Source organism: Ornithorhynchus anatinus, chromosome X1 (genome assembly GCF_004115215.2).
Source record: "Ornithorhynchus anatinus isolate Pmale09 chromosome X1, mOrnAna1.pri.v4, whole genome shotgun sequence".
Lineage (NCBI taxonomy): Eukaryota > Metazoa > Chordata > Mammalia > Monotremata > Ornithorhynchidae > Ornithorhynchus > Ornithorhynchus anatinus.
In genome coordinates this window covers 103,257,091-104,410,523 of record NC_041749.1, presented here as the reverse complement: position 1 = coordinate 104,410,523, position 1,153,433 = coordinate 103,257,091, and the positions used below count along the sequence as shown (strand labels likewise).

Here is a 1,153,433-nt window from a genome sequence, read left to right as displayed (position 1 = left end):
GCTCTCAAAAGCAAACACGGATGGGTGGAGGATTTGCCAATCGACCTAATTGCGGAAAGGAGAATTTACCATGCAATCGTGTTTGCTCTTGAGAACAACCAGCGATTAAAGGCTCAGTGCCAGGGGAAGCCTAAACATACTTGGGTTTGGAGAGAGATCAGCCGCATCACAAATAAGACAAGTCAAAGCGAATGTCTAGCTGGATTCTCTTAGGGTTTCAGAGATAAGCTCTGCAGGATTGCTCTGCCCCTCCCCGTCAAACCAACATGGCATGGTGGATAGGGCACGGGCCTGGGAGGCAGAAGGTCATGGCTTCTAATCCCGGCTCTGCCTCTTGTCTGCTCTGTGACCTTGGGCAAGTCGCTTCACTTCTCTGGACCTCAGTTTCCTCATCTGAAAAATGAGCATTGAGACCATGAGCCCCACGTAGGACAGGGAACTGTGTCCAACCCAATTTGCTTGTATCCACCCCAGCGCTTAGTACAGTGCCTAACACATAGTAAGTGCTTAATAATAATGTTGGTATTTCTTAAGCCCTTACTATGTGCAGAGCACTGTTCTAAGCGCTGGGGTAGATACGGGGTAATCAGGTTGTCCCACGTGAGGCTCACAGTATTAATCCCCATTTTACAGATGAGGTAGCTGAGGCACAGAGAAGTTAAGTGACTTGCCCACAGTCACACAGCTGACAGGTGGCAGAGCCGGGATTCGAACCCATGACCTCTGATTCTCAAGCCCGTGCTCTTTCCACTGAGCCACGCTGCTTAACAAATACCAGCATATGCATGGGCTCATGCCTACTTCACTGGGCAGAGATTGTCTCTATCTGTTGCCAAAATGTACATTCCAAGCGCTTAGTACAGTGCTCTGCACATAGTAAGCGCTCAATAAATACTACTGAATGAATGAATACTTCAAGAGCAGGGTCGATGCTCTGATTCTTGCTGCCCTTCCTATAAGGACAGTCTCCCAGCTTGCAATTCATTCTTTCATTCATTCAGTTGTATTTATTGAGCACTTAGCGTGTGCAGAGCACTGTACTAAGCACTTGGGAAAATATAGTACAACAATAAACAGTGAGATTCCCTGCCCGCAACGAGCTCACGCCCAGCCCCTGGCAGGCCCAGAAGACTCTTGAATATCCTGGCCATCCCCCCCGGGTCCTCTAAACCATAAACTCTCTGAGGGCAGGGAATGTGTCTGTTATATTGTTAAATTGTACTCTCCCAAGTGCTTAGTATAGTGCTCTGCACACTGTAAGCACTCAATAAATTTGACTGATTGATTGATTGCTGGGTGCTCAGGGTGACCTGAGAGGGGGGTTTTCTCTGAGGTGCCTCCAGGGAGCTCAGTGGAAGATTAATAGAGCAAAGTTATTCTCCTGTTTTGGGTGTGTGTGTGTGAGTCATATTTATTGAGCGCTTACTGTGTGCCGAGCACTGTAATGAGCACTTGGGAGAGTACACTATAGGATGATTGCTTAAGGGCATGTAGCTGGCATTACTTAAAGGATTGGTTCATTCATCCAATCGTATTTATTGAGCACTTACTGAGTGCAGAGCACTGTACTAAGCGCTCGAAAGAGTATGCTATAACAATAAATGATAAACAGATACATTCCCTGCCCACAAGGAGCTTACCGTCTGGGGGCGGGGGGAGACAGACATTAATTTAAAGAAATAAATTACAGATATTTATCGAAGAGGTTGGAAAAATGTGTTGGGAGCGAGGGAAGCAGTTGTATGGGTTGGGAGGGGAGGGACTAGAAGTAATAATAATTATTAACTGTAGTATTCATGAAGCGCTTCCTAGGTACCAAGCACTGTAGTGAGCACTGGGATAGATAGCTAATCAGGTCCCACATGGGGCTCACAGGCTAAGAATGAGGGATAACAGGTATTGAATCCCCATTTTGTAGAGAAGTTAAATGTCTTGCCCTAGGCCTCCCAGCAGGTAAGTGGCAGAGCTGGGTTTGGAACCCAGGGCCCCTGACTCCCAGGCCTGAGCTCTTTCCACTTGGCCACGCTGCTTCTCACTGGGCGAAGTTGGGTAGGGTTGAAGGAAAGCTGACAAAGTGGAGTTTCCTCCGGGGGGGAAAAAAGGCTCATCTCCAACCTTTTGGACCCATATAAGTCTCAGGAACCTGGGGGGCCTTGCCCTGACTTCTGTTTCTGTGATTCTTTCACAAACCCTGAACCTGTGACTCTGTGGTTTTGAATATTTTGTCTATCCCCCTACCTTTCACCTTGGAATCTCAGGAGCATTGAAGTAGGCTTATGACTCACATTCCTGTGTGGAACAAAATCTTGTTTGGCAATTCCCAAATGTATTCAACGTGTTAAGACTCATCCTTAGGACAAGAATGATTAATCAGTCTCTGAGTCACTCATCCTATCCCACCTAGAATACCGCATCGTCCTCCTTGCTGACTTCCCAGCCTCCCGTCTCTCCCCACTCCAGTTCATACTTCACTCTGCTACCCGGATCATCTTTCATATAAAAACGTTCAGGACATGTCACCCCCCCTTCTCAGAAATCTCCCGTGGTTGCCCATCCACCTCTCTATCAAACAAAAATTCCATCGCCTTGCCCCTGCCTATCTCACCTCGCTTCTCTTCTTCTACAACCCAGCCCACATACTTCGCTCCTCTGGTGCTAACCTTCTCGCTGGGCCCAGATCTTGCCCGTCTCATCGCTGACCCCTGGCCCACATCCTGCCTCTGGCCTGGAACGCCTGCCCTCCTCAAATCCTTCAGACAGACAATTACTCTCCACCCCCATCAAAGCTTTATTGAAGGCACATCTCCTTCAAGAGGCCTTTCCCAGACTAAGCCCCACTTTTCCTCATCTCCCTTCTGCCTCACCCTGACTTGCTCCCTTTGCTCTTCCCCCCCCTTTCCCAGCCACACAGCCCTTATGTATTTATTTGTAATTTTATTTATCCATATTGATGTCTCTCTTCCCCCGCCAGATCGTGGGCTTGTTGTGGGCATGAAATGTGACTGTTTATTGTTGTGTTGTACTCTCCCAAGCGCTCTACACACAGTAATCGCTTAATAAATACGAAGGAATGAATGACGATAGAGTCCCCGGTCAGGAAGGACGAAGGGGCCACGGTTCTGTTATTTCCGGACCCAGAACCCTCACGGAGGAATTGGTTATAGTGCTAGTGGTTTGTACAGCTGGATTAGATTTCTGAATTTTGTCATTATCAGCATCATTAAATATGATTTATTAAGTGCCTTTAGGTGAATGACACTGCCTTGGGTGTGGGGCCAAGCAAGGCTTGACCCTGCATTCTAGAAGCTTAGAAATTTAGGTGTTTTGTGAGCTTGTTGCAGGCAGGGAGTGTATCTACCAACTCTGTTGTATTGTACTCTCTCAAATGCTTAGTACAGTGCTCCGCACACAGTAAGTGCTCAATAAATATGATTGATTGATTGATTTCAGCATGTATAGGAGTTAAGAACAATGTAAATTCACTATGGGCAGTGAACATGTCCACTGGTTCTGTTGTATTCTACTCTCCCAAGTGCTTAGTACAGTGTCCTGCACAAGAAGCTGCGTGGTGAAGTTGACAGAGCTGGGCCTGGGAGTCAGAAGGTCATGGTTTCTAATCCTGCCTCCGCCATTTGTCTGCTGCGTGACCTTGGGCAAGTCACTTAACTTCTCTGTGTCTCCGTTACCTCATCTGTAAAATGGGGATTGAGACTGTGAGCCCCACATGGGACAGGGACTGTGTCCAACCGGACTGGCTTGTATCCACCCCAGCGCTTAGTACAGTGCCTGGCACATAGTAAGTGGTTAACAAATACCATTATCATTATTATTATTATTATAGTAAGAGCTCAGTAAATACCACTGATTGATTAATGGATCGATTGATTAGAGCAGGGGTCTGCAATCTTTTTTGTGCAGAAGACCCCAAGAGACCATTTTTGAACAGTTGGTGGGCAAAGAGCCAATCATAAAAAGCAAGCATACATTAAATTAAATTAACTTTTATTAATTTACCATGTCTATTAATGCCACTGTACTCTCCCATGCACTTACAATAGTAGCAATAATAATAGTAATAACAGTGATAATAATAGTAGATTGGGAAATTTGTTAAGAGCTTACTATCTACCAATCACTGGGTTAGATACAAGATAATCATGGTCCAACACAATCCCTGTCCCATATGGGGCTCAGACTAGTGGGAGGGAGAACAAGTATTTCATTGCCGCTTTACAGATGAGGAAACCGAGGCACAGAGAAGTTAAGAGACTGACCAAGGTGAGGCGGCAGGATCCGAATTAGAACCTAGGTCCCCTGACTCCCAGGCCTGCGCTTTCCACTAGGCCACTGTGTTCTCTCCTACACGGCACAGAGCTCAATAGTTACTATGGATTAAGGAGTTTACTTTGCTGGGAAGGTGAATTATGAAATAACAAACAGAGGGAGAGAAAAACAAGCTATTCTTGTTCTCACTCCCTCTCTTTGCATTTGGGAAGGCACCAGGGTGGGTGGATGGGTGGGGGGGTGGGTGTGGGCACTATCGCAAAGCACCGGGCTTACACATTAAAAAGGTTCGACCTAGTGGATAGAGCACGGGCCTGGGAGTCAGAAGGGCTCCGCCACCTGTCTGCTGTGTGACCTCGAGCAAGTCACTTAACTTCTCTGTGCCTCATTTACCTCACCTGTAAAATGGGGATCGAGACCGTCAGCCCTATGTGGGACAGAGACTGTGTCTGACTCGATTACCTTGTATCTACCCCAGCGCTTAGGACCGTGCCTAGCACAGAGTAAGCCCTTAATACAGTTGTTATTATTATTATTACTCTTACTTGCTGAAAGGTGTTAGGTCTTAATTCGAATTGGAGAGAGAAGAGGTGGTGGCTTGGTGGGAGGAGGGCGGAGAAGGAAGACAAGGAGGGACACAGGCAAAACTACGAAGCCGGTTTCAGGGAATAATTCAATCAATCGACCGGTGGTATTTATTGAGCACCAACTGTGTACTAAGCGCTTGGGGGAGAGTCCGATACGACTGAGTTGGTAGACACGTTTCCTGGCCACTGGGGGCTTACAGTCTAGAGGGTAAACAGGCGTTAGAATAAATACACCCGTAGATTTAAAATAAAAACAGGTTTGCCTGTCAGTAGAGGGGGGAAGGGAGGCACCTGCTTGGAATTAACTGGTTCCTCTTTCTCGCTGTGGAAGAGAAAGGGACTGAACAGTCCCTGCCACTGCTGGAGGCCCCCCTCCCTGGCTAGGTGGCCCCGTGAGGGGACGCTGGCTGGAATGACTGTTACGCCATGGTCACCTAGCGTGGCTCAGTGGGAAGAGCACGGGTTTGGGAGTCAGAGCTCATGGGTTCGAATCCTGGCTCTGCCACTTGTCAGCTGTGTGACTGTGGGCAAGTCACTTAACTTCTCTGGGCCTCAGTTCCCTCATCTGTAAAAGATTAAGACTATGGGCCTCACGAGGGACAACCTGATTACCCTGTATCTACCCCAGCACTTAGAACCGTGCTCTGCACATAGTAAACGCTTAACAAATACCAACATTATTATTATTATTATATGGGCTCCTCCACTGCTCCTCACCCTGACCATTCAACCCAACTACTGCACGTAGGTGCGGTGAAGGTGAGTCTTCCTCTTCTTCGGGCCCCCCGGGGCCCAAGACTGGGGCCTGTGGTGCCCGTGGCCACACAGCAGCTCTTGCCCCCTGCCCCGCTGCCCGCCAGGAGTTGAACATGCCCCTTGCTCCAGGCCGTAAACTCGTGGTGGGCAGGGAAAGTGTCTACCAACTTTATTGCACTCTACTCTCCCGAGCTCACAGTACAGTGCTCCACACCCAGTAAGCGCTCAGTAAATACCATCAATTGATGGATTTGGGGACCGTCTGGGCTGGGCTGACCTATTTTGGTGCCACCGCTTCTGGCCGATGGCAGTAGCAGGCAGGCAGGCAACTCGCCGGGGAGGGGTGGGGCTGGGGACGAGAGCTGGGCTGGGCAGGGCCACTTCCTGTCAATGGTGGGTAATGGGTGACCTTGGGCAAGTCACTTCACTTCTCGGTGCCTCAGTTACCTCATCTGTAAAAATGGGGATTTAAAAATGTGAGCCCCACATGGGACAAACTGATTACCCTGTCTCTACCCCAGTGCTTAGAACAGTGCTCTGCACATAGTAAGCGCTTAATAAATACCATCATTATTATTAATGGGTGCAACTGCCATCTTGGCTCCCTCAACTTCTTTCCAGCTTGAAGATGGGGTGCGGAAGGGGCAGTCACTTCCTGCCCAAAAGGTTTTAAAGGTGAAGCCCATGGCATTGTTCTCACGGTGCTGTACTCTCCCAAATGCTTAGTACAGTGCTCTGCACTCAGTAGGCGCTTAATAAATACGGCTGTATGAATGAATGAATGACACCCAGATTTGCACTGTAGTGAATTCTTGAAGTGGGGTGGAATGAGGCAAGTGGTTCTGAAACAATTTTCCTACCGTAGAGAGGTAGGAGAAGCAGCCTATGAGAAGCAGTGTGGTCTAGTGGATAGAGCGCAGGCCTGGGATGCAGAGGGACCTGGGTACTAATCCCGGCTCCACCGCGTGTCTGCTGTGTGACCTTGGTCTAGTCGCTTCACTTCTCCGTGCCTCCGTTACCTCATCTGTAAATTGGGGATTCAAACTGGGGACCCCATGTGGGACAGGGACTGTGTCCAACCTGATTGTCTTGTGTCTACCACAGGACTTAGTACAGTGCCTGGTACACAGTAAGTGCTTAACAAATACAATAATAATAATAATAATTATAATAATAGTAATAGGTATCTCTGGCCCCCTTACTGTGGAGGTGACAACATTGACCTCACCCCCACTGTGGTTTTCTGGCAGGAAGGGAAGCGCTTAACAAATACCGTCATTATTATTTTTATTATTCTAACTAGCCTGACCACCCCTGGATTGGGAAAGAAAAAAGCACCACCTCTTGGTCCCTGTGAGCTAGAGTTGGAATCTTTGAGTCAGGGGCCTGGGATCTCCACGGCATGAACAGGGGCTGGACGTGGGCTGGGCTTCTCTCGGCATGAGCAGGAACTAGGTGCACACTGGGGTCTGGTGGCATGTGCCGGGCACAAGCAGCAGTTAGAGGTTTGGCACCACGGCGGGGGCGAGGTAAGCAGGCAGGGGCAGAGAGAGCTGCTTACCTTGGCCCCTGGTGCCGACAGAGACCCAGAGGTGAGAGGGCGGAGGAGGAGACATTTCTCCTTTTGGCACCTTTTGCATCCTCTTCCTTTTCTTCTTCCCTTTTCCATTTTCTCCCTGGGAAAAAGGGATGGATTCGGGTCTCCTATTGTGAACTGGGAGGGATCAGGGGTTGGAAGTCTGGAGCTTCGGCTACCACGACAACAGAATTTATAGTGTTCTGTGGGGCCAACAGTCTGGCAGAGGTGAGGCAAATGTGCAGAAGCAAAATGCTGATTCTGTCCAGCCCTGTTGCCCGATGAGGGTCCGAGGTGAGATGGGGGAGAAAGAGATGGTCCTCCTTTGGCATCTCTTTGTCTTCCTTCCCCTCTTTCTCTCTCCTTTCCTTCTCTTGCTCTTCCTTTTTTTCTCTCTTAATAATAGTAATAGTATACTAGTAGATGTAATAGTAGTTTAGACAGCTCCCACTTATCAATCGATCGATCCAGTTACTCTGTGCAGACCACTCTACTAAGCGTTTGGGAAAGTGCAGTACAACTGAGTTGGTAGACACCATCCTGCACACAAGGAGCTTACAGTCGACGTGGAGAGGGAGACCCGCATTAAAATGGATTCAGGCCTATCCGCTGCTTGCCCTCCTCAGCCGCCACTGTGTTGGTGGGGATGAGGGAGCCCAGGTTTGTTGAGCTCTGACATGCCACCCTGTATGCTCTGAGGACTCCCACGTAGAGGCAGTCAAGCCTTCCCCGAGTGCAGAGCTGATGCCCTCTCCACGGGCTGCCCTGCAGTTTTCCCAGGATGCAGCGTCCCTGGCCTAAGCCCCATGCGGTATCCCCACAGACAGCTAAATGTCCCTTCAACCCTACCTTCTCTCAGCCCCCGGGCCCAAATGGCTAATCTGCTGACCTGTCCACCCCAGACAGGAAAGCGGAATCTGGATGTCATCCTGCCCTCCTGCCCCCAACTGTCCCAGGCTAGCCTGCCAGACCTAGCCCCAGGCAAAGAAAAGGAACAGTGCTTGGCACATAGTAAACGCTTAACAAATACTATAATCAATAATTATTATTAAAAGCTCTGTGCCTCTTGAAGTAAGCAGCTCCCTGTTGCCTTTCCGGCTGAGGAAGTAGAAGAGCTGGGGCATGAAGGCAGCGTGTCCTAGTGGATAGAGCATGGGCCTGGGAGTCAGGGGGACCTGGGTTCCAATCCCGGCTCCACCACTTGTCTGCTGTGTGCCCTCGGGAAAGTCACTTTGCTTTTTCGTGCCTCAGTTACCTCTTCTGGAAAATGGGGCTTAAGACTGTGAGCCCCATGCAGGAGACTGTGCCCAACCTGATTAGCCTGGATCCATCCCAGCATTTACTACAGTGACTGGCACATAGTAAGCGCTTAACAAATACCGCTTCCCCCTCCCCCCCACAAAAAAAGGAAGGAAAAGGCTCCTCAGTGCTTCAAGTCAACCTTCTACAAGACTTCTCTATTTCTGAGGGTAGGGAAGCAGAGAATCAGTGCTAAACCTAAACTAAAGATGACTTCCACACATGCACAGAAGGAGAGGGCATGCACAGAAGGAGAGGGATGACAATGCCACCATTTTGAATGTCCCAAGCAGCAGTCATCTTGGGAAGGTTGAACACATTTTGCAGCCCTTGCCCTGTGCCAACTTGAATCCACCACTTATGTCGTTTATCTCCTGCCTGGACAGAGACAGTGGGATGCAATGGGATGCAGCTGCAGAAATGAAGCCTTCTGCTTCAATTGGTGGCATTTATTGAGCGTTTACTGTGTGCAGAGTACTCTACTAAAGTGCTTGGGAGAGTGTAGCACAACAGAGTAGGTAGAGACAATCCCTGCCCACAAAGACTGTTGCCCAATTGTACATTCCAAGTTCTTAGTGCAGTGCTCTGCACACAGTAAGCGCTCAATAGATACGATTGAATGAATGAAAAGATGTCATAGACAGCAGGGGAGACAGGCATCAAAATAAATTAGAGCTGAATATGTGCTCACTTAAACCGTGAGCCCCTTGCAGGACAGGAACTGTGTTCAACCTAATTAAGTTGTATCTACCCTGGCTCTCAGAACAGTGTTTGACACTTAGTAAGCGCTTAGCAATATCCTAAAAAGCCCACCATTGATTGACTGATTGGTTGATCAGTTGAGTATGATCTCACATAGTAAGCCCTTAAGAAGTACAATAATAATAATAATAATAATAATAATCTCCCTGATCATTTCCACAGCTCCCACTGGGGTGTGGTCATTTTTCTGCTCACCCAGGTATGAAACACTTCTGATGGTCATGCCATCAGGGGGAGGCCGTGGACCCTTGATCACAGGTTAGGCAGAAAGCGGAGCGGCCGTCGGTGATGGGGGGCGGCCATCCGCTCTACGTGACCTTTGGGTCGCTCAACCCCGGATCCCCAGAGGGCAGCTTCCATGCTTAGGGAAGCATTGTAGCTCAATGGAAAGAGCCCGGGCTCAGGAGTCAGAGGTCATGGGTTCTCAGCCCGGCTCCGCCACTCTTCAGCTGCGTGACTTTGGGCAAGTCACTTCACTTCTCGCTGCCTCAGTTTCCTCATCTGGAAAATGGGAATTAAGACTGTGAGCCCCACGTGGGACAAACTGATTACCTCGTATCCCCCCCACCCCCAAGAGCTTAGAACAGTGCTTGGCGCATAGTAAGCGCTTAACAAATACCATTATTATTATTATTATTATTGTTATGCCAAGAAGACAGGAGGAGCCATTAGCTCAGTATCACGCCCTAGCAGCCCAGAGCCTTGAGAGCACAAGAATAATAGTGAGGAGGAGGACAGAGTCCAATCCTTAAAAGCTGTGACTGTCCTAAGGCCAGAGGAATTTGGCCTGTGCAAAGGAGGAGGTGGGAGAGCCCGGCAGGTTCTGTCATTTTGTTTTGTTTATAGTATCTGTTAAGTGCTTAATGTGTGCCGGACACTCTTCTAAGCACTGGGGTAGATACAACTTAATCAGGTTGGTTGCAGTGCCTGTCCCTCACGGGCCTCACAGCCTTAATCCCCATTTTACAGAAAAGGTAACGGAGGCACAGAGAAGCAAAGTGACTTGCCCAAGGTCACACAGAAGACGTGGCGGAACTGGCATTAGAACCCTGGTCCTTCTGACTCCCAAGCCCATGCTTTACGGGATGCTTCTTGGAGATCCAATTTTTACCATATTTGCCGGTGCAGAAGACACGCCACTGCGTCAGTCATGGAAGATCATCTTGAGATTGATTGTTACTCTGGCTACTACCATCTATATCTGTTTCCAACTCCTATTTGTCAATAATTTTGTGCTTACCTGTCTTTCCATTAGATTATACAAATCTCTGAGGGCTGGAATTAAGACAGTGTTCTGCACACAGTGGGCATTTGATACGTATCATCGCTGTGTTCTCTCCCATATTTCCTAGGCCTCAGCCCTCCCCACATTAAAGGCCCTCCCAAAAAGCAGCAAGGTTTCCCCAACTAATTATCCCCCTCCATTCTTATCAATGCTTCAGCCATCACACTATCTGCGGCACTTCAACGGTATTTATTGAGGTCTTTTTATGGTACTTGTTAACCTCTTACTATGTGCCCGCTGGGTACTAAGCTCTGGAGTAGGAGTAGGGAAGCAGCATGACTCAGTGGAAAGAACCCTGGCTCGGGAATCAGAGGTCGTGGGTTCTGATCCCGACTCCGCCACTTGTCAGCTGTGTGACTTTGGGCAAGTCACTTCACTTCTCGGTGCCTCAGTTACCTCATCTGTAAAAGGGGGATTAAGACTGTGAGCCCCACGTGGGACAACCTGATTACTCTGTATCTACCCCAGCGCTTAGAACAGTGCTCGGCACATAGTAAGAGCTTACCAAATACCATCATCATCATTATTATCACAAGCTAATAGGATTGGACACCGTCGCCGTCCCAGGTGGGTCTCCCGGCCTTAATCTATTTTACAGATGGGGTTACTGAGACACAGAGAACTCAGGTGACTTGTTCAAGGTCACACAGCAGACAGACGACAGAGACTGGATTAAAATACAGGTCCTTGAGTGGTGGTCTGGAGGATATGAAGGGGGGGGAGGAGGTGTCCAAACAGAAGGGAGGATGCGAGCACGGTGTCGACAGCAAAATGGCCGCGTCTGAGTCGTGGGTAAGAGATCGGCGATGGGGGAAGGGACGGTCAAGGAGTTTTTCTTTGATGCCTCGGCTACGACGTCTTCCCCTTGGACTCCGAAATCTTTCTGAAGTTTGCCGTCTAAGACAGCACCGTGGTGAGGCGGTGGAGCTCAGAAAGGGCTGTCTGAAGCCCTCGCACCTGGGCTGTTGCCATTGCGTCCTCCGACCTGTCAGTGCCCTGTGGGCAGGGAAGGCATCTACCAACTCTCTTATATCGTACTCTCCCCAGCGGCTTATTACGGTGCTCCGCGCCTGGGAGGTGCTCAATAAATAAGGGGTCGATCGAGCGATTGAGAATAATAACAATAATAATAATGTTGCTATTTGTTAAGTGCTTACTATGTGCAGAGCACTGCTCTAAGCGCTGGGGTAGATACAGGGTAGTCAGGTTGTCCCACGTGAGGCGCACAGTCTTCATCCCCATTTTTCAGATGAGGGAACTGAGGCACAGAGAAGTGACTTGCCCACAGTCACACAGCTGACAAGTGGCAGAGTGGCATTCGAACCCATGACCTCGGACTCCCAAGCCCGGGCTCTTGCCACTGAGCTACGCTGCTTCTCTAAATATCGGGGTATTTATGACTCCCGACCCCTCATGTCACGGGGGAGAAATCGAGGCACAGAGAGTCATTCCGGCCACACGCTAAAGAGCCCACCAACGCTTCGAAGGCCGAAGAAGGTGCCCCTTCGCGCGCGAGGCTCCCTGACGTCACCCTCGTCGGCCAATCGGAGCTCCCCATCCCCCCGAGGGGGCGGGGCTTCTGGCCCGAGGTGACCCAGAGCGCCCGCCGGCAGATTTCGCATCCGGGCACCGAGTGAATGGGGCGGAGACGGGAATGGGGGGGGGGGGGGGGGGGAGAAGCGAGAAGAAGTAACATTTCACATAGGGCAGTCTGCCGGAAATGAGTGGGCCGTGCCAGAGTCTAATATGGTTGTCCTCGCTCTTTAGTTGCTTAAAGCGATAGAACGGAAGTTGCCCGGGTCGGCAATGGCTACCGATGGGGGGCGGGATTTCCGGTTGCAGATCGCTGTCGGATCAGGCTGCGAGGAGCCCATCGGGCCGGGTTGATCTGGGAGCGCCTGCACAATAGACGGCGGCCGCCGAGGAGGAAGCGGCGGCGGCAACGGCAATCTTACACACAGGGGCTTGGCCTGCCCTTGGGGTCCCGTGGCGGTGGGACGAACCCGGCAGCGCCGGGTTATGGACGAAAGGAAGATGGACGAGAATGAATGGAGATACCACGGAGAGGGGAATAAGAGCCTCGTCGTGTCCCACACCGAGGTGAGACGGCATTCCCTCCGTGCGTCCCCGCACCGTGCGGTGGGCATGCGCCGCTCCGGCCGGCGCCTGCGCGTTGTGCCGTCTCTGGGCGGGAGACCCCCTCCCTCCCCCCTGTCCTGGACCCCGAGCCGAGGCCCAGTCAGTCACGGGGTGGGGGGCCCTTGTCTGTCGGTCTGTCTGTCTGCCGCACCCCCGGTTACCTTCGATCCGTCCTTCCCCGAGAGCGGACCCCCTTCTCCCCTAGTTGCCCCTGTCCGGGACTGCCCCCATCCCCTATATATGTATGCATACATTCATTCAATCGTATTGTGCGCTTACTGTGTGCAGAGCACTGGACTAAGCGCTTGGAATGCACAATTCGGCGACAGATAGAGACCATCCCTGCCCCTTGACGGGCTCACAGTCTAATATATATATATATATATGCATATATATATATATATTTCTCTTTTCCCCCTCCGAATGTGCTCCATCCGGAGGCCAGCACCCCGCCCCCTCGGTATTTGCTCCGGTTGCACCCTGTGATATGTTGCATCAGAGCGGGGACTGTGTGGTTCGGGTCGAAAGAAGGCTTTTGAGCCGAACCTAAACTCCCGCACCATTCCATCCCCGCCCCGGTCCTCCCATCTGTCGATCGGTGGCCGAACTACGTCTGTCCATCGCACCGACCTGACAGTATGTGCTAGTTAACTTTCATTCATTCATTCAATAGTATGTATTGAGCGCTTACTATGTGCAGAGCACTGTACCAAGCGCTGGGAACGTACAATTCGGCACTAGAGTTTCATGCACTGGCTCCTCCTTTGTAGGATCTGTATGGCCAGAGTCCTGTTTTGTGGTCTTCCCTGGGGGTAAAGTGACGACCGAAACCGAATTTAGGATAAAATCGGTCGTGGCTTTTTTTCGTTTCCCCTTATGCCCTCACTACCCCTTCCAACGTTTTCCCTTTCGGTTAACCTTACTTTCAACTCCCCCTCCCCGCCCCCCTCCGTTTTATTTTCCTTATTTATCCTTTTTTTTGGGTTTGTCCCGCGCCCCCCCCCCCCCCCCCCCGGCCCCGGTCATTCTTTGTCTTCCTCTAATCCTCTAGCCTGGATGTCTGTAAAAGTAGTATTTTTTTAGGGGTCAACACTAAGAGAAAACAGTAGCATGAAGCAGTTACTGGTGGCAGCTGGAGATGATGCAGACGCTATTATCTATAGGCAATACCCAAAAAGTAGGGAGAAGCTTTCAGGAAGAGGTGAGCGTGTATGTTGCTGCTGTTATAAAGGTTGCAAGTATTTAAATGTTACTGCTCGATTTTAGTGATGTATGATCGTTTGCTATAGATAAACTAGTCTTATACTCATTTTTACCGAATATATATTTTATAGAGAATATTAATCATGTTTATTTTCCCTCTTGATACCATTTGAAAGGTCAAGGTGCCCCTCATTTTCACATTAAAGAAACCAAACTACGGAGGCGTTAAGTGACTTGTCCAAGACTGTACAGTAAAGTCGTTGTGGAGAAATGGTTGGATGCTGGCAGGACTCGACTTAAGACGTTCCTGAGCCTAGCGAATAACCCCGAACGGTTTTAAAGCTCTACTGTTTCAGCTTTAAAAATGCATCGGCTTAGAGCTCCTCATTCTGTCGTACTCTCCCAAGTGCTTAGTCTAGTGTTGTGCTCAAATACTGTTGATGGATTTTTTTGGAAAATGGTATTTAAGCTCTTACTCTGTGCTAGGCACTGAACCAAAAACAGGGGTAGAGACGAGAAAATCAAGGTAGTCACAGTCCCTGTCCCACATAAGGCTCACAGCCTTAATCCCCATTTTACAGATGAGGTCAGCTGGGCACAGTGAAGTGACTCGCCCAAGGTCACACAGGAGATGATGATGATGATGATAATCATGGTGCTTGTTAAGCTTACCACGTTCCCTGGCGCTGTTCTAAGCACTGGGGTGGATATGAGCAGATCGGGTTGGTCGCAGTCCCTGTCCCATGTGGGGTTCACGCTCTCGATCCCCGTTTTACAAGATGAGGTAACCGAGGCACGTAGAAGTGAAGTGACTTGCCCGAGGTCACACAGCAGGCAGGTGGCGGAGCTGGGATTAGAACCCATGACCTTCTGACTCGCGGGCCCGTGCTCTTTCCGCTAGGCCACGCTGCTTCTTGATGGATTGTTTGACTTTATAATACCAGCCTGCTTTTAAGGTGCTGGTTCCCGAGAGTGTGGGCAGTGAGGGGAATGGGAGGGAGGAAAAGTGAAAATTTAGGGAGGATGAGAAGAGCAGGCAGTGGAGCAAGGTGGGTTTACCTGGTCGCCCGGGAGGGGTCCGTTTTATGTTGGTATTTGTTAAGCGCTTACTACGTGCCGAGCACTGTTCTAAGCGCTGGGGTAGACACGGGGGAATCAGGTTGTCCCACGTGGGGCTCACAGTCTTAATCCCCATTTTACAGATGAGATAACTGAGGCACAGAGAAGTTAAGTGACTTGCCCAAAGTCACACAGCTGACATTGATCCGTTTTACTTCCAACTCAATTTCAGTCCATCACGTAACAATATTTATTGCTCATCTGTAATTGAACGAGCACGCAAACCTGGGTAGCTTTGGTAAGAGCGGACCTTGGTTTGACAGAAATCAAGCCCCCGCTTATAACGTGGTTCCCATGAGAAAATTGATTCTGACGTGTGGTGTTTTGACTTGATGCAGTTTTCGGGAACCATTGTGTGGCTTAAATCCGAGGGCTGTTCTGAACTCTACTGTGTTTTCAATCCATTAAGCCCCATTACTTTGTATTGCATTTTAAAGGGCTCCCAAGTATTTGCGTAGTGGCGATTTCTAGCTGCTGAATTTTTCTTTGTAGTGGTGCAGTTGGCTCAACAGCTTCGGGGGCAGAATTGTGTCTCCTTCACGCATTTGTTGCAGTCGTTCCCAGACTCTTTGTTTTAGGGCCCCCTTTCAAGTGTGTCCTTAGATTTTCCCCTCTTTTTGCCCACCTGCCTGTGTATCTTTATCTCCAGTATGTATCCCGAAGTCCCTGCTCTTTCTCCCTCAAATACGTACCTCTTCTTGTTTCTTTACCGTTAAAACCTTCCTCTTTCTGATTATTTTTCCTTCTGTCTGTTGGCATTCTTCAAATCCCGAGGTGCCTGCTTGAAGTACCGCTGGACTGTATTCCGGGATTCCTCATGATGTAAATCAGTTCAGATGACATAACTCCATGAATCCTTAAATGAGACTTTGAACAAGTCGCTTAAAGGTTTAGTGACAGATGGGGGAATAGCATCCTGGAAACCTGACTCTCTTCCAACATTCAGTTTCGCACCGATAGGTGATGAGTATTGAGTGCCCTTAGGATGCCAAGTACCGAACAGGAACAGTGCAGTCTGAAGGGGGTGGGGGTGGGGTGGGGTGGGGAGAGACCAGATAATCATATAACTTACACTAAAAAATAGCGGCAGATCCGTAAACAAAACCAACTCTAGCAGTTCTTACAAGGAAGTGTATGCAGTCTAATGTTTAACCCTAGACAAAGAGTCAGGAGTATTGTGTGGTCAGCTTTGCCAGGGATTTGGGTGACCTTGCATAGTTAGTCTTTAAAAAAGGGTTAGCTTATGTATCAGCAGCCGTTTAAGATTTTTAAGAATAAAGATGCAGTGGGACATAAGTCCACTTGATGGGCCTGAAAGGAATCGGCAGACAAGTGAACGTCTCTAGCAGGGTCCTGAAATGGCTGTTCTTTTTGAAGGTTCCCTCTCCTTATGAACTGAACTCATCGTCATTCCGGCCCCCTGGTCTCCATGAGCTGGGTTTGCTAGATTTCAAGAGTAGGTGGCATATCTGCAGGGATTTATTTTCAGCCCCTAGCAACAGTCCTTTCGCGGAGGTATCAGTAGCCAGTGGTGTGAACGTGGGCCTAGAGGCACTATTTTCTTTTCAAAGGAAGTCAGAATGGGTGCTGGGTGCCCTGAAGGCCAGGGTCCCCTTGCTCTTTTGGCCCACTGGGCATGGCACAGTGGATAGAGCACAGGCCTGGGAGTCGGAAGGTCGTGGGTTCTAATCCAGGCTTTGCCACCTGTCTGCTGCGTGACCTTGGGCAAGTCACTTAACATCTCTCTGCCTGACTTACCTCATCTGTAAAATGGGAATTGAGCCTCTGAGCCCCACGTGGGACAAGGGACTCTGTCTAACCCGATTTGTTTGTAACCATCCCAGCGGTTAGTACAGTGCCTGGCACGTAATAAGCGCTTAATAAATACCATAATTATTATTATTATTATTATTTTCCTTTACCCAGGTAGCCTTTCAGTTCTTTCTTAGCCAGAGGCACACTTATCTCCTCCCCGGAGACACCTTCCCATCCAACCTCGATCCTGCTTTCTCTCGGAAATATTTATTCCCCTTTACTTACTTTCCTCCCTCGGAGACTTCCTGGCTCCTCAAGTCCTGTTCCAGTTGAGGAGAAATGGTGGCCCTGCCCTTGACCCACATGGATTAGCATCTGCTGCCTCCCTGACTCTTTTTCTTTTTTCTTAATCAATCAATCGATGGTATTTATTGAGTGCTTACTAGGGTTTAGATCATCAGTTATTAACAAAATTGCTCACAGCTTGTTACTGTATTTTGTATTAAAGATTTTAGACGTTGGCGGGTGGGGGGAGGCGAATATTGCCAAGATAGTATGACCAAACGAAAGCATGCCAAGTATGAAATGTATAAAAACCAAGATTGTAAGTGGAATCTTTTTTTTTTTTTAAACCACCTTTACATCGGTGGCGGGGAGGTCTCTTCACTTTAAGAAAATCACTAGCAAGTACATTTTATTGTTGTTGACTTTTTTTAACGAGTTTATTTTTATTTGAGTGAGTCTGGAAGCCCCATAATATCATACCATGCATGCTTTCTTTTTTTTTTTAAGCTCCTTTTGGCCAGATTTCTCTGTGCAAAACTGTAAGCCAGGGAGTGAGGGATTCTAAGTGTGGGGCATGGCGAGGAACTTGAGATGGTGCCAGAGATGCCAAAATACAGGAACCCTGAAAGGTGTGTAGATTCTCAATGCTTTTTGCCCCAAACGGTAATTCCATCTGAAGAAACGCTACAATGCAGGAACCTCATTCTGTAAACACAGCTCGGAGAACCCCACGTGATAAAACTTGTATCTGTCTCAGTGCCTAGAACAGTGCGTGACACATAGTAAGCGCTCGATAAATACCAAGAAAAAAAAAAATGACAGGGCCCAATCTGAGCTGACCCCACCAATGTAGAGTCTATCCTGGCCTGACACCCTCAGAGACAAAAGCGTTGCCGTGGGTCAAAGGTACTGAACTTCTCTACCGTCTCTTGGGGTACGCTTTCAGTACCCTCACCGAGAAGTGTGTTTGCTCATGTATCACACAGCTGAACCTCACTTGGGCAGGAGAAGAGGGTCCGTGTATTTGAGATGTCTTGAATGCTTGGTTAGGCTTGTGGGCAGCTAGGACTCATAGCTCCAGGAAGCGCAAGTGAACTGTGGGCAGCACATGATGACAATGTCATAGCCACCAAACAACAACAACAACGATATTGTGGTATTCGTTAAGCGTTTGCTTTGTGCCAAGCACCGTACTAAGCACTGGGGTAGGGACGATGCGGGTTCGGGCCCCAGGGTAGCCGGCGTCTTTCTGAGGGCCTTGAAACCACATCAGTTTTACAATGAAATCTTTTCATGAATTACCTGGGGTTTTTTTTTTTAATGGTATTTAAATGCTTACTAGGTGTCAAGCGCTGTTCTAAGTGTTGGGGTAGATTTGGTTGGACACGTTCCCTGTCCCAGTTCCCTGTCCCATTCGGGGCTCGCAGTCCAAGATGAGGTAACTGAGGAACAGAGAAGTGAAGTGATTTGCCCAGGGTCACCCTGCAGGCACGTGGCGGAGCCGGGATCAGAACCCAGGTCTCCCCGACTCCCAGGCCTGTTCTCTATCTGCTAAGCCACGCTGCTTCTCTAAGTGAAACAGGGCCACAATTTCATATATAATAATAATGTTGGTATTTGTTAAGCGCTTACTATGTGCAGAGCACTGTTCTAAGCGCTGGGGGAGATACAGGGTCATCAGGTTGTCCCACGTGAGGCTCACAGTTAATCCCCATTTTACAGATGAGGGAACTGAGGCACAGAGAAGTGAAGTGACTTGCCCACAGTCACACAGCTGACAAGTGGCAGAGCCGGGAGTCGAACTCATGACCTCTGACTCCGAAGCCCAAGCTCTTTCCACTGCGCCACGCTGCTTCCCCGTGGCTTATATGACAGTGGCAAACTTAAATCTTGCACACTTTTCTTCAAATCTTATGTTGGCAATGTGTATTGTTATTGTTCCTCAGTTTGACATGTGGATTTGTTTAGATAAGCACCGTCTTCTCGGATATGGAGAAGTTTCTTAGCTTTGAAGCCAACTCTCGTACCAAAGAAACCTTGGTTTTCTAACCCACGTACCCTTGTAGCGACAGTAACGCCAGCAGTAGCGTTATTGATGTTTCTTTGTTGGGCGTAAATGGTTTAGACCATTCTCACCATTTCCTGAATTCTGTGTCCTAAATTCCCCACCCCTCAGGAACCTCCAGCAGTTGCCCACCCATCTCCGCATCCAACAGAAACTCCTTACCATGGGCTTTAAATCAATCAATCACTTTGCCTCCCTCCTTCCTCACCTCGCTGCTCTCCTATTACAACCCAGACCGCACACTTCACTCCTCTAATGCCAACCTACTCACTGTACCTTGATCTCGTCTATCTCGCCACCGACCTCTTTGCCCACGTCCTGCCTCTGGCCTGGAACGCCCTTCCTCATCAGATCTGAGAGTTAACTCTCCCCACCTTCAAAGCCTTATTGAAGGCACATCTCCTCCAAGAGGCCTTCCCTGACTAAGCCCTCCTTTCCTCTTTTCTCACTCCTTTCTGCTTTACCCTGATTTGCTCCCTCTATTCACCCCTCCCTCAGCCCCACAGCACTTTTGTGTACCTCTCTATAATTTATTTATATTAATGTCTGTCTCCTCCTCTAGACTGTGAGCTCATTGTGGGCAGGGAATGTGTCTGCCAACTCTATTGTACTGTACTCTCCCCATACATTTAGTTCAGTACTTTGAGGTGTGCCCTTCCCCCCCCCCGCCCCATACTACCTTTGCCATCTCTGTTTTTTCTTTTGTTTTATCTTAATGTGCCCCCGTTTCCCTTGCTAAATGCCCATTGATCAGCCTCGATTTGTCACTGAGTAGGCCAAGTTATTTTTTGCCTGGACCGAAATTAGAAGAATCGGACATTTTTGGGGATTAGAACTTCCAGGTGGCCTTCCGAATTGTTTATTTGAAGGAATTAAAAAAAAAAGAAATATAAATCCAAAGAAAACATGTGAGGAAGCCAGGCTCTAATGGATTAAAACAACCTGAAAGACTAGTTCACTTAAAGTCTTTCTGTAGTACTTTGAATGTCATGAATTGGTCACGGAGCTCAGCGTGGCATTTATTTTTCACTGCTGCTTGACTGACGCTGTCTAGCATTTGACTCAATTTTACTGAAAATCCAGTTTGTCAAAAGCTCAAGGAGCTATTAGTTGGCCTCTAAGGCCATCTTACTATTTGGTACACAACATCCATTAAACAAGGCAAGGTGGTGAATTATAAAATGTCTGTTGAAGGTGCTCGGTAGAGTAATTGGAAGACAGATGTTGCAAAACTCGGATTTAATAGCTCTGTTAAGTGTTGAAATTTGAGCACACTGACCTCAAACTCTCCCATTAAGCAGAATTTAGTCATATGAGCCAGCTGAGTATTCCAGTTGACTTTTAATATTATATATATCTAATGGGGTGAGAGAGACTTTTTTTTTGCTTTGGAAAAGGGATATTTTACTGTGAATCCCTTTGAGAGTGAAATTGGAGCTAGTGGCTGCTTCTTGAGTATATTTTGATTTTTTTTTTTTACAGTAATAAATATTTGCCTAATGGGCCTTTGAAAGGTGTGAATGAGAACAATTGAGGATTCAGCCAGTGAGCTTGTTGAGATCCCCCAGAATGTCCATATGTTAGCCCTTAAAAATGAAGTCTTAGCTGCCAGTCTTCAGCTACACTGAAGAAAATATAAATTCTTTAGTATAGTGTTCAGAGAAGTAAATGTTTTCTTGATGAGTGATCTCAAGAAAATTGTATGCCCAGCAAAACTTTTCAGTTGCTCTGCAGGGAAGAATTGGAGGGTTATCATTTTTCCACAAGTTGAAAATCTAATAGCCCCTACCTAGCCTAAGCAATGTTCAAACTTAGGTTCAATCAGTCCATCAATCAAATTTATGGAGCACCTACTGTGTGCAGAACACTGTACTAAGTGCTTGGGAGAGTATAATATAACTGAGCTGATAGACATGTTCCCTTGCCCACAACGAGCTTACATTGCTAGAGGGGAAGCAGCGTGGCTTGGTGGAAAGAGCCCGGGCTTGGGAGTCAGAGGTCGTGGGTTCTAACCCTGGCTCCGCCACTTGTCTGCTGTGTGACCTTGGGCAATCCGCTTCCCTTCTCTGTGCCTCAATTACCTCATCTGTAAAATGGGAATTATGACTGTGAGCCCCACCTGGGACAACCTGATTACCTTGTATCTACCCCAGCACTTAGAACAGTGCTTGGCACATTGTAAGTGCTTAACAAATGCCATTACTATTAAGACAGACATTAATATAATCTATGCTGAGGGAGGGGTGAATAAAGGCTGCAAATCCAAGTTCAAGGGAGATGCAGAAGGGAATGGGAGAAGAAGAAATGAGAGCCTAGGTGGGAAGGTCTCTTGGAGATGTGCCTTCAGTAATAATAATAATAATGGTATTTGTTAAGCACTTACTACGTGTCAAGCACTGTTCTAAGCGCCGGGGGAGATACAAGATAATCAGGTTGGACACAGTCTCTCCCCCATTTTGTCCCCATTTTACATATGAGGTGACTGAGGCACAGACAAGCGAAGTGACGTGCCCCAGGTCACACAGCAGTCAAGTGGCAGAGCCGTGATAAGACTTAGGAGGTGGGGAGGGTGATCGTCTTTCGGATACGAAGGGCTAGGACGTTCCAGGCCCGTTTCAGAACGTTCCATGTGGATGAGAGGTCGGCAAGATAGACGAGATCGAGGTACAGGGAGTAGGTTGGCATTAGAGGAGCCAACTGTTTGGACTGGGTCGTAGTAGGAGAGTAGCGAGGTAAGGTAGGAGGGGGCAAAGTGATTGAGTGCTTTAAAGCCAAAGAGGGCAACTACTGGAGGCTCTTTAGGAGTGGGGAGTCATGGACTGAACGTTTTCCTAGAAAAACGGGCAGCAGAGTGAAGTATGGACTGGAGGAGGGAGAGATTTGAGGCAGGGAGGTCAGCAAGGAGGTTGATGTCGTAATCAAGGTGGGATAGGATAAGTGATTGGATTAACGTGGTGACAGTGTGGATGGGAGAATTTTAGCCATGTCGTGAAGGTTGAACCGACAGGATTTTGGTGACAGATTGAATATGTGGGTTGAAGGAGAGAGAGGAGTCAAGGGTACTGCCAAGGTTACGGGCCTGTGAGACAGGAAGGATGGTGGTGCCGTCTGCAGTGACGGGAAAGTCATGGAGGGGACAGGGTTTGGATAGGGAGATAGGGAGTTCTGTTTTAGACGTGTTAAGTCTGAGGTGTTGCCGGGACGTCAAGTAGAGATGTACCGAAGGCAGGAGGAAATAGGAGACCGCAGAGAAGGAAAGAGATCGGGGCTGGAGATGGAGATTTGGGAATCATCCGCTTAGAGATGTAGTTGGAATCCTGGGAACACGGACTTCTCCAAGGGAAGCAGCCTGGCCTAGTGGATAAAGCACGGACCTGGGGTCTAATCCCATCTCCAGCCCTTGTCTGCTCTGTGACCTTGGGCAAGTCACTTCTCTGTGCCTGTAACCTCATCTGTAAAATGGGGATTAAGACTGTGAACCCCACGTGGGACACGGACTGTGTCCAACCAGATTAGTTTGTATCTGCCTCAGTGCTTAGTGTAGCGCTTGGCATGGAAAAAGTGCTCAACAAATACCATAAGAAGAGGGAAGGGTACACAGGTGGAAAATAGAAGGGGATTCAGAACTGAACCTTAAAGGGACTTCCACAGTTAGGGGATGGGAGGAAGAGGAGGAGCCTGTGAAAGAGACCGAGAACAGCCAGAGAGATAGGAGGAGAACCAGAAAAGGACAGTGTCAGTGAAGTCAAGGTTGGGTAATGTTTCCAGGAGCTGGGGGTGGTCCACCGTGTCGAAGGCAGCTGAGAGGTTGAGGATTAGGGTGGAGTAAAGCAAGGAGGAGATCACTTGTGACCTTTGAGAAGGTGGTTTCTGTGGAGTGAAGGGAGTGGATGCTAGACTGGAGGGGGTCAAGAAGAGAATTAGAAAAGAGGAATTGGAGGCAGCGAGTATAATAATAATAATAATAATTATGGTATTTGTTAAAACGCTTACTACGTGCTAAGTACACAGTACTAAGTACTGGGGTAGATACAGGGTAATCAGATTGTCCCACGTGGGGCTCACAGTCTTAATCCCCATTTTTACAGGTGAGGTAACTGAGGCACAGAGAAGGCAAGTGGCTTGCCCGAGATCACACAGCAGACAAGTGGCGGAGCTGGGATTAGAACCCATGACCTCTGATTCCCAAGCCCGTGCTCTTGCCACTAGGCTATGCTGCTTCTCTTGTCCAAGGAGTTTGGAGAGGAATGGTAGGAGGGAGGAGGGGTGATAACTGGGAAGCTGTGGGGTCAAGGGAGGATTTTTTTAGATAGGGGAGGCATGAGCATATTTGAAAGCAGTGGGGGGAAAAGCCACTGAAGAACAAACAGTTGAAGGTGGCGGTTAGAGAGGGAAGAAGGAAGGGGGCAGATGTTTTGATGAGGTGCAAAGGGATGGGGTCGGACGTACAGGTGGAGGGGGTGGATTATGAAAGAAGCCAGGTGATCTCTTGAGGTACTGCTAGGATAGAAGGGAGAGTTAAAGAGACAGGAGGAGGGAGGGATTGGAGAGGAGCAGGGGATATTTTAGGGAGAACACACCTGATGGTTTCAATTTTCTCAATAAATATGTGGCCAGATCATTCGGGGCAAGAGGCGGGGGACCAGGGAGTTAAATATGTCTGGAACAACTGGTAAGGGCAGTGGGCATGGCCGTCAACAAGGATGCCATAAATGGCATGAGGTTGCCATAAGTGGCTTGTGGGCTAGACTTATGAATGGGACATTTTCCTACAGGGGCAGTCATGCACATTCATGAGCCAAAGTAATGGGAAATATGCCCTCAAAGGAGAAAACTCTGCCAGAAAAGTTGTTTAAAACTGGGCCTGAGATCGAGGCAATGAATTAAGCCGGTATTTTTCCAAATCAGTCACTTGTGTGTAATGAGTGCTTAATGTGTGCAAAGCACAGTTCCAAGCGCTTGGGAGAATACAAGACAACACATTCGGTAGACAAATTCCCAGCCCACGAGGAGCCACAATTCCTCTCCCACCTCTCACTTTCCTTTCCACAGGGCTCTTTCTCTGCTCCTGAACCTACCTGCATAAGTTGATTAACAAAGTTGATGGAGCATCCGCTGCATACTGTTAGCCTCCCACGTTTTCTCCCTATTTTTTTTTTTCCCCATTTCCAGTCTTTTCCTCTTTCTGGTTAAGCAGGCACAAAATATTATTCTAGCTTTCTCCTTCGAAGATCGGAAGTCCTGCTCCTAAATTTTTTCTGACCCAAGAGAGTGCTGGTTGCCGGGTGAAAAATTGTAAGTGCTATTGAACAAGGTTGTCTGAAGGATTCGTTTCCTCCTCCCCACCCCCCTCTTTGTAGTAGAGAGGGTGGGCTATTTAGAGGACGATGACTAGAGAACACCAGAAGCCCTACATGGGTTTAGGTTCAGTCCGGGGAGCCTAAGTCTGCGAGTCACCTCACTCCCCTCGAAACCTGGGCAGGCTGGGTGGGGTGAAGGCAGCTGACCCCAAGCCTGGTGTGATTTTTTTTTTTTTTTTTTTTTTTGAGGAGAGTGGTGTCCATTCCTCCTCTCTGCAGGTCTGGAAGAACTGTGAAAAAGTGGTTGGAGAGCTCCAGCTCTTGTACTGGGCGAATACATGTGTGAACTGGTTTTCATAGAGAAGCAACGTGGCTTAGTGGAAAGAGCCCGGGCTTGGGAGTCAGAGGTTGTGGGTTCTAATCCTGACTCCGCCACTGACCAGCTGTATGATTTTGGGCAAGTCACTTGACTTCTCTGTGTCTCAGTTACTTCACCTGTAAAATGGGGATTAAGACTGTGAGCCCCAAGTGGGACAACCTGATTACCTCATGTCTACCCCAAGCGCTTAGAACAGTGCTAGGCACATAGTAAGCACTTAACAAATGCCATCATTATTATTATTATAAGCTGCCAGGACCAAAAATTTTCAGCAGACTAGAGGTGAATCACAGTGCATGTGTGGAAGTAAATCCCCAGGACTCCTTCTGGTCTCCACTGACCTTGACATGGGCTTGGTCCCAAAATCCTGGGGCTTGGCTCAGGCCAGCTGGAATTTGGGCTGCGTTAAGAAAATATGGCCCATGTAAGGTGTTAGGTCTTAATAAGAACATTTCTAACCTGAGAAAGTGAGGAACGTACAGCATGTTCCGCGCTACTCTCTTTTTAGTCTGCGTGCGTCTTTTGCTGTCTCCCCAGTGATGTGTGCCACTGCTCTGTTTGGGGTCTCGTATTGCGCAGATTCACTTTGAACTTCCGTGGCCCCAATCCATTTAAAACATTAACCCGAATGTTGTTTGGCCATTTCTTTGACTAGTAATATTTTGTGTCCAAGTTAACCATTCGTTTTTTGCTTCTATCGACCCAAGTAATGAGGCAGAATTGAATCAGAAGTTCTTCTCCTTTCCTTATCTCAGAAGGAGAAATTACAAAATGTATCTGGAAATAAACACAGTGAACTCTCCCCAGCACTTAGTACCGTGCTCTGCATACAGGAAATGCTCAATAGATGCAATTGATTGCTTAATTGATGAAAAATCATTTTCCTAGGAAACAATCACCCCACACCAGGCTGTACTTCTTTCACTGGGTGCCCGATTCTGGTTCCAGGGACTCTCCGCCAGCTTTTCTGGCCCCAATTCTCTTTTATTATGTGTCCAGGCAATGCTGGAAGAATCTGGTTGCTAGCTTATTGTTGTTAATGTTTGGATCTGTTTGATGGGATTGTGAAACTCTAGTCAGCGAGCTGGAGAGTCTGTCCGCTTTCACTCCCGAGCGACGCTGAGGGCACGCTACCGAAGAGGATCTGGAGAGGACAGAATTAGGGATGCCCTTGGGTTTACGTGGGTGTACCTGCACCTAATCCTGCTTCCCGGATGCAGTGGTCACACTAAGATGGTGAAGGGGAGAGAGGCCTCGAAGGGCTGGGTATATGAGGGGCAGAAGTTGAAGAGGCTGATGGCAGCGGATCGAGGGGTTGGGGGAGATTGAGGAAAAATAAGTCCAGACGTAGAGCTTTTGATGAAGTGGAGGACAGGCACAAAAGTGATCTCAATTAAAATCTGACCATGTTGAGGATAAGGGGCGGGGGTGGGGGGGTGGGGCTGTCCACAGATTGGCAGGCTGTGATTTTTTCCTTTGGGGAAAATTGTAGAAAACTGCAGTCAGCCAAATTCATGGTCTTGGATCCCTGTGATGCCTGCAGCTCCCTTGTTGGGTGAGATGTGGACTTCAGACTGCTGTTTTCTAGTTGTGGGACACCCCCAGGGGCTGGGGTAGTTGTGGAAGACCTCCCTAGCCCCCCAATACATACACACAAACTCTAACTCTCTCTCTCTCTCTCTCTCTTTCCCTCCCACCCTTTCTTTCCCCCCTCCTTCCCTTCCCCAATAGGCTGGGTGAAAGTTTTGGGGAGATGGAAAGGGAGAGAATGGAAACCCTTAAAATACCTCTAGCTCCTCCGAACCCATAGGAACTTCTGGGAGGGCCCAGAATCACTTATGAGAGCACTTATGAGAGGGAACAGCTGGCCTCAAGTATGTGCCTTTGAGGTTGCTGCCTCCTGGAGTGGATCTCTTAGGACCTCTCGAGCTACCCTGAGGGCGGGGATGCAGTTGCCACTGGACTACTCTACAGGTGTCACTTCACCGGAATGGCCCTGAACAGTTCTGACGAGCCCATCAAAGAGCCACTGTGATGCCGCGCCAAGGCTGTTGAAGTTGTTGGATTTCGAGGTGTGAAAGGAGGTCCTCCTCTTGCCCTGACTGCATCATCCCAACAGCCACCCTAGCACAAAAAACACCGTTAAATGCATAAAGAAAAACACATCTCACCTTTCTCCAGCTCACCTCCCCAAGCTGGATATTGTCCAGGGGTGCCAGAAAATGGGCCCCATTCCTTAGAGGATAAATGGTCAGGGATTCGATCAGAGAGAAATACTCTGGAAACTTAAGGAATACTCATAATAAACCAGACAAATCCTCGAGAGCGCTTTAGATGAAGATATTTGCCAGTGCCTCCTTGAGGAAAGGGATCCCTCAGCTAGTCCAACAGACTGCTCCTTGCCACTTGCTTTCTTTTCGGGCCACACCTTTTCTTTCACCCAAATCCACCTACAACCGGTCTTGCCTTGCTGCTGACTCCCCTGCATCGGATGGATTGATCACCCCCAGCGGAACATCTTCCTCACTCCCCTACACCAAACCACAACTCTCGCTTCAAAGCCCTCCTGGCCAGATGTATTCTTGCCCATTTTGCAGCACATGGTCTGCATCAAAATTTCATTGTCATAGCCGCCATAGAGGTGTCTAACCCACAGGTGTCTGTATGTGCTGGATATGTTTATGATAGAGTGCATTTTTTTCTTTTTAGAAGCACTAACTTTTCTTTTTTCCCTTTACTTTTATTTATTTATTTACTTTTATAAACAGAGTTGTGTGGTGCTGCGTTTTTTGAAGTTTCCACCAAATAGGAATAAGGTAAGATCTATATGTACTTGATAAGCACATTCTTTTTGGCCTGTTTCTTATAATGCTAAAGTTTGGAATTCATCTCTGGGATCTGGAATTTCTTCTGCATCGTCAGCCATATTATTCCTCCTTTGTAATGATGCTCAGTGTTCCTTAAGTGTCTTAAGACAAGGGGCAGCAGCATCTCCCCCTTTCCACCCAATGCTGCCACCATGGGAGGTCCTGAGTATAACAACTGCCCAGAAGAGGAATGTGGAGAGGTATAGTACGAGACAGAGTCCCTGCAACTCCAGAAAAAAGTTGGGGCCAGCAGGCAGGGTTTCCCCAGGTCCTCCACTTATTTTAGGGGATGCTTATGGACCCCATTACCTAGGCCCTAACTCCTTCAACTTGCCTCTTTTTCCTTGAGAAGCAGCAAGGCCTAGCAGAAAGAGCCTGGGCCTGAGAGTCAGAAGACCTGGATTCTAATCCCAGCTCTGCTCCTTGTCTGCTGTGTGACCGTGGGCAAGTCACTTAACTTGTCCAGGCCTCAGTTTCCTCAATCTGTAAAACTGGAACCCAATACCTGCTCTTCCTTCTACAATCTAAGTGGGACCTGATTAATTCTAGGCTGTAAGCTTGTTTTGGGCAGGGAACATGTCTGCTAATCTTGTTGTATTGCACGCCCCTGAGTGCTTAGTACAGTGTTCAATAAATACCACTGATTGATTAACTTGTATCTACCCCAGTGCATAGGTCAGTGCTTGGCCCATAGTAAGTCCTTAACAAATACCGTGATTATTATTAGTTGCAGTGAGGAGCATATCTAAGATTAAAATATATCTTACCCTGTTGTAATAACTTCCCTGAGATAGCACCAACTAGCAACTACTACTAGCTAGAGAAGCAGTGTGGCCTAATGGAAAGAGCCTGGGAGTCAGAGAACCTGGTCCTGTTCCCGGCTCTGCCACTTGGCTGTTTGGCTGGGGTGAATATCAAGTACTTAAGGGGAATACCGTTAAGTAACGAATGCAAGGAGATTAAATGAGGGCTTAGTCAGTGAAGGTCTCTTGGAGAAGATGTGATTTAACTTGATTTTAAATGTTGTGCAGTCTTCCATGACTGCAACTGAATGCTGAGATTCATTTGCACTAAGCCTTGAAATGCAGAAATAAAAGGCTCCTTCTTTAATCTTAAATGCATCTAAATGCTAAATGGCCGTAAACTTTACCCATGGAATACCTCTAGCCTTTTTTCAGTTAGAGGTTGGTGCCTAGGAGGTCAAAATAAGATGTTAAATGACCATTCATTCATTCAGTCGTACTTATTGAGCGCTTACTGTGTGCAGAGCACTGTCCTGACCACATTACCTCCCTTTCCCATTCCTCTTTGTACTCTCCAACGGTTTCTCAGGTCAGCCCTAGAACTCCTAATTGGCATATTGAGAAGATGTCCTTCACTAAGGAATGGAAGTAAGAGTATTTCCAGGAGGTTTTGATGACTTTCAGCAGACTCCATAAAATCCGAAGAAAATACTGTATGTGGGCTCTTGGATTCTTGAATTGGTGTGATTTTTTTAAAAACGGTATTTATTAAGTGCTTACTATATGTCGGGCACTGTTTAGATAATAAGGTTGGATACAGTATGTGCCGTGGGGTGGGGTGGGGGGGTCACAGTCTTAATCCCCGTTTTACAGATGAGATAACTGAGGCACAGAGAAGTGAAGTAACTTGCCTGAGGTCACACAGCAGACAAGTGGTGGAGCTGGGATTAGAACTCAGGTCCTCTGACTTCCGGGTCCATTCTCTAATCACTAGGTCACGCTGCTTCTCAGCGTGTGATCGCTGGGGAGCCCGGCCCTGTCCCTTCTCTTCCGTCTCTCATGATTCCTCAGGATTTTGGTGGTCCCTTGCTCTCTGGGGTTGCAGTAGAATTGGGGGAGACAGGCCTTGTGTCTTAGGTCTTCCTCTGTGGAGCTTGGCGAGTGACAAGAAGCCCTTGGTTCCTAGGTGAACGGCTGAAGTGATCAAACCTATTTCCTCACTAGTTGACAGCTGTAGGAAATGTTTATTATGATTGGTTAGAGTGGATATTCAGAATATGGAAATGTGAGACGATAGCGTGGGTGATTCATAAAGATTACTTATTTGGAAAGCCACTTAGAGGAAAAGATTAATAAAAACCTGTTAAGGAGTTCACCTTAAAAGAGGCCACAGAAAACGAATCTCTTTTGATATTTGACCTTGCAGCGCAAGTTCTCCATAATATAATCTAGACCGTAAGCTCCTTGTGCACAGGGAACGTGTCTACCAAATCATTCGCTCATGTTAATGAGTGTTTACTGTGTTCAGAGCCCTGTACTAAGTGCTTGGGAGACACATGTGGTAGACACGTTCTCTGTCCACAAGGAGCTTAGAGTCTAGAAGGGGAGACGGTAAAATAAACTGTGGTTATGGACATTAAATGCTGTGGGGTTGAGGGTAGGGTGGTTAAAGGGTGCAAATCCAAATGCGAGTTGGACGCAAAAGGGAGAGGGAGAAGGGGAAATGAAGGCTTAGTCGGGGAAGGCCTCTTGGAAGATATGGGATTTTAATAAGGCTTTGAAATTGAGGAGAGTGATCATCTTTCAAATATGAAGGGGGAGGCTGCTTTCTTCCAGATTTCATCATATGCTTAAATCTCTAGTGAAATAAAAATGTGGAGAAATTCATTTTAGTTTTGATGAAGAGTATTTGTTAGTACAAAAAATATTTTGGGGGTGGATTCTTCTCACTTCAGTCTCACTCCAGTGGTGCTACCACTTCCGGACCGATCTCTGGAAGAACTATTATTTGGGTAGAAATTCTCCACCACCAGGGTAACTTCTCCGATGAAGAAGCACCTCTTACAAATTGCACCATTAGCTGTGTCATTAACTGAAACAACACTCTTTTCTTTTACAGACATCAGAAGAAATTTATCGCCATCTACAAAACATAGTAGACTTTGGCAAGAATGTCATGAAAGAGTTTTTTGGGGAGAATTATGTTCATTATGGGGTAAGGAAAGTCTCGTTCGTGTGGTTGAAATGTACGCTAGGTAAAAGAGTCTCATTTAAAAGAGTCGCACATGCGATTCTAACACTATTTTGGACCCTCTTTATGCAGACTTCTCAGGCAAGACAGCCACTCCCACGTGGTTCGGTCAGGCTGCTGGACTCTGGGCAAGGCCAGTTAGAACTGGATTGACAAAGGGGAGGTTTGGGTGAAGGAAACAGATAATTTGGATCCTGACTGATCTCTCCCAGGTTGAAAGGGAGAACAGGTCCTGATTCCATAATTCACATCTAGGGGAAAAAAATGAGAAATGCATGAAAGATTTGTTTATAGAAGGGATCTATTCCTAATATGGTACTTTTGGGTAGTGAATGCTTGTCTTTATTTCCTTTTGGCTTGCCTCCTTTTCAGTGAAACCTGGTGTTGGGAGCCAACTTGCTCTTAGTTTTAGGCTTGCCAAATTGTCTTCTGTCCATTAAAGGAAAAACTTCAATAGAACCTAACAAGTATGGTCTCTAATTGTAGTGGGGGAGAAATAAAGGCACTTTTGTAATATAGAGCCATGTGATTATCTTTGGTTGTAAAAGAGACTTCATAAATTGTTTTTGAATTTTATAAACCTTGTTCTATTGAGGCTTTCTGTGTATTGTGATTATTTCAAGGGGTTCATGGGCAAAATAGTTTGTATACCATTCTCTAGTGGGTGAGGGCAAAACATTTTCCTGCCCAGCTAAATTCATACTGTGCAAAGTTAGTAGGGAATCAGGCTGTAGTGGGAGTGTCTGCCTTAATGTGAAGCCATTTGTTCTTAAAGGCAGAGTAGGAATGCTTGGGTAACTTTCTCCCACCTCCAGCTTTGAACTTGCAAGGACTCATATACTTAATGCTTTGAAAACTTCAGGTCAGAATCTGATGATTTTTTTTTAAAGATATTGCTTTCAGGTTGCTGTTCACGGTGAATAGATCAGTCTCCATCAGTATTACTTCTCTAGACTAAAACTTCTGCCAAAATGAAATGAAGCTATGCATTTTCTTCTGTCATGAGCGTTCTGGCACTTTGGTCCTCACATAATTAAAATGTTGAGTACAGAGTAGATTTTCAGATAAACTAGGCTGCTCCAACAAGTTGAGCCTTCTGAAACCTAGCTTCCATGGCAATTTTAATTAGGGAGACATTGCAAAGATTTCCCACTAAGGGACACTTTCCGATTAAAAAAAAATTGAAATAAAGCATATGTGAGGCTGCTTTTCTCTACCTCTTGGAGAAAATAGAAATGTTAAGGAGATCAAGGTGGTAGGACCATAACCATTTTTTTCCTGAGGGAGTTAACCGAAAACACTGAGAAAGAGGCACAAATGAGTCAGAAGAAGACAAAAGCAAAGCTTCAATGGAGCCCCACATGTTCGGTATGTTCTGGAACGCTTTGTCTTTGTAACTCCACAAAACAAGCTCTCATGGTGGAAAATCAAGACAAAGATCAATTGACAAAACAACATCTCGTATTTGAAATTGACAGCGCTCCTACTTGTATGCCGGATTTGCTTCTGTGCTTCTTTGATAACTTCAGGAGAAAATGGACGTATTAGAACTGGGTTTAATTTTACTAGGCAGCTGTGCTGTTTGTAAAATGAATCCTGTATCCAAGGCAGGTGATTATTTTGACACCTACTCAACTTGACAAGCCCCATTTAAGGCCATGCTCACACCCCTCCACACTATCTTGGTGAAGAGCATAGGGGAAGAGGCTTTAATAGACAAGGGTTACTGCATTGCTGCCCATGACGACGTCTGGTGAGCTCTGAGGCTGCTGTATGTTCACTCCTTAATCCCAATTCTGGGAACAGCGGCACGCGGGGGTTGTTGACTGCACCCATGGCAGGCTTGGAGCCGAGTCACTCGGTGGGTTGGATTTGTTCTGCAAGCTGGAGTGAATCAGTTAGTGGGCTGGATTTGGCCAACCTTTTGCCCACTCCTGCTCTGTATTAATAATTATAATAATGCTAGCATGGATTAAGCATTTAGTGGGTAGAAAAGGTTATCAGATGGGATACAGTCCCTGTACCTCACGGGGCTTGCGGTTTATCTCATTTCTATTTTCCTAATGAGGAAACAGGCCCAGACAAGTTAGGTGACTTGTCTGAGGTCACACAGCAGGCCAGTGGGCTCCCAGTCCTGTGATCCTTCCATTTCAGTCACGCTTGTGTACACGCTAAATACATGATGGAGATTTACTTTTGAAACCGTCATGTGTCTAAAAAGGCTTTATAGCTCTGAGAAACCAAATGGCCTTTATAGACAAAAAATTGGTTGCATATGACACATTTTGGTTTCAGTTAGCTGAAGCCTAGCTCTTAATTTGATTCAGGAGTGGAACATAAACAATTGGGCTATTCTTTGAGAAAAACAACTGCTTTATTTTAACGTCTTGTCTTTTGGCTTTTAGGAGGTTGTTCACCTACCTTTGGACTTCGTAAAGCAGCTTTGTTTAAAGATACAGTCAGAGAGACCAGGTAAGGATATCAAGGCAAAAATAGAAACGTCATTTTAAGAACTTGTATGAAAGCCGTTGGCAAGTGAGATTCCTTATGTTCTTAAGTGCTAATCCAAATTGAGCTATCTTCTCGGTGCAAGGAGTACAGTCGTGTGTGTTGGTGGGGTTGGGGTGCATCATTAGGATTGTGGCTTAGGAAGGGCAGGGCTTCTTTTCCCCACTGAATATTCTCTCCACCCCTTTTAGACCTCTCCTTTTGGGCCTCTCTCAGAGGACACCCTGGCCCCGCCTTCTTCAAGACAAGACCACCCTTTCATATCCCTCCTTCACACTTTTTCTTATCCTCTCACCCCTCTAACTCTTCTCCTTTCTCATCTCTTTGAAGGAAGACTGGAAGGGAGGAGGTGTATCTATGTAGCTGCAGTAATAGTAATCAGGGCCTCTTTTGACGCCCCTGGAGAGAAAGGCACTGGGTTTGGGTTCTGTGGTTGGGGGGAGAGGAAAGGGGGAGAGGAGGGAGAGAGAGAGAGAGACGGAGACCGTCACAATGGGCAGAGGCTGGAGCTAGGGTGACCAGCAAGGAGGTTGTTGCACACGTCCAGGAGTGAGGTAATTAGGGCTTGTTCTAGGGTTGTGGTTGGAGAATTGACGAAGGGTCAGATCCTAGAGAGATTACTAAGGGAGAATTTGATGGTCTCGGCGATAGATGGAATGTAGGGGGGAATGGAAGAGATGAGTCACAGATGATTCAAAGTGTAAGAGGGTGGGGAATAGGGTGGATAAGAAATGTGGGAGTTGAGCATTTGGGAGGGAAGGTGAGACTTTCTGGCATCTGGACCCCATCCAACTTTCTCAACTCATCATGCCCCACTCTGTCCCCAAACTACCCACCCTTGATGACTAAATAGACGTTCTCAACACCACCCTCTCTACCGAACTCAACTCACTTGCTCCCCTATCTCTTACTCGATCTCGTACCCCTTAACCCACTGCCCTGGATCACCTGCACAGTCCACCTCCTTCGCTCTCGTGCCTGAGCCGCAGAGTTGCTGCCGGCAGAAATCTAAATATCAGGCCGACTTTGCTTCAAGTTTATCCCTGTATGCTTTAACTCTGCCCTCTCCTCTGCCCAGCAAAACTATTTCTCTACCCTTATGGACAACCATGCCCATCGCCCTCGCCAGTTGTTCCAGGCTTTTAACTCCCTCCTCAGGCTCCCTGTCCCCCCGCCTCTCCCATTCCTTGACCCCAGTGACCTGCGCACCTACTTTATTAAGAATATTGACACCATCAGATCTGAACTCCCTCAAATTGCCCCTCCTCAGTCCTTCCCCCTTCCGGCCCCCTCTTCAACTCTCCCGTCCTTCCCAGCAGTATATCTAGGGGAGATCTCCTGCCTCCTCTCAAAAGCCACCCCCTCCATATGCGCATCGGACCCCATTCCTTTGCATCCTGTCAAAACTCTCTCCCCTTCCCTTCTTCCCTCTCTGACAGCCATCTTCAACCTTTCGCTTTCCAGTGGCTTCTTCCCCACTGCCTTCAAACATGCCCGTGTCTCCCCATCCTAAAAAGAACCCTCCCTTGACCCCACGGCTCCCTCCAGTCACCGCCCCATCTCCCTCCTACCAGTCCCTCTCCAAACTCCTTGAGCCAGTTGCCTACACCTGCCGTCTCAAATTCCTCTCCTCCAATTATCTCCTTGACCCCCTCCAGTCTGGCTTCTGTCCCCTTCACTCCACAGAAACTGCCCTCTCAAAGGTCACCAGTGATCTCCTTCTTGCCAAATCCAACAGCCTCTTGTCTTATGCTGTCGAGTGTACTTCGTCCTAATCCTCCTCAACCTCTCAGCTGCCTTTGACAATGTGGACCATCCCCTTCTCCTGGAAATGTTATCCAACCTTGGCTTCACTGACTCTGTCCTTTCCTGGTTCTCCTCTTATCTTTCTGGCCACTCATTCTCAGTCTCCTCTTTGGGCTCCTCCTCTGCCTTCCACCCCCTACCTGTGGGGGTTCCTCGAGGTTCAGTTCTGGGTCACCTTCTGTTCTCCATCTATGCCCACTTCCTTGGAGAACTCCTGCACTTCCATGGCTTCAACTGCCACCTCTGAGCAGATGATACCCAAATTTACATCTCCAGTCCTCATCTCTCTCCAGTCTTGCATCTCCTCTTGCCTTGAAGACATCTCTACTAGGATGTCCTCTCAGTACCTCAAACTTAACATGTCCAAAAAGGGCTCCTTAGCTTCCCACCCAAATCCTGTCCTCCCGCTAACTCCCATCACTGTAGATGGCACCATCATCCTTCCTGTCTCACAAGCCCATAACCTTGGCTTTGTCCTTGACTCTTGTCTGTCGTTCAACCCACATCCTATCTTTTATCCCGCCTGGATTACTGCATTAGCCTCCTTGCTGACCTCCCAACCTCCTGTCTTTCCCCAGTCCAGCCCATACTTCACATGTCATCCTCCTCCTCAGAAATCTTCAGTGGTTGCCCATCCACCTCCGCATCAAACAGAAACTCCTCTCCATTGGCTTTGTGGCACTTCACCACCTTGCCCCCTCTTACCTCACTTCGCTTCTCTCCTTCTACAATCCAGCCGGCACACTTCGCTCCCCCAGTGCTAACTTTCTCACTGTGCCTCGATCTCACCTGTCTCGCTGCCGACCCCTAGCCCGTGTCTTGCCTCTGGCTTGTATCGCCCTCCCTCCTGAAAATCTGACAGTTACTCTCCCCTCCTTCAAAGCCTTACTGAAGACACATCTCCTCCAAGAGGCCTTCCCAGACTAAGCCCCACTTTTCCTCATCTCCCACTCTCTTCTGCGTCACCCTGACTTGCTCCCTTTGCTCTTCCCTGCCTCCCAGCCCCACAGCACGTATGTACATATCTGTAATTTTATTTATTTGTATTGATGTTTGTCATCCGTCAGTGTCTCTCCCCGCCCCCCCCCCCCCCCCGCAAGGCTGTAAGCTCTTTGTGGGCAGGGAATGTCACTGTTTATTGTTGTATTGTACTTTCTCAAGCGTTTAGTACAGTGTTCTGCACACAGTAAACACTCAGTACATACAATCGAATGAATGAATCTGGGAGTATTGCTTTGGTGTCTGATACCTTTAGACTAGGCATATATTCCTGAATTTACTACTTGTACTCTCAGTCATTTATTGAGCACTTACTGTGTGCAGAGTACAATTCAACAGGGTTGGTAGACGTGTTCCGTGGCCACCATGAGCTTACGTTCTAGAGGGAGAGGCAGACATTAATACAAATTAAATAAATTGCAGATATGTACTTAAGTGCTCTGGGGTTGAGGGAGGGGTGATTAAAGGGTGCAAATCCAAGTTCAAGGGAGATGCAGAAGGCTCTGGGAGAAGAGAAAATGAGGGCTTGATTGTGGGAACCCTTTTGGAGGAGATGTGCTTTTAATAAAGCTTTGAAAGTGCAGAGAGTGATCATCTCTTGGGTGTGAGGAGGGATGGCATTCCAGGTCAGAGGCAGGATCTGAGCGAGAGGTCGGCGGCAAGATAGATGAAACTGAGGAACAGCGGGTAGGTTGACATTAGAGGAGCCAAGTGTGTGGGTTGGGTTTTAGTGGGAAATCAGGGAGGTAAGATAGGAGGGGGATTAAAGAAGCACTCAGTTACATTTCTAGGTAGATCTTATAGCGCAAGTAGCAAATACTGGAGGCAGTGACTCTTTTTTCTATGTAGTTCTAATATGTATCTGTTAGTTTACTTGAGTTTGAGAACTTTTGTTTGGCACTATGTCTATGATGGACTAGAAACTTAGAAAGGGGAGTTTAGAGTTATTTTTAAAGGAATCTTTTACTTCCTCTTCTTCGGGAGAAAGTTTCTCTTGGTGCTTAGTCTAATCACTTCTTGAAAATGGTGGTATTTGCCATCAGACTAAATTTATTGAGAAATGAATGGAAGGGTGATTTTATGATGGGCTCAATCCTAAATTTCCTTATTTGTGACTGCTCTCCTCCTGACCAGTATGCCTAATTAGGGCAAAAATGCAGATGCTCCTGAATCCAAAAGGGCTAGATCAGCTGTGCAAGTCATGACAGCAGTTTCTGTCAGCCTCACTTCTGTCTGATTCATAAGGTGTTGCTAGGTGGTGGTGCAGTAATTGTTTAGCCGCAAATAGACTTTTTAGTATGAGTCATTTGCATCAAACCAGTCTCGGTGACTTCATCTGCCCATGCCTTAATGGCTGCCCGGTAGCCAGTGCCAGGGAGAAGTACTCATTGGCTGTTTCTCTCGGGTATTGTATTGTGGTTGGAGTTTCCTGTTCCAACAAGGCTGCTGCTGGACTGTTGCTGCAGAGCTCCTTTTGGATGCCTTCGTTCTCCAGGAGCAGTAGAACGGCTTCACTTGATTAACCACGGATTTATGAGCTTTCACATTGATTTGAATGAAATATGTGAAAATCACTATCAGATCATTTTGCTTACAGATTGCTAGTTGAAAAATACAAATTGGGTTTTTTGTTTTTATTAAAAACAACCCATTGTAAATCATTTTAGGCCATCTCTTGAGGTGGTACCGACTAGAACGCAGGATGCTTTCCCTTCTGTTGCCATACCATCTTCATGTATTGTTCTTCTCTCTTTCGTGGTTTGATCCAATGCCCACTTCTTCATACCCTCCTCTTAAAAACAAAAAAAAGAATTAACCTACATTTTGTAGCTCATATTTTACTTGAATGGATCCCTCTGTGTCTTCCTGTTTTTCAGAGTTTCGCTGCAATAAAGATTTGGACACTCTCAGTGGCTATGCCATGTGCCTTCCTAATCTTACGAGGCTACAGACTTACCATTTTGTAGAACATCGGCCTATTTTGTGTGTAGAGATTAAGGTAACAGTGGGAGCACTGGTTTATTCCAGGTTTTTGTTGAATCTTCTGTAGTAATTATTGCCCTTTATTCTCAGATTCTGTGTATACCTGGAAGGTAAATTGAGTGTTAGTGGAAATTTGGAACCCTAACAACTCTAGGAGCGCTGAAAAGCCACGTGCCACAATTCGAGAAAATAGTAATTCTGAGCCTCTTGCAGTGGGCACTGTTTATTTCTTTCACATCTTCCTACAAAGATGCAGTCCAGGCGCGTCATTTAATTTTAATGTTGGGGTTATAGTTCTCTCCCTTGGTGTGATAATGCTGCAAAGTTTACTTTGGTTTAAACGCCTCCCTTCCTTTCCCCCTCAGCCTTTGAAGGATTTTGACTGACATAAATGGCATGATGAATGCCCAGTTCTATTTAGCGTAGATAGTGACACGCTCTAATTTGGTAGCAAGGTGTCTGTTTGTTGCATAGGCTAAAGATAATACTTTGATGTGCTTACATATGTACACTCAGTTCTGCTGTAACGTGTGTTTTCACTACGTGTTTTGGCTAGAATGCTGTTAGGGAATTAGGGAATGTTCACCTGACATGTGAGCCTGTTTGGCTAGAGCACGGTGCCTTGTTGGAAGAAAGTTTGCATGCATGCGCATACGCGCATGCACTCAGCCCCGGACAGGGTGAGTATCACCATGCAAGTTTTCCTTAACGCGCGGTTTTGCAAGAACACGACCCCTACATTATAGGAGAACTGAGTGTACACATGGCAAAAAAACAAAACCCAAATTCAAAGTTGTGTTTTATCGGTACCTTTTTACATTGCTATTTGGTCATGTAACTATATTTATTGTCTTACACTAAGAAAATAACCATCGCGTCATGGAATGTCAGGACGCTACGTGACGATGAAAATAGTCATCGGCCTATAAGAAGAACAGCTCTAATAGTGCATGAACCGGCCAGGTACGTAGTCGATATCGCAGCACTATGCTAAACTAGACTACCGGATGAAGGACAGCTCACAGAGATAGGTGCTGGATAACACCTTCTGTTGGAGAGGCCTTACCTCTTCAGAACGATGGCTATCAGGGGTTGGATTTGCACTCAGACAATCACTGATATCAGGCCATCTCAATCTGGCCAGGGGTATCAGTGACCGTCTGATCACGCTATGCCTACCCCTGAGACTAAAGCCCTTTGTCGCCATCAAAAACGCACATGCCCCCACAGTGAGGAGCCGCACTGAAGAGAAAGAACTTGCCTACAAAGATGTAGACAAATTCTTCCCGGGGATGACGTCGGATAAGCTAGTTGTCACGGGCGACTATAATGCTAGGACTTGGTAGTGATGTTCACTTGTGGAAGAAAATCAGTGGGCTGCGTGAAATGGGCAGAGGCGACAGCTGTGGCCTACTTTTGCTGAGCGATCACACCAAACACCGTTGTGTTTGCCAAGAGGAGAAAAACATCCTGGCTGCACCCACGATCGGAATGGTGGCATCTCATCGGCTCAGTCAATGTGGCAGAGGATGTCATGGGCTCACGCGCACAAGCTTTTCCTCAGTGTATAGGACCCTTGAGAAGATGCCCCCGTCATTGCCCTCTTCAAGGAGGAGAGGTCAGAGATCAGATTGAGGCAATTATTAAGGCATCTCATTGCACTCCACTGCTGGTAAGATCCTAACCGGGGATTTCCTGCATTGACCATAAGAATTTTTCGAACGGACAACCTCGAAGTCACGACAGCACAGTGGATGTGGTCATTGCAGCACGGCAAATACAGGAAAAGTACAGGGAGCGGCACCTGAGACCTCTACTTGGTTTTGTTATGTCTCGTGAAGGCATTCAGCATCATCGGTAGATCTGAACTCTGAAAATTATCTAGGAAATTTGGTTGACCTGAAAAGTTCAGGGAGATCGAGACTACTTCATGATTGCAAAATTGGCTATATCACAGCTGTGTGTGTGCGTGTGTGTGAGGGGCAGGAAGGGGGGCTGTCTGACTCATTTCCCATCGCCAGAGGGTAAGGCTAGGATGTATACTAGGCCTGGTCCTGTTCAGTCTCTTCTACACAGACATGGTAGGGGATGGAACAAGAGACCTGCATGTAAATGTTGAAATATGCTAAGTCTCCTCTGGGAAACTCATCCAGTTTAACAGACCTCAAGCATCATCTGGGGTCATAGAGACAGTCATTTGAGAATGGCTGTATGCAGGTGACTGCACTTCAAGGCCCAAACTCAAGAAGTAAATACCATGGATTGATGGATGGGTTCATTGGACTGGCTATAAACCACTTCAGCGGATCAGCCAGGCACCACGGGATGACACTAAGCCGAGGTAACGTACCGGCTTACACCAGGTAAACTGTATGCGCGACCAAAGCTCTGTTGGTTACACGGTTAATTCCGTTACTTAGCACACTGACCTACACTTAAAACAAGAGAGGAGTAGAAAATGGAATCGGGAAGGCCCGCACGTCCTAGGAAGAGACTGTCTGACAGGAGCATGGTGGTAGCCTGATGTCAGGCTCCAGCCCAAACTCAAAGTCTCCAGAGCCATAGCGCGGGAGATGTGGACTCTCTGGGAGCGCCACATCCAAGTCCTATAGCAGTCCGATCGGTGTCACTTACAGTCTCTACTCAGTAGCAGATGCCAGGACAGGAACCCAGGATGAAGTCCTCCTTCTAGCATTCGAAAGTTCGCTCACCGAGGAAGCAGTGCGGCCTAGTGGAAATCAATCAGTCAATGATATTGGGCGCTCATTTTGTGCAGAGCACTGTACTGGGCGCTTGGGAGAGTACAGTACAGCTGGTAGACACAATCCTTGCCCTCAGGGAGCTCACAGTCTACTGGAAAGAGCATGGGCCTGGCAGGCAGAGGACCTGGATTCTAATATCAGCTCTGCAGCTTGTCTGCTATGGGACCTTAGGCCCTTCTCAGTGCCTCAATTTCCTCATCTGTAAAATGGGGGTTCCCTTCTACTTAAATTTTAAGACCCATGTGGGACAAGGACTGTGCCCAAACTGATTAACTTGTATCTACCCCAGCACTTAGTACAGTGCTTGGTACATAGTAAGCGCTTAACAAATGCCACATCATCATTATTATTATTGTCATTAATAATGCACCTGTTCAGAGTAGGCCATGAGTAAAACACATGACAGCATGCCCAAACGGCTGCCGAACGGTGAGTTGGAACTGGGAAACTGGAAGCAAGGAATTGTTTTAAGGCTACAATAAAACAAAACCTCAGACTCTGCCACGTCTCAGCAGAAAAACGGGAGTCGTTTGTGGCAGCCAGATCTGCGTGCTCTATTGCAGTCAAGAAAGAAACAACTCTTTGCGAGCAGAAGCTTTGCAAGAATCAAGACAAAAAGGCCATAATGAAAACGGTGCCAGCCACTACAAACACCACACGTCAGTGAAACAAGAGGCAGTCTTTGTGGGTGCCTTTCCGCATTGGCCTTTTAACCGCCTATGCGTCACCAGTGTCATCTCTTTCGAACATGAAGTGCTAACACACACATATATATGTGTGTGTGTATGTGTGTGTGTATATGCATATATATACACACACACACACACACACACTTCCACCCAGTTCTTGTAACGCGGGGGTTGCTTTCTTGCAAAACCCCAAATTAAGGAAAACTCTCATTGATACTGACTGTCAGCGGCACACGCGCATAAACCATTTCTCCTGACACCGCGTCTCACTGAGTTCAAACAGGCTCACATTGTTGGACGAATGTTTCCTAATCCCCTAACAACACTGTAGCCAAAACGCCTCATGAAAACCCGCTCCGGCAGAACTGAGTGTGTATATATATTATGTTTTTTCAATCTTTTTTTAATATTTTTTTTATGGTATTTGTTACGTGCTTACTGTGTGCCAGGCACTGTAGTAAGCGCTGGAGTAGAGAGAAGATAATCAGGTCGGACGCAGTCCGTGTCCCAAATGGAGCTCACAGTATTAATCCCCATTTAACTGATGAGGTACCTGAGTCACAGAGAAGTTAAGTGACTTGGGCAGTCTTTTGGATTTAGGGGACTGCATTGAAGCACTCTACCTTATTTCCTATGGGAAGCTATGCTTTGTTTGCACTCTTTGGCTCGGCACTATTTTCATGGAACCAATTAAGACCTCCAGTGTGGGTATAGTGGAACTTGGCAACTTCCAGGTTGCGTTTTTTTTTTTTAATGAAAATACAGAACTACTTTGTATTTTGGTCTTTTCTGGCAGTTGCTTACTATGTTCTTATTTGTTGAGGCTTAGCTACATGCTCTTTAGAAGGAAAGAATTGCTTGTGTGGCATTGTTCAGATGTTTTGCTTAGAAAATGCCAATTCCAAAAAGAGTAGAAAATGGAAACTTTCTTCCTTTAATGGCCTTTATGGCTACAGCACAGTCGAAAAGTGCACATTCTGAGCACTTGAATGTGGTGACCTAGCAAAAATACCTACATTTTAGTAGGTCAGCGCTTAGGTGTGAGTCCTTTCAAAGTACTGTGAGTTTAGAAATAAATTTGTCTTTTCATAAGAATTTTCTGCCTCTGTTCTCTCTCTTTGCAGCCAAAATGTGGGTTTATTCCTTTTTCCAGTAATGTTACCCAGGAGTTGAAGCACAAGGTGTGTCGTTACTGCATGCATCAGCATCTCAAGGTAAATCATTTGGGTGCTGACGTATTTCTGTAGGTTAAGGCATAAGATTTTGAAACCTAATTTCTGGCCATAAATGTATGACTAAAGCTCAATTTTCCTGTTGTAGCATGTATGTTTATGCTAATTCACAAGGCGCTTGCTACTGAATTGTCAGGTCGGAGTTGCAACATTTGTTAAATTCAATATTTGAAGTGGAAATCATGGGATTTTCAAAAACATTGTAGAAGAAGCTTACCCAAATGGCCGTATGACCTGGAAAGGCCAAACCATCTTCTGTAGACAATCACAGGATGGTGGTTTTGATACCACTGTGTGTTTAAATCATCGGGTGCTTTTGCAAACAGTAAATTCACATCTCATTTTCAAAAGTAGTTATCTGGGTAAACTTAGTTCAGCTTTGAAAAACGTTCCATTTGTTAAAGCCACGCCTAAAATGGGAATGGCAAACGGGGCCACGCTAAGGATTGGGTTTTTTTGCTGACGGAGGACTTGCCCCATGTCCAACAAGACCATGGCCTGAGGCAGTGAAGCTTGGCGCCGCCATGGCTCTGATTGCAGTATTCTGGAGATTCCATCTCCCGGTAGATTTGGCTCCCCATTTCATTTTTGCAAATTTATCTTCCTCTCCTTCCCCTCTCACCTCCGCCCCCTCGCTTGCTGATATGGGACTTTAAAGACTCCCAGGGGATTTGTCATTTTGGAAGGTCGATAACTTTTGTGTCATTAGATTTTTCTGAGTGGAAAAGACATTCCTCTTAGAAGAGGAAGAGCAGACCCTGGAGTCCTTTTTCCCCTGATGATTTGATAATTACCGAACCGAATCGATGAGGAGAGACAGATGCATTAATCCAGAAATTGTAGAAGAGCAGGCCTTCCCCTGGGCTGAAAAAGGTGTTCCATTCAAGCAGGCAGTTGTCCAAACTTTCCCAGTTCACCTTCCTGCTATTGGAAGTGAGGGAAGGTAGGGGTGGCAGTCTGGGAATGGGCAAAGAGTGACTTCGTGCACTGCGTCCTTTCTGCCCTCTCCCCACTCCAGGAATGCCCGTGGAAAACCGGAGACACATGAGAGAGGGAGGGAGGAACTAATCTGCTTTTCCCTGGCAAGCAGACACTCGCTAAATGACTGTGCTGTGCTATTTTTGAGGATTACGGTGGTGACATTTCATTTTCATGTATTTTTAATAGGTGGCAAGTGGAAAATGGAAGCAGATAAGTAAATACTGTCCTCTAGATCTCTTCTCAGGGTAAGAAACAGTGCTAGGTATAATTACCTGTTCCATACATTATGTGCTCTGACCTGCCCGAGCGTGTAGCTGCTGTGGTTTAGAAAAAATTCTCCCAGCTGAATTGGCCCGTATTTTGAAGGGTTTGTAATATCAGCTCTCAAGGTCGACAAGAGGCACAAGTGATGAAATTTCTCTTAAACTTCTCACCTTCTCCCATGTTGAACTCCTCGGTTAGTATTAGAAGCATTGCCGTCCTCTCTGCCCTACAGCTCAGTCATTTTTTAACTTTTTTCCTTCGCCTCTCCTCAAATCTAAATCGGGTTCAAAATTTGCAGTGTTCTCTAAAATAAGTCCCATCATTTAATTTGAGGGCAGCATACCCCTTGTCATTTGACATTTAGGCTGTGATAGCTAGCTGGCTCTTTCTTCCTTGACTTTAGCTTCCCTTTCTTCTAGCCCGAGTTTTTTTGTTAGCCACTGCTTGTGCCGACATGCCCCGTTATGGAGCTCTTCACATGGCTCTCTGTTGCCTCCCGCCTCAAAAGCAAACCAAGCATTGATCGTTCCAAGCCCTTCCCCAGGCTAACCCTGCCATCGGCTCCATCCCAAGCTATCTTTTTCGGTCCATTTTGTTCACTCTGCATACTCTTCCATATCCCTTTTGCGTAGAACATCACTCACTCTATATATCCCTCTCTGTGGAGCTCTCTACTGGACGAAATTATTTGGCCTAGCCCATCCTGGTCTGAGCTGAACCACGGGACCATAGCTTCATGTAAGAGGCCACTTGGCTTGCTCTGGGGGAAAGTGGGTGTAGGAGGAAGTAAGGGTGGTCGCCATGCATGTGTAATGGTTGCATCTGTTTTAGCGTCCCTTTAGGGTCATACTTGGTTATTAAAAGGGAGAGTTTTGTGGATGTTAGATGTTGATGTGGATGATAATCTTGGTGCTTAAATGGTTACTGCCAAGTACTGGGGGGTTGATGCAAGATCATCAGGTTCCACATGGGGCTCACAGTCTCAGTCAGAGGAAGAACAGGATAGGCCATCCCTTACCTCAGGGAGGGCAACCATCACGTGGTTCCTCCCAGTGGCATGGTGGGAGACAGAATCCCAGGCTTGGATGGACCATTGGTCCGGCTCAGGATGGGATGATTAAGCGAGGGAGAGGTCAGGCTGTGTGACTCCATTTCATCACCAAATGAAGGTTCATTTCTAACAAGGTAGCCTTGGTTTGCTTGGGCTTTTAACACGTGAGCTAGTTGAGAGCAGGGGGTTGGTGTTCAGAATATTCCTTTCAGAGCCGTAACCCATGGAGTGTAGTGAGTAAGTGTGAGGAAAGATCACGATTCCCATTTTACCGATGAGCTTACTGAAACAAGGGCGTCCAACTGGACTGGGGCTGAGTTGAATGCAGAATGGACTGAAGAGTAGGGAACCCTCACTATCCTGTCTCCTGTCCTGTAAAAGAGTGATTGGAGAAGCCACCAATGTGCCTCGAACCCCAGTATTTAACGGTGGTGAGAGGAGAAGAGAGTTGGAGGAGAGCCAAGGACTACCCTAGAACTGAACTTTTGTCCACATTTTGAGGTGTATCTTGCAAAAATACAGGAGGATATAAGAGTAAAGAGTTGAACGCGGTCGTGACATAAAAACAGAGCAACAGCAATGAAAGATACTAAATGAGTTTATTAGTCATTTAATAAACTTTAAACAAAATCCAAATGCGAGTCCTGCCAGGTCCTGCTCTGAAACACATTGCCTGGCCAAAGAGCAGTTTGGGTTTTTTTGGCCAACTGATTTTAAAATCTGTTACTTTTTTTCTTGTAGAAATAAGCAGAGGATGCACTTTGCCTTGACAAGTTTGTTACAGGAAGCACAGAACAACTTAAAGATATTTAAGGTAACATTTGCTTTGAATTTGAGAAGAGTTTCCTGGGGTGGGGGACCATTCCTGTGCCTTAGCTAGAGCCCAAGGATCAACTTGGAAAACTTCCTTTATTCCTGGGGCTAATTTTTGGGGTCTACTATGATTTTGTTCTCAGCTACCCAAGAGAGTAATTTTAGAAAGGAGCTGGTCCGATGGAGGGTTGTTCATTTATGTATGAATTGTTATTGTTGATAATTGGGCTTAAACTTCTTGCGGTTAAAAGCTGTTTGGTCCATTACCTTATCACTTGATTAAAAAAATCTGGTTATTTGCTCTGAGAGAATCCTTAGCTACTATTTCATTTTACATAGGGATTGAGTTCTCTGTTGGGACAGGCTACATATGACATGACCGGATTTGGGCAGTGGCACGATAACTTTTGTCACTGGATGCATTTTAGGTGAGACAAATATTTCCGTCAAAAGAATAATTGAGATAAGAAGAATATTACCACAATCACCACTTCCACCTGTTGCTTCCCCTACCTCTAACGTATTTTCCTGTCTGTCTCTCCTTTTAAACTAGGAGCTCCTTGAGTGCAGAGATCGTCACTAGCCACTCTGTTGTATTGTACTTTCCCAAGCGCTTAGTACGGCGCTCCGCTTACAGTGAGCGCTCAATGCTTGCCGCTGATGGATTTTGATAGAACCTGCTAGAAATGTGCATTGGTTTCTCTGGCATGTTTTCTTCCTCTGCACATTTGGGGCAGGCTTTTTGCTCCTTGGCATATTTTGGTCCCTCTTATCCCCTCCGCTCTCATTCACTGCTTCAAAATTGCTCTAAAAATGGCTACTTGCATCCTCTGCCACTTGGATACATAGGTCCATTTTTAGGTGGGGAGGGGTAATTTTTTTATTAAATTTTTTTATTAAAGAGAGGTAGTCAAGCATATTTATTTCCGCATGTCATTTCTGTACATGATTAAACATGTTGAAGCGAGAATATCAAAGAGCTATTTAGAATATTTTGAGCCATGTTAAACTATGGACTATTGGTTTTACAAACCTGTTTTATGAGGGGGGCTGAGGGGAGAGTCTATATATGTCCCCCTTATTAGTTCTTTATAAATAACTGTTATTGAGAACCCAGCTGAGAAAGGCTGAGAGAAAGTTTCACACCCTTCGGTATCTACTGCAACTATATCAACAAAACGGGGTGTTTTTGATTGGTCATCAGAAACTACTCTCCATGTTCCAGGAATATCTGACCAATCGGCACCTGCCCTGAGAGTCCTTCCGAAGAGGGGACCGAGAGGCCCGGAAATCTTTGGGAAGGAATGGATGGTGGGGGCTGAGAAGAGGGTCAGCCGAGCTTCGTTCCTCACCGTCGGATCACTCGCTGGACTAGGGCCAGCTGTCTCTGGGGGCCTCTCCTACTCTATCTACTGCCGCTTGCAATAATTACCACCTCAGCTCCTCCCCCTCTGTCATTTGGTGGGGCCTTTGGACAGTGTTTGTATAAAAGACCTACAGGGAAAGCAGCCTTTCCTCCGTCTTTCTCCATCTGCCAGTCAGTAGTATGAATTGAGAACCCGTTGTATGCAGAGCATTGTGCTAAGCGCTTGCTTGAGACAGTACAATAGAAGACATTATCCCTGCCCTCAAAGATGTTAAAAGTCTAGTGAGTGATTCCCAACCCAAAATTGTTCACCGGAGGAAGAAGGGAAAGGAAAAATGGATATGTAGTGATGATAATTATGGTATTTAAGCTCATACTGCGTGCCAAGCACTGTGCTAAGCGTTGGGGTTGATTTCAGTCTGATCAGGCACAGTCTTTGTCCTACTTGGAGCTCACAGTCTGAGGGGGAGGGAGAGCAGGTATTGAATCCCCATTTTGCAACTGAGGAAATTGAGGATCGGAAGTTAAGTGACTTGCCCAAGGTACACAGCAGGCAGATAGATGGCAGAGCCAGCACGGGAACCTTGGTCTCCTGACTTTTTCCTCCTAGGTTACTCTGGGAATAGACGAGCATGTGCTTAAATAGTAAGATATGCATACCGACATAGATATGCCATGGGTGCATAAGTGTGTTGTTGGTGCTGGAGTATTGAGGTGATAGAAGGGGAATGTGACCTAGGGAGAAGAGAAAAAAATGAATTGGGAAAGGTCTTTAGCTCCTTTTCGAGCCATTTATTTCAAATAGTTTTTGAGTGAGCACCTTCAATTCTTGGGAGTCAACAGTTTTGAGGCCTTCAGGTGATCTTTTATTCATCAGAAAGCTGTCGAGAGTTTAAATCTTCAGATATTATTTTAACTCTAGACTTGTACATCTAGAGTATTCTACTGGGGGCAGCTTAGAAGTCGATTTAAAATTATGTCCAACTGCTCAACATTAGTGTCTTTCCTCTTTCCTCATGTAGCAGCACTCATATTTTGGTTAACATTTGGTCTGTTATTAAGTTTCTTCCCCAGTACTTTTCCAGGGAGAGCCTGGCTCTGAGTTTTAGCACCTGACTGGGGCTGAAGAAACATACGTGGTTGTTAAAGATGTTTAACTGTTATATTTGCTCAAAAACTGTGACAGTATCTGGTTACTCTAATCCATGTTTTGGAAATGATGTTCCTTCTGTTTCCTTCTTCCTGAACTGAAGAATGGAGAATTAATTTATGGCTGCAAAGATGATCAGGACTCGGTTGCTGATTGGACTGAACTTGCCCATCATTTGAAGCCTTTCTTCTTTCCTTCAAATGGCTTAGTTAGTGGACCCCACTGTACAAGGACAATTATTAAAGAACTCATTCATGTAATAACAATGATTTTACTAAGTAGTACAGACACCTGCAGGGCAGGTGACATGAAGACAGTCCCAGTTTCCCAAGGAAGGAGCTACTGTGAAGCAAGTCCTTTCAGCAAGGAACTTGTAAGAAATGGTAAGAATTTCTCAATTAATTTGGTTTTTCCAAGATTTGTTATGGGTGGTCGGCAGGAGTGGGGAGCGATTTCCAGCTTGATCAGACAGCCCAGTTAATCTAGTAGTAGAAATGGTGTTTATTGAGCATCCACTAAGTGCTTGCTCGGACTATGCAATACAAGCAGAAAAGGAGAGGACTCTCTAACCGAGGAGACAGACCTAGAGCTATTGAGTATGCAGCTAATAATGATAATAGAAATAATTGTGGTATTTAAATGCTTACTATGCGCCAGGCACCGTACTAAGCACTGGGGTGGATTCCAGCAAATTGGGTTGGACACAGTCCCTGTCCCACGAGGGGCTCACGGTCTCTATCCCCATTATATAGATGAGGTAACTGAAGCACAGAGAAGTGAAGTTGTGACTTGCCCAAGGTCCCACAGCAGACAAGTGGCAGAGCTGGAATTAGAACCCATGACTTCTGACTCCCAGGCCCGTGCTCTATCCACTACGCCATGCTGCTTCTCTGCTAGGAAGTAGACTTGGGAGGAGCGAAGAGTCCAAGCAGGGGGTGAGGTGAGCCAGATGTCAGTGAGGAATTGGGAATGGTATGCTAGGGTTGTGGGCTTAGGGCCCAGAGAGGATGATGGTGGTGGTGACTGGAATAGGTGATATGGGAGGAGGAGGAGGAGAGGGTTTAAGAAGGAAGTTGAGAAGTTCAGTTTGGGATATGTTGAGCTCATAAGGCAGGCGTTCTAGAGAAGCAGATAGGTTTAGTGGAAAGAGCCCAGGCTTGGGAGTCAGAGGTTGTGGGTTCTAAACCCAGCTCCGCCACTTGTCAGCTGTGTGGCTTTGGGCAAGTCATGTAACTTCTCTGTGCCTGTGAAATGTAAAAATGTAAATCTGTAAAATGGGGATTAAGACTGTGACCCCCATGTGTGACAACCTGATTACCTTGTATCTACCCCAGCACTTAGAACAGTGCTTGGCACATAGTAAGCACTTAAGAAATATCATCATTGTTATCCACAGGGAGATAGATGGCCCAAAAGCAAGAGAATTGAATCCGAGAACTGGGAAGAGGGTAGGGCTAGAGAGCTAGGTTTGCCCATCATGAGTAGGGAGCCTTTCTGCTAATTCTGTTGTGTGTGCTCTCCCATGTGCATAGTACAGTGCTCTGCACAGTGCGCTCCGTAAATGCCATGGATTGATCCAGTCGTTCACAAAGCGTGGTAGCCGAAGGTACGCGAGAGGATGAGTTCCCAAAAGAGGGAGCGCAGGGGGACCCAACAGAACCTTGAAAGTCAGGCGCCCAGGATTAGGGGATGAGAGGTGGAACCAGAAATATCAGAAAAGGAGAGGTCGGGGGAGAACTAGGAGAGTGTATCGAGCTGTCAAAACCAAGATTGGATAGTACTTTAAGGAGAAAGGGGTGGTCCACGGGGTCAAAGGCGACTGAAGTTGAGGAGGATTAGGACAGGGTAGAGCCCATTGGACTTTGGTGTCAAGGTAATCATGGGTGACTTGAGAGAGCACAGCCTTGATGCAGAGGACGGGGCCAAGACCCGATCGTAAGTAGTGTCAGAAGAGAGTTGGTGGAGAGGAAGGGAATCGGCTAGTGCCGAAGAGTGCTCTGCGTGTGGTAGGCATTCAGTAAATGCTATGAATTGATTTATACAATCCTTTCAGGGAGTGTGGACAAGATAGAAAGGAGGGAGATGGGGCAGTAGCTGGGGGGTGGGGGAGTGTGGGGATCCAGGGTTTGGTTTTTTTTAAAATCATTTTTATTAAGAGTATGGGAGATGTGACTGTGTTTGAAGGCAGAGAGGAAGGAACCATGAGAGAGAGGCGGGGCAGGGGGGAGTTTTTTTAAGAGATGACGATATAGGGTCACGGGCACAGGCAGAGAGGGTAGAATTGAAAAACAGGTGGGAAATTTCTTGAGAAACAGCTAGGAAGGAGTAGAAAGGAGGAGGGAGTAGTAGAATATTTACCTCAGTACTTAGTACAGTGCCTGGCACAGAGTAAGCGCTCAAGAGATACCATCGTTAAATACTGTCAGTGGTGAGAGGGAGGAACTGTGGGAAGTTCACTCGTGATGGTTCCTATTTGACAAAATAGGTCACTGGGGGCTAGGGAGGGGGGATGTTAGGGGCATTTGGTGATTTGATGGTTTGGAATATTAGGTGAGGGTTGTGGGAGTTGATGAGGGAGGAATTGCCAAGGAGAATAATAATAATAATGTTGGTATTTGTTAAGCGCTTACTATGTGCAGAGCACTGTTCAAAGCGCTGGGGTAGACACAGGGGAATCAGGTTGTCCCACGAGGGGCTCACAGTCTTAAACCCCATTTTACAGATGAGGGAACTGAGGCACAGAGAAGTTAAGTGACCTGCCTACAGTCACACAGCTGACAAGTGGCAGAACTGGTATTCGAACCCATGACCTCTGACTCCCAAGCCTGAACTCTTTCCACTGAGCCACGCTGCTTCTTGGAATGTTTCAAATCAGAGAAGAAAGCTGATTTCAGAACAGGAGAGAATGAATTTGAAGAGGCTGAAGTTTTAGCCTGCTGTCTGTCAATCAGCTATATGTATTATAATAATAATGATGATGATGGTATTCATTAAATGCTTACTATATGCCGAGCCCTGTTCTAAGGGCTGGGGGCGATACAAGGTTATCAGGTTGTCCTACATGGGGCTCATGGTCCTCATTTTACAGATGAGGTAACTGAGGTCCAGAGAAGTGAAGTGGCTTGCCCAAGGTCACACAGCAGACAAATGGCGGAACTGGGATTAGAACCCACGTCCTCGGACTCCCAAGCCTGTGCTCTTGCCACTAAGCCACGCTGCTTCTCGGAGTGCTTACTGTATGTAGAGCACTGTTCCAAGCGCTTGGGACGGTACAATACAACAGAGTTGGCAGACATGTTACCTCACCACAAGGTTTTAACAGCTGTGCTTCACTCTGCTAGTGCAGGAGTGGAAGAAACAGACCATGGGGGAGAACCAAGGCTGGGGATTGGAGGGGTGGGGCTTAGGTTTCAGCATTACAGAAGGGGAGGGTTGGGAATAATAAAAGGTGTAGTAATGTGGGCAGGGAATGTCACTTTGCTGTTGTATTGTACTTTCCCAAGGGCTTCGTACAGTGCTCTGCATACAGTAAGCACTCAATAGATATGAATGAATGGGTCCAGAGGTCTCAGTGGGAGGTGAGGACAGCATTTGAAGGTTGGGGGGTAGGAGTGAGATGCCATCTTAGAAGGGGGTCGTCAGACAGTGGTACTTCGAAATCGGTGAGGTTCGCGATTAGATTAGAACACTGTAAATACAGAGTCTAGTGTTTTGAGCTGTCGTGGAGCAAGTGGTCAGCACCGTTGAGTAGGCTGTGTGACTAGCATGCCTAGTGGTCAGAGGGATCATCATCAACCTTGAGGTTGAAATCCCTGAGGATCAGAGCAGAAGAGGGAAGAAGACACAGCAAGTGCTCAGTTAATACCACTGGGTGATGAGGAGAGAACAGCAGAGCAGAGGAGGGAACAGAAAGGGGTAGATGAGTGCGACGGGAAGCTGCAGAGAACGGTAGAGACAGATGATGGAGTGGAAGCAACCTTGTGGGGCAAGGAGCAGGCTAACTCCTTCCCCTTCCCCCATGATTCAGGGGGAATGGGAGAAGATGAGGACAACTCAGGAGGGAGTGGTGGGGGAGACCATATCTTCAGGCAGTCTCTCGTCTCGTTGATGGCTGCTGTAGGTGCCCACTCTGGGGACGGATGAGAGAAGTGATCACCTCTTCCCCCTCCGCCCCACATTTTGAGCTGGACTCCTAGATTTTGCTTGACCCGGGTGGTCTGACCAGACCCAAGAATTGCTGGTCAGAGCTGAAAAGAGCTGAAAATGGCCGCTTTCTCACCTATTAACTCTTGGAAGCCTGTCCCTTCCCAGCCTTCAGCAACCCCTAAAAGTCCTGCCCTCTTTTCATCCCATGCTCAAGATGGAAAAGTTGGGACCTCTGCTGGTGGCGAGGAGGGAAGAGTGAGCTACTGCTAATTTGGGGAGAAAGTTAGATTGCCAGGAGTCGGTGCTTTTATCCAAACAGAATGTAGTAATTGCAGGGACATTGCCTGATTATCCTAATGGAAAAACGAATGACCGGGATTAATTGAATATACAGTCCCGCGGTTGGCTTGGAAAAGAGGCGGAGTCTCTGTTAATGCTGCCACAGAGCTCTCTGAGGTTGGACACTCCCTTAAAAATTCTTATAATTGGATTGGAATGAGTCTGCTGTCCCCTCTGTTCCCCAGGTTCCCGCTCTTCCTAGAATTGGGCAATTCTTTTGGTTACGTAACATTTCCCTCCTCGCCTCACATACCTGGCCATCTTGCTCTTTAGAGTCCATCTGGGGAGGAAGAAGTATTGAGCGAATCCCTGACTGGCAGCCCTCATTCCACCTTGACCCTTTCCCGGTCTGATTTCCTCCCAACAGTTCACCATGGCCTTTTAGCCTGGAACGTCACACCTTCACGTACCTCCTTGCTCTCATTTATCTTCAGGCTTCATCTGAGGTGACTGGGCTCTGGCAGCCAGCATTGGCCTTACAGTTCCCTCGGCCATTCCCGGCCCAACTCTCTGGCTCTCAGCCCCCACCGGGCCTGTCCCTAATCTCCCCTTTGCTTGGCTCTATTGTTGGCAGTCACAGACCCGTCGATTGTCTCCGTAGCAGAGGCGGCTCCTCCTGGCACTCCCCTCTACGCTCCCTGACAAGTCTCACTGTTAGGCAGTTCCCCGACCCCTAACCCTCGGCACAGCTCAACAATACAGAGGGACTTCTCTCCAGCAACTGTGGCCACAAGCAACTGGGACACATCTGCGTACGTGTCCCTCCTGAAAATCCCATCTCTACCAAACTTTCTCCGGTTGACTTCCCAGCTCCCTGCCCCCAGATCATCCCTTCAGCTGACTTCTAGCACTCAGGAACTTGTACTACCCACCTCAGCACTCATGGTCATATGTCTGCTGACTTGATATGTTTTCACAGCATTGTAAACAGTTTATGTCTGTCTCCCTTGTTAGAATGGAAGCTCCCTGTGGCTCATTGTGTAGAGGGGGAGACGCATTAATTAAAAAACATAAATTATGTATATGTACATTAGGGCTGTGGGACTGAGAGGAGGGGTGAATAAAGGGTGCAGATCCAAGTACATAGGTAACACAGAAGGGAGTGGGAGAAGAGGCAATGAGGGCCTAGTCGGGGGAGGCCTCTTGGAGGAGATGTGTTTTCAATAAAACTTTGAAGGTGGGAAGGGTGATGGTCTGTCGGATATGAAGGGGGAGGGCGTGGCAGGATGTGGGTGAGAGGTTGTCAGCGAGATAGATGAGATCAAGGTACAGTGGGTAGGTTGGCATTAGAGGAGCAAAGCATGCAGGCTGGGTTGTACTAGGAAATCAGGGAGGTGAGGTAGGAGAGTGCAAGGTGATTAAGTGCTTTAAAGCTGATGGTAAGGAATTTCTGTTGGATGTGGAGGTGGATCAGCAGCCACTGGAGGTTCTTGAAGGAGTGGGGAAACGTGGACTGCACGTTTCTTTAGAAAAATGATCCGGGCAGCGGAGGAAGGTATGGACTGGAGAGGGGAGAGACAGAAGGTGGGGAGGTCAGCAAGGAGGCCTATGCAGTAATAAAGGTAGGATAAGATAAGCACTTCGATTATCGTGGTAGTTTGGTTGGAGAGGAAGGAGCAGATTTTACAGATGTTATAAAGGTTGAACAGACAGGGTTTGGGGACATATTGAATATGCGGATTGAGTGAGAGAGATGAGTTGAGGATAAGGCCAAGGTTACGGGCCTGTGAGACGGGAGGATGGTGGCGCCGTCTACGGTGATGGGAAAAATCGGGGAGGACAGGGTTTGGGTGGGTGGATAAGGAATTCTGTTTTTGACTAGTTTGAGGTGTTGGCGGGACATCTAAGTAGAGATATCCTGAAGGCAACAGGAAATGCGAGACTGCAGAGGAGGAGACACATCAGGGCTGGAGGTGTAGATTTGGGAATCATCCACATAGAGATGGTAGTGGAAGCCAGGAGAGCAAATGAATTATCTAAGGGAGTGGGTGTAGAATAGAATAAAAGGGGACCCAGAACTGAACCTCGAGGGACTCCCACAGTTAGGGGGTGGGAGGCAGAGGAGGAGCCTGTAAAGGAGACTGAGAAGGAGCTGCCAGAGAGAGAGGAGCAGAACCAGGAGAGGACAGTGTCAGTGAAGCCAGTGTTGGATAATATTTCCAGGAAAAGGAGCTGGTTGACATTGTCGAAGGCAACTGAGAGGTCAAAGAGGATTAGGATGGAATAGAGGCCTTTGGATTTAGCAGGAAGGAGCTCATTTGTGACCTTTGAGAGGCCAGTTTTCATGGAGTAAAGGGGACGAAAGCCCGATAGGAGACTCTGGTTCAGGGAGAGAACTGGAGAAGAGGAAAGGAATAAAAATGAATCGGTTGAGTTCATCTGCTAGTTAGTGAATGAGCTCTCTTGGATAGGTGGGTAAGAGCCGGAATTGGTGGAAGAAAGATGTGGGGAAGTTTTTGTGAGAGTGTCTAGAGTAGGTGGGAGAATGAGGGTGGAGTTGGATGGCGAGGAAAGAGCAGATTTTAGAGATGTTGTAAAGGTTGAACCGATAAAATGAGTCTGGGGCTCGGCAGGGTTTGGTTCACCTACTCCAAGCTTGAGGCTGAGGAGGGTAGAGGATCAATCAGTCATTTACTGAGTGCTTATACTGTGCAGAGCACTATACTAAGGGTTCGGAAGAGTACAGTACAACAGAGTTGGTAGACATGATTCCTGTCCTCAGGTTGGGGAAGCAATTGAATTTAAAGATATGTACATAGTGTTATGGGTGAGCGGGAAAGAATATGTAAATACTTAGGGGGTAAGGACTCAAGTGCCTGGGTGGGGAGATGAGAGATTAGTCAGGGAAGGCTTCCTGGAGGAGAAGTGATTTTCGTAGGGCTTGGAAAATGGGGAGAGCAGTCGGCTGCCAGATGTGAAGGGGGAGAGAGATCCAGGCACAGGGTGGTCGACAGCGAGAGAGATGAGCGAGGCACAGCGAGGAGGTTGGCTTGAGAGGAGTGATGAACAGGCTGGGCTGTAGGGAGAGAAGAGCTTATTGAGTGCTGTAAAGCCAATGGTCAGGAGTTTCTGCTTAAGGTGGAGAGGGCTGGGCAACTATTGGAGGTTTTGGAGGACTGTGGGAGGCATCTGCAGAACGATACTTTAGAAAGGTGATCCGGGGCAGCAGAGTCACATCTGTCCTGGAGAAGGGAGAGTTTGGCTTTTAAGTGAAGATACCTCTTACAGTCCTTCCTGGACTGTGTGCTCTTTGTGGGCTGGGAACGTGCCTACCACGTCTACTGTATTGTATCTTCCCAAACGCCTAGTTCAGTGCTCAACAACCAGAAAGCACTCAATACCAGGGATCGATTTGATTTCATACAAGACTTTCCCGAGAAGACTCGTGAAATATTTTCCATCAGTCAGTGGCATTGTTTGGCACCTACTATGTGCAGAGCACTGTACTGAGTGCTTGGGGAAAATCCAATCCAGTAAAGTGCGTAGATGTGACCATGCTCCCCCCCCCCCCTCAGGAGCCTGCAATCTACAGTCCCTCACTTAATGACTGTTCCACGTTGTTAAGGAGAGCAAGAGATCTAAACCAGGTTCATACTGGGCCTTTGTACGGAGTATCTCACCAGACATTTTAGTCTATCGGTACGTCAGTCATGTTTATTGAGTGATTAGTGTGTGCAGTCAATCATATATATTGAGCGCTTGGGAGAGGACAATATAACAGTATAACAGGCACATTCCCCACCCACAATGAGCTTACAGTGTAGAGGGGGGAGACAGACATTGGTATAAATAAGCAAATTACAGATACGTACATAAGTGCTGTGGGGCTGGGAGGAGGGCTAAATAAAGGGAGCAAGTCAGGGTGATGCAGCAGGGAGTGGAAGGAAGGGAAAAGAGGGCTTAGTCAGGGCCCTTCACCAGAGACGGGGTCCCTGCCCACCGAGAATTTCCACAAGAATTAAATACGGAGAACAGAGATTAGGAGAATGGGAAAGAGCAAGAGAGGATGGAAGGGGCGGTATTTGAGCCGAACTGGACGGTCCGGAAGGACATTCTTAGGAGCTACGAGATGCCTCCTTGGCCGGGGTGCCACCTGCTGCAGTAGTGCTGGTGAAAATGAAGACTTCAGTCTTCACAGGCAACTTTGTATGGCTTTCACTTTTGGATTTTTCCCTTCCAGAACAACATCCAGATTTCCCTTTGTTTTTTTGGTTCTTGGGTTTGTTCCGCTCTGACAGTTGGTTACTCCACAGTTTCAGCCAGATGTCCTACAGCTGGTATAGAGGGAAGATATTCAGGGGGAGAGGAGGAGAGAACCAAGTACACACTTAGTTGGTCCGTAGGTCGAAGTTGACGCTGTTGAGCTGTAAGTCCTAGATCAGAAACTTTAAAATCCACAATGCATAAAGAGGAAAGGGGTTGATCGCTTTTTCCCAGTGGATAAATGGAAGAGGCAAGCATTTCAGCATTTCCCAGTATTTTCCTAGGCTAATTTGAAAGCGCGACTTAATTGTTTGAAAATGAGCATGTTGTCTTGATTGTGTATTTTGTAGGTAAAAACAAACTGGAAAGCTCAGGGTTACCAAAGGGTTGTCTCTTGTACAAAACCCTTCAGGCCCAGATGCTGGATATGCTGGACATTGAGGGACTTTACCCGTTGTACAACAGAGTTGAGCAGTACTTAGAGGAGTTTCCTGAAGAGAGGTAACACTTATACTATTTCCTCTATCGGCATAGTCTTTTGGAGCAGGTGTAATAAGATGGAGCCGTGTGAAGTCTGTGGGTGAAAGATAGGGTTTCTTGAGTTCTTTCGGGACCTACAAAACCTAAATTTTGTAGGTTTTCTATAGGAGTAATCAGAGAGGAAAACAGCAGATAAAACCACGTTCCGTGTAATGTTCCGGCTTCCTCTGCGTGGGCAGTTACATTTCTTGAAGAGGAAAAAGAACAGGTGAACAATCTTGCAAGTTGAAATGCTGAGCAGAAGGGCACAATGGAAGGGATTTTGCTTTTCCTTTTGCCTATTTTTGTGAACCTGTCCAATTTGGCGATTGGATGACCTCCAACCAAGCCTCTCTGACGCCCACATTCATACATACATACATACATGAGAGCGCATGCACACACGCGTGGGCTCAGGCTCTCTCTCTCCTTCCTCCCTCCTCCCAAACCCTCCCCCAAGTAGATTATACCATCCTAGACGGTGAATTACTGGGCCCAACCCATTCACCACCTTAAAATCGAGGGTGAGGCATTCAAACCAGATCCGGTATGGAATTAGTTGTGGATAAAAGTGAGGGAAAACAGACCAAAAAATGTTCCCAAAGTAGGGACACCTTCTCTGTCCTTTGAAGGTTTCTGTCGCTCCATTGTACGTGTTTCCTTGGAGTGTGTGGTGTATGTATTTTTCCTTATATTTTGTCTATTTCTGCGTGCGTGTGTGTGTGTCAGAGGTCTTGGCAATGTCTTAAGTCTAGAAATGAGGAGGGTTGGTGGTGACAGGAGGCTCGGGGGTTCCCGAACACTGACCATCTCCTAGCAACTTGCCCTCGCTCTTCTTGGCCCAACCTCGGGGTCTTGGTTGGAAGCCTTGGAAGTGGCCGAGGAATTCTAAAAGAGTGGTGGTTTATGGTGAGCGATAACCACAGCCGTTTACCGGAACCGGGACTCCTTGGGTACTTACTTCTATGGAGGCTGTTAGAGCTAAAGGGGCCGTGGTTGAATTATTTGATAACAGTAGATGAGCCACGAGAGGGCACTACAGCTCCAGATATTGCACTTCAGCGATTTCCGTTGGGTTGAACTTATTCGGTGAACTCTATGTCTCCTTGCTGGTGAACGTTGAAAGTTAATCCTTAGAGCAAATTGTTTAATAAATCAGGACTAGGAGTCCAATGGGCCTTTCAACAAATCGTTGCTATTAAGTGCCCAGTGGGTGCAGAGCACTGTACTAAGCACTGGGAGGGAATAACGGGGGTGAATCGGACCCGGTCCCTGCCCTTGGGTGCGTGTGTGTGTGTGTGTGCGGGGGGAGGCTCACCCTAGAGTAATTGGGAACCTGTTGAGGCTAGACTTGTACTGCCCTGTATGAACATTTCGCAGTCGTCTTTGTGCCTTACCCTTTTCCTTTCTCTTCCCTTTTCTCCCGCGTCTGGCAGAAGCACATTACAAATAGATGGACCATATAACGAAGCGTTTTATAAAAGACTTCTTGATCTTTCAACCGAAGATGACGGAACTCTAGCATACGCTTTGACAAAGGTAACAGCCTTGTTGAAGAGGGGGGATGATCTTCACTCAGTTTGCTCTCTTAGTGTTTAGGAAACTGACTGGGTTTTTTTTTTTTTTAGTGTAAATTCAGGTCAGTTTTCTTTCCTGCCACATTTCTTTAGGGGTGCATCCTGGGGGTGATTTGGGATCAACTAGAAGTTGTAAACTAGCCATAAGTAATAATGCCCTTTTCTTGGCAGGGGGCTGTCACCCGTTGCCGGGGACAGGTTCTTTTGGAATCGGCACGGCGAGAGAGAGAGAGAGAGAGAGAGGGGCCAGGGATGGAAAACCTGAGTTTTGTATAGAACTGATTCCACGGGGCAAATTGAATTATTTAGACGCGACAATCGGCCTTCCCTTTTGGGAGAAATATGGTGTTAAAGCTTCCCCTTTGGGAGGAATATGGTGTTAGAGCTTCCCTAACGGGAGGAATACACTGATATATTACTCATGTGTGGGCGGACACCCGAGCCCACTTATGATTTACTCACAACGTGGTGAGGCGGCTGGCTCCCGCCATGTGCTCGCCCCACCCAGGAGGAATACACCTTTGCGCTAAATACACTTAGCGTTAAACACTAATGAGTTACATACACATATGAGTTACATACACTTATGCGTTAAACCCAGTTATGCATTACCCACTTATGGTTACTTGCACTCAGTGAGGTGGCTAGCTCCCACCCTGTTCACATCCCACTCGGGAGGTACCCACTTAGACATCAGATCCACTTATGTGCTACTCGCACTCAGTGAGGCGGCTAGCTCCCACCTGTTCACGTCCCCCTGGGGAAGCACCCAATTAGACATTAAATCCATTTAAACGTCACATACCCATGGTGAAGGGTCTGGCTTCCAACCCCACGAGCGCTCGGCAGGACGGGACACTCACCCATCCCACGGCTCCTCACTCGGTGCAGGCAGAGCGGCCTTCTCACGCTCTGGACAGAGGCGACCTGCAGCCGGCTGCTGCAAGTCCAGTTCCTCCGCCCAGAAGGTTAGAGGCGGCAGGTATATATCACCTGTGCCCTGAGGCCATTCCAGCTTCCAGCCTCAGTTTATCCAATCTCTGCCCTCCCCCCTCCTCCATTTCTAATTCGATTGGCACGGGGGCGAGGGGCACTTTCTGTATTCCCAGCTTGGGCTGTCAATCTGGCAGTCTGGGTCGTGGGGGCGGTGTCCCACCCTCACTTCCGAGTTCGGCCTGCTGGCTCAGGAGGTCACGAGATAGCATTTGTCCTTGAGATGGTCGGTACCCCAGGGTCACCTTAGGACAGGGGTGAGGGAAAGATATATTTGGCTTGCTACATGAGAAGTCAACCCGATGCTAACTGCCCTTTGGATCACAGGAGGTGCTCATTCCCTACTGACACCATGGTGATAAAAGCCACCGTGGTGATAGGCTTGGCCCAGACGGCCAAGACTCGAAAGATACCAAGGGGGATTGAATGGCATCCAGGACACGTGGTGGGGGGACCAGGTGATGGTTAGATTTGGACTCTATAACTCCCCCACATCGCCAACTTGAAGAAGAATTGTGGTATTTGAGTGCTTACTATGTGTCAAGCACTATTCTAAGCGCTGGGGTAGATACAAGGTAATCAGGTCCCACTTGGGGCTTGCAGTCTAGGGAGAGCAGGTTTTGAGTCCCTGTTTTGCAGACGAGGGAACCGAGGCACAGAGAAATGAAGCGACTTGGCCAAGGTCACACGGCAGACGAGTGATGGAGCCGGGTTGAGAAGTCAGGGCTTCTGCCTCCCAGGTCCGAGCTCTTTCCACTAGGCCAAGCTGCTTCCCTCGGGTGACCCATTATGTGGCTCCGTGTCCATGAAATGTATCCAAACTTGTAGCCTGTTGATAATGCCTTCTTTTGAATAGGTCCAGCAGTATAGAGTGGCTATGACTGCTAAAGACTGCTCCATTATGATTGCTCTTTCACCGTGTCAGCAGGATGAATGGTAAGGGGTGATCTGTAAATATTACCTCCACTTCTTTCCCCCCGTGATGTAAGTGCATCGTGTAACTTCTGCCGAGCCTGCTAGACTGTAAGCTCATTGTGAGCAGGGAAAGTGTCTACCGACTCTGTTAGATTGTACTCTCCCAAGTGGTTAGTACGGTGCTCTGCACAGAGTAAGCACTCAATAGATACCATGGGTTGATTGAGCCACCTTGCGCTAAAATCAGGAGAGTGTGACCTTAAAACTCGCCACGTGTAAATGGAAGAAGCGAGACTCTTGAACCGGTGCTTCTGGTTCTAGAAACTGGAAGTGGAGGCCCTCTCCCCCTTCAGTCAATCAGAGGTGTTTATTGAGCGCTTACCCAGTGCAGGACACTGGGCTAAGCGCAGGGGCGAGAAGAGTACCACAGAGTTGGTAGACACATTCCCTGCCCACACGAGCGTTCAGTCTAGAGCTGGAGCCCTGGGAATATCTCAAGCTGCCCGGCATTCACACCTTCTCAGCTGCAGTGTCTAAGAATGAGCATTGGTGGGGTGGGGGGCGGGGGGTGGGGGGAGAGATGGCTGAGGTTTGTAGAGTGAGGAACCAAGAGGAGGAGACAGAGATTGGGGAAAGGAGCTTGGTAGGAGCTTCCCCGTTCGGTGGGTAACCAGGACCAGGAAACCTGGGTCTCAAACGCACATTCCGGTGCAGAGGGTAAGCTTCCTCCTGGTATGCCGAGGGTGACCGCTGCCTTTGCCGAGGAATCCGATCTATGGATTCCACTTCTGGGGCTCTTGAGTGACTGTGAAGGGGGGAGGGGGAGGAAAAACAAGGAAAAGGGAGATTCTTGGGTTTCACAGGGCCGTTGTGGAGAAGTGTTCCTGGCCTTGTGGTTAGAAGATCTTTCTCTCTCGGCCCTCCCGGAGGAATGTGGAACAGTGGAGCTGCTGCTGCTCCTGCTGCTGCTGGAAAAGGACTCTGGGCCTTGATACATGCCTGGTGTTAGGGCTTTGGATGTCAACCCTGAGGGAGATGAGAGGAGAGATTGTGGGAAGCCCTGAACCATGAAGAAATGAGCAGGGAGGATTGGGATCATTTGAATGGAAAGGGGCTAAAAGAGAACAGCAGCTGGGGAGTGGAATTTGGGGCTTCATTTTGCCTTGGTTGCAAAATGAAAAGGAAGGAAAAAGAGGACAAGGATAAGGAAAGAAGATGAGTGAAAGGGTCAGAAGAGCAGGAAAATTGAGGGAGAGGGGAAGGGCAGGCACCTGGATGGGGGGAGAGTGGAGGAGACCTTCTAAGTTTTGAATCCATCGTTAATTTTTGGTGTATCTGAGAACAACCCTGGATTTTGAAGCCTTACTCTCTCCTCCACCCCTGGGGCTTGGCCAGTGAGAGTTCCTGAACCTTTTCCCAAGCAGAAAAACCCTGGCTTGGATCTGAAGTTATGTGACTTAGTAGATGTAAGAAAATAAGGATGAATTCCCTGAACCCCACATGTGAGCACACTCGGCTCTTATTTATGTTTGAAAAAGGTGAACAAAATGTTCCAGCCTTCTCCTTAGTCACCCAGTTCATGAGAACACATTTAGTAAGATATAATGGGAATGGCTTTCTAGCTGCTGCTCAGTGAATGTTTTTATCAGAACATTTTCCACTTTAATATGATTTGTTTGCCAGTAGGTTAGTATTGAAGACATTCTTTGCTCTCAGACAAGGGAAGGTAGATATGTGTTTTTTTGCGGGGAAGGGAGGCGGTTGAGAGAAACCAAGGCAATAGAAGACATCATCTCTGCCAAACTGAGTTTGTTCACTTAATGACTGTTTCCTGGAGAAGACATTTGTCTGAGGCTAGTCTAAGATAATGGGAAATAGAAGATGAAACCCAGATTTTACCTCTTTTTAATTTTTCTTTCCCAATTCCCATTCACTCCCTTTCACTGGGCAAGAGCCACAACAGAGCAGCTGAAAGTCTGGCCCAACTGGCATGTTATTGTGTCGGTTAGCCTTTATCTGGAAAGGTGAGGAGCTCTGAAGCCGAGCTCTGGATGCCATGTCCCGAGTTGAGGTGGTCGGCTAATTGCAGTGAATGTTTAAGTATCCTGACGGGAGCATTTTTGTCCTTTTTTCAGCTCCGAACAAAGACCTGTAGTTCCAGCATCCAAATCCAGATTCACCTTCTCAGTCTCAGTCCTGGATCTAGATCTCAAACCCTATGAGAGCATTCCCCATCAATACAAACTCGATGGCAAGATCGTCAACTATTTTTTGAAGAACGTCCAGGCCAAAGACGACCCTCTGATGTCAAATCGGTTCAAGGAGAATGAAGATTGCACATTAGTCCTCCATAAGGTGTAATAGTTTTTCCCGCAATGTCTTTTGAACCTGAGCAGCTTAGAATGCGAAGGTTAATGAAATAGTCATGAATTTTCCATTATTCAGTGCATTTTTCAGCTGTGAATGTTTTTGCTTTTAACCACTTTTGAAGTGGTTTTACCTTTCAAGGCCGTGAAATTGAAGAGCACTAAATCCATCTTCCAGTATTTGACTTGAAGGAATGCATTGATTAAAAAAAAAAATTTTTTTAAACAATGGCATGTGCCATTCCGCTCAACAGAGTGATTGGAAGGTGCATGTTTGAAAATTTATATGCTATGATGAATTATGGAGGAAATGTTCTCGATTACTAGTTTGAAGACGCAGAACTCGGATACAATCTTCAAATGAAAAAGCCTTATTGCTTACATCAAGCTTCTGATCTCAAAAATGAGTATACCCATCATAACCGTCATATGCATTTTGAACTTAAAAATTTTTACTAAAACCCAGATGCTAGCTGGGATTTTCCCCCCGCCCCCCAACTAAATTGCTTGATTTTTAATCAACCCTCCCCCCAATACCTGAGGTTATTGTGTAACATCCCCTCGGGCAGTGATACGTATCAGACTGACACAGATTCAGTTTGCTCTGCATTTGTGTTTGGTAATTCCAGGCTCAGGGTCCAAGGGATTATGTATATCTTGAAAGCTTTATGTATCAATTTGTACAAATGTAAGTAGGACTTTTACAACTCATGAATTCTACTAGGGACTTTACCAGCTCCACCTTGTTTTAATTTTGGGATGGTAATCATAAAGCTTTGACTTGATGCTTCTTTTTGGACAAAATTTTTTACCCAGTATGTGCTGCTATGGATGGTAACATTGTGGTAATCTGTTAAATCACTGTCTTTGACTTGGCTTTTTAATCACTAGTGGGGTGGAAGGTTGTTTTATTTTTTTTAATACGAGAGGAATCAACGCTTCTCAGTTTGGACTCAATGATGAAGACTGGTCTAAACCAGATGATTGTGCTTCGATGCCACTGACCGGTTTCCCAGTCGTGGCCTGAATCTTCTTCCTGTTGGTCCGGTGGGTCTCTACATTGGACTATTTCTTCCATCCTTTTGAAGAACTGATGATAAACGAACTATTTTTGACCACGTTTATGACTGTATTGCCATGTGGGAAGCATGTGAAGAAAATATTTCACTGGCATGAAAGCTTTGTCAGATACTGGAGTTCGGGAGAAAATGTAGGCATCACGTTGTCTAATGTCAGCACTTCTGAAGCTTTGAGCTATTGAACGATGCTTCCAGACATGCCTGGAGGGGCCAGGATTACTGAATTGCTGATTGTGTAGGCCATTTGCCTCCTGTACCGCAAAAAAAAACCCTTCTGTTTTAAGGTAATCTAATTTATTTTGTGTGGAAAAATGCTACAAGTAACTACTAATCATAGTTTAACATCCCCTGCTTCCTCCCACCCCCATCACTGTGCATGTTTAAGCTGGAGAAGGTCTTCCCCCTTTCAGCCCCCAGAGGGAAGTCCCGGACTGGAGCTTGAGGGGTAGTTGGTCTGGTGTCATGTGTGGGCTGGTGTGGAGAGGGTGGGGGCGGGGGGGGGGGGGTGGAGGAGTTGGTTGGGGGGGGGGGGGGGGAGCTGGTCTCCAGGCTTTGGAGAGATAACACATCTTTGTAATTCCAAACCCTTTGCTCTACAGTTTTTTATCCTTGAGGGAGGAGAGGCTAACCCATTTCAGACCGGTTTACCATCTGTAAGCATATTGGTCGGTTTCTGGCCCTGGTGGATTCCGCCTGCCCCGTTGAAGCCTTCCCTCTGCTGGGTAAATGAAATTCTCCAGAAACACAGTGTCAGGTCTGGTTCCCAGCTGACTCTGCTTGGCTGCTGCCATCTGTTTTACTGTTTGTACTTACTGGGTCTTGGTTGCAAGTGCCTAAGAGAGATTTTCGGTGTATAAAATGTGTTTTGTTATCCAGTCTTTTAAAATGAGGCACTCAGACCTGAATTAGGAATCAGCAGCAGAGGGGGAGAGTGGAGGGGCCCCAGTCATGTTCCAGCATTGCTTGACCCTGGACAGTGGAAGTGTTTAATACAACCAGTCTGACTGTATTTTTTAGAGGGGGTGGGGGGTGGGGAGGTGTGTAATACTTGTCCGATCTGATGCCACATGCATGTGCATATCCATTTCTTCTGACACCTCAGTAGGTGTGTGTGTCTTCAGAAGAAAGTTTCTGACAACATCGTGGCAAAACCGAGTGTATTTTTCCTATGCTTGTCACACCCCCGCCCTCCCCCCCATCGCGTCTGCCTGTGAAAGACTTGGGGAAAAATTCAAGGGGTTCCTTACAGGGAAAACCTCCAACCAGCCTTGCTTTAGGAGTAGCGATTTGCAAGTGCCAAGAAGTCCCCAGGGCTTTGCCTTGGCCCCTGATTCCCAGCGCAGCCAGTAGCTGGAGCATGTTGCTTTTAGTCAGAGGGAAGCCAAAGTAATTTCTTCCCTGCATGTTTGATCTTTTTTTGTTGTTGTTAATTTCAAAGCAACAAGAAGAACATTTATTCGTGCTGATTTCGGCCCCTGCACTCCGGCAAGTCTCAGCATTTTGAAGAGTGTCTTTACCTCTGGCTAGGTTTGTTTGTGAAAACAGCCCTTTTAAAGAGCAGGGGTAAATGTGAATGTAGCAAAATACATTTTTTTGGAAAAAAGACTATTTATTCTGCTGAGGGTAGTACTGTAAATTCCACGGGGGTGGAAAAATCCGGTGCTTGGTACTGGAAGTGGAGAACACGCTATAAGACACGCTTTGATTATAGCTTTTCAAAGTTATCACTGCCCTAGTCAGGGCAAGATCAAGAAAATGAATGTCTAGGAAGCAGCTGCACTATCCCCACCCCTTCTCTGATAACTGTATGCTATCAGGAAAGGACTCTGGGGTGGGACTCAAGAGCTGGAGGGGGCTCCCCACTGGAGGGGGGGGGGGGGGAGTCATCCTTGGCCCAGTGCTCTGGCTCTCCTGTGCCCAGTAGGGCCGTAATCTGGCCACCGTAGTCACGGCCACTGAAACGGGTGGGAGGGGCTTGGGGAAAGGGCACTGGTTGGGAGACCAAGGGTGACACGAACAGGGAACTGGCCTGGGTTTTCCAAATTTGGGGGGGGGGGGGTGCTTTCAAAACAAGAGTCCACTGTGACACACACAGCTAGCTGGTGACTGCTCCTCTTCCGTTCAGTCAGCCCAAGTCCACTGGACTCCCACCGAAACTCCAGGTTGCCGATGGCTGGACTTCTGCGATAGGACTGTGAAATGAATTTGCCACTTTTGATGGACTGAGTTTGACCGCATATGACTTACAAAAACACTTTCCCAGGTGTTTAGGAAATGTTAAGGGCATAAAAACCACTCTGGCACATTTAGTGATGCAAGCGTTAAAACTTATTAAGAAATGAGACTTACTCTATACCTGTAACTGTTATTTGGCATTTTGTATTTAAATGGCTGTATTTATTTTTCATGTATGACAATTTATATATAACGTGCCATAATTGTACAGATAGCATGGTTTATGGGTATGGTTTCTAAATGGAAAATAACTAATGTTTATATTCAATAAAATTACAGACTGCAAAACCAGCAGAATCTCACACTAGCAGCTGGAAAGGAATTTTAATGATCTGAATGACTGAGTCTTCATTTTTACAGGCAAAATGATTTTATCAACTTTTCAAAGGCGCCCTCAATCCCAAACACCCACAGCAGCGTTCGGAAGGAGTGAGGAGCATTTTCTACAACCTTCAGTTTGTCCAGGGCGAGGGCTGCAAGACAAAAGACACCCCCCCCCAAAAGAAAAATATTGGGGCAATTAACTTTCCAAATTACCGTGGAGTGCACCTATTTCATTGACTGTGGAGACTGTAAAAGATAACTGATTTACATACAGTTGGCAGGAAGTAAAATTCTGGCCTCTTGACTGCTTTCTCCAACCCTTCCCTCCTCCCAAAAAACCCCCAACACAGACTCTTTGCCTCTCCCGTCCTTTTCAACTTCCATAGTCACTGTTGCGGTCAGGGCTCCCCGATCCTTTTACTCCTCTCCTTTTCTTGCCGCTTCCCCCCAGTTTAAGTATTACAATCCTTTTTTCATCGGCCCTGTCGACATTCAATAAGGCAGTTCAAACTGCTTCCAACCGAATGCCCCTGCCCCACTCTCCCGCCATGGGTTTATGGTTCCCCACGGTTTCCACAGAGCTTTTGCTCAATCACCACCTTCCACGGTACCTGCCTCCCTACACACGCCCCCCCCCCCCCCCCCACCGTAGTCAAAAATGCATTCTAGCCCTTTTGCTCTTTTTTGCCCCTTTCCCTTCCGTGTCTATGTGCTCATCTCCCCTTGTTCATGAGCCACTACCGTGGCTCGCTCTAGGTGAAGAATCTGCCATCCCCCACACCCATTGATTACAATGAAAATAAAGCTGTAATACAAGACAGCTTGATAACCTAAGTTTGCTGTGGGCTTTCCCCAAGTGATCTCATTTTGTCCCCATTTTACAGATGAGGAAACTCAGGCACAGCACCCCAGGTAACCTGAGAATACACAGCAGGCCCAGGACAGAGCGAGGGGTAGAATAAAGAGCCCGGCTCTTTCCCTGTTCCAGGGGGCTCGGTACAGACGTAACTCTCCTTAAAAGAATAACATGCTTGTAAGAAAACACTCACCAACTGGGGCAGAAACAGTGAAAGGGCAGGGAGGGGAAGGAGACAGAGCTAGGGAGTGGGAAGAACATTCTCTCACCCCTGAGATGAACAGGGGTTTGGTTCGTGTTCCGCCCTAGCGGTACATCCAGATTGCTTTACTTAAGCACCGCAGTGCTCGGTACACTGTTTGGCCCATCGTCAGTGCTTAATGACTACCACAGTTATTCCAAATGCATTATCATCAACAAGTCTTCAGCGTCCTATCCATTAGCCTGTGGAGAGGGAGTAGGGAGAGAAATCACAGAAGTTGGGGCAAAGCCGGACATTAAACGTAAAAGGGTCTCCCCATCAAGTTGGATCCGTAAGAGAGGAGACATTTGGTAGTGTGGAATGGCCTGCAGAAGAGGGGATAGCAGGAGAAGGAAGCTTGCGGGGCCAGATGTGACACTATATCTTGGGGGGGGGCAACTATCAGTAAGGCTTAGTGGAGAGAGTCAAAAGGCAGATGGACTTGTAGTCCTGTACGGAAGCGTTAGAAACATCTGAGGCCTTCGTCGTATTTAGTCTGCCTTGCTGGTGAGGCACCTGAGGAGGACAATAAAGAGCACACACTCCAGCTAGAAGTAAAATCTGAGAATTATGTGCATGCGGGTAGAAACCGAATCCATAGCCTGGTTTTCTGCAGGGGCCGGGCAGAACGCTCAAATGTGGAGCTGTAATTAAATGGGATTTCTTTTTTTTTAAAATGGTGTTTGTTAAATGCTTACTATGTGCCAGGTACCGTACTAAGGGCTAGGGATGATACAAGCCCATCATGTCCCACATGGAGCTCACAGTCTTAATCCCCATTTTACAGATGTGGTAACTGAGGCACAGAGAAGTGAAGTGACTTGCCCAAGGTCACACAATAGACTGGCAGAGCCGGGATCAGAACCCAGGTCCTCTGACTCCCGGGCCTGTGCTCTATCGACTAGGTCGTGCTGCAACTCCTCGGGTCCATCCTCTAGCTATAATTTGAGGAAGTAGATAATGATAATGTTGGTATTTGTTAAGCGCTTACTATGTGCAGAGCACTGTTCTAAGCGCTGAGGTAGATACAGGGTCATCAGGTTGTCCTACGTGAGGCTCCCAATCTTAATGCCCATTTTACAGATGAGGTAACAGGCACAGAGAAGTTAAGTGACTTGCCCACGGTCACACAGCTGACAAGTGACAGAGCCGGGATAGACTGTCAGTTCTTTATGTGACGAGATAAGAAATGAAAAGCATACCTTGTTCTGAGATTTTGACCAGTAGATCCAATTTGGGCCAGACTACTCCGTCGTCAGTCATCTGTATCACCCAAACGATGACAAGTTCAAATCTAGAATGGGCAGGAATGACACCCAAATTAAGTTACTTCCTATAAACCTCAACATTAGTTTCCTTAAGGTGATCCCTAAAGAAGCAGTTTCTCTTCTGGCCTTGCTCCCTGCCTTCTAGACAATTATCCCAGCCTGTTTCCCTCACAGCCTTCACTGGGACCATCAGTCGGTGGCATTTATTGAGCACTTGCCGTGTGCAGAACACTGTACTAAGTGCTCGGGAGAGTACAACACAACAGAGTCGGGAGACACGTTCCTTGCCCGCAGTGAGCTTACAGTCTAGGGGAGGACAAGAGACTTTCCAAGTTCTGGGTTCAAGTTCTAATCCCAGGAGAAGAGAACTGGGGGTTCTTTGCTTCTTCGCCCCCAGGCTCCCTCCTCCAGCTTGATGATCTCAGGTAGTCTGCTCTGGGCTGTGATTTGTAATTTCCCCTTAAAAAGAGAAGTTTCTCTCCTGTAGCTGAAATATATTGATAGTTTGCCTCTCGGAGTGGAGGCAGGATCCCTGAAAGCTTTACTGAGGGAAACATTGGTCTAAATCATTTAACGGGAGAGGGGGGCAAATGAAAAGAGCGAAGCAATTATTCCCCCTCTGGGGGAATCATGAGAGGGGCCCAACGCATTCATCTTGCAACCTTGAAGCCGTAAATTCCTAAGGAAAAGAGAAGTCACATCCTGCTTTAGGGTTCCCAGCAGCAGCATGTCTCCCTCTCTCCACGCCAGTCAAATGGAGCCTCTCGGTCCATCCTGGCCCTGAGCCCCACTAACTAGAGCAAGCGGGAGGTGACCGAAAGACACTCTCCATGAACGGCGGAGCCAGCTAGATGCTCTTTAGCGTGGGAGAGACTGTCAAAACAATGCAGAGGAAAGGAAGTTTCTCAAAGCAGCAAAGATAGAATGGCACAAACAAAAATAATCTCTAAAGAAGTGTGTTGTAGGAAAGATAAGGGCAAAGGCCAGATGTTTGCAGTTTTAGGAGAACCATCTAAATTATTTTACGGGGTGAAATGTGAAATGAAGTAAGAATGAAGATTTGGTCTTGGTTTTATCGTGAAGGGTGAATCAGAAAATGTGTAAAGAGTAAGGTATGATTTGGATTTGAATGATTAAGTGAAGGAAGCAGAGTGGGGATGAATTGCTTTGAAAACTGAACTCTACCCAGTCTGCCAGGGGGAAAGGAAAAAAAAAAACACAACCCAACCCCAAACCAATAACAAGCGTAATAAGATTAGTGAAATTGCAAGTAAAAGCCCGAAAAGCGCAGCTATGCTGCATTTAAATGAGCCTTAAGGGAGCGGTTGAGGGAGCAGCTCATTTTCCCTCGTCATATTTGTTATCGAAACAAATTCTACCCAAGCCGCCCAACCAGAGTTTATTCACTGTGTGAAGAAAAAGGTTTTTTTGATTCCAAAATCACCCATGACCAATCCTAGTAATGAACAACTCCCAACAGTCATGATGCCAGGTTTCCTTTAATGGAAACTCTGCCCCCCTCTCCCCCAACTTCAAATTGGGGAAAAACCTCCTTCGCATGGGAAAATTCCACAGCAAGTATTATTGCAAAGGTGTTTCCTTTAAATCATTTCTCAGAGATGAAATCGTCTCCCACGGGGAACTGCCTGCCAGTTTTAAGAGACTACGGAGACTGAGAGGGGCCCCTGATCTCTTTTTCATCGATTCTGGACTTCCTTTCCTTCCCCTTCCCAGCCCGTCCTCCCCTGGGTCTTACTTGTCTCCTTTCCTGGATAGGATGTCCCTCTCACTTTTCCTCCACCTTTCCTTTCCAAAGGCAGAGCTGGGCCAAGGGTCGGTTTAGAAGGCTGCAGCAGCCATTAATCGAGCTGTGGAATTTATCGAGCGCTTATATACAATATGCAGTAGAAATGTATAAGCTCATTGTGGGCAGGGAACGTGTGTTTTTTTACCGTTGTATTGTACTCTCCTGAGCGGTTAGTGTGGTGCTCTGGCTGAGATCCTTGTAGACTGTGAGCCCATTGGGTAGGGATTGTCTCTATTTGTTGCCGAGTTGCACTTTCCAAGCACTTAGCACACAGTAAGCGCTCAATAAACACGACTGAGTGAAGGAATGACTGCTTTGCCCACAGTAAATGGGACCGAACGAATGACATGATCCCTGCCTGCCCTCAAGGAGCTTAGAATCATACCGGGGGAGACGGACATTAAAAGAAACGACAGAGCGGGGAAGCGGCAGCAGAGTATCAGGATTGGTACATAAGTGCCGTGGGGCTGGGGGTGGGCTGAGGATCAAAGCGCTTAACGGCTACGCACCCAAAGTGCACTGGCGACACGGGGTGGGGGTGGGGTGGGGGGTGGAGAATAGGATGGGGAGATGAGAGGCGAGTCAGGGAAGGTTCTTGGAGGAGACGTGATCTCAGTAGGGCTTTGGAGATGGTGAGAGTGGCGGTCTGATGGATATGAAGGGGGAGGAAGGTCCAGTCAGGAGGGAGGGCCTGATCAAGGGCGGGGGCTACGGTGAGAGAGATGAGATTGAGGCACAGTGGGGAGGGGCAGGGAGGGCATGGGAGGGAAAAACAAACACCAGAGCCTGGAGACTGTGGCCCCACAAAACGCCAAAAAGAGACACTATGCCTCAGCCCAAGGGGCGCCGGTTGTGGGACCCCTATCATCACTTCCTGCAGCCAAGCCCGGAGCAGCGGCAGCCACCTCTGCCCGGTGAGCTGCCCCGCCGGCGAGTGGAATAAGGTCGGCGTGACTGCCAGCCCCAGCTCAGGGGCCCCCAAGCAAACACGTTCCCATCCTAGTTCAGACCGGAGAAATGGCTTCCGTTTTGCTCCTTACTCCATCGCGATTCTGACTTACCCAGGGAGGCGGGGGTTCGTTATAGTCATGTAACGTGCTGATGCTCCTTCAGGCAGGCTGACAATGTCAGGATATTTTTCCTACGCGGCCAAAGAGAGGTTAAACGCCATTAGTCCAAATTCGCTATTTATCAGAACTTTGAGAACTGCCGCTCTCACTCTCCTGCCCCTTCATCCAAGGCCCCGTCAGGTAGGGCCGGCTCTCGCGACGCCACTCGTCGCGAAATGCTAACCGGGGGGCCTGTGGATGGAGCGCTCTCCCTTTTTGTTGCCGGGACTTTTCCCCCAACCTCCTCTCCCCACCCAGGAGAATCCACAGCCACCGTGCTGCCTCGATGTCAGTTCTTGGGGAGAATTCAAGCCAAAGCACCCTTGAGGTGTTTCAAACATCAAATGAAATCAGGTCTTTAAACCTCACTCTAACCTCAACACCAACTTTCACTGCCAGGCTGGGCTCAAGCTGCCCCTTGGCGTGGAACAGACTCCCTACTCAAGTCCATTTTTCTCTTCCACTCCCTCTCTTTCCCCACCCCCCACCCTTTCAAACTAGAGCACAAGAGACCCTTTCTAAAAGTATTCCCATCCCACCTGCCCACTTCACACCCCACACCTCTTCAATTTATAATTACATCACCTCCATTCATTCATCTGTGCTGACTTGTCTTTGTCTTGTCTCCTGTATTCAACTGTGAACTCCTTGAGAGCCGAAACCATGCCTGATCTTTAACACGAACCTCCCCCACCAACACTCCGTGGGTGCTCAATAAATGCTGGTTGATCTAGGGATTGACTCTGCGTGTCTTTATGCACAGAACCGCGCAGCCCGTCAGCAGTGAGTGCCCCCTGGGGAGGGGGCCAAACAAGCTGAAAACAGTAGTTAAAGGCGCTTGCAATACAGTGGGGTCCAGAGAAGGCTAAGGAAACAAATGTAAAGATCCCTAAACGCAAATGACGGAAACACGAAGAGGCCGACCACGCTACAAGCCGGTCTTTTATAGAGACAGACATCCAAGAGCCGGGAGATGGCCTCAGGACCTGGGTTGGCCAAAGGAAGGTGGCTTGAATGAGGGGAAGGCTTCAAGGAGGAGCGATTCCTTGGATGGCCTCAGGACCTGGGTTGGCCAAAGGAAGGTGGCTTGAATGAGGGGAAGGCTTCAAGGAGGAGCGATTCCTTGTCGGTAGAATTTGGAAGGGCGAAAGGGATAAGGTTTGGCCTAAGAGGGAGGTTAAAGTCCTGTTTTCAGACCAAGTACAGCCCCAAGCCATGCCTGCAAACATTCCCGATATAGCGATCCTGCTTGCCTACTTTTTAAGTCCTATGAGGGGCTTTCAGGATCACCATATTTGCCAGTGAGGCTGGAAAGGGCATCTTAAAATCCCTTGCTTTCCTCGTCAGAAAAACAGTAGCCCAAGTTTTCCCATCCTCTGTGGCGGCAAATGTCGACTTTTGGGATGTCTCATTTGTCTCTCCAAACAATGAACCCAAGAGTGCAACTAGTGACATATAAGGCTTTGATCCTACTTCAAACTATTCTTATGATGGTCTGACATGTTTCAACAACATAGACTGCCAAAGTAAATACACCCGAACGTTCAAGACGACAGAGAAACGTGTCAGCCATTCATCAGTGACTAATTAGAACGCAAGTCCCAAGTTGACGCAACACGCTACCAATCAATCAGGTTCTTTTCAGCCCTTTCTTCATTATGCCGAAAAACGTGGAAGGCACAAAATAGGAACCTGGGCCGCTCGGGAGGGTCCCTAATCAGACTAGATGATCAGCTTGAGTTAAACCTGATTAGTTCCCTCCCAGGTTGCAGTCTATCCCCACGGGACCGGGCGAAGCACTTCGTGATCCAGACACTGCGGCGACGACGACTGAAACCCCCTTAGTGGGCTTCGCCCCAGTTGGTTAGCAGCTTTGCCTTTGGAAACTGCATTCAGTCTTTTGGGGGGCCTGGGCATGGAAATGACCCCCAGGGTAGCATTCCTGGCTGGACCCTTCCTCCTCTATGTGTCTGGGGGAGTGGGCAAAAGAGCGTGCGGCACCCCTTTCCACCCCCCTACCCCCGCCCCCAAAATGAAAACACTACATAACTCCCAAGCAGAAAATCAAGTGGGTTCAGAGCTGTTCCAGTTACATTCTTCATGGGAGGGAGGCCATGGGCCACCCACTCAAGGTGTTTCTCCCTCACACAGCTCACGGGGCCCAGTTGCACCCTGAGGTGGCCGCATTTGGTAGCCTGACCCTAACAGGAACTGGTGCTTTGGGGGCTGGGGGAGCAGTTGGAGACTTCAAAATGTTGGTCCCGAAGCTCTGTGAAGAGCTGTTGGGCGGCGGGGGTGGGTGTGGGGCAAGGTGAAGAACCTCCTTCCTTCGTTTCTAATAATAATTCTGGCATTTATTCAGCCCTTCCTGTGTGCTCAGCACTGGGTCGGGTACCGGATCATTAGGTCAGACACCCGGGGCTTTTCTTAGTCAAGGGGTTTGCTCTCCTCTGCCTGGCGAGCTCTCCTCAGCATCCACTGTTCATATCTGCAAGGGGCAACACTGAAAATGCTAATAGATGTGCTACTGTTATTTCTTGACGCATTTCAGCTACGTGTGTCAAGACAACAGCCGTTGCTAGAGCTACTGCCATCTGAAAGAACATTTATCTCTAAGGAATTCGGCACATAATGGACTCTCATTAGCAGAAAACCAGAGCTGGGATGGAATTAGAGGGCTCCTGTCATGAAAGGTCCTGCAGGAGTCACAGGTCTGAAACATTTTTAAACTTGGCCTCCAGATCAACTAGCCCGCAAACTTTCTGTCAATGTTTCCACTGTAACGAGTGTTCTGAAGGTTACTCTGAAGTAGTAGCAGAGAAATATTTGAATCCAAGCACCTAAAAACAAACTGAATGTTGCGGCACAGTACTCGTCTTTCAAAGTTAAAGCTCACGGGCAAATGGAACTACTAAATCAGCAAAACAAAGTACATGAGAAAACCTAGACCAAAGTTTGCAAATGGAAAGCGTTGGTTAAGTTTTAAACCACAAGGCCTTTTACATTAATACCATCTGCTTGAAGAATATAAAGGAAAAAAAAAAGTGAACGTGGTAGTTTAAATGAAACAGTCAGCAATTTTCTACTCAGCACATTTAAGGATTTGTTTAGCATGCACCATATGGAACTTATTAAACATAGTCGAGGGGCATTTAAGAAGCCTTTAGGTCTTGACTAACCGAAAAAGGAAATTCACTCTATGCCACAGTGAAGAAACAAAGGTAGAAATGAATGGCAAGGATCCCTAAACACTAGCTTGCCGTCCACCCCATATATGCTCCTTTGTGCTCTCTTCGGAGGAAGTCACGTCTGCCTTCTCCGTTCAAAGCAGTATTTACCGACTAGAGAAATTACGCTAAGTCATGAAGCTGGAAGGGCCCGGGGAAAGATTGTCTGGTCCAATCCCCTGCCTCCAGATAGAGAGTGTCTATTCTTCCCTACAAGATCTCTGGGGATGGAGACTCTAAAACCTCTCAGAAATCCTGGCTCCAAGCCAGGAACGGCCCCTTTGGAGCCTGGTGTCCAACTGCAAGGGGGCGGGACCGTGACTGGGTAGAGAGGTAGGGGAAAGAAGGGGAAAAGAGCAGAAAGGTAAAAGAAATTGGGGTTATTTGGTCTAGAGAAGAGAGAAGGCTGACTAATAATAATGATGGTATTTGTTAAGGGCTTACTGTGTGCTAGGCGCCGTACTAAGCGCTGGGGTGGATAAGAGCAGATCGAGTCGGACACAGTCCCTGTCCCATGTGGGGCTCACAGTCTCAATCCCCGTTTTCCAGATGAGGTAAATGAGGCCCAGAGAAGTGAAGTGACTTCCCCAAGGTCACACAGCAGACAATTAGCGGAGGCGGGTTTAAAACACACGACCTTGTGACTCCCAGGTCCGTGCTCTAGCCACTACGCCACGCTTCCTCTCGTGCTCTCCGGCCACTGAGAACTGAACAGTTCCTGCTAGTAAAGACATTGGTCTTCGTGTCCCACTGAAGTTTCTCTAACTTCACGCCCCTCCCTCTCTTAATTGTAAACTCCTTGTAGGCAGGGGCTGTGTCCATCAACTCTGTTGATTGGTACTCTTCCAAGTACTTAGAACAGTGCTCTGCACACGGTAAGTGCTCCATAAATACCAGTGATTGACTGATTGATTGCAAGCCCACTTCCTTTTGTTCAAGAGAGAGGACGATAGAACTGAGTTGGCATACACGTTCCCTGTTGCAGAGTTTTACTGAAGCTCTGGGAGATCACACAGACATGTCGATACATTTTAAAATGTATTCTCAAAGAGAAATTCACTCACCGGAAGACCGTCCGTTATATTGTTATATTGTCCTCTCCCAAGTCATTATTAGTCCAGTGTCCTGCACACAGTAAGCGCTCGATAATTACGACTGATACTTTCACTTAAAAAAAAAAATTTTTTTTTAAACTGGTGACATTTATATGCAGCGCCATTTATTCAAAGATGCTAGGACACGCAAATAAATATACAATGTTCTCCCAGAAGCTTGTAATAACAGCCCTCTAGTAACATACCACACTCGGCTAGGCTACCGCAAGAGATTGTGCAGACTCCCTCCCTGGAAGCCTGCTCAATGGTAGTTTCAAATGGAATGGAAACAGGCCGATGCTAATATGGGCGATATTAGCAGTGGTTCTCCCTGGAGCCCGGTGGCCGTCTAAATGATCAATCAATCATTGGGATTTATTGAGTGCTTACTATGCGCAGAACACTGGACTCGGCGCTTGGGACAATACAGTACCACAGAATTAGTAATAATGATGACATTTGTCAAGTGTTTACTATGTGCTAGGTACTGTACTAAGCGCTGGGGTAGATATAAGGTAATCAGGTTGTCCCACGTGGGGCTCGCTGTCTCAATCCTCATTTTACAGATGAGGCGACTGAGGCCCAGAGAAGTGAAGAGACTTGCCCAAGGTCACACGGCAGATGAGTGGCAGAGCCGGGACCTCTGACTCCCTGACCTTCTGACTCTGACTCACGACCTTCTTACTCCCGGGCCCGTGCTCTGACTCCACTACGCCACGCTGCTTCCCATCTTCCCTGCCCATAACGAGCTTACGGTCTAGAGATCTCACAAGGGCCCTTCTAGCATTCTGACTTGATGGCTGCACAAGAAACCACGGAAGAGAATGAACCACCGCATTAGACTGTATCGACTTGAAATGAATGGCCTTTTTAAGTAGACCAAACAAGTTATCCAACTGGAATTGGGCCAGGACATAAAGGCTAGCAGTCCCAGACTTGAGATTATAAAAACAGTATGTTATTTTTATTTCAAAAACAGCCCTGGGATACTGATTTACTTCAGTCTCAGATGAAAAAGTGGCACCTATTGAATCACTGACATCTCCTGGCATTTCATTTTTCCTTGCTGAACTTGAGACGGAGAGATCCCGGCTCCGAGTGTTTCGGTTTAAGGATCCAGGTAGATATTTTCAATATTTAGGCAGTACCCCTCCAACACTGAGGCTCTAAAAGCATGTGGATAAGCAAAATCAATCCATCTCCCAAGTACTAAGCACTTGGGAGAGCACAATATAACAGAGTTGGTAGTAATAATAATGAATGCATTTGTTAAGCGCTTACTCTGTGCCAAGCACTGTTCTAAGCGATGGGGTAGATACAAGGCAATCGGGTTGTCCCTGGTGGGGCTCACAGTCTTCATCCCTATTTTGCAGGCGAGGTAACTGAGGCACAGAGAAGTTTAGTGACTTGCCCAAAGTCGCGCAGCTGATAAGTGGCAGAGCCGGGATTAGAATCCACGACCTCTGACTCCCAAGCCCGTGCTCTTTCCGCTAAGCCACGCTACTTCTCAGGGAGCTTACAGTCTACCTGGGCAAAAGGTGCATAACGATTAGCGGGAAAGTTAAGGAAGTAGTGAGCAAAGTTAGAATCTTAAGAAGGATTTAATAGAAATGTATACAATAGGCACCCCCAAATTACGAGGAAAAAGTGAGGGAGGGATGTTTGTTTGCTGGTCCATGAAGATGAGCCTCCACATGGTTCTCCCAAGCATCCTGGTTTCCCTGTCAGAGACAGAGTCCTGGACGGATGAAACAATTTGTCCAAAACAGTATGGCATGTCTTACTTTCTTGTTCTATTAGCAAGCCTTCGTGCTTTCCCACGTGTCGTCTCCAAACACAACCGGCAAGAGAAAAGGCTCGGCAAGAGAAAAGGCTCCTGAATTGCTGCTAAATATCAGCATCGATGATTACTTTGCATCGAAGTTCCTTTCGGCTACAAGACCTGAGATTCCCTTGCTCAGCTGTATTAACCTTTCGGGTTGCTTCAGGGGATGTCCTCTGAAGTGCGTCAGTCGCTGTCGAATTTAATCACCACCTCACTAAAATAAGACTGACTCGATCTTATTTTTTGTATTAGTTAGCAAAAAGACATCAGGGGAGAGCGGCGTTTGACCGCCATGATGGAAACTTTCTACTTCAGTGAATAATTTGGAAGAGTCGGACTAGCGGACTACCTTAACCAAACGTCTCCAGAATTCTGTACTGACAGCGAGTCCACTTACTTCAGTTGAAGCTGGTTTTTCAATTCTCCTTTTTCCCACCCTCCCACTTCCAAATTGAGTAGTGATAATAGAAATCGTACTGATTAAGTGCCTACTGTGTGAGAAGTACTATACTGAATGGAAAAATACCCAGGTGAAAATTAGAATTTACTTCTTTATATTATGTAGAAAAGGGATGCTGTGTGATCGGAGAAGCAGCGTGGCTCAGTGGAAAGTGCCTGGGCTTCGGAGTCAGAGGTCATGAGTTCGACTCCCGGCTCTGCCACTTGTCAGCTGTGTGACTGTGGGCAAGTCACTTAACTTCTCTGTGCCTCAGTTCCCTCATCTGTAAAATGGGGATTAAAAGTGTATGAGCCCCACGTGGGACAACCTGATTACCCTGTATCTCCCCCAGCGCTCAGAACAGTGCTCGGCACCTAGTAAGTGCTTAACAAATACCAACATTATCATTATGAAGCAGGAGCAGATCTGACACTGGGACAACTGCCCCTCTGTACTCTCCCAAGTGCTTAGCACACACTAAGCACTCGATAAATACAATCAATCAGCCCCTGAAGGGTCGGGGACATTTTTTGGCCGTCGGGATCTTTTGGGAGGGATACGGAACGGCCTCCAGTTGTGAAGAACGGGGTCTGGTGAGGCTCCAATTCAAGGCCAGGACTCAGAAGCAGGCAGATAGGGCTTGGTCTCGGGGACCATGAGTGCCGGGAATACTGTAGCGTGACCCCGCCCCCCGCCTTCCACCCCCATATGTGCCTCTCTCCCCCCCCCCAACCCCAACCTCCCTCCCCTTTCATGCAACAGTGTTGCTGAATGTGAGAACTGAGAGTTGGGGAAAAGGGGGGAGATGATCTACGTGGAAGTTCATCCCAGGGCCCACATGGGAGCTGAGTTCTGCCCTGATGTGCAGTGACTCAACTGTGTATCTGGATTCTATCACAAGTGAGCCTTAAACACAAAGCACTTCGGTTGTCATTCTAATTACAGGCTTTAGAACAATCGCAGCCCATGAGACAGGATGAGATTTCTTTCCTAAGTCTCACAAAAATATTCCATTCATTTGCAATTCAAAAATCTAGAAAAGATTGCACAATCGCAAAGATAATTTTATATTTATGCAGGGTGCTAATATTTCACATCTGCAGAATGGAATGGCAAAATTTTTCATTTTCCCCGGCCATCTCTTCGATTTTTTAAAGCTACTGCCACGAACATGAAGCAGTTGAATAACAATATTTCAAATGTCATTTCAAACTCTAGGGAATTACTTAAACTAGCTTGTCTCGTCAAGAGCTCTCCTGAAGTCCAGCGAATGGCACATTTCAAAGCAGAATAGGATCTCCTTAAGTCAGTTGGAAAACTGCTCTTAGACGCTAGAGGTCATAGCACATGCATCCCTGGGTAGCTGGAGTGTTACTAGGTTTGTTTTAAATAGCTCAGACGGAAAAACAAACCTACAGTCAAAGAGATGGTCTGAATTCATTTATGCCCACGATTTATCAGATTCTTCTGTTCTGTCTCATGGAGTTCATATCGTTCCTTCTTCCATCTCTCCCGTTGCTGGTCTTCGGCTCTCAGTCTGGCTATTTCTACTTTCTCAACTAGCAGCCAGGGTATTCAAAGTACATAGTGGATTTTCTGTTGGCCTACGGTCTTTTTAAAATCTTGCTTCTGCTTTCAGGAATGCGGGCGTGGGTTAGTCTGTGATCGTCTCCTGCTATTAAGGAAACTTTTCTAACACCAAGATGGATTTTGACCATCGCCCTCAATTTCTCCCGGTGACAGCAGTCACGATGTATTTCGCGTGAGGCAACGAGGCTGAAAACATGCACGTGGGAGCCCCTTCCGTACTCGGTGATTGGGACCTCGGCTCGGAGCTGGCTAGGTTGAGCTTCGGTTGCCAGCTGCAATCACGGCTTGCGGCGTGGATCACTGTTCTGGCCCTGAATCATCATAACCCCCTCTCTGGTCGCCCTTTGCCAATAACCTGCCCTGCCCTCCGCCTTCATTTTGCAAATCCTACCTTAACTTCTCAAGAGCGGTTCTCGGCCAGAGGCAATTTGGGAACATGACTTTATTGGACTCATTCTAACAGTGCTACTAGGCGTCATATTCGGTTCCAAGGAATGAATCAATGATTTTGTGAATTATTTCTCTTTGCCTGCCTTCTGCCTTATTGGGCTTGCTATACGACAGCTGCTTTACATCCTAATGTTTTCATTTTCATCACATGGATCCAGTTGCCATGAGCTTGACCTTCCTATTGCTTCTTTTATCATGGGTGTGTCTCCACAGATAAGCGGAGCCAAGGCCCAAAGGCCATGCACACCGTTCCCCTCGCAGCCCTGTAATCAAGAAAATTCCTCTAATCATTCAGTCAATCAAGGGTGTTTACTGGGTGCTCCCTGTGTGCGGAGCACTGTACTATGTGCCTGGGAGAGGTAGACGCGTTCTCTCTCCACCAGGCCCTTAGGGTCTAGAGGGGAGGACGGATATTAAAATAGATACAGATTTGGACTTAAGTGTGAGGCTGAGGGTGGGGTGAATATTATGACGACGATGATGATGATGGTACTTGTTAAGCGCCTACTATGTGCCATGCACTGTTCTCAAATATTTAAGACGGTACAGATCCAAGGGCATAAGTGGTGCAGAAGGGGAAATGAGGGCTTAGCTGGGAAAGGAAGGCCTCTTGGAGGAGATGTGATTTTCATAAGGCTTTGAAGGTGGGGAGAGTAGTGGTCTGTCACACGAAGGGGGAGGGAGTTCCGGGCCAGAGGGGGGACGCGGGCGGGGGCTCAGCGGCGCGATAGATGAGATGGTTGGGGTTGGGGGCACGGTGAGTAGGCTGGGGTTAGAGGAGCAAAGTGCGAGGGGTGGATTGAAGTAGGAAACCAGGGAGGTAAGGTAGGAGGGGTGGAGCTGACTGTGAGCTTGAAAGCCACTTTGTAACGGCATCTGTTAAGCTCTCATTATGTGCCAAGCACTGTACTGAGCGCAGGGGCGGATACGGGCAAATTGCCTCGGATGCTGTCCCTGTCCCACATGGGGCTCACGGTCCTGATCCCCATTTTTTTTTTAACAGGTGAGGTAACTAAGGCAGAGGAGTTAAGTGACATAAGTCACTCCTCCTTAAGTCACACAGCAGACAAGAGGCAGAGCCGGGTTTAGAACCCAGGCCCTTCTGATTCCCAGGCCCTTGCTCTATCCACAAGACCATGCTGCTTCTCTGCTGCTTTCAATGGTAAGGAGTTTCCATTTGAGGTTGAGGTGGATGGGCAGCCCCGGGGAAGTAAAGATAAGGGGGAGTTCGGCTCCACTTACTTTTCCTTCCATTCGGACACAAACTGACCCCTTCCAGTTGTTCCGTGGTGACATGCCATTGCTGTTGCTTCATTCGTGGAAGGGTTTTTCCAAGGTAAACATTTTCCAGGCTCCTAGTAACGCAATTCCTTATTGTGATTTACTTCAGTAGAGCACCATGTACCCTTCACTTTCTCCTTCCTACACTGAATAAATATGACCAAATATAAAGATACAGTATTAATCATAATAAAGTTCTGGCTGTTTCCTTAAAAAACAAATCCAAAATTGGGGAGTAGTTTTTTGGTAAGTGTCCCGACAAACAAAAAGCCATTTTAACCTAACATTTTTTGCTAGGGTCATTTCCTTTGAAAAATAGTACGATTTAGATATATTACCAACAGTTACCGATTTGGATGATGATGATGATGAAGGAGTCTTCCCACAGCTAAGCAAAATTTCCATTTAAAAATACTCATACCCACCCATACCATATTAAGGTCTGGCAAATTTTAAATGGCAAAACAGATCCATCTTGCGTTCTTTAAATTGAAGCCAAAAACCATTTTAAACTAAATGCTATATTTTTGTCCCTGTCAATTTAAATTGCTCTTGAATTTATTTCTAGGTTTAGAGCTTGACTATAAAGTTTCAGTCTGTCAACAAGCTCCATTATTGCCTTGCAACCCTCATTTTAGGCATACTCCATTGTTTTTCTACGATGATATGACCCGGAAAGGATCCTAAGAGAAACAATTTGGCCTAGTGGATAGAGAGTGGGCCTGGGAGGCAGAAGGACCTGGGTTCTAATCCCAGCTCCCCCACCTGTCTACTGTGTGACCTTGGCCAAGTCACTTCACTTCTCTGGGCTTCAGTTCCCTCACCTGTAAAATGGGAATTAAGGCCGTGAGCCCCATTTGGGGCACGGACTGTGTCCGACCTGATTAGCTTGTATCTACCCCAGGGCTTAGTACAGTGCCTGCAACGTAGTAAGCAAATACCATAAAAATACCATTAAAAAAAAGAGCTGGCTTAATCCATCCCTCTGCTCTCAGGCAGGAGAGCGGCTGTCCGATGATGGCCGAGTGTATAGAGCACACGGGCCTGGGGGACAGAAGGACCTCCTTTCTAATCCTGACTCCACTGCTTGTCTGCTCTGTGACCTCGGGCAAGTCACTTCACTAGAACAGTGCTTGGCACATAGTAAGCGCTGAACAAATACCGTTATTATTATTATCCACTTCTTTGGGCCTCGGTTACCTCATCTGTAAAATGGGGATTAAGACTGTGAGCCCCATGTGGGACAGGGACCGTGTCCAACGTGATTAGCTTGTAACTACCCCAGTGCTTGGCACAGTGTCTGGCACATAGTGAGCGCTTAACACATACCATTTAAACAAAAAAAGAAAAAAAGAAAAAAGGATGATGATTATGTGCACTCAGGGGTAGCTTTAGACTTTGTGCCGGCCCAAGAAATGAGACTTACAGTTCAACCACCCCCACCCTGCTCACACGACCATTTGCTGGGGATGGCAAGCACAGTGATGCCAGGATGTGGGAAGCAGCATGCACGGGCTTGGGAGTCAGAGATCATGGGTTCGAATCCCGGCTCTGCCACTTGTCAGCTGGGTGACTGTGGGCAAGTCACTTAACTTCTCTGTGCCTCAGTGACCTCATCTGTAAAATGGGGATTAAGACTGTGAGCCTCACGTGGGACAACCTGATTACCTTGTATCTACCCCAGCGCTTAGAACAGTGCTCTGCACGTAGTAAGCGCTTAACAAATACCAACATTATTATTATTATGCTATACTTTTCCCAGGCCACTCTTCACTACCATCTCCACAGCTGAAGCAGTGTCATCTAGTTGAAAGCGCACGAGCCCGGCTCTGCCACTTGCCCGCTGTGTGACCGTGGGCGAGTCAAGTGACTTCTCTGTGCCTCAGTCACCTCATCTGAAAAATGGGGATTCGATACCTTTTCTCCCTTCAACCTAGACTGTGAACCCCACGTGGGGCTGTGTCTGACCTGATTTTAACTTGTACCTACCCCAGCGCTCAGTAGAGTGCGCGTCACATTGTAAACACTTAACGAGAACCATAATTATTAATGATTATTAATGGTGAATTATTGATTATTGGTAATTACTCATTCAAGCAGCTGCTCCAAGAAGCTGTTTGGGCTGCCTGTGAGCTACACTACTCTCCAGGAAGGAGAAACTGTCATCTGAGCGAGAAAAGCTTTTCCACATCCTCCAAAAGGCTGGGTCGCACTGATTCTATAATGAAAGGGGAATAAGTGCCCGGGAGAGTCCAACTGAGTCACGGACACGACCCTGCCCTCAAGGAGCTTAGATGCAAACAGGGCGGGGGAGCAGACACAAGACATTAACAAAGGTTATGGTTATCGACAGCCAAAGTACGGAAGGGCAAATGGACATGGGGTCCGCCTCCCATATCGTCCTCATTCCTTCCACCACGTCTTTGCTTTTCTCCCCTGTGGCTCTCCCCCAAAGCTCCCATGCCTAACACTGTCAGACACCTCACCCTGTCCTACGCAACACCTCCTGACCACCCTCCACCCTCTCCTCCCGTGACCCCGCTTCACTGCGGCATACGGAATCCCCATCCACCGTGGGCAAATTTCCTTTCTTCGCTGCTCTGGCCTGCTTACTCCCCCTTGCCATCACCACAACCCGGCTCTCGCCTGACGGTACTGCCTCCCTTACCACTCTCTCCCACAGCGGCCTCATCTTCACCCCTCCTCCTTCACCAACCCAGGTCTCTTCTGGTTTTCCTTTGGCCGTCTCTTTCGCCACCTTCTCTTCCGCTGTAGGTGGTGGTAAAGAGCATTTCTTAAGCGCTACTGCGTGCAGCGCACCGTACTAAGCGCTAGGAAAGAATACGCAGGTGGAAATTGGACACAGTCCCTGTCCTTCGGAGGGGGCTCACAATCTAGTGTCTCGCAAGAATCTCCTACTTTTCTCACTTTGTAGTCACTTCCTGGGAGGGGAAGCACTCATTCGCTCCCACGGCTTGAACCACCACCTCCACGTGGGTGACTCAATCGATAAATCAGTTGCATTTATCAAGCGCTTGCTAGGTGCAGAACACTGTACTAAGCGCTTGGGAGAGTACAATACAACAGAATTAGCAGACCCTTTCCCTGCCCACAACGAGCTTACAGTCTAGAAGGGGAGATAGACATTAATATGAATAATTTCTAATAGATTATTTAAAGATATGTACATAAATGCTGTGGGGATGGGACGAATATCAAATGTCCAAAGGTCACGGATCGAAGCGCGTAGATGATGCAGAAGGGAGACCGAGCTGGGGAAAAGAGGGCTTAATTGGGGAAGGCCTCTTGGAGAAGATGTGACCTTAACGGTGACTCCCAAATCTAGACTGCTAGCTCCATCCTCCCTCCCTATCTGCAATCTTGTACTACTCCTAGCCAGCAGGACTTCTCCGTACAGATGCCTCACCGGCACCTTTACTTCAATACGTCTCAAGTTGAACTCCTTCCCTTCCCTTCCAAATCCTTTCCTTCACCTAACTTTCCCAATGCAGTTGACACCACCACCGTCCTCCCCATTTCTGAAGTCCCCCACTTTGGCATTATCCATGATTCCTCCCTCTCTTTCAACTCTCACATTCGGTCTATTGCTAAATCTTTCCAGTTTCACTTTGCCGCTCAAATCATCTTCCTGAAGTAGCATTCTGCACCCCTCTCCCCACTCTTCAAAAACCTCCAAGGGCTACCCGTTTGTCTCCGCATCAAACGGAGACACCGGCGTGGTCTAGTGGGTAGAGCAGGGGCCTGGGAGTCAGAGGACCTGGGTTCTGATCCTGGCTCTGCCAACTGCTTGCTGTGTGACCTTGGGAAAGTCACTCAACTTCTCTGTGCTTCAGTTCTCTCCCCCCTACTTGGACTGTGTGTCCCATGAGGGTCAGGGGTTGTGTCCAACCTAATTAACTTGTAATAATAATAATAATAATAATGTTGGTATTTGTTAAGCGCTTACTATGTGCCGAGCACTGTTCTAAGCGCTGGGGTAGACATAGGGGAATCAGGTTGTCCCACGTGGGGCTCACAGTCTTAATCCCCATTTTACAGATGAGGGAACTGAGGCACGGAGAAGTTAAGTGACTTGCCCACAGTCACACAGCCGACAAGTGGCAGAGCTGGGATTCGAACTCATGAGCCCTGACTCCAAAGCCCGGGCTCTACCCCAGCACTTAGAACAGTGTTCAACACATAGAAAGCGTTTTAATAATCAACTGTATTTATCGAGCGCTTACTGTGGGCAGAGCACTGTACTAAGCACTTGGGAGAGTACAACACAGCGATATAACAGACACACATTCCCAGCCCACAGCAAGCTTGCAGTCTAGAGGGGGACTAATTATATTAATATAAATTATGGATATGTACATATGTGCTGTGGGGCTGGGTCGGGGGGGGGGTGAATACGGGGAGCAAGTCAAGGTAGAAGGGAGGGAAAAGGGGAAATGAGAGCGTAATCAGGGAGGGCCTTTTGGAGATTCTATTTAGTTGTCATTGTTTTTACGAGATGTTCTTCCCCTCGACTCTATTCATTGCCATTGTTCTCGTCTGTCCGTCTCTCCCGATTAGACTGTAAGCCTTCATTGAGGGTTTGAAGGAGGGGAGAGTGAAGGAGGGGAGAGCTGACAAGTGGCAGCGCCGGGATTCGAACCCATGACCTATGACTCCCAAGCCCAGGCTCTGTCCACTGAACCACGCTGCTTCTCTAACCTCCTTGCCCACCTGCCGTCAGCTGCTATGGCTGCCAGAACTGTCCATGGCCCCTAATATGCCGTCTTGCTAGATGGAAAGTCGATTGGTGCCTAAAGGGTGAGGGCAATCAGGTGCCCATGTCATCTGTGACTCCTCACTATCTTGTAACCCTCACACTCCGTCTGTTAATAGATCCTGCCGATTCCTTCTCCAAAGTACTTCTTGGATCTGCTGGATTATTAATATAATAGTAATAATATTGTAATAATAATAGAGAAGCAGCGTGGCTCAGTGGAATGAGCCCGGGCTTGGGAGTCAGAGGTCATGGGTTCTAATCCCAGCTCCGCTGGTTGCCAGCTGTGTGACTTTGGGCAAGTCACTTCACTTCTCTGTGCCTCAGTTCCCTCATCTGCAAAATGGGCATTAAAACTGTGAGCCCCACGTGGGACAACCTGATCACCTTGTATCCTCCCCAGTGCTTAGAACAGTGCTTTGCACATAGTAAGCGCTTAACAAATGCCACCATTATTATTATTATTATAATGATGTTGCTCAAGCGCTGCTGGAAGCAGCGTGGCTCAGTGGAAAGAGCCCGGGCTTGGGAGTCAGAGGACATGGGTTCTAATCCCGGCTCCATCACTTGTCTGCTGTGTGACCTTGGGCAAGTCACTTAACTTCTCTGTGTCTCAGTTACCTCATCTGTAAAATGGGGATTAAAAGTGTGAGCCCCACGTGGGATAACCTGATTACCCTGTATCTACCCCAGTGCTTAGAACAGTACTTGGCGCATAGTAAGCGCTTAACAAATGCCATAATTATTATTATTATTACTACGTGCCAAGCACTGTTCTAAGTGCTGGTGGAGATACAAGATATTCAGGTTGGACACAGTCCTTGTCCCACATGGGGTTCACACTCTTAATCCCCATTTTACAGATAACTGAGGCCCAGAGAAGTTAAGTGACTTGCCCAAGGTCACACAGCAGACATGTGGCAGAACCGGGATTAGAACTCAGGGATTGTCTTTTACCTCTATTGTATTCATTCATTCATTCAATAGTATTTATTGAGCGCTTACAATTTGCAGAGCACTGTACTAAGCGCTTGGAATGAACAAGTCGGCAACAGATAGAGACAGTCCCTGCCGTTTGACGGGCTTACAGTCTAATCGGGGGAGACGGACAGACGAGAACAATGGCAATGAATAGAGTCGAGGGGAAGAACATCTCGTAAAAACAATGACAACTAAATAGAATCAAGGCGATGTACATTTCATTAACAAAATAAATAGGCTAATGTAAATACATACAGTTGAGCAGACGAGTACAGTGCTGAGGGGATGGGAAGGGAGAGGGGGAGGAGCAGAGGGAAAGGGGGGGAAAAGAGGGTTAAGCTGTGGAGAGGTGAAGGGGGTGGCGGTAGAGGGAGTAGAGGGAGAAGGGGAGCTCAATCTGGGAAGGCCTCTTGGAGGAGGTGAGTTTTAAGTAGGGTTTTGAAGAGGGGAAGAGAATCAGTTTGGCGGAGGTGAGGAGGGAGGGCGTTCCAGGACCGCGGGAGGACGTGGCCCAGGGGTCGACGGCGGGATAGGCGAGACCGAGGGACGGTGAGGAGGTGGGCGGCAGAGGAGCGGAGCGTGCAGGGTGGGTGGTAGAAAGAGAGAAGGGAGGAGAGGTATTCATTCATTCATTCATTCAATAGTATTTATTGAATACTATTGAATTGAATGGTAGGAAGGGGCAAGGTGATGGAGAGCCTTGAAGCCTAGAGTGAGGAGTTTTTGTTTATTGTACTCTCCCAATTGCTCAGTCCACTCAGTCGGCATCTGATAAATACAACTGATTGATCGAATGAATGTCTCAGGAGACATTCATACAAGAAGCAGCATGGCCTAGTGGATAAAGCACAGGCCTGGGAGTCAGAAGGTCATGGGTTCTAATCACAGCTCTGTCACCTGCCTGCTGTGTGACCTTGGGCAAGTCACTTCACTTCTCTGGGCCTCGGTTACGTCATCTGTAAAAATGGGGATCGAGACTGGGAGCCCCACGTGGGACAGGGACTGTGTCCAACCCAAGTTGCTTGTATCTCCACCCCAGCGCTTAGTACAGTGCCTAGCACCTAGTAAGTGCTTAACAAATACCATAATTATTATTATTACCATTAGTTGTAGAGAAGCAGCATGGTGTAGTGGAGAGTGCACAGGCCTTGGAGTCAGGCCTTTGGGCAAGTCACTTAACTTCTCGGTGCCTCAGTTACCTCATCTGTAAAATGGGGATTAAGACTGTGAGCCCCACGTGGGACAACTTGATTCCCCTGTGTCTACCCCAGCGCTTAGAACAGTGCTCGGCACATAGTAAGCGCTTAACAAATACCAATGTTATTATTATTAGAAGGTCAGGGGTTCTAATCCCTGCTCCGCCACTTGTCTGCTGTGAGACCCTGGGCAAATCCCTTCACTTCTCTGTGCCTCAGTTACCTCATCTGTAAAATGGGGATTGAGACTGTGAGCCCCATGTGAGACAGGGACTGTGTCCAACCCAACTTCCTTGTATCCACCCCAGAGCTTAGTACAGTGCCCGGCACAGTCAGCGCTTAACAAATACCACAATTATTATAGAGCCATGACCACCGGATAGACAGGTGAGTGGAATTCACAGAACGGATGGCCTGAGGATCTCATCACGGATCCTTCCCCTCCCCTCGCTGTTGGTGGCTTTCCCGGACGCTTGGTTCATGAGGTCACCTAGGCAGGCAGCCATGCAGGGAGGGTCCCTGTCTGAGCTACTCACTCAATGGACTTCAGAGATCCTGGCACGGGTTCGGCGGTACGTAGCTCGAAAAACATTAATCCTGCCTCCTCTCATTAGATCGACACCGGACGTTAAATTTACCCAGTGTGGGTTTAGGTCTGAAATGGAATGTTCTACCAGATAATTCTCTTCAAAAATTACACTGAACAAAAATATATGGACTTAGCTCACAGCCCGTGGGATTTGGCTTTTAAGCAAAGAACTCCAGTTACCTCCCAGCAGTCATCGGTAGTAGATGATAAGCTGGATTCAGGCTCGGACGGGATGGAAGAGTTCACATCAATCAGTCGTATTTCTTGAGCGCTTACTGTGTGTAGAGCACTGTACTAAGTGCTTGGAAGAGGACAGTGTAATAATACAATAGAGTTGGTAGGCGCATTCTTTGCCCACAGCAAGCTTAAAATCTTGGAATAGTCTACGCTTCCAGCCTGACAGTCTGAGCATCTTTGGGATTCTGCAGAATCTCCAGCATATGGACTGCAAATGTGGGGCTGGCGGTGGCTATTAAAATTAAGAATTGTGATTCAGTCTAAGAGCAGAGTAAATGTAGGCATGACAGCTTTTTTCATTTTCTTCCATGCCTGTATTTCATTGGGATTTCCTCAGCCCATCTTTCCTATTTTCTCTCCTCAATGAAGATTCTTTTCATGTCTTCACTGCATCCCATCCATTCTATCTGCTCTTTAAATATCCAAGTTGGTCTTCTTACAGACCTTTCATTTCCTGGATTGGCTTCGTGTCCTTGCTTTATTTTTCTTTCTGGGCCCATTCTATTGACACAGTTCTGTAACTATGCCCGTGACGGAACTTTGCTAGGCCTATGAACTGAGCCAACGTCGTCAGCTCAAAATCTATCTTTTGAGTTAGAAGACAGTGTACCGATGGTGAAAGTTTATCTGTATGTGACGGCAACGAAGTCCAAGCGCTTGTCGTATCTCCACTCAACTACCGTATCAGCCTCCTCACTGGCCTCCCTGCCTCTAGTCTCCTCTCTCTCTGGTCCATACTTCACTCTGCTGCCTGGATCATTTTTCTAAAACATCTCCCCACTCTTCAAAAAACTCCAGTGGTTGCCCATTCTTCTCAGCATCAAGTAGAAACTCCTGACCATCAGTTTTGAGGCGTTAAATCAGCTCTCATCCCCCTTCTTATCCTTGCTCATCTACCGCTACACCTCAGCTTGCACAATTACATCCTCCCACATCAACCTACTCATCCTTCCGTTGTTGATCTTTCACTCACCCCTCTCCTCCCGCCTGGAGCTCCTTCCCCCTTCACATCTGGCAGACCACTGCTCTCCAAGGTCATCTTCAAGGACCTTCTGAAATCACGTCTCCCCCAGGAGCCCTTCCCAGAAGCAGCGTGGCTTAGTGGATAGAGCACAGGCCTGGGAGTCAGAAGGACCTGGGTTCTAATCCTAGTTCCGTCACATATCTGCTCTGTGACCTTGGGCAAGCCACTTCACTTCTCTGGGCCTCAGTTACCTCATCTGTACAAATGGGGATTAAGAGTGTGAGGCCAACGTGGGGCGTTGACTGTGTCCGACCTGATTAACCTGTATTTATCACAGCGCTTAGAACAGTGCTTGGCACCTAGTAAGCGCTTAACAAGTACCGTAATTATTCACCATCCTGTTTCCCTCAAAACTGCCACTTTAGCACTTCCACATCACCTAAGCACTTGGGTAATGACACACACCTGTCACATGTATATGCACAACTTTACGACCTGTTGCTTCCCTCTGCTTGTAATTTATTTTAGTGCCTGTCTCTTCCAAGGGCCTGAGAGGAGATTGAGAATAGAAAGGGACCTAGCAACTGAAGCTTGACAGGCACCTACGGTTAGGGAGAGGGAGGCAGAGTCGGCCAAAGAGACTGTGAAGGGGTGGCCAGAGGGGTATGAGGAGAACCAGGAAAGGAAGGTCTCAAGAAACCTAAGTTAGATAATCTTTCCAGGAGAAGGGGCTAATTCATTTTTTTATATTAACGTTTGTCTCCCCCCTCTAGACTGTAAGTTCGCTGTGGTCTGTTTATTGTTGTACTGTACTCTCCCAAGCGCTTAGTACAGTGCTCTGCACAGAGTAAGCGCTCAATAAATATGATTGAATGAATGAACCGAAGGGGATGGTACTCAGCTATGTCTTCCTCCTACGTGATTACTACTTTCCACTATATCCTTGTTCTTCTGCTTGCTTCCATTATTTGTAAATTTTGGTCTGTCTGCTTCCCCCCTACATTACAGTGTAAGATCCTTGAGGGCAGGCAACATTGGTCTTCATTCAATTGTATTTATTGAGCGTTTACTGTGTGCAGAGCACTGTATTGAGCCCTTGGGAGAGTACGATACAACAACGAAACAACAATAAACAGACACATTCCCTGCCCTCAGCTTCTGTTGTATTCTCTCCAGGGGTTAATAAGGTACTTAGCACTCGGTTGATGATCAATAAATGTCACTGATTGATTGACTGCTTAGTTCAGTTCTCTGCAGACAGTAGGAGCTCAATCAATACTATTTTTGATGATGCTGATGTTGATGAGAGGCTTAATTTTGGGCCATCTCTTCCTAGCTCAGAAAGCCTTAGCTCTTTTAGGCCCTGCTTGGATGATCTCAGGTCTTCTGGGAGACTTGGGATGAATAAGGAGGAGCAGCGTGGCTCAGTGGAAAGACCCTGGGCTTTGGAGTCAGAGGTCATGAGTTCGAATCCCGGCTCTGTCACTTGTCAGCTGTGTGACTGTGGGCAAGTCACTTAACTTCTCTGGGCCTCAGTTACCTCATCTGTAAAATGGGGATGAAGACTGTGAGCCCCACGTGGGACAACCTGATTTCCCTGTGTCTACCCCAGCGCTTAGAACAGTGCTCTGCACATAGTAAGCACTTAACAAATACCAACATTATTATTATTATTATTATTATTATTATTATCATAAGACCGGCGAAGAGGCAAAAACCCGACTTCACTCCAGCAGCTGGAGACTTGTCGGGGCAATTGGGCCCCATCACTCCCTGGGAGTCGGTGCCCATTCCATCAAAGACCGGATACTGCCAAGATGCCCCGAAATAAGGGGCTGGCCTGTTGAAATGTCGGTGCTTTGGTCTAGATGGGGGGTGGGTGGGGGGAGAATTTGCCCAACAGGACTCAGGGCTGAAAATAGCCAGGAATGGAAAAAGGGGCAAGGTAGAAGACAGGGGCACTGGGGAAACAGCCTTGCTCTGGAGCCCCTGGTCGTCTGAGGTTCAATTCCTGAGGTCCTCTCTCTGAATCCACACCCCCTCTTGCAGCCTCAACTTCCCTCCCGGATCCCGGAAAGTTCTTATGATTTGGAAACTACTGACCTTAAACTGGCTGTTGCAGGAGAATTCCTCCTAAGGAACCTAGCACGAACCATTCAATCATTAGGACAGATACATCTGTGCAAACCATGTGCAGAAAGCCTAACCAGTGCTTGCTTTCTTTCATTTCATTCCATTCCAATCCGGGCGATGTAGACAATTAGAATGGAGTGTGGAAAGCATGTCTCAGGATAAAGAATGCAGACCACTTGGACACGCGCGCCTGATACTGACCTGGCCGAAAACAGAGCCAGCCCAACAGCTTTAATTTCCTATACCGTAAGGCTCCTGGGCTCTAGCCGGCTTAATTCATGCATTTTCGGTTAAAATGATAAAGTATGCTTAGGCATCTGGAGGTTCACTTTCCTCATCAATTAAAAATGTCTAAAGAGATTTTTCTTTGAAATTTGCTCAACACATTTCACGAAGCATAAGTTTTTGGATGGAAAATTTGAGCCAAAGGAGTTGTTACTGCCAGGCTATTATAAGTCTCGAAGATATGAAATGTGTCATGGAAACGCTGACATAACATTAGCCACATAAACAACACCACTATTATTTTCTTCCTTCCAATAATCCATACTCAAATATGAATGCTAGAAAGGACTGAGCCAAGGATTTTTTTTTTTTCTGAGTCCAGCCCACTTAAGAGAGAACTGAAATGTTAGTTTTGAAAACCAAAAAGAGCTACCGCGTATTTAGCCGAAGACATAACTAGACACCTTCAGTCATGCGCACCATTGAGCCGCATAGGGCTGTGAAGCCCTCCACTCCAGTTCTGCCACCGACAGGAACACGGATAGGGGCATAAGCCTGCCTCGCTGGCACAACTGCCAGGCAGGTAGGAGCCCTCTATCCTCCAACGAGTGCAGCCAGAGCGCCTAGTATTTCAATCATATTTATCGAGCTCTCCTGTGTGCAGAGCACTGTACGAAGCGCTCTGGCAATGCACCAGAATCGCAAATCCCATGACAGCCTGGGGAACTAACGATACCTCGGACCAGGTGCAGAAGCTGACGTGGCTGTTCTTCTGGATGGGGTAACTCCATGGAGGGAAGAAGGTACTTCAAAGAGGGATGTTTGAAGGGTATGTTGGGCCAAATACTCCCCATGCCCAGCAGACTCCTGTACTACTGGTGGGAACGCTCCCTCCTGAGATCTTTATATTCGGAAGGAGCAGACACAGCCTACAACTACCCGGCCGGTAATTCCCTGATTCACTGATTGATTTTTTTTCTTTTAATGGTATTCATTAAGTGCTTATTACGTGCCAGGCACTGTACTAAACACCAGGGAAGATAAAGTTAATCTGGTTGGACACATTCCCCATCCCGTGTGGGGCTCCCAGTCTCAACCCCCATTTTCCAGATGAGGTAAATGAGGCACAGAGAAGTGAAATGATTTGACCGAGGTCACACAGCAGACAAGCGTGAAACTGGAATTAGGACCCAGCTTGTTTCGCCTTCAAGGCCCATGTTCTAATCACCGGGCCTTGCTGCTTTGGAGGGGAGTGGAGGGAATGGAGAGAGTTTGCTCAAATCAGGGTTTCCTTTGGGTGTGATAAAGTGCTCTAGGGAGCTGTATCTCGGAGATCAAGGAGATTGGGGCTCAATAATCATACAGTGTCCCTTAATTTAGTGGGTAGGCCCTGAGGCCACAGGCTACAGCCAATGGAACAAAGCTGAGGGGGCTCAGAGTGGCTAGGGGAGGGGACTCAGGGCAACTAAAAATGCATAGGCCAGGGGTTCATCCCGGTTGAGAAACAGGAGGGATATGGCACTCAAAGTCCCAAGAAACAGGCAGGAGAGGGGCATAGAGCAGGAAAGGTGAAGGCTTTTCATTGAAAAAACAAACCAAACAAAAAAAACAAGCCCAGGCAAAAGGAGGGATGAGCGAAAATGGACGTTTAAAGAGAAGAGAAAGCTGCGATCTTAGATTCCACAGAAAATCTTGCCAAGTTTCAAGTACTTCAAAATAGCAATCACCCAGCAAGGTGTACAAAACCCATTATTTCTCTCACATGCTAACGTTCAATAATATGGTCGACTGGGACAGTGACTCTTTAAGTGAAGACATTACAGGACTCATAATCTTGACATACTAAATTCCAGAATACTGTGGTAAATCTGCTGAACTTTAATTTGAAAATCCTGGCTAATATTTTGAATCGAGCAGCTCCCATATGGAGATTACTTCACTTTCGTTGGCACGGATATTATACAAAAAGAGGTGTTAAAGTTCACATACATAACACAGATGTGGTTATGATGAACTTTTTTTGGCTACTCAACAGCTAGTTGGCCAGCAGTGAAGATACTGTAAAACCGAAGAGAGAGACAGACGCTCCTACTTTGTGCTTACGATAGTTGAGGGTTTTTAGCAAACTGATTTCTGTGCGATTTCAGTTCAACTTTACTACTCCAAAATCAGAATAACTGCCTCGCTGTGTCCATGATTTAAAGTAGCCTTCCTGCCATTACTTCCTATTGGATCAGGTGAACCCCAATTAAAAATCTGCAGCTCACAATGAAATACCAAGAGGAAACCAAAGAATTGTCAAATGGACTGTACTGTAGAGAGCATTTTCCTGGAATAACCTCACCCAAATTAGGACCATCTGATCTAAACTGGTTGAACTTCCCTTTCTTTTTATTTTCATTTTCTTTTAGAGTACATTTCTGTGGAGTCTCTTGAGCCAGCTCTTACACTTTGTGGGCTTTCCCTGGCCCTCCAGGGAATTACCCTTCCCTAGATCTCTTTAGGGGGAAATCTTTATGCCCTCCCTGATCTGAAGTTTCTTCAGTCCCTGCAGGCTCCAGGCCCGATGTGCTTTTGAAGGCTTCCTTATTCCTCATCCCGGGAGCACTCCGTGGGCTATCCCTGTCCCCGTGCACCCTGAGGAGTTTCTCTGTCTCCTGTCAGCACTGCTGAGAAGCAGTGTGGCTTAGTGGAGAGAGCACGGGTTTGGGGGCCTGAGGTCATGGGTTCTAATCCCAGCTCTGCCACTTATCAACTGTGTGACTTTGGGCAAGTCACAACTTCTCTGTGCCTCAGTGACCTCATTTGTAAAATGGGGATTAAGACTGTGAGCCCCACGTGGGACAACCTCATAGCCTTGTATTTACCTCAGTGCTTAGAACAGGGCTTGGCACATAGTAAGCGCTTAACAAATACCATAATAATTATTATTATTACTGGGGGCTTGCCTCCTCAGAGCATGCCTGGGTTCTGTGCCCGAGATCCATGTGGTCTCTCCAGGGTTTGCCCCCTCTCTGGTTGGGGGGGAGGGCATGGAGGGGCAAGGCACGGGGGTTCTCCTCTTATCTGAGTGCTTCCCCTTTCCCAAACAATAATAATAATAATAACGAGGATGGTATTGGTTAAGCGCTTACTATGTGCCAAACACTGTTCTAAGCGCTGGGGTAGATACAAGGTAATCAGGTTGTCCCACGTGGGGCTCACACTCTTCATCCCCATTTTCCAGATGAGGGAACTGAGGCCCAGATAAGTGAAGCGACTGACCCAAAGTCACACAGCTGATAAGTGGCAGAGATGGGATTAGAACCCACGACCTCTGACCTCCAAGCCCGGGCTCTTTCCACTAAGCCACGCTGCTTCTCAAACCCCACGTGGACTCTGGGATTCCTCTTTCCTGAGCCCTGCAGGAGTTTCAAAGTTTTGCTCTGCTACCTACCGTGGTTATTGCTGCCTCTTGGTGGATGCGGAGGTATGCGTGAATGATTACTGGCACAACTGCAAGTAAAACACATCTCTCCTGACCAACAGCCAGGGCATCCTCTTTCGACATAACCAACGCACGACATAATAACAGTGAAAATAATAACCATAATGGAATTTTTTTAAGCACCCTTAATGGTGCCAAGCACCATACTAAGCTCATTTGGGGACATTTTGTGACCTCGCATTAGAGCCGGTGTTTACGGAACTGAAGCAGGGTCCCAAATGAACCAACTACTCCTTTGAAATCGAATGCCATCTCTTTGAGTATGAAAGAGGTAACCACAAGCTGGAGAGGCATAATAATATTAATTATGGTATTCGTTAAGTGATTACTATGTGTCAAGTATGGTAATAATACTGATGGTACTTGTTAAGCCTTTACTACGTGCCAAGAGCCGTTCTAAGCTCTGCGGTAGATACAAAGTTATCAGGTTGTCCCACATGGGGCTCACAGCCTTAATCCCCATTTTACAGATGAGGGAAATGAGGTGCCGGGAAGTTGAGTGACTTGCCCAAAGTCACACAGCCGACAACTGGCAGAGCCAGGATTAGAACTCACGGCCTCTGGACTCCCGAGCCTGTGCTCTTCTCACTAAGCCAATGGTACTACCTTAATACTTGCGGTTAATACGATATAAGCAAATCAGACACAGTCCCTGTACCTCAGGAGGCTCACAGTCTAAGAGGGAGAGAGAACAAGTATTTAACTCCACGATAAAAGTATTTTAGGGATGAGGTAACTGAGGCACAGAGATATTAAGTGATTCACCCAAGGTCACAGAGCAGACACGGGGCAGATCGGGGATTAGAACCCAAGTCCGCTGACTCGCCGGCCTGTGCTCTTTCCATTAGGTCACGCTGCTTCTCGGCTGAGCTGAGTAGGAAAGGGAGGAAGAGGAACTTCTTTCTCCTTTCCATCTCCTCTCCCTGGACAACTCTCTGTGGAAAATTTAGTAACGCTATCCAAAAGCCGATAGAACACAGGTAAAACTTGGAAGGGAGGGACGGGAGATGTTTTAGCACAGCAACCATTCTCCCCTTAATGCATATTCTGCAGTGACCCAGCCAGGCCAATAACCCTCCCCAAGGGCATAAGGAAGACTGGTGGGTGGAGGAAGGAGAAAGTAAGTAAATCACTTCCTGCACCTTCCTAAGACTCTTGCACCTCTGACTCCCCTCTGCTTGCCCCTTGAACCCTGCTCCTTTACTCTCTGTCCCCTTCCATCCCATCTCCCTGTTGAGATTTGTTCCCCTACCTCTTGTCCCTTTTCTCCCTTCCCACTTGCCCCCACGGTGGACCTCAGGCCTGAACTTGGAATTTGATTGCGAACAGCCAGGAGTGGAGAGAATGTCAGTCTCGATTGACTGGCTCTTTGGAATTTCAGACATCAGGCACTTTTTCAGCTCTGTGAGAGTATAATGAGGCTTCCTTCCCTCTTTCCCTACAACTACGGAATCTAACCCCAATAATGTTGAGCTGAATGGACCTTTGGCGTGACCTAGCAAGGCACTTCCACCATCTTATGTCCTCATTTAATAAAACGATCAGCTCAAACTACATGTAATTATGCAAACCTCCATCTCAAATCCAAAATACAGAATTTAATTAACCAGTAGTATTTTACTGGGCACTTACTTTTTACAGAGCACTGGACAGAGGTTGGGACAGTAAAATAATAATAACAATTAATAACTGTGGTATCTGTTAAGTGTTACTATGTGCCAAACACTGTTCTAAGCACTGGGGTAAATACAAGTTAATCAGGTCAGACACAGTCCCTGTCCCAAATGGGGCTCAAACCCTTATCCCCATTTTACAGATGAGGTAACTGAGGCACAGAAAAGTTAAGTGATCTGTCCAAGGTCACACAGCAGACACATGATGGAGCCGGGATTAGCATCGGATTTAGCCCACGTCACACCAGGCCCGCGGAGTGACGTGATGACGGCATACGGAATATTTTGCAGAAGTCCATTCAAACCTATGTCAAGAATACTGTAATGGTAAAAACAAATAAGTGCAATCTACCACCAACCTTGGTTTCGCAATTAGCAGATCTCAAAATTGCTGAGTTTCTGAAATTCAGATTAGAACCTCTTCGCCCATCTAAGAGACTGTCCGGTTGTCTACTGCCCTCCTCCGTTGATGTGCCCAGAGGCGACTGCCTCTCGTTGACTGTCTGAAGCAAGTACGTTTTTCCCGCTTCTTTAGTCCCTATCTGCGCCAGAGGCCTCTGCCACTTCCCGCCTTCATTCCCCGATGCCCTCCTGCTTTCCTACTCTGTATTTCCTCTCCTCGTGCTTTTGCCACCTGTCCTTTGCTGAAGCGGAGAGAAGGAAATAGAGTCGAACAACACTCCGGCTCCATCTGGTTCTCGTGTGAGCCTGCAACTACAAGCCCTACTTTCTGCCTTGCTCCAACCACTGGCAAGCCAAGAAAGAACTAGGCTCCAAATTTAGCTTTATTAACTGCATTACTGATGTAGCAAATTAATTTTGGAGTGTAGGAAGAGTGGTGTATTATTTATTACCCTTTGAATACTTTATAATATAATGTTTGCTAAAGTGGTTTACTGCAGTTTTTTCACTGAACCCCTTCTGAAATCACATCTCCTCACTTTATAGCCCTTCCAATGATCCCATCAGCACTTAATAGTAATAACGATAACTGTGGTATTTGTTAAGCGCTTACTATATGCCAAGCACTGCACTAAGCGCTGGGGTGGATACAAGCAAATCGGGTTGGACACAGTCTCTATCCCTCTTGAGGCTCACAGTCTTAATCCCCATTTTAAAGAAGGGGTAACAGAGGCCCAGAGAAGTGGAGTGACTTGGCCAAGGCCACACAGCAGACAAGTGATGGAGCCAGGATTAGAACTCATGACCTTCTGACGCCTGGGCCCATGTTCTATCCACTACACCATATATTTTAGACTCTGTCCCTCTCCCTTTCTTTCTCTCTTTTCTCCCCACACCCCAACCCCCCTAATTATACTGTAAGCACCTTGAGGGCAAGGATCATGTCTTCTAGTTCTATTTTATTATTGAGAAGCAACGTGGTTTAGTGGATAGAGCACAGGCCTAGGAGTCAAAAGGACCTACAAGTACATCGTAATTGAAGATCAGTTGTCTTGCTGACTCTACAAGAGTTACAAGATAATACAAGATAATCACGTCAGACGCAGACTCAGTCTCACATGGCTCTCACAGTTTAAGTAGGAGGGAAAACAGAGAAGTTATTATTATTATTGTACTACTACTAATAATTACAGTATTTGTTTAGTACTTACTATGTGCCAGGCAATGTTTTAAGAGCTGGGATAGATACAAGACAATCGGGTCAGATAGAGTCCCTGTCCCACATGGGGCTCACAGTCTCAATCAATCCCCATTTTCCAGATGAGGTAACTGAGGCATGGAGAAATGAAGTCACTTGCCCAAGGTCACAAGGAAGATAAATGGCAGAGCCAGGAATAGAACCCAGATCCTCTGACTCCCAGGATGGTGCTCTTTCCACTAGGACATGCTGCTTCTTGAGTTAAGTGACATGTCCAAGGTCACACAGCAGGCTTGTGCCTTGTGGGCAGGGAAGGGGTCTACCAACTCTGTTCTATTGTACCTTCCCCAGCAATTAGTACGGTGCTCTGACTGATTGATTAGTGGCAGAGCCAGGATTATAACCCAGATCCTCTGACTCCAAGGTCTATGCTTGGCCATGTTACTTCCCAATAGTAGACCTTTTCTCAGGAGGGAGAACAAGCAGAAATGCATAAAAGTGGACTTGTTAGGATGATTTAGTTAGGCTTCCCTTTATAGACTTTCTGCTGACTTTTTGTCATGGGTTTGGGGGAAAAAAATAAACTAATGAAAAAATAAAAAAGAACACCCGGATCTGTTATGACCTGCTATTGGTTTATATATTTCCAAAAGCAATTCTATTTTTCAAGTAGATAGATGAAAATTTTAATATTAGAATTTTCTACATATTTTAATAGCTTTATAAGAATGTATCTGATTTTCCAATAATTAGAAGTTTATACCTACACTAGGATAAACAGCACTATAGGGTTCTAAATGGACTCTCTTGCTTTTGTCAGTTAAAATCCGTGGCTCGGTGGAAAGAGCATGGGCTTTGGAGTCAGAGGTCATGGGCTCGAATCCCAGCTCGGCCACTTGTCAGCTGTGTGACCTTGGGCAAGTCACTTAACTTCTCTGTGCCTCAGTTACCTCATCTGTAAAATGGGGATTAAGACTGTGAGCCCCACGTGGGACAACCTGATTCCCTTGTGTCTACCCCAGCGCTTAGAACAGTGCTCTGCACATAGTAAGCGCTTAACAAATACCAACATTATTATTATACTGTCCTTTGGAGATGTAATATCAAGTAGAAACTTGCACTAAAAAAGGGGCTTATTACTCATACTCATAGATTTAGAGAACCCAAGACCAATAAACAATTGAACATTTCACCATGTGGCTGGATGAAATATTGGAATTTCTGGAGCAACCAGTACTTTCAAATGGAAAATGTGTCATCTATGCATTTGGCATTCACCCCAACCTCAACCCCACAGCACTTATATCCATATCCATAATTTATTCGTATTCATGCCTGTCTCCCTCTCTAGACTGTAAGCTCCTTGTAGGCAGGGAACACATCTATCGACTCTGTTGTATTGTAATAATAATTATAATGATGGTATTTGTTAAGCGCTTAACTGCGTGCCAGGCACTGCACTAAGCACTGGGGTTGATACAAGCAAATCGGGTTGGACACAGTCCCTGTCCCGGGTGGGGCTCACAGTCTCAATCCCCATTTTACCGATGAGGTAACTGAGGCCCAGAGAAGTGAAGTGACTTGCCCAAGGTCACACAGCTGACAAGTGGCCTAGCCGGGATCAGAACCCATGACCTTCCGACTCCCAGGCCCGTGCTCTATCCACTACACCGTGCTACTCTCCCAAGCGCTTAGTAGTGCTCTGCACACAGTAAGCGCTCGATCAATACCACTGATCGAGAAGCAGCGTGGCTCAGTGGAAAGAGCACGGACTTTGGAGTCAGGGCTCATGAGTTCGAATCCCAGCTCTGCCACTTGTCGGTTGTGTGACTGTGGGCAAGTCACTTAACTTCTCTGTGCCTCAGTTCCCTCATCTGTAAAATGGGGATTAAGACTGTGAGCCCCACGTGGGACAACCTGATTCCCCTATGTCTACCCCAGTGCTTAGAACAGTGCTCGGCACATAGTAAGCGCTTAACAAATACCAACATTATTAATACCACTGATAGACTGAAAAATTTCAGGAGAGAAAACTTGGTGTCAAAAGAGTTTGAAAGGGTGTCACCCATCGCCCGGGGATGGGTTCGTTCGGGAATCGGCACGGCGAGGGAGAGAGAGAGAGAGAGACCGAGGACGGAAAGCCTGAGTTTTAGACACAGCTTATTCTGCGAGGAGAATTGAATTATTTGATTAGATGCAGCGAATTGAACTTCCTTTTCGGGAGGAATATGATTATTTGGTGATACTAGAGGTTTCCTAATGGAGGAATATACTTGTTTGTTACTCGTGCGTGGCATAACACGTAAGTCCCACCCAGGCGGAATTCACTTATGTTCCCACACTCGTGCACTTCCCACTTGGGAGGAATCCATTTATGTGTTCCACACCCATGGCGAAGCGGCTGGCTTCTGGTCCCACGAGGGTTGTGCGGGACGGGACACTGCACCCACCCTACGGCTCCTCCCTTGGTGCAGGCCGAGCGGGCTTCTCCCGCTCTGGCCAGAGGCGACCTGCAGCCGGCTGCTGTGAATCCCGATCCTCTGCACGGAAGGTTAGAGGCTGCAGGGATTTATCACCTGTGCTCCTAGGCCATTCCAGCTTCCAGCCTCAGCTTATCCGATCTCTGCCCTCCCCCCTCCTCATGCCTAATTTGCTTGGCACGGGGGCGAGGGACACCTGTATTCCTGGCTTGGGCTGTCAATCTAGCAGTTTTGGTTGTGGGGGGCGTTATCCACCCCACTTTTGAGTTCAGCCTGCTGGCTCAGGAGGTCACAAGGTAGCATTTGCCCTTGAGATGGTCAGTATCCCAGGGTCACCTTGGGACAAATGGGCAGGGAGTTACCTGTCTACTGTTGAGTGGCATGGCTTAACAAATCTTCAGGCAGAATGGGGTGTGAATGGGTTGTATACGATTAAAGCAAAGCCCTTTATGCCAGTAAAGGGATTTCAAGTAGCTGCTAGTGCTGGGCTTCATCGACAGGGGCAAACTTTTCCTCAGAGAGTTTAATCAGTCAGGCTTACTATAATGCACAGCACTGTACAAAACGCTTGGGAGAGGACAATATAACAATAAACATACACATTCCCTGCCCACAACGAGCTTACAGTCTAGAGGGGGACACATGCATTAGCATAAATAAATAAATTACGGATATGTATGTAAGTGTTGTGGGGCTGGGGACGAATAAAGGGAGCAAGTCAGGGAGAGGCAGAGGGGAGTGGGAGAAGAGGAAAGGATGGCTTAGTCAGGGAAGGCCTCTTGGAGGAGATGCGCCTTCAATAAGGCTTTGAAAAGGGGAAGGGTAGAGTCATTGCCTGTCGGATGAGAAGTAGCGTGGCTTAGTGGAAAGAGGATGGGCTTGGGAGTCGGAGGTCATGGGTTCTAATTCCGACTCCACCACTTGTCTGCTGTGTGACCTTGGGCAAGTCACTTAGCTTCTCTGTGCCCCAGTTCCCTCATCTGTAAAATGGAGATTAAGAACGTGAGCCCCACGTGGGACAACCAGATTACCTTGCATCTACCCTGGCGCTTAGAACAGTGCTTGGCACATCGTAAGCGCTTAACAAATACCATCATTATTATATGAGGAAGGAGGGTGTTCCAGGCCAGGCAGGATGTGGGCGAGAGGTCGGCGGTGGGATAGATGAGATCGAGGTAAAGTGAGAAGGTTGTCATCAGAGGAGCGAAGGTGGTGGGCTGGGTGAGTAGTGAGGTGAGGTAGGAGGGGGTGAGGTGATTGAGTGCTTTAAAGCCAATGGTGAGGAGCTTTTGTTTGATATGGAGATGGATGGGCAACCATTGGAGTTCCTTGAGGAGTTGGGAGACATGGCCTGAACGTTTAAGTGAAATAGTTTCTTACTAGAGCAGCATTTGCGCACTAAAGGAAATTTAATACTTATTAAAGATTTCCTGAACTTGTCGAGGATAAATTTTCCCTAATAAAAAGGCTCAACTGATTGATTCTAGTAATGAACAATGAACGTCACCTACTGTTGCTTTTCCCCTTCAGGCGCCTTCAAGGAAACCGCTTCTTTTGTATCACGCTTTACATTTTCAAGAAACTTCATGTACTCTTGTTGATATATTTAATTGAATAGATCCTCAACACACGCTTGTTACTTTAATGAGTTCAAATGAATCATGCTCCTTTTATTGGTAACACTACAGACAGTCCTTGGACTTAGGGCACAACTGAATCTGCATCCTCAACACTACGTTTTAGTCGGAATCAATTTTCTCTGAGGAACAATGTTATAAAAGCAGAGATTGGCTCCTGACCCAAGGTTGCGTATCAGGTTTTTACCCAAATTACCCAGAATTGTGTTCTCGATTCATTATAGATGAGAAATACAGCTACGTTAACATGTTTATCGTGAGTTAGAAGTATTCCATGATAGAATAGCTGATTTTAATTTCATGGGGAAGTAAAATGGGCCTCTCAATGCTCTCTAGTGCCTTCCCCTGGGTGATCAGGTAACCCTCCCTCCTTCCCACACAAGACTTCTCCTGTTCCACCCGCCCCCACCTCCATCTTCTTGAAATTTTCTTCCTCCTCCTCTCTGTAGCAGCCCCCTGAGGCTTCTCCCCACTGCTGCACCTCAGAGCTAGTGCCCTATGGTTGAAATCAAAGTGATGTGAAGCTGAAACAGGTCTCAAGTTTAGAAATGCTCTGAGAGCCATTCATCTTAACTCGGAACATCTCATGCCAAGGACTGTCTTGCTTGCTTACACTTCCTCTAATTCACCCTTTTAAATCTCTTCAAAAACATGCGTCCTGGGTAGTTATATTGGTTGTTCTTTTTCCTTCATTAAAAACTGTAAGACTGCTAAGTGACCATAAACAAAACTGGGAAATTTGAAAAAGCAAAATACAGACTTGATATCAAAGTCATTTTTCTGTAGCTTTGCAATAAACAATTCAAATGGAATCCAAACTCAAGATGACATCACCCTGTGGTAATGGGAAAAAAATGAAGCAATGGGAAAAACAAGTATGTTCTGAGGTTCTAATTAAACCTCAAGTGAGTTTTATTTTTTCCCCATAAGTAACTTGGTTAAGCAAGATGCCAAAACTCGTTTTCATGAAATACTTTTGTAAATATTTTGGTTATTGGTTTACAGACCTTTCTTCAGACAGTATATCAGTGGAAAAGAATCCCCATTACTGAATTCCTAGCTAATGTTAAAACCGATCCATGTACAAACCACTCACACAGCACACTCTGTTTGCAGTAGGATAGGCTCTGCAAGAGGCAGTTTAGATGAAAAGGAACTCGGGGGGATTGCAGCTGCAGCCGCCTACTTCCGTGAAGAACGACGGCTCCCTTCCGAACCTCCCAGGCGATCTGGGCCTGCTGCCAACTGCCACAACATTCCACTTCTTGGTCTGGGGAAAGGGCGCGGGTAAAATGCAGTGGCACTCCATCGCCATTCCAATACTGTCCAGACCCACTTTCTAATGTTCTCCGGAGGGCAACGTTAACTTCAGGTGGTCCTCGATGCCATTTCTTGGTCAAACTAATGGTTCCGTTCAGTCCAGGATTCAGTCTCTTAGAGGACGTTCAGTAATAATGAATAAGACTTACGGTATTTGTTGAGCGCTTACTATGTGCCCAGCACTGTTCTAAGAGCTGGGGTAGTTACAAGGTAATCAGGTTGTCCCTCGTGGGGCTTGCAGTCTTAATCCCCATTTTACAGATGAGGGAACTGTGGCCCAGAGAAGTTAAGTGGCTTGCCCAAGGTAACACAGTTTACAGGAACAGTGTGCTGGAAGCCCACTCGGAGGACTGGGATGTGCTGTCGGGGGAAATCTCGGCACCAGTCCAACCTCGTCCACCTCAAACTCATCCTCGCTCGCTATATATGTGGTCTTTCTTCTGCCCGGCAACAATACTTCTCCCATACCGCCTCCTATACCCATTGCCTTTATCAACTACTTCCTACTTTTAACTTCCTCCTTAAACCCCGTGCCTCCACCTCCCCTATCTTTTGCCCCAGTGACCTTTCCATCTACTTCACTGACAAAATTGACACTATCAGGCACAAACTCCCCCACATCTTCCCCTTACCTTTCTGTCCACTCTCATTCCTCCCAGATGTCTCTCGAGGAGCTCTCCTCTGCCTCCTTTCAAAAATCTACCCCTTCCACCTGCACCTCTGACCCCCTCCCTTCACACTTTATTAAAACATTTGTACCTCTTCCCTCCCTGACTGCTATCTTTAACCGCTCACGGTCAAATGGCTCCTTCCCCACAGCTTTCAAACACCGCCACATATCCCCATCCTAAAAAAAACCAACCCTCCCTTGACCCCACTGCCCCCTCCTATCAACCCATCTCCCTTCTATCATTCCTGTACAAACTCTTTGATTGAGTTGTTTATTGTGCTGCCTCCATTTCCTCCCATTCCAACTCCCCCTGACCTCTTACAGTCATGAATTTTCCCTCTATATTCATAAATTTCCCTCTAGCAATGCATAATGGGTCACTTCCTGTGCATTTATCCAAATCCCTCTAGAACCTAACACTTTTTGCCTGTATGACATTCTGGGAGAATCAATTCCATACACTTGTCACCTGCCCCAGACCCATAATAATGATGGTATTTGTTAAGCGCTTATTATGTGCCGGGCACTGTTCTAGATACAAGATAATCGGGTTGGACAAAGTCCCTGTCCCACGTAGGGCTCACGGTCTCAATCCCCATTTTACAGATGAGGGAACCAAGGCCCAGAGAATTTAAATGACCTGCCCAAAGTCACACAGCAGACCTGTGGCAGAGCTGGGATTAGAACCCATGGCCTTCTGACTCCCAGGCCCGGGCTCTATCCACCAGGCCATGCTGCTTCCCTTTAGGCTTCAATGATTTTGCTGTATCTTGTGTGATCTTGGGCAAGTGACTTAATTTTTCTGTATCACAGTTTCCGCATCTGTAAAACGGGCATTCATTACCTATTCTGTCTCTTACGTAGACTGCAAGCCCCATGTGGAACTGGGACTGTAACCAACATGATCAACTTGTTTCTGCCCCAGAGCTTAGAACAGTGCTCGACACATAGTAAGTGTTTAACAGCTACCATAATTAGCATTATCTGAAACTCACCTAAATTATGTATACCTACCTATCTCCCTCTACCCAGTACTACATATAGAATGATCTATTAAATAGCTCTCTGCTTGAGCATCTAGTACCATTTAACACTCATCCTGGTAAATGTTTTTATGGTATTTGTTAAGTGCTTACTATGTGCCAGGCACTCTACTAAGCGCTGGGGTAGATACAAGCACATCGATTTGGACCCAGTCCACATCCCTCTAGATCATAAGCTCGTTTTGGGCAGGGAATGTGTTTGTTTATTGTTACAGTGTAGGCTCCCAAGCACTTAGTACAGTGCTCTGCACCCAGGAAGCGTCCAATAAATACGATTGAATGAATAACTGAACATGGGGCTCACAGTCTTAATCCCCATTTTACAGATGAGGTAGCTGAGGTGCAGAGAAGTGAAGTGACTTGCCCAAGATCACACATGAGTGGCAGAGCCGGGATTAGAAGCCAGGTCCTTCTCTAAGACTTATGCTCTCTCCACGAGGCCATGCTGCTTCCCATTTTAATCCATCAATCAATAGTATTTATTGAGCGCCTACTAAGTGCAGAACGTTGTACCAAGTGCTGGGGAGAGTACAGCACGGATAGTAGATATGATCCCAGTCCTCAAAGAGACAGGCCATAAAATATGTTTTCTTGTCAAAGATTTTCCTCAAGTTTCTTGTCCATTTCCCAGTTCATGACATTCTTGAAAGCACTGTATCTCCCTCGTCTCCCAAGAACACAAAATCAATCTCATCCTTGACTCTTCCCTCTCCTATTCTCACTTCCAAATGGTTGCTAAACAATAATAATAATAATGTTGGTATTTGTTAAGCGCTTACTATGTGCAGGGCACCGTTCTAAGCGCTGGGGTAGATACAGGGTCATCAGGTTGTCCCATGTGAGGCTCACAGTTAATCTCCATTTTACAGATGAGGTAACTGAGACACAGAGAAGTTAAGTGATTTGCCACAGTCACACAGCTGCCAAGTGGCAGAGCCAGGTTTCGAACCCATGACCTCTGACTCCCAAGCCCGGGCTCTTTCCACTGAGCCACGCAGCCTTCTTTCCCACAGTCTATTTAAAATCTACCATTTTTCTCCCTATTGCAAAACTCTATGAAATGTTTTGGTTTTACCGCATCTTGATAATTGCAACCTTCTAATCACTAAACTCCCTTCCTCCAGGCAGCCTGAAGCACTGCAGGGTAAACAGTCCTTATATCACTCTCTACTAGAACCATGCCAGTTCTTCGGTTTAATGGCTCTGCCTTGTCTCGTGCATCAGATTAAAACTATTCGGTTTCAGATTTAAAACTCTCCACCAGCCTACCCCTGCCTTTATCTTTTTCTTCATCTGCTTTAACCCCAGTCTTTCTACTCTGTTCAACCAAGAAAAACTTTTCCCTTCTCCCGGCTTTATCTTCAGGTCTTCGCTCCATTCCGGTCGGAATAACCTCCCTCTTCAAAACCTCTAAGCTATCTCCTTTCCTTAATCAAGACCGGCTCAAGACTTTTTCAAGGAAATGGGTTAGGTGAGGGACTGGGCAGGGTAAAGTCCCTTCAACCAAAATAAAAATAGGCAAATCTCTCCCTCTCTTCACCCAAGAATGAAATTTCTAAACAAAGATAGTTCTGCCAGGATGCACGTTTTTACCATGAGGCCTTTCCTCTCCATTTGAACTACCACGCTGATCCAAGGACTTATCCTACCCTGCTACCACGTTAATACAATCACTCATTTTATCCCGACCGGATTACTCCATCAGCATCCTTTCAGACCTCCCAATCTCCTGCCTCTCCCCACTTCAATCTATACTTCACTCTGCCAGATTATAGTTCTACAGAAATGTTCTGGGCATGTCACCCCCCTCCTCAAAAATCTCCAGTGGCTGCCTATCAATCTCCGTATCGAGCAAAAACTCCTCACTATAGGCTTCAAAGCTCTCCATCATCTTTCCCCCTCGTACCTCACACCTCCCTTCTCTTCTTCTACATTCCAGCCCGCACACTCCGCTCCTCTGGGGCTAACCTTCTCACTGTCACTCGTTCTCACCTGTCTCGCCATCGACCCCTGCCCCACGTCCTACCTCTGGCCTGGAATGCCCTCCCTCTTCAAATCTGCCAAGCTAGCACACTTCACCCCTTCAAAGTCCTACTGAAGGCTCACCTCCTCCAAGATGGTTTCCCAGACTAAGTCCCCCTTTTCCTCAGCTCCCCCACCCCTCACCATTGCCCCGACTCGTTCCCTTTGTTCTACTCCCCGCCCCACAGCACTTGTGTATATATGTACATATCTATAATTCTATTTATTTACATTAGTGCCTGTTTACTTGTTTTGATGTGTATCTGTCTAGAATCCTATGTATTTATATTGATGCTACTGATGCCTGTTTGTTTTATTGTCTGTCTCCTCCCTTCTAGACTGTAAGCCTGTCGTGGGCAGGGTTTGTTTCTCTTTATTGCTGAATTGTACTTTCCAAGTGCTTAGTACAGTGCTCTGCACACAGTAAGCACTCAATAAATACGATTGAATAAATATCCCGCTTTAACTACTGTATCAGCTTACTCATTGACCTCCCTGCCTCCTGTCCCTCCCCGTGACTCCAGCCCATATATCACTCTGCTGCCCAGATCATTTCTCTACAAAAACGTGCAGTCCATCTTTCTCCACTCCTAAAGATCCTCCAGTGGTTGCCCATCCACCTCCCCATCAAAGAGAAACTCCTTACCAACAGCTTTAAAGGGCTCAATCACTTTGCCCCCTCCCATCTCACCTCCCTGATTTCCTACTACGACCCAACCTGCCTGCTTCACTCTCTTAATGCCACTACTCGCTGTACCGCGGTCTCATCTATCTCGCCGCTAACCTCTTGTCCACGTCCTCTTGCCCACATCCCGTCTGTGGGGCTGAGGGTGGGGTGAATAAAGGGTACAAATCCAAGTGCCAGGGCAGTGGGGAAGAGACTGGGAGAAGAGGAAATGAGGATTTAGTCGGGGAAGGCCTCTTGGAGGAGATGTGCTTTTAAAAGGTTTTGATGGTGGGGATAGTTAAGTTATCTGTCGGATCTGGTGAGGGAAGGCGTTCCAGGCCAGAGGATGCCTGTTTACTTATTTTGATGTGCATACGGATGTCTGTTTACTTGTTTTAATGTCTTTCTTCCCCCTTCTAGACTGTAAGCCCGGTGTGGGCAGGGATTGTCTCTTTATTGCTGAATTGTATTTTCCAAGTGCTCAGTACGGTGCTCTGCAACACAGTAAACGCTCAATAAATACGTTTGAATGAATGACGGAATGAAGGACACGGACGAGGAGTCGGCAGCGAGACAGACGAGATCGAGGTACAGCGAGTAGCGGCATTAAAGGAGCGAAGTGTGTGGGCTGGGTTGTAGCTGAAAATCAGGGAGGTAAGGTAGGAGGGGCAAGTTCACTTCAATAGTATTTATTGAGCGCTTACTATTCATTCATTCAATAGTATTTATTGAGCGCTTACTATGTGCAGAGCACTGTACTAAGCGCTTGGGATGAACAAGTCGGCAACAGATAGAGACAGTCCCTGCCGTTTGACGGGCTTACAGTCTAATCGGGGGAGATGGACAGACAAGAACGATGGCAATAAATAGAGTCGAGGGGAAGAACATCTTGTAAAAACAATGGCAACTAAATAGAATCAAGGCGATGTACAATTCATTAACAAAATAAATAGGGTAATGAAAATATATACAGTTGAGCGGACGAGTACAGTGCTGTGGGGATGGGAAGGGAGAGGTGGAGGAGCAGAGGGAAAAGGGGAAAAAGAGGGTTTAGCTGCGGAGAGGTAAAAGGGGGGGTGGCAGAGGGAGTAGAGGGAGAAGAGGAGCTCAGTCTGGGAAGGCCTCTTGGAGGAGGTGAGTTTTAAGTAGGGTTTTGAAGAGGGAAAGAGAATCAGTTTGGCGGAGGTGAGGAGGGACGGCGTTCCAGGACCGCGGGAGGACGTGACCCAGGGGTCGACGGCGGGATAGGCAAGACCGAGGGACGGTGAGAAGGTGAGCGGCAGAGGAGCGGAGCGTGCGGGGTGGGTGGTAGAAAGAGAGAAGGGAGGAGAGGTAGGAAGGGGCAAGGTGATGGAGAGCCTTGAAGCTTACTATGTGCAGAACACTGTACTAAGCGCTTGGAATGAACAAGTCGGCAACAGAGACCGTCCCTGCCGTTTGACGGGCTTACAGTCTAATCGGGGGAGACAGGTAGACAAGAACAATGGCAATAAATAGAGTCAAGGGGAAGAATATCTCGTAAATACAATGGCAACTAAATAGAATCAAGGTGATGTACATTTCATTAACAAAATAAATAGGCGATTGACTGCTCTAAAGCCGACGGTAAGGAGTTTCTGTTTGCCGCGGAGGTGGATGGGCAACCACTGGAGATGCTTGAGGAGTCGGGAAACATGGACTGAAAATATCTGTAGAAAATTGAACGGGGCAATAGAGTGAAGTATGGAGTGGGGGTGGGGAGAGATAGGAGGCAGGGAAGTCAGCAAATAGCTTGATGCAGTAATCAAGGGGATTGGTAGATGGATCAGTTTGGTGAATAGCAATTATGAGAGGTTGGTCTCAAGCAAAAGCTTGGCAAAGATCGAGATGCCGAGAACCAACCTTGAAAAGAGAGACAGCCCTTTTAATGTGGCAAACCCATTGGCACAAGAATTTATTTTTAAGTACAAATATGGAAGGATGTCTTGGTCATGCACAGGTCTTTTCGGCCATCCTTGCATGCAAAGATAGAACGTTGCTTTGGGTATTGTGATCTTGGAAAATGAAGACAGTCCCCACAGGGACCCCCCGATCTTTTGACCCCAACCAATTTTCTCAAGTCATCAGCCCCCATTTAGCCTCCGTACCCAAACTACCTTTCCTTGATGACCAAATCGACACCCTCAACACCACCCTCTCTATTGAACTCAACTCTCTCACTCCCCTTTGCCTTCGTCAATCTCGTACCACTAATCACAGCCCTGGATCACCTCCAGTCTGCTTCCTTCACTCCAGTGCATGAGCCACAGAGCACTGCTGGAAGAAACCCAGATATCAAACTGAGCTCGGCCACCTCGAGTTCACCCTTGCATACTTTAACTCTACCCTGTCTTCTGCCTGACAAAATTAATTCTCCGTCCTTATTGACACCCATGCTCATTGCTCTCGCCAGTTGTTCAAGACATTTAAGTCCCCCCTCCAAACCCCGTGTCCCACTGCCTCCCCCATCTCATTGCCCCGAATGACCTGGTTACCTACTTTATTGAGAGAATTGAAACTATCAGGCGGGATCTCCCTAAAATCTCTCTGCTCCTCTCCAGTCCATCCATCCCTTCTCCTGCCCCTTCTTCAACTTGCCCATTGTTCCCAGCAGTATCTCAAGAGATCTCCTGCCTTCTCTCAAAATCCACCCCCTCCACCTGAGCATCCGACCCCATCCCTTTGCATGTTATCTAAACACTTGCCCCCTCCCTTGTTCTCCCTGACTGCCATCTTCAATCGTTTGTTCGCCAATGGCTTCTTCCCCACTGCTTTCAAACATGCTCATAATAATAACAATAATAATAATAATGGTGGTATTTGTTAAGCGCTTACTATGTGCCAAGCACTAAGTGCTGGGGTAGATACAAGGCAATGAGGTTGTCCCACGTGGGGCTCACAGTATTAATCCCCATTTTACAGATGAGGTAACTGAGGCACAGAGAAGTTAAGTGACTTGCCCAAAGTCACACAGCTGACAAGCCAGGATTAGAACCCATGACCTCTGACTCCTAAGCCCGTGTTCTTTCCACTGAGCCATGCTGCTTCTCTGCTTTGCTGCTCAGGTCTCCCCTATCCTAAAAAAAGTCCTCCCTTGACCCCACGGCTCCCTCCAGGTATCACCCCATCTCCCTCCTACCATTCCTCCCCAAACTCCTGTAGCGAGTTGTGTACATCAGCTGCCTCAAGTTCCGCTCCTCCGAGTCTCTCCTAGACCCCCTCCGATCTGGCTTCCGTCCCCTTCACTTCACAGAAACTGCCCTCTCAAAGGTCAACGGTGACCTCTTTCTTGTCAGATCCAACGGCCTCTACTCCATCTTAATCCTCCTCGACCTCTCGGCTACCATCGACACTGTGGACCAACCCCTTCTCCTGGAAACAGGATCCAACATTGGCTTCTCCTCCTATCTCCCAGACTACTCATTCTCAGCCTCTTTCCCCTCTGCCTCCCACCCTCCCTAATTGTGGGAGTCGACTACCATCTCTCGGCGGATGATTCCCAAATCTACATCTCCAGCCCTGATCTCTCTCCCTCTCTGATTTTCTCCTGCCTTCAAGATATCTCTATTTGGACGTCCTGCCGTCACCTCAAACTTAACATGTCCAAATCAGAACTCCTTATCTTCCCACCCAAACCCCGTCCTCCCCATCACTGTAGACACCACCACCAATCCTTCCTGTCTCATAAACCCGTAACCTTGACTCATCTCTGTCATTCAACCCACATATTCAATCTATCACTAAATCCCGTCGGTTCAACCTTCACAAAGATCGCTAAAATCCACCCTTTCCTCTCCACCAAACTGCTACCATGTTAATCCAAGCACTTATCCTATCCCGCCTTGATTACTGTAACAGCCTCCTTGCTGACCTCCCCACCTCTCCTGTCTCTCCCCACTCCAGTCCATACTTCATTCTGCTGCCCAGATCATTTTTCTACAAAAACATTCTCCATATTTCCCCAATCCTCAAGAACCTCCAGTGGTTGCCCTTACCACCTTCGCATCAAACAGAAACCCCTTTCCATCGGCTTTAAAGCACTCCATCACCTCGCCCCCTCCTACCTCACACCTTGCTGCTCTCCTACTAAAACCCAGCACACACATTTTGCTCCTTTAAAGCCAAGCTACTCACCTATCTATCTCATCTATCTCACCACCGACCTCTCGCCCATATCCTGCCTCTGGCCTGGAACACTCTCCCTCTTCTTAGCCAACAGAACTTTCCCCACTTCAAAGCCTTACTGAAGGCACATCTCCTCTAAGAGGCCTTCCCTGACTATGCCCTCATTTTCCTTTCTCCCACTCCCTTCTGCGTCACTCTAATTTGTTCCCTTTATTCAACCCCCAGCCCCAACCCTAGCCCCACCACACTTATGAACATATAGGTAATTTATTTATATTGTCTGTCTCTCCCTCTAGACTGTAAGATTGATGTGGGCAGGGAATGTGTCTGTTATATTGCAATAATAATGATGGCATTTGTTAAGCACTTTACTATGTGCAAAGCACAGTTCTAAGCACTGGGGAGGATACAAGGTGATCAGGTTGTCCCACGTGGGGCTCACAGTCTTAATGACCATTTTCCAGATGAGGTAACTGAGGCACAGAGAAGTTAAGTGACTTGCCCAAAGTCACAAAGCTGACAAGCGGCGGAACTGGGATTAGAACCTATGACCTCTGACTCCCAAGCCCTTGCTCTTTTCACTAAGCAATGCTGCTTCTTGTCCTCTTCCAAGCGCTTAGAACAGTGCTCTGCACAAAGTAAGTGCTCAATAAATACGATTGACTGATGCATGGGAAAATTACAAAATGATTGCAAGACATTTTGATTCTCTAATACAAATCCTCAAGAAAGGAATTTTTGGTAAGCAATTCCCAAACTGTTGGTAGACATGTTCCCTGCCCACAGTGAGCTTACAGTCTGGAGGGAAAAATGAAAAAAAAATGGAATTTTTCCAGATGAGGAACGGCTGTAAATTTAAGTGTGGGACCTTGGGCAAGTCACTTAACTTCTCTGGGCCTCAGTTACTTCATCAGTAAAATGGGGATTAAGAGTATAAGCCCCCTGTGGGGCAGGGATTGGGTGCAAACTGATTAACCTGTAATTACTGTAGCACGTAGAACAGTGCTTGGCACATAGCAAGAGTTTAACAAGTACCGTAATTATTATTAATTATTATTAAGTTTAGTCTAAGGTACATTCTAGGAATAGCATAACGTAATAAGGATAATAATAACTGTGGTCTTTGTTAGTCAATTATATTTATTGAGTGCTTACTGTATGCAGAGCACTGTACTAAGCACTTGGGAGATACGATATAACACTATAACAGCCCCATTTCCTGCCCGCAACAAGCTTACAGTCTAGAGGGGCGTGCTTACTGTGTGTCAAGCACTGTACTATGTGCTGAGGTAGCTACAAGACCATCAGGTCCCACATGGGGACCACTTTCTAAGTAGAGGGGAGAACAGGTAACAAATCCCCATTTTGCAGATGAAGAAACTGAGGCACAGAGATATTAAGCGACTTGCCCAAGGGCACAGAGCAGCCAAGTGGTGTTTATTTTGTTTAATGAGATGTACATCACCCTGATTCTATTTAGTTGCCATTGTTTTTATGAGATGTTCTTCCCCTTGACTCTATTTATTGCCATTGTTCTTGTCTGACTGCCTCCCCCGATTAGACTGTAAGCCCGTCAAAGGGCAGGGACTGTCTCTATCTGTTGCCGACTTGTACATTCCAAGCACTTAGTACAGTGCTCTGCACATAGTAAGTGCTCAATAAATACTATTGAATGAATGAATTAATTAGGACCCAGGTCCTCTGACTCCCAGGCCCGCGCTTCTTCCACTAGGCCATGCTGCTTCACATCAAAGGGAATATCAATTATAAATATAACGTGTTTTACTTTAGAGAAGCAGCATGGTTCAGCAGAAAGAGCAAGGGCTTGGGAGTCAGAGGACGTGGGTTCTAACGCTGCCTCCGCCACTTGTCTGCTGTGTGACCTTGGGCAAGTCACTTAACTTCTCTGTACCTCAGTTACTGCATCTGTAAAATGGGGATTAAAAGTGTGAGCCCCCCCCTTGGGACAACTTGATAATCCTGTATCTACTCCAGTGCTTAGAACAGTGCTTGGCACACAGTAAGTGCTTAACAAATACCATAATTATTATTACTATTATTACTTTTGGGAGTGTCGAATTGAAAAAAAGACTAAAGTTTTAAGACTAATATAGGCATTTGTGCATCCCATTTTAAATAAGATTACTGATGCTCACTTCAATTCTCTCCTTCGCCTGTGGGTGATGAGGGTATCAGAAGCTGGGGTGAGGCAATGTTGGTGGATTTAGTGGAGCAGAGAGAACGCACCACCTCTTAGCACATGGTTGTTGTGTAATGTAAGCGAGCAAGATGTACCCACTGTGTACCCAATGGCGTTGGCGTGTGTCTGGCGGCTGCGGGGAGGATTCAAAGGCTAATCATCCGAGAACACAAAGGCTGGGGCATCTCTGGGTCTCAGAGAAGCAGCGTGGCCCAGTGGAAGGAGCCCAGGACCGGGAGTCGGAGGGCCTGGGTTCTAAACCTGGCTCCGCCATTTGTCTGCCGTGTGACCTTGGGCAAGTCACTTCAACTGTCTGGGCCTCAGTTCCCTCGTCTGCAAAATGGGGATTCGATACCTATTCTCCCTCCTACTTAGACCGTGAGCCCCATGTGGGACCTGATGATCTTGAACTTACCCCAGTGCTTACTACAGCACTTGGCACACAGTAAGCACTTAACAAATACATAATTATTATCTGCTGTAAATTGGTCAAGAGTATGCGATCTCATGGTTAACCTTCCCTCTCTCCCCCAAAACAACCAAACAAACCATCAAAAAGAATAGTATGTACCAGTTAAAGCTAACAATTTTGAGTCCTATTATGTGGGATTGTGACTAAAATACTAGTATCAAATTCTATTAATGTTTGCTGACAGGGGATTTTTTTTTAAGGCTCCAAGCCGACTTGGCCAGAAAATCAGTTGTAAAATTGGGGCTAGCGTTCAGGTATGTTAATGTCAATGCTCTTCCCAGTGGAGCCCATAAATTCCAAATGGCCAGAAAACCAAAATTCTCACTTATCCATGGTATTTCTGGGCCCCCTAGAACATCATCGTCAATGTAGTTACTGAGTGCTTACTATATGTAAGGCCCTGTACTAAGCGCTTGGAAGAGTACAGTACAACAGAGTTGGCAGCCAGGTTCCCTGCCCACAACAAGCTTACGCTCAAGAGCATTTCACCACTCTGAGCAGTTCATATATGTGAAGCAGTGTGGCTCAGTGGATAGAGCACGGGCCCAGGAATCAGAAGGACCTGGATTCTAATCCCGGTTCTGCCACATGACTGCTGTGTGACCTCGGGCAAGTCACTTAAATTCTCTGGGCCTCAGTTACCTCATCTGTTAAAATGGGGATTGAGACTGTGAGCCCCATGTGGGGCAGGGACTGTTTCCAATTTGATTAACAGTGCTTGGCACATAGTAAATGCTTATCAAATATGTAATTATTATTATTATATATGTCCCTATTGAAGAAGTGCCAGAAGTGGGAAGGGAAAGGGGGAATTTCAATCAAGAAGATCAAGATGGACTCTCCTCTCTGCTCCATTGTTAAAGCAACCCTGAATAGAACTACAACAGGCTCTTAACAGTGGGCAGGGAAGTTCATTTTCAGTCAGTCAGTTGTATTTACTGAGTGCTTACTGTGTGCAGAGCACTGTACTAAGCATTGGGGAGAGTAGAGTTTTCAGTTATTTGAATCTTGGGAATCAGTGATGCCTAGAGGAAAGAGCCTGGGTCTGGGGGTCATGGGGCAGGGGTTCTAATCCTGGCTCCACCACTTGCCTGCTATGTGACCTTGGGAAAGTCAATTAACTTCTCTGTGCCTCAGTTTCCTCATTTGTAAAATGAAGATTAAATATCTGTTCTCCTTCCCCCTTAGACGGTGAGCCACATGTGGGAGAGGGACTGAGTCTAATCTGATTGCATTGTATCTACCCCAGCACTTGGCAAAGAGTGAGCACTTAAACTCCACAATTATAGATATGTGTTTATTACAAAAATGGAAAAATCTGAGTGCTCGAGAACCAAACACCCTAATTCCATTGACTACATGATACAAAATATATTTTTTCCTCAATGACAGTGCTATGCAAGGTTTTATTATTCCTACAATAAATCATCAGGCATGGTCTCTCTAAAATCTTTCCTGCCCTTCCAGTCTTTCCCTCCTCCTGCTCCAACTTCAACTCTCCCATCTTTCCCAGGAAGAAGATATCTCCATTCAAAATCTTGACATAAATTGCGATATAATGATATTCTTTTTCAACATAAAATGGTGAGGCAATTTTATGAGCACAAAGATAATGTCATATTAGATACGCATAGAAGTTATTTCCCAATCCTTATTGACTCCCATGCCCATGACTTGTTCCAACTATTCAACTGATCAATGGTATTATTGAGCACCCTCTGTGCTTACCCCTGTCTTCAGGACATCTCCACTTAGATATCCCACTGACACCTCAAACTTGCCACTGTTCAAAAGAGAACTCATCTTCCCATCCAAATCCTGTGCTCCCTCGACTTTTCTGTCACCTTAGACAACATTACTATCCTCCCTGCCTCCAAGCCCATAAACATGGCATTATTCTCATCTCATCTCTCTTTCAATCCCCAGATTCGATCCGTCACCGAATCCCGTCGGTTCTACCCTCACAGCGTCACTAAAATCTGCCCTTTCCTCTCCATCCAAACTGCTTCTGTGCTGATCCATGTCATATCCCGCTTCGACTACTGCGTCAGCTTCTTCACTGACCTTCCTGCCTCTCCCCACTCCAGTCCTTACTTCACTTTGCTGCCTGGACCATTTTTCTATAAAGTCATTCAGTCCGTGTCTCCCCTCCCTGCAAGAGCCTTCAAGCTCTCACCCATCCACAGAAACGCCTTACCATCGGCTTTAAAGTACTCGATCTGCACCCCTGCTCTTAACTTTCCTCACTGATTTTCTACTACAACTCAGCCCACACACTTCACTCCTCTAATGTCAATAAGGTGTATATCTCCTTGATTCTATTTATCTTGATGATGTTGTCTTGTTTTTGTTTTGTTCTGTTTTGCTTTGCCATCTGTCTTCCCCCGTTTAGACTGTGAGCCTGTCATTGAGCAGGGATTGTCTCTGTTGCTGAATTATACATTCCAAGCGCTTAGTATAGTGCTCTGCATATAGTAAGCGCTCAATAAATACTATTGAATGAATGAATTAACCTATCCAATGTACCTCGATCTCGTCTGTCTTGCCGCCGACTCCTTGCTCACATCCTCCCTCCGGCTTGGAAGTCCCTTGCCCTTCAAACCCTGCCGACCACCCCTCTCCCCACCTTCAAAGATCTGACTAAAATCACATCTTCTCCAAGAAGCCTTCTCTAAGTCTTCATTTCCCCTATGCACTTGGAGCTGTACCATTTAAACATCTGACATTCACCCCACCCTCGGCCCCACAGCACTTATGTACCTACTCATAATTGATTTTAATGTCTGTCTCCCCCTCTAGATCGTAAGCTCCTTGTGGGTGGTGAATGAGTCTCCTAGCACTGTTACACTGTATCTTCCCGAGGTCTTAATATGGAGCTCAGCACGCAATAAGCATTAAACGAATACTACGGATTAATTGATTGGATGGAGAGGAAAGGGCGGATTTTAGAATGCGGTGAAGGTACGACGACAGGCAGGTAGGCAGAGGAGAGCTGACAGTACCATAAAGCCGGCAATGAGGGAGGTGGATGGGCAACCGACGGAGGCTTTTGAGGAGTGGGGAGATGTGTGTAGAATGATTTTTTTTTAGAAAAATGGTCCAGGCAGCAGAGTGAAGCATGGACTGGAGAGGTGAGAAGCTAGAGACAGGGAAGTCAGCAAGGAGGCTGATGTGGTTGTTGAGGGTCGGACATGACCAGGGCTTGGACCAGCACGGTAACGGCTTGGATGGAGAGGATAGTGATAATAATGATCATAATGATAGTATTCGTTAAGCGCTTACTTTGTGCCGGGCACTTAGCGCTGGGATGAATCCAAGCAAATCGGGTGGGATGCAGTCCCTGTCCCATGTGGAGCTCACAGTCTCAATCCCCATTTTCCAGATGAGGTAACTGAGGCCCAGAGAAGTGAAGTGACTTCCCCAAGGTCACACAGCAGACCTGTGGTGGAGCTGGGATTAGAACCCACGCTCTTTGACTCCCAAGCCCGTGCTCTTTCCACTAAGCCCCTCTGCTGACTTGCCCAAGGTCACAGAGCAGACAAGTGGCAGAGCCGGAATTAGAACCCGTGGCCTTCTAACTCCCAGGCCGGTGCTCTATCCACTACACTAGGAAGAGGCAGATTCTGGAGATGGTGTGAAAATAGAACTGGCAGGATTTAGGGACTAAGTGAGTACAGGGGCTGAAGGAGAGGGAAGAGTTAAGGAGAGTGCCAGGGTTGTGGGTTTGTGGGACAGGGAGTTTGGCGGTGTTCATTAACAGTGATGGGAAGGTCGGGGGAAGGATAGGGTTTGAGAAGGAGATGAGGAAATGGTTTTGGGCTTGAGCAGGCCATCGTTCACGGCAAAATGCGGCTTGCTATGCTTCCCGGTCTCTACCTCATCCTCACTCCACTGTGCTTTGTGCTTTTGCAGCTTTACAGCGTATTTCACAGTAAAATGATCAATCAATTGTACTTACTGAACGCTTACCGTGTGCAGAGCACTCTACTAAGCGTTCGGGAGAGTACTCTATAACAATATAACAGACACGTTCCCTGCCTACAATGAAGCGCAAGAATGTAAAGCATTCTGCTAATGATGGACATAATAATTTTCAAAGCTCTCAAAATCCCACCTCCTCTTGTATTTATACCCATCCTCAGGACTTATGCATATATGCACAATATATCGTATATTGAGAGGTGGCCTGGCCTAGTGGAAAGACCACAGGCCTGGGATTCAGGAGACCTAGGTTCTAATTCCAGCTCCACCGTGTGCTTTCTGCGTGACCTTGGGCAATTCACTTAACTTTTCCATGCTTCAGTTTCCTCATTTGTAAAATGGGGATTAAATACCTGTTTTCCCTCCTTCTTAGACTGTGAGCCCATGTGGAACAGGGACTGCGTCTGACCTAAATATCTTGTTTCTCCCTCAGCACTTAATACAGTGCTTGCCAGTAAGGGCTTCACAAATACCATTACTATTTTATTATGATTTACTCAGCTACTTCATCCTTACATATTCATACTATGATCCACTGAATCTGTGTTCTTCCTCCAGAGCCCTCTACTTGTAAATAACTTATCTGTCTTCTTCCCCCATTAGAATTTAAACTCCCTGAGGGCAGGAACTGTGTCTCCCTTCTGGTGACCTCTCCTAAGCTTTTACTACAGTGCTCTGCACCCAGAATAATAATAATAATAATGTTGGTATTTGTTAAGCACTTACTATGTGCGGAACACTGTTCTAAGCGCTGGGGTAGACACAGGGTAATCAGATTGTTCCAAGAGGCGCTCACATTTTTTAATCCCCATTGTTACAGATGAGGTCACTGAGGCAGAGATAAGTTAAGTGACTTGCCCAAGGTCACACAGCAGACGAGTGGCGGAACTGGCATTAGAACCCCCGACCTCTAACTCCCCAGCCCGGGCTCATTCCACTGAGCCATGCTGCTTCTCACTTAATATATTCTACTGTTGGACTGATGGCGATATCTTTGAACCAACTACACTCTAATAATAATTATGGTACTTGTTGAGCGCTTACTATGTGCCAAGCACTGCTCTAAGCGCTGGGGTAAATAAAAGTTAATCAGGTTGGACACAATCCCTGTCCCACATGGGGCTCACACTCATGCCCATTTTATAGATGAGGTAACTGAGGCACAGAGAAGTTAAGTGACTTCCCCAAGGTCACACAGCAGACACGCGGTAGAGCCGGGCTTAGAACCTAGGTCCTTCTGCCTCCCAGGCCCGTACGCTGCTTCCCATTAATCCATTAATTTCCATTAAATCACTGGTTACTAAAACAGTTTTCCCATAAAATGAGGTTCTTCAAAAACACAGCTACCAGGTTACAGAAGGAATGACTTAACATTTATCTTGGTAACACTCCATTTGCTTTGTTCCAATAATAGTATATTCATATATGGAAGAAGTCATTCCAGAATTCCCTAGCTACTTTTAAAAAGTGTAATGTCCAAAATTTAAGAGACAGTAAACCTCGATCTGGCCAAGGATTTTGCATAGAAATTCTAGCTGAGCACAAAGTCTCCTTGTGGTTAGGCATAATGTTCTTTCCCCCCGTTTACAAATCTGGGTTACCAACAGTATAGCTTTGGATCACTGCATTTCAGGATATAATTATCTGTATAGAATTAAAGAGACTGCGGGAAAATGATTTAGTCACAGCACTTTCCATGTGCAATTGTGGTTAAACTAGTTCTTATGAAAGAACAAAGAAAGAAAAAAATCACAAGTTTTAACTTGGATAATTTCGAATTAAAAATCTAAATGCATTCCATGGAGTTTTGGAAATGGTGTAGGGAGGTAAATTAAATTCTTTACCTTAAAAACTTTAAGACTGGCATGTAAGATTTATCCTCCATCTATGCATTTAAACCCAACGGGTGGTACCTCGGCCCTAATAAATTGCAAGGGAAATCATGATACTGGGTAAATGTTTTCCAAACATGTATGGTAGGAACAAAAGTTAGATAGCTGCAGAGGGTCCCTTGAAAAGAGTGTTGTACTTGTTCCACTTAAATGCTCAACTTAAAGTGAGTTTCCAGCTGAGCCTTGACAGCCTAAGGACCAAATCAGACTGTGCTGCTTTTCATTTTCCCTCTGAGGTCGTTTTTTCTTTTTTTTTTTTTTTTTAAACTTTCCTTAGTAACTTTATTGGCTGATTCGCCGCACAAAGAACAGAATTGCATTTCCACCCCCCCAGGGGACGGAGCTATTTTCGGACTTCACTAAGCAGTCATTTAGCACGTTTCAACATTTCCTTCTGTCGCTCTCTTTGTTTCAAAGAGAGCGGTCTGATTTTGCTCCATTTTCAGCTGGAGACTAAATGACACCAAGCAGAGTCAACTGTTAGGTTAGTTTTCCAGGTAAACATGTTTTAATTTTAAGTTTCTGCTAAAGCATGTGGAATGGCTTGAATGACATTTTAATGATGTGGTGGGTGTTTAGTACTTTGCAGATATGCTTAACACTTAAAAGAATTAGTCGTTTGCTAGACATAATAGCTTTCTCAAATCTAAAATTTTGCATTTTCAAATTTTGTTTATGTGGGATGAGTCACTCCCAAGTACTTAAAACCTCTTTAGCTAGAAATACAGCTATTTTTGTATGTCCCAGCTGGATTAATTTCTCTCTAGCTAGCCTCCATTGAAATCTATTAATATTTCAGAGATGATTTCAGATCTTGAGTAGTTTTTTTTTTTTCAATTCTAAGATTAACTCAGATTATAATGCTTCTCAGGGCTTTTGGTCACGGAGATATTCGTGACAAATGAACCATTTTCGATTGCTAGATGAAAGAATAATTGATGAAAATCTCAAAGGCAAAACAAAGTAAGAGATCATCTCAGTTTAGAGAGGCATAACAATGTTGGAATGAAGACAATTGCACTCTCAAGTAATTATGAAAAATACCATTCTGAAAGCAGCCAAACAAATCATTTTATGTACTCTAGAGCCCAAATACAAAAGCCATTTGGAAAAGAAATGGCATTTTCCTTAATAAAGTTTTCTTTAAAAAAGTCAATAGCAAGTTTGTAATGAAGGAACTATCCCTAACAAGTGAAAAAAATGAAGGCCCATGCAGCAATAGATTAGTACATGAAGAACATTTCATAATCAAATACAAAACAGATGTATGGAAGTAATTGTTCTGTTAGTGATGAAGCCATATTGTCTGAGACCCACGAAATAATCGTGGGGATTTTTTTTTCCTTTCCCTCTATCTCCTTGCCTGACTTCACCATCCCATCTCTTCTCTTTGTCCCTTTCCATTTTCCTATTTGTCCCTTCTCTCCCACTATTATCTAGTCTCCTTATCCCAGACTCCCACCATTTTCTTTCTCTCTCAAATTCCCATCCACCTCTTTTCTCTTCAAGTCCTTTCTGTCTACGTCCTCTTACTCTACCCCAGAGAGTGCCATTCCTTGGCCTCCACTTTCGTCCTGCACCCCTCCAGTTCCCTCCTTCTTCCTTCCTGGTCGGAACCATGCTCATGCCCAATTTAGGGGCGATAGAAGGGGAAGAAACTGGTGGGACTTGAGTCCCGAACTGAGATCCCACGGTGTGGGGGAAGGATTAAGGAGGGCCGGCTCTACGGGTCTTCGAGGACTTTTGACCCCGTGGGCAGTCGCTGTGGGGTTAAGTTTTCTCTTTCCCTCCAGCTTTTGGGGTTGGACGGGCAACTATACCTAGCACAACAGATGTAGCCTGTCCTGCCTGGAGGATGGAGATGAGCCTGGAGTAGAGCTAGGAGATGAACCCTGCCAAGCACGGGAAGCGGCGTGGCCTAGTGGATTGAGCACGGGCCTGGGAGACCGAAGGAGCGGGGCTCTAATCCCAGCTCCGCCACTTGTCTGCCGCGTGACCTTGGGCAAGTCGCTTCACTTCTCTGGGCCTCAGTTACCTCATCAATAAAATGAGGATTAAGGATGGGAGCCCCACGTAGGTCATGGACTGTGTCCAACCTGATTAACCTTGTATAATAATAATAATAATAATGTTGGTATTTGTTAAGCGCTTACTATGTGCCGAGCACTATTCTATCCCAGCGCTTACTACTGTGCCTGGCACACATTAAGCACTTAAATACCACCCCCCCGAAAACAGCACTTAGTTAAGCATTACGCATATAGGGTGCTCGATCAATGCGACTGGTGGCTTGATTGAAGCCGCTGAATTCAGAGCCAGAAAAAGATGGATTTACTGGACAACTTACTGCTGATAAAAGGATGTTGGACTTGAGACAACAACAGATATCCTAAATCACCCGTTCTCTCTCCATCGACTAGCATTAACAGCTCTGAGGCCAAAGGGTACAGAACTGATGTCCATCCACTTACACTCTGCTGCTTCTCCTAGCTGCAATTTATTTCAATACCCGTCTCCCCCACTGGACCATGAGCTCTTTTTTTTTTAAATAGCATTTGTTAAGCGCTTACTGTGTGCCAAGCACTGTTCTAAGCACTGAGGTAGATTCAGGGTAATCAGGTTGTCCTATGTGGGGCTTGCGGTCTTACTCCCCATTTTACAGATGAGGTAACTGAGGCACAGAGAAGTTAAGTGACTTGCCCAAAGTCACACAGCTGACGAGTGGCGGAGCCGGGATTAGAACCCATGAACTCTGACTTCCAAGTCCAGGCTCTTTCCACTGAGCGACGCTAGGTTCTCTTTGTGGGCACGGATCGTATCTTCCAACTCTATCGTACTGTACACTTCCAAGTGCTTAGCACTGAGTTCTGCAATAATAGTGAGCGCTCAAGAAATACCACCGATGGATGGATTGACTGATTGGAGGTTGGAAGTGGAGTCTGCTCCCTGTCAGCTGTTTTCCTGCTGTCTGGTCACCACCATATTCAAAAAGATTTGCTCCATTCTCATCAGAAAGATAAGGCCTAAAATAGAACAGTGTGTGAACCCATCATTGGGCAGGGATTTATCTGTTGCCAAATTGTACATTCCAAGCGCTTAGTACAGTGCTCTGCACATAGTAAGCGCTCAGTATATACTATGGAATGAATGAATTAACAGTGCTTGGCACATACCATTATTATTATTATTCTGTGACAAACTGGAAGTAAATTAGGATAGCTTTACCCAGGGGCTTAGCGGGGACTTCTCTCTCAAAGTGCCATTTTACTTTAGTCTTGTAACAGCTATTCACCCACTTGGCGAAGTGGCTCACTGGAAAGAGCCCGGGCTTGGGAGTCAAAGGTCATGGGTTCGAATCCCGGCTCTGCCACTTGTCAGCTGTGTGACTGTGGGCAAGTCACTTAACTTCTCTGCCTCAGTTACCTCATCTGTAAAATGGGGATTAAGACTGTGAGCCTCATGTGGGACAACCTGATTACCCTGTATACCCCAGCGCTTAGAACAGTGCTCTGCACATAGTAAGCGCTTAACAAATACCAACATTATTATTATTATTATTTGGCCCAGATGGTTTCCAAATCAGGTGAGCCCAGCTACAAGAGGAGCAGCACCAGGTTCTATGAAAACATTCTAGTCGCTGTTTACAGCCCTGAAAATGAGGGACGTCGATTCCTCATCCCTTCCCAGGGGCTACCTAGATGTTTCACCAAATAACTTCTCTAGACATTTAAAATCTAAATACTCCAGGGCCCGGGATTATTGAAAGCAAACTCTTTTGTAAGGTGGACGCTAGTTCTAGGACCACTTATAATAACTATGGTTCAGCGCTTAGAACAGTGGTTGGCATATAGTAAGCACTTAATAAATACCATGATTATTGGAAAGTACAATTCAGCAATAGAGAGACAATCCCTGCCCACAACAGGCTTATGGTCTAGAACGGGGGATCAACTGATAGGATGGAGACTCAGAAGGCTCTAGGATTCAAGAGAGAGGACGTGCCAGCTCCGGAACAGCAGCACCCCAAGGGACCCCCAAGTACCTTTTCCCAACAGTGCCACTTCTGAGTGTGTGTGGGGGGGAGGGTGGGGGCAGGGGTGACATATCAAAGAGGTCAGCAGGTAAACTTTACTGGTCCTCTTGGTGCCTTTATAATAATAATTGTGGTCTTTTTTTAAAAAAAATCCTACTTATTAAGCCCTTACTATGTGTCAAATACCCTTCTAAACCCTGGGGTAGGTACAAGTTAATTAGGTCGGACAGTCCCTGTCCCACGTGGGGCTCACAGTCTTAAGTAGGAGAACGGGTAGTGAATCCCCATTTTACAGTTGAGGAAAATGAGGCACAGAGAAGTTAGGTGACTTGACCAAGGTCATTCATTCGTTCAATAGTATTTATTGAGCACTTACTATGTGCAGAGCACTGTACTAAGCAGAACCGGAATAATAACCCAGGTCTTTCTGACTCCCAGGCCCGGGTACTCTCGCTTATATAATAATGTTGGTATTTGTTAAGCGCTTACTATGTGCAGAGCACTGTTCTAAGCGCTGGGATAGATACAGGGTAATCAGGTTGTCCCACGTGGGGCTCAGAGTCTTAATCCCCATTTTACAGATGAGGCAACTGAGGCACCGAGAAGTTAAGCGACTTGCCCAAAGTCACATAGCTGACAGATGGTGGAGCCGGGATTAGAACCCACAGCCTCTGACTCCTAAGCCTGTGATCTATCCACTAAGCCACACTGCTTCTCAAGTGCTGGGGTAGAGACGAGGTAATCAGATCAGACAGTCCCTTTCTCACAGGGGGCGGCTCGCAGCCTGAGAAAGAGGGAGAATAAGCATTGAATTCCCATTTTACAGCTCAGGAAATTGAGACACAGAAAACTTAAGCGACTTGCCCAAGATCACCCAGGAGGCAAGCAGTGGGGCAGGGATTAGAATAACTCCCACAAAAAAGGGGTGGGGGTCAGAAGAGATGCTAATGCAATTGTGAAGCTGGGATAGTACAAGTGCCTGGAACAGCATGGTGCTTGGGTGGGAGGAAGGAGTAGATCTTGGAAATTATGTGGAGGAAGAAATGTCAGGATTTGGCAGCGGACTGAATTGGGGGGGGCAGGGCGGTGTTGAAAGTAAAGGGAGGAGTCAAGAATAATACCAAGGTTCCAGGCTTGAGAGACAGGGAAGATGGTGGATTCATTAACTGTGATGGGAAAGTGAGGTGGAAGAGAGGTTTTGGGTGGGAAACTGGAGTTCAGATTTGGACAGATTGAACTTGAAGGGGTCAGTGGGATGTCCACGTAGAGAAATGCAAAATCGCCAAGGAGAGAGGTCATGGCTGGCGAGATGGATTGGGGCGTCATCCAAAGGTGAGCACCCTGAGGGAATGAGTGTAAATTGAAAAGAGAAAGGAACCCGGAACAGAGCCTTGTTGGACGCCTACCGTTAGCGGGTGGGAGGCAGAAGAAATGCTGAAAGGAGGGAGCTGAGGCGAGAGCAGTGATATCCAAAGAAGGTTTTTTATGATAAGGAGATGAGGGGAAGGAGCCATTAGAAAGTGACTCATTGAAGATGGCAGCCAGGAGGGAGAAAAGAATGAGTTCAAATGATTTTATAGGGGAGAGCAAGTGGAGGGCTACTTATTTTTACTTTTGAACATGGGGACGAACTAGGAGTGGGGTGTCGGGGGTGGAGTGTTGAAAGAATGGAGAGAAAAACGGCGGGTGGAGCTTGCTGGGAGGGAAGGGAGTTGGGAGAAGGTAAAGAGGAGAGAAAGGGGGAGGAGAGGGAAGGGGCCTAGAGAGAAGCGGGAAGGAAAGAGGGATAGGAAATGGGAGAAAGGAGAGACAGGGAAGAGGAAAGAGAAACCAAGGGGAAGGTACTATTGCTGCTGCAGTGTCCCCTCCCCACCAGGCCCTGGGGCTCTGGGATAATGAGTTTTGTGAACACCTGACTCCCACCTGGTTGAGTCCACCCAATAAGCATTCAATAAAACTCACCTGTGCTGGGCAGCTGCAGCACGGGAGAGAGTAGAGGGTGGAGACTCAAGTTTACTGCACAGGAGGAGGCAGTGGTAAACTGCTTCTGAATTTTTACCGAGAAAACTCTACCGATACACTACCAGAACGATCGCAGATGGGGAGTGGGGTGTTCTGGGAGAGATGTGTCCATGGTGTCGCTATAGGTCGGAGATGACCCGACGGCATAAGACAAGACAAATACCACTGACTGAATGACTGATCTGTTTCCCACTTACAGAGGGTCGAGCATGGAAGTAGGTCTATGGACTAGTATATTTTAGTATTTGACTAACTAAAGTATGGACTGATCTGTTGCTGAATTGTACTTTCCAAGCGCTTACTACAGTGATCTGCACACAGTAAGCGCTCAACAAATATCATTGAATGAATGAATGAATGTAAAGGTATTTTAGCGGTTTTTCAGAAGTACACCTGGGGGCTGATAACCATAGTTTCTTTCTATATAAAAGGATAATGTGCTGCTAAGCTCAACTTATTTACTTCAAGTTTTGTTTCTTTTCTAGTCTAGACATCAACTGATGAAAACGGACCATGCAGGCAGTGGGTTTGCTCTATTTCTTGCTGCTTAACAGTTTGTGTTTCGACTTAGCTCAAAATGAAAGAAATGAAACGTCCGCAAGGCAAAGGAGAAGGCTGCATATTAGAAGATTTAGGAAAGGTTCTTCATCAAATCACAGGTCAAATAGGCAATCTAGGATTGAGCACGCAGCTAGAACTATTCAAGCACCAAGACTGCCCCTTGTGAATGTGGACGATAGTATTGTGGAAATCTATGATTCCCTTGTAGACCTTCGGGGTGAAGAATCGAGTTATAATGTCTTACCAGGTAAGAAAAATGCAATGTATTTTGCCCCAAATGTTAAAATGGTTTTGGGAGCTATTACCATGACCAAGTTTCCCAAATAGTTTCTGTGATCTGTGGTAATCATTAGATAAAGTCAAATTAATTTGAAAAAAAGTCTTTTACACTATTTAGGCCTTTTAAGAACTGTTCACCCTTTTACTCTATTTATGCATTTATAAAACAGACATTTTGGCATGAACACATTCTGATCTGAAATCTATCAATCAAGTTTATTGAGCACTTACTGTGTGTGGATCACTGTACTAAGCGCTTGGGAGAGTACAGTACAACAGAGTTGGTAGACATGTTGCCTGCCCACAGGGAGCTTACAGTCTGGAGGGGAGATAGACGTTAATATAAATGATATGTGCATAGGTGGCTGTGGGGCTGAGAAAAGGGTGAATAAAGGGTGCAAATCCAAATGCCAGGGCGAGGCAGAAGGGAGTGGGAGAAGAGGAAATGAGAGCTTAATCGGGGAAGGCCCCTTGGAGATGTGCTTTTAATAAGGCTCGGAAGGTGGGAAGAGTAGAATACAGTCAGTTCTTCCAGAACACGTGTTTTCACTATGTTTTTTGGATAGAACTGGACAGCAGAATTGGGGAAGATTCTCCATCAGCATGCATCTGTCTGTAAAGAACATGGTTCATTTCAGAATAAACAGGGGTGGCCACCCAGAGCATAGAAGTGGTGTGGCCTAATGGAAAGAGCTCGGATCTAGGTTCTAATCCTGGCTCTGCCGCTTGCCTGCTATGTGACCTTGGGCAAGCCACTTAACTTCTCTGTGCCTGTTACTTCATTTGTAAAGTGGGGTTTAAGACTGTGAGTCCCATGTGGGACAAGGACTGGGTCCAACATGGTTACCTTCTATCTACCCTAGCATTTAGAACAGTGCTTGACACATAGTAAGTGCTTAACGAGTCCCACAATTATTGCCCTCATGGCATCAGACATGGGGCAAGTACTATAAAATGTGAGTTTTCCTAAACGTGGGGTTCTTCAGAAATGCTACTCCATGTTAAAGGACCACTGACTCTATTACACTGCTTAGAAATCAAGACAGCCACGCATTTAAGATGACTCTACTAAACTCTGATGTTCTCAAATGGAAAATCATTTGTTCCCCATCTGTCTCTCTCTCACTTGTCTCCTGTCTCTAAGTCCCCTCCATCGGTGACTGAGGGGCAGAGAACAGCTTTGACTGCTTTCTAAGGTTTATCACTTATCTGAGATTCTCGGTCTGTACGGCAATCCTAATAATAATAATAATGATAAATGTGGTATTTGTCAACCGCTTTACCATGTGCCGGGCACGGTACTAAGTGCTGAGGTAGATACAAGATAATCTTGTTGGACACAGATCTCTGCTCCCTCCATGTTTGCATACAGTTTCTCTCCCCATTCCCATTTGGGAAGCCTTTTTTGACAGCTCTGTTATCAGTCAGTGGTATTTACTGAAAGCTCACTGTGTGCAGAGCACTGTACTAAGGGCTTGGGAGAGCACAATACAACAGAATTTGCAGAAGGCATTCCCTGCCCATTATGAGGTTAGAGGCTCTGTTACGCCTCTGTATGCCTGGTACGTGAAAGGAAATGGGAAGAAGGAAGCCCCTCCCAGCTTCTAGTAATGGCATGGACAGTTGGGTGGCTTAGGGCGCTGGCCTCCCTGACAAACTGCAATTGTGAATGAGGCCTTTTTCTGTTTTGTCAAAAAAGAGACCCAAACCAGCTCTCGGTTGCAGAACAATATGGCGAGACAAAGGATGGTGGAAAATGATTTGTGTTCCTTTGCCGGGATCGTCAGGTTGTTCTGGGACCAAACTACTGGGAGACCATATGTGAGACCCTCAGGGCAGTAAATTTAGAACTCCGTCATATCCTTCATCTGGGTCCAAAATTCTTACCAAATGCAGATGATACTGTGGTATGAGTCAAAAGCAACATATTATTCTTAGAAGGCAAATTTATGCAAGCCATGTCTGCACTAGGATCTATTGTAGAATTCCCAAATCTTAACATAAACCGTGATAGGATGACATTTTTTTGCAATGCAAAATGTTGAGGCGGTTTTGCTAGCCCAAAGATAGTGTCATATTATTGAATCGCTACTAGAGCCAAGGGCAAAGACTGAATTTAGATAGCTTTAGAAGTTATTTCTCAATCCTTATCGACTTCCATGCCCATTGCCCACACCAGCTGTTCTCTCAATCAGCGGTATTTATTGAGCATTTGCTGAGTACAGAACACTGGACTAAACACTTAGGAGAATACACTACAAAGTTGGTAGACACGTTCCTCACCCCTAAGAGGTTAACTTGTACCTACCCAGCGCTTAGAACAGTGCTCGACATCCGGGAAGTGCATAACAAATATCTTTTTTAAAAAAAGGAGCTTGTATCTAGAGGGGGAGAGGCAGACATTAAAATAAATCACCACCTAAGTGGTGTGGGGCCAACATCGAGTGCTTAAAGTGGTATTTGTCATTATTTAATGTTAGTGGTATTTGTTAAGCACTTACTATGTGTCAGGCCCCTCACTAAGCACTGGGGTAGATATGAGATAATCAGGTTGGACACAGTCGGCGTTCCACATGGGGCTCACAATTTTAATCCTCCATTTTACAGATGAGGTTACTGAGGCAGAGAGAAGTTAAGTGACTTGTCGTCCAAGGTCACAGCAGTTAAGCAGCAGGGCCGGGATTAGAACCCAGATCTTTTTGACTCCCAGGCCTGTGCTCTATCCACTAGGCCGCTCTACTTACAGGGTATAAATCCAATGCAGAAAGGAGCGGGAATAGAGGCAATGAGGGCTTAGAGACTTTTAGCCCCTTGCCCCTCCCATTTCTTCTTCTTCTATTGGTATTTGGTAAGCTTTTACTATGTGACAAACACTGTTCTAAGTGTGCTGGGATAGATTCAAGTTAAACACCATCTCTTGCCCTTAATGATATGGCCACGTATTTTAGCAATAAATTTTAAACTATCGGGCATGATCTCCTTGCTTCTCTCCAGTTCCCGCTTCCCTCTGCCTCATCTTTCCCAGCAGTATCTCAAGAGGAGAGCCCTGCCTCCTCTCAAAATCTGCCCCTCCACCTGCACCTCTGACCCCATCCCTTCAGGCCTTATCAAAATTCTTCTTCCCTCCCTGACGGCCATCTTCAACTTTCGCTTTCTACCGGGTCCTTCCCCACTGCTTTCAAACCTGCTCACGTCTCCCCCGTCCTAAAAAACCCCCTCCCTTGACCCCACGGCTCCCTCCAGTTATCACCCCAGCTCCCTCCTACCATTGGCCTCCAAACTTCTTGGACGAGCTGTCTATACCCACTGCCTCCACTTCCTCTCCTCCAATTCTCTTCTTGATCCCCTCCAATCTGGCTTCTGCCCCCTTCACCTCATGGAAACTGCCTTATGGTCACCAGTGACCTCCTTCTTGCCAAATCCAACGATGACTACCTCATCCTAATCCTCCTCGACTCTCAGTTGCCTTCGACATTGTGGACCACCCCCTCCTCGACTCCCTAGCTAACCTTGGCTTCCCTGATGTAGTCCTCTCCTGGTTCTCCTCCTATCTCTCTGGCTGCTCCATCGCTCCTCCTCTGCCTCCCACCCCCCAACTGTGGGAGTCTCTCAAGGTTCAGTTCTGGGTCTCCTTCAGTTCTCCATCCACACCCGCTACTTTGGAAAACTCATTTTCTCCTTCGGCTTCAAGAAACATCTCTATGAGGATGATTCTCAAATCCACCTCTCAGCCCTGATCTCTCTCTTTCTCCACAGTATCACATTTCCTCCTGCCTGCAGGACATCTTTACTTGGATGTCCCACTGACATTTCAAACTCAATGTGCCCAAAACAGAACTCCTCGTCTTTCCACCCAGACCGTGCCCTTCCCGTCACTGTAGACAATGCCACTATACTGCCTCCCAAGCTCATAACCAGGATATTATCCTCAACTCATCTCTCTCATTCAACCTACACATTCAATCTGTCCCCGAATCCTGTTGCTTCTACCTTCAGAATATTGCCAAAATCCACCCTTTCTCTCCATCTAAACTGCTACCCCTCGATCCAAGTACTTATATCCCGCCTTGACTACTGCATCAGCCTCCTCGCTGACCTTCCTGCCTCTCCCCGCTCCAGTCTTTTTTTCATTTTGCCACCTGGATCATTTTTCTAAAAAAAAAAAAGCTCAGTTCACATCTCCCCTGTCTTTAAGAACCTCCAGGGATTGTCCATCCATGTTCAGATCAAAAAGAAACTCTTTACCATCAGCTTTAAAGCACTCAATCAGCTCCCCTCTTCCTACCTTACCTTGCTGATTTCCTACTACAATCCGGCCTGCACATTTTGCTCCTCCAACTTCAACCTATTCACTCTACCTTGATCTCATTTTCTCATCGCTGACCTCTTGCCCACATTCTCCCTCTGGCTTGGGACTCCCTCTCCCTTCATATCTGACAGACCACTACTCTCCCCACTTCCAAAGCCTTACTGAAATCACATCTCCTCCAAGAGGCCTTCTCTAAGCCCTCATTTTCCCTACTCCCTCTCCCTTCTGTGTCACCTATGCACTTTGAGCATATGATCTGTTTGCTTTTGGTAGTCGCCCCACAGCATTTATGGACATCTCTGTAATAATGCCTGTCTCCCCCTCTAAACTCTAACCTTCTCATGGACAGGGACTGTGTCCACCGTATTGTACTCTTCCCAAGTGCTCAGTACGGTGCTCTGCACACAGTAAGCACTCAATAAATATTGTTGATTGACTGATTTCCCAAGTTACTTGAAGCCATGCTCATAATAGGTATTATTTTTCCCAAGGTGAATGGAAGATTGAATTTGCTAAAACTTTGGTAGGAAAAGTCCATCTCATGGAGTATCACACTATTTTTTTTAATCCCAAGTGCATTATGTAATTCATATTTGAAGAAAAATACTATCTCAATTAGGGTCTGAAAATAGGGGTATCAAATGGAAATGCTGACAATCTTGCTGTTTTCACTGACATTATAATAGCATACTACACACTGCTTGTTTCAGCCCCTTGATTTAAAAGCATTCTTTGATATTAACCAGGGACCTACAATATCCACCCAAATAGCATGTTATGTCAACTAGTTCTATCATAAACTTTTTGATTCTTTTTTCCTTCTGTTGCATTCTTTGAAATATTTTTCCAAAACCAAAAATGGAGCTATGACTACTGAACTCATTTTATTTGAAACACAATACTGAATTTCCAGAGGTTCCTTAAGTAATACACACTTCTGCCAAGGACTTCAACCACATTACACTTTTTTCTCCACTCTGATTCTCAGCATCCAAATTTTGGGAAACTTGGGTTTGGAAGAAAGTGGCAATTATAAACTATTAATTATGCTTTAAAATGTGAAAGAAAAGTACTCTTGGAAAACCTGCTCTCTAATTTTCTGTGACCACAACAATTCCTGCCACCCTTCTTTAAGCAACTAAGCAAATTGTAATTTCACTTCCAAGGACATGCTTTCCCTAATTTCAAGGGAAACAAAGTGGATCCATCAGGAGAAAGATAGCTCAGGCTGTAAATTTATTAGCTAGAAGAGCAGAGTGAGAAAAATCCACAGAGTGAAATTATAACTCTGTGAGCCTGTCTATGCTACTAAATCCCTTGGAGACATTTTCCTTTTGTTACTGAAGAGTGAACAATAGATTGTAAGCTCCTTGTGGGCAGGGAACATGTCTCTCCCAAGTGCTTAGTACAATGCTCAGCACACCATAAGCGCTCAATAAATCCCACTGATTGGTTGATAAAAATAGGCACTCGGAGCTAATAACTATATCCTTACTTTCTTATGCTTAATCTCAGATAAATAAAAATTTTAGCATATCCTTCTACTGAAAGAATAGGATACCAATTGTCTTTTAAAAAGCAGAGCGTACTGGTTTTAGAGTAGTGGATTGAAAGGAAGGACTCCTGGATTTCCCTCCATCCCCTAATCACTAACGGTAGCTCATCAGTTTGGGGAAAGTCATTTATTCTATCTTTTCTCTAAAAAAGAGAAGCAAAAATATTTACCTTCATCTATCTTACAGCATTAAGGAAAGAACACATTTGATTCTCTCCTTTATGTCTAAGGCAGCATTAAAAACATTCTCCTCCTCCTCCTCATGGATGGTATTTATTGAGTGCTTACTACGTGCAGAGCACTGTAGTAAATGTTTGGGAGAGTACAGTACAACAGAGTTGTCAGGCACGTCCCCTGCCTACAGTGAGCTTACAGTCTGGTGGTGGAGAGAGACATTAATAGAAATGAATATTTTATAGTATTCTCCTGAGTGCAAAGGGGAGAAAGCTCTACTCCTACCCTGATCCTAGATTCTACCCTCAAGTTAATAATAATAATAATGTTGGTATTTGTTAAGCGCTTACTATGTGCCGAGCACTGTTCTAAGCGCTGGGGTAGACACAAGGGAATCAGGTTGTCCCACGTGGGGCTCACAGTCTTAATCCCCATTTTACAGATGAGGGAACTGAGGCACCGAGAAGTTAAGTGACTTGCCCAAAGTCACACAGCTGGCAAGTGGCAGAGCCGGGGTTCGAACCCATGACCTCTCACTCCAAAGCCCGTGCTCTTTCCAGTGAGCCACGCTGCTTCTCTACAGCTACTCTGGCTGCCAGCAAATTCACTTCAAAAGCGAGCGAGCAGGGGTTTCGAGGGAGCTGAAGCAAGGCACGGTCATGCATGGGGTCAATCCATTTTGGCCTGGGCAGGGACTGTGCCTCTTTATTGCTGAATTGTACTTTCCAAGCGCTTATACAGGACTCTGCACACAGTAAGCTCTCAATAGATATGACTGAATAAATGAATGAGTCAGCCTCCAAATTTCTAAAGCAAGCTTTTTGGCCACTGCATTTGGGAGAATAAGTGACAGTAAAATGGAAGAGTGGTGAGGCTGATGTGGAAGGGGAAAATCCTAAATCGCCAAGGATTACCTTTGAATAGGCTTTGAAAACCCAAAGACTCATTTATTTTGTAAAACCCTGCCAAGGCAATACTTACCACCATCACCCAATGATATTTATTAAGATTTCACATGCACATAGGGCTCTGTTGGGGATGGGTATATGAGACGCACCTTAAAAATGAACCCTAAAAGTTGCTGGAATTCCAGGTGTTCCCATCCGATCAATTTGCTCGAGCTACTTCACGAACACCAACTTGTACTTTGCCCACGACTCAATCGTTACAGCTGACTGCCTTGCCCTATCTATGGATACTGCACAAATTCATTCAATTGTATTAAGTGCTAATGGTGTGCAGCGCACTCTACGAAATGCTTGGGAAAGTACAACAGGGCAATAAAGAGTGGTGATCCCATGGGAGTTGATAAGGGAGGAGAACTAATGTTGCTGTGGGGAAGAAAGGACAGAGTTATAGCAATTAAGGATCAATTTAAAGAGGCCAAAATCGTCCTGGTGCCTAGATTTCGACCAACGGTCCTCCGTGGCATGAGCAAAGGAGTGAAGGTGATCTAGGACTGGGGGGTTGATAGTGCAAGATCGATACTAATAATTATGGTATTTGTTAAGCGCTTACTATGTATGAGGCATATAGTACAGAGAAACACAAGAGCACAGAGAAGCAGCAGTTGTATCTTCTCAACATCTCTTGAATCTGCCCCTTCCTCTCCATCCTTATTGCTACCCTGTTGATAATAATGTTGGTATTTGTTAAGTGCTTACTATGTGCAGAGCACTGTTCTAAGCGCTGGGGTAGATACAGGATAATCAGGTTGTCCCATGTGAGGCTCACAGTTAATCCCCATTTTTACAGATGAGGTAACTGAGGCACAGAGAAGGTAAGTGACTTGCCCACAGTCACACAGCTGACAAGTGGCAGAGCCGGGAGTCGAACTCATGACCTCTGACTCCGAAGCCCAGGCTCTTTTCCACTGAGCCACGCTGCTTCCCAAGACCTATCATAGCCTGCCTCGATTAGTGCATCTGCCTCTAACTCCAGTCCAGACTTCACTCTGCTGCTCAGATCATTCTCAAAAATTGTTCATTGCACATCTCCCCAACTTCTCCAAATCCTCTAATTGTTGCCCATCCATCTCCACATCACAAAGAAACTCCTCCCTCTCGGTTTTAACACATTCAATCACTCTTCTCCCACTATAACCCAGTCCGCACACTTGGCTCTTCTAATGCCAGCATACTTATTTTACCTCGAACTCGTATCTCTGGCAGCCGACCCCTTGCTCACATCCTCCCTCGGGCCCGGAACTCCTTCCCCTTTCCCATCTGAGAGACCGACGCTCTCCCCATCTTCAAAGCCCTACTAAAATCATAGCTCCTCCAAGCAGCCTTCCCCGACTCACCTCTCATCTCCCCATCCTATTCTCCCTCCCTTCTATGTCACCTATCCGCTTGGGTCCATACCCATTTTGATACTCATCCCACCCCAACAACGCTTATGCACATATCTACTCTATTCCTATTGGTCATTAATTTTAACATCTCCCCTACTACAGTGTAAACTCCTTAAGGGATCACCCCTACCAACTCTGTTGCACTGTACTCTCCCAAGTTCTTAGTATGGTGCTCTGCACACGGTAAGAGCTCAACCAATACCACTGCCTTGTTAATTAGGGGGTGGGATGGCGCAAAAATGGCACGGGGGGTGAGGAGCAGGCTAGCATCTTCCTTTTCCCCCTTTTCCCTTGGGAAAGACCATCAGGGGAGACTCACCTGGAGTAGGCCAGGCTTTGGTGATGGTGAGCGGACGGACTAGGGAGAGGGGAGTTGAAGGGGAGTTTACCCACAGCGGAGCGGGGATTCCATGTCTTGTTGGTGGGCGGCTAAGAAGGGGATGTTGTGAAGGGTGGGGACAGGTTGGATGGGAGTGAGCTGATGAGGGGGTGGGGGCTGCTGGGATTGGGTGGGTTGAGCTCTCTTTACCCCCACAACTCTCCCTTCTAGCAGGGTTGCAAGAGTCATCCAGAGGACAGGTTGGGGAACTAAGGGTTTCATGTATGTTCTGTGTTTGCTCTCTGTTTTTTCCTAGGAAAGAAGGGGCACTGTTCAGTTAACGGGATGATTATGTACAACAAGGCTGTATGGTCTCCCAAGCCATGTCTTATCTGTCTCTGCTCGAATGGAAACGTGGTCTGTGATGAAACCATATGCCATCCTCAGACGTGCCCCAGAACAAGGATACCCGATGGAGAATGTTGCCCAGTCTGTTCTGATATTGGTATACCAACTTTTGTTATTTAAAAAAACCCCAGAAAACAAACAAAAAAACTTCATGCATCATTTACATTCACGTTTTCTTTTTAACCTGTTTCATTTTAATCTGAGACCTTTGATGTTTCAAAATATGATGATCTGTCATCATTGCAACAATGATGGATGGCTAAGGGTATAGTAATAATAATAATAATGTTGGTATTTGTTAAGTGCTTAGTATGTGCCAAGCACTGTTCTAAGCACTGGGGTAGATACAGGTTTATGAGTTTGGCCCACGTGAGGCTCACAGTCTTAATCCCCATTTTCCAGATGAGGTAACTGAGGCACCGAGAAGGTAATTGACTTGCCCAAAGTCACACAGCTGACAGGTGGCAAAGCGGGATTAGAACCCACGACCTCTGATTCCTAAGCCCGTGCTCTTGCCACAGAGCCACGCTGCTTCTACAGAGTGTAGCATCTTGGCGTTCATTTCCAGCTATACTGTGTAAATTTGAATCACACCCTGAATTGCATATACTTATATTTCCCAAGGTACATAATAGGTAAAACGGTGAGTTCTGCTCTCCCTTTGGAGTTCTGATAATGCACCCTCTTGGCGGCGTGCCTTAGTTATGTGGAGGAGTTTAAATGCAAAGAGCCTAGTAAGCTCGTCCCAGAGAAAACAGTAGCCTTGTGGGGGTCAGACTAGCCACTAAGAGTTGGGATCAGTTTTAGGGCTCCACCCAGGGTTTGGCCATCCTGGAATTCTCAGGAAAGTATAAGTAAATTGAAATCATTATTACATCAGAAACAGAAACAGGTTGGCAGCCCTTGCCAATTAATAATAATAATAATAATAATGTTGGTATTTGTTAAGCGCTTACTATGTGCAGAGCACTGTTCTAAGCGCTGGGGTAAACAGAGGGGAATCAGATTGTCCCACGTGGGGCTCACAGTCTTAATCCCCATTTTACAGATGAGGGAACTGAGGCACAGAGAAGTTAAATGACTCGCCCACAGTCACACAGCTGACAAGTGGCAGAGCTGGGATTCAAACTCATGAGCCCTGACTCCAAAGCCCGTGCTCTTTCCACTGCGCCACGCTGCTTCTCCTATCCAATCTGCAAATTAAGAAGGGGGTATACGCAGTAAACACGGTTACTCAGATAGCTAAATTGATTTAACTGTAAATAATGGAATTAAAACATATTGATGATTTCTGATAAATGAAAATATCGAAATTGAGAAGAATTTAGGGGAAATGAATAGCAGGCAACCTGTTACTACTTGGTTTCTTGTGAACGGTTTCTCTATTTTTTGTATTAAATTATACAATTGGTTGCTGGGTCCCACAGATTGCTTTTTTTTAAAGAGTATAAGCTTTATTATCCAGAATGCTGGGAGAGTAAGAGGTGCCGTTTAGTCCAAAATTCCAGTTAAAAAATGTCAGGACCGATAGATAAGCGTGGGACTTAGTAAAATTACACACCATATAGTTGTCTTTTTTCCATTCAAAGACGACACAACTAAAGGTGACGTTCCCCTACGAGTGTGTGTGTGTAACTGAAATGGCCAATGTGGGATCCACAGTCTGGGACACACTGGGCGAACAAAAAGGTTGTTTGTAGTGCCTGGTGCTATTTTTTCTTCCGTCTCCTTGTCTCTCTTTCCTTATGAAACTTCTGCTCAAAGAGAGCCCCTCGCTTCTTGATGGCATTGTGCCAATGCAGATCTCTCCTGAGCACTCCCAGTTTTCAGCAGGAAGGCAGCATTGTCTGAGACTGTGTGCTACCGTGTCCTTAAAACACTTCCTCGGCCCTCCTTACTTTCACTTTCTCAGAGAGGTTAAATTACGTGCCCAAGGTCACGTAGGGAATCAGTGGCAGAGCTAGGTTTAGACCTTGGGTCTCCTGACTCCCAGGCCATGTTCTTTCCCCTAAGCCATGCCATCTCCACTCCACAGATGTAATTCATCTGATCGTAAAACGTTTTGTTGAGCTTGGGGCGAATAATAATTATTAACAATATTTTCATTCTCTCTTCTTTCCTTATCATTGCTATTACCCCCTTTCTCACAAACTCTTCATCTTCACTGCCAATCAGACTCCCATTCTCTGCTAAATAGTATTTCTCTAGATGACAAACCTGAATTTTCCGGCGATTCTCCTGAACCAAATGATCCCAGTGAGCCACTTCTTATGCAACCATCACCTAACCGAGAGGGAGAGGGTCAGTTCCTTAGGAGAGAGGAACTCAGGTTCAAGGAAGAGGAAATTCACAAAAGGGAAGAGAAGCAAAAAAAGAAAACTGAAGAGGAAAGACCAAAAGATGCTCAACTTGAAGACGGAGAAGCAGAGGTGGAAAAAAAACGAAAGTTATACGAAGAAGAAGAACGCAGGATCAAAGAGGAAGAGCTAAAGAGAAGGAAACAAGAAGAGAAAAATGAGAAAAATCTAAATGAAGCAAGGCTACTGAATGAAGGGGATGAGGAAGACGAGGAAGATGAGGAGGAGGAAGAAGAGGAAGAGGATGTTTTGCGAGGGGATGTTTTCAGAATGCCTTCTCGCTTCCCAATACCTGTTCCTCCCATAGAGGCCCCTCCTTTGCCAAGTGCATGTTCCATCTCTGACAACACAGTTAGCTGCGTAAATGTCAAACTCACGCAAATACCACCAATCACGGATCCAGAGTTAACCAATCTGGAACTCGTAGGTAAGGGATAATTTTGCTTCCATTTTATTTGTCACCCTACACTTTAAAATATGAATTTGGTTAACTAAAAATACCTTCAAAGTGATCTCTAGTTCAAGAAACAGACGTAGACTGTGAGCCCCTCGAGGGCCAGGGACTCCGTCTGATTTCCCCCCCGACATATTTGTTTCCCAGTGCTTGGGACAGTGCTCCGTCCACAGTCGGTGCTTAATACCGTTACTATTACGACTAATAGTAATGCCCTAAATTGATCAAATCAGGGCCATACTCCACATCAGGGGTGGAGTCATGGCACCAACATCGCTGCCAGTTCGGCAGGAACTCACGGGAGTCGGTGGTTGGGGACGCGTGCTGCGAGGAGATGAGTAACGCAGGTTTACCGCCCCTGCCGTTGTTTCAGCTCTTGCTCGGTGGGACCAGAGCAGAAGAAAAATCATCAAAGAGACGCGGGAGGCAGATGGGGAAGGGGCTGAACGTAAGCGCGCGACAGATGAAGAAAGGGCCGGGATGAAATATGCTAAACTATATAGTCACATCTAGCTGCATTCAAAAATATTCTGTAGTTAATCACATAAATGAAATTTGCATAGTTTGATAAGAATTATTTCTCATGCTCTAGATTTTCAGCCTATAAATGCTTTTTCACGATAAAATAATGTATGTTTTAAACTATCCATTCCAGGAAATGGTATAACTTCTATCCCAGATGAAGCCTTCAATGGAATCCTGAATTTGGAAAGAATTGATTTTAGCAAAAACAACATCAGCTCCTCTGGCATAGGTCCGCAAGCATTCAAGGTAGGAAAATACTTTACTTATTTGGGCTCGACGATGACTTTAGCCGATTTTCCCATTTGACTTGGTTTGGAACCAGTCGGAGGTGCAGAAAAATAGGGGCTTCTCAATGCCAGTGCCCAATCTCACTATGAGAGTAATCGAATCAGGACTCCTGTTGAGGACCTTCTGACCCATTGGCTGTGTCTACGTGAGAGGATCTGTGTGTGTCAGTATGGAGCAACGACAAAAAAAAATGACAGATGGCAAAAACATTCCAGCTTTGCTTGCACTCAAGTGAGCGGGGACTCGGGAATATTGTTTTTGGCTGCAATGTAGCACGGCTCATCCGATAAACGCTACTCTGGGCTCGTGGAAACCAGGCAAGTCTGGGGTGCATAGTTCCACGTCTGTGCTGTCCGATTGGTTCAAGGCACAGTTTACCTCTGGAAGTGTACGCATCCCCGGCCCCCTCTGTCCTGGGTTGCTAGCCCGTCTGCCTTCTGGAGTTTAACCTGAAGCCGCCCGGGAAAGCAGTAGGTTGGAATGTGGAAAAGCTTGGGTTGTACCCTGCCAATCAACTGATGCAATGCCAGATTTCCTGGGGCAGACTTGAAGGCAGAACCTGTGTCCAGAAACATTTGCTATGTTTACAGAGTGCAGTCATGGCCAGTGCTTTTTCATATCGAGAGTTTGGCCTACCCCAAAGAGAGTAATAACCCAAAGGGCAGTCTCTCTTCTGAAAAACGCCCTCCCCAAAACATCCTCCCAGACCGTTCTCCATCTACTGAACCACTAGGTTGCTGTTAATAGAAGGAATCTACAGTTGTGGATGCATGCTATTTGACAGTGCGAGTAATTTGATATTTAATCTCTTTAAGCTCCTGAAGAAGTTAAAGCGCTTGTATTTGGATGGAAATAATTTGTTACAGATCCCGCCCGATTTACCACCTGAATTAGAAGAACTTAAAGTCAATGAGAATAATCTCCAAGCTATCGACGAAGATAGTCTATCAGGTATCCGACACAAACAAATGCTGTCCTTCCTAGCCGACGAGAACAGTACCTACAGTGAGATCCTTTCCGTGTTTATGGGTGTGGCTCCAAAGACCGTTGTGTGACACAAACATGGCATGCCACGTAATGTGCATGTAAAAATTGTCTTCTGCTGCACTGACGTGCTGGCCGCCTACAGTGGCTGTTTGCCGTTTCTGAATCTGTCTCTCAGCCCTCCTGATCTCTCCCAAACCTCTGCTCAAGGAAACCGACCCTTCAGCCAACGGCTTCTGGCTCTAGGCTGATCCGTTGGCCGCAGCAGTCTGCCAACAGTCCACTGCTAAACCACGATTCAGGCGTACTTCCCCATGACAGTGGAATAGCTCTTCTTCCCTCTCCGCAGACGTAGGCCCCATTTCAGTTGACCTTCCAGTAGTGCTTACGTGGCCTTCCGTATCATCATCCATCCTCTTCTTCTATCGTGCCCAGTGGAGCTCCACTGAGCATTCCCACAATGCCATGAGCAGATTTTAGTCTAGTATCTCAATGATACTGTGATCCCCCGGCCGTCTGATGTTAAGTACGGCCTGCAGGTGACACTGGTAATCCTGCTGAAGAATCTGGAAGTGCCATCTGGCTAAATCCAGATCTCATATAGAGAGTTGATCACTATTCAGCTTTGGGACCTTCAACTTGGTATGAAGGTTGATACTCTAGTGTTTCCAATTCCTGTCAATTCTCCTAAAGATTCATTTTTCGACTTAACCCATCTTTCCAGGCACCGAACACCATTCTCCGGGGTAGCAGAATTGGTGACAGCATTAAGTGCTGTGTCGCCGCAGAAAACCTTTGGTCCTGCCTAGGGTTTACCTGGTGCCGGCTAGTACGTCATCTCAGTTTCCTTTATGTTTAATGTCAGTTCCCAGTGCTGTGCTGAGTCGCTGAAGCCAATCCGTAATCATCATATCTTCCTGTGTATGTACCCCCAGAGCACGCCCCATCTCCTGAATCTGTGTCAAAAGACTATCGCTGATCAGCCTGTTTCGATTCAGAGGCGTGTTCCGACTCCAGCTCTGAGGTCCTGTATCGCAGCCTCAAAGATGGCAGCATCCTTGGAAGGAAATTAACGCTGTAAAGCTAATATCAGTTCTCTACCTAGAAACCCTTGAAGAGCCTATTTTACTTGTATCTGATATTTTTCATTATATTTGGGTGACAAAAGAGGGTGATGCTGATTTTGAACTCTTTGGCACACTCGATGATCACCCTAAATGGCAGCCATTTAGCTTTCCAATCCCATGTGTCTGGTGATTTTTTTTTCCCTCGGGGAGTCAGAAGGTCATGGGTTCTAATCCCAGCTCTGTCACTTGTCTGCTGTGTGTCCTTGGGCAAGTCACTTCACTTTTCTGTGCCTCAGTTACCTTGTCTGTAAAATGGGGACTGAGACTGTGAGCCCCACGTGGGACAGGGACTGCATCCAACTCAATTTGCTTGTATCCACCCCAGCGCTTAGTACAGTGCCTAGCCCACAGTAAGGGCTTAACGAACACCGCAATTGTTGTTATCCTTTCAACATCACTGCCCATTAAAATGTCTCAGGAGCATAAGCTCATGGTACTACTGCAGTGAGCTGTTCAGATGTTTCTAGAATTTTTCTTTCTCTTAGTCATATGAATTATGTTGGAACACATGAGTTGGTTGTTTATGCCTCTGGGCAGAGTTGAGAGTCTCTAAAGACTGCCTGATGGCAAATCTGATGCTTGAAAGACATCGGTCTGGAGAGGACGGGATGAGAGGGGGGCCCTCTCAAAAAAAAAAGAAAAGAAAAGAGGATGTATCCAGAACTTGTCTTCATCACTGAGTCTTGTTTTGCTCGGTACAGTGATGTTGACTACACATCTGGCCTCATCACAAGCAACAAATACCATCCCACTTTCTGGACAACTGTTTTCTTCACAGTCACACAGCATCCTGATGTTCCATGACATGATTTCTTAGTTTTCTACTGGCTAATAGGAAGGCAGAATTAAAGCCCCCCGGACGTCGCCTCTGTTTTGAGTGACTGGGGCAGGCAGTCACTTTTCTAGCCGTTTCCCCATTTGGAGTGAGCAGTGCATTCCTAAACGGGGCAATTCAGGCAGCCTGGAGGTTGCCCGACAAAACTACTGTCACTTCCCTGATCAAACAACCAATAGGCTCCCGCCTAGACTTTTTATTTAGAGTAGGACGGAGTTACCCACTGGATTTATTTCTGCAGTAGTGATTCGTTCATTCATTCGATCGTATTTATCGAGCGCTTACTGTGTGCGGAACACTCTTAGGCATTGACACCCTCTGACCCAGGTCCTCGGTGGCCAACGGCATGCCTTGCAAGCCAGCTGGCTAGGGTTAAGGAGTGGAGCCTACTGCTATCGGTTAGAATATTTTTTTGTGCCCTCCTCAGCAGGAGGCCACTCTCTAAATGGCCACTCTCCCTCTACCTGGGCTCTTGCTAACCAGGCCTAGCTCTCAGAAGTGGTGCTTGTTCCTTGGGACCTGGGGTGGGGAGGGCGTGCTCAGAAGCCAAGGTGGGAGGGGCTGGGTTCCTCCCAGGGGCACGCTCTTGGTCCTGTGGCTCTCTGCAGAAGGTTCCAGAACATGCGATGTCACTACGATATGTTGTACAACCCGCAGAGCACGGTCGGTCTGGTCTTTCCGGGTCTGCAGAGAGGCATCTGGCCCCTTCAAGTGCCCCCGGGATCCAGCCCAGCCTCGCATGTAACTGTTGAGAGTGGCACTCACTCTGCTTGAAGGAACTGTGAGGGCTTTTCCCACCTACCGAGCAGAGCGCAGGGCAAGTCTGTGGGTCAGTCATTCCACAGAAATAACTTGGATTCTAGGGAATGGGAAAGAGGGATAGAATGCAGATAGACCATGGTTTTAAAGTAAAAACAGTTGAGCTATTTCCCCACATATCCAAGAAATTTCATGGGAGTCAGAGGAGCAGGAGACGCCTGGCTGAGATAAAGGAAAGAAAAAGAACAATAAGAATTTCCAAACTGGAGGATTACATAGTTATAGAAGTACTCAACCTCCAGATGTATTTCAGGATTCATAAGAGAGACCGCTGCACATCAGCTTCGATCTGTTTTGGCACACTGAGAACATTCCAGGTAAATCTGAAAAGTTCCACTTCTCTTCTTTCGTTTAAGTGAAAACCAAAGGCAATATTGTGGGATGAAATTAATATTTGGCTCCGCGAGAGACGAAACAGCTTCGCTTATTGGGATGAATCAGGAAGAAAACAGTTATGGTAGTCAGACTTAACCAACATTCCCAGATGCATCTGAATATTTAAAATGCAAGTGCTTCAGCAAGAGTCTGCCTCATATTTATGTTTAAATGAGGCATTTACACTCTTGGACAGAAGAAGAAAAGCATGTGAAAACAGGCTTGTTTCTAAATAGCAGACAATCACCTTGGGGTTGAGAATTGGTTTTTTACCTTTGTACCATGACTACACACCACAGGAATTGGAGATCTGAAAACAACATAGGTAATTTGTTCCACGTAGACAGCCAAACCAGATTAATTCAGATCCCAAAGGACTTTTTTGAAGGGTCTGAATTGTCTGGTTTGGAGCAAATCAACCAAATAATGGATTTTGATTGTAGTCTTTTTGGGCACAACATTATCTACCCGAGGTAGATGCTGCAGTAATTTGAAAACATTTAATAAAACAAATTTTAAGTAGAACTTGACTGCTGCCATCCCAGCCTTGTTTTCAACCCAAAGAATGAGTAACATCATGTACCTCCCTAACAAATAGTTGCATCCACTCAGTTCTTACACCCACCACCACCAGCATTACATTAGCGGAGTATCACGTTCCTCCTGTATAGGACTATAACTAAAAAGGAAATTTCTGTGGGAATAATGATAATAATGATGGTATTTGGTAAGGGCTTACTATTTGCCAAGCACTGTTCTAAGCACTGGGGGAGATACAAGGTAATCAGGTTGTCCTACGTAGGGCTCACAGTCTTCATCCCCATTTTACAGTTGAGGTAACTGAGGCCCAGAGAACTGAAGTGCCTGGCCCAAAGTCACACAGCTGACAAGTGGCGGAGCCAGGATTAGAACCCACGACCTCTGACTCCCAAGCCCCCGCTCTTTCCACTGAGCCATGCTACCACTTCGCGAGGGGGAACATGACCTATGTTCATGTAACCATTTTCCATGTTAAATCTGTGCCAGCTTAAGAATGTTGGAGCCCCGGCACTTTGGGTTAATTGCCGCTCACTCTTACTAGAAGGTGAGTTTCAGGGCACGTGCTGGTTTCTCGTTCCCATTGCTGCTCAGCCTCAGTAGAAGTGCAGTTGGGGAATCAGTGCCATTAACCTGGACACTCTCCTCCGCATGAATTTTCATTCATTCATTCAATAGTATTTAGTGAGCGCTTACTATGTGCAGAGCACTGTACTAAGCGCTTGGAATGTACAAATCGGCAACAGATAGAGACAATCCCTGCCCATTGACAGGCTTACAGTCTAATCGAGGGGGACAGACAAACACCTCTGCAGGTGGTAGACATGCCAGCAGGACCAATGGAATAATAACTGTGGTATTTAAGCACTTATTGTGTGCCAGACACTGTACTAAGCACTGGGGTGGAATATGAGCAAATCAGGTTGGACACAGTTCCTGTCCCACATGGGGTGCTTACAGTCTCAATTGCCATTTTACAGATGATGACCTCATCTGAGGCCCAGAGAAGTAAAGTGCCTTGCCCAAGGTCACGCAGCAGACAAGTGGATAGGCCCGTGCTCTATCCACTACGCCATGTTGCTTCTCTAAGCTCGCCTTCTAGACAGTGAGCTTGCGGGCAGGGAACGTGTCTATTAACTCTGTTGCATTGTACTCTCCCAAGTGCTTAGTACGGTGCTCTGCACATAGTAAGCACTTAATACTACTGATGGATAGGTGGGAACAGTCCTGAAGGGGAGGGGGGCAGAGAAGAGCATTAGTGGACAGTATAAGTCCAGAGTTCCTGCAGGAACTCTCTGGTTTATTTCCAGGTCCACGACACTATGGGATCTTGGGAACCATGTTGTTTTTTTTGTTTTCTTCTGTTTGGTTTTTTTTAAATGGCATCTGTTAAGCATTTATTACGTGTCGAGTACCACTCTGAGCGCCGGGGTGGATACGAGATCATCAGGCTGGACACAGTCCCTGTCCCACACAGGACTCACGGTCAAAGTCGGTGGAAGGAGGATTGAAACCCCGTTTTATAGATGAGGTCACTGAGGCACGGAGAACTGAAGTGCTCCACCCAAGGTCGCACGGCAGATGAGCAGCGGAGCCGGGATTAGAACCCAGGTCTTCTAACTCCGTGGCCCACGCCCTATCCACTAGGCCGTGCTGCTGTTGACCTTAGCACTTGCAGTGTTCTCACCTGACCACGCAACCACCCGTGGGACTGGAAGCCCAGAAAGAGAATGCCAGATGAGACACCTTGAGCTATTTTGAACAGACTTCGGTAAAATAAAAAGATTATAGCATATTTAAGGTCTATCACTTAACTAGGTGTGTGATTTTTTCATGAGTTTTTTTTTTCCTCAGAGTTTTAATACCAACTAATGTTTTACAGAATTAAAAAATCTGGTCACCCTAGAAATGGAAGGAAACCAACTCAGCGAAGCGAATGTCAGCCCTTTAGCTTTCAAGTCCTTGAAGAGTTTAACTTACTTGCGCTTGGGCAGAAATAAATTTAGAACTATACCACAAGGCCTTCCTGCTTCTATTGAGGTACAGACACTTTCTTTTCAAGTGATGTTTCTGAATGTATTGGTTTTAAATGCACTGCACCATCATAAAGGATGTATAATGATGTCTGGAAAAATCAAATGTGATTTCCACTGTCCTTTTACATTCATATAGAAAATTCAAGACAGCAAAAATCAATATCTCCCTGTTTGCTTTACTTATTAATTATCTAGAACTTTTGGTGGCTCAAAATACACTTTGACCTCAATTATTAAAATATATAAGGTGGGGGGCAGAGGAGTTGATTTTTTTTTATGGTATTTGTTAAGCACTCCTTATGTGCCATGCACTGTACTAAGCACAACATTATTATTATTATACAAGCTAACCAGGCTGTACGCAGTCCATGTCCCTCGGGGGGCTCACGATCTTAATTCCCATTTTACAGATGAGGTGATGGAGGCACAGAGAAGTTAAGTGACTTGCCCTAGGTCACACAGCAGATGAGTGGTGGAGCCAGGATTAGAATCCAGGTCCTCTGACTCCCAGGCCTGTGCTCTTTCCACTAGGCCAAGCTGCTTCTCTTGCTATATCCTCATCATTCAGGCCAAAGTTTATTTTTAGGCCTCGACCGTCTCAATATGTTGCATTCAAGATTACCTTGCTAACACTTAAAACAGTGCTATGCTCCATGTGATTGAGTCCTACTTAGGGACAGATGCATTTTTTTGAAAATCTATGAGGTAAAATCGAACACTCTGCCCCCAAACAAATGTTCGTGAGGGGAACACCATGAAGCCTCCCACTCCTGATCTCATCCAAGAGACCACAGTGGGAACCTCGAAGTCACCACAACCGACTGCATTGCGGACTTTTCCAGTGCTGTCTATCAAGATGCTGACCTCAGCCAGTCCGAGGTTTATCCAAGAAGAGATAGTCTTGATCGCAAGCCATCCCCAACAGATAACAGATGATTTTAAGAGGAGACCCTAAATAACAGTTTGATTACCTTTTTCTTTGAAATGCATCTGTGAGGCTTTGTTCACACTCATAAAAAATAGCCCAGTATTGGGTTTCACCTCTCATTCCAATTACTTCAGCAGTTACTTCACTTACTTCACATTAACACGTGTGTACTTTGCTACTGATGTAGTTAGTGTTTATGTATATGTTTTCCTGTTGGATGGATTCACGTGCATTTGTTTAGTCCGGACATCTCTAGCCTCGGAGAACCGAACAGCCAAGACGGAGAGAGTCCTATGCATTTTCTCCGCAGATCTCAATCAGTGATAACATGAGGAGGGCTAACTTTAGCATGAAGATTGACCCACAAAAATATGAGGCAAAAAATGGAATTTACTCCTGGAAAAAACTAAAAGAACCCCAAAACGAAACAAAAAAAACATGCTTTGCCCTTCCACCACTAGGTGTTTCTATTTTTCAGTTTCCAAACTAAAGATAAAATAACCCCGACACAAAGGTCATTTAAATATCAATTTGTTCCATATTCCCAGTAGATAAGAGCATATTTTCCAAATATCCCTGTTTCATTTTTTTCAAAGTAATTCTGGCAACCTCTTAAAGAGTAATGAATAAAATCTGGTAGTACTTAAATTGTGATTTCAGTAAACGACTGCTTTCACAAGGCTAAATTCCACAGCAGGGAACAGGCGTTACCTTATTCAGGTCCCTAGATGAAATGAGCAACTCTAATGCCATCTCTAAATTTGACAGTTCCTACCAAGCTGGATCAAGGAGGGAATTTTTTTTTTTAAGGTTATTCTAAAAATGATCTTATCTGTTAATTTTAGGAACTATATCTGGAAAATAACCAAATTGAAGAAATCACAGAACTCTGCTTTAACCACACTAGAAATATCAATGTCATTGTACTGAGAAACAATAAAATTGATGAGAGCAGGATAGCACCTCTGGCTTGGATAAACCAGGAGTAAGTACCACTTGGATTGTGACTCAAGGTTTCCAGAACTATAGTGTGATATCGCTACACTAGTGGAATTCACCGTGCTTTGTCCCTGAGATGAGAAAGAGAGGCAGAGGCGTACGTGTCGGTGGGGAACGGAGTCAGAGACAGGGGAGAGTTGGACAAGACGGAAAGGTACCCGAGACGATGGTGCTGGCGAGGAGAGAAGCGGCAGTAACAGCTGCAGCCGTAGTCGATAGAAATCGCCGTGGCCACCGCTGGGGCCATCATCGGAGCCTGCGACAGCCAGGATCCTCTCTCTAGACCTTCTTCCATGACTCATCTACCCTAACGGTTGTTGTCCGCACAAGGGTTGGTGGGCCGAGGGAGATGGTGAGTCCACTCTAATTTTATATGGATAGCTGTCTGTCTTGAGAGAAAAATCCAGCCTGAAGCCTCAACACCTTGCAATTGAATAGGCCCTCTGCTCCTTGTATATGTTCAAGTGTCACCCAATGGGCATTCGCTGAACATCTGTTGACAGTGTGGAGGGCTATCACTACTAAGCTACTGCAGATAGGGCTCTTTTGCTGCCAGCGACAATGGAACGCACGGGTCCCCTCAGACTCCTCTGCCCAAGATCCCCAGCATACTGTCCTCAACCTATGAACGGGCCAGATCATCGTCTTAACTCATGTCATTTCTTGCTTCTTTTTTGCAGAAATCTGGAGTCAATCGATCTTTCTTACAACAAGTTGTATCACGTTCCTTCCTATCTACCCAAATCCTTACTGCATCTCGTGTTGATCGGAAACCAAATCGAACGAATTCCAGGATACGTATTTGGTCACATGGAGCCGGGGCTAGAATACTTATACCTGTCGTTTAACAGACTCAACAATGATGGAGTAGACCCAGTGTCATTCTTTGGGGCTTATCATTCGCTGAGGGAATTCTTTCTGGATCACAATGATTTAAAGACCATACCATTTGGAATTCCAGAGATGAAAGCACTGCATTTTCTGAGGCTGAACGACAACAAGATACGGTAACTTTTTCAAAATGATTTGTTTGGTTAGAGAGGAATGTCGGAACCGGTCAGAAATATGGAATGGCTAAAAATAATAAATTAATTCTTGTCCTGGAAATATCATCTACATTGCATGGTCCAGTTTCCCAACTCCATACCTGAACCTTTCGAGTCAGTTGGTTTGCTCTTCAATTCATTAAGATTGATTCATGAGAAGCAGCGTGGCTCAGTGGAAAGAGCACGGACTTTGGAGTCAGGGCTCATGAGTTCGAATCCCAGCTCTGCCACTTGTCGGCTGTGTGACTGTGGGCAAGTCACTTAATTTCTCTGTGCCTCAGTTCCCTCATCTGTAAAATGGGGATTAAGACTGTGAGCCCCACGTGGGACGACCTGCTTCCCCTATGTCTACCCCAGCGCTTAGAACAGTGCTCGGCACATAGTAAGCGCTTAGCAAATACCAACATTATTATTATTATTATTAAGATTTTCAAGAACGGAGAATCCAGAAGCTTGCTCGGTAACTTACTCCAATGTTTAATCACCTTTGCCAACAGGACGCTCTTTCTTATGTTAAACCATCTATCTCTTAAAAAATTGACGTCCATTTCCTCTAGTTTGGTCCTATGAGACGATGGAGATCCACTCTAACACCTCATGCCCTCCCGTCAATATATTTCATAGTGCCATTTTTTTTTTAAGTGAATAATACTACAATGTCCTGCTAGCAGCACCTACAGTGTTACATTATATGCAAATTTTAGTTTGGTCTGCCTCTCAAGTTTTTTTTTCCCTTTTTCTCATACTAATCCAATCGGACTCTTTCTTGGAACTGGGTAGTTTGATATCTATCCCTTGCCGTTGTCCCTCCTGAAATGTACTCTATTTTCCGGCGTCATTTTTCGAATCTTTCAAGATGGGTTTGAATTCTGTATCCATCATCCAATATACTGAACACCTCACCCAACCTGGTTTCCCTTCAAACTTAATGAGCCTGACCTTCACCACTACTCTGCCTTCTTCACCGCAGTGAGGCAGTGTGGATTTACATGAATTTCTCTCCCGGAGTAGGCAGGCCAAGAAAGGGGGAAAGAACGGTTTTCCTTCATGTGCGGTTGATAGAACACCTTTTACGGCCGCACTATCTAATAATGATGGTATTTGTTAAGTGCTTACTTTATGCCAGGCACCGTACTAAGAGGCCTGCCTGGGTTTGGATCTGAGTCTGCTTTGTGAATCCTGGCCTGATGGAGCCCGAGGGCCGGGTTGCAGCCAGTTAATGAGAATGACATGGATACAGGCACTGTTGGGACTTATATCATCTTTCCTTTCGACATCAGGGGGACCCTTTTAATCATTAGTATAGGGAACCTGCCTACCAACTCTGTTACTATTGTTATATATATATAATATTATATATATATAAAAAATGCTATATTTTGTACTCTCCCAAGAGCTTACTACAGTGCCCTGCACACAGAAAGCACTCAATAAATAAACAGATTGATCAGTATACATTGCAGGGAAGATGGCAACAGAGAGGGATGTTCCTTTGAGCAATCTGGTGCATACTGGTGATTGGAAACACAAACCAAAGGATGAGATCAGGCCCCATGTTATCAGTGGACAGGATTTCTTTTGGTGAAATACTACCTAATATTAAACAATTACTTTGGACCAAATGGAAAAAAGTCTCTTTCCAGAAATGTGAAGGGACTACTGACTGATCACTGTCATATTTTTCACCCTTCTTATTTACATTTTCCCTTGTTTCCCTAGGAGTGTTCCTCCAGAACGTATTTGCAATTCTGAAGATGATGGAGATTCGAGTCTGGAACATCTTCATCTTGAAAACAATTATATTAACACACGAGAAATTTCCCCATATGCATTTTCATGCATAAGATCATATTCTAGCATTGTTCTTAAGCCACAAAAGATAAAATGACACATTACCTTCCATCATGCCAACCCTGACCTTCCAAAACCATTCACCTGAGTATTATTAGCAAAAAAGGTGTTAATAGCATTACTCCTAATAGCATGTGGTATTTCAGAATATTGATCACCACCTAAAACTACCTCTTACGGTTAAGCATGTAAACGCGCACGAAATATATCCACCGATTAGAGGCTTTGACCACTTCATATACTAATCACCTGTGTCTAAATCAGTGCCTAAAGTAACTTCTAGAATAAAACGTTTAATGTAGGCAAGTTCACTTTTTCTCTGTGCTAAGGTTGCCGGACATCGGAATGTCAACCAGCATCCACCATTTTAAAGCCAACTCTCGAGCTCTGTTGGTCAAATTCTACCCAGCTAATCCAATCCCATTTCCTGTTCTCCTTCTCCGCACCCCATTCCCTCGATGCCCTGCCTCTCTTTTCTTGTGTCTTTATTTCAAAGATGACATTCTCTAGGTGACAGTGTCATTAAAAAAGTTGAAGACGCTATAAGGAAATAAATACCTATAATAGAGGTCACCCCGATCTATATTTTTCCACTGTGCTGTGTTATATGAATCTCGGAGATGACAGGATTATTGTATTAAGACATTCGTTTCAAATAATGTGCAAGTTTTCAGGTAAATTAAGGACGTTTTGACAAATATGTCTTAGATTTCAACCTTGGGTAAAATACAAGGCCTTGAATTTATTGATGTCCCGTAGAGGAGAGTCGTCTAGACTGTAAGCTCGTCCTCTAGACTGTAAAATTGCTGTGGGCAGGGAACGTATCTGTTTATTGTTGTACTGTACTCTCCTAAGCACCTAGTACAGTGCTCTGGACACAGTAAGCGCTCAATAAATACGATCGAATGAGTGGATCGTCACACGAGAACTGGGAAAGATACGGAGATGGATTACCAGAACGATCGGGGACTAGGGACGTCTGGAAAGACCAAGGTCTTAGTGAGGACGTAACCAAAGCTTACAAAATCCTGAAGGATGTAGATAGGGTCGAGGCAGAGAGAGGGATTCATCGAATTCCACGCCACCGGGACCAGAGGACACCCGCCCATTGAAGATCCAAGGTGGCAGAAAACACGTCACCATCTAGCGGTGGTCGGCGTATGGACTCCGTCACCCCATTCTTATGCAGGCTGAAGGTATGAACGGGTTCAAAATGGTTTTGTGGAACTTGGGATAAATTATTGGCCAAGGGGTCCATAATGAGCTCGTAGAGGGACTAATCAGGGGCGTTGAGTGGATGCCAAGAAGGACAGTCACCATATTGTTCCTCTAACATTGTTTTACCAGTCAGAGAGAGAATAGCAGGCCAGATGGAACGTCGTTCTGACCCAATAATGGCACTTCTGTTTTTGAGACCTCTAGTCTGTAAAGTCCTTAAACTTCTCCCAAGTCATCATGACTGCCTACCCTTGATGCACCACTCTCTACACCAAACTCAACTTCCGTGTCCTTTTGTCACTCTTTACCCCACCACCCCTTAGCCAAGGATCAGCCCCAGAGTAGACTTCCTCCACTCCTGCAACAGCTGTTGGTCAGTCAATCAATATTCTCTCTCTGACTGGTAAAACAATAATAATAATAATGATGGTATTTGTTAAGCATTTACTATGTGCCAAGCACTCTTCTAAGCTCCGGGGGGAGATACAAGGTAATCAGGTTGTGCCACCTGGGGCTCACAGTCTTAATCTCCATTTTCCAGATGAGGTCACTGAGGCCCAGAGACGTTCAGTGACTTGTCCACAGTCACATAGCTGATAAGTGGCAGAGCTGGGATTAGAACCCATGACCTCTGACTGCCAGGCCCGTGCTCTTTCCACTAAGCCACGCTGCTTCTTTGCAGCAGTGCTTGCAGGAAGAGCATGGAGGTTGTCCTCCTTGACATCCGGAGCTTACTGCGCAAAACATCGCACTGAGCGCTTGGGAGAGTACACTAGAGTAAGCAGAGGCGATTCTTGTCCTGAAGCACGGGCGCTGTTGGTGGCCATCCGGATAGCAGGCTGACACTTATCAATTCAAATTCACCCTGGCCTGTCATAAATCTGCCCTTTCTATTGCTCAGCACCAATACGTCTCCTAATTCTCTGAATCCCTTACCCACTGCCCCAAGGAGCCCAATCGTCTCATAGGGCATTTGGTCATCTGTCTGGAAATGCGCATGGCAGTGTGCGTATTGCTCGGAAAGGGAAGTTGGAAAAGGTAAGATGGAGAGGGATGTGGGGGCAGAGGAAATAGTGTCCAGCTGCCAAACCCTATTACCAAAAGGCCCCTAAAAGTTGTGTCAGGTGATCGACAAGAAGGGAACGTGCCTGGCCTTCCAAGTGGGGGTAGTAGGAACGTGATTCTCTCAGGATGAGCGCTGTTTTCTCTAGGGTGCACAGATCTTCCCAGGCAAGGCCAAGCAAAGCGCGCTCCCAAATCCACAGAGAGGCCCCAGATCTGGGCTGTACCGACGGGTTCTAATCCCGGCTCCGCCGCTCATCTGCTGTGCGACCTTGGGCAAGTCACTTCACTTCTCTCTGCCTGAGTTATCTCATCTGCAAAACGGGGATTAAGACTGTGAGCCCCAAATGGGGACAGGGGCTGTGTCCAACCTGATTACCTTGCATCCACCCTAGCGCTTAGAACAGTGCTTGACACACAGTAAGCGCTTAACAAATACCATCATTATTCCACTGCGGGATTAGAGCGGGCAATGAGAGAACAGTACTGGGGTTCCCCTATTTTAGGAATAATTCAAGGATTACCTGAACAAGACAATCTCAGATCATTCCAGAATGAGGCAGTCCTAGGATAACTCCCCCAAATTGGGGGAACGGTACCTTTAGGCCCAGAAGGAAAGGAGAGGTGGGGCCAGGCTGGCGGTAGATGTCTACAACTAGTTATTCTAAGAGGCGGTGAAGGTGAATGGTGCATTTAAAGGAAGAGGAATTTGGATAAACCGCCAAAACCGCTCATTTTAGGATTCTAGGTGTATTCCCAGTTCCGAACGATCGCAGTATGAAAGATCCAGAGATACATCAAGCGGAATCGCTGAAGTGGCCCAGGAATGTCTGACGTTATAGCCGTTAATTCAGGGAATTCTAATCCCCACCTCGAACACACACTGAAAGATGAGTTCTCTGCTCTATCCAAAAGAAGCAGAGAAGCATGGGGCAGTAGAAAAGGCTAGTAAATCCAGGTGAAAATCTCTGCCCTTCTTCCTCACCCCGATTCTCTGCGGCTTTTGGGTTAAGCAGAGAAATTCCCGCTTCCTGAAGGCAGCAGAGGAAGTTGTTGTGGCTGCCGCTAAGGAAGCAGCTACAGAAGCAACCTGGCCTAGTGGATAGAGGACGGGCTTGGGAGTCAGAAGGTCACGGTTCTAATCCCGGCTCTGCTGCTCGTCTGCTGTGTGGCTGTAGGCAGGTCACTTCACTTCTCTGGGCCTCAGTTTCCTCATCTATAAAATGGGGATTAAGACTGTGAGCCCCATGTGGGGCAGGAACTGTGTCCAACCTGATTACTTTGTATTTGCCCCAGCACTTAGAACAGTGCCTGGCACATAGTGAGCGCTTAACAAATATTATCATTATTATTATTGTAAGGCTAAAATTTTGGCTCCACTAACCAGCTGAGATTTTGCCATTAAAAAGCCTTGCATCAAGAAAGCAGACGAACTCTTAAAAATGATCGAAGATGACCCTACTAGAGAGAGGAGCATCCTGGAAAGCAGCGTGGCCTTGTGGAAGGAGTCTGGGGCTGGGAATCACGGTACCCGAGTTCTAATCCCGGCTCTGCCCCTTGCTTTTGTGTGCCCTTGGGCAGGTCACTTCAGTTCTCTGTGTCCCAGTTTCCTCACCTGTGAAATGGGGACTAAATACCTGTTCTTACCATTGGCTTTATGGGACTCAATCAGCTCGACCCCTCCTAATAATAATAATAATAATAGTAATAATGACAGGATTTGTTAAGCGCTCACTATGTGCCAAGCACAGTTCTAAGCGCTGGAGTAGATACAAGGCAATCGGGTTGTCCCACGGGGGGCTCACAATCTTAATCCGATTTTACAGATGAGGTAACTGAGGCACAGAGAAATTAAGCGACTCGCCCAAAGTCACACGGCTGACAAGTGACAGAGCTGGGACTAGAACCCACGACCTCTGACTCCCAAGCCCGTGTTCTTTGCACGCTGATTTCCCACAACAACCCAGTCCGCAAGCTTCACTCCTCTAACCCTGACCTACTCGCCGTTCCTCGATCTCGCCGAACACTTGTCCCCTTTCTCCCTCTGGCCTGGAACTCCTTCCCCCTTCATATATATCTGACAGACCACCACTCTCCCCACCTTCAAAGCCCTCCTCAAATCCCATCTCCTCCAAGAGGACTTCCCTGACGAAGTCCTCACTTCTCCTCGCCCTCCCTTTCGCATCATCTACGCACTAGAATCTGTAGCCCTAAGACATTTGATAGTCAACCCACCCTCTAAGCACTTAATAGTCTCCCCACCCGCTGTCCCACAGCACTTACGCACACATCCTTCCATCCCCTATTTTTTATGTATTTTAATGCCTGTCTTCCCCTTTAGACCGCAAGCTCCTTGTGGGCAGGGATTCTGTCAACCAGCTCATATTGTACTCTTCCAAGTGCTTAGGACAGTGTTCTGCTCATAGTAAGTGCTCGAGAACTACCACTGATTAACTGATTGCTTTCCCTCCCCCTAAGTCCCTGAGCCCAGTGAGGTCCAGGATCTGTGTTCGACCTGATTATCTTGTATCTACCCGTGCTTAATGCAGCGCTTGGCACATAGTAAGCGTTTAACGAATACCTCGATTATTATTATTATTATAATTCTAAGGGGCACAGAGATGTTCAGAGGAACTACAAGGTGCTCTGAAAAGAAGAAGGCTGTTGTGCATCTCATATTAGACACATGATGATGATGATGGCATTTGTTAAGCGCTTACTATATGCCGAGCAGTGTTCTAAGCGCTGGGGTAGGTACGAGGTAATCGGGTTGTCCCACGAGGGACTCACAGTCTTAATCCCCATTTTACAGATGAGGTAACTGAGGCACAGAGAAGTAAAGTGACTTTCCCAAAGTCACACAGCTGATAAGTGGCAGAGCCGGGATTAGAACCCACGACCTCTGACTCCCAAGCCCATGCTCCCTCCACTAAGTCACGCTCCGCCCAGCCCAGAACAGCCCCCTTCCCCATTGGCCAGGTCTCAAGCCCTGGCACCTCCTCGCAGTCGCCTTCTCTCTGACCCTGGAGTTCCTGGTACACAGTGGTACACTCTGTGTGTGTGTGTACACGAGGGCATGCATCTCCCCAGGCACAGTGGTATATCTAATGTTGAAAAACAACCGACAGTCAGCAACAGGACAAAATTCTATTTCTGCAGCCTCCTGCTACGACTAATAATCAGATTAAAACTCCTTATTTAGTTCATTTTGTGATGTTCTGCTCTGAATTACAGTAATGAAGAATACATAATAGTTTAGGGATGTTCCAAGGAGTTTCATATTTTTCCAAAGGTTCTGGAATAGTCTCCAATTTGTAACACGTAAGTCTCCGGGTAAATGAACCCCATGATACCCATGTACAGTATGCCCGTACTTTCAAAATAATCAATGTGATAAAAGTTCAGGAAATATTTGGGAACCAAAAAGAAAAGAGTTGGCGGCAAGATCTACAACTTGGATTAATTTAGAAACATCCTTTCAACTGAAGCTGCTTAAATCCGACGGGTTGTTGGTTATCAGTAGTGATAGGATTTATTTGGTGCCTACTTCACGCAGAGCCCTTTACAAGGTACTTGGGAAATGTACAAAGAAGTAAAAGATGTGATCCCTGCTTTCAAGGAGTTTACAATCTAATAATTCCATTTTATGAGACCTTCCTTCCTTCCTTCCCTTCCCTCCCTCCCCTCCTTCTTTCCTTCCTTCCTTCTTTTTGCCTTTAGGATACAGACTGCTCTAGTGGCATTAACATGGGGCTGGAAATCAGACGACTTGGGTTGTAATCTCAGTTCTGCCACTGAATAATAATGCTGATAATAATGATAATAATAATTTTGATATTTGTTAAGCGCTTACTCTACATCAAACACTGTTCTAAACGCTTGGGTAGGTACAGCATAATTAGGTTGGACACAGTCTCTGCCCCGCATGGGGTTCACAGTCTAAGAAAAAGGGAGAACAGGTATTTAATCCCCATTTTGCAGCTGAGGAAATTGAGGCACAGAGAACTTAAGTGACTTGCCCATGGTCACACAGCAAGTAATTGGCAGAGCTGGGATTAGAATCCAGGTCCTCTGACTCCTAGGCCCATGCTCTTTCCACTAGACCATGCAGATTCCCTACCTTGAGCAAGTCACTTAATCTCTCTGAACCTCAGTATCCCCATTTATAAAACAGAGCTAATAATACCTACCTCACAGAGATGTTAATTAACTGTATTTACTGAGCTCCTACAGTGTACAGGTGAAGCAGTGTGGCCTAGTGGCTAGAGCACAGGTCTGAGAGTCAGAAGGACCTGGGTTCTAATCCCGGCTCTGCCACTTGTCCGCTGTGTGACCTTGGGCAAGTCACTTCATGTATCTGTGCCTCAGTTACCTCATCTGTCAAATGGGGATTAAGACTGTGAGCCCCATGTGGGACAGGGACTGTATCCAACTCGATTTGCTTGTACCCACCCCAATGCTTAGAGGAGAGTCTAGCACATAGTAAGTGCTTAACAAAAAACACAATTATTATTATTATTTGCTGAACTATGCATCGGAAAAGATACAGAGGTGGAAATTCGGGCCCGGTCCCTGACCGACAAGGGACTCACAATCTAGTAAGGAAGAGGAGAGGACTAGTGACAGACACACAGGGAAACTTTAAAAAAATGATAAACTATGGCATTAGATTGTAAGCCCTTTCAGTGTAGAGACCGATCAATCAATCAGTGGCATTTACTGAGCACTTCCTATGTGCAGAGCACTGTTCTAAGTGCTTGGAAGAGTATGATACAACAGAATTAGCAGACATATTCCCTGCCCATAATGAGTTTACCATCTAGAGGGAATCACATCTTTCCAGTTAGTGCTTAGATCCACAACAAAACTGCTTCCTGAAAATTGTGTCCTAAACCAAAATGGCGTCACTTGGAACCAGTTTCCTCAAAAATGACGGGTTGGTTTCTGAACCAAACTCACAGACACACACCTGCCTTCAAGCAAGTAAACAATTCATTCATTCAATTGTACTTATTGAGCACTTACAGTGTGCAGAGCACAGTAATAATAATGTTGGTATTTGTTAAGCGCTTACTATGTGCAGAGCACTGTTCTAAGCACCGGGGTAGATACAGGGTTATCAGGTTGCCCCACGTGAGGCTCACAGTCTTAATCCCCATTTTCCAGATGAGGTAACTTAGGCCTAGAGAAGTTAAGTGACTCGCCCACAGTCACACAGCTGACAAGTGGCAGAGCCGGGATTCGAACCCATGACCTCTGACTCCCAAGCCCGGGCTCTTTTCACTGAGCCATGCTGCTTGTGTGTTTGTGAGGAGGGGTTGGGGGTCGGGGTAGGGGTAGTGAAGACATTCATAAGTGATTTACAAATACTGCAGTGGGAACTGGAGGAATAACAGGGATATAGAATACAGTAGCAAGCTTAACAGGATGATATAGCTGAATAAATAATTGAATGTACAATTGAATATACATATATATACACACATACAAGTGCTGAGGATGGGTATAGATGAATGAGTGCTAACAGTGACTACTGGAAAGCAGCGTGGCTTAGTGGAAAGAGCACAGGCTCGGGAGTCAGAGGTCATGGGTTCTAATCCCGGCTCCACCACTTGTCTGCTCTGTGACTTTGGGCAGGGCACTTAATTTTTCTGTGCCTCAGTGACCTCATCTGTAAAATGGGGATGAAGACTGTGAGCCCCACGTGGGACAACCTGATGACCTTGAATCTACCTCAGCGCTTAGAACAGTGCTTGGCACATAGTAAGCACTTAACAAATACCAACATTACTATTATTCCTAATGGGAATGGCTTCTTGAAGGAGGTGAAGTTTTAAGAGTGTTTTGAAGATGAAGAGTAAGTAGCAGAGACCAGCCTGAAAATGAACTGCAGCCAAGGGACTGCTCAGTACTATTTGTCTCTCTAAGTATTTTTTTACCACATAAATACTTGAAAGTTTATTACACTTTAAAAAAAAGTTGTCTTTTCTCTAATCCCCCACTACTGGGTGGTGATCTCTTTAAGGGCTAGGGGCAGTATCTTGTACTTTCACTATAAAACTCTCCATTGCTTAGTAAAATGCTAAGGACATTGTCAAATCTACAAAAGCTTTTGATCATAATAATAATAATGATAATGGTATTTGTTAAGTGCTTACTATGTGCCAAGTACTGTTCTAAGCACTGGGGTTAATCAGGCTAATCAGGCTGTCCCACGAGGGGCTCACACTTTTAATCCCCATTTTACAGATGAGGTAACTGAGGTCCAGAGAAGTGAGGTGACTTGCCCAAGGTCACACACAGACAAGTGGCGGAACCGGGATTAGGACCCACGGTTACCACTGCCCCAAAGAAAAGATGCATTTCTTCTCAAGAGAAATCTCCCGTGAGGATTCTTTTAGGTTACACGTTGGGCTAGTTCAAGAAAGCAATTTGATCAGTCTATCAGTCAAAGGTATTTGAGCACTTAGTGTGTGCAGAGCACTGTATTAAGTGCTTGGGAGAGTACAACAGAGTTAGTAGGCACAATCCCTGCCCGTGAGGAGCTTGCAGTCTAGAGCGGGGACACAAACGTTAAAATAAATTATGGATCTGCACGTAACTGCTGTGGGGCTGAGGGTGGGGTTCCCCTCTCAGGATGGCACCTAGAGAGTTTCTAGTACTCTACCAGCCCCAGCTATGGGATGGAGAGTCAAGCAGAGGCCTACTCATTCCATTTCTAGCTTGGGCCCTGGCTGGCGAGTGGAAGAGAATCTGCTCCAAGTCAAAACGCCCCAGTGCTGGGCAGCAGTGGCGTGGGAGAGAGTCCAGGGCGGAGACTCAAGTTTACTGCGCGGAAGGAGGCGGTGGTAAACCATTTCCGTATTTTTACCAAGAAAACTCTATGGATCCACTACCGGAACGATCGCAGATGGAGGTGGGGCGTTCTGGGAGAGTTGGGTCCATGGAGTCGCTATGGGTCAGAAACAACTCGACAGTATAAGACATGACGAGGCAGAAGGTGGGGTGAATATCCAGACCCTAAGCACCTTTGTAGACTGTAAGGTCCTTTGGGCAGGGAACGTGTCTACCCACTCTGTTGTAATGTATTCTCCCAAGCGCTCAGTCGTGGCTCAGTAGAAAGAGCCTGGGCTTCGGAGTCAGAGGTCATGGGTTCGACTCCCGGCTCTGCCACTTGTCAGCTGTGTGACTGTGGGCAAGTCACTTAACTTCTCTGTGCCTCAGTTACCTCATCTGTAAAATGGGGATTAACTGTGAGCCTCACGTGGGACAACCTGATGACCCTGTATCTACCCCAGCGCTTAGGACAGTGCTCTGCACATAGTAAGCACTTAACAAATACCAACATTATTATTACTCTTCCCCCAGTAAAGGCTCTATAAATACCACTATGTCGTAGTCGGGGCAGGCCTCTTGGAGGAGAGGTGATTTCAATAAGGCTTTGAAGGCAGGGAGAGTGGTCTGTCAGATGCAAAGGTAAAGGGAGTCCCAGGCCAGAAGCAGAATGGGGGCGAGAGGTCGGCAGTGAGATAGAAGAGCTTGAGTTACAGAGAGTAGGTTGGTGTCAGAGGAGTGATGCATGCGTATGCGCTAGGTTGAAGTAGGAGAGCAGTTCATTCAATCGTATTTATTGAGCGCTTACTGTGTGCAGAGCACTGTTGAGATAGGAGGGAAAGACTGACAGTGCTTTGAAGCCCATGACTTCTGTTTGATTTGGAGGCAGATAGGCAACCACTGGAGAAGTGGGGAGATGAAATCAACATTTTTTACGAAAAATTATCTGGGTAGCAGAGTGAAGTAAGGACTGGAGGGGGGAGAGGAAGGAGGCAGGAAGGTCAGCGAGAAGGCTGATGCAGTAGTCAAGGTGGGATAGGATAAGTGCTCGGATCAACATGGAAGCAGTTTGGACGGAGAGGAAAGGGTAGATTTCAGGGACGTCGTGAAGGCAGAACTGACAGTTGTTCTTAAACAAATCCAGTGGTTGCCTATCAACCTCCGCTCCAAACAAAAACTCCTCACTCTAGGCTACAAGGCTCTCCATCACCTTGCCCCTTCCTACCTCTCCTCCCTTCTCTCTTTCTACCGCCCACCCTGCACGCTCCGCTCCTCTGCCGCCCACCTCCTCACCGTCCCTCGGTCTCGCCTATCCCGCCGTCGACCCCTGGGTCACGTCCTCCCGCGGTCCTGGAACGCCCTCCCTCCTCACCTCCGCCAAACTGATTCTCTTTCCCTCTTCAAAACCCTACTTAAAACTCACTTCCTCCAAGAGGCGTTCCCAGACTGAGCTCCTCTTCTCCCTCTACTCCCTCTGCCATCCCCCCTTTACCTCTCCGCAGCTAAACTCTCATTTTCCCCTTTTCCCTCTGCTCCTCCACCTCTCCCTTCCCATCCCCACAGCACTGTACTCGTCCGCTCAACTGTATATATTTTCGTTACCCTATTTATTTTGTTAATGAATTGTACATCGCCTCGATTCTATTTAGTTGCCATTGTTTTTACAAGATGTTCTTCCCCTTGACTCTGTTTATTGCCATTGTTCTCGTCTGTCCGTCTCCCCCGATTAGACTGTAAGCCCGTCAAACGGCAGGGACTGTCTCTATCTGTTGCCGACTTGTTCATCCCAAGCGCTTAGTACAGTGCTCTGCACATAGTAAGCGCTCAATAAATACTATTGAATGAATGAAATACTATTGAATGAATGACAGGATTTGGTGAGAGCGTGAATGTGTGGGTTGAATGAGAGAGACGAGTGGAGGGTAATGCCACTGTTATGGGCTCTGGAGGTAGGGTGGATGGGAAAGACACGGATTGGGTGGGAGGATGGAGAGTTCTGTTTTGGACATGTGAAACTGGAGGTGTTGGTAGGACATTCAAGTAGGGATGTCCTGAAGGCATCCGTCCTGAAGGATGAAGGTCCTGATGGTGTCCTGAAGAACTGTGAGACTACAGAGGAGAGAGGTTGGGGCTGGAGAGGTAGATCTGGGAATCATCCAGGTTGAAATGGTAGTTGAAGCCATGGGAGCGAATGAATTCTCCAAGGAAATGGGTGTGGATGGAGACTAGAATGGGACCCAGAACTGAGGGCTCCCACAGTTCGAGGCAGGGAGGCAGAGGAGTCTGGGAAAGAGACTGAGAAGGAGCGGCCAGAATGATAGGAGGAGAACCAGGGGAGGACAGTGTAGGTGAAGCCATTGTTGGATAATGTTTCCGGGAGAAGGGGTGGTCCACAGTTTCCAAGGCAGCTGAGAGGTTGAGGAGTACGAAGTGGGAGTAGAGGCCGTTGGATCTGGCAAGAAGGCGGTCATTTGTGACCTCAGGGCAGTTTCCACGGAGCGAAAGGGTTGGAAGCCATATTTGGGGGGTGGGGGGAGTCAAGGAGAGAATTTGGAGGAGAGGAAGCGGAGGCAGCAAGTATAGACAACCCTCTCAAGGAGAAGAATGGTAGGAGGGAGGGGGGTGAGACGTGGAGTCAAGGAAGGGTTGATCACATTTCTACAGTGGGTTGATTTCCTTGGCTCTGCCATTAATATTTACTAAACTGAACAAGAACCAAAATAGAGGTTGTCTTTAAAATCAACAAGAAAATCTAGAAATACTCTACAGTCAATCATTTCATAACACTACAGTGCTGATCATATCTTGGCTAATAACGTAAAGCCTTTGTTGAAATATGCAATGAATCGCTATGCCCATAGTAATGCTGACTTGAAACATTCTCATCTCTCTGAAAAAGGAAAATTTAATGACGTTTTATATGAACAGCCTGGGACTTCTTTAGCATCCAAGGGCTAAATTACCTCAGAAGACCTCGATTTCAAGAGTCAGTTCTCGCAGGGTCCTTGCACCAAACTATGTGACAACAGGGATAATAATAATAATGATAATGTTGGCATTTGTTAAGCACTTACTATGTGCAGAGCACTGTTCTAAGCACTGGGGGAGATACAGGGTCATCAGGTTGTCCCACGTGAGGCTCACAGTTAATCCCCATTCTACAGATGAGGTTACTGAGGCACAGAGAAGTAAAGTGACTTGCCCACAGTCACACAGCTGACAAGTGGCAGAGATGGGATTCGAACTCATGACCTCTGACTCCCAAGCCCGTGCTCTTTCCACTGAGCCACGCTGTTTGATGGTTTCTGCCCACAGTAGTCTAATACAGGGATAGAAAATCCTCATGAACCAAAGAGCCGCAAACCAAAGACAAAATACGGCCACGAGCCGCAGATCCAAAAAAAAATAAATTCCTTTATCTGGAAGGGCAAGGAGGTATGAAGAAGAGAGGGGGACTAGTACAGAGCAAACGTCCATCTTGGGGTGGTGAGCAAAAGGTACTACAACCCTTCCCGGGCCAAGTCTACATAAAGGGCATCAAGCGCTTAGTACAGTGCTCTGCACACAGTAAGCGCTCAATAAATACGATTGAATGAATGACCCCGCATTAACTGAAGTTTGGGCCCGGGGCGACATTTGTCTAATGGGGACGCCCCAGTGATGTCATTATGGTGCCATTGGCCAGAGTGGTGGCAAGACGGTATCTGTTAAGCACTATGTGCCAAGCACTGTTCTAAGCGCTGCGGGAGATACAAGGTAATCAGGTTGTCCCACGTGGTGCTCGCAGGCTTAATCCCCACTTTATGGATGAAGTAACTGAGGCCCAGAGAAGCGAAGTGACTTGCCCCAAGTCACACAGCTGACAAGTGGCGGAGCCGGGATCGGAACCCATGACCTCCGACTCCCAAGCCCGGGCTCCTGCCGCTACGCCACGCAGCTTCTCAAGAGATGCCAAGGAGTTGGTGGGGGCCTTGGCAGCTGGGCTGGGAGGCCTTTCGCCTGCATGTGGTGAGGGAACATGCATCACGCGTCAGGACGACCGACCCCCATCGTGATTGACAGGCGTTTTCTGAAAAGCCTCCTCCTCCTCTTTCCGTGCTTCATCCTGAGGCTTGCCGTTCCAAAAGCGAAGGAGGCTGCAGGTGAGAGGGGAGGGAGAGCCCTATTCCCATCTGTCATCCTGCACCGCGCAGCAGTATGAGGAAACATACTTCTGTGGCGTTGGGGCGAGCACACACACACCCGCAAATCACTCCTGCTCCGTGGAAGCCTCTGCCTCTATTCACTACCTCCCCCATCCACGGAATCAACAAGATTCATTCATTCATTCATTCAATAGTATTTATTGAGCGCTTACTATGTGCAGAGCACTGTACTAAGCGCTTGGGATGAACAAGTCGGCAACAGATAGAGACAGTCCCTGCCGTTTGACGGGCTTACGGTCTAATCGGGGGAGACGGACAGACAAGAACAATGGCACTAAACAGCGTCAAGGGGAAGAACATCTCGTAAAAACAATGGCAACTAAATAGAATCAAGGCGATGTACAATTCATTAACAAAATAAATAGGGTAACGAAAATATATACAGTTGAGCGGACGAGTACAGTGCTGTGGGGATGGGAAGGGAGAGGTGGAGGAGCAGAGGGAAAAGGGGAAAATGAGGCTTTAGCTGCGGAGAGGTAAAGGGGGGATGGCAGAGGGAGTAGAGGGGGAAGAGGAGCTCAGTCTGGGAACGCCTCTTGGAGGAGGTGATTTTTAAGTAAGGTTTTGAAGAGGGAAAGAGAATCAGTTTGGTGGAGGTGAGGAGGGAGGGCGTTCCAGGACCGCGGGAGGACGTGGCCCGGGGGTCGACGGCGGGATAGGCGAGACCGAGGGACGGTGAGGAGGTGGGCGGCAGAGGAGCGGAGCGTGCGGGGTGGGCGGTAGAAAGAGAGAAGGGAGGAGAGGTAGGAAGGGGCAAGGTGATGGAGAGCCTTGAAGCCTAGAGTGAGGAGTTTTTGTTTGGAGCGGAGGTCGATAGGCAACCACTGGAGTTGTTTAAGAAGGGGAGTGACATGCCCAGATCGTTTCTGCAGGAAGATGAGCTCTTGGAGGCGCTGAAATGAAGAGCGCCATGGATTTGTGCTAATCATTACCATGACTCCTTGCCTCACACTCCCCCTCCCCCCTGCGAGGGTGGGTTAACTGAGGCGGCGAGGGCTGTAAAAGAACTCCTGGGGACATACAGCCTCCTTTCTTGGGCTGCCCTATAATAATAACAACAGTAACAATAATAATGGTATTTGATAAGAGGTTCAACATGCCAAGCACTGTTCTAAGCACTAGGGTAGGTACAACTTAATCAGGCCGCATACGGTCTCTGTCCCACATGGGGCTCACGGTCTAAGTCCTCCTTCTGGACAGATCCTTTTGATACTTGGAGTAAACACTTTATGTTAAAGCACAAGCCAATGTGGCCCTGTGAAGAGAAATCCACCCAAGAAATCAAAAAAGGGATGCCAGCACAGGTGTCTGTGTGAATTGAATGGTCAAACATATTAGACACATCCACTTCTATATGATCTCATGCCTGCCACTATCAGTGGATCAACAGGGTAGTATCTGAGCATCTGTGTGTTGGGCGCTGAGCGCTCGCTGCCTGCTCTCAAGAATTTTACAGTCTAGTGGGATGTCAGTTGGAAATTATGCCACCAGGCATGAAGTAGTCTGTGAAATACCATCCACAATCCATATCAGCCAGTTTTGCAAATAGCAATACTTAAAGATGACCTAAAAAGCTACTGGGACAAGTCTTTAAAGCTGTGAGCTCATTATGGCCAGGGGACGGGTCCGTTAACTCTGTCGTATGTATTTCCCTCTATTGATGTCTGTCTCCCCGTCTAGACTGTAAGCTCGCTGTGGGCAGGGAATGTTTCTATTATATTGTTCTATCGTACTCTCCCAAGACTTACTCCAGTGCTCACTGGAAGTGATTGATTGATTGGGACTACTCTCCCAAGCACTCACTACAGTGCTCTGCACCAAGTAAGTGCTCAATAAATACCACTGATTTAAGGCTGCATACTCCAAAATTCTAAGCTAAATTTCTTTTCCAAATTTTGGAGGCTTTCTGAGGAAACTGAATATGGGATGCGTGAACAGAGGTTGGCTTTCATATATTTTGCCCTAAAATTGAACGTTTTAATTATGTAAATACATCCTTTATGACATCTTTCCTTTCTTTTCAAACAAAAGAAACTTAAACTCTTTGAAGTGAACATTTAGGCGAGCAGTTCTCTCTGTGGCAAGAAAGGCACAGGATGTAGACTTGACTGCTCCGAAGGCAAACCGCTTGCTGCAGAATCTCTGAAACATCACTTGCACGCAGCAGCCGCAGAGAGGATGCTTCATTTGGCATATCTATTACCCAGAGGAAATGAGTTCCCGAACTAGAAAAAAAGGGGAGAATGCAAAAATAACCCTCCCTTTGAGAAGCGTGGGGCCAGGAGATGATGTCTTCGAGCTTCAGCCACATTTAAATCCCCATTCTTATTAACTAGAGAAGGCAATGAGATATTATGCTCCGGGCATTTATTCCTATGAAGGGATCGTGTCCAAATTTATTGGACATACAGGTGAAGAACAGTTGAACACTTCAAACCTTAATAGCAGCATGCCTGCCTGATGGGAATACTCAATTTCAGGTTCCCCCCAGCCCCAATTTTGCTCTCCATCTCCAAGGAGAGTCCTGGAAGGTTGGTGGCGGGCTGCCATGGGGAACACAGGACCACAAGCATCTTCAGAGAGCAGCCAACCAAAGACAGAGGTGGACAAATCAGAAGGCGTGCAGGAGGATGCCATCATATACACAGTGACAACAATACCCTGCCTACGCCACCGTCATCAGAAGGTCGTGGGTTCTAATCCCGGCTCCACCACTTTTCTGCCGTGTGACCTTGGACAAGTGACCTCACTTCTCCGGGCCTCGCTTACCTCATCTGTGAAACAGGGATCGAGACGGTGAGGCCCACAGGGGACAGGGAGCGTGTCCAACTCCATTTGCTTTGCTCCACCCTGGTACTCAGTACAGTGCCCGGCCCACAGTAAGCGCTTAACAAATACCATGATAATGATAATGGTATTTATTGAACGCTTCCTGTGTGCAGTGCACTGTTCTAAGCACTTGGGGGAGTACAATACCCGAGAGTCAGTACATGGGCTCGATCTAATATTTTTTGGCCCAAGTACAAGCGTCTGCAGCAAATCTTCCTACTGCTAATCCGTGAGTAAGGTACTTTCAGCACCATCAAGGCACAGTCAGTTGGTCGATCGTATTTACTGAATGCTTACTGTGTGCAGCGCGCTGGGCTAAGCGCTTGGGCGAGTACAAAACAAGGTGGAATCCTGGAAGTGTTGTCGACATGTCTTTAAATGTGCCCTGGGCCCACCTGGCTTTTATTGTCTATCATGTTGCAAGTTCATTCATTCATTCAGTCGTATTTACTGAGCGCTTACTTGGCTGCAGGTGGGACCGTGAGTCTTTGTTTTACTGTATTCAGGATAGCGTCACGAGCGCGTAGGCGTTTAATAAATACCATCGTGAGTCTCTCCCGCAGGAAGGCACTCAGGGGGGAAAAGCCCTCCTCTTCTACCTAGATCCCCTTGGTTTATTCTTTTCTCAACCGGAGCAGCTGAACCCTGGCAGTGCAGAATTCCTTTCCAGCGTCAACTACTGACTAGAAGAGCCGGACAGAGTCGAGAGCACAGCACGCCGGTCATTCAGAGAATTCCCAGTCCTATATACCCTCCCAAAATGACAGGGCGCTGGAGTTTCCCAAATTATTTTTCTCATACCTCTCGGGGTGGTTTTTCATTTTAAATAAATGCACAGATATTCATGGACATGCTTTTTCACACATCAGCTATTTCTTGAGAGGATTCCACTCGACTTTCTGTGGCTAGATGCCATGATTATTAAACCCCAAGTTTTTCCAGGCTCTTCCAGTAGATGTCTAGAGTTAAACTAGAAACTTTGGCTGTGATACAAGTAGTGATGGAAAACACATGAGCAGTAACAAGTCTTAATCTCTCTCTTCAGTACTAAAATAGGCTAATCTGTAGAAGCAGTTTACTCAAGTATCACCCACAGTGCCAGCTACATCAGGCACTTTTTAAAGGGATTTTTCAGTGTAACATCTTCTCATCTTCTCTTCATTGCCTAGCACTCACCAAAATCCATTTACTATTTGCTTTTAAAATAAGTACTTGGTGGATTGAGTCTACGTTTAAGAGGATTTTTCTATTCTTACAAGGTATGTTTTCATATTTTTATATTTTGGAGTAAGTAGCGATATAGAATTACATATTTTATTTGCAGGAACTACTAAAGGGGTTTTGCTGTTTTGGGACCATGTGTAGCTCAATACTAATTCCTCTTAGGAAAACATAATCTCAAAATGGAAAGTCTATTACATTTGCTTTACCTTTATTCTATAAGGCGATAAAACTATCAGTACTTTAAACAAAAATAAATTGACCTAAAACAAAGAAATAGAGATTCTCTTTGGACCACCCTTTTTTGATTATTTATAGACTAATAAAGCATGTTTAAACTTTTTAATAAAAACATTTGTTGAACTAATTTCTAAAAGATCTTATTAGGAAATGATTACTTTGCCTTTTCACTGCACTAAAAAAGGAACCTAGGTGACATAAAATTATGAAATTCTCTTGAAAGAATACACTCAGAGAAAGCAGTTGCTAATTACTGGAAAATATGGTTTACTATTGGCAAGAACATTTGCATGAACATTACTCAAGGAAATAATATCAATTTTTTTGGTCATGTGCTTGCATTTTTCCTACTTCCATAAAATTTCAGCAATTAACCAAGCCTGTACTGTAATTTTTTTAACATTTTTTTAGATTATTAGAGGCTATTTTTCCTTGCTAACTGGCTCCTTTTTTTCAAAGGGAAAAGAGAAAGATAACATACAGATTTATTTCTAAAACAGCACAGCTATCAACTAGACCTAAATTCCTATTGAATACAATGAATAAAAGGCTCTGAGATCCCTATTACTAAATCTACCTGAGGGAATCAAAATCAGTCTGAATGAACAGATTTTCCTGGTCTCTTTACAAAGAGAAGGGAACAAACGCTTCAGTATTGGATCACACCAACTGTTCTACTGAAAGAACAACTGAGTTAGGAAATCTGTTAAATGTATTGAACAGTTCTTCCTAATATATCTCCTAAAGGGACAAACAGAGCATTGAATTCTTTCAGACTGTGTCAGGCCAAAAACAAGAGACACGTGTTATGAGATTTCAAACTGGCTTATTTCCATAAAGCAATGTGAGTGCTTTATGCTTCCTAAGAAACTAAATGATTTTAAATCTTTTATACCCAATTTCATTTATTTTCTTGCATCTTTATTTGCTGATTTTAAATTGTGTCACAGCGAGGCTTAGTGGAAAGAGCAGGGGGCTTGGGAGTCAGAGGTCGTGGGTTCTACTCCCGGCTCCACCACTTATCAGTTGCGTGACTTCGGGCAAGTCACTTAACTTCTCTGGGCCTCAGTTATCTCATCTGTAAAATGGGGATTAAGACTGTGAGCCCTACATGGGACAACCTGATTACCCTGTATCAATGCCAGTGCTTAGAACAGTGCTTTGCACATCGTAAGTGCTTAACGAATATCATTATTATTATATTCCTGAAATTGTCGATCAAATGAAATTCCACAGTTAACCCGAGGAATACTATACCATGTGCTTTATGATTATGGGAACCTGGAAAAATAAAATCATTCAATTCTTCCATAACGTTTTTGCACTATACCTGACTCACAGCCAGAGCCTTCCAACGGTGTCCAGTTATCTGGACAGAATGTGAGACAACACTGGAAGAAACAGTTGTTTTTTTGTCCGCTCTTACTGGCCAACTCATGTGCTCTATAATGTGGTTTTCATTAATGTGGGTTTATCAAGAACATGACACTCATGTTATAGGAGAACTGAGGGTGCCAGACTAAAACTTCATACTTCTGTCAGTTGAGAAGCAGTGTGGCTCAGTGGAAAGAGCAGGGGGCTTGGGAGTCAGAGGTCATGGGTTCTAATCCCGGCTCCGCCACTTGTCAGCTGTGTGACTTTGGGCAAGTCGCTTCCCTTCTCTGGGCCTCAGTTACCTCATCTGGAAAATGGGGATGAAGACTGTGAGCCCCATGTGGGACAACCTGATTACCTTGTATCTCTCCCAGTGCTTAGAACAGTGCTTGGCACATAGTAAGCGCTTTAACAAATGCCATCATCAGTATTATTATTAGTATTGACCATCTGAGGATTGTGAAAAAGCAGATGTAATTTTACCAAGAACGCTCTTGTCTTGGGGCACAGTAAAAGCGTTGAGAGTAAAAAGATACTTTGAAATTTAAGAAATAAAAACCTCATCTAGAAAAGACGCCAGGCAACGATTAAAGAAAAATTTCAGTGTGCGCACGTGTGTGTAAATGGATGTCAAGGAAAGCAAACCACCACATGATTATTCCAAACATCCTGTTGCCACTGCTGGAGACAGAATACTTAGCTGGCTCAGTAATAACATTTACGTTCTTATTCACCCACATATATATTCAGGTCTAATACAGGTATTTTGGTCATTTTGGTTAAGTACCCAGCTTCAAATTTTTATGTTTACCTTTTGAATTAGAACTTCAGAAGCTGTTACGATTAATATCATGAGAGGGAGAAACACACACACACACAGTTGAGAGGGGCGGGGGAGTTGTCCATCTGGGTCCCCGCTGAGTGTTCCGATAGGCTTGGGGATGGTTCCCAAGTGGCGATTGGCTGGGAGGGCTGTGGCCCAGAAGGGAAAGGGGTAGGGACAGGAACTGGAGCAGGGGCAAGAGGGAGAAGAAAGGAGGAGGAGGAGGAGGAATGCCAAGTAGGGAAGAGGAGAAGGAAGCTGAGAAGGCTGTGAAGTCCAGGGCCTGATAACTCAGAACCTACGAGGACAGCTGAGAGAAGAGTGGCAGGGCCAGTGCCTTTGAAGGAAGTCCGACTGGAGAGGGAGTGGTTAGAAGGAGAAGGGGGAGAGGTACGGGACGGGGCCAGGGGCGGGGAGCAGGAATACTCAAACAGTTGTTGATAACGAGTGGGACATGTACAAATGGGCAAAGACTGGTTATTCCTTCTAAAACCACAGGTATTCTGAAGACGACGTTCTAACCTTCTGAAGCTAAATTAAAACCCTGGTAGGCAAAGCCTACCGTCAAATGACGAGGGGTGGCAGGGGGGTGAGAGGGTGACGGAGACAGGAGAGTAGTAGTGGCGGTGTGGGAAACAGCAGGAGAAAACTGGCATGGGAGATCTTGGAGCAGGAGCTACAGGAGGAAGGAGAGAGAGCCAGTCGGCCTCCCTCGGGCTCCCCACAGTCGTAGCTTTCCCGGGCTCTCAATCAATCAAATTATTGTATTTATTTTCTGTATTGATTGAGCGTTTACAGTGTGCCGAGCACTGTACTTCAAGTTTGAAGCCTCCTGTCTCTCAGTTACATATTTTCTATATTTTCTTAATGAAATACTGGACAAACATGCGGTAGGTTTTGATAACAATGCGAGGATGTTTGTCATAGCAAGCTTTTTAAAAGCAAAGAACAGTCTATTTCTGAACCATGTGACTCCGACAGCACATGCATACTGATGGGAATATTTAGAACTGGAAAATATTTGACAAACTGACCTTTAGACATGTGACTGAAAAGGAATGTAACTTGTTTGTCTTGTACTAGTTTCTGGCCATGAGATGTGTTTCTCCTAGTAAATCTTCCGTTCTCTCTAAGGCAAGCCAAGGAGTGATAGGGAGAGACGTGAAGTCTAACCAAAGTCATTAGGTCAATGCCAATTCTGCTAGACTCCTTGTGAAACAGTTTAATCTCATTGTAAAAATGGTAGAGATAGGGTGAGGATTTGTCTAATGTCCAGAAATTGCTAAAACAGCTGCAGATGTGCTAACTGTAATACATCAGTATTATTTAAAATTTTTTTTTTGGAAGAGAAACCCAGAATATGTACTTTTTAATCTAGAGGTGTATCAACAGAAACGGCACTAACTCACAGAAATGAATATGTTTAAGAACTTACAATATCAGAATTGAAAAAGGAATGGAAGGAGTTTGGCAAATAGAAAGTAGGAGGTGTCTAGATGCTAATTATTTAAAATGCATTTCATTCCTTAAACTATCAATCAGTGGTATCTACTGAATGCTTACAGTGTGCACAGCCCTGTACCAACAGCTTGGTAGAGTACAACACAACAGAGTTGGTAGATACATTCCCTGACCATTCATTCATTAGTATTTAATGAGCGCTTACTGTGTGCAGAGCACTGTACTAAGTGTTTGGAAAAGAACAATCCAACAATAAACAGACACGCTCCCTGCCCATAACGAGCAGAATCAATCGATGATATTTATTGAGCATTCACTATGTGCAGAATCCTGCCCTATGCGCCTGGGGGAGTGGAGTTCAACAGAATTAGCAGTCACGTTCCCAGAAGACGGCAGGAGCTGGGAGAGCCTCCAAGCCCTGCTGGCGGAGCATCCTCTCCACGGTACCCCCTGCTTCTGTACTGCCCACCGTGGGCTGGGGGTGCGGGGGTGGGGGCAGGGGGTGCAGAGGGGGGCCTGGGGCCTGAAGGACTGGAGGAGATAACTCATCAGGAGCTTGCAGTCCAGAGGGGGAGACAGATGTTACAATAAATAACAGATATTATGCACATTAGTTCTGTGGGGCTGAGGGTGGGGTGAACGTCAAGGGTTTAAAGGGTACGGATCCAAATGCATAGGCGATGTGTGTTTCCCCACTCCTCAAGAACCTCCAGTGGATGCCCAACCACCTCCACATCAAACAGAAGCTCCTCACCCTGACTTTAAAACACTCAAACACCTCGCCCCCTGCTACCTCACCTTCATTTCCTACTACAACCCAGCCCACGCATTTCGCTCCTCTAATGGCAATCTACTCACTCTACCTCAACCTCATCGATCTCGCTGCCATCCTCCTACCCACATCCTACCTCTGGCCTGCAACTCCTTTCCCTTCACATATGACAGATGATCACTCTTCCTACCTTCAAAGCCTTATTAAAATTCCATCTCCTCAAAAAGGCTTTGCCTAAGCCCTTATTTCCCCTTTTCCCGCTTCCCTCTGTTTCATTCTTCTACTCGGCTATGTACTCTTTATTCACTCCACCTTCAGTCCCACAGCATGGCCTAGTGGATAGAGCATGGGCCTGGGAGTCAGAAGGTCATGGGTTCTAATCCCAGCCCTGCCACTTGTCTGCTGTGTGACGCTGTACAAGTCACTTCATTGCTCTGAGCCTCAGTTCCTTCATCTATAAAATGGGGATTAAAACTGTGCGCCCTGTGTGGGACAGGACTGTGTCCAACTTGATTATCTTGTATCTACCCTAGAGCTTAGAACAGTGCCCGGCACATAGTAAGCGCTTAGCAAATATAATTATTAATTATTATTATGTACATATCCATTATTTATTTTAATATCGGTCTACCCCATTAGACTGTGAGCTCCGTGTGGACAGGAAACATATCCACCAAATCTATTATACTGTACTCTTCCAAGCGCTTAGAACAGTTTAAGTGCTCAAGAAATAATTGATTGATTAGAAGGGAGAGGAAGTGGGAAACTAAGGCCTTAGTCGAGGAAGGCCTCTTGAAGGAAATGTTATTTCAATAAGGCTTTCAAGGTGGGGAGAGTGGTGGTCTGTTGCATAAAAAAGGGGGAGGTGATTCCAGGCCAGAGGAGGATGTGGGTAAGGGATCGGGGCAACACAGACAAGATGGAAGTTCAGTGAGTAGCTCGGTGTTGGGGCGCAGTAGAAAATCAGAGAGGCGAGAGAGGGAGGAGCGAGTCGACTGAGGGCTTTAAAGCCAATGGTATGGAGTTTCTGCTTGACGCAGAGGTGGCTGGGCGATCATCCTAGGTGTTTGAGGAGTGGGGGGACGTGGACTGACCCTTTTTTTTCTTTAGAAAAATGATCTGGGCAGCAGAGTGAAGCGTGGACTGGAGTGGGAAGAGAAGAAAGGCAGGAAGGTCAGCGAGGAGGCCGATGCAGCAGTCCAGGCAGGATATAAGGGTTCGGATCAGCGTAGCGTCAGCTCGGATGGAGACGGAAGAGCGGACTGTAGTGATGTCGTCAAGGCAGAACCGACAGGATTTGATGACGGGTTGACTCCGTGGGTTGAATGAGAGAGACGAATCGAGGATAACGCCGAGGTTATGGGTTTGGAAGAGCGGGAGGATAGTGGTGTTGTCTAAGGTGATGGGAGACACCGGGAGGGCAGGGTTTGGGTGGCAAGATGAGGAGTTCTGTTTTGGACGTGTGAAACTGGAGGAGTCGGTGGGACATCTAACTAAGAGATGTCCTGAAGGAGAGAGATCAGGATTGGAGATGTAGATTTGGGAATCACCCGCACAAAGACCGTAGTCGACGCCGTGAGCCCCATGAGAGAATGGGTGTAGAAAGAGACCAGAAGGGGACCCAGGACTGAATCTTGAGGGACTCCCACAGTTAGGGGGTGGGAGGCAGAGGAAGAGCCCGTGAAAGAGGCTGAGGATGAGCGGCCAGAGAGAGGGGAGGAGAACCAGGAGAGGACAGGGTCAGTGAAACCATGGTTAGATATTGTTTCCAGTAAAAGGGAGAGGTCCCAAGTGTCCAAGGCAGCTGAGAGGTCAAGGAGGATTAGGCTGAAGTAGAGGCCATTGGATTTGGCAAGAAGGAGCTCATCTGTGACCTTAGAAAGGGCAGTTGCTATGGAGCGATGGGGGGGTGGAAGCCAGATTGGAGTGGGTCAAGGATCAGAGGAGAGGAAGTAGAGACAGCAGATGTACACAAATTGCTCGAGGAGTTAGTACCACAAGCATGAAGATGCCCAAAACACATGCTCTGCGAGTCAGGAGACTTGGGGTCTCTTCCCTGTTTTGTACTCTCCCAAGCACCTAGTACAGCGCTCTGGAGAAGCAGCATGGTCTAGTAGGTAGAGCACAGGCCTGGCAGTCAGAAGGAACTGGGTTCTAGTCCCGGCTCCGTGATTTGTCTGCTCTGTGACCTTGGGCAAGTCTCTTAACTTCTCTGTGCCTCAGTTACCTCATCTGTTAAATGGGGATTAAGACTCTGAGCCCCAGACAGACAATTACTCTCCCCCCTTCAAAACCTTACTGAAGGCACATCTCCAAGAGGCCTTCCTCCTTCCCTATTCTCCCACTCCCTTCTGCATTGCCCTGACTGGCTCCCCTTATTCATCCCCCTCTCAGCCCCATAGCACTTTCGCACATAGCTGTAATTTGTTTATATTAATGTCTGTTTCCCCCACTAGACTGTAAGCTCTTTGTGGGCAGGGAATGTATCTGTTATATTGTACTCTCCCAAGCTCTTAGTACAGTGCTCTGCACAAAGTAAGCACTCATTAACTATGGTTGAATGAACAGAGACCATGTCCAACCTAATTACCTTGTATCTACTCCAGCGCTTAGAACACACACACAAAAAGGCCCTCAATAAGCACTACTGATTGGGTTCCCAATCTATGGGGGGAAACAGGAAAATGTAGATCGTATACCTACAATGGGAACAGGAGGGAAAACAATGATATAATTTTGTTTTTCCAATTTAAAAGGAATTGCTAAGAAGGCAAAGGTGAGGAGTTTCATCTTTGCCGTAGATGATTTAAAGGGGCAACGAGGGTATGGAAATAATGGTGTTCTTGGCATTTTTCAGTATCTCTAATTTAAAATTCCATGTGTTGCTTTAATTCTAGATTGGTTATCTTTGAGAAAACATGAAAGAATACATGCTTCTGCTGTTTTTGGCTCTCTGTTCTGCCAAACCTTTCACCAGTCCTTCATTCCTCACTCTAAAGAATATGATGTTGAAGGACATGGAAGATGCTAGTGATGATGACGACGACGACGACGATGACAACTCTCTTTTTCCAACAAGACAACCTTTTGAACCCCTGATTCCTTTCGATCTGTTTCCAGTATGCCCCTTCGGATGTCAGTGCTATCTAAAAGTTGTCCACTGTTCTGACCTAGGTAAGACTAGTCTGTGGTTTCCTCATGGAAACTTTTCTTTGGGGACCTTCCCTAGCCTCTCTCCGTCTTTCTTGAAGTTGGGGCTAAGCCTGGAAACAGTCTTCTACTCACAATACTTGACCAAATTGGAGAATAACGCAAGGCTGATTTCTTAGGTCTTCCATGCCGCCCTTCAGAATCGTGTAGGCATTTCTCATCATGCCAATTTTTTTCTATTGATCATATGATATCATTTCCTTATATTTGTGTAGCTTGTTCAGCCTTGTTCCTTCAATGAAGAGAGAGTCCACTTCATTTTGTTAAAAGAAAGGGAGGAAGTGGCCTCGCTGAAAACTTATTTGCACACTTTGAATAACTAGTTGCTCCCAGTATGGGGGTGACAGGGTAATTTGACATCTAACAGCTCAGCAACCAGGCCTTTCCAGTCTCATAAAAGGCTTTGTTTATCAAGACCAAATGCAAATGCTGTTGATTAAATCTCCAGAAATGTCAGTTCCTATTCACAGAAGGGTAATGAATAGTCTTTGGACTTCCTTTTACCCCCACAGAATCATGCAGTGGTGGATAAAATGACAAGGGGAAAGGCCCAAACCAACCAAGCTGTAGGTATTTGGAAAGCACCCTAGCCCAAAAATATGGTTGGTGTGGTTGATTTCTAAAACCATAGCTGAACACACCACCAAAATGATCACATCTTACTGAAAGGAAAATAAGTTAATGGCATTACGGCATCTTGGATACATAATAAAACTGTTTCATGGTTCAGAATTCCTAAATAAATGACCCCAAATCCTCCTGAATAAGCATTTTGGGAAGCTTTCGATCACCTAATTAAGTTGCAAGACTGCTTTTTATGCATCTTAATGAAATGACGAATAGGTAAAACATGCTGATCAGCATTTATGATGATTTTTCAGTAGTACATAAAACAAAAGTTAAGATAAAACCCATAGTACTAACAGTCTGAAGGTTATACAAATAACCTTCATCTCATAAAGTTCAAATAAAAAGTGACTTTTAAGACTATGAGATCTGGATAGACAATTTTAAAATCCACTCATAATACACTTTTGGAAATAGTGAAAATAAAGTAATTGAACGAATGATTCAATTACGATATGAGCCTCAGGGAAATGATTGCTTTCCTAGTCAGGGAAAATTGCTAATTTTTTTTCAGAGTACAAATTTTAGTCAATTTGAAATTATAAGCAAAAATTCAATATTTTTAAATGGAAGCTTATTTTTACAAAATGTATAAATTCCCTTAGTTCCAAAATTACAGTCATTTGCATTTCATGCTGCAACCTAGCCCACTTTTTCATTAAATATCTCAGTAATGAATGTGTTTTTTATATTTGAATTCCATTCAGAGAAAAAATTGAGAAGCTACCAAATGACCAATTTGACTCTACTGTATTATTTATCAGGATTTTCCTAGTGGAAAGAGCCCAGACCCGTGAAATGGGGATAAAATGTCTATACTCTCTCCTACTTAGACTGTAAGCCTCATGTGGACTGGGGACTGTGTTTAACCTGATTATCTTCAATCTACCCCAGAGCTTAGTGTAGTTCTTGGCACATAGTAAGCATTTCACAAATGCTATAATGAGAAGCAGCGTGGCTCAGTGAAAAGAGCCCGGGCTTGGGAGTCAGAGGTCATGGGTTCAAATCCTGGTTCAGCCACTTGTCAGCTGTGTGACTTTGGTCAAGTCACTTAACTTCTCTGTGCCTCAGTTACCTCATCTGTAAAATGGGGATGAAGACTGTGAGCCCCATTTGGGACAACCTGATCACCTTGTATCCTCCCCAGTGCTTAGAACAGTATTTTGCTCATAATAAGTGCTTAACAAATGCCATCATCATTATTATTATTATTATTGTGGAATTGAGCACCTTTTGTTCAGAATCTTTTCTATCAGCCTATGAGATCTTTATAAAAATTAGTTTTAAAATGCTCTGAATTTTATGGACCGATGGTAAACTTCTCCAGGTAAACTTATGCTTAAACTCCAGCTCCTGGTCAACATTATCACTTCCTCTTCTTTCCTTCTCTCTCCCTGTCATTCCTGATAAGAGGCTCCATCATCTCTCTCTAGAGAGTGAGGTGAGAGTCAAAACAAGGGATGGAGTTGAGAACTGGGAGCAGCCAATCCGTGAGATGCTGGAGAATATTGTTTATTTCCATCCTGACACATTTCTGATGCTTTGTTCATGGGGTTTGGAATAGAAACGGACTTAAAACTAGAAGGACTGCAGTTGAATAGAAAGAATCATTTCCTGGCGATCAGAATGGTAACCTGGCTCCAGAGCCTATATCAGTGTTTTGTGAACTCTTCATCCTTGGAGACCTCTAAGAAAAGAAGAAGCAACTATCTGTCTTTGATGATGAATGGTTTAGTGCATCTCATGCCCAGAGATGGGGGACTGAGCCAGATCTCTTGAGGTCTCTCTAGCTCAATGACTCTATTTATGCCTATCTCTTCCCACTCCCCGTGTCCCCTCTATTTTTTTTTTAAAACCCTTCCATCCATTCCCAACTCTCCTTTTATTTTCCTTTCTCTCCTTTACTATATTGACTCCCTGACACCCAACCAGAGCCATCTGTTGCCTTATTGTACTTTCCAAGTGCTTAGTACAGTGCTCTGCACACAGTAAGTGCTCAATAAATACGACTGAATGAATGGACACCCACTCTGCGGAGTTCCGGGGGTGATGGCCCCCCAGGACTTGGCACCGTGACTATTAGGTTCACCTGCGAGGCTTTTTGGCCTAGCTTGTTCCGGCTCTCGGAGCCAGAAAGGAACCGGAAGTGGAGCCAACATAGCAACCCTACTCCTTGTCCTCTACTAGCAAGATGTGGCCTCAAGTCTGGGAACCTGTTGAGGTGAGCCATGCATTTTGTTGCTCCCGCTGGAGCGAGCTGTCCCCCTGCAAACCCGCTGCCAACAGTAAGGAGTAGGCGTGCTCATAAACACCAATTCTGACATCACTGGGCGGTCGGATGCCCTCAATTGCTACCGGCTACCGTTTGGAATCTCACTGACTGGGCAGAAAGATGGTGGGGAGATATGGACAGTGGTAAAGAGGAGAAGATATGGGAAAGAAGAAAAAGGGGAAGAGGCAGAGAGAGGGAAATAACCTCTCCTTGTCCCTCCCGTCCCTCACCTTCTTCCCCCAACATCCCTCCCTCATCTTTCCCCTCCTCTCCTTCCTTTCTCTTTCTCTCCACAAGCTCTGCTTTCTGCTTTCCCATCCTCTTTGTCCTCATATTTTTTCTCTCTCTCTCTCTGCTTTTTTGTTAAGCTTTATGCCCTGGTTCTTGGCATTTTGAAAATTTGCTCAATCCGTTTAGAAAACATCCCTTTTGAGGTGGACTAGACACACCAATTGCTTCTCATGAAAACATCTTGAACTCAATCGGTACTGTGGCAATCCATTTACTTCTTAATATTCACCAGAGATGAACCTATAAACTTATAGTATATATTGATTTCACTTTAGTTTGTTATCCACATGTATAAAAAGTTTTTATTTTATTGTTCACTTTGTGCAGGTCTGACTTCAATACCGAACAATATCCCACCTGATACTCGCTTCATAGATCTCCAAAACAATAAAATTAAGGAAATCAAAGAAAACGATCTTAGAGGACTTTCTTCACTTTATGTAAGGCTATAGTTCCCTATTTCTAAGTATATAATTTAAAATGTGGGGTTTTTTGTTAAAATGTTTGATTTCATTTATCTCTGTGAAGGTAAGTTCAAATTTTTCCACTCTTTTTCAGAAATTGAGGCACTTGTTTTAATCTTATCATGACCAGGTTTGGGGTTTCGGCTGTATCTTCCTATCTCCTTGTCCAGCCACATTCCTTCTATTGTTCTCCCTTTCTCCCGCTCTACTTCACCACCCCCCAATCTCCCCACAGTTTCGCCTTCTTCTCCCCCTTCCCTCTTTTCCAGCTCACTCAACTCTCTTTAGTCTTCTCCACCCCTTTCTGCCCCTGAATCAATTCCAGCTCACTCTAACCTCTGTGGAAAGTGGCAGATGGAGAAAGCAAGAGGCAGAAAAGGGAAAAAAGAGAGGGGGAAAAAACGTAGGACAACATATAGCAACTTTGGTGTCATCTCTGATTCCTCTGTGTCCTAATGCCCACATTGCCTTGCTAATTCTTGGCAGCTTTTCCCCCTTCAGTATCTGCCAGATCTGCCCCTTCCTCAACACCCTAGTCCAACCTCTCCTCGTCTACTATCTGGACTCGGGCATCAGCCTTTCTACTGATCTCTCTGTCTCTAGCCTGCAACCTCTTCAGCCTGTCTTGCATTCAGTTATCTGGATTGTCTTCCTAAAATACCATTCAGAATGCATCACTCTACGCCTCAAAAACACTCCTACTCATTTCCCTCTGCATAAAACAGAAGCTCCTAAAAACTCAAAACTCTCCACCAGCTCTCCCCTTTACCTTCCTTCTCTTGCCACTCAACACACCTCAGCTCACATGCCCAGCACTTCCCAAGCTCACCTTCTACTAGTATCTCTCTCTCCCCCTTCTCTTTCTCCAACCCCTTTCCCTCTTCACTGTCAAATCCACTAATCTACATCCTATCCCGCCTTCAAAACCCTCCTGGAAAGCCACCACCTCCAATTATTCATCACTTTCTCTGGCTACATCATCCCATTAACCTACCTTAGCACTTAGGTGTTTATTCCATATATATATATATATGTCTTTAGGCTTACTTTTGCTGTCAGCCAATGAATCCGCTTTTTCCTCCTGATTCAACTGAATACATACAATCTGTGTCTGCCTGTCTTCCCCCTTAGATTACAAACTCCTTGGGGGCAGGGAACGTGTCTTTTACTCTTATGCTAGGCTACCGAGTGCTCCACAGTAGGTAATCGACAAATATAAATGCGGTCAAAGGATGGCAAATCCTGCTAATATTCATATGCGGAGACAGGTGTGCATATGTCCTAGAAGGTAGTTTGAGGGAAAAGAGCAACCAGAGTCATCTGGGATGAACACGGGGAGTGGTGAGTTTAAGGGGCATGTTTGGCAAAGGATGGAGAGAGCATTCCCGACAGAGGGAGTGGTGGATGGAAATACAGTCAGTTCTCTCATAATGTGGGTTTTCACTATGTGTTTTGGACAGAATACGAAAACAGAATTAGGGAACGTTCTTCTGACATTGCACATCGGTCCGGACACGGTGCGATGCGGTGTCGGAAGAAACGGTCACGGGTTCGCATGAAGCATTGGAAACGGGGCGAGAGGCACGCTACAATGCAGGTTTTCCGCAATATGGGGCTCTGCAAAAATGCAACCTCTGCATTTTAGAAGAATTGACTAATGTGTTGGAGCTGGGAAAGTCATACAACCCAAGAGCAGTTTTTTTTGGCCGGAGTGTAGGAGATGAGGACCGTTAGGTAAAGGAGAGATAACTGGCAGAGGGCCTTAAAGTCTGCAGTTTTCATTTGAACTAAGTGGCAACTGAGAGTCGGTGTAGGTTTCTGAGGAAGTGAGAGGGAAGTGAAATTATCAGATCAACTGAGGAAGATGATTCTTGCAGCTTGTTTCTGGGTATACTGAAATGGAGAGAAACTGGAAGCAAACAGAGCAGCAGAGGGACAGTTGTGGCGATCTATGAGAGGGTTATGGCTCAGAAATCCAGGCTGTAGAAATGAGGAGGAATGAATGGATCTGTGAGAAGCTACTGAAGTTATTAACAGGACTCGTTTATAGATTGGATGCAGCATGTGAATGACAGGGGCCAAAGATGATCGTCATGGTTAGGAACTTGGAGTACAGTGGCGACAGTCGAGCCATTACCATTACGGGGAAGTCGCAAAGAGGGGAGGGTTTAAGAGAGAACATGATTCCCTCTTAAAGAGAAGTTAAGTGACTTGCCCAAAGTCCTACAGCTGATCAGTGGCGGAGCTCTGACTCCCAACCCCGTGCTCTTTCCATTAAGCCACGCTGCTTCTCTATACGTAGACTCTATAAGTCACCCGTACATAGGCAGACAATCTGACGGGCAGATAAAAGACGTTGTGTCGAGAGGAGTCGGCTGTGATAAAGAGCTGCCAGGGTACAAACATAAAAGTCTCGAGAAGAGAAACAGCATCCACCCTCTCCCCAGATGCACTGAATCGGAGTTTTCAGTATAAACGGAGTTTTTCACTTTAATTCAAGTGCTCCGCACACTGTAGACACTCAATCAATGTGGCCGATGGTCACGATGAAGATATTGGAATGGCAGATTTAGTTCACCTGCTGCTTCAGGAAACTCAGGGACATTCCCAAGATCAGCTCCTCGATCCTTAGAAGGCTTATGGGAATGGGTAACTCTGACTATGAGGCTCAGAAAGTTCGGATAACTGGAATCTTCTGGACATACGTGACCTAGACCTAGGATATTTTACTGCAGATAAATAAAATTCGCCTCCCCGTCCCAACGTACCTTGTTCATTTTTGGTGAGCAGTGTGTACCGCTAAAAAGGGCATCTTTTGTAAGCACAGTCGGTCCGGCCAGAACAAGTGTTTTCACCTTGCATTTTGGCTAGAACACTTCTGGAGAATTAGGGAACGTACTCTGAACGATACAGACCTGTTTGGGTTTGGCGCGTTGCGTTATCGGAAGAAACCAGGTGCACGTGTGTGGCACTACAGCGCACATTTTCCTTAACTCAAGGTCTTGCAAGAACAAAATCCTCATATTAGGGGAGACCTGAGGGTACCGTTCACCACCAACTAATATTTTGTGATTAACCAACAGCCTTCCAAAAAGCTCAAAATAATTCAAGAATGCTAAGTCATTTATCTTCGTTTGCTGCTTTTCACAATGCTCTGACCTCTAGATGGGATGATAGCACCCAGAATTGCTGATCTCGCGCGCACGCACACGCACGCATGCACCCACGTGGACACACACTAACCCATACCTGTCCTTAATTAGCCACATTCATTACGAAGACCGCCTTCTGAAAGACTGAGTTTTCCATTCCGCGCTGCCACACATCCACAGGTTTTAAATGATGAACTCAGACAGGGGTTTTGTGCCTTCCATTTTGGGAATTTTCATGTAAAGGCAAACATTTAAAGGGCAGTTTGGTTGGATCAAGTCTGCCAACCCAACATGTTGGGGCAGCATTTAAGTTACCAGATGAAAAATTAACCGGAGAAAGCTATTCCAAATTTTGCATTATTTGGTCTTCTATTCTCTTGTAGCTTCAACAAATTAATGGGCTGTGAATTCACTTTTGGGCCCTTTTTGGTTTAGATCCCTGCTTGGCACAGCAGAGGGCCTTATAGTCAACTCTTAATTATCTATACTACTTGAGGATAAGGAAAACATAGATAAAAGTCCTTAGGTAGTCTTAAATCCTCATTCTAGCAAATAGCTACAGTAATCTCCAGTAAATCTTTTACCAGAACTGCTGGTGAGAAAAGGAACTGATTGAGTTTCCTCTGTTCTCTCTGCCTCTGCTCACCCTTTAGGGGAGGAATAAACACATAATAAAATGCCTAAAAAATGGGCAGCAGTATTCATGTGGCTATCTAATGTTGAGGTGTCTTTTTAGCGTTTGTATCAAATCTATATCCGGCAACGCACATCAATTTCTCTCCCCCGCTTTAGAACGTAAGCTCCCTGAGGCAGGAACTGCCTCTTTTACTTCTACTGTTTGTTCCCCCAAGGACCTAGTACAGTGCTCTGAACCCAACAGGCATTCAGTCGATGCTGTTAAGGATAAGGCGATAGGGAGAAACAAAGAGTGTCAAAAATTTGATAATCCATTCTGAATAATCAGGAGTTGACTGCACAGGAATTCCTCAACTTATGACTGTCCGAGTTACAACCAATGGCACTTTCGACATCTCTGAATTTACACCCTGTTTCAGGTTTACGACATCGGGTTCGACTTTAACGACGTCAAGCTCGTAAGGTAAGTATCACGTAACCCTGCCCCCTCCCGCCTCATGGTTTTCCTATTCTCCCCCCTACCCCGACACTTGCTGTTGCGTCCCCCCGCCCCCCTCCCCGCCCCATTTGTCCATTCCCCCTCCTCTTCCACCCCTTAGTGCTGCTCAGGAGCTATAACCTCCAGGGACTGGACCAAGGAGAGATGGGATAAGGGGCCAGCAGTGGCAGGAGCTGCCGAAAGGTCCCAAAGTACTCAGTGATTTTCCTCCTCTCCAGACGAGGATTATCTGTTAGATGACCTCCCCTTTCTAGGAGAGATTATCTGTGAAATATTAATCGTCAAACTAATATCTGACAATCAACTCTACTTTCTACCAGAGAGCCTGTTAATAACCTGTTATACGTGGTGAGTCAGAGTGGGAGGTAAACGAACTGTATTGTGTTGTTTTTATTATTAGACTGGCAAAGTGCTTCCCACATCAACAAGACACCCATAGTTCACATCCTACTCGCCCATCCCTCCCACCATCCAACCTAAGCACCTTTGTTCTCACTCTTGCAAGCTCCCTCCCCCATCCTCAAGCACGACTAGAGCTGCTTTGAATGAACGATCCACAGGATATCCCCCGCTCTCTCTCCCTCACCCAGTCCCTCTCCCGAAATCCACCCTTCCAGTTACCTTCCCCCCAACCCCCATGCGGTTTGGGCATCTTGCTCCCAACATCCCTTCCCCTCCACCGAGGCCGCTGCCCGTGGAGTAACCAGGAGGGCAGACAGGCAAAGTCTCTTCGTTCTTTCACTCAAGTTGTAGCGGCGACGCCTTTGCTCTAAGACAGTATTCTGAACCAGCCTGAATCTGTGTTTCAAGTGTCTCGCTATCAGTGGTGACTTCCCTGAGCATCAGTCGGTGGTATTTATTGAGCATTTCTTGTGTGCAGAGCACTGTACTAAGTGCTTGGGAAAGTACAGTCTGGTAGAATAAGAAGGATAGGTATAATATGTGTATATAGATGTATACACATACATATATAGTAGATCTATATATATATACATATATATACACACACACGTATATATGTAGTAGATCTACTATATATACAGAGGAGGGGCGAGAGAGAGAGTTTAAAGTGCAAAAAGGTCTGCTCTGCAAATGTGGCCTCTAGAACTTGAATCATTAAATCAATTCTGATTCCCAGCATCTCCCCCCCCCCCTAAATGCTATATTATCAAAACAACCGGGAATAACATTCATTCTTTACTGATCTCATATGCAAAATGCAAAATGAAACGGAAAAGGTAAATGGGTAAAACAGAACCAGAGGAAGACAGAAAAAAGGGAAAGCCTGTCAGTGCCAATAGGCTGCAGAGGGAGAACACAGTGTGTTCCAGTTTGGGTCTGTTTCACTCATTCACTTGAAGCATTGTACTAAGCACTTGGGAGAGTACAATAGAAGCAAGACACACAGTTCCTGCCCTCACAGAAGTTAAAACCTAATGGGGAAGACCCAATCGGATCTACCCGGGAGCCTATCGTTCGTATGAAATATTAAGGCTTAAAATTTTTAGATGATTTGTAGATAGAGGTAATGCATGCTGTACAGTACTCTACTTTTTGTACTAACGTGATTTTTATGTCAATATAATCGCTATTAAATTAAAAATATTAATGCAGCTCCAACTGATCATCTATAATTGAGTGCAAAACGCTGGATAATTTTGGTTAAAAATAGGGTTTCCAGTCTTGGTTCAGCAACCAAACTCCCAGTTAAACATTATTTCTATGGGAAAATCAGTTCTGACATAGGTTCTACAGTTGTATCTTCGATTTAAAGCAGTTTTCAGGAACCTGTGTCATAAACCCGGGAACTTCCTCTGTAAATATCATCCCCAAAATACCCGTCAATTACATCTCTCTATGGCAGCGAAGTGTCCACTTGCAAAAGTGAAAAATGCCTGATTAAAAACATCAGAGCATGTTGAACTAATCTGGATTGTTGGACTAGGCAGATTAACTCGCTTCCATGTGACTGGAATTAACAGCATCGTTATTTTTCCTGTATAGATCTTACCTAAAAGAAGCAATTTGGTGTTAAAAGAGAAATAAGCAACCCAACTGTCCTCTGGAATCCCTTATCACTAAACAAAATATACTAGAGAATGTGTTCGCATTGATGTGGAATTATTTGGGGGCAGAGTCTCCTCTTGAAGATTTGGTCCCTGAAAACATTCCAACCAAATTTGAAAGATTTCAATATTGCTAAACAACAGTTGAGACAAGGAAAAATTCACATCATTTTTGTGTTCGTTTTTTCTCCCTCTCCTGTGGCTGGCCCTAGTCGGCCCCAACTGACCCTCACCTTTCTCTTGGTCACTTTGGTTGCTCTTGGCTTTTCTCTCTGCAGTTCCTAGCGTGTTATCTCAATGGTCCCAACCCATCTCCCTTGCCTGCCTCCGCTTCTCACACCTGGGCCCGGAGCACCTACCTCACTCTAGCCTCGGGCCCCCACACGCTCAGCTCTGCCCCAGCCTTCCACCAGTTCAGTTTTTTCCACTCCTTTCCTTTTACTCACTTACTCTGGCCATTTCTGGGTCTTTCTCCCGGTAGCTTCCTGGCATCTATTTCATAGACCCAAAGCTCTGTTTTTTCTCTAACTTCAGGAGGACAAAAATTCTTTGAAATCACTGGTCCAATGAGCGGTGGCAACCAAAAAGACCAACCAAGCCCTGGGCACTCAGAAAATGGATAAACTAGCAAACCAGCAAAAGATGTAGTTTGACCACTACAGGTTTCCCATTCTGTGTCTTTTCCTTCTGTGGTTTTGAATATCCACTCTTAATACTCTACTTACTATTTCAGCTCCTACCATACACGGATTTGGGAAACCACAGTGTTCCGTGCGGGATTCTGTCTGACACTGCAAGCTGGAATGTGCTCGCATTCGGAACTCCTGGAACTCCAATCTCATTCGGAAGTTTCATGCTGTTACTCTATCAGGGGTTCAATTAGCATTAGTCACTGAATTTGTCGTATCCCCGTACCATTAAGTTGACTTGAAAATTACAGTGCCTTTTGCAATGCTAGCAAATTGCTGACAACAGCAGTAGGAAGTGTGGGGCGGGATGGGGGGAGAATAAATACGGAAAAGTTAAGGATATCATGCGCTCCATCTCCCAACGATGAGAATGCATGTCAAGGAAAGGAGTCTAGGCTGCTAGTTCCTCTGAGGATCCTGTTGCCCTGGCCACGGATAGAACGTGGGGTAGGAGAGACCGATGGTTTGCCCCGGTGATGGCATTTCTTACGTTCTTATGCGCAACGTGAATACCGAAGTCTTGTAAATACTGTTGCTCTTCATGCAGGGTAATGACGTAGATCGATTTGCAAGGCTCATACAATGCATAACGTGAATTACAGTAATCAGTGTGGCTGAATAATTCCAGTAGAACCTGGTTAAATTGAATTCATTTTCTAATTGAAATAACTATATTTCATCTAGGCTCTGGCTTTAAACAACAATAAGCTCACAAAGATTCATCCGAAAGCCTTTCAGCCAGCAAAGAAGTTGAGAAGATTATACCTGTCACACAATCAGTTGACCGAGATTCCTGTTAACCTCCCTAAATTATTAGCCGAACTCAGAATTCATGATAACAAAGTGAAGAAAATAAAAAAGGAGACATTCAAAGGAATGAACGCTTTACATGTTTTAGGTAAGTGTTCCTTCTGATTGTTCGTCTATTACCAGATGTCAAAGTTCTGGTTACTTGGGGTGAGAGCAGTATTTTCAAGAAAATGCTCTAACAAATTATCGATTGTACTTTTCATGTAGGCTAGCAATTTTCATGTGACAGTCTGGAAAAGTGATATATTTAAAATGCATTTGACCATTGTATGATGCCTCTAAAAGTAGGTGATCCATCACATTCCCGGTCAAACAAAATTTATGGAAAATTAACTTAAAATTGAAATACGGTGATAACTGTCCAGTGACCCAAATATCCAGGAAACCGGCAGGTAGCAAAAACTTCAAATATGAATTCATGTTTTTTTTTCTTTTAAAATCACCTCTGTGCCTCCACTTCATCTGCAAAATTGGGATAAAATACCTGCACTCCCTGCATCTTTCCCTCCACTCCACGGGACTGTGTCTAATTTGATGATCTGATAATCTGCCTCAGAGTTTTTACCATCTAGTAAGCACTAGGGTAAATCTTATTATCCACGCTCTCCCTCTAACTTCTTTTCTTCAGCGTGGCTCAGTGGAAAGAGCCCTGGCTTGGGAGTCAGAGGTCATGGGTTCGAATCCCGGCTCTGCCACTTGTCAGCTTTGTGACTGTGGGCAAGTCACTTAACTTCTCTGTGCCTCAGTTCCCTCATCTGCAAAATGGGGATTAACTGTGAGCCTCACATGGGACAACCTGATTACCCTGTTTCTACCCCAGCGCTTAGAACAGTGCTCTGCACATAGTAAGCGCTTAACAAATACCAACATCATTATTATTTTTAGAGAAACAGCATGGCTCAGTGGAAAGAGCCTGAGGTTGGGAGCCAGAGGTCATGGGTTCGAATCCCAGCTCTGCCAGTTGTCAGCTATGTGACTGTGGGCAAGTCACTTAACTTCTCTGTGCCTCAGTTACCTCACCTGTAAAATGGGGATGAAGACTGTGAGCCTCACGTGGGACAACCTGATTACCCTGTATCTACCCCAGCGCTTAGAACAGTGCTCTGCATGTAATAAGCGCTTAACAAATACCAACATTATTATTATTACTAGATGGAGAATCAGAGGTTGGCTGAACAACTTCTGAGCATTTTAGTTTTCAATCAAGTATCAAACACTTAAGATCACCACCATTCAGATTGGTTCTCCTTGACATTATATACTGATTCATGGGTAAAAACTGAAGAGGAAAATGGGAATGAAAGGAGCATTTTTGGACATTTTAGTTTATTTCCTCCTTTGGCATGTCCACTATTTCTTTCACAGAAATGAGCGCAAACCCTCTTGAGAATGACGGAATCGAACCCGGGGCATTTGAAGGTGTGACGGTTTTTCACATCAGAATTGCAGAAGCGAAGCTGACCTCCATTCCTAAAGGTTTGTATACATTTTTTTCTAGCAAAGACGATTAGTAATACAGTCGCATCTCAATTGATCAGACGGCTTGGGAACCACCAAGACCCGGCCAGATAATCAAATATCCTGATAGGCCTCTGGCCTCCAATTCTGGCATTCTATCCGCTTCCCTTGAGTACGCAATTCGAATATGATGCCAACTGCTTCCTCTCCACTATTCTCCCCCCTCCACTGAATTCATAAAGGGACTGGGTGGGTATTTGCAAAGAGTAGTAAAGATTTTTGCGGCAACAAACTAGAGCCATGGGGAATGGCTGCAGAATGACACCAGGTTAGCTGCTGAGGAAATGCATGCCGCTTGGGCGTTAATTCCAAGAATTTCACGGTAGGGGCTTCCCATTGAGTTTGGCGGCTGGGAAGCAGAAGACCTGGAAGACCAGGGCCAGGGCTTAGGGAGGTGACTACAACTCTGACCCAGGGCTCTAAATCAATCAATGGTATTGATGGAGACGAGAAGCAGTGGGGCCTAGTGGTTAGAGCACGGTTCTGGGAGTCAGAAGGACCTGGGTTCTAATCCTGGTCCCGCTACTTATCTGCTGCTTGACTAGGGGCAAGTCACTTCACTTCTCTGGGCCTCAGTTCCCTCATCTGCCAAACAGGGATTAAGATTGGGAGCCTCATGTGGGACAGGGACTATGTCCAACCTGATTAGCTTGATCCCGGCTCCGCCACTTGTCTGCTGTGTGGCCTTGGGCAAGCCACTTCACTTCTCTGTGCCTCAGTGACCTCATCTGTAAAATGGGGATTAAGACTGTGAGCCCCACGTGGGACAACCTGATTACCTTGTATCCACCCAAACACTTAGAACAGTGCTTGGCACATAGTAAGGACTTAACAAATACCATCATTATTAATATTACTACCTACCCCAGCACTTAGTATACTGCCTGGCACAAAGTAAGTGCTTAACATATGGTATTTATTGAACACCTACTGAGCACCTGTAGACTGTAAACTCGTTGGGGGCAGACAATGTGTCCGCTATATTGTTATATTGTACTCTCCCAAGTGCTTAGTACAGTGCTCTGCACATAGTAAGCGCTCAATAAATACAATTGATTGACCTACTGTGTGCAGAGCGCTGTATTCTGTACTCATGAGAATATAATACAATGGAGTCAGAAGTTACAATCCCTGCCTTCAACGGGCTTACAGTCTCCTGGGGGAGACACTTGTCTGCTGTGGGACCTTGGCCAAGTCACTTCACTTCTCTCCATAGGTGATACAGAAGGGAGGGCAAACGGGCTGGGGGAAATGAGAAGGGAAGGCTTCTTGGAGGAGCTGTGATTTTAGTAGGGCTTTGAAAATGGAGGGAGTGGTGGTCTGTTGGGTATGAAGGGGAAGGGGGTTTCAGGCAGGAGGGAGGATGTGGGCGATGGGTTGATGGCAAGAGAGGTGAGACTGTGGCACAGTAAGTAGGTTGAGGTTTAGAGGAGAAGCAGACAGGTGAGTTCGAATCCCAGCTCTGCCATTTAGCTGTGTGACTGTGGGCAAGTCACTTAACTTCTCTGTGCCTCAGTTCCCTCATCTGTAAAATGGGGATTAGCTGTGAGCCTCACATGGGACAACCTGATTACCCTGTATCTACCCCAGTGCTTAGAACAGTGCTCTGCACATAGTAAGCGCTTAACAAATACCAACATTATTATTATTATTAGTGGGAGATGAACGAGGTTTGGTAGGAGGGGGAGGGTGATTTGAGGGCCTTAAAGCCGATGGCAAGGAATCTCTATCTGATGGGGAGAGGGATGGACAGCCACTGGACATTTCTGAGGAGTGAGCAGACGTATGCAGAATGACTTTTAAGAAAAATGATCCGGGCAGCTGAGTGCACTGTAGATTGGAGGGAGGAGAGGCTGGAGGCAGGGAGGTCAGCGAGGAGGTTGACGCAGTAATCGAGGAGGGATATGACAAGTGTTTGGACCAACCCGGTAGCAGTTTGGATGGAGGAGAACAGATGGATTTGAGATATTGTGACGATAGAATCAACAGGTTTGGTAGAAAGATTGAATATATTACTCTTGCCGAATATATCAGTTATGTACCACTCTCAAATGTTCCAAATTAATCAGAGAGCTGTGTATACTGTGCCAGATAACTGAGGTCCTGCTGTAAGTATATTTCTCTTTCAAACATACAGCAATCATTTAAAACATCATCACTTTACAATGTTTTCCTGAAAGTCACATCTGTCAAAACAAGAATATGTCTTGAAATCAGTCAGTGGTATTTATTGGGCGCTTACTGTGTGCAGAGCACTGTACTAAGCGCTTGGGAGGGTAGGACATAACAGAGCTGGTAGACACGTTCCCTGCCCACAGGGAGCTTAGTCAAGAGGGGAGTTCTTGGACTGTAAGAAAAGAAATGCTTTTGGAAAATAAAGCATTTTTTGTCTCAGGACTTAATAATAATGTTGGTATTTGTTAAGTGCTTACTATGTGCAGGGCACTGTTCTAAGCGCTGGGGTAGATCCAGGGTAATCAGGTTGTCCCACATGGGGTCACAGTTAATCCCCATTTTACAGATGAGGTAACTAAGGCACAGAGAAGTTAAGTGACTTGCCCACAGTCACACGGCTGACAAGTGGCAGAGCTGGGAGTCGAACCCATGACCTCTGACTCCGAAGCCCAGGCTCTTTCCACTGAGCCAAGCTGCGACTTCTCTCAATGTCTTCTTGTATTTCAACTTGAAACACAGGAGGCTTGTTTGATTTTTTTTTTTTTAAGAGTAAAAATTGAGTTTAAATTTCAAAAATATTTAGGTTTTACCCTGGCTTTTAAATTTGTAACTCACACACTGCACCTACACAGCAAGTGTTTCTTCAGTAACATTACTCCTTTCGGCCATTTGCATATGACACAAATGACTAAAGGAACCTTATAATCATAGTTGCTGCTTAGCATATTTAGCTACGTGAAGGCAACGTCATTTAATTTTAGGTATTGGACTCCATTGTCAATCCAAACCTTAGAAGCCGTGTGGCCCAATGGGTAGAGGACAGGCCTGGGAGTCAGAAGGACCTGGGTTCTATTTCCGGGCTCTGCCACTTGTCTGCTGTGAGACCTCAGGCAAGTCACTTCACTTCTCCGTGCCTCAGTTGCCTCATCTGTAAAATGGGGACTAAGACCGGGACCCCCACGTGGGACAGGGGCTGTGTCTAACCTGATTAGCGTGTCTCTGCCCCAGCGTTTGCGCAGTGCCTGGCGCTCAGAAAGCGCTTAAAGACCATAAAAATCAAGCACACAACAAAGTCTTCTCACTGGATGACAAGGAAGGCAACCACTGCATGGTTTCCTCAAAGCATTCTTTTGCCAGCGTTGGAGACGGAATCCTGGACTAGCTAGACCATTGACCTGATGGAGCAATAGCACTACATAGGAACTAAAGTTGAAATAAGGGCTCTCTCTAGTGGAGGGAGAAGAATGATAACCCAAGCAGAAGATAATTAAAGCCCGACCGCAACTGGGTGCCAGTGCCACGTAGAAATCTCATGCTCCCTACAGAGGGAGGATAAGGGAAATCCCCGAGAAAGAAAAACAAAATATTCATGCCACATTTAAAAATGAACAAAACCTTCCAGCTACCACGTTCAAAAATATATGTCCATTCCATGGAGGGGCGGAGGAGATACTGACCACTCATCAAATTCAATATTTTAAGTCTCCCATTGACGCAAAATTAGGATGGATTCATAAGTTGACTATTTCAGCCATGAAAATGTTAAGAAAAATTTGGATGAATGATAATTTTGGGTGTTTTTCCCCCCCACGACAAACTCTAATTTTTGTTCGTTTGTCTCTTTAATGAGCTGAATCAGGTAAATCGCTAAGAATCCATTTCCTATAGTGAACTTAAATGGGGCTTAGGCAAACGGAGGGCAAGAAAAAATTTTTAAAGACAGAACAAAACAGTCTCAAAATAAGGTGAAACAGCACTGGATGCTGGGAGACAGTTGTGGCAGACAGACCAGCCTCGCAATGTGGCAATCGGAAGGATGGCTCTCCTTGAGCAGCGGTTTTGGAAAAAAAAAGGGAAAGCAGGAGCCAGGCCAGAAAACCCAAGGGTTCTGCATGTGGCAAATTCTTTGCATTTCAAAGAACAACATCTACCTGCACAGAAATAATAATAATAATAATTATAGTATTCTTTTAAGCGCTTACTATGTACCAAACACTGTTCTAAGCCCTTGGTAGATACAGGGTAATCAGGTTGTCCCATGTGGGGCTCACAGTCTTAATCCCCATTTTATAGATGAGGTAACGGAGGCATAGAGAAGTGAAGTATCTTGCCCAAGGTCACACAGCAGACAACTTGCGGAGCTGGGATTAGAACCCAGCTCTGCCACTTGTCGGCTGTGTGACTGTGGGCGAGTCACTTAACTTCTCTGTGCCTCAGTTCCCTCATCTGTAAAATGGGGATTAAGACTGTGAGCCCCACGTGGGACAACCTGATTCCCCTATGTCTACCCCAGCGCTTAGAACAGTGCTCGGCACATAGTAAGCGCTTAACAAATACCAACATTATTATTATTATTATTATTAACCCACGTCCTCTGACTCTCAAGCCCAGGCTCTTGCCACTAAGCCACGCTGCTTCTCTAACCTAGCCATAGAACCTAGGTCTTTATCAGCAATGCCACACATATGGTAGAAAGTCACTTCAGTGCCTTATCTTCAGATACGAAGGGCAAAACATAAATAAATCGATCCAAGTTCTATCTGCAAGTCGCGGAGCAAAATAATGCTTAATTTTTTTTTATAATGGCTTGTTTCCACCCAGAATTGCAAGGCTTTCAATTCTGAGATCCAATAATAAAGCCCCTCTTTAGGGACCTATGCTAGGCCAATAAATAACTCTACTCGATCAATTTATTTTTTACTCGACCGACGCCTGAATGCCCCTTTCCTGCTCTCCCATTTTAATAAAAAGAAGGGTCCCCCGTGCTCATTATTTTACTCAATGTAGTAGCTTCAACCAGTTGGAAAAAAAAGTGCAGTGCTTTTGAAATAAAGCAGAAAATAAACCCCGAGGTGGTTTGAGGCATCCATTTCCCTGCTGAGGACAAAGGAGGTTCTTTCACACTAGGCTATTTCAAATAGAAGCATATTCATAAATCTACCCACTGGCTGGGTTTAAATTTCAGATTATTGATGTGGACTTTACCAGCAATTCTGATTACATTTACTTTTTCTCTGCACAGAGTTGGTATTTCCCCAAACCCAAATGAAAGAGCTGTCAGTTGGAAAGGTCTGGTGGGAACTGGCAGGGACGGTATTTACCCTCGGTGCTGGAATTTCCAGATTGAGAGAAGTTTAAACAAGTAACTTTGGAAACTAAAGTAATGTCTTGCCAGCCCACCTTGGCAGCTTTAGGCAAGTAATTTTCCCTGTTATGATTTAACAACACAGCACACAGCACAGCAACCTGGCTTGGAATAACAGAAATTCAATACTCAATCAAGCCCACACAAAAAGCCCAGAAGCATTCAACATTTACATCTGCAAAGCCCATTAGAAAACAGATATTTAGATGCAGATAAGTCTAGACTTTTTGGTTTATTTCCGGAGTTCGGATACTAACAACCATACAGAGCTTCAACCTGGAAAAACAATCTGGATTGTGATTTGCGAGATGGCCCTTTTATGCATTCTTTATTAAACTATTAGATGCCCTTATTTCGAATTGGCCAGAAACTGTGATAACTAAAGAAGGAACATCTTATATCATTTTCTTAGGAACAATTTAAGAACCTTGCAGACCCCAGGGAATAAGAGGGGTCCGCACTAAAAAGTTTCATTTAAAACCAGGCTTCAAATTCATTTATTCAATTAAAGACCTTATTCCGGGTAGAAATTATGGAGACCAATTAACAAGTCTCACTCAAGTACATGAAGGCTTGTGAAAAGGCTGGAGGTGCAGTAGATCTGTACGGAAAGGACATAAGGGTTGGGAGCCGAGCTCGGACTCTGGCCTACTGTGACCGTGGGCAAGTCATTTGGACTCAGTTTCTTCACCTATAAAATGAAGATAAAATCCCCGGCTCTGCTCTCCCTACCACTTCAATTGTGAGCCTCACGTGGGGCAGGGTCTTAGCTGATGATTTTCTATCTACTTCAGCACTTGACTCACCATAAGCATTTGATAAATTCCCTAACTAAACTGAACTGCCAGCAATCATTTATAAAACAGGAAGGCGGGTAACTGATAAAATGAATAGGGTGGCCGGCGAGGAGGGGATGGAGTTTGGGGTGTGGAGGGGTAAGAAAAACCTCTAGGAATAGGGGAGGGTAAGGGGATGGAGGACTGGAGGGAGGGGAAGAATCTAAGGTGTAATTTGTACTTACCTGCTGTCAGGTTGAGGATAGTTCTGGCAAGGAATGTAACTAACTGCATGTAAAATGCCGAGAAACTGCAGCCACCTTTGAGGAACATAACCTGTGGGATATGCCTGTAGTAATCTCAGAAAAACAGTGGCCTAGGTTTAAGGATAAACATAGACTCGCCCCAGCAAAATCCCCATTAAGGACGTCGCTGTTTACCTGTTACAGTGTCCTCTCGGTGTTATGCTAACAGAGTCTGATGACTAATTAATGGACAATTTTCCCCTTCTTCCTTCTGGATCCTTGAGTCCCATGAATGGAAGAAGGGGTAAGGGTTGAAAGAGCAGCAAGCAGATGCAAAAAACAAAAAAGAACAAAAAAAACCCCAACCCAATAAAAAAACCCAAACAGTAGCTGAGCAAGACACCACCAGGCAGGTTGCCAATCCAGAGATTTTTTTTTTTTCCAAATTAGAAAGTTTTTGAGCACTTCGATCCAGCAGCAAAAAAGCAGATGGGTTTATTTTGGCGAGTGAGAGAGAACAGCCTTTGCTTCTCGTTCCTCCGCCGAAGGTAGCCACAGGGGGCTTAGCAGCAGGGACAGCTCGGGAAAAGAGGAGTGTGAGAATTGGGGCACAGGCAGTGTGAGTGGAAATCCTGATCCAAGAAAATCCTAAGGCAGCACTTGCATCTTTTATCAGGCCCAGCCCCACTAAACCATCCCCGGCCAAACTGAGCTGAAGTGGAGCAGCCATGCTACCCTCCAACAAGCTACAGACGCATAACGGTGGATGACAAACTTAACCCTTGAATTGTTAATAAAGTAGGGTACTTGTTAAATGCTCACTACGTGTGGAGCAACGTTCTAAGCGGTGCGGTAGATTCAGGTTAATCAGGTTGGACACATTCCCTGACCCACATGGGGCTCACGGTCTAAGCAGGAGGGAGGAGGATTTTATCCCCATTGTACAGATGAGGTAACGGAGGTTACCTCTGGCTCGGATCCAACACTAAGAAGGCATATGTTCATCACTGGAATCCAGTCCTAGCCCAAACCTGGCTGGATTTGGAAGTATTCCAAATCAGATTTGGGAACTGAGGGAAGATCCAAGAGCACCCAGGGCTTTAATTCCTTGCTGAGAGTTTGCAAACAGAAGGGCTGAAGGTCAGGGCTCTCGTGTGTTTCTTGTCGACCTCAATTTATTTGAGAATCCGTTAGAGTGATATGAACTTCTGTTCCTTCAGCATTGCACAATCGGTTACAACGTACTTTGTAAAACATACACCAACCAACTCTTTTCCCCGGCCAAGAGGACAAGCGAGGCACTCGTTCCCTTTCTCTCAAATGGATTGATATAATAGAGCATTTTTCAAACAGCACTTGATGCAGTTCGTTTATGAATCTGCCTGTCGATCTGTTTGAAAAACAGCCGGCTTTCCTGGACTCCTTTGCCTCTTAGACATTCTTTCCATTGGGTTCTTTCCTACTTAAGTCTGAAAAAATTTGATGTCCTAAAGTTCATTTTCTTTATCTGGCTGACTTCTCGCCTCCCTTTCCTGGGATCTTAAAAAAATATATCATTTATGGTTTGCTTCCACTTTAAGAACACCTAAATTTTTGAATCATTGCTCCTTCCAACAAACAATGTCGCCTCTCCAATAATGTCGTCAATGGACATTACAACTTCAAAATTCCACTCTACTGCTATTCCCATTAAAGAGGATAAGAAAATATTTTTCTCCATCAAGATAATTTCCGTTATGAGTTTCAAAACATTTACAGATTAAACTTTCTAAGTATACTGTCAAGAGGGGGGACCGTACACATTCAATAGGGAGATATTTTACTGATCTGTTTTGCGGGCTCCTCCTCTGCTTCCCACTCCCTAACTGTGGGTGTCCCTCAAGGCTCAGTTCTGGGTCCCCTTCTCTTCTCCATTACACCCACTCCCTTGGAGAGCTCATTTGCTCTCATGGCTTCAACTACCACTTCTGCAGATGATCAAATCTACATCTCCAGTCCTGATCTCTCTCCCTCTCTGCAGTCTCTCATTTCCGCCTGCCTTCGAGACATCTCTACTTGAATGTCCTGCCTTCGCCTCCAACTTAACACGTCCAAAACAGAACTCCTTTTCTTCCCACCCAAACCCTGTCCTCCCCCTGACTTTCCCATCACTGTAGACAGCACCACCATCCTTCCTGTCTCACAAGCCTGTAACCTTGGTGTTATCCTTGACTCCTCTCTCGCATTCAAACACGTACTCAATCTATCACTAAATCCTGTCGGGTGAACCTTCACAACATCGCTAAAATCCATCCTTTCCTCTCCATCCAAACTAGTTTCCTATCCCGCCTTGATTACTGAATCAGCCTCCTCGCTGACCTCCCTGCCTCCCATCTCTCCCCTCTCCAGTCCATACTTCTCTCTGCTGCCCAGGTTATTTTTCTACAAAAAAGTTCAGTTTGTGTTTCCCCACTCCTCAAGAACCTCCAGTGGTTGGTCCTCTAATGCCAACCTACTCACTGAACCTTGATCTCGTCTATCTCGCTGCCAACCTCTTGCCCACATCTTACCACGTCCACCACTTAGAACATATCCGTACTACATTTATATTAGTCTGTCTCCCCCTCTAGACTGTAAGCTTGCTGTGGGAAGGGAATGTGTCTGTTATATTGTTGTGTTGTACTCTCTCAAGTACTTAGAACAGTGCCCCGCACACAGTAAGGGCTCAATAAATACAACTGATTGATAATTTAGCTCTTCTGCTGGAGAAAGGCCCTGGAATACTTGAAAAATGATACGACGGATTCCGAGAAAATGAATGCAATTTCCACGCTGCATGTATGGAAACATTAAGTTCACTATTCTTACATAAAATTTAGACAATCGCCACCAACGAAGCGGTGTGGCATAGTGGATAGAGCACGGGCCTGGGAGTCAGAAAGTCATGGGTTCTATTTCCGACTCAGCCACTTGTCTGCTGTGTGACCTTGGGAAAGTCACTTCAGTTCTTTGGGCCTCAGTGACCTCATCTGGAAAATGGGGAACGAGAATGTGAGCCCAATGTGGGACAGGGACTGTGTCTAACCTGATTTGCTTGTACAGTGCCTGGCACATAGTAAGCGTTTAACAAATACCACAATTATTAGAATTGTTATTAAGAAACCAAAGAACTTCCTCCTCATCTTTGTGTGGGTATCACCATCTAAACGTTATAGTAGAGTCTACATTTAAAAAGCATTTTAGAAAATAATTCTTCCCAAAATCGCTTATCATTTACTGAATAGAAACAAAAGTAGGAAGAGTAATGAAAAATGACAAGAATATTTCCCTGAAACACTTGTATTCTGACCTTAAAATTATTTTTCAGCTGTTCATATTTTTGAGAATTAGAATTCACTTACTCTGGGGGTAGAGGTCTTTTCATATTGAAGATTTACATAAGTGATTTTTTTCCCTTTAATAATTAATAATTTTAAGGAACCGTTCATAACCCAGACAATTTGGGAATGAACATTCAGAGATGTGAACTGCTTTTAAAAAGGGTACAAAAACATAAAGCGATTTTTTTAAAAGTATAGCAGTGGAACATAAGGAACGTGTTTTTAAGGATACAACTGGTGAGGATTTATGATGAAAAATCCAGAATAAACTTATAGGATAAGGGAATGTATCCACCAACTCTGTTGTATTGTACTCACCCAAGCACTTAGTACACAGCTCTGAACAGAGTAAGTGCTCAAAATATACCATAGATTGATGGATAAATGCCTTCATTTGAGAACTTCAATCAGTAACAGGAAAAGTATGCAGAATGTAACTCAAATATGTCTGTGCTAGGAAAAACATGGGAAAATCATCTTAAGGATTGGCTTTTTGAAAAAATAAATGGAAGTGCAACAAATCACTTTATAAAGGCTCTTTTAAAATGATTTTTACAGAGGTGATCTGATGAATAATGAAAATGATTAATTAGGTAGAGAGCTATGGTGACTTGAATTGATTACCATGTGTTCTCTCATTTCTCATTAGGACTGCCGTCCACTTTATTAGAGCTTCATTTAGACGATAACAAGATTTCAGCTGTGGAACTTGAGGATTTCAAGCGGTACAAAGACCTGCAAAGGTAAACACTCCCCGATTTTTTCATTTGGAACCTAGAGCGCACGTGTGTCCGTGCGGAAGGAGATGGCGACGTTGCTAATCCCAGCCTGATGGCTGCAATAAGGTTAGCTTCCTCCTGAGCTCAAAGAGGTCCAGAATTATACCTCAGGAGTCCTCCGCTTAAAGAGAGACCTAATTTTGCCGTCGAGCGGTCCCAGTGGATGGGTGACTTAATGGAAAAGTTTCCTGTCCACAGAAGATCTGGCCTAATAACCAACTATTCCATTAAACGGGTGAGCTTTCCCGTGTAAAAAATGGTTTTGCCTATTGACCCAGCTGTTCCCCCACTCTCATGGACCAGGCTTGCTCTTTCCTGCCTCTCAAGCTTTTCCCTTTATTGGGCTGATTTCGTTTGACGGTTATTTCCGTCCGGGCAGGGCTGGTCCCCTTGAGAATCAGGGGCGAGGCAACCGGCAGATTTCTACTTCTGGCTATACCAAAACTGGTCCTTTGGGGCCACTGAGAAGTGAACAGACTGAAAAGCTCCAATAAGAGCCTAGAAGGGCCTTCTGACACCACCAATGCCATATTGGAAGGGGTTTCTCTCCCACTATCCTGACCTTAGCCTATGTGGGTGGTGGGGCAGAACTCAAAAAAAAATTATCCCGCCTAGTTTGGTCTGTCTGGCCATATTAAGGCAGGAGGGCTCCTCCCGGCTCTCATCTAACATATATATATAAAAAATCAAACTCTGCTTGTCGAGGGGTTTCATGCATGCGTAATATCTGTGATCGTGTATTACTTGTCCTGTCACTCATCTTCTTACACTGTTTGAACCCCAACTGCTAAGGCTTGTCAGTTATCACCTCTGCTGCTGATGAATGCAACAGACCACGAAGTGGAAAGTGGAAAACCAAGCCATCGGCATTTGGCTTCGCCTCCTCACCTACTCAGATGGAAAGCTGGCACGGGTCTGGATAGACTGAGCTCTGGCGCTCCAAGGATGCCTGAGGGATTTAAGCTAGATATGAAAAAGAATTTCCTGTCAGTGAGGGTTCCGAAGCACTTAAAAAGGTTTCCAAGGAATGTGTGTAGAATCTCCCCAGAAACTCTTAAAAAAATAGGAGAGATTCTCTTTGGCCTCTGCAAATTTGGTCTTGTCTAAAGGTCTAAGAATGGACAAGATCAGAGCTTTCCCATATGTGTGTTATGGGAAACCCCCAAGGGTCTTGAAAGATTTTCTTCATGGTGAAAGATCCAAGCTAGTGGAATCTGGAGGTTGCCAGAAGTCTCCTATCACACGTCATCTTTTGGGATATCGAGGAATCCCACCAGGTGACCTAAGGTTCGCCAGCACCTCCTCACCCTCCTGGCAAACATCTCTGGCGGCCTGGGTCCGCAAACCTTTGCCTAGGTGGAACTCAAAAGGTTGGGATGCATTGGATGAGATGACTCGTGAGGCGATTACATCTCTTCCTCTATTATCTGTGATTGCACGACTAATCATACCTAGCCCTGGTAGGCTTGTCCCCTCTCTTCCTTTCTTCTTTCAGATGCACCGACTCACTCTTTCCTTTTCACCTAGGTGGCTCTTTCCTCTCATGGCTTCTACCACAAACTAGCCACTTCTGTCTTGCCTCTGTCATCCATTCACCATCCCTAAACTCTGACTGAAATCTCTTTAGTAAGCCGACATCTGGCATTTGCATTTCAGACTAAAAGGTTAACTGGGAATTTTCAGAATTGAAGTGTAGGGTAAGATTTTGGCTATGGACTGTGGCTGTCGACTGGCCCTCGTCCAGCCAACTTCCGCTCCACAGCCCTATTCTGCCACAGACCTCCCACCCTTTGGCATTCTTACACCCTAAAGTTTCAGACCCATGGGAATGAAGGCCGATCGGTCAGAGCAGAGGTCCTGTAAGCTACTGTTCCCTGTTGATCCCACCACTGCCTCCGCTCTCTGGGATGTGGGCTCTGGAGTAGTCAGAAGTAGTCTCTCAACTAGTTCGCTTGTACTCTGGACTTGAACTTCTTTATATTCACTGGGTTTCAAATCGGAAGCCATCCCGCGAAACATTTCAGAGTCAGACTGTAATTGAAATAGTGAGTCAGAGAATGGAAGTCTCAACCCTGAATGGAAAAAGAGAAAAACACCTGATATTATAAAACCCCAACAGCCCCTGACTAGAAGCCCCCTGGAGAGGCAAAGAGAAGTTGACAATCTTTCCTCTCACTCACAGGCAGGAGACTGCCCATCTGCCTGGCCTCTTCTCTGGGCTCCGTCCCTCCCTACGGGCTGCGGAGGAGGAGGAACAGGAGTTCAACCAGGCTCCCATCCCCACACATTTGGATTTTGAAAGGGACCAGAGGAGCCGAGATGTGGCTTTTATTTATTGACCCCGGTCGGCAGGCCAACGCAGCTACTACGGCTTTATTTCCTCACCTCACCAGTTGCCAGGGCTGGGTCAGAACGGCGCCTCTTGCCCCTAGAGACTTGGAAAGGCAAGGGGAGATTGCGGCTCTGCAGTCACTGAGACGACCGGACTCCATGGGGCGGCAGACTCCGAGCTGCGTCCTGGTATGGGCAGTAGCAATAGCAGGTTGGTGGCTCCCAGCCAGGACACAGTGTGGAGCGCCTGTGCCCCCATGGAGTTTAGATCTGCCGTCCCCAGGGTTCCGAGGTTGAGGGCAAAGGGAGAAGCCTTTGCCAGCCCCCCAAGAGCGGGTAAGCAGACCTGCAGCGGAACAACTGAATGCCTAGAAGGGTAAAACCTCTACCTCCCTCTCACTCCGCTCTCCCTTTCCCTTCCTTCCACTATCTCTGTCTCCTCTTCCTTTATCACATCATGCCCTCTTTCTCCCACACTTTTCCTCCCATGCCCACTTGAAGCATTGCCCAAGTCCATCTCCGCAGTCAAAATGAAAAGCTGGCACTCCTGAGCTGGACTCCCTAGGGTCCGCGCTGCGGGGAAGAGGTCTGGCCTCTTAGAGAGGCGGCGTGGCTTAGTGGCAAGAGCACGGGCTTGGGAGTCAGAGGTCATGGGTTCTAATCCCGGCTCCACCATTTATCAGTTGTGTGACTTTAGGCAAGTCACTTCACTGTGCCTCAGTTACCTCATCTGTAAAATGGAGATTAAGACTGTGAGCCCCACGTGGGATGACCTGATTTCCTTGTATCAACGCCAGTGCTTAGAACAGTGCTTTGCACAGAGTAAGCGCTTAACAAATACCATCATTAATATTATTATTAGCCTGAGCCTTTCCCTTTCTAAAGGGCACTCCGAATGCCTCAGAGTGGCCCAGCAACTTCGACTGCATAGCTGGAGCTCCTCATAGAACACGGCCAACCTGGTGCAGATCTTTGACTTCTATTGAGGTCATGGGTTCAAATCCTGCCTCAGCCCCTTGTCAGCTGTGTGACTTTGGGCAAGTCACTTAACTTCTCTGTGCCTCAGTTACCTCATCTGTAAAATGGGGATTAAGACTGTGAGCCCCATGTTGACAACCTGATCACCTTGTATCCTCCCCAGCGCTTAGAACAGTGCTTTGCACATAGTAAGCGCTTAACAAATGCCATCATTATCATTATTATTATTGTAGTTGGACAAGAATAGTCAACGGTAACACGGTAAATGTAATTTTCGACCCATCCGCACAGTCGCTTCAGCTGTCAGCGCCAATATTTGTAGACAAAAGTAGCAAAACCGTCCAAGAGCATCATGTTTCAAAACTGGGGGCAGAGATCATCCATGGTGACTGAAAATGTTCATGAATATTCAAAGACAAAGGAAAAAATAACCTTTCTTCCTCTTTGACTTCTATCCAAAAAGAAAGAGGGCTGGGACTTTGGTGATTGATTCTATACTTCAGGGGCCAGGAAGAGGGTGGTAGGATCAGAAGCTCATAAGCAATCAATCAATCAACGGTATTTACTGAGTGCTCACTGTGTACAGGGCAAGTACTAAGCACTTGGGAGAGTGTGAGAAGCAGCAGGACCTAGTGGATAGAACATGGGCCTGGGAGTCAGAAGGACCCGGGTTCATTCAATTGTATTTATTGAGCACTTACTATGTGCAGAGCACCGTACTAAGCATTTGAAAGAGTACAGTACAACAATAAGCGGACACATTCCCTGCCTACAACGAGCTTAGAGGGCTCTAAGCTTGGCTCCACCACTTGGCTGGGAGACCTTGGGCAAATCTCTTAACTTCTCTGTGCCTCAGTTACCTCATCTGTACAGTGGGGATTAAGACTGTGAGCCCCATGTGGGACAGGGACTGTGTCCAACCCAATTGGCTTGTATCCACCCAGCACTCGGTACAGTGCCTAGCACATTGTAAGCATTTAACAAATACCACAATTATTATTATTATTACAGTGTGATGGAGTGGGTAGAAATGGTCCCTGACACAAGGAGCTTTCTGTTTTCCGGGCTACCGCGAATTGTGCGGTGCTGAAGACAGCAGTGCTTGGACCCAACTCAGCACTTGCTTCACATAGCAATCGATATTTTTCTAGGAATCGACATGAATTGCAATAGTATCTTTTTCTGTCTGAGCAGTTTCCTTAAAGGGTATTTTTCCAGTTGGGCAGCAAGAGCCCCATGAGTAAATATGCCATTAAACCCTCTGCCTCAATAATTAACACTCCCTTGTCATTTCTAGGCTTGGCCTGGGAAACAACAAAATCAAAGACGTTGAGAACGGAAGTTTTGCCAACATACCACGTATCAGAGAAATACATTTGGAAAAGAATAAACTTAAAAGAGTCCCTCCTGGATTACAGGATCTGAAATACTTGCAGGTAAATTGTGCTATATTGTGGTCACTGGATTTTGTCGGTTAGTCTAAGGAAAATAAATCAGGGACAAAGTGAGCACGGAATATGTAAGAACTTGCATCTTCACCAACCGTGTCTAAATGAATGCAGAAAACATCTGATTTCTGTAAAACCTACACTGGGGACATCACAAATGCCTCCTATCAATCAATGGTATTTAGCAAGCACGTGCTGTGTGAAGAGCATTGTACGCTTGGGGGAGTATAATACAACAGAGTCGGCAGGCATGATCCCTGCCTAGAAGGAGCTTCCAGTCTAGAGAGGGAGACAGAAGTGAAAATCAATTACGGATATGTGCTGAGAGACTGAGGGTGGGGTGAATAACAAGTGCTTAAAGGGTGCAGATCCCAGTGCATAGATGACAGGAGGGAAAGCGAATAAGAGAAATGAGAGTTTAGTTGGGGAAGGCCTCTAGGAGGAGACGTGTCTTTAGGATGGCTGCGAAGGTGGGAAGAGTGACAGTCTGTCGGAAGGGAACGGGGAGGGACTCCAGGCCAGAGGGAGGACGTGGGCAAGGGGACGGTGGCGAGATGGATGAGATCAAGGTACAGTGAGTAGGTTTCATTAGTCAGTCAGTCAGCCAGGCAATCGTGTTTATTGAACACTTACTGTATGCAGAGCACTGTACTAAGCGCTTGGGAGAGTGCAATACAGCAGTAGACACATTCCCTGCCCACAACGAGCTTATAGTCTGGGGGGGAGACAGACATTAATAGAAATAAGTTACAGATATATAGATTAGAGGAGTGGAATGTGCGGATTGGGTTGTAGTAGGGGATCAGGGAGGTAAGGTAGGAGGGGGAGAGCTGATTGATTGACAAAGCTGATGGTAAGGAGTTTCTGTCTGATGCAGAAGTGGATGGGTAGTCACTGGAGGTTTTAGAGGAATGGGAAGGTATGGCCCGAATGGTGTTTTTGAAAAATGATCCGGGCAGCAGAGTGAAGTAAAGGACTGAAGTGGGGAGAGACAGGAGGTAGGAAGGTCAGAGAGGAGATTGATGCAGTAAGCACGGCAGGATATGATAGGTGGCTGGATCAGGGTGGTAGCTGTTTAGTTGGAGAGGAAAAGGTAGATTCTAGAGATGTCGTGAAGATAGAACGGCCAGGATTTGGTGACAGAATGAATATGTGGTTTGAATGAGAGAGGTGACTCAAGGATAATACCCAGGTTATGGGCTTGTGAGACAGGGAGGATGGTAGTATCTTCTACAGTGTGGGGAAAGTCAAAGGGAGGACAGAGTTAGAGTGGAAAGATGAGGAGTTTCTGTTTTGGACATGTCAAGTTTGTGTGTCGGTGGGACATCCAAGTAGAGATGTCCTGAAGGCAGGAGGAAATGTGAGATCATAGAGGAGACAGGTCAGGGCTGGAGAGGGAGATTTAGGAATCATCTGCAGATGGAGAATAGAAGGGGGCCCAGAATTGAGCCTTGAGGGACTCCCACAGTTAGAGGGTGGGACATAGAGGAGAAGTGAAGACTGAGAAGAAGTGGCCAGAGAGATAGGAGGAGAGCCAGGAGAGGACAGCGATGGTGAAACCGAGGTTAGGTGATGTTTCCAGGAGAAGTGGGTGGTCCACAGTGTTGTAGGCAGCTGAGAGTTCAAGGAGGATGAGGATGGAGTAGAGGCTATTGGATTTGGCAAGAGGGAGGTCATGGGCAACCTTAGGGAGGGCCGTTTTCATGGAGTCAAGGGGGCAGAAGCCAAATTGCAGGGGGTCGAGGAGAGAAGAGAATTGGAGGGGAGGAAGTAGAGTGTGTGGCTAACTCACTCAAGGAGTTTGGAGAGGAGTGGTAGGAAGGAGATGGGGCATGGGGTCAAGGGAAGGTTTTTTGTTTTGGTTTTTTTTTTGGATAGGGGACACATAGGTATGTTTGAAAGCAGTGGGGAAAGAGCCATTGGAAAGTGAAAGGTTAAAGACTGCCGTCAGGGAGGGAAGAAGGTAGTGGGCAAGTGTTTTGTTGGAGGTGCAGGTGGTGGTAAAATGTGAGAAGAGGTGGGTGATCTCTTGAGATACTGCTGGGAAAGATGGGAGAGTCAGAGATGGGGCAGGAAGAGGGTGGAACGGGAGAGAAGCAGGGGAGTTTTAGAGGAGAGCTCATCTGATGGTTTCAATTTTCTCCAAGTATGTAGCAAAATCATTAGCGGGCAGACATGGGGATGGCTGGGGAAAAGGGAGTTGGAGGAGGGCCCTCCAGGAGCTCAAAGATACTTGTGTCTTCAATTAAACTAGTCTAAAACTCATGCCATAAACTATTGAGTCACCCACCGTGAAAGGAGAGCATCAAAATATCCAGGTCCTTACCGAGTGCCAGAACCAAATTTGCCTTTGCCATCCATTCGTTCCTTCCCCTTTGCAAGGGCTAAAACAGTGACTTTGCTTCACCTTTGATATTAGGGCCACGATCCTCAAACACAATTTTGAGGTGCTTTTTCAGGTTCACCTGGATAGAGCCCTGAATAGGCCTGGGCTTTGACTCCTAACTCCTCCCCCTCCACTGTGGACCACCTCAAGTCAGGAAAAGATTTACAGCACCCAAAAGCATGCTAACGTGGCCAGTGAGTTGTGTGTTTACAGAAGACCTCGTGTCCTCACTGAGCTTTTTTACGCCTTCGCAAAATACAGGGACAATCAAATGTTTGTGGCATAGAGTAGCAGTCAGAACAGCAAAAGTATTTATTAAGCACTTACTTAATGTGGGCAGATCACTGTACCGAGCACTGAGAAAGAATACACAGTTGGAAATGAGCCTATGTCCCTGGTTCTCGGGCAGCTCGGCACATGACACCTAGACTGAGATCTGACCACTCGTCTATTTGGATATTCATTCATTCATTAGTATTTATTGAGTGCTTACTATGTGCAGAGCACTGTACTAAGCGCTTATGAACCCCGTCATCCTGGGGTGCAAGTTAGGCCTGGGCTCCAGATTTCCGGCCACCCTAACTTCCCTGGTCTCCTTCTATTCCCTGGGGGATCCTCTGAGCTACACCTGGCCAACCCGCTCATCACCCCTTCACTGAACTGTTTAACTCCCAACCGTGAACCTTTACCCACACTTTCCCGAATTCCTGTAACCTTTTCTTCCTTCCCTCCCGCCAAGCTCCATCCCTTCCATCAGAGAACTCTTTTTAAAATTCCACCTCCCCCACAAAGCCCTTTCCAACTGACTGATTTTTGCCGGCCCCTATCTTGCCCAAATCCATTTCGCTTCCAACCTCCCACACCCCACGCAAGTAACTTTTACATTAATGCTTGTTTATAAACGCAGGTATGCGCTGACGTACTTGGTCGATGCCTGTGAGGGTACGTGCTCCTTTCTGTCATCTTGCCAGCTCGACTCTGTTAAGATTTATTTCCCATTGCAAGTTTTTGGCCTAACTCTTTTCCATGCTATTAGTACTCGGGTGTGCTCAGGACCGGTACCATTAAACCTGGATTTTAAACTGGCAAAACTGTGCAGTGAAGTTTCAACCAGACAGTTCATGCTCAAGAAGACTGACTTTCCCCAAGCCCCAAAAGGAGGAGGAGTGGGCTGCCATCAACCTATCAGTAATATTTATTGAGAGCCTACTGTGCCCTGAAGTAAACACATTTAGTTCTGTAAATATACAGAAAAGACCTCATTCCTGTCCTCAGTCTAATGGGGGAGACAGACCCAGAATCATTTACAGTTAAAGAGCACTATATCTAGGTAAAAGATGACACTTGGAAAGATAAGTGAATAAATATGTACTTATATAGTAGAGGACATAAATGGAGAGCATGGGAAGCAGCACAGCGTAGTGGATAAAGCATAGGCCTGGGAGTCAGAAGGTCATGAGTTCTAATTCCAGCTCCGCCACTTGTCTGCTGTGTGACCTTAGGCAAGTCATTTCATTTCTCTGGGCCTCAGTGACCTCTTCTGGAAAATGGGGAATAAGACTGTGAGCCCTATGTGGGTCAGGGACTGTATCCAACCCCATTTGCTTGTACCCACCCCAGCGCTCAGTACGGTGCCTGGCACATAGTAAGTGCTCGACAAATACCAAAATTATCATTATTAGATAGGTACATAGACTCTAAGCTTGCTGTGGGCAGGGAATGTGCCTCCCAACTGTTATATTGTTATATTGTACTCTCCCAAGCACTTAGTACAGTCCTCTGCACCCAGTAACCACTCAGTAAATACAACTGATTGATTGATAATGGGCTGCTGCAGGTGCCTAAGTACCGAGGGGACGCTATGAGCTTTGGTGAAAAACATGAATCATGGAATGCTTCACGGAAGATGGAGGAGACCAGGAGGGCACTGAACCCAGGAGAGATGGGGTGTTCCAAGGAGGGAATTCCGGGCAAGGAGGGAATTCCTGGGGTGGGGCAGAGACATGAGCCAGTGGCCGGAGGTGAGAGAGGTGAGAGCAGGGAAGGTGTGAGAAGGTTGGCTCCGGAGGAGCAGAGAATGATGGCTGGGGAGCAGTGGGTGCACACGGCAGACAGATGGTGGACAGCCTCAAATAATAATGATGGTATTTGTTAAGCGCTTACTATGTGCCAAGCACTGTTCTAAGCGCTGGGGTAGATACAAGGTAGTCAGGTTGTCCCACGTGGGGCTCACAGTCTTCATCTCCATTTGACAGATGTGGTAACTGAGGCCCAGAGAAATTAAGTGATTTGCCCAAAGTCACAGAGCAGGCAAGTGGCGGAGCCGAGATTAGAACCCATGGACTCCCAAGCCCATGGTCTTGCCACTAAGCCATGCTGCTTCTCATAAGCCAATAGTCAGGTGTTTTTGCTTAATTCTGAGGGAAACGGATAGCTATCGAGTAGCTGTAAAATCTTCAGACAGAAGCTTCCTCACTCCTGAGCACTGGCCGGTTTTAGTTTAGCATCACCCTTGAGTGTGAGCGCCTTGTGAGCGGGGAACATGCCTACCAACTCTGTTTTTTTGTTTGTTTGCTTTTATGGTATCTGTTACATCGTACTCTCCCAAGCGCTCAGTACAGTGCTCTACACAATAAGCACCCAATAAATACCTTAGCCTGATCGACAACCCGACTGCACACTCTGTTGGAAGGCTAGTCCAACCACGGGAGCCACTAAGAGGCCTTCCCCAATTAACCCCTCTTAGTCCGACTCCCTCGCCCTTCTGCATCATCTGTGCATTTGGATCTGTGACCTTTGGACATCTGATATTCACTCCAGCCTCAACCCGCGGCACTTACGTACATATCTTTAAATTATATACTATAAAATATTTACTTACATTAATGTTTGTCTCCCCCTCTAGACTGTAAGCTGGTTGTGGGCAGAGGACGTATCTGCCATCTCTTTCATAGTGTACGCTCCCAAGCACTTAGTACAATAAATACTATTGACGACGATGATGATGACTAGGAATTTCCTGCAGCCACAGCAAGCACTCCCACAGATTCTCTGCAGGGAGACATTAGTGCTGTTAGCCTCAGATCCCACCTGCACCACTATTTGCTGGGTATTGCACGTTCCCCGGGACAGAGAGAGGAGTTGAGCTCAATTAACGTCTGGTGGCTGAAATATCAACATAGCTCATTCCAAAATTAACCTAAAAGCTAAATATCGACTGGCTGCACTCAAGTTACCAGCTGTTAATCATATTGTCTCCCTTTCCATAAACAGGTGATATTTCTTCACTCGAACAGCATTTCCAAACTGGGAGTGAATGATTTCTGTCCAACGGGAACAAAGATGAAGAAGTCCTTATACAGTGCGATAAGTCTGTTCAACAATCCTGTGAAGTACTGGGAAGTCCAACCTGCCACGTTCCGTTGTGTTTTAAGCCGAATGAGTGTGCAGCTTGGGAACTTCAGAAAGTAATATGTTTACAAATAAGAACCAAATATAAAACTCCTGCCTTGTAAATTTTAGAATACTTGAAATCTGTTAATAAGGAGCAACCGTGCGTCAATGTTACAAAATATTTTCCCTTTAACATTGATCTTGTAAGTTAGACACAATAAGTCATAAGCCTTTCGTTTCACTTGATAATCTTTTAAATTTTAACTATTTTTTAAAAATGCTGACGCTGACTCATGAAAAAATACGTTTTCATGTTTTCCATTATCGATGAAATAATTTGAACATTCCTTTTTCACTTACAAGAAAATGCGGTCCTTTTCCCTTATTAGATACATTATATCGAAAGCATTGTTAAAAAGGAGTCTATATGGAAGTTCTAAATTTGGCCAGGTTTTGGGCACGGCAGTCAGCTGTGGTTAAAACAGACTTGGACAGATGCTTGAGTAAGGTACTGATTACTAGTGAGGATCATATTCTTCTATCTTTGATAAATCAGGTAGTTCCTCTGATTTTATTAAATGATGTAGTGTTTTATATCCTAAAACTGAGAGCCAACAAAACTCTTACTCCCTCAGTTACTATTTTATCACCTTCTTGCAAGAAAGGAACCGTAAAACTTCATTATCCATTTATATGCACACCGAAAATAAAAGTTGGCATCTGGATTATATTTTATCCTTCTTTCTTACTAGAATTGATTATCAAACCTCTGTAGGACAACATAGTGTGCTTTTATATAGAGACTGTAACCGCATTCTTCAATTACAAAAGGTATCTTATACTTTTAATGTCATATATTTGTTAAGTTGATTTCTACACGAATATTTCTCATGCAATCTAAAATTCTCTGTAACAGGTAGTGAGGAAATATGTAGGTGCCATAACTGCCTAGGTAGATCATCATGTAAAATACACAATACTGACAGTACTGTATAAATATTAAGGGTATTTTTATGTATCTACGTAATTGTATATTTGTTATTATTATTCATAAGTTAAGTGAAAATAAGGTATAAAGAATACACTAAAATGTATGTCTTATTAAAAACGTTGGATTGAAATTGTGTTCTTTTTTTCACTTCATTTTTTCTCCTCTAGTTAAGTATTGGAGCCCCGGAAAATATTTTCTAGTAACAGATTAAGCCTTCCAGTCGGATCATTCCAAGGGAGTAAATAACTCCCAGGATAGGAATTATGCACTTTTAGAGGAATGTGAACTCTTTTGCCCTTTTGTAATCCAAGCATTTATCCTATCCTGCCTCGATGACTGTATCAGCCTCCTTGCTGAGAAGAGAGGAAGATGGGGAGGTGGGGGAGATGGGGGAGAGGAGGAGAGCCATCCTGAGGGCCTGGAGGGGCTATATGAGACCCACGGGCCAGTGATCGGATGATGCTACAGTGCAGCATTCCCGATACATGGCTGGCTGGGGGCGGGGTGTCCGTCCATTCTGCTAACGTTAACACATCCATACAATCTAAGCATTATTGGACACTTAGCTAATTCAAGACATTATTCCATTTAGCACTGGGGACCTAGTGTGCTGAACGGATGCCATGACAGTTCCTGTTCCTTTGAAGTACTGTTGAACTTAACCGGTAAAAAGTCAAAGGTGTTAATGCATCTAAAATCTGAGTAGCTCCCTTAATTTCTTCACAACTGATTCCTCGTTCGAACTGCATCCATTTTTTAGATACTAACAGGAGCTATTTTTCAGTGGGCTGCAATTTTTTCCTTTGGTTTTCAAGGAAACAGATGTCTAACAAGAAACAACAACAAAAAATACTATGAGGAAGTGCTCTCATTTTCCTTTGGGAGATGGAATTAATTTCTTGGAAGAAACTGGTTAGCCACTTACAAGTTCTCTCACTGAATAAATGAAGGAAATACTTTCCCACCAGAACTCTTATCATGATGTCCTCCTTATAAAATGTGTTTTGTACATTTGGGGATTTTGTGGTTGATCTGACATTTACAACATTCCCTGCAAATCTCTTTAAAAATTCCACGTACTCTAGATGACTTACAGCAGCGTTTCCCAACTCATGCTCAGCAGCACACGCTGGGGTGCAAAAGAAGGCTCCAGGCATCATCGTCAGTGACACCAACAGTATTTACGGAGCCACCTACATCGTGCAGAAAACCGAATTAGGTACCAGGGAGGGGGACGCTACAAAAGAAAGCTGTGACGAGATCCCTGAACTCGAGAAGTTTACGCTCTTTGGGGAGGTTGGGTCAACACACACAAAAAATGGAAACTGTATTAAAGTTCTAAAAAAAAAAATGCAAGTGAAGAACTACAGTCCTCGAATACCGCCATACTCCTATGGTCCATGGTAACTCTGTTATACTGTACTCTCCCAAGCGCTTAATACGGTGCTCTGCACACAGTTAATAAACATGATTGAATGAACAGTAAGTGTTCAATAAATACCATCGACTGATTGGTGCCCAGGTGTGCGTGTAAGGTCAGATTGAGTCATGATCAGACATTGGGCCACCCTGAGATGGGAGAAGGTCCCCCCCGACCCCCTCCAACTCCCCTTCTGTATGTTGTCATTATATTACACTGCAGGCATGCGATATAACACGATATCATCAGACAGAACATTTTGCAGAAGAGCGCTTCTCGGCCGCCGAGATCCCAACTTAAGCCCTGCTGTCACCTGGGTCCTGAAGTCGTGGTCATGTCTGGAAAGGGCAGTGGTGCAACCATAGTTGAGAAAAGCTACCTGGTCACCGACGCATTGGACGCCTGGGCTGACCCCCACAGCCCTTCACACCCCAGGATTCTGAGACCCTTGCCAAAGAAGCAAGATAGCCATCTGAACTGGGGACCACCAGGGACAAAACGACGTGTTTGACAACGAAGAACTCGATAGAGCTTGCCCACTCACTCTGGAGAGCCGCTAGCTGCTAACGCCTCCTCAGCATTCTCCCCTTCGCTCTGGGGATTCCCCCACCAGCTGGGAGCTGCTGAATTCCCACCTACTTGAGGAAACTGCATTGGTCGCTGGGCTCTCCAGATCAGCTGCAGCAGAGCACGACTTTCTGGAACACCCTAGGCGCCCTCCTCCCCCCTCCACCACCCCGCCACGTCCCCTCGGTCCCGTCCCTCTGGTTGCCCCACCCCTGCCCTCTCAGCTCACTCCATCCATGCAACCCCGCTGGCCATCCCCTCCCCGGCACCCCCTCCAGCCGAGCGCAGGCTGTGGAACCCCCCGCTCCATCATGAGAAAGTTCACTTTCATTCCTTGACCTGTTCCTCTTGACCCAATCACCGCTCCTCCTCGCCATTACTGAAACGGGCCTCTCCCGAGATGACATTGTCTCCCCTCTGCTCTCACCGGGGGGAGCCTTATTTTCTCTCACTCCCCCAGAATCACTGAGGGAGTAGTGGGCTTGCTTCTTTCCTTCCTTTCTTCAGAGAAGCAGCGTGGCTCAGTGGAAAGAGCCCAAGCTTGGGAGTCAGAGGTCATGGGTTCTAATCCTGGCTCCACCGCTTGTGAGCTGTGTGACCTTGGGCAAGTCACTTAACTTCTCGGTGCCTCAGTTACCTCATCTGTAAAATGGGGATGAAGACTGTGAGCTCTACATGGGACAACCTGATTACCTTGTATCTACCCCAGTGCTTAGAACAGTGCTTGGCACATAGTAAGCGCTTAACAAATACCAATATTATTATTCTATCAATCATATTTACTTATTGATCGCTTACTGTGTGCAGGGCACCGTACTCAGCGTTTGGGAGAGTACAAACAACAGACACATTTCCTGCCTCACTCCCTAATGCTGCTTTTACACCAACCCACCTCTCCCATTCCCCTCTTTCCCTGCCTTTGAAGCCCACATCATCCGCCTCTACTACCCACTCCAGATAATAGTCACGGTCATCTACTGGCCCCCCGCCCAAACTTTCTGAACTATTTTCATCTCTTTCTCCATCTTTGGGGACTTCAATATTCATGTGGATGACCCCGACGACCTTTCCGCTGTCCATTTCCTCTCACTCAACTCCAATGACCTCCTGCTCTACGCTTATCTCATGTCTGTCTCCGCCTCTGGACTGTAAGGTCGTTCTGGGCAGGGATCATATCTCACACCAATTCTATTGTATTGCCCCGTTCTCAAGAGCTTAAACATTGCTCTCCATACACTAAGCGCTCCAAAAATTTCATTGATTACTCCACCTCACACACTCACCAATTTGGACACATATTTGATCTTGAACAGTGCTTGGCACACAGTAAGGGCTTAACAAATGCCATCATCATCATCATCATCTCTAGACACTGTACAATGTCTACCCACGCCAACTCTGAAATTCCTCTCCTCACTTCCTCTCTTCCTCTCTTCCCCACACACCCACTCCCTGCAAATCTGTCCTGTATCCCCACAGAGATCTCCTGTCTTTTGACCCTTTCCAATATTCTAAAGCCAGTCCACCTTATTTGGTTTCCAAATGGAAACTACCTTCTCTTGACAGGCAAATCAACACCCTGGATCCCGCCCTCGCCACTGAACTCAACTCCCTCACTTCCCGGCCCTTCCGCTGATCTCGTACCATTGACCCGCAGCCCTAGATCACCTCCACGGCACGGTTCCTTCGCTCTCGTGTTCGAGCTGTTAAGCGCTCTTGGCGGAAATTCAGACATCTGGCTGACCTCATGCATTTCAATTTCATCCTCACCTGCTTTAATGTGCCCTCTCTTCCACCGACAATACTTCTTCCTAATTCAATCCCTTGCCCCTTGCCCCCTCCAGCTATTCCAGATGTTTAACTCCCTCCTCAAACCTCCTGTCCTCCCGTCCCCTCAATCTCTTTCTCCAATGACCTAGCAACGTAATTTATTGACAAAATTGAAACCAACAGGTGTGATCTCTGTAAAATCTCCCCCATTCCTCTCCTGCACCCTATTTGATTTTCCCAATATTCCTGGCAGTATCTCAAGAGGAGATCTCTTGCCTCCTCACCAAATCTATTCGCTTCACCTGAGCCTCCGGATCCCATCCCTTCAGTACCTTTATCAAAACACTTGTCCCCTCCCTTCTTCCCTCCCTGACAGCCTTCTTCAACTCTTCACTCGCCAATGGCTTCTTCCCCACTGCTTTCAAACATGCTCATGTTTCCCTTAGCCTAAAAAACCCCTCCCTTGACCACATGGCTCCCTCCATCCCACTCCTACCATTCCTTTCTAAACTCTTAGAGAGAATTGCCTACATCCGCTGTCTCCATTTCCCTCTCCAATTTTCTACTGGCTTCCGCTCCCTTCGCTCCATGGAAACTGCCCTCTCTAAGGTCACTAATGATGTTCTTCTCACCAGATCTGACAGCCTCTAATCCACCCTAATCTTCTTAGATTTCTCAGGTGCCTTGGACACTGTGGACCACCTCTTCTCCTGGAAATATTATCTAACTTTGGCTTCAAACACTGTCCTCTCCTGGTTCTCCTTCTATCTCTCTGACTGTTTGACTTGCTCCCTTTGCTCCCCCCAGCCCACCTCACCGCTCTTACGCATATATGTATATATCTATAATTCTATTTATTTGTATTGATGCTTGTTTACTTGTATTGATGCTTGTTTACTTGTACTGATGTCTGTCTCTCCACCTCTAGACTGTAAGCCCATTGTGGGCAGGGATTGTCTCTCCTCATTGTTGCATTATACTTTCCCAAGCGCTCAGTACAGTGCTCTGCACACAGAAAGGACCCAATAAATACAATTGAATGAATGAATGAATCACAGAGCTCAAGGGATACAGAAACAAGTGCACAGGAGAGGCAGAAGGAATGGTGAACAAGGTGGAGAAATGAGGACTTAGTCAGGAAAGGCTTCTTGGAGGATAAAGTGTTCTATGGAATTTGAATTTTGCCATCATCAGCCCAGGTTCTTGCTCTGCTCTCTAATCGTATTTTCTATCGAGCTACTACTGAAGAACATACTTTATGTTAAGGAAAGGGTACCTTTTCCCTAAAGATACCTTACTGCCAAAAGTGAACAATGCTCTTTTTACTTATTAATCTGTATTTAAAAAGACATCCACTTAAAATGGCATTTAAAAAGCAGATAAACAATAGATGATCAGGAATGGCAAAGTTCCTCTGAAGCGATAAATTCAGGGGGCTAGAATACTTACCAAGGAATTACCAGAGGAGGGCAGCATAGCCCTAACATATAAAACAAAGCAAATCTTGTTTATAAACATGTTCAACAAAAATGTTCATTATTTGCTCAAATTAGATAGAAGCTGTACTTCTCTTCCTTTCCTCTCCCAGTCATTCATTCAATCATATTTATCGAGTGCTTACTGTGTGCAGAACACTGTACTAAGCACTTGGAAAGTACAACGTAGCAATAGAGAGAGACAATCCCGGCCCACGACGGGCTTACGGTCCTTTTCTATTCCTCTCTACCTGTCTTTGCTTAAAGTGTTCTTTCTCTCGGCCTGCCTGTTCTTCCTAACCTCTCCACTCCTAGTCCCTGGCTCCTCACTTTCCTAGGTCTGGGTTTTTTTGGTGTTGCTGTTTTTTTTTAAATGGTATTTGTTAAGTGCTTATTATGTACCAGGGTACTTCCAAACTAATCAGTTTGGAGACAGTCCATATCCCACTCGGAGCTCACAGTCCTAATCCCCATTATACAGACTAGGTAACTGAGGCACAGAGAAGTGAAGCGATTTATCCAAGGTCACACAACAGACAAGTGGCAGAGCTTGGATCAGAACTCAGATCCTCTGAGTCCCACCCAGGCCCGTGCTCTTTCCACAAGCAAAGAGTTTTATTGCTTATATGGCCCCTTCTTCTTCCTAATCATTCCTGGTCCTGGCTTTATTGTGGTAACTCGGGGTGAAGGGAAAGGCAGACGGGGACTCAGCTGTGAGAGAGCAGGGTTTGTCTTATCCCTGACCCTTCACCCGCCTCCCCCCAACTTCCTTAACCTCTACCTGGGAAGGGTCAAACTGGATGCCTGGATTCTTATCTCCGGGGAAGCTCCACGGAGTATCTTCCGTGACAACGACCCAATCGCACCAAGTCAAAATTCGTCAGAGGTAACAAGAGATGAGAGGCGGATGGGACAATCACAGCAGATGGCTAGTTTGTTGGTGAACACTCTAGCTGCGATTAGACAGAACGAGACCGGGGGGGTATCTGGTGATTTTTCATCTGCTTAGCAATGAATGTCTTCCAAGCGTTTGAACCAGCATAATTTAAAGGCTACACAGCCTTGACATGTTCACTAATTATCCTAGCTATAAGGCTTCAGCAGATTGATGTGCAGGGGCCCAACAATAAATTATTCCTTAATGATGTAAACAAACCAATAGAACAGCAAATTTATATTTTAGATCCAGTACAAAATAACGAAAAATAAAATACGAACCTCTAGTCTCAACCGATGCAAAATAACATACCTATAGCGTTAGAGTATAAATTAATGGAAAATGGAATATAGCCGCATCGCATGCTCGAGATTAATGTTAAACAAGAAAATGGACTAACAGACTGATAGCTTTGTAGCAGACAGTCCATTTATATGGAATGAGAAAATAGAATACATCTACCCAGATGAAAGAGAACTCAGAGTAAAGGATCAAAAAGTGGAAAAATTAAAAATGGATAAAGTGTTGGAGAAAATACACCGACTTATAAAGGGCTATATTTGTGGCACTCATTTAAACCTTCCCAGAATTATCAGGCAGGGGTGCACCTAAGCCATTCCTGGTTAACGGACCTCAAGAGTCCTGGATAAGTCGGCTTCTCTTTGTCTTGTCTTACGACGAGTCGTTTCCGACCCATAGCGACACCACGGATGCATCTCTCCCAGGACGCCCCGCTCTCCATCTGCAATCGTTCCAGTAGTATATCCATAGAGTTTTCTTGGTAAAAATCCGGAAGTGGTTTACCATTGCCGCCTTCCACGCAGTAAACACGAGTCACCACCCTCAACTCTCTCCCGTGCTGCTGCTGCCCAGCACGGGTGAGTTTTGACTCCTAACAGTTGCCTTCCACTAGCTAGCCACTGCCCGAGCTAGGAACGGAATGGGTAGGCCTCTGCTTGATTCTCCCTCCCGTAGCCGAGAATGGTAGAGTACTGGAAACTCTCCAGGTGCGACCCTGAGAGGGGATGGCTTTTCTTTATCAGTGCCTAAATTCATACTAGTATTATAATCACCCCCAATTCAGCAGCTGGGTCCATGGTTCCTCGTAAAACATTTACCTTTAACTTGATCTGAATCTACAAAACCATTTTATTTATTTTTATTTATTTTATCCCCCGACCCAATTTGTCCTTCGCGCCCTCATAAGTGTACGCTGCCCGGTACCTCGACTTCACGTCAAGCACGTGGCATCTACCTCTGGCCGTCGGATGACGTTGCTCTTCCCCATATCTGTTTTCTGCTTCTTAAGTTTCAACCCGATAATCAGGAAGTCCTACATTAATGAATTACATTAATGAAGATGGGCTCCAGCCTAACCTCAGCCCAGAAGGAAATCCAGAAATGACAGCAACAGCACTTTGCTATTTTCCATTGATTTTGGAAGGCGAGGCTCCTCAAAACACAGAACGTGCCACCGTGCAAAGACAAGGTACTTGTCCCAACAAATGATGAAGTCACCGTGCCAGGCAAAGCCGTGAAAAACGGCCCCGGACCCGAACCCAAACCCGATGGCTGAGCTGCTGAGGTCTACAAGCAGTAAGAGGCCTCACCGCTTAAGTACTTACACAGGCTCGTCCTCAGCATCGGAACACTATGGAGATGCCATAGGATCTTTAAAAGGCCACCCAAACCATCGTCTTCGAGGAGAAAGGTGAAAGATCAGTCTGCGGGAACCTTCAACGTATTTGACTACTCTTCGTTCATTCATTCAGTCATATTTATGGAGCTCTTACTCTGTGCAAAGCGCTGTATTAAGCGGTTGGGAGAGTACAATATAGCAACAAAAAGACACATTCTTGCCCACAACGAACTCACAGTCCAGAAAGGGAGAACTCTTCATTGTTGGCATGGCGGTAATAATGATAATGATAATAACAACTATGGTACGGTACTTGTTACACTCTTACTAGGTGCCAGGCGCTGTTCTAGATACAAGTACACGAGATTAGACACAGTCCCTCTCCCATATGGGCCTCGCAGTCAAAGTAGAAGGGAGTAGGATTCCTTCCCCATTTTACAGCTGAGGTAACTGAGGCGCAGAGACGTGAAGTTACTTGCTCAAGGTCACACAGCAGGCACATGACAGCTCCGCGATTAGAACCCAGGTCCTCTGACACCCAGGCCCGTGCTCTTTCCACTAGCCATGCTGCCTCTCATATAATAATAACAGTAATAATAAAAGGATTTATTAAGTGCTCACTGTGTGTCAGGCACTGTTTTTAAGTGCTGATCCTAGCTAGAGTTCTTCTGGACCTGCTCACTGATGATAAACTGAGCAGGACTGGGCCTGTTACCTATATTTCTTTGATCACACACTCCCGGAATCACATCGTGGCTTCAGACCACAGTGGGGCACTGTGAGAAAGATCTTTGCACCGCTGGTACCAAGATCTCTCTGCAGTTTTCATAGAGTTTATGAAGGCATTTGACACCATCGGTAGCTCCAGACCGGAAGTAGTTCCGTATATCTGTCTGCCCCGAGAAGTTCATTAAGACTCTAAAAATGCTTCACAGAGGCATGTTTGACAGTGTCCGAGACAGGGTGCCTTGCCTGATCAATTCCCAGTAGGCTGAAGATTTGCAAAGTAGGTCCACCCTTGTTCGATTTATTCTACACAGCTGGGCAGGAGGATGCAACAAGAGATTTGGACGCAGGTGTTAGAATGAGCTTCCGCTCCTCTAGGAAACCCTCGGTGATGGACTGAATATATGGGTGGAGTGAGAGAGGTCATGGGCTCTAATCCCAGCTCCACCAACCATCAGCTGTGTGACTTTGGGCAAGTCACTTCTCTGTGCCTCAGTTCCCTCATCTGTAAAAGGGGGATGAAGACTGTGCACCTCACGTGGGACAACCTGATAAGCCTGTATCTCCCCCAGCGCTTAGAACAGTGCTTGGCACATAGTAAGTGCTTAACAAATACCAATGTTATCATTATTATTAGAGAGATGAGTCAAGGGTAATGCCAAGTTTCTCGGCTTGAGACAGGGAGGACGGTGGAGGGAAAGTCAGAGGGAGGTCATTGTTTGGGTGGGAAGATAAGGAGCACTGAGCTTTGGACACATTGGGTTGGAGGTGTCGATGGGATATCCAAGTAGAGATGTCTTGAAGGCAGGAGGAAATGTGAGATTGAAGAGTAGGAGAGAGGTCCGGACTAGAGAGGTAGATCTGGGGGTGTCTGCTTTATTTATTTTTGACCTCTCTGCTTGTACGTATTTTTCTCGTTTAGACTCTCCCATGGGAATGCAAGCTTCTTGTGGTCAGGGAAAGCATCCCTTCTCTATTCTGTACTTCCCTAGCACCCACAGTGCCCCACAGCAAGTTTTTGTTCAATAAATGCTACTACGACTTCAGATGGGGAAGTGAAGGTTCAAATCGAGAAGGCCGGCACACCGTCTGGGAGACCGCCAGAGCGTGGGTAGCAGCAGGATGGTAGGCCTCAGAGCAAGCTGAAGTTTTACGGTGCTGAGCGTGGCTCAGTGGAAAGAACCCGGGCTTGGGAGTCAGAGGTCATGGGTTCGAATCCTGGCTCTGCCACTTGTTGGCTGTGTGACTGTGGGCAAGTCACTTAACTTCTCTGGGTCTCAGTTACCTCATCTGTAAAATGGGGATTAACTGTGAGCCTCACGTGGGACAACCTGATTATCCTGTATGTACCCCAGCACTTAGAACAGTGCTCTGCACATAGTAAGCGCTTAACAAATACCAACATTATTATTATTCTCTATGGCTGTGAGACCTAGCTTCCCCCAATGCCACAACTGATTCGTTCGGCAGTTTCCCCGGGGTCACTTCCGGGCCAGATTCAACACCGGGTGGCAAGGCAGGATCTCCGAAAGCGAAACCCCGGAATGAGAAGCCAATCACCTAATACTGAAGGGAGCACGTGGGAGGAAAATGGAGAGCACGCGGTGACCCAAAATGGGGCAGAAGAAAACAAGAGGGACAGAGGAAAAATTTTACGGACATAGTTGTACAAAAGCATTCGACAGTACTGGGAAGCAGGGTGGCATCCCGGAAAGAGTCCGGGCCTGGGAGTCAGTGGACCCATTAATACCACCTTGCCAACAATGAAGGTTTCTCCCCCTCTGGACTGTGAGCTCGTTGTGGGCAGGAATGTGTCTTTTTGTTATGTTGTACTCTCCCAGGCACTTAAGACAGAGCTTTGCACACAGTAAGCGCTCAATAAATACGACTGAATGAATGAACCAAGAGTAGTCAAATACGTCGAAGGTATCCGCAGTCTGATCTTTCACCTTTCTCCTCGAAAACGATGATTTGGGTGGCATTTTTAAGATCCTATGGCTCCGTCCTAAGATCCTTGGCTCTGTCACTCGCCTGCTGTGTGACTTTGGTTAAATCCCAACTTCCCTAGGCCTCAGTTTCCTCAACTGTCAAACGGGGATTCGATAACTGTTCTCTCTCCTATTTAGTCCTTTGACCCCCTCCTGCCACGGAGGGTCGTTGCTCCAGGCCTGCTCTACGTGCTCTGGCCGGCGATGAAAGCTGCTCCCATGGGCTCTCAGACCCCTCCATCCCCGCCGAGACTTCGAGTCTATTTTGTGTATTTGTTTGTGCTGTTTGAATATTTCCTCAATCAACAGTGTTTACTGTATGCAGAGCTCTGTACTAAGCGCTTGGGAGAGTACAATACAACCGAGTCAGTAGACTCGTTCCCTGCCCACGACAAGCTTCAGTTCGGGGGGCGGGGGGAGGGGGTGGCAGACATTAATACAGATAAATCATTTATAATATATAATTCATAGATTTGTACATAAATGCTGTGGGGATGGGGGTGGGGCGAATACCAAATGCCCAAAGGTCACGGATCCAAGTGCTTAGATGACACGGAAGGGAGAGAGAGCCAGGGAAAAGAGGGCTTAATTGGGGAAGGCCTCTTGGAGGAGAAGTGACCTCAATAAGGCTTCGAAGGTGGGAAGAGTGGTGGTCAGATATGAAAGGGGAGGGAGTTCCAGGCCAGAGGAAGGACATGGGAAAGGGGTTAGCAGTGAGACAGATGAGAATGGTACACAGTGAGCAAGTTGGTGCTAGAGGAGTAAAGGGTGCGGGCTGGGCTGTAGCAGGAGATTAGGGAGGTAATGATGATAATAATCATAATAATGATGGTATTTCTTAAGCACTTACTGTTCTAAGCGCCGGGGTAGATACAGGGTCATCAGGTTGTCCCACGTGGGGCTCATAGTCTTAATCCCCATTTTACAGATGAGGGAACTGAGCCACGGAGAAGTTAAGTGGCTTGCCCCAGGTCACACAGCAGACAAGTGTCAGAGCGGGATTAGAACCTACGTACTTTGACTCCCAAACCCGTGCTCTTTCCACTGAGAGGGTAGATAGAAGTTAATCAGGCCAGATGCAGTCCCTGTCTCTAGTGGCGCTTGTGGTCTAAATAATAATAATAATGATGATGGTATTTGTTAAGCGCTTATGATGTGCCAAGCACTGTTCTAAGCACTGTGGTAGATACAGGGTAATCAGGTTGTCCCACGTGGAACAACAGATGAGGTAACTGAGGCACAGAGAAGTGAAGTGACTTGTCCAAGGTCACACAGCTGATTAGTGGCAGAGTGGGGATTAGAACCCATGACCTCTGACTCCCAAGCCCGGCCTCTTTCCACTAATCCATGCTGTTTCTCATAAACTACTCACGCTACTAAATAGTAGTATTTATTAAGTACTTATTATGGGCAGAGCACTGTACTAAGTGTTGAGTTTGTCACAAGGGGACCAACTGAGTGCTTTAAAGGCGGTGATAAGGGGTTTCTGTTTGATGCAGAAATGGATGGGCAACCACCAGCGGTTCTTGAGGAGTGGGGAAGATGCAGACTGAACAGTTATTTAGTAAAATAAGCCGGGCAGCAGAGTGAAGTATAGATTGGACTGGGGAGAGATGGGAGGTAGGACGGGGAGGTCAGCGAGAAGGCTGATGAAGTAGTCAAGTTGGGATAGGACAAGTGGTGGGATCAGTAGCAGTTTGGATGGGGAGGAAAGAATGAATTTTAGCGATGTTGTGAAAGCAGACCGATAGGATTAGGTGAAAGATTGAATATGTGGGTTGAATTCAATCCTTTCTCCCCACTTAAACTCTTAGCTTGTGAGGCCCTGAAGGACAGGGACAGTGTCTAATAATCACTTATGCATTCCCTCTCAACACTTAGTACGGTGTTCTGCCCACAGTAAGCACTTAATAAATGCTATTACTATTATTTAGACTGTGAGCCCCATGTGGGACAGGGACTGTGTTCCGCCTGATTAACTTCTATCCACCCTAGAGCTCAGAACAGTGCTTGACACATAGTAAATGCTTAACAAATGCCATATGCCAAAAAACGAAAACAAAACTGCATCTCATCAGAAAACCGGGAGGCAAATCGACATGACTCACTGCAATAAAGAAAGAAGTGGCTCTTTTTGAGCAGACGTTGCAGGAGGATCTTGAGACAAAGAAGTCAAAGCAGAAATGGCACCAGGGCTGGAAACTCAAACAGCAGAAAAAGAGAGAGTCCTTGTAGATGCCGGGAGAGGAAATAAACACGATTCCCTAATCTCTGAGTACTGACATTCTAGTGCGGGGAGCAGGCATTAAAATAAATTACAAATCTCAGGACCTAGGCTCATCTGCCCTTCCTGATAGGAGATTGCATTTATCTTGTCACATTTATACTGACGCCTGTCTACTTGTTTTGTCTGTCTTCCCCTTCTAGACTGTGAGCCCCTCGTTGGATAGGGATTGTCTCTGTTGCCGAATTGTACTTTCCAAGTGCTTAGTACAGGGCTCTGTCCACAGTAAGCACTCAATACATACGATTGAATGAATGAATTTATCAACATTTTTAGGACAGAGGCTTCAGGGAGATCATGGTAATCAGAGGTAGAAATGAAAACAGCTCCAGGCACTGCTAATAGCAAACCCAACCCAAGATTAATTTTACATTCTATCTAATGAGGTAGAAACTGTCATCATACACGGGCTTATCGGGTTCATTCAGATGAATGGATAAAATGAGTCCCTTCCATGCTTTTCTACCCCAACTCCTTCCTAACCTGATTCATTACAACATCCCCATCTACTCGCTGTTTGTGCCTCTCCAAAAGTTGGCAACTTGTCTCCACGGTTGGCATTTGAATTTAAGCTTCTGAGCCTAGTTTTCTTAACCCCCAAATCTTTTCTTTTTCTTTTTTATGGTACTGAATAATAATAATGGCATTTAAGTGCTTACTATGTGCCAGGCACTTTACTAAGCGCTGGGGTGGATACAAGCAAATCAGGTTGGACCCAGTCCCTGTCCAACATGGGGCTCACAGTCTCAATCTCCATTTTATAGATAACTGAGGCACAGAGAAGTGAGGTGACTTGCTCAAGGTCACACAGCAGACGAGCGGAGGAGCCGGGATTAGAACCCATAATCTTTGTATTTGTTAAGGATTTACTGTGCCAGGCTGGGGTAGATACACGGTAATCGGGTCAGACACAGTTCCTGTCCCACATAGGCTCACAATCTCTATCCCCATTTTACAGATGAGGTAACGGTCACAGAGAAGTGAAGTGAGGAAAAGCAGCATGGCCTAGTAGACAGAGGACAGGACTGGGAGTCAGAAGGACCTGGGTTCTAATCCCAGTTCTGCCCTTGTGGGGTGTGTGACCTTGGGCGAGTCACTTCACTTTTCTGGGCCTCAGTTACCTCTTCTGTAAAATAGGGATTAAGACTGTGAGCTCCATGTGGGGCAGGGATCGTGTCCAACCCAATTTGTTTAAATTCCCCCCCCCCCCCCCCGGTGCTTAGTACAGTGCCTGGCATAGTAAGCGCTTAACAAATACCACAATTATTATTATTATTACTTGCTCAAGGTCACACAGCAGATGGGTGGCGGGACCTGGATCAGGATCCAGGTTCTTCTGACTCCATGGCCCGTGCTCTATCCACTAAGCCCTGCTGCTTCTCATTGCCTAATCCTCCACTCTTTTCTCAGAATCATCTTATTCCAGTCATCCATGAGAGCCAGCAGACTTTCAGCAGCCACGTCTGACAGAGAAACAGTACTCCATTCCCCCATTTCTACTCCACTTCTGTCACCATTCTCCTCGTTTATTTTATTGAGTCATTCGATCGTATTTATTGAGTCCTCACCAGAGCACTGTACTAAACACTTTGAAAGTAAAATTCAGCAATAAAGAGAGACAATCCCTGCCCACACTGGGAAAGCGCTTAGTACAGTGCTCTGCTCATAGTAAGCGCTCAATAAATACTATTGAATGAAAGAAGGGGGAAGACATATCAAGACAAGTAAACTGGCATCAATATAAATAACCAGAATTATAGATAAGTACATATACACACAAGTGTTGTGGGGAGGGGAGGGGGGGTAGAGCAAAGGGAGTGAGTCGGGGTGACGCGGAGGGAAGGGGGAGCTGAGGAAAAGGGGGGCTTTGACTGGGAAGGTCTCTTGGAGGAGGCGAGCCTTCAGCAGGGATTTGACCGGGGGGGCGGGGAGTGTGATTGGCGGATCTGAGGAGGGAAGGGGTTCAATAAATACTACTGGATACGTACTATGGACTGATTTACCATTTTAAAAATAGGAACAAAAATATATCCCCTGTTCAAATCATTAGCGCAAATTCTGATCAAAGAATTACATGAATTCAATAGATTCCCCCCTCTTAGCTAGTTGCAATTCCTTTCTTTCAAAAAGTAATCCCAATCACAAAATACTCATTTATCACTGTCTTTGAGGAATAAATTTCTCCCTCCTAACCAATGTTAAAGTGCTTCTTTGCTTTGGCAAATTGATCTCTTGTTTAAAATGATCAATCCATCCATGGCATTTATTGAGTGCTCACCGGGGGCAGGGCGCTGTACTAAGCACTCGGGCAAGTAAAATAGAATTGGTAGATTTGTTCCTTTAAAGAAGGCTTGAAAAATACAAGCAGAAAAACAAGGCTGCATGACGACATGCTGTTATTAGCATTTCATCAAGCTACCCTTTCAGCACGTATTCCCAACGGAACGGAACTTGCCCGGTTGCTAGGCGACCACATCGGCAGCCTCAAATCCCTTTAAGTTGCCTTAGGATTCTTCAAGGTCATATGGGTGTTTGGATTGGCTCGGTGCACCTTTGAGAGACTCTCTCAGAACAATGTACACCCCAGGGAGGTCCAGGCTAGGCTGGACCTGGATCGTAGGTTCAGGGATTTCTTAAGAGACGTTTCTGATACCCCTCTATGTTCCTAACATCCATAGGGGGAGACGGGGAGGAAATCCCCAGCAGAGGAATAATTAACGGCCCGGCCAACGTATTCACGGAGCATCTGAACCCCAAAGACGTGTCGGGGTATCCCAGGGTGATGTGCCAAGTCGGCATGGGATTCGGGTACTCCCTACTGCTGTAAAATGCACTGTTGGAGATTTGAGCACATTTGGCAGCATTGGGGAATTGTAACATTGAAACTCTCCCATAAAGAACATTCTTGTGGCAGTGGTTTGTTGGGGGTTTTTTCTGTAAAGAAAGTATAAAAATGTGCTCTGTGTTCTTTTGTGTAGAAGCTTGAGGTTTGAGAATGAAGCCGCTAACAGGAAACATATGGAAAAGATCTCTAGTAAAATGAAAACCTGGTCCAAATGCCACGTGTTACATACCGATGTGTCAAATAATCTAAGAACTAGTTGAGCATTTACCTTACAAGGTCAGTGAATCACTCACTGTGAAGTTTAAGAATGAAAACAAGCAGAAAAATCTGGTAAACTCTTTAAAAACTCAGGACAGAAAACAATTTTGAACAAAAGAAAGATTAAGTCGTCTACTCACTAGTTTGCTTGCAAAGCCTGGAAAAGTACTCTAAAAAGGATTAGCTCAACCATGTACCATGCCAAAAGACACAGCCTTGAAGTTTGTGCTCAGAAGTTGCACAGCTTTTTAAAAAAACATAAAAGTAAAGTCCTTAACCATTATTTTGTTTATGCAGGGAAATGCTTGCACTTGGGTTATTTGCAGTAGTAAGATGCACTGGAATGCCTTTTTTTCCTTCATTTAATATATTTTCATAGTTCTGTACGACAAACCGTGTCCAAATACGCTGCTCAGGAGAGGCATCTATGCTCCAATCTTTTACATACTAAACTTAGAGTGAATTCAAGAGTTGCTTGCTATTAAAAAATAATAGGGGAGGGGTTGAGGGTAAGGAAAGGAAGAAGTACTGCTTTGTAATTTAAAGCAATAAACTTTTAAAATCCAGCAACAACCCCATCATGTGTCCTAACTACTCCAAATGGTGGAAATTATTTACTTGGGGAAAATGTTTTGCTTTTTGTTAAACCATCTGCACAGATGAAGATTATCTTCACTGCACGGGTCTGAGGCTGTCCAGATGCTCGGATATCCAGGATAACTAAAAATTTGACATTTTCCCTAAGTTCATGTAACGGGGGGAGCATTATTAATAGTGGTTCTTATTGAGTTACCTCTCAGGGTCACACCTGGAGAGTTTCCAGTACTCTTCGATTAGACTGTAAGCCCGTCAAACGGCAGGGACTGTCTCTATCTGTTGCCGACTTGTTCATCCCAAGCGCTTAGTACAGTGCTCTGCACATAGTAAGCGCTCAATAAATACTATTGAATGAATGAATGAATGGGAGGGAGAATCAAGAAGAGGCATATCCACTCCATTCCTGGCTTGCAGTGGAAGGCCATCTGCAACAAGTCAAATCTCACCCGCGCTGGGCAGCAGCAGCAGGGGAGAGAGTCAAGGGCAGAGTCCACTCAAGGTTACTGCCCGGAAGGAGGCAGTGGTAAACCGCTTCTGGATTTTTACCAAGAAAACTCTACTCCACTACCACTACCGGAACGACCGCAGATGGAGATGGGGCGTTCTGGGAGAGATGCGTCCTTGGCGTCGCTATGGGTCGGACACTACTCGACAGCATAAGACAACTTATTGAGTGCACGCCCTCCACCCCCTTGCCCCCCTATTGGGTATGTTGCCCTATACTAAGCGCTTGGGAAGTAGAAAACAAGCAAGTGACATATTCCCTACCCACAGGCATTTAGAGTGTTTACTGCTTTAATACTGGATCTACATGGACCTTGGGGAAGGAAACGATTAATGTTGAGAAACCCTCGACTGGGGGTCCGGGGTGGGGGGTGTCGGGGAGACCAGACCATTTCTAGGGGAACCCGCTCCCCAAGATAACAGAAGAAATGGGTGTGAAGACAATAGCGAGACAGACTTGTGGGCATCAACGGGAAATTGACCGGAAGCCCCACTTCAAGAAGGGAAGAGGCACCCACCTATTAGCTGACCCTGCCGTAGCAGACAGACAAGCACAGTGGCAGAGACGACAATCTTTACTTGGCAAGAAACTGATTTAAAGGGTCACTCCAAGTGTAGGGAACACCAGAGTGTATACTAAGCTTGTGCAGTGGACGGTGAGGAGACAGAAGGAAGCGATAGCGTCGCTCCATCCTCCTGGCAGTGCTCACACGAACCTGAGAGCGGGACGGGTTCCCTCCCGCCCCCGAGACCGTGTGCTCATTGTGGGCGGGGAATGTCACTGTTTACTGTTGTCTTGTACTTTCCCAAGCGCTGAGTACGGTGTTCTGCCCACAGTAAATGCTCAATAAATACAATCAAATGAGTGAAGGAACATGTGCCCCTTTTGCCCCTGGGCTTTTTTGCTCTTGCCCACGGGGTGGGTGGGTTTCTCCCTCTCTCCTGGATACCAGGGTCCCTGGTGTCTTGGTCTTTGGGCAGAGAGGGGAGCTCTGCCAGGGGACAAGGGTGAGTCAGGGAGCCAGGCAATCAATTCAGTTCCATTCACACAACGAGCGTCGCCCGCTGTGGTAAAACTGCTCGGACGGGGAGGAGGGGCCGTGGGCTAACGCTCGGGCTAACGCTCGGTACGACTCGGGGTGAGGTTGACTGCAAGAGTTCGGGCACTAACCTCAGTGACCTCCTCTTTCTTCCTCGGTAACACCGCCCTTAATCCCGCCCCTCCATCTCCGTCTCGGCTTGGTTTAGGTTCGTCATATCACGGTTAGACTACTGTATCGAACGCATCAAGCCCTTACTACGTGCGGAGCGCTGTATTAAGTGCTTGGGACTGTAGAGTACAATAGAGGTGGCCAGACATGATCCCTGCCCCCAAGGGACCTATGGTCCAGAGGGGGAGACTGCTGTTGAAATAAATCACAGCTGGAGGAAATGGAATTTACAGAGAGGAAATAAAGATACGCACGAGTGCTGTGGTGCGTCTAAAGGGTAAAGATCCCAATGCATAGATGACCCAGAAGAGAGAGTGAGTAGAGGAAAGGAGGGCTTAGTCAGGGTAGGCCTCTTGGAGGAGATGTACTTTGAGGATAGCGTTGAAGGTAGGGAGAGCGGTGGTCTGTTGGCTATGAAGGGGGAGAGAGATCCAGGACAGAGGCGGGATGTGGGCAAGAGGTCGTCAGTGAGAAAGACAAAATTGAGGTTCACTGAGTAGATTGGTGTTATAGGAGCCGAGTGTGAATTCAGGGTTGTAGTAGGAGATCTGCGAGGTCAAGGTAGGAGTCGAGTGCCTTAAAGCCGATGGCAAAGAGTTTCTGTTTGATGCCGAGAGGGGTGGGCGACCGTCGGAGGCTTTAAAGACGAGGGTGATGTGGACTGTGTGGTTTTTTTTTTTTTTTTAGAAGAATGAACCGGCCAGCAGAAAGGACTGGAGAGAGGAGAGACAGGAGGCAGGGAGATCAGCCAAGAAGCTGATGCAGCGGTCAAGGCGAGATACGATAAGCGATTGGATCAGTGTGGCCTGATTCTCCCGATGCTGTAAAGGGAGATCTGACAGGATTTGGTGACAGACTGAATATGCAGGCTGAATGAGAGATGAGTTGAGGATAATGCCAAGGTTACAGGCTTGTGAGCCGGGGGTGGGGGGACAGTGGTGCCGTCTACGGCCGTGGCAACATCTGGTAGAGACAGGGTTTGGGTGGGAAGATAAGGAGTTCTGTTTCGGACACAATAAAGGCAGGCACGCTCATTGAATCAAGAAGGCTGGCACGCCCTTTGAGAGACTGTACGATACAGTGTGGTGAGGTGAGAGGCTCCAGACGGAAGTCAAGACCTACAGAACTGTGGACTGCCCCACTTTCTCTCCAGCTGCAAAACCTGGGCCCTTCAGACGGCCCATTTGACTCCTCGAGTCGTTCTACCGGTGTCACGGGCTGTAGTCAGCAACGATAAAAAGAACCCGGTCTCCTACCAGACTGAGCCCCCCTTTTCTTCTGCTCCTCCTCCCCTCCCCATCGCCCCTGCTCCCTCCCTCTGCTCTACCCCTCTTCCCGCCCCACAGCACTTGTGCACATTTGTACATATTTATTATTCTATTTATTTTACTAATGCTGTGCATATACCTATAATTCTATTTATTTTGATGCTATTGTCACCTGTCCACTTGCTTTGTTTTGTTGTCTGTCTCCCCCCTTCTAGACTGTGAGCCCGTTGTGGGGTAGGGATTGTCTCTGTTGCCGAATTGTACTTTCCAAGCGCTTAGTACAGTGCTCTGCACACAGTAAGCACTCAATAAGTCCGACTGAATGAATGAGTTCTGTCCATTTCACCTCCTCCATCTTCCACCCCTGTTCCACCTAGGGAAGCTGAGGACGGGCTACTCATCCAACTGCCGGAGTCGGGTAAACTCAATTTGGGAAATGAAAACCAAACTGGGCAGAGGAAATATTTTAAGGATGCAGCGAAACCACATCTGAGCACTGCGTCGTAGCTGCAGTGGGGGCCGCAATCAACAGGAGCGGTTTTGCAACGACTGTGAGCCAAAGAAGCAAAAGCTGAAAGGGCACCAGGCGCCCCAAACAAAAGAATAATAATAATAATAATAATATTTATGGTGCTTGTCAAGCACTTAACTATGTGCCGGGCACTGTATTGAGCTAATCAGGTTGGACACAGTCCCTGTCCTGCGTGGGGCTCACTGTCTCAATCCCCATTTTATAGATGAGGTAACTGAGGCCCAGAGAAGTGAAGTGACTTGCCCAAGGTCACACAGCAGACAAGTGGCTGAGCTGGGATTAGAACCCATGACCTTCTGACTCCCAGGCCTGTGTTCTATCCACTACACCATGCTGCTTCTGCCGTATGGCAGAACAGCACCATTGGGGACAGATTTTGTGTGGGTACAGTACGGTCATTCCTTCATTCATTCAATCGTATTTATTGAGCACTTACTGTGTGCAGAGCACTGTATTAAGTGCTTGGGAAGTACAATTCAGTAACAAGTAGAGACAATCCCTGCCCACAATGGGCTCGCAGTCTAGAAGGTGGGAGACAGGTATCAAAACAAGTAAACGGGCATCAGTAGCATCATTATAAATAAAAAGAATTATAGATATCTACACATCATTAATAAAAAATAAATAGAATTATAATTATAAATATGTACATATATACACAAGTGCTCTCATAATATCCCAACTGGATTATTGTGTCAGCCTCCTCTCTGATCTCCCTTCCTCCTGTCTCTCCCCACTCCAGTCTATTCTTCATTCCGTTGCCCGGATCATCTTCCTAAAGAAACACTCTGGGCATGTCACTCCCCTTCTCAAAAACCTCCAGGGGTTGCCTATCAACTTTCGCAGGAAACAAAAACTCCTCACTCTTGGCTTCAAAGCTCTCCAACACCTTACCCCCTCCTACCTCACCTCCCTTTTTTCTTTCTACCACCCACCCCGTACACTCCACTCCTCTGCCGCTCACCTCCTCACCATCCCCCGTTCACACCCGTCCCGCCCTCGACCCCTGGTCCACGTCCTACCACTGTCCTGGAACGCCCTCCCTCCTCACCTCCGCCAAACTAACTCTCTTTCCCTCTTCAAAGCCCTACTGAGAGCTCACCTCCTCCAGGAGGCCTTCCCAGACTGAGCTTCCCCTTTTCCCTCTGCTCCCCTTCCCCTCCCCCACCACCCTCTGCTCTTCCCCCTTCCCCTCTCCTCAGCACTGTGCTCATTTGTATATGTTATTTATTACCCTATTTATTTTGTTAATGTGTATAACTCCTTGATTCTATTTATCTTGATGATATTGTCTTGTTTTGTTTTGTTCTGTTTTGCTTTGCTGTCTGTCTCCCCCGTTTAGACTGTGAGCCCGTCACTGGGCAGGGATTGTCTCTATCTGTTGCCGAATTGTACATTCTAAGTGCTTAGTACAGTGCTCTGCACATAGTAAGTGCTCAATAAATACTATTGAATGAGTGTATGAATATGGGGCGGGGATGGGGGTAGAGCAAAGGGAGTGAGTCGGGGCGATAGGGAGGGGAGGGGGAGCAGAGGAAAAGGGGGGTTTGTCTGGGAAGGTCTCTAGACTGTGAGCTCGTTGTGGGCAGGGAATGTTTGCTGTTGTTGTAGGGTACTCTCCCCCAAGCACTCAGTACAGTGCTCTGCATACAGTAAGCGCTCAATACATACGAGTGAATGAATGAATAAAGGATGTTGGGGCAGCATCATCCCTTTCAGTAACTCTCACGCTCATTGGCGATTGCCCAGTCAGCGACACTGTCAAGCACAGAGGACAAATACATAAACACACTTGCTCACGTATGTCTAGATAAAATACCCATGTTCCCCCATTTTTCCACTGAGATCTGTCCCACCAAAACCTTCCTGGCTTTCCACCCTAAGCCCGATGTGGGCGGCGACCCCATCTGCCAACTCCGTTATGTCGTCCTCTCCCAAGCATTTAGTACAGCGCTCTGTCTCCGGTGAGCTCTCAAGTAATACCACTGATCGATTCCCGTCGACGTTATTATCCTCCCTGTGACTTTAGCCCCTCACCTTCCCACTGTCATTCTGCTGGCACACCCACTCTAGGGCTAAAATTTGCACATTTTTCTTCAAAAGCATCTCCCACTTCCACCCTTTTCTCTCCACCCACAGGGCCGCTACCCTGGTCCGAGCATTCACTGCATTACAATTGGATTATTGAATCAGCCTGTTCCTTTAGTCTCCCTGTCTCTACCCTCTCCACCAGCTTTGCTACCCAGTTCATCTTCCTCTAATGTTACTGAGCACATCTTCCCTCTCCTCAAATCAATCGATCAATCATAATGATTGAGCACTCACTGTGTGCAGAGCACTGTCTTAAACGCTTGGGAGCGGACACCACAACAGAGTTGGTAGACATGTTCCCTGTCCACAAGGAGCTTACAACCTGGAGGGAAAACCTCTGAGTGCCATTTCCTTCCACATCAAGCAAAGACTCCTTACCATCGGCTTCAAGTCTCTCCATCTGCTCTCTCCACCTAATCAATCAATCCATGGGATTGATCAAGTGCATACTGTGTGCAGGGCACTGTACTAAGCATTTGAGTAGTGCACTAAAGGCGATTCATTATCTCTCCTCACCTGCCACTCCCCAATCACACTCTTCACTCCTCCTAAGTCCACTTCTGGGCTATAGCCCGCTCTCATCTTGACTGCCTCACATTACCCCCGAGGCTCGAGACTTCCTTCCCCAAATTTTCCAGACCTCAACCTTTTCCACCTTCCACCTTTTCCTCCTAAAATCCCCTCGCTTTCCAACACGCCTTCTCTGATTAAGTATCTCTTCAGCTGCCTCTTGCACTTATGTATTTATTTTTGACCATCCTCGGTACAGGTGGACCATTCCACTTCATTTATTCTGACTCTATAGCTTGTGTACATTTCTATGTCTGTCTCCTCCCCCAGTGAGTGGAAATTATTTGTAAGAAATGTGTTTTGTGCTTCTGTTGCATTTTCCGGGTGCTAAATACAATGCGTTGCATTACCATTTCTACTAGGGTCAATTTCATGTAATGAAATCACATCCGACTGTGTAGTAATAATAATAATTAGGGTGCCTGTTAAGCGCTTACTATGTGACAAGCACTGCTCTAAGCGCCGGGGTAGATGCAAGTTAATCAGGTTGGACACAGTCCCTGTCCCACATGGGACATCCCCATTTTCCAGATGAGGTAACTGAGGCCCAGAGAAGCAAAGTGACTTGCACAGGGTCATGCAGCAGGACATGTGGCAGAGCCAGGAATAGAACCCAGATCCCTCCTACTCCCAGGCCTGGGCTGTATCCACTAAGTCCCGCTGTTTAGCACAAACTATGTGCCAATCCCTGTACTGATTGCTGGGAGGGATGCAGTATATGCAGATTGGAAACAATTCCTGTCCCACACGGGACTTACATTCTAGGAAGGAGAAGCAGCGTGGCTTCGTGGAAAGAGCCCGGGCTTGAGAGTCAGAGGATGTGGGTTCTAATGCCGCCTCCGCCACTTGTCCGCGGTGTGACCCTGGGCAAGTCACTTAACTTCTCTGTGCCTCAGTAACCTCATCTGGAAAATGGGGGTTAAAAGTGTGAACCCCATGTGATATTACCCTGTATCTATCTCAGTGCTTAGAACAGTGCTTGGCACAGAGTAAGCTCTTAACGAAAACCATAATTATTATTATTCTTATTATTCTTAATAACAGGCATTGAATTCTCTTTTAACAGATGAGGAAACAGACACAGAGAATTTAAGTGACTCGCTCAAGGTCACATAGAGGTAAATGTCAGAGTCGGCATTAGAACCCAGGTCCTCCGACTCCCAGGCCCCTGCTATTTCCACTAAGCCATATTGCTTTAAGTCTAAGTATCAGATATCTTTAGTCATCCTTATCAATGGATGAATCCATGACAGTGTGTGATGAAATCTAGCAAAAAAGTCAGTTATGCCTTAAACTCCACCTAACTCTCATTCCTTTTGGCTCTAATCCCGGCTCCGCCACTTGCCAGGTGTGTGATTTTGGGCAGGTCACTTAACTTCTCTGTGCCTCAGTTACCTCACCCATAAAATGGGGATTAAAACTGTGAGCCCCTCGTGGGACAACCTGATCACCTTGTATCCCCCCCAATGCTTAGAACAGTGCTTTGCACATAATAAGCACTTAACAAATACTACTATTATTATTATTACTATATAAATTTGCAATGGGGCTGGTGAATATGCAGAAGATGTAAACTGTTCTACTGTAAAAGTGAGCTAATTAAGGCAAATCATTTTTAGCTAATAAAGCTTTGCTTTAAGGCAGTATCGAATTTCTGCAAGAAACACTATAAACCCAGAGAAAAACGGTAATTGTAAAAGGAATCAAATTTAGCCTCTGCCTCCATAAAATGCTGAGTTCCTCCTTAAATCTACTGAAGCATTTAGTCAGTGACCCTCAGTTGTGAGAACACATTTGGCATGGATATTAAAATAAAAACAATAATCAGTGCACGCTGTTTCTTTTGGTTTCTGTAATTTACCCTTCAGAGTAAAAGAAATTCCGGCCACACCTCAAACCAAAAATGAGAGGAAAAAAGAGAATTAAACCACATAACTTGAACACAGTCACAAACACTCTTATTTGCATCATGAAAAGATACACATCATTTTAATCAAATCCAAATGCTTTGCAGAAAATTATACTTTACTTAAGCTGACAAATAATTCCCAGGACAACTCTGTCTGGGTACTCACTGACTGGAGTTTTAGGAGACTCAGTCATAGCATTTAGGAATCTCTGATTCATTTAAAGGATTTGCAGCCTCATCATTCACTGAAATCTAGTGACAAAATTAATCAGGTATGGAATTGCAATTTTATTCATGACTTCAAATATTTTGTAAATTTTTAAAATGCATTCCAACTGATATACATAGATATATATATATTATATATATATATATATGCTTTGTTTACTGAAACTAAAGCTATTATGAAGGCCATCGTTATTGTCAGGAAATCAGACAAACGTCCACCCGGTTATCCTTTGAAATATGAAACAGCTTTGTCTTTTCTTGGACGATGTATGTAGTTATGTAGATAGATTGTGTTTCATTTAATAAGGCAGCCGTTAACCTAAAATGGCTCAGGATGAAATGTTGAATCATGTTTTGTTTTTGTTTTTTTTTTTGTTTTTTTTAAACACTTGGCTCCTTTCTTGCAGTTTCCATGGCATCAAAATAAAACCACTAATGGTATTAAAACAAGAAATTGTTGTAAATTTTCCAACCTCATTTTCTCATTCCTTCTCAAGAAAGAAAATATTTTAAGCTCATTCAATTTCAATTATTTCTGGTTAATTTCAGTCAGCGTTATGACTGGATCGAGATGAATGTAAGCAAAATGGTCCTATCATCACCGAGCCGAGGCAAGGAAGACAGCACTGTATCTTTTAGCTAATGTTTGCCTTGCACTTACGAATAACTTCCAACAAGGCTAAGTAGCAAGTTTACTTGACAACAAATCAATGTTTACTTTTTAAAAAAATGTTTGCGACACTCATACAAGAAGCTTGCACGTTCATTTCTTGGGAGAAATTGCCTTTTCTTATGTTTCCATTATTGCAAGAGAGACCCTTCTCAGGGATGAGAAATGCAGTATAGTGAAAAGCAGTAAATGAGTCCCAAAGAGGATGTTTTACTCTCGTACAACTAAGTATCCTTGAAGAAACCAGCCGTTAAAAGAGGGAATACTGAGAAATTAAATGGATTTGCAAATTGATGAGAAATTTGGAGAAGGATTATTTTACTTAAGTGATTGAGGAGAATTATCCTTAACTAATAGTAACCTGTTGAAAATAAATGAAGTTCAAGGAAAAGTCGAGTTGTGGGTGATAGGTGGGCATGTTGAACTGTGGCAAGCAGCATTAAATTGAGGTGTGTATAGGACGTTGCCTAAAGCGAGAGGAGAATGGAGCTCACTGGAGGGTCGTGGTGAAGTGGGTACTGGGCGTTAGGGATTGAGTTGGGGTGAGCAGAGGTTGGGGGAAGTGTAGGTCTAAACTAGGGGTCATATCTGAAACTGAAGTAAGATAGGAATGACCTATGTGCTGGAGGAGTAAGGGTAAATTAGGAGGCATCAGAATTTACTTGTTTAGAGTTTGCCTCTTTACTAGTTTTGATGTCTGTCTCCCCCCTTCTAGACTGTGAGCCCATTGTGGGTAGGGATTGTCTCTATTTGTTGCTGAATTGTACTTTCCAAGCACTTAGTACAGTGCTCTGCACACAGTAAGCATTCAAGAAATTCGACTGAATGAATGAACATTGAACTGGTGTTTAAGAGTAGACAGGGGAATGAGATGAGGGCACATCACAACAGTATTTATGGAGCATATAATCAACGCAAATCACTATTCTTGGCACTTGGAAGGGTAGAAGGTAAGCTATAACAGTCCCTCCCCTCAAGGACCTTAAAATCTACTGGAGTACAAGGGGCAGATAGAGATGATTTTCGAATCGGGAGAGCAGAAGGAAAAACAAGACATAACTGGTAAAAGCAAGAATACGGGGGGGGGGGGGGGAATCAATAAATAAGTTAATGAACAGCATATTACATAGCTCAAATACACCTAAGTGCTAAGGTGGGCTGCTGGCATGATGACCTGGGATCCGTTCAATCGCATTTACTGAGTGCAAAGCAGTTGGGAGAGTACAATATAACAATAAACAGATACAATGGAAATCAACTGCAGGACGTTTCTTGGAGGAGGTGGGCTTTTGGGAGGGCTTTGAAGTTGAAGAGAGTGGTAGTCTGGCATACTTGAAGGGGAAGAGACTTCCAGACAGGGGAAAGGATGTGAGCAAGGGATTGGAGGTGGGAGAACTGAGCTTGAAACACAGAAATAAGTTCACCCTGGACGGTAGGAAGAGCTCAAGCTGGGGAATAGAGGGTGAAGCGAGCAGCTGGGCAAGAGGAAAGCTGTGGAGCCAGGAAGCCAGCGGTTATGAGTTTCTTTTTGACGTAGAGGGAAATTGAAGGCCTTAGAGGAATGGAGAGATGTGTGCTGAATGCTTTAGGAAGATGATTCAGGTTGCATAGCGCTGGATAGACTGAAGAAGGGAGGGGTTGCTGGGCAGGTGGACCAGTGAGACAACTGATAAAGCTGAAACTTGGTCAGGGAAAGCAGCCCGTGGGTGGAACAGCAAAGAGGATGATCCCGAAATGGAAGTTGAGCACAATGAGGAAATAGTGGTTTGGGGAGATAGGGGAAATTGGAGGGACAAGTGGAAGAATCTGATTCTCAGAAATCCAACCCCCTTAAGGGACCAGTCCGGGACTCGGACATTGGATTTCCCCCACGTTTGAAGGTCCATCCAGTGGAGATTTCTCCAAAGAACCCCAAGATCTCCTCCACCACAGACCAGACCAGACCAATTTTGAGGCCAGATTAGGGGGGAGCTGGGCAGGTATGGGAGCTATAGAACTCGACAGGCAGGGAGGAGCAAGGAGAGGGGCCCAGCTTTATAATGAATAAGTAATCATTCATATTTATAATGAATAAGTAATCAATAATAACATCCATTAAGAATTTAAATTTGCCAACGACTGGGGAGAAATATGCGATTATTAAGACACGATCCCCGGCCCAAATGAAGCTCACAATCTAAAGCAGGGAAAGGATAGAGAGAGAAAAAAAAAAACAAGAAACCAAATCGAGGCTAAATCTAAAAATGCAAAAGTAAACAAGAAGGGGAAAAATAACCGCTCACTATTGCTTGGTCCTGACTTAGTCTGTAACCTTCCAGGGTTCAAAGTTGGAAAGTAATAATAATAATGGTATTTGTTAAGCACTTACTATGTCCCGGGCACTGTACTAAGTGCTGAGGTGGATACAAGCAAATCGGGTTGGACACGGTCCCTGTCCCATGAGGGGCTCACAGTCTCAATCCCCATTTTACAGATAAGGGAACTGAGGCCCAGAGAAGTGAAGTGACTTGCCCAAGGTTACCCAGCAGACAAGTGGAGGAGGCTTGTCTCCTTTGGTCTCCCAGGGGGTGGGAGTTTTCTCCTACGATGTTGGTCAGGAGGAGCCTTTACCATCAGGACTGTAAACCCATACCACCTCCTAGACTGTAAGTGCCTTGTAGGCAAGGAACGTGTCTACCAACTCTCTTGTACTGTTCTCTCCCAAGAGCCTAGGGCAGTGCTCTGCACCCAAGTGCTCAGAAAATACCATCGATTGATAAGTTTTTTGGGGACCCCAGAGCCCTGGTGGTATGGGAGATCCAGGTCACGTGGTGTAGGTCATCTGCCTGTCTTCCAGCCCTGCAGAGGTGGTGGTGGATGTGCGTGTTGTGGGGTGGGGAAGAAGCAGGGAGGGAGGGACTCTCTCTGCAGAGGCCAACAGGAGGTAAGGCGTCTCCCTTGGCCATCAGGGTTCTCCCTCAGTGGACTCTAGGGACACGAGTGCTCCGGACCCGCTGGTGTAAAACTTTTGTTGGCCCTCCGCAATGGAGCCCGGTAGGGAGAACGGACTGAGCCCGGAAGAGGAAAGGGGCAGGTGATGGGCAAAGTCCAGCACATGTCCCTCTCTGTTCAAGCTCTCGACGTCTCATTGGTCCAACAAGTCACAGACTTTTCATTAAGCATAAAGGTGGGAAGCCGGAGGGCTCGGAAGTGAGAAGAGAGAGTTCTTCGGTCCCGAAGCCATTGCCATGACTGGCTGCGATGATCTCAGAACCAAAAATATTCATAAACTTCGTCAGTACAGGAAAAGAAGTCATTACTCAATTCTTGCCATTCATGTTTTCCGATTCCCTCACAGCAAGAGAGCCCAAAACAAATAACTGGTTAGGGAACCGTGAAGTGGAAAGCCACTCTACGGAAAGTTCCAATTTCATCAAGATGATTAAGAAAGCATAGGGTTTATTACATCCATGATCAGAAATGGGGTACCTCTTTTTTGTGCAGAGGCGTTCAAAGGATTGTGAAATTACAGAGTATAAGAGAAAATAATGCCAGGTGCTGCAATTGCGAAAATATCCAAACCGATCATGTTCAGGATTCATAGCATGGAAGGAATTACTAGACATTCACCGATTTTTCCAGGCACATCTTCTTGCGGGAATAAAATTCTTTGTGAGTAATGTCAGCTTTGAAGGTAAAAGCAGTCTTGCCAACACACTCACTAAGTCTTATTACCAAGCACCGTAACAGTGAAGAAACATCTCGGGTGTGGAAAGTGGAAGGAGGAGGCCTAGAACCTTCACAAACTATCAAATATTGATGATTTTCGGTTTTATTGGCCTGGGGAGAGAGCAGTGGGTCGGCGGGCTCTTCTGATCAACACTGCCTAACAGAGGGGAGGGGAATGTGCCTGTTTATTGTTATAGTGTACTCTTCCAAGCTCTTAGTACAGTGCTCTGCACAAAGTGAGCACTCAATAATACGAAAGAATGAACGCACCTGATCGATAGACACTGCTAACTACATTCGTGAAAGCACCCTAAAGGATGATCTTTATGTGAGCAGCGTGTAGTTGGAATCGTGGAGTCTCTCCATGGCAGGGAACGTGTCTGCTAATTCTGATGTACTGTACTCTCCCGAGCGCTTACTACAGTGTTCTGTACATAGTAAGTGCTCAATAAATACCACTGATTAGTTGATTGATCAGCCTTTTCAGCCACACATGCTGCCATAGGCGACCACTGGCGGCATTATCTTCGAATAGGAATGACAACTGGAGGTTCCTTCAAATAGGAATGACAACCGGAGGTTCCATCTGACAGTGATCTCATTGTGAGCAGAGACTGCTCACTTTTTCTTTGGGCATACCCAGATCATTAACCCGGCACTGCACACGCACACAAAAAAATTGAATATTTTTGAGGATGATGGTAGTTTAGCCCATGTAGACTAATATTTACCTTAAATATTTAAGGTATTAGGGTAGAGGTCATACGGACTTTCAATTTTTATTCAAATCTTCACTTTATAGATACCTTTTTTTTTTTTTTTAAACTCGTGGGCCTGTGCTAAATTGCATGGATGGATATCCAACTTGCGTTTTCTAAAATAACACCTTATTGATTTGGAGCTCCTTAAACACACAAAAATAGACCGTTTAGACTGTGAGCCCGTTATTGTCTCTACCTGTTGCCAAATTGTACATTCCAAGCACTTAGTACAGTGTTCTGCACATAGCAAGCGCTCAAAAAAACTACTGAATGCATAATAGCACTATCGTTGGTGAGAAAGGGTGTCGGCTATTACTGTCCATTAATATCTGAATGGCAATTGGCAAAGGGACTTAATTGAAATGTTTTGTTGGACTTTCCTTAAATGCATTTCTTCTCTGATTCCAAACAGAGCCCAAGAATATGGATGTTCTAAGTCAACTATCGATTATTTTCTTCTTACTTGGAACAGAAATGCAATGTCAATATGAAAATTATGAATTGGAAGAAGACTACGATCAAGAGGCAGATGCCTATCCACCTACATTTCATTTTAATCCAAACGTAGACTATAGAGCGCCTTATTTTCAGTATCCTGCTGACTGTGCCAGGGAGTGTTTTTGCCCACCAGCTTTGCCACGGTCTATGTTCTGTGACAACCGCAAACTCAAGACTATTCCAAATATTCCAAGCCGCACTGAACAACTCAATCTTCAGTTCAATGAAATCGAAGCTGTGACAACCACCTCGTTTCTTAATGCTACTTCTTTAAAAGAAATCGACCTCAGTCACAACAAAATTAAATCTCACAAGATCGATTACGGAGTATTTGCCAAGCTTTCGAATCTCCAGCAACTTCACCTGGACCACAACAATTTAGAAGAATTCCCATTTCCTCTTCCTAATGGTCTAGAAAGGCTGCTTCTTGGTTACAATGAGATCTCCAGAGTGCACGTGCATGCCATGGATGGTCTAATCAATTTGACCATGCTCGATCTCTGTAATAATCAACTTCACGACTCTCTGTTAAAAGGAAAATCCTTTTCCAACATGAAAAAATTAATGCAGATCAATCTTTGCAACAACAAATTGCACTCAATGCCTCCTGACCTGCCTTCCTCCCTCATGTACCTCTCTCTGGAAAATAACTCCATTTCTTTCATCCCAAAAAATTATTTCCAGGGACTTCAAAAACTTGCAGCTCTAAGAATGTCACACAACAACCTGCAAGACATCCCGTATGATATTTTTAACCTTTCCAATCTTGTAGAGCTCAACCTTGGGCACAACAAGTTGAAGCAAGCGTTTTATATTCCACGAAATCTAGAACACCTGTATATCGAAGACAATGAAATTGAAAGTATGTAAATCTTGTTCTCAAAGGGAAAAGGCGATTCTGCCTCTTTTGGTACTCGAGTATTGCATAAACCTTACGGGTCTCCGATTGCTAAGAATGAGAATTCTGAGGCCTAAATCTTCAGCAATGAGCCTAATTCTCTTCACGGCATTTGGGGAGAGCCAGATAGAGGTGCAGTGGCCAGGAGGAGGTCATCACAAACACACAATGAGGGGGATGGGAGAATGAATAGGGCTGTTTGAGGCTGGCAAACTGATGGTTTAGGGGCCATCTGTGATGGATAGGGGCCATACTATCCTGCTGGTATAGGGGCCATCTGTGGCTCTCCTCCTCTCTCTCCTCCTCTCTGTCAGTCGTTCGTCGCTCGGACCACTTGGAGGGAGAGGGCGCAATGTGCAGGAGAGAGGGCAAGCCGTTGCTGCCCAGCCAGTCAGACTCTGAACAGAGACTGAAGGAGAGAGTGGAGGGAGTCTGCTCCCCCCTCCGTGGCTGCAGGGTGTGCTGCTGGGGTCCCAAGAGTAGCAGGATGGGGGAGAGTCAGGCTCTGTATTTCCTGCCTAGCTGCTCCAAAGCAACATGGATCGCATAATGATCTTCACGTTACTTTCTGGGGAGATGTGAAGATACCTCTGTCCTCCCGCGCTACTCTACATTACACGTGCCATGGCACGTACCATACCATTTACACAGAGCCTAATTCTGCCCACGGCAAAAGGGGTACTAAGGTTGAATTTTGACGCGTGGGGAGGGCAGAAGGAAGGCGATTCCCTGCTGCACACAGCACAAGACGGTGCCACTGGGAATCTGAGACATGCCCAGGAGTGACCCGGGAGGCCGGTAATCCCAGCAAAACTGCTGTCAGCCTCCCAGCGACATCTCATCTGGTCCTAATGAGCCATGTTGAGTACGGGCCGAGGAGATGGTACCTTACCTGTCTGCACCTCAGACAGTGGGCTCTCTCTCCACTCCCACCACATTTCTTCTGCAAACGGAGAATCAGGGAAAACCTGAGGGAGGTTGTTTTCTCCTTCACGACTCCCAGTGATGCACTGCGGCATCCTTAGAAGGCTTGGACAAAAAAGGGGGTCGATACTCATTTCTGGACTCTGAATCACACAGATTTAAAGATTATTACATTCGGTCCTCCTGGCATTTAAATCCTGCAGTAAAGAATATCTGTGCTCTAGCTCCCAACCCATGTCCAACTCCACAAACATGCATTCAACCATTTCAGCCAACATCGCATCTTGCTCCATTTGGATGAACTCATGTGGTTGGAACAACATTCCCTAATTCCCTAACAGTGTTCTATCCAACATGTGTAGTGAAAATGCCCATTATGGAAGGACTGAATACACGAATGTTTCTTCTTTTCCTCAAGCACTAATTTTATCTTTACTTCAGCCAATTGCCCAACATCATCCCCTTCCCTATCAGACAATCAATCAATGGTATTTATCAAGTAAGTTCTTACTGTGTGCAGAGGACTGTACTAAGCGCTTGGGAGAGGACAATATAACAGAGTTGGTATACATGCTTCCTGTCCACAAGGAGCTTACAGACTAGAAAGTTCCTTTCTGCTCACTGTGACTGTAGAGCATGGGAACGCTTAGGTGTCACCTTTCCAACCAGTTCCAAAATGTGTGTAGACCCCCTAGAAATAGAACAACATGGCAAAATCCTTGTCAATGCCTGGTGCATCTTTGGGATTCCATTCACCACTGAAACTTCATTTTATTTCTCCATTTTACAGGCTTGTCTCTGACACGCTACTTCCTCTGCTGATTTCTATTTTGCAGAATTTAGCCCAAGAAAGAATATTTTGAGAAAATTCAAAGTATCATGTAAAATGTTGGCTAATTTTCTATTTCTACTTCACAGATGTAAATATTACACTTCTGTGTCCATCTATTGATCCACTCCACTACCATCATTTAACCTATATCCGCCTGGAAAAAAATAGGCTAAAAGCACCGATAAGCACTTATGTGTTCTTTTGCTTCCCGCACATGCACACCATTTATTATGGTGAACAAAAAAATCTTGCTGGAGAAGCAATACATCTGAAGACCCAAGTGTTTCGCAGATTCCAAGAAGGGGAAGAAGATGACAATGATCACGAAGAAAGGTCTGAGCAAGAAGAAATGGAAGATGATGAATTTGGCCCTTATTCCTATTAAATTTAATCATTGTCAAAAAAAATACATAGAAAGGCTCTGCTCAGTTTTAGGCTTTACATTTCTTATCTTACAGCTGGCTCTTATAGAAATTCTGGATGATAAACCACGATTGAATTCTGAAGAGTAAAAAGTATAGAATCAGTTTACTATTGACTGTTTAACCAAATTATTACTTTATTTTAGAAAAAAGCTTCTTTTAAAATTCTCATTAACATGGCTATGTCATACTTTCATTCAATTTGCCCCGATATCTTCCAGCCAATTTATTACATTCTAGGAGACGTACACAAAGGTGCTTAATAAATCCAATTACCACCACAAAAGGTTTAAATAAATCACTTCCAAACTTGATTTCTTCATTACAACTCCTCAACTTGCCGATGGATATAACTTAATCTGTTATTTTGCTCTTTGTCTTCAAAGCTTCTTGTAGACCAAGGTCATCTGAAAACCTCGTTGTTCTAAAACCACAGATATACAAATCAAAGCAGCTAATGAATACCACACTGAAAAAATGTTACATTAAATTTGGTTGGATAGAAGTAATGACTTTTCTCTAAATATATTCAATCTAAACTTTAAATGAAATAATTGAATATTTGAGTGGCAGACCCCCATATCTACTTCCATGAGGTAAAAAAAAAACAACCCTCAAAAAACCAAACCTTTGATCAAAAAATCAAATTATTTTGAAATAAGTGAAATATTTTTCTCTCATTTGGTACTAAAATGCCCCAATGGGAACATCTCATTTTCATAGCAGTAAAACAGCAAAGAATTTACATTTTCATCCCAAAATGAACAATTTAACTGATCACTGAATTGTCTCTGAAGGACAATAATTGGTATTAGCAATTGCTTTGAGTTATCAACATGTACCTGATGGTCGCCTGTTTAGCAGTAATGGTGCTTATTAAGCGCATACTATGTGCACAACACTGAACTAAACACTGAGAAGAATTTAGACACAGTCCCTGTTCCTAGGGGGCGCTCACAATCTAAGAGGTATTTTACAGAGAATTATTTGTATACATTTTGATAATGGGGACTCTCTGGAGAATGATCAAATTCATTCATTCATTCAATAATATTTATTGAGCGCTTACTATGTGCAGAGCACTGGACTAAGCTCAAATTGTACAAAGGGATTGACTCTTCCACTGGTTGCTTCTGCAGGGCTACGCACGCTCTTTTATCCCCCTGCCAACCACGCTTCTGTAGGGACAGGGAGTGCAACCAGCGAATAAGCAGCCCGGGGTGCAACGCATCTTCCTCCCTTTCTTTTTCCGTGTGCCAAGATCCATCCGTACTCTAAGTGACAGCGCATTCATTCAGCAGGTCTTTACTTCGGTGGTTAGTAGGGACTGGGCTGTTTCTTCAGGCCCCCGGTTAGGTCCGTCCACTTTGGGGGACACTGGAGGAGGTTCTTGGGTGGAAGCCCGATATTCCTGATGGCACAGCCCCAGCAGACATCCCCCTACTTGAGGACCCTGGACTAAAACTGATGTGTCACAATTCCCGGGGCTACGCTCTTTCCGCTGGAAACAACATCGAACCTACATGTTACAAACTACAGAGATCTCTGTCACATTGCTAAAAATTCCACTTGAGCAGTCCATTACATTAGAATGCACTCACCAAATATTAAATTAAAACAAAGTACAAAACAACTTGAAGCTTTTATTTGTTCTGCACATTCTATGTTTTAATCATCAGTGTTTTAGATCTTTGCATTGCTGTAGTAGAACTTTAAATACTTGCCAGAAGCCATAACTTTTTGCAAGCCTAAATATTATGAATAAAGTCTGTGCCAGATCTTTTTGTCTCACTCACGTCTATATATTAAAGAGCGACATTTATCTTCTATTTATCATGTATTCAGTGCTCTAATCATCCTTCGTAATAAATATTACTTCTACGCTTGTATCTATTTCGCAGTTCCTAATTTACCATCTGGTTTCCGTCCCCTTCACTCCACCGAAACTGAAATCTCTACTTGGATGACCTCCAGTCACCTCAAACTTAACATGTCCAAAAGAGAACTCTGTATCTTCCCACCCAAACCCTGCCCTCTTCCTGACATTCCCCATCACTGTAGACGGCACCACCATCCTTCCTTGTCTCACAAGCCCGTAGCCTTGACTCCTCTCTTTCATTCAACCCACATATTCAACCCATCACTAAATCCTGTGGGTCCCACCTTCACAGCATGGCTAAAATCCGCCCTCTCCTCTCCATCCAAACTGCTACCACGGTAATAACCCTCATCCTATCCCGCCTGGATTACTGCATCAGCCTCCTTGTTTCTCCCCACTCCAGTCCATACTTCACTCTGCTGCCCAGAAGATTTTTTCTACGAAAACGTTCAGGAAACGTCACCCGACTTCTCAAAACACTCCAGTGGTTGCCCACCCACCTCCGCATCAAACAAAAACTCCTCACCATTGGCTTTATAGCACTCCACCACCTTGCCCCTTCCTATCTCACCTCACTGCTCTCCTTCCGTCACCCAATCCTCAGGCTTCGCTCCTCTAGTGCTAACCTTCTCACTGTACCTCGATCTCGCCTATCTCGCCACCAACCCTTCGCCCACATCCTGCTTCTGGCTTGGGATGCCCTCCCTCTTAAAATCTGACAATTACCCTCTCTCCGTTCAAAGCCATATTTAAGGCACATCTCCTCCAGGAGGGCTTCCCTGACTAAGCGCCCCCCTTTCCTCTTCTCCCACTCCCTTCTGCGTTGCCCTGACTTGCTTTTCTTCTTCCCCCCTCCCACTCCCTCAGCACTTATGTCCACATCTGTAATTGTTTTATATATATTAATGCCTGGCTCCCCGCCTCTAGACTGTAAGCTCATTGTGGGGAGGGAATGTGCATTTATTGTTGCATTGTACTCTCCCAAACGCTTAGTACAGTACTCTGCACACAGTAAGAGCTCAATAAATACAGTTGAATGAATGAATACCAGGATGGGATTTGTTCAAACCCATCGAATATGTTAATTATTACTTCTCAAGCTAACCACTCAGGGGTATAAGAATACAATACATCTAGAGGAAAAACCTGGCAACTGAACTCCAGGCTCTGACAAATAAGAAACTAATAATCAAAATCAGTTCATTGACTTTAGAAATGTTCTCCAAGTGGGAGAATACTACTGTGAGCACGTTATTGGGCGGGGATTGTCTATCTGTTGCCAAATTGTACATTCCAAGCATTTAGTACAGCGCTCTGCACACAGTAAGTGCTCAAAATATACTATTGAATGAACTAATCTCTCAGCTCCCCATCCAATTCTCCCTTCCCACTGCATCACCTATTTGCTTGAGTCTATACCCCTTAAGCACTTAGGTATTCACCCCTTTCCACACGGCACTTTAGTACAGATCTTTAAACGCACTTGCTTGCCCCTGTCATTTAGTTTAGCGTCTATCTCCCCTGCTAGATCGGAAGCTCCTCTGCTCTCCCTCAGCTCCCCGTCCCTTCCACGTCACCATGACTCGATCCCTTTGCTCTCCCCCTCCACCCCGCTCCACAGCACTTAAGAATATATCTATAATTCTATTCATTTATATTGATGTCTGGTATTGATGTCCGTCTCTCCCCCTCTAGACCGTGAGCCCGTTGTGGGGAGGGATTGTCTTCTCTTTATTGCTGTATTGTACTTTCCAAGCATTTAGTACAGTGCTCTGCAAAGTAAGCGCTCAGTAAATACGACTGTATGAATCATGTTTATTACCTGTATTGTACTCTCTCAAGCGCTTAGTAAATACTGCAGCCTGATTCACAGCTTGTTTCATGGGCTAAAATTATGGCTCTTGGAGAGTCACTCCACACACAATCAATTTTATTTACTGAGTGCTTACTGCGTTCAGAGCAAGAACCCTACACGGCCCAGCCCTGGTCTGCCTAAAAGATAACCAAGCACAGGAAGGCAAAGCGCATTTGGCCCTGCTCCCTAGTATTAGGTTTTTGTGGGGTGCATCAGAAGGGGAAAGAGCCTGGGGCCTCTGGCATACTATCTGTTTTACTGCCATTCATGCACAACGGTTCCTTCACGTGCAAGAATCCGCAATATACTCTCATTAATGTATTCCACACTATGCTAATCTTTAAAAAAAAATGGACCTCAGTGCTAATTTACCTTCAGCTTGTGCTCAACTATGCCCCCCTAATTCTTTTTGTTCTATTTCTTTTCCTATCCTGAACTTGAATTATTTAAAGTTTGTCCGCACACCTACTGTCTTGCATTTATCTATAAGTGCACTGTTGACTAGTTTTGTCCATTTTTCTATTTCCATATGGCTTATGTGGATTTTCATCCCTTGGACAACAGTACAGTACTTTGGACAGAGCAGTATTCTTGACAAAAGAACGTAAGAAACGCCATTATTGGAGCAGACCCACGGCTATCCAGCCAAGAATTCTGCCTCCGAAAGTGGTAATACAATACTTGGAAGAACAGCGATGCTCTCCTTGTCACATACCCTAATGATTACGGCCGAACTACTTAGCAACTCTAACTTTTTCTAACTTGCATCTCCACCAACCTGTTGTGGTTACCTATTGCTTTAGAAGGCCTCCAAGTTTCTTTTGTTCTGGTATAAGGGACTGCAAGCTGATAACCTCCAACACAACCTCACCAATTGCTGTTAAAAGTTTAGCAACCTGACAGGACTCTTTTCCAGTCTGCCCTCTTCCCAGAAGACATTAAAAGAAAAAAATAAAATGAAATCCACATTCTTCGTTCTGGCCAATTGCTCTAAATGAATAGCTCCTTGAAAACTTCTTCTTGGGAAGCAGCGTGACCTAGAGCAAAGAGCAGGAGTCCGGGAGTCAGAGGATCTGGGTTCTAAACCCAGCTCGACCACCCACCTGCCGCTTGACCTTGGGCAAGTCACTTAATTACTTTGTGCCTCAGTTTCCTTATCTGTAAAATGGGGATTCAATACTCGTGCTCCCTCCCCCTTAAGGGTTCCGGGTGGGTCAGGGACTGTGTCCGACCTAATTAATTCTATCTAACCTAGTGCTTAGCCCAGTGCTTGGCACATAGTAACAAATATCCTTACTATTAGTAATAAATTCTTGAATTCTGCCTCCCACCCTTGTGAGTGAGCAGGCTACGTGCCACACGACCGGAGAAGATGAGCAATGTTCTCAACCCCGGAGGAGGAAAGGCACTCAACCTACCCCAGGAGAAAGGAGGAAGACAAAAAACATTTTGGGACTCGGATTCGGAATTTAAAATCGAAGTCTGGGTGTAAATTTGAGAATTTCCTCCTTCTAGTAAAAAAAAAAAAAAAAGTAAATTGTGGTATCTGTTAAGCGCTTACTATGTGCAAAGCACTGTTCTAAGCGCTGGGGGATACAAGGTGATCAGGTTGTCCCATGTGGGGCTCACAGTTTTTTTTTTAAACCCCATTTGACAGATGAGGTAACTGAGGCACAGAGAAGTTAAGTGATTTACCTGAGGTCACACAGCTGACTAGCGGCGGAGCCGGGATTAGAACCCGTGACCTCTGACTCCCAAGCCGGCACTCTTTCCACTGAGCCACGCTGCTTCTCTAATACTGTTTCCAAGTTTCCGGCTGCCATTTCAGTTTCAGGAGCGGTTTTTAAATTCACCCCTTAAGTATTGTCTCTATCCCCATTCAAGCTTGTCTGTGCACAGTAAACTGGTACTTGTTTTGTTTTGTTCTGTTTTGCTTTGCCGTCTGTCTCCCCCGTTAAGTCTGTGAGCCCGTCATTGGGCAGGCATTGTCTCTATCCGTTGCCGAGTTGTCCATCCCAAGCGCTTAGTGCAGTGCTCTGCACATAGGAAGCGCTCAATAAATACTATTGAATGAATGAATGATCTAGTTTTATACAACAGCTAAAGTCTCTTGAACCAGATGATCGTTGATAAACCTGGCAACTGGCCCCTGATAAGAACCAATGCTGAATGCAATCCTGCCACTCCTCTGAAACGGTCACTGGATAAAAACGTCTGGTTTCTCCTTGGCACGCTCAGGAAGGCCCAACTGCCTGCATCTCAAAGAGAACGTGTCAGTAACAGGTAAGGTAATGGGGGGTTCGGTCTTCCGCTTCTCCTTTGGCCTTGGGCAATTCCTGAGTTGAATGAAACAGCCCTGAAATTCTCAGGTTTGAACTCCGGGGGCCATTCCTGCTTTGGATAGTCTCTCCCCTCCTTTCCTTTCCGGTCTGCTGTCACCTCTGCACCCCTCAACCAAGCAATCAATGGTATTCGCCGAGTGCTGACTAATCCTGGCTCTGCCACCTGCCTGCTGTGTGACCTTGGGCAAGTCACTTAACTTCTCTGTGCCTCAGTTACCTCATCTCTAAAAAGGGGGTTTAAAAAATGTGAGCCCCATGTGGGACAATCTGATTACCCTGTATCTACCCCAGTGCTTAGGACAGTGCTCTGCACGTAGTAAGCACTTAAATACCATAATTATTATTATATGCAAAGCACTGGACTAAGGACTTGGGAGCACAAGACAGTAGACTCATTAGATGAGATCCCTGCCCCCAAGGAGCAGGAGCCAGAAACAGGTCGGATGAGGAGGGGACGCAGCGTGGCCTAGTGGAAAGAGCACAGGCCTGGGAGTCAGAGGACCTGGGTTCCCATCCCGGCTCCGCACTTGTCTGCTGTGTGACCTCGGGTAAGTCACTTCACTTCTCTATGCCTCAGTTACCTTATCTGTAAAACAGGGATTATGACTGCGAGCCCCACGCGGCACAAGGATTGGGCCCGATACGATTCCTCTGTATCTACCCCAGCACGAAGGAAAGTGCTTGGCACAGAGTAAGCGCTTAACAAATACCACGAATATTATTATTATCGTTAGGAGTCACGTGTGCAGAGCCGTTATGCCGCTGTGAGTTCCAGGAGGGGGCATCGGCATGAAGCAGCATGGCTCAGTGGAAAGAGCACGGGCTGAGGAGTCAGAGGCCATGGGTTCTAATCCCAGTTCCGCCACTTGTCAGCTGTGTGACTCTGGGCAAGTCACTTAACTTCTCGGTGCCTCAGTTACCTCATCTGTTAAATGGGGATGAAGACTGCGAGCCTCACGTGGGACAACCTGATTACCCTGTATCTACCCCAGCGCTTAGAACAGTGCTCGGCACATTGTTGCTTAACAAATAGCAACATTATTATTATATCAGCTCAGAGCAACCTCCACTCCCATCAAATACCATGGCAGTCCAGTTCACTGCCCCCACCCCAAGCCAGGAACGAGAAATAACCTACATCCCCAATTGTTCAAATGCTGGGAATCTATGGGAGTTGGGCAGCAGAGACTGAGGAACGTCAGTACTGCTTCCCCTTAGCCAATCGTATTTATTGAGTGCTTACTTTGTGCAAAGCACCACACCTAAGCACTTCAGAAAGTGCAATAAACAATATAACGGATGCATTTCCTGCCCACAGTGAGCTTTCAATCTAGAGGAGAGGGGAAATGGACACTAATATAAATAAATTACAGATATGTACATAAGTGCTATGGGGCTGGGAGGCGGGGAATGAATAAAGGCAGTAAGTTAGTGCCATTCAAAAGGGAGTGGGAGAAAAAGAAAGGAGAGCTCAGTCTGGGAAGGCTTCTTGGAGGAGATGTGTCTTCAATAAGGCTTTGAAAGGAGGAATTGTCAGATATGAGGAGGGAGGGGGGTTCCAGGCCAGAGGCGGGATGCGGGCGAGAGATCGGCGTCGAGACAGACGAGCTCAGGGTACAGTGAGAAGGTTAGCATGAGAGGAGAGAAGTGTGCAAGCTGGGTGGTAGTTGGACAGTAGCAAGGTGAGGTAGGAGGGGGCAACGTGATCGAGTGTTTTAAAGTGCTTTTAATATTGGTCGACCATCTATTTTGCCCTTCATTTTGTATTCTTGTTGACTGAAATGCCCCCACTGAGGGAACCTTAAAGACCACCCCTTCCCCACTTCCTGGAAAGATTAAACTCCAATGCAGCATGGTGGTATCTTTCTAGAGCTACTGAAGTTGGTTGGGCGTGGCCTAGTGGAAAGAGTCAGAGGTTGTGGGTTCTAATCCCGACTCCGCCACTTGTCTGCTGTGTGACTTTGGGCAAGTCACTTCACTTCTCTGTGCCTCAGTTCCCTCATCTGTAAAATGGGGATTATTAATAATAATAGTGGCATTTAAGCGCTTACTATGTGTAAAGCACTGTTCTAAGCACTGGGGAGGATACAAGGTGATCAGGTTGTGTCCCACATGGGGCTCACAATCTTAATGCCCATTTTACAGATGAGGTAACTGAGGCACAGAGAAGTTAAGTGACTTGCCCAAAGTCACCCAGCTGACAAGCGGCGGAGCCGGGATTTGAACCCATGACCGTGAGATTAAGACTGTGAGCCCCATGTGGGACAGCCTGAAAACCTTGTATCTATCCCAGCACTTAAAACAGTGCTTGGCACATAGAAAGCACTTAACAAATAGCATCGTCACCATCATTTTCTATGCACCTACCCACCCCCACCTACACTATGAGCCCCTAGTAGGTTAGGGACCGTGTGTGTCAGAACTGTTTCTCTTATACTCACCCCAGCAGTTGGCACAGTGTGGGGCACAGGGTAAGTGTTGGAAAAAAAAACAACAAACAAAGGGATTTTAGAGCAAGTTAAGCCAAAGTGGTCTTTGGAAGGCCAAATAACTCGACTTCGATTAGCATGTTTTGGGCACCTAATCAGGAGGACTAATTATCTCTCTGGAGAAGACACTAATGCTAGGAAAAATCCAGGGAAAACGTGGAAGAGACAGACCAGCAGCTAGACGGATAGAGACTGTAACAACGATAACGGAAGAACCGTTAGAAAGGTTGCGGATTATGGCAGAGGACAGGATGTTCTGGAGAAGGTATATCCTTGGAGTCGCTGTGAATCGGGAATGACTCGACGGCACTTAATAATAATAATCACCTTACCTCCCCCCCCAACACCTCGCTTCTCTCCTTCTACAAACCAGCCCGCACACTTCTCTCCTCTAGTGCTAAACTTCTCACTGTGCCTCCATCTCGCCTGTCTCGCTGCCGACCCCTGGCCAATGTCCTGCCCATGGTCTGGAACGCCCTCCCTCCTCAAATCAGACAGTTACTCTCCCCCGTTCAAAGCCTTACTGAAGGCACATCTCCTCTAAGAGGCCTTCCCAGACTAAGTCCCACTTTTCCTCATCCCTCACACCCCTCTGCATCGCCCTGACTTGGTCCCCTTGCTCTTCCCACCCCCCCCAGCCCCACAGCACTTACGTACATATCCGTAATTGTATCTATGTCTGCCTCCCCCCCTCTAGACTGTGAGCTCGTTGTGGGCAGGGAATGTCACTGTTTATTGTTGTATTGTACTTTTCCAAGCGCTTAGTAGAGTGCTCTGCACACAGTAAGCGCTCAATAAATGCGGTTTGAAGAATGAACTTTTACATGTAATCAAACTCAATGCGGAAGCAATGTTTCTTCTAAAATACATTCATTAATTTTCAAATATTAAATGTAACTGCAACTGCCATAAGTTAACAAGTATATAGTCTTCTAAAAAGTAATAATAATAATGATGTTGGTATTTGTTAAGCGCTTACCATGCGCCACACACTGTTCTAAGCGCTGGGGAAGATACAGGGTAATCAGGTTGTCCCACGTGAGGCTCACAGTTAATCCCCATTTTCCAGATGAGGTAACTGAGGCACAGAGAAGTGAAGTGACTTGCCCACAGTCACACAGCTGACAAGTGACAGAGATTAGAACCCATGACCTCTGACTCCCAAGCCCGGGCTCTTTCCACTGAGCCACACTGCTTCTCTATTAGATATTTGTGTTGCAAGTCTACCTATAGAAAATAGCAGAGACAAAGTAACCAACGTATGAAGCGATAATAATAACGATGGCATTTGTTAAGCGCTTACCAAGCGCTTGCCAAGCACTGTTCTAAGCACTGGTTATGTGCTAAGCCATCACTTTTAAAAGCCCAAACCTCTCTGAATGCACAGGGTCATTGTACTGTTCGTAAAATGTCCAATAGACGACTATTTATGTTTTTATCTAAGATTTTGGTTTAAAAAAATAAAATCAAGCATCAAGTGGCTTCTTTCAGTAAAACCACAGGAATGAAAACAGACATGAAGTAATATGCTCCTCAGTAAAACAAACAGCACTCCTCGCATGGCAGTTTCAAGTAGGGGTATTTTCCATGAATTCTGAACTCGGTAGAACTAGTCTAATTAGCCACTTGTTAGCAATAACCAGAGAACAATCCTCTAGTCCCAAATGTCTCTTCTCACCACAGAAAAGGATTCGCTAGCCCAGATCTCTGCACTCCATGGAAACCTTTTTTAAGGTCGCCATTCCCTGAGGTTTCACATTCGGCATCTTAGAAAAAACCCGCAACTTTATTCCTTCACCCTTCCATTTTAGGTTAATGCACATTCTCAAGTATCTGTCGAGAACAACCCCAGAACTTCAAAACTGCTAGAACGGTAGGTGTTTGCTGCAGAAGCATGTGTAATATAAAGCTCAACTAAATCAATTTAAACAAAGAAAAAGACCATGGTTTTAAAACTTGTCAGATACCCCTGGAAACGCATTCTCAAGGAATATAATTTTGCAGAACTCTCTTAACACCTAATGAGCACATTCTTTAAAAAGCAGTATTAAAAGTCATTCTTTATAAAGTTCCAGTCAAAGCTTGTGAAAGAATTATGCTTCTCGGAGATGCTGGTTCTGTTTATCAGCAATTGTTAAAAGCAAAAAATGTTGAAATATGATATTTTACACTCATTTAGGACTAAATCCTGTTTCTTGGTTTTAACCATTTCTGTTACAGGCTTGCAAAAAGATGGTCACGTTTCACTAATTACTTAAAAAAAAAAATCTTTTGGCCACAAAACGAATTTACCATCTTAGAAAACTTATCGGAAAGTAGTTGGAATGGCATTAAGTGACAAGTAGTGCTTTGTGTAAACAGTTTAAAATGTAATTAAAGTTCAACAAGGGTTAATAGCTTGTTCCAGGGAACTTATCCGTTAGAAATCCCTGCCCAATAGTCCTCTAGGTTTGAAATATTGTTTTGACAGCCTGCATTTTTATTTCCAGGCACAGCAAGTATACTTCCAGAGACAACACATCACCAGTTCGTCTCTAGTTTATTAAAATCCAGACACCTTGGCTTTTGCTAAAATGAAGATTTTGCAGGCTACCCTGCTTTTACTTACGTTTGTGCTTCTGGTAAAGTCAGCACCACCTATTCAACAGAAGTCATTCAGCGTTTATGATCATGGGGCAGATATTTATGAAGAGAAACTATCCAAACAAGATTATGAAGATAAGCTCCTGGATGAGGCAAAAACCCAGGTATTGTATTTATATTATCAATTCAAATTAGACCGTGATTTTAGCCTGAAAGGTTAATGGCAGTTAGGATGATTTAGGGGAAAAGGCAAAGTTGTTTAAACCGATTCCAAAGTGATTCCATGACAGTGAATCCCCTCAGTTGTAAGTAGCATGGCACTGAAGGGTCGGTCAGTCTGCCAACAGAGAGGGGCTATTTAAGATCATTTATAATTGATAATCCATCCTTATTACCACTTCCTGTGTGAAGAGAAATGATAGATGTTTCCAGGACACCACCGTATGTTATCCACCTTACGTGCTAACTGTGTGTTATGTTATGTTACAATGCTGAGCAAACAGAAAGGTGAGCCATATATCTGTTCTCAGTTCAAGACTTAATTCTTTTTCTGCTGTGTACTTTAAAGGCTTTAGGCTATCGTTAGTTGGGACACTGATGCAGACGGTATTCTTGAGTTGAATTCTTTGGGTTGCTTTTGTCATCTGTAACGGATCACGGTAATTTAGTTATTTTAATGACAAGTGCTCCTCAGCTTAACCACAGGTAATGCAATAAATACTTTTCGTCCACTTTACCATGACTGAACAGATGTGATCTACTTCATCCTCCATAGAACTCTACTGAAGAATTTTTAGAGTTAATACGTTTCACAGATAGCTTTTTTCAGACCGAAGATTCATACATACCACACCACTTCACTAATGCTCCCTCGTGGCTATTTAAGTTCTCTTGGCGCACACTTTGGGCTTTGTTTTCCCGCTTAACCTGTTTTTTTTTCCTTCTCTTACCGAAAAATTCCTGGGTTTTAGGAAAACTGCAATTCTTTCTTTCTAATGTTCACCTACAGGCTAGGTGTAAGTTGAAAAGAAAGCATTCGACTTTTTCAGGAACCCAGGAATTTTCTGTAAAACTCCATCTGACTGGACATGTCCCAGCACCCTCCTTGCCTATGCTACCTCTGCGGGGAACGGGGGCTTGAGCGGAAAGATGTAGGTTCCCAGGGGTTCTCCCAGGGTGCTACCAATCGGAAAGAAAACGGCAAGTGGTGCTCTGGTGGCTCCCAAATACCACGCTCCTGCTCCACGAAAGGAACCAGGTAAGTTCCCGATACCCTTTGGACCTGCATCACTAGCCTGGGCGCCCTCCAGCACTCTTCGTGACACTTCTCCCAGTGTCCTCGCCACCCAGAGGACGAGGCGTGAGCAGGGAATGGTACAAGGGTGCAATGCCGAGGTCTTTTTTGCCACTGACTTCTTCTGTTTTTTGGTCGGGACTTAGGAAATTAGGATGAAGCCCCCGAAGAAAAGCGATGGCCTAAAATGCTCGGCACATACCCCAGACAGGTTAGCACAGGCTAGGATATGTCTAGACGATGGGGTAAAGAAAGAGAAAATAAAAATGCCGGGCTGCTCACATTAAACTAATGTGTTAGAGTCAAATAATGATAATGGCGTTAGAAGATTCTTACATCTGAGTGGAGTATAGAACCGCAAAGGCTTAGTCTGAGGGCATATTTTCTAAATAGAGAAGTAGCGTGGCCTAGTATAAAAAGTCCGGGCCTGGGAGTCAGAGGACTGGGGCTCTAATGCCGGCTCTTCAGCTCGTCTGCTGTGTGACCTTGGGCAAGTCACTTCACTTCTCTGTGCCTCGGTTATCTCATCTGTAAAATGGGGATGAAGACCGGGAGCCCTGTGTGGAACAGGGACTGTGTCCAATGTGATTATCTTGCATCTACCCCAGTGCTTAGTGCAGTGCCTGGCCTTAACAAAAGCCATAAAAAACACAACCACCACCACCAACACGACCCGTAACTTTTCATTCCCTAGCAGTCTCTCACTGGTTTGCTAATTATGCATGTGCCGTCTCAACACAGAAATGGTGGCTAGCCCATAAGTTAGCAGAGAATCCCACGCAGCGGAAAGGGACGCTTGGGGGAAAATGGCCAGTCGGCTCATTAATTAGTATTTAGTGAGCAGTTAACAATGCTCTAGATCAGGAGTCGGCATACCCTCAGCTCACCGGGGAAGCAGCGTGGCCTAGGGGAAAAAGCACAGGCCTGGGAGTCAGAGGCCCTGGGTTCTAATCCCGGCCCTGCCACTTGCCCGCTGTGTGGCCTTGGCCAAGTCACTTGCCTTCTCTGTGCCTCGGTTTCCTCAACTGTAAAATGGGGCCTCAACACCCGCTCTCCCTCCTTCTTGAGCTCCACGTGGGACAGGGGTTGCGTCCGACCTGATCAGATTGTACGTACCCCGGCACGTAGAACACTGCTTGACACATAGTCAGTGCTTAACAAATACCACGTTAAAAAAATAATAATAATAACAGCCCCATCGCTATTAGAGCACAGATGCAGCCACAGCCCCAGAGCTGTGACCCCCGTTCATACCTATCCCCCGCTTAGGCCGTCTGGACCCCAGCCCACGCCCAGCTCCCACTCAGACAGGGGAGACCCCATCATCCGTCTGCACTCTGAGGACCCGCACACTGCCAGTGAGCCGTTCTGCCCCCGGTCCCCGTTAGTGCCAGAGACCCTTCTTCCCCCCGACCCCCGCCTGCCCCCCACCATCATATACTCCAGCCCACGCTCACCGGACTCTAGCCCCAATTGGCAGGGGCCGAGAGGTGGCCGAGCAAGCCACTGATGCTATCGTTTCTGTCTGAAAACAGAAACGTCAAGCTACTTGTTTTGTTTTGTTGTCTGTCTCCCCCTTCTAGACCGTGAGCCCGCTGTTGGGTGGGGATCGTCTCTATCTGTTGCCGAATTGTACTTTCCGAGCGCTCGAGTACAGTGCTCTGAACACAGTAAGCGCTCGATAAATACGACAGAATGAATGAATGAAAAGCTGTGGGGTGCAGTGACCGGTGTCGCTCCCACAGTGGCAGGCCCATGAGAAGCAAGGCCCTCAGAGCCCCTGTGAAGTAGGCGCCCGGAAAGGGCCGGTCGAGGTAGAGCAGCGGCTGGGATCCCGGCCGCTCCCGCCCAGGTCGTGGCGCTGGCAGCAGCCAAGAGGGAACCGGTTCTCCCGTGGGTCACACTCCCCCCGCAGTCACGGAGTATGGTGCTCTGCACACAGTAAGCACTCAGCGTGGCTCTGTGGAAAGACCACGGGCTTAGGAGTCAGAGGTCATGGGTTCTAATCCCGGCTCCGCCACTTGTCAGCTGGGTGACTTTGGGCAAGTCACTTGACTTCTCGGTGACTCAATTACCTCATCTGTAAAATGGGGATTAAGGGGGACAACAACATTATTATTATTAATAATAAATGCCATTGATTGATTGGCCCCAACGTTAGCCAGTTCTGCTGGGAATATCACCACAACGTAAGCACTCTCTCTCTTCCTCCTTCATTCTGGATCCACTCCTGGAGGCCCTGCCCTCAGCCCATTTGAGGTTATTGTCTCTCTGATTCCCTCAGTCCCACTCTCCCCACAGCCCTCCCGCTCCCACCTCTAATGCAGCAAGGGCTACTTGGCACCCAGTAGGTGCTCCATAAATACTACTGGCTTAACGGCGGGAGGGCCCTGTAAGAGCGCTACGCCACGGCTGGTTACTAAGATGGCACCTGATCCATTTCTCCAGAACTCAGCCCTTCCCATTTTCAAAAAACCTTTTTAATGATCCATCTCCTCCAGCAAATCTTCCCGATTCATTCCCGACACCCTGCTGTAGAAACCCCATAACCACTCCTGTCACTTACGCATTTATATCTGCCCCCGGCACTTACGTATATAACACAGATTTATTCGCTCGCACAGGTAGGTATTCTGATCTGCTCTGATATTTCATCCTGGTGTATCGGTTCTGCTCCCCAGCTCCTACTGATCCCATCATTTACAATTACTTTGTATGTCTGTCGCCCTCATTAGATTGTAAGTGCCAACCAGGTGGACAGGGAACGTGGGTGAACCATCTGCTATACTTTCCCAAGAGATTTCCCAAGTGTCATATCCGTCAGGACGTCCAACAAACACCATTACTATTACAACTCCCATCTTCCTCCAACTTGGCCCCACAGGCGGAAGGAAAAAATTTGCAAAGTCTACCCTAGACGTTCTATAGAACGTTCGTAAAAAAACGGCACCCCTCCTTAGGAGGTGCTATTCGAAAGGAAGGAGAAATAAAGTTCCCTTAATTTTTTTTTTCTACTGGTCCGGCAAAATTGCAGCTCAGTGACCCAAAGAAACTGGGTTATGAGATTTTAAAAAAAGATAGCAGGCAGAGTTCTAGGAGAAATATGCTCTCTCAGTTTTGTTATCTTTTTTAAAAAAAATAAATAATCCATGGGAATTGTGTGCCAATTTGGTTGTAGGAATCCCTGGGTGCTCTTTAGACAAGAGACATAGGGAACAGGAGGAAGAGCATGTAGAAAGGAGGGAATGGATGGCCTAGTGCATAGAGCCAGGGCCTGGGAGTCAGAAGGACCTGGGTTCTAATCCCAGCTCTGCCTCTTGTCTACTCCGTGACCTTGGGCAAATCTCTTCACTTCTCTGGGCCTCGGTTCCCTCAGCTGTAAAATGGGAATTAAGACTGAGCCCCATGTGGGCAGAGACTGTGTCCGATCTGATTATCTTGTATCTATCTCAGTGCTCAGGACAGTGTCTGGCATATAGCAAGCACCTTACAGCTACCATTTTTAAAAAATGGAAAATGGCACAGCATCAAAACAAATATATCTAACAAACAATTAAGCCTAAGCAATGGCATTTAAATGGAAAAAAAACACCCAAGTGTTCATTTTTATCTCTATGTAAGACAAAACAATTTTTAAATGTTATCCAAGCATACTTTCAATTGCCTGCCTTCCATCATGCTCAAAGTGAACCAAGTGACACCCATCCAGTAAACGTTTCAAAGCAATTTTCCTACCAGAACTGCACCGGACGGAGAAGTAAATATATAGTAGAGTACTGCATGGGACAGAAGTTCAGCCTAATGCCAATTGGTCCTAGTCTGGCCACAAGCCAAGTAGCTTTAGTAAAATTCAGGATTTGGCATGCCTGAACCCTATATTTGAAAAGATTTACGGTATCAGCATGATCAAGTGTTTAAAGTAGTCACTGAGGCTTTGAAGAGCTGATTACACCCAAATATTACACACAGGGGTGTTACCGTCCACATGGGGACCCCTGCTTGTATCCACAAGCCTCAGAACCCATTCGACACAGCCATTTTGAAAGGTTGTAAATTCAACTGAATGATTTCACAGCCTAGTGGAAAGAGCACAGGACTTGGGAGTCAGGAAACCGGGGGGTCTAATCCCAATTTTGCTTCCGGCCTGCTGGGTGACGTTGGGAAAGTCATTTAATCGATCTGGGCCTCAGTTTCCTCATCTGTAAAATGGGGATTCAAAAATCTGCTCTTCCTTCCTCCTGTTAGATGGCGAGCCCCGGGTGGGAGAGGTCGTACGTCAGATCCGATTATCTTTATCTATCCCGGCACTTAGCCCCTGATAGACGTTAAATATAATAATAACAATGCTATTATTATTATTATAATTGTTTGGGAGGGACATCGTGGGCCTGATTAGATTCATCTGGGTATTGGCTTGACCAGGCATCTTGGTTCAGGTCAGGCCAGCTGTCTGAGTCTACACAGGGAACTTCTACACGGAGTACTCCTCCAAACCTCCGTGATCTTTTGCATGTTCCTGGACTACTCCCCCCAGGGAACCACATGGAACGCTCCAAATAATTCTTCTGCGACGTTCAGAGTCACCAACCACACAATGAAAAGGTAAGAAAAGGTGAAAGAGTTTTGACGAAGTCCGATAAAGAGGATTGGACCGGATCTCCCACCAAAATTAAGGATAGATTTCCGGAACGTGGGGGAGGGGTTATTTTCACTCTTCTAAATATAAACATTGCCTGGCACTGTTTTCATTTCTAACTTTCGGCATCGCGATCTTCTTCAAAGCCTCGGTTCTAACTCAGCCAGTCAGTCACGGTCTTCTTCAAAGCCTCGGTTTTAACTCAGCCAGTCAGTCAGGATCTTCTTCAAAGCCTCGGTTCTAACTCAGTCAGCCAGTTGATGGTATTTATTGAGCGCTTATTGTGTGCAGAGCACTGTACTAAGTGCTTGGGAGAGTACAGAGCAAGAGGCACATTCCCTGCTCACAACAGAGCTTACAATCGATATTGAGCACTTACTGTATGCAGAGCACTATAATCATTCATTCATTCAATAGTATTAATTGAGCGCTTACTGTGCAGAACACTGTACTAAGTGCTTGGTATAATAATAATATTGGGAGATAAAAATACAATAGAGTTGATAGACAAGATCCCTGCCCCTGAGCAGCTTGCAGTCCAGAGGGGTAAACAAATATTAGGATAAACTAATGTTTGTCTCTTAATGAGAAGAACTAATGAGAAGCAGCGTGGCTCAGTGGAAAGAGCCCAGGCTTTGGAGTCAGAGGTCATGGGTTCGAATCCCGGTTCTAGCACTTGTCAGCTGGGTGACTGTGGGCAAGTCACTTCACTGTGCCTCAGTTACCTCATCTGTAAAATGGGGATGAAGACTGTGAGCCTCACGTGGGACAACCTGATGACCCTGTATCTCCTCCAGCGCTTAGAACAGTGCTCTGCACATAGTAAGCGCTTAACAAATACCAACATTATTATTATTAAACTAGAAAGAGAGGAAATGGGAGACTGTGGATATGAACATAAGTGCTGTGGGGCTGGGCGTGGGGGGGGATATCAAGTGTTTAAGGGGCACAGCTCCGGTGCATAGGTGATACAGAAGGGACAGTGAATAGGTGAAATGAGGACTCAATCGGGGAAGGCCTCTTGGAGGAGATGTGATTTTAGCGGGGCTTGGAAGATGTGGAGAGTGGTGGTCTGTCGGATATGAAGGGGCGGGGAGTTCTAAGCAGGAGGGAGGACGTAATGGGGCAAAGACAAGATCGAGTCTGTGCGGATGGAGTGAGCATCAAAGTGCTTAGTGGGTACAGACCCAAGTGATGCAGAAGGGAGGGAGAACAGGGTGGGAAGTTGAGAGATTAGTCAGGGAAGGCTTTTTGAAGGAGCTATGCTTTTAGTAGCGCTTTAGAAGTGGGGAGAATGGTAACCTGTAGGTTATGAAGAGGGAGGGAGTTCCAGGCAAGAGGGAGGATGTGAGCAAGGGGTAGATAGCGAGAGATAAAGAAGCAGCACGGCACGGTGGATGGGGCACAGGCCTGGGCATCAGAAGGACCTGGGTACTAATTCCGGCTCCGCCACTTGTCTGCTGGGTGATCTCGGGCGAGTCGCTTAATGTCTCTGTGCCTCAGTTACCTCATCTGTAAAATGGAGATCAAGACTGTGGGCCCCATGAGGAACAGGGACAGTGTTCAACCTGATTAGCTTGTGTCTACCCCAGACTCAGAACAGCGCTCCACACATAGTAAGCACTTAAATACCATTATTATCATTAGATGAGATCAAGGCACTTTTCCCTGCCCGTCAACTTTCCCGTCACCTTGACGCCACCACCACCCTCCCTCCCTGTCTCGGGGAGCAGCAACACATGTGAGTCCGTGAACGGGGGAGGCGATCCAGGGCTGTGGGTAGATGGTATTCCAAGAGTCATAATCGCCAGTCAGCCAGGTCAGCCTGATGCTACAATTTCCCAGCTGTTCCTAGCTACCCCACACTGAGCCTTTGTTTCGCTGTGTCTTTGAAACATTTCCTCCGGGTCTCCCTGTTTACCGTTCCCCTACTTCAGCTCGTTAAGCAGCAGATGTCGGGATATTCCGCTGGCATCCATTTTCCTCACATCCCCCCTCCCAGTGAAGGTGTGATACGATGGGCATTGCTTCCCTGCTAACTGACTGACCGTTCTAGGACCTTATTGTTCCAAGGACTTCCAAAATTCTTCTTGGCCCCAAGTTGAAATTCGACAGGTCACTATTAAAGTAAGACTTGGAAACATGTCTAACTGTGTCCTCTACAGGATCTATCGCATTTAAGGTACTCAGTGTGGAAAAGTAGTTCATTAAAACAATTCCACGTATTTGAACTTCGATTCTCATGCTTAACAAAAAAATAAGCTTCTACAACCCTTCTTTTTCTTCTAGGAAAAAAGAAATGTGAATATTGCTCAGGATAAAAACTTTCAGCTACAAAATGATGAAAGCGTAACAGGTCGACCGCCAAAAAAAGATGACAGTGATATAGGTAAAAGTTTCCATAATATTGAAAACAAAAGCTTTTGAAAATTTTCAGATCATATAAACCATCAGAGTTTCATATCATCAGGCAAGACGTGAATGCAATGTCATGCCCGTTGCAGAAAGGTAAAAACTGATCCTCGGCAGTGAAGCAGTTTACCCAAATGATGTACCAGATCAGTGACAAAATTGGGAGAGAAAACTGGCAAGCTTAGATCTTCCAACTGAAGTTTACTTTACCCACCTAAAGGTATTCCACAAATTAATCTGTACAATTGGAAGCAGCATGGCCTAGGGGAAAGAACACAGGCCTGGGGGTCCACGGGACCTGGGTTCTAATCCCAGCCTGCCACTTGCCTGCAGTGTGACCGTGGGCAAGTCACTTAACTTCTCTGTGCCTCAGTTTCCTCATCTGAAAAGTGGAGATTAAACACCTATTCTCCCTCTCCTTTCGACTCTGAAACCCATGTGGGATGGGGATTGGGTCCAATCTGATTAACTTGTATTTACCTCAGGATTTAGTACAGTGCTTGGCACATAGTAGGCACTTAAATGCCTTTTGAAGAAATTGAATATTTACAAAACTTCAGTCATGTGGCACTTTATTTTGCATATGAAGAATCTGGAATCCAGAATGTTCCTTATCTCAAAATGGCCTCCTAACATTCCTCCCTAAGATCGCCCTTTCAACTCAAGAACTAATTAGTTCATTTGCCTGATTTCAGTTAGAATGGTTACATGGCAGGAGGGAGAAGACATTGGGGTGAAAACCCCCAGGCCCACTCACACAGCCAGCTAAAAATGCTGTTTTGATGAATAAGGGACCAAGACCCCAGAACCCTCCATCTGCATTTTGAACCCCCGACTGCAAACTGAAGTAGGGATGGGCAGAAGACGGCAGGCAGCCAGAATCACCCCAAAGCCTGGCTAGGCTACAAGAGGGGAGGAATGAGTCTAACATTTGTATACTCTTCCTCCTATTTTCCAGTGTGTGTGTGTGTGTTTGTGAGCCTAGCCATCAGGACACAGAAACACTCCTACACATGCTAGGCACTGGGAAAAAGACCCGAGGCAGGGAAACAAAGAGCTGGCCCCCATGGAATCACACAGATACCCAGAGGCAGGAATTAGAGAGAACACTTGAAGAAAGACATGGAGAGAAAAGGAGAGACCAGATCGGCTAAGTTGAATAAAGAACAGTTATTTCCATTACTGTTTCCTGGAGAGACGAGCTATAAGGAAGTGCCTGCATTCTAAATTTTGTTTTATGTAGAAAGATGATTCTGAAAAATGCTGGCCTGGTTTGCACATACAGTCAGTTCTCCCTACACATGCGATTCCACTAAGCGTTTCGGTAGAATACCGTTGAGGAATTAGGTTAATGTTCTGATAATGTGTGTCAGATGCCATGTTGGAAGACCCAGTTGTGTGCCTGCAAAGTGCACTGGTCACGACTATACACTGCAATGCTAGTTTCCCTTAACTTCATTCATGTGAGAACTGACTGGAAATTATTTTGGTCCTACGATACCTAACACAAAAACGGTCAAAGGGGCAATGAACTTCACGGAACACAAGAGTCTGAAATAAAATCAGATACGAGAAATATCAGTTTAACGGGGGGGGGGTCTAAAGTGTGACTATCACTGTACTGGAAGGCAATCTCTTTTACCACCTACATTAAATTCTACTTCTAGAAAATGTATTTTGAGATAGCACCAACCAGTATGGCTTGTTCTAACGGGAGAGGTGAAAGATTTTTAGCTCTTATTTTGAGACAGACAAGGGTGTTTTTTTTTCTATTTAGAAATGCCCACCTGCCTACTCTGTGTTTGTATAAGTGGTTCTGTATACTGCGAAGAAACGGATATTGATACTGTACCAGCCTTACCAAAGGAAACAGCCTACCTTTATGCACGGTTCAACAAAATAAAGAAACTTAAAGCCAAAGATTTTGCAGACATACGTAAGTTAGCATTTAAAATTTCCTCTTTTGGAGTTAGCTATTATCCATTTTCAAATGGGAGTTTCTTCGTATTTGCTATTATCATTCTCATGGTGCAAAGATGATTATATGAACATCAGTTAACTGAGTTCAGGTAACTGGAAAAATAATTCAGCAGAACTTTCTAAAATCGAATGTGTCCCTGTTAAACAGCCAAACTCAGTTTGGTGCTGCTAACAGAGCTTTTCATTATTTGAGCCAGCTTCATGTCCAATTAGTTTCTCCTGAATGACTGCTAAGTAAAACTAAAATATGAGCTAATTTCCCCCATTTTTGAGGCACGAGTAAATTCAGCTTGGTGGGAATTTACATGGTAAAGAGGTTTCAAGCATTGAAAACCACCACTATATTCTAAGTGTATGACATCTTCATCCCACCAAGCCTCCATGGACTTTACTTTCATACCCTTCAAAAATCAGGGGTTTAAACAGAAAAATCAGTACACTATGCTAGGTGTAGACAGACATAGACATAGACAGACTATGCTAGGTGCTATATAGTACATACATAGTATAGTATAGTACATATAGTACAGACATAGTAGACATCGACAGACTATGCTAGGTGCTATATGAAATGAAAAACCCAGACCAATAAGGCAACTCATTTTTTTTTTTTTTAACAAACAAGTACATATTTTATTTGTAGCTAATTCATTCAAGGTAGAGCCTCTTCTACCATTTAGTTTTCCTATAATGTCCCACTTGGTTTGAAGGTCTGAGAGATCGTATAAGAAGCTCTCAGATATTCAAAATAATCAGTACCCTTTCAGGGAGCCGAAAACTTTGTGCCCGTAAGAAAATCGGTAGCTGATATTTGGATATGTAAGCATCTGCTGAATTATTACTGAAACCAAAACGAAAAGATGAGGAAAATTTATTTCAGTTGGACAAGGGGTAAGAATTAGTGGTCAATCAGTGGTATTTATTTGAGCACTCACTGTGAGCACAGCACAATATGCCGAATTATGTACAGTATAATACAACAGAATTAGAGGCCACTGAAGAACTCCAAAGGTCAGACATACTTCACAATGATTGTACTTATAACTAGTGTCTTCCCGCAGATGTCTTTAATTAAACACGTATGCCCCCAAAGGTTCAGTTAAATTACTTCCATTTTTTGAGATGAAAATGAAAGACACAGAAACTTTAAAGTAACCTCTGTAGAACATTAGTAAATCAATGGCAAGTTCAGGGAAAAAAAACACACTAGACCGTTACACAACTAGAAATATCCAGCACCATTCATCTATTCTACTATTCATTTTCCAGAGAAGCAGCTTAGTCAAGTGGATAGAGCATTGGCCTGAGAGTCAGATGGGCCTGGATTTTAATCCCGGCTCTGCCACTTGTCTGCTGTGTGACCCTGGACAAGTCACTGTGCCTCAGTTCCCTCACCTGTGAAATGGGGATTAAAACTGTGAACCCCATGTGGAACAGGGACTGTGTCTAACCTGATTAATTTGTATCCCCCAGTGCTTAATACAGTTCCTGGAACATAGTAAGTGCTTAAATATCACAATGATGATGATGATGATGATGATATCAAACCAGAAAAGTTTCAAGTCATCCAACCATTCAATTAATGAATCACTTCTTTCACAAGAACTCATCCTGTAATCCTGGTAACTGTTTTCTTTTTTCCCCTGAGACTAAATCAAAATTTAATACGGTTTCTCTTTTTTTTTTTTTGTACTTTTTCCCAAGCTACCTTGAAAAGGCTTGATTTTACTGGAAATTTGATAGAAGATATAGAAGATGCTACCTTCTCAAAACTAGTATTGTTAGAAGAACTTTCTCTTGCAGAAAATAATCTAATAAAGCTTCCACTTCTGCCTCCTAAATTAACCTTATTTAATGCAAAATTCAACAAACTCAAAAGCCGAGGAATCAAAGCAAATATTTTTAAGGTAAGTGACAAAATATAAGGTGACGAATCATAATTATACAATATTTACATTTTTGCTCCTTTCTGTGTGACTGAAAGACTAAATTGGTCAAATTGAGTCTTTCTCGGGATTACATATTCTGTATGCTACTGGCAAACTGACAGAAAAACAGTTCCAGCTATATCATAACATTAAATGCAGCTTTGTTGACTTAGTAGCTCAGGAAAATGCCGAAAAAGTCGGTGAGGAAAGAAAAGAAAGAGGAGAGGGGATTATTCAGATTATCATTTTTTTTTTTGCATCATCTACTGCACTGCCAAAATCCTCACCCATGGTCCAGATCAACAAGGTTTGCAAAATCTGAGGATAATCACCAAATTATCCTAATTTTATGTCCACGACACATACATTTACTAGGAGTGCAAACCAAGCAAACCTCAAAAATAACTGGCACATACACAAAAAATCCAAAATCCAGGGCTCAGGGTCGGTGGTCTTGCGGTCATGGAAATAGAGGAGGGGTCAGATGACTGTTGGGCAGGGATTATCTCTATTTGTTGTCAAATTGTACTTTCCAAGCGCTTAGTCCAGTCCTCTGTACACAGTAAGCACTCAATAAATAACGACTGAATGAATGAATGATTACCGGAGAGAACCCAGGGTCTTGGGGACATTAGATGAAATGTCAGGATGACGAAAAACAAGTAAATCAAAAGCACTACTTATAAAGGGGTCCTAAACCAAAAGAACCTTACCACTGCTTTGCAGATGGGAAAGATGCTACAAGACGTTGAGTATTGAGTAGCGACTCATTCCATCTCTGCTAGTAAGAATAATGATAATAATAGTAATATTAGCAAAGTGCTTATGTGCCAAGCACTATACTAAACATTGGGGCAGATACATGATAATCAGGCTGGATACGGTCCTTGTTCCACATGATGCTCACAGTCTGAGGGGGGAGGGAGGACAGGAGCTTTACCCCCATTTTACAGATGGTGAAACTGAGGCACAGAGAATGAAATCACTTGCCAAGGTCACATAGCAGGCACCTGGAAGAGCTGGGATTAGAAGCCAGGTCCTCTGACTCCTAGGCCCATGCCTTTCCACTAGGCCACACTGTACTCTCTTCAAACTAAAAATCCTTTCTGTCTTCAGGAAGACTATCACATGGCCCACTGAAACTTTCACTAGCCACAAGAAATAAAATTATCGCTAAAAGCATTTTCCCTTCTTTTCAATAGAAACTAAACAATCTGTCGTACCTGTATTTGGATCACAATGCACTGGAGTCTGTGCCTGCTAATTTACCAGAGAGTCTACGTGTAATTCACCTGCAGGTATGCGAATGCTTCTTTTATTCTTCTTTTATTTGGGTTCAGTTCAAATGACGTACTATACCTCACTAATTTGGAATCCAGTCTGAGGTTCTACTCCACAAGGCACGATTTACAGTATAATCGGCTAGAGGAATTAGCTGTTGGGGGGGGGAAGGGGAGAGATTTGCAGGGGAAAAAGGGGAATCAAAACAGGACACGCAGCAGGAGTTTTCAAACTTAATTCAGATCTGCACTTCCTTAATCTCCCATGATGAGGAAGGGAGGAGAGAAGAGAGCAGAAATGAGGGCACCTGATTAGAGTTTTCAAGCTTTAATCAGCTCCGCACTCTCCTAATCTCTTCTGATGAGGGAGAGGAGAGAGACGAAAAGAGGGCACCTGATTGGAGTTTTCAAACTTTCATCAGATCTGTCCTCCCCTAATTTCCCTTGGCGAGGTAGAGGAGAGAGAAGAAGTGTGAACATCTGATTGGCATTTTGAAACTTTCATCAAATCTGAACTCCCTCAATTTCCTTGATGAGGGAGAGGAGATTGAAGAGATGAGACAAGGCACCTGATTGGAGTTTTCAAACTTCAGTCAACTCTGCACTCCCCTCCTCTTCCGTGGCGAGGGAGAGAGAGACAAAGACTGGACACCAGATTGAAATTTTCAAACTTTCATTAGCTCTGCATTCCGCCAACTTCCCTTGATGGGGGAGAGAAGAGCGAAGAAGAGGGCACCTGATTAGAGTTTTCAAACTTTAATCAGCACTGAACTCCCTTAATTTCCCTTGATGAGGGAGAAGAAATGGTACCTGATTGGAGTTTTCAAACTTGAATCACATCCGCTCTCTTGATGCGGGAGAGGAGAAGACGACACCCAATTGGAGTTTTCAGATTTACATAAACTCTGTACTCACCTTATCTCCCTTGATGATGGAGAGGAGCCAGAAGAAGAAAAGAGGACACCTGTTTAGAGTTTTCAAGGTTTAGTCGGGTCTGTAGTCTCTTAATTCCCCTTGATGAGAGAGAGAGGAGAGGGAAGAGAGAAGAGACAACTAATTGGAGTTCAACTACAATCACATCTGTACTCCTTTAATCTCTGTTGATGAGGGAGCGGAGAGAAGTCATTTGATTGGAGTTTTCAAACTTTAGTCAGCCCCGAATGCCCTTAATTTCCCTTGATTTGAGACAGGAGTGGGAAGAGAAGAAGCGACAACTGACGGGAGTTTTCAAACTTTAATCACATCTGCACTCCCTTAAGCTCCTTGTGGGCAGGGAACGTGTCTACCCCCTCTTTTATACTGTACTCTCCCGAGCACTTAGCCCAGTACTCTGTACATGGTAAGAGCTCAATAAATGTGACTGATGGATTTATGTTGCTATGAGAGAGAAGAGAGAAGAAGACACCTGACTAGAATTTTCAAACTTTGGTTAGCTCTGAACTGCTTTCATTTCCCTTGATGAGTGAGAGGGAAGAGAGAATAACAGACAACTGATTGGAGTTTTCAAACTTTAATCAGATCTGCACTCCCTTAATTCTCTTGATGCGGGAGAGAAGAAAGAAGAGGGCATCTGGTCAGAGTTTTCATTACTTTCCCCGGCCCTGCACTCCACTACTCTCCCTTGATGGGGGGAGAGGAAAAAGATGGCCAGAGGGCATTTGATGGGCATTTCCAAACTTTCATCAGCTCTACACTCCCCTAATCTCACTTGATGAGGGAGAGGAGAGGGCACCTGATTGGACTTTTCAAACTTTCATCAGCTCCGCACTCACCTAACCTCCCTTGATGAGGGAGAGGAAAAAGGAAACAGGGCATCTGATTGGAGCTTTCAAACTTTCATCCATTCTGCACTATGCTGATCTCCCTTGATGAGGGAGAGGAGCAAGGAGGAGAAGAAGAGGACACCTGATTGGAATTTTAAAACTTTAATCAGATCTGCACTCCCTTAATTTCCCTTGATGAGAGAGATAAGAGAGAAGAAAAGGCCCCTAATTTGATTTTTCATATTTTCAATCAGCTCTGCACTCCCCTAGTCTTCACTGACGAAGGGGAGAAGAGGGGAAAAGAAGAAAGAACACTCAAATGGAGTTTTCACATTTTAATCAGCTCTACACCTCCTTAATCTCTGTTGATGGAGAGAGAAAAGAGAAGAAAAGAGGGCACCTAACTGCAGTTTTCAAACTTTAATCACCTCTACGCGCCCCTACTCTCCCTTGATGATGGGGAGGGAGAAAGAAGAGGACAGAGGACACAGAGGATGCAGAGGACACAGAGGACACAGGAAAAAAAAGAAAAGAGGTAAAAATACTTCTCCCCTCCCCAAGCCCAGATCTCTCACTTTGAAAACCTTCAATCAGGGGTTGCCCATGAAACTAATTTGACTCCTAGAAATAGTTAACTTACACAGGCTGAATAACTCATCCACTTGAGATGAGTAAGAGCAAAATAAAATTGAATTTGAATTAAGAACACCTCTACAATTCAGGTAATTGTAATTCAGGCTCTTCACCCTTTGACCAAATTAAAGGTTTTCCTGAACTTTAACATAGATCAGCATTTATATAATTACTGATGTAACTTTATTTGGCCTGCACTTTTTTTTTTCCCAGTTTACTAACTTACATTGGGTACAGTGTACTTCCTCTTTAAAGTGAGGGTTCAGAGAAAAGATCTCTCCTTCACTCTAATTTAGCTGTGGTCTAAATGGAGCAGGGAGACTCCTGAATCCTAGTATCCCCTCTTCTCCTGCAGTCCTGGGCTGTTAGTAACAAATAGGTGGATTAAACCATTATTGAGCACCCACTGGGTTCAATGCACAAAAAAAATAATGGTATTTTTAAAACATCTACTGTGCGCAAAGCACTAGGGCCTGAGAAAGAAGTACACAGATGAGATGGACATCACTCTTGGCATTTAGAAAGAACAAAACAAACCAGTGCAAGTAGGCTAAAATCAGGGAAGGGAATTGATCCAGAAAATGGGACAATACCTCCAATATTTCAGGGGACGTTTACCTACTGCATACCCAAATCTGTGATATTATCCAATAAGGGAAAAGATTCGTGTATCAAATTTGTACAGTATGCATAAACTATAAATCACATTTTCACATTTAAGCAGCCGGTCTGCAGCCCACACGATCCAAAAATGAAAAGAAAAAATCTCAAATCCTTTGGGAAGGACAAAGGACTGATTTTTTTTTTTTAAGTTGGGTTTGTTTGTTTTTTTTTTTAAATTTGGCACCGTAACGGCTGCAATCCCTACTCGGAAAACAAAAGGGGCTCTAAAGAGGAGAAAAAGAACACTTATGTTTTAATAAGGGGTTTTGGTGCCTAGCATGTTTTCTATATTTATGTTCTCTTTTTTTTGTTTTGCAGTATAACAACATAACTTCCATCACCGATGACACATTTTGCAAATCTAATGACACGCGTTATATTCGGAACCGTGTTGATGAGATAAGAATGGAAGGCAATCCAATCATCTTGGGAAAGCATCCTAACAGTTTTATCTGCTTGAAAAAACTACCAATAGGAACATATTATTAATCACTTTTCAAGTAGATACACATACACAAAAGTATAAAAGCCTCATTAAAATAAGTATCCTTTAAGAATAGTTTAATGTATCCCTTGTCAGCTTTAAACTACTTAAACTGTTATGTTTCAAGCTATAATACATGGAAAATTGAACAAATCCCAACAGTTGAAAAAAAATGGATTCTATACATCCAAACTCTCTAAAAATAATGTGAAATGTTGAATATAATCTAAGAGAAGGGCATTGTACTAGCCCCCTTAGTTTATGGTGCAAATGTATGCATCACTAAGGGGCGTATAATCGCATCAATGTCCAAGGCTTGATGAGCGGGGCTCTCCGATATGAATGAAATGTGAGCCCGTGTCGGCAGCATGTACGAGATATTAACTGTGACCTGTAGAAAGATTTTTTTTATTCCCTTCTATTATCTATTTCCTTGTCTTGACTGCCGTCTTAAAGCATTTGGGAAGCCAAAGTAAGAAAAGCTTAACTCTCTTCCAAAATACCCAAGATTGGTCCATTCCACCCCCCCTCCCCCAGCATTCCAGGCAGATGGCCAGGATGCTAGGCCATTGGGTGGATCTTCCACGAACGTGGTTTCTAGATATTGTTGATGTCCTCCAGGACATTACAGGATGCAAAGTTAGGGACAGACCTGGGATGAGGTTATTCCCCATGCCCCTCACCCCGGAAAGTACAGTTGAAACTCATGAACAACCAAGCAAACGCTCTCTGAAACAGTCCAGTCCTGGTGGTAGCATTTTTCTTTTTTGTTCAAAACTTAAAAGTTTGCCGTGATGGCTAAAATGTCAATATTCAGGCCATTATCCCAGCTGTCAGTTATAAATTTATCATCTTTACAAGCCTAATACTTAAAACTTCCCTTTTTCAAAAGCTTTTTTGTATCATTAGAGCAACTTTCAATAACTAGGTTTATACTGAAGCCATAAAATATTGTGATACTTGCCAGTAGTGCTTTCGGCTAGAGGAGGAGAAACAGAACTTTCTCCGCACACGTCTAGTCATGTACTCTCAAAATAGCGGTTCTCTATGGACCTATAGTTATCCTTTCATTTTTCTTCACTACTATCCATGTGGAAGGCAACCTATTAGAAGCCTTTCATATAAAATCGTGTCACTTACTATATAAAATTGTCTATATTTACTAACATAGGCACTGAAAAAATAAGTACTGTAACTTTTCTTAATCCTCACTTTACCGATTCATAACTCTACTATGTATCTTTTTAAAAACCTGCTATTACAACCTTGATTCTCTGCCAGAATTTAAAAATAAAGCACAGGCATGTTTTAAGGCTTTAAAAAACAACTACATAGGATAGCGCATTTATGTAGTATTGTAAATCGACCTACATAAAATTTTCAATAGACAATCAATACACTATTTACAATCATATGCTCATCATATAGTATAACATGCTAACTGGCTCAAGAATATCCAGCTTCCAATGGGACTTCCAACCATTCCTCCAAATGTGGAATTTTACACATCTACGTATTCACTGCCACTCTACGCTCCACCACAACGTGATGCAATTTATCTCCGAACTAATTGCTGAGTATTAGAGAATACGAAAACTTGCGCATTAAAAATGGTCACCATCAAACTATGTATCACTGTTACTGTAAATGGGCACCATCAAACTACATATACCGGTTACCTGTAATTATGCTTCTTAAAAATGGAAGTAGACGAGATCGTTCAAGTTGGCCATTTTTAAACGTTGTCATAATATAACGCTTATATCTATTGGGTGCCCACCGGCGTGTTAGGTATAAAGTCATCAGGCCATGAAAGAGCCACACACATCTCAATACTTTATTTCTCTTTAAATGTTTTACTTTGTAACCCATCTAAGGTGAACTCGATTAACTGTTCAGGCCAATCTAAGGCTAAAATAAAATTCCTTTAAAAATTGAAAAGCTTTTCTTCCCTAGCAGGTCAATCGCTAAGTAGAAGGAAAATGACTGAAGAATAACCAGTGACTTATTGAAAATACAGCAACTAAAGATGTCCAGTAACAACAGCACAAAGTGTTATTTAAGGACTTTACAGAATGAAAAGATACAGGCTAATGAAGAACGACATTTATTTCTCATGAAAACTGTTCTGTTTTTTTAAAGTCTTCAAGTTCTGTAACTAACGGACCCTACTTTTCTTAATATGCTATTAAAAGTAAACAGTTACAAATAAACTATCATTTGAAATTCATGGTAGTCTATGAAATGGAATGACGGGTGCAATTTTACTTTAATAATCTCCTTAGCCACACTTTCTCCGGTCAGTTTATCTTTCAAGAGTATTTTGCATTTTAGAAGAATTTAAAGTCTGATCATTGAAACAGCCTGATTTGTAAAACTCTTCTGAAACAGATAGACTTTAGCCCAACCGAGCGCAGTATTTTTATTATTCAGTTGATCGTTTCTCAGATTAGATGTAGGCAATGTAAGTAATTTTTTGTCACCGTTGGCAAGTGTCTATAATAGCATTCACAAAGTGAAAAAGAGAACTGAGGCAATCTGGAAAATTCAAGTAAAAACATAAACACTTAGCAATTCAAATGAAAAGGTCTTTTTTGTTGTTATGGTCTTGTTTGCCTGAATCATCCAGGTAATGGCCTAAATTTTCTAACTTCTGGAATGCATCTGACTGGAGTATCCACCTGAAAAAAACACCACTCTTGGAGAATAATTTGTCACACCTAACTAGTACACGCACTCCAGCAAAGGGATTCAAAAGAATGTTTAGATACCTATGCTGAGGCACAATATAGGCAGTTCTTGTTATTCGTTGCTTCAATATTGGTAGGCGAAACAACAGAAGGGGTTCCCGTATTTGACTAATTTAGAGGTTGTTTCATCTTTCAGTCCGCCACCCGGAATTAGCAGGCTGCTGAAATCTTCATGGAAAGGTTTAGGTGTGCAAAGTAGAAATAATGTTGCTCTCCCTCTTCGTACAGGGCGCTGTACTAGCCACTGGGGAAGTATATTCCCTGCCCACGAGGAGCTTACACCATCAGATGAATCAATCGTATTTATTGAGCACCTGTGTACAGAGCACTGTACTAAACGCTCAGGAGAGTACAATATAACAATGAATGGATATGTTCCCTGCCCACAATGAGTTGACACATTTTCAGGAGTAGGCATAATAGTCCTGAATAAATGAGTGTACAAGTGAATAAAGATATGAAAGGGTGCTAACAGTTGCTCGCTGTGGGCAGGGAACATGTCTACCGACTGTTATTTTGTACTCTCTCAAAGGCTTAATGCAGTGCTCTGCACACAGTAAGCGCTCAGTAAATGCCACTGATTGTATAAATCAAGAGAGAAGTGCTAGAATTGGCTGGTGACCTCATATGGCGTAAGAAATTGTGTCTGGAAAATTAATCAGGACGAACTTGGACGGGGTGGGAGTTTTAGAGGGCTTGAATATGAGGAGAGCTGTGATTTGATGGATTTGGGAAGAGAGTTCCAATTCTTTCACAGATGGGGTTAAATTTCAGTAAATAGTTTCTCTCCTTCTCTGTTTCCCCCCAAATGAAGCCTTTGCAAATTGTAAAGCAGTGTGTTTCTTCTGCAATTCCAGAGGTTGTGTAGGCATCACCAGTCTGTCAAAAGTTTCTCTGAACGGGTTTAGAACAGCAAAACTCCTTTATCTGGGGTGTAACACTGTTAATTGGGAACTAAAAGCATATCATTTTAAGGTTTATTTTGTGTCTGTGTTTTTCTTCTCTAAAATAACATTCCTTTTGCAACTCAAAGTTAAGGAAGGAAAAATACTCTGGCTGTTATAAGTTATGAACGCATAAACAGCAGCTTTAATCTTACATGATGGAGAACTAAGGGCAGACATGCACATTTAGTGTGAAACACTGAAAGGGGGTGGTGCTCATTTTTGTTCAGAAAACATTTGATAAGTCTATTTATATCATTGAAGTTATGGGAAGTAAGAATTTCCTGCAAGTCATTTTGCTTTGAATTGCATTTTAATTTACCTCTCATTTATGGTGTGTTATGCTTAATTCCTCTATTATTGCTTCTGTCTAAATCCTCTGTCAGTCCCTCAGTCAGAAGTATTTACTGGGCGCCTACTCTGTGCAGAACACCAAACTAAGTGCTTGGGAGAGTACAGAAGAATTAGGAGGCATGATCCCTCCCCTTCAAGGAGTTAATTTAGGGGAGACAGACACTGTAGTCAATTACAGGTATGAGGAAGGACTAATGTGTAAGCTCACTGTGGGCAGGGATTGTCTGGCTTTATTGCTGTGTTGTACTCTCCCAAGCGCTTAGTACAGTGCTCTGCACACAGTAAGCGCTCAATAAATACAACTGAGAGAATGAAGGAATGAATATGCACATAAGTGCAAGAGGGGAATGTGGGTATCCAAGTGATGTGACAGTACGGGAGAAATGGGGTGGGAAAAATGGGGTGAGATTAATCATGGAAAGCCTCCCGGAGGAGATATGATTTCAGAAGGGCCTTGAAGATGGGGAATGCACTTCAAGGCAGAGAAGTAGGATGTGAGCAAGAAGTTGGCAGCAAGAGAGTCAAGAATGAGGCAAAGTGAATAGGCTAGCATGAGAGAAGTGAAGCGTGCAAGTTGGGATAGAGAAGACAAAGGGGAGAAAGCTGGTTGAGTATCTTAAAGCCAATGGTCAGAAGTCTTTGCTTCATGTAGAGAGGAATGGACACACATTGAGATTATTATGAATTATTATTTATAATTATTATGGAACTTAACTGTTTACTATGTGCCAAGCACTTTTCTAAACACTTGGATAGATACACATTGATCAGGTTGGACACAGTCCCTAGCCCACATTAGGCTCACACTCTTAATCTCCATTTTTTTTTTTTTTTTTTACAGATGAGGTAACTGAGGCACAGTGAAGTTAAGTGACTTGCCCAAGGTCACACAGCAGACAGATGGCGGAGCAGGGATTAGAACCCACGTCCTTTCGACTGCCAGACCCACGTTCTATTCACTGAGCCACGCCGAGGAGTTAGGAGGCAGTCGAAGAACAATGTTTAAGAAAAATGATGTAGGCAGCAGAGTGAAGAATGACAGTAGAGAGGGGACACTGGATGTAGGAAGGTCCGTGAGAAGGTTACCCAGTAGTCGAGATGGGAGACCAGCATGGTGGCGGTTTGGATGGAGAGGTAGGGGCAGATTTGGGAGGTGTCATGAAGGAAGAATCAACCAATTGTGGTGCCAGAACAAATATGGGGGTTGGAAGCGAAAGAGGAATCAAAGATAATGCCAAGGTTGCGGATTGAGGGACGTGAAGAATGGTCATGTTTAAATTATCTCTCTATAATCAGTGATGTAAGTATAACTATAATTCTATTTATTGCCACTGATGCTATTGACGCCTGACAATTTGCTTGGTTTCGTTTTGTTGTCTGTCTCCCCACTTCTAGACTGTGAGCCCAATAGGGATTGTCTCTATTGCAGAATTGTACTAAGCACTTAGCACAGTGCTCTGCATAGAGTAAGCACTCAATAAATACAATTGAATGAATGATTGAACAGTGAGGGGAAAGTTAGGTGGAGGAGTGGATTTGGGAGGGAAGATGAGGGGTTCAGTTCTGGACATCGTGAGTTTGACTCCTAATGGGAGAACCAGGTGGAGATGTTCCAGAAGCAGGAAGGAAGTGTGAGATTGCAGGAGAGAGGTCAGGATTAGTGAGGTAGATCTAAGTTATCCACATGGAAGTGATAGTTAAAGTTGTGGGAGCAGATGAGCCCTCAAAGGTGGTGGGTGGATACCGAAGAAAAGGGAACCCTAGAAGAGAGCCTAATTAGAGGGTGGAAGGCAGAGAAAGAGCCAGAGAAAGAGACTGAGAAGGATCAGCCCAGAAAAGTAAGAGGAGACCCAGAGAAGACTGCGTGAAACCAAACAAGGTTAGATAGGATTGCCAGCATACGACACTGGACCACAGTGTCCAAGTCAGCTAAGAGGTCAAGGACGATCGGGATAGGGTAGAGTCTGCTTGTTTTGGTAAGAAGGTGGTCGTTGAAGACCTTGAAGGGCGCAGTCTGAATGGTGCGAAGAGGGTGGAAACTGGATTGTAGAGGGTCACGAAAGGGCGTCCAGAGAAGTGTTGACTTTTCCATGCCAGAAGAGTTTTTAAAAATATTTGTATTAGAAGTGGGGACCTATTCCCTGCCAACTGTAACCTGACCAGCTGTGATCCTGTATTCCGCTGCAAAACATGCAGTCTAAAAAAAAGTTATTAGAGTTTGCCTTTTTAGGACGGTGGTGCTGTGAAAAGGAATGTCACAGAGGTACTGGTAGAGGGTGCAGTGGAAGAAATATATTTTTCATCTGAACGTGGAGCTGGTTTCTTTCAGAACATCTACGTGAACTTGTTTATAAATCAGATGGTCATATGAATTCACTTCTGCTGCCAGATACTTACTTTTAAAAAAAACTGATATAGTAACAGAAGGTCTTTTTGCATTCCGTAAGAAGAAATGCAAGTGTGCTCAGCTAAAAGATCTCTCTCAAATCTCAATCAGGACAGTTTTAACTGATTTTGTATATTTACTTTGTGATACATTATTTTTGATATCTTCACTTGACATTTATTCCTTTGAAAAACCAATCTATTTCTCTCCATGTGTTACAAGCTCAGCAGGCTTCTTTTGCTTTTGATACTGGTTACTTTGATTATCTCAACTACAAAAAAAACACCCAACAACAAAAGAGGAGGAATATGTGCATCTCTGCAGTGACCAGTCATACTTAGCCATACTTTTATACAGATATGAAACAGTCATATTAATTAATCTCCAAGTGATATTTAATAAAGGACAGCAAGAACTTCAACTTGTAAAAGGCACGTTACTGAGTTTGTCAGATTAAGAAGTATGGTGTAAAGCTTAAAGTACTAGAAATTAATGTCAAGTATATTGAATTCTACAAAACATACTGAAATGCTTAGCAATTTACATAACAATGATAATCTAAAACAACGGTCCTTTCAGATTTAACTCAAAAAAGTTTATACTGGTTAGTTGGTTCATTTTCACATAATTCCTAGTTTTATCACACTTTTTAAAAAAACAAAACAACACACGGGGAGGCTAAAGAAAAATTTTACATGGTCTGAGATTGACTCATAAACTTTAAACATCTAGGGCCAGGAACATCTCAACATCTAGGACAAAATCGAGCCTGCTCACATCAGAGTAGGTTTGAATACCCAGTCCAAATTCTCCCGCGGCTGTTTTGCTCTAGGGTAAATTCACCACCCTGGCAAAAAATTAAAAATTAAAAAAAATCGGAGCCTAGAACACAGTCGGTTTGTTCTCTGGGGTTCTAGACCTACTGCTCCCAGCAGCCCGGGCAGTGACTGCACACACACCCAGCCACATCCTCTTGGGTTTCCAGTTAAATAAGCCCAGGCTCACTATCAGTCCAGCTTGAAACTTGGAGGCTGTGTTTTGGTGCCAAACCCAAGCTGGTCTCTGCCCATTGCAGACTTCTGAACTTTGGAACAGAGGCATGAGGGACTTGGCCCAAATCAAATCCGACAGAACAGAACAGATCAACGACAAAACAAGAGAAACCATGACCCAATACATGAAGTCCTGTGCCTTCATGTTCACCCCTGACATCTTTTCCAATGCCACCACTATGCAGAAGGCACCCATCAGATGCCTTTCAAGCCCACTAAATATTCATTCATTCAATAGTATTTATTGAGCACTTACTATGTGCAGAGCACTGTACTAAGCGCTTGGAATGTACAAGTCGGCAACAGTTAGAGATGATCCCTACCCAATGACGAGCTCACAGTCTAAAATAATGCTGTCCAATCACTCCTCAATTCCTTCTACTATGAGAACTTGTGTCCTTTTAGAGAACTGAAAACAATGTTAATATATTTTTTCAAGTGGTACGTTTTTCTTCTTCATAATTCCAGAGCCAAAAAGGGAGAAATAATACTTAAGTACCTTTCACAGGTTTCTAAAAATAGTGCACTATTCAAAGTAAACAAAAGATGATTCTTGATCACAGACCTCAGAGAAGTTAAAACCAGACTGAAAAAAGTACTGACTAGAGATGTAGGAGAAATCCAGGGCTTTGATCAAAGGACATTTGCAAGATTCACAAAATACCCATAAGATGAAATTGAAGAACATTTATTCTGAATTGCCTTTCCCCACATTCAGATTCCAGATACATTTCAGGGTATTTTACTAAGCAGGGGCAAAAGAGATGAGCAGGTGAGTCCTGGGAAACATGAGCTAGGAGAAGGCGGGTGGCCAGGTAACAGTAAACCTCTTTAGGCAGTGGGAACCCCATGCAGTCAGGTGACTGGTTACTTTCTATCAACTCTCAGCACAGCGATTTCTTTTCTTTTAAATCTATCAGATGGAACATGAGATGAAAGGAAATCAATTCAAATTGGCTTAGTTTGGAAAAAAAATGACGGCGGCCAGTTCTTAAACCAGAAAATGCATCCAGGACAGTTACGTTCCTATATATTATCACATTCTATAGAAATGAAGCCCTTTAACTTAAAAAATGAAAACATATGGAAAGTTTCTCCCCCCTAAATAAACTGTTTTGAAAAGACTGATGAGAAACAATTTTGACGATATAAAGACCTTCAGAAATATTATCTGACTGCTTTGCCAGCTAGCCAGACATCCTAACCCACTGGAATTGAAAGGAAAGGCAGCCTCCTTTTTTATTTAAATTAAGAAAAGGCATGTTGCCTTTTCAGATCTTACCTTGAAGTGCTTGAGGATAGTCTCCCGTTGTACATACAACTCGGCAAAAACGTTAAGGCTTCTGAAAAACTGGAAAAGGTCCCCTTTCTCTTCTGCCCTGAAGGAACAAAAGATACCCAGTTAAATCAATCAATAAATGGTCTTTTTGGGAGCACTTAATGGGTCCACAGCACTAAGTGTGTGGGAGAGTACGATACAGTAGAGTTGGTAGACACAATCCCTGTCCACAAAGAGCTTACAGTCCAAAGGGAGAGATAGACATTAAAATAATTTACAGATATGTACACAAAAACATAAATAATTATTTCTCAATAATAATGCAAAGTAGAGTTTATGCTAAATAACCTTTCACACGTGAGAGACTCTTTGCCCTTTGCCATGTACCCTTGAGGTTCTGCTGGATTGAAAACTGTGGGACTGAAAATTCTGCAAGACTGAAAAATCACACCATCTCCCTCCTACCATTCCCCTCCAAACTCCTTGAACAAGTTGCCTATACCCGCTGTCTCATTCAATCGTATTTGAGCGCTTACTGTGTGCAGAGCACTGTACTAAGCACTTGGAAAGTATAATTCGGCAACAAATAGAGACAATCCGTACCCAACAAAGGGTCTCGAGTTTCTCTCCTCCAGTTTTTTACTTGACCCCCTCCAATCTGACTTTCATCCCCTTCACTCCACAGAAACCGCCCTCTCAAAGGTCACAGATGATCTCTACCCTAACCCAATCCTCTTCTCCCTCTCAGCTGCCTTCAATACTGTCGACCACAACATCCAACCTCAGCTTTACTGACACAGTCCTCTCCTGGTTCTCCTCCTGTCTCTCTGGCCCCTCGTTCTCAGTCTCTTTCGAGAGTTCCTCCTCTGCCTCCCACCTCCTAACTGTGGGGGTCCATCAAGGTTCAGTTCTGGGTCCCCTTCTATTCTCCATCTACACCCACTCCCTTGGAGAACTCATTCGCTCCCATGACTTCAACTATCACCTCTATGCGGATGATTCCCAAATCTCCATCTCCAGACCTGACCTCTCCTTCTGTGCAGTCTCACATCTTCCCCTGCCTTCAAGACATCTCTACTTGGATGTCGTGCCGTCATCTCAAATTTAACATGCCCTTACCACTGCCATCAAAGCATTCAATCACCTCGTACCCCACTACCTCACCTCCCTACTCTCCTTCTGCAACCCAGCCCACACATATCGATTCCCTAATGCCTTCTCACTGTACCTCGATCTTGTCCATCTCACTGCCGACCTCTCACCCATATCCTGCCTCTGACCTAACACCGTCCCTTTTTGAATGACAAACAATTATTCTCTACCCCTTTCAAAACCTTATTGAAGGCATATCTCCTCCAAGAGGCCTTCCTTGACTAAGCCCTCATTTCTTTTTCTTCCACTCCTGTGTCGCCCTGACTCGCTCCCTGTATTAATAGTAATAGTAATAATAATGATGGTATTTGTTAAGCGCTTACTATGTGCAAACACTGTACTAAGCGCCGGGGCGGTTACAAGCAAATGGGGTTGGATACGGTCCCTGTCCCACATGAGGCTCACAGTCTCAATCCTCATTTTACAGATGAGATAACTGAGGCCCAGAGAAGCAAAGTGACTTGCCCAAGGTCACAAAGCAGGCAAGTGGCAGAGCAAGAATTAGAACCCATGACCTTCTGACTCCCAGCCCCGTGCTCTATCCACTACACCACACTGCCTCTCTATTCATTCATTCATTCAATAGTATTTATTGAGCACTTACTATGTGCAGAGCACTGTACTAAGCGCTTGGAATGAACAAGTCGGCAACAGATACAGTCCCTGCCGTTTGACAGGCTTATGGTCTAATCAGGGGAGATGGACAGACGAGAACGATGGCAATAAATAGAGTCAAGGGGAAGAACATCTCGTAAAAACAACGGCAACTAAATAGAATCAAGGCGATGTACAATTCATTAACAAAATAAATAGGGTAATGAAAATATATACAGTTGAGCAGACAAGTACAGTGCTGAGGGGATGGGAAGGGAGAGGGGGAGGAGCAGAGGGAAATGGGGGGAAAAGAGGGTTAAGCTGCGGAGAGGTGAAGGTGGGGCGGTAGAGGGAGTAGAGGGAGAAGGGGAGCTCAGTCTGGGAAGGCCTCTTGGAGGAGGTGAGTTTTAAGTAGGGTTTTGAAGAGGGGAAGAGAATCAGTTTGGCGGAGGTGAGGAGGGAGGGCGTTCCAGGACCGCGGGAGGACGTGGCCCAGGGGTCGACGGCGGGATAGGCGAGACCGAGGGACGGTGAGGAGGTGGGCGGCGGAGGAGCGGAGCGTGCGGGGTGGGCGGTGGAAAGAGAGAAGGGAGGAGAGGTAGGAAGGGGCAAGGTGATGTAGAGCCTCGAAGCCTAGAGTGAGGAGTTTTTGTTTGGAGCGGAGGTTGATAGGCAACCACTGGAGGTGTTTAAGAAGGGGAGTGACATGCCCAGATCGTTTCTGCAGGAAGATGAGCCGGGCAGCGGAGTGAAGAATAGACTGGAGCGGGGCAAGAGAGGAGGAAGGGAGATCAGAGAGAAGGCTGACACAGTAGTCTAGCCGGGAAATAACGAGAGCCCGTAGCAGTAAGGTAGCCGTTTGGGTGGAGAGGAAAGGGCGGATCTTGGCGATATTGTAAAGGTGAAACCGGCAGGTCTCGGTAACGGATAGGATGTGTGGGGTGAACGAGAGAGACGAGTCAAGGATGACACCGAGATTGCGGGCCCGAGAGACGGGAAGGATGGTCGTGCCATCAACGGTGATAGGGAAGTCTGGGAGAGGACCAGGCTTGGGAGGGAAGATGAGGAGCTCAGTCTTGCTCATGTTGAGTTTTAGGTGGCGGGCCGACATCCAGGTGGAGACGTCCCGGAGGCAGGAGGAGATGCGAGCCTGAAGGGAGGGGGAGAGGACAGGGGCGGAGATGTAGATCTGCGTGTCATCTGCGTAGAGATGGTAGACAAAGCCGTGAGAGCGAATGAGTTCACCTAGGGAGTGAGTGTAAATGGAGAACAGAAGAGGGCCAAGAACTGACCCTTGAGGAACTCCAACAGTTAAAGGATGGGAGGGGGAGGAGGAGCCCGCGAAGGAGACCGAGAATGACCGGCCAGAGAGATAAGAGGAGAACCGGGGGAGGACGGAATCCCTGAAGCCAAGGTGAGATAAGGTATGGAGGAGGAGGGGATGGTTGACAGTGTCAAAGGCGGCAGAGAGGTCAAGGAGGATTAGAATGGAGTAGGAGCCATTGGATTTGGCAAGAAGGAGGTCACGGGTGACCTTAGAGAGAGCTGTCTCGGTAGAGTGGAGGGGACGGAAGCCAGATTGGAGGGGGTCCAGGAGAGAATGGGAGTTAAGGAATTCTAAGCAGCGATTGTAGACGACTTGTTCTAGGATTTTGGAAAGGAAGGGTAGTAGGGAGATAGGGCGATAACTGGAGGGGGAAGTGGGGTCAAGAGCGGGTTTTTTTAGGATGGGGGAGACGTGGGCATGTTTGAAGTCACTGGAGATTGAGTGGTTAAAAATAGAAGTTAAGGAAGGGAGGAGGGCAGGGGCGATGGTTTTAATAGGGTGAGAGGGAATGGGGTCCGAGGCGCAGGTGGAGGGGGTGGCATTTGCGAGGAGAGAGGAGATCTCCTCTGAGGATACTGCAGGGAAGGATGGAAAAGTAGGGGAGAGGGTTGGTGGGGGGGAGGGGAGAGGCGGAGGGGTGACTTTGGGGAGCTCAGACCTGATTGTGTTGATTTTTGTGATGAAATAGGTGGCCAGATCATTGGGGGTGAGACCCCTGCCTCCAGCCCCACAGCACTAATGAACAGATCCGTATTTTATTTCTTTACATTAATGTCCATCTCCCCCTCTACTGTACTCTCGTTGTGGGCAGGGAAGATGTCTGTTATACTGTTGGGCTGTACTCTCCCAAATGTACAGTAATAATAATAATAATAATAATAATTATGGTATTTAAGTGCTTACTATGTGCCAAGCACTGTTCTAAGCACTGGGGTAGATACAAGGTAATCAGGTTGTCCCTCGTAGGGCTCACAGTCTTAATCCCCATTTTACAGATGAGGTAACTGAGGCACAGAGAAGTTAAGTGACTTGCCCAAAGTCACACAGCTGACAAGTGGCAGAGCTGGGATTATTCATTCATTCATTCAATAGTATTTATTGAGCGCCTACTATGTAGAACCCATGACCTCTGACTCCCAAGCCCAGGCTCTTTCCACTGAGCCACGCTGCTTCAGATCAATATATCCAATGAGGATATATGTATTACTGCCCCACTGGTGGCATGCCAAGGATAATACTTTCCCCATAATATTTTTTTCAAGCTTCTTGGGATCGTCCCATGAAGATTTGGCTAGTCAAAAACATTCACAAAGCAAAATATCTTCTAAGGAACTGAAGGGTCTGGATAGGAGGGATTTCTAAATGTATGTTGACAGTGCGTGCAAAATAGGGACTAAAAGGATCGTACCAAATGGGTTTGGGAAAGTAAATAACGGTGTCCCATTCCTACTCGGTGAATATGCCAAACAACAGCTTGTTATTGCTGATACCACCTTAGGATGCCAAATAAGAGAAACAAATATTATGCCTGAGCCCTAGCTCTAGATCACATTGGTAGCGTAGAGCTCTGGGCATTCAATGTCATATTTATGGAGTGCTTTCTGTGTGCAGAGCACTGTACTAAACGCTTGGGAGAGCACAATACAACAAATTCCCTGCCCACAACGAGCTTAAAGTCTAGAAGATGTGAGGACTTAGTCTTTCCTAACCTGGCTTACCTTCCTGAACGTTGGTACCCTATATATCTATAATTCTATATATTTATATTGATGCTATTGATGCCTGTTTACTTGTTTTGTTGTCTGTCTCCCCCCTTCTAGACTGTGAGCCCGTTGGTGGGTGGGGACTGTCTCTATTTGTTGCTGAATTGTACTTTCCAAGCGCTTAGAACGGTGCTCTGCACACAGGAAGCGCTCAATAAATACGATTGCACAAATGAATGACTATTTACTTTATGTTTTAGGAATAATTAGGTGAAGTATTTAGCTATCTTCTTTTAATGGAGAATTACAAAAGAGAAATGTGATTGTACGATGAAGGGTAAAAGCCTGAACCACAGGCCGAAAAGTGAACCAAAGTCATACGGGGCGGTGTCTACGTTGCAGAGTAGATGACCAAAACGGCAAAGAAACTGGGGGGGTGGGGGGGAGAGAGATTCAAAGCAGTCTGCTGAAGGAGAAAAAAAGCCAAAGTAATCATCAGATTGAGCCTCAGGCAAAGCTTTGAGAAAGACGTTGACCATTTCTTCCCCAAAACAATTAGTTCATGATGTGCTGACATCCACTCTGTAACATGAAGCTGAAAAGGGACAAAGGGGTTTATATAAGCCCTCTGAAAACTAACCATCTCTGGGCTCCCGTCTCGGGGTTGATTTACGTAGTGTTTTGGTGTCACGTCCACTGTGAGCCACGCAGGGGTTAGAAGACTGATTGGGAAGAAAATGCATATGTTTTCATATTTCCCTGCCACACATCCACATCCCTGGCAGAAATTTACCAATCCTGGCCTTGGAAGATGTGAGAGATGAGGTGGTCAGAGTTCTCATTCAGATTCAGTTAAGTGAAGAGCCTTCACCAACATCGTCAATGACGCTAAAATAGGGGGTAACAAGAATTCTTGCAAATGTCTGCAGACTGTGTGTATACCAGCGCTCTAGGGGGAACTTCAACACCTAACCTTCGAAAAGCTGCATGGCACAGTGGATAGAACAAGGGCCTGGGAGTCAGAAGGTCACGGGTTCTAATCCCGACTCTGCCGCTTGTCTGCTGTGTGACCATGGGCAAGTCACTTCACTTCTCTGAGCCTCAGAGGCCTCATCTGTAAAATGGGGACTGAGACTGTGAGCCCCATGTGGGATGGGGGACCATGTCCAGCCGGATTTGCTTGTATCCACCCCAGCGCTTAGAACAGTGCCTGGCACACAGTAAGCACTTAAATGCCATAATTATTATTCTTTCAACTAACCCGCCGCCATGACCACTCCAAGGACTTTTGCTTGTTAATCAGAAATTTCCTCAGTATGTCCTGTACACAATCTGCAGTTGGCTCACACCTTGACCCCTTCCCCTCAAAGCGCCTTAGAACATACCTGATGTGACAAGACTAAGGCTCATACATCATTTTCAATGGATGATGCCATCATATGGCCTGAAGCATGGAGACCAGGATACCAAAGAACTGGGTTTTTTTTTTAAGGGTATTTGCTAAGCGCTGTGTGTCAGGCATTGTACTAAACATTGGAGTGGATTTAAGGTAATCGGGTTGGACAGAGTCCCTGCCCCACATGGGGCTCACAGTCTTAATCCCCATTTTACAGATGAGGTAACTGAGGCAGACAGAAATGAAGTGACTCACCCCAAATCACTCAGCAGGCAAGTGTCAGAGTTGGAATTTGAACCCAGGTCCTACGGACACCCAGGCCCATGCTCTACGCACTAGACTACCTCGCTTCTGTTGGGCAGTCTGCCGTCAGTGTGGCCGATAAATATTTTATATGCTTTGTCTTAGCAGAAAAAAAAAATTATAGAAATTTCGGTCTTGGGTTGAGCTTATTAATAATACTCAAAATAGAATGGAATGGAGAAGTCAGCTTCAAGGATTTACTATTCACCTGAATCTTGCACATGAGTGGGTGAAGAGATCCCCTTACTCCTTAACTCCTAGCAAGTGAACTGGATCTTCAAATGTCAATAGTATCACCAGAATGGGAACATATTTTCTCCCGCTTATTGGCACAATTCGTGGCCTGGGCGGATAATGGGATTGAGGGAACGTTCATGAGTTGGTCTCTATCACGACATTGTGGTTCACCATACAGTCACAGAGTACCTAAATGGTCATCGTCATATCTGCCAGACCTGTTCTCTACCTGTTCTCCTTCCCTCTTTGACCGTGAGCCCCTTGTGGGACAGGGACTGTGTGTCTGACCTGTCTTGTATCTACCCCAGTGCTTAGTACAGTGCTGGGCGCAGTGTAAGCGCTTAACAAAACCCACTATTATTAGCTGCCATCAGAAATCATTCAAGATTATGAAATCCCAGTTAATTAACCTCATCCAAATTTTCATATGGCTTAATGGCTTGCCCCAAACTATCACCATCATTTCAGTCTTTGCAAGTTAAGACTGGGAGAGAGAGGAATGAAAAGGTCTAAAAAATGTCTGGCATGCATACAGATCTGAATTGAATATTTCGTTTTACAGAGCGGTTCACATAAAAACAAGTATTCACAGGGGGTTGAAAGCTGAAAGGAAGCCACGATTCCATCACCTTGCTCTCCATCCCCTTGCCCCCTCCCACCTCACCTCCCTTCTCTCCTTCTCCAGCCCAGTCCGTACACTACACACTTCAGGTGCTAACCTCCTCACTGTGCCCGTTCTCGTCTGTTCCCCCCCGTCGACCCCTGGCCCACGTCCTACCTCTGACCTGGAATGCCCTCCCTCCTCACATCCGCCAAACTAACACACTTCCCCCCTTCAAAGCCCTACTGAAAACTCTACTCCTCCAGGAGGCCTTCCCAGACTGAGCCCCCCTTTTCCTCTGCTCCTCCTCCCCACCGCCCCGACTCCCTCCCTCTGCTCTACCTCCCTCCCCCCACAGCACTTGTGTATATATGTACGTATTTATTATTCAATTAATTGAATTAATGATGTGTATATATCTTTAATTCTATTTATATCTATACTAATGATGCCTGTCTACTTGTTTTGTTTTGTTGTCTGTCTCCCTCCTTCTAGTCTGTGAGCCCGTTGTTGGGTAGGGATTGTCTCTATCTGTTGCCAAATTGTACTTTCCAAGCCCTTAGCATGGTGCTCTGCACACAGTAAGCACTCAATGAATGCAACTGAATGAATGACAACCATGAGGAAAAAACAACTATGTTTTAAAAAAGTCTTTTTTATCAGTTTCAAGACATCGTCAGATTTCCAGTGTGCTGATTTTACCAACCCAAGTTTTGCTAACTATTTGTAAGTCACTCAATTGAGACAAATATAACTATTACTTAGGCAATAATAAGCATTTATCGAATGCCTGTGTGCCAAGCACCGTATTAAGACCTTGGGAAAATACAGATTCTAAAAGGTTAAAAGGAATAGGCAGATCTTAAGCTGTACTTTTTTGAGGAAAGAGTCTAGCAAAAGGTAAAATTTTTTTAGAAAACTAACATCCTCTTTGGATTATGGGCAAATTTAAGATGGCAAAAACTTTTGGGGAAATAAACCACTTACTCCCGTCTCACTGCAATTTCTATGTTACTTTGGAGCACTCAACTTCAGACTGAAGTTGGTTGCAAATTTGTATTCAAAAGTGCAGCACAAGCAATTATGTGAAAATGTAGGCAGGCCAGAAACAAGCCTATCTCCTGCAATTTTCTTAGTGTTCCAAAACAGAGGCTATCCTTTAAAAAGGTAGCTTCCATTACATTTTGTTCATTTCACAAGAGAAATGATTTTTTCCAAGTGTTATAACCAGATCCCTGGCTTTGTTTGCACAGAGAACCAAATATCAAAATAACGCCCCATTTTTAAACCTCCATTTAACACAATAAACAGATGACATTATTCAACATGTGACGGCTAAGTTGATCCAAGAATGAGCAGAAGCCTTCACTCAAGTGCCACTTCTAAAAGATCCCACTGGTTTTTTCCCCCATTTCACTTGTGTACGGCTTGCAAAAAAAAACCCAAACAAAAGCGTATAGATGACAACCCCTCACCAAATAAGCATATTCTCTATTTTTCAGAAAATAAAAGGCTTATTTTACATAGTACACTGGATTCTCCACCTAGACAGACATAAAAAACAACTAATGACCTTTACAGCTGTGGTAAGAAAGACGTCTTTGTGTATACTTTTTTCCAAGCTAATTCCATGCATTAATATAATCCAGATGGGTTGTTTCACAAAATGCTGGCACTGGTGTATTCTCAGATTTCAACTTAGCATGGAAACTAAAAGATACACAAACATTTCTTTCTCAATAATGAAAAAAAAAGGCACATAGGGAGAATAAGAAAGGAAATGGAGAAAGATAGTCTGTTATTCCTAAAAGTAAACAAAGTCCTAGGGTCTTTGAAATTCAGAGGCAATCTCACTAAAATTTTCATAGATTCAGTAAAATACTGCAGCAGCTTGGCCTAGTGGATAGAGTATGGGTCTGAGAGTCAGAGGACCTGGGTTCTAATCCCAGCTGGGCCACTTGCCTGCTGGGTGAACTTGGGCAAGTCACTTCACTTCTCTGGACCTCAGTTTCCTCATCTGTAACATGGGGAATCGATATCCGTCCTTTCGTCTAAGTAGGCTGAAAGTCCTATACGGAACGGGGACTGTGTCCAACCAGATTAACTTCTATCTACCCCAGTGCTTAGTACAGTGCTCGGCCCGTAGTAGGCACTTAAATGCCATAATTATTTTAATTATTATTATGAGGAGAGAGAGCCCTCACTGTGTGAAAGCAGAGTACAAGGGAGGAAACCTTGACCACTTAGACTAAAGAAGAGAAAAATGCAGGGCAATTATGGGACAGAAGAGCTCCTGCTCTTCCCTTCATTCAATCATATTTATTGAGCGTTTACTGTGGGCTAAGCGCTTGGAAGAGTGCAATATAACAGTAAACAGACACATTCCCTGCCCACGACGAGCTTACCCTTAGGGTTTCATATCTCCCCCCAAGGGGGATGCCTCAGTGCGTGCCCCTCTGATCCTCCGCAAAATAATTCCACGGCTTCCCGAGCCTGAAGATGCTTCCCATCTTCAAAGCCTTTCAAAAATCACAGCTCCTCCAAGAGGTATTCCCTGATTCAGGCCTCATTTCCCTGATTCACCCTCCCTTCTGCGTCACTTATCTTGGTTAAGTACTTACTTGAGTAGGTGCTCCCTAAACACTTTGAGACTCATCCCACCACAGCTTCACAACACTTACCTCTTCTCTGCTCTTATACTCTGCTGCTGCTTCTAGCTTTAATTTTTCTGAACATTAGTCTCCCCCAGCAGATGCTAAGTGTCTTGAGGGAAGGGGTTGTGTTTACCAACTCCACTGTATTGTTCTCTTATTATTATCATTACTAAGTGCCATCGAGTCGTTTCTGATTCGCAGTGGATATATATATATTTTCTCCGGAAGGTCCCATCTTCTGCCATAATCCGTAACCTCGCTAACGGTTCTTCCGTGATCGTTGTTAAGGTTTCTATCCATCTACCTGCTGGTCTGCCGCTTCCACGTTACTACAGTTCTCTGCACGCGTGGGTTGACTGAAAAATCGAATGGGTGGAAGCTTGCAAGGAAGCGGCATGGCCTACTCAACTCAACTCACCGGCTCCCCATCCCTTCATCGATCTCATACCACTAACCCACAGCCCTGGCTCACCTCCACAGTCAGCTTCCTTTGCTCTTGCCCACGAGCCGCAGAGCGCTGCTGGCGGAAAACTGGGTATCAGGCCGGGGCTCTTCCAGCTCCAATTTATCCTTATGGGCTTTAACTCTGCCCTCTCTTCTGTCCGGCAAAATGATTTCTCCATCCTTATTGACACCCATACCTATTGCCCTTCCCAGTTGTTCCAGATGTTTAACTCCCTCCTCAAATGCTGTCGTCCCCTGCCCCGTTCCCCCATCTCTCACTCCCAATGACCGGGCCATCTAGTTTCAATTTTCTCAATAAAGTATCAAGAGTTACCTCCCCAAAATCTCCCATCCCTCCCTCCGCCTGCCCCTCCTTCAACTCTCCCATCTTTCCCAGCAGTATCTCAAGAAGAGCTCACCTGCCGTCCCTCAAAATCCACCCCCTCCACCTGTACTTCCAACCACATCCCTTCACACCTTATCAAAACACTTTTCTCCAGAAACATTCAATGTTTCCCTACTCCTGAAGGACCTCCAGTGGTTGCTCATCCACCTTCACGTCCAACAGAAACTCCTCACCAGCGGCTTCAAAGCACATAATAATAATTATGGTACTTGTTAAGTGCTTACTGTGTGCAAAGTACTGTTTCTAAGCGCTGGGGTAGATACAAGGCAATCAGGTTGGATGCAGTCCCTGTCTCACATGGAGCTTGCGCTCTTAATCCCCATTTTACAGATGAGGTAACTGAGCAGAGAAGTGAAGTGACTTGCCCAAGGTCACATAGACAAGTGGCGGAGCCGGGATTAGAACTCATGATCTTCTGACTCCTAGGCTCATGCTCTATCCACTACGCCATGCTGCTTCTCCCTGCTTCCTACCTCACCTCGCTACTCTCCTACTACAACCCAACCCGCACACTTCGCTCTTCTAATGTCAACTTAATCACTGTACCTAAATCTTTGTCTCTCGCCCCCCACATCCTTCTTCTAGCCTGGAATGCTCTCCCTCTTCATACCCGACAGTGACTCTCCCTCTCTTCAAACCTTATTAAAAGGCCCATCTCCTCCAAGAGGCCTTCCCTGACTAAACCCTCATTTCTTTTTCTTCCGCTCCCTTCTGCATCACCCTGACTTCCTCCCTTTATTCACCCCACAACTCCTAGCCCCGAGTACTTCTATAATTTCTCTCTGTTAATATCTGTGTCCCCCTCTAAACTGCAAACTCTTTGTGGGCAGGGAATGTGTCTGTTGTAGTGTACTCTCCCAAGTGTTTAGTACAGTGCTCTGCACACAGTAAGTGCTCAATAAATAATAATAATAATAATGATGGTATTTGTTAAGCGCTTACTATGTGCCGAGCACTGTTCCAAGCGCTGGGGTAGATACAGGATAATCAGGTTGTCCCACTTGAGTCTCACAGTCTTCATCTCCATTTTACAGATGAGGTAACTGAGGCACGGAGAGGTGAAGTGACTTGCCCAAAGTCACACAGCTGACAGGTGGCGGAGCCGAGATTAGAACCCATGACCTCTAACTCCTAAGCCCGGGGTCTTTCCAATTGATTGAGAAGGGTTCTAATCCCAGCTCTTCCACTCATCTGGCGTGTGACCTTGGGCAAGTCACTTAATTTCCCTGTGCCTTGGTGACCTCATCTGTAAAGTGGGGATGAAGACTGTGAGCCCCATGTAAAGCTGTCATGGGCAGGGAACTTGTCTGCTAATTCTGTCGTATTGTACTCTCCCAAGTGCTTAGTACAGTGCTCTCCATATAGTAAGCGCTCAATAAATACCATTAATTAACCTTGTATCCACCCCAGGGCTTAGTACGGTACCTGGCACATAGTAGTGACACAATTTAAAATATCATAAAAAGGTACCAAGACCACATCCCTGGCTCTGGAACAAAGGTACCATAGCCCCGGTCACGTCTCCTGTGGTATAAAATCTCTAATCAGGGAAATTCTTCAATATCCTTTGGAAAATCGCCTCTATTTAATCTGAAATATCAAAAGAGTTTCACAAGCGTTTAGCCTAAACTTTCCTTCTTTGGACTAGAATCTATTACATTTGGTCCCCTCTTCAGGGGACATGGCAAATAGCCTCAGCCTTCTCCTATTCAGAATAGAGACATCTTTTTCAGTTTCAGAGATGAATGTTTCTAGTCGCCTTCTCATCACGCTCACTGCTCCTCTTTATATCTGGTGGATGCTAGACAAATACTAACTGACCTGGCTTCCGTCCCCTCCACTCCACCGAAACTGCCCTTTCAAAGGTCACCCACGACCCCCTTCTTGCCAAATCCAATGGCTCCTACTCTATCCTAATCCTCCTCGACCTCTCAGCCACCTTTGACACTGTCGACCATCCCCTTCTCCTCCACACCTTATCTCACCTTGGCTTCACGGACTCCGTCCTCTCCCGCTTCTCCTCTTATCTCTCTGGCCGGTCATTCTCGGTCTCCTTCGCGGGCTTCTCATCCCCCTCCCATCCTCTAACTGCTGGGGTTCCTCAGGGTCAGTCCTTGGCCCTCTTCTGTTCTCCATCTACACTCACTCCCTTGGTGAACTCATTAGCTCCCACGGCTTCAACTATCATCTCTACGCAGATGACTCCCAGATCTACATCTCCCCTGTTCTCCCCCCGTCCCTCCAGGCTCGTATCTCCTCCTGCCTCCAGGACATCTCCACCTGGATGTGCGCCCGCCACCTAAAGCGCAACATGTCTAAAACTGAGCTCCTTATCTTCCCTCCCAAACCCTGTCCTCTCCCTGACTTGCCTGTCACCGTGGGCGCCATCCTTCCCATCTCACAGGCCCACAACGTCGGTGTCATCCTTGACTCAGCTCTGTTATTCACCCTACACATCCAATCTATCACCAACACCTGCCAGACTCACCTTCACAATATCGCCAAGATCCGCCCTTTTCTCTCCATCCAAACTGCTACCTTGCTGGTACAAGCTCTCATAATATCCTGACTGGATTACTGTGTTGGCCTCCTCTCCGATTTCCCTTCCTCCTGTCTCTCCCCGCTCCAGTCTATTCTTCATTCCGCTGCCCGGATCATCATCCTACAGAAAGGCTCTGGGCATGTCACTCCCCTCCTCAAAAACCTCCAGCGGTTGCCTATCAACCTTCACATGAAACAAAACTCCTCACTCTTGGCTTCAAAGCTCTCCATCACCTTGCCCCCTCCTGCCTCACCTCCCTTCTCTCCTTCTACTGCCCACCCCGTACACTCCGTTCCTCTGCTACTCACCTCCTCACCGTCCCCCATTCGCGCCCATCCCGCAGTCGGCCCTGGCCCACGTCCTCCCACTGTCCTGGAAGGCCCTCCCTCCTCACCTCTGCCAAACTAACCCTCTTCCCCTCGTCAAAGCCCTACTGAGAGCTTACCTCCTCCAGGAGGCCTTCCCAGACTGAGCCCTCCCGTTCCCTCTGCTCCTCCTCCCCTCCCCATTCCCCCTTCTCCCGCCATCTGTTCTTCCCCCTTTCCCTCCCCACAGCACTGTGCATATTTGTCTATATTATTACTCTATTTTGTTAATGATGTGTATATATCTACGATTCTATTTATCTTGATGATATTTACGCCAGGCTACTTGTTTTGTTTTATTCTGTTTTGTTTTGCCGTCTGTATCCCCCGTTTAGACTGTGAGCCTGTTGTTGGGCAGGGATTGTCTCTATCTGTTGCCGAATTGTACATTCCAAGCGCTTATTACAGTGCTCTGCACAATAGTAAGCGCTCAATGAATACGATTGACTAAATACTGACAAGAATTCCTTCATCTCTACCCAGTTTTATGCCCCAGCCTGGATATAGTAATAATAGTAATTAACCAGTTGGGGGGTTCCATGCACCCAATTAAGCACTTGGGAGCAGCGTGGCTCAGTGGAAAGACCCCAGGCTTGGGAGTCAGAGGTCATGGGTTCTAATCCCAGCTCCTCCACCTGTCAGCTGTGTGACTTTGGGCAAATCACTTAACTTGTCTGTGTCTCAGTTACCTCATCCAGAAAATGGGGATTAAGACTGTGAGCCCCACGTGGGACAACCTGATTACGTTGTATCCCCCCCCCCAGCGCTTAGAACAGTCCTTGGCACATAGAGAGAAGGGAGGTGAGGTAGGAGGGGGCAAGGCGATGGAGAGCTTTGAAGCCAAGAATGAGGAGTTTTTGTTTTGTGCGAAGGTTGATAGGCAACCACTGGAGGTTTTTGAGGAGGGGAGTGACATGCCCAGAGTGTTTCTGTAGGAAGATGATCCGGGCAGCGCTTCACAAATGCCATCATTATTATTATTACAAAACAAAACAAGGAAAGACACATAAAAATAATTGTAAACTAAGTAATCTAAACAAATACTTGAATGTACAACCGACTAAACATATACATAAACATGCAGAGGATGGATATAAATAAGGATATAGGTAGAGAGATGGCTGATGGATCTGTATGAATTGGGGTGCTGGGAATTAATCAGGGAGTCAGAAGGACCCGGTTTCTACTCCCGGCTCTGCAACTTGTCTGCTGTGTGATTCTGGGCATGTCACTTGATTTCTCTGTGCCTCAGTTACCTCATCTATAAAACTGTGAGCCCTGTGTTGGACAGGGACGGTGTCCAGCCTGATTATCTTATATCTACCCCAGCGCTTAGAACGGTGCCTGTCACATAGTAAGCACTTAACAATAACAACAACAACAACAAAAAAAGGACTCTTGTCCTGAACCCTTTATCCGGAGCCATTTTATTCCCCGCTCAAGACGCACAAGCAATACTTCTGACTTGGGCGAATTTGCCCTCTTTCTGGGAGATGAAAATTGACAAGGACAGTGAAACGCAGAATGCTTTTAGGCTGTACTTGAGAGCTAGAAACTTATTTTTTCCACCGCTTTGACAAGCAGAGAAACAGCCAGTGAGAAAAGTGAGACCAAAGCCTAATCTAAACAGTGAATGAACATAGGTATCTGGGGAGTCAGAAGCCTTTTAAGGAATTGACTCCCAAACTCTAAGCCGGTCCGTCAGTCAGTCATATTTATTGAGCGTTTACTGTGTGCAGAGCACTGTACTAAACGCTCGGGAGAGTACACTACAACAATAAACAGATACATTCCCTGCCCTCAACGAGCTCCCAACAACAGTACAGAATTCAAACTGTAATTTCAAAGGACCGTGCGTGCTTTGTTCCCCAAACTCTCCTTCTGTCTGCATCAGAAGAGCTACGGAGCTAAACAAAAACAAAAATAATTTGAATGGCTCCCTCCTGCCTCTTAATGGCTCATCACGAATAGCTTCTTAATAATAATAATAATGGCATTTGTTAAGCACTTACTACGTGCAAAGCACTGTTCTAAGTGTTGGGAGGATACAAGGTGATCAGGTTGTCCCACATGGGGCTCACAGTCTTCATCTCCTTTTTGCAGATGAGGTAACTGAGGCCCAGAGAAGTGAAGTGACTTGCCCAAGGTCACACAGCCGACAAGCAGTGGAGCAGGGATTAGAACTCCTGACCTCTGACTCCCAAACCCGTGCTCTTTCCACTGAGCCACGCCGCTTCTCTTCTTGCCAGGAGTAATAGTGATATTCATGAGTGGTCAGAATACTCAAGTGAAATCCGACAGCACTGTACGGAGCAGAGAGTGGTGCATAGTATCAGAGGCCACCGAGAGGTCCAGGAGGATTAGGACGGAGTGGAGCTCATTGGATTTGGCTGTGATCAATCAGTGGCATTTATTGGGTGCAGAGCACTCGGGAGAGTACAATGTAATAGAGTTGATAGACAGATCTCCACCCACAGGGGCAGACAGACAATCAAATGAATGACAGATGGGGGAAGATGGCGGGACAGAAGGATAGGTGCCGAAGTGCCGTGGGGCTGCGGGTGGAGTGGATGGTAAGGAGTTTCCGTGTGATGCAGTGATGAAGGGCCAACCATCGGAGGTTTCTGAGGAGTGGGCAGGTTTGGAGACTGAATGGTTAGTCTGGCCCGGAAGCTCCTCCTCTAGACTGTAAGCTCCTTGTGGGCAGGGAGGATGTCTACCAACTCCGTTATATTGTACTCACAGTACCGTACACAGTAAGTGCTCAATAAATACTCGTAATCCATTTGGTAGCAAACCGATTCGGGCAGCAGAGCGAAGTAGGGACTAGAGTGGGGAGAGACAGGAGGTAAGCGAGAAGAAGGGTGCAGCAATCAAGGTGGGATATAAATGCTTGGATCAAGGTGGTAGTGGATTGGATGGGGAGAAAAGGGTGGGTTCTAGAGATGGTGGGGGGGGTAGAAGGGACAGGATATGGTGACTGACCATACGTGGGTTGAAAGATAGAGAGGAATCGTGGCTGACGCCACAGCTATGGGCCTGAGAGACGAGGAGGATGGCGGTGCCGTCTATGGTAATGGGAAAGTCAGGGGGAGGACAGGGTTTGGGTGGGAATATGAGGAGTTCTGATTTGGGCACGATAAGCTTGAGATGTCGGCAGGACAGCCAGGTAGAGATGTCATGAAATCATCTTTGAGGAGATGACTGGTGACTCTGTAGAGCGCAGCTTAAATGGAGTGAAGGGGGTGGAAACCAGACTGTAGAAGGTCGATCTGGTTTCCACCCCCTTCACTCCACTTGAAGTTGGACTCTGCAAAGTCACCAGTCATCTCGTCAAGGAGTTTGGACGGGAATGAGAGCAGGGAGGTGGGGCAATACCTAGAGGGGGCCGTGAGAGGCAGAAAGGCTCTTTTAATATAAGGGAGTCTTTAATAGGTTAGAAGGTAGAGGAAGGTTCCATCCAAGAGAGCAAGGTTGAAGACGGAGATGAGAGGAGAAGACGAGAGCAAATGTTTTTAAGAGGTTTAAGGGGTACAGATCCACAGCCGTAGATGACACGGAAGGGAGGCCGAGTAGGGGAAATGACGGTTCAGCTGGGGAAGGTTGCCTCCGCCGCTTGTCTGCTGTGTGACCTTGGACAAGTCGCTTCACTTTTTCTGAACCTCAGTTACCTCATCTGTAAAATGGGGATTAAGACGGCGAGCCCCATGTGGGACAGGGACCGCGTCCAACCCGATTAGCTTGTATCCACCCTAGCGCTTAGGACAGTACCTGCACATAGTAAATGCTTAACCACTGCCAGAGAAAAATTAAAAAAAAAAAAAAGATGAAAGGGAATGGGGTCAGTGGCACAGGTAGAGTTAAGAGAGCAGGCGGGAAGGGGAAATGAGAAAAGGAAATACCGAAGCAGTGAAAACATGGGGGAGGGACTGTGGAAAGTTCATGCCTGATGTCTCATGCCCATCTGATTGACGAAGTTGGTAGGCTCACTGGGGTTAGGGAGGGCAGTGGGGGTTCATGAGGGAGTTCAAGATTTGGAATAGACGGGGTGACAGCCAGAGAGGGTGGTGAGGTCGAGGAAAGGCTTTTTTTAGTATGGGGGAGACTTAAGTTTGCTCGAAGGGAGAAGGGAAGCATCCAAAGGAGAGTGAGAGGTTGAAGCTAGCAACAGCTGGGTTTATTTTATTTTACTGGGGCTTGGCCTTCTCTGACAACATTCCCAGAAGCCTCTATCATCCAGGTGGCACCTACACGACACTTCCTCATTCCTAAGACTGATGCTCCTGGCCCAGAACTATCCACCCCTTCATCCCAAGACCACCCCAGAGTGCTTTATTAGTGGTAGCTCTGTCAGAGCAGCAGCGGAAGCCACAGCAGCTGGAATAATTAACGTGGCGCTGTTGGCCACCGGGTCTCTGGGCCACCATTTAATAATAATCATTACGTGCCAAACACCTTTCTAAGCACTGGGGTAAATCCAAGGTAATCAGGTTGTCCCACGTGGGGCTCACACGATGAGGGAACTGAGGCACAGAGAAGCCGAGTGGCTTGCCCAAGGTCACACAGCAGACAAGCGGCGGAGCCAGGATTAGAACCCACGGCCTCTGACTCCCAAGCCCGGGCTCTCTCCACTGAGCCGCTCTGCTTCTACCATTTCCTAGTGGCCGACTCCCAGGGGTTCAGCTGAAGGTTAAGCAGGCTGTGGGCTTGGAAACCACATCCCTCCTTCCCTCTCCTCTCCCCCTATCTCCGCGGTGGCCCTGGTGAGGGTGCAGAGTGTGCACCGGGGAAAGGAACCGAGATTCTGTTCAGAGGGGGATTTTATTTTTTTTATGCCAAGTGCCACTAAGCACTGGGGTAGAGACAAGCTAATCAGGCTGGATACAGTCCATAACACCACATGGGGCTCAGGATGTTAATCCCCATTTCGCAGGTGAGGGAACTGAGGCCCAGAGAAGTGAAGTGACTTGCCCAAGGCCACACAGCAGACAAGTGGGCAGAGCTGGGATTAGAACCCAGGTCCTTCTGACTCCTAGGCCCACGCTGCATCTCATCTTCAAAGACGATCCTTCCCCCAGGCATAAAAATAAGGTAGTGTGCCACTGCATTTTACAGTCTTTCCTCAGAATGCACAAAGGAGGATGCCTGTATATTAGTAAAGAGTAACCGTGAATAAAGGTAGGAAAACCTCTTACCTATAAACCAATGGGCTCAATTCAGAATTTTCAACAGATTCCATTATTATACTGAGGTCAAAAATCCGAGATGTCTGATTCTTGTCACTCTAAGAGAGAAATGAGAAATTAAGTCTGAAATGACATTTTGGTTTCTGCAGAAAACAAAAATCCAATACAAGACACCAAATTCTCACATAAATTAAGGTATTTTTTTCTGAAAAGACCATTTCAATAGTATCAAGATGTGCAAAATCCTTCCATAGATTAACACGCAATTGGACATCAACCGTTTTAATAATGCCTAATTCTATCTAGCCGAAGAACTATACCTGTGGAATTTGTGTGAATAAATGACTTTGAGAAATATGAATTGCTTAGAACAATGCTCAGCACATAGTAAGTGCTTAAGAAATACCATCATTATTATTCTTTATTAGAGGGATCCATTTAGGGACCTGCACCATACAATCACTCCTGGCAGCATCCCCTCAAGACTGTAAGCTCCCTCTACTCTGTAAATTCACTGTGGGCAGGGATCGTGTCTACCGACTCTGTCGTACTCTCCCAAGTGCTTAGTACAGTGCTCTGCACACAGTAAGAGCTCAGTAAATACCATTGATTGATCGATTCACACCCGTTCCTGGTTTTGGAGAGGTCACTAGGGAAGAAGTTGGGTCGGGGGAAGACAGAGTTTCCTATGACTGTCGCAGCATGCTGGAGGAGAGAGAGAAAGGGAGAGAGAGGTGGGAAGGGGAGTCACTAAAGCTGGGAAGGATTTCTGTAATTCCCCTTAAGGGTACTTGCAGCTCAGAATACAGCCTGTGAAGCTGCCCCAAGCCACCACTGGGCTTAAGACGGTTCTGTAAAGCTTGGGTTCTTTTCTTTCCAGTTGACACAAGGCAGATGTGATTTTATGTCTGAGAACAACTCTTGCCCAGGTAAGCTTTTTTCTTGATAATAATAGTATTTGTTAAGCACTCGCTAGGCATCATGAACTGTTCTAAGCACTGGCGTAGGTACAAGATGATCAGGTTGGCCATAGGTCTGTCCCATATGAGGCTTACAGTCTTCATCCCCAATTTACAGATGAGGCAACTGAGGCACAGAGAAATGAAGTGACTTGCCCACGGTCACGCAACAGACAAGTGGCGGAGCTGGGATTAGAACCCAGATCCTTCTGACTCCCAGGCCTGTGCTCTATCCACTAAGCCATGCTGCTTCTCGTATTTATGTGTTTTTCCTTACTCACTTTGACTTCCACCTGCCTCATTCACCTCCATGTTTCTTTTAGCTTTATCTCCACGGCTACCCCAAACAAGCCCCCATCTATAACCCAAGCCCATCCCAGTTGTTGGGTTTTTTTTTTTTTTTTAAAGGAAACTGTCGTCTCCTGATTCTCCTCCTGTCTCTTTGGCTACTCTTTCTCAATCTCTTTCGAAGGCACCTCCTCGGCTTCGCATCCTACAACCGCGGGAGTCTCTGAAGGCTCGGTTCTGGGTCCCCTTCTATCCTCCATCTACACCCACTCCTCGGAGAACTCATTCACTCCCATGGCTTTAAGTACCATCTCTATAGGGACGATTCCCAAACCCATCTCTCCAGTTCTCCTCTCCTTCTCGCAGTCTCGCCTCTCCACCTGTCTTCAGGACCCCTCTACTTAGCTGTCCCATCAACTCCTTTAATTTAACATGCCCAAAACAGAACTCCATCTTTTCACCCAATCCTATCCTCTCCTTGTCTTTGCCATCACTGTAAACATCACCTCTGCCATGAGCTTGGCAGTATCCCCACATCATCTCTCTCTTAAACCCCACATATTCAGCCAATTCTATCTTCATAACACTGCTAAAAAATCCATCCCTTCTCCATCTAAACTGCTACTATTCTGATCATATCCTGTCTTGACTACTGCATCAGCCTCCTCGCTGACTTACCTGTCTCATTCATTCATTCAATAGCATTTATTGAGCGCTTACTGTCTGCAGAGCACTGTACTAAGCGCTTGGAATGGACAATTTGGCAACAGAGAGAGACCATCCCTGCCCATCGATGGGCTCACGGCTTTGGAGTCAGGGCTCATGAGTTCGAATCCCAGCTCTGCCACTTGTCGGCTGTGTGACTGTGGGCAAGTCACTTAACTTCTCTGTGCCTCAGTTCTCTCATCTGTAAAATGGGGATTAAGACTGTGAGCCCCACGTGGGACAACCTGATTCCCCTATGTCTACCCCAGCACTTAGAACAGTGCTCGGCACATAGTAAGCGCTTAACAAATATCAACATTATTATTATTATTAATTGGGGGAGACAGAAAAAAACAAGACAACTTCATCGCAGTAAATAGAATCAAGGGGAGGTACACCTCATTAACAAAATAAATAGGGTAATAAAAATATATACTCCTGCCTCTCCCCATTCCAGTCCATACTTCCCTCTCTTGCTTGGATCACTCTTCTCAAAAACCGTTCATATGTCTCTGCTCCTCAAAAAACCTCCAATGGTTGCCCATTCACTTCCGGATAATAATTATTATTATTATCCCTGACCCTCTCCAACATGGGACTCACAGTCTCAATCCCCATTTTACAAGTAAGGTAACTGAAGCCCAGAGAAGTGAAGTGACTTCCCCAAGGTCACACAGCAGACAGGTGGCAGAGCCAGGATTAGAACCCATGACCTTCTGACTCCCAGGCCCGTGTTCTATCCACTATGCCATGCTACTTCCCTAGCATTGTTGGAGGCAGCAGGGAAGGCATTGTCTGTCCAGGGCTCCCAGTCTTAATCCCCATTTAACAGATGAGGTAACTGAGGCACAGAGAAGTTAAGAGACTTGCCCAAGGTCACAGAGCAGACAAATCACGGAGCCGGGACTAGAACCCAGGTCCTTCTGACTCCCAGGCCTGTGCTCTACCCACTAGACCATGCTGCTTCTCCAGAGCGCTGTACTAGGAGCTTGGGAGAGTACAAAACAGGGAAGAGACCCAAGTCTCCTGACTCGCAGAGCATGTGTTTTGGGCATCTTCATGTTTGTGGTACTAACTCCTTGAGCAATTTGTGTACAGCTGCTGCCTCTACTTCCTCTCCTCCGATCCTTGACCCACACCAATCTGGCTTCCACCTCCCCGTCGCTCCATAGCAACTGCCCTTCCTAAGGTCACAGATGAGCTCCTTCTTGCCAAATCCAATGGTCTCTACTTCAGCCTAATCCTCCTTGACCTCTCAGCTGCCTTGGACACTTTGGACCTCTCCCTTTTACTGGAAACAATATCTAACCATGGTTTCACTGACCCTGTCCTCTCCTGGTTCTCCTCCCCTCTCTCTGGCCGCTCATCCTCAGCCTCTTTCACGGGCTCTTCCTCTGCCTCCCAACCCCTAACTGTGGGAGTCCCTCAAGATTCAGTCCTGGGTCCCCTTCTGGTCTCTTTCTACACCCATTCTCTCACGGGGCTCACGGCGTCGGCTACGGTCTTTGTGCGGGTGATTCCCAAATCTACATCTCCAATCCTGATCTCTCTCCTTCAGGACATCTCTTAGTTAGATGTCCCACCGACTCCTCCAGTTTCACACGTCCAAAACAGAACTCCTCATCTTGCCACCCAAACCCTGCCCTCCCGGTGTCTCCCATCACCTTAGACAACACCACTATCCTCCCGCTCTTCCAAACCCATAACCTCGGCGTTATCCTCGATTCGTCTCTCTCATTCAACCCACGGAGTCAACCCGTCATCAAATCCTGTCGGTTCTGCCTTGACGACATCACTACAGTCTGCTCTTCCGTCTCCATCCGAGCTGACGCTACGCTGATCCGAACCCTTATATCCTGCCTGGACTGCTGCATCGGCCTCCTCGCTGACCTTCCTGCCTTTCTTCTCTTCCCACTCCAGTCCACGCTTCACTCTGCTGCCCAGATCATTTTTCTAAAGAAAAAAAAGGGTCAGTCCACGTCCCCCCACTCCTCAAACACCTAGGATGATCGCCCAGCCACCTCTGCGTCAAGCAGAAACTCCATACCATTGGCTTTAAAGCCCTCAGTCGACTCGCTCCTCCCTCTCTCGCCTCTCTGATTTTCTACTACGCCCCAACACCGAGCTACTCACTGAACTTCCATCTTATCTGTGTTGCCCCGATCCCTTACCCACATCCTCCTCTGGCCTGGAATCACCTCCCCCTTTTTTATGCAACAGACCACCACTCTCCCCACCTTGAAAGCCTTATTGAAATAACATTTCCTTCAAGAGGCCTTCCTCGACTAAGGCCTTAGTTTCCCTACTCCCTCTCCCTTCTAATCGATCATTTCTTGAGCACTTGAACTGTATGCAGAGCATTGTTCTAAGCGCTTGGAAGAGTACAATAGAAAAGATTTGGTAGATATGTTCCCTGCCCACGAGGAGCTTACAGTCTAGTGGGGTAGACAGACATTCAAATAAATTAGGGATATGTACATTATAATAATAATCGTTAACAATCACGGTACTTGTTAAGCACTTACTCTGTGCCGGGCACTGTTCTAAGCGCCGGGGTAGATACAAAATAATCAGGTTGGACACAGTCGCTGTCTCACGTAGGGCTTACGTTTTCATAGGGCTCGCATGGGAAGCAGTGTGACCTAGTGGGTAGAGCACGGGCCTGGGAGTCAGAAGGAACTGGGTTCTAATCCCGGCCCTGCCCCTTGTCTGCTGTGTGACCTCGGGCAAGTCACTTCACTTCTCTTTGCCTCAGTTAACTCCTCCATGAAATGGGGATTGAGACTGTGAGCCCCGTGTGGGACAGTGACTGGGTAAAACCCCATTTGCTTCTATCCACCCCAGCGCTTAGTACAGTGCCTGGCACAGGGTAAGCGCTTGACGAATACCACAGTTACTATTACTAGCGGCATAGTAGCATCAAACAGAAACTCCTTACCGTCAGATCCGGGGCCCTTGATCAGCGCTCTCTCTCCCTTTTACCTAACCTCACTGCTACACAACCCAGTCCGCACACTCCGCTCCTCAACACCAACTCACGGTACCTCAATCTCATCTATCAACCTAATATGCTGTATCTACCCAAGCGCTCAGCACAGTGCTTGGCACCCAGTAAGCGCTTAAATACCACAATTATTATTATTATTATCCTACCGTTGACCCCTGATCAACATCCTCCCACCTTCAAAACCCTCCTAAAATCACATCTCCTAGAGGCCCTCCCCAAATAACCCTTCTATTTCCCTTATCTACCTTCCCCTCTGCATCCACTGTCAGCTTGACTTTGTGCATGGCCCAGTAGAGAAGCAGCGAGACCTAGCGGATAGAGCCCGGGTCTGGGAGTCAGAAGGACCTGGGTTCTAATCCCAGCTCTGCCAGGTGTCTGCTGTGTGACCTTGGACAAGTCACTTTACTTCCCTGGGCCTCAGTTACTTCATCCGGGAGCCCCTCGTGGGACAGGGACTGTGTTCCGACCCAATTACCTTGTATCTACCCCAGTGCTTAGTACCGTGCCTGGCACAGAGTAACGCTTAATGTCGTAATTATTATTATCATTACCCCTCAGAGACTTGGATAGTCAACCCAGCCCCAAAATCCTCATGTAAATATTCTTCTACTTTACCATTTCCTGTAACTCTAAATATTTTAATGCCCGTCTCCCCCTGTAGCCCCCTTTTCCCCCCCTTTCCCTCTGCTCCTCCCCCTCTCCCTTCCCCTCCCTTCAGCACTGTGCTCGTCCGCTCATTTGTATATATTTTTTTATTACCCTATTTATTTTGTTAATGAGATGTACATCACCTTGATTCTATTTATTGCTATTGTTTTAATGAGATGTACATCCCCTTGATTCTATTTATTGCTATTGTTTTTGTCTGTCCGTCTCCCCCAATTAGACTGTAAGCCGGTCAATGGGCAGGGACTGTATCTGTTGCCGATTTGCACATTCCAAGAGCTTAGTACAGTGCTCTGCACATAGTAAGCGCTCAATAAATACTATTGAATGAATGAATAGCCCGAAAGCTCCTCGTGGGCAGGGATCCCATCTACTGACAATGTTGTATTTTCCCAAGTGCTTAGTATAATGCTCTACACACGGTAAACGTTCAATACCACTGATTATCTGCAAAGGAGCATCAGATTGACCCACACGAATGCTTCACATCTCTCCTCAGATTCAGATGTCCCAGAGGAGTAGGAAAGTGAGGAAGTAGGGTCTCATCTGTAAACCCGTTTGCTGGTATTACTGGTTATCAAATTTTTATGTTTTTTTTAAATCAGACTTTGCTGATCAGAATTTCAATATTAATATCATTATTCCCAAGCACTCGGTACTGGGTCTACACGCAGCAAATGCTCAATAGACACAAATGACGGATTCGATTCCAGTTTCACAAAAATCAAGATTTTTCGATTCCCAAACAGCTAAATATCTCCCTCTACTGGACTTTTAGAGTTTCTTTCTGGGGGGCCCCAAACAATAAAAGCTTTTTTCACACTGCTTTTTCTTTTTTGCTTGGTTTCCCCTAATATCGAATAAACTCTTACCCCTCCAAGGGTGCAATTTATATAAAGATCTTCAGCAGAATAGCACGTCTTGAATTTGTTCGTACAATTCTTTCCCATTTGCTCCCAACTTTCTTCTGGTAGTGAACATTTCGCAGAACTTTCCGTCAAGTTACCATGTAGTACTGGATTGTCTCTGTTGCCCAATTGTCCATTCCAAGCGCTTAGTACAGTGCTCTGCACATAGTAAGCGCTCAGTAAATACTATTGAATGAATGAATGAATGAATGAATGAATACTGGGTAGGTATGCGATGAACATCATCCCTGCCCCACCTAGGGCTCACAGGTTAAAAGAGAGAAGAGATATTTTATCCCCACTTTACAGATGAGAAAACAGGCTTTGTAAACTGGGAGCCCCACGTGTCTGATCTGATCTGATTGTATGTACCTACCCAAGAGCTCGGCGCAGCGCTCGACACATAGTGATCACTTGCTAGAGCCCGGGCCCTGGAGTCGGAAGGACCTGCGTGGCTCAGTGGAAAGAGCACGGGCTTGGGAGTCAGAGGTCATGGGTTCAGATCCTGGCTCTGCCACTTGGCAGCTGGGTGACTGTGAGCAAGTCACTTCACTTCTCTGGGCCTCAGTTCCCTCATCTGTAAAATGGGGATGAAGACTGTGAGCCTCACGTGGGACAACCCGATGACCCTGTATCTACCTCAGCGCTTAGAACAGTGTTCTGCACATAGTAAGCGCTTAACAAATACCAACATTATTATTATTATTATAATCCTAGCTCTGCCACATGTCTGTGGCTCAGTGGAAAGAGCCCGGGCTTAGTAGTCAGAGGCTGTGGGTCCCAATCCTGGCTCTGCCACTTATCAGCTGTGTGACTTTGGGCAAGTCACTTCACCTTCCTGTGCCTCAGTTACCTCAGCTGGAAAATGGGGATGAAGACTGTGAGCCCCAGGTGGGACAACCTGATTATCTCGTATCTCCCCCAGTGCTTAGAACAGTGCCTGGCACATAGTAAATGCTTAACAAATACCGTCGTTATCCAGCGCTTAGAACAGTGCTTGGCACATAATAAGCCCGTAACAAATACGATCATCGTTATTATTATGTCTGCTGTGTGACTTTGGACAAGTCACCTAACTCCTCTGTGCCTCAGTTACGTCAGCTAGAAATTGGGGATTAAGGCCTTGAGTCCCATGTGGGACATGGACTGTGCCAAACCTGATTAGCTTGTATCCACTCTGGCGCTTAGTACGGTGTCTGGCACTTAGTAAGCACTTAACAGATATGATGAAACAAACAAAAACCATTATCATCAGGCAGAGAAACGCTCTTTCTACTAGGCCACACTGCCCACGACAAAAAGCACAGATAAACAAACACCCACCCACACAACAGACTTTTAGGCAATAAGAAGCCAGATAAACACCCACCCACACAACAAACTTGTAGGCAATAAGAAGTGATGGTCCCTAAATAATTCGATATCTTGCTCTAATAAACATTACTGTCCTCCTAAACCACAGATGGCCTTATCTGTAATTCCTAGACACAATAGATTACATGCAGTCTATAGTCCTTCAGGTTAGCCCTTTTGGCTATCGGGGGCCCACCCTCATTTACATCTCTGCCTTTATACACAAAAAGGAACGAAAGACCCAAAAACCCCTCCCAGCTACATATTTTTCCTCAAAAAGGACCACATCATCTTATATTGGTACACACACTCTGGGCTCCGCTGCGTCGCTTCCAAAGTCATCAATAATTATGTCACAACTGCAACACCCTGTCATCTGCCTGCCAGATATTATCTGCTTTCATATCCTGAGTTCGTTCATCTTACTCCCGAAGTGCGCGGCAGTGGCGAAACGCAACACGGGGCCTGCGTGGACGGCTGGGAGACGGACTGCATTTCGGAGCCTCGGTGATAATTATTTCACTTTGCCAGTTTATATTTCATTGGTGTCATTTCTGAAATTGTGCAGAAGTCGACGCCGGACCCATGCACGAGTTAGTGTCTCACCCCAAAGGTCAGGCAATCAATCCGGGGTAATTTCGGGATTTTAATTCACAAAAAAAATTGGACCTCATTTTTCCTTTCTATACCGGCTTTCTTCAATCTTTTACGATTCACAGATCGTACACATGGGGCATGCGTTTCTTCAGCGTTATTACTTCTTTCCAATATTTTCAAGCGACCCACAGAGAGCTAAACGGCTACTCGGTATCACTGATATCTTGGGCATACACGGCACTGTGAATTCAAGCTCATTTCATTTAGAATGTCAGATTCGGTGTCAATCCAAAACTTAATATCCAGGATGATCGATGACGCAAGTCATCAGGAAATACCAGGTGAGATCAGAGAAGCTGTTGTATTATTTAACACCTGGGCGCAATGTTCCCACTAAGCTGTAAGACGAAAAATAATAACTGTGGCAAGTGCTCACTGCATGCCAAATGCTGGGGTAGATACTTGAATGCTTAAGTCAGAGCTCATCACACAGCATTCTGCACACAGTAAGCGCTCAGTAATGATAATAATAATAATGCTGGCATTTGTTAAGCGCTTATTATGTGCAGAGCACTGTTCTTAGCGCTGGGGTAGATACAGGGTCATCAGGTGGTCCCACGTGGGGCTCACAATTAATCCCCATTTTACAGATGAGGTAACTGAGGCACAGAGAAGTTAAGTGACTTGCCCTCAGTCACATAGCTGACAAGTGGCAGAGCTGGGATTCGAACTCAAGACCTCTGACTCCAAAGCCCGTGACCACAACTCCATAAAATGTCAAATTCTCTCTGGGGAAAGAGGGAGGTAGGGGAGGAGGTTGAACGAAGCAACATGAGGATATTTAATTTTAGAAAAGAAAATTATAGAAAGAGTGGGAACTTAGTTGGAAGAGACTGAAGGGAGTAGCTAAAAAAGTGAAAACTAGAAGTGCGGTTCATCTTTAGAGAACCGGGTAAAATGGGTGCCACGGGATAAACAAAAACCAAAAAACCGGCAGCCGTACTGAAAATCTGCATGGCTAACAGGCAGCGTGTAAAAAATAGGTCGTCGGAAGGCAGAGATCATCTTTTCGAATCAATGGTATTTACTGAGCAAAAATAAAAAACTTTTCAAAATGAGAAAAGGAAAGATCACAAAGAATGACAGGTCAGATGCAGACAGGAAATTAGGCTAGTCGCAGAAGGAATCAGAAACGCTCCTTGCAAGCCCTATCAGAGCCAATAAATGATTCTCCAAACGTAATCAACAGGCAGAAGCTGGCTAGGAAATCAGAGGTTTGAGAGACTCCCAAAGATAGGAGAGCAGGAGCTGGAGACAAAGATTGAGGAGCCTCCGGAGAGATAGGAGACACGTATGCACAGCTATTTCTTCTGACACTGTCGGTCTTCTAGCCGGGCAGACACGTGTTGCTCCCTCCTACCGTTCCTCTCCAAACTCCTGCAGCGAGCTGTCTACACCCGCTGGCTCAAATTCCTCTCCGCCCATCCTCTCCTCATCCCCCTCCGATCTGGCTTCCCTCCCCTTCACTCCACAGAAACTGCCCTCTCAAAGGTCAACGGCGACCTCTTTCTTGTCAAATCCAACGGCCTCTACTCCATCTTAATCCTCCTCGACCTCTCGGCTACCACCGACACTGTGGACCACCCCTTTCTCCTGGAAACAGTATCCAGCACTGGCTTCACTGACCCTGTCCTCTCCTGGTTCTCCTCATCTCTCCGGACGCTCATCCTCGGCCTCTTTCGCGGGCTCCTCCTCTGCCTCCCACCCTTCCTAACTGCGGGAGTCCCTCAGGGCTCAGTTCTGGGTCCCCTTCTATCCTCCACCTCCGCCCACTCCCGTGGACAACTCATTTGCTTCCACAGCTTCAACTACCATCTCTCTGCGGATGATTCCTAAATCTACATCTCCAGCCCTGATCTCTCTCCTTCTCTGATTTCTTCCTGCCTTCAACACATCTCTATTTGGACGTCCTCCCGTCACCCCAAGCTTAACACGTCCAAAACTGAACTCCTTATCTTCCCATCCGAACCTTGTCCTCCGCCTGACTTTCCCATCACCGTAGATGGCATCGCCGCCCTTTCCGTCTCACAAGCCCCTAAGCTTGGCCGCTCTCCTCGACTTCCTCTCTCTCACTCAACCACACAGTCAATCCATCACTAAGCCCTGTTGGTTCCACCTTCCCAACATCGCAAAAATCCACTCTCTCCTCTCCGTCCAAACTACCACGTTAATACAGTCGCTCATCCTATCCCGTCTGGATTACTGCATCAGTTTCCTTGCTGACACCCCCCCCCCCCCAGCCTCCTGGCTCTCCCCAATCCAGTCCATACTTCACTCCGCTGCCCGGATCATTTTTCTACAAAAGCATTCAAGACATGTCACCCAGCTCCAGTGGCTGCCCATCCACCTCTGCATCAGACAAAAACTTCTCACCGCTGGCTTTAAAGCCCTCCGCCACCTTGCCCCCTCCTACCTCACCTCACTATTCTCCTTCTACCCCCACTGTGCCTCGCTCTCGCCTGTCGCCGCCAACCCCCGGCCCACGTCCTTCCTGCCCCTGGCCTGGAACGCGCCCTCCCTCCTCAAATCCGACCGTTACTCTCCTCCGCTTCAAAGCCTTATTGAAGGCACATCTCCTCCAAGAGGCCTTCCCAGGCTAGGTCTCCCCCGCCTTCTTCTTCTCCCACTCCCTTCTGCATCGCCCTGACTTGCTCCTTTTGTTCTTTTCCTCCTCCCAGCCCCACGACGCTCATGTACGATACAAATAAATTACAGATACGATGTGTCACCCCCGCCGGACGGTCAACTCATTGTGGACAGGGAATGTGCCTGTTTATTGTTGTTTTGTACTTTCCCGAGCGCTCAATATAGTGGTCTGCACACAGTAGGCACTCAATGAATACGACTGAATGGTTCACCGTTCCCTAATTCCCTAACCGTGTTCTATCCACAACATGTAGAGGTAAAACACAACAGGGAAGAACTGAGTTGTTCAGTGATATTCCTGAACCCCTCTTTACTTTTCCTCCTTTTCCTCCGTCTCACATTCCTCAACTAGAGAAGCAGCGTGGTCTAGTGGATAGAGCACAGGCCTGGGAGTCGGAAGGCCCTGGGTTCTAATCCCGGCTCTGCCACTTATCTGAGTACCAGGACCGATCAGCGCTGGGGGGGATAGAAGGTAATCCGGTTGGACACAGTCCCTGCCCCGCGTGGGGCTCAGTGTCTCAATCCCCATTTTACAGATGAGGGAACTGAAGCACGGGGACGTTAAGTGACTCGCCCAAGGTCACAAGGCAGACAGGCAGCAGAGCCGGAATTAGAACCCACGGCGTCCGACCTCCAGGCCCGGGCTCTTGCCACTAGGCCAGTGACAATCTTTTCACAAGACATACAAAGAAGTAAACTTGGATTCATCGTTTCTGTGACTTCCGGATCATCTTAAGCACGTCTGTCCCCTAAGCGCCTTCTCATAAACAGCTCTCAATTTACCTGAGCTTCCAGAAGCTGAAATTCGAGCTCAAATTCCAATGTGGAGCAATTTCCTTTGAATCTGATCCTCGGTATAATTTTCCCTTCAGCTACAAGACAAGAAAGACGCTTATTAAAAAATTGCAAATTACTATTTTCTTTAAAAATTCATTATTATGCCTTCTTATGAAAAGATGAGCCAGAGATACAGAAATATGAGAAGCCAGACGATAATCTATTTAAGCTATTTCCTCACGTCCATACAAGCTCCATTCTGAATTCCCTTTCTCTAACAAAATAAAAACTGGTTCACCACTTCTGGGCATATACCTTTTTTTTTTCCCCCTGCAAATATTTGACTCTCAAAAGCAGCTCATTAAACCAAATAAGCCTCATAAAAATGCAACGCTTTTCGGCAGGGCTACTCGACGATTTGGGTGTGATGGTCACATTCATCTAAAGCAAATCATCGTCTATTTTTTTCTAAAGGGAAATTCACAGAAATTAAGAAAACAACCCAAAAACTAGGTCAATCTACATATAGTCCAATCCAGTTCAGCTCAGAGAAGAGCCGCGCTACCAATCGGTGATATTTATTGAACGTTTACTTTGGGCGGATCCCCCTATTAAGCACTTGGCAGTTCAATACAACATGTTCGCTGTCCACAAAAAGCTTACTGTCTAGAGGGGCCCACTGACATTCAGGTAAGTTATGGATATTCATTCATGCGATTGTATTTATCGAGCGCTTGCTGTGTGCAGAGCACTGTACTAAGCGCTTGGAAAGTACAATCAGGCAACAGATAGAGACAATCCCTACGTACTCAAGGGCTGTGGGGAAAATCAAGTGCTTAGAGGGTGCAGATCTAAGGGCACAGGTGACGTAGAAGGGAGAGGGAGAAGGGGAAATGAGGGCTTAGTCAGCGAAAGCCTCTCGGAGGAGATGGGATTTTAATAAGGCACTGAAGGTGGGGTGAGGGGTGGTCTATTGGACCCGAAGGGGAAGGAGGAATGAGGCCAGAGGGAGGATGTGCGAACAAAAGGTCGGCAGCGAGAAACACGAGATCAAGGTCCGGTGGATAGGTTGGTATTGGAGGTACTGAAGTGTTGGCTGGGTTGTAGTAGGAAATCGGCAAGTTAAGATGGGAGGGGCCGAGCCGATCGTCTACTTTAAAGCCGACGGGAAAGGAGATTCTTTCTGATGCCGAGGTGGACGGGCTTTTTGAGGAGTGGAAAGGCCAGCTGAACAGTCTTTGAAGTATTAAAGGGTTCCAGAACCTCCCCAGTTCTCAGACCCCACAGTTGTCTCCACGTTGTAACTGATACGTGCAACGGGGTAGCTCGGGGAGATTAATGTTAGGGGTAGAAATGAATGCATTAGCCTTACAGTGGATATGCATAAATCAGCGAAAGTCTCAAGTTTCATATTTTACCGAGAACCGGGACGACGGAGACGGTTTTCAACGCGTACCCGTCTGTTCAAGAACCCCCATCTAGAATCCGGGCCGGGCTTGCTACAGGTTCTAAACGAATACTTACACTTTATTGTCACTTGGGAGTAATTTATTAGATCAATGCCAGTAAGTTTCTTTAAAAAGGAAAGGTCTGATTCACATTGCTTCAGCTGAGTTTTTAGATCTACGACAGACTCCCATTCTTCGGGCTGGGCGTTTGGTATTTCTTGAAATAGATTTCTGGAAAGATAAGACCCAATCCAGTTATTCAAACGGAGGTTTATTCGACAAGTGAGTCAATCAAGCAATCGTATTTATCGAATGCTTACCGTCGGCAGAGGGCCGTACCAAGCCTAATAGAACAGAGCTGGTAGACGCGTTCTCTAACCGCGACAAGCTTACGATCTAGAGGGGGAGACAGACATTACTCTGAATAAATTACAGAGATGCACCTCAGCGCTGCTTGATCGAGGGAGGGGTGAACGAAGGGGGCAGATCCAAAAGTAAAAGGTGACAGAAGGGAGTGGGAGAAGGGGAAATGAGGGCTTAGTCGGGGAAGACCTCTTGGAGGAGATGTGCTTTCGGTAAGGCTTTGAAGAGGGGGGCGGCGGTCGGACGTGTTCCGTCAGACATGAAGAAGGAGGGCCTTCCAGGCCAGAGGCAGGATGTGGGCGAGGGGTCGGCAGCGAGACGGATGAGATCGAGGTACAGCGAGTAGGTTTGCGTTAGAGGAGCCAAGTGTGCAGGCGGAGTTGTAAAAGCAAATTGGGGAGGTAAGGTTGGAGAGGGCAAGGTGATTGAGTGCTTTAAAGGAGTTTCTGTTTGATGTGGAGGTGAAAGGGCAACCACCGGAGGTTCTTGAAGAGTGGGGATACACAGACTGAATGGTTTTGTAGAAAAATGGTCCAGAGCGGGGAGAAGCAAGGAGGCCGATGCAGTGATCAAGGTGGGATAGAATGAGCGCGTGGCTCGGCACAGCAGCGGTTTGCATGGAGAGGAAAGGGCAGATTTTAGTGATGTCGCGAAGGCTGAACCGACAGGATTTGGTGCCACGTTGAGCCTGCGGGTCGAATGAGAGAGATGAGTCGAGGACAACACCACGGTTACGGGCTTGTGAGACAGGGAGGACGGTGGTGCCGTCTACAGCGACGGGAAAGTCAGGGGGAGGGCAGGGTTTGGGTGGGAAGATGAGAAGTTCTGTTCGGGACACGTTAGGATTGAGGTGTCGGCGGGACATCCAAGTAGAGCTGTCCTGAAGGTAGGAGGAACGGTGAGACTGCAGAGGAGGAGAGAGATCGGGGTTGGAAATGTAGAATTTAGAAATCATCCACAAAGGGATGACTGTAGTTGAGCGGGTGTAGACGGAGAACGGAAGGGGACCCGGAACTGAGTTTTGGAGGATGTCCACAGTTAAGGAGTGAGAGGCAGTCAATCCCCAAGTCTTCAGTCCGGTTGTGAGGCTCCTCCTTAATAATGATGATGGTGTTTGTTAAGCGCTGACTACATGCCGAGCACTGTTCCAAGCGCTGAGGTAGTTTCGAGGTTATTAGGTTGTCCCACGTGGGGCTCGTTTTACAGATGAGGTAACTGAGGCACAGAGAAATTACCCAAAGTCACACAGCTGACAAGCGGCGGAGGAATGACCTCTGACTCCCAAGCCCGGGCTCTTGCCACTAAGCCACACTACAACATCACTTTCCCAAATCCTAGGTAGAGGGAATTGCAGTCAGTGGCCATTGGATAGTCACCCATCCTACCGCTAGGATTACCACCGCCGCTTTACGCCGTTTCACGATTCATTCATTCAATAGTATTTATTGAGCACTTACTATGTGCAGAGCACTGTACTAAGCGCTTGGAATGTACAATTCGGCAACAGATAGAGACAATCCCTGCCATTCGTGGCTTACGGAAACGCACGCCGCAACACGCGGATTAAGGGACACGTGCGACGGTTGGGGAACGCCAAATAGCAAGATCAATCAGTGGTATTTATGGAGCGCTTACTATGTGCACGGCACTGTACAACACAATGAAAGCTTGGGAGTGGGAGGTCGTGGGTTCTACTCCCTGCTCCGCCACTTATCATTTGTGTGACGTCGGGCAAGTCCTTGACTTCTCCTGGCCTCAGTTCCCTCATCTGCACAATGGGGATGAAGACCGTGAGCCCCACGTGGGACCACCTGATCACCTTGTATCTACCCCAGCGCTTAGCACAGTGCTTGGCACATAGTAAGCTCTTGAATGCCATCGTCAGCACCGACAAAATCGGCAGACAAGTTCCCCGCCCGTAACGAGTTTACAGCTTAGAGACTGTAAGACTGCAAGAGACCGGATGCTATGCGAACCGTCAAGAATATATCGTTTAAAAAGCAATACGGTCCGGTATGTTCTACGACCAAAACTCTAAAGAATGGATGTCTGTCTCTCCCCAACTAGATTTTAAGCACCTCGAGGTTAGGGATCAGGTCTACTTGTTCTATTATACTCTTGCAATAGATACCATTGATTAAGTGAACGAAGATGACAGTATTTTCATATTCTATGAGAAAAAGGGTCAAGGAGACATATGCAAAGCAAGCATCAGGTGCTACTAACAACCACGGGCCTGGGAGTCAGACGACCTAATTTTAATTTCCACTCTGCCATTATTCATTCATATTTATTGAGCACTCACCGTGTGCAGAACACTGTACTAAGCGCTTAGGAGAGTACGATACAACGATAAAGAGTCCCGTTCCCTACCCACAACGAGCTCACAGTCTAGAGGCAGGGAGACTGACGTCGATGCAAATAAATAAAATGACAGCTACGAACATAAGTGCCGTGGGGCTGGGAGGGGGGACTGGCAAAGGGAGCAAGTCAGGGAGATGCAGAAGAAAGTGGGAGGTGAGGAAAGGTGGGGCTTAGTCTGGGAAGGCCGCTTGGAGGAGATGTGGCTTCCGTAAGGCTTTGGCGGGGTGGGGGGAAGGTATTGTCTGTCAGATCTGAGGAGGGAGGGAGGGCGTTCCAGGCCAGAGGTAGGACGTGGGCCAAGGGCCGGCGGCGAGACGGATGAGATCGAGGCACGGTGAGAAGCTCAGCACCGGAGGAGTAAAGTGTGCGGGCTGGGTTGTCGAAGGAGAGGAGCGAGGTGAGGTAGGAGGGGGCAAGGTGGTGGGCTGCTTTAAAGTCAACGGTGAGGAGTTCGTCTGCTTTGTGACCTTGGGCAAGTCACTTAACTCTTCTGTACCTCAGTTTCCTCATTTGTAAAATGGGGATTAAGACTGTGAACGCATCCAACCCGATGATCTTTTTGCCTACTGCAGCGTTAGTGCAGTGCCTGGCATGCAGTAAAGCTCTTAACAAATACCATTAAAAAAAAATTACTACACACTTGGGAGAGTCCAACAGGACAGAGTTGGTCGACAGGTTTCCTGTCCACAACGACCTTATAGTCTAGAGAGAGACAGACATGAACATCGACCCTTGGCCCACGTCCTAGCCCTGGCCCGGAACGCCCTCCCTCCTCAAATCCGCCAATCACACCTCCCCCTTCAAACCCCTACTGAAGGCTCACCTCCTCCAGGAGGCCCTCCCAGACTAAGCCCCCCTTTTCCTCGGCTCCCCCGCATCGCCCCGACTCGCTCCCTTTGCTCTACTCCCCCGTCCCACAGCGCTTGTGTATATACGTACACAGCTACAATTCTATTTATTTATATTAATGCCTGTTTACTTGCTTTGATGTGTATATATCTCGAATTCTATTTCTTTATATCGATGTCGCTGATGCCGGTTTACTTGTTTTGCCGTCAGTCTCCCCGCTTCTAGACCGCGAGCCCGTTGTGGGCAGGGACTGTCTCTCCTTGTCGCTGACCTGTACTTTCCAAGAGCTTAGTACAGTGCTCTGCACACAGTAAGCACTCGATAAATACGACTGAACGAAGGAACGAATAAGTTACGGCTAGGGACACAAGTGCCGTGGGGCTGAGGGTGGGGTGAATAAGAGATGCAAATCCAACTGCGAGGTTGACGCAGAAGAGAGTGGGATTAGAGGAAATGAGGGTTTAACTGGGGAAGGCCTCTTAATAACCATAATTAATAATTATAATTATTAGAGCATTTACTAAGTGCTTACTACGTGCCAAGCACTGCTCTAAGCACTGGGGTAGATATAAGGCAGTCAGGCTGTCCCACATGAGGTTCAAAGCCTCAATCCCCATTGCAGAGATGAGGTAACTGAGGCACAGAGAAGTGAAACCACCCGCCCAAGGTCACACAGCAGACGAGCGGCGGGGCCAGGATTAGAACCCACGTCCTCTGACTCCCAAGCCCGGGCTCTTGCCACTGAGCCACACTGCTGAAGGAGATGTGATCTTAGTAAGGCTCTGAAGGTGGGGAGAGTGATCATCTGCCCGATAGGAAGGGGGAAGGAGTTCCGGGCCAGAAGCAGGACATGGGCGAGGGGGTCGGTGAGGTGGAGAAGATTGCTTATTTGTGTACAAACAACTTTATTCCAAGACTAATGAGAGAACTCACTTTAAAAGCCCCAGTATATTAACAACAATGATTATGGTACCTGTTACGCAATTACTACGTGCCACACACCGTTCTGAGTGCTGGAATATAAAAGGTCGAGCAGGAAAGGAGAGGGAACAGCAACTAGAGTGAGCTGGCACTGGGATGGAGCAGAGGCTGAGCCACCGCCCCCCGCCAGGTCTCTGACCGACCACGCTGCTCTGAAAACTCCCCTTGGCCAACTCTCCCCATCAAACCTTCCATCTTCCGGGCGTTAGTCGTGATAACGGGGGCATTTGTTAATAATAATGTTGGTATTTGTTAAGCGCTTACTATGTGCTGAGCACTGTTCTAAGCGCTAGCGCTCGCTATGTACTAGGTGTACAGAGAAGGAGCACGGTGTAGTGGAGAGAGCACGGGCCTGGGAGTCGGGAGGTCTCGGGTTCTAATCCTGGCTCCGCCACCTGTCTGCCGTGTGACTTTGGGCAAGTCACTTCACTTCTCTGGGCCTCAGTTCCCTCATCTGGAAAACGGGGATTGACGCTGTGAGTCCCACATGGGACAGGGACTGTGTCCGACCCAATTTCCTTGTAGCCACCCCAGTGCCGAACACAGTGCCTGGCACATAGTAAGTGCCTAACAAATATCTTTATTATTATTATTATTAGGATGCATTTGGGTTGCATCAGATCAGACACAGGCGCGGTCCCGACACTCGAACAGGAGTTTCAAACTCCCTGATTGCTCTAGACTGTAGACTCGGTTCGGGCTGGGAATGTGCCAATATTGTTATATTGTCCTCTCCCAAACGTTTAGTACAATGCTCTGCACACACTAAGCGCTCAATAAATATCATCGAATGACTGAATAACCCATCGCATCCTGCGCCGTCACTAAAGTCTATGGTTTAAGCACTTATCCTTTGCCGTTTTCATCATTTTTAAAAGCTACGTTTTAGAAGAGTCTTCGCTCTGGGTGTCGTCTCGCTCACCGTGGGCAGAAAAGCATCTGTTATAGTGTCCTCTCCCAAGCGCTTAGGAAAGTGCTTTGCGCACACTAAGCACTCAATAAATACGATCGAATGACTGAATAACCCATCGCATCCTGCGCTGTCACTAAAGCATATGGTCTAGGCACTTATTTTTTAAATGCTACGTTTTAGAAGAGTCTTCACTCTAAGTGTCGTCTCGCTCGCCGTGGGCAGAAAAATGTCTGTTGGTTATAGTGTCCTCTCCCAAGAGCTTAGTGAAGTGCTTTGCGCACACTAAGCGCTCAATAAATACGATCGAATACAGTCTTGGGACAAGTCTTTCATTAGAGTTTGCCCCAAAGAGGAAAGCTTGGGGCCTAAAGTCAGAGAATTTGCCAACTCTGGTCCGGGCCTTAGGTCCGCGGAGGGGGCCGCGAAAAGAGAACAGTTTCATACATGGCTTTCGGCCTCTCCTCCTCTGGCGGCGGCTCCTCTGCACACACTCGTCTCAACGCTGCGATCTCGGCCTCCAGGGCCCGGACCTCTTCCTCAGCCTCTCTGTGCCGACGGAAAACGCCGTCCATCTCCGCGGGTCCTGAAAAGAGATAATAATCAGTATTAAATAAATAAAATTACAGTTACATACCTAAGTGCTGTGGGGCTGGGAGAAGCAGCGTGGCTCAGTGGCAAGAGCCCGGGCTTGGGAGTCAGAGGTCTTGGGTTCGAATCCTGACTCTGCCACTTGTCAGCTGTGTAACTGTGGGCAAGTCACTTAGCTTCTCGGTGCCTCAGTTACCTCATCTGGAAAATGGGAATTAAATGTGAGCCTCACGTGAGACAACCTGATTACCCTGTATCTACCCCAGTGCTTAGAATAGTGCTCTGCACATAGTAAGCGCTTAACAAATACCAACATCATAATAATAATGATGATGATGGCATTTGTGGAGCGCTTCCTCTGTGCCAAGCACTGTTCTAAGTGCTGGAGAGCGATGGTGTTTGTGGAGCGCTGGGCGGGGGGGTACAAAGTCATCAGAGAAGCAGCGTGGTTCAGAGGAAAAAGAGCCCGGGCTTGGGAGTCCGAGGTCACGGGTTCGAATCCCGGCTCTGCTGCTTGTCAGCTGGGTGACCTTGGGCAAGTCGCTTCACTTCTCCGTGCCTCAGCTCCCTCATCTGGAAAATGGGGATGAAGGCTGTGAGCCTCACGTGGGACAACCTGATGACCCTGTATCTCCCCCAGCGCTTAGAACGGTGCTCGGCACAGAGTAAGCGCTTAAATATCAACATTATTATTATCATCAGGTGGTCCCACGTGGGGCTCATAGTCTTCATCCCCATTTTACGGAAGAGGGAACTGAGGCACGGGGAAGGGAAGTGACTTGCCCGCAGTCCTACAGCTGACGGGTGGCGGGATTAGAACCCACGACCTCTGAGTCCCAATGAAGACCCGCTCGCTGCCACGCCTCCTGCAGTGCTGGGCGCGTAGTAAGCGCTTAACAAACACCATAATTATGATTTTTACCCTGATCCCGGCGAGAACAAACGCCCGCTCACCTCTCCCTCCACTCCCGGCGCCTCTCCCGCCCCGTCGCCTTTTCAAACCTCCCGCCGGCCGGGACCATTCCGACGGGGGGGAAGAGTTGGCCGCTGCTCCCCGAACTCGAAGCACCCGGAGTACATTGAGTCAATCCTGACTCTGCTCTAACGCTCAGATTCCGTCAACGGCATAACCGTCTAACCCGTCCCCGGGAGAGGATCCGTTCCCGTAATGATAATTACTAATACAAAACGATCCCCCCCGTGTGGGAAGTGGTTCGCTCCGGGACGCGGAAGGGATCCCGATCCAAAGCGAAGTTGGCAGGACTGCGCATGCTCGGAAGGCGGCCAGAAAGCTAAATAATTCGGTTTGGGGGGGGATCGGGTGGCGGCATTTAAGCGGGACTCGATCGTATTCATTGAGCGCTTTCTATGTGCAGAGCACTGCACTAAGCGCTTGGAATGTACAATTCGGCAACAGATAGAGACCGTCCCTGCCCAACGACGGGCTCACAGTCTAAACGGGGGAGACAGACGATAAAACAAAACAAGTAGCCTGGCGTAAATATCATCAAGGTAAATAGAATCGTAGATAGATACACATCATTAACAAAATAAATAGAGTAATAATACAGACAAATATGCACAGCGCTTTTCACGTACTTTCTGTCCCGCCCTAAGCCCGTCCCTCTCCCAGCACGTGAGGATGGAGCGCCACTTGCTTTCCCTTCCCCCGGGCGGGAACGCCGAGAAGGGAGGAAACGTTTGCTCGGTCGGTTAAACGCGGCGCGGGGCGGGGGGAAAGGGCAGAAACCACCGGGAATTAAGGGCGGGGAGGGTGTGGCCGGGCTTTCTTGGAAGGGGAAGAGAGGGTCGTAAGGGGGGGGATGTGGGCCCGGAACTCGAAGACGGAGGCCGAAAAAGTTGAGGGGCGGGGGAGGAGGAAAAGCTGTGCGCAGTGTTGGAGCCACGTGATGAGGTTGTCGGGGCCTCTGCCGTTTCAGGTGAGGGGACGGGACATTAGCCCATCGATAATGATAAGCATATCGGTATTTGTTAAGCGCTTACTATGTGCAGAGCGCTGTTCTAAGCGCTGGGGGAGATACAGGGTAATAATAAAAATGTTGGTATTAAGCGCTTACTATGTGCCGAGCACTGTTCTCAGCGCTGGGGGAGATACAGGGTAATTATAATAATGTTGGTGTTTGTTAAGCGCTTACTATGTGCCGAGCACTGTGATAAGCGCTGGGGGAGATACGGGGTCATCAGGTTGGCCCACGTGAGGCTCACAGGCTTCATCCTCATTTTTACGGATGAGGGAACTGAGGCCCAGAGAAGTGAAGTGATTCGCCCACAGTCACCCAGCTGACCAGTGGCAGAGCCGGGATTCGAACCCATGCCCTCGGACTCCCAAGCCCGGGCTCTTTCCACTGAGCCACGCTGCTTCTGTGCGGCCTCCACTGGACCCGGGTACCGGGCTGGGGCCCGGCTCGGGTTCCGCTTCCACCGCCCGGATGCTCTAAGAAGGTCGTGACGTTGGCCTTGAGGGGGCTGGGGAAAGGGAGAGATGATGATAATGGTGTTTGTTAAGCGCTTACTATGTGCCAAGCACTGTTCTAAGCGCTGGGGGGGGCAAGATGATCAGGCTGTCCCACGTGGGGTGCACAGCTTTAATCCCCATTTTCCAGAGGAGGTCCCTGAGGCCCAGAGAAGGCAAGTGATCTCCTCAAAGTCAAACAGCTGACCAGCGGCAGAGCCGGGATTAGAACCCACGACCTCCGACTCTCAAGCCCGGGCTCCTGCCTCTGAGCCACTCTGCTTGCTGAGAGATGTGCCGTGGTACTGACTGAGGAGGACCGCTTGGAATGATGATGATAATGATAATAATAATAATAATGACAGCATGATAGAGCCCGGGCCTGGGAGTCAGGAGGTTCATGGGTTCCAATTCCGGCTCTGCCACTTGTCTGCCGGGTGACCTCAGGCGAGTCACTTCACTTCTCTGGGCCTCAGTTCCCTCATCTGTAAAATGGGGATTGACACTGTGAGCCCCACGTGAGACAGGGACTGTGTCCAATCCGATTTGATTGTATCCACCCCAGCGCTGAGTACAGTGCTTGGCACTTAGTAAGCGTTTAACAAATGCCATCGTTATTATTACTATTAAGCGCTTACTTTGTGCCAAGCGCTATTCTAAGCGCTGGGGTAGATACAAGGTAATCAGGTCGCCCCACGTGGGCCTCACGGTCTCCATCCCCATTTTACAGATGAGGTCACCGAGGCCCAGTGAAGTGACTTGCCCGAAGTCACACAGCTAAGTGGCGGAGACGGGATTAGAACCCAGGACCTCTGACTGTCAAGCCCGGGCTCGTTCCGCTAAGCCACGCTGATCGAGTAACGGGGATCGTCCGGGGTCTAGGACGTGTGAATGGAGGGAATGACGGGCCGAGTCGAGGGAAGCCGCCAGTTTTGCTTACAGTTAATTCGTAATTCTCCACGAGCAGATTTCTGAAATCTTCCCGTTTTGTCTTCTCTCCTCCTCCTTACGCTCGCGACAGCCGCAGGTTGCAAGTGTCTCCTCGAGGCTCTACTGATCTAGAGCTGCCAACCTACATACCACGGACACGCCTCACCAACATCCCAGCTGGGGTTCAAGTAAGCTCGCCGTAAGGTATTATTGGTTTTGAAATATCCCTGCCCATTTCTCTCCTCCGGTAGTGTGCGTGAGTGAGAGTTGACCGGATTGAATTCCTTTAAAGCAAGCAGGGATAACACTGTAGGTTGATGAACCTACCCTCTTGCTGTGAGAATAGGTTAAGGCTCTCATAATATCCCGACTGGATTATTGTGTCGGCCTCCTCTCAGATCTCCCCTCTTCCTGTTTCTCCCTGCTCCAGTCTATTCCTCATTCCGCTGCCCGGCTCATCTTCCTGCAGAAGCGCTCTGGGCCTGTCGCTCCCCTCCTCAAAAACCTCCAGCGGTTGCCTATCGACCTCCGCACGAAACAAAAACTCCTCGCTCTTGGCTTCAAAGCTCTCCATCACCTCGCCCCCTCCTACCTCACCTCCCTTCTCTCCTTCTACCGCCCACCCCGCACGCTCCGCTCCTCCGTCCCCCGTTCGCACCCATCCCGCCGTCGACCCCTGGCCCCACGTCCTCCCGCTGTCTTGGAACGCCCTCCCTCCTCACGTCTACCAAACTAGCCCTCTTCCCCTCGTCAAAGCCCTGTTGAGAGCTCACCTCCTCCAAGAGGCCTTCCCAGACTGAGCCCCCCCTTTCCCTCTGCTCCCCTTCCCCTCCCACCCTCTGCTTTTCCCCCTTCCCCTCAGCACTGTGCTCATTTGTCTATATTATTTATTACCCTATTTATTTTGTTAATGAGGTGTGTATCTCCTTGATTCTATATATCTTGGTGATGATGTGTTGTTTTGTTCCGTTTTGCTCTGCCGTCTGTCTCTCCCGTTTAGACCGTGAGCCCGTCATCGGGCGGGGATGGTCTCTATCTGTTGCCGAATTGTCCATTCCAAGCGCTTAGTCCAGTGCTCTGCACATAGTAAGCGCTCAATAAATACTCTTGAATGAATGAATGAGTTAAGGCACAGAATGTTGTAATCCAGTCAGTGGGAGAGTGAGTTTGGAACAGGGCTTGGTGGACGGGGTCGGGGGGGGTGAGGGGGAACATAAGTGGGGTAGTTTAGTATTTGAGCTGCAGTTTTCATCCGCTCGAAATCTGGCACATCAGTCGGTCATATTTATTGAGCACGTATTCAGTGCGGAGCCCTGTACTAAGCATCTGGGAGTACGATACAATCGAGTTGGTAGATGCGTTCCCCGCCCACGAGGAGTTTATGATCTGGAGGAGAGAGACATTAAATTATGGATGTGTACATAAGTCATACGGAGCTGAAGGTGGGGTGGGTAAAGCATACAGATCCAAGTGCGAGGGTGACGCGGAAGGGAGAGGGAGTAGGGAAAATGAGGGCTTAGTCGGGGAAGACCTCTTGGAGGAAATGCGATTTTAATAAGGCTTTGAAGGTGGGAGGTGCGATGGTCTGTCGGATGTGAAGCGGGAGGGAGTTCCAGGCCAGAGGCAGGACATGGGTGAGGTGCCGGGGTCTAAAATCGTCGGTCGGTAGTATCGATTGGTATCTACTCTGTGCAGCGCACTACTTTAATGGTTAGAGCCCGGGCTTGGGAGTCAGAGTTCGTGGGTTCGAATCCCGGCTCTGCCACTTGTCGGCTGTGTGACTGTGGGCAAGTCACTTCACTTCTCCGTGCCTCAGTTCCCTCATCTGGAAAATGGGGATTAACTGTGAGCCTCTCGTGGGACAACCTGATGACCCTGTATCTACCCCAGTGCTTAGAACAGTGCTCTGCACATAATAAGCGCTTAACAAATAATAATAATGTTGGTAATTATTACCCTAGGTTTATATATAAATAGGGTTGGTGGTAATACCAACATAAGTAGGGGGGAGAGAGAGCAGATGGAGCATCTCCGAGTGCGGGTTCAGGAGCTTTGACTTGATGTGGAGGGGAATGGACAGCCGTTGGAAGTTTTCAGGTGGGGAGGCGTGTGCAGGATGACATTGAAGATCATCTGGGCAGTAGCCCCAAGTAACCTTGGCATTGTCTCGGTGACTCATCTCTCATTCCACCCGCATATAATAATAATAATGATGATGATGGCATTTGTTAAGCGCTTACTATGTGCAAAGCACTGTTCTAAGCGCTGGCGAGGATGCAAGGTCATCAGGTTGTCCCACGTGGAGCTCACAGTCTTCATCCCCATTTTCCAGTTGAGGGAACTGAGGCACAGAGAAGTGAAGTGACTTGCCCAGAGTCACCCAGCTGACAAGCGGCGGCGCTGGGATTTGAACCCATGACCTCTGAGTCCCCAACCCGGGCTCTTTCCACTGAGCCACACCCAATCGATCAGGGGTATTTGTTCATTCATTCAACCGTATTTATTGAGTACTTACTGTGTGCAGAGCACAACACTGAGCGCTTGGGAGAGTACAATATAATAAACGGATACATTCCCTGCCGATAATGAGCTTACGGTCTAGAGGGGGAGAAAGATATAGCAGTGGTACTCCTGCATCGCTCATTTGTATATATATTTTATTACCCTATTTATTTTGTTAATGAGGTGTCCATCCCCTCGATTCTATTTATCTTCCTTAAGTTGTCTGGTTTCTGTCCGGAGTCACCCCGATTAGACACTGAGCCCGTCACTGGGCAGGGATAATAATGTTGGTATTTGTTAAGCACTTACTATGTGCAGAGCACTGTTCTAAGCGCTGGGGTAGATACAGGATAATCAGGTAGTCCCACGTGAGGCTCACGGTTAATCCCCATTTTGCAGATGAGGGAACTGAGGCACAGAGAAGTTAAGTGACTTGCCCACAGTCACACAGCTGCCAAGTGGCAGAGCCGGGATTCGAACCCATGGACTCTGACTCCCAAGCCCAGACTCTTTGCCCAATTGTCCATTCCAAGTGCTCAGTCCAGTGCCGTGCACATAGTAAGCGCTCAATAAATACTATCGAGTGAATATTCAATGAATAATTTATAGGTACGCCCATAAGGAGCTGTAGGGCTGAGGGTGGGGCGAATTCCAAAGACTCAAAGAGCACAGATCCAAAGTCCCTCCGGGGACTTCTTAAAATCCCCCACTTTGGACCAGAACCCTGGATACAATGCAAAGCGTATTCAGTCTCTCCCCAAATCCTGTCAGTTCTACCTTCACGACGTTGCTAAAATCCACCCTCTCCTCTCCATCCGAACTGCTACCGTGCTGATCCAAGCACGTATCCCATCCCGCGTTGACGTGTCCGCCTCCTCGCGGACCTTCCGGCCACCTGCCGCTCCCCCAGTCCGCACTTCACTCTGTTGCGCGGATCATCGATCGACAGAAAGTTCGGTCCGTGTCCCCCCGCTCCTCAAGACCCTCCGGTGTCCGTCCGTCCGCCTCCGCGTGAGACGGAAACTCCTTACCGTTGGCTTCAGAGCACTCGATCGTCGTGTCCCATCCTACCTCATTTCATTGATCGCCTACCACAGCCCAGCCCGCACGCTCTGCTCCTCTAGCGCCGGCTTACTACCCGTGCCCCGATCCCGTCTACCCCGCCGCCGACTCCTTCCCCACGTCCTCCTCCCAGCCTGGAATCCCCTCTCCCTCCATATATGGCAGACCACCGCTCTCTCCACCTTCAAACCATTATGGAGATCGTCCCACCTCCGAGAGGCCTTCCCTGATCAAGCCGCCTTTTCCCTGGCTCGTTCTCCCTCCTGCGTCGTCTCTGCACTTGGCTGCGTGACCTTTGGACGTTTGATATTTGCCCCATCCCCGATCTCACAGCACTTATGTACGTCTCTTTAAAATATATTGTATATTATAAACTAAGTATTCATCCACACTGATGTCTGTCTCTGTAACTAGACTGTCAGCTCATTATGGGCAGGGAACAGGTCTGCTAATTCTGCTATATTGCACTCTCCCAAGTGTTTAGTACAGTGCTTGGCGCACAGTAAGCGCTCAATAAATACGGTTGAACGAAGAGTACAGTGCTCTTCACATAATAATAATGATGATGATGACATTTGTTAAGCGCTTACTATGTGCCAAGCACTGTTCTAAGCACTGGGGTAGATACAAGGTAATCAGGTCGCCCCACGTGGGGCTCACAGTCTTAATCCCCATTTTACAGATGAGGGAACTGAGGCACAGAGAAGTGACTTGCCCACAGTCACACAGCTGACAAGTGGCGGACCTGGGATTAGAGCCCATCACCTCCCACTCCCAAGCCCGTGCTCTGTAGTAAGCGCTCGATAAGTGATTGGAGAGGGAAGAGATGGAGGCAGGGGGATCGGCAAAGAGGCTGATCCAGGATGCACTTGTCCAGCTGGGATAGGACGAGTGCCTGGACCAGTGCGGCGGCAGTTACGGATAGAGAGGAAGGAGCGGCTCCAGGAAATCTCGGGGAGGAAATACCGACGGGATATGGCAGTCGAAAGACGATCAAGTCAAAGATGATACTCGGGTCTCTGGCTTCGGAGACCGTAAGCGTGGTGGTGTGGTCTACGTCGATGGGAAAGTCGGGTGGAGGGAAGATGAGAAGTTCACTGGGCTTGAAGTGTCTGCAGGCTATCCCTGGAGAAATGCCCTGGAGGCAAGATGGGCGGTCACTGGTGACCCGGGAGAGGGCGGTTTCAGTGAAATGAAGAGGACCAAAGCCAGAACTCGACTCCACTTTCCGTCTAAATCCACTCCTGCTAATAACCACCCTCCTTCCGGTCGCAGAAGCCCACAACCCTGGAGTCAGCCTCGACTCCTCGCTGTCTTTCGCCTCTCACGTGGGCGGGGATTGCATGGTGCTCGGTTATTTATTCTGTACTTCCCAAGTACCCAGCACAGCTCACCGGGTGGGTGCTCAGTAAATGCTGCCGCTACTAAATCCTGCTGGTTCTGCTTCTAACCCCATTTTGAGGATCTACCCTTGCCTCTCTGCCCGGACATCACGCCCCCGTCTCCCCCAGCTCCAAGATCTTGTCACGTCACTTCAGCTATACCGCGCGGCCCGCTGCCGCCTGCTGCGTGTTCGTGAAACATCGCCCGGAACCTCTCTCCACTCTTCAAAAGCCCGCCTGTATCCCTCCCCGTTAAACAAATTCCCACAACAAGCTTACGGTCTACCGTCTGGAGGACTGTCAGACTGTCTAATAGGGAAGACAGATAGACAAAAGATACTTCCAAATCGTGGGAGCAGGGGGAAGAACAAGGATGAAGCTTGTCATGGGGATATGCCAGGGTGAACTATTCGAGTAAATATGTGACTATCCGTAATGGTGTAAGTGGCGAGGACGGGTACGATAACCCCGAGGTTCTTCACTAGCGTTCTTCATCTTACATGTTGGCTCTTAATTCTCTTCAATTCACACTCTCTGGTCCTCCCAGGCTGTCCTGCTAATTGTACGGTGCTCTTGATTCTCCTACCTCCGACTCTTCTTTCGCACTTTTCCCTCAGCCTGGGACTTCCTTTCCAAATTTGCCAGACCATAATTCTTTCCATCCTCAAAGTCCACCTAAAATCCCATCTCCTCTAGGAAGCCTTCACCAATGAATTTCCATTCCCAGCACTCCCAAGTCACATCAGCTCAACAGCCCTCTCCCCCGCACCCTGGTACTTAGGCTCTCGTACCCATCCTCGCCACTTAGACGATTACGGATATTCAAATATTTACTCGAATAGTTCATCCTGGCATATTCCCACTATGAGCTTCATCGTTGTTCTTCCTCCTGCTCCCACTCTATGGAAGTAACTTTTGTCTATCTGTCTTCCAAATTAGACTGTAAACTGACAGTTCTCTAGACTGTAGCCCGAAAGCTTGTTGTGGGTAAGGGAATGTATTTGCTAAATCTGTTGTACTCTCCCGAGCGCTTAGTATGGGGCTTTGCACCTAGTGCTCGATAAATACCATTGATTGTCTGTAAACACCTTGAGAACGGAGGATATGTGTTTTATTTCTGTTGTGCTTCCCCAAACATTTAATATGTTGCTCCGAACTCAGCTGCTCTAAAGTGATGCTTATCTCCCTCCTCAAACCACCTGCCCTCCTCCCCATCCCTAGCCTCTAATGACCAGGCCACGTACTGTTGATAAACTCAAAACTGGCAGGTGTGATCTCCCCAGAATCTTCCCTCCTCCTCTCCAGTCCCTCTCTCCGCCTGCCCCTTCTTCGACTCTTCGTCTTTCCTAGCTTATCTCAAGAGATCTCCCGCCTCCTCTCAAAATCTACCCTCTCCACCTGTGCTTCTGAGCCCATCCTTTCGTGCCGTAAAAACACTTACCCCCTCCCTGACCGCTGTCTTCGGCCGTTCCCATGGCTCCTTTCCCACTGCTTTCAGACAGGCTCGTGTGTCCCCTATCCAAAAAAAACCACCCCAAAACCCTTCCTTGCCCCAAGGATCCCTCCAGTTATCGCCCCATCACCTTTCTGCCATTCTTCTCCAAACTCCTTGTGCTCGTCGTCTACACCCGCTGCCTCCATTTCCTCTCTTCCGATTCTCTCTTTGACCCCACCTCCGGTCTGGTTTCCGCCCCCTTTCACTCCACAGAAACCGCCCTCTCTAAGATCACCAGTGATCTCTCTCTTGCCAAATCGACGGCCTCTACTCCATCCTGATCCTTCTCGACCCCCTCGAGTCCGCGGACCACCCCGTTCTAGAAACGGCATCCGGTCTTGGCTTCAATGACACTGTCCTCTCCCGGTTCTCCGCCTACCTCTCTGGCCGCTCATTCTCAGTCTCTTTCAGGGGCTCCTCCTCTACTTGCCACCACTTAACGGAGATTCCTTCAAGACTCAGTTCTGGGTCCCTTTCTATTCTCCATCTACACCCACTCCCTTGGAGACCACATTGGCTACATTGGCCTCAACTACCATCTCTGAGTGGGTGATTCCCCAATCTACATCTCCAGCCCTGTTCTTTCTCCTTGTCTGCAGGCTGACATTTCCTCCTGCCTTCAGGACATCTCTACTTAGATGTCCCGCTGACATCTCAAACTTAACACGTTCAAAGGGGAACTCCTCATCTTCTAACCCAAACCCTGTCTTCCCCATCTCTGTAGACCGCACCACCACCCTCCCTTGTCTCCCGAGCCCGTGACCTTGGCATTATTCTCCACTCATCGCTCTCATTCAACCCGCATATTCAATCTGACGCTGAATTCTGTTGGTTCAACCTTCACGACATCGCTGAAATCCACCCTTTCCTCTTGATCCGAACTGCTCCCGTTTTGATTCCAGCGCTTATCCTATCGTGCCTCGATTACTGCATCGGCCTCCTTGCCGACCTCCCGGCCTCCTGCCTCTCCCCGCTCCAGGGCAGACTTCGCTCCGCTCCCAGGATCGTTTTTCTACGAAACAGTTCAGTCCTTATTTCTCCGCTTCTCAGGAACCTCCAGCCCATCCACCTCCACATCAAACAGAAACTCCTTATCATTGACTTTAAAGCCCTCAGTTATCCCCCCCCCCCCCCACCTCACCTCCTACTCCAACCCAGCACATTCACTTTGCTCCTCTAACGCCAACCTACGCACCGTACCTCGATCTCGACCGGCTCGCCGCCGACCCCTCGCCCACGTCCTGCCTCTGGCCCGGAGCTCCCTCCCCCTTCATATCCAACAGATGTTCACTCTCCCCACCTTCAAAGCCTTGTTAAAATCACCTCTCCTCCAAGAGGCCTTCCCCGACGAAGCCCTTATTTCCCATACTCTCTCTCCCTTCTGTGCTGTCCTTGCTCTTGGATTTGTACCCTTTATTCACACCCCACACCCCCCTCCCCGCCCCCATCACTTATGTACATAGCCATAATTCATTTTAATGTCTAACGTCTCCCCCTCTAGACCGTAAGCGCCCTGTGGGCAGGGAACATGTCTACCAACCCTGTTACGTGATACTCTCCCAAGTGCGGAGTACAGGGCTCCGCGCACAGAATGCACTCAATAACTCCAACTGAGCGATTGAAATAGGTAAAATCAATTTAGGGAAGTGGTTTTTCTATTTCGGAAGTGATACAACTTAGGTTCCGTTCTCCCCTTACAGATCGCGTTCTCCTATGGAGACAGAGAAAGCAACCAAGCGCCTCTATGTGGGAGGCCTCAGCCAAACCATCTCCCAGGCAGACCTGCAGCATCAGTTCTCCAGGTTTGGGGATGTGAGCGATGTGGAGATGATCACACGGAAAGACGATCAAGGTAAAATTCTGCTTCCTCTGCCAATTAGAAATCTAATGGGATTTTGGGACTGGGCCCAGGCATTATAGATAACAGATTCATTCATTCAGTCATCGTATTGAATGAATGGGTCGTATTTATCTACTATGTGCAGAGCACTGTACTAAGCACTTGGGAGAGTACAACACCACAATAAACAGTCACGTTCCCTGCCCACAATGAGCTCACGGTCTAGAGGCGGAGAGACAGACATTTCTAGTTTTGCTTGTATCAACCCCAGCGCTTAGTACTGTGCCTGGCACATAGTTGCCATCATTACATTATTATGACATAATAATAGTACCAAATATCATCATTATTATTATTATTGTTACTAGAAATAAATAAATGACAGCTGTGTGCATAAGTGCTGGGAGGGGGGATAAACAAAGGGAGCAAGTCGGGACAACGCAGAAGGGAGTGGGTGAAGAGGAAAGGAGGGGCTTAGTCAGGGGAGGCCTCTTGGAGGAGATGTGTCTTCAACAAGGCTCTGAGGGGCGAGGAGAGAGTAATCGTCAGATCTGAAGAGGGAGGGCGTTCCAGGCCGGAGGCAGGACGTGAGCAAGATCGAGACACAGTGAGCAGGTTAGCGTTAGCGGGGCAGTGAAATAGATGAAACCTCAAATTGTTTTCAGTAATGCCAGCAACTCTGGCATGGGATGGAGTTCTAAAAAGTTGACCTGAGCGTGGAGGCGACAAGTGTTACTGACAGGGAAGCCCTACGTCCGAAACAGAAACGGGACTGGGTTACATTACTGCCCTGAGTGCCCAGTTGTTAGCACAGGTGGAAATAGGTCCCGGGTCTCCTCTAGCCAGTCCACTCAGCTCCTACCTGTCTAGTAATAGGTCGGTATCTTATTACCTGTTTTTTAAAAGGTTTACAAAAGGTTTTTTGAAAGGCTAGTGCAACCTCGCTCATCCCCACTTGATCTTTGCCCGAGAGAAGCAATTATTTAGTTTATGGAAGTTGACTTTTCTGAAAACTGATGTCATTTCATTACTTCTCATAGCAGAAACATTGTCGTGTGGGCATGGCTGGGATTCTGGACTGTTGAACCATTGGGATGCTGGTGACATCTCAGGACCTAATGATAATCACCGTGGTACTTGTTAAGCGCTTACTATGTGTCAAGCACTGTACTAAGCACTAGGTTAGATACAAGAAAACCAGGTTGGGCCCAGTCCCTGGCCCACGTGGGGTTCCTGATCATTTCAAGGCTTACAGTAGCATTTTTGGAAACCACACGCAGGAATGAATTCAACAAAGTCCTTTTTTTCCTGAGGGTGTTTGTTTGGTAAGGTTCCTTAAGGAATGAACGTTTGCAGTATTTCAAAAAAATTACCTGACTCGAACACAGATTAAAGCGTAACCGTGTGCTTACGCCTAGGGAACCCAACGAAAACCTTCGCTTACGTCAACATCAAGACAACAGACCTGGAATTTAAAAGATGTAAGTTTGCCTCGTCTCTCTTGCCATCACAAGTTTTGGGGCTAGCAGTTTCAATGGCACATAACCTGATATCAGATTTTAAAATTTCTCGACTTGTTAGTTTGAAGAAGACCAGTAAATGGTGTTTAGACTTAACGGTTATATGTGTCTAAGCAAATATGGAGTTCTTGAATATCCAAAACATTAAGATTTTCCCAGTTGTCAATCAACCAATGGTAATAATGGGATTTCTTAAGCGCTTACCGTGTACCAAGCACTGTTCTAAGCACTGGGGGTGGGGGGAATACAAGGTAATCTGGTTGTCCCACTTGGGGCTCACAGTTTTCATCCCCACTTTCCAGATGAGGTAACTGAGGCACAGAGAAGTGAAGTGATTTGCCCAAAGGCCCACGGCTGACGAGCGGCGGAGCCGGGATTAGAACCCACGACCTCTGACTCCCAAGCCTGGGCTCTTTCCCCTGAGCCACGCTGCTTCTCTATTTCATTAATGTTATTTATTGAGCAGACACCTTGTGCTCTGTACTAAACGCTATAGTGTGCTTAGTGCAAGAACTCTACCAAGCACTGTACTGAGCACTTTGGGAGAATACAGTGCAGTTGGTAGACACGATCCCTGCTGTTAAGGAGCTTACGGCATATCTTCCTAGCTGTCCTCAGAGAGTTTTTAAAGTGGCTCAGGGCAAGTGTTTCTGGTGGAAAGAGCGTGGGATGGGAAGTCAGGGGATATGGGTTCTAGCCCCCCCGATCTCTGGCTTGCTGTGTGACCTGGGGCAAGTCACTTAACCTCTCTGGGCTTCAGCTTCATCATCTGTGAAATGGAGATACCGACATCTCCCTCTCCGAACCTCATGGGGAAGTTGCGTGGATAAAGTGTCGTCATTTGTTTGAAAATGCTTTGACTAAATCAAAAGCACTATAAGAAAAACAAGATTTTATCATTTGTGAAGAAGTGAGAGGACTTAGAGGGCGTTCATTCATTCAGTCGTATTTGTTGAGCGCTTTCTGTGTGCAAAGCACTGTACTAAGCGCTCGGGAGAGTACAGTGCAAGAGCAGACAGAGGTATTCCCTGCCCACGACGAGCTCACAGTTGAACCCAAGAATTAACTACTTGCTATATGGACTGAGGGGTGAAGATCACTCCGTTCTTCCATTCAGTAGTATTTATTGAGCACTTACTATGTGCAGAGCACTGTACTAAGCGCTTGGAATGTACAATTCGGTAACAGATAGAGACAGTCCCAGCCCATATGGGTGATGGGTAAGACATTATAGAGAAGAGAAATGGGGGAGAGCATAAAGGTAGGCCAAAGCAGGTAGGCAGAATTAGAGCTCAACCTAAAGACTGGATATTTGAAAGAGGGATGTGGGTGTGGGGAGAGAGAAGCTTCTGACTATGATAAGTTTTGGAGAGGAACCAGTAAATCAGTAAACCAGCGAAGACCAGTAAATCCCGTTCTCTGGTAGTGTGCTGGATAACGTTAGCAAGACATCCAAGAAAACCTAGAAAAACCAATCAAGGTATAGAATAAATTAAAGATCTCTCTGGCAGCTTCCAAGGCACTTTCTAGAAAGTAAACTGTTCATTTCATAACCAGTCTTTGGGGTGCTTTTTGAAAGTCTGTCTTGTTTAGAAAACTGGTGCTTATTATCTGTCATTTGGGATTTGAATGGGTTCTAGTACCGATACTAATAAATACTTCTATTGAAATAATCAGGGCTACTATTCAATGTTGAAATCAGTTATGTTCTCTGTGTACTTTGGTAATGAGTATTTCTTTGTAGGCATGTCGCTTTTAAACAAAACCAAGTGGAAAGGTGGTACGCTACAAATTGAGTTGGCAAAAGAAAGTTTTTTGCACAGGTAAAATTTGAATGGGAGTTAGGGGGGACGGGGGGAGTGAGAATGAATGTGTGTGTGTGTATAAAACCATTTTGGTGCTGGAAATGATTTTCTTGACATTCCAAGGTCCCCTCGGCTGGGGGTAACGACGTTGTCAAACCTCTGGTCACTGCTTGGAGGTTATTTGTTGTTCCCAGGAAGGGAATGGTAATGATCCCCAGTTAATTTGATGATGGGTGGTAATATCAATTTCTTTCTTTCAGATTGGCCCAGGAGAGGCAAGAAGCAAAAGTAAAGAAAGAAAAGCCCTTAAGGGTTCAGCATGCAGACCGATTGGAGTCATTAAGAAAAGCTGGCGTGGTGGATTTTCATATGAAAGCGGTGCCAGGGACAGAAATACCCGATAATAAGGTGAGCCTGGGTGGTCAGAGTAGCTGCTTTAGTCCTGAAATGTGCCACACTAATTTTTTGTCTGGAAGCCCCCATCACCAATCCAACCTGTTTGATACCTTCCTGGACTGAGCAGCTCCTTAAAGAGAAAAACATCTTCGGTATCGTCTCTTGTTTCGAGAACAGTATGTGGGAGCAGATCTTAATACGTACCGCGTAGAGAGCTGTGTCTCAGTTCCTGGAGTCAAAAGCTAATGAGGCAAATCCCAGTCGGAGGTATTTATCAAGCACTTACTGTGTGCAGAGCATTGTTCTAACCTCTTGGGAGAATACAGTATAATAGATGAGCATGATCCTATCCATCAAGGAGCTCACTATCTATTTAGGGGGAGCGTGGGAGTGGAGACTGCCTCTTATCCATCAATCAGTTGTATTTATTGAGCCCTTACTGTGTGCAGAGCAACTATATAAAGCATTTGGGAGAATCTAATGCAACAGAGTTGGTATACGCGTTCCCTGCCCACAAGGAGTTCACAGTGTAGAGTGGGGGGACAGACAGTAATAGAAATAATTAATTTACGGATGTGTACGTTAAGTGCTCTGGGGCCGAGGGTGGGGTGAATGCCACCAAATGCCCAAAGGGTGCAATCCAAGTGCATAGATGATGCAGAAGGGAGAGGGAGTCGGAGAAAAGAGGTCTTAATCGGGACGGCCTCTTGGAGGAGATGTGACTTTAATAAGGCTTTGAAGGTGGGGAGAGTGGGAGTATCTTGGCGTATCTGGAGGGGGAGGAAGTTCCAGGCCAGAGGGAGGACGCGGGAAAAGGGTCAGCGGTAAGATAGACGAGACCGTTTCGCCTTTCTTTGTTTCACCCTGTTGGTTTGGCCTCCCAAGGCTTATTTTCCACTTAACGAAGCCTTTTTTTGTCTTTCTCCCCATTCTCCTAGGATTGGGTTGTGAGCAAATTTGGCAGAGTCTTACCGGTCCTTCATCTCAGAAGCCAAACCAGACGCAAAATATCCTTTCTAATTCGTCTTCCTTTTGGAAATTGTGTTTTGATATTTCGGGATTGTACTCAGAAGAGGGAAGATTGCGTAAGTCTCTAGCTTCTTAAAACACTTGAATTGCGTTTGTATGATGCCTTTCTGATGTTTATGTGAAGGAGTTAGGGTTGCCCAGCTGGGTCTTGAAATCCTGAAGTGTGATCGTTCGCGAATGATTCATCAAACCTTGCATTGTAAATATCAAGTTTGTAACCGACGAGATGATCGGACAAGTACGTTCCAAATTCCAGTTCAGACCTGCGATCGTGCAAAAATTCATCGGAGAAATTTCACCCGGTAGTCTCGTTGAAAGGTTTGCTCTCCGGGCTGTGTTGCAAAATCACCTTTAAATCTTTTGGTCGTAAAATCACTGCTCTCCCTTCTCTCTGAACCCCTCTCCGAGGGGCACGTCTGAATGTAGCAGAGATCTGTGGAGACCCCAGCTTCTGGACTTGGCCTGAGTTGGAGAGGCTAGGCGGCACCCCAGAGGTGCCTCTGTCCCACTAGCCCTCCCTTCCAACTTTTCCATTCAAGGCCCCCACCTTGTGTTTGCCACACAGCACACTCAAGGTTCTTCGCCCCAGTGTCAGAGAAGTCAGAGAACAGATTTCTGCCAAAGAAAATGGATCTAATCCTTACAAGCTGGTGGTTTGTACAGTTCCTGGGTGAAACAGCACGTGATAGTGATGGGATGTGGTGATGAAAATCCAGGACCGCAATAGGCTGAGGTGACGCTGCTGTTCTTTGGTAAAAGACTGTGGGGCATTTAGACTGTGGAGAAAGGAGAGCAGTGAGCGCAGGAGGGATTTAAAGAAGGTCGGCTGCGACGCTGTTCCAACTCCCTCCTAAACTTCTATGTTTTGAGTGGAATCCTCTTGCCTTAAACATTTTGCCAGACCATGGGAAAGTGGGCAGCCATGCACCTAAAGCATTATTCTGGTCATACAACCAGAGGCATCTGAATAAGACAACCTGTGGTTATAAATGAACGTTGCCCAAGCCTCCGAATTCCGCAGCCAGACAGCCTCTTTAGATCATTCGGATGACTGCCTTCACCTTGTTCGTTATGTCATCAATGAATGGTATGGAGCGCTTACTGTGTTGCTGTACTAAGCGCTAAGTACCAAGACTTCCTGTGCTTAACTCAAAGAGAAATCAAGTTAAGCTGCATGTTCCCTGGTGCATTCTAACCTGAAACACGAAGGAAAAACAATCCTACCATAGACCTTTTCATTTTTTTCTTTTAGACAGGGGAACTTTTCAGATACTTTTTCTCTACTGCAGTGTTCAGCAACAAGTGACGTGTGTATTTCTCTATCACTACAGTTAAGGAGACCTTTTCTTTTTTTTTAACCTCAAGTGACATGTATTTCTCCATCACTGCAGTCGAACAGTGTTATGATAAAAAATAAGGCTTTTGATGTAAACGTTTTCAGCCAAGTCTCTTACATTTTTTTTTTTACTATGGTCTGATACCTTCTGACGTATAATAGATTTGTTGTCAATAGTTAGGTTGCTTCCCATCCCACTCCTTGGCCCCGGATTCATTTCGTTGTGCCCTGCCCTTGGAGAGGTAGTCCGGGACAAGGAAGTGAACATCATTGTGCAAATAATCACCGATTCATTCATTCAGTCGTATTTATTGAGAGCTTACTGTGTGCAGAGCACTGTACTGAGCGCTTGGAAAGTACAATTCGGTAAGAGATAGAGACAATCCCTACCCAACAACGGGCTCGCAGTCTAGAAGGGGGAGACAGAGAACAGAACAAACACGTAGATGGGTATCGCTACCATCAAAATGGAGAAATAGAACCATAGATAAATGCACATCATTAATAAAATAAATAGAGCAATAAATATGTGCAAATATATACAAGTGCTGTAGGGAGGGGAAGAGGGTAGAGCAGAGGGAGGGAGCAGAGGGCAATGGGGAGGGGAGGAGGGGCAGAGGGAACGGGAGGACTCAGTCTGGGAAGGCCTCCTGGAGGAGGTGAGCTCACAGATGTGCCTCTCCAGGAGTCAGAGATTTAAATCTGTTTCCCCTGCCCCCCACCGCTGTATACAGATCAAAAGGTTTTTGTGATCGGTACTGAGATTGAGAAGCTTTGCCAAAGTAACGGCTCGGTTTTAATCCTTGACTTGGACGAACATCATAAAATATGATCCCTCAAATTACTGCCACAACCTAAAAAGGTTGGAACAAGCCTTCACGGACACCGTTCCCATAGGCAGCCTCACTTGGCAGCTGGAAGGGGGGGATGATCCAATGAGCAAGAAACGCCGAGGGGAGTTTCCCGTTTTCCACAACCGGTACCAGAAGAAAGCGAGGATACGAGGAAACAAGGATATTAACGGCGTTCCGGCTCAAGGTCCAGATCTTTTAGTGACAAACCAAAATTTGATTCGAGAAAAATCCATCCAGAAGACACATTTCACATCAAATGGTCTGCCCAAGTTGCTGCAAATTCCTAATAATAATAAGTCAGAGGAGAGATTCCTTCAGACTTCTGCCCCTGAACCCGTCGAGAAGGTAAATAGCATGTCTGATGAGGATTTTGATTCCGAAGAAGAATTCAGAGCAGCGGTAGCAAGAGAGAAAACGTTACGGAGAGGGACACCAGACGCGGAGCCTGAAGATGACCCCTTAGAGATCGTAAGTGAGCATTTTGAACTAAAACTCAGCACTCACTGGTCTCTAACAAATTCCGATATCAAGAAGAATGCCTTTTGTGGTGGTAAGGGTGAAGGAGATGATGATGATAACAGTGACTGTGACTCAGCCGACACAGACGAGATAATCGCCACGAAGAAACCCCCGAGTAAAAGCAGGGACAGCCAGGACTATTCCAAATCTAAGTCTAAACCCGGGCCAGAAGAGAGAATAGTGTCAAAAGAGATGCCAAAGCCTAAGGCTTCTGGCAGCCTGTCAGTCGGCAAAGTTAAGTCTCCCCATTTTAAAGGACAAAGCGATAACACAGAAAGCCAGTCTGACTCCACTGGGAGCGAAAGTGACTCGGACACCAGTGATTCGGATGGAGATATGGATTATGAAGCCATGATGCGGAACTGCTATCACCTGGACCTCACGTTAGAGGACCTGGAAAAACTGGCCGGCGGTGATCTCGAGAGTTCGGGAGAAGGCACCCAGAGTAAACCCTCCGGGACTACAAAGAGAGGGGTCAAGGTTGACGGGGAAAGGAACGGAAGGGCCTCCACGCCGGTCCGAAAGCCGACGAGGTGTATTAATCCTGAAGATATCGTGGCTTCTATTTTAGAAGGGGAGGAGGACGTTAGTGATGATCGGGTACCGAAGCGAAGCACTGCCGAGTCCAAATTTCAGGCTTTCAAAGGAATAGGATCGCTCTATCGAGACAAGACCCTTGAGAAGCACCAAAGGGAAACCGCTGCCTCCTCAGAGAGAAAGAAAGAGTTGACGTCTGCGAGCCCCGCACCTTCCGGTACCGTCGTCCCCGAGGAGGACGGCTCCTCATCCCCTGACCTCTCTTGGGACGGTGAAACGGCCGACGGCCGACCACAGGTCGTCACCGAAGCAAGGAGTGTGAAAGGCACTCGGGTCGGCCCGGGAAAGCTTCAGAAGAGGAAAACCTCATCAGCAAGCAAAGCCCCAAGTTTGGAAAGTGCCGATTCCAGATCCCCTCCGTTCGGAGGCATCAAATCCACTAGCGCCAGGCCCGGGACCCCGGGGACCGGCTTAAGGGATGAAGACGACGGTAGCCACAACCAGCCTGGCTTGCCAGGTTCGGAGGAGGATAGCAGCGCCGCGCGCCCGTCCGTGACTCCCTCGGTACAACAGAGCCAGAAAGTAACGATACCGAAAACCCCCGTTAAGAAACTGGTGAAGGACTCGATCGAAAAAGGCTCTACGGCCTCAGCTGTGCTAAGCCACGGGACGAAGGCAGAGCCCCTGAAGAGCACAGCTGACTTCATCCTCCCTGTTAATACCGTCCACGGTGCTGAAGCAAAAGACCAGCATTTGCAGGATAACCAGAAGCGTTTAGCGGCCATTCAGGAGAGACAGAGAGAGAGAGAGATGCAGAAGAAGCTGATTCGGGGAGCGCTGTCAAGCCTGGTGAGAATACGGTTTGATAGTTCTGCTCTCCAAAGATAATAATAATGATTACGGTGTCTGTTAAGCGCTTACTATGTGCCGAGCACCGTACTAAGCGCCGAGGTGGGTGTGGCGGAGAAAATGTATCAATACAGTATCTTCCGCTCCCCCTTTTCCCCGCCAGCTTGTGATTGTAAGTCACCTGTGGGAGAAAAGAAAGGATCCCGGTGACCGCTGCAAGCCGCTAGCACTGTTCAGCCATTCCTCCCCACAGGCTCTCCGTCCCAAATTCTCAGGACCGAGGCTCGTGATAAGAAGTGAGACCCCGAGTCTGACATACCGAAGTGCTTACAGAGGCCTTTTCAGTCCGTCATCTGTATTTCTCGGGCACCTATAGTGTGCAGAACACCGAGCATCCGATACAAGTAAAAGGCAGGTTCCCGAGGTTGGGTAGACGGGCATTAACGCCTAGTAGTCACCCAGAGGTCAGAGAGAAGCAGCCTGGCTCAGTGGAAAGAGCCCGGCCTTGGGAGTCAGAGGACCTGGGTTCTAATCCCGGCTCTGCCACTTGTCTGCTGGGTGACCTTGGGTGAGTCGCTTCACTTCTCTGGGCCTCAGTTCCCTCATCTGGAAAATGGGGATTAACTGTGAGCCTCACGTGGGACAACCTGATGACCCTGTATCCACCCCAGCGCTTAGAACAGTGCTGTGCACATAGTAAGCGCTTAACAGACACCATCGTTATTATAATTATCATTCATTCGTTCATTCAGTTGTATTTATTGAGCGCTTACTGTGCACACAGCAGTGTGTACCAAGCACTTGGGAAAGTACAGTACAATAAACAGTGACATTCCCTGCCCACAGCAAGTTCACAGTCTAATAATAATAATAATGTCGGTATTTGTTAAGCGCTTACTATGTGCCGAGCACTGTTCTAAGCGCTGGGGTAGACAGAGGGGAATCAGGTTGTCCCACGTGGGGCTCACAGTCTTCATCCCCATTTTACAGATGAGGTAACTGAGGCACCGAGAAGTGAAGTGACTAGTCACACAGCTGGCAAAGTCTAGAGGGAGGCTTGTGGCATTTAAGTACTTATTGGGTGCCGAGCACCGTACTAACCCCCGGGGCGGATATGAAATAATCAGGCTGGACGGGGCCCCCGTCTCGTACGGAGCTCAGAGTCAGTAGGAGGGAGAAGGGTTCAATCCCCATCTTACAGATGAGGAAACTGAGGTTCGAGGTTACACGGCAGACAAGCGGCAGAGCCGGGATTAGAACCCCGGTCCTCCGACTCCCGGGCCCGGGCCGCGCTGCTCCTCAACCGCCGTGCCCGGCGGGGAAGATCCCGTCATCTCCATGCTGCCTCGGGCGGTGCCGGGCCTGGGGAATCCCGCTGCGCCGTAGAACTGAAAGTGGCGCAGCGGGAGCTTGAAGACCGACTCCTACTACCTCCCCGACACCCTGGCCTGGTCTTGCCACCGCTCTAGGCAGTGGGAGAAGGAGCAGGGGGCCTCCAAGTCAGTCATGCGTATCTATCGGGCGCTTGCGGGGTGCAGAGCACCGTACTGAACGCTTGGGAGAGTACAATGCCACAATAAGCAGACATTCCCTGCCCACGAGTTTGCACTCCAGAGGGACTTGGAGTCAGCGGACACCTGGGGGCAGAGAGGGACCCGTGGGGGGCGTCGGGCAAGGTTCTTTCTGGATCCAAACCTCCTTGCGGAGCCGTGGAAACTAATGAGAATTACGGTGTCCGTTAAGCGCTTAGTATGTGCCACGCACTGAAATAAGCGCTAGGGCGGACACGAGGGAATCGGGTTGGACACGGTCCCCGTCCCAATGTACTGAACGGGTCTTTTTGTGTGAGTACGCCTCGGCAAGAAGTAAGTTCTGAGCAAGATGTCCCGGTGGTTTTGGTTTGGTTTTTTTTTCTTTCGGGCCCTCCGTCCGACTGTTCGGCGAGGTGCGAGGGAGTCAGCTGCCGAGAGTTCCTCATTTCTCTCACACCCTCTACAAGTGAGGTCTGCTTGTGGGTCCACGCTCGAAACCCAGCCCTCCCCCCCACCCGGCCGTAGATACGTCGTTCGTTATCCTTTCGCAAACGTTACACGCCAGTTAGGTTTCAGCCGATGGAAATCTGTCTGACGTCGTTGACGATCTCCTGCTATCTGATCCGCCCCTCCAGGACGGCCAGGTAGAAAGTAAGTCAACCCACATCATCTTTAATTCCGATGGAGAAAGCGAAGCCGAAGAAAAGCTCAGCAACGAAGAATGTGAGTGGACAAAAGTAAGTGGCGCACAGGGAGCCATTTCTGTACGGTCTAGTTCAGGAGGGATAAACGGGTCGGTCAGTCGGTCGTATTTATTGAACGCTTATTGTGTGCGGAACGCTGTACTAGGCGCTTGGGAGAGTGCGGTGTAACGGAGTCGGTAGATGTGTTCCTCGCCCACGAGGAGCTGTTGACGGGGAGACGTTTCATTCGTTCATTCAGTGGTATTTATTGAGCGCTTACTATGTGCAGGGCACTGTACTAAGCGCTTGGAATGTGCAAATCGGTAACAGATAGAGACAGTCCCTGCCCTTTGACGGGCTTACGGTCTAATCGGGGGAGACGGACAGACGAGCAATAGCAATAAACAGAATCAAGGGGATGAACATCTCATTAAAACAATAGCAAATAAATAGAATCAAGGTGAAGTACATCTCATGAACAAAATAGATAGGGTAATGACGCTAAACATTAAAATAAATTACAGATATGTACATAAGTGCTCCGGGACTGAGAACGGGATGAGTGAACAGATGCTTGAAGGGTGTAAATCTAAGTGCGGGGGTGATGCAGAGGGTAACGAGGGCTTAGATGGGGAAGGCCACTCAGAGGAGAAGTGATTTTAATAAGGCTTTGAGGTGGGGAGATTGCCGGTCTGTCGGAAAGGGAGAGGGAGGGAGTTCCGGGCCAGAGGTGGGATGTGGGCGAGGGGTCGGCGGCGAGATGGATGAGATCGAGGTTCAGTGAGTAGGCTGGCGTTAGACGAGCAAAGTGAACGTTCTGGGTTGTAGTGGGAGCTGAGCGTGGTGAGATAGGAGGGGGCAAGGCGATGGAAGGCTTTAAAACCAATGGCGAGGAGGGTCTCCGATGAGGCGGTAGATGGGCGACCACCGGAGGTTCTTGAGAGGGGAAACGTGGACTGATGTTTTTGTTTTCGAAAAACGACCTGGGCAGCAGAGTGAGGTATGGCCTGGAATGGGCAAAGCATGGAGACCTTTAGTCATCTGCAGTTCCTCCGAGCTCCTCTGAGGTAATCTGGGAGCCTCAGTGAGAAATTAGGCTGCTGGTGGGATTTCAGGTTTCCAGGGGTCTTGCGATAATCCGGTCCAGGGTGGCCAAACTTCAGTTCTAGAGCTGTTACGAGACACGTAGGCTGGGGTGCGGGGAGGAGCTAACTGCCTGCCATCCATCGACCCGTCTGAGGTGGCCGAGATGGATCGGTAAGTGGTTAATGTCATTGGCGTTCAGGTCGCGGGGGGGAAAGAAGGTGTTTCTAATACAATTGAAAATGTTTGTGTGGCTTTTTTCCCACCAGGAAAAAAAACGGGAATTTAAAAGTAGAACTTCCGGGAAACTGTTCGAAAGCAGTGAGGATGAGGGGGATGAATCAGAGGACGACGGTGACAGATTCAAAATTAAACCGCAGTTTGAAGGCAAGGCTGGACAGAAGGTTAGTAAATATTCACGATTAAAGTAAGTCCATCTGAAGTTAATGAGCTCTTTTATTTTCTCTTCAGTTTCCAAACTTGGATAGGTACAGACTCTATCTTCTTTGAGTTCTCTGGGCAACTAAAAGTTTCTTATCAGCACGAATGAATTTATGTCAGGAAAGGCCCTTTCACTGTGGACAGTGTACCAGTTAAGCGTGAGCGTCGTCCTTTCCTGTAATCCTTTTTGGTTCAGTAGCGTCTGTACGATGATCCGAGATGAATGGATGTAATTATTTTTCATAATAATACCCGTGGTGTTCGTTAGGTGTTTATTACGTGCCGAGAACTGTATTAAGCTCCGTGCAAGATGCGAGGTAATCAGTTCAGGCACACCCCTCGTCTTACGAGGAGCTCATAGTCACGATCGGAGGGAGAAGGTACTTAACCCCATTTTACAGACGAGAAAACTGAAGCCCAGGGCAGTTGAGTGATTCGCCCCGAGTCACGCAGCAGGCAAGTGGTGGAACCGGGAATTAGAACCCGGGAGCTCCGAGCGCCCGGACACACGTTCTTCCCACTGGGCCACGCTGTTTCTGATTCTTATTTTCTTAGAGTCGAAGAAGCTGAAAGCTGGTGGGGGGAAGAGTGGGGATGCTTCCGATCAGTCGGCTAGAATGCAATTGATTGTGTGTTGTTTGTGCGTAGCTCATGAATTTGCAGTCCCGCTTTGGGACCGATGACAGATTTCGCATGGATTCTAAGTTTCTTGAGAGTGACAGCGAAGCGGAAGATGCAGGTAAATATGCCACTGTGGCCTCACCCTTTCGACGGTGGTTACTGATCTAAGCATCTTAAACCTATGTGATCGTTGGTTCGTCCTTGATAACAGTTTGCTTGCCCTCGTCCCAGGAGATGGCCCGTGCCCGGCCGTTGGTTTAGGCGGCTGTATTTTGAGAACACGACAGGCAGGGACAAGAGAGGGCAGATAACCATAACGTGGGTATCAGTTAAGCACTTATTCTGTGCCAAGCACTGTGCTGAGCTCTGGGGCAGATACAACCTAATCAGGTCGGACATAGCCCCTCTCCCACGTGGGGCTCACGGTTGAAGTAGGAGGGAAAAACAGGTGTTTCATTCCCATTTTATGGACCGGGAAACTGGGGCACAGAGCAGTTAAGTGACTTGCCCGAGGTCACAGAGGAGGCAAGTGGCAGAGCTGGGATTAAAACCCAGGTCCTGTCCAGTGCATAAACCGCCGTCGCCGAAATGACTTCCTACACTCAGGTTCGGCCCTGAAATCTCAGGATTTCAGCCAAATAAGAGGTTGGTTCATTTTTCATCCAACCAGAATCAGTGAAGAACCGCCTTGGGTAAGAATATTAACTGTTCCTTTCATCTAGAAGAGGTAAAGAAAGAGACGACGGCAGAAGAAGAAGAGCTTGCGGAAGAGAAAAAGAAAAACCTGGATGTTTTACAGAGTATTTTGCACATCGACCTCCAAACTCCAAAATTAAGCAAGCAGGCGTCGGCAGCCAGGGAGTTCAAGTACGGTTCATGCTTGGGGTTAGGCCAGCCTACTCCAGATTGGGAAAGACGCGCTCATTTATTCGATTGTGTTTATTGAGCGCTTACCGTGTGCAGAGCACCGTACTAAGCGCTTGGAATGTACAGTTCGGCAACAGATGGGGACGATCCCTGTCCAGCGGCGGGCTCACGGTCTAAAGCCGCATCAGCACCTGCCTTTGTAGGTTGGCAGGTATCAACCACGGGATCCAGCTTGGCACGGGGCAGCAGTTGGGCCTAGTTTGAAGTGCCTCTCATTCTTCTAATTTATTTTCTTGGCTTTTCATCTTACTGCATCTTCCACACAGGGATATGAATAGCATGCGCTATGATCCAACAAGGCCGGACCATGTAGCATTTGAGAAAAAAGTGAACGGCGCGTCAAAGGAAAGGTAAATTTCTCAAGCGATTTAGGGCACGGGGAGCTGGCTCACCCATATCCCCATGATTCTGGTTTCTGGTGGCGGAAGTAGACGCGGTTGCCAGGATTTCTTTCGGATCGGAAAGGAGGCGCAGCCCGTGATTCGGCTCTTAACGAGCGTCGCGTTTTAAGCGGCGTGAACGAAACGTAGGCTCAGTTCTCCTTAAACACGGAAGTTGGGTTCTCGCGAACCCTCCCGGTAGGAGAGACTCTGGCCGTAGGGCTTACCTCTCTCCGTCCCACGCACAGGCATCCGTGTGCACAGGCAGTTTCTCCGATAAAGCAACACGCCGAGCCCCAGCAGACTTGGGTTGTCGGGAAGAACGTTCCCCGGTGCCTCGTCTGCCAGCCTTCCCGTCAGTGGCATTTCAGTGCCTGCGTCCAGAGCGCCCTACTGAGCCCGTGAGAGCGTACCCATCTGAAGGGACAAGCGCCAACTCTGTTGTATCGTACTCTTCCGAGCTCTTAGTATGGTGCTCTGTGCGCAGAAAGCACTCGATACGTACCACTGATCGATCGATTCTTCGATTCTCTGCCCTGAAACAGTATAGAGTCTAGCTGGGTCATCCTCTCTCTCTTTGAGGGCCGGCCTCGGGCTCACTATCACTGTAGTACTCTCCCAAGTGCTTGGGACAGTTTCCTCTTCCAGGCACACCCAGCCAACTTAACGAAAACAGACCCCTGCCGGGAAAGCTAGAGGTTTGCCGTTGGGGAGGCGCTCTTAACTACACGAAGAGCTAGCCAAGGTCCTGGGCCAAACTCACTCCCTAGCGCTGTCAGATCCGTCGTCCTCTGTTCCTCGGTGCGAAGTCTTCGGTCGACGCTTAGACCGTGGATGCCCAGAGGAGCGGCGTGGCTCAGTGGCAAGAGCCCGGGCTCGGGAGTCAGAGGTCATGGCTTCTAATCCCGGCTCCGCCACTTGTCAGCCGTGCGACTTTGGCCAAGTCGCTTCACTTCTCTGGGCCTCAGTTCCCTCATCTGTAAAATGGGGATTAAGGCTGCGAGCCCCATGAGGGACCACCCGATTACCTTGTATCCCCCTCCCCCCAGCGCTTAGAACAGTGCTTGGCACATAGTAAGCGCTTAACAAATGCCATCATTATTATGATGATGAGCCCCACTGGCTGCAGCAGTTCTGATACGAAAAGTATCAAGCAATTAAAAAGCAGTCCAAGGAAGAAGACGCCAAAAAAATCAGTACGGTGAATTGACGCGAATTTTCACTGCTCTCCTGAACGTGATTCTCCTTAAGTGACCCACGTTCATTTAGATTAAGCCTGGACGGGCAACGAGAAACGAAGGCCGTTGACAGCAGAAGATACTGACTTGTGCATCCTGCTGTGCCTTTCCAGAAATGCTGAATGTTTTTGACTTCAGCGTGACCTCCTTGCCATCTCCATTCATAGTTCTTTGGGACGGTACTGTTTAGAGGGAAGAAGATTAAAACTCCGAGCTTCCTTTTTCTGGCGGGAGCCCAGGACTGGAAACTCTTTCAGGCTTCCAAGAGAAGGGGCTGGGGGGGGATGTATGATAGTAAGACTGCCTTCCTCATAGAGCAGAAATGGATCAGCCGTACGCGACCTCAAGAGCTACTTGGGAATCCCCAGTTGACCAGATCCTTTGAGGGACAATTACAGAGCTATTGCCGTGAACTGGTATTTGAGGCTTATGGCTGTAATGGAGGTGGTGGTGGTAAAGTAGTGAAGAGAGTAGAAGGAGCCTGGCTCAGCGGTGCCCATTATAATACCAGGCCCCGACGGAGACCGAGTCACAACGCAGAAGCTCAGAAAATCAGTCTTTGTCCACCGCTTTTCAGTATGTGTAGGATATCTCTCGAGCAGAGAAGCACTGTGGCGTAGTGGCTGGAGCACGGGCCTGGGAGTCAGAGGGACCTGGGTTCTAATCCCGGCTCAGCCACTTGTCTGCTGAGACCTTGGGCGTGTCCCTAAACTTCTTGGTGCCTCAGTTACCTCATCTGTAAAATGCGGATTAGGACTGTGAGCCCCACGTGGGATGTGGATTGGGTCCAACCTGCTTGGCTTGTATCTAACCCCGGTGCTTAGTACAGTACCTGGCGCATGGTAAGCGCTTAATACCATTACAAAAATCAGTTGTATTACTTGAGTGCTTACCGTGTGCAGAGGACTGTCCCAAGCACTTGGGAGAGTGCAGTATAACTGAGTGGGTAGATGTGTTCCTTGCCAACGTGAGCTTACGATCCAGAGGGAGAGGCAGACAGACATCGATATGAATAAATAAATCACAGATACGTGTATGTGCCGTGGGGCTGAGGGAGGGGTGACTAAAGGGTGCAAATCGAAGTGCAAAGGGGCGACACAGAAGGGAGTGGGAGAAGAGGAAATGAGGGTGTAGTCAGGGAAGGCCTCTTGGAGGAGATGCCATTTTAATAAGGCTCTGAAGGTGGGGAGAGTGATCGTCTGTCCGATATGAAGAGGGAGGGCATGCCAGGCCGGAGGCAGGACATGGGCAAGGCGTCCCAGATGTTATTTGGAATTGCCTGGCCCCGTCCATGGTTGTTCAACTGTGGCAATAGCTGAATAACTGACTAAACGATTTGGTATAAAAGGCCCCAACAGCAAGGAAATAAGTCCGAACCTCTGGGTGCAAAGAACTGGAGGGCAAATCCCTTTTCGTTGAACATTTTGATGTATATTTGTGTCTGCCTATGAATTTCAGCAAGGCTAAGAGGAAGAAGAGCAGGGTGGCTCAGTGGAAAGAGCACGGGCTTTGGAGTCAGAGGTCATGAGTTCGAATCCCAGCTCTGCCACTTGTCAGCTATGTGACTGTGGGCAAGTCACTTCACCTCTCTGTGCCTCAGTTACCTCATCTGTAAAATGGGGATTAAGACTGTGAGCCCCACGTGGGACAACCTGATTCCCCTGTGTCTACCCCAGCGCTTAGAACAGTGCTCTGCACATAGTGAGCGCTTAACAAATACCAACATTATTATTAGGATAGAGGCCGAGAAGTTACCTACAAAGGCGACACAGAAGGGAGTGGGAGAAGAGGAAATGAGGGTGTAGTCAGGGAAGGCCTCTTGGAGGAGATGCCATTTTAATAATGCTCTGAAGGTGGGGAGAGTGATCCTCTGTCGGATATGAAGAGGGAGGGCATTCCAGGACGGGGGCAGGACATGGGCAAGGTGTCCCAGATGTTATTTGGAATTGCCCAGCCCCGTCCATGTTTGTTCAACTGTGGCAATAGCGTAATAACTGACTAAACGATTTGGTATAAAAGGCCCCAGAAGCAAGGAAATAAGTCCGAACCTCTGGGTGCAAAGAACTGGAGGGTAAATCCTTTTTCGTTGAACATTTTGATGTATATTTGTGTCTGCCTGTGTATTTCAGCAAAGCTAAGAGAAAGAAGAACCGGATAGAGGCCGAGAAGCTACCCGAAGTATCTAAGGAAATTTATTACGACGTCGCCGTGGATTTGAAAGATTTATTTGGATCCACGAAATGTAGCGTGGAACAGCCAGAAAAAATACCTTGGGACAGAAGTGAAGTCGAAGACTCAATTGAGGCTGACCCCAAACCTTTAGCTCAGAACAATGTGGAAGAGGAATCAGCTGGGTTTACGTTTTCATTTTTTGGTCCTGACACAGAAGAAGTGAAAGAAAGTAAAGAAGGTATGTGTTTTCTTTTTTTGGCCTTTTTCAGGTAAATTGAAATGGACTTGACTGAGCCCAAGTTAAATTTAGTGACTGTGGGTCAATTAAAAGCATTCTTCCTCACTCACACAAACCAAATGAAAATGATGGTGTTCTAGATTAATATTCTTTTGGCAACCGGGGCACAAAGTGGAGAAATTGCCAGAAACTGAAACTTGTTTTCATTTCAGGCTTTTACATGGAGAGATTGAATAATTATATAAGCAGTAAAATTGGAATTAGGACTATGAATGCACCTTCTCAGAATTATTCAGTTATCCAGTCAGCCCCTACTTCAGTCATTTGTTGAGCACTATACTAAGAGCTAAGGAGACTTGTGTAAACACAGGCCCTGCCCTCAGAGAGCTTACAGACTAACGGGGGATTTGGCAGACACTAACGATAATAATAATGGTATTTGTTAAGCGCTTAGCTATGTGCCAGGCACCGTACTAAGCGCCGGGGTGGATACAAGCAGATCAGGTTGGACGCAGTCCCCGTCCCGCGTGGGGCTCACAGTTTCAATCCCCATTTTCCAGATGAGGTAACTGAGGCCCCGAGAAGTGAAGTGACTTGCCAGGTCAAACAGGAGACAAGTGGCGGAGCCAGGATTAGAACCCATGACCTCCTGACTCGCAGGCCCATGCTCTATCCACTAGGCCATGCTGCTTCTCTGATAATGATGATGACGGTATTTGTTAAGCGCTTCCTACGTGCCAAGCACTATTCTAATCACTGGGGTAGATACAAGGTTGTCCCACGCGGGGCTCGCAGTCTTAATCCCCATTTTACAGATGAGGTAACTGAGGCCCAGAGAAGCGAAGTGACTTGCCCAGGGTCACACAGCAGACAAGTGGCGGAGCCAGGATTAGAACCCACCACCTCTGACATCCAAGCCCGGCCTCTTTCCACTAAGCCACGAGCTAGCCGCATGCAATATGGCAGTCGGTAACAAGAGTTCAGAGAGATAAATAAAGTGTAAATTAACTTTTTTTAATAGAATGTAAGCGCTTACTGTGTGCCAGGCACTGTTTTAAGCTCTGGGGTAGATAAAAGCTAGTCAGGTTGGACACAGTCCATGTCCCACACGGGGCTCTCAGTCTCCATTTTACAGCTGAGGTGACTGAGGTGCAGAGAGGTGAAAGAGGTGAAGTGACGACTCGCTGTAAGTCACCCAGCAGACAAATGGGATAGAAACCAGGTCCTTCTGATGCCAAGGCCCACGCTCTAACCACTAGGCCACGCTGCGTCCCAAGTCGAGAATCTCCATTTAAATGCTTAAGCGCCCAAACGTGACCGTAAGGGATGCTGTTGGATGGACAGGATCTGGGAGGGAGGAGCCTAACTGGGGGAGGCCACCTGGAGGAAATGGGGTTGCAGAAGGGTTGGGAAGCTGGAGAGATCTGTGGTCCGGCAGACTTGAGGGGGAAGGGTGTGAGCCCGGAGTCAGAGGCAGGAAGGTCCAGGCCAAGGCCCAGTGAGCAGGGTAGCCTGGGGAGAAACAAAGAGCGCAGGCACCGCAAGACGAGAGCCGCTGACGTACCCGGGAGCCGGTGGTCAGGAGTTTTTGCTCCATATGGAGAAGGAATGGCTAATCACTTGGTGGAGGAGAGGTGGTATGGGCAGAATCCGTCAGTCAGCGGGGTTTATCGAGTGCGAACGTGCTGTTCATTCGGTCGTATTTATTGAGGGCCTACTGGGTGCGAAGCACTGTACTAAGGGTTTGGGAGAGTACAGTATAACAGCAGACACATTCCCTGCCCACCACGAGTTGACAGTCTAGAGTACTAATTGCGGAGGTCTCTACTGGGCGCTTGGGCGAGTACAATACAACGGAATCAGCGGACACGGTCCCTGCCCATAACGAGCTGATAGTCTAAAGGGAATGACTCTGTTTCCCAGATTACCCAGTGTGGACCGGAGGTCGAGAGACCTGTGAGGAGGCTGATTTTCATTCGTTCAGTCAGTCGTATTTATTGAGTGCTTACCGTGTGCAGAGCACTGTACTGAGCACTTGAGAGCGCGACAGAACACTGAACAGATGCGTTCCCAGCCCACAGTGAGCTTACGGTCTAGAGGGGGGGAGACGGACCTTAATGTAAATCGATAAATTACAGATATGTACGTAAGTGCTGTGGGGCTGGGAGAGGGGAAGAAGAAAGAGCAAGTCAGGGTGAGGCGGAAGGGAGTGGGAGAAGAGGAAAGCGGGGGCTTGGTCTGGGAAGGCCTCTTGGAGGAGATGGGCTTTCAATGAGGCTTGGAAGTGGGGGGAGAGGAATCGTCTGTTGGATCTGAGGAGGGAGGAGGGCGTTCCGGGCCAGAGGCGGACATGGGCGAGGGGTCGGCGGCGAGATAGGCGAGATCGAGGCACAGTGAGAGGGTCAGCGTTAGAGGAGCGCCGTGGGCGGGCTGGGTTGTGGTAGAAGAGTAGCCGGGTGAGGTAGGAGGGGGCGAGGTGGTGGACTGCTTTAAAGCCGACGGTGAGGAGTTTTCGTGCGACGTGTGGGTGGATGGGCAACCGCCGGAGTGTTTTGAGGAGTGGGATTGACGTGCCCTGAACGTTTTTGTAGAAAAATGATCCGGGCCGCAGAGCGGAGTATGGACTGGAGTGGGGAGGGGCAGGAAGGTCAGCAAGGAGGGGCTGACGCGGTAATCCAGGCGGGACGGGACGAGCGACTGTATGAACGTGGTAGTAGTCGGGACGGAAAGGAATACGGTCGTCTAGCTGGGATATGAGCCGAGGCGGTGACCGTTTGAGTGGAGATGAAGGAGCGGATCTGGGAAACGTGAGTGGAAAGTGAGCCGCTTCTCTGATGCTCATCCGATTATTCTTCTCCTTTCCTTTTTAATTTACGGCCAATACAGAGTCCTATAAAGTCGAAATGATAAAGCCGGGAAAAGTTGTATGGCAGGAGGATCCTCGTTTCCAGGATAGCAGTTCTGAGGAGGAAGAGCAAGAAGAGGAGGAGGAGCAGCAGCTCGAAGAAGTGGATGGGGGACGGCCCAGCCTTGGGTAAGCAGAGCTTGAGGCCCGGCTGCTAAATATCACATTTTCACTGGCGTCGGAATTAGGGAAGTACTTCTTCGGAGGTTTCGATCTTCCCCGAGTTCCAGCTCCTCTTTCCGGTGGACCTCTGTTCGATTCTGGAAAAGCCGCAAACTTTCACGGAAACCGCATGCTTCCTAACAGTACCGACGGTCTCCGATCCGTTCGCCGGCTGGCATTTCGGTGACCTGAATCTAATCCGCTGTGTCACGGTGCGTTGTGGTAACACTCAAGAGGGCTCCGTTTTCTTGACAGAGATGAGCTAAATGGAGCCCTTTTCGGTTCCCCCGATTGTAAATGAATGAATGTGGTCTCTTGAGGTTCGTTAAAATGAGCTGACTGTATTGCATTCTGTGCTTTCTCTCCTTAGGAATTCTTACTTCTCGGGCATTTCTTGTCGGGCACTTGTTGATGGGCAGTTTTTAACAGCCCACGATTGACTATTTTAACTCCCTCGCTATCCTTTTGGGAACGAACCTTATTTTTTTACCTCCTGTCTGCTTCCAGGCTTCCATCTTTACCTGAGAGACAGACCGTTAGATTTTTCTTCTTTTCCCGAGATGACGAAAGACTCCGTGGTAAGCTGGCTCTCCCAATTCCCAGGTAGAAACGGTAAAAGTGAGAACCAACTAGAACACTGATGCCCTACACCACAGTGGGTCTGGCATATGGCGGGAATCGACCGGTGTGAACGTTAAAGAATACAGAGTAAGAACAAGTTTCTCACGTGACGTGGGGGGAGGCGGGGAGCAAACCTTAGCCAATCGACCCGGCCCTTGCAGGCGGAGCTGCTGCGGCTGCCGTAGCTCGGGGCACAGGGCGGTCCAAAAGCATTTCACATTAACCTTGGATTTGCCCTTGAATTGCCCATTCCCTCTTAACTGATTAATCATGGGATTCGTTAAAGCGCTTACTGTGTGCCAGGCACTCGACTAAGCGCAGGGGTGGACACAGTCCCTGTCCCACGTGGGGGTCACAGATGAGGTAACTGAGGCCCGTGAAGTGACTTGCCCCGGGTCATACCGCAGACACATGGCAGAGTCGGGATTAGAACCCACGACTTTCGGACTCCCGGAGTCGAGCTCCGTCCACTACGCCACGCTGCTTCTCTGTTCCAGGATTAGCGGAGTGTCCTTCCAATCCTGTACGCGCCCCTATCAGTAATGGCTTTTATCGTCTGGCTCCCCCCTCTAGACCCCGAGCTCCTTGCCGGCAGGGAACATGTCGACCGATTCTGTTGTACTGTACTCTCCCAAACGCTTAGTACGGTGCTCTGCACACGGTAAACGCTCACTAATCAAATTGAATGAGCACTTGCTGTGTGCAGAGCATTCTGCTGAGTGCTAGAGTACAGTGTAACAGTTGATAGACGTGTTGCCTGCCCTCGGTGAGCTTACAGTCTAGAGGGGGAGACGGACACTAAGATCAATCACTGATAGGGGAGCGTAGGGGATTGGAAGGACACTCCGTTGGACCCGGAACGGGGAATGGGCAATCGAAGGGCAAATTCGGGGTTGTGGCGTAATGCTTTTGGACGACCCCGTGCCTCAGGCTACGGCAGGCTCTGCGTTGGGCCGGGTTGACCGGCCATGGCCTGTTCTCCTCCCCCCCAGCACGAGGTAACTTTTTCTTACTTTACATGCTTGACAGTTTACCAGCTAGTAGAACTGAGGTTTTCCTCTATGGGAACGCTTTTGCCATTCACTTCTGTCCGCGGAAAAGAAACGTAAGCCTTTTTCCATCACTTGGCAAGAAATGGTGTAGTTCACCGTAGACCTGGATCCCCAGCAGAACGATCCTGTCTACGGTGGGTGCGTACTCTCTGCTTGGGCCCCTTAAATTTCAAGACTCCCTGTCTGGGGAAGTGTCGAGGTGACTCTGTGACCTGTAGGAAGTTCGTCCTCCTCGAGTTGGCCGAAAAGAAAAGCACTCGGCCAGTTTTACGGCCCGTCCAATAACCCGGCTCTGCCCTTTCTCGCCTAGAGGGTTGTGAGCTGTTTTGGCGCAAGTCAGTACATCAAGAAAGCAGAGATGCGTGGGAAGCCAGGAGCAGTGCTCTACTTGTGGTGAGTGATCATCTTGGTTTCTGTAAGTCTCTCAAGAGGAAATCCTCATGAATCTAGGATTTCTTTGCCCAGAGCAATAGTCCATCTGCTGTCGAGAATGCAGGGGTCCCGAAAGTCATACACAGTAGCACTTCCTTTCCTCCAAAAGTGGGGTGACTCTTTGAGGCTTTGGAAACCTGGGGGAGCCGGGGGAGTGTGTATAGGTGGGATATTTTTGGTCTGCTAAGTTCAGGATCTACGAAGTTGTCCACTGGATGCCATTTGGAAAGGCTCAGTATTTTCAAACAGTTTAACTTGGATGTCACCACGGCCTTTTCTCCTGTTCCGATTTTTCTAGGAATGCCGGAAGAAACATAAAGATGCCAGAAGAAAAGTGAAAGGCAAACATTAATTGCCAGCCTCAGTCATTTTTATGGGACGGTTTTTCCTAATAAATACATATTATAAAGCCGAGTGTGACTAGGATTCATTATTTAGAGGGTTTTTTGTTTTTTTTTAGCTTTTGGTGGCACCGGATCGTCTAGACTGTGAGCCCGTCGTTGGGTAGGGATTGTCTCTATCCGTTGCCGAATCGCACTTTCCAAGCGCTCAGTGCAGTGCTCTGCACACAGTAAGCGCTCAATAAGTATGAATAATTTTCACACCACAAGGATGCCCAAAAAAATCCTCAAATATCTTTGTACGAACCACAGAATAGGACTTTGGCTGTGTGGGAGATTTCCTGTGCATGACCTATTGGGTGAATGTTGAAAGATACTGTAACATAGCCTTCTAAAAACATGTTTTGTGGTCCAGACGGTTTTTTGACTTTTCAAAGTAAATATGCATTATGCTTGTAAATAATGGAAACCAAAACATATTTATTCTCTAGTTGTATAACCATTTTTCATTAAAAAGAAAATTAAACTCGGAACCACAGACGGTCTCTCGGTCTAATTACGTGTCAGTGCCTCCGGCTCTTCCTGGGATTATTTGCTTCTTTCTGATTAGCTTGTATATACCCCAGAGAAAGGGCTTGTTCATTATTTTATTTTAATAATTGATCTACAGTTAGCTTCAGAAAAGTACTTTTTAACTTTCTCTCAGTACAAAGCGGGAGAACGTATGTGTCTTATTTTCTGCGACACGTCCCACGTCCAACCGTATTGGGTCGACATCTCTCAAGGAGGGATTCAAATTCGGAAACACCCCTCCTAAGCATATCCAGATAGCAGAATCCCAAATGATTCCTGGGCCTTTCAGTCAGCTTAAGTCCACCAGTCAGTAGTATTTATGGAACTCTTACTGTGTCCAGAGCACTGTACTCAGTGCCTGGGAGAGTCCAAGCCACAAGAAGCAGCGTGGCTCAGTGGAAAGAGCCCGGGCTTGGAAGTCAAAGGTCATGGGTTCTAATCCCGGCTCCGCCACTTGTCAGCTGTGTGACTTTGGGCAAGTCACTTCACCTCACTCGGCCTCAGTGACCTCATCTGTCAAATGGGGATTAAGCCTGTGAGCCCCACGTGGGACAACCGGATTACCTTGTATCAACCCCAGCGCTTAGAACAGTGCTTGGCACGTAAGCGCTTAAATACCGTCATTATTATTATCACAATAGAGTTAATCGACACGATGCCCGCCTACAAAAGACCTTGCGGTCTAACTGGGGAGACAGATGTTAAAATAAGTGGCAGGTAGAGGACATGGGAGAGTTTAAGGATCATTTTTTTAAAAAAATCCTCTCTGTCCATGTCTCCCCGCTCTTCGGTGGTTGCCCATACACCTCCGTTTAAAATGGAAATTCCTCACTCTCAGTTTTAAGGCGCTCAATCAGCTCTCCCCTGCTTCTTGCCTCACTCATTTCCTACTACACCCCAGCCCACCCACTTCACTCCTTTAATGCCAACGTAGTCTCTGAACCTCCGTCTTGTCCGTCTCGCCACCGAACCCTTGCCCCTGTTCCGCCTCTGGCCTGGAACTCCTTCCCCCTTCATATCCGACACACCATCGCTCTCCCCGTTATCATCGACCATCGGTGGTATCGGCGGAGCGCTTGCCGTGGGCCGGGTACTCTGCTAAGCGCCTGGGAGAGTACAGCACAACACGGTCGGTAGGCACGTTCCTTGCCCACAAAGAGCTTACAATCTGGAGGGGGATATTTATAATATTTATAGATAGGTGCAAAAATGCCGAGGGGTTGAGGTTGGGACAATATCAAATGCCCAAAGATGCACAGATGACAAGGAAGAGGGGAGCAGGGGAAAGGCCTCATGGAGGAGATGAGAACTTAATACAGCTTTGGAGGTAGGGAGAGTGGCGGTCTGATGTATCTAGAGGGGGAGGGAGTTCCTGGTTAGGGGTAGGATGTGGGAAAGCAAGTCAGTGGTGAGATAGATTCATTCACTCATTCAACAGTACTTATTGAGCGCTTACTATGTGCAGAGCACTGTACTGAGCGCTTGGAATGGACAATTCGGCGACAGAGACAGTCCCTGCCCGTTGAGCCTGTGGTCTTTCCACAAAGCCACGCTGCTTCTCCAGGGAAGAATAAGCGCTTGGATCAGCATGGTCGCCGTTCGGATGGAGAAGAAAGGGTCGATATTAGCGTCTTGAAGGTGGAACCAACAAGAGTGGATGTACGGGTCAAATGGGAGAGATGAGTCGAGGACAATGGGCTGGTGGGATAGGGAGACAGTGGTACAGTGGAAGGACAAGGGGGGGATAGGGTTTGGGTGGGAAGATAAAAAAGAGTTCTATCTTGGACGTGTTCAGCTTGAGGTGTCGGCGGGACATCCGGGTAGAGACGTCCCGAAGGCAGGAGGAAATGCGAGGCTGCGGAAAAGGAGAGCGGTCAAAGCTGGAGATGTAGCGTTGGGAATGATCCGCCTAGGGATGGCAGCCGAAGCCACGGGAGCAAATGATTTCTCTGAGGGAGTGGGTGTAGATGGAGAATAGAAGGATACCCAGAACTGAGCCTTGAGGGACCCCCACTGTCAGAGGGGAGGCGGCAGAAGAGGAGCCCGCAAAAGAGACTGAGGAGCGGGCAGAGAGACGGGAGGAGAACCACGGAGGACGGTGTCAGTGAAGCCAAGGATGGATAACGTTTCAAGAAGGGGGTGGTCCACAGTGTCTAAGGCAGCTGAGAGGTCTAGGAGGATTAGGATGGAGTAGAGAAGCAACATGGCCTAGTGGATAGAGTCATTCATTCATTCATTTATTCATTCATTCAGTCACATTTACTGCAAAGTAGTGTACTAGGCGCTTGGGAGAGTACAACAACAGAAACAGTCCCCGTCCATAAGGAGCTCACAGACTAGAGGGGGAGACAGACATCGATATACATAAATAAATTGTATCGTGTACAATTGTACAAAGGAATCCTGCTTTCCAAGCGCTTAGTACAGTGCTCTGCACACAGTAAGTGCTCAATAAATACGATCGAGCGAATGAATGAAATAAATAGCAGATATATACATATGTGCTGTGGGGATGGGACGAGGATGAATGAACAAGTAAGAATGGTGCAGAAGGGAGTGGGAGAAGAGGAGAGGAAGACTTAGGGATGGCTTCTTGAAGGAGATGTGCCTTCGATAAGGCTGTGAAGTGGCGGAGAGCAATTATCTGCCTGATACGAGGAGGGAGGGCGGTCCAGGCCAGAGACAGGATGAGGGCGAGAGGTCGGCGGCGAGATAGACCGGATCGAGGTACTGTGAGAAGGTCACCATTAGAGGAACGAAGCGTGTGGGCTGGGTTGTACTAGGAGAGTAGCGAGGTGAGGTAGGAAGGGGCAAGGTGATGGACTGCTTTAAAGCCAATGGTGAAGAGATTTTGTTTGATGCGGAGGTGGATGGGCAACCACTGGAGTTTCTTGAGGAGTGGGGAAACATGATCTGAACGTTTCTGAAGGAAAATGACCCGGGCAGCAGCGTGGAATAAGGACCGGAGTGGGGAGAGACAGGAGACGGGAGGGCAGCAAGGAGGCCGACGCGGTCATCAAGGCGGGTCGGGATAAGTGCTTGCATTAATATGGGGGCAGTTTGGATGGACAGGAAGGGGCGGATTTTAGCGAGTCAGAAGGACCTGGGATCTAATCCCAGCTCTGCCACTTGTCTGCTGTGTGATCTTGGGCGAGTCACTTCACTTCTCTGCATCTCAGTTACCTCATCTGTAAAACGGGGATTAAGACTGTGAGCCCCATGTGGGACACGGACTGTGTCCAACCTGATTAGCTTGTATCTGCCCCAGTGCTTAGTACAGTGTCTGGCACAGAGTAAGCCCTCGACAAGTACCATTAAAAAAAGAGGCCGATGGTTTGGGCAGAAGGTATTCGGTTACCTTAGGGCTGTTTCTGTCAAGTGAAGGGGGCAGAAGCCAGATCGGAGGGCGTCCAGGAGAGAATCGGAGGAGAGGAATTTGAGACGGGGGATGTAGACGACTCGCTCGAGGAGTTTGGAGAACGGTAGGAGGGAGATGCGGCGATAACCGGAGGGAGCCGCGGAGTCGAGGGAAGGTTTTTTTTAGGATGGGGGTTGTCCCAGGTGACCCTGGGGTACCGACCATCTCAAGGTCAAATGCTATCTCGTGACCTCCTGAGCCAGCAGGCGGAACCCAGAAGTGAGGATGGGATACCGCCCCCACAACCAAAACTGCCAGATTGACAGCCCACGCCGGGAATACAGAAGGTGTCCCTCGCCCCCCTGCCAATCTAATTAGGTATGGAGGAGCAGGGAGGACAGAGATTGGATAAACTGAGGCCGGAAGCTGGAATGGCCTCAGGGCACAGGTGATAAATATCGGCCGCCTCTAACCTTCCGGGCGGAGGAACTGGACTCGCAGCAGCCGGCTGCAGGTCGCCTCTGTCCAGAGCGTGAGAAGGCCGCTCTGCCTGCACCGAGTGAGGAGCCGTGGGATGGGTGAGTGTCCCGTCCTGCCGAGCGCTCGTGGGGTTGGAAGCCAGACGCTTCACCATGGGTATGTGACTTTACATGGATTTGATGTTTAAATGGGTGCCTCCCCAGGGGGACGTGAGCAGGGAGAGAGGTAGCCGCCTCGCCAAGTGCGAGCAGCACATAAGTGGATCTGATGTCTAAGTGGGTGCCTCCCGAGTGGGACGTGAACAGGGTGGGAGCTAGCCGCCTCACCGAGTGCGAGTGACCATAAGTGGGTAATGCATAACTGGGTTTAACGCATAAGTGTGTGTAACTCATATGTGTATGTAACTCATTAGTGTTTAACGCGTAAGCGTATTTAACGCAAAGGTGGATTCCTCCCGGGTGGGGCGAGCACATGGCGGGAGCCAGCCGCCTCACCACGTTGTGAGTTAATCATAAGTGGGCCCTGGTGTCCGCCCACACGCGAGTAACATACCAATGTAATCCTCCCGTTAGGGAAGCTCTAACCCCATATTCCTCCCAATGGGGAAGCTTTAACACCATGTTTCCCCCAAAAGGGAAGGCCGATCGTCGTGTCTAAATAATTAATTAATTCAATTCACCCCGCAGAATCAATTCTATACAAAACTCAGGTTTTCCATCCCCGGCCTCTCTCTCTCTCTCTCGCCAGGCCGATTCCGAAAGAACCTGTCCCCGGCGACGGGAGACAGGGGGAGACACGGGCATGTTTGAAGACAGCGGGGAAGTAGCCATCGGAGAGGGAACGGCTGAAGATGGCTGTCAGGGAGGGAGGGCAGGAGGGGGCGAGAGTTTTTATAAGTTAGGAAGGAATGAGGTCCGATGCGCACGTGGAGGGGGTGGCATTTGAGAGGAGGCAGGAGATCTCCTCTAGAGATACTCCCGGGAAGGACGGGAAAGTCGAAGAGGGGGCCGGAAGGGAGAGGGACTGAGCAGGGGCAGGGGCGATTTTAGGGAGCTCACTCCTCATGGTGTCAATTTTCTTAACACGGTAGATGGCCAGATCACTGGGGGCAAAGGATGGGGGAGGCGGGGTGACAGGGGGCCTGAGGAGGAGTTAAATGCCTGGAACAACTGGGGAGGACGACGGGCACGGGGGTCAGAAAGGGAAGAGAGATAGTTTTGCCGGGCAGAGGAGACAGCAGGGTTATAGCAAGCACGGATAAACCTGAAGCGGACAAAGTCGGCCTGATATTTAGATTTCCGCCGGCAGCGTACTGTGGCTCGTGCACGAGAGTGAAGGAGGCGGACGGCGCAGGCGATCCAGGGCCGCGGGTTAGCGGTACGAGAGCGACGAAGGGATAGGGGAGCCAGTGAGTTGAGTTTGGTAGAGAGGGTGGAGTTGAGAACGTCTTTTTGGTCATTCAGAGTGGGTAGAGTGGGTATGGGGGTTGAGTGGAGAGTGATGAGTTGAGAAAGTGCGATGGGGTGGAGAGATCGGAGGTCTCTGTGGGGTAATAGCACAGATTTACTTTGAGCTCTGGCTTCAGAGCTCTCCATCACCATGCCCTCTCCTACTTCACCTCCCTTCTCTCCTTCTACAGCCCGGCCCGTGCACGCCGCTCCTCTGCCGCTCACCTCCTCGCCGTGCCTCATTCTCGCCTGTCCCGCCGTCGACCCCTGGCCCCCGTCCTACCTCTGGCCTGGAACGCCGTCCCTCCTCACCTCCGCCAAACTAGCTCACTTCCCCTCTTCAAAGCCCTGAGAGCTCACCTCCTCCGGGAGGCCTTCCCAGACAGAGCCCACCTTTTTCCTCGGCTCCTCCTCCCGTCCCCATCGCCCCTCCTCCCTCCCTCTGCCCTACCCACTTCCCCGCCCCACAGCACTTGTGTATATTTGTACGGATTTATTATTTTATTTATTTTATTAATAATGTGTATACATCTATAGTTCTGTTTATCTCTTCTGATGCTATTGATGCCTGTCTACTTGTTTTGTTGTCTGTCTCCCCCTTTTAGACCGTGAGCCCGCTGTCGGGTAGGGATGTCTCTATTGCCGAATTGTACTTTCCAAGCGCTCAGTACAGTGCTCCGCACACAGTAAGCGCTCACTAAATACGACTGCATGATGATAGGGGCTTCGAAGGAAGGGGGGATGGCGGGAAAGCGAGAAGGAAGCCATCGCCTCCTCCTTTCCCGGCGAGTCTGGGGGAGTGGGAGAAGATGAGGTCCCCTCTGGAGAGAGCAGCAGGGGAGTCTTGATGATGTCATCTTGTTTTCGTCTTGTTCCGTTTCGCTCTGCCGTCCGTCTCCCCCGTTTAGACCGCGAGCCCGTCACCGGGCAGGGGTCGTCTCTATCTGTTGCCGAATTGTCCATTCCAAGAGCTCAGTACAGTGCTCTGCACATAGGAAGCGCTCAATAAATACTATTGAATGAATGAATGACCTTGTCATCTGGGGAGAGTCGGGTTAATAATGTTGATATTTGTTAAGCGCTTACTATGTGCAGAGCACTGTTCTAAGCGCTGGGGTAGATACAGGGTAATCAGGTTGTCCCACGTGAGGCTCACAGTCTTCATCCCCATTTTACAGATGAGATAACTGAGGCACAGAGAAGTTAAGTGACTTCATTCATTCATTAGTATTTATTGAGCACTTACTATGTGCAGAGCACTGTACTAAGCACTTGGAATGAACAAGTCGGCAACAGATAGACACAGTCCCTGCCGTTTGATGGGCTTACGGTCTAATCGGGGGAGATAGACAGACAAGAACAATGGCAATGAATAGAGTCAAGGGGAAGAACATCTCGTAAAAACAATGGCAACTAAATAGAATCGAGGCGATGTACAGTTCATTAACAAAATAATGTTGGTATTTGTTAAGCGCTTACTATGTGCCGAGCACTGTTCTAAGCGCTGGGGTAGACATAGGGGAATCAGGTTGTCCCACGTGGGGCTCACAGTCAATCCCCATTTTACAGATGAGAGAACTGAGGCACAGAGAAGTTAAGTGATTTCCCACAGTCACACAGCCGGCAAGTGGCAGAGCTGGGATTCGAACTCATGAGCCCTGACTCCAAAGCCCATGCTCTTTCCACTGAGCCACGCTGCTTCGACAAAATAAATAAAATAAATAGGGTAATGAAAATATATACAGTCGAGCAGACGAGTACAGTGCTGAGGGGATGGGAAGGGAGAGGGGGAGGAGCAGAGGGAAATGGGGGGAAAAGAGGGTTAAGCTGTGGAGAGGTGAAGGGGGGGGTGGTAGAGGGAGTAGATGGAGAAGGAGAGCTCAGTCTGGGAAGGCCTTTTGGAGGAGGTGAGTTTTAACTAGGGTTTTGAAGAGGGGAAGAGAATCAGTTTGGCAGAGGTGAGGAGGGAGGGTGTTCCAGGACCAAGGGAGGACGCGGCCCGGGGGTCGACGGCGGGCTGGGCGAGACCCGGGGACCGTGAGGAGGTGGGTGGCAGAGGAGCGGAGCGTGGGGGGTGGGCAGTGGAAAGAGAGAAGGGAGGAGAGGTAGGAAGGGGCGAGGTGATGGAGAGCCTCGAAGCCTAGAGTGAGGAGTTTTTGTTTGGAGCGGAGGTCGATAGGCAACCACTGGAGGTGTTTAAGAAGGGGAGTGACATGCCCAGATCGTTTCTGCAGGAAGATGAGCCGGGCAGCGGAGTGAAGAATAGACTGGAGCGGGGCGAGAGAGGAGGAAGGGAGGTCAGGGAGAAGGCTCACACAGTAGTCTAGCCGGGATATAACGAGAGCCCGTAGCAGTAAGGTAGCCGTTTGGGTGGAGAGGAAAGGACGGATCTTGGCGATATTGTAAAGGTGAAACCGGCAGGTCTCGGTAACGGATAGGATGTGTGGGGTGAACGAGAGAGACGAGTCAAAGATGACACCGAGATTGCGGGCCCGAGAGAAGGGAAGGACGGTCGTGCCATCCACGGTGATAGGGAAGTCTGGGAGAGGACCGGGTTTGGGAGGGAAGATGAGGAGCTCAGTCTTGCTCATGTTGAGTTTTAGGTGGCGGGCCGACATCCAGGTGGAGACGTCCCGGAGGCAGGAGGAGATGCGAGCCTGAAGGGAGGGGGAGAGGACAGGGGCGGAGATTTAGATCTGCGTGTCATCTGCGTAGAGATGGTAGTCAAAGCCGTGAGAGCGGATGAGTTCACCGAGGGAGTGAGTGTAAATGGAGAACAGAAGAGGGCCAAGAACTGACCCTTGAGGAACTCCAACAGTTAAAGGCTGGGAGGGGGAGGAGGCTCCAGCGAAGGAGACCGAGAATGACCGGCCAGAGAGGTAAGAGGAGAACCGGGAGAGGACGGAGTCTGTGAAGCCAAGGTGAGACTTGCCCACAGTCACACAGCTGACAAGTGGCAGAGTCAGGAATCGAACCTATGACCTCTGACTCCCAAGCCCGGGTTCTTTCCACTGAACCACGCTGCTTCCTAGTACAGTGCCCTGCACGCAGTAAGCACCCGGGCCCAGGAGCTGGAAGGTCATGGGTTCTAATCCCCGCTCCGCCACCTGTCCGCTGGGTGACCTCGGGCAAATAATAATGATGGCATCTGTTCAGCGCTTACTAGGTGCTAAGCACTGTTCTAAGCGCTGGGGTAGATCCGGGGTCATCAGGTTGTCCCACGTGGGGCTCGCGGTCTTCATCCCCATTTTTCCAGGTGAGGTCACCAAGGCCCAGAGAAGTGACTGGCCCTAAGTCCCACAGCTGATGAGTGGCGGGGGCTGTATTCGAACCCTCGACCTCTGACTCCCCAGCCCAGGCTCTTGCCGCTGAGCCCCACTGTTTCTCACATCACTTTGCTTCCCTGTGCCTCAGTGACCTCATCTGGACGACGGGGCTCGAGACCAAGTGGGCCAAGGAGCTGTGTCCAACCCGTTTGGCTTAATAATAATAATAAAGATAATGATGGTATTTGTTAAGCACTTACTATGTGCCAAGCACTGTTCTAAGTGCTGGGGTAGATCCGGGGTCATCAGGTTGTCCCACGTGGGGCTCACGGTCTTCATCCCCATTTTTCCAGGTGAAGTCACCGAGGCCCAGAGAAGTGACTGGCCCAAAGTCCCGCAGTTGATGAATGGCGGGGGTGGGATTCGAACCCTCGACCTCTGACTCCCCAGCCCGGGCTCTTGCCGTTGAGCCCCGCTGCTTCTCACATCACTGGGAGCCTCCCGTGGGGCAACCTGATGTCCCCGTATGGAAGCAGCGTGGCTCAGTGGAAAGAGCCTGGGATTCAGAGTCAGAGGTCATGGGTTCGATTCCCGGATCTGCCACTTGTCAGCTGTGTGACTGTGGGCAAGTCACTTTACTTCTCTGTGCCTCAGTGACCTCATCTGTAACATGGGGATTAACTGTGAACCTCATGTGGGACAACCTGATGACCCTGTATCTCCCCCAGCGCTTAGAACAGTGCTCTGCACATAGTAAGCGCTTAACAAATAACATTATTATCTATCCCAGTGTTCAGAACAGTGCTCGGCACAGAGTAAGCACTCAATGCTAATAATAATGTTGGTATTTGTTAAGCCCTTACTCTGTGCAGAGCACTGATCTAAGCGCTGGGGTATAAAGGGTAATCAGTTTGTCCCACGTGAGGGGCACAGTCTTCATCCCCATTTTTCAGATGAGGGAACTGAGGCCCAGAGAAGTGACTTGCCCACAGTCACCCAGCTGACAAGTGGCAGGGGGGGATTTGAACCCATGACCTCGGACTCCCAAGCCCGGGCTCTTGCCACTGAGCCACGCTGCTTCAATACTGTTGAATGACTGACTGATCGACTGACTTCACTTCCCTCCCTGGGCCTCGGCGACCTCATCCGGACGAAGGGACCTCGCATCCGACGCCACCGGGCCGGATCCACCCCGGCGCTCAGCACAGTGGCCGCCACCTGGCAGGGGCCCTTCCCCTCAGCGCTGTGCTCGTCTGCTCATGTGGATAGATTTTTATTACCCTATTTATTTTGTTAATGAAGTGTACATCTCCTTGATTCTATTTATTGCTATTGTTTTAATATGTTCATCCCCTCGATTCTACTTATTGCTATTGTTCTTGTCTGCCCGTCTCCCCCGATTAGACTGTGAGCCCGTCAAAGGGCAGGGACTGTCTCTATCTGTTGCCGATCTGTCCATTCCAAGCGCTTAGTAAAAAATGTTGGTATTTGTTAGGCGCTTACTATGTGCAGAGCAGTGTTCTAAGCGCCGGGGTAGATACAGAATCATCAGGTTGTCCCACGTGAGGCTCACAGTTCATCCCCATTTTACAGATGAGGGAACTGAGGCCCAGAGAAGTGAAGTGACTTGCCCACAGTCACACAGCTGCCAAGTGGCAGAGTCGGGATTCGAACCCATGGACTCTGACTCCCAAGCCCGGGCTCTTGCCATTGAGCCACGCTGCTTCCAGCAGCGCTTGAGCAACATCATTATAATAATAATAATAATAATGGTGGCATTTGTTAAGCGCTTACTATGTACAAAGCACTGTTCTAAGCACTGGGGGATACAAGGTGATCAGGTTGTCCCACGTGGGGCTCACGGTCTCCATCCCCATTTTCCAGATGAGGTCACTGAGGCCCAGAGAAGTGACTTCATTCATTCATTAGTATTTATTGAGCGCTTACTAAGTGCAGAGCACTGTACTAAGCGCTTGGAATGGACAAATCGGCAACAGAGACAGTCCCTGCCCATTGACGGGCGCACAGTCTGTCACCCAGCTGACAAGTGGCGGACCCGAGATTCGAACCCACATCCTCTGACTCCCAAGCCCGAGCTCTTGCCACTGAGCCACGCTGCTTATCTGAAGTCCACTGGGCTGCACATAGTAAGCGCTCAATAAATACTATTGAATGAACGAATGAATAAATAAAAGGCAGCGGCAACCGTGGAAAGGCAGAGTGGGGAAGATGGCGGTTAGGCCGACTGACCAATCGGCTGTCACGTTGTTGAAGGCGGCCGGGAGCCGAGCGCTGATTGGCGGGAGCGGCGGGACCGCTCGCGCGCCCGTCCGCGCGCCGCTTCCGCTCCCTCTTTCCGGCCGTTGCATCATCTGGGGTCGCTGAGGACGGGTTCGGTGGCGGCAGGTGAGTGGGCGCGAACGGGTGTCGGACCGAGGCTCCGCCGCTCCACCTCTCACCTCCTCCGGGAGGCCTTCCTACACTGAGCTGCCCCTTTGCCCTCTGCTCCCCCTTCCCCTCTGCTCCCCCTTCCCCTCAGCACTGCGCTCATTTGCTCTCCAAATGAGCGACCCTATTTCTTTTGTTAATGAGGCGCCCATCCCCTTGAATCTATTTCTCGTGATGAAGTCGTCTTGTTTTTGTCCGTCCGTCTCCCCCGATTAGACTGTGAGCCCGTCGCTGGGCAGGAATCGTCTCTATCTGTTGCCCAGTTGTCCATTCCAAGCGCTTAGTACAGTGCTCTGCCCATAGTAAGCGCTCAGTAAATACTATTGAATGAATGAGCTTCCCTTCTCTGTGCCTCAGTTCCCTCATCTGGAAAATGGGGATGAAGACCGTGAGCCCCACGTGGGGCCACCTGGTAGTCCCCCCGCCCCGTGGTTCAGTGGCCAGAGCGCGGGCTTGGGGGTCAGAGGTCACGGGTTCTTGGCAGCTTTGTGACCTTGGGCAAGTCACTTCACTTCTGTGGGCCTCGGTGACCTCATCCGGAAAACGGGCATGAAAAGTGTGAGCCCCACGTGGGACCACCTGATCACTTTGTAGCCCCCAGCGCTGAGAACAGTGCTTGGCCCAGAGTAAGCGCTTAACAGATACCACCATTTATTTTCCGTTGTGTGACTTTGGGCCAGTCACTTCTCTGAGCCTCAGTGACCTCATCCGGAAAACGGGGATGAAAACTGTGAGCCCTCGTGGGACAACCTGATCACCTCGTAGCCCCCCAGCGCTGAGAAGAGTGCTTGGCACAGAGTAAGCGCTTAACAGATACCACCATTTATTTATGAGCTTCTCTGGGCCGCAGTAGGTGAAGGCGAGCCCCACGTGGGACGGCCCCGTGGCCGCCTCTCCGCCATAAGCGCCAAACAGAATCCCGGCTCCGCCACTCGTCAGCTGCGTGACCTGGGCCGAGTCACTTCACTCCTCTGTGCCTCGTCACCTCATCTGGAAAAATGGGGATGACGACTCTGAGCCCCACGTGGGACGATCTGATTACCCCCCGTCTACCCCAGTGCTTAGAACAGTGCTCTGCACACCTGCGTGACCTGGGCCGAGTCACTTCTTCACTCCTCTGTGCCTCGTCACCTCACCTGGAAAAATGGGGATGAAGACTCTGAGCCCCACGTGGGACGATCTCATTACCCCGTGCCTACCCCGGCGCTGAGAACAGTGCTCTGCACAGAGTGAGCGCTTAACGAGTGCCGTCATTATCATCATTGTTCGTTTACTCGTATTTCCCGACCACTCCTCTGTGCAGAGCCCTGTACCAAGCGCTCAGAGTGTACAGGTGGGCAACGGATCGAGGCGATCCCTGCCCAGTGACGGGTTGTAGTGGTAATGATAATCATGTTGGTATTTGTCAAGCGCTTACTATGTGCAGAACACTGTTCTAAGCGCCAGGGTAGATACAGGGTAGTCAGGTTGTCCCACGTGAGGCTCACAGTTAATCCCCATTTTACAGATGAGGGAACTGAGGCACAGAGAAGTTAAGTGACTTGCCCACAGTCACACAGCTGACAAGTGGCAGAGCCGGGATTCGAACTCATGATTTCTGACCCCCAAGCCCGTGCTCTTTCCACTGAGTAGTAGAAGCCAGTGGAATTGGACTCGGCCCCGAGCCCCACTTTACAGATGAGGTCACTGAGGCCCAGTGAAGCGACTGGCCCGAGGTCACGCAGCAGACGGGTGGCGGAGCCGGGACTGGGTTCAAATTCCGGCTCCGCCGCTTGTCAGCTTTGTGACTTTGGGCCAGTCACTTCACTTTTCTGGGCCTCAGTTCCTTCAAGTGTAAAAGGGGGGTGAAGACTGTGAGCCCCACAGGGGACAACCTGATCACCTTGTATCCTTCCCAGTGCTTAGAACAGTGCTTTGCACATAGTAAGCGCTTAACAAATGCCATCATTATTATTATCGTTATCATTATTAGAACCCATGACCTTGTGACGCCCGGGCCGTAGCCGTTCCGCCACGCTGCTTTTCTCTGTCCCCATCCCCCTCCCCAGGGGCAGGAAGGAAGGTGGGAAACTCGGTTCCGCGAGGAATCGGACCCTTCGTTGATGGTGTTGGGTGCACCTTCACTTACCGTGAGCAGAACACTGTACTAAACGCTCGGAGGACGGTAGATCAGAGTTGCGTTCCTTGCCCACCCTGATACGAGTCAGTGTATCGATTTGCGCCTCATCTACCCTGTGAGCACGTTGCGGGCAGGCAGCGTATCTGCCGACTCTGTCCTGCTCTCCCTAGGGCGTAGCACAGTGCTCTGCACACAGTAAGCGGGCAGTAAACGCGCTCCGTAGCCACCCGATCTCACTGTCCCTTCGCCTGCTCTGATCTCTTCCTCTCCCCGTATGTATGGGAGCCAGAGTAATAACAATACCGATGGTATTTGTTAAGCGCTTACTCTGCCGAGCACTGTTCCAAGCGCTGGGGTAGCTAGTGACAAGATTATAATAATGTTGGTATTTGTTAAGTGCTGCCTATGTGCCGAGCACCGTTCCAAGCGCCGGGGTAGATACAGGGTCATCAGGTTGTCCCACGTAGGGCTCACAGTCTTCATCCCCATTTTCCAGATGAGGGAACTGAGGCACCGAGAAGTGAAGCGACTTGTCCGAGGTCACGCCGCCGACAGGCGGCGGAGCCGGGATTAGAACCCCTGACCTCCGACTCCCAAGCCCGGGCTCTTTCCACCGAGCCACGCTGCTTCTCAAGGTGATCGGGTTGTCCCACGTGGGGCTCCCCGTCGTCATCCCCGTTTTACAGATGAGGTCACTGGGGCGCAGAGAGGTGAAGTGACTTGCCCAGAGTCACACAGCCGATAGGTGGCGGAGGGGGGATTCGAACCCACGACCTCCGCCTCCCGAGCCCGGGCTCTCTCCGCCGAGCCACGCTGCTTCTCAAAGTACTTGGCCCTTATGGACTGTGCGTAATGACAGAATGATTAGCGTGGTGTTTAAGCACTTTGCGTGTCCCAAGCACTGTGTTAAATGCTGAGGTAAAGACGAGATGATCCGGTTGGATGCAGCCCCAACCCCACCCCGGGGGCTCACATTCTGAGTAGGAGGGAGATCGGGCGTTTCCTTCCCGTTTTGCCGATGAGAGAATCGAGGCACAGAGAGTTTCAGTGACTTCCCCCTCAGTCATGTTTATCGAGCACTATGGGTAGCGCGCTGTACTGAACGCTGGGGAGAGGCCAATACGGAAGAGTCGCTAGACATGTTCCCTGCCGACTCGTGCAGGATCACAGCAGGCAAGTGGCAGAACCAAATATGATGATGATCGTATTTTTTTAAGTGCTTACTATGTGCAAAGCACTGTTCTAAGCGCTGGGGGATACAAGGTGATCAGGTTGTCCCACGTGGGGCTCACAGTTTTAATCCCCATTTTACAGATGAGGGAACTGAGGCACAGAGAAGTGAAGCGACTTGCCCACAGTCACACAGCTGGCAAGCGGCGGAGCCGGGATTAGAACCCACGACCTCTGACTCCCAAGCCCGGGCTCTTTCCACTGAGCCGCACTGCTTCCAATATGGACATTTTAAGATTGAAAGGCCACCATGACCTAAACTCAGAGTGTAACTTGCCTATAAAAATGTACAAAACCCTGAATTATCAGTCATTCGGTTCCAGGTTGGGTTTTCAGCGGTCCAGCTGGGTCTCGGCTTGCGCCTTGGTTTTTGCTCTGGAAAATGGCAAATTTTCCTGGGGGAAATTGGGGTTAAGTTCCGGGCCCACAGAGTGACATCCCTAATTGATCCGATATGAGTTTTATTAGAGAAATAATAACATTTACTGAAGATCAGGATGATCTCTTGCATTGATGGTCAGTCCTGAAGTTGTCCCAGTGTCCCGTTTTAAGCGACCACCCGAAAAAGCGTCACTTTTTCACAAATTACCCATAGGGAACACGCCTACCGATTGTGTTATTTTTCTATTCTTCCCAGCGGGCGGTACGGTGCTCTGCCCACAGCCCTCAGTATTAAGCGGCTTGGCCTAGTGGAAAGAGCTTGGGCGTGGAGGTCCAAGGACCCGGGTTCTAATCCTGGCTCCCCCGCTTGTCTGCTGTGGGGACCCTGGGCAAGTCATTTAACCCGTCTGTGCCTCGGTTTCCTCATCTGGAAGATGGGGATTCGATGCCCGTTCTCCCTCCTTATTCTGGGAGCCCCATGTGGGGCGGAGGTGATGTCTGACTTGATTAACTTGTATCTCCTCCTGCTCTTAGAACAGTGCTCGACACACAGTAAGCGCCGGATATGCCTTATTAATAATAAATGCTATCGTGTGATTGACGCGTCCAATTTAATTCTTTCACATCTTTGGGCCCCTAATGAGCTGTTCAGGTCTTTCTCCAACTTGTATATGGCAGTGTCATGACACATGCATTACACGTGATCACTTTTTGAAGGATTTTCTGTTTCCTCTGTAAGCTCATGGCAGACACTTATGGGAGATAAATGACAATGTTAAGACGATACCTGATAGCTTAAAAAAGCAGGAAGCACCAGTGCTTGGCACTCAGTAGGTACACAGAAAATACCACTGATTGATTGAAAACAGAATGGGGGAGGGAGAGTGGAAAGCCAGCCGTCGTATTCACGACATGAAAAAGAGAATCCATGCTCTGTACAAAACCGAAGATTCACCGTTAGCCGACCAGGTAATTCACAAGGCTGGATTGCGGTAAGAAAAGTGGATTTATCGGAAGGAGTATCGGGTCGGCGTGATGAAACGAAGTCAGATTTTTAATCGTCTGGCTCAGTTATCGTTCAAATTAAGATATTACAATCCAGTCAACTATGACGGCACTTTCAAATTGCTGAATTTTCATTTATCAGCAGTAAAACCTGAAAATGACTTGGGATGTCTTTGGGCACCTCACCGTTCTCGGCAAACCGGGGCTTCTCCCTGGATGGGTCCGCTGCAGGATCCAGTGGTTGGATCGGGCCCCCCTTGATTGACCCGCCCCTCCTCCCCCCCTTTTACATTTGCTCCTGAATTTTCCCAAAAAAGTGGGGAGTGTTTAAGGTTGCCGACAATGAATTTATGCCCCAGTGCCACAGCCTACGAACAAAAGTATATTTCAGGAATGTGGATTAAGGTAAAGCGCTGGAGGGCAAATGTTTAAGAATGACAAGATATATTTGTTTCTCACTTTTTGCCTCCAGGAGACGTATCGGAATTCATGGGTGTTAGCGATTTTCAGAACGTTTGGTGAACACGGCCTTGTGGTTACTGGTTGCTGTTATTGATGCAGTACTCCAGTTGATAGAAACTGGCCAAAAGTAATTCTGTGATTTTTTGCATGGAGTCTGTAATTCCTCAGCAGCCTCCATAGCCCGGTCACAGTTACACAAGTCATCTGAAAGAGAACTTACTTCCTCGAAGAATTGTTGTAAACTCGGTTTAATAAAGATTCGTCTGTATAATTGTCACTTGACTTTATTGCCTTAAAGGGATGTGTTGCCTAGAATCACTGTTCCCACCTTGTCTTAGTTCCTGCTGATTTTCTCCATTCCCACCAATCCCGCTGCTTCGCAGTTTCCCGCAAGGAGAACTTCTGTTGTTGAGGCGTGACTCGAAACCTTGCTCCTGGTTCACCGCCCTACAACCCTCCCTTCCTTTAAATCTGCCCAAGACCAACCTCTTCCATTCAGGAAAGTCTGTCCTCCTCTCCTTTGTTCCTTTCCTTCCTTTTTTGTCTTTCCTTCTGTCTTTTCTTTCCTTTTTTCTTTCTTTCCTTCTTTTTTTCCTTCTTTCTTTCCTTTCTTTCCTCCAGACTGGAAGTTTGTTATTCATTCCTTCTTTTTTCTTTCTTTCCTTCCTTCCTTGACTTCTTTTTTCCTTCTTTCCTCCAGACTAGAAGCTTGTTATTCTTTCCTTCTTTCTTTCCTCCAGACTGGAAGCTTCTTATTCTTTTCTATCCGTAACTTCTTTTTTCCTTCTTACTTTCCTCCAGACCATAAGCTCTTTATGGGCAGAGAACACGTCTGATAATCGTGTTGTGTTGTGCTCTCCCAAGTGTTTAGTACAGTGTACAAAGTGCACATGGTAAGAGCTCAATAAATATATTTGATTGGCAGTATTTATGAATAACCCATATAATAATAATAATGGTGATGGTGTTTCTTAAGCACTCCCTATGTACCAGGCACTGTTCTAAGCGCTGGGGGAGATACTGGATCATCGGGTTGTCCCACGTGGGGCTCACAGTCTTCGTCCCCACTTTACAGATGAGGCAGGTGACTTGTCTAAGATCACACAGCATACAAGTGACGGAGCCGGGATTAGAACCCAGATCTTTCCGATTCCCTGGCCCGTGCTCTGTCCACCAGGCCATGCTGCTTCTCTAAGTCTTAAGACTGAGCCCCATGTGGGACGTGGACTGTGTCTGACCTGATTATCTTGTATCTGTCCCAGTGCTGAGCACAGGTCTTGGCTCATAGTAAGTGGTTCACAGATACCACTGAAAAAATGCCCCATCCTGATTTTCGAAGCAAAGGCTCCTCGAGATCGACTTTTAGGCTCTCCACCGAGCCTCCTCATCCTACATACCTGCCCTCTTCAACCGTTACTCCCTCAGCATGGATCAGTGGGAAGATCTCAGGCTTGGGAGTCAGAGGTCATGGGTTTGGGTTCGAGTCCCTGCTCTGCCACTTGGCAGCTGTGTGACTGTGGGCAAGGCACTTCACTTTTCTGGGCCTCAGTGACCTCACCTGTAAAATGGGGATGAAGACTGGGAGCCTCATGTGGGACAACCTGATGACCCCGTATCTACCCCAGTGCTTAGAACAGTGCTCTGCACATAGTAAGCGCTTAACAAATACCAACATTATTATTATTATTAACTCACTCACTCCCACTCCAAGCTACTCACTTTGCTCTCACCTCTCCCCCCTCAGTCCCCTCGCGCCGTTCTCCTGGCCTGGAACCGTCTCCACCTCTCCCCTCCCAAATCCGTCAGGCCGGAGCTTCTGAGGTTTGACGCGCTCCCCAGATCCCGTCTCCAGCAGTCTCCCCCCGACTGATTCCCGTCTCCTAAGCCTGGCGGCCACCTCTGACGCTTAAGTATATACTCTTGCCCTCCCTCTTCCCTTGTGTATGTTGTGAATCACTTATTTGGCCAATAATTCTTCTATTTGACAAGAGTTTAATATGTCTCTCTTCCCCCCACCCCCGTTAGGACGTAAGCTCCTCGTGGGCAAGAAACAGATCTCTTAATATAGTGCATTGCCCACAGTGGGTGCTCAATAAATACTGTTCCTGTTTATTGACAGAATGGTTCAGCAGGTGGCAGAAACCATCAGTTTTCCTGCTGAAGAAGAAAAAATCCTGCAGTTCTGGTCCAAATTTAATTGTTTTCAGGAATGCCTAAAACAGTCAAAAAATAAACCCAGGTAAGTGCGTTTCACTTTCTCGACTCCTTACTTGGGCTTCCGGGAACTCTGCCTTGAGCAGAGTTTTGAAAGAGGGGAAGGGAATGTTACGGTAGAGAGGGGGCGGGAGGGGTTGTCCCAGGCCAAGTGAAAAGCAAAGGCCGGGACTCCGAAGCCAGAGAGGGCACAATTCAAAAGCCGGCAAAGATTTCTGTCCGGTTGGAGCGAAGAATCGCCTTTTCCTAGCCAAACCCAACGGCTTTCCGGTCCATCCTAATCCTCCTCGACCCCTTTGCTGTCTTTGGTACTGTTCACTCCCTTCTTGGAGTGCTGTCAGATCTCGTTGGCGCTGAGACGGTTCTCTTCAACTGTTTCTTTTAGTGAATTTAATTAAGTTTGATTGCATTTTGGGTGCTCCCTGATTTTTTTTTCCCCCATACTCCCATAAAATGGGTCCCTTTTGAAGCAGAAGGGGTGAGGGAAAAGGGATCCAGTTTCATCTGGAGAGAGCTATAGAACTTCTCCCGTAACTTGTTCGTGTTCGTGGTTAAGTAAAGAGGGGAAAGGTCATTCAAAATTTCTTTGTCACGTCACTGTACAGGATGAGGTTATTGAAACTTTTCAACATGTTATCCCCTAATGCTACTTTTTTCACCCGGCTTCAACTTATTTTGCCATCTCTATTTTTTTTCCCCCCAAATTTGATTTTCTCCCTCTGTCTGGTTCCCACTGAGGCACATAAACCATGCCCAGTATCCGGTGATAGTGAAAATTACTTTTTTTCACACTCTTCTGCTAGAAAAACAAGGCATGAGTATGTGTGAGGTTGCTGGGATTTTGGTGAAAATGAAACACAGACTCGATGAGCACCCGATTCTAGATTATATGAGAGGTCAGTCCAGCATTCATTAAATGACAGCTGAACAAAACACTGTAACAGGCATGGGGATATTCTTTTTTTTTTTTTAAGCGCGTACTATATGCCAGGCACCGTACTAAGCACTGGGCTGTGTTAATCAAGTTGGGCACAGTCCACGTTCCACATGGGACTCACAGTCTTCATCCTCATTGTACAGACGAGATGACTGGCACAGAGCAATGAAGTGACTTGCCCAACGTCACACAGCAAATGGTGGAGTCAGAAGTAGAACCCAGGTCCTTCTGACTTCCAGGCTCCTTCTGAGTACAGGGTATGTAGGCGTGTGTCCTCCAAGAGCTCGTGCTCCAGCAGGGAGAGGGAACAAACCCTAAAAAAGTATAAATTTGAAGGCCCAGCATTACAATAAATAATTAGCCAATCGCAGCCGTAAAGAATATACACACGTGCTAAATGTGAGGAAGTAAGTAAAAAGATGGAATGGGATGAAAAGCATACATTGTCTGAGGTGACTGGAGCCAGGTGAGCTTAGATTGGAGGAAGCTGAGCCTTGAGCAGAGTTTTGAAAGAGGGGAAGGGAATGTTCCGGTAGAGAGGGGGCGGGGAGGGTTGTCCCGGGCCAAGCGAAAAGCAAAGGCCGTGACTCTGAAGCAAGAGAGGGCAACATTCAAAAGCCGGCGAAGATTTTTGTCCAGTTGGAGCGAAGAGAATCAGTTCGGGTAGAGTGAGAATAGAGGGCATTGAAGGAGAGGAGCGGCTCATCCCTGGAAATTTGGATGCTGAAGGCAATTAATAGTCATTTCAGGGTTTTGAGGGCGTGGCCTATTCTGTTGGCACACTGTGGCATCTTGAAGGGTCGTCTAGTTTCTTGGCAGTTGGTTTGAATACAGTAAAACGGAAGGGAATTTCATGCTTCATGCAAGTCTTTCATACTACCATAAGACTTGTGTGATTGTCCAAGTTTTCTGTACTTTTGCCATTACCAATTGTCTCTCCCCACTTCAGTCTATACTTCACTCTGCTGCCCGGAATATCTTTCTACAGAAACGTTCAGGGCACGTCACCACCCCCGCCCCCTTCAAAAATCTCCAGTGGTTGCCCATCAACCTCCGGATCAAGCAAAAACTCCTCACTCTTGGCTTCAAAGCTGTCCGTCGCCTTGCCCCCTCCTATCTCACCTCCTTTCTCTCCTTCTACATCACAGCCCGCGCACTCTGCTCCTCTGCCGCTAACCTCCTCACTGTTCCTCGTTCTCGCCCGTCCCTCCGTCGACCCCTGGCCCACATCCTACTCTGGCCTGAAATGCCGTCCCTCCTCACCTCCGCCAAACAGTCCCATTTCCTCACTCTTCAAAGCCCTACTGAGGGCTCACCTTCTCCAGGAGGTCTTCCCAGAGCAATTCCCCCTTTTCCTCAGCTCCCCCCTCCATCGCCCCGACTCACTCCCTTTGCTCTACCTCCCCGCCCCACAGCGCTTGTGTATATTTGTACGTCTATAATTCTATTTATATTAATGCCTGTTTACTTGTTTTGATGTGTATATATCTCTAATTCTATTTATTTGCATTGATGCTGCTGATGCCTGTTCACTTACTTTGATGTCCGTCTCCCCCTTTCTAGACTGTGAGCCCGTTGTGGGCAGGGATTGTCTCTCTCTGTTGCCCGAATTGTACTTTCCAAGCACTTAGTACAGCGCTCTGCACGCAGTAAGCACTCAATACGGTTGAATGAATCTTTTTCTTACTGTTCCAACCGCCACGTGTCTATTTGCCTCCCCTCATTCTATTACAAGCTCCTTGAAGGGAGGGAGTGTGTCTCCTTTTATTGTACTCCCTCAAGAGCCTAGTTTAATACAGTACTTTGGGCAGAGGGGTTCAGCAAGTAACTGGAGAATGAGTGACTATTGCTGCTGACGCCCATGGGGAAGGAGCTAAGTGTTGAATAAATCAGCTTAAATCTCCAGTTGAGACTGGACTGACTTTGTGATAGCAGTGTATTTCTACTTTCTCTTGTTGTCCGACAGATTCACTTTCTACGATGGGCCGCCATTTGCTACCGGGCTTCCTCATTACGGCCATATACTTGCCGGGACAATTAAAGACATAGTCACCAGATACGCTCACCAGAGTGGATTTCATGTTGACAGAAGATTTGGATGGGATTGTCACGGTTTACCTGTGGTATGTTCGAGTCCGAGATCATCTTGGCTTTTTAAGGAGGGGTGGGGTGGGAAGGAGAGGCAGGTTCCAGATTGCCACTCGTACCGAGCATTAGTATAATCCTTGATATATTCGACAGTGTTTATTGAGCTCCTGTATGCCGTCGCTGGACTAAGCCCTGGGAAGAAGTATGAGGGTGCTAATTCAGACATGGTCCTTGGCCCACAGAGTACTCAGTCTAAATAAAGGGGAGTTAGGGGCCTGGTGGTAAACACAAAGGGGAATTTTGAAATTATTAAAAAGCCCCACAGAACGTAAAACAAGGACAACAAAGTAACGGGAGGGAGCTCCGCTAAATTATGGGTTAAAAAACTGTTTTTAGCCACTCTGGCAGGCTGGTCAGAGTCCACCAGTCACAGTGGCCACAAGTTTCCCAATATTCCAAATGTTAGGAACGTGGGTTGCTCTCTGCCTTCTTCCCACCCAGATAGGGCAGGAAGCCGAGGTGGTATTGTTGCGATCGGTACGGTTTACCTCCCCACCAAATACATGTTCATTCATTCATTCATTCAGTAGTATTTATTGAGCGCTTACTATGTGCAGAGCACTGTACTAAGCGCTTGGGATGAACAAGTCGGCAACAGATACAGTCCCTGCCGTTTGACGGGCTTACAGTCTAATTGGGGGAGACGGACAGACAAGAACAATGGCAATAAATAGAGTCAAGGGGAAGAACATCTCGTAAAAACAGTGGCAACTAAAGTAGAATCAAGGCGATGTACAATTCATTAACAAAATAAATAGGGTAACGAAAATTATACATGTATAATCACGGTGTTCGTGTACGCGTGTGCGTCCATGCCCGTCTCTGAGTATCAATTCATTTTTCAGGAGTATGAAATAGACAAGACTCTAGGAATCAAAGGACCGGAAGATGTAGCCAAAATGGGGATTGTCGAATATAACAATCAATGTAGGGCAATCGTGATGAGATATTCTACTGAATGGAAGGTATGTTGCAGCACGATTCCTAGTCTGGCGTTTAGTTTTGAATGGGGAAATTCCTTTCGGGCGAAGCCTCGATAAGACAAGCGTGGACCGAGGACTTTATAGGTACCTGAAATGAAGACACCTGTAATTGAGAGACCTGCTCTCTTCTTTGGTTCACATTAGAACTCATTTATTTCTGGAATTTTTTTAAGTTTGTCATGTGTAAGCGTGACCGATAAGGCAGATTCGGGGGGGAGTTCAGGAGCATCACGCTTTGGACTTTGGTACCGATTTCCATAGGGGTTTGTGTGAACCCTGCTATTGGGACCATCTCTTCGAGATTCCCTCTCTCCTTCCAGTCAGAAGGTGGAATTTTTAGCCGACCCACGGTAGCGTGTATGGGTACATTCCTGTTCTTCGGGGTGATTTAGAAGTCTTTTAATCACTTGCCGGAATGAACTCGACCGTGATGACGGATATTAGATATGAAACGTTTGCCGCTGAGGAAGAATTAAGATATTGCTTGCCTTTGGGTGTAGGGAAAAGACCTAGTTTCTAGCTTGTTCACAGAATACTCTGCGAAGAGGGGGATGACCAAGTGTAAGAATATCAGTTCATCAGTTTTTCTGTGTCCTTGAGCAAATGGTGATGGTAGAATTAAAAGAGTTTACATAGCTGTCCACGACCTCTCCCGTTGTTCACCGGTACTTAACATCTTCTATTTTTATAGGCCACCGTTACCAGACTTGGCCGCTGGATTGACTTTGATAATGACTACAAAACTCTGTATCCACAATTCATGGAGTCTGTATGGTAAGTTATTCCTTGAAATAATTAGGATATTTTGATAGGTCCCAGATAAGGGATATTACAGGCAGCACAGTCCAACTTAAATGCTCCCGCTTGAGATTTATTTTGAGGTATTGAAAGTGAACATGATGCCAATCAAAAGTGTTTTATTTTTCTTTTGGTATTTGCGTACTGTGTACCGAAGCACTGTACGAGATCATCAGGTTGGACACAGTTATGTCTGCCCCCCACGGGGCTCACACAGTCTCTCGGGGGTTAGAACATTCCCCTAAGAGCTGGGGAGATAATGGTAGAGGTGAGAATCCTTACCCTCAAGGAGCTTGGCGGAAGATTTTTTGGGCTTTCTCTTTGTCTGGTCCCCGGGGAATTTGGGTGGGTGGAGTGGGGGAAGACAGGACGCTTGAGAACCGTCGCCCGTGGCTTTGTGCTTTAGGGGTTCGTTCATTCCTTCATTCAGTAGTATTTATTGAGCGCTTAATATGTGCAGAGCACTGTACTAAGTGCTTGGAATGTACAATTCGGCAACAGGTAGAGACAATCCCTGCCCAGTGACGGGCTCACGGTCTAATCGAAAGTGTTGGTATTTGTTAAGCGCTTACTGTCTTCCCGAGCGCTGTTCTAAGCACTTGGGTAGATACAAGGTCATCAGGTTGTCCCACGTGGAGCTCACAGTCATAGTCCCCATTTTCCAGATGAGGTCACTGAGGCCCAGAGAAGTGAAGTGACTTGCCTAAGATCACATAGCTGACAAGTGGCGGAGCCGAGACTCGAACCCATGACCTCTGACTCCCAAACGCGGGTTCTTTCCACTGAGCCACGCTACTTCTGCTTTGGTCCCGAGAACGAATAACTCATGGGCTCGGTAGAAGGGGCTGGGGCAATGAGAGTGGATCGACTTAGCCTTTACCCGACGGAGCTTATACAAGCCTGACAAGTTCTCAAGCTCGTCAGTCTCACGCGTGGCTTCACTTTCTAAGTTAACTTGCTGTTTGCGGATTCTGCGTTATAGGCAGGCCTTTGACGAGAACCGGTGGGCCAAGATTGGCAGAGTGGGGAGAGGAGCAGAGACAAGTAGACACATGCCACCGTCGGGGTGTGTTTGCGTCTCCTGTCTCTGCTCCTCCCTCCTGTACTCCATTCATTCATTCAATAGTATTTATTGAGCGCTTACTATATGCAGAGCATGGGACTAAGCGCTTGGAATGTACAATTTGGCAACAGATAGAGACAATCCCTGCCCAATGACGGGCTCACAGTCTAACGGGGGAGACAGACGGACAAAAACAAGACAATATAATCATGGTAAATAGAATCAAGGGGATGTGCACCTCATTAACAAAATAAATAGGGTCATAAAAATATCTCCAAATGAGCGCAGTGCTGAGGGGAGGGGAAGGGAGAGGGGGAGGAGCAGAGGAAAAGGGGGCTTAGCTGAGGGGAGGGAAAGGGGGAGGGAGCAGAGGGAAAAGGGGAAGCTCTGTCTGGGGAGGCCTCTCGGAGGAGGTGAGCTCTCAGTAGGGCTTTGAAGAGGAAAGAGAATTAGTTTGGCAGAGGTGAGGAGGGAGGGCGTTCCAGGACAGCGGAAGGACGTGGGCCGGGGGTCGACGGCGGGATAGGCGTGAAGGGGGGACGGTGAGGAGGTGAGCGGCAGAGGAGCGGAGCGTGCGGGGTGGGCGGTAGAAAGAGAGAAGGGAGGAGTGGTAGGAGGGGGCAAGGTGATGGAGAGCCTTGAAGCCCAGAGTGAGAAGCGTTTGTTTCGTGCGGAGGTTGATAGGCAACCGTGACATGCCTAGAGCGTTTCTGCAGGAAGATGAGCCGGGCAACGGAATGAAGAATAGACGGGAGCGGGGAGAGACAGGAGGAAGGGAGATCAGAGAGGAGGCCGACACAATAATCCAGCCGGGAAACTCCAGCACACCGATGTTGGTTTTGGTGGGTTTTTGGGGTTTTTTTCCTTCAAGACTGGAGGGGCTGCTGCTGCTGGGAACTTCCACCCCCTTCAGATCCACCAGACCACAACTCTCTCCCTCTTCACAAGTCCTTCTGAAGCCACATCTCCTCTCTCCCTAGGTCATGTCTTGACCGTCCCCCCGACCCCAACCTCCACCTCAAAAACTCTGGTGTCAGCTGTGTACTTAGGCATTCGCTCCCACCCGTAGCACTTTGCTACAGATCAGCTTCCATATCCCGCTACTTATCTAAAAACCCAGTTTGTCTTTTACCTCTTCTCTCCGTCAGCTCGTTTCTCTGCCTCCCTGGGATTGTATCTTCTCACTCTATTGCACTGTCTCAAGTGCTTGCTCGGGTTCAGTGTCGAGTGACTACTGCGACTTGCCCGATTGCTGCTCCTCTCCCAGGTTTGGAGCTCCGGAGTCCCAGAGCCACAGAGAGTAGCAGCCACCGCCCCCGTAACTGCGTGCGGGAGCAGGGAGTTAGCGTGCCGGCAGGGCTGGCGCTAAAAGGTGCCTCTGCTGAGTCTCTGTCCCCTTGCTAGATACCCTCCCTCCCCCCCAACCAGTGGGCTACACTGAGCTTCTGAGCCATGAGTTTCATAGGCCTAGGTTAGACCTGCCTTTTAAACTCGTTTGAATCAGTCGATCGGTATTTTATTAAGCGCTCACTGTATGCAGACCGCTGTTCTGAGCGCTTGGGAGAGTGCGGTAGAGAAGCAGCATGGCCTAGTAGATAGAGCACGGGTCTGGGAGTCAGAAGGTCTTGGGTTCTAATCCCTGCCCCTCCGCTTGTCTGCTCTGTGACCTTGGATAAGTCACTTCATTTCTCGGTGTCTCAGTTATCTGTAAAGTGGGGATTATGACTGTGAGCCTGATGTGGAACAGGGACTGTGTCCACCCTGATTTGCTTATATTCCCCCCCAGCACTTAGTACAGTGCCTGGCATATAGTAAGCGCTTATCAAATACCACAGTTGTTATTATCATGATATATCCGAATCGGTAGACGTGGGCCCTGCCCACGGGGAGTCTTTAGTCTAGAGGGCAAGTTTACAAAATAGCTCCCTTTGTGAAAAATGTTCAATTTCAAGCTTGACGTTTTCCGAGGAAAACCCTAATTAATCAATGTATTAATCAGATTGTATTTATTGAGCCCCTTCCGTGTTCAGAGCGGTGTACTAAGTAACTGGGAGAGGACAATACAGCAGAGTTGGTAGACACATTCCCTGCCTATAAAGAGCAGAAGTACCGTGGCCCGGTGGAAAGAGCAGACTTGGGTTGAGATCCCAGCTCTGCCATTTTCCTTCTGTGGGACCTGGGGCAACTCACTTAACTTCTCTGAGCCTTAGTTTCCCCAACTAAAATGGGGATTAAATAGCCGATCTCCCTCCTACTTCAACGAGGAGCCCCGTATGAGACAGGAACTGTATCTGATTTGATCAACTCGTATCTACACCTGCGCGTAGAACGGTGATTGACACACGTTAAGCGCTTCACAGATGGCATTTAAAAAAAAAACACAGTCTAGAGGGCAGACTTGATATTAAAATAAATAATGGATAGGTACATAAGTGCTGAGGGGTTGAGGGTGGGGTGAAATCCAGGTGCAAGGGCCGTAAAGAAGGGAGAAGGTGTGGGAAATGAGGGCTTAGTCGAGGAAGAAGATAGGAAGGGAGAGAGAATTGCAGGCCAGAGGCAGGGCTTGGGCGAGGGATCAGTGACGAGATTGAGCTGCAGTAAAGTATGTTGGTGTTAGGAGGAGTGAGGTGAGAGCGCTGGGCTGGAGAAGGAAATGGGCGAGATAAAATAGGAGGGGCCAAGGGGATTCGGCTCTTTAAAGCCGATCGGCAGCATCGGTGGTATTTATTGAGCTCTCACTGTGTGCAGATCACCGTATTGACCGTTTGGGAGAGTACAGTACGACGATTAGACCGTGAGCCCGTCATCGGGCAGGGATGGTCTCTATCCGTTGCCGAATTGTCCATTCCAAGCGCTTAGTCCAGTGCTCGGCACATAGTAAGCGCTCGATAAATACTCTCGAATGAATGAATGGTAGACATGTTCCGTACCCACAGCGAGTCTAGAGGGGAAAGCCAGTGGTAAGGAGTTTCTTTTTGCGAGGTGGGTGAGCAGCCGCTACAAGTTCTTGAGGAATAGGGAAATGTGGACTGAACTGTTTTGTAGAAAAATCATCCAGGCAGCAGAGTGAAGTCTGGACTGGAGCGAGGAGAGACGGGAGCCAAGGAGGTCAGCAAGAAGACTGATAGAGTAATAAAGGCGGGTTAGGATAAGTGCTTGAATAATAATAATAATGATGGCATTTGTTAAGCACTGACTATGTGCGAAGCACTGCTCTAAGCGCCGGGGGCGGGGGATACGAGGTAATCAGGTTGGCCCACGTGGGGCTTGATTTTCCAAATGAGGGACCTGAGGCCCAGAGAAGGGAAGTGACTTGCCCAGAGTCACACAGCTGACAAGTGGCAGGAGCGGGATTAGAACCCGCGACCTCTGACTCCCAAGCCCGGGCTCTTTCCGCCAAGCCCCGCCGCTTCTCCACTGAAGCAGTGGGGTGGCAGTTTGGCCGGAGAGGAAAGGGTGGATTTCAGCGACGCGAAGTTTGAACGGACAGGATTCGGTGAGAAGCTGAATACGTGGATTGAACGAGGGAGATGAGCCGGGGGGAAACGCCAAGATTAGGGGCTCGAGAGACAGGGAGGTTGATAGGAAAGTCAGGGGAAGTGCAGAGTTTGGGTGGGAAGATGAGGAGTTGTGTTGGGGGCGGGTTAAGTTCTAGGTGTCGGCGGGACATCCAGGTAGAGATGCCCCCGAAGGCGAGAGGAGGAGAGAAGGCAGGGTTGGAGATGTAGTTTTAGGAGTCATCCGTGGAGAGACGGCGGTGGAAACCCGGGGGGCGAATGAGTTCCCCAAGCCAGTGGGTGTAGCCGGAGAACGGAGGGGGATTCAGAACTGAACCCAGAGTAGGAGGCGGAGGAGGAGCCCGTGAAAGACGCCGAAAAGAAGCAGTCAGAGATAGGAGAGAAAGCCATGATAGGAGAGTTTCAGTAAAGCCTCTGTAGATAACGTTTCCAGGATTGGAGGGGCGGGGGGGACCACAGTGTCGAAGGCGGCTGAGAGGTCGAGGAGGATTAAGGCGGAGTAGAGGTCGTTGGATATGGCAAGGAGGAGGTGTCGGGCGACTTTTGAGAGGACGGTTTCTGAGAGCGAAGAAGGCGGAAGCCGGAGTGGAGGAGGGAGATGGGGCAATAAATAACTGGAGAGAGATGTGGGAGGGAGTATCTTGGAAAGCAGCGGGGAATGTGCCATTGGAGAGCGAACAGTTAAAGATGGTAGTCAGGAAGGGAAGAAGGGAGGGGGCAGGTGCTTTGAGAAGTAGGAAAGGGATAGCTCTGAGGTGCAGGTGGAAGGTGTAGATTTTGAGAAAAGGTAGGAGATCTCCCGCAGGGAAAGATGGGAGAGTCGAAGCGCAGCGGGAGGGAGAGACCGGAGAGAAAGGAGGGAGGTTTTAGGCAGATCACACCTAATGGTTTCGATTTTATTGGCGATGTACGTGGCCGGGTCATTAAGGGCGAGATTTCAACTCAACATGTTTTCCGTAATCGATAAATACGGGATAGTTAAAGGCTTCCGTTCAGCCGTCTGTGAAGTGCCGTTTATCTGTGATGGAAGTTAATGGCTTTCTAGTTGACCGGTTATTTTTATCATTGGTTAAAATGATGTAGCCTGACGAGAGGCAGAAATACAGACGCGCCTTCCTGTCTGAGATCAGCGATCCATTCGGTCCCGTTTCCCGTGTCCGAGAGTGGAAACGAGAAACGTAGGAGAGACGTGTGATGACTGTCCTCCTTGACATCCATTGTTTGGGAAACTATCCTCAAACCCTCTCCGTTCCTCGCTCCCTCTTCTCTCCCTTGTCGCTTCACTCTTTGTGTGATTTGTTTGTATCTCTCCCCGACTAGAGCTCCTTGAAGACAAGGATCGTGTAAACCACCTATTGTATGCTCTCAAGCACATAGTATGGTGTTTTTTATTCATTCATTCAGTCGTATTTATCGAGCACTTACTGTGTGCAGAGCACTGTACTAAGCGCTTGGAAAGTACAGTTCGGCGATAAAGAGAGACCATCCCTGCCCATAGTAGGTTTACGGTCTAGAATGGGGAGGAGAAAGACATCAAAAATAAGCAGGCTTCAGTAGCATCAATATAAATAAATAGAATTTATAGATTTATGCACATCAAAACAAATAAACTGGCATCCATAGCATCGATATAAATAAATAAAATTATAGTTATGTACATATATACACAAGTGCCGTGGCGGGTGCGGGAAGGGGGAGGTTTTGCACAGAGTAAGCACTCGGTAAATGATTCAATGGATGCAGGTTACTAGTTTGTAGTTTATTTTTTTGTGAGTGTTTTTGCCTGGGAGAATAGTCCTTGTCTCAGTGTACTAAATTTAACTTTACTGGACAGAAAGAGTTAACCTAATAATCTAGTTGCTTAAATTATATATAACCAGGGCAAATCTCAATGCTGGTTTAGTGGCTGATTTGAGCAGAACTAAACAAGTGTTTTAAAGTAAGACCATCCCCAATCCACATACTGTTTCTCCTTGCAGAAGTGCCCCACTCCTGAGGAGTTTGTGTTAAAATGGGCGGATTCATGCAGATCATGTAAGAATTCAATAATAATAATAATGATGGTATTTAAGCGCTTACTATGTGCAGAGCACTGTTCTGAGCACTGGGGGAGATGCAGGGTGATCAAGTTGTCCCACGTGAGGCTCACAGTCTTCATCCCCATTTTACAGATGAGGTAACTGAGGCATCAAGAAGCGAAGTGACTCGCCCACAGTCACACAGCTGCCAAGTGGCAGAGCCGGGATTCGAACCCATGACCTCTAGACTCCCAAGCTCGGGCTCTTTCCACTGAGCCACGCTGCTTCCAATTCAATCTGGGAGTAAGGGGAGGAGAGACTAAAGGAGGGAGAGAAGCAGGCACTTGAGACTGCCTGCCTGTCTTAGATAATTAATAACGATGGTATTTGTTGAGGGCTCACTATGTGCCCGGCACTGTTCTAAGCGCTGGGATAGATACAAGGTCATCAGGTTGTCCCACGTGGGGCTCCCAGTCTTAATCCCCATTTTCCAGATGAGGTCACTGAGCCACAGAGAAGTTAATCAACTTGCCCAAGGTCACGCAGCAGACGAGTGGCGGAGGCGGGATTAGAACCCACTTCCTTTGACTCCCAAGCCTGTGGTCTTTCCACGGAGAGGGTAGATAAGAGCATTGGAGTCAGAGGATGTGGGTTCTAATGCCGACTCAGCCACCGGTCTGCTGTGTGACCTTGGGCAGGTCGCTTAACTTCTCTGTGCCTCTTACCTCATTTGTAAAATGGGGATTAAAAGTGCGAGCCCCACGTGGGACAACCTAATTACCCTGTATCCCCCCCCAGCGCTTAGAACAGTGCTTGGCACATAGTAAGTGCTTAACAAATACCATCATCATTATTATTATTATTATTATTATTATTAATAGGCACTTAATGAATGGATCACTCCCCTCCCTGCCCCTCTTTCTTTCCAGGTGACACAGCTATCACTGTGTAAAATTATATGGTACAGAATATACTTTCCTCCTCCAAAATCTGTTGAGGTGGAGACGATTATATGAGTAAATATGCCATTAGGTGATGAAATGAGTGGAAGCTGCACCACTTTGAATCAAACCAAAGGGCTAGTTCCTGGGAAGTCAGCATCGTCTAGCAGAGTGAATCGGAAGACCCCAGATTTCAGCATTTGCCTGCTGGATGACCGTGAGCAAATTAATAATAATAATACTGTTGGTATTTGTTAAGCGCTCACTATGTGCAGAGCACCGTTCTAAGCGCTGGGGGAGATACAGGGTAATCAGGTTGTCCCACACAGGGCTCACAGTCTTCATCCCCGTTTTCTGGATGAGGGAACTGAGGCCCAGAAAGTGAAGTGACTTGCCCACAGTCACACAGCTGCCAAGTGGCAGAGCCGGGATTCGAACCCGTGACTTCTGACTCCCACGCCCGGGCTCTTTCCACTGAGCCACGCTGCTTCCCAAATTACTTAACTGATCCGTGCCGCAGTTTCCTCACCTGTAAAATGGGGCTAAAATTCCCGTCCTCCCCCCCCCCCCCCCCCCCCCCACAGAGCCCCGTGCTGGGTGGACCGTCTCCGATCTAATAATAATAATGACAATAATCGTAGCATTTGTTACGCCCTTACTACGCGCCAGGCACTGTATTCATTCATTGTCGTATTTATTGAGCATGGCTCAGTGGAAAGAGCACGGGCTTGGGAGTCAGAGGTCCCCGGGTTCCGATCCCGGCTCCGCCGCTTGTCAGCTGGGTGACTGTGGGCGAGTCACTTCACTTCTCTGGGCCTCAGTTACCTCATCTGTAAAAGGGGGATGAAGACCCTGAGCCCCACGGGGGACGACCTGATTACCTCGTATCCCCCCCAGCGCTTAGAACATTCGTTCATTCAGTAGTATTTACTGAGCGCTTACTATGTGCAGAGCACTGTACTAAGCGCTTGGAATGTACAGTTTGGCAACAGATAGAACAGTGCTTGGCACCTAGTAAGCGCTTAACAAATACCATCACTATTAGGTCACTTCACTTCTCTGTGCCTCAGTCCCCTCACCTGAAGACTGTGAGCCCCACGTGGGACGACCTGATTAGCTCACATCCCCCCCGCACCCCCAGCGCTTAGAACAGTGCTCGGCACATAGTAAGCGCTTAACAAATACCACCATCATTATTATTATTACTCCAGACCTAGCCGTTGTGTGCTGAGTCTTTATATATTCTTGTGGTTTAGGGCGAATTTCACCTGTAGAGTAACCGACGATTTGCCCTCGTGTACAACGTTACCGACGTCGACCGATTTTCTCTCTTGTCTATTGGATATTCTTTGACTCGGTTTGACTTTGGAAACGGCCCGCACAGGATCCCACTTCCTTTTCGGCAGCGAATTGGAGTGCGTGTATCGGGGAGGATTGGGCCACTGGACGACTAATCAACATTTTGCGTTTTTGCCGCTTGGCGGAAATCAGACGGCGCTAAGTTAGATAGGAGACGGGTCGCGAGCGTGGTTTGGTTTTTCAAGAAAACATTGTGAGCTTGAAGTTGGGAAGTGTTTCCACCAGACGGAGCTGTTGGTTAATTTTCAAGTCGGGTCGAACGCCAACCTTCACACAAAGTCGGGTTGCGGCTTTCTGAACACAAGAAGGATCATTTCAGCCTCCATAGATGCTTCACTTAACCTGTTTTCTGCAGTGGTAGTCAGTGGAGTAAAATCTCCTCTCCCATTATTCCCGCAGAATTTGAATGTCTCTTAAATTGTCCTGCCGAAGGACACGCCCGTGTAACCTAAAAACAGATCTTGGGAATGTAGCTTTCGGGTAGTGAGCTTCAAGCGGTTTTGTTTTTTTTTTTAATTATCCTCTTTAAGGAGCGTATCCGTAAAGAAAATTCACAACTATTCGTGGAATGACTCTCAATCACTTTTAGAATCTGGTGCTTAATCCAGAATTGGCAGCACTGCTTCCAAGTGCCAGAAGTATAATTGCGTGGCTTGGCATCGCTGTTTAAGCAGGTTTAATTAGCCTAATAACCTATCCTACAGAAACCCCAATTTTAATATACAAAGAATTCCACTGAACATTTTGGTTCAGAGTTTTTATGTAGAAAAGCACTGTTTGGGGATTTTCTGCAAATGAAAACGAGCCATTCTCCCTCCATTTGTGTTTTTCCACGTGGAGAAATCGCCACCGTTACCTGTAGGGAAAATAATTGTAGATAAATTTAAGTGACGTTTTCATCCAGCCAGCTGGTTGCTCGTGGCCCGTTTTCTTCACGTCGTTCCGTCACTGATGTTATGATGGTAATTTGCATTCCTTCAGTAGTGGTGATTAAAAGGATGAAGGAAAGGCACTCTTATAAGGGGTGTGACCCTGCTGCCCTTCATGGGAGTTTAGTCTTTTTTTTTTTTGGTGGTACTTGTTAAGCGCTTACTAAGTGCCAGACACTGTCTCAAACACTGGGGTAGGTACAAGATAATCCGGTTAGACCAATCCCCGTCCCTCGTGGGGCTCAGCCTAAGTAGGAGAGAACAGGGTGTGTAATCCCCATTGGACAGATGAGATAACTGAGGCCCAGAGAAGCGAAGCCATGTGCCCAAGAACACACAGTGTGACTGTGGGCAAATCACTTAACTTCTCTGTGCCTCAGTTACCTCATCTGTAAAATGGAGATTAAGACTGTGAGCCCCATGTGGGACAACCTGATGACCCTGTATCTACCCCAGCGCTTAGAACGGTGCTCTGCACATAGTAAGCGCTTAACAAAATACCAACATAATAAATGGCGGAGCCAGGAAAGGTCCTTTGACTCCCAGGCCCGTGCTCTTTCCATTAGGGATGCCGCCTCAGTGATTGGGAGGGTTTGGGGCGGGGAGGATTTGGGCAGGGGCTCGGGAGCGAGATCAGCGAGACGGAGGAACAACGAGTAGGTTGGTTTTAGAGGAGCGAAATGAGAGTGCTGGCTCGTAATAGGCTGTCTCCCGCCTACCTTGCCTCGCTGATTTCCTACCACGCTCTGCCATTTCCTGGGCAGGAATCATCATGGCCCCTGGCAGAGTTGGTTTTCCGTAACTGGAGCTTGACCTGCCGACTGCCTACTCGTCAATTTGACTTAGAGGTTGCCATTTTATCCTGATGCCTTTTACCCGGCATTGATGGCTTGCTCGTTGGGAACCATCGCCGTTGAGCTCCTTCCTTCATTCGGTCGTGTTGATCGAGCGCTTACTCGAGGAGAGGGGGCTTGTTCCCCTCCTGGGAGGTGTAGAAAGAGGAATAAAGTGGCAGAGCTGGTTAGAGAAGCCCCTGGGAGAGGTCAAAAAGAGAGACCCGCCCCAAGAGCCAAAGGCCAGAGTTGCGTTTCTGTACTGATTGAATTGGCGTTTCTGGTGTTCCTTGGAGACCAGCCACCGTTTATATCTAAGCCGACGCTTTACTCTCCATAGGGTTAGTAGGCTCCTGACCGTATCATTCCCCCAGAAGTTTGTTCAGTTGGATCTGTGGTGTGTTTTTTTTTTTAAACCCGATGCGTGTCTTTTAGGTGGGTTTTCAAACAGCTGTATGATAAAGGCCTGGTTTACAGAGGTGTGAAAGTTATGCCCTTTTCAACTGCGTGTAACACTCCGCTCTCTAACTTCGAGTCTCATCAGAACTACAAGGTACGGCTGTCGTTAGAAAAGTGCTCGGTACGAGACTCAGAGAACCCGATGACCTCACATCTACCCCAGCGCTTAGAACAGTGCTTGGCACATAGTAAGCGCTTGACGAGCACCATAATTATTATTTCCTCCTGCCCCCAGGACATCCCTGCTTAACGTGCCCGAGACAGATCTCTTCTTCCCACCCAGACTCTGTCCTTCCCCCCGGCTTTCCCATCACTGTAGGCGACACCACTTTCCTCCCTATCTCCCAAGCCCGAGACTGTGGCGTTATCCTTAACTCATCTCTCTTATTCATTCATTCATTCATTCATCCATTCATTCATTCATTCGCATTTATTGAGCGCTTACTATGTGCAGAGCACTGGACTAAGCGCCTGGAATGGACAATTCAGCAACAGAGAGAGACCATCCCTGCCCATCGACGGGCTCACGGTCTAATCCGGGGAGACGGACGGACAAAAACAAGACAACTTAATCACGATAACTAGAATCAAGGGGATGGATGCCCCATTCTCATTCAACCCGTACATTCAGTCTCGTAAAATTCTGCGGCATCTACCTTCAGTAGCTCCAGAATTTGCCCTTCCTTCTCCATTCAGTCTGCTCCCGTGCTGAATCAAGCGCTCATCTTGGCCCTCCCGAACTCTGCACCGGCCTCCTCACTGACCTCCCTGCCTCCCCTGCCTCCCCTCTCCCCTCTCGGTCCCTACTTCACTCCGCCGCCCAGATCATTTTTCTCTAAAAACGTACAGTCCGTGCCTTCCCCATTTATAACCTCTAGCGGTTGCCCATCGCCCCCGCGTCGGGCACTCCTTACCGTCGGCTTTAGGGCACTCAATAATAATAATAGCGATGGGATTCGGTAAGCGCTTACTATGTGTCGAGCACTTGTTCTAAGAACTGGGGGGAGATACTGGGGTTGTCCCGCGTGGGGCTCACGGTCTTCATCCCCATTTGGCAGATGAGGCAACGGAGGCCCAGCAAAGTGACTTGCCCACAGTCACACAGCTGACAGGTGGCGGAGTCGGGATTAGAACCCACGACCTCTGACTCCCAAGCCCGGGCTCTTTCCACTGAGCCCCGCTGCTTCTCTCAATCAGCCCTCCCCGCTCCTACCTACCTCGCCGACGTCTTAGAGAAGCAGCGTTCATGGGTTCAAATCCCGGCTCCGCCGCTTGTCAGCTGTGTGACTTTGGGCAAGTCACTTAGCTTCTCTGTGGCTCAGTTCCCTCATCTGTAAAATGGGGCTGAAGACTGTGAGCAACCTGATCACCTGTATCCTCCCCAGTGCTTAGAACAGTAATTTGCACCTAGTAAGTGCTTAACAAATGCCAACATTATTATTATTATTATTACTAAAACTTGCGCGGGGTCAAATAGCCGACAAGGAGCGGGGCGGGGATTAGAACCCGGGTCCTCCCGACTCCCAGGTCCATGTTCTATCCACCCGGCTTCTCGTTTGAAAACGGGCAGTGACTGCCCCTTTCAGTAAGTGCCACTGGTTATGAATAGTTTTCTGTCTTCACTCTGCCCAAATGCGACTTAGACTAAAGTTGTTTTGAAGGAATCGTCAATGCACACTACAGGGAAAGTTCATGTTTGAGTATGCAAGGTTTGAATATTTATTTTCCAAAAGCAGAATAACAAACGCTTCTTTGGGCAGGAGTTGGGCTTGTATTTCTGAAACTGAGAAATCCTGGTAACTTGTAATGAGTTTCATTCTTTGACGCTTCCTTTTTCCTTGTTAACTTGTTTCTCATCTCACATTAGGATGTGCAAGATCCTTCAGTAATCGTGACTTTCCCTTTGGATGAAGATGAAAGTGTCTCTTTAATTGCTTGGACAACTACTCCGTGGACGCTTCCCAGCAATCTTGCCCTTTGTGTTAATCCAGAACTACAGTATGTGAAGATCAGAGGCAAGTACTAAATTTGGTGTGCGGAAAATGTCAGCGTGGCCTAGTGGAGAGAGCACGGGCCCGGGAGTCAGGACCTGGGCTCTGATCCCCGCCCCGCCACTTGTCTCCTGTGTGACCTTGGACGCGTCACTCCGCTTCTCGGTGCCTCACTTACCTCATCTGTAAAATGAGGATTTAGACCGTGAGCCCCACTTGGGGCGTGGACTGCGTCCGACATGATTAGCCCGTATCCGTCCCCGTGCTTAGTTCAGTCCCCGGCACGTAGTGAGCGCTTGACAAGTCCCATCGACTAAACCGTGAAGGGAGCCCCAGACGGGTAAACTGCCCATCTGCCGATGGACTGCCATCTCGCTTCCTGTATGGCTTACTCTTTTAAGCTACAGTTGTGGAAAACAGAAATCACCCTACCACTTAATGCGGCGCGAACCGTACGTATTGAACACCTAGCAGTCCGAGAGCGTGGTGAACATCCAGCTGTCGTGTCATTTGAAAGAGCCGATTGCCGCCCTTCAAGGGGCGGGAAGGCTAAATCAGCGTAGCCTACTACTGCTAAAATCGTGGAGTGCCTTCCCCCTCAGGCGTGTCATATCGTGTCCCATTTCCTCCAGGAGGCCTTCCCTGCCCAATTCCCCATTCTCTGAGCCGTCTTGGCGCTTAGCTACGTAGTCTGTTGATCATTCTGGGGTTCGGTCAGTTAGCGGCGTGGCCCGGTGAACAGCACGGGCTTGGGTGTAAGAAGGACCTGGGTCCTAATCCCAGCTCCGCCCCACTTGTCTGCTGCGGGACCTCGGACAAATCACTTCGCTTCTCCGTGCCTCAGTTCCCTCATCTGTAAAATGGGGATTAAGACTGTGAGCCCTGTGTGGGGCAGGGACTGTGTCCGACCTGATTATCTTCTGATGATAATAATAATGTTGGTATTTGTTGAGCGCTTACTATGTGCCGAGCACCGTCCTAAGCGCTGGGGGAGATACAGGGTCATCAGGTTGTCCCACGTGAGGCTCACAGTCTTCATCCCCATTTTCCGGATGAGGTAACTGAGGCCCAGAGTCGCACAGCTGCCAAGTGGCGGAGCCGGGATTCGAACACATGACCTCCGACTCCCAAGCCCGGGCTCGTTCCATCGAGCCACGCTGCTTCCTTCTATCCACCCCATCGCCTAGAACAGTGCCTTGTAAACAGTAAGGGCTTAACAGGTGCCATAATTAGATGTCATTATTATCCTTACCAGATTTGGCAATTTGTTTCCACCCGTCTCCCCGGTAATTTCCTCCAGGGCAGAGACAGTGTCTTTGATTTCCGTTGTATGTTCCCCAAGCATCTATTACAAGTCCTCCTCATCATGCGGCTTGTGAGAGAAGCAGCGTGGCTCGGTGGCAAGAACCCAGGCTTGGGAGTCGGAGGTCATGTGTTCGAATCCCTGCTCTGCCACTTGGCAGCTGTGCGACTGTGGGCAAGTCACTTCACTTCTCTGGGCCTCAGTTCCCTCATCTGGAAAATGGGGATGAAGACTGTGAGCCTCATGTGGGACAACCTGATGACCCTGTATCTACCCCAGCGCTTAGAACGGTGCTCTGCACATAGGGATTCGGACCCATCACCTCTGACTCCCAAGCCCGTGCTCTTTCCGCTCGTTCTCTACCGAGTGTTTAGTACAGTGCTCTGCAGTCAGTAAATACTCAAATACCATTGCTTGATTTTTTTTTTTTTTTAAATGGCATTTAAGTGCTTACCACGTGCCAGACATTATATTGAGCACTGGGATAGCTACAAGCTAAACAAGGTGGACCCAGTCGCTGTCCCACATGGGGCTCACAGTCTTAATCCCCTTTTTACAGATGAGGTAACTGAGGCGCAGAGTAGTTATGTCATTTGGTAATCACCCCCCACCCTCAACTCCACAGCGCTTACGTATATATCTTTAAATTATACATTTTAAAATATTCATATCAATGTCTGCCTCCCCCTCTAGACTGTCAGCTCATTGTGGGCAGGGAGCGGGTCTGCCAACTCTTGTTATATTGTACTCTCCCAAGCGTTTAGTACAGTGCTGTGCGCACAGTACCGTTGATGATGATGTCTGATGAACGGAAGCCTGAATATCAGAACAGACCTTATCGCTGGTTCTTTCCAGAGCGCGCAACGGGAAAGCTCTATATTTTGATGGAAGCTAGGCTGGTGATACTCTACAAATCTGAAAGTGAATATGAAATTCTTGAAAAGTGAGTACCTGTTTTGATAGGTCTGGCGGTGGGATGTTATAAAAGTCTGTTAACTAAGATATTTGTTAAAGCAAAGGATCTCAAATGGTGTAATTACAAAATATTTCTACACTGAGAAAAAATAAAATTGGACCGAGAAAGTGAACGTAGTTTCTATAAACCAGACCTGGTAAAGATTTCATTTCTATGATAAATCTAGCCATTTTTCATTTTTTATAGGTTTCCTGGCATCTCTCTCAAAGGCAAGAAATACAAACCACTGTTTGAATATTTTATTAAGGTATGGCCGCTTTCACCCAAAGGATCTCAGGAAATTATTCCCACAAGAAGGATGGTGTAAACCTCGACTTCTTTAAACTATGAATTTGTTATTTCTGAGTCAAGCCTCATTTATGGGATAGTGACCGTGTACGATAGGATAGTCTGGGGTTTTTTTTCTTTGTGTCTCTGAATTTATATAAGATATTCTCGACCTTTGCCCGCTGATAAGGACTAGTGAGACGATTTCATTTTTTTCCTCTCTACCATTTAAAAAAAAAAGTGGTTCCATAAATTGTCATTAGCAGCTTGTGCTGTTATACTTCTAGGCTTAATCTTTTTTTTTTTTTTTAACGTATCCTACTACTCATTCAGTAGTATTTGTTGAGTGCTTACTATGTGCAGATCACTGGACTAAGCGCTTGGAACGTGCAATTTGGCAACAGATAGAGACAATCCCTGCCCATTGACAGACTCCTCCGGCTCTCATCCTTATGTCTGGTGTCCTTAAGCACTGTTCTTCCACCCATTTTTGTGACCGCCCATTTAAAACACCGCGAAGTACTCTCCAGACGGGTGGAAAAATCAGAGTTGCTCTCCCCCATTGCAATAGCTTTCTCTGCGTCAACTCAAGCTGCTGTGACCGGCCCGTCCCGGTTGATGGCTAGGTCAGCTTCTGATGGCAGACAATGGAGGGGGCCCCCGCTTTCTCTCCCCCCGCCCCAATGTGGATCAGGAGAAATCGGCCGAAGCCGCGGAGAGTGTGACAACTGGAACTCGGTCCCCCGGAACCGTGGCCGGATCTAGCTGCCGCGTGCGCGGCTTGGGCACCTTCCGATCCTTGACTCGATCTCTCAGATGTTGAGAGACGGTATTTGCGTGTGTGTCGGTGTGCGTGCACCGTTCGCCCTTAGTGGCACTCGTCTAACCCCACCAAGTCCATCTTGGCCAAGCTTGTGCGAGAGTCCTGAAGCCCGCATCAAGCTTTGATAGAAGGCTCGGTGTGGTCTTCACTTGGAACCCATGAAAATCCGGCCCCGCTCGATTCATTTTCCACGGTCGTCCTGCGGAAAACAACTCGTCTGTTGCCAGAAACAAGTAGCTTACACAGATCAATAAACTCCCCAGACAACAGAGAAACCTGGTGCCAAGGGCGACGGTGAAGTGGAAAGTTGCACATCCAGTCGACGTGCCTGTGTTTCTAGGCGATACGGTCATTTTACTACCGGTTTGGGGTCCACCCGCCCATCACCTCTGATATTTTCAGGACTGTTGCCTATTCTGTCGGCCCCGCTTCCTCCGCCTCTCGGTCTCCTGCCACGTGGCTCTCGTACCCTCTCACCTCCCCTTCCCTGATCCGGGTGGTTCTTGTTCCTGCCCTTTATTGCCCTCCACGTTGTGCTCAGGGATGGCTTCCCTTCACGGTGTCACTGCTGCTCAAGTAGGAAGAGACTGTGAGCCCGTCACTGGGCAGGGATGGTCTCTATCTGTTGCCGAATTGTCCATTCCAAGCGCTTAGTGCAGTGCTCTGCACCTAGTGAGCGCTCAATGAATACTGTTGAATGGAAAAGAGGTGGCTTTGGGTGGAACAACAGGGAACCAGAAGTGGTTGAGTATATTCTAGTAGCTAGTGTGACTGGAGGCTGGTGCGTTGGTCAGGGTCGTTCAGTATTGACACTGTATGAATGTGACGTGTGTTATTTAGGGTTTTGGTCTCCATGCTGGCATGTGACTAAAGTTATATATTGTCATACGTATATATATATATGTTATATATATATGTATGCATATATGTTATATATTGTCAGCCTAGCAGCATGGCTCAGTGGAAAGAGCCCCGGCTTTGGAGTCAGAGGTCGTGGGTTCGAATCCCGGCTCTGCCACTTGTCAACTGTGTGACTGTGGGCAAGTCACTTAATTTCTCGGTGCCTCGGTTACCTCATCTGTAAAATGGGGATTAAGACTTTGAGCCCCACGTGGGACAACCTGATTCCCCGGTGTCTACCCCAGCGCTTAGAACAGTGCTCTGCACATAGTAAGCGCTTAAATACCAACATTATCATTATTATTATTACCCTGTATCTACCCCACCGTTTAGAACAGTGCTCTGCACCTAGTAAGCACTTAACAAATACCAGCATTATCATTATATATAATATATATATGCATATATATATATAATATACATTAAGTTGGGAGAAGCAGCGTGGCTCAGTGGAAAGAGCCCGGGCTTGGGAGTCAGAGGACGTAGGTTCTAATCCCAGCTCTGCCCCTTATCAGCCATGTGACTTTGGGCAAGTTATTTAACGTCGCTGTGCCTCAGTTACCTCATCTGGAAAATGGGGATTAAGCCTGTGAGCCCCACGTGGGCCAACCTGATGACCTTGTATCTCCCCCAGCGCTTAGAACGGTGCTCGGCACACAGTAGGCGCTTAACCGACACCGTCATTATTGTTGTTAAGTCATGGCTCATTCCTCCTGTACCTCAGTTCTCTACTCTGCGTGTAACAGCGTGCATTCATTCGTTCATCGTCGTATCTATTGAGCGCTTACTTTGTGCAGAGCTTGGAAAGCACAATTCGGCAGCAGATAGAGACAGTCCCCTTCCCGACAACGGGCTCACAGTCTATAGGATTACGTGCCCGCGGTCCTTTTGGATTTTTTTCTAGCATAAACTTGATTTAACGCCTTATGTACTTCACATCTTTTCTTTGTGTATTCCAGTGCAAAGATAATGGAGCTTTCACGGTAGTAGTAGATAACTACGTTAAGGAGGAAGAGGGCACAGGTGTTGTACATCAGGCCCCCTACTTTGGTGCGGTAAGTATAATTGATATAATTGATACCGATTAGTTTTAATTTCCGTATGTGAAAGGAATGGTTCAGCCGCGAGCCTACCAGCTGATCCCTAGGGAAAAGCTTTTGATTAATTGCCAATATATTCAAGTTCGGAGTGTACATATGTTTATTTTGGTGGGGATGGGAGGAGGACGTTACTATTGATTCTGTGTTGAACAGTGGATTCGGCGCTTAGAACGGCGCTTGGGATAGAGTAAGCGCTTACCGGATGCCATCGTTATTTTCAGCATTATCTTTTGTCTTTAGCTGGGACCCGAGTGCCGCACGGGTGCCATCTTTCCCGTCTATACACGGTGTTCTTGAAGGCGTAGCGCATCTTTTCGGACCCTCTGCCGTTTTTCTTGTGGCGTGTACGCGCTTACCCCGTGCCAGGCTCAGGGCTGGGGTAAATACAAGCTAATCGGGACGGACACAATTCGGACTCACAGTACGAATCCCTATTTTACAGATGAAGGAACCGAGGCACAGAGAAGTTAAGTGACTCGCGAAAGCTGATACGGCGAGCGAGTGGCGGAGCCAGGATGAGGTCCCTCTGACGCCCCGGCCCGTGCTCTATCCCCTAGGCCACTCTGCTTCTCCGTTCAGGCTGAACCACTCGACGCTTTTAGAATTTGTGTGTCTGAACGGTCCTAGTTCAGCACCCGTTCTCCTTCCTGCCTTGACTGCGAGCCACACGTGGGTCAGGGACTGGGTCCGACCTGATTGACGTGTATCTGTCCCGGGGCTTAGGACGGCGCTCGACGCGGAGTAAGCACTTAGGCATCGTAATCACTGGGGGTAAGAAGGGAAGAGAGCCGCCCTGGATGGTTTTGCAATTGCGGCGATGGCTTGCGCCGAACCAGCCGCCTTCTCACCCGGTGCCCCTAAAACCAGCAGCGCACACTGTGAGGTTGCTGGTAGGGACGACAGGCGCAGTCTCTGGCCCCACAGCAGACCTCACCGGAAGCAAACACCGCCGTGCCCTCCCTCGTCCGGTAATAATAATAACCTTGGTATCTGTTAAGCGCTTACTATGTGCAGAGCGCCGTTCTGAGCGCTGGGGTAGATACGGGGTCATCAGGTCGTCCCACGTGAGGCTCACGGTCTTCATCCCCATTTTCCAGATGAGGGAACTGAGGCCCGGAGAAGTGAAGTGACTTGCCCACAGTCACACAGCTGCCAAGTGGCAGAGCAGGGATTCGAACCCGTGACCCCGGACTCCCAAGCCCGGGCTCTTGCCACTGAGCCCCGCTGTTCCTCTCACAAGACGGCATTGAGTCGCCTCAGCTTGGGTTAAGAGGATTTTTTTCCGCTCGTCAAAAAGCAAGAAAGAGAAGAAAAAAATCACTCTGACGACAAAAACACGCGCAGCGGTCATTCCCGCGATTAGGCAAGGATGTCAGAGTAGGGTCTACGCGGCCACGGGCAGTTCCGTTTAGGGACCAGCGTAGGGTCACCCGACCGCGCCTCCTACCTCAAGGCAGTTGTGTAAGGAGCGTTCCCTTTGTGTTCTCTCCGATCATTTGACTGCAAATCCAGCCGCGTGAAAGCCACTGCCTTGATGCGGAAAGACCTCAGGAATAGGGATCTTTCTAGCATCTTCACGAAGGCCTACGGTGGTACCTAGGGCTAGGGCGTTAACTCGACATCTGGAGAGGCAGCGCGGCCTCGTGGAAAGAGCAGGGTCCAGAGAGTCAGAGGACCTGGGTTCTAATCCCAGCGCTGCCCCGTGTCTGCAGTATGACCTCGGGCAAGCCACTTCACTTCTCTGGGCCTCAGGTCCCTCATCTGATCGGTGGGGATTAAAGCTGGGCGCCCCATACGGGACACGGACTGCGTCCAACCCGATGATCTTGTATCTACCCCAGCGTTTAGTACAGTGGCTGGCACAGAGTAAGTGCTTAACAAGTGCTCTATTTAAAAAAAAAAAAAACTGACCCATCCACGGGCTACAAATGACACCCTTCCGAGTGCCGACCGTTCTCGTGGGTGCCCAGTGACGGGGGACGATAGGGAAGATTGTGCAGGAGTGGGGCGGGTCACACCGCCAGTGGAAGGAGACGGGCACACCCTGCTTGTTGCCCGACGGTTGTTCGGTGTCGGTCCGTCCGCTGCGATTGAACGCGACTCTTCGCTACCCCCCCCATAACGTGCTGGCGAGTAGAAGGGGGTCGGTCCTAGAGGTGTCGGTTGGAGACGGTGCAAGGGTCGGTCGAGAAGAAAAATAACGTTAAAAGACTCGACGCCGACGGAAAGAGAGAGCTGGTTTACCTTGGCTGTCCCCGTGCTGCCTGGTCTCGGATCTCGGGGACCGCGTACGTTTATCAGAGCGGCCGCACGGAAATTGAAAAGATGCGCTCCTGGTGACTGGGCACCGTTCTTTTTTTTTTCAGGATGACTACAGGGTGTGTATGGACTTCAACATTATTCAGAAAGACTCAGTACCAGTTTGTCCCGTCGATGCCTCTGGCTGTTTCACGGCAGATGTGGCAGAATTTTCTGGGCAGTATGTGAAGGTTCGTGGACTAGGACAAGTAGAAAAGTCTTGATTCTCTGTGAGTCGTTCTAGCAAGGTGTGGTACGAGATAGTCGAGCCATCTCAAGTAATTGGCAGTTTGGGGGTTTTGGGGGGTTTTTAGCGCAGTAGTGTGTGCTGGGAAAGCTTTTTGATATATAAAATGAGGTTCTTGTTTAAGTGGATTTTCGGGGCGCAGGTTGGAATTTAAGGTGGATATCTTTCAACATCTATAAAATTCAACATCCTTAATTTCACCCCAAGATATTCCCCCCCCCCCCCCTTATTTTTTGCCACCTCTTCATTCACCTCTAACCCCCGCTCGATCCTAGTAGTAAGTGGCAAGAGAAGCTTTTAGAGGCTTTTGGAAGGCGGTAAACAAAATCGTTCCTAGTGTAGATTGATGCGACCCTGCCCCCCACCCTCCCCCCCCAAATACATTTCTCCATCCAGAATGGTGACCGCTTACTCCTATCCTTTATTTCCCGTATTTGCTACCCGTTTTCTCTCCGTGACGGAACATTCCCTTCGTGCTCATGAATAGCCCCCTTTTTTATTTTTTATTTTATTTTTTTTAAAACTCCCTGGACTTCCAAAGATTAGTCGGAGTTGGATACTTGGAATTTGCCACCGTTACGGCCTGGGGCCCAAACCTGGAATTGAGGGTATGTGCGGAGGTGTGCAGATGTTTGTTTTGTTGGGAGGTCCCGTCCACAGTTCTTGGCTGGCTCTGGACCTCCCGAAGAATGAGCCAGTCTCTGAAACCTGGCGCTCCGGCGCATGTTCGGTTCTACCGTGGAGTATTCCAACTAAAGCATCGCTCCTTAGAGATCAGTGTGTACCGTAGAGTAATATAATCCCAGTAAATGGAGCAAATTTTCAACCACGGGAGCTGTGTCCGTCTAAAGCTCACCCTTTTCACTCTGTAGGATGCAGATAAAAATATCATCCGAACGCTGAAGGAGCGAGGCCGACTTGTTCTGGCCAGCACCTTCAAGCACAACTATCCGTTTTGCTGGAGGTAAGACGCCGCGGAGCTCATCCAAGTTGGTAGGAATCCCTGTTCGCCGTGGGATCCGTAACTGTAGTGGTCGATTTTCGTTTTCTCTGCCCAGATACTAGTTGTGTATTGACGGAACACAAGTCTGAGAATCGGGAGACCCGGATTCCGGTCAGTCTGGCCTACTGGCCTGTTCGGTCCCTCAGTCGGTGGCGTTTACTGAGCGCTTACTGCGGGCAGAGCGCCGTACCGAGCACTGTGGAGCGTACAGTGTAACAGAGCTGGTAGACACGTTCCCTGCCCGCAGCAGGCTTACGTGGCTCGGTGGAAAGAGCCCGGGCCTGGGAGTCAGAGGTCACGGGTTCAGATCCCAGCTCTGCCGCTTGTGAGCTGTGTGACTGTGGGCAAGTCACTTCACTTCTGTGCCTCAGTTCCCTCATCTGGAAAATGGGGGTGAAGACTGTGAGCCTCACGTGGGACAACCCGATGACCCTGTGTCTACCCCGGCGCTCAGAACGGTGCTCGGCACATAGTAAGCGCTTAACAAATACCAACGTCATTATTATTATTATTACCTTGCCGATTTCTTGTTGTAACCCAGCCCACTCGCTTCTCCCCTCCGACACCGACCTCCTCACTGTCTCGACCTCGTCCGTCTCACCAGGTTCATACCTAGACAAGAGGGCAGGGTTTGGGAGGAGGGCGGGGAAACTGGCCATCCCTTCGGATTCGGAATTTGCCTGAGCCTCGCACACTTTCCCAGTGCGGGGCTTCGGCCTGTGGAAGGAGAGGTGGGAGAAGCAGCGAGGCCTGATGGGAAGAGCGCGGGTCTGTCGGTCAGTCGGTCGACGCGTTCCCTGCCCACAGCGAGCTCACTTACCGCCTAGGTCTGGGAGTCAGAGGACCTGGGTTCTAATCCTGGTGCTGCCAGGTGCTTGCGGGGCCAGATCTCACCACTGTCGGGGCCTCGGGCTTCAGCGCACCCCAAATACGTGGCCCACGGTGGGTGCCCTGCGGGTGGGTCAGGCCAGGCCGCGGGAGCGGTCTCACCCGGAGCGGGGCGGCGTGCCATCGTGGCCGAGGGGACCTGCAGCAGCTCTCTTAGGGACGCGGCCTGCCATCCTCACACGCCACTCGCTCACGACGAGTGGTTCTCCACTCCGCTGGCTTGCACCCTCACCGCCGAGGGCCTTGTCGGCGGGGTTGTGTGCTCTGGTCCCTTCCCTACAGGGCTGAATAATAATTATGGTACTTGTTAAGCGTTTACTATGTCCAGGGCACTGTTCTAAGCGCTGGGGTAGATACCGGGTAATCAGATTGTCCCACGTGAGGCTCACATTTTTTAATCCCCATCTTTACAGATGAGGTAACCGAGGCCCCGAGAAGTTAAGTGACTTGCCCAAGGTCCCACGGCAGACAAGTGGCGGAGTCGGGATTAGAGCCCACGACCTCTGACTCCCAAGCCCGGGCTCTTTCCACTAAGCCGTGCTGCTTCTCACTAAAGCACGCTGAAAGCGTGCGGCTCGGGGCCCGAACGTTTGCTGTTGTATAACGCGAAAGCTAAACCCCCCTTTTGAGGTGGCTACGGTGGGAATCGTCCAATATTTTGGTCGCCAAGAATTCTCGTGGGTGTATAGACCGTAATACCGCCTTTCACTTAGATAAAAATCATTTGATCATGGTCTGTCTGTTAAATCTTCTTTTGAAACGGCAGACACCCGAAAAGGTGATAGGATCGTAGAAGCAATTGTTGGTAACCTGCTCTGTGCTGTCTCCTCGTCCCCGCCCTGATCCTTCCCGTACAGATCAGACACGCCGCTGATTTACAAAGCCGTGCCCAGCTGGTTTGTTCGAGTGGAGTGCATGGTGGATAAACTGTTGAAGAATAACGACCAGTGCTACTGGTAATGTAACTCACCGGGGCTTTATCTTTTACTCTCTAATTGTCGTGGCCACTCCGGCACGCTTGGAAAATAAATCTGCTTTCTTGCAGCGTTCAACCGTAATGGAAAATGTCCTGTTTTTAGGGACTAACGTGGCTCATTTTCTGCTACGCTCTCATTAGCCAGCCCTGAAAAGCCTTCCTGCTCTTAACTGCTCACCTGGATCGATTTTTAATCGGTAGCGTGATGGGAGTTGGCTTTCACAAGAACCGGTGTACCGATTAGCGATTTGGAGGCGAGAGATTATCCGTTGCTATTTACTAAGGGTAAGGTGATCCTTAGAGGGGAAAAGATCCCGGAGATTCCGTCGTAGCCAGGACCCGTCAACCTGTGGTTTTTAAGGTTTCATTCGTGAGCTCGCTGGATTTGCTCTTGGCGGTCTCCCCTGCAGAACCTCTCCTGGCCTGACCGTTCAGAGCTTCGGGACTTCCTCGCCGCCACCCAGCCACCCTTTGGCCGTTCCGGAAGGCAACCGCTTATTACCGGGCCGGCTTTTCCCTTTCCCGGGGGGAAGGTGTTGGGCCTGGCAGCGGCAGTCCGCACCGGGAAGAAGGGGATGAGACGCTTTCCCTCCCGCCTCCTGAATTGCGACGGGAGGTGTCCCCTGGGGTGAGTGAGCAACCGTTAAAGGAAAGGAAGAGAGAATGAGTGGGTGTTGACGCAGAGGGAGGTGTCCGGGGAGAGTCGGGGAGGGTGCGGCTCATCCCGCCGAGCTTCAGCCCAGCGTCGCGAGAGGATCCTTAGACCTGGCGCGCTTGTTCGGGCGAAAATCACCACCCGAATTAAGTGCGGGGTAGAAGTACGGTGTAGAAGTTTGAGGATTTTCGCCTGATCTCTCCCCGACCCGTTATCACACAAGGAATATCCCCACACGTTTCCTCAGGTGCGTTTTGCCAGCGAATATGCTGCGCCCGACCGAAGTCGGTGGAGTCCATTCGTCAATCTGAGGAACGGCGCACGAGTTAGCGAATTTCCCCTCCTTGGTGCCCTGCGTCTGGGGTTCTCATCGGCCTCCACGGTCAGCTCGCTCCCCGATCCTTCTGGCTATTTTCAGAATAGCACGTTGGGAAGGAATACGGAAGGTGGCTCTGGATCCGTTTTAGGGGGGATTTGGACGAGGCGGGCAGAGGGTTCCAAGGAAGGGCTATGTACCAGCCCATTCTCCCCGATCCACTCGGTACCGACAAGGTCCGCGGCCTCATTCTCATTTGACTGGTGGGCGGTTAGAGGCGTCATTCGATCGGATGTATTTATTGAGCGCTTACTACGGGCGGAACGCTGTACTGAGCTCTCGGGAGAGGACGGGACAACAGAATCAGCAGACCAATCCCCGCCCCTTCCGAGGTCACAGTCTAGAGGGACAGACGGGCCGTCCGCTCGGATCCATCCTTCCGCACCTCCCCGAGCGACCCCGACCCGCCTTCTTTTAACCTTAGCGGTCGTGGCGGCCGGATGGCGGAAGAAAAGGATCGGCGGTCTGGGGCCTGAGTCTTCACCGCCGACTCACCGCTCGGGAAGCCTCTCCGAGCCACGAGTAATAGTAATAATAACTGTGGTATTTGTTAAGTGCCTGCTGTGGGTCAGGCCCAGTTCTGAGCGCTGGAGAAAGGTACAAGATAATCAGGTCAGACGCGGTCCCTGGCCCTCACGGGGCTCAGCATCCAAATAGTGGAGCGGGGGGAGCAGGTATCGAATCCCCATTCTACAGATGAGGTAACTGAGGCGCTGGTGACTCGCCCAAGATCGCGCAGCAGGCACAGGGAAGAGCCAGACTTAGAACCCAGGTCCCCGACTCCCAGGCCTGTGCTCTTTCCACGCGGCTCCTCAGCGGGTGAGGCGTGGGAATTACGGCGGTCCGTGATGATCCGGCCGCCAATAGTCATAGTAATAATTGCGGTGTTTATTAATATAATAATATTAATAATAATGTTGGTATTTGTTAAGCGCTTACGTGCAGAGCACTGTTCTGAGCGCTGGGGTAGATCCGGGGGAATGAGGTTGTCCCACGTGAGGCTCACAGTCTTCATCCCCATTTTACAGATGAGGGAACTGAGGCCCAGAGAAGTGAAGTGACTTGCCCACACTCACGCAGCTGACAAGGGGCAGAGTCGTGGTCAGTACGTGTCAAGCCGCCTTGTCCTTCTCCCTCCCTCTCTTCCGGTCTCTGTGGGGAAGCAAGGCACCACGGAAGCGGGTGCCCGTCGTGGCGGAAGCCGCGGCCGGGCCCGCGTACGCGGGACCTTTACCTTCCCCCCCCGGTCCCGTTGCAGGCTAGGTCTTAGGGGAAGGGCGACGCAAAGAGCGCCGTTTTCCGCCGTCGTCGCCTAACCGTACGCTCGCTCGGAAATCCTGCCCCTTAGAGTAACACCTTCGGAGGCTATAACTACCGAGGCAACGTGGCTTGGGAGTCGGAGGTCACGGGTTCGAATTCCGGCTCCACCACTTGTCAGCCGTGTGACCGTGGGCAAGTCACTTCACTTCTCTGGGCCTCAGTTCCCTCATCTGGAAAATGGGGATGACGACTGTGAGCCTCACGTGGGACCACCTGATTGTTATCGGCGAATCCCCACTTCACAGATGAGGCAAATGCGGCACAGAGAACCGAAGTGATTTGCCCAAGGTCAGACAGCGAGCAAGCAAGATTAGAACCCAGGGCCTCCGACTCCCAGGCCTGTACTCTTTCCAATAGATCATTCCGTGCAGGTAAATGTCATGCGAAAATTGGTAGCTAGAATTGGGTAAATGTCACGCGAAAGGTACAGTTTACTATACGTTTCTGTGCTCACTGGGGCATTTAACATTCAATGAAATCCTCTCTAAGCTAGAGTTTCTACATTAAAAAAAAACAATCAGAGATTCAGTCAGGGTAGAAACAGACGTGCACCCTTCGCTTCATCGAATGTGACAACTGAAATAAAAAAATAGATAGGTTCTTCTTAAGGGATAATAGCCCCGGTCATTTCTAATACTAAAAGCACTTTGCAAACGAAACGGATTTGTAAAGGTCAATTTAGGCTGAAAGGCACTCCGACTCTCCCAGCTACCCAGATCGGAGAACAGAATGTAAGCCAGAGCCACGGCTTCATTCCGACTCCGTATTCCTCATCGCCTCGGTACTCATTCATTCGATCGTACTTATACGTATTTATGCGAATTAATCCGATTCGGTAATACCGATAGTGTTGGTATTTGTTAAGCGCTTACTAGGGGCAGAGCGCCGTTCCGAGCCTCGAGCTAGATGCCAGGTGATCGGATTTGGGGTTTGTTTGGTTTTTTCCGCTATCTGTCAGGCGCTTCCGACGCGCCGGGCACATGCTGAGTAGTAAGTGCTGGGGTAGATAAAAGACGGTCAGGTCGGACGCAGTCCCCGTCCCACACGGGGCTCACAGTCTTAATCCTCGTTTTACAGGCGAGGGTACTGGGGCACAGAGAAGGGAAGTGACTCGTCCGAGGTCACACAGCATCCAAGTGTGGAGCCAGGATTAGAACCTAGGTCCTGACTCCCAGGCCCCTGGTCTTTCCGCTGAAAGAGGGATTTGGAGCCAGGCGAACAAGGGCCTGGGGCTGTCGCCCTCGAGGAGCTTACAGTCCAGTAGGAGAGAGACGCTGAAAGAAAATTGCAGGTGGGGGGAAACCTTGGAGATTCCCGATGCATACGCAGATAAGTAATAATAATAATAACGTTGGCATTTGTTAAGCCCTTACTATGTGCCGAGCACTGTTCTGAGCGCTGGGGTAGATGCAGGGTAATCAGGTTGTCCCACGTGAGGCTCACAGTTAATCCCCATTTTCCAGATGAGGTCACTGAGGCCCAGAGATGTGAAGTGACTTGCCCACAGTCACACAGCTGACAAGTGGCGGAGCCGGGATTTGAACCCATGACTTCTGACTCCCAAGCCCGGGCTCTTTCCACTGAGCTACGCTGCTTCTCTAATAAGTACTCATGGGAAGTGTGGTTTTATGTGTGTGAGTGCCTGAGTGGTTAGATCATTCATTCAGTAGTATTTATTGAGCGCTTACTATGTGCAGGGCACTGTACTGAGCGCTTGGAATGTGCAATTCGGCAACAGATAGAGACCATCCCTGCCCGATGACGGGCTCACGGTCGAATCGGGGGAGGCGGACGGCCAAAAACAAGACATCGTCACGATAAATAGAATCGAAGGGATGGACCCCTCGTTAGCAAAACAAATAAGGTCATACAAACATATACAGCCGAGCGACGCGGGAGTACCACTGCCATTTGGGCGGGAAGGGGACTGGGGAGAGGAGAGATGAATCGGGGAAGGTCTCTTGGAGGAGACGTGGCCGTTGAAGAGGTGGGAAGCGAGCGAAGGGGCGGCGGAGCTCCAGGCAGAGGACAGGGCCCGGGCAAGCGGAGACGGAGAACGGGTTGGCTTGGTGGGAGCCGTTGTGACCGCTGGAGTGCGGCCGGAGGGGAGTAAGGAGAAGCGCGGGGGGAGGGCAGAGTCTAGCCTGTGCCTTAAAGCCAACTGTCAGCAGTGGGTGCTTCAGGTGGAGAGGTTGGTGATTGTCGAGGAGGGCGTCCCGGAGGCAGGGATGTCTGCTCCAACGGGGAGGCCGCGTATCCCTACGTATCTGTAATTTATGTGTATTCGTTTCCGTCTCCCCCTCTGAGGCTGGAAGCTCGTGGTGGGCGGGGGTTACGGAGGAGCGGCGTGGCTCAGTGGAAAGAGCCCGGGCTTGGGAGTCAGAGGTCATGGGTTCGATTCCCCGGCTCCCCCTCTTGTCAGCTGTGTGACTCTGGGCAAGTCACGTAACTTCTCTGGGCCTCAGTTACCTCATCTGCAAAATGGGGGTGAAGACTGGGAGCCCCACGTGGGACCAGCCCGATCACCTTGTATCCAGCGCTTAGAACAGTGCTCGACACGTAGTAAGTGCTTAAGAAATGCCATTATTATTATTATCGCAGTGCGTCCGGCATATTGTTAGATGGTACGCTCCCAAGCGCTTAGCCCAGTGCTCCGCACACAGGAAGCGCTCGGTAAATACGGCTGACAGACTGAGGCCGAAGAGTCGTCAGGAAGCGGTAGGTGCCTGGACCGGCGTTGGCGGCTGTTCAGACGGAGAGGAAGGGGTGATTCTGGAGGTGTTGCTCGGGCAGAAACAACCGACAGGATTTGGTGACGGACTGACCGTGGGGATTGAAAAAGAGGGGAGGGGCCGAGGTCGCAGGCTTGAGAGACGGGGAGTTGACAACAGTGATGGAAAAGTTAGATTGAGAAGAGGATCTGGGATGGAAGATCGAGGAATTCGGTTTAGGACCCGTTGAGCTTGAGGTGCCCGGGCATCCGGTTAGAGATGCCCCGGAGGGAGGAAGAAGCGTGAGATTGCAACAGTTAGTAGCGTTCGCACTACCTGCTCTGTGCAATACGCCGTGCGGCGCTCCTCTCACGTCGGATGACGTTGGAGACGATTACGTCGAACGGTAAAGCGTTACCAACTTGGTTTCGCCGCAGGTTTCTCTTTATAAACCTTCAACTACTGTACTTCAGCACGGCTTGGTAGAAAGAGCTGGGGCCCGGGAGTCCGATGACCTCTGGGTGGGCGACAGCAAATCTGCCGTCTTCTCTCCCTGCCTGTCGATCAGTCAGTCGTATTCACGGAGCCCTTACCGTGTGCAGCGCCCTGCGCCGAGTGCTCGGGAGAGAACCATATAACAGACACAGTCCCTGCCCACAGTGAACTTACAGTCTAGGGGATCGTCTGCGTGCCGCAGACTTCTACCCATTCCAAGTGGATAATCCCTGGCTGGTACCGAAGTGGCGATGGGGAACAACAGCGTTGCCCGCGAGAGGAAGCCCGGGCCCGGGGGTCCGAGGACTCAGGTTCTAATTCCGGCTCTGTCTTTTGCCTGCTGGGTGGTCTTGGGCGAGGCGCTTGACTTCTCTGTGCTTGGGTCTTCATCTGTAAAATGGGAATGAAATGCCCGTTTTCCCTCCCTCTTAGACCGCGAGCTCCGTGTGGGACGGGGACTGCGTCTGATGTGACGATGGTCTCTCTTTTCCCCAGCGCTCAGTACGGTGCTCGTCACGTAGTAAGCACTCAAGAAATACCACTGTTAGTATCGGTGCCATAGAGTTAGACGACGTCATCTGTCACTTCGGATATTCTTGCAGGGGACAAATAAATTAAAGATAGGAGGAACTCATAGAGTCTAGAAGATATGCGTGTAAGTTCTCTGAGGGTGGGAGCTCAGGTGGCATAGAAGAGCCGAAGTGTTAGTTGGGAAATGTAAAGCGGTGAGATTAGAAATGTACGGGGGAAGACCTCCGGTAGGCTTTGCGATCTCAGAAAGAGCCGTGAAGTTGGGGAGAGGTCCGGTTCGTCGGCTACGAATGGGGGGGATTCTAGGCAGGGGGGATTGGCCGAAAAAGAGATGGGCAGCGGGATGCACGAGAAAGTGGCTTGCTTGAAAAGAATGAGTATTGCAGGCAGGGCTGTTACGGGCCAACGGAGTGGATAAGTAGGAGGGGGAGAGTTGAGTGCTTTAAGCTAATGGTCAGGGGTTCGTGGTCTTTATGGAGAGAAAATGGCAACCACTGAAGAGCGGTGGGGAGACGGATGTAACAGGCAGATCCGGTAGGATCAACGATTTGGGCAGCAGGGTGAAGCGCGGACCGGAGACGGGAGGAACTTGGAGGCAGGGAGATCGGCAAGGAGGTTGATGCAGAAGTAGCGGGGGCCGGCAGAGTGGTCATTTGGATCGAGAGGGAGCGACGGGTTCCCGAGAGATTACGGGGGAAGAATCGAGAAGATCCGGGAGCGGACTGAAGAGAGGGAGTAGTCGAGGAAAACGGCAGGGTCGCAGGCTTGGGGGACGGGGAGGATGGCGGCGGTGGAGTACCGCCTGCAAGTCGTGTGCCGGCAAGCAAAGGCCACTTCTCGGGGATACCGTTTACCGGGCAACCGTCGAACTCCAGACGCGGTCGTTGATCACCCGAAGGACCCCGTTGAGCGAAAATGATTTAGATGAAAGAACGCAAACGGTCTTCGGCCCCTTGTGATCGGAAGATCGGAAGCTCGTAGATGCCTGCGTTGGGGCAGGAGAATTAAATTCAGGCACACGAGCGACCTAGGCCGAGGCGATATTTGGATCGACCACCGTAGCGGATTATTAACCGCCCAGTCCCAGAATTGCTATGAGGCTTTACGTTTGCTTGCAGTGTGACCTCGGACCTCCCCTGTGTGGCCTGCCGGGCGTAGAAACAGTAGCTCAGGGGATTGCACCACAGCTACTAGCCGGTCTTCGTGGGTCTTAAAGAAGCGTCTGATCTCATCAGGTGAAGTGACCTGAGTCTGGTCTAAATCGTCTCGGATTCCCCCGAGTTCCTTAAGATCCTGAACTTATTTTCACTACCTCTCGACTGGTTGGGTCGGAGTCAAAGATCCCCGGTCCGTAGCCGTAATGGAGGATGCCACGGGGGACCGGGTCACTGCCGTGAGGATACGTTTCCTGTCCCCTGGGAAATTGACCTCGACAGCGAGAGCTTAAAGGTGCGGTACGCGGGGGAGTGGGCAAAAAGTGTTTTCGTTTAAGAGCGGAGGTGGAACGGGGTCAGAGAAACGAGTAGAGGGAGTTGGGAACGGGCAGGAGATCTCTTGACAGCCCTGGGAAGGGGAAATCAGAGAACGAGGTGAAGGGGAGGTACTGCGGGAAGCTCACGCTCGATGGTTTCTATTTCACTGAGGTGAATTGAAGTGGGGGTGGAAAAACACCCCAAGCAGATCAGAGGAAGTGCTTTATGGATGCAGGTGAGGGTGACCTCCGACGATGCAGCATTTTAACTGGAGTTTGGGAGTCATCTGTTGGTTGACCAACTAGTCCGGCAGGTAGGGATGGAGTAGCTCTCTAAGGAGAAGTAATCATAATAATGATGTTGGTATTTGTTAAGCGCTTACTATGTGCAGAGCACTGTTCTAAGCGCTGGGGTAGATACAGGGTCATCAGGTTGTCCCTCGTGAGGCTCACGGTCTTCATCCCATTTTACAGATGAGGTCACTGAGGCCCAGAGAAGTGAAGGCACTTGCCCACAGTCACACAGCTGCCAAGGGGCAGAGCCGGGATTCAAACCCATGACCTCTGACTCCCAAGCCCGGGCCCTTCCCACCGAGCCACGCCGCTTCTCCCAGAGAACGTACATCGTAAGGTTGAAGGCAAAATCCAAACAGCCCCAAGAGCGAGCAGTGTGATGGGGGGCGGGGGGGGGGGGGGGGGATAGTTTTTGTGTGTAAGCATGGTGTAGGAGGGATTTTCGCTTGAGCGTCGACCTTTCCAACCACACCCGCGTACTCGATTAAAATTCACCGTCAGTAGCGTCCTTTTTGGGGTAGGAGAGACAACGGCGTATGTGACACGTCGTGAAATAAGACTTATTTCTTATTTCTCGTGCTCTTAATTGCTGCTCGTGTTAACCGAGATGATGATTTGATGCTGCCGTTTTACGAAAGTCCGACTTAGTACAGCTTGTTGAAGCATCACTCCGAATGGGGGAAAGAAGGAAGGCTGCCTTGCGGTTTCCTTACTTTTGATGTAAGGGTGGACTCGAGGGAGCTACGAGCGAGATGCCTGTTAACACAAAGGCCCGGTGCTACTCGGCAATTCCGGATTCCAGTACGAACCCACCGAGGGTGGGGTCCTCAGCCAACTGAGGATCCGTTTCTTCCTCTGGCCCCGAACTCTTTTCCTCCCCACAGATGGCGCGTGCTGGGTTTGCTGGTTCATTTCTAGGATTTGTTGTTTCATTCATTCAGTCGTATTCACTGAGCGCTTCCTGCGTGCAGAGCACTGTCCTAAGCGCTTGGAAAGTACAATTGGGTGTCTATCCCAGTGCTTAGAACAGTGTCTCAGCAGGTGCATGTAGAGTTCTGGGCGTGCGTAGCTATCCCAAAGCCACGTCACCTGTCTTGGCCACTGAACATCTCCCAATCAATCAGCGGTATTTATTGAGCCCTTTCCTGTGTGAGGAGCACGCGCTTGGCAGAGAACAATACAGTAGAGTGGCTAGACATGATCTCTGTCCTCAAGGAGCTTACAGTCTATCCCACATCTTAACGTTTAGCACATGAATGCATAATAAATACTATCGGTCTTTTTGTTGTTATTATTACTGCTGGCCATGAGCCACTGTGACCTAAACCCGCAAGCAGGGTACTCCGGGGGATACGGCGTGATGATGGGATGAGGGGCGACCGGGAAACTCAGATCACCCTGTCCCCACCCAGATCGAAATGCTTGTCGTTAGTAATAAAGGTAATCGTTAAACGCTTACTCTGTGCCAAGCGCTGGGGTAGATACGGGGCAGTCGGGTCGTCCCCCTTGGGGCTCACAGTCTCCATCCACCATTTTAGAGATGAGGGAACTGAGGCAAAGAGAAGTGAAGCGACTCGCCCGAAGTCACGCAGCCGGTAAGGGCGGGGCCGGGATTAGAACCCACGACCTCTGACTCCCAAGCCCGGGCCCTTTCCACTAAGCCACGCTGTTGCGATGGTATTCTCAGGCCCGTGGGTTCCGTGCGATACTTTTATGTTTCATCGTTACAGTCAAGAGTACAATTAAGAGCCGACCGTATAATCCACTAGAGCCGTAAATATCTTTTCTACAGCTAAATTGTCGGTATGGTTTTCTGTTTTGAGCTGTTTTTGCTCTTGACATTGAGGACTGGCTTATCAAAATCACTCATTTCATCTAACGGGACATTCATACTTTAATTAGCTTAGGATTGTGCTTCCTTTTGTGTTGAACACACGGGAGAGTTCCAGCACTAGATGGAGGCATTTTCCCCTCAAGAACGAAAAACAAACCCCATTTTTCAGTTGCAGCGTACTAGACCCGTTGCATAATCATGTGGATTTTGTTTGAGTTGATTAACTTATTCATATTTTCTAAAGGCATGAATTTACCTGTGCTGATTAGAGTCAGGCATAATAGGCTTGTTGCTCTCATTTAGAAGAGCTTTCACGTTCTGCTCTGTGGGGTTGCGTTGAGATACGGTGCTGTAAACATACTCGAAACCTCTCATTTCTTTTTATGATCCCTCCTCGTAGAATTCCGCGTAACCGAATCTGAACGCTGGAAAGATATAGGGAGACTCTCTCTCCGTGTGAATTATCGGGCGCCTTCTGCTTTTTGTGCAGAGTTTTCTAATGCCGTCGTTCTGCTAGTGCCCTCGTACCAGAAGCACTAATGAACGGGTAACGGGTGACCGACGGAACTGCCGTATCCCCTCCCGTCGCGTAACGTTTGCCCTCCCCTCCTTTGAGGAGGAGATAAAAGCCTATTTTTTCGAAGCTCGCGCTGGGGTTGGAAGAAGAGTGCGGCGAGGAGGCAGGCGGATGGATAAGACTGTAAGCCCGTCGATGGGCAGGGACGGTCTCTGTCTGTTGCCGAATTGTCCATTCCGAGCGCTTGGTCCAGTGCTCTGCACAGAGTAAGCGCTCAATAAATACTGTCGAATGAATGAACGAAGGAGACAGCCCGGAGCCTCGGAAGTGGCTTTAAAAGGTGCCCGCGTGCCCCTGGGGTAGGAAGAGGTGCGGGGGTCAGGGTGGCTTCCCACAGAAGTGGGTTTTCCGGGGTAGAGAACGGGCGGCTCCGGAAAGGAGAGGAACGAATCAATCGGTCATATTTATCGAGCGCCCTCGCTGGGGGCCGAGCCCCGTGCTAAGCGCTCGGGAGAGTACGCTGTAACAGAATTGGTAGACAGGGTCCCGAGTGAACTCCCAGATAGGAAGACGAGAGGCGGCGGGTAGGGGTAGCTGTTCGTTCATTCGGTCGGATTTATTGAGCGCGTACCGTGTGCAGAGCGTTGTACGAAGCGCTCATCGAGTGCCTGAGGTTTGCTGCCCTTGGGAGAGGGTGATGGGAATGAGAGAGCAGCCTCGCCTGCCCGCTTACCTTTCTCTTCTTTCTCCCCTCAGTCATTCAAGCCCGTACTGTGTGTCTTAAACACTTGGGCAAGTACAACATAGCTAAGTTGGTAGACGTTTTCCCTGCCCGTAAGGCGCTTCCAGTCCAGAGGCGGGGAGACAGACATTGGCTTAGTGAAAAGAGCCCGCGCTTGGGAGTCAGAGGTCGTGGGTTCTAATCCCGGCTCCTTCGCTGGTCAGCTGTGGGACTCTCGGCCGCTTCCTTCACTTCTCTGGGCCTCATCAGTTGCCTCCTCTGTAAAATGGGGATGAAGACTGTGAGCCCCGCGTGGGACAACTGGACGACCTCGCATCTCCCCCAGCGCTTAGAACAGCGCTCGGCCCGTAGTAAATGCTTAACAAATACCGTCATCATTATCATTAATATAGATAAAGTACGGATATGTCCGCAAGTGCCATGGGGGGAGTAAAGAGGGCATCACTGCTAGACTGAATTGCTCGTCGTGTATCGTCCCTTCCCCTGTTGTTACGTTGCAGAAAGGAAGGGCAGTTATGTGAGTAAACGTGGTATTTTGCGGGGGATGAGGCCAAGTTTATCAGTGGATCCATTTGTACACCTGACCTTACATGCTGGATAGTTATCACCAACAGCTGTGAAAGATATCATTACAGCCAGTATTTCTCTGGTCTCCGATAAAAGTGGAGACTTACAGCATCCTCTCAGTAGTTTTCCCCCATCCAAATCACGTGGGAGCCGTTTCATTTTAAAATAAATGTAACTCCTGATATCTAGTGTGTGCCAGGTAGATTGCCATTCGGATCTGAACCCTAGAATCCGTAAACACACACGTCGTCGTCCGCCCGGACCCTTCGAGGCCACCTGACTCCACCGTAGACGAGGACGTCCAGTTCTCCTTTAAGCGGCAGTTTTTGCCGGCCCCTACGTTAAGGAATTTTGCATCATAGTATCTCGGGTCTCATCCGAAGCTCATGCCCACAACCATTTTGCCTGTTGCTGGAAGAATGGTCCCTGATTCTGCCTGTCATTGTGTTCTTGCCAAAATCTGTAGTGAGAACACATTCACAGTCACCGCCGGCAGAACCGAATGTTGTGTGTGTGCGGCTCGTACGTAACGAATTTGAATCTTGAAAGCCGAGTGATTTCAAAAACTGGGGGGAAGCTCTATAGGCACACACAGTCAGGGATTCGCCAAGGAAGATGCGTTGAGTGTTTGCAATCTATGCTTTCTTTTCTCGAAGGTCTGTGAATACTCTGACGTTAACAAGATGGAGGTGTGATGCAGTCGGCTGTTATATGAACAGTAATCGTTTGTTTTTTACGGTATTTGTTAAGCGCTTACCGTGTGTCAGATACCCTCCTCAGCTCTGGGATAGGCGAAGGTGAATTAGGCCGGACAGAGTCCCCGCCCCGCATGGGGCTGCCGGTCTGAATAGGAGGGAGAACAGGTATCTCCATCTTACAGTTAAGGAAACTGAGGCATGGAGAATTTAAGTGGCTTGCTCAACGGCGAGATTAGAACCCAGGTCCTCCTGGTTCCCGGACCCATGCTCTCTCCAACTAGGCCACGCTGCTTCTGCAGTTGTTCATTGAAGCCGATAAGGAAGCAGAGTCTCGAAACGGTGAGAGATCCGGCCGGGGCCTCCCTCCCTCCCTCCACACGTCTGACCAGCCGCCGTCTCCCCGCCTTCCAAAGACTCTTTACAACCCCTCTCCTCCAGGAGGCCTTCCCCTCCGCTGCCCAGCCCCCGAAGCCCTTTCGTACTCCCACACCCCCACTTAGGGGAATAGCCTTTCACTCTACTCTTCTCCCCCTGTAGGCTGTGGTCTCCCCGTGGGCGGGGATCTTGTCCGCCAGCTCCGCTTTCTTGTGTTTTCCTCAGGGCTCAGTACCGTGCGCCGCACACGGTAAGGGCTACGTAGACGCCATTGGTTGTAGCGCCAAGAAGCTCAGCAAAGAAAGTTTTGCGAGAGTGGTTTCCCTTTCAGCGACCGTTACGGTCACGTACGAGCGTTCGTCGGACCGAGATGAGGGAGCCCGGTGGAGAAACGTGGGGGAGATAATTTAATATTTAACGGCCGGTGTTGCGGCGGAGAGAGCGGCGGCTTTTCACGAAGGCAGAGTTCATCGAAAGCCAAGTGCTTCAGATGTTTTCTGTGGGGCTTATTACAGTAGTATGAAATAAAATATTGCTTAGCTTAGTTGTTCATTATCCTCTCTTTCATCAATTCACATGATGGAATATTAAATTAGGTCTGGGTTACAGTAAAGGAGCTTAAATGATTTTTCATACCCTTCTTACATTTTAATCTTTGTTTTCCCTTGAAATAAGACCATTTAAAGACATTAATTATAGGGCATATTGAAAATCAGGTGGTTGTAAGGAAATTATCCTCAGTCGAGGCTTTACATTTTGATGGAATGCTTATACAACTTAATGCTATTTGGAGCTTTCCTTTTGAAATAATTTGAGCCTCCAAATCCAATTATATTTATCCTAAAACAGCTTCGAGTGTACATTCCTCTAATACCTTTTAATGAGTAAATGTTAATTAATTTAACTCCCATATCGATAAATTTAATCTATACTCGTGCTAAAAGCGCCTGTGGAGCATTAGGGGAGAATCGTGTCGAATTCCGGTAATCTTAGCCTAGTTAACAGGCCTTCCGGCCATTTTTCATTTGCGGCTTTCGAGCCTTTTACGATTTATTGGTCTGAACGACACAGAGCTTATTTTTGCCCCGAGCCCCGGGAAGGGCCGAAAGGTAAAGTGGAGCTCAACCGCAAATGTCGTAGCGTGGCCGCAGCCCGCCCGGAGACGACGGCTGCGGATAAACCAGCCGGAGCTGCGGCGATCGGGAATCGAACGACTCTTTCGGAGCAGGGGCTTCCGGGAGGCCGTGACCAGAGGCAGAGTGGAAAGGCCGCCCGGAGCGTGGAGGGACTGTAGCCGCGGGGCTAAAAGAATACTCTCGGTGACTGGGGTGGAAGCCACTGCCGGGAGCTCCTTAGCCTCCTCAGGTGCGCCTGCACCCTTTCAGTAAAACGTTCCTCAAACTCCAACGAACAGGTGGCACGCCCGCGGGACCCGGGTGGGATTTCAGCCCCGTCACCGTCACCGAAGCTTCGGCCGTGAGGATCGACGAGGGGCCGTTCGCTCCGGGCGTACCCTGAAAACGCGCAGCCTCTTTGTATCCACTGGGGTTCCACACGTTCAGAATTTGGGATGTTTTTAAAGTGAAATTTTGCACACTGCCAGAACGGACTTAGCCGGTGGGGGGAAGACCCTGTCTGTGGGGAGAGCAGGCAGCTTCGGAACAGAGACAGGGAGACCGACAATCGAGAGAGCCAAACAGGTTGGGGATAAAGAGCAGGGAGACGGGAGGTCAGAATAGGGGTGTCCCACTGACGTTTTCAGGCTTCGGGCAGACCGGGATTCACCCTCAGGAGCTGGGTGAGGCGATTCAGAGTGGGAGAGTTGGGAAGAGTCTCTGTATTCCTTACTTCTCCCCTTCCTGCCTATTTCACTGTTGCCCAGCTCTCCGGCTTTTTAAATTTTGACATTTTTATTTTCTTTATGGCATTGGTTAAGTGCTGCTTATGTCCCGGGCACCGTACTGAGCCCCGAAGTGGATACAAGGTAATCAGGTGGTCCCACCTGGGGCTTACCGTCTTAACCCCCCTTGTACAGATGAGTTAACTGAGGCACAGAGAAGTTAAATGGCTTGCCCAAGGTCACGCAGGAGACAGGTGGCGGAGCCGGGCTTAGAACCCAAGTCCGTGCTCTTTCCGCCGGGCCACGCTGCTTCTCCGGAACATCTGTCCCAGAACGCCCCACCTCCACCCGCGATCGTTCTGGTAGTGGGTCCGTAGAGTCTTCTCGGGAAAAATCCGGAAGCGGTTTACCTTCGCCTCCTCCCGCGCGGTCAGCTCGAGTCTCCGCCCTCGACTCTCTGCCGTGCCGCTGCTGCCCGGCACCGGTGAGTTTTGACTTGCTAGCCGATTGCCTTCCGCTCGCTAGCCACTGCCCGAGCCAGGGGTGGAAGGGATCTGCCCCTGCTTGACTCTCCCTCCCGTAGTCGAGACTGGGAGAGTACTGGAAACTCTCCAGGCGCGACCCTGAGAGGGACGGCGCCGGGGTAGGTGTAAATGGATCAGGTTGGCCACGGACCCTGTCCCACGTAGGGTTCGTGGTCTTAATCCCAGTTTTGGAGATGAGGTGACTGAGGCGTAAAGAAGTTAGGTGGCTTGCCCAAGGTCACACAGCAGACAAGTGAAAAAGCCAATATTAGAACCCGGGTCCCTCTGACCGCCAGGCCCGCGCTCTACCCGCTAGACCGTGCCGCTTCCTTTCCCCTAATGCGTCCTCCTGACGAAAATGCCACCGCGCTCCCTCCACCCAGCCGCTTGCGTGCTGCTGGGGACAGCCCACGTATTTAGGAAGAGGGATACTGATTTATAAAATCGCATTTTATAAAAGCATTCATAATTCAGATATCCTCCTTGGGTCTGAATTCGAGAGGCTATGCAGTATGGATCCTCAGTTCTGCCGGAACGCTGCCTCTCACTTAGCGTTTTGGATACGATTGAAGAGCAGAGCCGGGGGAGGGGCCTCTGACAGCGCACGGCTGTCCGCGGAGTGCGCGGAAGAGATGCCCCGGCGTCGAGCGTGGTCAGTCCCACGGAGTGAGAGTGTCCCTTCGCACGGAGGTCAGCGAGAACTGGATTTATCTAATTCTTCATATCTGAAGACGAAGGACGCCGGTGAGGTTGAGCTGTGGGCGCGAGAGTGTCTGTGAAAGCCACGTGGGGCCAATCTTCCCGACCAGATCCCGGACGTGCGAGGGCCGCCTCTTGTGGCTTTTCCGACACCTGATGGAATTTCCTTTTTTTGCGTCCTACGGCTTCTGCTCCCACATTGCCTGAATGCGGTGGACCAGGCTGGTCTCTCTCTCGCGGTTGCTTCCCGGCTTTCACCCGTCTTGCTTCACGGAGCAGCGTGGCCTAGCGGAGAGGGCCCGGGCCCGGGAGTCGGAGAACCTGGCGTCTAATCCCGGCTCCGCTCCCTGTCTGCTGCGTGACCTGGGCCGAGGCCCGTCCCTCCGCCGGGCCCGTCGCCTCGCGTATCGTGAGAATCGGTGCGGTTTCTCCCAGCCAGTTGCTTCGAGGTGAAGTGAAACCGGGTCGTTGAAAGCAGGGGGGCCAGAGGGAGGATTTTTAAGATAGAGTAAAACAAAGCCTCAGGCAGGGCTGCATCCCGGCGGGAAATTGGGAGTCAGCCAGCGGGTTGCCCGACGGGGTACGCTCCAGTCAAGAAATGAGTATTTTGTTGAGTGCTTGGCGTTTGCAGGGCATCGCACTAAGTGAGAATTAGCGAGGTAAAAAGACACGTTCCCTTTTAGTCTAGTAATTTATGGTCAGAGAGGGGAGCTGATCAGTAAAGGAGCCAAAACTTTGTTCAGATTGAGCCCAGGAAGTAAAAAGCAGCGGGAGGCGCCGCAAGGCGCCGACGCCAGCGCCGGAAAGGACGGTCTTCGTGTGTCCGTGATCGGACTGGGGCCGCGGGGCCTGCTTTACCCTTTTCAGCCACGCCTGCACCCGTGGCTGAATTTTACCATCAGCTGTGTTGCCCTCGGCCAGGAAGAACAACCGTTTGTGATAGGCTGGATGAATTCCGTGACCTCAGTCCTTATTCCGAACGGTTAACGGACGGAGCCTCGGGCTAGAAGCCGGAGGACCGGGGTCCGAGTCCGCGCTGTGCCGTCAGCCTGCCACGTGACCGTGGGCGAGTCACTTCTCTGTACCTCAGTTCCCCACCTGTGAAACGGGGATGATAATACCTGCCCTGTCCCCCTACCTCGCAGGGTTGCTGTGAGGGTGCTTGGGTAATCAAAGCGCTGTAGCAGGCCAAGTTTATTTTCTTTGAGGCGGCGTTGTCTAGTGGACAGAGCCACGGGCCTGGGAGTCAGAGTACCTGGGTTCTAATCCCGGCTCCACCAGTTGTCTGCTGTGTGACCTTAGGCAGGTCACTTGACTTCTCTGCGCCTCGGTTACCTCATCCGTAAAATGGGGATCAAGACTGTGAGCCCCAGGTGGGACAGGGACTGCGTCCAACCCGATTTGCCTGTAGCCTCCCCAGCGCTCAGTACATTGCTTGGCACACAGTAAGCGCTTAACGTTTTTTTTAATTATCATTATTGTTATTAGGTCCCACAGCAGATACCTGGATGAAGTGGGATTAGAACCCAGGTCCTCGACTTCCAGGCTCTGGCTCGGTCCCACTAGACCACGGCGCTTCTCTACGTATTCTCTGTATGGTTCTATCCCCCCCTAGGCTGCAAGCTTCTTATGGGCAGGGAATGTAGCCGTTATAGTGTTATATCGCATTTGTTTATTTATTTATGGTGTTTAAGCGCTTACTATGTGCCAGGCACTGTACTAAGCGCTGGGACAGATACAGGCTAATCATTTGGACACAGGCCATATCCCACATGGGGTTCACAGTACTAATCCCCCTTTTACAGATGAGGGACCTAAAGCCCAGAGAAGCTAAGTGACTTGACCAAGGTCACGCAGCAGACAAATGGCGGAGCTGCGTTTAGAACCCAGGTCCTCCGACTCCCGTGCCCGTGCTCCATCCACTAGGCCACCGCTGCTTTACTCTCCCAAGCGCTTAATACAGTGCTCCACCTAGTAAGGTCTCAGCAAATACGACCGATTGATGTATTCATTTGTATAGGAGTCTGTTTTTTTGGTCTGCACGAGGAAAACCTTGAGCTAAGGGTTGTGGGTTTTCAGAAAGGTTTTGGCTCATAACTTTGGGTAAGATTCTTTAGAAATGAATGCTAGAGAACTCACCAAAGGCTCATTTTCCGTTTCTTTCCCGGGCCCCTCCTCTGTCGCCTCCTCCCTTACTCCCCCTTCTAGACTGTGAGCCCCTCGTTGGATAGGGACTGTCTCTATCCGTTGCCGAATTGTACTTTCCGAGCGCTTAGTACAGTGCTCTGCACACAGTAAGCGCTCAATAAATACAATTGAATGAATGATTGGGAGCCCCTTGAGAGGCTGTTCTCCATCTACACTCCTTTGGAGAACTCATTCGCTCCCCTCCCTTCGACTGCCATCTCTGTGTGGAATCCCCACTCCCGTCCCGACTTCACTCTGCTGCCTGAATGTTTTTTCTAAAACAAGTTCAGTCCATATTTCCCCACTCCAGAATTTCGTGTGCTTGCCCATCCACCGCCGTGTCAAACAGAAACTCCTTACCGTGGGCCTCAAAGCCCTCAGTCACCTTGCCCCCGACTGTCTTACCTCGCCGATTTCTTACTACAAGCCGGGACACTCACTTCACTCCTCTAACGCCAGCCTACTCGCTGTACCTCGGTCTTGTCTATCCCACCGCCGACCCCTTGCCCGTGTCCTGCCTGTGCTCCGGGACGCCCTCCGCCTTCCCGTCGGACGGACCGTCACTCCCCCCGCCTTAAAGGCCTTATTGAAATCACATAATGCCGTCGTCATAATAATTGAATTAGGGGCTTATTCCGTGCCAAGCACTGTACTGACTGCTGGGGTAGACACGAGGTAATCCATTCCCATATGGGGCTCACCGTCCAAATAGGAGGGAGAAAGCGGTATTGAATCCCCATTCTGCAGACGAGGAAATTGAGTCACCGAGAAGTCAAGTGACTTGCCCAAGGTGACAGCGGTAAGGGGGCAGAGCTGGGATTAAAACCCAGGTCTTGACTCCCAGGCCGGGGCTCTTTCCACTAGGCCTTGCTATTTCTCTCCTCCATGAGACCTTCCTCAACTAAGTCCTCATTTTCCCTACTCCCTCTCTCTTCCGCATCGCCCGTGTGGCTAATTATTTACCAAACTACTACTCCTTTTCACATTCTTTAACCTTTTAAAGTAATTGGGAACAGAGCCACCCGCTCGTGTTTCCACTGCGATGCTGAGACATTCAGAATCTGAAGCTGAATATCAAGAGGCTGTCTGAGTTTTAAGGGGCGAAACTTAGACTCTGAGCCCCACGTGGGACAGTTTCTACGTCCAACCTGCTAAACGTGTATCTACTCAAGCGCGCAGAGCACGTAGTAAGCGTTAACAGATATCGTTTGAAAAGAGTAGATGGGAATCGAATCTCAACCGTTTGGGGCATTTTTGCACGTCGACCTGGAAATCCGCAGGTAATGAATTCCTGGTTGGTACGTGGACCCGACGGTGACATGAGATGACTCTTTCATAGGTGACCCCACCAACGGTAGCCAATAGCTGGGGCTTCTAAATGATTTTTTCGAAAAATGACACCCAGGTATTTTGTCCAGCTTTTTTCCAAATGTCTTCTGCTGGAAACAGTCCTGGGTTCTTCCTCAGTCCTCTTGGTTGTTTTTATGTGGCGGGGTTCTCGGAGCTCTGAATGACAGAGTACTTTATGCCCAGATAGGTTAACGGTAATAGAATTGTAATGTACCAAGTGATGGGGGATGCGTACAATACGATTAGATCGGTGATTAAAGACAATAGGTACCAGGCAATGAGGTAGACTTTGGAAAATGTGGGAGGACAGTTCTAGTCAAAGGCTCTTAAACCTGCCTAAAGCCACATTTGGGGATAAGGGGGTGTGGTCTGCTTTGCAAAGCAGCACAGTAAGCGCTCAGTAAATAAGAATGAATGAATAAACGAATGATATGGTGTGGACTGCTCTGCGTAAGATTTATGGCGGGTATGGAAAATGACTCCAATTCCTTTACCTCAGTGAGCCCAGTATCAGCACCCCTCCACTCTCCCTTTTGAGAGGAACTAAAGTGTGAGATAACGGGCTTCGAGGTTATGGAGGAAGACGAGATGGTTGTCGCCGGCAACGTCCACCTTGTCCCCCGGGTCCTTCCTTGTATAGCTTCCTTATAGTCCTAGCCAAGTTCCCAGGGATATACTCCATCCTGGTCCTCCTACGTCTCTCTGCTGCTTTGGCCCCCCAGGACGTGGGGCTCTGCTTTGTACTGCTCTTACTCATTTATGCCATGATCCTTTTTCTCTAACTTTTTGACCTAGGGTTCCAGAATTTGTGAGGGAGAAGCGGTTTGGGAACTGGTTGAAAGAAGCTCGCGACTGGGCAATTTCCAGAAACAGATACTGGGGGACGCCCATTCCACTTTGGGTCAGTGATGATTTTGAGGAGGTAAGTTCAAGAGGCATGCATTCTTCTCCCGGATTTGTCAGTTCCCTGTCCGTGACCTCGGTCACACTTGATGCTCACCCCAGCCCCACAGCACTCTTGTCCACATCCTTATACTTTGCCATTTCCCCTCTCCGTAGTTTATTTTAATGTCTGCCCCTCCGCTCTAGACCGGAAGCTCCTCGTGGGCGGGGATCGTGTCTAAAAGGAGGATTTTTCGCAAAGCTGTACGGTGACCCTTTGTAAAATTAGTCGCCGGCTTCAAAATGCCGTGTTGCGGCTACGCGTGCCTCCGACGCTATCCTCTGCCTACCGTTTCTCAGGGTGACATTTAGATTATCAGTGTTTCGGCTCCATGACAGCCGAACACCCTGAAAGACCCAATACAGTGCCCAAGGTACGTGTCCCAAGCTTAGGATTCAGTTCCGTGACAGCTAAACATCCTGAAAAACCCAATACAATACCCAAAGTACGTGTCCCAAGCTTACAGGGCTGGCTTGATTTGGTAGAAAACCCATCTGTCTGAGGGGGCGTGATGAGCCAGGGCACTGCCACGGGGCAGCTGGTCTCTTTCTGGGCAAGAAATGAAGTGAGAATTCCTAGTGATCTTGGCGGGGAATACTGCCTACCTGTAGGGTATTCTGACCCCCTTGCAACTGAGTGGGGACCGATTTTGGGAATTGAGACTTGAGTTGATTGTCGATTCCTCTTCATGCACTCCCAAGTGCCCAAACCCACACCTGGGGGTGAAATCGTATTCACCCTGCCCCTCTGCTCCTGGGTTTAAGCAAGGCAATGCCGGGTGAAGGCAAGGATCGCATACACAGATTTTCTGCTGTGATCTGGGCTGGATCAGAGCCCAGGTGATCCAGCCCAGATAGTGATTTGGGTTTTAAAACACATTACATGAGATGTTTGGTTTACAGTAAGGCAGAAGTGTATCTTTTTGCCGTCTCACTTCAGGGATGTAAAGTTGTCCGTTTCATACTCGAGTGAATCACATTTAAAAAAAAAAATTTGTTTTTTAAAATGAATATTTTAACAGGTAGTCTGTGTAGGATCGGTGGCAGAATTGGAAGAGCTGAGTGGAACGAAGATTACTGACCTCCACAGGGAAAGGTCTGTTGCCGAAACTGTTAGAAACTACCTGAAACCTGTCTAGCCCTGATATTAGTAGTAGTGTGTGTTAAGCGCTTACCGTGTGCCGTTCTAAGCGCTGGGGTAGATATAAGCTAATCAGGTGGGACGTAGTCCCTGTCCCACATGGGGCTCACAGTCTTAATCCTCATTTTACAGAGGTAACTGAGGCACAGAGAAGTGAACTGGCCTGCCCAGGGTCACACAACAGACAAGTGGCGCGGCTGAGATTAGAACCCAGGTCCTTCTGACTCCCAGGCCCGGGCTCCATCCACTAGGCCAGCCTTAGGTGCCATCATTAAAGGGCTCGTTTGTTCCTGGGATATTTTGACTTGGTTCTTAACCTAAATTAAAAGACAAGCCATTCTTAAAGAGGCAGTTGCTCTCAAAGACTGAGGCATTTAGCTATAGTCTGCTGACAGTTCTGGCCCTCATTCCACCAAGTGACTGAGAAATTTAAGATCCATTTTGAAAGACTAAATTTTCTCTATCGGATTTTGTCTAACAGCATCGATCATCTCACCATTCCTTCCCGTGGTGGAAAGGGCGCCTTGCATCGAGTTTCTGAAGTCTTTGATTGTTGGTTTGAGAGTGGAAGCATGCCTTATGCCCAAGTCCATTATCCCTTTGAAAAGAGGAAAGAGTTTGAAGATGCTTTCCCTGCAGACTTTATCGCCGAAGGCATCGACCAAACGAGAGGATGGTAAGTTCAGTCAAACAAGCGGTCGTATTTTTTTGAACGCCTACCGTGCGCGGAGGTCTCTTCTAAAGCGCTCTGGAGACCACGGTGTAAACGAGTTCCCTGACCACAAGGAGCTTACAACCTAGAGGGGGGTAGACAGACATTTATCTAAATTACGGATGTGTACAGAAGGGCTCTGGGGCTGAGGAAGGGGTGATTAAAGGGTGCAAAATCCAAGGATAAAGGGAACATAGAAGGTCGGGGGTGGGGGAGGAGCGGAAGAAACGAGGACCTAGTTGGGAAGGCCTCTTGGGGGAGATGTGCTTTTAATAAGGCTCTGATGGTGGGGAGGGCGATCGTCTGTTGAATGTGAAGAGAGAGGGCGATCCGGGCCGGAGGCAGGATGTCGGCGGTGAGGTGGACGAGGTGGAGGTGCAGTGAGTTGGTTGGTATTAGAGGAGTGAAGTGTGCGGGCTGGTTCGTGGTAGGAAATCAGGGAGGTAAGGTCGGAGGGACAAGGTGATCGAGTGCCTTAAAGCCGACGGTAAAGGGTTTCCGTTGTGGAGGTGGATGGACGAGGTTAAGTTTGGGGAGTTGGCGGGACATCCAGGTAGAGATGTCCTGAAGACAGGAGGGAAGTGCCTTTTGGGGCTTTTGGGGTTCTGAGGTGTTTATCAGATGTGTTGTACTGCAGCATTAAAGGCACCTAGCTGGACGGGAAATAGAATTCACGTATGATGACCTTACTCTGAGTATGAATCTGCTCGGAGTAGAAATTGTGTAGTGAAAAAGCACACCGCATTTTCACTCAGCCTCGTTCCCATCATTTTGCAGAGTGGTACGGTGGATTAGGTTAATGGCATCTCATTTCTTCAGGGAAAACCAAAGCTTTTCCCATCTTGATTAGTTCTTACCATCATTATTGAATAAAATTAGAGGGCTTGGGAGGTCATGCAATATGGTAGGCACTCCATTAAGTCAGAATCCATTTTATCTACAATAGTGCTTCAGCTGTTTCCCAACCTCTGCTCAAGGATGTCATTATTTGTGTCTTTTTGGGTCCAGAATACATCTCTGCAATAGGCGGTCCTCTGAAAACACGAAATTAGTCTTCTACTTTCCCCATTTTCTTTTTGATTGCTAATAAGACCATGGTATTTCAAATGAGGGCCCACCTCACTTTTAGTTTGCGAAGTGACCGTACTATTTGTTCCCCAAAACATAACCTGGAATGTTTCTTGCTCTTCTCATGGCCGCCGGCAAGTAAATCTAAAGAAACGTTACTCGAGTCAGAGGAACGTCTGTCTCCCGCACTGTATCGACGAGGAGGGTATTTGCTAAGCGCTTACTATGTGCCAAGCCCTGTTCTAAGCTCCTTGAGGGCAGGGATCACGTCCACTATTATATTGTACTTTCCCATGTGCCTAGTATAACGCTTTGCTCGCAGGCGCTCAATGGATCCTTTCGTTTGCTGCAGACGTTCTGTGTTAGGTGGCAGATATCCGTCACCGGGGAGATAGGGAAAGTTTAGCGCTCTGGGGGGAAAACAAGCACAAATCAATGTACTTGGGAAGGGGAGATTGAAAGAAAAAGCTGATTGCGCCCAGCCAATTTATCAATACCTTCTGCTCTTGCTAGTCTGCTGCTGCTTCAGCGCTTAAGTGATGAGAGAGATAACCCGAATGCTAACCGTCCTAACCCAGGAGCTCCTCCGACGTTTGCCCTCCCTTCCCTGATCCGCACCATTTTAGGTACTCCTCGTCACTTTCTCTCTAACGTTTCCAACTTATTCTAAATCCCCTGCTAATGTAGAAAGTAAGCCCGGGCAATAGGGTTCTTGATTTTCTCTGTTGGGCCGTCAGCGTAGATGACGACCTCTTTGTCCGGCAACCTCAGGATGACGTCTGTGAATTTTAGACTGTGAAATAAGAGTAGCTGGCTCCGGGTGCCTGTGGGGAAAGCAGAGGGAGCCAGCAGCGGTAGCAGATAGAGGTCACCTAGTAAAAATCTTGAAAAATGGGGGATTTAAGTAGTGACTGATTTGCCCAGCACTGTACTAAATGGTAGTGGCATTTGTTAAGCGCCTACTGTGTGCCAGGCACTGTTCTACTGGGGTAGAGTGCAGTCAAATCAGACGCGGTCTCTTTCCCACATGGGGCTCCCATTCTAAAGGGGAGGGAGAACGGGGTCGAATCCCCCTTTTCCAGACGAGGGAACTGAGGCCCCGAGACGTTTCGCGACCTGCTCTAAGTCACACGCGACTGAGTGACCGACTGCGGAGCCAGGATTAGAACCCAGATCTTCCGACTCCCAGCCCTCTCAGTCAGTGATGTTTGTTGAGCGATTACTATGTGCAGAGCACTGCACTGAGCGCTTAGGAGGGTACAGTAGAGCAGAATTAGCAGACACGTTCCCTGCCCGTAACGAACTTGCAGTTTAGCCCAGTGTTCTTTCCGCTAGGCTGTACTGCTTCTCTTGTCAGGTAACTCCTTTTTCTCTGGAGTTCAGTGAACAGTAGACAGGCTTTCGGGGCCTGGAAAGGTGTCCAAAATGCTCTCGACTTAGAAGAAGTGGAGACTCTGACAGTAGCACATGGTTTGAGTGCATAGGAGAGACTGCTTGACCATCTCTCTGCAATCAACAGTCTCTCTCTCCCCGCCACCCCCACCCCCCTCTTTTCCCAGCACACTGCTCGGGATTACGATACTTTTATTTCCATCTGTGGTCATAGTCAAAAATGTGAATATAAGAAGTCCAGCGTGATTAAGTCCGGTTAAACAGCTTTGCCACGCTATTGTTTGATGAATTTATTTCTCATCGTCTGTTTCAGGTTTTACACTCTCCTGGTGCTAGCCACAGCTTTGTTTGGAAAGCCGCCTTTCAAGAATGTAATTGTGAATGGACTTGTGCTAGCCAGGTGGGTAGTTGTTGTTTTTTTTTTTCTCCTCCGGCCGCCCCCCCCCCCCCCCCCCCCCCCCGCCCCTTTAATGTCAAGTCTGTATTAAAAGCGGTTAGTTCTTTGTGATATCTCAGGCTTCTGAATTCTTCCGTGACATACAGAAGCTCATTCGGTCTGAGCTGATAGTGTTTCAAAATGCAGATATTAAAAACAGCTCTCCCAAGTCTGTTTAGCGCATTTCTTAATGTGTCTTCAGAATTAAAAGGCAACATTCTGTTGGTAAACATGTAAGCTTCCGCCCTTTGTTTTTCAAGTGATGGCCAAAAAATGAGCAAACGAAAGAAAAACTATCCCGATCCAGTATCCGTCATTGTGTCGTATGGAGCCGATGCCCTAAGGTAAGGATTATATTAAATATACAGGATGTTTGTAGACTGCCATCAGGGGCTTACGAGCGGAGACCGCCCAAATGGGAATCATTTCCTGCGCACCGGTTCTTGATCTTTAAATCTTCGTGACTAGACTGAGGCTCTTTCGTCATTTATAGTCAGAGACTCCTCTCTCATCAGTGGAGCCGCCCTACTACTGTTGTAAAAGACCGAATGCTATCCTGTCTTGGACCTGAATTAAAAAACTTCTTCTTGCGTGCCACGGGGAAATGTCTTTTTATTGTCACCTTACACCAGGGGTGGGCAAAATACGTACCACTGCTCGATTCTGGCCCGCCATGTTTATAGGAGCCGCTGTGGTTTCTCACTTTGGTTCTAGCTGGCTTCAAGCCTGCCACCGATACAGTTAGCCTTCCCTGTTTGCCCTAGTCCCCAGGGCTGTCGGACAGTGTAGGGCTTCCAACTTTAAGGGTTGAACGTGATTGGCTGGCATCTACCCCAGCGTTTAGTACAGTGCCCGGCATATAGTAAGCGCTTAACAAATACCGTTAAAAAAAAAGTTAGGAAACCTGCTTTCTCATCTGAAATGTGTTTCTAATTTCAAATTATATTGCAGCCATCATTTTACTACGGGGCATTTTTGCTAAAACAGGACTTGTAGTAGATCGAATGTGGGTGTTGGGTAGAGTTGCCCTTCCCCACCCAGAAATCGACAGTAACCCAGACGAGAGGTTGAGTGAGATGGACCCACTCTCAGAGTTAGAGAAGTGTTTTGCACAAATATAATCTGGGTGGGCTTTAAAAGTCAAACGATGGTTTCTGTGATTTTATTTCGAGTGTAACTTGGGAGGTCAGGGAATAATGCCATGTATTTTCCAATTCTCTAGTAGCCTTCGCTAAATCTCCTTGTAGTGACTTGAGTTTCAGAATGACAGCAAACACCCACCACAGAGGACAGGAGGAGACAGTGCCAAAGAGACCTCGCTGTTGGGTTGAACAGCAGAGATGCTAGGAAAAAGGTTCAAAATCCTTGTGATGAGGAGACGATTGCTGGGTATGGGTCATCTCGTCTAGGCGGTAGATAGCAGGACCCAACTGGAGGCCAGTGAGATGGGTTGGGAGAATCAAAGGAAGCTTGGGGTCCCCACCTGAGTCGGAGCGAAAGGGGAACCAGTGAGCTGGTCATTTAGGGGAGCTGGGGTGACCAGGAGCCTACTCATCGACATCCCTGAGTTCTCATACGTATGATTACGCAGCAGGACTGCCCTTTTACTGGCCAGCTGGGAAATTCTCTGGTCCTTGCTGGTCAGTCAGTTACGTTGAAACAGTGACTGACTGCACACAGTAAGGCGAATGTGTCCATCGGAACGACAGAAAAACCAACGAGAAACCAGCCTCGCTACTCCACGGCTCCGTCGTTAAACCAACGGAAATTCACGGTCCGTTATTCGGTTGTGTTTTGTGGTTGGCCGAAAGCCGTATGTACGAGACGTGGGGGCGGGGCATGAGAGTCGGCCCAGTTGGTGGTCACTGCTCGGAGGTCCAGGTATCCCCACATTCCAGAATTTGTATCAACCCTACCGCAAAATGAATAGCGGACAGAGCCGACATTCAGTAAAAGAAATACAGATGTGCCACTGTTTGAGAGGCGCGCCGAGTGCCATCCCAGTGTGCATTTCAGGAACCCCGATCTCGGAGCAGAATTATCACCGAGGACTAGGTATTGCCTCTTCGTCTAGAGTTTCCAGTGGCTGTTGCCTGAAACGCCAGTGTATTTCAGCGTGACGGTGTATTTCAGCTTTTCCTAACGTGCCCGATTGCAAAATGAAGACTGTCGCGGCAGATCGGAATTGAAAATTTTAACTCTAGGGGGCAGCCCCTTCACGAAGCACGAACTGAGGAGGTCGGCGCTACCGATCCTTTTGTTAAATTGCCGTCGATGCCTACTTTCTCTGCAGGTTGTACCTCATAAACTCTCCCGTCGTGCGAGCGGAAAATCTTCGGTTCAAGGAGGAAGGCGTGAGAGACGTGCTGAAGGATGTTTTGCTTCCTTGGTACAACGCGTACCGCTTTCTCATTCAGAACGTTTTGAGGCTCCATAAGGTACAAAATGGTAACCTAAAGTGCCGAACGGTAGTCACCTCTCACCTGTCCGGTTTGTCGTAGCTTTTGGTGGACTAGAATCCAAACTCGGGATCAGCACGGTAGCGCAGCATCTAGTGTTCCGCAGTCCCCGTGAAGTGAAATTCATTTAATGTGTTCTGTGTATTGTGAAACTAATTGAATATCCCATTAAATTAATTTGTACCAAACAGATTATTTAATGTGGTGTTGGTATTAGGAAACTTTTCCATTCCAATTTCCTTCAGAAGCTACTGACACTTTTTGTAGAAGCCGAGTGTCAGAGGGCTCTCGTCAGGAGGAGCCCGAGTTCACGGGGAATATCGGCCTGGCCAGATTCTTGAGAACTGAGCACAAAAACCCCCCAAAAACGTGTATTCCTATTTCCGGGGATATTCCTCGTGCTTTAGAACCCAAGTTCTGATTCTCTTGTCTTTTTCGCTTATTCCTCGTTCGTGAAAATATCCTCGGTGAAATATTTATAAAAGACTGGTTTTGGTCATCTGTCATTTTGATTAATATTGCATTTCACTCCTTACCCGTTTTTGAAAGACTTTGCACCGTCTCCCCTAACATTTCTGATGACAGCGGTTATTAATTCATGACTTGAACCGTATTTAGAATGTACAACTACATTGTCACTACTCTGATTTTCTGGAAAAATTAATCCAACCTCTTCTAAACCTGGCATGAGAATCCTAGAAAGATGCCATTAGTGAGTGTAAGCTCCTTGCCGGCGGGGAACCTGTCAGTTGGTGATGTGATCTCAGGTGGGTGCTCGTTAAATACTCTCAAGAAAGATTTTTTTAGACGTGCAAAGAAAGGAGTAGTTGGAATTGTGTGTACTAATTGTGGTATTTAAGCGCGTACTACGGGCCAGGCTCTGTACTGAGCTCCGGGGTGAATATGAGCAACGTGAGTTGGACGGGGTCCCTTTCCCGCGTGGGGCTCACAGTCTTGGTCCCCATTTCGCGGATGAGGTAACTGAGGCCAAAGGAGCGAAGCGACTTGCCCAAGGCCACACAGCATCCAAGTGGCAGAGCCGGGATTAGAACCCATGACCTTCTGACGACTCCCAGGCTCGTGCTGCTGCTCCCGGCAGTACTTAGAATTGCTGTTCCCCGCTTCAGGGTCTTCTTAGAGGCCCGTCTCCTCCAAGAAACCTTCCCTTACTAAGCCCCTCTCTCCTCTTCTCCCACTCCCTGCTGCGTCGCCCTCTCTTCCTCCATTCATCCTCCCAGCCCCACGGCCCCTGTGTAGTTCATTTATTTATTCATATTACCGTCCGTCTCCCCCTCTAGACTGCGAGCTTGTTGTGGGCGGGGACTGTGTCTCTCTTGTACTCTCCCAAGTGCTTAGTACGGTATTTTGCACCCAGTAAGCGCTCAGTAAGTATGATTGAAAGAATGAAGGACAATCAATCAGTTAACCGTGTTTATTTGATGCTTGCTGTGCACTGTCTTAAGTGCTCGGCAGAGTACAATAGAGTTAGTAGACACAATCCCTACCCTCACGGAGTTTACATGGGGGGAGAGACAAGGAAATAAATTAGAGATAGGGGAAGGAGCACGGCTTAGTGGCTGGACTATGGGTCTGGGTGTCAGAAGGACCCGGATTCTAATCCAGGCCCCGCCCCTTGTCTGCTCTGTGACCTTGGGCAAGTCGCTTCGCTTCTCTGGGCCTCAGTTACCCCACCTGTAAAGTGGGGACTAAGACCGTGAGCCCCATGTGGGACAAAGGCTGTGTCCCACCTAATTAGCTTGTATTTGCCTCAGTGGTCAGTTTGGTGCCTGGCACGTAGTAAGCGCTTAAACGAATACCATTTCAAACCTCCCCCACAAAACACCTTCCGAAGAGCAGCTGAGTGTAAAGAGATGTACATGAACGCAGTGGGGCTGGGGGTCGGGATAACTGAGTGCGTAGGGGGTTCGGACCCAACTGCACAGTCAAAGCAAAAGTGGCGACCCAGGGAGGAGAAAATAGGGTGGGGAGACGAGGTTCGTCAGGGAAGCCCGCTAGATTGTAAACTCCTGGTGGGCAGGGAGCGCGGCTACCAGTTCTGCGGCATTTTACTCTCCCGAGGAATTAGGACAGTGTTCTACACACAGAGAATGCTCAGTAAATATCACGGATCAATAGATTGAAGGCTTCTTTTAGGACATTTGATTTTAGTAAGGGCCGTGTTCCCGGTGGTGAGTGTAAAACTGGGCATAGATTCAGAGACCAATTTTATTCAATATCTTATTGATGTCCCAGATGAACTAGTTGAGGAAGCTCTGAAAACGATACTAAATCAGGCATGGTTGCCAACACTTTGGAAGATAGGAATAGCATTCAGAGTGACTAAGATAAATTGGGAAAATGAAATTCAAACTGCACAAGTGCACATTCAGGATGGGGAAGAAATGACGTGGTGCAAGAACAGCAGAAAAAATATTGAGTTATAGTTGACCGAGAGAAGTCAATATGTTCTTGGAGTATGGCAACAGAAGTCCAACCTGCAAGAGTCAACAAGTTTATTTCTGCACTGGTCAGACTTTTATTTGAGTGATGTGTCAAATGCTAATCGTCACACTTCGGAAAAAAAAAAAACCAAACTGATCAGGAAAAGCCGATCAGGGTTCGTAAAAGCGACAACATGATATCGATAAGAAAATAGTTTCCACGGAAGAATGGCGAAAGGGATTGGGATCGTTTTGCCTAGCGAGAGGATGAAAAGGCCAAGTCGTGATTCAGTACGGGTCTTCAAGTACAGGGACCTTTTTTTAAGGGAAGGTGTTGATCGAATCTACTTTGGGCCAAGCATATGCAAATTGGATTAAATTGCAGCAGGGGAGATTTTGGTCGGACATGCGGAAGAGCTTCTTGAAGTATCAGAAGACATTCACACCCTCGGATGGTCTTGTCAGGAGGTTTTGGGGGGGGGGGGGGGGGGGGCGGGACTGGACCAGATTGACCTCTCGAGGGCCTTTCCTTCGCTAAAATTTTACGATTCTCTTGCACCACAGGAAAAACAAATCACTCTAGAAGTTTTAGTCAAATGAGACCTCACCATTTCATCATAACAATATCGAATCCTACTTAAAATTCGAACTGCTTACAATGGAGCCTAATTCTTAAGTGGTTTATTGAAAAGAAGAGGTTCCCCCCCCCCCCCATTTTGGGGAGGGAAAGTTATTCATGCTATTATTTCTGAACTTAAATTCAAATTTAACACTGGCAGTGATCTGAAAAAAATACATTAGGCATAAACTCTTGAAGCTTAATTGTTGTATTAATTACATTCCCATTCTGATTGGATTCCATTTAGGGATATGCTAGGGATGATTTCCTTTATTATATCTTGTCTAGAGTTGGTGCTCCTCTTAAAGGACCATAATTTATATCAATTGAATAGATTCCTGGCAACATCTATGTCTCTTATCTGGAGCGAGGAATCTTCTCTTGTGTGGGGTTTTTTTGGCGATTGATGTTTAAAATGAGCTTTTGTGTCCTTTCACTCTTTTAGGAAGAGGAAAGAGAGTTCCTCTACAATGAGAACACAGTTAAGGAAAGCAGCAACATTACAGACAGGTGGATCTTATCCTTCGTGCAGTCTCTTATTGGGTTTTTCCAGACTGAAATGGCAGGTACGTCTTACTCTGCTATCCCACTGGATTTCCTCCATTCAAAATAACATGGAATCAATTCAGTGTTTCAAAAAAAAAGGCCGCAAGGAGAATAAGGCGGTGGATAAAGTTGTTTAGCGGCGCCTGTATACCGCGTGCAAAGTGCATGTGAAATGCGTATATATGCATAATCCCCAATTTATATCTTTCAGCTTACAGGCTTTATACTGTAGTCCCTCGGCTAGTTAAATTTGTGGATGTACTCACCAACTGGTACGTCAGAATGAACCGCAGACGGTTAAAGGTAGGTGACTTCAGTCGCGCTGTAAACGGAATGTGAAGGTGTGTGAAATTAGTGTAGCGGAAAATGAGGCAATCCCCCCCTTCTTACTGCATGAGTGGGAGCCAGGGGCCCTTCCTGTCTCCCGAAGCTCAGGTTCAGGACGTGCCCAGCTGGGCTCCCCCCCGGGGTCGGGGGGGAAGTGAGGGACAGTCCCGAGTGGGATAATCGGGGGGCGGGGGGGCGGGGGGGGCTGCGTTTGCAAGCACAGTAGCCGTGTAAATGTTCCCTTTGGCTGGAAAATGGGTTGAGATGATGAAACCGAATCAGCGGGAAGCACATTCGGGCCGATACCGACCGAGGATTCCGACGGAGCCACCGTTCTTTGTCTTAATTCATTCCTCTGCCTTCTCAGTCACTGGTTGCAAATCAGGGAATGTAAGAATTACTGATTCTGTGTTGATTTGAAATCGTTGTATGAAACAAGCTCTTGCGTACGGAAGTGATCGAAAGTAAGCTGTCTGTGACTGAGTTATTTAAATGTGGCTTTTCAAATAGCTCAAAATAGACATCGACTCTTCTGATGTTTTCCTGAATGTTTTCATCAGGGTGAAAACGGGATCGAGGATTGCGTTATGGCCTTAGAGACCTTGTTTAGCGTTCTCTTCTCCATGTGCCGACTTATGGTAAGCGAAGGAGATGAAAACCCCGATTAGATTGCAGATCGGTCATCCGGCAACCGTCGTGGCCTCATTTTATCATTTATTCACTCCAAAAGTTCCCATTACCAGCATGTTTGCCCGATCGAGTGTTAGTGAAGAAGTCATTTGGTGTCATCGCATTATCTTTCAACATCTTGGCTTCAGAGGAGGCTCAGCCCTCCTTTTCGTTCTCCCGCATGAAATCTGTTCCCACTCCTGGGTTTTGAGCCCGGGGGTGAATTTTGGGGTGGAGAATTGATGGGGCTAAGCTTTGGACCGGGTAGGGCCTGGAGGGAAGTTGGAAAAGGGGGAAGGGAAGGGAGGGGAGGACAAGAGAAACGTACTCCCCGGTGACCCTCCTCTTCTTCCGCCGCTGCTTTTGAGTCTCTGCGGCTCGCTGGGGACGGAGCCGAGGACGACGCTTGAAGGCCGCCCGGGTACGCCCGGTTGCGGGGCAGCCAATTCTCACGCCTCCTGCTCCAACTCCTCGCGGGGCGGGGGGGGAGGGAGGGGGCGGTGGGAGGGGCCGGCACGTGCCCACCCCGAGGGGCCGCACGGGGCCACTTGATGCCGCGGCCTCGGGTCTCCCCCCGGGGCGCTGGACCCCCGAACCGCCTAGGCGAAGGAGGGAAGACGGCCCCTCCTCGCAGGGCCTGGTGCGGTGGCCGGGGGCACCTGCCCACCAGAGCCGGAAGGGCAGCCACACCCCCGCCACCCGGCGGTCAGCCTCACCGTTCGGTTCCTCCCCGCCGGGCCACAGCCCCATCCCCCTCGCCGGGCCCCGCTCGCCCACAGCGGCTCCGGCTAACACGGCCTGCCCGGGAGCGACCGGGCGGGTGGCTCACCCTCGTGTTCCGTGCCTCGCCAGTAGTGGCCGAGGTGGAGATCTGCCTTATTTCTTCCACTTGCCGATCTCTCTCCGGCTCCGAGGGATGGGGTAAGCCAAACCCAGAAAGCCGACGGGCGAACCCGATCCCGGGCGACTCGGCCACCTCCCACAACTCGCTTCCTCGGGTCACGGTGGCAAGTGACGGTTGCTTCGTGGGCTTCGGCGCGTGGGGCGCCGACTGAGGCGGGGAGAGCTCGAAGGCGGCGTCACCGGCGAGGAGACCAGTCGGGCAGTGCTGTCGTGTCACGTCGGACGCGGAGTTCAAATGGAATGCTGTATTTTAATTTTCACGCAGGCCCCATATACTCCTTTCCTCACGGAACTGATGTACCAGAATCTGAAGACTCTCATCGAGCCCGCTTCTATCCGGGAGAAGGACACGCTCAGCATTCATTACCTCATGCTTCCCCAAGTTCGGTAAGGGAGAAAGAGCGCAAGTATTCTAACTTCTGCTCTGCGTCTGAGTCGGGGAGAGAGCCTCTGGGTGCGTCGGAATGCGTTGGCCATCCCAAACTTTTGTGTGTGCCTGTGCTGCTAAGTGTTCGAACGGTAAGGCCGCTTTCATTGCCAGAGTGTTCTTTGATTTAATTCGTGGTGCATAATTCATTGTTAATTTCCCTTGCAAATGCTGTTTACAAATTCAGAAAGAGCATCCCTGCTCTGATTACCGCCCACATCTATTAGACTGTTCCCTGCCTGGTCTGCCGTATTTCCATCAATAAAATATTAAGATGTATATTTTCAGCACGTGATAGAAGGCTGCCATAACCCCATTTCTATGTTCAATCTGAATATTTGCCATATAGAAGAGATTGCCGACGCATACTTGGATTCTTTAGAACCTCCTTCCACGGACCCTCTATCATCCCAAACGGCTCTGTGTTTGGACCGAAAGCTCAGCTGAAATCGCGGTTTATAAGGCGTTGCTTTTAGCAGAAGTCATTAAACCAGTTAGCCAATAAGCGGGTTTTTTTTTTTTCCGGCATGCAGTGGGCACATGTTGCCCACCATTTAAAATTAGAGAAATTGAAGTTGCTGGAAGGAATCTCGGAAATAGATGACACTCCTCTTAATGAGAAAGTTAACCAATATATACAGGACAGGGCAGAATGTGGTTATCTATGGTCGTAGCAATATAGATAATAAATTGAATTAAATTCACGAGGCTGTAGGAGGCTCGATTAGATGTTTGGGCATGAATTAGCAATTTGCATAATGGCAGATTATTCGGGAAATTAATGAAGGCTTTCGTATGCGCAGTGAGCGCTTTGCCCGTACCTGCTAGGATATGCGCATGGAGATGTATTTTAAGTATTTAACTTCACTTTTTTTAAGACTCTAAGACTCTGAAAAGTTTCAAGTCAGTGGGATTGGGAATAATTGCAGGCGGCGTTTCGGTGCGAGATTTAGAGGGAAATCGTTTTCTTTGTCTTCCTAATCCAGGGAGGAGCTGATTGACAAAAAAATGGAGCGTGCAGTGTCCAGGATGCAGTCTGTTATTGAACTGGGGCGGGTGATCAGAGAGAGGAAAACTATTCCCGTAAAGGTTTGCAAAGAGTGATATTTTCCCTTAGGGATTTGTGAGCGAGTACCCTACGGGCATGCGGAAGCCCCGCGGTCCGTCCGGGTCCCGTTCCTCCCCACCGCCCGCCCCAAAACCCCAGGTACCGAGTTCCGTTAGCGTACAGCTGAATCCATCTGGCCCTGGGTTGGGTCTGAACAGGCAGCAGCGTAGTTGCCGTCGAAACGTGTGGAGCCGCACCCCAGATATCCTGTCCCCGGTTTGGCCGGGCCCCAGATTTCCGGCTCGTGCTTGGCTCTGTCACGTCTTTTCTGATGGTCTTTCAGAGTAGGTCTCGTGGGGCACGTTTTCTCTGTGGCACTCCCTTGGCCTCCGTACGGGATATTTTCAGTTTCCTCATTCTCCAAGATGACGACTTCTTTCGAAAAGGTGAATCCCCCCCCCCCACCCCCCCAAGGCCACTTAGAACAGGAGAACGATACGAAGAGCGTTTGCGCGAACTGGGTTGCGTAGTCGTTTCTCCGCAGTCCCGTTTTCTGGTTAATTCCAATTCCTTTCCCGCTTTTTTTTTTTTTTTTTTTTTAAGTATCCTCTGAAAGAAGTTGTAGTTATCCATCAAGACCCCGAAGCCCTTAAAGATATCCAGTCTTTGGAGAAGTATATACTTGAGGTAAGGCGAAACGTCCCATATATCGTAGGTGGGAATTTGCTTTCTGTGCTGCTCCCGTCACAAAAGAATTTCTCTTCTGGATTTAGCTTGAATGGTATTAAAGCGGTGCTGCGCAAAGAGGGTGTCTCGGGGCATCCGTCGCGAGACCCGGATCCTGATCCCCGTTGGGCAAGTAGGCGAGTGGCCGCTGGAGCCTTGCCGTCGACGGTAAAGCTTTCCAAATGCGAAAGTCTCGGGGGCCCGTTACAGAAGGTTGGATAGGCCCAGCCAGAAATCCCGGAAGGCCTAGGTAGGCAGCCGCCCGCTGCTCCCAGCGGGGCACCGATGCTAGGCCGACCACAGTGTGGATGCAGATGGGTCCTGCCCCTTTGCGTGCACTCGGACGCTGTGGCGTCCACCTACTCGCTCTCGCCCTTGCGGGACCACGGCGGGTGGGATCGAGAGGGTATGAGCGGAGCTAGAATCCGAATAGCCTGCGTGTAGGTTCTTGCTCTTGAAGTCCCGGCAGTGACGTTCAAGAAGGGCGACTGACTTGTCGGTCGGGGTTCTCATGCTTTAGGCCAGATTCTACCTCTGCTCTGCGTGACTGTCCGGTGACATTAGGAAAATTCTGCGGCGGTTGTTAGCGGTTTGAAGTCTCGAACAAAATTTTCAGCGGAGAGATGTTTACGGCGCAAAGGCTAACCTGCTCTGATTGACGTAGGCCCCTCGAAATGCAGGACTGGGACCGTCTAGGACTCTGGGTCTGTGTCACTCTTCTCTGCCCCTGCTCCCGTGGGGTTTAAATTCTCCGGCAGTGAGGACGTGTGGAAAAAGAAAGGCGTGGGCGGCACCCCGGGGGCCCCAGTTTGGGAGCAAGAGCAGCCTCTGGCCCAGCAGCTTAGTGATGGATGATCCTAAGCGGCAGCGGAGTTGCAGGAGGAGAAGAAAGGAGGGTGGGATGGCGATGATCCCGGATCTGCCACTCGCCTGCTGTGTGACCTTGGGCCAGTCGCTTCCCTGTGCCTCAGTCTCCTCCGTAAAACGGGGGTCGAATCTCCCTCCCTCCAACTTAGACTGTGAGCCCGTTGCGGGACAGGGACTTGGGTCCAGCCTGATGATCTTGCATCTCTATACCCCAGCACGGAGAACAGTGCTCGACGCATGGTAAGCTCTTCGCAGATACCGTCAAAAAGATAATGGGTGGGTGAGGTGATTAGTTGGGCCTTTACGCCTGGAGTGTGCAGACTCCTGTACTCCCCTAGGCAGTTGGAGTGATCACGATATGAAATCTCCCGGCAAATGACCGGTCGGCCAGGGTCCTGTAGGATCGAGGGCTCTACACGAAAGAATTGGGTTGAAATAGAACTGATGCGGTTTCAATCAATGGTATTTACTGAGCGCTGACTGTGTGCCAAACACTATACTAGGCTTTGGGGAGCGTACAGTACAGAGGAGTTGATGGACAGGATCCCTGCCCACAAGGGGCTTACAATCAAGTACCCTCTTACTTTCCTCTCCCGTTTTTCACCGTCCTCCTCCTCCTCCTCCTACCCCTCTTCTTTCCTCTTGCTCCCCCCTAACTCTCCCCCTCCCTCGCCCCCCAGATTCTCTTCCCCCAGGCAACCTCCGTGTTCAGTTTGAAAGGTCGGCACCCCCGTCAAAAGAAGCGCCTCCTTTGCATTCACTCTCCTTCTAGCTTCTCCCCTTGTTAGGCAGTGGAGGTGAAAGCCGGAGAGGGAGAGAATGCGAGAGAGCTCCGTTTGCAGTTCCCAGCGCCGTGTGCCCTGGGAACGGTGGAGGATGCGCTACCTAGAAATAAGTGAGAATAGGGATCCGCAGCTGGAAGGATGGTTTCTGTAGGCTCGGAGCTCAGGACTGTGAAGGCCTTAATGGGGGTTGTTGCTCGTTTCCTTCCCGAGGAAAGAGCTTTACTAGAAGCCAGGAAAGTCACCGCCTCACTCTTCTCCCTCTCGGGCCCCCTGAAGTAAAGTAGATTATATAGCCAAGTACGTCAAGAATTAATGTCAGCTCTGGTTGGAGAAAGGTGGATGGCTTTTTTCAGACAAGTTTAATTCCAAGGTATTAGGGAAAATAAGAGTACCGGATTTCAGACTTTTAAGCCCCAAGTAGAGAGTGAAAATGCTTTCACTAAATTGACAACAGAAAGTGGCGCATTTAACAACTTCCTAAATCTTACTAATATGTCAAGACACTGTGAAAGCATCGCAGTAGCAGTGGAATTCCTAATTAACTTGCAGTTAAAGTGGAATGGCGGGTAATAGAGATGCATCTTATTCAGACTACTTCTGTTTTCAGAATAACTATGGGACCATTCTGGTCCACGACATCGTTTTACTAACTCTTAGGTTGGCCTGGCTCTAACCAGCAGCCGCTATACGGAAACCCTGCATCCTTTGGGCCCCGGCGGCGGGACGTACGGGGATTGGTGACTGTCAGAGGTCGACTGAGCGCTCCTGCTTTCCCCTCCGTTCTCTAGGCGTATAGTTTTCCCCACTCCCGAGTAAGATCCCAGCGCGCTGATATCAACTCGGACGTACACAGGAGGAGAGGGATGACTGGCTCAGGTGTCTCTCCAGGGTCTCCCCCAGCTTATTAAATACTTGGGGATTGGCACAGCGGTTGATGTCAGGCAGTGTGGGACAGAGATCGTGTCCGATCTGACCGTATAACCTTTCCCCTCTAGACTGTAAGCTCACTGTGGCCAGGGAACGTGTCTGTCTGTTGCCGTATTGTACTCTCCCAAGCGCTTAGTATAGTGCTCTGCACACAGTAAGACACGAATGACTTATAGTGGGAGCAAGAGGAAGAACAAGAAGGTCATTTCTTAGGAACACGACACCGTGTCCCATCTGACGATCTTGCACCTACCACAGAGGTTAGCTCGGTGTTTTGGCCCGGTGTTTTTTTTTTTTTTGGTGGTTGTTGGTATTTATTTGTTAAGCACTTACTATGTGCAGGGCACTGTTCTAAGCGCTGGGATAGATAAAGGATAATCAGATTGTCCCCTGGGAGGCTCACAGTCTTAATCCCCATTTTACAGATGAGGTAACTGAGGCACAGAGAAGCGAAGTGACTTGCCCACAGTCACACAGCTGACCAGCGGCAGAGCCGGAATTTGAACCCATGACCCCTGACTCCCAAGCCCGGGGCTCTTTCCACTGAGCCATGCGGCTTCCCACGGCATGGTGTTTTGGCTTAAATAGGGCAATGAACACGTGCAGTATTGTGGCGATAGATAGGTTAAAGTAACTGAAAGCATGATTGACTATGTATTCAAGCGGCACGAGAAGCAGTATGGCCTAGTGGAAAGAGTACGGGCCCGGGAGGAGTCGGAGGACCTGGGTTCTGATCCCGGCCCCGCCGCTTACCTGCTGTGTGACCTTGGGCAAGACACTTCTCTGTGCCTCAGTTCCCTCATCTGCAAAATGGGGATTCACTACCTGTTCTCCTTCCTATTGAGACTGCGAGCCCCATGTGATGCAGGGACTGTGTCCACCGTGATTACTTTGTATCTACCCCAGGAATTAAGCACTTAACAAATAGCACAGGTTTTCAAAATTACTATTATTATTTAGGCTGTGAGCCCCGTGTGGGACCGGCTCATCTTGTATCTTAGTACAGTGCTTGGCACATAGTAAGCGCTTCACAAGCATGGCAGTTGTTATTCATTCATTCAACGGTATTTATTGAGCGCTTACTACGCGCAGAGCACTGTATTCATATGTAAATTCTGAGGATGAGGTTCAAAGAAGTCACCATTTTCCTCTCCTTCAAGAAGAAAGGGGAATGAACTGCCTGTGGAACCTCCTTGGGATGCCATTTCCCTCCCTTGCCAGCGAAGTTTTTTAGCCGTGTCCTGGACGGCCTATTAAAAAATCCTACATCTTGGCTGCCCAGAAAAGTTGATGGGGTTCTTATGATTGCCTGGCCATGTCTGAATTGAAGGCTTCTTATCTGATCCTTCGCTTATCACCTGTGGAGTGAGAGCTGGATCTGGCTTTATTCAACAGATTCTGTGCAGCCGAGATTGAGGTCCTAACGGGGAGCGAGCGAGTTGGGATGGAATGCAGTTATGATCCTCTTGGACGCTTTTAACTCGAAAGACAATCATGGAAGTCCATGAATCAAGCGACCGAGATGACTGCCGTGGAAGATCGTAACTTCAAAGTTATGCCTTTGCTTATGAAGTCCTTTTCAGAACGGGGAAAAGGCTGCAGATGAACAGCAGAAAGGAAATTGAGGTTAGATACCAATCCACACCTGGCAAGGCCTCGCACACGCTATCTCTGTTTCTATCAGATAGTCGTAGGCCGTCATTAGCTTCTTCCACCTAGACGGTCCGTGGTCTGCAATGATATAAGGATAGAAAAAAGGGTTACAGAGACGAAATGAAAGACACCGGCTTATCCTTGGGGCGAGTGTCAGATGTAGTGTCTGACCGTCTGTGTCATCATCATAATAATAAGAATGATGGTATTTGTTAAGCGCTGACTGTGTGCCAAGCACCGTTCTAAGCGCTGGGGTGGATACAAGGTTGTCCCGTGCGGGACTCTCAGTCTTAATCCCCATTTTATAGATGAGGTAACCGAGGCCCAGTGAAGTGACCTGCCCAAAGTCACACAGCTGACAAGCGGCCGAGTCGGGATTAGAACCCACGGCCTCTGACCACCAAGCCCGGGCTCTTGCCACTAAGCCATGTTGCTTCTCAAAAAACAAAATAATGATGGTATTTGTTAAGCGCTTACTACGTGCCAAGCACCGTCCTAAGCACTGGGGGAGCTGCAAGGTCATCAGGTCGTCCCACGTGGGGCTCACAGGCTCCCCCAACGTACAGTCATTGGGCGGGACGTGTGAGGAGAGCGGACTCCCGACGGGATACCTAAATATCCTGCTGTCCCGTCACTAGAAATTTCCGACCGTCGATATCTGCTTCGTACCACTCGCTCAAAACAGTAAGTTTCACCATCCTCCTTTCTTCGCTTGGATGACTTGGAAGCGGCAGCCCGGCCTCTTTTTCGATCCTCCTCCCGAATCCTAGAATCTCGGGCCCAGACCGGGCCTCGAGAGATCGATGGGGTGTGGGCCAGTGGAAAGCGCCCGCGTCCGGGAGTCGGCACCTCGTACGGTGCTCTTCGCACAGTGAGGGCTCGGTAAACGCGATCGATTGAATCGGAGGACCCGAGCTCTAATTCCGGCCCCGCCACTTGAGCAAGTCACTTAGCGTTTTTGTGCCTCCGTTTCCTCATCCGTACAATGGAAGTTCGGTCTCTGGACTCCCTCCCGCTTCCCTCGATCCCCACGATTCTCTCGTGTCTGCCCCAGTGCTTGGCGCCTAGCGCTCAGCAAATACCATTATCATTTGTATTATTCAGCTGGACACGTTCTTCCTTAATGTCTTCTCTCCCACGTCTTCTCTTGCGGTTAGAGAAAAAAAAGCCGGGATTTGGGGAAGCATCCCTTTAATCAGCATGTCACAGAGACCCCAAATTTCTAAATTAGCAGCATTAGTGAGGACGCTGCCGTTCTGCCTCTCGTCAAGAGGTTTCGTAGGTGCTTGAGGTAGTTTTTGAGGCTCTTCAGAGGACAGAATTTCCATTATGTTAATTTACCCCTGGTTAAGGTATGTCATGTGCCTGGGAATGTGGAGGTAACCATTTTCTAGTTGTCCTGCAAAGGGTTGTTGAAATAAATTGCTCTGATGAGAAGAAAGCTTCATAGTTAATAGGAGAGATAAGTAGAGTGTTTTGGTTTCTCTTCTCTCTCCCCATTTTGGGTCATCGTGACCTACGCCATCGTCGTCGTCTGAATTGTCGGCACAGGTAACGATTCCCAGCGCGTCCGTGTGCGGGGACGTGGGTTTTTGATAGCGATTTTGCGGTTGTAGCGGATGGGCTGCCTTGGGTCGTGTAATCTAGGCGGCCACCTGGCACAAGGCACCCAGGTAACAGCATCCAGGATGTCAGGCCTCAGCCGGAGGTAAATTAGCAGGATGTAAATGGGCAGCAGCAGCGGCACGGGAGAGAGCCGAGGGCGGAGACTCAAATTTACTGCGTGCAAGAAGGCGATGGTAAACCACTTCCGTACTTTTATCGAGAAAACTCAACGGATACACTGCCGGGACGATCGCAGATGGAGCTGGGGCGTTCTGGGAGAGATGTGTCCGTGGAGTCGCTGTGGGTCGGGGATGACTCGACAGCGTAATCATTATAATTATGAAATTCTGCCCTGGGCGGCGTATGTTTGCGAAATAGTAGCTAGGTCCCGGCTTTTATAGTTTCTGAGAACTGTCAGTGATAATGATGGTATTTAGTAAGCGCTTACAGTGTGCCAAGCACTGCGCCAAGTGCCGAGGCGTAGATATAACCTAGATCGAACACAGTCCCTGTCCCGCGCAGCCAGAGAGGGCGGGAGAACAGGTGTGTTATCTCCCTTTTACAGGTAACTAAGGCAAGAGAAGGTGAGTGACTTGCCCAAGAACTCACACGGCAGGCCGGTACTGGCGTCGGGACTCCAACCTGGTACCCCCGACTCCCAGGCTTTTGCTCTTTCCGAGAGGCCGGGCTGTCTCCCGAGGCAAGGTTGGGAATAAATTATAATTTCGGTGCCTCCAAGCAAAAGGCGGTTTGGAGAGGTTTTGTTTGAAACAGAGCATAATAAAAACTGATGTCGCTTACTCTCTGTTGGACGTGACTGGCGTCAGTTTCGATCTTTCGATTGTCTCTGACCACATTCCCGAAGGGGCATCTGAATTCCCAAATGCCAGTAGGCACCCTAATTTCATTTGCACAGTCATGTTTATGGCAGCTCTTTTTCTTAATCTCTCTTCTCTTCTTGCTGCATCCTATCGTCTGTTTAAAATTATATTTAACGAGTTGAAAAGTCTATGGGTTTCCCACCTTCTCCTACATTCCTACCCACTAACCCTCTGTCTCCCTCCGAGCAAACCGTTTATTCTTTCCCCCCACCTACTCTCTTGAGTCTGTTGTTTCTTTTCATTTCTGTCTCTGACCAGAGGTGCCAACTTTTCTTTTTGCGGGCGAAAAGGAGGGAGTGGTGTTAGAGGGGATGGGGAATGGGAGGGCACAGGCTCAGAGAGGGAAGAGTCAGAGTTTTCGGGCTTCTCAGCCCTGATCGGGGACTTTGACGTCTCATCGGAGACCTGGGATCAGCGAGTCTGGAAGTCTTACGTAAAAGGCTGTGGGGGCAATTGCTTTCGTGGACCGGGCGCTTATCCCTGACTCCCGATTCTTCCGTCTTCAGCGTAGTCATCTCCCTTTGCCCTCTTACTCAAAAGCGAGACTGTTGATAGCTTGCTTTTTTCTTTTTCGTTCTGCACCCAAATCTACTGCCAGACCTTGACCGCTCCGTTACAGTGCGGGATGACGCACGGATCTTGGTTGTCACAGTGCCTGCTGGGGAAAACACTAGAGCGGAAGTCAGGAGGGCAGAGTTCTAATCCCAGTGCCACCACTGGGTCCTGCTTCATGACCTCGTTGGTCAGCCTACCTGGGCCTCAGTTTCCTCATCCGTCAAATCAGTCGGTTGTGTCTATTGAGCTCTCACTGTGTGCAGAGCGAGGTACTCAGCTTTTGAGAGACTACAGTGTAAAAGTTGGTAGGTGGGTTCTCTGCCCACAAGGAGCTTACAGTCGGGGGGTGGGGCAGACATTAATATGAATAAGCAAATTATGGCTGCATATCTATATGTACCTATAGATGTGCTGCGGGGCTGAGACAAGGGTGAATAAAGGGTGCAAATCCGAGTGCAAGGACGACAGAAGGGAGTGGGAAAAGAGGAAATGAGGGCTTAGTCGGGTAAAGCCTATCAGAGGAGTTGTGCCTTCAGAAAGGCTTGGAAAGTGAGGAAGTTGATAGTCTGTTGGAGAGAGGGCTTTTCAGACCAGAGGCTGGACGGCGGTGAGGGGTCAGCGGTGAGATAGATGAGACGGAGGTTGGCGTTAGGGGGGGAGGAGTGTGTGGTTTGGGGGGTAGGGAACCAGAGGCAAAAGTTTGGAGGGGGCCAACGTGATCGAGGTCTTGCCTATAGAAAGCTTCCGTTTGATGAGGCGGTGGATGGGTAACCGCTAGAGATTCTCGGGGAGTGGGGAAACGTAGACTGAATGGTTTTGTCGAAAAATGATCCAGGCAGCGGAGTGAAATGTGCTCTCACGGTGGGAGAGACGGTCGGCGAGGAGACTGCAGTGATGCTACCGATTGCGATCGAAATGACCCGCGCTAAGGTTTGGCAGTGCTTTTTACGTTACCTAGCAATTCGGTTGAAGGCATAGTCTATTCTACAGCCGGAGCCCTTCCACTTGCCTATGTCCGGTCTAGTCAAAATCATTCATTTGAATTTTTAGCCCCATCTCCACAGTTAATGAGGGATCTCTGGGTTATCCACAGATGGGCAAATCTATTCATTTTGTGGGATAATGAAGGAGATCTCCGCAAATGTGATTTCTGAAGCAAAAAAGGCAATTACCTTACAGAATTTGTCAATAATTAAAAATGCCCTTGCACCCTGAAGATAGTCTCAAGTCTGCAGTTAGTTTCTTTAAGAACGATAGAATTAGAAGAACTTGCGAATCAAAGACGTTTTTTTTAACCTCGTATATGAGTGACCTAAAAAGTTAGAAAATAATCCATCAACAGTTCTTAAAACACCCACAGGAACGCTCACTTGGTACAAACCAGAACACCCTCAAGTACTTAGAAATCACCACAGAAAGGAATCGTGTTGCGTCGATTAAAGGTCGGCCAGAGCGGTGCCCAAATAATAGCGTTCACCAGAGGCTTATTTTAAAATTCTGTGCATTTTTCGATTACTTTTTTCCGAGAGGACGTCGGTGATTGCCGTTCATTCAATCTCCGATTTTCCAACTGGTGTCGTTTTTACACCTAAGAATTATCTTACTCTTAATCGAGAAATAGATCCCCGTCGTAGTCCCCGAGGTCATGTGATAATTTGTAAATCATCAAATTAGGAAGGCCACAGCCCTTCTGGTGATCTCTTGCATTCCTCTATACTTTTCACAGTTGGATGTCAAGGTGTTTTGACGTGATGTTTTCTGTGCTTTTCCTTGTCACGGTCTAATCAATCGAAGGAGCTAAATGTGCGGCAAGTGACATTATCCACAGACAAAAATAAATACGGGATTACGCTGAGAGCCGAACCCGATCACATGGTACTCGGGAAGCGCTTGAAGGGAGCTTTTAAAACAGTGATGGCCTCCGTCAAGGAACTGAAAAGCGAACAGTTGGAGGAATTCCAAAAGAACGGTGAGTCGTGTACTGGATTTCCCGGAGGATCTCAACAGATCTTTTTGGAAGAAGAATCCCATTTCAGTAGCCTCACAGAAGATCCGATTGGCTTTTGTGTCCCTATTTTTCCCCCTCTCCCGTTATTGACTTCTGCTTAGGGAACCGGTCGCTCGATCGCAGTTACTGAGCGCTTACCACATGTAGAGCGCTGGACTGGACGCTTGGGAGAGTACAATACATGCTCCCCGCCCACAAGGAGAACGTCTTGCAGGAATTCAGTGCAGTGCTGACTGAAAGCCCCTCTCCAAGTCACACCTGGAGAGTTCCCAGTACTCTACCAGTCTCGACTGCGGGAGGGAGAGTCAGGCAGAGGCATACCCATTCCATTCCCAGCTCGGGCAGTGGCTAGCGAGTGGAAGGCAATCTGCTACAAGTCGAAACTCACCCTTGCTGGGCAGCAGCGGCAGGGGAGAGAGTCGAGGGTAGAGACCGAGGTTTACTGCACGGAAGGAGGCAGTGGTAGACCGCTTCCGGATTTTTACCGGGAAAACTCTACGGATCCGCTACCAGAGCGATTGCAGATGGAGGGGGGGCCGTTCTGGGAGAGATGCGCCCGCGGCGTCGCTACGGGTCGGAGACGACGACAGCACAAGACGCACGCTGTCTGAAAGAGACTCTCCAGATGCGTGGGATTCTTTTGCCATTCAGATAGATGCCCTCTTGGATGTCATTTCCAAAGTGATCTGACACCAGTAGATGATGGATCGGGGACCGGAGCAGTGGAAAGGAGCGTTTCTTAGCGGGAGAGAAGGGAAAGTGGAATAGCGTCGGGCACGAACGTGAAGTTTGGGCAGTAGAAGACTGTGATGCACGAGCTTGTTGTGGGCGGGGAATGTGTCGCATTCTTAAACTGTACTCTCCCGAGCGCTTAATACAGTGCTCTGCGCACGGTAAGCGCTCAGTGGATACGATCGATGAGAAGAGAAACAGAAATCGAAAGGGAGTGCCTGCCAAATTTCATCAGATGATAATAATAATGTTGGTATTTGTTAAGCGCTTACTATGTGCAGAGCACTGTTCTAAGCGCCGGGGTAGATAACAGGGTAATCAGGTTGCCCATGTGAGGCTCACAGTTAATCCCCATTTTACAGATGAGATAACTGAGGCACAGAGAAGTTAAGTAACTTGCTGCTCTGCAGATCACTGGTTTAGTATATGTTAGCTGAACGTGCCAACATTGAGTAGATAAAATGTCATCTTATCGACGTGGCCAGCTATTTTCCTGGCCCCTGACATTTTTGACGGCTCTGCCCTTCTTCCAACAGATGCGGGTAGTAACAAAATTGAAATTAGTGGCGGGTTTTTTTTTGTGTGTGTGTGTGTGTTTTTTCTTTTTTTCGAACTGGTATCCATCAAAGCGCTTAGTGTGTGTCAAGCACTGTTTTAAGGGCCGGGGGAGGTAAAAAGGTCAGACCCAGTCCCCGTCCCATATGGACTCACAGTCTTAGTAGGAGGGAGAGGAGGTATGGAATCCCTATTTTGTAGATGAGGAATACTTTCTGCAGCTATCTGCAAAAATCTTGACCTTTGATAAGTGATCTGTTGTATATTATAAATTACATCAACATCGGTGTCCCCCTCTAGACTTTAAGGTGGTTACGGGCAGGGACCGTTTCTACTTCCTCTGTTGTATTATACTCTCCCGAGCTCTTAGTACAGTGCTGTGCACATAGTGAGCGCTCGGTCAGTACCGCTGATTGATTTCCTGCTTATTTGCATTTATGTGTTCAAAATAGGCAATGTATCGTATTAACAAGCGGCCAGAGTGACCATTAAACGGGGGTCACGTAAACTTCGAGAAACATTCTCTCGCTAAGCTTACTTGTGCTTCCGCTAGGCACCATTGTAGTGGAAGGGCATGAGCTCCACGGAGAAGATATTTGCCTAAAGTACACCTTCAATCAGATCACCGGAGGAGCTTCCCAATATGAAGCCCATTCTGATGCTCAGGTAATGAAAAGAAGCCTCTTCTCCTTCATTGGCATCATTTTTGTAAAAGTGAGAAACGGATACTTTCCGTAAGTGGTTGTGGATTACGTCAGTGCACTGGCTTGTAGGTCTGGCAACCTACCTTAGGTTATATGTAGTAGGACCCGAGTGGTGATTTTCTCGGCTTCCTTCTAATGGGCATTAATTCTCTCTCTCAAACTGCCCCACCGTATGGGTGTGGATATCTTCTGCGTGTCGCCCCCTGAACTTAGAACAGCGGCGTTTTGCAAGTCCGAGTCGACGGAGCGTAGGTCAGGCGTTTTGTTTTTTTATCGAAGATGGGTGTAGGTCATCAGCTCATCGATTAGGCAGGTTCCTTCCAGGTGGCCCGAGAGGATCGGAACTGCCGTGCAAAGCTTCAGGGGCTGCCCTCAGCGGACTTGAGACCCGCCTAGGTGGGTCCAGGCCCCACCCTCCTCCAGGGGACCCGTACAGGGTAGCCCTTCCCTCCAGATTTCCTTTCTCCGCTAGAGGAATCACACTGCACTCTGAAGCCCCTCAGGTGAACTTCAGAAGAAGCTTCTACTGCAAGGTAAGTCCCTATCTTCGACCCGGGACGGGGAAGGGGGACGGAATCCTCCCCTCCCCACTTCCCCCCGGCAGACGAGTGCTCACATCCCAGTAGTGAGCCCGCGGTGCGCCCTGACTGGTGCCCGCTGTCCCCATTTCCGCTCCTGTGCCAACAGAGAGTTTGGGGAACCGAGACTTCCAGTCTGGGACCCCACCAGTCTTCCCAGAGAACCCCGGATGACCCTCTCCTTGACCTGGCCTCGGGTCTGCTAGGGTCGGGGTCCCTCCTCTCCTGTATCCAGGGGCTCTCTGGCCTCCGGGCAGGGCCTCTCCACTAAAGTCCCGGGCCCATCGTGGACCCCTGACACAGCAGGGGGGCCGAGCGATCCCTAGGGTGGATTCAGAGTTCCTCCTCCCTCCTGGGGTAGCACAGGCTGTCGGCTGTTTAGCTTGTGCCCCCTCTCCACCTCCACACGCCCAAGCCACGGGAAGGCTTGAGATCAAACCGTCCCTTCCACTTGCCCGTTCTGCCGATGACCTCTCCTGGGATGTAGGAAGGGTCCCAGATTCCCCCATCTGGGGAGTCCCCTTACCTGGAATACCTACCCCTCCCTTTTCTCCCTCCCGCCCCCTTCCCTTTGAACCCCACCAATCAGCCAGATCCAAACTGGAAAAGGAGTGTATGTCTAATTTGAAAGCAATTTTTGAGCAACCCGAGAAAGCAAAAGGCTCTGTATTTTAATGGAGTGGGTTGCCGATCTTATTAGAAAACCTGATTGGGGAAAACGGTTGATTGAGTTTTGAAACTTTGCCTCCATCCTGAATCTTCAGGCTTAGTCTGGCTCCTTCTGTATCACTTCATTTTCCACTCGTGCATTTTTGTCATTTTACTACTAGCTAAATATTTTTTGTTTTTCTCTAGTTTATTCTCTTATTCGCTCTGGTGCAATATGTACAGTTTTATGATATACAAATGATGCTAAGAAAGGTTTTGGGATAAGAAAATCCTAAATGTAGAAAAGAAAGTGGTTGAAATATTTCAGTAGTCGATCTATGGGCATTTTCTTTTCTCCCGCCGCCTAGTCCTGTCTTAAAAACATGGATTATCAAAATGTCGTTTGACAGTGGCTTTGAAGAAACTGTTTCTATGAATTTTTCATTTCCATAGATTTTGGTTCTCTTGGATGTTACTCCGGACCAATCAATGGTTGATGAAGGAATGGCCCGAGAGGTGATAAATCGCATCCAAAAACTTCGAAAGAAGGTGAGTGTATTTGGAAACTCCGGCCCCGACCGAGGTTTGTTTCCTGCCTTGGAGTTCTACGTGTGCCTAGGGAAACTTGACGGAACCTTGAAGCTTTCCATTAGACTAGAAATCATAATGTCATATGGGGAAAATCGAAAGCTTAATGCAATGGATGGTGGGAGGTAGAGAATAGAATTCAGTGTATCAGTTCATTTAATTACAAATTACAAATGCTCATTTGAGAACATTCTTTTTTATCCCCGGAAGGCGAACCGAACTGGAAAGTGGGTTTCTTTACACTATAAATAGGGTCGATACTCTGGTCCTCCTTTGAATAGTTAAGGTGACTCCAATGGGCAGTAGCGTGACCTATGGGGAAAATATAAGGGCCCGGAAGTCGGGGAGCCTGTGTTCCAATCGCGGCTCCGCCGCTTGCCTGCTGTGTAGACCTGGGCAAGTCGCTTCGCTTTTTTGCGCCTCCGTCTTTGCACGTAAAATGGGGGTTAAGGCACTCAGTGGTAGAAATATCCTCGCGCGTTTGGATTTTTAAGGAGTGGTCGGGAATCAAACATTTTCACTTTAAAGCTTTGATGATTTCCCGGTGTGCCCCCAGTAACAAAGATCGCTGGAGTCTTACTGGCCCTCAGCATGTATTGTGAGACTTAGATATTTTACAGCAGCAGTAATTACATTGGGCTTCGGCCAGACCCGGAACAGTTGGCTGGGCTGTAAAATTCAGTTCCGTCACGGGTTCTACCCTTGGGGCAGTGGAACACCAGTCCTTTGAGCACCGAGTGGAAAAATAGCATGATTAGACAGCATATTAGGAGCAATCATAATCCTGCCCGACTCAGCACATATTAGCAAGAGCTTACATTTCTCTCTCTTCAAGCAAATTCTTTAGCGAGGTAGATTTCGGAGCCTGTACTTAAACACTCATGATGTGCTATGGGTTTTAAGCTTGGAGGAAGATTTGGTGAAACAGCTACATAGCAGTTATGCCTACCAATACATTTTAGTACTTACCCGAATGCTTGTTAGTAATTTTTACTTGATTTGCACAGTGTGCGATCCCAGTCTGCCAAGAGGACTGGCCTTTGATTCGCTCGGTTAGTATATGTCCAGTTGGCTCGCCGTCTGTTGCCGTGCAGTGTGCAACTATGTGCTAGCTGTAGCGTGTTGAATGAAAAAAGAGACGGTCCCAGCCCTCGGGGACGATGACGTTTTTAAAACACGGTTTGTGTGGTCAAATTGATTTTGCTCTGACTGGAAATCCCTTATATTTTAGTGTAATCTAGTTCCCACAGACGACATCACCGTGTACTGCAAGGCACAACCTGAAGGAGGGTATTTGGATTCTGTTATCAAAAGTCACACAGATTTTATTTTTGCAACAATAAAGGCTCCCTTAAAACCATACCCAGTGCCTGCCTCAAGTGAAGTGCTCATTCGAGAAACGACCCAGGTGAGTGCTGAGCATTCAGGTGAATTTTTACCTTCCCCGTTATGTGGGTCTTTTTTTTTTTTTTTGACTGTTTCGTATTGCTCATTCTCAGATAGGTAATGAAGTGTTAGGCAGACACTATCAGCCAAGTAGTCGGTTTTATTTATTGAGCGCTTACTGTGTTCAGAGCACTGTACTACGTGTACGATAAATTAAATTATGGACTGGCACATAAATGCAGGGGAACTGAGGGAGGGGTGAGTAGGAGTGAATAGATGGTGCCAATCCAAGTTTAAGGGCGATGCAGAAAGGACTGGGAGAAGAGGAAGTCGGGGCTCAGTCGGGGAAGGCCCCTTGGAGGAAAGGTGTTTTTTAATAAGGCTCTGAAAGTGGGAAGAGTGATCGTCTGTCGGATATGAAGAGATAGGGCACTTCAGGCCAGAGGCAGGACGTGGGCGAGGGTTCGGCAGTGAAGGAAAGCGCTTGTCTGACCAAATTTTCATCTGGCGGGTCCCGCTAGATTGTAAACTCCTTGAGGGCGGGGATCATGTCTGCTCTCCCTCTCGTACTCGCCCGAAGGCTTATTACAGTGCTTTGCACCCAGTAAGTGCATTAGAAGTTCCATTGATTTCATTCATTGAGTCATAGTTATTGAGCGCTTACTGTGTGCAGAGCACTGTACTTAAGCACTTGGGAAAGTACAGTATAACAATAAGCGGTGACATTCCCTGCCCACAATGAGCTCACCGTCTGGAGTCGGGGAGACAGACATCAATACCTGTAAAGAAAACTACACGCACGTACATAAGTGCTTTGGGGTTCGGACGGAGCAAAGAGCAGAGGAGCAAGTCAGAGAAGCAGCATGGCTCAGTGGAAGGAGCCTGGGCTTGGGAGTCGGAGATCGTGGGTTCCGATCCCGGCTCCGCCACTTGTCAGCCGGGTGACTTTGGGCAAGGTACTTCACTTGTCTGTGCCCTCATCTGTAAAATGGGGGCTAAGACTGTGAGCCCCACGTGGGACAACCCGATCACCTTGCATCTCCCCCAGCGCTTAGAACCGCTTGGCACATAGTGAGCGCTTAGCAAATGCTTTCATTAATTAATGAAGTCAGAGAGACGCAGAAGGGCGTGGGAGCTGAGGAAAGGTAGGGCTTCGTCTGGGAAGGCCTTTTGGAGGAGACGTGCCTTCAGCAAGGCTTTGAAGCCGGGGGAGAGTGGTTGTCGGTCGGGTTAGAGGAGGGAGGGCGTTCCAGGCAAGAGGCGGGTCGTGGGGTAGGATTGATCGTGGTCCGTGGGATGAAAATCCCATTAAAATGAAGTCCGGGTACTCCCGGAGCTCACGGTTGCCCAACGTTCAATTAAACGGCACTTGGAGCTCATCGTCTGTACAAATAGTTGAGGGTCGTTCAAAGCCGCCCCCAAAGCGTCAGCTCTTTCAGGAGCCCCGAATAAGTATTTTATTGCTCCGTCGGCATTTCCTAATGCCTAGGCCCTCTTGACGTACTGGGAGTAAAGCTCCCAAGTAGTTTGGCCCCGTAAAAAGGCGGTGAAGTAGTTACCTGGGTCACTTACGTCAGTTGCTCTCTGGCTTGAATTCTCTCTCAGGTTGTTGCGTTTCACCCTTCTCCGGGAGAAATGTCTAATATCTGTGGCAGCCCAGCTCTTTTCTGGTGATTCTTCCCAGTAGCAGAGACTGTTTAAGAAAAACGCTCGCATTATTTTCAAATGGCTTTTTTTTCTTTCTAAAAAAGTCCATTTTCCAAAAGCGGGTAGCCACCGGATCAGACCATGAGATGAACCTCATCTCGGTCCTGGTTTCTGTATCATTTCGATACTACCACTCTGGTTCAGCTTGATTTTAGTTGGAGGTGAGAAGTAATTCAGTTTGCTGGATTCCTAACATTACCTGTAGGATATATGTCATAGCAGTATGTCAAGAGAAACGGAAAAGGTGATGAGTTAGAGGCTACAGCTGTTTCTAATGGCCGTGTCCACAGTCAGTCAGTTTAAGGGGATTTGCCGAGTGGAAAGCCCCGATCTAAGTGCTTGAAGGGTACGACGGAAGCAGGGCACGTTCTCCGCCCTCAGGGAGTTTATAATCTAATGGGGGACACCCAGACAAAAATTATTCTTTAGCACTGGGAGCCGGAGCAAAAAACCCAGGATGTCACCGGTAGTCATTTAAGTGTATCTCCAAACCAGTGTTTTTCATTTCTCAATTCGGGAAGCCTTCCTCTTTCTAGAGATGAAAACAAGAGGGAGGGAAAAAAGAAACTATATAGATCTATTTTTCGGATCCTACGGTAAAAAGAAAATTGATCATGCTAAAAAAAAAAGTGTTGGTGAGTAATGCAGACTCTGAAAATGGGAAGAAATGATGTAAGACGTGTTTTTCCTACAGTAAAGATATCAGTACAACCCAGAAGAAATGCAAATTCATTCATTCAATAGTATTTATTGAGCACTTACTATGTGCAGAGCACTGTACTAAGCGCTTGGAATGTACAAATCGGTAACAGATACAGTCCCTGCCCTTTGACGGGTTTACAGTCTAATCGGGGGAGACAGACAAGAACAATGGCAATAAATAGAATCAAGGGGATGAACATCTCATTAACAAAATAAATAGGGTAATGAAAATATATACAGTTGAGCGGATGAGTACAGTGCTGAGGGGAGGGGAAGGGAGAGGGGGAGGAGCAGAGGGAAAGGGGGGAAAAGAGGGCTTAGCTGAGGAGAGGTGAAGGGGGGGATAATGTACTGAAGACAAAAGAAGGAAGGGGCAGGCTGGTTTTCCTTTCATCTGATTCATTGCCGGCAATCAGCAGCACAGGACCTAAACTATTATCTGAGTAAACTGAGTCAGAATTTGGATTGTTCATAAGAAAGATAAATGGCCTGGGAGACAGAGGACCTGGGTTCTAATCTCTCATGGTTTTGTGAGATTGCAGCCTCTGTGTTTCTGGAGAACCGACGGTACCTATCGTTTAGGCACAAACTTAGGTTGAGGCATACCCTGCCATGGTTATTATTACTGCTGTGAGGAAAAATTGAGGCCATTGAAGGACACTTAAAGGTAGAATGGTAAGTAATGGTGTGTACAGTATCTGAGGTTTTTTAAAAATGATTTGGTTCTAATTTGAAGAAATGCAAGAAATGAAGTAGCAAAGGCGTATGATTTGGAAAGGAGAATATTCTTCTAAGAGTTGGGTGTCATTACAAAGGTTTGAATCAAGCGCCGGTTTTAACTGTAGCTTCTAAGGTCAGCGGCCCATAGTCTTGTCTTGTGCCGTCGTCATTTCCGACCCACGACGACACCACGGCCGCATCTCTCCCACCTCCATCTGCGATCGTTCCGGCAGCGTATCCGCAGAGTTTTCATGGTAAAAATCCGGAAGCGGTTTATCACTGGCTCCTTCCGCGCAGTAAACCCGAGTCTCCGCCCTCTCCTCACACTCCCCTGCCGCCGCTGCCCAGCAAGGGTGAGTTTTGACGTGCAGCAGATGGCCTTCCGCTCGCCGACCCCTGCCCGAGCTAGGAACGGAACGGGTCCGCCTCTGCTTGACTCTCCCGCCCGTAGCCGAGACCGGGAGAGGACCGGAAACGCTCCAGGTGCCACCCTGAGAAGGGAATGAGAAAAATAGTCATCCCCGTACTGCATTTTGACATGTTATAAAATGTCATTCAACCCTTCCGCAGCCCAACGGCACTTACCTACATAGTCGTCTGTAATTCATTTTCATCTCTCCCCCACTAGCCTTGAAGGTCCTAGTCTGTGGGCAGGGATCCTCCTCTTTTTATTGTGCTTTTCCAAGTGCTTAGTACAGTGCTCTGCCCACAGTGAGCGCTCAGTAGGTACCATTGATCGATCGACGAGTGATGCGTACTCTCCTGCTTTTAGTTGAAGGGAGCGGATCTGGAGATTACAATTACCAGTGGAACACCTAGTACCGGTCCTGCCTGTGCCTATGTTAACCTCAACATCTGGGTTAATGGTACCGAGCAAGGTGAGTGGTAATCGGTTTGTATTTCTTTGTGTTAGCTACTCGCACGTCTCCCTGGAGGAGATCTGAAAGGACCCGCCGAATCAGATACAGGATCCCCTGGCAGGATTTGGAGTGTCCCCATTCAGTTTTCTGTTTAGCATTTAGCTACCTGAAGTTACGCAAGTACAGTTTTGGGGATTCGCGGCTACCCGTGGGCGCTTGTATCCTGTCCTTTCAAGGCATCTGCACTCTGATTTATCTTTCCTTATCCCCGGGACTTACGGTTGAGTTTCTTGGTGTCACTCTAACAGTAGTTACATCACACAGAGGAGTCGGCTGAAACTTTAAATTCACTGGGGCTAGAACTTGAACGTTAAAGTTATTGAATGAACTACATTATCGGCCTTACAGTCATTCCAGTAGACCCAAACTTGTGCACCATACAAGCCTTCTGCCTCGTAGACCCTAAATCTACTTGGACTGCCGCAAACCTTTCGAGATGTCACCCGCCTCGTTTGACGTCACCTATCCCCAACCCCTTTTATCCTCTCACAACTTTTTGATCTCACCAGCTTTGGCTTTTGCCAGTGGTCGGCAAAAGGGCGCGAAGGAAGCCATTAAGAAAGTTTTGTTTATCATTATCATCCAGTATTTGAGTCCCTACTTGATTGAAGGAGTAAAGGATTATGATAGATTGGTCGTATCTCACCCGTGTGCTCTAGTTATAATTATGTGATCAGTGTAATATTTTAATTGTTTATATTCACAGGACTTTTGTTTTTCGATGTTGATGAGAAGCAGTGAATTAGCAGAAAAAGAACTCTGGCCTGGGAGCCAGAGTATATCTAAACTCGAATCCCTGCTCTGCCCCTTGCCTGCTTGGTGACCTTGGGAAAGTCACTTAAATTCTTTGACTCGGTTTTCTCATTCCTAAAATGGGGATTCGATTCCCATTCTGCCGCCTAGACTGCGGGCCCCATGAGAGACTGAGTTTCCTTTATGTACCTTAGCGCTTAGTACAGTCCTTGACGCATAGTAAATGGTTGACAGATGCTATTGGATTATTATTATTATTGTTATCATCATTATCCCATTTCCGGTTTAATTGGGAGGGAATGTATCCCATTTTGCAGCTGGGATGAAGGCAGAGACTACTCTTAATGGAACAGCATACAACTATTAGATTATATAGACTTTAATTTTTTTTTTAATGTTTTTTTCCTGATTCTTACCCCCCACCCCCACCCCCCCACCCCCCCGCCCCTCCCAAGTAATAGTCTCATTAGAATTGAAAAAGTCCGACCTCTCCACTGAAAGAGTGCAGCCGTAATAAATTAGAGAGGGGAGTGTGAAATAAATCTCAGAGTTAATAGAGGAAAGCTTTACTGAAGGTAAAGTTTCACTTCATCATTATTAATATTTATTGAACATCCACCAAGTGAGTATCATTGTACTGTAGCCTGGATGTATTGCTTTCAAGAAAATCAAAATAGCGACGTGACATAAATATTTTATTCGTCATTTTTAAAATTTATGCTAGATTTCAAACTCTTGTAGTGACTTTCACATGTCCTTGCTCAAGTTGCTTTTAACTTTCCATAGTTTATGCCCTGGCAACAGGGAATACCCTTCATCTGAGTTATTAGCATAGGACTAATGCCTTCGTTGCATGCCTATTACCAGTGTTCAGCCAGCACACTGCTTTAGCGAGGAATGAAAAATTAAGGTTGACAATTGAGTAATCCTACGTGTATTTAGCCAACGCAACCAGAGGGGAGGGAGGCGACTAAGTATCGCGGAGAGATGTTAAAGGCAGCCCGCAAAGTCCAGCGAAGATAGTATGCGTCGGCAGAGAGCTCGTGTTTGCCTGTCGAATGAAGGCAGTGATTGCTGGGCTTTATCTGTTACCAAAAAGGATTTTCGGGGTTTAGAAAGCCTCTCCAAAGCGAATTATAGGCAGCTTTAAGAGCTTCATTTTAATGCCAGAGCAAATGCCACGGCCCCGGTCGCCCCGCACGGGGATTTAAAAATTTACCGCAACTTCTTGTTGTCGTGAGTCTGTTTTCCCGAATGGGTAGAAGAAAATATAGGCTCTTCCCTTCAGGCACACACAATGTTAATTGGGGTGCCTCTGGTGAAAACTCGTCTGAGCATCTGTTGGCATAATCGTGACTTTCATTTCATTATGTTGGCAAGATGCTGCATTAGATTGAGTTAATATGTGTATGAATAAATTGCTTGATTGCATTATGATTTTTAAGACATTATTAGATTGACTTAATTTACATGTCTACATCATTTTATTACTGTTCCATCGCTTTCAGAAGCAGAATATGAAATGAATGTGGATGGAAAATAATGTTTTTCAAAAATAAAAACACAGTCTGTAGGGTGTGAAACTCCGCAAATGTACATTATTATTAATGAAGCAGTAGGCTGTTGGTAAGATAAATATTGGCACGGCAATAAATACACTTTAATCTGTTAAAATGAACTCCTAATAAATATTGAGTTAGCATGCCAAGGCCCCAAGGCTGGGCCTGTTGTGGAGAAATAAGGCAGGCGTCGATCCAAAATATAAACACCCCCCTTTAGAAGATTTGAATTGGTTAATATCTTCTCGTGCTATGCAGGTGCCTCTCCCGTACGTTATGACATAACTGGTTTTGCCTCTGAAGACATCGGAATCAAAGAAATCCAGGAGCCCAGAAGTAGATGATTTTGCCCAATAGGGACCCATCTCACGCAAAATGTATTGCGCCCCCCACCCACCCCCTCCGCTGTCTTGATGGATCTCTTTGCCGAGTGCATTTGGCCTCCCCCCGACCCCCCACCGCCAACCAATTCATTTCTTACTCCAGCAGACCACTTCCATCAGGGGTCCCCGTTCCGTAAGGTGGCGTTATTAATGTTAAGTCACAACGGCTAAACATTTTAGCGGCGCTTTGCAATAAATGAAGATTCATTCATGTTTCATAATGATGTTTTGAACAAGTACCTCAAGCATAGGTGACTGCTGTTCGGCAGCCGGCTAAAAGGCTTTGCGATAAGGGTATTTGGACGTTGGGCAAGAGAGCAACATTAAGGCTTTTTAAAAATGCCAAATGAAGCACAGGATGTCGTGTAGCCAATTATTAAAGTTTGACATTTGAAATCTGAATAATTAAGCTTCTGGGTTCTTGGTGCTGTTATCCCCAAGGAACATTAAAATGCAGAAATACCCAGTAGAGGGTAACATTAAAAATAATTACTTTCATCACCAGTTAATATTTAATTTTAGTTTGTGTTTGTGCTTCCACTTAGCCAGTGTACCAATAGGTGACCTTTAAAGATCTTTAGTCGTGTAATAGCCAATCTCTTGATCCATTGGAAATATGTCTTCAGCGCATCGTGGGTCTGTATCGAACTTTCCTACCCGCGCCCCGTTCGCCGTCCGATCTGTTTTCCTGGTGACGCTAATTAATCTCTTTGGTAAACCTGTGCTTCCAGTTAACGAGCCCGGCCCCTCTCCCTTCAGCGGAGAGACGGAGGGGAGGCCGGGGCCGAGCATGACGATGGAGAGGTGCTTTTGGTTTTCCTCTGGAGTATCACTCTCTGGTTTGATGTGTTTGAGCAGGGAGCGTGTCTCCCGAGTGCGTAGTGCAGTGCTCTGCGCACACTAAGTGCTCAATAAATACCACTGATCGCTTGATTTAGGTGAAACTCTCTCTCTCACCCATTCGTCTTCTCTGGGAAGAGTAGCACGCGACGGTGGTTTTAGTCTCACAGCGAGTGGGTCCGTGGTTGGCCCGTGCCAGAGGGAGACCGGGAGAGCGTACCTCTCCAGGGTGTCTCTGGGACAGCTTTCCTCGTTCCTCTGTTTCCCCCCCCCGGGGGTCTTTGCCTCGCAGACTAAGAGTGTGCATCTCTGGCCATTCTACCGACTTTCACCCCATAGTTGGGAGCATGGCTTCAGGCAGCGACTGGCTCGCTCTTGACTGTGACTCCCGACTGTACGCAAGGATAGGTGGTGAAATGGCAACCATCGGGTAGTGTTCATCGAGCGCCTATTCTATGCAGACCACGGGACCAAGAGCCCGGGAGAATGCAAGAGGGTGGGGGCGACACGTTCCCTGCTCTCGCGGAGCTCACGTTCCGGCGAGGGTGACGCACCGAAATCATTTCCCAGTAGGAGGAAAGAGAGCGGGTTCTCGTCTAAATGAGTTTTCATTTTTTCTCTTCTATTTAGGGGGAGTGTTGCTCCTGGAAAACCCAAAGGGAGACAACAGGTTAGACCTCCTGAAACTGAAGAGTGCTGTCACCCGCATTTTCAATCTTAAAAATACCAAGCTGGCCATTTTCAATGGAAAAACAGGTATGTGGTTATGAGCGGGAGGGAGTGGAGGTCATGAATGCTGTGATGGCAGGTAAGTAGATTCATCGAAAATGCCACTGTATCCTTTTCGTGGCATTCAGGCGCTTACTGTGTGCCGGGCATCCTATTAAGCGCTGGGGTAGATACAAGCTAATCAGGTTGGACCCAGTCCCTGTCCCATATGGGGCTCACAGACCTAATCTCCATTTTGCAGATGAGGTAACTGTAGAGCACTGTATGAAGCGCTTGGAAGAGTACAGTACAATAAACAGTCTCATTCCCTGCCCACCATGAGCAACAAAGTAAACTCTGTGCTCTAGTCAGATTCCTTTCCGTGACAAAACACGGTTTAGCCGAAGTTGGACGGAGCGTAGTGATTGTGGCTGACATGGGGCCCCTGTGGGAGGACTCTCAACTCCTCCCCAAGATTAGGAGGAGACAACCACGGCACCCTTCTCATTTGCCACGTTTGCCGTGCCACGTTCGCTGTCCAATCAGTTTTCCCGGTGACGCTAATTCAGCTCTTTGGTAAACCTGTGCTTCCAGTTAACGGGCCCGACCCCCTCCCTTCCGCAGAGATGGAGGAGAGGCCGGGGACCGAACGGGCTATTCCATGGCAATGGAGAGGTGCTTTTGGTTTTCCTCTAGAGTAATAATAATGTTGGTATTTGTTAAGCGCTTACTATGTGCAGAGCACTGTTCTAAGCGCTGAGGTAGATACAGGGTAATCAGGTTGTCCCACGTGAGGCTCACAGTTAATCCCCATTTTGCAGATGAGGTCACTGAGGCCCAGAGAAGTGAAGTGACATGCCCACAGTCACAACGCTGACAAGTGGCAGAGCCGGCATTCGAACCCATGACTTCTGACTCCCAAGCCCGGGCTCTTTCCACTGAGTATCGCTCTCGGGTTGGATATAGGAGACAATATTGCGACTAAGTTGTCTTGTTTTTGTCCGTCTGTCTCCCCCGATTAGACTGTAAGCCCGTCGATGGGCAGGGACTGTCTCTATCTGTTGCCGAATTGTCCATTCCAAGCGCTTAGTCCAGTGCTCTGCACATAGTAAGCGCTCAGTAAATACTGTTGAATGAAAGAACCCTGGCACCCCTGTAATTTGCTGGGGTGGACTAAACACAACCCTGTAAGCCCGTCATCGGGCAGGGATGGTCTCTATCCGTTGCCGAATCGTCCATTCCAAGCGCTTCGTCCAGTGCTCTGCACATAGTAAGCGCTCAATAAATACTATTGAATGAATGAATGAATGAATGAACCCTCAAGTAACCCTAGGACTGCTAATGACAGAATATACTCATTTGTACTAATGTCTGTCTCCCCCTGTAGACTGGAAGCTCCTTTTGGGCAGAGTCGGTGGCAGCTAACTCCGTGGTATGGTACTCGCCCAAGTGCTTAGTACAGTGCTCCGCCCATAGTTAATGCATCGACTCTCTGGACCCTGTTTTCTGACTCTGGGATGGGGCCCAGATTACCCTTTGACCACTTGATATTCAGCCTGCCCTCAGCCCCATATCACTTGTGTACGTATATATGCAATATATAAATATTAATATCTTTCTCCCCCTCTAGACCGTAAGGTTCGATAAATACCACCGACTGGTTGACTTGGGTCCCTGAGACCCTCTGCTCTGGGACTAGAAAAGTGGAGCGTAGCGTGACTCGGTGGAAAGAGCCCCGACTTGGGAGTCGGAAGTCATGGGTTCTAATCCCGGCCCCGCCGCTGGTCAGCTGTGTGACTTCGGGCAAGTCACTTCACTTCTCGGTGCCTCAGTTCCCTCATCTGTAAAATGGGGATTAAAACTGCGAGCCCCACGTGGGACAACCTGATCACCTTGTGTCCGCCCCCAGCACTTAGAACAGTGCTCTGCACATAGTAAGCGCTTAACAAATGCTATCATTATTATTACCAGTATTTCAGGGGACGTGCTCTTCAAACGGGTGCACATTCATCATACTATTGAAGATGAATTGGCTGCTGCTTATTGGAGTTGCTTGCTGAGTTTGTATAGGGCCACACTCTAATTTCAACCTATGTGGTTCTCACTTACTTCGCATCCCATTAACTCTCCTCAAAGACATTAAGCTAAAAATTGATGTTTTAAAACCAGCCTCATTTGTTGAATTCACCAAAATTTGGCAGATTGTCCTACCAGAGATCATTGTTCCGTTTTAAGTTTTCCTGTCTTAAGGTCGAAAGAGCTGCAATCTGAATCTTTGGAGTTCGTAACAGAGTGTGTACTGTAGCTCGCTGTGGGCAGGGAATTGCGTCCGTTATATTGTGTTCTAATCTCCCAAGCACTTAGTACAGTCCTCTATACACAGTAAGCGCTCAGTGAATTTGATTGATTGATTATTTTAAGGGAAACTTCTGTAGAATTTAGTGATCAGTCAAGAATGATAATTACAAGTAACGACTTGTAAAGTAGAAATCAGTTAGCGTAAAAATGAATGAAATGAAATGGCAACCGTGCCATCTGTGGGGGGCAAACCTTGTGAGGAAATATACGGAAAATTTATATTTTCATATTAGCACCGAGTGAAGCCGCTCTAAGAAATGCTCCAGGAAGGACCTGGGTTCTAATCCCAGCTCCGCCACATGTCTGTTGTGTGACCTTGGGCAAGTCATTTAACATCTCTGGGCCGCATTACTTCATCCGAAACGTGGGGATTAAGAGTGTGAGCCCTGTGTGTGACGGGGACTGTGTCTAACCTGATTGACCTGTATCTACCCCAGTGCTCAGAACGGTGCTTGGCACAAAGTTAGCGCTTAACAAGTACCATAATCATCATTGTTTATTTTTACTGTGGAAAATGGGCTAGTATGCTCTTAAGTAGTTTGGAGATTTTATCAAATAAAATTGAATGAAGTTCTTATGCCCTGGTGGAGTAAATTAGTTTTGTTCCTCAATATAATAAAACAAGTCTTAGAGGAATTCTGTTTTGGGAAATGGCTACCTTTGTTTTTCTTGCTGGAATATCAGACCATCGAACAGTTATTAATTAAACTGGCCGTGAAGTGGAGAAGTCATGGTTTTGAAGTGAAATGAGGGCTCAGTCAGGGAAAGCCTCCTGGGGGGGAGGTGTGATTTTAAGAGCATTTTAAAGGCGGGGAGAGTGGCGGTCTGTTGGATACGCGCGGAGGGGGTGAGGGCAAGGATTAGGCTGGGGAATAGATAAAATCAAGGTACAGAGAGTGGGTTGGCGTTACAGGAGCGAAGCCCTCTGGGCTGTAAGCTCGTAGCGGGCAGGGAATGTGTCCGCCCACTCTTGTATTGTAATCCCCCAAGCACTTAGCATAGCGCTCTGCACCCAGTAAGCGCTCAGTAGATACCATCGACGATGAAGTGTGCGGGCTGGGGTATAGTAGGAAATCGGGGAAGGTAGGCCTTCAGACCGATGGTAAGGAGTTGCCATTTGATGCGGAGGCGGGGCTTTTGAGGAGTGGGGACGTGGACTGAATGATGGAGTGTTAGAAAAGTGTCAGCGGAGTGAAGTGTGGATTGGAGAGAGCGGAGACGGGATGCGGGGAGGTCAGCGAGGAGACCGAGAGAGGAATCGAGGCAGGAAATAAGTGCTCGGATCAGCGTGGTACCAGTTGGGATAGAGAGAAAAGAGCGGAGAGGGATCAGAAGTTTTGGTGGCACGGAAGCAGGGTAGGCCATTCGGGTCCATTCCGGATCACAGCTTGGCCCAAGATCTGGTATGGGACCGGGTGATCCGCACGTGTAGGTGTAGCATCGATCAAGACGTGATGCCGGCAAACTTTCCAGCCTCTACTCCCAACCCCATTAATTTCCGTGGAATTAATGGCGATGCTAATGAATCTTTCGGAGGATACAGTCACCTGGCCAGAAATCTGTCTTGACAGACTATAACCAACGGCTCTTAGTCCAACCCTAAAATATTACGGCACAGTTTCTGATTTACCTGTCCCATTTTAGCCCAGATGAGAAGGAAGCGAGAGATGGCCAGGTCATCAATCGATCGATCATTGGTATTTATTGACCACTTACTGTGTGCGGGGCACGGGGTGTGGGTTTGGGAGACAGGCAATGGCTCTTCCTCCGTGGGACCGTGGCCCCAGTTCTGCCTCCGTGGGCCGCGGTCAGTTTTAAAATTTCATTTCAAAACGATGGCGTTCCATATCAGGGGAAGAACGACGTTAAAAATTTAAGGGAAAGCAAAGTCAGTCCCATGAGAGGAGATGAAAGGAACTGGCATGGTGCAGGCTGGAGAATAGAAGCTGTGCAGTGACTTCAATGTTTAAATCAAGCGTATGAAAGATTTTTAGTTGGCTTTCATACGTTGTTCTCTGAGCCCCAAGCAGGAGGAGAGGGGCTGAATTTGTAGCAGGAGAAGTCAGTCCTTCACTTGGAGGCCGAGGAGAGAACATTCACCTTCTGTCTTGGAAGGTCGTCATTTCCCTGACCTAGATCATCTCATATTTATGGCATTTATTAAGCACTTATTTACTGGCTGCTCAATGCCGGGGCATCGACAAGGTAATGAGATGGGGCGAGTCCCTGTCCCACTCGGGGCTTACGATATATCTCATCCCCATTTTACCGATGAGGAAACCAAGGCCCGGGCCAGCGAAGCGACTGGCCCGGTGGAGTGGCGGAGCCCGCATCCGGACCTGGGTCTCCTGCCTCTTTAATGTTGAGAGGAGTTCAGAGGTGGGTAGGGTTGTGCAGAAGGAGTCAACCTGCTCCCGGGTGCTCCGATGAGAAATGAAGAAATTAGAAATTTATCAAAGAAATGAGAAATGTATCAAAATTTATCAAAACCGTTACCGGTCAGAGGAACAGACTTCCTCTGCAAAAACTCTGTCGTTTTGCAGAGCCTCGTGAATTGAATATCGTGAGGCTATGCTTCAGATTACTTTGATCGAGATTCAACAATAGCTTAGTGTGATGTTTATCTTTACCGTGTACAGCGTGTAAAAGAATTTCATATTACTTTCCCAGAGGTTCTGAAACAGATCTGAATTTACAATGCATAAGGCTGTGCGTTATGCCTGTACTTAACTAGGGATTCGTTATATCTGGCCTCAATTCAGAAATCCCATAGCCGAGGAAATTTTTATCTCAACCGGGGATGATTATAATGGATAGCGCGCCTGATTTTAACGACCACTCTTAGCGCAGCAACCTGAAGATAAAATTCCTCGCCGCACCACTTGTGCGGGTTTCCGCACATCAGTTGATTATTCATTCGGCTGGCAGCCCAGACCAAATCGGGAGGGAAGGGAGAGGGGCAAAAAGCTTACAGTCTACAGTACCCTGAGGGACGTAGCCCAAGGACTTGTATGATTTTCTCGGCCACGGTCTCCCGGGAGTTCTGGCGACAGATGGCCTCCCTCCCCGTCGGACACCACGCATCATCTCAAAAATGGCAGTCTCCGTGAAATCGGCCAGCCCTTCTTTCAAGTCAGACCATGCTCGACTGAGCTCTGGGCCCTGAGTTTTTTGTCATCGTGTCGGTATCCCGCACGGTGACGCGTCAGAGCTTTCTCTCTTGAAATTTGTCAGTCGGTCGGTGGCATTGAGCGCTTACTGTGTGCAGAGCGCTGTGCTAAGCGTGTGGGAGAGTACAACATAACCGAGTTGGTAGACCCTGCCCAGAAGGAGCTACCTGCCAACAGTCGGTTTTGCTTTGCTTAACCCTCAACCTTTCCTCTGAGTGGCCTTCGGGACCGGTTTCAAGTATTCTTTTGCCCAGCGAATCGATTCGTTACGAGTCGATCAGTCGGTCGGTTGTAGTCAGTGAGCGCATAGTATATGCAGAGCGCTGTACTAAGTGCCTAGGAGAGTTCAGTGCAACAGAATTAGCAGAAACGTTCCCTACCCATAATGAGCTTACGGTCTAGAGGGGGAGACGGATATTTGTATGAATAAGCCCCCCTTCTCCTCAGCTCCCCCTCCCACCCCACCTCTCCCCGACTCGCTCCCTTTGCTCTACCCGCCCGCCCCACAGCACTTGTGTGTATATGTACATATCTATCATTCTCTTTATATGAATGCCTGTTTTGCGTGTGCCGATGTGTATATATCTCTCCAATTCTATTTATACTGATGCTATCGATGCCCGTTCGTTTGTTTTGATGTCCGTCTCCCCCCTTCTAGACTGTGAGCTCGTTGTGGGCAGGGATTGTCTCTCTGTTGCCAAATTGTACCTTCCAAGCGCTTAGTACGGTGCTCTGCACACGGTAAGCGCTCAATAAATACGATTGAATGAACGAATAAATCAGGAATTCATAGTATATAATTTAAAGAACCGTCGAAGAGTCGAAGGGCAGGCAGTACTTCCGCTGTCCTTGCCGATGAAAGGGTGAGGGTGTGGCTGAAAAGCCTCGCACTTCCAGGGATCCATTCCACAGTGTGCAAGGAAGGGTTGCCCTTTTCTCAAGCTAGTTCCCGTTGCGGGGAGGGAGCGGGTGTCTAGCCTCAAGGGTCCTGTCTCGGTCACTGCCACATGACAGTGGACTCGGGTAGTTGAGGTGATGGCTAGAGACGGCAGCGAGTGCCTCTGTTCCCGGCTGGGCGGCCGTCGTTGCGGAGAGGGGCAGCTGTCCTCTGACAGAAGCTTCGTGACGTTCGGGATGCCTCTGTTCCCCCTCCTCCTCCTTCCTTCCTCCCAAGTTCTCTTCGCTTTTATCGTCCTTCTTTCTGCCTTCCCCAGCCTTACGTGAGGGCTGTCTGTAGAGCAGAGCCCGAGAGAACAGTTATCCCTCTCAGCCAGCGGTGTTTATTGAGCGCTTATCGTGTGCGGAGCACTGTACTAAGTTTGGGGCTGGGTACCAAAGACGTGATCCCTGCCCTCAAGGAGTTGACAATCTTCCAGGATTCCTGGTCTTTTCCATGGTCGATGGCTTTGACCGCCAAGGTTACTTCCTCAAATGTCAGAGCTCAGTTTACGCCTTCCTTTTTGTTCCATTTTCTGTTCCCTGAGGTAATCCTCTTCGAAGAGCTTCCCCTTTTCCCTCTGCTCCCTCTCTGCTCCCCCTTCACCTCCCCTCAGCTAAACTCCCTTTCCCCCCTTTCCCTCTGCTCCTCCCCCTCTCCCTTCCCCTCCCCTCAGCACTGTACTCATTTGTATATATTTTTATGACCCTATTTATTCTGTTAATGAGGTGTACATCCCCTTGATTCCATTTACCGTGATTGAGTTGACTTGCTTTTGTCCGTCTCCCCCGATTAGACTGTGAGCCCGTCAGTGGGCAGGGATGGTCTCTATCTGTTGCCGAATTGTCCATTCCAAGCGCTCAGTACAGTGCTCTGCACCTAGTAAGCGCTCAATAAATACTATTGAATGAATGAATGAAGGTCTCTCGATCAGTGATATTTACTGTGTGTTGAGCATTGTATTGACGGTAGTTACAGCATTTATTGAGTGCCCCCCCGGGTGCAGCGCACTGTAGGAAGCACTTGAGAACTACCAGACCAGAAAGCGAAGCATTCCCTGCCCACGAGGAGCTAAGTTGTTTACAGATCGATTTCCAAATAAAGAATCAAATGTAAGCAGGGTAAGCTGATTTGTGTGAGTTGACAAGCGCTAACGCCGGTGCCTGAAGCGCCAAATGATTGGTAGAGGAATTGGAACTTAGTAGGCACGATCCCTAACCCTTAAGGAGTTTCCAGTCTAGCAGGGGAGGTAGATAAATAAATTTTCTGATAGGAGGAAGCACTGGAGGAGGAAAGATACGCGTATAAGTGCTGTGGATTGTGAGGATTCACGTGCGTAGCTGTCACAGGATCGAAGTGGCCGTTCTGGATTATCAGGCGGGGCGGGGGGGGGATCAGAGATTGACTGGGGAAGGGCTCCCGGAGGCGATGGGATCTCAGAAGGGCTTTGAAGGTGGGAGAGCTGCGGTCGGTCGGATGTGAAGGGGGAGGGAGCTCCGAGCGGGAGGAAGGTTGTGAGCGAAGGTTCGGAGCCGTGGAGTGACAAGAAGGTTGGTGCGAGAGGAGCAGAGTGAATGACCTGGGGGAGAGTGGGACCAAAGAGTGGATAAGCAGTGGGGAGAAAGCCGATGAAATGCCTGAAAGCCAGTGGGCGGGTGTTTCTGCTTGATGCGGTGATAGCGGTGGAAGGCGGTTTTTCGAGAATGCCGGGTCACCCGTGCCGAAGTAGTGCGTGTGGGGCCCAAGAAGACAAATGGAAAGACAGAAATGAGAATAATAATGATGATGGTATTTGTTAAGCACTTACTATGTGCCAAGCGGCGTTCTAAGCGCTGGGGTAGATACAAGATAATCAGGTTGTCCCACGTGGGGCTCACAGTCTTCATCCCCATTTTACAGATGAGGTAACTGAGGCACAGAGAAGTGAAGTGGCTTGCCCAGGGTCACACCGCAGACAAGCGGCGGGGCCGGGATTAGAACCCACCACGATCTGTGATTCCCAAGCCCGTGCCTTTTCCACTCAGCCGCGCTGCTCATCGGCCTAGTGGAAAGAGCACGGGTCTGGGAGTCAGAGGACCTGGGTTCTAATCCCGCCTCCACCAATTGCTTACAGAATTCCCTTCACTTCTCTGTGCCTCGGTTTCCTCGCCTCTAGAATTGGGGCTTCAATACCCGTTCTCCCTCCTCCGGAGACCGTGAGGCCCATGTGGGACGGACTACGTCCAACCCGATTAACTTGTTTATACCCCGGCACTTAGCACGGTGTTTGACACACAGGAAGCGCATAACGAATGCCATAACAATAATAATAATGACAATAATAGGGTAACAGTGAGACGTTACGCCACCGGGTCTACAAGGCCGTTTAGGTGTCCGACCTTCCCTCTGGCTGTAAGATCTGGACTTTACTGTCACCAAAGACATGTGCAGCTCCTTGACTGGTTACCATCAAGCAGCTTGGCTCAGTGGAAAGAGCCCGGGCTTAGGAGTCAGGGGTCATGGGTTCTAATCCCGGCTCCGCCACTCAGCACCGTACCTCGGTTACCTCATCTGGAAAATGGGGATTAAAACCGTGAGCCCCACGTGGGACAACCTGTCTACCCAGCGCTTAGAACGTAGTAAGCACTTACCAAATACCAAATTATTGTTAGTATTATTATTAAGTCTGCTGTGTAACCTTGGGCAAGTCACTTCACTTCCCTGGGCCTTAGTTCCCTCATCTGCAAAATGGCGATTCCATACCTGTTCTCCCTCCTACTTACTCTCTGAGCCCCAGGTGGGACCCGATGATCTCGTATCTACTCCAGCGCTTAGTACAGTGCTTGGAGCATAGTAAGTGCTCAACAAATGTCATAATTGTTATTATCGTTAGTATTTTTGTTGTCAGTGCAGCCGGGAACTATCTCGACGGACAAAAGTTGCTCAAGAAAGGGAGTCACGCGTCGGCGATCGACTCCCAACCGTGTGAGAAGCAGCATGGCATAGTGGTCAGAGCACGGGCCTGGGAGTCAGAAAGACCTGAGTTCTAATCCCGGCTCCGCCATGTGGCTGCTGTGTGACCTTGGTCAAGTCACTTAACTTCTGTGCCTCAGTCACCTCATCTTTCCAAAACGGGGATTAAGAGTTTGAACCCAGTGTGGGACAGGGACTGTGGCCAACCTGACTAACTTGTATCTCCTCCAGCGCTTAGAATAGTGCTTGGCATATAGTACGTGCCTAACAAGTACCATCATCATTATTATCATTATTGGTTTCCTCAGCCACATTCGTAAGCCCAGGAAGGATTTCACCGTCAGGTGTCTCTTTGATAACAGAGGACACAGGTGTGCACTCTTGCTCTCTTCTAAGTTAGCTACATTTTCTGTACATAGGAATAAAATTTAGATTGCGTGATCTCTGTCTAATCGCGGGAGGAACACAAGCAGGTTTATGGGCTGCTGTTGTGGGTCTTTTAAAGCTAGGAAGAATTGAGGACACATACCAGCGAAGTGGAAGAAGAATTTATCCTGCATCTGTCCTCTAAGCACCTTTTTTTCGCCATCTCAATGTATAAAATGAAAATGAAATGATGCAGTCCGTAACATGCAGTACTGTTTCTTTGTTTTCCTTGATGTCGGAAAATAGTGCCCTTATGAAATTAAATTTCCTAGTAGATATCACTGTCAGAAGAAATAGCGGAGATGCATTGAAGTCAGTAGCCAATCAAGGGAAAAGTGGTTGTTTCGGGCTATCCTGTGATCTCATGACTTCTATTATCCTTATTTTCAGAGGTACTAAATAAAACCGATCTGCTGGCCCTGCGTGGAGAGACACTGTGCGTGACATCTGGGTCAGTCCCATCAGCAGTTAACGGTCCTGCTGCCCTTCTCTGCAATTATATCAATTTGCAGCTATTGAACGTAAAGCCACAAGGTACAGTGAATGGGGCACCTTGAATATGGGGCTCCTTACCGTGGTTGGTTCCACTGCAAGCGTGAACGGCTTGAGTCATTGCTGGTAACTTGGGGGTGGCTTGATTTTAGTTGCAGATAGGGCTAAAGGTATTTATTGAGTCTACTGGGGGCAGCGCGGTGTACAGACATCTCCAGACAGAGATGAAAATGTGCACAGATGGGGGTCATTTGGGATAAGAAAACTGTGCAGGCGTATCTCTACTTTCATGAGGGTCGCGTTATAGCTGATTTTTGGGAACGCACCCATCCCGATTCTTGCCCAGACAAGGAGAATTAAGCTCTGTGTATAACTCAGGGGTGGAGATTACTAAGAGGTAGTGCCAGAAAGAGGCAGGGAAAGCAAACGGGAGAAAAGGAGAGGACAGCGTGGGAGAGGGGATGGGGACAAAGGGAAATGGGATTTATGTCTTCTGCTATCGCGCTGAATTGCGTTCTCCCTTGTCCTTACTACAGCGCTCCGCACACGGTAATCGCTCAGTAAATACCACTGATTAATTTATCGAGTGTGTTCGGGGCAGTGGCGGTGGCCTGCCCCACTCTGGCGGAGGGGTCTTCTCTCCTGCCGCCCCACCGTAAAGCAGGATCCTCGTAGGGCCCAACCGGGCCTTTTAGGCAGCAGGACGGTGCCACGTTTTCTGGAATCTGGCCACCTTAAAACCCGAATAGGTCGTGGATCCTCACAGATCCTGCCCTTCAGCAGACCGGTTCAAATCGGGAGCGTAGGGCGGTAGAGGAATAATGAAGTCTCCCTGCCAGGAATTTGGGTGCAAGAGAGTCTGGGTGGAACCTCGTGGGGTCCCCTATGTGACACCGGCTTGGGCCCAGGGCCCCAGTCCTTGCTCAGAGCCCACTCAAATGGTCTCAGATTCCCCCCAGCCTGGAACTCCCTTCCTCCCCGCCTACGTCAGACAGACCGGAGTTCTTCCCACGTAATAATAATGTTGGTATTTGTTATGAGCGCTTACTATGTGCAGAGCCCCGTTCTAAGCGTTGGGGTAGCTACAGGGTAATCAGGTGGTCCCACGTGAGGCTCACAGTCTTCATCCCCATTTTACAGATGAGGTCACTGAGGCCCAGAGAAGTGAAGTGACTTGCCCACAGTCACACAGCTGACAGGTGGCAGAGCCGGGATTCGAACCCGTGACCTCTGACTCCCAAGCCCAGGCTCTTTCCACTGAGCTACGCTGCTTCTCAGAGCCCTCCTAAAATCCCACCTTCTCCAGCAAGTTTTCCCTGATTAATCTTCCGGCCCCCGACGCGTAGTTGAGCTTATTTACACCTTCCTTGGCCTTTTCACTGTATTTATTTCTGACCGGCTTTGCTGTAAATATTTTTGTCTCCCCCGGTAGTGTGTACGCTCCTTGTGGGCAGGGAATGTGTCAGTTCCTGACTCCGCTTCAATCGCTTGGTATCAGTCAATCAAATGGTCGTATTTATCGAGCGCTTACTGTGCGCAGAGCACTGTATTCAGCATTTGAGGGAGAGTACAATACCATAGTCCCTCCTCCCGACGAGCTCACGGTCTAGGACAGTGCAGTCAATCATTCCTATTTACTGAGCACTTACTGTATGCGGAGCACCGTACTAAACATTTGGGAGAGTACCGTATAACAGAGTTGGTGGGCATGTTCGCTGCCCACAGTGAGCATACAGTGGGTATTCAGTAAATGCTACACTATTGATGCCGGAACGAGGGGCTGCAATGAAATCTGGACTTTCACACTGACTTAGAGTTGCTGGTTTTACGGTTCACCGAATCCCCGGGAACCAAATCCCGGCTAGTAAGGATTACAGACCGATGCCGGCAACTAAAGGGGTTGAAGAAGAAGAAAAAACCAGAAACCCCAAGTGTGTAAAAAGCAGAATTTCTTGCATTTCAAATCTGTATTTTTGGTCCCCTTCTTTAATGCGAAGGCTTTGTTTTGTTCAGAAATATTTTCTCCCCCCCCCTCTGGGTTTTTTGGGTTTTTGGGGGGTAATTTTGAGGCAGACAAGAATTGACATGAAGCTAATACGAGCTGTTCCTGAAACTGTGATATTTGGACTTGAGGCAGTCAAAATATGGGTGTGAAATTCTCTCAGCAACACAAACCCACCCGTATCTTGCACCCGCAGTTTTGTCGTTTCTCCGCGACTACCGCATCTGCCTCCTCGCTGACCTCCCTGCCTCTTGTCCCTTCCCATTCCAGTCCATACTTCACTCCGCTGCCCAGATCATTTTTTGGAAAACAAGTCCAGTTCACTTCTCCCCACTCCTCGAGAACCCCCAAGTGGCTGCTCACCCACCTCCGAATGGAAGAGCAGCTCCTTACCGTCAGTTTGAGAGCACTCAGTCAGCTCGCCCCCTCCTACCCTTCCTCACTGCTTTCCTACTACACTTCAGCCTGCACGCTTTGCTCCTGTAGGACCAGCTCGCTCACCGTGCCTCGGTCTTGTCGATCTCGCTGTCGACCCCTTCCCCACATCCTCTCCCTCAGGCCTGGAACTTCCTCCCCCTCCAAATCCTCCACACCACCACTCTACCCACCTTCAAAGGTTTATTAAGGTCGCATCTGCCTCGAGCGGCCTTCCCCAATTAAGCCCTCCTCCCCGACTCCCTCTCCTTTCTGCATCACCTGTGCGCTTGGATGACTACCCTTTGAGCGCTCGATATGCATACCACCCACGGCACTTGTGTACGGATCCGTAATTTATACTTATGTCTGCCTCCCCTTCTAGACCCTAAGCTCCATGTGGGCGGGGAATATGTCGACCAACGCTGCACCCTCCCAAGCGTTTAGAACGGTACCCTGCACACAGTAAGCGTTCAGTACATAACACTGATTGAACGACCGTCGTGGCTCGAGTGTTTTCTTTCCCTGCCTGAGCCGTGTAATAGTAGGAAATGATATAGACACCTAAGTAACATCATTACTGGATCAGACCCGGTGATCCTTCCCGCCCAGGATTCCGTCTCCAACACTGCCAACATTGATCCACGAAGGAACAGTGGTCGTTCTCCTTGACGTCGACCCCCCCGTGGTTACAGATGTACTTTCCTACGCCTCCATCCAGAAACTGTAGTGGATTAGCGCGATCCCCTCTTACATCTTCTGACGTTTTTTGTTTGCGCACAGCTCCTTGTCGTAACGAGTTACAAATTCTGATCAATCAGTGGTATTTATTGAGCACTTCTTATGGGCAGAACGCTGTACTAAGCAGAGCGGACAGATTCCCTGCCCACAGTGAGTTTACTCTCTAGAGATTGTCCCCAAAGAATTAACGAAGTATTGGCTCAGACTTCGGTTTTTCGCCCTTTCCCGAAACAAATGCAGTACCAAAAGCCTACAGATAACGAAAAGGGCCAACTCAAAAAGTTTACCGGTAAGATTTGAGATCCTGAAGGCAGAGTTATTTTTGGTAACTGGCATCTTGGAGCCTCAGGTTTGCTTCTAGAATATAGTGACTACTTTGCATCTGGGGTCCCTGGACGGAGAAGGCACTGTACAGTGTTGACTTTGGATCATTCTAATCAATATCGTGTATTTTAAGCACCTACTGGGTGCGGAGCGCTGGACTAAGCATTTGGAAGAGGACAGTAGGAGCTTAAGCTGCTTGTGGGCAGGGAGTGTGTCTACCGACTCTATTGCACTTTCCCCATCGCCTAGTCCAGTGCTCTGCAGCATGTAAGTGCTCGATAAAGGCCATCGATTGATTCAGTAGAGATAAAAGGCACAGTACCTGCCTTCAAGGAGGTTTCATTCTAAAGGGGGAACCAGACAGAGTTAATTACAGATAGGAGGGAAAGGAGAATCGCAAGACCAATGGGAGCAAAATTGTTTTAAAAATGGTAGAGGGTGTATATCACAGCTAATCAGTATTGAGTCCCTACCCCGTGCAGAACACTGTACCATTTGCAAGAATATAATAGAAGATACGATCCCCGTCCTAATGATCGGATGATCAGTCAGTCGGCTTGCGTGCAGTCTTAAAACTGAATTTATAACAGCGAGTTTCAGTAGCTGGAGCAAAATGATAGGACTTTCTTTGCTTATTTGCGTGGTGAGTTTCGAGTCTGAATTATTGAGTTCATTCATACTTTAGACCGTCTCCTAAAGACTGCCTCTTCTGGGTGTTTGGCCCATTTGTCAACTTAGAGAAAATGGTTCCTGGTGCTCTTTGGATGAGAACTGTTTGTAAATGCTCTAGTGTGAAGGCGCCTGTTACTTATGTGCAGATAGTTGAACGGTCCGTATCGCTGTGGCGGGAATAAGGAAAAGATGAAACCTGAAGGAAGGGCTGTCCGAGAATCAAGACTTTGCTAATACGGATTATGTTTCCTTAGAGTGTCTGAATGGAGTGGTCGGCACACTTCTCCTGGAAAACCCGGTCGGCCAGAATGGACTTACTTATCGAGGTCTTCTACACGAAGCAGCGAAAGTGTTTGGGCTCAGGAGCAGAAGGCTAAAACTCTATCTGAATGATGCTCAAACCCAAGGTAAGCCTGCTCTTTTCCTGTGAGAAGACTTGGCTGCGGGACAGTTATGGATTTTCCTTGGCCCAGAAATCTTTAAAATTTGTCATTTGGGTAAAATTGAGTTTCTCTTAACGTTCCACCTCATTAGTAATTGTAAATTAAAATGTTTCAAAAGCCAGCTCTTCTTTTTCAGTTTAATGTACTGAAAGCTTGATTTCTATAAAGTGCCTCTTATTTGCGGAAGACTAAAAGATTTACGACATTCGTGTGCCAGAGTTATTTAATGTTATTCCATTGTGCATTTAATCAGCCAATCAATGGCACTTAGGAGCATCCACTTCTTAAGCACTTGGGAGAGGACAGTAGATGTAAACAAAAATGGTATTTGTTAAGCACTTACTATGTGCAAAGCACTGTTCTAAGCGCTGGGGGATACAAGGCGATCAGGTTGTCCCACGTGGGGCTCACAGGTTTAATGCCCATTTTCCAGATGAGGTAACTGAGGCACAGAGAAGTTAAGTGACTTGCCCAAAGTCACACAGCTGGCAAGCGGCCGAGCCGGAATTAGAACCCACGACCTCTGACTCCCAAGCCCGGCCTCTTGCCACTGAGCCACGCTGTTTAGAGGCGTGATCTCTGCCCACAAGGAGATTTAGATCTATCGGGGAGATAGACCCGTAGTGTGAAGAGCAGCATGGCCTAGTGGAAAGAGCACTGGCCTGGGAGTCAGAGGACCTGGGTTCTGATCTCGGTTCTCCCACTTGTCTGCTGTGTGTCCTTGGGCAAATCACTTAACTTCTCTGGGCTTCACTTACCTCGTCTGTTAAATGGGGATTATATCCTACTCTCTCCTACTTAGACTGTGAGCCCCGTGTGGGATGGGGACTGTGTCCCACCTGATTAACTTGTATCTACTGCAGTGCGCGGCACTTAGCGCTTGACAAGTACTATAATTTTTGTCGTTATAAGAACGTACAAATAGGAGGAAGGCGTGCTTGATTCTGCACCTCATCTCCCCTGCCCGCTTCTACCCTCCCAGCCGTGCTCTCTTTCTTCTTGGCTGCATCTCATTTAAAATCTCCTGATTTCAGAGCACAAACACCCGCGCCGCCACACCCCCCCCCCCCCCCCCCCCCCCCCCATATCCTATCACTTCACACCTTTCATGAACACTCGCGCCCATTCTTCTTTGTCCCTGGCTCCCATCTTCGACCACTCAGTCTTTAACGGCTCCTTCCCCTCTCCCTGAAAACTGGTCCCTGGCTCTCCTGTCCTAAAACAATCCCATGGAACCATCCAGCTATTTCCCCATCGCCCATTCCTCTCAACTCCACCTCTTCAGAGGGATTATTTATACCTGCTGCCTCTACTACCTGGTCTCTCACTCCCTTCTTGAACCTCTTCAATCCAGTTTCCGTCTCCTTCCCTCTACTGAGACCACTCTCTCCCAGGTCACCAATGACCTCCTCCATGGCCAAGGTAATTGATTCTGCACCTTCCTAATCCACCATGACCTCTAGGTTGCCTTTGACGCCATGGACCATTCCTTTCTCCTGGATTTCCTATGTGAAATTGTCTTTTCTGCCACAGTTCTCTCCTGATTTTTCTTTGCCAGCATTCATTCTCAATCTCTTTAGTCCGCTCCTCTGCCGCCTCTTTTTTTTTTTTCTTTTAACGGTATTCATTAAGCACTTACTGTGTGCCAGGCACTGTACTAAGCGCTGGGGCATATAGAAGCTAATCAGTCCATGTCCCACGTGGGGCTCAGTGGTTTAATCCCCATTTTGCAAATGAGGGAACTCAGGCACAGAGAAGTCCAGGTGATTTGCCCACGGTCATGGAGCAGACAAATGGTGGAGCTGGGATCAGAACCCGGGTCCTTCTGATTCCCAGGCCCGTGGTCTGTCCACTGGCCCCCCGCTGCTTCTCACACTGCCTCTCACTCCCTAACTGTGAGCATCCCTCAAAGCTTTGTTCTGGGTTCCTTTCTCCTCTCACATTACATTCCACCCACGTGGCTTTACTTACCACCTATGCTGTTGACCCCCAAATCTACCTCACGAATTTTGAACACTTCTGTTCTCTGCAGTCTTACATCTCCTCCTGCCTCCAACACATGTCCACACGCGCTTCTCAGCAGAATCACAACCTCAGTGTGTCTGAAGTGGAACTCCTCAGCTTCCCTCCCAAATCCTCTCTTCCACTCAACTCTTCCCTCTAGACTGTGAGCTCGTTGTGGGCAGGGATGGTCTCTCTTTATTGCTGTGTGGTACTTTCCCAAGCGCTTAGTACAGTGCTCTGCACACAGTAAGCGCTCAATAAATACAATCGAATGAATGAATGATTACCAGGTGCTAAGTACAGGAATAAAGCAAAAGGCAAAAGCACGGGCTTGGGAGTCAGAGGTCATGGGTTCTAATCCCAGCTTTGCCACTTACCAGCTGTGTGACTTCGGGCAAATCATGTAACTTCTCTGTGCTTCAGTTACCTCATCGGTAAAATGGGGGTTAAGACTGGGAGCCCCACGGGGGACGACCTGATTACCTTGTATCTACCCCAGTGCATGGAACAGTGCTTGGCACATAGTAAACGCTTAACAAATGCCATCGTCATTATTAAAGATAATCAGGTGAGACAGAGACCCTGTACCACATGGGTCTCACATTCTGAAAAGGAAGAAACCTCCATTGGTTGTTCCTCTCTGCGTCAGGCAGAAACTCCTAACCATTGGCATTAAGGCACTCACTCAGCTTTCTCTCTGTCCTATTTGTCAGTTCTCTTTTCCCACTACATCCCAGCTTATCCAGCCAACCTACTACTCTGTGCTTCGTTCTGCTGCTTCCTCCTTGCTCACCCTTCTTCCTTGCCTGGAACCGAGAAAAAGTTCGCCGCGTTTTCAGAACCCTTCTGAAATTGTGACTTCGGTGATCTCCATTTCATATCTTCTGCTCCCCCAGATAAAACAAGAATATCATCTGAGCTATGAAACGTAGAGGAGTGGTCTCAACAGAGAGTGTAATGGGATTAGCGTGCGGGGATTCCTGTCCTCAAGGAGTTTAAGATCTAGTTAGGGAGGCAAGTGCTAAAATAAATTACAGATGGAAGTGCTCACAGAACCCTAACCCCTTTCTCTTCTCCCACTTAGGCACTTATCTACTCCATTACTTCCTCTTAAGCTGTAATATCTGTGTCTGCCTCTTCCCTCCATCCCCCCAAGATCCTTCAGGGCAGAGATGATCTATGCTACTTCTTTTATAATCTACCAAATGCTGTAATTACTATCGACAGAATAGAAGCATAGGTAAGTTGCTCTGTAGAAAGGTTCGAAGGAAGGTCATGAGTGCCCAAGTGCTTCGATGGTAGTCGTGAGAGTGTAACCTGGGGAGAAGAAAGATTAATTTGTCCTTCTCACAGTGTGGGTCAGTTGTGCTGGCAAATGAGTGCTACTTCATTTTTTCCTCTAAATTTCGAAACACTTAAGAGTGTGTAGGAACTCTTTATGTGAAAGCAGCTATAAAACGGCATCAGTCATCGGAACGATTTGGCCACTCGTCCCGCACCCGTTTCCACATTGGCTATTTATTACCTTGCTGTGCCTCACCACTTATTAACCACTCTGAATGCAGTTCTTATGTTCCAGAGGGGTTCCTGTTCCCACCTAGTTTTAAAATGAGCCCTGTAGTTAACTTGTGTGCTCTTTATTCCGCCGGACATTAGTTAAAATAGTAAATAACGTTAGACCCTGAAGAAATCTAAGAGGACCGCGTTCTGGGTTGAAGTTATCATGAAGTAAACCCATGGAGTGCAACCTTTTAGCCCATCAGCGGTGTGAGTTTAGCGGTACCTTCTTTATTCTCTGCTTGTTTAAAATGTGTGGTGAGCCATCGTGGATAGCTCTCACACTGGGGTTAGAGACGGCAGGACCAAACAAGGGATTAATTGGCCCAGCTCGAACACTGTTCCAAATTAGGTATTTCTTCTCAAGATTGTTAGCCATTCCGATTTGACTCGTCCGACAGTGGGTCTTTTCACACCGATTCTCATTTGCCCGGATTTTGCCTTGCGCAGTTACAATAATAGTAATTAATAATGCTATTTAAGAGCCTACCGTGTGCTCACAGCCGGGGTGGATGCAGGGCAAGCCGATCAGACTCGATCCCTGTCCCGCGTGGTGTTCGCAGCCTGGCAGGTATTGGATCTCCATGTAAGCGATGAGGAAACTGAGGCACAGAGAAGTTGTGACTTGCTCAAGGTCAGACAGCAGGCAAGTGGCAGAGCCTGGATTAGAACCCTGGTCTTGGAGATCCCAGCCATATGTTCTTCCCCCTGGGCCATGCTATTTATTTTTGGCTTGTGTAAAATTTGATTCATTTTACATAAATTTTGCTTTGCTTCTCCTTGGAAAGAAACCGTAGGCACAAAGTGAGAGCTGCTTATATATTTGTAATTATGAGGTGCAACATGCTTCGCAAATACCGTTCTCGCAGTTCTCCTTCAAGAGAGATGCGGGGAGTGACATTTAAGGTCCCGAAGTTTAGCTTGGTGTCCCCGATCTTTTTTCTAGAATGCCTTACGAGCTATTTTTTGCATCCTGTAAATAGGCCGTCCTCTTTGGGTCCGCGACCAACCCCCTTTCGTTACATAAAGGGCTTTTCTCCCCCCCCCCCCCCACCCCGAATTCATTCTGGAGTCTAATGATGCGGGACACTGTATCCGTTCCCCTTGTGGACATTTTTCTTCCCCAAACTACTCTTTTGAAATCCACCCACAGTGGTCCGTTAAATACGGTTACCAGGGACAGAGCAGCCAGCACAGTTGTGGCTACTAACGTCACGAGACGTCCCACCGTAGGTAGGGCGGTCACGTTTTGGGAGGTTTTGCTCTTTTGCCTGCAAGGTATCTGGCAGGATCCACTGTGAGCCTGTTTTTAGCCAGGGCAATGGGAAACCATCTGGCAGCCTCCACCACCTCCTCCTTTGACAGAATCTTGGTCACCGTTACTACTGTTGTTTCCGCCTGTTGGCAGCAGTGGACAGGTCGCTCCTCTCCCCTCTTTTTCCTCTCTCCCCTGCTTCTCCATCCCCCTTGAGCCCCTCTCTTCCTCTTTTCCCCTTTTGTCTCGGCGCGTCCCCCTCTCTCACCGTCCCCATCCCCCGTTCTGCCGTCTGGACTCATAAAGTGCCGGTCACTTCAGAATGGCCCCGTGAAAATATTTTCGTTTCTCAGTTTGACTCTCTTCTGTGGAGCTGTAGCACCCCGTAGTAGGTTGACTGTCAGGAGTGGTTATTTCCAGCTGTCGGTTTCTCTAGCGGCAATTCAGTTTATTTGGAAAGAACTACAGGAAGTTTTCGACTTTAGGCGTCTCAAGGTACAGCAAACTAAATTTGTTTCTGAATTTGCACCCCGTTTCGGTTTAACACGTTGGTCTTAACTTGGTGACGCTGGCCTCTTTCCTGGTTGCTCCCAGGGCACAGGTGCTGTGCGTGGGGGCCGCTGGGAAATGGGGGACGAATCGGAAAAGCCGTGTTGAGGGGAGAAAAAGGGAGAAACTCGCGGAACAGGAAGGGGTTGGGGGGGGGGGGGAGTTAAGCACCGGAGCTGAACCGGGACAGGTCTTTCCTTCTGTGACCGCCAGTCGTGGCCGTATTTTTCCATTCGGGGCTCGACGGGTTCCCGGCTCCATCCCTTTTCAGATTCAGCTCCTGAGTTGAGAGCCCAGCGCGCTCCATCTGTCTTTCCCTTCGACTCTCTCTACCGTTACTGGCCGTGATCAGAAAGTCAGGCAGGTTATATCCCGAAGAGGCCGTGCCCGAGAATCACATCGACACGGTACCCACTCCCAAGGCTTTAAGGAAACGGTTTCATTGAAATAAATGGAAAGTTCTGGGGATGCGTTAACGGAGCAATCAGATGACTCCACGTATCCTTTTCTGCTTCGGAAAATATGGCCGTTTTCATCGGCCCTTTTGAAGGACGGTTTCGAGCGTCTGGGGTGCGAAGTGAGGTTCTGAGTCTGATGGTTTTATGTACCTGAGGGCAGACTCCGTGGTTGCTTAATGAGGACCATTGATGTATGTTAAAACCGTTACCACAGCCTGCCATTAGTCTCAGCAGGTGTGTTCTCTGTTACCTTTGTGTTTGTTCCTAATAACTCTACTGCTTTACCACGAGGAGTATTTGAGAATGTTTTTTTCCATTACCCAATACCGGTAATCCTTAGCTGTCTTTAAAAAGCAAGTGTGAAGAATGAGTCCTGCCTAGTAGGGAGCTCATTATGCCGAGCTAAAAAGGCAATGATGTGACTTGGGAAGATTGGATTTCCTCTAGCGCAGCTCTCTTGACAGGCGCTGTAATGCTTGTGAAATTTTCAGTCACGAAAATGGAGACCCTCTACCCCTGTGGAAGGATAAAATGATCGGGGCCCTGTGCCGGGTCTCGTTGACTGTTCTTTTAGTCACTGGGTCGTCGGAAACAACCGAGTCGATTCCTTGGTAGCCCAGTCTGGGCGCCACTAAGATGAAAAATGCCAAAGAGTGGCCATTCTTAAAACAGTGCACGTGTCGGGCCTTCATTGGGCCCCCTCAACTACCGTTAGGAAAAAGGTGCTTCGGTTGTGGAAATAGTGAAACTTTCAACCCCGCCCCTCCTCCTCCCCAAACTCATCAAAATGGATGCTTGGAATTTCTGGATTCCAAGTTACTTTCTCTCTTACGGCAGCCTCCGTATTTAGAAAAGATAATCCAGTGAGTCGCTCTGGTGACCGAGTACTGCCTTTTCTCTGCCTTTCCTCTGCTGAGCTTCTTTCCAGGTGGACTGGATGGCCTGTAAATTATGCAGCCGAGTGGAATTGACTTGAATGCACAGCTGGTACTTTGCAAAAGCAATTACTGCCCATGCACTTTTGCCCTTAAAAGTTCAAAACCAATAAGGGGAATCTTCTCTTTTTCAATGAACAGAACGCAGGTGTCCCGGGGGATGCAGATTCATTCATTCACCGTGAGGCAAGGACGCACACACCTCCTTTTGCTCTGGGGAGCGGGTTGTGAGCGATCTCCAGCAATGCCCAGTTAACATACCCGTGCTTCTGACTTCCCAGCCAACGTGGCCAAAATTCCAGGTGTCCCTTAGAGAGGCTTTCAGCGGCACCTTGGTGTGTCGTCGTAGATGGGTTGGGAAGCACTCTTCACAGGCAGGACGCAACAGCCCTCGAGATCGAATTGCGGATATTGGCCTATAAGTAATCCTTCTCTCCCCACGGCTTCTTCCCCCCGCCCTTCTACTCTCTCCTGTGGACCCTGGCTACAGGCTCTTGGACATAGGAGACAGCATGCCATTCTCTCACCTTTGCCCCCCTCGCTGTTGGCCTAGGCCGCCTCCAGAACCGTGATTCCCTAGCCCTTCCTCCCCCGCCCCATTCTTTTGATGACTCTGTGGTCCATCCTTTCTTCTCAAAGTCAGGAGGAGCTCAAGACATTCCAATACTAGCGTGCTAAAAGAGTTGGGTGCTCTCCAGTCTGTCGGGAATGTGCCACGTTTGATCCTCTACACCCCAAATTCTACCACCAGTCAAATCCCTAATAATAATGACGATGGTGTTTGTTACGAGCTTACTACATGCCGAGCACTGCGCTAAGCGCTGGGGTAGATGATAAGGTAATCAGGTTGCCCCACGAGGGGCGCTCGGTCTCAATCCCCGTTTTACGGATGAGGTAACGGAGGCACAGAGAAGTGAAGCGACTCGCCCGAGGTCCCACAGCAGACACGTGGCAGAGCCGGGATTAGAATCCACGTCCTCTGACTCCCAAGCCCCGGCTCTTGCCCGCTATGCCACGCTGCTTCTCTAAACCCACCAAAGAAGGGGTCAAACGGGCATATTCCTAGGCCATTAGGAAGCACTCACAAAGCAGTGTGACCCAGTGGGGTGAGCACAGGCCCGAGAGTCGGAGGACCCGGATTCCAGCCCCAGCCGTGCCACCTGCCTCCGCGGGACCTCGGGCAAGTCGTTTCATGTCTCGGCCTCTCAGTTTTGTCGCCTGTAAAATGGGGGTGAATCTCCCACTTAGACCCTGAGCCCGATGAGGGACAAGCACTGGTTCCATCTTTGATCATCTCGTATCCACCCCGGTGCTCAGTACAGTGCTTGGCACATAGTAAGCGCTTAGATACCACCATAATAATAATAATGGTTATCATTATTGTTATCTTAATAAAGACTAGTGTGGAAGTAATAACCCAGTCCTCCTCTAGACTGTAAGTAAGGTCACTGTGGACAGGGAATGTGTCCGTTTACTGTTACAGTGTATTCTCCCAGGTGCACGGTACAGTCCTTTGCGCTCAGTAAGCGCTCAATAAATAATGATCGAATGAATGAATTCTCCCCCCTTCTAGACAGCGTGGCTCAGTGGAAAGAGTCCGGGCTTGGGAGTCGAAGGTCATGGGTTCTAATCCCGGATCCACCAACTGTCAGCTGTGTGACTTTGGGCAAGTCACTTGACTTCTCGGTGCCTCAGTGACCTCATCTGGAAAATGGGGATTAAGACTGTGAGCCTCACGTGGGACAACCTGATTACCCTGTATCTAGCCCAGGGCTTAGAACAATGCTCAGCACATAGTAAGCGCTTAACAAATACCAACATTATTATTATTATTAGACCGTAAGCCCGGTGTGGGTAGGAACTGCCTCTATTGCTGAATTGTATTTTCCAAGGGCGTAGTTCAGTGCTCTGCACACGGTAAGCGCTCGATAAATGCGATCGAATGAATGAGTGTCTCCTTGAGGCCAAGTAGAAGACCCGACTGAAAACCCGTGGAACAGTCATATTTTTAGGGGGATCGTTGGCCATTGCATTACAGCCCCATTTTGGCCAAGGTGTCAGCACCTCCTCACTCTGCCACGGTTTTGCCCAGCTATCCTCACCTCCCTCGGGACCCTGGGCAAGGATCTCTGAAGTGCAGGGGCAACAGTGGAGGAGGAGGAGGAGGAGGAGGAGCCGCCGTAGCGCCTTCCCTCCCCTTCACAGCCCCTATCTCTTCTCTCTGGGTCCTTCCCTCCCTCCCACTGTTGACGTGGCCTAGGGGATGGAGCGTGGGCCTGGAAGTCGAGAGGACCTGAGTTCTGATCCCGACTCCGCCACGTGTCTGCTGTGTGACCTGGGGCAAGTCATTTAACTTCTCTGGGCCTCAGTTACCTCATCTGAAAGATGGGGATCAAGACCGTGAGCCAGCGTGGCTCAGTGGAACGGGAGCACAGACTTGGGAGTTAGAGGTCACGGGTTTGAATCCCGGCTCTGCCACCTGTCAGCTGTGTGACTGTGGGCAAGTCACTTAACTTCTCTGGGCCTCAGTTCCCTCATCTGTAAAATGGGGATGAAGACTGTGAGCCTCACGTGGGACAACCTGATTACCCTCTATCTACCCCGGTGCTTAGAACGGTGCTGTGCACATAGTAAGCACTTGACAAATACCAACATTATTATTATTACATGGGACGTGAACCGTGTCCAACCTGATTAACTTGTATCTGTCCCGGCGCTTAGTACGGTGCCCAGCACGTGGTGAGCACCTGACGAATACCGTTTTCAAAATTAAAAAATCCACCCACCGCCCTCACCCCCACCCCCAGGTGCTTCCCTGATTTCCAGAAAATCTGAGCATCTTAAAGTTGTTTGGACTGAAATATGGCCCGAAATACGGCCCGAAATCGGGCCGGGAAATAATCGGCCGAGTCTCCGCAGATGGGTGGTAGCGTTTGTTTCGGTCACTCGGCCGTGGAGATTGCCGGGTCTGGGCATAAATAAACCAGAGGGGTGAAAGCACGGTGGATTTGTTATAAATCATCGTTTAACTCACTTGTCAATTTAATTATTGCTTTCCAACAAAAGTGCATGCCTGTGTGATATAAAGCCTTAATACGCAATGAGTCAGCGTCTCCCAGCGCCTAAGTGCTTTCTGAGAGTTTTCGGTACTTAGAGATGCTTCATTAAGTCTGCCAGGCCACGAGGGTGCCAGGCGGGAAATCGTGGCGGCGGCGCCCGAAACGGTTAATGCGACTTCCAGAGGTGCCCCGCTTAAACCCGGGGAGTTGTTGAGGCCGTGGGAGAACTGGGTTCGTTATTCACAACTCGCTAGATGCGGCTTTTATTTTTAGAAGGTACACCCGATGCAAGTCAAAGCGAGGATTTATTTCCATACTGGCCGAGCGCCAGGAAAATTCCCAAGTTGGGTGCCTGTTTTTTCCTGTCGTTGACTTTTTCCGTCTTCCTGTTTCCCTGTCTCTAACGTTACCTAGGGTCCTCCTCGATTCCCCCCCTTCCGCTTGCGCCTCTTCTGTTACTTCTTCATGTCTTCCCCATTTCTCCCTCATTTCCCTCCCTCTCTCCGCCACGCCCCTCTCTTTCGCCCGCTACTCTCGCTTGCCCCGTCCTGGCGGGCACTCCCTCGCTCACTCTCCAAGTAAACTCATCCTACGTGCCAAGCACTGTACTGAGCACCGGGGTAGATGCAGAACAGCAAGGCCGGGTGCGCTCTCCGTCCCTTATGGGCCCCACTGTCGGAATAGGAGGGAAAACGGATAGTTCATCCCCGCTTTGTGCCTCGGTTTCCTCATCTGTAGAGAAGCGGCTCGCCCAAGATCACGCGGTATTCAAGCGGCAGAGCTGGTTTTAGAGCCCACGTCCTCCGACTCCGTACGCCCCACGCCTGCGTCCGGGGTTACCTCCTTCAGTACTTGGAACGACCGGATCCCCCGACTCCGCTAACGGAGCGCGCCCTTTTTAGTGAAATGATATTAATGAACACACAGTAGCGTGATCACCGTGTGGGTTGTGCTGGAAGAAGCCTCTCCATCCCCAACGGTCCTCTACCTAGCTTCTTGAAACTTTGGAGAAAGGACGTGGCCGTATATCAAAATTTGGAAAGACCGCAGGGCCTGATCCGTAAGCAGGCACTGCTCGTGTCAAGGACGTTAATCTGGAGGCACGAGTCTGCTGTTTAAGATCAGAAACTAAGCCACCCGGAGGTGTCTGATTGGTTTTTCTAGAATAGCGATTTTCAACCTGTGACCGTCTGTTGAAGATCTGCCAGAGACTTCATTATCTGGTTGGGCTCCGTTTATTTGAATTTTTTTTAAAAAAAAGACAGCATGAATAAAAATTTACTTCCAGTACCACGTAATTAGAAGTGAGCCCTGTCCGCCTCACACTCGATCTTTAACGTGGGACTTTATAAAGTTTCAGTTAACATCTTAAAAAATATAGGGGTTTTTAGTCTAACTTACCAAAAAAAAAAAAATAGAAATCTCTCTCTGCTCTGAGTGCGAGAGATGCCACGCATCACCTTGTTCATCTCCTTGCCTCTCGTTAAGCTTTTATCTAAATCATCCTCTTCCTAATTACAGGAAGCCAGATTCTCCAGTTCCCCGAGGTGTGTCAATATTTTTGGTCAGCATCTAAAAATTAATTTTTGTTTTTGACGGTTTTTCAGTTTTTGTACCCAACCAGGAACCATGAACTAAAATAGAGCTAAAGAACTGCTACGGACGGAAATACAGAAAACCGGAATGTGAATTGGGATCTTTGAGTTCTTGCAAGCACACCCTCTGTCCCTTTCTCTTTCTCTTCTTTTTTTTCCTCTCTCTCGCTCTCTTTCTCCCACCTCCCTGTGTGTGTGTATGTATGTGTATATGTATATAAACAATGTAAAAATATATGTAAAATAATTGCGGCTTCAGGGGCTTACTGTGTACCGGGTACTATGCGCTGTGCTTGGTACAAGATAATGGGGTCGGACACAGTCCCTGTCCCATAGAGGGCTCGTAGTCTTAAGCCGCATTTTACAGATGAGGAAACCGCGGCGCAGAGAAGTTTGACTTGCCCGAGGTTCCACGGCAGACAAGCAGCGGAGCCGGGTTTAGAACCCAGGTCCTTCCGACTCCCAGCCCCGGGCTCTTTTCGCTTAGCCATGCTGCTTCCCGAACGATGTCAGAGGAGCTAGATCTGAAGGAGTGAACCCTGGCGTTTGTCAACCGCTTGTGTAATAAATGCCGGGGTAGATGCCAGATAATCCGGTCCCACATGGGGCTCGCAGTCTAAGTAGGAGGGAGAACAGGCATTGAATCCCCATTTTGCAGATGAGGGAACTGAGTCACGGAGAAATGCAAGTGACTCGCGCAGCAGAGAAGTGGCAGAGCCGGGATTGGAACCCAGTTCCTCGGAATCCCAGGCCTCTGCTCTTTCCGCTAGGCCACACCGCTTCTCTAAAGTTGTGCCGGTCATTGTCTCGGTTTGCGGTGGGCACGCGGATTCCTCCCTGCTCCAGAAACGTTAGTAACGCAGGGACTTTACATGTGAAGCAGTCATTTTAGTTACCGCTGGGTACTAGCTCACGATTTTGGGCTACCCTCAAAGCCGTAAAAGCCCTTGATCTTTATTCCTCCCCCCCACCCCGGGGACGGTACTCTCCGGTCGACGAGCTTTGGTCTTGAAAGTGCAGAAGGGAGAGCCCGCACGAAGCAGTTGATTTTGTGCCACGCCGCCCGCGCTCCCTTTGCCTGGCCCTTTTCAGTCGGGGCACAGAAGGCGGCCGGGGAGGGGTGCGGCAGGCCCCCCCCCTTACAGCCCAAGCCGTCGCCACACGGTGCCCTGGCCAGCGAGGCGGCGGCCTCGGTAGCCGCCGCCGCCGCCGTCTTTGCCACTTGGTTTGACCGGTTGTTTTTCAGCATTCCTGCCGGGCCTGTCCGCCTTGCGGTACGCCCTGGGCGGTGCTTTGGTCAGAAACCCTGACCGTCGACGGCAGGGCCTCGGCGGATAGAACCGAAACCAGCTCCCGGGTGTCTGGATTTCCAGAGTGGTGAAAACTCACCTGTCCAGGAGGCCTTCCTGGACTAAGCCCCCCTTTTCCTCTGCTCCCCCTCCCCTCCCCATCGCCCCCACTCGCTCCCTCTGCTCTACCCCCTTCCCTGCCCCACAGCGCTTGTGGGTATATATGCCCATGTTTATAATCCTATTTAATTTTATTAATGATGTGTATATATTCATTCAATAGTATTTATTGAGCGCTTACTATGTGCAGAGCACTGTACTAAGCGCTTGGGATGAACAAGTCGGCAACAGATAGAGACAGTCCCTGCCGTTTGACGGGCTTACAGTCTAATCGGGGGAGACGGACAGACAAGAACAATGGCAATAAACAGCGTCAAGGGGAAGAACATCTCGTAAAAACAATGGCAACTAAATAGAATCGAGGCGATGTACAATTCATTAACAAAATAAATAGGGTAACGAAAATATATACAGTTGAGCGGACGAGTACAGTGCTGTGGGGATGGGAAGGGAGAGGTGGAGGAGCAGAGGGAAAAGGGGAAAATGAGGCTTTAGCTGCGGAGAGGTAAAGGGGGGATGGCAGAGGGAGTAGAGGGGGAAGAGGAGCTCAGTCTGGGAACGCCTCTTGGAGGAGGTGAGTTTTAAGTAGGGTTTTGAAGAGGGAAAGAGAATCAGTTTGGCGGAGGTGAGGAGGGAGGGCGTTCCAGGACCGCAGGAGGACGTGACCCAGGGGTCGACGGCGGGATAGGCGAGACCGAGGGACGGTGAGGAGGTGGGCGGCGGAGGAGCGGAGCGTGCGGGGTGGGCGGTAGAAAGAGAGAAGGGAGGAGAGGTAGGAAGGGGCAAGGTGATGGAGAGCCTTGAAGCCTAGAGTGAGGAGTTTTTGTTTGGAGCGGAGGTCGATAGGCAACCACTGGAGGTGTTTAAGAAGGGGAGTGACATGCCCAGATCGTTTCTGCAGGAAGATGAGCCGGGCAGCGGAGTGAAGAATAGACCGGAGCGGGGCGAGAGAGGAGGAAGGGAGGTCAGAGAGAAGGCTGACACAGTAGTCTAGCCGGGATATAACGAGAGCCCGTAATAGTAAGGTAGCCGTTTGGGTGGAGAGGAAAGGGCGGATCTTGGCGATATTGTAGAGGTGAAACCGGCAGGTCTTGGTAACGGATAGGATGTGTGGGGTGAACGAGAGGGACGAGTCAAGGATGACACCGAGATTGCGGGCCTGCGGGACGGGAAGGATGGTCGTGCCATCCACGGTGATAGAGAAGTCTGGGAGCGGACCGGGTTTGGGAGGGAAGATGAGGAGCTCAGTCTTGCTCATGTTGAGTTTTAGGTGGCGGGCCGACATCCAGGTGGAGACGTCCCGGAGGCAGGAGGAGATGCGAGCCTGAAGGGAGGGGGAGAGGACAGGGGCGGAGATGTAGATCTGCGTGTCATCTGCGTAGAGATGGTAGTCAAAGCCGTGAGAGCGGATGAGTTCACCGAGGGAGTGAGTGTAAATGGAGAACAGAAGAGGGCCAAGAACTGACCCTTGAGGAACTCCAACAGTTAAAGGCTGGGAGGGGGAGGAGGCTCCAGCGTAGGAGACCGAGAATGATCGGCCAGAGAGGTAAGAGGAGAACCAGGAGAGGACAGAGTCCGTGAAGCCGAGGTGAGATAAGGTATGGAGGAGGAGGGGATGGTCGACAGTGTCAAAGGCAGCAGAGAGGTCAAGGAGGATCAGAATGGAGTAGGAGCCATTGGATTTGGCAAGAAGGAGGTCACGGGTGACCTTAGAGAGAGCAGTCTCGGTAGAGTGGAGGGGACGGAAGCCAGATTGGAGGGGGTCTAGGAGAGAATGGGAGTTAAGGAATTCTAGGCATCGATTGTAGACGACTCGTTCTAGGATTTTGGAAAGGAAGGGTAGTAGGGAGATAGGACGATAACTGGAGGGGAAGTGGGGTCAAGAGCGGGTTTTTTTAGGATGGGGGAGACGTGGGCATGTTTGAAGGCAGAGGGGAAGGAGCCCTTGGAGATCGAGTGGTTAAAAATAGAAGTTAAGGAAGGGAGGAGGGCAGGGGCGATGGTTTTAAGAAGGTGAGAGGGAATGGGGTCCGAGGCGCAGGTGGAGGGGGTGGCACTTGCAAGGAGGGAGGAGATCTCCTCTGAGGATACTGCAGGGAAGGATGGGAAAGTAGGGAAGGGGGTTGTTGGGGGGGAGGGGAGAGGCGGAGGGGTGACTTTGGGGAGCTCAGACCTGATCGTGTTGATTTTCGTGAGGAAATAGGTGGCCAGATCATTGGGGGTGAGAGATGGGGGAGGGGGAGGAACAGGGGGCCTAAGGAGAGAGTTAAAGGTCCGGAACAATCGGCGGGGGTGACGGGCATGGGTGTCGATGAGGGAGGAGAAGAAGCTTTGCCTGGCGGAGGAGAGGGCAGAGTTAAGGCAGGAAAGGATAAATTTGAAGTGTATAATACTATGTATTTATATTGATGCCCGTTTACTTGTTTCGACGTCCGTCTCCCCCCTTCTAGACCGGGAGCTGGTTGTGGGCAGGGATCGTCTCTATTGGGTGCCGAATTGTACCTTCCAAGCGCTTAGTACGGCGCTCTGCACACAGTAAGCGCTCGATAAATACGATCGCCTGAACGAATGAATTTAGCGAGCGTTTACCATGTGCAGGGCACGGTACTAAGCATTGGGGAGAGTACAGTATAACAGACACATTCCCCGCCTACAGCGAGCTTACGGCCTAGGAGGTGCTTACGGAGCTCTTTCCACTGAACCAACAGCGCAGGGGTCATTTTCCCTTAAGTCGCGTGCGTAGCTTTTTAGTAATGTCTCTTGGCTGTCAGGTTTAAACAACGTTTTTATTAATAATGTGTAAAATCCATAAAGACCGTATTAAAGACCATTTTCAGCCAGGACTGAAATTTTATGAGAAACCGGCGCCCTCAGTGGTGCTTGAGGGACAGGAAAGACTGCAGTGGAAGAGCCACAAGGATGGGGAGAAAATAAAAGCTTCCCTGAGGCGCGTGGTACACTCGGTGGCTTACTGCGACCCAGGATACAGTGGCTCGCTGGTTGGAATCTTTTCCATAAAGAATTCCAACTTGGGCCCCTTTCTGAATCTATAATATAAGAAAAAACCCAACCAGGGAGATGCAGCTGGGTTGAGGAGTCTTGTCGTCGAAATCTGTCGCGGCGACGACATTATGCGGGAAACTGTCTCTCTCATTTTGTGTATGTGCAGATTTTCTTCCGGCGGAGGCCGCTCATGCCATTCCGGGCAGGCTCGGCATGCTTTCCCAACTCTTCGAACCCACTCAGTATTTTCCTGGCTGACGTCAGCCGGGCTGGGTTAAAATAGCTTAGTACACGCAAAGAAATCGAGGACCTGGATTGGGGACAAGGGGTAGGGGCGGAGGGAGCCTTGTGCCTGATGTTTGGGACGGGCAGAGGCTCAGCGGAAGCAACGGGGAACGGAAACGGGCCGCTAGGAACAGCAAGCCGTTGGGTTTCGATCAGTTCCCCCAAATGATGGCTAATGCTGCTGCTTTCCTGCTTTGCTTCCCTAGCGATGGGTGACAGGGGGAAGCTGGGAAAACCCTGGTTTAGATTATTTATACATATAGCGTACGTGTGTGTCTCTCCACGTCAGTTCACCTGTGATCCTAGTGTTGTGGTTTTTTTACGAAAAGCCTCCGTAAAGGAAAACGTGCCTTGTGGTACTTGGCCATTTTGATGCTGCATACAAGCAGCTTTTTGAGTAACATGGCCCGCTAACCCCAATCAGGCCCATGTTGTCAGAACAGTCCCCGCCTCCTTAATCCTGTTCTGGCCAAAACACGTATTGAAATCAAGCCTTACGGTAGAGCTGGTCGTCTACATATACGGGACATAACATAATGCTATTCTCAGTACATGATTTGCTTTAAAATCCCCCGTGCATCCTTGAGCCCGTCTGCCCTAAAACAACCCGGACCAGCGTCGGAATGTGAATCTTGTAGTAAAAGCATCCATTTTGCCGTCACCTCGGTGGTCCACGGTTACGGATTTGGGGATGCCTTGACGCGCCACGTAGCTTGCTTATCGCATGGAGAAGAGTCAGTCAGTGGTATTGAGCGCTTACCCTGTGCAGAGCACTATACTAAGCGCTTGGGAGAGGACAGTGGACCAGAGCCGCGTTCCCCGCCCACAGTAAGCTCGTAGTCTAGAGGAGTGTTTTCTCCTGAAGCTGACCAGTGCCAACTGGTTTACCAAAATCCACTCCGGATGGTTCAGGGTCAGAAATTTAGAGCAAAGCAGTTAGTTTGTGAATATTTTTAAATAGTACTTTTAACCATTGGTTTCTCTCTTCTTCTTTCCTTCCCCTGCCAGAGATTACAGAAGAAACGTGTATGAAGTCATTGAATATGAAGACTGTATATATTCATGTTTCTCCAACTACGGCCGAATGCTGAGTGTTTCTTTCAAATACGGCTGTGTGGACGCTTCGTCCCGCTCAGCCCTCCTCCACACTGGCCCCCAGAAGATCTTTCTGACCATTACTTGCATGTGTAACGCTCCGCTTTTTGGTTCAAAGTCAATTATTTTCATTCACGTATTGTGTGGGAAAAGCCGTTTTGAGTCATACCCACTCTTAATCCTAGATATCTATGCAGTAATTTGCTGACGGAAATTGGATCGGTACCTCAGAGATGCAATCTTCTGCCAATCCTTTATGCAAAGGTCATTGCTAATCCTCAAGATTTCACCTTAAATATAGCATATAGTGTAGGTCAAGTACCTTTGAAACTAATTAGAGTGGTGTGATTTTTTTTTTTGGTGTGTATGCTAACTGGATTTATGTAGGTATGTGGATTATTATTTCAATATCCAGAAACCAAAACAATAAACTAGAGTTCTCGCAATAAATTTTTCGTTTCCGTACTATTTCACTTGCTTGCGTCATTGGGGAATCGGTGTTGCTATCTTGCAATCCTCGAGGAGTACAGATGCTAATGGAGTCTGAAATTTGGACACCTTGTCCGCGATCGAAAGGCGGCTTTTCATTTGGTTTCCGTTTTTACACGTGTTTTCCATGTTCCTCCCCCCCGCCCCAGAGTAAATGGGATTAAAAACCCGTGGGTAACTTCTTGACATAAGGGTGAATATCATCAAATAGCTTGACTGATAATTGTGGCATTTGTTAATCACTTACTATGTGCCAAGCGCTGGGTGGATACAAGATAATCAGGTCAAATACACAGTCCCCGTCCCGCTAACGTGCTTGTTCATTAAATTACTGGCAAACTACAAAAGTGCACATTCCAGATACTGTGGGAGTAGAGTGAGGCCCTTTGAAACTGCACCGAGACAACCGTTTGAAGAGATGTTAAAACTTGAGAGGCTGCTATCAGTTACCTGCGCTGGAAAAGAAAGTGCCAGAATTTCTTGCAGCGTAATAAACGTCATACTTTGTTTCTTTAACACTGGGGTGAATATTGGGAGTGATTGTTCATTCACTTGTATTTATTGAGCATGTACTGAATGCATTAGTAGTTGGTCATAAGAAATGATCTGTATGTAGTGCTTTCTGGGATTTTAGTTTTAATTCCTTGTTAGTATATCGTTGGAAAGCAGCTGGCGCGACAGCCCTATGCCCAGACACGATTTTTTTTCAACTGTACGATAATCTAACCTAGGAGGAGGGGAGAGGAGTACTGATAGCATTAGCAGCCGCAGTTTTTGAACTCCCCCTAAATGCGGTACGCTGTATTAGGCGCTCTCATTCCACGCACCTATTCCATCTGTCACCGAATCCTTTCGGTTCTACCTTCGCAGCATTGCTAAAGTCAACCCTTTCCTCTCCATCCAAACTGCTACCGTACCTATTCAAGCGATTATTCCATCCCTCCTTGCCTACCGCACCTGCCTCCTCTCTGACCACCCGGCCTCCTGTCCCTTCCCCACGTCGATCCCTACTTCGCTCTGCTGCACGGAGCATCTGTCGCCCAAAAAAACATTCAGTTCGTGCCTTCGCACTCCTCAAAGACCTCCAGTGGCTGCCCATCCACCACCTCATCAAATAGAAGCTCCTTAAAATTATTTTTAAATTATTATTTTTAAATTCGGGGGGGAGAGGCTCAGCGGAAGCAACAGGGAACGGAAATTGAAATTATTATAAATTATTCATATTAATGCCCGTCTTCCCCTCTAGACTTTAAGCTCATTATGGGCAGGGGAGGTTTCTGCTAATTCTGTTCCGTTGTACTTTACCAAGTGTTCAGAAAAGTGCTCTGCACATAGTAAGTGCTCAATAAATACCGTCGATTGATTAACTTAGGAAGTGCAGAAGCGCAAAGTTGACACGTTCGCAGCCCACAGGAAGTTAGCATTCCTCTGGGGGAGACAAAACATAAAATTCTTTACAGCTAGAGAGGTTTTCAAAAAAAAATACCAAACATACACACAAGTGTGCTGTGGTGGGGGTAAATAGGATCATAAAATTCTGCAATCATCTCCATTTCCCAGTGGCCTTTGCCTTTGTGTGCTCCCAGGTGGGGAATAAGTGCTTCAAATTAATGCACAAAATGAAGTTCATCTGCACGCTGGAAAACAGTTACACCAAAATGCTTATTTTCAGTATCCATTTTGGATAACAGGCTATTGGGGAATTGAGGAACTTTTCGGCAAAATGCCTCCGTCCGGTTACCGCACTGAGTGTGGTCGGAGAAATGGCTTCACAAAGTCACGTGATGTTTTTGTCAACATGAGGTTCTTCAGCCGTACCACCCCTCATTATGGCAGAACTGGCTATACGACGAAACTCAGTGAAACAGTTCTTATTTAAAACGTTATTCCGCACGAGACGGCATTATTCAGCTGTAGCAGACGTTCCTTACGTCTCGTGGACGTTTACCTGTACCACGCTTCACCGTCAACCTCATCCAAGCGTCACTTCCCCTGTGGATAATGATAATTGCGGTATTTAAGTGCTCGTTATGTTTCGAGCACTGGGGTAGACCAAAAGGGTAATCAGATTGGCGTGATCAGCCCACAAGAGGCTCCCAGTCTACAGTATTGAAGTCTCATTTTACAACTGAGGAAACTGAGGTACCGCAGAGTCACACCGCAGGTAAGTGGCGGAGTCGGGATTAGAAAGGACCCAGGTCCCCCGACTCCCAAGCCCGTGCCCTTTCCTCTAAGCCATGCCGCTTCTTAATAAGCACATGTTCCTTTACAGTTTCCCAGAGGAAATTCTGGGGCAGCCAACCCCGGTTAAGTCGTCCATCTCTCCGGAGCTGTAGAGGATAGAGGAGTTGGGGCCTGGCTTCCTTCCACGCCTCTCACCCGATCCTCCGAGAACCGGGACTTCTCACTTACAGGCAAGATGATCCGTTGACTTTGCACCCCGCCCTCCTGGCTCCTTCCCCCACCCCCTGCCCAGTCTGATGTTCCTGTGTACCTGCACCGTTTTCGCTCCTTTCCTGATGTAAAAGGCAAGAAGCTGAGCCAGCAGTGTTCTGCAGTCTCCTTTGAAGCTGAAGCGGTCTCCGGTTACTTGCCTAGCTGCTTCTCTGAGCCCGAGTGTCTGGGGTCGGTGCTTCTTAGCAGTCGGTCGATCAATCAGATGGTTTATTGAGCACTTGCTGGGTGCAGAGCACAGTACTGAGGGCTTGGGAGGGTACAGTATAACAGAGTTGGTAGCCACGTTCCCCGCCCAAAGGCTCACTAATTCTCCCCTTAATTTCCCCGAAGATGGCCTCCTCTCTGTTGTTGCCCCGCTTGATCCATAGGTCTCCCAGTGACTTTTGCCCTCACCCAAGGACTCCCGATGCTGATAGAAGGGTGGCCCGTTGGGCGGCCGCCTGACAGAAATGGCAGAACCTGCTGGGGCTCATAAGAACAGTGATAGAGGTGTTTGTTAAGCGCTTCCTACGTGCCCAGCCTACTAAGCGCTGAAGTAGATGAAAGATAATCAGGTTGACACAGTCCCTGTCCCACATGGGGTTCACAGTCCAGTCAGTCGATCAGCGCAGAGCTCTGTACTGAGCTTTTGGGAGGGTACGGTACAACGGAATTAGCAGACCCATAACGAGTATATGGACCGAGTAGGCAGAGGAGGTATCGAAACCCCATTTTACAGATGAGGAAACGGAGGCACGGAGAAGTCGCGACTTGACCGAGGTCGTTCAGCGGGCAAGCGGCAGAGCTGGGATTAGTCCCCGAGTCCCTGACTCCCGGATCCGTGCTCTTTTTCGCTGGGCCACGCTACCTGCCATTTTGCTTCGGTTCCCAGGGAAGCGGAAAGGATACAGCAACCATCGGTGTCCACTTTGGCACGTCAGAATAGCATGGCCACCGCCCCCTTCCCTCCCCACCCCCGCCAAATCTCCCTTAGCTTTCTTCCCCACCCTACTACTCCCTCTTGACCCGCTAGCTAAAAGACTAGCAAATCCCCGCTCCAGGTCCCAAAGCAGAAGGGAGGTGAGCAGCCTGGGGAGGAGTTTTGGGCCCCCGAGTGTATCCGAGTGAGAAGCAGCGTGGCTTAGCGGAAAGAGGACGGGCTTGGGAGTAAGAGGTCGTGGGTTCTAATCCCGGCTCTGCCGCTTGTCAGCTGTTTGGGCAAGTCACTTCACTTCTCTGTTCCTCAGTTACCTCATCCGGAAAATGGGGATTAAGACCGTGAGCCCCATGTGGGACAGTGCTTAGAACAGTACTTGGAAGCACTTAACACATCCCATAATTATCATCATCATCCTGAGAAAGCTCTCCAACAAGTGTGCCTACAAACATCCCCCCAACCTCTTCCAGCTTTGGTTGCCGTGACACCTCGTTTCAGGCGATACGCTTGCTGGTATCTTGAGCAGAGACGTCAACTCTTTTGGAGGGATGAGCCCCCCCACCCAGGGAGCAGAAGCGGATCCGTTGGCGAGCTGCTGCTCCGGACCCCAGGATCCAGGGAGAACAAACCATGCGCCTATCTCGGCCTGAGCCTCTCTTTTTTAGCCTGGAGCATCCTCTAGGAGCAAGTGCGTGTCAGGACTCCAGAAGCTGGAACCTCAGCAAGGCCGGTGGGCACGGCTGCCACGCCCCTTCCGAACCCAGAACCCATCCTGGGCGCGGGTGCCCTCGTCCTCTCTCTCACCCCTCCTCACTCCCTTCCTTCCCTTCCCCTCTCTCATTCCATCTCCCCCGTCCCTCTTACCCTCTTTCAGTGCCGACTCAAAATTAAAATTCAGCACCTTTTTTAGTTTGGGTTTTCATCGGTATTTGTTCATTGCTTATTATGTGCCGGGCCTACCAAGCACCAGGGTAGATACGAGATAAGCAGGTTGGACACAGTCTGTGTCCCGCATGGGGCCCATAGTCTCAATCCCCATTTTCCAGATGAGGTACTCGAGGCCCAGAGAAGTGAAGTGACGGGCCCAAGGTGACACAGCAGACAAGGGGCAGATCCGGGATTAGAACCCAAGTCCTTCCGACTCCCAGCCCCGTGCTCTCTCCGCTAGGTTCTGCTCCTTCTCTTGCTTTTGGAGCATCTCCGTAACAAGTTGCCTTGTGTGTTTCTGTAAGAAGCAGCGTGGCTCCGTGGAAAGAGTTCAGGCTTGGGAGTCAGAGGTCATGGGTTCGAATGCCGGCTCTGCCACTTGTCAGCTGTGTGACTGTGGGCAAGTCACTTCACTTCTCTGTGCCTCAGTTACCTCATCTGTAAAATGGGGATTTAGACTGTGAGCCTCACGTGGGACAACCTGATTACCCTGTACCTACCCCAGTGCTTAGAACGGTGCTCTGCACATAGTAAGCGCTTAACAAATACCAACATTATTATTGTTATTATTATTGACTTTTAAAGGTTTCTAATGACGGATGCTCAAAAGCAGTTTGTAGCAGGTCTTAATTATCTGTATAACGGTATATGCAGAAGACGACGTTTCCACGAGAGAAACTCGGCTAAACTCCCCATGGACGAGGGATGTGTCCTGTGCTCCTGTTGCCTTTCCCAGGTGCTTCGTACAATGCATTGCACTCAGAAGGTAAATATCGTTCGGACTGCTACTCAGTGGTCCACGGAGGAGATGCTTGAATTTCAAAGATGCCATCACCCCCAGCTTTTAGAAGTTTGCAGAGTGAACTCTCTTCCCATCCTATCCCTAAATCTTCTCAGTGATGAGTTGGCCAGCAATAAAGAGCACGTTCCTGGACTGGCTCCCGAAGAACGCCATTGACCCTGGGCTCCCAGAACTGCAGTGTGGCTTCAATCCGCAGCGGGACACGGTCGACGTGACCTTTGCTGCAGGTCAAATTCAGGAGAAGCGCAGGTAATCAATTTAAACCTTCTTCAAAGTGTTCCTAGACTTTACAGAAGCTTTTTTTTGGGTGGCATTTGGTAGTTGTTAAGCGCTTACTATGTTCCAGGTGCTGTTCTGAGCGCCTAGATAGAAGCTATCAGGTTCAACACGGTCCCTGTCCCACATGGGACTCACAGTCTTAATCCCCATTTCACAGATGAGATGACTGAGGTGCGGAGAAGTGACTTGCTCACGGTCACACAGCAGTCAAGTGGCAGAGCTGGGATTGGAACCCGGGTCCTTCTGACTCCCAGGCCCGGGCTCTCTCCACTAGGCCGTGCTGCTTGTCACCTTCAGTAAAATAGGCTACGCTGCTTGACACCGCCACTAAACCTGGGCTCTTAAAAAAGAAAAAAAAGGTGGACCTGCCCTGAAATTTCATCAGGTGTCCTAAGATTACCCCACAATGATAAAGCTAGCTGCATTAGCATTGGAAGGGCCTTATCTGATCCTTTCCTCATCACCAAGGCAGTACGGCTGGTTATATATTAGGCCCAGTTTTGTTCAATTTGTTGCACACAGCTATGCCTGGGACATGAAAAGGAGACTAGAAGTTGTCAGATCCCCCGAGTGACTTCTCCAATTACATAGGCTGAAAGTATCATTGAAAGTTCTCCAGTCAGCCATGGGGGTGTTTTTAATATGCTGTTGATTATGCTCTAGATTAATCGTATTTATTGAGCGTTTACCGTGTGCAGACCACTGTACTAAGCGCTTGGGAGAGTACAACACAACAGTGTAACGGACACATTCCCCGCCCAAAACGAGCTTACAGTCTAGAACCACACACGAGACAACCTCTAGATGCTTAACTGGTTAAGAATCATCAAAGCAGTCTGGACAGAAAATTAGCCTGAAGAATTAGATTATGTAGCTTCCTGCACATGGCAAATCCTACACCCGAGGAAAAATCACAATTTAATGACAGAGCAGTAGCAGAAGTCACTGGATTCTGCTACCCGGGCAGCTTGTCCTTCGTGGCTCAGTGGAAAGAGCACCGGCTTGGGAGTCAGAGGTCATGGGTTCTAATCCCGGCTCCGCCGCTTGTCAGCTGTGTGACTTTGGGCAAGTCACTTCACTTCTCGGTGCCTCACTAACCTCATCTGTAAAATGGGGATTAAGACTGTGAGCCCCACGTGGGACAACCTGATCATCTTGTATTCCCCCCCCCAGCGTTTAGAACAGTGCTTTGCACATAGTAAGCGCTTAACAAGTACCACCATTGTTATTATTAAGAGAAAATATTACTCTCATGGCACAAGCTTCAGGAAAAAAAAAATGAAGGTCTTTTAGGGTAACTGTAGTATCGAGCAGTCGATGGTATTTATTAAGCATTTACTGTGTGCTTGGGAGAGTGCGGTACATATCCAGACTTCTACATGGCTTTGACATCAGAATTTACCTGACTTCCAAGATGCCACTTCCCTGCTATACATGAAAACAAATAGAAAAATCATGAGGTCCTAAAAAACACTCAACCCGCCAGCCTTGAAATAATGCTCCTTTGCATCGCACAGTGCTCTGCACATAGTAAGCGCTCAAAGAATACTATTGAATGAATGAATGAATCACACCCTTGCCGAACTGGATGTGGACAGAGAAGGAGTAAGAGCCGAACACCGGCAAACAACCGCCATGAGATGAACTGATCTGGGAGAACCTTAAATGAGGAGGAAGGAAGAAACTATTTGAAAGAGAGAAGCGTAACCTCAGACCATGTGGCCTAACCGTAGAGTTAGAAATTAGAGAGGGGGTGACTCAGAACAAAGACTTTGAAGCGATCAGGGTAAGAGGAGGCAGAAATTAAGAGTACTAGGCACTGCATGTAGCCAAAGCACAGCAAGGGACCATCTTCATGTCTGCACTGGGTGGAAGGGCGTTTTAGTTTATGCAGGAAGTTTATCAGTCACACTTGGATCAACTTTCCCCATCAGTGGCATCATCTTTAACCCCCAGAGGATTATGGTACATATTCAAACTCCTCACTGGTGGAAGGTGTATGAAGGAGATCATCTTTTTATTTTTATGGTATCTGTTCATTCATTCATTCAATAGTATTTATTGAGGGCTTACTAGGTGCAGAGCACTGTACTAAGCGCTTGGAATGTACAAATCGGCAACAGATAGAGACAGTCCCTGCCCATTGACGGGCTTACAGTCTAATCGGGGGAGACGGACAGACCAGAACAATAGCAATAAATAGAATCGAGGGGATGAACATCTCATTAAAACAATAGCAATAAATAGAATCAAGGTGATGTACATCTCATTAACAAAATAAATAGGGTAATAAAAAATAGATACAAACGAGCGGACGAGCACAGTGCTGAGGGGAGGGGAAGGGAGAAGGGGAGGAGCAGAGGGAAAGGGGGGAAAAGGGGGCTTAGCTGAGGGGAGGTGAAGGGGGGTAGAGGGGCAGCAGAGGGAGCAGAGGGAAAAGGGGAAACTTAGTCTGGGAAGGCCTCTTGGAAGAGGTGAGCTCTCAGTAGGGCTTTGAAGAGGGGAAGAGAATTAGTTTGGCAGAGGTGAGGGGGGAGGGCGTTCCAGGACCGCGGGAGGACGTGGCCCAGGGGTCGACGGCGGGATAGGCGAGAACGGGGGACGGTGAGGAGGTGGACGGCAGAGGAGCGGACCGTGAGGGGTGGGCAGTGGAAAGAGTTAAGCGAGGAGAGGTAGAAGGGGGCAAGGTGATGGAGAGCCTTGTAGCCTAGAGTGAGAAGTTTGTTAAGCGCTTACTATGTGCCAGGCATTGTACTAAGCCCTGGGGTAGATTCAAGGTTGTCCGGTTGTCCACAGTACCTGTCCCGCATGGGGCTCACAGTCTTTTAATCCCCATTTTACAAATGAGATAACTGAGGCACAGAGAAGTGAAGTGACTCACCCAAGGTCTCACAGCCAACCACCTAGCAGGGAGTTACAGACGAGAAGAGAATCAGAGGTGATTCAGAGAACCGTAGATGACGAGAATCAGAGATGAATCAGAGATGATGGGAAGCAGCATGGCCTAGTGGAAAGCGCACGGGCCTGGGTTCTAAACCTGACTCTGCCACTTGTCTACTGTGTGAACTTGGGCGACTCGCTTCACTTCTCTGTGCTTCAGTTACCTCATCTGTAAAATGGGGATTGAGACTGTGAGCCCCATGAGGGACAGGGACTGGGTCCAAATTGATTAGATTGTCTCTACCCCACCCCCTAGTACAGTGCCCGGCACACGGTAAGGGCTTAACAAATAGCATTAAAAAAAAATTATGTGTGTTTGGTAGATGTCTTTTGGGTTCTGCATTGTGTAAATTATGTTCACCCATCACAGTCTTCTGGGAATTTAGTTTGTTTTCGGTGAAGCCGGCAATTTTGGGGGGGCCCTTTTCCAGCCTCCTCCCAGCTCAAAGGATTGTGTCCGTTTTATTCTCGTATTGTACTCTGCACACAGTAAGCGCTCAATAAATACGATCGATTGATTGATTTGATTAGGGGGTGAGCAGTCTGTTCTTAAATAGGGCTGCTGAGACACCCCAGGGGCTACAGAACAGTGTTACTGTCTCTCCAGCAATGGAACCGCTCAGCCTGGGTCACCTACTTGGGTAGAAGTTTTCTTGAGACTTTCCCACACACTAACTCGGGCCCCTTGTGACCACCAGCTTGAGTAACGAGATAATTAGCCGGGATTTGAGTAGAGTCTGTGGCTTTGGAACAGAATATTTCTGGGGCTTCCTCATCTGCTTTTTATGCTGTTGTTTCATGTTACCCACACTTCTCTGTAAAAACCCGTGGTGGTCTTTCGAGTTTACACAATCCAGTATTATTCATCAAAAGTCACGCAACGAATTGTAGGATTCCCGGTCGGTACGAGCGCTAATACTGCCAAAGCGTCGCAGAACCAAACAGATCCCTTTCGTGCGAGGTGACTGTTATCTGTGTGAGATGTTTAGGCTAAATTGTCCCGGAAAATGAGCGTGTTTAAATAGTTGTAAGTTCATTTTCTCTTTGCATTTGACCGGTATGCTTTTCTTTTGCAAATTGATTCTCGCATCTGCAAAACGAAGAAATTATTGGGAACAGGGAATGACCTTTTTTGGCTTTTTCCATTTTTCCCTCCTCATTTTTAGCTTTCATTTCCCTCAGGATCACATCTAATTATTTCTTGAATGATCATGTCTCCTGGGCTCTTAAGAAATATGAGAAGTTTGCTTCTTATTATGTGTTCTAAATTAGTTTCTCTTCAATTTTTGTGCACTTTCTTTTGTCTCTTCCTCCCCATTAGGCTAAAAATAGTTCCTTGAATTGATGCGCTAAACTCTTCAAGATTTCATTCACTTCAATTAACTTCCCTTCTTAACTATCTTTGGTTTATAAATGAGGTCTTGACTTGCCGTTGCCTTTTCCAGTCCACCGTGTTACCTTTGGACATCTCGAATGGTTTTACGGCTAGGGTTTTGATGCCTGGAGGTTTCGGGGGTGGGGGGCGTCTAGTGGGTCGAATCCTTCCAGGCACCTTGAGTCCCACCCAGTATTGGGTGGGTCCGATCAGCAGGGCCCCTCTCAGGGTCGCACCTGGAGAGTTGCCAGTACTTGCCAGTCTCGGCTATGGGAGGGGGAGTCAAGCAGAGGCCTACCCATTCCGTTCCTAGCTTGAGCAGTGGCTAGCGAGTGGAAGGCCATCTGCTACAAGTCAAAACTCCCCCGTGCTGGGCAGCAGCGGCAGGGGAGAGAGTCGAGGATGGAGACTCGAGTTTACCGCACGGAAAGAGTTGATGGTAAACCCCTTCTGTATTTTACCAAGAAAACTCTATGGATCCACTACCGGAACGATTGCAGATGGAGAGCGGGGCGTTCTGGGAGAGATGTGTCCGTAGTGTCGCGCTATGGTTCGGAAACGACTCGATGGCGTAAGAGAAGACAAGATCAGCAGGGGCTCGAAGGGCTTAAGCCCCGGGCCTTGGGTTTCCGTCGTGCTCCCTCTTGACTTTTTTGTTTTTTTATGGTATTTGTTAAGCGCTTCCTATGCGCCAGGCACTGTACTAAGCACTGGGGTAGATTAGATTCAAGCTAATCAGGTTGGGCACAGTCCACGTCCCACATGAGGCTCACAGTCTTAATCCCCGTTTCGCAGACGAGGTAACTGAGGCACAGAGAAGTGAAGCGAGTCATCCCCGATCACACGGCAGACAAGTGGCGGAGTCGGGATTAGAAGCCAGGTCCTTCTGACTCCCAGGCCTATGCTCCGTCCTCTAGGCCATGCCGCTTCTCAACTTTACCAACTTTACCAACGTAATAATAATAATGTTGGTATTTGTTAAGTGCTTACTATGTGCCGAGCACTGTTCTAAGCGCTGGGGTAGACACAGGGGAATCAGGTTGTCCCACATGGGGCTCACAATCTTAATCCCCATTTTACAGATGAGGTAACTGAGGCACCGAGAAGTTAAGTGACTTGCCCAAAGTCACACAGCTGACAAGTGGTAGAGCCGGGGTTCGAACCCATGACCTCTGACTCCAAAGCCCGCTGCCACTGCCCGCTGCCACAACGTAGCCACTGCCAGGGGCATTATGAAAATGGTGTTTTTGCTAAATCGGGCTGCTGCCGGCTGACACGTCTGATTTTTAAAGGGGAGGCTGCCTTTGAAATTGCCGGGCAGCAGCAGCAGAGAGGAGCCCACTTGTCCCCAGGAGTTCTTTTCAAGATCTCTGGCCCCCGGCCTCAGTTAGCTTGCCTGTGGGAAGTAGTCATGTGGCCTAGTGGAAAGAGCCTGGGCTTCGGAGTCAGAGGTCATGGGTTCGACTCCCGGCTCTGCCACTTGTCAGCTGTGTGACTGTGGGCAAGTCACTTAACTTCTCCGTGCCTCAGTTACCTCATCTGTAAAATGGGGATTAACTGTGAGCCTCACGTGGGACAACCTGATTACCCTGTATCTTCCCCAGCGCTTAGAACAGTGCTCTGCACATAGTAAGCGCTTAACAAATAATAACATTATTATTAGTCATGAACACAGATAGGCAGTAAGCACTGGAGTTAATCATTGCCCCGCCCCCAGTCTTCATCTTCAGAAGCGCTTAGTACAGTGCCCTGCACATAGTAAGCGCTCAATAAATACGATTGAATGAATGAATGAATGACTCTTGGCGATTCCTTCCTTGGGAGAAGGTCATTAAGGGGAAAGAGGTGTTTGATGTTTATGAGTGTAGAGATGACACTTGCCTGTGTGTGTTTATTTGGCCCTGGGTCTGTTTGCGCCCCGTGGCCTGTCACTATGGCTTTGGGGGAGAAAGGGTCACCCCTCTTCCTCCTCCTCCCCTCCCCAGCTGCCCGACAGCCGCCATCGCTTTCGGAAGAGCAGGCCACTGGGCGCGGTGTGGAGGGGGGCGGGGGTGGAGGAGAGGCCCGGCAGGGACGCTGGCTCCCACGGCGGTCCACCATCACGCTCCGCCGCCTGCTTTCTCCCCCATCCTACCCCAGCCCACTCCCTCCCGCCACCCCCGGCTCCGCAGCCCCCGAGGGTGGGGACCGCCGGCCGTGGCCAAGGCCGCGGCAGCGGCCAGTGGCAAAGGCAGCGAGGCTCCAGGTGGAAGCCCGCAGAGCTGGAGTTGTCAAAAACTAGACGGGCTAGAGGGGGACGGGAGGCACTGGGCCGCTGGGGAGACAGGGATAATCTGAGGGCGGGAATCGGGTCTTCTAACTCTATTATATAGTACTCTCCCAATCACTCCATCGGTTGTATTTATTGAGCGCTTACTGTGTGCAGAGCACATGGAAGAGTACAGGGTAACGATATGACAGAGGAGAATAATAATAATCACAACAATAATCCTGATGGTATTTGTTAAGCGCCTACTATCTGCCAAGCACTGTTCTAAGCGCTGGGGTAGATACGAAGTTATCAGGCTGTCCCACGTGGGGTTCACGGTCTTCATCCCCATTTGACAGATGAGGTGACTGAGGCACAGAGAAGTTAAACGACTTGCCCAAAGTCACACAGCTGACAGGGGGCGGAGTCGGAATTGCATTCCCTGCCCACAAGGAGCTTACATTGAGGGGGAGACAGACATTCATATAAAGAAATTACAGATCTGTAGATAAGCGCTGTGGGGCTGGGAGGGGGGATGAATAAAGGGAGATAGGCAGGGTGACGCAAAAGGGAGTGGAAGAAAAGGAGAAGAGGCCTTAGTCAGGGAAGGCTCCTTGGAGGAGATGTGCCTTCAATAAAGCTTCGAAGGAGGGGAGAGTAATCGTCTGTCCGACAGGAAGAGGGAGGGCGTTCCAGGCGAGAGGCGAGACAGAAGAGAGCGACGAGATCGAGGTACGGTGAAGTAGGTTGACATTAGAGGAGCAAAGTGTGCGGGCTGGGTTGGAGTAGGAGTGCGTGGTACAGTGCTTTGCACACAGTAAGTGCTCAAAAAATGCTAATGGACCGATTGACAGGAAAGTCCAGGGCTAGGCGCCGATAAATTCATGAAAGTTAAACCCAAGCAACAAACACTTTGAGAGGAGGTGATTTTTGCCAGCGGTGTCCAGATGGGCTGCTAAATTCCATCCTCGAGGGGAAGGGATTTCTCCGTCGCCTTCTCCGACATCTGCCGCAGGTTGCAGACTGTGTGACGGCTCTTCTCCGGTGGTCAGGAGCCTGGAGGAAGAGAGAGGGAGAGACCCCGAAGAGACAAAAACAAGGGATGGAATACCCCTTCCCTAGAGATGGAGAGAGAAGAAAGAGAACCACCCTTTAAGGAGCTGGACGCGAGGAAGGAGGCCCGTCCTTGCAAAGGAAGACATTCAGGTAAGTCGTCCCCGCTCCGCAAATCTGGAGAAAGGCAAGGAGGAAACTCTCCCCAGAGAATCAAAGGTAGTGATGATCAGAGGTCCTGGTGTGGGCGACTGACCTCAAAGAGATATCAGAGAGGAGAGTTAACATTTACTAGAAGAGCCAGAAAATCCTCCTCAACCCCAAGAGAGAAATTCCCGGGGCGGTCTCAAGATGAAGCACTGGGGACTGCTGTCCTGAAGAGGGGGGAAGTGGGAAGAAAAAAGCGAAGAAACAGGGATGCCAGGGAGATGGTGGATCTCCAAAGAGTTAGTGATAAAACGATGCTCTCTTCTGAAGAATCAGAGCGAGTTGTGAGAAGCAGCGTGGCTCAGTGGAAAGAGCATGGGCTTTGGAGTCAGGGCTCATGAGTTCGAATCCCAGCTCTGCCACTTGTCGGCTGTGTGACTGTGGGCAAGTCACTTAACTTCTCTGGGCCTCAGTTTCCTCATCTGTAAAATGGGGATTAAGACTGTGAGCCCCACGTGGGACAACCTGATTCCCCTATGTCTACCCCAGCGCTTAGAACAGTGCTCGGCACATAGTAAGCGCTTAACAAATACCAACATTATTATTAAGTACATTATTAAGAACAGGTGCCCTTTCCTAGGCCCTGCAGAAACCGGGAAAGATCGAGCCCGGCCCCGGAGAATCGGAACAGTAAGAGGAGTCTCCCCTCTTCCCCAGATAGCACGGTGGCGTTCCAGGAGCTGACGATACAGAGCGAGGTAACTGTCTCCAAAGAGCCGCCCATGAAAGGAACTCCAGACAGTGAAGCAACAGGAGGAAAATCTGAGGATTATGCTCAGTTCCAGAAATAAGTTCAAGAACGAGTGGAGATACTTGATAATCCACCTCATTCATTTCAGAAGTCAGGAGATGCACTGAATAAAAGGTGAAGATAAAATAGGAAATGCATTAAATTGGAGCTACGGGCTCTTTGTTCCATAGGTTAATTGAACAAAAGGGAACAATCAAGAACAGGTTTGTTTTTTTTTTAATGGTATTTGTTAAACGCTTACTACGTGCCAGGCACTGTACTAAGTGGTGGGGTAGATCGGATCGGGCACAGTCCATGTCCCACATGGGGGTCACAATCTTAATCCCCATTTTACAGATGAGGGAACTGAGGCCCAGAGAAGTGAAGCGACTTGCCCAAGGTCACGCAGCGGACAGGCGGCGGAGCCGGGATTAGAACCCATGACCTTCTGACTCCCAGGCCCGTGCGCTCTCCACTGCCGCTTCGACTTCTCCAACTTCAACTAGCAAGGTGGAGGGTTGGGAGGGAATCTGCTCCTGCACCGCTACCACATTCCTAGAGAAAAAGTTCCTGCTAAGTCAGAATATGCCCTTCAAAGAGCATGATCCTGGGAGTCAGAAGACCTGGGTTCTAATCCCGGCTCCACCACTTGTCCATTGCGTGACCTTGGGCAAGTCACTTCTCTGTCCCTCAGTTTCCTCATCTGTAAAACGGAGGTTAAGACTGCGAGCCGCGTGCGGGGCGGGGACTGGGTCCAACCCGATTATCTTGTTATCTTCCCCAGGGCTTAGAGCGGTGCCTAGCATATAGTGAGTGCTCAACAGATACCATAAGTAAATAAAACAAATACATCTCTTTTCCTCAGCAGCCTCTGGGGTAAAGGTAGTGGAAAGGCCGGGAGGGGAAACCAAGGGAGGCCCACCCCTGCCGGTTGGAAGGGAGAGGGCTGTGATACCCCTGGGAGCAAATTGCTGCCATTTCATGGATCTAGTGATCGGGTCTGAGCCAGTCGACTAAGGCCGCTTCCCTTTCAACAAATACCCTTTATGAGAAGCAGCATGACTCAGTGGAAAGAGCCCGGGCTTGGGAGTCAGAGATCGTGAGTTCGAATCCCGGCTCTTCCACTTAGCCGTGAGATTTGGGGCAAGTCACTTAACTTCTCTGTGCCTCAGTTACCTTTTCTGGAAAATGGGGACTAAGACGGTGAGCCCCACGTGGCACAACCTGCTAACCTTGTATCTGCCCCGGTGCTTAGAACAGTGCTTGACACATGGTAAGCACTTAACAAATGCCGTCATCGTTATCGTTATTATTATTAGTCACCCTGGTCCCAGTCACCAGAAGGGAGCCAGAAGACAAACCCTTTGGGCACTATTTTATCCCAGACCTGAAGATAGCCCTCTGTAGCATTTCTATTCGTGACCCAAGATTGCGCAGCACAGGTTTGTTTGGATGCCTGTCTGATGTTAATGAGGATTGAATTTTGCGGGCAGGACCAGTGATTTTGGTATGATGAGCTACTAACTTCCACTTCCCTGATCTTTCCCGGCATCCTATTTTCAGCACGTGTGCCTGAATGACAGAATGCATCCCCTTCTATTCCACTCCACCTCACCGCCACCCTGAAGGACGCCTCAGCGTTAGTCCACAGAGTCCAACCGGGCTCAGGGTGAAGTGGGGGAGTAAGATGATAACAAGAATAATCATGGTATTTGTTAGGTCCTTACTGTGTGACAAGCACTGTATTGAGCTCACAGTATGTGCTCACCCACAGCACTTGGGAATCTATGCACATATCTATAATTCTATTTATTTATATTAATGCCTGTTTACTTGTTTTGACATGTATATTTCTATCATTCTATTTATTTATATCGATGCTATTGATGCCCGTTTGCTTGTTTTGATGTCTGTCTCCCCCCTCCTAGACTGTGAGCCTGTTGTGGGCAGGGATTGTCTCTCTCTGTTGCTGAACTGTACTTTCCAGGTGCTTAGTACAGTGCTCTGCACACAGTAAGCGCTCAATAAACACAACTGAATGACTGAATGAATGAATGCGCTCAAATGCTATTTACGATGATGAGGATGATATGGGGCTCACAGTCTAAGTGGGCGGAAGAACGGATATTGAATCCCCATTTTGCAGATGAGGGACCTGAGGCACAGAGAAGTTAAGTGACTTGCCCAACGCGACAGAGCAGACAAGTGGTGGGGCCGGCAGTAGTATCCCAGTCCTCCGGCTCCGAGGCCCAGGGAGATGAGCTGAACCTCCAAAGCCAATCAGGCATATGGGCAATACACCAATTCCCAGAAGCAGTACCGAGAAGTAGCATGGCCTAGGGAAAAGAGCGCGGTCTTGGGAGTCGGAGGACCACGATTTTAATCTGGGCGCCACCACTTACTTGTATGATCTTGGGCAAGTCACGTGACTTCTGGGCCTCTGTTTCCTCATCTGTAAAATGGGGATTCAATGCCCATTCCCCCTCCTGCTTCGACTCTGAGCCCCTTGTGGGACCGGAACTGGGTCTGACCTGATTACCCTGTGTCTACCACAACACTTTACACCATGCTTAGCGCATAGTAAGCGCTAAACGAATACCATGGTCATTACCGTCTGCACCGGTTCGACCTGAAGCACGTGAGTTCTTCCACTGCGCATCGCGACGAAAGAGTAGCATGAAGTCCTTATGCTATTTGCAGGATAACGTGTGAGATGTTACCCAAGATGCTCACAGATTCCGTAAAAGGTTTTCATCTCGTGAGTCCCAGTGTCTGCGCAAATTCGTGAAGCGTTCCTTTTTTTCCGCCAAACTAACTCTCTTCCCCTCTTCAAAGCCCTACTGAGAGGTCACCTCCTCCAAGAGGCCTCCCCAGACTGAGCTTCCCCTTCTCCCTCTGCTCCCTCTCTGCCCCCCTTCATCTCCCCTCAGCTAAGCCCCCTTTCCCCGCATTTCCTCTGCTCCTCCCCTTCTCCCTTTCTCTCCCCTCAGCACTGTGTTCATTTCTATATATTATTACCCTATTTATTTTGTTAATGAGGTGTCCATCCCCTTGATTCTATTTATTGTGATCAAGTTGTCTTGTTCTTTGTCCGTCTGTCTCCCCCGATTAGACTGTGAGCCCGTCAATGGGCAGGGATTGTCTCTGTCTGTTGCCGAATTGTGCATTCCAAGTGCTTAGTACAGTGCTCTGCACTTAGCAAGAGCTCAATAAATACTATTGAATGAATGAATGAATGTCTGCACATTGCCGTTGTACACATCTTTCACATTTGGCAACAACTCATCTGTCTTCCTGAATGGCCTCTGGCCTTCTGAGCCAAGTTTCCAGGCTTAGCCACACTTATGACACTCGCTGTTGCAAGCCGGGTACTTGCAACACCATCATTCCACCACACCAGGAGGGAATCCAGTAAAGAGGGTTTTCAGGGCTTCTTTGGTTTGGGGTGGGAAATGCAGCGGTTTTTCCTGGGTCTGCCTCCGCCCTACCAGCCTTTTCTACTCCTGCTCCGGTCCCACACCCTCCCAATTCCCCCTCCACATCGACTGCCTTGGGGCCAGGCTGTTCTTGTCTGTCCATCTCCCCCGATGAGACTGTAAGCCCATCAAAGGGCAGGGACTGTCTCTATCTGTTACCGATTTGTACATTCCAAGCGCTTAGTACAGTGCTCTGCACCTAGTAAGCGCTCAATAAATACTATTGAATGAATGAATGAATCTCCTGATCATAGGCACTGATGAGCCCAGTGACACCGTCATGGAATCCTCCCCCAACATCTTGGGTACCCCACCCTGGGTCAGTTGGAGGTCAGTTGGTTTCCCCACACGTTCTACTTCTCTACCTGGACCTCTCAGGATCCCCTTTAATACTTGTTCTCCTCCTACTTAGATTGTGAGCCCAGTGAGGGACAGGGATTTTGACCCAGTTATCTTGTAATAATAATAATAATAATGGCATTTGTTAAAGCGCTTACTATGTGCAAAGCACTGTTCTAAGCACTGGAGAGGATACAAGGTGATCAGGTTGTCCCACGTGGGGCTCACGGTCTTAATCCCCATTTTACAGATGAGGGAACTGAGGCACAGAAAAGTTAAGTGACTTGCCCAAAGTCACACGGCTGACAGGCGGCGGAGTCCGGGATTAGAACTCACGAACTCTGACTTCCCAAACCCGTGCTCTTTCCACTGAGCCGCGCTGCTTCTCTTCTCTACCCCCAGTACAGTTCTTAGCACATTGTTGTTGTCTTACGCTGTCGAGACATGTCCGACCCATAGCGATTCCACGGACGCATGTCTCCCAGAACGCCCTGCTGCCATCTGCAATCGTTCTGGTAGCGTATCCATAGAGTTTTCTCTGTAAAAATCGGAAGCGGTTTACCATCGCCTCCTTCCGCGCGGTAAACGAGTCTCCGCCCTCGACTCTCTCCCGGGCTGCTGCTGCCCAGCACGAGGGAGTTTTGACTTGTAGCCGGTCACCTTCCCCTCGCTAGCCACTGGCCAAGCTAGGAATGGAATGCTTAGGCCTCTGCTTGACTCTCCCTCCTGTAGTCGTAACTGGTAGAGTACTGGAAACTCTCCAGTTGCGGCACTGAGAGGGATCTTGGCACACAGCACTTAATAAATACCACCGTTATTATTATCATTTCCCTTAAACACGTTCTTCCAAGTCTTTTAGAGAGTGTAAGCTTTTTTTCTTCGGGGATTTTTCACAGAACATTCTTTTCTGGGCTTCTTAATGGGTCTCCTTGATCCAGTCCTTCTTGGATTCATCTAGGTGACTCATCTGTGGAGAGTGTTGCCTACTTTTGAGAGTCTTGAACTGGTTTTAAGAGATCTGCTTTCAATTCTGGCGCACAGTGTCGAGGAGGATCAGGATGGAGTAGAAGTTATTGGATTTGGATTTGGCAAGGCAGTGGTCATTGGCTACCTCAGAGAGGGCAGTTTCCATGGAGTGAAGGGGGTCAAGGAGAGAATTGGAAGAGGGGAACTGGAGGCAGCAGGTGTAGACAACTGGCTCAAAGAGTTTGGAGAGGAAAGCTAGGAGGGAGATGGGACGATAACTGGAGGGAGCCGTGGGGTCAAGGGAGGGTTTTGTTTTAAGATAGCGTGTTTGATAGCGGTGGTGAAGAACCAATCAATCAATCATTTATTGAGCACTTACTGTGTGCAGAACACTGCACTGAGCGCTTGGGAGAGTACGCTATAACAGAGTGGGTAAACGCGTTCCCTTCCAATGGCTTCTTCCACTGTAGGCTTGTTGTGGGCATGGGACGTGTCTACCATTCATTCATTCATTCATTCAATCGTATTTATTGAGCACTTACTGTGTGCAGAGCACTGTACTAAGCACTTGGAAAGTACAATTCGGGCAACAGATAGAGACAATCCCTACCCACCAACAGACTCAGAGTCTAGAGGGGGGAGAGGGACAACAAAACAAAACAAGTAGACAGGCATCAATAACATCAAGTGCTTAGTACAGCACTCTGCACACAGTAAGCACGCAATAAATACCAGTGATGGCGATGATAACTGTGAAGTGAACAGTTGAAGATGCCGGTCAGGGAGGGAAGAAGGGAGGGGGCAACTGTTTGATAAGGCTCGAGATACTCCATCAGCCGTCTCCCTCTCACATAGCTTTCTTCTTCCATTACATGGCAGCGCACGCTCCTCACTCCTACCAAGCAAACCTCCTGTGTGTCTCTAGCTCTCCACTCTCCCACCGCCAACCGATCGTTCATATCATTCCCCTGCCTGGGACACCTCCCCTCCTTCAAAACCCTGCAAAAAAAAACCCCCACCTCACACTCATCTATTGACCTACCTGTTTTATTGGTTCCTGAAATGCAGAGCTTTTTTAGCAAAGATTTTTTTTTTAAAAGGATCAGTTTTTTCAAGTAAATTCCTAACAGAACCTCAAGTTCAGGTGGTTTGGGGATGGGTCTTTTTAGAATCTAAATCAACTAATGTAAGGAAAGATCAATCTACACAATGCAGTCACTGGATCTGCCAAAATTTTGGTCTATTACCTACTGTATTGCCATCTAGAGATTTAGTAGCCCCTCTTAGCCCTCGAAAGATAGCGTGACACAGAAAGTGTGGAGGTAAGGTCTAGTGATGTTTTCTCGACATATCAACTGAGCGCCCCCAATGTTCCATCACCTGCTGGCAGGCTTCTCCTTGTTTTATCGTCATAATTCACCTGTAGCATATTTGTCTTGAGGGGGCCTTATGAGTCCTACCCCATTTCTCATCGTTCCTGCCCAGAGAGGAGCTCTGTGTACAACTGCACAAGTTAAGGCTAGGGGCTGGAACCTGGAACCCAACCGCTCTTCCAAGACAGCGTACCGTACTTTTGGCGTAAGTCTTCCACCATCTTTCTTTACAGGTGTACTGCAGCCTGAAGGCAGACGCTATCCTTTCCGATCACTTGACTTTTTCTTTTGAACCTAATTATAATAATAATAATGATAATGTTGGTATTTGTTAAGCACTTACTACATGCAGAGCACTGTTCTAAGCGCTGGGGTGGATCCAGGGGAATGAGGTTGTCCCACGTGAGGCTCGCAGTCTTCATCCCCATTTTACAGATGAGGGAACTGAGGCACAGAGAAGTGAAGTGACTTGCCCACAGTCACACAGCTGACAAGGGGCAGAGTCGGGATCCCACTCATACACGGTATCTATTCTCCCCCCTCACAAACCGTGGACCGTAAAGACGCCAGTGTCCTTGGGATGAATAATTACACGTTTGGTTTCTGATTAAAACGAGTCTCAGCTGCTCTTTTGTAATTTTAATAAAAGTCGATTTAGTTCGTGGGGAAGTCACCGGGCTGACGTTTGTGTCATTTGCTGTAACTACCATTATCATCAGCATTTACTCAGTGCTTGGTTGGTGCAGAGCACTGCAGTAGACATTGTAATGAATTTCCAATGAAGAAAAAGCAGCGTGGCTCAGTGGAAAGAGCCCGGGCTTGGGAGTCAGAGGTCATGGGTTCTAATCCCGGCTCCACCGCTTGTCAGCTGTGTGACCTTGGGCCAGTCACTGCACTTCCTCTTTTCTCAGTTAACTACCTCATCTGTAAAATGGGGATGAAGACTGTGAGCCCTACGTGGGACAACCTGATTACCTTGTATCTACCCCAGCGCTTAGAACAGTGCTCGGCACCTAGTAAGCACTTAACAAATACCAACATTATTATTATTATTATTATTATTATTATTGAAAAGACAATATCCCTGCCCTCGAGGAGCGTCCCATCTAACGGGGAGGCGGGATAAAAAACAGGAACATGCAGTTCCCTTTTAGACTCTAAGCTCCTTGTGGGCAAGGAATGGGTCTTTCTTCTCTGTTAATAATAATAATAGTAGTAATTAATGATTATGGTATTTGTTAAGTGCTTACTATGTGCCAGGCACTGCCCTAAGCGCTGGGGTGGATACAAGCAACTCAGATTGGACAGCCCCATGTGGGGCTCCCAGTCTCCATCCCCATTTTACAGACGAGGGAACTGAGACACAGAGAAGTGAAGTTTCTCGTCCAAGGTCACTCAGTAGACAAGCGGTGGAGCCGGGATTAGAACCCATGACCTTTTGACTCCCGGGCCCGTGCTGTATCCACTACACTACGCCGTGCCGTTTCTCCATTGCATTGTAGTCTCCCAAACGCTTAGTACAGTGCTCTGCACACAGTACGCACTCGGTAAATCGTAAAGCGTAAAACGATCGTAAATCGCTTTAAAATAGTATGGCTCGGGGTCCATTTGGTAGTGTGGGGGCAACAGAGGATGAGACTAGAGACTGGAAGGGAAGTTAGGGAAGGCAGGGAAGGAAGGGGAAGAGGGGCGTCAGGGTGAGGAGTAGCTCTCGCCTGTTTCCTCTGCCACTTTGGCTTGGTGGGTTCAGTCCCGGTTGACTAACTGTAGTGTCAGCACAGGCCCTGGGTGAACTGGTTTGCCAGGACGTAGCCCACATCTCCCTTCTCAGATTTTCCAGGATGCGAACGGGCTGAAAGAATCTAAAACCAGAAGTTGGACAGGCCCCCAGATTTCAGGCCTGTCCCGCCTAAATCCGCTCACCTCATCAGACGAAGGCTATGAGCATTTCCCTCACCATATTTCCACTTGGAAATCGGACGGTTAACAGCTCGCGGTATACAGAGTTCTACTCCTTACAGCCGCTGGAAGGGCAACACCAGAGAAACTTTTGCAAGGTACACCATCCCTATTTCAGAAGATTCTATTTGCTATTTGGTTCAGTGTAATCGCGACGCCTTCCCCGAGACTGAACACGATTCAGATGGGTTGAACCCAGATGGGCAGAGTAGTAAAATGGGATCGGAGTTTTCTAGTTCAGTTCAGTCCCTATTTCACCCAGGTAAGAATTTATCTCTCTCTCTCACCCTCCCTCTATACACTTATCTACATATATAAGGAGGGTGAGAGAGAGAGAAATATATATATATATATATATATATATATATGGAAAGAGAGAAATAATAATAAGAATAACGATGGTATTTAAGCCCTTACTATGTGCCAAGCTCTGTTCTAAGCACGAGGGTAGATACAAGGTTATCAGGTTGTCCCACGTGGGGCTCACAGTCTTAATCCCCATTTTACAGATGAGGAAACTGAGGCACAGAGAAGTTAAGTGGCTTGCCCAGTCTCACAGCTGACCAGTGGCAGAGCTGGGATTAGAACCCATGTCCTCTGACACCCAAGCCCGTGCTCTTTCTACTAAGCCATGCTGCTTCCCAAATGTATAGAAATGTACATATCTATGGAGAGAGAGACGTATATACGTATACACACACACATATGTGCATGATCATATATATATATGTGTGTGTGTATATACATATATATATACACCTATATATGTGTGATCATAGAAGTATCAAACTTGGAAAAGTTTCATGGATCAGAGACCAGGGAGTTGTGTGAAAATTGCCCTAGTTTTGTAATTCGTTCCCAGGCCTCTTCTCAATGATTAAAGTACCATCATGAAATCTTGCAGATAAATTGCTAGGTGCCCTATATTTATCATTTGCTTCATTTGATTAAGTATGACAAGCAGACATCCTCGCATAAGGTCTTTCTATGTACTATCATCTATGGTACATTTGAAGGTCAGATAATTCATTTTCTTAGGCAGGCCCCAAGTCTTCAAAGGGAAGAGCGAGACCATAAATGTGCCCGTGTTTAAAGGTCAGGGTCTAATGGCCAGTGGTGTAAGTGCCCGGGCCCTTAAGATGGAGGTCCTTTCCGCTCAGATTGCAACCAGCTGTAATTTCATTGAGTCCGAATTGTGATTTGTGATTCACGGTGATTCTTGGTGACTGGTTCCTCTCCGGCTCCCATTTTGCCTTTGTTCTGTTTAGCTGCACCTTACCGTATGGGGTTTCCACATTTTTAAAAGATTCTGCCGCTAATGGCGAAGGTAACCGTGGATGAGGTTGTGGCCAAAGGACCGTATCCCAGCTGGCCTTTTCCACCCCGTGACCGCACGAAGACTTTCCTCTTTGGTTTGCGGCCGTAGCTAGGGACGGCCGAGCTTAGTTCTCTTTGCCACTCTGTCTCTGCCTCCGGGGCCGACCTGCCAGAGGGCTTTGCTGAAAAAGAGGGATCTCATCTCTCCGCTTCATGTCTAGCTGGTCTTTCTCCTGTTGTTGCTTCATGGCTGGCCTCATTGCTAAGCGCTTAGTACTGTGCTCTGCACACAGTAAGCGCTCAGTAAATACGAGTGAACGAATGAATTGCTTGCAGCTGTGTCTTGGTGGAGCCCTAAAGAATTTCTTCGGCTAGACCCCCTCCAATCTGGCTTCCGTCCCCTCCACTCTGCCGAGACTGCTCTCTCTAAGGTCACCCATGATCTCCTTCTTGCCAAATCCAATGGCTCCTACTCCATTCTAATCCTCCTTGACCTCGCTGCTGCCTTTGACACTGTCGACCATCCCCTCCTCCTCCATACCTTATCTCACCTTGGCTTCACGGACTCTGTCCTCTCCCGGTTCTCCTCTTACCTCTCTGGCCGGTCACTCTCGGTCTCCTTCGCTGGCGCCTCCTCCCCCTCCCATCCTTTAACTGTTGGAGTTCCTCAAGGGTCAGTTCTTGGCCCTCTTCTGTTCTCCATTTAGATTCACTCCCTCGGTGAACTCATTCGCTCTCACGGCTTTGACTACCATCTCTACGCAGATGACACGCAGATCTACATCTCCGCCCCTGTCCTCTCCCCCTCCCTTCAGGCTCGCATCTCCTCCTGCCTCTGGGACGTCTCCACCTGGATGTCGGCCCGCCACCTAAAACTCAACATGAGCAAGACTGAGCTCTTCATCTTCCCTCCCAAACCCGGTCCTCTCCCAGACTTCTCTATCACCGTCGATGGCACGACCATCCTTCCCGTCTCTCGGGCCCGCAATCTCGGTGTCATCCTTGACTCGTCTCTCTCGTTCACCCCACACATCCTATCCGTTACCGAGACCTGCCGGTTTCACCTCTACAATATCGCCAAGATCCGCCCTTTCCTCTCCACCCAAACGGCTACCTTACTGTTACGGGCTCTCGTTATATCCCGACTAGACTACTGTGTCAGCCTTCTCTCTGACCTCCCTTCCTCCTCTCTCGCCCCGCTCCAGTCTATTCTTCACTCCGCTGCCCGGCTCATCTTCCTGCAGAAACGATCTGGGCCTGTCACTCCCCTTCTTAAACAACTCCAGTGGTTGCCTATCAACCTCCGCTCCAAACAAAAACTCCTCACTCTAGGCTTCGAGGCTCTCCATCACCTTGCCCCTTCCTACCTCTCCTCCCTTCTCTCTTTCTACCACCCACCCCGCACGCTCCGCTCCTCTGCCGCCCACCTCCTCACCGTCCCTCGGTCTCGCCTATCCCGCCGTCGACCCCTGGGTCACGTCCTCCCGCGGTCCTGGAATGCCCTCCCTCCTCACCTCCGCCAAACTGATTCTCTTCCCCTCTTCAAAACCCTACTTAAAACTCACCTCCTCCAAGAGGCGTTCCCAGACTGAGCTCCTCTTCTCCCTCTACTCCCTCTGCCATCCCCCCTTTACCTCTCCGCAGCTAAACCCTCTTTTTCCCCTTTTCCCTCTGCTCCTCCACCTCTCCCTTCCCATCCCCACAGCACTGTACTCGTCCGCTCAACTGTATATATTTTCGTTACCCTATTTATTTTGTTAATGAATTGTACATCGCCTTGATTCTATTTAGTTGCCATTGTTTTTACGAGATGTTCTTCCCCTTGACTCTATTTATTGCCATTGTTCTTGTCTGTCCGTCTCCCCCGATTAGACTATAAGCCCGTCAAACGGCAGGGACTGTCTCTATCTGTTGCCGACTTGTTCATCCCAAGCGCTTAGTACAGTGCTCTGCACATAGTAAGCGCTCAATAAATACTATTGAATGAATGAATGAATACCTTCCTAGCGGCCATCCCCCAGTGCGGCTGCTTTGAGTACCTTATCATCCGTCCCTCTAGACTGTAAGCTCGTTGCGGGCAGGGAATGGGTCTACCAACTCTGCTATAGTGTACTTTCCTGAGTGCTCAGTACAGTGCTCTGCACACCGTGAGTGCTCGATAAATACCACTGATCGATCCACCTAGTGTAATGATAGTTAATACAATAATAATCACGGTACCGCAGCGTGGCTCAGTGGAAAGAGCCCGGGCTTGGGAGTCAGAGGTCATGGGTTCTAATCCCGGCTCCGCCGCTTGTCAGCTGTGTGACCTTGGGCGAGTCACTGCACTTCTCTCTGCCTCAGTTGATTACTTCATCTGTAAAATGGGAATGAAGACTGTGAGCCCTACGTGGGATGACCTGATTACCTTGTATCTACCCCAGCGCTTGGAACAGTGCTTGGCACCTAGTAAGCGCTTAACAAATACCAACATTATTGTACGTTTAGACTGTGAGCCCGTTATTGGGCAGGGATCGGCTCTATCTGTTGCCGAATTGTACACTCCAAGCGCTTAGTACCGTGCTCTGCACATAGTAAGCGCTCAGTAAATACTATTGTTCTAAGTGCTGGGGTAGGTGTGAGTTAATCAGGTTGGACACGGTCCCTGTCCCACATGGGGCTCACACCCTTAATCCCCCCATTTTACAGATGAAGTGACTGAGGCTCAGAGAAGTGAAGTGACTTGTCCGGGGTCACACAGCAGACCTGTGGCTGGCGGAACCGGGATTAGAACCCAGGTCCTTCCGACTTCCAGGCCTGGGCTCTAGCCACTGAGGCATGCTGCTGACGCACCCTCCCCGATTGAGTAGTTGCAGTAAATTGCATAACCAGACAAATTTCTGGGGGTCTTTTGGTGGTGCTCAATCAATCAATCAAAGGTATTTACTGAGTGCTTATTGCGTGCAGAGCACCGTCCTAAGCGCTTGGGAGAGTACAATACCATAGAGTTGGTAGACGTGTTCCCAGCCCCCACTGAGCTTACGGTCTCAATTCATTCAATTCATTCATTCAATCGTATTTATTGAGCGCTTACTATGTGCAGAGCACTGGACTAAGCGCTTGGAATGGACAATTTGGCAACAGATAGAGACGATCCCTGCCCAATGACGGGCTTACAGTCTAATCGATCCTGTGTTGCTAATTAACTGTTACCTTTTACCTCTCTCTCTCCATAGCTGACCTGCGTATTTGAAGATTATGCTACCGATGGCCCTCCTGTTGCGGTCACGTCTGTTATCTGCTGTTCCTCATACAGTTTTTGCCTCGGTCTCGGGGCCTTCCTTCTCTAAGCCTCAGATCAAAAAGAGCTATATCTACTTCGATCGCAGTGTGCCATGCAACCACAACAGCTGAGGTGGGGTATTGATTTTTTTAATGGCGTTTGTTAAGCGCTTGCTATGTGCCAGGCACTGTTACCAAGCTCTGAGATGGAAACATCTTGATCAGGTTGGACACAGTCCACGTCCCACATGGGGCTCACAGTTTTAATCCCCATTTTCCAGATGAGGTAACTGAGGGACTTGTCCAGGGAGACACAGCAGACAAGGGGCGGAGCCAGAATTAGAACCCAGATCCTTCTGACTCCCAGACCGTGGTCACGCTGTTTCCTCTGTTCCTCTCGTTTTCGGTTTACCCAATTTTAGTTCAGCTGACAGCTATTTTGACATCCCGCTTGCATTCATTCTCCTCACGTGTGCCACTCAATCAAGCAATGATATTTATTGAACGGAGCATCGAATTAAGTGCTTGGGAGAGTGCAATAGAGGTGATAGTCATGTTTTCTTGCGACCGAGGAACCTGCGCTCTGGTCGTGCAGCTGTGTCGAGGTAAGCTAGAAAAATGACTTTATGGTTTAAGGTGAGCTCCATGCTGCCAGTGAAGATCTTTGGTTCTCTTTCGGGTTTCCCTGCTACAGGCTGACACATCACGTCAGTTTCCTCCAGACTTACTGTCAGTCTGTAGCGACTGACGGATTCAGTGAAGAATTTACCACGATTTCCATGGCTTCCGGGCGGGGTAGGGGGGTGTATGTACGTGTCCCTAGATGCAAGCATCTGCATATGGTAACATTTGAATGATCGTCCCCAGGACTTTGGCGGACGCTCGTACACTGTTGAGTTGGAAGAGGTTCCTAGATTTTTCCCAGAGGAGCAGAAGCGTAGTCTGACACCTGCATTCGGATCTCCTGTTGCAGCCTCCTTATATACCTGTTGCCGCTTTAGCAATTCGTGTACCTTAGTTTGGAAGGCCCTTGAGGTCAAGGACTGTGCACTCTAGAAGCTCAATCAATGGTCATCATAATAATAATAACGATGGTTTTTGTTAGGTGCTTGCTATGTGCCGAGCACTGTTCTAAGCGCTGGAGTAGATACAAGCTAACCAGGTCATCCCACGGGGGACACACAGTCTTAAGAAGAAGTTACATAGGGTCACACAGCAGACAAGTGGCGGAGCCGGGATTAGATTGATCGAGCACCTGCTCTGTGCAGAGCCGGGTATTAGGGCCTCTGGATTGCAAGCTCGTTGTGGGCAGGGAATGTGTCTACCAGCTCTGTGGTATTTTACTCTCCCATGCGCTTAGTACAGTGCTCTGCACACAGTCAGTGCTCAATAAATACTATTGAGAAGCAGCGTGGCGTAGTGGATAGACCACGGGCCTGGGACGCAGAAGGTCATGGGTCCTAATCCCGGCTCTGCCACTTGTCTGCTGTGTGACCTCGGGCAAGTCGCTTCCCTTCTCTGTGCCTGGGGTTACCTCATCTGTAAAATGGGGATTGAGACTGCGAGCCCCACGTGGGACAGGGACCGTGTCCAACCCGATTGGCTTGTATCCATCCCAGCGCTTAGTACTGTGCCTGTGCCGTTCTTAGTAAGCGCTCAACAAATGCCATAATAATAATAATTATTATTGATTGATTGATTTAGGAACATAAAAAAGGTACTGGTAAACTATGGCCCATAGGAATACAGATGACTGCCCTTACGAAAGGAGCCAAAGGAAAACTTCAGAAATAAGTACTTTGTAACAAGAGTGTCTACACATTGCTTGTTTTTGAAAAACCAACGTGAAACTTCCCCTCTCAGGTTCACATCTGGAGAGTTTCCAGTACTCTACCAGTCTCAGCTACGGGAGGGAGAGTCAAGCAGAGGCCTACCCATTCTGTTCCTAGCTTGGCCAGTGGCTAGCGAGCGGAAGGCAATCTGTTACAAGTCAAAACTCACCTGTGCTGGGCAGCAGCGGCACGGGAGAGAGTCGAGGGCAGAGACTCGAGTTTACTGAGCGGAAGGCGAAATGGTAAGCCACTTTTGTATTTTCACCAAGAAAACTCTATGGATAGGCTACCAGAAGGATTGCAGATAGAAAGGGGGGAGTTCTGGGAGAGATACGTCCGTGGCGTCGCTTTGGGTAGGAAACGACTCGACGACATAAGACAAGACAAGAATGTGATACTGGGATTTATTCAGAGGAATGTAGTTTGGAAGAGCCAGGAAGAAATTCTTCAACATTATACCATGTGCAAAGCATTATAGTAGGTTATACTGATTAAGCCATTAATGGTGCTGTCTAGTTTCTATCACTGCAATTAAAAATGACTCTTTCTACACTCCTTTGGAACAAATCACGTCTCTTCCTTCAAAATCTTTCTAAAAATGAGATTTCTTGATGAGTTCCTTCCCCAAGGAACTATCACTGCTCTGGTCTGAACACTCAAATTGTATTTATTGAATGCCTACTGTGTGCAGAGTATGTTCCTAAATACTTAGGAGAGCATAGAGTTAGAAGGCATGATCCCCGCCTACAAGGATCTTTATAATCAATCTATCTATCGTGCTTACCGTGTGCAGAACACTGTCCTGAGCTCTCTGGAGAGTACAACACAATCCCGAGACGAGCAAAGAAAAATTATTTAAGGGTGGAAATAGGTTCTAGGATGAAGGATGAAAAGATTTGCTGGTGTTTTTAGCCTAGAGAAGAGAAGTTTGAGAAGTGATTTCTTGAATTATATTTTTCTACCTTTGCTCAAAAGACCAATCGAGAACATGGACTTATATTTAAGTGAGATCATTTGATTCAGCATCCCCCAAGGGATATTCTGGAATCTTCATCCTTAAAATTATAGAAAACCATCATTCAAGGAAGGTTAAGGCATTCATCTTCCCAAAGGCAGGAGTTTGAACTTGATGATTTACTGAAGCCTGCCCAAGTTTATAATTCTATGATTCTATTTTCTTTTGTTTTCCCTTGTTTTTCTGTTTTTACTCTTGCCAGTCATTTCATAATGGGGAAAAAAGGTATATATATATATATGTATATATATATATATATATATATACATATATATATATGTGTGTGTGTGTTTGGGCAAAAACTGGAAAACATGAAGTATCTGTTCTCTTTTCAATTTATGTTCCTTCCATTAGGGAGCTCATCAACTACTACCACCTCACTGCAGATGACTCCCATACCTGCTTCACTAGGCCTGACCTCTCTCCTTCCCTACAATCTCACGTTTCCTCCTGCCCCTGGGACGTCTCTACATAGGTGTGCTCGAGGAACCTCAAACTGAAGATATCTCAAACTGAACTCTTCATCTTTCTCTCCAAATCCTCTCCTCCACCTAACTTTCCCTTCACAATTGACACCACCACCAGCCTCCCCATCTCTCAAGCCTGTAACCTCGGCATTATCCTTGACTCCTCCCTCTCTTTCACCCCCTCCCCGTCACCCCCCCGTATTCAGTCTGTCTCAAATCCTGTCAGTTCCACCTTCATAACATTTCCTCTTCCTTCCCTTCCAGATGAGGGCCATGCCGGTCCAGGCCCTTGCGTACCTTGGACTCGCCAGCCTCCCCTCTCTCTCCTCTCCACTCCATACTTTCCTCTGCTGCCCAGATCATTTTTCTAAAAGCGTTGTTCTGCCCATGACTCCCCACTCCTTGAAAACCACCAATGGTTGTCTATTCGTCTCCATGTCAAGCAGAAATTCATTCATTCAATCGTATTTATTGAGCACTTGCTTTGTGCGGAGAAACTCCTCACCACTGGCTTTAAGGCACTCAATCAACTCTCTCCCTCCTGCTTATCCATTCTCTACCCCCATTTTAACCAACTGGCACTGTCTGTTCCTCTCAAGCTAACCTCCTCACTGCTTCGGTCACATCTCTCCTGCTATCAACCTCTTGCTCGCATCTTCCCCACTGCCCGGAACTCTCTTCCCCTTCATATCTGACATACCGTTGCTCTCCCCATCTTCAAAGGCCTTCTGCGATAACATCTCCTCCGGGAGGCCTTCCTCCATTAATTTTTAATCTCCCTATTTTATATTCCCCATCTGCCACTCCTCTACCTAAACGACCCCCGCCACCCCCGTAACACTTATGTAGTCCCTTGCTTCCTTTGAGCAATCACACTTCCCCCCATTCAAAGCCCTACTGAAGGTTCACCGCTTCCGGGAGGCCTTCCCAGACTAAGCCCCACTTTTCCTCAGCTCCCCCTCCCCACCACCTCACCCCAACTTGCTCCCTTTGCTCTACCCACCCCACAGCACTTGTGTATATATGCACATATCTATAATTCAATTTATATATATCAGTGCCTGTTTTGCTTGTTCCAATGTGTATGTATATATATATATATATGTATCTCCTTAATTCTAGTTATTTATGTTGATGCTATTGATGCCTGTTTACTTGTTTTGATGTCCATCTTCCCCCCTTCTAAACTGTGAGCCTGTTGTGGGCAGGGATTGTCTCTCTTTGTTGCCGAATTGTACTTTCCAAGCGCTTAGGACAGTGCTCTGCACACAGTAAGCTCTCGATAAATACGATTGAATGAATGAATGAACAGTAATTTCTTTAAGTGTCTGTCTCTGCCTCTAGATTGTAGGCTCCTCGAGAGCAGGGATCATCTCTACCAATTCTGTTGTACTCTCCTAAGAATTTAGGACAGGGTTCTGGACACAGCAGGTGCTGACTAAGTTCTAACTGGTTGACTTATTGACTGGGTCTCTCTTCCCTTAGAAGAAATCATTAAGTGGGTAGCAGAATTTGAACAATTTGAGAGGAGCCGGTCATCAAGAATCACCATGAATTTGAGTGGTATTGGTTTAATTCCTAGCTCTGCCTCGTTATCTCGTTTCTCTTACCTCATTTCCCCCATCTTCGGAACACTGGAACGGGGACACGTTCATAAAGCCGTTTCCGTGAGGTGCTATGGGAGCCTCAAAGGAGCGTACTGGAATGGGTTCCCTTTCAACTACATCTCCAGGGAGGTTGGGACAATAGAGGATTCTGGTACCAGGCAGAGAAAGCAGGAGGAAGTCAAGTTCCTAAGCAAAGGTTCTATGAGAGAAAATGAAGCAAGAAAAAAAATGGTCTCCGATAAGATAACTTAGATCCTCTTTTCATCCAGCATCCCTAGTAGTGAAAAGGTTAAGAGAAAATGTTCTGCCCTTATCTTTAATTCATCAGAAGATTATCTCTAAGTCGAATTCTTTTCAGGAAGCATTAGAGTGGCAAGAGGCCATGGCTTTGATTTATATTGCCTAATAAAGTGTCAGTAACAGTCTTTAGATATAAAATAATGTCTCTCTTCAGTGCTGCCAACTTTAGATTATTTTGTATGAGGAAAAACCCCGAAGTCTCCTAGATGGCTGTCTCCCAGTATCTCTGCCCACCTCTCAAATGCCCTGGCACTCTCGTTCCTATCTTCCTCCTCTTTGCCCATGCCCTCAGCTTCTCATTCCTTCAACCGTCACACGGAGCCAGCTTTTCCTACCTCCCACTCACCTCCCCCACCCTCACCCATCTATTCTAATCTCTTTCTTACTCATGTACTGCCAATAAAAACAACTCCATCTGCCCTGTCCTTCACTTTCGCTGTACCCTGGGCAGTCTCCGTTCCATACATCATGGCCAAACAAGTATTTTTCTGTCCTGATCCTCACTCTCTCCCTCCTCCTAGTGTCCACTAAGGCTGCTGCCTCTTCCACTGTTTTTTCTGTGAGTGAACAATTGAACAATCACCTTTCCCTCCCCTTGCCAATGGAAGGGATGGTGGGCTGAGCTGCTTTCTGGTTCTTCGGGGCCCCTATTTCCATCCTGCACTTCCATTTTGAACCTCGCAGCATCTGTCCTTTACATCCTTTAGTGTTCTATTCTGGGTGGGAGCTACTTGTTGACTTTCTGTAGTCATGTCCCTCTTCCTTGAGGAGTTTGCTATCTGGCTCAGCTTCCTCACCACCCGTTTTCCCGTGTGAAATTATGGCCGCTAAGAGCAGCCTGGGTGACAAACACGACACATGATGCCGAGGTTGACATGATCAGATTGGATTGGATGCGGCCCCTCCCTGTTCCACCTGGGGCTTGCCATCTAAGAGGTGGGGGCAGTTGGTATCTTATCCCCATCCAACAGAGTCCTCAGTTTCCTGAGACAGATAAGACCACCACTCGGCCTATCTGCACTGTAAAACCATAAGCCCGTTGTGGGCAGGGATCGTCCCTCATTGTTGTTGAATTGTACTTTCCAAGTGCTTAGTACAGGGCTCTGCACACAGTAAGCGCTCAGTAAAGACGAGTGAATGAATGAATGTTACTGTTCTGCACAGTGCTCAGCACATCGTTAGCGCTTAACAAATACCAACATTATTATGCACACAGTAAGAGCTCAGTAAATACCAGGGATTGACTGATCTCTTACAAAAATGGTGAGGGAACTGTGAATTCTGCTGCTGTTGAGGTCTCAGCGATTTCCCCTTCTGTGACCAAAGACCGTGGCCACTCACCCTACCAACTCTCATGCAGTGTGTACATGGGGGGCACGGCGGCGTGGGGTCGGAGCGGGGAGGAGCTGGCAAGAGTGTGGATAGCTTAGCACAAGCCATCACCGCTACTGCAAAAAACCAACTCAACTGCCCATCCAGCTGGTGGTAGGCTATATCTTTCCTTTCTTAACCATCGGGGTCTGCGCCATGCTCACCTCAAATGGTGCCCTACCTCATTCTCACAGACCAAACATTCGATTGTCCCAGGGCGACAATCACCTCAGCAACAACGGCACCGTCGACTTAGAACCAAAGGACAGTTCCGCAGTTAAAGTGACATTTTAGCATGGAATTGCTCTGAGATTTCCCCGTTTAAAACATGCGTACTTGTTGCACTCTAGTCTGAATGAGTCTGAAGATTAATGGCAGATATTAGAAGCAGCTCAATATACATAGCGCTCTGGAGTATCATGGAGGCATTTCAAATAACATTCTGTTCAACTTTTGCTGGCATTTAAGGAAGCTGTCACAGGGTGAAAGCTTCCTTGAGAAAAGATTTTCCATTTTGGGGACGTTCATGTAAAAGAAACCGGAAAAATGGAAGCCTAGGCATATTCCCAAAAGGCTGACTCTAGCTGAATCACTTTTTAATGAAAATGTGTCATCTCCCTGCAGCTTTTGTAGAAATAGTGCTTTCTAATCAATGGACGTTGAAAAATACCATACTTCGGGTGATAAATCAATGGTATCTATTGGGTGCTCGCTTTGTGAAGGACACTCTAGTTAGCGCTCGGGAGAGTGCCGTACAGTTGGTAGACAGGGTCCCTGCCTTCGAAGAGCTTTACGGTCTAACAGACTCAATGTCCCATAAAGAAGCAAAAATTGGATCGGTGTTATTTTTAAAAAGAAACACCCCAGACTACCCTTTTAAGCAAAGCGGTATGGCAGTGCGATATTTATACCACGGATATACTAAACCTGCCATAGGTCGCGTTAGGTAAGTTTGATACGTCTGATAAAAGTTTCCCTGAGACCTCAGGTTACCGTGGGACGGTTTTGATATCTAATCAGAAAACATTCCGGGCTCACTACGTGTGCGGTCTTCTTCTTAGTGCTTTATGCTAGGCGCTAAGGGCGAGGTACCAGCTTGCGAGCCAAATGAGAGAAATGCATTGTGGTGTCAGTTTCTAGAGAAGCAGTGTGGCTCAGTGGAAAGAGCCCGGGCTTGGGAGTCAGAGGTCATGGGTTCGAATCCTGGATCTGCCACTTGTCAGCTGTGTGACTGTGGGCAAGTCACTTCACTTCTCTGTGCCTCAGTTACCTCATCTGTAAAATGGGGATTAAGACTGTGAGCCTCAAGTAGGACAACCTGATTACCCTGTATCTACCCCAGCGCTTAGAACAGTGCTCTGCACATAGTAAGTGCTTAACAAATACCAACATTATTATTACCCATATGCTGCAAGCACTTGGGCGGGGCTTCGGATCCGAAATGGTGGAAAAGCAGGAATCTCTGACGCGTTCTGAGGGGACACGGTCAGAGCGGTATTGGTGACAGCTCAGAAGGCGGTCTAAAAACGGGGAACATCTAGAGGCAGGGAGGGCAGTGAAGGTGATGGGGATTGCCGAGGTGCCTGCTTTTGAGTGGCCATCAGGGGGAAGGGATGAATCTGGGCGGTCCTGAGGAGGAAGGACGGTTGGTTGCAAGTGGACCAAAGGAGAGGGAAGAAGGGAAGGAGTGAAGAGAGAGACGAGAATCAGTTCTGAGCCCGGGGGAAGTAATGGGGAAGGCAGAGGTGTCCACAGGGTCTCCCATCAATCAGTCAATGGTATCTACTGAACGCTTGCTATGTGCCCAGCACAGCACTAAGCGTATGGGAGAGAACAATACCATAGAGCTGGCAGACACGGACACAGTCCCAGTCCACAAGGAGCTGACAATCCGAGGAACAGCCTAGCAGGAAGAACATGGGCCTGGGAGTCAGAGGACCCGGGTTCTAATCCCGGCTCCGCCAAGTCCCCGCTGTGCGACAAGTCGCTTAGCTTCTCGGCACCTCAGTTACCTCATCTGTAAAATGGGGATTCAGTGCCTGCTCTCCTCTTATACTGTGGGCCCTGTGTGAGACAGGGGTCGTGTCCAATCTCGTCGTCTTCTATCTTCCCCAGGGCCGAGAGCAGCGCTTAACACATAGTAAGGGCTTAACACGTACCACTATTATTATTATTACAGTCTAGTCTTCCACGTGAATGGCGAAGTCCCCCAGGGAACAGCAAGGCCCAGTGAAAAGAGCACGGCGTTGGGGGTTAGGAGACCTGGGTTCTAATCCCACTGCCGTCCCCGAGTTTGACAAATCGCTTAATCTCTTCTCTGGCTCAGGAAACTGAGGACTCTGTTCGATGGGGATATCAACTGCCCCCACAACTTAGATTGCAAGCCCCATGTAAAACAGGGAGGGGCCGCATCCGATCCAATCTGATTACATCAACCTCAGCACTATGCGCCGAGTCTGTCACCCAGACTGCACTTAGAGGACATAATTTCACACGGGAAAACAAGTAAGCACGCATTAATATAAATAAATAGAATTATAGATGTGTACATATATACACAAGTGCTGTGGGTTGGGGAGGGGGGTAGAGCAAAGGGAGCGAGTCATGGCGATGGGGAGGGGAGGAGGAGCTGAGGAAAAGGGGTACTTGAGAGAGTATAGTGGACACAATCCTGCCCTCGAGGAGTTTACAATCTATCAGGGGAGACAGGCGTTAAATTACGGCTAGGGAGGGCAACAGAGTATAAGGATGTGTACATAAGAGCTGTGGGGTGGTGGGTGTGTGTGTGTACCTGAGGACTTAGGCGGCACAGACTAGAAGGTGTAAGTGACGCAGACAGAAGGGAGAATAGGTTGGGGAGGTGACAGATGAGTCAGGGAAATCTTCCTGCAGAGAGGGCCAGTGGAGGTCTGTCGGATATGTAGGGGGAGGGAGTTTTAAGGAGGAGGGAGGGTGTGAGCAAGGGGTTGGCAGCGAGAGAGGTCAGAGTGAGGCCCAGTAAATAATTTGGTGTTAGAGGAGCCAAGCGTGCAGGCTGCGTCGTAGCGGCGGGAGAGGAGCGGGGATGAGTAGGAGGGGGATTGAGTGCCTTAATGCCGACGGTCCGGTGTTTCCGCTCGTTGCAGAGATGGATGGGTAACCACTGGAGGTGCTTGAGGCAAGGGGAGACGTGCGGAGGACAGTTCTTTAGAAAAAAGTAATCGCCGACTACCATTCGCGGGGTGGCTTAGTAAAGATCGAGGGAATCTTTTCTACTTCCTTGTGAAAAAGAGAAGCAGCGTGGCCTAGTGGAAAGAGCCCGGGTCTGGGAGACAGAGGACCTGGGGTTCTAATCCTGGCTCCGCCACGTGTCTGCTGTGTGACCTTGGGCAAGTCGCTTCACTTCTCGGGGCCTCACTCGCCTCATCTGCAAAGTGGGGGTTAAGATTGTGAGCCCCATGTGGAACGTGGACTATCTCCATCCTGATTATCTTGAATCTACCCCAGCGCTTAATACAGTAACTGGCACATAGTAAGCACTTGACCAGTACCATTAAAAAAAAAAAAAAGGGGGGTGGGGGGAGAATGTCAAACAAGACGCAGCAATAGCACCAGTTTAAAAAAGCATAACACTCTTCCATGTAACTAAGTGAACCAGAGCTGGAAAAGAGCTGAAGCAACAGAGCAGCAGAGATGCAGAAAAAGAGAAGCAGCGTGGCCTAGTGGAAAGAGCCCGGGTCCGGGAGTCAGAGGACCAGGGGTTCTCATCCTGACTCCACCACTTGTCTGCTATGTGACCAAGTCACTTAACTTCTCTGGGCCTCAGTTACCACATCTGTAAAATGGGGATTGAGACTATGAACCTGATGGGGGTCAGGAACCGTGTTCAACCCGATTTGCTCTTATTCTCCCCAGCGCGTAGTACAGTGAGCCCATACTTTGAATGGATTAATGACATACATTAATTAAGAAAGCCGATCCTAAAATTATATTATAGAATATAATATATTCTATTATGTCTGGCCCACAGTAAGTGCTTAACAAATGCCACAGTTATTATTATTATTACTAGAGCAGGGCATAATGCAGGCGGTCGTTTCGGGGAGCAGTGTCATTTTAATACTTACATCGGCGCTGCTTATTTCAAAGAAAGCTCTGGTGCATTCCATTTTACCTACTAAACTGGGTATTTTCTGGCTTATGAAAAAGGCACTGTGTTTCACAGCAGAGTTCAGGTCTAACCTCAAATTCGGACCATTTTCCGCCTTCCCTTACTTGTTTCGTCTTCAAACTTAAATTTCGAAGGCATTATCTAAATGAATCCTGAGTATAATAAAATAAATCAATAAATTATTGTCGGTATTAACATTTTAAAACTGATGTTTCTTTTCTTTATTTGAACAGAAATATGCATTTTAAACCTTATGTTTCTTTTCTTCATTTGAACTGAAATACAAGCTTTGCTAATCTTAGAATGCCTTTTAAAAGCAAGGTCAGTAAATGTTTTACCTTCATGCATATTTATAAAAGTTGAATTTAACTTTTCTATTCTTTAAGTTTCCATGTACTCTACAGCATGCATAATTCATTGCCTTGCTGTTCTTATTGTAAGTGTATGATAAATGAGCTGAATAAAAAAATTATAAGATGAGAGACTGTTGAAGTCACATGTCATTTGCACAACCAGTACTGAGAAACCACCAAATCTTCTACTCAGTTGGTTTGCCGAGTCCTATTTCTTTTTTATTCAGACCCTGGTAAATTAAAATTAAAGGAATATTAGTCTCTTTTTGAGTGCATGCATTACAAACTCTATATAGCGGCAGAGTTTTGGTATTATTATAATATAACTTTAGAATCGGCTTTCTTAATTAATGTATGTCATTAATCCATTCAAAGTACGGGCTCACGCGGTCTCTCCTGTCATCTGAGGAATAGGTGGGGCTTACTGGTGGTTGTAACTGTTTTGTCATCGCAGTTGCTTTTCTTAACCACACTGGTACGATGCCATTCTGAATCTCCTTAGATTACTTTAAAATTGGGATGAGCTTTCTTGAACCCTATGCAACCAAATATACAATCAGGATCGTTTAGCTCTGTTTTTATGATCCTTCCTGGATACACTCATAAGATCCTGTCATCACTCGCCTATAATTTCTGCTAGCATTCTTTGGCTTAGGGAGTGGGTCATGGATTATGTTATATTCCTCCCCTTCCTCAGGAATATATTTAGTTGAAAACTTGAGTACCGTATTTCTCAACCCCCTGAAGAACTGAAAGAAGCTTGCAATTGAAACAAATAGTTCTTTGTGCATTAGAACAATCTGAGGACATTTTGAAGGGAATTGTGATATTCGGCCCAGACTTGGTACGTCACTCAAAGCTTTTGGCCACCTGGCCAGGAAAGGAGCTTTATTGGCGTGGGCCCCGCTCGTCACCCTCGGAGGGACTGGATCTCTTGGGTGCCTGGTGATGGAATCATCTGGAACCTAGTTAAATCGAGGAAGGATTGGAAGGGGGAATGGAAGGGTGGGCCGTGATCTCAGGGGTCCCCGAAACCATGCTCGAGTGTCTCGCCCCCCCAGCAAGGTTAAGGTTAGGGTTAGGGATTTAAAACTAAGTTGGTAGTAACCCAAGTTCAGGTAAGTATTAGTACCAGACTAGGGTTATCCTGTGATTAAACCCAGGATTTTTATTTCTAATGCCTCCAAGAATTATGGTATTTCTTAAGTGCTTACTATATGCCAAGCACTGTTGTAAGCAGTGGGGAGGATACAAGGCCATCAGGTCGTCCCACGTGGGGCTCACAGTCTTAATCTCCATTTTACAGATGAGGTAACTGAGGCACAGAGAAGTGAAGTGGCTCACCCAAGCTCACACAGCAGACAAGTGTTGGAGCCAGGATTAGAACCCACATCCTCTGACTCCCAGGTCCATGCTCTTGCTACCAAGCCACGCTGCTTCTCTTGTACTAATTTCTGTTGCTGTGGCTGTTGTTAACCTTCTCCCGTCTAAGGCAAAATCCCAAATGTTTTCTGAATATAAGCAGCATGACCTACTGGATAGAGAACGGGCCTGGGAGTCAGAAGGATCTGGGTTCTCAGCCCGGCTCTGCCGCTTGTCTGCTGGGTGGCCTTGGGCAAGTCACTTAACTTCTCTGGGCCTGTCACCTCATCTGTTGAATGAGGATCAAGACTATGAGCCCCATGTGGGACTTGGGCTGTGTCCAACCTGATTAGCTCATATCTACCTTCAGCACTTAGTACCGTGCCTGGCACATAGTAAGCACTTAACAAATACCATAAAAAAGAAAGGAGTGCCTTTGCCTTCTGTCTAGGGTTAGCCTGCGGTTAAACCCAGGATTTTATTTCTAATGTCTCTTTTGCTAATTCTGTTGTGGCTGCTGTTAACCTTCTCCCATCTAAAGGGGATGTAAGGCAAAATCCTAATTCTTCTCTGACTATAAAGTATTTCTGTTTCTCTTTTCTCTTAAGAGGAGAGGCGCGGCGTGGCCTAGCAGACCTACGAGCTCCAGGATGAAACCACGCTCTTGCTCTGAGGAGGGAGCCGAGGCAACCAGCTTTCTTTTCCAGCCAACCACTGAGGCTGTGGGGTGCAAGCCCATGGCACAGATCCCCCAAAGTCTCCCGTGCCTCTTGAGGAGAGCAAATCTGTTCAGTCACGGGGTGGGGGCAGCTAATCTCCTGGAGAACTTGGGGAAATACTAGCCGGGGCTATTCGGGAGCAGATGGCAACGGCAAGGGCCCTCCACTTGTCGGGGCAGTTCCAGCTAGACGGGGAGCCTTTGCAGACAGACGTCGTCAGTCCGGCACGGGGCAGGGCTCACAGTCAAGGAGCCTTGGGGTTCTAGTCCCCAGCTGTGCTCTCACTGGACTCCCACAACTCGCAGGACCAGAAGGGGATTTGCCCCCTACGGTCCCCGTTCAGGGGCTGCAAAGCTCTGCTGGCAGAATCCCCTTTCACATGATGGGGAATGACACAGGAACCAGCTTTTAAAACTTCCCAACGAGGAAAATTTCTTAGGCAGGAAGTGGGGGATCATATACAGGCGTGTGTGTGAGTGTCTTTGTGCATTTAGATCTACAGAGCGGTTCTTTCTAATGAAAGTCAACGAACAGTAAAGTAACATCCTTGTGTTCAAGTTTAGCCGAAAAGACTCTTACGTAATAAAAGATTCCTTCCTTTCCATGCGTATATAAATGCTGTTCTTTCATTTGCAGCTTCCGCTTTCAGTTCCTGATGCTGTTTTCAACTCTGTGAGAAGCCTTTACTCAAGAACAGCAACCCCATTCTTGATTGCCGTGTGCCAGGCCGGTCTCTCCGTGCTGTCGCCTTCCACTGACATGAAACCATCAGCAGTACCATTACAGCATCGGAGCCACGGGTCATCCGGCCTGGCTTCTGGCTCCAACACTGACATATGGATGCTTCAAGGGACTCTGTGATGACTGCTCTCCTGGATGTCCATCTTCATACTATGGGATGTACCTTTCATTCATTCATTCAATAGTATTTATTGAGCATTTACTATGTGCAGAGCACTGTACTAAGCGCTTGGAATGTACAATTAGGCAACAGAGACAACCCCTGCCCAATGACGGTCTCACAGTCTAAATGGGGGAGACAGACAGCAAAGCAAAACAGAACAAAACAAAAACAAGACCACATCATCAAGATAAGTAGAATCAAGGAGATGTACACCTTATTACCAAAATTAACAGGGTAATAAATAATACATACAAATGAGCACAGTGCTGAGGGGAGGGGAAGGGGGAAGAGCAGAGGGTGGGGGAGGGAGAGGAGGGGAGGGGGAACAGAGGGAAAGGGGGGGCTCAGTCTGGGAAGGCCTCCTGGAGGAGGTGAGCTCTCAGTAGGGCTTTGAAGAGGGGAAGAGAGTTAGTTTGGCAGAGGTGAGGAGGGAGGGCGTTCCAGGATAGCGGGAGGACGTGAGCCAGGGGTCGACGGTGGGATAAGCGTGAACGGGAGACAGTGAGGAGGTGAGCGGCAGAGGAGTGGAGTGTGCGGGATGGGCGGTAGAAAGAGAGAAGGGAGGTGAGGTAGGAGGGGGCCAGGTGATGGACAGCTTTGAAGCCAAGAGTGAGGAGTTTTTGTCCAGACATGTTCCTTCTAATTAACCCATCATGGACCTTATAACTCATGCAGCCAACTAGACCCTTCTCCAGTAGAAGCAGCATGGCCTAGTGGAAAGAGCAGGGGCCTGGGGGTCAGAGGACCTGGGTTCTAATCCCGGTTCTGCCACTTGTCTGCTGTGTGACCTTGGGCAGATCACTTTAACATCTCTGGGCCTCAGTCGACTCATCCGGAAATTGGGGATTGAGACTGTGAGCCCCTCGTGGGACATGCAGTGGGTCCAACCTGATTAGCCTGAATCTACCCCAGCGCTTAGTACAGTGCCTGGCACAAAGAAAGCGCTTAACAAATACCATTAAAAAAAAGTAGTGGTAATGATATTTACTGAGTACCTACTGTGTACAGAGCACTGTACTAATCTCTTAAGTACAACAGAGACACAAGCCGTATTCCCTGCTCACAAGGAGCTTATAGTCTCTTGGGGAAGCAGACCTAGCATTTATTGACCACCCCCCCCCTCCCCCGCCGCCCCGCCCCCGGTACAATGCACTATACTAGATGCTTGGGAAATACAGAATAAAGAAGTGATACCTTTCCTACCCCCAGGAGCTTAGAGCTCAAGTGTTCTAACGTTGTCCCCATTGTGCCCTCCAGACTGTGTGCTCCTTGTGGATGGGGAACGTGTCTGCCAGCTCTGTTGCATTGTATTCTCCCAAGTGCTTAGTACAGTGCTCTGCACACAGTAAGCAACCGATAAATACAGTGAACTGGTTACGCTCTACTATCTCTAATTAACCACCCATCACAGGTCTCTAGTCCATAATTTACCCAATTAATAGTATTTTAGTGCCTCCTGTGAGCCAAGTACTTTTAGACTGTAAGCTCGTTGGCTGGGAACGTGTCTACCAGCTCTGTTAGATTGTACTCTCTCAGCTGCTTAGTATAGCGCCCTGCCCGCAGTAAAAGCTCAATAAATACTATTGATTGACCGAGCAATCGTGAGAGTACAGTTAAGGAAAATGATCCCTTCCTTACCCTTAAGGAACTTACAGTATCCAACACCTTCTAAAGTCTATAGATATATTTTTCTGACTGCACGACTTCCTATGGTAATAAAATTTCAGAGGCTGACCATTTGTGTATATACATGTATTTGCAAATACGGTTGATTGATTTGCTGTTTGAAACAAATATATATTTTCTTTTTAACCTAGTCTTGTCCTATGCCGTTGAGTCGTCTCCGACCCGTAGCTACGCCCCGGATGCATCTTTCCCAGAAAGTCCCACCTCCAGCTGCAATCGTTCTGCTAGTGTATCCATAGAGTTTTCTTGGTAAAAAAAATCTGAAAGTGGTTTACCCCTGCCTCCTTCCGTTTAGTAAGCTCGAGTCTCCACAACTTGACTCTCTCCCATGCCGCTGCTGCCCAGCAGAGGTGAGTTTTGACTTGTAGCAGATTGCCTGCCGCTCGCTAGCCACTGGCCGAGCTAGGAACGGAATGGATAGGCCTCTGCTTGACTCTCCCTCCCGTAGTCAAGACTACGGAGTACTGGAAACTCTCCAGGTGCGACCCTGAAAGGGGCTTTTTTAACCTACCACCTTCAAATGTCAATGGATGCCCCTTCATCCTGGTGGTGTAGGATTTGAAAAATAATTTGGTGGTTGTCCTGCCTATGCATTTCATTATCTTGCAAACTTCACTTAGGTCCCTTCTCAGCCTTGGCCTTTTCAGTTTATCCCCCTATGAAAGGAAACTCCTCCACCCCCAAGTCAATCTTGGTTACCTTTCTCTGTCCCTTCTCTGGCTCAATTATGTTGTTTGGAAGGTAGCTTGATGAGCCTGGGAGGAACGAAGGATGCAAACGGGGTGGAAAGGTGAAACGTAATAAAGCTGTAGACTATAAGACTCTAGACTAAACTCCTTGCGGGCAGGGATTGGGTCTGCCAATGCGAATTGTACTCTCCCTGGCGCTCAATAAATACCACCGACTGATGGACTGATAAGCCCGGGAGAGTTGGCAGCCAGTCTTGAAGCCAACTGTGAGGAGTCTTTGCTTTCTGTGACGGGATACGAGGAGCTATTTGAGGTTTTTGAGGAATGGAGAGCCCCGCCGCAGCCACTGTCTCTGCTGCCCACTGGGGAGATGCAGTAAAACACCGAGCGGCAGACAACAAAAAAGTGGTTGCGATGGAGCCCGGCTGGAATCCAGAAAGGTATTGAAAGACTTAAATATAGATCTGGGGAATAGGTAGCCACTGCTTTAAAAAGGAGTTGATACAGTCAGGCTTGAGACCTTTGGGGACTGGGAGGGGTTAAAGGCAAAATCGTGTGTTCGGCTTTAAGAAAAGCGATCTGGAATATGCCCTCTACTGAACTGGATCCTTGGAAAGCCAGCAGCATCTTCATCTAAACCGCTTGTGGGGGATTGAGGGTACTAAGCCCAGCATCCTGGCAAAGTAGAAACCTTGAAATTCAGCTCCCAGACTACATGCCACCCTTCCCCCTTAGACTACATCCAACAGAGAAATGTGTCTTCTTTCTCCTTAGCTGATGGTGTGTTGCACTGTTAATGGAATTCTTTTCCCACCTTGTTAGGAGAAGGTTCCAATTTTTATATATTTTAGGGGACACTGAAGGATATAATTTTTTAAAAATGTCTTTTTCGATGCACAATGTCATTGGCTGCTATCTGAACTTGCAGATAGTTTGTTATTAACTGGCTGAGTGAAGATTAGCCAAACTGGTGCCCTGACACCCCTGAAACAGGTCTCCTCTTCCCCGGTGTATTCGAATCAAGGTCGCTGTTCACGAGTGAGAGCAGCAAGTGGGGAACTTTTTTTTTTCCAAACTGTAGCCTGATGCATCAAAGAGGAGAGAACCGGTCTAGAAAAACCATAGATCGTCAGAGTTGAAAGGGTGGATCGAAGGGCAGACAGGGGTCAGAGGCTCCTGAATGCAAAATCAGAGCCCAGATCAGACCGTGGGAGGGGCCGAGACTGCAACTGTAACATACGGATTAAATGGCATTTTTCTTTTCCATTGCAGAGATTCCTTGGGCACAATCACCCTTGGGCTATATGGAAAGGCTTTGCTGAGCTCTACAACTGGGAAGTAGGGTTGTATAAGTCACAGTGGGGTGGTACTCCCACTCTGAATGAAGAACTGTTCTCTGTTGCTCTTTAGTTACCACATAGTCACGTCAAAAGACAGAGAGGCACAGGAATAGTGAAGGGGAAAGCGATATGCCTTAGGTAGCCAAATACAGTACGAGGCACTAGTATACAACCGGGGCCCCATTACTGTCCAAGTGAAATTCTAGAATGAGAGGAACTGCTATTTCATAAAAAAAAAAGCCCCAATGCTTAGATTCATTTCAAGGTTTCGTTTATCACAGGTTATCTGTCAGAGTGGCTCGGAAAAAACAAGTGCACACCTAGTGCTTTTCTAAACTGAATCTTAACCATCTGCTCTAAATGATTAATAAGTGCATGCTGGAAATAGCACCTTATTTACCCAATGCCTGCAGGATTTTTTTTTTTCATGTTTTCACTGCAGTCGTTTCAAACATTGCACCAAGGTTGAGGGGTTAGGGATTCCCTGCTTATTTTCATATTGCTCCTGGTGGACTGGGCGTTTACGAGAGCTACGTTGGTTCGGGGTAACTGCTCTATTCTTGTTGGGTAGTCTGTCGTCGGGGATGAAGCATAAGGCAAATGTTAAGAGCGGTGAACTTTTCAAATTTCACAAAAAAAATAATCAGTCTTTGCAAGGACAATTGAATCTATCCCAAGCCTGCACAGACAGGCTGAGAGAAATGTGTTGGCTATCGGGAGAGGAAGTTTTATGTTTTTGCCCGGTGGCGGGATAAGCGGCCGAAACTCTACCCCGTCTATCAGATAGTGCTAATTAACAGAGAGCTAGGAGATTCGTCACTGACTGGGATGTCTGGTTATTGACAAAATTCTTATTGTTTGCCAAGGGTTTGTATTATTTTGATTAGCGTGATCCTTAATCTCAAATCACAGGCACGCGTAGCTCTTGGGCTGTGCGAATGTTGCTTTTCCAAATGGCCATCAGGTGGCAGGGTCAATGTGTTGCACTTCGTTCCGGGGGTTCTTGGCTCCAGTTGAATTGGTTGGCTGCGGAGTGTTCCTCCCAAGGACACTGTAAAGAATTATGAGTTCTTGCCCGTACAATTCTTTGCACATTACATTCTATGTTACCAGATTAGATTGGACTAAGGAGAGGTTGGGGGGGCGGGAGGAGGGGGGAGAGAGCGAGAGAGGATTTTCAGCCAGGCGTATGAGCATCTGGAATGGAGTCTCCTATCAGAAATGATGGATGAGCCTCGATCCATCCATGAAGACTTTGGGACCGAGAACTTACACCTAGGGATTGATTATGAGGACTGGTGGTTTGTGCAGCCCTGTTCAGACTCCCCCCTGCCAGTCGGGTTCTTGCCAGAGTAGCGGGTGCGGCAAGTAAGTGGGATGGCAGGGGTCTAGCGCACTGTGAAGTGCGTGCAAGAATTTTCCGCCCGGACCCCGTCTGGTCCAAGTGAGCGCAGCACAGCGCCGATGCTCTGTCGGGCCACTACTGAGCAGTATAGGCGGCCGCCAGGGGAGCTTCCTCGGCCATCATCGCCGCCCAGCTACTTTCTGGATTCCTACTCGGCCCGTCCACCGTACGGGATGCCCCAGGTGGTTCCTCAGATAGAAACCTTGACCACCGATAGCGTAGCCCCAGCCGGAATTTGTTCGGAACTACAGTGTGCCCACTGTAAGCCAGACACTTCACTACGTACCGGGGAATATAATAAGGGGATAAATAAGACACGGTCCCTGGCCATCAGGGAACCGGAAAGCTAAAGGGCTCGGCCGGGAGGTTGGGGACTGACACGTGAGGAGAGACTGAATACGTGCAGACAGAGCAACCTAAGGACACAAGGACAGTGGTATATTCATTCTACCGTATTTATTGAGCGCTTACTGGGTGCAGAGCACTCTACTAAGCACTTGGAAAGCACAGTTCAGCAACTAAGAGAGACAGTCCCCACCCACACCGGGCTTACAGTCTAGGAGGAGGGAGATAGACATCAAAACAAGTAAACAGGCATCAATATAAATAGAATTGTAGATATATACACCTTAAAATAAGGAAATTGTGATAGCACTTTCAGAACATTCCCTCGTGGGTGGGGGACTGTGAGCCCGTTGTCGGGCAGGGATTGTCTCTATCTGTTGCCGAATTGTACATTCCAAGCGCTTCGTACAGTGCTCTGCACATAGTAAGCGCTCAATAAATACAATCAAATGAATGAATGCATGAATGGGACGTACCTACCAACTCTGTTGTACTGTACTCTCCCGAGCTCTCTGTGCACAGAAAGCGCTCAATAAATACCATCGATGGATCGAAGAAGCCGTTTTTAGGCTCCTTTAGGCTCAGGTAAAGCTTCTGGCTGTTTCCCATCCCCCTTCGATCAATTGACGGTATTTATTGAGTGCTTACTGTGCACGGAGCACTGTACTAAGAGGTGGGGAGAGTGCAACACAACAGAGTTGGTAGCCGCGTCCCCTGCCCTCGGGGACCTTAGAATTTAGTGATGAGTGGTGAGATACGACGGCAGAGTAAGCCTTTGACTTTACTGCTGGATGCTTGGTTAACTAGCATAGGCTGAATCCAGGGTTATAAGTACTACCCGAGCAGTGCCCTTCATGCTGCTGAGAAGAGGGAGGAAGCCGCTTCCCCTTCTTCCCAAACAAAGTCCCGTTCTCCTTATGCCTCCGATCAACAGAGAAGCAGCACGGCCTAGTGGATTGAGCGCGGGGCTGGGAGTCGGAAGGACCTGGGTTGTAGTCTGACTCTGCCACTTGTCCGCTGTGTGACCTTGGCAAGTCACTTAACTTCTCTGTGCCTGTTACCTCACCTGTAAAACGGGAATTAAGACTGTGAGCCCCAGTGGGGACACGGGGGGCTGGGAGGGGTCCAACCTAATTAGCTTGTATCTACCCCAGCACTTAGTTCTGTGCCTGGCACACAATAAGTGCTTAACAAATACCATTTAAAAAACCAAAACCAGAAAAGACTAGACCTTGGAAGAGAAGATGGGACATGAACCGAAATCTCATTAGTACAGCCTGCTATTTCCCTCTCACTCCAGGTACGAGCCCAGGGAGGGAGGGACCCCCTTTTTTGAACTTGCTTGGGTGCCCAGATTTTGAAGTGTTGCCACGTGCTTAATCTTTGTTTTCTTATGCGCTTTGCTAGTCCGTTTCCACATCTCCCACCCTTGTTTGTCAGCCCAATCGTAGCATTGCATTTCTCTCTGCGTGGTAGGACAACTCCCTCAGAAATACAGGTGATATTATGTAATAGCTATATAGATGATTTTTAATAACAAAAAGAACTATGACAAGAATTCTCATGGGGGAGTAAAATATCACAGGTATTACAGAGATGGAAAAATTATTCTATAGAAAATACAAATCCCGGGGAGAGTTATTTCACTGGTGAAAATTAAGCAATGCAGTGTGCTAACCTTATAGCTACAATATCACAGATGTTTTCCTGATGTTATAATGATTAATCATGCAGATTAGTCATTCGATAAAATCTCACCAGAATCAACAAGGTGGCTACATCTCACAGAGCTGACTTGGACAAAGACAGAGAAAACTTTTTTTCTCCAAAAAAGAAAAGAAAAAGGTTTTCCCTGGCCCCACTTTTGAACCTTAAAAAATGCTTAGGTCTTCCACGTGGCAATTAACGCTCAACATCAGTTGAGGTTTCTGGTGCTCTCTGCCTTGATGAATAGATATTTTATGTTAGGTTATTATTGTTCGTTCCCAACTATTGCTATATTGATAATAATAATAATAATAATAATGATGTTGGTATTTGTTAAGTGCTTCCTATGTGCAGAGCACTGTTCTAAGTGCTGGGATAGATACAGGGTAATCAGGTTGTCCCACATGAGGCCCACAGTCTTAATCCCCATTTTACAGATGAGGGAACTGAGGCACAGAGAAGTTAAGTGACTTGCCCACAGTCACACTGCTGACCAGTGGCAGAGTCGGAATTCGAACCCATGACCTCCGACTGAGGAAGGCCTTGGTTTTTTATAAAAGATAGCATTTTATTCTCCCAAATCATCTCTGGTTTCCTCCGCTCCCAGAAATTCACCGTTGGTTCTCCCACACCTCCCCAAACATCCTCCCACTTTTGTGATTTATGGTATTAGCCCTTTCACCCTCTCTCAGTCTTGGAGGTCCGGGCTCTGTGTTCCTAGAGCAGTGACCTGCTGTCTTCTCCAGGCTAAGGCTTTTTTCTGGGGTTCCTCAACCCTCGGCTCTTCATCAATCAGTGGTCCTTATCGAGCACTCACTGCGTGCAGAGCGCTGTACTGTGTAAGCGCTTGGGAGAGGGCCATGCAACAGGGTTGGTAGAGGAGACAGATCTCTGCCCACGGAGCTTACAGTCTAGAGGGGGAGACCGACGTTAAAACGAATCAATGAATAAAGAAATAAATAAACATATAAATAAATAAATGATGGATCTGTACATAAGTAACGTGTGGCTGAGGGTGAGGTGAACATCGAGGGCTTAAAGGGTAGAGATCCAGGTGCTCTTAAGCTGAATTTACGCCAAGACTCTTTGCTCGGCTTTGTGCCAAGCAAGGAGTTTGCACCGTGGGCCGGGAATGTGTCTTCCGACTCCGTTTCGCTGTACTCTTCCACGCCCGAAGTACAGTGCTCTGCACACAGTAAGCACTCGATGAATGCAACCGATCGACGGATCGATCGATTACACCGTCATTATCTTCTACTTCATCTTTTGGCCTCTGCCTCTCCACTCGGGTACGAAGGTACTGCCCGTGAACGGTATGGCACAAGAGTGGACTGTGAGGAAACGACGGCGAAGGCCAGACCGGCCTAGGGAACGGCAATCGGGAGTGGAGCTGGAGCTTTCGGAGCAGAGATTTCAGAAAAAACTATGAGGCCAAGGCAGAAGCGAAATCAAGACAGAGTATCGGGAACGGCGAACGCTAAACTAGCGCCCGGCGAGGAAGTAATCTGCCCCTCAGCCGGTCTTCTCAACCGCACCTTCAAGTGGGAATAGGGTTCGTCGTCAGCTGCATTTTCCCCAGAGGCAGTGAACAGACCTATCCGAATGCACGTTTTCGGACCTTGCCCGTCAGACTGCAACTTGGTCGAATGTGAGGACCGAGGCTCTTTCCCTATCAGCTTCTGGAGTGGAAGGCGTTCCCAGCGAGGGGCTCAACGACAGCTCTACGATGCTTCTATCCTGCGGAGGCCCTGGACGACATACTCCAGTTTGGGGCCTCCTAGCTCGAGGCTTGGATTTAATCGGTCACCCCTCACCCCTCTAGACCACCCGTTCATCGACCTCCAAGTCCACGCTCCCGACAACCGGTCTCGCCGCCTCCCTGTCGGCCGTGGGTCGGCGAGAATCCTCCGAAGAGGGGATGGAGGGCGCGTACTTTTCCTCTCCCCGTCCGGCGGCCGTCTCGGAGCCGACTGCGCGTTGCGTTTCCTTTTTTATAAATTCACTAAATAAATAAACGAGTAAACATGATTAATTGATGAAATGGAAGAGACCGGGGAGGCGGGGAGTCAGGTGGCCCAGCTTCCCGATAGGGCTCGGCCTTGCAGAGAGCGGGGTGCCGGGGACGTCGCTCCGGGAAGGGGGCTTCACCCCCCGGGGCCGGCAAGTGCCCTCTGGGGGAAGGGCCGCTTATCCGGGGCCCCACGGGGAGGCGGTGGGTGGGTGGGCGTACCCGTCTCCGGCATGGGGGTCGTTTCTGAGAGGTCAGAGCCCCCGTTAGGCCCCACGTTTCCCCTTCCCGTGTCCAAGGGAGAAGATCGGGGGGAGCGGCGTGGTTTCGTGGCACGAGCACGGGCTTGGGGGGCAGAGGTGGTGGGTCGTCATCCCGGCTCTGCCGCTCGTCTGCTGTGTGACCTTGGGCAAGCCACTTGACTTCTCTGGGCCTCCGTTCCCTCACCCGTACAAGGGGGACGAAGGCCGTGAGGCCTGCGTGGGACCCCCCGGTCACCACGCGTCTCCCCCAGCGCTCAGAACCGTGCTTGGCGCACGGTAAGCGCTTAACAGAGACCATCGTCATCATCTTTATCGTTATCGGGCGTCGCTCCGGCCGTTCTCTTCCAAGGTGGTGGCCACGGGTCGTGTGCGTGGGGGGAGCGGCCCGGCCGGGGGGAGGCCGGGCGCACCCCTCCATCCGCCGACCGAGCGAGCGAGCGAGCGACGGACCGACCCCTCCACCCTCTTCTGTCCCTCCACGCCTCGGTGGGCAGGTGGGCCTGGCCCGCGGGGGGTCCTGCCCGGGGCGGGGTCCCTCCGGCTAGGGAGAGCCACCCGCCCTCCCGGCCTTTCCCCATCCCTTCCCGTCCCGTCCCCCGGGCCGCCGGGGTCCCCGGGGGAGTTTGGGTCCCCGGCGGCGCCGTCCGGAGTTTGGGAGGGACGGGAGCGGCGAGGGGCGGGGAGGGGGGGGCGGGGAGGGGAGGGGAGGGGACGGGGGGGCGAAAGCTAGGTGGGAGGGGGGGCGGGGGGCGGCGGCAGAGCGCAGTGCAGCGGCGGCGGAGGCGGGAGGAGCAGGGGCGTGGGGATCCCGCAGCAGCGGCCGCCGCCACCCCGAAGTGAGTCGGCAGCCCCACCGGGGCCGGGCGGCGGCGGGCGGCGGCATCTCGCCTGCGGCGCCGGCTCAGGTGAGGCGGGGCGGCTCCTCTCGGGGCCCCGGGGCCGAGCCGGGGCCGAGCCGGGGCCGCCCCGCCCGCCCGCCCGCCGGCCTCGGCCGTGACCTTGGGCCCGGCCCGCGGAAAGTTTGCCGGCCGCGCACACCTGGGGACGGGGCGCGGGAGCCGGGGCTTCCTCGGACCGGCTGTCTCCGGCCCGGGGGGAGACCAGGGAGACGGGAGACGGGAGAGGGGGTCGACCCGGTTCCAGCGCATCGGCCAGGGGAAGGGGACGGGCTCTCCGAGCGGGACCGGGGGCCGGGGGGGGGGGGGGGGGGGGGAGGGTCATTCCCGTCCCCTCGTCCTCCTCAGCCCTGCTCCCGTTCCGTCCCGAACGCGAGCCGGAGGGGAAGGAGGAGAAGGAGGAGGAGGCAGGACCCGATCGTCCGTCCCCAGGCTGCCTCCCTCCCTCCCTCCCGCCCCGCCCCGCCGAGGACCTGCCCGACCTAGCCCGGGCTCCGGGGGGAAGGAGATTCCCGGAGCCTCCGCGGATCCTTAGTCCCGGGCCCGCCGTGCAGGCAGGACTGCGGCAGGGAAAGGCCGGGGGGGGGGGGGGGGGGGTCGACTGGAGGCGACGGGCCGAGCGGCGGCGGCGGCGGGGCGGGGGTGGGGGAGAGGGTGCAGGCGGAGGGAGGGACAGAGCCAGAGAGCCAGAGCAGCCTGGCCCCGGGGGCGGACCTCTAGGAAATTCCCGGTCAATCGAGATACGGCGAACACCCGGCCGAAACGCCAGGCCGGTGGGCACCGAAAGTTGGGACTGGAGTCCCAGAGACCACCGATTTCGGTTTTTCCGAGCGACCCCGGCGGGGCACCCTAAGTGACGTTAATAAAGACGATGATCGCCGTCCTATCTGATATGCGCGCTTAACGAGCTGGTCGGGTGGGACACCGTCCCGCTCCCCCGCAGGGCTCACCGTCCGCCGGGGCTCGAAGCCCCGTTTTACGGAGGAGGGAACCCAGACGCAGAGAAGCGAAGTGACTCGTCCAAGGTCACACGGCCGGTGGCGGGGCCGGGAAGAGAACCCGGGGCCTCCGACTCCGGCGGGGCGGGGGTGCCCTTTCCACTAAGCCACGCTGCTTCTCCTCGTCCTGCTGGAAGCGGCATTACTTTTTCAAGTGTGGGAGAGGGTAGTAATAATAATAACTTCGCTATCTGTTAAACGCTTACTGTGTGCCGAGCACTGTTCTGAGCGCTGGGTAGGTGCAAGGTCATCAGGTCGTCCCACGTGGGGCTCACAGTCTTCATCCCCATTTTCCAGATGTGGTAACGGAGGCCCAGAGAAGTGAAGTGACTTGCCCGAAGTCACACAGCTGATAGGTGGCGGAGCCGGGATTAGAAGCCATGACCTCCGACTCCCAAGCCCGGGCTCTTGCCACTGAGCCGCGCTGCTTCTCGATATAGTGGATATATCGAATATATGGTGAATGTGGTGGATGTGAGTGTCGGGGGGGGGCACGAAATAATAATGATGTTGGTGTTGGTTAAGCGCTTACTATGTGCAGAGCACTGTTCTAAGCACTGGGGGTGATACGGGATAATCAGGTTGTCCCACGTGCGGCTTACAGTTAATCCTCATTTTACAGATGAGGTAACTGAGGCCCAGAGAAGCAAAGTGACTTGCCCACAGTCACACAGCTGCCAAGTGGCAGAGCCGGGATTCGAACCCATGACCACCGACTCCCAAGCCCGGGCTCTTTCTACTGAGCCACGCTGGAAATGGTCGGCTGTAGTGTGGAGGTGTGTGCGGGTGGGTGGTGGTGGGTGTCGGGGAGGCAGGGGAAGAACACCTGCCCGCAGCGCTCTCCAGACACTGGGAAAACAGAAAAGATGCCTATGGGCCACATCTACGGCCCCGGTCCTCAGCTCTTCCGGCCGCCCTCCTTCCGTTGCCCCGTGACCATCGCCAGACAGAGCGCACTGCTTCAGGGGCAGTGACACGGAAGCGGCGTGGCTTAGTGGAACGAGCCCGGGCTTGGGAGTTGGAGGTCACGGGTTCTAATCCCCCTCCTGCCACTTGTCAGCTCTGTGACTTTGGGCAAGTCGCTTAACTTCTCTGGGCCTCCGCTTCCTCGGTAAAATGGGGATGAAGCCTGTGAGCCCAATGCGGGAAAACCCTGATTACCTTGTGTCTCCCCCAGCGCTTAGCACGGTGCTTTACACATAGTAAGGGCCTAACAGATGCCACCGTTATTAAGCGGCACGGCCAGGGAGAAGGCGGGGTGATGTCTCCCGTGGGCAAGTCTGACATTTGGTGCTGGAGAGTTTGCCCTTTCTAGAGGAACTCTCCAGGCAGGAGTGAGGATGGAAGAATTTTTTTTATTATTTGTGGGAGCCTGAATGGATGTTCTGTTTGGGGCCGACAACCCCAAACGCCCAAAGCAGCCAACCCAAGAGACCCCAACCACCCTCCCTCCTCACCAAATAATTTACTGAAAAGGTGATTTTAAAATAATATAGAAAAATATGGAAAAAAAAACCTGTTCGATTTTTCTGTGCATCAAAATAGACTTTTACAAAATGTGTTTATGGGCACTCATGTCTTTGTATGTGTCTCTGTAACCTGCTAGACGATCCTGGTGGCAGGAGTGTATAACTAGAATCAGAAGTCGAGTGGAAGTGTGGAGGAGGGTGACTCTGGGAGCCTTCTATTGGAGAGTTTTGGAGGGAGTATTTTTAGCTCAAAACTCAGAATCCCTTAGGGAGCAGTCAGAGATAAATCAATTTCAGCATTTCAAGCTTCTCACAGCCTCCCCCCATCATGTTTCTTGGCACTTTAACTGACAGAAGCCATTGAAGCTGTCTAACCTCTCTCAGATGGAAAATGTTTGGGCCACTTCAAGGAGCTGGGCTGTGAGTTTCCAACTGTTGACACGTGGGCACTGAAACTTAAATTGTTAAAGAGGCAACTTCACAGAGGGGATTACGCGGAGAAGCCTCATTAATGGCAGATTACGTTCGCGTCTGACTCTCTTGTCCACTCAGAGAATTTTGCCTTCCGAACAGAAGGAAGGTGGCGCGTTGCAGGTACCCGAGAGAAGGTGGTACAGTTACTCTGAAAGGAAGTCCTGCTTTGAAAACTTTGAGGACCAGGAGTGGTTTTGAAGGTCCCCATGTAGTCTGACTTATTCAGTAAGTGAAGTTCCAAGATTACATTGATTTTCATTGTAAAACTCCTGATTTTCAAAGGTCTCTGCAAGTGACTCGGGAGGACCATTTCATCGACGGGGTGATGGGCGTCTTAAGGGAGTTCGATCATTTAAGAATGTTAATACGCAGCAGAGCTGCGAAGTGAGTTTGAAAAACCTGACGCAGGCCGGGCACCCTTTTTCTTTCGATGTTTCCCTCTTGTAAATTAAGACCCATGTTATTAAGCCCTTGTTATCTCCAGACATACACGTAGAAGGTCGTCTGCGAGAAGAGTTTGTCTTTCGATCCATTTTTTCAGGTACCAAACACAAGTAGACTTGCCATGCTGCACCAAGTTTCCCATTTACCTACTTTAGTTAACCTTGAGCGTGTCCATGGAATAGCTGTAAACATCTATTAAGGATGGAGGCGACCCCAGCACAATGAAACATGAAAATGTTTTTAAATGAAGGCTCATTTCAGGTATGTTATTTCCCGCTGAAGGTGCAATGTCGTGGGGCTCCTTGTATGACCTTATAGCACTCATTCCATATATTGCCTTGGCAGTCGTAGCTGACATTTATGGCTTTCAAGCAAAAAGCAGTGCAAGGTGGAATTATATTTCCTGTGAATCTTTTGTTGTTTTCCCCTTCAGCTGGCTAGTCTGTAACTCTGCTCAGTTAAAAGGAGTGAGGATATGGGCAAGGTCTCTGCCGTAGGCTTGGCGTGTTTTTGCTAATGTCTCTGTTGGTAATCGTGATATTTACGGAATAATAAGCATCGTGGTACCTGTTAAGTGTTTACTATGTGCCAAGCACTGTACTGAGCGCTAGGGTACATCCGAGGTAATGACATGGGACCCAGCCCCTGCCCCCAGGGGCTGCCTACCAGGGGCACGCAGTCGAAGTGGGAGAGCAGGTATTCATTCATTCAATTCATTCAATAGTATATATTGAGCGCTTATTATGTGCAGAGCACTGTACTAAGCGCTTGGAATGTGCAATTCGGCAACAGATGGAGACAATCCCTGCCCAGTGACGGGCTTACAGTCTAACTGGGGGAGACAGATGGACAAAAACGAGACAACATAATCACGATAAATAGAATCAAGGAGATGTACACTTCATTAACAAAATAAATAGGGTAATAAATAATATATACAAATGAACACAGTGCTGAGGGGAGGGGAAGGGATGGGGGGAGGAGCAGAGGGAAAGGGGGCTTAGCTGAGGGGAGGTGAAGGGGGGAAGGGGGAGGGAGCAGAGGGCGGAGGGGGAGCAGAGAGGGAGCAGAGGGAGCAGAGGGAAAAGGGGAAGCTCAGTCTGGGAAGGCCTCTCAGAGGAGGTGAGCTCTCAGTAGGGCTTTGAAGAGGGGAAGAGAGTTAGTTTGGTGGAGGTGAAGAGGGAGGGCATTCCAGGACAGTGGTGGACGTGGGCCAGGGGTCGAGGGCAGGAAAGGCGTGAACGGGGGACGGTGAGGAGGTGAGCAGCAGAGGAGCGGAGCGTGCGGGGTGGGCAGTAGAAAGAGAGAAGGGAGGTGAGGTAGGAGGGGGCAAGGGAATGGAGAGCCTTGAAGCCCAGAATGAGAAGTTTTTGTTTCGTATCGAATCCTCATTTTACAGGTGAGGAGACGGAGGCCCAGAGAAGTGAAGCGACTTGCCTGAGGTCGCACAGCAGGGAAGCGGCGGGACCCAGGATCAGAATTCAGGTCCCCTGGCTCCCAGCCCTGTGATCGTCCCACTCGCTCACTGGGCCACTCACTGCCTCCTCCTTAGTTCCCTCCTTCTTTGAACGGGGACCAGCAGTGAACTCTAGGATTTGAACTGCGTGTTAATTGGAGTGTCAATTTTAAGACGTTTTGTCTGACTCAAATGATTTGTCGTAAATTTTCTAATTGCAAGGTACGTTACTTTTTAAGAGATGACACTGAAGCTTAATGGAGAGATTACTGCGCTAGTAGTCACAAGACCTAGGTTCTAGTCCAGTGAGTCGCTGTGGGATTCTGGGCAACTCACTTACCCTCTCTGTGCTTACTTGATCCGCAAAATATAGAGACAAATCCCCGGTCTTAGATGTCTCGTAGGAATATTTTGAATTCAAAACGAGGTAATGCAAATGGAATCCACACGAGAAGCAGCATGGCGTAGTGGGTAGTCCACGGGCCCGGGAGTCGGAAGGCCGCGGGTCCTAACCCGGGCTCTGATACTCGTCTGCTGTGTGACCTTGGACGAGTCGCTTCAGTTCTCCGTGCCTCAGTTACCCCGTCGGTAAAATGGGGATTGTGACCGTGAGCCCTAGGTGGGACAGGTACTACGTCCAGTGCAGTTATGTCGCGTCCACCTCAGCGCTTAGTACGGTGTCTGGCACACAGTAAGCACTTAACAAATACCACAGTTATTATTACATTTAATTTCTTGGAAGAAGGGTTCTAGAGCAATCCAAGCACTGCTGCTGGCTAGATGATACTAGTTTGCAAGAAGTGTCAAAATTGTCTGCTCGTTGGAATAGGAATCCTTGGAGAAGGGTAAATTTAGAGGGGCAAGCTTGTTTGCGGAAGATCCATTTTGGAAGAAAGTTTTGTTTTTCCCCTAACTCTGTACAGAGTAGACCTCACCCCCAAGTGCCTGCTGAATGTCAGGGGTGAACCAGAGCTTTTGGAGGTACAAACCACAGGTTCTGCCTTTGAGTTCTTCCCAGGAACTTGCCGTCGGCATGGCTGTCTGTCTGATTGATCGAAAACATTCCTTGTCCCCCCTCAACCCTCCCGGCAGCCTCCACTGTTTGGGCGGGCTGGAAGCTGGGCGTGGAGAAAGCGCTGAGACAGCACTTGTCAGACGTGACTAGCCAAAGGTCATCAGAAGCAGCCACGGGGAAGCATTTGGGTACCAATCCTACCTTGTCTGTTCAAGCCCAGCCTAACATTTCCAACCCTGCCGAGGCCCAATCGCGGCTGCACATGCTATTTGTCAAGCCTCTTTTCATTAACTGGAAAATGAGTCAGGTTATACGAGCGTCATCGAGAAGCCGGGAGAATCCATGAACTTTTCCCAAATCTTTTCAATTCATGTAGACACAAGCTCAGTCTCCCAGGTGTAGCGAACCGATTGTGCTATGTACATTAGTAAGTTCTCATATATAAACATGAGATATTTCACATCCTGATATTTGATCATTTTAGGTCCCCAGGAAGCTGACCTGAAATGGAAAGAAACCCCCCCTCCCCGCCAAAAAAAACAGATGATGTTTTGAAACGGTATGTCAGTCTGTGAAGCGCAAAGGAGAGCCAAAGATATTTTCTTGCTGACTTCTTTTTGTGACCGATTTCCGACTGACCAGTTGTCAGATGCTGAACTGAAATGCTCACTAGAATCTTCAGGCAAGCCAAAGGGATAATGGCAGAATTCTGACTATTTGCAACGATGGCTATGTCTACTCTGGGTAAACCGAGGGGTTGCAGAAAAATGGACAGAATCCACATATCTCTTAACGGTCCTCCGAATATCTCCGCTGTTATTAGGGTATTCTGACACTAGCGCATTTTGTTACAATTCGGAATGGTAGATTTCCATACCGTCTCATTTCAAACCACTCACGGTCAGACGCTGACCTTTCTAACTCGAACTCACCAATGATTTTTTAAGGAGTGAATCTGTTCATGGATAGACTTCAGCTTTTGACTTGGTCGATGATTGGAATTTGGGTTCAGTTGACTTTTAGTCATTCCCTGTAGACTGGAAGTTTCTCCGTGGACAGGAATTTCATCTACCAACTCTGTTGTATTGTACTCTCCCAAGCAGTTCGTACAGCGCTCTGCAGTCAATCGGTCAGTCAGTGGCCTTTATTGAGCATTTACCATTTGCAGAGCATCGTGCTGAGTGCTAGGGAGAGTTGTCAATCAGTCAGTCATATTTATTGAGCACTTACCCTGTGCAGAGCACTGTACTACGCTCTTGGAAGAGTACAATATAAACAGACACTCCCTGCCCACAGCACGCTCACAGCCTAGAGTGCAGTAAGTGCTCAGAAAATACAACTGATTGATTTGGTATTTGGTAGGTCATGGGAGGTCGAACTGGTGCATCCTTGTAATAAAAATAATAATAGTGCTTGTTAAGCGCTCACTGTGTGCCAAGCACTGTTCTAAGCTCTGGGGTAGATACAAATTAAACAGGTTGGACAGAGTCGCTGTCCCACATGGGGCACACATTCTTAATCCCCATTTTACAGATGAGGCAACTGAGACCCAGAGAAATTAAGTGACTCGCCCGAGATCACGCAGCAGTCACGTGGCAGAGCCGGGATCGGAACCCAGGTAACTCTGACTCCCAAGCCCGTGCTCTATCCAACGAGCCGTGTGTGTGCCTCCTGACTGACCTGGAAGTCTGCCTGATTTATTGCTCCTGGCTGAGGTTCTGATGACTCACATCCTCATCCAGCCACCAGCCTGGATCCTGGGGGTGGCCCTGAGGTCTCCTCACCTGCCCAGAACGGTAGCAGGTCGATGGGCCTTCAAGGATAATAATGACAATAATGATATCTGTCAAGCGCTTCCTATGCGCCGAGCACTGTTCTAAGCGCTGGGGTAGATTCAAGGTAATCGGGTTGTCCCACGTGGGGCTCACAGACTTAATCCCCGTTTTACAGAGAAGTGAAGTAACTTGCCCAAAGTCACACAGCTGATCAGTGGCGGCTCCGGGATTAGAACCCACGACCTCTGATTCCCAAACCCGGGCTCTCTCCACTAAGCCACGCTGCTGCTCTTCCCCTGTAGGATGACTATCAGGCATACCTGCCGGTATCCCAGTACCTGCGGCAGGCTCAGGGAGATGATCTGTGATCTCGTGGCTCCTGTTTCTGTGATGCAATCCCCACTGCTCTTAATTGCACCCACTAGTAAGTTTGTCCTGTGCAGAAGTGGACTAAAAGTGACGTTTTCCACAGCAATTCCTTTACCAAAAACTATCCTTCCATGACCAAGAGCGGTCGGTCCGCCCAGTGCTTCAGTCATATCTGCTAGCTGTGACCCTGAATCTCTTCCTGCTTCCCTCCACTCACGTCTACTGGTCCTAGAAGAACAGCAGTGGTGATTTCTCTGGACCGGCCGGTAATATGCCATCAAGCCGAATACATTCTGACTTTCTTCTCCATCCCCTTTCTTCTCCAGTGAGGAAGAGTTTAAGTAGCATAACCATCAGGAAAATGTTCGTATTTGTCAACAAGTACCCTGGGGAGGTTCTTGTTCTGTGCCTCTGGGCGGGTTTGGTGATTGGTCTCAGCCGGGAGGACTGAATACTCCCTGCTGCATGCGCTTGGGCCAGCCTGAGCTACTTTGGGTTCCCTCCCCAGGTTTATTGATTAATTACCACATGGATGCCAATTGGAACATTATTCTCATTATTTAGATGGTAGGTGGGGGTAGGAAGGGCTGGGAGGAGGAAGGTTCTTTGTTCTGTTGCCATGGTCAGGGAAGGGAGCTGCCTGGGTTTGCCGGGAAGGATGTGGTGTTCAGGGGAAGGAAAGCGGCTCACATCTGCACTACTCCTCTTTCGGACCAGGGCTGCCTTGAAGAGCAGAACTTTAGAGGTACGACGGTCGCCCCGTTTGACCCTTTTACACGTTGCTCCAGTCAGTGGGTTCTTTTCAAAATATCTGCAGTCACTCTTAATAGTGATAACAATGATAGACTCTGTATAGTTTTACTAATGTATTTATTTATATTAATGTCTCTCTCCCCCTCTAGACTGTAAGTTTGTTGTGGGCGGGAAATGCGCCTGTTATATTGCACTCTCCCACACACTTAGTATGGTACTCTGCACACAGTATTGTTATTACTATTACTCAGTAAATACGATTGACTGACTGCTAATTTCTTTGAATATAATAACAATCGTATTTACTGAGTAATAGTAATAATAAGGACGTTTAATCGCTTACTTCGTGCCAAGCACTGTATCAAGCACCGGGGTAGATACAGGTTAATCAGGTTGGACACAGTCCCTGTCCCACCTGGGACTCTCAGTCTAAGGGGGGAGAAGAGGTATCGAATCACCATTTTACAGATGAGGAGACTGAGACACAGAGAAGTTAAGTGCTTTACCCAAGGTCACGCAGCAGGCAAATGGTGAAGCCAGGTCCTCCGACTCCCAGGCCCAACCTCTTTTCATTAGGCCACACTGCTTCACTTTTGAATTGCTTTTTCATTTAAAATGGAAATGTAAAGAAAACATACAATTATATGCTAGGAATTTTCGTTAAGATGGGTAAAAATAGAAACTTAAATCTTATGTCGTCACATTGTTTTCCTCCTGCAATTTACATAGAGGGAAGTTCTTTGTTTTTTAATTCGGATTCTGTGAAGGGAATTTTTCTTTAGAAAATTCTGAGGAATTTCAGCCACCAATTGGAATAATTATGATATTTTGGCAGGATTTTATATTTTGATGCACAATGCGACTGTTTTGGTGCATAAATAGGAACTCATTACATTTGTAATAGAGAAATTATTACATTAGCTTGACTCTCAGGTTCACGGGTCCTGAGTCCAAGCTACGGGTAACCGTGGAGTACATCGAGCAGCCTGGCCTGTTGGAAAGAGCATGGGCCTGGGAGTCAGATGACCTGGATTCTAATCCCAGTTCCGCCATTTGTCTGCTGTGTGACCTTAGGCAAGTCATTTGACAATCATGGTGGTATCTCTTAAGCGCTTACTGTGTGCCAGGCACTATATGAAGCACCGGGGTGGATGCAAGCAAATCAGGTTGGACACACTCTTCGTCCCACCGTCTCTAATCCCCATTCTACAGAAGAGGTATCTGAGGCACAGGTCACACAGCAGGCAAGTGACGGAACCGGGACTAGAACCCAGGTCCTTCTGACTTCCAGGCCCGTGTTCTGTGCACTAGGCCACGCTGCCCTTCCAATGCCTCTTTGTCCTACTTAGCCTGTGAGCCCTACTTGGGACCCGATTATCTCGGATCTACCCCAGTGCTCAGTACAGTGCCTGACACCCGGTAAGCGCTTAACAGATATTATTAATAATAATAATGTTGGTATTTGTTAAGCACTTACTATGTGCAGAACACTGTTCTAAGTGCTGGGGTAGATACAGGGTAATCAGATTGTCCCACATGAGGCTCACAGTCTTAATCCCCATTTTACAGATGAGGTAACTGAGGCCCAGAGAAGTTAAGTGCCTTGCCCACAGTCTCACACAGCTGATGAGTGGCAGATCTGGGATTCGAACCCATGACCTCTGACTACCAAGCCCGTGCTCTTTCCACTGAGCCTATATATATATGTAAAATATATATTATTATGCTATAATAATATAATTATTATTAGAATTAAGAAGCAGTGCGGTCTGGTGAATAGAGCATGGACCAGGGGTTGGAGGATCTGCCTGCTGTGTGACCTTGGGCAAGTGACTTAACTTCTCTGTACTTGTTTCCTCATCTGTAAAACGGGAATTCAATACCTGCTCTCCCTCCTACTCAGATTCCAAGCCCTATCATGTGGACAGGGACTGTGTCCGACCCGATTATCTTGTATCTACACCAGCACTTAGTACAGTGCGTGGCCCGAAGTGAGCACTTAACAAGTACCATAATTACAATTATTATTGTTAACAACCATCACCATTATTGGCAGGCAGAGCTCTGGGCTCCTGCTCCATTTGGCAAGTCCCCAAGGTGGCTGTTAAAGCTACTTGGAAGAGTGTGGGCAGGGTACACAACCACAGTTTCCACACCAATGGTAAAATCATGGTCACTCACACTGCCCAATTACCTTTTGTGCTATTGGGGACTTGCCCTACACACACGAGGTGCGTAGTACTGGATGCAGGGGGGAGATGCCTCGTCCCCCACCAAATCTCTAGGTGCAGGGAGGCTCCTCTCTGTTGATTTTCAGGAGCCCGCTCTATCCCTACAAAAGCCGGGGCAGGCGTTGTGGTAATTGGGTTCTAGCATATTCAAATAAAATATAATGCTCTTTTGCTTCCATTATTAATGAATGTGCACTACTTTGCTTGAGCCTTCAAATAATAGGGTCATCTTAATGAGCGGAGTAAATGCAAGCCTAAGTGTTTTTCATATCTCTATAAAGAAAGAGAAGATATTCCTCTATGCTGCTATGCAATTGTTTAAATTGAGGAAGGGTGCTAAAACCTTTTCTGGGCCAGATCCATTATCTCTTAACTGCATTTCCATTCTCAATCAGACTAGGTGATCGATCACTCAAGTCACATTTATCTGGGAAGTTAATGGCATTCATTTTAGTTAGTAAGCATTTTGCATGCCCATAGGTTTCGTAAACTGGCTTTACCGGTAGGAATGTTTTCTTTGAATGCGGGCGATGACCGTGTGTGTGTGTTGGTGTACGGGCGCGCGTGGGTGTCTGCTTGAAGTTATCCACGTATGAATTTTTTTATCTTTTATGGAGCAGTTATGTGCATCAAAGTCATTTGGTAGAACGGACAGTGACAAATCCCAAGTAAAAGTGGTTTTGTTCAGACCGTAAACAGATGTACACTGGAATATGAGTTTGCGAAGAAAGAATACAGAGGAAATAAATCATATTCTTCCATCCTGATTTTGTGATGGCTTTTGATTTGTGGTCGTTTTCAATAATTCCAATAAGATACCAGAAAATAATATAGTTTTCCTGAAAATCTTTCTGTGTTTTTAATAAAGCATTCGGAAGATTTCGGAGTCTAGCAATAATAGAAGCGGTACACATTGGCTCATTCTTGAAATCAAATTTCAGGCGCACTGTAGTAACTCCGTGCTATGTTTCAATATTGAAAATCTTGCAGAATGACTAACAGGCCTTAGGCTTGCTTTCAGATTGACTAGACTCTACATCAGTGTTGTTCAGGATGAGTTAAAGGCTAAATAGAGTGTTTGTTTTATCAGTGTCCTTCTATCAGTTATCAGTAGCTTTTTTTCTGCCAACCTGGATTGGGTTCAGTGTTCATATAGTGGGGCAGCTTCCACCAAGTGAATCTATACCTGTTCTTCAGTTGACATATCACAGTGCTTGGCACATCATAAACAATTAAAAAATACCACAATTATTATTTACACTTCAGAAAGGCATAATAAAAATCATGATATTTGTTAAGTGTTTATTTTGGGCCAAGCACTGTACTAAGCACTAGAATAGATAGAATATATGCCAATCAAAATCCCTGTCCCACATGAGGCTCATAGTCTGGGGCGGGGGGGGGGGGGGGGGGGGGGGGATGATGACAACGGGTATTTAACCTCCATTTTACAGGTGAGGAAACTGAGGTACAGAGAAGTTAAGTGATTTGGCCAAAGTCATACAGCTGGCAAGTGATGGAGCCTAGATGAGAATCCAGGTCCTCCGACTCCCAAGCCTGTCCCCTTTCCCACTAGGCCACGCTACTTCTCCAAATTATTCCTCGATTATATCTGTGTTACCTTTCAACTATACCTCTTCTAAATTCATTTCAATTATTATATATCCTGCTGCCTTCCACGGCTAAGCGCTTACAAAAGAGCTTGGCCAGCAGTGACGAATACACTGTTAGTACTGAGTAACAGTGCTCTCTACTGCTACCGAATGTGTCTCCGACGGGCTGGGCTGCCGAATCGTGTCAGAGGGACGACCCAGTAGCTATTGGGGATGAGGAGGTTGATTTTCTTTTTCTAAGAGTTCCTCCTCATCCCCAATAGCTACTGGGTCGTCCCTCTGACACGATTCGGCAGCCCAGCCCGTCGGAGACACATTCGGTAGCAGTAGAGAGCACAGCATACCATGCACCTGCTGTACTCCTCAACTCAGCCCTCTACCATCCCTTTTATTATTCCCGCACATCAGCTCTCAAATAACTCTGCCTTTTCTGGTTATATCTGGTCCGGGGTCTCTCTGGAACTGAGGGTCTCAGGTTGTGGGAACTGAGGCCTTAAATCTAATTCTCCTCGCCCCCCTCCCATCACCACAATGAAAAACGAAGAGGAGGAGCTGGCTACGGGGCCTGGCGTTTCCACCACCAGCAGAGATCCTTTACAGGAAGGGGCGAGAGGGGAGCCCTTGGCCCACCGGTCTGTCAGTCAATCGTGTTTATTGAGCGCTTACCGTGTGCAGAGCACCGCACCGCTGCCGCAAGGGGAGCAGTGAGGCACGACTGTGTATTCTGGGGTGGGCAGGGAATGTGTCTGTTTATTGTTATATTCATTCATTCACTCGGATTTATTGAGCTCTTACTGTGTGCAGAGCACTGTACTAAGCGCTTGGGAAGTACAGTTCAGCAACAGAGACAATCCCTGCCCACAACGGGCTCACAGTCTAGAAGGGAGGGAGACGGACATCAAAAAAATCAAACAGGCATCAGTGGCGTCGTTATAAACAAATAGAATTATAGATGTGTTCTATTGTACTCTCCCAAGCGATTAGTACAGTGCTCTGCACACAGCGCTCGATCAATACCACCGACTGAATGAACGAGTGGCTCTCCCCAATACTGGAAATCCTGTGTTGTGGGGCTGAGGACTGACGTTCAGTATGCCCTCCCATTTCCCTCCCCACACTACTGGAGAGAGGAGGAAATCCTCTGCTCCCTACGATCCTGTTTGGAACATTGCTATATAGTGGACGCTCTGGGGCCTTGAGCAGGCAGTCAACCCTTGAAGAGCAGCTAGCCGTTTCTGAGTTACTGGTTATCATGGGCTTCATTGGCTCTGGAGACTTGTGGTCTTCCAATGTCAACTGACTCCTTTCCATTTTAGATTGTCAGCTCCATGAGGACAGGGACTACACCTGTTGAACTTTGTAGTACTTTCCCCGGTGCTCGCGACCACAGTGTAATGTGTTTAATAAAATTGTTGTCATGATGATAACGATGGCAACGTTATTAATGATGTGCATTTATCTATGGTTCTATTTATCTATTTTGATGGTATCGACGCCAGTCTGTTTCTTTTGTTTTGTTGTCTATCTCCCCCTTCTAGACTGTGAACCCTTTGTTGGGTAGGGATTGTCTCTATCTGTTGCCGAATTGTACTTTCCAAGCGCTTAGTACGGTGCTCTGCACAGAGTAAGCGCTCAGTAAATACGATTGAATGAATGAATGAATGAATGATGGCATCATGAGGCCTATATTAAATTCAAAATGAAGCAGGTCTGGATCACATGGCCCCATTTAGACTAGAACTGCACTCTCTTGGTTATTTTATTTTTTGCTTTGAATATCCAATGCTATGTCCCAGTGGCAGCCAGTTATCTAAAACAGGCCATTTCCTCAATGCTACTTTAATAATACAAATAATAATTATTATGAAATTTATTAAGTGCTTATTTGTGCTGAGCGTAAGATAGTAATAAAGACAAGATAATCAGATCAGACGTAGTCTCTCTCTCACACAGGGATCACATTCTGAGAAAAAGGGAGAGTGGGTATTCTAAACAGTTACAAAATATATTTATGCTTTGCTAATCTAATACTCCAACAACAAATAAAAAGCTTCCGGTAAACCTTTGTTGATTGGATTCTTCCAACTAAAACATCGGTTTACGATCCACCCCCTCACCCCTTCCTCTTCATTTAGTAGTCATTCAGTCGTATATATCGAGCGCTTACCGTGTGCCAAGCACTGGACTGAGCGCTTGGGAGAGTACAATATAACAATGAATGGACACGTTTCTGCCCCCAGTGAGCTCATAGTCTAGAGGGGGAGGCAGATGTTAATATAAATCAATAGATGAATTGCAGGTATGTACATCTGTGCTGTGAGGATGGGCGGGAGGATGAACTAAGGAGCAAGTCAGGGCGGCGCAGAAGGGAGTGGGAGAAGAGGAGAAGAGGGCTTAGTCAGGGAAGGCTTCTCGGAGGGGATGTGCCTTCAATAAGATTTTAAAGTGGGGGAGAGCAATTATCTGTCTGATAGGAGGGAGGGCGTTCCAGGCCAGAAGAGGGATCTAGGGGGAGAGGTCGGCGGTGAGACGGATGAGATCGAAGCACGGTGAAGATTGGCGTTAGAGGAACGGGCTGTGCGGGCTGGGTGAGTAGGAGAGTAGCGAGGTGAGGTAGGAGGGGGCAAGGTGAATAAGTGCTCCCACATAGGCTCTGATTGGATAAATCTGCCTGTTGCATGCTGGCCACGCCTAGGTTGTATCCGTGGCTTAGTGGAAAGAGCACGGGCTTGGGAGTCAGAGGACATGGATTCTAGTCCAGCCTCCGCCACTTGTCCGCTGCGTGATCTTGGGCAAGCCGCTTAACTTCTCTGTGCCTCAGTTACCTCATCTGTAGAATGGGGATTAAAACTGTGAGCCCCCCGTGGGACAACCTGATTACCTTGTATCTACCCCCTGCTTAGAACGGTACTCGGCACATAGTTAGTGCTTAACAAATACCAGAATTACTACAGTTATTATTATCCGATTGGTGCAAAAATCTGCCTGTTGAGGCCCTGGTGCCAGTGGGGACTCAAGCCCTCCTTTTGGTTTTGTACGCAGGAAGGTGGGGGCAGTGGGCACTCAGCATCCACCATTTGCTATGTGACCTTGGGCAAGTCAATTTACTTCTTTGTGTCTCAGTTACTTCATCTGTAAAATGGGGATCGAGACTGTGAGCCCCACATGGGATAGGGACTGTGTATCCACTCCAGCGCTTAGTACAGTGCCTGGCACATAATAAGCGCTGAAAAATGCTATCATTATTATTATATTATCTCACTTCTTCTGGCAGCAGACACTCTGTTTCCCAGATCCCCTAATGACCAGTCCTGTGTTTTTTCTGTAGCAAAAACAAAAACTCTGGGAAAAGGGATGTCAGAAACTGCAGGAGGTTGTGGGAGGTGGGGACAAAGCAGTTAGGATGGATGAACGGGGTCAGGACCCAGCCAGATCAAGGAAAATCTGGGAGAAATGGGAGGTCTCTGGGGAGGTTGGGGGGGGGAGTCTCACCTAAGGGGGGCCAAGGAGAACTTTGGGTTTTGTGCTGGTTGCTTCTGTTTCTGTGCGAATCCCTGTGAAAAACCCAAGGCTTTCTTTCTTGCAGGGAGCAAGGTTGGGGGGAGGCAAGTAGTTGGGCCCCATGTTTCCTGCTACAGGAAAATTGAGGGGGGTCCTCTGGAGAAGTGGGGGTGGAGGTCTCATTTGGAGGAAAGGTGGCAGGTTAATTAAGAGAACCTTCCTGGGAGCACTAGGCAGCATTTCTCCTGCTTGCCCACCAATTCTGGCAAAAAACTGAGGCAGGACCTCGGTCCACCTTGCTTTCTCCCCCCACCCAACTCCAGCTTCACTAGAAATGCCGAAATTGAGCATTAGCATGCTTGAGAAAGGGAATAATGGCTTTGTGAAGCTGCTTCTAAAACGGTCAATCTTGGGGAATTCACCAAACAGGAGGATCGCTGTCCAAAAAGTTGGAGTAGCTTCATGCTACTCTTTTACCTATTTTGCAGATGAGGAAACAGAGGCACCGAGAAGTTAATTGACTTGTTCAAGGTCACACAACAGGCTTGTGGCAGAGTTGGGGCTAGAACCTGGATATCGTGACTCCCAGTCCTATGCCTTGTTCATTAAGTCATGCTGGGTAATGCCATCCCTTCAGTCATCTCACCACTCTTCTGCAGTCATCTGTTTATTTGTTATAATAATTATGGTATTTGTTAAGCACTTACTCTATACCAGACACTGTTCAGTCTGTCAGTGATATTTATTGAGTGTTTAACGTGTGCAGAACACGGTCCTAAGCACTCGGGAGAGTACACTATAACAACATAACAGACATGTTCACTGCCCATAAAAGATAGGTTGGACGCAGCCGTCGTCCCACAAGGGGTCACAGTCTAAGTAGAAGGGAGAGCTGGGATTGAATCCCCCATTTTACGGATGAGGAAACTGAGGTTTGGAGCAGTTAAATGACTTTCCCAAGGTCACCCAGCAGACAAGTGGCAGAGCTGGGATTAGAACTCAGGTCATTATGCAAACTTCATGCCCTTAAAAACCCGTGGAAAGTTGTAACCTTTAAAAATTACTTTTAACTAGCGACCGTGTGCTCTTTGGAAGAAGTAATCGTAAGTCCTTAAGTTAGTATGGCACTTTAACTCTTTCCAAAGTCCTATAACATCAATTATCTCATTTGGCCCTCCAGACGGCTCTCTGAGGTAAGGAAGAAACGTGTATGATTTTCCCAGTTTTACCGATGACAAAACAGGGGCCCAGGGTGGTTAAGTGACCAATCCAAAGCCAGGACAAGAACCAAGTCTCCTAATCCTCAGAACCTTGCTCTTTCCATTAGGCCATACTACCTCTGGGCATGAGCTTTTCCAGAGGGCCTGGAATTTAGTTGGTTTCAGCAGTAATCACAACTACTTCTATTTTTCACCTAATGTGAGAATTACCAAGAACTTGAATGAAGTTTATGAACCCACCATCTGATTTAAGGTGTATTATGATCTTCAAACCACAACAAATGATTCGTGAAATGCATTTCAAGTTCACTTTCTTTTGAGTAACTTTTCTAAGTGGCTCAAAAGTGCAACTAATAAAAATAAGCCTTATTTTACAGACTTTCCTATAAATCTGTCAGTGAACTTTAATAAAAATTTATGACCCTAGTAATCTCGTTCAGTACAACTGTAGTCACATTGCTGCTCGCAAGTCAATAATCTGCAAATCTTTACAGTTTAGTGACAGGCTCTTGGGGAAATGCCAACAGTCTGGCTATAAGGGATGTGAATGGGGTGGGTAATTATTAAGCAGAATTGTTAAGTCATAAGTGCCAAACTTTCGAAACAGGTCATACAGCTCAAAACCCTTGAAAGGACATTACTTAGAAGATATTTTGACCTTTCAAGAGCCTGTGGCTGAGGTTGAAATAATGCTGGGGGAGTAACAGTATAAGGGCCCTGCAGAGCTGTTTTGAACCAAAATGACCAGTTTTATCAAAGCTTCTGAAAGCTCTTTCCTTAAACGTAAGTGGCATGTGTGGATTTGAAAAAGTTTGTATTGTTCTCCACTTATGGAGAAGAGGCTACCGGAGATTGTACTGACGTATCTTCTTGCTTTCTTCCCTTTCCCCCTAACACGTTCAGGATTGCGAAAACGGTGAATAGACTCTTCTTCCACCTTCTCCCCCATAAAGGTTAGAGCATTTTCTATCTCGCGTGTTAGATTCCCTTCTAAAGTGCCGATTGTTTATGTTTCTTTCCCAGAAATGAGCTCGTTATTTTCGCTTTTGAAGGCTGGGTAAGAATTGGAAAAGACTGACGAAGATAGCACCTTCTTTAACGACGGAAATATTGCATTTTAAAAAAGGGTATTACATTTTCTTTTGTGACATTTCTAATGTGCTATGGACACAAATTTACATGTACGTAGAGTACTAGAAAATTCACAAGAAATATTATGCCAACTGTTTCTACTTGGGAATTAGAAGCCCTGACAATTCTAAATGACCTGGAATTTATGGAAATTGTCTTGGATTTTGAAGCAAAAGTTAAGTTTTTAGATTTCCTTAGTGTGCTAAGGATCTCTCATTTTTTATGAACCTTATGGGAAAAAACTTTAAAATTGGGTTTTATATGAGTTGAGCGTTTGAAGAGTCTTGCCCCAAATGTAATTATTTTGAGGATTTATATCCATTTTAGTCTGTCTCCTTTTTGGTAAAAATTTTGCCTTGTCTTATTCTGCTGGTAAAGACATATGTATCCTTGCTATGCTTTCGAAGCTAAGGTCAAGTTTGTTAAAAAAACAAAACACAACTTTCAGTTGGCAAATACGTGAAAAGTGATAAAGCAACATATCATTGTACTGAAATTTTGGCTGATCAGGCATAGTTATAACCTATTCACTAAGAAGCCGGAAAATCCATTAAAAGAGAAGCAGCATGGCCTCTTGGGAAAAGCCTGGGCCTGGGAGTCAGGGGACCTGGATTCTAAGACTGGATCCAACCTTTGCCTGCTTTGTGACCTTGGGCAAGTGACTTAACTTCCCTGTGCCTCAATTTCCTCATCTGTAAAATGGAGATCCAAAACTCGTTCTCCCTCCTATTTAGACTGTGAGTCTCATGTGGGACAGGGACTGCGTCTGACCTGATTATCTTCTGTCTACTCCAGTGCTTAGAGCCTTGCTTGGCACATAAGTGCTTAACAAAAGCAACAATTTCATTATTATTAATGATGATGATGATGATGATGGTATTTGTTAATAATGCTAATAATAAAAAAAGATTCACTTTGAAAATATGTGGCACAATCATTATTTTAGCTGGAACTTTGGGAAAACTAAGGAACCTTTCTACTGGGATGCAAACGGATCCAGAGATGTCAGTCACTAATTGAAGAGCTAGTAAATGAATCGATTTCAGTAAGAAAGCCCAGGAGATCTTCTCAACCCAGAGACTGCCTTGCTGAGAGCCTAATGGAAACCTCTTCTCTGCTCCTCTTCTTTCTTTCTTTCCTCCATCCTCTTGCTTTTCCCTCCTTTCTTCACCTCCTCTTTCTTCTCTTCCCTTCCTTTCTCATCCCCCACTAGACTGTAAGCTCACTGAGGGCAAAGATCATGTCTACTAAGTCTATTGTACTCTCCCAGATGCTTAGTACACTGCTCTGCACACAGATGTTCAATAACTACTATTCAATGATTGATCTTCTTTCTCCACTCAACAGCTACTCCGCCTGGAAGAATCCTTCCTGATTAATTTCCAGCATCTCAAGTCGTGGCAATCTAAAAGTCACCCTTAATCAAACAATCAGTGAAGTGCTTGGGAGAATACGATATAATAATTAGGCAAGGTCTCTGCCCCTAAGGACCTTTCAATCTAGTGGGGGAGACAGGAAAAAAAAATTACAGGTGGGGGAAAACAATCGAGTAATCAGTCGATGGCATTTATTGATCATTTACTGTGTGCAGAACACTGTACTGAGCACTTGGGAGAGTACAATACAATAGAGTATATTTATATGAGTGCTCTGGGAGGGGTGTAAGTACCCAATTGCTTGGTGATGGGGAAGTGATGAAATGGCAGTTGTGGTTTATTTAAGGTAGGGAGACACGAGATGGATGAGGAGAGACCTCCTGAAGGAGATGTGATTTCAGAATAATTATAATAATTATTAATAATAATAATGATGATGGTATTTGTTAAGCGCTTACTATGTGCCAAGCACTGTTCTGAAGACTGGGAAAACAGTGGTCTGTCGAATGTGAAGGGGGAGGTAGTTCCAGGCAGAAGGAAGGGTGTGAGCAAGAAGTCAGTAGCAAGAAAGGTGAGACGGAGATACAGTGAGTAGGTTGGCTTGAGAGGACTGAAGTGTGCAAACTGGGGTGTAATAGGAGAAGCGTAAGGATAAGTAGGGGGGAGAGAGCTGATTGAATGCCTTTAAAGCCAGTGGTCAGGAGTTTCTGCTTAGTGCAGAGAGGAATGGGCAACCACTGCAGGAGCGGAGAGATGTGTAAAATGATATTTTAGTAAAATGATCCAGGTAGCAAAGTGAAGTGTGGACTGCAGAGGGGAGATACTGGAAACAGGGAGGTCAGTGAGGAGGCTGATGCAGTTGTCAAGCCATGGGGTTGAAAGAGAGGGAGGAGTCAAAGATAACACCAAAGTTACAGGTGGTGTAAACTGTGATGGAAAGTTAGGTGGAGGAGAGGATCTGGGAGGGAAAAGGAGAAATTTTATTTTGAACAAGTAGAACTTGAGTTGCTGACGGGACAATCATATAGAGATTTTCTGGTGGCAAAAGGAAATGTGAGATTACAGAGAAGGAGAGAGGACAGTTGGGGCAGGCGAGATAGATTTATTATTATTAGATTTATTATTATTTTATTAATGATGTATGTATCTGTAATTCTATTTATTTATATTGATGCCTGTCTACTTGTTTTGTTGTCTGTCTCCCCGCTTCTAGACTATGAGCCTGTGTTGGGTAGGGATTGTCTCTATTTGTTGCCAAATTGTAGTTTCCAAGCCCTTAGTCCAGTGCTCTGCACACAGTAAGCACTCAGTAAATACAATTGAATGAACGGATGAAGGTCTCAGGGATTATGACACATCCCAAAATGAATCTTCCTGGATTTGTTATGTAGTTTAAATGCAGTGAGCATGGCTTGTTTCAAAAGAGAAGCCATACTCTTCTGAGGACCTCAGTGAACAGCTTTTCATTTTGGGTTTTTTTTGGTTTTATCCAAATCACTGGCTTGGAGGAAGAAGGTAATGACCCCACCCTCTTACTTTATCATTTAAGTGAGGGAGATTGCTTAGGTTTCCAGCATTCCCTAATTCTTGGTTCTGAGATTTGACTGGAGAAGGAGCGTGGCCTAGTTGAAAGAGCATGGGCCTGGGAGTCATAGGATCTAGGTTCTAATCCCAGTTCTGCCACTTGTCTGCTGTATGGCCTTGGGCAAGTCACTTAACTTCTCTGGGCCTCAGTTTCCTCATCTGTAAAATGGGGATTGAGACTGTGAGCCCTATGTGGGGCAGGGACTGTGTCCAACGCAATTATGTTGTATCTACCCCAGCATTTAGCACAGTGTCTGGCACATAGTAAGTGCTTAACAAATACCATAAAAAAGGGGCAGGGCTGTTTGGGGGCCAAGGAGCTTGACTCTGGGATTTCCTCTCTTGCTATATTCAGGGCTCAGATGCTGGATCTTTCTATCTATATCCCAAAACTTCAGTCTGTTTTAGTTTCCTCTTTTATTTTTCTTGGAAGTTTTATTTTTTTACTTTTATGTCTATCTGACTCTCTGGGCATTTAGCCCAGTGGAGTTTTATTATTGTTTGTTATTTTGCTCCAAGTCCCAGATTCTCTTCCAGAAGCAAGCTCTCACTCAATAAATTGCTTTGTGATTTCCAGCTCTTGGTTCTCTAATTCCCTCCTCCTGAAGATGGTTTGTTGCCAAATGTCAGTGCTATCACAGGTTCAGGTGCCTCTTGGGTGTCCTATTTTGGGGGAATCCCAGCTTCCTTTTCCATTATTTCTGGCTTCGTTCTCTTCAGACCTACACTGCAAATTAAGATTTCTGTATTTTCATTACTGATTTTTTTAAAGCCAGTTTTTTGGAACTGTTTTAGTTAAGCTGCAGCACTTGATTCTAAATCTAGATGTCTAATTAGGATGTCACTGTCCACCTGGTATAATGGAAAGGTAGAATGGGAGAGTGAAGTCACATTGAAGAAAATGCGAGCCACTTCAACCTCAGAGCTACCAAGCCCAGAAACAATTATGGAATTTTCCTTCATCTGTTCTCACTTCATTTGGGAGTGATCCCCAACTAAAATGGAAGAAAGAGAGATTCCCCCATAGGTTCCAAAGCCCATTGTTGTAGTTTTCAGAGGTGCAGAGCAGGAATGCAATTTGAATAGAGCCATTTCCTCCTAAGAGGGGTCACCCTCACTCACTGTAAGGAGTGACTCTGTGTTGAAGAATCAATCAATAAATAGCATCTACTAAGTACCTGTGTTGTGGAGAGCACTTTTCTAAGTGATTGGGACAGTAAAATTGAATTAGTAAACATGAGTGGATAAGCAGAAGGGAGAGAGAGCTAACTGAGTGCTAATTAAAGCCAATGTTTAGGCATTTTTGCTTGATGCGAAGTTGACCGGGCAACCATTGGAGGATTCTGAAGAGTGGGGAGACGTGAGCAGAACACCGTTGTAGAAAAACGATCCAGATAACAATGGAGTATGGACTGGAGGCAGAAAGATCAGCAGAGAAGCTGATGCAGTAGTCAAGCTGGACTAGTCATTCCTTCAGTCATATTTATTGAGTGCTTACTGTGTGCAGAGCACTGTACTAAGCGCCTGGAAAGTGCAATTCAGCAACAAATAGAGACAATCCCTATCCAACAATGGGCTCACAGTCTAGAAGGGGGGAGACAGACAACAAAACAAAACAAGTAAACAGGCATCAATAGCATCAATATAAATAGAATTATAAATACGTACACATCATTAATGAAATAAATAGAATAATAAATATGTATATATATATATATATATATACACATACACAAATGCTGTGGGGCGGGGAGGGGGTAGAGCAGAGGAGGGGAGTCGTGGTGATGGGAAGGGGAAGAGCAGCAGAGGAAAAGGGGGGCTTAGTTTGGGAAGGACTCCTGGAGGAGGTGAGCTTTCAAGAAGGGCTTTGAAGGGGGGAAGTGTGCTAGTTTGTCAGGTGTGAGGAGGGAGGGCATTCCAGGCCAGAGGTAGGATGTGGGGCAGGGGTTGACGGTGGGACAGGTGGGAACGAGGCACAGTGAGAAGGTTAGCACCAGAGGAGTGGAGTGTGCGGGCTGGGCTGTAGAAGGAGAGAAAGGAGGTGAGGTAGGAGGGGGCAAGGTGACAGAGAGCTTTGAAGCCAATAGTGAGGAGTTTTTGCTTGATATGAAGGTCGATAGACAACCACCGGAGATTTTTGAGGAGAGGGGTGACATGCCCAGAGTGTTTCTGTAGAAAGATAATCTGGGCAGCAGAGTGAAGTACAGGCTGAAGTGAGTTGAGAGAGGAGGTTGGGGGATCAGGAAGGATGCTGATGCAGTAATCCAGTCGGGATATGATGAGTGATTGCACTAACAAGGTAGCGGTTTAGATGGAGAGGAAAAGGCGAATCTTGGCGATGTTGTGAAGGTGAGACCGGCAGATGACAAGTGCCTGGACCAGCGTGGTGACCCTTTGGATGGAGAGGAAGGAGCAGATCCAGGAAATCTTCCGGAGGAAGAACGGAAAGGATTTGGTGACAGAATTGAAAATGGGGGGTTCAAAGAGAGGGAGGAGTCAAGGATAATGTTGGGTTTATGGTCTTGAAAGACGGGGAGGATGATGAGGTTGTTGACCGTGTTGGGAAAGTTAGGTGGAGAAGAGAGAACACGAAGAGTTCAGTTTTGGACATACTGAGCTTGAGATGTCACCAGGACATCCATGTGAGATTGCATAAAATGAGAGAGGCCAGGTGCAGGAGTCCCCTGCATAGAGGTGGTAGCGGACCTGCTTCCTGAGGGTGAATGGAAATTGAGAAGAGAAAGGGACCCAGAACAGAGGCTCAAGGAACACCCACAGTTAGGGGATGGGGCAGAGGGAGATGAAAGAGGCAGAGAGGGATCAGCCAGAGACATAAGAAAAAAACAACCAGAAGAAAATATTTCAACCAAGGCTAGATAGTGTTTCTGAGAGAAGGAAGCAGTCCAAAATGTCAGAGGCAGCCAGGAGGTCACGGAAGACTAAGACAGAATAGAATCCTTTAGATTTGGCAAGAAGGAGGCCATTGGTGACCTTGGCTGGCGACTGAGCGGTCACGGTGGAGTGAAGCGGGGTGAAACCTAGAGTTAAGGAGAGAGATGGGGAAGACGAAGAGGAGGCAGCAGGTGTATGCCTGTTGGTTACCTATCAGTTACCTCCTCTGTAAAATGGGGATTAAGACTGTGAGCCCCACGTGGGACAGCCTGATAATCTTGTATCCATCTCAGTGTTTAGAACAGTGCTTAGCACATAGTAAGTGCTTGACGATTACCATCATTATTATTATTCAACTTGTTCTAGTAGCAGTGTGGCTTAGTGGAAAGAGCACGGGCTTGGGAGTCAGAGGATGCAGCTTCTATTCCCAGCTCTGCCACTTGTCTGCTGTGTCACCATTTAACTTCTCTGTGCCTCAGTTACCTCATCTGTAAAATGGGGATTAAGACTGTGAGCCCCACGTGGAACAACCTGATTACCTTGTATCTACCTCAGTGCTTAGAACAGTGCTTTACACATACTGAACACTTAAATACCATTGCTATTATTATTATTATTAGTAGTAGTAGTAATTTAGACAGGAATTGGGGGAGGTAGATGGATGGTGCGGTGGGGTCCAGAGATGGTTTTTTAAAGAGAGGGGAGATATATAATTTATTGATATTAATGCCTCTCCCCCCTACCACCCCCAGACTAAATTCGTTGAGGGCATGGAATGTGTCTGTGTATTGTTATATTGTACTCTACCAACTGCTTAGTACAGTGCTTTGCACACAGTGAGTGCTCAATAAATAGGATTGAATGAACGAATGAATACGGCTGTGTTTGAAGGTAGAAGGTATGGCACCATCAAATAATAAGTCGTTAAAGATGGCAGGGAAAAAAGAATGGGAGCAAGTGTTTCTAGAAGGTGAGAAGGAATGGGGTTAGAAGTGCAGGTGGATGTGGTCAATTTTGAAAACGGGTGGGAGAGCTCCTCTGAGAGCCCGCTGAGGAGGATAAGAGAGTGGATTCAGTGGATTTAGGATGGGAGGGTGCCGGGAAGATGAGAAGATGCATTTGGAGAGTTCATGTCTTATGGTCTTGATTTTTGTCAACAGAATTAGGCCAGCGGGGCTGAGAGAGATGGGAGGAGGAGTCACTGGGGCTCTAGGAAGGAAGAGAAGTAATAGAAGTAATATTGTTGAGTGGAAGAGAAGACAGATCTATAACACGTAAGCTGCCTGGCCTAGTGGAAAGAGCTCAGGCCTGGGAGTTCTAATCCCAGCTCTGCCATCTGTCTGCTTCGTGACCTTGGGCAAGTCACTTCGCTTCTCTGGGCCTCAGTTTTCTCAACTGTAAAGTGTAAATGTGTGCAGACTTGTTCTCCCACCAACTTAGATTGGAAGCTCTGCGTGGGACAGGGACTGTGCCTGTCCTGATTAATTTGTAATCCCGGCTCTGCCACTTGCCTGCTGTGTGACCTTGGGCAAATCAATTCACTTCTTTGCGCCTCAGTTCCCTCATCTGTAAAATGGGGATTAAGACGGCGACCCCCATGTGGGACAACCTGACTACCTTGTATCTACCCCAGCGCTTAGTACAGTGCTTGGCACATAGTAAGCGCTTAACAAATGCCATAATTATTATTGTTATTACCTACTCCAGTGCTCAGAACAGTGATTTACACATAGCAAGTGCTTAACAAATACTATATATATATATATATATATATATATATATATATAAAGTAAGGATGAATTTGAAGTGCCTAAAAATGGGCCTGGTGCCTGGTTTTACACCAACAGGGCTCTGCAGCACGAGCCCAGAAGTGGAGAAAATATACTGTGGACATGATCCAGGACTGGGAGTTGGTGGTGTGAGATCGCAGGACAGTCAGACGGCAAGCAATTTGAGTTCAGCAGAGAGGATGGAGTTGAGGGGGTGGAGTAGTTCATCAAAAAAGGGGAGGCTAGGCGGGGAGTCCAGATGGGGTGTGGTGACTTGGGGTAAATGGAGGGAAGGAGGAGCTGCCATTCTTTGAGAGGACCAAGGTAATGGGAATTTTGAAGTAGTTAAGGCATTAGGATTAGAAAAAAATGGAGGGGATTAGATTTTGGGGGAAAAAACAAGATTTTGAAGGCTGAGTTCGGACAGGACATCATTATCTAGTCTTGCACTGGGTTTTGCCAGAGCCATCCAGACTTCCTAGGACATGGGCTTTGAGGGGCTAGAAATAAGAGGTAGATCAATCAATTGATGGTATATATTGAACGCTTACTGTGCGCTGAGCACCATACTAAGCATGTGGGAAAGTACAGTATAATAGAGTTGGTAGATGTGATCCCTGCCCACATAGAGCTTTCGGTCTACAAGGGGAAGGAGTGTTTCTTCCTCTCTCATATTATTTGGTGTTCTTGTCACTGGGCTCTTGTCAACGGGACTAGAGACTATAGTGATCCTGGAGTGGGTTTGTGTGTGCAAGCTGCTTTCTTTTCTATTCCAGTGGAATATCTATCTGACCCTTGGGGTGGCAGGTCAAATGAGAGCCCGGGCTTGGTGGGACTATGTAAGGATGGCTCTACTGCTGCTGATTTTCCTACTGAGCAGTATATTTCCTCCAAAAGTTTAAGGGATGGATCTGTAAAACTTTCTCCAGAATTGACTCGAAGGTTAACTTTAGACCATAAATGTACATTCTTTTCGCTGAAAATTAGGTAAAGCCAAATCTGAGGGTTACTCTGTGCTGTGGACTTGGAAAGCAATATGCCTTTATTGCCACCCCACCCCTGTTATCCCTCCTCCCTCTGAGGGGGAAAAAAAATCCATGGACCTGGGGCTCACAAAAAATGTTTTGGTGAAATAGGATTAGTTCTTAAATCTCAAAAAAGCTTGTGGAGTCATGCAAAGCAGAGAAGAGAGGTTTAGCCTGCATAGAAACAGAATCACATGAGTACGAAGCCATTCAGACCTTCATGCATGTGACGCCTGGTTGTTGTTGGAGACAAATCTTTAAGAAAAGGTACGGGAGTTTTTATGGGTAAGTAGCTCAATTTCCCAAGAGTGTGGTGGTGCATGAAATGTAGTTCTGCATTGGGGATAAAGAGAGAGAGGTATGGAAATAGTACAGAGGGTCAGTTGTGTCCTTTCCAGGTTACTCTGCTTGGAAAAAAGCTCGCGGTTGGTTAACAAGATGTAGCATTAGCTATTTCAGGGCAAACATTTCCCAGTTTTCTGCACAGCACCATAAGTCATGGTAAATGGAGCTGCACCTCCCCTTATTCCAGTTTTCCGAAGAGAGGAGGCAGAAACAGTTGTACCCGTTGGAAAGGTATTTACTTAGTAGGAGAAGTTTAGTTGCCCGAAAAGAACTAGACTGGAATATTTTCTTTTCTTTCCTTTTATATGCATCCCACTGGCAGTGAGACCAGGATGTCTTTGTGGAGGCTAGGAGTCAGGCAAGAAGGTGAGGCTTGTTCCATATGTGAGGTTTCAGATATCATCAGAGAAGACATAATACTAGTCTAGTCTTGTCTTATGCCGTCGAGTCGTTTCCAACTCATAGCGATACCACCGACACAGCTCTCCCAGAAAGCCCCTCTCTCTATCTGCAATCGTACCAGTAGAGAATCCATAGTTTTCTTAATAAAAATACGGAAGTGGTTTACCATGGCCGCCTTCCACGCAGTCAACTCGAATCTCTGCCTTTGACTCTCTCCCGTGCCACTGCCACTCAGCATGGGAGAGTTTTGGAGATGGCCTTCCACTCGCTAGCCACTGCCCAAGCTAGGAATGGATTGGGTACCCCTCTGCTTGACTCTTCCTCCCGTAGCCGAGACTGGTTACTGGAAAGTCTCCAGGTGTGACCCTGAGAGGGGACAATGCTAGTAGAAAAGTTCAAAAGAAGCATCTTAGTTGGATTTGGGGCATGGGTTATCCAGAGACAGGTCTGCTTGAGATTTTGATCTGGGAGGTGTCACTTCCCAAACTGCCAGTATGACAGATGTGCTCCTCACCTCTGGCATGCCGCGGAAGCTTTATCAGTCCTATTTGAAGGTGCGATGAAGTGGAAATCGTGGTCAGAGAGAAAATTGGTGTGGGTACAGAATTACCAGGATCAGTAATAACTGCACTGAGTGCTTCCTGTGTGCAGAGCACTGTACTCGGTGCTTGGATAAAAATATAGATGTCGTAGAAGACTTGACCCTTGCCTCGACTTGCTTACAATCTAATGAGTAGAAACCCAGGCCACAATGGTGAGAATGCCAAAGTCTGTCATTAGACCATGAGACTCTGGTGCTAGCGATTCCCGTGAATCCCTTCTGTCTGAATTTTTGTCTCACCATTTAGGGCTTTGAAAATTCTCCATTCTGTTGACAGTGCAGACCCAACGTGCTATAGCTTCTACTGTCAGATCCAATATATGATTTCCTCCAGTTCCTCAATGAGACCAGAGCTGTTCGATCCAGGAGAGAGGGAGGTCGAGGAATGTGTACGTAAGGTGGGATTATCGGTCAGGTCTTTGTCACAGAGTCCCTGCCATTCAGTATCCTTCTCAAATGGCTGTAGCTGAAGCAAGCGGTAGAACACACCCCTTCTTTTCTGATGGCGTGGGGCCTGGATTGAGGTAGAGACTGCCCTTTCCTTGGGGCTTTTAACTGTTTCCCCTAAGCCCTTAACAGGAAATAGAGACACACGTGGAAATGGAGCCAGGAGGAAGCTAAGAAAAATGTTTTCTCTGAACATTACTAGTTTGGCTCTGCAGCCTATTGAGCCAAAGGGAATTTTTCATTAGCATTTAGATTTGGGCATTGGCACTTGTGAAAAATGCCTAGATAGTACCCCAAAGGAGACTAACAGATCAGATTTAGTCGGGGAGAGGGTGTTAATTCTGCTATCCAGCAGTAGTACTATAAGATCCTGATTTATGTTCAGATCAAGCCTACTGACAGCTACTAGGATTCATGCAGTGTTAGTTCCAGTCAGATGGTGATTGAAAGACCAGTATAGGCAGGAGCCAGCCTGTGATTTGTTTGGTAAATTTGGGTCTAAAGTTTGACTATGTTTAACTCACCGTTTTCTTTTCTCAAGTTGTTTCTCCCTCCTCCCTGACCCCCAGAAACTCCCATCATCATCATCATCATCATCATCGTCATCATTATCATGAACAACAATCAATCAATGGCAACAATCAATCAGTGCTTGGCACATAGTAAGTGCTTAACAAATACTATTATTATTATTATTATTATTATTATTATTGAGTGCTTACATTGTGCAGACCTCCATACTAAGCCCTTGGGAGAGTACAGTACCACAGAGTTGGTTGACACATGCCCTTCCCACAGCAGCAATATTTACTGAGTGATTGCTGTGTGTGGCGCTTAAGGGCTGTACAGAATCCCAGCCCCGGAGAAACTTACAATTCAATGGGAGGGAGGCAGACATATAGTAATAATCTTGGCATCTATTAAGCTCCTATTAGGTGCCAAGCACAAGATTATCAAATCAGACACAGTCCCTGTCTCATATGGGGGTTGACAATCCAAGAAGTAGGGAGATCGGGAGATCAGATATCCCTATTTTATAGATGATCCTGCCACTTGGCACAAGAGGGAAAAGGAATTTGCTATTTGGAGTTAAAGATGAAGAAGCCACCTATCCCTAGTACATACAGTCATTCTTGCTACAACACAAAGCACCTATGTTCATTAAAAAAAAAAAAATCAAGTCATCAACCATTGTTTCAGTGGTAAAGAAAAGATTGGGTAAAGGTGTCACTAAAGTTTATTTAAGCATTCTGCATTTTGTCCCTGAATCAGAAACCCAGTATTGAACATGTAAGCAGTTTACCAGGGCTAATACATAACTGCTTCAAGCTCACTGTTTCCAGTAAACATGTGGTAACAGTGAACTTTTAACACTCACGATTATTTACATATACTGTATTTATTTGCATAATTGCCTTCACTGCATAATTACCCCACTTTAATTTTTGAGGAAGAAATGAAAGATGATTGTCTCCTCCCACGTAATTGTAAGCAGTGATAGCCACCTGCACAAGGAGAAGGATGAGGAGGAGTAGAAGCTGGAAAATGGCACAAAACAGGTGTGGGGAGTTAATTGATTTGCCGGTCAGGGTATGAAGAGCAGAAGGGTGAGAACGGGGGCAATACTGCAGGCGTGGGGAATTAATTCACTAGGGCTGTCCTCGGCCAGGGAGCTGAAGGGTGATAACTCCAACGACACAGTAGGGTTGTTTGTGTGAGTTAATTCCTTGAGTATCTCTTGTATGTGGGACTTGGAAGGGTAACATAAAAGTAAAAGAGGGTAGTCTCATTTGCCTTCTGATGTGCTTTCTCTTCTTTCTCCACTGTTTTCTTCTCTTCTCTTCTTTTTCTCCTGCTCCCCTTATTGCTACACTTAATTCCTTGACTAATAGCCGCTCCCCTGCCATGCTCTCACAAAGTAGTTTCAGAAACTTGATGAACTTTTCAGGTAGCCAAATTTGCCAAGTGATTTCCAGAGCCCAGATGGTATCAAATGCTTTTATAGGTGGGGAATGTGTCTCCCAACTCTGTATTGCACTCTCTTGAGCATTTAGTACAGTGCTGTGCACACTGTTAACACTCAATAAAGAAGCAGTGTGTCTTAATAGATTCATTCATTCAATCGTATTTATTGAGCACGTACTGTGTGCAGAACACTGTACTAAGCGCTTGGAATGTACAATTCGGCAACAGATAGAGGCAATCCCTGCCCAACAATGGGCTCACAGTCTGAAAAAGGGAGACAGCAATACAAAACAAGTAGTCAGGCATCAATACCATCAAAACAGATAAATGGAATGATAGATATATACACATAATGAAATAGAGTAATTAATATATACAAATATACACACGTGCTGTGGGGAGGGGAAGGGGGTAGAGCAGAGGGAGGGAGGAGGAGCAGAGGGAAAGGGAGGCCTCAGTCTGGGAAGGCCTCCTGGAGGAGGTGAGCTCTCAGTAGGACTTTGAAGAGGGGAAGAGAGTTAGTTTGGCAGATGTGAGGAGGGAGGGTGTTCCAGGTCAGTGGTAGGACATGGGCCAGGGGTCGACGGTGGGACAGGTGAGAACGAGGCACAGTGAGGAGGTTAGCGGCAGAGGAGCAGCGTGTACGGGGTGGGCTGTAGAAGGAGAGATGGGAGGTGAGGTAGGAGGGGGCAAGGTGATGGAAAGCTTTAAAACCAAGAGTGAAGAGTTTTTGCTTCATGTGAAGGTTGATAGGCAACCCCTGGAGGTTTTTGAGGAGGGGAGTGACATGCCCAGAAAGTTTCTGTAGAAAGATAATCCAGGCAGTGGAGTGAAGTATAGACTGAAGTGGGGAGAGACAGGAGGATGGGATATCAGGGAGGAGGCTGATGCAATAGATAGAACATGGGCCTGGGAGTCAGAAGGACCTAATAATAATAATTATGGTATTTGTTAAGTGCTTAACTGTATGCCAGGCACTGTACTAAGTGCTGGGGTAGATACAAACTAATGAGTTTGGATGCAGTCCATATCCCACATGGGGTACACAATCTTAATCCCCATTTTACAGATGAGGGAACTGAGGCCCAGAGAAGTGAAGTGACCTGCCCAAGGTCACATAACAGACAAGCGGTGGAGCCAGGGTTACAACTCAGGTCCTTCTGACTTCCCAGGCCCATGCTCCATCTACTGGGCCACACTGCTTTTTTCTTGAGGATTCCCTCTTTGTATTAAACTGGGATGGCCTGGATTGGGCCATATAATGTCTTTGGCTAGAGTTACCTGTCCAGTCTTACTGTACTGATACTGTATTTCTGATATGCCAGCTTGAAGTTCTATTTAAAGGCACTTCTGGGCAGAACCACATCATGTATAGCATGATAACTATTCCTTATTTTTGTAGCATGTTCTATCCAGATTGTGCACTAAAAGACACATTCTGGCAAGAATGATTGCTTGTGTGTCTGTCTAAAAAAGTCCACTGGTGAAGCTCACCATTGCCTTTCCTTACTGACTCATAAAGCATAACGTTTTGATGCTCCTCAAGAATAGGGATAGAGTTTTTTACGTCTATCGTATGTTCACAAGCATACTGTATGTGCTCAATTAAAGTGGACAATGAAGGTGATGTGGAAAGCTGCTGGTTTCAGATCAGTGCAATCCAGCAGTCTCCTCTTTCCCTCATAAGGAAGCTTGGAGATATCTCCGAATGGCAGAAATGAGAGCCCGGGGAATCTGAGAGCAGGGAGAGAAGGAACAAGTGGGCAGGGATCGTCTCTATCTGTTGCCGAATTGTACATTCCAAGCGCTTAGTACAGTGTTCTGCGCACAGTTAGCGCTCAATAAATGTGATTGAATGATGAACAGCAGCTCTACTCAGGGAGCTGGTACATACCCTCATTTTTGTCTTCCCTGAGGTTCACGAGTTTGCTACTTCAATCAAGAGTATTGATGGAATGGTTGCCCATCGACCTCCACATAAAACAGAAACCCCTTATGATTGGCTTTAAAACACTCAATCAGCTCATCCCCTCCTACTTTACCTCACTGAACTATTAAGGCCTCACCCGCACACGTCGCTCCTCTAGGGCCAGCTTGCTCACTGTACCTCGATCTCTTCTACTTTGCCGCTGACTCCTTTCCTACATCCTCCCTCTGGGCTGGAACTCCTTCCCCCATCTGTATATGCCAGACCACCACTCTCCCCTCCTTCATAGCCTCATTAAAATCAAATCTGCTCGAAGAGGGCTTCCCTGAATATGCCCTCATTTCCCCTACTCTCTCTCCCTTTCTCATCTCCTATGCACTCGTATCTGTACCCTTTAAGCACGTGATATTTGCCTCTCCATCAGCCCCGCATAGCCATAATTTATTTTAATGACTGTCTTCCCCCTCTAGAATGTAGGCTTCTGGTGGGCAGGTAATGTGTCTACCCACTCTGTTGTATTGCACTCTCCGAAGGGCTCAGTGCTCTGTATGCAGTAAACGCTCAATAAATTCCATTGATAGACCTGATGCCTACTGTTTGCAGAGCGCTGTACCAAATCCTTGGAGGAGTACAACAGAATTACTAGACATGACCCCTGCCCTCAAGGAGCTTGCAGTCTAGCAGGGGAGATGGAGGAGTATGAAGATATGCATGTAAGTGCCAGAAGGGGGATGTGAATATCTGAGTGCTTTGGTAGCACCAAAATGCTGAAGTGGCAGATGGGAGTGATATATAATGGGGAGATGATAAATGAATTGGGGAAAGGCCTGCTGGTGGTTGTAATGTGATTTCAGAAGGGTTCTGATGATGCAAAGAGCCATAGCTCTTCACATCTACTGGATGTGAAGGGGGATGGAGTTTCAGATAGATGGGAGTACATGAGCAAGAGATTTATGGTGGGGGAGACGATAACTAGATGAGGAACAAAGAGTGTGATTTGGGGGTAGTAGGAGGAGAGGCGATATGCAGGAGGGAGCAAGCTGACCGAGTACCTTGAAGGCCAAGTCAGGAGTTTTCTACTTGAAGCAGAGAGACCTAGGCAACTATTGGAGGGTTTTAAGGAGTGGGGAGATGTGTGTAGAATGATGTTTTAGAACAATGACCCAAGCAACAGAGTGAAATAATAATACTAATAATGTTGGTATTTGTTAAGCGCTTACTATGTGCAGAGCACTGTTCTAAGCACTGGGGTAGATACAGGGTAATCAGATTGTCCCACATGAGGCTCACAGTCTTAGTCCCCATTTTACAGATGAGGTAACTGAGGCACAGAGAAGTTAAGTGACTTGCCCACAGTCACACAGCTGACAACTGGCAGAGTTGGGATTCAAACCCATGACCTCTGACTCCCAAGCCCATACTCTTTCCGCTAAGCCACACTGCTTCCTATAAATAGAAGCAGCGTTCCCTAGCATGGGCCTAAAAGTCAGAAGGACCTGGGTTCTAATCATGGCTTCGCTACTTGTCTGCTGTGTGACCTTGGGCAAGTCACTTCACTTCTCTGTGCCTCATCTGTAAAATGGGGCTTGAGACTGTGGGCCCCATGGGGGAAATGGACTGTGTCCAACCCAACTAGCTTGAATCTAGCCCAGCACTTAGTACAGTGCCTGGCACAGAGTAAGTGCTTAACAAATACCATAAACAAAATGGAGGCAGGGAGGTCAGCGAGGAGGCCGATACAGTAGTCAAACCAGCTTAACAAATACCATAAACAAAATGGAGGCAGGGAGGTCAGCGAGGAGGCTGATACAGTAGTCAAACCAGGAAATGGCAAGTGACTAGACCAGGGTGATGGCAGTTTGAAGGGGAAGGGGCAGCTTCTGGAAATATTGTGGAGGAAGAAATGTCAGGATTGGGAGAGAGACTGCAGATAGGGGTTTGAAAGAATGGGCTAAAGGATAATGGCAGTTACAAGCTTGAGAGACTTGTGAGGGGAAAGTTAAGTGGTGGAGAGGATTTGGGAGGGAAAATAAATTCGGTTTTGGAGATGTTAAGCTTAAAGTGCTAGCAAGCGTATCTACGCAGTGATGTCCTGGAGGCAGGAGGAGATGCGAGACTGCAGAGATGGTGAGAGGTCAGGGCAGGCGAGGTAAATTTGGGAGCCATCCTCAGAGAGATGGTAGTTGAAGCTGAAGGAACATGAGTTCTCCCAGGGATTGGGTGTAGATGGAGAATAGAAGGGGACTTGAATTGAGCCTCGAGGGACTCCCACAGTTGGGTGGTGGGAGACAGAGAAAGACCCAGCAATAGAGACTGAGAAGGATTAGTTAGAGATGTAAGAGGAAAACGAAGAGAGTTGTCACAAAAACTAGGGTTTAATGATAATTATAATAATATTTGATAAGTGCTTACTATGTGCCAGGCAGCCCGCAGTTTTGAAAGCAGCCAAGAGGTCGAGAAAGATTAGGACAGAGTAGAGTTAGATTTGTCAAAAATTAGGCAATTGGTGACTGTGGAGAGAACAGTTTCAGTGGTTAGCACAGTATTCTGCACAGAGTAAGTGCTCAATAAGTACCACTGATTGACACCATAGAGGCAATCTAAGGCTGGGTGATGAGAGATTGCTGGTGGGGTGGGGGTACTAGGAATTTGAGTTCAGTGGAAGAGTGGAGGGCTTCTGTAGACCTCAGCCCTCCAGAGTCGAGGGAGAGCCAGGTCCTGGCAGTTTGTCTCCAGAAACAAGTTCTCAGATCCCCTGGGTGCTGGAAGTGGGGAGGGGACTTCAGACTTCTCTTTGAGAGAGAGAGAAAGAAAGAAAGAAAAGAGAGAGAGAAAGATACTGGCAGCTTGCAGGTCCAGTGCCAAGAGAGACACAAATTTCCAATTGCTCCTTCTCCTGTTTTCTTGTGTTGTCACCGTGCTTCTGTGCCCTGTTCATGTCATATTCTCTGTTCCTTTGCCATCAGCCTTGTATCTATCCCAGCACTTAACTCATAGTAAGTGCTCAGGAAATGCTATAATAATGATGATTATTTTTATGGATAGTCAATATGGTCTAATATTGTTTGAATACTTGGATTTTTTGTACTTTAGTCATGATTTTTTTTTGGTAAATGATCAGTTAGAAGTGTCTTTGCCAAAGGTTCCTTTTTACAGATTTTGTACAAATTGGTATAGAACACTGATCTTTCTGAGAATTATAAAACCCCAGTAACACAATTCATCTGTGATTTGGGTCTAGGAGTACAGATATTTTGTTATAATGCAGTAGTTGTGTTTTTGAACCTTGTGTTATAGGAAAATCACTGACATAACCATTGATTTAATGAAAATTCATGAGTTAAGGGGCAGATGTTTCAAAGGTACTACCAGACTGACATTTTTCAATACAAATTCTTGTATATTACTTTTATAGCCACCACAAGGAAAATGCTTCACACCCTTGTCACTCATTATTTTACTATATTATTTTAATGGTGCAAAAACAAAAAGGAAAGGCTGATATGCTAAGGCTGAGAGGTTTATCGGTATCACACCTTGATCTAATAATGTTGGTATTTGTTAAGCGCTTACTATGTGCAGAGCACTGTTCTAAGCGCTGGGGTAGACACAAGGGAATCAGGTTGTCCCACGTGGGGCTCACAGTCTTAATCCCCATTTTACAGATGAGGTAACTGAGGCCCAGAGAAGTGAAGTGACTTGCCCAAAGTCACACAGCTGACAAGTGGCAGAGCAGGGATTCGAACCCATGATCTCTGACTCCAAAGCCCGGGCTCTTTCCACTGAGCCACACTGCTTCTCACACATGTAATACACATCTAATACACATGTATGCACACAACCATACCTTGCTACATAGAATCTGCTTCCACTGATTTGTGGATCATGTTATACCCAGATTAGATTCAGGTTGAAGGAGTCAATCAATCAATTGTATTTGAGTGCTTACTCTGTGCAGAGCACTGTACCAGGCACTTGGAAGAGTTCAGTATAATGGAGTTGGTAGACATGTTCCTTGTCCACAAGGAGCTTACAGTCTAGAGGGTAAAGCCATTGGTAATACTTTTATCAGGCTATATCAGTCACAGAATGAACCTGATTATTTTGTTTCTACCCCAGCACTTAATACAGTCCTTGACATGTACTAAATGCTTAATAAATACCTCAGTGAATATGATTTTGAGTATTATTATTTTGTGTGATAGGACTAACTGTATTCTGGCCAATTATTGACTGCTGATGATTTGTTTTTGTTGACATTGATTATTTCTTGAGATTATAATATACACTTTTTAAAAAAATTTAGTCTGGAGCTGAACCTTCCACAGCCATTCTGAAAGGTAATAGTAAGGGGATCTCCTCTTGAGAGTGATGGATGAGACTTCAGGGCCAAGAACTTGTATGAAGGAATTGATAATAATAATAATGTAGCTTGCATGACATCACTTTCATTCTCTCTGCTTTGCCACTCGTGCTCCATCAGGGCATAGAGTGCAACACATGAGTAGGTGGTCAGGAGTATAACGCATTGTGAAGTACGAGCAAAGGTTTTCTACATGCAAGACCCACTTATGGCCAAAGTTACTACAGCATAGAACCAATGCTGTGCCGATGCACCATAACCCAGCAGGTGCAGGAGAACCGTTGTCAGGATTTTGACTACATTGTCTGGACTGTGAAGATGAACCTTTGACATTTGATTTCAAATTGCAGTACTGTTTGGCTTGTTATGGTGTTACGTGGCAGTGTTATATTCATTCTACCCTGAAAAGGCAATTAAAGAACATTATTATTTCATTGTTCATGTTTGTTTCTGAATTACCTCATCATAAGTGAAATAGTGAGTTTTTATTTTCCAACATTTTTTCTAGGGCCTGGGTTATTAATACACATTTTCTTGCCCTCTGACTGTTTGAATCTTATTCACGGTGTCTATCTCCTTTCCATTCTTCTTCACCCCTTCCTTCTTTTCCCCTCCCTGGCAGCAGCAAGGAAGTTGGGGGGAGAGAGAGACAAAGAGAGAGAGAGCGTACTGGCAGAAAATATTGGCAGAAGCAGAAGGGCAGCCTCTAAAACCTCTCTCTCCTTCTCCTTACCTCTCCCCCACCCCCATCCTCCCCAGTTTCCTTGCTGCTGGCCAGCTGTCCATATGCAGGCTGTTCTTTCTATCTGAAGAAGATCCATTGACAGTGAAGTTCATCTATGAGTGCATGTGAGGCTAAAAAGTTCAATGTGGGCTCCACAGTTTCAGCTACATTGTGCAGACAAAAAGACTGTCCCTTGTGTCATTATATTTAGCATTAGCAGCCCTGTCACTATTTTCTCTTTTGCCTCCTTGTCTCTCATTCCTTACAAAGCTTTTGTGTAAAGAGAGCCACTCTCTTCTTGATGGTAGTGCGTCATACAGGTCTCTCCTCAGCAATTGACTCCCACTTTTCAGATGCAGCATTGTCTGAGGCTGTGTTTAACCGTGCCCTTAAAACACTTCCTCTGTTCTCCTTGATTTCGGTTTCCCAATTCCAGCTCTCCATAGAGCAGCTATTTGGGTATCCTGCTGTTGCTCATTCTCCTCACCTCCCACCGAGCAGAACTGCGTTGAGGTGAGAATGACTTTGATGTTAGACTGACTGTTCCAGAACTTCATTGTTTGTGATCCTGTCTTGTCATTTGAGAGTGAATATGGCCCATAAGGAATCCTGATGGAACTCGTCAAGGAGCCAGATGTGGCACCTGCATGTGGTCTAACAGCTATAGAGAAGGTTGGACAACACTATAGTTCCGTAGACCTTTAGTTTGGCCTGGAGCCTAATATCACACTGTCACCACACTTGGTTTGACAATCTCCCAAAAGATGTGATAGCCTTCTTGTTGCAGTTTTCTTTCTCATTGTCTACCATTGTGACGTTGGTCAGTGTGATACCCAGGTAGCAGAATTCCATCACAACTTTTAACTCTGTGTTACCAATATGAATTTTGTGTTGTGTGTATGGTTTCCTTGGTGCAGACTGATGCATCATCTCATTTTTCTTTAGATTTATTGCTATCCCATCGCACCAGGCTGATTTGGTGAAGCAATCTGCAATTATTTGCATTTCTTCTTGGGGGAGAGCCTCGAGGGTGCAGGTATCTGCATACAGGTGATCCACTACCTAACAGAGGGTTCACAGGTGGGATGGTGAGAAAACCAGTTAATATGTGAAATAATTTCCTGTTTTGAATGACTTCCTCATTTTAGTGCAGTGATGTGTTGGTGACTTTTCACTTGTGTGTTAGATATTTCCCGTGATTCCGAGTCTAAATGACAGTGAGTGTATGGCTGAGGATGAATGGTTGCAAGGGTCTGGATGTTGAGATAAGAAGAATCTGAAGTGGCTTTAAGAGTTTGAATTAGGTCACAAGACCCAGAGACCTAGCGTTTGTTTGACTATCAATCAATCAATAATTATTGAGTGCCTACTGTGTGCAGAGCATTGTACTAAGTGCTTGGGAGAGTTCAATAGAGGTAGAAGACACAGATCTTTATTGAATCTTGTGTCCAATTTGGTGACTTCATTTTTTAAAGTGACACAGAGAAAATAGAGAGGGAACAGAGAAAGATAACCAAAATGATTAAAGGAATGGAAAGTAGGTCTTGGAAAATGAGGAAAGGAGAAAAGAATCTTTGTTTAAGTTGGAGAAGAAAAGGCTAGGGACTGACTTAATAATAGTCTTCAAGATACAATTATTTTTGTGATGAGGATGGTGACCAGTGACAGAAAGAAGAGGACTTGAATTAAATTAGGGTAAATTTTTGTTGGACTTAAAAGAAGGTAATACTGTTGTTTGGCTTCTTTCGGGATTCCATTGGACTATCGAGGGAGGTTTTGTGGACTCTGAATTTTGGGAGATCTTTAAGTATAGGACTGGTACCCATCAATCACTAGCAATAGAATCTATTGAGCATCTACCGTGCACAGAATGCTAGGTACCTGGTGTACACACAAATAAAATGAAAGGCGTAATTCCTACCCTCAAGGACCTTACAGTCTAATGGTGAAGATCGTAGACATAGCTTGCCGAACAGACAATAGTGAAAAGTGCATGAGTTTGTATAAATAACAAACACAGACCCCTTGGCTCTCTGAGCATTGACACAAATTTCCGAGAGGCTCCAAAACCAATCTGGTTTTCCCACTGTCCTTAAGACTGGCATTGAGCCAGATCTGAGCTCAGAGAACCGCTGGGGCTGCTGGGTAGCAAAGTGGCTAAGAAATCCTCTGGGTCCACCCTGGTCTGAGTCCACATCCCCAGGGTTGGTCTTGACTTGAACTGGCCTTAAGGGGCCAGAGTTTGATGCTCTCTTTGTTGGCTCAAAGTCACCTCGAAGTATTGCAGATTTCAGGCCCTTGGACTTCCCTATTCTTGATTAATTTGGGAACCACTTGGTGGTAGAAGTTGCAGGGTTCCATCCACACTCTTCTCTCTGTCCTCGGCTGGCTGAGTTCAGGGTGTTGTCTGCAGCCGCACCTAGGAATTTTCCTGGTCGCTCTTTCTGGAAGCTTGCTACTGCTGTGTGCCTTCAAAGGATTAAGTAATGGGGGCCCAGGAAATCAAGGGAGACTGCTGAACCTTTTAAGAACCAAGTAGCAGAGACTGTAAGCCTGTCAAAGGGCAGGGACTGTCTCTATCTGTTACCAATTTGTACATTCCAAGCACATAGTACCGTGCTGTGCACATAGTAAGCGCTCAATAAATACTATTGAATGAATACTCTTACTTGTTTCTGCTGGATATTTATGGTATTTATTGAGGGCTTATTCTGTAACAGAGCACTAAATAGCTGTGGCATTTAAAAGCGCTTACTATGTGCCAAGAACTGTGAGAAGCACTGGTGTAGATACAGAATAATCGGATTGGACACAATCCGGGGACTCACAGTCTACTTGCTGGATGAGATGCAGTCATATCTGTGGTCAAGAAGATCAACAGAATGAACTCCGGAGGCCTCACTAGTCTGAGGAACTATTTTGTTGAGTTCCCAAAGAGCAAACATTTAGTATTTTTGGCATGGTATGGAAATACAAACTAAATATTTCTTTAATAAAGGCGTGTCTGGAAATTCCCAGGAAACATACTTTTACTGATTATAAGAAAGGTTGAATGAAAGAGGCTTGTCTATAGCTGATGTACCTTGGGGCCTTGCCATACGCGGTGAAGGTTTTTGACCAAAGAAACACCTAGTGCAGCTCGAGAGGTGGTCAGCCCCAGGTCTTGAAAAATAGCTGGCAAACATGGGAGGCGATGAGTGCAGCAACTTCTGGGTTTATGGTACAGTATCGGTAGTAGGCTGAAGTGACTTTAATAATTGTGGTATTTGTTAAGCGCTTCCTATGTGCCTGGCACTGTACTAAGCCCTGGAATACATAACAAGATAATCGGTTGGACACAATCTTTGTCCTTAAATGTATGAAATATCCAATTTACTGTACTCCTGCCAGCCTACTCATTCAGTAAGTGCCTCTGTGGAAACATAATTGGCAAGGATGAGAGAATGTGAGTTGTGCTGTGCAAACCACCAGCACTGTAATCAGTTTCTCCATGCAAATTCTTGGTCATGAAGTCTTGTCTTTCGTTCTTGACAGGAAGTGACATCATGATTACTTTCACCATCACTACCTAGCAAAGGAGAGTTGTATTTTCTATAAACTATTAGTGATACAAAACCCCCAAATACCCAAAGATGTTCTTTTTACTGCTCCTGATAATATTGACATGATTTTTCTCATGCAGTGATAGTCACGAACTCCCCAAAAGACAATGAAGAATGAAGTGTTGTGTAATGGGGCATACCAATTGACCTTGGAATATAGCCTGGATACACTGCGAGACCTCAAAAGTCATCAATTCAGCCATATTTATTGAGCACTTACTGTGTGGAGAGCACTTTACTAAGCACTTGGGAGAGTATAATACAACAATAAACAGTCACATTCCCTGCCCACAATGAGCTTACACTCTAGAATGGGGGAGACAGACATCGATACGAATAAATGAAATTACAGATATGTACATAAGTCCTGTGGGCCTGGGGGGTGGGGGGAGAGAGAGCAAAGGGAGTAAGGGTGATGCAGAAGGGAATGGGAAATGAGGAAAAGTGGGGCTTAGTCTGGGAAGGCCTCTTGGAGGAGATAGGCCTTCAAAAAGGCTTTGAAATGGGGGAGAGTCATTGTCGGATTTGAGGAGGGAGGATGTTCCAGGCCAGAGGCAGGACGTAGGCGAGGGGTCAGCGGTGAGACAGGTGAGATCGAGGCGCAATGAGAAGGTTAGCACTAGAGGAGCGAAGAGTACGGGCTGGGTTGTAGAAGGAGAGAAGCGAGGTGAGGTAGGAGTGGGCAAGGTGGTGAAGTGCTTTAAAGCCAATGGTGAGGAGCTTTGTTGTTTTTTTTTTTTTTGGACACGAAGGTGGATGGGCAACCGCTGGAGTTTTTTTAGTGACAGGGTGACACGTCCTGTATGTTTTTATAGAAAAATGATCTGGGCAGCAGAGTGAAGTGTGCACTGGAGTGGGAAGAGACGGGAGTCCACAAGTCCACGAGAAGAATTGACAGGAGGAGGGACCTTTGGTGATAGAGTTCAGGAACCAGTTTGGGGTCCTGGCCGCTCAAGAATAAGAGAAGACGGGAGGGAAACTAGGACACTAGGTGTCAGACGAATGACGATGGAAGGTGTTTGTGGTTGGCAACTCTCTTCTGTCTGAAGCTAAGATGGCTAAAACAAGAACTCTCAAGGACCAGAAGAGCAAATGGGAAAAAAAATCAAAATTAGGGCTAAATTGCTAATTTTTACATTTCCATCTATAAAAAAAAGGTTGAAAAGTGAACACTGACTACAGCAAATTCTGCTTAGAATGGAATGTTGGCAAAAGTTTTATGAAATGTGTCCTAGGTTGTACATAAGAAATTGAAAATATTACTGCAGTGCCATTAATATTTTTGAGAACTCATGGAGAAATACCGCATGCATCTACAAAAAGGGAAGAAAGACACTAATAATTAAAGACTGACTATCTTAACACTAATACCCAAAAGGATATTAGAACAAATTATCAAGCAAGAAATTGACAATCACTTAGGAGAGCATATACATACATAAACATGTGCGTGTGTACACACACACACACACACACAAATATCTATCTATGTATACTCTCACCATATTTATGGCTCTGGGTCATCTTGGGTAATGTAACCAGTAGTATTCCACAGGGATTAGTTCTGGGACTGGTTCTAGTCGATATCATTATTGGTGACTTGGCCAAAAGACTCGACAGCATGCTCATTAAATTGGTTGATGGGACTAAATTGACTAAGGTTATTAACACTTTGAAAGACAGGCATATAATTCAAAGTGACAAATTGGAATAAATGGCCTTATCAAACAGGATGTAATTCAAGAGTGACAATGGCAAGGCGATGAATATGGGGACAAAACAAACACCACAAATTCAAGTTAGAAGGACCTGGATTCTTATCCCAGCTTTGCCACTTGTCTGCTGTGTGACCTTGGGCAAGTCACTTTAGTGACTGTGCCTCTGTTTCCTCATCTGTAAAATGGGTATTAAGACTGCGAGCCCTATGTGGGCAGGGACTGTGTTCAACCTGATTACCCCAGCACTTAGACCAGTGCCTGGCACATAGTAAGCGCTTAACAAATACCATGTCAAGCACTTAGTACAGTGCTCTGCATACAGTAAGCGCTCAATAAATACATTTGAATGAATGAATTATTATTATTATTATTAAGTTAGGGAAAGGCCATCAGAGGCACAAGGGCAGCAGAAGGTTGACCTGGGTGTCAAAACATAGCAGAAGGTCAGTATGATTCAGCAATGGGATATACTTATTTAAAACAGTTAACACAGTCCTGCAATGTTTCAGAAAGACTACAGTATTCAAGAGTTGGGAAGTAATCCTTTTCACTGAACTGTTGTCCAGTAAAACCCCTCTTAGAGTTTCAAGTCCCATTTTGGTAAATTTGCTTCAGACACAATGTAGAGAAACTGGAGAAGGTCCAGAGAAGTATGACCAGAATGACTATAGGGATGGGAAATAAATTCTATGAGGAAAGGATAAATGAATGGGTAGGGGCGGTGGGGAGGAGAGGGTCATTTAGACTAAAGAAAAAAAAAATGAGTGATCATATAATGATTGTCTTCCATTCTGTGAGGGTTTTTTATGATAAGGATCCTGACCGGGTATTCTGGAAGTGATCTTAACACAGGAGAAGTTTGGATTGGACATAAGCAAGAGCTTGGTATCTGACCCATTTCCAGTATAATAGCAAGCTCTTGAGGGAAATTTTGGCATCTCCATGCTTGGTGATATTTAAGGACAGAAGTCACCCATCTGTCATGGGTGGCTCAATCATTCTCCTTCCTGGAGGCAAGGGACTGGGCCAGATGATTTCTTGTGGACCTCTCCAACTCTGGGATTCTCCGGGACCCAAGTTGCTTACCGTGTCAGAATTCACTAACCCTCCATCATGCCTCACCCACTCCACTCATTTCCAAGCGCTTAATACAGTGCTCTGCACATAGTAAGAGCTCAATACGATTGAATTTAGACCAGCGCTTGGCACACAGTAAGCGCTTAACAGATACCATCCTTACTATTTACAGGTCAACTGTTGCGGCCCTCGGGAGTCTTCAGTAAATGGCTATCTATCTGTGCGTGTGTAGTAGCTGCAAGAGGAGAGGGTCGCTACAGCTGTCCTTCGGCAGGATTCCCCCTCCGACCCTCTTCTCCACCCCGTTTCCCTCTGAGCCAGGCTCAGGAACAGAAGTATGATGAGAAGGTTTTCCTTTTGCTGGGCTCTTCTCGCTCTGTGCACCTGTCTCTGGGCCTGGGCCTGATGCCGAATTGTACATTCCAAGGGCTCAGTACAGTGCTCTGCTCGTAGTAAGCGCTCAATAAATACTATTGACTACTACTGAATGAATGCAGCTCTCTGAAGGCTCCTCTTGCAGCTGTCCACCAGGGGGGAGAGGAGGGCAATGCAGAGAAGGCTCATCTTCAACCAAGGACGAAAGCAAGCGGGTGGGTCCCGAGGCAAACCTCCCCAACCAGCCCTTGCATGAGACAGGTGGCCCCGGTAAGTCGCAAGTGCGATCTGGCTCTTTTCTCTCTGCTTCCACTCGCAGAGTAGCTCACGAATAGGGTGGGGAGTGTTGAAATAAAAATACTGAATATGTGGTGTGTGTAACGTGTTTGTGATGATTCCTACTCCATTACCGTTTGACTTTCTTCCCCCTCACGCGGGACTGTCGTCTTCAATTTCAACAGTTTGCTTAAGGTTTTCTCTGGACCTGAGAGTACCATTTCTTCGCCATTCCAAGATGATTTTCTGCTTTAACAATCAACAGTTTGTTTAGAACAAAGGACAGCTCTTATTAAAACTTCTCTAAAAGAAATGGAAATAAGGAAAGTAAGGGCAAGTTATTTAAATCCTTTTGGCACCTTCTTAATAGTGTTCTGTGTTTTTTAAATCCTAAAGCGCCGCTACCTCGGGCTCTGTGTGTGCTTTTCTAATGGCATGCAGTAACAGTGGTGACTGGAATTGAGAGGCTTCATGTCTTGGAGTGTAAAACCGTGATGTTTAACCTTTTAAGAAGACTAAGTATGGGCTTGATGGTATAAATAAATTCACTTACGTGGAGAGCTTTCACATCACGTGAATCCTCTGCAGAGATGTGCACCATCGATTGCCTTAAGGCTTGGTTACCTTCCTGAAACCACTGTGGCCAGACAGTGGCTAACAAGGCAAAAGTGCTGCTTCTCTTTCTGGGTTTACGCCTGGGATTGGATACCGCTATGTAAAGCGGGCATAATTAGAATTTACAATCACCTTTTTCAGCAGTTTCGAATATTGCTTTATTTGTTGTTTGCGGTCAGTAGAGTTCCAAAAAATTATGGACAAAGGCAACTTAGCATTGAGTGGGTTTTCCTACTCAACTGCAATCATATTTAGAATTCATTTGAAATAAGTTAACGTTTTGGGGTCAGAATCCGTTGTTGGCTGGTTTCAGCGTTTACGGGACCGACCTTCAGTTTAAAAGGACTTAATCTTTTAGCACTAATCCCATTATCTGTAATGGGATTCAAAAGCAAAATCTGACACCAAGTCCTGAACTGAAGGGCTACAGCTGAGTACAGCCCAGATTTTTAGTCAGTTCCATTCATTTCTTTCACCACTCTTCTCAATCATTCATTCAATTTACATTTCTTAAGTGCCCACAAAAGCGCTGTAGAGAAGATATGCTCCCTGCCCTGAGGGAGCATAGAATCTTAAATTGACAAGACAAACAGGGAATATAAATGCCGTTTTGTAGGCTTTCGCAGCCTGTGCTAGAAGTGGAATCTTTCTAGTTCTGGTGTGTGTTGGGTGGGTAGGTCTTTGGCCAGCATTTTACCTAGGTTTCTTTGGACATGTTCAGGGTGGCTTTCTGATTAAACTGAACAGAGAACTCTGGCTCTAGCCATGTTGGGAATTGCGCTCCTTCTCCTTCCCTCCTTTCCTGTTCTCCTCTCCAAGATATATGGGGTATAACGGTGTTTTTGCCCAGTGTAGTTGCCTGTTTTTGATCTCTCATGGGGTGTATCTTTAAGTTTCACTTCTCGATTAATGCTGTTTATAATCAATCAGTCAATAGTATTTGAGTGCATCCTGTGGGAAGAGCACTTTACTAAGCACTTGGACAAATACAGTGCAGTAGAATTGGTAGACACGTCCCCTGCCCACAAGAAGTTTACCTTCTACAGGAGACTAATAATAATGATGATGATGCTAATAACTGTGGTATGTATTGAATGCTTACTACGTACCAAACACTGTACTAAGTGCTGGGGTAGATAGAAGATAATCAGGTTCCGCATGGGGCTCATAGTCTAAGTAAGAGGGGGAACAGTCATCAAATCCCCATTTGCAGATGAGGGAACTGAGGCACAGATAAGTGATCTGCCCAAGGTCACACAGCAAGTAAGTGATGGAGCCAAAATTAGAACCCAGGGCCTCTGACCCCAATCAATCAATGCTATTTATTGAGCATTTCCTATGTGCAGAACCCTGTACGTTGTGGGCAGAGATTGTCTGTCTTTATTACTGCATTGGACTTTCCCAAGCGTTTAGTACGGTACGGTGCTCTACACATGGTAAGTGCTCAGTGAATAGGACTGACTGAATGAATACTGAGCTCTTGGGAGAATACAGTGCAGCAGAGTTGGCAGACGTGATCCCTGCCCACAACGAGCTTACAGTCCAGAGAGGGGAGTCAGACATTAATATAAATCGATTTATTTATCAATTTATTATAAATTCTATCTTATTCTATGCCGGCTGGCAGTCTGCTGTCTGTTGGTCTGGGTGTCCCCTGAGACTTGATGATGGGGTGATGGGGCCTTCAAGTCCCTGTACTGGTAGGTACACTGTCAATTGTGGAATACCCTGCCATTAAACTACAGACTACCCTGGCATGCCAGTGGGGTTTATGAGTCGCAACTGTGTCTTCCTCCCCGCAGCAGTGTTGGAGAATTTGGGTGTGTTTATTAGACACAAGTTAAGAGGCTTATTCCCCCACCTTCTCTGGTAATATATATATACTCTTTAAGAGGATTTTTGCCTTTGCATAACTTGGAAGTGTTTAAATGAATTTATGTGAGGGATTAATATAGGATGTGGATTTAGCTGCATTCTATAGTGAAGAGAAGAGGAACGGGATTCTAAAAGTGAATTAAAAATACTGAAGAGTTTTAAAGACCACTGCGGGTTCTGCCCCACAAAGGAAGGCTAAGGAGGCTCTCAGGGAGACCAATGCGGCTTATTAATTATTTTCTGCCAAGTTTTTTCTCCTCTGCCCCTTCCTGTGACCTCAGACTTTGACCATTCCAACTGCCATGGGAGAGAGTGGGGGACGAGGGGACCTTTTACCTATTTCTTTGCCTTATGGGGAATAAGGTCCACAGGCTCTCAAGTTTGGCCGTTCATTTCCATCAGGGTCTCTCAACACCTCCTCCCCCCCAGGTCTCCCCCCTTTCGCCCCCCCCATCCCAGTACTCCATGTCCAGACTGGGAGGATCAGGTGGAACACTGGCTTCACTCTGCTCACCTATCCTAGGACTCTACCCCTACCCACTGTGCCCAGGGAGAGGTAAGCTTGTAGGACGGAAGAGAGGGAGGACAATGATGAATTAATATCTGCCTTTTGGGAACATCGCACCTCCTTTCTTTTGCTTAGATCTGCCTTTTGAGTGGCTGAATCAGAAGTTGGGATGTCTGGACTTGCCTGAAATGCTCTAGTTTAGGGAATAAGGGTTTGGCCTCCCTTACTGTGCCTATTAGATTTTAAGCTTTTATATAATAGAGAGAGAATACACGAGAACGAGCCCATGAGAGTACTTTTACTTTCTCCTTTCCTCATGCTGCTGCTTTCAGTTGTTCAACTTATGGGAGAGGGATTCACACCAGAGAGAAACAAACTATGACCCCTATCCGTTATGCAGAGTATATCCTGTTGACAGTAAAAAGGATGCTGTCGTGAGTCTGGAGATTTGCTTGCTGAATAATCCCTTCCGGTGTTGAACTCCTCTATAGATAATATGGGAAATGCAGAGGTATCTGTGGCTTTGTGGATAGAGCATGGACCTGGGAGTCAGAAGGAACTGGGTTCTAATCCCAGCTCTGCCACATGTCTGCTGTGTGACCTTGGACAAGTCACCTAACTTATCCGTGCTTCAGTTCCCTCATCTGTAAAATGGGGATTAAGACTGTGAGCCCCATGTGGGACAGGGGCTCTCTCCCACCTGATTATCTTGTATCTATCACAGCGCTTAGAGCAGTGCTTGGCACATAGTAAGCGCTTAACAAGTACCATTATTATTATTGGTACAAACAGAAGGTAGAATTCCCAGCTCAGAGATGATTAGTGTTTTTCCTCTCTTTCCTTAGGATTGTCTGCATGTAGTATAGAGAGCCATTTTCTTTATAGTTTTGTTTTGTTTTTTTGCCAGCTTCCAGTGCAGTTTCTTCCGAGCTGCTTCACTGAAGAGGATAGGGGTAGCTCCAAACTGGGCCCGTTGTCCTTGTGCTTCCTATCTGTTCTAAGCTGTTCTTTTGCAAATTGAAGATTTTTCCCTCTTCTCCAACTTCCCCAAGGTTAAGCATCTCCAGAGTTACATAGTAACAGCTGCCGAGGCAGAGTTCCCATGACCTTGCTTTCTCTAAATAAAATTGTACCCAGCTCCCCCCACCCCCCCAACACCCTGGTGGTTGATTCCTTTAAAATTGCTGCTTCAGATCCTAGAAGAAAACATATGGAAACCTGAAGCCATCCAAATAGAAAGCTGTGCCTCCTTACAATCATTCCAAATGGGCAGGGCTTGGTAGAGGGCCCTTCCCAGAAAGCAGGTCAGCCGAGTTCTACACAAAGAGGTAGGTCTCCTGAGTTTTGACTCCCCTTGTTTTCTGTGGCTTCAATGGCATTGTCGATGGAGGCAATAAATGAAGTTGGGTTTATTTGCTCATTTCCTTGAAATTGCATATTAAACCACGGCGTGCTAAAAAGCCTATTGTCTGGCAGGGATTCAGGGCACATAGCCTAGCAAAAGCAGACTTGCCAAGAAGGGGGCGGGCGGAGAGGGAGATGTTAGGGGACCTCTAGGTCCTTTACTCAATCCCTGGATGGGCTCCAAGGGAATCTCCTCAAGGGCTCCTAGGATCATAAATGGAATCTGAATGTCCTGAATGTCAGCTGCAGCCTTAAACTCGGTGAAGGAGGTGAGCTACATATAACTCTCGTCCTGCAAGAGACTGGGCTACAGAGGAGTAAAGGGATACCTGGTCCCCATTTTTTGACAGTAGGTAAGGTGGGGAAGATTTTTCAAGTGCGCCGCAGAGTAAGGCATAGGATTCAGACATCCCCGGGGGCTCATGCAGACCTAATCTCTTGTGGAATTGATTCAGGTTTGCCCTTCCCTGGGAGATGGGGCTTCAAGAGATCTAGAGGATGCCTAGATCCCATTTCCAACCTTGGGGAGAGGTATAGAGAGGTCAGAATAAGGAGAAAAGGAGTGAGGGAGCACCAAGGTGGACAGAGAAGGGAGGCTTAGGATACAGTGATCAAATGTCTTACTTTAGGCGGTTACACTTTTGTGGGCTCTGTCCCTCAGAGGGACTCCTTAGAGTCCTGCTTTTAGGTAGAGTGGAGAGAGGGGTCCTCAAGCTGGCAGCGATGGTGGCCGTATGGCGGTAGGAAGGAAGGGGGGAGAAGGTAACCCCTGCTGCCCTATCGGTGTCAGCTGTTTTGACTGTTACTGGAGTGGTGCCTAAATGGGGAGTTTCCTATGTGGCCAGAACTATGTGTTTCCAGCTCTACCAGAAACTCCCATTCATGCATGGCACCAGTAAGGGCCAATTCAGCTTTGGTGGCTGTTGCTGCCGTTGCTGATGCTTGTTTCTGGGTGGAAGAGAATTGGCTTGTCTTGGACCATGCCACTGATGACACTCGCTTCCACCACCACTTCTGCCTTGAGGCTCAAGTGGCGGTACAGTCCAGCACGGGCTAATTTAGCTACGACCATCAGCCCTGCCACCCAGTCGGCGGGAGGGGGAGGAACGATGACCTGGGTAGCTCTAGCTAAATTGTCCCTATTTGTGCTGTGCCACTGTTGGGGGGTTACTGGGAAGAAGCTGCAGAGGTGGTGACGATGACGATGGTGGTGGTGGTGGGTGAGTTTCACAGCTCTCCCCTCTTCTTTTTCCTCTTTGTCTTCTATCCTTACCGCCCCTCTCCTCTCTTCCTGGTCTTGCTTCATTGAGCCCTGCCGCCATTCCGCCTGAGGCCACAGGTCAGCTTTTTGTGGTTACCATAGACGGGAGCATAGGGAAGATGAGAGGTGGGATAAGGATTAAGGGAAGAAGGGAAAAAGTAAGAGGAGATAGGGCGAGAGGGAGAGTGATGATTGGACAAAAAAAAGAAGGGGTGAGAGCCACAGGTATAAGAAGAGAAAAATAGTTTTTTGGGGGAGGGTGGGGAGATGGGCCAAAGAAAAACTGTTGTTGTCTTATGCTGTCGAGTCGTGTCCGACCCATAGCGACACCATGGACACATTTCTCCCGGAACGCCCCTCCTCCATCTGCAATCGTTCTGGTAGTGTATCCATAGAGTTTTCTTGGTAAAACTATGGAAGCGGTTTACCATCGCCTCCTTCCACGCAAGAAACTTGAGTCTCTGCCCTCGACTCTCTCCCGTGCCGCTGCTGCCCAGCACAGGTGAGTTTTGACTTGTAGCAGATTGCCTGCCACTCGCTAGCCACTGCCCATACTAGGAATGGAATCGTTATGCCTCTGCTTGACGCTAAGAGGAAAAAAGAATTGGGGGGCGGGGGAGAGAAGAAGAGGGACAGGAAGAGAAAAAATATGGAGGAGAGATTGAGAGACAGGAAGAGGGACATGGAGCCATTAAGAGGAGAAGAAAGTTGCTAAGATAGGGAGAGGGGGAGAGAGCATAACAGAAGGACAGAAGAATACAGATTGGATAATGAGGCAACATGGAGAGGATGAGACAGATGGAGACATATTAAAATACCATGAATGTTTTGCAGCCATCAGCTAATTTTTACTTAATTTCTTTGGGAAGCATCACTCATCAAATGTTGACAGAATGAAATTAAATTACAAAATGTATAACAGTTTTGATCCTGGAGGTATGAAATCTGTATCCCACAGTTGGAGGCTATTTATTTAGTTCCCGTACACCTTTCTATGAGATTGGCCTTTATGCAAATGTGGTCTGTCATGATGAATCAGTGAAAAAGTTCAATAGAGTTTATAGCCTTTATGTAAATAATTTTTGCAATCAACATAGTGTAAACCTGTGAAGTGTCTCTTAGTTCTGTGATAATTATATCAAATGGGGATAAAATATTTTTCATTTGATTGCAAGCAACCAAAACTCCATTTAAAAGTACTGGCTGGGTTTTTCTTTGTTATTTCAGTTCACTGGCCAAGGGAAATTATATGTGGACTTTTCTTTTCCCTAATGTAGAATTCTGAACTATCATGCCAGTCTGTAGATGAGGGTTGTGGGTTACCGAGTTGAAAATCTTTCAACTGTAAAACGAAGAGTGGCTCTCTCTTTTTTTTTTTTTTTTACCAAAGCAATTTGTGAAATGAAGTGTTATTGATGGTGTAGGATGACTTTGAAAAGAGTTGGCGTTTAAAGTTCTTTTTTTGTTCCAAAATTTGTGTAACAACTTTGACTTCAAATGTATTCACTTGAAATAATGTTCAGCTTGGTATTCAAATTGCATAGTAATTTCTGAAATGCCAAAACAGCAGCTGGCTCTGTTGGCAGTTGGCTAGCTCCTTGGAGACCCACACTTTCTAACAGGCACTTGGTTTCCCAGCCTGGGGCAAAGGGAAGATGATTCTTCCCCACTTTTCCCCCATGATGGGGTGAAGGGTTATTCATTTGCTACAGCAACTTCCCAGGAGAGGAGAAGGTGCAGTGAAGGCAATTTGAGTCGGTGTAGAGAAGTGTCAGAAAAACGAAACTGTGCTGGGACTCTAAGGATACTCTGCTTCTTTTGTTTTCTATTGAGCTTTTCATACTGAGAAATATTTAAAAGTACAAATGAAGTTGGTGCTTTGGAAACATCTTACCGTTACTAGGCTGTATTCTTAGCTAAGATATACAACTCTACTTCCAAAAGGCTGATGGGTCACAAAACGTAATCTGTTTCCTCCTTCAAAACCGGTAGTTAAACTGGAAGAAAATGTAGCGCGGCTCCTTTTGTTCTCAAGTATTACAAATCACTTGCCCAATAGCTGATACTCAGATGGTTGCATTTGGCTGAGACCTTCTGAATCTCATTGCTCAGAGACATCAAAACACACTAACTTTTCCAAAGTGCCATGTTATCAGTGGTGAGGATGATTTGGGGGAGGGTACAATCTATAGAGGAGAAGGAGCGAGTGGCTCCAAGATAGGAAGCCTGGGTCTATTTGACCCCCCAACTTCTTTTATGGTATTTGTACAGTGCTTGGCACATAGTAAGCACTTTACACAAAGTGCTGGGGTACATTCCAGCACTTAGTCCAGTGCCCAGTGCTTAGTACAGTGCCTGACACATAGTAAGCGCTTAATAAGTACCATCATCATTATTATTATCATTATATGAGATAATCAGATTGGACACAGCCCCTATCCCACGTGGGGTTCATGGTCTTAATCCTCATTTTACAGATGAGGTAACTGAGGCAAGGAGAAGTGAAGCGACTTGCCCAAGGTCACAGACAAGTGGCAGAGTCAGGATTAGAACCCAGATCCTTCTGACTCCCAGGCCTCTGCCGTATGCACTAGGCCACGCTGCTTCTCGAACCTGCAGCCTCTTGCTCTGTGATCCAACAAGAGAGGACTAATTCATGGTGGTGGGGATTTTCAGCTGCGTTTTGAAGCAAGGTTAGCAGAATCCCTGGGCTAGAAAACACTTGAACAGATTATCTGGCTTATCTCTCTGCAGCTTCCCTTTCCCCACTTGGGGAGATACAGTACTGGCACAATTGGCTTGGGGTGACTCCTTTAGTATTGTCTCCTGTCTTCTTGGAGCTAAAAAGGGGTGGTTTATAGCTATCTTTGTTCCTGAGGAACTTTTTCATCATGATGACCCCTGAGAAGCTTCTACTCAGCAGGCAGTCCAGTGGCAGGCCATGGGTCGAGGTGTCCGTTTTTCTCCCTTTATGGAGTTCACCTTTGTAGGTGTGGAACAGTTGAGTGGAGAGGGTTGGTTTAAGACCCGTATAATGGCGAGTTTAGCATGACAGAAGAGAGGGAATACATTGTCTAGCAATACAGTGTTTTGGGTGCTCAGAATGAAGCCTGGCATAGTGGATAGAGCATGGACCAGGGAGTCAGAAAGTCACGGGTTCTAATCCCAGCTCTACCACTCATCTGCTGTGTGACCTTGGGCAAGTCACTTAACTTCTCTGGGCTTCAGTTCCCTCATCTGTAAAATGCAGATCAAGTGTGTGAGCCCCATTTGCGACAGGGACTGTGTCCAACCCCTTTTGCCTGTATCCACCCCAGTGCTTAGTACAGTGCCTGGCACCTAGTAAGCACTTAACAAATACCATATTGTTATTATTAATAATAAATGATGCTCTTAATGGACAGTGTAGTGAAAAAGCAATTTGTCCTTCAAATGAAAATGATGTAGCACTTCATTATCACAAGCCATTAGTAACCCTCCAGGTTGGATGCTCAGTTGAGGTGCCTCCTGTTTTGGAAAGGAGATGTAATGGAGGATTTTTTTGTAGACTAAAATGCTAAAGTGCTTTTACTCTCATTTCCCTTGCTCAGGTAAATGACCCTTCCTTGGTCAACCTGCCTTTCATGCACATCTCCTTTTAGAAGAGAAAATTCTAAAGTCAGGGGATTTTGAGAGATTTGGAAGAGCCTCTCTGCTCCTCTTAGTTTTTATTTTAACCTGGGCTTGGGGATGGTAGAATCCAGGGTCTCTGCATTCTTATTATTTTGTTAGTACTGTCCACAGACCTGGAGCTCTTATTTGATTCAGTTAAATTTCAGAGATTTGAGTGACACCCAAAGATTGCCCATTAGTAATGATTGGAGCCACCTGCTTTGTTGAAATCTCTCACAATTGTTGCTTTCCTATCCAGTTTGGCTGTCAGAGATCCAGCATGGTGGTGTTTAGTGGATTCTCTGAGTGGGGTTTCTGTAAATGCTGAGAAGCAGCGTGGCTCAGTGGAAAGAGCCCGGGCTTGGGAGCCAGAGGTCATGGGTTCGAATCCCAGCTCTGCCACTTGTCAGCTGTGTGACTGTGAGCAAGTCACTTAACTTCTCTGTGCCTCAGTTACCTCATCTGTAAAATGGGGATTAACTGTGAGCCTCACATGGGGCAACCTGATTACCCTGTATCTACCCCAGCGCTTAGAACAGTGCTCTGCACATAATAAATGCTTAACAAATACCAACATTATTATTATTATTATTAATAACCCATAGTTGGAATGAAGTGCCTGTCCATCCTTTTGGTTGAAAAGATGCGTGAAGGTGAGGGTTGGTGGTTCATGGCATCTTCTACTCCGATTTCCTCAAGGATCCATCATGGACATCCACCCTCCCTCTTCTGAAGCTTAGACTGTGAGCTCCGTGTAGCATCTGATATTCTTGTATCTACCCCAACGTTTAGTACAGTGCTTGACGCATAGTAAACGGTCAAGAAGTGCCATAATTATTTACAAATACTACAATTATTACTCTAGGATTAGGGGAGAAGATCCAAATTTTGGGTTCTGGTCATAGAGTATTCTAAAAATACTCTATGTATGCTGTACCTGAAGAGCAGAGGGTAGAGATGGTGCCTTTTTAGTTCCTAGATACTGGAGTGAGGGTGGCAGCTGTGCCTCTACTTTGTTCTCTTTGTTCCTTCTTGCAGTTCACAATCTATTGGGATTGAGTCCCCATTTCACACTTGAGGAAACAGGCCCAGAGAAGTGAAATGACTTGCTCAGAGGCACACAGCATTGATTTATGCACTTGGAGAAACAGCGTGGCTCAGTGGAAAGAGCACGGGTTCGGGAGTCAGAGGTCATGGGTTTGAATGCCAGCTCTGCCACTTGTCAGCTGTGTGACTGTGGGCAAGTCACTTAACTTCGCTGTGCCTCAGTGACCTCATCTGTAAAATGGGGATGAAGACTGTGAGCCTCACGTGGGACAACCTGATTACCCTGTATCTACCCCAGTGCTTAGAACAGTGGTCTGCACATAGTAAGTGCTTAACAAGTACCAACATATATAAGAATCAGCATGTCTTAGTGGATGACTTAGTGGAACGAGCACAGGTGTGGGAGTCAGAGGACCCGAGTCCTAATCCCGTTTCTGTTCATTACTTGTTGTGTGACCTTGGACAACTCACTTAGTTTCCTAAGGCTCAAGGCTTAATGCTGCTGCCCCTTCGTTGGCTTATTCCCCCTGCCTGGATATAGGAGGACTGTCCTAAATTTCCACAGAACCCGGAATAGCACCCTCCACTGGATGCACCAAGATGGAGCTCGGCCAGACTTCTGAAACTGCGGAGAATCTATAATTCCATTTATTTATATCGATGCTATTGATGCCCGTTTACCTGTTTTGAAGTCTGTCTCCCCCCTTCTGGACTGCGAGCCCTTTGTGGGCAGAGATTGTCTCTCTCTGTTGCTGAATTGTACTCTCCAAGTGCTTAGTACAGTGCTCTGCACCCAGTAATGCTCAATAAATACGATTGAATGGATGAATGAATAGTTTGAATAGAGTCTGATATCCCCTGAGCTATTTCCCTCCAGGTGAGAGAACCTCTCTGCAGGGGTTGGGAGTGAGGGGTAGCCTGGCTACATTGTTGCTGCCAAGCCTCTCTTAGAGCCACCCTGCAATATAGCCCCGTGCTTCCCTTTAGCTGCCTTGTAGTTTGGCTTTTGACCTGGAGAAGATTCTCCTGTCAATCTTCTTCTGTAGGAGAGCTCGTATTTGGAGGCAGAGTCAGAGAGCAGAATGAGGTCAGAAGTGCCGATGGAAAAATCCTAAAGTTTATTTCATACTCTTGACCTGGATCTTGGCTGTCCTTGATGCATTGGTTTTATTGGAGTTACTGAAAACTGACAGCCTAGCTCCATACACTCATAACCTAAGAACAGCGGGGTTCAGACCCTTTCAGTTTAATTATAGGATCCCTAGGACCAAAATATGCTAAGGCTTATGTCCCTTATTCTGAGAACACAGAGTTTCTTTTCACCCCACAGATATCAATTCATGACTTAAAAGGCCTGTATCAGATATCCTTGCGATAAAGAGGCTATCTGCATCTTTAACATATATGAAACTACAAATTGTCATTTACCAAATAAATTGCCCCAGGCATGCCCTGGTGACCCTGGCAGGTGACAGAACTGCATTTTCTCAGGGATGGGTTAATTATGGCTGGATTGGCTGACAGTGCTGGGGCTGAATCTGCCTGTCAATTATCTGGGGCGCTCTAATGGGCACAGTCAATCAGTGGTATTTATTGAGCGCTTTGTGTGCAGAGCACTGTACTAAGTGCCTGGGAGAGTACAGTATAACAGAGTTGGTAGACATGTTCCCAGCCCACAGAGAGCTTTCGGTCTAGAGGAGGAGCTTACAGACTAGAGGGCAGATATTGCATTATTTATCGGCCGTAAACATTTGACTTCTAATTTGCTCCTGGGTTCCTTGGGGTTCCTTATACAGATTTTAAGGCTAAACAGAACAGTGTGTGTTGGGATCGATTTGGTGGATTAGCTGCAGAGTCGTTCTCAGCTCTAGGATGCTGAGGCATTTTGGAAAAACACTTGAGGTATCATATGCCACGGACAAGGAGTGGTTCATGGGATATTTTCCTTTGTATTTCCTTTTGTCCTTTCTTTTCCAAAGGGTTGTCATTCACGAGCTTTATGGCCGAAGCTCTCCCTCTCCTTCATGCTTCCCTTGGATTCTGCTCCCTTCTAGATTGTTTCAAGGAGGAACTTTTCATTCATTCATTCATTCAATAGTATTTATTGAGCGTTTACTATATGTGCAGAGCACTGTACTAAGCACTTGGAATGAACAAGTCGGCAACAGGTAGAGACAGTCCCTGCCGTTTGACGGGCTTACAGTCTAATCGGGGGAGACAGACAGACAAGAACAATGGCAATAAATAGAGTCAAGGGGAAGAACATCTCGTAAAAACAATGGCAACTAAATAGAATCAAGGCGATGTACATTTCATTAACAAAATAAATAGGGTAATGGAAATATATACAGTTGAGTGGACGAGTACAGTGCTGAGGGGATGGGAAGGGAGAGGGGGAGGAGCAGAGGGAAATGGGGGGAAAAGAGGGTTAAGCTGCGGAGAGGTGAAGGGGGGGTGGTAGAGGGAGTAGAGGGAGAAGAGGAGCTCAGTCTGGGAAGGCCTCTTGGAGGAGGTGAGTTTTAAGTAGGGTTTTGAAGAGGGGAAGAGAATCAGTTTGGCGGAGGTGAGGAGGGAGGGCGTTCCGGGACCCGCGGGAGGACGTGGCCCGGGGGTCGACGGCGGGATAGGCGAGACCGAGGGACGGTGAGGAGGTGGGCGGCAGAGGAGCGGAGCGTGCGGGGTGGGCGGTAGAAAGAGAGAAGGGAGGAGAGGTAGGAAGGGGCAAGGTGATGTATATATTATATTGTTGGTATTTGTTAAGCGCTTACTATGTGCAGAGCACTGTTCTAAGCGCTGGGGTAGACACAGGGGAATCAGGTTGTCCCACGTGGGGCTCACAGTCTTAATCCCCATTTTACAGATGAGGTAACTGAGGCCCAGAGAAGTGAAGTGACTTGCCCACAGTCACACAGCTGACAAGTGGCCGAGCCGGGATTCGAACCCATGACCTCTGACTCCAAAGCCCGGGCTCTTTCCACTGAGTCACGCTGCTTCTCCATGTAGAGCCATGTAGATGTAGAGCCTTGAAGCCTAGAGTGAGGAGTTTTTGTTTGGAGCGGAGGTTGATAGGCAACCACTGGAGTTGTTTAAGAAGGGGAGTGACATGCCCAGATCGTTTCTGCGGGAAGATGAGCCGGGCAACGGACTGAAGAATAGACTGGAGCGGGGCGAGAGAGGAGGAAGGGAGATCAGAGAGAAGGCTGACACAGTAGTCTAGCCGGGATATAACGAGAGCCCGTAGCAGTAAGGTAGCCGTTTGGGTGGAGAGGAAAGGGCGGATCTTGGTGATATTGTAAAGGTGAAACCGGCAGGTCTCGGTAACGGATAGGATGTGTGGGGTGAACGAGAGAGACGAGTCAAAGATGACACCGAGATTGCGGGCCCGAGAGACGGGAAGGATGGTCGTGCCATCCACGGTGATAGAGAAGTCTGGGAGAGGACCGGGTTTGGGAGGGAAGATGAGGAGCTCAGTCTTGCTCATGTTGAGTTTTAGGTGGCGGGCCGACATCCAGGTGGAGACATCCCTGGAGGCAGGAGGAGATGCGAGCCTGAAGGGAGGGGGAGAGGACAGGGGCGGAGATGTAGATCTGCGTGTCATCTGCGTAGAGATGGTAGTCAAAGCCGTGAGAGCAAATGAGTTCACCGAGGGAGTGAGTGTAAATGGAGAACAGAAGAGGGCCAAGAACTGACCCTTGAGGAACTCCAACAGTTAAAGGATGGGAGGGGGAGGAGGCGCCAGCGAAGGAGACCGAGAATGACCAGCCAGAGAGGTAAGAGGAGAACCAGGAGAGGACAGAGTCCGTGAAGCCAAGGTGAGATAAGGTATGGAGGAGGAGGGGATGGTCGACAGTGTCAAAGGCGGCAGAGAGGTCAAGTAAGATCAGAATGGAGTAGGAGCCATTGGATTTGGCAAGAAGGAGGTCACGGGTGACCTTAGAGAGAGCAGTCTCGGTAGAGTGGAGGGGACGGAAGCCAGATTGGAGGGGGTCCAGGAGAGAATGGGAGTTAAGGAATTCTAAGCAGCGATTGTAGGCGACTCGTTCTAGGATTTTGGAAAGGAAGGTAGTAGGGAAATAGGGCGATAACTGGAGGGGGAAGTGTGGTCAAGAGCGGGTTTTTTTAGGATGGGGGAGACGTGGGCATGTTTGAAGGCAGAGGGGAAGGAGCCATTGGAGATTGAGTGGTTAAAAGTAGAAGTTAAGGAAGGTAGGAGGGCAGGGGCGATGGTTGTAATAAGATGAGAGGGAATGGGGTCCGAGGCGCAGGTGGAGGGGGTGGCACTTGCGAGGAGGGAGGAGATCTCCTCTGAGGATACTGCAGGGAAGGATGGAAAAGTAGGGGAGAGGGTTGGTGGGGGGGAGGGGAGAGGCGGAGGGGTGACTTTGGGGAGCTCAGACCTGATTGTGTTGATTTTTGTGAGGAAATAGGTGGCCAGATCATTGGGGGTGAGAGATGGGGGAGGGAGAGGAACAGGGGGCCTAAGGAGAGAGTTAAAGGTCCGGAACAATCGGCGGGGTTGACGGGCATGGGTGTCGATGAGGGAGGAGAAGAAGTTTTGCCTGGCGGAGGAGAGGGCAGAGTTAAGGCAGGAAAGGATAAATTTGAAGTGTGTGAGGTCGGCTTGGTGCTTGGACTTTCGCCAGCAGCGCTCAGCAGCTCGAGCATAGGAGCGTAGGAGGCGGACGGAGGAGGTGATCCAGGGCTGTGGGTTAGTGGAGCGAGAGCGGCGGAGGGAAAGGGGGGTGAGAGAGTTGAGATGACTAGAGAGGGTGGAGTTAGAGCGGAGACCTGATCATCGAGAGTGGGAAGTGAAGACAGGGGGGCAAGGTGAGGAGAGATGCTTTTGGAAAGACGGATGGAATCAAGAGAGTGGAGGTCTCTGTGGGGCAGTAGCGAAGATTTGCAGGGGGAGGGAGTGTGAGAGATGAGGCAGGTGAGAAGGTTATGGTCAGAGAGAGGGATTTCAGAGTCGGTGAGGGAGGAGATAGTGCAGCAGTAGGAGATGACGAGATCGAGGGTGTGACCGAGTTGGTGAGTGGGCGCGGTATGGTGGAGGAGGAGGTCGGCAGAGTCGAGGAGGGATAGCAGGCGGGCGGCAGAGGAGTCATCGCGTACATCCATATGGATGTTGAAGTCTCTGAGGATCAGAGTGGGCAGAGAGAAGAAGAGAAGGAAGGTGAGAAAGGGGTCAAGGTGGTTGAAGAAGTCGGAGGTGGGACCGGGAGGGCGGTAGATGACAGCGACAAGTATCTGGAGGGGGTGGTAGAGGTGAATGATATGGGCTTCGAAGGAGGGGAAGGAGAGGGAGGGGGGAGGAGGGATAGTGCGTAAGCGGCAACGGGGTGAGAGGAGGAAGCCAACGCCTCCTCCCTTACCGGTGAGTCTGGGGGAGTGGGAGAAGGAGAGGCCTCCGCCGGAGAGAGCGGCGGCGGAGACCGTGTCTTCAGGAGTGAGCCACGTTTCTGAAAGGGCGAGGAGGAGGAGAGAGCGGGAGAGGAAAAGGTCATGGACGAAAAGTAGCTTACCTGTAATAGAGCGGGGGTTCCAGAGGCCACACTTGAAAGTAGCTGTGGGTGCAAGGGGGGGAAGGGGGGAAGGGCGGGGGGAGGGGAGGGTTTGGATGGGAAGGAGGTGGCGGGGCCCTGGACGGGGAGAGGGGGATGAGGGGTAGCGGTGGGACAGGAGGACTGGGATGGGGCGTGGGTGGGGAAGAGAGAAGGGGGGAGGGGGTGAGGAGGGGGTTTGGTGTGGGGGAGAGTAGGGGGAGGGGGAAGAGGGGTAGCGCTGGTAAAGTGGGGTTCTAGGGAGGGGGGGGGAGGAGGCAGAGGAGAGAGCGGGAAAGAGCTGAGCAAGAGAGGGGAAGGGGAAGGGGAGGATAGGAAGGAGCGGGAGGGAGGAGTGGGGGGAGGAGGGACATGGTGAGGCCAGAGAGGTGGGTGGCAGCACTGACAACGATAAACAGTAACAAACGAAATCGGTAATATAGCAACATGATACAGTATGATACAATACAGTAGTGTTAATAAGTGGGCGAAGACCAGGGTCGGGGGTAGGCTCGATTAAGGGCCGACCTGATCAAACTCAAAGTCAGGCGGCTGGTGAGGCCAGAGAGGTGGGTGGCAGCACTGACGACAATAAGCGATAACAAGCAAAATCGCTAATATAGCAACATGGTACAGTAAGACACAATACAATAGTGTTAATAAGCAGGCGATGACCAGGGTCGGGGGACGACCCGACCCTACCCGATCAGACTCAAAGTCAAGCGGCTAGCGGCTAAAAGAAGGTGATGAAAGGTGTCAATTTCAAGGAAACGTTCTGCTTCTTGTTATGTCCTTGTACTTGCTTTGTGAAGTTAAACTGTTTAGGGACATGTTTTGGTGGGTGTTGCGGGGGGGGTCATCATTATGAACTGCACTTTTTTTCAGCTGCATGAGATTGTTACAATTTGGCAGTCTTTGACATGTGTAATTAGAGGAAATTGTACCTTTGAAAATGCTGCTACTGTAAATGCAGAGAATTGCTCTGACATTTAGCATGTCTGAAATGTTCTTGGTATTTTCAAAGTTTTTATGATCACCAGTAAATCCTCCTCCTGCCTCTTGGAAGTCAATGCTATTACCATTTTAGAGAGGACAAAACTGAGTCCCAGAGTTAGTAAGTGCCTTTCATTAAAGGCAAGGAAGAGTAGAAGGAATAGCTCAAAAATTTCTGCCTATTTATTCATCCATTCATCTATCCATCCATCTATCCATCTTGTCCCTGGCCAGGAACCCTCCATCTTTCCAGCTGAACTTACTGTGAAATGAAGTTGTAATCCCCTAAAATCAAAACTAGAAAATTTAGGACAGGGGAAAGAGAGGATTGCTTTTTTATAGTTCTTAGGCTGTGCTATAGAAAATGAATATTAATCTTCTCAGTGTTTTCATAGGAATCATCTATTGCTACGAGGAGGTTCCATAGGGTTATGCGGCAGGACAACGGCACTGTTGCCTATGCTGGGCCACTCATGAAGGAGAAGTCACAGGACAATGGTTCGCTGCTCTTGACTTGAAGAATCCAGTAGAGAGCTGCTACTCAAGCTCTTTCTGTGGATGAAAACGTATTTTTAGTGAGCCAAACTGAGATGCTCTCAACCTTCCCTTCTATTAGTTTCCCCAGTGTTCTGCAAGAACACGGAGCTGACAGTTATTGTACATGCGCCTTGAAGGTGTTGTGTAACACCTTATCCTTCTGCACTTTTCCCTTCTGTGCTTCCTTCCTTCATCTCGTCTATTGGACTGTAAATTCCTTGAGAGCAGGGATTGTGTCCACCCTGTTGTATCGTACTCTCCCAAGCGCTTAGTACAGTGATCTGCACACGGTAAATATTGATTGGTTCCCCCCTTTTGGTTGGGTAATTAATAATAATGATAATAATGATGGTATTTGTTAAGCACTTCCTATGTGTCAAGCACTGTTCTAAGCGCTGGGGGAGATACACGGTAATCAGGTTGTCCCACATGGAGCTCACAGTCTTCATCCCCCTTTTACAGATGAGGTAACTGAGGCACAGAGAAGTTAAGTGATTTGCCCAAAGTCACACAGCAGACAAGTGGCAGAGGCGAGATTAGAACCCATGACCTCTGACTCCCAAGCCTGTGCTCTTTCCACTGAGCCATGCTGCTTCTCTGCATTAACTGGTGAGGGTGTTGTTTATAGTTATTATTATATATTATATTATATATTATTATGATACTCATGTGCTTACTATGTGCCAAGCACTGGTCTAAGTGCTGGAGTAGAAACAAGTTAATATTAATAATAATAATAATTGTGGTATTTGTTAAGCACTTAACACTGTACTAAGCGCTGGGGTGAAACAAGCACGTCAGGTTGGACACAAGCCCTTTCTCACACATGGTTCATAGTCTCAGTCAGAGGGTGTAGGATTGAATCCCCATTTTATAGATGAGGTAACTGAGGCACAGAGAAGTGAAGCGACTTGCCCAAGGTCACACAGCAAACACATAGCAGAGCTGGGGTTAGAACCCGGGTCCTCTGATCCCCGGGCCTGTGCTCTTTGCACTAGGGCTCACTACTTCTCTGCACGCTATTCATTTGCAGCTGCCTATTTCCCATCTACCTGACTGGTCAGATGGATGAGGTTGCCTCCTACCATATTTAGGAGAACCATAGCCTCTTTCTGACCCAGATAGGGTTATTTTATTGAAATTGCTTTAACTTAAGGGACTCAGAGGGTTGTTGGGAACATGGTTTGGGTGGTGAGTGGGTGTACAGTGTTGAAGCACAATAGAGAGCAATGGCTAGGCACATTATCTGTAGGTTTGGCTAACTTGGCCTGCACTGTTGGTCTGGCGTGAGCCAACTGATCCTGCCGGTATGGAAGGGGAAAAAAAGAATTTCCTGTGTCCACCTTCAGCCCCTCAAGCAATTTCCACTAATTCTCACTCCACTTGAGCTTTCCCAGCTGTAGCCTTTCCAGCAGATCCCTCCTCCTTGGGAGAACATTGTTAGGAGACTCATCTCCCATCATGATTTAGACGTGGTTAAGGGCCCCTTTCCTGAAGGCTCCGTGAGCCCTGCTCTGAGAATTTTCTAAGAGCAAGTTAACAATCCGATGGCCCTATAAGTAATCAGCCAGTGTAGGCAAAGAAACAATGGCATTCGGATGATTGTATTTTAACTACCTGTTTTGGGGAGAAGTAAACTTTGTCATAAAGACTACACTTTCTGAAGAAAAGTCCGTCACAAAAAAGGATAGCAAGATGGTGGAAATATATTCCCCCAAATTTAATTGGTGGGGTGGGAAATCAGCCAAAGATTTCAAAAACTGGGGAAGAGTGAACTCTCCAATCTCAGTTGGATTGTCCAATTAAGGTTCTAGGGGAGAAGACCTTTAGAGTACATAGGAAAAGAATTTAGCTTAGCCAAGAGTGTTGCGATATAGATGTAGGTGTAGTTTTACAGTGTGGCCTTCCCGGAGACCAACGATAGACTAAGGAGCTCAATATGTCCTGTAGGATTCACACTCAGGGTTTTTCTGAGGATTTTTATATGTTACAGTCACTTGAGGTGTGAAAGGCAGGCAAAATGACTGAAACTAGAACCAGCTACTGGAAAATGGGCTTCTTATTTGCAGATGTAGTGAAAGATCAGAAGAGTCAGTGCCGGGTACAAGGATTTAATTGGCTTCCACAAAAACTTTTGACCAGGTAAAGGTAGGATTTTGAGGCTTCACTATTTTGGGCAGTCATTAAAGCTCATCATTTCATACTTTGTGGTCCTTTAAAAGCCCTTCTGGAGCCTGTCTAGTAAATCATGCTATCAGGTAATCAGTGGTATTTTTTGAGTGCTTAGTATGTGGAGATCACAAAGAGTACAATAGAAGTTAAAGATACGGTTCCTGTCTTAGGCGGGTCGGGGCGGGGGGCAGACAGATATAAACTGTTTATAAGTAGTGGGAGCAAGAGGAAAACCATAGTTACAACTGGTAATAGAAAGAGTATGGAAAAATTAATCAATAAGTGGGGTTGGTGCATCGATTTATATACGTAAGTGCTAAGGATGGTTGTTGGATGACACTACCTAGGGAGGTGGGAACGAATCGGGGAATGGATAAGCCAAAATTGGGTTCTTTGGTGTGAGAAAGCATCACTGAACCTGGAAGACCCCCTCCTTAAAGTCAACCTTAGAGCTTAGTAACTGTGAGCAAACAGAGCTCAATGTGCAGCCAGTAATTATGACCAATGGAATGGAAGATACTTATAAAACACCATTTTCAATGGACATGGTCTGCAAGCCCTTGTGGCATAAGAAAGAACAATTATTGTTCTTTGTTTTTTTTCAAATAAGTTCAGTGAATCTGAACCATTCCCGTTCCATCGAACAAGGGAAAACGATGGTTTTGAAAGCTGGTGGGATAAGGAGGGGTACATCTGAGGCTGGGAAATGTATATTTATTCCACTGAGATGACCATCACCAAAAACTGTTGCTACGCAAGAAGAGACAGGTCCTATGCAAAAGCTTTGGAATGAATTGTTCCTAGCTGAGGTTTGGGGGAACTTTGGTTTATGTTTGCTTGTTTTTGAGTGATTGCATGAGAGAGTGAGAATTCAAGCTTGGGGGTCTCATCCTTTCACAAATACTTCATTTTCAGATGGGGGCTTTGCATTTCCCTACCTCTATAGATCCTGATATGCGAAGGAGCATGGCTTAGTGGCTAGAGCACGGGCCTGGGAGTCAGAAGGACCTGGGTTCTAATCCTGGCTCTACCACTTGTCTGCTTTGTGACCTTGGGCAAGTCACTTCACCTCTCTGTGCCTCAGTTACCTCATCTGTAAAATGGGGATTAAGAGTGTGAGCCCCATGTGGGACAGGGACTGTGTCTAACCTGATTGATTTAAGAAGTACCATTATTATGATAGCGTTATTCTGATTGTAAAATGTTCCAATACAAGATGTACAAGCTCATTGTGGGCAGGGAATGTCACTTATATTGTTGCTTATACTCTCCCAAGCGCTTAGTACCCTGCCCTGCACACAGTAAGCACTCAGTAAATAAGATTGATTGATGTGTATTAGCACTCAACTATGCAGTCCATTGATAGGAACCTGTGCCAATTTGCTACTTTCATTCATTCATTCATTCATCCAATCGTATTTATTGAGCGCTTACTATGTGCAGAGCACTGTACTAAGGGCTTGGAATGTACAATTCGGCAACAGATAGAGACAATCCCTGCCCAGTGATGTGCTCACATTGCCTTTGATGACTCTGAAGTAAATACTTTACAGATTTGGGTTTTAGAACATCTGGTTGTTTTCACTAGCAAAACATTTTGTTTTCTTTATACTGTGTTGGGATTTTACAACTCCTTGGTCTCTTAAATAGGGCATTGGTGAGCTTCCTTCCATCATTTGAGGCCTGAACTCTGGGGGCAGCGTTCTCCCAGGCAGTCAACCTTTGCCTCCTCTGGATGATAATCCCTGCATCCTGGGATTATACAATTTGACCGAACCCTCATTTCCTCTTCTCCCACTCCCTCTGAGTCAGCCTTGTGCTTGGATTTGCACCTATAGTCACCCCTCCATCAGCTCCAAAGAATTTATAGACATATTTATGACATTTATTTAAGTATACGTGTCTGTTTCTCCCTCTGGACTGTAAACTCATTGTGGGCAGGGAACATGTCTACCGACTCTGTTATACCATACTCTCCCAAGTGCTTAGTACAGTGCTCTGCACACAGTAAGCACTCAATAAATATGATTGCTTGATTTATTCGGCAAAGAGGTTAAAAGCTCATTGAATCCATTACTCAAGCAGTCTGCCCATTGATTGTGCCCTGCTTAAACAGGTGTTGGATGCCCTTCAGGAGAATCCAACAAAGGGATTCCAGAGTTCTATTGCGGCAGGCAGCTTCCCAAAGAGAACCATACATTTGGTGGGCCCATTAGTGTAATGATTCTCTGCTTTACTCACCTTTGAGAACCCCTTGTAATGCCAAGGCAAAGGGAATCCTCTCCTTTTTCTGTTTTCAAATGCTCTCAGGAACTCCTCCCTTAAGGGGTAGGCCATCGGGGCTTACACAGGCCTTCTGGTATAATAAGGTCAACTCATTTCAGCTTTTTCTCATTTGGACTACATCACTCTGAATGACACCATCATTAGGAGACCATCAGGAGTCTGCCAGCCTTGATTTCATGCAGCCTCAGGGTGGTGACCTAGTTGTTGTTTGTTATATGGAATTAACCCAATTTCCCCCTTGCATTTTGCTGAAATTTCTTTCCTACAACTTGGAAGCATGGGTTATTTTTCTCCAGGAGCTTCATAGATTCTCTGCTCACAGAAGCGGCATGTTGTAGTAGTGGATAGAGCACGGCCTTGGGAGTCAGAAGGACATGGGTTCTAATCCTGCTTCCACCACTTGTCTGCTCTGTGACCTTGGGCAAGTCACTTAACTTCTCTGGGCCTTAGTTACCTCATTTGTGAAATGGGGATGGAGACTGTGAGCTCCACGTGGGACAGGGACTGTGTCCACCCCGATTTGCTTGTGTCCACCCCAGGGCTTAGTACAGCATCTAGCACATAGTAAGTGCTTAACAAATACCATAATTATTATTTTTTGTTTCAAATGACATGCACAAAATTCAACATTCATGTATATAGAATATTCTTCCTTTATATCCTTCCTCACTCTCCTTAGCAGCAAGATTTAGTCGTACTCATTCAAGTGGATAGGTGGATCATCTTCTTTTTCAGTTTCTTGAATGCCTTTGTTTTTCCCACTGTAAAACAGGAGAGTCTGGGTTGGGCCCTGGGAGGTTTGATATGGCGGGTGTAGGGAAGTATGAGTAGGGTGTTGAGATTTTGGGCTAATGAAGTAAAGTAACTCAGTCGTTAGCAAGTCTGAACAGCTATTTTAGGAAGGGTGTCTATGTACCCAACTCTTCAGTTTGCATACCAATGAGGAATCATTAAAGGAAAGCAAAAGGGAGTGAGAAACGTTTATGGCGATCCATGGAACTGGTAAGAAACACTGGTGGCTTCATTTCATGAAGACATTCTTTCAAACTCCATGCAGTGTGAACCTGTTGATCAGTCAATCAAGAATGAGTTTTCCAGCCAGCAAGTGCAGTCAGATCTTGATAGTGCTTATTTTGATAACCCACCACAAGAATCATTCTCTTTCCCAGCTCTCTTCCCTTTTCATGTGAGAACCTTGGGGAGGTCATCTGCTGCTAAACTTTGTCATTCTCACCATTAGTAGTTAGTACTGGGAAGAAGTGTGCCAGGAGAAGCTGTGAGCCCCAAAGTCCATGCTGTGAGCTACTTTATTCTGGGAGAATGTGCATACTAACTTGATGTGAAGCCCTTCGGTACCTTGTGTTGGTGACTGAAATTGTGTTAGTACAAAGAAGTCCCAAATGGATCTAATGTTAAAAAAACACAAACAACTAATGCCCAGAGTGCTATATTACATAACAACCTCCGGCATTGGCTGTTCTTGATTTCTTTGTATTCATGGTCCAATTGAATCTAACACTTTTATAGTTACAGTTAATTTCTAAACATTTTAGCTTCTCACAGATGGCCTTCAACTACTCAGATCTATGAAGTTAAGGGCGTATTTATGTCTTGGACAATTTCCATACTTCACCTTCTTTAGCCGTCAGAATGTGTAAGATGTTTGCGGCAGCAGGAATTACTGAACCTGAATCTCTCTAATCCTTGCCAATACTGCAGTTCTCTGTGGAAGTGGCTGCAGAGGTCAGTTGCTTAAAATCTTTGTCCTCTTTTTTAAGACGCTAAGAAATTTAGAAGAGCGCTCTCCTTTCCTCCAGCATTTTTTCTCCCATTCGTACTCCCTGGGATAGAGAGATGGTTCTGTCGTCAGTTCCCAGGTAGTCTGTGTTATCTGGAGTAATCTGAGATGTGGCAGGCAGCCACATGCAGTTTCTGGCTGTGCTGCTGCTGAGGGAGGCACTTGCTATATTATTTCTAGGAAAAAAAAGTCCTTGGGTTTCAACTGTTTTGCTGATAGAAAGAAATGGTTTGGCCACAGAGTTGGTTGGGATTCTTTGAAAATGTAAGCGTCTGGACAAGGTGCTGAGGCATGAAAGAACAGTTTCCCCAGCCCAACCACTTAACCAAAGTTATCACAACCTTCTCTGGTGCTTAAGTAAGTAGGGCTAGCCAGCTGATACACCTGCAGGACCCTCGCCAGCCCAGACACAGTTGGTTTGGCAGACCAGCCCCATTGTCAAATATTCTGAGTTTTGTGGGGATGGAGTTAGCATTTCCAGGAAGACCCCCGGGCAGGATTGCAAGACTGCTCATAGTCCTCAGATGTGGGGTAAGAAGGATCTGAAAATCCTTTGACTTTGACTACCATCTCTACACAGATGACACGCAGATCTACATCTCTGCCCCGGTCCTCTCCCCCTCCCTTCAGGCTCGCATCTCCTCCTGCCTCCAGGATGTCTCCACCTGGATGTTGGCCCGCCACCTAAAACTCAACATGAGCAAGACCGAGCTCCTCATCTTCCCTCCCAAGCCCGGTCCTCTCCCAGACTTCCCTATCACCGTGGATGGCATGACCATCCTTCCCGTCTCTCGGGCCCGCAATCTCGGTGTCATCTTTGACTCGTCTCTCTCGTTCACCCCACACATCCTATCCGTTACCGAGACCTGCCAGTTTCACCTTTACAATATCGCCAAGATCCGCCCTTTCCTCTCCACCCAAACGGCTACCTTACTGCTACGGGCTCTCGTTATATCCCGGCTAGACTACTGTGTCAGCCTTCTCTCTGATCTCCCTTCCTCCTCTCTCGCCCCGCTCCAGTCTATTCTTCACTCCGCTGCCTGGCTCGTCTTCCTGCAGAAACGCTCTGGGCATGTCACTCCCCTTCTTAAACAACTCCAGTGGTTGCCTATCAACCTCCGCTCCAAACAAAAACTCCTCACTCTAGGCTTCGAGGCTCTCCATCACCTCGCCCCTTCCTACCTCTCCTCCCTTCTCTCTTTCTACCGCCCACCCCGCACGCTCCGCTCCTCTGCCGCCCACCTCCTCACCGTCCCTCGGTCTCGCCTGTCCCGCCGTCGACCCCTGGGCCACGTCCTCCCGCGGTCCTGGAACGCCCTCCCTCCTCACCTCCGCCAGGCTAATTCTCTTCCCCTCTTCAAAACCCTACTTAAAACTCACCTCCTCCAAGAGGCCTTCCCAGACTGAGCTCCCCTTCTCCCTCTACTCCCTCTACTGCCAACCCCCTCACCTCTCCACAGCTTAACCCTCTTTTCCCCCCATTTCCCTCTGCTCCTCCCCTTCTCCCTTCCCATCCCCTCAGCACTGTACTCGTCTGCTCAACTGTATATATTTACATTAGCCTATTTATTTTGTTAATGAAATGTACATCGCCTTGATTCTATTTAGTTGTCATTGTTTTTACGAGATGTTCTTCCCCTCGACTCTATTCATTGCCATTGTTCTCGTCTGTCCGTCTCCCCCGATTAGACTGTAAGCCCGTCAAACAGCAGGGACTGTCTCTATCTGTTGCCGACTTGTTCATTCCAAGCGCTTAGTACAGTGCTCTGCACATAGTAAGCGCTCAATAAATATTATTGAATGAATGAATGAATGAATGAATGAAAATCTTAGCTGGTCTGGCCAACTCATCCCAAAGGGAATGCAGAGGACTCTAACTCCATCCCCAAGGGGGGGAAGCAGAGGGGAATCTAGAGCCTGAGAGCCTCGGGCAATAGCTGGGCCAGGTTTATGAGATCACAGCGAATCGTCTCCTTATGGCACGTGTAGACTGGAGACTGTAAGCTCCTTGTGGGCAGGGATTTTTGTCTACCAACCCTACTGTATTGTACTCACCCAACAATTCTGTGCAGTGCCCTGAGTGGAGTAAGTGCTCAATAAATACCGTTGATTGAATGATCTGCTTTTTGAAGTGAGGTACAAATTTGAGAATCTGCTGTTAGCCTTCCCAGGGAATTGGGATGACCTTAGTCCTCTGACAAGGGTCTCATCCCAAGAGCTGACTCAGGATTCTGCCAATCTATGTTCTTTATTCCCTGTGACTTAATTGCACTTGCCTGCCCACTGGCCCCCCTTCTGACCTTTGGGGAGTGGAGCTAGAGAGCTGAAGAGTGACTCCAAAGCAGCAGACTCCTGTGAAGACCCCCAGGCTGGGATGGAGTGGGATGAGCTCTAAGGGGATTAGTTTGGTGCATCCCTCCAGGGACAAGTCATTTTATTTTGAGCTCTGTTTCTTTGGCCAATGTGTGCTGCTCTGTATTTAGGGCTTGAAGAAATTGACATTCGTGGGTGACAGCCTCTTGTTTATATTAAAATCCAGCCTGGTCTCTACTTTCTGCATGTTGGAGTAAGTGGATGACTTTAATTTGTAGGGAACACTGCCACCAGTGCCGAGCGATGTTATGACTCTCTCGGCCTCGTTTTATCCCTCTCCCAGCGTAGTAAATGTCCCAGGACAGTTGTGAGGACCAGGGGCTAGGGCTGAATCCTGAGAACTGGAAATTCTGGCTTCTGATCCCTGTGCCATCTCTCTCTAAGTGACTGTGGATGTAGGAGACAGCTTGGCCTAGTGGAAAGAGCATGGGGGTAGGAGACAGGAGGAGGCCTGGCTTCTAGTCCCAGCTCTGCCCCTCCCAAGTGACCTTGAGCAAGTCACTTAGCCTTCTCTGGGCCTCAGTTTCCTCGTCTGTAAAACGAGGATAAGATAAGCGCTTAACAAGTACAATAATAACAATAATTTATATATGCTCCCCTACCCATTTTATGGTGAGCCAATTTATGATACGATTATATTGCATGGTGACTCGACAGCATAAAACAAGCCCAGGGCTTGGTCAGTGTTTGGCCCACAGCCAGTGCTTAATAAATACCATAATCATTGTGGGATAAACCTCTATGCCTCAGTTGTCTGATCCAGGTGTTAGGAGCATCCCGGAATGTATTGTGTTGAGGTGCCACACGAACCTTCTGGTCTGGGGGCTCTAGGGGACCATTCTCTGACTTTTGCTCTTTGACCAACCCCACGGGAATTTGTTTGTATTTCAGGGACAGGCATCGCTGACAGAAACGGACACGAGGACCAGGACTCCCCAGGCCTGGCACCTGGTAGGTGAGTTCAGAGACTTGATCTCCAGCTTCCTTGCTGTTCATTGAGCCTCATCCATGTTAAATATATCAGGAGCCTTGACATCTGTGTGATGGATCACAGTCTCAATCCCCATTTTCCAGATGAGGGAACAGAGGCCCAGAGAAGTGAAGTGACTTACCCCAGTTCACACAGCCGACAAGTGGCGCATCTGGGATTCAAACTCATGACCTTCTGAATCCCAGGCCCGTGCTCTCTCCACTATGCCATGCTGAAATAGAGTGCCTACTCTGTGAAAACTACCCATTATGCACCATAGACAGCTTGGGAGCATACAATGCAAGTGAAACACACATTGCCTGGCTCTGAGGAACTTGCCTGCTGGGAAAATGGAAGGGAATTTACCCTGGATTTGCAGGGAGCTTGCATAATGTTTAGTGAGAGCCACCGATGTGAGATGCTGGTCTCAGAGCTGTGAGGAACAGGTTCTTCAATTAGTTGCCTCCTAAATCCCAAGTTGTAGGGGAAACTTTACAGACTCCCAAGCAGAGTCACTGAAGGAGCAGTGGAAACTAACCCATGAATCCCTGATTAGCAAGAGAAGTAAAAGTCCAAACATCAGCTCTGGGCACGAACTTGGTAGCGGTGCCCCTGCAGATAATACGTGTGTGCGTGTGTGCATGCACACACTTATCTGCTGACACGCTTCCTTCCCTGCAGGACTATAGGTCACCTTCAGTCCGGCTGGGCTTGGCCGTGGCAGCGTTCTTTCCTTCAGCCAGGGAGATTTAACTCCCTATAATCTCGTTAATCCTATATTAATTAATTACATCGAAAACGAATAGCTGGGGAAGAGCTAGAGTGTAGAAAAAATGTTTTTTCCAGTTTCTCTTTCCTGCCATGCTCCTTTGGGAGTTTAGTGAGGCTACAGGAAGGGGTTGGAGGTTTCTCCTTCTACTAGGTCATGCCAAATTCAGGGCTTTCTGCAGAGGAAATGATGGTAAGATTTAGTTTAATGGACTGAGCCTGTTATTTGTAAACCTCTCGTGTGACTAAAATTTTGGATCTAACCTCAATTCTGAAAACTCTGTAAAGCTCAGGGCACAGCCATGTTTGCTGACAATGTGAATAATGCACACACCAATTTTGTCCTATAGTGTACAGCTGTGCTTCAGGGTTCAAAGATGGTGCCATTGATAATCAATCCATCTTTGCGGATGAGGGAACGCGATAAGATCAATGTGGAGTCAGCAATCCCTTCCACATCGTGTGCATTTAAAGCGCTTATAGTATAGCGCTCTGCCCACACTAAGTGCTCAAAAAATACCACTGATTGATTGACTGATTTAAAGATTACCCCTGCTGTGCTGTAGCATTTCGTACCCACGGTATCTGCCGCCGTTTTTGTTTCCGTCTCAGTGTTGCAGTCTTCTTGAAACCCCTTGGGTTCACTGACATGGTCCACCCTTCAGGGTCTTTTTCATTCTGCCTGGCCACTCCTTCTCAGTCTCATTTCCTGGCTTCACTTCCACCATTCATTCCCCTAACTGTGGGTGTTCCAGAAGGTTCTGACCTGGGTTCCCTGCTCTTCCCATTCTGCATTCAGTTCTCTCAAGGAGTTCGCCTACTCAAATGGCTCTAGCTGCCACCTCTGTGAAGATGACTTTCAAATCTACCTCTTCAGTCTCAACCTCTCACCTAATCTACAATCCTGCATTTTTTCTTGCCTCCAGGATGTTCTCCACTTGAATATCCCACTGTCATCTGAAGCTCGACATGTCCAAAATAGAGTTTCTCATCTCCCCCGGCAAAAATCAGCTTCCTCCTCCTAAACCTTCCCATCTCTGTCGATAACACCTCCGTAGCCCACGGTCTTGGTGTCATCCTCAGTTCCTCAGTCTTTCAGTTCTCACGATCAACTTCTAAATCCCGCTTGTTCTTCTTCCATAACATTTCCCGCATCCATCTTTTCCCATGGTCTTGTCATATCATGGTAGCATTGTTGCATCAGCCTCAACCTGTCTCTAGGTTCTCCCTCTACACATTATTGCACAGATTTTCTTCCCAAAGCATTTCTCAACCCATATCTCTTCCCTTAAACCCTCTGCTTCAAGCAGAAACTGCTTACCATTGGCTTACTGGAAGCCTACCAGCTTTTTCCATCTCAGACCAGATACTTCCCAATTTGCACTCTTCGTTTGTCCCAAGTTTGTCTTCTAATTGTTCTTTGCTTGTGACTCTTCTGCCTCTGTCCCCTTACTCATGCTGTTCCCTCAGATTGGAACACATTTCCTTCCAGATTCCCCAGACCACATCTTTCCCAATTTTCAAAACCCTCCTAATATTCTACTTCATCTAGCAAGCTCTCACTGATTAATTCAACTCAACCTAACATCCCCCTTAACACTTGTATATTTCATTTTTATCTTCAGCAGTTCTGTACATATGTATATTTTATTTGCATAGCTATTTGCAGATTCAATTATTCAGCGATTTCCTCCTTACTTATAATATTTGTACTATTTTTCTTCCTGCTTCCATTATTTATAAATCATTTTTCTCTGCCTGTCCACTCCATTAGACTGTAAGATCCCAAAGGGCAGTGACAGTATGTTTCAGTCATTCAATCAATCAGTTGTATTTATTGAGTACTTACTGTGTGCAGAACACTGTACTAAGCGCTTGGGAGAGCACAATATGACAGAGTTGGTAGGCCTGTTCCCTGTCCACAGAGAGCTCACAGTCTAGAGGGGGAGACAGATAATAAAATTAATTATGGCTGTGGACATAAGTGCTGTGGGGCTGAAGGTGGTTTAAATAAAGGGTACAAGTGCAACATAATCTCCTAAGCATTTAGTACAGTACTTCACACTCAGTAGGCAGTCAATAAATGCAACTGATCAGGATGACAATGAGGAGGAGGAGGAGGAAGTCTCTACTCTAAAACAATCATCCTATTTGTAGTTACAGCACACCAAGCAGGTTTTTCCACTGATTACGTTCCAAGCCTTCATTGGTTTTGATTTTACTTTGCCGATTTGATGTTAAATATGACATATAGATGGTATCGATGGACCAACGTTAAAAGTTGGATACGAGGGCTGTGCTATGTCCCAGTCGTGTACTTGTGGACGTGTCATGCACTAAAATCACTCTTGACAAAGTCTTGCCGATGCCACATTTTGCCCGTCAGTCTCCCAAAGGACATGCGATGTGATTTGGTTTTCCACTTTTAAACTTCAGCTTGTGTCATGAACAAGGTGCTGCCTAGGCAGCAATAATCAGAGGCAGCATTCAACTCTGTATCACCACCAGAATTCCTTGGTTGTGGTTAGGGATTTCCAGGTGCAGACTGATACACACCACAGACTTCTTTAGGCTAATCGTTAGTCCGCAGTGCTCTGCTGATTCTGAAAAGCGCTTCATAATCATCTGTTTCTCTTTCTGGGTGTGTGCTTTGACAGCATAATTATAAGTGTATGAGAGCTCCTGTGTAAGTGAGTCAATGACTTTCGATGATGTGTTTAGTCTACTGGGTTGAAAGAGTTTCCCAGGGGCCCCGAATTGTATTCTAGCACCAACGCCCAGGTTCAAGCAGGACCGTGAAAAGTGAGATTGGACGAGAGTGGACCTATTCACAATCCTGCATTGTCTGATCCTTTCCCAGTGAATAAAGTGGTCTCCTCTAGAAGTTACCCCAAACATGAAAAGGTCAGTATAGGTTGCAGAATAGTGAGTCTTCTGAAATCTCTTCTGTGCTGGTGTGCAGATGAGTTGCCAGGAGAGAGGACCTGCTGCATCTGGGGCAGAGGCTGTAGCCTGGAGAGGGAGCTGGGTTAAACACAGAGGATGTGGCAAGGAGTTGCACATAACCTGAGATTCATGCCTAAAGTCAGATGTTCCACGAGGCGTGATGTTAGTGCATCACTAACATCATTTGATTAAGTTCCTCGAGAGCAGGGATCATGTCTTTCACCTCTACTGTACTCTCCCAGGCACTCAAAATCATGCTTTGCACATAGGCACTTAGTAAATGCCATTGATTAATTGGTCACTAGGCTTTGTAAGCGTTCTTTAGATGTACTTAAGATGCTAAGCAGCCTTCCCATCAGTGTGTAGCTACTCACAACCTCCTTTTGGAGACTGTCAGAGCATGACGGCAGCATGGTATCAGACTCCCGCCCAAATCAAAGGTATACAGAACTGTAGTGCGGCCTAGCCTGCACTGTGGCTGTGAGGCCTGAATGTTCTATAGATAATACATTTGGCTACTTGAGCAGTTCTGTCAGTGTCACTTATGGGTGGCTATCCTCAACATCAAATGGTAGGACAGAATCACAAACAATTAAGTCCTGGGAAAGCAGAGTGGCCTAATGGGAAGAGCCCGGACCTAGAAGTCAGGGTTCCTGGGTTCGAATCCTCAGTCTGCCACCTGCTTGCTCTGTGACCTTGGGCAAGTCACTTAACTTCTCTGTGCCTCAGTTACCTCATCTCTGAAATGAGGATTAAGACTGTGAGCCCTATGTAGGACGCAGACTGAGTCCAACAAGTCCATTAACTTGTATCTACCCCAGCGTTTAGTAAAGTGCCTGGCACATAATAATTGCTTAACAGATACCACTAAAAACAAAAGGCCCTAGAATGAAGTCAATCTCCTAGCACTGACGCAGTGCTCGCCACAACACAAATGCGCTGGATGGGGCACATGAGGAGAATAGAAAAGAGTGGGAAACAGTGGCATATCCAAGAAGCTGCTGATTGGAGAACTGAAGTTGGGAAAGGGAAAGTAAGGAGATCAGAGGAAATGATTTAAGGATCCAGTAAAACAACACCTCAGACAATGCTGCATCCCAGCTGAAAGCTGGGAATCAGTTGTTGCAGATAGACCAGCGGGGCGCATTGCTTTAGGAATAGAAGCTCTGTAAAAATCACAAAACGAGAAGGCAAAACAAAAACAGCACCAAGGGGCTGCAAGAAACTGTGTGTGCACCATGTAGACAGGGTGTGGGTCCTCTTTTGGCCTTTTCAGTCCCACCATAACCATAGGTGGATTTTACTGTCAAGACAATGCCGCATCCCAGCTGAAAGCTGGGAATCAGTTGTTGCAGTTAAACCAGCGGGGCGCATTGCATTAGGAATAGAGCTCTGTAAAAATCACAAAGTGAGTAGGCAAAACCAAAAACAGCACCAAGGGGCTACAAGAAACTGTGTGTGCACCATGTAGACAGGCTGTGGGTCCTCTTTTGGCCTTTTCGGTCCCACCACACCCATAGGTGGATTTTACTGTCAGTGGAATCTTCTTTGAGTACAAAGAACAACAACCCCTCTCTCTCTCTTAGCCCCCCTCCGATACCCCTGCCTTTAGAAATGATAATTGTGAGGCTGGGATCGACATTTACCCTGCTTATTGTTGGCTGCTCCTGTCAAGATAGTGTATAACGTTATTGATCCTTTCTCTGCCAAGCCAGGCTCTACCCTGGAACCTGAGAGTTCAGTGCACCAACCCTGCTATCTGACATCTGCTTACTTGCAGGTCTCTTCCCTTTCCCTGGAATGTTGAGGGACGGCTCCCCTTGGAGCTAAGCTGGACAAAGTTTCGGGTGTCCCCCAGTTATCAACATGTGTTGATGTGGATTTGGCAGGTTTCCTCATGTTCATTGACAGGATGTTTCAAGTCCAGAATTTTTAGAAAATTTTGGGGTAGAGGATGGGGGAGGATGACAGGTTTATTAACAAGGAAAGCCTCTGGTTTAATGGCTCCTTTGGAATACCCGGGCTTCAGGAGCTTAGTGTCATTTTTCCCCTCTGGAGGACAACAAATTAGTGTCCTGGTGGGTAGGAGTCTAAAATACAAATTCTCGTGCTAAAGAGGAGGCACACAAACTTCATCTGGTTTCTGAAATTGGAGGTTTGTGGGTAAATGTGTAGCAGTCAGTTGTAAGAGGAGCCTGCTTCAAACTGTGAATGAGGCCTTTGTGTGCCCTCATTTTCTTCTATCTAAGTTGTGATTCCATTTTAATTAAATAGCTGGCCGTCTATGCTACCCTAGTTCTTGAGTGTCATGCCCTTGCCCGTCAACCCTTGGACAGGTGCGTGATTTAAATTGGGCTGCTGGGCACCTATCTATAACTGCTATCCTAATCCAGAAGGGGCTCTTGATAGTGGAGGGTAGGAAAAAGCTTCTTGATCAGTGTTTCTTTCCATTCCTCATCCTCAGTGACATCTATGGGCATTGTGATGTCTTCTAAAGCTTAGAGTGTGGACTTGCCCCTGCACCTCTTATTTGTTAAAAACTGAGAAAACAAGAGGGAATTGCCACTGTAGGGCCGAGGGGGTGGAGGTGCCTGGGCGGGGGGGCTGTCTGGGTTAGAAGTCCTTTTGTGGCTCTTGACTGGGACTGCTTGTTTCATTGCTTGTCACTGATGAGACAGCATGCTTATTCTCTGGGGAGTGCTGTGATGTTTCTACAGTGTTCCTGTGGTTTGCAAGGCGGCAGGTCATGTAGGCCAAACGTCTGTTGAGCATACGAGCTCCACGTCTACATAAAACCATCATTTAGGCTTTTACAAAAGCATTTAAAAAAAAAAAAAACCTTTCAGAAGGTTTGAAGCAGGTAATTAGAAAGGCGAGGCAGTTTGAAGACCCAGGGTCCTGATCTGGGTGGACTGTCTGGCAGTAGGAGATGGGGTTTACTTGCAAGGAGGGAGGAAGCTTTGGGGATTTCATGCAAGAGGGAGGCAGCTTTGGGGGTTCTTTGCTAGGAAAACGAAGCATACAGTTACAGCTTTTACCCTGTTCCAGATAAGCTTGATAACACAAAACAGTTTATATAAGGAGCAAGTATTGGGGTGAACAGATTTCCATCCTACTTACTGAGAAATGGAGGCAAGGTATCAGACAGTGTCAGAGAGTACAGCTGGATGGAAGGAAGAGCTCTGAAAATGAAATGCTACATTTAGACTGTTTTAATAGACATTGGTTTTAAAGTACTCAGTCAACTCTCGCCCTCTTACCTATCCACTGTCTTCCTCAACTACACCTTCCTCAACTACACCCCAGCTCACCATTTTTGTTCTTATCAAGCTAATCTACTCACTGTGCCCCTTTCCCACCTCGTCCGTCACAGAACTCTTGCTCACAGCCTCTCTCTGCCTGGTACTCTCTCCCGTTTTGTATTTGAGAGATCACAGCTATCCCCATCTTTAAGCCCTTCTGAGATCATATCTCCTCCAGGAGGCCTTCCTTGATTAATTTCTAATCTCCCCGCCCCTTATATCCCTCAGCACTGGTTATGTTCTTCAGTCTCTAGAGACTTTCGATTCAAGATACTTCCGACTCTAGGTATCACTCCTGAGAGGTTTTTGGAGGACTGGGAAAAAAGTGTTGCGAGCTGGTAAGATTCTTTTTTCTTTTCTTTTTCCTTTTTTTTCTGAATTTACAAAGCAGTTAAAATGAGCTAGGCCAAACTTCCATTTATATAGAAAGGATCATGCCATTTCAGGCTGTCAGAAAAAGTGAGTTGTATACAGAGAACAAAGTAACAGAATTCCTTTTAATAAAACTTAAGAGAAAAAATATTGAAGAAAATTGAAATGTATCTAATTTCTATTTCAGAGTGACTGGCTAGATATTGGAGGAGCATTAAGAAAGTGACTCTTCACAAACACACAATAAAGGAGGAAGGCCTGGCAGAGACCTTTGGAAAATTGAACCCAAGTACTAACTCGGCAAAGCTCTGAAAGTGAACTAGTGTGATTTTCTGTAGCCTTAAGGCCCTGGCCACACACACACGAGATATCTCCATTTGGAGCCAGGATTCTGGGGTGGCATTTCCCTTGGCTCCCTTGGGATGGAGAAGCATTCAAAGAGACTAGAAGACTAGGGCTGTTCAATGTGGGCTGCAAGGGGACATGATGGAAGTCTAGAAAGCCATGAAGGATGTGGACAAGGTGAATGATTACTGAACGTTGTTCACCAAATCCCATGACAACAGGACCAGGGCCATCCATTTAAGGCAGCCAGTTCAGAACAAGAGAAAACACTTTTTCACACAGTGGATGAGAAGCAGATGACATTCTTTCCCCTGGGAAATAGTGTAGGCAGAAAATATTACTTGGTTCAAGGAGGGTTCGATATATCCATGGATGAGAGGTCCATAATGGATTACTAGAGGGAAAATTTGGGATTATAGAGAGAGAAGTTTGGGGGATTAGATGGCTTATCCCTAACCATAAGGAAGTATGTTGGAGTCAGAATTTTGGGTTGGATGGGCCCAAATCCATCTGATCCCAAAATGTGATTTCTTCTTCTTCTCCTTCCTTGTTTCCTTTTCTTCCTTTTCCCCTTTTTCCCCTTTCCCTCTCTTCCGCCCCCACCCCCCTTCCTCCCTTCCTCTGAGTTCTGGGGTAGATACATGTTAATCAGCTTAGACACAGTCCCTCTCCCACATGGGGCTCACAGTCCAAGTAGGAGAGAGAGCAGGTTTTGAATCCCCATTTTTACAGCTGAGGAAACTGAGACACAGAGACGCTACGTGACTTACCTGAGGTCATACAGCAGACAAGTGACAGAGTCAGTGCTCTTAGACTTTCCACTAGGCCATGCTGCTTAGGTTATGTTCTTTCCTTTCATTAAGTGTCTTTCTGGTAATTTGTCACAAAGCAGCATCTTCTGTTTCTGGATTTGATTGGTAAAGCTTTTCATCTTTTCTTGGGAGTTGCTGTGTTGCATGGGCTGTAGAATCTACATCATGGCCTTCCAATTTAGCTTTTCTCAGTCCTTGCAGGGTCATGAATTCTACACTTAAACTTACAGTTGTGGTTCTGTGTGGTAAAAGAATGAGAAGCAACTTCTCTTCTTGAGAAATATTTGTCCCAATTTTCCACTGGGTAAGAGGTTGAGGCTTCTATGTCAATCCCTGAAAATTGCCCCGAGTGGGTGTCTCTAGGCTCTTTGATGCATTCAATCATCACAATTGTTTACCGTGCTTAAATTCCCCACTCATCTGGGGACATATGGGATCACGTGAAGCTTGTAATCTCTCTCTGGGATTTGTCTCTCTGTGGGATTGTCTTATTGTAGCTCTTGCCTCATTCCCAAGAGTAAGGAATAAGATTGGCCAACCTTGCTGATCTGAAAGCACCCTACTCCTTTGTGGATTGGTTACCTCTGTTAGAGCATGAATCACAAAAGAACCTGGAAGGACTGAGAACTTCTAGGCTTTCTCCCAACCAGTGCCCAACCCAGAAGGCATGAGTTTTTGAATATTGGGGGGCAGAGAGAATCAGCAAATGTAAAATGAAGATTTTGAAGGCAGGAGTCGTAATGGTATTCATTAAGTCTTTACTATGAGCTAAGCACTGGGATAAATACGGAATAATAAAATCGAACAGGATCCCTGCATCTTAATCTAAATGGGGTAGCCATCTATCTACATATATCACATATATATGTGCCACACACACACAAATATATATATATATATATCAATAAGAGTGAAATTAAGTACAATAGTAAGTTACAAATTTAGCAATCTAAGGTAACAGTATTAAAATAAGTTAATAGTACTTGGAGGTGGATTGGGGTCCTTAGGGTCTGCTCGTGCAGGGGATGGGGCTTCTGTCGCAATGGTCAATGGTAGTGGTGGTTGTGGTGTGGTTCCACTCAACTGCCTCCTCTTCACCTTTTTGACTGTCCAGCTCTCTGCTGTACCAGACATATTCCATAGTGTAGTGGTTGTCACATCTGCTTTACACACAGAAGGTCCTGGGTCCAAGCCCCAGTGGAACCATCCTTACCATTTCTTGAGCAGCCGCATGGCATGGCCTGGGAGTCAGGAGATCGTGGGTTCTAGTCCCGGCTCCGCCATTTGTCTGCTCTGTGACCTTGGGCAAGTCACTTCATTTCTCTGCACCTCGGTGACCTCATTTATGAAGTGGGGATTGAGATTTTGAGTCCTACATGGGATAGGGACTGTGTCCAACCCGATTTGCTTGCCTCCACCCCGGCACTTAGAACAGTGACTAGCACATAGTAAGTGTTTAACAAATACTGTAAGTGTTGTTGTTATATTCTATCAGGCCAACATTTGGCAATTTTTTCTCTCAAGATCAATCAATCAGTGGTATTTATTGAGCTCTTACTGCATGTAGAGCACTGTAGCAACCACTTGGGAAAGTACAGTAGAATGGAGTTGGTAGACATGATCTCTACCCACAAGGAACTCAGAGTCTGCAGGGGGAGACAGACATTTAAAATACATTACAGCCAAGGGAAATGTCAAAATATAAGGATCATGTACATAAGTGCTGTGGGCTGGCATGGGGTGAATCGAGTGCTTAAGGGGTACAGATCCAAGGGCATAGGTGAGGATGAGTAGGAGAAATGAGGGCTTAGTCAGGGAAGGCCTCTTGGAGGAGATCTGATTTTAGTAGGGTTTTAAAGGTGGGAAGAGTGGTGGTCTGCTGTCTGTGAAGACGGAGGAAGTTCCAGGCCAGAGGGAGGATGTGGGCAAAAAGGTCAGCAGCAAGATAGATAAAAGTGAGGTACGGGGAGTAGGGTGGCATTAGAGGAGTGGAATGTGTGAGTTGGGTGGTAGTAGAAAATTGGTGAGGTAAGGTAGGGGGAGAGCTGATTGAGTGCCTTAAAGCTGATAGTAAGGAAATCAAGAAAACAGAGTAAAGCAGAGCACAAGAGCTTGTTATTAACCACAGCCCAGCCCCTTTTCAATGAGGTTGTGTACAGAACACTTTACTAAGTGCTTCAGTCCATGTTTCCCCACTCTTCAAGAACCTCCAGTTCCCTTTCCCCATCCACTTCCATCCACTTATCCACTTCCTCATCAAACAGAAACTCCTTTCCATCGGCTTTAAAACACTCAATCACCTTGCCCCCTCACTCCGTAACTCCCTGATTTCCTACTACAGCCCAGCCCGCACACTTGGCTCCTCTAATGCCCGTCTACTCACTGTACTTCAGTCTTGTCTGTCTCGCCACCCACCTCTTGCCCAGGTCCTGCCTGTGGCCTGGAACTCCCTCTCTCTTCATATCTGACAGACGATCCCTCTCCCCAACTTTAAAGCCTCACTGAAGGCACATCACCTCCAAGAGGCCTTCCCAACCAGGCCCTCATTTCCTCTTCTCCAAATCCTTTTGCATCACACTTGGGATTTGCACTGTTTATTTGCCCCTTCCCCCCCCCCCCCCCCCCCCCCGAGCTCCACACCACTTAAGTAGTACAGATCTGTAATTTATTTCTGTTAAGGTCTGACTGCCCCTCTAGACGGTAAGCTTGGTGCGGGCGGGGAATGTGTCTGCCAACTCTGTTGTATTGTACTCTCCCAAGCGCTTAGTACAGTGCTCTGCAAACAGTAAGTGCTCAGTAAATACAGCTGTACAATAGAGTATAAGATGTGGTCCTTGCTCACAGATAGCCCAGAATCTAATGGAGGACAGTATACGACAGATATAGGAATGAGAGCTTAGATAGAAATGATAAAACAAAAGCAGGCAATTAAATGACTAGATATGTAAAGGACTGCTAAAGTGGCTGATGGGATAACCTCGCCATGAAAGGGGATTAGCCAGGCTTCTCTAGTCTTTTTAGCAGGTAGAGGGGAAAGGGTTTGGTGGTGGGCTGTTGCTGAGGACAGTATGTAAGGGAGAACCTCTTCACTCCTCCCTCCTCATTGACTCTTTGTTACCTGAACGCTGAGCATTCTCATACCCGTTGACTTTGCGGGGGCCCTTGGATTTCTCTTTGTCAGCTTTGATGGGCAGGAGCTGTGGAGTTTACTAGATGGTATCAACATTTATTAAATATTACAGGGAAAAGTAAACAGATTCTTTTTCTCCTTTGACAAACCAGAAGAAAATATTTATGTTTTGTTTTTTTTAAAAAAAACTCACAGGCAGCTCTGTTCTTATTCCTTGAGATGAAAAATGCAGGGAGATTGGAGGCATGGCATGTGCATTGGGGTATTTTTTTAAACTTAATAACAGAAGAAAACATCATGTCCCTGGACTTGTTTAAAGCATCAAGGCAGGCATGCTATAAGGCTCATGAGTGCTGTAACTGCTAAGGGCAAATTGGATTTCTGGGTCACTCCTTCCCCTTCCCCAGGGAAATTGTTAAACAGCAAGTGTGCTGTTGGCTACAGAGAGGCCTGGTGAGGAAAATTCTCTCTGGTGAGATGCACATTCTCCTGGAGATGGGGAGGTGGGAGTTGGGAGGAGGGAGAGGAGGGGCATGGGCTGAATGCTATTGGTCCTATTCTTGTACCAGTCCTGATAAATTATTAGGGAGGCCTTGCCAATTAACCACATCATTGGGATCCTCTGGAGCTTAAAGATGGGGGCAGGGCACGGTTGGAGGAGTGGAGATAGGTCTTTCCCAAAGAAGGTGGATTTAAGACCCGAGTCCCGGCCCTTCCTCTAAGGTCACATTAATTCCTTGGTTCAGGCTGGGCAAATTTTCAAAATGCCATCTCCCAGAACATGACTTCCCAAATAACTTGTTCTGCCATGTAAAACTGAAATAACAGCCTTGCAGCCTCTCTTCATTATCCTCACATGATTCCTTTCTTTTCTCCCTATCCCTCTCCACCTTTTAGCTCTTTTTCTGCTCCTCTCTCCCTTCCTCTTTCAATCTCTCCCTCATTCAGTCTTTTTCTTTTCTTTTTTCTCTTCCCTTTAACTGTGTTTTTTCCTTTCTTCTTCTTTGTTCCTCTCCCATTTTCCTTTCCTGGGTATTTATTCTTCTCTTCTCCCTGACCCTCTCCTCCTCTCCCTATCTTTCTTCTCTTTCCCTCTCTCTTCTAGTCTCCACTTCTGGCACCAATTGCTTCTGGATTCCTCCTCAGCATAGTCAAGTGTCTCTCATACTTAATAAGCTTTCTCTGGATCCCACTGCTCCCATTCCTGTCCAAACTCCTTATATGGGTTATATCCATCTGACACCTTCACTCTTCACTTTCTCTCCACCAACTGAAGAGAAGGAGTGTGGCCTAGTGGCTAGAATAGGGGCCTGAGAGTCAGAAGGACCTGAGTTCTAATCCTGGGTCTGCCACCTGTCTGCTGTGTGACCTTGGGCAAGTCACTTCACTTCCTTGGGCCTAAGTTGCCTCCTCTTTCAAATGCAGATGAAGACTGTGAGCCCCATTTGGATAGATACCCCAGTGCTTAGCACAGTGCCTGGCACATAGTAAGTGCTTAACAGATGTTTGTTGTTACAACAACAACAACAACATTTGCTTCTTTAGTCAATACAATTAGATTTCCACTTCCTTCAACCAGCAAGACCAAACTCATCCAGATCACCAGTAACCTCCTCACAGCCAAGTCCAATGGGCTCTACGCTGTCCTGACCCTCCTTGACCTCTCGGTCTACTGGCTCTCCTGACCATTCACTCCTGTGTGAAACAGAATCATACCATAGTTTTGTTGATGTGGTACTCACCTATTACTCCCCTTACATCTCGAGGAGCAGCATGGCATCGTGGATAGAGCCCGGGCCTGGGAGTCAGGAGGTCATGGGTTCTAATCCCGGCTCTGCCACTTGTCTGCTGTGTGATCTTGGGCACGTCGCTTCACTTCTCTGTGCCTCAGGTACCTCATCTGTAAAATGGGGATTGAGACTGTGAGCCCCAAGTGGGACAGGGACTATGTCCAACCCGATTTGCTTGTATCCACCTCCGCGCTTAGTACAGTGCCTGGCACATAGTAAGTGCTTAAATGCCATAATTATTATTATTACCTCGGACCACTCCATCTCAGGTTCATTTGCTGGCTCTTCTTCTACCCCAACTAACTGTGGGTCACAGTTTGCAGCTCTCTTCTTGGAATGCCAGGGATTTCCAGCTCTCCTGCCCAAGGCATAGACTCGCACACCCCTTCCTGCCACCTCCGCAGGCTCAGAGCCTTTACACTGAAAGACAGAAGCAGTAAGAACTGCAGTGCCGCCGAGGGATGAGGAGTCAAGTTGCTCCTAGTCCACTGGCCAGCAGAAAAGTTCGTCCATTGCTGCCAATCCCTAGCTGCTCCTCATCTTCAGAATCTCCCCCAGTAGACTCTGGGGGAAGCAGCATGGCCTAGTGGATAGAGCATGGGGCTGGGAGTCAGAAGGATCTGGATTCTAATACCAGCTCCGCCACTTGTCTGCTGTGTGACCTTGGGCAAGTCACTTCACTTCTCAATGCCTCAGTTACTTCATCTATAAAATGGGGATTAAGGTTATGAGCCCTGTCTGGGACAGGGACCGTGTCCAACCTGATTAGCTTGTATCTACCCAGCACTTAGTACAGTGCCTGGCACAGAGTAAGTGCTTAGCAAAATACCATGATAATAATAATAATGAGCTGGGCTAGACCAGCCTGGTTGAGGGGGTAGATGAGTCCCTAACTTTTTGCTGAGGTGAGCCAACCCTGCCTTCTTCCTTTTAATCAGAGTGAGCCATTAAGTGGTGGATGATGCTCTATTCCCTTTATCTTTATCTTCATGACATCAGAATCTCTTATGAACTTTGGCCTTGTTAAAGCTGCAAGATCATGCTCAGTGAGGGGGTAGGAACGAACCCAAAGTCATTTTCATCCTATCAGTATCCCACGTGTGTTTACAGTAACTGGAAAACATTTTGATTCAAGGAACTATTATGTTATGTGCCCTTTATTTTGAGAAAACTTAAGTGACATTGAGCAAGGTAGTACAAATGTTTCACTGCCGCAGAATGAGATTGGAAAGTGCAGTCGATTCTGTCACAGCACAGGGGTTATGATGATGATGATTGTTATTGTATTTCTTCTGTTCTTGAAGAACCTCCTGATCTTGAAAATACACGTTGTAGTATTCATTCCGTGTCTGGTACTGCACGTGTGCACAAGACTGTTCTTCTAATAATAATAATAATTGTGGTATTTGTTAAGCACTTACTATGTCCCAGGCACTGTACTAAGTGCTGGGGTAGATGCATGGGGCTCACGGTCCAAGTAGGAGGGAGAACAGGTATTGACCGCGTGGCATGGTACCCAAAAAGACTAACGTTTCCTAATTCTGCAACAGCAGTCTATACAAAATGTGTAATGAAAACAAGTGTTAAATGTCAGAAGTGACTGTCTCCATGAGGCCTTTTTGAGTCTAAAGGGCCCACCAGTGACTCCTTTAGCTTGCTTTCTTCAAAGATTGGGTTGTGTTTGTAGACCATCGCTTTCCCTTCTGGATCCTGGATTTAATGAAATTAGAAATGGCACATTGCTGGAGTAAAAAGATAAGATGCATACGAAGAGGCAGGCAGGTACTGTAATTTCTATGAAAGAAATCCCCTGAAAGAAATGTTCCCGTTGGGAGGGCGGGGTGTTATGGAAGCTTTTCTAAAATGTTACATCTTTTAATTGGGAGTTAAGCCTTCGTGAGGTCTGTGTGCTTTCTCCCTTCCCTGGGAACAAAGTCTTAAGAAGCAGCAATACTTGAAGTGGGCTAATCAGAAAGCAAGTCAAGTCCCACTTCACGAAACACTGAAAAAAAGTCAAATAATGTTCAGTTGAGTTTGATCTAGGAAGTTAGTTATGCCATCCCATGAAGAGAAAGAGCACTGGGAGGTAAATTTTCCCTTCTAAGAAAGTCACTTTATGATTCAGGAGGACTCCTTTTGTGACTGGACCCTACAGATGTGTGTATATTTAGATATTCATTCTAAGGAGTGTTTGTATATTTACGGTTTTGGGTTAAGTGGGCAAGCAGTGGGTGGTTTCTTTAAAAGATGCCTCCCAGACAGAGAAGCAGCCCCTGGGAATTTGGGTCTATTGAGAAGATAAAGGCAAATGGAAAGCACCATAGAGATGCAGATTCTGCATCACCCTGACTTGCTCCCTTTATTCTTCTCCCCCTTCCCAGCCCCACAGGACTTAAGTGCATATTTATAATTTATTTATTTTATTTATTCATATTAATATCTGTTTCCCCCTCTAGACTGTAAGTTCATTATGAGCAGTGAATGTCTGTTTATTGTAATATTGTACTCTCCAAATTGGTTAGTACAGTGCTTTGCACATAGTAAGCGCTCAATAAATGCGATTGAATGAATGAATAACGTAGTAGTAGTAATTTTATGAAGCATTTACTGTGTGCAGAGCACTGTAGTAAGCCCTGGGAAAGAGTATAAAAGTGGCAATTAAACACTCAAGGAGCTCACAATAATGAATACAAGAGTCACCTCCGCTAGAGGCATTCCCCATCTAATCCTCCACCTTCCTGGTCATCTTGCCTCATCAGGCTCTTTAGCACTCATATACTTAGTGGTTATTCATTTGTTATCTAATTAATTCTTTAATTGCTCACTTCCATTATTATCTGTGCCCTTACTCACTTAATAATGTTGGTATTTGTTGGTATTTGTTAAGTGGGGTTACTATGTTCAGAGTACTGTTCTAAGTGCTGGGGTCGATACAGGGTAATAAGGTTGTCCCAAGTGAGGCTCACAGTCTTCATCCCCATTTTACAGATGAGGTCACTGAGGCACAGAGAAGTGAAGTGACTTGCCCACAGTCACACAGCTCACAAGTGGCAGAGCTGGGATTCGAACCCATGACCTCTGACTCCCAAGCCCGTGCTCTTTCCACTGAGCCAAGCTGCTGCTTACCTATTGCATACTTGACAATTTACACCCACTTGGCTCCAGTAGATTGTAAGCTGCCTGAGGTCAAGAATGATGTTGAGACCTCCCAAACTCCAGTGGTTGCCTATCAACCTCTGCTCCAAACAAAAACTCCTCACTCTAGGCTTCGAGGCTCTCCATCACCTTGCCCCTTCCTACCTCTCCTCCCTTCTCTCTTTCTACCACCCACCCCGCACGCTCCGCTCCTCTGCCGCCCACTTCCTCACCGTCCCTCGGTCTCGCCTATCCCGCCGTCGACCCCTGGGCCACGTCCTCCCGCGGTCCTGGAACACCCTCCTTCCTCACCTCCGCCAAACTGATTCTCTTCCCCTCTTCAAAACCCTACTTAAAACTCACCTCCTCCAAGAGGCCTTCCCAGACTGAGCTCCTCTTCTCCCTCTACTCCCTCTGCCACCCCCCCTTTACCTCTCCGCAGCTAAACCCTCTTTTTCCCCTTTTCCCTCTGCTCCTCCACCTCTCCCTTCCCATCCCCACAGCACTGTACTCGTCCGCTCAACTGTATATATTTCCATTACCCTATTTATTTTGTTAATGAATTGTACATTGCCTCGATTCTATTTAGTTGCCATTGTTTTTACGAGATGTTCTTCCCCTTGACTCTATTTATTGCCATTGTTCTTGTCTGTCCGTCTCCCCCGATTAGACTGTAAGCCCGTCAAACGGCAGGGACTGTCTCTATCTGTTGCCGACTTGTTCATTCCAAGCGCTTAGTACAGTGCTCTGCACATAGTAAGCGCTCAATAAATACTATTGAATGAATGTCTTTCGCTTCTATTATAAATTTCCAAACACCAGGTACAGTGCTTGACACATGGTGGGTGCTCAGTAAATGCTGCTGTTGATGGTTAGAGAAAAGCAGAACTGATTCCAGATATTTACATATCTGTATTTTATATTAATGTCTGTCTCCTCTTCTAGACTGTAAGCTTGTTGCGGGCAGGGAGCCTGTCTACCAACTCTGTTGCATTGTAATGATGGTATTTGTTAAATGCTTACTACGTGCCAAGCCCTAAGCACTGGGGGAGATACAAAGTAATTGGGTTGTCCCACGTGGGGCTCATAGTCTTAATCCCCATTTTCCAGATGAGGTAACCGAGGCACAGAGAAGTTAAGTGACTTGCCCAAAGGCACACAGCTGATGAGTGGTGGAGCTGGGATTAGAACCTACGACCTCTGACTCCCAAGCCTGTGCTCTTGCCACTAAGCCACACTGCTTCTCATTGTATTCTTTCAAGTGCTTAGTACAGTGTTCTGCACACAGTAAACGCTCAGTAAGTGCCACTGATTGATAAATTGATATGCCTCATGATTAACTCCTCCCTTGTCTCACTTTGCAGATGTTTGCAAAAAATGCAGTTCCATGTTGAACTGGGACATTTTCAATTTCATAGGAATGAGGTTAGTTGACCCTCTCCTCCCACAGAGCCCAGTTTTTGAGCCTCTTACTATTTGGAAAAATCCTTTGGCGTGAACTCTTTTCTGAGACATGGAGCAGGAGACCCATCTCATCACTGTGCTCAGTACTCTAGTTTCAGTGGAGTATAAAAAGAGATGTAATAAGAGTAGGGTTCTTCATCTCCTGGAAAATTACATTGCTTCAGGACCAGGTGATTCAATAAAATCTCACTGTCATCACCAATGGTATTTATTGAGCGCTTATTGTGTGAGGAGCATTGTATTGAGTGCTTGGGTGAGTACACCACAACAGAATTGGCAGGCACGCATTCCCTCTCCACAATGAGCTTACGGTCTAGAGAGGGAGTCAGACATTGATATCAGTACATAACTTATAATATATAAAGATTTGTACATAGGTTTTGTGGGGTTTGAGGATGGGGTAAATATCAAATACCCAAAGGTCACAGATCCAAGTGCGTGGATGATACAGAAGGGGTTGTCAGAGCTGTGAAAACTAGGGAGCCTGGCTTTATGGCTTTTGGGAGAAAAGTATAGCAGACAAATCAGCCTGGTGAGTAGCAATTAGGGAAGGGGTTGCATAGGCTTCTGGAAGATTAGGAGACCTAGAGGCAGATTTGAAAGCAACATTTGGGAGTGAGAGGCAAATATATCAATATGTAGAGGACAATTTCTATATGCTTATCATGTAGAATGGAGTGCTGGTCATTCAAAAGTCTTTTTAGCCTGCGTGCTTGGAAATGATCTCATCAGTCAATAGTGTCATCTTTGAATGCAAAGAGCAGATAATTCTACATTATGCATTCTATAGTATACATTATACATTTTCAGCTGGTAAGTTTTAAGCTCTCTGCAGTTCCTGAGGGATGGTTGTGCTCTACAACAGGGTACTTTTGGGAGAGGCCTGGTTTGGCTCATATAGCATTCCCTAGTCACCCACTGGACACCCACTAGTGAAGTCTGGTAAGAACCTGTGGAGTTTGAGTCAAGTTTGCTGCTGCCTTTGTGTTAGCATAGGGAAACTGATCGGCCTTGGAAATTCAGGGGTTCCCAGCCTAACATAAAATGTACAACTTTTTCTTGAGACGCAACTGGCTTAGTTGAGTTCATGGTTCTAGTTGAGTTCATGGTTCCCTCGCCCTCAGTAAAGGACTCCCAGAAGAATTCTTTAGATCTGGCGAGAAGGGGATCATTGGTGACCTTGGAGAGAGTGGTCTGAGTGGAGGGAAGAGAGTAGAAACCTGATGGTAAAGAGTCTCAAAGGGGTTTGGAGGAGGAGAAGTGGAGGCAGTCAGTGTATATCATCTATGAGAAACAGCGTGGCTCAGTGGAAAGAGGCCGGGCTTGGGAGTCAGAGGTCATGGATTCTAATCCCGGCTCCGCCACCTGTCAGCTGTGTGACTTTGGACAAGTCACTTCACTTCTTGGTGCCTTAGTTACCTCAACTGGAAAATGGGGATGAAGACTATGAGCCCCACGTGGGACAACCTGATTACCCTGTATCTACCCCAGCTCTTAGAACAGTGCTCGGCACATAGTAAGCGCTTAACAAATACCAACATTATTATTATTATTATTATTATTATCCACCTGAGGAGTTTTGACTAGAATGAGAGGCGGGAGATGGGACAGTAGTTGGATAGTGCAGTGGGGTCCAGAGAAGATTTTTTTTTATGACAGGAGAGATGAGGGCATGTTTGAAAGCAGAAGGGAAGGAGCCATTAGAGAATGAGCGGTTGAAGATGGAGGTCAGGGAGATAATAAAAATAGCTGCAAGTGCTTTTAGAAGGTGAGAAGGGATGGCATGGGAGGCATAGAGGGAGGGGGCATATTTTGAAAGCTGATGGACGATCTTCTCTTGAGAGATGACCAAGAAGGATGGGAATAAATGTGGGTGTGGGGGAGATCTGGGGAGGTGAGGGAGAGAGTTTGGATAATTTTGAGATTTTGCCAACAAATAATTGGCAAGGCCATCAGGGGTGAGAGAGTTGGTGTGGGGTTGCTGGGGTGTCTCAGTAGGGAATTAAAGGTCTGAAATAGTTGGTGGGGAATAATAATAATAATAATGGTATTTGTTAAGCGCTTACTATGTGCCGATCACTGTTCTAAGCGCTGGGGTAGATACAAGGTTATCAGGTTGTTCCACGTGAGGCTCACAGTCTTAATCCCCATTTTACAGATGAGGTAACTGAGGCACAGAGAAGTTCAGTGACTTGCCCAAAGTCACACAGCTGGCAAGTGGTGGAACCGGGATTATTTCTCATGACCTCGGACTCCCAAGCCCGTGCTCTTTCCACTGAGCCACGCTGCTTCTCTAATGGACATGGGAACTAACTGATGGGTATCATGCTGTCATCCTACTTTTGTCCATTCTCCTCTAGTGTCCAGTTGGATTGCGTTGAGCATAGCTTCAATTTTAGGAGACTGACTTTATTCTAAGACTTGGTGGTTTGTGATCCTGGCTTGCCAAGTTGAGTCTAGTCCATAAATGCTGCTGAAGAAACTGCTCAAGGGATCAGGCATGCTGTCTGTGAGGAGTCTAGGTTTCAACCGTCATAGAGTAGATTGGACAGCACAACAAACCAAGCCCTCTCCATATTTAAAACCCTCCTAAAATCCCACTTCTTCCAACAAACTTTCCCTGATAATTCCCAGCACTTATGAACTTATGTATTACCATCCTCAGCCCCTTTGAATATATGTCTGTTCAAGTGAACATGAAATTCTTTGCCTTGAATACTCTATAAATATTTTTACATCCTTTCTCTCATTAAAATGTAAGCTCCTTGTGGGCAATGTATCACTTCTTTTTTTGTACTCTCCAAGTGCTTAGTACAATGCATTGAACCAAGTGGATGCTCAATTCATACAAATAGTACTCCTACTAAAAATTGAGCCCTGTCTGAGATGCTAGAAGTTATCACTGCCAGCCAGGGGCTAGAGGAAGTGTGAGTTTTCTGGAAGAATCGATGAAGTAATCATAATAATAATTTGGTATGTTAGGCATTTACCGTGTGTCAAGCATTATGATAAGCACTGGGGCAGATACAAGATAATTAGGTCAGATACAGCCCCTGTCCCACATGGGGTTCTCAGTCTAAGTAGGAGAGGAAACAGGTACTGAATCCCTGTTTTACTGATGAGGAAACTGAGGCACAGAGAAGCTAAGTGACTTGCCCAAGGTCTCACAGCAGGCAAATGGCACTGCTTAGAACAGCACCTGATATGTAGCAAGTGCTTAACAAATACTGCCCCCCGACCTACCAAAAAAAAAGGTGGCCGAGCTGGGATTAGAACCCAGGTCTTCTGACTCCTAGGCCTGTACTATTTCCACTAGGCCGTACTGCTTCTCTGTATGGCTTATGGGAGGAAGGGCAACCATGAAGCAGGAGGAAGGAATTATTATGAGTTGGTTAGTCACAGAAAGGGGTCAGAAGGGGCAGGAGTTGGGGAGGCGGTTTGAGGAATTGAGCCATTACAGGAGAGATAATTTTCTAAGCATTTTTGAAAAATAATCTGGGCAATTGTAGGCCCAGTAACTTGAAATCAGCAGTGACGCTGATAAAAGATGAGAGAAAGAGATTGGGTGAGCAAATATCCGTAGGAATTTAGAAGAATGAAATTTAACTGGGCAGAGGAAATGAGAGAAATGAGAGGTAATGGAGAACAGGCTTTGCTGGGCAGGGCCACACAGAAGCAAATGAGGAAGTTGCAAGTGAAAATTATGGGAGCGTAGTGAGCACAAAAGACCAAAGTAGTGCTGGAAATAAGCTGGAATCAGCCTGAATCTGGCTCTGGCATAAGAAAAAGCCCCAGGAGAGGTATTCGGGATGGCAGGTCAGTGGGGAGTTGAAGGAGAAAGGGAAAGATTGGAGGAGGGGATGATGCCTCCACTCATGTAGGTTGGAGCCAAGGAGGAGTTATTCCACTTCCTGTTGTCAGCCGTCTCTTTGGTCAACAGCAGCCACAGCCCTGCTTCTCCCATTTTACTCTGCCCCAAGGCCCCGAGTGGTGTGCCTGGCTTCTCCCTCTCCCCTCCGACTCCTTCTTGATGATCTGCTCACCTCGCGGGCAGCAGGGGGACGATGGTGAAGGCCACCAATGTTCCAGTTAGAATTTTAGTTTACTTCCAGCCTTTGACAAAAGCTGCTGTATAGGGTGATGGGAGGGAGAGGTAGAGGGCAAATGGTTGAATTTTATTGATCTTTCCCTCACAAGGTGTAATGCTGTGTATTGAATAATAATGTTGGTATTTGTTAAGCGCTTACTATGTGCAGAGCCCTGTTCTAAGCGCTGGGGTAGATACAGGGTAATCAGATTGTCCCACAGTTAATCCCCATTTTACAGATGAGGTAACTGAGGCACAGAGAAGTTAAGTGACTTGCCCACAGTCACACAGCTGACAAGTGGCAGAGCTGGGAGTCGAACCCATGACCTCTGACTCCGAAGCCCAGGCTCTTTCCACTGAGCCCCGCTGCTCTTGAGTCTATGCATGGCAGATGGAGCTAGTAGTCCATGTGACTGGATGCATCCAATCACACATCACTCAGTCACATGATCAGTTACCACTCAAACGTGTAAAGTATATGCCTCCATTTTTCTTCGGTGAAGCGAAAGGTGAGCAAAAACTTTCTCTTTGCATTTTCCAGTTTTCTGTTTGGTAGACTTTGATTCTCCAGGGAAGGGTGATTGCTGGACCCAGATATTTGGCAAAAGTTAAGAGCCACATTCCAGTCCATTTATTCTGGGAAGGCTCTTGCTTGCTGGGGGTTGAGAAGGGGCCCTAACTAATCAATCCATAAATCTTATTTATTGAGTGCTTACTATGTGCAGAACACCTTACTAAGTGCTTGGGAGAGTACATTACAACAGAATCAGTGGACTTGTTCCCTGCCCCTGAGGACTTTACGATCTGATAAGCGAGACCAGAGATGAAACAGAATTCCTTCCCTCTGTGTGTTCTTTTTAAATAGATTGCTCATCTTTAAATCTCATTAGTTGGGAAGCATTTGTAATTTGGAAAAACAGGGACAGGGTTAGAGAGTCTCACAGTTACAAGAAAACAGATGGATTGAGAAACTGTGACCAGTGAGTCATTTATTGAGTGCTTACTGTGTGCAGAGCACTGTACTGAGCGCTTGGGATAGTACAATATAACAATATACCAGGCACCTTCCCTGCCCACAACGACCTTAAAGTCTACAGACCAACAGCGAGGCCTGAGGGAAAAATCACTTCTCATGCATCAGTCAGTTTTTTCATCAGTCACATGGGTGGGGGCATTTCCAAAGCTCTCTTTAGGAATCACTGAAGACCCCAAACCTAGTACTTGCTGCTGTCGCAGTGCCCTAGACCTGCAGGCGACTGTCTACCAGGTTCACTGCTGCAGCCTTCTTTCCCTGTGTTAGCTATTTGCAGCATTCTGGCTGAACCTGTTAACCACATGACCTACCCCGTCCATCCACCAGTGGTATTTATGGTGTGCAGAGCACTGTGTTAGGTGGTTCTTTGATCATAAGCCTTCACCACAGTGGCCTAGCCCCAGCAGGCATTCCCCTGCTGTGAGCTGGTTTCCTCTTCCCCCACCACAGTGAGATGTGGGTCGGAATTGTAGGGAGTTTGGTCACCCTGGTCATAAATGGGCTTTGTCCAATTCTTGCATGTATTTTGCAATGTGCTGCACCCCTGCCGGTCTACCCCACCTGCGGGAACATGATTTGCAGGGATGAGAGAGCACGAATGGCACTGGGCAAACCTCTCTGGCCCGAGAATCGATTCCTTCAGGCAGGGTCTTGGTCTTGAAGTCTTTCATTCAATAGTATTTATTGAGCGCTTACTATGTGCAGAGCACTGTACTAAGCGCTTGGGATGAACAAGTCGGCAACAGATAGAGACGGTCCCTGCCGTTTGACAGGCTTACAGTCTAATCGGGGGAGACGGACAGACAAGAACAATGGCACTAAACAGCGTCAAGGGGAAACATCTCGTAAAAACAATGGCAACTAAATAGAATCAAGGTGATGTACAATTCATTAACAAAATAAATAGGGTAATGAAAATATATACAGTTGAGCGGACAAGTACAGTGCTGTGGGGATGGGAAGGGAGAGGTGGAGGGGCAGAGGGAAAAGGGGAAAATGAGGCTTTAGGTGCGGAGAGGTAAAGGGGGGATGGCAGAGGGAGTAGAGGGGGACGAGGAGCTCAGTCTGGGAACCCCTCTTGGAGGAGGTGATTTTTAAGTAGTCTTCATGACTGGACTAAGGCTCATCTGTCATTCATGATGGGGAGACTCCATCACCGTCAGATTCAGATTCCCCAAGAGTGTGGCGCTATCAGCCTGAAAGGACAAAGTATTCTTTCATTTCCCCAGGTTTGGGAGTCTCCAAGTAGAGAGTTCAGTGTTTCCCTCAACAGGGGTTATAGGGAAATGATGATGATGATGTTGGTATTTGTTAAGCACTTACTATGTGCAAGAGCACTGTTCTAAGCGCTGGGGTAGATACAGGGCAATCAGGTTGGCCCAGTGAGGCTCACAGTCTTCATCCCCATTTTACAGATGAGGTAACTGAGGCACAGAAAAGTGACTTGCCCACAGTCACACAGCTGACAAGTTGCAGAGCCAGAATTCGAACCCATGACCTCCGACTCCCAAGCCCAGGCTCTTTCCACTGAGCCACGCCGCTTCTCTGAACAGAAAACTGCCCCGGGAAGCGGGAGTTCCTGAATGCCAAAGCCAACTTTGGGCCAGGCCCCTGGCTCCTGCTTATGTGCCTGAGGAATGACTCAGCTAGAATGCTATTTCAGTGGAGACATGATTCTTTTAGCATGCAACAAAGGAGGCTGGAAAAGCTTTAATTTCAGCGGAATCCAGGACACGTACTTATTAAGGGCACTTTCTCCTAGGTGAAGATCGAAATGTTATAGCCAGGCTCTTTTCTGTCCGTGCACCACTGCACCCTTACAAACTGTGTTTTTGTATGCTTTGTGAGCAAGAAGAGAGAAGGGTCAAGATTCTCATTTGCCATTGGTTTGCAGTACTGATTTTTAATCCTTTTGCACATGAAGATAAATGAGTATTTCAAAGGTTTTAGTTGAGTGTTTACAGCTATGAATGGCCTGTCATGAATGTGCTCTGATATCATTAACTGTATTGCGGGAGAAATTATAACGTCTATTACTAGCAGTGCAGGAAAAATAGACTATTTATTAGAAACTGAGGTAAAAGTAAATGTGATCAAAGCCGCGGAACCAAGTTGAATTATGCACCACGGGAGAATGACAGATGTATAGCCCCCGTCTAAGTCTATGTACTGACTTTTCATTTTGAGCAAGGAACTGAACTTTGGTAGTGGCTTGCAGGAGACCTGGCATCCAGGTGGCAGGGCTTTGAGGCTGAGAGATGGAGACCCAAGGGGACAGACTGAGGTCGAAGGAGACAGGGAAGAAAGACAGGCAGCCGGGTGGGGGTGAAAGAAGCCCCCGCCCCAGGAGTAGTGTAGTGCGGATAGAAAATGTCCCCAACTGTCAGTCAGCCAGTCAATTATATTTATTGATCTACTGTGTGCAGAGCACTGTACTAAGCACTTGGAAGAGTACAATATGACAAACTGACACATTCCCTGCCCACAACGAGCTTCCGGTCTCGAGGGGGACCCTGAGCTGCAGTAGGGGGGAACCCAACTAGAGGCAGCGTGCTTAGTGGCCAGAGCATCGACTTGGGAGTCAGAGGTCGTGGGTTCTAATCCTGGCTCCATCACTTGTCAGCTGTGTGACTTTGGGCAAATCAGTTAACTTCTCTGGGCCTCAGTTACCTCATCTGGAAAATGGGGATGAAGACTGTGAGCCCCACGTGGGACAACCTGATTACCTTGTGTCTACTCCAGCGCTTAGAACAGTGCTTGGCACATAGTAAGCACTTAACAAATACCATGATTATTATTATTAACTCTGTTGTATCATACTCTCCCAAGTGCCTAGTACAGTGCTCTGCACATAGTAAGCACTCAATAGGTACCACTGATTGAGTGAGTGAACCCGGAAGTGGAACGGCCATTTTATAGCTTCATTTCTTGCTGTACCCCTAACAGCTGCAAGGGAAATGTGGGTTAACTAAAGCCGCCTGCCCTAATGAAAAAGCTGTGGGGAGTAGCTAATGGAAAGGGTCCCTGTGTAATCCCAGGGCACCTGACATTTTTCATTCTGTTGTTGCTTTTGTTTTTTGTACTTTAGGTAACAATAACCATGGTTCTCCATCTGCTCCCTGATCATTTATAGGAGAAGTGATATGTTGGCCCACGAAAAGGAACTGTATTTGGAAACAGGTGTTGTCAATAGTCCAGGGCCACCAATTGGGTTACAGAAGAGTTTCATTTTGTAAAGTTAATGTTGTATCCTGGGAATATTATTCTCTAAGAGCCTTTTTAATCTCTTAATACTGGTGGTTAAAAGCTCTCTCCACAAGTGCTAATGCATTTCACATTAATGTTGGGCATTGATGAAATTTCACCCTTTTGCCAATAAATTGAAAGCACACTGCATGTTGGCAAATCTTGTTTTCCATCCGAGACCTTGCGTGAGACATTTTTATGCTGCAACGGTTTTCCTGACTAGAGGCGGGGGAGCAAGCCAGCCAGAAAAATGTAATCTTTTTCTCTGTCGTTTCTCGCTTGGTCTCTGTATCTTTGTCGTTCTGCCTCTTTCTCCTTGCTTTGCACTTTTCCTCCTTCTTCCCCTACCCTCTGACTTGGACCCCTGGATGTGTCACCAGGGAAGTCTCTCCCACTGATACTATCTGCAGTAAATTAATGAAAGTTCTGTTCACTAATCAATCAATTATCTGGCCAATTATCCCCCAATGATCTGGCCACCTATTTCCTCACGAAAATCAACACGATCAGGTCTGAGCTCCCCAAAGTCACCCCTCCGCCACTCCCCTCCCCCCCAACAACCCCCTCCCCTACTTTCCCATCCTTCCCTGCAGTATCCTCAGAGGAGATCTCCTCCCTCCTTGCAAGTGCCACCCCCTCCACCTGCGCCTCGGACCCCATTCCCTCTCACCTTCTTAAAACCATCGCCCCTGCCCTCCTCCCTTCCTTAACTTCTATTTTTAACCACTCAATCTCCAAGGGCTCCTTCCCCTCTGCCTTCAAACATGCCCACGTCTCCCCCATCCTAAAAAAACCCGCTCTTGACCCCACTTCCCCCTCCAGTTATCGTCCTATCTCCCTACTACCCTTCCTTTCCAAAATCCTAGAACGAGTCGTCTACAATCGATGCCTAGAATTCCTTAACTCCCATTCTCTCCTAGACCCCCTCCAATCTGGCTTCCGTCCCCTCCACTCTACCGAGACTGCTCTCTCTAAGGTCACCCATGACCTCCTTCTTGCCAAATCCAATGGCTCCTACTCCATTCTGATCCTCCTTGACCTCTCTGCTGCCTTTGACACTGTCGACCATCCCCTCCTCCTCCATACCTTATCTCACCTTGGCTTCACGGACTCTGTCCTCTCCTGGTTCTCCTCTTACCTCTCTGGCCGATCATTCTCGGTCTCCTACGCTGGAGCCTCCTCCCCCTCCCAGCCTTTAACTGTTGGAGTTCCTCAAGGGTCAGTTCTTGGCCCTCTTCTGTTCTCCATTTACACTCACTCCCTCGGTGAACTCATCCGCTCTCACGGCTTTGACTACCATCTCTACGCAGATGACACGCAGATCTACATCTCCGCCCCTGTCCTCTCCCCCTCCCTTCAGGCTCGCATCTCCTCCTGCCTCCGGGACGTCTCCACCTGGATGTCGGCCCGCCACCTAAAACTCAACATGAGCAAGACTGAGCTCCTCATCTTCCCTCCCAAACCCGGTCCTCTCCCAGACTTCTCTATCACCGTGGATGGCACGACCATCCTTCCCGTCCCTCAGGCCCGCAATCTCGGTGTCATCCTTGACTCGTCCCTCTCGTTCACCCCACACATCCTATCCGTTACCAAGACCTGCCGGTTTCACCTCTACAATATCGCCAAGATCCGCCCTTTCCTCTCCACCCAAACGGCTACCTTACTATTACGGGCTCTCGTTATATCCCGGCTAGACTACTGTGTCAGCCTTCTCTCTGACCTCCCTTCCTCCTCTCTCGCCCCGCTCCGGTCTATTCTTCACTCTGCTGCCCGGCTCATCTTCCTGCAGAAACGATCTGGGCATGTCACTCCCCTTCTTAAACAACTCCAGTGGTTGCCTATCGACCTCCGCTCCAAACAAAAACTCCTCACTCTAGGCTTCAAGGCTCTCCATCACCTTGCCCCTTCCTACCTCTCCTCCCTTCTCTCTTTCTACCGCCCACCCCGCACGCTCCGCTCCTCCGCCGCCCACCTCCTCACCGTCCCTCGGTCTCGCCTATCCCGCCGTCGACCCCTGGGTCACGTCCTCCCGCGGTCCTGGAACGCCCTCCCTCCTCACCTCCGCCAAACTGATTCTCTTTCCCTCTTCAAAACCCTACTTAAAACTCACCTCCTCCAAGAGGCGTTCCCAGACTGAGCTCCTCTTCCCCCTCTACTCCCTCTGCCATCCCCCCTTTACCTCTCCACAGCTAAAGCCTCATTTTCCCCTTTTCCCTCTGCTCCTCCACCTCTCCCTTCCCATCCCCACAGCACTGTACTCGTCCGCTCAACTGTATATATTTTTGTTACCCTATTTATTTTGTTAATGAATTGTACATCGCCTCGATTCTATTTAGTTGCCATTGTTTTTACGAGATGTTCTTCCCCTTGACGCTGTTTATTGCCATTGTTCTTGTCTGTCCGTCTCCCCCGATTAGACTGTAAGCCCGTCAAACGACAGGGACTGTCTCTATCAGTTGCCAACTTGTTCATCCCAAGCGCTTAGTACAGTGCTCTGCACATAGTAAGCGCTCAATAAATACTATTGAATGAATGAATGAATGATCAATTAATTTCACCAATTGAATTTCCTTTTGTCCTATATAATAAAAATTCATTGGGTTTCTAATAATTTTTAGAAAGTATTTTTTAGTAGTTTGCATCTTTTAAAATTGCACCCCCCATTTGAATGAATAGCCCCCCCCCCCAAAAAAAAGCATTTGCAGGAATGAGTTTGACATGCCTGCCTTAGAGTCTCTGCACTGATGATGACGGAGTCTGGTTAGGAATGATGGATGAGCCTCGGTCCTGAGGCTTCAGGATTGGTAGACGCAATCCCTGCCCACAGGGAACGTACAGTCTAGAGGGAAAGACAGATATTAAAATAAATAATGGATATATACTTAAGTGTGGTGGGGTGAATATTAAATGCTTACAGCGTATGGATTGAAGTGCATAGGTGATTCAGAAGGCAGAGGGAGTAGGGAAGGCCACTTGGAGGAGGTGTGATTTTAATAAGTCTTTGAAAGTGGGGAGAGTGGTGGTCTGTCAGATATGAAGACTAGGCCAGAGGGAGGACGGGGGCAAGGGGTTGATGGTGAGATAAGATGGGATTGAGGTGCAGTGAGTAGATTGGCATTAGAGAAGTGAAGTGTGAAGTCTGGGTTATAGTAGGAAATCAGTGAGGTAAGACACGTGTGGGTGGAGTGATTGAGTGTTTTAAAGCCGATTGATATGGAGTTTCTGTTTGATGCAGAGGTGGATGGCTAACCATTGAGGTGTGGGGAGACATGGACTGAATGTTTTGTGTTTTTTTTAGAGAAATTATCAGGGCAGCAGAGTGAAGTTGTGACTGGAGTGGGGAGAGACAGGAGGCAGGGAGGTCAGCAAGGAGGCTGATGCGAAAGTCAAGATGGGATAGGATAAATGCTTGAATCACTGTAGTAACAGTTTGGATGGAAGGGAAAGGGCAGATTTTAGCGATGTTTTGAAGACAGAACCAACAGGATTTGTTGACAGATTAGATATGTGGATAATGAGAGAGATGAGTCAAAGATAATGCCAAGGTTACGGGCTTGGGAGACAGGGAGAATAGGGGTGTTGTCCACGGTGATGGAAGAGACAGGAGGTGGATAGGGTTTGGGTGGGAAGATGAGTTCTGGTTTGGACATATTTGGTTTGAGGTGTCAGTGGAACATCCATAGGAAAGATATCCTAAAGACAGGAGGAAATGTGAGACTGCAGATAAGAGAGAGGTCAGAGCTGGAGAGGTAGCTTTGGGAATCATCCACATAGAGAGGGTCACTGAAGCCATGGGAGTGAATGAATTCTCTAAGGGAGTGGGGGTAAGCGAGCAATAGAAGAGGGCCCAGAACTGAGCCTTGAAGGACTCCCACAGTTAGAGGGAGAGGAGTAGCAGCATGGGAAGCAGCATAACCTAGTGGAAAGAGCACCTGGGGACCTGGGTTCAATTCCCGGCTCCACCACTTGTCTGCTATGTGACCTTGGGAAAGTCACAACTTCTCTGTGCCTCAGTTACCTCATCTTTAAAATGGGGATTAAGACTGTGAGCTTATGTGGGACAGGGACTGTGTCCAGTATGATCATCTCGTATCTCCCCCAGCACTTAGAACAGTGTCTGGCACTTAGAGCTTACCAAATACCATAAAAAAGAGGGGAAGCCTGTGAATGGGACTGAGAAGAAGCAGTCAGAGAGAAATGGGTGGAGAACCAAGAGAGGACAGTATCAACGAAGCTAAGGTTAGATAATGTTTCCAAGAGACGGGGGAGGTCCACAGTGTCAAGGAGGATTAGGATGGAGTAGAAGCTGTTGGATTTGGCATGAAGGAGCTATTTGGTGGTCTTAGAGGGCAGTTTCTTTGCGGTGAAGGGGGTGGAAGCCAGATTGGAGGGGGTCAAGGAGAGAAAGTGGAAGGGGAAGGTGGAGTCGGGAGTGTAGATAACTCATTTGAGGATCTCTCAAATATTCAGCTCGCTGAGGTTGGCACAGGCCAGGGAACTTTGTTGTGCATTTTTTTGTGGTATTAAGCATTGTCTATGTGTCAAGAGTGTTCTAAGTGTTGGAGTAGATACAAGCCCCTCAAAGGACAGGGACTGTCTCTATCTGTTACCCATTTGTCCATCCCAAGCGCTTAGTACAGTGCTTTGCACATAGTAAGCGCTCAATGAATACTATTGAATGAATTAATCTGGATTTTCCAACAATGGCTGGATTTAGACCTGGGGTGTAGGAAAGAATGAGTTGCCTATGATCCAAAGAGTCATAAATTCTGGGCCTAGAGTTTTCCTGGAGAATGATTTCTATTGCATCTCTGCCCTGGGTTCGAGGGTAGGATTGAGCGGAAGAGGACTGTAGATATAGAAGGAAAAATGAAAGGTTGGAGAAATTTGTTAAATTAAGTAAATGGATTATCATCATTATCAGTCTCATTTATTGAGTGTTTATGTTGTGCAAAGGAGAGTATAAGAGTTAGAAAACACTTCTCTGTCCTCAAGGAACTTGGTCTAATAGGGGACTCAGGATCTAAGGAAGCAGCTTGGTATAGTGGCTAGAGCATGGGCCTGGGAGTCAAAAGGTCGTGGGTTCTAATCCTGGCTCTGCCACTTATCTGCTGTGTGACCTTGGGCAAGCCATTTCACTTTTCTGTGCCTCAGTTATTGCATCTGTAAAATGGGGATTGAGACCGCGAGCCCCATGTGAGACAGGGACTGTGTCCAACCCAATTTGCTTGTAACCACCCCAGCGCTTAGTACAGCACCTGGCACATAGAAAGTGCTTAACAAATACCATGATTGTTATTATTAAAATTATAGATAGGTTGATTGAAAGTTAGTAAATCTCAAACTCAAGTTATATGATCAGAAGAGAGATCACTGAAAATTTTCAGGACTTTAAAAAGCCATGGAAAGCTCAAAAGATAAAAATCGAAGAAATGTAGAAAAGAAAACATTCAACTTCTCTGTACACATGCCCTTTTAATGAAATTCTTTTTATTTGGCCTAGCAAGCAGAAGAGTTCAACCCAAACACAAGTGAAGGGAATGAAGCTCCAGCTCTCCCACTCTAAGGGTTTTGTCTTCTGAGAGCTTGAGAAGCATGAATAGAGATTGGCCGAGCGGTTCTTGTTTCAATGCCTATCTCTCCCGCATGTCATAAATGGTCTTCTGTAGGTAGGTAGTTCACACTGAGGCTTGGCTTCACTTAGGTTTAAACATGGCCAGGAAGCTTCTTCCCTGCTTCCAGTTCCCTCTTCTCCCCTAAAAAAAGTTCTCCATTTCAAAATGAGATTAAAAAAACAAAGTGCATGGTAATAGACATGTTTAAGCCAAGTTAAGTAATAAAGGGAAATTCAGATACTGTTTTGGGAAATCGTACAGATTTTGAGAGAAACCAAGCCCAGTAGGGATTTGAAGGGTTCTCCTCTTCTGGTCATGTAACTTAGGTTTAAGACTTACTAACTTCCAGTCAACCCATCTGTAATTTTAGTGTCTGTGTCCCCCGCTAGACTGTAAATTCCTTGAGGACAAGGATTGTGTCAGCTAACTCTTTTGTACTCTCCTCTGCACACTGTAAGCACTCAGTAAATGCGATGGATGCTGCTGCTGATTAATTTACTGAATTTATTTTCTGTCCCAGTCCCAGTATTGGGATTTAGATGTTCTAAGCTACCATCACCAACTATGCTCTACATATCCACACAGGTCCAGAATGACAAAACATTTGGAAAATCTATATTGATAAAAAATATATTTTAATAGGTCATTTTACATCCCATTTTCAATTCCCTTTGAAATAAGATACTTTTTTTAGCACGCTTTCCATCTCAACCCTTCCAGCAATAGTGGCCATTTCAGGCATGACATGATTCTGTAGAAAAATTGCATTCATGAGTTATTGTTGGTAGCAATATGAGTAGCTGAAGTGAAAATAGAGGCTACAGCTTTTCCTTTTGTCTGATCTCCATTTTGAGGGACCGAGTAGATGTTCTTTTCAGGATTTTTCTAGGCCTCTCCTTCATTGGCACCCTCCCTCTGCTCTGCCCCAGGGAGTGAGTGTGGGTTGGAAGGTACAGCAAGGTGCCCCCTGATCACATTCAGGGAATTGGAGCCCAGAGAGCCTATGTTACTCACCTGGGGTCAGTCAGTCAGTTGTATTTGTTGAGCACTTACTCTGCGCAGAGCACTGTACTGACCACTTGAGAGAGTACAATACAACAATAAATAGACACATTCCCTGCCTACAGCAACCTTGCAATCTAGAGAGGGAGACTGACATTAATATAAATGAATTTCAGATATGTACATAAGTACCTAAGGGGCTGGGAGGGGAGCTGAGTAAAGGGAGCTAGTCTGGGTGACGCAGAAGGGAGTGGGAGAAGAGGAAAGGAGGGTTTAGTTAGGGAAGGCCTCTTGGAAGAGATGTGCCTTCAATAAGGCTTTGAAGGAGGGGAGAGTAATTGTCTGTCGGATTTGAGGAGGGAGGGCGTTCCAGGCCAGAGGCAGGATGTGGGCAGGCGGTCGGCGGCCAGATAGGTGAGATTGAGGTACAGTGAGAAGGTTAGCATTAAAAGAGCAAAATGTGTGGGCTGGGGGGGGTCACACAATGAGTCACTTGCCAAACCTGGGAATGGAACCCAGGCGTCCTGTTTCCAGTTCAGGACTTCGTCTGTTAAGACCTGCCTTTTTGTAAATGCAAGGAAGGTTTTTTTGAAAGTTAAAATTGTCCTAACACATGGCCTGGAAAATATTGGAAGCCCCCTAAATTTAGCGTGCTGTTTTCATATTGGGCTTATTTTGAGGAGATGCTTGTGGGAGACATCCAACCCTGTATGAATAGGGCATGGGAAGATTTTGTTAGTTTCAGTTGACTGCAGAGTTGGTCAGTTTAGAATCAATGTTCTGCTCTTATCTTCTGCTCAGGTTGTTGGCATCTTTCTGTGTTAACTCTGTAGCATTGTGATGAATGAGAGAAAAGTTTAACTTTACCTCTCCAAGTTCTCACTAGCGGCTCATATTTTTTTGACAATTAAAAAAAATTCCTATTAATAAAACTTAAGCCATTAGTGAAATGCAATTTTTGGGTCTATTAATAAAGCTCAAAGAAATGGGAAGAGTGGTAATTGGTCTATTAGCTGTCTTGGATGCAGTAAGATTTCAAAATCAAGTTTCATTACCAGCACTCATTTCGTTTTTTCTTCTCTTTTCTTCTTGGCAAGCAACTCTTGGGGTTGCCAAGAAAGCCATGGAATGACTCAGATCCCTCCTATAGGGTTTTCTTTTTCAGCATTAGCATTCACCTCCCCACCCCCGCCCGCCTTGGGATACCAGGAAAATCCCAAGGGGCTGATGCCTATGGGAACTGGGCTGGGACCTCTGGGTTGTGTCTGGTTCTTGCAACACTCCTTTCCCACTGGAAGCTCAGAGTGACTAAGGAGCCATTTCGAGTCAAAGCAACGTGGCCTAGTGGATAGAGCATGGGCCTGGGAGTCAGAAGGATGTGGGTTCTAATTGCAACTCTGCCACTCATCTGCTGGGTGACCTTGGGCAAGTCACTTAACTTCTCAATGCCTCAGTTACCTCATCTGTAAAATGGGGATTAAGACTGTGAGACCCATGTGGGAAATGACCTGTGTCCAACCTGGTTAGCTTCTATCTACTCCCGTGTCTAGCGCTATGCCTGGCACATAGTAAGCACTTAACAAGTACCATTTAAGAAAAAATGTGACTGGCAGATGGCAAAGGTCCTCAAACTTTGCCTCCCCCATCTCTCTCTCTCCCGACTCATAAGTGGGCTGCTAGAATTTCCCAGTGATGGAGTTGTTGCCAGAGACTCAAAAAATAAATCAATAGGATTTTTTGAGTCCCCGCTAAGTGCAGAGCAATGTACCAAAACACTGGGAGAGTTCAGTAGAGTTGGTAGACACAAACCTAGCTCCCAGGAAGACAAGTTGGTTTGTCCAAACAACTCCTAACCTCAAGTGCAGTGTTTTGGTCACTACTATAAACCAAAAGTAGATAATGTGGCTGCATTAAAAAGTCAAAAATCGAATGCCCAAAAACCAGTCATCAGTGAAGCAATAACCTATAGTTCAGTGGTCAACAACCGAGAATTGACATCAGGACCTAATTTCCACACCTAGCCTTAATTCTATCTTTAAATCTTACCTACTCTTGTCATCCCAATGGCAGTTTTTGAATAATGGTGATGACATTTATTAAGCGTTTCCTGTGTGCTAAGCAATGGGGTACATACAAAGTCCTGCCATCAGACGTAGTCCCCTGTCCCATACAGGGCTCACAGTCTCTCTTATCCGTATTTTACAGTTATGGAAACTGTGGCCTGGGTCTCGACTCCCTGGCCTGCGTTCTTTCGACCGGGCCACGGAGGTTTGACGTTGTCAAGAGGTTATTTTGAGTTTTCAGAAATGTTGATGTTTGCACTTTACTCTCATTAACAGTGAATCCTTAAAGCACCCTTATATGTTAGGGCAATAGTGCAGCAGCCTGTCTTTAGAAATATATCATCTTCACTTCTCAGGGAATGATAGGGCTCCGGGTAGTTGATTGGGTAAATTGATTGAATTCGTCTGCCTGGGTGACCGGGCGGCAGTGACACCATTACCGCAGTCATCGATAGCTCTTTTTTTTCCAGAAGGAGTCTCAGATCTAGCATTAGCTGAAGAGGACCAGCTGGGAGGGGTGAACATAATTTCATTGCATTTCAATACATTTAACATTTTACAAATAGAAGATTAAGTATTTCTAAAATGACCCCTTGCTTTTCCAGAGATAAAATAGCTTTGTTCTAAGCTACTGTAGAAGGGTCTCTCTCTTTTTTTTTTTTGGTAGACTGCACCTGATAAAAGATATTTATAATGTGAGTGTAGGTACTTTAAAAAATAAACGGCTACCTCTCACCGTCATCATCACCAGTAGGATTGATTCAGTCCTAACTGGTACTTGAGATTCACTCAGAGTGATGATAATGGTATTTGTTAAAGCGCTTACTTGGCTCAGTGGAAAGAGCATGGGCTTGGGAGTCAGAGGTCGTGGGTTCTAATCCCGGTTCCACCACTTGTCAGCTGTGTGACTTTGAGTAAGTCACTTAACTTCTCTGTGCCTCAGTTCCCTCATCTGTAAAATGGGGATTAAGACCACGAGCCCCACATGGGACAACCTGATTATCTTGTATCTCTCCCAGTGCCTAGAACAGTGCTTGGCACATAGTAAGTGCTTAACAAATACCATTATTATTATTATTACTTTACTAAGGGGGGATAAAACACAATACCTGCCCTCAAAGAGCTTAATAAAAAAGACAAGGAAACCTAATTTGATGAATAGATAATAAATAAAAGATGTGGAAGAAGATGATAAATGAATAAATGATTCAGTAATAAAAACATTAACAGGTAAGTACAAAAGAGTGCTAAGGTGTCTGAGGAGGTGGCATGATCAGGCAAGGAGAGAAACAAATCAAGGAGTGCTAGCTGGTGGAGGTGGCCATTTTGGAAGAGTGTGAAGGATAAGAGGATGTGGTTTGTTGAAACAGGGGAGAGAAGTCCAGGTTGAGTAAGGGAAGGCCTGAGCAATGGATCAGAGGTGAGAGAGGGGAGGTTGAGGGAGAGTTGGGTGCTTGATTTGGGAGGGGGGAAGAGCTAATAATAATAATAATAATGTTGGTATCTGTTAAGCGCTTACTATGTGCAGAGCACTGTTCTAAGCGCTGGGGGAGATACAGGGTCATCAGGTTGTCCCACGTGAGGCTCACAGTCTTAATCCCCATTTTACAGATGAGGTAACTGAGGCACAGAGAAGTTAAGTGACTCACCCACAGTCTCACAGCTGACAAATGGCAGAGCGAGGATTCGAACCCATGACCTCGGACTCCCAAGCCCGGGCTCTTTCCACTGAGCCACGCTGTTTCTCAATGTTGGTATTTGTTAAGCCCTTTCTATGTGCAGAGCACTGTTGTAAGCGCTGGGGTAGATACAAGGTAATCAGGTTGTCTCACGTGAGGTTCACTGTTAATCCCCATTTCACAGATGAGGTAACTGAGGCACAGAGAAGTTAAGTGACTTGCCCACAGTCACACAGCTGACAAGTGGCAGATCCGGGAGCTGAAGTATAGCAGGGGAAGAGCACGGATGGGTAAAAGAGAGCCATTCATTCATTCAATAGTATTTATCGAGCGCTTACTATGTGCAGAGCACTGTACTAAGCGCTTGGAATGTACAAATTGGTAACAGAGACAGTCCCTGCCCTTTGACGGGCTTGCAGTCTAATAGCCATCTGATGGAATGGCTTAAAGCTGATGGTGAGGACTTACTATTTTGCAGGAGAAGCAAATAACTGAACAGTCAATGATATTTATTGAGTGCCTATTGTATGCAGAGCTCTGTTAAGCGCTTATCCCATTCCAGGCACTGTACTAAGTGCTGGGGTGGATACAAGCAAATCGGTATCTACCCCAGCGCTTAGAACAGTGCTTGGCACTTAGTAAGCGCTTAACAAATACGATAATTATCATTATTATTATCAGGGGGTTCCTAGATGGAACCCCGATATTTTCCTGTCCCCCTCCCACTGGCGGTGAGATGTGTGGCTTGTTTGGGACACCACATGCATTGATCCCTCAAAAAATACTTGAAGGGGGAAGCAAGGGGGAAGGGTGCAGGGGCATCAGGAAAGCACGTAGAAACAAGAGAGGGCAAGAGGAAGGGGAGATGGGAGCAGAGAGAAATTTACAGTGTAATTTTTACTCATCTAAAGGACTAGACCGTCATGTTCATGCTGGTTTGGGAACAGACCTCATGAATTGCATGTAAATCTATGGGAGGGAAAACATCCATCTCAATACAGCCATTCACAACACATCTACATTAATTTTGGGGAGCCTAACCCGGCTGTATATTGGATATTTTACAGTCAGGGTATGCATTTTAGCCCTTTTAAAATCTTATCGCTGTACTAAAATCATATCTCCGCCAAGAGGCCTTCCCTGACTAAATCCACAGTTCCCCATGCTAATCACCTTCGCTTGTGCATCACCTTTGCACTTGAGTCTGTATGCCTTAAGTATTTCTGATGCTCATCCCGCTCTCAACCCCAGAGTGCTTACGTCCATATTCTTATACTCTGCCTCTTCCCCTATCTGTCATTTATTTTAATGTCTGTCTTCCCCACCAGACTGTTGACCTCTTTTCAAAGGGCAACGTGGATTTTTTCTCCAGTCAAATCATATATAGAGTAAGTCACCTTGTTACATTTTTCTTGTAACAAAACTCTTGGAATTGATTGAAGTTTATTAAGCCCCCCAAATCCCATGGCAACCTGCGGTCAAATGTGAACCAGTACTACTTTCCTTAATCCTGAACATTCCTGAGAGTGGCTGTGAGGGTTTATTCACAGGTGGGCTTTGAGCTAAAGCTTTGAAAGACCACCAGACTCAATAAATGAGAAAATAAGTTCAACTTTGTTGTTAAATAATTTTTTTCATAAATTATTGAACAGTAAAAGATAACCCTGAAGCAACTAGAATAACAGGAGAAAGAAATCAATTAGGAAAGTGCAAACAATCAATCAGTAGCATTTATTGAGCGCTTACTGTGTGCGGTGCAGTGTACTAAGCACTTGGGAGAGTACAATATTGAGCTGGTAGAGATGCTTACAGTCTGGGGGGATACAGACATTAATATAAATAAATGAATTATGGATAGAGACATAAGTACTATGGGCCTAAGGGAGGGATGAATAAAGGGTGCAGATTCAAGTGCAAAGGTGACACAGAAGGGAGTGGAAGAAGAGGAAATGAGGGCTTAGTAGGGGAAGGCCTCTTGGAGGAGATGGGCTTTCAGTAAGACTCTGAAGGTGGGGAGAGTGCTGGTCTGTCAATTATGAGCAGGGAGGGCCTTCCAGGCCAGAGGCAGAATGTGGGTGAGAGGTCAGTGGCGATATAGAGGAGATCGAGGTACAGTGAGTAGGTTGCCATTAGAGGAGTGAAGTGTGCAGTCTGGGTTACAATAGGAAATCAGGTAGATAAGGTAGGAGGGGGAAAGATGATTGAGTACTTTCAAGCCCATGGTAAGGCATTTCTGTTTGATGGGGAGGTGGATGGGTGATCCCTGGAAATTCTCAAGGAGTGGGATAAAATAGACTGAATGGTTTTGTAGAAAAAGGATCTAAAATAATAATAATAATAGTAATGGTATTTGTTAAGTGCTTACTATGTGCTAGGCACTGTACTAAGTGGATACAAGCAAATCGGCTTGGACACAGTCCCTCGTACCACGTGGGGCTCACCGTCTCAATCTCCATTTTACAGATGAGGTAACTGAGGCACAAAGAAGTTGTGACTTGCCCGAGGTCATACAGCAGACAAGGAGCAGAGCCAGGACTAGAACCCAGGTCCTTTTGACTCCTGGCCCGTGCTATGCCATATTGCTTCATGCTGCTGATCTGGGAAGCAGAGTGAAGTATGGATTGGAGTGGAGAGAGACAGGAGGCAGGGAGGTCGGTAAGGAGGCTGATGCATTAATCAAAGCAGGAATCGGATTAATGTGGAAGTTTGGGTGGAGAGGAACAGCTAGATTTTAGTGATGCGATGGTTGAACTGACAGGATTTGGTGACAAACCAATAGGGGTCCGAATGAAGTGCCATCAGTCAGTGTTATTTATTGAGCATGTATTGTGCACTTGGGAAAGTACAATACCACAGAGCAGGGAGACGCTATCCCTGCCCGCAAGAAGCTTACAGTGTGGAAGTAACTACGCTGTATCTGGTCATTTCCTCAAGTTTATAAACGTAAAGAAAAGTTCAGTGTGTGCACCCCTGGGGCTGGTGAACACGTAACCTGGCTTTTGGACAATCTGTTTATCCATTGAAACAGTTGACCATCTGGAGAGAGTAGTGTGAGGATTTTCTGTAATGAGTTGCCCCTCTGAGTAGTAATAGTCAGAATGGTATTTATTGAGAACCTGCTGTACCAAGCACTGGGGTGATTATAAAACAAGTGAATTCAGACACAGTCCCCGTCTCGCAAGCGACTTATAATCTCATTGGGAGAGAACATAGAAATACTTAGAAATGAGAAATCATGATAATAATAATTATGGTATGCATTAAGCACTGACATAGTGCCAAATACTGGGTTTGATACAAGATAATGAGATCAGACACAGTCTCTGTTCCACAAGAGGATCACGGTCTAAGAGCAGGTATCTTATCCTCATTTTAAAGATGAGGAAACAGATGCACAGAGTGGTTAAATGAATTGCCCGAAGTCATACAGCAGGCCAGTGGCAGAGCTGGGATTAGAATCTGGCCTCCTGATTCCCAGTGTCAAGCTCTTTCCACTTGGCCACACTGCCTCCTGATAGGGCATGGATGAATAAGAGCACTTAGAAAATAAGAATCAAAAGCAAGGAGAGTAGAAAAGTCTTTTTTTTTTTTTTTTAAAAAAAAGAATCATTCCTTTGAAATGGCAGTCCTGATGATCTTCCCCACTCCAGGCGCAGTCCTTGTTTATTTCGAAATGGTGTTCTTTGAGAGAAAGGGAGGAAAGGAAAAGGGAAAAGCAGAGAGAAAAAGACCAGGGAGCAGATTTAAAGGGGAATGAAGAAATGTAGAGATTAAAATTAGTTTAAGCTCCTGCCCGATTTAAAGTCTCTATTGGATTGCATAAATGATGGGATTTGTTAAGCGCGTACTATATGCCAGGCACTGTACTAAGCGCTGGGGTGGATACAAGCAAATCGAGTTGGATACAATCCCTATCCCATGTGGGGCTCACAATCTCAATCCCCATTTTACAGATGAGGTTACTGAGGCACAGAAGTAAAGGGACTTGCCCCAGGTCACACAGCAGACAAGTGGCAGAGCCGAGATTATAACCCATGACCTTCTGACTCCAGACCCATGCTTTTTCCACTAAGCAACGCTGCTTTAAGCTCTGAAGTGACGCCTTTGGCTTCTGGGGATCAGGCTGAAACTATGAAGGTAAACAAAGGTGGGTGGGAGGAGACCATAAAAATTCTGGAACAGTTTCCATTCCTTGAGGCCTGAGTTCAGTCAGGCAGAAGGTGAAGTGTGGGATTGGGGTAATGCTGGACCTCCATGGGTCAACAGCTCACAGACTTCTTGATCGGGGTAGCGTCCAGACGGCTCCTGGGTTGGAGGACGTGGATTTGCACGTTTTACCCGAAGCTTAGATGCAGGTCATTGGTAAGAATTAGCTCTCTTGATTCTCTCTGTTGGGTGGAGTCGCAATCGAACGATATTCTGATGTGTCTCTTTGATCCAATTCCACCTCATTTCGAGTAATGAACGATTAAGTTCATCATTCTATTTTTCCTTGTGTTGATTGAAAGGCAACGGTGGGAAGCAGTGTGGCCTAGAGGAAAGAGTGTGAGTCTGGGAGTCAGAGGCCCTGGGTTCTAATTCCAGCTCTGCCACTTCTCTGCTGAGTGACCTAGGGAAAGTCACTTAACTTCTCTGTGCCTCATTGACCTCATCTGTAAAATGGGGACATGGATTGTGTCCAAGCTGATTAGCTTGAAGCTACTCCAGGGCTTAGTACGGTACCTGGCACATAGTAGGTGCTTAGCAAATACCATTAAAAAGCAAAAAACAAAACTGTCTTTTCTAGATCTGGATTGGATGTGCATGAGTGTCAAATTATGGGTCTGGTGTTGAGGCAGCCAGAAAGGTCAACCAAACGCTAACCATCATCAGGGAGAGAGAACCAAAAAAGGACACAGTCATACCACCTTCTAAAATAGAATACTGCCCCTAGATTCCAGGTAAATACCCTTCAGACAGTCGCTCCAAATCAACTCAAAACTCTTGGAAACATCATATGGCCAAACCCACCCCTTGAGCCCCTTTATTTGTAACAAAAATATTGGTGGTTCAAAACTTCTGTAATACATTTTAGATCATTTCTAGGTAATGCACTCCGTATAGCCCAGTACTATATTTATGTACTGTGTTTATAACTCTGTATGTGATTTTTATGTCAATATGATTTGTTACCCAGGCAATTAATATCTGCCCCACAACACCCAGCCTGGCATTAAGGGGAGGGCGGCAAACACCCCTAGAACCAGTGCCAGCCATGTTCCTGGGCAGAGCCTGGGACACCAGCCCTGCAGCTCAGCCTCAGCCACAGACAGATTACAGCAGCTGAGGCAGCCATGGCAGTAGTCTTGGAATTGGAGAGGGTTCAGAGAGGAGCGGGTGGAGGAGGAGGAAGAGACAAGGAAGAGTTGGCCTACAGCCACTGCAGCGGGGACCCAGGCTCTGGCTTCCCTGCGTTCTGGAGAGATGGGCAAGGGCAAGCGTGTAGAAAAGCCCCCGGGGAGCTTAAAGCCATTTCTGCAGCAAGATCAACTGACCCATTTTCGATTCCACCCAAGCCCCATTGTGTCTTAGGAAGGACATGATAGAGCTGGAGAAGGTACAGTGAAGGGTAACCGAGGCAATCAGAGGATGAAGAAGAGCCTGGAAAGATTTGGACTCTTCTGACTGTTAAGGTGAAGGCTGATAGGGTCATGTTTAATGTCTACAAAGTCATGAAAGGTGTGGAGAGGACAAGCAAAGTAGTGTTCACCAAATCAACGGCTTGGTGCAGTGCTTTTTGCACAGTAAATGCTCAATAAATTCCATTGATTGGTGGATTGATTGAAATCTCACAACCACATGATGAGGGGACACCCACTGGAATGTTTTTTTTTCCCTCACCCAGGTAGTAAGTATAAGAATCGATTCCCACCAGAAGTTGTGCAGACCAAATATCTGAGCAGGCTGAAGAAAGATTTGGTTAAATTCGTGAGCGAGAAATCCATAATAGGCTACAAGAGGGGAAATTAGGGTTGTAGAGGGGCAGCATTAAATCCAAATCCCCATACGGTAGTCTGGATGTCAAGAAGGGTGTTTATTAAACTGTTTCTCCATGCGTCCTGTTACAGGTTAGTGTTGTAGATGGACTATTTATCTGACCCAGTAATGGCATTCTCTATATTTTTATGTTAGTTGAGAACAACCCCTTGGAAGTAACCCCCACAGACACCTGGGGAGACTGCATGGCTCAGATTTTCTATGTTTTTTTCAATTTCATTTTTTGATTTTTTTTCAATTTCTGTGGTCATGAGCCCTTTGATTAGAATCCAGTAGAATGTGTTTCCTTTGCATTTTCTGCTGGCTCTCTCCCAAATACTTGTCATCTTTTTCAAGAACACACCAATGATGTTATCTTCTCCAGTGTGTCAGAAGTAGGAAAAGGAAGGTTACAGTGACAGGGTTTATGCCTCTCAGAGAGTAGATTCGTCCTTAAATTAAGGTGACTAGACATCTTGCGGGACCATCCCCAAATATAAAAGTCTAATCCTCCACCCACTTTAGGCTCTTCAAAACAGATTGTGTCCTGAAAAACCCTAAAGCTCAGTGGAGACATTTTCATCTGGTATTAAGAAAATAGACTAAAACAAGGTTAGTTGAGATGTGGGCACATCTTAGCCGATAGGAGGGGTAGTTTAATAATAATAATGATGGTATTTGTTAAGAGCTTACGCTTACTATGTTCCAGGCACTTTACTAAGTGCTGGGGTGGATACAAGCAAATTGGGTTGGACACAGTCCCTGTCCCATGTGGGGCTCACAGTCTCAATCCCCATTTCCCCAGAGAAGTGAAGTGACTTGCCCAAGGTCACCCAACAGATAAGTGGTGGAGCCGGAATTAGAACCCATGACCTTCTGACTCCCAGGTCCGTGATCTATCCACTATAACATGCTGCTTCTTTAAGAGGGCGGAGGAAGTTGGGTAGTATTCATTCATTCAATAGTATTTATTGAGCGCTTACTATGTGCAGAGCACTGTACTAAGTGCTTGGAATGTACAAATTGGCAACAGATAGAGACAGTCCCTGTCCTTTGACGAGCTTACAGTCTAATCGGGGGAGACAGGCAGACAAGAACAATGGCAATAAATAGAGTCAAGGGGAAGAACATCTCATGAAAACAATGGTAAATAAATAGAATCAGGGTGATGTACATCTCATTAAACAAAATAAATAGGGTGCTGAAGATATATACGGTTGAGCGGACGAGTACAGTGCTGAGGGGGTGGGACGGGAGAGGGGGAGGAGGTAGGGGTCTGTGGCAGTGCAAGTCCCAGACCCGGTGAACCCGGTTCACTGTTGAGTTGGGTCTGCCACCTCAGTTCGAGTCCATCTCAGATTGTCCCACAAGCTGCTGCTGCTGTCCCTTGGATGGTCCCAGTTGGCCATGGAAGGCGCCAGAAGATGACAGTTGCGGTGGAGGATGACTACCACCTCCCCCCTACGCCCCTTCTCCTTTATCCTCAGTCCCATCTCCGTTTGCCTTTTTTTCCTCCATTTCCCATTTTCTTCTCTCCTTCCCCCCCTTTCCCACTCTCCCTTTTACCTCCTATCTCCCTTACCTCTCCTCTCTGTTCTCCTTTGCCCCCATCTCCTTTTAGATCAGATAAGATTAAATGTACCTGTAGGAATTACTGCATGGGTGGATGATTTGTAAAACTGTGGGACATTAGAAGTGCACATGTGAATTTTCCTCTCAGTTGCTATAAACTCTTCAGTTAATCACCTGCAGCAGGCATTCCAAGCTCTGAGCTGCTCTGACCCTATCTGATCTCAAAGATATTCTTACTGGCCTCAGCTGGATACTGTATGCTATATGGCTTGCAGGCAGACTTTTCAGGAAAAGACAGGCGAAACAGTAGTCATCCTCTTAACTGTACAGAAACATCAATGGATGTGTAGATCGCAGAATCTAGGCCAAAAAGAATATCCTTGAGATCAGCTCAGTGCCGATGCTGTGCAGTAGCGCCGAGATCCAGCAGGCGTTGCCCTGATAACCGCTGTGGTTTTGTTGCTGTCCACATTAGCCAGCAACTTTTCAGAATTCCTCTTTGGCCCGTCTACCTTGTGGAATGGCTTGGGTGATTCTTCAGTCGGTCAAGAGAAGCAGTGTGGTCTAGTGGTAAGAACACAGGCCAGGGAGTCAGAAGGACCTGGGTTCTAGTCCTGGCTCTGCTACATGTCTGCTGGGTGACCTTGATCAAGTCACTTAGCTTCTCAGTGCCTCAGTTATCTCATCTGTAAAATGGGGAGTAAGACCGTGAGCCCCCTATGGAACATGGACTGTGTCCAACCTGATTAGCTCATATCTACCCCAGAACTTAGTACAGTGCCTGGCACATAATAAGTGCTTAAAAAATACCATTAAAAAAAAATCTTCACCATAGCCCTAGGTGGCATAATCCTAGAAGGGATTCCTGATTCCCAGAGCTGTGCTTTCCCCACCAGATCACTGGGTGACTTTCTAATAAGTGTATTAACATCCTTCTATTTAATCTCTACCTTTATAAAAAGTTGTTAGTCCCATGACAGATGGTACTGTGATTTGGGAGCTTTAAATAAACCTCAAATATTTAAAAGTTCTCCAATCACTAAGAACATTGCCAAATCACTTAGTTTGTCAAAGTGGCTTTTAAAAATTGTCAGCCATGAAATCTGTGGCCAGGAGAATTAAGGAAGTACTTGATGACAAATTGCAAAAATCAATAGCAATAACGATAATTGTGGTATTTCATAAACACTTTTGTGCCAAGCCCTGGGATAGATACAAGATCATCAGGTCAGGCACAGTCCCTATCCCACACTGGGCTCCCAGTTGAAGTAAGAGGGAGAACAGGTATTGAGTCCCCATTTTCCGGATGAGGAAGCTGAGGTTCAGAGAAGTTAAGCGACTTGTTCAAGGTCACACAGCAGGCAAGTGGCAGAGCTGGGCTTAGAGCCCAGATCCTCTGACTCCCAGGCCCATACTCTTTCCACTAGGCCACAGAGAACTAACGGTCAAGATTTCACAAGTATGGTTTATCAATAATGTCAAAAATCAAGTTCAGTTGTTGACAGAATCAATCAGAGAACCACAGTGCAAGAGTTAGTTTTAGGGTTGAAGATTAAGGCTAGAAGGAGGGATAGAATTAAACGAGGTTTAAATTAAGGGCGTTTGGTTGGATGTGCCAATGCCTGAAACCTTTTGTTGCTCAATTTTTGACGATTTAAAACACCTTTGTGGCCCCTGGGGAAAATACCTGCATAAACATTATGCCAGTGGACCGTATGCACAGTAACGCACATACTCGGGACTGGATTAGATCCAGGATCGTTACTGGGACATCCCACTATGAATGCTTGAGAGAGAGGATGGGGCAAATATTACCCTGCCCTGGAACTCCCTCTCCCCATTTTCAAAGCTCTCCTACTATTAGTAATAATAGTTACTGAGTTCCCATGGGGTGTAATACGCTGAACTGAGTGACTGGGAAAGTTCAACAGAAGCACGAGAGTATGGGCCTGGGAGTCGGAAGGCCCTGGGTTCTAATCCCGGTGCTGCCACTTGTCTGCTGTGTGATCTTGGGCAAGTCACTTCTCCATGCCTTGGCTACCTCATCTGTAAAATGGGAATTAAGACTGTCAGCCCCATGAGAGACAGGGACTGTGTCCTACCCGATTTGCTTGTACCCATCCCACTTGCTCTGAGCAAGTAAGGATTGCTTGGAGTCAATTAGGAGAGCAGTCGATGGAAGTACCTAGTCTCCCTCCTACTTAAACTGTGAGCCCCCTGTGGGACAGGGAATGCCTCCAATCTAATTAATTTGTATCTACACCAGTGCTTAGACCAGTGGTTGACACATAGTAAGCGCTTTTTAAAAAATAATATTTGTTAAATGCTTACTATGTGCCAGCCACTGTACTAAGCACTGAGATTGTTTTATTTTGTTGTCTGTCTCCCCCGTTTAGACTGTGAGCACGGATTGTCTCTGTTGCCGAATTGTACATTCCAAGCTCTTAGTACAGTGCTCTGCACATAGTAAGCGTTCAATGAATATGATTGAAGTGAATGAATGAATGATAACCAGGTTGAACACAGTCCATGTCCTACATGGGCCTCACAGTCTTAGTCCCCATTTTACAAATGAGGAAACTGAGGCACAGAGAGATTAAGTGACTTGCCCACGGTCACACTACAGACAAGTGGAGGAGCTGGGAATAGAATCCAGGTCCTTCTGACTTCCAGGCCCATGTTCTATACAATAGGCAACACTTCTTCTCAAATACTGTTAAATACCACATTTGACAAATTCCATTGAAAAAGAGAAGTGGGGTGGAGGGGTTTCAGTAAGGCACTTAGATTCAGGCACAACACAAAATTTGTCCACTGGGATTTTCTCAGTTTCCTACTGGGCTGTAGATACTCGCTGACCCACTCCATGACATACACTCAGTTCTGCTGGAATGTGTGTTTTCATCATGCCTTTTGGCTAGAATGCTGTCAGGGAGTTAGGACATGTTTTTCCAACAATGTGAGCCTCTTTGGCTACAGTGCATTGCAGATCAGAAGAATAGCTGAGGTGTGGTGACATAAGCACTTACTGTGTGCAGAGTAATTTTTAAATTATGTACATATCTTTAAATTATTCATTATAAATTACGTATTTATTCATATTAATGTCTATCTCCCCCCCTAGACTCTAAGCTCATTATGGTCAGGGAATGTGTCTGCTAATTCCGTTGCATTGTATTCTCCCAAGCGCTTAGAACAGTGCTCTGCACTTAGTAAGTGCTCGGTAAAAACCACTGTAGATGTGTGCTTGGGAGAGAACAATACAATGGAGTTGGTAGACACCATCCCTGCCTTCAAGAATCTTAGGCTAGCAGGGGAAGCCGGCACAAAAGTAATTTACAGATAGGAGGAAGAAAGAAAAGTGCATAAGTGGATTAGTAAGTGCTTAAGTAATAGGGTATGTAAGATGTACAGCAGTGCAACAGATGGTAGTGAGTAAACAAATGTGCAGCTGGTGCTGAATTGCCAAGGTGATAGGGGGATTTGAACAGGAGAGAAGAGAAAATTAATTGGGGAAGTCCTCTTGGAGGAGATGATATTTTAGAAGGGCATCGAAGATGGGGAGGGCTTTGGTCGGGTGGATTTGAAGATGGAAGGAGTCCAGACGGGAGGGAGGATATGAACAAGGGATCTGAGGTGGGAGAGACACAAATGAGGCACAGCTTGAAAGCTGGGGTGTAGTGGGGAAAGAGAATGGTTAAGTAGGAGAGAGAGAGGTGGATGAAGTGCCTTAAAGGCAATGGTCAGTCTTAATAGTAGCGTAGTATTAATGGCGGGATTTGTCGAGTGCCCAGTCAGTGCAACGCATTGTACTAGGCACTAGGGAAGTTCAGAATAACGAAGCGACACCTAAGCTACTCACAAGAAGCTTACGCACTCAATATTTACAGCTAGAGTGGTCAAAAAAATAAATTGAGCCAAGATATACACGTGAGTAAGTAAGTTCATAAGAACTAGGGTTTCTGCTTACTGCAGAGAGGAATGGATAATCAGCTAAGGTTTTTGAGATGAGGAGAAATGGGTGCAGAATGACATTTTAGAAAAGGCATCTGGGCAGCAGAGGGAAATGAGGACCGGAGAGCAGAGACTACGGACGAGACGGGAAGACAGGGGAGGGGGGTTGATGCAATAATCAAGGCGGGATATGACCAGTGCCTGGATCAGGGTAGTGGCTGCTTGGATGGAGAAGAAGGATCAGTTCTGGGATTGGTTCTGGGAAATGTGGTGGAGGAAGAATCGAAAGGATTTAGCCATAGTCTGAATACTGTACTGTGTGGGAGTTCAATGTTTTCCTTAAGGCAGAATGCAACCCCGGCATTATAGGAGTACTGGGTGTACTCCCCATCGACGATGAGGGTGTTAAGTGCTTTCTATATGCCAAGCACTGTGCTAAGCACTGGGGTGGACATACGATAATTAGATCAGACACGCTTCCTGTTCCTCAAGAAGCCTAAAGGCTAAGAGGGAGAGCAGATATTTTATTCCCATTTTAGAAATGAGGAAATTGAGCCACAAAGAAGTTAAGCGACTGGCCCAAGGCGACACAGTAGGCAAGTTCAGCATGACATAGTGGGGATAGATCATGGGCCTGGGAATCAGAAGGCCATGGGTTCTAATCCCAACTTTGCCATGTGTCTGCTGTGTGACCTTGGGCAAGTCACTTCACTTCTCTGGGTCTGTTACCTTGTCTGAAAGATGGGGATTGAGACTGTGAGCCCATGCGGGACAGGGACTCTGTCCAACCCAATCTGCTTGTATCCACCCCAGTGCTTAGTATAGTGCCTGGCACATAGTTAAGCACTTAACAAATACCATTACTATCATCATTATTATTATTTTTAAGTGGTGGAGCTGGAACTAGAATTTGGGTCTTTTGAATCCCAGAGCTGTGCTCTTTCCACTAGAACACACTGTCTCCAAAACGTAGAACTGGAGTGGACCATCTGCTTTCTCCTATGGTAATTGGATGGGCTAAGTATCGAATGGATGTGAAGTACATCTCCACGCTTAGTACTTTTTGAGTGCTCACTGGGCGCCCAACACTGTACTAACCCAAGTAACATTTCTGACTCGCAAATAACCGCAGCTCAGAAGGAATGATAAGCGGTGTCTGGCTTCCCCAGCCCAGGGTGAGTGCGTATTAGAACATTCTTTGATTCTGGCTTTTGAGGGGTTGCTCTGTCCAGCCATGCAAATACCACAGTTACTTGGAAATGAGGTAACTCTTGTTGGCTTGTTTGTGCTCTTCTCAGGGTATTTCTGGGACACAGTATAACAGGGTGTGAAGTAGGTCTCTTCTTCCCCATTTTATGAAGCTCCACTTTGTCATCCAGAATTTGCTAATCACATTAAATTCCTTCTACCACTTTGACAACTAAATTACTGCGCATTAGATGGCTGCCGTGATAATTAGATTGCCATCATCTTGGGCCGCTCCTTTTTATATAGTCATTTGATTTGCATAAGCATGGTGTGTTCTCTTGTGGCAGGGCAGCTGGTTTGGTTTAGAGACACATTTTTGTATTAAAGTTGTAAATCTGGCCCATTGTTTCCCATGCAGGCATGGAGGTAAGCTAGCCATGCAAACTAGCAGAGATCCAGAAGCTCAGAGTCTGAAAGATTCAGCTGCACGTACCTATTTTTTTCCCCGCCTCTGGATTTGTGCCTGTACTACTAAATTACTCGGGCTCCCCCAGTCCTGTTGCCACATCAGCCTTTGCCGGTTGTCCCCCTGGGAACGTCTCTGAGAACTCTTTGTGCTGTGGGCAGCACGGGGGTCAAAATGCTTCTCGACTCCTTGAGGGCTCTTCTTGGCCCCAGCTTTGGCATTCCCTCCTGGGCAAGATCTATTTTTGTAAAGCTTTGTTGGACAGAGATAACTTTTTATGTTTCCTCTCGGCAGTTGGCTGTTATTTTTGGAACATCTGCTTCCTTTTGTCTTCCCCTACCCCGCCCCCCCATCCCCCCGCTTTTTTTTTTCCCTCCAGCAAGCATCATCGTGTTTTAATGTAACTGGTGAAGACTGAAAGCAGAAAGGTAGAACTGCTGGGCAACGAATGCCTGGAGAAACCGGGCACACGCTTGGGAAAGCAAGCCTCAAGGGCTGAGGAGCATCGGCGCCAAACTCAAGCCAACCAGGGTGGGGCCATTTGGGAAGGCGATTCCTTTCCAGCCCCTCTCCTGTCGCAGCTTCCCATCTCAGGCGGAGCCTTGTGGCGCCACTGAACCAGAAGTGAGTCAGGCCAAACTGGAAGGGGCCCGGAACTCATTAGTGAGGGGCTGCTGGGCAGTCGGCAACAGCAGAACCATATTGAAGCACAATTTGTATAGTCCTTTTCCTGCTGTACGTGGTCATAGTTCCTAAGAGCCCTGCCATCCCCAAGGGAACAGAACAGAACTCAACATGGCAAGCGCGGGGGAGGGCAGGACAGAATCAACTTTCGGGGAGACAGGGAGTCCAATGCACAGAAAAAGAGGAAGCGGTCAGTAAATGGTAGATGATGTTTGCAGATGTTTACAACCAAGGAAAGGGGTAGTAATGCGGCATCCTTCCTAAAAGAAACCCAGTGTGAGTCACAGAAAATGTATAGTGTTAAATTGATTTTTGTTTCCCATGATCTCAATATATGAATGTTTTGGTTACTTTTTACTTGTACAGTGCTCCGACAGGAACTTAGTGACTATACAGGGTGCTATTCGTTTGTTTGCTTTTTAATTTATTTGTCTTTTTAATCGTACTTGCTAAGCACTTCCTATGTGCCCAGCATTGTACTAAGCTCTGGGGTAGATTCAAGTAGCGAGGTCAGACACCGTTCCTGTCCCAAATGGGGTTCACAGTCTAAGTAGGAGGGAGAAGAATTCTTTACAGATGAGGTAGCTGAGTAACAGAGACGTTAAGTGACTTGCCCAAGGTCACATGGCAGACTAGTGGCAGAGCCGGTATTAGATCCCAGGTCCTCTGACTCCCAAGCCTGGACTTATTCCACTAGGCCACACTGCTTTGTCATGAGAAGCAGCGTGGCTCAGTGGAAAGAACCCGGGCTTGGGAGTCAGAGGTCATGGGTTCGAATTACGACTCTGCCACTTGTCAGCTGGGTGACTGTGGGCAAGTCACTTCACTTCTCTGTGCTTCAGTTCCCTCATCTGTAAAATGGGGATTAAGACTGTGAGCCTCACGTGGGAAAACCTGATTACCCCGTATCTCCTCCACACTTAGAACAGTGCTCTGCACATAGTAAGCGCTTAACAAATACCAACATTGTTATTATTATGTTCTTTTTTTACAATAAAAACAGCTCTGTACATTTGTACATTCCTAGTCCGAGTAGACTCTTGGTAGCTCTCAGTTTTTCTCATCAGACTGTGGCTGGGAGATCTGATCCCAGCAATGCACCTTTGGGAGCTAAAAAGGAGAAGCTCTAGACAGAAATGGGCCTAGACTTCACTTGGCTTTACAACATTTCCCACATCTTCCCCTTTCGCTCCATCCAAATAGCTACCACCCTACTGGGAGCTCTCATCATATCATGATTAGACTACTCTATCAGCCTCTTCACTGGTTTCCCAGCCTCCTACCTCTCCTCCCTTCAGTCCATACTTCACGCTGCCGCACAGATCATCATCTTCAAGCTCCACCTGGCATACATTTTCCCAGTCCTTCCTCCAAAATCTCCAATGGCTAGCCATCTCTCTTCATATCAAGAAGAAACTCCTCACCAATACCTCCAAGTCTCTCGACCAGCTTATCCCATCTTATTAGCTCTCTGAACCTACTTCTACCTAGCTTGTATTGAAATAGCATGGCACAGTGGATAGAGCACAGGTCTGGGAGTCAGAAGGATGTGGGTTCTATTCCCACCTCCGCCACTTGTCTGCTGTATGATCTCGGGCAAGTCATTTCACTTCTCTGTGCCTCAGTTACCTCATCTGTAAAATGGGGATTGAGACTGTGAGCCATCCCATCCCATCCATCCCAGCATTTAGTGCAGTGCCTGGCACACAGTAAGTGCTTAATAAATACCATAATTATTATTATTATTGTTATTCTCTCATATTTATCTTCCCTCTGTACCTCTTCTCTCCTGTTTCTTCCAACCCCTCACCCGTACTGTCCTCTCTGACTTGGAACTCCCTCCCTCTTCAAATATGCCAGAGCATAGCTCTCTCTGTCTTCAAAACCTCCTTAAATCCCACCTCTTCCAGGAAGGCACCCCCATTAAATAGACAGCTCCAGAATTGCATCAACCCAGAAGTCATCCTTAGCACTTTTGCACAGTTGAATATTCAGTTATTCATCAAATTCATCCTGGTGTATTTGCCCAGCCCAATCTTATGGTTCTACTCTTGTGTTCTTTTGTGCCTGAATCCCTCTCATGTTCTTGGGGCAACCAGAAATTAATTGAGTCCTCTATTTCCACTAATAGTGTGACATCATCTGTCTATACCAGGATCAGGTCCAGTTGGCATTTGATTCTTTCTTCATCCCTACCTGTGGCAGGTCTCAGTTTGGCACTGTGTGCACACAGGTACGAGTCAGTGACCAAGATATTACAGCATGGCGATGCAGGAGCTCCTCGCCTCACCCTCCTACCAGCCTTTTCCCTCTCCTCTCATCCACCTATTCACTTTGGGAAAGATTGTGATGCCCTGAGTCATCGAGGCCATGACTGCCGATGTTTCTTCCCTCTGCCCCCCTGACATGGCATAGACCTCCAATAACTTAGATAAAATCCCATGGCTCACCTTCTTTTGGCCCAGGATGAAGGAGTACCGAGTCCAGTTCCTTTCCTTGTTGTGGCAAAACTCTCTCTTAAGAGACTCAGACAATCCATGGATCTTTTTTCTTCCGACTATGCATCTTTTCATTCTGACAAGCTCTTCCCCTGTGCCTCCCCAGCCTTCTCAGCAAAACGCCTGTCAAAGTCTTATAGTCAATATTCACTAGAGTGAGCAGCCTCCAGTTCCTGATGTCCTCCTTTTCACCCCTCTTGTACAAGAGAATGAGGACGCCTTTCCTCTAGACATGATTTTAGAACTCTGGCCAGGGGCTTACATGGTACAGTCACACGCTCTTGCTAAAATCCAGCCGTTGGTCCTTCTGAACCCATGATGCTGCCTTTATATAAAACCCATACCACACTAGCAACCTGGCCTTCTGAAATCTCCTTCCGACTTTCCCCTCTGTTCATCCGTCGATTAAATTTTGAGCAAATCCTTCACATACCCCTCCTGCAACAGCTTTTCTTGCTCCTTAAAACATTCCTTATAAAATTCAAGAATGTTGCCCAGAACTTCCTGCCCGTCGCTCTCCAAAAGCTCTTATTTGTCCTTCAGCACCTCCATCACCCGCTCTTCCTTCTTCCTCTGGACTCATTCTAAAACATCTCATGGCAGGCCCTTCCATTTTGCCTACTCTTCCCTTTCCACTTTTAGATTCCTTACTTTCTCCTCACCCACCTCGCTGATCCTGGTGCCATGCTTAATTGTGCTTAACATCTATTTCCTTCAAAGTGCATATTTACTTTTTTCCTAAGTACATTTGGCTTCGTCCCTCCCTCAAATGATTTTTCAAATCTTCTTGAAAATCTCCCAATGTTTGGCCGCCACCTTTTTATACATTCTGCTAAAACCTCCAAGGAGCCTTGTACCCATCCTCCACATCCTTCTCCCCAACTTGACCACATCACCATTATCATCATCAAATGTCCAGAGAAGCACATGCCAGATCACTGCCCTCTCCTGGATCCATAGATTGTCTATCTTGTTGGTCCGTTTGCCCTTCTTCAAAGTGTGGCCTTTTCCTCATCTACCACTGTTGAAGGCATCCTTCATTCCCATGATTTTTGCCAATCTCCCCTAATGACTTTGCCTCTCACCCTAGCCCCCTCTCTGATGTGCAGTGAGAAAACTGAGAGATTTTTGCCAATCTCCCCTAATGAATTTGCCTCTCACCCTAGCCCCCTCTCTGATGTGCAGTGAGAAAACTGAGAGGTGACTGAATATCTGTCTTCAAGAAAATGAAGAATTTTTTTTTCTTTCCATGGTAATGACAGATCGCAGAGATGAGGAGGAAATGCTAGATGTAATCTATGTAGATTTCAGGATGAATTTCAGATTTGATCCCTCATGACCTTCTCATGACAAATTAGGACGGTATGGTCTTGCCCATTCTATACTTGGTGGCCTCACAGCTGGGTCATGAAGTAGTTGTCAGTGGCTTGAGGGTTAGTTACCAACCTTGGAAGATACATCTTAGAATTCCACAGGGATTGAATGTAAGTTGAGAAGGGACATGATTGAAGCCTACAAAATCATGAAGGGTGTGGGCAGGGAGAACATGGAATTGTTGTTCACCAAATCCCGCAACATCTGGATGAGGGACACTTGTTGAAGCCTGATGGTTGTAGGGTGAAAACCAACAAAAGGAAGCACTTCATAATTGGGATATTATGCAGACCAAAAATGTTGGTAAGATCAAGAGTAGTTAGGGTGAGTGCTGACCAGTCTTGAAGGTGAATGCAGAGGAATGAACTTGGTTTGGAAATCAAACGAAGACACTGATTTTAGCTTACATAAGTCCTATACAGACCTGTTCACCCTCTCCCAAGCGATTCATAGCTTCTGAATTAAATTATAGAGCACACAGGTAATGTAACTAATAGTGCTCTTTCCCGGGTTGCCTATAACACCGTGGGCAACTTAGAAGCTGAGTCATTTGTTTGAATAATTACTTTTCTGCTTTTGGAAACGGTTTTTCCCAGAGAAACATATTTTCTCATACTTGACATTCCTTAGAATTGTCTGGCAAATCTGGCACACCCATCGATTTGTAACAGTTTTTACTGGAACATGGGGCCTGTTTCTGATGATCATGTTCCAGGTCTCCCCCCCTCAACCCCCCACCCCCCAATAATTCACCCAGAGCTATTGGGTTTTTAATGAATTTGAACTCTTTCATGAACTACTCATCTATCTTGTCTATCTAGAATGCTAATTTGTGGTCAAAACAACCATTTCTGTGCAGTCTTACTCCTTCCCATCTTCCCAAAATAATTAGAGATGAAATGCAGACTACTAGCCTGTTGACAGATTCTCAGTGACCTACAAATGCCCCTGACTGATCAGAGAGTTTTAACTTTCTCCTGGAGGGAATGGTGTTTACCCTTACGGTCTCACACACAATTGGAACGCATTCATCATGGATACAGCTTTCCACAGCCTATGCAGTCCTCATAAATAAAGCAAATACTTTTTCCCTTCCTTTAATTTCAGAATAGAAGGAAGGAAGTTGAAGGTGGTGATGGTAGATGGGAGGGAAGGGTCTTTGATACATTGTGAGACATGGAATGTGGATTTTCTTCCTCTGGAGATTTTAAGAAAGGGGAAGTTCAGTGGGCAGCAACATGGACTGAATGCCTTCCCAAGGCCTATTCAGGTCTGAGAATTTTATAATTTTAGATTCTCTATCTAGTGAGTGTGAGGGAGGGAGGATGGAGTGGTTCCAAGGTTTTTTTTAAAATCTTTTTTTCAGCCACCTAGTAGTTGAACCAAGTCCTCACCTACATTGCACGTTTGACCTGGCTTTCAAAAACACCCTGATTTGCACCCTCTTGCAAGTCCCTCTACCGAACAAGAGTTGAGGCAGATACATTTAACTGGGGCAGCCCAACCTTGGCCAGAGGATCGCAGCTCTGGAATAAGGGGGAAAAGGAAGTTTTGCTAAGTGAATTAGGATTGGTCAGAAGGGACCCATGGGAAGGAGCAAGGGCCAAGCAGAAAAGCAGCGTGGTCTAATGAAAAGATCATAGAACTGGTATTCAGGTGTTCTAGGTTCTAGTTCTGGCTCCTCTACTTGCCTGCTTTGTGACTTTAGGCAAATGACAATTTCTCCATACCTCAGTTTCCTCATCTGTAAAGTGGGAATTTAGTATTGTTTTACCGCCTACTTAGACTTTTAGCCCCATGTAGAACAGGGACTGTGTCTAAATACTCCAAATACTAAAACACTAAATACTCTAGTGCTTAGTGCAGTGTTTGGGACATAGTAAGTGCTTAACAAATACCATAATTAATATCACTATCAATATCCACAAGAGGCTGTACTGGCTGTGAATGCTGTAAGAATGGTAGGGTTGATCCCTATTCATTCATTCATTCATTCATTCATTCATTCATTCATTCATTCAATCAATCATATTTATTGAGCCCCTACTGAGTGCAGAGCACTGTACTAAGTGCTTGGAAAGTACAATTCGGCATAATGAGGGCAACCTATTATCCCTGGGCTTGAGAGTAAAGCCAGCCCCCCTAACAACCATACCGAAGGCCCCCAAAAGGTCACACTTTGATCCAGCAGCACCCAAAGTGGGAGGTCATTCTCCTTAAATCAATCATATTTTTTGAGCGCTTATTGTGTGCAGAGCACTGTACTAAGCGCTGAATTAGTCTCCTCAGCTCACTACACTTAAATGTGGATTTTTTTTAAAGATAGGCAATGCACGAATCCGAAAACACCACTAAAAAAAGAGAGTTGGGAAAGTCAAAGAGACTCAAGACTGTATCTCTAGACTATACACTCACTGTGGGCAGGGACCTGGCCAACTCTGTTGTATTGTACAACTCTGTTGTATTGTAATTCTCCCCCGATTAGACTGTAAGCCCGTCAAACGGCAGGGACTGTCTCTATCTGTTGCCGACTTGTTCATCCCAAGCGCTTAGTACAGTGCTCTGCACATAGTAAGCGCTCAATAAATACTATTGCATGAATGAATGAATGAATCTTCCAAGTTCTATAATGCACTCAGCCGGAAGAGATGAGTAAGTGATGGGAAAATGACCTTGGCCAGTGGCAAAAGGATTATGGCTGCTTCCATGCTGCAACATCAGTGGCAAGGTGATCCTATGTTCTGGACAGAGACGTGGAATGCTATTGAGATTGTGTTATCTGTTTATGGTGTTCCTGAAGCCCTGGAGTAGATGCAACTTCGTTGTGGGCAGGAAATGTGTCTGTTTATTGTTATATTATACTCTCCCAAGCATTTAGTACAGTGCTCTGCACACAGTAAGCACTCAATAAATGTGATTGACTGACTGGCTACTACTAAGATCAAATAAGCCATCCTTATTTCATGTTTGCGAGTTAACATCTCCATCGTGGGCTAATAGCATCATTCTCTGTCTTTAGTTTCTGCATCAGGGCTTGAGCCAAGTGATCGAGCCTAAGGAATCTCGTTTTTCCTGTCAAAGAGGGCAATGACATATAGGTTAGATCTAGAAATAATAGAAATAAACTGTGTCCACATATGGAGTTCCAAGATTTTGGTGTTTTTTTTTAATGAGCTTCTTTAGATTCCTCACACATAAATGGGCATATGCGTATTTGAGCCTGCCTTGGATAAGACTTTTCTCTTGTATGGTGCATTGGCTGATAAGACAAGGATACATTAATCAATCAATAGTATTTATTGAGCACTTACTGTGTGCAGAGCCCAGTACTAAGAACTTGGAAGAGTACAATACAACAGAGTTGGCAAGTTCCCTGCCCACAGTGAGTGTATAGTCTAGAGATGAGCTTACAGTCTAGAGATGCAATCTATAGTCTCTTCAGCTTTCCCAACTCACTTCTTTTTAGTGGCGAGGGTTCTGATACATGTATTGCCTGTCTTTAAACAATCCACATTTAAGTATATTGAGTTGCAGGGACTAAAGAGAATGACCTCCCACTCTGGGTGCTGCTGGACCAAAGTGTGACCTTTTGGGGGCCTTCAGTATGGTTGTTAGGGGAGCTGGTTTTACTCTCAAGCCCAAGGGTAATAGGTTGTGTTTCAGAGCCAATTGCTGTGAATCCTCAAGAGAAGCTAGATCATCAGTGGAAAAATGGAAACAATCTTATTCCTGATCTAACCTCTTGACACTGATATAGTTCCTCTGCCTTTGGAAAGGTGTCTTGTTTTTTCTCCTCTGTCTTAGGCTGTCCACCTCTGTGATGGGAATCATCAGACTCTAGTGGAATGCCTTGGAAATTAAGACTGTAATAAGATGAAATACATTTCACCTTCATTATTTTCTTAATAGACTCTTATTTGTTCAGTTAACTCTGAAGCCTCAGGCTGTAAACTGCTTTTGATGAAGTTGGACAGATTATCCTTGTTAGAACAATGTGCTGCAACAGTTCCTAGATAGGTATGATAGCTTCACGTGCCTAAGCAACAAAGGCACATATGCCGCTTACCAGCACAGTGGAAATCTTCGTATGTCTGTCAGCTGTCACCCAGGTAAAGGCAGTTTTTAAAAACAATTACTTGCTCTCTCTTCTCTCCTTACTTTTACTTTTATTTTTGCCCCTGTTGTAGATCCCCCTGCCTATCCTGTCCCAGCACCCCTAAACCCCAAACTTCCCTTGTATGCTCTTTCTTTTGTTTTAACTTCCCACCTGATTCTTGTTTCCGTCCCTGCTCATTCTATTCCTGTTCATGCCACACAGTTCCCTCAGTCCTGTGAAATGACAGGGATGGGATCGGGAACCGGGAAGGATAATGAAAACAACAACAACTAATATCATCATAAAAATAAGATACTAAATACTAAATAATAAAATAAGATACTAGTATTTGTTGAGTGTCAAGTACTCTTCGAAGCACTGGGGTTGATACGGGGTACTCAGGTCTGACAGTCTCTGGGCTCACAGTCTAAGACGGTTAGTGTGGTGACTGTCCTATCCCCTCTAGTCTCCTCCCAGCTAGTCTCCCAAGTTCCTCTCCCCACCATGGTCTTATCCTTACTGCTCTGTGATTTGGGAGGACTGCAGTAGCATAGACAGAAATGGAACTTGCAGGAACCAGGACAAGGAGGAGATGGGGAGGGGAGGAAAGATTTTGATGAACGAGATCTGTGGGGTGGGTTTGGGAATTTGGGGTGCAGGGCTGGTGAAGTGAACGTTGGGGGAAGGATTTACAATGGGCTCAGAAGTTGAAGGAAGAGGGAGAGTGGGTGTGGTGCGTATTAATTGTACTAATTGAGGGCCTACTGTGTGCAGAACTCTCTACTAAGTGCGTGGGAGGATACAATAGAGTTAGAAGATACAATCTCTTCCCTCAAGGGGCGTACAGATAATTTTTTTTTTTAGATTGGCTTAACTGGGTGACAGCTGGCAGATCCAGGGAAATTTCTGTTGAGTTGACTAGACTGTAAGCTCCTGGTGGGAAGGGATTGTCTCTACTAGCTCTGTCATACTGTACTTTCCCAAGCGTTCAGTACAGTGCTCTGCACACAGTAAGCACTTCAATGAGTATCATTTATAGATTGACTAGCTACAGGAAGTTAATCTGCCGATCTGAAATGGTATCCTTCAAATAGGGAATTAAAGTAGAATGCTCATTAGAGCAAGTACACCGGTGACAAACAAGGTATCAATCTAGAGAGGGGGAAGCTCCGTCTGAAAGGGAGAGGGCAAAGATGGTTAATTTGTACATTGCTTCTTCCTCCAGATGGTAGGATGAGCATTAACAATGGACTCCTATTCCCCAAAGGGAGGTAAATAAGTTCATTCTCCTTGGATAGGTGAAAGTCGTGCTTTGCCTTTGCAGAGATAGCTCAGACCAGGAGAGCATTTCTAGCAGGAAGAAATATTACATATAAACCTTGGAATGCCCACCGTGGTGAATAGCTGTGGGATGTTCTCGGGCTTCTGTTGATGGCAGATTTCCCGGTGAAACAGCCAGTCTCCCTGGATGGGGCACAGCGCATACCAAATGAGTAAGGATGCTGATTCCATTCTCTCTGTAGGGAGGGTGGGCATGCTGGGAAATCATTTTTACAGGGTGGTAAATTTTGAGTGTTTATTTACAAGGTTGGTTTATAGCATCTTCCAATCTCCTTGGTTGTTTGCTGCTTTGTGCATGGTGAAACTTTACTGAGAGCCACATGGAAAGCATTCAGGTCAGGCTGGGTGGATGGATTTTACAAACGTTGTGTTTCTGGAACAGTGGGTCTTTATTGTTCCAATCCTCCCCAGACTGAGACCCGAAACCACAACACTGAGGCGGAGCTGCGGGGAGGCCCTCAGGCTCTGGTATCCAAAGCTTTTTTGCTGAGGGAGAGGAGGTGGGGGAGAAGAACAAGTAGAGATGAGGAATTCTGTTTAGGCTAGGAACCTGGATAGTTTGGCACCCCGTTCACTGCTTTTCACTCAGTAAACGCCCAATAAATATAGTTGATGATGATGACTTCACTTTTCTAATTTTCTCAAAACTTGAAAAGGCATCTTGAAGCCAATAAGAGGTGGGCAGATTAAAAACAACAACAACAGCTCTTACTGGGCATTTGTTTTTTACTGATATTTTGTGTGGTTATTGGAGACAGATTTTATAACAAGAGTTTCCCTTTCTCTTAAACTCTAATGTGCACCAGAGAATGGTTTCTGAATCTCCCAGAGACCTAAATTGCTCCATCTTTCCTTATCCCCCTGACATCTCGAGTTGGAGTGGGTTTCACATTCACACGGAGAGTTCAGGCCCCAAGGAAGCCAAGTGAAGGTTCTGATAGAAATTTGTGTTCTCATATTTATTTTTCAATTTGGGGCTTGGGATCTTAGTAGCTCCTGGGAGCCAGAGGCTTGGACCCCATTGACTTGGAATCATCGTTCCAAGCTGGGATTGATTCTCTGAAGAACTACAGACCTGTCGAGGACGAGCTCCAGGTCTTGTGACCTCTGGGGTCACCTTATGCCCCCAGGAATGGCAAAGCCATCAGGTGGCTGGTCCCACAGCTGTGACCAAAGTCCAATTCCAGGGGAACAGGAATGGGCAATAATTAGGATTGAAAAAGCGGATGAGCTGCCCTTCAAATACTGAAGGTTTAATTTCAATTTTGAGTCCTTCTAAATCATTAAAATGCCCTGATGAACGGTAATAGTGATAAATGATAACTTTACCATCAGATAGCAGTAGTAGCAGCCATGCTGTATTCAATATTGAAAGAATTGATTCAGTACACAATTAAGTCATTTAATAAAATATTAATTGTGTAATATTAGCAATGTCTAGTCCTTTCATTGTATTTTTTTTCTTTTAATTAAGCCTATTCCAAAACTAGAGCAAAAGGATCCTGCAATTTGCAAGTGGAATATTGGCAGATAATTTTTTCCCCCTCTAAGGATATTTAAAGAAGGTTATGGGCCCTTGCTTTCGGGATATTATTGTTTATGCTTTAGTCTTATTTTTCCGGCTCCAGCCGAGGACCAATTCGTATACAAAACTCTGCAGGTACCCAGCTGGGGCTCCTCTGATTGGGACTAGATAGCCTATAGGAACTGTAGCCGTTTCTCTCGGATACAATTGGGGTAGAATTTATTAAGCACTTCCTGGGTGCAGAACCCTGTTCTAAGCCCTGGGAAAGAATACGCAGATGAGAATTAGACACAGTCACTGTTTTTCCGAGGGCTCGCTCACAATCGAATAATAAAAAGGGAGAGTGGGGATTGGAGAATGAATCTAGGTAGAATCCAGAGAGATTCCTGGGAAGGAATTTTGAAAGTGGGGAAATGAGAGTGCTGCTAGAATTGGAGAGCTTATTTGCCCTCTTCGTGTCTTTAGGACCCAATTTGGGGTTGCTTTTATGTCTTGATGTCTGTTCTCCAGCACTGCAGGCTAAGGAAGAGGCACAGATTCGTTGTCACTGTGCATCTGCCTCTAGTATGAGAAATGAGCGTATGAACCTGTAAGGGCAACCGCCTTCCTCTAAGCACTGCACCGAAAAGAGCAGTTTGAGGGAAATGTTTCTGCTTTGGTTTGGATGGGCCATTATAACTAGCAGCATAGCTGTTGTGTATAATCTTGCTCTCACATCACCAGTCAGAGAATTTCTTTACTCTTCCTTACCCCAGAGGTTAATGTGCCTCTGCTTTGTCCTTTCAGCAATTTCTTTTCCTTTCACTGTGGGCTTCTGAGGAACTGTTCCCAAGTGAACGATTCAGTAGTAGCCACTGATGCCAGAGAAGGGCAAGCCAAGTCCAGCCGCTTGCTCTCCAGCAATGTGCAGAATAAGGGTACCTGGCTTGGTGGGTCCTATAGTGTGTATGCCGACCATGTACCGCATGGGGGGCGGGGGTGTGTGTGGCGTTTAACAGAGAGGGAATCCCCTGCATACTCTCACTGACGGAGGAATGAGGGAAGGGAAAAGGGAGGCAGACCCCCACTGCCCAACTCCTTGCCTTAGGGGAATATGAAAACCGAGGAAGACAAAACAAACCTCAGCAGCCAGCAGAAATCAGTCTCTCCATTTCAGTTCAAGGATACATCGGCAAATTGAAGGAGCTGCAGTCGCGGTGTAATTGGAAATGTCTACTCTAAAAAAGAGGTGTTAGCAACAATTCCCACGTACCGTTACTCAGGACCCTCCTTGAATTCTCCCTCCTAGAAGCCTCCCCAGTCCAGGGGTGTGCGATCAGAATCTCTTGTTAGACCATGACCTATCCCCCGGGATCCAATTTGAAAGGCAGTAATCAAACCAAAAAGCAGATATTTCACAAAACATAAAACTGATCTTAAAATGGTCATCAGCATAGCTGGATGTAGTGTGTGTGTGTGTGTGTGTGTTTGTGTGGATCTGTACTTCACATTCAAAGATGCTGTTACTGACAGTGAGAGCTTATCAATGCATGTCAGCATAACTGAACAGATTGATGTATGATTTCCATATCCTGCGTTCGTCAAGATAGACCGCTGTTGGGCTAATGGGCTTATCCTTGACAAGGCCTGATTGTTTTCAAGGCTGCCTCCTAGGCATGGTGAAGATTGGGATATTTTACTCTGGGAAAGTGACCCCTCTTTTGAATGCTGCCTGCCAGTCATCTGTCCAATGTGGCATCACTTTGCTAGAGACTTCCACCACGTCTTTAAAGAACTTAATCCGTCACCTCCACCCTCCCCCGACTACCTCGTGTGTACCTTGCATCAGTTCACCGTAGAGCTGTTGCTTTGGTATCCTGTGGGCGGGGAATGTGTCTACTGACTCTATTGTACTGGACTCACCCAAGCACTTAGTACAGTGCTCTGCCCACAGTAAGCGCTCAATAAATTCTGTCGAATAATTCATTCTCCTCACTCATCCCCATTCCAAACCCACAGTGGAGTTGTGTTGCTGAAAGGGTTGCTTCAGTGCTACTGAGCTGACTGTTCCAGGACTCCATCATTGCTAATCTCATCCTACCATAAAAGCAGCATGGGCCCGGGAGTCAGAAGGACCTCCGCCCTAACCCCGGCTCCGCCACCTGTCTGCTATATGACCTTGGGCAAGTCACTTCACTTCTCTGTGCCTCAGTTATCTCATCCATAAAATGGGGATTAAGATCGTGAGCCTCAAAAAGTGGGATGGGGCTGCGTCCAACCTAACTAGCGTATATCTACCCCAGCACTTAGAACAGTGCTTGCCACATAGTAAGCGCTTAGCAGATGCCATCATCATCAACATCATGTGGACATTTGTAGATGACATTGATGAAACTGCTCAAGAAGCTTCTTCTGTCTTCTGCAGTGGGTCCAGGACGTGCAGCCTTATGGGAGGTTGGGCACCACAACAGCTTTAGAGAGGCTTTCAGCGGGGTTTGGAACTTGATGCCCTATCATTGCCATACCCTGTTTCGCAGTCTGCTGAAAGCCCTTTTTGCCCTTTTTGATCCTGTTGTTTACAGCTTTAGCTATTATTGGATAGCGTATTGTCCATTTGCCTCCAGTGTCCAGCAGAGCTATATCTCTGTGAGCATTAGCTCATTGCTAGTGATTAGAGGATTTATTCAGAGGATTTTAGAAGTTTGGTGCCACTCTTTCAGTCTCCCGGAGGACATAGTAGCCTTCCTGATTTGGTTTAGTATTTTGTCTATCTGTGCAACTTTGGACAATGTGCTACTCAGGCTGCAGAATTCAGCAACATCATTCCATAACTGATGGAGATCTTTGGTTGCGGGGAAGGTTTGCTGGGTACAGACTGAAATGGACCCTTAATCTTCTTTAGCCTAATTGTCAGTTCATAGCATTTTGCTGATTGTGAAAAGCAGTTTGTAATCATCTCCATATCTTTTTGAATGTGTGCTTCTAGAGCACAGACATCAGCATATTGCAGTACTGAATGAGTGATGCAAACACATTTAATAATGCTTTTAGCCTGTTGGAAGAGTTGGAAGAGTATCCCAGAGGACCAGAATCACATTCTCAAACCAGTTTCCAGATTCCTTGTTGCATTTTCAATTATACCAGGATAGAGTAGGCTGAGTCATTCAATCAACTGTAGTTATTGAGCACTTCCTGCGTGCAGAGTCCCGTACTAAATGCTTGGGAGAGTAATACTGATGATGGTATTTGTTAAGTGCTTAGCATGTGCCAAGTACTATTCTAAGCACTGGGATAGATACGAGGTAATCAGGTTGTCCCACGTGGGGCTAACAATCTTAATCCCCATTTTACAGATGAGGTAACTGAGGTACAGAGAAGTTAAGTGAGTTGTCCAAAGTCACACAGCTGACAAGTGGTGGAGCCGGGATTAGAACCCACGACCTTTGACTCCCAAGCCCGTGCCCTTTCCACTAAGCCATGCTGCTTCTCACAGCTTCTCACAATACAGTATAACAGAATTGGTAGATATGTTCCCTGCCCACAAGGAGCTTACAGTCTAGAGGGCTGAACAAGACTGGACCAAATATACCACGCTGCGATACTTCATAGGGAATTGGGATAGGATTGGACAGAGCCCTTCAATTCTGAGACTCTAGTCATACCCTCATGGAGTAATCTTACGTTCTTGATAAGCTTCTCAGAGCAGTCAATTATTTGTTCAGCAGTTTCATCCTAATGTGTTTGCATTGCTTCCTGTCTTATCCTTGTTCTTTCTCTGGCTTTCACGATCTGTAAATACTTTTTGTCTGTCTCCCCATTTGATTTTAAGGTCCTTTAGAGCAGGAGGCAGGTGTTTTGTTAATATTACTCTCCCAAGTGCCCTGCACTCTGTCGGCACTCCATAAATGTCACTGATTGACTGATTACCTGATCGACAACCCAATTTGTTGAATTGCTGCCATAAACCAGGTCTTCTGATGGTGTCAAGTGATGTCATATGTGTGCCTCTCTCCCCTGTCTCGCATACTGCTGTCTCGAACGTCAACATGTTCCATTGTGGTCCTGGGAGTGCCTGATTAATGACGCTTTTCAGTAACTGATCTCGGTTGAGTCTGGATAGGTTTTTGCTTGTAATAGAAAGCATTTAGATTTCCTGGTAGTTTCCCCAGTCAGCTCTCCCAGTTTTAAAGTTGGCAATAGTAGCTTTTTTGAAATAAGATGTCGCTATTACCCTCTTGTTAAAGTCCATACTGAGCTCTGCGATACAGCACTCTGGCTCAGCTTAGGAGGAAGAATTCTTTGGGGTCACTTGACAGCCTCCCTCTTGTTCAGGGGTCCTGGAATCTCGAAACAACATTGGGAAAGGCAGCTCTGTTTTCCCTTTTGATCTAAACCCCTCTGTCAGTCATTTCCAGGATGTCAAGCATTTTTTTTAAAGAAGGATTTCCCACCTTGCGTTTGTTCCTGCAGCATCTTTAATCTTTCACCTGAAGAGTCGTGAGCAGACAAGGCATTTTATGCTAGATTGTTTATTCCAAACAAGTACAGTTGAGTCTAAAAGTTTGGTCACAGTGGTCTCCAAGTGAATTTTATATTCAGTTGCCGTTCCTGGGAAAGAATGGTGAGTTGGTCATCAAAGCTATCGTGCTCTAAACATTACAGCTGGGACTGCTGTATTGACCCACTGTCCCATCAATTTGTTACGGAATATGTTTCAGTACTTGGTTGAGTTGGTGAGAACTAAACAGAATGAGCCTTATGACCCAGGCAGAAAAATGTTCTTGTCAGAAGAGAATATAATGCAATGCACTCATGTCTGCTAGGGCTAACATTTTATCCTCTCGGCTCTTAGCTTGGGAGAAGGCTTGAACTAATCTTCAGTCGGTGTCTCGGAATGTAGATTCATGATTCCGAGGGGGAGAGAGTTGCCGAAGGAACCACAGATCAGGAGCGCATAGAGACTCCGCTCTGCAGTCGTGAAGCCTTTCAAATCTGGAGTAGGAGAAGGGGGAAGAAAATTCAGTGGTGGGTGAGGAGCAAATCGTTTAACCAGTCACTTAACTCAGTTGCTCAAAGAGCTGACAGAAGGTTTCTTGAACCAAGGGAAATGCTGACCCCCGTTTGACGTAAAGTTTATTTAGGTGGGGGGGCCCTGTGTGGGACAGGGACTTGTGTCCAACCTGATTATCTTGTATTCATTCGTTTATTCATTTGTATTTATTATGACATCATTATTACATTACATTGTATTATGTATTGTATTTATTATGATTGATTATGAATCAGAGAAGCAGCGTGGCTTAGCGGAAGGAGCCCTGGCTTGGGAGTCAGAGGTCATGGGTTCGAATTCTGGCTCTGCCACTTGTCAGCTGGGTGACTGTGGGCAAGTCACTTAGCTTTTCTGTGCCTCAGTTACCTCATCTGTAAAATGGAGATTAACTGTGAGCCTCACGGGGGACAACCTGATTACCCTGTATCTACCCCAGCGCTTAGAACAGTGCTCTACACATAGTAAGTGCTTAACAAATACCAACATTATCATTATTATTATTAAGGAGCACGGGCTTGGGAGTCAGAGGATGTGGGTTCTAATCCTGACTCGGCTACTTGTCTGCTGTGTTACCTTGGGCAAACCACTTAACTTCTCTGTGCCTCAGTTAGCTCATCTGTAAAATGGAGATTAAGACCGTGAGTCCCACGAGAGACAACCTGATTACCTTGTATCTAGAACAGTGCTTGGCATAGTAAGTGCTTAACAAATACCGTTAATTAATTAATTAATTCATTCATTCATTAAGTGCTTACTGGGTGCAGAGCACTGTACTAGTGCTTGGGAAAGTACAATACAACAAAAAACAGTGACATTTCCTGCCCACAGTGAGCTCACAGTCTAGGGGAGGGAGGAGACAGACATCAAAACAAATAAATAAAACTACCGATCTATACATAAGTGCTGTGGGCCTGGGCTTGGGGGGAGAGCAAAGGGAGCAAGTCAGGGTGATGCAGAAGGGAGTGGGAGTTGAGGAAAAGTGGGGCTTAGTCTGGGAAGGCCTCTTGGAGGAGATGTGCTCAGTAAGGTTTTGAAGTTGGGGGAGAGTAATTGTCTGTTGGATTTGAGGAGAGAGGGCGTTCCAGTCCAGTGGCAAGACGTGGGCCAGGCGTCGGCAGTGAGACAGGCGAGATTGCGGCCTAGCGAGAAGGTTAGCACTAGAGGAGTGAAGTGTCCGGGCTGGGTTGTGGGAGAGAAATGAGGTGAGGTAGTGGGCAAGGTGATGGAGTGTTTTAAAGCCAATGGTGAGGAGTTTTTTTTTTGATATGTAGATAGATAGGCAACCACTGGAGATTTTTGAGGAGGGGGTGACATGTCATGAACGTTTTTGTAGAAAGATGATCTAAACAGCAGAGTGAAGTATGGACTGGGGTGGGGAGAGACAGGAAATTGGAAGGTCAGCAAGGAGGCTGATGCAGTAATCCAGGTGGGATAGGATGAACAATTGTATTAACTTGGTAGCAGTTTGGATGGAGAGGAAAGGGCAGATTTTAGCAATGTTATGAAGGTGGGACCGACAGGATTTGGTGACCGACTGAATATGTGGGTTGAATGAGAGAGATGAGTCGAGGATCTACCCCAGCACTTAGAACAAGGCTTGACCATAGTAGGCACTGAACAAATACTATTATTATTATTACTATTGTTATTATTAATAATATTAATGAAGTTTGACACAGAGTATTACCCTATGGCACAAAGACTTGACTCTCAAAAAGGTCTCTACCCTCTATGTGCCACTTCTCACTTGGCAGCCAACTCTTTAGTGCACTTGCTAACAAATGCCAGCAAGAAATGTGAAATGAATTAATAAAACAAGGCAACCATAAAATGGTAAAGGTTTGATCCAGGTTTCTTACTTCTGTGGAGTCCAACTCTATTCTCTGGCTTATGGGGAATGCATTAGCAACCGCAAGGCAGTCACTTAGCCTTGGGGTGCTGACTTAGTTCTCTGCCATCATTGTGCTGTCTCGGGTAATTCGCATGGCCTAGTGGCAAGAACATGGGCTTGAGAATCAGAGGTCATTAGTTCTAATCCCGGCTCCACCACTTGTCTGCTGTGTGACCTTGGGCAAGTCACTTCACTTCTCTGGGCCTCAGTTACCTCAACTGTTAAATGGGAATTAAGACTCTGGGCCTATGTGGAACAACCTGATTACCTCGTATCTACCCCACCGTTCAGAACAGTGCTTGGCACATAGTAAGCGCTTAACAAATACCATAAATAGCGCCTCTTAAAACTAGCATGGGGACTGAGTCATTATGCTTTTCAGCAAAAAGACTGTGAACCCCATGTGGGGTAGGGACTGTGTCTGATCTGATGAAATTGTATCTACCCCAGTGCTTAGAACAGTGCTTGACTCATAGTAAGCACTTAATAAATGCCATGATAATAATAATGATAATAAATAACACTGTAAAACATACTGTAAATGTTGATCCCTCATGTCTTTTTGCAGTCTTCTGCCTCTTAAATCTCCCTTGGCTTTGTCACTCCACATACCTCCCTGCTTTCAAAGCACTTAAAGAAGATGGTGGTTAGGAGACACCGAACAGATAGGTCTGGGCCCATCACTGTGCTAAGCACTGGGGTAGAGTCAAAACAGTCAGAAAAAGCATGATCGCTGTCCTACATGAGCCTCACTATCTAAGAAGAAAGGAGAGCAGGTATTTTATCGTCATTTTACAGGTGAGAAAACTGAGACCCAGAGAGGTTAAAAGACATGCCCAAGGGCACACAACAGGCAAGTGGCAGACCTAGGACTAGAACCTGGATCTCCTCACTCACAGTCCTGTTCTCTTTCCTTTAATAATGTTGGTATTTGGTATTTGTTAAGCACTTACTATGTGCACAGCACTGTTCTAAGCGCTGGGGTAGATACAGGGTCATCAGGTTGTCCCACGTGAGGCTCACAGTTAATCCCCATTTTACAGATGAGGTAACTGAGGCACAGAGAAGTTAAGTGACTTGCCCACAGTCACACAGCTGACAAGTGGCAGAGCCGGGAGTCGAACCCATGACCTCTGACTCCGAAGCCCAGGCTCTTTCCACTGAGCCACGCTGCTTCCCAGGCTGCTTTAGGTCATCTTGCCTCTTGCACCCTTTTAAAAAGTCACCTCTTCCAAGAGGAGCTTCCCGATTAATTTCTCCGCCATTCGGTCTTGTCATCCCTTCCGTCACTTGGGCACTCTTATACACTTTTCTGTTTATTTGATTTTAATTTTATCTACTTGTGTTCATTATCATTATTGATCATTGCTTTTATTAAGCACTTTGTGTGCAGGCAATATACAACTTGCTGGGGAAAGGTACCCAGATCACATACTTTAGATGTGGTCCCTGACCTATGGGGGTCTCTCAATCTGAAAAAGAAGGGAACTAATGACTGACACACAAACAAAGAAATAACATGATAAATGCAACAAAAGCAATGAATCATTCATTCATTCAATTGTATTTATTGAGCGCTTACTGTGTGCAGAGCACTGTACTAAGCACTTGGAAAGAACAATTCAGCAACAAATAGAGACAATCCGTACCCAACAATGGGCTCACAGTCTAGAAGGGGGGAGACAGACATCAAAACAAGTAAATCCACAACAACAAGAGCTTAGGGACAGTTTGGGGCTCCTCCCTGCTACAGGCAGGGCTGTCTCAAGTCCAACCCGATTAACTGGTTAACTTGCATCTGCCCCAGTGCTTAGAACAGTGTTTAACACATAGCAGGCACTTAACAAATACCATTTAAAAAAGTCAATCTTCCCAATATCATAACTCTTGGGAAGCTATGTTTCTGTCCTCTGTGCTTCAGCGGGATGGCTATTAACCCCAATGATGGGGGACGGGATGGAGAGAGACAGAGACAAGTATATGTATGCACACACATAGGCATGCCTTCCCCCTGGGAATTTATGGTCTATATCGTGTTAATGCAATCCTATTGTTATATTTATCATGTTGTTTAACATATATATAGCATGTGTTTATATATACTTGCTCTTGTCACTATTGTATATTCATCAATGAATGTTGGCCTGATTCCTCTATTAGACTGACTGAAAGCTCCTGGTGTGCAGAGATTGAGCCTTAAGCTTCTTCTGTGTGTCTTCCAGTTGCCTAGCACAGTGCTTTGCAGACAGCAGGGGTTCAGTCAAAACTGATGATGATGATAATGATAATGAGGAAAAGCGAATCATTTTCTTAATTTTCACATAGTGCGAAGATACCCTTGTGTGCCTTTCCATTTTACCACTATTGGAGATATGGGTAACTAGCAGTGGATGCAACAAAATGAAAATATGTTCCTGGTCTCACTGTAAAATGTAAAGAAAAGAAGCAGACTTCATTAACGGTGTGGAGAGTAGTGTTGGACTCTGTTCACGCAGAACAAATTTACTCATTGTGCAAGTAAAGACATTTGTTTAAATAGGATTCATAGTCAACAGGTCATTGGCCTGCCCCAGAATCCCTAGGTCTCGTAGAAGGCGATGAGGCTTGGGGGTGGGGGTGCTGGGGGTGGGGGGGAGACAACAAACATCAGGCTAGCAGAGGCAGGAAGGGGAGAGGGTTGGGGAGTGGGGAGATCAAGGTCACACGAGTGAAATAAATCGGCTGTTTCTTTGAAACTTTCCACATGTCCCTAGGGGGATGGTGGAAAGCCCTCTTAGGAGAAACTTCCACGATTACGACCGAGTTCCAGAAGAGTGATTTTGAGTGTGGTATATGTAGCGAGGGCCAAAAATACCTGGGTCTGTTTGCTGACCCAGTGCTATATATATTTGGAACCGACTTTCCAGGTGTGTATTTCAACACTGAGGATTTATCTTCACGAAGGATCAGAAGTCAGTGTTCAGGAGAGGGATTGGTAGAACTGCCCGTGCTTCTGTAGATGACGGTGGGTAAGATATTCACCTGGCAATTTGAGGCGGTGGGATACTAGGGTGGATAAATCATCACTCGGGCTGCAGAGTTTGCATTGCGGGAGGTCGGCTGGGCTTTGGCAGGGCCCAGGAAAACCTGTCCAGGCTATTATTTTGGATCAGCCGTGGGTTGGCTGATGGCACTCCATTTGCACTGGGTCAGATTGGCTTCCTTGTCCCTCTCTCAGGAACAATGCCCACCTCCCAACTTCTTTACTTGGTTGTTACAAGGAAGTGAGGAAAATTCAAGAAAGAACAAAACTCCAAGGTGGCATTGCTTGCACTTCTGCTTTCTCTGAAAAGGGGAATTTTTTTAGAAAAATGGTGCTTTGCTTTCATTTGGATGCAATCAAAAGTACTAACTTACCAAGCTAAAGAAGCTAACTCTCTTATTCCTCCCCACCTTGCATTCCCCTCTTGCTCTGATTTTTAACCCTGCCTTTCACCAGGTCCCCAGTACATATATTCCTGGCAGCTCTCTGGGTTGATGGGCCTATGCTTTCTCAGAAAGCAGCCTCAGCATCCCCCTCCTGGATCTACTAGGGTTCCAAGAGGGAGTGTGAGCGCAGGTGTTGGGCGAAAGAGGGTGGGACCCTTTAGGGAGACCCAATTTGCAACCAGTTGCTAGCAGGAGGTGGCTTTGCTTTACAGAGCGTGTGTGTGTATGTGTAGAGGAGGGGGAGAAGGGGGATGGCTGTTGGAAAACTCAAAGGTCTGCTTCTAACGAAGGCTTTGGGGTTTCCCACCAAAATTCCAGGATCGCAGTACATCACCAGCTGGATTCAGATAAAGGCTGGGTCTGGGCTCGGCTGGACATGCTTTTGAGGATGTGGTATTTTAATGAATCTCTAATATTTACCATACAAAAATAGAATCCATTTTTGTTGACCTTTGCCACAGTATTTGGAACTGGCTTTTTGTCAAGAGTTATATGTCCTTTTCTGATGTTTGCCGATCTTTCTTTTACCATATGTTGTGCAAACAGGAACAAAGCACATAAAGTGGAAAATCTTGGCTATCAGATGGCAGGTCTTTGCATATAGAGTAGTGGAAAATACTACAAGTGGAAAGAGGGCATTTTAGGTTTGGGAATAACTGTATATGGCTCGAAGCACACGACAAGTGTGATTTAAATGGGTATTAATGAATGTTACCAGATCTTATCGGGGAAGTCATGCATGATTCTGAAATAACATTAAAGAATATGTGTAAATGAAGCACTGTTTCTAAAAATACATCTGTAGAGTGAGACTAGCCCAACAGAGCTGATTAATGGACTAATGTCTACAATTTCTGTGGTTGAAATTGAGGATTTGGAAGCAAACATTAACCTGAGGTTAGTCAACCCAACTATTTGGTGACATAAATGTTTGGTTTCTGTCTAGAATTTTGAGAGCTAAACTTATCAAACAGGTTTAAATGAGAACTTTTTTATGTGGTTCATCTATTTGAAAATTTCACGGTGCATGGAGAGGTAAACCCAAAGATTCAAACGAATGTCTGTTCACTCAACCCTCCCTTCTGCACAGATATGTGTGAGCTGTTTTAGCATGAGGTTACTAATGCATAGAGTCCCTTTTATGAAACACTTTCAAGGACATTGCTTAGCCTTGCTTCCGAGATTAGCGTTCATGTCTTTCTGGGTTTTTTCCTTGCTATCACTTGCGGAGGTCGACGGGAGCAACCTGAAGATGGGGAGCCAGAGATGTGGGCAAAGCACAGGTAATTCCCAGGACTTTACCACAGCAAATTTAGTTGGTTATGTTATTTGTTCACTGCATACTACATGCTGAGCAGAGAGCTAACGGCTGGGATCGATACAGAGGATTCGATTGGCCCCCGTTCTGGATCATTTTATTTTCTTGAACTGGAACTGAACCTGACCCCAAAAGGTGATGCCGCTTTAGAGACTGTAGGAATGATTTGGGTCAATTCCTTTTGGAGAGCATCCTTGAACAGGAACTCCCCCACCCTGATGTTAATTCAAGCCAGAGACTGCTAGGATGAATTCTCACTGGGAATTGTTAGTTTGAACAGGGAACAGGGACTAAGTGGCCGCAGTTACCTCATCTGTTAAGCGGGGATCAAGACTGTGAGCCCCATGTGGGACGTGGACTGTGTCCAACCTGATTACCTTGTATCTTTCGCAGCGCTTAGTACACTGCCTGGCACATAATAAGCACTTAAATGCCACACACACACAAAAATATGTTTTTCACTTATAAATCTGATTTTAAAAAGAAACAGTTTTATGAAGCGGCATGGCCTAGTGGATAGAGCACAGGCCTGGGAGTCGGAAGGACCTGGATTCTAATCCTGGCTCCACCACTTGTCTGCTATGCGACCTTGGGCAAGTCACTTCACTTCTCTGTGCCTCAATTCTCTCATCTGTAAAATGGGGATTAAGACTGTGAGCCCCATGTGGGACAGGGACTGTGACCAACTCCATTTGGTTGTAAAATAATTATGGTATTTATTAAGCACTTACTTTGTGCCAGGCACTGTTCTCAGCACTGGGGTGAATACAATCAAATAGGGTTGGACACAGCCCACAGTCTCGATCCCCATTTTACAGATGAGGTAACCGAGGCCCAGAGAAGTGAAGTGACTTGCCCAAGGTCACACAGACAAATGGCAGAGCCTGGATTAGAACCCATGACCTTTTGTTTCTACCCCAACGCATAGTGCCTGGAACATAGTAAGCGCTTAACAAATGCCACAATTATTCTTATTTATTACTAGGGGCTGGCTTTGTTTTCTGCTCCACTACCTTCCCACCCTTCTGCTCTGTAAATGAGTAGATGTTCTCTGAAATTAGGAGAAGGAGGGCATAGACTTAACCCTGCCATGGGAGGAAGTTAGATTAGCTAGCAGGGATTTTGTGGTGTAAGTATTGGGGGATATTGGAATGTGATATCAAGGGAGGCTATGAAAATTCTGGAGTACCGTTTGTACAGTGCCTCTCATAAGTCCCGGGTCCCTTCCCAACTTCCTAGTCAAAATGTCCATTGTGGGCAGGGGCCAATTTTGCTATCTGACTGGGAGGCTGTGACAGGGCCTGGGACTTGTAGTGAGGGGTACTGTGCAAACGGTAATTGGGGCGAAGATGCACCACCATGCTGCGCCTATTACCCGAGGAGGAGGTAGTGCTGTTAAGGTGATAGTGGAACATGCGGCGAATCAGGTAACCTGGCTTCTAGACTCAGCTCTCCTTCTGACCTATTTTATGACTCTTCAGCCTCTGAGCCTCAGTTCCCCTCTTTTAAATGGGGATAATAAAAGCTGCCCCTTCCCTATCTCAGAGGGGATGTCGAAGAGATTAATTAGGTGCTTGGAAGCAGCAGAAGTAGATGAATAGGGTCATCGGTCTGGATAGGATCGGTTTTCATTTAGAAAATCGAACAGATAACGCAGCGCCATAAATGGTCTTTTGGGTTAGCCAGGGAATGAAATTATTGGAAAGTCACTTGGATTTCTACTACCCTACCCACTCGTTCGTGTGCCCAATTTGCACCATTTATATTTGACTGTTTTGGCTGACGTTCCAAAAGAGTAACCGTAAACAGTGGGATTTTGGTTCTAGGACACTCAGGTGTTTTCTTTAGTTGGTTTCTTAAATGACATCTTCTACTTTCCTTATGTGTCATGGTCTGCAAAGATAAGGAAATGCCAAAGGGCATCCCATGAGCTAGGTTTGGATAGGTGATAGGTTAGGAGTTCCATGTTATTTAATACTGTAGTGTTTTGCCTCTTAGGATCAAGTTTAGAGATTTGATTGTTTACCACTGATATTAGAAGAGATGGAACCTACTGCCTGGACTGGATGCCACTGGAAATTCCTAAGGTTAAGACTTGTTTTTCAGGGAGGAATGGGTGCAGATGAGCCCCTGCCTGTGAGGATAGACAAACGTAGATCTGGTATGCAGGCATCCATTTCCGTATCACCCACGCATATTTGTTTCATTTATTGGTTTATATTTGTACTTTGGGTAGGTGTCTATCTGCCCATATTAGTTTCTTTTTTAGATTGCAGATGCATCGAGAGTAGGGACCGGGATTACACTGCAACGTGCGTCCAGCACCCTGTTTGGGACCACAGTAAATATCGACTGCCTGACCCCATATTTAATAATTGGACCCACTTGGTTATTCAGATTCCATTCAGATAATCTCAGAAAAATACTCTTGCCTTATTGGGGTTCCCATGTTCTTTAAATTCTTATACCATTCGTGCCCACGGCTGGGCTGGGTAAGGCCCACGGCTAGGTACGTTTAGCAGCTCCACAATCTACCATCTGTGGCATTAGCTTGAGGTCATGCAAAGCCGTGCTGAAGTCCTAATGTTGGTATTTATTAAGCGCTTACTATGTGCCGAGCACTGTTCTAAGCGCTGGGGTAGACACAGGGGAATCAGGTTGTCCCACGTGGGGCTCACAATCTTAATCCCCATTTTACAGATGAGGGAACTGAGGCACAGAGAAGTTAAGTGACTTGCCCACAGTCACACAGCCGACAAGTGGCAGAGCTGGGATTCGAACTCATGAGCCCTGACTCCAAAGCCCATGCTCTTTCCACTGAGCCACGCTAAGTCCTGATACCTGGGAGTACCAATACCATATTTACTTGCAAAATTGCCTCATTCAAATTTGGGGGGGAATTAAAATATTATTGTTAGTATCACGGACTGTAAGCTGGGAGAGCCAGTCATGCTTGTTAGGAGGGAAAGGAAGGAAGAGGAGCAGAAAGGTGACAAAGGAGGTGGGTGTAGTTAATAATAATAATGTTGGTATTTATTAAGCGCTTACTATGTGCAGAGCACTGTTCTAAGCACTGGGGTAGATACAGGGTAATCAGGTTGTTCCACTGAGGCTCACAGTTAATCCCCATTTTGCAGATGAGGTAACTGAGGCACAGAGAAGTTAAGTGACTTGCCCACAGTCACACAGCTGACAAGTGGCAGAGCTGGGAGTTATTTTATTAAGACTGTCTTGGGGGCCGGGGGAGGTAGAGCAGAGACTATAAAGCAGATGTGGGAAGTTGATTTGTTAAGACTACAACTGGCCAGGGTGCGAAGAGCAGAAGGATAAGCACAAGGACCATACATCAGCAGTGGGGGGAATAAATTGGTTAGGATTGTCACAGCCAGGGGAGGAAGAGCAGAAAGGAGAGAACAATCAGACAATACAGTAGGGGGAGGGGGAGTTAACTGTGCAGCACTTGGAAGAGTGCAATGGAAGAGCCATAGTCTCAAGTGACCTCTTACGTTCCTCTTTCTTCTTCCCTCCTCCTTTTATTCTTCTCCTCCCCTTGTTGCCAGGCTTAATTCTTATGTGACCCTCTTCTTAATGTTACAAAAAAAATGCATAAAGGGGCAATTATATGAGTAAGTACGGTATTTTGAATGCCACGGCCATTAATTAAGAATGCTCTGCCTAGAACAGTATAATTCACCCAGAGGGTGCTCTGAGAACGTGCCTGGTGATTTTCAAATGACGCAAAATGTAGACAAGTAATTGACTGAATGCCAGGAAAACTAGCCAAGAGGCAAATGGATACACAAATGGTATAAGAATTTAAAGAACATGGGAATCCCACTAAGGCAAGAGTATTTTTCTGAGATTATCTGAATGGAATCTGAATAACCAAGTCCAGTTAACTTTACTAATTGATGGGGGCGCTTGAGGGGAGCCATATCCTAACTGACCCAGAGGTTACTTTAAGAATGTACCAAGACCGTTACCAAGACCTGCCGGTTTCACCTCTACAATATCGCCAAGATCCGCCCTTTCCTCTCCACCCAAACGGCTACCTTACTATTACGGGCTCTCGTTATATCCCGGCTAGACTACTGTGTCAGCCTTCTCTCTGACCTCCCTTCCTCCTCTCTCGCCCCGCTCCGGTCTATTCTTCACTCCGCTGCCCGGCTCATCTTCCTGCAGAAACGATCTGGGCATGTCACTCCCCTTCTTAAACAACTCCAGTGATTGCCTATCGACCTCCGCTCCAAACAAAAACTCCTCACTCTAGGCTTCAAGGCTCTCCATCACCTCGCCCCTTCCTACCTCTCCTCCCTTCTCTCTTTCTACCGCCCACCCCGCACGCTCCGCTCCTCTGCCGCCCACCTCCTCACCGTCCCTCGGTCTCGCCTATCCCGCCGTCGACCCCTGGGTCACGTCCTCCCGCGGTCCTGGAACGCCCTCCCTCCTCACCTCCGCCAAACTGATTCTCTTTCCCTCTTCAAAACCCTACTTAAAAATCACCTCCTCCAAGAGGCATTCCCAGACCGAGCTCCTCTTCCCCCTCTACTCCCTCTGCCATCCCCCCTTTACCTCTCCGCAGCTAAAGCCTCATTTTCCCCTTTTCCCTCTGCTCCTCCACCTCTCCCTTCCCATCCCCACAGCACCGTACTCGTCCGCTCAACTGTATATATTTTCGTTACCCTATTTATTTTGTTAATGAATTGTACATCGCCTTGATTCTATTTAGTTGCCATTGTTTTTACAAGATGTTCTTCCCCTTGACGCTGTTTATTGCCATTGTTCTTGTCTGTCCGTCTCCCCCGATTAGACTGTAAGCCCGTCAAACGGCAGGGACTGTCTCTATCTGTTGCCGACTTGTTCATCCCAAGCGCTTAGTACAGTGCTCTGCACATAGTAAGCGCTCAATAAATACTATTGAATGAATGAATGATGCTGATCAGATGCAATACCATTGTTGAACATACTTTACTGGCTCCAGTTTTACAGAAAGCCACCTTCCCAGATTAAAAAGCAAATCATCCTCATCATTATCAAATTTTCTCTCACCACTAAGGAGAGCACTGGAAGAATTCATGGCCTTATGATGATAATAATAATAATAATACAAACTGTGGCATTTGTTAAGCATGTACAACATGCCAAAAACTAGAATCGATACAGTACAATGAGATCAGACAAGTCTCAGAGTTGTTATATGGGGCAACTGCGTTGGCTATAAGAAGGGATGGATTTTTCAGTTTTGCCCAATTTTGCCTCTATTTCTAATTCCCCATTCATTTAGAAAATTCTGATCAAATTAGAAAGGCCTGGATTGTGTGTCTCAGCCTGCTTCCTGCTCTTTCCCCCTCTTTACCTTCCTTCCTCCCATCAAGGTAGCTCTTCCCACTCTTAGTGAATGAATGAATGCATCAATCAATGGTGTTTATTGAGCCTTACCCTGTGCAGAACACTGTTGGTATAATAATAATAATAATAATGTTGGTATTTGTTAAGCGCTTACTATGTGCAGAGCACTGTTCTAAGCGCTGGGGTAGACACAGGGGAATCAGGTTGTCCCACGTGGGGCTCACAGTCTTAATCCCCATTTTACAGATGAGGTAACTGAGGCACAGAGAAGTTAAGTGACTTGCCCACAGTCACACAGCTGACAAGTGGCAGAGCTGGGTTTCGAACTCATGACCCCTGACTCCAAAGCCCGGGCTCTTTCCACTGAGCCACGCTGCTTCTCTATAATAATGTTGGTATTTGTTAAGCGCTTACTGTGTGCAGAGCACTGTTCTAAGCGCCAGGGTAGATACAGGGTCATCAGGTTGTCCCACGTGAGGCTCACAGTCTTCATCCCCATTTTACAGATGAGGTCACTGAGGCACAGAGAAGTTAAGTGACATGCCCACAGTCACACAGCTGACAAGTGGCAGAGCCGGGAGTCGAACCCACGGCCGCTGACTCCCGAGCCCGGGCTCTTTCCACTGAGCCACGCCACTTCAGAGGTAGACAAGATCCCTGCCTACAGGGATCTTATCGACTAGAGGAGGAGACAGACATTAAAATGTATCAAATGGATAGGTATGTAAGCCAATAGAAGCGGGAATCTTTCCCTCTCCTTTCTTCATTCCCCCACTCCCATCTGGAAGATGGAAACACAGAGAGAGGGACTGCTGTGCTGCTGCTGGGTTGCACAGTTCAAAGTCTCCTGTCCCCCCTTTCCCCATCTCCCCCAAATTAAAACACCAGTCTGGGGGAGACTCCCAGCAGCAAACAGCTCCTGCCACTACCACTTGACCGTAATAAGAGTGTTTCTCACCCCTCCCCCCAACCTCAGGTAAGTGACATTTGTTTCGCCTTCTCCCTCAGCTCCCTTGGCAGGGATCTCCTGGACCAGGAAATCCTTGTTTTTTTAAACCCTAGCATAAAACCCCAGTTTTATAAATATTGAACTAAATGTGAATTTATCCTGAATGAAAAAGAAGTTGGAAAATTGACTCCTAATTAATGTAGCCCAAAACCAGAAAAATCCATACCCATTTGGAAGAATTTTCAGGTACTGACTGAGGGAGGTTGTGAAATCTCCTTCTCTTGAGATTTTTAATGAAAGCAGAAGGAATAGTGTCTGTCTGGATGAGGTCCTAACTATAAGCAGGGGTTTGGACTAAATGACCTTTCAAGGTTACCAAAAGCCCCAAATCGCATGATTCTGTGATATTCCATGTCCACGTAGGAGATTTTGTAAAGAGTGATTACCTCACTGAACTTGCTAGTTTCACATCTCCTGAGGGGGAGATCAGCCTGCTAAACGTTTGTATTTATTTCCAGGCTGGGTTACCTACGTGAATGAATCCAATGCAGCCAACATGAAAATATATGTGGTATTGCAGTGGACTGCTGAGAGAGGAGTGCAGCAGATAGCCCAGTTTGGCATAAAACAATCAGGATTGGGGTTGCTTGTCTTGAGAAAATTGGGATCTCAAGGGGCCGGTTAGAGAAGCAGCGTGGCTCAGTGGAAAGAGCCCGGGCTTTGGAGTCAGAGGCCATGGGTTCGAATCCAGGCTCTGCCACTTGTCAGCTGTGTGACTGTGGGCAAGTCACTTAACTTCTCTGCACCTCAGTTACCTCATCTGTAAAATGGGGATTAAGACTGTGAGCCCCACGTGGGACAACCTGATTCCACTGTGTCTACCCCAGCGCTTAGAACAGTGCTCTGCACATAGTAAGCGCTTAACAAATGCCAACATTAAAACAGGCACAGACCTTGCAAGTGGCAAATGCATCGGAATGGCAAAGATTCATTCAGACGTATTTATTGAGTGCTTACTGTGTGCAGAGCACTGTACTAAGCGCTTGGGAGAGTACAATAGAACAACAGACACATTTCCTGAGCAATGTGTCGGTGTCTGTAATGCGAATGATGCATACTTTCTCCCGTGCGTGGAGAAACTGTGTCATCTTCCAATATGAAGGAGAGCTTTAATACTAGCTACTGAAGATAAGAAAATGTGTAGTGCTGTTCAGTAATCACTCTGGTGGTTAGATGTGGGAGTTCCTTTAAACCTCTTCTAAAATAAAAACTCTGCCAAGGATTACTGCTCATTCCTTAGTGTTTTCTAAGAAGCACTTCAGCACTGGGCTCTTGGGCCTTCAAATTGTTGAACATTGTAGAGTGGTTGAAAACTGAGCCACCAACATCCTTTAAAAACGACCTCAGCATCCTTTCACAACCTGGATCTCCCACCCCCGCTTGGGAACTCCGACACTACGGCTCTTTGCCCCCACAGACCCCCAGCCACCAGCTTCCAGTCCACCCGCCCCCCCCGCCGCTCGGGCCCGGGAACATTGCGCTCCCCTTCTCGATCCTGGGGACATTGTGCTCCCCTTCTCGGCCCCAAGGACATTGTGTCCTCGGGGGACATTGTGTCCCCCTGCTCGGGCCCGGGGACATTGTGCTCCCCAACCGCTCCCCCACTCCGCCCGAGGCGGCCATTTTGGGAAGCCCCCACTCTGCCTGAGGCGGCCATTTTGGGAAGGCCTCACTCCCTCTTCCCTCTTGAGGTGATTCATCTCTCCTGCCCCCGCCCCGGGCGACGACGTCCTTGTTCTCACCATGTTACCTTACCTTAGCCGCCGCCCACGGCCGCCACCCACCCCGGACAACCTCAGGGCCCCCCCGCCGCCACAGGGTTATTTGGTCATGAGCTCTGGGACTCTCTCGGCCGCTGGCCGCTTGACTTTGAGTCTGATTGGGTAGGGTCGGCTCGTCCCCCGACCCTGTTCATCGCCTGCTTATTAACACTATTGTAGTGTGCCTTACTGTAGCATGTTGCTATATTAGCGATCTCGCTTTTTATTGTTTATTGTCGTCAGACTTTGAATTTGATCAGGTCGCTCCTTAATCGAGTCTACCCCCGACCCTGATCATCACCCCTTTTATTAACACGACTATATTGTATCATACTGTATCATGTTGCTATATTAGCACTACTGTATTGTATCATATTGTATCATGTTGCTATATTACCGATTTCGTTTATTACTGTTTATTGTTGTCAGTGCTGCCTCCCACCTCTCTGGCCTCGCCATGTCCCTCCTCCCCCCCTTCCCCCTCCCGCCCCTTCCTATCCTCCCCTTCCCCTTCCCCTTCCCCTCTCTCGCTCAGCTCTTTCCCGCTCTCTCCTCTATCTCCTCCCCCCGTCCTCTCTCCCGCCCTAGAACCCCACTTTACCAGCGCTACCCCTCTTCCCCCTCCCCCTACTCTTCCCCCCACCAAACCCCCTCTTCACCCCCTCCCCCCTTCTCTCTTCCCCACCCATGCCCCATCCCAGTCCTCTTGTCCCACCGCCACCCCTCATCCCCCTCTCCTCGTCCAGGGCCCTGCCACCTCCTTCCCATCCAAACCTTCCCCTCCCCCCGCCCTTCCCCTGCTCCTCCCCCTGCACCCACAGCTACTTTCAAGTGTGGCCTCTGGAACCCCCGCTCTATTACAGGCAAGCTACCTTTCATCCATGACTTTTTCCTCTCCCGCTCTCTCCTCCTCCTCGCCCTTTCGGAAACGTGGCTCTCTCCCGAAGACACGGTCTCCGCCGCCGCTCTTTCCGGCGGAGGCCTCTCCTTCTCCCACTCCCCCAGACTCACCGGTAAGGGAGGAGGCGTCGGCTTCCTCCTCTCGCCCCGATGCCGCTTCCGCACTATCCCTCCTCCCCCCCCCCCCTCCGTCCCCTCCTTCGAAGCCCATATCATTCGCCTCTACCACCCACTCCAGTTACTTGTCGCCGTCATCTACCGCCCTCCCGGTCCCACCTCCGACTGCTTCAACCACCTTGACCCCTTTCTCACCTTCCTTCTCTCCTTCTCTCTGCCCACTCTGATCCTTGGAGACTTCAACATCCATACGGATGTACCCGACGACTCCTCTGCCGCCCTCCTGCTATCCCTCCTCGACTCTGCCGACCTCCTCCTCCACCATACCGCGCCCACTCACCGACTCGGTCACACCCTCGATCTCGTCATCTCCTACTGCTGCACTATCTCCTCCCTCACCAACTCTGAAATCCCTCTCTCTGACCATAACCTTCTCACCTGCCTCATCTCTCACACTCCCTCCCCCTGCAAATCTTCGCTACTGCCCCACAGAGACCTCCGCTCTCTCGATCCCATCCGTCTTTCCAATAGCATCTCGCCTCACCTTGCCGCCCTGTCCTCTCTTCCCACTCTCGACGAGCGGGTCTCCGCTCTCAACTCCACCCTCTCTACTCATCTCGACTCTCTCGCCCACCTTTCCCTCCGCCGCTCTCGCTCCACTAACCCACAGCCCTGGATCACCTCCTCCGTCCGCCTCCTACGCTCCTATGCTCGAGCTGCTGAGCGCTGCTGGCGAAAGTCCAAGCACCAAGCCGACCTCACACACTTCAAATTATCCTTTCCTGCCTTAACTCTGCCCTCTCCTCCGCCAGGCAAAGCTTCTTCTCCTCCCTCATCGACACCCATGCCCGTCACCCCCGCCGATTGTTCCGGACCTTTAACTCTCTCCTTAGGCCCCCTGTTCCTCCCCCTCCCCCATCTCTCACCCCCAATGATCTGGCCACCTATTTCCTCACGAAAATCAACACGATCAGGTCTGAGCTCCCCAAAGTCACCCCTCCGCCTCTCCCCTTCCCCCCAACAACCCCCTCCCCTACTTTCCCATCCTTCCCTGCGGTATCCTCAGAGGAGATCTCCTCCCTCCTCGCAAGTGCCACCCCCTCCACCTGCGCCTCGGACCCCATTCCCTCTCACCTTCTTAAAACCATCGCCCCTGCCCTCCTCCCTTCCTTAACTTCTATTTTTAACCACTCAATCTCCAAGGGCTCCTTCCCCTCTGCCTTCAAACATGCCCACGTCTCCCCCATCCTAAAAAAACCCGCTCTTGACGCCCACTTCCCCCTCCAGTTATCGTCCTATCTCCCTACTACCCTTCCTTTCCAAAATCCTAGAACGAGTCATCTACAATCGATGCCTAGAATTCCTTAACTCCCATTCTCTCCTAGACCCCCTCCAATCTGGCTTCCGTCCCCTCCACTCTACCGAGACTGCTCTCTCTAAGGTCACCCGTGACCTCCTTCTTGCCAAATCCAATGGCTCCTACTCCATTCTGATCCTCCTTGACCTCTCTGCTGCCTTTGACACTGTCGACCATCCCCTCCTCCTCCATACCTTATCTCACCTTGGCTTCACGGACTCTGTCCTCTCCTGGTTCTCCTCTTACCTCTCTGGCCGATCATTCTCGGTCTCCTTCGCTGGAGCCTCCTCCCCCTCCCATCCTTTAACTGTTGGAGTTCCTCAAGGGTCAGTTCTTGGCCCTCTTCTGTTCTCCATTTACACTCACTCCCTCGGTGAACTCATCCGCTCTCACGGCTTTGACTACCATCTCTACGCAGATGACACGCAGATCTACATCTCCGCCCCTGTCCTCTCCCCCTCCCTTCAGGCTCGCATCTCCTCCTGCCTCCGGGACGTCTCCACCTGGATGTCGGCCCACCACCTAAAACTCAACATGAGCAAGACTGAGCTCCTCATCTTCCCTCCCAAACCCGGTCCGCTCCCAGACTTCTCTATCACCGTGGATGGCACGACCATCCTTCCCGTCCCGCAGGCCCGCAATCTCGATGTCATCCTTGACTCGTCCCTCTCGTTCACCCCACACATCCTATCCGTTACCAAGACCTGCCGGTTTCACCTCTACAATATCGCCAAGATCCGCCCTTTCCTCTCCACCCAAACGGCTACCTTACTATTACGGGCTCTCGTTATATCCCGGCTAGACTACTGTGTCAGCCTTCTCTCTGACCTCCCTTCCTCCTCTCTCGCCCCGCTCCGGTCTATTCTTCACTCCGCTGCCCGGCTCATCTTCCTGCAGAAACGATCTGGGCATGTCACTCCCCTTCTTAAACAACTCCAGTGGTTGCCTATCGACCTCCGCTCCAAACAAAAAACTCCTCACTCTAGGCTTCAAGGCTCTCCATCACCTTGCCCCTTCCTACCTCTCCTCCCTTCTCTCTTTCTACCGCCCACCCCGCACGCTCCGCTCCTCTGCCGCCCACCTCCTCACCGTCCCTCGGTCTCGCCTATCCCGCCGTCGACCCCTGGGTCACGTCCTCCCGCGGTCCTGGAACGCCCTCCCTCCTCACCTCCGCCAAACTGATTCTCTTTCCCTCTTCAAAACCCTACTTAAAAATCACCTCCTCCAAGAGGCGTTCCCAGACTGAGCTCCTCTTCCCCCTCTACTCCCTCTGCCATCCCCCCTTTACCTCTCCGCAGCTAAAGCCTCATTTTCCCCTTTTCCCTCTGCTCCTCCACCTCTCCCTTCCCATCCCCACAGCACTGTACTCGTCCGCTCAACTGTATATATTTTCGTTACCCTATTTATTTTGTTAATGAATTGTACATCGCCTTGATTCTATTTAGTTGCCATTGTTTTTACGAGATGTTCTTCCCCTTGACGCTGTTTATTGCCATTGTTCTTGTCTGTCCGTCTCCCCCGATTAGACTGTAAGCCCGTCAAACGGCAGGGACTGTCTCTGTTGCCGACTTGTTCATCCCAAGCGCTTAGTACAGTGCTCTGCACATAGTAAGCGCTCAATAAATACTATTGAATGAATGAATCTCCCCCGCTAACTCCCTCTGCAAGCTACTTTCAGTTCTCACAGTCAGACAATTTGTATGCTGAAGCATCTCTGTTGTGCACCAAATTGCATCATACTCCTTCATATTTCATGGTTGAAAGGGAAATCTCAGATGATAAATGGAGGAGGATCCACAACTTTATAGCTCAGCCTTTCATTTTGATAGAGCATTTATCCCGACCAGCTTTCTTTTCACCACTCGGAACTTTCTTAGAGCCAATACAAATAAGTACACCCTTCAAATCTCACCACCACCACAAAGTCTTTCTGGTTGGAACAGAAATCGACTCAACCTATTTTATAACAATTCTTTCCAAACAAACCACTCATTTCTCCAAGCACATGTACATATTGTTTTTAAAGTTGGTGCATGTATTGGATTTTTCTGCTGCGCATTAGGGATTGCACCTGGGTGCCAAAGTGCTTTTGGCCTAGGTGGCCTGGGCCCTCCTGCCTCGGTTTCTCTGAATCAATTCCAGTCTCAGGAAGCTATGGAATGAAACCAGAGTACTGGGAATTGAAATGAAGCATTTCCCAGGAAGTTCTAGCTTTCAAGGAAGAAAAAACATTGTTGATAGGAAGGATCCAGAGTAGAGAAATAAGAGGCAGTAGAGAGTGACTACCTCAGTATTTAGCCAGAAGTTCTGGGTGTGTCATGTGGACACTTCCAATAGGATACCTTTTGAGAGAGAGAGAAAAGTTCCAGCTGGAGGCAGAAAGTACTGGGACATAGAAGTAAAAGTTTATTATAATAATAATAGTGGTATTTGTTAAGCGGTTACTGTGTGCCAGGCACTGTACTAAGTGCTGGGTTGCCTACAGGCAAATTGGGCTGGGCACAGTCCCTTGTCCCTCGTGGGGCTCACAGTCCCAATCCCCATTTTACAGATGAGGTAACTGAGGCACAAAGAAGTGAAGTGACTTGCCCACAGTCACACAGCTGATAAGTGGCAGAGCTGGGATTTGAACCCATGACCTCTGACTCCCAAGCCTGTGCCCTTTCCACTACGCCATGCCATTTACTGGTGGTTCATTCAGAGAAGAAACACAATAGCTTTCGCCTCGAGACCAAAACCTACCCCCTATTACTGAGCGTACACAAGGGTGACTGAGTCGATGAGAAATCCACTCTATTAGATTACTGGCAAGGGAAACTGGAGGTGGGAAAAGAAGAGAATTTTAGGTTCTGAAGGGCTTTAGTTCAAAGAATGGGACTTCCAAGTTCAGGTCCTGGAGATCCTTCCCAAGGTGTGTGAGAAATGGGTTGGCTGCTGCCGTAAGGGGCCTTGGACCGCTGTGTTTGTTCAGCTTCAGTGCTTCTGTAGGGTGGGGGTGATGAGAGATTGATTAAAGGGGCCAGAAGGAAAAAGCAAAGAGAGGGTGAGTTTGTGCCTGTGGTCCCATTAATGCTGGCTTAATGTGATTTGTCTATTCTTTTTGAATATGTAGAAAAGAGAAACAAATAACATATAGCACTTTGTGTTAAGAGTTCTAGTTCTGGCTCTGACTAAGCTGGCCATTTGTCTGGTTTTTAGCTGTCCAGTCAGGCCCGTCTCTGGTATGGACATGGTGCACCACACCTTGGTCTGGTATTTTTATTTTCAGAAGCCAGTCTCCTTCCTCTTCAGCTCCTGCCACTGAGTCCCGTGGCTCAGAAGCCGGCTGTCTGTCTCTGTTCCAGCGGATCGTGGAGGGGGGATGTTATGACTCTGGGACAAGTCGGGGAGCGGGGGGGACCACCAGAGAAAGACTTTAGGTTCAGGCAAACACAGAGCACTTCCCAGATAGCATGAGATGTCTTCCCATTACATTGCTTATCCAGTATAACACAAGGGTCATCACGTGTATCTCAATGTTCAGGAACTGCGAGGGTCCTCAGTGGCACTCTAGCTCTGACGGACTCCCTGAAGCATTTCTGGGCAAATTAATACCAAACATGGCCTTGCCTCCTGGCTACTCGGGAGAAGCAGCATGACGTAGTGGATAGAGCACGGGTCTGGGAGTCAGAAGGTCGTGGGTTCTAATCCCAGCTCCGCCCCTTGTCAGCTGCGTGACCCTGGGGAAGTCACTTCACTTCTCTGGGCCTCAGTTCTCTCATCTGTCAAATGGGGATTGACACTGTGAGCCCCACGTGGGACAGGGACTGTGTCCAACCCAATTTGCTTGTATCCACCCCATTGCTTAGTACAGTGCCTAGCACATAGTAAGTGCTTAACAAATACCATAATTATGATTATTACCTCCTGACCCAGGAACTAGACTTAACCTCCCACCCAGTTTTCTGGCTTCTTAACAAGCACAGTCCCAGAAGCCCAAGGCTGGTGGTAGCAATTTGAGTTTCACCATTCATTCATCCATCCACCATCCATGAATCAATGAATGGTATTTATTGAGCAGCACTGAGTTCAGAGAACTGTACTAAGTGCCTGGGGAAGTACAACAGTACTAAAACCATGGGAAAGAGTTGAAAGACTGCTTGGAAAGAGTAATGGTCCCCATACAGAAAAAACAAACAATTTCTCCCCCCGGTATGTTCTGGTTTATTATGAATAGGGAAGAATTGACATTTTTGCCAGATGAAGAAGACAGATAAGGACTCCAGGGCCAGAGTGTCAGTCAGGCAGATCTCCAGTCCAATCAGAAAACTTGTCCGAGGTCACAGTCTCATAGGAAAAATAAAGGTTGCTCTTTTTTTTTAAGTTCCACTAATCCATCATGAATTATTAGGAAAAAGATTTAGTGAATTCCCGTTTCACATATTTGAAAACAAAACTGTTTCCGTTGGTCTTTTCAGATGAACATTGGCTTTTACCCTGTGTAGGCTAAAACATGAGGATACATTTGATAGAGAGGGATGCAAGCTACTTGATCACCAAAGCATGCAGAATTGAGTAAGACTTTCTGCCAGTTGGGCTGGTATTTGATCAGCCTGCCAAACATCACCTCTATTCAAAATTTAAGCGATTCAGAATAATAATCGAAACACAAAGGTCAAGAAACCACTTTCAATTATATAACCCTGAGCTGGCACTGGTAGTTTGGAGAATTCTCTTTGATCGGATCTATCAACAGTCCTTAAAAGCCATGGGCCCATAGCCTTAAGTACCATTGACAAGCCCTTCGTGACTAAACACCTGTATGCTTTTGGCACTGGAGGGGACTCCCAAGCTGTTCCTGACAGGAAAAAAAACAAAACAAAAAACAAACAACCAAATGTCACTTTTTAGTTGCTTGTTCCGAGACTGGCAGCCATTCATTCTCTAGGAGCCTTTCATTACCATGACTTTCTATAATTGATTGGTGGAAAGTTTAATTGCCTGCTGAGTTTGAATTTCAGAGGAGAGAACCGTTACGCTCCCCAGCCTGAATGATTACAGAAGCTCCAACAGAGACTTGGTTCCATTGGTGTCAGCTTTTCGTTTTCAGCACAGGGGAAAACTAGTGGCTTAATGGGGATGGGGCCTCTAATCCTGGAACCATTACTTTCACAAGGGAACAAATGACTTTCAAATTTCATCGGGGAGGAGGGCTTCCATCTTCAAAGCCCTACTAAAATTATATTTCCTTCAGGAAACTTTCCTTAACTCACCTCTCATCTCCTCAACCTATTCTCCCTTCCTTCTGCATCACCTATGCCTTTACATTCATACCCCCAAGCACTTGGATATTCACCCCACTCTCAGCCCCACAAGCACATACATACACATCCTTATACTCTGTTGTTTCCCCTTTCCGTTATTTAACTGTCTCCCCCACTAGATTGGAAGTGCCTTGTGGGCAGGGAACATCTCTGCCAGTTTTGTGGTATTATACTCTCCCAAGTTCTTAGTACAATGCTCTGCACACAGTAAGCACTCAGGAAATACCATTAATTGATTGACTGATGCTGGTTGACTTCTTTCTCTTCCATCTCTGTGATCTCAAAGGGAAGGATGTCCCCCGAATCAACTGTGAGCCCGTCACTGGGCAGGGATTGTCTCTGTTGCCGAACTGTACATTCCAAGTGCTTAGCACAGTGCTCTGCACATAATAAGCGCTCAATAAATACTATTGAATAAATGGAGGATGTGGTAGCAGGGAGTCAAAGCCAGGAATCCTGGCAAGTGGTCTTCTGAGACTCATTCCCTGGGTTCCACTGCTGCTGGGTCTTATTTGCCTCAGACATAGCGAAGAACCGTAGGTGAGAATGCTTTGAGCTCTTCAAATGGTGTTAAATCCCCAAGCTGTTATTGGAAAGGGGTGCTTGCCTCTAGCTGTAACCCCAAAACAAAAATGCCTGGAAGGGCATGCAAGTGCCCGGGCTCTGACTCCTTAAGGATCATGAGGCATGGTTGGGAGTTTGGCACTTTTGGCTGCTAGGATGGTCTGTGCCACTGTGGGAAGCAGTATGGCCTAGTGGAAAAAGCCCAGGCCTGGGAGTCAGAGGACCTGGGTTCTAATTGCAGCTCCACCACTTGTCTGCTCTGTGTCCTTGCGCAAGTCCCTTCACTTCTCTGGGCCTCAGTTTCCTCAAATGTAAAATGAGGATTCAATACTTGTTCCCCCTCCTACTTTAGACCGTGAGCCCCAGGTTGGGCAGGGACTGTAGCCTACCCGATTATCCTGTAATACGGTCTTTACACACAGTAAGCATTGAACAAATGGTATTATTATTTGTCCTGTGCTCCCTAATTGGAGCAAATGGCCAGGCCATATAGGTAGAATGTGAGATTCCCCAGTATTAATTATAATTATGCCACGGTGCTAGCAGAATCCAGCCCCACTGCTCTCCCTGAGCCCCACAGTCAGGCTTTTGTGGCCCTTGCAAATGTCCAGGCACTGCAACTGCTCAGCTCAGGAAATAGATGGACAGTTCAGCCCTAGTCCCTTTCCTCTCCATGCCCACTTATTAGCTGTCCTTGTGTGTCCTGCTTTCCAAGATCACTCCTCTTCTACAGTTTCTGTTTTTTTCTGGAAACAGAAAGCATTTATACAGATTTTATCTCGTTTAATCTTCTGAACATGCCTAGGAGATAGAGAAAGGCCGTGATCGTTGCCTGCCTTTTTGTTGCAGATGGGGAACTGTGGCAGAGAGAAATGAAATGTTTTTCCCAAGGTCACACAGTTAATCCCTGACAGAGGAAAGAGTACTCCCTGACAGGAAGGAGTAGTGCCATGTCAAGTGGAAAGGGCACGGCCCTGGGGGTCAGGGGACCTGGGTTCTAATCCTGACTCCGCCACTTGCCGAGGGACCTGTGTAACCTTGGGCAACTTAAATTCTCAGTGCTCCAGTTTCCTCATCTGCAAAATGGGGATAAAGCAATGGAACTTACTGAGTGCTTACTGTGTGCTGAGCACTGTACTACACACTGGGGAGAGTACAATACATCAGTGTTGGTCAGACATGTTCCCTGCCCATGCATCTACCCAAGTGCTTACACAGTGTTTGGTACATTCATTCATTCACTCATTCAATAGTATTTATTGAGCGCTTACTATGTGCAGAGCACTATACTAAGCGCTTGGAATGTACAAGTTGGCAACAGATACAGTCCCTGCCCTTTGACGGACTTACAGTCTAATCGGGGGAGACAGGCAGACAAGAACAATGGCAATAAATAGAGTCAAGGGGAAGAACATCTCATAAAAACAATGGCAACTAAATAGAATCAGGGTGATGTACATCTCATTAAACAAAAAAAATAAATAGGGTGATAAAGATGTATACAGTTGAGCGGACGAGTACAGTGCTGAGGGGGTGGGATGGGAAAGGGGGAGGAGGGGAGGGAAAGGGGGGAGAAGAGGGGCTATCTGAGGAGAGGTGAAGGGGGGTAGAGGGAGCAGAGGGAAAAAGGGGGGAGCTCAGTCTGGGAAGGCCTCTTGGAGGAGGTGTTTTAAGTAGGGATTTGAAGAGGGGAAGAGAATTAGATTGTCTGAGGTGAGGAGGGAGGGCATTCCAGGACCGCGGGAGGACGTGGCCCAGGGGTCGATGGCGGGATAGGCGAGACCGAGGGACGGTGAGGAGGTGGGCGGCAGAGGAGCGGAGCGTGCGGGGTGGGCAGTAGAAAGAGAGAAGGGAGGAGAGGTAGGAAGAGGCAAGGTGATGGAGAGCCTGGAAGCCTAGAGTGAGGAGTTTTTGTTTGGAGCGGAGGTTGATAGGCAACCACTGGAGGTGTTTAAGAAGGGGAGTGACATGCCCAGATCGTTTCTGCAGGACAGAAGTTAAGCACATAGTAAGTGCTTAACAAATAACACAATTATTCTCTGCCCCGATTTCTTCTGGACCATACACAGCACCTGGGTGGGGAGCTGAAGAATTATATAAAAAACTGCTTGGCTGGATTTTGTTTTTAGAAGTAGAATACTGATATACAAAGCCTTCAAGCAGGTTCGACTCTTCTCCTGTGGAATCCCATGAAACGGAGACCCAGATGGGAGTGGGCAGATGTGCCTAGAGTCTGAAGGCGCAAGGTACTTTAGAAAGGGCAAGCTGGAGTCTAGCTACTCTTCTCACCAAAAAGTTTCTGTAATTTATCCACTCCATTTCCACAGCTAGTTTTGAAACAGAGCACTATATTTTTATGTACATTTGAGATTTTTCTACTGATTCAACTCAAATGACTGTGTCATCACATTGGAACGTGGGGTGGCTGTAGCCTCAGGTGGTTCATTCAGTACCTAGTAGTGAGAAGCAGCATAGCCTAGTGGATAGAGTACGGGCCTGGGAGTCAGGAGGACATGTGTTCTAATCCCTGCTCTGCTACTTGTCTGCTGGGTGACCTTGGACAAGTCACTTCACTTCTCTGTGCCTCAGTTACCTCATCTGTAAAATGGGGGTTAATTCTGTGAGCCCTTTGTGGGACAAGGACTGTGTCCAATCCAATTACCTTGAATCTATTCCAGCATTTAGCACAGTGCCTGGCACATAGTAAGTGCTTAACAAATACGACAATTCTTCATCTTCTTCTCATTGTATTTATTAAGGACTCATTTTGTGCAGAGCAGTGGACTAAGCTGTGTGAAAGAGCATAGTGCTTATTACAATCAAGGGCTTAGTCCAGGGCTGTGCACACTGTAAACACTCAATAAATGCCATTGATTGATTGAGTACACGGGCAGGAATTAGACCCAGACCCTGTCCCTTGAGGGGCTCCAATCAATGAAGTGAAGTGACAACCAATTTCCCTACTTTGTTCCTCCATCTGCAGTTGTGTGGCCTAGACATCCAACCAGGTAGGATACCTTGGGGTAAAAAGTTGGATTGTCTGGTTTGGAGATGGAAATGAAGTGATCTGATTTCAGCTAAACTCAGAAACCTTTGAGAGGTAGTGTAACTATGACAGATGGAGAATTAAACTGTCTTTTTAAAAGAGTACCCACTCCAGCATAAACCCTGTGCTGCCTGAACATGCTATTTAATCTAAACAATAATTTAGCATTTATCAGTGTAACTGTTTAATAAGGAGGTGCTCAGGAGCTGTGAATTAGAATGTCATAACAATTAGTCATTGGACTGTTACACAAATGCCACTGCTATCCTGTCTGATTTATAAAAAAGCAATTTTATTGGTCTGACTATCCAAGTCGTCTTTGCAGTGGCAAAGAGGTCAGTTAGGAGCTGGCCATACAGGTTCCAGAGATTAGGGCTGTGACTGGCCTTTCACTTGACTCGTAAAGCCCTCCTGTTTGTATACAATTTCAAATCTGTCTCTAGGACGGATGATGATAATATAATGATAACAGTGGTATTGGCTAAGCACTTACTTTGTGCCTAGCGCTCTACTAAGGGCCGGGGAAGATACAACATAATCTGGTCAAACACAGTTCCTCATCCTGCATGGAACTCACAGTCTAAGGGTTAGGTATTTATAGATAGGAAAACCGAGGCACAGAGAAGTTAAGTGATTTATCCACGGTCCCACAGCAGGCAAGTGGTGGAGCGGGAATAGAAATGTCAAGGGTCCCGAATTAATTAGGCTGGTCACACTTTTCAAAGTTCTGTCCTGATCTCTGAGTTGTCTAAGGCTGGATCCTTTAAGGGTCCTTTTATCGAAAGCCGCCTTCTCCTCCATGTCTTCAGTGGTAGGAGATATTACTCCTGCCACTCCATATCGACCTTCCTGAATCCTTGTTTGAACAAGGGCTTCCAACATGATGGAGCTACGTGTTTCTGACTGTGCTGAAAACTCCTATTTATTCCTGAGCCCAGCAAGGACTAGAGCAGGCAAGGTGGCTGCTGGGGCAATCTTCCCGTCTGTCCATCTCACAGTAGCAGTGAACTGGCCCATTTGAACTAGACCATCTCTCCAGACTGTAAGCTCCTTGTGGATAAGGAATATGTCTAGCAAGTCTGTTGTAAGCGCTCAGCACAGTGCTCTGCATACAGTAAGTGCTCAATAAATGCCATTGATCAATCCTGATACACGTCTCCAGTGAGCAGAGGTGGCGGGTGTGGAGGCAGGTGAACCTGGCTCCTTAACACTTTACCTTTGTCTAGTCCCCCTTGTTCCCTAGTCCCCTTTCTCTCTATCCCATCTCCATTCCCCCATGTCCTTTTCCCTCCAATTCCTTTCTCCTCCTTGCCCCACTCTCCCTCTCTTCCTTCCTTCCTTTTCATGTGTTCCCTCTCTTCCTTATTCCCTTTTCCTTGCTCCTTCCCCCTTTTTTCCTTAACCTCTCTCCCATTCCCCCGCCCCCCGCCCAGCCATTTGTGCTTGTGTTTACTGGTAGTTCTCCAGGATACCTCAATGGTAGGGCATCCTGAAATTTGGTGTTGTCTGGAGTTAGCCCTCATTCCATGGCAGGGGTGGCATGGTGGCCCAAGTTCCCATTGCCCCAGGCAGTTACTAAGATGTAGGGCTCCATTCGGTTGGCCGGTCACTGCTCTGCCCTTTTGGGTCTGGCCCCGCTTCCTGTATCGCTGACCCACTTGGGCAACAGGACACTCCTGCTAGATTGCCATTACCAAGGGAATAATAATAATAATGTTGGTATTTGTTAAGTGCTTACTATGTGCAGAGCACTGTTCTAAGCGCTGGGGTAGATACAGGGTAATCAGGTTGTCCCACGTGAAGCGCACAGTCTTAATCCCCGTTTTACAGATGAGGGCACTGAGGCACAGAGAAGTTAAGTGACTTGCCCACAGTCACACAGCTGACAATGGCAGAGCTGGGATTCGAACCCCTGACCTCTGACTCCCAAGCCCGTGCTCGTTCCACTGAGCCAACATCAGGATTATGGTTTACAACAGATCGTCTTTATTAAAGTGACCAACTGGCCCCACGTGCCAAGGGATACCATCCCAACATCAGCTGGTAGACACACACCTTTTGAGCAAGGGCTTGTGCCTTTCATAGCCAAAGACATCCAGACTTCCGATTGCTTCCCAGACTCCTCCTCTTAGTTCCCAGTCCAACAGAGATTCCTTCAGGATGAGCCATCAATCAATCATATTTATCAAGTACTTATTGTGTGCAGAGCACTCTTTTAAGCACTTGGGAGGGTACAATATAACGGAGTTGGTAGACATGTTCCCTGCCGACCATGAGCTTACAGTCTAATAATAATAATGTTGGTATTTGTTAAGCGCTTACTATGTGCTGAGCACTGTTCTAAGCGCTGGGGTAGACATAGGGGAATCAGGTTGTCCCACGTGGGGCTCACAGTCTTAATCCCCATTTTACAGATGAGGGAACTGAGGCACAGAGAAGTTAAGTGACTTGCCCACAGTCACACAGCCGACAAGTGGCAGAGCTGGGATTCGAACTCATGAGCCCTGACTCCAAAGCCCGTGCTCTTTCTACTGAGCCACACTGCTTCTCTACAGGGAGCGAGTTTACAGTCTATAGGGAGCTTATAATCTAGAGGGAGCTAATTCTGCCTTTCATTTGATGATAGTATGCTGGAACATGTGGTAATCTCTTCTTAAAGGAAATTCTCTTCCTGATGATGCAAACAGTAATAATAATAATAATAATAATAATGATGATGGTATTTGTTAAGCACTTATTATGTGCCAAACACTGTTCTAAGCACTGGGGTAGATATAAACTAATCAGATTGGTCAGAGTCCCTGTCCCATATGGAGCTCACAGTCTTATTACCCATTTTCCAGGTGAGGTAACTGAAGCACAGAGGTTAGGTGACTTGCACATGTGGCAGAGCCAGGATTAGAACCCACATCTACTGACTCCCTAGCCCATGCTCTTGCCATGCTTCCTTTCAGTATTGATTCCTCCCCTTTTGTTGATAGTAAATAGGAACCCTTTCCTTGAGAGATCTTGGCTTTGATGCTAATAAGAGTGAACCTTCTCCTTGAACAGTTCCAGAGGTGACCAGATTGCCTGCCCTAGATTGATACAAGGCTCAGTGTGGGGTTCTATTAACCAATCAGTGGTATTTATTGATCATTCATTCATAAATTCAATAGTATTTACTGAGCGCTTACTCTCTGCAGAGCACCATACTAAGCACTTGGAATGTACAATTCGGCAACAGATAGAGACAATCCCTGCCCAGTGACGGGCTCACAGTCTAACTGGGGGAGACAGACAGCAGAGCAAAACAGAACAAATCAAAAACAAGACAACATACTTACTGCATACTTACTTCCTGATCACTTACTGCATTTCAGAGCACTGTACTAAGCACTTGTGTCTGGCTGCTATTATTTTGCAGCTGTCATGCCATGGGCCCAATGGGCCTCTGGGCCACTGGTAACAGTTTTCATAATATCACTATTCAGCGTACCAAGAGCTAGTGAGAATTACATGAAAATCAATCGAGACACAGTGGTCCTCATCCCACCAGGGGCTCGCAATCTAAATGGGAGATGACAAACGGATATGACAGTCACACCAGAGTTCAGTCATCAATGAAAACAATTTAAAATTCAATCAAAAATCTCAAGAGTAGGAGTCATCAATTAAATTGGGATTTGGTGGAGGCCGTCTTTGGATACCTCACTGGTCCAGGTGAGGAACCTGCCACAGCCTTGTCAGTGTCTTAAACTTGGTGAAGATTCATTTTGCCCATCCTCCGCTCCTGCAGCAGGCAGGGCTTATCTTCTTTGGTATCCACCAGGGGGAGAGATGCTCCCCTGGGCATTGGGTGGCCACCCAGGTGGGTCCTGGAACCCTTGTGGCATGCAGGCTCTGGGTTATGTTTCCACTTCCTAAAATACCTCTTTATAAACTATTTGGTCCTTCAAATTACAGGACAAAAGCTTTTGAGGCAAAAAAAAAAAATACCCCAAATCTTTGGACCTGAAGAAAATACTGACATCAGCACCATTTCAGAACAAAGATATTCTATTCCTGTGTCTCTTCTTGAATCGTGGTACTGGCACATTCCTAATTTATCCAATTGGCATAGTCCTGGTGAGAACCACTGAGATTTCTAGATTACTTCACTTTATTATCTAGGAAACTGTGTCTGGCTCTCAGATTAGCAGTGTGACCTAGAGGAGAGGACTCTAGATTGTAAGCTTTTTGAGAGCAGGGATTGGCTACTTACTCTATGATACTCTCCCAAATGCTTAGTATAGCACTCTGCCCACAGAAGGTGTTTAGTAAATGCGATTTGGTTGATCAGCTGCACCTCATTAGCCCAGTGATTCTGGGCTTCAGTTTCCCTATCTGGAAAAAGATTATTCCGATCTGTGGTGAGGGCTGATGAGAAGAGAGCTAGTGGGACAGAAAGTCTAGCTGAGATGGTTTTTGAACATTGGAAGAGATCTAATTAGCATATGATTTGGGGAGGGTCTTTGTTTCTTATGTGTTTTTGACTTGGATGTAGGGACCTGCATACCTGTAAACTATCTGACCTGACCCAAGGGTAGCTACAGCAAAATTGTGTGTCAGGTCAGATAATTAGTGTTCAGATGTAGGTATGGTTTGGGTGCAGGGAAGGCCATCTGCACTGAATGAGTAAATAAGTAGCTGCCATCACTGTTACCACCAGCTGCAGGAGACCTAGGGTAGGTCACGGTTAGGAAGGTGTCCTGAGGCCATACCCCTTCCTTTCCTTTTCCTTTTTTTGACTAAATTCTCCTTGTCCCTTCAGCCCCACCCTGGCTTTACCTTCTCCTGCCTCACTCTGCCTGCCTAGAAGGAAAGGTAGCAGGATGGGCAGGCAGGGGTGGTCAGCTTTGAACCAGGAGAAGGGATGGGTGGCTGCCTGCCGTACCCTGGATTACCTAACCCCCGGGGGTCCTGGAGCAAAGGTGTTCTATCTCTGTTTCTGTGCAGTGGCGTATCTTGGTGCATTTTCCAAATCAAGAAAGATGCATAACTGATCTGGGTCTGTTTCCTCATCTGTAAAATGGGGATTCAATACCTAGCTTCCCTCAGACTGTGAGCCCTAGGTGGGATAGGGACTGGGTGTGACTTGATTCTCTTGCATCTACCCCAGTGCTTAGTACAATCCTGGGCATATGGTAGGCACCTGACAAATACCATTATTATTATCACTATTATTATTATTGTCTAACAATGTGGCAATGTCTTCCTAGCTTTCCTTCCCAAGAAGCTTAACTATATACATTAAATTCATATTACAAATGGCACTAAACTGGATTAAAATCCAACACTCCACTGATGAGCCAGGATATTGAAAATTAAAGAAAGCTCCAGAAGAGTTTGAGCAACATACTTTAAAGAATTTTATCTTTCTTCTTTTAAAGATGTGTTTATAAATTGTCCTGTATTTACAGTAGACTGCTCCCTAGACTATTCCCATATCACCTGTGTTCTTATTAGTCAGACTCTTATTTTACTCACCGTGGGATTACATTTCAAGCATATTCACTTATATAAATGGTTAGAAGAGAAAAACGCCATTCAAATCAATTTGCGGCTGCACTTCTGGGATGCTGTAAAATAACACGTTTGCTTTTATTTCTCGAAGTGGTGGTTTATCCCTTAAAGCAATGGGGGCTGTTTTCATTTGGTTTGTTTATAAATAGACATGCGAGAAGATACGCTTAGAATAAAAAAAAAAATCAATCTCCTCGGTCATTAACACTTAATCCTTCAGTTGGTGCAGAAATTTCTTGGGAGTGGATGCATTTCTTTCCTGCCCCTTCATAAATAAGGAGCCCTGAAAATTAACAGCTAAGGAGGGAACAAGAAAGGAAAGCCTTTGAAAGCGCCTGTAGCTGTGAACTTGTTTTTTTTTTCCTCCTTGTAAATATGACACCCTACCCAGGCCTTTATCCTAAGCAACAATAGGCTGTGAATTCAAGTCATTAAATTACTGCCAGCTGCCAATGGTTTCTTGGGCTGAATCTTAGAAAGAGACTTCACATTTTCTCTGATTTGCTGCTGCACTCAGTTCTCACTCATTCTGTGCGTCTTTTGGCGGCAGTGAAATCAGTGTCCCGGACAGAGGGATGCTCTTTGTAATCCGGTGGTCATCCACCGTGGTGGATCTCCACAGTGAGTGGTGATTTCGCTCGGCCTGTCATCTGCATGGCATTCGGAGTCGGGAGCTGCAGGGACCAACCCAGCCACTTGCCCAGCTTTCAGTAAGTCACTTTGACTTCATGTTTCTGTTTATTCTGCTGTTCCTCAGGATCTCTTAGAAAGTTGAGGGAGCAGAGGGGATAGGTTAGGGATGTTACATCGTCCATCCCTAACCATCAGGATGGATGCCCATGCGGACAAATGTCACCTGGTTCCCTTCACCAATCCTTTCGGAGACAGCTCTGGACCGGATGGGCCATTGGTCTGACCCAGCGATAGCATTGCTCATGGCATTATGATGATCTTATGATGTAATGACACTGAGTGCCCTTTCATGTTCACAACTCCTGTCTTGGTTTTGGGAACGTTTGTAATTGTGGAAGGCCCGCCCAGCTCTGTCCTTCTAGAGCAGGGAGTCCAAGGAGCACAATAGATGGGTAGGAGGGGATAGTAAGTGGGGAAGGTTTTTAAGGACTTTGTGGGCCTTGACTGTGAAAATGGCTAGGCCCCAAGAGATGCAACTAACACTAGCCTGTGAGAAGCAGTGGGGACAAGAGGAAAATGCCAAGGACAGGGAGTCAGGAAACCTGGGTTCTAATCATGGCTCTGCCACTTGTCTGCTGGGTGACCTCGAGCAAGTCATCTAACTCCTCTGAAAAAAGTTGCCTCCAGTGAAGGGGTTTTAAGAATATCCTCCCTAGAGTTGCCGGGGTATGAGATTCATTCATTCATTCAATCATATTTATTGAGCACTTACTGTGTGCAGAGCACTGTACTAAGTACTTGGAGAGTACAATTCAGCAATAAAGAGAGACAGTCTGTGCCCACAATGGGCTTACAGCCTGGGGGTGGGGGCAGACATCGAAACAAGTGAACAGGCATTAATATAAATAAATAGGATTATAGATATATACATAAGTGCTGTGGGGTGGGGGGAGAGAGCAAAGAGAGCGAGTCGAGGTGACGCGGAAGAGAGGGGGAGCAGAGGAAAGGGGGCTTAGTCTGGGAAGGCCTCTTGGAGGAGGTGTGCCTTCAGTAGGGTTTTGAAGGGGGGAAGAGTGATTGTTTGGCGGATTTGAGAAGGAAGGCCGTTCCAGGCCAGAGGTAGGATGTGGGCCGGGGGTCGGCGGCGAGATCGAGGCACAGTGAGAAGGTTGGCACCAGAAGAATGGAGTGTGGGGGCTGGGATGTGGAAGGAGAGAAGGGAGGTGAGGTAAGAAGGGGCAAGGTGCTGGAGAGCTTTGAAGCACACCACATTTCACTTGTTGACACCCAGATTCTAAGTGAGGGGGGTGTGCATGGGAACTGGGGAATGGAAGTTGATGAATCACTTTGCAGGTAAAGCACAGCACTCTGGGTTCCATAAACTCCCCCTCTAGACTGTAAGCTTGTTGTGGACAGGGCACATATCTGCTAATGCTGTTGTACTGTACTCTCCCAAGGGCTCAGTACAGTTCTCTCTACGTAGTGAGAGCTCAGTAAATACCACTGGTTGATCTATTAGCCATATCTGCTGGAATTTAATAAAACCTTCCCTGGATGGCAGGAGAATGGATTAAATGACCTTTTCAGGTCCTTTCTAGATCATGGATTCTATCATTTTCCCTATACCTTACCCCCTTCAGTTACCTTAGCCTTCCCCAAATCTGGATTGACTACCTCACTCAAGGAGAGAAGCACTTACTTCTCAGAGCCTATTTGACTTAGGGCTATAACTCAGACTACTAGAAAGGTGTGGTCCTTGATCTGCGTGCCGAAGAGGTTTTGGTTGAATAGTGACAGATTTCTTGGGTGACCAGATGGACTTGCAGAAACGTAAACAGAAGCAGCATGGCCTAGTGGAAAGATCACAGGCTTGGGCATCAGAGGACCTGAGTTTTAATTCCAGCTCCTCCATTTGCCTGCTGCGTGAACCTGCGGAAGTCACTTAACTACTCTGTGCCTCAGTTTCCTCATCTGTAAAATGGGGATTCAGTATCTCCTCTCCCTCTTACTTAGACTGTGAGCCCTACGTGGGACAGGGACTATGTCTGACCTGATTATCTTGTACTTGCCCCAGAGTTTGGCACAAGTGAGCGCTTAACAAATCCCGCTATTATGTTCTGCACATAGTAAGCGCTCAAAAAATACCATTGATAGATTGACAGATAATGAGAAAAACACTATTTCCTTTACACTGTACAAAAGTTGCCAGGAAAAAAAGGAGGGAAAGAACCCTAGTTTTGTTTTGGATAATCTGAACTTTTTTTAGGTTTATGTTGTGCTTGGTTTCTGCAAAATGGGGATTAAGACTGTGAGTTCCATGTAGGTCAGGAACTATGTCCAACTTGATTAGCTTGTATCTACGTCAGTGCTTAGTACAGTCCTTAACACATAGTAAATGTTTAAAAATGCCATCATTCATTCATTCAATCGTATTTATCGAGCGTTTACTGTGTGTAGAGCACTGTAGTAAGTGCTTGGGAGAGTACAACATAACTAAACAGACATACTCCCAGCCTTCAGCGAGCTTACAGTCCCGATGCTTGGATAGAGGGGGCCGGATCTCACACCAGGGAGTTTCTCATACTTCCTCCAACCCGTCATCATTATCATCATATGCAGACAAGCAAGCTTTTTCAAATATTTTTATTCCAGTGAAGCTTTGTCACTGGATATTTGTTAAAACGCAAATGAACTGCACCAAAAACTTTATTCTCTATATTCTCTTAGCATCCAGTTCTGGTGTAGCCAGAAAGATAGCTCCTTGGTCCTGCCCCGAGCCCTAGTTATCACCACATTGTTACAGCGCCACTACCTTGGAGAAGCAGCGTGGCTCAGTGGAAGGAGCCCGGGCTTGGGAGTCAGAGGTCATGGGTTCTAATCCCGGCTCCGCCATTTGTCAGCTGTGTGACTTTGGGCAAATCACTTAACTTCTCTGTGCCTCAGTTATCTCATCTGTAAAATGGGGATTAAGACTGTGAGCCCCACGTGGGACAACCTGATCACCTTTTATCCCCCCCAGTGCTTAGAACAGTGCTTCACTCATAGTAAGAGCTTAACCAATGCCATCATTATTATTATTATTATTTTTACCACCACCATATTCTCCCCTCCAGTCAGGTGTATCGAGGGGAAGGGAGGAGAGGGTCTTCCTTTGCCCCTTGGCTCCTTAGAAGGTACTTAACCTGCACCCCAATGCTCAAGAAGGCAGAATATAGCCTGAATGGGCTCTGCCGAATGGTTCACTCCTGCATCCTTGGTAAAGTCCTCCAAAATCTGCTGATCAGCCATTTACCTAACCTTTGTCTCTTTGCCGAACTTTTACCTTTCCTGGCTTTATTCCCTGTTCCAGTTGACTGCATCTAATATTTTGGCTTCACATTATTGTAACAATATGGGGGACAGTTGCAGTAAACAATGCTAATTGTTTTCTGTAGCTAGCCGTGTGTCTGACTGTGCTTTGGAGCTCACTGGGATGGGCTGCCCTAGATGGGTTATTGGGGATTTGTTCAAATGAACAGCTCTAAGCACATGGCCCTTTGAAGAAACCTCTGGAAAAAAACCCATCATATTTTCTTAATAATCCTGTCACTTTGAGGTTGAAGGAATCTTTGGATGCAGCCCCTCTCCCTCTGAGTAAAGTAACCAACAATTGTTCCTGTGACCCTTGGCCTACATGAGCAATAAGCAATAGACCCAGTGGCTTCCCGAAGTGCATGGCCTGGATAGAGCGAGAGCTATTTAGAAGCAGCGTGACCAAGCCGCAAAAAGTGCAGGACTGGGAGTCAGGAGACCTGAGTTCAAATTCCAGATCCTCCATGGCCTGCTATGTGACCTTCACTCCCTCAGTCAGTGAATGTAGAGCACTGTATTAAGTGCCTGCGAGAGAAAAATACCGTAGAGTTGGTAGACGTGATCTTTGCCCTCAAGGAGCTTACAGTCTAGAGAGGGAGACAGACATTAAAATCAATTACAGATAGAGGGACGACAGAGCATAAGGATATGGACAGAAGAGCTGTGGGACTGGGGGTGGGGTGAAAATCGAGTCCTGAAGGGGGTCCCTTGGGTACTTAATCTCTCTGGGCCTCAACTTCCTCATCTGTAAACTGGGGATAAAATAGATCATGGGTCAGGACTCTATCTGATTTCATCACCTTGTACCGATTCCCATGCTCAGCACATAGTGAGCACTTAACACATGCAAAAATGATGATGTTTTGAGCGTTTTGCTATTGAGCCTAGCTCTCGGTTCCTAGGCGCCCCCCGCCCCCCAGCCCCCCGGGGTACAGTTAGATCATGTGCCTACTTCAAATGGGAACTCAGTGCCCGGGCAGCAGTGGTCGGTACCACCACCTGCGTCACTGCTTCCCAACTTGGCTGTTTCAGCTGCATCGAGGAGTCACAAAGCAGTGGGGGGGCTGCATGGATGGCAGAGTTGCCAGCAGCGGCCCTATTGCCTGGCCCCCTTTCCTTCCCAACCCATCTGCCTCTAGGCACATTCCCCTGATGGCATAATGAGTTGCCATAATGTCTTTGTACTGTGTGAGGAGTGCCGGGGAATGCATTCTTCCCCCCTTCTTCCCCCGTCCGGCCTTAATCCAGTGTGGTGGATAGAGTCAGGCTTATTAATAATAAAGTTGACATTTTCTCTAACAGAAATGCTCCTGGGTGGCCAAGGGAAATTAGGTCATCCTTGACAACTGGATGAAATCCATGGTGTCCTGACTGTGCAACCTGGCCAATTGATAAAGGGAGGAATCCTGGTGCTGCTCTGGGGTCCAAATGGTCCCTTACCATCTGGCTTTATCAGGGTCAACCTCCCACCACCGCTGCCAGTTGGCTACAGCCATGCCAGGTCGGTCTGGGTCACAGATTCTACTCGATGGGGATCCCTCTGGAGGGTGGGGTCTGTGACCCGGAGTTCACCTGCAGGCTTGAACATGACTAGCGCCTTCCCGAGTTCTAAAATTGCAAGGAAACAACATTCCGGCTCAGTGCCATTAGAACCTCTGAGAACCTCCCACCTATCGGAGCTCTGTAATATCCAAATGGTGAATCGGCAGGCCGTTATATGAAGCAGATATATTCAGAAAGAGATCATGGGTCTAAACAGGTAACAGTGAGGAGTTCTGGGACTGTTTGAAATAGACTGCTTTCGGTTAGATCTAGTTTCACGTTTTGCATTCTTGAGCGGGAAAGCTATGGCTTGCAAGCTACTCCATGGTCCCCAAACTCCCATCCCTTTGATCTCCTGTCAGTCCAGTCTCCTCCTGCTTAACATTGTCCGTCTACTAACTCTTTTGTATTCTGCCAATGGCTTAGTTCAATCAATCAAACAAAATAATAATAATAATAATGTTGGTATTTGTTAAGCGCTTACTATGGGCCGAGCACTGTTCTAAGCTCTGGGGTAGACACAGGGGAATCAGGTTGTCCCACGTGGGGCTCACAGTCTTAATCCCCATTTTACAGACGAGGTAACTGAGGCACAGAGAAGTTAAGTGACTTGCCCACAGTCCCACAGCTGACAAGTGGTGGAGCTGGGATTCGAACCCATGACCTCTGACTCCAAAGCCCGGGCTCTTTCCACTGAGACACGCCGCTTCTCCAAACAATCAATTGATGGTATTTATTGAGGGCTTACTAGGTGCAGAGGACCGTACTAAGCGCTTGAGAAAGTACAATGGAGTTAGCAGACACGTTCCCTACCCACAACCAACTTACAGTCTAGAGGAGTAAGCTCTCTGCGCAGAGTAAGCCCTATGGCTCGATCGACCCTGCAAGAACCAAGTCCCACCCAGTGCAGAAACAGAGTATGTGCAGAAGTCTCTATAACAACTACTGAAGTTCTGGAAAGGTTGCAGTAGTCTGTGAAAGAACTGTGTACCTGAAGCTCCCGGTGAGTGACAAACTGGGAGCTTTCTCACAAAATGTCCCTACTCTGGGTCCCCTCTCCTTAACCCATCCCGTCTGGCATCCCTCCTCCTTGTCCATCCCATGCCTTCCTCAAGTTCATTTCCAGTCACTGCAAAAATGCGATTCCCCATTACCTGCCTTGCAGCTCCCAGGTGCACTGCCTAGTAGTCGATCCACTTCACTCCACCCTCACATGCCTCCTTTTATCCTGCCTTCTCTGTTCACCACATCCCTGTTCACCTTTCTCCTTGCCACTCTGAACACACCTCCTTGACAATGCCTAGCAACACCTCATCCCCATCCAGGCAGCAAACATCGTGGCTTAGTGGATAGAGCACAAGCCTTGGAGTCAGAAAGTCATGGGTTCTAATCTTGGCTCCCACACTCCCCTCCCACTATCCAGAGTGCTCTTTTGCTGTGGTTTCTGTAACCCTCTTGGCACTGTGGGTCAACTCCCCCTCATTTTGGAACTATTCATTCAATTCATTCATTCACTTAGTCGTATTTATTGATCGCTTACCATGTGCAGAGCATTGTACTAAGCGCTTGGGAGAGTACAATACAACAATAAACAGACACATTCCCTCCCCACAACAAGCTTACAGTGTAGAGGGGGAGACAGACATTAATATAAATGGATAGATTGTCCTGCTCACTCCACCACCTTGTCTTCCCCAAATCCTGACCGTTTCCTGATTGACACTGGTCCTTCTAGCAGCTTCTCCTGAGGTGCCCTTACCATTTTTACTGCTCTCACGTAGGAAGAGGAGTAGAAGAGGATGTGCTCCTCAATCCTCAGTGCGACTTCTGCATCACCTCTCCCCTGCCATCTCTCACTGTCACATCATTTGAGGTTCACATCATCCATCTCTACCAACCACTACTGCTACTAGCTGCTGTCAACTACTGTCCTCCAGGACCCACCTTTGTATTTCTGGATGAATTCAATTCCATTAGCACTAATAATAATAATAATATTAACAACTGCAGTATTTGTTAAGTGCTTACTATGCAGCAAGTACTATAGTACCAAGCTCTGGGGTAGATATAAGATGATCAGGTTGGACACAGTCCCTGTCCTACATGGGGTTCACAGTCTATGAAGAAACTGAGGCTCAGAGAAGTTAAATGACTTGCCCAAAGTGACACAGCAGGCAAATGGCAGAGCCAGGACTGAGCCCATTGTGGGCAGCGATTCTCTCTCTTTGTTGCTGAACTATACTTTCCAAGTGCTTAATATAGTTCTCTGCACACAGTAAGCGCTCAATAAATACGATCGAATGAATGAATGAACCAACCCAGATCTTCTGCGCCCTTTCAGTCCCTTTACAAATATGATCCTCAGCGATTTCATCATCCACGTCGATGACCTGTTGACCTTCCAGCCACCTTCTTCCCCACATGGTACTTGACTCTGCAGATCTCCAACTCCACCCCACCTCAGATACACATCAACATGTTCACACCCAGGACCTTCTAAATTACCAGATTCTGTGTCAAATCTGAATTATGCTCTTGGGTCGTAACCTCCTGACTGGCCTTGTCATCTACATCCCTTACCTCCCACAACTGTCCTCTGTCCTCACAAACCTCTCCAGTTTCTGAACCTTCACCAACTCTGAAATCCCTCCATCAGACCACCTGTCTTCTCTCTCACACACCCACTCCCCATTAAACTGCCCTGTTCCCACAGAGAGTTCTCCAGTTTTTTTGAGCCCCTCCAATTCTCTAAAGTCATCATGCCCCACGTGATCTCCAATACCCAATCTACCCTCTGTCGTTGCACAAATTGACACCTTCAATCAATCAATCGATGGTATTCGAGTGCTTACTGTGTGCAGAGCACTGTACTGAGCGCTTGGGAGTGTACAGTACACCCGAGTTGGTAGCACTCAACACCATTCTCTCCACTGAACCCAATACCCTCATTACCCCGTTCCTCCGGTGATCTCGTAACACAAAACCACAACCCTGGATCACCTCCTCAGTCCTCTTCCTCCATTCCTGTGCTTGGGCTGCAGAGCTCTACTGGCAGAAATCCAGGCACTAAGCTGACCTCATCCATCCAAAATTCATCACCACCTGCTTTAATTCTGCCCTCTCCTCTGTCTGGCAACAATGCTTTTCCATCCTTATTGACTCCCATACCCACTCTCCGCACCAACTGTTTCAGTTATTTAGCTCTCTCCTCAAACCCCATCCCATTCCCCTAATGACCTGAATTTGTACTTCACTGATAAAATTGAAACCATCAGGCATGATCCCTCTAAAATCTCCCCTGCTCCTCTCCAACCTCTCCTTCCTCCTTCTCCCTCTTCAACTCTCCCATCTTTCCCAGCAGTATCTTGAGATCTCCTGTCTCGTCTCAAAATCTACCCCTCCACCTCTGACCCCATCCTTTCATACTTTATCAAACATTTGTCTCCTCAGTCCTTCCCTCTCTGACCACCATCTTCAACCATTTGCTTTCCAATGGTTTCTTCCCCACTGCTTTCAAACATGTTCATGTCTCCCCTGTCCTAAAAAAGCTCTCACTTGGCTCCCTCCAGTTATCGCCTCATCTCCCTCCTACCATTCCTTTCCAAACTCCTCAAGTGAGTTGTCTACAACCATTGCTTCCACTTCCTCTCCTCCAGTTCTCTCCTTGATCCCCTCCAATTGGCTTCCACCCCCTTCACTCCACAGAAACTGACCTCTCTAAAACACGTCACCTTCTTCTTGCCAAATCCAATGGCCTCTACCCCCATCCTGCGTGATTAATAGCCTTTGTTTATATCCCCCAACTCAACACTTCTGCATCACTGAAGAAATGACAACTTCTCATAGCACTTCGGTACATATCTTGCATACTCTGTGGCTTAAGCTCCAACTCATGTACTTTTCCTTTTCCTCCTAACTGTACTTTTCCTCCTCCTCCTAACTGGCCCAGTAGAAACAGCATGGTCCTGAGCATCAGAGGACCTGGGTTCTAATTCAGCTTTGACACCTGCCTGCTGGGTGACCTTGGGCTAGTCACTTAACTTCTCTGTGCCTCATCTATAAAATGGGGATGAAATACCTATCCACCCTCCTACATAGACCACAAGCCCCATGTGGGACAGGGACTGTGTCCGACCTGATTATCTCATATCTACCCCAGGACTTAGCACAGTTCTTGGCATATAGTATTTAGTCTTGATTCTATTTAGTTGCCATTGTTTTTACGAGATGTTCTTCCCCTTGACTCTATTTATTGCCATTGTTCTTGTCTGTCTGTCTCCCCCGATTAGACTGTAAGCCCGTCAAACGGCAGGGACTGTCTCTATCTGTTGCCGACTTGTTCATTCCAAGCGCTTAGTACAGTGCTCTGCACATAGTAAGCGCTCAATAAATACTATTGAATGAATGAATGAATATAGTAAGCACTTAAATATATCATAATTATTACTGTTATTACCATTACTAATTTTGGGTATATGCTGTTTCTGTCGGTTTTCCCCCATTAGACTGTAAACTCCTTGAATTCAGATCAATGTTCTGCACACAATAGGTGGCCAATAAATACTGATGACTGACTGCAAAGAACTTTGCATGAACTTCATTGCCACAGACTCTCACTTTCTCAGATGATCTTGTGTATGCACAGATTTCGCATATCTCCACATCTCCAGACCTCCCACATCTCTTTGGATTGACAGCTAGGCAACCAGGATTTTTTAAAAGGTTATATTATAACCATTTTGGGAGAGAACTTATTCTAATAAAAGGTATTCATTCTATACACTGCTTAGCAGGAACTGAAAAGAATGAAAGCTATTTTCCCCTTTCTATCAATAGGGATTAAATCTGTCAGATTCCTTGATAATTCGAATGGGCTCTCACTCCTACACAGAACCACCATAAAAATGTAAATTTTGTGAGTCATTTAGAAAGTACAAAGACACTGGGAGTTGGAAGATTAGTTTCTATTATGCAGCCGGAAACAATGATTTGATTTGAATTCTAGGAACTTGAAAACCATGATGAGCATTTAGAATCATTTCTACATATTTTTTGAAGTACTGCCCTGCCATGATTGTAGTAAACAGCATGAGTCAACACTTTCGTTGATATTCAGATTCAGTTAAAGAAGGAATAAAATACTTTGCTCCCCTCTTGGAATAAAATACCTTAAATTGTAAGTCATTATGTTCAATTACTGTGGTGGGAATGTGAACTTGGATTTGAAAATCAATTTCTAAATGAAAAAATGCCCTAAAATAGAGAATAATTTCCTAGCAACATCTTCATTTGTGTCTGATTTCTTATGACAGAAATCAGAATGGAACTCCCATGCATATTGCCCTAGCCAGTTGTTTCCAAAGTTTCACTCTCTCCTCTGTCCTCCTGTTTCCCCATCTCTTGTCCCTAGGATCTGGCCTCATACTTTATTGATAAAAATGATACCATCAGATGTGATCTCCTTAAAACTTCTCCTGCTCCTCTCCAGTCCTTCCCTCCTCCTGGGCCCTCTTCGGCTCTCCCATCTTACACAGTAGTATCTCAAGAGGAGATCTCCCAGCTCCTTTCAAAATCTACCTCTTCCACTTGTGCCTCTGAGCCCATCCCTTTGCACTTTATTGAGATACTTGCCCCTTCCCTGCTTCCTCTGACTGCCATCTTCAACTGTTCACCCTCCAGTGACGCTTTCAAGCGCAGTATGTGTATATATCTATAATTCTATTTATGTATACTATTGCCTGTTTACTTGTTTTGATGTCTGTCTTCCCCCTTCTAGACTGTAAGCCCGGTGTGGGCAGGGATTGTCTCTACTGCTGAATTGTACTTTCCAAGCGCCTAGTACAGTGCTCTGCACACAGTAAGTGCTTGATAAATACGATTGAATGAGTGAATGAAAAAACATGCTCATGTATCCCCTATCCTAAAAAACCCCTTCCCTTTACCCAGTGGCTCCCTCCAGTTATTGTTCCATCTCCCTCCTACCATTCTCAAGACTCCTAGAGCAAGTTATCTACTCCCACTGCCTCCACTTCCTCCCCTCCAGTTCCCTCTTTGAATCCCTCCAATCTGGCATCCACCCCCTTCGCTCCACAGAAACTGCCCTTCCAAAGGTGATCTCCTTCTTACCAAACCTAATGGCCTCTACTCCAGCCTAATCCTCTTTGATCCCTCAGTTGCCTTTGATACTGTTGACCATCCCCTCCACCTTGAAATATTGTCCAACCTTGGCTTCACTGATACCATCCTCTCTTGGTTCCCCTCCTATCTCTAATGCTCAGTCTCTTTTGCAGACTTCTCCCCTGCCTCCCATCCTCTAATGTGGGAGTCCCTCATGGCTCAGTTCTGAGTCCCCTTCCATTCTTTATCTACACCCACTCCCTTGGAGAAATCATTCACTCTCATGGCTTCAGGTACCATCTTTCTGCAGATGATTCCCAAATCTACATCTCCAGCTCTGATCTTTCTCCTTCTCTGCAGTCTTCTATTTCCGCCTGCCTTCAGGACATCTCTACTTGGATGTTCCACCAACACCTCAAATTTAACATGTTCAAAACAGAACTCCTAATCTTCCCACCCAAACCCCGTCCTCCCTCTGACTTTCACTTCACTGTAGACACCACCATGATCCTCCCTGTATCACATGCCCATAACCTTAGCATTATTCTCAACTCATCTCTCTCATTCAACCCACCTATTCAGTCTGTCACCAAATTCTGTCAGTTCAACCTTCTCAACATTGCTAAAATCCACACTTTCCTCTCTATCTAAACAGCTACTACGCTGATCCAAACACTTATCCTATCCAGCCTGGACTATTACATCAGCCTCCTTGCTGACCTCCCTGCCTTCTTTCTCTCTCTGCTATCGTACATACTTCACTCTGCTGCCTGGATCATTTTTCTAAAAAAAAAAAAATTCTGTCCATATTTCCCCACTCCTCAAACACCTCCAGTGGCTTCTCAACCACCTCTGCATCAAACAGAAACTCCTTATAAAGCAGTCAGTCACCTTGCCCCCTTCTATCTTTCCTCGCTGATTTCCTACAAACAACCCAGTCCTTCCACTTTGCTCCCCAAATGCAAATCTACCCACTTTGCCTTGCTGTCAACCCCTCACCCACATTCTGCCCCTGGCCTGGAACTTCCTTCCCCTTTGTGTCTGACAAACTACCACTCTCCCCACATCAAAGCACATCCCCACCAAGAGGTCTTCCCCCAGTAAGCCCTCATTTCCCCTACTCCCTCTCCATTCTGTGTCACCCTTATACTTGGATTTGCATTCATTCATTCGTTCATTCAATCGTATTTATTGGACACTTACTGTGTGGAGAGCACTGTACTAAGTGCTTGGAAAGTACAATTCAGCAATGAAGAGAGACAATGCCTGTCCACACAGGGTTTACAGTCTAGCACTAGAACCCTTCATTCACCTCACCCTGAGCCCCACAGGACTTAGTGCATATCTTTAATTTATTTGACTGTCTCTCTTTCTCCCTCTAGACCATAAGCTCAGAGTGGGCAGGGAACGTGTCTAGCAATTCCGTTATATTGTACTCTCCCCAGCACTTAATACAGTGTTCTGCAAACAGCAAGCACTCAATAAATGCAGGTGATCGATTAACTGATGACAGTAGAAGGGCAGTGAGAAATCCTTTTGGGGAGCATATTAACCCCACACACTTCTTCAATCTCAGTTTTTGGAGTGGGAAATCTGATCTGTTTCCTCAGAAGACACAGTTGCCTGTCTTGGTAGAAAAGGAGAGAAGCAGCATGGCCTAGTAGGTAGAGCATGGGCCTGGGAGTCAGAATAACTTGGGTTCTAATTCCGGCGCCACCACTTGTATGCTGTGTGACCTTAGGCAAGTCACTTCACTTCTCTGTGCCTCAGTTACCTCATCTGTAAAATAGGGATTAAGACTGTGAGCCTGATGTGGGACATGGAATGTGTCCAACCTGATTAGCTTGTACCTATCCCAGCACTTAGTACGTTTCCTGGCACATAGTGAGCACTTAAAAAATACCATTAAAAAAACGAAGCTCATCTCTGTGGAGAAAATGTAGTCAAACAGGGAGATGTATATGGAAGGTCATTCTCCTCTGCTTCTGGAGAATCCTGTGACGGTCTAGTGGTGGAGGAGGCTTGCCAATTGGTGTGGCCCATACAAATTAAATGGGTCAGAGTTTCAGTGAAACACCCTAAAGAAGAGGTTCTTAATATTATGTGCATCTTGGTACACCCTTTATGTGATTATCTTCATGTGTGTCTAACCTTTTTATGTCATGTTATCATTCCATATCAAAAGAGGACGTGAGCAGTTTAGGCCAGCAAATCTCTCAGGTGTTTTTTTGTTAATAGAATTTATATAATGGAATAAAAACAAGTTTTCAGAAGATAACCGTATGAAAACCAGAACAGAAGACGTCCATGTCTCAGTATAAATGCTGTTATTGGGACCCTGTGGTGAGATTGGTCTCCTAGTTGACCCGCTGAAGAACAGCATGAAAAATCAGCCTCATGGAAATTTTCTATCGATTCCCAACAGCCTGCTTTCAAGAGTGAATGCCAAATCCATATTCATTAATTGTGTGCTATCTGGGGTTTGTGGAGGGCTGCTAGATATCAATCAAAAACATCTGACTCTCCCCTGTAATGCTTTCTGTGCAGACAGGGGCCCGTGTGATATGCTGAAATGCATGGGTCTCAAGGGGAGACTTTCACTGCTTTGCAGGTTGCTCCGCTTTCGACATATTTCTCAGGAATGGCCTACGTGCTGAAGACCGCCCGGGCCTTGCGCACCGTGACCCCACTGCTGCATCCTGGATGGGGAGCACAACAGCCACAGTCTCTGTCTTCGACTGCCTGGGCCCAGCTTGCCATTGGTGCTACTGGGCCCAGTCCCGAGTTGCCATCCGACAGTGATGGCTGGACCGTGGCCAGATCCCCTACAATGTCTCTAGCTAAATACCAGTAACACTGTTTAGTGAGACAATTGGCAGTCGTGTCGGGGGAAGTGACTGCAGAAATCCTGCTTTATGAAGCTTCTTCTGAGGCAAGCTGTCATGAGCCGGGTTCACGACCAAGACTCAGGCTCCGCCTTGTGCATTCTGCTGCCTCAGCTTTTAGTCAGAGAAGTTGATCCAAGAGTATAAGTTCCAGGGTGTATGTACTCCATGTGCCCTTGGTTGGTGGACAGATGCAGCCACAGCTCCTTGGGGCTTACCTGTCTCGGGTGTCATTTTCTGACCTGGTGGTGGCCCTCTGCAAGCCCAGCTGCTAGCTTTCATGGTTGAGCTTCATAAAACTTAGCCAGTCATTGTTCAGTGTAGAATTTATGTGATTTAAGAGGTTGCTGGCCTGCTGGATCCTCTCTCTTTTAGCTGACATGCTCGTTACCTAGCATCTGTCCATCTGGGTAACTTTTACTCTTCAAGTAGAGTTTTGGTAACCTTTGGCTTGGAAATGAATACACTGCCCCACTTGATATCCTTGAAGGGCAGAGGAATTTGTGACACTTATGAGGATGTTGATAATGATTATGATAGTAATAAAAATGATGATAACTGTGGTATTTATGAAGCACTTACTGTGTGCCAGGCACTGTACTAAGCACTGGGGTGGATATGAGCAAATTGTGTTGGACACAGTCCCTGTCCCACATGGGGCTCACAGTCTCAATCCCCATTTTATAGGTGAGGTAACTGAGGCACAGAAAAGTAATGATGTATTCAGTGCTTCCTTGTGCCTTGTGCTCAGCACTAGGATAGATACCCAGTAATCAATAGACACAGTCCCTGTCTCTCAAGGGACTCAGAATCTACATGGGGGAAGACTTGTCTTATGCTGTCAAGTCGTTCCTGACCCTTAGTGATACCATAGACACATCTCTCCCAGAACACCCCATCTCCATCTGCAGTCATTCTGCTAGCGTATCCATAGAGTTTTCTTTGTAAAAATGTGGAAGTGGTTTACCATTGCCTCCATCTGCGCAGTAAACTTGAGTCTCCGTCCTCAACTCTCTCCCATGCTGCCCAGCATAGAGGAGTTTTGATTGTAGCAGTCTGCCTTCCACTTCCTAACCATTGGCCAAGCTAGGAATTGAATAGTTATGCCTCTGCTGGACTCTCCCTCCTGTAGTCAAGACTGGTAGAGTATGGGAAACTCTCCAGGTGCCACCCTGAGTGGGGGTGGGGGAAGACAGAAACAGGGAAAAGAGGAATGGACCAAAGCAGCAAACTATAGCAATGGGAACACGTCAGAATGTCTCAGTCACAAATGAAGACCATTAAAGAAGCAGATAATCTACTTGGAGGTGCTATCCTTGGGCTGGTCACCAATTACTCCTGGCCACGGTCTTTAGTTCCGGACTGCCTCCGCCTTCCCAGCTCTCTGTAGGCAGGCAATGGGTCTATCAACTCCGTTATATTGTACTCTCCCAAGCACTTAGTCGTCAGGCAGTCAGCCAGTAGTACTTAATGAGCGCTTACTGTGTGCAGAGGACTGTACTAAGCACTTGGGAGAGAACAATATAACAGACATGTTCCCTGCCCATAACGAGATGACAATCTAGAGAGGGAGACAGATATTAATATAAATAAATTACATATATGTACATAAGTGCTGTGGGACTGGGAGGGGAGATGAATAAAGGGAGCAAGTCAGGCAACACAAAAGGGAGCTGAAGAAAAGGAAAAGAGGGCTTGGTCAGGGAAGGCCTCTTGAAGGACACGTGCCTTCAGTAAGGCTTTGAAGGCAGAGAGAGTAGTCGTCTGTCGGATATGAGGAGGGAGGACGTTCCAGACCAGAGGCAGGATGTGGGCAAGAGGTCGGCTTCGAGACAGACGAAGTCGAGGCACATTGAGAAGGTTAGAGGGAGAGGACTGATGTGTGTGGGCTGGGTCGTAGAAGGAGAATGTCCACGAGAGGTAGGAGGGGGCAAGGTGATAATTTCTTTAAAGTCAATAATGAGGAGGAGCGGAGGTGGATGGCAAACCACTGGAGGGTCCTGAGGAATGAGGAAACTTAGACTGAACGTTTTTGTAGAAAAATGACTTGGACAGCAGAGACAGGTATGGACTGTAGTGGGGAGAGACAGGAGGCTGGAAGGTCAGCAAGGCGGCTGTTACAGTAATCAAGGAGGGACAGGTTAAGTGATTGGATTTGCACGGTAGCAGTTTGGATGGAGAGTAAAGGGTGGATTTTAGCGATGTTGTGAATGTGGAACCAACAGTATTTGTTGATGGAGTGAATATTGGGTTGAAGAGAGAGGCATCAAGGATAATGCCAAGGTTACGGGCTTATGAGACAGGAAAAATGGTGGTGATGGAAAAGTCAAGGGGAGGACGAAGTTCGGGTAGGAAGATAAGGAGTTTTTTTTTGACACATTCGGTTTGAGATGACATCCAAGTAGAGATATCTTGAAGGCAGGAGAAATCCGAGATTGCAGAGAGAGGGAGAGAGATCAGGGCTGGAAGTGTAGATTTGGGTGTCATTCGCATAGAGGTGGTAGTTGAAGCCATGTGAGCGAATGAGTTCTCCAAGCGAATGGGTGTAGATGGAGAATAGAAGGGGACCCAGAACTGAACCCTCAGGGACCCCGACAATTAGGGGGTAGGAGGCAGAGGAGGAGCCTGTGAAAGAGACTGAGAATGAGTGGCCAGAGAGATAGGAGGAGAACCAGGAGAGGACAATGTCAGTGAAGCCAAGGTTGGATAATGTTTCCAGGAGAATGGGGTGGGTAGTCGACTGTCCGTAGGCAGCTGAAAGGTCGAGGAGGATTAGGATGGAGTAGAGGCCATTGGATTTGGCAAGGAGGCGATCATTTGTGACCTCTGTGAGGCTTCACACACAGTAAGCGCTCAATAAATGCCATTGATTGATTAATTGATTGAAGACTGGCTTCTGATTGTCCCCAACTCCTGTGGCATTTGGGGCCTACCTGCTCAGGATGTTGGATGGGTGAGAGGAGGCTGCTCTGGGCCTTGGAGTAGAGGGCTGGGGGGAGGGGGCAGGAAGATCTTTTTTTTCCCTTGCAGTTTACAAATTCCCATTCAGTAAAAACCCGAGTTTTCCATTTATTTGGTCTACAGTGCACTCAAAATAACAATGCCTCCCATATTTATTTTCCTTTCTTGAATTTGAGCAAATAAAGAACAGTGCAAAATGGGAAATGGAAAAGCATCTTGCAAATTTCAGTATGTCATGGAGGTCAGTTTACTCTAATGTAACACCTTGTTTAATCACTGTGGGTCCTTTTAAAGCACAGTCCTAACAGAGATTGTCTTCTGCTTCTTTGCAGAGTTTTGGGTAATTGGTGCTTGATCTTAGGGTATTTACTTAGATCCATTCTGGAGCCAAAGAGCTGCTTTCTGATGGTGTGTCTGCTTCTTCTCTTGATTTATACTACTCCATCCAGGTCAGAGCAGTGTGCAAGGATTTTCTTTTTGCCTCTTAGTATGAAATGGCAATAGAAGTCTGCCCACCCATCTCTGGGATTTTCAAAATGTTACATTTATAGCTGGTAATGCAGTGTGTGTTTGAATGGAAAGCCCTCGGGAGGATTGCAGACAATGACCTGCCTAATGAGGAAATGTTTCTGGTAACTTAAGTTTGGGGTAGATTTACGGATGAAACTGCAAAGCTGTTTCGGTGGTGGCAAAGTGAATGCATTTACTTTCTGTTCTTTAAAATAATCCTCTGAATTCTGAATTTCCCTTGGATGGAGTTTTTTTTTTGTTTTGCAGGGAGGAAAGGGGAGTTTTGTACTTATTTCTAACACGTTTCAGTGAAACCTTGTAAGGTGGTATCGATAATAAATCAAGGCATTAGAGGGGTATTTATGATAGCGTTATTCCCTTGTGGATGAGGATCAAATCTGGTTTAGCATGCAGGAAACAATAGAGGGGACTGAAACCATCAGTCTTCTGTCTTTGTTCAAGGATCCTTTGAGCTGTTTTAGCACCAGTGGGAGTTGTTTGTGAAATTGCTTGCATGTTGCAGGGAGAATGGATGAGCAGAGGCAGTGCTAAACACTGGGCCTCTAGCTCATTTCTGAGACTCAATCCCATTCCTAGGCCTTCTCCCTACTGGGCTTGGAATGGGCAGTGGATTTCCTGATGGATGAGTGGAAGTCTCTCTCCCTGGATCAGCATCACAGTTTAAGCCAGGAGCACAGTCTTATATGCTGGAATGTGATGAGCTCTGAACATATCTCTCAGGAGAGCCCAAAAACAAACTGGTACCTATTCTTAGTCTTTGGCTTTATTTCACTGAAACAGAAATGTAAAATGAGTTCATTTTTTATGGACAGAAATGGAGATGAGAGATTTTCTGGGAGAATAACATGCAATTTAAAATAATTGACAAAATATAAAACTTAGTGAAGTTTTGCTTTGTTTTTTTCCTCTGTTTACCCAAGGCACAGTGACCCTGAGAATCCCGAGTTCCTAAAAAATGTGTCAGCAAGGAATTTTGAACTCCACAAAGGCCGTGAAAGTGCCATCTAAGCGCCGTGGATGTAACTGTCCTTTAGCTCTTGTGTACCCATCTCACCATAAGATGCAGAGCTCAGCTCAGTGTGACAGCTAATAAAGCCTGTGCCCCTTCTTCCACTTCCTGTCGATCTCTTATCTAGGTCTTCTTGGGGTCATTTTTCAGGGATCGTGCAAGTTGGATCATGCCACCTAGTCTGGTGTGGTGGTGAGTTTCAGTTGCTCCTTGGGCTGAATCCTGGGATGCTAGCTCTAGTGACCAAGGCATGACATTGGGATTTGTGGTCCAGAGGGCACTCCTGCTTAATATGCATCCTGGCACTTCATTTTCAGCTTCAGGATTGTTCAGCTAAGAACAGTCTGGGCTACTAAGCCCTGACTGAGGGTCATAGAGATGGATGGATCTAGATGAGTAATTTAGTCTGAAAGACAATTCCCAAGACCCAAACATGAGCTTATGAAAAAGGACGAGTATAATATGTGTAAGGGGGTGTCCCTGGTGGCTGAAGCTTGCCTGTCCTTTTGTTACTGAAGTCTCTCCCACTTAGACTGTGAGCCCCACATGGGTCTGGGACTGTGTCCGATCTGATTATCTATCTTGTATCTACTCCAGGGCTTAGTACAGGACTTGGCAAATTAATAAGCACTTAATAAATACTCTCATGACTACCAAGTTAAAACAGGATAATAATGATAATGATTGTGGTATTTGTTAAGTGCTTACTATGTGCCAGGCACTGTACTGAGTGCTGGGGGAGGGGAAACAAGCAAATCGGGTGGGACACAGTCCCTGTCCCACATCGGGCTCACATTCTTAATCCTCATTTTGCAGATAAGATAACTGAGGCACAGATTAGTGAAGGGACTTGCAGATAAGTGGCAGAGCCCAGATGAAGATGGGGGAGAAAGACGTGTGAGGATTGCAGCTCTTGCAGAGGAAATATAGCTGTCAGTGTATGTGAATGCATCTCACTAGCTCCAGAAGAAATTTAGAAGTTCCAGAATATAGATTGCTGATCATCATCATCGTGGGAAGCAGCGCGGCATAATGGTTAAGATCACAGGCCTGGGAGTCAGAAGATCATGAGTTCTCATCCCAGCTCCACCACTTCACTCACTCACTCACTCACTCACTCACTCACGCATTCAATCTGGCTGCTGTGCGTCCTTGGGCAAGTGACTTTGCTTCTCTGTGTCTCAGTGACCTCATCTGTAAAATGGGGATTAAGACTGTGAGCCCTGTACAGGGCCTACGTCTAACCCGATTTGCTTGTATCCATCCCAGTGCTTAGTACAGTGCCTGGCACATAGTAAGTGCCTATCAAATACCATTATTATTATAATCATCATCAGCAGCAATAGTATTTATTGGGTCCTATGTGCAGAGCACTGTACTAAGCACTTGAGCAAGTACAGTGCAACAGATGACTATGGAGAAATGTTTTAATTTTGTGTTTTTGGAAAACACTTTGCTGGATCCAAAGCGAACTCCATTTGGACCAAATACCCACATTTCCGCTCCAGATTTAGAGTCGGTGCGAATCACCATATCGGTTATTTTCGAACATCCTGGGGTGATATTCTTGAGCAGTGTTTTTAAATTGCAGACTGTTATGGCTAAGAGATTCACTTTGGTTTGAACTGACCTTAAGAAGCTTTCCTACTGAGAGAGCTGAAGTAGTTGAACAAGTTAAACCAGAGGGTGGTTATCGTCTTAGAGAGAGGGTTATTTTTATCAATATGAAAGAGCAATGGAATATTAGTTATTCTGGAGGAGCCCCAGAAGTTTTCATTTTAGAGAGAGAGAGAGAGAGAGAGAGAGAGAGAGAGAGTGTGTGTGTTTGTGATGGTCTCTTAGTTAGAGTGAGGCTCTCCAAGGACCCAGCCAGCACTCTAGGGGCTAAAAAGTGACCAGGCTTTAGAAATCATCCCGGGTTTGAGCCTCGGTGCAAATAAAGCCATAGTCTGTTGCCTGGTTCCCTGAATCTGAGTCGTCTGTTGAAGTGCATGGAATAAGGAAATGTCATCACACGTTTCATTTTCACTGAATATTCCCAATTTCATTTTTCCACTTTGGATATGCAGGAGAATCAGAAGAGCTAGCTACTCTATTTTTTGCCTGAGGAATTTGGAGTCCTCCGGACTTCCCCAGGCAAGACGGAGATGCTTTGGCTTAGTTGAGAAATCCATTCACAGCCCAATCAAGGAGGGTCCCATTTTACCCTTACAGCAAAGGAGTCTAAGAAACTGGACTTCATAGTGGGGGAACACTCAGAAACTGGAGGGGCTGAGTTTGAGAGTTACTAGACCCCCTAAGCTACATGAGAACCCCTGTTTCCTGAACAAAAGCGTTCTGTGGTAGGAATGAGCCCAAGGATGACCTGGTTTATTCACAGGAATCTGCCCACATGTTCTGCCACTCAAAGGGTACCTTTCTAAACCCTCATTTCCCCTACTCCCTCTCTCTCTGCATCACCCTTGCATTTGGATTTGTTCCCTTTACTTGCTCCACCTCCAGCCCCACAGAATTTATATACGTATCTAAAATTTATTTCTATTGAAGTCTGTCTCCTCCTCTGGACTGTAAGCTTGTTGTGAGCATAGAATGAGTTTAACAATTTGGGGATATTGTAATCTCCTATGTGCTTAGTACAGTGCTCTGCACACAGTAAGCGCTCAATAAATATGATTGCTTGATTTCTCTTCTGGCTCCGGGCTGGGTTGGTGACTTCTCTCTTGCTGGTGAAAACTAGCTGAGGTGGCACTATCTCAGGCACAAGTGTACCCCAGCTGCCAGTTTGAAGTCCCTTCTCCCAGGCCTGAAACCCCTAAAATGGATGAGAGCCGGTTCAAGCCTGACTGAACCAGACTAGATACCACCTAGACCCAGCCTGACCAAGCCCCAAAGATTCCATCCCCGCGTAGCCTAATGGAAAGAGCGTGGGCTTGGGAGTCCAAGGATGTGGGTTCTAATCCTGGCTCTGCCATTTTCATTCATTCATTCATTTAATTGTATTTATTGAGTGCTTACTGTCTGCAGAACACTGTACTAAGTTCTTGGGAGAGTACAATACAACAATAAACAGTGACAGTCACAGTTTAGAGGAGGGGAGGGGGGACATCAATATAAACAGATATCAATACAATAAATAAAATTACAGATATATACGTAAGTGCTGTGGGGCTGGGAGTCAGGGGAAGAGCAAAGGGAGAAAGTCAGGGTGACACAGAAGGGAATGGGAGATGAGGAAAAGTGGGTTTTAGTCTGGTCAAGCATGTCTGCTCTGTGTGACCTTGGGCAATTCACTTAACTTCTCTGTGCCTCAGTTACTGCACATAGTGCTCAATAAATACTATTGAATGAATGAATGAATCTGTGAAACAGGGACTGTGTCCAACCTGATTACCTTGTATCTATCCCAGTGCTTAGAACAGTGTTTGGCACATAGTAAGCGCTTAACAAATTCCACAATCTGTGGGTCGGACATAGGCTAGCCCATGCATGCAGAGCTCTAGTAGCGGGGAAAGTGAGGGATGAGTCAAAAATAACTCTAGAGGGATGAACATGAAGTTAGTGACACCACTGACAGTGATGGGAAAGTTGGAAGGAGTTAAAGACTTGGATGGGAAAATGATGAGCTCAATTTTGTGCCTGTTAAGCTCCAGGTTGCTGTAGAGAAGGTGAAAAATCAAGGCTGGATACAGAATCATCTCCACAGAGGTGGGAGTGATGATTGTGCAAATCCAGGTGCTCTGTAAAAAAGGATATATCAAAGGAGAGGAAGAGAGGACTAATTTCAGACTCCTACAGACACCCAGAGATAAAGAGAACAGGAAGCAATGTGGCTTAGTGGACTTAGGTTCTACTGCCAGCTCTGCTACTGGCCTGCTGTGTGACCTTGAGCAAGTCAGTGAACCTCTCTGTGCTGTTGTTTCCTCATCTGTAAAACGAAGAAAAGATACCAACTCTCCCTATTTCTTAGATTGTGAGTCCTATGTGGGACTAGGACTGTAACGTGATTATTTTATATCTACCTCAGTGGCAAACACTGTTTGGAACAGAGGAAACACTAAATTCCACTAACAATCAGTGGTATTTATTGAGCATTCTGTGCAGAGCACTGTGCTAAGAACTTGGGAGAGAGTACAGTAGAGTGGCTAGATTCAGTCTTTGCCCTCAAGTAGCATGCAATCCGGTGGACTGATTAGTAGAGGATGGGTTGGCAAAAAATAGCAGGAGCAGTTAGGAAAGGAGAACCGGGAAAGTATAGTGTGTTTGAAGCCAAGGACCAAAAGAGTTTCAGTCGGAAGAGGATGGTTGACAGTGTCAGAGACAGCAGGGAGGTGCAGTAGGATGAGAATTGCAAAATGACCACTGGGTTTGCCTAGGAGATGGTCATTAGTGTCTTTGGAAAGAGACTCTGGCAATCATTTTTCCAGTCCAGTTATTTTATTCATGGACTGTTTGGTTGTGCTTGGTAGCTTGTTTTAGTGTGAGAACATACATCACTTTTCGATTATGCTGCGTGTTTGCTCACTATGCCTCCTAAGGGGATGTTATGAAGTGAAATAGGACAGCTGATGCAAAGTCTCCAACGGGGAAGATTAAAATGTAAATGAAATGATAAGGTACTCTCTGGGAATTGCCAGAGATGGCTAAAATGAACCAAATGAACAGTCCTCTGCAGCACAGCTTTGTTGGTAATTATTTGTAACTGCAACAGAGCAGAGCCAGCAGCAACAAAAATAGGGTCATCATTGTGCAGTTGCCCAAGTGGAGTGATCATTATCTAGAGAGGTGAGTCTGACCAAAGTTCTCCCAAGGGTTGAGTATGAACAGCCATTCTGGGGCCCAGGTGACCCCTTGGTCTCTTGGGTTCTTTGGTTGTGAGCCTGTGGAAACCAGAGAGAAGCAGATCTGGACCAGATATTGAGGCCTCTCTCACATGTGCATTGAGGTTACTGAGAAAAATCTGGAACTCCAGGGAAAGGACTGGATAGGTCATGGCTTATAGGCAGAGAGAACCCTCAGGCTGGAAGGGGCCTGGGGAGTTCGTCTTACAAATTCCCGTCTTCACACTGACCAGAAAAATGGGGTTTCTTCTGTTTTAAAAGATCTCCAGAGAAAAGGATTCTAGAACCTCCTTTGGTCACCTTTCTAGTAGGTAACTGCACTCCAGCTGACAGGGAAACACTTTCTGGTGTCAACCCCGAACTTCCTCTGCTGCAGTTTTAGCACATATTCTCTTCTTCTGATCCTCTGGATACAGGATCACCCTATCAGAAAACCCCCTTCTCCTCTCGGGACTGAATAAGCCTAATTCTAATAACAATAAGAACTATAACAATAATTAATAATAATGATAATTACAGTCAGTCAATTGTACCTATTCACTCAAGCATATTCATTGAGCTCTTACTGTGTGTAGAGCACTGTACTAAGCCCTTGGGAGAGTACAGTACAACAGTAAACAGACACATTCCCTCCCCACAATGGGCTTACAGTCTGGGAGGGGGGAGACAGATATTAATATAAATAAATGAATTACAGATATGTACATAAGTGTTGTGGGCCTGGGAGGGGGGAAGAAAATAGGGGGTATGTCAGGGTGACGCAGAAGGGAGTGGGAGAAGATGAAAGGGGGGGGGTTAGTCAGAGAAGGCCTCTTGGAGGAGATGTGCCTTCAATAAGACTTCGAAGCGGGGGAGAGAAATTGTCTTTTGGATTTGAGGAGGGAGAGCGTTCCAGGCCAGAAGCAGGACATAGGTGAGAGGTCAGCGTTGAGATAGGCGAGATGGAGACACAGTGAGAAGGTTAGCATTGGAGGAGCAAAGTGAGTGACTGGATTAACATGGTAGCAGTTTAGATGGAGAGGAAAAGGATGGATTTTAGCGAAGGTGAGACCTGCTATTGAGTGCTTACTGTGTGCAGAGCACTTGGAAGAGTACCATATAGCAGAGTTGGTAGACATGTTCTTGCCCACTACAAGCTTACAGTCTAGAGGGGGAGACAGACATTAATATAAATAAATACATTATGGTTATGTACATAAGTGGTGTGGCGATGAGGGAGGACTGAATAAAGGATGCAAATCCAAGTGCAAGAGTGATGCAGAAGGGAAGGGAGAAGAGGAAATGAGGGCTTAGTTGGGGAAGGCCTCTTGGAGGAGATGTGCCTTCAATGAGGTTTTGGAGGTGGGGTGAGTGATCAGGTTTCAGATATGAAGAAGGAGGGTGTTCCAGGCCAGAGGGAGGAAGTGGGTGAGAGGTGGACGGTGAGATAGGTGAGACCAAAGCACAAGAGAGTAGGCTGGCACTAGAGGAGCAAAGTGTGCAGGCTAGACTATAATAGGAAAGTGGTGAGGTAAGGTCAGAGGGGGCAAGGTGATGGAGTGCTTTAAAACCAATGGTGAGGAGTTTTTTTTCATGCGGAAGCGGATGGGCAACAACTGGAGGTTCTTGAGGAGTGGGGAAATATGGAGTGAATGTTTTTGTAGAAAAATGATCCGGGCAGCAGAGTGAAGTATGGACTGGAATAGGGAGAGACAAAAGGCGGATTAATGTGGTAGCCGTTTGGATGGAGAGGAAATGGTAGATTTTAGTGATGTTGTGAAGGTTGAACTGTCAAGATTTAGTGACAGGTAGAATATGTGGGTTGAATGAAAGAGATGAGTCTAGAATAACACCAAGGTTACGGGCTTGTGAGACAGGAAGGATGGTGGTGTTTTCTACAGTGACGGGAAAGTCACGGGGAGGACAGAGATGGGTGGAAAGATAAGGATTTCTGTTTTGGACATGTTAAGTTTGAGGTGTTGGTGGGATATCCAAGAAGAGATGTCCTGAAGGCAGGAGGAAATGTGAGACTGCAGAGAAGGAGAGAGGTAAGGGCTAGTGAGGTAGATTTGGGAGTCATCCACAAAGAGATGGTAGTTGAAGCCATGGGAGCGAAAGAATTCTCCAAGAGAATGGGTGTAGGTGGAGAATAGAAGGGGGAGCCAGAACTGAAGCTCGAATGACTCCCTCAGTTAGGGGGTGGGAGGCAGAGGAGGAGCCTGTGAAAGAGACTGAGAATGAGCAGTCAGAAAGATAGGAGGGGAACCAGGAGAGGACAGTGTCAGTGAAGACAAGGTTGAATAATATTTCCAGGAGAAGAGGGTGGTCTGTAGTGTCGAAGGCAGCCGAGAGGTCGAGGAGAGTTAGGATTATAATAATAAATATAATAGTATTTGTTAAGCGCTTACTCTGTGGCAGGCATTGCACTAAATGCTAGGGTAGGTACAAGAAAAACGGGGCGGACACAGTTCTGGTACCAAATGGGTTCACAATCTAAGAAGGAGGGAGAAAGGATAGGTAATTCCCCTTTTACAGATGAAGAAATTGAGGCACAGAGATGCTAACTACGTTGCCCAAGATCACACAGCAGGCAAATGACAGAGCTGGGATCAGAATCCAGGTCTTCTGTTTTCTAGGCCTGTGCTTATTCCACGGTTCTCAGATTTGATTCCTGTTCTTCCTCCTTCTTAGACTGAGTCCCATGTGGGACCTGATTGTCTTGTATCTACTCTAGCACTTAGTCCAGTGCTTGGTATTTAATAAGTACCTAACAAATATCACAATGATTATTATCCCTTTCATAGATGAATCACTCAATGGTATTTATTAAGTGCTTACTGTGTAGAGAAGCAGTGTTGCCTAGTGGGTAGAGCACAGTGCTTGGCATCAGAAGGACCTGGATTCTAATCCCAGTTCCACCACTTGTCTGCTGTGTGACCTTGGGCAAGTGATTTCACTTCTCTGTGCCTCAGTTACCCCATCTGTAAAATGGGGATTGAGACTATGAGTCCCATGTGGGACATGGGCCATGTCCAACCCGATTTGCTTTGCTTGTATTTGCTTGTGTTTAGTACAGTGCCTGACACATAGTAAGTGCTTAACAAATACAGCAATTATTTTTATTATTATTATTACTGTGTGCAGAGCATTGTCCTAAGCATTTGGAAGAGTGCAATACAGTCAATCAGTGGTATATATTGAATGCTTACTATGTGCAGAGCACTCTACTAAGTGCTTGAGAGGGTACGGTACAATAGAGTTGGTAAACATGTTCCCTGTCCACAACAAGTTGACATCATCCCGTTTGGGTTCATCGAGTACTTTCCAGGGTCTGAAAGGTCCCCATCATAAACTGTTTCATTGTGCTCAGAATACTGAGGGAATGTAGGGAAGAAGGATCTTCCAATCTAACGGGGAAGACAAGCACACGTAAAATAATCAGTATCTGGTAATTAAGAGAATGTGAAAATAGATTAAAAAAATTGCAACCCCAAGTGGATAAATAAATGAACGAATACATTCACGTGGTGATAAATGAATATTGGGTGGCTGAAGGCGGCAGTCGTGAAGGCAGGGAATTAATCAGGGAATGCCACTTGAAAGAAGTGACTTTATAGAAGGGATCTGAAGAAAAGGAGGGACATGGCTTGATAAAGTTAAGGTAAGAGAAACTTGTAAGGATGTGATTTCGAGTCCAGCATGGTGATGCTCTAAGGCTTGTAACGCTGAGGAGGTTGTATAGGAGGAAAAAAAAAATGATATCTGGGATTGGGAGAGTGCTTTCATTTTTCTAAATCACACTGATATTAATGGTCTCATTTTCTCCTCACAGTATCTCTGGGAAATAATGAGAGGCATTATCATGATCTTCAATGGTATTTATTAAGTTCTTACTGTGTGCAGAGCACTGTACTAAGCATTTGGGAGAGTACAGTACAACAGAGTTAGTAGATATGTTCCCTGCCCACGATGAGTTTACATAATAATAATAATAATAGTGGTATTTGTTAAGCGCTTACTATGTGCAGAGCACTGTTCTAAGCGCTGGGGTAGAGACAGGGTAATCAGATTGTCCCACATGGGGCTCACATTTTTAAATCCCCATTTTTACAGATGAGGTAACTGAGGCACCGAGAAGTTAAGTGACTTGCCCAAGGTCGTATAGCAGATAAGTGGCGGAGCCGGGATTAGAACCCACGACCTCTGACTCCTAAGGCCGGGCTCTTTCCACTGAGCCATGCTGCTTCTCCAGAGGGGAAGAGAAGCATTAACAAAAAGAAACAAAAAGAAATAATTTATGATATATAAATTTGTAGATAGTCATTAAAAAAGTGGGGCTGAGAGTGGGGTGAATATCAAATACCCAGAGGTAACAGCTCCGTGTCCAAGGCAGTATTAGCCTCTCCATTGAATGGATGAGAAAACTGAGGCACATAGAGTCTAAGTGACTTGCTTAAGCCCCCACAACAGGCCAGTGGCAAATCTGGGTTTAGAACACAGGTCTCCTAACTCATAGACCCACACTCTTTTTCCTGGACCACATTGCCTCTCAGAGGGAAAGGATGGATCCATGAAATGTTTTTGAGAAAGAACTGGCAGAATGTAGTAGGTAAACAGGAGAGAGGAGTCAAGGATGACACCAAGGTTAATGATCTTGGGAACAGGGATGATGGTGGTGTGGAAATGTAGATTTGGGAGTCATAGGGGTTGAAAACATGTGAGATGATGAGCTCCAAAAGAGAAGGAGTTTTCAATGAGAAGAGTAGAGGACTCAGAACTCAACCCCAAGGGACAGCCACAGTTAAGGGAGGAGGAGATGAGAGCGAGCAAATAATACTAATTAAGGTATTTGTTAAGCACTTACTATGGGCCAGGCACTGTATTAAACTCTGGGATGGATACAAGCAAATCGGGTTGGACACAGTCCCTGTCCCACCTGGGGCTCACAGTCTTAATCCCCATTTTACAGATGAGGGAATTGAGGCCCAGAGAAGTGAAGTGACTTGCCCAAGGCCACACAACAGACAAATGACAGAGCTGGGATTAGAAACCATGACCTTCTGCCCCCCAGCCCCATGATCTATCCACTACGCCATGCTGCTTCCCCAGGAAATTGAGTGTCTATAAGAGATTATAAGAGAAGAGGTTGATCTGCTGGGTCAGAAGTAACAGAAAGACAAAGGAGGATTAGGGCAAAGAGTAGATCCTTAGATTTAACCTGAGGGAAATAATTAGGAATCTCGATCAACTAGATATGTCCAATTCATTCAAACAATCACATTTATGGCACACTCACTGTGGGCAGAGCACTGTACTAAGCACTTGGGAGAGAACAATATCACAGTATACACAATTCTCTGCCCACAATTAATTGATCTAAACTGCTGCATGGCTCAGGCCAGCGGTGTCTAGTTCTGGTGATGTGGCGAGCCACGTAATCCTCTGGCCACCAAAGGCCTGAGCATGGTCATGGCCACCCTGAAAAGCTCATTTGTGACCTGGGCCTTCATTTGTGTTTCAAAATGGATTTTTCCGTTTTTCAACCATTAATGTGACCTTAAAGCAGCCTCCACAATCTGGAAGTATAATTAGGGGGAGGGAGAGGGAGAAGATAACCAATTGATGATGAATTGACAGCTGTTTAAATATTCCCAATCTACAGCAAGTAAATATTTCTGTCTTTTAGTCAGCATGTAGCAGATGGTGTAGTAAAAATGAGCTTTGGGGTTTATTTCTCAACAGTGATCATTATTTGCTTACAATGTGTCCTTTTAAAATCAAAAATAATGTCAAAAGTTTGGATCTTTTTCTGTGATTTTTAAGCAGTCTAGGAAACAAATGATCAGCAATGGATTTGTAATCAGTTTGTAATAATGGGAGCTTAAAGACCAATCTAACATTTTGGATGGGGATAAATTGGACAATAAAACACCCTTCCTTATTTCCCGAAGCTCATTTCATCACTGAGTTGTGGTTTAACACAACACTCGCCTTCATCCGTGTACCTACGTGGGGATATTTCAAAATGAAGCACTTTCTGCCCCTTGTGTGTCCAGGTGAATCCAGTCGGGTTCCTCCCTAGTGTTTACTGCCGGTATAGGGGCCTTCTCAGAGCTGTGGAGATGCTCTAGCCTCCCAGCAGAACGAAGCGAGTCTCCCTGAAGGTCTTGGCCAGCATGCCTGGCTTGACAGGTTTTTCTTCACCCATTTGTTCACTCAGAGGAGAAACAGAGGCAACCGATACCCCTGGAACAGTGAACTCAAATGGCCCTAGAGAATAGAAAAGCCAGAACGTTCATGCCAACCAAAAGGTTTTCCTGGAGATAAGCCCGTGGGAGGTGATGGCATCTCCTTCTCTGGAGAGCCATAAAAAGAAAAAAATCAGGCTCAGGAATGATCTTGGGGTCATCTACTGTTTTCTCTGTTGTGGCAGCCAAAATGATTAACAGGATCTGGAAAGGGGAGGGGGGGGGCATCTACTGGCTTGACAACTGCAAGAGCCTCCTTGCTGATCTCCAGGCCTCCAGTCTTTCCCCTCTCCGGTCCAAACCTCACTCTGCCACCTGGATTGTTTTTCAAAAATGGCATTCTCTACACATCTCCCCTCTCCTCAAACATCTGAGAAGCAGCGTGTCCTAGTGAAAAGACCATGGGCTTGGCAGTCAGAGGACCTGAGTTCTAAACCTGGCTCCACCACTTGTCTACTGTGTGATCTTGGGAAAGTTACTTATCTTTAGAAGCAGCGTGGTTTAGTGGATAGATCACAGGCCTGGGAGACATAAGGACCTGGGTTCTAATCCTGGATCTGCCATGTGTCTGCTGTGTGACCATGGGCAAGACACTTAACTTCTCTGGGCCTCAGTTACCTCATCTGTAAAATGGGGGTTAAGACTGTGAGCCCCATGTGGGACAGGGACTGTGTCCAACCTAATTGACTTGTATCTATCCCAGGGCTTAGAATAGTACTTGGCACGCAGTAAACTCTTAACAAATGCCATAATTATTATTATTGTTATTATTCTCTGTGCCTCAGTTACCTCATCTGTAAAATGGGGATTCAGTCTGCTAGTTCCATGTGGGACATGGACTGTTTCGAACCTGATTACCTTGTATCTACCCCGCGCTTGGAACAGTGCTTGGCATATAGTAACCACTTAACAAATACCATTTAGAAACAAAACAAAGCAAAAAAGCACCTTCAAACATTACCCATTCCTCTCCACATCAAGCAGAAACTACTGACCATTGACTTTAAGTTACTCCATCAGCTCTCTCCCTCCTACTTATCTACTCTCTTCCAACTACACCCCAGCTCTTATATTTCATTCCTCACAAGCCACCCTACTCAAGGTTTCTTGTTCGTGTCTTTGCTGCTACTGACCTTTTGCTTACACCCTCCACCTGGCTTGGTATTCCCTACCCCTTCACATCTTACTGACCACTGCTTTCCCCAATCAATCGATCATATTTATTGAGCACTTATTGTGTGCAGAACACTGTTTCTAAGCGCCTGGGAGAGTACAATAAAATAATAATAACAATGATTATGGTATTCGTTAAGCATTTACTAAGTGCCAAGTACTGTTCTAAGCACTGGGGTAGATACAAGTCAATCAGGTTGTCCCACGTGGGGCTCACAGTCTTAATCTCCATTTTACAGATGAGGTAACTGAGGCACAGAGAAGTTAAGTGGCTTGTCCAAGGTCACACAGCATACAAGTGGAAGAGCCAGGATTAGAACCTATGTCCTCTGACTCCCAAGCCCATGCTCTTGCCACTAAGCAAGGCTGCTTCTCTAAAACAGAGTTGGTAGACACGTTTCCTGCCTACAATGAGCTTACAGTCTAGAGGGGGATACAGCCATTAATATAAATAAATTATGGTTATGGAAATTAGTGTTGTGAGGGTGGAAAAAGGAAGTAAATCCAAGTGACACAGAGGGAGTGGGAGAAGAGGAAATGAGGGCTTAGTCAGGGAATTCCTCTTGGAGAAGATGTGCTTTCAATAAGGCCTTGAGGATGGTAAGAGTGATCGTCTGTCGAATATGAAGAGGGAGGGTGTTCTGGGCCAGAGGGAGGATGTGGGTGAGAGGTCAGTTGAGAGACAGATGAGACTGAGGTACAGTCAGTAGGTTGGCATTAGAGGAGCAAAGTGCACGGGCTGGATTGTAGTAGGAATTCAGAGAGGTGAGGTAGGCGAGGAGGTAAGGTATGGGGGCGAGTTTCTATTGGGGGTTTTATTTCCAAAGCATGTCTTCTCCAGGAAGCCTTCCTCAATTAATTTCTAGTTTTTTCCACCGTATACTCCTCATTTCGAGAATAGATCAGCTAAGTATGGCTAGAAACTTAAATCAGATATGGGGGTCAGTTGAGAGGCTTTTCAGACTGGAGTGATATTTTCTTACCAGCAATTTAGAAAGGTGATTAATGTCAGAGAGATGGAAGGCAGGAAAGCTATCAAGTGTGCTCTTAAGAGGTGCTGAGGCATGAGGTCATGAGAGCTTGTATAAGGGTGGGGAGAAAGGGACACAGGCATGTGAAATAATATAGAAGAAAAAGAAGCAGGGCTTGGAAATAGATTGGATTTGAGGAGACTAATGAAAGAGGAGGAAAGGGACACAGGCATGTGAAATAATATAGAAGAAAAAGAAGCAGGGCTTGGAAATAGATTGGATTTGCGGAGGCTAATGAAAGAGGAGGAATCAAGATGATTCCAAGGCTGCAAGCCTGAAAGGAGAGAGAATTGTGACAGTGATGGGAAAGTGAGGCAGAGTAGAGGCTTTAGTAGGGAAATTGACCAAAGGCCTAAAGATTGAGCCTTGAGGAACATCCACAGTTGAGTGAGATGAGGAATCTGCAAAAGAAAATTCAGAGAAGTAGGTGGGGAAACAGGATAGAACCATGCCTTTTTAAACCAAGGCTAGAAAGAATTTCAAGAAAACTGTAGTCAAGAACATCAAAGGCTACAGGAAGGTTAAGAAGATTTAGAATGGAGAAGAGACTGTTGGGATTAGGCCAGCAAAAGGCTTTTTTGGTATTTAAGCACTTACTATGTGCCAGGCACTGTACTAAGTGCTGGAGCAAATACAATCCAATCAGGTTGGATACAGTCCCAGTCCCACATGAGGCTCACAATCTTAATCACCATTTTACAGGTGAGGGAACTAAGGCACAGATAAATTGACTTGTCCAAGATCACACAGCTGACAAGTGGTTGTGAGCAGTGTGACATAGTGGATAGAGCCCAGGACTGAGAGTCAGAAGGTCATGGGTTGCAATTCCACCTCCGCCACTTGTCTGCTGTATGAACTTGGGCAAGTCACTCCACTTCTCTGTGCCTCAGATACCTCGTCAGTAGAATGGGGATTAAGACTGTGAGCCCCATGTGGGACGGGGATTGTGTCTAACCTGGTTAACTTGTATCTACCCCAGAATTCAGTACAGTGCCTAGGAAACAGCATGGCCTAGTGGCAAGAGCATGGGCTTGGGAGTCAGAGGTCGTGGGTTCCAATTCCGCCTCCGCCACTTGTCTGCTGTGTGACCTTGGGCAAGTCACTTCACTTCTCTGTGCCTCAGTTACCTCATCTGTCAAATGGGGATTAAGAATGTGAGCCTCATGTGGGATGGGGACTGTGTCCAACCTGATTACCTTGAATCTAACCCAGTGCTTAGAACAGTGCTTGGCACATAGTAAAATGCTTAACAAATACCATAATTATTATTATTACATAGTAAGCATTTAACAAATGCTATTTTTAAAAAAATTTGGCAGAGTCGGAATTAGAACCCAGGTCCTTTGACTCCCAGGCCCGTGCTCTATCCACTAGGACATTCTGCTTCTCTAATAGGTGCTTGTAGTTTAGTGAGATATCTCTTTGGAGTGAAGAGGGCGAAATCTAGATTAAAGAAGATCAAAGAGAGAGTTGACAGAGCAGCAGTAGAGGCAGCTGGAAGGAGATGGAAAGAGATAGGACAATAGCCAACAGGGGAGATGGAGTCAAGAAGCTTTTTTTCAGAATAGCAGAGAGATGATTTTGGAGCCCTGTTAGTGCAGAGGGCCCAGCTCCCTGTGCTTTGAACAGAAAATGCTGTCAAAGAACTATTCATTCATTCATTCAATCATATTTACTGAGCACAGATCACTGTACTAAGCACTTGGGAGAGTACAGTGCAACAATAAACAGGCACATTCCCTGCCCACAATGAGCTCACAGTCTGTGTGGAGGGGGGAAGCAGACATGAGTACAAATAAATAAAATTACAAATATGTACATAAGTGTTTTGGGGCTAACAGAGGGGAAGAGCGAAGGGAATAAGTCAGGGCATCGCAGAAGGGAGTTGGAGATGAAGAACGCTGGCGCTTAGTCTGGGAAGGCCTCGGAGGAGACGTGCCGTAATTAGGCAGCAGTAAGACTAGAAAATGCAGGCTCTATCTTTCATCTTACTGGGAAGGGTTGGATTTCTCCAGATTTTCTTTTTGACATGTTGAATCATTGCACCTTTTGGGTGGTGAATTCTGGAATCGGTGAACCATGATCTTCCAGCTGTCACAATTAGGAGTTTACCTCCAATGGAGCTGGGCAGATCTGGAAGTGGGAGCCTTCAGGGCAGCCCCTGAGCAATCGATTTCATAGAACATTGGTGATAAGCACTGGGGCACCCTCTGTTCTGTTCTTCAGCTCGTTTCGTCAGGCACTTTTGGAAACAGATGAACAATACAGTAAGTGGAGCACCGTACTGGACACCCGTCAAAGGGCAGGGACTGTCTCTACCTGTTACCGATTTGTACATTCCAAGTGCTTAGAACAGTGCTCGGCACATAGTAAGCGCTCAATAAATACTATTGAATGAATGAATGAACCTATTACCAAGGACCCAAAGAGAGCCCCTGACCACTCAGACCAAGGACCCACAAGGGTGGGTTTTAATTTCCACTGGGAACAGCTCTGCTTTATAAACCTTTATGATTGCTATCTCAGAAGAATGAGAAACAAGCAGAATGTGAATGTGTATTGCAGTTGTTAAAATACTGAAGGACAATTGAAAACACAATTTCCTGTTGATTGCTGAAAGCAAGTGGGAAGAACTCAACAGTTATATGAAAATTTCTTTTGCACTGCGAGGGCCTTAGTGATTGGTCAGAACAAGTGATTTATTTTCTTATGAGTCCTCAGGTTGCAGCATTTCTCTGATGGGTTATTTTCAAAGATTTGCAGTAAATTTCTGTTCTTATAGCCTGGGTTACATTCCTGTCAACCTTGGTGAGGCCTTTAAGGGCAGTGAAGGAAGCAAAAAGTTTAAAGTTTTGTTTAATCTTATTGCCTGAAAGCTCTCTGCACGCCATTCAACTCCACTCTTCTTCCAAAGATTTGTTCTTCTTAATACAAGCAGCCTGTGTTTACCACATAGGGCTTTCTACTGATTCTCACAGGCAAGATAATATCTGTAAAAGAGGCAATGAGCATGAACGTACAACTTGGCTGGTTGAGATTTGTTAGCGGAGCATTAACTAGTGCATCCAGAAGGTCTGCACCTTCCTTCAATTGCTACGGTTTCAAGTCCCTTGCTGTTTTCCATTATCATTTCTTTGGGACTTTATTGATCATCTTCTCTGCAGAAAGGCTTTTTCTGCTGAAAGAATCCACTGTCCCCATTTTACCTTCTTCCCCACCTCTCTCACCTCCCTTTTTCTGCTTTTTTCCTCTTATCCCTTCTTTGCAAATTTCCTTTCCTCGTTTATGTGGCAAATGTTACGTGCAACTACCCATAACCCCCTAAATCTTTCACACACCTAATGTTGGCCCTAGTAGTTCAGGTACATATTAAAGGGAGTTGAGGGAAAAGCATCTGACCAGGGAGATGCCAGTGGCCCTAACTGGACAGGAAAACCACTCCAGGGAAAACAAGGGGCTGGGAGTTGGGGAAGGGAAATGGTGGCGAAATCACCTCACATTTGGCTTGGAGGCTTTCCATCAACCCTTCCCATTTTACCTTGCAGGCCTCTAAACCCACTAATCTCCAGCCCACCCCTTGCATTCTGCCAACGTTCACCTTCTAGTTGAACCTTGCTCTTGCCTTTCTTGTTGCTGTAAGCTCGTTGTGGGCAGGGAATATGTTCATTCATTCATTCAATAGTATTTATTGAGCGCTTACTATGTGCAGAGCACTGTACTAAGCGCTTGGGAAGAACAAGTCGGCAACAGATAGAGACAGTCCCTGCCGTTTGACGGGCTTACAGTCTAATCGGGGGAGACGGACAGACAAGAACAATGGCACTAAACAGCGTCAAGGGGAAGAACATCTCATAAAAACAATGGCAACTAAATAGAATCAAGGCGATGTACAATTCATTAACAAAATAAATAGGGTAACGAAAATATATACAGTTGAGCGGACGGGTACAGTGCTGTGGGGATGGGAAGGGAGAGGTGGAGGAGCAGAGGGAAAAGGGGAAAATGAGGCTTTAGATGCGGAGAGGTAAAGGGGGGATGGCAGAGGGAGTAGAGGGGGAAGAGGAGCTCAGTCTGGGAAGGCCTCTTGGAGGAGGTGATTTTTAAGTAAGGTTTTGAAGAGGGAAAGAGAATCAGTTTGGCGGAGGTGAGGAGGGAGGGCGTTCCAGGACCGCGGGAGGACGTGACCCGGGGGTCGACGGCGGGATAGGCGAGACCGAGGGACGGCGAGGAGGTGGGCGGCGGAGGAGCGGAGCGTGCGGGGTGGGCGGTAGAAAGAGAGAAGGGAGGAGAGGTAGGAAGGGGCAAGGTGATGGAGAGCCTTGAAGCCTAGAGTGAGGAGTTTTTGTTTGGAGCGGAGGTCGATAGGCAACCACTGGAGTTGTTTAAGAAGGGGAGTGACATGCCCAGATCGTCTCTGCAGGAAGATGAGCCGGGCAGCGGAGTGAAGAATAGACCGGAGCGGGGCGAGAGAGGAGGAAGGGAGGTCAGAGAGAAGGCTGACACAGTAGTCTAGCCGGGATATAACGAGAGCCCGTAATAGTAAGGTAGCCGTTTGGGTGGAGAGGAAAGGGCGGATCTTGGCGATATTGTAGAGGTGAAACCGGCAGGTCTTGGTAACGGATAGGATGTGTGGGGTGAACGAGAGGGACGAGTCAAGGACGACACCGAGATTGCGGGCCTGCGGGACGGGAAGGATGGTCGTGCCATCCACGGTGATGGAGAAGTCTGGGAGCGGACCGGGCTTGGGAGGGAAGATGAGGAGCTCAGTCTTGCTCATGTTGAGTTTTAGGTGGCGGGCCGACATCCAGGTGGAGATGTCCCGGAGGCAGGAGGAGATGCGAGCCTGAAGGGAGGGGGAGAGGACAGGGGCGGAGATGTAGATCTGCGTGTCATCTGCGTAGAGATGGTAGTCAAAGCCGTGAGAGCGGATGAGTTCACCGAGGGAGTGAGTGTAAATGGAGAACAGAAGAGGGCCGAGAACTGACCCTTGAGGAACTCCAACAGTTAAAGGATGGGAGGGGGAGGAGGCTCCAGCGTAGGAGACCGAGAATGATCGGCCAGAGAGGTAAGAGGAGAACCAGGAGAGGACAGAGTCCGTGAAGCCAAGGTGAGATAAGGTATGGAGGAGGATATGTCTATTTACTGAGCGCTTTCTGTGTGCAGAAAACTGTGCTAAGCACTTGGGACAGTACAGTACCAACAGAGTTGGTAGACATGTTCCCTGCCCACAAGGAGTTTACAATCTAGTCGGGGAGTGGGAGTGCTATAAAGCCCATAGTGAGGAGTTTTTGTTTGCTGTTGGAGATGGATGGGCAACCATTGGAGGTTTTTTTGAGGAGTTGGGAGAAGTGCTCAGATGATTTTTTAGAAGGATCTTCTGGGCAACAGAATGAAGCGTGGACTGGAGAAGGTAGAGCAGAGGGCCAGGAAGTCTGTGAGGAGGCTGATGCAGCAGTCAGGGTGAGATAGGATAAGTGCTTGGAACAGAGTGGTGGCAGAGTGGTGGAAGGAGAGGATTCTAGAAATGTTGTGAAAATAGAATTGACAGGATTTAGTGACAGACTGAATGTGCAGGTTGAATGTGGGAGATGAGTCGAGGATAATGCTAAGGATATAGACTTGTGAGACAGGGAGGATGGAAGTGTTGCTCTGCACCCAGTAAGCACTCAGTAACTATGATTGAATGAATAATGATGATGATGATGATTTATTATTATTGTGCTACTTAAGTTTTTACTGTGTGACAAGTACTGTACTAAGCGCTGGGGTAGGTACAAGATAATCCGGTTTCACATGGGGTTCACAGTCTCAGTAAGAGGAAGAAAGGGTATTGCATCTCTATTTTACAGATGAGGAAACTGAGGCACAGAGAATTTAAGTGAAATGCCCAAGGTCACAGCAGGTACATGGTGGAGCCAGGATTAGGACCTAGATCATCAGACTCCTGGGCCTGGGCCTTTTCTGTTAGGCCATGCTGCTTCTCAGTGATGAGAAAGTCATGAGGAGAACAGGGTTTGGGTGAGGAGATGAGGAGTTCTGTTTTGGATGTATTAAGTTTGAGGTTTCAGTGGGATAGAGATGTCCTGAAGGCAAGACTGCAGAGAAGGAGAGAGATCAAGGCTGGAGATGTAGATTTGGGAACCATCCGCATAGAGATAGTAGTTGAAGCCATGGGAGCAAACAATAATAATAATTATAATTATGGTATTTGTTTAGAAGTTACTATGTGCCAAGCACACGGTTCTAAGCACTGGGCTAGATATAAGTTAATCAGGTCAGACACAGTTCTTGTCCCAAATGGGCCTCAAATTCATATCCCATTTTACAGGTGAGGTAACTGAGGCACAGAAAAGTTAAGCGAGTTACCTAAGGTCACACAGCAGACACGTTGTGGAGCCAGGGTTATTCATTCGATCGTATTTATTGAGCACTTACTGTGTGTAGAGCACTGTACTAAGCTCTTGGAAAGTACAATACAGCAATAAAGAGAGAGAATCCCTGCCCACAACGGGCTCACAGTATAAAGGGAGGCAGACATCAATACAAATAAACAAGCATCAATATAAATGAATATAATTATTTATACACACACAAACACACACACACGCACACACACATAAGTGCTGAGGGGCGGGGAGAAGGGGGAAGAGTAAAGGGAGCTAGTCATGGTGATGCGGAAAGGGAGGGAGAGATGAGGAGAAACGGGGCTTAGCCTGGGAAGGCCTCTTGGAGGAGGTGCGCCTTCAGTAGTGCTTTGAAGGGGGGAAGAGTGATTGGTGGATTTGAGGGGGTGGATATTCCAGGCCAGAGGAAGGATGTAGGCCAGGGATTGGCGGTAAGACAAGCGAGATCGAGGCACAGAGAGAAGGTTAGCATCAGAGGAGTGGAGTGTGGGGGCTTGGATGTAGGAGAGAACGTAGGTGAGGTAGGAGGGAGCAAGGTGATGGAGAGTTTTAAAGCCAATAGTGAGGAGTTTTTGTTTGATACAGGGGTGGATAGGCAACCACTGGAGATTTTTGAGGAGGGGAGTGACATGCCTTGAAAGTTTCTATAGAAAGATAATGCGAGCAGCAGAGTGAAGTATGGACTGAAGTCAGGTGAGGCAGGAGGTTGGGAGGTCAGCAAGGAGTCTGATGCAGTAATCCAGGTGGGATAGGATGAGTGATTTTACTAACTTGGTAGCAGTTTGGATGGAGAGGAAAGGGAGGATCTTGGCGATGTGAAGGTGAGACTGACGGGATTTGGTGATGGAATGGATATGTGGGATGAATGAGAGAGCGGAATCGAGGATGGTTGTGCCTTCTACAGTGATGGGAGTGTTCGGGAGAGGACAGGGTGTGGGAGGGAAGATAAGGAGCTCTGTCTTGGACATGTTGAGTTCAAGGTGGCAAGAGGACATCCAAGTAGAGATGTCCTGAAGGCGGGAGGAGATGTGAGCCTGGAGGGAGGGAGAGAGAACAGGGGAGGAGATGTAGATTTGGGTGTCATCCGCATAGAGATGGTAGTTGAAGCCATGGGAGCAAATGAGTTCTCCAAGGGAGTGAGTGTAGATGGAAAATAGAAGGGGACCAAGAACTGAACCTTGAGAGACCCCTACAGTTAGGGGATGGGAGGGGGAGGATGAGCCCACAAAAGAGACTGAGAATGAATCGCCAGAGAGATAAGAGGAGAACCAGGAGAGGATGAAGTCAGTGAAGCCAGGGGTGGATAACGTGTTGAGGAGAAGGGGATGGTCGAGAGTGTCAAAGGCAGCTGAGAAATCGAGGAGGATTAGGATTAGAACCCAGGTCCTTCTGACTCCCAGGCCCATGCTCTATCCATTAGCGAATGAGTTCTCCAAGGGAGTGGGTTTATTTGGAGAATAGATGGGGACCCAAAACTGAACCTTGAAGGTCCCCCTCAGGGTGTGGGAGGCAGAGGAGGAGCCTGGGAAAGAGACTGAGAAGGAGTGGCCAGAGAGCTGGGAGGAGAAACAAGAGAGGACATTGTCAGTGAAGCCAAGGTTAGATCGTATTTCCCAAAGTGGTCCGAAGTTTTGAAAGCCGCTGAGGGGTTTTGGAGGATTAGGATGGAGTAGAGGCTGTTGGACTTAGAAGGTCACTGGTGACCTTAGAGAGAGCAGTTTCTGTGGAGTGTAGAGAGCATAAACCAGATTGCAGGGAGTCAAGGAGAGAATTGGAGGGGAAGAAGTGGAATTTATTCTCATTCCCATACTTGTGTATATTTTCATAGTCTCTCCCATTAGAGTGTTTAAGATTCTTATGGGGAGGGACTATATCTTATCCTTCTGTTGTACATTCTCAAAAACTTGGTACAGTGCATTGCGGCCAGCAGGAGCTCAATAAATACCTTCACTCCTCCTCCTCCTAGAACCTGCACTGAAGCAGAGTGAAGGAAGTGAGATGCTGCAAGAGTAAGGAGATGAGGCTAGCAATGTGGTGGTGACCAGTGTCCATTCCCCAAGCTCTTTCAAGCCCATCTGTGGCTCTCATTCTGATGGTGACCAAGAGAATGAGGTGGCAGATGAGTAGATAAAATTAGCAGAGCTGAAGAAGAAAGCTCAACTACTGGAGTTAAGAAAAGTAGCAACCGAGACCAAACTCCAGAAGTAACTCCTCCTCCTTCCATTGGCCACATTCTCTAGGACTGAATCAATCAGTCAGTCGTATTTATTGAGCACTTACCAAGCGCTTAGTACAGTGCTCTGCACATAGTAAGTGCTCAATAAATACTTTTAAATGAACTTACTGTGTGCAGAGCATTGTAGTAAGTTCTTGGGAAAGTTGGTAGAGTTGGTAGACATGTTCCCTGCCCACATATAACTTACAATCTAGAAGGGGAGACAGACATTAATATAAATTATGGATATGTACATGAGTGTTGTGGGACTGAGGGTGAGATGAATAAAGGGAGCAAGTCCAAGTGACTGAAAGTGTTTGTACTATCCCTAAGTCTGAGGTCCAGGGGAGAACGGATTTTACCTCCATCAGAAATGCCCAGTCATTATTTGCAAAGCAAATAGGCTTCTTACTGTGCATGCACGGGAGCAGGTTTGGCCTTTGGTTTTTATTGATACGCAAGTGCTGTCTAAAATTGCATTAAAGGAGAAAAGGTCCATCGCAGAGAGCAGAAATGGTAGCTGGGGAGGGGTGGGGAGCAAAAGTCGGGTGACGGGGGAAGGAGAAGGATCACAGTCCTGAACTTGGTGTGTAATGCTATTGCCTCGTCCTCAGGCAATGGGTCAGAAAGACACTGTTCCTCTTTCCTTACATCCCTGAAGCATGGGCTTTTATTTTCCCTGTTTGAATTTTGTGTCTGCGCCATTCTGCCTTTAAATCTGTTTCCTGTGACTCAAGCTGACCACCGTGGTGTCATCTCCTACTCCTCACTGTTAGTCTGTTCTCTCTTAAATCAATGAATAGTATTTATTGAGCTCTTACTGTGTGTACAATGCGTCAGAGTTGGCAGACCCGTTTCCTGCCCTCACCTAGCATATACTCCACAGATCTGCCCTTTCTTTTCCACCCAGACAGCCATTACTCTGGTTCAGGCATTCACATATCCCCCAACTTCCACTTCAGCCCTCATGCTCCATCTAAGCATTAAACTACTCACAACCCCCATAGCACTTATGTGCATGTCTTATATATCTGTAATTTATTTTAGCATTTATCTCCCCTGCTAGACTGTAAGCTCCTTGGGGAGCTTGATTATGTTTACTAGCCCTCCACATTCTCCCAAGCGCTGAGTTATAGTGGTTTGCACCCAATAAGCCCTCAGTAAATGCTGCTGGTTTCCCTGACTCTAGCCTAGCTTCCATTCAGACCATACCGCTACTCAGAAGAAAACTCCCCTTTCCTCAAAGTCCTCCAGTACTTGCCCATTTCCCTTCACAACAAGCAAAGCATCCTTACCTTAAAGGCTCTCCACCTTATTTATCAGCCCTCCTCCCCTGCTACTTCCTTGCTTGCACTCTTTGCTTTATTCAAGCTGAACCCCTATCCCCACACCCCACCACCTCTAACTCTCAGGTCCTGGAACTCCTTCCCCAACTAAATCCTCCAGACTTCAACCCTCCACCTTCAAAGCTCTCCTCAAATCCCACCTCTTCCAACAGGCCTTTCTCTTGCCCTTGGATCTGTGACCTTTGGACATTTGATCTTCACCCCTCCCCACCTAGACTGTAAAATCATATGGGCAGGGAACGTGTCTGTTAATTCTGTCGTATTGTACTCTCCCAAGGACATAGTACAGTGCTCATTCATTCATTCAATAGTATTTATTGAGCGCTTACTATGTGCAGAGCACTGTACTAAGCGCTTGGGATGAACAAGTCGGCAACAGATAGAGACAGTCCCTGCCGTTTGACGGGCTTACAGTCTAATCGGGGGAGACGGACAGACAAGAACAATGGCACTAAACAGCGTCAAGGGGAAGAACATCTCGTAAAAACAATGGCAACTAAATAGAATCAAGGCGATGTACAATTCATTAACAAAATAAATAGGGTAACGAAAATATATACAGTTGAGCGGACGGGTACAGTGCTGTGGGGATGGGAAGGGAGAGGTGGAGGAGCAGAGGGAAAAGGGGAAAATGAGGCTTTAGCTGCGGAGAGGTAAAGGGGGGATGGCAGAGGGAGTAGAGGGGGAAGAGGAGCTCAGTCTGGGAAGGCCTCTTGGAGGAGGTGATTTTTAAGTAAGGTTTTGAAGAGGGAAAGAGAATCAGTTTGGCGGAGGTGAGGAGGGAGGGCGTTCCAGGACCGCGGGAGGACATGACCCAGGGGTCGACGGCGGGATAGGCGAGACCGAGGGACGGCGAGGAGGTGGGCGGCAGAGGAGCGGAGCGTGCGGGGTGGGCGGTAGAAAGAGAGAAGGGAGGAGAGGTAGGAAGGGGCAAGGTGATGGAGAGCCTTGAAGCCTAGAGTGAGGAGTTTTTGTTTGGAGCGGAGGTCGATAGGCAACCACTGGAGTTGTTTAAGAAGGGGAGTGACATGCCCAGATCGTTTCTGCAGGAAGATGAGCCGGGCAGCGGAGTGAAGAATAGACCGGAGCGGGGCGAGAGAGGAGGAAGGGAGGTCAGAGAGAAGGCTGACACAGTAGTCTAGCCGGGATATAACGAGAGCCCGTAATAGTAAGGTAGCCGTTTGGGTGGAGAGGAAAGGGCGGATCTTGGCGATATTGTAGAGGTGAAACCGGCAGGTCTTGGTAACGGATAGGATGTGTGGGGTGAACGAGAGGGACGAGTCAAGGATGACACCGAGATTGCGGGCCTGCGGGACGGGAAGGATGGTCGTGCCATCCACGGTGATGGAGAAGTCTGGGAGCGGACCGGGCTTGGGAGGGAAGATGAGGAGCTCAGTCTTGCTCATGTTGAGTTTTAGGTGGCGGGCAGACATCCAGGTGGAGACGTCCCGGAGGCAGGAGGAGATGCGAGCCTGAAGGGAGGGGGAGAGGACAGGGGCGGAGATGTAGATCTGCGTGTCATCTGCGTAGAGATGGTAGTCAAAGCCGTGAGAGCGAATGAGTTCACCGAGGGAGTGAGTGTAAATGGAGAACAGAAGAGGGCCGAGAACTGACCCTTGAGGAACTCCAACAGTTAAAGGATGCAGTGCTCAGTGCATAGGGTGCTCAGTAAATACCCCTCCTTGATCGATTCTCATGCACTTACATACCTTTTAATTCCCATCCTCAGTATTTGCACATCTGTGTATGTTTGAGCATTTAGTTGTATTAATTCTGATTCCACTGCTTGTAAATATTTCTGTCTCTCCTGATAGTGAAAGCTCCTTTAGGCAGGAACATGTCTCATGCTTTTGTTGTACTTCCTGAGCACTTAGAATGCATGGCGCTCAGTAGGTGCTCCATAAATGCCATTTCTGCTACTGCACCAACAATGTTGGTTGGTTAACAGAGACTTGCTCATGTTTCAGGAGTTTTGGATCAATCGACATCCCTTCTGCCACTCCCTGGGATAATCAACAGAAGATCTGGGTAGAAAGCAGATCCTGGGGTAGTATGGCGAGGAAGGGTGAGGGAGAGAATCAATCAGTGCTATTTATAGGGCACCCACTTTGTGGAAAGCGCTGAGAGAACTATCTGGGGAGGCACGGAGAGGTTGGTAGAGCTGAGCTGGCGGTCCCCCAGCTCTCCAAGGCTGGACGTCTCACTGGCTGTCTAAAAAAGAATTTCTGGAACATTGGATGGCTTTTGTTTGGTCATAAATCTCAAATTTTTTTCAGTCTGGCCTCCATTCAAAGCAAACAGCAGAAGGAGGGTTTTTTTTTTTAACCCCTCAGGATTAAAGTGTGTTAGCAACTGACAGGAGACAGGGAGACAGGCCAGCGAGCATGGATCACCACACAGTCCCAAGAGAAACAGATCTCCTCTGTGACAGAAGCCACCCCCTGCAACTAGTGCCCGCATTGATGGGTGAGGAGCTCGAGGGACCCAAGTTCCTTCCTTTGATGCCTTTCACTGGAGCCTGAATCAGAGCATATGGACACAAAATCCCTCTGGTTGGTTCTCTCTTTGTAGAGGGAAGTGCCAAATCTCTATGGGAGGAAACCCAGAGCACATCAATGTGGGGAGTCTGGGAGGGAAGGAAGATCCATTTGGAGATCTTGAGTTTGACCTTTCTGCTGTCCCAGCAGTGTGGCGACAGAAAATCCTGAAAGGGCTCCTTGGTTTTCAGGGTGTTGAAGGGCTATATGAAAGGGAAACAGACCCACACTTTAGGACAGAACCGACTCATAAAATGTGTGAAAGCTGCAAGGTTAAAACCAGCAGCTCCACTTCTCAGTTAGCTCAGAGGAGACCCCGGAAAAGTTAATGAGCTGTGAGTTTGGGAAGTGGCTTGATCTGGATGCCCCTTCTAGGTGCTAAATGGAGGGGGATTCCCAGCATCTCCCACTTAGCTCCTGCAGAAAATGGATGGATTCTACCCCTCGTCCCCCAGGGGGACACAAGGCAGGAGAAAATGTCACGAACACTCCTCTTTTTATTCTCTTACTCCACTGAATTTTTGATTCAACCTGAGGTTTAGAGAAATGATGTTTCAAGAAAGTGCAACAGACAAAGTTGATTGCATAGTTGGGTTTTAGAATAACATTTTCTCAATCCACTGGCTTCTACTCTTGTCCTTCTCCAGCCCAGATCTCAATTTTCTATTTTCTCCAGTTTCTGTGTAAGCTTCTTTCTGTGTAAGAACTGAACTACCCCAGAGGATCGCTGATCATTTGTCCTGCAGCCTGTGGGGGAAGTTGCCCAATTTTGCAGCATCTGTAATTTATTTTAATATACGTCTCTCTCCATAGACTGTAAGCTTCTTGTGGGCAGGATTATGTCTACTGTGTTGTACTTTTCCAAGTGCTTAGTATAGTGCTCTGCATACAGTGAGTGCTTAATAATAATAACAATAAAAATAATTGTATTTGTTAAGTGTTTACTATGTACCTGTTGGAGAAGGCTTTTGCTAATACCGTGGACTGCCCGAAAAACAAGCAAATGGATTTTGGAGCAAATTAAGCCCAAGTGGTCTTTGGAAGGCCAAATGACTCGACTTAGATTAGCATATTTTGGACACATCATCAGGAGGACTAATTCTCTGGAGAAGACACTAATGCTAGGAAAAGTCCAGGGAAAACGTGGAAGAGGCAGACCAGCAGTTAGATGGATAGAGACCATAATAACAATAATGGAAGAACTGTTAGAAAGGTTGCAGATCATGGCAGAGGACAGGACTATGAATCGGAAACGACTCGATGGCACATAATAATAATAATATTAATAATACTATGTGCCAGGCACCATACTAAGTACTGGAGCAGATACAAGGTAATTGGGTTGGACACAGTCTCTGTCTCACACTGGGCTCACAGTCCTAATCTGCATTTTACAGATGAGGTAACTGAGGCAGAGAAGTTAAATTTTTTGTCCAAGGTCACACAGCAGACATTTGACAGAGCAGGGATGAGAACCCAGGTCCTTCTGACTTGCAGGTCAGTGCTCTATCTACTAGGCTACACTGAGCTGATTGACTGAGGATGGGAAGCAGCCACACCACCTCTAATCTGCCTCTATTCCTGCCACACTTATTATGTCACACACGACTTCAATCTCCACAAGCCTTGCTCCTGGAAGGTCTCTCCAATAACTTGATATCAGGGCAGTCAGTGCTCTTATTATATGGGGTTGCATTCTTACAGAACTTATTTTTAAGGAACACTTGCGTTGTGGCTTTCAGCCCATGGTAACACACCCAACCAGTCCTTCTGACACTGTCTTAAATTGCACCCAGACAAATTTGCAGTGTGGGAAGCATGGTTCCTAATTCTGCCATTGTGTTCTATTCAAACACTGTAGCAGAAACATACACTGTGGAAGAACAGACTGTCAACATTTCTTGAGGACTTACTGTGTACAGAGCACTGATAATAATAGTATCTGTTAAGTGCTTACTATGTGTCAAGTACTGTTTTAAGCTCTAGGATAGATACAAGATAATCGGTTGTCATGGGGCTCATAGTCTTAATCCCCATTTTTCAAATGAGGTGACTGAGACACAGAGAAGTAAATTCACTTGCCCAAGGTCACAAAGCAGACATATGGCAGATCTGGGGGTAGAACCCATGCCCTCTGATTCCTAGGCCTGTGCTTTTCCCACTAAACCATGCTTGGGGGACATGGAAAAGACATAAAATCCAAGACTCCATCTTTAGTGAGTTAGTAGGTTTAACTATGGTAGAGTCACCAATTATGAATGGAAGAGTAGATATAAATGTAGACACAAGTGAATAAATAAATTCATAATATATGTATGAGTGGTGAGGTTTTATCTTATGCTATCGAGTCATTTCCGACCCAAAGTGACTCCACTGCCACATCTCTCCCAGAACACCCCACCTCCATTTGCAGTCATTCCGGTAGTGTATCCTTAGAGTGTTCTTCATAAAAATATGGAAGTGGCTTGCCATTTCCTTCTTCCATGCAGTAAACTTGAGTCTCCTCCCGTGACTCTCTCCCATACCACTGCTGCCCAGCACAGGTGAGTTTTGAATTGTAGCAGATTGCCTTTCATTCGCTAGCCACTGTCCAAGCTAGGAATGAAATGGGTACGCCTCTGCTTGATTCTCCCTTCCGTAGCTGAGACTAGTAGAGTCCTGGAAACTCTCCAGGTGTGATCCTGAGAGGGGGATTGGTGAGGCGGGGGTTGGAATTGGCATAACCAGGAAGGTAGGGGGGGCTAAATCAGGAAAGGCTTCTTGGAAGCATTGACTTTTCAGAAGGTGAGGAACATGATTTAATGAGGGAAGCCATTCCAGGTGGAAGGAAAGGCATATCAATGAGTAGAAAGTTGGAGAATGGGGAATGAGGGATAATGAACAGGTTTGAGGTGAGCAAAGAGCATAAGCAGAGGTATAGCAGCGGAAGAGAGCTAATAGTTAATTGGGAGCCAGATAGCAGAGAACCTTGAATCAATTAATCAGCTACTCAGGTGTACTCATTGAGTGCCTGCTGTGTGCAGAACACTGTACTTAGTGCTTGGGAAAGTACAATACTCTTGGTAGACATGAAACTAATAGTTGGGGAATTATCTGTAATTTATATATATTAATGTCTGTCTCCCCCTCTAGACTCTAAACTTGTTATGGGCAGGGAATGTATATGCTTATTGTATTTTACTCTCCCAAGCGCTTAATACAGAGCTCTGTACACAGTAAGTGCTCAATAAATAAGATTGAATGAATGAATGGAATGGGGAACCATTGGAGAATTTTGAGGAGAGTAATGTATCCTGGACTTTTTCCAGAGGTGACCCTGCTTGTGAAGAGTCCCGTAGAGTGGAAGGGAAGGAGCGTGGCCTAGCGGATAGAGCATGGGCCTGGAGTCAGAAGGACCTGAGTTCTAATCCCAGATCTGTCCCTTGTCTGCTGTGTGAGCTTAGGCAAGTCACTTGACTTCTCTGTGCCTCAACTACCTCATCTGTAAAATGGAGATGAAGATTTTGAGCCTCTTGTGGGGCAGGGACTGTGTCCAACCTGATTAGCTTGTATCTACTCCAGGGCTTAGCACCCTCCTTGGCACTTAGTAAGCACTTAACGGATACCATAAAAAAATGTTAGGGAGCTTCCATGGGAGGGAAGATGGAGAGGTAACTGTGGGGAAGATGCCCGAAGTAGAAGCCTGTAGTGTTTGTGGAGTAACAAGTATTTCGTAGAATGCCTTTTTTTTGGGGGGGGGGGGTCTTCCTAGGAACTTCATGAGTGACTTTGAGGAAAATCTTACAGTTCTCCTAAAGGGTTCATTTCTTGAAGCCACGTACTTTTCCTGGAGCGGGTTTCACTGCTTCCACCTTTATTTAGCAATCTTGCCACCTGGTGGTATTGCGATGCAATGAGCATTTAAGGAAAACGGCAATTCCCCGTGGGTGTGTTTCCAGGGAGAGGCAGCTTCAGGAACATGGAGGGCACTCTGCCTCATTTCCCAGGGTTTCAGTGCTTTGGATTCACTAGAGAAGGAGAATGTCAACTTGGGTGCAGAGGAGGGAAAAGCAAGCAGAACCATCCTGTTTTAAGTCAGATGTCTTTTACTCAGTGATCTGACTAAACCCCAACTTGGGTGAGTGATGAGAACAGGAGCCCTGGAAGGCCTTATGGTAGGTGAGTTGGAGATTGAGAGACTGAGCCAGAGAAATCTAGGTGGCTCTGTGGGAGGAAGCAAGAGAGACCCGGTGAAATATAGTTAGAGGGGAGATACCATACATGGGAGCTTGGGACATACTTGGATTTATATGACAGGGGAATAGTGATTCCTTTGGAAAACAGATGCTCAAGAAATCCAAATCTCAAAGCCCTTTCAAACCTTTTGATGGGGCCCATTTTACAAGTGGAGAAGTTGAGTTCTGTGGTGTGCTGTGACTTTTTGATTTTCATCAAGTGAGTCAGTAGCATAGCTCCTGGTTTTCAGCCCACCAGGATTTGTTGCTTCCCTGATACCAGAGGAGACTAAGAAAAAACATTTTCCCAACTAGTCTCCACTTTCCTCACCATACAGCCCATATTTATATATCCTTGTAGTCGGTTGTCTACTCGATGGGTAATCTATATTCATGTCAGTCTCCCTGCTAAATTGTAAACTCCTTATGGGTAGGTAGGGATCATGTCTGTATACTCTATTGTACTCTCCCAGGGGTTTAGGACAGTGTTCTGCATACAGTAAGTGCTCAATAAATACCCCTGATTGGTTGATTGCTTGAAAGAAAATGCTGCTGTTTGATCTGATCCTCAGTGAGAGACCTGTAGCTAAGACCATGTTTCAGTGCCACTGTAGAATCCTGCATGGACCAGAAATCCGGGGCTCAGATTCTACAGGTTCAGTTCGACTCTATTTATTACCATTGTTCTTGTCTGTCCATCTCCCCCGATTAGACTGTAAGCCCGTCAAACGACAGGGACTGTCTCTATCTGTTGCCTACTTGTTCATCCCAAGCGCTTAGTACAGTGCTCTGCACATAGTAAGAGCTCAATAAATACTATTGAATGAATGAATGAATACCTTGCAGATTTGGACCTAGGAAATGGACAGAGTGGTCCTGCCTGTGGAAGCATAATGGTCAAGGCCTTGCATTTGACCCTTCTTTCTCTGACCTTCCCTTCCTAGCTGTTTCAGCTCTAGGCCTGCTTGACCACCTCTGGGCGTGCTTGATGACTTGATTGACCCAAGGCAAACACATCACAATATATCTTAACATATCACCTGAAGACAAGATGAAAGGACTCCCTTGATCTAATCAGGACCTCTGGCCCTGCTTATCAGTAGTATGGGATCACCTAGAGAACAAAGCAGGTCCAGGGCTGGAGGGGAAAACGCCCATGGGACTTACTGCTCCCTCTCCTCAAGTGTTTTTGTATTGTACTCTTCTGATCACTGTGAATGCTGTACCAACTGTATATAAAGAAACTCAGTATTGCTTGAAGTTGAGCTGACCTTGGCTAGCAGAGGAAACTCCGCCCGTCAACCACCACTCCCTACTAGTGCTAGAAGAAGGGCCAGTAGTAATAAACTTGTCTCTAACTTCCCGCTCGGTCACAACGCTCTGCCTGCCTCCTGTTATTGCTGTTCCTGAAGCTACAGGGCTGCACAGGTGGGTGCGGGGGGAGGGAAAGTCTGTGTGTTTGCTGATTTATGTGACCACCTGGTGAAATCTACAGTGTCCCCCTGAACTCACAGAGTCTGTGCTTCTCTGGCTTTGACTGCTCTTCTCGGCGTCTCGGCAACTCTCCTTCCTTTCGTCTGGGTTCTGCACTTACTCAGGTTAACTGCCGAGCCCATGGCTAGGCGGCATTATCCCAAGGGTCCTCAGCAAAATATGACCTTAATCTCGAAGTTTGGCTTGGAACTCTTTTCCAAAAACTGGTATTAATATTAGTCCATTTCTCCTTTTCAGGACTGAAAGCGAGTACTCCAGGGAAGGGGCCTATCTAAGAGTTTGACTTTCCTGCTGCTTCTAAGGAGGAGAAAAAGGGTGAGTTGAATGTTCACGAGGTACTAATCCTTAGGGAGTCCAATTAATTTCAGTAAATCAAATCTGGATTGACACTTCAGTAAAACCAGTCATCCAAATGAAAGGGTTGTCTTTGGTTTTCTTTGCTGTAAATCAGCACTGCTCCTCACGTAATGACACCGTGGCTGCATATATGTTATTTGAGAAGCATCTCCCTGGTTTTGAAGATTAATCACATCATTTTGCATTTGAATGGTAGGCGCGAAAAAGGAAATTTGAAAAGGAATATTGCAGCAGTGTGATTACGGTGCCTTTGAAAATATGGGATTAGCGGCTGTGGCAGATGTGTGTATTAGTACTTGACAAACGGAATGCAATATCCTGGCAGTGAAATACTCAACGGCTAGTGTCCAAGAACCCAGGGCAGAGAGGGAAAAAAGAAACAAATGAATGTGTCCAGCTAGCCTCCCTCCTATGGAAGCATCCAAACCCACCTAACTTTGTTGCCGTTCTGGTTTTCACCCTAGATTTTGGGGACCCACTGAATCGTTTTTAAGCGTGGTCCATAGTTGTTCACTTGTTTGTTTCTATTTACTTCTTCAGTTGAAAATATCAGTAATGCTACACAGATATGACTACAGTAGCTTTTGACTGACATTAGTGAAACGAGGTTAAAGAATAATCATTGCTGAAATGCTGGATTAAGGAGTAACCCAAATAGCTTTTTGCTCTTGAGTGGATCAGCTGCTCTGGAATTCCTCATTGCTCTATTTCAAAATGGAGCCAAAAGGGCTGAGTTTTGATTTTGTTAAATAGACAGGAGAGCTAAGTCCTTTTTGAAGGCGCTTAAATGTTTCTTTTGGGTATTTCTCGAAGAGCAGTAATGAGTGTTTTCTGTGCAGTGGCTGGTCATCATGAGGTTCTGTTTTCAAGTTGCATGAATACAGTATTTGCTCTCATAATCCTCTGCCCCACCACCCCAATTTTTGAAGAGGAAATTCAATCAATTGTATTTATTGAGCACTTATTGTGTGCAGAGCACTGTACTTGGTACACTTGGGAGAGTACCATATAACAGAGTTGGTAGACACATTCCCTGCCCACAATGAGCTCAAAACTTTTTTTTCCAGCAGTAATAGTGGCACACACTAGGAAGAAAGGTAGGGTCAGAACACCCACCGCTCCATCTCCCTCCTACCATTCCTTTCTAAATTCTTTCTACGAGTTGTCTACACCAGCCGTCTCCTGTTTCTCTCCTCCAATTATCTCCTTGACTCCCCCCCCCCCCCCCCCGAATCTGGCTTTCATCCCCTTCCTCCCACAGAAACTGCTCTCTCAGAGGTCACAAATGATCTCTTTCTTGCCAAATCCAATAGATTCTACTCAATATTAATCCTCGTTGACCTCTCAGCTGCCTTTGACACTGTCAACCACCCTCTTCTGGAAAGATTATCCAGTCTTGGCTTCACTGACACTGCCCTCTCCTGGTTCACCTCCTGTCTCTCTCTCCTCTCATTCTCTGTCTCTTTTGCAGACTCCTTTTCTGCCTCCCACCCTCTAACTGTGGGAGTTCCTCAAGGTTCAGTTCAGGGTACCCTTCAAGTCTCTATCTACACCCTTTCCTTTGGAGAACTCATTCTCTCCCATGGCATCAACTACCATCCCTATGCAGATGATTCCCAAATCTGTATCTCTAGATCTGATCTCTCACCTTCTCTGCAGCCTCATATTTCCTCCTGCCTTCAGGACATCTGTATTTGGATGTCCCACAGACACCTCAAATTTAACAGTTCTGAAGCAGATCTCTTCATCTTCCCTCTCCTCCCACTGACTTTCCCTTCACTGTAGACAGCACCACCATTCTTCCTGTCTCACAAGCCCATAACCTTGGTATTATCCTCGACTCATCTTTCTCATTCATAACACATATTCATTGTCAACAAATCCTGTTCAACCTTTACAACATTGCTAAAATCTGCCCTTTCCTCTCCATCCAAACTGTTACCACATTAATCCAAGCCCTTTATCCTATCCCTCTTTAATTACTCTATCAGCCTTCTTGCTGACCTTTCTGCCTCCTGTCTCTCCCTACTCCAGTGCATACTTCACTCCGCTCCCTGGATCATTTTTCTACAAAAACATTCAGTCCATGTTTCCCCGCTCCTCCAGTGGTAGCCCATCCACTTCTGCATCAAACAGAAACTCCTTTCCATTGGCTTTAAAGAACTCAATCATCTTGGCCCCTCCTACCTTACCTCTCTGATTTCCTCCTACAACCCAACCCACTTTGCTCCTCTAATGCCAATCTACTCACTCTACCTCAGTCTCATCTATTTTGCCCACATCCTCCCTCTGGCCTGGAATGCCTTCCTTCTTCATATTTGGCAGACAATCACTCTCCCCAACTTCAAAGCCATATTGAAGGCACATGTCCTCCAAGAGGCCTTCCCTGACTAAGCCCTCATTTCCTCTCCTCCCACTCCCTTCTGTGTCACCCTTGCATTTTATTCACTCCCTCATCCCCACAGCATTTATGTACATAGCTATAATATTTTTATATTGATATCTGTCTTCTCTAGACTGTAAGGTTGCTAAGGACAGGGATTGTGTCTACCAACTCTTGTTATACCGTCCTCTCCCAAGACCTTAGTAGAGTGCTCTGCACACAGTAAGCTCTCAATACATACAATTGATAGAATGGAGCCATAAGATTATTTCTTTGAAATGTGCCTGCACTTGCCAGGGTAGGAAAAAGAGAAGGGGTTTGGGGGTGTATGTGTGTGGGGGGTGTGTGTGTGACTGTAATTCACAGGGTGCTTATTGTATGGAGCACTTGGGAGCACTTACTTTTTTCTTCCGTGTCCCTTTTTCTTCTTTTTTCCTCTCTCCTTTTATCCTCCTGCTCCCCTTATTGCTTAATTCCTTATTGCTTAATTCCCCACATAATGGTCCCTTCCCTGTTTTTAGGTTGCAAACAACTGGGGCAATTATGGAAAGAAATATGGTATACACATCTTTCTGCTCCTCCCTATAAGTGGCACTGCACTTTCTTAAACTTTAGGGAGATTTGCAAGCTTCCTTCCTCATTATAATTTGGAGGTAGAAACTGTTCCCGTATTTAAAAAAACACACCCCTATTTTATAAGAACATTTATCATCAAACTCATTTGTATTAAGTTCTTACTCTGTGCAGAGCCCTGCTCCCACTTTCTCCACTTTACTTTTTCCACACCCCAACCTGGACAGGTCACTGGATCTCAAAAATTTATGGCAATTAAGTGCTTATTTTGTGCCAAGTACTGTGGTAGATATAAGTTAATCAGATCAGGTACAGCCCCACGTGGTTCTCATAATCAAAGCCATAGAGAAAACAGGCATTGAATCTCCATTTTACAGATGCCCAACCTGAGGCACAGAGAAGTTAAGTGACTTGCCCAAGGTCACATAGCAGGGGAGTAGCAGAGTTGAGACCAGAACCAGAATCTCTCGACTCCCATTACCAGTGCCCTTTCTATCAGGCCATGCTGCCTCTCTGAAATACCTCTCTCTGACCATCTTTGACCTCTCCCTTTCCAGTGGCTTCCTTCGCCTCTGCCCTCAAACATGCTCCCATCTCTCTCTTATTAGAAACACAAAAAAAACCCTTATATTGCCTCACCGCTCCATCCATCTATTTATTGCCCCATTTCCCTGCTCTCTTTCCTATAGAAACTCCTTGACTCAATTAATTGTATTTATTGAGGGTCTACTTTGTGCAGAGCATTGTTATAACAATGCTCGGCACGTACTAAGTGCTTAATAAATGCCATTATTATTATTATTGTACTAAGCACTTGGGAAAGTACAGAAGTAGAGAAGCATCATGGCGTAGTGGATACAACATGGGCCTGGTTGTGGGTTCTAATCCTGGCTCTGCCACTTTTTCCTGCTGTGTAACCTTGGGTGAGTCACTTTACTTCCCTGTGCCTCAGTAACCTCATCTGTAAAATGGGGATTCATTCATTCATTCAGTCGTATTTATTGAATGCTTACTGTGTGCAGAACACTGTACTAAGTGCTTGGAAAGTACAGTTCAGCAATAATAATAATCAGTCCCAGCCCACAACATTGGGACTACAGTCTACATTGAGACTGTGAGCCCCACATAGGACAGGGACTATGCCCAACCCAATTTTGCTTGAATCCACCCCAGCGCTTAGTACAGTGCTTGGCACATAATAAACACTTAAATGCCATTATTATAATATAATATAACAGAGTTGGTAGACACGGTCCCTGCCCACAATAAGCTTACAGTCTAGAGGAGGATTGCATAGTCAATTCATCTGTTGATAATATTTATTGAGCACCTACTGTATGCAGAACACTATACTAAGCACTTGGAAGAGTATAATAGAATTAAATGACATGATCTCTGCTCTTATGGAGCTTCTGACTTAGTGAGGGAGCAGAAGTGGGCAAAAGTTTTTGGCCTTGGTCTCCTGACACGAGTTTAGGGCTAAATAGCATCTTTACCTGTTCTGTGTTCCTGGAGGGAGGGAAGCTTCTGTATTAGGAATGGTGGGAAGAGCTGAGGTGTGGAGAGGCCATGCTTTGAAATCATCAGTCAATTAATTATGGTACTTGTTAAGTCCTTACTATGTTCCAAGAACTGTTCTAAGCTTTGGGGTAGATACAAGTTAATCAGGTTGGACACAGTCCCTGTCCCACATGGAGCTCACAGTCTAGGGGGGAGTAGGATTTAACCCCCATTTTACAGATGACGTGACAGACACAGAGAAGTGAATCAACTTGCCCAAGGTCACATGGCAGACACTTGGGAGAGCTGGGATTAGAACCCAGGTTCTCTGGCTTCCAGGCCTGTGCTCTTTCCACTAAGCAATGCTGCTTCTCAATCCCTGTTCGGCTTGGCTCCGGGGCTAAATTAAAAGGTCTGATGGGCTTACTTTGCACATGACAGTTTTAGGGTGTGCTACAGGGTTATAGATGTCTTTCCCTTACTGATGATTTCAGGTCTTTGTAAGCTCCACTGCTTTCTACTCTTGCCCTTAATTGTCCTTTACCAAACTAAACATATATTTAGTCTTGGTGTCCTCAAACCCTAAATCATGTTTGTTTTTCCTGGTGGTTTATCCTGATTTATTAAATCCTCCTGCTAGTAGTCTAGGCTCTTCACTCTGCCCTTGATCTCATTTCTCTAGTTCCCAATAGGACTGTTATCATCTCCAGTCCAGAGAAAGGACAAATGAAGTTGACAGTGAGAAGTGGTAAGCTCAGAGACCAAAGGACAGAGTATTAACTTTTGTAATAATAATAATTATGGTATTTGTTAAGCACTTACTATGTGCAGGGCACTGTTCTAAGCGCTGGGGTAGATACAGGGTAATCAGATTGTCCCACGTGGGGCTCACATTTTTTAATTCCCATTTTTACAAATGAGGTAACTCAGGCCCAGAGAAGTTAAGTGACTTGCCCAAGGTCACACAGCAGACAAGTGGCGGAGTCAGGATTAGAACCCACGACCTCTGACTCCCAAGCCCGTGCTCTTTCCACTACGCCACACTGCTTCTCTTTTGTAATCTTCTTTTGGAATCTGAAGAGTGAACAGAAAATTTGGGTAGACCTGCTTTTTTCCACATTAATAAACCAGAGGCATTGGCTGTAGTGAGCGGATAAAGTGAGCATTGATTTCCAGCGAGAAGGCAGATCCAATAATTACCCACAGGAGTCAGTGGGTGGAGCCTCAGTGGCCATCTTTGCTTCTAATTTGTTTCAAGAAGTCAACAGAATTATGGGTTTGCTAAATCAATCAGTCAATAATATTGAATACTTACCATGTGCAGAGCACTGTACTAAGTGCTTGGGAGAGTAGAATGCAACAGAGTTGATAGACACATTGCCTACCCACAGCGAGCTTAGAGTCTAGAAGGTGGGGACAGGCATTAATATAAGGACAACACATTCTCCTTGTAACCTCTCCATATTCATTTTATGTTTCATTTTCTTTCTCCAAAGCCAATAATGATCTCACATGCCATCTCTATTCTACTTTGTCCTTATTTCATGGAAATTGAAGCAACTAGGCCAATGGCTTTAGCCTTGTTTGAGAAGCGCATGGTTCTCTGGGTGGTTGAAATGGGGAGTCCTAGGAGATGATGATGGAAGGATCTCTGACTCAGCAACTTAGAGCAGCAGAGCAATGAGTCCAAGAGTCCCTGTTTCCCAGGAAATGGTTTTTACTGCCCAAAGTGGTTTGCTGTGCCTCATTCTTGGGGAGGGGGCTAAGACCAGTGAAATCAGAAGCAAGACACTCATGGGGGCCAGGGAGGAGCGGCTGAGATGCTGAGATTGGGGCCCATGTGAACCTCAAAGGGAGGATTTAGAGAGCCCACTGTAAAGGACTCTCTTTCCTGAGTGAGCTGGCGTAGGGGATCCCAGTTCATGCATCCCTACTTCATTTTTAGTCCATTGTCATCATCAGTATTTACTGACTGCCTGCTGTCTGCACAGCTCTGCACTTCATGCTAGGGACCATAAGGTAAAAATAGGAGATACTACTCTTGCCCTTGTGGAGCTTATAATATAATGGTGAGGGACAGGTAGTTGCAAATTGTACACCTACAGTAGAAACGTGAGTAAAATACAGAAACATCTAATAAAAGTAAAAGTCAGGGGAAAAATATTATAAATGGGAAATAATCCAATCTATGCTCCAGGGCTAAGGGTGACTGTTGGGTTGACATGTCCAGGGAGGTGGGGATTAGCTAGAAAATGCCTACTGGAGAAGGTGGCTCTTCAGAAGGGCTTTGGAAAAGGAATGGGATGCGGTTTGGTGGATTTGAGTGGGGAGGAAGTTCTGTGTAGGGGAAAAGGTGTATACAGTGGGTTGGATATAGGAGGGCTTGATAGCAAGGAACAGTTAAAAGGTGGACTTGGGGGAAGAGAAGAGTGGGAGCTGCTTTGTTTTCTTTTGAAAAGCGCTAAAACCAAATTCTCTTTGCCTTCTGGTGTACTCTAGGTGTCAGAAGGCCAGGGTGATGAGGAAACCAGAAAAGCTGCAGTTGTGTGGTTGTGAGACTGTCTCCAGCTCCAGACGTGCCCCAAGTCCAGCCGACTGGGGACGCTCTATAAGCTCTTAGTGGGCAGGGAATGAGTCTACCAACTTTATTGTATTATACTCCTCCAATCGCCTAGTACAGTGCTCAACAAACGGCAAGTGCTTGTCGAATAGATACCATTGATTTGATTGATCACCAGTGGGCAACACACAGTCGGTATTAGTGTGGCCGTCGGCCCTCTTGTACATCGGACAAGGTGATGCACGTGCCATCCCACGTTATGCTGGGCATGCAGTGTAACGTGGTGACCTCGCAGACTCGATTGATCGTATTTACTGAGTGCTCAATGTGTAAGTATTTGGAAGAGTACAGTATAACAGAGTTGGTAGACATGTTCCCCGCCGACAGTGAGCTTACAATGTAGAGGGGGCTTACGGTCTAGAGGACTGCTGGAAGTATGCCGATTTCTCTTGGGGGACAGCCGAACCTTCCATTTGCTCCAGAGCCTTTGCGTTCCCCCGCCCACAGGTCAGTGCAAAATCTGGGGAACTTGTGAGCTATGGAACTTGGTGATAGGAGCCACAGCAGGGGAAAGCTTGACATTGAGAATAGGAAACCAGACATAAAAGCAACTGGCTTCTACTTGAACCTGACAGGGGTAGGCCAGCTGGAAACTGGAATTTTTGGTAAAGAACCAAATGATTGGCTACCCTAGTAGCTACCTGCCAGGGGACCGTCAGCAATTTTGAGATTGACTCAGTGGCAAGGTATGGCAAAGTGGATAGAGCATGGACCCGGGAATCAGAAGGTCATGGATTCTAATCCCGGCTCTGACACTTGTCGGTTCTGTGGCTTTGGGCAAGACACTTGGCTTCTCTGTGCCTCAGTTACTTCATCTGAAATGGGGGTTAAGACTGTGAGCCCCAGGCGGGACAGGGACTGTGTCCAACCCGATTTGCTTGTATCCACAGCAACGCTTAGTACGGTGCCTGGCACATAGTAAGCTTTTAACAAATGCCACAATTATCAAGTGCTTAGTACAGTGCTTTGCACACAGTAAGCGCTCAATAAAAATGGTTGAATGAGTGAAAAGGTATTTCTTGCTTGTGATTCTCTGCTTTCAGGGAGAGTCGCACAGCTGCTCTTCTATAGGTGGGAGCTAGGAGCTCCTGGGTTCCAGTGTGGTCAATTTGGTGTCTCTGCGCTATTGGCAGGCCCTTCTTATACCCCACCCACTAGATGGGGGCAGGGGGATTGAGGAGGCTCCAGTGAGGAAAATTCAAGGGTTAGCTATTTCCTTCCCTCCTAGGCTCCTTGCCTGAAGTACGTTGCAGTTACCCCCATCTTGAAAGTGGACTGGTCTTTCCTCTGGGAGGGACCATCAGTAGTGAAGGAAAAGCAGAGGTCTCCACAGGGGGAGGGAGACGTGTCTCTCCTGCCTGCCCACATTCCTTTCCTTGTGTTTTCAGATCAGAAACACCTGACTCCTTATTAGGGACCCACGGAGCCTTATGTAAGAGTTGAGTGAGCTTTGTCATTGTTCTCATCACCTCAGAGAAATGACTCCTACTTCCTTCTCTCCAGGTGGCCTAGAGCTCTCAGCCTCCACCACAGCCAAAAGTGTTATGGGTTGGAATCAGCTAGGGAGCCTGGGACATGGGGGAGAAATAAATCTACGGGCATCGGGGCTGGTCTGCCATGGGTTTCTGCTCTGCTCAGCTCCCCAGTCTGTAGCAGAGGCATTGAGTTACTCATGAGGGGCAACCCCCAAAATCTTCTCCTGGCTATGGCACCTAACACACATGAATGCACATAGGCTATGACTGTGTGTTTCCTTTCCTGCCCAAGGGGCTAGTCCTGCCCAAGATGCCAGTTGCTGTATCTAGGTGATGTCTCGGGACCATGTGTAAGCCAGTAGAGCTGGAAGGGTCTGGGGTCAACCAGAACTTCCAGTTTGATCCCTCCTTGCAGTGGGGGCCAGCCTTCCCCTGGGGATTCTCAGCCCTGCTGGGAGTCTGGGTTCCATCCTAACAATTGGGAGACGAGGGCTCCGTGGTTGAGGGAAAGAAGATGGAGTGGCCAAGTACCCTCCTGTCTATTTAGGTCTTTTTACTCCTTTCTCTGACTTGCCCTATTTTTCTGGGGAGGTTTGTCAGAAGGGGATTTGGAGGGACCCAAATCCCTCCTCTCCACAGAAGGAGAAAACAGGCAAAACTGGCCTGCAGTTCTGTGTTCTTGAAAGTAAAATCTGGCACATCAGCTCTTGCCTTCAGTCCATCTCTACCTGGCTGTCCCACTGGCACTTGAAGCTCAACATGTCGACCGCTGAACTCCTCATCCTCCCTTCCAAGTCCTTTCCTTCACCAACTGGCCCTCCGCAGTTGGAAACACCACTGTCCTGACAGTCTCTTGAGTTTGTAACCTCAGCATCATTTTTGTCATATTCTAGCTTGATTATTGCATCAGCCTCCACCCTCATCTCCCCGCCTCTGGTCTCCTCTCTCCAGTCTGTACTTCACATTGCTGCCCAGAACATTTTTGTCAAGTACCATTCTTCAGGCATCTCCTCACTCCTCAAACAACTCCAATGGTAACCCATCTCTCTCCCCAGAAAGCAGATACTCCTGACCATTAGCTTTAATCAGCTCTACCTCTCCTGCTTATCCAATCTCTTCCTCCACTACACCCCAGATTACATTCATTCTTCTTCCCAATCTAACCTACTCCCTGCGCCTTGTTCTAGTCTCTCCCACCGCTGATCCCTTGCTCACACCCTCTCTCCTACCTAGAACTCCCTCTCCCATCATATTCGACAAAACCTTTCTCCGCATCTTCAAATCCCCTTCTGAAATCACATTTCCAGTAGACCTTGCCCTGTTAACTTCTAATTTCCCCACCATATATCCCCCAGCAGCCCTTTCAGCTCTGCTGCACTTAAGCAAGGAACAAGGAAAGAAATGGAAAGGAGAGGATAAGTGGGGGAGGCTAAGGAGTGGTGAAGAAGCCATTCCCAGTGCTCCATAGGAATTTTTCCTGCCACCCGTTGGAAATCATGAAGCAGCCAACTTGTTCTGCAGAGCTAAACCTGAATCTGCTGCTCTCTGCCACTTGGGGGAGATGTGGGCTGGGCGTTTCCCTGCTCTGAGCCTTGGGGTAGGATGGTCCATCACTAACTCCTTGGCCAATTGCCCAGGAGATGGTATTCTAGAGTTAGAAGACTCAAGGCAACGCATCCACGAGGTGGTCTCTTTCTAGTGGGGCCACTGCAGGGGTGGGATTGATGATGACTCCTGAAAAGGACCTGTAGAAGGCAGGATTGCGGGATCTGGAGCAGCAGACATTTTGGATGCAGGATGAAAATGCCCTTGAGTTAGCTGATGGGGGGAGGGAGTTGGGAATCTAAGCTCCCCAGCCTGCTAGCCTCATTTCACTTCCTTTGCTCTTCCAGAGTGCTCCCTTGGGGAGTCCTCCAGCTTTTCAAGGTGTGAGCCTCTCTCTGCCAAATGCAGCAGTTGGGCCTCATAGTATGTGGAAAGCACATGCTCCTCCCCTCCCTCCAGGCCTTGGGGCCTCTTCTGCTGGGGAAGCTGAAGAGAAAGGGGTGAGGTGTCCAGTGGGTCTAGACAGAAAGAAAAACATTTTGAATGACGGCAGCATGACCTTAAATTTGAATAATGCTTTAATTTTCCAAAGCACTTTTTACATTATCCCATTCTCTCTTTACTATTCCCTGTGAGGCAGATGTTATTACCCCCATTTTACAGATGAGTCAGCTGAGGCCCAGAGAAGTTAAGTGACTTGCCCAAGGTCACAGAAGGACAATGGCAGATCTGAGATTAGAAATCCAGGTCCTCAGACTCCCTGCCACTTGTTTTATCCACTAGATGACACAGTGTTAGTTTTCTTTCTCCCGAACCCCACAATTCCTCCAGGTTAGGTGACTTTGCCTGAGCATCATGGCTCCTTTCTTTTGTCTGACTTTTAGTGTTTCTGATGGCCTCTCTCCCTCTCTCTGTCTGTCTCACCATCTCTCCCTCTCTCCGTCTCTCTGTCCCTCCCTCCTTCCCTCTCTCTCCCTCTCTCCCCCCCCCACCCCCTTTCTTTTTCTGTCTCTCACCAACCCCAAGCCCTGCAGCTAAAAACCTGCAGGTCCGATGCACATCTTTAGTCCCAGAGCGAAGAGGCAGGTGCCTCGGTGCTGATTTGGGCTCCCTGGCTGACTGGTTGGGTGACCTTGAGCTAATCCCTTTATCAGATCTTCTGGGCTGTAGGCTGGCACCTGCAAAATGAAGTGATCTGCTTTCACAGATCACCTCAGGTCTCCATAGGATGGCCCAGATAAATTCTCTGCCTGTTTAGTCTAAGCATTGCCGTGCCCTCTCCCTGTTTCTGGTGATTATGGAGTGATCAGTGCATGTGTCTCATTTATTATCATTAATAGTAAGGGTATTATTGGATGCCTACTGAGTGATTGGTATTGTACTAAGTGTTGGAAAGTAAAATGGCAACACAAAACACCTTCCCTGCCTACTTCATCCACTCTAATAGGATGTGGAAGGAAATAGGCAACCTTTGAGGGCAGGGGAGACATGAGCTGAGTAATGTTTTAGGAAGATGATCCAGGCAGCAGTGTGGAGTGTGGACCGAAGCAGGGAGACCATCGAGGAAGCCCATACAATAGTCCAATTGTGATATGACAAGCCATTGAACTAGGGAAGCGTTTGTACACGTGGAGAGGAAGGGGCACATCCACAAAATGTTTCTGAGGAAAAATCAACAGGTTATAATAATAATTGTGGTATTTGTTAAGCAATTACTATGTGCCAAGACCTGTACTAAGTACTGAGGTAAGTACAAAATGATCAGGTCCCACATGGGTCTCTCAGTCTAAGCAGGAGGGAGAAAAGGCTTTGAAACCCTATTTTGCAGATGAGGGACTTGAGGCACAGAGAAGTTAAGTTACTTGCCCAAGGTCACACAGCAGGTGGGTGGTGGAACTGGGATTAGAACCCAGGTTCTCTGACTCCCAGGTTCATACTTTTTCCAGTAGGCCACACTACTTCTCTACAGTAGATTGGATGAGATGGCAGAGTGCCACTGAGGAATCTACCAACTCTGTGTGCTCTGCACACAGTAAGTGCTCAATAAATACAATTGAGGAGTTGAGGGTGATACTAAAGTTGTGGGCATCAGTCCCCGAGAGGTTGACAGTTTTGCCAACAGAGAAGGGAGAAGTTGGGAGGAGGGGAGAGTTTAGAAAGGAAGATAATTTCAGTTTTGTACAAGTTGAGTTGGAGATGCCGGTGGACCATCCACAGGTAGATGTCCTGGAGGCAAGAGGAGATGAGGAATTGGCTAGCAGGGGAGATTCCTGGCCTAGAGAGGTAGATTTGTGAATCATCCACACATGGTGATAGCTGAAGCCTGGAGAGTGGATGAGTTTCCAAGAAAGTCAGTGTGTGGAAGGAGGAGAACAAGGAAGCTAGCGAAGAGCCATGGTTAAGGGAGAGGTGAAAGAGGAACCAGCAAAAGAAACAGAGGAGTGATGACAGAGGTAGGAGGAGAAACAGCAGAGGACCAAGTCAGCAAAACCCAGATCAGATAGTGCTCTAAGGAGAATGGGGTGGTCCACAGGGTCAAAAGCAGCTGTGAAGTTGAGGAGGACCCACTGGGCTTGATGAGGTGGTCATGGGTGACATAGTTAAGCGCAGCCCCGGTGGAGTGAAGGGGGTCAAAAGTAGTGTTGGAAAGAGGGTTGGTAGAGAGGAAGGGAAGGTGGCGGGTGTCAGAACCGTGCTCTGCACCTCTGCACGTGAAAGCATTCAGTAAGTGCTGTGGATTGATTTATATAATCCTTTCAAGGAATTTGGATAGGAATGGGAAGAAGGAGATGGATCAATAGCTGGAGGGGGTTGGGTTCCAAAAAGGGTTTTTTTCAGAGTAGGGAAGACTCCAGAGTATTTAGAGATAGAGGGGAAGGGGCTATCTGAGAGAGTGAGGTCGAAGACAGGGGAAATATTTTAGGAGATGAGAGGGAATAGGGTCAAAGACCCAGTTAGAGAAAGTAGAACTGAGAGAGCTGGCAGGAAATCTCCTCTTGAGACAGCTGAGAAAGATAATACTATAACAAGGGAAGGAAAGGTGAAGGAGAGACTGTGGGAAGTTCATGGCTGATGGTTTCTCTTTTACAGACAAAGTGATCGATCAGATAACTTAGGGTTAAGGAGTATGCCAGTAGGGGCATTGGGGTCTGCAAAAGGGGGTTAATGGTTTGGAAGAGTTGCTGTGAATTATGGGGGTAGGAGTTGATGAGGGAGGAGTTGAAGAGTTGCCAAGCAGAAACTAGAGTTGAATTATTGCAGGAAAATGAATTTGCAATGGCTGAAATCAACCTGGTGACTATATTTCACCAGCTATGATCAGCTGTCTGAGGGCAGGAGTCAAGGAAGGGAATCTTGGGGATGATCTGTGGTTGGTGGGGTGAGAGCGATGGAGGGATAGAGGGTCAGGGGAGCTGTTTGGAAGACAGGGCAGAGTTGAGAACCTGGATTTCAGCATCAAAGGAAGGGAGCAGTGCTGGAAGGAAGCTGGAAGTCAGCAGTGCTGGAAGGAAGCTGGATAGAGCACGGGCCTGGGAGTCAGAAGGTCATGGGTTCTAACCCCAGCTCCACCACTTGTCTGCTGTGACCTTGGGCAAGTGACTTAATTTCTCTGTGCCTCAGTTACCTCATCTGTAAAATACGATTGAGACTGTGAGCCCTGCCTGGGACAGGGACTGTGTCTGACCCGATTTGCCTGTAATCCACACCAACACTTAGTACATAGTAAGCACTTAACAAATACCATAATAATAATAATAATAAGCTGGAATCGGCAGGAACTCAGTTCTGGTATAAGAAAGAGGCCCAGAACAAATAATGCCCCTGACCACCCTTTGCTGCCCTCAAACAACCTCCCACTCCTCCTTCCCAACCAGAAAGCTCAGTTGCAGGGGGGACAGCAGGGGTTGCCTGGTTTCCAGTTAGAATTTGGTTTTTTCAACCTATCTCTACCTTTATAGTAGTGCAAGAGCGATAAGAGGGGGTATGATAGCCTGAGAATGAGTCCAGAGGTCACAGATGGGGTTGGGGGGGAAAGAGAGAGAGAGAGTGTGTGTGTATGTGTAACCTTTGAAGGCTGAGGGATGTGAGTGAAGTGGCAGGTTAAAAGATAGTGTCTGGATAGTGGTAGGTCAAAATTGGTGAGGTTCAAGATAGAGCAAAATCACCTCTCCATGAGTCCTTCCCCAACTAAGCCCTCATTTCCCCTCCTCCCTCTACCTTATCCACTCCGCCCTCAGCCCCATAGCCCTTATGTACGTATCTGTAACTTATTTTAAGGTCTGTCTTCCTCTCTAGACTGTAAGCTCCCTGTGGGAAGGGACTGTGTCTACCAGGTCTGTTATATCATACTCTTTCAACTGCTTAGTAAAGTGTTCGGCACACAGTAAGCGCTCAATAAATATGATTGATTGGTACAGCCCTGTCTAGAGATGTAGCCTTCCCTGACTAACCTAGCATTTCCCTATCTTATTCACCCTCCCTTCTGTCTTGCCTAGACACTTGGCTCTAAAGAAGCAGCGTGGCTTAGTGGAAAGAACCCGGGCTTGGGAGTCAGAGGTTGCGGGTTCTAATTCCGGCTCTGCCGCTTGTCGGCTGTGTGACTTTGGGCAAGTCACTTCACTTTTCTGTGTCTGTTACCTCATCTGGAAAATGGGGATTAAGACTGTGAGCCCCACGTGGGACAACCTGATGACCTGTATCCCTGCCCCCCCACCCAGTGCTTAGAACAGTGCTTGGCACATAGCACTTAACAAATGTCATCGTTATTATTATACCCCTTAAGCATTTTGATACTCACCCTACCCCCAGCCCTGCAGCAAATATGTGCATATCCTTATTATCTGCTATTTCCTTATGCACAATTGATTTTACTTCCTTCTTTCCCACTAGATTTTAAGCTCCTTGAGGGCAAGGATCATGCCTACCAACTCTATCGTATCGTTCTCTCCCAAGCACTTAGAATAGTGCTGTGTACACAGTGAGCGCTCAATAAATACCATCAATTGAATTGGCATTTGTCTAAATTGATGTGTAGCAGAGTGGGGGTAGAGCAGGAGGTCAGCAAAGATAAGTAGTAGTTTATCCAGGTTTACAGCAATCATTATCAACATGGAAGTTGGAGTCCCCAAGGTCAGAGCAGAAGAGTAGAAGGAGAGTGAAAAGGAGATAAAGCCATCAAAGTTGGTCAGAAATGCAGAGGAGGGACCAGGAAGGTGGTAGATAGCAAACAGTAGGCTATAGAGGGTGACAGAGACAGATGGTGAGAGATTCAAATGAAGGAAGTAGTATAGCCTAATGGATAGAGCATGGGCCTGAGAGTCAGAAGGACCTGGGTTCTAATCCTAGCTCTGCCACTTGTCTGCTGTGTGACCGTGAGCAAGTCACTTCTCTTTGCTGAGGCAGTTACCTCGTCTGTAAAAGGCAGATGAGGGGTAGTTACCTCTTATGTAAAATGGGGATAAAGATGGCAAGCCCCATGTGGGACAGGGACTGTATCCAGCTTGATTAGCTTGTATCTATCCCAGCGCTTAGTACAGTGCTTGACACATAGTAAGTGCTTAACAAATACCATTAAACAAAAAAGGGAAGGGAGGGGTTGAATGGGAATAGGTTGATACCGTCCCCTTGCACTGTAAGACCAGGTTAGGGGGAGTGGGTGAAGGTGAGCCCCCTGGAGATGGAGCAACAGGGGAGATGGTGTTAACAGGCAAGGAGAGCCGGGTCTTGGTGATGGCAAGGAGGAAGCGGAGTGACCTTGTCTGGAACAGGTTGAAGATGAAGGGGAGTTTATCCATGATGGAGGAGTCCCATGGTGGGTGTGGGAGAGTGGTGGCAGGCCAGGGGCGATGGCGGCTCTAGTCTGAATGGACACGAAGAGACTGAGGCCTAAATGGTGCAGTTGGGTTTAGAAACCTCTCTTTGAATGCAAAAGCTGTCCTGGCCTTTTCCCCACTTATCTCTGTCAGGGTGATGAAGCCCCTGGTAGCTGAGAAGATGCATGGAGCCACTGCTGGAATTAATCAATCCAGTTGTGGTTTCCATTTTTATTAGCATCCATCCGTGCTTCTGACCCTATTCCTATGCTGTGCCCGAGGGGCCCGCCTGTGTTTTTTGCTTGGCTGTTTGAAACCCAAAGGAAAGAAAAGGCCATAGGATTCAGGGTGTTAAGTGAGAGGAGAGCACTTTTGGATATATTAGTTACCATGGACTTGCTGCTGATATGGTATATGAGCCCACTAAGGCAGGCAAACTGGGCATCGAAGCAGCGTGGCCCAGTAGATAGAGCACGGGCCTGGGAGTCAGAAGGACCTGGGTTCTAATCCCAGCTCCGCCATTTGCCTGCTCTGTGACCTTGGGCAAGTCACTTCATTTTTCCTTGCCTCAGTTACCTCATCTGTAAAATGGGATTAAGACTGGAAACCCCTCGTGGGACATGAACTATGTCCAATCTGATTACCTTTTATTTACTCCAGTGCATAGAATAGTGTCTGGCACATAGTAAGCACTTAGAACATACCATAAAAAATCAATCTCTGGCTCAATTTCAAGAGGAATGACTGATGTGTAAAGGTGCTTCTTTGTTTACTGTGGTGCAAAGACAGGACCAACCCCCGCCCCCCCCGCCCCGCCCCAGTCCTGAAAGGGTTAACACCTTTAGAAACTCAAACTCCTATTTCAGCCAAATACTCTTTCTCATATATGGGGGTAGGATGTCATATACAATGGCTCCAATGTAATTTCTCATCCATCCTAACATAACTAGCAAATGTGTAGAATATCATTTTACTTAAAAAAACAAAACCTCTTCAGTCTTCAGAAGTTCATTTATTGAGTAATCTGCTTCCATTTTAAAGAGCTAGCTTCACCGTGTCTTTCTTTGATGCTTTCCCTTCTACCTTGTGCTGGTGTAGTGTAGCGTTTATGATGTGGGCCTGTTCTGAAGCAAAGAGAGAGGATCAAGTGAGTTCTCTCAGCCCTAGGAAAAGAGAACATTTAAAAAAAAAATTGGAGGGTTATATTCTGCATCCTAAATTAGGTGAGTAATTAAACCCAGTAATTTACTCTGCATTGGATACTAATTCATCAGAGTAAGTGGTACGTAAATATAGCATGGCACAGTACAGTGCATATTCTATAGCGTAGCCTTGCAGACGCGTTCAAAGTCAGTGGTTCTGCCTTCCTTTACCAGTGCCCCCCCAACACTCTACAGTCATGCCACTTCTACTGGTTCAAGGACATGGTTGCCTGCAGCCAGGAACAGTCAGGGCTCACTCACAAACACGGAGCTCCAGGAAACAAGGAGGGGAGAAAGGCGGGGCAGAATCCATTGCTTCAGTGCCTCGTCGGCATTCATTCATTCAGTCGTATTTATTGAGCGCTTACTGTGTGCAGAGCACTCTACTAAGCTCTTGGAATGTACGATTCGCCACCAGATAGAGACAATCCCTACCCAACAACGGGCTCACAGTCTAAACGACTGCAGCATGAAGCGCATTGGCCCCTTGGGCTAGTGGGGGGATCTTTCTGAGTATCTTTGGCTGCACATTCAATAGTATTTATTGAGCGCTTACTATGTGCAGAGCACTGTACTAAGCACTTGGAATGAACAAGTCGGCAACAGATACAGTCCCTTCTGTTTGATGGGCTTACAGTCTAATCGGGGGAGACAGACAGACAAGAACAATGGCAATAAATAGAGTCAAGGGGAAGAACATCTCGTAAAAACAATGGCAACTAACACACAAACACGCGTTTATCATAGGACCTCCAAATACACTAGTGTAGCATCCTTCTAGGGCTTCCCCACCACCCTCCCAGTTCCTAGAAGTTTGGATGGAGCAGCTTTTCACAGCTAAATGGCACTCCAGTGAGGTACTCTGAGAAGCAGCATGGCCTAGTGGAAGGAGCAGGGGGCTGGAAGTCAGAGGACATAGGTTCTAATCATATGCTTATACTCACCAATTACCTCTATCTGTATCTCATTTTAATGTCTATCTCCCCGCCTAAGCTGTAAGCTCCTTCTGGACAAGGAACATATCTACCAACTCTGTTGCATTGTACCCTCCCAAGTGCTTAGTACAGTGCTCTGCAGTTGATCGATTGACTGGCTCCACCATCTGCCTTGGGCAAGTCACTGAACTTATTTATGCCCCAGTTTTCTCATTTGTAAAATGGGGATGAAATACCTCTTCTCGCTCCTACTTAGACTGAGTCTCATATGGGACAGGTACTCTACCCAACCAGATTATCATTTATCTACCCCAGTGCTTAGTACAGTTAGTATGTACGATGCTTAACAAATACCATTATTATTATTATTTATTATCATCATTACTTGAGCTTAGTCAGGATCCAGAGCGCAAAGAGGCATTAGGAAGGTAATCATCATGGATTCTCATTTCCTTTGACAAAATAGACCAAATCTGTGCAGTGCTAGATAAAAATGAATGCCTAATCCATACCATTGGCTAAATTAAAAATAATCAGTAGGGTTTAGTGCTGTGTTTGGACACATAGTTAATTAATGCCAAATGAATTAGCATTAATGAGCCCAAATCTCCCGATACCCAAGTTTATTTTCTGGTAGAAAGGTGTTGAATAAATTGTGTGATATTCTATTTCAATACACTAACCAGTCTCTAAAAGTTGTTAACGCTGCTCCCAAAATGTCTAACAAATTTTACCATTTATAGCATCGTTTTCATGCTTGAAGGACATATGCATACACACACAGAGTAATTGCGGGGGTTTGTTAATTATGAGCTAAGCACTGTATGTATCTACATAAAATACAATCAGGTTGGATCCTGTCCCATATGGGGCTCACGGTCTAGAGGGTAGGAAGAAAAACAGGTACAGCGTGGCTCAGTGGAAAGAGCCTGGGCTTGGGAGTCAGAGGTCATGGGTTCGAATCCCAGCTCTGCCACTGTCAGCGTGTGATTGTGGGCAAGTCACTTAACTTCTCTGTGCCTCAGTTACCTCATCTGTAAAATGGAGATTAACTTTGAGCCTCACGTGGGACAACCTGATTACCCTGTATCTACCCCAGCGCTTAGTACAGTGCTCTGCACATAGTAAGCGCTTAACAAATACCAACATTATTATTATTATTATTTATTCCCCATTTTACAGATGAGGGAACTAAGACATAGGGAAGTGAAGTGACTTGTCCACAGTCACAGAGCAGGCAAGTAGTTGAGCTGGAATTAGAACCCGGGACCTCTGACTCCTGGTCCTATGAGCTCTTTTCATTAGGTCATGCTAGTGAAAAGAGCTAGGGAATGTTCTTCTAACATTGAATTGAGTCCAAACATGCTTGTGATGTCAGCAGAAAGAGTTGTGGTATAGCACAGGTCGGATCATACTTACTTCCACTTACGACATGGTGATTTTTCCTTTATGTTCCACTGTTCAAAAACGTAACCCTGACACTTATGCATGAAGTCCGTCCCCACCCCCCTGCCCCCAGACTGTAAGCTCATTGTGGGCAGGGATCGTCACTGTTTATTGTTGCATTGTACTTTCCTAAGCGCTTAGTACAGTGCTCTGCACACAGTAAGTGCTTAATAAATATGATTGAATGAATGACTGAATGAATGTGAAAAGACCTATGTGCAACTGAAAAATCCATAGCCATTGTGTGCATATAAATATCCTTGGCCTTACAGTTGTATCTGCCATAGTCCCACTTGGTTTCACATTAGCTCAAGGAGTGCAAACCCCCTTATGATTTTCCCTTGCTAGGATGGTAGCAAAGTGCTATTATTTTTAGAGACAGGTGTAGGATCAGTGACTTGAATCAGTGATCATCAGTGGATAGTTTATACACCAAGTCGAATATGGGAGGCCTGACTCAGTCGTATTTGAGTGCTTACTGTGTGCAGAGTATTGTACAAAGTGCTTGGGGGAGTACAGTATGACAGATTTGGTAGCCGTGTTCTGTACCCACCAGGAGCTTACAGCCTAGAGGGGCAACTAAAGGCTGTCTGAGAGTAAATGCAAATAATGCTGCCCTCTGAAGAGAGGAGCCCTCTCCAGCCAACCAATCAGTGATATTTACTGAGCGCTTACTGTGTGCAGAGCACTATACTAAGCATTTAGGAAAATATAATACCATCAAGTTGGTAGACAGGATCCCTGCCCTCAAGGAACTTAGTGTCATGGGGGAATGTATATCTGAGAACAGTCCAGCACTGGGCGTTCTAGTTTTTTTCAATGCCACAGTGTCAGTTCTTGGCTTTTCTTATGCCGTCGAGTCGTTTCCGACCCATAGCGACACCACAGACACATCTCTCCTAGAACGGCCTGCTCTCCATCTGCAATCGTTCTGGTAGTGTATCCGTAGAGTTTTCTTGGTAAAAATACGGAAATTTGTACGTATTCTGTTTTGGACATATTAAGTTTGAGGTATCGGCAGGACATCCAAGTAGAGTTGTCCTGAAGGCAGGAGAAAATGTGAGACTGCAGAGTAGAGAGGTAGAGTCAGGAGAGGTAGATTTGGGAGTCACCCACATATAGATGGTAGCCGAAGCCATGAGAGTGAAAGAGTTCTCCAAGGGAATGGGTGTAGATGGAGAATAGAGGGGGACCCATAACTGAGCTCTGAGGGATTCCCACTGTTAGAGGGTGGGAGGCAGGAGGAGGAGCCTGGGAATGTGACTGAGAGGGAGAAGCCAGAGAGATAGGAGTACCAGAAGACAGAGTCAGTGAAACCAGTGTTGGTCGGTGTTTCCAGAAGAAGGAGTTGGTGCACGGCGTTCAGAAACTACTTACCTGATGCTACATGATTCAACTATTTTGCCAAAAAGAATTCTACAGAAAGCCTACTTTTCTACAGCACTTTTAGATTCTTTTTAAAATCATCTTGATCTTCTCTTTATTTCTTCTTAGAAATAGGAAATTCTTTTGGAAATGTATCAACAACGTCATAAACTTGTTGCCTGAGATCTAGAAACGTATTAGGGAACTCCACCCATGACCAAATAAAGACCTAAATTCACTCCCTTCCATTGTACTTCTTTATTTCAAGAAAAACATAAAAAAGCAAGGATGAGAATAAATACCATTAAAGCTAAAGAAAGTAGTGGGTAAAGGAGGAGGGCTATTCACATTCTAACAGTCACAATTCTACAACCAACCCAAACCCAACTTTCTTAAAGTTTTGAAAGCCTAATGGTAATATAATAATAATAATAATTGATAATTGTGGCATTTATTAACTGCTTACTGTGTGCCAGACACTGTACTAAGCTCTGGGGTAGATACAAAATCAGTTTGGGTGCAGTCCCTGTCCCAATGGGCTCATAGTCTTAGGGGGAGGAAAGATATTTAGGTCCCATTTTACAGATGAGGAAACTGAGGCTGCCTCTTGTCCTCACTCGGCCATGGTGTGAGAGTTTGTGACGTACATCTCCTCCAGCTTGATATCATTTGGGCAGTTATTATCAGCTCGTGTACCTATGGTCCAGTTGTGAGGATGCTTCCATTGCCGAGATCCAGATTTTATCTTAGTCAAAGAGACCAGCAACCAGGTTCCATGTAGGTGTCAAAGGATGTGTGTGTGTGTGTGTTTTATAAGTTCATTTGGGGATGCACCCTTAGTGAAAACCATTTGAAGATAAATAAAACCAATGAAGCATCATAATTGTGAGTTCAGGGCTTCCTGGTGATTAATCGCTATGTCCTTATATTGATGGAAACTGCATAAAAAAGGCCAATTTAATCAGAGACTCTCTCTCTCACTTCCCCATCTCCAGTGTGCCCCCTACTTCTATTTTATTTGGTATTCTTTAGATGGAATGATAACTTCAGAGGTGATCTCCATCCCTGTGCCTCCAGCTGGGACTGCACTTATATAAACCTGGGTAGCTAGAATGTCCCACGTTTCTCTTCTCTCCTGCCCCAACTTGACCAATCCACTCCCATCTCACTTTCAGTCATCAAAATAGCTCGGGGTGAAGGCCCAATGTCCCAGTTTTCCACAAAAATAATAGCCAACCTTTGTGTATGTGATAAAGATTTATTCATTTCGCCCTCTTTGGAAAATGGAATCGTCATTCCAAACACAATCCTTCCAGGTCATTGCTTGGCTACTGAGTGTGATCTTCACTTGGAAGAGTCTTTCTGAAGTAAGGTATGCCTTGTGATGGTTAAAAATAGGTGGCCCTGGCAGAGAGCAAACAAAGATGAGAGGAGCATTGTCTTCACCTGTTTTTGGAAAGGAACTGGTTTGAAGTTCCTGATAGAGTAGAGCAGAAACCAGCAACCCGAAATGCAGAAGTGGTCTATGAAAGAAATAGGTACTCCGTATGCCTGACTCCAGAGGAGTTGCAACCACAGCACAACTGCCAATTACAAATGGGAGGCACTGTGGTTCCAGTTCCAAATCAATCATCCTTCAATCAACAGTATTTATTGAGCCCCCCCCCCTTGGGAAGACTCTACTAAGCACTTGGGAGAGTCTAATAGAGTTAGCCATGACCTCCACCGTCAGGGATCTTACAAGCTACCAGGGCAGACAGATGCTAAAGTATACTACTGATAGGAGGAAGTATTGGAGTATAAAAATCTACATAAGCATGATGGGAGATTGTGAATGATAATAATGATGGCATTTAAGTGCTTACTATGTACCAGACACTTTACTAAATGCTGGGTTGGATACAAGCAAATTGAGATGGACACAGTCCCTGTCCCACATGGGGCTCACAGTCTCAATTCCCATTTTACAGATGAGCTAACTGAGGCACAGTGTAGTGAAATGACTTGCTCAAGGTCACACTGCAGACAAGTGGCAAAGGCAGGATTAGAACCCAGGTCATTCTGACTCCCAGGCCCATTCTCACCACTATGCCATGCTGCTTAAGCAGTTAGGTAGTATGAAAGTGTGATCGTGGGAGTTGGGGAATGTAGAATTGGGAGTTGAGAAATTAATCTGGGGAGGCTTCCTGGAGGAAATGTATGCTTCAATAGGGGGCTTTAAAGATGGGGAGAGTTGTAGTTTGTCAAGATATGAAAGGGGAGGGTGTGAGGAGGAGACGGATGGCAGGAGAGACGAGAATGAGGTATAATGAGTAAGTTGGCTTGGGAGGAATGAAGACGGTGAGTTGGACTGAGGCAGGAAAAGAGAGTGGATGAGTAGGAAGAAGAGAGCTGAATGAGTACCTTAAAACCTTATGAACATCTCTGTAATTTATATTAATGTCTGTCTCTCCCTCTAGACTGTAAGCTCATTGTGGGCAGGGAATGTATCTGTTTATCTTTGTATTGTACTCTCCCAAGCACTTAGTACAGTGCTCTGCACAGAGTAAGCACTCAATAAATACAATTGAATGAATGATCAGGAATATCAACTTGATGGAGAGAGGGATGGGTCACCACTGGAGGTATTTGAAGAGTGGAGAGATGTGTGGAGGATGTCATTGGAAAAAAATGATTCTGACAGCAGAGCGAAGGGTGGAATGAAGAGTGAGGAGACTGCATGCCGAGTGGTCAGCAAGGAGGCTGCTGCAGTAATCAAGCAGGGGTATAACAAGAGCCTGGACCAGCATGACAGTCGTTTGGATGGAGGGGAAGGCATGGATTCAAAGATCCATGTCGCTCTCTAGTCTTCTCCCAGGTAATCTTGAAACACACACAAAAGTGAGAAACAGCTAGGAGAAAGTGGTGCTAGGAGCCAGTTTAGCAGCATAGGGTGGCCAAAGCCTGGTGGACCGGCTAGCTTGGTTCATGATGCCCCCTTCAGGGGCCCTTGCTCTGCATAACCAATGTCTGCATTAGTTTGTCCTCTAATATATATGTGCCATCTCCCCTCCTTTAATAATAATAATAATAATAATGATGGTATTTGTTAAGCACTTACTACGTGCCAAGAACTGTTCTAAGCACTTGGGGAAATACAAGATAATTAGGTTGTCCCACATGGGGCTCACAGTCTTAATCCCCATTTTACAGATGAGGTAACTGAGGCACAGAGAAGTTGTCATTTGCCCAAAGTCATACAGCTAAGTGGCAGAGCCAGGATTAGAACCCACGACCTCTGACTCTCAAGCCCAGGCTCTTTCCACTAGGCCACGCTGCTTCTCTAATTTAATAATTATGGTACTTGTTAAGCGCTTACTATGTGCCAAGCACTGTTCTAAGCACTGGGTTAAATACCAGGTAATCAGGTTGTCCCACGTGGGGCTCACAGTCTCAATCCCCATTTTACAGATGAGGTAACTCCTTTCTGTGAGTACAGAGCTGTGCGGTCATCCTGTCTCTCACCTTGTCAGAGTAGATGGAAAATGGCAGCAGCTCACCCATTGAGATTCACTTGAACACCTATACGTCCTCGGAAGTACTCAAGAGACTTCGGCTCACAAGGTATATTAATTATCAAGTGACTTTTCCTTTCCCCAGACCCGGCCGAGTTCATGAAATGCAGCTGAATCCCTTTCTCCCTGTTTTCATTGTTCATCACACACAATACAGTAGTACAGTAAGTCCTTAGAACAAAAGTTCCAGGTAATGAAGGATGAAGTCATTGCGCTGATAGGATCAGAAACATTATTTGAACAGTAGACCAAGTGAAATGAGAAGGAAATCGGGGGAGTGGAGAACTACCCTAGTGAGCCGTGTTGTCTTTGGCACTCCAGGTTTGTTTGGCCTTGTTATGCTGTGGGAGTGCTTGTCTATGCCTTATGGAAGTAACAGTTCACTAACTTCTGGGCTCCCAGTTCAAGAGGGATTGACGGAGACTATGCGGTGAGAGGAAGGGTGGGGACAGTGAATGGTCTAGCGTTGATCTGCCCATCTGTCCTGGCGTGGGTAAGTGTCATGATCGCAGCCATTTTGCAGCGATTGTCCCTGTGTAAGGTGGCTTCATCCAGACGTCGGGCGATTCCGATCATTATTTGGGAGCCGTGTCCCTGGAGCAGAACTGAGCAGTCGTGTCTTCAGCTTGGAGCTGCAGAGTGCCTTAGTGGTTGGAATAAGGGACTGGGCTCATTTTGGGTCTGGGGGACTGGGAGTGGGCTTTGCTGAAATTGCTGAAACTATTAACGTTCCCCAAGCAGAACCTCCTCCCCTCCCTGCGTCCTTCCTCTCCTCCCCCACAGCTGTTCACTCAGTGATGAATTCTTTCCCCCCAAATAAAAGTCGAGGTGATTGTTCACTCAGGCCACTCTGCTGTGAGGAGAGGGGTGGCAGCTGCTTTATTTGTGTCAGGGTTTGATTCCGCATAAGCTCGTTGTGGGTAGGGAACGTGTCTACCAATTGTTATATTGTACTCTCCCAAGCGCTCAGTAGATTGCACTGCACACAGTAAGCCCTGATTAAATGCAATTGACTGATCGATACGTGGAAAGGTCTGTACGTCATTCTTTGAAGGCAGAGGTCGTGGTACATTTTCCTGTGTCCAGCAGAACCTGACTAACCCAGAGGAGAAACTCAGTTGCCAGACAGTTGCACTTGTCAGACATAGCATCAGCTACCATCATGTCGGACCAGAAGGTCTTGTTATGTTTTATCAGCATTGGTTAATAAAGTGAACTTTGAGGTGGTTTCGTTTTTACCCCGTCTTTGACATATTTACCTTTTTCACTTTGAACCTAGTTTGATTCTCTGGAGGAGGAGAGGGCAGGGAGTTAATAATCTGCCATCTTAAGTGCTTCTTTTTATAATTAAGTTTCTAACCCATTATTGGCATATGTCTTTCTGGAGATGGTTTTAATATTATTTTTAGAAAATACCATCATTAATTGAGATTTATTCTGGAAAAAACTCTATTATGTGAGTTAGAATATAACTGTTTTCTAAGATTTTTGTTTACTTAAATAGTACCAGTGGCTTATTTAGTGTGTGTGTCATGTGCCTTGGACTTTCTTACTGCAATATAATCGCCTTAACTCAGAGTGTAGTAGAAAATTTAGGATTCAATAATCTGTGGATTTTTTTTCTGGCTCAGTGGGGCAGTTAGACACAGAGAGCTGTTGCCCTTCTTAAGCTGCTATTCTCATTTTTCTAGAGTTGAGAGGAACACTGAGGCCTTAAGAATTTGCTTTAAGATAGGTGCGTTTCATTTCCCTTAGACTGTGAGTCCCGTGTAGGGCAGGGACTGAATCTGGTCTGATTGCATTTTAACTACCTCAGTGCTCGCTACAGTGCTTGGTGTATAGTAAATACTACTATTGCTATTATTATAATTATTTAAGTCACCAGGCCACTGGTTCTTCCCTGAAAAAGGGAGAGCATTATTGCTGCTCCTTGAGGACTGGGATCCCGTTTACCCCCCTTCAAAGCCTTATTGAAGGCATATCTCCTTCAAGAAGTCTTCCCTGACTAAATCCTCATTTCCTCTTCCCATTCTCTTTCTTCTGTGTCACCTTTGCATTTGGATCGCTCTCCTTATTCACCCCCTCAGCACTTGTGTACATGTCCGTAATTTATTTATTAATGCCTATTTCCCTGTCTAGATTTTAAGCTCTTTGTGAGCAGGAAACCTGTCTACCAACTCTGTTGTTTTGTTGTAATCTACTCACCCAAACACTGAGTACAGTATTCTGCACACAGTAAGTACTCAATAAATACGATTGATTGATTGACCTACTCTAGCGTATTCTCCTGAGCACTTGCAGTGCTCTGCACACAGTGAGTGCTCAATAAATACTGTTGACTGATTGATTGCTAAATGCTAGGCTAGCTGACCTGGGGAAAATGAGCTTCTCGTTCCACTGTGATCCTATTATCATCCCAATCACTGCCAATACTGACTTAGCACCTACTAGATACTAAGAGTCGGAGAACCCATGGAAGGAGTGTAAGATCTGCTCTCTGCCCTTGTAGGAGTTTTTTAGCTAACATGAGCTTGCAATTGAATGGTGATGGGAATTGACAATCCAGCCCTCCTTCCCACTACCACCTTGATCTACCAGGATGTACACGTCTGTACCGGAGGAGCCAGTGGGGCCGATGTGCCATAGAGACTGATCAGCGCTTTGACTGCCGGTCATGGCTTATTAAAATTGCAGTCTCTTGTCATCGGAGCCCAGGGAAAGCCTCCTTAAAGTGTTTTTTTTTTCCTGTGGGCAAGAAAAGGACTTAATCTCTTGGGGATTTCTTTTAGGAATCAGACATTTTGTTTTCTTTTCCCACCATCTTGGAAAGACTGCATTCATTTTGCAGAGGCTTTGAGCAGGACCAGGGGTGTTTGAAAGAATCATTCACTTTCCACTAGTACCTGCTTTTAGTATAGAAAAATTCATTCTTGATACCATCCTCTGCCTGAAATCACTTAGGAATGAAGAAAGATGGAGTGGCCAGTGTGTGCTTTTTTAATTCCTATTGGGGAAGTTGAATAGCCTACTGGAAAGACCCTGGGTCTGGGAGTCAGAGGGGTTCTAATCCTGGCTCCATCACTTGTGTGCTGTCTGACCTTGGGCAAATCACTTAACTTTTCTGTGCTTCAGTTCCCTCATCTGCAAAATGGGGATTCAGTATCTATTCTCCCTCCTACTTAGAATATGAGCCTCATATAGAACCTGATTATCTTATATCTACCCCAGTACTTAGTGCAGTGCTTAATAAATAATAATAATGATAATTGTGGTATTTGTTAAGCCCTTATTATGTGCTGGGCACTGTACTAAGTGCTGGGTGGATACAAGCAAATCAGGTTGGACACGGTCCCTGCTCCATATGGAGCTCACAGTCTCAATCCCCACTTTACAGATAAGGTAACTGAGGTACAGAGAAGTAAAGTGACTTGCTCAAGGTCACACGGCAGACAGGTGGTGGAGCTAGGATTAGAACCTATGACCTTCTGACTTTCAGGCCCGTGCTCTATCCGCTACCCCACGCTGCTCGTGCTTAGCAAATACCACAGTTATTTCAGTACCAACGACAATCGCTCCTAGAGCAGCCTGAACAAACGTTTATTTACAAAAGCATAAGTGAGAATTAGCAAAGGCACAGGATCCCAGTGTTGGGGAAGGAAACACGAAAGCTCCTCCGTTGTCTAGCTACTAACTGGTTATCAGTATTCTCGGAGGCCTGACACCAATTTAACCGTGACAGCAAATAACTGGACACAGAAGGGCCGGCCTCTCCACTCCTTTTATTAGCATTTTGCCGGAGATTAAGTGCAATATTGGTTTCTAGACAATATCACCGTCAGGGGATAGATTGTCTGCTTTAATAGGCATTTTCCATCTCTAACTCTGAAGTCCAGGAATGGGCAGTTACATCCCAAGTAACTTAGAATCTAAGCAATGACTCAGTCCGTGATCCACTAATTAAGTCTCCACTAGAGGATACCTGTGTCAGCCTGGCACCCAAGTTCCTAGCGTCTTTCCACCTTCACTTGTGCTTCAAAGTGAATGCTGAGCTGCAGAGAAACTTTTACCCTAATGGATAGGATGGCCACAGCAAATACTAGTCAAATACTGGGTACATCGGACTTCACACATGTGATGCTGGACATAAAATGTGAGGTGATGATATAGCAGCTATTTTGCAGCACACTGCTGATCTTGTGCGATCCTAGAACATTTCTCCAGGGGGATCCCCAAACCCTGACCTATTGCTCTGTAGCCAGATCGTTGTCAAGGCCGACCAAGTGGAATTTGGTGGTGTGAGGTTTGGTGCTGAAAGTGAAAAGACAATATCTCGTCCACGTCCTGCCTCTGACCTGGGATGCCCTCCCTCTTCATATTCTACAGGCAATCACTCTCCCCCTCTTCAAAGCCTTATTGAAAGCACAGATCCTCCAAGACGCCTTCCCTGACTAAACCCTCATTTAGTCTTCTCCCACTCCCTTCTATGTTGCCCTTGTACTTGAATTTACACCCTTTATCCACCCCTCCCTCAGCTCCACAGCACTTCTGTTCATATCCGTAATTTATATTAACGTCTGTCTTCCCCTCTTGACTGTAAGCTCATTGTGGGCAGGGAATGTGTCTATCAATGCTGTTATATTGTTCTCTCCCAAGTGCTTAGTACAATGCTCTGCACACAGTAAGTGCTCAATAAATACCATTGATTGGTTGACTGATAGATAGAAGCACCCAGTATCAGAACCAGCTGGGGTCAGAACAATTGAGAACTGGACAGCCCAGGATAAAACTGGATGCCTGGTCATTTCACTCCTGAGATTCAGTTCGAGTAGTCCCGGGGGTGTTCTTGACCTCAAGTTCAAGTTAAGTGCAAAGATAACACCAGCCAAATTTGCCGGTCCTGGTGAAGGGATTAGGTTATCGGCGGCTAACCTTGAAGCAAGGTATTACCCTAACCATGAGGAACCTCATGGTTCCTCCAAGTGTTCTGAAGCCACTCTCAGAGAAAGAGTCCTGATCTGGGTGTGTCATGGGTATGACCCACTAGTGGCATTGCTCATGGTTTATGTCCTGATTTTCCTTCCTGGCGATTTCACTCTGATTCTGTCTTGATTTCTACTGCCACCTGCAGCCCCTCATTTTAGAGTCCTGCAAGGGCCCCGAAGGCCAAACGTAGTTGGGGTTTTAGGCAGGGGGCTCCAGAATCTTCCCCTCTCCGACCCCAATTTTGGTTCTTCTTCTTGGTCCCTGACAAAAGAGCTGTGGTTCTGCTGCATGTTTATAGAATCCCTACAACAACTGCACAAGGACAACTCACCAGGTGCACGCATGGTGCCGCACCCCCAGAAGCAAGGTGCGATCCAGCCAGGCACCAGATTGGGTATAGGTCTCCGATCCCTGGGCGGGGCCTCAGAACCTTGACTCCATCGTCTCCTGGCCGTTCATTCTCTGTCTCCTTCACGGGTTCCTCCTCCCCCTCCCATCCCCTAACTGCAGGCTTCCTCAAGAGTCAGTTCTTGGTCCCTTCTATTCTCCATCTATGCTCACTCACTTGGTGAGCTCATTTGCTCCCACAGCTTCAACTATCGTCTTTACGCAGATGATACTCACGTCTACATCTCCTCCCCTGTTCTCTCTCCCTCCCTCCAGGCTCGCAACTCCTCCTGCCTTCAGGACGTCTCTACTTGAATGTCCTCCCGCCACCTAAAGCTCAACACCTCCAAGATAGAGCTCCTTATTTTCCCTCCCAAACTCTGTCCTCTCCCTGACTTTCCTGTCACTGTGAACGGCACTACCATCCTTCCCGTCTCACAAGCCCCCAACCTTGGTGTCATCCATGACTCCGTTCTCTCATTCACCCCACATATCCAATCTGTCACCAAAACCTGCCCGTGTCACCTTTACAACATTGCCAAGATCTGCTTTTTCCTCTCCACCCAAACCTCTATCACGTTAGTACAATCACTCATCCTATCCCAACTGGATTACTGCATCAGCATCCTTTCTGACCTCCCAACCTCCTGTCTCTCCCCACTTCAATCTATACTTCACTCTGCTGCCTGGATTATCTTTCCACAGAAACGTTCTGGGCATGTCACCCCCCCTCCTCAAAACTCTCCAGTGGTTGCCTGTCAACCTCTGTATCAAGCAAAAACTCCTCACTATTGGCTTCAGAGCTCTCCATCACCTTGCCCCCTCCTACTTCACCTTCCTTCTCTCCTACATCCCAGCCTGCACATTCTGCTCCTCTGATGCTAACCTGCGTTCTCGCCTGTCCCGCCGTTGACCCCTGGCCCACGTCCTACCTTTGGCCTGGAATATCCTCCCTCCTCAAATCCGCCAGTCACACTTCCCCCCTTCAAAGCCCTAGTGACGGCTCACCTCCTTCAAGAGTCCTTCCCAGACGTAGCCGCCCTTTTCCTCAGCTCCCCTTCCCCTCCCCATCACCCCGACTCACTCCCTTTGCTCTACCCCCCCACCCCACAGCATTTGCGTATATATGTACATATATATAATTCCATTTATATACATTAATGTCTGTTTACTTTTTTGTGGTGTTTATATCATTCTGTTTATTTATATTGATGCTATTGATGCCCGTTTACTTGTTTTGATGTCTGTCTCCCCCCTTATAGACTGTAAGCCCGTTGTGGGCAGGGATGGTCTCTCTCTATTGCTGAATTGTATTTTCCAAGTGCTTAGTACAGTGCTCTGCACACAGTAAGTGCTCAATAAATATGATTGAATGAAATGAACTTTGAGCTTCATACATGTCTCTCCTCCCCTCTCCACATCTTGTCCCCATGTTAGATTGCTAACTCAGCAGTGGCCCTCCTCTTTATTATGATTTTACAAGATGCAGACTTTTTTATGGAATTTATTAAGTGCTTACTATGTGCCAGGCACTGTATAAGTGCCGAGGTGAATACAAGTTAAACAGGTTGGACACAGTCCCTGTCCCACATGGGGGTCACAGTCTTTATCCCCATTTTACTGATGAGGGAACTGAGGCACAGAGAAATGAAGTGATTTGCCCAAGGTCACCCATTAGATAAGTGGAAGAGCTAGGGATTAGAACCCAGGTCCTTCTGACTCCCAGGCCTGTGCTCTGTCCATTAGGCCACACTGCTTCTCATCCCAAATTCACTTCTTCAGCTCTGCAAAATGATTAAATTCTGAAGCCAGCTGAGGGGGTGAAGTATATTTATTTAAAGACCTCCCCTTCCCTCCACCTACAGTGGGTTAAACAAACATCATTTAAGGAGATCTGGTGATGCTGCTAGAAGCCAGTTTCAGGAAAGTCAATTCTGTCTCCTCAGCTGCATTCCTGAGGTAGCTCTCACTCATCTTGGCTGCTTATGCTTCCTGGTTGCCAATACCTCAGGGCTATCACTCAGGCGCATGAGGATTCAGTGTTGGGAAGGACCCATCTATTGCCTGAATTCCTCTAGAAAATGTTTCTACCTCCCTTCGTTTCCCCCAAATCAAATCTTATTAATCAAAATAGGGCTTGTTTCTAATAAGGTCATTGCTCACTTCAAGCCTGATTCTCATAGATTCATTTCCAGGAGATGGCCTTCTACCTTTTTAAAACCTCCAGGCTCCATTGTCTTTCCTGGGTGTGCCTTCAGCTTCCCTCTGCACCACCTCCTGTGCCCTGTTGGGTGATTGATTAGAAACTAGTTTTCTCTTTGTTTTGGCTCCTAGGCTAAGGACTGGCTTGTAAGTGCTATCCCATCCCGTCCCCTTTCACCCCACCTCCCGCTTGTTAGCTGTCAATTCTTCCACTCTTCCTAGTTGGTTCTGTGTAAGGCAGAACTGTGTACGTGGGACTGTTCGTCTGCATGAAACATTAAGATTGGGTATATTAGGTAGGCAAAACAAACAGAGTATGTCTCATATTGTAGCCTCAGTGTTGAACTTCGCATATTCACGTAGAGGAGTTTATACCTCTGATCTAGTAATTTAGAAGATGATTTTTTATTTCCTTCTGTAAATTACTGGCTTGTCAGATTTGAACAGATGCTTTTTTGTTGATGTTAAAGAACTGACCTGCCTATCTCTTCATATTGAATAGTTAGGCAATTTCTTCTTGTTCTTTGTAACAGCCAGTTTCTTCTACTCTCATAGTCACTACCATTTTTCAGGTTTGAGTTTATTCAAGTTTCAGCTTTATTCAGTCATTTTCCTTGTATGTGCTGCCTCCCTCCCCTTCCTTCTCTCTCCCTGGCCTTCTTTCTCTCTCTGTCTCTCTCACTCTCTCACACGCACACATGCACGCACGCATGCACGGACTTGACAGGAACAAAATGAAAACGGGTAAAGTCTAGAATGTGGTTATTAAGAATCGAGTCAAGCTAACTCAAGTTTGTTCCATTCATTTGTGATTGGTGATTACTATATCAGTTCCTGCACCAACTGGCTGGTTTTTCATTTCAGACCTCTACAGGGAATTGCTGCTTGTGGCTCTGGGAGAAACTCATTCCCCATGCATGAGAGACTGTTCTGGGTGCTCCAGTGAGCTGGTCAAGGGCAAACAAGATCAGGTTTCTGTCACAACTCTTGGGTCCTATGATTTCATTTAGATAGTAAACTCCAGTAGGACAGGGACCGTGTTGTTGATAATTACTGAGCATTCACACTGTGCTAGTTACTGTACAAAACATACCTACAAGCCCCTCTAGGAGCTGGCAGTCTAAGGCAGCATGGCGTGCACATCATTCACACAGTGCTGAAAGCAAAATACTGCATTCATGCATGTTGTTATTTTTTATTTTTATTTTTTATGCCTCTTATCAACCCAATGCCACCTGGTATTGGACCCTTATTAAATGCCTCTTCTCGATGTTGATACCAGTTCATTAGCCATCCCAAACTACTCCGGAGATGTGATATTGCAGATCTGTATTGAAAGCAGTTGTCCCGCTGTACAGTGAGCTCCATGGCAAGGTTACTCAATGTATTCTTGCTGGATTGTTTCCAAAGGAAAGCTCCACCTTCAAGTTCACGAAGCTTTTATTCTCAGTGTACTGCTAAAGCACAGGCGATGCAGCACACAGCTGTTATAGTTAGAGAGTGAGGGGTCCTGGGTTTTATTCATCATAAATTGTAGCAACATGGATCACTGTGAGTTACGGAGTTTGTCAAACCTGGTGAACTCCAACACTGGGTTTAAGGCAATCCACAAGTCACAGGGACTCCAGCGCTCAAAGAGGAAACGATGTGTGCTGAGTGTGTGTGTGTTTGAGTACGATCACATGGATTTTAATAATAATAATGGGGACATTTGTTAAGTGCTTACTATGTGCAAAGCAGTGTTTTAAGTGCTGGGGGGGATACAAGGTGATCAGGTTGTCCCACATGGCGCTCAGGCTTAATTCTCATTTTACAGATGAGGTAACTGAGGTACAGAAAAGTGAAGTGACTTGCCCAAAGTCACACAGCTGACAAGTAGGTGGACTGCTTGCAAGTGTCTTTCAAGGCAAATTTTAGGTGGTGTAGTATACTGGATGCAATACACTGTACTAAAAATCTGGAACAGTACAACAGATACACCAGACATTTTCCCTGTCTGCATGGGGCTTATACCCTAAAGGTGGCAGGTCATACTCTTCTCCTTTCAAACGGACAGGCAGTTATTGCTGTTGATAGTACAGTCATTTTGCCCATGATTAGAGTCAGAGCTCACAGTCGATAGAAGTTCCATCCTAGAGAGAATAATTCCAGTAGTCATAATGAAGCTGCAGAGATACCATGTATTCCCTGAAAATAGTCATAAATCATCTGGATAACAATCTTTTGAGACTACTGATTTGCTTTACAGCCCTCATGGAAGCATCAAAACTGGCCTCGAACAATCTTCTTGATTCTATTTTCATTTCAGGAGAAATTTTCATGCCATATTAATGCTACGTACATTGCATAAGTGGTATATAATGCAGGGATGCTCTTTGCTCTATATAAAGTGGAATTGGAAGCAGTTATTTCAACCTGCCTGGAAAAACCAGTCATTACATCTGACTAATTCCAAAGCAAACTCCAACTTCGTTGGTGCAAATGTGCCACTTCTAATAGTCTGTAGTTCTTGACATGGGCAGCCTAATCAAAAACCTCGATGCATTGACATTTTTCCATCCTACAGCCTGAAGCGTTAAAACAACAGAGCTAATTAAAGGTATCACCAAATCATTGTAAAATCCCCCTAATTAAATTAGAGTTGTCATCAATTTGCTTGAAAATACACCCATATTACCATATCTTCTGTTCCTATCTCCTGATATCACATGGGGATGGGAATACATTATTCATCTTTTTAATTTGAAGAACTTTTATCTTGCACTGTTTTCAGGAGTGATAATGAAATGAAATGAAAAGTTTGGCATGATGGGCCAAACTACTGGGTAGTAAGATTAGAACGTCCATTGCACATGAAAGGCGACTATTTTTAATATAGTTTCATAATAGGGGCACGGGGGGCATCCCGAAGCAGGTCAGACTGGGCAACTAGTGTTGATGCAGTTCCTGGGTGGCTGTGGGTAAGTGCTGGCTTCTAATCCTGGCTCTGCCACTTGCCTTGCCACATGACCTTGGGCAAGTCACTTCACTTCTCTGTGCCTCCATTTCCTCATCTATAAAATGGGGAGTGGATACTTGTCCTCCCTCCTACTGTAAGCCCCATGTGGGACAGGGATTGCATTTGTCCTCTCCCAGACTTCTCTATCACCGTGGATGGCACGACCATCCTTCCCGTCCCGCAGGCCCGCAATCTCGGTGTCATCCTTGACTCGTCCCTCTCGTTCACCCCACACATCCTATCCGTTACCAACACCTGCCGGTTTCACCTCTACAATATCGCCAAGATCCGCCCTTTCCTCTCCACCCAAACGGCTACCTTACTATTACGGGCTCTCGTTATATCCCGGCTAGACTACTGTGTCAGCCTTCTCTCTGACCTCCCTTCCCCCTCTCTCGCCCCGCTCCGGTCTATTCTTCACTCCGCTGCCCGGCTCATCTTCCTGCAGAAACGATCTGGGCATGTCACTCCCCTTCTTAAACAACTCCAGTGGTTGCCTATTGACCTCCGCTCCAAACAAAAACTCCTCACTCTAGGCTTCAAGGCTCTCCATCACCTTGCCCCTTCCTACCTCTCCTCCCTTCTCTCTTTCTACCGCCCACCCCGCACGCTCCGCTCCTCTGCCGCCCACCTCCTCACCGTCCCTCGGTCTCGCCTATCCCCTGGGTCACGTCCTCCCGCGGTCCTGGAACGCCCTCCCTCCTCACCTCTGCCAAACTGATTCTCTTTCCCTCTTCAAAACCCTACTTAAAAATCACCTCCTCCAAGAGGCGTTCCCAGACTGAGCTCCTCTTCCCCCTCTACTCCCTCTGCCATCCCCCTTTACCTCTCCGCAGCTAAAGCCTCATTTTCCCCTTTTCCCTCTGCTCCTCCACCTCTCCCTTCCCATCCCCACAGCACCGTACTCGTCCACTCAACTGTATATATTTTCGTTACCCTATTTATTTTGTTAATGAATTGTACATCGCCTTGATTCTATTTAGTTGCCATTGTTTTTACGAGATGTTCTTCCCCTTGACGCTGTTTAGTGCCATTGTTCTTGTCTGTCCGTCTCCCCCGATTAGACTGTAAGCCCGTCAAACGGCAGGGACTGTCTCTATGTGTTGCCGACTTGTTCATCCCAAGCGCTTAGTACAGTGCTCTGCACATAGTAAGCGCTCAATAAATACTATTGAATGAATGAATGAATTTGACCTGATTATCTTGTATCCACCCCAGCGCTTAGTGCAGTACTTGGCACATAATAAGGGCTTAACGAGTTCCACGGCTATTATTACTATTATTATCGTTAGTTACTATTATTATCGTTAGCTTGTTCACATACCATTCTGCCCTGAGGAGAGGACAGAAGGGCAAGTAAGGCAGCCACTGATGTTTCGACAAAAACATTTTGGGGGCACATAGGCTGCCATACTTCCATTCCTCCTTCAAAATGACCACTCTTTCTTCAATCTGACCCCTGAGAACTAATAGCAAAGTTGGGGGGTAGGCCAGGTAAGTAGATGACTGTGAACCTATTTTGTGCAGAGCACAAAAGAGAGAGTACACTCAAAGTACAAGCCATGGTCCCTGCCCTCAAGAGGCTGCCAATCAGAATGAGGTGCCACGCAAGCAGCATGGCGGAGTGGATAGAGCACGGGCCTGGGAGTCAGAAGATCATGGGTTCTAATCCTGGCTCTGCCCCTTGTCTGCTATGTGACCCTGGACAAATCACTTCACTTCTCTGTGCCTCAGTTACCTTATCTGTAAAATGGGGATTGAGACTGTGAGCCCCACAAGGGACAGGGACTGTGTCCAACCCGATTTGCTAGTCTCCACTCCAGCGCTTAGTGTGGTTCCTGGCACATAGTAAGCACTTAGCAAATACCATAATAATTTATTATTATTATAATTATTAGTAGTAGTAGTAGCTCACACTCCTGAGGATTGTGAGTCTAGGAGTAATGGCACTCCTCACAGTACTCCCAGATTTCACCCGAATGCTCGGTCTTCGGCGTGGACAATACCTCACTGTAGATATTGTTGAAGTGTCTGTGATTCCCCCTTGGGGCAATCCAATCTGCGAACGGCTTAAAGATGGTGGTAGAGAAAGCTTAAAGAACAGCTGAGCCTGGGCTCTTGGCCCTTTTGGCCAAAGCGGTAGGTGCAAGATTCCCTTCCACTTGGGACGGCAGTAATTTCCCCGTTATCCTCCCATGACTCCCCCACAGGCCCACAGGAGAAGATGCGAGTTTTCCACATTGAAGGAATCGGGGGTGGGGGGAGGTGAGGCCCTAGTCTACTGCTGACTCTTCTCAGTTTCTAAGCAATCTATTGGGACAATCTGTGCCTTGGTTTCCTCACCTGTTCAGTCAGTGCACAAATAGATTGAGGGGAGGAACAAATAAGTTTGGTAAGCTTGGCCGTGAGACAGTGAAGTATCTACTTTCACAGGTGGGGAAAATCCCCAGACCAGCCACTGGGGGGGTCTTCAAGGAGAGAGGGAGGTGGAAGCATGATATCGTCATAAATGAATGCTTGGGAGTTGGTCATGATTCGCTCCCCTCTGACATTCTCTCTGGAGAGAAAGCTGGCTTTGGACCCTTTTGCTCCAGCCAAAATAGAGATGGGGACACCAGTAAAGAGGGAACTAGTGCGGATGGGTTTAGAAGAAAGAAGCCACTCAGAGAACTGAGGCTGTAGCTCAGAGAATAGATAGCTCATCACCAAGTAAAGAGAAGGAACCGTCTATAAATACTGGCTACAGAAGGGTATTAGAAATAGGACAGTTATGTGTGTTAGTCATTGGGGTCAGAACGAGAAGTAATGACTTTAGCCGGAGTGGGGAAAAATGTACTAGCAAGAACTTGAGAACTATTAAAAAATGTAGGTGAGAGGTGCAGCAGGCCAGGGAGCCCACGAGATTGATATTCAAGGTGAGAGTAGGATACTTAGATTGTGAGTCCCATGTGGGACAGGGACCTGTGTCCGACCTGATTCTCGTATCTACTCCAGCACGTAGAACAGTGCTGGACCCGCAGTAAGAGCTTAACCGATATAATAATAATAATGATTATTGATTATTGATAATAATTATTGAGAAGCAGCGTGGCTCACTGGAAAGAGCACGGGCTTTGGAGTCAGAGGTCATGGGTTCGAACCCCAGCTCTGCCACTTGCCAGCTGTGTGACTTTGGGCAAGTCACTTAACTTCTCGGTGCCTCAGTTCCCTCATCTGTAAAATGGGGATTAAGACTGTGAGCCCCACGTGGGACAACCTGATTCCCCTATGTCTACCCCAGCGCTTAGAACAGTGCTCGGCACATAGTAAGCGCTTAACAAATACCAACTATTATTATTATTATTATTATTATTATTAATGAGAAGAGTGATAATGATAGGTTACTCTTTATGAAGGAATTGCATCATCTATGCACTTGGATCCGTATCCTTTGGGCACTGGATATTCACCCCTCCTTCGGCCCTATGGCACTTACGTACATATCCGTAATTCATCCATTCATTTATATTGTCTGTCTTCCCTGCCCACAATGACCTCCAGGCTAGAGAGGAACTACCAACTCGGTTATATTGTACTCACCCCGGGGGGGGTGGGGGGGAGGTTGGGGTGGAGTAGGGTGTGTAGGTGTGTGTGTGGGAGAACAAGGAGAAGGATCCCCTCTGGTCACTGCTACACTTCCAGAGAAAGTAAATAAATCTGTACCAGATCATCTAAAATCAAACACACCAGCAGCCAGGTGCGCAGAGTATGTGAGATCACATGGTAGTGCAAGGGAGGGCATTGAGAGGGGGAGAGGTGGAGGGAGGATTTGCACAAATGATTCTTTATGAAACTCACGGTGGTAGGTGGCAGTTTACCTTCAGTGTCAAGCTCTTGCAGAGTTAGCACAGGAATGGATATGTGGCAGCCGGAGAACTGACAGAGTAGCAATCGTGGTCCTCAGTGAGCGGGGCCGGCGGTGATGATGCTGCTGCTGGATTAGTGCCATGGCAACTCCTTCTCCCGGCTGGGTTTGAAGTGTGGCTTTTTCTGGGTAGGACAACCCTGTAGCAGGAACTGGGTCCAAGTTTGCAAGGTGATATTTGAGGGATCCAGGAATCTGCAGAATTGGTCCCAGGGAGTAAAGGTCGGCGGAGCCACCCGGAGAGAGTGCTTTGGTTTAAATTTCTTGCTCCACAGGCTCTATGCATAAATTACTTACATTGGGGCCATAATGGAAAAACTTGGTGTTTACGTTTTATTGAGATATCAATTCAACAGTGCATTTTTTCTTGTCTGTTCTGATAGGTGAGGAGGAATAGGTGTCATCTGCCATTCTACAAAGATTACTTAATTGCCCATCGTGACTTTTATTTTCAACATGAATTGGTCAGAAAGTACCGATGGAAAAGAGAGCCTATGGACTTTGGATTTGAATGGAGGCTTGGTTCACCCCAAAGCCACAGACTTGGGCTGGTCTCTCAACTTCCTGCTTGTAGCATTTCTGGACCAAGGTAGTTTTGTGTAGAGAAGAGAATGTGGGGGTGAGGGCGGGGGAGAGCGAAGAAAATAAAAGGGGAAAGAGGGTAACTCGTGGTTGGCTGTCACTCCTGCCGGTCTTGGTGCTGACACCATGACTGCCCTCACTGAACTGACCAATCCCTGGGCAATTCATGAAAGTTTTGGCTGTGCCAGAAATTCCATAAACTGGATGGGCCAATTCAGCCATTGAGAAATTGATGGCAGCAGCAGGAACTGCTACTGACAAAGGGGTAGAAGAGGAGGAGGAGGTAGAGGTGGTGGAGAAGATGGCCGGGCTGAAGGGCTTTGTAGAGAGATTTGAGGAGAAAGTACTGACTCAGGACTCTCTTCTTAGCTCTGTGAAACTTTGGGAAGCTGTAGTTCAGCTCAAGTGTAGCCTTTTGGTGGTGGGAAGGACCCTTGGAGAAACCTGGCTCTCTTTCCCGATGCGGGCTGTGGAGAATGGCACCCGATCTTCGATTCAACAAAAACGGCTCCTCCGGATGAGGTTGGCTGTTTGCAAAGGGATCCCTCAGATGACATTTGGAAAGGGATGCCTGGGCAAGTATCTCACCCTGATCTCTGGGAGTGACTTTGTATTTTAGTAATTGGAGAAGGAAAAAACAAAAATGAATGGGCCAATTTTCCCAAATGGTAGTTCTGTTTTTCTGCCCTCCAAAAACAGTGATCATTTTTGCTGAAGTATTTGAAACCATTTGGAGTCATTGACTTTTGTGATGTTTTCCCTATTGATGTTACCATTTCCTTTAAGCAGAGTGATTTCGGTGGAAAGTGCTGACTCAGGCCTCTCAGCTCTGAAGCTCTGGAAGGCTGTGCTGCAGCAGCTCATTTTGCCAGACTTAATGAGATCTGCCAAAAGGATTTTAGGGTATCAATGAAAAGTTCTCTAATTATTTGACTCCGCCTCAGAGATCAAGGAGCCGCTATGAAAGGAGGGAGCAGCCCCTTATTACCATTCAGAATGACAGATCAGATTTTCAGAAAAGCTTTGCATTTTCTTTCCCGAAAAAAACAACGTGTCAGAGCCCAGCGTACCTGCCTAATGGGGGGAAATGGACACTGACGTCGTGGCCCATATTTCAGCAATCGACCCATCAGTCAGTCAGCGATATTTATGGAGTGCTTACTGTGTGCCGAGCACAAGGAGAATACAACAGAGATGTTCCGTCGTCGGAGATGCTCCCAATGGGAAGCCAATGGCTGTCCAAAAGGTATCTCAAATGTGGATTAGGACTTTCCTAGAAACTTCCCATACTTCAATATGGGAAGCAGCATGACATAGTGGAATTAGTACAGGCCTCCTGGGAGTCAGAGGACCTGGGTTTTAATACTGGCTCTGCCATTTGCCTGCTGCGTGAGCTCAGGCACATCCTTTCACTTCCCTGGGCCTCAGCTTCCTCATCTGTAAAATGGTGATTCAATACCTGTTCTCCCTCCTACTTTGACTGTGAGCCCCGTGTGGGACAGGGCTGTGCCCAACCTGATCATCTTGTATCTACCTCAGTGCTTAATGCAGTGTCTGGCACATAGTAAGTGCTTACCAAATGTCACAATGATAATTATTAGTCTTGCTACCCGCCTTCTTTCACCCAATGACCTTTGCCCTAGGCTGGACAAGGGGCATGTGGGCCCCCAAAATGCCCCTGCAGAGGGCTGCAGAATCCTAGAATCCTGAGAGGGCTCGTGCCCCTCTCTCCAAGCAGGGTTGTACTCACACCATCCCAATTGGTGAGCCGTCTACCCTGTTAAGCCTTTTCAGAGAAGGACACTCCCAGCTCTCTCTTGGTGACACACAACCCAGTGTTTTTTCCAGTCTCAACAGTCAGGAAGTTCTTGCAAAGGCCTAATCTAAATCTCTCCTGTTGCATTTTCAGTTTATTCCTTCTTGTTCTGAGCCCATTGGAAAAATGGACCAGCTGCTCCCCATTGTTTCAAAGACTTGAAGTCTGTAAATTCACCTTTGGTTCTGCATGCTCCAGGATCTCTTTCACAGGTTTAACTCTAGCGAAAGTTAGACCCAGGAGGACTGGGGTCAAAAATGCAATTGTACGAACAGGTGGTTAGAGCTGGGCTATTCAGTTATTGAAATCTCTTTCTATGTCCTCGGGCCTGGGGCCTGGCGCGACTGTGAGCCTGTGAGCCTGGTTCAGTTAGTTTGGGAGAGTTCAAACACTTAATTGCCACTGCAGACAATGTGGCAGCAGGAGGGGCTGAGATTGAACATGAGGAAGAACTTCATGACTGCTAGCTTTTTTGACTGGAACAGGTAAGTGAACATGGGAAGAATGACAGAGGAGGTGGAATTTCCTCTCCCGGAGGTCTTTATAAGCAGGCAAGACCCCCCCCCCCCCCCCCCTTCCAGCCCCTCACCATCTTTGTAAACTGAGGGGCTGGAGGAGGCAGAGTGGGGCAGAAACTGCCTTGTCTGGATGGTGGTTTCCATCTTCCTTCTGAAGACAGCAGGGATAGACGGGGAAAGAGTGAAGAAGAAAGACCTGCAACGCTTGAGCTGCCAGAAACACGGCACAGAGCAGAGCTGGAGGGGAGTAGACAGCCAGGATCTGGGTGCCTGGCTCCAGGATATTAAGTAAACAAATTTGTTTGTCTGGAGACATTTGGAATCTCTCCAGCCCCAACGTGCAAGACAAATGATGATGACAGAAGGAAAAGGAATGACAGTGGAGACCCATCCCTCAGAATCTTGAGCAGGACCCCGGGGCCCCCATGTGGCCTACATGGCTGCACTGGGTTCAGGCCTGGCGACAGTCCCCAGACTTCAGTGTGGTCTGCCGAGCTCCCTCCACTGGAGCTGTGTCCATGCTCCAGAGTACGAGGATTAAAGAAGGAACATAAACAGCTCTCTTGGTCCAGGTTAGAGCTGGGGAAGGGCAGGACTGAACCTCTGTTCCCACAGTCTTTGCCCCCAGGGCCCTGTCAGATTGTACTTTCTTCTCGGGGGGCCCTGGGGAATCCAAGACTGATGTCTTCCACTGGGAAAATCCCTGCCTCTCTTTTTTTTTCCTTGTGTGTAGTATTTTTACAGGGTTTATTATGTGTCAAACACTGTTCTAAGCACTGGGGTAGATACAAGTTATTTGCTTGGACCCAGTCCCTCACGATCTAAGTAGAAGGGAGAAGAGGAGAAATGAGGCACAGAGAACTTAAGTGACTTTCCCAAGGTCACACAGCAAGCATTTGGCAGAGCCAAAATAAGAACCGGGGTCCTCTGACTCCCGGGCCCATGATCTTTCCTCTAGGCCTTGCTGCTTCCTGGGTTTGTCTAGGATTGGGGTCTATGGTGATGCTTTCCCTCTGGGCTGTCTGAATTCCTGGTAACACTGCTCATTCTCAGTCCTGTCCAAAGTCCTTCACACCCAGCTAGGAAAGTGACCAAGAAGTCCTTAGTGGACAGAGGTAAAGCTCAGAACAGCAGAACGCCTTTCAGTCGGAAGGCAGTCAGGGAGCACACCTAAATGAAATAAAATAAACCCCACTTTTCCTTTTATCCCCCGGGTCTATGCCCTGTGCCTTGTAGAGTCATGCCCTCAGAGTGCTTGGGGCAAGTAGATGCTTGTGTTCTCTCAGCCTAGGACTCTGGGGACGACAGGGAGGAGAGAATTGACGGTGTTGAATGAGGGCAGGGGCGGCATAGATTTCTTCCCTTGGTGAGTTTCTAATTTGGAGCAAGCAGGTTGGATGACAGGGAAATGCGTTTCTGATCAGCTGTCTGCAAATATCCATGATTTCAGAAGGGGCACCACCGTTAATACAGGTGCTGAGACATTATACAGTGAGTTAATGTGGGGGCCAGAAGACTCCCTTGACTCCAGAGGCCCAGGGTTTGGCTCCTGAGGCCGAACCCCCTTTTTTGGACAGCGGTCAGAGTGGTGGTAGCCTTTCCTGGGATGTGGAGGTGAGCTTCTGAACAATTTCAAAGCCCCTTGGCAATGACCTAGCATGCCTAGTGCTTGGCAATTTGATGGTTCACAGAGAGGAATATAATCACTGTCCATACACACCATCTGCATGGGGGAGAATGCTCACTTCTGAGGGTCAGTTGGTGCTAAACATCATTCCCCCAAGGAACTACTTGGAATTGTACTTTCCAAGCGTTTATGGTGCTCTGCACACAGTAAGCGCTCAATAAATACGACTGAATGAACTACTCCACTAGATTTTAAGGTCCGTGAGGGCAGGGATTTTGCCCACCAACTCTATTGTATATATTTCCCTTATCTGTAATTTATTTTAATGTCTGTCTCCCCCTGTAGACTGGTAAGCTCCTTGTAGGCAGGGATCGTGTCTACTGAATTGATTGCATTTTACTTTCCCAGGCACTAGTACAGTTCTCTGCACACAGTAAGCTGTTAGTAAATACCCTTGATTGATTTAATATTGTCCTCTCCGAAGTGCTTAGTGTAGTGCTCTGCGCACAGTAAGTGCTCAGTGAATTCCATTATTGAATTCCACTCCTCAGTCACCTCCAACAGCTGCCCATCCATCTCTGCATCCAGCAGAAGCTCCTCACCATCGGATCCAAGGCACTCAATCCTCGTTCCTCTCCCACTACAACCCAGCCTGCACACTTTACTCTTCTAATTCCAATTTACTCATCATCCCTCATTCTCTCTTCATCTGCTGTCGACCCTTTGCTCACCACCTCCCTTCTTTCCTGGAACTCCCTCCCCCTACATATCCTACAGATCAGCCCTACTAAAATCACATCTCCTCTAGGGACCCTTCCTGGACTAAGCTCTCATCCCCCCCATCCTATTTTCCCTCTGAATTCCCTCTCCCATGCACTTAATCCCACAGCCATACTCTTTCCCCACAGCACTTATGTCTACATCCTTGAGCTTGGTTTCTTTCTTTACCTTTAACATTTTCTTTTCCTGCGAGGTCGTGGTGGGCAGGGATATGTTTACCAACTGTATTGTATTCTCCTTAGTGCTTAGTACAGTGAGAAGCAGTGTGGCGTAGTGGAAAGAGCCTGGGCTTGGGAGTCAGGGGTCGTGGGTTCTATTCTCAGCCCCGCCACTTGTCTGCTGTGTGACCTTGGACAAGTCACTTCACTTCTCTGGGCCTCAGTTACCTCATCTGTAAAATGGGGATTAAGACTGTGAGCCCCACGTGGGACAACCTGATTACCTTATATCTACCCCAGCGCTTAGAACAGTCCCTGGCACTTAGTAAGCGCTTAACAAATACCAATGTTATTATTAATAATAGTGATGGAATTTAAGCACTTACTATGTGCAAAACACTGTTCTATTATTATTATTACAGTGCTCTGTACACAATGAGCTCTCAGCAGCGTGGCCGAGTGGAAAGAACTTGGGCCTTGGAGTTAGAGGACCTGGGTTTTAATTCTGGCTTTGCTGCTTATCTGCTCTGTGACCTTGGGCAAATCACTTTTCGGTGCCTCGGTTACCACATCTGTAAAATGGGGATTAAGACTGTGGGCCCTATGTGGGTCAGGGATTGTGCCCAACCTGAATAACTTGTATCTAACCCAGCACTTAGAACAGAGCCTGGCACATAGTAAGTACTTAACAAATGCCATAAAAAGTATAGATATCATTGATTGAGCAAAGAAAGGAATAGAAGGAGTAGGGGCCTGAGGGCTCCAGCCCAAAGTCATTATGGAGAGCACTCAATGAAGATGCCCGGCCCAAGGCTTGGGCCTCCCCATGAGAGGTACGAAATGAGCCTGAAGCTTGGAAGGTGACATGGTGTAGTGGATTGCCACAAGGCTGAGAGATGGGAATTACTCATTCTTCTAGTTGTGCCTTAGACTTGCTGAGGGACTGACTATGAGCAAATCACTGCCCCTCTCTTTGTTGCCATTTCCTAATTTTCCATGTGGGATGGAGCCCTCTCCTTGAAACTGGATATACACCGACGAGCGGGCAAATAGATCACTGCATGAATCCTTCCAGGGCTCCATTTCAGGCCCAGAGCAAAAATAATGTACATAAGGAAACCACCAATGTGCACTTCTGAAAAGGAAATTGTTACCTCCCTCTGCCCCACCTGGGGTCAAAATCCTCTCTCATCTGTTTCCAATCTTCCCATCTAGCAAGACCTGGACTGTGGGTGGCTGCTACTGATGGGTCCCCTTCATTTGGTAAATGTGACCCAAAATGTGGGTCACACCAGCATTGGGTGAGATTCAGGGGGCATCATTCTCATTTGCCAATGAGCAGTGTTCTGAAAGACAAGAAGATTTGGTAGTTCTTTTTAGATTTCCTCTGTTGGTTTGTTGGGTAGGAAGGTGAAAGCTGAACTCTAAGATGCTAAAAAGGTGTTTCTTTTCTTCTTTTGCCCCTTGAATCTCATAACCCTGCTTCTGGGGAATGAGTCAAGTCAGGTCCAATATGTGTAATGGGGGATGTTGTGCTGGGCATGGTCTCTTTGGGGTGCCAACTGTCCAGATTTGAGTCCCAGGCTCCTGCCCTGGGACGGTTGGCAAATAAGGTCCAGTGGTGATGAGTCTACAGAGAAGTTGATCTCGTCTCATGTTCTCCAGCTATCTTTCCGACCCTCCCCAGCCAGGTCCGTCCCCCTTCCCTGAGGCTTAGCCACATCCTGCATCGGTTCCCTCTGGAGATTCAATACCACTGCCTAAAACCTGGGGAAGGAAGGCAGCCTAGTGGTCACTCCCCAGTTCCTGGATCTAAGGCCCTCATTGCGAGGTATGGTTGCTCAGTCCTAAGTTCCAGAAAGATGGAAGTGTGGTGGAGCCGGGTCATTTACCTCTTTTTACCCAGGCGACGGCACGATAACGCATAGCATCATGGCATAAGTAGCTGGAGTTGTGCTGCCAGACACCCAGCCCTGGTGGAGGGACCCCACACTGTCTGTCTGTGTCTCCATCTAGACTGTAAGCTCGTTGTCGGCAGGGACCGTGTCTGCCAACTCTGTTGTATTGGACTCTCCCATGTGCATGGTACAGTCCTGTACACATAGTAAGTGCTCAGTAAATACCGTTGATGAGGATGATGATGGTGGTGACATACTGGGACTCTGCTCCTTCCCCAACACCTACCAGAGCTCCTGAATTCCAGTCTGTCTTGGGAAGGCTCCTCTGTACAGCTGGGTTTCTGTAGTTCTCCAGAAAATCTTCTGATTTATCCTGATTTTGTTTCTGATCTAGGTAGGTTTCATTGTTCTGGGCTCTACTCTTCCCATTCTTGCTCTTCCCCATCTTTTGGCTTGCCTGTGCGGTGCCGGGGGGGTCTGGCTGGCTGCGGCAAAACCTTCGAGAGAAAGGAAACAAAATTGGCGAGAGCCTCCTAAATGGAGCAAGCCTTTCCAATCCCTGTTAACTGTGTTGTTTGGATTCTATTTTGACACTCCAACCCCTGTCATTTTGGACATTGCCACCCTGAATAATGATGATAACACTAATAATAGTGGTATTTATTTACTACGTGTCAGGCAGTGTACTAAATGCTGGGGTTGGTCACACTCCCTATCCCACATGGGGCTCAGAGTCTTAATCCCCTATTTACAAATGAGGGAACTGAGGCACAAAGAAGTTAAATGACCTGCCTAAAGTCACGCAGCAGACAACTGGTGGAGCTGGGATTAGAATCTAGGTCCCAACTCCCAGGCCCGTGCTCTAACCACTAGACCGCACTTCTTCACAATCCCCTTTATCACCTGAAGCTCTGAGGGATTGTCAGTTGGACTGAGCTCCACCCTGTGGTGGAATCCTAGTAATCATTGTGGTGTTCATTAAGCGCTTACTGGGATCCAAGCACTGGGTTAGACGCTGGGGTGGGTATGTTACAAGCCTATGGGACACCATCCCTGTCCCACGTGGGCAAAGCCAGGTGTATTTGAGCTGACCAGATAGCTGCTGCCTTCTTGGTCAGGAACAGGACATCAGCAAGCAGCAGTTGCTCATCCTGGCCAGCCACGTCTCTTTGGCTGAGCAGTTGCTCCAGGTGGGGCAGGGTGAACTCTGTGGAGCCCCCGAGAGAGGACGGGAACACACGAGTGGTGCTCCTTGCCCACATCCCGTGCCTTCAGCATGCCATCTGGAACCTGCTCGGTGGAGTTTTCTAGTAATCCCCACCACGGCACCAGGAGGGGAAAGACCAACACCTTTCTTTGTAACTTGAGCTTTCCCCCTGCCCTTCTCCTGGTTCGGCAGACTGAATTTAGGGATTGTGGATCTCAGTCGTCTGGGTTTTTCTTTATCCTCTCTTTCTCCCCCCTCCCCCCGGCTCTCAATCTCTCTCTCTTTCTTTCTCTCTTCCTCTCTTTTTCCTAAATTGGTTCCATTTTGGTGCAGTGCAGACTTTTGGCTTTAACTAGCCGAATTGATATTCTGAGCAGCGTGTAAGCAAGGATGACAGAGCACCAGCACAGCTACTCCTACAATGTGGGTAGGGGTGCTGGGCTGCAGTTGCTTGCTCTGTCCACCGGTCTGCCAGTCACGGAGCACTGCTGTCCTCAGGTTGCTCCATGAAAACCAGTTTCCTCCACATGCCTCAAGAGAGCAGAGGCATTCCTGTTCCCTCGCTGCCCCAGATTTGCCTGGGCATTGCTGGAGCTCAGTGAGCGAGGGGGCAAGTAGCGAGGGTGAATTCATAATGGGCAGAGAATAGAGAGCAGTGTCCTCCTCCCGCCTCTCAAGATGGGGACCGGGCAGAGGGAAGTAGACTTGGGGGGCCTTGATAGGCCCTGACTGAGAGAATTGAAATTTTCATTTGGTTTCTTCTTCCTGCCTGGGGATTTACCTGCAGTGAACTCTGAGGATGTTAGGCTGTGGGATTCTGACTTGAAACATTCTTCTTGAGGGAGACTCTCTCTCTCTCTCTCTCTCTCTCTCTCTCTCTCTCTCTCTCACTCTCTCTCTCTCACTCACTCATACACACACACACACACACACTCTGAGGGTGGCAGAAATGGCAACTATTGGTCTGCACACTGACTCTACACAAGCACCTGGCCAGTAACCTAACTTTTCATGTGTATGAGGTACAAGTAGACTCTTCTTCTCAACCCTGAAAACAACACTGGGCCAACAGCCCAGGGAAAATAGCAGCAGAATGGATGATTAAATGATGCCCGGAAAGGGACCAAATGGCGGGTTACATTCCAGGGCCCCACCCTGAGAAAAACTTTAGAATTTGACCAGCTGGGCTCTAGCTTTCTTGGGGATGAGCTAGTGCAGGGCCACTGCATTTCAGCAAAGGTGCCATACCCTAAGGTGGAAGGAAGAAGGTGTTACTTTGAGAAATGAAAACTAGAGAACCTATGCGGAATGGTATGAAGACTTGCTCCTCACCATTCCCAAGCTTTGTGTGGGCACCCATTTCATTGTGTCATTTCCTCTTTCTTCCCCGGGCAGAAGTGAAATTCTGTCAGTGAATGCTACTGGAAACAATTTGATATGTGGAGTTCCTGCCCCTCCATGTCTGAAACTAGCTAGCAGAGTCCAGAGACCCAAGGCCTTACTGCCTTAGGTGGCACCTGGAGATATTTCATAAAGCCATTGGAAGGTGTTACCTTCCTCGCTCTCCAGAAAATCCCTGGCTCCTCTGAGCCTTTTCCTTCACACTTCTTGGGAGAGAGAGATGGAACTTGAGGATTCTTGTCCTTGAAGGTTTCTACCATTTCTGACTAAGTGGCATATTCCTGGGAGTTTGCCATCTTCCATTTTTGTCATTATCCTAAGGGAAGTATTAAAACCACAAACAACAACATGGTGGTTCAGTCCATTTTCTTCCCCTTCTCTCTTCTTGAAGAAAGACTTTCCTTCATCTACTATATCTGTTGTGCTTTCTCACCTCTCTTCCCATCCTCTTCCCTCCCCTTCCCCTCCTCTCCCCCTCTTCCTCTCCTATCCCCCTCTTCCCCTCCACTCCCCTCTCTTCCCCTCCACTCCCCTCTCTTCCCCTCCACTCCCCTCTCTTCCCCTCCACTCCCCTCTCTTCCCCTCCACTCCCCTCTCTTCCCCTCCTCTCCCCTCTCTTCCCCTCCTCTCCCCTCTCTTCCCCTCCTCTGCCCTCTCTTCCCCTCCTCTCCCCTCTCTTCCCCTCCTCTCCCCTCTCTTCCCCTCCTCTCCCCTCTCTTCCCCTCCTCTTCCCTCCCTCATCTCTCTTCCCCTCCTCTCCCCTCCCCTCCCTCCTCTCCCCTCTTCTCCCCTCCCCTCCCCTCCTCTCCCCTCCCCTCCTCTCCCTCCCCTCTTCTTCCCTCCCTTCCCCTCCTCTTCCCTCCCCTCCCCTTCTCTTCCCTCCCTTTCCCTCCTCTTCCCCCCTTCCTTCCCCTCTTCTTCCCTCTCCCCCTTTCCTCCCCCCTCCTCTTTCCTCCCTTCCCCTCCCCTTCCCTTTCCTCCTCTTTCCCCCTCCTCCTCTCCTCTCCCCTCCCCTCCCCTCCCTCTCTCTTCCCTCCCCTCCAATAGCCTTAAGCCGCAGGCGGGAAACCTCCCCTGGGACTGCACTTTGCTAGCAAGATGCTCTCATAGAAATACCAGCTCCCTCCCCCACCTGCTTCATCAGGATGGTACAGTCTGCAGAGGGACTCCAGTAATGTAGCTCAGTCTCTCAACCCCTTACAGATGCCGTACAGTGATTATTCCGCTGGGTAATTGAAATCATTTTGGATTTGTGATGATATCTTAGCCAAGTAAGTAGCGACATCCACAGCATGAAAATACAAATAAGAGCTTTCCCCTTTTCTGCTCTGAGCTCGTTTATTGGCAATCCGTATCTTTTGGAATCTGAAGCTGATGAGGAAAATGGTTTGGGGGGTTTGGACCGCTGCGAGCATTAGGTTTTAGTTTGTGTCCAGCAAATCTCGAGAAAGGTAATGTACTTTTACAGGATGTTATGCAAGGACAAGTAGACACTGCATGGCAGAGAGTAACATTCTTGCCAAAATAAACACGATTGGGGTAAGTTTGAGAGAGCACAGGGATTTGAATACTGTAAGTTTGGGTTAAAAAGTCACAGTGGGCATGTTTTCACGTAACCCAATTATTTCCTATCGAGGAAACCTTGAGAGAATGAGATCTGCTTTGTATCATCTTGGGGAATTAGCTGGCTCCTCATACTGTGGGTTATGCAGCGAGCACAGAAGACAAGACTGTAAACCATTGAGAGGGATGAGCTTTCTGTGGGCTAACTTTAGCGGTGTTGACCAAAATGTGTTTAGTGCTGAATGTCTGCTTGCTGAGAAATGCATGCATGTGCCTTTTTGGGGGGAAAAAATGCTGGTCTAGAATGAGCTCCTCTGGCACCGTTCGTTCGTGCTGGGGCGGTTCATTGTGGACTTTGAGAATCAACCAAAGTCTGACCGAAAATGGGATTCCTTTATTTTCAAAGGCAGTTACCTCTCCCCTTGGAGGTAGAGGACTTCTGGGTCATTTTGATGAGTCTGGCTGGCAGCTCACAAGTCGGGTGTTGATCTCCCATCTCCCCTCAAATCAACACTATCGACTCCAAATCCTAGTAAATAGGAGTCTCTAGAAACCCGGGTCCATTAAATCCAGCGGGAGGAAAAGGGGCGGCAGGTACATCGCGGTCCACTGAAACCGTTAGTTTCATAAATAGATTCTTGGATCCCTTGCCTATTACGTAAAGAGGGGTGCTAGCCACTTTGCAGTTTTAGGATCAGTGGCTGTTCAGTTTGATATGTGTACTCAGCAGCACTTGGTCCGTTCTCAGACCTCTGATTTACTAACTTCTCCGTGATCTGAGTGTGGTGTTTTGGGCATTTCACATCATTACCTTTGACTCAGGAGATGATTACTTTGGATGATCTTGGGACCAGCGAGCAGTCGGAAAGAAACAGGTGCCTGGCCAGGTCTTTGCCTTCTGGAAGGTAAGTTATGAAACGGGTAAGGAGGAAGTGTTTTCCTAAGGCTGTTTAGTTCCCTCTGGCAAATGCCTCTCGTTTGTCTGGGGGATTCCGGTTTTGTTACCTTGGGACTGCATTGCTTTATCAGTCACTTTGACTTGGTTGAGCTTAGATTTGGGGCATTATCGGGAGAAGTGTCTAATTAGGTTGAGAGAGCCTCCTTGCACTTGTAGAATTTGAGGGGTTCTCTGGAGGCACACAAGTTTGACTAGCTTTTAGCTTGGAAGTGATTTTGTTTAGTGAAGGGAGAATTTGGAAACCAGGTTTGACATATGGAGCTTCCTCCTTTTCTGGGGAGCATTTAATGCCTCTGCAGATGATGAGCTGCTGTGGATATAGCTGGAGGGAGAGTGAGTGTCGGGACTTCAGCCTTTCGTTTTCGACACACACAGACACACGCATTCTCTTTTAATATCCCTCTCGCTCTTTCTCTCTCTCTGTCACGCAGACATGCACATACTTTTTTCTTTCAATATCCCTCTTTATCACTCACATGCACACACACTCTTTCAATATCCTCACACACACACACACACACTCACTTTCTCAATATCTGACACACACTTTCTCAATATTTCTCCCTCATTTACGTGCGCGCACATACACAGACACACACCCAGACATACTCACTTGGGGCTTTCCAATTTCTTACCTCATGTCAGGGACTTCTAACCTAGAAAGGAAAGGTTGCAGTATGAACCTTGTAGCTTCCCGCCACCCCCCCCCCCCCCCGAAGAGGATGTAGGAGAATTTTGCACAGCAATGCAGCAGTGGGGTGTGCACCTGCATACTTGGGGGAGGATTGAGGGTAATTTTTTTTTTTGGCCTGGCACAAAGAACTTTGCATTGATTTTTAATCTTTGGGGAAAAAGTACTCTGCCTCTCCTTCTAACTGAGAAGAAGACCGTTTTCTTAACTTTGTCTGAATCATGAGTGCTTCAGAAACAATCCCTGTATTTCTCCTTAGAACTGTGCCTAGCAAGGGAAATGTTCAGATTAAGGATCTTTGACCGCTCCTGGAATTCGACCATTCTCCAAATTCGTAAAGAAAATTCAGCTGGGGCTGGGACTGACACTTGATCTTTCAATGGGCTTGATTTCAGTGCTGACCATTCTGTTGGCTGTATTCCATTGATAATCAGAATATCATAATCGACCTCACCCAAATCATAGGTAAAAAGCTGAGAAAATCTTTTCCCCTCAAGTCTCTTCATAGTCTGATCATCCCCAAGGATGCCAGGGACTCTCTCTGTCTCCGTCTCTGTATCAAAAACCATTCCAATTTAGGGTGGGATTTAAGGAACCAACAGACAGTGCTCTTTCTGCACATCGCCGATCCACAGAGGGCTTGCTTTGACCCATCAAGGGATTTAGACTAAGTTCTGTTCCATTCAGTTTGAGGAAGGGCGAGCTCTAATGGAAGGATGAGGGGGAGGAACCCCTCCTTATAGTGATCTTGACCTGTGAGGGCAGATCACCTCTTGACATTGCTTGTTCTTCTTAACACGTTAGTTAAACCTCAGAGGTTATTTGTTTCTGATGAGGCAAGTGAATCGGCAGTCTCAATGTGAACAATTCCAGGATTAAATGGGGTAAAGGCTGGTATGTGATCATTTTTTCTTGGTGAGAAAAATAATCTGCCTAAAACTTGAAAGCAGAGAAGAGCCTGATGAGAGGGAGAAACTTCTCCTGGACCGTGTTTCGTTTAACTCAGATTTTTTTTTTAACAGAATTTATAAGCACTTACTATGTGCCAGACATTGTACTAAACGCTGGGGAAGATACAAGCTAATCAGATTGGATACAGTCCATGTCCCACATGAGACTCACAATCTTAATCCCCCTTTTACAGATGGTAAAACTGAGGTACAGAGAAGTGACTTGCCCAAAGTCACACAGCAGCCAGGTGGCAGAGCTGGGATTTTTTTTTGCGTGTGTGTGTGTAGTTCTTCATATATGAAGAGGACGCCACTGATGATGAAATTCACCTCTGAATGCTTGTGTGAATGCGAAGGCCAATACGGGACCTATGGTATAGGCCACATTGGGCTGACAGAGAGGCTGTCATTTGGCATGGGGTTATGTTTAATGATAGCGCTTGACACTGTTTTCTCTCTTGCTTCCTCATCTCTCATTCTCTAAAAAGGTTTCGCTCAAAAACAGTCACTTCTTTCTTGATAGCAATATGCAAGGCCCGTCGATTCTCAGCAATTGAGGATCAACGTGGCCTAGTGGAAGGACCACGGACCTGGGAGTCAGAGGATCTGGGTTCTAATCCTGTCTCCATCACTTGACTGCTGCGGGACCTTTGGGCAAGTCACTTAACTTTTTTGTGCCTCAGTTTCCTCATTTGTGAAATGGGAATTAAATCCTACTCCCTCCTCCTTAGATTGCGAGCCCCAGTGTGGGACAGGGACTGTGTCCAACCTTATTATCTTGTATCTACCCCAGTGCTTTAAACAGTGTTTGACACGTAGCGAGCACTTAATAAATACCATTAAAACAAACAAATGAAAAACATGACTCCCCATTTTCTGGTGGGGATGCAGTGCTGTCTGAAGCTTTATTTCCCCATGTCCTTAAAATGAGCCCTTTGAAGCTTCAAGGGGCCCCTCTTCTGTGGGAATTTAGGAACGGGTTAGAAATCTGCTTGGATCGGAGGTATTCCTGTCCAGCAAGGCTGGCTGCAGATCAGGTCATGGAAATCCCCGATAGCTTGGTAAAGTCAGCCGTAGCCCCCTCAGCCCATACGATCTCCATACGGTATTAGCCAAGTGACTCTGGGCGGATGCCAGCCAGCTCCCGAGAAGCTGCAGAGGTGCTTTCGGCCGATGGTGAGTGATGAGGATGAGTGCGGGAGAGGGGCAGCTAGCTCAGAGATTGGAGCTGATGGTGGTGCTACCTCACCTTCCCTCTCCCTCCCGCTTCTCCCCTCCCCACCAACCCCTCCCCCCACCTCGTCCCCTGGGCGGATGCCCCGATTCATTCATTCAGTCGTATTTATTGAGCACTTACTGTGTGCAGAGCACCGTGCTAGGCGCCTGGAATGCACGATTCGGCAGCAATCATGAACTTTATACACTTAGATGCTGTGGCTGTTGGTACAGTGCGTTGCTGAACCAGTCACTTTCTACCCAGAAAAAGTGAATCCTTGGCATCCCCCAAACAAAAGGCAAGCTGGTACAGAAAGCGCACGTGTAGGTTACTGCCAGCTCCCTTCCTGGGGAATTTGACTGGCAATAGACAGTTGCGTGGGCGTATGGAAAAATGTCTGCGTGCTCTTATTCCGTTTGAAGTTTTGTAATCTGTCTACCGGTTGCTCCCTTCATGTCCTGTTTAATGCTGGTTGCCAATAGCTATTGAAGCTCAGATTGATTAAAATATACTTACTCGCAGAGTGGCAAACGGGACTACATTAAGAGAGCAACTTTTGACAGAATCAACCTTGCTATTGTGTGTCATTTGCCTTTCAATCTAAGTGGAAGAAATAGGCTTAATACCAGTATTTTCAAAAAATAGCACGTAAACTGAAAGGCATCTTGGTAGAGCATATATCAAACCCAGACTATGCAATAATGACCCATTTTTGCCTGCTAAACAAGGGAAGAAATAAGAAGAAACCTTCCCAAAGAGAGTGGAAATACTCATCAAATTTGCAGTTATTTTTTCCTGACAGATTTATTAAGCACAGTCAGTGAAAATAAGAGCGGCTATTAGGGCTTTTAATGATACTTTTTAAATGATCATTTTTCACGATGGAGTTTTAATAGTTCCACTTAATGACCTCTGCCTCTGAGCTCGAGACTTTCCGAAAAAGCCGAGTGGGAAGTGGCAACCCAGCGTTGCCAGCTGAAAGGTGGCATTTAACTTCCCGTGACATTTACCTGATTGTGGTTTTCGGGTCCTGCAGTGAGTTGTTGTGGTCAGCTGATCTTGGTGCAGCCAGAGGAACGCTCAATTCTCCGTGTGTTTTGGCCTGTGCAGGCTGGGCTGATGCATTTAGGCAGAGTGAAGAACTCTCCGGCGCGATGTGCTCTGTGCTTTAGCCTGAATTAGCCTGAAGCTGGGTTCACTTAACAGAAACGTGCTTTCAGCTTGCCCGTCAGAGCTGCGGGAGCCTGGGCTAGGGAAAGCTGGCCAGCTTCAGGCCGCAGGGCCGGTGGAGGGGTGGGCTTCCGCCCCTCCTGCCTGCCGCCTGCTGTGCTGGCCAGGTGGGGTCCGGGGGGAGTGGGGGCAGGGGGAAACGATCCTGACCTAAGGTGACCAGTCATCCCGATTTTGGTGGGGCAGCCCCCAAATCCCGGTCTAGCCCACCACCTCCTTCGGCTGCGTTTAGCACATATTTGTCTCCCCAGACCTTGGGGTCCCGGAGGAGGTGTCCCTTAAGAGAAAAGAGGAGGATCGAGGTGCACGCCGATCTCAGCCTATCGGAGGGGTCGGTTGAAGGGAGCTAGATGTGTGTTCATGTTGGCACGCTCTCCCCGAACCTTCTCGCTGCTCTCCCTGACCCACCAAAAGTGAGGGGACGGGAAAGAGGGGGGTGGCTCTTCCCTGCAGGTTCCAGCTCCAAAGAAGAAGGTGGTGGCTGAGGCTTCGGTGAGTAATTTTAAGCTTAAGCTGTGGGGGAAAGTGTGGTGTGGGGAGGAATTGGACCAGGGAACCCCCCCCACCCCCAAAACCCCAATGCCGATATTGATTCCGTTCCCACTGCTTCAGGGGTGGTGTGAAGATATCGGGGGGGCAGGGCGGGTGGCGGGGGGATCCGGACTGGGAGTCAGTGGGTCTCCTGTCTGGCAGGAATGGCGAACCTAGTCCGTGCCCCTTGTCTCTGGGATTGCAGCGGGTGAATGGAGCCGGAGCCACCGCTGCCACCAGCCCGGGGAGGGCAGTGGAGGGTGGGGCAGGTAGAAGGAACAGCGTGAGGTCGAGGGCAAGGGGAGTGGGGGGGAGTGCTAGTCACCTGTCGCCGATGGCCCTCTGCAACCTCGGGGACCGGCCAGAGGAGCCCAGGGTTTCATCCTTTGCTGCCACCCCCGTGTGCGAATTCGGGTCAGCAGAATCCACTGTGGACTGGTTGACAGCCCCTACCCAAGGCAGCGACAAACGACTTAGGGGTCAGGAGGGGACTGACTGTACAAGGATGTACGTGTGGGGGTGGAGTTGGGGGGGAGCGTCTTTGCACAGGTCTGGGATTAGGGGTGGCCCCTGACTGCATTTAGAAATATTTACTGACTTCCCCCAACTTGCCCCCGCACCACACAGTATTGGACAGGGGCAAGACCAGTTGAAAATCGGACTGCCCGGTATAACGGGACCAATGGCCACCCTATCTATCTGTGGGTAAGTGTGTATTTCCCTGTATCATTGCGTAGGTGTGGGTCTCTGAATCTGGGTTTTGCACACCTCAGAGTCCACGGATGTATGTCCGAGTTGATGTATGGGGTTTGTCTTTATGTGCCTCTTTGTACATCTGTGTGTGTGTTTCTTTGGGTCTGATGTGGACACATACACTGGAACAGTTGTATGTGTGTGGCTGTGTTTCTTCCTGTATATATGTCTGTATCAGTTCGTGTGCTTCCCTGTGTCAGCTTCTGCATCTTTACCGGGGATGCGTGTCTGTGCATGTGGCTGGGTTTGGATATATATATATACATATATATATATATATATATATATATATATATATATGTATCAGGCTTGAGTGTGTGTGTGTGTGCATGTGTATGAGTCTGGGTGTATGTGTATTTATCAAGCAGAGTGTGTGTTGAGGGGTATAGTTTGTGTGGGGGTTGTTTTTGTAGTTGTGGTGTGGTCTGTGCCGTCTGTGTCTTTATGTGCGTGGGTGGTGGTCTGAGTAGGAAGGTGGTCTGTGTGTGTAGGGGATGGTCTGTATGTGGGGGGATGGTCTACGTGTGTGGGAGTGATGGTTTATGTGCGGGGGTGTATAGTCTGTGAGTTGTGATCTGTATATGTGGTGTGTGTTGGGTGTGGCTGGTATGTGGTGTGTTGTCCGTTTATGTGGGGATCTAGTCTCTGTGTGGGGTTATGTGGTCTCTGTGTGAAGGGTGTGGTTGTTCATATGAGGCTGTGATCTGAATTTGGGGGAGCATGGTCTGTGTTTGGGGGGGCTGGTTTGTATGTGTGGATGTGTGGTCTGAGTTCTGTGTAGCAGCTGTGCGGTGATATGGGCGATAGGGGTGTGTGGGATGGGTGAGTGTGTGTCTATATGTAGGGGGGGGTTCTGTGAATGTATGGTGTGAGCGTAGCATGGTGTCAGCTCTGTGTGGGGTGTGTATGTGTGGTGTGTCCGTGTGTGTGGGTCATTGAATGGAATGGGGTGTTGGGGGGACTTGGTATGCGGGGGTTGTCTGTGTGTATCTGTGTGTACTCGTGTCTGAATCAGCCTGCATATGCTTTCGTCTGTAAGGACCCGCACAAGCCCCACTGTTGGTCTAGTGGAAAGAGCGCTCCTGGGGAATCCGGGTTCTCGTCCCAGTTATGCCCGCTGGGCCTACGCCGTCAGTGGTGAAGGATTCTGACCGAAGAACCACCTCGGGCTTTCTGCGAGATGGACGGGCCAAACGGGGATCTTGAAAATAGCCGGCTGGTGTGGGTGGCAAAAACCACGGCAGCTACCAAGGCAACCGCCTGCCTGGTCATGATGCCATGGCACAGCGTTGGCACTGTGCTGTTGTCTCTTTGGCTGGAAATGGGTCCTGTGTGCAATAAGCCTTGGCCATCCTTTGCATCGTGCTGTCTGCCTGCCTAATTGCTCATTGCACAATCCAGGCCGCGGCAGGGACCTGACCGGCAGGGACGGGAGAGGGCGAGAGGCGTTACAGAAGCCAACCGCACTAGAATCCATTCCTCCCTTCAGGTTCTCGGGCCTGCTGTCTTAGGATGGGGGTATATCTATCATTCCCAGTGAGTGACCCCATTCTTTCATCATTGGGGTGGGTGGGGGTGGTGGGGGGAGGTTGTCCCTGTCTCCTTTTCCTCCTATCTCCCTCTTTTACACCCCTTCACCCTCATTTTCTCCCCATCCACCTCTCTCTGCCTCTTTGCATTTTTCTCTTCTGTCTCTGGCTTTGCCTTTCCAACCCAATTTACTGGTCAGACCCTGGCCCCTTCCGACCCCAGCCTCTGCCCCTCTGTGTGCATGAGGAAGCCCAGTCATCTTCTCCTGCCCCCCACAATCAAGAATACTGCCTGTGGTTCTGCCATGAGCACAGAGGTCGTAGTACTGGGGCTAAGGATGGATGAAAGATCCCAGCGGTGCTACACAGGGGCAAGAAGCACACAAAGCACCGTGGGAGTGGGGCGGGGGAGAGGGAGGTGTTCCGCTGTCAAAACCTCCCCGCCATCCCGGAACAGAGAGGGGAGAGTGGACTGGCTAGCGTCCCCGCCTATTTCGGGCCGGGCTTCGGCTCTGCCACTCAGGCCACAGCTTGTTTGCACAAGTGTGCTTCTGTCCCCTTCCCATGGAATGAGGTAATGAAGAGCGGAGGGGCCGGTGGCCGTTTGCATTATTTGCTGCCGGCTTGCTCCATCACTTCCAGAAGCTACCAGCTGCAAGAGAGACCCCCGGGAGGGGGAGGGGGGAGTGGTGGCCCTGGGGAGAAAAGCTCCGACTGTGAGAACCAGGTTTTCTTATCAGACCCTGCCTGTGCATGACCTTGCTTTTCAGTCTGGGGATTTGAATCGATGATTCCATACTCTGGGCTATAAATACCCCGATTGATGTTTGGTGCTGAGGGATCAACAGCAGAGGCAATGAAGTGGTGATTTTGTGCTGCCCCTCTTCCCATTCTGCTCAGTGGATGGAGCCCGGGCCTGTTAGTCAGAAGGTCATGGGTTCTAATCCCGGCTCCACCACGTGTCTGCTGTGTGACCTTGGGCAAGTCACTTCACTTCCCCTCAGTTTCCTCACCTGTAAAATGGGCATTGAGATTGTGAGCCCCACGTGGGACAAGGACTGTGTCCCATCCAATTAGCTTGTATCCACCCCAGCATTTAGTACAGTGCCTGGCATATAGTAAGTGTTTAACAAATGCCAGAATTATTATTATTATTATTATTATTATTGTCCTCAAAGCCTATGGAGGAAGAGACACTTCCTCCTCCTGTCCTCCTCCTTCTCTACCTCCTCTTCGTCCTCCTTTCCTCCTCTTTCTCTTCCTTCTTCTCTCCCTCTTCCTTCGTCGTCTCCTCCTCCTTCTAGCCTGACTTCAGGTTCAGTTTATAGTTTCCAAGCAAGGTGGTTGCCCTGCTAATCCTCCTGCAGCAATTCACTGTGCAGATGGCTTCAGTTTGGAAGCCTGGTGTTGTCTATAGTTTGGGTGGCAGGATCAGCAAAGGGATGATGTGAGCCAGACATGTCAAAGTCATTCCTAGAGGTGAGCCGCTTATATGGTTATGCTTTCCTACATGGGCTGCACGTTTGAAAAATTGCACTTTACTAATCGGTTCTCTGTAAAACTGCATCATTATTACAGATTACAAAAGGGAATGAAACTGGTGAACTGGACTAGCTGTATTCATTTCTTGCAGATACAGTGACAGAGAGTAGGGCTTCCACAGAATCAGAAATTGGTCCAAGATTAAGATGGGAAAAGCCACAAGTGTACACTCTACATACTCTCTCATGTGCGTGCAAACACACATGCACGCACATATTGACACACTTGCCTCCGCATACACAAACAAGCAAGACGTACTCTTTCACACACTAAACACCCCTCACACCCTCTCATACACTCACACTTTCAACCACCACGCATATGCACTCAAATACTCGCACATCCCAACACACTCAAATGTGGCATACGCTCACAAGTGCAGTCTCACACACTGCACATCCCACCTCCTCGGTCTCGCACACCCTCATAAAAGACATGCATACACAAAACACTCTTTTGCCACATAACCCATTCTCTTACCACACAAGTGCTTATACACACATATGTGCACATGCCACACACACACACCGCATGCAGTCATTCAACATTACATGCACACATATTCAAAAGCATCATATGCAGACACACTGGCATACCCATTCACATGCACATAGTCTATCCTACACCCTGCACTCACACATACCACACACACACATACACAAACACACACTCACACCATTTCATGCTCTCACATGAATATACACATGAACTTTATGCACACACAAATACACTGTGCTCACTCACATGCATCCCACACATCTACCACCGTGCACATACGCAAACTACACACATGCACATTATCTCATAGCACATACCCCACATTGTTGTAGACCTGCTCTTCCCCCCCCCCCCCCACACACATAAACACACTTCTGGCTTAGTGGAAAGAGCACGGGCCTGGAAGTCAGAAGACCTGGGTTCTAATCTCAGCTCCTGCCACTTGACTGCTGAGTGACCTTGGGCAAGTCACTGTGCTTCTCAATGCCTCAGTTATCTCATCTGTAAAATGGGTATTCAATACCCATTCTCCTTCCTACTTAGACTGTGAGTCCCACGTGGGACAGGGACTAAGTCCAATCTGATTAGCTTGTATCTACCTCAGTGCTTAGTACAGTGCATGGCACACCAAGTGCTTAACAAATAACACTATTCACACAACACCCCTTTCGCAACTCAGTCTCAGCACCAGTACCCATGAACATCCATTTGTGATGTGTATCCCCTTAGACACACACGCTACATGTACCGAATGGCCCAGAGAAGCAACATGACCTAGAGAAGCAGCATGGCCTAGTGGCAAGAGCACTGACTTGGGAGTCAGAGGTAGTGGCTTCTTTTCCTCGCTTCGCCACTTGTCTGCTGTGTGACCTTGAGCAAGTCACTTCACTTCTCTGTGCCTCAATTACCTCATCTGTAAAATGGGGATTGAGACTGTGAGCCCCATGTGGGACAAGGACTGTGTCCAACCCGATTAGCTTTTATCTACCCCAGCGCTTAGAACATTGCTTGGCACATAGTAAACACTTAACAGATACCATTATTATTAATTATTATGTACTTACCACACACACACACACACACTCTCACCTCCTCCCCCCCCCCCCCTCGCCCCACGTGCTAATGCTAACCTTCTCACTGTACTTTGATATCCTCCGTCTCACCACCGACTCCTGACTCCTCACCCATATCCCGCCCCTGGCCTGGAACTCCCTCCCTCCTCAAATCTGACAATGACTTTTCCCCACTTCAAAGCCTTACTGAAGGCACATCTCCTCCAAAAGGCCCTGAATAAGCCCTCCTTTATTCTTCTCCTATTACCGTCTACTTACTACCCTGACTTGCTCCCTTTATTCATCCCCCCTCCCAGCCCCACAGCACTTATATACATGTCTGTAATTCATTTATTTACATTAATGTCTGTCTCTACCTCTAGACTGTTAGCTCCTTGTGGGCAGGAAATGTGTCTGTTTATTGTTATTTTGTACTCTCCCAAGCACTTAGTACAGTACTTAGTACTCAATAAATATGATTGAATGAAGAGTATACACACACACACACACACACACACACACACACACACACAACCCATCCACCACCCATCCCCAATCACACACACCCTATGCAGGAGGAGGGAGACGCAGCGGGCTTAAGAGTCAGTCAGTCATATATATTGAGCACCTACTGTGTGCAGAGCACTGTACTAAGCCCTTGGGAGAATACAGTCTAACAAAATAACAGACACATTCCCTGCCCACAACGAGCTTACAGTCTAGAGAGCCACTGTTACCCCTGGGGAACCCGGTCTCTGGGATTTCTGCCACAAGGGGAATGTATGCAGAAGTTCCCCTGGTGCGCCCCCCCCCCCCCCCCCCCCCCCCCCGACTTCCCGGAGAGCAGGACGGCATCAGCAGCAGCAGGAGGCCTCCCTCCCCCTCACCCCCACATCCCCCTGAGGCCCAGAGCAATTGCAGGGAGTTGGGCTGCCAGCAGAAGCCAGGAATGAGCGGCCTCAGCTGGTCTCTGGCCTCGCGCTTCCCGGCTGTGGCCGGCTGTCCTGCGTGGGCTGCAAACTTGACATGCCTGGCAGGGATCTGGTCTGGGGCTTTGGGAAGAAATTAGGGCAGGGACCACATGTTGGCTGCGCACTTACATTTCAGCATGTTCATGCGCCAATATGCTGAGAGAAACGGGTCTGGGCTGCTGCCTGCCTCCCGGAGCCCAAGGTCGCCAGTTAGGGACCTCCTCAGTGCCCGTAGTTGCTGCAGCATTGCACAGCAGAAACCATCTTCGAAAGAACAAAGACCAGAGCCGGGCTCGTATGCATTGCACCCTGGGTGAAGGAAAGGAGGGGCCTGAGTTCTGCAGTCTCAGGACTTCATCTGCAAGTGTAAGGGCAGGACCGGTAAGCGCAGGCCAATTGGAGACAAGGTTGTTATAGGCAAGGGGACAGAAGGTTGGTAGGGGCAAAATGGGGAGTGAAATGATCATTCAGGGACAGGTGTGTGTGTGTGTGTGAGAATGAAGTGTGCAAGCAGGGCAATCTAGTTTTTAGATTCACCGGCCTGCCAAAATGAGACGAGGGACATACAGTGACCGAGAACTACGTTGCCTTTCTGTGCAATGGGTGAAAAAGCTAACGACCCAGGTTTTTCCCTTCTCTAGCTTGGCCAAGTCCGAGTGGCAGACTGCACTCTGAACCGTCCTCTCTCCTTCTCCTGACCCCCGATCCCCAACTTCTTGGAAAGTGGCTCCCCGTATTAGGCGCAGCAGCATCTGAACCCCGGGGAGAGTGGAGGTGGTGCTGACAGGAGGGAAATTTCAGAGAGTGCCCACCTTGGCAGGCGTGTGGTTTCTGCTTGCTTTGTCTATTTTGCTTCCAGAAGGTCAATGTGATCCCAGTTTCAAATGTTTGCTAGCCTGAAAGGTGGGTGAGGATATTTGACTAAAAGGGAGGAACAAGTTATCTGTCACTAACCCTAGGGAATAGGTTGGAAAAAGGGAGAAGGAGAGGGAAGACATGGGAGGGGAGGTGGGGGAAAGATTGACTAGGCTACCCTCTCATTCACCGAATTCATTTTCTCAGGGAAAGCAAATGTACAGCAGTGCTATCATTTCTGTGCCCGGGAGGGTGGAGGTGTTTGGTTGGATATTATGCGTGGGCATGTATATGGCTGCGGGGAGCAGGGGAGGCAATGTATCAGTGAGGGCTTAGAGGGTTAGAGGAGGATGTGGGAAGGAGGGGCTCTGTGTCCATGCGTATTTGGGTGCGCACACACACACAGGCTTGTTGAGACTGGACTTGGATTTCCCAGTGCCCAGTGTGCAGCCATCATCTCTGCTCTAAACGTGTGCCCTGAGCTGAGCTTGCTAGCCAGGACGGGGAAGTCCAAAGGCAAGCATATCAAGAAAGAGGCAGGGAGGGCCTGGAGGCATTTCTGCAATCCTCCCAGTGGCATTTGGAAGCGGATGAATACCCCATTTTCTCTGTGTTGTGTGTTCCAGGCATTGGAAAGAAGGGAATTGAAAATGAAATCTATCATTCATCTTTCTGTTGCCCTTGGGGCAGTCTTAATTCAATGGGCCACTCAGTTTCGGAGAGTTTCCACCACAGACTTGTTTACAAATTGTGTGAACTCAAAAGGAAAAACGTCCCCTTCCTCCCCCATCCGGAGTTTTTGTTCCTAGAAAACAAGCCAGACCTCGGCAGCACACGAGGATTTCATTTCTCCAAGTGCCTTGTTGCCTAGAAGTAATAGGAGTAATAGTATTTATTAAGTGCTTACTGGGTGCAGAGCATTCTACTGAGTGCAGGAAGAGAATATGTACAGGTGGGAATTCAGTGGTCCCTGTGGGCATTTTCACTAGCAAGTGTGAGAGATGCCTAGCTAACACCACTGGATTGAGTTAATCTAATGCACTTGGTAGAAGGGCAAAGTGATTGTCCAGGTTCTTCCAAGAGATCGGAATGGCCACTGCTGTTGTATCCGACCTCACTATAGAGGGCTGACCTTGGGGCATTACCACTCGGCCCCTGAGTGGTTTGCTGAAATGAAGAGGAGGAGTGCTTCTCTTCCCCGAAGCCTCTGGAAAGACTGAGCCAGGGCCTAGACCAGGGAGACACCACTCTGGCCCAGATGGCGTTGGCCCAGTCAATCCCTTCCCCCTCCATTTGGGGTGGATGAGGGAGGGAGGACAGAATGTGTGCAGGATCTTCTAAGGGGTGTTCCTTAGAGACGTGACTGCAGCTCTGAAAACAACTTGCCCAGAGTCCTCCCTGACAGCCGGGAAGTAAGTCCTTCAGTCTTTCTGTGCACTTCCTTCACCCGCATACCTCCTCTCCAGCCCTCTGCTCCATCAGGTCCCTGGGTCATTAACTCTGTCTCCCTCCTGCCCCCACAAAGCCGGGAATGGAATCCAGCAACCTTGGCCAGGCGGCTCCCTGGATGGCCCGGGACGGATCTGTCTGAAGCTCGACGGCCTCCTGTGACTGCATTCTGGCTCGGCTCCGGTAGCCGGGGAAGGAGTTGGAGGTAGAGAAAGTAAGTCCCCCTGAGGCACCTTGAGAACCAGTTTGGATTGAATGAAATCAGAGGCTTTGCCTGAGGCTCAGGGTAGTTGGGGGAGAGAATTTTTCATTAGAGAAATCCTCTTTTGGCCCAGGCCGCTTGGAGCAGGTCTAACGTGGAGCTCCAATTTAGCATCAGTGGGGATTGAGCTGCGAAGACCAGATTAACCTTTCTGGAACTGGGTACCCAGAGCCAGCTGGAGCTCGGTGTCTGGCCCCGGGCAATGATATTGTGAGTCTGCTGGCCCTAAAGGACAGGGTGAACCCATTCTCTTTGGACAGTGGCCAGATCCCCCTCCCTTCCTTTCCTTTGGCCCTGCCTGTAACCTTAGTTTTGTGTCTTAACTTCCCTCTAGAACCCTGGCGTTATCATGTCTGCCTGATGGCTGCTCAGGTTTTTCCAGCCTTTCAGTTCTATCTCCTCCTCCATTGCCTGCCCACCAGGTGCCATGGGGCAGTCCCCATGAGTCCAGACAGCTCAGCACAAGAATGGGGCCCCTAGCAGCAGAGGGAACAGTTGCCATTGGGTGGACCTAGGCCCTTCAGGGGACATTCTCCTAAAGGGTGCAATCTCAAGGCCGATGTTCTGTAACCACAAACTTTATTGAGCTCTTTCAGCCTTTGACTTGCCGAATTGGGACTACAATGATAATAGTAATAATCATCATCATGGTATTTGTTAAGCGCTTACTATGTGCCAGGCACTGTACTAAGCACTGGGGTGGATACAAGCAAATCAGGTTGGACATAGTCCCTCTCTCACAGTCTCAATTCCTATTTTACAGATGAGGTAACTGAGGCACAGAGAAGAGATATGACTTGCCCAAGGTCACAAAGCAGGCAAATGGTGGAGTCAGGATTAGAACCCATGACCTTCTGGCTCCCAGGCGTGTGCTCTATCCACTACGCCACACTGCTTCCCAGCATGAGTAGCAAGTCCCCTCACTTTTGACTGGCTAAAGAGTCAAATATCATAGGCTGTCCCAACCCAGCTGAACTCCCTCATCCTTTTTCAACTGGCTGTTTGGTTTTCTGTGGGCGAATGCCACCAGAGTGTTAGGAGGCATTTTGGAAATGGAATCTGCTTCTCTCTGGACCTAAGCTACTTCCCAGCTGTCAGAATCAATCGGTTGTATTTATTGAGTGCTTACTGAGTGCAGGGCACTGCGCTAAATGCTTGGGAGAGTACACCACATTATACCAGGCACATTCCCTGCCCACAGTGAGTTTACAGTCCAGAGTGGAGACAGACAATAATATAAATAAATAAATTATGGATGTGTACATAAGTGCTGGGGGGCTGAGGGTGGAGCTGGTGAATGAAGGGACAAAGTTAGGGTGGTGCAGAAGGGAATGGGAAAAGGGGAAATGAGGGCTTAATCAGGAAAGAACTCCGGCCAAGCTGCCTTAGGTGTGCCAGGTCTCTCCAGGGAACCAAAGACCAAAGGAGGAATTTCACAGGACCCCAGTATCCTGGAGTGCTAATGTAGGTTCCCCAGGGATGTCAGGACCCCCCCCTAAAGTGTCAGTTTGGGCCGTGGCAGTGGTGCATGCAGCAGCAGTGGCGGGGAGCTCGGTGTGGGGCAGAGAGCAGCCGCGGGAGCAGGGAGAACGGAGAAGGAGCAACCAATGGGATGGGGCCTCCACCACTTCCACCACGCTCTCCCCCGCCTCTGCTGTCACGGTTTCCGCCACAGGCTGCTCCCAAGTGGTTTCAGCCACAGCCGTGGAAACCTCCAGAGAGCTGCCCAAGACTGCAGCAGAAATAGCGGCAGTGGTGAGCATGGGGGCGGCGGAGGAGGCTGCATCACTTCGGACTGCTGCTTTCCTTTCCCTACTTACTCCTACCACTGATCTCTGCCCCTGCAGCAAAGGCATCTTCTTGGTGAGTTCCAAACGTTTCTCTCGAGAGGGTGAGTCTGTCTACAGTGCTGAGGTTCCGTTTCCCATTGTTCTCACTCTCAGTCTTTCAGTCTTTTCGTTTTCTCTCTTTCGACTTTTGCCTTTTCATTCATTTATTCAGTCGTATTTATTGAGGGCTTACTGTGTGCAGAGCACTGTACTAAGCACTTGGGAATGTACGACAATAAACAGTGACATTCCCTGCCCACAAAGAGTTCACAGTGTTATTCCCCACACCGTGACTGACCCCCTCACCTCCGGGAAGCCTCGCCCTCCCATCCCAAATTGAGTTCACATTATGCCTTTGGATTCCCTGGCAGGGGGTGGCGAACCACAAGGTGCCTTGCTTGCCAAGGAGTATATATCGGTGGCCCGAGAAGGAAGGAAGGAGGGAGGGATGGCAGGAGAAAGGGAGGGTTGGGTGAAGGAGGAGGAAAAGCTGCTTCATGGAGTCTTCCCTGGAGGAAAGGTTTTTGGTGGACCGGTGTTGTGCACAGGTGTTTTGTATGATGCTAAGGACCACCGAGCAACAAGAAACCAGCACAAGCCCGAGCTGGGAGAGTGAGCTTCCGGGGGAGGCCCCGTGACCTGTCATCGTGGAGATCAGAATGGACAGACGGCTGGCTCTCATTCATTCCCCTGGTGATGCCATCTTGTTAGCGGGATCAATTTGAACAGTGGTGTTGTGGAACAGAGACCTGGCCAACCATAAATCAAAATGGAGGGCAGCTGGAATGGGATGAGTGAAGGTGACAGTAGACTATGGTGGCATTGAATCCAGAAAAACCCAGGGATGCCAGCAGAGAGCAACAGAGATGGAAGCCCAGTTTCTCTCTCAGTATAAAACCAACTGAATTGAAGAAGCACACAGGCATGACTAGCCCTGCATACCTATGGCAGAAAAGAATCTGATCCATCCATATATTCATAAAGTGGGAATCCAGCATAGAGCAACCACACAGTTGTCCTCTCAGGAATAATAATGATGGTATTTGTTAAGTGCTTACTATGTGCAAAGCACTGTTCTAAGCACTTGGGGGGACCCAAGGTGATCAGGTTGTCCCAAGTGGAGCTCACAGTCTCAATCCCCATTTTACAGATGAGTTAACTGAGGCACAGAGAAGTTAAGTGACTTGCCCAAAGTCACACAGCTGACAAGTGGAAAGCCCAGCTCTCTCTCCTTATCTCTTTAGATAGTCCTGTTTTCAGTTCTGGGCTTCACACATGGGAGTGTTGGGAGGAAAACCGGGAAAATGATTAAAGGGTTGGAAAAATGAAAAGACTTGGGGGCTCATATTGCACCCTCCCTCAGCCCCTAGCACTTATCCAGCGCTTAGTACAGGGCCCAGCACATAGTAAATGCTTAACAAATACTGTAATATGTTCATAGCCATATTTTATTGTAGAGTCTGTCTCCCCCTCTAGATTGAAAGCTCCTCGTGTGCAGGGAATATATCTACTAACTCCGTTGTACTGTACTCTCCCAGGAATTTAGTACAATGATCTACACACAGTAAGCACTCAATAAGTAGCATGGATTGACCTTGCAGCCCCCAGAGGTACCCAAGAGTGACCCCTTAACCGTTCAGGCTTCTGAAAGGTTTCAGTTGGAAGAGGAGGGTCAATTCTGTCTGTTGAAGGGGCAGAATGAGAGGAAATCTAGTTGAGTTGCAGCAGGTAGTTAGAGATGAAGAAGACAAAGCACTGGAGCAGACTATCCAGTAAGGCTGTGGCATCTCTCCAGGAGGTCTTGAAACCTGCATCTTTTGGGGCTGGACAAAGTCAGTGCTGCCAGGGACAGCGGGATGGGTTTGGGACCACCCTGTGATTGTGCAAAGAGCAGAGAGAAGTAAATGATTGCTGGGAGATCTGAGCCGGGTCCGTTCTTCAGCTTGGGCTAGGGTAAGCCATTGATCTGGCAACAGCGGATGGTGGCTAAGCCTTGGGTGTCATTTCCTGTCTTTACCTCATGTGCAGCTGGCAGAGACAGACTGTGTTTTCTATTTTAAATGCTTCTGAAAATAATGCCTGTGGGACAAAAGAGCTGGGCTCTTGAGAGGCAGCCAGCAGAGCTGGATATCCAGTCTTGAAGCTGTACCTCTCTCTGTCCTTTTGTCTTATACCACAGAAGTGTGTGTATGTGTGTGTTTCTCTCTGTGTTCATCAGACACTTTCACCAGCTCTTGAGGTAGCCGTTAGTGTCAGAAAATGCACAAGGCACTTCTTGAAATTGCCTAAAAAACTCAAAATCACCTTTATGGGGTATTGAGAAGAGGCAAGTGGGGAGGGCTATTCGAGCTGGTGAAGTAAAGAGGAAAAGACACACAGAGGGAGTAAAGAAGCAGAGCAGGATCACTGCAGAGACCTGAAACAGCAGTGTGATGTAGTGCAGGAGTTTGCAAACCTTTTGAAGAAACTATTCCCTTGCAGTCTCAAGGATCTGAAGTACACACTTACTCTCCCCTACCTGTCCCAATCATGTACGTGTCTTTGTCCCCCACCCAGGTCCCTCTTGAACATATCCACATCCACTCATACACATATACAAATCCCAGAAGGGAGGTGAGTGGGGGAGTCAGGGTGGGGAGGGGAGAGGGAAAGTTTGCCACATTCTCTTATTAACTTCTCCGGTACTGCTGCTTCTTCCTTTTATACTCCCCAGAGTTTTTTTCTGTCTGTCCCCACTGTCTGCCATATACTGGTTGTGCCGGGGCATCACCAAACTCGTTGACATACTCTGGTCTACAGGATCTAACACTAGCCTCTAGACTATAAATTGGTCTCCAGACTGTAAGCTCAATGTGGGCAGGGAACATGTCTACCTACTCTGTTGCATTGTACTCTCCCAAGCACTTAGTACAGTGTTCAGCACTCAGCAAGCCCTCAATGAATACCATGGATTGATTGATGCACTCAACTAGGGATTGGGAGATTTGTGCTCTAGTCCTGGGTCTAGTCCACTGATATCAATCGAACAGTGGTAATCTTTGAGTGCTTACTGTGTGCAGAGCACTGTACTAAGCACTCGACATAGTATGCAGTGCGGTCTAGTGGAAAGAGTATGGGCCTGGGAGTCAGAGGACCTGGGTTCTAATCCTGGCTCCCCCACTTATCAGTCAATCATATTTATTGAATGCTGACTACGTGCAGAGCCCTGCACTAAGCGCTTGGGAGAGCACAATACAGCAGAATTAGCAGACACATTCCCTGTCCACAATGAGCTTACAGTCTTGTCTGCTATGTGACCTTGGGCAAGTCACTTAACTTCTCTGTGCTTCAGTTGCCTCATCTGTAAAATGGGGATTAAATTCGATTCCCTACTCTACCCTATTCCCTCCTACTTAGGCTGTGAGCCCCAAATGGAACAGGGGCTGTGTTCAACCTGAATATCTTGTATCTTACCCCAGTTCTTAGTAGAGTGCCTGGCACTTAAAAAAAACAAAACAAAACATTTAAAACAAAAAGTCACTTCTCTGGGCTTGTTTCTCCAGATATAAAATGGGGATCGTGATAGAAACAACTGGGAGGGTGCTTTGAATTGTTGTGGGGAGAGGGAGGCATCATAGAAATTTCCAGTAGGTGGATGATTATTTTAAAAGCACTGACTTCTGTGGATGAGTGTGCCTGCCCAGACTTGACCTGCACACAGTAAATGCTCTATAAATATCATTGATCGATAGATTGGCCCTGGCCCGGGGAAGAAGTCCCCATTGCCACCCACCTGGATCTACACAATGTGGCGATGTTGACATCAACACTTTGGGAATATGTCCTGAGAGAGGTGTCTAGGGATCCTGGTTTTTCCTTCACCCTAGGGGTCACAAGATGCCTCATAGCTCATCCTGTCCAGAGCGGGGTGTTGTCTGGCAGTGGAGCTAACCAGGGGATGTTCTGGATTTTGTAGTTGCCTGAAGGACTCTTGAACCAGAAGTGATCCCAAACACTCAAATTCAGCTGTCAGTTGCCACAATCGGGGAGTTCAGGAAGATTTTTATGATGATAATGATGATGGTATTTGTTAGACTTTTGCTATATGTCGAGCAGTGTTTTAAGCGCTGGGGTAGATACAAGGAAATCAGGTCAGACACAGTCACTGGCCTGCATGGGGCTCATATTATAAGTAAGCGGGAGAACAGTTATTTAATCCCCATTTTACAGATGAGGAAATTGAGGTCCTGAGAAATTGTGACTTGTCCAAGTCACACAGCAGGCAAGTGGAGAAGTAGGGTGGCTTAGTAAAGTGTTTTGCACATGATAAGAACTTAACAAATCCAATAATAATAATGGTGATTATGGAACATCTGGGATTAGAAGCCAGGTCCCCTGACTCTGTTCCCTGCTCTTTCCACTAGGCCACAACCCCACCACCCCTAACAGATGGCAAGTTCCCATGCCCACAGGTTTTCCATTCTGGCAGCTCCACAGAGAAAGTGGTTACCTCCTCTCAAAATGGCAGCCAACCTCAGAAAGAGACCAAACATTCCATTCTGCCAGCACCAGAAAGAGCCTCTAAGAGCATACATTTGCCCAATCTGCCTTTTGTCAGATAAACAGTGGGCATTTGCACCTCGTATCTTCACCCTTTGGTGATGGGCCTGGAACTGGGTACCTACGAGGCCTTTGTTTCATGTTTCTTTCTGTTAATTTTCCCAACAGCCACCTTTCACATCCAGTACTTTCACTGTGCAGTCCTGCCCCCCACCCCCACCCCCCCCACCCCTCCAGGGACAGGAATCCTCATAGGAGATCTCAGCCTTCTCACAACATTCTTCAGAGATAACTGAGTCACCAGCTTCCTGTCCTGCCCTTCCTCTAATTTGCTCACTCAGCATGGCTTCCCTGATCTCTGGATGGACCTGTCGGAGACTTCCTGGGTGTTTGTTTCCAGATTCAGGGTCTTAACTGGCCAAGGTTAATTCAACCAAAATGTTTTCCCTCCTCTTCTTCTTAGCCCAAGGTTAAATGGTTCTCTCCAACGCCCTCCCCCCTCCCCCCCCGGCCCCAACACCCACACACTTCCACAGTCCCATCTTCAATCAAGGGAGCTTATACTGCTTCTCTGTGGGCCCTGAGATGAGACTCAGGGGCCCTAGGGCCAGAGTGTTAGCTCCTTGGAGGAACTAGAGCCATCTCTGGCTGTTTATAAATTGGGGTTTTGCTTCGTTTGTTTGGATACATTGTGTACTTTTTCTTTACAGCCTCAGAAAGCCCTTAATTATGGGTTTAAGACCAGGCTTTAATAATGCCAAATATCTGGTGATTATGTGCATATTGAAATTCAGAAGCCTCTTTCGGCCTCTCAGGCTTTACATGTTGTGACTGTTCAAGAATCATGGCTACCTATTGACTCCTCCTTGGCTTTCTAAGGCTTGGCTTCCCCCTCCTCCTTTTTTTCCCTTCCTTTTCCTCCTCCTCTCTTCCACCATCCGGGGGCATGGGAGTGTCAATCAACAAATATAATTCATTTTCACAAGGCAATTAATCCTGTCTTAGTTGTTTGGAGTCCATGTAAAAGATTAGGCTTGCTGCCTTCCCTCAAGAACCCCCTATAGATGCCTTCCAAATTTACTTCTACAGCCCCATCTTTTCATCTGATCTACAATCTCGCATCTCTTCTTGCCCCTGGGACATCTTCCCTTGGATGTCCCATCAGCATCTCAAGCTTAACGTGTCTAAAACGGAATTCTTCCTCTTCGATCCTGAACCCCAGCCTCTTCCTAATTTTTTCATCCCATTTATTAACACCCCCATCCTCCCCGTTCCAGAAGCCCAGAACTGTGGTGTCATCCTCGACTTCTCACTTATTCCTTATTCGTTGTTATGATTAGCATATTTGTAAGTATTTTTACTGTCTGCCTTCCCTCATTTGAGTGGAAGTGCTTAGTACAGTGCTCTGCACACAGTAAGTGCTCAATAAATACAATTGAATGAATGGAAACTTCTTGTGGGCACAGAATGTGTCACGGGCTTCTGATTTACATTCCCAAGTGCTCAGTGCAGTGAATTTCACATTGTGCGTGTTCAATAAATGTCAGCAACTACAAACATCACAGTATTCTCCTGATGTGGGATGAGGTGGCCAATTTTTTTTTTTGGTTTGTTTTTTAATGGTATTTTTTAAGTGCTTACTATGTGTCAAACACTGTTCTAAGTGCTGGGTACTTAGTTAAGTACAACTTACTAAGTACAAGTTAATCAGTTTGGATTCAGCCTCTGTCCCACATTGAGGCTCACAGTCTAAGTAGAAAGGAGTAGGATTTAATTCCCATTTTAAAGATGAGGTGACTGAGGCCCAGAGAAGTTAAGTGAGTTGTTCAACATCACACAGCAGACAAGTGGAAGAGCTGGGGTTAGAATCCAGGTTTTCTGACTCCCAGGTCTGTGCTCATTCATTCATTCATTCAATAGTATTTATTGAGCGCTTACTATGTGCAGAGCACTGTACTAAGCGCTTGGGATGAACAAGTCGGCAACAGATAGAGACAGTCCCTGCCGTTTGACGGGCTTACAGTCTAATCGGGGGAGACGGACAGACAAGAACAATGGCACTAAACAGCGTCAAGGGGAAGAACATCTCGTAAAAACAATGGCAACTAAATAGAATCAAGGCGATGTACAATTCATTAACAAAATAAATAGGGTAACGAAAATATATACAGTTGAGCGGACGAGTACAGTGCTGTGGGGATGGGAAGGGAGAGGTGGAGGAGCAGAGGGAAAAGGGGAAAATGAGGCTTTAGCTGCGGAGAGGTAAAGGGGGGATGGCAGAGGGAGTACAGGGGGAAGAGGAGCTCAGTCTGGGAACGCCTCTTGGAGGAGGTGATTTTTAAGTAAGGTGCTCTTTCCACTGGGCCATGTTGCTTAAATGCCATTTAAAAAAAATATCCCCCAAACAAAACAAAAATCAACAGAATCTGCTGCTGAGAGGGGGTTCACAGATTGTGCCCCAACCAACCATCCCACAAGGAGTGCTGTTGGTTTCAGAGGGATTGGGAAAGAGAGTGCGTATGTCTCAGCACAATGAAAATTGAGTACAAGCCCTGTTGACAGTGGGACACATCATAACTGCACACGTGCACCGTGCATAAATTTCACCAACAAGTGATGTCTTCTTTGAGTAGGAAAGACAGGCATATGCATACTCTCCTGGTTCTCATATCTGCTGTGTGACCTCGGGCAAGTCACTTGACTGCTCTGTGCCTGAGTTTCCCCATCTGTAAAATGGAGATTAAATCCTTTTTTCTCTTACTTAGACTGTGAACTCCATGTAGGGCAGGGACTGTGTCCAATCTGATTAACTTGTATTTACCCCACCGCTTAAAACGGTGCTTGGCACATAGTAAGTGCTTTACAAGTACCAAAATCGTCATCATCATCTCACCCCAGCTCTCCGACTGCTCCTTCTCAGTCTTCTTTTCTGGTTCTATTCCACTTCTCACCCTTTAACAATAGAAGCTCCCCAAGACTTGGTTTGGTGTCCTCCTCACTCTAAACTCATTCTGTCAAGGAGCTCATCTGCTGCTGACTTCCCAGTCGCACATTTCTTCCTGCCTCCAGGATATCTGAGAAGCAGCATGGCTCAGTGGAAAGAGCCCGGGCTTGGGAGTCAGAGGTCATGGGTTCAAATCCCAGCTCTGCCACTTGTCAGCTGTGTGGCTGTGGGCGAGTCACTTCTCGGTGCCTCAGTTACCTCATCTGTAAAATGGGGATTAAAACTGTGAGCCCCACGTGGGACAGACTGATCACCTTGTATCCCCCAGTGCTTAGAACAGTGCTTTGCACATAGTAAGTGCTTAACAAATACCACCATTTATTTATTTATTTATTTTTATATCGCCTTATGGATGCCCCACTGGAAGCTTAAACTTTATATGACAAAAACTGAACTCATATTCCCTCCTAAACCCACTTCTCCTCTGGCCTTTCCCATTCCAGGGATACCACAACCATCTTTCCAGTAGCTCACCACCTTGGTGTCATTTTTCACTCCTCCCTGCCTTTCACCTCCCATATTCAATCCATCTCTAAATCCTGCTGATTTTTTCTCCACAGTATTTCCCGGCTCCGCCTCTTTCTCTCCTCTCTAACGACCACCACCCTGGTCCAAGACCTCATCGTTGCCGGGTTAAACTTCTGTATTAGTCTTCATAATGGTCTGCCTGCCTCGAGTTTCTCCCCTCTTCACTCTATCCTGCACTCTGTTGCCCAGATCGTCTTCCTAAAATGGCATTCAGAATGCCCCCTCCCATCAAAATCCTCCAATAGAGACATGTTCTTTTCCCACCTCAATCATCTGAGATTTCCCATTTCCTACATGATCATTGTATTCAAGACTGTTCAGCCCGTTTACTTCTTACTTTACCTCTCTCTTCTCCTGCTACCCTCCGGCTTGCACTCTCTGCACCCTATTGAACCTCTTAGCTGTACCTATCTCTCCATTCTCCCATCTCCGACCCATTGTCTGCGCAATCTCCTCCCCACCTCAAATCCCCCAAAACACACCCCTCCCCAGTCAGTCAATAGTATTTATTGGACACCCATCATGGGCAGAGCACTCTACTTAGCTCCCTGCCCGAATAATTTGTCTTAAAAAATAAACCGAAAAATAAAAAACAAAACAACCAAAGAAAACTCCTCCAAGGAGCATTTCCTGCCTGATGAATGCCCTATCTCCTGATCAGATCATATTACTACTACTCCGTCACATGTCTGCTGTGTGACCATGGGCAAGTCACTTAGTTTGTCTGTGCCTCAGTTTCTTCATCTGTAAAATTGGGGATGAAATCCTACTCCCTCCTACCTAGACTGCGAGCCCCATGTGGGGCAGGGACTGTGCCCAACCTGAAAACCCTGTATCTACCCCAGCGCTTAAAATAGTGCTTAGCATATAGTAAGTGCTTTACAAATGCCACAATTAATTACCCCTTTGGTTATTCGTATTTTCATTTATTCCCACTGTATCACCTCGTCAATCCATGGCATTCAAGTGCATACTCTGTGCAGATCACTGTACTAAGACCTTAGGAGAGTACAGTAGAATTAGACGTGACCACTGCTCTCAAGGAGCTCACAATCTAGATAGGAGAATTAACCAAGTGTAAAGAGCTGTACACTTGTGCTGGGGTGGGGGGAGGATAGAGGGCGGGATAAGGGCTTAATTGGGAATGTGTCCACTAGTTCTGTTGCACTGTACTTTTCCAAGTGCTTAGTACAGTGCCATGCATGTAGTAAATGCTCGTGTACTGTCTATGTTTGTCTCCCCCATTCGACTGTAAGTTCATTAAGAGCAGAGACCTGTCTTCTACTTTTTGTGTATGCTCTCAAGTGCTACAGTGCTCTTTACACACATTGGGTGTTCTGATAGTCGTGACAAAATGGACATATAATCAGCATAAATATGGATGATGGATGTATGGATGTGTTCGCTAAACAGGTGAGTTGAAAAGGGTTGGGTGGTGGGATGGAGAATGGGTGGGATTAGTCGGGGAATGATTCTTGGAGAAATTGGCCTTGGGCTGTTATTTAAAGGGGAGACATCCAGGAATCTGTTTATTGGACTGGGGACAACGCTGGCCCTCAAGAAGCGGAGGGTGGAGCATGGAAGCAGACAGTTTGTGTCCACACAGAACTCTGTCCAAAGTCAGTCCCTTCAGCTTGGGCAACAAGGGGAGAACGTGGGTGTGCGTGTGTTGGGGAGGGGGTGGAGGGTCGGGGAGGAGAGAGATTCCTGGGGACAACCTGGCAGTGATAACAGTGGAGGAAGTTGGGATGAAATCCAGGACTCCCTCTAGCCTAAGCTGAGCACAGTTGCTCCTTTAACTCTAGTTGGCTAAGCACACCCCTGGGACTCTGTAGCCTGGTGCTCTGTCCCTAGTCTCCCTCCACTGATTTAGTAATTGGCATAGCCAGCTGTAATGAGGTATGTGCACAGAAGAGCAGCTGCTTAAAGTTACAAGTCACCCAATCTGCTTTGTAGGAGACTATGTTTGTGGGGGGATCAGAAAGGTTGATGCGTTAGATGATACCATCTGACCCCAGAAATATGAGTTCCTTCCACTAGGGCAGTCAGAGTTAATCCAAGGGGTCATTTCTGGCTGACTGGCGGTCATTCTAGGGAGGGTCAGGCTCATGCAAGCTCACTTAGAAGGGAATTCTGGGAAGCTAGGCATTTGGGGAACTTGAGATAGGTTAATGCCACTTCTGAATATAAGGAGTCCTCTCCCCTCATCAATCCTCTCCCTTCACTCAATGTCAGCCGTCCTCTCTGCCCAGAATGCTTAATGGAAACAGCCAGGAACCTTTTCTGGGTAGAATCTCTTCTGTCACAAACTACAAGGCTGCTCCCACTCCGAGTTCAGTTTACTCCACGAATATGCCTTTAATTTTACTGAATTGGAGCGGGTGAGATGGAAGGCTACTGATCCAAATAGCCGGTGCCGTTTGTCATGTCCCCTCTCACTGGTGGACACCAAATATTCAAGGAAAACCTACAAAAGTGAAATGAAATTTCGTACTGGGTCTGGCATCTTGCTCTGGTTGGGTACGTCTTTTGCAGGTCTCCGTTAGTCTGTAAACTCCGTGAGAGGAGGAAGAGCCCTCTCTCCTTTACGTCGTTATGGTTGGCTCCCTTGGCTCATTTTCTTCAGACTGAAAAGGAATGTCCTCAAGCTTTTCCTGATGGAAATCGAGTTCTTTCAAATGATTTCAAGGTGCTGTCTGTCCTTAGGGTCTGAGGAGAAAGCCATTTTGACTGGGAATCTGTCCTGTCGGGCACTCCCTCATTCCTGTTCTCCTCTGAGCAAGTCCATGTCAAAATGTCTGCCTCAGAGGATGAGCACTGCAAGGAGAGGGACATGTTGTTCTTCTATTTACCACAGCACCCAAGGGTACCAGGAAATAGATAGTGCTAGTGGTGGTGGTGATGGAGATGTGAGGTTTAAAAATGAGGTTTAAAAATGGAACCTGAAACGAAACAAAAAAAGTGGAGGGAGGGAAAGAAAAGCTCACCTTCTCCAGGAGGCCTTCCCAGACTGAGCCCCCCATTTTCTCTGCTCCTTCCCTCCCCATAGCCCCTACTCCCTCCCTCTGCTCTACACCCTCCCCGCCCCACAGCACTTGTGTATATGTGTAGATATTTATTATTCTATTTATTTTATTAATGATGTGTATATATAATTCTATTTATTTACATTGATGCTATTGATGCCTGTCCACTTTCTCTGTTTTGTTTTGTTGTCTGTCTTCCCCCTTCTAGAATGTGAGCCTGTTGGGTAGGGATTGTCTCTGTTGCCGATCTGTACTTTCCAAGTGCTTAGTACGGTGCTCTGCACACAGTAAGCGCTCCATAAATACGATTGAATGAATGAACGAATGAAAACTTTCTGAGGGATTCTCCTCCACTTTGTTGGCCATATTTCTGGGATTGCTTTTGCCCAGCATTGTATACTTCACAGATTAATATGACTGTTTGTGACCTAATGACTCTAGCTATTAAGGCCGACATGCAGTTCTGCTTTTCCTGCACCCAGGAGTCTGGCAGGTTACAGGGGGTTTATGTTCCAGAACTGAGGTCTCTTCCTTTCCCTTTCCTTCCAATACTGGAAGGAACAGGGGAAGGTTTCGGCTCAGTCAATCAGTCGTATTTACGGAGTGCCTTTTGCGTGCAGTATGCTGCACTAAGCACTTGGGATACTAGAAGAGATTTATTATTACATGATTTCCTGCCTTCAAGGAGCTTACAGTCCACCAGGGGAGACAGGTAAAAAGCTGCAGACAGTAAACAAACAAGCAAAAAAACCTCAAACTGCAGACAAGAGGAAAATGGCTCCTTAAGTGTGACAGTGGAGTGTGTCTGTAAGTACTTAATTGGCACAGAAGTGCTGAAGGGCAGTTTGCGGGGATATAAGGTGGGGAGATAAGAAATTAATCGGGAAAGGCTCCCTAGAGATCACATCTCCAGCCCTGATCTTACTCCTTCTCCGCAGTCTCCTATTTCCTCCCGTCTTGAGGACATCTGTACCTGGATGTTCCGCCGACACCTCAAACTTGACATGTCCAAAACAGAACTCTTCATCTACCCTCCCAAACCCTGCCTGCCCCGCCCCCCGCTGTGACTTTCCTATCACTGTAGATAGTGCCACCACCCTCCCCCTCTCACAAGCCCATAACCTTGGCATTATCCTTGACTCATCTCTCTCATTCAACCCACGTATTCAATCTGTCACCAAATTCTGTCAGTTTTACCTTCACGGCATCGCTAAAATCCGCCCATTCTTCTCCATAATAATAATTGTGGTATTTGTTAGGCACCTATTGTGTGCTTATTATTCTTTTTCTCACCTTTGCTGGACTTGGATGCAGGGCCAGATGATCCCATTTGTGGCCTCAGAGCCACTTGAGGGCGAATGAGCTGTCTGTCCCTCTCTCCCTCCTTTCCGGCCCAGGCAGATGGGGGTGTTGCAAGAGCGTGACCCCCATGGGATTGCAATCTCCACGCCCCACCGGGTTCATGCTGCTACCGCAGCTCCGGAGCCCCGACTCCCGCCTTGTCCCCAGAGGATCCGGCACCCTATCTGGGCAGGCAGGCCAGGAGAGAGGCAGGTGGACACCTCATCTGCATGGGGCGCTGGGGCCAGGAGAGGCAAGAGTCTCCGGCCTGGCACTGGAGCCTGAGGAGGGTGAGAGAAACAGTGGTGGAATGGCTGTGTGGTGGGGAAGGTGACTAAGTACTTGTACCTTCTTCTCCCTTCATTCCTGTCCTTCTCTCCCTCTCTGTCTTTTCTTCCCTCCCCCTTATTTTGTGCCCCCACCATTCCCCAAGGTCTCCCCCGCCCCAAACTCAAAATGAAATGTGGGCACCACTCTTTGTGGCCAGATTTGGTGGCTGCTGCAGTGCATCCTCCTGAGGCTTTGAAGAGGGTCCCCCTTCCCTGATATCAGGGTACAGGGAGCCCAAACCCCCTGGAGGAAAGACACTTTGGGATCTAGCTAGCATGGATTTTTCCAAACTCTAGGGATTAGAGTGGCCTTGTGCTTTCTGAGCTCATCCCCTCTAAAGTTAAGCTGTGTTCCCGGGACTGGAGTGTCATTTTTTTTAGAGCCCTTTGTTTCCATAGGAGACAGTGGGGTCAAACAGAACCATTTAGCTTCAGTATGATGACTCACACCTGTCGACATTAGGAAGCCGGAGATGAGGAAATTTGGAGAGAAAGATAGAGAGACTTTCTATCTTTCAATTTCTCAGCTCACCAAGCCGGATCTTTGATCCTCTGAGGCGTCCTCTATGGGTTTCACTGGGCTTCTCCAGTTGTGTGGCCCTGTGTCCTTCCTGAGAGATGGGGGTGGGTGATAGCATCTCTTCTCTTTCTGGTCACTGAAATGCCATGGTTCTCAACCTTCCCCATTTCATCCCCAGGTAGGGTGGCCCCTGATGGCCCATGTGAATACTGGACACACAGACGCATGGGATATCACGTGCATTACACTGGGCACTCGACATAATGAAGTGACCTCATATACACCATTCTGCGGGACCCAGTCCAAGGTCACACAAAGCTAGAGTGTTTTGCTGAGTGGATTCCTGAGACTCCTTCCCTCACTCTCCCCCACCTCACATACACTTGCTCCAGAGACTTCCTGTTTCATTCCCAGGTCTCTGTAAACATAGGCACCATTTCCAAGGCATGGAACTCAGGGGCTGGAGCTGGGGTGGAGGGAGGCTGGACATTTACAATGAAAATACTAGAAACCATGGCCCTGGACTGGATAGGGGATAGACTCACTGAAAACTGAACAAGTGGTCACCTTTGCACCTTATATCTTTTCCTGGTGAATGTCCACTGAGCCTCTCTTTGGTTACTCTCCCCTGGGATTGTAAATAATAATAATTAGGGTATTTGTTAAGCACATACTATGTGCCAAGCACTGTTCTAAACACTGGGGTAGATACAAGGTAATCAGATTGTCCCACATGGCGCTCGCAGACTTAATCCCCATTTTACAGATGAGGTAACTGAGGCATAGAGAAGTTAAGTGCCTTGACCAAGGTCACACACCTGACAAGTGGCAGAGTCAGGCTTAGAACCTGTGTCCTCTGACTCCCAAGCCCCACTCTTTCCGCTAAGCCATACTGCAATGAACATCATGAGATCTGGTATCTATATCACTTCTTCCTGCTCCACCCTGGGTTTTCCAACAGAATATTCCTTGCCGTACCTAGTCTAGCCCCCTTTCTCCTGCCTTTGTGCCTTCTTTCACTCTCTTCATTCATTCATTCATTCATTCATTCATTCATTCATTCATTCGTATTTATTGAGCGCTTATGGTGCTGTGCACACAGTACTAAGCACTTGGGAGAGTACAATATGACAATAAACAGACACATTCCCTGCCCACAGTGAGTTTACACTCCCTCCCCTCCTACTCCTGGGTTGAGCTTTCCCCTAAACCATCTGCCTCCATTCTGATCCAGACTTGTCTCAAATCTCAACTCTTTGAGAGAGTTTTATCTTGGTACTCTCTCAAGAGCCTGGTTGACATCTTCATTCTCCTCCTCTTCCCTCCCCCTTCACATTCTACCCTCTAGTACCTTTCAGAATAACAATTTCCAAGAGAGGAAAATTGCATGCTGTGCAGGTCACTTCAGAGAAGCAGCATGGCCTCGTAGAAAGAGCATGGCTTGGGATCAAAGAACTTGGGTTCACATTCCAGCCCTGCCACTTGTCTGCTGTGTGACCTTGGGCAAGTCATTTCACTTCTCTGTTACCTCATCTGTAAAATGGGGATAAAATCCTACTGCCTCCCATCTAGACTGTGAGCCCCATGTGGGAAAGGGACTGTGTCCAACCCGATGACCTTGTATCTATCCCAGTGTTTAGAACAGTGCATGGCATACAGTAAGCACTTAAAAATAACATTATTATTCTTATTATAAAAAATAATTACTATTTTATAGTTGGGGTGCTCATTTTTCACATGGTCACTGCAGAGCCCTGCCCGGTATTTTGCTCAATGAATAGCCATTCAACCCAACCCTTTTAAGGGGGTTCGTTTCTGCCGGGAAGTACAAGATTAATAGTTTTGAGCAGGAGTTTATTCTCTGGCACCTTCTAGTGCTCGTGATGTTTAAAAGAAAGTGATGATAATGGTGGGGTGCCTGATACCAGCAAGTGATAGTGCCAGCGAGTTCCCTTGGGTATGCCGGCACATTTCCTGTATTGTCCATAGGGCCTCTTGGGGGCATTGTCCATCTTACACTAACCTTTTCCCTTGGCCTATCCTTTACCCTGAAATAACCTTTTTCCCTAGCCTAACCTTTTCCGCGGGCGTAAACATTTCCTCTGGCCTAACCGTTTCTCCTGGCCTAAGGTTTTTCCCAGCCTAACCTTTCCCCAGGCCTAATCTTTTGCCCTGGCCTAAATTTTTCCCCGGCCTAACATTTTACCTCTATCTGTTGCCGAATTGTACATTCCAAGTGCTTAATACAGTGCTCTGCACGTAGTAAATGCTCAATAAATACTATTGAATGAATGAATGAATCTTACATTGCTCCCCGTAGGGCTTGCTTAGAGCTCACCCTAGTTTTCTTCTGGAGAGGAGAGTTTTTCCAGAAGTTGGAAGTGTGCCCAACCCAAATAAGTTGCCCAATGGTGGTGGGTGTGGCAGAGCCAGGGTGGTGTCTGCCCAGTATAGGTAGTCCTCAACTGGTATAATAATAATCATTTGTTGAGTGCGTACTGTGTAATAATAATAATAATAATAATGGTATTTGTGAAGTGCTTACTATGTGCCGAGCACTGTTCTAAGAGCTGGGGTGGATACAAAGTAATCGGGTTGTCCCACGTGGGGCTCACAGTCTGATTTCCCATTTTATAGATGAGGTAACGGAAGCACAGCGAAGTTAAGTGACTTGCCCATGGCCACACAGCAGACAAGTGGCAGAGCGGGATTAGAACTCACGACTTCTGACTCCCAAGCCTGTGCTCTTTCCACTGAGCCACACTGCTTCTCATATGTGCATGGCAGTGTACTAAACTCTGGATTACATATAAGATAATCAGGTCAAACACATTCCCTGTATACCACACCGGGCTCACAGTCTAATGGAGAAGGAGGTCAGGTATTGAATCCTCATTTTACAGATAATGAAACTGAGGCATAGAAATAAGTGACTTGCCCAAAGTCTCATAGCAGACAAGTGGCGGAGCTGGGATTAGAACCCAGGTCCCCTGGCTCCTAGGCCTATGCTTTCCACTAGGCCATGCTGACAAGACAGTTGGTTCCTGAGAACGTCAATTTGTTAAAATATAAGTTGGAACCAATTTTTCTCATAGAACCAATGTTATAGGTAGGCCATTCGTTCCTGACTTAGGTTAGCTATTATTTTTATCAGAAGCACCCAAAATTATATACCCAGTTGGTACAGTTCATATACAGTAGATCATAAGCTCCAGAAAGACAGGGAACATGTCTTGCTCCTGTTGTACTCTTCCAAGAGCTTAGCACAGAACTTTGCACTCGGTAAGCTCTTGATAAATACCACTGGTGATAGTGAATGATCATAGATGACTAATATAGTTCCATTCGTGTATATATGTATTGAATCAAAGAGATTCTATGTTTGGAAATGAAACGGTGGAGTTGACCCTCCTTGGTGACCCTGTCTGGTCATCAGGTGAAATTCCCCGCCCACTGCCTTCTCCTGCCCTTATAAATGTTCCCTTCTTGTTGGGACTTTTAGGACTGTTTTCCCATTTCTCTGCAGTTCCTGTGAACCTGCCCCCCTACACCCACTACCTGTGCCTCTGAATCCCTGCCCCTCCTCTCCTCCCTTTCCCAATCCCAACTCTTTTAACTCTTTCAAAACTTGTTTGACGGACAGGCTGGCCCCTGCCCCTGGACCATTCTGGGCATGAGGAGGAGGCTCAAGAGGGGGTCCACCATTGCCCTTGGCCTCCCCTCAACCTGCCCCAGCCCAGTCCTCCTGGCTGTGGAGGTTCTGGGGAGCATTCTGCAGATGGGGAAAGAGCCACCATGGGGAGGGGCCAATGTGCTGCGAAAAATAAAATAAATTGAAAAATAGGGCCTTGTATGGGGACTGTGAGGATGGGAGTGGTGGATTTGGGGAAATGGTGGGAGGGTCAGGTAGATGGGAGCTGTGGCGAAATGGGGAAACAATGGGAGTTGGGGACAGAGATGCCAGATTGCTAGATGGAGTCACCAGGGAAGGTCAACATGTCCGTTTTGCCTCCGATGCTGTACTTTACTGGAGGTGGTACATGAAGCTAGTGCCATATAGGAGGTTAGTGTCATAGAGTCAAACCGGCCGCATTTGTAAAGCCGAGGCAGTATAATTTTAGAAATGTCCTAATTGCCATTCATTGTAACTTGAAACGCTCCCACCCCGATACACTGGGGGCTGCCTTTATCCAAGAGAGAGGTCTGCCCTAGTTGTTGTTATCGTTATATTTATGAAGTGTTTACTGTGTGCCAAGCACTGTGCTAAGCACTAGGGTTGGCAGAGGATAATCAGATTGGACGCATTCCCAGAGCGAGAAGTTTTAATGTGGAGAAAACACAGCTATAATTGCTCCATCTAAATAGCTGGAGCTCTATCTGTCTTCATCAGCCGCTCTGCCCTCTTGTCCTCCCTCCCCTGCTGCAGCTAATTCTTGCCAGCTGGATGGGTCCTGAATCCATAGCGGGGATTGGGGGAGAGGGAAGTGGAAAGGGGAGCTGGGTCTGAATCTGGATCATCAGAGTTGAGTTGTAGAAGTTTTGGTACTCCCCATCCAATGCTGAAAGGGCCCTCAGAGCACTGGGTCTGGGAAAAAAAACTCCGGGCCCACCCTCAGGCTTCAGTCTATGCAGCAATGTGTGTTACTTATGTCAAAGAAATCAGGAAGCACCAATAGAGTTCTTTTGCTGCTTTTTTTGACGGTGGCTTTCGTCATTAAGATCCTTCCATCAGGAGATTTTGCTGTGTACCGTTCGGTCAGCTCTCAGTGATTTGTGACCTTGGAAGTTAGGGAAGACATGGAGAATTGAAATAGAGGGATAATCCAAAATCTTACATTCAGTCAATAGTTTCAACCTCCTCTTCCTTATAACCTGCTCCTAGATCTGATATCAAACAGCCAAATGAACTGAATTGTGTTTCCTTTCCTCTCCTTTTTCTTGCTTTTTTTTCCCCCTCCACTAGTGGACAAGTTAATGAGATGGGAGATGGCTAAATTCTGGGGATTGGGAGGGAGAAATGAGTTGGGATCATCCTGAAAAATCACCTGAATAATCAAGAGTTGACCAGTCACCCTTCCGCTCAGGGCCTGATCTTGCAGACATCTTGGAACCTACTACTTGGAGACCATTTGCAACTGTAGTCCCTTTGGGCTTAGCACCATGGGGTGACACCATGAACTCTGTTCCCACATTTTTTCAGGCAGGAAGGCTAGTGTAACTAAGCCATGCCACCCTGGATTTGGAAAACAATCAGAGGAGGAGCCAAGATGGTGGCTTCACTGCTTTTCCTCTGCCAGCTGTGGCTGGGGTTCTTTCAGGTGCCGCGGGGGTGGGTTGCCGACCGAGGACCTCTCAACGCAAATGAGGGTTGTGCGCAGGCCTGGGTCCTCGTGTTGGAAACAGGGACTGGGGTCTCTGGCCTGATGAGTTACTGGCCGCAGGCTGGCCTTTGCAGCGTGAGTTCTTGCAATGCAAGTGGGAGCTGGACATCAATGGGAGTTGGGATTCTGGAGTTGCGGCGGCATCATGACCGCCATGGCAGTGAGGTTTGTGTGGTCGGTCAAAGAGTCGATCTTATTTATTGAGCATGTACTGTGTGCAGAGCAATGTACTAAGCGCCGGGGAGAATACAATATAAATACAGTCACATTCCCTGCCTACAGTGAGCTTACAGCCTAGAGGGGATGCGTGATGAGTCACAGGATCAGGCAGAGTGGGGCAAGTAGGTGGGTGGCTTTGAGATGGGGGAGTGAAGGGAACTGCTCGTCTCCCAATTTGGTGCTTGGTGAGGGCCAGGACTTCCTCGTTCTTTACCTCGTTCTCCTTCCTTTCTCTTCCTCCCTCTTCTATTCCCTTCCTCTTCTCTTCCTATCACTCTGCTTCTTCCTCGCCTGTCTCCTTGAAGCTCTAACCCCGTGAAGGTCCACCTTAGGTTTGCCACCTCCTCCACCCCACTGGCCTCCTGCTCCAAATGAAAAGTCGGTGTCCCCGAGCCCATCTAGCGCATCTTGGTGGCTAGTCAGTTCAGCATCCAGCTGCAGCAGGAAACAGCCAGTTTTCCACCCTTGGGCCCCCTCAGTGGACCTCAGCCCTGGTTCCAGCTTGTATCTATCCTTCCCATTTCATCTTCTTTGAGTGAAGGGGGAGGGTGGACGGAGCGCCCTGCTCTGGGGCTTCTGTCTGTGGGAATAGCCGGGAGTCTAAGAAGTCTCCTCTAGAGCTCCAGCACTATTATTGTTACATTTTTCCATCCCTTGAATAAACAGCTGGGTCTTGACATTCTTCACAATGGCCACGTGACTGTTTTTTCCACTGTGGAAAAGCAACCTTTCATCAAAAGAGTTTACAGCCGGCAAAGTGAACAGCAAAGCCATCCAAATTCAGTGGGGGTGGGGAAGTAGATGTGCCGTCTGGGAATTTCCTAGGGATAATGTAAGCATATTGAAAGGAAAAGAAAAAAAAATGATCTGGGCTGATGATCCTTGGGGCTTTAGCCTATGGGCTAGCTGTTGTCGAGAACTTGCCCTTCTTCTCATAAACCTTTTGGCATGCTGACTGGTGAACAGTTGATATGCCCAAAGCTGTCATATTTTTGGTGGCCATCATGTTTAAAATTCAAGCTCTGACCAGGCCTTTTACTGCGTGTGTGTGTGTGTGTGTGTGTGTGTGTGTGAGTGAGAGAGAGAGAGAGAGAGACAGGGAGGCAGAAAGTGAGAGAGACAGACTGACAAACAGACTTTCTGTCTGGCCTGAATGAAGGAACTCAGAGCACATTCCTTCTTATGGTTTCAGAGCTGATCTCATTCAAGCACATTTAAATATTCACTGTTTACTCACACTGTCCTGCTCACTTTAGAACCACTTGCAATCACCTAGGCACATAAGAAACAGGGGACAAAGTTGTTTAGAAAAGGTTCTGGTATCTGGGAAGGTATCTTCTGTTTAGGGATTAACAGCTCTCAACACAACATGTGTTTGGATTATGGGCAGTGCACCTCTCACTGCCATATGCACAAACAGCAGGTTGAAAAGAATGATGAATTATCAGCTGTAAATGTTTCCTCCTTCTTTTTCCTAGTTACATTTTCCAGCTGAGTAAACTAGGTCAGAAACATCTCTCCCCTAACCTATTTTGCTGCAGTTGATGCTTAATGACTCGGTTTCAATTGTTGTAATGAACATAAATATGAAAAATTTCTTTTTCAAAGCTCCGTCAGGTAGGAATTTGTTTCTTTTTTCTGGTCGATTGATCCTTTTCAGTATTTCCGAGATATACTATGGGAAGTAATAAAATGTCCACCCGGCACTTGATCATTTGTCTTTTTTATTTAATGGTATTTTTTTAAAGTGGTTACTATGTGCCAGACAGTGTACTAATTGCTTACTATGTGCCGAGCACTGTTCTAAGAACTGGGGTAGATACAAGATAATCACGTTGGACACAGTCCATGTCCCACATGGGGCTCACAGTCTTTATCCCCGTTTTACAGATGAGGTAACCGAGGCACAGGGAACTTAAGTGACTTGTCCTAGGTCAAACGAAAGACAGTTGGCAGAATGGGGATTAGAATCCAAGTCCATTGACTCGCAGGCCTGGGCTCTCTCCACGTGGCTGGGCTTTTCGCTCAATCAATCAGTCACTCAGTCTAGTGGAAAGAGCACAGGCCTGAGAGTCAGAGGACCTGGGTTCTAATTCTGTTTCTGCCACTTACCTGCTGTGTGACCTTGGGCAAGTCATTTAACTTCTGTGCGTTCCCTCACCTGTGAAATGGGAATTCAATACCTGGTCTCCCTCCTACTTTGACTGTGAGCCCCAGGTGGGATCTGATGCTCTTGTATCTACCCCAGTGTTGGGTACAGTGATTGGCACATGGTAGGCACCGAACAAATACCATTATTATTATTAAGGTACTCGTCCTATGCTTTTAACAACAACATTCCTCCCCCCTTCCCCAATCTCCCCAGTAGAAGCCCATTCCAAAAATACTCCTCAAGGACTTGCAAAAGTGAACAAAGTTAGCACAAGGGACCAAACCTCTAAGGGAAAGCTCACAGACAAAGAATCAACTGTGGTATTTGCAACTGGGCCCAAAAGATCTTCGGGTACTCAAAGGCAGGTTCCCTCATGGGAAGTGGGTTGAATTGGCTCAGGTTTACAGATGGGGCTGATGACTTTGCGCAGATGATTTGTCCGTTCTTCCCCCGCCACTGCTGCACGTGCCTCCCTTCCCAAATGAATTGGGCCATTGATCCATGGAAATCACCCTGCTGAGTGGCCATCTTATAAATACCTGTAGCTGGGGGGTTGAAAGTTTGAAATTTGCCTTTAAGAGTAAATTGTGTCCTGTCCAATTTGGATGTCTTTGCTCTCCTCACTGAGGCAGAGCCCATGGTGGATGAAATTTAATTTTCTTTTAACTACAGCATAATGTTTTGGGTTAGAATATTTAGTGTCTGAAATCAATCAATCATATTTATTGAGCACTTACTGTGTGCAGAGCACTGTACTAAGCAAATGAACTTGGAAATATATTCAGAAGAAGCAACTACTGAGAAATTTTCTTGCTCTCTGCCTGGTGCCAGATCAGCCTACGACAGTGAATCCAGTGTTTCTTACCTGGCAGCCTATGAGCAATCAATCATTCAAACAGTGGCATTTATTGAGTGCTTACTTTGTGCAGAGCACTGAACTAAGTGTTTGGGAGAGTACAATACCACAGAACTGGTAGACACGATTTCTGCCCACAAGGAGCTTACACTCTAGAATGGGAGAGAGACGTTAAAATAAATGACAGATAAGGGAAGTGGCAGAGTATAAGGATAGATGCATAAGTGTGCTGTGTCCACAGTGCTATCCTAGGCCAGGCATCCAGTCCATCCAGCCCAGGATCCCGTGTCTAACAGTGGCCTCAGGATGCTGGGACAACTCGTGTGTCGTTGCCTTCCACGAGCAAGCCCCAGCATCAGAGTTTCTCTTCTGGGCTTGTTTCAGCACTGGGCTGATGGGATGTAATAATAATAATAGTATTCATTCATTCAATTGTATTTATTGAACGTTTACTGTGTGCAGAGCACTGTACTAAGCGCTTGGAAAGTACAGTTCAGCAACAGATAGAGAAAATCCCTACCCAACAAGGGGCTCACAGTCTGGTACTTGATAAGTGCTTATTATGTGCCAGGCACTGTTCTAAGTGCTAGGGTAGATACAAGATAATCAGTCCCTGTCCCACATAGGGCTCACAGTCTTAATCCCCATTTTGCAGATGAGGTAACTGAGGCACAGAGAAGTGAAGTGACTTGCCCAAGGTCACACAGCAGACAAGTAGTAGATCCGGGATTAGAGCCCATGACCTTCTGACTCCCAGGCCCGTGCTCTATCCACTAGGCCAGCTCTGCCTGACAACCTCACCCTGAGAAGATGGGGGAAAGGGGATAGGGTGATATGAGCATGAACTCCTCAAGGTGGCAATTCCTCGAGAGGCCTCGAATTGTACCATCCACCAAGCTGGCTCCATTTCACCCAAAGACTGACCAGGACCCGGATGGCTGGGAGTGCGCACCGACTGTTTGTCTCCCTCCTGCAGCTGACAGAGTGATCATGGGGCCCCTCACAGGAGGCAGCTCTTCCGTGTGTGCATGTTCTTTTCATTGGGATTTATCTTGATGACTCTCCCTTCCCCCCCAGCTATTACACGGGCACCGACAGTAGGTTGAGGGAAGGAAACTGAGCAAGTGGGATAATCGTTTAAAAAAAAAATGGGGAGAGGAGATACCCTCTTGGAGTGCTCAGTTAGAATGGCTGCCTGCAGAATCTGGGTGTTAAGCCATGTAGCAACTCTCAGCATGAAAAGATGGAGCAGTGGAGAAAACGGTCACTTTTCACTGAAAGAAGTGGCACTGTTCCTCTAGATTGTAAGCTCCTTTTGGGCAGGGAATGCGTCTACTTTCTCTCTTATATCGTATTCTCCTGAGCACATAGTACAGGGCTCTGCACACAGTAAGCATTCAATAAATGTGATCGATTGATTGATCCTGTTACCATTGACATAGAGTGGTTTGTTGGGTAAATGAGGGTTGTTGCTGTTTGAAACCGCTTAGATCACTCTGCAGCATCTGGTCTAGAAATTGCATTATGCTGTCCCATGTCAGTGAAATATTGAATTTCTCCCATAATAAAGTTGCCTGCCATTAGTGTAGTGTAATAATGAACCAGGAGAAATTAAATTGCCCTTTTCTTTCTTTCTTTTTTTTTACTTTTGGTCTTTTCATTTCTTTCCCTAGTTAAATGGCAGGTGGGAGGCCTTGCGTGAGGACAAATGGGACGAGTGATGGTTGCTAACTCTATTTCTGTTGACCTTTTCCTGTAGAGGCTGTTCAGGACAGGAGAAGCACTTTCTCAAATCTGAAATGATAAATTACATCTCTCCTAGGTCTTGATCCATCTGGGAAAGTTCATGCAAAAGCAAGAAGGTTAAGAAAAGATACAGGTATGGAGCGGATATCTGCACTCTATGCACTTTCACTTATTCATCTCTTATTTTGAGGAAGGCTGCAGAAAACCTTATCTCTTGAAGAGCTATCCTATAGGAAAGTAAAAAAGTGTCTGTTCACAGCATCACCCACGGGTATGTAGGGCTTGCACCCGAGAGGATGTGTCTTGAATCCAACCGACTTGCAGATGATTTTCAGAGAAATAATAATAATAATAGCATTTGTTAAGTAATTACTATGTGCCCAGCTCTGAGGTAGGTAAAATATAATCAGGTTCCACATGGAGCTCACAATCTAAGTAGGAAAGAGAACAGGTATTGAATCCCCATTTTGCAGCTGAGGGAACTGAGGCACGTGGCAGTTAAGCGACCTGCCGAAGGTCACATGGCAGGTAAGTGAAGAGAAGCAGCGTAGCCTAGTGGATAGAACATGGGCCTGGGAGTAGGAAGGATCTGGGTTCCTGGCCCCACCACTTGTCTGCTGTGTGACCTTGGGCAAGTCACTTAACTTCTCTGTGCCTCAGTTACCTCATCTATAAAATGGGGATTAAGACTGTGAGCCCCACGTGGGACACGGACTGTGTCCGACCTGATTATCTTGTATCTACCCCCGTGTTTGAAACAGTGCGTAGCGCGTAGTAAGTGCTTAACAAATACCATGAGAAAAAAGTGGCAGAGGTGGAATTAGATCTCAGGTCCTTTGACTCCAAGGCCCATGCTCTCGCACTAAGATACGCTGCTTCTAAAAACTTCCCCTCTGCTGAAACACAAATCCCAGGGCATCCATTTTGTGGGACTTGCTTCTCAGTTTGGCTGGTCACCATGGGCCAAGCTCCTTCTGCAGGAAACAGGAAGTCCAAGGACCAGGCAGGCAGGTTCTCTGCGCCCCACTAGAGTATGGGTTTGGGAGTTAGGGGTGTTCAAGATCTTGAGGAGCTTGATTCTGAACAGACTCCACTGGGGCTACCCTGTGTAAAGATCTTTAAATAAAAATTATTTCAGTTTGTGCGGAGCATTTCTTTTGAAGCGGTTGGAATTCCTTGCTTTCTTACTTTCTAGACTGTAAGATTATCATGGACAGGGACCATGCCGGCTAATTCTGCTGTATAGCACTCTCCCAAATGCTTAGTACAGTGCTCTGCACATAGTAAGAGCTCAATAAATACCATTGATTGATTAGGATACATGTCCAACATTTTTCAGCTAGCCTGGTCCCTGTCCAGAAGTGGGCCCTCATCTGTCTGGGTTTTAATTTTTGACGCTGAACTTCCCTCTGCCGAGTTTTCTGGCCCAGATGCTGTGTCAGACTTCACACTGACCTAGGAGGGGGATGCAGAAGTTTTAGAGCAAATGTGGGAATTCAGAGACGCCCCTGGAGAGATGCTCTGGGATTGAGTGATGTCTATTTTCTTTTAGAAAATGGTGTCCGTGGCATCATGCCCAATTAATGCGTGCCTAGCATAATACATGTGGTATCACATGCACTTCCTTGTCTGGTGTTGGCATGTGCCAGTGGTGGTCACCCAGTCTCCCTAAAGTTGTAGACTAACCTGAAGCTCAACAGAACTCATTAGGTAGATAGTCATTAAGGGCCGAATTCTTGGCTGGCATTTGCCTTAATGTGGCCCTCCAAGGCTTCAAGCAGCGAGGCATTCTGGTGGCGCTGAAGGTAGGGAAATGAAAGGACAAGTCCACTTAATTATAATAATTGTGGTATTTATTAAGCACTTATCTTGTGCCAGGCATTGTTCTGAGTGCTGAGTTAGATACAGGATGATCGGGTTGGACACAGTCCCCTGTCCCACATAGGGCTCACAGTCTCAATCCCCATTTTACAGATGAGGTAACTGAGGCCCAGAGAAGTCAAGTGACTTGCCCAAGGTCACACATCAGACAAGTGGCGGAGCCAGGATTAGAACCCAGGGCCTTCTGACTCCCAGGCCTGTGCTTTATCTACTAGGCCACGCTGCTTCCCCGTCTCACTTAGTAAGACTGGGCAACCTACGCATTGTTTTAGTGGGTCACAGTCTCACCTGGTTTGCCTGCATGTGAGAGCACATCTAATGAGGTACTTGTGAATTTCTGAGTAGCTTAGGAAACTCAGGTTCATAAGTCTTCATTTCAGGGTCAGGTGCCATAGGGAATTCTGGTTTGCGAAAGGCCAGAAATATGTCACTGAAAGTTACTCCCTTTTTTCTGTGTTTTGGGGTTGGACCTATCAGAAAGAAAGCTGTTCCAAGGACTATTGCAAGTGCTGGAATTTCAGCCAATCCAGCAGCCAGGTTTTGTTGATATGTGAGGCATGATGGGCATGGCAGCTCCCCGTAGGGGAACCATGTGTAGTTACATCTAAACAGTGCCTAGAAACTTTAAGGGGGTTAGCTTGTCTCCCTACTTTTAGAACATGAGATAGTGTGTGACGTCATTTTGAAGCGAGAACAGTGGTCATCCAGCCCAGGTTTCACTCTCCAATGGGGCCAACAGGATGTATGGAGGTGGAACCATGTGATGGGAGGGGAGAGGGATGGAGAAGGGAGAAAAGGAAAGAAGGAGAGATGGAAGAGAGGGAGAATATCGAGTGCTTACTGTGTGCAGAGCACTGTACTATGTGCTTGGGAGAGTACAATACAACAGAGTTGGTAGACACATTCCCTGCCCACGATGAGCTTGCAGTCTAAAGGGGAAAAGCGTAGAAAATGGGAAAGAGGTAGGAGAGATGGGCAGGGAAAGAGGAAGACTTGGGACCTGTCCAGGAGTCTGGAGTCTGCCTAGGCTGCCCACCTCTCCCTGCTGCAAGAGTAGCTGAGTAAGGTAGCATCCCCTCTCTCCAGATTTCCTTTCTCTCCTCCAGGGAACTTCAGCAGAAACTTCTTCAAGATGAGCAAAATGAGGTACTGAGAGGTTAAGTGACGTACCAAGATCACTGAATAAATGTGGAGGAGCCAGAATCAGGACCTAATGTCTACTATTGCTAGATTTGAGGCTGCAAACCAGCTTCATTTTCCCTCCACTCCTGTGATGGCAGGGATTGTGGCCCTCAAATCGAGAATAACTGTGGCAAGGTAGTGCCCTGAAATAAGGGTTAATCCAAAATGTACAGAACATCTGGAAATCCTATTAAAGCCTTTGCCACCAATTTTATCTCCTGCTGACTTTTTGGCAGATCTCACATCTTATTTTATGACTGTGCCTTTTCACCTATCCACCGCCCACTTCATGGAAAATTCAGGTTGATGGCTGAAAACTGGGCACAAGGTGCTTGTCCTCCACCCTGTTCTATTTCCACACCTCTTGGGGCAAACGAGTGTAACTATGTTTTGCCCCATGAATATTGGTCCCTCAGAGAGGAATCCCACTAGTTTTACAATAACAGTGTGGGCTAGGAAGGAGCAGCGTAGCCTAATGGAAAGAGCCAAGGTCTGGGAGAGGACCTGGATTCTAATTCTGCCTCTACCACTTAATAATTATGGTACTTGTTAAGCATTTACTATATGCCAAGCACCGTTCTAAGCACTGGGAAAGATACAGATTAATCAGATTGGACACAGTCCCTGTCCCACATGGGGCTCACACTCTAAATCCCCATTTTACAGATGAGGTAACTGAGGCACAGAGAAGTGAAGTGACTTAAGGTCCTACAGCAGACGTGGCAGAGCTGGGATTAGAACCCAGGTCCTTCTGACTCCTAGACTGTGCTCTATCCACTAAGCCATGCTGCTTCCTAGCCACTTGCCTGCTGTGTTTCTTTGGCCAAGTCCCTTCATGCTTCTCAGGGCCTCAGTTTCCTCATTTGTCAAATCAGGGGTTAAATACCTGTTCTTCCTTTCTCTGAGACTGTGAGCCCCATGTGGGACAGGGACTGTGTCTGACCTGATGATCTTGTATGGACTCCAGTGCTTAGTACAGTGCTTGGCTGAACAAGGGCTTTACAAATACCACCATTATCTCTGTTCTTCTTAAAGACTTTGAGGGAAGGGAAAGGGTGAAGCAGAGTGGGAGGAGGAGCAAAGGGTAGGGAAGCAGTGGGGAGAGAATGAAAGAGATAGGGTGGCAGAGGGAGAAGGAGAGAGGGCATGTAAAGGTCAGCCTAGATGGCTTAAATGGCCTTTGGTCAAGCAGGTGCTCATACTGAGTTTCTCTAGCACTGATATTTTGGTCTTTGCTGAGCTCCAGCCCTAGTTCATGGAGGGAGTTAGGAAAAAAAAATCCTCTGCTCCACCCTTACCCAAGCCCACTCAGCCCTAGGCACAGCTGGACAGCTGGCTTTTCCTCTCCTCTGCAAAATTCCGGGCCAGGGCTTGGCTTCATTCCAGACAAGCCATTGCCTTGGCCCAACCCAAGAGCCTATCTTTTCCTCTGGGTTCGCTGATTTGAGCCCAGCTGTGAGAGGGGGAGGGCTGAGGGAAAGGTGAAGGGCAGTCAGGAACAGAGTGGAGTCACAATTGGTGGAGCTGTGGGCAGCCTGCCTACGGTGGGCTCCATGAAAGAGCCTGAGTGGCCAAAGGAGACAGCTAGTAAAGCCTATTAATCAGGCCCATAGAAGGGAGCCCTCTGGATGCCAGGGGCTGGCCAAGGGCTCTCAGCAGGTGCCTGGGCTGTACTGCCTCTGTGGGGAAGTGGGATGTGATCAGGTTCCCTCTCTCCCTTCCTCCCCTTCCCTCTCTCTCCCTCACCCTTTCTTCAGCCCACAAGCTGGCCAGTTAGCAATATGGCTTCTCATCTAGAGCCAGAGACCAAGCTGCAGATTTGCCCAAGGGCAGGCACCCAAAAGGGCATATAAGTTAAAAGCATTTTCAAGGTACTTTGTGGGGGTCCTGAAACAGAGGAATCAAAGGCAGTGGCTGGCTCCTGAGTGTGGGGCCGCCCCAGACCCTCCTGCCGCGCCGCACCGAGGGCATCGGTTGAATAATTTTCTAGCTTTTCCAGGTGCTCTCATTTCTGTGGACGCAGAGATGATTAGAGACATTTGCCTGAAAGCTACCTAAGCCTGGGCCACCTTCTGTGGCAGTGAAGCCTCCTAGACTGCTACTGGTTAAAGCGGGACACTCAAACAGTTGCTGTATTGTGAGCTGAAATTGGGAAACCAAAAGCAAAGAGGGCAGAGGAAACATTTTCAGGATGCACCAAAGTGGTCTTTGGAAGGCCAAATGATTTGACTTAGATTAGCATATTTTGGGCACATAATCAGGAGGACTAATTCTCTGGAGAAGACACTAATGCTAGGAAAAGTCCAGGGGAAAAGTGGAAGAGGCAGACCAGCAGCTAGATGGATGAAGAGAGGAGCAACGATAATGGAAGAACCATTAGAAAGGTTACGGATTATGATAGAGGACAGGACGTTCTGGAGAAGTGTATCCATGGAGTTGCTGTGAATCGGAAATGACTCGACAGCACTTAATAATAATAATAATAATAATAATAATAATAATAAAAACTTCTCAGGCAATGTTGCCATCCAGCTGAAAACTGGGAGTCAGTTATTGCCAACAGACTAGTATGGCGCAGGACAGTCAAGAAAGGAGTGGCTCTTTTGACTCGTTCAATAGTATTTATTGAGCGCTTACTGTGTGCAAAGCACTGTACTAAGTGCTTGGGAGAGTATACATTCCCTGCCCATGAGGAATGTGAGATGAGGAGGCAAAAGCAAAAACAGTGCCAGATGCTGTAAACCTCACACATGACAGCAGGAGGAGCGACAGCTTTTGTGCACAGCGCAGTCAGGATTGTGGCTTTTCAGTAGAGTGGAAGCTTCTTGAGGGCAGGGAATGCATCAGTTCTGTAAAGTGCTTTCCCAAACACATAACACAGAGGATTGCACCCAGGGGACACTCAATAAATGTTACTACGGTGGGCATCCATGGGGGAATTTCACCATCAGTGGTGGTATCATCTTTGAGTGTGAAGGACAATTTTATCTCTGATGTATGTAATGTAATACACACACACACACACACACACACACACACGCCCACACATTATTTAGGGAAAGGCAACCCCATACTTAGGGCTCAGCAGTATTCCTCGACTATTCTAAAGTTTCATACTTTCTATACTGAGACTAACAGCACTCAGAATAAACAAATGACTAAAGCAGACCTCAGGCCCCACTTCCAAGCTGATAGTTGAAAAAAAAAAATCCATCCTCTTTCATGGTTTTGTAGTTTCTGAATGCATTTTGGAAGTGGGATTGCAGTGTGGGGCACACGTCCAACCGAGATGCTTTCCTTCTAGCAGAGTCAGGAAGAGACTCTGGTGTGCTTTTGGTAGGTCACTTCCATTCTCCCAAGAGCTTAGTACTGAACTCTGTACCCAGTAGGCATGCAATAAATGCAATTGATTTTAATAGGGTGGTGGGTCATTGGACTCTGAGGAGAGGCTGAGAGTGGAAGGAGCACAGACCTGGGAGTCAGAGGACCTGGGTTCTAATCCTGGCTCCATTAGTTGTCTGCTGTGTGTCCTTGAACAAGTTACTTAACGTCTCTGGTCCTCAGTTATCTCATCTGTAAAATGAGGATTAAGACTGTGAGCCCTATATGGGATGGGGACTGTGTCCAACTCTATTATCTTGTATCTACCTCACTGCTTAGTACAGTGCCAGGCACTTAACAAATACCATTAAAAAGAAAAAAAAAGTTTCGTTGGGATTTTACAGGCGTGTAGGACTAAGAACAGAGTGTGATCTTCCTCGATCCCCCCCAGCCCATTTATTCTATTCTCATATGCCTTAGGTGATTAGGTCCATCCAAAAAATCAGCAAAGGCCAAGAAGTAACCAAGATCTTCAAGTCAACAGGTGCTTTTAATGGACATGGATGATATTCTGCACATTGGTGTACTGAAGCCCCAGTCTCAAAAATAGCCATTGTCAGTCAGTGCTGAGGCTGGTGTTTCTCTATATGTAACAAGTCTCAAGTATGTGGAGCTGGAGTTGGAGCCCCACAGACTGGGTCATAAGCTTGACCCATGCCAGTTTTCCTCCCTGCCCAACTTACCCTTGCCAAACTCCCAATTTCCCTCACTTTCCCCTGCCTCTCACCACTTTGAACCCCCTCCACCACTGTGCTTCCAACTCTTTTCCTCCCCAGTTGGCTCAGCCAGTGGGTGGGCCTCTAGATGGTTTAAACAGTCTAGCAGAAGAAAATGTTGAAGGGCAAATATCATAAGGCTCCAAGGTGGTGAATCAGGCCTCATCCCAGCCTATGATGATTATGGTATTTATTAAGCATTTACTCGGTGCCAAGCCCCGGACTAGATACCAGGTAATCAGATAAGCCCCAGCCCCTGTCCCTCCAGGGGCTCACGATATAAGAGGGAGGGAAAGCAGGAATCTTATCCCCATTTTACAGATGAGGAAACTGAGGCCCAGAGAGATTAAGTCCCTTGCCCAAGGTCCCACAGCAATCCAGTGACAGAGCTGGGAAAGCAGTCCTGTGTTCTTTCCACTGCTTCCTATGACTTGTCTTGGATGAAACTGTGGTGCTGTATTTTGGGGAAGGAAGGGATCTACAAGAGATTCTCATATTTGCAGACCTTCAAGAATATTTACACACGATTTGGTTTTAAATACAGCAGCTTTCAAGCTGGCATGAACCCACGGGCCTAGAGCTTGAGACAAATGACTGTAGCCGTGGAGGAGATCAGGCTGTGGGCAGGTGGATATTTAAAGAGCAATATAAAACAAACCCCTTCAGGCTCCCCTCCTCCTCCTCCTTGCTCTTAGAAACACCATTGATCTGAAATTAGGAAGGGAGGGAGGGAGGAACTGGAGAGTGTTGACCAGCTTTAATAATTTTTGTAATCTATTTGTAAGGCTGAGTGTGAAACACAGTTTCTGAACCTGTGGATATTGAAGTCCCCAAGGATCAATGTAGGGATGGAGAAAGAGAGAAGGAATGTGAAAGAGGGATCACAATGGTTCAAAAAGCTATGTACGTCTCTTTAATTTATTTATATTACTGTTCATCACCCCCTCCAGACTGTAAGCTCCTTGTATGCAGGGAACGTGTGTAACAACTGTTCTATTTTACTCTCCCAAGTGTTTAGTATAGTGCTCTGCACACGGTAAGCACTCAGTAAATATGATTGATTGATAGATTGATTTGATTGACTATATTCCCGGAAGATTTTTGGACACTTTGAGGGACTGTTAAGTGGGCCATAGATGAACACAAGACATTGCAAGAAAAGGAAACATTTGCATTTGCAATCGCCAAATAAACCTCCCAAAGGCCAAAACACAAAAATCCCAAATCATGGGACCCTGAACCAGGGGGGTGTCAGATTGTTCTAATCTTGGCTTGATTCCTGACTCATAATGTGACCTTGGACAAACTAATGCTCATCTCTTTGTTTCCTAATTTGTAAGGAGGGGATGGATCCCAGGAGGTGGCTAAGACATGAGGCATGCACTGAGGAAATATTTTGGGGTTCTCTCAAAATGCCTTCCTCCCTGTGCCATCCCCTAGGCTGGGGTTCTTGGACTCAGAATAATGAAGGGTTGAGTAAAGTGTGGTACCCTTCTTGACTTGATAGCTTTCTACTTTTATAAGACTTGTAAAGGGTAATTCTACATCCATATTAAGATCCAATTAATATGAGTCATTGATTTTCACCTTTAGAGAGAAATTACTCAAGTTACAAGGTCTAAGAGAGGCATTTTATTGTTCAGCACATGGTGGGAGTGAGTTTGTATGGAATTATATTCTCAAGTGAGAGAAAATTTATACCTAGGTAATCCTTTTGTGTGAATTATCAGGTAAATTCTACTCAGGGCTGAGGTGAGGGGAGGGAGGAAAATTGAAGGGGTGTGGATATACCTGGGAAAGATCTAACTTTTGCAAACGATGTCATTTTATTTCAGATTTTTTGTGTCTCCAAAATTTAAAACCAACATGTGGGTTTGGACCTTTTTCCTTTCCAGATGGCTCTTTTAAGATTTTCCATTAATCAATCAATGGTATTTACCAAAACATTGCCCTAAGCGCTTGGGAGAGTAGGATAGAAGCTAGGAACACATTCCCTACCCTCACTGAGTTTACAGTATAATGGAGGTCTTGTCTTGTTTTTGAGTCATCTCCGACCCATAGCGACGCCATGGACACATCTCTCCCAGAGTGCCCCGAGTCCTTCTGCCTTCGTTCTGGTAGTGTGCCCATAGAGTTTACTCGGTAAAAATACGGAAGTGGTTTACCATTCCCTCCTTCCGCGCAGTAAATCTGAGTCTCCACCCTCGACTCTCTCCCATGCTGCTGCTACCCAGCATGGGTGAGTTTTGACTTGTAGCAGATTGTCTTCCACTCGCTAGTCACTGCCCAAGCTAGGAATGAATGGGATATACCTCTGCTTGACTCTCTCTCCCATAGTCGAGACTGGTAGAGTACTGGAAACTCTCCAGGTGTGACCCTGAGAGGGGGTTAATGGAGGTAGACAAAAATTATTTACAAATAGAAAGAAACAAGGCTAGAAGAGGAAGCAGTACAACTAAATCAGGAGGAAAGAGCTAAATGAATAATTAAATGTCCAAATCAAATATCAATATGGACCTAAGTGCTGAAGATAGGAATCAATCAATGGTATCTATTGAGTTCTTACTGTTTGCAGAGCACTCTACTGAGTCCTTGAGAGAGTACAACAGTACAATACAACAGATTTAGTAGACATGTTCCCTGGCCACAGAGAGCTCACATTCTAGAGTTAGGGACTGACAGTGATACAAATAAATGAATAAATTACAGATATGTACATAAGCACTGAGGGTGGGTAAATATCAAGTGCTTAATTCAAGGGTACAGATCGAAGTGCAGATGCGAAGCAAAAGGGAGAGTAGAGTGAAAGGGCTTAATCAGGAAAGGCCTTTTGGAGAAGATTTCAATAAGTGTTTGAAAGTGGAGAGAGTGGTGGTCTGTTGGATATGGAGTGGGAGGGAGTTTCAGGTCAGAGGGAGGATGTGGGCAAGGGATCGATGGCGAGACAGGTGAGATGGAGGTACAGTGAGTAGGTCAGAGTTATAGGAGTGAAGTGTGCAGAGAAATGATTCGGGGAGCAGAGTTAAGCATATAGACTGGGAGAGACAGAAAGCAGGGAGATTAGTGAGGAGACTGATTCAGCAGTCAAAGCGGGACACTGTAGTCAAGGTGGAATCAAATATTTTATGAGTTTAGCTTTGAAAGAGAAACCTATTACTCTTGGTGTTATTTAGCCAAAGATCCCACTTTCTCCCCTGTGCCTTCCACCCACCGCCCCCGCCAGCAGCAGCTTTGAGTTTTTTCCTCTTAATTGTACCCACATGATAAAAATCAGCAGGAATTCTGCAATTCCGGGCTCCTGTTGGCACTGAGCAGCCTGCCTCTCTTGGGCACTGGACCGAGTGTTTTAAAGCTGGCTTACCGAACAAGCCCGGTCTTGAACTGACCTTTGCCCTCGGTGTGCGTTTGGGAAGAGGAGGGTGTTAGAGCAGGAAAGGCTCCTCTGGGTTTGCAGAGGGGTAGAGAGGTGAGCCGATCCGTTGCGGCCATTTGGCTGTTAGCGCCGGCTTGTGATGCGTCTAGCCAGCCGCCTTCGTGAAATGCGACTGAGCAGGCACGATGTCCGAGTCATGCTGCCTGAGTGGGTTGGTAAAAATTCAGTGGGAAGTCGCCTCAGGGGTCCATGGGTCTGTACCTCCAATTTGCCTGCATTGAGGCTGAGATTGGGTTTCTCCAGAGTGCCCCTGTGCAGGTTTGGGAACTGATTCAGTTCAGCACAAATATAAATAGAAACTTGCACATAGGGCTTGGGGGGATAATTTTCCTTTTTGCTGGTTGCAGAGCTCCTCAGCTCTGTGTCTAAGGTCTGCACCTCAGATCGTCCTAAGGTCAGTATCGTATTTAGCACCTCCATGGTAACTCCTTTGTGTTGTGTATCTCTCTTTGCTATACTGATTCTCAGGTTGCAGGGAAATGGGTATAAGCAAAAATGTTCTGGGAGATGTGAAATCAATCTTCTGTACTGTAGTTGGAAGCTGCACCTCTGTGGACAGCAGACTTCTTGGCCTTTGTTTAACCGGGGATGGGCTCCTATTTGGCTTTTGCCTTTTCAAGCGCCCCCACCCTTCGTCTTCCCCCTCCCCCTATGCAAAGGCACTGTCCTCCTGTGGAGGTGGGTCCCAGGGGCACTCAAAGGGAAGTCTCCGCTCTGGGTCCGACCTGGGAGGTGGCTCTCTTTGGCAGCAGTGGGATCAGCGGTGGGGGCTGCAGGCTTGCTGGGTCTCCCCTTCCCTGTGTTTGCTGCAGGGGGGCATTTTGCTTGGAAACTTGGGGGCTCTTTCATCCTCTCCGGAGGCTGACTCTAGTGAAATTGTAACCCTCTCAGAGTGAGGCCCACATCTGCTCCCTAGCAACCGAATGTGATAGCACAGGCGGGCTGCATTGGGCTGGGATTTCTGTCCTCTTTCTCCAGGTGACACTCAATTTCGGACATGCTCCCTGTGGAGGGTGGAGAGTCTGAAAGTGGGCTGGGGCTGGGTCCAGTGGGGAGGAGTCAGTCGGATTCTGACTGGGATCAGACAGCTAAGCTAGGGAACTAAGTCGAATTATTTTTTCCAGGAAATCTAGTGTGAAGAGTTAAGAGGGAGATTAGCATGGGATATTTTTATAGGCTGGTAGCATGTGGTCAGCCTTGGGGAAAGAGAAATGGGAGCCACATGCTGCTAATTGATACGGTGCCTCTGTCATGCTGCGTCTGTCCCGTCCTCTCCTAGAGCTTGGTCCCTTTCTCAGGGGAACACGGGCTTAATTGTCTCTGACTCCTCCCTTAACGTAAATAAGCATGTTCTCGGGGACTGGATTTATCGTATTTCCCCCCTTCATCTGACAATCCTCCGCTCTTAAGGAGAAAACCATAGGACGAGGAAAAGAAGGAAAAGAAGCAAAGCTGTAAATATGAACTCTACAGCCGAAAAGTTTGCTGCTTCTGCTTTTCGCTTCACCGGAGATTCACTTAAAGCCACAGTAACCATGCTTATTTAAAAATTACCATTAAAGAAACCCTACCTGTTTCAAAGAGTTCAGCTTAGTGGAAGGGATCAGGGCAGGCAGGTTGTGAGTTTGTGTGCAGTGTGTGTTCGGTGTGGAGGGGCTTCTTCTGTTTCTTTTCCCTAGTGTCTCCCCCACCTCCTCTCTTGCCTGAATCAGGACTCTTCATATGTGAAGTATTCTGGGTGGTTTCGCTGCTAAGAAATTTAATAATGTCTCATCTCTTGTTCATTTTGCTTCATATCCAGGCAATTTCCACTGCCCCAGGACTTGTTAGCAACTCTTCCACAAACAGTGGGGATACCTGACCCTCGCTAGGCAGGGTTAGGTGTCTTTGGGTGGTGCTGATTCTCCCTCTTTCCCCCTGCTCCCTACCCCACCCCCAACCTTCCATCTGTTGATTGTTGAGCATGAAATCTGGCAAGACCTCTGTGCAGTTCTTGGGGATTTCCATATTGGTTGCGGTGGACATTTGGATTAGGTGTGGATTGAAAGGAATAGGATAAAGAAGTATCTGCTCTTCTGGACTGTACTTTATGGGATTTTGTGTGTGTGTGTGCGTGTGCTAAACTTTTCAGTGTATTGCCCCACTCTCCCTTAGCTCCGTTGGCAGTCTTTGCCTGTGTGAGGTCAAGGACGGGAATAGATCTGAGGGGGAAACCCAGCACGGTTGTTTACATTCGGACTCCTGGCAAAGGGCTAATGTAATTTAGAAGCATCAGTATCTCATCACAGGACCAAAGTCACACATGCAGAAGTCTTAGAGGCCTTGGCCCTCAAATAAAGATAATTACCTCTCCTCCCTGACTCCTTCCTCTTTCCCCCCCCCCCCACCTCACACACATTTCTTCCCCCTTTCCTCCAGGGGGGCAGTAACCTCCTGTTTATCTTTCTGCCTCCCACCTCCTCTCTTTCCTTGGGCTTTGGGTAATGTGAATTTGAGCTCTGTGCATGAAGGTGGCAGGTAGTTCAGCACAAGGAACATGGCCTGAGGGGGCCCAGTGCATTCTGGTGGCCTTCAGTTAGCAGGCCAGAGCTGATGCCTTCTGGAGTCAGATGTTCCAGAGGGATGTTCAGAGGGTTGGGGATGGCAGGGAGTATTACCAGGGGAAGAGGCGTGTTAGTTGATGAAGGGATATGGAGTGACTTTTCTGGCTTTCAAGACTTTTCCTTTGGAGTTTCCCCAAGTGTTTCCTCTACCTCTTCTGTCCTTCAAGGGGACAGAGTTGTTGCCCTTTCTTAGAAAGGGAGAAGCCTTTTAACTGCTAGGGATTATGAAGGTCCCCGGCCCAGTTGGTTGTTTCTGGCATCTGGATGTGTCAGCACCCAGGACCTTGTATGGCTGTGTGAAAGTCTGAATCAGTCTCTCAGACTCGAAGGCCCAAGCACCCAGCTCAAAGGAGACTCCACTCTGCTGTCAGGGGACCGATCGGGGTGCATCTCAGGAATCTTTATGGCCAGTCCTTTACCCTGCCACCTAAGGAGACCTCGAGTGCCTGTTTCAGGTGAAGAAGGAAGTCGGTAAGCAACTGGAAGTTAGACAATGAGGAAAGGGGTGGAAGCTTCAGCAAGGGAGGTTTAAATCAGTCAATCATCAGTAGTATTTATGAGTGCTTACTGTGTGCAGAGCACTGTTCTAAGCACTTGGGAGAGTATGGTGTAATAGAAAGAGTAGACACGAACCATGTTCATAAGGATCTTAAGTAAGACATCAGAGAAAAACTTAGACAAATGAGGATGGGAAACTCTGGAATGGGAAGTTGAGGACATATTGTGAAATGTCCTTGCTTGGAGAGCCCCCACTCCTCCCCCCATCTTATCCAGTCTGTCTTGCCTAAAGGCAGTGTGACCTAAAATCCTCTGCTCCCAATCCCCACCCTCATCCTGGCCTTTGGATCCTTTCTCCTCTTTGCTGGAAGAGGGAATGGAAACTTCTGAAAACGGTTTGAGCCCCTGCGGGGCAGGGGACCTTGTGTACATATAGCCATGTCCCCCGCAAAGAAGGATTTGTGAGCAGCTTCCCCTTCTTTCTCCTAGCTGAAGCCCCAATCCATGGGCCTGACCTTGGAAGCTACAGAACTGAGGTTAGCTAATGCCAACATCCAAAGTGCTGAAGAGAGATCAGATACAGGCCAAGAAGTCTGAGGGAGCAAGTGGAAAGATTCCCCCCTCCCCTTTTCCTCCCATTTCCTTTCAGTAGTTCAGTGCCTGGGCATTGTGTCTGGGCAGGAAGACAGTCATTTTAACTGGCACATCTCTAGACAGTTCTCCTGCTAGTTGCTGTGGAATTCTTCTCCAAAGATGGACTAACCCTAGTCATGTTCTTATACCCCAAAATTGACTCAGATTCTTCATATGCTAATCATCAAAGGATAGAATTTGTTTACTTCAAAGCTGTCCCTAAGTTCATCCTAGTCCAATGCACATGGCGGGGTGTTTTCTACCAATTCTTTATGAGCAGCCAGTATTTGGTCCTCTCAGAGTGGGTCAAAAGTAGGATTTGAAGTTACTGTATCTCTACCCGTGAGCTCCTTGTGGGCAGGGAACATATGTACCAACTCTGTTATACTGTACTCGCCCAAGGACTTAGAACAGTGCTCTGCACACAGTAAGCACTCAGTAAATACCAGTGGTTGATTGACCTAGTTCCTGCTAAGTCTTTACCATGGACTCTGATTTCTTCCTGGTCTGACCCTCATATGGTAGGATATTTCTTATCAGCAGCTGCCTCAGTTATTTCATCTGTAAAATGGGGATTAAGACTGTGAGCCAGTGTGGGATAGGGACTGTGTCCAACCTGATTAACTAACTTGTATCTACCCCAGCACTTAATACAGTACCTGGAACATAGTAAGTGCTTAACAAATACCATTTAAAAAAAAAATCATTTCTCTGTTAATTGTCAGTTATTGTTACATTCCCCAGGCTAGGGGTTTTTGGTCAACAAAGAAAGAATTTGAGGCTTTTAATTGAATTTCCTCCTCTGCCCCATTGTTAAAGTTTCCCTTGGTCACTGACCGCCTGCATTTTCACAGTCTAGGTTTTTTCTGGTTTGTCCAGGCTTTCAGTTCTTAAACCAAGCCTCCTTCTTCGTCTTGGTGCCAGGTAGGGATTGCGTCATCACAGAGGATTATGGAGCGGAGGGACTGGAGTGGAGTGGTTGGTGAGGGGATAGGTAGGATGGGTAGGGGGTGGGAGCCCGGGAGGTCTTGAAGAGTGAGGAGTGGGGAAGTGTTGTGTGTCAGGTCAGGGGCTGAAGTGAAAGGGCTGGGCAACCTTGATGTTAGGGACCCGTTCTGAGCTCAAATTGCAACCCTAGATGAGGTTCCTCCCCTCTACACTAGGGTAGTTCCCGGTTCCAGCTCCCCCGGGTTGTGGAATTGGGAAGTAAACTGGGTGTGTGTTGGGAGTCGGGGAGGTGGGAATCAGTTGGGTGTGTTGGGGCTGAGATGGAATATATGAGAGACAAATGTAGCAATTCATGGAAAACAAACTCTCAGGATCCTGATCCCTGCAGAAACCCAGCATGGCTGCTTCAGGCTCCAGCATTCTCCTGGGGCTGGCTGACCAGTGTGGGGCTTCTGAGAGTTAATGACTTTGGGTTTTTAAAGGGAAGAAAAAAAGCTAGAATGGACAGCAGCTGCCATTTAGTGCTCTGCTGCCATTTATTTTTTACTTGGAAAATGATTTTCTTCTTGGGTGTCCAGAGCCATTATTTTGGCTCCAACAAATTGCTGGTGTTTTTGTTTGTGTGTGTGTATGGCAACCCTACAGAAAGATGGTAACTCTAGACAATGAGTAGGAAGGAAAAGCAATTTGAGCAGTGGAGCAAAGGGGAGGAAATTTAGGGACCTTGTGCGGCTTGGGCTTTTGGGATTTTCCTGGGATGGAGTTGATAGCCAGGGAAGGGGCCGTTTCCCATAATTTTTCTCTCCCCATCTTCAAAACCCTTCTAAAATCACATTCAGAGAAATAGTGTGGCCTAGTGGAAAGAGCACGGGCCTGGGAGGGAGAGAACCTGGGTTTTCATCCCAGCTCTGCCATTTGTCTGCCGTGTGACCTTGGGCAAGTCATTTAACTTCCCTGTACCTCAGTTCCTTCATCGGCATCATGGGGATTCAGTGAGGGGTGAGAGGGTGTCACTGTGCGATTCTGATGTTTCACTTGGCTCAAGTGAATGTTTCACTTGGATGTTTCACCTCCTCCATATCAGTAAGGAGTAATCTCAAAGGCCCTTGAATGAAAAAGTTTTCATTGTGGTATTTATTAAGCACATACTATGTGCCAAGCACTTTACTAAGCTCTGGGGTGGGTACGAGCAAACAGGGTTGGATACAGCCCCTGACCCACATGGGGCTCACAGTTTTAATCCCCATTTTACAGATGAGGTAACTGAGGCAGAGAGAAGTTAAGTGCTTTGCCCAAAATCACACAGCAGACAAGTAGGACCTGATTACCATGTCTCTACCCCAGCATTTGGTACAGTGCTTGACACGTAGTAAGTACTCTAAAGATACCACAATTATTATCTTCTCCAAAAGGCCTTTCCCAAATAAACCCTCATTTCCCATCTCTGCCCTCTCCTCTGCATCATTTATGAATTAGTCTGTGTGCCACTTAAGTACTTTGGTACTCACCCCAGCCCCACAGCATTCAGGTACATATCCTCGTACTGTACGATTTCCCCAATCTGTAATTTAATGTCTGTCTCCCCCTGTAGATTGGAAAGTCCTAGAGGGCAGAGATCATGATGTCTACCAATTTTGTTGTATTGTACTTTCCCACATGCTCATAGTACAGTGTTCTGCACACAGTAAGCTCTCAATAAATGCTACCAATTAATTGGATTTGCCTTTGTCCACCTGCAGATGGACTGTGGGTTTCAAAGTTGTGCTTCAGTTCAGCATCAGGAGATTTTATGGGTTTAATTGAAATCGGCTCTTCTGGATTATTTTTAGAAATTGTACCATCTGCTTGAGGTGCTGTTGGGATTTTTCTTTTCCTCCTCTCCCTGTAACTGGCCAAGGGGAACTTGCACAGAGTCAGGAAAATTGCTGTTCTAGCTGGGAAGAGCGGAACTGGTTGAATGGGAATCTTGGTCTGAAATTGGCTGGAATTGGCATGATTATGCATGATATTTCTTGGCTGGAATAGTAATGATTGTATTTGTTAATACCAGGCACTCTACTAAGTGGTGGGGTGGATACAAACAAATCAGGTTGGACACAGTCCCTGTCCCACGTAGGGCTCACAGTCTCAAATTCCCCATTTTACAGATGAGGTAACTGAGGCACAGAGAAGTGAAGTGACTTGCCCAATGTCACACAACAGAGAAGTGGCGGAGCCAGGATTAGAATCCATGATCTTCTGACTCTCTGGCCCATGCTCTATCAACTCTGCCACGCTGCTTCTCGAATTAATCCCTGCCTAGATGCAGCCTTTTCTCCAAATACCAGTAACTATTTTCAGCCCTCACACCAAACCGAATAGCATCTCAAACTTGGAGCATTCCACAGTTGCCGTATTTGGCTCAGCTAGACTTCTAGGTATCTTTCTTGTGTCTCAGTGCTTGGACAAATGAGCATTGCAGTAAATAAGCTACGCAAATAAATTAGTCTCGTTTCTCAGGCCAAAGACCTGGAAGAAATAACACTTCAATCTGAATGCAATTAATGACCCCGAATCCTTCCTTCTTCCACCAACTACCCAGGCAAATCCTTCAGGCTCTTGTGTTCTGGTGCATCCAGTGAATTGTCGGGAGGAATGCTGGGAAAATGTAGGGAGGATATCCTGACATATATAAACCTCGAACGGACCCTGATAACGTGTTTGTGCCAAAAGGGAAGCCAGGTGGAAAGACCATGGGCCTGTGGGTAGAGGAACTGGATTCTAACCCTTGCTCTGCCACTTGCCTGCTGTGTGACCACTGCACTTCTCTGTGCATCAATTAACTCATCTGCAAAATGGGGATTAAAGCTATGAGCCCCATGTGGAATGAGGACCAAGTCCAACCTGATTATCTTGTGTCTACCCCAGCACTTCACTGCCTGGCCCATATGTTCCCCTCTAATGATAATAATGTAGGTATTTGTTAAGCGCTTACTATGTGCAGAGCACTGTTCTAAGCGTTGGGGTAGATGCAGGGTAATCACGTTGTCCCATGTGAGGCTCACAGTTAATCCCCATTTTACAGATGAGGTAACTGAGGCACAGAGAAGTCAAGTGACTTGCCCACAGTCACACAGCTGACAAGTGGCAGAGCCGGAATTCGAACCCATGACCTCTGACTCCGAAGCCCAGGCTCTTGGTATTCTTGTGGGCAAGGAATATGTCTATTTATTGTTATATTGTACTCTCCCAAGTGCTTAGTATTGTTCTTTGCACACAGTAAGTGCTCAGTAAATATGATAGACTGAATGATTGGCATAGTAACCACTTAACAAATACCACTTTTTTAAAAAGGGCAAGAAACGGACCCTTTTGTATTGTTTTTTTCTGCTTTCTTCACTGGGAAAAATTTGAAAATCTTTTTACTTTTCTCTAGTAAGGAGAGGGAGGTTGGCCTTTTCATGTGGTACATTTAAGTGTCAGGATGCTGAGTGGGGAAAGTGTCGGGCTGGTCGGTGAGGCCAGTGAGTGCCTCTTGACTCAACTTTGGGGAAAAAAAATGAGCAGAAGGTTGTAATGTCAGAAAGTCAAAACGTGAGATTCATCAACACCCAGGAGACTCTGGTAGGAAGAATCTATCACTGCCAGAGTCTGGCTGGACAGAAAATGATAATGCAGGAATCTGGTCAAGAAATAGAGGCATTTGTTCCTACTACTTAATCCATATTCTACCTGCTATTACCTCGTTGCTGACACAATTACTGCTCAGTCTGCAGTGAGATGTTTTCATTGTGTTTCCAGTTAATGATGATGTTATTTGTTAAGCGCTTACTATGTGCCAGGCACTGTACTAAGCCCTGGGGTGGATACAAGCAAATCGAGTTGGATGCGGTCCCTGTCCCATGAGGGGCTCACAGTCCTAATCCCCATTTTACAGATGAGGGAAAAGAAGCCCCAGAATGAAGTGACTTGCCCAAGGTCACACAGCAGACAAGTGGGTGGAACTGGGATTCTTCTGACTCCCAGGACCATGATTTATCCACTTTGTCATGCTGTTTCTCATAACTGTGGAGTGTTTATTCCAGCTGTAGTTTCACACTTCTCTTGCCTGGGTAGAGGAAGAAGTCTCCCATCCCCAAAGCCATCCTTGGACTATGCCAGGACTCCACAATGGGCACCAAAGCTAGGTGAATGGGGTCAGTGCATGGAGTCCCCACCCCCCACCCCCAGCACACGCCCCCTGGAACGACCTGCGAGATTGCCTCCGTCCAGTAGGAGGGGCCGTTTATTTTCACGGCCACATTCTAAACGGTTCTTGTCTCCGAGAGGTCAGCTTGATCTATTCGCTCTCAGGGTCAAGACTGAGTACCAGCCACCCATTTTGGATGGATCATTTTCCCTTTTTATTCTATTTCAGCTAGTATTTCCAATTTAAATAGGGAGTCATTATTTGAGAGTGATTTTGGTGTGCACAGTATCCTAATTGCCCTCCACTGTTGCCGCTTAGGTAAGTAATCATGATACTTATTGTGCGTGGATCTTGCCTCAAGATTTCCAAGCAACCAAAGATTCCTGAATGAGGTCCCTGTACATAACTGTAAGGGACACATTTGCAGGCGGTTAAATTGATGCAAATTAGCTAGTAGATAAGCAGGCCCTGTACCTGCCTGAGTGCTGAGCGCACAGTGGATCATGTCACGTATTCATGACCGTTCCCCAAGAGAAGGGATGTGAGCTGTTTAGGCTCTGCCTTAGGCTCGGTGACAGTACCAAATAAACAGCAGCTGGATCCCAACTTTCAGCCACTATGTCTAGGAGTTTGGGGGAGAAAGTTTCACTCAGGAGCAGAGTTGGGGTGGTTGGGGGGGGGGGGGGCATCACTGTGGGGTTCTGATGTTTCACTTGGCTCAAGATGACTTCTGATTGCATCAGGATCCCCTGTATCTCCTCCATATCAGTGAGAAGTAATTTCAAAGGCCCTTGAATGAAAGAGTTTTCATTGTGGTAGTTGTTTAGCGCTTATTATGTGCCAGTCACTGAACTTAGTGTTGGGGTGGGTACAAGCAAATAGGGTTGGTCACAGTCCCTATCCCACATGGGGCTCACGGTTTTAATCCCCATTTTACAGATGAGGTAACTGAGGCAGAGAGAAGTTAAGTGACTTGCCCAAGGTCACACCCCAGACAATTTTTGTCACCGTTGGACAGTCTGGTGGTTGGTTAAACTATTTTGAAGGCTGGCATATTTGGGTGCTGATTTACAAGGATGAGTTCAATAGCGATTGCCCCTGAGCTTTGAGTACCCAACAGAAATCATAGAGAAAGCCTCACTCGGTGGGGAAAATATGTTCTCGCTCCCTAAATCTAAATCTCATTCAAAATTAATCTCAGTAACGTTTTGTTTATTGCCTTGAGCACCTGTCACTCTGACATTCTCCAAATAATCTCTCTTTCATACTTAGCCTTTTGAAGGCAGGGTAGGATTAACCTTGATGGGTCTAGATGGCAGAAAAGTGATGAGAACAAAAAGAAAGTCAGTGTCGGGAGAACAGTTTGCTCATTTCTCCAGTTGAGAGGTTCGATCAATCAATCAATCAGGTTCTACAAGATACTCGCCTTTAGACTGCTGGGATGCTTCCAGAAGGAAATTCTGGGAGAGGTTTGAAAACATGTTTCCATCTGAGTTCTGGGATCTTTTGGGGTTCTGGGATCCATGGGGCGGTGCCTTAAACTTCACCATTTCTCCCCCCATCACACCCAACCCCCTTCCCGCCCACCACAGCTAGAGACAAGCTCAACTCTACATGAGGGTGGCCCAGGTAGCCTCCAACTTCCTGCTATCTGAACTCCAGGGTCTGAGGAGTGGCTGGGGTTATATTTTTATGGTATTTGTAAAGCACTTACTATGTGGACGACACTGTTCTAAGATCTGGGGTAGATACAAGCTAATCAGGTTGCACACAGTCCATGTCCCACATGAGGCTCACAGTCGTAATCCCGATTTTATGGATCAAGTAACTGAGGCACAGAGAAATGAAGTGATTTGTGATTTGCCCAAGGTCACACAGCAGACAAGTGATGGAGCTAAGGCTAGAACCCAGGTTCTTTTGACGCCCAGGCTAAACCACGCTGCTTCGCTGGTATCGGGAAGCTGCGGCGCTTTCCCCTCCCACCTCCCTTCCTGCCCTCCACCCCTGGGAAAAAGCTCTATTCTTTGAGGGAGAAGGACAGAACAGGCAGAATCTAGTTCCAGCCACACAGTCTTAAGTTCTTAACCTCCCTACACTGGAACTCCAAGGCCCGTGAAGCAGCACCAGAGACCACTGGACCTCCCAGCCTCCCTCCTTCCTTCCTACCCGACTGCTGCCAGAGAGCAGCCTGGTTTCCCAATTATGGGATGTCGGGAAGGTTGTGACTGTTCAAACTAAGGGATGGTCCTGCCTGGAGTAGTGAGGAGCCTGAGGAATAGTCCCTCTAATAATAATAATATATTGCCATTTTTCTCATTATTACTGAATTGTCTTTCACTAAATTTGTCTGGTTATCTTTCCCCCAGTGTGTCTGCCCACCCCCCTCGCCCTCCTGTACTCCCCTGTGGGCCAAGGGACTATGTCTGATTCAGTGTCCTTGTACTTTTCTCTAGAGTTAGTGTAGTGCTTGGCACAAAGTCAATGCCCAACAAATGCAATAAAGAAAAATCAAAGAGTTACTTGCAGCAAAATAAGCAATTTATCAACACACTATACAGTTTCTCATAACAAAAAGATGCTTATCAAAGCCTGTGTCATGGAACACAGAGCAAACTAAGTCGCTTACATGACAAGTGGTGAGATGCCAAGGCTGAAGAGATATGCAGCTAGACCAATGGAAACCGAGCCGAGAACTCCTACGTATCACTGAAGAGTGTAGCACCACAGACCAATCAATCAGTGATGTTTATTGAGCACTTACTCCATGCAGAGCACCATACTCAGCTCTTGGAAGAGCATAATAGGGTAAGAAGGCACAATACCTTCCTTCAAGGAGCTTCTGACCTAGCAGAAGTGGTTTTATAATCCTAGATCACCTCAGCACTGCCTTAACATGGCATGTCCTTGTGGACAGAGCCTAGGCCTGGGAGTCAGAAGGACCTGGGTTCTAATCCCAACTCTGCCACTTGTCTGCTGTGTGACCTTGAACAAGTCACTTCACTTCTCTGTGCCTCAGTTACCTCATCTGTAAAATGGAGATTAAGGCTTTGAGCCTCATGGGGGACAGGGACTGGGTCCAACCTGATTAATTTGTATTTACCCCAGTGCTTAGTCCAGTGCTTGGCACATAGGGCTTAACAAATACTATTTAAAAAAACAAAACACAGTGTCAACCATTGTGGATGTTGCTCTATGAAGACTAGTTTGCCTACCAGTATGGGAAGATGTGACTTTCAGTCGAGCACTTGATGAAGTCACTACCACGGTTAGGACTGTGAAGGACGGCTAAGTTCCTGGAGCTGATAATATTCCAGCTGTGATCTCTCAGTGGGGAGGGGTTGGTCTACTTAGTTGTCTCCCTGGGCTCTTGCTCAACATCTGAAATAGTCAGTAAATGACCCAGGATTTCAAAGATGCCACTGCCAGCACCATGATCAAGAAGAAGTAGGAGAAAGCCTCCAGGGAAAAGTTTTGTGGGATTTCACTATCACCTCCTCCCTGCCATCCCCGACCCCCCTCCACCATTGCTGACAAGATGCAAGCAGAGCCCTCTTGGGCTAACTACTGAAGAACATTATTAGCCATATTGGAACAGGGAACCTCAACCACAGTCTCCAAGTTAGGCAGTGAATGGCTATTTTTCCCCTGAGACTGTCTACCAGGGAGCTTATCAAGACATTGGGCATGGTGGGCAAAGTCACGAAGAATGGTTTGATGAAGCTGACTTATATCAAAAGTCACTTGTAGTAAAACAGTGCTTGGCACATAGTGCTTAACAAATACCATTACTATTAAAACATCAACAGCTCCCAATGATTTAGATGAAAGAGAGGCTTAGAGAAATCTATGTTGCTCCCCATAACACTGACAAGCTCTTCTTCATGCCTCCGTCATCACCATCTTCAAGAAGAGGTGAAAGATTAGATTGCCACAACTAGGAAGGCATCTCATACATCTTCTCTATTGGCAAGACCCTAGCCAGAGTCCCCCGGGATTGGCTATTAACATATATTATTGGTCAGGTGCTTCTGGCAGCCCAGTGTAGCTTTTGATCATGGCATGGCACAGCAGACGTGATCCTTGCAGCATGTGAGGAAGGTGCATACAGGAAGAAGCATACAGTTTTCATAGACCTAACAAAAGCATTTGACATCATTTGACTCTGGAAATTTCAGGGCAGTAAAATTAACTACCCTGAAAAGTTCACCGGGATTTTGAAGCTGCTTTATGACAGCTTGGCTGGTCGCGTTCCCCTAGTTGCTAGGATAAAGCAGGGATGCGTAATAGGCTCAGTCCACTTTAATTTATTCTCTGCCGCTTTAAGGATATCGTGATGGCAGCCTCAAGCGATGTGGTAGAAGAGTGAAAAGTTGGGAGGCAGAAGTCAAAGCCATTCAGCGTAGCTTGGCGTGATCAGATCATGATACCAGGAGGAAGAGAGGAGAACACCGTCAGACACCGAGGCTAACAAAATTCAGCATTGCAGGAAAGGGCAGAAGGGATGTTGCAGAGGGATTGTCAGTCATGTACCGGTGATGTCTCCCCACCAACACACACACATCTAGTAAGGATTTCTAGGGATTTTGTTCATAATGCATTTAATCGATCAACTACAATGATAGAAGTAAAGATGCCTCCACAGATCACGGTGTTCTAAAAATTAAAAAAGTCAAAGACATAATTAAGCCGTGATGTATGTAAATCAAACTGCTTTTTCTTATCTCTCTTTCTTTCTATTTCCTTTTAGCTGGGGAGCTTTGAGGTGACCTGAAACCTTTTCCCTGCTAGTTTAACCACAGGAGTATTAAGCATTTCACTGTTTCAGTGTGTGTTTCTTTAAACTCAATCTCATATGATGTCTGTTCCTGATTTTAGATTTGAATGACAGTTGTGATAGATAGGGCAGAGGAATTAACTTTTTCGTGGTGTATTCTGAAATATTACCCACTTGGTTAAGAAGAGAATGATTATCTGTCAAACTGCACAGAACAAACATGATGGCCACTTTCATCCTCCACCAAGCAAGTGCATTGGGGTAAACAAGGCACCTGTTAATTTATCAATCCATGGTATTTATTGAATGCTTACTTCGTGCAGAGCACTGTACTGAGCTCCTGGGGGAGTACAATACAGTTGGTAGACACAGTCCCTGCTCTCCAGGGATTTACAGTCTAACGGGGAAATAGGCTACAAAGTACATTATAGGTAAGGGAAGCAACTGAGAGGAAAGATATGGACTTACTGGCTGTGTGGTAGTGGGGATGTAGGAGGAGTGCCTAGACTGATTGTCTATTGCTTGCTGCCTTCCTTCCCCCACAATTACCACAGCACCAACCAGCTGCTCAGCAAAATCAATCAATCCTAATTACTGAGTGCTTACTGTGTTCAGAACACTGTGCTCAGGACTTGGGTGAGGACAGTATAATAGAGTTGGTAGACACGCTCTCTGCAAAAGATAGGGCAGAGAGTAGGGAAGAGACGTCATAGGCAGATGGGCAATGTGTCAGAAGGAGGGCATTGATTTTGACATTGCAGGTTGGACTTGGGTGTTGTGCTGTGATTCTTGGCTCAGTGGAAAGAGCCCGAGCTTGGGAGTCAGAGGTCATGGGTTCGAATCCCGGCTCCGCCACTTGTCAGCTGTGTGACTGTGGGCAAGTCACTTAACTTCTCTGGGCCTAAGTTCCCTCATCTGTAAAATGGGGATTAACTGTGAGCCTCATATGGGACAACTTGATTACCCTGTATCTCCCCCAGCGCTTAGAACAGTGCTCTGCACATAGTAAGTATTTAACAAATACCGGCATTATTATTCTTCCTCTCGGGCGTGGTCTTTTGATTGTTCATGTGGCTTCATGATTTCACTGTATCCTCACCTGAGCTGTTACCACAGCCAATTGTTTAGGAATCTCATCGGAGAGCTCTTCCAGGTATATAACCAACCTGAGTTAATTATCGTGAATTGGGAAACCTCTGGAGCATCATTGTCTTTAGATGAGTTACATTTCTGCCTCTGGACAGTTCTCAGGGCAGGTTGGTTGTTGGCAATTGTTGCTGGGATGCTCCTGGCTTCATGGACTGGTTTGTTTCAGGACCCAGGTTGACCCTATAGACCACTGGGACAGGTTGGGGCCTAAGGGAGGGCTTCCACAGATGACTTGACTCTGGTCTGTGGCCCTGGAAGCTTCTTGTTCTGCTCCAGGCTTGTTCCAGGCTGATGCACCGAGCCCATCACAAGTCATTCCCCGTGAAAATCATGAACCTGCCCCCGTTTCTGTCACTCAGCTGAGTGCTTGATATCGGTTGCCATTACTATTGATTTAGGGCCCCAAGTACCAGCTACTCTAAGTTGGAGACCTGGCTTCTGCCCTCAAGAAGAAGGACGTGAAGTTTTCTCTCTTCTCAACTGCAAAGGGGTCTTTTAACTTAAGGGAGGGTTAGGTTCTGTTCAGCTCCATTTGATCAACTCCTTTCTGTTCCTGGTTACTCTTTCGGGTGAGTGGGCACAAATCCTCCAAGAAACCCTTCTAGGAAAAAGCTGAAAATAGCCACGAGGGGGTGGAGAGTTAGTTGGGAGCTTTCTACAAGGAGGGGGGATGATGCTTATTAGCATCTCCCCACCCCACCCACATTGCCCTGCGGAGGAAAGGACCTGTTTGTTACTGTGGTGATAATGAAATGATTTCCCAGCACAATTCCCTCCCACCACTCTCCCTCACAAAGGGCCAGGTTGCTCCCAGGAACAGGCTGGGTGACAGGCCTGAGCATCTCTGTATTGTGTCTCCGGGGTTGAGGTGGGGGAAGGGGGGCATGGGCCTTCAAAGAGCTCCTTTCCATTGTCTGTGTGTGTATGTGTTTGTGTGAGCATATTTCCACTCACATCCAGCTACTCACACACACATTTTCTTATATCTACCTACACCTATGTGTCCATTTAAACACTTATACAATTACACAAGCATCTATCCACTCAAGCACCTTTCCATACAAACCGACAACCCGCTGCTTATGTTCACCCACAGCCACCTCCTCCCCATACACACTCCTCTAAGCAATCTCATCCCTACCCTTACACAGACTTCTCCAAGGATGCATCTGCCCTCCTCCATCCCTTCCAACTCTAGGCTACTTCAACACTCACATTTCTGAACAAAATGAAATGAGGAAACCAGGCCTCCAAATCCTGACAAGATTCCGATCCGGCCCACGTGGGCTTCAGAGGCTGTGGTCCTGGAACTCGAAACCTAAAGAGCTTTGGTCAGGGTTGGCTGGTATGAGCCGACCTACACACTGTAGTACTCTCTCGTATCCTAGGCAGCATGGCCTAGTGGAAAGAGCGTGGGCCTGGGAGTCTGAGGAACTAGGTTCTAATCCTGGCTCCGCCATTTGACTGCTGTGTGACTTTGGGTAATTGAAATTGGGAAGTACAGGTGTTGGAAAGTGAATGAAGAAATTGCTGTAGACTTTGTCAAATATTTCTTTGATGGTGGGATTCAGGGAGAAGATTCACTGTCCACTGACATTCACATAAGCGTATATATCTATAGGGAACATCCATTTATCTGCAAAATACTCACTGAACCTCAGCCTCATCCATCTCACTGCCAACCCCTTGCCCATGTCCTCCCTTTGGCCTGGAATTTCCTCCCCCTTCATATATTACAGACCACCACTCCCCCCACCTTCGAAGCTTTGCTAAAATCATGTCTCTTAGAGAAGCACCGTGGTCTATTGGAGTCAGAAGGGCCTGACTTCTAACTCCGGCTCTGCCACTTGTCTGCTGTGTGACTGTGTGCAAGTCATTTCATTTCTCTGGGCCTGAGTTACCTCACCTGCCCACTGGGGATTAAGACTGTGAGCCCCATGTGGGACACGAACTGCGTCCAACTTGATGAGATTGTATCTACCCCAGTGCTGATTTCAGTGCCTGGCATATAAGTGCCCATAAAAAAAAATCTCCTGCAAGAAGTCTTCCCCAAATAAGCCCTCATTTTCCCTACTCTTTCTCCCTCCTGTGTCATCTATGTATTTGGATCTGTACCCTTTAGGCACTTGATATTCACCTAACCTCAACCCCACAGCACTTTTGTACATATCTGCAATTTATTTTAATATCTGTCTCTCCCTCTGCTCTGTGAGTTCCTTGTGTGCAGGGAAAATGTCTACCTATTCTGTTGTATTATATTCTCCCAAGCACTTACTACAGTACTATGAACACAGCAAGCACTCAATAAATAACATGAATTGATTAATTCGAATACCCTCTGAAGGATGTAGACGCACATGGACCTTCCCCCAAATCAATGTGCTACGTAGAGCATAAATTTGTAGCTGTTTACGTAAATCAATCAATCGTATTTATTGAACGCATACTGTGTGCAGAGCACTGTACTAAGCATTTGGGAGAGTACAGTAGAACAATTTGACAGACACATTCCCTGCCCACAATGAGCTAGTTTACAGTCGAGAGGGGAGAGATTCAGCCTGCCATATCTAATTTCAATAGATGCATCCCATATGAAAGTTGGTAGCAAATTTTAATATCTGAAAGTTGGTAGCAAATTTTGTTGCTTGTTTTATTGTGCGTCTTTAGTGTATCTGGAGTAAGAATTGAGGAATGTTTTGTGGTGGAGGTGCATTTGGTGATTCAGCTATTTTTCTCTTAACACTGAAAACCAGTGCCGCCCTCACTGTAGTGCTGACCTGGGCAGAGGAAAGATGGAACGGTTTGGGGCTGGGCCAGGATGGTCCATGCCAGTGCCTTCTTGAGCTCCATGCCAGTGCACTGGGCCCAAGAATGACTGTAGCCCCCAGCAAGAGGGCCCCAGGTGTGACTAAGCACACGGTCACTCCTGGGCATCATCTCACACATGTACCAACATGCATGGACTCCCTAGAAGTCAGGGGTCAGGTTGGGCCCACCACCAGTGACGTCAGGGGTGGGACTGGGTCACAGCTTCACATTCGTTAGGGGCTTGGTGAGGGCCAGTTTGCAGAAGCTGGGGAAGCCAGACCCCAGGTTTCTGGCCTTTGCACAGCTTTCCTTCCGAGTGGCAAGCTGTGTGGCAGACCTGTTTCCACTGCAGAAGTATCCATCTTAAACACTGCAGACAGATTTGGAGCATCATCTGTTTCAAAGCCTTTTGTGTCAGTCATACCTGCAGAGGAGCCTGATGGTAGTATAGTTCCTGCATCACTTATTCCTCTGCCCTGCTGGCTCCCATGAGGACCTGAGAGAGGGAACCCAACTGGGTCATGTTGAATGCGGATTCATATTTTTCAGTACTGTTAGAGTGTTAACTTTCTGCATTAAGTATGAAGGTCAAGCTCTTCTCGATGAAGATTCCAACCCGGAAATTTCATTTATCATTGTGAACTGGGGCTGCGGGTCAGGTAAAACCCAAAGACCATTTTCAATTTCCTGCATTAGCCGGGCTAAGCAGTTAGGCTGTAGTGGAGCAGTGTGGTCTAGTGGAAAGAACGTGGGCCTGGGAGTCAGAGGAACTGGGTTCTAATCCTGGCTCCGCCATTTGACTGCTGTGTGACCTTGGGCAAATCACTTAACTTCTGTGCCTCAGTTTCCTTATCTGTAAAAAGGGAATTCAATACCTGTTCCCCCTCCTACTTAGACTGTGAGTCCTATGTGGGACAGACACTATGTCTGACTTGATTATCTTGTATCTTCCCCACTGCTTAGAACAGTGCTTGACCCATAGCTTGACACACCACAGTTATTGTTGTTGTTATTGTTATTTTTATTGTGAGGTTGGCATCACGTATGCTGCAAGGTCAGTTCTGTCTCCTGAATGCAATTTTAGGTGCTGGCTCCATTCCGGTCCTGTTGGTCTCTAAGAACTTCTCCCTTCAGGGGCAACACTTTGGAAGCTAGATTCAGTGGGCATTCTGTGGTTTAATGGGCTTAAGAAGGACTTGATATGTGACTGCCACCCAATAATCATAATCATTGTGGAATTTGAGTGCTTGCTAAGTGCCAAGCACTGTCCTAAGCCTTGGGATAGATACAGGAGAGTCACATCCCACATGAGCCTCATAGTCTAAGTAGGAGGAAGAACAGGCATTGAAATCTCCCAATTTACAGATTAGGTAACTGAAGCACAGATAATTTAAGTGATTTGCTCAAGGTTGCACAACAGGCAAGGGGCAGAGCTCAAATTAGAACCCAGGTCCCCTGACTCCCAGGCCCAGGTTCTTTCCACTAGGCCAAGCTGCTTCCCACACCACAGACCTCATTTCAGGATGGGAGAAGGGTTCTCAGTGGTATTTATAAGGAAGTAATCTTAGCTTAAACTGTGTAATGCTAATGCTGGAATCTTTCTTTTCTAATTTATAGCAGTGTGTGTGTGCGAGTGTGTGTACAGCTGTCACTGTCACTGTCGAATCCCAGCTCTGCCACTTGTCAGCTGTGTGACTGTGGGCAAGTCACTTAACTTCTCTGTGCCTCAGTTCCCTCATCTGTAAAATGGGGATTAAGACTGTGAGCCCCATGTGGGACAACCTGATTCCCCTGTGTCTACCCCAGCGCTTAGAACAGTGCTCTGCACATAGTAAGCGCTTAACAAATACCAACATTATTATTACTGTATTTAGAACCCCCAGGAGCTTTCAGATCTGTTCCACTCAGGTCTCCTTCCCTCCCCTCTCTTCCAGATTTAGTTTAGACTAAATCTTACCTAGGCTGTAATCACCATGTGGGACAGAGACTATGTCCAACCTGATTATCTTGAATCTACCCCAGCACTGTTTGGTGCAAAATAAGGCACTTAACAAGTGTTATAATTATTATAGAAAGTTAAAGAGTATCTCTGCACTCCTTTCCCTTCCCACACAAGCCACATCTCTGACTGAAGTCTCATGGAGCTCAGATTCAGTCTTTTCAGGGGGAAACAGAGTTGCTTTAGTATGGAGAGGATTGGTGGAGACTAGGGGAGAGGAGACGTAGCTGCATGAAAAAGGGACTGGTTAATGTCTGCTCCGCTGCCCAATTCTTCCTACCTAAACTGCCATCGGTGCCGTGGGGCTAGGGCTGTGTGAGTGCTGAATAAAGGGAGCAAGTCAGGATGACGTCAAAGGGAGTGGGAAAAGAGGAAATAGGACTTAGTAAGGGAAGGCCTCTTAGAGGAGATGTGCTTTCATTAAGGTTTTGAAGCCCTGGAGAGTGATTGTCTGTCGGATATGAGGAGGGAGGGCATTCCAGGCCAGAGGGAGGACATGAGCGAGAGGCCTGTGGTGAAGTAGATGAGATTGAGGTACAGTGAGTAGATTAGCATTAGAGGAGCAAAGTATATGGTCTGGGTTGTAGTAGGAGAGTAGCGAGGTAAGGTAGGAGGGAGTAAGGTGATTGAGTGCTTTAAAAACCAGTGGTGAGTAGTTTCTGTTTGATGCAGAGATGGATGGGCAACCACTGGACGTTCATGAGTGGGGAAACCTGGACTATCCCCCCCTCTAGACTGTAAACTCCTTGTGGGCAGGGAATGTCTACCAATTTTGTTATATTGTGCTCTCCCAAGTGCTTAGTACAATACTCTGCTTACAATAAGCACAAAATAAATACAATTGATTGACTGATTGATCTCAGGACTGAGGCTTTTTTCTTTGCCCAAACAGGGCATTTTTTACCCCAAGCCACTTAGAGGTTTGCAGGCTTCCAGCCTTCCAAGTAGTGAGATTGATCTTGCAGTTAGCAAATGTCACTGCCTGTGGACGGAGGGGCAGAAGGGGCTGCATGAGGCTCAGCAGATGGAGGACTCACTCGGCTATGCCTCCCTGCCTCCCCTGCAGCTTCCTGGCTCTGGGCATCACTGTGTGGCCAGAAATCTGCTGGGAGAGCTGATGCTGACTCCTCTGTGGTGATTGTTTCATGCTGCCTCGCTGTTGGTTAGGGAGAATCGGAAAGGGATGTATTCATTCAGCTTGGCAAAATAGATCATACGAAACATTTGAACCTCAAAAACGGATAGGCTATAAAATGTGGGCAGTTCCACTCCCACCCACCTCCTTTACTGCTCCCTAGCCCATTAGCCCAATCGTGAAACTAATCTCTTGCGCAGTACTACCTAGAGCCTAAAAGAAGCCAGGCAGTGGGTCTAAAAGATAATTAGATTCTTTCTCTCTTTCCGTTTGGGTTTCGCTTTCTGGAGACTCTATGGATGCGGGGGAGTTGTGAGTGTTTTTGTGGCAGGCTGACCCAGCTCCATGACCTGGCGAGACCACTGTGGGAGGGAGCCCTGGGAAGTGTGGTCAGAACAACAGTCACTTTTGGCAGGGGCGGTGGCACAAAGCTAACTTGGGAGGCCAAATGATCGTGGAAATAGTTGGGCAGCCATATCTAGGCTAAGAGAAGCCGGCATCTGCCTGAAGCCCACCCCACGCCCGCTCGGACCTCCTGCTCTCCCTGCAAACCCGAACTGAAGGGAATAGAAGGGAAGGAAAAGCGCATTCAGTTTCTTTGAGGCTCGTTTCCTGGTTTTCATCAAGCCCGCGGCCTGGTTCCCTTCGGACTGCGGTGCAGAATTCATTGTCATAGCTGTGTGAGACACAGAAAACCCAGCACACGGGATTTCCCCCCGATTTACTTGAACTGAGCCCTGGGTTGGGAGTCAGGCTGGACTCATCTTTTTAACACTCCTTCCCGAAAATCAGCGAGGCTGTCGGCTCCCAGGGCAGCCGAACCTGGACGTGTGACCGGGGCTCCCCCTGTGCTCAACTGTGAATAGTTTTGCCAAATTGGGTGATTTTAAGGTGTTGCTCTGCCAGGGCCCAGGGAGCTGGAATGGGTTTTTATCTACCAATTGCTGTCTGCTGCTGTTTGAGCAGCTCATATTTCTGAGCCACCAGCCAGGCTACTGTGCTGGAGGGAAATTATCCCCTACATCAGTGGTTTTGTTACCGTGTGGTGTACATTATTGGCAATTTGAATGCTCTTGGATAAAAATAGAAAAGTTAAGTCGTTTTTCCAGTTTTGGTGGATATGAAATAAGAGGGGGAAAAAAAGCCCCCATTGTGTATCTGCAGTTTGCTCATTAAGGAGGGAAACGATGTTGAGTCCTCCCCCTGGCATTTCAGTTTTCTAAAGAGGAAGCAAATACATTCGGGGATTTACATTGGTTTCTGTGGGTTTCCTTACCCCTTGTCTTTTATATCTCCTTAGAATCCTTTTTTAGGATTCTCTTAGGCATCAGCTATAATGTGCACAGATCGACACAACTCACAGACCCCGGCACTGAACCTGAGGCACCAGATTTTTGCAAGCCCAAAGTGGGAAGAAGACAGGCTTTCAGGGGTATGACTGAAAGGCAGGAAAGACAGACAGACAGAAAAAGCAAAGGAAAGAAAAGATCAGGAAAAGACAGAGAGAAAAAGGACGTGGGGCTGGAGTAGGATGGCCAGTCAACCAATGCTATTTATTGAGCAGCTGTTCTAGGCACTTGGGAGAATACAGTAGACTCGATCCTTGCCCTCAGGGAGTTTACAGTCTAGCAGGGGATACAGACATTACAATGAATTTCGGATAGGAGGAAGTAATAGAGTACATAAGACTTGTACCTATGGAGGTTGTGGTATCCTCAGTGTTTAATGGCAGAAGAGCTGAAGTGTCAGGTGCAGGGGTGGGGGGGATATGGTGGGGCGATGAGAGATTAATCAGGAAAGGCCTCCTGAGAGAGATATGATCGCAGAAGTGCCTTGAAGATGGGGGAAAGCTGAGGTCTGTCAGATATGAAATGAGGTGGGGGAAGGGGGAAAATCCAGGCAGTGGGGAGGGTGTGATGACCTTTGTAGATAATGAACAGACACGTGAGACCATGTGATATATTGGACACTCAATGTGATACACACCATATTGCAAGAGTCTGCCTAAGGCTGCCTGAATCTAGAGTGTTTCTCTAGGGGAGAACCTTCTCTCCCCCCACCTACTCCTCCTGCCAACACACACACACAGGCACACTCCTGCTCCAGATTGTGTATCCCCTTCTAGACCCCTGTGAACATGGGAGCTGCTTCCGAGCTGAGAGACTTGGCAGGAGCAATTGAGGTGAAGGGAGGCTTGGCACTAAAATAAAAATCCTAAGCATGAGGGTGTTCAGGTCTGTATCTGTGCCAGAAAGGGGACAGACCAGCTGAAAAGAGGACAAGTAGCCTAATTAGGCCATGGGAGATGGTTTAAAGAGATCTACTATCCATGCACTCTCCCCTTCCCGAACCAAGCCTGGAAGCCACTGGTCCTGGGATCCAATGCCAACGCAGGCTTAGGTTGGGGAGGGGACAGTTTAAGGAGTGGAACTGCTGAGGGGATTGTTCATTCATTTTTCAAACTCCCCCCCCAGCCTATGACTGTGAAATCTCATTTGTCCAGGACCACCTAATTTTGTGATTTTATGGGCATGAAGCTGTTATGTGCTAACCCTCACTCATTCAGAGCCCAATTCACTCCCCCCTAAAACTGGCTCTAGGGGAGTCAAAGATAAGGGGTCAAGGTCAGGGAGGAAGGCAAAGAAAGAGCCACAATCAGGCGAGAACACACATCCAGATGAATTATATTATTTTCCACCTTTTCTGCCACCAAAACATGGGTATTGTTATTATTATTGTTATATTTGCTGAGCACTTTTTGTGTGCCAAGCACTGTTCTAAGCCCTAAAGCAGATACAATTTAAGCAGGTTGAACTCAGTCCCTGTCTCACTTGGAGCTCACTGTCTAAAGTGGAAGGGAGAACAGGTATTGAATCTCCATTTTACAGTTTGAGAAACTGAGGCACAGAGAAGTTAAGTGATTTGCCCAACATTACACAGGAAGCAATTGGCAGAACCAGGATCAGAACCCAGGTCCTCTGACCCCCAGGCCTGTTTTTTTTCCTCAGAGCCCTCTGCTTCTCTCTGTGTGATTTCCCATAGCCAAACCCCCTCCTCCTGGCAGGACTGGGTGGCAGCAGCAGTGAGTTGCATTTCTGGCATGGCCTGGGTGGAAGCAATGAAGAACAGCAGTGGCAGGGGTCCAGAGGAAACTGCACCCATCTGGTCAACTCAAAAGTGACCCCGATCTGACCATGCTGGAAACGCCTGTCCCTGGGTAGAAAGGCCAGTAGTAACAGCAGCAAAAGAGTTCTCTCCTGCTTCCCCAGCCACAAAGTGGGACCCTTAATGGATCTTACTGTAGGCAGCTTCATCCTGGGAAGCAGCATGGCTTAGTGGAAAGAGCCCAGGCCTAGGATTCAGGGGACCTTTTTTTAAATTTTTATAACGGTACTTGTTAAAGCGCTTACTATGGGGCAAGCAGTGTTCTAAGCACCGGGTCGATACAAGTTAATCAGGTCAGATACGGTCCATGTCCCACATGGGGCTCACGGTCTAAGTAGGAAGGAGAAGAGGTATTGACTCTCCATTTTGCAGTTGAGGAAACTGAGCCAAGTGACTTTGAGTGACTTGCCCGAGGTGACACAGCAGGCTAGTGGTGGAACCAGGATTGGAACCCAGGTCCTCTGGCTCACAAGCCTGTGCTTTTGTCCACTAGCCCATGCTGCTTCTGCCCTTAGGTCCCGGGTTCTCATCTCCACTCTGCCTCTTGCTTAGGGTTTGACCTTGGGAAAGTCTTTTCACTTGGGCAAGTCTGGGCCTCAGTTTCCTCCTCTGTAAAATAGGGATTAATTGCCTATTCTCCTTTTTACTTAGACTGTGAGCCCCAAGAGGGATAGGGACCTGATTATCTTGTCTCTACCCCAGCGCTTAGTACTTCTAGTGCTTGACACATAATTAGCACTTAACAAATCAACAGCATTTATTGGTGAGAAAGGGCCCTGCTCTCAAGAAGCTTACAATTTAATAGGGTAGAAGAATGGACATAAATAGCCAAATAAACAATAAAAAAAACTCACTACATTAGGTAGGGCAGAACATCAAAAAGCATAATAATAATAATAATAGGGATGACGTGTTAAGCTCTTAGTGTGTGTCAAGCACCGTTCCATGCACTGGGGTAGACACAAGATAATCAGGTTGGACACAGTCCCTGCCCCATGTGGGGCTCACAGTCTTAATCCCCCTTTTTCAGATGAGGTAACCGAGGCCCAGAGAAGTGAAGTGACTTGCCCTAAGTCAAGCGAAAGACACGTGGCGGAGCTGGCATTAGAACCTAGATCCTTCTGACTCCCAGGCCCGTGCTCTACCCACTAGCCCATGCTGCTTCCCAAGCATGAACCGCCTACCCAAATGGCAAACTCTGATGGCCTCAATGGAGGTGCACCTGAGGACGGCATCACATCCTTACAGTAGAAATAATAGTGTTTATTGAGCCTTTTCTGTGTACAGTAAGGGCTCTAAACTAGACTGTCCCCTCTAGACTGTAAACTCACTATGGGTAGGGACTGTGGCAACCAACTCTGTTATATTGTACCCTCCCAGGAACTTAATCCAATACACTGCACACAGTAAGCACTCCATTAATATGATGGATTGAATGCAGAGCACTGACTAAACACTGGGAAAGAGTGGGAATTAAATGCAGAACACAGACCCTGTCCCTCAAGAGACTCACAATCTACCAACAGAGAGGACCAGCTTATGCACATAACTCCCCAGAGCCATAAATGTTTTCCAAAGTATTTTACTCAGAGACAGGGACTTTGGCTTTTGCCTACTGTATAAAAAGTTCACCCTCTTTACAAATAGATCAGTTTTCTGTACAGAGGATGGTGGCCTCCTGTTGTGCCTTAGCTCTATGCTTTGTTTATCATTCTTCTGGGAGATTAGCATTGGTTTCTTGGCCTGGACAGATAGGCTTGATGTAAAGGCGATGCGTGAGCTCTGCTGGGTGTTTCTACATGCCGGCTGTTTGTTTAAGAATTGCGCAGGCACCCAACAGCCAAGCCGGGTGTTCCGGTCATGACGTGGGCCCGAGCCATACGCTCGGAGTCAGTTGGTACTGTAGACATTGCTTTGGCTCTTGTTTATAGCCAGGCAAATTTTGGCAAGCCCACAATCCAATAACCTTTCAGTATCACTTCCATTTTCTTCACATCTCCCGTGCTGCAGTTTGCATATTGTCACCAGTGCCCTTAGCCGAAGGCTCTTCGTGGGTTTGATGTTTCTACCTGAATCCTGACTCTCTTTAAAATTGTTCAACTACCTCCCCAATGCCATGTTTGTTTTTCCTCTTCCAATAGAAAGCAGAAAAAAAGTGTCCACAAGCTAGAAAACCAGTATTATGCAAATACTTGCTGGCGAGCTGAGCCTCATCCATCCGTTTTAATCTATGTACGTACGACTGAGTAAAAATACTATTATTTAACCTTTGTGGCCCAATTTGCAAGAAAAATAAAAAAAAATCAATTTCCACTGGGACTTAAAGCTGGTTTGTAAAACAAAGCCTGCGCATGCAGTAAATCTCTTGATGGTCCCTTTTGTAGTTCACATGCAAAAAGATGATAAAAATGAGTAGGCAGTTAAATACAGCATATCCTAAAACAGAAGGGCCTGGAATCAAGTTATTTTTAGCCCAAAATTAATTTGCAAATTTCTCAGATGAAATCCTGAGCTTAGATTTGGAAAAAAAAAATTCAGTCCTTCAATCGAGAAATAGATTCTTTTCTGTTAAATGTACAACAGAAATGCAGCTCCTTCCTTCTCCCCTGTCTTTCCTGGCAAGTATTTTGATTAAGGGTTTTGCACACATACAACAGGCAGTGAAATGTAACAAGCATAGCCATTTAAATGGTAATAAGAGGAAATAAGAAATGCATAAATGCTGATCTTATAAGAATATACTGATGGCTAATAAAAGAAAGCAGCAGGGAAGGTGAAGAGTATCTGCAGTGCAAAACGTATTCATTCTTTGCCAAGGGTCCACTTGTACAAAGAAGCAGGGTTGCCTAGTAGCCATCCCACTGCCAGGACTCCAAATTCTAACTTTTAGCTTCAGCCAGCAGTTCGCTGTGTGACCCTAGGTAAATTACTCAATCTCTCTGCACCTCAGCTTTGCTAAATGCCATGTGGGAATGCTTATCAGCGTGCTGAACACGGTGGTTACTGAAGAGTAATTAACAAGCGTGGTGAAGGGAATTATGAGATTCATTGCAGCTAATGCTAAGTTAGAATAGCAACCCAGTTCAAGTCAGCAATTTTCTTTTTTTTTCCCTCACAATAAATACATCATGAAAATGTGTGTGGCTTTGGGGCAAGTTTCTCAACCCTTCTGATTTTGTGTCCTGAAATGGGGAGATGCTCATAGCCTCCTGAGGATATCTGAGAAGCACTCTGGGACTCTGGAAAACCGAAAATGGAAAAGTTTGGCTATGCAAAAAAAATCCACGCTATTAAAACTGAATCCCTGGGGAGGGTGGCCATTTTCAGGGAAATATTAAGAGAAATGGGGGAAACACCTATTAAACTATTAAAGGAGAAAAACCTCTAGGCAGGTGCCATGAGTTCTGTTGTCCTCTCCCAAGAATTTAGCCCGGTGCTCTGCACCCAATAGGCACTCAGTAATACCATTGATTGATTGATGTTGTTATTGCAGCCAACATCAGAATTTGGTTATGGAAGGCATTGGGTAAATCAATAACTTAAGTTTACAAAAACACAGGATAATTCAAAGACTGGAGAAAAATCTTAAAATTCCTTTCAAAATGAAAGTTTTCATGTTTTTTTTTTTGGATGGGGGCTGTAAAATTTACCCAGAGTCTTTTTAATATTTCTGGATTTTCAGCTGTGAACTAAATTGCTGGGCCATTCACAAGCCCATCCTCAGCTGTGAGAGGGTCTTGAGTCCCAGGAGACTGATAATAATAATAATAATAGTAATAATGGTATTTGTTAAGCGCTGATCAGAGTGAATATCCCCAGATTTACCAGCGATCATGTATTCAAAAGTGATTTGTTGAGAGAGACAGGGAAGCAGAGAAAGGCCAGCCTGGTGGATTTAGAAATTGCCAGCAAGTTTAAGAGGGGCTTGGAGAGATTCATGGCCTAGCCGTCAATGAATCGATCAGTGGTATTCACTGAGTGTTTATGCAGAGCACTTGGGAGAGAGTAGTAGACACGATCCCTGCACACAAAGAGCTTACAGTCCACAAGGAAATACAGGCGTGAAATTACAGATAGGGAAAATGGCAGGATATAAGGATATGAACTTAATTGCTAAGGGTGGGGTGAATATCAATGCTTAAGGAGTACAGACCCAAGTGCGTAGGCGGCACAGAAGGGAGAGTGAGTAGGGGAAGGCATCTTGGAGGAGATGTGATTTAAAGGTGGGGAGAGTTCCCTGTCAAATACAAAGGAGAAGGGAGTTCCAGGCCAGAGGCAGGGCATGGGCGAGGGGTCGGCAGCGAGATAGGTGAGATCAAGGTGCAGAAAGTAGATTGGTATTCGAGGAGTGAAATGAATGGCCTGGGTTGTAGTAGGAGATCACTGAGGTAAGGTAGGAGGGGGAGAGCTGATTGAGTGTCTTAAAGCCAGTAGTAAGGAGTTTCTGTTTGATGTGGAGGTGGATGAGGAGGAGTGGGAGAAACACACACAATATTTTTTAGAATAATGATCTGGACAATAGAGTGAAATATGGACTGGAGTGGAGAGACAAGAGGCAGGGTGGTCAGCAAGGAGGCTGATGCAGTTGTCAGGGCGGGAAATAAGTGCTTAGATCAGGACAGTAGCAGTTTGGAAGGAGATGCTGTAAGCTTGTTGTGGGCAGGGAATGAGTCCGTTTGTTGTTGTATTCTCCCAAGTGCTTAGTGCAGTGTTCTGCACACATTGTGCTCAATAAATATGATTGACTCACTGGCTGACTAGAGGGAAGGAAGAGGGGAAAGTTAAGCATAGAAGATGGTTGGGCCCTAACCACGAGGGTGGATGTCAAAGAAGTCAACAAGCATATGTTTCTTCTAAGCGTCATTTTCTTCTGTCAGAGTGAGAGTACTGGACTGGGTGGACCAATAAAGCTATTGCTCAGAATCTTATGTTCTTCTGCTTGCTAAAAGGAATCCAAACCTGACTCTCCAGAAAGAGAGTTCTGTCATATCCTTGAAATCACCATTTTTTCTGGTCATAAACTTTTTGCTCCAGGGGGATAATGCTCTGTTGTTCATTATGGTTTAAAATTGTTGAGCCTAGTAGGAATCTTAACAACTTAATGACATGAATTCACCTCCCAGTCTGTAGGATAACATCTCAGTGTCCTGGTTCTTGTATTCTTTTCTGTGGTCAGGGAGCCTGCTTCATAGATCAGTTTGGACAGCCTACTATGGAGTTGATTTCATGGCCTGGGAATACTGAATCAGCCTCGTCTCTGGTCTCTTTGCCCACGGCCTCTCACCACTCCAGTCTATCCACTTCACAGACCCTCTTCTTGCAGCATCTCTTTAGGCACTCTCCTAAGAAAACACAAATGGCTACTCATCTCCCTCCACTTTAAGAAGAAACTCCTTGGCTTTGGGACTCTACCTCAGTTCTCTCCATCTCACATGTCAGCTCTCTGCATCCATTCTTCACATCTGGCAAACTCACCTTCTAACGTTCCTTCCTCCGACCCCCCGCTCGTGTTGTTCACCCAGCTTGGAACTTCCTTCCCTGCAAATCTGCCCAACCACAGCTCTCCCCATCTTCAAAGCCCCCCCCCCCCCCCCCCCCGGTCCCAGCCTAACTCCTCCAGGAAGCCCTCTCTGATTAATGCATAGCACTCCAAATCACGTCAACCCAACAACCACCCTCAGTACTTTATAGCCATCCTTAGCACTCTCCTCAGGTATATATTGAATGTACTATTATTCATTCTGATTTATTCTTATATTTCACCCTGACCAACTCATGTTACTGCCTGTTAGATCTTTGTTCTTCCTCCTGCACCTACTATTTTTATAGAATTTTGTCTGTCAACCTTCTCCAGTAGATTGTAAACTCCCTGAAGGCAGGGGACATATGTTTTATTTCTGCTGTCCTCCTGTAATCCACCCTCCCCCACCCCCCCCCAGCCTCTCAGGCCGGTGCTTTGCATGCAGGAGACACTCAATAAAGGTCATTGATACTGATCCTTGATCCATGATCAGTAATACTGATCCATGTCAGTAAGTGGACAGGGGAGCATCTCATTGCAAAGTGAAAGAGCTTTATGTGTGGAACTCATTTACAGCCAAACTGACCTCAGCATAGTGCTGGCGTTGCCTGCCCGGGAACCAGCTGCTGCTGCAGTCTTCATCGCCCGCATTTGCCAGCTATTTTCAGGATTGCTGTTGAGTCTGTTCACCTCCAGAGTGTCCTAGGTGGGTCGACAGTCAAAAATCTTCACATACCCCCTCCCCCACCCCCCATGGCATAACCCCAGTAGACACACCTCTCCTAGCTGTTCTAATTCTCCCCCATCACCCTGGTAAGATGTGGATAGGACTTTGAGTTGGGTGGGCAAAGATTTATTACTCATCTTTTTATATACTCCTTTAACATACTTCTTTTCAGCTGCCTGTTCTCGTCTGGCATTGAATTCTTGTCATTACTAGTGATAATTATGTTATGTGGACTGAAGTTATTAGAAATGACAATTTAGATAGTATGTGCAAATTGATTAAGATTCATTATTATTTTCAAATTAATTGTGAAGTGACGTTTTGCCATCAGCAGTTATTAGAAAACAGCAGTGCCAAAATAATAAAATAACATTTATAATGAGTCTCCATTTTTATCTGCTAAGTTTAATTACAAGACTTCTATTTATTTTAGGAGCCTAATGAGAATTATTATGCTTGCTATCTACAAGCCCTTTCATAATGCAGTGTTTAATAAATGCGCCATCACTGAACACTTTGCTCTTCCTCGCAATTTCCTGAGCCAAGACCTAGCTAGCCCCCATGGCAGTCTCATTTGCTTGAGCAACTTTCTTGAAAGCAGATTGCTGAGCTGCAAGTTCTGTATGTAGCTGTGCCAGTTTTTGCTTCTGTGGCGACAGTGTATCGTAAGAGCTATGGGTTGTCTTGTAATGGTGCATGAGGCTGTGCACTCTAACAACGGCTACTGCACTGATACTGCATATCAAGCACAAAATCTTGTCCACTCTTTGGACTACAAAGTAGGAAAAAACTTCTTTCTTATTCAGACTGCAGTGCTTTTTCTTTACAGGCTGCAGGTTTCAAGCACAAGTAAAACTCTGGTGAAGAGACAAGGTAATAGCTGAGAGATTATCGTACTTACAGCAAGCTGGATACCGTATGTGCATTTCGGAAGTATTTTTCACTTGCATATCTCTGAGTATGACATAAAAATTGATGCCTGACTACTTGTTTTGTTTCATTGTCTGTTTCCCTTTTTTAGACTGTGAGCCTGGTGTTGGGCAGGGATCGTCTCTATCTGTGACCGAATTGTCCATTACAAGAGCTTAGTACAGTGCTCTGCACACAGTAAGCGCTCAACAAATATGATTGAATGAATGAATGAATGAATACAAATATGCCATGTGCATCTACAGTGGAGTGTGCATTCAATTGCAGCAATCTCTCAGTGCTGCCACTCTTCACTTTCCAAGGTCTTGTGTCTTCAAACTGAGAAGCAGGATTGTCCGGTGGACAGAGCCCAGAACTAGGAGACCCAGGACCTGGGTTCTAACCCTGACTCTTACTACTTGCTTTCTGTGTGACCTCGGGCAAATCACTTAATTTCTCTGGGCCTCAGTCCCTTGTCTGTAAAATGGGGTTGAAATTCCCATTCTCCTTCCCTCTTAGAGCTAAGTAGGACAGGGACTGTGTCTGATCTGATTATCCTGCTCCTACCCCAGTGCTTAGCACAGAGTAAGTGCCAAACATCACAATTATTGTTATTAGAGTAGCGGCAGATACATTTCTCCTTTAATTATTTTCAAATTAATTTTCAAATTAAGGAGAAAAAAACTAATTTAAGGAGAAAACAGGCATTTAATGGTCCAAATCTTTTCCTTCAAGAAAAATATATGCCAGTCATTAAAAAGAAGGCGTTTGGGGTCATGGGCTGCATCTGGGTAGTCTGATAAAGAAGCCCTGTGAAGTATTTCTGAAGTGGCAGTGATATCCAGTCACTGTTTTCCTCTACATTTTTGTTTACAGCGCTTATTAAAATGAATTTATTAGTGTGTTGGATTAATAGAAACAATACAATGTTTTCTTCACATGTGCCTTAATAAACCACAGTTATTAGAAGTCCGGCCCCCAGAAAAAATGATTGCTTTTATCCAACAGCCATATGGCCTGGTCCATTCTGATGTCATGCTAAACAAAACGCCTTCTGTATTTAACAAAACGGAAGTCTTGACTACAAGCTTCTACTCCCAACTCATCTGTTAATTTAGTTGTCAAGGACTACGGATCCAAGTCCCTAAATGTCCCTGTGCCTCAGTTTTCTGACCGGTGTTGTTGATCCTTGGCTTACTCCATGCTTCACTTGAATCTTTTAAGGTCCCAAAGAAAGATATTAGAACAAGCATTTGCATTGGTACCAATTTTTCAATTTTGAGTGCAGGGGTGAAAAGTGGGGGTGGGGACTTGGATGGGAGGCTTGTGGGATGGGGCTTGAGAGTAACAGGCAGGTTGGCTCCAGAGGCTAATGGAATAGAAAGACCTGATTTGAAGTCCTTGTTATAAATCTGGGATGAGCAAGGCTGAGAGTCTGGCCCAAAAGGCTTATGGGCACAGCCTATGGCTTGCTGCACACCTGGAAACCCAAATGGCCAAGGGCCGCATCAAACCATGCAGTTGCCACCTAGGAACATTGGAGCTTTTTAGAATAAAGTTATATTATTTACTGACTGAAATGGAATTTTCGGTTTCATGAGAGGTTGGAGTTAGATTCATCTGTAACCACTGGCAGAGTGTAGAGACACAGGAGGGAGAGGCATTTTGTTTCTGTTTTTGAGTCCACAGGGAGATATTTGTGATATTAGACAAACACATGATGAATGTCTTGAAGGCTTATTATTAGGTGCAATGGGCTGACATCCTTTGCTTGAGGGAGATGCGGTGGGACATTTGAAACTACATGGGAGCAAAGATGCAGTGAGTAAAGAGATTCCCAGGGAGAGGTTCTGTCCTTAGAGGTCTCTCACACTTCTGATTCACTGCAGTGGAGGAATAGGCCGGCGAGGTAGTGGCTCAGAGTGACGTCCTGGTGAGTACAAATCAGACATTTAAACAGAATGCGTTTTGGTAACCTGGCCTCATAATGTCATTTTCATAAAACAACATACAAATGAGATCTCTCTTGGAACAAATTGAGCATTAGTGAACATTTATCTTCATGGAGGACATCAGAGCTTGCCAGGATAGAAAGTTTAATAATATTTATAGCCACTGCCTTTCGGATTGAATTTTAAAAAAAACATGCACAAATCACTGCTTGACTGTAATGTGAAGAAATGTGGCTGCTAGCTGGAAGGTAACATGGAAGACCTTCTCCTGCGAGAGACTGGGCGGCGGGGAGGTGGGGGTGGGCGGGGAAGGCTTCCCATTATGCATCCATTAACATCAGAGCCCCTCCCCTTGCAGTGCTTTTCTTTTTAAGGAAGCATGGACACCGCTTGCTTCTCTAGCTATACACTGCCCCTGCGCTTCCACCAATTTTGTTCATCTCTCCAGCTCTGCCCTTCAGACTGGGTTCCCTGCAGGTTTGTGGCACTGGGTCCATCTGCACTGATCCCGGGTCAGAAGTGCTTTTCGATTCTTGATGAGCACTCTTTACCACTGGCTTTGCGGTACACGCGTGTAGTGGATGGTGTCATGGGCCAGAAATCACCAGAAATCCTGGGTTTCAGGATGGACTCTATGGCTGATTTTCAGTACATCATTGACTGTGAGCCCCAAGATTAGAACCCAGTTCCTCTGACTCCCGGGTCTATGCTCTTTTGGCCAGGCCGAGAAATGGGCATCCACTGGAGGTTTGTGAGGAGAAGGGTGATATGGCCCGATTGGCAATTTAGGAAGCTAAAATGTGCATCAGGTTAAGGCTTATTGATCAATCTATTAGTGGTATTTAGCGAGTGCTTACCCTATGCAGGGCACTGCACCAAGCACTTGGGAGACTGCAATGCAGTAATAAGAATAATGATGATGATGGTATTTGTTAAGCGCTTACTATGTGCCAAGCACTGTTTTAAGCTCTGGGGGAGATAAAAGAGAATCAGATTGTCCCACGTGGGGCTCACAGTCTTAATCCCCATTTTAGAGATGAGGTAACTGAAGCACAGAGAAGCAGCATGGCTTAGTGGAAAGAGCACGGGCTTGGGAGTCAGAGTCATGGGTGCGAATCCCTGCTCCGCCACTTGTCAGCTGCGTGACTTTGGGCAAGTCACTTAGCTTCTTTGTGCCTCAGTTACCTCACCTGTAAAATGGAGATTAAGACAGTGAGCCCCACACAGGACAACCTGATAACCTTGAATCTACCCCAGCACTTAGAACAGTGTTTAAAAAGTACCATAAAAATGTGACTTGCCCCAAGTCACATAGCTGACAAGTGACAGAGCCAGGATTAGAATCCATGACCTCTGACTCCCAAGTCCATGCTCTTTCCACTAAGCTGTGCTGCAGGAGAGTTGGTAGACACAATCCTTGCCTAAAGGACCTTGTATTCTGTTTATTTTATTTTAATTTATGGTATGTGTCTAAGTGCTTACTATAGGTCAAACGCTGTCCTAAGAGTTGTGGAAGGTAGAGTCATTAAAATAAATTACAGAGAGGGGAAATGGCAAGGGTATAAGGATATGTACATGAGTGCTGAGGGGATGAGGGGGTGTTGAATATCAAATGCTTAAATGGTACAGAACCAAGTGCACAGTCTACACTGAAGGGAGAGAGAGTAGGGGAAATGAGGGCTTAGTCGGGGAAGGCCTCTTGGAGGAGATGTGATTTTAGGATGGCTTTGAAGGTAGGGAGAATGGACATATATAGGAAATGAGCGGGAGGATGTTCCAGGCCACAATTAGCAATGCCCACCATAGACGCAGTGGGCAAACAGAGCCCCACCCCCCACCCCCTGCCAACCCCCAATACTGTGGTCCATCAATGTCTCTGTCGCTTTGGTTCTTCCCACACTCACTCTGAGGGGGCTAATTCACCCTATCCTCTTCCATTTTTTTGATAACAATCCAAATCGAGGCTGATACTGTCCTAGAAATTAGGGCAACTTTATGCCAAATCTGGTGTGTGGCCCTTTTCCCAGGATTTAAAATTTCTCACATATTTCAAAGCTGGGTATCGACTGTCTTCTTTAATATTTTCTTTGAACCAGTAACAAACTGAATAATAGAATTATTATCAGAGCCTTAAACTTAAAGTAACCAGTAACTTTTAAAATAGGAGCCTAAGCTCTTTCCTCGTGTTACATAAAGCACATTTGATAATAGGTTCTTAAGTTAGCGCTACCAACACTTTGCCACTCCACCAAATATAGCATTTCCATTTAAAATTCTCAGACTGTAGCATTCCCTGGGCTATTGTCAGTCACACTCACAGAACAAAAATAGTAACACAATCACAGAATGCATCAATGCCAGAGACTGTCTTTTCTAATTGGAAAACAAATAAGATTTGTTGGTTATTTATGTTTCATCCTGAAGGAAAACAGCATCTACCATTCTTTAATTTGTCCATGGGCGATTTTGTGAGGCGCTGTGAATTGAGCTCTTACTGCAGCAGAAACTTTCCCATTGTCTGCAGGGGAAAGTTTCTGGCAGACATATTTTCTGTGGGAATGACAAATAGAGTATTTTTGAAGTCCAAACCTACTGTATGGTCTCCAGAAACTTTATTGGAGCCTTAGTTGCCAGTCCTCCAACCCACTGACAAACTCCCCCCATCACATGGATTGGAAAGATCTTGAGGCTGGAAAGGATCTCCTGCCTGGGGCTTAAGTTGTAATCGAAGAGGGGTTAGGGCTCAAGTGATGACACAGTCTTACAATTTAAATGTGTAATGACTTTGAATGTGCAATGGTATTATGATCATTATTGCCGCCCCCCTTCTACTTTACCTCGATGATTTCCTATTACAACCCAGCATGCTCACTTTGCTCTTCTAGTGCCAACCTACTCACTGTACCTTGATCTCATCTGTCTCGCCACCATCCCCTTGTCCACATCTGGCCTCTGGCTGGAACTCCGCTCTCCCCCACCCTTTCATTTCTGAGAGACACCACTTTCCCCACCCTCAAAACCCCACTAAAATCACATCTCCTCCAAGAGGCCTTCCCCGCATCCTCATTTCCCCTACTCCTCCCTGCTGCTTCATCTATGCTCCTGTATCTGTACCTTTTAAGTACTTTATACTCACTCCACCCTCACCCCCACAGCATTTATGTACTTATCCATAATTGATTTTAATGTCTGTCTCCCCCCTCTAGACTGTGAGCTCCTTTTGGGCAGGGAACGTGTCTACCAATTCTGTTGCATTGTACTCTCCCAAGTGTTTATTTAGTACAGTGCTCTGCACACAGTAAGTGCTCAATAAATACCATCAGTTGATTGATTGGTTATTTGAAAGAGCAGTTTACTAGTCTAGTACTGTGGGAATCGTTGATGTTTGCAAGCTAAAATATCAATCTTGTAAATACTCTCATAGCTTAAATTGTCAGCCCAGAGTTGCCAGGGCTATGAATGTCCAATTCCACAGGGTCCAGGGCACAAATTAACCACTGCTTCTGCCTTTCCCCCAGAAAGGATAAAACATGGCCCACAGTGCTCAGTTCAGTATACTGGGGGATCAGATTTCTGTCTTTCAGAGAGTTTGGCATCGCTTTTCTTTCCTCTCTATTAATGTCTGATTTGGCTTCCCACCCTTTAATCATCTAATGCCCAAAGAGTTCCTGAACGGGGTTGACGAGAATAGGAAAATTTGGGGGGTATAGAAGCCCTGTGCGGAGTGCTTGGAGGAGCAGGAAGCAGTGAGTAGACAGAGTCTTTTCCCTCAGGGTTTTTTTTTTTTTAAACCTGTCTTTGGGAGCTCTGTGGGGCTCTTGAGGAAGATTTGCTGGGAGGCAGTCCATGTCTTCTGGATTCCTATCTTCAGTCTGCTGGGAACATCCATCAGACAAGACTGACAAGTCACAGATCTATGACGATCACCTCCAGATCCAGATGACTCATCTTGCTGGTGCCTGTTAAGCCTCAAAAGGAAATAAGTTTTTTATTCCTGAGCTTTCCCTCCTGGAGGCACCTAGAAGCTTTGGGCAATAGGGTTTATGATCTGACCTCTGAGGATTTTCTTTCACAGCTGAACTTTTCTAAATGTCACTTTTCTCTGTCTACCCCTGAAAACCCTGCAGAAGCTGGCTTCCTTCCATCAGTCTTCTCTCTAGGAAAACAGCGTAGTCTAGTGGATAGGGCCTGAGAGTCAGGGGACCTGGGTTCTAATCCCAGTTCTGTCACTCGACCGTTGTTTGATCTTGGGCAAGGCACTCAAACTTCTCTGTGCTTCAGTCTCCTTGTTTGTAAAATGGGGATGAAATACTGTTTTCCCTCCCTCTTAGACTGTGAGCCCCATGTGGGACAGGGACTGTGTCCAACCCTATTATTTTATATCTACCCCAGTGCTCAGTACAGTGCCAGGTAAAAAGTGCTTAACAAGTACGATTGTTGTCATTATTGTTATTATTTCTCTGCCTTTTCTTGGGGGTATCATTCTGTCTAATTTGTTTTTTATAATCTTCATCTGGTCCTCAAATTTAAAGCCTGTCAGAGAATCAATCAAACTCAAGTTCTCCCTCTTACCCTCTCACCACTCCACTGGGATGCTTTTGTCTTTCTCCCTTTTCCCAGCCATTTCTCAGGAGATCATCTCCCACCTGTCCTCCAAATCCCTTGAGCTTAGGCCTCTGACTGTATTCCCTTCTCACCTCTTAAAATTGTTTGCTTCCACTCTTCTCCCCGCCTCCCACTGCTTTTTTCAACTTCTTACTCCCTGTTGGCTTCTGCCCTTCTGCCTTCAAACACCTTGAAAGAGCCCTCTCCTGATCCCATGACCCCCTCTGGTTATCTCCTCATCTCCCTGCTCCCATTCCTATCCAAACTCTGAGTGAGGCATATACAAGGCAGGGCAGGGACCATATCTACCAACTCTACCAACTCAATTCTTGATTCTGTTTATTGCTATTGTTCTTGTCTGTCCGTCTCCCCCGATTAGGCTGTAAGCCCGTCAAAGGGCGGGAACTGTCTCTATCTGTTACCGATTTGTACATTCCAAGCACTTAGTACAGTGCTCTGCACATAGTAAGCGCTCAATAAATACTATTGAATGAATGAAATAAATACTATTGAATATTGTATTATACTCTTCTAAGTGCTTAGTACAGTCTGCACACAGTAAGCACTCGATAAATACCATTGACTGATATACAACTGCTGCCTTAATTTCTTCTCTACTAACTCTCTTCTTGACCCGCTGCAGTTAGGTTTTGGACGCTGGCATCTCCAAGGTCACCGGTGACCCCCATTATAAACTAGGTCCAAACGACAATATGCCATCCTAATCTTCCTTGACCTTGCAGCTGCTTTTGACACTGTGGACCACTACCCTCCCTCCCTCACAACCTGATCAGATGTCGACCTACTCCTCAAAAACCACCAATGGTTCATTCATTCATTCAATCGGATTAATTGAGCACTTATTGTGTGCAGAGCACTGTACTAACCACTTGGAAAGTACAATTCAGCAATAAAGAGAGACAATCCATGCCCACACCAGGCTTACAGTCTAGAAGGGGGGAGACAGACATCAAAACAAGTAAACAGGCATCATTATAAATAAATAGAATTATAGATACATACACATTGCCCATTAATCACTGCATCAAGACTTCAGCTCTCTCCCTCTTAATAATAATAATACTAATAATAATAATGATGGTATTTGTGAAATGCTTACTATGTGCCAAGCACTGTTCTAAGCACTTATCCACACTCTTTTTGCACTATCCTCCAGCTTACACTCTTCATTCCTCTCAAACTAACCTACTCACACTGCCTCGTTCTGGTCTCTACCACTGCCAACCTCTTGCTCATGCCTTCTCTCCTTACTGGAACTCCCTCCAACTTCACATCTTCCTCCTTGAGGAGGCCATCCCCACTTGATTGCTAATCTCCCCATTTTACGTCTCCAACTGCCATCACAGCCCTTTTTCGGCACCTAAGCACTGAAGTGCAGTACACACATAATCCTGAGCAATTATATGCATATCTTTATGCTTTATTACTTCCTCCTATCTGTAATTTATTTTAGTGTCGGTCCCCCGCTAGACTGGAAGATCCCTGAACACTGGGATCTAATTTTACTACCTCTATTGTACTCTCTCAAGAACTCAGTAGAGTGCTCTGCGCCAAGGCACTCAATAAATACTCTTGACTGATAGAATGATTTTGCTAGAGTTCATTGGTTTAGAGGGTCTCAACTACCATCTATCCGGGGCAACTTCCAAATCTACCTGCCTAGCTCTGACCTTTTATCTAACTCATAATCTTGCATCTCCACTTTCCTACAGGACATCTCCATCTGTATGTCTCGCCTGCACCTGTAACTCAGGATTTTTTTAAATGGAACTATTATCTACCCATTAACTTTTCCACCTCCATTGATGCTACCACCATCTTTCCTATCCCATATACCTGCAAACCTAGGTTTTTTTTAATGTTATTTGTTAGGCACTTACTAGGTGTCAGGTACTGTACTAAGCGCTGGGGTAGATACAATCAAATCAGGTTGGATACAGTCCATGTCCCATGTGGGGCTCACAGTCTTAATCCCTGTTCCACAGATGAGGTACCAGAGTCACAGAGAAGTAAACTGATTGCCGAAGGTCACACAGCAGACAAGTGGTGGAGCTAGGACTATTCTATATTCTGGATTCCTCACTATTCTTGAACTCTCACCCATATTGCCAAATGCTACCAGTTCTCCCCACATAATATCTCCTGGATCAGCTTCTTCCTCTTCACCTAAACTACTGCCTCAACCTCTCCCCCACCACTCTATTCTGTGTGCTGCTGCAATGGATCGTCTTCTTGAAGCATCCTTTGACTCACAGATCTCCTTTCCTCAAAACCCTCTACCTACTTCCTGTGTCTCTCTGTATCAAACAAAAACTCACGATCAGCTTCAAGCCTCGCTCCATCCTACATATCTGCTCTTTTCACCTGGTTTCCCTCAGCTCAATTTCTTTGCTCCTGTCAAGATAACCTTCTAACAACCTCACTCTCATCTTTCCCACTTTCATCCCCTCGCTCGGGCTGTTTCCCAGCCCAAACTCCCTCTCTCTTCAAATTCGACAGACCACAGCTCTCCCCACATTCAGTGGTCTCCTAAAATCCCACCTCCTCTAACCAGCTTTCCCCATTTACTTACTGGCACATCATGTTGTACAAAGCCACCGTCAATCTCCAGCCTTTATACATTTATGAATACCCATCTTGGGCACTTTTGTGTATGTACTATTCAACTGTGCATTTAAAGTACCATATATACTTGTGTAATTGCCCCACACTTCTGGCACAGATTTTTTAGCATCGAAACAGCCGGGGATGTTATACTGGTCATGGATAGAATTAGGTCTAGCATCAATCTGTTGACCTTATTATCACCATTTTGTTCCTCCTGCCCTAGCCCATGGCAGTCTTAACGAATGAACTAATTTCACCTGCTCTGTTGCAATCTTATCCTTTTGCTCCTCTTCCAGCCCTCTGCTAGCTTGGCTATCACTATTTACAATTATGTGGTATGAACAATCATCTTTATTCCTTCCTTAAGAATTTGTGGGAGCAATCTTGCAAATAAATATGGTACTTTCTCTGGTCACTCTATTTGGGTGACCATGGACAAGTCAGTTTCCTCGTATGTAAAATGGAGATAAAGTACCTGTTCTCCCTCTTAGATTGTGAGTCTCGTGTGGGACAGGGACTGTGTACCTACCCCAGCAATATAACTCTACCTTCTTCTCCTTCATTGACTCCCATACCCATTGCCCCCACCAAACATTCTGTACTTTCAATTCCCTCCCAAAACCACCAGCATCCCTTCTTCCCTCTCTCTTGCCCCCAGTGACCTTGCCAGATACTTGATTGACAAAATCTAATCCATCAGTTATGAGCTCTCCCCATGGCCTCTCCAGCTCCTTCCAATCCCCTCATCCCCTCTCTCATCCTTCTTGGCTGTCTTTCAAGAGGTGTCTGCTTTCAGAGTCTACCCCCTCCATCTGCACCTTCGACCCCTTTCAACATTCTTTCTCACCTTATAAAAACATTTGCACCCACTCTTTGACTACTATCTTCAACTGCTCACACTAATGGATCCTTCCCCTCCACTTACAAATAAGCCCTTCTCTCCCCTACAGTTTAAAAACAAAAACAAAAAACTTATTTGGACACAGCATCCAGCCATTACTCTATCTTCCTCCTCCTATATCCATCCAAACTCTTCAGTCAATCAATCAAATTTATTAAGCACTTACTATGTGCAGAGCACAGAACACAATACAGAATTAGCAGACTTGTTCCCTGCCCATAACGAACTTACAGTCTTCAAATGGATTGTTTACAGCCTCTGACTCCACTTCCTCTCTTCCAATTCCCTTCTTGATTCCCTGCAATCTGGTTTCTGCCCCTTTAGCTCTGAGATGACTCTGTCCAAGGTCACCAATGACTTTCTTTTCATCAAAGCTCAAGAACTCTACTCTGTCCTGATCTTCCTCAGCCTCCCAGGAGGCCAATGGAAGATTAGCCGGGAAACTGAGGTGAGACAGGCAAAGTGCATGTGGAGAGACTACGTTGCTTACCCCCACACCATTATCCTCATCACCTTCCCATGATCTCAATGTCTGTCGCACTCCCAGATCGCTCTGTCAGTGTAGGTATATAGAGTCTGTGAGTCCAGTGGGCTGGCTTATTCCCTTCTCTGGGACCAATTTCTGAACCCCTTGGTAGCAACCCTCCTACTGTTCACCTCTCCCCTTGGTCTCCTCTGGGAAGACAGAGGTAGGATTTTCTTGGGGATGTGGGGCAGGGGCTGAGATTTTCCCCTCCTCCATACCACCAGGAAATCCAAAGCATGACAGAGAAGCAGCGTGTCTCAGTGGAAAGAGCCCAGGCCTGGGAGTCAGAGGTCGTGGGTTCGAATCCCCGCTCTGCCACTTGTCAGCTGGGTGACTGTAGGCAAGTCACTTAACTTCTTTGTGCCTCAGTTACCTCATCTGTAAAATGGGGATTAACTGTGATCCTCACGTGGGACAACCTGATTAGCCTGTGTGTACCCCAGCGCTTAGAACAATGCTCTGCACATAGTAAGCGCTTAACAAATACCAACATTATTATTATTATTATGACTGGGGAGATAGCCCGATTAGGACACAGTCTCTGTGCTACATGCCATGTCGATGAAGATGATAGTGTAGTAAGATCGCAGTGGGAGGATTGAGGAGAGAAAAGATGTGGGGCAGTGCCACTGGGGTTTCTCACAGGTTCCCCAACTTGGAGGGAAATTTCTGGCCCTTGACATCTCCAGCAGGTTTGCTTATGTGCAAAGAGGTCTGTGGGACCAGCCATGTAAACAGACTAAAGCAGCAGAGTTCAGGGACCCACAGGATCTAAGGTCCATGATCCTTTTTTTTTTGTCGGGGGCTGTTGATTCAGAGTCTTGGAAATGTGCCCACAGTTCAGGGACTGGCATGGGGTGGAAGCAGGTCCCACTTGAACCAGTGGGCCAACTGAGCCCACCGTGTGTACCTTCTAGCCACCAACCAATGCTGAGTGATGAGCTGTCTCCCTAGGTCCACTGCATCCATGCGTACCAGGTGGAAAATAGCAGCCGATGTGCCAGGCATGGGAGGGAAGGGTATGTGGGAAACTCTGGGCTGGGGGCAGACTTTGCCCTGATATCCTCTCTTGGATCCATCCCCTTGTCCAGGACCATCTGGTGACCGAAGCTGGCCTTGGCTGGGGATAAGAGAGATCAGGCACTGCCTCCTCAAAGCTCCCAGAATTAGAGCTTGACAGAGTGGCTCAGTCTGTGCCTGTGGTTGGAACGGAGCTCTCCCCGGAGCCATTCCTCCCCACAGCCTAGGTTCTGGCAGATTTTCTATCTGATTCACAGATTCCAGTTCAGAATCAGTGACCCATCAGAATCCAGGTGTGAGGCTCGATAGAGAGCGAGAGCAGATGGAATGGCTCCGGAGGGAGAATCCCCCGCAACCCATATGCCAAAGTGCAGGGCCTCTTTCATCAGTCAGTCATATTTATTGAGCTCATTTATTGAGCGTTTACTTTCTAGACTGTGAGCCCGATGTGGGCAGGGATTGTCTCTCTTTGTTGCTGAATTGTACTTTCCAAGCGCTTAGTATAGTGCTCTGCACACAGAAGCGCTCAATAAATACGATTGAATGAATGAATGTGTGCAGAGCACTGTGCTAAGTGTTTGGGAGAGGACCATACAACACAGTTGGTAGACATGTTCCCTGCCCACAAGAAGCTAACAATTTAAATGGGGATGTACTTTGGAGACTGTAAGCTCGTTGTGAGCAGGATTAGTATCTCCCAACTCTGTGGTATTGTACTCTGCAAAGCCTTTAGTACAGTGTCACGCACACCATAAGCGCTCAATAAATATCATCGATTGATTGATGCTCTGGAGGGTGAATCCGGAGTCGCGTGCAGGAGAGAGGCTTCAACACAGGGCTCTGGGCATCGGTCGCCACCACTCAGTTACTTCTGTGCCTTTCAAAACCCCTTTTCTGAATCGGTCAGGATGCCGCTGAATTGATCACCAGGGAAACTCATTACCATATAAATAGGTTCATTAAGATTCAGCTGTGGATGGGCCTGGGTGATTGGTTTGATTTGTTCAGGTGCATGAGTTCCAGAAGCCGGGCCCTGGGCCTGGGTGCGAAAAAATTGGCAATTCCAGTCTTGATGTCATTGTTGTGTTTCTAGTGAGGTTAGGTGGCACGTCTTCTGAGCTGTCCGGTGCTCCTAGATGTCAGTCACATATGTGAGACCAGCTGTGAAAGAAACCACGGCCCCCCAAGCCTGAGGTCTGAAAGAAATCAAGGTGGATTTAAAGGATATTGGGGCAAATTTCATGACAATCAGAAAGTGGGCTTAAAAGATACGGACATGCTCTTTTATACTTCCTTGTGGTTGGTTTCCTGGTTCTCTGTGTTTGTGGAAGATGGGGAACTTGGAGTGTGTAGAGGTGTGTGGAGGCAGGGGGATTGATGAGATGAATCTGTGTCCAGCCCCAGGTTACCAGGAAGCCGAATTGGGCATCTCGCAAGCCCTGCCAAGGAGCCCTTGGCCACCCACGGTCCATGTGTAGCTCCATCTCCGGGTTCCATTTTCTCCTGTTGGATTTCAAGGGCACCCATCTTCTCCAGGCACAAGATGCCTCCACTCTGTTGTCGCCGGCCTGTCCCTAGGGAGGTCAGAGCTTGTTGGCGGCCACCTCAGCGATCCTCAGGATAGCTCCTCAGGGAGCAGGTGGTTTGAAATTCAGAGCAGATGGATGGCACCTGTACCCAAGTATGGCATAGTGCCACGGCCCTGCGGCGTGGCTGCTCCCAAAAGGGGGAGAGAAAACTGACAGCACTCCCAGTGCCTCTTGACACCCAATGCTTGCTGTCGAGCCCATGGCCGCAGGTATTCTGTGTCTCTAGGGTGTGTGTGTTTCTCAGGCTGGCCAGAGCTTCAGATACATTTATCTGAACATGTTCCAGGTTGGCAAAGAAAACGTTTCTGTTTTTTTCTCCCCTGCCCCTTCCCCCCGCCACCGACCCTGCCGTCCAATTTCTCTTTCCTTGGACGGAAAAATTGTTCCCATAATGGGTGAAGCCATAAGTAAGAGGGCCCAATTAATTTCTATGACTTTATGGGCTTTGTGGGGCTTTCTGTTCTTGTCAGATGGGAGATTGATAGAGCCGTGTGAACCAGATCGCCTACTGGAGGCACATCGAAGCCGTTGGACTAATGGCTTGCTTATTAATATTCATGAGCCGTCTCATTTAGCCGGTGCTCTTGGGACTTGATTAAAGTAAGGAACACTGCTGCTGGAGCCAGGGGGGAGGCCCACCGATGTGTGACTCACAGCGTAGCGCCTCCACCCCAGGAGCCGGCAGGGACCATGTCAGTGCCATGACTGCGGGGCGATCCTCACCCTCCCGGGGCTTCACCGTCTCTCCTCCCAACTCTCTGTTTGTGCGGGCGCGGGCCCGGGTGCCTGTTTGCACGAGGCAGGACGAATGGAGTCCCGTGGGTCCCTGTAGTTTCGTGTCCCTGCCTTACCTGCTGTCTAACGCCCAGCCTGTGTTTTCTCCCCCAAGGTGCTGCGGGGAAGATGACCACGTAGATGTGACCGCCTGGGAACAGCAGCATGGGCAGCGGTGAATGGGGAGGAACAGGTCTGCAGCCTTGAGAGCAGCCGCCCCACGGACCGGGTCCCTTCCTCGGCCTCGGGCCTCCCCGCCTCGGCCTCGGGCGCTCCCCGCCGAGAGTTCCCCACCACGCGCCGGATCCCCCGCTTGAACGCTCGGAATCTGAGCTGACTGGTGACAGTCTTTAAAGTTTATTCGAAGAACATTGTCTGTCCCGTGGCTGTGTCTGTGCCTGAGACTATTGAGAGACAACCCTTGAGCTCACAACGGGGAGCAGTCCCGTCAGCCAAGATGGGTGACATGACCAACAGCGATTTCTACTCCAAGAACCAAAGAAATGAGGCCAATCATGCAGGCGAGTTTGGGTGCACGTTGGAGGAGCTGCGCTCCCTCATGGAACTCCGTGGGACAGAAGCCGTGGTCAAAATTAAGGAGACCTACGGAGACACAGAGGGGCTCTGCAGGCGCCTGAAGACCTCGCCCATAGAAGGTAAGTGCTTCGGGACCCCTCTCTCAACCCCAGGCGGAAGGAGGGCACGCTCCAACGAATTGCCGAAGCTTTGCCCTCCGGGAGTGAAGGGGGCCACTGGCACCTCTTTGGAGCCTTTCTCCGTGCTGGCAAGGAGGGGCTGCCAGCAAAACGCTAGCAAAGGGGGTGGAAAGGCAGGGGACAGGAACGAACGAGCTTGCTCGGCAAGAATAGTGAGCTGTTAAATTGATGTGCTAAAAAATGGGCAAAAATAGTTTTGCTTGCTAAAGCTGCAAAAGATGCTAATTTCATCCTGAAAAGCCGGCAAGTAACGAAATGAGAAGTTCGTCTGTGGCGTCGACCGGAGAGGCAGGAGGTCCACGTTTTCAGAGACGCACAAAGGGAGCCACGGAACCATTGTCCGCTGTCAATGACCGTTTTTCTTCACATGAAGCAAACTCTGACCGTGTGGTTGGTACCTGTTGGCGGTCTCGAAGGGATCGTATTGTGGTGTCGGCTTTAGGGAGGCTCCCTTACCACTGGCCATGATTTCACGTTCGCCATTGAATCTCTCAAAAGTAAATAGGTGGCATGGTCAGAGGTGATAGCCACTGGTTTGCTGTTTTGTCAATTCAGCATCTACAAGACTTATGCTTCCACATGAAATAGGGTCTGAGGATAAAAGAGAAACACAGCGACACTAGAAATGTAGGACTCCCTTTCTGGAGGGAGGCGGTTGGAGGGTTGGTGGGGGTGTGTGTGGGGTGTGTGTGTGTGTGTGTGTGTGTCTCTGTGTGTGTCTCTATGTGTACGATGGTTTTCCACAACACCCTATTTTCTCTGGTCCTGTAGAGAACTAGACCTTTCTATTAAACTCTCCTGGGAGAAAGGAAGGATTACGCTATGATGGTGATGTCTCCTTTCTTTACATTGTCAACTCTTCCATTGTCCCACAGGGTTCCAACACTACCGATTTGATTCTCATGTCCCATGGGTACCCAGAGAAGGATTTGGGAAGAATTTTTTTCTCAAGAAGCTTAAAGAGTTTGAGTATAATCTCTAAACTTTATCGGGCAAGCTGGGAAAGGAATAGTCGATGGGTTCAGTCCAGGGTTCTCCCCCAGAAGAATTCTGTGGCATGAAATGAAATAAAAAGCTTCCAAGGTCCCTTCCAAGTGCCATATACACGTTAGAAGCTGAAGTTGGCTTCTCACACTCAGCCTCCGGTTGGGATAAAATAATAATGGTGGTATTTGTGAAGTGCTTATTCTGACCTTTCACTGCACTAAGTACCGAGGGAGTTACAAGATAATCAGGCTAGACACAGTCCCTGTTCCACACGGGGCTCATAATGAGTTCTGCCGATGCAGTCAGGTTTAGGCCCTGAGTTGCTTGTTCCCTGGCTCTACTTTCGTCCACTCTCAAACTCCTGGGAGTCTCTCATGTAGATAGCATCACAGGCTCAGGTCCTCACAGGTCTTGACCCTCGGTAAAACCCTGGGCGAAGTCATCTGCAGACATCCAGTCTGTCCCAAAGAGCTCTGCATTCTTTCTTATTGAGACTTGACCTGCAGAGCCAAGCCTTCCAGTGTCCCCCTGTCCCAAAGGCTCTGTCCCTAAGGAAAAGTTTCAGAGGAGTAGATGAGGCCCCGGGAATGCACAGCGAGCAGGGAGAGTGCTGGATGCTCGACCCCGAAGCCCTTCTTTACTGGTGGATGCGTGGTCCGGTGTCCATCTGTACAGTCACCTCTTGCCCTGGACCAGTCAGAGAGGGGAGAAGATTTTACCCTCTGTTCTCCCACTGATTATCCCAGGAGACTCTGACTACTCCTAAAGCCCAGAATGGGCTTTATTTTGAAAATAAAGGCCAGGGCATTGGTTATCTGCTGGGAAGCTACCACTTCTTGTACAAGCAAAACTCCGGAAATATGAGACGCGGTCACCAGCATGGCTGAGTCGCAGGTTTCAGCATAGTAAATTCTGAGGAGGCATTAAAATGGCAACTGCCGAGAATATGGAGAGCCAGTGTGATTGGTCCTGTGGATGGGCCGTATTAGTACAAAATGTAATTAGTAAAGAGGGTTTCTGCTGTCACCATGAGTGGTAATTCCTTTCCCATTTTAATAATTGATGTTGTGTCAAAGTACTGCAACGAAGGACCCAATTATTTCTGTTGAGGCCTAATTTACGTGGAAAAAAATCCCAAAACGAAGAGAAAAAGGTGTGAATTTATAATTCTGACTTCTCCCACACAAGAGTGATTTATCCTCAGTAGCAGATTTGTCTGGTTCTGAGGAAGAAGTTAGTACTCTCAAGCAAACAAAATGGTGTCAGATATAGCTCAGTGTGAAAGACTGATTTTAATAGGGGTCTCTTTTTAATAGATTCTTATTTTTCTTTTGACCAAAAGTATTTCAATGGTCATCCTTCTATTTCTAAGCAATCAACATATCCTGGTAGTGAATGTCTCTCATTTGAATGGTGTGATGGCAGTTACAAATGAGATCTTAGTATGGAATTACACCAAAGTGATCTAAAATCTGGTTCCCTTGGATTGGACGGAGCCATAAAGGATGGGGGAACAGAAGAGTCAAGGGAAAAAAGGGGAGTGAAGAGGTGAGTGAGAGAAAACTCCTAGCTTGTGTCCTCTGCCACTTCCACCCTCAGGTCCAGTTCACCCAGACTCCGATGCCTGGGACCCTCTGGTAAAATTCATGTCTGTAGGCCCAGAACTAGCACGGACCCACGGATCCAAGGCTGGCAGAGCAGCTGGGGCCACTTTTACCTGCATTCCTCTCCGGTCAGTCCTCTTCCCTGCAGCAGGAAGGAATTGGGTACCGAGATGGCACAGATCTCTCTTCCTCCTTCTATGATCCTCCCACTGGCAGCAGAGCATGTGTACCTCAGTCGACTTTTTTTTTCCCCTTTAGGTTTTTGGGACACGAATGTACCCTGAGGAACTTAAAATGGGAAGCTGGGGAAACACTGAAATTACAGAACTACCCTAAGTCAGGACTGAGACTGTGAGGCCCATTTAGGACAGGGACCGTGTCCAGTCTGATTATTTTGTGTCTCCCCCAGCGCTTAATACAGTGCTTAGCACAGAGTAAGGACTTAAGAAATACCATTAATCAATTATTATTAGGGCATCTGGCCCCCTTAAATTACACACATCAGATTTTAGGGGCAGCCTGAAAAATCTGTACTTGCCATTCAGAAGTGTGTTCTCTTTCAGTGTTGGGTCTGATGTTCTCTGAGCACGTATGTGCATCTATATCTGCATTCACTGTTTATAAGGTCATCATTCTGGAGTAGAAAGCATGGCCTACTGGAAAGAACATGGGCCTGAGAGTCCAAGAACCTGGGTTCCAATCCCGGCTCTGCCCCTCGGATGTGATCATAACTTCTCAGTGCCTCGGATTGTGCATCTGTAAAATGTGGATTCAGTACTCATTCCCCCTCCCCCTTAGACCATGAGCTTCATGTGGGACAGGGACTGTTTCCGGCCCGGTTATCTTCTATCCACCACAGTGACTAATACGGTGCTTGGCATACCGTGAGTGTTGAAAAAAAACAAACCATGATTCTTCTTTTTATAATTCTGTGGATGTCTGAGTAGGAAGGTGTCCCTAGTTGATAGTCTAAGGAAACTGAGGGGCCTATGTGTGCCTAGTAGGACTTATAGAATACGGAAGGGCTGACCGCAGAGACTACGTAGGGTCCCGCGGCTAAAGGAATGCCAGACGAGGTGGCAGATGGGAGATGGGTCCTTCCGGGTTGGACTGACCACACTGCCCCTCCTTTTCCCTTGCTTTGCAACTTCCTTTTTGGCAACTTGTTGCATGTGTTTCTTTCTTTTGTTTGCTTTCTGTAAACAGCTGGCAATCCAACTCCAGTCCCTTGTTTGGGATACAAAGGCCTGGCTGTCTTGTTCCAGGTAAGAATATCTCCCCAGGAGGGATGATATTTATCAGTGTGAGCTTGTGGGCTCTTTAATGAGGGCTGTAAAGAAGGAGGCTGATAGGGTTGATGCAGAGGTGTCTTTTTACACTCTTCCCTCATCTGCCATTCTTGACTTTACCCTCTCCAGGGCCCCCTGGGATCCCACTCCAACCCTGGGACATCACGGCCAGTGGGTCCGCTCCTCCAGGAGCTGGTAGAGCCCAGGAGCCTTGAGGTAGAATTGGAGAAGCATGGTTTTTGACACTCTTTTCCAGAAAGGGGTCCTTGTGGAGCGACGCCTCTTTTAGGAAATTCCTAGATAACCTCAGGGGCCGTGAAATCTCTCGTTGCCTGCCTTTGGTTGGGGCTGGCCGTCTCTCTGGAGTGCCAGCTGAGGATGAGGTCCGCCCTGTCTTGCTGCAGTTCCCGATTAGCTTTAGAGTTCTTTGTCATGAGACAGCTACTGAATGTGGCTGGATGCCCCAGTTCCAATGGAAAGGATGCCTAAAATTAACTAGAAAGCAAGAAGAATAGTTTCAGGAATGTAAAGGGTATGCAGAACAGATGGAGCAAATTAATAGGCCATTGCAGAAAAGAAAACAGGGGCAGAGAGAGTACCCAGGCAGGAAGATTCCAAAGGGGATAGAAAATAGTACACTGCACAATTCCTTCCCGAATTCCTGCCTAGCAACTTAATCAGTGACTTGACCACTCTCTCGTTGGGTGCTCTGGACTCTGGGCATCCAATCAGACCACTAGAGCTGACCGCTCTTTTCTCTTTAGCCCTAACCAGCATCTGCCTCTCCCAAGCAAGGAGGCAGCTTCCTGCCAGCTCTCCATGACATCCTGGGCCTTGTCTTGCCTTTCTGCAGGAGGCCGTTGGGCAGAAATGTTTTGGCTGATCTCCTTCATTTCTTCAGGCCTTTCAGTAATGTTCCCACTCCACCAGTTTTCCCCAAGTGTCCCTGCAACCTTGGAAGGACCACGGCAAAGTGCTGAGGACATGTTCTTTCTTGCCTGTAAGAAACACAGCTCCGTCGAAGGTCGGACCAGAGCAAGGGAACTCTGTGTGGGACCGGCCCATTCTGGGAGATGAGAAAACCTCAGTGAAGTGGCATTATTTGGGGCTTAGGAGACCCTTTGAATCACACCTGTGGGAATGCATGTATGGACAAAATGCAGAATTCAAATAGAGAGTCTTCGGAGCATTTTAGTGAGATCCCTGAGCCGCTGGGCTTTCAATTTCTTAGCAGAGCAAATAGGGGCTGCCCAGAGCCTTGGGTTCAGCTGATTGCCTGGACTCCCCAAATAGCCATAAGCTCCTGGCAGCCTGAGCCAGCCTCATCTCTGCTCCTCCCCCCTGAGAGCCCAGAGAATCTCCACACCACACACACATCGGTACTTAATAAGTACTTTTTGATGACTTTTTCAGATAATGATCCCAGCTTCTAGAAAGCTGGCCTGTCTCCAGGTTGCTGAGGTTTTCTCTGTTGACTCTGCCTCTTCAGCTTATCCCCTGCCTGTTCTGCCGTGGCCGGGTGCCTGAGGTGGTTGCATAAGCAATGGGCATCTCGCTTGCCTTGGGCTGAGGGGAATCCTGCGTCTCTAGTCTCCATCCCAGCCAGCTCGAGAGCCCTCTAACCTGTGCTCGGGTCATTTCCAACTCCCACATCGCCAGGGTCGCATTCTTGAGAAACCCCAAGCTAAGGAAAACTCATGCTGCCGGAATGGTCTGTTCTTGCCCCGCGGACCCACCCGTGCAAGCAGATTCTTTGACATCACAGTATTCCAAGTCCAAGTAGGCTCGCCTTGATGGAAGAACGTTCTCCAGTTCCCTAAGCCCGCTCTCTCCAAATCACCTACTGGAGCCTTGTGTTGTGGGAGAACCGAGTGTACTCTCTCCTTGAGGAGCCTTACCCAACACCTACCAAGTAAGTTCTCTCAGCAACCACCTCTTTCTTTGGCCTGATTGGCACCCAGTGGCCACGGACCCTGAGCCAGAGATAGGAGGGGGGACACGTGGCTCCAAGATGCCCATCGGGCATTTCCATACTCTGGGAGGAGGGAGGGAGGGAGGGATCCGGGGGCTGGCGGGTGGCAGGGAAATCTCTGAGTGGCTGCAGGCAGATGTTAGACTTCTCTAAAGACTAGTGCGATGGGGGAATAATGGAAGGAGAGGAGACATTAGGAAATTGTGGGGGGCGGAGGTTAATGCACTTCTGTGGCCGAATGATTTTGGCCAACATGCCTCAAGGATGGCATTGAGTTTGCCTGAGCTTTGGCAGCTTGACACACCACAGAGTAGTTAAGTTCAACTTGTGTAGTCCAAGTAGGACGTCCCTCTGGGTCCCAGAAAGCCCTGGACTCTGTCTCTGACGGTGGTCAACAGAGCACTTGAAGAAACTGGGAATGGTTACCCTCCTGGGCTCTAATCCTCATCTTATCGCTTTTAACCTTCTCACCGAGTGCTCATTCTTGAATTGATCCAAATCCTTTTTGAAGCTGCTGCTTATTTTGGCCTACTCATTTGCTCTGGGAGTGGATTCTATAGGGTTGTCACTTGCTCTGTGAAGAAGTGCTTCCAGGCAGTGTGGCTTAGTGGAAAAAGCACGGGCTTGGGAATTGGAGGTCGTGGATTCTAATCCTGGCTCTGCCACCTTTCAGCTGTGTGACTTTGGGCAAGTCACTTTACTTGTCTGTGCCTCATTTACCTCATCTGGAAAATGGGGATTAAGGCTGTAAGCCCCATGTGGGACAACCTGATTACCTTGTATCTACCCCAGCGCTTAGAACAGTGCTTGGCACATAGTGAGCGCTTAACAAATACCATCATCATCATCACCTTCAAGTTTTAATGGCTGCGCCCTCCTCTTGGGGTTGTGGGATTTGGAGAGCAGCAATTCTACACAGAATTCTGCAGTTGTCTGTTTGCCCTGTCCCCACCCTTGGAATTTTGTAGATTCTTCCTTAGCCTGTATTTCTCTATACCATAGACTCGTAAAGCATTTTTAGTCAATCTTATGGAGGCTTCTATTAAGATCATCTCCTTGTACCACCCCCACCCTTCCCCTTTCCTCCCTGTTTGAATCCCCTTCCTTTCTCTACCCTACCCTTCCTTTACTTTACCTTCTCCCTTCCTCTCCTCTCAACTCTTTCATTTCCCTTGGCCCCATATCTCTCCTTTCCCTTCCCTTCCTTTTCCTTCTTTCCTCTCCCCCTTCCCTTTAGGAGGGAGGACACGACCTCAGAAACTGCTGTGTTTCCTTTGAGAAGATAGACTCGGGATTGGGACATTGCCCAAGTCCATCCAGATATCAGAGTCCGTGGCCCAGCTGACTGCCCCCGAGGCCAAGCCCAGTGCCCAGTGTCCAGAGTGAGCTCAGATTAGCTCAGCTCAGGCTCACTGATTCCTGATTCCTCTAACTCTTCCGGGGCTTTAGTGCTCCAATCATTTGTGAACAGCTGGATCTGACTTTTTTCCTCCAAGGCCAGAGCTCCTGACCTAAGAATACTCAGAATACTCTTGAAACAGATTAAATTGTGTGATTAACTGGGTAATTCGGGGTACAATTGGGGAAGGTTTTTTTTTCTAACTTTTCTTTAAACTCCCACTCATCTTGGCTGAAATCCAAAGCTCTAGGCCTTATTTTAGCTCTGAAAAATACTTGGAGCCCTGGATAATTGGAGAGCTAAATTATATTGTGATGTTAATGGCTTTATGACATCGTGCTCGTATTGGCATATTTATGACATTTCATCCCTTTTATCTGTTGATGTGAGGAGCTGGCGGGCTCGGTGAGTCATGCCGTATGAATACATTCATGACCATGCATAAATTAGCTGTCCCTTTCACGTTCAGCTAATTTTAGGCAAAAAAGATCTCAACAATTGATATATTGGTTGTGAGATAAATTGGAAGTCGCCTCCCAGTTAGAGGCAGATGTGACCTCGGGTCTCTGGCTTCAGCAGGGGTGGTCAAGCTTGCCATCCCTCTGTTGATAATGATTGGGCCCAAGCTCTTTGGAACAAAGTAAAGGTCTGCCTCCTTCTCCTCCTCGTCCTTCTCCTTCTCCCATTCCTCCTCCTCCTTTTCTCCCTTGCCTCTGCTTCTTCCTCCTCCTTGCCAGCTTGGCTTGCCTGGCTCTGGTTTACCCAGAATTTCTAGGAGAGCAGAGATAATATTGCTCAACCCCCACCGCCACCCCTGCTCCACCTCTTTGATCCTCTAAAATGCTCCGGACTTACTTGTCCGGAACTGGATCGGAGAATGGCAGAGTCTACATACCCCCATCTGGGAGTTAACAGCACTGCATATTTAATGTCAGGCTGCTTGAAAAAAAAATTGGAGAAACAGATACTTCTGAGTGTTGCGAAATACAATCTCAGTTTAATTTTGTATGAATCAAACTGAAGGAAACGAGCATGCCCGCAGTACCTGTAGGAGGGGAGAGGAACAGGTGGGAGGAAGATAGTGCTTCATATTGCATTCAGTAAGATACTGAACGAAAACCCCCTTACCACCACAAAGGGTGGAAAATGACAGGAGCCATGGCCTAACTTCTCCTGGGTGCTGAAGATGATTCACCTTCCTTGTTACCTGTATTGATGACTTAGTTAGCTCTGGGGTGGGAGAGTCGCCTAGCACAGTCAGTGGCCCGCACGGTAAAGCTCTCTCCATCAGTAGCATCGGCTGTGTACATGCGCACGTACACACACACACACACATACACATATGACTGTACATAGTTTGGCATGTTGATTTCAAAAAGGCCATTCAAATCCCTTGTTTGGGAGAGCATTTACTATAGCGTAGAATGAGCCTTTTTCAGGACGATCAAGTGAGAACCAGATGTAAATCTGTTGCCCGTGTACCAGCTTAAGAAGGTTAAGTTTTCTTACCCAGTTGTCTTTCTGAATCATCAGCAGAACGTACTCGTTTTTTGATCATTAGTTGGTATTTGGTGATTTGCTGATTAAATGGTTCCGCTCACCCCACGAGGCAGGCCAACTCCCCCCAACCCCACTGCAAGGCAGAACAAAATAAGCAGATCATGGAAGAAAAAGTGGAAGCTAGGTGAGAAATTATTGTAAATGTGAGCCTAGGGATGGATTTGTCATTTTGCTGCTTACAAGCACCAAGCTTACTGCTCTCCCTTAGTTTTTAAAAAAAAGGGAGGAAAAAAAGCATTCTCTCATGACCTCACTGCTCATATAAAGAAACACGCCACATTGCGCTGAAGAAACTCCCTGTTGTGTAATGTGCTCAGTGTTCAGATAATTTGTAGGGTACAAACTGCAGTTGAAAAAATAGTATTATTAAATACAAATGTTTTTCAGTTTTTGAATTATTTTTCAAGAAAATTCATTGAACCCCTCCTTCCTCTCCTCCTGCCCCAAAGAAACCCCCCACAGATTTGTGTTCTAGCCTTTAAGATGGTGACATTTGGTGTATTTGGGGAAGGGAAAGGCTTTTTGCTTCTGACTTCCCATCTCAGTGACTTTCCAGGGTATGTTTCAGCCTTTATTTTACCATGTAACATTGACGACTGTCCTCAAGGGGTGATTCCTGAAGCCAAAACTCTTTCCTCCCCTTCAGGGAGCCCCATCTGCCAGGTCCAGTCAGGGGAAACATACCAATCATCCTCCTCGAGGGCCACTCGGTGCCGAAACGTTTGCGGTGAGACTTCATTGTGAGGCTTGAAGGACAGTGCCCCCAAATCCAGCACCCACTTGCTGAGATGAGGCTACCTTAAGAAATGACTACCAACCCACAGAAGGCTGAATTTCTTCCTTTGGCAGAGAACCTCACTGCCCAGTTCTAAGAAAACAGCTAGGATCTCCAATCACTTTTAAGAAAGTCACGCAAAGGCAGTTTCCTTGAACACAGTCCATGGGATTGAAAGTCAAGGTGATTACCCAGAGGCCCAGGAAACACAACTGGAGACCACAAGGGGACCAAAAGTGAGACCAGGTCTGCCTCCCCTCTTCTGGAGAAAGAGATACGACTTTTGTCCTCATTTTTATTTTAATGGCATTTGTTAAGTGCCATGCGCTTTGCTAAACGTTGGAGTAGATGAAAGGTGGGACACAGTCCATGTCCCATATGGGGTTTATAACCTTAATCCCCTTTTTACAGATGAGGTAACTAAGGCAAAGTGAAGTGAAGTGACTTGACCCAGTTACAGCAGATGAGTGATGGAACCGGAATTGGAGCCCAGGTCCTTCTGACTCCCGTGCCCATGGTCTGCCCATGGTCTGTCCACTAGTCCACACTGCTTCTCACTTGACCCTCTTTGGCTGCTCGACTTGGGCTAACGTAAACTTGGCTTCCAAAGCCTCTGGATTAGATGCTCTGAGCTGACAAGTCTTGATTAGTTTGCTCCTGGCTTGGGCCTGACTGGCATATGGTTTACTCTGGGACCACGGCTGAATTCATGACCCACCGACTCAGGGAGCTAAGTAAACCCAACTTGGATTGGCTCTGCAGTGACCTTTAACGTGAGCAGGACACAGTTCACTTCCCCACCTTTGTTGCACTTCATCCATTCGAGGCCTGTTCTTTCCGGCCCTGGTGTTACTTTACCCCAAGATGATACATGGGCAGGGGGAAAACTAGCCTCCTTTCTACCTGTCACATGAGAGGTTTTCTGATGAGGATGCTAATTTATTTATATGCTTCCTTCAGAGTGCTTTTTCCTCACTCAGTGATTATCTTACCTGCTCCTGGTTCTCCCCAGCCCACCTCTGTGTTTTCAGAACCCGAGTTATTTATAGGTGGATGGAATTAGCACCTTGGTGGGGAGAGTGTGTGTGCCAAGCACTGCTGGTGTCTGCCACACATCCACCATCCTGAGAAGAAGCTTTGGAACATTCCTCAGTCATATGGGGTATCAGTTCCCCTGTTCTGTCTATTCCCCAAGGCCCTTGCCTACGGGAGGGTATCCTGCATTTTACCCTTCCCCAGCACCTTTCCCCAGCCTGTGTAGTTCCTGCCTTCTTCTAGTTCCTGTCTTCTTCCCGTGCTTGATTGCAGAGACTCTTGGCCACGGTTGGGGTGTTAGGGTGGCAGAGAGTAGAACCCAAAGGGGGAGGCTTAAATACATGTGAGAAACAGGGACAATGAAGGCCGGTGTAGGTGAGACAACATAAGAGGTTCTGGAAGATCGGAGAGGCGTCCAAACTCTTGCAAGGCTCCCTAGGCCTTCTCAAATGGATGAGCCTCTGAGGCCACCTCTCGGGGAAGAAGTTGTCATTTCTGGCATGAGGACTGGGAACCATCACAGGCTGGTTCCCCCTGTTCCTCTGCCTATAAGCTCCTCTGCTAAACCTAGATTAATGATCTCCCTAGAGAGGGGAGATCCAGGAGAGGAGACAACAGTAAAGGAAACAAAGAGGTCTGAGGAGGAAGGTGGATGAGGAGCAGACTTAACGTTGCAGTCCAAATCGTAAGGAGGCTTCTTCATTCTCCCCGTGACTACTTAGTTCTCTGTTAGCTGCGATTCTCAGCTGAGCATGAGGAAAAATAGAAATGACCCAGAAAGTTAGGTTTGAATGGATGAAGTATTCCCCTTTCAAATGTTCCTGTGATGAAATGAGAGCTCTTGGACAGGAATGCTTCCGATACTGGGAGCTCTTTTGACCCAGATTTGTGTTTTGGAGTTTTTTGGGGTTTTTTTTGGTGGGCATGGGGTGGCTGTTAGGGGCATGAACACACTGAGACAAGGTGAAAATTATACCACAAGCTTCTAGAGGGCAGTGGCTGTCCTCCCTTAAACTAACCTTCAGCGAGATAGGTGATGGCAAGATAACTTTGCTCAACAGTGTCCCCTGACAGGAATGATGATGATGGTATTTATTAAGCACTTACCGTGTCTCAAGCACTGTGTTAAATGCTGGGGGATAGACATGAGGAAATCAGATCGGACACAGTCCTTGTCCCATACAGGCCTCGTAATCTGTGAGGGAGGAGAATGATTCTTCAATCCCCATTTTACAGATATGGAAACTGAGGCACAGAGAGGTTAAATGAATTGCCCAAGGTCACACAGGAAGCAAGTGCCAGGACTAGAACCCAGGTGTCCTGCCTTCCCGGCCTGTGCTCTTTTGGCTAGACCTCGCTGCCTCCCACAGGAACGCCTGGGCTTGCGTGGACAGTTGGAATCTGTTTGCCCGGTCATGTTGAAATTTCCTCTCTCTGTAATTCATTTCAGTGTCTCTCTCCCCCCACAAATTATAAACTTCTTAAGGACAGGCATCATGTCTACTGATTCTCTTGTACCTATCAAGCATTCAGTACAGGGCTCTGCACACAGTTGGGTGCTCAGTAAATGCTATGATCCTTTTGGCAGCTGGGCCTAGAGCTCAGCCTGCCTTCTTATAGAGCAATAGAGAGTTCACAGAACCACCTTGGGATTCACAGAGGCCACGGGGAAAGTGGGGCCTTTTTATTAGATGAGAGAACGTGGAAGCCCTCATCTTTTCTGCTTCCTCCCGACCACCTTGCACTAGGGGACCCCGTTCTGGTCTTCTCTTGTAATTTCCGTAGCTGTGGCTAAGAAAACAGAGAGGAGTTGAAGCTCCCAGGTTATGACATCGGGTAGGGTTGGGTAAATATAGAGGATTGGTGTCATGTGAATAATGAATCTTGCTAATATGGAGAACGGGTGGCTGGAGAGTGGCCTGACCATCCCTAGGAGGTAAGAGGTGCACAGGAGAACCCAACTTCCCTCTTGGGGCTCTGGATCTCAGGAGAGAACTGGATAGTGGGATGTCAGCAAATGTCTGGAATGATTAAAAATAAGCTTGGTCTCCCAGTGAGCTGTGTGAGCGTTAGCAACTCACTACTGTTCCAAAGGCCAAATCAGAGGGTTTTCTCCATCAACATCAAATGTTGCTGTGATTTTTAATTCCCAATGTTCCTCTTGTTGAGCAGTGGCCTCCCAGGGTGCACGTTTGGTTGAAGTGCCAAAGATGCTCTGACCCTGCCCCAGTTTCCTGTCAGTTCTGCTGTTGACAAGAATGTGATGTGGCTCAGGCTTAATAAAAACAGAAATCAATACCCAGAGTCTGCCCCAGACACCTACCTTTCTGATTCTCGTGCTGGAGGTGTTCCGTCGGTCTCCCGGGCTTGGCTGCTGATCCCGTCTCCCCAGCTTTCTGGAGCCCTCAGTTGCCTGGCCTCTCGAGGACTGGGGTTGGGATATGGGCTGGAGTTGGGGTTGTCCCTGGTGGCTAAATGTGACCATCCCTTGTGTTGTAGTCCTTTTGCCCAAAGGGCTAGAGCTGGTTATCGCCAAATAGAATTCCTATTAATTTGCAGGCCATTTTGCATGTAATATCCGTATCAAAATTTCAGCGACCCAAACTCCCTCCCTCATTTCTTCTCATCTCCCTTTGGTGTGCCAGGCCCTGCTCCATCTCTGCTCCTTCCCTGATGGATCAGGAAGCCTCGTCCAACTGAGACCAACATTGGTGGAGCCCTGGTCATCTCTGCACCTTTTAGTTTCAGACCCAATGCCCAGAACTCAGAACTTTGGGGCCCGGTTGGTCACCATGATGCTCTCCATAGTCCAGCCCCCTGCTGCCTCCTCTCTATCAGGAAACTTGGACCCGCCTTACCTCCCCACTTCCCTGCCTTCTCTCACAATCAGTACCTATCCTTTTCTCTGCTATCTTCTCCATATCTGCAGCTCTGATAAATCAGATTCATCATTATCATCATCACCATCTCCACCACCTGGATTGACCAAGTGTTTCTGGGTGTGGAGCACTGAGCTGGGCACTTGGAAGTAATAGGGGAGACGGTAGAAATAAGACTATAGCTCACTGTGGGCAGGGAACGTCTCTACCAACTCTGTTATATTGTACTCTCTCAAGTGCTTGGTACAGTGTTCTGCACACAGTAAGTACTCAATAAATGCCATTGAATGATTGATTAAATGAATATTAATTCATTCAATTGTATTTATTGAGCGCTTACTGTGTCTAGAGCACTGTACTAAATGCTTGGAAAGTACAATTCAGCAACAAATAGAGACAATCCCTGCCCACAAAGGGCTAAACATACAATAGCTAAAAGAGTGAAAGAAAGGGTATAATAACCACAGGTAGCTAAATCAAGCAATTCCAAATAAACAAGTCCCTACCTTCCCAATCATGCTGATCCCTCAGCCAACTCAGTGATCATCAATATGGCCCGTGTCTTGGGACCTGAAGCAGGAAGGAAACCTCCATTTCTTCCTGCTTGGCATCTTTGGCCCTTGAGATTCTAGTGTGGACACCCCCCCCCCCCCCCCCCCGACCCAAACTGATCTTAACTGTGGGACTGAGGTATTTGGGTTGGCTTTGGCTTGGGCAATACATGGGGTTTTTGGAAGTGTGGAGCCGCTGTGACCTGCAAGACGCTTCTCTTCCCCTCATGCCTTGGTTTGAAGTCGGGATTTCCTGTCCCTCCATATCGGTGCTGGGGAAAGAGCTGTCCCCTCACTCTAGGAAGGACCGTGATCGGTGAGAAGAGTTAATTTTAATTTTCGGTTCAGCTGCTTTCACAAACTAGGGACCACGATGTGTCGTCCCTGCAGCACGAGGTGTGAGGCCATGGGATTCGCAGAAGGGAAATCTCGTTCTCTCGCTGTGGCTCCATGTGCTACGGGGTAGAAAACTGGTGTGCCAAACTATTTGCTAATTACTGGAATGCTCCCGCATTAAATTAATTAAGGTTTCGTAATAGGTCAGTGTTGGCTGCTGAAGCCTAAGGGATATAGTTGGCAAAGAAGTGAGGGAGCCGAGTGAGTGGGCACCCTGGGGTTCAGTGGTGCCATCTCAAATGTCTCCCCTTTTTAACTCAATTTATTGCATGACCACTGAGTACAATGCAGCGTACTAAAGGCTTGGGAAAGTACACAGAAGCTCAAGACTTGTTTCCTGCCTGCAAGGAGCTTATACTCTCCACAGACCGAGAAATACGGACTCTATGCTGATGATGGGCATAAAAAATACAGATCTAGGTGCAAGAGGTAGAAAAAAGATTAATAGGAATCAGAGTAATGATAACTAGTTAGGGAAGGCTTGGTGGAGAAGGTGGGATTTTGAGAAGGCTTTGAAGGTGGAGAAGGGCTGAGATCTGGTGGAGTTGAAAGGCAGGAGAGTCCTCGCCCCCCCTGACAGTGTGGACAAGGGGTCAGAGCCGAGTAAGACGGAAACGGGATAGAGCCAGGAGATGGGCTTGGAAAGGGCAGAGTGAGAGCAGGGGGCGTAGGTGATGAGGAGACTAGTTCAATAAGGTGGAAACAGCTAGTGGAGAGCCAGCCTTGAAGACAGGGGTAGAGAAGGGTGTGTTGATGCCCAGGATGATGGGCCACCACTGGAGGGTTTCGTGTAGAGGGACCGCCTCACAAACTCAGTGGCTTTCCAAACCTGATGGCAGGAGAGAGAATCACAATCTAAACAACATTTTGCCAGTGAAGTGCTAGGGTGCAAAGAACAGCACACAGCCCAATGAACCCCATAATTCTGACCAAACATTTCATAGAGGCCACAGCCCAGACAATGTGGAACTACTGAGTGTTTTGCTCAGCCTAGCGTTTTCTTTTCAATTGTCATTTGGCCCAAGAAAAGATGGTTATCTTTCATAAGCCATAGGGCTCCTCCTCCAACCCATCTCAACTCTTCTTGTTGATCCCTAACAGTGCTAGACCCATAGTATGCGCTTAACAAATACCATCATCATTATCATTATTATCCCTAGCACACTAGACTGAGAGCACCAGTTTGCTTAAAAAACACAGCAGGTCCCTTCTCCCATAGATTCCCGTAAAAACGAAGAACAAAAAAATTAAAAGAGGAGGCAGAAGATATTAAATTTTTCCCTGGATCTCTTGCCTGGCTTTTACTAGATCCCCCTGCCCAAGCACTTGGCCCATACAAAGAGTATGGGAAATACAAAGGAGGAACTGAAGATCTGAGCTCAGGGCCACACTTCTGAGGTAACTGAGAAGTGGTGGACTACCCCTCATGATTCAAGTGCTGGGCTAGAAGAGTGTAGTTCATTTAGGAAAGTTGGGCAAGGGCAAAAAAAAAGGAAGTGGTGTTGTCTTAGATGACAAGAATACTAACACGTGCTCAGGGGACAAGGAAGCAGGAGAGCTGATAGGGGCAGAGTGTTCATGTGAAAGAGTAAGGAGAGAGGTGAATAAGGGCAGATTTTAGGCTGCAACCTCCTGGCAGGCAGGGATTGTGGTTTTCCACCTCTTCTGAACTTTCTCAAATGTTTAATAGAGTGCTCTGGATAAGGTAAGTGCTCAGTACATACTGTTATAGACCTCCGAACTAGGAAGAGAAGAAGGATGAAGTCTTTGATGAATTCACCAAGCAGCTTTGGATTGGGATAAGATGCTGTTAGGACAGAGTGTGTATTTCTTCAAAGATGAACCAAGATCCTGAAGAAGACTCTTGCATTTCATTGATCTGAAACCAGCAGCTTTCTGTCATTATCATTATCATCATCATCATCATCATGCTCTGAGTGCCTACTGTTTTTTGTTCCCTGCCATACCTACAAGTCAGCTATTGCCCAGGATGTCTGTACTTGTACATTCCAAGCACTTAGTACAGTGCTCTGCACATAGTAAGCACTCAATAAATACTATTGAATGAATGAATGAATGTCCTGAGATTTAATAGCATTCGAGCCCTCACCTAAACTGAGAATCATAGTGAGGTGAAGCATATTCAGCCAGCTGTTGGAGGGAGTCAGGAGTGGCCCAGGAAACCTCAGCCTGTTTTGACTCAGACCTCCTCCCCCAGGGGGAACTGCCCTCAGGATTCCCTGTCCAGACACGTTGAGGCATTTCTGCCCTCCAGTGGGTAACTGGCTTAATCACACTCCAGTGACAGTTGGGTTTCCCTGAAGGCCAGGTTGCAGGTGGCCAAGGACCCCAGGGGGAGAGGTGGGCTCAATTTGGAAGTCTAACTATGAATGCATCAGATCTGGCAAATCTGCATCCCAGACATGGCAGCCTGACCTCCCAGAGCACCAGGTTTGGCGTTGAAGAGTTGGGGCTGTTGGGGCTGCTGGTTCACAGTGACCAATATTTTTCGGGCCATGAAGAAGTAGCACAAATCCCAAGAGAATATATATGTTCTGCTCCCCTTTTCCTCTCCCCTGGTGCCACATGTCTGAAATTTTGCAATAATCCAAATGCTTTAGGCCAAATGATCTGAGGAGCAGAGTTAATCGATTAATGGTATTTATTGAGTACTTACTGTGTGCAGAGCACTTTACTGAGTGCTTGGAAGAGTACAACACAACAGAGTCGGTAGACATGTACCCTGCTTGCAAGGAGTTTACAGTCTAGAGGGGGAGATGGACATTCAAATAAATTACAGATGCATATGTGAATACTGAGGGGCTGGGGGTGGGGTGAATATCAAGTGCTTAAAGGGTACGGATCCAAGGGCATAGGTGTCACAGAAGGCAGAGGGAGTAGGGGAAAAAAGGGCATAGCTGTGGAAGGCCTCTCGGAGGATTTGTGATTTTAATAAAGCTTTGAGGGTGGGGAAAGTGGTGGTCTGTCAGATACGAAGGGGGAAGGAAGTCCAGGTCAGAGGGAGGACGTGGGCGAGGGGTTGATGGCAGATAGATGAGATAGAGGTATAGTGAGTAGGTTGGCATTAGAGGAGCGAAGTGTGTGGGCTGGGTTGTAGTAGAAAATCATCAAGATAAGGTAAGTTAATCAACAGGTATGTCTGTCCTTTTCTTCCAAATTACATCCCCGATAAGGTATTTAGTATTAAGCTACTCATTCCCAGAAACGCAAGCTGGTGAATTCAGGGAATGAATTTATTAGGTTTTCTTTGGTCCTTGGGACTCGACTTTTTATGACTATGCGACCAGGCAAGTGAAGAGGGCAGGAGAAGTTGAAGTTGAGCTGAAATGCCTGTGACCTCCTCCCAGGATCGCTGTCTTGTATTTCAATTCTTGTATTTCATGTGGTTTTCTCAGAAGGCACAACTGCTGTAGTTAGAAGTGACCTGACAAGTCTGGAATAAAAACACCAGGTAGTTTCACAAAGTCATTATGTTGTTAGCTCTGCTGGCAGCACAATGGAATCATTTTCCCCCTGCAGAGTGTTTAAAAGAAACTCAAAACACTTCCTTGAGAGGTGAAAAATAGCATCATCTCAACATGTAAAGGAGCCTTGGGACGTGGCAACTCAATAGAACTAAATGTATTACTGAGAAGAGTCATGGAAAGTGTAATGTTAAAAGCCCACATGGGCCAACTTCATGCCCACAACTGGCCCTGCTCTTTGGTTGAGAGGAGACTGGAGATCCCTAGAAACACCAGTCCTTGGTGACTTTTTAGCCTCCTGGGGTCTGTGATGCAAATAGGAGGGTTTTCCAGAAATCCCCACCAGGTCACAAAATGGACGCTCTGCTGGGATGTCTGGCCCCATCCACTGTTGGGAGGGGGTTGATTGTAGGATCAGTATGGCATCACCCTTCATCTCACAATGGCGGTTCCTAAATTCATTCTCTGCTCAACAACCTGATCTCTCTCCTTGCCTCACAGGCCCCAGCTCTCTGCTGGTCTATTCCCCATCAAGACAGGCTTAATTTCCTCCCTGTGGTTATCCGATTATGATTCCTGGGCCAAGAACCTGTCCTGTTAGGAATTTTTTTTGAATGTTGCACGGTGTTTCTGAATTGTCTTTACAATAGTTGGGAATTAGTCAGGAACAGTGGAGACAGGATGAGGAGCTAGAGACTTGGCGAGAGATTTCCAGAAGCCATCCTGTACCAACCACGAGCCCGCAGGAAAACACCAGGGACAGGAATTGAGTGCTTTAGGGAAAAGCAACGAACTAACAGAGATGACAGCCAGGTGGAGTTCGGCACAAAATCCCTTTGAGGCCTCAGATAACATCCTGGTGACAGTTATCACCAGAAGATGATCTTGTTTCCCTGGGACAGTCTCGCTAAAAGCCCAGGGTAAAGACGCCCACTGTCCTCCCTCCTACTGGCAGGGCTTTTGGGGGGAAAAAAATACTTCCCTGCCTTTGCACCTGTTCGGGCAAGGTGACAGGTGAAACAGAAGCTGCAGAAACTACAGAGCTGCAGAATCCTGAGTGAGAGAGGCTAGTTCTGCCTTATTAATAATCGTTTTATAATGATAATCATGACCTTTATTAAGCACATTATATGTACTCAACACTGGGGTAGATACAAGGTCATTAAATTGGCCACAGATGCTGTCTCACATCAGGCTCACAATAGTTTTTATCCTAATTTGACAGATGCGAAAACTGGATTGTAAGCCCCTTAGGGACACGGATCAGGGCTATTAATGGGTACTTTCCCAAATTTTTAGTACAGTGTTCTGCACACAGTAGGGGCTCAGTGAATATTATTGATGGATTAGGAAACTGAGGCCCAGAGAGGTTAAGTGACTTGTCCAAGATCACACAGCAGTCCAGTGACAGAGCAAGGACTAGAGCCCAAGTCTCTTAACTCCCGGACCTGTGCTTTTCTCACTGGGTCACGTGGCTTATTCTTCCAGCCATCAGGAGTTACTTGGAGAGATGAATGATAGGGGAATCGGTGCTCAACCTTTCTCTTTTGCACATGTGCCAGGTTCTGGTCTGGCTTTGTGGAGATCATTGGCTGCTGAACACAGGAACAGAGCCAGGCAGGGGAGAAGATGCCTGTTATGGCTCACTGCGCCTGTCACCAGCCGCAAAAATACACCTTCCAGCAGTAATCTGGTAACTGTATTTTTCAGACAATGTATTTTAGAACTGACTGGCCCCAGCAGTGTAACATTAGATGAGGATGTCCAAGGGTTTTGACCATAAACCTAAAGGTTGTAGTTGTAGGAATGGCAGTAACCAAGGAGTCTGTTGTTATTTATTTTTTCTTTTTAATAGTTTTGGCTGGAATAAAAGGGGGAATGCTCCTCTGACTTTCTTGTAAACCTCCTCAGAGGTTGCAGGATTGGGAGAAACCTCAAAATGGTCAACACCCTGTCTCAATCAATCAATCGATGGTATTTATTGAGTGCTTACTATGTGCAGAACACTGTACTACCCCCTTGGGAGAGTACAATACAATACTAAGCCTTTGGGAGAGTACAAAACAACATGTAAACTCATGATAAGCTTAGAGTCTCGAGTCTCTGGGCAGGACCCCTTATAGACCTCTTCTAGACACTCCACAACATATCTCGGTCCCTTATCTGTGACTCTCTAAAGTCCTATGACAAGTCTGAGGTGGCTTGCCCCACTACAGGTTTTCCAGAAGATAAAATTGGAGTGTTAGCCGTTATCAACAATTTGGTAGGGTGGGATCTGAGGGGGAGAGGAGAGAAACAGGAGCCAAGGTGAACCTAATCAAGTCCTCTCAAGGAGGAACGGAGAGAAGGTTAAGTTAAGGAGGCCCAAGTTCCCGCATGTGATAAGCTCAGCTATTGCCTAGGTGATCATGTCAGATAATGATTTCCTCAGTATCATTTTGGGCTGTGCTTTGAACAACCTAAGGCCTGATTCTGGAGTGTGAGGCTCTGCAGCCTGACCTGTTGCACTCCCAGTGTCTGGCTTCCACACTCTCTCTCACTCCCGTCAGCCTGGTATGCACTCACTGGTTGAGTAACCTGGCAGATCTGTTGAAGAAGCTGCCAACTTCCCTGCTTCTCCATGCCCAGCTCACCTTGGGCACAGAGGGGAGGGCACCATCTGTCCTTAGCTTGCCTTAGGCAGCTCCTTCTCTTGTGAGTGAGGGCTCCCACAGGGCTTTGGCTGTGTAGCAGAACTCGACAGGTGCATTGATTCCCTCTACCCTGGCTCCCTTGGCTTATTTAGCAATGGTTGATATTCCAGTAAATAAAACATAAGGGGATTGTCTAGAAGGCCTATGCCAGCCATTGAAATTTCATTTTTGATGATTCCCATGCTCCTGAAAATTTCAGGTCTCTCCCTTCTGACTCTTGACTTGTTCCCACGCCATGATTCTTTCAATTTCCATAAAGATCATCAGTTTGTCTTTTCTTCTTGTTTTGAAAATTAATTGAGGGGGAGCTTTAGGGTCTTAAAACCATAAGCCAGATCATTACCAAATCAGACCAATGGTCCCTCCAGCCCAGAATTCTGTCTCTCGTAGAGGCAGCAGGATTCTTGGAGGAGCCGTGTGACGGATGCCCTCCTAGGCAGACAACCGACCAAGAGGTTAGGGGTGAACCAGCAAATATCCTAGCTTTCCCCCTCTACATCCCTAACTTTAGCTCTAGTAACCCATTATGGATTGCTAGTCTATGAATTTATCCAAACTCTTCTCAAACCTGCTGATATTTTCTGCCTGCACAGCTTCCTAGGTACAACTGACATAGATCAGGCCTGGGCAGGAGTCCAGGGTGATTCTTCTGGCAGCAGAGAACCAAGCAACAGGGCAAAAATCCCTTGCCATCTAAGGAATATATCAGCAGGATGATCTGCCTCACAGTTAAGTATAACAAAATGTATAAACCAAACTTCCTTTCCAGGCTCCTAAGACAGAACAACATGGAAAAGAAACTAAAACAAACTTAACCGTATTGGCAAACAAACTTAACTGTACTGGCGACAGTCATGGGGCTCCTGTTCATTAGCAAAGCTTTTATCAATCAGTCAATCGTATTTATTAAGCACTTACTGTGTACAGAGCACTGTACTAAGTGTTTGGAAGAGTACAATATAACAGAGTTAGTAGACACTATCCCTGCCCCCAAGGAACTTACAGTCTAGAGGGGAACAAATCTGTTGATCTGTTTTATGGAAAAGGGAAGAAGAAGCTCTGGAGCCCTGGGAGTTGCTCCCACTTGGAATTCTGACTGACTGACTGCTGGCTGCTAGAGCTGGTCAGCTTTGTTCTTAAGGTGTGAAAGGAACGTGCCCAGGGGAATCTGATTTTATTCTTCTATGTGGAAGATTGTTCTAAACTACAGTAGGAAATGTTTGTTACTTCAGGAAAAAAAAAAAGGCCTAAATTGGGAAATCTGATCTGCTTTATTTGGTTAAGAGATGATTTGATATGGAGCTTCCAGTCCCAAATAATCCCCTCATCTTTTGCCCCCGGAACTTAAACAAGGTAAATTATGCTGGAAGCTAATAGTATTACCTACCCTGGATTGAAAAATTACATTAGAATACCCTTCTTGAGTTTCCAGTTCATAGTGCTTTTCCCAAGCCAGCCAGTGAACACAAACTGGCATTGAAAGTCCAGTGACCAGAAACACAATTGTTCTAACATGGGAGAGCCTCAGCACTGTGATGATGATTCTAGGGGCCAATCTTCCATTTTGAGTGTGGGGCCAAGTGGGAACAGTGAAGTGTGCAAGGGGTGGGGCAAGCCTGGCCTAGTGGATAGAACATGGGCCTGGGAGACAGAAGGACCTGGGTTCTAATCCTGATCCACCACTTGCCTACTGTGTGACCTTGGGCAAATCACTTAACTTTTCTGCACCTCAGTTACCTCATCTATAAAATGGAGATTAAGACTGTGAACCCCATGTGGGACAGGGACTGTGTTCAACCTGACTTGCCTTATCTACCCGAGTGCTTAGCACAGTGCCTGGCACAGAGTAAAGTGCTGAACAAATGCCATAAGACAGAAACAGCCACAGAACTCCAGAGGCCTAACGAGGGACATACTAAGAGACACACCCAGAGTCAGAAAGCACAGCCACAGTTAGAAGTCTGGAAGGGAGAGAGGAAAGGAAACACACTGAGAGACCAACAGGGAGAGAGAGAGAGAAAGAGAGAGAGAGAGAGAGAGAGAGGTTCTAAAAGAAACAGAGGTAGCAAGAGGAGACAGGACAGATATAAGAAACCAGGGACAGAATATCACTTTCCTGCTGTTTCCACTTGGTTGTAGGGGAAAGGGGCAAACCAGAGTTGGAGCATCCACTGCCCCAGGGGTCAAATAATAGTCCCTGCCATCGCAGCCACAGGGGGTTGGATTTTCACCACTGCCCAGGAGGGAGGTTGTGGTGACTCAAAACTTCACAACCCCAGAGCCGGGTTGGCCGGAGATGAGAAAAACCCTGATGCAGCCACAGGGTTCGGGTGACTGACAGACTGGAAGAGTACTCAAATTAGTAGACTCCCAAATGGCTCTCATGGCTCTCATAGTAGCCATGAGAAGCAGCATTGCTCAGTGGAAAAAGCTCGGGCTTGGGAATCAGAGGTCATGGGTTCTAATCCCGGCTTCGCCGCTTGTCAGCCGTGTGACTTTGGGCAAGTCACTTAACTTCTCTGGGCCTCAGTTACCCCATCTGTAAAATGGGGATTAAGACTGTGAGCCCCACGTGGGACAACCTGATTACCTTGTATCCCCCCAGTGCTTAGAACAGTGCTTGGCACAAAGTAAGTGCTTAACAAATGCCATTACTATTATTATTAGACAAGATCCCTGATCTCAAGGAGTTTATAATCTAAGGGAGAGACAGGCTTTAAACTACAAGTAGGAGGAAGCAATAGAGTGTTAAGATATGTACATAAGTGATATGGGGCTATGAATACTTAAGTATTGAAGCATCCAGTTTTGTTAGTTGTTTATCAGTGATACCTTCCAGAGGCCCCCGGAGTGAAGTTCAGTGCAGAGTCAATAAGTCAATTGAGAGTCAGGCTGTCCAGCGCCAGTCACTCCATTTAGTTCCAGTTAGCATCTCCCTAGTGTCTCCCTAAGAACCTTTTCTGTTCTGAGGGGGAGGGAGGGAGGCTCTGGACAGAATGGAGCTCAAAGTATGAAAGTTCATGATTGACGTATTATCAAATATCTAGTCTCGTCATCATGCGTACCCTGTAGTCCATAGAGTGAATTAGTACGCTAGCTTTACAGTGAGGTCTAGAAATGTTTTGGCTTGTTGAAGCTTTTATTGATTGCAGAACACTATGTGAAGCACTGTGATAAGTGTTTGGGAGTGTGCAGCAGATGTTCCCTGCCCTCCAGGAGCTTGTAATCTAATGGAGTAGACTGACAAAAATGATTTACAGATCATGGGAGCAGGAGAAAGGATAAGGCTATAAAAGGAAGTAATGCCAGTGTTCAACCCAACCTTCTCAGTGTCCAGTTTATGATGCATCTAACATCCATGATTAACAGCCATCTGAAGGACAAATCCAGGGACAGAGGTGATTTTACAAAAAGTTTTTATTTCTCTTGTCAGCAGCCTCATTTTAAAATACAGCTTTGTCTACTCAAGGACAAACCCACAGTCCTGATAGGCATGATTTCCCTCCGGATTTCTGAACAGCACTCAGAAGCATCCTGTTTCTGTTCCCTTCCGTTCCCCATAGCCCAGGTGCAATTTCAGGGAGACAATAATAATTATGGTACTCATTAAGTGCTTACTATGTGCTAAGCACTGTTCTAAGTGCTGGGGTAGATACAAGTTAATCAGGTTGGACACAGTCCCTGTCCCACATGGAGCTCACAGTTTCAGTAGGAGGGAGAAGCATTTAATTGCCATTTTTGCAGATGAGGTAATGGGAACAGAGAAGTTAAGTAACTTGCCCAAGTCACCCAGCAGGCAGGTGATGGAGTCAGTGTTAGAACCCAGGTTCTCTGACTCCCAGGCCCATGCTCTTTCCACTAGGTCATGCAGCTTCTAAGATATTGGGAATAAACTTGCCTCTTCCTCTTTTGATTCTCCTTTTCTGCCCCCCTTACTCTCTCTTCCTTGCCCCTGATTCTGCACATCTGCAACCACTGCAACCAGTCTTCATCATCCAGTCCTCCCAGTACTGCAGGTTAGGGTTTAGGCGCCTCTGCCTTTAAATCCCTCCTCTGCCCTTAAATGCCTTTGTCCCATCTGGAATCTCCGATACCGTTCCCCTGCGGATGCAGTAAGGAATCACCAGTGAAATACTTGTCTGATGTATCAGTTATTTCTGAGACAGACTTCAGCTGAAGAGACAAAGTGAGAGGTAGATCAGCTCAGGAGACGTTGAGAGGTAGTTCATCCTCACGGGAAAAGGCACAATGTGTGCTTGGAGCTAGCTATGTTTATTTATCCGAAAAAGGGCAGAGGAAGGAAACTGGATTTCTGAGCTACCTTGAGACTCAGAAACTCCTCTGTCCTGCTGTATGCTCAGACTACCCATTTGCTTCTCCTCACAAAGTGGTGGTTTTGTGAAGCGCTAGGTCACTCCCGAAAGTTACCGTTTGCACGGTGGAGGGAACAAAACCATTTAGCAATTCAATATCCATCCTGGGCATCGGCCCAGCCAAGAACCAGCCCATCACACTGCTGAATTTTAACTCTCGGTTTCCTGATTCACAGGGCAGAAAGAGACCTCAAGTTCATTTTATTTTCTAAAGCCCATTTACACATCCTTTGGTCTCAGAAAATTCCTCAATGGGAATGGGCCAGGTTGTGTACAAGGTTAATAAGAATAGTCATAAATGTGATATTTATGAAGTGCTTACTGTGTGCCGAGCACTCTACTTAGCTCTGGGGCAATTATAAGATAATCAGGTTGGACCCACTTCCTGTCCCACTCGGGTCTTTTGATCTAATGGAGAGGGAAAACAGGCATTGAACCCCCATTTTACAGATAAGGAAACTGAGGCATAGAGAAGTTAAGTGACTTGCCCAAGCTCACACAGCAAGCCAAAGTGGCAGAGCCACTGGCAGAACCCAGGTCCTCTGGCTCCCTGTCCTGTGTGCTCTTTCCGTTAGGCTGAGGCTTTCAGATGCATGCAGGTGCTTTGTTCAGTAAAGTTGTGCAGAGGGGATGGCTACTCTCAAAGTACTTAGGGTTCCCCTTCCTCTTTGAATTTGGACTAGGTACTATGGTCTACATCCATCTCCTGCCTCTTGTCTGGGAGAGAAGGCTGATAAATCCCTCCGCTGCCAGGGCAAGTGTGTGGTGGTTGAAGTTCTAAATGATAAATGATGGATGAGTGTGTCTGAAGGGCTGAGGTGGCTGGTATCAGATCTGGGCAAAGTGAGCCTGTGAAAGGGAAGTCTTGAATAATTAACTGGCGTGCCCAGGGGATAGAGGGAGCAGTGTCCGCCTGCATATCTTTGTCACACCCCCAGGTCTCTCCCCCTCCGCTACAGAATGTGACGCCTCCTGGAGGGGGCCCCTCCTAGCTCTCTGCTATTTCCAGCACCCAGAGGCTACTGTGCTGGGGTGGGCTGCCAGAGGAGCAGGGCTCTAAGAGGGACGTTACAGGCTGAAATCATGCAGGATGATTGGATCAAAACTCCCGGGATTTTCAGACCAGTTTTAGATATTTAGATATCTGGTGCCTGTCTGCGCACCTAGTGTGAACAAGTATGTATATCTAGAATGTGAATGTGTGCCCAAGTTGTGCTTGTCTGCCCAAGTAAATGCATGTGTGAATGTTGGCGAATGTGGCCATGCACTTTTTTATGGAATTTAAGTATTTACTATGTGTTAAGCACTATTCTAAGCAATGGGGTAGATAGAGGTTAGTCAGGTTGGACCCAGTCCCTGTCCCACCTGGGGCTCACAGTCTAAGGGGGAGGGAGAACAGGTATTGAATCACCATTTTAGAGTTGAAGAAACTGAGGCACAGAGAAGTTAAATGGTTTACCCAAGGTCACACAGCAAGTATTTGGCGGAGCCGGGTTTAGAGCCCAGGTCTTCTGACTCCCAGGCCCGTGCTCTTTCCACTAGGCCATGCTGATTATATATGTGCCCATAATATCGTGAGCTCATTGTGGGCAGGGAATGTCACCATTTATTGTTGCATTGTACTTTCCCAAGTGCTTAGTACAGTGCTCTGCACACAGTAAGCGCTCAATAAACACAATTGAATGGAAGGAATGAATGAAGGAATGAATGAGTGCCTCTGAATTCTCCGAAAGCCACTCTCTCAGCTGAGTGAATCTTCCCCTGCCACATCTGGGTCCTCAGGTGTCCCACTTGCCTCCCAGGCCTGGGATGGCTGCACTCAAGGCCTGGTGACTATTTTTGGTCTGGGGCCTGAGGTCTTTCCTTTGCAATGGGAGTGACCCAGAGCCACTGCTTTATCTCTTGTCCAAGATCCATGGCAGCCTTACAGAGAGCCCTCAGTCTACCAGCCTGCAGTAATAGGTCCCAGAATGATAGCTGAAAGGGTCATTTCCTTTAGGGCAAACTATTTTTGTCCAGGCACATGGAATTTTTTTCAACTCATACTTATGTTTTAAGCCTTAGACCCGTGGGTCTGTGTTGATTTTTCAGGCTTGTTTAAGCACCCATGTAATTTAGACAATTGGTACTCTGTTGCTTACAAGTCCAATGTAAATCTCTTATTTACCTAGTTTTTTTATGCACACACCTATATCTAGGCCCTTATTCAGCCTCTAACAATCTCTGTTTAAATCACTGAAATGTGTGTACATTGTCAGACTAATATGGTGGAGTGTCAGGGTAGTTTCAAGATCGTACAGTAAAAAAAACCCTTCTGAACTAATTGATATCATCAGTTCACCATGTCATTTAGGAACCTTGAGAATAGGAATTTAAAGACCGGCATAAAGCAGTCAGCATTCTTCTTCATGTCCTGTGAGATCTAATTACCTAGACAAGGTGAAATTTTTCAGCTAGTTATCACCACGAATTTGAATAATCAGTTTTTACTCCTACAGTTACCCACTGTACTGCACACCCCATCTCTCTCATGTTCTGATGATGATTTCATTTGCTGGTTCCTGTAATAGGTGGCAATTTGGCATATATTGAAAACCTTTTCCCCTCTAAAAGTCCCTCCTAAATCCTGTTAACAAATATGTTTAGAGCTAGGCCAAGCCAATTGCTGGTCTAGCCAACAAATTCAAGCAGAGCAATAATGTGATACTGCAATATCTAAATATGTTTTTTAAAATCATCATTTTGACATTTTGCTTGGCACCCTTATCCCAAAGTCAAAGGCCTGTGCAGAGTGATGGGTAATAGCGTGGCGATTCATGGCATGTGAGACATTCTCAGACCTTCAGGGTGCAGCGTCTTCCATTTTTTATGGCTTGGGTTTCAGAGACCAGCAATGTAGTGCAAGGAAAGTAGTTGGCTTTCGGCTTTTGGTTCTGGGCTGCCCTTTGGAAGAAATATTTTAAAGGGCTAGTAGTTTTCCCTTTAGATTATAAAGAAGGAATGAGAAACAGTGTGGTCTAGTGTGGAATGAGCCTGGGCCTGGGAGGCAAAGGACCTAGTTCTAATCTCGCTTCTTCTGTGTGACCTTGGGCAAGGCACTTAATTTTCCTGTGCCTCTGTTTCCTCCTATGTAAAGTGGGGATTAAGTACTTGTTTGCCCTCCTATTTAGACTGAGACCCATGTGGGACAGGGACTGTTCCACCCTCATTATCTTCTATCTAACCCAGCATTTAGTACAGTGCTTGGCACATAGTAAATCCGAGTATAGTTTATTATATAATTCATTTGAAAGGCAACCCAAAACATATTCCAGTTGTCTTTCAGTACTGCTGAGGTCATGGCAGAAGTACAAACTCAGCAGACTGAAGGACTGAGGGTCATGTGAGCGTAAACTGTCCAGGATACACCAAACCTTCACTAGATGCCGATGGCAGCCATCTGGAAGTGTGGTTTCCTGCTGATGATTCTCCTCTGGCTCAGGTGTGGTTGAGTAATTCAGCCCTCAGTCATTTTCTCTTTTTGGTCACCCCGTCTCCTTTTATCATATCCCATTAATATCATATTTCATCTTTTAATGGAGATAAAGCCACATTCTGGAAGGATCCTGCTAAAATGAAATTCATCACTGTGATGGGGAAACCTATGCTGCTTCTGTCTAGATCTGTGCAAATTATTCTTTAGGGATAGCAAGAGAGATTCCACTCCACAACCATCCTCTTCAGTGTAACCCTCTTCCATCCATACCTCCTTACCCCACAAAATATACACGGGAAGCAGCAAGGCATAGTGGATAAGGCACGGGCCTAGGAGTCAGAAGGTCATGGGTTCTAATCCCGGCTCCACTCCGTGTCTGCTGTGTGACCTTGGACAAGTCACTTCATTTCTCTGTGCCTCAGTTACCTCATTTGTAAAATGGGGATTGAGACTGTGAGCCCCTTTTTGGGGCAGGGACTGTGTCCAACCTGATTTGCTTGTAACCACCCCAGCGCTTAGTACAGTGCCTGGCACATAGTAAGTGCTTAATAAATATGATAATTATTATTATACTGTGCCTCAGTTTCCTCATCTGTAAAATGGGAATTAAATGCCCATTCTCCCTCTTATTTAAACTGTAAGCCCCATGTGGGACAGGTACTGTGTCCATCCCGATTACCTTGTGTCTTCCGCCGCACTTAGTACAGCATTTGGCATGCAGTAAGCCCTTAAATATTATTTTTGTTGTTGTTATTACAGTACAATGGAGTTGGTAGACATGTTCCCTTCCCTTAAGGAGCTTACAGTCAAGAGGGGGAGACAGATATTAAAATAAATTACAGATATGTGCATAAATGCTGTGGGGTTGAGGGTGGGTGAATATCAACTGCTCAAAGGTACAGATCCAAGTTCCTAGGTGAAGCAGAAGGGAGAGAGAATAGGGGAAATGAGGGTTTAGTCGGGGAGGTTTTAGTAAGAAAACTGACCTGCTCGGGAGCCAGAGAGGGAAGATTCCTCAGGTGTGACCATTTGGTTAGGTGCACAGACTGGGTTATCAACATTCTAATCGACTTTGCAAAGTGCGGTTGAAAGAGATTTTGCTTGCTAGAGCTTGAGGATACAGTATTGTGAAAAGCATGAGGAGAGAAATTAGAGAAACTACTGTCTTACATGTCATCTTCCATCATCCCCTTGGGTTAGAGTTGAGGTAATCCATTGCCGATACGCGTTTAACGTACCCGAATAGCAGACCTCTTAACCGCATATAGTTGGCAATGCTGGGCTCCTGCCAAGTTTTCCTTGCTCTGCTGTTTTTTGAACCTGTCATTCCAGCTGTCCTTTTCCGCTACTCCCCAGCTTGCAGTCTTCATTCCTCCCAGCTCACCTTCTAACTGTACCTCTTAATTCTGCTGCCTCCTTTCCCTCACTCATGCTGTTCCCTTGTCCTGCAACTCCCTCTCCATTCAAATCTGCAAGACCTCAGCTCTTCCCATCTTCAGAGGCCTCCTAAAATCCCACCTTCAAAAAAAACCTTCCCCCTCCTAGCACTCCTAGCTCCTGATTGTGTCAGTCCAACATCTACTTCTAATACTTCTGTATTTATTTACACCCATCCTTAGCCTTGTGTAAATATGTGTCTTCAATTGTGTATTCAATTAATTATTCTGATCCCCTTACTCCTAAATAGCTTTATGTCTGTTTCTTCCATCAGAGTGTAAATTCTTTGTGGGTGGGGAACATGCTTTGTGCTTCTTTTATACTTTCACAAGTGCCTAGTACAGTGCACGGCCCTCAGAAGGCGATCAATAAGTCCCATTACTAGTACTGCTAGTACTATTACTAGGTAGGTTGCTTGTAACAAAATGATGTATCAATATAAATCCAGTTCTTCCTACAAATCATCTCACTTGGGACAGAGTGAATGAGAAATCTGACATTTGTCTAGGTAGTTTAATCAAAGTGAACAACCAGACCAGATTAAATTAAGAATCCAAAGTAGATTTTTGAAACCGGAATTATCTGGGTTGGCTGTTCACATTAATCAAAGGAACCTGATAATTGCCAAACTTCCACTTGGCTAAATGTCTAGGTAGACAGGTGGCCACCCTGAATCGAAGAGGCAGTCAGGGGTGCAAAATGAGCAAGATTTTTGTTAAGTTCAGGAGCTGGAAGGGAACCTCAAGAGATGATCTGGTTTAGCTCCCTGCCTCCAGTGATATGAATGATTTAAACCATCGAGGATAGCTGGGCCTGTGATCAGACCTTGAGGATCTCCTGGAATGGAGAATTCATAAATTCCCCCTATAGCTTATTCCAGTGTCCTATCTCCTTGAGATAGGAGGTGATATGTATTGATTGGTATTATTGTGTTCAGAGCACTGTACTAAGCGCTTGGGAGAGTTCAGTACAATAGAAGAGTTGATAGAAACCATCCCCGTCCTCAGGAGTTTACAGTCTAAAGGGGGAGACACACAAACATTAAAATGAGAAAGCAGCATGACCTAGTGGAAAGAACACAGGCCTGGGAGTCAGAGGACCTGGGTTCTAATTCTTACTCTGCTACTTGTCACCTTGGACAAGTCACTTAACTTTTCTTTGCCTAAGTTATCTCATCAGTAAAAGGGGTATTAAGACGGCGAGCCCTATGTGGGACAGAGATTGTGTCCAACCTGGTTATCTTGTATCTACCCCAATACTTAGTAAAGTGCCTGGCACACAGATAGTAAACACGTAACAAATACCATTTTAAAAAATGACAAATTATCTTCTGTTTTAATTTAAAATCATTTCCTCTCATTTGTCCAGCAGCAGACATGGAGAACAACTGGTTGGAACTCAGAGGATGTGGGTTCTAATCCCAGCTCTGCCACTTGTGTGCTATGTGATCTTGGGCAAGCCATTTAACTTCTCTGTGCCTCAGTTACCTTATTTGTAAAATGGAGATTAAGACTATGAACCCCATGTGGGACAATCTGATTACTTTGTATCTACCCCAGCACTTAGAACAGTGCTTGGCACATAGTAAGCACTTAACAAATACCATAATTATTATTCTTATCCTTGCAGACAATTATTAAATTAATCCCTAGCCTTCTCTTCTCCCAACTGTAAAACCCCAATTTCTTTAAGCATTCTTTTCAGAATTTTAAGCACTTTTCTCTGGACCTCCTCCAGTTTCTCTTCATCCTGTGTAAAGTGTGGCAACCAAAATTTAACACAGTTCTAGGGCAGCCTGGACAACTCCCATCTGTCCCACTCCTCCTGCTGCTACAACTCAGGATTGTTCTTCCCCTCGAGACTAAGCTCATTGTGGGCAAGAAACATGTTTGCCAACTCTGTTGTACCATACTCTGCCAAGAGCTTAGTACAGTGCTCTGCACCCAGTAAGCTCTCAATAAAAAATATTGATTGATTGAGTAGAGATTTTTTACTAGCAGCTCTACATGGTAAACTCTTTTAGGCTGTGGTCAGCTTTGGCCCCCAGGACTTTTTCTGAAGTACCAATGCTTAGTCAGTCTTTCCTCTTCCCTTTTTATGTTGGTTTTTCATCCCTAAGCATACTTGCCCTTGTTCAAATTGAATTTCATCGTGATTTGGAAGAACCATTTTTGACAATTTATGAAAGACACTTTGAATTCTAGTCTTATCTTCCAAAGTATTGGCAACTTCACCCAGTTTGGTATCATCTGCAGAGTTGGCAAGCAAGGTCCCACGTCCTTTGTCTAAGTCATCGATAAAGCTATCAAAGCTATGGAGCCAGTCCCAGAACCGATCCCTACGGGATCTATCCCTCCAAGTGGATAGTCTTCTCATTTTTGGATCCATTTGAACGAGTACGGGTTTTTTTCTTTCCAAAGTAAAGCAGAGCTTAATATTTTGCTTCTTAAAATGGGCTTCCAGTGCCTTTTCTCCTTTTTTCTGTTACCCTGCATGACTGTGAAGTGTTTTTGCCTTGTCTCAACACAAACCATTGGTAAAGAGGAATTGCCACATGAAAAGGAGCCTATTTTCTTACAGGATCAAATTTGTTCCCCAGAATAGTTATCATGTTGCTGGGTTTGTCTTTGATTTTTTGGCAAAACCTTCTGGAATCATTTGCATAGGGTTCATAAGATAGAAGGCCCATAGCTAGACTGAGATGAAATGCTATCTGATCAGTGGAATCCAGATGGAAATTTTTGACTGAAATTGAAAGCAGTAAACAGGATATTTTTGTTTTAACTATGACTTGTCAGCCAGGCCCAGTTATGGGATTCTTCTCTTGTCACCAGGATAATGATTCTTGGCACCTTTCTTCTGAGCCATTCAGGCAGCTCTACAGGTATCAGCCCAGATCCTACCAAATGTGTAAATACCTCCTGGTGGTGTAGGTTGAGTGTGTTTAGGTGGGAGTCACTCTATTTCAGAGTGTCATTGCTTGCACTCCTGTAGTTGTTTTTTAAATGGGGTTTTTATAGCCTGGCCCAGAATTTCAATTAGCCTTAGAACGTGAGACTGACATTATGGTTCCTTTCTAATGATTGGGAAAACCGAGTCAGGGAGAATGGCAGAGGCTTTCCAAACACCCTCAGATAATCTGTAGTAGAGGCCTGACTAGATCCCAGTTGCTGTAACTCAGACCATCACTCTACCACCTGGAGTGCTTTGGTTCTACATAAATATATATATATATATATATATATATATATATATATATATATATATATATATAAATATATGCTTCTACATATGGAAGCAGCATGGCTTAGTGGAAAAAGCAAGGGCTTGGGAGTCAGAGGTCATGAGTTCTAATTCTGGCTCTGCCACTTATCAGCTGTGTGACTGTGGGCAAGTCACTTAACTTCTCTGTGCCTCAGGTACCTCATCTGTAAAATGGAGATGAAGACTGTGAGCCCCACATAGGACAACCTCATTACCTAGTATCTATCTCAGCGCATAGAACAGTGCTTGGAACATAGTAAGCGCTTAATAAATACCATTATTATTATAAATGTATTAAATATGGCTGCCCAATGTGACAGTGGCTGTTTATTAAGAATAAGAAAAAGAATAATAGCAAGAGAGGTATTTGTTAAGCTCTTAGTATGTGCCAAGCACTGTTCTAAGCACTGAGGTAGAAACAAGATAATCAGGTCCCACATGGAACTCACAGTCTAAGTAGGAGGGAGAACAGGTATTGAATCCCCATTTTACAGATGAGGGAACTGAGGCACTGAGAAGTTAAGTGACTTGCCCAAAGTCACACAGCTGACAAGGGGCCGAGCCGGGATTCAAACCCATGACCTCTGACTCCAAACCCCGGGCTCTTTCCACTGAGCCACGCTGCTTCTCTAGTACAAAGAGAATGGGACTGGGGGTCAGGATATGTGAGTTCTAACCCCAGCTCTGCCACTAGCACGTTTGCAAAACCAAGAGCACATTATCTCTTTCAGCCCTGATTTCCTCATCTGTAAAATGGGACTCAGACTGGTAGGGGACAGGCCAGCTGAAAACCAGACTGTCTAGTAAAATACTGGGCCTCTGGCTGCCCAGATAAGCCCTCAGTAAATACCACTGATGGATTTATTGAGAAATCCTTAGGGCACACAGCTGGAGGAGAACACCTGACCCCATCCTTCCCCATCCTCTGCTAGGAATGAGCTCTGTGGCACTTGCCAGAATCAAGGGGTCTAGAAATAAACTTCTGGCACATTTTATCCTCTTAGATTCTTCAGTGACTGGTCCCTCTTCTGAGGAAATTAAAATTGATATCTATATCAATTGACTCATAATGACTTCTTCTTTCTAAACAAGTTAATTGTTCACCCATTTCCATGCATATCATTTCTGTGGCATTATCTCAGCATTGTGGTGGTTTTGTTGAGAGTCAGCTCTCTCTGGCTTGTTGATTTGATGTACTTGCACACAGTGAGACGATGCCTGATAAACAGAACTGCGTCTTGGGATGTGGGCCATCGTCTTGAAATGGCATCTGCTGGTGGCGGGAGAAGATAGGGCCGCAAGCCACTGCCCCAGCCTTTGAACAAGTCTGGTGTGGTGGGAATGGGGTGGGGTGGTGGTGGGAGGGGGAGGGTGGCGAGGAGAAAGGGTAAGGTGGTGTGACATTGATAAAATGCAGTCGCCTTGCCTGTTCTCCCACTCCTTCCCCTTCTCAGAGGCTGGGCCATTTCCTGAAGACCCTTGGGGTGATACTCTTCTCGCCAACTGTTCCGACCACATTACCTCACATTCCTAGTGTTTTAGGGCACCCGCCTGTGTTCATTTACTTGTCCAAGAGTCCTATCTCTCTTTCTCCTGATCCTTGTCACTCAACGAGTGTTTCCTAAGCCCTTTACTACCTCTGCTATACTGAACACAGGGTAGCTTAGGGAAGAAACTAGTGCAGAATGGGTCAGCAATTTCTCTGTGGGGCTTTCTAACAGATATACCGAAGACTTCACAGGTGAAGAGAATGTGCTTGAAACTGCCTCAAAACCAAAGCTGAAAGTAACCCAGAACAGGCTGGAACTCAATTTCAGTAAAAGAAAAAGTCAGACGATGACCGTTCTAGTATGAGAATTGTTTGGAGGTGGCTGCAGCAGCAACAGCCCTTTTGGCCGCCTGGGAGTGGCACCCCACGCACGTGGACCCGGGCCTGGCCCTGCCCCTAGCCCATGCTCTCTCCTGGACCCCAGCTGCCGTAGCCCCACATCTACCATTTTTGCCCTGTCCAAAAGGCCGGAGGCAGTGTGACCCCCATGCCCTTGGAGCTGGAAGGAGTTGGGGCTGGAGATAGAGCCTAGTTGGTGGCTGCATGTCTTGCCCTCTGTTGGGAGGAGGTGGCCTAGGAAATTGCAGGGGCCATCTGGATCCTTCTCTGGGTGGGGGGCTGACCCCAGGCCTACCTCCTCCCTGACTGCCTGTACAACACCCACTTGCCGTGGTCCCATTGGAATCTAGTTTTTACTTTCACCCCTGCTCAAAAGGCACATGAAAGTCATTAATTGGAATTGGAAGACAAGGACCTCAACGTCTTTTACTTCTGTCGCTTCTTAGGCACCTAGCACAGTACCCTCCACCCAGTAGGCCTCTGAAAATGCAATTGTTGCTGATGGTGTGTTTGTGCAGGCAGAAAATAACCAGGGAGGATTGGGCCTGTGGTGACTATCTTCTCACTCCTCCTTCAATAAATAGCATTGATTGATTGATTGATAGTGATGTTTTCTCATTAACACCTCTCAGATGGTTGATTGAGGGGAGAAGAGTGGGCTATAAGGACAGATGCTTCAGGGCTTAGAGGAGAATTTTTGTGGTGGGTTGTCTGGTGCCCAGGGGAAACCAGTGCAATTTGGCATTTTCACTGACATTCATGAGACAGGTCAGCCATCCTGTTTGTTCAGTAGACTCGATCACTTAGAGCAGTGACTTGAATCCTTAGAAACAGCAAAGGAAAGGAGCAGAAACCTACGGCTTGTGAAAATCAGAGAAAGTCCAAAGCTCAATCTAGGATTTCTGAGGAAAAAATGACTCTGCATCCAGCTCCAAAATGCACAGACGGGTGCCAGAAGATTCAGCCTTTTCATTGATGGGCTCGCCAGAAATGATCAGAAACAAGGGCGTAACTGATGAGCCAGATTCTGGCAGCTGCTTTTTGATGCCCAAGGTCTCAGCAATGACTCTGCTGCTTTTCCTTAACATTCAATTTGTAAGTGCGCTCAAGCTGCAGAGGAGGTTCTGCAAATGAGTACATAGACAGCAATACTGACTCCTTAACGGTTCTGAAAAAATACAGTGCTTTTTAGTTAATTAAGACTCTCCAGGAGGCCGGCAGTCCTCCATGCCAGAGACAGCAGCTGAACCAAGTGATGCGGTCTTCCAGTACTCAGCCGCCTGGCTGCTCAGGGTCCTGATTCTCAGTGCCACTGAAGAAATGACCCTGGCCCACTGATTTGGGAGCAGTTCCCCAGCCCCCCTTTTCCACAGCCCCTCCCCTATGCCACTTGACTTCATAAGAGGTTGTTTGGAGTGTGGCTCCAGGAGAGTGAGACCTCGGACCTGACAACTGCCTCTTTGGTTCCCCGGGGTTGAGCTCCCCTCCGTCCCCCTGCACCCTGAGTTTGGCAGCGAGTTGGATCAGTGCCTCTGAGCTCTCTATGATGAGATTCCCTGGGCCAATCATATTTGCCATGAAAGTTGCTGCTCCTTTACCCTAGCTGCCCACCAGAACCCAAGGGGTCTTGGGAAACTGCAGAGAACTTATCCTTTCCCCTGCTGGGGAAGCCTGCCCCCTCGGCTGTCCTACTGGTTCAGCCTCTTTCTGCACAGCTGATGGTAATTTCACCTGCTTGCATGCCTGAGGTGGCCTGGGCACCCAATCTGCCTGGTGTTCTTCTCTTCAGAGCTAGTGAGATCGTCCTGCAGATAGCCCCCAAAGGCGACTCCCAGGGACTCCTGCTTTTCATTCATTCTTTCAATCATTTTAATTGAGTGCTTACTGCATGCAGAGTACTGTTCTCAGTGCTCAGGAGAGTACACTTTAACAACAGACATATTCCCTTCCCACGACGAGCTTACAGTCCAGAGGAGCTTGCGGTCTAGAGAAGCTTTCTTTAAACTTGACCTCTCTGGCCCCCTACCTACTTTGACCCTATAGGTTACCGAGCAAATCATCTGGGCCTATCTGTTGGCATTTCTCTTTCCTCTTGATGAGCTTTTGAATTTTATCATATTTCCTGTTACATGAGTATCCAGAGGCTTCGCATTTTAAATAGCAACAAAGGAGGACAAACCCCTCTGAGTGATCTGGCCCTTAGAGTTCCTCTCATGGCAGGAAAGGTGCACAGGATGATTGACTCTACGGCTCCTGTTGTTGCCCAGAATCCTCAGTGTGCACTCCCTTGATGGCAGTCCATCTGTTTAAGATACTTTCAGTTCCAAACATGTTAATCATTGAACAGGCAGAAGACTGGTGAGCATAAGACACCAGCCTTGGTGCCTCTTCAGGGTTATTTTCAGGGATGAAAAGTACAAATTGGAGCAGTGCTGTTTGGGGGAGTTAGCAAGTCCTTTTGGGCTCCAGTGCCCAGTATGGAAACACCAACGTCACCGAACAGATTTACCACGGAAATGATTCTGTAGTTTGGGGAACTTTTAAAAGTTTAGTGGCATTTCCTGGGGATATTTAAAACTTTCAAGCACTTTTTGAAATTGTTACTTCTCTATAGAGAGATCGACTTATTTATAGTGAACTCTTTTTGATGGCTGGTCAGACCCTGCATTTTTTAAAGGTATACTGTGAGACGGTGCCAGAATAATTATTGCCTCTGCTACCTTGGCACTTTATTTCAAATATTCAATAGTATTTAGGTTTTATTTTCCTAGGAGAAATCATGCACTTAGACTGAAGAAATAAGGATTCACGTTCTAAAAGCCCGGATATTGTGCAATGAAATAGAGGCAGATGACATTTCTTTGGCTGATGCTTGCTTGATTTCTTAGCTCTCCTTTTCCACTGGATTGAGCTTGTTGACATCTTCCAAGGTAAGAGAGGGCATCCTCAGTCCCCGGGGACTGGGTTTTATGGGAAATCACCCTGTCCCCCTATACCTCTCAGTGCCACTGGCCACCAAGGTTCAGAGGGCCCGTGAAGCAAGAGTGCAGCTTAACCCCCTTCCATAAGAACAGAAGGTTGGACTAGCCCTCTCAACCCTCATCAGAGTAAGACCCTTGTCTGACATTTGGACATGATGTTTAACATCTTTCTGCCATGATCTCAAATCACATGAAATGTTGATTCTGCTCCCAGTTCTCCTTTGAGGAATGTTTGGAAGAGTAACAAATGCCCATAAAGTTCTTAGGGATCACTGGATGATGGGGCTCTGTCGTCACAAAATTTCTTTGCTTATTTGAGAAGTTTTGTTTTCCTAGTAATTTTTGGGTAACTGGCAATTCTCATAGCCGATTGGCTGTCTTTAATAAAAGCTGATTAAGTCCATCCTTCCTCTGAGAAAAGTGAGGGTCCCATTCCTAGACCTTCCCTCCATCCTCATATGGTATGGGCCATTTTCATGCCTTGCATTACCTGAGGAATCACTCCTGCAAATACAGCATCTTTCTGAAAAATAGACTACTTTCTGATGGCCACACCACAAAGAACAGAAGATAACTCACCCTCGCACCTCCACCCCCAGCCCCTGCCTAATCAATCTATCAATCAATCAACCTCCTAATCTATCCATCAGTGGCATTTTCTAAGCCCTTACTGTGTGAAGAGCACTATACTAAAGTTTGAGAGAGTACAGTGCAATAAAGTTGGCATGTTTGCTACCTGTCCTCAAGTAGCAAACATTCTAGTTAGGGAGACAGGCTTTAAAATGAATTCAAAATTGAGCCAAATTCTCTTTTTTTCCTTGAGGCCAGTAATTGACCCAATCAGTCAAATTATTTATTAAGCACCTGCTGCATGCAGAGCATACTTAGTTCTTGGGGAGAATACAGTAGTATTAGTAGACAGTACCCTACTTTCAAGGAGCTTAAAATCTTTAAGGTGACTCACTTTACATGCAGACTTTCTTCCTCTAGATCCTTCTCATAGGGAAGAGAGAGAACATTCCGGAGAACCTCCATTGTTGGGAGTGTTCAGGCTGCTTTCTCAGATGGACACCTGGGAAATCACGCTATAGCCTGAATTGATTTGGAATCCATGACTGACTAATGAGGAACCTCCTCTTCAAGTTCAGAATGACCCTGAGTCAAATTAGTTATGGGGATTGAGAAGCTTGGCTCCATCCTTCAGGTCTTCCCTTCTCCATTAATTATGCCCCTTTCCTTGAGAACTCAGTGGAGAGAGGAGGGTGATGGGTAAGGCTGTACTCAGGCCAACATCACCATTGGGATCCTCACTCTCATCTTGGGGAACTTCAAGCCAAAAAGATTTTCATAAGCCTTACAGCCATGGAGGTAAAGGACAGGAGGAAGGAGAGAGGGAGACTCTTTCAATGTGCTTATCACTGTAAGGAGATACTGAGGAATGAAACTACTTTTACCTTTGATACTGGCTGTATTGGTCTATCTTGTCTCCCAAAGTTGAGAAATTTACAGGGTTATGTTAATTTATGAAATTACAGCGTGGCTGGGATAGTAATAGAAGTATTAGCACTTAGAACAGTGCTTGGCACATAATAAGTGCTTAGCAAATACCATCATCATCTGCTGAACACTCACTTGGTACAGTACACCATACTAGGTGCTTGGGAAGTACAGAAAAAAGTACAGAAAAAAGATGCATTCCCTGCCCACAAGGAGCTTACCCTATAATAAGGGAGACAGACATACAAATATGCAGTGTGACAAGTATCGTTTTGGCTAGAGTTGTGGTGAGCCTCGGATCTCTGGATTTTCTTCTGGCCTGGTCCCCTTATAGGTCAGCATCACTGTGGTTCTTCTTCCCTCCAGTGGAAGACAGTGAAATTTCCCTATTATTTGGCATCCAACAGTGAAGCAGCTCATTTCCCTGCAGGCTTTTATGAAATGAGCTGAGAGGATGCAATTCCAAATGTGATTTGAGAAAATAGAGAAAAGATTTAAAAACAAAATGAAAACAGAGCATGTCCACGTACCAGGGTATAGGTGAGACTGTTGCCTTAATTTACAACTATTTCAATTAGTAGTTCCCTAAATACCTTCTCTTTGTTTGTTCAGAATTAACTTCGATATTCTTGGCATCACCTGGACACATGTATTGGCTGAAACGAGACTGTTGAGGCTATAGTGGGAAATCATCATGGATGTAAATGCGCCACCACCCCTTGGTTCTTCTGCCAGAGTGACTTCCCTAATCTTTGTTTGTTAAAGTGGCTATTGTATATTCCTCAGTTGGTTGCTGCTGTCTCCATTTAATAGCTGCAATAGTTATTTTTATGTTGGCTTTGCTGTTGTCATTTGTAGTTGCTGACAATTGGGAAGCTTTCGGCTAAGTGTCCTCCCTAACAGATGTACCTCCTGGTTCTTTAATTTATGTTTGTATCCATAATTATCCTGAGCAGATGTGATCGTGTTTGTTCAAAACTGCCAGACCTCGCCATTCAAGCCACCTGATAGCCTGGGCCAGCTGTATTTCTGAGCATGTCGCATCTGTTATCCCACCACGATCCCTCACTGTGCTTTCCTTCAAAGTCAGGAAAGGGTCTGCTCTTGCTTTCCTCACTGCCTTTTCTCCTGAGCCCTCGGGAGATGCTCCTCTTCTGCAGGAATCCAAGGTCAGTGGAGCTGGGTACAGGACCAAGTCCAAATCCAGTAGGCGCTAGTGAGCGGGCCGCAGCGACTCTGTGGACTAACAGGCGCCTCCTCGGAATGCCTGTAGTCAGAGAGGGAGACCATGCTCTCCTATAGAAACTACAGGGAAGGCCACAGATTGGGGGAGGGCTGGCAGGAAGAGGATGGGATTCTGAGACATAATGAGGACTTGAATATAGGGTCTCAGGGCACCTGGGGGAGAGGTGTGTCTCTGTGCAATGCTCTTATTCTAACGCCAACCTGGGGACCTGGATCCCTGCTACAACCATGACTTCACTGAGACTGTCCTCTTCTGGTTCTCCTCCTATCTCTCTGACTGCTCCTTGTCAGTCTCTTTCGAGGGTACCTCCTCTGCCTCCCACCTCCTAATTGTGGGAGTCCCTCGAGGCTCAGTTCTGGGTCCCCTTCTATTCTCCGTCTACATCTACTCCCTTGGACAACTCATTCTCTCCCATGGCTTCAACTACCATCTCTATGCGGAGGATTCCCAAATCTACATCTCCACCCCTGGGCTTTCTCCTCTGCAGTCTTGCATTTCCTTCTGCCTTCAGGACATCTCTACTTGGATGTTCCACTGACACCTCAGACTTAACAGAACACCTCATGTCTCCACCCAAACTCTGCCCTCCCCTTGACGTTCCTGTCGCTGTAGCCAGCAGCACCATCCTCCCTGTCTCAAACCCATAAAGGGTGGCGTTATCTTCAACTCATCACTCTCATTCAACCCAATCTGTCAACCCAATTAATCTGTCACCAAATCCTTTAGGTTTTACTTTCACAACATCTCTAAAATCCGCCCTTTCCTCTCCATCCACATTGCTACTACATCCAAGCACTCATCGTGTTCCCCCCTCAACTATCAATCGATCATATTTATGGAGCCCGTACTGTGAGCAGAGCACCATTGTAAGTGCTTGGTAGAATACTATATAACAGAGTTGGTAGACACGTTCCCTGCTCACACTATTGCGTCAGCCTCCTCATTGACCTCTTTGCACCCTAATCTTTCCCCTCCCCAGTCCATACTTCATTGTGCTGCTTGGATCAATTTTCTAAAAAAAATGTTCAGCTCCCCTCTCCCCCACTCCTCAGAAGCCTCCAGTGGTTGCCCATCCACCTCCACATCTAACAGAAACTCCTTACCATCGGCCTTGAGGTATTCAATAAGCTCTCTCCCTCCTACCTAATCTTATTAATCTCCTACTACAACCCAACCTGCATACTTTGCTTCTCTATCACCAACCTACTCTCTGTATCTTGAACTCATCTATCTCACCACAGACCCCTTGTACGCATCCAGTCATTCATTCATTCAGTCATATTTATTGAGTGCTTTCTGTGTACAGAACACTGCACTAAGCACTTGAAAGTACAATACAGCAATAAAGAGAGACAATCCCTGCCCACAGTAGGCTCACAGTCTGGGGGGGGGAGACAGACATCAATACAAGTAAACAGGCATCAATATAAATAAATAGAATTATAGATGTATACATATATACATAGTGCTGTGGGACAGGGAGGGAGGGAAGAGCAAAGGGAGTGAATCAGGGTGATGTGGAAAAGAGTGGGATCTGAGGAAAAGTGGGGCTTAGTCTGGGAAGGCCTCTTGGAGGAGGTGCACCTTCTGTAGGGCTTTGAAGGTGGGGGGAGAGTGATTGGCAGATTTGAGGAGGGAGGGGTGTTCCAGGCCAGGAGTAGGACGTGGGCCAGGGGTTGGCAGCGAGACAGGCGAGATCGAGGCACAGTGAGAAGGTTAGCACCAGAGAAGTGGAGTGTGCGGGCTGGGATGTAGGAGAGAAAGGAGGTGAGGTAGGAGGGGGCAAGGAGATGGAGAGCTTTAAAGCCAATAGTGAAGAGTTTTTGTTCTCCCTTGGACCTAGAACTCCACCACCCTTTCCATCTTCAAAATCCTCCTAAAATCACATCTCCTCCAAAAAGCCTTTCTAGACTAAGCCCTTTGTTTCCCTTATCTGCCCTCCCTTCTGCTTCAACAATGAACTTGTCTGTGAACCCCTTAAGCATTTTGATATTCATCCCAGCTCTACAATACGTAAATATTTTTATAATCTACTATTTCCTTTCTCTCTAGCCTATTTTAATTCCCCTGTAGTCTGCAAGCTCTTTGTGGGTAGGGATTGCATCTACCAACCCTACTGTATTTACCCAAATGCTTAGTAGAGTGCTCTGCACACAGTAGGTGTTCAATAAATAGCATTGATTAATTGATTGATTCAAGGAGGAGGTGATAGTGTAAGCCTGAAATGGCCAGAGGATGGGGAGCAGGCGGTTTAGAAGCTTATTTCTAGGTTACTCCCCAGGCTGACAGATCAGCCCTTAAAGCATCAACTTTGTATTGGAATCATTATGCTTCTAGTTTAAAAATCCTTTTGCAAAGAGTAAGGAGCACCAAGAGAAGGATAATAGATTCAGAACAGGGTGATATGGCTTTTAATAAGAAATGCAAAATCTTTTTATGTGGTAGGGTGAAGATACAGTGCTTTGAGAGAATTTATGCAAATAAATTCCTGTACTGTATGGCAAAACTCTTATACTGTACTACATTGAACAGCTTCATTTTTGGTGTTTTTCTGACATGACTAATTCCAATTTTATGTTTCTAAATAACTTATCTGTAGGAGATAGGGCTTTGTTCAAATGAAAATTGGTTTAATCTTTGGTGTTGCAATGAAGCTCTGAAAACCTTTGTTATTCTTACCTATCAGATGGGAAAACTGACACCGTGGTTATTGAGTTGAAAATTTCATTAATATTCTAACAATTGAAACTTAAAGAAAGATGCTAATACATGGTAATCCAACCCTCGAGGCTTAACTAGTGCTCTTTTTCCGAGCATCTCTCAATCACAGTTTCTTGAAGCAAAAAATAGTATGAGCCCCAATTTGAGTCAACCAATTATCACTGGTCCATCTCCCCAGCTGCTCAATTATCCAGGTGCATGCAACAGTGGCTTGAGCTTTTTAACCCCAAATTATTCTGAATTTTATAATGGTAAAATAGCTGTGTGGAATGTCTGTACCCAAGGAAGGGAATTACCTTCCCCAAATAAGTCTTCTTTTCCCCACCGCCCTCTCCGTTATGTGTCCATATATGCACTTGGATCTGTGACCTTTGGGAATTTGATATTCACCCCACCCTCAGCCCCACAGTACTCACATACTTATCTATACATTATATCTTATAAATTATTTATTCATAATGTCTGTCTCCCCCTCTAGACTGTAAGCTCGTTGGTGTCTGGGAGCGTGTCTACCAACTATGTGGTATTGTACTCTCCCAAGTGCTCAGTACAGTGCTCTGCACGTAGGTGCTCAATAAAAACCGTTGATGTTAATAACTGTCCTCACCGTGGCCTAGTGGAAAGGGTCTGGGAGTCATAAGACCTGGGTTCCCTGCTTTGCCACTTGCCTGCTGTGTGATCTTGCACAAGTCACTTACCTTCTCTATGCCTCTGTTTCCTCATCTGTAAAATGGGGGTACAATACCTGTTCTCTCTCCAACTTAAACCGCGAGCCCCATGCGGGATAGAGACTGTGTCCAACCTGATTATCTTGTATCTACCGTAGAGTTTAGAACAGTGCTGGGCACATAGTAAGTGTTTAACACTTGCCACAATTATTATTATTATTATTATTATTATGAAGTCACTTTCTGAAGAAGATGCTGACCAGATGTTTCCATGTCCACAGAGGATCAGACAAGAGGAAATTTTCCTAGATTAAAGCAGGAGAGATTTCAGTGGACATATGGTAGAATTTTTTGACTGTCAAGGGAATAAAACCTTGGAACAGGCTCCAGGAAGGGAGACTGTGGGTACTCCATCCTGGAGAGCATTAATGAAAGAACCAACACCATCTGTCATGGATGATTTAATCATTCATCTGACTGGAGGCAGGAGGCTGAACCAAGTAATTAGACTTAGGTCCATCCAGCTCTGTGTTTATAATAATTATTATCATTTATCATAAAATAATAAAAATAGTATTTGTTAAGCATATACTATGTGCCCGGTGGCACTCTATTAAATGCTGGGGGCAGTACAATTCAGCCCATAGTTCTATCTCATCCCCAAACTACAATTCCCCAAATCAACCTAAAACTATTCTGAAGGACAGATGCTATTTTCTAGACTGTAAGCTCATTGTAGGCAGGGAATGTGTCTATTTATTGTTGTATCGTACTCTCCCAAGCGCTTAGTACAGTGCTATGCACACAATAAGCGCTCAATAAATGTGATTGAATGAAGGGTCTCTGTAGTCCAAAGCCTCTCTGTTTAGTGCTTTGCACAGAGTAAGCGCTGCATAAATACGATTGATTGATTGGTTGACAGTAAGGTTGCTCTTCAGTCCCCTCCTGTCTGTCCAGCCTCTCTTCGGGCTGGACCCCCCTCTGTAAGGTCTCTTGGTAGGTTGGGGACTCTTCTTCCTCAGGCTCTCTCACAGTCCCTGGGTCTCTGTTTGCCGCCTTCTACCCCTTTAGAGGGCATCTGTGCAGGAGAGGGGGACCCTTTGGCCAGATTTCTGCAAGGGTTGTCCCTGCGGCCCTGCTCTAATGAGGAATGCAGGAACAGGTGTCTGAATTGTCAGGCCTGAGACAGCAGTTCCAACAGGTTAACTGTCAATTTGGCTTAGCCTCACACTTCTGATGGAAACATTAGTTGGTGTTTGGGGGGTGAGGGAAAAGAGGAAATGAGCCTACATCTATTCAGTTTCCACATACACGGAGCAATCAGTCGACCACAATTATTTAGTAAGTACCTACAATCTGTGAAGCAACAAATTAAGTACTAGGGAGAAGTGCTCAGGGCCTTCTCCCGGAATCCCAGATCTGTAAACCGTGTGTGTTATTTCCTTTGACCTAACTACTATTGATTAATTGATGGATTGATTGAAAATCCGAATTCAGAAATCAGCCTGGAAAACAAATGAATTTAACCAGCCAACATGCCCAAAGCCTCAGCCTGGTAGGGGATGTCTCTGATTCTCCCTTGCTCTGGTAACAGTTCCCTTCCCAGGTTCCCAGTGTCCCTTTCCCTGGGCCCTGTGGCAGTCAGGATGAACAGCACAGCTTTCCGGCTTAGTTGCAGGATTCTTCAAGGTCAACCCAAGGGTACTGGAGAAGGCAACCTCGGTGTCTAGGTCCACTTGATGGTCTTTATCCTACTGGTGGTCACTGACCTCCTCTGCTGTTTGACTGGCTGATTACATTATGAAAACTAACCCCGTTGTTGTTTTGAACACCATGGAAGCAGCCCAGGCCCCTGATACACCCACATACATGAAAAGCAGCGTGACCAAGTGGAAAGAGCACAGTCTTGGGAGTCACATGACGTGGTTCTGATCCTGGCTCCACCGCCATCTGCTGTATGTAACCTTGGGCAAGTCACTTAGCTTCTCTGTGCCTCAGTTTTCTCATTTGTAAAAGGGGGATTCAGTAGCTGCTCTCCCTTCCACTTAGACCATGAGCCCACTGTGGGACAGGGACTGTGTCCAAACTGATTATCTTGTATCTACCCCAAACTTAGAACAGGACTTGGCACATAGGAAGTGCTTAACGAATGCCATCATCATTATTATTATTATTACAGAGCAGCAGATTGATGCATAGTTGCCTGTCTTATGGTAGATCCAGAATGTTGGTAGTGGATTCCCACTTCTAGGCACTGAGAAAAAGAGAGAAAATATGGGAACTAAAAGGAGGAACAGAAGATCATTCTGGCCATGTAACTGGAAATGTTAATTACTCAGTAACTGTAATTCCTGCTTCCCAGGAAGACATGTTCTTCTCTGGGTTGGTAACCATGTTTTTCTACATTATGGGGAGAAAGGTTTCTCTGCGAGTAATATGGTCACTGTGATTGGGTTGCAAATAGCCACAGATGCCTTCCCATCCGTGAGCTAAAGTGCTTTATGTAGTTTTGAAAAATGATCAGGGCCCTTCGTGTCTTCCATTCCTGTTCCCCTCTTCCAGGGGGGATAGGGAGGGGTACTGCACCATTGGGCAATAATGTGACCAACTCTCTAAAACCTATGATTATGGATCAGGTCTAGAGATCAACCCTGAATAATTGAATATCCACACAGAAGCCAAAAACTGAATTTTCATTTATAGTTTCAAACTTTCCCTCTCACCCAAATTGCTAATAAGTAACACAAATCAACTGGGTCTAGGACAAACCAAAAATTCCTTTAGAAAAAAAAAACTGCAGCAACTAAAAGTATAGGGTAGTACATGGCAGCAGCCTCATTTTCAATGGAATGCAAGGGAAATTTGCAGGTAGTACTTTATGGAACATTTTTATGGTATTTGTTAAGTTCTTACTATGTTCCAGGCACTGCTTACTATGTTCCAGGCACTGTACTAAGTGCTGGGGTCGATACAGACCAATCAGACCAATCAGACCAGTCCGAGTTTCACATGGGGCTCACAGTCTTAATCCCCATTTAACAGATGAGGTAACCGAGATACAGAGATTTTAAGTGACTTGCCCAAGGTCATGCAGCAGACAAATGGCGGAGCCATTAGGTAGGAAGACATAAAAGTCATTTTGCTGAGATCCTGCAAATAGGGTTTTTGGCCACTAGACTGCTAATGTGACCTAGTGGAAAGAGAATGAGGCTGGAGAACTGTATTCTGATCCCAGTTCTGCTCCTGGCCTTGTGTGTTAGGCCTAGGGCAAAGTACAATCTCTATGACCCTCAGCCTCATCTGAAAAACAGGCTCTCGTTATATCCTGGCTAGACTACTGTGTCAGCCTTCTCTCTCACCTCCCTTCCTCCTCTCTCGCCCCGCTCCAGTCTATTCTTCACTCCGCTGCCCGGCTCATCTTCCTGCAGAAACAATCTGGACATGTCACTCCCCTTCTTAAACAACTCCAGTGGTTGCCTATCAACCTCCGCTCCAAACAAAAACTCCTCACTCTATGCTTCAAGGCTGTACATTACCTTGCCCCTTCCTACCTCTCCTCCCTTCTCTCTTTCTACCGCCCACCCCGCACGCTCCGCTCCTCTGCCGCCCACCTCCTCACTGTCCCTCGGTCTCGCCTATCCCGCCGTCGACCCCTGGGCCACGTCCTCCCGCGGTCCTGGAACGTCCTCCCTCCTCACCTCCGCCAAACTGATTCTCTTCCCCTCTTCAAAACCCTACTTAAAACTCACCTCTTCCAAGAGGCCTTCCCAGACTGAGCTCCTCTTCTCCCTCTACTCCCTCTACCACCCCCCCTTCACCTCTCCGCAGCTAAACCCTCTTTTCCCCCTTTCCCTCTGCTCCCCCCGCCCCTTCCCATCCCCTCCGCACTGTACTCGTCCGCTCAACTGTATATATTTCCATTACCCTATTTATTTTGTTAATGAATTGTACATCGCCTCGATTCTATTTAGTTGCCATTGTTTTTACGAGATGTTCTTCCCCTTGACTCTATTTATTGCCATTGTTCTCGTCTGTCCGTCTCCCCCGATTAGACTGTAAGCCTGTCAAACGGCAGGGACTGTCTCTATCTGTTGCCGACTTGTTCATTCCAAGCGCTTAGTACAGTGCTCTGCACATAGTAAGCGCTCAATAAATACTATTGAATGAATTGAGATATTTGCTCTGCTGATCCCTTAAACTGTAAACCCTGTGTGGGACAGGGACTGTGTCAAATCTGATTATTTGGTATCTTCCCCAGCACTTGGTACTTAGGTAAGTGCTTAATAAATACTGTAATAAGAATAATGATTATGGTGATAATGTTGCTCGTATGAGCTAAGAACATAGGACACGCCAGTACTGGATCCTCCAACCTAGGATTTTGTCTCTTGTAGAGTCACTAAGACACTTGAAGAAACCATGTGATAGTGACCCTACTTACATCCATCCTCAGGTTAAGGATTAACCAACACGTCTTTCTCCTCTATGTCCCAAACTTTCCACTTAGTGACCTCTCTGGACCGCTCATCTTTGAATTTCTCCGAGCCTCTCTCGAGCTTACTGATTTTTTTTTCCTGCCCAGCAGCCATTGTGCCCATTGTGGTAATGAATTCCATATGCTTAGCGTCTCCTGTGTGAAGAAATGCTTCCTCTTGTGTGCTTAAGAACTTGCCACCTTCCATTTTCATTGTATGTCCCACATCCCACAATGGCGGGGGTTGGTGAACAAGAGCTCTGTGTTCACTTTGTTCGCCCTGCTGCCTTGTTACCCATGTCCTGTTAGCCTTGTCAGCCCTGTTCCTTTTCAGTTCCTGCCTGAGGGTGCTCACGGCCCTGGCCTCCCTCCCCTGAAAACAGGGTTTCAGATGTCTCTTTAGTGTCACACCATTCCAAAATCTCTTTCATTTTTTAATTAAAATGTTTCAGCCCCAAAGGCCAGGCTGTGGCAGAAGGCTTTGGAGGAAGCTATTTAGTTTACTGAGCATGCACACTTAATTACTTTCCTCTAAAATTTCATAAGGGCCACTGACATGTGGACGTGCATTATACAAGAATCCTGTCTGGCCCGAATCAATAATTTATAACGACTTAGTAACGACCAGATCAGGATTCTGGTTTGGGAGGTGGCTTGTCACTGCATCAAGATATTGATTTTGATGAGATCAAAGCCCGGCACAGGAAGGGGCAGATTATTAGCACTGACAACCTGGGCAAAAGACTTAAGACTTCAGTGCCCGGTTGACTCCAGATTTGGTTCTCTAACACCCTAGGATGCCAGGGTGAAATGGACCTGAAATACACAAGAGAAGGGGTTCATTCAGAGCACTCACAGAATCAGGCTGCCTGGCACCTGAAGGCCACTTCATACCTTTGGCCCTGTGCTAAGGGCTCTGCAGCTAAGTACTCTGCAGATGGTTTGTGTGGCTGCAATCAAAAGGAGCTGCTGATGCTGTGATTTTGATACCCTTTTCTCACCCGCTACTAGGTAAATGGTCCTGTCCCATCTAATGATAGGGGGTGGAGCATCTGGGGAAGGTTCCAGTAATAATAATAACGGTATTTGTTCAGCGCTTACTATGTGCCAAGCACTGTTCTAAGCTCTGGGATAGATAATCAGGGTCTATCCTATTATCAGGTGGGATAATCAGGTTAGCCCACTTGGGGCTCACAGTCTTAATCCCCATTTTCCAGATGAGGTAACTGAGGCCCAGAGAAGTTGAGTGACTTGCCCAAAGTTACACAGCTGACAAGTGGCAGAGCTGGGATTAGAACCCACGACCTCTGACTCCCAAGGCCGGGCTCTTGCCACTGAGCCACGCTGTTAGTGGTGAGAATTTCACCAGCCACGAGAAATGGTCAGAGAGAGCTGATGGAGCGGAGTAATGGCAGGAGGACCAGGGAGACAAGCCAGCTGTGTGGGAGTTGGGCCACCCTCCAGATTCCCCTGACTGGGTTGAGTGCCTTGGCCACTTACTGCTACTCCCTCTATGCCACCAAGACTAGCTCTGTGTCTGGCTTCTGGGCCCTGGATGTTGATTGGCCAGACAACCCCTGCCACAAGCACAGGAATTCCGGATGACTAGCCGAGAAGCAGCATAGCCTAGTGGAAAGAGCACGGGCCTGGGAGGGGGAGCATCTGGGTTCTAATCCCAGATCTGCCACTTGCCTGCTGTGTGACTTTGGGCATGCCATGTATCTCTTCTGTGCCTCGGTTTCCTCATGTGTAAAATGGGGATTCAATACCTGTTCTCTCTCCTACTTTGACTGTGAGCTCCATGTGAAACAGGACCTGTGTCCTGCCTGATTTAACCTGCATCTACCCTAGCACTTAGAACAGTGCTTGACAGATAGTAAGTGCTTAAAAATATAAAAATAATAATAGCCAACATCCCTGCTATTTGAGTATAGTTTATACCTTGAATTTGTGAGGTGCTTTTATTTTCTGAAGGTCTTTCGCAGCAGTGTGGCTCAATGGAAAGAGCACGGGCTTGGGAGTCAGAGGTTGTGGGTTCTAATCCCGGCTCTGTCACTAATCAGCTGTGTGACTTTGGGCAAGTCACTTAACTTCTCTGTGCCTCAGTTACCTCATCTGTAAAATGGGGATTAAGACTGTGAGCCCCACGTGGGACAACCTAATTACCTTGCATCTACCCAGTGCTTAGAACAGTGCTTGGCACATAGTAAGTGCTTAACAAATACCAAAATTATTATTAAATTATTATTCGGTACCTCATTTTAGCCTCGTATTATCACTGAGAACTAGGGAGGGACATTTCACCTCCATTTTATAGATGATGAAATTGAGGGAGAGGGGCTATGTGACTTGCTTGAGGTCTCCCAGCAGGGCAGTGACTAAGCTGAAACCAGAACCCACATTTCAGTCAATCAATTAGTAGTATTTATTGAGCACTTACTATGGGCAGAGCACAGTTCTAAGCGCTTGGGAGAGTGTGATACACTAATAATGAACGATTATGGTATTTGTTAAGCACTTACTACGTGCCAGGCTCTGTTTTAAGCGCTGGGGTAGACACAAGATAATCAGGTTGCCCCTGACCCACATAGGGCTCATAATCTTAATCCCCATTTTACACATGAGGGAACTGAGGCCCAGAGAAGTGAAGTGATTTGCCCAAGGTCACACACCAGACAAGTGGCCAAGCCAGGATTAGAACCTAGGTCCATCTGACTCCCAGACCTATGCTCTATCCATTAGGCCATGCTTCCTTCCATAGGCCTTGCTTCTTACGTTCCATTCTCACAAGAAGTTTGCAGTCTAGAGGGGGAGACAGACATTAATATAAATTAGAGATATGCATATAAGTTCTGTGGGGGTGAATATCAAGTGCTTAAAGGGTACAGATCCAGGGGCACAGGCAACACAGAAGGGAGAGGGAGTAGGGGAAATTAGGGCTTTGTTGGGGAAGTCCTCTTGGAGGAGATGTGATTTTAATAAGGCCTTGAAGTTGGGGAGAGTGGTGGTCTGTCAGATATGAAAGGGGAGGGAGTTCCAGACCAGAGGGAGGACATGGGCTAGGGTTGATGGTGAAATAGATGAGACTGAGGTACATTGAATAAGATGACATTGGGGGAGTGAAGTTTGCCAACTGGGTTGTAGTAGGAAATCAGTGAGGTAAGGTAAGAGAGATCTCCAAACTTCCAGACTGTAACTGCCTGTAAGTCACTGGCCAGAGGCAGGCTGAACAAGTCTCATTTGATGAGAAGAAGGGTTCCTACATGACCCAGAAATCTGAGGCTCAGCCTTCCCAAGCCCTTGGACTGGACCGATTCCTTATTGGTCCTAGAAAATATCTAACAGGTCTATGAGTCAGGCTAATCTGGAAGTGCATCTGGACCCACTTTTAGGAACTCCCAGACTGCCAGACCTTGTCACCGGTAACAGCAGCTCAGGGTTAGAACAGCAATCCTGCAGTGGGAGGATCCCTTAAAGATTGGCAGCTGCGATCCTGGTATAGCAGGCTGAGTTAAGACTTTCTTATGTCCTAAGAAAACACGGTCAGGTTTTTAATTTTAAAATGTGTGCATAGTGAACACTTTGCAACCCAACTAGGTCCAGGCAAGAACCTGGGTGGGGGGGCTTCCCTCCCACAGTTCGGATTCAAAGCTCATTCCCGGTTGGTGGGGTGGGGGAGTGATGTGACTTGCAGCAGCAGGTCCAGCGTTTACTGGGAATTTCATGTTTCATAATTTAAAATGTCTTTGAATCCCTGACGAAAACAACATCAAACTTGTGTTAAAATGTGCATAATAAAGACTTTGTAGTCCAACTTAGTCCAGGTGAGGAACTAGCACAGCTCCCTAGACCCACCTAAGATGACCTCGTGGCAGGCTCGGTCCCATTTGACTCCTGACCCAGACCTGGCCTAGCAAAGTTCTGCCCAGTGGTTCAATTTAGCCTGATGTTATCCTTGGCCTCAGGTCCCTTTATGCCTAAACTGACAATAACTCTGGTCTTCGATGCATAACATCTAGGAAGAAGTATTTTGAAAAGATCTTTATTTCTATTTCATCAGTTAAGTTAAATGCGCTTTGCTTTTCAAAGCATCTTATTAAAGAATAGCACTTCATCTCTCTGCAACCTTTGTAATGGCAGCTCATTCTGCTCGGAAGCCTTTTGTTGTGATGCTTAAAAGCAAAATCCATGTTGTAAATGAAAAGATGGCTGCTAATTGGTTCTATTGACTCTTGGTAGCATTTTCTTTGAAGCCCACTGCTGAAGGAACTGCCATTAAAAAGAACGAAATGTGCAATCCACATGCTGCCTGGCCTGCACCAGCTCTGACCTGGGGCCAGTTATGTTGGGATTGGCTTCTCCCTTAAGCTGATTCATTTCAGCTTCAGTAGCCAAAGTTCTGCCACGGTGAGTGAGGCCTAGAGGGGGTGTGTGTGGCGGTGGGGGTCGGGGAGAATCCTGCATTGCTCATTTTGGTTAAAGAAGTTCAGCAGATGGAGAGTCTGGGACAGATGATTATTATCCTGATGCTTTTGTACTTTAATATAGTTTACTCACACAATAAACTATCCTGATTAGCCAGTTAGTGCACCTAAATATAAGCTGGGCTCTGCCACCTGCCTGCTGTGTGATATTGGGCAAATCACTTAACTTCTCTGGGCCTGTTTCCTCATCTTTAAAATGGGGATTCAATCCCTGTTCTCCCTCCCACGAAGACTGTGAGCCCCATGTGGGACAGGAATTTTGTCTTATCGTGGGACCCAGTAAGCACTTAACTCATTATTATTACTATCTCGGGCTTCTCTTTGGGGAACTTCTGTGGTGCTTTGAGTCTGATGAGGCTTTGGAAAAGAATGAAAAGGATTCCTCAGAGTAGAGCTGTATTACGTTCCAGTAGACATCTGCTGCTTGCCTGTTTCCACCACCCATGCTGACTCCCTAGTGCCATCTGGACATCTCAGTCCACTAAAGGTCAAGTACTGGGGTTTGGTCCTGAGATTGCTCCTTGAGCTTTTTAAATTTTTAGCTGCTGCCTGTCCTCCACCAAGAAAAACTTCCAAGGGAACAATCACAAAGCTGTCAGTTTTGCAGTTGAATCAAAGCCCCTTGGCTTTCCTCATTTAACTCAGGGTCCTACTTCATTTCAAATTGTTCCTTGTTCTCTACTGTCTTGCCTCTTACCCTTTGTTCACACACTCCCCCCTCATTTTCACCAAATCTGTGTCCTTTCCTTCCCAAAAGGCCCCTTCCCCCAGGTGGCATTCCCTGATTTACCCCCTTCCCACCCTCCTGATCATTCCATGCCCTCAGATAACTCTGCATGCCTTTGCACTTATTTATTTGATAGTGATTTATTTATTCACTTGGATCCGTTACCTATACCAATCTCTCACACTCTCTTAACTCTTCATCAATTTATATTCTCCCCATTACACTAGAAGCTCCTTAAGATTAGGGATCATGTATTATACTTGTCTAGTGCAGTGATCTGTTCACATAGGCCCTCAGTTCATCTTGGGGCTGATAATGATGATGGAAATCTGTAAGGGTTTATTTGCATTTTAATGTCAATAATCTGCAAAGGGAAAGTGAAGCCTTGATTGTACCTTCCACTTTTGTCTGTTTCAGTTTGATTTACAGGTTGGGCTGAAATTTCTCTGAACATTCCCATTCCTGACTGAATTTATTCTGGTAATTCTGAGCTGATATTTATATACAATGCCCATTCTGCTTTGGGATTTTATCTGTCAATTCACAATTACAACACCTTTCATTCCTGCTCACCTCTGTTCCCTTGGCTCAGGCTGAAGAATGCTAGAAAAAGGGGAAACCAGCCTTCCACTACTATATATAAATGCCAGAGCAGAAACAGAAGGGGGAAATGTCAGGGCTTGGCCTTAGCATTTATTTTCCAAAGAGAAGGCATTTAGTCCACGTCCCCGTTTACTGATTCTAATTCAGTGAATCAGCTGAGCACATTCGTCTAGTCTGGGAGTGAGGGAGGGGCCAAAACACCCCTGGGCCAGTTATCCGGTGCCACTGAGGCAAGGTGCTCCTCTGGCGGTAACACTTGGGACCTCCCGATTCACAAAGTCCCAAGCTTCTGTAAACTGGTGTCTGATTTATGTCCTGTCACTCTTGTGCATTTGAATGGCTACTCCCACTTTTAATCATGGTTATTATTTTGGGAGCAAATAAATGCTTGCTATGTGCTATGCACTGGGGCAGATACAACTTTCTGAGGCTAGACATAGTCTCTGCCCCACACGATGCTCACAATCTATCATATTCCAATTTTCCAGATGAGGAAATGGAGACCTAGAGAGGTTAAGTGACTTGCCAGAGGTCACAGAGGAGGCCAGTAGCAGATCTGGCACTGGAACCCAGATCTCCTGACCCTCAATTCCATGCTGACTCCAGATTCTGATATTGTGTTGGTTGGACGCAATTTCTGTCAGTAAGGGGGCTCATCAGACTCCAGTCCTGTTCCCTGCTACCCTTGTCCTGAGTGGCTTGTGTACAGAGTCAGAATTGACCAAGGAGGTGGGCTGACTGTCCTGGAGATGGAGGTTCCAGTGAAGCAGACTAACTGTGCAATTGTCTTTCTTGAACCTTATTTCGCCAATCTCCTGCTGCAACCCAGTCCACATGCCCTGTTTCTCTAATGCCAATCTACTCACTGGACCTCCATATCATCTGTCTCATCTCCGACCCCTAGCCCACATCCTCCCTTAGGCCTGGAACTCCCTCCACTCTCCCCACCTTCAAAATCTTCAAAAACACAGTCCGTATCCCATATGGAGTTCCCGGTCTTAATCCCCATTTTACAGATGAGGTAACTGAGGCACAGAGCAGTTAGGTAACTTAATAATAATAATAATAATAATGTTGGTATTTGTTAAGCGCTTACTATGTGCCGAGCACTGTTCTAAGCGCTGGGGTAGACACAGGGGAATCAGGTTGTCCCACGTGGGGCTCACAGTCTTAATCCCCATTTTACAGATGAGGTAACTGAGGCACCGAGAAGTTAAGTGACTTGCCCAAAGTCACACAGCTGACAAGTGGCCGAGCTGGGATTCGAACCCATGACCTCTGACTCCAAAGCCCACACTCTTTTGCCCAAGGGATGCAGCAGACTAGTGATGAAGCCAGGACTTGTGTCTTAAGTTTGTAATTTACAAACTGGAACCCTACTGGTCTGAAAGTGATAATGCTTGATAGTGAAAATGATAATGCTTCCAGAGATGCTTGAGGAGCTCCTGAGGGAGTAACACTTACACGGGGGAATCTAGATCAAGGTGAAAACACTTGTATCCGAGGCTGGATGTCAGCAAGCATAGTTTGTGGACACCTACCAACCTCCTAGAAAATAAGGTTTGTTATGTAGAGTATTGCTTTGTTTCTGATTCATTCCTGGGGACTCAGAGTTTTGTTGGAAGGGTGAAGACTCCAGGTCTTGGGGCTATAGGAACTGGAGCAGCTTCATTAGCCAGAGTGCTGTATTTACCCCTGCTCACTTTGAACCATGGCATTGTTTTCTACAAGGGAGGTGAGCACTCTTTAACAGTCAGGGAGGTGGAAGGAAACCTATTCTAGGGCCTGGAAAGTCAGTGTAGAGAGGATCATTCTGTGAAATGGCCAGCTTACTCTGGCCACCACCAACGGCTAGTCAGAGCACCCTCCCAAGTGTCCAGGATCAATATTATTGGAAGTCAAGGGGAAAAACCCCTACCTTGACCTAGCACATTTTGAACCTCTTTTTATGTCCCTTCAGGGCATTCTGCCCTGGCCATATATTCTAGATAAATGACCCCTTTTGGACACAGTGTGCCCAGTTGGGTTTGGCTCTGGTCTTAAATGCTGCATTTCTTGACAATTCTGTGGTTGACAGATTGCCTTTCTTCATAATGGAGCCATTTTTGTGCTGGGGGGAATAGCTGGAATGGCCCAGTTCAGTTTTTTTAAATGATGGCTGGAACAGGAAACCTTGGATTCGAGGGAGGTGCTCAGGTTTCTAAGATCCACAGACGTTGCTTGTTCTCTGCAGGATTAATACTGATATTACTCTGTGCTTTGAGCCCCACCCAGATGACACCATGCCAAGTTTCCCCTTCACTACTGACGGGACAGAAAGGTGTTTGCAAAGAGAGGAAGGCTATTCCTGTTCACACACACAGGCTCCAACACTAACATACATGCTTCACATACTCATGCTCATTTGCTTATCATAACATATGCTTACACACACACCTATTCATGCACTCTCCGGCATGACCACCCATCCACAGATGGGCGTGTGGACCAGAATGGCCAGTTTTTAGTATTTAGAATTGAGCCTGCTTCAAGGCTGGGCTGGTGTCATCCAAATATGGGATAATTGAGGATCCCTTCCCACGAAGTCTTTCTGGAATAATGGGACAAGGCAGACAATGAAGAGAAGCTCCTTAAGGGCAGAAATCGTGTCTACTGACTCTATTGTACTCTCCTCCCAGGTGCTTAGTACAGTGCTCTGCATTCATTCATTCAATAGTATTTATTGAGCGCTTACTGTGTGCAGAGCACTGTACTAAGCGCTTGAAATGTACAAATCAGCAACAGATACAGTCCCTGCCCATTGACGGGCTAACAGTCTAATCGGGGACAAGGTTTGGACAGGGTAAGTGCTCAGTAAATACCATTGCTTGATTGACAAGAGATGATCCGGTTTCTATGAGTTCTCCAGCAAGATGCGCGTATTCAGTCGAACCGATCCGCACATCCATTTGCACTTCAAACTTGCATATACCCAAAGTACACGCCCCCTTACCCAACCACACAGTTAATGCCCCTTCTAGGGGGTCAATGCCCACCCATAGCTTTAGGTAGCAACTCCATGGATTTGATGGGAGTGACAATATTTTTGTCACCACCGTGGAATCAATCTTGTGTCAACTGGGAGCAGCAGCAGGTTTTGCTGAGCCAACAGCATAGGAAATACCGCTAGCTGTCACGGTCATTGTGTCGGCTGTCCCGGAGTCCTATCCCTGCTTCACAGTGCGCGGTAATAGGGAGAAGACTATGCCAAAATAGCAGCACGAATTGAGGTCCCAGGGTGGCTAAGCCACCGCAGCTCAACCTAAGTACCTTTCACCAGAGACCCTGTCTCCCACACCGCCACTCCCAGAGCAATTCTGTCCTGAACTCACCACCTCCTGCCCCGTAAGAGGCCTCAGATCAGAATGGAGCTAGAGCCACGTAGGGATAGCAGCCCCAATCCCAGCACCGTCAGGATAAGGTACAGCCTGGAACTAGCTTGGAGAAGAAAACTTCTTTCTGCATCTTTCTGTCTCTGCTGAACAGCTCTGCTTTTGGCTGCCTCTTTCTATTCCCCCTTTCTGGCACTGTGACCAGATATGCTTAAATGGGAAGGTTAATCCTCATTTTTGGCATCTTGTTCTGTCACCTGCCTGAATTGCTTATGGTGGGGACCAATTAAGGGTCCTGCCTTCAGCTGGGTAGCAGGAGATTCCTCAGCTGCAGCAGCTGCAAAGTCCGCTTCTGGGTCCATGCTTGAGTAGGAATTTCTGGCATGGCTGTGCCAGAAATGCACCCCGTCCTGTCTGAATCGGTCCCCAGCCCCTATAGGGGGCCAATTCAGGCAGGATGGCAGGTGCTGGGGCCTCCACTCCTTCTCCCTGGGTTATGGTGTAGTGACACTGGCACTGACCTGGGGGAGACTGGTCTGTTCTGGGCCATGTTGCCGCTACAGCCGTCACCTAGGTTCAGGTTGAGTAAGTTGATCTGGGGTCACCACTCTCACGACTTGGACGAAAGCAGCACCGGTGTTGGTGGACCTCGTTAAGTTACCCATCTGTGCTGTGTTACAGACCAACAGCTAAAAGAGGCACCAGAATGGTTGCAGAAGCAATCTCTCTCCCTTTTCCTCCCCCCCCCCCCACCTCTTTTCCTCGCCCCTTTCTTCCTTTATTTTCTCTCCCCTTTGCACCCTTTTTTCCTGTGCTCCTTTTCTGGCCCCTCCCCTTCAGTCTCTGACTTTCTGTGTTCTAGGTCTCTATTATTATCAGCTTTCAACTCCTTAGCCTCCGATTCTACCTCTGCATCCTCTCGCAGGTTTTCTTCCCTCTACAGCTCTGTGTATTGTACTTTCTCAAGTGTTTAGTACAGTGCACCGAACTCAGTAAGCACGCAGTTAGTAGCACTGATTGAGAACCTGATATCTTTCAAGACCTGGCCTGAAGGCTCTGAGGGCATGACTGGATTAAATAGGATAATTTCCTCTATCCCCACCTTCAAGCACTCTTTTTCAGTTTAGTTAGATATACCGTAATGCTATTCTTCATTTTCAGGTATCCAAGTAATTTTAAACAACTGGAGATGGATGATCGCCTCCAACTTAACTGTTATTTTACTTTGATTCCTTTTCATGTGCCAAACGAACCATTCCACAACTGACAGCGTGGCCTGATGGAAAAAACATGAGCCCGGCAGTCAGAAGACCTGGTTTTAATCCTGGCTCTGCCACTTGCCTGCTGTGTGACCTTGGGCAAGTCACTTAATTTTTCTCTGCCTCCATTTCTTCATTTGTAGCATGGAGATAAAATATCTGTTCTCCATCCTACTTAGACTGAAAGCCTGTTGAGGGACAGGGACTGTGACTGACCTGATTGACTTGTATCTACCCCGGTGGTTAGTACTGTGTTGGGCCCATAGTCAGCACTTAACAAGTACCACAAGAACCTTGTTCCATTTGTCTTCAAGGATTTGCAAAGCTCTACCAGATTTATCTGGAATTATTGGACAAGGAATATTAATTTTTAGGAAGCTAAACAGTGAGCCACATTCTAATCTAAATTGAATCTCAAAACCCCATTAATCTTTGATGCCATAGTGTGTTGTTTGTATTGTTTAATAGGATTGTTAATTTAAAAGCTAGGTAGCTAATTTTCACATGCAATGGCATAGTCATGTGATCAGAGTTTCTCTGTAAGAGATCTCTGAGTTTGGGCTCTCAGATTTGGACCTGCAACTTTAAATGCTAATTTTGCAGCCTGTCACCCACATGGGCACTTCCAATAGAGGCAAAGAGATGGTGAGGAAATGTAGACTGCAGGGCTAAGTTTAGATCAGGACTGTCTGGGGCCCCAGTCCTCGTGTTGGAGTCCTAACATGTTTAAGGGGTGGAGTGTGCAACTGGGTGCGGGACCAGCTTTAGACATGAGGCCACTCTGAAGTAGGGGAAAATTAGCCACCCCTCCCATTCTATTGTATATTCCAAGCGCTTACTACAGTGCTCTGCACATAGTAAGTGCTCAATAAATACTACTGAATGAATGAATGAAAGACATCATGGGCAACATTTTGTGGAAGAGTGTTTCTCTTTTAGTGTTATCCCGGCCACCCCTTGACTGAGTGCCCCAGGCTGCTCAACTTTTGCCCTGCTAACAGATCACTTAATAATTATGGGCCAGGCACCATACTAAGAGCTGGGGAAGAGAGAAGATAATCAGGTTGGACACAGTCCCAGTCCCACGTGGGACTCACGGTCTAAGTAGGAGGGAGAACAGGTATCAAACCCCCATTTTACCTACAGAAAAGTTAAGTAACATGCCCAAGATCACACAACAGGTGAGTGATGGAGCTGGGATTAGAATGCAGGTCCCCCAATGCCCTGGCCTGTGCGCTTTCCACTAGGCCAGGCTGCTTCTTGGTTTCTCATATCTGACCTGTTGCCATCTTTGTGGAGGGCAGTAGCACCACCATCTTTTGAGAGAGGCCTCATATCTGCCATCTTTGAGAAGGGTAGCACAGATCCCATTCATAAGAAGGACCATGAGGCCAACATCTTTGTGAAGATCTGCCCAGCCATCCTGCTACAGTAAACCTTTAGAAAGTTACCATGCCTCCTGCACATATTGTCTGTAATCAATCAATAAATACAACTGATTGATTAGTACTGGTTGAAGTTGGCTCCAGCTGGGCACCCATGCAGCATAGAGGGAACATCATTCGGTGCAGAATTGCTCTTGTGATACAACCTATCATACAAAGCACTGGTGGTATTCTTCTCAAATGTGGGAGAGTATTCTCAAGCTTGGAAGTCCTTTGAGCCATGTTCCTAGAGAGGCTTTTAAAGCGCCAGAAATCAAGCCATTTGCATTTCACTTCTCTGGGTTATTTTCTTTCTCTTATCTGGACTAAACGAAACCATCATCTCCCAGGGAATCAGACTCCCACATGTTCTCAGGGACCTTTTCTTCCTTTCTTTGTTCTTGCCCAGCACCAGGAAAAAGTGAAATGTGAAGGGTCTTTATGAGCTAACCCAGAGAACGATTGTTCTCCACCTTTGTGTGAGAGCAAGAGGTGAGAGGGCACTTGTTGCTGATGAAGCCATTCAGCTCTAGTTGATGCCTAGTTTTGGCTTAGAAACCCAGCCAGATCTAATCAGTTTCTGCTGCTTTTTTGTTTTAGTTTTGTTGTTGTGGAAACTCTTTGGCAGGTTACTTTAGCGAGGGAGGGACCATTGAAACACAAAAATATTTTTGTGCTGTTCAGCTGTTGTTGTTTCTATAAAAACAGTGGCAAACTTGGAAGCTCTCAAAAAGAATGGGTCTGGGGGCCAGTGAGAAGCAACACATCCCAATGGCTACTGGCTGAGGGAAATAAGCCATCAAGGGTTGGGCTTTCTGGCCTCTTTTGCTTCAGATTCCCCTGGGTGCTGGTTCAGCCAGGGTTCCATGTCGAGCTGCTCATGAAGGCAAAAGAAGGTGCTGAGAAGGACCACGTATTCAGCTTCCTCTGCCCCACCTTCCAGGCAAATAGTGAATAAGAATCTTCTGATCCAGCTTGAAAGATTTAGCCAAAGAGACCGAGCACCTGTGCAGATAGGCTTATCTTCCTAGGTTAGAACTCTGCTGGTTTCATCTGGAAAGCCACCATCCAAACTAACCAGCTCTATCTCGATCCTTCCCTTAGCCAGTTAGCATCTCTTTAGCTTTCCGGATTTCAATTTTCCCAGTGGTCAGGGATGTGTTTCACACTAGCCCTCAAGATGCCTCAGTGGCTAAAAGAGAGTCTGAAGAGGCCACTGAGGGAATGTTACCCGTCAGAGTTGGGAATCGGTGCAATGGCCCATGTTTCTTTCTGTCCAGACTATTTCATTCATGACAATAAGCTGGAAATTTGCCCTGGGAATTGTAAACAAAGATGTGATGGATGAACTTGGGAGCATCTGGCTGGGGTTTTGAGTCCGCAAGAGACAAGAGCAAAGTGGTCCTTGTCATGGTGGTGAGGTAATGGGAAAGCTGGCATGACAGTGATGCCCTCACAGGCAGTCAAACAAATGTGGCAGAGTCCTGGTCTCAGCACTGACTGGAAAGGCATCGACGCAAACCAACCATTGACTGCTCCGATAATCCTATCTATAACCCTGGATCTAATGAGGTTTTTCAAATGAACTTTGCTTTTGGACAATGTGCCACTTAGTTGTCAGATTTTTAAATTGCCTGTCAACTCACTCTGTGAGTGTGTGTGTGTGTGTGTATGTATTTGCTCGTTCACCTGCTTGAGTGACTGGGCATGCATGGTGATGTCTACCCTCTCGGATACTGAAGTATATCAGGGATCTACTGAAAGTAGCTCCCCGAGTCCTAATTCTGTTGGGGGTGGGGGGTGGGAGGGGAAAGCTGGACCCCAAACTGGGCTTGGGTTTGGACAGGATTTGAGCTTCAAGGAAGAGTTATTCATGTTCTCCAGATTGCGAGGGGGCGGGGGGAGGGCGGAAGGGAAAGTGGAGAGTAGGAAGCACTCTTCTACTGACCATAACCAGGAGCCAACTCCACCACCAGGAACTCAGTTCTTCTCAAGATGCCTGATTGCCAGGGGCTGCATATACCCCATTTCCAGACCTGCCAGTCTTATCTGCCCCACCGACCCAGGGACTCAGGGGAAAATCTAATCGAATGTCTGCGGGCCTCCCGGGCAGCTCCCTACCAGGTCTCTTGGGGCCATTTTCTGCTCCATACGCTTGCTCTGCTCACTCCAGGATCTGCCACAGGCTCGCTATCTCCCACGCGTCTTACTGCATAGTGAAATTGAAATCAGAAAACGTATTTATTGCCTGAAAATGAATTTTAAATGAACCTTGTATGAAATGGGATCCTGGCAGCCAATTGACTGTAATTTGCAAAGTGAAATGTATACACAAATGAATATCTTTGGGATTCTTCTCTTTCGATGATGCTTACAGCAGATATTTTTAATTTGTTCGTAGGTTTGCCGGGCACAGCTCCAGACCTAGAAAAAAGAAAGCAAATTTTTGGGCAAAACTTTATACCTCCAAAGAAGCCAAAAACTTTCCTTCAGCTAGTCTGGGAAGCGCTACAGGACGTGACTCTCATAATCTTGGAAATTGCAGCCATCATATCTCTGGGGCTTTCATTTTACCATCCTCCTGGAGAAGGAAATGAAGGTAAAGATATGTTTATGGTACTTTTCAACTTTGATTGAGGGGAATGTAAGATTGTTCTTTTCCTTGATGGCTCACAAAGTGGGCAGTTGAACACATTTTGATTTTCTTTGCAATTCTCTTTTTTTGGGGGGGGGGTTTATTGGGACACGGGATTGAGGGCGGGGGTGAATGTGAATTTCATTGTCAGGCTGCCTACGGACATTACAAAATCACCACGCTTAGGAATGCTTCTTTTTAAATGCCTTTTCGATTACACTGGGAATATTTGTAGCTTTCTCTTTGCACTGCTAAATAATAGCTTGAATTTGTCTAGCACTTTGATTTTTCCAAAGGGCTTTCCCATCATTTCTCATTTTACCCTCACAACATCCCTTTAAAAGAAGAGATAGGTAGTACTTCCTGCTTCTCCAATGAGGAAATTGAGGCTCAGGGTAGTCTAGTGACTTGGCCTTAGTGACTGAACAGGCCAGCGGTAGAACCGGGCCTAGAACGCAGATTTCTCACTCTCCCAAGCTTTGCACACAGTAAGAGTTCAATAAATAGCACTGATTGGTGGATTGGTCTCCTGACTGGCAGACCTATGCATTTTCCATGAGGGGAAACCTAAAGGCCTTACTTTTAGAGAGCATCCAGGCTGACATGGGAGCAGGTCTCAGGTATGGACCTTTGGTGGGGGAATAGGGAGGGTCTAACTCATATAGCATTCATAGGGCTCCCATCCCATCCCTGACCCAGAAGTGCTGTCAAACTGCCCCACCTGCCTTAGGTCCAAGGTGTCTGCCTGCTGATAGGAGTCTGACCATGGTGACCCCAACTTTTATCGGGGTGGAGACTGGGAGAGTAAGAGGCAGAGGAGAAGGGATAGCAAACGTGTCCGGGGGGTGGGGGAGAGGGGCATTAAACCTCTCTCCTTTCTGAAGGGAGTGCCCAGGATGGCCTAAACTGAATGCAGCAGACTAGAATGTGGCTCTTGGCTGGGAGCACCTTGGGGAGGGTAGATACTATCAGCTGACAATTTAACCTTTCGCTTCTGTCCTAGAGTGGCATAGCTGAGCAAGAATTCCTCTGGGGGAAGCTGAGAATGACTGTGAATAATGCCCGGTGCTATATATAGGCTTGAATGCTTTTCCATTTACATTTTTATTTAGTTCCTTTTGGCTAAACTCATCAGGGACCTTCCCTTCCTTTTCCTTCAGCAATCATACCTCCTCTAAAATGTGCAGAATGTCAAGAACTCATGCGTTTCTATGCTGTTAACTCTTTCCACAAACAGTTCTATTTATCCGTACAAACGAAGGTGAATTCCTTATAGGCTGTGGTTTACAATCCCTAGAGTAGCAGCATGGTCTAGTGGGTAGAGCACGGGCCTGGGAGTCAGAAGGAACTGGGTTCTAATCCTAACTCCACCCCTTGTCTGCTGTGTGCTCTTGGGCACGTCTCGTGACTTCTCGGTGCCTCAGCTACCTCATCTGTAAAATGGGGATTAAGACCGTGAGTCCTATGTGGGAAATGGACTGGGTCCAACCTGCTCATCTTGTATAATAATAGTGGTATTTGTTTAGTGCTTATTATGTGTACTAAGCACTGGGGTGGATATAAGCAAATTGGATTGGACACAGTCTCTGTCCCGCTTGGGACTCAAAGTCTCATTCCCCATTTTACAGATGAGATAACCGAGGCACAGAGAAGTGAAATGACTTGCCTGAGGTCACATAGCAGACAAGCGGCGGATCCGGGATTAGACCCCATGACCTTCTGACTCCCAGGCCCATGCTCTATCCACTACACCATTAGTACAATGCCTGGCGCATAGTAAGTGCTCAACAAATGCCATTAAAAAAATCCCTAAACACAGTAGAGTCAATCAGTCAAATTTATTGAGCACTTACTGTGTGCAGAGCACTGTACTAAGTGCTTGGGAGAGTATAGTGTAACAGACTTGGCAGACTTGTTCTCTGCCTACAACACTGGTGATGCTTTTTCCCTGAACTTTGCTCTTCAAGGACCCCTGCTACAAAGGGGGGTTTATTAGGGAGAAATCCCAAGATATGTGTTTGGAAAGTCTCCTGCTCTATTGTGACTGTATAAAGCATAACCACAATATTTCCATTTAAGTCACTGTCCCATTGAGGCATATCATGGGACCCTTAATCATCATTATTCAAAAATTGTTTGTGAATGACACCCCTCATACTCAACAGCTGGGCCCATGGCAGTAATGATGCAACAGAAACACCAGCAAAATCCATCTTCTTTTACTCCTGGCCTTCCCAGAGTGGCAGAGCCTGGCCACGGCTGGGGTTGCAAACCGAATCAGTAAAGTGTCTACTTAGGCTGGTCTCAAAACAGTGAGACGGAGGCAGCCAATTCATTCTGACCATTTCAAAGGAACACATACTTCTGATCTTTCAGTCAGTTGCCAAGTGCAAAATTAGCAACGGAAAATTCTGCTGCAGAAATAACACGGGTGCTGTTGTAGAAGGAATGGTATTACAATTGGTCCCAGGAGCAGAGCATCCAGTTTGCAGTCTCCCCCTGGAGACTGTAAACTCCTTGTGGGCAGGGATTGTATCTACCAACTCTGTTGTATTGTACTTTTCCAAGCGCTTATTACAATATTCTGCACCCGGAAAGGGCTCAATAAATACTATTGATTGATTGATTCAATATTTGTCATTGAGGATATGTCTGACATTCAGCTAGTCTCACACAAGGTCCAGGAAATAAGATCCCATAAAAATTGAAATAATCCAAAAAAACACCCCAAAAGCTCGTCACCGAAACCAGAAAACGTTTGGCGAGTGATTAAATGCACCAAGTGGGGATTGTTAAAAATCCACGCATTCCTTACTGCTTGGTGTTGCAGAGTGCGAGAGAGGCGGTAAATGAAGGGTGGTAGAAAAACCAGGAAAGCAGGAGTCCTCGGGCTGAGGACCACTCCTTTGTGGAGAAGAAACTTTCATGTGTGTTTTCTAACCACTTTCTTCTTTTTCCATTCACTCGACTCCTTCGACACATTAATGTCATTTTATGACAGGTTTTCCCACTTGCTCTCTTATTCCAGCATTTTGCTCAGAAGCTTTACTTTCTTCTTTTCCCTCCCTCCTACAAGCCCTCCAGGTATCCATCCGACTGTTTGATTCCTCTCCTTTCTCACCCACCCCTTCCCTGCTCTTATTTTCTTCACTCTGTTTTCTCACTGTCCTGAAATTGGCTCCACAACATTTTTTTCAGTTTCACATTAGCTTGTGGTCTTTTCTAGCTTCCCAAGATACCTCTGCCTTTTTATTCTTCCCCATTTTCCTACTGCCCCACCCTTTCTAGATGCAAATTTCCCCAATTTCTACTTTGCTGCCATTCCATTCCTGTTATCCTCATGCTGTCTGCTCTTCATCTTATACTAACCCAGCAATGGCTGCAACCTGAACCAGTTGTTCCCCTCCAAGTAGCATCACCCCCATCCCCCATCCTCTCAGTGTCCTTCCTCCACCCACAATAGATGGTCACCCTAGCCCAGGATTGGCATTTGATCCCATTCTGCTGCTGGCGTTTGTCAGCCAAGAGGTAGGGCTGGGGTTGTTTGTTTTCACCTCTGGGACTCTTCAGTAGATTAATGTAGAGGACGTTCCTTCCGCACATCCAGCACAAAATGCAGGCACCTTTATTCAGCAGAAAGTCCCTGTGGGTGGGAGAACCAGCAGGGTTAGGTACAGGAAGCGGGGAATGCTGGATCCCACTGGATGAGACAGAGAGAGTGTGGACCCCCTTGGGAATTCTCTGTTTAGCAAGCATCTCCAGAAGGAGGGATTGTCATCTCCTATCCCCAGGCCTAAAGAAGAGTATTGGAGATCAACTATCCCACTCTGTGGCCCGTCATGGCTTGTGGTATCGGAAGAAAGATGGCTCAGCTATCAGACTAAGATGGCTTCCTTCTGTCTTCTCCCTCCATTTTCCTATCCTGCTCTTTCAGAGCAGACCTTTGGGGACTCTCCTTTGTAGCTTTGGTATTTTTATGGTATTTGTTAAGCACTTACTATGTGCCAGGCACAAGTGCTTAGGGCTGGAGTAGATACAAGCTAATCAGCGTTGCCTAATGGTTAGAGTACATGGCTGGGAGTCAGAAGGGTGAGGGTTCTAATCCCTGCTTCATCACCTGTCTACTGTGTGACCTTGGACAAGTCACTTCACTGCTTCTGTGCCTCAGTTACCTCATCTGTAAAATGGGGATTAAGACTGTGATCCCCATGCCGACAAGGACTGCCTCCCACCTGATTAACTTGTATCTACCTCAGCACTTAGTAGAGTGCCTGACACGTCATTAAAAAAAAAGATTGGACACAGTCTCTGTCCCACATGGAGCTCACAGTCTTACTCCCCATTTTTTACAGATGAGGTAACTGAGGCACAGAGAAGTTGAGTGATTTTCCCAAGGTCACACAGTAGACAAGTGATCAAGCCAGGATTAGAACCATAAGCAGTATGGTCTAGTGGAGAGAGCGCAGGCCTGGGAGTCAGAAGAACCTGGGTTTTAATCCCAACTCTGCCTCTGCTTGCTGGGTGACCTTGGGCAAATCGCTTGACTTCTCTGTGCCTCAGTTTCCTCAAATGTAAAATGGGGATACCTACTTAAACTGTGAGCCTCACGTGGGACAGGGAGCATGTCCGACCTAGTTAATTTGTACCTACCCCAGTGCTTAGAACGGTGTTTGTCACATAGTAAGCGCTTAATCGATTCCCTAAAAAAAAATAACCCCAAAACCCAGGTCTTTCTGACTCTCAGGCACTCTGTCCATTAGGCCACACTGCGTCTCTTTCATGTCATGCTGGAGACAGTCAGAATGATTCCCTGACTTGGGGAATTCTCTTCTCAGGAAGAATACACAGCCTAGTTATGAATAAGAAGAGTCCCAAATTTCATCCGAGTTTGATGGTATATAGATATGAAAGAATCATTGGAAGAGTCCAGTGTAAGGCCCCAGGTGCTGTCCCTGTCCAATAGGCTGCTGCAAATCTCTGACTTATATGTGTTGTCTCTCTCCTCTTCTTTTTCTTGGCCCAGGAGAGTTGTGCTCTATATATTCAGCACAGAGTGGGTGGATTACACCACTGTCCCTAGGGACCTGAAGCAACTCTATGCTGTAAAGAAAATCTTTTCATTTTAAAGAGAAGACACACACAGGTGTTATATGAAACCCAAGAGGCTCAGATCATAAAAAATGTCATTGCTAGGTCAGATCCATCCTCCACTCAGCCCTGGACTGTGTCTCCATCAGCGGCACCAAGACACTTAGAGGAACTATATGCTGGAAGGCTCAACAAATGCCATCTATTGATTGATGGATAGGCTGCCCTCCTGGGCATCCACCCTCATGGTTGCCCATGGACCATCCAGCACCCCCTACTTTTTCCTCATTATTCCTGGTTTTCCTTCTAGTACTCCATTACAAACCATCCATCCCTGAATCTATCCACACCCCATTTTTATGGTATTTGTTAAGCACTTACTGTGTATCAGGCACTGTAGTAAGCACTGGGATAGACACAAGCTACTAGGATTGGACACAGTCCATGTCCCACATTTATTCATTCATTCATTCAATCGTATTTATTGAGCACTTACTGTGTGCAGAGTACTGTACTCAGCACTGGGATCACAGTCTTAATCCCCATTTTACAGATGAAGTAATTGAGGCACAGAGAAGTTAAGTCATTTGCCCAAGGTCGCACAGCAGACAAGTAGCAGGGTCAGGATTAGAACCCGGGTCCTCTGACTCCAAGGCCCATGTTCTATACACACGGCCACACTGAGCCTACTGACACTTTGGGCCTGCTCAATTTACAAGGTGTCAAATTGCTACGTGGAAAAGTGTTTCCTTCTGTTTTGATCTGAAAAGCTCAGCCAAAGCCATTCAGGGAAGTCCCAAACTGAGCAGCTGCTACTCAACAAATTTAGTCTTGTGAAAGTCTCTTCATTGATCCCATTTTCAGGCCAGATTATGACTTTACTCATTTCTGAGCCTGGCCTCCAGGGAAGAGCTGGCAGATGCTACTCTGGTTATCTTCTTAAAACTTTGGTGTACAAACATCTACCCAGTACTTCATGTGTTACTGTTTGAAAAGCTTAAAGAGAAATTCTGAGAATCCTATCACTTCTTTTTCATGCAGTTTAGTTCCTATGGAAATGGGCACTGGTTCAGGCAGAACAAATACCAGTGTCAGTTAAAAACTTCTCTGGGTCCCCAAACACCTGGCTGACTGGGGTGGAAAAAATCCTTTCATTTTCCCAAAGAGCATTCCAAACTGAAAGCTTTTCCCCTGCCTTACCAGGTAGGCAAAGTACCTTAAGTCTTTGACCCGGATCCTGCAGTCGTATTCCCTTTTGTGTCGATTATGCAAATAGTTTGGAAAAAAAATCAGGAAGCTGCAAAAATAAGATTTGAAATGTAAAATGCGTATTGGGCCTACCCAGTCAATCAATAGTATTTATTGAGTGCTCACCCTGTGCAGAGCACTGTACAGAGTGTTTGGGAGATTACCCTTCCTACCTCTCCTCCCTTCTCTCTTTCTACTGCCCACCCCCCACACTCCGCTCCTCTGCCGCCCACCTCCTCACCGTCCCTCGGTCTCGCCTATCCCGCCGTCGACCCCTGGGCCACGTCCTCCCGCGGTCCTGGAATGCCCTCCCTTCTCACCTCCGACAATCTAATTCTCTTCCCCTCTTCAAATCCCTACTTAAAGCTCACCTCCTCCAAGAGGCCTTCCCAGACTGAGCTCCCCCCCCTTTTTTTCCCCCTCTGCTCCCTCTACCCCCCCCCTTCACCTCTCCACAGCTAAACCCTCTTCTCCCCCCTTTCCCTCTCCTCCTCCCCCTCTCCCGTCCCATCCCCTCAGCACTGTACTCGTCCGCTCAACTGTATATATCTTCATCACCCTATTTATTTTGTTTATTTTGTTTAATGAGTTGTACATCACCCCTGATTCTATTTATTTGCCATTGTTTTTATGGGATGTTCTTCCCCTTGACTCTATTTATTGCCATTGTTCTTGTCTGCCTGTCTCCCCCGATTAGACTGAAAGCCCGTCAAAGGGCAGGGACTGTCTCTATCTGTTGCCGACTTGTACATTCCAAGCGCATAGTACAGTGCTCTGCACATAGTAAGCACTCAATAAATACTATTGAATGAATGAATGAATGAATACAGTTAGTAGACACCATTCCTGCCCTCAGTGAGTTTACAATCTAGCAGGAGAGGCAGGCACTAAAATAAATTACAGGCAGGGGAAGCGATCAAGCTTAAAGATATGTACATAAGTGCAGTGGGGGTTAATAGGAGTGGCAAGTATCTAAATGCTTAGTGGATGAGGTTTCAAGTGGATAGATGATGCAGTGTGGGGAAATAGGGAAGATAAAAGATTGGTCAGGGAAAGTTTCCTAGAAGAGATGTGATTTTAGTAAGGCTTTGAAGAGGGGTAGAGCCAATAGTCTTTTGGATTATCTTGTATCTACCCCAGCATTTAGTATAGTGCTTGGCACACCGTAAGTGCTTAACAAATATCACAACTATTATTACGATGAAGGGGGATTGAGTTCCAGGCAGGAAGGAGGGGCATGACCAACAGGTTGCTAGCGAGAGAGACAAGATCGAGGCACAATAAGTAGTCTGGTTTTAGAGTAGCAAACATGTGGGCTGGGTTGTAGTGGGAAAGTAGCAAGGGTAGATGGAAGTGGGAGAGCCTTAAACCTGAAGGTCAGGAATTTCTGCTTGATATAGAGAGATGGGCAATCATTGGAGTTATTTGAGGAGTAGGGGGATGAATGGCATTTTACAAAAATGATCTGGGCAACAAACAGAGTGAAGTTTCGCCTTGTGAGGGGCAAGGCTGGAGACGGGGAAGTCAGCAAGAAGGCTGATGCAGTCAAGATGGGATATAAAGGAATAACTGGGCTAGTGTTGTGATAGTTTGCTTGGAAAAGAAAGGTCAGATTCTAGAGCTGTTGCAAGAAAAGGTCAGACGGGAGTTCGTGACTGACTGAATGTAGGTGTTGAAAGATAGGGAGGAGTGAAGGATAATGCCGAGGTCTTAAGCTTGTGAGACAGGGATTATGGTGGTATTGTCAAAGTCGGTGAAGAAGAGGGTTTGGGAGGACAGAAGAGGAGTTCAGTTTTGGTGTTTGTGAGTTGGAAGGAGTGGGAGCAAGTGGGGTCATTATCAAGAGAAAGTGGTAGAAGAAAGCCAGGTCTCATCGATGGCCAGGAGGTGAAATGACAGGGATAGGAAGAAGTCCAAGATGAAAGGGAGTCTTCCCATAATATACAGGAGATTCCAGAGGCTACCACAAAATGGAGTTGTATAGTGAATGGGTGATGGGAAAGGAACATCAGGGCTGGTAATTCACTGGATTAAGATGATGATGGTATTTTCCTGCAGCAAGCCATTCACTCCCTCCTCCCTAGACAAAAGGAAAATCAGAATACAATCAGTTGTATTTGGGGCTGCCGTTTGACTTTCCTTATGCCCTGCCATGTGGCCAGGGTGGCAAGTAGGCTTTTGAGCATGGGCTTGTTTACTGGGCTGAGCTGAGTCAGCACTCTTATGCCAGAAGAAAGTGGTAGATTCCCCGTTTCTCTGCCTCCTCTCTGCCATTCCAGTCCGAAGTCTATTCTTCACCCCATCCTCCTCCTCCTTTCTACTCATCCCAGTTTGAAGTCCCACTTTAGATGTCATGCCTCAGCCTCCAGAAATGGAATTCAGGAGAGAGAGAGAGAGAGAGAGAGAGAGAGAGAAAACTAAGCTGGAGACCTCTCTCACCTCCCAGACACTTTCCTCATGCATTTCTCTCATGAAGTTCTGTGAACCCTCCAGCAAACTGAAGGGAAATGGGGACAAACCATTCCAGGAAGAAGAAAGAGTTTTTCATCTTTTACTGCCCTTATAGCTAGTTTCTTTAGGGATTCAGAGTATTTAATTCCCCTCCACCACCCAACCTGGCAAAGTATATTTGAAGTTAACCGTCCTCCGAGGTTCTTACTGAATCTCTGCATCCTTGAAATATTCCCAGTGTCAATTTGCAAAGCCCTTTCCCCTGATTGGGGTATCTGGAGCAGCTGGGCAGAGAGAGGAGAGTAGCCTCTCTGAGGAGATATAAAGCCAACATCAGGACCTAGAAATAGGCATGTGGCTACGTCTCAGTGGTCTGGTTGTTCTCCATCTCCCCAAATCAGGAAAATTCCTTTTCTCGCTGTTGTTCCTTCACCAGTTAAGAAACTATGTTTCTTGCTAATACTAGTCTCGTTTTTGCCTAGCTCCCTAAAGTCTTACTTTAATTAAAAACATTTGCTTCCACTTCATTTATTTGGCTTGTTAGTGTCTCTGGTTATTGCTCTATGTGAGCAATCACTCATTTAAATCATCAAAAAGAATATTGCGAGAGGCAGACCCCCGGTTTTCTGTAAAGCGGGAGGAATGAAGATATGGCTGAAGGTGGTCATACCTTTGGTAGTGTTTTCACAGGTGTCATCACAGGCAAGCTGAATCCCTTAAAACCAGTCTTGCAAATTACTACTTGCCCAAAATAAGTAGGAGTTCAGGCTGGGTGAGTAGAATGGGCAAGTAGGAAAGAAGGTTTTTGCGATTATTCTACTGTAGTGAAGGCTGGAAAACATTTTTAGTGAGGGGAGATGTGTGTGTGTGTGTGTGTATATATGTATATATTATATGTAAAATGTCATATATGTATGTACATGACATTGGCCCCACTAGGCCACACTGATACACTTCTAGCCGTGAATCCAAGGCTTGAATCAATCAAGTGTATTTATTGTGTGTATACTGTGTGCAGAGCTTTGAGCTAAGCACTTGGGAGAGTATAGTACAAGAGAGTTGGTAGACACATTCCTTGCCTACAAGGAGCTTACTATCTAGAGGGGAAGACATATAAGTATGTGGCTTGGGGGGAAGATCTTGGGCCTGGGAGGCAGAAGGACCTGGGTTCTAATCCTGGATCTGCCACTTGACGGCTGTGTGAGAGTGGGCAAGTCACTTCCTTCCTCCGTGTCTCAATTACTTCATCTGCAAAATGGGGATTAAGACTGTGAGACCCATGTGGGACATGGACTGTGGCCAACCTGATTGTCTTGTATCTACCCCAGTGCTTAGTACAGTCCCTAGCACATACTAAGCACTTGATAGCCATTTAAAAAGATAAATAAATTGCAGAGATGAAGTGCTAAACATCATGATACTCCAAAACATGGATTTACAGTTTGAAAATTTGGTCCCATGCAATGTTGGAGTCTTGCTTGAGATTCGGAAACCACAAGGTTGATATTGTTTTGCAACATGTCCAGCACATTTGACCAGTCCACATAGGATTGCAGCTGTTATTGTCTCTAGTAAGTCAAGGCTGCAATGGTTTGTTCAAAAGTTCAGACTTTATTTAACTTTAAACTTCATGCCAAGTTAAATACCTATTAAATTATGATGTTCAACCTTGTGATGTTCAACCTTCTCCCTGGCTGTTAAACCAGAAAGACCTCTTTCTCCAGGAAGTCTTCCCTGATCAAGTCACAACACCTAAGGCATGCCAGTCCAACAACTACCCTTAATAGTTTATTTCTATCCCCTGGGATCATGTCCATATGAATACTTTTATTTATTTACATATTTCATTTAGATATTTATCTATGTATTCAGTTATTTGTTCAGCTGTTTCATACTGATGTATTTGTACTGCTGTATCATTGTTCTTCCTCCAGCTTTTGCTGTCTGTAAATCATTTTGTCACTCACTTCCATTAGATTTTAAGCCTCTAGAAGGCAGGGAGCCGTACCCAACACTCAGTAGTAGCTCAATCATTACCATTAAGGGGGAGAAGAACGTGTGCCCTGGAAGGGGAAAAGTAATAGATCCAAGGCCAGTCTGTTTACCCAGGATTTGTTTTGGTTGTTACCTTAAGAATATATTAAATACTGTAGAGAGCCTTGATCTTGGTGTCTGCCCGCGGTAGGGACTGGGGGAGAAGTTCTGGTTGTTGGGGAGACGCAATCTGGGGAGTCATGGGTGGGCACCCTTTGTCCTCAGGCTTCCTGCAGCCAGCCCTGGGAAGGGGATAGTCCCCAATGACCTCTACACCTTTGGGAAGACACCTTAAGCCATAGAGTGGTGGCAGGAAGAGGGGGTGCAGGGACTTGGAGGGCAGTGAAGAGACCCTAAAACCTGCAGTAGAATGAGAAATATGGGGGGCTTTAAGATCCGGTGGAGGCTGATCAGCATCCAGGCACTGCTACAGTGATTCTGGGGTCTCTTTTGGCTGGGATTTAGGGCTAAAAACCCCCAGGAATCAAGCAGAAACTCAGTACCATTGGCTCTAAAGCACTCATTCAGCTCACCCCCTCCTACCTTACCTCACTGATTTCCTACTGTAACCCAGCCCACAGACTTCACTCTAATGCCAGCCTACTCACTGTGCCATCCATTTCTCCACCAAGCCCTTCCCCACATCCTGCCCTGGCCTGGAACTCCCTCCCCCTTCATATCTGACAGACCATCACTCTCCCAACTTTCAAAGCTTTATTAAAAGAGTATCTACTCCAAGAGACCTTCCCTGACTAAGCCTTTATTTCTATTACTTCTTCTCCCTTCTGTGTCACTCTTGCACTTGGATCTGTACCCTTTAATCATTTGATATTCACCCCATCCTCAGCCCCACAGCACTTATGTATATATCCGTAATGTATTTTATAATGTCCATCTCCCCCTCTAGACAGTAAGCTTTTCATGGGCAGGAAAGGTATCTACCAACTCTGTTGTACTTTCCCAAGCATTTAGTCCAATGCTCTGCACACAGTAAGTGCTAAGTAAATACTGTCCTCGATTGATTGAGTAGTCATTATCCCACTTCTTGTGAAATTTCATCAGCACCACCCATAGGCCATACTCAACATCGAATGGCAGGACAGAATAATCACTAAGGCTGAAGTCCTGGATCACAGTCAACTCATTAGCATTGAATGGCAACCCAGATCCTCTGGATAGGGCAGGTGAGAAGAATGGGTGATAACAGCATTCTCTTGCAGCAACTATCTGATGAAGTAAAGTGCTTCCTTGAGGTAGACTGGTATTCTAAGAGCCTTCCCTGAAAACAGTGACAGGCCTGAGAGTAGCCAATGAAGGACCAATCCTTTGGTGAACACTATGTGTGAAGGACACTCAGGCATGCACTAGTCTTTTGAACCACACTCGCTGCACTAAGGCATCTTTGGCCTCAACTTTGATAATGAAGGATAACTAGATATATTAGGTTTTGTTTATCCCTTCATCCAGTTCCCACACTCCCTTCTCTCTCCAGAAAAAGAAAAAAGGATCTGAAGCCATCCCTCCCATTTTGAGGAGAGCTATTTCATCATCATCAAGTGGTGTTGATGCTATATCAAGGGAGTTTGGGTGTGGGTGGGAAGATCCTCCCTTGGAGGCTCACATTAACAACTCATAAACTTTTTTCCAAGGAAAATCAAAACTTGGAGTAGATTTAGAGCTAGGGAAACCCTGGCTACGATAATTTGGCTGAACCCAGAGTAGTTTAATGGGACTACTTAGGTGTTGGAGCTTTTAATAGGCATACTGCAGATGATAGATTCAGCTTGATTCATAAAAAAAGTGCTGCTGAGGGCGTGATGAGATTTTCCCTAGGAAGTTGTTGTGTGGGTGTAAAACTGCACAAGGTGTTCTGAGGGTAAAAATAGAAATGTGTAGGCTGGACAGTTACTTGGAGGTGTGCCGGAGAAGGGGTTTGCTCAGGATACAGATGTTCTGTGATTCCCTATTTTAGGACTTTCCCCTGATAATCTGATCTGATTAGTAATTATTGGATGAATCCCTCTGTGAATTATTGCCCTCATCAAAGCTGTCCTCTAAAACAGTCCCTGCATTTATTACATGCAGAGAGATGTTTTTTCTTTTCATTTTTCCAAAGGACCCAAAATTTGTTTCTTAAACCCTTCTAAGTTTCTTCCATTTAAAAATCATCCTTCTACATGCGCAGAGAGACCTATGTGATGATTGAAGACAGGGAAGCTAGCGTGATGGCCGAGTTGCCCAAGCATCCAACTTGAACTCCTTGCAGCTGTTGTCCTGAATGCCAGCAGTGAAGCTTCAGTCCTTCACTCTTTCAACCTTCATGTGTTTTCCTGAATTTTTGAGTGGTGGGGACCTTTTCTAGCCCACAGCAAACCTGGAATCAGGTCATCTCCCCCTCTCTTGGCCTGGGTTCTAGCCAGAAATGTTTTTCCCCTTCACTCGGTGTCCGCCTTTTCCTCTGCTGCACCTCTGGGACCATAACTAAAGGTCACTTCTTAGATGCAAAGGAGTCAGGGAGCTTGTGAACGATAAAATAGCCCATATTTGCTCATAAATCATTTCATATGTGGCTTCTACCCAGAGGAAACGGTAGAGAAAGACATTTCTTTTTGGGTAAATCCCTGATGACATAAACCCAAAACTTAGCTCAAATTGCTAATGGTTCATATGTCTGGTGCCTATAGGACTGAGACTAAAGCAGACATATATCACACTCTCACACACACACACACACACACACTGTCTAGAATGCAGTCTAACCACCAGCAACGAAGCAATTCTCATCACATCGTACCTTTGCTGCATGGGCTACGTGAGGAAAATGGATGACAGCAGGATACTCAAACAACTGCTCTGTGCGGTGAGCTAAAAATGAGGTAATCATAGAAAAGGTGGACAGAAGGAGCTCTTTAAAGGAATAGTGAAGCAAAACCTCAAACAATGTGGCATAGCAGGATAGAGTTGGCAGGCAGCCACTGAAGACAGGTCAGCTTAGTGTGCAGCGATCAGAAATGGGCTCTTAGTCTTAGAGCAAAGGCTTTGGAAGAATCGTGACACCAACAGAACCAAAAAAGAGAGCAGTGTCCATACTGTGGGTAAAAATTGCAACAGGGCAGTAAGGGGCCATCTTTATGTGCACACTGCAGAAGGGAATTTCTGTCACGCATCACTCTTATCCGTCACACCCGCACCCGCTAATAAAATCTCATCAATTTCATCTTTGAACTCAAAGGGGACAAGTGCACACACGTATGTATTTAGGTATTTATTTGTGTATGTACATACGTCCTTTGAGCAACTGTCTATATGTGTGTGTTTGAGATATTGCTGCTGACAAGTCTAAAATGGTACTGACAATTTTGACTTGACTTTACATACATGAAAACTCACCCTTAATGTGCTAATGTACTTGGTTTTTACAGTGCATGGAGCTGTTTATCTTTTTGTCTCTTTGTTCTCAGAACACTCTCAGAATTTCTGCTCAAGAAGAGCCATCCTTTCTTGATTGCAGTATGCAAGCCTGACCTGTCTCTCAACTTCAAGCTATCTCACCACAATACCCGAAGTTCTGTTTTACCGTGTCCTTAAAGCACTTGCTCTGCCCCTCTTATTTTCATTCATTCCATTTCAGCTCCCAAGAGAGCACCTGAGTGGGTATCTACTGAATTTCAGCATAGCTGGGGTGAGGTGTGCGTAGCTTCAAGCTAGTAGAATGCCTTTGTTCCAGGATTTTGTTGTTTGCAAACCCTTCTTCTCATCTTACGATGAGTAAGGTCTGTAAGTGGCACTGATAGACTGATAAGAACTGCTGACGATTTGGCTCTTGTGAGGTGTCCAAGTCTCACAAACATATAGAAAATCGGTATGGGCAAGGAATGAGTCTACCAACTCTCTTGTATTATACTCTCCCAAGTGCACTAAGTAGTCTCCCAAGTATAATACAGAGCACACAGTGCACCGTGCTCAATGATATCATTGATTGATTGATTGACAGCACTACAGCTCCACTGACCTTCAGTTTGGTCTGGAGCCTGATACACATTCCTGCCACACTCTATTTGAGAGTCTCCCTAAGGATATGTTGGCCTTTTTATTTGTTTTTATACTGCCTTGTCTAAGTAACTGAATTCTATAAGGGCATTGATTTCCAAGTGCCTGGATGTGGGTCAGGTCTCCTGGTGCAGGCTGATAATTATCTTGATTTTCTTCAGATTTATTCTTAGTCCATAACTCTGGGCTGATTCTGTAAGATGGTTTACAATCGTCAACGTGCCTTCTTGGTTGTGCTATAGAGTCCGGTATCAACTTTTGAATAACTATCTCTAGGACTGTAGATGATGCTCATAGACTGTTGAGCTAAGTTACCCTAAATATCATAAAAGAAACAGTGACCCCTAGTAGAAAGAGGACAGGCCTGGAGTCAGAGGACCCGGGTTCTAACCTCAGCTCCACCACTTACTGTCTGTGTGATACTGAGCAGAAGGCCTGGTCCTCAGTTTCCTCATCTGTAAAATAGGGATTCAGTACCTTTCTCCCTCCAACTTGAACTGTGAGCCCCGCGTGAGACAGGGACTGTGTCTGACCTGATAATCTTGAATCTGCCTCAGTGCTCAGTGCAGTGCTTGGCACACAGTAAGCACTTAACAAATACCACAGTTATCATTCTGACCAGAGTCCAGGTTCCTGGTTAGAGTTTTCAGAATAGTGGCGTGAAATAAACTGAATGAGACCAGACTGATTCTGTAGCCCTGCTAAACTCCAGTGACAAGGGAGAATGGATCAGACAGTGCACGCTTGGCTCTGACATGATCAGCTGTGCCATAGTACAGTGCTCTGCACACAATAAGCTCTCAATAAATATGATTGAATGAATGAACTGTAGACCAATTTCAGAATCATGATAATTGCCTAAGGATAGACAAATTTATTAAGTAATTGCCAGAGCCCAGATCTAAATCATGATGTCATCCTTTTATGAGGCCTAGGAAAACTCTATAGAGGTCTTGGAACTGCCCCCTTCATTTCTCCTATATCTGGCACACCGTGAAGATCATGTCTGATATGCCATATTCTGGTCTAAAGCAATAATGTGATTCCTATACTCTATTATTTCCACCAGCCTGTAATTTATTTTAGCGTCTGTCTCCCTCCCTCCTGCCCTCTCAGGGTCACACCTGGAGAGTTTCCAGTACTCTACCAGTCTCGACTCTAGGAGGGAGAGTCAGGCAGAGGCATTTTCCTTTCCATTCCTAGCTTGAGCAGTGGCTAGCGAATGGAAGGCATTCTGCTACAAGTCAAAACTCACCTGTACTGGGCAGCAGCGGCATGGGAGAGAGTCAAGGGCGGAGACTCAGGTTTACTGTACGGGAGGAGGCGATGGTAAACTGTTTCCGGATTTTTACCAAGAAAACTCTATGCATCCACTACCAGAACAATTACAGATGGAGGTGGGGCATTCCGGGAGAGATGTGTCCATGGCGTCGCTGTGGGTTGGATAGATTGTAAGCCCATCAAAGGGCAGGGACTGGCTCTATCTGTTGCCGACTTGTACATTCCAAGCGCTTAGTACAGTGCTCTGCACATAGTAAGCGTTCAATAAATACTATTGAATGAATGACTCGACAGCATAAGCCAACAACAACAACTCTCCCTCCTCCGCTGATTTGTAAGCTCTTTGAGGGCAGGAATCGTATCGACTATTCTTCTGAGTACAGTGCTCTGTGTAGAGAATATGCCCCAAAACTACTATTAATCAACTGATTCTGGAAGCATACAGCTAACGATATTCTTCAGGATCTCGTCCAAGAGGACCATGATCAGGCTCTTGCCAGCAGTGGAGGGCAGTGGGACCATCGTTATGATCTAAATAATAATAATGTTGGCATTTGTTAAGTGCTTACTATGTGCAGAGCACTGTTCTAAGCGCTGGGGGAGATACAGGATAATCAGGTTGTCCCACGTGAGGCTCACAGTTAATCCCTATTTTACAGATGAGGGAACTGAGGCACAGAGAAGTTAAGTGACTTGCCCACAGTCACACAGCTGACAAGTGGCAGAGCCGGGAGTCGAACCCATGACCTCTGACTCCGAAGCCCAGGCTCTTTCCACTGAGCCACGCTGCTTGAAACATAGTGATAATGATGATGACGGACTATCCTGTCATAAATGACGGACAAGCCTGTCTAGTCATGAAGACTTTGAGAGCAGGAACCAGCAAGATGGTTTTAGGGCTAGTGATTTGTGCAGCACCACTAACACTCTCTCATTCTTGTCAGCCAATTTCCCGCTGGGATAGAGGGTGCAACAAGCAAGTGGGTGGGCATCATGGTGGCCATGTTGTGCCCTAGCATAAAAGAATGACTGCCCAGGCAGCTGGAGTAGCCATTTTGGTGGCCACTACGGTCTTCCCTGCCCATGTTAGCCAGTTATTTTACAGATTCCTGCTACCACTGTCTGTCATGAGAGGTGCTGAAGGCATAAAGACCCTTCACCACCGTTGTCGTAGCCCCAGCAGACATTGCCCAATCAATCGTTTTATTAAATGTTTACTGTGTGCAGAGCACTGTATGAAGCATTTGGGAGGGTATAATAGAGTTAGATATAATCCCTCCCCTCAAGGAGTTTACCGTCTATTTTGGGCTGTTTCACCCACCCTCATGGTAATAATAATAATAATGTTGGTATTTGTTAAGCGCTTACTATGTGCCGAGCACTGTTCTAAGCGCTGGGGTAGACATAGGGGAATCAGGTTGTCCCACGTGGGGCTCACAGTCTTAATCCCCATTTTACAGATGAGGGAACTGAGGCACAGAGAAGTTAAGTGACTTGCCCACAGTCACACAGCCGACAAGTGGCAGAGCTGGCATTCGAACTCATGAGCCCTGACTCCAAAGCCCGTGCTCTTTCCACTGATAGGATGGGGAACATATAGTAGAAGAAAAACACATGGCCCCTATCCTTGAGGAGCTTACAATCGAATGAGGGGAAGAACACTCTAAAAAAGGCAAATATACAGTCGGTAAAAGAGTAAGAGGATAGATATAGGAAACCCACAAGGAAGCAGCTAGCTAAATAAATAAATGATGCTGGTATTTATTCAGCGCTTACTGTATGCACAGTGCTCTGCACATAGTAAGCGTTCAATAAATACTGTTGAATGAATGAATGAATACTAAGTGCTTGGGAGAGTACAACAGAGTTAGACACATTCCCTGTCCACAAGGAGCTCCCAGTTTAGAACATAGCAAGAACGAAGACCACGTGTCCATATGTTGGCTGGTTATTTTTTGGAAGCCCTCGTATTTTGATAGAAAAAGGGATGTTCAAGGGAAGGTTGAAGTTCATTCATTCAGTCCTATTTATTGAGCGCTTATTACATGCAGAGCACTGTACTAAGCACTTGGAAAGTACAATTCAGCAATAAGTGTTGAGGTGTTGTCACTTCTCCCCCTCTGGACTGTAAGCTCACTGTGGGCAGGGAATGTATTGACCAAGTCTGTTATATCTCTATTCGTACTCTCCCAAAAGCTCAGTAAAATGTTCTGCACACAGTAAGTGCTCAATAAATGCAATTGATTAATTGATCTTCCCTGCATTCTCTCTTTCTCAATGATGAGGGAAGCAGCTTCAGTCCAAAGAGTTACTGGGATAGTGTGTTTAGGTGTGGGATTAATAATGATTAAAGTAAGGGCTCAGAGCAGAGTTCTGCCCCTCCGTTGTTTCCCCAGGCTCATGAATGCTACATGGGGACCTCCACCCTCTCGGGGTCAGCCAGCCAACAAGTCTCTGCCTCCTCTCCCAGTCTCAGGTTCTAGTATTTTGGGTGGGTTGGACCAGTCTAGGCACCGGCCATAGAGACCCAGTTTAAATTGCCCTATTTTCTTGGAACGGCCCTGACTCTTTGATTCATTCATTCATTCATTCATTCATTCATTCATTCATTCATTCATTCATTCATTCAATCGTATTTATTGAGTGCTTACTGTGTGCAGAGCACTGTACTAAGCACTTGAAAACTATAGTTTGGCAACAAATAGAGACAGTTCCTACTCAACAACGGGCTCACAGTCTAGAAGCGGGGAGACAGATAAAACAAAATAAGGAGACAGACATCAATAGCATTATTAATAAAATAAATAGAATAATAAATATGTGCATATATACACAAGTGCTGTGGGGCAAGGGGCAAGGAGGGAGGTAGAGCAGAGGGAGGGAGTAGGGGTGATGGGGCGGGGAGGAAGAGCAGAGGAAAAGGGGGGCTCAGTCTGGGAAGGCCTCCTGGAGGAGGTGAGCTTTCATTAGGGCTTTGAAGGGAGAAAGTGAGCTATTTGGCAGATGTGAGGAGGGAGGGCATTCCAGGCCAATGGTAGGACGTGGGCCGGGGTCGATGGTGGGACAGGTGAGAACGAGGTACAATGAGAAGGTTAGCGGCAGAGGAGCAGAGTGTGCGGGCCAGGCTGTAGGAGAGAAGGAAGGTGAGGTAGGAGTGGACAAGGTGATGGAGCTCTCTGAAGCCAATAGTGAGAAGTTTTTGCTTCATACGAAGGTTGGTAGGCAACCACTGGAGATTTTTGAGGAGGGAAGTGACATGCCCAGAGCGTGTAGAAAGATGATCTGGGCAGCAGAGTGAAGTTTAGACTGAAGTGGGGAGAGACAGGAGGTTGGGAGATCAGAAAGGATGCTGATGCAGTAATCCAGTTGGGGAAGATTATTTCCCTTTCCATTGTCCATCATTCTGATCACAAGTTCATTTTGTTGACACTTAGAGCAGTGTCTTTCCAGGGCTCTGCAGAACCTGCCTGGGCCTGCTGGCCATTGGCAGGGAGAAGCAGGGGAAAAAACAATTTGGTTTCATGTCCTTTCTTAGTACCAACTAACCAGATCAAAAAAAAGCACTGTAAATTCCTTTTGAAAAAAATTTTCTACACGGTGCCATCTGGTGTCACTGAACTGAGAGAATTTCAACCTGGGGACTTCGGAGGAGAGTGAGAGTTTTATGTCTAAAGTCGCTTCTTAGGGGGATAAATTTAATCTCTGGAGCCAGGAGCACATGGCAAAAGAAAAATGGGCAAGAGATTTTTTCCTCATACCCTCAATCAACCCTGGGGTGGAAATTCTGATGAATGCTTGCGCGTTTTCACTTCCTAACCCAGACCGTTTCTTTCTTTGATATTTTCACACTTGTCATTTTTCTTTGTGACAGAAAAATGAATACGTGTTTTAAAATGGAAAGATTATTTTTTCCCCAGCAACATAGATATGCCATAGTGTTTCCTCAGTTCCTCTGGCTGGGGCTTGGGAAACCTTAAGAGGTGATTTTGTCAAACCCTTGTTGACACTATAAGACTTAATTGTATTTTTAAAGATCTCCAGGAAAACAGATTCTCCAACTTTCGACTGTCATCCTTTCCAAAGTTTTAACAGGATTTTACTTTCTAAAACCACTTATTTTAAACTACCGTGCTATAGTTAAAGCCTATTGTATCTTGTTCTGTCCTCAGTGGAAATGAATAGCAAATCCTCAAGGTAAGGACCTTTCAGATTCTTGAAGAGGGGTAATTGAATTGCTCCTCAGTCTTTTCTTCTTTGGTTGAAATAATCCCAGTTCTAGTTGCCTTTCCTCTAACTCCCTTTTTTTTTAAAAAAATAGATTTTGTTAAGCAGTTACTATGTGTCAAGGACTACTCTGAGTGTTCACATAGGGCAGGGGTAGTGTCAGATATACTTGCACTGTATCTTCCCCAGTGAGTGTTTGGCACTTAGTAAGTGCTTAACAATTATTATTAATATTATTATTATTATGCCTATATTCTATCCTTTCAGACATTATCTTGGCTGTCCTCTGATCCCTTTCTGAGTTCTTCATGTTCCTCTTTCAGTGACCATAGTACTATGGTCTCAATCAATCAATCAATCAATTGTATTTATTGAGCACTTATTGTGTGCAGAACACTGTACTAAGCACTTGGGAAAGTACAATACAACAGAGTTGGTAGACGTGTTCTCTGCCCACAAGGAGCTTACAATCTAGAGGGGGAGACAGACATTAATGTAAATAAATTATGGATCTGTACATAAGTAATAATAATAATAATTGTGGTATTTGTTAAGGGCTTGCTATGTGCCAGACACGGTACTAAGCCCTGGGGTGAATACAAGCAAATTGGGTTGGACACAGTCCCTTTACCACATAGGGCTCACCGTCTCAGTCCCCATTTTACAGGTGAGAAGGCCCAGAGGAGTGAAGTGACTTGCCTAAGGTCACACAGCAGACAGGTGGCAGAGCTGGGATTAGAACCCATGACCTTCTGACTCTCAGGCCTGTGTTCTATCCACTGTGCCATACTGCTTCTCGTCCTGTGGTCCGTCAGATGCATAGTGTGACATGGAGTTAACTCCTTAATATTTGCATGCTACACTCCTATTTATGCTCCCTGGATTTTTCTTATTCTTGTTTTTAACTAGCATACTACATTGCTGATTCATAGTTTACAATCCACTGAGACATTTGGCTGGTTTTCATGTTCTTGATCTTCACTGGTCTGTTGAGCTCTCTTTTCATTTTCCTACCCCACTTCCACCTTTTCTCACTAACTCTTCCAAGTTGTCCATTCTCTTCCCCTCTCCTTGTGTCCTCTTCATCTCTTTCCTCCTGCTTAGTGCATATGGCCACTATTTGGGGATAAAGATGACTCGCACAATAGTGTACTTGTTACCAGCCTGTTCTAATAGTAATGATAATAATAATAAGTGTTAAGACCTTGTTATGTACCAAGCTGTGAACTAAGCACTAGAGTAGATACAAGATAATCAGGTAGGATACAGTCCCTGTCCCACCTGGAACAGTCAAAGAGGGAGTGAGAACAGACGTTTCACACCCATTTTACAGAAGAGGAAACAGAGGCACAGAGAAATAAAGTGATTTGCCCAAGGTCACACAGCAGGCAAATGCCAGAGCTGGACTTAGAACCCAGGTCCTCTGACTCCCAGGCCCGTGCTCTTTCCACTAGACCACACAGTTTATCATTTTGTATCTATGCACATTTCCCTCCCTCTCTAAGTATACTAGGCTTCACTGATCCTTATTGAGCTTCATTCTTCTAATATAGGTCACACCTCCAATTTATGAAGGTCACTTCAGATTCAGAATCAGTCCTCTAAGTTGACAGTGGTCCTCCTCCCCTAGCTTGGTATTTTCAGCAAACTCAATGAGTTTTATCTAGCCCAACTTTCAGGGTGTTCATGAAAAAATCAAACACATCTGGTCCAAGATCCACTCTACAGGCCCCCCTTGTGAATCCCAGGGTTGACTGAAATTCACTGATAATAATTTTCCCAACTGACTGTGGCCTACCGACTCTATCGTACTCTCCCAAGTGCTTAGTACAGTGCTCTACATGCACTAAGCACTCAAATACCATTGATTGAGTGATTTATGGGTCTGAATCATATATTTCCAGTTTATTGATGCATATATGCTTATAATTTCTATGCGATTGTCTCCTCCTCCTCCCCCTGCCCCCCACTTCGACCGGGCTAGTCACCTGGATTTAGTCTAGACTCACAGGACTTGTCCTTTATGAAGCTATGCGACTCTCTTAAAGGTTCTTTGCAAATGGAGATTTTCAGCTTTACTAGGTAGAGACGCTAAACACCCAGCAGAACATGATCTAGTATGTAGCATCAGGAAGGAACAGAGCAATGAATCAATCATATTTGTTGAGTGCTTACTATGTGCAGAGTGCCATACTAAGCGCTAGGGAGAATACAACAGAATTAGCAGACACCCATAACGAGCTCACAATCTGGAGGGATGAGTTTACAGTCTAGAAAGCGGAGCTTAAAGGAAAGGGCTAGATGCAGTCAGGCGGGCCTTGCCTGATCTGAGGAGATCAATCTATCAATGGTGTTTATTGAGTGCTTACTGTGTGCAGAATACTGTTCTAAGTGTTTGGTTCCATTAGGGAGAATCTTAGAGGCATGCTTTCCTGGTTGGCCCAAAAGACAGACTCTCCGCTAACAGGGAGGCATAGCAGTTGCATAAATTACCAGGACAAAGAGCTTGTCAGTCCTAGGGTCAGTATTCTCTGCCAAAGGACAATTCTGTGGCAGCTTGGCCATCATATTTTTTCCCTGGTTGGGATGGAGTGAATTTTTACATATTTGGGGGGCTTGATTTCCCTTGGATTCAGTCCGATCTCTGAATCCAAGGGAGGTTTTTGATTGTTCCCAGTGATGAAGCTACATGGCCTACTGGAAAAAACACGGGACTGGAAGCCAGAGGACCTGAGTTCTAATCCCAGTTCCACCACTCGTCTGCTGTGGGACCTTGCTCTCATAATATCCCGACTGGATTATTATGTCAGCCTCCTCTCGGATCTCCCTTCCTCCTGTCTCTCCCCACTCCAGTCTATTCTTCATTCCATTGCCCGGATCATCTTCCTACAGAAACGCTCTGGGCATGTCACTCCCCTCCTCAAAAACCTCTTTTGGTTGCCTATCAACTTTCGCACGAAACAAAAACTCCTCACTCTTGGTTTCAAAGCTCTCCATCACCTTGCCCCCTCCTACCTCACCTCCCTTCTCTGTTTCTACTGCCCACCCCGTACACTCCGCTCCACTGCCACTCACCTCCCTACTGTGCCCCGTTCATGCCTATCCCGCCGTTGACCCCTGGCCCATGTCCTACCGCTGTCCTGGAATGCCCTCCCTCCTTACCTCCGCCAAACTAACTCTCTTCCCCTCTTCAAAGCCCTCCTGAGAGCTCACCTCCTCCAGGAGGCCTTCCCAGACTGAGCCCCTCCTTTCTCTCTGCTCCCCCTCCTCTCCCCCCCACCCTCCACTCTTCCCCCTTCCCCTCCCCTCAGCACTGTGCTAATTTATATATATATTATTTATTATCCTATTTATTTTGTTAATGAGGTATACATCCCCTTGATTCTATCCAAGCACTTAGTACAGTGCTCTGCACATAGTAAGCGCTCAAGAAATACTATTGAATGAATGGATTTATCTTGATGATGTTGCCTTGTTTTTGTTTTGTTCTGTTTTGCTTTGCTGTCTGTCTCCCCCGTTTAGACTGTGTGGCAGCGTGGCTCAGTGGAAAGAGCATGGGCTTTGGAGTCAGAGGTCATGAGTTCGAATCCCAGCTCTGCCACTTGTCAGCTGTGTGACTGTGGACAAGTCACTTAACTTCTCTGGGCCTCAGTTACCTCATCTGTAAAATGGGGATTAAGACTGTGAGCCCCACGTGGGACAACCTAATTCCCGTGTCTACCCCAGCGCTTAGAACAGTGCTCTGCACATAGTAAGCGCTTAACAAATACCAACATTATTATTATTATTACTGTGAGCCTGTCATTGGGCAGGGATTGTCTATCTGTTGCCGAATTGTACATTCCAAGCACTTAGTACAGTGCTTTGCACATATTAAGCATTCAATAAATACTATTGAATGAATGAATGAAAGTCATTTCACTTCTGTGTGCCTCAGTTTCCTCATCTGCCAAATGGGCATTCATTACCTGTTCTCTCTCTACTAAGACTGTGATGCCCATGTGAGAACTGATTACCTTGTATCTACTCCAGCACTTAGTACAGTGCTTGTCACAGGAGCCTAATAGAGAGAGCACAGGCCTGGGAGTCAGACCTAGGTTCTCATCCCAGCTCTGATACTTGTCTGCCATGTGACCCTGGGCAAGTCACTTCACTTCTCTGTGCTTCAGTTACTTCATCTGTAAAATGGATATCGAGGCTGTGAGACCCATGTGGGACAAGGGCTTTGTCCAACCCAATTTGCTTGCATCCACCCCAGCATTTACCTGGCGCATAGTAACCGCTTAACAAATACCACAATTATTCCTCCAGACTGTAAGCTCACTGTGGGCAGGAAATGTGTCTACTGACTCTATTGTATGTTATATTGTACTCCCCCAAGCGCTTAACTAGAGTGCTCTGTACACAGTAAGTGCTCAATAAATGCGATGGATTGATTGATTGGCACATAGTAAGGGCTTATACCCTCTCAGGGTCCCATTTGGAGAGTTTCCAGTACTCTACCAGGCTCAGTTATTGGAAGGAGAGTCAAGCAGAGGCCTACCCATTCCATTCCTAGCTTGGGCAGCGGCTAGCGAGCGGAAGGCAATCTGCTACAAGTCAAAACTCACCCATGCTGGGTATCGGCGACATGGGAGAGAGGTGAGGGCGGAGGCTCGAGTTTTCGGCACAGAAGGCGGCGATGGTAAACCACTTCCGTATTTTTACCAAGAAAACTCTATGGATACACTACCAGAGCATTTATAGATGGCGAGCGGGGTGTTCTGGGAGAGATGTGTCTGTGGTGTCGCTGTGGGTTGGAAACGACTCGACGGCATAAGACAAGAAGCGCTTAACGAATGCCAGAACAATTATTCTTATTCTGTACTTTGCAATAGCTTGCTGTCCAGCTGTTTAAGGGCCAAACCTGTTCATATGAGATAAAAGTTGATGTTATTAATTTTGCCTCTGGGAATCTTCAGCAGGAATGAAAGACCAGCAACGTGCTTTTGATGGATCGCTACCTATTACTTACAGAGCTACTGGGAATGGTTTCTACTGGCCTTCCCTTTTGGTTTGCTACGATCTCTTGTGTTGAGTGACTTTTCTTGACACTCCACATGGTTTCTCCCCTCTCCTGTTTAGGTTGTGCTGCAGCGCAGGCTGGTGCTGAGGATGAAGGGGAGGCGGAGGCAGGCTGGATTGAGGGTGCTGCCATACTTCTGTCGGTCATCTGTGTCGTCCTGGTCACCGCCTTCAATGACTGGAGCAAGGAGAAACAGTTCCGGGGTCTTCAGAGCCGCATTGAACAGGAGCAGAAGTTCACTGTGGTCCGAGGAGCCCAGGTCATTCAGATCCCTGTGGCCGAGATAGTGGTCGGTGACATTGCGCAGGTAAAATATGGTAAGTCTCTCCTCAGGAAACCTCAGACTTTCTGCATGATTTCCAAGTTTTTCTTGGTATTTGAGATGTAGTATAATGGCACGAGAGGGTATATACACTTAGGCCGGATGCAGTAAGAGAGATTTTCCCTTTAGATTTAATCAGTAAATACCATATCAGGCGACCAGTCGGTTTAAAATTTCATTCAAGGCCAAAGTAGACACCACTTCAACTTGGGTCCAATTTGCTGCTATTCATCCAACATCAGTCTGTATAAAACACCGATGATTGTTAGTGTAACCGTGGCCCAGATTAGCTCTTGAGACAAGAGATTTAAGCTGATTTTGCAGAAAGAGGGAGGAAATGATGTGGAGAGCTGTAGTTCTCATGGTTGGGGACTTGGTCATGTTAAGTGCTGGTCACAGAAAACTTAGAGAAGCTTTCTCCTGCAGGAAACTTACTCCAGCTGTATGTAGCCCCGAGGGGCAATTATCAAAATGCACAGGGAGGCATTTCCCTCAGAATAGGAATTGGGGAATGTCAGATCCCAACTGCTGGAATGATAGCTGTAATCTGGGAGATTCTACGAGTCAGCCCAACACATCAACCTCACCATCATGCGCTCCTGCTATTTTGTAAAGGTCTCTTTCTAAAGAGGGCTCATCACTTTCTGTCTGACAAAAACAAGGGTCTTTTCTTATGGCTGGATCACAATCCAAGTTGGACTAGCCCTGTCCATAGTTAAGGAGGAAAGGCCCCGTACTTTCTAGAACTGAGAAACTGCTCACTCCTCTAGACCTCTCCCAGAGGGAAAGTAGCTAGGTTTGGGATATCAGTCATTGATCTCGTGACAACAGTTGGAGCACCGCCAATTAGAGGGGAGGATTTGGGTGAGGAAAAGGGGGCTCGCAGAGAGAAGAAGAAACTCCAAACCCCACTAGATTGTAAACCCCTTCAGGACAAAGGCTCTGTGTCTTGCTTCTGTAGTACCTTCTCACACACTTAGTAGAGTATGTAGCACTCAGTAGGTGCTCAGTAAGTGTCATTGATTGATTTAGTGGTTGACTGATCGATTGATCTTAGACCTAAACCATTTTAGGCTTCTAAAGGGCACGGGGAGAGGTCCCCATCTTAGGTGTGCCCAGGGAGCGAGCATGGGGAGCTGGGATTTGCTCAGTACGGTAAATTACCAGGGCAGACTTTGTGCATATGCACGAAGGAGCTGCTAAAGGAAATGCAGTAGTGAGTTGAAAGGGGTTAAAGCACCTGGGGTTCAATTAGGAACAAGTACCATTTTAGGGAAAGGAGATTATTCCAGGATCTACCGTAAAACCCTGTTGTACAATTATGGTTGCTGATCAATCAGTGGTATTTACTGAGCACTGACTGTGTTTACTTAGTACTGTGTACAGAGCACTGTACTAAGTGCTTTGGAGAGCACACTACATCAGAGTTGGTAGAGACATACTCTGCCTATAATAAAGTTGCAGTCTAGAGGACGAGCTTGTAGTCTGGAAGGCTGATGGAATCCTTATCTATATAAATGCTTCTTATCTGCTTATAACCAAAGATCATGCCTGAGCAATCTGTGTGTATGAAACCAACTAATTCAGAGTCACTGACCCAGGGTGGAGAGGGTGGGGTGGAAGAGTTGGCATTTGGCATTGTTCCAGATCCCGGCAGCCAGTCCTCACAATACAGGACTAGCTAGCCGAACCCCTAGTACATCCCGTGCCTTCTGGGGGGTTCCAATCTAAGTGTTATGGGATGGTGGCAGCAAACAAGTGGGGCAGACTCAGGGCACACCCCCAAAAGAGTCCCTATCCCAGCTTTAAGTAGATCAGTCAATCATTCAGTCGTATTTATTGAGTGTTTACCGTGGGTGCAGAGCACTGTACTAACTGCTTGGGAGCGTAAAGTAGAACAGAGTCGGTAGACATGTTCCTCGCCCACAACGAGCTTACAGTCTAGAAGAAGACGAGGACAAGAGGACCTTGGGACTGACCCAGGTGTCCAATTTCAAAAAGAAAATGGAAATATCACAAGCTGTGAAGAGCAACCTTAGGAAGAGCTCCTGCCATTACCTCTGGGCCCTCCGACCTGGGGGTCTCAAAGTCTGAAAACTCAAATGTGGGAGCGACATCTGTGCCTCATCTGCTGCTTGACTTGCTTTGATGTTCCACGTAACCACCCACTATCCTTGAGCAAGGTGCATGGAGGATTGGCCAAAGGGCCCAATTCTGCTCTTGAACCTCCACTCCTGGGCCAGTGCAGACATTCACACCCTTGGTGCTTCTGGTCCTGCAGGCCTGGGCTGTGTACGAATGGACCCCAGCTCTTGTCGGAGAAGCTGCTTCATCGATTCCCCTCTGTTTGCCATTTCTGTTTCTGCCATTAGGTGACCTGCTCCCTGCCGATGGGATTTTCATTCAAGGAAATGACCTCAAGATTGATGAAAGTTCATTAACAGGAGAGTCTGATCAGGTTCGCAAATCTGTTGACAAGGATCCGATGCTGCTTTCAGGTGAGCCACGACGATTTTCTTGTCTTGCTCTCCAACCCCTCGTAGAAAGTTCCTGTCCATTCCCTGCTCCCTGGAGCAGTGATTGAGGGGGCCCGGGCATCCTGAAGACATGGCCACTCCCACAATCCTGGAGCCTTTCCCCACTCTGCCCCCCCATTGATGCTGGAGAGAGAAAGTGTCATTTCCTTTTGATTCTCTTGCTAGTATGGAATTATGTTCATTTGGGATGGGGTTTTATTCAAACAGAAGTTTAAATTGACTTTGGTTCCTTTCAAATGGGCTCAGGATTGAAGTTGTGGATCAACAGGGCTCTCTCCAGGGAGCAGCGAACGCATTAGCTGAGAGGTGTTTCCTTCAGACTGAGGTACGTATCTGGACAGGACATGGCCCTCTGCTAATTAGACCCAAGCTCTTGGGAGCAGGGACAGTATCCACCTTGTGTCCAGGGTCCACCCCACTGCGGCCATGTCTCCCTGAATGAGTAGCCTGGGCTGTTGTTCCCTCTCTCTGGGCCCTCCCTAGCCTCACGTTGCCACAGGCAGATACGGCGGTGGGTAGGGAGGCAGAGGCAGAGAGTGGATGGTCCACCTTGGAATCCTAATAACGCCTTATATTTGAGGGTCAAACCTTGTGAGATTTTTGTGCCCAGAAAATCCTGGGGGCAGAAGGAGATGGGTGTCAGTCCCGGCCAGCGGGACAGACTCCTGGGCTGGATCCAAATCACTGCCAGTCAGTTCCCTCATCCATGAAGATACCTGCTGACTTAGGGACTCCCTTTAGTACCTGGAGCCACTCAGTTGCAGGTAAACACAGGTGAGTTTCCTGGCCAGAAAGCCCTATGCTCCCCTTGTGAGGTGGATGAAAACCGAGCCATGGTGTTCCCAGTGACATAAATCCCGAAGACAGACTGTAGTCTGTCGGGGAGGCCAAGCCTGGGGCATCGGGGACGGACTCTCACCCACCCCCAACACTGACTACCTTTGAGACTCTGAGCGTATCATCTCCCCAGTCTTGTCCTCAGGAGTTCACCACTGCAGCATACTGCATGCTGGGCTGGTTGCTCTTGGAACCTAAGGTCTTCCACAAAAGGGCCCCTTCCCCAAGACCCGGAGAATATTGCATTTGCTCTTTGCCTCTGAAGAGAGGCCTCCTCAGCAAATTCAGAAAATGCTGTAAGAGTTAGCAGATGCCACCCACTAGGGAAAAAAGCAGAGAAGAGCAGGAGCCAGATTACATTGGCACTCACATTAACAAAGAATATTCATGACATCCTCCACAGTCTCCACTTCTGCCAAAGACAGGAACACCTATCTGAAAGGATATATATATTCATAGCTATATATAGAGAGGGAGGGAGAGCGCTTCATTATTCAGTTATACAATTGTGTTACATGCTCTACATTTCTTTAATGTAATATCCAATGTGAAAATAGAGACTGTGAAAGATCAATATTGTTTTGGAAAGAATGGTCTATTCACTTTCCTAGATACTACAGTATAGTCATCACCTCAAAAGTGTTCTAAACTTGCAGTGGTGATATGCCAGTGGCAGAAGGGAGAACAGTCAAGTCCATTCCTTTAGCTACCAGTAGCCAGAGTTGTTAGCATCAGGTTCACTCCAGGTTTAGTGAAGGTTCCGGATTGGCAACCTCTGAAGACGCCTTAAGTTTGGTAGAGAGAGTTCATCTTCAGCTGCCATTTAAAGGAAAGATAGGAGCCCAAGAGACCAGGCAAGATGATCACTCGGCCGAGCTGGGACTGGGGAAAAATGGCTGAAGATGGAAATCTCGTTCCCTGACCGATCCCTTTCTTGACTTGAATAAGGACAGGAGGGAATTCACTAGAGAGGGATTCTTGTGAAAGGGATAATCTCTCCGTTGGCCATAGTTGTTATCACCCAGATGAGCTCATTGGGTCCTAAATGGCCAAGCTGTGGGAGGATTTTGCCAAATGTGGAGAAATGCCGGTCCCTGTGAATGAATGCAATCTTCCTGCCCCTGGTCCCTCCCCACCCTCCTCTGTATAAGATCCTTTCAGGGCAGAACATCTGCTGAAATACCAATAGCAACACCTCACATCTCTGCCATGCCTAGCTGCTGAGGAGCCCAAATCACGTCCACATGGATTTTTTTCATTTGTCCTCAGAAAATCCCCAGGAGAAGGAATTTTGTCTAGATGGAAAAATTCAGGTATGGGAAGGTTAAGTGACTTGCCCAAGGTCATGTAGGTTTTCTAGAGCCCAGGTCTCCCTACTCCCAAGCCAGGACTCTCCCCTTGACTTTTCCTCTTCAAGCGAAGAAGCAGTGTCCTAATTAAACCAGGATCCAATGCCCCTGTAATCACCACAGTGTCATTTATCGTCCTCAGATGGAGGCAATTCTTACAGTACCAGTGCTGACTCAAACAGATGGCCCATTTCCATCTGCTTTAGCACATTTGGAATCAGCTCAGAAAGCAAAACAGAAGAGAGTACAGATTTACATAAAGTGCCATCAACCAAAATAACCCTTCTCCCCTCCCACCGTTAAGACATGTTGGTTTTAAATGGGTCTAAGGGACCTGTTAAGATAGATAGATAGAGAGAGAGAGAGAGAGAGAGTGTGTGTGTGTGTGTGTGTGTGTGTGTGTGTGTGTGTGTGAAAGTGAAACCTCAGCTATGATGGAGAGAGATCATTCCAGATTGCAGTGTCCCCACATCAGAGACCAGGGTAGCTCTCAGTGTCTGCTACAGCATTGTGCACAGAGAGAGCATCCTTAAATAAGCACTTACTGATGATGCATTCATAGGGAATGTTCACTTATCGCAGAAGGACAGTTGTCCCTGACCTGACAGATTCTTTTAGTTGTCATGATTTCCCAACCTGCCTCCCTGGATCCTTCTCTTAGGTGACTTCCCAAGATTCTGAGATCTTCCCCAGCTGTAAGCTTTCTAACATGGATATGGATGTGCTATTCTAGACAGTTGCTTCCTTGACATTATGCAAGAATTTCCTAAAAAAAGGGGCTTGTATATATGAAGAGTGCACTCTCCTAGTTAGGAAATGCCAAACCACTCTTTGAATGAGAACTCCTTGATTTCTCATATATATGTATATATATATGCATTTTCCAAAGGTCTTTCATTTGTTGCATTTTCCAAAGCTCTTTCATTTGTTTTTGTTAACTGGGTGTCCCAACACTCCTGGGTAGAAATACAGAGTTGGCCTGTATTTCTAGGACCATTTTAGAGAGGACAAAATGGAGAGGCCCAGGTGTCAAGTGGCATGCCCTTGGTCACCCCAGGAGCTATAGAGCACTAGGAAGAGAAACTAAGTGGTCCTAGTAAAGGCTGGATCCAGTGATCCAGGCAGCTTGGCATTAAGAGATCTAACATTCCTGGACAAAATGGAGAGGCCCAGGTGTCAAGTGGCATGCCCTTGGTCACCCCAGGAGCTATAGAGCACTAGGAAGAGAAACTAAGTGGTCCTAGTAAAGGCTGGATCCAGTGATCCAGGCAGCTTGGCATTAAGAGATCTAACATTCCTGTACTTTTCTTTGTCCAAAAGATCATAACTCTCCCAGTAGTCTCAGGGGAAAGTAGGTTTTGCTACTGTTGTCCTCTCCTTGGCATTTAGTATAGTGCCTCACCTTCAGTAGACTTTCAGGCAATGCCATTGATTAAGCAAAACTATCCCCAGCTGAATAGCTTCCCATTCCCAAATCTGGACATGTTCCAGACAAAGAAAGGGTGAAATCCCAGATAGCTTCACTTGAGAAATCTCAACCAGAGTAGGCCGGCAGTCATGGGACCTCCTTAGTTTTCTAAAGTACAAAAATAAAAAGGAAGCCGGGTTAAGGAATCAGGTCATCTCCTGCCTAGAGAAAAACAGCTCCAAGGTTGGGTCTGTTCCCTGCCACCAAGTATTATAGTCTGGGCTAGCTACTTACAAAGTTGCAGAGGTTTGATGGGAGACTCCAGCGTGTTTTTTTTATTATTGATTTTGTTAAGCACTTACTATGTGCCAGGCACTGTTCTAAGCACTAGGATAGATACAAGATAATCAGGTTGGACAAAGTCCATGTGCCATATGAGGTTTACAGTCGTAATCCCCATTTTACCAATGAGGTAACTGAGGCACTGAGAGTTGAAGTGACTTGCCCAAGGTCACACAACAGGCAAGTGGCAGAGTTGGAATTAGAACCCAGGTCCTCTGACTCCCAGGCCAGTGCTTTTTCCATTAGGCTACACTGTGACTCTGGTGGGAGAGGCCAGCCTCCTTAACTTGCTTAGACTGGTTAGGGGGCTAGCATGGAAGAGGGGGAGGAGGAGGGGGAGGAGGAGTAGGAAGAGAAGGAGAAAGAGGAAACCATTTTGGAAAAGGGTGTGGCTTCTCTTCACCTTAGAACCATGGACTTTTCTTTCCCCTTCAGGAGTCTTAAATAGAAGGTTTTTGTTCCTATCCAAGAGGGCCCATTGGACTCCACCGTTCCCCATGTAACACTGCCCTCATTTTCCCAGTGTTGGTCTCATGTACTTCCTGCCCACAGGTTCCTTTCTGAACCATTGATTTTGATTCCATTCTTTGCCAGTAGGCACCTCAGGAACAATTTTTAAATAATGACTTTCTGCAGAATTGTCATGGTTTAGCGGGACTCCTTTTCTCATGACAATACGAATCAAGCAGCAGCATCTCTGTCCCAGGAGAAGGTCAACCAGAGATTCTGCCCACTGGGCTCCATCTGGTCGCAGAGAGATGAGAGCCTTCCCAACACCCAGTGCAGGACCAGAGAATCAGTGTTAATAAGAGCAAAAATGAGATGAGGTAGTGTCCTAAATTTCCACTGTGCTGATGTTTGAGAAATTCAGCCACACCTATAGGGGGCAGCATGCCCCAAACTGAGCATCAACTTTGGTTAGCTTGCTCTGAACTACAGCCAAATTGGGGTTAGGTGAGGGGCATCTGATTTCATCCTTCCACCAGCCCCCTGCAAACTTGAAATACTCTGCAGGCGGATGGTGCCTGCAGAGAAGGATTGATTTTCTTCTTCAAGGGCTTGTTCAGGGTGGCGTTAAGGGGCTTCATTGACATGACCACGCACATGGCATTTCCAGACACGCTTTTGTGACTGGAAATAATTGATTACTGTTGTTCTTATTTCATCTCTAGGCAGTGAGGATAATGAATTTATTAAGCTCCAGTAGAGTGCTAGTGAATATATCCCCTTCTCCGTGGCAGCTAATTGTCATTGTAGTTCTGACCATAACTGGAAAAATGTTTTTTCATTGGCAGGAATGAACAGAAACATTTCCCAGGCAAGCTATTTTTTAGCCCTCGGGGGCAAACCAAACTTTCCTGAATGGGCCCAATTAAAGATTTACTCTCCTTGAGGCCCAGACATTAGTGAGAGTCCCACAGTGATGTACGTGATCAGATTAAAATGTGATATCAGGGTCTGATTATCTTTGGTGGAAATTGGAGTTTGTTGCCAATGTTAGCTTTTTCCATCCAACCCCAACCTGGTGGAAAGCTGTCTATTCATGATGTTAGTTCCCTGGCAGCTCCTCATTTAGCTGGGGGTGGAAGGAAGGAGATGACGGAGTTGAACACCTTCAGTCACAGGCTGCATTTTTTAGATCAGGGCTGATAAAGTTTCATCTTATTTTTATCCACGCGAATAAAGTGAAACTTCATTGCCACTTTCCTGTACTTAGCTTGTGCCCACATAGGACATTTTTAAAAGTCTCATTCACTTGTCTGTTTTGAACTGTTCCTTTGTGTGTGTTACCACACAGGTATATTTTGGAAGGACATGAAAAGATTCCGACTTCGGCTTCTGTTGGCTGATATTCCGAGGTTCAACTTGATCTTTTTCCAGTCTCCATTTTGGAATCACTTTTCCCATGTTCATGGCAAACTCAGAATATTTGACCTTTCTCATTTTTTCATGCTACCTTCCCACCCCTTCACCATTCTTTAGTGAGCTAGTTGCTACCCTGAGGTATAACCATTGCCCCCTCTCTCCTCCACTCTCTTTGGGTCCCTCTCTGGGAGCACTCATATCCTTTGAGGAGGATGTGTGGAAGACAGAACAGGCCCAGTGATTTTCCTTTATTGGTCCAGCTCGGTACGATGCTTTCTCTAAAATGTAAAGCTCTGACACCACCTCTGAGCCACTGAAAAATAGCTTGGATACAGAGTATAGGAGAGCTATTTATTTTTATCCAAATGTGTTTCCATGTTGCAGGAGCTCCAAGTAACCCAATATGGCAGGCTCTAGCATTCAGGGTTCTTCAAGCTCGACAGCATGTACAAAGTTTAATTAACTGTCTTGATCATTCCCCTCAAGGTATCTGTGTGTTCTTACCCTCCTATTTTTACAACACTCAAACCATTCTTCCTAGCCTTCTGGGTAGTGGATTGGGCCAGCAGCAAATTGAAGTGCAGGCAACACTCTCACTTGCCTGCTGTACTTTCCCAGCTGAAAATCACACGTGCTGGCAGATGGAGGCCTGCTGGCCAGGGTCTAGTAGGCACAAAGAAAGGGCAAGAGGAACCTGAGCTTTCAATTAGAAGTCGTACCTGCCATCCTGGGATTTGCTGGGATTGCCCTTCAGGGGCTTTCTAGGAAGCCTGAGAAAGGGTAGGCTTCGCCGTGTTTCCCATCTCCCAAATTTTTATCCTTTCGGTGGCTTGGGCTCACACCCTTTAGCACCTCTGCACCTGCCTACCTCCAGAGTTGTCCAGGCAAGAGTCATTTCTTCTATGTCCCAAGTGAGAGATTAATTGGACAGATGGAGACAGTCTCGGGCTCTGCCTTTTATGACAGGTTTTCTACCAGCTATGGATCCCTTAGAACACTGCCTCATGCTCCTGAGCACCCAAAGCAGAGGCATTTCAAAGGAAACTGGGACAATGGAAGTCCACCTCCCTGAGACAGATCTGGAAGATAGAACCAGTAATCCTCAAGGGAGGCCAACAGAGTCGGATTCAACAGGCCTTTCCAAGTTCCTCCCAAACTAAACAAGTTCTTTCCAAACATCGGGAGTGTTTAGTGAACTGAGGAGCCCCACCGGCCGCGCGCCTCCCTTGGGGCTTGAGGTGGTGCAGTCTGGGGCATGAACGTGCATGCCGGGGTGATAATCTCTTAAGAAAGGAGTGGACTGAGAGTATTGTTGTGAAACCCATTTAATCATCTAATTAGGCAGAGGAGATACTGACCTGCCTGATGGCCCTATAATTTCTGGGGGTTCTCGCTCCTGGGCTGTAACACCTAATTGGGGGCCAAAGCCCTGGGACCCTTGTTTTCCTGACTCCAGAGGCAAGGAGACCTTGAAAATGCATGGTATGGGCACTGGCGTTGCTGCTGAACATTTTACAGGGAACCTAACATCAGGGGAAAGTGGGATACGTGTAAAATGCCATTTTCTGAGTGTTGGAAATATTGTCATGATGATCTATCAAAATTCCCAAATAACCCAGAAATATTTAGTTTGTTGCAGATGGTAATTAACACTTCTAGCAGCAACCATTCATTTGTAGCTCAAGGATGTAAAGGGGCCAGTTCTGTTTTTTCCTTTGCTTTCAGAATGGTGCTAAATGTAGCCCCTTGATTCTTCACAGCAAGCTGAATGATAGAGCTGCCTTCATTCTGCCCACCTCACTCTCCCCATGATTGATGAATTTTGTTTGCTAGATTAGGGGCTTCAGCATATTTATTTTATAATGACATGTTGACATAACCGACAATTCCTAAACTGTTAGAGGAATTAATCGAAAGGAAGCCCTGCCTCTGGGCTCCAGTTGGTAATTACGAGGCACAGGGGACTCTGCGATGTGCCGATGCACTGGAATGGGGGTGGCAAGTGGAGAACACCGCTCTTGGGTCCTCTGCACTGAAGTTTGCCCCTCTCCACAGCCCTGTGGGGACTTGGAATGAGTGTCCAATCACTCCAGAAGCTTAACATAAGATCATGAGCAGTGGCGTTACTGGGTCAGACCAATGGCCCATCCAGCCCAGGATTCTGTCTCCAACAGTGGCACCAGGATGCTTGGAGGAACCGTGTGATGGTTGCCCTCCCTGACATCCATCCTCATGGTGAGGTATGTATCATCCCTGACTTCTCCCCTGTGCATCCCTAACTTTCCCCCCAGTGACCCATTATGGACCACTTGTCCATGATTGTATCCCAAGCCCCTCTTGATCCCGCCGATCTTTTCTGCCTAGACAACTTCCTGTGAGACCAACTGCTCCTGCTTACTGCAGACTGTATGAAAAAGTGATTCCTGTTCTTTATTTTGAAGCTGCCACCTTCAGGCTTCGGTGGGCGCCCCCTCATCCTGGTGTGCTGGGATTTGCATGGTCACCCTGTCCACACCCTTCCTGATTTGATAAATTGATTTCAACCCTGTCTCCTCTCGACTGTGGTTGGTCTTTCCCCCTCTCTGAAGAGTCCTTAGTGGTTCAGTCTCTCCTCATACAGAAGCTGCTCCACCCGCCCCCGATCATTTTTGTTGTCCTTCTCTATACCTTCTTCAACTCCGTTATGACCTTCCTAAACTGCAGTGACCAGAACTGCAGGCAATATTCCAGGTGTGGGGGAACCGTGGTGTTTTTATGCTGAGAAAACAGTGATGCCTTTCGTTTGGTTTTCTGTGCCCTACCTGACAGTGCCAGCCTTTTGAGTGTGGGTGCGGTGGGAGGGGAGGGCGAGGAGAGGGGCTGTTTGGTGGGCTGCCACCAAAGTCGGTCTGATGACTGGAGGGAGCAGTCAGCAGTGATTCCGGGATCTCTTTCCTCAGTCGTGCCTGATAGATGGCTCAGAGATTCACTGGGCTCATTCAGGCCATTTCCCAATTAAGGGAAGATCCAGGAAGGAAATGGAGCCCTGGCGGCTTTACTCTCCAACACTCCCTGATGCTTTCTCTCTCTCACCAAATCAGAGCAGGCTACTGGAGCCCAGCACTGGGATTTCCCTGGCACTTAGATCTCAGCAGTGTCATCCTTCAATTCAAAGCCAGCGCAGGATTGGGCCAAATAGGGCCCTGGGTTTCGAGGATGAAATTCTAAAGCACCTAATAGCTAATGGGTTTTTTTTTCCCTAATTTAATTCAGAGAGGAAAATCTATAGGATCTGTCTGATGCTTCTTAGTGCCACACTGCAGATCCATGGGAAAGAAAGTGCCCTAGCTAGAGTTAAAAAAGGTATCATGGAAAAGTTTTTTGTTGCTTTTAAAGGCTCAGTGTAACATCTGAGATGTCAGCAGCATGCCACACATAAAATTATGACTAAGTTTAGCAGAGGAAAATCTCACAGAAGAAGACATTTATATGCAAACAACTTTGGAAAATTGGTAGTCTGAGCTAATGTTGCAGCTTGTGGCAAAAGAAATAAAAAATAAAAAAGGTCACACACCTGCACAAATCACTGCAAGGCAAATTAGCCCTCCTCATCCTGGTTGGCACCTCAGCCGCCTGTGGTGGTATCTGAACTTGTTTGTCCTTCTAGCTCTGGGAGTAGCCCGGTGCCCTCTCTGCCATCCCAGTACCTCAGTCGTTCAGCTTCCCTTCCCCCCCCTTCCTCTTACACCATCACTTTACTTACTCTTTTCTCTCCAGTCAGGAAGCTGTTACCTCAAAGAGCAGCCCTGTTCCCAACTAGTGCTAATGCCCTTGGCTTTGTGCATGCCAGCCGCCAAACTACACCTTAACCATCTTAGTATGTGTCCGCCACCTCTCCGCCAAAGGGCTCTGGGACACACCTGGGAAGGAACAGGAAGGGCGAGGGGTAAATAAATCAACCTCCTGAATGTGCAGGTGTTGGGGGAGCAGGTTTAACTCCCAAATTCACTAAGGGTACAACATTGTAAGGGGACAAAGCCTGAGAGCCAAGACTAAGTCCTGATCCCCCCTGCCTTTCCCCTCCCCTCCTCCCCCACCCCCACCCAGCCCCCATCATGAGGTTGTGTCCTATTTTTCCAGTCCTGGAGACTGAGGCCCTGCAGGTGTTATGGGCATAAGGTTATGAGACACTTTTGATATTGATATCCTTCAATTCCAAACAAGGTAACTCTAGGGGTCTGTCTAAAAATTTTACTATTCTGGTCCAATATTCTGCTTTATTATGTGAATTTCTCTGTGCTACATGTGGTTATGCTTCTCATTTCTGATGGTTGAATCCGTATTAGAGCTTGGACTGCAAGTTGTTTTCCCATGGGCAGCCACAAAGATAAGTACCTTCCCACGAGCCCAGCACCTAAAAGAAATAAAGGAAGGTCTAATGGAAATGAGGCAGTAAGACTGTGAGAAATTGAAAATTATTATAATAACAACTGTGGAATTGGTTAAGTGCTTATTATGGGTCAATCACTTAATAAGTGTTGAATATATGATATATGATAATCAGGTTGAACACAGTCCCTGTCCCACATGGAACTCATAGTCTAATTAGGAGGGAGAACGGGTTTTGAATCTCCAGTTTACAGATGAGGAAACTGAGGCACAGAGAAGTTACATGACTGGCCTAAGGTCACACCACAGGCAAAAGGCAGAGTCAGGTTTAGAATCCAGTTCCTCTGACTCCCAGGCCTGTGCTTTTTCCACTAAGACATGCTGCTTCTCCTCAGCCTCTCCTTTCTATTCCCTTTCTGTGGATTTCCTTTATGGGGGTGGGTGGGTGAGTGAGGGGATTAACTCTGAGGGGGATTCCTGCAGGAAAAGCTCACAACCCTGAGAGACCAGTGAACTGGAGAGCAGCAGGAGATAATATGGGTGGCCGGGAGGAGAAGGGAAATTTGGGAGGGGGGACCTGGCCAGTTATGTTGGTAGATTAGCATTTGTTCCACCTGTAAATTTTTAAGCACTCTTTTCAGGACAGCTCAATGTGGATGTAACTCAAGGACTAAAACAGTGTCTTTCTCCATGCGGTTCCCTGGAACGTAGGCCCCAAACTCCCTCCAGATCAGACAATCATAGAATCTCAGAGCTGGAAGAGACCTTGAGAGGTTGTGTTGTCCAGCCCCCTGACTGCAAGAGGGTGAACGACCAATCCAAGACAGATAGATGGCTGTTCTTTCGTTAAAGATCTGCAGGGATGGATCCTCTGCTAAGTATGGCCAAGAGCAGTGCCATTATTGGGTCTGGCCTATGTTCCAGCCTGCACGGGGTTCTGTCTCCACTCAGTCGATCATATTTATTGAGCACTTACAATGTATAGAGCACTGTACTAGGCCCTAGGGAGAGTACCTTGTAACAGAGTTAGTAGGCACATGCCCTGCCCACAGTGAGCTTACCGTCTAGAGGGGGGAGATAGACATTAATATAAATAAATTATGGATATGGACATAAGTGCTGTGGGGCTGAAGGAGGGGGAAATAAAGGGTGCAAATCCGTGTGCAAAGGCGACGTAGAAGGGAGTGGGAAAAGAGGAAATGAGGGCCGAATCAGGGCAGACCTCCAACCTTGGCATAAGGAAATTTGGAGGAACCAAAAGATGGTTACCTTCCTGGACCTCCATTACTCCCTCAGTTGCCATTTCCTACCCATCAAGAAGCTTGCCCTCGTGGACAAGTGAAATGTCTGCTTTTGCAATTTGAGCCCGTTTTCTCCTATTCGGTCCTTTATGGGCAAGGAGAACAGCTGGTCAGCACCTTTTCAAAATCTTTTCAAATATTTGGAAGCCATTTTCACCCATTAACCTTCTCTTCTCCAGACTAAACGACTCTCATTCCTTTAACCTCTCCCCACAGGGCTTATTTTCATCCCTTTAATCACTTTTGTCAGTCTTCACCAGATCTTCTGCAGTTTCACCACCTCCTCTAAGAAGTGTGGGGACCAAAACTGGATGCACTATACTGATAGGGAACTCAGCAGTACAGTGTATAAAAGAAAGATTTAAAAGAAAGATTCCTTTCTTCCCCTTCCAAGTCATACTCCTGCTACTAAATTCCAGTTGGCTACCTAGTAAGTAGCCTTTTCAATTAATGGCACTACCCTGCTGATACATATTTACCTTGTCATCAGCTAAGGATCTTCAGATCCTTTTTCTGGTGAACTGTGCCTAGCTAGACTCTCCCCAGTCTGGTTCAGGTGTTTGTTTTTCATCCTCTAAGTATACTCCCTTGCACTTCTCCCTAATGAACTTCATCCCGAACGTGTAGAACAGGTTTTCATATTGACTTCAAATCCTGCCTTCCATAGTATCAGTGACCCCCACCCATTATAGAATCATCTACGAATTTAATGAACAGGCACTAAATTTCCTTTGTCCAGGTCACCAAAAAAACAGTTGTAGGAGTGGCCCCAGGAACAATACCTGAACATCAGTAATCTTCACATCCACCCTCCCATCCGCAAGGTTGACATCAAGTTGTTGGTAACTAACTGCCCTTTGGGTATGGCCTGAAGTCAGCCATGATCAAGAGCCTATTTTCCTCACTGTCAATGAGATTATCATGTGGGTCAGAATCATAACTAAGTCATCTCCAGTAGCTCTGTTCAGGGCAGCCTTGTGTAGAGACAGTCTGTTAATCTGACTCTTGTTTTTCTCCATCTCCTCAGGAACCCATGTCATGGAGGGCTCTGGAAGAATGCTGGTCACTGCTGTGGGAGTGAACTCTCAGACGGGCATCATCTTCACCTTGTTGGGAGCTGGCGGAGAAGAAGAGGAAAAGAAAGATAAGAAAGGTAAACGCTGTTACCCTCTTCACGCAGGAGGCTCAGAGATAAAGCTTTTGTTGTTCTTGCAGGCATTTTGTTTGAGCAGAAAGCACGCGGTCTCCTCAGAAAGAGTTCAAAGCCACCCCTCAGTTCCAGCCAGATGAACTTTGTTGTGTTCCATCTCTCGGCTTTGTCTCGTCATAGAACATCACATGGGGTCCCCAGAGTTGCCTCAGCCCACACTCAGGGAACACTGTACAACAGCTGGTGGGGCTGAGTCATCAGTAGAGAAACAGGAGGTGTCTGCTTCTCCATCAGCATCTCTGGACTCTCAACTTCCCTAATTTGTTCCCAATGTCAGCTTTGCGAAGAGTAACCTCCCTTTTCTGCCCCTAAGAAAAGTAAGAAACCTCAGCTGACCTCTGGACTTGGCTTCCTCATGAGAAGTGGTCAGAAAGCCACAGATAGAGATGATTCTCACAATCATCGCAATCCATCAGTGGTATTTACTGAGGGCAGAGTGCTGTACTAAGCTCTAGGGAGGATACAGTGGAGTTGGTTGACCCGATCTTGCTCTCTGGCTTTGTCTACACTGAGGCCAAGGAGTGTAGAGGTGAGGAAATTATCTAGAGAATCCAAACAGAAACCAAGTAATGAGGAAAAAACAAGGGAGTGGGAGGGAGACTTGATCCCAAGAGCCGGTGCCAGGGGAGTGAGCCCTAGATGACTCTTCCTTCGTCTCTCATACGGACAGGCTGCTCTGTTGGGTATGTGGAGGATTTAAAAAAAAAATTCATTTCACAATAAAGTCCCAGTGAAAGTTGCCCTGAGGACAGGCAGTCTGTATCCAAGGGACGAATGCACAGCCTTTGTTAAGAGTTCATTCAGCCATTTCCAGTCTGAGGGCTCATACCAACTTTCCCCTCACCCTCCAGTTCCTAGGTAGTTGGGGGTGGAGGAACTTCCCTTTTAAGTCCTTTCCTATGTTTTCCTCTTTCAAAAAGAGAAAGCTTTTAACACGTGAGTGACATCCCCAGCTGGTTTCTCTGCTCCTGCATGCAGAGTTGGAAGTTTGGGGGTTTTCCCTCAAAAGGAGTAAACCCAAGAGCTGCCCCAGTGCATTGTTGAATCCGTACTGTTTCGTCATCACCGCAGAGGATCCGTTCAACGCAGGAATCAACTCCCTGACCCTTAAGACCCACAGGAGTCAGAGAGAAGGCGTGCCACTTTCCACAAGCACTGATACTAGTCTTTCCGCTGCTCAGCTATACCCCGGGAACCTTCTACGTGCCCTTCTTTTGGCCTTGTCTTGTAGAGACCTACAGGAGCTGAAGATTTTTGCTCAACCCAAGATTATGGGCCCCAGCCAAATACTGCAAGAGGCATGACTCACTTCCAAAGGGTGGGGCCATCCCATTTCTATCCCCCTTTCCCTCAGAGGCGTGAAGCTGGGATAGAGAGTGATCAGGGCCAGTCTCTATCTATGCTGGGATCTACTACAGAGTGATCACCACAGATGGCATGCAGGGACTGCATGACATCTGAGCAGTGGGTCCAGGGTAGGACTCTGGGTTGGAAAGAGGTGGCCGACACACCATTTTTTAATCCTCCCTGGTTAGTCCCCTTTCTTTTTTTGAGCAGCTCAGGCTCCCTGTAGGGTCAGCAAGGACTCTCATGGTTAGTGCCATTATGTATTTGGCAGGACCAGAGAGAGAGAGGGAGGTAGGAGATTGGAGGCCCTGGGCTTAAGTGGCAGGCACACATTGAGTCGCACATGGTCCAGAGAACTACAGAGGGTTTCCATGAAGTCACAGGACTTTAACTAGAATGGGAATCAAGTGACAGAATCATCTCTCCTGCCTCAATCTGCAATCTGCAAACACATGCACACGTGGGCACGCACGTGCACTCAGTCACTCTCAGCGGGGAAATGGAATAATAATTCTGGGGTTTGGGGAAATTTTCTCAGCTCATGTGTTTACATTTCACTTTAATCGAGGTGCTTGTAAGTTTGTGTGTTTGTGTATGTGTGTATGTGTGTGTGTCTCTCCATAATCAACACGTTTGAAAGATCATCACGCAGGTGTGAAATCGACTTCCAGGTATTGACTGAGGTCAGATGGATGCGTTGGCTGCAATAGTGCTAGGGACTCTGGGACAAACATTGAGTGCTCTCTGTGTGCAGAGCACTGTAATGAGCATATGGGAGCATATACAGTCCAGGAGAGTTGGTAGGCATGATCCCTGCCCAAAAGGAGCTTACCGTCTAAAGGGGAGACAGACATGAACACAGTCCACCATAGGAGTTTGCCAGGGACTTCTGTTTCCTTTCCTTTCTCTAGAACCTAGGGACGAGGCTAGGGACCAGAAACAGGTAGATTTGTTTTCTAGCCAATTGTCTTGGGACTTCTAATAGAGGAAATTGGCTAGAGGCTGATAAATATGCGGTGGAGAATCTCTTGTCTTCATTAAGCGCCCAAATTTGTCCAGCTCTCCTTTTACAGTCTCCCTATTGCAAAATGTCCCATTTTAATGGGAAGCTGAATTCAAGAAAGCCTGTTAAATGGGCTTCAGATGCTTCTCTTTGCAGTCCAATTTGCCAAAGGCGACTTGGGATTGGTTTATAAATTACAGAAGCGATTTGGCCCGGCACGGGTCAGGCCGGAGGCAGGGGGTGCTTCCAGACCAGTCCCCTTTCCACTGGCCTAAACCATCCTCAAATTAGGGGACCTGGTTCCCTTTCCCAGCTATGGTTGAAATCCACTCTGCCTGCAGTTTACTGCTCCCCTAGGCAAGGACCCCCAGGCTGATCAACCCACTCTGCAAATGCAGCCAATTTGCACAGGGCCTCTTCCAACTCCAGAATGTCATTTCACAAACCCACCAGGGCCAAAGTGATCTTCTGTCAAGAGCCCATGGGGAAAGAGGTCTGGTCTAGACCAGAGTTACTTCTCCCCAGCCCTGTTAACGTTGCTGAATGTCTTTTGTGTTTCTTTATAAGATATTTCATGTATGAGTTTTTCCTGATGTTTGTAACATCTTTGTGATGACGCTGCATTTTCCAACGTTATGTTACTTAATTTTGAATGGAATTTCTTTGGAGAATACAGAGCCACATTAATTCCATAAATGTTGCTGTTTCTGTCATGTGAATTTGTTCATGTTGCTATTATTATTATTACGTATTATTCTTTTTATCCATTATTACTCAGTAGATTCTTCCCATCCCTCCCACCTTACTTCAGCTACAGATGGCGCAGCAGGTGCAAATGCCACTGATAATGCAAATGCCAGCTTAGTCAATGGTACGTCAAGCACAACAAGCTGTTTTTGTATTTGATGGATTTCTCTCCTGATGCTCTAAGCTTCCCTCCTCCTCTTCTGAACTGCACAAGTGTTGTACGTGCATGTGATTTCCCTGTGAGAGCTCCTCTTCCATACAGCAGACAATAGCTTATAAGAGGTGCCACGGGACTGCGACTTCGCTGGAGTTTGCCGTTGGAGGAGGATGTGCAGAGGGATTTGTGCGGGTTCCTTTTCGCGTTGATCATAGACGGCGAGGTGGGCGGCCCCTCATGCACGTCCTGCGTCAAGATCCAGCTCTTTAGTAATTGAACCTAATGTGCTCAAACTGGCCTGTCTGCCCTTTTTGCGGGGACACTGATTTGAAGCTGAGACCAGGATGGGGAGAAATTGGTTGTCCGTTGGATCAAAAAGGGAGTAAAGAGCCAAAACCCTATCCAAACCCCCTCCCCTCCAGCATGCCCCTGCTCCCCTGATGGCGTGGCACTCTCATAAGCTTACACAGTCTTGACATAGCTTTGGGAAAGAATCTTGGGGTCAGGAATCTGGTTCTGAAGCAAAGTGTAGTACGTTGGGGTTTGGGCTTCTCAACTACAAAGCATTTTCTGCTGTCTGTGCTGAGCATTATTGACCAGAAAGACATTTGCCCCAGGAGACCAGCCTCTGGCCTCTGGTTCATGCCATTTATTCGAAAAATCGGTGTCAGTGAATTTTGACCGTGTCACACTACAGCTTCTTGACCCCATCCTTTAGCATGCTGATATTTTAGTGGTTCCTTTCTTTGCAGATGATCTAGAAAATGAAGGGATGGAAATTCAGTCTAGGCACTGAAAAGCTTTTGTTTTTCATGATGATGAAACAGTGCTACCTGCTACTGGCTGGGCTGTACTGTGTATGTACCTGGGAATTATGCCCTCTACATTAAGACCCCCTTACAGGTGGGGATTTAGGCAGTACAAATCAACAAGTGAAATCTGGGAAGATTTAGCTTCTGGGTCTAGAGGCAGATGTACACTGAGCCCGAAGAAGGGGAATGGTGAATCCACATGTTGCAGGGACTGGGGGTGACCATGACTGTTAAATAGCAATGGCAGTGTCTGGGTCTGCCCGGGGAAAGCCTGTATCTGAAAGATAATTTTTGGAAGAAAACTAGGGTTTGGGCCCAAACCTGCCTGAATTAAGTCAGTCCAACATGGGTAGTGTTTTGAAGGCTCGTAAAATTCATTCCATTTCAGAACTTCCCACCTTTCCTCCTCAGGAATCCTGGTATTCCATTTAATTAGACTATCTCCTGATTCTCTAGTGCACTCTCCCAGCGCCCCACCTTGCGGCCACCTGGCTGTCTTAAGGGCAGTTTCCAGAGTCCAGGGTGGCTGGTGGCAGGGGAGATCAAGGGGAGAGGGAGGAGGCAGAGGGTCTCCAGCAACTCAGACAAGCAACAGTTAATTAATCAGGGTCACTCCTTGATAGTGCCCAAGGGTCCGATATACCTGACTCTAGTCCATCAGTTTTTCTAGTCCTACTGAATTTCTTGTGAAAAGGCTCACTATTGTTAGCTAATGAGTCAGATAGATTTGGTGCCATTGAGACTCAGAAATTTTGAACCTGCTATTAGGTTTCCCCCGTAGAGTCCCGGCCAGTGTGCCTTTGTCTAGATGTTAAATGAATGAAATGAGGGAATCCGTCCAAGCTAGGTTCCCCCTGCAGAATATTATTATCTTGTTGAGATGGAGGAGTTTCATATCCCATGTCTTTGGCTGTAGAGCAGGCTTTCTGTTGAATAAGGGCAACTATTTCTCCACTTCCCAAGTCCCTAACCCAGACCACTTAAACACTGAGAATGAGGAAGATATGAAAACGGAAGAATAGATCAGTTCCTCCCTGGCTTTAATTATGCTTGAGTCAAATCAGGCCACAGCCTATTCTGTGGGTGCTGGATAGAGGGGCTTGAACAGTACACACTATGTAGGGGATTGACTGTAACCTTAGGTGAGAGATTTGCCCAGAGTGGTCCTTGAGGTCCTTGAGGATTGAGAGAGTCCTGAGCTGAGATTTGGCTTTATGCATTTCATTCTAAATCCCTGTAAGGGGATAGCTGGGAAAAGTGGCTGTTTGCAGTAGTTGGTAATTAGAGGAGTTTTCTCTGACATCCCACTTAATGTGGACAAGGCAAAGGAGTTGGATTGGACTGCATGAGATAGCTGCATCCTTGATTTCAGTAGGAAGGAGGCTGAGAGATTTGCTTCAGGGATATTTGATGAAAGGGAGTTTATCCATGGCAAATTATTTTGTGATGAGAACACCATCGTATTTGCTCAGGGTAATGCACATGAATTAGCCTGAATAAAGGAAACGTATTGCAAACGCTGTCTTGAGAGCTAGTGTGGTGGAAGAAGAGTTTATGTTATCGGGGGCACGCACGCAGTCTAGGTGGATTGAAGAGATCATGTCAGCTGCAGTGATTCAGTGGGATGTCTTACGGACAGAACTGGGTCACCTATTATATTAATGCCACTCTTTCTTAATTAGAGTTAAGATTGAGACTGTGTTTTTGACAGCTGCCAATGGCACCTGCACTAGGAAACAGGATTGTGTTTGGACATATAATCTTAAGAATCCCCGGGGATGCAAAAGTACAAACCGTAGAATCATTAAAGAAATATGGCCAACATGACACGTGTCTGTTTGTCACAATGAATCAGGGGAACAGAACTTGTGTTTTACAAAAGGGTACAGTGTTGGTGGAGATATGATGTGGGCAGGGAAAAGAACTTTTGTATGAGGTAGCCAGACTCCTGGACAAGGGACTTTCAGGACAACATCTCCGTGGCAAGAAATCCCATTTACTGCTATCGAACACAAGTAAATGTGGTGATGGGGTGGGGGTAGGTGGAGACAGGACACAAAGAGGAGATGCTAAAAGGATGCAGGAAAAAGAAAGCCTCGGGCAATATGACATCCCATTTGAAAGCAGGGTGACACCTGTGACAGATAGATCAGCATGGTTTCCTGCAGTTGAGAAAAAAACAGTTTTTTTTGAGCAAAAGATTTGAGAGGATCAGGAGACAAAGAGCAAAACCAGGGGCGAGTGTGGCAAACAAACACAACAGCACAAGGACAATCTTTTTGTTTACATGGTGTGGTCATATGCCCATAGGTAAGACATCACCGTAAGTGGTGTCATCTTCTAGTCATATATGACTATCAGGCAATCTATCAGTGGTATTTATTGAGCACTTACTAAGGGCAGAATAGTGTACTCATCGCTTGGGAGAGTACAACAGAATTATCAGTCAATTTCCTGCCCATAACAAGCTTACACTCTATCAAGGAGAACAGCAAGTGGGTTCTTCTGTGACATATATGACCTACTAGTTACCAGGCAGTCATCAAGACTGGCCACTGTTGGTGGACACCCTCAGGTCTAGTTGGTTAAGGTAAACTCAGGTCAAATTTCTACTTGAAGCAAAGGATCCTACGTATCATCAGCAGTGTTCAACTCCTCATGACCCTTATGTTTCGAGAGCCTGCACGTTGATCTGTAGCTCAAGATGAAATCCATACAATCAGTGATATAATTTTATAACTAAAGAGATCCAAAACTATGCAGACTATCATCAGATGAAGGACTTTTCTAATGCATCATATAGGATGCATACATGTATTAGAGTATCTCCAAAGATTAATGATGGCTCGTAGACAAGGAGGGAATCCTGTGGAAATGGCAGAAATGCTTGAACAATTTCTTCCTTAACACACCCTTTTACTTTTAATGATGAGGCCTTAGGTAAAGGAGGCCCTGCCAGCATGTGAAAACGCCATCTTCAGTCCTATTTTGGAGGCAGACACCACTGCACTTAGTCCTGCAGAATGGTGCAACTCTTAGATCCACTAGCGTACTTGTAGTAATCGGCAAGCCGGGGAGAGATCTTACTCCTTGGGTGTCTGTACTGGCTTTTCTCCAACATACGGAAGATCAAGAAAATGTCAGATGATTTCAAAGTTGCCTCTATTATCACCATGTTGAAAAAAAAGACAAAAATAGTAACCTTGGAAGGGATTCTGGCATTTCACTTGCTCTGTGCTCCTTTCAAGAGCCTATCCTAAATCCTCTGGACTAGTAACTCAAGAAGATTCTTAGCACGTCTATTAGTATTACTACTTGCTCCCAGGCTTGCAGAGTGGTCCAGCAAACTTGTTGTGGCTCTCCAGCAAACTTGTTGTGGCTCTTCAGTTTCAGGAGGGGACCTTGTAAAATCCTGTGATGCAATCAGTGAATCCAGGCTCTGTCAGCTACTATGCGAAGCAGCGTGGCTCAGTGGAAAGAGCATGGGCTTGGAAGTCAGAGCTTGCAGGTTCTAATCCCACCTCCGCCACTTGTCAGCTGTGTGACTTTGGGCAGGTCACTTCACTTCTCTGTGCTTCAGTTACCTCATCTGTAAAATGGGGATTAAGACTGCGAGACCCCTATGGGACAACCTGATTACCTTGCATCTACCCCAGCACTTAGAACAGTGTTTGACACATATTTTAAGCACTTAACAAATACCATCATTCACTCATTTATTTTATTTTATGAAGATTTGGCTATCCTAAGAAATTTAGTAAGATCTTGAGGGTATCCTATGATGATATGGCCACTCATGTCAACGTTGAAGTAGCTCCCTCTGACCGTTTTGTTATCGCTAATAGCATTGAACCAATCTTTATCTTATTCAAAGTGCTTTGGGTAGCCATGCTTGCAGATGGAACTGGGGACCTGGATTCTGTTAGTATGCCCTTCAGTGCTCCCCAAAAGTCTTCCAATTCACAAGCCTACAAGATTCACTTAAAGTCCTTGAATCTCTCCAGCAGGAGAACCTATGGACAACTTGGCTTAGTGGCAAGAAAGAGCACGGGCTTGGGAGTCAGATGACGTGGGTTCTAATCCTGCCTCTGCCACTTCTCTGCTGTGTGACCTTGGGCAAGCCACTTTACTTCTCTGTGCCTCAGTTACCTCATCTGTAAAATGAGGAGTAAGCCTGTGAGCCCCATGTGGGACAACCTGAATAGCTTGTATCTACCCCAGAGCTTAGAACAGTGCTTAGCACATAGTAAGCACTTAAATACCATTATTATTAATTATTAGTATTATTATTATTGACTGCTGTGGGCTGACCCAGAGCCCTGAGAGGGATCCTACGGTTTTTGAGAGGAGCGTGAGTGAGAGGGGCTGTGGAGAAGCCCTGGCTGGTATTTTGTCGCTCATAAGAATCTGAGAGGAAAAGTAGGTGATGACTGCTCTGAGAGAGAGTGGGATTCCCTCCATTTTCCCCACCTATGTTTCCTTCTCTCCTCCTTCAATCTATCCTGGACAGCTTGCAGCCAGCAGCACTGTTCCCTTTGAGCACAAAAGGAAGGTCACATCATTCATTACTCCTTCCCCAACTTTGCTGATTGAGTTCACCTACTGACTTGATTGGACTTTAGGATGGGGCACTGTTACTTCCCTGATATTTCTTTGCGGTACAGTAGAGCCTGTTCCAAACATGCAGAAGAAAAATGTCACAAGTGTAGGTTTGCTACAGGGAATGGTTTGTTTTTTTTTTAATCTGTTTCAGTCCTCTGAACCATAAAAATATTAATTCCTCTCACTGCTAGAGATGATTAACGTACCCCCTGTGTCTGCTGTGGAATCTGGTTATCCTGTCTCAGTTGCCTGCAAAGAACAAGCATTCTGCTAGCTAGACGTGATTGGGGTAAATCATTAATGCTAACGAGAACCTCGCGGTAACTGTCGGTCTGACTGGAAACTAAAGGGATGCCGCACAATGAGACAGAAGACAATGCCGCACAATGAGACAGAAGACAACGGGCCCCTCTGTGAACAGGGGAAGAATCTTAGGACAGAGCAGATGTGACATCAGCCATCAAGGCAGACAGATTGGTCAGTGCAGCCTATCTCTGGCACTGATCGGTACTAGTACAAAGAATTCAATAGGAGTAAGAGTACAGCAGACCCTTCTTCTGATTATGGTTCAGCTTTTGGGCCTTTGTGCAATATCCTAAAGATCAGAGAACGGTAGAGCTGGAAGAGATCCTAAGAGATCATCTGGTTCAGACCCCTGCCTCCGGGCACGTAGATGGCTAATGCATCTTGGGAAAAGAGATTCCAAAATCTCCCTTGGTAGCCTGTTCCAGTGTTTAACGCCCCCTTGCCTTACAGTCAGAAAGTTTTGACTCTAAGCTTGTTGTGGCCGGGGAACGTATCTGCTAACTCTCTCGTATTGTACTCTCCCAAATAATAGAGTGCTCTGCGCAACATAAGCGCTCAATAAATACCATTGATGATAATGATGGAAATGTCTACCAACTCTGTTATATTGTACTCCCCAAAGGACTTGTACAGTGCTCTGCACACATTAAGTGCTCACTAAATACAATTGCTTAATTAATCTCCAGGTTTCTCCTGCTGTAGTATGTCAATTCTTCTTGTTTGGGCCTCTGTTGACCTTTAGAACAATTGGTCAGGATATTCCTGACCAAGGGATGGTGACTTCTCTTCACATGAAATAAGCCCAATTTCTTTAACCTTCCAAAACTTCCTTCATAGGGCTTATTCTCCATCATTCATAGGATCCCATGGGTCCTCTGGATCCCTAAGACTTGATCCCCCACAAGCGATCTTTCCCTTTGATCCAATTTTCACCCACCCTGCAGCCCTGAGGGACTCTGGGAAGGGGAGCCAACTCCTGGGGGTGAGCATAAAATAGTCCCCAGCCTTTCTTCCTTTCAGACTGTTTGTATTCCTAGGAAGTCAGAGATGGTGGGTCAACCACAAATCTGAGCTCTACTACTGTTTTCTGTCATCAGAAGGCCTTTCTAGATATGGAAATTTTCCCTATGTTAACCCAATTTTGGCTTCCTTGCCCAGGAGCTCCCCTTGAAGCTTGGGGCTTTGTAAAGGGTTGGTTCTGTTAAGCAGAGTAATGAATATGTTCCTCATTTCAAGAACATGGCATCATTTACTATAAAACGTTTCCAGGGTTCTGTTTTTTTTTTGTCTTAAAGAGCAAAGGTTTATGAATATTTTATGGCCATATGGCAGAATCAAAAATAAATGAAGAGATTATTGAACTGGACTTAATGAACACACATGTGTTGTTTAATCAAAAATATGCAGTACTAATGAACACCTTTTTTGAAGTGAACTGTCAAGTTCTTTGATAAGAAATTCAGGCTCTCTTGGGAAGGTTAGGGAAAGCAAAGTACTTCCTTAGCCAATTGATTTCACTGAGACCTGCTGGATTATGTGAAGACAAAGTTTAGGTGTCACTTAGAGGGCATGGGAATTCCAATCATTCAGGTGTTGTGTTTCACTGTAGAGGTGTTAAAATGGGGACTAATTCATGTTTTATAATATCCAGAGTCTTTGAAGATTCCATTGAACATTTTAAGGGTCAGTTCTTTTTGCCAGAGAAAAATAGCTTTAATGGCAGTAGACATGAATTCACTTGTGGTTATGAATCAGTATGGGGCAGATCATCAATGGCATTTATTGAGTGCTCACTATGTGCAGAGCACTGTACTAAGTGCTTGAGCGAGTACAGTACAACAGAGTTGGCAGACATGTTCCCTGCCCACAATACACTTACTCCCTGGGGAAATTGCCATAGAGCTCTACGTACTTTCAAAAACAAAACTAGGTGGCTTAGGTTTGTGGACAGAGAGCACATTTGGAGGAGAAATTAGTGCACACCAGAAATATTGTCTTCCAATTTGATGTTTAAAGTTCCCTCCAAATTCACTGTCTCTTGTGCACTCAATCCACGAGCTGTAGACAAGTGCAGTGATAGAATTTAGCAGAAAACATAAATGTGGAGCCAGATTCTCTCTGAAACCAGATGCTATATCAACTCCTTCTGCCCATCAGAGGGACTACAGTTCCCCAAGCTTCATGACTGTCCCTGAAAATCAGCTTCTCAGGGAATCAATCTGGCAGGATGCTTGCAGTGAATGGCGCTAGCCATCATTCTGTTTGGGATGGTTGGTCTGCAGGAGTTTTTCAGCAGTTACAGCAAATATATTCCACCCCTCTGTGAATAGGGGAGGTAATAAATGTCAGCAGCCAAGCTTAAGAGACCAAAGAGAAAGAACAGGGAAAAAAAATAAGTAAAAAGAGCCTGGGAAATTTGACATTTTTTGGGTTTTGTTTTTAAAAGACCAGTCCTTCCCCCTGACACCACCTGCCAAGATTTTTGAGCTGCCAGTTCCAAGTTCTGGTGCCCACAATATTGAGCGATCTTTGACCCTCCTCTTCCACTTGCCCATTTACTAAGCCTGCCTCAAATCAGGGAGTTGACAGTTTTGGCAAGAGACTGAAAATGTGTAAAATGGGGGGTTTGCCCATTTCAGAGCAAGTGAAGGGGCCTTATTTCTGCTTCTTTACTTCTGTCTCAGTAGCTGCCAAAACCTCTACTTTGAATCCAAAGTTTCTAAATTGCCATCAGAAAGGGAGCTGTGGGAGCACTGAGGCAAATGTAAATGGGTCTTTAGAGCCCAAGTAGAACTGAGCATCCTTTTGTTTACTATAACTTAGTTGTATTTGTTGATGTTCTCCTGAATTTCTCAGAAACCATAGCTGGTTTTGGAAGATGAGTGATTCAGAGTTGTGATGCGGCCAGTAGCGGCAGAGGCATTTATTTACGGCAGAATCCAACACATCTTGGCTGTCCAAGAACCGTGAAAGCAAACACCCATGATAGGCACTAATGGAGAGGAGCTGCTATCATCTTTAATTGATGCTGGTAGATTACACAGTCTACTGTGTAGTATGGATAGTGTTCATCCAGGTTTATCAGGACTTGGGGTTTAAATGAGGCAACATGGGCAGTTCCTCTTCTTGTGTTATTCGCCAACTCTGTGCTATGTGGTCCAACAGTAAATGTTAATCAATTGATAACTGTGGTTTTTGTTAAGTGCTTACTATAGGCCAAGCACTGGACTAAGCACTGGGATAGATACAAGATAATCGGGTCCCAAAAGGGGCTTACAATCTAATGGGAGGAAGAACAATTTTTGAATCCCCATTTTGGCAGATGAGGGAACTGAGGCACGGAGAAGTTAAGTGACTTGCCCAAGCTCACACAGCAGACAACTGGCAGAGCTGGTGTTAGATTAGAACCCATGTCCTCTGACCCCCAGGCCCATGCTTTTTCCACTAGACCATGCTTCTTCTAAATGCACCATTTGTCCTTGAAAGAATGGGATACAATTACCGGAATCTCTCCATGCCCCTTCCTAGTAAATCCGTCAATCGAGCAATGGTATTTATTGAGCGCTTAGTATGTACACAACACTGTACTGATCACTTGGGAGAGTACAGTACAACAGAATTAGCAGACATGGTCCCTGCCCATACCGAGTTTACAGTCTAGAGGGGGACAAAGACATTAATGTGAATAAATAAGTAATTTATAATATATAATTTAAAGATATGTACACAAGTGTTGTGGGGTTAGAGATGGGGCGAATATCAGATGTCCAAAGGTCACAGATCCAAATGCATAGACAACACGGAAGGGAGAGCGAGCTAGGGAAAAGAGGGCTTATTCAGGGAAGGCCTCTTGGAAGAGCTGTGACCTTAATAATGTCTTAAAGGGAGAGAGAAGGGTGGTCTGGTGTATATAGAGGGGGAGGGAGTTCCAGACTAGGGGGAGGACATGGGAAAGGGGTTGGCGGCGAGATAGATGAGATCAGGGTTCAGTGAGTAAGCTGGCGCTAGGGGAGTTGAATGTATGGACGGGGCTGTAGTGGGAGATTAGTGAGGCGAGGTAGGATAGGGCAAGTTGATTGAGTGCTTTAAAACCAGTGGTAAGGAGTTGCTGTTTGATGCGGAGGTGGATGAGGAGTGGGGAGACTTGGACTGAACGTTTTTGTTGATAAATGATCCGTGCAGCAGAGTGAAGTATGGATTGGAGCGGGGAGAGACAAGAGTCCGGGAGGTCAGCAAAGAGGCAGATGCAGTAGTCAAGGTGGGATAAGATAAGTGCTTGGATCAGCATGGTAGCAGTTTGGATGGAGATTATAGGGCAGATTTTAGCAATGTTGTGAAGGTAAAACCCACAGGATTTAGTGACAGATTGAATGTGTGGGTGGAATGAGACAGAAGAGTCGAGACCTTAAACTTGTTGTGGCAGGGAATGCCTATTATATTGTTATATTTTACTCTCCCAAGTGCTTAGTACAGTGGTCTGCACACAGTAAGTGCTCAATAAATAAAATTGACTGACAACACCAAGGTTACAGGCTTGTGAGATAGGGAGGATGGTGGTGGTGTCTACAATGATGGGAAAGACAGGGGAGGATAGGGTTTGAGTGGGAAGATAAGGAGTTCAGTTTTGGACATGTTTAATTTGAGGTGTCAGCAGGACATCCAAGTTGATATGTCTTGAAGGCAGGAGGAAATGTGAAATTGTAGGGAAGGAGAGTGGTCAGGGCTGGAGATGTTGATTTGGGGTTCATCTGCATAGAAATGTTAATTGAAGCCATGGGAATGAATGAGTTCTCCAAGGAAGTGGGTGTAGAGGGAGAATAGAAGGGGACCTAGAACTGAGATTTGAGGAACCCCTACTGACAGAGAGTGGAAGGCAGAGGAGGCAGCAAAAGAGACTGAGAAGGAGCAGTCAAAGAGATAAGAGGAAAACCAAGAGAGGACAATGTCAGTGAATCTAAAGTTGGGTAAAGTTTCAAGGGGAGGTTGGTGGTCTATAGTGTCAAACATGGCTGAGAAGTTTAGGAGGATTAGGATGGAGTAGAGGCTGTCAGATTTGGTGCGAAGGTCATTGGTTATCTTAGAAAGGACTGTTTCTGTGGAGTGGAAGGGCAGAAGCCAGATCGGAGGGGATCTAGGAGAGGATTGGAGGGGTTCTAGGAGAGAATTGGAGGATAGGCAGTGGAGACAGTGGGTGTAAACAAGTTTCTCAAGAAGTCTGGAGAGAAATGGTAGGAGGGAGACCTAGCGGTAACTGCTGGGAGTCGTAGGGTCAAGGGAGGGTTTTTTTTAAGGCTAGGGGATACATAACCATGTTTGAAGGCAGTGGGGAAGAAGCTGTTGAAAAGTAAAGTGATGGCAATCAAGGAGAGAAGGGAGGGGGCGAGTGTTTTAAAAAAATATGAAGGTTTGGGGTCAGAAGCACAGGTGGAGCACATGTTAAAAGCTTCCCATTTTACACAAAAATACCCATTCCTTAGTTCCCCATTGCCTTGAATATCGTTCCGGCTCCCATACTGAGTTAATCCTCAGTGCTGTATTTCCTATGAGGTGCATACACATCATATGATTCCTGGAAATGATCAGACTGCTGTCCTCATTTTAGTTTGGGAAACAGAATCCCATTTGTATAGATATCCTGTCCCTCATTTTCTAGTTCTAATCATTTGACTTCTTCAGGAGCTCAGTATGGTGAAGAAATCAGGGTCTCCCTGACTTCATAACACTGAGCTGGACAAATGAAAAGGAACAGCCAATGTTAGCACTCCAATTGGTGCTGCCGATCAGAAATTATATGGTCATCTGTAAAGCAGTTCGGAAACCTATGACCACCTCACCTTGAAACACTTTTTATAGTTGTTTACCCCACTGAATTCGAAGCTGCTCCTGGATGAAGTTGAAATTCGGGCAGGCTAAGCCTTCAGACCCTTCGATTATCTGGAAGCTAAGGATCCTTGCTTGTGGATTGTCGGTCGATCAGTGATATTCATTGAGCTCTTACTGTGGGCCGAGCACTGTACTAAGCACTTGGGAGAGTACAATTCAACAGAGTTGGTAGACACAGCCCTGCCCACGACGAGTTTACAGTCTAGAGGGATGATCTGTGCTCCGTGCTTCTTCTCCTCCTCTCTTCAGCTCTTGCCTTCTGGACAGTTCACTATTTGTCAGTTCCCACTCTAGAATGCAGGTGAGGAAGAGAAAGGATGAGAAATTCAAATCAGTTTTACTACCTTTCATTCATTCAATAGTATTTATTGAGCGCTTACTATGTGCAGAGCACTGTACTAAGCGCTTGGGATGAACAAGTCGGCAACAGAGACAGTCCCTGGTAGCCAGCCTGGAAAAAGACTCAATGCAGCGGAAGTGAAAAGTATTGCATCACCTGTGGATTACACATATCAATCAATCAATCTGCTTATGGTGTGCAGAACACTGTACTAAATGCTTGGAAGAGTGCATAACAACAGAATTGGTGGACACAATCCCTGCAATCTAGGGGCAGGGAGTGTGGTGAGTATCAAAGGACCTAGGGGATACACTCCCAAGTGCATAGATGATACCAAAGAAGAGGGTGAATTAGGGTGGGGAAAAAAGAAGATAGGGAAAGCTTCTTGGAGGGGATATGAATTTTTTGTAGGACTTTGACAATCAGGAGAGTGGTGATCTGTTGGATATGAAAGGTGGAGAGGGTTCCGGGTCAGAGGAAGGATCTGAGTGAGGGGTCAGAGATAAGAGAGATGAGATTGAGGCACAGAGAGTAAATTGGTGTTAGAAGAGTGAAGTGTGTGGGCTGGGTTGTACTAGGAGATTAATGAGGTTAACTAGAAGACAAAGAACTGATTGAGTTCCTTAAAGCCCAAAGTAAGGAGTTTCTGTTTGATGTGGAAGTGGATAGACAACCAACGGAGTTTCTTGAGGAGTGGGGAATCATGGACTGAATGTGTTTTTTTCAGGAAAATGACACAGGCAGCAGAATGAAGTATGGACAGAAGAGGGGAAAGATAGGAGGCAGGGAGGTCAGCGAGGAGGCTGATGGAATAGTTGAGATGGGATATGACAAGGGCTTGGATCAGCGTGATAGTATTTACCCACACTGACCATCTACCTGATGCCTGATTACTGAGGACCTTCCCAAGTTGTCTGAAGTTTGTTTGGAGGCTTGTTCTTTTCCCAAATATAGTGATGCTGGATGGGCAGTGCAAGTGTATGTGGAGGTGAAGGAGTGAGAGGAAGGATAACTGGGCTATTGCTCTAGTCCCTGAAGGGCATATAACCCAGCCAAGGCTCTGTTCCCCGATGAGACCTCTCCCGGATGTTTGGAAGAGAATCCGGAGCACCCTTCCCTCTCCCCACCCCGCCTCAACCCACCCTGGGGCCATTTTAGAATGACATGAAGCAATTCTTACTTCTGTTTGGGCTTGAGTCTAGGCTGAGGGAAAATGCAGGCAGTGGCTGAGGAGGCTCCTCTGGGCTCGTGGAACCATTAGCAGTTAAAGATTACTGCTGCTTGACCCGAGTAGTGTATTCCTGGAATTTTCGGGAAGGAAAACCGAGAGGCAGCCAGGATGATGTTTCTGATGCTAGGAGATTGGTGGCCATTTCACGGGTTTGTCCAATAGACTGCTGTTTACAGGACTGAAATAAATGTGCCCACTTCCTGGCTACAAGCCAAGGATCTTGCCTATGTGACATATTCATTATTCCGTCTTTTATTTAAATGTCCATCGCAGTGTTGTGTCTGTGTGATGACTGGATATTGTCTGCTCTCTGTTGTTTGTTAAAATCTTTTATCATATAGGTAAAATGCAGGATGGCAATACGGACAGCACCCAGAGCAAAGGTAACCACCCCCCTTTCATATTAACCAGGGTCCAGGTGCGTGGCCCCCAGCCCCTCTCTTAAAAGGCCAAGTGGAGACATCGGCAGATCAGTTGGATTTACGGCAGTGGCTGACCGCAAACCACCTGGGGGATTTTCTCCACTTTGGCATCTCAGCCACACAGGATTTAAGATGACACGGTTCTCACTCACATGTGTTGGCCCAGAATTAGGAGAAATCAAAGGCGACCCGTGAGCCAGCTCCTCTTGGATCTCAGCAGTGCTACTGCCCAGAGCTCGCAGGATCGGGGGCCCGGTTGGGCCCGGCTGGGATTCAGCAAGTTGCCTCGAGGGGGGAAGGGGCGGAGGGCCAGAGGCTGCCCCCATTTCTTCTCAGATGTGGGATGATGCCCATGGGCCAAGGGGGCCCTGTGGTTTGAGCGCTGGGCATCTGTCCTCTTCTCCCCCACTTCTCCTTGCCACACACGCACCCTATCCCCCATCCTCCCTTCAGACCTTCCAACAACCTTATACAGTGTGCTGCAGTCTGGGACTCTCTCAATAACTACTTGCTGACTTGTTCTTTTTGTTGCTTCCTCTTCCCCACTCTCCCCATCCTCAAGGGGAGCATCCCACTTGCTTTCCTACTGCCTAATAGAGAGTGAGACTTAGCTCTGGGCATTTTATTTTGTGGCCGGGCACACTCAGTGGTGAAAGTGGGTTAGTAGCATTTCTTTCGAAGGAACACAGGAGGCTCTGCTGTCTCCTCCAGGGGCTTGGTGACATTTTGGAGGAAGTTATAGAGAAGCAACATGGCCTAGTGGATAGAGCACGAGCCTGGGAGTCAGAAGGATCTGGGTTCCAATACCAACTCTGCCACTCGTCTGTTGAGTGACTGTGGGCGAGTAGCTTCACTTCTCTGTGCCTCAGTTACGTCATCTGTAAAATGGGGATAAAGACTGTGAACCCCATGTGGGACAGGGACTGCATCCGCCCTTATTATCTTGCACTTAAGAAGCGCTTAACAAATACCACCATCATTATTATTATTATTGTTAGTCTTTACAAGGAGCAAATAAATCTGAGACACCGGTGGCTTGGCCCGGTTCAGTCCAGCAACCAGTTCTGAAGGGAAGAGCAGTAGGAATATTACTAGAGCTGCCTCCTGGTCATTGCAGTGTTGTGTGGGCTAGTTAAGAAGGAAGCAGCTTTCCCTGACACCCGCCACCTCCTGCTCTATAGCTCTCTTGGGAGAGGGGGCAGGGAGCAGGAGGTGCAGGATAGATGGGATGGATGCCAAAGCGATTGTGCAGCCTGACTGAGTGACCCCGGGTCCAAGGCCAGAGTACCCTGTTTGTACCCTGAGGTGTGGCAGCAGGTTCCCCCCAGGGAGCTTAAAAGCCTGCACCCCCAGTTCAGGGAGGGTCTCCCTCATCATGGTCTCCTCAGCGAGATGCTTGCCATTACTGTCACACCCAGCCTGGATCCAAGATACACCAGCCAACGAGGGTGGTTTCCAGCCAGTGCCACCACGTACACCAACCCTCAGTCGGAGGCATGATGGCCAAGCCCCAGCGTTTCCTCAGCCTCACTCCTGACGTGCCCAGACTAACCGAGGACTTTCATTCCTGGCCCCAGGCAGGGAGAGAGCATATTCTTGACCCCCAAAGTCATGTTGAGTGCCTGGATAACGCTGTCTTCTCTGCTTTGCTAGCCAAACAGCAGGATGGGGCAGCTGCTATGGAGATGCAGCCCCTGAAGAGTGCTGAAGGGGGAGATGGAGATGACAAGAAGAAAGCCAATATGCACAAGAAGGAGAAATCAGTCCTTCAGGGGAAGCTGACCAAGCTGGCGGTGCAGATAGGCAAAGCCGGTATGTTCCCGTGGGGCTCTGGGCTACCATCTTGCGGTGGTGAAGGAGACTTAAACTGAAGAGTGCTGTGAGGGCTATGGTTGTGTCTTAGGGCTCTGCATGGGGCCTGATTGATTCCCTGGACTGGGTTGGCTCTGGTCTGTTTTGGATGGCAGGGCCTAGGTGCGGCAGATGGAGCCCCAGCCGACTGGAAGTGAGCCCAGGGCCAGCTCGAAGTAAGCGGGTGGGCCCTGCAGTTCCGGAAGAGACCAAGACTCCCCGTCACCACCCAGGGCCAGGTGACTCCAAATGGCAGGCAGACACCAAGAGATGGTGGCAATAGTTGACTGTAGATCCTGTGCATATTCAAAAGAGATTCCGCATCGGTGTATGACCTCAGGACGGACCCCAGGGTCTGTGCACTCTGTCTTCCCAGTTACCTTGATGGGCTAGATTTGATGAGCCCAGAAATCAGCTCCTTGCGTCCTCAATCTCAGGCAGGCCCGGTCCCCAGGCTCTAATTATAGCCACTGGTTCTGGAAATGGGAGCAAATTACTGGCTTTACTGAATAGATTTAAATGGGAAGTTTTGTAACAATTAAGAGCTCCTTCAGTCCTCATTTCTAGCCTTGGCTATATTAAGGAGGGTCCCAGATATGTAGTCGTTCAAACCAAGTAATGAAGTTGCAGCTGTCGGAGGCAGTCAGATTTAGAGGGATTTCCTAGGGCCTGTAAAATAGTTGCATAAAAGCAGCCAACCCTGCTCACTAGGAGCTGACCACTTAGGCTCCACTACAAATACATTTCAAGGTCAATACAGGCTTAAAAGCAGAGGGTCTTAAAGGTGCATCAATCTGAACAAGGCACTGTGAGGCACATACAGAACCCAGAGTAGGCCCAGCACCTGCCTGTGAGGAGCTTGGAGCTCCTCCTTGACTCGTCCCTCTCGTTCACCCCACACATCCTATCCGTTACCAAGACCTGCCGGTTTCACCTCTACAATATCGCCAAGATCCGCCCTTTCCTCTCCACCCAAACGGCTACCTTACTATTACGGGCTCTCGTTATATCCTGGCTAGACTACTGTGTCAGCCTTCTCTCTGACCTCCCTTCCTCCTCTCTCGCCCCGCTCCGGTCTATTCTTCACTCCGCTGCCCGGCTCATCTTCCTGCAGAAACGATCTGGGCATGTCACTCCCCTTCTTAAACAACTCCAGTGGTTGCCTATCGACCTCCGCTCCAAACAAAAACTCCTCACTCTAGGCTTCAAGGCTCTCCATCACCTTGCCCCTTCCTACCTCTCCTCCCTTCTCTCTTTCTACCGCCCACCCCGCACGCTCCGCTCCTCTGCCGCCCACCTCCTCGCCGTCCCTCGGTCTCGCCTATCCGCCGTCGACCCCTGGGTCACGTCCTCCCGCGGTCCTGGAACGCCCTCCCTCCTCACCTCCGCCAAACTGATTCTCTTTCCCTCTTCAAAACCTTACTTAAAAATCACCTCCTCCAAGAGGCCTTCCCAGACTGAGCTCCTCTTCCCCCTCTACTCCCTCTGCCATCCCCCCTTTACCTCTCCGCAGCTAAAGCCTCATTTTCCCCTTTTCCCTCTGCTCCTCCACCTCTCCCTTCCCATCCCCACAGCACTGTACTCGTCCGCTCAACTGTATATATTTTCGTTACCCTATTTATTTTGTTAATGAATTGTACATCGCCTTGATTCTATTTAGTTGCCATTGTTTTTACGAGATGTTCTTCCCCTTGACGCTGTTTAGTGCCATTGTTCTTGTCTGTCCGTCTCCCCCGATTAGACTGTAAGCCCGTCAAACGGCAGGGACTGTCTCTATCTGTTGCCGACTTGTTCATCCCAAGCGCTTAGTACAGTGCTCTGCACATAGTAAGCGCTCAATAAATACTATTGAATGAATGAATGAGCTTACGGTCTCGAGGCTAAAAACCTGGGGAGCAACAGCGGAGTCTAGCTCTTTTCTGTTCCCGGCGGATACTGGGAAACCTTGGCCCTGAAACTGATGAGAGCTCAGCGTTCCATGTTCCGTTGCCTCATCCCAACTCCACGGGCCTCCATGAACTGGTCTCCTCCTATGTTGTAGGCCTGGTGATGTCGGCCATCACGGTGATCATCTTGGTGCTCTATTTTGCCGTGGACACCTTCGTGGTGAACAAGAAGCCATGGCTGCCAGAGTGCACTCCAGTGTATGTCCAGTACTTTGTCAAGTTCTTCATCATCGGGGTCACCGTGCTGGTAGTCGCGGTGCCCGAGGGGCTGCCTCTGGCTGTCACCATTTCCCTGGCTTACTCTGTAAAGGTAAGAGCTTGGGACATGGGGGTAGAGAGGGGCAAGAGGCTGAGCCATCAGACTTTCTTCCCTTAGGAAGCTGAATCTACTGAGTGTGAGCTGACTTGCATATCCCAGCAGTCTCTGCTGCTGAAGAGCTCAGACAGGTCTTTATAGTGTGGAGCCATAGGGACAGCTGTCTGGGGGCTTGTCAAGGCCAGTTGTTGGGCAGGAACTGAGAAGAAGACCAGAAACCGATAGGGATGACTAGAGGGAAAGGGGGAGGGGGAGGGGAGCTGGTCGGGGGAACTCCCACTATTTTGCCCAGGATTCAAGTTGCTTCCCCACACCTTCAGACAATGCAGCAGTGGTGGAAAAGGGCCAAGATGGCTTCCTTGGGGTGAGCCTCTGCAGCCCTAGCTTCATCAGCATGAGCAGGTTGTGTGGAGAGATGAAGAATGGCCCCATCATACAGCAGGTGACATTTAGGAAGAGAATGAGAGCATGCATTCATTCAATCGTATTTATTGAGCGCGTGGCTCAGTGGAAAGAGCACGGGCTTTGGAGTCGGAGGTCATGAGTTTGAATCCCAGCTCTACCACTTGTCAGCTGTGTGACTGTGGGCAAGTCACTTAACTTCTCTGTGCCTCAGTTACCTCATTTGTGAAATGGGGATTAAGACTGTGAGCCCCACGTGGGACAACCTGATTCCCCTGTGTCTACCCCAGTGCTTAGAACAGTGCTCTGCACATAGTAAGCGCTTAACAAATACCAACATTATTATTATTATTATTAGAGCACTGTACTAAGTGCTTGGGAGAGTTCAATACAATAATAAACAGGCACATTTCCTGCCCACAATGGGCTTACAGTCTAGGTTGGGGGAGACAGACATCAGTACAAATAGATGAAATTACGAATATGGACATAAGTGCTGTAGGGCTGCGGGGAGGGGAAGAGCAATGGGAGCAAGTCACGGTGACGCAGAAGGGAGTGGGAGATGAGGGAAAGTGGGGCTTGGTCTGGGAAGGCCTCTTGGAGGAGATGGGCCTTCAAAAAGGCTTTGAAGGTGGTGGGGGGGTGGAGGAGAGAGTCATTGTCGGATTAGAGGAGGGAGGGCGTTCCAGGCCAGAAGCAGGACATGGGTTAGGGGTCGGTGGCGAGACAGGAGAGATCGAGGCACAGTGAGAAGGTAAGCACTAGAGGGGTGAATTATGCAGGCTGGGTTGTAGAAGGAGAAAAGTGAGGTGAGGTATGAGGGGGCAAGATGGTGGACTACTTTAAAGCCATTAGTGAGGAGTTTTAGTTCGATGTGAAGGTGGATGGGCAACCACTGGAGTTTTTTGATGAGCGGGGTGACATGACCCGGGTATATACCAAGCCTGGAAAAAGTAATCTGTTCTCTAAAGCACCTAGCTTGCTCTTCCTCATCTAGCTTAGGCCAGGGTCCCTGTTGTAGAGGCTGGTAGGACTTAATTGAACTTTTTCTGTATTGTGGGCTTGGGAACCAAGTGGGAGGTAGATAGGTACATTGGCTTGGTACATTTTTAGTAGTTACCTGAAAGAAAATAGGGAAAAACCTATGGGAATAATAATACCTTGAATTTGCTGAGCATTTTTATTTTTTCCAGAGCGATTTCTCATGTTATTTCACTCAATACTCAGGACATCCCCCAGCGGTAGGGAGAGGTAGGCGTTATGATCCCCATTTTCCAGGGTGAAGTAACTGAGGCCCAGACTTGCCCCATGTCTCCTGACTTCCAGAGCTGCGCTCTTTCCACTTGACCAGGGATATCGACTCTGATCATTGCTTGGTTATGCCCGTCAAACTCTTTGCAGTCGTGATAAACAGGTGTTGTTTCAGTGTGGATTCGTAGAGAAGCAGGATGGTCTACTGGCAAGAGCACGGGCCTGGGAGTCAGCGGTCGTGGATTCTAATCCCCCCTCTGCCACTTGTCTGCTGTATGACCTTGGGCAAGTCTCTTAACTTCTCTGTGCCTCAGTTACCTCATCTGTAAAATGGGGATTAAGACTGTGAGCCCTCTGTGGGACAGGGACTGTGTCTAACCTGATCACCTTGTATCTACCCCAGCTCATAGAACAATAATAATAATAATGATAATAATAATAACGATTGTGTTTGTTAAGTGCTTACTATGTGCCAAACATCGTTCTAAGCACTGGGGTAGACACAAGGTAATCAGGCTGTTCCACCTGGGGCTCACAGTCTTAATCCCCATTTTACAGATGGGGATTGAGGCACAGAGAAGTTAAGTGACTTGCCCAAAGTCACTTAGCTGATAAGTGACGGAGTCGGGATTAGAACCCACGACCTCCGACTTCCAAGCCCGGGCTCTTTCCACTAAGCCACGCTGCTTCTTGGCACACAGTAAGCCCTTAACAAATACTGTAATTATCATTATTAATTATTATTAAATGGAAGTGGGCAATTTCATTTTCTCTCCAACAGAAAATGATGAAAGATAACAACCTCGTACGCCACCTGGATGCTTGCGAGACTATGGGCAATGCTACGGCTATTTGTTCTGACAAGACGGGGACTCTGACGACCAATAGGATGACTGTGGTACAAGCCTATGTTGGAGATGTCCACTACAAAGAGATTCCTGACCCAGACTCAGTAAACTCCAAAACACTTGAACTGCTGGTCCATGCAATTGCCATCAACAGCGCCTACACCACGAAGATTCTGGTAAGTGTGCAGTTATTCTTGCTGCTGTTACTTCTGCTGCCAAACACCGCCGAGAGATAGCTGCCTTATTCATTTTTGTTGGACATCTCTATTTAATTTTAACATCCTGGCACTGGCCAAGAGAGACTAAAACATATTATTAGTCCCCAGTGAGATAAGATGCTTAATACCATGCATTATTTGAATATGTTTCTCTATTTGGATAGGAACATTTTTCTCACGCTCAACAATGAGCACAGGCATTTGTGATTAAGTTGCAGTTTCACAACCGTGAATATTGGCCCCCGGATATCGCTCGAGGAAAACATCGTTTTGTGATTTAAGGGGAGCGTGAGTCAGCAAACTTGGTTTGCAAAAGACTTACTCTCTAGTTACTGATTTTGCTGACTCCCTCCTGCAAGGATCTCAAAGTGGGATGAGGGATGCGTAGATAGAATTAATAAAAGTGGGTCAACTGGGGATGCAAAAATGCTAATTGAAAGAAGCGCCCACAATGCAATGCAGGAGATTGCCAAATGCTCTTTTTCTTTTGTGAGTTGTTTATCACAGAGTGGATCAGTGGAGAGAGCCCGGGCTTGGGAGTCAGAGGTCATGGGTTTGAATCCCGGCTCTGCCACTTGGCAGCTGTGTGACTGTGGGCAAGTCACTTCACTTCTATGTGCCTCAGTTACCCCATCTGGAAAATGGGGATGAAGACTGTGAGCCTCATGTGGGACAACCTGATTACCCTGTATCTACCCCAGCGCTTAGAACAGTGCTCCGCACATAGTAAGCGCTTAACAAATACCAACATTATTATTATTATTTATGATTTGAGGACAAGCAAAATTTTCATTCAATCACCTAATAACCTTGGATGAGAAGCAGTATGGCTTAATGGAAAGTGCATGGGCCTGGGAGTCAGAGGATCTGGGTTCTAATCCCAGTTGTGCCTATTGCTTGCGGTGTGATTTGGGGCAAACCACTTAACTTCTCTGTGCCTCGGTTTCCTCAACTGTAAAATGGGGATGAAATACCTGTTCTCCCTCCTATTTGGACCGTGAGCCCGGTGAGAGTCGGGGACTGTTTTCTAAACCGATGACCTGATGAAGCAGTGTGGCTTAGTGGCAAGAGCACGGGCTTGGGAGTCAGAGGTCATGGGTTCTAATACCGACTCCGTCACTTATCAGCTGTGTGTCCTTGGGCAACTTCCCTGTGCCTCAGTTATCTCATCTGCAAAATGGGGATTAAGACTGTGAGCCCCACGTGGGACAACCTGATTACCTTGTATGTACCCCAGTGCTTAGAACAGTACTTGGCACATAGTAAGCACTTAACAAATACCATCATCATTATTATGACCTTGTATCTAGCCCAGTTCTTACAATAGTGTTTGACACATAGTAAACCCTTGCTTAGCAAATACCATTTTAAAAAAAATCATCCTCTTTGCGTGCTATTCCTGAGGCGGTAGTGAGCAGGGTCATCCTGAGAAAGGCATATTACAACTTCTTGTGATGCACTTTGGAAAGTTTTGAATTTTAATGAGAAAGAAAGATTAGGAAGCATGTGAGAGGAGCATGGTTGACATGTCTGCTCCTCTCAATGTAGATTAGTTTCTTCTTTCAATTTCCAGTGGTTCGCTGTGAGCATTAAGAGGATTCCTTTTAAAAGAAACTGGATTCGCTGGAGAAAAAGTCAAAGGTATTCAGTTTTGCTTATTGAAGAGGTTGTTTAGAAAGAGTGACGTGCAACTCTCTCTAATGAGCTTGAGGCTTTCTTATTTTGAAGACGTTGGGATGATCAATGAATTTTAATTTATCCAGGCTAATTGGCACAGGAAGAGCTTGGATAATCAAGAGTCAGTGACAAGGTGTTTGTATCCATGAAGAAAAGAGAGGAGTGTCTGATACTGTAGCAGGATGGGGTGACTGTTCTAAAGATCACACTTGAAAGATTCCTGCAAATGAAATGTCTTTAAAAACAAAAAACCAAGACAAACATCGGAGGTTAAGGAAAGGTCCTCTGCAGTACGTATTCTTGGTAGACCCTGAAATGTAAAGTTAGAGCTGATGGAAAGGATTTAACAGATTGTCACCTCCCATTCCTCCTCAGCTTCTGTAGGTCTATTCTCAGCACTGCTACTGTGTTCTCATTCGCCAAATCAGAGAAGTATCTCTGAGTGTACTGTGAAGGGTTGTAGGTGGTGTCTGCCATTATCAGGCAGAAGCAGCTCCTGCCACTGCTGAGCCGCTTCTTGTTGGGCTCCCTCACGCACTGGGGAACTTTCAGGAGCACTGCAAGAAACAGAATAGCAGCAGGCTGCACAGGTGAGAAGAGAAAATGTTCCTGCTGCTGCCAGGAGCTCCCTGGAATTTGGTCTTTGTTAGGAGCCCAGCAAGAAGTGGCCCCATGGCCCCAGAATCTTGGAACTGTGATGAATGTAGTTTCTTTGCTCACCTGCTGCTGCTCCATTTCCTCCGCTGCATTTCTGGGCAGGGTTCCTGTACATCTGGATATGAGGAGGGCATTTGTCATCTTTAGGAAAGAGGAGATAGAGATAGGTAATAATAATGTTGGTATTTGTTAAGCGCTTACTATGTGCCGAGCACTGTTCTAAGCGCTGGGGTAGACATAGGGGAATCAGGTTGTCCCACGTGGGGCTCACAGTCTTAATCCCCATTTTACAGATGAGGGAACTGAGGCACAGAGAAGTTAAGTGACTTGCCCACAGTCACACAGCCGACAAGTGGCAGAGCTGGGATTCGAACTCATGAGCCCTGACTCCAAAGCCCGTGCTCTTTCCACTGAGCCACGCTGCTTCTCTAGATAGAAGGACCTTCTCTAGATAGATGCACCTTCTAGATAGGTGAAACCGAACTAGCACCATGGTAAGCATTTTAATAATAATAATGATGATGATGGCATTTGTTAAGTGCTTACTATGTGCTAAGCACAGTTCTAAGCGCTGGGGGAGATACAAGGTAATCAGGTTGTCCCACGTGGGGCTCACAGTCTTAATCCCCATTTTACAGATGAGGCAATTGAGACACAGAACAGTTAAGTGACTTGCCCAAAGTCATACAGCTGATAAGTGGCGGAGCCGAGATTAGAACCCATGACCTCTGACTCCCAAGCCCGGGCTCTTTCCACTGAGCCACGCTGCTTCTCTTTCTGCCCTTGGTTCACACACACCTCTTCTAGCACTTGTGAGGAGACGGCTAGGACTGCCAAGTGGTCTCAGCTGCCAGAGCTTTGCTCTTGTAGGACCAGGCTTTGTGGTTCTAGTCCTCAAAATGGCCAGAAGACCTGATCTTGTTTTGGATCAATGCTGTGTATTTTCTGCGGTGAGTATTCTGTAGTTGCTGTTGTGTGATAAATTTACATATTCTGTGAGGGACATAAATTCCCCCAGAAGAGATGAAATAAAAGTATGTGTCTTTCCTGATGACCAAGAACCAGATTCTTCTAGGTAAATCAGCCCAGTGACTCCCTAGGGAGTTGCAGACAGCCCAGGAGGAGGCCTTCTCTGGCCTGGACTAGTAATTTACCCTTGGATGCCTGTTGGACACTAGCTGTGTGCTAACCTAAGTCATATAGTCCAACGTATTTTTTAGAGAAAAAGCTCTAGTTGTCTTCTTGCAGCAGACACCCAGGACTTCAGTTTCTCAGTGCCCACTCAAGGCTGTAACTCTCCCTTCTGGGGTTAAACCACATGGATTTCCGGTGATCAGGGATGGACAGGTGGCGGCTCTTTGAGTGGGCCATCTCTCAGCCATGACGTTTGATGCCGTGTAAGTTCAGGTGGCAGAAGTGAAGAAACAGCATTGCTTAGTGGATAGAGCATGGGCCTGGGAGTCAGAAGGACCTGGTTTCTAATCCTGGCTCTGCCGCTTGTCTGCTGTGCGACCTTGGAAAAGTCACTAAATGTCTCTGTGCCTCGGTTGCCTCATCTGTAAAATGGGGATTAAGACAGTGAGTCTCATGTGGGACATGGACTGTGTCCAACTTGATTAGCTTGTATCTATCCGAGCGTTTAGGACAGTGCCTGGCACATAGTAAGTGCTAAACAAATACCATCTAAATAAAAAGAGCTTCTTCCTCCTTAATCTCCCTCTATAGCAGCCTTATTAACCAACTGATCTCTTTCTAATGAAATCATTACTGTTCCTCTGCAAAGAGGCTGGGGTCCACACTGCCCGAAAGCATTAACACTCCTTCCACTGGCCCCATATGGGGCAAAAGTCTAGCCCACAGTTTAATCTGGTCCCACTAAATTCAAACCACTATTCTGATTCGCATAAACTGTGACACCTTGTGTGAGCTGACATTGGTGGTATTGGACCGGAAAATTAAGCAAGATACACTTGAGAATACATCAGCAAGAGAGCCCTCCCTATGTTCTTCTTTGATTAAAGGACAATAAAAGACCATTGATTAAAAAAAAAATCCAATGACGTCAATGCTGCGAAAGAAAAATTAGCATCTGTCTGAGAAATTAGGAAGACAAATTATTCCACTCGAGCTACAATGTCATCAGATCCCCTTCTTTGTGATAGTTTTCAAGGACAAGCAAAGCAGGAGCTGTGCTAAATTGGCGGCCACTTGGCCTCAGAAAAGAGCTCATGTCCCCTAGGTGCAGGTTGTGCCAAGATGTTCCCCAAAAAGTGCTTCAGCAGAAGTGATGTCTGTTTCATCTCTCTCTGAGGAATGACTCTTCAGGGGCTACTAGCCTCCCACTGTCACAGTCCTGCTGGTTAGTGGGGGAGAGCTCATTAAAATGGGTTTGTGCTTTAACCCTGAAAAGCTGCTACCCACTCGTTAATGCTCAGCGGGGTGAAAGACCAGATTTGGGAGAGTTTTATTCATGTCCAGTGCTCCCTGATGTAGATGGCAGTGAGGGGTAAATTTTAATCTCTCCTTCCCGGCCTGTCCACCTGGGGCGGAGCAGTGTGAGGGACGGGAGGGGCGGGTGGGCGTGGGCCTGCTCGTGCACCTTTGGGAAGAAGTTGGAGGAGTGGGCTCCTGAGTTTGGCTGGATTAATAGCTGCGATTGGCTGAGCCGATCTCCATCACTACCTTCAGAGCTGTTGGAGATGCAGCCGCTTACCATGCCAGGAGTGGGGAGTAAGGAGGTCAGTCATCCATTTTAGACTGGTCAGCCTGGTTTTCAGCTGGGCTTTCCCTCGTCTTGTGCAGATATGGCACCAGACTCCTTAAATAGCCAGCCTACCTCCACCTCATCTCCAGCCATTGTTTGGAAATAACACCCAGGTTGACATGGACCCTGGGAGAGAAGCGCAAAGGCTATAAGCTCATTGTGGACAGGGAATGTGTCTGCCAACGCTGTTGTCTTGTACCCTCCCAAGCTTTTAGTACTGTGCTCTGCACGCAGTAAGCACTTAATAAGTAACATTGACGATGATGATAATGAAGGCCCTGGAGCAAGTGATAGCGGTGGAGGCCCCCTAGGTTTGGATGAACTTGGCTTGTTTCTGCAAGCTGGCGTGCAGGACATCATTGCGTTCTCCTGCATGCCCAGTGGAATGCATCAGTCCATCAATCACATTTATGGAGCACTTACTGTGTACAGAGCACTTGGACATTCCTCTGTGTCTCCGGTATTCATAATGCAGTCGCTGGTCACCCTAGTGGGGAGTTTGTCCTCCAATTCAATGGAAATTGCTTCAGAAAATCTGGAGGCCTCTTGCTCATTGTGGGCAGGGAATGCATTTGTTCACTGTTATATCGTACTCTCCCAAGCACTTAGTACAGTGCTCTGCACACAGTAAGTGCTCACTAAATACGAGTGAATGAATGAAGAGGCTGGGATAAATAATAAATATTCGAAACTGGGGAGTAAGATGGGGAGGCACAAAGGTTAGCAGATAGGTGAAGTTTTCATTCGCCCTGAATTAAATGGGTCAGGCTGATTAACAGATTAAAGCATTTTTCCTATTGAGCTTAAAAGCAGAGGTTACCTTATCCGGCGGCCTTCAGAGGGAGGCAGCCGAACCCCCGATCTGCCCAGACGACAGCAGCCCAATTTGGAAAGACTCTCGCTGTGGACTGTAGCTCCCTGCCAAAGTGGATCAGAGTTAAGCAAACTGCTAGCATGTGTGAGAATACTCTTGCCCTAGTTAAAAGGGATACTGCCAGAGAGTAGCTCCAATTGCCCCGAGAATATTTAATCATTAATTTCCCGTGGAAACGAAAATTGGAGAGCTGTCTTTATGCTCAGCGTGGACACTTTCATCAGTAGAAATCCCTCTGAAGTTAAAATTCGGCACACTTAACTTCTTTGGGGTTTCAACTGACTTTGAATAGCCATAATCTGATGTCACTTTGAATTTAAATAGGTGATTCCCAGTCCATCTTCTCCATTTATATGGAGATGTTTTCACTTGTTCCACTAATTGATTCAAGAGGAGTTTTAATCACCTTGAATCTCTTCCCCAAACCCAAGCTGACCCCCCCCCCCCCCAAAAAAAAAACAACCTGGTGTTGTAAAAAAGAATCGAGGTGCTGCTTGATTTCCCCAGGGGACTTATTTTTCTTACCCTTCATGATTTTTTAGCTCAGGGTCAGCTGGTGAAGTTGTGAAAGCTGAAAAGAAATTCTGAACCCCTTTCACTCTATCTTTCAGGTTCAAATGACCCCCTGATTTTAGGCTCCCAGAAGGCAGGTCATGCGTGGCCTTCTTCCTTTGCAGCTCCCCTTAAATTCATTCATTCAGTAGTATTTATTGAGCGCTTACTATGTGCAGAGCACTGTACTAAGCGCTTGGAATGAACAAGTCGGCAACAGAGACAGTCCCTGCCGTTTGACGGGCTTACGGTCTAATCGCGGGAGACGGACAGACAAGAACAATGGCAATAAATAGAGTCAAGGGGAAGAACATCTCGTAAAAACAATGGCAACTAAATAGAATCAAGGCAATGTACAATTCATTAACAAAATAAATAGGGTAATGGAAATATATACAGTTGAGCGGACGAGTACAGTGCTGAGGGGATGGGAAGGGAGAGGGGGAGGAGCAGAGGGAAAGGGGGAAAAGAGGGTTTAGCTGCGGAGAGGTGAAGGGGGGGTGGTAGAGGGAGTAGAGGGAGAAGAGGAGCTCAGTCTGGGAAGGCCTCTTGGAGGAGGTGAGTTTTAAGTAGGGTTTTGAAGAGGGAAAGAGAATCAGTTTGGCAGAGGTGAGGAGGGAGGGCGTTCCAGGACCGCGAGAGGATGTGGCCCAGGGGTCGACGGCGGGATAGGCGAGACCGAGGGACGGTGAGGAGGTGGGCGGCAGAGGAGCGGAGCGTGCGGGGTGGGCAGTGGAAAGAGAGAAGGGAGGAGAGGTAGGAAGGGGCGAGGTGATGTAGAGCGTTGAAGCCAATTCTTCACCCTCAGGGGGCATTCAGAAAACACAGACTTCTCCAGCTTTGGAAGTCTTTGGAGATATAGAAGATGGTAGATGAGAGTGCAGCGGCTAGTTAGTGTAATCATAATTAACAAGTAGTACGACTTCATGTGGCACTGTGCTGGGTACTGAACTGAGTAAATTGAACAGACCTAGGTCCTGTCTGTACAGAATTTATGAGCCCAAGCCCTTTTCCTTAGGCACCAAGGAGGAGTGTTTCTTGAAAAAGTAAATTGACAAAGCCATTTTGAAGACTCACTCATCTCTCTGAGTCAGGGATGATGCACACCTTGCCACAGCCTTGATGATTTGCACAATAACAGGATGGACAAGGCTTTGTCCCTGCAGATAGAGCTGTTCTGCTGAATTACAGATGGTAATTCTGTGACTCCCCTCATCTGTGAAGGGCCTCAGCTTCAGATAGGGAAGATGAATGTGGCCCATGCCGAAGGACACGTCAATAAACTTCTGGGGGAGGAGGAAACTTGGGAGGTTGGTTAGCAGTCCCTCAGAGTCTCAAGATGCTCATTCCTGCGAAAGATCCAGGTTTAAACCAAGGTTCTGTCTTTCCCAGAACTGTAAAACCTGAACTTCTGCTCCTTTGAATTTTCTAAGTTTGCTCTAGGCTAAAGGAATCTTTGGCCCAATCGATGAATCAATCAGTGGTATTTATCGATCACTTAGTGCAGAGCAGGCTATAAAGCACTTGGGAGAGGACAATAAACCAAACCAATCCTTGCCCTCAGAGAATTTACAGTCTAGCAGCAGACACTAAAATACGGTACAGAAAGGCAAGCGACCAACTGAATATGAAGATACGAGACATGGCATGGTGGATAGAGCACAGGCCTGGGAATCAGAATTTCATGGCTTCTAATCCTGACTCTGCCACATGTCTGCTGTGTGAGCTTGGGCAAGTCACTTCACTTCTCTGGGCCACATTTACCTCATCCTTAAAATGGGGATTGAGACTGTGAGCCCCACCTGGGACGGGGACTGTGTCCAACCCAATTTGCTTGTATCCACTGCAGTGCTTAGTAGAGTGCTTGGCACATAGTAAGTGCTTAGCAAATACCATTTTTATTTATTAATTTATTTTATATGTACATAAGTGCTGCGGGAGTGGGTGACCCGGATTATCTTTTTACAGAAACGTTCTGGGCCTGTCACTCCCCTCCTCGAATATCTCCAGTGGTTGCCTCTCAACCTCTGGATCAAGCAAAAACTCCTCACTATTAGCTTCAGAGCTCTCCATTACCTTGCCTTTCCTTACCTCCCTTCTCTCCTTCTACATCCTAACCCGCACACTCCGCTCCTCTGGTACTAACCTTCTCACTGTGCCTCGTTCTTGCCTGTCCCACCGTTGACCCCTGGTCCACGTCCTGCCTCTGGCCTGGAATGCCCTCCCTCCTCAAATCTGCCCAACTAGCACACTTCCCCACTTCAGTGCCCTACTGAAAGCTCACCTCCTCCCAGACTAAGCCCCCCTTTTCCTAGGCTCCCCCTCCTCCCCATTGAGAAGCAGCGTGGCTCAGCGGCAAGAGTCCGGGCTTGGGAGTCGGAGGTCATGGGTTAGAATCCCGGCTCTGCCTCTTGTCAGCTGTGTGACTGTAGGCAAGTCACTTAACTTCTCTGTGCCTCAGTTACCTCATCTGTAAAATGGGGATTAAGACTGTGAGCCCCACATGGGACAACCTGATTATCTTGTATCTACCCCAGCGCTTAGAACAGTGCTCTGCACATAGTAAGCGCTTAACAAATACCAACATCATCATCATCATCATTGCCCCAACTCGCTCTCTTTGCTCTACTTCCCTCCTCACCCCACAGCACTTGTGTATATATGTACATATTTATAATTATAATTCTATTTATTTTTATTAATGAGGTGTATATATCTATAATTATATTTATTTATAATGATGCTACTGCTGCCTTGTTTACTTGTTTTGATGTCTGTCTCCTCCCTTCTAGACTGTGAGACCATTGTGGGCAGGGATTGTCTCTATTTGTTGCTGAATTGTACTTCCCAAACGCTTAGTACAGTGCTCTGCACACAGGAAGCGCTCAATAACTATGATTGAATGAATGAATGAATGAAATAGGGTGGTGAGGTAAGAGATTACTTCCTGCAGGGCAGCCAAAGTCCTTGAAGCACGAGGCATGTGGGTGATGGTGTAAATTCGCTGTGGGCAGGGAATGTGTCACATTGTAATATATTGTTATATTGTACTCTCCCAAGCGCTTAATACAGTGCTCTGCACAAAGTAAGTGCTCAATAAATACAATTGATTGATTAATTGATTGGTGGTGTTCAGGTCTTGGCCTTGCAGAGAGAAGTCTTTAGTTTAATAAGATGGCAAGCACTGCACACTTGATAAAATAATTTGAAAATCTCAAGTCCGGCTGCTAGATTCCTCAGTAATAGATATGAGTTTTAGCACTGGCATCGGGACCATTTTGTCAACATCCAAGACAAGAGAAGCGGCATGGCCTAGTGGATAGAGCACGGTCCAGGGAATCAGAAGGTCATGGGTTCTAATCCCGTCTCTGCCACTTGTCTGTTGTGTGACCTTGGGCAAGTAACTTCACTTCTCTGGGCCTCAGTTACCTCATCTGTAAAATGGGGATTGAGACTGTGAGTCCCACCTAGGACAGGGACTGTGTCCAACCGGATTTGCTTGTCTCCACCCCAGCGCTTAGTAGAGTGCCTGGCACATAGTAAGTGCTTAACAAATACCATTATTATTATTATTATTATTGACACCCTGTTCCTTACCATCTTAAATGGAGAGTCTTTCTAAGGTCAGGTCAACAGTAGCCAATAACTCATTTCTAGGTTAATGAAATCCCTGTTTCTATCATTTCAACTGAGGGCGATATTCATTAGCTAGTACGATAACATCACTAGATTGAGTTTATCTTTGGGTCCCAGGTGAATGATTCATTTAGAAGGATGAGAAGCATCTCTACCAAAGTAGGGAACCCAACCTGAGTTGTTGAGGTTGCTTCAACTAAATTTCAAGTGACTTGTTTCACATCGGTGCCATTTCTCAGGCTCAAACCCAGCCAAATGATTGAAAATTGGCCTTCTAATTTCTCTAGGAAATTAGAAAATAATGGCAGTTATTTGGGGGCTCTCCCATCCACATTTCATCCCTGTTCACTTGTGTGTGACTACTCTGGCATCCACCCTCCAGAGCCTTGATAATGGGGGCAGGTATGTGATTTCTCAGGCAGAGAGATGGGGGAGTATTGGTGGGATTGTGCTCTAGGAGTTCTGTTTTTTTATTTCCTTATGGCATTTGTTAAGGGCTTACTATGTGCCAGGCACTGTACTAAGCACCGGGGAAGAATACAAGATAATCAGGTTGGACACACTCCCTGTCCCACATAGCGCTCAGTCTTAATTCCTATTTTGCAGATGAGGTAACTGAGGCACAGAGAAGTTAAGTGACTTACCTGAGGACACACAGCAGGAAAGTGGCAGATCTGGGACTAGAACCCAGGTCCACAGACTCCCAGGCCCACGCTCTTTCCACTAAGCCATTCTGCTTTGGGGATGATTACCATGGGTTACTGTCTGTTTACTCCAAAACTTTTAAGTCTACAAGAGCATCTTGAAGCAGAGTGATTCCTTTGAGGGCACAGAGACAACGGTGATGAGGGCCCTGGGAGGTGGGAAGGGGAGTCATCGGTTAAACAGGACATGTATTGAAGTGTGCAGACCATCAATGCAGAACGTCCTCGATAATGATGCTGAACCCAAGACATCATCATCACCAGTATTGATCGAGTGCCTACCACATGCAGAGCATTGTATGCTACACGCTTAGGGGCAGACAGGAGAAATGAGAGCCACGATCCCCACCATCAAGATGTTTTCAGTTGAATGGAGAAAACAGTAGCTATAGAATGCCAAGTATTCCAATAGTTGAGAGCCAGATAGACATAAATACTGTCATAAGCATAGGTAGATTTGTAAATCGATACCTAGCAAATAAGCAGATAACTCCATGAATGCAGAGGTGGCCAAAGGAAAGTCATGAGCCGGGTGGTGAGGAATTAATCAAGGAATGCCTCCTGAAGAAGGTGACTTTTTAGAAGGGCTTTAAACTCAGGGAGGACTATAGTTTGGCAAAGCTTCTAGTGGAGGGAATTGCAGGCAGTGAAGGGGAAGAGAGGAGCAACCGGTCGAAAGCCGCAGAGTCGAGAGCAAGGAGGTTTGCTTGGGGGAAGAGAAGATCGCGAGTTGGGGGACGGTGGGAGAAGAGAGCTGATAGGAAAGAGGGAGCCAACTGAAGCCCGTGGTCAGGGGTGCTCATTTAATATAAGGGATGCCAGAGGGAGCCATTGGAGGTCTTTGAGTAAGGGGAAGGGGAATGTGTGCTCCAGAGGTCTAGAAAGATGATGTGGGCAGCCGGCACATAGACCAGTGCTCGAAACATGGTAAATGCTTAACAAATACAATAATGATAACAACAACGACATAGAACATTCAACCTCTAAATCAGTCTGATTTAACAGAACCTTCAAGATGGCACTTTCTGCCACATGGAAGGCTGTGGGAAGAGACAGGTGGAGCCGGCAGGGAGCTTCCTTCTGGCGTGGCCGGTAGGTTCCCCTTGGTGAGAGAAGAGTCAGCCGCAAGACCTTTAAAGGGCTTTGCAGGGAAACAGCAGGAGAGCTGCCAAAACAGGCTGGACCCATTCAGGCTTTTGTAAGGACAGCGGAGGAGAAAAATCCCTGAGCCGAATTAACACGCAGTGGCCTGAAGGATCGCTTCTTCAGCAGGGGTGCAGGGGAACTATATAAAGTAGTAATAATACGGTACAGTACTTGGAATTTCTACAGCACTTTTATTTTCCTGAGCACAGTTATCCCCACAACATTTACCTGAGGTAGGGAGAGGCAGGTTTTATGATACCCATTTTACAGATGAAGAAATGGAGGCATTGAGAGTTAAGTGACTTGACCAAGGGCCCGCCGCTGGCCACTGGCAACACTGGGAATAGATCTCCTGTGTCAAACTCGACCTGCTTCCTGCAGACTTCAAGGCCTCTCAAATAATGAAATGAGGTTTGATTGCCAGTGATGTCTAGTGGGCAGGCTGAGAGTGTTCTGGTTGAAGGCATTGGGGGCCCCACCACTGAAATGTCAAAGTCTAGACTATAGAATACACATCGTCAGTTAGCATCACAGAATTGCTAAGAGGCCTGATTTCTCATTCCCTGATCGGAGGGAAATTGAGTAGTAGTAATGGCATTTATTGAGCTCCCCCTGGGAGCAGTGCTATGTATCAAAACACTTGGGAGGTACAAACCCAAAAAGTGACAAATTTTCCCTGACAAGGAGGATTGTGCACTCCAGTGGGGAGCCTACACCAGAGTTGGTAGGCATGGTCCCTGTCTACAAGGAGCTTACAGTCTACAGACTTACTTCTGATAACTGATAAAGCATATCAGATATCTTCTTCAATTTCTCTTTTTCCTATTTGTAGGTGTAAGAATGAGGTTTCCAAACCACATGAAGACAAAATTCCATTTACTCCTCCTCCTCCTCTTCCCGTTGGTGGTCACTTGCCATGGCCCCCACTCCAGTCTCCCCCTCCCTGCCGTAGACTGCTAATGCTATGGTTTATTAGATACTTTTATGTGTGTACCTTACAATCTGACCCAGAGGACTTTTAGTCTGTTTCAAATCGGAGCTGGAAGCTGCTACTCAGTTTGGTGTTTTGGTATTGGTCACTATGGCCCTTAAGAAGCTCTGAAGCCCATAGCAAGGGCCTCATGATCTGGGGGAGCTAGGGGGACAGATTCAGAGGGGTCTCTCCCTAATCAGCCTCTGCTAAGCAGGTGCCCAAGGGGGTTGCAGGGAATGAAGGGTAATTCAGGGCAATGCAAATGTAGGTTTTGTAAGTTGGAATTATTGCCGAGACCCTGCCTGGCTCACATTAAATGTGATTTCTATTCTAAAGCAGCAGATGAATGCTCCAGATGAATGTGAAAAGAAGTAAACACTTCAGATGGGGACTTGCACTCTCAAAATAAATGTGGAGTGGGCATGGGAGGCTTTTTGGTTTTTTCTGGGGCTGAAGCACTTGGTTTCTTTGCAGTGTTCCCTGGAAGCAGTCGCAGTGCTGACAATGTGCTATGTAATTAATTGCATAATGATATTAATAGCCACTTACAGGCAAGGGCTGAAGCAAACAGTGCCGATTTTATTCCAGCAAGGAACAAATGAACAAATCCCCAAGAAAAATAGTACGGACTTCAGAGTGGATTGAAAAGCAGGAACTGAACAGACATTTCACTCATTTGGCATTTGTAGAAGGGCTTTTGTGGAGTGTAAACCCTAGAACAGTTGGCTGAGGGCGGTGGCAGAATCTCCTTCCTGGAGGTCTTTGAGACCAGGAGAAGCCCCTGTCTGTCTGGGCTGGGTCAGAAGTGGAGCCCCCGATGTAGTCCCCGATGGCACTCAAAAATACAGGACCCCCGTCTACCAATGGCCTGCCCCCCCTCCTCACAGAATGCAGGATAGTCCTTTAGCGACCGCCCCTCTCCCTGCCACCCCCCCTCAGCCCATCCCCATCTTATAGTCTTATTTCTATGGGTTTTCCTGGAGAATTACCTCCATTTATTCTTTTAAGGTGGTTATTACTGACAAACTGTCACTCAGCAAGTAATAATAGTAACAAGCATGGCAATGAAAATAACAGTAATAAAAATTACTATTAAAAATATTAAGAATAAAAACCTGTGTGTATCGACACAGTACACGAGAAGCAGCGTGGCTTAATGGAAAGAGCACGGGCTTGGGAATCAGAGGTCGTGGGTTCTAATCCCAACTCCTCCACTTGTCAGCTGGCTGACTTTGGGCAAGTCACTTCACTTCTCTGTGCCTCAGTTTCCTCATCTGTAAAATGGGGATTAGGGCTGTGAGCCCCATATGGGGCAACCTGATTACCTTGTATCTACCCCAGTGCTTAGAACAGTGCTTGGCACATTGTAAGCACTTAACAAATACCATCATTATTATTATTATTACATGCTAGGAAGGACTAGGGTTTCTACTTTCTGTCACTTCCTGGAAGACTTAAATCTCCCTCTCCTTCTGACTGACATTGGTGTCCTGCAGTAAAACGGGGGTCCCTTTGGTTCTGCCTTCCATAGGGGGTTGGGAGAGGGGGAGGGTTGAACAGCGGGACCCTGGGCATAGTTGGAATGTAAGTGGGGGAAAAAGAGTGCTGCCTTGTGGGTAGAAAAGTGTTTACCAACTCTGAGTGCTAAGCTCTTCCAAGTGCTTAATATGGTGCTCTACACACAGTAAGTGCTCAATAAATGCCATTGATTGATTGGGCCCTGGCCCTCTAACTTTAGACTAGTGGTATTTGGGAATGGGGGTAAGGGGAAGCTGGAAGAAGCCTCTTTACACGAGGGCAATCAACTGGAGTGGCCACTCTGCCCACTCTCCATTGAGCTTCCCCCCCAAAAGTTGGGGAGGGTGTTAATACAATCAATCATTCTATCCTGCCTGGATTACTGCATCAGCCTCCTTGCTGACCTCCCAGCCTTCTGTCTTTGCCCACTCCAGTTGATAGTTTGCTCTGCTGCCTGTGTCATTTTTCTACAAAAACATTCAGGACATGTCACCCCGCTCCTCAGTGGTTGCTCATCCACCTCTGCATCCAACAAAAACTCCTCACCATTGGCTTTTAAGCAGTCCACCACCTTGCCCCCTCATTCCTCACCTCGCTTCTCTCCTTCTAAAACCCAGTCCACACATTCTGCTCCTCTAGTGCTAACCTTCTCACTGTGCCTCGATCTCACCTGTCTCGCCGCCGACCCCTAGCCCACATCCTGCCTCCAGCCTGGAATGCCCTCCCTCCTCAAATCTGACAGACAATTAACTCTCCCCCCCTTCAAAGCCTTATTGAAGGCACATCTCCTCCAAGAGGCCTTCCCAGACTAAACCCCACTTTTCCTCATCTCCCACTCCCTTCTATGTCACCCTGACGTGCTCCCTTTGCTCTTCCTTCCTCCAAGCCCCACAGCCCTTATGTCTATATCTGTAATTTTGTATATTTGTATTGATGTCTGTCTCCCCTCTTCTACACTAAAGAGCCTGTGATGTTGATTTTGAAATCCAGAAGTGATGTCAGCTAACAGCATAAGGAGGTGGGAATAGCCTCCATTTATTCCCAGGACCAGACAGATCCCTCCAACCAAAGGTCAAGTTTCCCTTTCTGGTTGGCCTATTCATTCATTCATTCAATCAATCGTATTTCTTGAGTGCTTACTGTGTGCACGGCACTTGATTAAGTGCTTGGGAGAGTGCAATACAACAACAAATAGACATATTCCCTGCCCAGAGTGAGCTTACAGTTTACTGGGGGAGACAGACATTAATATAAATAAATAAATTACAGATATGTACATGAGTGCTGTGGGCCTGCGAGGCGAGGATGAATAAAGGGAGCAAGTTAGGGTGACGCGGAAGGGAGAAGAGGCAAGGAGGGCTTAGTCATGGAAGGCCGCTTCGAGAAGATGTGCCTTCAATAATGCTTTGAAGGGGGAGAGAGTAACTGTCTGTTGGATATTAGGAGTGGCCGTTCCAGGCCAGAGGGAGGACGTGGGCGAGAGATATGGGATATGGGAAGCAGCATGGCTCAGTGGAAAAGAGCCTGGGCTTCGGAGTCAGAGGTCATGAGTTCGACTCCCGGCTCTGCCACTTGTCAGCTGTGTGACTGTGGGCAAGTCACTTAACTTCTCTGTGCCTCAGTTACCTCATCTGTAAAATGGGGATTAACTGTGAGCCTCACGTGGGACAACCTGATTACCCTGTATCTACCCCAGTGCTTAGAACAGTGCTCGGCACATAGTAAGCGCTTAACAAATACCAACATTATTATTATTATTATTAGATAGATGAGATTGAGGCCAAGTGAGAAGGTCTTCCCTGGGTCCCTCAACCACCCTCTGTCTCTGGGAGGCCACTGCAGCCCCAAGTCCCTTCCACCTCTGGCCTCGCTGCTGTCTAGGAGCAGTTCTTTCTAGCTAATTTCCTACCCTGTATTTTTCTGTCTTCCTTTGTATTTGACCATATATCAGCCACCTTAAGCATAGAGACAAATCAGATTGTCCCACTGAGAGGCATGGGTGTATTCATGAGAGATCATTTCAGTAATAAGCTAAGGTCTAGCTATAGAAACGTAATATCTGTCTTAGGAGAATCTGACTTCATCTGGCTAGCTGCGTTGCCATGGTTCTTTAGGATGCTCTCTGACCTCCCAATTTCCTCATCTATAAAATGGGAATTCTAAGGGATCGTCTGTGATAGATGACCAAAATGATTGAAAAACACTTGTCCAGAAACAGAATCATTGCTGATTTTGACCTTCGAAGTTGAGAGAACAATTCCTCAAGCCTATTTCAGAGTCTAACTGTGGATTTATATGGCAGCATAATCCTTTTCTCTTCCGGGAGCCTATTAAAGGGAAGGGATCCAGATATTTAGGCCAGTCGCTAGTTATTAAGCTGTTTAGCCATATTTGATTAGGAAGAATTGCCTCCCACAGACATCCGACTGACCTAAAAACAAAGCTCCCAGGCTTTGGATGAGTTAATCAGGGACTTGGAGTGCCGCCTATATTATTGGCATGGACTATGACCAGTGTAGCACACACCGCTAGGTGATCAATAAATATTTTATGATGGGATTTGCTTTACTAAGTACTTACCATGTCCCAAGCACTGTTCTAAACCCTGGAGTAGATGCCGGATAATCTGATCAGCCATTGTGATGGTAATGGTGGTTGTGGGAACGTGACCTCAGGCTATTAGCCTGAATGGATCCCAGTGCTGTAGTAGGTGCTTTCCTCAGATTGACCGCAGGTGATCCTAGGAATGACAAAGCTGCCACAGAGTGCAGGTGTTGAACATTTGAACCCAATGAGAGACCAGCCTCGAGGGTGATAAACAGAAAGGCAGTGAGCCAGGAATGGGGGCTTTCCTCACCGGGTTTTTGGTGGGTTCTTCATGCATGACACTATTTGCTACTGTAATCACCCTGCTGGGAATTCCAGGACTGCTCATTTCCATTACATGTTCTTTCTCATTCGTGTCATGTGGATTGAAGTCAGCATGAGGCCAACTCACCGAGCCACATCATTACTGCTGTCTTAACCTCCCCATCTTGATGGGTAATGTCTCACCATTCTATTACAGAATTACAATGGGCCATTTATCTTGCAGTGATTAGACAGTGGTTTCCGATTAGCAAGTGATGTAGAGCTGAATAGTCTGCCTCTGGTTAAAGGATAAAAACTGCCTTAGTGGGGATTCACAGTGCAAATAGTAGTTGGACTGGGCCTTGGTATCAGGGGTTGGAAATAATGCCCTGTGGTGGAATGTTTTTCTGAAACATTTGACAAGAAAACTAGAACACTGACAGACACAAAACCCTGTGGATCATGAAGAAAAGGTGGCTGACCTTTTTGTACCTCACTGATCTGCTGGAAAATTCTTCCAGCTCGACAGGCTGTGAGCATCTTCAAAAGCCTTTGCGCAGTGGTTCAAATATTGCTATATGCAGATGACTGGGCTCTAGGGGCACATATACAAAAAGACATGCCAATGATTATGAATCGTTTTCCAGATTCAGCACATTGCTATGGACCAACAGTAAATTGGAATAAAATTCAAATGATGTACCAGCTCACACCTGGGAAATCCTACCTACAACCAAAGGTCACTTACCACATTCTGTTACCTCGGCAGTATAATACCATCATCATTACTAGTAGTAGTACTGTCCAATGATGCACAAATAGATAGAAAAGAAAATCAAAAAGACCAGCATAGCTTTTTCCAGAAGGACTGTAAGATAGAGGGTGGCAACATAAGGCATCAAGTACCACATCAAATTGAAGGTCTAGAAGGTCTGAAGACGGTTGGTGTGTCCAACTTCTTCTATGGCTGGGAGAACAGAAACTACTAAAGAAGACATGTCCAGCTTCCAGAGTAGTTTGATCAATGTCTTCTACAAACCATACTCAATGTCAAATGGTAGGACAAGACTACCAACAATAAGGCCCTGGAATCTACTTCTCCAGCCATGACCCCTCTCCTTTTCTGCATTCACACATTTCCTCCTGACTTCAAGACATCTCTACTTGGATGTCCTGCTGACACATCAAACTTGATATGTCCAAAACGGAGCACCTCATCTTCCCACCCACCATGTCCTCCCCTTTACTTTCCCATCACTGTAGACAGCACCACCAGCCTTCCTGTCTCACAAGCCCCTAACCTTGGCATTATCCTCAGTTCACCTCTCATTCAATCCACATATTCAATCTTTCACCAAATCCTGTACGTTGTACCTTTACAACACTGCTAAAATCTGCCCTTTCCTCTCCATCCACGCTATTATTTCATTCATTCATTCAATCGTATTTATTGAGCGCTTACTGTGTGCAGAGCAAATATGTACATATATACACAAGTGCAGTGGGGCGGGGAGAGGGGTAGAGCAGAGGGAGGGAGTAGGGGCGATGTGGAAGGGAGGAGAAACAGAGGAAAAGGGGGGCTCAGTCTGGGAAAGCCTCCTGGAGGAGGTGAGTTTTCATTAGGGCTTTGAAGGGAGGAAGTGTGTTAGTTTGGTGGATGTGAGGAGGGAGGGCATTCCAGGCCAGAAGTAGGACGTGGGCCAGGGGTCTATGGCGGGACAGGCGAGAACGAGGTACAGTGAGGAGGTTAGCGGCAAAAGAGTGGAATGTGCGGGCTGGGCTGTAGAAGGAGAGAAGGGAGGTGAGGTAAGATGGAGCAAGGTGATGGATGGCTTTGAAGTCAATAGTGAGGAGGTTTTTTTTGATATGAAGATTGACAGGTGACCACTGGAGATTTTTGAGGAGGGGCGGTGACATGCCCAGAGAGTTTCTGTAAAAAGATAATCCAGTCAGTAGAGTGAAGTATAGACTGAAGTGGAGAGAGACAGGAGGTTGGGAGTTTAGAAAGGATCTACGCTGATCCACGCACTTATGATAGCCTACCTTGACTACCGTATCAGCTTCCTCACTGACCTTCCTGCTTTTCTGTATCTCCCCACATCTAATCCATAATCGCTCTGCTGCCTGGATAATTTATTAACAAAAATATTCAGTCCAGGGCTCCCCATTCCTCAAGAGCCTCCAATGGCTGCCCATCCACCTCCACATCAAACAAAACTCCTTAACATTGGCTTTAAAGCACTCAATCAGTTTGCCCCATCCTACCTCACCTCACTAATCTCCTACTACAGCCTAGCCTGTACACTCCGCTCCTCTAGCGCCAGCCTAATCTCATCTATCTCGCCATCGACCCCTTTCCCACATCCCTCCGCTAGCCTGGAACTCCCTCCCCCTCCATCTACACCAGTCCACAACTCTCTCTAACTTCAAAGCATTATTAAGGCCACACCTCCTCCAAGCGGTCTTCCACGATTAAACCCTCTTGTCCCCATTTTGCTCTCCCTTCTGCATCACCTATTATACTCAAATCTGTGACCTTTGGACATTTGAAATTCGCCCTACCCCAAACCCCACAGCACTTATATCCATATCTTTAAATTGTATGTTATAAATTACTTATTCATATTAATGTCTTTCTCCCCCTCTAGACGGTAAGCTTGTTAAGGGCAGGGAACCTGTCTGCTAATTCTGCTATACTCTCTGAAGCTCTTAGTTTAGTCCTCTGCACATAGTAAGTGCTCAATAAATATGATTGATTGATTGTGGGCAGGGAACTCTCCCACATTGTACTCTCCCAAGTGCTTAGTACACTGTTCTGCACACAGTAACTGCTCAATAAATGCCATTGATTCATTGGATCATACTCAATTCACCAGCATTAAAACAATGCTCACACCAACCCAGCTCTACTGGGCAGGGCACGGGAAAAGAATGTATTATAGCATCTGGCAGCAGCAATTGGAAAGGGGTCTGCTCTCCTTTAGCAAAGGCTCTCTGAAGATCAAGAGGCAGCCTCAGGAACAGAAACAGGCCCTGTATTGGACAAACCAATGAGTATAGTAAAATCTATCCTTAGGTGCAAACAATTTGGTTGGATGCCTCACTCTTTTCAGCCACATTTGCACATAGACATAGGTTCTCCCCACCAGTCGCTAAATTTTCATAAACCTAGGACAGCCATACATGTGTAACTCTAAAATGACTCCAAAAGGACTTTTAATCTAGAAAAGTATCTGTAGCTAAGGAAAAGACTTCTCAGGGCTATTCTGGCTTGGAAATAATGGCTATCGGTGCTTTTCCTTCGTTGTTTGGTGTCTTCTTAAACGAAATTTATGGACCTGATGTTCTGGCTAGAAAAGCCTTTTCATCAAGCTTTCATCCATAAAGAATTAAGAGAAGCACCATGGCCTAGTGGATAGAGCACAGGCCTGGGAGTCAGAAGGACCTGGGTTCTAACCCTGCCCCCCCACTTGTCTGCTGTGTGACTCTGGGCAAGTCACTTAACTTCTCTGTGCCTCAGTTACCTCATCTGTAAAATGGGTTGAGCTCCATGTGGAACGGGGACTTTGTCCAGCCTGATTAGTTTATATCTACCCTAGTGTTTAGTACACTGCCTGGCACATAGTAAACGCTTAAGAAATATCATAAAAAATTAATACTCAGTGGGAACTTTAGCAGATTAGAATTTGGAAAGGCTTTCACAGCACCTGGCTTTTTAAATGTCAACACTGCTGAAAGTCTTGGATTTGATGCCTGTTGAAATCATACCTGAAATAAATCCTTATCCAAACATTCCCCCAAAGTATATATAAGGATCCAGAGTTCTTGTAGCTTGGGAAATAAACGTTGTCTTCGTTCAAGTAGTAATGTGATAGGGAAGTCAGTGCTTATCTCCTTAATTGAGAAATTTCTCCTTTTTAACCTCAGACCCCGAGGAAGGTAATGGTAGGGTGAAAAATGCATTTTTTTTTCCAAAAAAACCTGGCTGCTAGAAGCATTAAAAGATGAGACCTTTGTTCTCCATCCTCTTTGTTGTTACGGCTTTCTCCTAGCTCTCGGCAAGTATTACCTAGAGCAGAAGATAGGGGAGAGTGGGGAGAGGGACAGGCATCCTTTTAGCATTAGCCCCCAATCCAGGGAATTTTTCTAGCTGAGGCTGTGATGTCAGGATACCTTCACTTTCCCCAAACCTTGGTACCAGACTTTGGGCTCCTTCCCAGATGAACACTCTACTGAACCCCAGGAATCCATGTAAGAAATGAGAGGTGCTACTTGAAAGTATGGGGGATTTTTATGGGAGGTGGTTGTTTAAGAAGCCCCCTCCCAGAAACCTAGATGTTAAGTAAGGATGAATTGTTTGGGCCACCCTGATTTTCTAAGTAAGGGGACTTCGCTACACCTTGGCCAACTCTCTCCCTTCTCTCACCCTTGTATCTTCCCCCACTCTTCAGCCATCAGAGACAAGAGTTGACCCTAGAGGTTCGGCAAGCAAAACTGATTGATGCGTTAAATATGAGCTCTGGGCTAGAAAGGGAAACAGAGATAGTCAATCTGGGCTGGGGTCAAAAGTGCCTCAGGAAAGCTCCAGGAATGCTGTGGGGACTTCCTGAGGAATTGGGAATTTTTGATATAGTTGGTTTATTTGGATTCAGATCTGCTTTAATTTAGGAAATGCAGTCAAAACCCTCTAGAAAAGGAAGAGCAGAGTCTCTATCTGCTCATAGCAGCCCGGTTTTCAATCAGAACAAAAATATGTACTTGCTGCTAGAGTCTCCTCCTGATGTCCCTTTTTCCAGGCGTCTTATATAACCCAAGTAACCCTTTTATAACTCAAGTAAAAAGTAAAAATCCCAGCAACTTCCTTCTGTGGGGGTGGGGGTGGAGGCTGGGTTTGGAGGTGTCAGGGGGTGGGGGTGGGGGCTGAGGTGGGAGGGTGGAAACATGATTTCTATTTAGATTGTTAGAAAAATACTTTTTAAGTGATTATTCCGGATCATAAAGTGGCAGGTGCGTTTTGAGTGGGCATTTTCCTCTTTTCCATTCATAGATGAGCCCTTCACAGCATATGAAAATCCTAGAGATTCCTGGTGATTTCTCCCCTAAACTCCATAAAAGCCCAATCTCTTGTGTTACATGCAGTTGTCATGAACAGCCTTTCTAGAATTAAACTTCATCTTTGAAACAAATCCATTTGAAAAAGTAGGCAGCTCTGCAGTTTCCAACCACAGATGGTTTTTAATCCTTTTAAAAAGAAAATTAAAATATTTCATAGAGAGGAATAAAATGCTCATTTTTCTTAAGCTGAGTTGCTTGGTTCTCTGGGGTTTAGAAGCAATTAGGCATTTTTATTTAAGCGCTCTGTTTATTGTCGTTTTCTTTCCTGTGAAAAATGGTTAGTCCATAAAAGCACACGATAAACTGCAAAATAGTGGAAGGTTAATTACCCAATCATATGAAATTTACTGCTGAGGCAAATGAGCCATTTAAGTTTGTTTTCCCGTGTACCTGAAACAGTGACACCGCCAAATCCATCTTTTTCCAATTGGAATTTATTTGAAGACATTTTGGAGTTTTACATAGCAAGCATCTGAAGCCAGGAAGTTTATGCTGGTTCCCTAATTTGGCCAACAGACTGATAAATTTCCCTTTTCCTCCATCTTGGTTAAATGACTCTTGAAGGGAGATCTACTTAGCAACCTTGTGTTTGTGATGAGGGTCAGAGTGTACACTTTCTCCGTAACCCAAAGACGGTTGCATTCAGAACAGAAGGACAGAAGCCGGCACCACTTGAGTTTGTTTCAACTTCAAAAAAAACTCTCTGCAGCAGTCGCTAACTCCTGCTTCTGCTGCTGCTGCTCCTACTTTGTGAGGAGCTGCCTCTGTGGCAGAGTCCCTTCCTCTACTGCACAGCATTCGTGTTTTAAACACATCAGCTATTGCAACTGAGATGAAACGGCTCCATATTTGGGCAAGACAGGGATGCAACAGACTTGAATCGGACCTGGGCGTACAGTGTCTGGAACTGGTGCCTAATTCACTCTCCAAATTCTCTGCAAATCTGGCATGGTTGCCGTCCGGTTCCATTGGCCTTCTGCCTCATCCCTGTTCCCCCCTCCCTGGGACCCCAGTGTAGAATCTCCAGCAGTAGAGGTGGGGTGGGGGGGAAAGGCTGGAGTCATCCAGGTAGAACCTTGCCGACCCCTGCTCGAAAAACCTCCAGCTCCCTGAGATGGGAAGCCCCCAGTGGCTCACTTAATGCAAGGGCCTAGAATGGGTCTCCCCTTAATGTTACAGAAATGAAACTCTTTCGTGCTCTCCCTTTCAGAAGCATATCTATTATTTCAGAACAGCCCTGCCATCGAGGCATTCTTAGGTCTGTCCTGCACAAAACAGTCTGCTCCTGCCTGCTCCTGCCTGCTCTTCTGCCACGCATTCTGAGGCAGAGTTGGGCCAGAGTTGGCCTTGGCCATCTCCCAGCCTGACCAGGTGGCTAAAATACATTCAGATCCCATTTCCAGAGCAGGGGAGGATGGCAGTTCCAGGCTGCGTCCTAGGGAGGAATGGAGGCTTTCAGAAATGAACCAGATGCCTCTCCTGACTAGGGCGTCTGTGGGAACCAGAAACCTACTCGCCAGAATTCTTCTGAGCCCCAGTCAAGTGCCCCAGAGTCCAGTCTCCACAGCTTGGATGCCCCAGGGAATGCCTAGGGTTGTTGGATGGAAAGGCACCAGGCAGGGTACACACACACCCTCAGGAATCTTAAAGGAGAGAGCAAGCCTCCTCCAGCCCCTCCCTGACTCTCTGTTCTGTTTGAAGTCGGTATATGTCTGTGTAGAAACAGCATGGCTTAGTGGAAAGAGTACGGGCTTGGGAGTCAGAGGTGGGTTCTAATTTCGGCTCCACCACTTGTCAGCTGTGTGACTTTGAGCAAGTCACTTTATTTTTCTATGCCTCAGTTACCTCATCTGTAAAATGGGGATTAAGACTGTGAGCCGCACATGGGACAACCTAATTACCTTGCATCTATCCCAGCGCTTAGAACAGTGCTCGGCATATTCATTCAATAGTATTTATTGAGCGCTTACTATGTGCAGAGCACTGTACTAAGCGCTTGGAATGAACAAGTCGGCAACAGATAGAGACGGTCCCTGCCGTTTGACGGGCTTACAGTCTAATCGGGGGAGACGGACAGACAAGAACAATGGCAATAAATAGAGTCGAGGGGAAGAACATCTCGTAAAAACAATGGCAACTAAATAGAATCAAGGTGATGTACATTTCATTAACAAAATAAATAGGGTAATGAAAATATATACAGTTGAGCAGACGAGTACAGTGCTGAGGGGATGGGAAGGGAGAGGGGGAGGAGCAGAGGGAAATGGGGGGAAAAGAGGGTTAAGCTGCGGAGAGGTGTAGGGGGGGTGGTAGAGGGAGTAGAGGGAGAAGGGGAGCTCAGTCTGGGAAGGTCTCTTGGAGGAGGTGAGTTTTAAGTAGGGTTTTGAAGAGGGGAAGAGAATCAGTTTGGCGGAGGTGAGGAGGGAGGGGGTTCCAGGACCACGGGAGGACATGGCCCAGGGATCGACGGCGGGATAGGCGAGACCGAGGGACGGTGAGGAGGTGGGCGGCAGAGGAGCGGAGCGTGCAGGGTGGGTGGTAGAAAGAGAAGGGAGGAGAGGTAGGAAGGGGCGAGGTGATGGAGAGCCTTGAAGCCTAGAGTGAGGAGTTTTTGTTTGGAGCGGAGGTTGATAGGCAACCACTGGAGTTGTTTAAGAAGGGGAGTGACTTGCCCAGATCGTTTCTGCAGGAAGACGAGCCGGGCAGCGGAGTGAAGAATAGACTGGAGCGGGGCGAGAGAGGAGGAAGGGAGATCAGAGAGAAGGCTGACACAGTAGTCTAGCCGGGATATAACGAGAGCCCATAGCAGTAAGGTAGCCATTTGGGTGGAGAGGAAAGGGCGGATCTTGGCGATATTGTAAAGGTGAAACCGGCAGATCTTGGTAATGGATCGGATGTGTGGGGTGAACGAGAGAGACGAGTCAAGGATGACACTGAGATTGCGGGCCCGAGAGACGGGAAGGATGGTCGTGCCATCCACGGTGATAGGGAAGTCTGGGAGAGGACCGGGTTTGGGAGGGAAGATGAGGAGCTCAGTCTCGCTCATGTTGAGTTTTAGGTGGCGGGCCGACATCCAGGTGGAGACATCCCGGAGGCAGGAGGAGATGCGAGCCTGAAGGGAGGGGGAGAGGATGGGGCGGAGATGTAGATCTGGGGGCGGAGATGTAGATCTGGCATATAGTAAGCGCTTAACAAATACCATCGTTATTATTATTTCTTCTAGATTGTGAGCCCGTTGTTGGGTAAGGGTTGTCTTTATCTGCTGCCGAATTGTACTTTCCAAGCGCTTAGTACAGTGCTCTGCACAATAAATACGATTGAATGAATTGAATGAATATGTCTGCTTTGAGCAGATAATCGCCACACAGGTGACAGGGCCTGGCACTGCCGCTGCTGCAGTTCCTCTGAGAAGGAAGCAGACAAGAGACAGACACTCTTGTAGGATCGGTCTCCCCACCCCTAAGCAGTTCCCCGACAAAACTGAGAGGTTGGGAAGGGGAGACCCATTTTCCCTTCCTCACCTAGGCTCACAGAGGTCCACATGCACACTCGAGACAGCCCATTCTTACGCAACGCCAGGCATCAGATGTACTCAACGATAATAACCGAACAACCTGGAGTTTATCTAGCAAGATGCAACAAGCCTGCCACAATCCTCGGTAAAAAGATGGTCTAGACATTCAAGTGGTGTTATTGTTTCTTTAAAAATTGAGTGCTCTCTTTTTCTTAAGCCTAGGAAATGATTTACTTCTGAAGAGAGGGAGTGTGTTTAGCCTAGAGGCTATGGTCTCCCTAGGACCTGAGCCTTGAGTAAATTTGTCCTGATTGAGGCTAGAGAGGAAAGGAAACTGAGCTGTGTCCTGCTTTCTCCCTCAGCCCCCAGAGAAGGAGGGTGCCTTGCCCCGCCAGGTGGGGAACAAGACCGAATGTGGCTTGCTGGGATTCGTCCTGGACCTGAAACAGGATTACCAGCCCGTGAGGAACCAGATGCCCGAGGAGAAGCTGTACAAGGTATACACGTTCAATTCTGTGAGGAAGTCCATGAGCACAGTGATCAAGATGCCAGATGGGAGCTTCCGGATGTACAGCAAAGGGGCTTCTGAGATTGTTCTGAAAAAGTAAGTTTCCCTGGTGCAGGGCCCCGAGACCCCAGGGCCCCAGTGGATGGGCCTAGAATAGGAAGGGGAGGTAGGGTGGGACTGAAATAGGCTCTCATTGGCTCTCAAGGGATACCTGAAGAAAGGAGTGCACAAGCCCTTGTACTGGACTTGGATCAAGTAGCACCACCCTTCTTCTGGGGCAGTATGGCAGGGGAGGGCTGGTTTCCCACTTCCCGATAGCTCCTGAGGGGCAGGAATTTCCAACCCAAGAAGTTGAAATCAACTTCCTCTCCATAACTCCTTAACCAGTCCATACTGCCTGGATAATGATAATAGTAATAATGATGGTAACTGTAATAATTGTGATATGTGGTAAGTGCTTACTATGGGCCAAGCTCCCTAAGTCCTGGGATAACTAAAATACAATTGGATTGGACACAGCCCCTGTACCACCTGAACTCACAGATGAAAACTCATAAGTGGACACACACACACACACACACACACACTCTTTCTCTCTCTCTCCCCATCTCTCTCTCTGTCTGCTACTCTAGTTTCCCTTTTCCCAGGAATTCATTCCACTATTTGATTTTAGTCCTGGCTTTTGCCATGTGAAAACCATAGAGCCCGGGGGTGAGCTTCAGCACCACCACCGATTATAAACCATGGGCTTGCCCACCCTGCCAAAGATGGCTAGGGGCAGACTGTGCTCCTCTCTATGGATAGGTCAGAGCACTGGAAAAGCTATCGACTCTTTCTGGCCCTGGGGAGCACACTTAGAGCCCTGAAACCCAAATGTTCTCAAAGGACCCTGCTGGCCAGAAGGGTAAAGAAATCTTGTGAAAGGGCCTACCTGTCTCATGATTGTTGAGGAGTTTGGAGTATCTGACTGGTTGTAGCCAAACAGCACTGTGTCACAGATGGCCTGGTTTGGTGGCCTCTCTGCAACAGCAGAGTCATCGTCTCCTTCTGGCCCAGGTGTTGTAAAATCCTCAGCGCGGCCGGAGAACCCCGGGTCTTCCGTCCCCGTGACCGGGACGAGATGGTGAAGAAGGTGATTGAGCCAATGGCCTGTGACGGACTTCGGACCATCTGTGTCGGTTATCGAGACTTCCCCAGCAGCCCCGAGCCTGACTGGGAAAATGAGAATGACATCCTCAATGACCTGACTTGCATCTGCGTGGTTGGCATTGAAGACCCTGTGAGACCAGAGGTAGGTCCCGGGCCGGCGGGCAGGTGTTGCAGCCTGGGGCATCGGGGACCTTCAGTGCCACTGGTCTTGAGGCAACATGAACCCCTTATAGGTCCCTGCCTCTCACAAAGGAACCAGGAGGGGACCCCACTGGATTGCTGATCCACCTATAAGATTGTCTCCCGAGGGGTGAGATGAGAATGTGAGGACCCTCCAAGAAATCATGGGGTGTTTGGGGCTGCTGCTTCATCGAGACACCAAAGGGTATCTGTTTCACCCCCTTGGTGAAAGAGGATCTCTGTTTCATTTTGAGCTGATCCTAGCAGAATGGTTCTGGGGACTTCCTTAGGGTCCCAGCACATTAGGGGCTGGGTGGAAGGAAGCGAGCTGGCCTAGGTGATGCTGATGGTTGGGAGAGACGGCTGGAGAATCTGGCAGCCAACAGGACTACTCTGCCCTCTCATTTAAGGGGATGCAATCAATCAACCACTGGCATTTACTATGGGCAGAATATCGTACTAAGTGGTTGAAAGAATGTGACACAATAAAGTTAGTAGACACAATCTCTGCCCTTGAAGATCTTACAAATCTAGTGGAAACATCCTTTACCACTGAAGTTCACTCTCTCCATGGCCCCTGACTACACCTAAAGCCTCAGGTGATGGCTGTGGCTAGCTGTACCTTGTAGAAGGTTGCCGCTTCCTCTCTCAGTTGTAAACTTTACCATCGTCACCCACACGTTTGAACCACCTGGGTGAGATTTTTTTCCTATGGCATTTAAGCACTTATTATGTGCCAGGTACTGTACTGAGCGCTGGGGTATTTACAAGATAACCAAGTTGGACATGGTCCACGTCCCACATGGGGCTTACAACTTTAATATCCATTTTACAGATGAGGGAACCAAGGGGGTGAGCCCAAGGTCACGCAGCAGAATGTGGTGGAGCCGGGATCAGAACCCAGGTCCTCTGACTCCCAGGCCCGGGCTCTTTCCAGTAGTCTACACTGAAGGTGTCCTTCATGGGGCTGCCCAGGGAGACCCCCTGGAAGCTGTAGGTAGTAGGTAGGGGTTCTTGCTGATTTCTCCTGCTCTTAGCGGCTTGGGCCCTGGCTACTTCAGCCCTCAGATTCATCTTGGCAATTCAGCCCAGACTCTCGGTCTGGCAGGACCAAAATGCCACCCACAGGGAGCCAGAGCCACAGCCGCAGAATGTTTCTATGGCTGGGCCTTATTTGTGGAGCCCTGGCTCACCTGGCTCAGCAAAAACCGCATGGCAGACAGACATTCAGGATCGGTATGAGACTTGTGCTCAAATTGGTTCTTTCCTGTTTCTGCTATTTGATGATTTATTGCTGGAGCTCAGTTTTTAATAGTTTTCATCGTTATTCTCTGGCCCTTGCACCCTGAGGTGATTCTTTTTATCAGTAAGACGTCAATCTGAAAAATCTCTGTAAAATAAACAACTGTCTCATAAAATGAGAATTTCTTAATTTAGGAAGATTTGGAAAGACAAATGTGTGATTGCCATGGCATCTCGATAAAAACAAATTACCTGAATATTTGTTTCCCTAGAGATAGCTAAACAAATGAACTTTTCATTTTCGGGCTGAAAAAGGTAATTTGTACAGAGGAGCAAAATGGAAAGTTGGTGTTTCTCTATCTGGGAAGTAAAAGCCCTGCTTTATTAAAAATCTTACTTGAAGAACACAGACAAAAATTATGCTTAAGCCCTCTGTTAGGCAAACAGTTCTGTCTCTGGCTCTGTTTAGGTGTTAACATTGTGTTAGTATGACTCCAATGAGAGTCTGTCTTGTCCTTGAATATATGCTTCTGCTCGTGGGTGTGTGTGTGTGTGAGAGAGAGTGTGTATGTGTGTGAGCACGTAGTGAACACGAAGAGGTCGACATGTACTTTGGCATTTTGGAAAAAGGTTTGTTCCACAGTTCTTAAAGGTTCTGTGATAATGTGATCAGCATAATCACAACTATGCTTTGTGCCCTTTTATATGTAATGCCCTTTTCTTGTTGCCATGTCCGCGAAGGTCCAATTAGCCACAATCTAAACCCCTTCCTCGGCAGAAGGGCTTGCTAACTGGCCCGTCATTTGCTAACTGGGGAAGGTGCTGGGAAGCTGAACAGTGCCACCTCTCCCAGGCTCCACCACCCAATGAAATTTCTCCTGGCTAGAGTTGCTGAGCAGCAGAGGCGAAGGACCTGGGTAGGGGAATGGGATCAAGTGTCAGGAGAGGCATTTGGGGCCAGAAATTGCTCCTTCTGAGGGTGGAAGCATGGGCTGGGATTAGGCCGTCCACTCTGGAGGGCCACTGTTCTTGTCAGCACCACTGCATCCCTCCCAATCCTCTGCTCTGACCATTCTACCAGGTTGCTTGCCCCAATCTAAAAATCAGCAAGAGGGGAGGACGCATGCTGAGCTTGAGGCTCCAATGCCCTGGGGAGGGAGGAAAAATGGCAAACTCCTGATTCCCATCATGGCCCACCAGTGCCTTAAATTGACCTCAGGAATGAGACCTAAACGTTAATGAGGTGGTCAGTAACTGGGAGTGAATATGAGGTTCTGAGGAGTTAGTAAGTGTTAGGGGATGGGTAGAAGGACATCCCTTTCTCTTTGAATGCATTAGAGAAACAGGTGAGAGAGACAGGGCTCAAGTCTCTGACTCATGTAGCATTTTCCTCTCATCCCCTGAACTTGCTCCTGCCCAGCTGGGCAGTGATGGCCTGAGGTAGGGAGGGTGATCCCACAGAGTGACTGTGTTCCAGGGACCATTCATTCCCACTCTGGTACTGAGTAAACCCAATTCAGAGGGCAGTATGGGTGCTATAAACAGCACCCAAGCAGGGCCTGCTCAGATGGTGGCACAGGCCAATAAAATGTCCAGGCCTAGCCCTGAATTGTTCTACCAGAAAAGATTAATTTAGTGCCTTAGGACCCCTGATATTCAACTAGACTTGTCTTTAACTTGTGTTTAGTTAAGCTCTTCCCTCTGCTATCAGAGGAAGAGCAGTGACTCAGTGGTGCTCACTTGTTTTGAGGCAGCTCATCCCCCCAGACCACTAAGTTTCCAGGAGGAAGAAATCTTTAGGAACATCTTTCTTCCACTGCAGACCCAGGGTCCATTTTAGTAAGTGAAGGTCAGACTACATCTTCCTTCATTCCGAGAGATCAGTGGAATCTCAGATAATAATAATAATAATGTTGGTATTTGTTAAGCGCTTACTATGTGCCGAGCACTGTTCTAAGCGCTGGGGTAGACATAGGGGAATCAGGTTGTCCCACGTGGGGTTCACAGTCTTAATCCCCATTTTACAGATGAGGGAACTGAGGCACAGAGAAGTTAAGTGACTTGCCCACAGTCACACAGCCGATCTCAGATCTCCATCTGAGATGAGGGCCTGCAGTTTGGGTGCATTTTAGGTTGTCCTCCTGCAGTGAGCTCTGCGCTTCATGTAACCCTACACTCTCGACTGGTCCTGGTAGAACTGAATCCCCAGATGGGGCAAAACCTGAAGTGAGTCTTTCCTCTCTCAATGAAACAAAGGGGAAACAAAATGACTGACTAAAATTCTTGCGGGATCTGCAGGGTTCTTAACAGTGCCAATGACTACTGCATCAGCCTCCTGCTGACCTCCCTGCTTCCAGCCTCTCTCCTCTCCCATCTGCTGCCCAAGTCACTTTTCTAAAACATCAATCAATCACCAGTATTTATTGAGGACTTTCTGTGTGCAGAGCACTATACTAAGCACTTGAGAAAGTACAGTGTAACAGAGTTGGCAGACATGCTCCCTGTCCACAAGGAGCTCACAGTCTAGGGAGACAGACATTAAAATAAATAACTAATATGCACATAACTGCTGTGGGGATGATGGTGGGATGAATAAAGGGTGCCTATCCAAGCGCAAAGGGAATGCAGAAGGGAGTAGGGGAAATGAGGGCTTAGTCAGGGATGGCCTTTTGGGAGGAGATGTGATTTTCATAAGGCTTTGAAGGTGGGGGGAGTGGTGGACTGTTGGACATGAAGAGAGAGGGAGTTCCAGGCCAAAGACAGGATGACAGCAAGGGGATGGCATCCAGATAGATGAGATAGAGATACAGTGAGTAGATTTGCATTAGAGAAATGCGGTGAGCGTGCTGGGTTGTAGTAGGAAATCGGTGAGGCAAGATAGGAGGAGGCAAGGTGATTGAGTGCTTTAAAGCCAATTGTGAGGAGTTTGATGTGAAGAGGTGGATGGGCAGCCACTAGAGTTCTTGAGGAGTGGGGAAACATGGACATAGTTTTGCTCTTATCTCCCCTCTCTTCAAAATCCTCCAATAATTGCCCATTCCTCTGGAGAGCAAGCAGAAACTCCTGTTCCTCAGTTTTAAGGCATTCAGTCAGCTCTCTCCTTCCTAATTATCCCTGCTTCACTCCCAGTACAACCCAACTCACACGCTTCACTCCTTTCACACCATCCTACTCCCTGTGCCTCGCTCTCTTCTCTCCCACCGCCGACCTCTTCCTCATGCTCTCCTTTCTATCCAAAACTCCCTTCCCCTTCACATCTGCTCTTCCCTTCTTCAAAGCCCTTTTGAAACCACATATCCTCTAGGAGGCCTTCCCTGATCAATCTCCCCATCCTATTCCCCCCCTACTGCCTCTTCAACAGTTCCATATCACCTATGAACTTGAGTACTCACCCCCTACGTACTTGGGTACTCAGCCCTCCCGGCCACTCTCCCACACTTAATATACAGATCTTTTAAACTCTGTTGCTTCCCCCTGCCTGTAACTAGTTTTAGTGCCCCTCTCCCACTCTGGACTGTGAACTCCTTGAGAGCAGAGATCATCGTGGCATAGTGGATAGAGCACAGGCCTGGGAGTCAGAAAGGCATGGATTCTGATTCCAGCTCCACCACTTGTCTGCTGTGTGACCTTGGGAAAGTCACTTCCCTTCTTGGTGCCTCAGTTAGCTCATCTGAAAAATGGGGATTGAGACTGTGAGCCCCATGTGAGACTGGGACTGTGTCCAACCCGATTTTCTTATATCCACTCCAGTGCTTAGTACAATATCTAGAACATAGTAAGCTCTTAACAATATGACAATTATTGTGTCTTCTCTGTCCTCCAAAGCAGTGTGAGAAGAAGTGTTCCCTAGTGGATAGAGCATGGGCCTGGGAGTAAGAAGGACCTGGGTTCTAATCCCAGCTCTGCCATTTCTCTGCTGTGTGATCTTGGGCAAGTCACTTACTTCTCTCTAACCCTCATCTGTAAAATGGGGATTAAGCTTGTGAGCCTCATGTGGTCTTGAATTGGATCCAACCTGATTATCTTGTATCTACCCCAGTGCTGAGTACAAAAAAAGCACATACTACAATAACCTCTCAATAAATACTATCGATTGATAATGACATCTATCGCATTAGCTAGCTAATACAGGGTGATTTGAGAGGAGTATGTTCTGTTGCAGTTCAGCATGGAAAATGATGTGGTGTAATCAATCAGTGAATGGTATTTATTGAGCACTTACTGTATGCAGAGCACTGTATTAAGCACTTGGGAGAGTAGAGTACTACAGTGTTGGTAGATACATTCCCTACCCTCAAAGAACTTACAGTGTAGCAGGGAAGACAGACATTAAAATCAATTATGGATAGGTACTTAAGTGGTATGAGATAAAGACTAATGAAAGAGCATGTAGCTGGGAGTCAAGCAACCTGGGTTCTAGCCCCAATTTTGCCCCTGGTCTGCTGGGTGAGCTTGAGCAAGTCAATTATTAACATCCCTGGACCACAGAGATGGGATTATTACCTGCCTCTCCCTACCTCATAGGGATACTGTGAGGAGGTGATGTGAAAGCACTATATCAATTCAAGTTATTATTATTGTTGTTATTATTATTAATAATGTTATTATTTCTTCCTTTGTTGGGAGATTGAAGACCCAATTGACAGCTACTGCCCAGAGGTGTTGGCATGGTGCTCTGCACCTCTCTTGGAACTCTGAAACCTTCTGAGTCTCTGTGAAATGCCCTGGGACTGTCCGAAGGTGGCAGTCAGGGGAAGGCACTTGGCTGGACTATGGGAACCATCTAAAATGCACTGAAGTCAAAGACAGGGTTCCTGAGGTCAGCTTGGGGGCAGGGTTGATAGTACATGGTTCCAAAACTATTAGTATTGTCCACATAGTGCCATCCTCAGGGTTGTTAATTCAGGGGTGAAAGTAAAACTTGACTCAACCAAAATAGGGGTGGAAGAACCTGAGAAGATCCGGCATTGTGCAGGGCGGCACGGGGAGGAGCGAAGCAAGGCATTTAGAGCTGTGGCAGGGGTGCAGCCATGTGCCGAGGAGGGGAACCCAACAGGTCTCCGGGCCGGGCCAGAGGCAGCATTGTACCAACCTAAAGAGTAGAAGCAGCAAGTCTGCGGTCCAGCTCTCTCCCTGGCTCCACCTCGGAAAAGCCCTCTCGCCCACCCAGACCCCCCTGGCTCACCAGGAGAGCCGACAGCATTTCTGGTGGCCAACCAGCTGTGTGGCACTCGTGCAGTTGGGGCTCGGTGCTTCGGCCTTGGATGGGGGCAAGTGCAGCCTCGGGGACAAGTCTGCATCTTGGCACACACCCTGTGAAATCTGCTTGTCCACTGCAGACCTGTCGCTGATGATTTTTCCATATCCTTCCAGCTCCACCTGGAGGAACACTGCCGTTGTTAACCCTCCGTCCGCATCTTAGTCCTGGGGCTGCGTACTGAAAGAATCCCCTGGAAATGTGGTGTTGCTTCCTGAGCTGGTTGCAAGCTGTTCCTCTCAATAAGTGGGCCCATACACACATGCATGCCCACAAGCACACACACATGTATCCCCTTTTTTCAGAGCACCCCTCTCCCACCTTGCTCTGAGTGCTCCGTCAGAAGAGATCTTCAGTGGCCTCGGGTGGGTATACGGCTCGACCAGCAGTCAATTGTTGAACAAAACTGGAACTTCCTGACATTCAATCTGTGGCACTAATCATTGATCCACGCTGAATTGGCGTTAGCCTGACTAAACTGAGTGGTACCACAGCCCTACCAGCAGGTGTAGAGTGAGTTTAAAACCCAGTGTTCTCTAGGCTGTAAAGACTGCATTGCCTCTCCATTGTCCCCAACTCCTTGCCTGATTTGCTAATTCCTCCTTTGCCCCTGTCCATTCAGCTACACAAATCACTAGAATGACAGAGCACAAGTGTCAGACTGTGGCAGACGCATTCAGAGAAACCCCAGGAAATCCAACTGAAAAAAGAGTTGTAGGCCTGGCTCAACTGCCTTTAGACATGCTGCCTGCTTTCCTCTAGACTTTGTGCTGCGTGTACATGTGAATTCATAGCTTATGTTCTGTTTGTAAAGCTCTCTGAAAGCCTTGGGTGGACAATGGTTATTTTTACACATACAGCCACACACAAACACCCCCACACCGCCCCCCTACACACACACAGAGCACACTTTTTTCTCCTATAAAGTGGGGGCTCTGTTCTTGATGAACTGTATGTTAAGGATAACGTGAACTAAAGGATAGGCCCTTGCTGATGATGTGAACATGTGCATAACTGTTTCTTCTGACATCAAATTGCACTGCACCTAAACAGGCGCACAATGTTGGAAGAACGTTCACAACTTCCTAGTAGTGTTCTATCTTAGGCACAGAAAAACATGCACCGTGGAAGAACTAAGGGCACTCTATTTCCATTTTATTGTGCTTTGCTTTTGTCCAGCACTTGACTTATGCCTAATTACAAATCTGGCCCACAGCATTTAAACCATCTCTTTCCAGTGTGTCTTTCCAGTCTTTGCTCCCCTTGTCCGTAAGGCATCTTGTTCTCGTTGTCAGCGCCCAAGAAAATGTAGCTCTTTTTCCATTTCCATCGAACTATTACTTTCCCAAGCTTAGGGCTTGCTTCTGACTTCTTTGGGTTCCCCTCCATCTCAACTCACAGTTCCCCCTCAGAGCTTGAGAAAAGACCAGTCTGGCCCCTGGGCTGTTCAGTGTGGTGAGTTAAGTTGTGTGTGTGCCTCTCTTTCCCCTTAACATCTCCACACAACAGTAGAGTGGGCTGAAATAGCAGCCCCTCAACTACCCACTCTGGGTACTTAGACATTGCATGCCATGAAGGGGTTCATTTATTACAGGGATTCAGGACCTTGTGACTGAGAACAGCTAGTAGATGAACAGCCGGCAATCTGTCTCATGTTTCTGTCTCTAGGAGGGCTTGCATGCTTGGAAGAAATAAGCACAATGCCCCACACTCAAAATACGGCAAAGCCGAGGAAGTGAAACCTACTTAGGTTCTCTTTCTGCTCCCTCACCAAGCTTTTCCTCTCTGCGGTAGTTGCGGAAGGGAACAAGAGTTCTTTAAAAAAAAGTAATATTATGTTTTTACTATGTGCCAAGCACTGTACTAAGCGCCGGGGTAGATACAAGATAATCAGATTGGACACAGTTCCTCTCCCACACAGGGCTCACTGTCTAAGTAGGAGGGAGAAGAGATACTGAATCCCCATTTTTCAGATAAGGAAACGAGGCCACAAGAATTTAAGCGACTTGCTGAAGGTCACACAGCTGGTGAGTTGTGGAGCCAGGACTGGAACCCTGGTCTCCTGACTCCCAGTTCTGTGATCTTTCCACCAGGCAACATAGAATATCAAATCATCCAAAGTCAAATAAAGAATGGGCAGGGCATCAGCAAAAGCCCTTCCTTGCCTGGCATATTGCTCATCACGAAGTACATGTGATGATGAGGATGATTAATGTCATAATTCTAAGGTCATTAATTTTACCCCCTCCGCCTGGATACATTGGGGCTCACACTGGATCTACTTTGGGGTGCAGTCATAGCCAGCCAAGTCCACTGGTCTGAACATACTGGTTAGAGGGGAATGCATCCTGACAAGGGGAAGGGATCCTTTGGATAGAGTGGAGTATGTGCAGAAATATAGGCTGGGTCCAGACAGGGAATGGTCTGCGTGAATTCAGAGGGCCCAACCAGAAACTGGAAAATGTATGTAAACAACAGGAGTCTGCCAGAGAGATTTGGGAGCACAAGTCAGGCAGGGCTTCCATTTTAATGACTCTGCTCTCTGAGACAAGACAGAAAGAATGTAGGCAGCTGTGGAAGGCCTGGGGGCTGAAGAGCTCTTTTCATCTTCTGCAGGGAGCCTCAGGGGAGGGGAAGCAAGGATAATGGTTGGGAGTTGGCACCTGGATTGCCTTGCCAATGTATGACTTGGTGGGTGTTGCCTTGTTGATGACTGCTTGCCACTAAGCTCTGGCTGTGATTAACACCTCTTGAAGTCGTGGATTTTGTGAGCAGAGGCTGAAATGAGCATAAATGAATGATCGGTGCATCTGCCCCAGTGTCCCTCAATCTGTGGGGGAAGCTTGGCATCTTCTCTCTCCCTCCCCATCCCATCCCATCCCCCACCCCTGCTGCTTTCCTTCCTCCTGGTTTACTCCTGTCTCTGGGGAGAACAAGCCTTGGATGCCTGTATTCAGAGCTGCTGTGGGTTTGGAGAATGCCTGCTACTGAGTTTCAATCAATGATATTTATCAGTGACATTTATTGAGCACTTATGTATGTAGACTATTGTACTGTGTGCTTGGAAGAGCACAACGCAACAGAATTGATAGACACGTTCTGTCCTCTAGGAACTCAAATCTAGTGGGTTTCCAATGTGTAGGTTCTAAACTCTGGCTGAAACTCTAATTCCCAGAGGTCTTTGGCCTTCCTAGTTATTACCCCTGTCCTGCTCCCATACATGGGGTCGTGCCAGGTTGTGGGAGGGACTCAACCCAGTAGCTTGGCCCACAGCCTAAAGCCAAATTGTTCTACCACTGATTGTCAGGGAGTTTGGGAGATAGAAATTGGGATTTTAGGCAGATGGGACACAGAAGCCCAGTGAATCCAGAGCCATTTTCATTGGGCAGCTGTTCCAAGGCCTGTCTAAGACAAGATGGCAGGTTTTACGGTCCAGCTGTATTTGACGCATAGGAGTTGATTAACATGCCTGGCATTGGTCAACAGCTCCAGACCCAGTTTCATCCATTTAAATGTGGAAATGCTTCTCAGACAAATGACTCTTGAGCGAATTATGCCTCTTACATATTCCCTGGGTAGATATTCGCTTTGCCTTGGAAATTATTTCAAATTAATTCCAGGAAGGTCTGTTCCACTTGAACCACAGAAATCTTCATTATGACTTAGGCAAAGGACTCAGTTTGACTACTGGGTAAAATAGCCAGTATGATTATGTGGGCTTTAAAAAATATTTCACAATTTGCCTTCCCATTCTCCATAGAATTCCTTCAAATTGGTCAATGCTAGACATGCTGAAATGATGTCATTTTAGACTGGAGAAGAAGCATAACCCTATCTTCAGCAGTTCTCTTTAACATTAATGACCTGCAGGAATTTTCGCAGATGCTCAATAGGCAGAGATGTTTTCCTCCAGTGTAGTCATCATCGATTCAATAGAGTTTAAGTTACAGTGCTCTGCACATAGCAAGTGCTCAATAAATACTATTAAATGAATGAAGTTCTGCTAACTTACATAAAGGAACTCAATATGCCCCTCCCCTGCTCTCCCCAGCTAGTCTTGTGCCATGAGGGATATTCCACTCTCTCATGAACTCCCAGCCTTGTTTTTTTTCTTAGCCCCTCTAAAGACAATACCCAAGTGTCTCTAGGGTCAATCAGTATGTTGCTGCCCTCAGTATAAGGTTAAACAGTAGAAATTTACTGGAACATTCAGCAGTTTCATGGATAAGTACTAAATGGCCCCCAGCCAAATTTAATGCCACTGGCATTTAAATCTCTAAAGAGGTGTCATTCTTTAGCACATAACCCCTAAATAAAAAAACAAAACAATGAGCCCCAACAGTCTGTTGGACAACTTTCCTAGTTTCCCTGAGGTTATAAAGAAGAAATAAAACTTGTTCTCTGTCAACTGTGTCAAGGACAGACAGCCAGAACTTCTGGTTAAGTTCATATTTATAATAATAATAAAAATGGTATTCGTTAAATGCTTACTATGTGCCAAGCACTGTTCTAAGTGCTGATGTGTGTTGGGCATTAGCTGAGTTTGAAGATTTCTGTTATGCATCTACTTGATAGTAGTATTAGTGGAGTTGCAGTAATGGTTCTGAGTGAGTTATGCCTGGAGGCAGTGAAAGGACTAGATGACTTGCATGATTCGTTGAGAGATGAGTAGAGAGTGACTCTTGTGTCAAATTTCCCGTGTTCATGGCTGAGAGAACGGGCACACCCCCACCCATGGGAAAATGATCTCATCCCTGGGGGAGGGGTATAATGCTGCAAAAATGAACAAGGTCAAACCCAACTTCTTTATGTGAGATCAAAGGAAGAGGAAGTGGCATAACATTTTTTCATAAGATCAGCTAAATCATTTATTGATCTTCTCGCTATTAGATGTAAAATGTGCAGTGGCACCTTGCCAACCTTTACCTCAAAGGACTTATTAGAGCATTTGTTCTTTCAGGAATCCACTGCAGCTGGCCTGGTCCCCAAACTTGGATTGAATTTAAGATAAACTGATCTCAATTTATTCCCTAAAGAAAGGAAAAAAGTTTCTGTTATTCAGAGTATTCAGATTCACCAATTCAACAGATTCCCTTGTTCAAAGTAGAAACAAAAAAGTTTCTTGAGTGGAAAATGCAAAATCATGAACCTAAAGCAGAGCCAATTTTTATGATGTCCCTGGCTCTGAGGTGATTTTTTTTTTTTTTAGGAATGAAATTCCTAAAATTCAAATTTTTTGACCTTATCTCATAAATCAATATTTGTGTTTTGTTCTGGAAGGGAATCACTTGACCTACTGTCACTGAATTATGAGAGGACTGTAGTTGGGTTAGTGTGAAATTGGGGACCAGGTTTCTTGTAGAATTGAAAATGTCCTTCAAAGCTGTGAGTAACACAATGAAATGATCAAACAGGAGTATGAACATGGTGCTGGCATTGTTCTGGCAATGGTGTTTTAAAGAACAGAATGATATTAATGCTCTTTATTAAGTGTTTACTATGTGCCAAGAATTATGCTAAGTGTTGGGTCTAGCTGGACAGGGTGGCTGAAAACTGGACTGTCTGCTATAGAGCTGGACAGGTGGCCACCCTGCCCCTCTCCCTTTTCTCCCCTATCTGTTGCCTCTTCCTCCTGTGGCTGCTATGCCTGATCTGCTTCCTTAGGCCTCTGTACCACCGGCTCCAAAGTCAGGTTTTCAGGTCTAGAAACACTTGGGTCAGAGACAGATGGGGAGGATCAAGGGATGTTGTTTTGGTTTATTAGGCAGGAGAGCCCTGGGCTAGGGAAGAGCGAGGCAGCAAGGCTGAGTGTGAGTCTCCAGGCCCACAAAGCTGACCCTCGCGTCCCAAGCAATGCCAACTTTCCGCCACTTTGAGGCCTGAATCAACATTCTGCCATCACAGGCAGGATTCGTATATTGTACGAGCACTTAGTACAGTGCTCTGCACACAGTAAGCGCTAAATAACTATGATTGAATGAATGGATGAATGAGGAGAATGGCCAGGAAGGTTGAACAGTAACAGTAGTTATCATAAATCAAATTGAAGTCACTTGAACTTGGGCTGCAGAGGTCATTCAGCAAAAAGAGAGGCATCGTGATGTCCAGATTCTGACTCCAAGCACCAAGAGATTCTTAGGGAAGGTAACAGTGATATTGGGTGACCTGGAGTCAGTCGGTCAGTCAATTGTATTTATTGAGGACTTACTGTGTGCAGAACACTGTACTGAGCGCTTGGGAGAGTACAGTATAACAATAAACAGACACATTCCCTGCCCACAGTGAGGTTGTGGATTCTGATGGGTCTCTGGCCCAGCTCTGCTTGGAGAGCTAGTGTCAAACCTTCGAAAGGGACTGGGCTGGGAATCAGTACCCCTGGGGTCCGGCTCTGGCCCAGACTCACCTCTCCTCCAGATATCTGTTTACCTACCTTCAGAATGAGGAACCAGATGAAGGACAATGTGGACTAGTGGAAACAGCAATAGAACTGAGATCTGTGGGACCTTTGTTGAATTCGTGATTGGTCTTTGACCTGCTGGGTGCCCTGGGGTGATACATTTAATCTTTCAGGACCTCAGTTTCCTCATCTGTTCAATATCTGCCTGCCTCTCCCTAACTCAGAGGGATTCTGTGGGATAAACTGAGATAATTGATGCAAATAATACTACTTTGAATTTATCCTCACAGAATCCCTGTAAAGAAAAGAGAGGGCAGGTATAGTGATCTCTCCTATAAACAGATGAGATAAGTGAGGCACAAAGAATTCAGATGACTTTCCTGAAATCCCACAGCAGACCACACTGCCTCACAAATTTAAGATGATAATAATGTTGTCAGCATCAGCAATCTCAGCCAAGAGCAGACTGGGGATCCTAAAGGTTTTTAACAGACCTGTATGTTCTAGTAATCTCCTCTCTCCCTCTCTCCCTCCCTCATTCTCTTCCTCCCTCATTCTCTTCCTCCCACCCTCCTTCACTCCCTCCCAACCTCAACCTTGGCCTCTGACTTGTTCTCAGCAGAATTACCATCAGCTTCATCAGCCTTCTTGTCTCCAGACTCCACTGAGATTAAGGAAATAGATTCCTTTTAAGTTATCTTAATGTTGAATTATTTAGTTTAAATCTTTTCTTTTTTAAAAAAAAAAGCTTAGTTGCACACTACCTTTTTATATCTCTCTCTCTATTGATCTTGTAACAAGGAAGCACCAGGCCTGGAATTCTTGCAAGTGTTTGCTGCATGGCATTCAAAATCTCAGTATTTTATTTTAGACAAAAACTCACTTGGGCTCATTTGCTAGCATGCCCTCACTCGTCTCTTTTTTTCTTGCAGTATTGATTTTTTTCTCCTGCTTTCACTCCTCATGAAAATCTATGTTTGTTATGGAGTTTATAGATTGCTATTGAGAACCGTTTTGGATAAAGGAAAAAGTAGAAGAAGCCCTGCCTCAAAGTTTGGGCTAGTTAGAGCATGCATTAATATTGTCATTTCTTCAGAAATGTCCTGGTGGCCTCCAACTACTCTTTAGAAAAAGGCAGCATTCGTGTTTACCAGTATTACCCCTGTGGGCTGACTGAATAATAAAGGATTGGGCTTGATTTGATGGGAGGTCATTTTGTAGCCTGGTGTTTTATAAAGCAGAAATCAGTGAGCAGATTTCTGCAGTTTATATCTCTGTCCAAGGGCTCATTATGTACATCTCCCACGGGAAGCAAAGATAGCTAACCAAATGTAATAGGATCCTGATACACGATACCAGCTGTTTAATAGCCGAAAAGCATAATTAATTACTAATGAAATTTGGTGTCTAAAGAAATGGAAGCCGATTGCCACTCGCTTAACGGATGTTGAGAAACAAACGAGAGCCTCCATCTCTGTTGGAGTGGCCTTCCAGCCGGCCGTGAGGTGCCAGGGGCCAATGAGAGGGAGCCTGTGTCCAATCTTCCTGGGTCTCTTTCCTTTCAGGCAGCGAATTCAGATCCCTGAAGCACTGTAGCTTTATCCTGACTGGCTGATTCAGAATTGAAGGGGCAAGACATTAAGGGCAAGAACGTTCCCCTGAGTTTCCTTTCCCCACCTCACCACCCCAACTCTCCCAGCCTTGAAGGGAGGAGATTTCCCATCTTAGCGGGTGTGATCAACTCTTTTAGGGACTAACTGGCTCTTTTCAAGTATAGGCTTTTTGTATCCCAGACTCGGGTTTTCTTGTGGGCCTAGTAACATGAAAAGAAAGCAGCTTTCCCAAGAAGCTTTCCCCATTGTCTTTTCTGTCTGGCAGTGGAGAAGGAAATATCATTAGTGTTCATAATCCCAGTTGTTTTCAGTAACTGGACCAAATGGTGTTCAGCAGGGTAGTTTAGGTCCAGGAAGGGATATTACCAAGATTTTCTCTGGCAAAGGAGAACTGGTATCCAGTCCAGGGCAAATGCACTCAGTCAAAATTGAGGGCTTAGCCCAAAATGTTGAGAGTGTGATCAACTCTTTTAGGGACTAACTGGCTCTTTTCAAGTATAGGCTTTTTGTATCCCAGACTCGGGTTTTCTTGTGGGCCTAGTAACATGAAAAAAAAGCAGTTTTCCCAAGAAGCTTTCCCCATTGTCTTTTCTGTCTGGCAGTGGAGAAGGAAATATCATTAGTGTTCATAATCCCAGTTGTTTTCAGTAACTGGACCAAATGGTGTTCAGCAGGGTAGTTTAGGTCCAGGAAGGGATATTACCAAGATTTTCTCTGGCAAAGGAGAACTGGTATCCAGTCCAGGGCAAATGCACTCAGTCAAAATTGAGGGCTTAGCCCAAAATGTTGAGAGTCTCTGCAAATCTCTGGTCTCTGAGGTCAAACTCCAAGTATTAGAGGCTGAAATCTGGCCCAGTGTGAGCAGCGGTGCCACTGACCATTAAATTATTAAAATCTGTCAGAACTCACTAGCAGCAAGAAGCGACTGAGTTCTCAGGGTCCTGCCCCACTCCCCAGCCCCACTCCTGCCCCTACCTTAGCCTGGCTACCATTTTTCCTTCACCAGTGGTGTGTCCTGAGGGTTGGTGGAGCAAGCTGGCAGCTAGTCCACCAGCGTACAGATTCCAGTGGCACCTCTTCTCCCACTTAGATTCATTGTGTCTGGTGTTCAGTCTGCCTTCAGACCCACCCAGTTTGGAGAAAAGCATTTACAACCTGAGGGAGGAACAATTGCTTTAGGTTCTTTGTTTTCAAGAAGTGCTTGGTGGCTTGGCTTGGTGCAAGAAAATTGTATCCAGCCAGAGTCAAGGAAATTGTACCACAAACCTGCATTTTGTGGCTAGCAATGTCCAAAACTCTCTGCCCACGTATAGTTCTTTCCACTGTCTTCCATCTCGTTGACCTGTGTTGCCTGAAATCTATTGCCTGCAGGTCCCAGAAGCCATTAGGAAGTGCCAGCGAGCTGGCATCACTGTTCGCATGGTCACCGGGGACAATATTAACACTGCGCGGGCCATTGCCATCAAGTGTGGCATCATCCACCCCGGAGAGGACTTCCTCTGCATTGAGGGCAAAGAGTTCAACCGACGCATCCGGAACGAGAAAGGAGAGGTAATGAGCCTCCTGGGGGCCCTGGGGAACTGTAGGGGTCATGAGGGTGGCTTCAAGGCCAGGTCTACCCACAGAGTGTCATGACAGGCCAGGAAAGGGTCTAAAAAAACCCTCGGGATCAGTCTGGGCTGCCAGGATGGCACAGAATCTATGGACAAATGTGCTGACCTCTGCCTTGAGGGGGTGACATGGCTGTATAGTGGCTGAGAGAGAGTGAGAGCAGTAGCCACAGAGGGGCCTGCAAGTTCCTAGCTCTGCCTTACCAGTAACCCTGCCCCCTGTCCAGGTTCTCCTCTCCACTCCAGCATTCCCTTATCTCCTCACCTCCCTATGGAGCTTTCCTCCACTCCACAGGCCCTGAACATGAGCCCAGGCAGTACCCAGCCTTTCCTGTTGTGGAGTCCCCCCACCCCCCACAACAATTCCCCTGACTGCTCTCTCTTTCCTCTCCAGATCGAACAGGAACGAATCGACAAGATCTGGCCCAAACTCCGCGTCCTCGCTCGTTCATCCCCCACGGACAAGCACACTCTGGTCAAAGGTGAGGCTCTGGCCAGGGCTGCCATCTCCTGGGGACCTAAAGGGAGAAAGCCTGTTCAGTGAGAGGGAGAGACAGTGGTGGGTCTCAGCCCAGGGTGGCTTTGTTCCATAAGCTAATGCCATTCCTCTCCTGCTTCTTCCCAGGCTAGGGCAAGGTCTCAGGGCTTTGGGATGGCTGGGAAAAGGGGCCAGCCTGACAGAAGATTCCGAGAATGTCGGGGGCAGCTGTTGGAACTAGGGAACTCAGAGCTCTGGAAATTCATCATCTCCTTTTCTTTCCAAGGATGGCTTGGGGGTCATGTCCCTTACCCAACATGGGTTTTGACAGGTGAAAGGTCAGCAAGAGGGCAAGAGTGAAGTGCTGAGGAAACTGGACCTGCTGACCAAGCCTCTCTACCCCACCACCTCAGCTTCTCTTCTCTCCCACAGCCGCTTGACTGCCCAAGAGCCGAACAATGACTAATATGGGTTGGAATTCTAACTTGTCTGTTGTGGTCAATATCTTTCTGGCTTGGAGTGACTTGGAGTCGGAAGGAGATCGATAGCTTTAGAAATCTGCAGGGCTCTGCTAGCCTGGCTGGCCCTCAGGAGTTTGATGAAGGACTTAGAAGACCTGTGGCATGACACTGGGCCAGTGCCTGGCCAAGCCAGCTGACATTAAGGGGAAGCCCTCTTTACAGCAGTTGGTCATACCTCTCCTCTTAGGTCTGAACTTTTCACGGGATCCAGATGGTCACTGGAACTAATTTAAACATGGATGCCACCTCTCTGACCATGCTTGTTGGCCTTCGCAGGCCCAGAAATAATTTCCTCTCCTGTGATGCACTGCTTCTGCTCTAGGGCCTTGAAGCAACATAAAGTCTTTTCCACCCCCCAACCTTAATTGAAAGTGCCCCAAAGCTGCTGACAAGAGGGAGAACGCTTCATTTGGTTTTTTCCTTTAATATGTTGTGCTCTGGTTCATCAAGACTAGAGGTAGATATTTGGGGTTCCTATTTGAGGTCACTGTTTTATCCAGGTATCCATCCCAGAGGTATTGTTAAGCATCTTAAAGAGGAGAGATCTTGCTTGTTTTATTATTAATAATAATAATAATATTTTATGAAAGCTAGAGAGCTGGAGGCTTGAGGTTGAAGGTATCAATGCCCAGTTCCCCATTCTTGTCCAAGAATGCCAGTGTGTGTATGTTTGTGTGTGTGTGTGTTGGAGCCAGGGGGGGAGGTTTGGTTAGGAGGCTCTGAAGAAGCTCAGTGTCAGTATTTAAGTATCACCAAATCTATCTTTTTCAGGGCTCTTCCCTCACACATTCTTCTTATCAATCAGCAGGTCTCTCAAGGGATTTCTGACCTATAATTCATTTGGATCCCTTATCAGAGAGGATCTCCTACCCCAGGTGGGCCCTGAGAGCAGCAGGGCTGGCTGCTCTGCTTAAAAGCAAGTGGCATTTGTACAGCCAAGCTGGGAAACCCAAAGGCCGGCTTGTTGACGCCTTTGATCTCGGCTGCAGGTGGAAAGGGTTTTCCTTGTAAGTGAAATGGGAGACACCTGCCCATTTGCAAGCCCTGAAATGGTATCCCACAGCTACCTGATAGGGGTTAGACATGTGAGATAGGTTTGGCATTGAGCTGGTTCATGGGGGTGGGGGATGAGGGGAGCTTTCTTCTGGGTGGCTCCCCAACTTCTGTCCCCCCATCACCTTGTGCTCTGGGAAAGAGTGGAGAGAAATCTAATTTTGACTGCTACTCCCAAGGTGTGGCATGGCCTTTGAGCACCCCTCCTGCCATTGTCAGTCAGTGGTGTCCCACCAAGGACCAGAATCTCTCCATGTCAGACTGGAACTTGCTCTCTTGAAGCAGATGGGCAGATTTGGGCAAAAGGGGACTCCAGAGGGGCTCATCAGAAGGGGCACCCTGAGACTAAGAAGAGAACAGGAATTTTCAACCCAGAGCTTCAGGCAGTTGCAGGGCAGACTCACTCACAGGACACCCTTGTTCCTTTAGCGGCCCTAAGAGGAGCGGCATGAAGCAGAGGGACTGTCTGGAGCAGCTACCGTCCTCTGCTCAGAGACAGGCACTGGGGAAGAGAAGTCTTTCCCCCTTAATGTGGCTTGGCTTGGGCTGGGACTCAAAAGCTTGGGAAGTTCAGCCCCTCATTCCCTTGGCCAAGATCAAACTCTTCTGAGCTTCCTTCCATCACTCTGCACATTTTCTGAAATACCTGCAACAGCAAGAGAAAAAGTCATCAAGATTTGTTGAGTTTCTTAATGTGCTGGGAGCTCCCCAGGACCCAGCTAAATATAGGCACATTGACTTTTCAGTCTTCCCAGATTCGTATGCTTCTGAATTTATCATTAATTTCAGTATCGTTCATCCTTTTTCTAGGAAGAGCCAGATTCATTCCCAGACCCTACCTGATGATGCCCTAAAGAAATGGTGGTTCCCCCTTGCCCAACCTCCCCCTTCCCCGGCCTACACACGTATCAGAGCACTGAATTTTCCAGGATTCCAGAAAACTGGGTGCCCCAGTAGATGGCATCCCTCTGAGCAGACAGGTCTCTCTGACATGCTTGGTCCTCCAAAGTAGTCCCAAATGAGCTCATCTCCCCTCTTTGTTAGTGGCAAGAGCACGGGCTTGGGAGTCAGAGGACGTGAGTTCTAATCCCGGCTCTGCCACTTGTCTGCTGTGTGACCTTGGGCAAGATAGTTAACTTTGCTGTGCCTCTGCTACCTCATCTGCAAACTGGGGACTAAGACTGTGAGCCCCATGTGGGACAGGAATTGTGTCCAACCTGATGGCCTTGTATCCAACCCAGCACTTAGAACGGTGCTTGGCGCATAGTAAGTGCTTAACAAATACCATCATTATAATTATCATTTTAAATCACAGCCCTGATAGTGGAAAAGAAAATGCACCCAAGCAGGAGAAACTTTCTATTCAGCTGAGATAATTGAGGTTTTTGCTGGGCCCAGCTCGTGTCTGAGGCCTGAGGAGGTTAGCAGCGGCAGTGGAAATGGCAGCAATAGTAGTATATGCGATCTAAGAGTGCCTTCACACATGTGGCATTGGGTGAGGCGCAAGGAGAAGCAGAGTGGCCTAGTGGAAAGAGCACAGGCCTCCAAGTCAGAGAACCTGGGTTTTAATCCCGGCTCTGCCAAATGTCTGCTGGGTGACCTTGGGCAAGTCACTTCGCTTCTCCATGCTTCAGTTCTGCCATTCTCCTTCCTACTTAGACTGTGAGCCCCATGTGGGACAGGGATTCCGTCCAACCTAATTCACTTGTCTCTACCCAAGCGCTTGGAACAGCGTGCGACATAGTAAGCGCTTAAAAAAATAACATTTAAAAAAAAAAGGCCAGGTCAGGGCTGGTCTGTGCCTACTGTGCAGAGTGGGCACACCTACAGGGCCAGGCTTGGAGGTGTGGGGCTTTGGGGTCAGGTTTCCCTTTCCCAACACATTCAGGCTCCTGATTACCCCCATCCTGAACCTCCCTTCCTCTCTGCTCCTGGAACATCATCTCCTGTACCTGTCTTTCTTTCTCTCTCCTTTCCTGGTCAGATGTCTCTCTCTCTCTCTCTCTCTCTCTCTCTCTCACCCATCCAGACCTTTTTCTTACCCCTCCTATTCCTCTTTCTGTTCCCCCTTCTTTTCTATATGGAGGTATAGCTGGGCCACCTTTAGAAGGGAGGAGATGTGGAGCCCTGCATGGGTCCAAGCCTGACTGTGGGCTGGACACAGATGGGGCAGTAGAAAGATGGGCTGCTGGGCTAGGGCAGATTGGCCAGTGCCCACACCCTGGGTTGGCTTCTTGGGCCAGGGCTGGGGGGAACTGCGACCCCTGGCCAGCCCGGTGACTGAACTCTGCTGCGATGCCCCACCGGGCCCCAGAAGTCCTCGTGCCTCAGTGAAGCAGCATCTCACATGCTGGGTTGGCTTCCATCTCTTCAAATGTCCCGTGGGCCCCCTCCACCCCAACCTGCCTCACCCCATCCCACTTATTCCATCACTTGCACAACCAAATGAGAGGAAGCCAGGTGTGGGCCTTCACTAGCTGGTCTTGGGGCAGGCCTACCAGAGCTGAGTTGATCTGACTCTCATCCCACTGTTTTTTTCTCCTAAAGAGCTCTGAGGAGAAGGTCCATGTGGTTGGGAGAGCAGTGAGCTGTTGAGCCTACTCAGTGACAGGGGCACAGAAAGAGAGAGGGAAGGAAAGATGGAAGGGAGGTGGAGTGCCGGGGTCTGGACCCTGGAACTATACTGTGGAACAAAATGGCCAGGATTGAGGCCAAGGCCAGTGGTGCAGAATAGTGCTGAGCCCTGGATAAGAGGGATATAGTAGGACAGGCCTAGGATAGCTGTGGCTCCAAGAACAGGGGACCCCTGCTGGGAGTGCTGCACTCCAGCTAGAGCCAGGATAATAATAATAATAATAATAATGTTGGTATTTGTTTTACTATGTGCCAAGCACTGTTCTAAGCACTGGGGTAGAAACAAGGTAATCAGGTTGTCCCACGTAGAACTCATGGACTTCATCCCCATTTTACAGATGAGGTGACTGAGGCACAGAGAAGTGAAGTGACTTGCCCAAGGTGACCCAACTGACAAGAGGCGGGGCTGGGATTAGAACCCATGACCTCCGACTCCCAAGCCCGGGCTCTTTCCAGGGACGTCACTTGTTGGCAGGCTGGACATAGTCATGGTGGCGCTGAGCCCACGAGTTCCAGCCTCTTTGCCCCAACTGAGGATGGATCCAACCCGTCGAGGGGCCAGAAGGGGCACTGGCAGCCTGGGGAGCAGCTAGCCCAGAGGGTCTCCGGTCCCTGAGGAAATGCCCAATTCCTACCAAGCTGACGTAGCATTGTTCACCCCTCTCCCCCCCCCCATGCTGTCTCTCTGGCAGGCATCATTGACAGCACCCATACGGAGCAGCGGCAGGTCGTGGCGGTGACTGGGGACGGGACCAATGATGGGCCGGCACTGAAGAAGGCTGACGTTGGCTTTGCCATGGTGTGTGTCGGGGCGAGCGGGCAGGGAGAGGGGCTGGAGGTCATGGCTCGGTCAGGACCCCAGAGATGCTGGTGACGGGTCCTCTTCCTGCAGCCAAATGGGGGACCGGGGGCAGCCTAGAGATCCCCGTTTGTATTCTGGTTTGTCTGGGACCCTTAGGGTTGCCCGTTCAGGGGAGGGAGGGGCAAGACCTCCAACCTTCCTTTGAGGCTGCGTGAGGTGAGAGTTGCAGGGGGAGGGGGTGGAGGGGTGGGGAGGCCAAGCTGTTCTCTTCGTTGGAACATAATCTCTGTGGGGGTTTGTGTGTTCCATGAGTGCGTACTCTGTGTGTCTTCCACCAGTGTGCACATGCTGTCCCAAGCATGTACGTATGCTGGTCCGTGTGTGCATGGCTAGGTTCCGTGGGTATGGGCAGGTAGGTATTCCATGAGGGTGTACTCTCTGTGGATGTCTGTGCATGTGAGATGTTCTGTAGATATGTGAGCGTGCGCCATGTGTGTCCAAGTGTGTTCTGTGTGGGAGTGCTACGGGGAAGAAGGAGGGTGTGCTCCGGTCATATTGGGATGTCCCAGAGGGGATGGCCAGGGTTGCCCCATCGTCCCCGTCTTCCCCTCCCGCTCCTTTTAGCCTGGCTCCCCTTGACCGACTCTCCCCTCCCCCCCAACCCTTCCACCCCTCCACCACAGGGCATCGCTGGGACCGACGTGGCCAAGGAGGCATCTGACATCATCCTGACTGATGACAACTTCAGCAGCATTGTCAAGGCTGTGATGTGGGGCCGCAACGTCTACGACAGCATCTCCAAGTTCCTACAGTTTCAGCTCACGGTCAATGTGGTGGCAGTGATCGTGGCCTTCACTGGTGCCTGCATCACCCAGGTAGGCTCAGGGCCTGTCAGACAGGGAGTCGACGGGGTTGGGGGAGGAAGGGTGGGGGGAGAAGCTGGGCCCCCCTTTTCCTCAACCCTCTCTCCCAGGCTCCCTGGTTTTCGGAAAGGGCCCAGGAGATCCAGAACAGGAAGCGGAGCTGGTCTTCCGCTGGAGCCCTCGGGGTTTGTCCAGGGAAGCTGTGAAAGAGCTGTGGAGGAAACTGAGGCTTCTGGAGCCTGTGGGGATTTCCGAGGCCGGGAACGTGGCTGCCCTGGATGCCAGAGCTGGAGAATTTCTGAAAACTCCCTCCCCCAGTGATACTCTCTAACTCCAGCTCCCTAAGGAGAGACGTAGTGATTTCCCAGTCTCAGCTCCCCACCGGCAGTCCAGAGGGACTCATCGCTGCAGGGCCGTTTAGCTGCAGGGCTGACTGTGTGTTGGGGTGAGGCTGCAGGGAAGCCTGGTCTCTTCTTGGGTCTAATAGCAAACAGTCACTGGCAGGAGTTCTCAACTAATGAGTAAAAAAAATGAAATGCTATTAAAGCGACAGACGCCACCAGGCTTTCAGCTAGAAATAATATGACGATTTTGCACCTATGATGTTAATTTGTTCTAGCACGTCTATGGCAGCCTCAAAATAACTCAAACCTGGGGTGATGGGACAGAGGTGTTCCTTTGCTCTCCCCGCCCCCTCCCCCCCACCTCCTTGGGCTCATGGCTGCGCACATGGACCCTTACCTAGTGATGAGTGGGAAAGGCACTCCCAAGGAATGACTAATCCATTCTTCACATCTTCTACTGGGCTCGGCGGCAGCAGAATGACCCCATGCCCTCTCCAGGTGTCTCCCATCTCTCCCCAGTGAGACTTAATTCACTGGACACCGTAGTAGGTCTCCCTTAGGTTACTGTGATGGATTTGCTGCCCGAAGCCAGCAGCAGACTCTTCTCTAAAGTTTCTCCCCCCTAACCTCCCCAGCCTGGCTGCTGTCTCCCTGGAGAGGTGGGTGGTGCTGAGAATCCTTAGAGCTCCGTCCTGACCCAGTATGAGCAATACAACTAACTCCAGCCCCAATCCTCAGCAAATTGGAAAGAGGGATATGTGTGTGTGTGTGTGTTTGTGTGTGTGTGTGTTCATTCCACGGGGGTGGGGAGAGCACTGGGGGGGTTGGGACCTCCTGCCCTTTGCCGTCCTAAACAAGGTGGGAGGGAGAGAGTGCAGTTTGAGCCTGGCTGGAATACAACGGGAAGGGTTTCTGCCCCCAGGCCGATCTGGCCAGCACACTGGTCACACCTGGAAGCCTCCGGCCGACTCAAACCCACCGTACTGGGCTCTGCTTGGGCTCCTTTGCCCTGTGTCCGGGAATGTTTCTGAATCAGATCACCATGGCAGGGGGCACTGGCTGGAGTCAGGGCCAGCAAGGGGTTGGAGAGAGAGATTGTGTCTCGGGCCTCCTGAGGCTGCTCTCACCACCCCCGTTTTCCAGAACTCCCGTGCGGAGATCTTTATCCCTCTGCCAAGGCTTGAGCCGAAGTTTCGAGGTTCAGGGCAGAGATGGCGGAGTGACCGGGAAGGGGCCGGCAGCCTCCACCTCTCCTCTCTCCCTCCTTTGAGAGGAATCGTCGGGGTCTATCCTGCATCTCTCCAGGGATCCCCACCAGTTGTGCTGATCTTCGTTTCTTTTCCCTACAGTCCCAGAACTGTAGCCAAGGGGGATCCCTGGCAGCAGGGCCTGGATCGCCTTCATTTTTCTGTCAGTGAACAAACAGCTCCTTCTAGTGGAAATTCCCTGCATAGATGCCAACTCCCAACTCTCCCAGTCAGGAGGTCGGGCGCAGGGCCACTCCTTCAGGAGTAAGGTTGGGAAGGCTCAGTGTGAACATACCTGGCCTCCTAACGCTAGTCCCACCTGGTTCCGATGCTCATTCTCTTCCACCTCAAGTGGCAAAGAGCCAGTGTGTGTCTGACCACCCTGAGACCGTTTCCTGGGCGGTAACGCCACTTGCCCCAAAGAGGCAAGAAATAGTCTCTCGGCTCTCTGATGGATGAATGCCAGAATCAGAAACTGAAAAGGAATGGCTTTTACAGTGGAATGGATGCTCCACTCGGCGATGGCATTCAGAGCGGATGAGGGCACAGCAGAGTCTGCCCGGAGACCCTCTGCAGGACCCGCCGCAAATTCCTGCTCTAAGAGCAACTCCACCAAGCCACTGACATGCGGCACCTCATGTCGAATGGCAAGACGGGATTGCCAGCAGTGAGGTCGTGGAACTCCCTCACTCTTCCATGTATATTTCCCATCACCCCTTTGGTGGGTGAATGGCGTGAGGAGAATGGGTGAATACTGGCTACCCAATAGCTGCTCTAAGCTGAGCTGAAATGTGGACGCCGTCAACAGCACGGACGGAAGGAATGTTAGAGCCAAGATGAAGAAAAACCTCAAATGATGTGGCAGAGCCGTGGAGCTGGAAGGCAGCAGCAACGGACAGGTCCGCCTGGGGTACAATTAGAAATGGGCCGACTCTTAGACCAGAGGCCTGAAGAAGATCATACCCCAGAGCGGGAGAAATGAAAATGATACCAGAACCTAAGGGGGGCAAATGCACCAGAGAAGAGATCTGAACAGTCTTATCGTATGCACGATGGGGAAGGGATAGCTGGTCAGGCCACCCTCTAACCCGCTGACAGCTCACCATCAGTAGCAGCATCTTCAGATGTAAAAATATGCCTGATCGAGATAATGGATTAAGGCCATGCAGGAGGCTTGTGGGAAGCAGGGCGGGAAGAGGGGTATTGCCACAAATGGGGTCTTGTTTATGGGAAAACGCATTTTGCTTCTTGATTGCATCATGACCAACCTGAGCTCAGGAGCCTATTGAGTCAATAAAGTGTCAATGGAGAAACCTACCTCAAAAGTGAGGTTGTGCACCTCTTCCCCCCTCCACTCCCCTTCCCACCCCACAGAACATGTCCCTGTTTGGGGCGGCTGAGACTCTGACCCTAAGAAACAGGGCAGAGAGATGAATCTGGAGCGCGGGGCCGGCTTAGGCATGTTCAGCCGGGATCCTGCAACAAACATCTCGCTGTCAAGGTCAGCCACAAAGCTGGGCTCAGGTGCAAGGCAGCCCCCTCCCCAGTACTGCCCGTTGGCAAAACGGAACAGCTGGGAGACATTCGGGCCACTTAAATGGCTCCTCTTTGGAGAAAAATGTATCAGGACAGAACATTAGAATTTTGGGGGTTTGGAGGCACATTCCTAGCAAGCCCAGAGATATCACCTGTGGCCGGGAGGGGAGTGGTCCCCACTGGGGGAGAGGCTGAGTTCAGGGTCCTCTCTCAAGGCTCCTCTTTCCGCCATCATCATCTGCCAGGTTTTTAGGGTTCCTTCTCTGCTGTCGGGGGCCCTCCGCCCAGACTAATGCCGGGGCCGTCCTGTCCTCCCCCAACACATCTCTGGTCCTGCCCATGGTGGTTACAAGTCTTTGCTTCCAACCTCCAGGACTCGCCCCTGAAGGCTGTGCAGATGCTGTGGGTGAACCTTATCATGGACACCTTTGCCTCCCTGGCTCTGGCCACTGAGCCCCCGACCGAGTCGCTCCTGCTGCGCAAGCCATACGGCCGCAACAAGCCGCTCATCTCCCGCACCATGATGAAGAACATCCTGGGACACGCTGTCTACCAGCTCACACTCATCTTCACCCTCCTCTTTGTTGGTGAGTCACTCACCGGGGCCCAGGGAGGTGCAGTGAATCTCTCCACTTCAGGCCCAGAAGGTTACTATTGGCAATCCGGCCCGACCGTTGGCATCGAGGGCCTCCGCCAGCCGTCTCCCTCTTACCTTTCTGCTCTTTTCCCCCTGAATCCCAGCTCGCACTCTCCACTTCACCCTCATCCCCCTCCCCTCAAGCTAACCATCCAGCGAGGGTGGAGGTTTGCATGGGGCCGTGGGGGGCAGATCTGACCAGCAGGGGCAAGATTTCATGTCCCCCACAGTGGCCTGGCAAGGGACAGGCCACAGAATCACTGGTTCCTGCATCCCTTTGCTCCCCGGAACACGTGAGACCTGCACAACTCACGTGGCCTGCGGGGCCCTATCCAGCTCCGACCCTCAGGAGTTGGAAATGGAGGCTTGGAGCAGCCGAGAGCCCTGTATGTTGCCTAGGGTCTGGGAGCTGCTGTCCTCTCTCCACAGCTGTGATGGTCAAAATCAAGGAGTGGGCCAAGGAAGCAGGCTCGCCGAGCCCAGAAGCTGGGATCTCGGATCCTGATGGCCGAGAAAACTTTGGCAGTGCCCTCGGCCCAGGAGTGATGGGGTCGGGAGAGAAGGGCCACTATAGGGTACCCGGCAGTTTGGCCACTCTCTACCTATATTGTTAGAGTGGACTCTCCCAAGTGGTTAGTAGAGTTCTCTGCTGGCCATGCAGTAAGCACTCAATCGATACAATTGACTGACTGACTGACTGACTGACTGACTGACTGACTGACTGACTGGGGAATCCCAGCTGGACCAGGGAGTACTGCCAGGTGTGGGGGAAGAGTGGTGAGGCAAATTTTCCCACAAGGCTCCAGGACCTGGACATTTCTCCTTCCCTCTCTGGCCCTTGCAGGTGAGAAAATGTTCATGATCGACAGTGGGAGGAATGCACCCCTGCACTCACCCCCTTCAGAGCACTACACCATCATCTTCAATACTTTCGTCATGATGCAGCTGTTCAACGAAATCAACGCCCGCAAGATCCACGGGGAGCGGAATGTGTTTGACGGCATCTTCAGGAATCCCATCTTCTGCACCATTGTCCTGGGCACCTTCCTCATCCAGGTAACTAGGACTCCGGGCCAGGGGGCACCCAGGGGGCAGGAGCACCCAATCCTAATCCCAGACTACAGGTCAGGTCATGCTGAAGATGCTGGGTGGGACTCCCACCTGCTTATTGCAGAGATCTGGTGGCGAGCCCTGAGGCTCGGTCTGGGCACAAGACCCAGCTTGAGATGGAGGGCGGCTTAACCAGCCTGATCCACCTGGGGTCCGTGGTGGGGTGAACTCATGTATCATGTACTGATTCTTGATTCACTTTGAGGGAACAGAGGGAATAAGCCCAGACCCTGAATGGGGTTGCGGGGGTGGACGGGAGGGGGAGAGAGAGAGAGAGAGAGAGAAAGGTTTCCATTTTGATCGGTTTTCTCCATTTGGTCTCCAGATAGTGATTGTGCAGTTCGGAGGCAAACCTTTCAGCTGTTCTCCTCTCCAACTGGACCAGTGGATGTGGTGTATATTCATTGGATTGGGAGAGCTTGTGTGGGGACAGGTGAGTGAGCTACAGACCTCTTGCTCCCTCTTTGCATTTCACAGAAGCTCCTGCCTCCTCCTGTGGCACTTGAAACCGGCCTTTCCTTAGCGTCTCCCCTTCCTTTAGGAATTACATTCCCCCGGATTGTCCCAACCATTCCCAGAACTCCGTGCAGGGGAAGGTTTCTCTTTATGCCAAATTTGATGCCCTGAGAGACCTCTGGTAATGAGGATAGGAGAGATGGTCACCAGGGTGCAGCCGGCTCTCACCTCAGCCTCTTCCTGTTCCCGATGGGTAAATAGGTTATCGCAACAATCCCAACCAGCCGGCTAAAGTTCCTGAAGGAGGCCGGACGACTCACCCAGAAGGAGGAGATCCCCGAGGAGGAACTCAATGAGGATGTGGAGGAGATTGACCATGCAGAGAGAGAGCTTCGGCGGGGCCAGATCCTCTGGTTCCGGGGATTGAACAGGATCCAAACCCAGGTAGGAAGGCTCCCGGCTTGAGAGCCCCAGGGAGAGGGCTCCGGGTACAGACTAAGGCCTATGGCTTGGGGGTGGAGGATAGGGAGAGGTGGAGAGGGAGGGAGGGAGGCTGGCTATTTTGTAGACCTTCCTGTCCACCGCAGACTCAAAAATGTTTTAAAAGCCAATTGTGTGCACAGGGTCAACTAGCAGGGGGGGGCCTAGCGTCCATGCTGCCCAGGAGAAGCATCAATTCCCTGTCCCTGTGCCCATTAACAGGCATTTGCACAAGTTATTTCTGGGGCCTCCCGGCTCCAGCTCCAAGTGACAGATTATTGGCTTGTTTCATGCCCATGCTCTGAGGACAAAGCACGTTCCTAATGAAACCACTTCATTTTGTCAATTTGAACGGCCTCCTCTAATGACATTTTGTCATCTTCATTATCTTTGCTTTACAAGTGATTAGACCAAGTGCCACTTCCACTTTATTTAACAAGGGAAGTTTAATGGGGGGGAGGGAAAGAAAGTGAAGTGGGGGGAAGTACAAGGGTGTTGGGGAGGGTGGAAGGAGGAGGGGAGAGTGGGCCCAAGGGAGATGGCTGAAGAAGGCGTGGTGGGTCAGGATACTGTTGAACTGGTCCTTGGTGAATCCAAGGGGAAGGATGTTCTGACACCGAGCCAGGCCTCAGGTTCTCTAGACTGTAAGCTCCTTGTGGGCAGGGAATGTGTCTACCAACTTGGTTATATTGTACTCTCAGGCGCTTAGTTCAGTGCTCTGCACACAGTAAGTGCTCAGTAAATACCATTGATTGATTAAGGTGAGACCTGGACTCAGGAATAGTCACCTGAACTGGCACACGGATGGATCCAGGCTCCACGACCCCCCACTCCCAGCAAAGTGAAGCCTGCCCCTTTGGAGTGAGGGGCCAGTTACATTAGCTGGAAATTGAAGGGTTGGGATAGTGTATGTGGCCCCAAAGCCTCTGCCCTATAGCACACCGATTTTAACTTGGAAAGTTTGGAAAACCTTTTGAATTTGAGCTGGTTGGTGAGCAATTTGAGATGACTCAGCCAAAGAGGAACCTATGCTAAATTCTAATGGTGGGGAACAGACATTCGAGATATCTGAGCTGATATTTCTTCATGTGAAGCTGGGTGCTGCACAGAGGGAAATAATATCTAAAGGCTACCAGATTCACTGGGTCATCGTTTCCCCGTGCTTCCCAGTTTCAATTTTGTTTTGTCCAAGAAGCCCCTCAGGAGATGTAATGTAGGTTTTATAACTCCAATTTTTGGAACATGAAATAATAATAATAATAATGATGATAGTATCTGTTAAGCACTTACTATGTGTCAAGCACTGATCTAAGCACTAGGGTAGACACAAGCTAATTAGGTAGGACATAGTCCCTTTCCAACATGGGGCTCACACTCTTAATCCCCATTTTACAAATGAGGTAACTGGGGCCCAGAGAAATTAAGTGACTTGCCCAAGGTCACACAGCAGACACGTGGCAGAGCCGGGATTAGAACCCATGTCCTTCAAGCCTGGGCAGTTCTCTCCCGTCTGTCCGTTCCACCCCACCCCCCCAATACACACACTCTCATTCCCATACTCAAAGGCAGACCCCAGTCACAGTCTTCTAGACTGTGAGCCCCCGTTGGGTAGGGATTGTCTCTATCTGTTGCCGAATTGTACTTTCCAAGCGCTTAGTACAGTGCCCTGCTCAAAGTGAGCGCTCAGTAAATACAATTGAATGAATGAATGAATCTGCACTGATCACCTTAGGCACGAACAAACATTCATCCTTCCAGCTAACTCTTTTTAGCAGTTGGTCTCTCCCCCAACATTGGATGTGCAGCTCAGGTTCCAAAATCCAAATCTCCCTCTCCCCATCTCACTTCTGTGCTCACTTCTAATGTTGTTTAGAGAAAACAGACTGTTCAAGAGGAGGTTGCAGAAGCACAGCTGTCTCCACATTCCGTCGGTTCCCAGAAGAGTTTTACTGTGGGATCCCCTACTGATGGCCACTTGAGTGGGCAAAATGATGTCTCATGGCCTAAAAGTACAAAGCTCTGTGTATTTCGGAGTTTCCACACTGGTTTTTCTTCTTTGGAATTAAAGGTGTTCATGGTTCAGAGGCAGCAAAACCCAAATGGTTTCACTGAATAGCGGCCTTGTAGAGATGTATGTGTGCTGGGTGGTCCACTCATCCAAATCTCAGTCACAGGAGAAAAGTAGCCCACTGCTCGCACCGTGGGGGAAAGAGGTTTTACCCTGGCTTGAAGCCATCAGGGGCACAGGGGGACTACTGAGGGCCACATGGATACAGCACTGCAGCTTGGCCAGTGCTGTCTGCCACATCCCCAGGGCAGTCCTAAGTTTCCAACCATCCCAAGTCCCCACCAACATCCCCAAGGACCCGGCCCTAATATTGAATGACTGTAACCGACACTAGGTTTCCTTAGCCCCCAGCCCTGGAGAGAGTGTCAACAGTAAAGCCGGAGGGAAAGGGACTACGAGGAATGTCCAGGTTCCATAGAGCGGAGCCCACCCCCTCCTCACAGGGGGGTGGGGAGGCCCCCACTGCCACCGAGGCACTGGGGGCTCAGGGTTGATGTTTGGAAAGGTGGGGGGGCTCAGATGGGGAGTCTTTGACTGTTTTAGTTTGTGTTGTTGTTTTTATTTAATTAAGTCCTGTCTTTATGATTCTTGTTATTATTGTTATTGCTGTTGTTTTGGTTGTCATGCTGTCACTTGTGGAGCTGGTGTGGTCATTCCTTACGCAACTTGTCTCGTTCTCTCCTCCGTTGCAGATTGAAGTAGTCAATACTTTCAAGAGTGGCGCTTCCTTTCAGGGGGCTCTCAGGAGACAGTCCTCCGTCACAAGCCAGAACCAGGATGTAACCAATCTTTCTAGCCCTAGTCACGTATCGTTATCCAATGCTATTTCCTCTCCTACCAGCACACCACCTGCTGCAGTTGGGCGTGAGTGTGAATTCTTACTGCCTCACATTACCAGAGATGCCAACTTTCTGGGCAAAGCAGGCAGGCAGGGGCCCCGGCACCCCTTCTCATATCCTTTCCTCCATGTAGAAAGTTGGATCCTTTCCTTCCTTTGACCTGCCGTGCAGGGAGTGCCCTTTTCCCCCACCCCCGTGCTCAACCTGGCTAGCATTTTGAGAGATTTGTGGGATTTTAAATAATTTCTCCCCAATAAGCATGAGATTATATTTTAAAATACTTGGGAAACGGGGTTTCATAGTTCTACGTCATCTCAGGACTATGCTTCACAAATAAAGCTCCCAAGCAACCAAGCGGAGAAGGATTTAGGTCATAGGGCCTTGTCCTCTCATGTGGGCCAAGTCCTACTCTCTGAGCTGGCAGGGCTCACCAGCCAGATTGCTTGGCTCGGAAGCTGGAAACAAAAATATGGAGATAGGGTGAAGTGGGAAGGAGGAGGCCCTTTCATGAGGCAGCAGCTCAGTGAAACTCAGGAAACAGCACTCATCCAAAATCACATTAAAAATGACCAGGAGGAGGAGGAGGTGGGGGACCCTCAGGAGAGCTACTGGTTTTAACCGGTCCAGAGTGGCCATGCAGCAGATTCACTCAGACTCACCAGCCTAGTGCCTGGGGGGGGCCCCTCTTCTCACCAGCCCCTGTTGCTGCCCCGGATGACCTGCTTTTAGGCTGCAGAGTGGCCCCAGACTCCATCCTGGGAGGCGAGTGTCTTGTGGGAAACCCTAGGCCTGGAGGAGACCCCCAGGGGTCAAGTCACCCAATCGTCTGCCTCCAGGGAACGTTTTGAACTTTAGTTTTATGTCATGCTCTGTCTGTCATTCCTCTGAGGTTGAATAACCGAAGGAGATTTTTTTAGAGGCTGGAAGAAGAAAGCTGCAGTCTGTGGATCATAAGTTTTCTTCCTGAGGCTCTAGGGCCTGACAGGTTGACTTAGAGCCGACATGACTTCACAATTTTGGAGGCAGAGTGTCAAAAGAGTTCCTGTTTCCTCTAGAGTGCCTGTTTTTCATATTTGAATGTTTCCATTTCCTCCATAAGCTCCCAAGTGCCCCAAACTGAGATTTTAAGCAGGGAGAGGGGGCTGGGGAAAAAAGAGCGACCAGAACCCTTCACATTCATGACCTGAGGATGACCCTTTCCCTTCTCCAGGGATGTTCCAGTCACCAAAGCTGGGACTCCTCTAACTGAGACACACTGTGAGGCACTTATTTGCCCTGGGCATCATTTTTTTCCACCAGCGCCAACCAGGAGAGACAGGCCTTGATGAGCTCTCTAGCCACTGGGATCTTTGTCTTTAAATGTAAAATGGGGAGGGTCGGCAGAAGAACCATTTTTTTTTTTAAAGGCTTGGGTAGAGACTCCCCCAGTACAGCTTGGAACAGTGACGGCCTTGCCTCAATTCGAGTGCTTCTGGGAAGAGTTCAGATTATGCTTGATCTTAGCAGTGGATTGGTTTCCCGAGGGCTAGGGTCTCTCAGAAGATCCTCCCCTGTCCAGGGCAGGCTGGTCTTATATCTGACGTCTCCAGAGCAAGGTTCCACAGTCTCCCCCAGGAATGAGGGCCAGATTCAGTCCCTGATGGTCTTTTCCTCTCTCTCGCTCTCTCAAAATTGGTCACAGTATAGTTGGCCAAATATCTTTTTAGTAATTTCTGATTGCATATGAAAGCCCCTCCACTTACTGTAATTTCATGGCTGTAACTCCCACCACCCTCCCCAAACGTCTATCCACGGTGATGGATACAGCGTGCACCTCACAAGGGAAAGCAAGGACTCCAATTATGCTTTTAATAAACATCTGTGAGAAGCATGAAGCTGCAGTCTGCTCTGAGCCCCACTGGTAAACCCATAAGAGCTCAGAGGCATCTTGCCCAGTTATTTATTGAAAAACCCCCAGTGGCCTCTCTCTCCTGGTGTGTTCATTTACATTTGGAAAGGCTGCCCAACATATACAATTATATAGTTAGAGAGACATATACACAGACACAGTGAAGGGACTCTAGGCAACTGCATGGCTGGAGCCGGGATTGGAATGATAGTGATAATATGGGGTTGCCCTTTCTAACTATCCCATACCTGCTTAGCAGGACCGAATCATGTCTCTCAGGACTCCTGAACTGTCCCACCGGATTTGGCTGGAACATTGGCTGCTGCCGTGTCCCATACCTGTGGCAGGCACGCCCCTTCAGGCCTCCGAGCTTACACGGCTGCACTGAGAAGCCACAAAAGCCAACAAGATCCTTGGCGGGGAAGGAGACCATTCTGATTATTCTGATTACTGCCCTCAAAAAAGTTCTTGTTTCACACCACACGCAGATTTCTAAATTTTGCATCATCCTGTCACATCAGCTCATGCCAACTCTGGATAACAAGATTCTAAAAATTAAACTTGATTTGCATTATCTGGATCATTTCAGCCAAAAAAAATTACATATATATATATATATATATAATTCCACCTGAACTAGCAGACTAGTAGGCCAATCTATTGCTTGGGCCTCAGTAATCCAGGTAATATGTAGGAATTGGACCAATCACTACCCATGGAAGAAATGCTCTTTGAAGAAGCTAGGCCACCTAGAACCCTTTATCTTCATTCTGGTTGATTGTACTGCAAGGACCCACGAGGAACCCTCGTTGAGCTATTCTCCCCAGGACCAAATGGACCCCTTTTTCAAGCTTCCAGCTGTTAGAGCCACTGAAAAAGTAAAGACCATCCCTGCCCCTTCTGCCCAGTTTTATCCCTGGCCCAGACCACAGTGACAGCTAAGAGTTGGCATCTCTTGGGGGAAAAAAAAGCTACGATTAAATTGGACCTCTTGTTTACTTTGTAATACTAATCACCGCCCAGCCCTTTGCTTTGGCAGTGCCCTCCTCTCACTGTCTGAATATCCGATGTGTTTGTTTTCCCAGAGGGCTAAAGAACCCTGGACAGAGAGTTCAGCACGAGAGAGTGAAATTAAAAGAGGTTGTGAGTCTTTAACTTGAGCCTGAAATGAATGTGAACCAAACCCGAGACACTTGGCTTCCCTGAAGCCGGGTAAACATTCGAGTATAAGCCCATGCCCTACCCACACACACCTGTTGGGCCCTTGAATTGTGCTCGAGCTCCTGGAGTTGGGGCGCAACTGGCCACTTCATCTTAATTTTGCTTCCGCCAGAAGACGAGCTGAATGTCCTAACGATTGACATCTTGATTTTTTGCTCCCTGCCTGTTGCAGTCTTTCCAATCGAAACTTGAGGGTGGGTGAGGCACCAGAGCCTGTTGACACATTTCATTTCAGCAGCTGAGGAGAAGACAGAAGTGAAGGCCCTGTCCCAGCCCCGGTCAGGATACCCTGAAGTGTCGTGCCCACAGTTCATTCTCTGTTACAGTCTCCACGGCCTTGAGGACTGGCCCGGAACTCATTGTCTGTCATCCCAGCATTGTCAGTCTCATTTAGAGTGTTCAGAGTTGGGATCCTCGGTGTGGTGCCGACTGGATGCAGGCCGCCTAGGGCCCCTGCCCCGGCCACTGCTCTGCTCTACCCTTACAGAGACAGAACCCATCCCCCTTTCCAGCCCCTATGGACAGAACAGACGAGGTCACTGAGCAAAGGAGCCAAAAGCAATAAGCTACCAAGTTATCTCCATTTTGAGTTCCTTTTAACAAAAGGTTCAGGTTTTGATTAGATTGAAGGCCTCGGGCAGGAGGGAAATCGGAGAGGTAGTCTAAGCCCTGTCCCTCCTGCCAAGACAGGGACTGCCCAAGCCCCTGTAGACAGAGAGCACCCCGATCACAGTCCCACACAGAAACACCAAAAGTGCCCACACAGCCCTTTATCCAAGCTGAAGATCCTCACAGAGCAAAGTCAACACCATCAGCGTTTTGTTTGCTAGACTCCCTACTAATTGGGGGTTGAAACCCTGGGCCCGAAACTTCAGGGAGCAAGAGATAACCTGGCTCCTCTTTCCAAAGTGCGTTCCCCCTCTCCAACCCCCACAGGGGTCCTCGGTTCACCCTTCTCGCTGGCCCCCTGAAGGGGCTCCCAGTGCCAGGTGAGCACATTTTTCGGTCCAGGGAGATTTTCTGAGTAAGGGACGGGGGCCACTTTGGGGAATCTCGGCTAGGTCCCGTGCCACCGGTAATTCGTTTCCAGTTCACAGGCAAGCTGCTGCTCTTTCCTTGACAGAGAGAGGAGAAAGAGGATCGCCTCACATTAAGATAATTCCCCTCAGCACAATACTCCAAGCACGATCGTCTCCAGGTGGGAGCTCCTCTGTGGGCACAAGATAGGCAGTGTCTTCCCCCTCATTGGTCTCCGCGGCCAGGACCCTCACTGGTCCCATCTGACTCACAAAGAGAGGTGTCTGATGGTTTGCCGTTGAAACTGAAGCCCGCTCAGAGCTGCAGAGATGGTCAACACCTTCTGCGTTAACCCGGCGAGCAGCCTTCACAGCTGAGAGCCGGAAAGTGAAACAATTGCTTTTTCATGAGGATCTCACTCCTCTGCTGACTCCAGAAGTGGGGGAATCTAAGAGCTGGGCTTGGGGTTTGAGAAGGTGTGTTCTTGTTAAATAAGGACAAAGAAAAAGCAAGGGCCCCGTTTAAAATGGATGGCTAGAACATTGAGTCTATACTCGAGTGTTTACCTCACAAATGCATGAAGGATAAGAAAAGTTTGGATTCCCAGAACATCTCTGTTCACATTGTCCAGGCTTCCAAGTTTAGCTGTCGTGTGCAGTTATCTGTGTCCCTGTGGTAACTGATCCCCTCTCTGGTGTGGCATGGTTTTGCCAGAAAGGTGTCGCCTGGCTCGTTTGTGCTTCTGGCTGCCTCGGTTTTCCCTTTGAAAACTCTTTGGTTTGCGTTTGGTTTGGTTTTAAATTCTTGGTTTTGGCTTCTGTGTGTCAACCATCTCTGCCATCCGACCGTCTCTGTGTTTCGTACTTTTCTGTTTGTGGAGAGTGACTTGTTACGTGTAATTTTTTTTTCCACTAAAAAAAAAACCAACCCCAAAAAACCAACAAAAAAAACCCACCTTAAAGCGCCTCCCCCCTTTCTTTCTCACTTACTTACTCACTGCCAAATCGGTCCCGTGCATGGTTCCACACACGCATTGAAATGACCCAGCTTGGTCTCCTACTAGGTCTGTGCCCCGTACGACAGGCGTACGCTTTCTCTAACCAACGCTTCCCATGAGGCCTCGCTGGCTTCCTACTTGATGGCCTGTTTCAATGTTGCAGTCTGCATAAGAGACCCAAGTGCACAAACCCCGAGCCCCCTGTCCGTGCCCATAACCTCACAGACTGGACTGCAGCTGCCTGCCGAGGCTTAACCCTTTCCAGCGGGTGTCGTGGCCGTTGCTCCCAGCTTTGCTGGTGGGGCCCGCTGAGTTTGTCTCTTCTGACCTCTGTCCATTGTTCCCTTCCAGATCCGCGTCGTGAAGGCATTCCGTAGCTCTCTCTATGAAGGTATCGAAAAACCGGAATCCAGAACCTCCATCCATAATTTTATGACTCACCCCGAGTTTAGGATAGAAGACTCCCAGCCCCACATCCCCCTCATTGATGACACAGACCTAGAAGAAGACGCTGCTCTGAAGCAAAACTCTAGTCCGCCGTCATCGCTGAATAAGAACAACAGCGCTATCGACAGTGGCATCAACCTTACCACGGACACAAGCAAATCAGCTACCTCTTCTAGCCCAGGGAGCCCAATCCACAGTCTGGAGACGTCACTTTAGCTGAAGCTGTTGGTCCAAATTGTAAACGGAAGTACCGACCTGCAACCAACCAACCCACTCGCCCACCCTGAAAATACCCGCCAAACCGCAACTATAAAAAAAAAAAACCAACAAAAACAAAACAAAACAAAAAAACCCAAACAAAAAAAAGACAAAAACAGGAAACAAACAAAAACCTTTGCTGGCTGAGAAGCTGTTTGAACTCTTATTCCCATGGAGGCGAGTGATGGAATCACTGGCCTCAGTGGTTGGGGGAAAGGGTGGCTGATTTACCCGCTCCCTCACAGAAACTCAAAAATACCACCCAAGCAAGCAAGCAAGCAAGCAAGCAAGCAAGCAAAGCAAGCAAGCAACCTTCCTGCATGAACGTACTGTCCACTTTCAGTCCTTTTCTCTTCTTCTCTTAGGCGGGAACAGCAGCGGACTCCTTTCTGAGGCTATTTATCCGATTCACTGGTCTGTGAGTTTTTGAAATGCTTGTGTGGCATGGACTCAGTTGTATAGATTAATTTAAAAAAAAATTTTGAAGTTGCAAAGCTTAACTTGCACAGTAGATTTCCACCAATGGGACAGAGGAACTTAATCAGCCTTTAGGAGATGATATCTGTTTATTCATATCTATATCGACATATACGTCATTGAGAATGTATATGGCCATATAGGTGTACATACATGGATATACGAAGTTTCTTTGTTGGCATGTTGTCTTGTTTCTGCTTAAATTGCTCTATTTTAACTTATTTATGTTCTAAAAGAAGAATGTAATTTGTTTACAAACCTGTAGATAATATCCTTAACTATTTGTAGGATTAAGCAAACTCTGCTGAGCTAGTATAAAGAAGACTCGGCTCATTGAAGATTTCAGTAAGATTGCACCCTTGATGTTTTATTAGAGCTGTGTTCTGATTTTTGCCTGCTATTTTTGTTAATGTAGATACCACTAGCAAATAACAAAAGAAGCCAAAATATAACATATTGGATGTAGTGATGTAACCCATGTATCCAGGGCAGCGAGATGGAAAGGCTTCCTTTGTTCAAAATGCAAAATTGAAGTGATCAGGTTCTCCTTTTTCAATAAATTGCTTGAACTGGTTTTGGTGTGACGCTCACTGCTGGAGGCCGTTTCAGTATTACTCAGATGGTGACGGCTTCTGTAAGAGGATTTTGGTTATTTAAAGGATTCTACGATCTTGAAACTCTCTCTTGAGTTTATCAAGAACAATTGAAAAATAAGTTATATTTGGTTTCATCTGTATGGAGATCGAAGTAGTATTGAAATCTCGTGATCTAGAAATATTGTGTTGATTTTTTTTTCCATAAGTGATTTAGAGATTTAGTTTTCTGGCCCTTGGGACACCAATCACTCTGCTTGGTTGCTTTTACATGGCTTTTCTAAGGAGACTCTGATTTTACCGCACTATCTAGAGCTGAATGAACCTTATGACGTGTATCTTGAGATGTGCTTTGTGTGATTTTTAAACCCAGCTTTCCTTCCTGTAGTCACAATATATATGATATATACTGTAGCAAATTAACAGTGTTGTTTTACTGATGTACTGAGTTTTCCACACGGAAAGACATTGTGAAAGCTGACGGTATCATGGGTGAGAGAATTATTTTTTTTTTCCTCCCCAAACTGGTAACAGCCCTAGTAACAAACCTACTAATTATGAGCATCTACAATTGCTATGTCAACCAGTTGAATGCTAAGCACTTTGTGGGTCATGAATATTTTTCAGAAACAACTTTTGTATTTAATACAAAGTTTGCTTTAAAATTTTTCAGCAGAACGACCTTTTTCCATAGCTTTGTACAGGGCCAAAAGACGTTTTGAATACCATGCTTGATGATAGCAGGTGTGTTGTGGAAAAAGCCCACTGTCCAACTAGCCTTGCTAAATTGATTGTTGTGCTAATCCTTCCTGCCCTACCAAACTGGGCAAGGAGCGTGATGTGTCGCTGCAGGCCGCCGACTAGGACACGCCGCAGAATCCCTCACAGCGCTGCAGATTGAAACGACTAAGAGGTGTCCGGGGGCAACCGGACCATTCAGCCAGGTAGAGCCCTAGCCAGCTTGAATTGCCAGTTTCCGGCCCTTTGTGGAGCAACTCAAACGTGTTTGGCTCAAACCGGGCCCCGTGTTTGATCCAAACCTTCTTCTAAAGCACGACTTTCACTGAACAGCGGGCCTTTCACAGCCTGCAGACTCTTTCTTGATGGATAGTAAAACTCAGTTTTTAGCAGTGAAAAGGCTGGCCTAAAGTCACGATTGAATTTAACTCATTCTTACCATCAGCCTGACTGGAAGCTAGTCAGGAGTGCTCTCAGCATTGTAAATATGGTGACTAATCTTTGTAGACATTTATGGGGTCTCTGAGCCTTTTTGGGTTAGACGAAAAAAAGAAAAACAACCCCCCAAAACCCCATTCTCCGCTCTGCGCTAGGCAAAGAAGGGGTCTCTGGTTTGGACTTGCACATCTGAGAATTCTGTCAGGACTGATTCTTGGTTTATTTTCAACATCTTAGAGTTGATTTTCCCGTTCTGGAAGCCCGATTTCTCTTTCCCCGATCTCCCCATTTTTGTTTCAGCAACGTGTTCATTTTTCTCCTGAATGATCTTTCCCCAGAGCAGCCAGGAACCGTTTTCCATCTGGAAGCTGGTTTCTGTGAACGGATGCTGCAGTCTCTGTGTATATACAGTAACAGCATTTAAACTAAGATGCATAGAAAGTTGGGCCTTCTTTGACCAGAGCCTTTGCTTGACATTATATGATAAATGATACAGCTTTTTTGTTGTTTTTGAAGCAGAATAGGTAGAATGAATTCTCAACCTTGAATCTTGCATCACAATTTCTTTCTTTTGTTGCTTGGCCTCTCTGTGTTGGGAACAATGGATCAAACACATACACACACACACACATACACAAAATGATTGGTTTGTTGAAACTCACTGCAATCCATAAAAAGCTTGCACTCTATGTACTGTATCTAGCAGCATGGGGTTTGTGATAAACAATACAGTGGTATATTTGGCAATCCATCCCATTAGGGGTTATCAGTCTATGTTCATTCATCTGTTTTTATGAATTTTTTTATCTAGACAATAATTGTAAATAAAGAACTCACAGTCTCTGTTCATTTAATACTATGCAAAGGTTATGCTTTCCAGTGTTATTGTTATTCTTATTCCTACAGTGTGGTCCTGGAATGTTTGTGGTTTAAAAAAAAAAAAGAAAAAAGTAAGTAAACTCTGTGCTGTAAATTATTTTATAGTTTGGAACAAAACGATCCGGTTTGACTCCTGCTGCTTCCCGTCTGATGGAGCTCTCTTGGCAGGGGCACAAATGGAAAATAAGAATTCAAAAATAAATTCCCAAAGCAGCATGAACAAATGTCTGAACTTAACATCCTTCTTTCCTCCTCCATGGAAGCGCCCTGCAAGAAAGCCCACTGTGGGGCCCAACTGGCCCAAGTGGTGGTAGATCTCCCAGTTAAGTGGCTGGAAGAGAAGCCCAAACGCTCCTGATTTTGATAGCCCGCCGGTCCCCACTGGGCTCGGCCAGGGCCCCCTCTGCCTAAGACCTTCTTGGATTGCCCTACTATGGCTCCACGGGCTGGACCCCCATTCCGGGCTGCCCGTGGGCATTCAACCATCAGCGTGTGACCTTGAGCCTTAGTCAGGACAGAAAGCTTCACCTCAAGGACCTAGGTATGATGTCCTGGGGAAGTGGGGCTGGGGAGGGAAGGAGGGGAAAAGGTGGGGTGGTTGCCAAAGCGTTTCCAAATCTGGGCCAGGGCTTGGCATTGGCCCGGGGGAGGGGAGCTGTTGACCTACCATGGGCCAGAAAGCCAATTAACCAGAGGGTAACCACGGGCGGTCACCACAGTGGGGTTCCCTACCCCTCCGGAGCATCCTGTGCCCTCCGGCCGGACGTTAAGTAGAAAAAGATGCTAGGCACACCTGTTTGTCCACCTATAAGTACCCACCCCTGCACTTGCCAACATCTCTCAGAAGCCCTGGTGACTTCTGGGCCCTTCTGTCCATTTTATGGATGTTGAGTAAGACACAAACACTCTCATCTGTTCTGCAACTGGTGACTAAGACCCACTCACTCCCCTCTTCCTCCCGACCTCACCCCTCTGCTCTGAACCAGGGAGTGCGTCAGCCAAACTGTTCGGACGAGGTGTGTGCAACTCCCCGTGCTGGTCCCGTCACAATTAGGGATGTGTTTTTCTCCAGGAAAAGGTTCTCCATGGCTACCTAAGCTTCAGCAACTAAAAGAGCAGGCCTGCCCTTGACCCTCCCGTACACAGACCTTTTTCTTTTTCCCTCCTCACCCTCTTCAGGAGGAATTCAAGGGATTTCAGAGAAATCATTCCTGTGCTGTTACCTCCCTCCCGTGACTTGGTTCTCTCCCAGTCCTCATGCTCCCCGATATGGGTAGAGAAACAATGGCTGTGGGGCACACACATACAAATATACACACACACATCTACACTATCTCCTGATATCTAAATCATTCGATGAGTGGTATTTATTGAATCCTTATTACCTGTACAAATGGTACTAAGTGCTTGGGAGAGTTCAATACAACAGAGTTAGCAGACATATTCCCTACCCACAGTGAGCTTACCGTCCACATAGATGTAGAGTATTGTCCTTTGATTCAAAGATGCAGCTACTCTTACCGTAAAAGAGACAGACTATTGTCAGTTCCTAGTATTTATTAGGAAAACCTTACTCACTACCATCCGGAAGTCTTGTAATATATGTGGCTTTTTACATTTGGCCTTTTGGTGGTCACTACTTTTTCATAAATATTGTGAAATATTCTATTTCATAGACTATTTTTGTAATCAATAGTGTATAGTTACCCATAAAGAATCCAGTAGCCCAACCTAGTTCAAGAGCTGTCAGTGCATCATGGGAAACTGTGCAAAATCACTTGGTTTGGAAAAAGACTGCTTACACCATATTTTCTGCAGCATGCCTCGCTCTCTCGATCTGTGTTTGTCTGCCTTTCGACCTTACACAAAGTAGTAGTAAATGAACAAATGGAAAAAAAGCAGACACGGGACACTTCCAGACTCTCAATTATGATCACACCATTCTCAGGGGCCCAGGGCCGGGAGAGGACTCCCCCTACCCGCCTCCACCGGTGCCCCTTCGCCCTGGCAACACCCACCCACCCAGGTTGAAGCCAGGTCTCCTAGTCTCCCCTGACCTAGACCTCGTCAAAGTCCCATAGAAAGCCCCTCAGTCTGCTTGGGTGACTGCCAAGAGTTGACTGCAGGGGGTAGGGGGTGGGGGAGGGCTGCAGGGCCAGACCGTGCCAGCCAGCAAGCCCCTTCCCTTTCTTCAAGAGAAAAAGTCGAGAAATATCTGAGGAAGGAAAAATCTTCTTGGTCTGTCCTGGAAAATGGCTAAAAATGACTCTGTGTCCAGATTGTCCCCTAGTGTCCCCTGGAGGCTCAGGCAGTTGGCATGGGGGAAGCCTCTACCACATCAATTCCCACCTCCTCACTCTTGACCAAGGGTGACCGTGGCTGCTTCTTCAAGCTTGAGATCTGGGTCTAGCAGGAGGATGAAGAGAGAGAATGAGGGAGGGGGAGAAGGATGGGAGCTTTTCACTTGTGTTTCTGCTCACTGGGAGGGTAGAGCTACCAAGTGTGAGGAGTCAACAGGATGCTGCAGTAATGGACCTGCAGCAGTTTATAATTCCCAAATCTCTCATCTCTCTCCAACTCAAAAGAGGAGCTCCTTCCTCCTTTCCCGCTGCCGTGTGCCCTCTTCAAATCTGTACTTCAACTCTCAGTGACTCAAGTCCTGCTCTATGTAAGGCACTACACCTTGGGCTTTCTGGGGGAGATGATCAGGGAAGGCAGAGGTTTTACCCTGAATGCTCACATACTATTCACAGCCCTCAGTCATTCCTTTCCCAGCCAGGAAGATCCCCTGGATGTAAAAAAGACAGGCCATAATCCTGTCCTTCACATGGGACATGGAACACTACTCTTCCAGGATAATTTTAAATGCAGAGGGCAACGGTTGGCTCTGAGATAGGTTAGAGGCAGTCCCTGGACTTAGATGAACTCTGGCCAAATAGACAATCATCTACCAATTAAATCCTATCAACCCGCCTTACCTTGGTCCCCAAACAAGCAAGCCAAGGTTACGGCCTTGTGTGGCGGGGAGGATGGTGGTGCTGTCTACACACCTGAGTTATGGAGGTGCTGCAAGGTGGTGTTGGTGCACTGGGTTTTTTTAATGGTATTTGTTAAGCACTTACTGTGTTCCAGGCACTGCACTAAGTGCTGGGGTAGATACAAGCTAATCAAGTTGGACCCAGTCCATGTCCCACATGGGGCTCACAGCCTTAATCCCCATTTTTCAGATGAGATAACTGAGGCCTAAAGAAGGCAAGCATCTTGCCCCAAGTCACACAGCAGACACGTTTTTGGCTTTCTTGTGCATCGCTCACTCAATAAATATGACTGATGGATTGATTGTTCACTCCCCACCAAAATCTCATGAACACAGTGAGCCAACCCATGCAAGCCTCCTCCCGCTTTCCACCTTCCTGGCCTAGAGCTCCTGAAGTCAAACATTGCTGTTTCTGGCTCCCTTTAGCACTCTCAGCCTCTATTTCTATCATTATTCATAGTATATATTATAATATTAAAATAATAATAATAATCACCACATTCATGGAGCACTTGGGCAGAGCACTGAACTACACTGAGTATTGGTGGGGAAAGATAAAAAATGATAAAGGCAGATGCTTCTCTGACCCACTGACTCCCAGTCTAAAGAGGGGCAAGAGAACTGACATGCATGGGGAAAGACCATAATAAAGCAAAAATGGTAGAGAAGCAGCATGGCTCAATGGGAAGAGCCCGGGCTTGGGAGTCAGAGGTCATGGGTTCGAATCCCGGCTCTGCCACTTGTCAGCTGTGTGACTGTGGGCAAGTCACTTAACTTCTCTGTGCCTCAGTTACCTCATCTGTAAAATGGGGATTAAGACTGTGAGCCTCATGTGGGACAACCTGATTACCCTTTATACCCCAGCGCTTAGAACAGTGCTCTGCACATAGTAACAAATACCAACATTATTATTATTGTTAAATTAACAAACAACAACAGTTAGTAATAAGACCTGCAGTATATCACTGTTGAAGGAAGTTTTCAGGCTCTTCCCATTCTACCAGGATTCCGCTTGCTAATAAACATCTCCCTTAACCCCTCAGAAAAGAATCAGCAAACCCCACTCAAGAGCCCTGCCCAAGGCCCGATTGGCATCGGACGGTGGTATCATGCCCAAACTGATAACGGTCCCACAGTATGTGTGCTGGTGATTGTCCAGCAAACAGCAACCGAGCCTGAAACTTCACTAACAGCCCACTTCGTCTATGAGTTGCCAGCCCGGGCCAGGCCAGGGAAGAATCAGAACCAGGGTGGAGATGTGAGGAAACAGGGGACAAAATGGCCCTGGGAAAGAGACAGACACAGAGACACAGAGACCTATCAAAAGGATGGGAATCTAGTTCTCCACTAAATAATCTGGGAGAGGGATCTGGGGGCAGTGTTCCTGCTCCTACTAAGCTGTATAATGTCACCACCCAAACAAGCTCAAAGCATTTCTGACCAGGGGCTCACAGTCAGCGACACTCCTCAATCTCCAAAGGGTCAGCCTTCCCCCATGACAGCCAGGGGCAGAGTCTCTAGATATCTTGCTGACAACCTGACACCCCTATTCTGAAAAAAGAATCTAGTGCCACTACTGATCAAAGGAAACCTCTCTGGCGACTATACTTACAGACCCAGATCCCCTAATGAAAGTTAAATTAACCAAATGGAGTCTTAATCGGTATCTCTATTTGCCTAATGTGACCAGATCAATCCATGGTATTTATTGAGTACTTACTGTGTGCAGAGCACTGAACTAAGTGCTTGGGAAGTACAATGCAACGAAGTTGGTAGACACAATCCCTGTCCACAAAGAACTCGCAATCTCCAGGATGTCACACTTACTGAGATCCTGTCCTGCCACCCTGCAAAGTCAGCTCATTGGTGGGGACGGAGGCTGCAGTTGGGGGAGCTTTTGTCCACTGCTGAAAGTGGAGGAGGAGAAGCAGCACCACGTAGCTGAATTGGCTCTTCCAGGACGTGTGTGGGAACTTCTGGAACAGGTAGAGACAACTCAACTGACTGCACACAGTTTTGCTATGGCCTTGTGACTTATTGCTACTTGAGGCCCTCCCTAACCGTTACCCATTTTGGGTTATAAAAGTACAAGAGACAGGCAACAGTAGAGATTGCAAGAAACTGCTTGCCCCGAGCAGGGAAGTACATCTGTCCTGGTATATTTCAGCTCTCTTTTCTGCCATTCCTCTCTCACTGACTCCCAAGTCCACAACCTCCTCTCTAATTAGTCCAAACCTTTAATTCCTTCCTGAAAGCCTCAGAGAGCCCACCGCCTCCTTCCTTAACCCCCAGTGACTTTGCCACCTACTTTGTCGGTAAAATAGAAACCATCCAAAATGAACTGCCTGATGTCTCTCCGCTTTCTCAGTTTTACTACCACTCCTTGCTCCTTCACAGCTCCCTCTCAAGATGCTTCCTAACGGCTTGCTAAATCGACTACCCCTAGTCAGTCAGTCTGACAATCATATTTACTGAGTGCTTACTATGTGCAGAGCACTGTACTACGTGTTGGGAGGGTACAATCTTCTAATCCTGGCTCTGCCACTTGTCTACTGTGTGACCTTGGGCAAAACACTTAACTTCTCTGTGCCTCAGTTACCTCATCTATAAAATGGGGATCGAGACTGTGAGCCTCACGGAGGACAGGGACCATGTCCAACCCGATTTGCTTCTATCCAGTACAGCACAGTACAATGCCTGGCACATAGTAAGTGCTTAACAAATACCATAATAATAATAATAATTATTATTATACAACAATAAACAGACACATTCCCTGCCCACAGTGAGCTTACAGTCTAGAGGGGGAGAAGCTTACAGTCTAGAGGGGGAGACAGACATTAATATAAATAAATAGGTTACAGATATGTACTTAAGTGCTGTGGGGCTGGGAAGGGGGATGAAATAAAGGGATCAAGTCAGGGCAATGCAGAAAGGAGTGGAAGAAGAGGAAAGGAGGACTTAGTCAGGGAGATGTACCTTCAATAAGGCTTTGATGTTGGGGAGAGACTGTCTGTCCTGAAAAGCAGCGTGGCTCAGTGGAAAGAGCACGGGCTTTGGAGTCAGAGGTCATGAGTTCAAATCCCAGCTCTGCCACTTGTCAGCTGTGTAACTGTGGGCAAGTCACTTAACTTCTCTATGCCTCAGCTACCTCATCTGTAAAATGGGGATTAAGACTGTGAGCCCCACGTGGGACAACCTGATTCCCCTGTGTCTACCCCAGCGCTTAGAACAGTGCTCTGCACATAGTAAGCGCTTAACAAATGCCAACATTATTATTATTATTAATAAAGTCTGTGACTCTTTCTCTGCCTTACTGCAGTCTTCAACGTCTCCCACTCTGACTGCTCCTTCTCCTACCTTTAAATATGCTTAAGTATTCCCTGTTCTGAAGAAGCCTACTTTAGATCCAACAGTCCCTTCCTTTATGGCCTCACCTTCCACCTCCCTTTCCTATCCAAACTCCTTGAATGGGAATATATAACCAAGTGCTTTCACTTCCTCTCCTCCAACTCTCTTCTTGATCCACTACAATCAAGTTTTTGGTTCCTTCGCTCCCCTCTGACCGCAATCGTTAAGAGTCACCAATAACCTCCTTATGCCCAAATTGAATGGACTGTGCTCTGCCCTGATCCTCCTTGACCTTTTGGCAGCTTCTGCGTGCACTCCTTGAAACGAGAAGTAGCATGGCCTAGGGGAAAGAGCACGGAGTTGGAGGATCTGGATTCTAATCCTGGCTTTGCCACTTGGTTGCTGTGTAAGCTTGGACAAATCACTTCAATATCTCTGGTTCTCAGTTACCTCAACTGCAAAATGAGGATTAAATACTCCTCCCTCCAATTTAAACTGTAAGACCCACGTGGGACAGGGATCGTGTCCAACCTGATTACCTTGAATCTACCCCAGCACTTAGAACAGTGCTTGACGTACAGTAAGTACATAACTAATACTATCAAAACAATAAAAACACAACAAAAAAGCCCCCAAACCACTACCAAACCTTGGCTTTGCTGACATGATACTCACCTGGTTCTCCTCCTTATATCTCCAATGGATCCTTCTCAATCTTATTCTCTGACTCTTCCTCCACCTTTCAACCCCTTACCATGGATGCACCACCAGGCTCTCTTCAGGGTTTTCTCCCCTTCTCATTCCGCACTAACTCACCCAAGGAACTCATCGGCTCACATGGCTTCAGTTACTCCCTCCATAAGGAGGACTTTCAAGTCTCCCTCTCCAGCCCTGACCTCTCACCTAATTTACAATCTTGCAGCTCCTCTTGGGTGTCCACTGTTACCTCAAACTAAACCAGTCTAAAACTGAACTCTCTAAAACTTCCCTTCTAATCCCAAAATATTTTCCAGATCTGCCTCTTCTTCTGCATCCCAAAAGTCATCACAGAGTGCCACAGGTAAGTGAATCCCCACTTCCAGTCCCTCCCAATTTGCACTGAGATTACATGATCAACAATCAATGAGTCTTGGAGGAAGCTCTGCCTACAGGTTGTGATAGATTTAAGATATGGAAGAGACTCTTGAGCACATAACCAAACGAGCTGTTGAACTGGAAAGGCAAATTAATTTAGAAATAAATATATGTCAATGAGTCAATTGTTTCTCTTTCAGATGAAGCATTTTCCAATGAAAATCTCATCAGACTTTAACAATATAATGCATCATTTCAAGGTACCACAACTGATGAAGAAGTTATGACTTCACCATCTGCTTAACTCTTGGAATTAAAAAGACTCGCATCAATTTTCAAGAAGAGAGATGCACTTATAAATGTGACTGAAGAAGACAACTCTAAAGAAGAGAAGAATTCAACGATGTTCATAGCCATTTGGAATATATTTCTTTATATCTGACCTCTCATCTGACTTAGAATCCTGCATCTCCTCCTACCTCCAGAACATATACTGCCAGCAGCTCAAATTTAACAAGTCTGAAACAGAAGTCCTCATCTTTCTCCCCTCAGTCTTCAATACTACCATCTTCCCTGTCTGAGAAGCCCACAATTTCAGCATTACCTTCACTCTTCACTCTCCTCCAACTCTCACATTCAATTTACTGCCGAATCCTGCCGATTCTTCCTACCCAACTCACCTTTCTCTCCATGCAAACTTCTTTCACCCTAGTATAAACTAGCAAATGCTAGAATATTGCATGTGTCTCCTTGCTGGTCTCCCAAGCTCTAACCTCTCTCCACTCCAATCTATACTCCATGCAGCTTCACGGATCATCTTCTTGAAGCATTGTTCAGTCCATAACTCTGTTCTCCTCAAAACCCTCCATTGGTTCCCTATGTCTTGTTGCCACAGGCAAAAGCTCCTCACTATCAGCTTCCAGGTTCTCCACCATCTGGCCCCACATCACCTATCTGTTCTCTTCTCCTGATTTTACTCAACTGGCTGACTTCTTTCCTCCCAAGCCAACCATCTAGCTGTACCTCATTCTTGACTCTTCCACCTCTGTCCCATATTCATGCTGTTCCCCTGGGTTGGAACAAACTCCTTTACCATAGCAGACAATCCCCAGCTCTCTACACATTCAACTCTCTCCTAACATCCCACCTCCAACATACTTTCTCTGATTGATTTTCCAGAACCCCATTGAGTTATATCATCCTTTCAGCCAGTTCTAGAGCTTATGAACCTATTTATAATCTTCTCAATTATCTACTCCATACATTCTGGTTGTAAGTATCTGTCTCCCCTTTTAGAGTGTAAACTCCGTGTGGGCAGGGGATGTGTTGTTGCTTTATTCTGAACTTCCCAAAAGCTTGGTATAGTATACCATACTAAGTGGGTGCTCGATAAGTGCTACTACTTACTACTACTGTTGAGAAGGCTGGTGCTGTTCCACTTAAATTGGACAAATTTTTCATTACAGTTGAAAAACATTCCCCAGTCAGCACAGCACATTTTTGTGGCCTCCTGCAAAACTCATAATCACATTACAACTCCTCTTTTAGTGCTATCATATTATACTGCGAGCCCTGTGTGGGATAGGGACTGTGTGTAGCCTAATTATCTTATATCTACCCCGAACACTTAGAACAGTGACACATAGTAAGCATTTACCACTATTTAATTACTTCAATAAAGGATAAAACAATAGCTTAATGATTTTTATCATCACACTATATACAACATTAAGGAATCCCATTTTGTCTTGTTAACCACAGGTAAGTCTATGGGAAAACAGATCCCACAGCACACCATTCAGGATATAAACACATTTTCAAGGAACATAACCCAGTGGTATGGTGGGGTACTTCTGTAGTTAAAAATGTGTGAGAGTAGATAAAGTCACAAATGGATGAATCACAAATCACAAGCAGAGTAACAAATGGACTGCTGAAAAATGCAGAGGAGGGATTAATTAGAAAGTATGGAGTTTTTTGTTTGTTTTTTTAGAGGGCTTTGCAAGAGGGGGGGGGGGGATTAGCAACGTTAAAGTGAAGGGGGTGGGGACAGAGATTCCAGGTAGAGGGGAAAGGTGTCAGCAACGAGTTGGAGGCAAGAGAGTGGACAACAAGAGAAGGTTAGGAGGCTTGGTTGAGAGGGAAAAAAGAAACAAAAGTGTAGCAAGTAGAGACGTAAACAGGAGACAGGTGATGGTCAGTAGCTGTTACAGAAGCAAAGCAAATACTGAATCATCTACTGAGAAACAGATGTGCACAATGACAGAGAACTCTGCCCTCCCCCTATTCCCCCTTCTCCAAAATGAATGGTCCCGTCAGGTTGATTCCCAGGTTTAAAAGGAGAAATAAATTGCTTGCAAAAGTCTCCAATTTCCCCCAGAGCTCTTAGCAGCAAAGCAATCTATCACATCACTCCCAGCCCTCCAAACACAGGAAAATCCATTCCCAGATAAATGACTTCAGGGTCGGTGAGCTCCACAGGCTCAGAGTGGGACTTTTACCTCCAGCAGTGGAGTGCAGAGGAAGCTATTAGCAGATGGAAAGGTATGGCTGCCTCCACCTCCACTATGTATGTCCCTGCCATCGTGCCCTGCCCCAACCTGGCTGACCCAGGGCTCAGAGCAGGCTGGAAAATGTTGGGCAGGGCAGGTGTGTGTGTGGGGGGGTGGAAAGCTTTAGGGAAAATGCCTGGATCCCAGCTCTTCCCCCTACCCAAAACACAAAGGTCAGCAATACCCCAGAATACCCCAGGTCAGGCTCAGCTGGTAATGCTAAAACCAACTCCTATCACTCTGCATGATGTTCACCTGCCCAGAGGGCCCCATCTCAGTAAGCTATCACCAGATCGCCACAATCTGAAACTGTAAATCAGGAGAAGGGACTGGAGACAGACATATCAGGAGTGATGAAACACTAAAACACAAATAGACAAAATAGGCTCAAAGTCTCAGCTGGTATGGAGGAGCAGGGACACTCGGTGGCAGGAAAGAAGGCCGCAGTTGTCATGCTGCTTTTTTCTGTGGGGATGGAGGAGCCAGAGAGTTGATGGGAGCGGTTAATATCCCCTGCCCAGGGGGCGCAGGACAGGCAGCATGGCATATTGGATAGAGCACAGGTCTGGGAGTCAGAAGGTCATGGGTTTAATCCTGGCTCTGCCATCTGTCTGCTGTGTGGCTTAGGGCAAGTCACTTCACTTTTCTGTGCCTCAGTTACCTCATCTGTAAAATGGGGACTAAGATTGTGAGCCCTATGTGGGACAGGGACTGTGTCCAACCTGATTTGCTTGTATCCATGCCAGTGCTTAGTACAGTGCCTGGCACATAGTAAGTGCTTAACAAATACCATAATTATTATTATGCTGGGAGTGGGGGTCCTTGGTAAGGAGAGAGGTGTCAGTTACCACGGTGCTTTTTTCAGTGTGGATGGAGGAGGCAGAGAGTGCCCAGCATGCACAGAACATGCCGGGAGCGGGGACCCTTGGTGGTGTGGGAGAAGGCGGTGGCTACATAGCGCTTTCCTCAGTGGCATTCGGTCCCTTTCTAGTGCCTTGCTCCAAGGAGGAAATGTTCACCTGCAGAAAAAAGCTGGGTGATGATCCAAGATTTTAGAACAAAATGAAGACAGGGTGAGATCTCTCTTCTGACACTTGGAGGGCAAAAGAGAAGGACCCCAGCTGATGGGGGGAGGAAGAGAATTAGGAGAGCTTGTTTAATCCTTGAAATCCAGTTGCCTCAGCAGCAGATTGCACTCCTTGGGCTGATGCTTGTGAGGATCAGAGGGGGCGGGACAGGGGTTCACACACCCATCTCCTCAGCCATTTACACCTTATGGAGGCAGTGTGGTCTGGTAGAAAGATCATGGAACTGGAAGTCAGAAGACATAGAGCCTAATCCCAGATTTGCCTTTGGCCAGCTCAGTGATCTTAGACCAATTACTTAACCTCTTTGGGCCCTAGTCTTCTCACCTGTAAAATAGGGATAATACACCTGCCCTTTTAGCTCAGATTGAGCCCTGGGTGGAGACAAAGCCCTTGCCTGAGCTGATTTTTATTTATCATTTATTTTTATTTTATCTACCCCAATGCACATAGCAAGCAATTTAATAAATGCTATAAATTATGAAGTCATAACTATGAATAATGCCACTTTAAAACTTAAATCACAGTTCAGGGCAGGATTAACATATGGGCTTTAAGGGCTGCAATCCAGAGCCCCAGGTTTAGGGCCCCTTCCCACAGCTGCACTGTGGGGCTTTGCAACTCAACTCACAGTCCCTGGGCTATGGATGAAAGTTTTGGGTGTTTTAGAGTTGACTCATCAAGCTGCACCAGAAACTACTACCACCTGGAAGGAAGAAACTATTTTTTATGGTATTTGTTAAAGACTTACTATGTGCCAAGCACTGTACTAAGCGCTGGGGTAGATACAAAGCTGATCAGGTTGGACACAGTCTTAATCCTCATTTTACAGTAAAGGTGACTGATTTACAGAGAAATGAAGTGACTTGTCCAAGATCACAGACCATACAGTTGGCAGAGTCAGGATTAGATCCCAGGTCCTCTGAGTCCCAGGCCCGTGCTTTTTTCCGCTAAGCCGTCTCGCTCTGATGTTGTCAAATGGTCGCAACTGCCTGCCACCATCACTGGCCTTCACTGTTAGTTACTACTACTTCCAACTGTTTGAATTGTGTGGAGATGACACTGATTGGCAGCAACAGCCACCTAGCAGCTCTCCAGATGCCGAGAGAAGGCGGAAGGGGGAGAGCTGAGGAAGAGGTAAGTTCCATTTTTTTCTTCCTCTCCCCTTTCACTTGTCTCTTGACCCTTATTCTCTTCCACCCTGGCAGCACTGTGCCAGTGAGGACACCTGGAGCCACTCCTGTGAAAAGGTCCAAGAAGATGAAACAAAAATAAAGGAAGATGATTTGGGAGGCAATCTTTAAGCTTGAGATATGTTTGTGACCTCTGTTCCTCCCACAGACAACAATCAATCAGTGGTAATTACTCAGCGCTTACTGTGTTCAGACCACTGTAGAGAGCACTTGGAAAAGTAACAATATAACAGAGTCGGTAGACATGATTCCTGCCCACAAAGATTTACAGTCAGATCAGGAAAGATCATAAATTTAATGAATCAGCACTCGAGTATGCCTTTGGGAGGCCACCACACTTGGCAGCAAAGGGCCATCAGGCTTCAAAGCAAAGTGAAAGTCTACAGAGCTGTAGTGCCTTTCAAACTTCTCTGCTCTTTTGAGACTTGGACCCAGTGCAAACACAACATCTCACTCATTGAGCAGTTCCATTAACATCAATTGACTTCATTCATGGCATCATCTTGGCAAGGCAGGGCTTGGAAACAAAAAAAACCTAGAAGGAAGTCAGTCACTTAACACTGGTGCTATACTCACATCAGCACAGCTCCCCTGAGTGGGACACTGGCAAAAGAATGGATGACAGTAGGATACCCAAACCACTGCTCTATGGTTGATGGGCAGAAATACGTTGACCAAAAACCAGGGGGATGGAGGAAAGCTTTAAGGATGCAGTTTTTAATCAGTTCTTTCAGCACCCTCATGCACTTAGGAATCTATTTATGGCCACCCTAAGCACTTGTGTGTAGACTTATATTTGATATTTCTACTTGTCTCTTCCCAATTAAAGTTTAAGCAATCTGTGGGCAGGGAACATGTCTTGTGCTTCCATCGCCTCTCCTAAACACCTTGAACAGTGCACTAAACTCAGTTGCTAATAAATAAGACATGGCACACATTCTCTGCTTTCAAGGAGCTTGTAAATCAAATTGGGGGGTGACAGAAAGACAGTGACAAATGTCACTTTGAGAAGCATGGATAGAGCATGGGCTTGGGAGTCAGAAGGACTGGGATTCCAATCCTGGCTGTGCCACTTGGCTGCTGTGTGACCTTGGGCTAGTCACTTCACTTCTCTGTGTCTCAGTTACCTCATCTGTAAAATGGGAATTAAGACTAGGGGCCCCATGTGGGACAAGGCCAGTGTCCAACCTGATTAGCTTGTATCTACCCCAGCACTTAGTACAGTGTCTGATGCATCGCTCTTAACAATTACCATGAAAAAATTGTGGAAGCAGGAGGAAGAACAAGGATTCATTCATTTAATAGTATTTATTGAGCGCTTACTATGTGCAGAGCACTATACTAAGCGCTTATGTATTAAGTCATAGTAAAAATGTATCGGGATGAAAGCTAAACAATTGAATGTGCAAAAGTTACTGTGGCATTTGTTGAGGACTTGCTATCTGCTAAGGGCCCCAGTAGAAACACGATTACGAGATCAGATATGGTCACGATCAAATACGATCATTCATTCATTCATTCAATAGTATTTATTGAGCACTTACTATGTGCAGAGCACTGTACTAAGTGCTTGGAATGTATAATTCGGCAACAGATAGAGACAATCCCTGCCCAGTGATGGGCTCACAGTCTAATCGGGGGGGGGGGGGGGGGGTCAAATGCTGGACTCAAAATATATCTCATCCCCATTTTGTAGATGAGGAAACTGAGGCCTAGAGAGTTTCAGTGACTTGCCCGAGGTCACACACAGTAGGCCAGTGGCACGGCTGGAACTTAAACCTGGGTCTTCTGACTCCTAGACTTGTGCTCTTTCCACCAAGCCATGTTATATACACGTGTCTAAGTAAAGAGGATGAGTAAAGTACCTAAGGGTTAAGGGTGGGTGAAGGGAATTAATTGGTGATGACTTTGAAGGAAATATGAAGGACAACTATATTATGTACATCAATGCTGGCTGTTAAGATTTAATGGACTGGAACTTGGCTTCTGTAAAAAGAAGGGTACCAGAGCTAGAAGCAGCATGGCCTAGTGGAAAGTGAACAGATCTGGGAGTCAGAGGACATGGGTTCTAATCTGGCTCTACCACTTGCCTGCTATGGACTGGGCAAATCAATTAATTTCTCTGTGCTTCTGTTTCCTCATCTGTAAAATGGGGATTCAGTCACTGTTGTCCCTCCCACTTAGACTCTGAGCCCCAGATCCAAACTGATTATCTTATATCTACTTCAGTGCTTAGTACAGTATGTGACACTAGTAAGCACTTAAGAAAAATAATAATAATAATGATGATGGTATTTGTTAAGCTCTTACTATGTGCCAAGCACTGTTCTAAGCCCTGGGGTAGATACAAGATAATCAGGTTGTCCCACATGGGGCTTACAGACTTAATCCCCATTTTACAGAGGAGGTAACTGAGGCACAGAGAAATCAAGTGACTTGACCAAAGTCACACAGCTAAGTGATGGAGCCGGGATTAGAACCCATGATCTCTGACTCCCAAGCCTGGGCTCTTTCCACTACGCCACAATGCTTCCCTATTATTATTATCATTGGAATCATGGTTCTTTTGTGAAAATTGTTTAGAGACGGCAGTGGCAGTTGCCCTGTTGGCTGACAGGGAGCAGTACCTCTGGGCCAGAGAGGGGCCAGACCCACTGCCAACTGCTGATCGGGTGTGGATAGATATCCCCTAGGAGATCTGCAGGGAGTGACCACTGGAAGGGGAGATGGCTGATGCTAGAGTGCCGTAACAGCCACCGGGTCCCTTGGCCACGGCCTCTCTGGCCGCAGCCGTGGAACCACTGCCACTCCCCACTCCCTGCCCCATCCCTGGTTTCCAGGGCAAAAGTGGTGACTGGCCCTCTTGTTCCCTCCCTCCATTCTTCCCTCCCTTCCTCCCATCTGGGATCACCCTTACCCTCCAGCTGCTGCTGTGATCCAGGAATAATAATAATAATAATGATAATGGTGGTATTTGTTAAGCACTTACTATGTGCAAAGCACTGTTCTAAGCGCTGGGGGATACAAGGTAATCAGGTTGTCCCACATGGGACTCGGGTTTTAATCCCCATTTTACAGATGAGGTAACTGAGGCACAGAGAAGTTAAGTGACTTGCCCAAAGTCACACAGCTGGCAAGCGGCAGAGCTCTTTACACTGAGCCACGCTGCTTCTTTAAGAGGGTTGACATCAGGTCTGAGAGGGAGGGGTCAGTCTGGCCTTTCAGGCCCAGAGAAGCAGTGTGGCTCAGTAGAAAGAGCGCAGGCTTGGGAGTCAGAGGTCGTGGGTTCTAATCCCGGCTCTGCCGCTAGTCAGCTGTGTGACCTTGGGCAAGTCACTTAACTTCTCTGTGCCTCAGTTACCTCATCTGTCAAATGGGGATTAAAAAAACTGTGAGCCCCACGTGGGACAACCTGATCACCTTGTATCCCCTAGTGCTTAGAACAGTGCTTTGCACATAGTAAGCGCTTAACAAATACCACAATTTATTTTGAATAACCTGAACTATGAGCTCGAGTTCCTACTGGGCTGTGAAGAGAGATGTTCTGAATGTGGGGTGAGAGGGAGAAAGACAAGTGGAATAGGTGCCCCGGCCTTCGGCCAGGTCTGTGATACCATGCTAAGCCATATGCATGGCTTAATATGTGTGATGTCATCGGTTTTCCTGTGGGAAGTATTTTCTAGTTTCAGCACTGATGGACATACAGACATGTGGGCTGCCAATCCTCACTTTGTATCTAGAGTTTGCTCCTTGCTCCCTTTTATCCTCAAACAAGCTCACTCCACTGCAAGGGACAGAGGGGTGATCTCTTTCTTGCTAAATCCTATGGCCACTACTCCATCCTAATCCTTCTCGCCCTCTCAGCTGACTTGGACACTGTCTACCCTTCCCCCTCACCCTTCCTGGAAGCATTACCCAACCTTGGCTTTTATTGCTATTGTTCTTGTCTGTCTGTCTCCCCCGATTAGACTGTAAGCCCATCATAGGGCAGGGACTGTCTCTATCTGTTACTGATTTGTACATTCCAAGCGCTTAGTACAGTGCTCTGCACATAGTAAGCGCTCAATAAATACTACTGAATGAATGAATGATACTGTCCTTTCCTGGTTCTCCTCTTATCTCCACTCTCACAGTCTCCTTCCGGGGTTCCTCCTCTGCTTCCCACCCCCTAACTCTGGGTGTCCCTCAAGGTTCCATTCTGAGTCCCCTTCTATTCTCCATTTACACCCACTCCCTTGGAGAACACATTTGCTCCCATGGTTTCAACTACCACCTCTGTGTGGATGATACCCAAGTCTACATCTCCAACCTTGATCTCTGTCCCTCTCTGCAGTCATGCATTTCCTCCTGCCATCAAGACACCTCTACTTGAATGTCCTGCCGTCATCTCAGATTTTACATGCCTAAAACAGAGCTCCATATCTTCCCACCCAAACCCTGTCCTCCCCTTGACTTTCCCTTCACTGTAGACAGCACCACTGTTCTTCCTGTCTCACAAGCCCATAACCTTGGCATTATCCTTAATAATAATTGTGGTATTTGTTAAGCACTTAGTATGTAGTAGGCACTGTTCTAAGCACTGGAGTAGATACAAGATAATAGATACAAGATAATAGATTTGGACACAGTCCTTGTACCATGTAGAGCTCACAGTCTTAATCCTATTATACAGATGAGGGAACTGAGACACAGAGAAGTTTAGTGACTTGCCCAAGGTCACACAGCAGACAAATGGTGAAGCCAGGATTAGAACCCAAGTCCTTCTGATTCCCAGGCCTGTGCTTTATCCAGTAGGCCATGCTGCTTCTCCTTGACTCCTCTCTCTCAGGCAACCCACATTCACTCTACCACTAAATCCTGTCAGTTCAACCTTCACATCTTCATTAAAATCCACCCTTTCTTCTCCATACAAATTGCTAAGGTGTTAACCCAAGCCCTTATCCTATCTTGCCTCGATTACTGTATCAGCTTCTTTGTTGACCTCCCTGCCTCCTGTTTCACCCTACTCTAGTCCATACTTCACTCTGCTGCTCGGATCATTTTTTAAAACAAACATTCAGTCCACATTTCTCCACTCCTCAAGAACCTCCAGAGGTTACCCGTCCACCTCCGCATCAAACAGCAATTCCTTAACTTTGGCTTTGCCATTTCCCCTTCCTACCTCACCTTGCTACTCTCCTTCCACAACCCAGCCCACACATTTCACTCCTCTAATACCAACCTATTCACTGTACCATGATTTCATCTATCTCGCCACTGAAGCCATGCCCACATCTTGCTTCTGGCCTGGAATGCCCTCACTTTTCATATCTGACAATCACTCTCCCCACCTTCAAAGCCTTATTGAAGACACAGCTCCTCCAAGAGGCCTTCCCTGACTAAGCCCTCATTTCCTCTTTTCTCACTCCCTTCTGCATCACCCTAACTTGTTCCCTTTATTCACTACTCTTGACCCACAGCACTTAGGAACATATCTGTAATTAATTTATTTATATTAATGTCTGTCTCCCCCTCTAGACTGTAAGTTCATTGTGGGCAGGGAATGTGTCATATTGTGGTGTTGTATAATAATAATAATGTTGGTATTTGTTAAGCGCTTACCATGTGCCAAGCACTGTTCTAAGCACTGGGGTAGATACAAGGTTATCAGGTTGTCCCACGTGGGGCTCACAGCCTTCATCCCCATTTTGCAGATGAGGTAACTGAGGCACCAAGAAGTTAAGTGACTTGCCCAAAGTCACACAGCTGTCAGTGGCGGAGCCAGGATTAGAACCCATGACCTCTGACTCCTAAGCTTGTGCTCTTTCCACTGAGCCATGCTGTATGCTCCCAAGTACTTAGTGCAGTGCTCTGCACACAGTAAATGCTCAATAAATACGATTGATTGATTGAGAGGTCAGACCTGATCTAGAAATCTCACAGTCTTCTGCTCACTTTGGCTCTTTGCTCACCTCCCCCCCCCCCCCCCCCCCCCCCCCCCCCCCCCCGCCAGGCACATTTCCCATAGGCATTTCTGGCTTTGGGGCCTAGATAGGTGGAGGGTTTTAGAGTGAGATAAAGAAACACTGGCCAGAGTACATCACCAGTCCTACAGAAGGTCAGGCCTTGGGTCACTCAATCACCTTAGGGCAGTTTTACATCCCCTTCCTCCACATCAAAAAGATAAGAGCCAATCCTCTATCTAAGAGATGTCTGGTACTTTGTGTGGTCGTTCATCGCTCTGTGTATAGTGGCCACTGAACTCTACCTGACGTTTACATGCCTTTTGCCAGGCAAAAGCAGGATAATGTAATCGCTTCATATGCAACATTTTGCAGGAGGCTGTCCAATTCCCCCTGAACCTAGAACACTTTTCCAGGGATGAAGAGGGTCCCCTGACCCTTCCACTTACTCCAAAGCCTTTGAGTTCCTCTCCCAGGACCCTCTGATCATGGTTGCCACTTTCAAGCCACAGAACTCGGTAGCTGGAGCTAAGGCAGAGAGAGACCGTGCCTTGTCAAAATGAACATATTGGGCCTCGCCCTACTAGACAGAGGCAGGTGAGGGGAAAACTGTTCTGCTCAGTATGAAAACGGACATCCTACTGGAACCCCCAGCTATGTGACTTCAGTGATTTTGGAATAAGGAGTGCAGACCTCTGGCCTCACTAAGCCTAAAGGTCTGTGAGGAGCCGTGAACTGACAAGCCAGTGTTCACAAGGGCCACAAAGTGGCGCCCTACACCACCAAATATCGGATGTGGCTGCATCCACTGCCCGCTGGCTCTAATTTACCAGAGATTTTACTACTGTCTCTGATGTTCGGGGTGCATCACTGGTCCTGGAATCATAAGATCCGGACCCACACTGCACATCTCACTGGAGTGGCTGGGGAAGAGAGAGGTGGGTTGATTCCTATGGCCCATTGCCCTAAAGGCTTCTTCTTCAAGAGACAGGCCAGGATTTCCTGGAGTCTATTCCCAGCTCTGCCCTAATTCCCTAGCTCACTACTGCCAAGCCTCTTTGGTTTGCTATGTCCTCAGTTTCCAAGATTGTAGGAGAGTCACTAACCAGCGGGTTGGCTTTTTAAAATTCTTAGAGGCCACTTAGGGGTATGAAGCCAGTTCCTGGACTGGGGTAAATACAAGATAATTAGCTTGTACACAGTCCCCATTCCACATGGGGCTCACAATCTAATTAGGAGGGAGAACAGGTATTGAATCCCCATTTTGCAAATGAGGGAACTGAGACATAGAGAAGTGACTTGTCCAAGGTCACATTGCTGGCAAAGTGACAGAGGCAGGATTAGAACCCAGGTCCTCTGACTCCCAGGCCTCTGATTCCCCTCTTTCCACTAGGTCATTCTGCTTCTCTCTATCATGTTCCTCTGTCTTGTTCCTTTCTAAACACTTCAGTCCTTCCCCCTGACCCTGACTTCCTTGCTCTGCCCCTAGATGCCCAAGGAAGACTCTTTCCTTCCACTTCCAGCTCAGTCAATCTGCAGAAATTGCTTCAATTTTCCTATCAGAGGCTGTCAGAGTGTATTTGCAGACAGCTGCCTGTCTGGTTTTTTTTTCTTGTTGTTGTTCTGTTGTTTATTGTGCAGCTGGATGCTTCAGGGGAAGCGCACAGCCATTTTTAGTGATCTCTAAATCTTCCTGGGTGACATGTAGCATTTCTGCCAAATACAACATGGTTGCCTTTTATTTCGTGCTTATTCCTTGTGCAGGCAACAAGGATAGGCCTACTTCCATTTTTTAGACGATTCCCACATGAATGTCTTTACTATGGAAAACTGATTAACTGGGCCGAACAATGGATTTCTCTTCTGTGCAGTCACACTTGAAGGACCTTCTGGATGCTACAGATAAAAGCAATTTCTGAATACATTAGTTACCTGAAGGTGGTTTGCTCCAATAACCAACCAATCTATCCTTTTTCCATGAGGACTTGGGAGATAAAAATTACAATTAGTTGGTAACAGAGGAGACAACGTAGCTACTGCTTGATCTTCCAGGGACGGACTGTCCAGTTTGTGGATTGTTCAGATCCTCAGCTGCAACGAGTTCTCTTCCTTCCTCCTGCTGTTGCTCAATTACTCCTCCAGCAGATGGTGAGCAGGGAAATTGAAAGAAAGTGAAATGCTAAGAGATTCATTTTAATCCTTGAGAGGATATTTTGTGTGCACATGCATGTATGTGCACGCACCCCTCCCCCTGCCACACACAAATTGAAAATCAAATCTGTGTGTGGAGTCAGCAAACGAAATACCACAGTAGGGTTTGTTTGCTGAGGCTTTGGACTGCCATTCCAGGTTACTGAGAAAAGAGGACTTTGTTGGCTGCCAGAATAATTTGGGGGTTCAATATGAGCCTGGGATGAGCCCGGTTCAGGGCCCCTGGGGCTGCGATAGTATCCAGATCTCCCTTGGGTTCCAGTACATCCAGACTCTCAGAATCCCTTGAGCCAATCAGAATCCTTAAGGGAGACCTCAGAGTCCCTCCCTACTTCCTCAGAGTCCTTGTGGCCTGTAAGGAACTATTACCATCCACCTGCTTGATCCCTGTGGGATTAGACCCACACTGGCTGGGCCACTGATCCTTTGTTCTCTGTCCAGGACATGGAGAGCTTACTGGATTCCCAGACAGTCTGGTTTCACTGAGTTGCTTGGGCATTTAACCCGATTAGACTGTAAGCCCGTCATTGAGCAGGGATTGTCTCTATCTGTTGCCGAATTGTACATTTCAAGGGCTTACAGTGCTCTGCACAGAGTAAGCACTCAATAAATACTATTGAATGAATTTACCTCAGGATGGCAGATGGCCGGCCTTGTCTTACTAGGCCCCTGACTTGTGCACCTACAGAGATCACCACTGTCTGTCACATACACCCAACCCAATGGCAGGTATGCAGGCTTCTCCAACCCCACTGTTAACATTAATCATTAGCCCTCTAGCTTCTGTAACTGTCTGGCAGTTTATTTGCAAAAGAGGAAAACAGGAGGGGAGAGCTAAGTGGAAAAGAAGGGGGCACGCTCCCTCCCCCTATAAATTCGTAGACTGGCCTTTTTTTTAAAAATGGTTGGCCATGGTGATTAGGAGACAAACTTTTTATTTCAGAAATGGATCTTTAAAGAATGCAAACTGGGGAATGTACTATAGAGGAAAAACTATGGCAAATCATTTTATTCTTTAGTGTTTGAAGTGATCTAGACAGGTAAAAGTGATTTCAACATTTTGCAGAGCAAGGAAATCTAGGAAGTTTTTGGTTGTGCGATATCAAGTGGTTCTGTTTTTGACTCTCAGACCAAGAGACAACCTTTTAGTTATCTCACTTAAATTAAAAGGAAAAAAACACACCATAAACCCAAAGGAAACTAATACGGAGAGGAATAATCTGTTCGATGAAAAAAAAAAAGGAACAGCCCAAAACACAGCTTCCAACCACCTACCATAAGAAGGGCTTTTTGAGTGAGACTTGATATGGACATGATCCCAATTCTGCCATGAATGGAACACCAAATTATTGGCTAGCTGCTGTTGGGACAACACAGGAGTCCCTAAGAATATCCAGAGGGCTGCCCCCTCTATCTATACCCACCAACCCCTTCTACTACCTCTTTCTTCTCTTGTGCACCACCTAGCTCTCACCCTCTGCCACATTTCCAGCCTGAAAATCACATACTTCTGCTTGGAGGAAGAGGAAAACAAATAAGAAAGTGAAAACCCCACGGGGGAGAGAGGGACAGGAGAGGGTGGGGAAGAGGGGCAGAAGAACTTCTTCCTGTTTGTTTCCCCCTTTCCAGGCTCATCATCCAAGCGGCTTGCATGGGAGCAATCTGTAGGGAGGGTAATCTGGTTAGGACAAATAGTACAGACATTTTTGGAAAGCCTGAAGTCAAACACCCTTGAGCAATGTAACTTTGAAACAAATCTCTTAAAATAAAATAAATAAAATAGCTCTAGTGTTGGCCAGCTCTAAAGGGCTTCTCAATTGCCACCACCTCAGCTCTGCAAGGAGAAACCAGCAGGATTCCAGTCAGCTCCAACAGCTCAAGTGAGGCCACGAATATATTCGGCAGAGAGCTTGGTCGAGCTCTGGGAGCTGGAACAGGGTTCATCCTACATTCCAGACACGCAGCCCCCATGCAAATGCTGGCCAGCCCGGTTCCTCACAATGGGCTGGGGATGGGTCCGCCTGCATCCTAAGCAGCCATTTATTTATTTCTGCACCACTGGATAAAACGGGAAGCTAAGCAACGTCATTTTCTCTCACTCTCTCTTTCTTCCCTCCCCCCTACCCCCAACCACAGCTCCCCCCCCCCCCCCCCGGCCCCAATCCCTGACCTTCTTTCTCTGGCAGGAGGCTGGGGAGGGGAGGCAGATTTCCACCCAAATGTTTTTAGCATTTCTTGGGAGGGGGAGAATGAGGAGAGAGCCATGAGGAGAATCCAGGGAATGCACAATGAGGCTTCAAATGACCAAAAGAAAAAGCCCTGTTTGCCTATTTTGATAGGAGGGAGCTTGCTGTTGTGATTTGTCGTTGGCTAATTTTTCCCCTCTGAACAGAAGTAATTCCCTGTCCCAGGCCTGGAGAACAGTCCTCTTACTGGGAGGCTGAACTTTCCCACAGAAACAAAGTGCAGATTGTTGTGTTCAGCATTAATCTCGGTTTTAGCAGTCACAGTACACAACGCTGCCAGTCTGCTGGGCCATGCTTTTCGATATGATGCAAATGAACCATTCCTCACAGCTATAGTTGACGACAGGAAATTTGAGAGAGGTTTCTAAACAAAGGGAGAAAAATGGGCCACATTTATTTATTCACTGAGCATGCTCCCTTAGCCCTTTGCGTCATTTTCCCCTCCCCCCAAGTCACATGATTGATTCCATGTTTCTGTGGTGATAGCCTTGATGCTCAGTACATGCTATCTGATACTTGGACATGAAAGCTTCTTGCTTCGCTGTTGGCAAGCCACTTTGCACATAGATGGTTCCTAATCATCAAGCCACATGATTACCCATGTTCAAGTGGGGAACACGCCTACTGGCCCAACCTGTCATGAACTGTGTTCCAGGGAGAAAAACTACTGTTGTGTGTGTATAATTATACTTATAGTAAGCGTTTACTGTATGCCAAGGTCTGTACTGAGCACTGGGATAGATTCAAGACAATCAGGTCGAATACAATCCCCATCTCACATAGGTCTCTCATTCTAAGTAGGACGGAGAACAAATACTAAATCCCCATTTTACGGTTGAGGAAACTGAGGCTCAGAGAAGTGACTTGCCCAAGGTCAGATCACACAAGTGGCAGAGCCAGTATTAATACTTATTAATAATAATTATTATAGAACTTATTAAGCGCTTACTATGTGGTAAGCACTGTTCTAAGCACGGGGGGTAGATACAAGTTGAGGTTGGACACAGTCCCTGTCCCACATGGGGCTTACACTCTTAGTCCCCATTTTACAGATGAGGTAACTGAGGCCCAAAGAAGTTAAGTGACTTGACCAAGATCACACAGCAGATATGCGGTGGTGCCAGAATTAGAACCCAGGCCCTTCTGACTCCCTGGCCCGTGCTCGATCCACTAAGCCATGCTGTTTCTTCTGAGTCTAATAGCCCAGCAAGTCAGCCCTACCAAATTTTGGGTCCTCATCTCAAGCTTACTGGACCCTGTGGGTCACTGAAGCCCAAACAGACAAGACTTCTCCCACTTCTTGAGCATTTGCCAGGCAGCATGGGAGCTTGGATTTTTGAGCCTTATGGAATCTGGAGACTACAACAAACCCTCAGTTCTTTTTGATCAGGGGCAGACATAATCCACAAGCCTCACTTATGCCCACATTTTGCCCTTACCATTCCCCTAAAATTTTGCCAGAACTTAGAAGGAGTGGTAGGGAATTGGTTTTGGGGGACAATTCACAATACCTCTGATGCCGCTATCTGTGGGTTTGGCTGTTAGATGACAGGGCCCGCACCTCAAGCGCTGGGACAGCTACAGAAAATCCTGGGATTTGGGGGGAGACTTGGATCAAGACTAGAGTAGCCAGGCATCTAAGTTTCCACCAGATATTCCGTTTTTCAGTTGGTCTGTCTTCTGTAAGGGGCTGATAGGTTAATGGAAGCTTTTGTGTCTTTTTATCAAATTTTCACTGTCAAGCCTCCATGAGCCACAGCTCTTGCTGCTAAATTCTATGACTTGGTTACGGCTCCAGTGTTCATCTGGACTTGGTGGTGGGAGTGGGGCGTGAGGAGGATGCCAAGGCTCTAGAGCAATCTGGTTTCCACTCCACAGACTCCTCCCTCTCAAAGGTCACCAATGATTTCCTTCTTGCCAAATCCAACGACCTCTATTCCATCCTAATCCCCTTGACCTCACAGCTGCCTTCGACACTGTGGACCACCCGTTTCTCCTGGAAACATTATCCAACCTTGGCTTCATGGACTCTGTCGTCTCCTGGTTCTCCTCTTATCTCTCTAGCCATTCATTCTCAGTCTCCTTTGTGGGTACTCCCCCTCCCCACCCCATCGCCCCAACTCACTCCCTTTCCTCTACCCAACTCCCCCTCACCCCCCACAGCACTTGTGTATATATGTACATATTTATAATTCTAGTTATTTATCTTAATGATGTGTACATATAATTACATTTATATTGATGCTACTGATGCCTGTTTACTTGTTTTGATGCCTGTCTCCCCCCTTTCTAGACTGTGAGACCATTGTGGGCAGGGATTGTCTCTGTTGCTGAATTATACTTTTCAAGTGCTTAGTACAGTGCTCTGCACACAGTAAGAGCTCAATAAATACTATTGAATGAGTGAATGAATGAATTCCCCTAACTGTGGGGTCCCTCAAGGTTCATTTCTGGGTCCCCTTCTATTCTCCATCTACACTCAATGCCTTGGAGAACTCATTCGCTCCCATGGCTTCAACTACCATCTCTATGCAGACAATACCCAAATCTACATCTCCTCCCCTGTCCTCTCTCCCTCTTCCCAGGCTTGCATCTCCTCTTGTCTTCAAGACATCTCTACTTAGATGTCCTCCTGTCACCTCAAATTTATCCAAAACAGAGCTCCTTTATCTTCCCACCCAAACCCTGCCCTCTCCCTGACTTTCCCATCACTGGAGAAAGTACCATTCATACCATACTTCCCGTCTCACAGGTCTGTAACCTTATCATTATCCTTGACTCCTCTCTCTCATTCCACCCACATATTCAATCCGTCACCAAATCCTGTCAGTCCCACCTTCACAACATCGCTAAAGTCCTCCCTTTCCTCTCCATCCAAACTGTTACCATGTTAATACAATCTCTCATTTTATCCCGCCTAGATTACTGCATCAGACTCCTTGCTGACCTCCCAACCTCCCTCCCAACCTCCTATCTCTCTCCAGTCCAGTCCATGCTTCACTCCGCTGCCTGGATCATCCTTCTACAAAAAAGTTCGAGACATGTCACCTCCATCCTCAGAAATCTCCACTGGTTACTGCTCCACCTCCGTATCCAACAAAAACTCCTCACCATTGGCTTTAGAGCACTCCATCGCTTTGCACCCTCCTACCTCACCTCACTTCTCTCCTTCTACAACCCAGCCCGCATATTTCATTCCTTTAGTGCTAACCTTCTCTGTGCACTGATCTCACCTGTCTCATCGCCGACGCCTGGCACCCCTGCCTCTAGCCTGGAACACCTTCCCTCCTCAAATCTGACAGACAACTACTCTCCCCCTCTTCAAAGCCTTATTGAAGGAACATCTCCTGCAAGAGACCTTCCCAGAATAAGCCCCACATTTCCCACTCCCTTCTGCATCATCCTGACTTGCTCCCTTTGCTCTCCTCCCCCTTCCGCATCCCCACAGCACTTATGCACCTAGCTGTATTTTTATTCATTTGTATTGATGTCTGTCTCCCCGCCTTCTAGACTGTGAGCTCGTTATGGGCAGGGACTGTCACTGTTTATTGTTATATTGTACTTTCCCAAGTGCTTAGTACAGTCCTCTGCACACAGTAAGCACTTAATAAATACAATTGAATGAATTATTAATTGTATTTACTGAGTGCTGATTGACTGACTGAATGAATGAATGAGCGAGCAAGAGAGTTCAGGGGTCCTCTAACTGGAGAAACTCTCTAGGAGGGTTTTACAAGTAAAATGCCTGTTCACTTGTTATGATGTGTATATAATCTATAATTCTATTTATTTATATTGGTGCCTGTTTACCTGTTTCGATGTCTGTCTCCCCCCTTCTAAACTGTAAACCCGGTGTGCGCAGGGATTGTCTCTATTGCTGAATTGTACTTTCCAAGCACTCAGTACAGTGCTCTGCACACAGTAAATGCTCAATAAACACGATTGAATGAATGAATGAAGAAGATTGCATAAAATTGGTGTAAATCTGCAAAATGGCCTGATGTCATGCTGTGTGACTGGTGCAACTTGTCAGTCATTTGAATTTATTAAGTACTTACTGTGTGCAGATCCCTGAACTAAGAGCTTGGGAGAGTACAATATAACCATAAATAGACACATTCTCTGCCCACAGTGAGCTTGTGTGATGTAATTCCCGGGGATTCACAAGAGCCACAAGGGCCCTCAGTAGCCACCCTAGTCAGGGCTCGGGTGGTCTTGGGGCCACAGTTGAAGTGATATGGACTACAACCTGGCTGTCATATTGTTAAAGAATCTCAGGTTATGAGAAAATTGTGTTGACCTAGCCATTTGTTCAATGATAAGAGGTTAGGAGGTTGATGGTACAAAACCTTTTTGAATACAACTCCTTTATTATCATTCACCATTAGCAAAATGCTTTACATCCTGTGGCCTAGTGGATAGAGCATGGGCCTGGGGGTCAGAGGGACCTGGATTCTAATCCCAGCTCCCCCACTTGTCTAATCTGTGAATTTGGGGAAGTCACTTAAATTCTCTGTGCTTCAGTTACCTCATCTGTAAAGTAGGGATTAAGACTGAGAGCCCCATGTGGGACAGGGACTGCCTCCAACCTGATAACTTTGTATCTATCCCAGTGCTTACAACAGTGCTTGGCACATAGTAAGTGCTTAACAAATACCATAATAATAATTATTATGATTATTAATATTATTTTGCAATATTAAAGAATATAAAGTTGCAAAACCACAAAGAAATTTACAGTGCCATATAGTACCGTACAGTAATTAATTGATCTATTAATGGTATCTATTGAGCACTTACTAGACTAGAACTAGGTCCTCTGATTCCCTGACCAATGTTCCTTCCACTGCATTACACCTCTTCCCTACATATCTGGCATTGGAAGCATCAAAAATGCACGCTGAACTTACATAACATCAGATTTGTTGGCATTCTTGCACTACTGTGACCTAAAGAAAGGGAGTGTAATGGATATCTAATTGAAATAGATGTTTGTAGATTTAGGATAGGCCATGCACCACATGACTTGCATGCTCTGATTACAATAAAATTACACTAAAATTTATATAATGTAACTACAGAAGACATGTGTTTGCCAAAACATGAATATCTAACAAATTGCAGGGACTTTGTTAGCTCTGCTAATGCAGGAATTAGCAAACCAAATTTAAACCAAACACATTTGGGAAAAAACACATAAGACAGAATAAAGATCCAGCCATATTTTCAGCAAGGACTTTAAAGCATTAATGGGAGAAAATTGTGGCAATAGGCAAGTTCGTTCTGGCCACTAAGTCTCAGATGACGAGGACAATGAAATCTCAAAAAAAAAAAAAGTGAAAGAGAATGATTTCCAATAAGAGGAATGCTAAAGGGTAATCTGAATGCTCTTTTGCCTGGTGACCTTCTGTACTCCCGTTCTAGGTCTCTTGAATGCCAGAAACTCGTCCTGGGCCCTTTCTGATTCTGGGTCTTGAGCTAATTCTTCTACCTCCAGGAACCCCTGAGTAGTGACAGGAGGGGTACAATATATGCTAATAATAACAATAATAATAATAAAAATGCTCATGGCATTTGTGGATATACAACAGGGGTGAGGTCTGCCTAACCTATGTCTGATAGGATTATGGTCATCAGAGGTGCACTTATCTGATCCCCCTTCACTCAGTTGAAGGGATTAATTTCTGGCAGAGTTTATGAGCCACCATTTTTGATTGGTTACTGCCAACATAAACCACATTATTTTGCTGGTTTCCTAGCTCCATTTTACCTACCATGGAAGGGGTTTGAAGCCGGGGAGCCAGCATGGTATAGTGGAGACAGCATGGGTCTGAGAGTCAGAAGGGCATGGGTTCTAATCCTGCCTCTGCCACTTGTCTGCTGTGTGACCTTAGGCAAGTTACTTCACTTCTCTGTGCCTCAGTTATCACTTCTGTAAAACGTGGATTGAGAGTGTGAGCCCCATGTGGGACAGAGACTGTGTCCAACTCCCTTTGCTTATATCCACCCCAGCACTTAGTTCAGTACCTGGCACAAAGTAAGTGCTTAACAAATGCCATTATTATTATTATCATTATTACGTGCTGAAACGATCTGAAACTGAATTAAAATTTTATTAGAGATGGAGGAAATGTTTCTGAGAAATTGAAATCTGTATCCTTTCCTATCCCCAGCCCCACCGGCCCTGCCATGGGAAGGATTTAGAGTTGGGGCCACTGCTTCCCCATGTCTGCAGCTGCCCCTGCTCCTCAGAGTGCAGAGCCATGGAGGCAGGCAGAGAGGAGGTTGGGGGTGGCTGGGAGCGGTAGAAGCCGGGTTTAACAAATGTCCAACCGGAGCTGAGGCTGCCCACAGCCAACCCAGCTCCTCAGGGTGCAGAGCTATAGAGGGGGACCAAGAGGAGCAGAGGTGGACTCGGGACAGGTAGAAGCCAAGCTCATCAGCACTGAGGGGTTTATTATTTATTGTTAAATAAAAATAATGCCCACCACTACCTTACCCTGGCCTGTCATATCCATAGATGGGGGAATCCCAGAGCTAGGGGATTTATTTTTGACTTCGGGCAGCACTAATGGAAGCTCTCTGTTTCTCTCTCTCTCTTCCCCTCCCATAGCCCGGAGAGCAGCAGTGGGAATGGTGGGGGCTGGAATGATAATAATAATAATTACATTATTTGTTAAGTGCTTACTATGTGCCGATCACTGTTCTAAACACTGGGGTAGATACAAGGTAATCAGATTGTCCCACGTGGGGCTGACAGTCTTAATCTCCATTTCACAGATGAGGTAACTGAGGCCCAGAGAAGTTAAGTGGTTTGCCCAAGGTCACACAGCAGACAAGTGGCAGAGCCAGAATTAGAACCCACATCCTCTGGCTCCCAAGCCCGTGCTCTTTCCACTCTTTCCACTAGAAGAGAGTCCAACCAGAAGACTTCGGTTGCAGTGTCCCAGATTGGGTCCCCCTCTCTTGTGGGGATCAGCTCCAGGTTCACCCCACATGCTTTGGTTTTGGAGGAAATTCTGTGACCATCCTGGGTTCCTTCCTCTCCAGCTTCACAGAAAGTCTCACCTCCTTGGATCCTCCTGTCCACCAGATTGGGTGATCTAGTCATTCAAACTGAGAGAGATTATCTCGCAGACATTTAAATCACTGCCTATCATCTTGAAGAATTTCCCCTGACTAATGTGCCATAGCGAAAAATGTGCCACTCCGTCATGGAACCATATTTGTTAAGCACTATGTGCCAAACTTCATACTAAGCACTGGGATAGATACAATATAGAAGACAGTAGGATGTTCCCAAACTCTTCCCTCCTGCATTCATTTTAAATTCTGAGCATTACCTGTTTTGTTTTTTTCACTAAAAAATCTAACAAGAAAACTAACCTCATTGATCCCAAATAGCTCAAGTGATTTCATATGAACTCAGTGTTTGTAAGAACGCAACTACGATGCTTTGAGAGACTCTTCTGTACGTGATCTGGGTTTAGATGCCTAAACCTAAATAAGTGCTTGTCTCTGTATTGTCTTATCAATCAATGGTATTTATTGAGCACTTATTGGTTGCAGAGCACTGTTTTAAGCACTTGGGAGTGTTAAGTACAAGAGAGTTGGTAGACACATTCCTACCCACATTGAGCTTACAGTCTAGAGGGAGAGACAGACATTAAAATAAATTAAAGATATGTTCATATGCTGATCAGTAACTAAGTCACTATTTTCATTCTATTTGTTAACAGTTTCTCTTTTTCCCACTTTACATAAAAAGTTAGATAAATGAAATACATATTAGGTATTGGCCAGAGTAGAAAAGACAAAACAAAACATGGTTTGGAGAAACAATTACACCAAACCTAGCAATTTGAATTAGCAATTCTGACAGGACCCGTGTTCCTTCTCCCCCTACCCCAATTCTTCTAGAGGGGAAGTGGTAAAAAATTTCTCAGTTAAAACTATGCAGCTACTTATCCAGTTTTCCACTGAGAAAGGCCTACTTCAGTGGCAGAATCACCTAGTCACATGAGACCCTGGCATTTACCTGAACTTTAGTGAACACAGCTGGAGGGCCAAGTGCTTATTTCAGCTTGACCAGAAGTCTTGGACTTTCTGGCAGCTCCAAATTACCTCCAGCAGCTTGGGTTACCAGAGGGCTTGGAGTCAGCCTCAGAGAGTTCCATGAAGGAGTATCATCATTTTGAATTACAAGTCATTTATCTGGCAAAGTTCTCCAAGATGATAGGATAAATTGCTGCAGGATCTCACTGCCTCATCCATTATCTATGTGGTTTAAAAGATGTTACTCATTGGCCTAGAGACAAAGGATCAGACCATAGGAAGAGGGAGGTGGGACATTGCAATGAGTCTGGCTTCTACCCCTCTTCCAGTAGTCTGTCTCTCTCCATGGATCTCACCCCTCCTGGAGCCCCCCTCTGTCTCCTCTCTGTCCCCTGGTGGTGTCTGTGGGGGTTGGGGGTTATGGAAGGGAATGTACCAGGAGGGCAGGATCCATCCAGAGGAGCTGGAACAGAGCAGATTCATTTTATCCTCCCTTCCTCTCCCCAACCCTCTGGGAAAGACAGGATGCAGGATCATGAGGCTTGTGGAGGTCAGTGACAGCAGCAGGCCCCTCCTCCCCCACCCCCCAGGAATCGGGCCATGGTATCGTGAGGCCAGGAGGAGATGAGTGTGGTGGAATGATGGAGCTGAAGATGGGGAAGGAGACTGAATTTGATTTTTTCACACATATTCACTCTGCCTTTCTCTGGGTCTCTGTAACTATGATTTTGCTGTGTGAGAAGATAGGCAGACCTTCTGATCATAGTCACTGTTCATGAGCGTTCCGTAAATCAACCCCTTCCACTGGGTGGAGGAGGATCAGACATGGGCATCCAGGGAGAGCGGTAATCCAATCACATGTGCTGAGGTAATATGCACTATTGTGCAAGCAACCCAAGCCAGGCTGGTTCCTGTGGTACAGTGGCTTTGGTTTCTGAAGGTAAGCTAGATTGCCATGGGTCTCAGGGAGTCTTGTCCCTATATATCCCACCCATATACCTTAAAAGGACCCCCCAAAGGGGTGAATGGATGCTGAATTCCACCAGAGCATAGCCCTCACCTCATACCTGGCCCTGCCATCCTGTTCACCACCAGGCTAAGTACTGTGCACCTTAACTTATAGCTTGGGGAGGAGGCGGGTATGCAATTCTGCTTCCTTTGTAAATCAAAGGAGGGAAGCCCCTTCAAGTTTATGTAGGGCTAGCTCTCTCTTGTACAAAGGAGAATGGGGTTTATCATCAGAACAAAGCAATAGCTGATACGGTTGCTCTTTGTTGAACTAACCATTGATTAATGCTGTGCCTTTTTTTTCCCCAGATCACTTGTAGTTCCTTAATTTTTAAATGATATGAGTATCTCCCGAGTCCAGAAAGCTCCAAATGGTACAAATATAAATAAATGAAATGTTTCTAATTAGTTTGAAAGACTTGGAAATTCAACAGTCACAGGTTGGAGATAAACCAGCTTCCTGGAGCCTATGCTATGTGCCTGACAGGTCTCTGGGGCTCTGCTGATCCCAGAGACGGCAATACCGAGATTCAGAGCAAAAAGAATTAGATTTTAATATTCAAACCAAACGAGCAACTAGCTGCCATTCAGAAATGAAATGTCCTGTCTCAAGAAGGTAAAGTCAATTTAAAGTTTTAATTATATTTGCCAGGAGTAAGACTATTTTGTGCAAGGCCTAGAGGCCTAATCCACACACGCTTCAGGCACTCCGAGGAAGCAAAAGATAAATGGACCTGGGAAGTCAGTTTTGAAATGAGAATGTGTTCTTTTCTGCCTTTTCTTCATTTTATTCTCTGAAACACACAGTCCCTGGGTCATCCACCCAGAGGGGAAATTGCTGTTAAAATGTCAGTGCAATAACTTCCACCAATATAAATAAGACCTTTCCTTTTCCTCCTCTATGTGCAATTAAGTAGCAGTTATATAATCCAGATAGAGAACACACAGCAACTGCATTAAGTAAATTTACATGAACACTACTTAATACATAGATCACCATTTCCCTGTCAGATTTTGTAAGGTGCTTTTGGTTCTTTGGAAAAAAAAAAGTCTCTATGGAAATAGCAACCTAAATAGTGGGATATTGAGCCCAGAAGATAATAAAGCCTCAAAATACCTGCACAGGAATGTTTTCGTACAGACCAAAGTTTCTTTCAGCACACAGGTTAAAGGTAAATATAAATTGAGCATTAGATGGAGAGAGTTTCACAAAGTGATTAATAACCAAATACTTCCAACTAGTCTCATTTAAGACCATGGATTGCACCAATAGACTCTGCCACCTGACTCTGAGCCTGTCCTATTGAGCTGGTCCTCAAAACCCAGTTATGAACACATGTATAGGCATGTAAGGGTGGCAAAAATGTTGCACATATGTGAGTAGAGAGTAAACAAGCAAAAAAGAGAGGAGTATATGGTAATTAAATTGCCTAGTACTTTCACCCAAATGCCCATTTCTGGGCTGGGAGATTGCTCTTCCTTTGCCTTTTTAGTTTCTAGTACCCTACAGCTGCTACAGATTCAGTCGCTCCTCAATCCCATCTCCACCTCACCTCAAGGCTGGGCCTTTCAGCTGCTCTTCTGAACCCACCCTCCCCTCAATTTTATCCCTCCACTTATGTGAGAAATGCCTGGGACCAACCATGTTTGAAAAACAGAATGGAACCAGCCTGGACCTTTCCCTCAGGGAAATGTCTGACAGAGTTGGAATTGCCAAAACACAGTGCAAATTTGGTTCCTATTCTGACAGGGGGCTATAGGAGCTGGGGAGGTAGTAGATGGGGGGCAGTGGCTTATCACAGCTGCTCTCCCTATGGCCGGCCGAGATGCCTGATCTCAATTATTAGCAGCACCTGGTTGAAGATCAGGTACAGTTTCAGTTCAGACTCTTCTCTCCCATTCAGGTACTCTCAGCTTGGGGTGGGGAGCATAGTGAGTTTGGGATCAGCAAAGCTGGAGTCTATGAGGTCCTTGGGGATGGGAAAATCCTGTGACTGGATAGGAAAGAGCTTGGGAAGGCCAAGTCAGTGGTTTGTCTCATTAGAACCTCTATGTTCTTCCTCATGTAAGCCAGGTGGGATTCCTGTTTTGAGGCCCAGGATAACACCTTGGGGAGCTACACAGTTACCTGATGGTGTGGAAGGTGATTTTGGATAATAGGAAAAAAAATTATGGATGCAATCAACTCTTGAAGTGATAACTTCCAAATTACTTTTTTTCAGCAACACAGGACATTTTTTCCTGGTTTTCTACTTCTGGGCATATGTATGGCCTGGGCATAATGCCCATACTAAGTGGAGGACCTGAGGTGAACTGTTTGGATAGTTTAGGAGACTGTGCCAGAAAGCAAACTGCGGGAGAAGAATTCAACTGTGTACACCAAAGCTGCCTGTCCCCAGACAGTAGCAATCATTCAATCTCCACTTAAGAAGAAGCCATCAGCAAACATTAAGGTAATTTCATGTTTTTCTCTTTTCTTTGCCTTGATCTTCTTGACAGATTTGTGGAGTAGACCCAGTTAGTCACTGATTTTTTGAGCCACCAGCCATTTTGGATATTAGGACTCAGGATTTACATCAAAGATTTCTCTCCTTTTGGAAAAACCCATAAAACAATAACCCTTTGATCATGGTTTATAAAGTTGTTGGTCTCTATCTAAATACCAAATCTGTTATAAATCTGTTATACTGTACTCTCCCAAGCATTTAGTACAGTGTTCTGCACACAGAAAGTGCTCAATGAATACAATTAATTGATTGTAATAATGTTGGTATTTGTTAACTGCTTACTATGTGCAGAGCACTGTTCTAAGTACTGGGGTAGATACAGGGTAATCAGGTTGTCCCACGTGGGGCTCACAGTTAATCCCCATTTTACAGATGAGGTAACTGAGGCACAGAGAAGTTAAGTGACTTGCCCATAGTCATACAGCAGACAAGTGGCAGAGCCAGGATTCAAACCCATGACCTCTGACTCCCAAGCCCGGGCTCCTTCCACTGAGCCACACTGCTTCTCTAAGCATGTACCTATGGGCATTTAGTGCACTCAATTACCAAGGCTTTTGAAGATTTAGCAGAGAACACTTCCTCATCTCCCACAATCCTTGGTCCTCCAGTTGCTGTCCACTGGCACCAGAATGACCATTCATCATATTTTATCCTGGACAGTTTGCTTTTCAGCTGGTCTGTCCCCTGTCTGGTATGAATTTGGTACAGGACACCTTTATGTCTAGTGCTTCTATTTTCATCACTATGCCTCCCTCAGCTCTTGCTCCCATGTTCTGCAGCTTGGAAGCAGTGACGCCTGTGTCCAGAGAGAGATGGGAGCAAGGGCTCTGGAGAAGGTAGAGGGGGCAGGAGTTAGTCAGAAAAACATTCTAGGTTCTGTGAATTTGGGTCTGCTTACACAAAAATGGCCTCCACAGGACATCATCACACTACACCACGTGCTGTTCAGGGCTTCTTAGCCGAGAATACTTTTTACAAAGGGTATGAACAAAAATGATGGACTTCCAAACTCTTTTTTACAGACAGAAACAAAAGCAGTGGGGGACAGGTGTCCTGGGGGTTAGTGGGGATGTGTGGGGGCTGTTCAAATAGAATCAACCAGGTGGATTCACAGCAAATTCCATATCCGGGCACCCACTACTTTAATAAGTCAATGTTATTAAGTGAACACTTTCTGTGTACAGAGCACTATATTAAGCACCTTCCCTGCATTTGTAACAAGACAAATGTCCCCTTGGGTCAGAGGCATGTATGGTTGTTTGTTATCCACTGGAGCAGCCTTGGTTTTCCTTCCCACGCATGTTTCCTCTAGTAGTGCTCTCTCTCCCTCTCTCCACAGCTCCACTTCCTCCAAAATAGTTCTTTCTTTCCACAGAGACTTCCAATCTTTAGAACCCCATACTCTTATCCCAAGCCATCATACCCCAAGACTCCTTCCCTTCCCTCCCCTCTCCTCACCTCTCTTCCCCTCCCTTGATTCACGAATCTAGGCCCTCTGCACCATCCTCTCCATTGAACTCAACTTCCTTGCCTCCCTATCCCTCTGTCGATCTTATACCAACTAGCAACCCCCAGTCCTGGATCACCTCCATAGTGTGCTCCCTCTGCTCATACTGCCAAGAACCATTGGAGGAAATCCAGGCACCAGGCTGACTTGGGTCACTTCAAATTCATCCTCATTTTCTGTAATTGTGCTTTCTTCCCCTCAGCAGCATTTACTTTTCTTCCCTCATCAACTCCTGTGCCCATTGCCTTCACCATTTATTCCAGACCTTTGTTTCCCCATGCCAACAACTTTCCCCTTCTCTTACCCTTGATGACCTTTCCAATAGTTTTATTGACCAAAATCAAAACTATCAAGCATGAGCTTTCCCCAAAGCCTCCCTGCAACCTCCCCAAACCCCTTTTACCTTCACTTCCATTCTCCAATCCTTCTTAAATAGTAATATTTATTGAGCATCATCTTTAAAGAGGAAATCTGCTTTCAAAATTTACCTCCTCTATTTATTCCTCTGACCCAACCCCTCTCACCTTCTAAACACATTTGTTCCCACATATCTTCCTTCCCTGAATGTTATTTTCAACCATTCACTCTGATGGCTCCTTTCCCACTGCTTTGAAACACACTCCAGTCTCCCCCATACTAAAAAAGCCCTCTCTGGTTCCAACTCCACCCTCTGGCTATCATCTCATGTCCTTACTCCCATTTCTGTCCAAATGTCTGAAACAGGTTGTATATACCTGCTGCCTCCACTTCCTCTCTTGAAACTTTCTTCTTGACCCTCTGTAATCTCCCTCACTCCCTTGAGACTGTCCTTTCCTGGATCACCAATGACCTCTTCTCTGCCAAATCTAATGGTCGCTATACTGGTCGCTATATGGTGGAGAAGCAGCGTGGCTCAGTGGAAAGAGCATGGGCTTTGGAGTCAGGGCTCATGAGTTCGAATCCCAGCTCTGCCACTTGTCGGCTGTGTGACTGTGGGCAAGTCACTTAACTTCTCTGTGCCTCAGTTCCCTCATCTGTAAAATGGGGATTAAGACTGTGAGCCCCACGTGGGACAACCTGATTCCCCTATGTCTACCCCAGTGCTTAGAACAGTGCTCGGCACATAGTAAGCACTTAACAAATACCAACATTATTATTATTATTATTATACTATTTTAATACTCCTTTATCTCTCAGGCATCTATGACATGGTGGGCCACACCCTCATCCTAATTCATTCAATAGTATTTATCGAGCACTTACGTTGCACAGACCACTGTATTAAGTGCTTGGGAGAGTACAATACAACAATAAACAGACACATTCCCTGCCCACAATGAGCTTACAGTATAGAGGGGGGAGCCAGACATTGATATAAATAAATTACATATACGTACATAAGTGCTGAGGGGATGGGGAAAGAACAAAAAGATAAAGGGTGACACGGGAGTGGGAAAAAGGTGGGGCTTAGTCTGGAAAGGCCTCTTGGAGAAGTACCTTCAAATAAGACTTTGAAAGTGGGAGGAGTAATTGTCTGCCGGATTTGAGGAGGGAGGGTGTTCCAGGTCAGAGGCAGGATGTGGACCAGGGGTTGGCAGGGAGATAGGTGAGATCGAGACAGAGGGAGATGGTTAGCACTAGAGGAGCGAAGTGTGAGGGCTGGGTTGTAGTAGTAGAGTAGCCAGGTGAGGTAGGAGCGGGCAAGGTGGTAGAGTTCTTTAAAGCCAGTGATGAGAAGTTTTGGTTTGACACGGAGGTAGATGGGGAAGCATTGGAGTTTTTCGAGGAGCGGGGTGACGCATCCTGAATGTTTTTGTAGAAAAATGATCCGGGCCGCAGAGTGAAGTATGAACTGGAGTGGGGAGAGACAGGAAGCTGGGAGGTCAACAAGGAGTTGATGCAGCAATCCAGGCGGGGTAGGATGACTGTATTAATGTGGTAGCAGTTAGAATGGAGAGGAAAGGGTGAATTTTAGCTGAGTTGTGAAGGTGGGCCGGCAGGATTTAGGAACCCTAATCAGGCTATCCAACCTTGGTTTCACTGACACCCTTCTCTCCTGGTTTTCCTCCAACCTCTCTGGCTGCTTTTTCTCAGTCTCTTTCCCTAGCTCTTCTGCTTCCTCCCATCCCCTAACTGTGGGTGTCCCTTAAGACTCTGTTCTGGGTCCCCTATCCTTCTCACGTTAGACTCTCTTTCTAAGAGAGCTCATCTGCTCCCATGGCTTTAATTACCACCTCTTTGTGGATACCTCCCAAATCTAGCTCTCTGGCACCAACCTCTTCCCCTCCTAACATTTCAGCAGTTTGGCACTCACTACTTGTACTGGCTTAGTGGAAAGAGCCTGGGCTTGGGAGTCAGAGGTCGTGGGTTCTAATCCCGGCTCCGCCACTCGTCTGCTGTGTGACCCTGGGCAAGTCACTTAACTTCTCTGTGCCTGTTACCTCATCTGTAAAAATGGGGATTAAAAAACGTGAGCTCCACGTGGGACAATCTGATTACCCTGTATCTACCCCAGCGCTTAGAACAGTACTCTGCACATAGTAAGTGCTTAACAAATACCATTATTATTATTATTATTATTTTCTATACTCTACTATTTGGGTATGCCTTCCTCCTATTTGTAAATTATTTTACGTGTGTCTCTCCTGCTAGATTGTAAGATATATGTGGGCAGGGATCGTGTCTTCTCATGTGGACCTGGGAGTCAGAGGATCTGGATTCTAATCCCAGTTCTGTCACGTGATTACTGTGTGACCTTGGGCAAGTCACTTCACTTCTCTGTGGCACAGCCCCATCAACCACAAAATTCAGTACCTGTTAATAATGTATTTGTTAAGCGCTTTCTATGTGCAGAGCACTGTTCTAAGCACTGGGGTAGATACAGGGTCATCAGGTTGTCTCACGTGGGGCTCAAAGTCTTCATCCCCATTTTACAGATGAGCGAACTGAGGCACAGAGAAGTGAAGTGACTTGCCCACAGTCACACAGCTGACAAGTGGCTCCTACTCAGATTGGAGGCCCCATGTAGGACCTGATTCGCTTTTATCTACCCTAGTACTTAGTTCAGTGCTTGACACATAGTACACACTTAATAAATAACACAATTTTTATTATTATCATTATCTTCCAAGCATTTAGCACAATGTTCTGCACATAGTAGGTGCTCAGTAAATACCGTGGATTGATGGATTCCTGAGATTCTACACTGCTTATTATACCTAACATAAGCCCAGATAATACTGAAGAAATCAATATCAACTTCGGGAGCAAGAGATCATGCTGATTAGAGTAAGGGAAAATGCTAACAATTTGTTTATGTGATTTTCCTCTTATGGCTCAGGATCAGTTTTCAGGCTTTGCTCATTTCAGTCATGAGTTCTAATCCCAGCTCCACCGCTTGTCTGTGTGGCCTTGGACAAGTCACTTCACTGCTCTATGCCTCAGTTACCCCAATTGTGTCCAACTTGTATCCACCCCAGAAATTAGTACAGTGCTTGGCACATAGTAAGTGCTTAACAAATACCACAATTATGAGAAGCAGCATGGCTTAGTGAAAAGAGCATGGGTTTGAGAGTCAGGAGGGGGGTTCTAATCCCTGCTCCACCACTTGCCTACTGTGTGATGTTGGGCAAGCCACTTGCTTCTCTGTGCCTCAGTTATCTCATCTGTAAAATGGGGATTAAGACTGTGAGCCATACAAGGGGACAACCTGCTTACCTTGTATCTAACCCAGCACTTAGAACAGTACTTGGCATAGAGTAAGCGCTTAACAAATACCACAATTAACATTATTATTACTAAATACATAAATGGAAAAGAAAACAACTAAGCATTATGGAAATGACCTCTTGAGTAAAATTTAGCCTACCAGACATCTTCTCAGTCAACAGACTTAATGAGCAGTTACAGAGGAAGAAAATAAAATTATCATAAGAGGTCTTTGTGGGCAGGGAATGTGTCTACCAACTCTGTTGCATGGTAATCTCCCAAGCACTTAGCACAGGGCATTGCACTCAGTGGGCTCTCAAGCAATGTCATTACCATAACTACTCACCTAGGGTTCCACAGAGTCAATGGCATAGTCAGTAGTGGGACCCAGGCATCCTGACTCCCTGCTCAGCCTCCATCTTGCCTTTTTTTCCCACTGTATTTGTTAAGCACTTATGATGTGCCAGGCAGTCCAAATGAAGTAAGAGCTGGGTCTCCATTTCCTCATCTGTGAAATGGAGAGAGATTCTTGTGCCTCTTTGTATGTGTTTATCCAGAGCCAAGTCCTTTCCTCATCCTACCTGTTTGTGCTTTGGTTTTGCGTTTCTGACAACAGGAGACTGGTTTGGGGCAGAGAGAGGGAAAAGAGAAAGCCTGACCCTTGAAAGAAAGGCTACAGACATAAATTTCAGCTCAGTGAAATCTGTGTCAGACTCTCTGCTTTTCCAATATATATGTTTTAAGGGGTTTAATTGTGTGTTCTGAAAGCCCACAATTGAGCTTTGTAAAATAAAAGCCAAAGTGAAAAGTGGCTGTTGGTAACAAATAAAACAACCAGTCAATGCAACCTCAGAGCCTTCCAACCTCAACCTCCTGTTCACATTAGGGCCCTGAAATAAGACTTTTTAAGGAGAGAATTTGGCACCAGGTTTATGAGAATATCCTCTATAACCAGACACACAAAGACAGAAGACAGTGTTTAGGCTCCTGCTCCCCAAATCTATTACCCTGTGCGGCCAAAAATTGCATCGCAGCCTGACAAATTCCAATGGCAATGGACATACCAGAGGGGAGTCAGAGACGCCTTTTCTAAGGGAAATTTCCTCCTCATTTTCTTCAGCCTACACATTTCTCCATGTTCTTGGTATTCTGAATGCTGGTTCTTCAGGCACAGCATCCCAATGGGCATGAGTTAGGAAAGTGCTAGAGGTTTGAAAGGTTTTGGGATTGGGTGAGGTTTTTTTGGCTGTTATTTGCTGGGATTTTGTGCTGACACCCAAGCCTCACTCTTGTTTATTGCTTATTCCTGAAGAGAGTTTAGCCTGACGCAATGCTGCACTGGGGTGGATGTAGGTCTTGCGGGTTTCCATGGTAGCTTCTTTCTAACATCCAAAAGTCAAATTGACACTAAGCCACTCGGGCAGGATGTGGTCAAAGATCATGTGATCTCTCCTCTCAAGAGCTGATGCATGGAGAAGATAAAGGAAAGCTAAGGGGTAACCTAATAATTGTCTTCAGAAAAAATGAAATGATACACTGAGAGATTTCAACTGCATATTAAAACGTTCTATCAGGCTGATAGAACATTGGTACAAGCTATCCAGACAGGTCAATGAGGCTTAATGGAAGGGGCACAGGACTTGGAGGTTGAAGTCCTGGTTTTGCCACTTGTCTCCTCTGGGTGACCTTGGCCAAGGCACTTAACCTCTCTGTGCTTGGTTTCTTCATCTGTAAAATAGGAATAAAATACTTGTTTTCTCTCTGCCATAGACCCTGAGCCCTGTGAAAGACAATGACTTTGTTCGATCTGATTGTATTATTAGCTACTCCAGTGCTCAGCACATTGGTAGCAATGAATAAGTACCATCAGTTATTGTTTTTATTCAGCTATCACCCCTATGTGGATGACTCCCAAATCTATTTAGTTAGCTAGCCCAGTCTCTCTCCCCATCTACAATCTCACATTTCCTCTTGCTTCCAGGACATTATCATCAGTGGAATTCATTGAGCACTTCCTCTGGGCAGAAAAGTGTAAGCGCTTGGGAAAGTACAATAAAACAGAGTTGGCAGATGCATTCCCTGCCCACAGTGAGGTGTGGGATAAGAGGAATGGGAGAAAGGATCACACTGCTTCAATTCTGCATCTAGAAATGAATGAGAGAATATGCTGAATGGGTCATGATTAGTGAGACAGTCAATTGTTAGGAGAATTTGAGGCAAAAAGGAGTATAGTGGCCTCTGTGGCTGTAAGAGGACAATTTACAACAATTAGAAGTCAGTTTGAATGAAAACCCCAGAGAGGCCATTCTTTTCATATTAGTGAGCAGACCCCAGGTGAGGGACTTATTTCCATACAGACAGTAGCAACCAAGGTTAAGCAGTGTTTAAGAATGAAATGAAAGTGTTAATAAGGGCTGAAGGATGTTGGTATGTGGTTATTAATTACAGTTGTGCAAGAAATATCTTGGATCCTGAAGGCCTTTGACCAAACACTAAAAGGGGAATCTGTATTTCTAACATCCTTATAAAGCAAGAATGACTTGCTATAAAAATTATATACATGTATATATATATATATATATATATTTCCTCAAATTTTATTTCCTCAGTGGAGTTTCTCTGGGACTCTTATCTAGTCATTGTCATCCTTGACAGTGTAAGAATTAAATTCTGTACCCCGCATTTGAGGGCTGCAAAGCTGAATACATTAGAATGAAAAGTGAAACTTCTGTGAGTGACAGTTGGAGGTTGAGGTCCCGAACCCACTTGTTCCCTTTGTGTTCTGAGGGCACTGCAGTACAGAGCCAATTAGAGATAAAAATCCCAGTGGTCACTCCTTGGACCCAAAAAAAAAAGGGCCATTTGTCTGCCTGCCTGCCTTTTTCCATCCCTGGCACTCTGCCCCTCCTCCTTCCTCTTTGGGCTCTTCCTTCCTCTTGCTCCTTCTTCCTTTTTGTTCCCGTGGCTTTTCATTTTGTAATGTTTCCAGCACTGGCTATGGTGGAACTGAGGCACCAGAGAGCAATCCAACAAACACACAAACAAAT

At 47.0% G+C, this 1,153,433-nt stretch overlaps 9 protein-coding genes and 9 non-coding genes across 41 annotated transcripts; 15 read left to right on the top strand and 3 right to left on the bottom strand.

Moving 5' to 3' along the window:
• The first annotated feature begins 12,271 nt into the window (after positions 1-12,271).
• On the top strand, positions 12,272-64,458 carry IPPK (inositol-pentakisphosphate 2-kinase). Of its 2 annotated transcripts, XM_029049909.1 has the most exons (14): positions 12,570-12,649; positions 13,772-13,889; positions 27,563-27,610; positions 30,524-30,619; positions 33,061-33,127; positions 37,846-37,967; positions 42,527-42,616; positions 43,802-43,860; positions 45,672-45,744; positions 48,363-48,642; positions 57,298-57,448; positions 58,903-59,005; positions 60,893-60,972; positions 63,087-64,458. In XM_029049909.1, the coding sequence occupies exons 2-14, from the start codon at positions 13,827-13,829 to the stop codon at positions 63,310-63,312; spliced, it is 1,458 nt and encodes a 485-aa protein (XP_028905742.1). In that variant the 5' UTR covers positions 12,570-12,649; positions 13,772-13,826; the 3' UTR covers positions 63,313-64,458. The 2 variants fall into 2 exon arrangements, with proteins under 2 accessions (XP_028905741.1, XP_028905742.1); XM_029049908.2 differs by lacking the exon at positions 13,772-13,889 and having other exon boundaries at positions 12,272-12,649.
• Positions 56,639-324,057, bottom strand: LOC103170973 (centromere protein P). Of its 2 annotated transcripts, none has more exons than XM_039910098.1 (9): positions 323,836-324,057; positions 322,738-322,876; positions 316,900-317,054; positions 315,382-315,470; positions 303,419-303,507; positions 284,503-284,599; positions 72,189-72,268; positions 69,255-69,346; positions 56,639-57,018 (listed from the first exon to the last, which is right to left on the bottom strand). In XM_039910098.1, the coding sequence occupies exons 2-9, from the start codon at positions 322,863-322,865 to the stop codon at positions 56,987-56,989; spliced, it is 762 nt and encodes a 253-aa protein (XP_039766032.1). In that variant the 5' UTR covers positions 322,866-322,876; positions 323,836-324,057; the 3' UTR covers positions 56,639-56,986. The 2 variants fall into 2 exon arrangements, with proteins under 2 accessions (XP_039766032.1, XP_028905746.1); XM_029049913.2 differs by lacking the exon at positions 56,639-57,018 and adding an exon at positions 66,736-67,104 and having other exon boundaries at positions 323,836-324,052.
• On the top strand, positions 122,870-154,275 carry ECM2 (extracellular matrix protein 2). 2 transcript variants are annotated; one of them, XM_029049907.2, is made up of 10 exons: positions 122,870-123,012; positions 129,069-129,391; positions 138,450-138,638; positions 140,717-141,325; positions 142,008-142,123; positions 142,981-143,116; positions 148,725-148,882; positions 150,652-150,791; positions 151,486-151,812; positions 153,571-154,275. In XM_029049907.2, the coding sequence occupies exons 2-10, from the start codon at positions 129,097-129,099 to the stop codon at positions 153,737-153,739; spliced, it is 2,139 nt and encodes a 712-aa protein (XP_028905740.1). In that variant the 5' UTR covers positions 122,870-123,012; positions 129,069-129,096; the 3' UTR covers positions 153,740-154,275. The 2 variants fall into 2 exon arrangements, with proteins under 2 accessions (XP_028905740.1, XP_028905739.1); XM_029049906.2 differs by having other exon boundaries at positions 122,870-123,025.
• On the top strand, positions 162,609-162,746 carry LOC114806679. The gene has a single exon (XR_003754741.1). It is a non-coding gene; the product is annotated as a small nucleolar RNA SNORA7 (small nucleolar RNA).
• Positions 170,899-214,111, top strand: ASPN (asporin). Its single transcript, XM_001516220.5, has 8 exons — positions 170,899-171,109; positions 178,639-178,915; positions 182,469-182,581; positions 190,332-190,545; positions 191,823-191,933; positions 202,325-202,418; positions 207,061-207,199; positions 212,871-214,111. The coding sequence occupies exons 2-8, from the start codon at positions 178,660-178,662 to the stop codon at positions 213,066-213,068; spliced, it is 1,125 nt and encodes a 374-aa protein (XP_001516270.1). The 5' UTR covers positions 170,899-171,109; positions 178,639-178,659; the 3' UTR covers positions 213,069-214,111.
• OMD (osteomodulin) lies at positions 238,712-249,391 on the top strand. Its single transcript, XM_007670926.4, has 3 exons — positions 238,712-238,844; positions 244,352-245,299; positions 247,178-249,391. Exons 2-3 carry the CDS (start codon positions 244,363-244,365, stop codon positions 247,474-247,476), a joined length of 1,236 nt encoding a protein of 411 aa, XP_007669116.1. The 5' UTR covers positions 238,712-238,844; positions 244,352-244,362; the 3' UTR covers positions 247,477-249,391.
• On the top strand, positions 257,868-277,964 carry OGN (osteoglycin). Its single transcript, XM_007670909.4, has 7 exons — positions 257,868-257,951; positions 258,568-258,825; positions 266,881-266,980; positions 268,781-268,939; positions 270,688-270,890; positions 272,114-272,209; positions 275,569-277,964. Exons 2-7 carry the CDS (start codon positions 258,652-258,654, stop codon positions 275,737-275,739), a joined length of 903 nt encoding a protein of 300 aa, XP_007669099.1. The 5' UTR covers positions 257,868-257,951; positions 258,568-258,651; the 3' UTR covers positions 275,740-277,964.
• A 649-nt stretch (positions 324,058-324,706) lies between the features above and the next one.
• Positions 324,707-358,776, top strand: NOL8 (nucleolar protein 8). 4 transcript variants are annotated; one of them, XM_029049903.2, is made up of 18 exons: positions 324,707-324,821; positions 326,376-326,472; positions 334,426-334,577; positions 335,984-336,046; positions 337,830-337,908; positions 338,151-338,298; positions 339,225-339,293; positions 341,470-343,410; positions 345,578-345,679; positions 346,978-347,112; positions 347,798-347,888; positions 348,493-348,637; positions 348,964-349,047; positions 352,445-352,725; positions 355,612-355,759; positions 356,300-356,370; positions 357,776-357,858; positions 358,196-358,776. In XM_029049903.2, exons 3-18 carry the CDS (start codon positions 334,439-334,441, stop codon positions 358,247-358,249), a joined length of 3,633 nt encoding a protein of 1,210 aa, XP_028905736.1. In that variant the 5' UTR covers positions 324,707-324,821; positions 326,376-326,472; positions 334,426-334,438; the 3' UTR covers positions 358,250-358,776. The 4 variants fall into 4 exon arrangements, with proteins under 4 accessions (XP_028905736.1, XP_028905737.1, XP_028905738.1 ...); XM_029049904.2 differs by having other exon boundaries at positions 326,376-326,483; XM_029049905.2 differs by having other exon boundaries at positions 326,376-326,488; positions 348,496-348,637.
• A 10,914-nt stretch (positions 358,777-369,690) lies between these two features.
• Positions 369,691-496,371, top strand: IARS1 (isoleucyl-tRNA synthetase 1). Of its 2 annotated transcripts, XR_003754397.1 has the most exons (35): positions 369,691-369,769; positions 377,128-377,247; positions 380,126-380,282; positions 381,153-381,272; positions 381,982-382,064; positions 393,185-393,302; positions 395,076-395,223; positions 397,358-397,445; positions 397,665-397,725; positions 400,428-400,523; positions 402,935-403,057; positions 403,986-404,077; positions 405,862-405,960; positions 425,962-426,088; positions 427,131-427,204; positions 427,731-427,925; positions 430,735-430,821; positions 431,118-431,201; positions 433,151-433,295; positions 436,822-436,942; positions 437,134-437,225; positions 437,810-437,887; positions 439,087-439,208; positions 440,235-440,337; positions 440,900-440,983; positions 450,090-450,264; positions 452,144-452,256; positions 453,974-454,069; positions 455,340-455,516; positions 459,396-459,501; positions 463,709-463,834; positions 474,020-474,163; positions 478,529-478,681; positions 481,806-481,961; positions 495,835-495,918. XR_003754397.1 is itself a non-coding variant. In XM_029050023.1 (34 exons), exons 2-34 carry the CDS (start codon positions 377,129-377,131, stop codon positions 495,915-495,917), a joined length of 3,789 nt encoding a protein of 1,262 aa, XP_028905856.1. In that variant the 5' UTR covers positions 369,691-369,769; position 377,128; the 3' UTR covers positions 495,918-496,371. The 2 variants fall into 2 exon arrangements, 1 of the variants encoding a protein (XP_028905856.1); XM_029050023.1 differs by lacking the exon at positions 481,806-481,961 and having other exon boundaries at positions 495,835-496,371.
• Positions 375,074-375,207, top strand: LOC114806810. The gene has a single exon (XR_003754868.1). It is a non-coding gene; the product is annotated as a small nucleolar RNA SNORA84 (small nucleolar RNA).
• On the top strand, positions 450,544-450,681 carry LOC114807004. The gene has a single exon (XR_003755057.1). It is a non-coding gene; the product is annotated as a small nucleolar RNA SNORA7 (small nucleolar RNA).
• A 9,953-nt stretch (positions 496,372-506,324) lies between the features above and the next one.
• LOC114807038 lies at positions 506,325-506,461 on the top strand. The gene has a single exon (XR_003755091.1). It is a non-coding gene; the product is annotated as a small nucleolar RNA SNORA7 (small nucleolar RNA).
• An 18,427-nt stretch (positions 506,462-524,888) lies between these two features.
• LOC114806881 lies at positions 524,889-525,026 on the top strand. The gene has a single exon (XR_003754936.1). It is a non-coding gene; the product is annotated as a small nucleolar RNA SNORA7 (small nucleolar RNA).
• Positions 525,027-547,377: 22,351 nt separating this feature from the next.
• On the top strand, positions 547,378-1,111,151 carry ATP2B2 (ATPase plasma membrane Ca2+ transporting 2). 17 transcript variants are annotated; one of them, XM_039910392.1, is made up of 24 exons: positions 547,378-547,394; positions 619,326-619,389; positions 768,307-768,384; positions 914,559-915,099; positions 978,078-978,275; positions 1,003,812-1,004,069; positions 1,006,447-1,006,572; positions 1,019,110-1,019,235; positions 1,022,424-1,022,513; positions 1,036,062-1,036,103; positions 1,037,796-1,037,954; positions 1,040,035-1,040,249; positions 1,042,690-1,042,932; positions 1,069,317-1,069,558; positions 1,070,519-1,070,753; positions 1,086,672-1,086,851; positions 1,087,305-1,087,392; positions 1,092,289-1,092,395; positions 1,093,082-1,093,273; positions 1,096,762-1,096,975; positions 1,097,870-1,098,081; positions 1,098,461-1,098,568; positions 1,098,853-1,099,035; positions 1,107,453-1,107,764. In XM_039910392.1, exons 4-24 carry the CDS (start codon positions 914,901-914,903, stop codon positions 1,107,762-1,107,764), a joined length of 3,729 nt encoding a protein of 1,242 aa, XP_039766326.1. In that variant the 5' UTR covers positions 547,378-547,394; positions 619,326-619,389; positions 768,307-768,384; positions 914,559-914,900. The 17 variants fall into 17 exon arrangements, with proteins under 17 accessions (XP_039766326.1, XP_039766328.1, XP_028905942.1 ...); XM_039910394.1 differs by having other exon boundaries at positions 547,387-547,463; positions 619,326-619,385; XM_029050109.2 differs by having other exon boundaries at positions 547,387-547,463.
• LOC114806915 lies at positions 764,915-765,052 on the bottom strand. The gene has a single exon (XR_003754968.1). It is a non-coding gene; the product is annotated as a small nucleolar RNA SNORA7 (small nucleolar RNA).
• Positions 868,228-868,365, bottom strand: LOC114806650. The gene has a single exon (XR_003754713.1). It is a non-coding gene; the product is annotated as a small nucleolar RNA SNORA7 (small nucleolar RNA).
• LOC114806834 lies at positions 994,289-994,427 on the top strand. Its single transcript, XR_003754892.1, has one exon. It is a non-coding gene; the product is annotated as a small nucleolar RNA SNORA7 (small nucleolar RNA).
• LOC114806721 lies at positions 1,003,150-1,003,287 on the top strand. Its single transcript, XR_003754783.1, has one exon. It is a non-coding gene; the product is annotated as a small nucleolar RNA SNORA7 (small nucleolar RNA).
• Positions 1,111,152-1,153,433: the final 42,282 nt, after the last annotated feature.

Bases quoted from the DNA above. Each gene is read 5' to 3' on its own strand.
- IPPK (XM_029049908.2), top strand. From the start codon at position 12,569: ATGGACGAAAGGAAGATGGACGAGAATGAATGGAGATACCACGGAGAG. The intron at 27,611-30,523 runs GTAAGATCTATA...TTTCTTTTACAG, and splicing joins TTCCACCAAATAGGAATAAG to ACATCAGAAGAAATTTATCG. The intron at 48,643-57,297 runs GTAAGAATTTCT...TGTATTTTGTAG, and splicing joins CAAGGAACTTGTAAGAAATG to GTAAAAACAAACTGGAAAGC.
- ECM2 (XM_029049907.2), top strand. From the start codon at position 129,097: ATGCAGGCAGTGGGTTTGCTCTATTTCTTGCTGCTTAACAGTTTGTGT. The intron at 129,392-138,449 runs GTAAGAAAAATG...GTTTTTTCCTAG, and splicing joins GAGTTATAATGTCTTACCAG to GAAAGAAGGGGCACTGTTCA. The intron at 143,117-148,724 runs GTATCCGACACA...AATGTTTTACAG, and splicing joins CGACGAAGATAGTCTATCAG to AATTAAAAAATCTGGTCACC.
- ASPN (XM_001516220.5), top strand. From the start codon at position 178,660: ATGAAAGAATACATGCTTCTGCTGTTTTTGGCTCTCTGTTCTGCCAAA. The intron at 182,582-190,331 runs GTAAGGCTATAG...TATTTCATCTAG, and splicing joins GAGGACTTTCTTCACTTTAT to GCTCTGGCTTTAAACAACAA. The intron at 190,546-191,822 runs GTAAGTGTTCCT...TTTCTTTCACAG, and splicing joins GAACGCTTTACATGTTTTAG to AAATGAGCGCAAACCCTCTT.
- OMD (XM_007670926.4), top strand. From the start codon at position 244,363: ATGGATGTTCTAAGTCAACTATCGATTATTTTCTTCTTACTTGGAACA. The intron at 245,300-247,177 runs GTATGTAAATCT...TCTACTTCACAG, and splicing joins CGAAGACAATGAAATTGAAA to ATGTAAATATTACACTTCTG.
- OGN (XM_007670909.4), top strand. From the start codon at position 258,652: ATGAAGATTTTGCAGGCTACCCTGCTTTTACTTACGTTTGTGCTTCTG. The intron at 270,891-272,113 runs GTAAGTGACAAA...TCTTTTCAATAG, and splicing joins TCAAAGCAAATATTTTTAAG to AAACTAAACAATCTGTCGTA. The intron at 272,210-275,568 runs GTATGCGAATGC...TTTGTTTTGCAG, and splicing joins TACGTGTAATTCACCTGCAG to TATAACAACATAACTTCCAT.
- LOC103170973 (XM_029049913.2), bottom strand. From the start codon at position 322,865: ATGGACGGCGTTTTCCGTCGGCACAGAGAGGCTGAGGAAGAGGTCCGG. The intron at 284,600-303,418 runs GTAAGAGGTTTT...TTGTTCCTTCAG, and splicing joins TTGAGCCCATTGGTTTATAG to GGCAGAAGAGAAAGGGGACC. The intron at 72,269-284,502 runs GTAAGATCTGAA...TTGGCCGCGTAG, and splicing joins CTATCCTCAAGCACTTCAAG to GAAAAATATCCTGACATTGT.
- NOL8 (XM_029049903.2), top strand. From the start codon at position 334,439: ATGGAGACAGAGAAAGCAACCAAGCGCCTCTATGTGGGAGGCCTCAGC. The intron at 343,411-345,577 runs GTGAGAATACGG...CCGCCCCTCCAG, and splicing joins GGGGAGCGCTGTCAAGCCTG to GACGGCCAGGTAGAAAGTAA. The intron at 345,680-346,977 runs GTAAGTGGCGCA...TTTTCCCACCAG, and splicing joins AAGAATGTGAGTGGACAAAA to GAAAAAAAACGGGAATTTAA.
- IARS1 (XM_029050023.1), top strand. From the start codon at position 377,129: ATGGTTCAGCAGGTGGCAGAAACCATCAGTTTTCCTGCTGAAGAAGAA. The intron at 454,070-455,339 runs GTGAGTGTATTT...CTTATATTTTAG, and splicing joins TCCAAAAACTTCGAAAGAAG to TGTAATCTAGTTCCCACAGA. The intron at 474,164-478,528 runs GTACAGTGAATG...ATGTTTCCTTAG, and splicing joins ATTGAACGTAAAGCCACAAG to AGTGTCTGAATGGAGTGGTC.
- ATP2B2 (XM_029050120.2), top strand. From the start codon at position 914,901: ATGGGTGACATGACCAACAGCGATTTCTACTCCAAGAACCAAAGAAAT. The intron at 1,004,070-1,006,446 runs GTAAGTCTCTCC...TTCTGCCATTAG, and splicing joins CATTGCGCAGGTAAAATATG to GTGACCTGCTCCCTGCCGAT. The intron at 1,022,514-1,036,061 runs GTACGTCAAGCA...TTTATCATATAG, and splicing joins AAATGCCAGCTTAGTCAATG to GTAAAATGCAGGATGGCAAT.